Source organism: Bos indicus, chromosome 13 (assembly GCF_029378745.1).
Source record: "Bos indicus isolate NIAB-ARS_2022 breed Sahiwal x Tharparkar chromosome 13, NIAB-ARS_B.indTharparkar_mat_pri_1.0, whole genome shotgun sequence".
Taxonomy (NCBI): Eukaryota; Metazoa; Chordata; class Mammalia; order Artiodactyla; family Bovidae; genus Bos; species Bos indicus.
This window is the reverse complement of record NC_091772.1, coordinates 54,849,220-55,992,668: the sequence shown is the minus strand read 5'-3', so window position 1 is coordinate 55,992,668 and position 1,143,449 is coordinate 54,849,220. Positions and strand designations below refer to the sequence as shown.

Sequence of the window (1,143,449 nt, the reverse complement as noted above, 5' to 3'; positions counted from 1 at the left end):
TGGGCAAAATAGCTCAACAGACTTTTTCTCAAAGAAGACATACAGCTGAACAACAAGCAGATGAAAAGATGCTCCACATCTTTATTATCAGAGAAATGAAATGAAAACCACAAGGCAGTATTACGTCACACCTGTTTGAGTGACTGTTTTCAAAAAGACAGGAAATAACAGGTGCTGGTGAAGATGCAGAGACAAGGGAACCCTCCTACTACCGTTGGTGAGTTTTCACTAAACTTAGCAGAGGGATGGAGGCAGTCCATCTACTCCATCTTCCCCGAGGCAGAAGTCTGACCATGTTTCATCACATTCATCGAGACAATACAGACAGAGATACCCAACCCAAAGGCTAGCTCAGCCATGAGCTTGGCAGATAATTAACTAATCCAAGCCTCAGTTTCCACATCTGTAAAAGGGGACACTCATAGCCTGCCCACTTGGAATCGTGCATAGGAACCTGGTACCCAAATTAGTTCTATCTTGTTGACTGTGATTCATCATGACCAACATTGTCCCCAATACAGGAAGCATCTTCTCCCTGCTGAGTAGGTGATGCTTCCAGTGAGTGGCTGGGAGGAAAGGGACACCTACAGAAGTGGGGGTGCTCTGTCAGGAAGCGTGTTGTGTGCTTACTCGAGCTGGTGGACTCAGCACTGGTGATGACAGCAGCCTCTGCACCCCGAATAAGAAATGCCGAACCTCAGGGTTGGGGAGGGCCCCTATACCTACCATGTCAAAATCTGCATTTTGACAAGATCCCTGAGGTTTTCATGCTCACCCTGCAATGTGGAAAGCACTGGTCTATACAGACTTTGTTGAGTGGAGCAGGATTGGAGCTTCTGAGGCTTCACAGAGATCACAGTCCTCCCCGGAGAAGACACAGCAGCTCCCTGGCGCAGCTTTGTGTTTGGACACTGGGAAGGTGAAACAGCAAAGGTGGAGGTTCAGAAAGCAGGCAGGGGAGTCCCAGGAGAGGCTTGTGTCAAGACTGGAGTTCCCTGTGAGTCAGGAGATGAGGGGGAAGGCAGGGGAGCATTGCCAACAAGGATGCACACAACCTCCCACAATCCTGTCTCCCGTCTGGTCCCCTGGAGTCCCTGCCCCACAGATTCAAGGATACCCTCGAGCTCACTGTTTACTGCACACTGCCTATCATGGTTTTGTGTGACAATTAGTATGGATCCTTTCTCTGCAGCCAAATCTCGTGAGTGACCTTAAGATTTGCCCCACATCTGTTTTGCGCTTTGACATGAATGTGAAATCAGTGCCTATAAAGAGGTGGCTGCTCCCTGGGGGAGCAGGAATGTCCCCAGGGACCCATGTGGCCAGGGGCCACGGCATTTGCACACCCCAAGGACCATGGAGGGGTTGCCCATCAAATCAGGCTAACCTGGAAAAACAGAGATGGGGAAACAACCAAGGTGGCAGAGAATCCTCCCTGGCAAAGCGTTGCAAAGAAGTAGAAGAGAACCCAGTGCCCTCTGCCCCACCAGGCAGGGGCTTCACTCCTTCTAGGAGAGAGGTGCTTCCATTTTTTTGTACGGAGAAACTAGGCCCACACACGAGGACTGCTGAGCCTCAGTGCCGCAACTATAGAGATGCCCGCATGCTGCAGTGAAAGCCCTGGATGCCATAACCAACACAGCCAAATACATAAACAATGTATTTGCTTATTTGGGTCTTCCTGGGACCCACCCAGCGAGAGAGGAAACAATGTCCTTTAAGTTGTGTGAGAAGATGTCAGAGGCTTAGAACACTGGCGAACAGCAAGCCTCCATGTCAACAGGAGTTGGTGCATCCCTGAGCCTGTCCCAATACATTGTACCCTGAGCAGATGAAAGCAGTGACTGCAGAGGGGAATGTGTCTGCAGCGACACTTCTTCCCTACGTGGTTTGAAACCAGCCACGTGTGCAGGGGATGGGATGGAGTTTCTAGACACCTGCTACCTTACACATGGGGATGGCTGTTTTCCTTTTTTATAAGGAATATCAGTGTCCTGGCTGTCAAATATAAACACAAGACATAAAAGAAAGAGCATGGGTAGAGGGGAGGGCTTGTAGCTGATCGCATGTTTAAATCTAAGAGCTTCCCAGGATCCCCTGCTCCAGTTATTCACCAGGCACTGCAGCCCACAATTTAAAAAAATTGCTTATTAATTTGGCCGCATTGGGCCTTCGTTGCAGCATGCAGAACTTTCATGGCAGCATGCAGCATCTCTATAGTTGTGGTGCTGGGGCTCAGTAGTCCTGGTGCATGGGCATAGTTTCTCTGCAACATGTGGGATCTTAGTTCCCCGACCAGGGATCAAACCTTGCATCCCCTACATTGGAAGGGGGATTCTTAACCACTGGACCACCAGAGAAGTCCCCACAGCCCACAATGTTGTGTAACCAAACTCGCACCCGACCAAGTGCTGGGGGCTGGGGCCACATGCTGTGCAAGTGTCTGAGGATCAGGTGTCCAGAGAGAATCCTTCTGTCTTGCATACTCAACCTGCCCGCTGAGGTCACGGATGCTTGAACCATTTGGGAATTTGAGCTGCAACTACAATTGTCAAGGAATCATTCACAACACAGCAAGTTAATATTCAGAGAAAAATAAGCCAGAACAGAGTTCGGTTCGAAAAGCGATTTCCCTGTGATGGTGTGTACAATGCCATGACTGCATTCTCTGTTGGGTCCTTTTCAAAGCCCTCAGTTCAAAAAAGAAACAACAAAAAGCACACACACACACACAAATGTGAACTGGGGAGAAAATCTAGGAGGAAAAAGAAGGAAACACACCTCTAAAACATCTCTTTCCTTGGCATTTTCTTGGCCCATGTCTGGATTTTATTTTCCTGGTGTCTCCAATTCCTGACATGTTTGTGTTTCTAAAGAAACAATTAAAAGGGGAAATGACTCAAGCTCTTTCCAGAATTTTCCATGTTTTGGTTTATAAGGAGAAGCAACTAATTGTGGCTGGGTTCTGTTCTTGGCTCCTCCTCCTTCTGACTCCAGAACATGGGTCAGGAATCAATCTTAACCATGTCCCTAACACGAGCTGGTCTATTTGTGAGCCAGAGACTGGTTTATCTACCATCTCAGAAAACGGCTTCACTCCTCCAGGTGACACGGTGATCTGTCCACTGTTTCCCTCTCTGCTATTCAGATTGCTGTGTCTTTCATTAAAGAGATATCACAGAACCATTGCAGCCATGATTTTCTGGAGAGATAAAGGAAATCAACCCTGAATATTCATTGGAAGGACTGATGCCGAAGTTCTAATACTTGGGCCACCTGATGCGAAGAGCCAACTCGTTGGAAAGACCTGGATGCTAGGAAAGATTGAAGGCAGGAGGAGAAGGGGGTGACAGAGGATGAGATGACTGCATGGCACCATTGACTCAATGAACAGGAGTTTGGGTAAACTCCAGGAGATAGTGAAGGACAGGGAAGCCTGGCGTGCTGCAGTCCATGGAGTCGCAAACAGGTGGACATGACTGAGCGACTGAACTACAACAACAACAAAGTTCAGAATATATATGATATTTAGTCAGAAAAGAATACTCACAGGAATATCCCTGATCCAAAAGAAAGAAGTGACAGCCCCAACTGAGAGAGACTGGGCAGGTGTGCTAGTCAGCTACTGGTTGGCCAGTCTAACAGACAAGCCACGTTCCCTGCCCACTGTCCGCTGGGATGGACCAGGGCCTTTGAGCCAGAGGCAGAGCTTTCATCTGTGTCCTCACCCCAGGACACTGCACACATGATTAGAAGCTGACGTTTCCTTGGAAGCTCCAGCTGTGTGGGGCACAGCTGCCTCCATGCACCTCGGCCTTGTCTGAGTCATCCAGGTGAAGTAAACAAGAGCTCCTTCAAGAAGCAGACCCTCACCCCCATGATGGATGCCCACCGTCCCAGAACAGGAAGTGGGTGTGGGAAAGATGCAGAGACTGAATTCTCTACACTGTGGGTGGTGATGGAAATGGCTTGGCTGTTACAGAAAACAGTGTGCAAAATTAAAAATAATTTTAATTTTTTCCCTGAAAAATTAAAAATAGAATTACCATGCAATCCAGCAATTGTGCTTCAGGGTCTACATCCAAAGAAAATGACAGCTGGGAATCAAACAGATACAAACACTCTCCTGTTCACAGAAGTGTTATTCAGAGCAGCCAGAGGTCAAAACAACCCAAATGTCCATCGACAGATGAACCAATCAAGAAATTGTGTAATGCATTTTAGGAAACGGGAAAGCCTGTCACTTGCTGCTACATGGATGAACCCTGAGGACATTATGCTCAGCAAAATAAAACAGACACGGAGAGTCAAACATTATATGATATGATTCCTCTTCTAGGAAGGATCCATGGTCATCAACAGCACAGAAGCCGAGGGACTTCACTGGAGGTCCAGGGGTCAAGACCCTGTGCTTGCAAGGCAGGGGGTGCTGGTTTGATCCCTGGTCCAGGAATTAAGATCCCACATGCTTTGGGGTGTGGCCAACATTTTTTTTTTTTTTAATCATAGAAACTGAAAGTGGAGTAGTGGTTGCCCAGAAATGAGAGAAAGGGGATGCGGGATTCGTGTTTAAGGGAGAGAGTCACTCACCACTCCCTTGGCGAACGATGATTTCCTCTAATGATACCCAGAAGCAGTGCTGCTTGCTAGCCAGCATCTGGGGTCACGTGAAACACGTTTCAAGGTTCCAGCGAATGCTCTATGGAAGGTGACACCTGTGCTATCGCACCTTTATTTGCATGCTAAATAAATATTTTGCTGCTCCTTAGTCTTTAAAATAACTGCCTTTCAAATGTTTGCTGAAAAGGTGAATAGTCTGAGATTTATTTCGAGCATGATATGCTACAATTTTAAGTCTGATCTACCAAATTGCCTCGTTCTGTTGACAAACTATAATCAGCCACCAAAATAAATAAGGGCCCACCTGGAACAATGGCATGAGATGCACAGCCTTCATTTCCCACCGTTCGTGGTGAATACAACCATCCCCAGGTATGTCAGTAAAACAGCAGGGCCATTAGAATCTACCATTTTAACTCAGAGGAATGCAGACAAATTTCCTGGGAGCAGGACAGTCACCCTTCTGTTCCGTATCCCACCTGTGTTTGCAGATCCCTTTTCCATTCATGGTAGAAAAAAACGTTAATAACTGTTTCTGCAATCTGTGCACCAAGTTCTATAGTCCTCCAAATTCACCCACAGGGCCCTCTCTCAGAGAAATGTGAGCATGAACAGTAACTGGACCACATTCGTGCTGTTGGATGGAGACGTGAGAGGATGCTGATTTCTGCAGCGGGAGCCGGCAGGGATGCAGGCATTGTCCGAGGAGAGGAGGAGATGAGAGGATAACACTGCCCTGGCCATCCGTCTCAGAGCTAAAAGCAGGCAGGGTCTAATCTCCATACCGCCAGTCCTTTGGATCATTCCCATTAAGTCAAAATTCCCTTTGAAGAAGCATGTCCTCCAGAACCTGCCATGCCCTTAGGAATTACTCAGAGAATATGATTGCTCTGCAAGTAAGCATCATTCAAAGAAACTAATGGCCAGTCAGAGGGCCCTGCAGTCAGAGACAGGGGATACACACCCCTCTCCTCCTCTGTGAGGCCTGGCAGGCGAAGTGGGAGGGGATGATGTAACATGCTCGGAAAAGTCGCGAACATACTCCATCTTGGTGGTGGTGGTGCTGCTGGGTTGTAAGAACAAGCGCCCAAAAGTCCCTTAGCCCTGCTCTCAGCACACAGTGGGTGTCTTCTGCCACGCTCGGTGCCTTTTGCCTCTTTGGCATGGACAAGAACCCATCAAGATTCAGGAGGATTTATCTCTCATGTAAACAGTGCCTTCTATTCCCAAGCAGTTCTTCCAAGCAAGAAACAGAGCGCCCACACCCGCCAAAGTGACCAGCAGAGGCCCTTCCTTGCACTCATTCTGTTGACATACACAGATGCTGCTTCCAGTAGGGAAAGGCCACCTGCACATAAACAGTTTATGTACAGTCCGTAATGAAATGAAGGATCCGGCCCGGAGCAAGATGGACTTTCTGCCGCCGCTTCCCTGCAAGGTAACGAGAAACATTAAAAATGCATTTGGCCCTGATAGGATGAATTCATTTTAACTGGCATAAATAGGACAGATGAGCTATTCAAATGTCTTCAGAGCACCATATAATGAAATATTGATCATTTCTCATGGCTCCACCAGGAGGGCAGACTCATTTGTTTTCTCTTGGCATTCGTATTTGGTGGCGCCCACAATGAATTCCACGTTGCGAGCTCGCATCCTGTGCCCATTTTTATTTACCGATACCGTCCAAAGTCTCATGCATCAAAGTTCAAAGGGAGAAAAGATACAGCATTAAATGCATAAGCTTTAATGAACCCTGAATCGATACTGTGTTCATTCTTTGGGTATCAGTGATTAAGAACTCTTTTTTTTTTAAGTCTTCCAGGATTACCGATTTAAAAATGTTTATAAATTGTGCTTTTTGTTTTATGAGATCAGGGATATGTGGAAACTAGCTTCTCTATCATTTGCCTTTGAAATATCGTGTGGAGAATTTAGCCCATCCTCTGCTGCAGTAACATTGCTGGGAATTCTGACTGGACCAAAATTCAGCAGCTCTCTCTACGGAGAAGACTTGCTTGGTGTGGATTGTATCTCATGAAGTTCCTTCAGAAACCCCAATTTGACGGGTTGCTCTTTTACTTCAGAACCAAAGAAAACGCATCGCTGGATGATAAATCCTCCACATCTCTAAGATAGAATAGGTGGGTGTGCTTGGGTTTTGTTATTTTTTTCTCCAGAGAACTCTGAAGCTGTCTCTGGCACTTTGAACTTCCTGTTCATGTCAGAGGGGATTCTCAAATAAAAGGGCTGAAATCTCACCCAACACACCATAATCTCCTCTCTTCTGTGGGCTCCTCTCCTCAGATGCCCCCCCACCCCCCGATTCTTCCAGTGCCTCTAGAGGGTCTCTCCAGGGCCCACACACAAGTCACACTGTGGTCCTGATGGACATCAGGTCCTAGATACTGTGTAGGTTCAGTTCTGGGACTTGCCTTCTGCACCAATGGGGAGAAGATTTTGATCTCAATGCTCTGAACCTTTAAGAGCACACAGGTGTCGTTCAGAACCCCTGGGTCAATACTGCAAATAGGATCATGCCAACCTCTTGGTCAGCCCACCTGGTGATAATCCAAGAAGAAAGGCATCATTCCCTGTGGTTAGGATTTCCCTGCAATCATTAACAGTCCCCACCCAGGACCTACTGGTAACTGAGAACTCAAGAACTTTTGAACCTTGTTCTCTACATCTCACTGTAGCCACCAGCCTCCCTCAGCCCCACCTTCCACCCCTGCACAGAGCCTGAAACCCTACCCCATTCTTGGCTCCTCCACCCATTCCTCAATCTAACCAGTATCATCTTTTAGAAGCTTCAACCTGATAAAGACATTGGTCTATAAACCCTTTTAATGATTCCCCAAAGTTTAAAACTCTTACTATGGCACACAGGCTGCTGCCCACCTCTCTGTCCAGGCTTGTCCACCCTCCTTCGGGAATAGCTCCCTCCTCTTCCAGTTCCTCCTATGCGCTGTCAGTGTGGTGCCTTCTGCCTGGCACCCTGTTCCCTGCACCTGCCATCATTCCTGCATCACCTTCACCTCCTCAAGGATGCAGCCTTCTCCAAAGCTCTTAGCATTCTCTGTCCTAAGCTCCTATAGGTCCTGGAACACTTCTCAGGACATATTTACATACCTGGTCAATCCTGGTTCTCCCCTGAGCATTGGCAATTCCATGTGAGGTGAGATGCCCTGTGTGTCCTGTTCAAAGCCCACAGCAGGTGGACTTTGAACCCACCTGGTTGTTCGCCCACAGCAATGCCAGGTTTTCTGCCCACAGCAATGTCAGATGTGTGTTCAGGGCACTTGTGCCAAAGGTAACAAATACACTCACTTTACACTGAACCCTGCCTATCCCAGCTCTAGAGAAACACTCTTGAAAGTATCTAAAAGAACGGAAACACTTTCTTAGACTTCTGCTAAAGTTCTGTTGTTGGCCCAAATACATGGTCAAAACCACTTAGAACCCACCAAAAGTTATTTTCTCCAAAGAGTTATATAAACAATAGGTCATCAGCTGAAAAGAGAGTGGCTGCATAGAAAAGAGAATAGAAGTTGTTTTCTCACTCAACGATAACCTACAGATGTTTAAAGAAATAGACTGATTCGAGAACCATACACAAGGAAGGGTGGTTTGAAATGACAGCGGAGGCCCAGATGTCGGCCTTCCGCCATCAAAGTCCTCATGAAACCATTTGAACACTTTTCATTCAACTCACTGAAACCTATGTCTTCAGTCAGAACGTGCTCCCAACCCTGTTTTGCATAGCAGTGTGGAGCCTGGCTGGTGAATTTGCAGCTCATGCTTACCTGGATGCTTTCTCCTTAGGTAGAAGGTGCCAGGTGACTGCATCATCTCTTTGCTCCTGGTCTGTACTCGATACTGACGTCTGATGCTCAGGGTGGGGTAGTCTGCTGGGGACCCCAAGACGACAGATTCCAGAAGGAACATATGTCGGCGGTGGGGACAACTCACAGCAAAAGGAACTCTAGGTCAATGGACTGACATGTAAGGAAGTGAAGCCCTTTGGAGGGACAGGAAAGGAGAGGTCAGGTCAGGGAGATTCCACAGGGAGAGGCCCTTCCTTGGAGGTGCAGACAGGACCCAAGGCCACAGAAAGAAATCGGGATTTAATCCTGGTGTTGATGGGGCTCTCCGTGATCAGAGAGAGTAACATGGTCTAGATTTATCTCAAAAAAAGATGACTTGGGTTGAAATATGAAAAAAGGAGAGCTTCCCAGGTGGCACTAATGGTAAAGAACCAGCCTGCCAATGCAGGAGAGGTAAGAGAGGTTCCAATCCTGCATCAGGAAGATCCCCTGGAGGAGGGCATGGCAACCCACTCCAGTATTCTTGCCTGGGAAATCCCATGGACAGAGGAGCCTAGAGGGCTACATTCCATGGGGTCACATGGAATCAGACACTACTGAAGCAACTTATCATGCACACATGTACACATGTACATGTATCATGTACACAACTTATCACGTAAACTAAGAGTGCAACCATTAATAAAACCCTTAGCAAACGAGTGGCTCAGAAAGATGATAGTTTGGTTGTTGCAAGGCAAAAGGTGAGCTCTGCGTTCACTGAAGCTAAGGCTCTGGAAGAATCTCACACCTCTTACTCTTTCTTTATAAAGAGGTTTTCATCAGGTTGAGGAAGTGTGTTAAAAGTTCACGGAAAGAAAGGGGAAGTGTGTTTCTTAAAAGACCATGTGCACCACCCAAGTCTTTGACTTGCAATTGTGACCGAGGTCTCTGAGGTGGGAGCTTTGGGACAGCTCTGCCCTTGCACACCGCCCTCTAACACAACCTTCCTGCTACCTGGGGGTGTCACCTGCCCCCTAAATGACCTTTCCAGGGTGCTCTGGAGGGGGTAAGGTTGGCCTGGTGTTCAGCCAGAGTCCCAGCAGATGGTGCTGTTCCCTCTGACTTAGTACCGGCCCAGAAGAGGGGTAGGCGGGTGGCAGGGCAGCTCAGTGCTGGGGTGCGCCGGGGGTGCCGGGGCCCTCAAGGGTGCTGCGGCCCTGGCCTCCAGCAGCACAGGGAAAAGATGTGCAGGCTACAGCAGTGCAGAGAGCTGAGCACACACTGAACTCACAGAGATGATTCTTACGAACTGAACACCTTCACAGCGTCTCGCTTGTATTGCCAACAACTAAGATGGGAGATTTTGCTCCAGGGCAAAAAGGGAAGTTCCATCAAATTCTTTATTTACATCTGTGATTTTCTAGATTATCCAGATTACAAATTAGGACTGGGGCCCCTATTTACAGTTACTGTGAAGGTTAGATGAGACAGCATCCCAGTAAACGCACGCGGGAACCACTTAGACAGCACTTGGCATTGTTCTCGTCATTGTTATGGTAGATTATCACACCCTTCATGCAAATACCCGTAGATCTGTGGGCACAGGGAATCCCAGGCACTTATGACTCAGCCTCTAACTTCAGAAAATACACAAAGGGCTTTTTGGGGAAAGGCAAGTCAACACAACAAAAAGCATGAAAGAGGCACAGAGTATGAATGAAACAGGAAAGGATGCAGGCCAGATTCCTAGAGAGGTGTGGGGAGGGGTGGGGGTGAGGGCCATGAGACAAACAAGCCGGACAATCGACCTAAGGCTTGTGCAGAGAAGTAATGGGTGAACAGTGACAAAGGGGGGAAACCCAAGGGGAGGGCGGCCAAAGCAGCCCCCAGATCCAGCCAAGGCGGTGCTGAGCCAGCCCCAGGCTGTGGGTTGGGGGACAGGACATACCCAGGGACTCTGGCATCCCAGCGGTCATCCACATGGGCTTGAGGGAAATATAGCCACCTTCTCCCGGGTGCCTCCTTCTCCCGGGTGCCTCCTCCCTTCCAGATGTTCACCGGTGACCGCCAAGGTCCGCAGGGCCACAGTGTCCTGTTGGCAGGAACAGGGATGGAAGGTGCGGTTTCACCAGTGTGGGACAACCCCAGCGAGGGGCAGAGCAGATCCTGTACACCAGGAGTCTTTCTTCTGCTTCCCCACTCTCTCCTGGTGAATCAGTGTTGACTTACTTCTCAGGGTTCAGGATTCTCTGCCTCTGACAGCAGAAGGCAACAGTGCCTGCCTCGTGACACCAGGGCTCCATAAGGCCATTCCTCCAAGTGAGCGCTCCCCACATCTTCCTCCAGCTGCCATGACAGGTGAAGTCTTTTTTTTTTTTTTTTAATGTATTTATTTATTTATTTTTGCCTGTGCTGGGTCTTCATTGCTGTCCACAGTTCAGTTCAGTTCAGTCGCTCAGTCGTGTCGGACTCTTTGCGACCCCATGAACCGCAGCATGCCAGGCCTCCCTGTCCATCACCAACTCCCAGAGTCTACCCAAACCCACGTCCATTGAGTCGGTGATGCCATCTAACCATCTCACCCTCTGTCGTCCCCTTCTCCTCCTGCCCTCAATCTTTCCCAGCATCAGGGTCTTTTCAAATGAGTCAGCCCTTCTCATCAGGTGACCAAAGTACTGGAGTTTCAGCTTCAAAATCAGTCCTACCAGTGAACACCCAGGACTGACCACGGCTGTTCTTTAGTTATGGTGAGTGGGGGCTGCTCTCTGGTTGTGGTATACGGGCTTCTCACTGCAGCGGCTTCTCTTGTTGTGGAGCATGGGCTCTAGGGCACCTGGGCTTCCGTAGTTGCAGAAAATGGGCTCAGTAGTTTGGCGCATGGACTCAGTTGCTCTGTGGCATGTGGGATCTTCCTGGATCAGGTATCAAACCTGTGTCCCCTGCATTGGCAGGTGGATTCTTAACCACTAGACCTCCAGGGAAGCCTGTGCAGTCTTATTGACTGAACATTTTTTTTTTTCAAATCAACCTTACATTGACTGCTTTTTAAAGATATTTACTATCTAAAGATATTTTCAAAAATAGCCTTAACTTGATAAACAATATACATAAAATAGTGGATTTGGTTGTTTAGTCGCTAAGTCATGTCCAACTCTTGTGACCCTAAGGACTGCAGCCCGCCAGGCTCCTCTGTCCATGGGATTTCCCAGGCATTAATACTGGAGTGGGTTGCCATTTCCTTTTCCAGGAGATCATCCCAACTCAGGGATTGAATCCTGATCTCCTGCACTGCAGGCAGATTCTTTACCGACTCAGCTAAAAATAACATGTAAAACTTCTTTTCTCATACACAACCGCCACCCAACTCTTCACTTAAAGCTGTTTTCTCACATGCCACCTCTCCCCTCAACAATAACTTTTAAAAAGGGAGAAGGACCAAGAGGGGTGCCTATCCCAGACCCAGGGAATCCACAGGATGCAGCCAGGAGCTGGGGTCCATCTCTGCCTTCAGCCTCCGTTAGGATGGAAGCTCAGGAGTTTATGCTACAGAGGAGGATGTGAGGCCTCACCTGTGGTTTCAGCACTTCTTGCGACGATGGTATGCTCTCACGTTTCAGAGGCTAGGACACCCTGGCCCACTGCAGCTTTGTTTTTCTCGTCAACCTCATCAGACACCACAGGTGCGGAATCCAGGCATCACGTGATTTGGTTTGTCTGGAGCTCTGGAGGGTGGTCCAAGCACACACAAGGCATCATCGGTGGGGAAGAAAAGCATCCATGAGTCCATGCTGGGGTACCAGCCCTGGCCCAGCCAACACCCACTCTTGCCCATTAACCTCTGAGGAAGTGCCTCCCCTCCAACTAGAAACTGCTTTAAAATAATACTCTCAGGGAGAATCTCCAGGAGATAAAAGAGATCATGTCCAACAAGCCTTCCTTTCATATCTGAGAGAGCTGAGCCCAGGATGGCTACACAGTGAAAGCGTTTGGTCCATGCCTCAGCACTGAAGTCATTTTAATTCTGCACAACCGAATTTAAATGTGAAATCATTTAAAAATAGTTTACATTAAAAAAAAATAAAGCACTAAGTCCCCGATGCTATTAAGGCTGAAATGAAATGATTTTACCCCTTCAAGGCAAACAGAGAATAAGCCCTTTGGAAAGAAATGGATGCTCAACCCAAGGACTCTCAAGATTATCAAGACCTTGACCCAGAAATCCCAGCCCTCACCAATTATGCTGCATGCATAATTCAACAGCACAACAAAGATATGTACACAAAAGTATGAACTGCGGCATTGTCTTGAAAAGTAAAAATTGTAACTGCTGGATATGGTTAGGGGTATACCTTCAGAAATTACATCCATCAATATGAAAGAATATTATCTATCCATTACCATGATGATTATACAAACTATGAAAAAGCAAAATTACAAAATGACCAGTCTATTAGGACTGCAGCTCTGAAAACCCCAACTTGTGGTTCGTAACAGGATCAGAATTGGAAACAGAGCGTCTGAGAGCAGACACTGGGCTCTGTGACCTCTGCTCCACCACCTGGATGGGGCAAGTAGGCTGCCTGAAAGAATGGGAGAATAGTATTGATGTGGGAATAGTTTCACCGCAGATCACTGGTGAGATAAAAAGAGGGTGCAAAGCAGTGTGTACACACATCTATAGGAAAATGCACACATACACACGCACACACACACACACACACACACACAGCTGTACTCAATTCCCAGAGACAAGAGCTGTTGACTTGGGCACTTTTATGTTTTTCTTGCATGTGTGTGTCCTTTCCTGCATTCGATTATCCTTGAATCAAGCCCATGATGATAAAAGTATTGTAAAATAATCAACTGCCACAAGAAAATTTTGGATAGCTATTTATCTTTTAAAATAAGCAGACACAGAGATCTCAAGTTTTAAATGAAAGTATTTGTGCTCCTGTAATTTTTTTACATTGGGAATATGAGATTTAATATTACTTTTTAATGTGAATTTTTAATTAAAAATTAAAAATGGAGAATAGGCATTTTCCCCTCTCTTGAAAAAAAAAAAAAGCCTTCCTAGGAGTTCAGATTATGCATAAGCAGTGTATGTGCATACATGTCAAGTACAGATAATTTTATTTGAATTAATGTAGTTAGGAAGCTTCTTTCACAAACAGTTATCACACCATAGTGAAAACATTCAGAGCATAAACAGCATAAATAAGCAAAACGAAAAAAAAATATTATTGTACTGTTTACCAACAAATCTATAATTACAAAATAAATTAACCATGAAATGAAACACTTTGGGTTTTCTGCAATATTGTTATGAGAGATCGGGTGGGTTGTTGTTGTTTTTTCAAATTAATTCTGGGAAAGCTTGAAAGTGAAATATTGCAAGGAGCATTGTGATTATTTTTTAAATCTATCAGCACACATCAGTGCTGTTCAGAGACGCCTGCTTTCATTTCCAAAGTCAAGGCTGCGAGCAGGGTGGTTGCTCTGAAGAGGCTGGCCAGACACTGACAGGATGCCTTTCCAGGCAGGGGACATCACAGCTGTCTTCAGGTGACACATCCAGGTCTGAAGAGTGATGCTTTCTTCATTCTCCCATGAAGCCAAGAGCCCTGCGATCTCAGCTCGGTTCCATGGAAATGAGGAGAAGAAAGATTGACCCGCCCTCCTCTCAAACAGTGAGTTCCAGCATCCAGCCAACCGAGATCAAGACCAACTTCCAGGGCTGGGTACCCCCGCATGAGGGTGTTTGTCTGTGTGAGACACTGTGGGGATGACAACATGTCTCCTACAGGAGACTCAGAGTGCTTAGGACAGGTCTGTCCCCATGGAGAAATGTGGCCCCTGCTTCTTTGCTTCTAGGAAAGTACACAAAACAAAATTCATGGGGAAAAGATCCAACCTCCTCTAGGAAAACTCACAGTGTGTGCCACACCATTCATCATTTCATTCTCTTCAGTCATCGGCCCATTTCTCTCTCTTCCTACTTGGGTTTAAGGTTTATTTGGTGTCAGGCTTTTGTCTTTATTATGCAGGTGCTTTTTCTTGTGAGCAGTGTGCAGGAAACCCAACTGCATCCTCTATTAGGAAGAAAATCAACCCCTGGGTGATGCTCCTATTTACCAGGGAGGCAGGAACCCTACACCGGAAGCTCTGCTCCAGGGAAACCTCATCCCATTCAGAAAGATGCCAAAGGAACTGACCAGAAGCACAGGCATCTACAGAGAATGGCCACTGGTCACCACCACTGATTCCCAAGTGCTTCTCACTGCCAGGCGCTCAGCTCAGTGCCCCTGGAACATTATCTGACTTAATTTTCCCAAAAGGTCAGCTAAGAACTTGCTTTCTTCACCAACTCTACAAGGCGCTGTTGCAAGTAGGTTCATTGGAAAAGTCAGTTAAAGCAAGAACTTATTAAAAACTGTTGTTCGGTTGCTAAGTCTTTGAGACCAACTCTTTGAGACTCCATGGACTGTATAGCATGCCAGGCTCTCTGTCCTTCACCATCACCCACGGTTTGCTCAAACTCATGTCCATTGAGTCAGTGATGCCATCCAACCATCTCATCCTCTGTTGCCCCCTTCTCCTCCTGCTTTCAGTCTTTCCCAGCATCAGAGTTTTATTTTGTTTTTGTTTTTTTTTCCAATGAGTAGGCTCTTCATATCAGGTGGCCAAAGTATTGGCACTTCAGCTTCAACATCAGCACTTTCAATGAGTATTCAGTGTTGATTTCTTTTAGGATTGACTGGGTTGATCTCCTGGCAGTCCAAGGGACTCTCAAGAATCTTCCCCACAGTTCAAAAGCATCAGTTCTTCGGTGCTCTGTCATCTTTATAGTCCAACTCTCACATCTGAACATAACAACTGGAAAAGCCATAGCTTTGACTAGACAGATTTTTGAGGGCAAAGTGATTTCTCTGATTTGTAATGTCCTTTTTAATACTCATTAAAAATTACACAATCTAAAAATATTTAACTGTAAATGCACACTTATTCGGAGAAGGCAATGGCACCCCACTCCAGTACTCTTGCCTGGAAAATCCCATGGACAGAGGAGCCTGGTAGGCTGCAGTCCATGGGGTTGCTAAGAGTCGGACACGACTGAGCAACTTCACTTTCACTTTTCACTTTCATGCGTTGGAGAAGGAAATGGCAACCCACTCCAGTGTTCTTGCCTGGAGAATCCCAGGGACCGGGAAGCCTGGTGGGCTGCCATCTATGGGGTCGCATAGAGTCAGACACGACTGAAGTGACTTAGCAACAGCAGCATACTAACTAGCCAATACTGTGAAATTTAAACCAAAGTCTCTTCTTCAAGTACAGTACCACCAATTGCACTTCTTAAGTGTTTGTCTTCCATAAACCTGTCACTGCCATCATAATGCGTGATTGTATGTGTGTGTGCTAAGTTACTTCAGTCATGTCCAACTCTTTGTGACTTTATGGACTGTAGCCTCCCATACTCCCCTGTCCATGGGATTCTCCAGGCAAGAATACTGGAGTGGATTGCCATGCCCTCTTCCAGGGGATCTTTCTGGCCCAGAGATCAAATCTACATCTCTATGTCTCCTGCATTGGCAGGCGGGTTCTTTACCACTAACTCCACCTGGGAGGCTAATGCATGGTTAATGTTGTCCAATCCCAGTTTCTTTCGATGGCTGAAGATCACTTTTGTGCACAATCCTTCTTTTTTAATACATACTCCTACCCAACCCGGTCTTTGACAGCTTCTGCTTCTGTGCCTGACTTGACAGCACTTTCTCTTTGACAACTCAGTCTCCAAAACATTTCCCTTCATTCTCATAAAAACAACCCCTTTTTGTGCTCTCATTTCATTGGCTCACACAGTATTCAGTCAAATTGCATAATTACGATAAGATGTACAATCACATAAATTAATGTTGGAGCAAACACAAACAAATCTTGTTCAGCAGGTGCTTCTGCTGGAAGATCCAGAAGGGCCTGAGTGACTGGGGGGTGGGCTTCAGGCTGTGGGCATTGGGCGGAGCAGGCAGAGCTCTTCCATACTTTTATAGAGAAGAGGAGCGTGCAGGTCACCAGGTGACTCAGTTAAGTGAAGAGCACTTAAAGCAGCACCACTGGAGCTGAAATTTAAAGGACTGCCCGTGAACCACTGAGCATCACATTTACATCAGGCCATCTGAATCAGCCCTCCAGCTGCACAGTCGGCTCGGAGTTCCCCTTGCTCTCATCATCACAGCACCAAGTGGGTCCTAGGGGGCAGTAAGAGATTTTGAATAGTAAGTTACTGTCCTGCCATCTGCCGCCCCTGTCTGATCCTTTTCCATGGGGGACAGTGTCCCCCGCCAAATCCACACATTGAGACTCTGGCCCCCAGGACCTCAGATTGTGATTGTCTTTGGAGATTGGACCTTCACAGAGGTGATTAAGTTAAAATGAGGCCATTTGGTGGGCCCTAATCCTACCAGACTTCCCTGATGGCTCAGATGGTAAAGCATCTGCCTACAATGCAGGAGACCTGGGTTCGATCCCTGAGTCGGGAAGATCCTCTGGAGAAGGATATGGCAACCCACTCCAGTACTCTTGCCTGGAAAATCCCATGGACGGAGGAGTATGGTAGGCTATAGTTCATGGGGTCGCAAACAGTCGGACACTACTGAGAGACTTCACATCAATCCTACCTGACTGGTACCCTTATAAGAAGAGGCAGTTGGGACACACAGACACCAGGGAAGGGCAGGGCCAGGCGAGGACACACCAAGAAGGCAGCCATCTGTAAGCTGAGGAGAGAGATCCCAGCAGAAACCAGGCCTGCCCATACCTTGATCTCGGACACCAAGCCTCCAGAGGTGCCAGAAAGTACATTTTTGCTGTTGACGCTGCCCAGACTGTGACATTTGATATTGCAGTCCCAGCAAACTCAGACTCCTTCCAGCACATGTCCTAGGTTCTAATCACCTGAGTTCCAGAGCCCCATCCCCTAGCTGAACGGACAGGAGAAACAGGGTTGCTGAGAGTATAACCCTCAAGACCTCCTAAGTGAGAACCACCCAGGGAGGGGGTTTAAAATGCAAGTTCCTGGGCTCCACCCTGACCTACCCAGTTGGACTGAAGCTCTGGAGCACTCCCTGTCAGAAGCTCCCAGGAGATTGCTGTGAAGATCGAAATGTGAGAACCGAGGCAGTGTCCTCCACACAGGTGAGCCCACCTCCAGTTCATTCCTGGAGTCGGAGCACATCACCTGCATGGACCTCACTTTTTCTAAGGAACCACTTGGATCTGACTGTGAAGGTCAGCCTTTACCCAATGAGGCAAGTGAAAGCTGAGTGAATAGAACCGTGCTCAGACCTAAAGCATCCCACTAATTCCAGTTACTGACAATAGTGATCGAAAAGTGGATATAGTGGTGACAGGCTCCAGGCTGAGGTCTGTCTCAGCTTAGATTCCGTTTCTCTGGCTTACCAGTTAGGTGACCTTAGCCAACTTCCTAACCTTTTTCAGTCTCATTTCGTCCATTAAAAAAAAAAAAAAAAAAAAACTATATCAATGTGATGTGAAGATTGAAACCATAATACATGAGGAGCACCTAGCAGAGTGCCCGCACTTAGTGAAAGTGAAAGTGAAGTCGCTCAGTCGTGTCCGACTCTTTGCAACCCCGTGGACTGTAGCCCACCAGGCTCCTCCATCCATGGGATTCTCCAGGCAAGAGTACTGGAGTGGGTTGCCATTTCCTTCTCCAGGGGATCTTCCCGACCCAGGGATCGAACCCAGGTCTCCCACATTGGAAGCAGATGCTTTAACCTAATAGATGTTATTAGATTACAAGTTAAACAATTTAAAGGATTACAACCACTGATACTGGCATAAGGAAAATTGTGTAAGATATAAGTAGCTTATAAACCCTAGTATACAGTGAAAAGATCTTATTTGATAAGAGTAACTGCAAAGCTGTACAGAAAAGAATGGTCTGGAACAAAAGGCTAATTATAGGGGACAAAACGGGACACTTACTCATTTTCACTAAAGGTATTGCAAGGGGAACCAAAAGTAAAGGCAGAAAACCATTAGAGAACCTTAGAAATTATGAGGAGTGAATGTCTGTCTGGGTCAAAACACGATGCCTTGGAGGAGATGAACCTTCTCTTTGGGTGCAACTGTAAACACTTGGATGAATGATTTTAGGGAAGGAGGGAGGGGAGGAGGGAGGGGAGGAGGGAGGGGAGGAGGGAGGGGAGGAGAGAGGGGAGGAGGAAGGGGAGGAGGGAGGGGAGGAGGGAGGGAGGGAGAAAGGAAGGATAATGTTTGCTTTTTTCTTTTTAAACTCCCTGTGTGTTTTCCTAGTTTCTACAATAATATTGCATCCATGATCAGGAAAAAGAAAGTATTTTTAAAGAAGTGAGATTAAAGAACACTTTAAAATCATTATTACCATCCATAGTCTTTACTTTGGGGAAGAAAATGTCTTCATAACCTGAAAGAAAAAATGCAACCATCCCAAGTTCCTTTCAGAAACATAAATTTCAAAAGTAAATTTTAAGCATTTTTGTATACAGAACAAAGCTTCTTATCAGTACCCACTGCTGGCCAAGAAATGTGAATCTGGAGAACATCAACAGAGAATTTTATGGTGAATAAGACAATTCTGTTGATAAATACTTATATAGCGGAGAGATTTTCTTTCAATAAATATTTGCTTAGCACCTATTCTATGCCTGAGACTTGCTGGCAGCAGGTAAATAGGGGAATAAAAACAGTTCTGTGCCCCAGAGGATCATACAGTCTGTGGGGCATACAAACACCATCGGATAATCACAGGAATAAAAACACAACTCCTGCTCTAATACATGTGGCAAATGAGAAGAGAGTCATTCTGGGAGAAGAAATGACAGGCTTAAAGCCATTTCCCTAAATCCACAAAGCCGTCTTTGAAGTGGCACGTACACCTGCCACCTCTCCAGGAAATCTGACACATATGTTTTACACCTGGTCTCTTCCTGTGTCTCTAGCTGCATCAGGCTGGGGAATGGATTTAATCGCTTCTGTCTCAGAAGCACTAGAATCCAGACCGGAGCTCCGCACCTGCCAGGGGCCCACAAGGGGTGGGTTAGTTTCCTTTTTTAGAGGGCATTTTTAGAGGGTACCTTTTTTAGAGTGACTGTCGCCTCCTGTCCGGGAGGTGGGAGGGGTGATCAGGGCTGGAGTGCTGGCCTGGAGGCGATCCCGTCAGAGAACTGCCAGGCAACCAAGGTTACTGACATCAACTCTGGATCCAGTAACTAAACTGACATATGTGCATGCGTGGGTGCTCGGTCACTTCAACCATGTCCAACTGTTTGCAACCATATGGACTGCAGTGCATCAGGCTCCTCTGTCCATAGGATTCTCCAGGCAAGAATACTGGAGTGGGTTGCCATGTCGTCTTCCAGGGGATCTTCCCAAACCAGGGATCAAACCCACATTTCCTAAATCTCCTGCACTGCAGGCAGATTCTTCACCGCTGCGCCATTGGGGAAGCCCAAACAGATGTATACGTTTGACTTAATCTGTTCATTGGTTAAAATCTGCCAGGCCTGGTGCTGAAATGTAGTCTGTGCCCTTCTGGGTCTCACCTTAAGGGAAAGAACCCAAGAACAACAGGACCATGGCAACGACCTGCAGGTGGAGTGGGTGTCTGAGCTGTAGGGACATGACTTGGCAGATTTAGGGCAGAGAGGAGGGCCAGGCTGCATGGAGATGTCACCCTGCACCCTGAAGCCAAGAAACCAGGTGTGACCAGAGCTCTCTGGGTCTGGGGGGAAAGAATGGGTGATGGAGTTCCTCTGTAAGAAATTTGTGGGACAGCTTCAAGGAGAAAGGAGTCTGAGTAGCAGGGTGAGTCCCAGAACCCAAAGGAGGTGGAGAAGCAGTGAGAAGACCAGGGGCAGATCATGGGAACGGAAGGGGGCGGTCACTCCCATCCACAGGCCCGGCCACTCACCAAGGTGAAGGTTCCAGTGAGAGACACGTCCCTTCTCTTCCAGGCAGCTTTTCCTGACTCTCGCCCAGTTGTATGAGAGCATCCATCCATTCCCCTCCCTGTGGTTCCTTGAGTCAGGTAATCCTTTGTGACTTCAGGTGATGATGCAAGCCACACACCTGCCCTGCACCTCAAGGGGCCTGAGACTTACTCCCCCCACGTAGCAGGGCCTAGAAGATGTCAGAATCGGCCACCCTAGTTACAGAGCCTCCATGCCAGTAACCACGGACCTGCATGCACTGCAGAGGGAACCTGGGATGGCCACATGCCCCAAACCATCTTCTCTGGTGACAGAACAGAAGGTGACAAAATTGGAGGTAAATTATTCAGTTTCTTCTCTTGGCCTCTGAGAAGGCTCTGTGCTGCGTGGGAGCTCGGCGCATTTGTCCTGAGTCACTCGCCCCAGGCTGCCACCGCAGGCTGACTGACAGCCGGGTGACAGAGCCCTGATCTGCAGGAACGGCCTCACTGAGCCCTGTGTCGACAAGCGGACTTTGATTCTGAGGCAGCTAATGTATTCTGAGCCTCAGCTGAGCACCGGCCAGGTGCTGGGTGAGTTCTTCCCAGGAAACTGGAGAGGCTCCATGCAATGCTACGGAGCTGGGAGGGTGGCCAGCACGGGAGGAAGGCTGTGTGTGTGCAGGAGCATCAGTGGGTGGTCCAGCACTGGGCGGTGAGATGGAGGTGGAGGGCTGGACCTGCAGAGAGAAAGGGGAAGCCCTTTGGTCATATCTGGTCCATCTGGGTTCTAACAAGCACAGAACAACTGAGGCCTCCTGGGCCAGCACACTTGAGCCTCTGCACATTGAATGCTGAACCCACTCTGCAGGTGCCTCCCCATCCCTCCATCAGCCAGGTGAGCACATCTCAGCCTGGAAACAGGAAGACACCTTCATGAAGACAGTGCTTCCTGAGAATGAAGCACAGACTCAGGCCTCAGCCTATTTACTAATAACTGGAATGCTCTCCACGAGAACTCAGACACACATGCCTCTGCTGTTGACCAAGGTGACTCCTGGGAGCAGCAAGTACTCAGGTTTGAGAGAGCAGGTGTGGACACCTGTCCAAGCTGTCGAGAACTTTACTTAGGAGATTCTGCTGAATAAAAGCTACTGAGCTAAAGGGTCAGTGTAAATGACTTGGGACCCTAAATGATGCCCTGGGATCCTCAAGACCGACTTCTGTGTGACTCACCTGGACAAGCAGAAAAAACCCAGAGCCCGCCTCAGAGGAGGCCGGTGGTGACATCATGATTTCCTGTATATGCCACCCTCCTAAACCACTGATAACCAACTCAAGGGAGCCTGGGGGCGAGAAGAGAGCTCCTGACAAGCACAGGTGGCAGGCTGCTGCTACGGGAGCCTGTTTGTTTTGTTTTTTAATATTCCATTTTTTCCTTGTAAGATCTCTGCATAAAAACACAAAGGTCCCTGTGGTTAACCTGCGTTCCTGCCTGCCAGTCCCTGCTTTGTGTTTCATCCACTCTGGCCACAGTCAGGAGCTCATTTTATCTGGAGGGGTCGCTATAAAAATCTCTTGGAAAGTAATTCAGAAGGGTTTTCACAGTGTGGAAAGTCACTTTATTTCTCTACCCTCAGCTGGGCTCTTGTGTTTTCAGAATAGCCCTTGGGCAAAAGCCCAGTTGTGTTTCCTTAGGAAAAATAGGTTCTAGAGACAGAAATAAGATGAAGATGGGGAGGGCAAAAGGCCTCCAGGGGACCCCACCTGCCTAAAAGGTGTCCCCTTGGGTCTGTTGGGATATCCCTGCATTCCCTTCTAGTCCTTCCAGTCCTGACCGCCCCACCCACACCTGACCAGAACCAAACTCAGTTCCAGGCAAAATACCTTGGCATTTATTACCACCTTCACAGAGAGAAGGTGAAGGACAGGTGAGCTTGTCCAGGGCAGTTTCAGAAGACAGGAGTGTCCGGAGAGCAGCCAGGCTGGCAATGAGCCTTGCAAAGTCACTGGGCATTCTGTGAAAGAGAACTCTCTGGAGAGCCCAGAAGATGGACGTTCATGAGAGCTGAGCTCCCCATGAATGGAGGGCTATGCTGTGCTTAGCATCTGTTGCCTTATCTGATCCACACAGGTGTTAACATGCCCACACAGTTACCATCTGCATGATCTAGATAAGGAAACGGAGGCTTAAAGAAGTCCAGGAGCTTGGCCACGGTCACAGCCAGGAAATGCATGGAGTGTGAGATCCCAGGGTCACGGGACCATGTGCCTCTGGAAGCAAAGTGCACACACCCTGGAGAGTGCTTCAGATAAATTTCATCAACCTTGAATGGATGCAGAGTGGCTGTGAGTTACAGATTGTACAGGGCAGCCCTGACCTAGAATGTTCCCTGCTGTCATCCAACCAGGTGTTCTAATGTTTGGTCTAAAAAATCTGACCAGCATACTGCTGTGTCTTGGACCAGGGAGTCTCCACCGAGGAACTTGGTGCTGACAGCAGGGAGCAGAAAGGCTCCATGTCGTTTGAGGTCCTGACACTCCTTTCCAGAAATTCTACTCTGTGTTCCTGCTGCTCCATTATGACAGCTTTATTCTTCTGAGCCTTGAAGATTGGTGTAAAATCTTCTCCAGAGAATTGCAAATGTCCCATAGAAGGGCCACAGTTTATGTCCCATTGGTTGATAAGATCAGTTAAGCCTCTTAGGGAGAGTGACAAGCTGGGCACTCAGAGGTCACTGGTATGTCCACAGTGGCTCCGGTCATGGTCACTGACATATTGTCTTCTTCAGGCCCTGTATTGGGGTCCACTGCCACCTGACTACCTACTTTTGGGGGGATATGTGTTGGTTTCCTGTGGCTGCTGTAAGAAATTACCACAAACGTAGTGGCTTCAGCAACATGAGTTCACAGTCTTACAGTTCTGGAGGTCAAAAGTCTGAAACCGGTCTCACTGGGGTATAAGCAAGTTGATGGAAAGGTTCTTATCTCCTGGAGGTTCCTGGGAGAATCTGTTTCTTGCCTTTTCAAGGCTTCTAGAAGCCCCCCACCTTCCTTTGCCCAGGGCCCCTCTGTCCATCTCCAAAGTCAGCAAAGGTGGGCTGAGTCCTTCTCACGTCACATTTGTCCAACCTCTACTTCTGTCTCCCTCTTATAAGGATCCTGTGATGGCACTGGGCCCACCCAGATCATCCAGGATAATGTCCTTTCTCAAGGTCATTAACTGAGGCCTCAAAGTCATCTGCAAAGTCCCTGTTGGGCTCTGGGGTTTGGGGTGTGGGCCGTTTCCTGCTGCCTCAGTGTTTTGTAGGGGTGTGTGTGTGTGTGTGTGTGTGTGTGTGTGTGTGTGTGTGTATGATGGAGATAGTTAGAGATAACATTCTTTACCTTCTACTTATTTGTTATTAAAATATATACAGTCTTGGCTTTGGTTGATCTCCTGGTTCTGGATATTAAGGAAATGTGTATTATAACTTTTGGGTCAACAAGAGGGGAGATGCTGGCCCAGAAGAGGATCCTCAGCTTCCTCTTAGCTTGGTACTAATGCATCTCCATAGCAAGGCCTTGGGTATTCACTGATGAATTCCATGTGAGGTCTGCGTTTGTAGGCTTGAACCTGCAGTGTATTTACCTGGTTAAGACTCCTTTCCTGCTTATCCTGCTGCTGCTAAGTCACTTCAGTCATGTCTGACTCTGTGCAAACCCATAGATGGCAGTCCACCAGACTCTTCCGTCCCTGGAATTCTCTTAGAGTGTGGTAAACATGGAGGGGTGCTAAGAACATTCCCAACCCTACTTTTAGGAGCTGGACCTGAGATACTGGGTTAATAATCTCTCTGTGGTGTGTGCACTGGTTGAGGTCACAGCAGGTCCTTGATTCTTAGACAAATCTGATGGCCTCTTATCCTGATAGGCTTCCCCGGTTGCTCAGTGGTTACAAACCCACCTGCCAATGCAGGAGAAGCAGGAGACTTGGGTTCCATCCCTGGATCAGGAGATGGCAACCCACTCCAGTACTCTTGCCTGGAAAATCCCATGGGCGGAGGAGCCTGGTAGGCTGCAGTCCATGGGGTCGCTAAGAGTTGGACACGACTGAGCGACTTCACTTTCACTTTCACTTTTCACTTTCATGCATTGGAGAAGGAAATGGCAACCCACTCCAGTGTTCTTGCCTGGAGAATCCCAGGGACGGGGGAGCCTGGTGGGCTGCCATCTATGGGGTCGCACAGAGTCGGACACGACTGAAGCAACTTAGCAGCAGCAGCAGTAGCCTGGGTCAGAAAGATCCCCTGGAGGAGGAAATGGCAAACCACTCCAGTATTCTTGCCTGGAGAATTTCATGGACAGAGGAGCCTGGTGGGCTACAATCCATGGGGTCTCAAAAGCATCAGGCACAACTGAGTGATCAAACAACAACGATATCCTTATGAGGCCATCTTGGAGAATCCAATCAGGCTGCTAGAAGCCCTTCTAGTTCTCCTAAAACATATCCTGACATTTAGCAGGACAGAACTAACAAAGAGAGAACATAGAATTGGTTCAAGGGGCCGAAAGGAGATAGGCAGAGGACAGTGGAGGAAGAAAGGGCTGGGAGATAGTTGCATGGGGGAAATCCATGGGATAATTTTGCCATGACTTCATGCTTACAAATCTGCTGGCATCTGCTCCCCAAAGGCTGTCTTACAGGGGAGTAGATGGCAGATGCTGCACACTGAGGCACTTCTCCCCAGCTCTTTGCCCATCAAGGCCCGACCTTCTGGGCCTGGGCTCTGCATTATTTGAGGAAGGTGCTTGATAAATATCTGCACACTTCTCCCAGCCAGCCAGCCACTTATTCAGTCAACAAACTCTTACTGAATAATGCTGAGGAAAGAAACTGCCTGTTGCTGTGGAGATAAATTCACAGCACAGTCTCAGCTCTCGAGTCACTTGCCAAAATGTTCAGTCCTGATCTCACTAAGCATCTCTTTTGGTGAATTTTTATAACACTTATTGTGACTTAAGGAGTTGCTTTTGTGCCCATTTCCCATAATTGTTTTGAGTATTTTATCACTTTTATTCTTAAGAGTATTCTTTAAGGTTTCTAGTTAGAATGTTTGTTTAGATCACTGGGGATTGAGGCAAGCAGTAATAAAATAGTTTCTGGCCCCAGTTCTTTTAAAATGCTCTCTTTTCTTTATCCAATGCAATATTATAGTTTTATGAGGATTAAATAAACACCGTCTTGGATGTTGTTAGAAAATTCGCATTTAAAGCATTAAAATGGGGTTCATCAAAATCACCCAGCCTTTGAGGATTCCATAGAAATTTGGCTGTTTTTCAAATTTTATTGAAATGTAGTTGATTTACAATATTGTGTTAGAAGCGTGGCTGTTTAATTCCAAGACCATGAAGAGGAGAGAGGAAGATTTTGCTTTCTCCAGAGTAAACACCCCAAAATTGTTAGCAGACTAAGGATTCCTTCAAGTCTCAAAATGAAATATGGCTTAAAAATATCGCTGATTCAATACAAATCCCAACCAGCCATATGCATCATTTCATTAAAATATTCATTTTTAAAATAATGCCTTAGCCAAAGGAATTCTGATAGGCAATGTGTCCAGCTGGTCCTGTTTGAACTTAGCAACAGACATGAGGGGCTGGGGATGGGGGTGGCCCCGCGGACACGAGTAAGTGAAGTGGTCTCCAATCCACCATCCCCGTGATGAAGCTAGAGGCTTCTCTGAGTTACGTGCTGCCAGCCAGCCTGGTTGGGAGCTGAAAGATCTGTTTCTACCTTTCCGAACTAATTTTTAGAATTAGGCCATATGCATGGATGTGACGGCTCCTCATCCTCACAATTACTTCTCTAACCTGACAGTGTTCTGCACTTTCATCATCTATCCATTTTTCACTTTTCTGAAAATTTGTCTCCAGATCCCAGCAATGCATTGAAAAGCTAGCTTAAATATTTCAACATTGACATTAAGCAAAATGGTGAGGATGAGCCCGGAGCAAGAACCTCCTCGCTGATCTTCATTCTAGAAGGAACAAAGGGGCTTCTTCCTAGGCCAGGGCTTTCTGTCTGCCATGTCTGTCTCAGCCTGTAAAACACAGCCCTCCCCTCATCCCACCGGGCCCCGGCTCCACGGCAGATCCATAGCCCAAGCGTCACCCACCCAGCCAGGGCCCGTGAGCGGCTAGCCTCAACTAGTGCCATGACACCCTCATGTTCCCTAACAGGGACTCCCCTTACTTGTTGTCATTCTTTAGTCCCTAACTTGTGTCCGACTCTTTGCAACTGTAAGGAATGCAGCATGCCAGGCTTCCCTGTTCTTCACTATCTCCCGGAGTTTGCCCAAGTTCATGTCCATTGAATCAGTGATGCCATCCAAACATCTCATCTTCTGTTATCCCTTTCTCCTCCTGCCCTCCCAGCATCAGGGTCTTTTCCAATGAATCTACTCTTTGTATCAGGTAGTCAAAATATCGGAGCATTAGCTTTCAGCATCAGTCCTTCCAATGAGTCTTCAGGCTTGATTTCCTTTAGGATTGACTTGTTTGATCTCCTTGTTGTCTAGGGGACTCTCAAGAATCTTCTCCAGCACCACAACTCGAAAGCATCAGTTCTTTGGCACTCAGCCTTCTTTATGGTCCAATTCTCACATCTGTACAAAGCTACTGGTAAAACCATAGCTTTGACTATATGGACCTTTGTCAGCAAAGTGATGTCTTTTCTTTTTAAAACAGTCTAGGTTTGTCATAGCTTTTCTCCCAAGGAGCAAGCATCTTTTAATTCCATGGCTGCAGTCACCATCCTCAGTTATTTTGGAGTCCAAGAAAATAAAGTCTGTCACTGTTTTCATTTTTCCCCCCCTATTTGCCATGAAATGATGGGACCAGATGCCATTATCTTAGTTTTTTGAATGTTGAGCTTTAAGCCAGTTTTTTCCCTCTCCTCTTTCACCTTCATCAAAAGGCTCTTTAATTCCTCTTCACTTTCTGCCATTGGGATGGTGTCATCTATATATCTGACGTTATTGATATTTCTCCCGGCAATCTTGATTCCAGCTTGAGCTTCATTCAGCCAGGCATTTCACATGATGTACTCTGTATATAAGTTAAATAAACAGGGTGACAATATATAGTCTTGATGTACTTCTGTCCTAATTTTGAACCAGTTCTTTGTTCCATGTCTGGTTCTAACTGTTGCTTCTTGACCTGCAAACTGGACAATGGGCTGCATTAAACTGCCTCAACATCCGCCTAACTTTCTCCAGTGATGGTTAGAACTCTGACCAATTTCCTAACTTTTCCCCATTGCCATTTTCCCTCCGTGTTGGGTGTGCTTTGTACATGTGGTGAGTAAGTGCACTGCACTGTCTTATAGTGTAAGCATGTGCATACGCGTGGGCTGATAGTTCAGTGTCATATTTAGTCCAGTAAATAAACCTGACGTCAGCAACACTGCCCGGATCACCCCTCTGTCCCCTCAATCACCCAGAACAGTGCCTGGAATGTGACACAAGGATGGCATGTCACCTTCAGAAGCATCATCTTCAGCCTGGTCTCAGGATGAGAAAAAAACATCAATCCAAGCAGCACATGAATCACAGCCCCCAGTGTGTAACTTGATCGTTTTTGTGGTTATTGTTTCAGGACTATGTGTTACTGCAGCAAATTCACTACTACAGCCCTGATTCTTCATGAGTCTCAAGAAACGAGCCAAAGCTTCCCATTGCCCAGAAGGAGGTCACAGATGCCCAGTAAAAGTCACCTGAGCCAAAGGAGCTGGCAGTTTGCACATGGAGGGTGCATAGCACCTGGCCAAAGAGCCTTGTGCAGCAGGACAAAGGGATATAGAGGCTGAGAACATCAAGTATTATGATGAGGTGAGTTATATTTGGGACAGGAAGTGGCAAAAGGCAGTTGCAGAACAAGCACAGAAATCCACACGGGGTCCACTGGGGGGACATTCCGTGGTCCCCAGGGACATAAATTAACCCTAGAAATGAGGAAGACAGAAAAACCTAAGGGGGCAACTTATAACCTTGAATGTGATGATATTTTGCATCTGAATTAACAGAGACATGACAGGGTTGGTTAGAACACCTTGCAAGTGACTCCATTAATTGTCTGTTATTAGAGGAAAATGTGGGCTTTCATAGACTCAAATTGAGTTATGGAAAATGTAATAAAGCTAACTTTTTACACACCTACATTTTAAAAAGTTGTTTTTTTGTTTTTGTTTTTGTTTTTTTGCTGTGAGTAACATTCATACCCATGACACACACAGACTGGCATATTTTTTTACAAGCCCTTGGTCTGTGGTATTTGAAAAATCAAGGGCTCCAGAGAAGTGAAGACTCCCCCCTGGGAAATTGACACAACACATTAGAGATAAAAATCGAAGTGATTCTTCTTTCGGACCGAGTCTCCCCATGACATAGGTGTGAGCGCTCCACCTCGGAAGGTCCGCTGCCTGGCAGTGGCAGGCGCTGAATCTCCTTTTCTAGGAGTTACACTGATGCTGACAAATGCTCTTTTCAAATGATTGATTCCCCAACATGTGAGAATCTGAGTTAAGTCTGAACCTCAGAGCACGAGTTCAGAGCCGAGATAAAAAGCTCGCCAGCTCGCCCCGCTTGGCCTTCTGCCCGGCTAAAGAAGCTTCCAGTCTCGAGAGCTGCCTTTGTGGACATGTGGAAGCAAGGATGGTATTGCTGGCAGCTCACACAGTGGCAGCGGGCCCCATACCCACCAAGATAAATGATGTTTACGAGCTCTTTCAGCCTCGAGCGTGGGTTTCCAACATGGCAAGCCAGCCATTGGAGAACAACCTACTTGGACGTAGAGACTGGCCAATGGCTGTAACCAAAGGAACCATCTCACCTGACATAAAGAAGCCTTCAGGGAAGCCACCAAAGAACCACAGGATTGGCTTAGAGCCAAATATTTGCAAAACAAATTTTAGACTTACATGTTTTATTATTTCAGTGATGGTAAACACTTGCTGAGCTTGGGCATTTGAAGGAAATCATTCTTTTTTCTTCTTCTTTTTTACACTTTTTTAATTGGTGGAAAGTGGCTTTATAATTTTGTGTTGTTTCCTGCCATACAGCAACATGAATCAGTGATAACTGTACACATATCCCTTCCCTCCAGAGCCTCCCTCCCCTCCCCACTTGCCACCCCACTAAGTCATTACAGAGTGCCAGGCTGGGCTCCCTGTGTTATTTAGCAATTCCCCACTATCTGTTTTACACGAGATAGTGTTATATATGTCAGTGCTACTTTCTCACTTCGTCCCACCCTCACCTTCACCCACTCTGCCCCTGAATCCCTTCTCTACTACGTTCATCAGGGTCATTTTTCTACATTCCATATATATGCATTAATATATGAAATTTGTTTTTTGCTGTGTCACTTATGCACGTCACTTAAGCAGTTTGGACTGTAGTTTCCTCTGGCAAGCTGGGCTGATTGGCTGGGATCGCCATGGACACCCACACATCAATGCAAAAATGTTTATGTGACATCTGTTGTGTGGTGGGGACTGTGTAGTCCTTGAGGATGCACAGGTGGGGCAGGAGATTTCTGTCACAGGAAGCTCATTTGAATAGGAAACATCACATAAATAGAAACGTATATCTGTGGAGGCCCTTCCATGCACCAGGCCCTTCTATCTGCAGAGCACAGAAAGGGAATGGTCCGAGACTGCTGATAGGAATGTGTGGATGACAGATGAAAACCAAGTGTAGGGGTGGAAACCAGCCCGATACGTGTGGAGAAGTATACATAGGTCAGGGCTGCTGGGCCATCCGTCACGCTTAATTAAAGGATTCATTCATGGATTCATTCAACTAGTATCTACCTGAACACCTGTTATATGAGGGGCCCTGGGGAGTGAAAAGTCATACAGGGAGGAGGCGGGGGCTTGGAGCCACGTACCCTTCCTTGGGTCGCTGCCTCCATCCCATAATTCACAGGACATTCCTCATCACGCACAGACGTGAGAATTACCTGGGGCAGAGTGAAATACATCAGGTTTCTAGACATCTTCCTTGGAGATTCTGATTCACTCTTTTCTGTGTTGAGACTGAACGGTCTGAACCATTAATGAGTGCCCTGGGGGATTTCCATTACCTAGAAAGTTTGGAAGCGATTTCAGGGGCAGTGTTGGGGCTGAGATATTTTTAGCTACTAGGAGGCATGTTCTTGGGGGCAGTACAGGGAACAAGGAGAAAAGAAAAGGCTGATGGATACAGAGAGAGGGATGCAGAAAGGGGGACTGATCAGAGAATGGGCAGCAGCTAAATTCACTGGCTTTGATTTCTAAGGCTGGGAGGAGCAGCAGGGGTCAGCTGCTGAGCTGGAGAACTGGGGCACAGAGACGAGTCCTATAGGGCCCCAGGGGGGCACACGTGGGGGCATTCTGGTTTTCAGTTGAGTTTGGGGATATCTTCAAATCAAGGCTGACCCCCAGCCTGTTCTATAGACCACCCTCTAATTATTTAATAATATAAAAGTTCAGGGCAGCAAGAATGAAAGATCACGAAAGACTTCCTATCTCTCTAAGTCCCTTTCGAGCGCAATCGGATAATAGATTCTACTCAGAGAAGATTCTTGAGAATCCCTTGGACAGCAAGGAGATCAAACCAGTCAATCCTAAAAGAAATCAACCCTGAATATTCATTGGAAGGACTGATGCTGAAGCCAGAGCTTCAATATTTTAGCCACCTAATACAAAGGGCTGACTCATTAGAAAAGATCCTGATGCTATGAAAGATTGAAGGCAGGAGGAGAAGGGGGCTACAGAGGATGAGATGGTTGGATGGCATCACCAACTCAATGGACACGAATTTGAGCAAACTCCAAGAGATAGTGAAGGACAGGGAAGACTGGCATGCTGCAGTCCATGGGGTTGCAAAGAGTTGGCCATGAATTAGCAACTGAACAACAGCAAAAAAGTGTCAAGGGTTACTGTCTTAAAGCATGATAGGAAAAGCTGACTAGAATAGGCATGTACACGTAAGCTTATATATGTATATATGTTCAATAACTAATATATACATATGAACACATATAGTATGTATCAACATATTATCAGTTTATATTATTGTATTACTTTATTTTTAAATGTATTTATTTTAATTGGAGGCTAATTACTTTACAATATTGTAGTGGTTTTTGCCATACATTGACATGAATCAGCCATGGGTTTACATGTGTTCCCCATCCTGAACCCCCCTCCCCCCACATCCCATCCCATCTCTCTGGGTCATCCCAGTGCACCAGCCCTGAGCACCCTGTCTCATGCATCAAACCTGGACTGGCGATCTGTTTCACATATGATAATATACATGTTTCAATGCTATTCTCTCAGATCATCCCACCCTTTCCTTCTCCCACAGAGTCCAAAAGACTGTTCTATACATCTGTGTCTCTTGATGTCTCGTATATAGGGTTATCGTTACCATCTTTCTAAATTCCATATATATGTGTTAGTATGCTGTATTGGTGTTTTTCTTTCTGGCTTGCTTCACTCTGTATAATAGGCTCCAGTTTCATCCACCTCATTAGAACTGATTCAAATGTATTCTTTTTAATGGCTGAGTAATACTCCATTGTGTATATGTACCACAGCTTTCTTATCCATTCATCTGCTGATGGACATCTAGGTTGCATCCATGTCCTGGTTATTATAAACAGTGCTGTGATGAACATTGGGATACACGTGTCTCTCTCAATTCTGGTTTTTGTGGTGTGTGTGCCCAGCAGTGGGATTGCTGGGTCATATGGCAGTTCTATTTCCAGGTTTTTTGGGTTTGTTTTTTTTTTTTTTGCACTTTTTTTTTTTTTTTTACTTTACAATATTGTATTGGTTTTGCCATACATCAACATGCATCCACCATGGGTGTACACGTGTTCCCCATCCTGAACCCCCCTCCCACCTCCCTCCCCATACCGTCCCTCTGGTTCTCCACACTGTTCTCCATAGCGGCTGTACTAGTTTACATTCCCACCAACAGTGTAAGAGGGTTCCCTTTTCTCCACACCCTCTCCAGCATTTATTGTTTGTAGATTTTTGGATAGCAGCCATTCTGACCGGCATGAAATGGTACCTTATTGTGGTTTTGATTTGCATTTCTCTCATAATCAGTGATGTTGAGCATCTTTTCATGTGTTTGTTAGCCATCTGTATGTCTTCTTTGAAGAAATGTCTGTTTAGTTCTTTGGCCCATTTTTTGATTGGGTCGTTTATTTTTCTGGAATTGAGCTGCAAGAGTTGCTTGTATATTTATATATTAATATATCAACATCATTTATTAAGCATTGACTCTGTATCTGGTACCATGATCAGCACATAGGATTATTATTTATTTATAACTATCCTCTATTGGAGAGTTGTTATATGCTCTATTAATGGAAAAACTGAGGGTTGGAAAGATCTGAGGACTTGCATAAGATCTCACAATTAGTAGGTATGAACCTTATATGTAAACCTGAATCCAAAAGAGTTCAAAGCACAAACTCTAAACCAGTGTGATGATCACCAGGGATGATGTTGACAGTGATGATGCTTACAATGGTGATGCTGGTGATGGCAATGTTAGTGATGACAATTCTATCTATTAAGCCTTCACTATATACAGCACTTCCTGAGTAGCTCAAAAGGTTGAGAATCTGTCTGTTATGTGGAAGATCTGGGTTTGATCCCTGGGTCAAGAAGACACCTTGGAGAAGGGCATGGCAACCCACTCCAGCATTCCTGGAGTATGCCTGGAGAATCCCATGGACAGAGGAGCCTGGCAAGCTACAGTCTATGGTGTCACAAAGAGTCAGACAGGGTGAGCGACTAACGCTTTGATATACAGAGCACTGTTCTAAGCACTTTAAAAGTAATAACTCATTCATTCTTCACAGTGAGCTATTTTTGCTCCCGTATTAGAGATGAGGAAACTAAGGTATACACAGCACTTATAATCTGTCTAGTTTACACAGCAGGTGAGTGCCAGAGAAGACATTAGAACTTAAGTGACAGGTCCAATATCTGGTTCAAATATCGTGCTTCACTTCCTCTCATAATACAAATTCATATTATATAATGGAAAATAGTACATCATATTATATATTTATAATGGAATGTTATTCAGTCACTAGAAAGAAGAAAATTCTGCCATCTGTGAATGGACTTTGAGGGCATGATAAGTGAAATAAGTCAGACAGAGAAAGACAAATACTGTATAATATCACTTATATGTGGAAATCATAAGAGCTGAACTCATAGAAACAGATTAGAGAGGTAGATACCAGGACTGGGGGCTGGGAATTGGGAAGATGTTTCCAGGTCCAAGCTCAGAGTGAGAAGATGAGTAAGTTCTGGAGATCTAATGCAGAGCCTAGTCATTACAGTCATTATAGTCAACAAGACTGTACTGTAAACTGCAAACTTGCTAAGAGACTGGATCCTAATTGTTCTCACCTCAAAAAAGAAATGATAATTATGTGATATGATAGAGGTGTCAGCTAACGCCACTATGGTGGTAGTTATACTGCAATGTATAAACACATCCAATCAATACATGGTACACGTGTGTGTGTGTGTATATTTGTGTGTGCTCAGTCATGTCTGACTCTTTGCAACCATATGAACTGTATCCCACCAGGCTTCTCTGCCCATGGGATTCCCCAGGCAAGAATCCTGGGGTCAGTTGCCATACCCTCCTCCAGGGGATCTTCCTCACCCAGGGATCGAATCCCATCTCTTACGTCTCCTGCATTGGCAGGCAGATCCTTGACTGTTAACACCTCCTGGGAAACCCTGGTTCACCTTAAACTTACACGATGTCAATTATATCTCGATTTTTTAAAATCCTGGTAAAATACAACAGGATGAAACAATGACTTGTTGTGAGAGGTTTGTTTACTTTACAAAAAAACTTAGTGAGGGTCTGGACTTGGAGCTCACATACCTAGTGGGGAGGGGGTCTTCCAGGAGAGGTGGAACCTTCAAAGGCTGCCCGTCAGAGGGCACTGTCTGGGTCCACCTGGGAGACTTGGAAGTTTTCCTTTCTGCTGCCCTTCCAAAAGTGGCTTTTGAGACAAAGCCCAAACTGGGGCATTTCCCCTACAGGGCCTCCCACCCAGGCTCCCATGTGCTCTGCAGTGAATGCACCCACCCTGCATCACCAGAGGCAGGAGGTGCCCTGGAGGGGCCAAGCTAGTTACTATCCACTCCCCGCATCCCTGTCTGGGTGGAGGTGATAGAGCATCCACCCTTGCCCAGGTGGAGGTGATGGAGCATAGGCTCCAGTTCAAGAGGAGGGGTGGTATGTGAAGCCACAAGAGACCGATGAAGGAAAAGGTGGAGAAGGTCTGTCACCATGGCAGCCATGCTCCCCATCGAAGTGCTAACAGAACACTGGCCACATAATTCTCCAGGTGGCAAATTGGTGCCTATGTGGCTTAAACTGGAGGGAGCACTGGTGTGTGTTTGTGTGCAACACACCCTGGAACTCGCACGAGCAGCTTCCCATGGGGATCTCCAGCTGTGTGAAAGGTCCACAAAACTCCTATCATATCCCTGGCTAACCTAGGCTTTGAGGGACATGATGTGGAATTTTCCAGTTAAAGAATTTCCTGAAAAATATTGCACATTCCTTTGAAAGTTTTCCAGGATTTTATGGCATTTTAAACAAAGTAAAGTAACAAATGGCTAATAAACATATTTCAAAAGCGCAAAGAGGCAGAAAAACAATGAAAAGAGAAACTCACCCCTAGCAGCAGACAGCTAGAAGGGTCACGGGCATCGGGCATTTTCCCTTCCCGTCTATTTTCTGTTCATTTTGGTTTAACAACAGTTGTGATCAGAACAGAGACACGACTTTGCAACATGTCTTTCATTAGCATACCACAAGCACTTTCTCAGTTGTAGGCTCCATAAATGTTATTTAAATATATTCTATTATTATGCCCATAATTGCATATTAACTCTATAGAAAGTAGGAAAACGTTAAGCAAAAGAAAAAAAATAAAATTGAATTATAATTCCAACACTTAAAAATAAGCGCTATTTTCATTTTTGCATATATTCACTTAATATGCACAGAAGAAAGGCTAATACACAGATACACATCTATGGATGCAGTAATGGTTCACTCTACCCATTGTGTGTATTTGGGATGTAGGCAAAATGGAATCCTAAGTGATACACCATCTTTATCCTATTAAAATGTCATTAAATGCTGGTTTTTGTTTATTGCCTAAGTTCACTTCTATTTATATCAGGGAAATACAAAAAAACAAATGAGTAATTATGAAGGAGCTTGTTTGCTCCATTATCTCTCTCTCTATTCTATCATCTATTTATCTATCTATCATCTATCACTATCATTTGTCTATATTATCTATTTATCTATGTCACCTACCTTTCTGTCTATCATCTATCTCTATCACCTGTCTATATTAACTATCTATTTTTCTCTATCATCTATCTATATTCCTACCTATTATCTATGTCTGTAATCTAAATTCTATCAGGTTCCAGGGTTTAAGTACCAGTTCTCTCCCTCCTGCTGTGTAGACATTTTCCCCCTCCAATGTCTCTGACACATAGGCTCTTTACTTACAAGTTTCCCAACCCACACCCTGGGAGACAGATGTTAAAACTCAAGTCATCGGTCAGTACTCCGCCCTGGGTCCCATGACAGGGCAGTGTCAAGCTAGAATTGATTTGTTTTAAAAAAGCCCATTTGGCTTCCAAACCCTGATTTCCCTGTACTTCTTCTTCCTTTATTCTGTTCTTCATCCCCTTTGCTCACTGGGTGAGAAATGCATGGAGTGTGCGTTCTGTGTTACACACTCAGGAGATGTAATAAAAGGTGCCTGAGCTTCAAGCCATTGGTGAATGAATACTTGAAGTTGAAATTTACAACATACATAATTGACAAGGTATTAATATCGAGAATACAAAAGGAACTTTAGCAAGTCAGCAAGATGATGGAAAGAAGGCTAGTAAGGAAAGGGTGAACACTAGAAACAGCTGACAGGGATCAGAGAACTGCTCAGACACACCGTTTACGCCCAGATGTCAGAAATAGAATGTAGGTGATTATCAGAACTACAGCAGGAGTGAGCACTGCGGCCACAGTTGTGAAAAACAACTGGGAAGTTTCTAGTGACAAAGAGAATGTTCCTTCATTGTGACTGAAAATTTATCTTCCACTTTTGCTGTCAAGGAGAAAGAGAAACTTTGGCAGAGGCACAAACAAAAAATGAACACCAGAATGTCAATCGCAACATTACTCTGATAACAGAAGTAATCTATGTGACCAGTTGGAGAGTGCATGCTTACTTGTTTTAGTCGTGTCTGACTCTTTGTGACCCCATGGACTATATATAGCCCACCAGGCTTCTCTGTCCATGGGATTCTCCAGGAAAGAATACTGGAGTGGGTATCCATGTCCTCCTCCAGGGCATCTTCCCAACCCAAGGATCGAAGCCATGTCTCTTTTATCTCCTGGATTAACAGGTGGGTTCTTTACCACTAGCACCACCTGGGAAGCCCAACTAGTTGGAGGGGAGTGGGTAAATTAAGTGTGGGGAGACCAAAAGCAGTGTGAACGCTTCCTATGGGTTAAAAGGAAGGACCACAAAATGTGAATCCATACGGAGCATCCCCATGATACCAGGAAGAGAGACAGGAGGAACTGGATGGAATCACCACAAAATACACTCGATGGTGTTTAAACACAAGCAGTGACACCTCTTGGGAAGAAGACTGAAACTGAGCACAGAGGATACAGAAATAAAAACAAAGACCTCCTTCCATGGCGGTGATGTTTTATCCAGACTGAGGGTCGTCGTCAATCCAGCTCTGCACATCTGAGGATCAAGGTGGAGGTTCAGTATCGACACAGATTTGTTGCCTCTTTCTTCGCCTTTGCCCACGAAACCCCCCAGGTTTGCAAGTGCTGCCAAGGTCCTAATCATCACCCCACACCTAGGGCTGGATGGTGAATGCTGCTCAGTTGATATTTTTTTCTGCCTCTTTCAACCATCATACTTGAAGTTTCAACTTGACCTGTTATGTTTCCAAAAGAGCAATAGAGAAGAAAGATGGTGGATGAAATCACCGGTAGCTCCCTCAACGGATGCCAGGGTGCTGGCCGCACAGACGCCTAGGCGTCCATCTGAAAAGAGAACTGAGTGCTAACGACTGTGATTTGATCCTGCTCTGCAGGGCCTGCTTATTGGAAGGATCCATCATACATAGAGATTATTTGTGCTTTAGCTGCAGGCCACTCTGCCCTCAGCATCCAGCAAGAAGCCCGGGCCGCCATCTCTTCTCACTTACCCAGGACATAAACGACAGCGTTACCAGGACAGATGAGCTCTGTTTGCCGGTTTCCGTCTGGTTTTTAAATCACTCAAGGAAAGCTCTAAAGACATGTTTTTATGCCGCCTAAAATACACAGAGGAGAAAAAGGGCTTGAGCCTCCACCCATTTGTTATTTCATTATTTGTGTTGCCTCCACAGAAGAAAGATCAAGAAGTCATTCCCCAGTTTTTCTGACCTCCAAACAGTCACTGTAACCTCTTAAATTTGATGTCTTCTTCCTAAATGTTCTGTCAGAAATTGCCCGATAATTCACTCTTCAGGCAGCTCTGAAAGACTATGGGAACATTTCTGCTCCCAGCAGCTCAGGTCGGCTGAGAACGGAACTCACGGAAACAGGCATTGAATCAGTCTCAAGAAGGACATGTGGGGTCCAGCCTGGATTGCACTGCCCAGTACACAGGGCGCTCTCCCCAGACCCACAGCAGTGACTGTCACATTCTTTGCTCCTGCCCCACATGCTAAATGGCTCTGTGATCTTTGTTCCAGTTCTCCTGCTTGAGCCAGGAGTTAGATGGCTCCCCTCCCAGGGTAAAGCAATTGGAGATTCATTCCCTTTGGACTGCAGCTCCAAGAGGCGAACAGCAGGACAATTAAGGGAGGAGACTGGGCCTTGCCCAGACCACATATTTCTCATTCCCAGAGTCAGGAGACCTCCTCGACCACATGTGTGCAGACAGACTCCTCAGAAGTCAAAGCAGGAGTAATGTCGAGGGATACGCTACCCATAGGCCTTTGCAGTAGAATCCATCTTAGTTAAGAGATGCGTGTGCCCACATGGGAGGATCCTGAGATATGCCAAATATAGACTGTAAACCAGACAAATCAAAATGATTGGCCAAAGGAAAACTGGGAGAAATGCCCCATATGAATGATTTATGACGCCCCATATGACCCTTCAGAGAAGGCAATGGCACCCCACTCCAGTATTCTTGCTTGGAAAATCCCATGGATGGAGGAGCCTGGTAGGCTGCAGTCCATGGGGTCGCTAAGAGTTGGACACGAATGAGCGACTTCACTTTCACTTTTCACTTTCATGCATTGGAGAAGGAAATGGCAGCCCACTCCAGTGTTCTTGCCTGGAGAATCCCAGGGACAGGGGAGCCTGGTGGGCTGCCGTCTATGGGGTCGCACAGAGTCGGACACGACTGAAGTGACTTAGCATAGCATAGCATATGACCCTTCCATAAGGATGCAATTCAGCAACTCAGGGACTCTCCTTCTGAGTCTGCCCGAGTGTCCATCCACACATATAGTACTCTTTTCTCCTCTTAATAAATACTTCATTTGCTTCACTACCTTCCATGTTTATGGAAATTCTTTTCTGCAAAACTGAGGGCCAGGGCCCTCATCAGTGACCACTAGGATCCTAGTGGCTAGGATCTGGTGCTCTCACCACCAAGACTCAGCTTCAATCTGGGTCAGGGAGCCACCTGAGGTCACCCTAAGCCCCCTACCCACTCCTGCTGATGGCCTAACCCCTTTCCTGGCCACCCTAGTCATGGCTGCTGAGCCTGTTGACAGAGATTCCTGAGTTTCTACTCTGTGTGGGACAAGATCACAGGGGTGAGGCTCCCACTCTGAACAAAGGCGTCTTCCAGGGCTCCACTCTCTCTGAGTTTCTCTTTGATGGAGGTGAGAGACAAAGAAGGACTAAGCAAACAAAAGGTCAAGATCCTCATCATAAGCCATAAATGCTATGAAGGAAATAAATAAAGCTTTGGGACTCACCAGGAGGAAAGAAATAAGAAGTAAGTGAAGACACTTTAGACTAGTGGCCAGGCAGGAAATATTCAAACTGGAGCCTCAAAGGTGAAAAGAAGCCAGAATTGCAAAAACATGGGGGGAAATATATTCAGGTAGAAGGCACAGCAAGTGGAACCGGCAAGGTGGAACCAGCATGGTACATTCAAGAAACAAGAAGGTCAAACTGGCCAGAGGGTCCCAAGTCCAGCAGCCCAGTTCCAGCCCCCTTGTGAATCCTCTGAAGCTCCCCAGTCTGGGATTATGACCCCATGTGCGTGCACCAATGGCCTGCTTTGTTGAGAATAATAAAAATCCCCAACATGTATGGGGCAGTTGCCCAGGGCCAGACACCACACCTTTAACACCATTTTCTAATTTCATTCTCACCATGACCTTCTAATCCAAGAACAGCCAAAGCCAGGGAATGTAAGCCATTGGCCCACAGCATTGCACAGCTAGAAGGGCTAGAGTCTGGACAGAACCCAGGTTTACCTCATGAGCTGGGTTCTCAGCAGCACTCCATGTGAGGAAGGAACCAGGCAGTCAAGAGGGAGCTGGGGAACCCCCAGAGCCAGCAAGAGGGGGTGGTGAGGAAGAACTGATCAATTTGCTGCTCGGCCAGTGCATCTTGCTTTCTTGACTTCCACTCCTGGTCCAAAGAGTTCATGTCCCTTGTGAGGTCAGCTCTGACAAATCCTGGGCCCCTGGGCCCTTTGGGTGAACAGGGGGCATGTCCTTGGGGACAAGCCTGGGATCTTGCACTGGGGTGACAGCCAGGCATGTGCAGAAGGCATCCCTCTGAAGACTGAAGCCCTAGACCAGGACTTGTCGGTTTCATTTTCTATAAAGGGCCAGATACACCTTAGATTTTGCAGCCACTTGGTGTCTCCTCTCCATTACATCTACTACTACTGTGGCCAAGAATTCCTTAGAAGAAATGGAGTAGCCTTTATAGTCATCAAAAGAGTCCAAAATGCAGTACTTGGATGCAACCTCAAAAATGACAGAATTATCTCTGTTCATTTCCAAGACAAACCATTCGATATCACAGTAATCCAAGTCTATTCCCCCATCAGTAGTGCTGAAGAAGCTGAAGTTGACTGGTGTTCATTGGGAGGACTGATGTTGAAGCTGAAACTCCAATACTTTGGCCACCTGACGTGAAGAGCTGACTCATTTGAAAAGACCCTGTTGCTGGGAAAGATTGAGGGCAGGAGGAGACGGGGGTGACAGAGGATGAGATGGTTGGATGGCATCACCGACTCAATGGACATGAGTTTGGGTAAACTCCAGGAGTTGGTGATGGGCAGGGAGGCCTGGCATGCTGAGGTTCATGGGGTAGCAAAGAGTCAGACACGATTGAGGGACTGAACTGAATTGACTGACAAGACCTTCTAGAACTAACACCCCCAAAAGATGTCCTTTTCACTATAGGGAACTAGAATGAAAAAGTAGGAAGTCAATAAATACCTGGAGTAACAGGCAAATTTGGCCTTGGAGTACAGAATGAAGCAGGGCAAAGGCTAAAAGAGTTTTGCCAAGAGAACACACTGGTCATATCAAACAACCTCTGCCAACAATACAAGAGAAGACTCTACACATGGACATCACCAAAGTCAATACCAAAATCAGATTGATTATATTATTTGCAGCCAAAGATGGAGAAGCTCTATATAGTCAGCAAAAACAAAACCAGGATCTGACTGTGGCTCAGATCATGAACTCCTTATTATCAAATTCAGATTTAAATTGAAGAAAGTAGGGAAAACCACTAGACCATTCAGGTATGACCTAAATCAAATCCCTTACAATTATAGAGTAGAAGTGAGAAATAGATTCAAGAGATTAGATCTGATAGACAGACTGCCTGAAGAATGATGGATGGAGGTTCGTGACATTGTACAGGAGGCAGTGACCAAGACCATCCCCAAGAAAAAGAAATGCAAAAAGGCAAAATGGCTGTCTAAGGAGGCCTTGCAAATAGCTGTAAACAGAAGAGAAGAGAAAGGCAAAGGAGAAAAGAAAAGATATACCCATTTGAATGCACAGTTTCACAGAACAGCAAGGAGAGGTAAGAAAGCCTTCCTCAGTGATCAGTGCAAAGAAACAGAGGAAAACAACAGAATGGGAGAGACTAGAGATCTCTTCAAGACAATTAGAGATACCAAGGGAACATTTCATGCAAAGATGGGAACAATAAAGGACAGAAATGGTATGGGCCTAACAGAAGCAGAAGATATTAAAGAGAGGTGGCAAGAATACACAGAAGAACTATACAAAAAAGATCCTCATGACCCATATAATCATGATGGTATGCTCACTCACCTAGAGCCTGACATCTTGGAATGTGAAGTCAAGTGGGCCTTAGGAAGCATCACTACAAACAAAGCTAGTGGAGGTGATGGAATTCCAGTGGAGCTATTCAAATCCTGAAAGATGATGCTGTGAAAGTGATGCACTCACTATGCCAGCAAATTTGGAAAACTCAGCAGTGGCCACAGGACTGGAAAAGATTAGTTTCATTCCAATCCCAAAGAAAGGCAATGCCAAAGAATGCTCAAACTACTGCACAATTGCACTCATCTCACCTGCTAGCAAAGTAATGCTCAAAAATCTCCAAACCAGGCTTCAACAGTACTTGAACCGTGAACTTCCAGATGTTCAAGCTGGATTTAGAAAAGGCAGAGGAACCAGAGATCAAATTGCCAACATCTGCTGGATCATCGAAAAAGCAAAAGAGTTCCAGAAAAATATTTACTTCTGCTTTATTGACTATGCCAAAGCCTTTGACTGTGTGGATCAATACAAAATGTGGAAAATTCTTCAAGAGTTGGGTACACTAGACCACCTTACCTGTCTCCTGAGAAATCTGTATGCAGGTCAAGAAGCAACAGTTAGAACTGGACATGGAACAACAGACTGGTTCCAAATCGGGAAAGGAGTATGTTAAGGCTATATATTGTCACCTGCTTATTTAACTTATATGCAGAGTACATTATGAGAAACTCTGGGCTGGAGGAAGCACAAACTGGAGTCAAGACTTCTCAGAGAAATATCAATAACCTCAGATAGGCAGATGACACCACCCTTATGGCAGAAAGCAAAGAAGAACTAAAGAGCCTCTTGATGAAAATGAAAAAGGAGAGTGAAAAAGCTTGCTTAAAGCTCAATATTCAGAAAACTAAGATCATGGCATTTGATCCCATCACTTCATGGCAAATAGATGGGGAAACAGTGGAAACAGTGACAGACTTTATTTTGGGGGGCTCCAAAATCACTGCAGATGGTGTTTCAGCCATGAAATTAAAAGACACTTGCTCCTTGGAAGATAAGTTATGACCAACCTAGACAATATATTAAAAAGCAGATATTACTTTGCCAAAAAAGGTCCATCCAGCCAAGGCTATGCTTTTTCCAGTAGTCATGTATGGATGTGTAAAGAAAGCTGAGTGCCAAAGAACTGATGCTTTTGAACTGTGGTATTGGAGAAGACTCTTGAGAGTGCCTTAGACTGCAAGGAGATCTAACCAGTCCATCCTAAAGGAAATCAGTCCTGAATATTCTTTAGAAGGACTGATACTGAAGCTCCAATACTTTGGCCACCTGATGTGAAGAACTGACTCATTTGAAAAGACCCTGATGCTGAAAAATATTGAGGGTGGGTGGAGAAGGGGATGACAGAGAATATTATTGGATGGCATTACTGACTCAATGGACACGAGTTTGAGTAAACTCTGGGAGTTAGAGATAGACAGGGAGTCCTGATGTGCTGCAGTCCATGGGGTCACAAAGGGTAGGACACAACTGAGAGACTGAACTGAACTGGTGTCTCCTCTCAGCTGTGGGTTTGGGAAAGCAGCCAGAGACCCGTAAATGATGGTGTGATGGGGCACCCACAACACTTGACTTGTACCCAAGGCTATGGGTGGATTTGGCACCCCAGGCCACAACCCTCCAACCCTGAACCCACAAAAGGCTCCCCTTGATGCCAAAGGATTCTGGCCTCCTTAGGACCTCATGGAAGGCCTGCTTCCCAACACCTGCACTGTAAGATTTACTTTCCTGGGGGTAGCTAATAGACAGCAAATGCGTTTGTGTGCTAAGATGCTTCACTTGTGTCCAGCTCTTTGCAACCCTATGGACTAGAGCCTGCTGGGCTCCTCTGTCCATGATAGTCTCCAAGCAAGAATACTGGAGTGGATTCCTAGGGTTAACACACCGAAATTCACTCTAAAATATCATCTACCCCAATAACAATTTTTTCCCTTTGATGCCTCTTTTACTGTTATGCAGTTTTTTTTTTTTAAATTTTCCATCACACATGCATTTTTACTAATGTCATCCCTTGAGATCTGTTTGTTTGCTAGAAAGTGGTTTCCATTCTGAATGGCCCCCTTATTAGAAAACCATCGATTACTGGAAGGTTTGAAACAGAAAGAAAGAACATTTGCAACCCTTCTTCCTGCCTCAGCTGATCCATTGGCATGCCCTCTCCTCTGAAACTCACCATGTGTTTTCCTGTGTGACTATGTGCAGCAAATTATTACAGTTAGGACCAAAGAGTAAAAAGCATGGCTTCAACTTTAATTAAATTTGAATTAAATGAGTTTGGTTTTTGCTGAGCAGTTCATTTCTGCCAAGGGTCGGGGGTTTCTGACCCACCAATCTAACAAGCAGCTGAAGAGTCCACGGGGAAGATGTTCTAACGACGTGGGACCATTTCCACCAGCCGTAAACATGTCTCCTGGATCAAGAAGGAACTTCTAGTCCCTGGGGAGCTCCCAGGGTACCTCAGGTAGAAAATGTGCTTCTCCAAGTGAAAATCCAACAAAATTCAGAGACTCTATCATTTTCCTCATCCTCCAACTCAACTCCCAGAAGAAGCTGTGCAATTTACACCCACTGAAATGCTGGGGCACAGAGAGACCAGGGAGAAAATGAGAAGCTGGGTGCAGGGGTGGGGGAGGCTTGCAGGAAATCACTCATTCCTACCTGCATGGACGTGATCTACATGTGGCCTCTGATCTGGGGACTTCAGGGTTCACTCTTCAGTCCCTCCCCACTCATCTCTGCAGAACCAGGGCAGGTACAGCATGAACCATGTTCAAGTATCCGTACATCAAAGACCCACATCTTATTGTTTGGGGTTATTTTAAGTCTTTTGCAAAGCAAAAGAATTATTACCGCCCCCTCCCCCCAAAGATAGTCCACATCCTAATCTCTGGAACCTGGGAACATCAAGATATGAGTGAGCTAACGATGCTGAGAGAAGGATGTCTTCCTGGACCATGTGGATGGGCCCTGAGAGCACCACGTGGGTGGGTCCTGAGAGCACACAGAGGAGAAGACAAGGTGAAGAGAGAGGCAGGGACCAGAGTGATGCTCCCTCCAAACCAGAAGCACTGGGCAGCCCCTGGAAGCTGGCAGAGGCAGGAAGGAGCCTCCACTGGGGTCTTCAGAGGGAACTGGGTCCACAGACACCTTGATATTGGATGTCTGGGCCCCAGACATGAGAGATAATACAGTTTTGTTCTTTTAAGTCCCCAGTCTGTGATAATTCATTACAAGCCCCTGGAAATGAATGCACTCCTTCTCCAAAAAATGATTAAAAAGTCACTATCATTCAGTCAGTAAATGCGCTGATACCCTCTTCTTAATGAGCCATTGCTCCTTGCTGAGCACTGGCCCATGTACTGTCACATGTGATGGCATTCACCCCCCACATGGTAACCACTTCCAGCACCTCCTGTTTCACAGTCAAGGAAACAGAAGCTCAGAAAGGTTGGGTCACTTGCTCAAGGTCACCCAGCAAGAGTCAGAGCCCAGAGCTGGATTGGCCTCTCTCCAAAGCCCCAGTGTTAGCCACATCTCTGGGGCTCTGGGCCCACGCTGGGCTCTAGTGTGGGTCCCCAGCAGGGGTCAGAAGACTGTGTACCCTGCCTGGAGCCATATCCAAGTCATTCTAGAACCTTGTTCCTTTATCCCAGTGTGCACCCTACTTGGTTCAGAGAGAAACGTGGAGCAGAACAAGAACAGTCTAGAAAGGCCTGCTGTGGACATGGAGGAGGAGGATGGAGGAGATGGCCTATGACAATCTACTTCTCTTCTTCCTCTTAGCAAATGTCTTATCAAATGTCTTCTGTCTCTTGGGTGCTTTCTTGCCTCTCCAGGAGTCTCATTATAGAAAAAGACTCAGAAGCTGCTCATGATGATTGTGGGTGTCTGGGGATTCTGTCAAGGCAGAAACTGCAGGGGGTTCCAGAGCCACTGGATCACGGTCCCTTCTTGTGAGCTGGGGTCCCCTCAGGGCATGGTGGGGACAGGAAGCTGGGCATAGAGGGGAAGCGTGGACTCTAGGTGAGGCAGGCAAGGTCCTTTCTGGCTCCCCTCCCTACCTGTCCATGTAAACTGCTTAACTTCTGACAGCTTCACAAAATGGGAAGAAGGACAACCTAATAATGTCATATATAACAAATTATAAGGTATATTTCAGGAGAAAATATGTGAAAATACAATTGACCCTTGAACACAGTTTGAACTGTGTAAGTCCGCATATATGTGGACTTTTTTCACTAAATGTTAATTTCACTGAAGTGGTGCTAGTCTTACACAGTCTGTGACCGAGTGAATACAGGGATGTGAAGCTGTGGATACAGAGGGTTGACTGTAAACTTGTACAGACATTTTCGACCCTTTGGAGGTTTGGCATCCTAGCCCCTGCATTGTTCAGGGGTGAGCTCGTCTCCACACAATTTCAGGCACAGTGGGTAGTTAAGAAGCACCAGTTTCTTTTGTATTTTGAGCTTCCAGAGAATCAAAGTATTTTACATTTTGTATTGAATTTTAAAGGACCTGTATTCATTTAGAAAGTAACTCCTGAAATAGTGTGTGGTGATGGGAGAGTATGATGGGAACCAAGACCCAATAATCCCCAGATCATTGATTCTCATCCAGTTGTCATGGCAACATAGGGTACCACAGCCCTCTCCAAGGGTGCACTGACAAACTTTGGTGGATACATAAAATTATCCAGATGCATTTTTTTTAGAGCCATTTCCATCAGGGCAGCATTGAGCTGAGAGCCAGGCTATATCTGCATAATGATGCCCAAATTGCTGTAAGAGTAATGGCGAGAGAACTGTTACATGGGTACCACAGAAAGATTGGAGTTGGAAAACTCTGCCTGGTAAATATATAAATGAACACAGTCAGGAAAGGCCCTAATTCTATTAAAGCAGTGACAAAACTCGAAGGGCAGTCAATTTATTGCTCAGTGCTGTTACAGACAAGGTGAGGCACTGTGATATCATGGCAGAGATCCCGTTTAATGCTTGCTGACTTCTTTAGTGATGCTTTGAGATTTCAGCTTCTCCAATGAAAGATACCAAAGCTTTTCGGCCCTCAAAAATCGTTCCTGAGAAGAAACCCTTTGAAAGCCTCTAGACTGGATTGTGAGTGTCATCTGAGCTGAGGGAGGTTTCCTCCAGTGATGTGCTGACAAGAGACATGAAAATACTCAGACCCACTCTCTGAGATGGGCCTGGGGGCAATTGATCCACCTAGAAATACTGCTTGGGCTACTTGAACTAAACTCTTACTTGTTCACTCAAAGACAAGGACAGAATAACTCCTGGAATGGGATGGGGACTAAAGATGGAGGTCATAAACAGAGGCAAGATGACCATGCTCAGGGAGCCCCTCCAAACAATTCAGTTAGAAGGACTTTGACGTGTAGGATCAGAGCATGCTTCCTGTAACAAACAAGTATAAATTCCTTAAGAGTTTTGTGTCAGATCAATCTATGTTTCCTGGATTCAATCTCATGGCCTTGAAGAGATCCCTTCATCTACTCAGAGTGACTGACTAGGATTAGCAATGAAGGACAAACTATTTAAATACCTTAAAAAGGAAGGTGGCAATATTTCAAACTGCTAGAGGAGTGTTCCAAGCAAGAAGAGTAGCAGTGAGCTCTAAGACATGCTAATGCTATTTGCTCCAGTGACCCAGTGATGGTGAGTGTGGATGATAATGGTGGTGATCTTGAAGGTATGATATAATGATGACGTAATGACGGTGATCACGACCATGATGAGAATGCTGGTTTGATGATGGTGGTGGTGAGGGTGATGGTGATGATATTGATGATGTGATATGATGATGATGATAATGGTGATGGTGATGACAGTGGCATGAAGCTAAATCCATGGGAGACAGCCTCTAGAAGAGGGGTTGGCAAACTATGGCCCACGGGCCAGATCTGGCCCACTTCCTGTTTTTGTAGATAAAGTTTTATTAGCATACAGTCATGCTCATTTGCTTACATACTGTCTTTCTCTACCTTCGCCCTAAATAACAATGAAGTTAAGTAGTTACAATAGAGACTATATGGCTCACAAAGCCTAAACGATTTACCTTTTGACCCTTTCCAGAGAAGTATGACAACTCCTGCTGTAGAAGGAAGGGGAGTTAGACTTCATGTGTTCACTGGCCCAGTTTTCTTCAATCACTTGTGAGCATAAAAACCTCTTAAGAGCTTCCTATGTAGACTTGTGGGCAGGTGGTTTGTGGACAATTCATTGATAAACACTTCCTAGGGTCCATATACAGGTCTTTGAAAACCAGACATGTGGTTTTAAGAGAGCTTAAGTGCCTCTAATCCTCTAGTCTATTAAGCAAGGATTATATATGTTATCTAGAGGTGTTGGGAACCTAAAGTGATGAAAAGTAGAAGAGTTCAACATTACATAAAGTTGAGCAGAATTAAACCAGTTCAATCCTCCTGGAACAAATAAACATCTTCAAGCTTCTCACACAGTCGAGGATATAGTCCTTTAAGTTTGTCAGTTGTTAAGTGGACCCACTGGAGAAAATTTTATATTGCCTTTAAATGATCTATCACCATGATTTTGAGGGGAGCTTAAGTACTTACTATTGTCTCAGGGCAGTTAATGCCCCAGTTTTGAAATGCATTCTCTCCAAGACTCACCATTTTCAGTTTGTGATTTTTTTTTCCCCTGGGATTTTTCTAAGAAGATAAAGCTAAATTAAATTCTTCTTCATACCGTCCAACATGAGTTATGGCCTCAGTCTCATTTAGCAATGTTCCCAATTTATCACCATTAAAAATGGTCTAAGAGGGCTTAATTTAGATAACATATTCCTTTGCTTCAGAATCCACTCCCCCATGACTCAAATTTCTCCTTCTGGTGCCGCAAAAAGACATAGGTTCTCCCTGAAATAGACATTACTGATTCCTGAATGATGTTCCTGAAGTGTAAGCTGATTTCCACGAAATGAAACAGATGTGTGGAGCTACCACCAGCCACCTGCGATGGCTTCGGATCCACTTTTTATATGAGAGAGGGACGGTATTCAGGAGAAATCCCTAGTTGTTCTTTGGGAAAGAGGAATCTTGGCTGAGAAGGCTACACCAATTCCACATGTTCAGGCTTCTGAAACCCACAGGCAAGGGGGAGATATCATTCTTGGATTAGTTGGCTGTAAATGCAGAGATAATGAGACATGTCTGAGACCAGAGAAGGCTGGTTTTGATACTTGTATCAGAACTGACAGGTGGTGAAAAATGGCAAACACACTTGGGAAAAACATCTCTCAATTAGATAAAGAGCTTTATGGAAAACAAGTTCAGTGTTTGAGGAGGGCAGCACAGTGTAGCCTGCAAGAAACAGGATTCCCACATCATTCACTTGCTCTATTTCCTGATATAATGCCCATCCAAGGGTCTTGTGGACCCCACCCTTGCTAATGCCATTTGGAGATTTATTTTCATTTAGGAGATTTGCCATTTCTGTGTATAAAACTAATGTGTCTTAACGGCAGTGTGTGCATTTATTCAGAAGTGACAAAAAGTTACAAAAAAGAATATCAACATTAGATCCCCAAACTCTGAAACACAGACATAATCATGTGAACATTTCAATTTTTATACCCATTTTGGCTGTGTCCAACATATGAAGAAATATGGGATGTACGTGAATTACAAAAGTAGATCTTGTGCTTCTTAGCAACTAGCTTTTATCTGAAAACTACTTTGTGAAAACATGTTCTAATCACCAGGTGTAGATATTCACAATCATTTTTGAACATGGAAGTGCTGTCCTATTGCATGAACAAATCCCAGCTTATATAATCGATTGCTTATTGGAGACATTTAGCATGTTTCCAAGTTTTTGTTTTTATTTATAAAGCACTGACAGGCCCCCTGATGTCCACCACCTAGACCCTCTGTCCAGTCCTTTTCTTATAAACACACCATCCCCTCCCAGCCCCCTGTGGCAGATGAAGGGTTAAGGTCACACATTTAACAGGTAAAACTGGGAGCCATGCATGCAGCTCTTTCCTTGGTTTCCAACCACCTGCCAAGGTGTGTCTCCTATGCTCCCCAGGAAGGAGAGGAGACAGTGTCTGGTGTCAGACAGGAGCCCAAGGCAGCCGGGCACCCAGGACTCTCCTCCAAAGATCACCAACCTCCTTCCCTCTGACACACTCGCTGTTCTCCAAGGCAAGGCCACTGCCGATGCCCAGCATGGTGATGTTCATTCCCTTTGATTTTCTGCTTTAGGGACTAAAGGGAGAATGATGGTTGGTGATTTAGACTTTCAGCCCTGGTGTGAGCTCACATTTAGTGAAAACCCAGCGGTCTCTGAGCAATGCTCTTTGACCCGTTTTCAGAAAGCAAACTGAGAACTTTTAGTCTTTAAAAAGTGATTCAAATATAATCAAAGACGCTGGATAATGGGAACACAGGGATCGTTGAGCTACGCCTTCTACTTTTTTGTACATTTGAGATTTTCCATAGTAAAAAGTTGACCAAAAAGGAACCCAAATGAAGTTGGCTGTGAGGATGCAGTGCCCTCATGGATTTAAGAGCAAGTCTACTTAAATGAATTTAAGTAACAATTCTACTTCCCTTATGGCTCAGAGAGTAAAGAATTTGCCTGCAGTGCAGAAGACCCAGATTCAAACCCTAGGTCAGGAAGACTCCTTGGAGAAGGAAATGGCTGCCCACTCCAATATTTTTGCCTGGAGAATTCCATGGACAGAAGAACCATGGGGTCACAAAGAGTCAGACACAACTGAGTGACTAACACTTCTACTTAAAAAAAAAAAAAAAAAACCTACACACAGTGAATTTCAAGTTGCTTCATAAAGCACATACGCCTTATTTTCTGTTCTCTGTTCCATCACAAAGTTTGCTTTGTAAGTTCCATTTTCCTTTTCCGGCTGGAGAAGATCATTCCGTGGAGAAAAGCCCATTCAGCCATCAGTCCAGGGAATGGGGGATTTTCCAGGCAGTCATATTTCTTGGAGAGGAGGAGAGAAAATACATCTCACTTTTATCTCAGACAAAACCAGGGAGAGCCACATGGAAAGAGAGGAGGAAGGGCCAGGAATGCAGGTGTCCCCTCCTCAGAATACCCTGGCCAACTCAGCCCATGTGACTCTCTCCTCTTGCAAATGGTGCTCGAGTCGAGGTCATTAAAATGCTCCTGATTTATGGCAAGTTCATGGCAACTTTACTGGGGATCTCACAAAAGTTATTGTTGTGATGGTTTGAGCAGAGCGAGGGCAGGGCAACTGCACGGCCGGGCCCCCCACAAGCTGTCACCTCTACCCCCACTCTCTGCTTCCTGGAAGATGGATTATAGTGGTGCTGCTGTGGTTTCCCAGCATGACAGGAGCAAGCCGTGGCCAAGGTGGCCGCCTTCCAGAGCCACCTCATGAGTTAACAGCACACATCAGGCAAGTCTCATCTGGATTTAGCTGGAAATCAGGAAGGCAGGAGCCGAGGGCGTGGCTGACAGCTCCCTCCTCCGTGCTTATCAACAGCCCCAACGCAGTCAGCCCTTGACTTTACTGAGGTTCACTCACCCCAAAGAGGATCCCTTCCCAGATTTCATGCTTGGTAAATATCAGTGAGCCCCAGTTTTCCATAGGTGGCTTACCACACACCTGTACTATTGGAGAGAAGGTGGGAGGGACATGTGTGGGACAGGAGCAGAGCAGCCCATCACCGTCCATGTGTGATGAGGCATTTTCAACCAAAAGAAAGATGGATTGTCAACCAGGCAACAGGATCTGACATGCAATTATGTCTGTGCACCTGCAGCTCGCCCCATATGCAAAATCCACAGGTGCAAACCTTGAGTCCAAAGACAGCCCTTTAAATCACCCGGCTCCAGATTTGCCAGTGGTTCCTGTCAGAGCAGGAAGGCTGCTTTCAGGAAAGGGAAACTGTGGGAGAAGCTCATTCAGGACTTCCTTCTCACACTTGGTTGTGCTTCCTTCATCCAGGGAGAACTTTCACCCTGGAGAAATTACAAGTCCTTCTCTGGATCATTTCTGTGGCTGGTGTCCTGTTCTCCTGCCCGACACCAATGAGGGGAGGAAACAGCTAACACCATGCTGGTTCATCCATCTTCTCTGGGCATCTCACTTGGACACTGGACATCCCCTTGCTTCAGCATCCTTCTGCATTTCCTTTCAGGCACATCACCAAACCACACCTTTAAAACTACAGACGCCCCCACCAGAAGCTTCTGTCCCTCCAGCACCTTCGCTGTCATCATCTTTGCTGCCTTCCAGGGATGAGCCTACACATGACCTCACCCTGAAGGCTATGTCCTCTCTACCCCCCACACACTCTCTTCTCTCTCACCTCTCTGAGCCCCAATTGTATTTTGCCCCTCTTTGTCACTTTGATAATTCTTACCATGTGTTAAGGAGAACTGTGTACCTTTCTCAACCACTTTAATAACAGTGAAATTAGTGGCTTGAACCCTCAATAAGGGTGGTTGGGCTAACACTCGTGCTTGCCTTTCCTTATTCAGTTCTCAGGAAAACCTGTGTAACAACTGCTATTATTCAGTCCATTTTACAGATGAAGAAACTGAGGCTCAGGAAGATTCATTCCTTTTTAACAAACATTTCTTGACTTCCAGGTATAAGCAGGCTGTCTCAGGCACTGGAGACATAAGAAGTGAAAAAAGGAAAAAACAGACAGAAATGACGCTCTCATGGAGCACATTATCTGGTTAGAGAAAAGCTGTCAACAGGGAACACATGACCAAGATAATTTCAGATGACAGTGCATAAAGGAAACAAAATCCATGAATACAATAGAAAGTCACTGGGTAGGGTGGAGGAGTGGGCAGAATAGGGAAAAGGCAGAATTCTAGCAGTGATCTCAAGGAGGTGGGGGATGAGCCATTCAAAGATCTTCAGGAGGAATCTCCAGGAAGAAGGAGCAGAAGATGAGAAGGATGAGAGAAGGATGGATATCCAGGGTGAGGGGAGCACAGAAAGCCAGAGAGAGGCAGACAATGGTGGGAAGAGGGGAGGGAGAAGGGAGAGGTCCTGCAGATGCTTGGGTGGCCCCTGTGTTCACAGAGGTGACCAGGCAGAAGTGGCAGTCCTGATACTCCACCCCATTTCCCAAGCACCCCAGGGTAGGGAGCATGCTCTCACTGTCTCCCACAGCTTCACGAAGTCCAGCACCCAGGTAGGCAAACTCCACCAGATGTCTACCTGCACTCCACCTGCTGTGATGCCTGAGTCCTGCCAACCCTACACATTAACTATTCTTATTATCTGCATTCTGCAGGCAGGAACCCAAGGCCCAGCAAGGTCACCAGGTAGTCATGGGGCCTTGAACACATGCAGTCTGGGTCCCGAGTGCACCTCTTTGGGGCTAGAGGTTGTGAGTGGGTGTGCAGGTAACCTGCCTTGAGTGATGTGTCACCGAGGCCCCTAGGGATGTTCCAGGGTGTGGCTGCTACTCTCCATGGGCAGTGACCATCCTGCATAAGTGTTTCTGGAAAGTCACTCTAAAGGGGATGCTATTTCTGAGAACTGAGCACAAATGGCCCAGGAATGGGAAGCCCTGATCAAGTGTATGATTTCTTCACAGAATTCAACTCCTGCGCTATAGGAGAGACAAACCTCAGCCCAAGCTGGGGCACTGGTGACCTTACCCCTAGCCCCGGGCTTAGCTCTCGTGAACTTTACAGTGACACCAGCTCACCCCTGCTTTAGCGTGGCCTGTCCCCAGATGCCCCAGCTGTCTGTCATCAGTAATAGTATCACCACATCAGGAGGGGCAAAGGGTGAGATCTCATGATGTTTTCTACAGATTTTGTTTTCCCAAGACTCTTTGCAAATGAGATGCTCCCATCACTCCTGACAATAGGAAAACAGAATGTCACATGATCATAAGATTTTATTTATGAGGGAAGGCCTGAGTTTGCTATAGCCGTTGTTGCACATGTATAGATAACAGTGGTGTCTCCCCACGTCCACCTGGAGAAGCTGGGCTGGAGAATGAAAGCCGCAAGAATTTAAAAATCATAATAAAGTGATTGACAGAGAGGACACTTCAGGCTCTGAGTCCTAAGATCTGCTTTTAAATATTTGAAAAAGTATGATTTTATGCATAAAATGGGCTTCCCAGTTGGCGCTAGTGGTAAAGAACCTGCCTGCCAATGCAGAGATGTAAGAGATGTGGGTTTGATCCCTGGGTGGGGAAGATCCCCTGGAGGAGGGCCTGGCAATCCACTTCAATATTCTTGCATGAAGAATCCCATAGACAGAGAAGCCTAGTGAGCTACAGTCCATGTGGTGGCAAAGAGTCAGACATGACTGAAGTGAATAAAAAATAGCCAGGAGGAAATATATCTCAAGAGTCTCAAGGGACCCAAGGAGATCAAACCAGTCAATCCTAAAGGAAATCAACCCTGAATATTCATTGGAAGGACTGATGCTGAAGCTGAAATTCCAATACTTTGGCCACCTGATGTGAAGCAACTCATTGGAAAAGACCCTGATGCTGGGAAAGATAGAAAGCAGGAGAAGAAGAAGACAACAGAGGATGAGATGGTTGGACGGCATCACCAACTCAATGGACATGAGTTTGAGCAAGCTCCAGGAGATGGTGAAGGACAGAAAGCCTGGCATGCTGTGGTCCATGGGGTCACAAAGAGTCTGACATGACTAAGCGACTGAGCAACAAAAGTGTTAATATTAGCAATGAGGGATTTTAGGTAGTTATTGGGGATTTTTTCCCCTTTAAAAAGTTGTCTGTGCTTACTAAAATTTGACATGATATTTTCCAAAGAATTCGTGATAGGAGCATAAACGTGTACATTCAACTCAGATGTCCAAGGAGCACATTGAATGGTGTGACAGTCCTCTCTTTCTGCTCCAGGCTGTCTTTGGACCCAGAAGGGGCCCTCAGCACACAGGCACTGCCCTTCCTAGAGACACAGTTGTTCCGTTGGTAACTGTTCCAGATGCATGAGTAGGTCTGGGTGTTTATCTGGCTGTCTGTCAAGTTTTGGTGACAAACTGCCCAACCCTTTGAAAGCCCTCCTGAACTCAGCTGAGTGGAACCATTTCCCACTTTCGTGCCATCTTCAGCCAAGATCCAGCAGGAGGTCCAAGTTGAGACAATCACACGTTCTAGACCTAGAATCTGAGCTACAAGCAGACAAATGACACTCCTGCAGGATCTCACAGACGAGGCTGTTAATTTGCCTCTGCCAGTAGGATGATCTTAGCAAAACACTGTCCCCTGTATTGCAGGCCGTCTTCCAGTCAATTGTCACCATTTGTTACATGAACTCTGATTGGTGTTTTTCTTCTTGCCGTGGTCCTGGATTGAAGGCAGACCCCATTCTACGATCCTAACTTAGGCATGAAGATTTCAAGGCCCCAAAACCCAACAGACACAGCCAGCGGTCAATTTCCTTTGGTAGAGATAAAGACTTAGTGTATCTGTCCAGACACCGTTGCATGCAGAGGGAGTCAGGCTTGCAAAGCAGCACCATGAAGGGATTTGGCTGGAGTTGACCCTTTCAAGGCAAGGGTCCTATAAGGACTTTATTCCCAGCCCTCCACAATGACCCAGAGGCACTAGCTACATGCTCTTTGCTGTCCAAATGCAAAGAATCAGTAACACCTGTGCCCTACAATCCACCCTTCATTTTGCTGATGAGATTGAGACTACAGAGAGTCAGTCTGACAGGTGTCCCAAGCCCCCCATCCCTGTACGACCAAGTCACAAGCCTGTTTCAGACCTATGTCTTCAGAGAACACAGTGGTCTATACTTGGGAAGAGCCTCTCAGGCTTCATTGTGCTCTGAAATTACCTGGGAGGCTTGACTATGAACACAGAGAAGGAAGGGGAAGGTGGGATGAACTGAGAGAGGAGCACTGACATATACACACTGCTGCTGCTGCTAAGTTGCTTCAGTCGTGTCCGACTCTGTGTGACCCCATAGACAGCAGCCCACCAGGCTCCCCTGTCCCTGGGATTCTCCAGGCAAGAACACTGGAGTGGGTTGCCACTTCCTTCTCCAATGCATGAAAGTGAAAAGTGAAAGTGAAGTCGCTCAGTCATGTCTGACTCTATCCGACCCCATGGACTGCAGCCTACCAGGCTCCTCCGTCCATGGGATTTTCCAAGCAAGAGTACTGGAGTGGGGTGCCATTGCCTTCTCTGGACATATACACACTACCATGTGTAAAATAGATAGGTAGTGGGAAGATGCTATATCCACAGGGAGCTCAGTTAAATGATCTGTGATGACCTAGAGGGGTGGGATAGAGGTGAGAGAGGCTCAAGAGTGAAGGGATATATGTATGCGTGCAGCTGATTCATTTCGTTGTATAGCAGAACATATCACAACATTGTAAAGCAATTACATTCCAATTAAAAAAATGCCCATACTGACTCTGTGCTTCTGAGATGAGGCCTGAGACTCAGCATTTACACTAAGATGGTGCTGATGCTGCCAGTTTGGGGACCACAGTCTAAGACACAAAAGCCAAGATCATATTATGATTACAGCTGGCCTTTCTATGAAATCTTAATCCAAATGAGCCAATGATGTTCAAAGTGAGTCATAAAGTCAACAAATAATCCCTTATCCAGTGGATTTAAAGTGATAAGAATCAAGAAACTAAGATCTTCATATAACCTTGAACAATCTTCACCTTTCTGGACTTTGTTTCCTCATCTACAAAATGGGGACAATGTCAGCATTGACCTTGTACATAATTGTGGGGTTTGAATGACATAATGCATGTAATCTCTGAGCAGAAGGTCATACTCAGGATAAGCACATGGTACATGACAGCTGGGAGGATGACCGTTGATGAGAAAATGATGGTGATGAGGATGATGGCAATGTGGATGGTGGTGCTAATGGTTGGTTAACTGAACATGATTTTGGTGAGGTCTGTAGTTGGGGTCCCTGCTAGAGCCACCATGACAATGACCCTGCAGCCAGGGCTTCAGAGGCAGAAAGGAGTGAGTCTGGGATTTCTCTCCAGAGCTGTTGAGCTTGATTTATCAGTTTGGCTCTTTGAGTAGTACATTTCTTGGAGTCGATTTATTGAAGGTTATTTTTTGTCTTTTGTCAGAGAAGTCACCTCGCAGCAAGTCTCCCTTCCAAGTCAGAGGGGACATTCTGGGCTTCCCTGCCATGTCTGACCCTGCAGAAATGATCTTCTTAGAAATTGAGGCATTAAATAACCTCTACAGGGCTGTTAGGGGAGTTCGACTTCTTTTTGTTCCAACCAGGTGCCTTTTTGAATTGAAAAAGAATTGGATGTCTTTCATGGAAGTGAAAATTAAAGAAATTGCACAAAAATTACTACAAGACCCAAAGAAAACAGAACACTTACCTGCAGGTGACAGCAAAGTGATGTTCACATGTATGAAAACTATTTGATTACACTGATGGTTAAATACTCCTTGAAACATACACATCGTTGTTTGGAGACAGGAAAAAATTGGAGGAGGTCTGTCAATAAGAAAACAGCTGATTTAAAACCTGTCTGTTTTTCTCAACGGAAGACCAATTTTCCTAAGAACTGCTTTGGTTTTGTCCTGTGGTTTTGGCATGGAAAACCAATTCAAATGGAACACCAGTTCAAAACTAAGACCAACTCAAATGGTCTTTTTCTCAATTGAAAAACCGATTCAAATGGAAGACCAATTCAAAATGAAAAAACATCTGTCTGAGATATATTCTAATGTCATGTAAATAGTATGGTAAAGATTGTACTGATGAAAAGAATTCTGGAGATGTTTGGAGATAATGGTTCCACAGCAATGTGAAACATGCCACTTAACTGTTTTTTAAATGGTTACGATGGTACATTTTATGTTATATGTATTTCATCACAAGACAAACAAAATTGTGGCCAAGGTATCAAGATATATATATATATATATATATATAGAGAGAGAGAGAGAGAGAGACTAACAGAATAAGAATCTATTTCAGCATAATAGAATTTAATTTATAAGAAATTGATTTAACAGCCATGTTAATGTAGGAGGCCTCATTACATTAATGGTGAGGGGATGAAGCAAGCCAAGCATTTAAGAAGAAAGAAACTCATTTCAGAATCTCATCCAGATTACAAACACTTTAATGTAAAAAAGAACAATCAAAGTACAAGAAGAAAATTCAATTGCATCACATGCAGTCTTGCCGAGAGGGGGCATTTTACTAAGGATGACATTAGAAATCCCAAACACAAAATATTGACAGATTTGACAAAGTAAAAGCACATATAACACACGCACAAATACCCCAAATTGTAAAAGTTATAAGACAAATTTGGAACACATTTTGCATTGTACATAACAAAGGGTTAACAACCTTCTAATAGAAATATGCTTAACGTATGTTGCCCAATAGAAAAATGGGCAATGAACTCAAACATTTGTTTTACAAAAGAGGAAATACATTTAAACTATCAATCAAAATTAATCAGGGAAATGTAATGTCAAAGTAAGGAAACCCTTTTCACTGTATCAGATTGGACAAATTAAAAATGAATGAAAATAAGCTGGCACGCTTCCTTGAATGTGGTTTTGTAATATGCTATCAACATTGTAAAACATGCACGTTTTTAAATAATCACATTCTGCATAGTCAAGGACAGATACAGAAAGAGATGGAGATGAAAAGTGACAAATGGAAACGATCAGAAAGAACATATGGCATTTTGATCCAAAGTTTCTGAAGTCCCTGAAGAATTTTGCCAAGAGAAAATTCCTTTTGCTGCATGTGCTTGTCTCCACGAACACAGGCTTGTTCTCTCCACATGTGCACGAGAAGAAACAGAAAAAAAAAAAAAAAAAAGATCTTTCATGCCAGTTTTTGTAGTGAATTCCTTTGAGGCATGTAGAATCTCTGAAAACTTCCTTGTGTATGCACATTCTCAAAGACAGATTTCCATGAAACAAGCCTAAATTAAACACTGCCATACCACTATAGGATTTTCAGGGTAATCTTCCCACTTCACTCTTGTCCAGTTTCTCTATTGTTTTTATAGTCTCTATTTCATTTATTTCCACTCTAATCTCTCTCTCTTTTTTTTTTTTTTTTTTCATTTTTAAAGTCCTTATTGAATTTGTTACAATTTTGCTTCTGTTTCACGCTTTGGTGTTTTTGGCCAGGAGGCACATGGAGTCCCAGTTCCCCGATCAGGGATCCAACCTGCATCCCTGCACTGGAAGAGGAAATCTTAACCACTGGGCCACCGGGGAAGTCCCTCCACTCTAATCTCGATCATGTCCTTCCTTCTTTTTGCTTTGGGATTAGTTAACTTTCTTTTTTCTAGTTTCTTAAGGTGAAAGATTAGGTTATTGATTGAAAATCTTTCTCATGCAAAACGACCCTATTTACAAGTTGAATTTCCTCCTAAAAATTGCTTTGGTTGTATCCTCTGGTTTTGATATTTTGATTTCCACAAAAATTGAAAAAAGTTCCTCCTCAAAAGACACTAGCTACTGCGTATCAATTAACCTGAAGAATAGGATAAAATACTTACAAATCATACACCTGATAGAGGACTAACACTCAGAATATGTAGAGAACTGAAACTCAAGAACAACAGCTCTATTCAGTAATAGACAAAGGGTTTTGAGTAGACATCTCTCCAAAGATATACAAATAAACAGTAAGTACACAAAAAGTGTTTTTTAGCTGGCCAGTTAGTAGTTGAGCAGGTGTTCATAATTATTTTATTTTATTTTTTTTGGTGTGTTGAGATGGGCTTCCCTGGTGGCTCAGTTGGTAAAGAATCTTGCAAAGAGGGCGACCTGAGTTCGATCCCTGGGTCAGGAAGTTCCCCTAAAGGAGGACATGGCAACCCACTCCAATTCCTGAGATGCGTGTCACTTGCATCTGAGACTTGACTTCCCATACCCGTGCTCTTGCTGACAGCTTACCTGGCTCAGAAAAATCAGTTACCCAAAAAAATTTACCATCACCACCCAGGACCTGCTTTTCTGGAATCTAAGGGATAAGTCCACGCCTGGTACTCTGTAGGAAGCAGAGACAAAAGGCCAAGAATGTTCTGGAAGCTGTGGGGTGGTCTCCACCAAGACAGCATCAGCATGCAACCATTAAAAATGGCTTGTTCACAAAACACTACACAATAACGCTTCATCTACAAAGTCGCCGTGGCAAATATCTCCCCAGTGAATTAGGTGTTTCTGTGTTTTGCTGAAAACGGTATCTTTTCTAAAAGATTGCTACCTAAATAGGAATGCTCTGGAGATCCTAATACGGAAATAAAAGGATGGTTCTGTCAACTCTGGTGTCTCTTTTAAGGAAGAGAAATGTGACGCTCTGAGCCACCTGCCTCCCATACATCTTTCTCCAGTCCTCTCCCCCTACTTCTCTCCCCTCCTCACTCCCTCCCTCTCCCTCCCCAGCCTTGTTTCCAGCACTCAAACTGTCAGAAAGCCCTCAAATCTGTGCACTCATCCCAGAGAGCTCCAGGCTGTGCGCTCTGCACAGAGGCTGTGTCATATTTACATATTTTAAGGGGGATGAACCACGAGTGCTCTCAATAGGGACGTGGTGGGGCTTTTAGCTTTCTAAGGCAACATCACCTATTCCTGGAAACAATTAGAGTCCTTCACAAAAGTCCCGATGCACACTGAACAGGTACGGGAAAATGAAAGGAAGCACAATACTGCCCTGGAGAGACAGTCTCTGACTCATTGCCGACCGTGGGGATGGTGGAACAAGCACCACAGTGATCACCTCCGAGGACTCGCCACGGGGAAGCTGGCGGCCTCTTCTCTTACAGAGATGGACAGAGCCCTAGAAAGGCAGTGCTGTGCGGTGTGCTTTGTGTATTAATTACGTGGTGTTGATCAGGCGGGCTGGCTTGACCTGCTGCCTCCCACGTAGCAGCTGTGCCAAGTTCCGTGCAGCAGGTTAGGAAACAGAGGGGGTTTGTTTTTGTGTTTGGATGCAGACGCATTCTGTGGGCACCACCCATGCGATAAAATCAAACTCATGTTTTCTTTTTGTGCAGTGCCCAGAGAATGGGACATACTTGGTTCTTTCAGCAAGAAGGGCAAGAGGGCTTGCAAGCTGATGACCCCTCCCCAGTTCTCATACTCATCAATTTACAGGAATTTACAGGGTAGCATCTAGCTGCCAGGGGCTTCCCAGGTGGCGCTAGTGGTAAAGAATCCACCTGCAAAGTAGGAAACATAAGAGACATGGGTTCGATCCTTGGGTCAGAAAGATCCCCTGGAGGAGGGCGTGGCAACCCACTCCAGTCTTCTTGCCTGGAGAATCCCATGGACAGAGGAGCCTGGCGGGCTACAGTCCATGGGGTCGCCAAGAGTCAGACACGACTTAGCTAATAAGCACACACACATGCGTCTAGCTATCAAGCACCATCCTGGACCCTTCGTGAGCATTGTTTTTGTCTTTTTCACAATCCAACCATTTAGCAGAATGATGGATTTAAAACTGGGAGGTTAACTTTTTTAATTTTTCTTTATTTGCTTACATACTTACTTACCTATTTGGTTAGCCAGGTCTTAGCTGCGGCAGGCAGTCACACAGGATCTTTGATCACGTGTGATCTTTCACTGTGGCATTGTTGTCGTTCAGTCATGTCCGACTCTTTGCGTGGCAGCATATGGAATCTAGTTCTGTGACCAAACCTCTGGCATTGGGCACACAGAGTCTTAACTACTGGACGACCAGGAAAGTCCTGGGAGCTTTTTACCTGCCTGTTTTTATTAGTTTTTATTTTATTTTTACCTCAAAGCTGTATAACTTGTGAGAGGCAGAGCTGAGGTAGGAGTCTAAGTCTCCTACCTCCAAAGGCGTCTTCCCCAAGGAATCAGGGTACCAAGCACAGAATGGCACCTGCACCAGCCCTGAGGGATGCCCTCATCCCACCCTGACACAGGCATCCTGTGCACCCTGCATCTCACAAAATCTCCCCTGGTCCAGTCGTGGGCTCTCAGAGAATAGCAAGAGAATGGGTAAATGGTGCTACCTGTGTCAGAAACCAAGAGCTCAGTGTGGGCTGGAGATTGTTACTCCTGGAGTCTGCATTTTATCCCAGAGGTGGATGCTACTCCTTTGAAAATGGAGAGAATGGTCCTTTCACAGCTGTTCAGGCCCTTGGCTTCCTGAGAGCTGCCCTGTTTACCATGGATTGTTTTCATGAATGTGTTCATCCCATGGGAAGAAGGTGGGGTTCTCTCTTCAATGTCTTTTGACCATGAGCTCTGACCTAGGATGGTGCTCAGCAGAGAGCAAATATATAATAAGCATTTGACAAATAAAAGAGGGAATTTATTACTTACATGTTCTTTGCATAGCATTTCACTAGGCATTGGGACTTTTTTTTTATATATATAATATAACTTATTTATTTGACCATGCTGGGTCTTCATTGCTACACAGGCTTTCTCCAGCTGCAATGAATGAGGGCTACTGTCTAGCCGCAGTACATGGGCTTTCCATCGTGGTGGCTTCTCCTTTTGCAGAGTGTGGGCTCTCGGGTACACGGGCTTCAGTAGTTGCGGTTCCCAGGCTCTAGAGCACAGGCTCAGTAGCTGTAATGTATAGGCTTGGTTGCTCCCAGGCATGCAGGATCTTCTCAGATCAGGGATCAAACCCATTCTCCTGCATTGGCAGGTGTATTTTTTATCACTGGGCCACCAGGGAAGCCTGTATTGGGACTTTGAAGCCCTCAAAATGGGTAATGATCAGTAGGAGAGGGTAAAACAAACTCACTCACAAATGAAACACCAGGCAGAATAATAGAAGTGTCACAAAACAAAAAAGTGCCCACAGCACAAAGCAAAGACCGCAAGTGTCATGACAACCTCATCTCATTGTTCTTTGCTCCACTCTCAAAGCTGGGAAAAGTGTGTGGCGTGTTTGTGGGCATCCAATAAATGCCAGCTGCATGATTAATAATCAAAATTATCATTTGTCTGAAAACTCTACCCAGCATTTGAGCAAAGTCTGTCTTGACTGTTTCAAATACAGAACATTTTTTAAATTATTTTTTTAACCATTTATCATTTCTTTATTATTATTATTTTTTTTTTACTTTACAATATTGTATTGGTTTTGCCATACATCAACATGAATCTGCCATGGGTGTACACGTGCTCCCCATCCTGAACCCCTCTCCCAGCTCCCTCCCCATCCCATCCCTCTGGGTCATCCCAGTGCACCAGCCCCTAGCATCCTGTATCCTGCATCGAACCTGGACTGGCGATTCGTTTCTTATATGATATTATACATGTTTCAATGCCATTCTCCCAAATCATCCCATCCTCTCCCTCTCCCACAGAGTCCAAAAGACTGTTCTATACATCTGTGTCTCTTTTGCTCTCTCGCATACAGGGTTATCATTACCATCTTTCTAAATTCCATATATATGCATCAGTATACTGTATTGGTGTTTTTCTTTCTGGCTTACTGCACTCTGTATATTAGAACATTTTTTAAAAACATAGTAGACTTTCAGATTTAAGGGGAAACTGAGAAAATACTACAGAGAGTTCCCAAAAGCCCCATATCCAGTTTTCTCTTTTATAAGCATCTTATATTACATGGTACGCTTGTCACAATTAGCAACCAATATTGATGTATCATTAAAGTTTATGACTTATCCAGATTTCCCGAGTTTCTAGCAAACATCTCTTCTTTTTTGCTCAGGATCCCACTCAGGGCGCCTTGTTGCATTCAGTTTCTGGTCTCCTGATGCTCTTTCTGGTCGTGGCAGCGCCTCCAGAAGACTGCCTTGATTGTGATGACCTTGGCAGCTTTGAGGTGTGTTGGTCAGGTATGTTGTGAGATGCCCCTCAACTGGAATTTATCTGATGTTTTCTCCTGTTTATACTGGAGTGATGGGTTTTTGGAAGATCACACAGGCCAAGTGCCCGTCTCATCACATCCTGTAAAGGGCATGTGAAATCAGCATGACCTCACTGTCTGGACCTTAATCATCTGACTGAGGTCATGCTTGACAGATTTCTCTGCTGAAAAGTTATTCTTTCCTCCATGTTTCCATATTGTGGGCCTTTGGGAAAGAAGTCCCTGTGTGTAGCCAACAGGCAAGTAGAGGGGAGTTACACTTCTACCCATGAGGGCAGAGTATCTATTGTACATATGTTATTTGAAATTCTGCTGCACAGATCTGTCTCATTTATTTAATCATTAATTTACATCAATATGGGCTGACAGATATTCATTTTGTAACTGGTATTATAATCCAATATTCCCTTATTTATTATGTTGCTTGTATTGTCCCAACTTTAGCCCCTGGGAGTTTTTCAGTTGGCTCCTGTGGTATTTGACATACTTTGATCAATGTGATTTTTTAAAATATTTTTTCAAGATATTTTTGATGTGGACCATTTTTAAAGTCTTTATTAAATTTGTTACAATATTGCTCCTGGTTTTTCAGCTGTGAGGCATGTGGACTCTTAGCTCCCCGACCAGGGATCAAACCTGCACCCCTTGCCGTGGGAGGTAAATCTGAACCACCAGGCCACCAGAGAAGTCCCCACCAGTGTGATTTTTTTGAGCACTCCCTTCTTTTCTGGCATTGCAAGATTCTCTAGGCATGTCTTGTATTGATACATTACCTATTCCATCCCTAGGATGAGCCACTTTCCCCAGAAGAACAGTGTGGAAACTAAGATCTGGCACAAGGAATGCTCGTTTCTCCTGTGGCCATTGTTTCCAGGTCTTCTCACCTGACCAAACAAGGAAATATGAGTATAGATACCAACTGATGTATATGGGTTTATCTCTAAATGTTTCCCAGAGTATTGGTTAGTATCTACATTAAGCTACAATGAGTTCACACTGGTGTCTCTAAGCCATGACCACATGGCTCATTCTGACCTTCCCTATCTGCAATCTCCTGCCTTTGCAGTAAGCCACCTGGTTCCCATCAGCTGATACCCATTTACGTACATTGCGTACAGCCGATACCCATTGTTAGTTTTAGTATAGGGAGAGCATCTCATACCCTCTTGGGAAACAATCAATAGGAACAGACTTCTTCACCCCCATGCCCATCAGGAAACCTGTTTCCTGTAGCTGTAATTCACTTAGATTGTCCTGTAACAGTCTTCATTCCTTTCTGGAGTCCTTTAAAATGATCTCAAACAGGGGCTCTGTATCAATCTAGAGGGTGGGAGATGAGAGGGAGGTTCAAACAGGAGGGGATATATGTATACCTATGGATGATTCATGTTGAAGTTTGACAGAAAACAACAAAATTCTGTAAAGCAATTATCCTTCAATAAAAAAATTAATTAAAAAGGAAAAAAAGAAAATGCAAAAAATAAAATGGTTTTTTAAACATTTGCATATTAAGGTTTACTCTCTGCTTTGTTAAGTTCTATTTCTTTTGACAAATTCAAAATGTCCTGTATCCACCATTACAGTATCACACAGCATGGTTTATTCCTCTAAAATACTCAGACTTCATCTCTTCCTTCCTCCTCCTCTTGAACCCCTGATTAATATTCTGTCGATGTGGTTTTGCCTCTCTGTAAAACATTGTATAATGGGAACCGCACAGTCTGTTGTCTTTGCAGACTGGTTCCTTCCACTTAGCATTGGCATTTAAGTTTCTTCCATGACTTTTCACAGCTTGAGAGCTTATTTCTTTTGATCACTGAGTAATATTCCACTCAATGTCACCGTCTGTTTGTCCATTGATGTTATGAGGAACGTCTTGATTGCTTTCAGTTTTCAGTGACTATGCATAAAGCTCTTGTAAACATTAACCATGCCCAAGTGTTTTCCAACAATTGGGTAAAAAGGAGTATAGTTACTGGGTTGCATGGTAAGACTTTCTCTAGCTACCAGGCTGCCTCTCAAAGTGGCTCTAACATTTTGCATCCCCACCAGGAATGAATGAGAGGTTATGCTATTCTACATCCTTGACACATTTGTCATTGTCTGTTATTTTGGAATTCAGTCATTTTAATAGGTGTGTGGTGGCATCTCCCTGTTTTAACTTGTAATTCCCAGATGAAAAATGACATTGAGTGTGATATTTTTATATGCTCATTTGCCGTCCATATATCTTTACTTGTGAAGTGTCTGTTACAATCCTTTACCCATTTTTTAGAATTATTTCCTTATTGTTGTAAGAGCTTTTTACATATTTTGGGTACAAGTTCTTCATCAGATATGTGGCTTGCAGGTGTCTCTCCCAACACTTGGCTTGTCTTTTTATTATCTTAACAGTTGTTTTCACACAGCACGTGGTTTTAATTTTAAGAAAGTTGCTGCTATGTAAAAAAAAAAATCAATGCCAAATCCAAGGTCACCCAGCTTTTCTCCAATATTTTCTCCTAGTTTTATGGCAATCTGTTTTATTCTTACCTTTAATTCATTTTATTTTTAGACCTATGATCCATCCTGAGTTAATTTTTGTGAAAGATGTAATGTAAGGCCTGTGTCTAGACTTATTTACTTTTTTAATGTTCACATACAGACATTCAATTGTTCCAGCATCATTTGTTGGAATGTCTAGCCTCCCTCCATCACATTGCCTTTGCTTCTTTGCTAAAGATCAGTTGACCGTATTTTGTGGGTCTCTTTCTGGGCTCTCCTATCTGTGTCACTGGCCCCGCATCTGTGCTTCCGTCAACACTACTCTGTCTTGATCTTTGTAGCTTATGGAACAACTGGAAGTGGGTACATCAGGTCTCAGCTCTCTTCTTCCTCAGCACTGGGTGTAGGAAGCAGAAGCGTAGGTCTTCTGCTTTCTACATAAACTTTAAAATCAGTTTGCCAGTTTTTACAAAATGAAGAAGTATAAATTAACGGTTGAATAAGGAAAGAAAGATGCGAGGAAGGAAAGATAAATGTGCAGTGCAGAAGAAATGACATAGAGAAAGATTGATAATAGATAAATATATAGAGAGATGGAGATGGAGATATTTCGCCCTCAGGTAAGTGGAGCATAACCCCATACTCCTTAAGTATGAGCCGTGCGTAGTGACTGTCTTCTAAAGACTATGAAAAGCTGAAGGAAAAGTAATTTTGTGATGGAGAAACCCAACGAACACTAACTAAAACCCAACGAACACTACCACAGTTAACAGAAAGAGTAATAAGTCAGGTTGACAGCATGTGCCCTTGATAAGATGTGATGAAAATGACATTTTACCTCTGTGGTCTCCTTTCTCAAGACCCATAACCCCATTTTCACCCTGTGAAAATAAAAGCAGCAGACAGACCCAGATTGAAGGACTTTCTATAAAATACCTGACCAGCATTTCTCACTCTGTCGAGTTAATAAAATATAAGTCTGAGAAACTATCTGTCTAAAGGAACTTAAGGAGCTACGATGACTAAATGTTATGTGTTGTCCTAGATGGTACCTTGAGACAGAAAGAAGGACATTGGGTCAAAACCAAGGAAGGCTAGCTAAAATCTGGGTACAAATTGATGCTATAAATGCATCAATACCAGTCGACTAGTTGTGATAAATAAAACAAACTGATGGAAGAGGTTAACTAGGAGTGGGATGTATGAGAACTTTTCTACTATCTTTGTCATTTTTCTGTAAATACAAAAGCATCATAAAATGAAGACTTTATTGAATAATAAATGGGTGAGCAGCTGAGACTCAATTCTGCTGTGAATTCTAGGACTGAGTAGAGAACACAGCTCAGAATGACAATGACATCACCTGAGGGATTAGGAAGCTGGGATGTTCACCCTCCAGTTCACACCAGTTGTGGCTGAGGGCTACTCCTTAAAACCCCATGCATATGGGGGATGCAGGCAGGGGTCAACAATCTCAGCACCCACCTGCCAGGAGAGGACCTAGGTTCTTTTTTTTAATCAAGGGGCAACCTTGCTGTTTCTAAAATCTCTACAGGGAAGAACTTCCTGAAGATTAAAAAAAAAAAAGTTAAAAAACAGCATATCCATTGAGAAAAGGTGAACAGAATTATACATCAAGGTTTACAACTTGTGGAAACCTTATTGTCGTGTTAATTTCAAGCCCAAGTTGTTCAACTCTCTCCTAGGAATTTGAAATAACTCTTGTGCCCCCTTAGGCCTTTCCACCCTGCCCAGGGCTGGGGAATGACAGCCTTCCAGCACAGCTGAGGAAGCTTTCCAAAGGGGCGCTAGGTCCCGCCCCTGTAACCACCTGGCATCTTTACCTGCTCAAGCAGGGGCTTCCCAGAGGGGCTACTGGGTTCCCAGCCGTCACAGGGCAACATTTAGTGCAGCGGAGGTGACGTCCCTGCTTTCTTTTACAGGAATAGCACTGACCGGCCTGCTTCTGAGCAAACCTTAGCAAGGCCGTGGTGAAAAGGGCACCTCTAGCTCTTTGGGAACATCTTCGTGGAGGGAAGAGCAGCCCCACTCTCAGGGAAATGTCAAGTGACTGATTTGAAAGCAAAATGGAAGCAAACTTTAATTCTCAGGAAAATGAGACATTTGGTGTGGAAATGCTATTTTCTTTAGAATAGGCAAGTCTTTTCCCCTAAAATGCCTGCTCAACCTGAATCCATGTGACAGCAAGCCTACTCATCCAGCCACCAAAGCAGTTTCCTCCCAAACCATCACTTTCTGCTCCCTTTTAAATTTTCTAACTTTATTCCTCTTCTGTGTATGCGTGTGTTAGTCACTCATTTGTGTCCGAACCTTTTGCAGCCCCATGGACTGTGACTCACCAGGCTCCTCTGTCTTTGCTATCTCCCAGAATTTGACCAAATTCATGTCCATTGGGTCAGTGATACTATCTAACCACCTCATCCTCTGCCACCCTCTTCTCCTTTTGCCTTCAGTCTTTCCCAGCATCAGGGTCTTTTCCAATGAGTGGTCTCTTTTCAGGTGGCCAAAGTATTGGAGCTTCAGCATCAGTCATTCCAATGAATATTCAGGGTTGATTTTCTTTACTATTGACTGGTATGATCTCCTTGCAGTCCAAGAGACTCTCAAGAGTCTTCTCTAGCACCATAATTCAAAGGCATAAAGAAAACATCAAGCTTTGGCACTCAGCATTCTTTATGGTCCAGCTCTCACATCTGTACATCACTCCTGAAAAGACTGCAGCCCTGACTGTACAGACCTTTATCAGCATAGTGGTATCTCTGCTTAATACACTGTCTAGGTTTGTCATAGCTTTCAGGGACCCTCCAAAATCCCCCTCATGTCATGTCAGCACCACACTGTCACCCGAACATGGCTCCTGACTTCCTCATGCATTGATTCTTCTCTGAGCTCCCAGGTTATCCCTTATCAGGTCCAACACATCTCTGAACTGCCCAATCCATAACACATCTGAACTCTTCTCAGCTGGATCCTGCAGGCCGTTTTCTCTTCCTTTGGTGACTGTGCTTACCTGCAGAAAACCCCACCCTCCCCACCATCCACATGCACCTGCCCTTCCTCCAGGTTCAGCTCCACCCTTCCCTAATCAACCCTCCTCCACTCAGTGACTCAGCCTCCAAGCTTCTACGGAACTGACGTGGCACTGGAAGTCTTGATGCCCAGTGATCTACGGGTCTTTCCTTTAACTTACTGGCTTGATTTTGATCTCTGGAGGTAAATATGGGGAGAAGAACTCTAAGATCACCTTTGAGCTTACTGGTGCCAGTCAAGTGTCTGACACTCGTGAGCAGTGGTCCAAAGGGCAGGTGTCATTGATGTCTCTGATGAAATTGTTTCATATGCCTAAATCTTAAGTCTCATTCAATTATAAGCTCCTTAAGTTGGTCATTTTGTAATACATATTTTTTCCTCCTTCAGCCTCAACTTGGATTCATTAATCTAAACTTAAAGTGACTTATGAGGTTCGATTTCATACGTATTTGGGGAGTTCATGAACCAACACCACTGCATCCTCTAGATCATCTGGGAACGTGCCTGTATCTGCTGGTGGCTTACAGATGGTGAGGTTTGCCCCTAGAAATACAGGACTCAAACCATTTTCCATTCTGGTCTTTGAACCTTTGGCTCTGTAGACCTTCATCTCCTGCCACATCACATTTTATTATTGACCCTCTAGCCAATTTTCTTTAGAATCACAGAATAAATCAAGAGGGAATGAGCATGTGCACTTGATCCTTCTGGCATATAATTTGAGCTGTTCTGGTAATATATGAACTGAAGTTGTCCTCTGTGCCTTGGACTAAATCCAGCAACATCAGTGGTCAATGAGATTTTATTTTTATAATAGAGTAGAATAAAATGCAACTGACTCCATGCTTTATGGAAGGGAAGGTTTTAATGGAAGAAAAATCATCACCATCACCATCTCTAGCAGATTCTTAGAGCTCTCGTGGTTTATGAAAATGTGATTCATGATGATGTATTAAATATTAAAACCAATGTAAGACTTAATCCAAATTTATGGGGCAGCTTTGGTTAATTTACTGTCTTTTGCACAATTTCCTTTACAGATAACTTTTTGCACACTGCATCAATTATAAGACAGTGTCCACATCCTTGCACTGTTTGTACTGAGACCAGGATTAAAACTGAACTTGGTGACACTTAATTCTCTCCAAAATCATGTCTCTTTCTTTCTTCCTCCATCACTTCAACGGGGCTACCCGGTAATTCTGTCATGATTTTATGGATTCCTGTTTGGAAGCTGGAGACATTTTTCAAGGGTCAACAGAGTGTTTCATTTAATGTCTGGCTTACCCTTGAATACTTTTTTGGTGGTAAAAGTGGAAGTATTCATCAAGGCCATGTTTCTAGGAAGACTCACAGAGAAGGTGGCAGAGAAGTGAGAATCTGGTCCTTCTCAAATTCTTCAAGACCCGTGCCTCTATTAATGAACTAAATTCAGTTCCATTTCAAATTTCCTTTGTCTCAGGTCCGCGTGTCAGGCTCCAGGAGGATGGAGGAGAGACACAACCCCAAGGGTCTCTCTGCTGGGGAGTGATGACACTCACTTGAACTTTTCCTCTTATTTAGAGGGTTGTAAGATGCCGGAAGCCAGGAAGTCTCCTTGACTTGGGTTTTCCAATGGGGTTTTCTTATCAGCTGGGATGATGACTGCTGGGAGAGGGTAATGATAAGCATTATTGATGCTCTGATGAGCATTATGGTGCTCTGATGAGTATTTTCAGAGCATGAGCTATGATGGGGTTCAGCCACCCTATAAACTTAGCTAGACACCAAAGGAAAGAGAGGGTCACAGGACTGGGAGGAGGTCCCAGAGAGATGGAGAGCCACCAAGACAGCCTTGAGTGAGAGTGAAAGGAACCGAAGCTGGGTCCAGAGGGCACCGAGGGCTCCGAAGGGCTGCGGTGGTGGTGGCCAGAGTGGGAGGTGGGGGATTCCAGCCAACCATCAGCTCACCTGCAGACTGGGTGTGAGAGAGAGCAGGTCAGGTGGCTCTGGTTATGGGAGAAAGAGCAGGAACAGGGTAGGGGAGGCCCTGGGACAAAGCAGAGGGAGCGGTTGGGGCAGGCTGACCCCTCCTAAAGCCTCAAGCGAGAGTGAGCTCAGCACGTTCTGGAAACACCCTCTGCAGGGTGATTCTTCAGGAGGCCAGCAGCCAGCACTCCCAAGGCCCCCTCGATTTCAGGCCCGTCCTTCGCATGTCTGTTCCCATCCGCCCTGACCCTGAACCTGTCTCAGCTGCTGTCCTCATCGTCCCTCCTGAGGCAGGAAGACCCGCAAGTGCAGGAAGACCCGCAGGTGCAGGAAGCTGAGCCCTGCCCTGGAGGCCGAGGAGCAACTGGACTCTTTCCAGGAACTGAGAACGCCACGTCTTGTGTTTGCTTGTTTTTGTTCCTCTTAAGAAAGTGGAGTTCTTGGAACACTTTTTTTTCCTATTTACAGTGAAGTGCAGGGATTGTAGGCCTGGCCTCCAGGCCAGCCATCTGGGTCCTAATTCAGCTCTGCTGCTGATCAGCTGTGATGTGTGTTGGGGACTCATCTAACATCTCCTGTCCACATGGTGCAGGGGTCACAGTGAGTCCTACTTGACAAGGGTTTCATGAGAGTTAAAAGTGTGAACCTAAACACACTTTAAAGAGTGCCTGATATAAAACCAACCGGCCAGGAGTGTCTGCAACGGTGATTTTCATGAGCTCAGGGACCAACTCTGAGGTCTCCATGTCAGCCACTCCACCTCATGGCGTCATCCAGGCCCATGTCACACACAGAGCAGCACATGTGTGTGAGACGGAGCAGGGCTGAGAGAATGAGACACCCCACCACAATAAGACTCTCCTATCAGAGGAGAGGATGTCCAGGCATACAGGCATGATGAGGTCCCTTCATACCGGCTCCACGTCTGAGGAGGGCTCTGTGCACGTGCGTGAATCAGGGGAAGTACAGTGTCCTTCACAAACAAACCAGAATCAGGCCTCTTCTGTTCCCCGCCCCCCGATCTGCTCCTCCACAAACCCCCTTCTCTTCTTCTCAGGACTCATAAGCCTTCCCACAGAGATGAGATAACACAGGGGCATGCAAGACCAGTGCTGGGCGGCCTTCTCCACACATCCCCACGTATCAGGGACCACCTGTAAACCAACTGCTTGACAAGCTGTTGCTCTGGTTTTGTCTCTAATCAGATTGTACTTCTCGCCTCTATTCCCCAAAGGACTACGATTCATGAGCTTTCTGATAGAATAGGATAATCCTTTCTTGTTGATTCAAAGTAGGAAAACAGAATGGAGGACTTCTCACACCCAAGCCAGAGAACTCAAAGGAAGGAGGAAGCAGTAGGTGCAAGGAGGATGTTCCTAGTTGTTGTTGCACATTCCCTCTTGCATGGTGCTCGCATCTGCACCCTGATCTGAGGCCCAATTCCAGCTTCATTAACCTTCCACGAACAACTCACAGGAATAATAATCTATCCTATCACTGGAGCCCAGAGTATCTGAGCCCTCAGCACACAGTCTAGGAAATGCCTTTCATGCACGGCTGACCAGATTTTAGGCTCTTCAGGATAGGAACAAAGATTTCTTATATATGGTCTACTGATAAAGGACCCACCTGTAAATGGAGGAGACACAAGAGATGCCGGTTCAATCCCTGGTTTGGGAAGATCCCCTGGAGAAGGAAATGGCAAACCCACTCCAGTATTTGTGCCTGGAAAATCCCATGGGCAGAGGAGTCTGGTGGCTATAGCCCATGGGGTCACAAAGAGTCAGAAATGATGGAGTACAGCAACAACATTAATTACAAATCATATTTAGCCTAAGAATTTTCAAGGAGATGGCCCTTCCAACACCTCATAACTTTGCATTCTTTTTCTTTTTTAAAAAGAAACATGTATATATTTATGTGGCTGTGCTGGGTTTTATTTGCAGAATACAAACTGTTAGTTATGGCACATGGGATCTAGTTCTCTGACCAGGGATCGAACCCAGGCCCCCTGCATTGGGAGTGTGGAGTCTCAGCCACTGGATCACCAGGGGAGTCCCCTCCATGAACTTTATTAATGAAGTTCCATCAAGGAGGAGATAATTAAACAGGGAAAATGGCTTTGGCTTTTTCCCTTCTCACTGCAAATTATATTCCATACTAGATGATTAAATCCTGTATGAACTGTTACAGCATATGGTCTATGGTGTATGTTCTGGTGAAAAACAATTTGGGGGTAATGGGTGCTGTTGGACCCCATCCAGACCACTGTAATGGGCCGGTGCACACCCCAGTGCTGGAACAGTGGCTGCTGCCAGCCTCAGACACCCCCTCTCAGAAGGCTTGGTCTTGGCAATGGCAGCTACCTGACATGGGCCTCCTTGCCTCCCAGGAGCAGAGATACAGACTGACAGGAGGTCCCTGACCATGGGCCAGGTCCAAGGTGCATGTCCTGCTTGAGGGCTCAGGTGAGAGCATACTGTCTCCAGAGTCTCCAACTAAGACCACATCCCCATCTGCACCTTCTCCAGCCCTTCTGGCTCCAGCCTCACCTTCCTGACTGCCCTGAGGACAGGCTCCAAGATGAACAGACCTGGAATCCGGACTGGTTTCTAGCCCTGAGTAGCTCTTTAATCTTGGGCAGATCTGTCAAACTGGAAGGATATTCTTATTTCACATTTGTATAATATTTATAATCTCTGAACCTGCATCTCTTGTGTCTCCTGTGTTGGCAGGCAGATTCTTTCCTGGTGGCTCAGAGGTAAAGAATCCACCTGCCAGTACAGGAGATGCAAGAGACTCAGGTTCGATCCCTGGGCCTGGAAGATCCCCTGGAGAAGGAAATGGCAACCCATACCAATACTCTTGCCTGGATAATCCCATGGACAGAGGAGCCTGGAGGGCCACAGTTCATGGGGCAGCACAGAGTCGGGCACAACTGAGCAACTAAGCACTCACTGAACTTTCTGCACACATCCTGGCTCCCTGGTTATCATGATGAAGACAACAGAGCAGGAAAATCACAACCTCCAGTACAGAGAGGTCACAGGACCTTGGGCTGGCCACTGTGGAGCTGGGGGTCTACCTCCATCCTCCAGCTGCAAGTCCAGGGTGCCCACCTCCTGCTGTTGGGGGTCCTGAGAGTCCTGGATGGCCAACCTCAGCACGTGAGACACATCGCATAGCAGGATCATTGGCATAAAATTTTAAATACATGGTAACAAGAGCAGAGGCACAACTGCAGACCTTGAGGGAAGAGCTTCAAAGAAAGGATCCAATGTGAAGAGGCCAGGAACCCAGGGGTTGCAGGCTCTGTGCCACACTCCCTCATTGTCCCAAGTGCCTTCACCATGTCCCGAAAAGGTTCCTCCTGCTTGCTCCCCCAGATGAAAGATCCTGAAAACTATATAAACGATCAGCTTGGCGATGATGGAAACATCTCTAGCACTTGCTTCTCTCCTGAGCTCTGTAAAAAAAATACCTTGAAGCAAAGAGATCCAAATTTGGGTAATTACTCACAAGGCTAAAAGGGATCCTCTGGCAATCCACCCCCAGCTTTCAGAATAGGCCGAGGAGGATTCAGTCAGGGCATCTCCATACTTTGTAAATGCGCCTCTCCCTCTCCAGGCGCTTCTGTGTTTCCTGTTGTTTCCAGGACTGGCCCTAACTCACATCATTAAGAGCCTGACTCTAATGAGGCCACAGACGGACAGACGTCTTGCTCCTGGGCTTGCAGGTTGTTTCTGTGTGAGCAAGGCCTGCCACAGCATCCTTGACCCTGGCCCTCCTCCCTCCTTCCACCCCCTCCTCCCACAGCATCAGCATTTTCTTCAGCATCCCTTTTACCATCATCCTCCTACTCTATTTTTCCTAAGGCTCATATATGGTCATTCCAATTACCCTTTATAGTTGATTAAATTGCATCTATTTTTCAGAAGATTGATCTGCTATTCCAGTCATACAGCCACCAAGTAGATGCATCTAGGGTCACACTGGGTCCCCACTTCCATGCAGGTGCTTAATTTTGCAGCTTCTGGGACCCTCCCCAAGTTGTGCCAGAGAACATGCCCCTAGGCTGGGAAACAGCTAGGGTTGGCTGGGGACAGGCTGGTGACACCAGCAAGCAACCTGAACATGATTCCTTTCCAGCTCTTCTACAAAGACTTTGCCAAGAACCCTAGGTTCCTTCACAGTTAGGAGCTCCCCCAAAAGGAAATCAACCGTGAATATTCACTGGAAGGACTGATGCTGAAGCTGAATGCCAATACTTTGGCCACCTGATATGAAGAGCCAACTAAGTGGAAAAGGCCATGACACTGGGAAAGATTGAAGGTAAAAGGAGAAGGGGGCGACAGAGGATGAAATGGTTGGATAGCATCTCCAACTCAATGGACATGAATATAAGCAAACTCTGGTAGATGGTGAAGGACAAGGAAGCCTGGCATGCTACAGTCCATGGGATTGTAAAGAGCCAGACATGACTGAGCGACTGAACAACAACCTCCTGAGCCCCAGGCACAGGAGCCCCACACACGCCTCACCTGGCATCTCTACGATGTTAATCCACACAAATCCTCTGATACATGCAGCCCCTTGCAAGGACTCTTTCCTGGCAGCTGTCCACCAGGGAAGTTTAGGCAGCATCCTTACAGCCACAAGATGCGGAATAATCCCTAGGAGCTTGTCAGTAACGGACTGGAGAAGTGCAGCTGTGAGCATGGACACTCCACAGCCCTTAGCAGTGAAAAGAGGTATTGACATGGGATATGGGATACTCTCCAGGCACGGTTTTGAAAAAAAGAAAAATATATATCGACATTCATTTCTAGAAGGAACTACTAAAACAAACCAAAAACACCCAAGCTCTTAATAAGAGTCCCACTTAGGGAGAAGGATTTTAGGCAAGCAGGGGACGTGAACTTTGCATTGTGTGTCTTATATGCATTTGTCTTTCTGAGCAAGTATTTCCTTTGCTGTTTCCCAACGGTGAAAAATAGGGCAACTGGATTATGAACAGCTTATCATGTGTTTTCTTCTGTCACAATAAAACAAGAGTAAAATGCCCTGATTAAATGATTCTCTTTGTTTGATCTCTAACCACTGCTCCTCGCATACAGGCGGCTGCTGCTGCTGCTGCTGCTAAGTCGCATCAGTCGTGTCCGACTCTGTGCGACCCCATAGACTGCAGCCCACCAGGCTCCCCTGTCCCTGGGATTCTCCAGGCAAGAACACTGGAGTGGGTTGCCATTTCCTTCTCCAATGCACAAAAGTGAAAAGTCAAAGTGAAGTCACTCAGTCATGTCTGACTCTTAGCGACCCCATGGACTGCAGCCTACCAGGCTCTTCCATCCATGGGATTTTCCAGGCAAGAATACTGGAGTGGGGTGCCATTGCCTTCTTCTGCATACAGGCAGGTGGTTTCAACTTGGAGGTGCAGGACTGGATGGGCAGGTCAAGCCCTTCACTTTGATGTTAAATTCTATTATGAGCTGCCCTGCAGCAGTGGGGCAGGCAGGGTAGCCCCCTTGGCATAACCTATGTTCCTGATCCTGACTTAAGAACCACATCCACCTGGAGCTATAAGAGCAAGTTGCTGGCATTTGAAAGTTTAGATTCTTAACTGTATTGCCTTGTGAAACTCACATTTCCAAATGATTCACATTTTAACCATGTCCAGAAGTTCCATCTTAAACCCATTTTCACATTTGTCTTGATGGTCAAGATAATTTTTCAGGCAATCTCAGTGTCAGTTGTAACATGGATGCCTCTGCAAAACTGAAAGGAGAGAAAAAAAAATCTTTAAGGGAAGAGAACGTTTCAGAGATGAGAAAGAAAGGCGTATCACTCAGGAAAGGAAGGGTCACAGATTCCCATTTATCACATCCTCACTGCACACCTTCCATGAGCTTCTCCACACTTGGAAGACGTCTTAGAAACGTACAGGGATCATTGTAGCTTTGTGTGGGTCCCATGAGAGCAGCAGGGATTCTCGAAGGACCAGGAGAGTGCTAATGTGCATGAGCCACCACAAAGCCCCTATCATCATTTAATTTACAGATTAAAACAGAGACCCTAAATTAAATCTGCATTGCAGGCCCGAGACATAAATTAAATATGTGTTGTAGGCTGGAGACTCTGATGAAGAGATTTGTCATAATTGAAAATTGTGTGGGAACTTCCCTGGTGGCTCAGTGGTAAACAGTCCACCTACCAACGTAGAGAATCTGGGTGTGATCCCTGGTCCGGGAAGATTCCACATGCCGCAGAGCAATTGAACCGGTGCTCTAGAGCCTGAGAGCTGCATTACTGAGCCCACCTGTGGCAACCACTGAAGCCCAGATGCCCTAGAGCCTCTGTTCCACAGCAAAAGAAGCCACTGTAATGAGAGGCTCACGCACCACAGCTACAGTAGCCCCTGCTTGCCACAACTAGGGAAAACACCCTCACAGCAATGAAGACCCAGCACAGTCAAAAATAAATAAATAAACAAAATTATTTAAAAAACAAAGAAAATTGGCCGTATGGTGTGACATTCCATAAGAGATCCCCCAAAAGTTACACATCCCCATCACACTTGTCAATTCTGAACAGCACGGCATGACAAGAGGAAGGATTTTTTTTTTTTTTTTTTTTGCTCAAATTGGAAAAGACCACAGCAAGAGTGGCTTAAGGCACTGGGGTCTGATTTTGTAGATTTGATGAGTTTGGATATTTTGGGAAAATAAATATAATTCCAGAAGTGTTTCCACTCTGAAGATAAGCCCTGAAAAACCATCTCCTTTCACCACTTCTGTGCTTCAGACCCCACCCAGACCCTGATGGGACCGTGGGCTACACCACGGGGTGCTGTGTTTGACTTCCCACTTGTACAAGTTCCCTGAAGTCAGGAAATTCTCCAACCAGCAGATGGAGATCCCCCAAGCCTGGCACATCAGTGCTTAACTATAAATAGAGAGAAGAATATAATGTGGATCCAGGTTTGATACAGACTCAGATACTGATGTGGATAAAGGTAAGGATATAGACATCTAGTATAGATCATGTATGGGTATGAATCCAAAAAAAGATATATGTACACAGAAGTTGTAGCTTGAATGAATGCATGAGTGAATGAGCACCCCTCAGCATGCACCTGCTTGCACACTTCCTCTCACATCCATCCCCACAGGGGCCTTGCCTAGAGATCCACCAGGAAGCCTCTATTTCCTTCTTTCTAAGGCGGGTGCTACCCCTCCTTAGAGGGTAGATGGGCTATGAGGCGAGCACAGAAAATATGTCAGCTGGCCTTATGATTCACTGGGCTTCCCTGCTGGCTCAGATGGTAAAGAATCTGCCTGCAATGCAGGAGACCTAGGTTTGATCCCTGGGCCAGGAAGATCCCCTGGTGGAAGGAACGGCTACCCACTCCAGTCTTCTTGCCTGGAGAATCCCATGGACAGAGGAGCCTGGCGGGCTACAGTCCATGGGGTCACAAAGGGTTGGACCAGACTGAGTGACTAACACTTCCACTTTCACCCCAAACCTGCCACATCATAAAAATTCCCAGAAATGTGGAATGAAGTGCAGGCTCCAGAGCCCCGACCCAGACCGATTCAGACTCTCCAGGCAGGGGCCCATACAGGTTTCACCTACATTCCAAATGATTCTCATAATAAGGTGAGTTTGGGACACACTGACCTGGCTCTTCATAGCTCAAGACCACTGGGAGGATGGGCTCCAGACCAAGAAACTGCCTGTGATTGGGGTGGTCTGAGAATCTCCCTGACCTGTGTGCCCTTCACTCACCTCGGTGGGACAGGGGAAAGGAATCAGTCAGCATGAGCAGAAATGAGGGCTGCCTTTGGAATAGAAATGACCTGCTCCAAACCGCCTCTTCCTTTCCCAATTAAGCCTCTCCATGTGGAAGCTGCCGGATCACCGGGCAATGGAATGAGACAGAGCAGAAGCAGGCTGCCCGGAAAACTGCTGCACTTCACTGTGGTGACTGCACACCCCCTCCAGCTGTAGCTGGCTTACCTGCAAAAATCATTAAATTCAAAATCACCATATATATATATATAAACAGACACACAAATATGCTGTACCTGCGGATAGCCAGCAGCAGAGCTAATCACACGCACTACACATTTCATGCAATTTCACACTATTATGAATCTCACAAGGATGCAAATAAAGAGAAAGCCAGGAGCCTGGGGGGAGGGGGGCTTACAGGGGAGGCATCACAGGGTGAGGAGGTCTCTGGTTCTTCCTAAGAACCTTTAAACCCCAAGAAACTTCCCAAAGGCCCTCAGCCATCACTTACCCAGGTGACATGCGCATCGGGAAAAATCATAGGTAGCACGCATTTAGAACAGAGTGATCCGGGATCCAGAGGCACCACGGAGATGAGATGGAGCAAAGCCCCACCTGGTCCACTGAGCCCCCACCTAGAGCCCGCCAGCCCTTCCCCCACCAAGGTGGGCATGCACAGAGCTCCTGAAGGTGGAGCTCTGAACATCAGCCACAGTCAGGTGTTCCTGCTGTCTGAAGCACCTCATCTGCAAAACAAGCATTGGGTGGATTTGATCTGAGCATCATTGTTTGCCAAGTACTGGTCTAAGGGAGCTTTGGAAGGGTGTTCTAGAAACACATGATCATGTTGACTGTGGGATGCAGAGTCAAGTGGAAAAACCATGACGTCCCAAAGACGACCTCAGTGGGATTCATGGGGCCAGTTAAAGGAGTGACTTCCCAGACCTCTGTCTGAGGCAAAGGTCAACATGGAAGGCTGGACATAGGGACAGCCAGCCAGCTCGGAAACTCCCACTGCACAACTACAGAAGCCCGCACAGATGGTTATGCCGCAGGTGACGGGCTAAGAGTGTTAGTCACTCAGTCATGTCTGACTCTTTGTGATCCCATGAACTGTAGCCAGGGTTCATTTGTCCATGGAATTCTCCTGGCAAGAATACTGGAGTGAGTTTCCATTCTCTTCTCCCAGGGGATCTTCCCAACCCAGGAATCGAATCTGCATCTCCTACACTGCAAGCAGATTCTTTACTGTCTGAGCCACCAGGCTTAATGGATTAGTCCTTTAGAAATATAAATGATAGTGGCTCCCTGAAGCATGAATTTTAAGAGCTCCAGAAATACCCTCAGAAACTTCCCTTGGTTTGAATCTGTTCCATGTCTGTGTTTTCATTTCTGGGTGCATATGTACTTAATTGTGTCCAGCTCTTTGTGACCCCATGGACTGTAGCCCACCAGGCTCCTCTGTCCATGGGATTTCCCAGGCAAGAATACTGGAATGGGTTGCCACTTCCTCCCAAAGGGATCTTCCTGACCCAGGGATCGATCTTGCATCTCCTGCACTGGCAGGCAGGTTCTTTACCACTGAGCCACCTGGGAAGCCCCTTCATTTCTGGGACCCAGAGTAATAATTCAACTATAAGACTATCCTTGTAAGCCAGTGTCCAGAGCCAGCTGGGTCTGTCTTGTGTTGGGCTTCTAGGGATCTCAGGAAGCAAAGCTTTCAATGTGACCTCAGAATGGGTGCAAGGAGCCCAGAAGCCCACTGAACCCACGGAAGGCAAATATCCTGTGACCACAGCATGCTAACACCCCAGGATCCCATGAACCACAGGACAGGGGAATGAGGTTGCAGTGCTTTTACCAGTGGAGCTTGGGGCAAGAGTCAACGTTGTGCCTCATTTCTGGCCCTGTTCTTATGTGTTTCTCGATTGTGCAGACTGGGTGACAACAGGTAAACACCCCGCCACAGACTTATTCACAAATCCCTCACAGAGAGACTCCCAGGAGACTTCGTCACCAGCTAGACCATGGATTGAGTCTTGACAAATAGATTTTGTTTCCACCACCCACTTGAAAGTAGCACTGTTTCTGCTGCAATCAAATCAATGCACATATGGATCGCTTGTTCAATAAAAGAAACTAAGGAGGAGGTATTTCAGGAACTAGAGAAGTGGCCAAAAAATATAAAGGAAAAATGATTTAACTGCAACATATTGGAATGAACGTCTTAAAGCATGCATATAAGGAAAAGTTCTACAATAGTTATATCAATGAATGGGAGTTCCGTGTTAAAGCCACTTTACTGGTTAAGCCTGGAAAATTTTCCTCTTTTTTTGCCTGACATCACAAAATTTTTGGTTTGAACTGATTTATCTGATGAAATGCTAGATGTTTCCTATTGGAATGATGTCTGCCTACTACTAGAAATCTGACAGCTGGGCACGTTATCCACTAGATGTATTTTCTGAGATGATCCCTGTGACGTCAGCCAGTCTGTTACCAAAACCGGTACGAGACTTGGAGAGTATGAACCTGATCAAACTGAGACCAGTTCTCTGCTTCTGGAGACAGGGAACCCCTATCACTCAGCCTTCCTCTCTCCTCCCTTTCTAATTTCAGCTGCCCAGCCTCCTCCACATGCTGCTCGGGCCACCTGGTTTCTCCCAGCTTGTCTCCCTAATGTATCTTGTCCACACCTGCCCTCCTCAGCTTGGATTTTCTGCCCACTTTCTGGCTACACCCAGCTCAAGCCCTGTCTCCCCCAAGTAGATCCTCGTGACCTCCATAAACCCCTACCACCTGTAGAACTCTAACTGGTGCACTTTCCACAGTCGGTGTCACAGATCTTGGTTTTAATTCTCTGAATACATGGAGGTTGACTTTCCAAACCCAACACATGTCCTAGAGGGAAGAGACAGAGTTTTATATATATGCAACAAGTGTTTATTAACCAACAAATACACCTATTTGCTGATAGCATAAATATTATGAAGTCAGTTGGCATGATTAAAGCTCTGTCGTCTGCTGCACAGACATCTAGCAGGGGTCAGACACTGGTGACTTACTCTAAACACAATGCAGAGAACAGAGTTGACAGTGGCCCCCATCTGGGTCTTTGTTGGGGGAGCTGCCTGCCCACCATCGCTGTTACCCTAAAAGGAACTGGAGACAGACCTGAATCCACAATTTTGGAAAAACTACCAAACGCAACATTGAAAGGTCCCCTTTTACCTGTCCTCCCATCTGTATCATCAGGATATGTCATTTTCCTTGTATTTTTTTCCTCCACCATAAAACCTTTGGAGGCCCTTCAAAACAGAAGGCAGATAGAAGCCAGCAAAACAAAAGCTTAAATGGAAACTCAGGTACTTCCCCGGCGGTCCAGCAGTTGAGACGTCACCTCCTAGTGCAGGAAGTGAGGCTTCAATCCTCGCTTCAGGGGGCAGGGGAGTTCAAAAATCAAAAATCAAAACAGAAACAACAGAAGCAATATTGTAACAAATTCAATACAGACTTTAAAAAATGGTCCACATTAAAAAAATTATTTTAAAAAATAAGTGGAAACTCATGGAAGAATATCTGCAAAGAGAAGATGAGCATCTAAAAGATGCTCAGCATCATTAGTCATTAGGAAATGAAAATTACAAACCAGGACAACACCACCACATCCTACTAGAACTGTCAGATTGTTTAAAACTGGCAATGCTAGACGCTGGCAAGGACGTGGAGCAACAGGAACTCTCATCTTTCGCCAGCAGGATGAAGAATGATGCAAGCACCCTGGACCTCACATGCGTGCTTCTTATAAATTTAAACTTACCATACGAGTCGGACTGAGCAACTGAACTGAACCATGCTCCCCAACCCCAACCCCAACCCTAGAAACTTAGCAAAGTGAAAATAGAGACCTCTGTTCACACAAAGATGAAATCCATGAAAACAGGGATGGAAGTTTCATCTAAAAATCACCCCAAACTGGAAACAAACCCAATGTCCCTGAACTGGGCAATTGGTAGACAAATTGATGGAATGTTCGTCAGCCTAAAAAGAAAGAATTCTTGATGTATTCAACCACACGGAAGAATCTCAGATGGCTGGTGCTCCCTGGAAAAATCCAGCCTCAAAACACTGCAAACAGTGTGATTCAATTTATATGAAGAGGAAAACCATTAGGGACAGGAAATAGACCAGAGCCATGGTTGCCAGGGGCTGGGGAGGGAGGGGGTAGGAATATCCCATATCTTGATTGTGCTTCTTATATGACTGTAGGCATTTGTCAGAACTCACAGAACTGCATACCAAAAAGGTTGTGATTTACTGTATCTAAATTAGAGCTTAAGAAAAAATATCTCCAAGTTGGCAGCTCTAACTTCAGGCCTGGACTCATCCCGCCCCAGAATCCCTAAACTGTTCCAGGTAGTTCCAGTGGCCATCAGGGATGCTCAGAGCCCTCAGAGCATAGCCGGGGGTTGCATCACAAGCCAGACCTTCACTGGGCTCCCCCTCACTCTCCAAATCTCTGCCATCTCTTGGGCCCTCACAGCGAGTAGATGGTGCAGATTTGGGGGACCACTCACAAATGCCATCACCTTAATCAGCAAAACCATCCCCAGACTGCTGGTGTGTCCACCGGCCAGCCCCCCCAGCTGAGGCCAGGCACCCTCCAGGGTGATAGACCACCCTAGCTGACCTGCTGGGCTGTTGTCCGCTGCCAGCCTGAGAGGAGGGTGTGCACGGGTGGGCTTGTCCTGCCTCTTGTCCAGGAGGCCCCCACGGCACTTCCTACCCATCACCCTGGTACTGCACTGTACCCGGAAGTCAGCGCTCAGATGACTCACTCCATATGGAGCTGCCTTTATATTAAAATTAACCCTAGACACCCAGTGTTTATTGCACCACTATTTACAATAGGCAAGACATGGAAACAACCCAAGTGTCCATCAAAAGAAGAAATGGATAAAGAAGACCTAAGGTATATAAGGAGTTCGTCAAGGCTGTATATGGTCACCCTGCTTATTTAACTTATATGCAGAGCATCATGAGAAACGCTGGGCTGGAAGAAGCACAAGCTGGAATCAAGATTGCTGGGAGAAATATCAATAACCTCAGATATGCAGATGACACCACCCTTATGGCAGAAAGTGAAGAGGAACTAAAAAGCCTCTTGATGAAAGTGAAAAAGGAGAGTGAAAAGGTTGGCTTAAAGCTCAACATTCAGAAAATGAAGATCATGGCATCTGGTCCCATCACTTCATGGGAAATAGATGGGGAAACAGTGTCAGACTCTTTTTGGGGGGCTCCAGAATCACTGCAGATGATGATTGCAGCCATGAAATTAAAAGATGCTTACTCCTTGGAAGGAAAGTTATGACCAACCTAGACAGCATATTCAAAAGCAGAGACATTACTTTGCCAACAAAGGTCTGTCTAGTCAGGCTATGGTTTTTCCAGCAGGTCATGTATGGATGTGAGAGTTGGACTGTGAAGAAAGCTGAGTGCCGAAGAATTGATGCTTTTGAACTGTGGTGTTGGAGAAGACCCTTGAGAGTCCTTTGGACTGCAAGGAGATCCAACCAGTCCATTCTGAAGGAGATCAGCCCTGGGATTTCTTTGGAAGGACTAAATGCTAAAGCTGAAACTCCAGTACTTTGGCCACCTCATGCGAAGAGTTGACTCATTGGAAAAGACTCTGATGCTGGGAGGTATTAGGGGCAGGAGGAGGAGGGGATGACAGAGGATGAGATGGCTGGATGGCATCACCAACTCGATGGACGTGAGTTTGAGTGAACTCCAGGAGTTGGTGATGGACAGGGAGGCCTGGCGTGCTGCAATTCATGGGGTCGCAAAGAGCATGACATGACTGAGCGACTGAGCTGAACTGAAGATATATATGGCGGTGGTGGTGCTCAGTCGCTCAGCTGTGTCCAATGCTTTTGTGACCCCATGGACTAGAGCCCACAGGTTCCTCTGTCCCTGGAATTTCCCAGGCAAGAATACTGGAGTGCATTGCCACTTCTACCCCAGGAGATCTTCCTGACCCAGGGATCAAACCTGCATCCCCTGCGTCTCCTGTGTTGGCGGGCATATTCTTTACCAGTGTGCGACCAGGAAGACCCAAGTGTACATATACAATGAATAATTTCTCACCCATAAAAAAGAATGAAATAATGCCATTTGCAGCAACATGGATGAATCTAGAGACTGTTATACTGAGTGAAGTAAGTTAGAGAAAGACAAATACCATATGATATCATTTATATGTGGAGTCAAAAAAATGATGCAGGCAAACTTGTTTACAGAATAGAAAAAGACACATAGAATTAGAGGATGGACTGTGGTTGCCATGGGGGAAAGGAGGGGATGGGGAGGGATGAAATGGGAGGTTGCGGTTAACAGGCACACATTACTATACGTGCAACAGATAATCAACAAAGACCCACTGTATCGCACAGGGAATTCTACTTAATACTCTATAATAATCTATATGGGAAAAGAAGCTGAAAAAGAATAGATGTATGTATATGCATAACTAAATCGCTTTGCTGTAAACCTGAGACTAACACAATACTGTGAATCAACTATAATATAAAATTTAAAAATTAAAGAAAAATGAGCCCCAGGCACAGAGCTAAAAGTCAAATGTGTATGATTCCTCAGAATGTTTTTAACATTTTCTTTTCTCTCTAATAAAAGATGGCTTCATCGTGAAAGCCATCAGCTGATACAGCTGGAGCACTGCTTTCCAGGCAGCACGCAGAAATATTCCTATGTGAGGTGGGGAGCAGTATCTATGGTAACAGGATGCAGAGGCCTTCAGCACCTGATGGACTGATGAGGACCCGTGGCTGTGGCTTGTTCCTGAGAGCTTGTGCCCAGCTCCAGGTCCCTGGAGCAGCATCAGCTGGGAACTTTCTCCTTCTTGGGAGGAATACCGCACATGGGCGAGGACTCAGTGAGCCAGGGTCTCAGAGAAGACTGTCAAGATTTGACTCCTGACACTTAACCCCCTTGAGATCATCTCTGAATGTGGGGTACAGCTCCTACCCTTTCTCTGTGTGGAGATGAAACCACAGATGTGCGCACCGCACTTGGTCCCCTGCGGGCATGGCGAGAGCTCCATCAGTGAGTTATGATCTTCTCATTTTTTTATCATGTAAGAGACTTCAGCTTTATGGGCAGGAAAGGCCATTCTTGGCTTCACTAACAAAGACCCTCAAGACAGGTTCCCAGGATGAGATTCCAGTCTTTCAGTTCAATCAGGGTTCAGAGCTGAGCCTTGAGGCAACCAGCCCTGAGCAGGTGGTTGTTCCTGATATCTGCTCTTCTCACCTGTGTGCCCTGACCTGTCATCTCTGTAATTACAGTGGAATACACTTCTCATCACAGGCACCAGGAGAACCCACAAGTGAGCAGGCAGCTGGTTAAGGAAGAGAAAAGCAAAGGTTGACCTCATTTGGATAAAAAAGGATCCACCTGAACCTCTCCCAGGCAAAGGTCTTACCACACCAGTGCTCAACAGCTTGGCACAGACATGTTCTTTCCTTTCCTCTTTTTTTTTATTATGAGGATTTTTGTGAGTTTTGTTCTTTTCTGAATTCAGTAGAATTACACAGCTTGGAAATAACTGCAAGAATCTGAATGTTCAGCAGGAAGAGAGCCTCAGGCATTGAGTGCTCTTGGAGCCTCTGCTCCTAAGTACAGGCCTGAACCCAACAAATCAGCAACTTCAGAGGAGCTGAGATTAGTGCATGTGAACCATGCAGGGTCCAGCGATGACTGAGAAAGTAAGAGGAAGGGTGAGCACACGTCCAGACAGCGCCTTCCGACAGGAATAGTGAGGACAGTGACCAGTTCAGGGTCACCAGCTGGAAAGGAGCAGCGAGAGTAGCAAGATGCCAGAACACCAGCTGGAATATTTGCAGGACTGATAAAAGGGCTCGCTGGGCAGGGGTGTGGATTTACTTGAACAGCAACAATGTGGAGGAGAAGAGCCCTCTGTGGCTGCAGAGAATAGAACTCAGACTAAAGTGATAAACATTTCACAGAAAGGCCACTGTGCATGTTTAAAATAAAATCTATATTTGTCGACACCACCTGCATGGTCCTGTCTAATCTGACCTCTTCCCCTCTCTCTGATCTCGCCTCCCTCCACCCGCTCTTTGTTCCCTGTGCCCAGTCGGCCTTGCAGGACTTCCTCCAGCAGGCCACAGGACATTGGCACTTGCCATCCTCTCTTTCTGACATTAAGTGGCCTATCCCTTCCTTGAGTTGGATCCAGTTTAAATACCATTTATTCAGAGAAGTCTTCCTGGACCTTCCCGGCTGACGTCAACACCCAGAATCACTTTTTGCTGCAATAATTATCCAGTTTGATTTATTAATAAACCCTGGTGCTCATCATTCTCTAAAAGTAGTTTGTGTATTTGTCTGCGGATAAGGACTGTGTCTTTCTCTTACATTTGCCACCTATGCTCAGCTCCTGGGTGGGTATCTGATGAATAGGAGGGCTCGGCAGTGATTTATCAGGTGAGTGCACGAGTGCGAGAAGAACAAGATGCTCTGCTGGGTCTGAGTGGCTCTGTCCCTCAAGGAGAGGTAGAAGGGCCAGCAGTTCTGTCTTCATGCAAAGGAGACCATCTCTCCCACACCAAAGAGACAGCAGCCCTTCCCTCCCCACTTCCTATGCCTCACCCTAGTCTCCAGCATGTGGAAGCCAAATGGTGTTTTTTTCAATCACAGCTTTTGTTTTTGAAAATCCTGAGATTTCTGGTAATTTGATGTATCAAGCAATAATCAATATCTCTCTTTAGGGCACTTTTAGCCCAACTGTATTTTTAACCTATTTTTCTCCAAACACAGGTTTTTCTCTGGACTGAAAATCCATAGCATTTCTAAATTCAGATCTCCCAGGGTCCATGTTTTCAACGCTATGAACTCTAATTAACTGTGAGTTTATAAAGTGATAATTGCCTGGCACATCTTGGGAGGGTCCAAGAAAGTGTGTCTCCAAGGGCTTGTGCCCAGCAGTCCTCAAGGTCACCCATGGACAAGGCTGCCCTCAATGTTAATCTGGTGCTGGAGGGAGAAAAAAGCTTATTTAATTGGGGAGTACTTAATACATCATTTTCGTATTAAAACAAACACAGCCTTGTAGAGTAAATTCACTAGATTTTTAAAGACAAGGCTTCAGTAGTCAAGGGTGAGGGGGTCACTTTTATGCTAAGTTCAGTTTTCCAGAACTCCGTGCAGCCAGGAGAGACCAGGTGACATAATTCTAGCCAAGGGGTTTTGCTCACAAGTCCAGTCTGTAGGAAGGATGTCACTTCTCGAATAAAATGACAAAGCTGTACCCTGCCTGGAATACAAGGATGATGGACACATGTGCCAGAAGGATTTTCCTGCCATGAAGGCGAAGGTCATGCCCAGAAGGAAAAGTGGGGAAGTGGACAGGCCCTGGTTCCTGGACCTCAGAACCCGCCCCCTAGATCCCCAAGACCTGTTGTATTGGAGAGAAACAAAACCTTGACCAGTGCTAGAGTTAATGAAACCCTAAGTGTGAACTCCTGGTTTGGCCTCTGTAACAGAGATGGTTAAACCTCTTTCTCCCTGGTCCCTGCCCGACCCTCAGCCTGACATGGCACAAGGCCCTGCTTGACCACTAGAGATACATTCCTGCATGTGCAGCTTATCCCACCCCATCTGTCCAACCTCTGAGAAGCCTTCAGGGATTACCACCAGACCATCTTCCTCTTTTTTGCAATTGTCTTTTCAAATTAAATCTCTCCTAAGCAAAGCTCAGCTTTGTTTTTGTTTGACAGAGGAAACAAACATGTGGGGAGAGAGCATGGAATCTTACAGTCTCTGGGCTGTCAGGGTGACCAGAGGCTGTCAGAAGTCAGAGGTCCAACCTTTTGACTTGGTTGTGAGCAAATTCAGTCCAGGGCAGAGGAAGTCATTGTCCAGGTCTGTGCCTGTGGTCTGTGGTAGTGATGGGTTTCAGGCCACGTCTAACTCCCATGTCCACAGTCTTTGCAGAGCTTCCCACCCTAAAGGGCAACCCTAGGTGAGTCCTGTGCTTGACATTGACCCAGACCCCCCATCCCACGCACACAGCGTCCTGTATACACACATGCACAGGAAGCCACACACATGTCTACATATCCTGGTCAATCAGATTGCTGCTGAGTTTTGCTTTCTTCACACCCCATTCTGAAGTTCAGTTGACAGATCAAAATGGAAATTAACCAGGAGGCCTCACAGTGGATGTGCTCAGACAGGCACCAAATCACGAGGCCTTGTGGAGGCCGCCTTTCTGTGTCTCCTTCCCTGGAAAATCGTGCCACCTCTCCATGGCCACTCCCACCAGAGGCTGCCTTTCTTCTGCCCTGCCACCCATCAAGGTGATGTTGGAGCTGTTGGTAGTGACCACACAGAGTGCAGACAAAGCATCCACTCTTCCTGGAGGAAGGAGGGAGAGGGGTTTTATTCTGAGAATAGATGTCTTAATGTACACAGTGAAACTCTCCTCCCATTGAAGAAAATCCTCCCAATAAACAGTTGCTGAGGACTTGCTTTGGGTCAAGTCACGTATCAGGCACCTAAGACATGTTTCCACCTTCCAGAACCTCACCATGAAAGGGTACAGAAGTAATTACAGTGATGCAAACGTTGACAATGACAGTCATGTAAACGTTGTTGTTGTTCAGTCGCTCAGTCATGTCCAGCTGTTTGCGACTCCATGGACTGCAACACGCCAGGCTTCCCTATCCTTCACTATCTCCCAGAGTTTGTTTAAACTCATGTCCATTGAGTCAATGATGCCTTCCACCCATCTCATCTTCTGTCACCTCTTAAATGTAAAGTGTGTGATATATGCACATAAACACATAAATATATGTAAAATGTACATAAATAAATACATAAACATACATACTTCATGGGGATATATATATATTTTGTTTATAGGCTTCACCACACCAAAACCTTGGGACAGGACTACTGGTCAGGTCAGTCACCATTCCCTTTTTTACAAACGGAGAAACTAGGCTTAGAGCTTAAGTAAAGCAGAAAAAGACTCCTTCTTGAACAGAAGTCATGACTGAATGTTTCAAAATTTAACTCTAACTATCTTATTCCAGGGCTTCCCTGGTGGCTCAGTAGTAAAGAATCCTCCTGACAATGAAGGAGACATGCGTTCAATTCCTGGTCTGGGAAGACCCTCTGGAGAAGGAAACAGTAGTCAATTTCAGTATTCTTGCCTGGGAAATACCATAGACAGAGGAGCATGGCAGGCTACAGTCTGTGGAGTCACAAACAATTGGAGACAACTGAGCCACTAAGCATATGCATACACATCTTATTCCAAAGCCAGAAAACTCAATCATCTCCCAACTTCACATAAGGTGGCAATTCCAGTGGACAGAAACTGTTATGAAGGAGGTGTGCAAAGGTCCTAAATCCATCCTGAAAGCTTACTGTGAAATCACAATGCTATAATTGAATGACTCTCAGATGTAGGCCCAGCTGACTCATCCTGGAAGAAACAGTGTGAACTTTGCAGGTATGGTATGTTCAGTTCATGTATGAACTGACAGATAATAGCCTAGAGTTCACTCTGTCTTACCCTTTGAAAATCTGATCTAAACAAATAAGTCTTAGGTGACTTTGTAGAAAGTGTCAGGCATTGGAGTGACTTGACTTCCGTTCACGGTTTTCAAAGCAACCCTATCAGAAAGAGACAACTGTGGACCAAGCTGGCTCAAGTGAAAGGCCAACTTTGAAAAGGGTAATACTGCTTCATAAGAGAGGCAGTCATCTAATAGTGGGGAATTTGCATCTGTGCGGCATTCAGCTTGTTGTGAGATGTTACTCTGGGAGAGATACATGAAAAAAAGGCACCCTTACACAGATATTTAGTTGGAAAAGGGAGAGGTATTTTAATAGTCTCTTTGGGTGGTTGTGGACATTCTTCTCTGATACTAAACCAAAAATCAGTAAGTGCTGGTTTCCCAAAGGTAAGGTACAGTGCAAGTCTGAAATTTGAGCAAACTCTGGGAGATACTGTGGGATAGGGAAGCCTAGTGTGCTGAAGTTCATGGTGTTGCAGAGTCCGACATGACTTAGAGCTTGAACAACAACAACTCTACGTGGTACCTAGGTCTGAAAAACTATGGTTGACCTGTCAGATAGTCATTCAAGGAAAAATGCTGTTTCTCTGAAAAAAAGGAAGACAGTACATCTGGCAACTCAAACATCCTCAAGAAACTTTCCTTGAGAAAACCCTCAAGCTCTGGTTTGAGCACAAGTGTTTTGTGCTTCCCAAGTCATCACACACAATATTTTTATCAGAGCATGCAGAAGTCACAATGTAATAAAATTAACACTTTTACTGCTCCCTCAAGGAAATCCTTAAGTGAAACTGGCATAGCTTCACTTCGCAGAAGTGCCTGGAGATGAAGATAGTAACTTCAGTACTCCCTGCCAGAGGTCTGGAATGCTCACCACCACAGCTCCTGACCATCAATGCAAACGTCATCCCAAGGCAAGATAAACACTGTCTTAGTGTAATTATGAAAAGAGTTTTGACTTTATAGACCCCTTAAAGGAGACTGAGGGTCCCCCAGATGTCTGTGGAGTTCATGGCATGAAATTTTGTAGTCAAGGACAAACTTAGCTTCCTCCTTCCCCAGCTGACCTTGATTCCCCAGCTCTCAGAGACCCAAGGTCAACCTGCTCCATTAATCCCTTGGCTCTGCTTCAGCTCGTCCCATATCTGACACCCCCTGTCCTGGAACAATGGTCAATACACAAAGGGTATTGATGATGAGAGCCCTAGTGCCACCCCAGGCCCCAAGTTGGGAAACCCCAGTGTCCTCCTCCTGGTTTCTTTTTTCATTAATTGTCTCCATATCTTGAAAATGTGTCTATCTTGCTACTCATTAATTCATGAAGCACTTATTAAGCACCCTAATGAGCTGATCCCTGGGCTACTCGTCTTTACTGTCCTCTTCTTTAGAAAAGAGGAGATGCACCCAGACTTCCTGGGCAAAGCAAAAAATTAACCCTTCCCCTGAGTCTCAAACATTTTATTTTCAGCTAAAGTTTATTTATTAGCACATATACGCCTAGCTATTAATCACATTATTTTTAATTAAGGAATTTTCCAGGGTCAAGTTGCCAACTGAAGTTGCTAGGCAGTTTGCCCAAGTAAGGACTTCATTAAGAACAAGGCAAAAATCAAAAAGGTGCAGAGAGTTCAACTGGGAAGAAATCGCCTAGAGAAGCAGGACTAGCTGAGTTTTCTTAATTTACTTTCTCACCCCTGACTCTGTCTTTCACCCTCCTGGCCCCCAGTTATTGTGGATGAACAGGGGCCCGCTCTGTAGGAACCACAATCTTATCTCTCTGGCTTTGCACATAGAAGTAATTCCAGGAGGTCAAAGGGGAAATGAGAAAGGGCTGCCTGGGTACAGAACTAAGGGTTAGTTGTGCGATTCTATCCATTAAGACATATTCAGATGTAAGCAACAGAATCACCAGCTAAGAATTTGTCAAACAGGAAAGATATGTAATTTTCTCCTGTAGCAGGGAGTTTGGAAAGAGAGACTCTCAGATGTGGTGCAGTGGTCTAACCAGGGACCCAGACCCATCCTCTTCTCTTCCTCTGTCATCTTTGCCACTTTGGGGCTGTTAATCCTGGGCTTATAGCCCTGTGTTTGCATGTCCTTGAGTGACACTTCCACCCATAACCATATTCAAGACAGAAGGAAGGAAGGATTAGCTTTGCTGTCTATCTTTCAACCAGGACATAAACACCTTTCAACCTTCCGCAGTCTCCCCATCATGTGTTACTGGCCAGGAATGACTTCATGCCCATGAGTCACCTAGCCTGCAGCAAATGGGTGGCATGAGACCAAGATGGTGATGCTTGGCTGCTCAAGGCATGAAGCTGCCTGAACAGGAATGGGGTTTCCTAAAGTCAGAAGAGGAGTAACCATGCCCTTAGGAAGACAACCAATGGCACATTATGGGTTGTTAGTCTCAAAGCCCATTTCTTAGGGCAGCATGATTCTCCCACCCAGCTGACCATTATGAGTGGCACCTAAGGGGCAACAGTCACTCATGTTCTCTGGGAGTGAAGGATGGCTTTCAACTCTATCTAACAGTAGTAGGAGTCCCAGATAAACAAAAAGACCCCCTCCATCAGTTGGGAGATCCCCTGGTAGCTCAGATGATAAAGAATCTGCCTGTAATACAGGAGACCCAGGTCCAGTCCCTGAGTCAGGAAGATCCCCTGGAGAAGGGAATGGCTACGCCTTCCAGTATTCTTGCCTGGAGAATCCCATGGACAGAGGAGACAGGCGGGCTACAGTCTCAGTTTAGTTCAGTTCAGTCACTCAGTTGTGTCTGACTCTTTGAAACTCCATGAATCGCAGCACACCAGGCCTCCCTGTCCATCACCAACTCCCGGAGTTCACTCAAACTCATGTCCATTGAGTTGGTGATGCCGTCCAGCCATCTCATCCTCTGTCGTCCCCTTCTCCTCCTGCCCCCAATCCCTCCCAGTGTCAGAGTCTTTCCCAATGAGTCAACTCTTCGCATGAGGTGGCCAAAGTACTGGAGTTTCAGCTTTAGCATCATTCCTTCCAATGAACACCCAGGACTGATCTCCTTTAGGATGGACTGATTGGATCTCCTTGCAGTCCAATGGACTCTCAAGAGTCTTCTCCAACACCACAGTTCAAAAACATCAATTCTTCGGCGCTCAGCCTTCTTCACAGTCCAACTCTCACATCCATACATGACTACTGGAAAAACCATAGCCTTGACTAGACGGACCTTTGTTGGCAAAGTTATGTCTCTGCTTTTGAATATGCTGTCTAGGTTGGACATAACTTTCCTTCCAAGGAGTAAGCGTCTTTTAATTTCATGGCTGCAATCACCATCTGCAGTGATATGAGGTTGCGAAAAGTTAGACCCGACTGAGCAACTAACACTTTCATCACAAGCTAAGACTCAAAGCCAAGTTGTCCTGAAACCAACACCCATGCTCTTGGCTCATCCTGAGGATGTGGACATTCCATGGACAGAGGAGCCTGGCAGGCTGTAGTCTATGGGGTCACAAAAGAGTCGACCATGACTTGGTGACTAAACAACAACAATGTACAACAAAGAAGCAAAGACCTTTTACAAATAGGATAATTTAAGCAAATTCATGGTATTTTGGAGGATCAAGGGCGAGCACAACCCACTGTCTGGAAATGTCAATCTTCTGGCAACATTAGGTGAGGGAGAAAACCTCCCTACAAAGGAGAAAACAGCTTACCAAGGAGATCTTTATATTATAACAAAGCATTTACAAGCTAAATAGCCATATTGGCAGTAGATTAGATTGAATGGATAGAAAGATAGATTGATAGATAGAGATGTATAGAATATTAACCTCATTGCATGTATACCTACTCACAATATTGGATAATAATAACATTCAGGAAATTCCTTGGCATTCCAGAGTTAGGACTCCGAGCTTCTACTGCAAGAGGCACAGTTTCGATCCCTGGTTGGGGAACTAAGATCCTGCAAGCCATGTGGCTCAGCCAAAAAAATAAACCAAATTGTAAAAATAAAATAGCATTCAGATGGAAAACTGAGTTACCAGGAAACTTGAGAGTATCCGAACTTTTCTAAGGGCCCAAAGCTACTCTCTGTGAGAGGTTTTCTTGGGCCAGCTCATTAGTGAGGCTCTTGGTCATTTCTGACTCTTCCCACACAGGTTTGAATCGCAGGGCATAACGAGATGGAATGTGAGTGAACAGTCTCATCTGCAAATGGGAACATAACTGAAGCCGCTTCGCTTGGGAACCCACCAGCCTCTGAGAAAGTAGCATCAGAGGTCAGAGTGGCACCTGTACTTGTCACCACCCAGAGGTGCCTGAGCTCACTGACAGCCTTTAAGTCACTGACTCTTGGGGGAGAAATCAAGACCTCCAGCCTTTTTAGTAAATCACTGCAGAGAAGGGCAGAGGAAAAGAAATGAAAATCTGTTCCTTTAGTTCCTCATAGCTTCAGAAATCACTCAGGGGGCTGGGGACATACCTAGACTGGTATATGATTAATAATTCAGGGGTCTCATTTGTGTAGAAGCGAAGATCCCCTGGAGGAGGTCATGGCAAGCCACTCCAGAATTCTTGCCTGGGAGATCCCATGGACAGAGGAGCCTGGTGGGCTACAATCTATGGGGTCACACAGAGTCAGACACAACTGAAGCAACATGGCATGAACTCATACTTGTGTAGAAAGAATAGACGTAAAGGAAGGTCGCTCCATCTTCTTTCCGATCTCATGCATTTTTCTTATCATGTATTCACTCTCTAGTGAAGGTAATTTGATAAACCGTGTTTTGTTTTCTGTGTCCTGGCCCCAAGCGGTCTGGGTCTGGGCCCCACTCCGCTCTGAGCACAGATGCCTGGATTCCATCACTGATCTGGTTGACTCTGACCCGGGCTCACACCCCTGGCTCTGCCACCCTGGGCAACAGGTCTCTTCTGGGGAAGCATCACTGTCTCAGGGCACAAGGCAACCAGGCTCCTTGTCTGCAAGAGTGATGGCTAATTTCATATGCCAATTTAACCAGGCCACCACAGGCCCAGATGGTTGGTTAAAAGCCATCTCTGGGTGTTTCCAAAAGATTAGCATTTCAATCTGCAGACTCTCCCCAGTGTGGATGGACCCTATCCTGAAACACAAAAATGTTGAGGAACCAGGAATTCACTGCTGCCTGTCTGAGTGGGACTGGGGTCTTCTGCTACCCTTGGGCTGAGACTCATCACCTGGTCTCAGGGCTTTCAGGTCAGCCAACATCACCACCAGCTTTCCTGGGCCTCCAGCTGGTGGGTGGTGGACCATGTAATTTCTCAGCCTCTTTAACTCCATGAGGCAATGCTTCATAACAAATCTCTTTATATTTAAATATATAAATCTCATATAGAAAAACCCTAGTAGATATAATATATATCCTTTGTGTATAAGTCTCATACGAAAGAAAAGTGAAAGTGTTAGTCACTCGGTCATGTCTGACTCTTTGTGACCCCATGGACTGTAGCCCTCCAGGCTTCTCTATCCATGGGATTCTCCAGACAAGAATACTGGAGTGGATAGACATTCTCTTCTTCAGGAGATCCTCCTGACCCAAGGATCGAACCCAGGTCTCCCACACTGCAGGCAGATTCTTTATGGTCTGAGCCACTGGGGAAACCCACAAGTTTCATATCAGATCAGATCAGATCAGTCACTCAGTCATGTCTGACTCTTTGTTACCCTATGAATCGCAGCACGCCAGGCCTCCCTGTCCATCACCAACTCCCAGAGTTCACCCAGACTCACGTCCATCGAGTCAGTGATCCCATCCAGCCATCTCATCCTCTGTCGTCCCCTCCTCCTCCTGCCCCTAATCCCTCCCAGCATCAGAGTCTTTTCCAATGAGTCAACTCTTCGCATGAGGTGGCCAAAGTACTGGAGTTTCAGCTTTAGCATCATTCCTTCCAAAGAAATCCCAGGGCTGATCTCCTTCAGAATGGACTGGTTGGATCTCCTTGCAGTCCAAAGGACTCTCAAGAGTCTTCTCCAACACCACAGCTCAAAAGCATCAATTCTTTGGCGCTCAGCTTTCTTCACAGTCCAACTCTCACATCCATACATGACCACAGGAAAAACCATAGCCTTGACTAGACGGACCTTTGTTGGCAAAGTTATGTCTCTGCTTTTGAATATGCTATCTAGGTTGGTCATAACTTTCCTTCCAAGGAGTAAGCGTCTTTTAATTTCATGGCTGCAGTCACCATCTGCAGTGATTTTGGAGCCCGAAAAAATAAAGTCTGACAAGGTTTCCACTGTTTCCCAATCTATTTCCCAGGAAGTGATGGGACCAGATGCCATGATCTTCATTTTCTGAATTTTGAGCTTTAAGCCAACCTTTTCACTCTCCTTTTTCACTTTCATCAAGAGGCTTTTTAGTTCCTCTTCACTTTCTGCCATAAGGGTGGTGTCATCTGCATATCTGAGGTTATTGATATTTCTCCCGGCAGTCTTGATTCCAGCTTGTGCTTCTTCCAGCCCAGCATTTCTCATGATGTACTCTGCATATAAGTTAAATAAGCAGGGTGACAGTATACAGCCTTGACGTACTCCTTTTCCTATCTGGAAACAGTCTGCTGTTCCATGTCCATTTCTAACTGTTGCTTCCTGACCTGCATATAGGTTTGTCAAGAGGCAGGTCAGGTGGTCTGGTATTCCCATCTCTTTCAGAATTTTCCACAGTTTATTGTGATCCACACAGTCAAAGGCTTTGGCATAGTCAATAAAGCAGAAATAGATGTTTTTCTGGAACTCTCTTGCTTTTTCCATGATCCAGCGGATGTTGGCACTTTGATCTCTGGTTCCCCTGCCTTTTCTAAAACCAGCTTGAACATCTGGAAGCTCACGGTTCACATATTGCTGAAGCCTAGCTTGGAGAATGTTGAGCATTACTTTACTAGCATGTGAGATGAGTGCAATTGTGCGGTAGTTTGAGCATTCTTTGGCATTGCCTTTTCTTTGGGATTGGAATGAAAACTGACCTTTTCCAGTCCTGTGGCCACTGCTGAGTTTTCCAAATTTGCTGGCATAGTGAGTGTAGCACTTTCACAGCATCATCTTTCAGGATTTGAAATAGCTCAACTGGAATTCCATCACCTCCACTAGCTTTGTTCATAGTGATGCTTTCTAAGGCCCACTTGACTTCACATTCCAGGATGTCTGGCTCTAGGTCAGTGATCACACCATCATGATTATCTTGGTTGTGAAGCTCTTTTTTGTACAGTTCTTCTGTGTATTCTTGCCACCTCTTCTTAATATCTTCTGCTTCTGTTAGGTCCATACCATTTCTGTCCTTTATCGAGCCCATCTTTGCATGACATGTTCCATTGGTATCTCTAATTTTCTTGAAGAGATTTCCAGTCTTTCCCATTCTGTTATTTTCCTCTATTTCTTTGCATTGATCACTGAGGAAGGCTTTCTTATCTCTCCTTGCTATTCTTTGAAGCTCTGCATTCAGATGCTTATATCTTTCCTTTTCTCCTTTGCTTTTCACTTCTCTTCTTTTCACAGCTATTTGTAAGGCCTCCCCAGACAGCCATTTTGCTTTTTTGCATTTCTTTTCCATGGGGATGGTCTTGATCCCTGTCTCCTGTACAATGTCATGAACCTCATTCCATAGTTCATCAGGCACTCTATCTATCAGATCTAGTCCCTTAAATCTATTTCTCACTTCCACTGTATAATCATAAGGGATATGATTTAGGTCATACATGAATGGTCTAGTGGTTTTCCCTACTTTCTTCAATTTTAGTCTGAATTTGGCAATAAGGAGCTCATGATCTAAGCCACAGTCAGCTCCCGGTCTTGTTTTTGCTGACTGTATAGAGCCTCTCCATCTTTGGCTGAAAAGAATATAATCAATCTGATTTCAGTGTTCACCATCTGGTGATGTCCATGTGTAGAGTCTTCTCTTGTGCTGTTGGAAGAGGGTATGTAATGACCAGTGTGTTCTCTTGGCAAAACTCTATTAGCCTTTGCCCTGCTTCATTCTGTGTTCCAAGGCCAAATTTGCCTGTTACTCCAGGTGTTTCTTGACATCCTGCTTTTGCATTCCAGTCCCCTCTAATGAAAAAGATATCTTTTTGGGGTGTTAGTTCTAAAAGGTCTTGTAGGTCTTCCTAGAACCATTCAACTTCAGCTTCTTCAGCGTTACTGGTTGGGGCATAGACTTGGATCACTGTGATATTGAATGGTTTGCCTTGGAAATGAACAGAGATCATTCTGTTGTTTTTTGAGATTGCATCCAAGTACTGCATTTTGGACTCTTTTGTTGACCATGATGGCTACTCCATTTCTTCTAAGGGATTCCTGCCCACAGTAGTAGATATAATGGTCATCTGAGTTAAATTCACCCATTCCAGTCCATTTTAGTTCACTGATTCCTAGAATGTCGACGTTCACTCTTGCCATCTCCTGTTTGACCACTTCCAATTTGCCTTGATTCATGGACCTAACATTCCAGGTCTCTATGCAATATTGCTCTTTACAGCATCGGACCTTGCTTCTATCACCAGTCACATCCACAGCTGGGTATTGTTTTTGCTTTGGCTCCATCCCTTCATTCTTTCTGGAGTTATTTCTCCACTGATCTCCAGTAGCATATTGGGCACCTACTGACCTGGGGGGTTCCTCTTTCAGTATCCTATCATTTTGCCTTTTCATAGTGTTCATGGGGTTCTCAAGGCAAGAATACTCAAGTGGTTTGCCATTCCCTTCTCCAGTGGACCACATTCTGTCATGACCCGGCCGTCTTGGGTGGCCCCACACAGCATGGCTTAGTTTCATTGAGTTAGACAAGGCTGTGGTCCTAGTGTGATTAGATTGACTAGTTTTCTGTGATTTTATATACATATATATATATATATATATATATATATATATATATATATACACATACACACATATGAAATATATGTTTGAATGTTTGATTCTCTTCCCCCTGGAGTACCCTGACTGATACCTCCCAGTAGCCACAGAACATACGTTGATTCCATGCTGCAGTTCTCAAAATGTGGTCTCAGACCAGCACCAGCAGCATCTGGGAACTTGTGAGAAATACAGATACTCAGACTCCACCCAGATAATAAGCTGAATCAGAACCCCTGTATGTGGAACTGAATCAGAACCCCTGGGGAAAAGGCTACCACTCCAGTATTCTGGCCTGGAGAATTCCATGCACTATGTAGTCCATGGGGTGGCAAAGAGTCAGATACGACTGAACGACTTTCACTTTCACCTTTCTTTCACTTTCAGGGTCCCCTGGAGGCTTCCTTAAGTGCACACCACAGGCTCCGTGTCCAGGGGTTCTCCAAGTTGGGCATTGCTCAGAGTCTATACATATATATTATAATAATGACCGCTAGCAATGATTCAGAATCATTCTTTAAAGTTGCAGGTGATGGGAACCAAACGGAAACTCACTAGGGCACAAAACAGTAGAAAAATGTGGAGGGATCTGGCTTCAGGCTCCACTGGATCCAGATGTCCAGTGTCATTCACTGACTCTAATTGGCCAGACCAAGGTCAAGTGATTACCAGGACCCTTGAGGACAGAGAGTCAAGGGAGGTGCGGTGTGTTAGAGAAAACCACAGCCAGGAAGAAAAGGGGAGAGCAACAGGAAAAAACAGAAATTGCAGGCACTCCTTCCACAGGTAACAGTATTTGCCGTCCCCACATTTCAAATGAGCAAACAGAGGACCAGGGACATCAGGCAATGTTCTGAAGTTCCAGCCTGCTCCAGCTGACTCTGCATCTTCACAATGAGTCACCAAGGATGTCCTAGAGAATAATAAAGTGTGTGTGACCTCAGAGAGGGGCCCCAGGATGTCCTGGCTCAGCCCCTTATCATTCAAATGACAAGCTGTGCTTTTCCCAGTTCTCTATGAATAAGAACTCTGGCCAAGCATCATTCATGTTCAGCCAACCCTCATAGTTTTAGGGGGGCCTCTGGAGACAAGTCTGTCTTTGGGCATCAGCACGTGTGGTCCAGGTTATCCGCTTCCCCACACAAGCTCCTCCATGTGGAACTGCAGAGCCTGGTACAGACCCAAGCATCACTAGCTCTGGTCATGGAGGAATGGGGCCCCTTCCGAGAGCAGCCTGTAGAAATGGCAGCAGCCTGGGAACCAACTTCTCTTGAATCAGTTGTTCACCCCAGCTCCCATACATCACGGGAGATTATCGGAGGGTCCATAATGAAGCCAGTGATTTTCATAATAAAGAGGTTCTCAGGAGCAGAGTGGAGGAGAGCACTCAGAGAAAAGTGCAGAAACGAGCTCTTGGTCAAGTGAGTGAGTCAGGACAGAAGCCAATTAAAGCCAGAGCCGCTCAGGGGCCCCAAACTGAAATGTCAGCGGATTCCATGTAACTTGTTAATATAAAGGATCTAATTTAAGGCTAGAGACTTTTTCTCTCTTGGTTTCATTCTCTACAGAAACAATCATTCACTCAAAGCCACCAACAAGAAAAACTCTGTCCTGTCCTCTCCATCCCAGAAATGTACACAGTGATTCAAATATATATTAAAAAAATAGATGTTTAAGAGACATTTACAGCTTCCCAGGTAGTGCTAGCGGTCAAGAACCCGCCTGCCAATGCAGGAGACATAAGAGTTGCAGGTTCGATCCCTGGATGGGGAAGATTCCCTAGAGGAGGGCATGGCAACCCACTCCAGTATTCTTGCCTGGAGAATCCCATGAACAGAGGAGTCTGGTGGGCTACAGTCCATGGGGTTGCACAGAGTCAGACATGACTGAAGTGACTTAGCTACACACACACAAGAGATACTTACAAAAAGGAGCTTCAAATATTTTTAGATATCACGCAAGGCTGAGGAAGGGGGAGTGTTGAGAAAAGCAACTGTCTTGTGATAAATCCAATGAAAACAAGCTTAAAATAAGAAGTCCAGGGGGAACTCTGTCATGAGCAAACAGGCACCAGAACACCTGCAGAAATATTGAATTCAACATATTTGTAGAGGCATAGCCAAAATTTCTGTTAGAAAAGTTACTAAGTATCTGACTCACATGTTTATATTTAAACTTTTCTGGAAGAATCTGAATCAGTTTCATCCATTGTTTCTCTGCCCAGTTTTTGTGGGGAACATGAAAATTTTTTACCTAGTTCTGGTGATGTGTCTGGACTCTGGTCCTCAGAAGAGAGAGAAAACTATCCTTTATTGAGAAACCCTATCTGGTGAAAACAGTGATTACAGAATTAAAATGTGGTGCAAATAATAAAGAATCTGCCTGCCGGTGCAGGAGATGCAAAAGATGTGGGTTCAGTCCCTTGTTTTGGAAGATCCCTGGGGAAGGAAACAGCAACCCACTCCTGTATTTTTGCCTGGAAACCCCCATGGACAGAGGAGCCCGGCAGGCTACAGTCCATGGGGTTGCAAAGAGTCAGACATGACTAAAGTGACTTAGAACACGCCACTGTTTTCATTGAAAAGCAAAGCACACAGATTCTGAAGCACTATTTACCTTGCTGAAAATAAGCTGTGTGGTTTCCAGGTATGTTAGGGCTTGCCTTATGTATGTAGGAGGTTTGCTGTCGTGACTTTTAAATGTTAGAACATTTCGTAAGTCAGCTCTTCTCAACCCTGTTTCAACACACACACACACACACACACACCATAGCAGTGTGATTATATTATCCTTCTGTCATGATTCTGATTTTACATATACAATGCGCTGGGTAGACACTAACATCTCCAGCTTCTCAGGATTAGTTTTGAAAGTTGCATCTCATTTCAAAGGGAAATGACAAAAGGCTCATTTGGCTCCAGTTTTCTGCCCAGAGGTTAGTTATCAGCAGAGGAGGCCTAGAGAAAATCCTCCTGATTTCTCTCCGGTTCCCGTGGAAGGATTACGAAAAGTCACGTTTGCTCCTGGAGCTTCCAGAAGCTGCTTGGCACGAGGTCTCATTACCGTGTCCCGGGACCAAGCAGGGTCTTCTCCGGGAGGCACAGAAGGGCCTCTGCACAAGGATTGTGCTAGAAGGTTAAACCAATAATACTGATTTTCTTTAAAGAGGAATTTACCTTTACCGATGCAGAGATGCAAGTGAGTCGTGAGGATTTAGAATAATCTCCCTGAGAAACAAAAGCAAATACTGTACAAACACAAACGGGTGACACGTGCTCTGCAGGCCGCCCCTGAGCTGCTTCATTTTTCCCGATCCCTTTAATCCTGCGAGGGAATCTCGCCCAGTTCTAGAGCCTATTTGAATGTGGCAGTGACAATTTCCCCGCCAGGCAGCAGCAATAAGTCTTCTGTCTTCTTGTCCTTTTTCTCTGCTTTAAAATATTAATACACACTCTCTGAACGCATTGCCAATGAAATGTAGATTCTGGAGTGAAATGCATTTGGCATGTGACTTCAAAAATAATTAATCTTGGATTATACTTACCACAGAAATAATTGACCAGCCCTAGATCATCCCCACCACTTACCTACATTAAGGTTTTGCGAAAATAAGTACTAAGACTAATTGATATTGGGGATAAAAGCACAGCCCAAGGAAAAAAAAACGTAAAAAATCACCAGATGAAAACAAAGCGGGAGTTCCCAGTGCGGCCACGTAGTTGTGTTTGAAACACTTATGTGACAGAGTGGGCCCTTTTGTGTAATGGGACTCAGGGAGGAAGCTTTTGTGCAAAAGCCTCAGTCTGTACATCTTAATATTCCTTATTTTGATAGAACGTTCAGTGTGACACTCACTGCTACTGGTTAATCCCTTTGGTTGCATTGACAGCTGTTGTTCAGTTGCTAAATTGTGTCTGACTCTGTGACTTCACGGACTGCAGCATGCCAGGCTTCCCTGTCCTTCACTATCTCCTGGAGTTTAATCAGATTCATGTCCACTGAGTTGGTGATGCTATCCAACCATCTCATCTTCTGCAGTGACAGAAACTGAAGGAACCATTGACTCAAGTTCCTAGGGAGATGCAGAGATGGAGCCACCTTCAGGTACCACTGGATCCAGGGGCTGCATTGATGGCATGCCCTCCCCTCTGCACTTCCAGCTTGTTTCACCTCCTCTTGCTGTCAAGTTTCCTGGGCTTCCTGTGTGTTAGGGACTAAACAACCAACAGCAACCCAAGCCCCATCACCTCCTTCCTTTTAGTTCCAGCAGGAAAGGCTTAGTCTGTTTCCAGCTGAAGGACACTACCCTTTCTGTGGCCCCTGGCAGGGACTCAAGGCCCCTGGGAGCATTTTGCATCTTTGTAATTTTATTTACAAAATACTGCACTGTCTCGTCTCTGGTTGTAGTGAGTGGGGGCTAGTCTCTAGTTGTGATGTACAGGCTTCTCATTGTGGTAGCTTCTCTTGTTGCAGGGTCTTCCCTGGTAGCTCAGCTGGTAAAAAATCCGCTTGCAATGGGGGAGACCTGGGTTCAATCTCTAGGTTGGGAAGATCCCCTGGAGAAGGGAATGGCTACCCACTCCAGTATTCTTGCTTGGAGAATCCCATGGAAAGAGAAAGCCTGACAGGCTACAGTCCATGGGGTGGCAAAGGGTCTGACACGACCGAGAGACTAACACTTTCGCTTTCCCCTGTTGTGGAGATGAAGCTCTAGGGCACACGGGCTTCTGTAGTTGCAAATGTGGGCTCAGCAGTTGCAGTTCCCAGCCTCTAGAGCACAGGCTCAGTAGTTGTGTTGCACAGGCTTAGTTGCTCCGTGGCATGTGGAATCATCATAGACCGAAGATAGAAGCTATCTCCTGCATTGGCAGGCAGATTCTTTACCACTGAGCCACCAGAGAAGCCTTAATTTACACCTTGGACATCACAGCAATTGGAGGGTACTGCTGACACTGGAAGGGCAGTGGAGGGGTGCGGTGGCATGCAGGACTCAGGGATGTCCGGCATCATGCTGTGTGCCTGGGTGCTGGGCCACCCTGCACAGTGAAGGCCTGTGCACTATCCTCCACAGTGTTCATACATGCAGCCAGATACTGAGCCTTGTGTCTTCATACCAGTTTGCAAGGAGCACAGACATTTGTAAGACACACTGAGTTTTCCAGGAGCATAACTTCCATGTGTTGAAAGTTATGCTTCTCACCTAGAGAAGATGGCACGGTTTTTCATCAGGGTGGGGGAAGCGTCACCAGGAGTTTCTCTCCATTTTACAGACTCTTGTCTCCGACACCCACAACACTGACAGGTTTGCATTTCCAAATAGCTAGTTTGCATCTGTTCAGCTTTTAGATGCTGTGTTCACCCATGGGAAGAACCAACTAACTATCCACAGTGTTCCCCAGGGCAGTTTCTCCTGCACATTTACATTTAGAAATACGCATTTTATTATAAATTGCTTTCCTTTCCCTTGACCTTTATATTACAGTTAGGGCATAAAATTGATTTCTTATTCAATTATATGTGTAGGTAGGTTCTATTATTCCATTTCGGGAGTAGCACATAGACTCTTAACTAATCACCATGTGATGCTACAGATGAAAGGGTAGGTGGGAAATAACTGAGTCCTCTCCCCAAAGCACAGTGAGTGGATGGTGATTGAGCTAAGTTGCTTGAGTCGTGTCTGTAGCCCACCAGGCTCCCCTGTCCATGGGATTCTCCAGAAGAGAATACTGGAGTGGGTTGCCATTTCCTTCTCCAGGGGATATTCCAGACCCAGGGGTCGAATCTGTGTCTCTCATATCTCCTGTATCAGCAGAAGGGTTTTTTACCACTAGCACCACCTGGAAGCTCCTGAGTGGCCCAGAAAAGTGATCCTGGCCAACAAAAGCAAAAAACAGACACAAAATCTACTGCAATGGTCAGGGCGAAAGTGAAATGAAAAGAAAAAACTAACAAAGAAGAAGCCTATGCAGAAATAAAAACAGGTTTAAAAATCAATCCCTGTGTATTAGTCAGGGTTCTCCAGAGAAATGGGACCAATAGAATCTGTATACAGAGAGAGAGATTTATTATACAGGATTTATTCCCTGGATTATGGAGGCTGACAAGTCCCAGGGTGTGTGGCCAACAAGCTGGGGACCCAGGAAAGCCTGTGCAGTGGGTCCCGGCTAACAGTCAGGTAGCCTGACACCCAAGAAGTGAAGCTCCTATTCAACAACAATGGAAGAAAAAGACTGATTTTTCTAGTTCAAGGGAAGTCAGGCAACAGGCATTCCCTCTTCCTTGATGAATGTCAACCTTTTGGTCTATTCAGGCCTTCAGCTGATTGGACAAAGCCCACCCACATTGGGGAGAGCAATCTGCTTTCCTCCATCAATTGGTTCAAATGTTAATCTCATCCAGAAACACCCTCACAGACACATCCAGAAGAATGTCTGACCCAATATCAGGCACTCTGTGACCCAGTCACGCTGAGATGGAGAATTAACTCTCACAACAGGTAAAACTAAAGTTGCAGTATAGAGATGGGGGAACAAAGCTTCTCCTTATGAGAATCTGTACAACTTCACAAGAGATCCCACTGTCACATCATCCAGGACCTTGATACTCAAATCAGACTTTCCAGGAAATTTTTCTGGAGTTTAGGTTTTTTAGTCATAAAGAGTACCAAGGGAACATTTCCTTAATATAGTGATTCTGAAGCCTGAATTTGACTCTCAGGATGGATGTTCTGAGTCATATCTGTTCCAGGAAAATGTAGTCAGTTACTATAAGCTGGAGTTTCTCTTCCTCGGCACCACTGACATCCTGGAGCAGATCACTGTCAGTGGCAGGGCTGCTGTGTGCACTAAGGGATGTCTATCAGCATCCACTAAACATCAGTACCATCCCCTCCCAGGTGTGACAACACAAATGTCTCCAGACATTGACACATGTCCCCTGGGGGCAAACATACTCCCTGCCTACCTGAAGCCAAGTGCCATAAAGGGAGCCCAACAAAGCACACAGTACCAGCTTCTGATATCATTTTAATTTAATGGGAACCATGGACCCCAAGTACCCTTAAAGACAGGCAGAGAGACCGTGGATACTCTGCCCAAGAGACCCATTTCATGCCCAGGAAGCTTTAGCATCATTGTGCAGGAGACCCAGGCTAACTCATTCATCCTGCACATTTCCACGAGGGTATCAGAATCAGCTCATCCTTCCCGTGGACTCAACGCCGGCTCCATGTGCAAGGAGGAACAGTATCTCTAGGAACAGGATGACTCATTCAGCCTCCAGGGCAGGAAGAGCACATGTCCTTAAACCCACCTGAAGGCATTTCCAAGAGCAAGTTTGATGGATGCTCACACATTCAACGTGAGAGATTTAAGACTCATGATTAAATCCAATCACATTAAAAGATTAATATAAAATTAGATTCAAAAATAGCTTTAAAGGACTTTTACATCCAAAAGAGTTAAGCAGAGGCTTAACGGCAGAATTTCCTCCAAGGGTAGTAACTGCTCTCCTTCTGTTTCTCCTTGGGCATGAAGTTCCCACCAAAAGCTGAAAACCTCTGACAAGGACAGACATCTCCTGGAGGATGCTAGAGGATGAAGAGGAGTCCGGGGGCCACAACAGAACAAAGAATATTTCCTAAGGGGTAGTGTGAGCTTCCTTGTTGAAAGCTTCTGCTCTTTCCACTAGTCTAGGACACCATCTCTCCCTCTGTTTCCTTCTTTTCTTCTGCTGCAAGTACTGAAACCTCCCTGGATAGGAGGCCCTCAACATGAATGATATTGCTTACTGAAGGCTCACTGTCTGCCCAACACTCAGAGCAAAACATTATTTGGATGATTTCATTTAATCCTCAGAAGAACCCCACACCTTGGGTTTGCGTGTGTGTGTGCTAAATTGATTCAGTCGTGTCCAACTCTGCAGTCCCATGGACTATAGCCCACCAGGCTCCTCTGTCCATGAGATTCTCCAGGTAAGAATACTGGAGTGGGTTGCTATTTCCTTCTCCAGGGGATCTTCCTGACCATGGGATTGAACCTGCGTTGCCTGGTTGGCAGGCAGAGTTTTTACCACTGAGCCACCAGGGAAGCCCACACAGCCCATGGCTATTAACTAAGCTGCATCTCTAGTGATGTGAAGACTGTGCCCTGGAAGCTCACCTGAAACACACATGACTCAGCTCTGGCTTTGCTTTCTCTTAAGCCCAAAGCCCAGAGTGATCTTGTTTACCATAACAGGAAAAACGCTCTTTCCAGCTGACACATCCTAGCCCAGAGGATCATGCATCCCCTTTCCAGCCCCTCAGGGTCCCCCAAGCTGCTTCCTAGACCCTTAACTGTGCCAGAGGATAAAGGTGATGACATATTGTGAGGTGAGAGAGATGGGTGTGAGCAGAACCGGTTGGAGTGGGAACTGGCAATCCTTTTCTGTAAAGAACCAGAAAGTAAATATGTGTGCCTTGTGGGCCATATGGTCTCTTTCACAACTGCTCAACTCTGTCCTGCAGCACAAGAAAGTGGCACAGATAATGTATAAATGGGTGGGCATGGCTGGGTTCCATCTAAACTTGACTTACAAAAGCCATCTTCCCCAAAGCAGGTGTGGCCGGGCAGTAGCCACCCTGGAGCGCATCAAGGGAGGCCTCTTTTGGGTGGACCCTCCCCTTTGCTGACAAAGCACCTGGGCCTCCTTGGGTTTGCAGGAATGAGCCCTGAACTAGGAGAGGGTAAATCCTTACCCACTGAAGATGCTGTTAATGTTGGTTTTCTGACACAAGCAGCTGGACCTAAGTCGGGCCGGTGCAAACCATTTTCCACCCCAAATCAAGAGTTCCTGGGACACAAGGGCTGTGTCCTACTCATCTTGGCAGGTCCCAACCCCACAGTTTGCAGCTCAGCGCTCAGTGAATTTTGTCAGCTCGCAATGAGATATGACATCCTTTTCAGTCCTGAGGGCAAACAGTCCCAGCAGTCTCTTCTGTCTCCTCTGTGACGCCCACATGCAAACTGGCCCAGGTGCTATGAACACCGTCAATTGTTGTCAGCTCCCTGCAAAGGGATGAACCCAGTGATGACTGCCAGCAAGTAACCTTCTGCTCCGCATGAGTGTGTTTCAGTCAGGTTCCCTCTACTAACAAACAGGAGACCATCGTCACAGGTGAATCCTGAGACCCCGCTAGCCCCTAAAGGCAGCGAGGATGTGAAACCAGGGCACAAACATGGTGCCCCCAGGCCCGTGGCTGCTGTCTGAGCCAATGACCATCAGCCCATCCTTGTTGGCATCTTTGATGTGTAGCTTTTCAGAAGGTAATTGACACGTAGGACATCATCAGTGTTGGAACTGCAGGCGGAAACAGAAGACACGTAGCCAAGCATTTTCTGCCTTCTCTTCGGCACAATGGGAATCAAATTGTGGCATTACCTGATGTATCAAAATTAAAAAAAAAAAAAATAGTAACAAGGAGCTGCCAAAAACAGTTCTGCCATTGGCTCCTTGTTGAAACAAATGCCCTAAAAAATGTACCCCCCTTTCAGGGTAGAAGCAGCATTCATGCTCACTGGGTTGCAAAAGGCCCCCACCCTAAACCCTCACTCAGCTCTCTCTTTGTTGTCTCAGTGGGGCTTCAATCCTCCTGCTCTTTCATGAACTGAAACGTGCTCATGGGTCCACCTTTTCCAAAAGAGCATCACTTATGTAGGACGAGCATCCGAGGGAGACCCGTGAGGAGCTGACACTGCACTGGCTTGTGGACAGTGGGCAGTGGACAGTGTGCTCACAGCCAAGGTGGGGAGAGAACACGGGGCACGGTGGGACTGTAAGAGTCAGAGAGCAGTCCAGCAGTGTGGGATGGAGTCCCGGACATTAGGTTGTAGACCGCTGGACAGCTGTGGGTCCCAGGGGTGTGGGGGGAAGCATGGCCGTGCCAGGGTCATTTTCCAGCCAGAATGACTGTGTGTAGATCTGAGAAATTGGTGTGGAGTTTGGGGAGGAGGGGAGGAATGAGGTGGGGCCAGTGGATCCCTTCTGTCCTGTCTGCTCTTTGGTCCCCTAGAGTAGGCAGCTGGCTGGATTTCCATATAATAGACATTCTTGAAAGTGCTAGAGCAGTGCCCTCATTTTATGCTTCCTGGAGGCTTTTTAATCTATAAACTTATCTCCATGACAGACAGGGACTCAACTCCAGGCCACAGTGAATTTCCAGGACCAACATCCTGACAGAGAGTCTCACTCTGACATCACCCGAGGGTGTGGGAGAGAAAAGGTCACCTCCTTAGGAGACCACAGCAGCCTATTTTCCTCAAGGACAGGCCCCAAATCCATCCTCAAGCCCACCCATGGTGGACAATGGCCCCACATGGGGTCAGTGGCTTTTGACCAGCGTCCCTGCCACTTTCTTTCACTAAGGTTCCAGTAGACGCTATCCTTAGGCCTTGCGCAGCCTCTGAGATCTGTGGGGAGCCCAGGCCTGTCACTCTCTTTTCTGCAGTCCCCCAGGGAAGACCCTGCATGGCACAGCCTTCCTGGAGCACAGCCAAAGATGGGTTGTCCTGGGACTTTAACAGGAAGTCAATTCCAAAAGATTCCCCATCCTTCCACACTGCCTGACAGTATAATGCTAAAGAGGAAAAGTTAAAATTTTACATAACCTCCTGCTCCTTCTGCCTCTGTAACTCAGCTTGCTCCTTGCAAAGTCTGGATCACATGGGTCTCAGAAAGTGGGGACTCACAATAGTAGGAACTGGAGCTTATCTCACTCACCCTTGTCCTGCTCTTTGCAATCACCGAGCCCCTGCAAACCCGCAAACCCGCTTAATCATGCCTGTGCATGTATAAAAACTCTGTAACCCCTTTGTTGGGGCTCAGAGCTTGGAGTGTTAACTCCTCTGGGCCCGCCTGTGTAATAAACCTGAGTTCTCCAACTCTCCAAGTGTGGTGCTTGTTTCCTCGAGTACTGGTTTCTGCAACAATGCCATCAGCCTGCTTCCCGAGGCAGCCCTCTACATCACCCCAGGAGAAGAGTTGAGGGAGGGGTGCCCACCTATAGCAAACAAAGCTTCAAGCCTTGACATCTTTGAGCCCCCAGGTGGGGTGCAGTGGAAGGTTTTTTGTTTGGACTCTTCAGTGAGAAGAATCCACGAGTTCCTATAATTCTCTCACGATCACCACGGTCACTTGCCACAGAAAGAGTGCCATCTGGTTCAATCAGGCTCAGCTCACCCCCTCGGTTTGTGTTCAATGGTGTCACTATAGTGCCCTGCCAGCCATCTGCTTAGGAGAACAGAGAACGTGGATTTCAGCATCTGGACAGTTCCTACAAGGGGGACAGAGGATGCCCAGGACCTGGGGAGGGGGACCCATAGCCTGCCATCTCATTCCCAGCTCCAGGAACTGCTGGAGTCAGGGAGAGTGTGGGTGGATCTGAGTGGAAGAGAAAGAGACCTGAGGCCCCTACTTCAAACAAACAAGATGCAATTTCTCACTTACTCGCCCTTCTCCAGCTATTTCAGAGGACCAGGGCTTCCCCAGTGACTCAGAGGTCAAGAATCCACCTGCAATGCAGGAGCCTCAGGAGATGCACCTTCGATCCCTGTGTCTGAAAGATCCCCTGGAGAAGGGCATGGCAACTGACTCCAGTATACTTGCCTAGAGAATCCAGTGGGCAGAGGATCCTAGCAAGTTACGGTCCATGGAGATCACAAAGAGTTGGATGCAACTGAATTGACTTAGCACATATACACACATGCGTTGGGGCCCAGCAACAATTAGACACTGTTTAGCCAGATGCTGCCAGAAATCCAGTGTGTCCACTATTTTACAAGCAGCTGAGACTGAGTCAGAAAGCACAGACCCAGAGCCTTAGCGAGAGCCCAGTCCACGGGGCTGACACCTCCATGGGCCACGGAGCTGATTTTGACAGTTCAGCCCTTCCCTGGGCCAGGCTGTCTTATCATGTGGGTCTTTCTAGCTTTCTGCTCCCCAGCATGTCACAGAGAACATTGCACGGAAGGAGCTCAATGTTTTATTCATTTTCTGGGAACATTCTCCAAATGATCAGGGAACTGCCAATGCCCACCCCCCCCCCCGCCTCATTTTTGAAGAAGGAGAGAGAATCACCCAAGACAACAAAACAGTGCTGCTTTTTATTTTCCTTCAGCTGCTTGATGAAGATAGATCTACATATCACACTTGCCCAGGTCAAGTGCACAGTTCAGCGATTTTCAGTGACTTTCCCGAGGGGTGCAACTGTCACCATTAGTCATTTCAGATGTTTTCATCCCCCCAGGAAGACCCTCCTATCCATTTGCAATCAACCTCTTCCTACCCCTGGCCCCAGAACACCACTTAATCCTATCTCTGACTCTATAAATTTGCCTTTTCTGCACATTTCATCTAAGTTGAATTGTATACTATGTGGTCCTTTGTATATGGCTTCTATCACCTGCCATAATGTCTCCAAGGTTTATCCAAGCTGAGCTCGTATCAGGGTGTCATTCCTGTTTGTGGAAGAATGAAACCCCGCTGTGTGAGTGTCCATCCCTCATCCACTGATGGGCAGTTGCAATGTTTTCAGTGGAGGTTATTTCAAAGGTGGCTCAGTGGTAAAAGAATCTGCCTGCCAATGAGGAAGATGCAACAGATACAGGTTCGATCTCTGGGTCGGGAAGATCCCCTGGAGGAGGGCATGGCAACCTGCTCCAGTATTCTTCCCTGGAGAATCCTATGGACAGAGGAGCCTGGCTGGCTATAATCTGTGGGGTCACAAAAGAGTCAGACATGACTGAGCATGCCCAGCACTTACCTTTATGTAGACACATGCTTTTGTGTGTCTTGAGCAAATGCCGAGCACTGGAATTTCTGGATCCTACCAAGCATTGCAAATAGAAACTCCTCGTATTTAAGGCCTTGACATTCACAGCAGACACACAATTTGGGGCACAAGCTTTGAGTCTGAATCCTGTCTTGACCACTGTGTAAGCAAGTGTTATTTCAAGCAAGTCACTCAAACCTCAGTGTCCTCATCTATAAAATGGGGGAGATATCAGCTTTGAGATATGAAATAAAGATGCTCTGGTTCCTTGTGGAGAGTAAGGGGACAGAGGGTGACCAGCAGCTGGTACCTGATCCCACAGCACGCGTCCAGGACCTAGTGCGATTTCGATGACCAGACAGATCAGGGACAGAAGAGGGGGTGGAAGAGAAGACAGGGAGGGAGGAAGACGGTGCTTCCACCTCCTTTGTCACTTACACAACCTGCTGCTGGGCTGGCAAATGTCATGGCCACACCAGAAATACACTGCCCACTGAGTCAGGAAAGGGCACTTCCGAGCCATGGCTATTTTATTCTTTTATTTTATGGCTCATTCCTGCTTTGCCTGTCATCGTTTTGGAGGTTCCCAGATCTTTGGAAGCCCCCAGGTTCTCGCCCCTCACCTCCTCTCCTGCATCTCTGCCCCACCCCATCCAAGCCCTCACTCCAGCCGCCTCCCCATTGCCTCTCTGGGCTTGCACTTGGCTACCTTCAGCGGTGGTGTCGGGGGGAGACCTTGGCTTCCTCCTCAGCTGTTTTGCCGGTTGTCACGTTGTTGTCACTTCCCATTAGTCCCCTCCCTTTGCTAATATCCAGCCTGCATTCCATGTGATGCTTAAAAAGAAACCCTCATTCTCCTGCAGCCATTTCCCCTGCTGTTCTGTCTTTTGCCAGAGAATACCTCCCTGGCTTTTTTTTTTTAATCTTCTTTGTATTTTTTAATTTTCAGTAACTGAATTTCAACCTCTATCTGTGTCAAAAGCAGTACTGCATAAAAACGATAAGTACATGAAGATCTTAAAACTTAACATTCCAAATACATTTGATGGAGCTGACCTACTGAGAGAAGAAACAAAGAGATGGTCAATGGGGACGTTGACAGAGAACCCTGTGTTCTCAGACACACAGGAAAGTGTTTTCATTCTTGAGTCAATCAGAAGCTGCTCAGATAAACAGCAATACGAACAACAAAGGGCAGGAGAAGGGGACGACAGAGGATGAGATGGTTGGGTGGCATCACCGACTCAATGGACATGAGTTTGAGCAAGCTCTGGGAGACGGCAAAGGACAGGGAAGCCTGGCTTGTGGGAGTCCATAGGGTCGCAAAGAATCAGACACAACTTAGTGACTTAACAACAACAGCACAACCACCAACAAAAACTATTTCTGAGCTTGTGCTGCATGCCCCACCCTGTTCTAAGCACCATATTCATTTTCACACTCATCCTGTGACTCTGAGATAAGGACACTCATTATTCCCATTTTACAGATGACAAAACTAAGGCCCAGAGAGGCTAAGGAATTTGCCCAAAGTTGCACAGCTTCACAGTCATGAAACCAGGACCCAAAGGCCAGCTGTCCCAGCCTGGAGCCCACTGCCTCACACCACCTGGAGCTCCCACACCCAGGTACCTCATATGCAGACAGAGGTATGGATATTTATGGACTGGAGTCTGGCTAACACTCCAGCAACCCATTCCTAGCAAATGGTTAGCTTTTGTCAGAAAGTCATCATCTTACAACTGTTTTTAACTTAGTTTCTAGTTTTGTTGAAAAGCCCGCATATAAAATAAACATGACTTTGGACAGACTAAACACTGCTGCACAATACGTGTGTATTCACTCAGAAAATATAATTTCATACACAGGTTAATTTCAGAAGACCAACAGCGTGACGGGGACTTCAGTTCTGATCTGAATCACGGGCCATTTTCCTAGATCTATCCAGCCGTTCTTCCCTTGAATCAACAACAGCAGAGGTTTACTGAATGGTTTCCACGTGCCAGGAGCTGAAAAATGTCCTCTATTCCTTACACCACCTTAGCCCTTTCTATAAACAGAAAATGGAAACTCAGTGCTAAGTGGGGAGTCAGGGGTTCAAACCAGGAGCCTTGGGTCAGGGCCCTTCCCTTCCTCAGGCAGCTGAATTGTTCCACGGGAACATGGCACCTCCTTTACTGTCACTTTTCCACTCAACACATACTTTTTGGTTCCCTGTAGGAGCCAGGCCTGTTGCCGGGGACACAGTGGTGGACAGGCCAGCACTTTCCAAGTTTCCTGGGTGCCACAGCTGAGCAGGCGAACGGATTCTTTGTGTTTATCACAGCACAGCCTGTATGATGAGAGCTGCAAGGGGGCCCTGGTGCTGAGAACACACGGCCGGGTCTTGGGAGACCTGCTGGGGACTTGTGGACCTGCTGGAGATGCCAGCTGGGGGAAGACGCTCAAGAGGAAGGAAGTGGAGCGAGATCCAGTTGTCTGCAAAGTGCCCAAGACCAGGCGAGATCAGCAAGCAGAAGGAACCACCGAGGGGCCAGGGCTGGAAGCCTGGAGATGGCAGTGGGGAAGCGTGGGGTGGGGTTGGGGGGGGGTGAACATGGGTGGGAGGTGGTGAGTGTAGGGTTGGGGGGCGGTGAGCATGGGGTGGGGGAGTCATGAGCAGGGGTAGCTGGTGGTGAGCAGGGTGAGGGTCAGTCTGGCTGCCTTGCAGAGGATGAATCAGGGAGCAAGAGCCTTGAAAGAATGGCCAGTTGGAGGCAGCCGATGCCTCAGGTAGAGAAGATGGGGGCTCAGAGGCCCATGGCAGGGGAGGGTACCGCTCCAGGGGCAGGTGGGAAACAGACTTGGCAGGAACTGGGGGGTTGGGTGGGCAATGAGGAGGGAGTGAGGAGAACTGGACTTGGAAAGACAGAGACTTGCAAAAATGGAAAACAAGCAAACTACCCATTCCTCTTCCAGTTGTGCTCAGGTGTAACTTCTGCCATCTTGGATTCCAAACCCAACTGGTCTTCTAAACTCAACCCATAGCATAGCCCAGCCCTAGGTCCTGGGATGACCTGGCACTGACCCCCAGAGCCCACATTCCTTACATGTCCTTCCAGACCCTCCACACATTGCCCTTACCCTTGCCTTCTGTTCATCCATCTCTCCCTCCATCCGTCCATCCCACCAAATGTGTATACCTTATGTCACAGGTCTGCTAAGTGCTGGCCATCCTGACTGGCCTAAGTGACATAGTCCCAGCCATATTAATTACACAAGCCGATGTGCAAGTTCCGTAATGGCAAGAGCTGAGAACAAAATCACGGTGTCTTGGTAGTGGGGTGACTGATCCAAAGGCCACTCCCACCAAGTCGCTCCTCACCCGCTGGCCCCAGAGACACTGGGCTCTGTCCCTCAAGGCCTTGCGCGTTTCTCATCCGTGTTCTGCCTGTGATAAAAGGCCTGCTCTCATTCACTGGTAGATCTTTATTTCCCGGTCTGAAAACCCATCCTGGCTGATAGCATCCATCTCCACACCCAAGGGATATCGCAGTCACGTGTCCGAGATGGGTGACCTTGGGCTAGGAATAGCTTAGTCTGAAGCTCCATTTCCTTATCTACAAAATGGAAAAAGCAAAAGGAACTTCCTCTCTTGAGTTGCTGTGATAAAAATTAAAAGGGAGAATGCACGTCCAATAACGCAAGTGCTCAGAAGACACGCGCTCTCGTTCTTTATTATGAATCTGCCCCCAAGTGGCGCACAGGGCTGACGCCTTCAAAGCTCTGTTTCCTGTTTAGGGCACGTGAGAGCCCAAAAGGCAGGCACAGTGAGGGGATCTGGTTCATAAGAGAGGCCATTACAGACAGAGATGGTGTCCTGAGTCTTGGAAGTAGTCAGCGGGCAGCTTTCTCTTCGGAGGCAATCGATCACAGGGTTTGTGGATGCATCACGCTCTTCTCCTAACAGAGACTCCCATCACCTACACTAGATTAAACACTTTTAATTTACAGAGGGAGAAGGGCCCATTTCAATTCTATCTTCCAGACTTCAGCTGGAGTTGTGATGCTTCCTGCCAGGACTCCTAGGAAATGACGTGGTGGTTTTCCTCCTGAATCTCCCCACCTGCAGGAGCAGTGGGGAGGGAGCAGGCTGCCTCTCCCTCCCCAGGGAGCCTGGATGCTGCTCACCTCCCCCAGGCAGCCCCTCACCCTCCTGAGCATCGGAGCTTGTGGTCAGAGAGGCAGGTCCACAGCCTAGGTTGAGGGTGAGGCTTGGGCGGGGTGGGGATGGAGCAGAAGTGGCAGGTGCCACCCCTGAGACCCAAGGCACATCCCATAGAGGACTCCACCACCTCGTGGGGCAGGGGTGTGCTCTGGTGGGGGCCCAGATTAGACATTATACCGCAGTGTTTGTGGGGAGGTGGGGAGAACAGTTCCCAGGAAGATGAGCATTTAAATTGCAGACTCAGTAGAGCAGATGGTCATCCCAGTGTGGGTGGGTCCCGTCCAATCAGCTGAGGATCTGGACAGAACAAAGACAGAGGAAGGGAGAATCAGTCCCTTCTGTAAGCTGGACCCCTCGTCCTCTCCCACCCTGAGCCTGGACTTACATCACCAGCTCCTCTGAGTCTCCAGTTCCAGGCAGCAGAGTGTGGGACCCCTCAGCCTCCATAATCATGTGAACTATTCCTTATAATAGATCTCCCTAGATAGATGATAGATAGGTACGTAAGTAGGTAGAGAGAGAGAGATTTAGATAGGTAAGTACATATGTAACAGGTAGAGAGAGCTAGCAGGTAGGTAGATAGATGATAGATAGATAAGGTAGATACAAGGCTAGACATGGATAGGTAGATAGATGAAAAATGATATGTTGATCAATCTTTCTTATTATGTTTCTTTGCAAAACACAGATTAATACAATACTCAACTCACATTCAGCTTTCCTTGGATTGGTCCATCCATCCATCCATTCATTCAACAGGTAGTCATGGGTGCCTGCTATATGCTCAATTCTGCAAGGAGATGCAGGAAAAAAAAAATAGTGAAGAAACATCAGATTCAAATCCTGCCCTCATAGAGAAGACTCTGTAGATTGTGGGGAAAGATGTGGATCCAACAAGCATAGTGACAGAGCTACCAAGGAGAGGAATGCGGGGCCCCCTAGAACACATAAAGTGGAATTGACCTTGTCAGGGAGATCAGGAAGGGCTTCCTGGAGGAAGTGAAATTTGAACTGAGATTTGAAGAATCAGGAAGTATGAAAAAGATGAAGAGGGGAAAACATTCTTAGACCAGTTTATTCAAAGGTCCTAAGCAGGTATACAGAGGGGCTGACCATAGTCATGGCTGGAAGGTGAGCTGGAGCAGCGGGCTAGTTACTGGACGCTTCCTGGTGGGTTGTGGAGATCCGGGCACTGGTGAGACTGGGGAGGATGTGCTAAGCAAGGAGGAGACATGAAGCGTGTTTATTCAGCAAACATGCCAAGTGCTGCAGCTGTGTACCATAAACTTTAGTGAGTCGAGAACCCAGGCTAGATTTAGTCTGCTTAAACCATCTTAAGAGTAGATTAATGTGCCTTCTAGTGACCCAGGTTAATAATACTGGATCTTATATTTTAAATCTGCATAGAGAATAGGTCTCATCACAAGAAAAAATACTTTGTGGCTGTCTGAGATGATGATGTTAACTAAACTTACTATGCTCATCATTTTGAAATACATACGTATATTCAATTATCAGGTGGTACACCTGAAACTATATGTCAGAAATAACTCAATAAAATTGCATAGGGCTGATAGATTAATTAATGAGCTAATTTTATAGACAACGAACCAGAGATTCGGGCTAAGTAATCTGTCCCAGTTTTCACAGATAGAATGTGACCAACTTCAGGCACAAACGAAGGACCCCCATCACCAAGCAGGTGCCTCCAGCACTTTGTCAGACTGTGTCCCTGGGCTCTGGGTGGAACAGGTGAAAGTGAGATGATGCTCCTTTACCTGGGCTCCCAGGGCAGCCATGGAGGCAGAAGCAGGTAGAGAAGCGAGCCCGTACGGTTGAATGGGGTGTCCCCTGGGTCCTGGGAAGCTGGGCTGAGACCCAGTGTGCACACAGGATGCAAACAGGCAGGTGGACTCACCTTTTGCATCCCGAGGCCACCCAACCCTCCCCCTGACATCAGTCCCTCCAGGGAGGAGGCAGGAAGTGATGTCAGGAAAGGACCAGGCCTCAGATGAGAGGCCTGTCTATTAGCCCATTGCTTGCTGGAGGATTTTTATCTCTAAAATATAGTGTTTCTGTTAGAAGGTACACATTTTCACATCTATTAAATTGCTTTGCATGAAAGTGTACTTTCCTGGTACCATAGCAACCGCGCTTCCTAATCTGATTTAAATTTTTTACCTTGTGCCGCAGAAGCTAATGCCACTTTTCTGAAGTCAGGGGCTGTGCTCCGCTCATGATGTACAATTTTAGCGAAGAAAAATAATCAGTGGCTAAAAACCACTCCACTCTGCCCTGTCGGTGGGTGTTCCACACTGACGGTTACAGACATGGGTGCCAGCTACTCATCACTTCCTAGCTGGGAGATTCTGAGCAGCTTATTGAACCCTCCTGAAGCTCAGCTTCTTCATCTGGAAATCAGAAATTATAATATTCTGTCTCAAAGGGCTGCTGAAAGGATTAAATGACATAAAGCACATAAAGAGCTTAGTTCTGCATCTGACATTTATTAAGTGCAAAGTAAACATTAACCAGGGATCTCGCCTCACACAATTCCGTTCCTTTATTATCAGTAATTGCAAGTTTGAATCTCCCGGTAGCAACTGGAAGGCAGTTTTCCACTGACAGCTTGTCTTCTTCTCTGGGATGCTCCAAGGAGGGGCTCAGCAGTTCCGGGAGGAAGGGGTGAAGTCAAGACGCAGCCTCAAGTTGCACCATGCTATCGCATGTGTCAGGCAAGGCTTCCTCTCCCCAGATCTGCACAATTGGTCCAGCTTTCTTGGTCTGACACTGCACTGAATACAGAGCCTGTGGGAGGCATATACCACGATCCTCCCTCCCAGGAGAGCAGCCCAGTCCTGGGAAACCCTTGGAAATGTTCCTGAAAAGGAAGATGTCACTACAGGGAGGATCAGGTGCACATCATGCCCCATCTCATAGATGAGTGTTACATCCTTCACACTCAAAAAGGACAAGCAGCTTAGACAACTCACAGCTCACCCAGACCTGGGGCCAGGATGGTGGGCTCCATGAGGAGGGCTGAGAGCAAGGCATTCCTGGGGTTTCTAGACTGGCTGGTACATCAGAGTCAAGGTGAGGCGAGTTAAATGCATGTCCCAGGTGTCATGACTGAAACTGATTCTGAGTTCAGCACGGGGCCCTGGAACCAGTGTTTTAATCAATTACCCCAGAGGTTCTCACACAGGCGCCTTGGGAAATGCTGCCAGGCATTTACACAGTCTAATGTTGTTGGAGTCATTTCAGAAAGTGTCCTGTATCTCTGAGTATTTAAAGGCAAATTATCTTGGGGCTTGGGATGTACCTTAACATACCACAGAGGGGCAGAGGGACAGTGACTCTAGGAACAAAATGATCACCTGGGGACCTCTGATTGGCAATCCATGATACCACTTCTCTACTTTTCTGCACATTTGTAATTTTTTCATAAAAATGGATTTTTTTAATGCTGTTATAAGCTCAAGATCTAAGAAAGTTGAGAATCCCTCTTATTTTTTCCAGTTTTCAGCTCCAGCCAGAAAATCTGGAGTGTTGAAATATCCATGTTCACCTTCTTTAATACATGAAGAGAACTCCGTATCTGAGAAATCTTCCCTCCCACCCACTCCTGGAGCTGCTGTGGGTAGTTCGTCCTCCCTTCCCGTTCCTGTCTCTCTGGCTGACACGGCAGGTCGCGTCCGCCCAGGGGGACGGCAGCTTGTAATGGGACTTGACCGATGTCAGCTGACATCACACGCCTGGATGTGGTTCTGCCACTGAGAGTTTTCGGGCTTTTTCTTCCTTCTCTTTCCATAAGCTGTGGCTTCTGGCCCCTCCGGGAGAACGTGGAGGAGGAGCACAGCCTCCTCCAACTGGCCGGGAGCTGCGGCTGCTGCCCCTACACTGGCTGTCCTGGCCTTCCCCACCCACTCCTGCTCCCAGCTGAGAGGCTAGGCGGAAGGCCTCCCACCACTTCGAGGCACAGAGGTCACAGAAGGAGGAGAAGGAGGTACAGATGATGTTCCCCTCTGGATGGAAAAGAAGCACAGTCAATCTGAGTTAAGAGCATTCAAATATTGAAATGTTAACAAATTTAAACCACCCAAACCAAAGCAAACCCCTCCTGGTCAGTTCACAACAGCCCCAGTAGCCTGCAAAACCTTCTTGCTTTCATCTTATTGTGAGTTTCGTATTCATAGTGCCTAAGTATTTATGAAGATACCCCAGTTCTCTGTACTAAGAAGCAGATTTCACAGCCTCCCTGTTCAAACCCCGTATCTGTCAACAATAATCTGTAAACTCAGATGCTGGAATTCAAGCATAGATTTGGTTGGAACTGGATATCAGCTGACAGGCTGGCGGTGAGGGTACACCCAGATGCATCTCCATCCTCTGGGGTCCAGACCTGGCAAGTCCTTCCGCAGGGACAGGGGAACCTCAGCAAACACACTCCACTCTGAACAGCCCCAGCTGCAGTCGGGTCCTGTTCATTCGCCTCTCACTGGCCACAGCAAGTCCCACGTTGTGAGTCTGGATCAGGCACTGCAAACTGGGCACTGACTTATCCAAGGTGGGAAGTTCAACCATGGGAGGGACGAGGAATTAGGGCCACCCCTCCTCCCCCCAACACCCAGCGGGTACTCATCAAAATCTGTATTGATTTGGGATCTAAACCTTGTGTGATCAGATCCACACATACTCCACATTTTGGAAAACTCTACTCAGTGTAGCCACAGAATGGAGCCCTTCATTCTGTCTTTAATTGCAACATAGACTCCTGCCTGCCCCACAAGAGCATCTCAGGGAGGGCAGGGACCATGCCTGTCCTATCTACATTCCCTTCTTCCATCAGGAGAGAGAGAACCCTAAATATCTGCTGATCAACAGGAATGGCGGCATGCTGCCAGGCCGGAAACATCTGTAAGTTCCCTCACGAGGAACTTTCCATATAGTGCTGTTTTTCACCTTTGCATTGTGAAAATTCTAACGCACTAAAATAGAGAGAATGGCATCATAAACCCCCATATAGCATCAATTGCTATTTAGCCATATTTGCTTCAACTGTTTTGGGCTTCAGCACTTTAAAAAAGGAATTCCTGACATTTCATCAGCAAGTGTGTGCTCTGTCGTGTCTGACTCTTTGAGACCCTAAGGACTGTAGCCCACCAGCCTCCTCTGTCTATGGGATTCTCCAGGCAAGAATACTGGAGTTCCCATTTCCTTCTCCAGGGTATCTTCCTGACCCAGGGATCGAAACAGCATCTCTTGTATCTGGCAGGTGAATTCCTTACCACTGTGCTACCTGGGAAGCCTAACACTTCAGTACTGCTCTCTTAACAGGAGACGTTTACTTATAAACCACAGGACATTCTTAGATGTAGAAAAGCAAGTGTCCTCTTCTAACATCATCAAAAAACATTAATATCTAAATTTTTCCAATTGCCCCAATAATGTTTTCTTATAATTGGTGTGTTCAGATCGAATGCAGACAATGTGCACAAATCACATTTGGTTGTTTGTTATGTCACTTAAGAATCTTTTAATCAAGAAAAATCCACATTTTTCTATGCCTGTCATGGATGTAGGGATGTATCTCATTGTAATCTGCTCAACAGCCCTACAGCATAATTGTAATTATCCCCATTTTCCAGTGAAAACACTGAGGCTCAAAGAGTTGGTATAGCTCAAAGCAGCAGCTGATATTTATTGAGTTACTGGCATTAAAAGGACATTTGTTTTCATCTCAAAACCGTGCTCTTTTTCTGTCATTTCCGTGTGAAGGGAGGAGGAGGAAAGATCCTAAAACTTTTTCTTTAACTTTTTAAAAAGCACCTTTAATATTGATTTTCAACACTTTCTGACAGAGCTCGGCTGTTTCTGCAAGCAAAAGAGGATCGGCAGAGAAAACGGTGACAATCCTACCCTAAGGGCAAAGCAGTGATATTTTCCCAGCTGAGATCTGTGCCAGGTAGGAACCAGTCACGAAGTAAATAAGGCTGAGGTTTTTAATCTTCAAAAGTATAGGAGTTTTCAGACTATGCCAACGATCAAAACCAAAAGCCAGTCCATCTTCACTATTTACAAAATTGGAACACCTATGGAATAAGTGAAAATCTTTCAGTCACGTCCGACTCTTTGCGACCCCATGAACTGTAGCCCGCCAGGCTCCTCTGTCCATGGAATTCTCCAGGCTAGAATACTGGAATGAGCAGCAATTCTCCAGGGAATCTTCCCAATCCAGAGATCAAACCCAGGTTTCCCACATGGAAGGCAAATTCTTTACTGTCTGAGCCACCAGGGAAGCCCTATGGAATAAATGATCTGCAAAAAACAACAGAGCTGCCTAAGGTCCACTTTGATATGTAAATGTGTCCCTGAGGTTTAGTCACTAAGCCCTGTCTGACTCTGCAACCCCATGGACTGTAGCCCACCAGGGTCCTCTGTCCATGGGATTTTCTTGGCAAGACTATGGAGTGGGTTGCCATTTCCTTCTCCGAGGGATCACCTTGACCCAGGGATCAAGCCTGGGTCTCCTGCATTGCAAGTGAATTCTTTACCAACTGGGTCACCAGGGAAAACCCCAAATGTGTTCCTGCTTCTCTCCAACCCACTCCCTCAAAAGGGCATGTGTCTTTGGAAATCCTTTGAAATGTAGGGAATCATTATGGAGATTGTTACCAGGAGTATTAAGGTTTACAAGGGCGAGTCCTTCCTTCCAGTTCTCTTAGGCAAGCTTGCTTTGCAGAGAGAGATTTGCTGAGCAGTTTCTCTATCAGCAAACGCTGACTGATAAAAGCTCAATAGCTCTGAGAATTGGGTTACAGGCTCTTTCCCTCTGCACTCACCAGGAGCACAATTGAGTTTCAAAATTTCTTTCCTTCCAGATTGCCACAACTTAGGAGATCATGTCTGAAATTTTGATGCCTGGAGAATGTTTTTTTTAAATGTATGTTCCCAGAATATTCCATGGGTATTTAATAGAAGAAACAAAAAATTCCAAATCTCTGAAAGTTTTCTTTTAGCTCTGGTGGCAGGCTACGGTCTGTGGGGTCGCAAAGAGTAGGACATGACTGAGTGAGTAACACACTCCTTACACTGTACTCAGTTGAGTTGTCCAGAAAGTCAGTCCACAGAAGGACCTCAGCAAGGTAGGATGGAAGACCTGTGTACCAAGGAAGCAGCCTCAGGAACTTCGGTGATCTGAAGCAGATCGTGTGAACCCCTGAGAAATCAGGCTGAGAATTCCAAAATCTCCCTGCTGAAAAGACACTTTTAAACTATTCTTCAATTTTAGTTCAGATTTTCAAAATTCTTCCAAAGATATAGATTTTCTTTTATAAGCAGAAACAAGAATGTCATGAAAATCTGCTAAATAAAACTATAGAAGGGAGAAGGATAAATCAGGAGGTTGGAATTGACATATACACACACTGCTGCTGCTGCTAAGTCACTTCAGTTGTGTCCAACTCTGTGTGACCCCACAGACTGTAGCCTGCCACCAGAGCTCCGTCGTCCCTGGAATTCTCCAGGCAAGAACACTGGAGTGGGTTGCCATTTTCTTCTCCAATGCATGAAAGTGAAAAGTGAAAGTGAAGTCGCTCATCGTGTCTGACTCTTCAGACTCTGAGACCCTATGGACTACAGCCTACCAGGCTCCTCCATCCATGGGATTTTCCAGGCAAGAGTACTGGAGTGGGGTGCCATGGCCTTCTCCAATACACACACTGCTATGTACAAAATAGATAACTAATAAGGACTTACTGCACAGCACAGGGAACTCTACTCAATACTCTGTAATGAATAGAATCTAAAAAAGAGTGGATATAGGTATATGTGTAACTGATTCACTTTGCTGTATACCTGAAACAAACACACCATTGCAAATCAACTATACTCCAATAAAAATTAAATTTAAAAATATGGAAAATAAGGGAAAATGTGTTGGGACCAACAGAAGTCTAAATCAAAGGAACAGGTGTGAGTGGACATTCTGATGAGCAAAGCAGGGAGTCGCCAAGACAGAGCTCACCTGTGAGAATGGTTCCCTTCAACTGGTAATGTTGCAGCCGTGCATGTCCAATCATATGAGGGGACCTGACTTTAACTTCTTAAGTTTCTGTTGAAGTTGGAAGATCCATTTCATTCTTCTCCCAACTTTACACCACAACCCATTTCCAAACAAGATCCAAAGACTAATATTCCCTTCACCAAAGTCTAAAAATTTCAGCCAGGAAATTTTTCCAGAACAGAATCTAAGAAAAGCTGAGTCAAGCCTTTAGATGCTCTGGGACAATTCCAGCTTTCCCTAACACCCACTCCATGGGAGATGGAGTGCTTATGTGTTGGAATTTTTCACTGATGAGACCTTAGCTGGCAATGACCTAAGTTTGCGTGCTAAGTTGCTTCAGTTGTGTGTCTGACTCTTTGTAACCCAATGGACCATAGCCTGCCAGGTTCCTCTGTCCATGGCATTCTCCAGGGAAGAATACTGGAGTGGGTTGCCATCTCCAAATCTAAGTTTGGGAAAAATCAATAATACTTGTGAATAATATGGAAAAAGCTTTGAGAATGCCCTTCATCTGTGTTCACACTCCTAACAAAGAGTCAAAGCCTGACCTTGCTCTGGGCTGGAGCCAGGCTTCCCTACTCTACTTGACACATAACCTTTTCCTCCTCCCAACAGCTGCACCAACATTCAGTCAGCTTTGATAGTGCGGGCTTCATCAGGAAGAGGAAGGGACCCCTCGAGTCTCCCCAGATTGGCTAAGCATTCCCTTCACACTATATTCCCATTCTGAAGACCAATCACTGGAAACACAACCTCAGATCCATCCGGGGAGAATTGATAACAAATCAGCAGCTATTCACTCAGCTTTATTGGCATAACCAAGTGAGGCAGCCAAAAATCACCAAGAGTGGGCCAGGCAGTAGGAAACAAGCCACCTCTGGACTTCATACTCGTGTGATAAATCCACGGACAACCAAGGATAGGACAAGTGGTAGCTCAGAAGGATGCTTCCTCAAGATGCAAAGTCATGTTTCACTTCACTTACAACTGATGCAGATGATCAATCTTAATCTCACCATAACCGGGGAGCCCCGGAGAACCTTCCAGAAAGCACAGGCACAACTGTCTTTTGAACAGACTTGTGATTTCTGGGCACTAAAATCCTTTGGAGACTCTGCTTTGATTTGTGGGTTTGAGAAGTGATTCATTTTCCAGGATCCTTTTTCTGGACTCTCCTAATGATGCTTCAGTAATGGCATCCACATTGCTATCAGTGGCACCCAGGGTGCTTGTTGGAGCTCAGTGATCGCTCAGAATGGCTTTGGGGTTTATACTCTCCAGCATCCTGGAAAGGGAAAAAAGCTTTTGATGTGAGCTCACCATATGGTGTCATTGCAAATGCTAACATTTATTTAAAAACTCAAACATCGAAATTTCAAAAAAAACAACAACCCAGAATACAGAGAAAGAATGAAATTAAATCATTTCCTTTCCTTGAAATTCTGTATTTTCTGGCCACAGAATCACACTAACACTTTGGGTTTTATCATCAAGTTTAGAACAAATGCCTCCTGCAGCATGGAGATTACCTTTAAATGCCCACTTTGATGCTGAGATAAAGAACCATCCAGCTACTCAAAGGTTTTCCCCCTACATTTCCAGCTGTGTTTTATGCATTACAATTATTTGAAAACGACTGATGAGAGTCAGACATCATTCCGATTCTACTCTGAGGACCTCCCTGTCAAAAGCTGTGAAGTAGTACCCACAGGTGCCCATTTCTGGGTCAAGTCCAAACTATATCAACACAATGCATATTTCAGAAATGGTCTAAGGAACCTGAATTGTCCTTGATTCTGAGAAAAATAGGTTATAATTCCAAACATCTGTTTCTTACAAATAACACCACTTAAATAAGTACAGAGTTCACCTTCTGAAGACAAAGTTGTATGATTTTGCCTAAAACAACTGGTGGACACAGAAGCTAGCCATCAGGGGACATGACCATCCGACCGCACCCCTTGGGACAGCCAGGTTGACAGCTGAGTGCACAGGAGGCTCCAGTGTGACAACAGAGAGTGAGGGCCAGTGGTGGACAGTTTGCAAAAGCAGTCCCACTTGGTGCTGTCAGGACACTCTCTGTGGGAACTTGGCCGCCCCTCCAGTGGACATAGGGAGCCTATATTCTCAGCCCTTGAGAGTATACTGGAACTATGGCTGGCTGGGCCAAGAGGGATTACACTCAGAAGCCTCTGAAGCCTTGAGAGACTCTGATCGATCTTCTGGAACCTGGCCTGGCTAACAGAGCAAGCCTGTCTGGCTTACCAGAGGAGGAGAGATTGCATGGAGAAGATCCCAGGTACCACAGCAGATACCAGCCACCCAAAAGAGGGGGTTGCCTAGGCAACTGCAGTGGACCTCAGAGAGAAGAGAGAGCCCAGCTGAGAACATGTGAATCACCTAACTCAGCCCAGCCCCACAGCTGAGCCTCAAAATCAAGAGTTAAATATTATTTTTATGCTTTGAGGCAATTATTTTAAGTCACTAATTTCTAGAATGGTTTGTTATACAGGAGGAATTGACCAGTGCAGACCCAGTAATACTCACCTCTCTCTCCATCTCCCTGTCACCTCTCTGTCTTGGTCTCTCTTATCCCCCACCTCTCTCATCTATATCTCTCCATCAGCACCTCCATCTCCATCTCTCTCCACAGTCTTCTAAACCCACTGCTGTACCTCCAGGACAGAGGAGGTATCTGATCTGGGCATGAGATTGGAGGACACAATTTAGATCATGTTTGTCAAACATTAGAGTCTATGGAACTGTTTTTCCCCTTAGAAATGAGCAAAAAGACCCAAACTCTTCTGTGTGTCTATATGTATTTACCATATAAGAAATTAAAGCTGTTTGTTGTTGTTCAGTTGCTCAGTACTGTCTGCCTTTTTGCAACCCCATGGACTGCAGCACACCAGGCTTCCTTGTCCTTTACTATCTCCTAGAGTTTACTCAAATTCATGTCCATTGAGTCAATGATACCATCCAACCGTCTCATCCTCTTCTCCCCAAGCCTTCAATCTTTCCCAGCATCAGGGTCTTTTCCAAAGTAAAGCTGAGAAGATTTTAAAACTCCAGAAAAAGCAATCACCCCTTAGCCGTCAGATGACATCACTCTAGTTGAGGTACACCCCCAAACCTCACTGTTCATTTTAAAAAGAAAACTTAGAGTAAGGGAGACAAATAATCTTTAGTGTTGTTATGAAAATAAGGCTTTCTTCACAGATTCTGGAGAACCTCTGAGCTAAACTGAAATAAAAATGAATCAGTGAGACCATCATCAAGGACATTCCCAAGATGTCACACTGCTTCCCAATTCTGTCTGCAGGATTGTGCTTGTGAAGATAATAATCAGAATATAAACATGAAAAGACTTGCTCATTAGAAAGCTCAGACATTTACTACACAATGGTAAATGCATACTGTTAATAAGCATTCATATAGGGTAAACACTCTAAAATTATTATAATCATGGCATCTCCATGGTAATATTTATTTATAATGAATTATATGCTTACAGGGGAATTTATTGAGCTAAGTGGAGAACTAATTATGGGAAGCATATTTAGATCTTAAATAAAGTAGCTCTTGCTTGTTCTAAATGACAATTGTTTGAAGATCATCTGCTATTTTTTTAAGTTATGGTTGGCACCCAGGTGTCTTCCCTGGGAAATGCCATGTCGTTCCTTTCCTGTTCATCTTTCACTTGGTACCTCCCTGTCGTCTATCATTCACACCCCCCACCATCAGCACCCTCTCAAGTCCAGGTCACAGCCACCCCGCACTTCCACTATTGTAAGCGCTTTGCATAGGTCACCACCTTGAGTCTTCACTCAGCTTGTGATTCAGACATTATCTTCTCAGTTGTACAGATGAGGAAACTGGCGATCAAGGTCATTGAACAACATTCTCAAAGTCACGCAATTGGAAAAAAAGAGAAAGAAGACATGTTTCATTAATTTATTCAAATATCCCTTCACTGATCAAAAATGTTCTGTTTACTTGTTCTTTCAGGTACAGTGCTAATAAGTAGGAGTATAGAAATGAATTGATTGTCTGCAAAGCCTGAAACTGCTTATAGCCTGGAGCTTCCCAGGTAGCCAACCCACCTGCCAATGCAGGAGGCATAAGAGACATAGGCTCAATCCCTGGGTGGAGAAGATTCTCTGGAGGAGGATGTGGCAACCCTACTGTAGTATTCTTGGACTTCCCTGGTGGCTCAGACAGTAAAGAATTTGCTTGCAGTACAGGAGACCCGGGTTTGACCCCTGGGTTGGGAAGATACCCTGGAGAAGGCAATGGCTATCCACTCCAATATTCTTGCCTGGAGAAGTCCATGGACAGAGGAGGCTGGAGGGTTACAGACCCTTGGGTTGCAAAGAGCTGGACATGATTGAGTGACTAACACTTTCAGTTCCCACAGCCTGGGAGAAGGAGCAGGGCAGGGTGAGATATCAATACAGAGAGATGATTCCATTGTGCCATACAAAGATGCAGACGGAGTCTCCTGGAGCCCCAAGAAGGTGCCATACCTGCTTGTGAGAATGCACTTCCTGGAAGACTGAGGCAGATGGCACCTTCCATAAGTGGCCGCAGTAATAGCTCCACACGTTCTTCTCTAAGAGAATTGGGGTGAGGGGGGAGCTCTATTTGTTTAAAGGTTAATGTTTGAATAATGGTGTGTGTATAAATAAGTTAAAATCACCTTTGAAAATACATTTTAAAATTCTTTCAAGATAATATTTGAAACAAAGCCATTTCATAAAATTCATCATAATAGATAATCTTCATCATGAAACTATTTGTAAACTGATTCAAACAGTTATATATTGTCTTTGTTTCTGTAAAGTGAAAGTCATTCAGTCATGTCCAACTCTTTGCAACCCCATGGACTACACAGTCCGTAGAATTCTCTAGGCCAGAACACTGGAGTGGGTAGCCTTTCCCTTCTCCAGTGGATCTTCCCAACCCAGGAATCAAACTGGGGTCTCCTACATTGCAGGCAGATTCTTCACCAACTGAGCCATCAGGGAAGCCCTTGGTTTCCATAACTCAGCGTCAATAGAACTGTAGCTTTATGCTTGGAAAACTGTTTAGCCCAGGGCTGAGATGAGTGTCTTGTACAAACTGTCCACAAACCACCCCCACCCTGTAGAACTGCTTTTCTTAAAGTCTTCCTTTGCAAGATAACATCTGTTCACTATGGACAGAGGAGCCTGGCAGGCTACCGTCTACAGGGTCGCAAAGAGTGGAACATGACTGAGCAACTAACACTTTCACTTTTCTTTCACCATTAAAAATGTCTCCATTAAACTAATTACAAGACTATTCCAGATGGCATGCACCACATTTGTCTTTTGAGCTGTCTGACTTCTGGCAACGATTCGTGGAAGTCCTTTGTATTCTTTGAGTATGTGACCCTTGTTTGTTAAATATATTGTACATATCTTTTCTGTCTCTGTGGCTTGCCCTTGCAGGGTTTTAGACTTGCATTTTTATTAAGATACTTTCTTAATTTTAATATTTGTTTTATCAAGCTAAGGAGATTTTAAGGCTCCTCCCCACAAGTAGAAGGGGCTACGTTTCCTCCGTTTGAATCTGGGCAGACAGGTAGCAACAAAGAAGGAATGATCTGTGAAGTCAGAGCCAGGCCTCAGAGGCAGTTTCCACCCTGTCCTCGGGAGAGGCCCTCCCTGAGCCCAGCTGCCATGCTGTCGGAAGCCCAGGTTGTCCATTGGAGGGCCCAGAGGTAAGACACCTAGACCAGGAAATTCACTTAATAATCTTGAGCCAATTTGTCTTTTAATTATATTAATAGCATAGAGGCAAATGCTGAAATAATTAAAAACTAAGACGCATGTGTTGAATGGACTTGTGTTTGCATTATGGCATTGCCATTACCCCCAAGGACCTTGAAAATTATTGAACATCACTCTGCCTCCTTATGTTCCACTGTGCAGTGATTCTGTTATTATTCAAGATTCCTTAAGGAGAGTTTTAGGTGAGTAGTGAGCCTTCAATAAAGATAGACAATCATCTTCATCATCGTCATCTATATTTTACTCCTGAGAAAACATATTGTGTATTTAGGATTAGGTTCACCGAGAGAAAGCATTGTTTTCGAAATAATAGGAACTGAGTGACCCTCGTTCACTCTCTGTCCCCAAGACACTGCTGACATTAACAACTTCGCTAAGACAACAAATTTGGGTGCTAACCCTTACTGTGAAGGGAATCTATTTTCATGGCGCTTCTATACCCAGGACGCAAGTTTCCACCATTCATTTAATTAGAGCCCTAAATAATTAGGATGTTAGAAATCCATTTGTACCATTAGCTTTTATGGTGGATTTTTATATTTTTCCCCTAGTCCCCATTTCAATTAAGAAATTTCAAGTTTTACAATAGATCAATGGGTGGGTCCCACATCATTAATTTAACGGGCAAGTTTATGTGAGCTTGCAATTTCTTTGTCAATTCCCTTTCCTTTAATTTGTAAAATTATTAGGGAAAAAAGTAAAACTCAAATGGAGATATAACATTTAAAATATAAAGAATTAAACTCTGGAGAATTAAACACACACACAGCGGAGTGAGTACAGGTAAAATTGGAGAAGTCAGGTGAGATTAGTGGATTTATATATATCCTTGTTGATGTCCTGGCTGTGATCCTCTGCTTGAGTTTTGCAAAATGTTACCATCAGGGAAAGTTGGTGAAGGGCATATGGGATCTCTCCGTGGTATTTCTTATAATTGCTTATGAAGATACACATATGCATATATAGGAATATAAATGTGTTAGCCACTAGTCGTGTCCAACTCTTTGAGACTCCATGGACTATAGCCTGCAGGTTCCTCTGTCCATGGGATTCTCCAGGCAAGAATATTAGAGTGGATTGCCCTGCTCTCCTCCAGAGGATCTTCCCCACCCAGGGATTGAACTCCAGTCTCTTATGTATCCTGCATTGATAGGTGGGTTCTTTAAAACCAGTGCAAGCTGGGAAGCCCTTACCCCCTCACCCTGTTCTTAAGAGAGAGTTTTCACCAAAATCCTGGATGGGCGCAGGCATCTGTTCTCTCCCCAAACACTGAAACATCCCTGGATGAGACTTCAGACCTGCCCTTACCACCTCTGCGAATTAAGGTCTATCCTTCCTTCATGTCTCAGTACAAAGGTTGTTTGTGCAGGGAACAGAGGACCAGATTCCTCTGCAAAAAGTTTCCAGGGTCATAGAACTTCCCTGCAGAATCCCACATAGACACCTTTATCTATGTGACTGTCATTTTAATTGGGGTATAAATTATGGGCATTAACATGCACAGATCTTAAGTGTCCATTCAATACGTCTGACAATTACACACACCAATCAATTGTATATGCCTTCCCAGATAGCCCTGCTGCTGCTGCTAAGTTGCTTCAGTCGTGTCCGACTCTGTGCAACCCCATAGACGGAAGCCCACCAGGCTCCCCCATCCCTGGGATTCTCCAGACAAGAACACTAGAGTGGGTTGCCATTTCCTTCTTCAATGTATGAAAGTGAAAAGTGAAAGTGAAGTTGCTCAGTTGTGTCCAACTCTTAGCGACCCCATAGACTGCGTGCAGCCTACCAGGCTCCTCCGTCCATGGGATTGTCCAGGCAAGAGTACTGGAGTGGGGTGCCATTGCCTTCTCTCTAGTGGTATAGAATTTGCCTGCCAATGCAGCAGATGCAGGTTCAATCCCTGGGTTGGGAAGATCCCTTAGAGTAGGAAAAGGCAACCCACTCCAGTATTCTTGTCTGGAAAATCTCATGGACAGAGAGCCTGGTGAGCTACAAGCCATGGGGTCACAAAGAAGTGGACACTACTGAGCAACTAAGCACATAACAACACATCAACTGCATATACCATCCCAAACCAGCTGGAACGCATCAGCCACTCAAAAAGTTTCTCCCTTTCTCTTTTCAGGAGGCAAGCCCCACCCTTAGAAGCAACGGTTCTTCTGATTTCTGCGGATGAGTTTCATCTAGTCTCAAATTTCATGCAAGTGGAACATCTCAGCCTACATTCCATTGTGTCTGGCTTTATCAATGCTGTTGCATATACCAGCAGATTCTTCCTCTTGAGAGTAGCATTCAGCTATACAATACAGCAGAATTCAGGTTTCCACCCTCCAACTGATGAACATTCAGATGCCCCTAGTTCCTGGTTTTTATGAATAAGCCTGCTATAGAAATTGTTGTAAAAGTCATCTTGTGGACATAGGTTTTCATTCCTCTTGTGTAAATAATCTAAAAGTGGAATTGCTGGGTCATACAGATGACATATATTTAACTTTACAAGAAACTGACAAACTCTTCTCCAAAGTGCTGTGTTATTTTGCATGCCTGCCAGCTGTGTAGGAGAACTCTGTTCGCCCCACATACCCTCCAACATTTGGCACTTTTTAAAAATTTTTTTACACTTTAACCATTCTGATGAATGGTATCTCACTGTGGCTTTCATTTGCGTTTTCCTAATGGCTGATGACGTTGGGCACCCCCTTCTCTGCTTACCACCCATGTGTACAGCTTCGTCTATGAAGTGGGTATTAAACAGTCTTTCCCATTTTTATTGGGTTGGTTCTCTTTTGATTGCTGATTTGTAAGAATTCTGTAGGTAGTCTGGATATGAGTCCTTTGTCGGCTGGATGTATTGCAAATGATTGTTTTTCTATCTTTGTGAATTACCTATTTAATCTGTTAAAATTGTCTTTCTTTACTGAAGTATAGCTAACTTACAATATCCTGTTAGTTTCTGGTGTACAGGAATGTATATAAGAATATATATACATATACATATATATATATATATATATATATATTCTCTTTCAAATGCTTTTCCCTTATAGGTTATTACAAAATACTGAGTATAGTTCCCTCAGCCATATAATAGATATGCCTATTTATTCTCTAGAGAATGCTTTTGATAGGCAAATTTATCATTCTGATGACATTTTTAAAAATCAAGCTTCTATTCAGTGGTCAGTGCTCTTTGTGTCCTGCATCCAACCGGTGTCCCAGAGCCACTCTCCCAGGTTTTCTTCTAGAATCGTGCTGCCCAATGTGATAGCCACTGGGCACAGGCAACACCAGTGCCCAAAACCTGATGACTTAACCCAAGCACTGTGCTTCACCGATGCTTTCGGTGAGGAAGGGCTTCACCCTCGCTGATCCACCTGGTGTCAGCTCAGACCCCCTTGCTCATCTGGCTTGTGAGGGCTCCTGGGCTCCCTTCCCTTCTCTTTCTCCCCTTCCACAATGTCTCATCCTCCATGTAGCATCTCCATGGGCTTTTCAGAGCATGGTAGCCTCAGAGTATGTGGATATTTCACATAGTGGCTGGACATCTCCCCTGAGAAAGGGTTCTTCTTATAACCTGGCCCCAAATTGTCCTGTCCATATCATCTTACTGGTCAACCAAATCACAAACTCCCCGCAACATTCAAGGGGTGGAGATCCATAGACTTGACCTCTCAGTGGAGCCATGCCATAACACATGGTCGGGGGTGGGGGTGGGTGCGAAAATGGATGGAGTCATCTCAGAATGTCCCCACGTCAACCTTGCATCCCAGGACCGCGTGAAATTCACTTATCAGTTCTGCTGCTGCTGCTGCTAAGTTGCTTCAGTATGAGTTCTAGTCGTCATTATGTAGACACCGTATTTTTTCAGTGTGCACAATGATGTCAACTGCTAACCGCAACAGTTTTGTTTCTTTATTTTCACTCTGTGTGTGTGGCCGTTTTTGTTTGTTTTTCTTGCCTTACTTTACTGGCCAGGACTTTCAGTTGGATGGACGTGGTGGTGAGGGACACACCATAGCCCAGTTCCCATCCAAGAGGGAGAATGTGTAGTGTCTCACCATTTGTGTGACTATCTGATTCAGGATCAACCCCACTAGGCTAAAAACCTCAGGACTGTGAAAGAAAGTGAAAGTATTAGTTGCTCAGTCATGTCAACGCTTTGTCATCCTATAGACTGTAACCTGACAAGCTCTTTTGTCCATGGGATTCTCCAGGCAAGAATACTAGAGTGGGTAGCCTTCTCCAGGAGATCTTCCTGACCCAGGGATTGAACTCAGGTCTCCTGCATTGTAGGCTGGTTCTTTGCCAACTGAGCCACCTGGGAACCTCATGATTATGAGAACCATGCCAATTTTGGCCCACCTGCACATCTCCAGAGCTTAGCCAAATGCCTGGCCATAGTAAGCTCTCAAAAAAAAAAAAAAAAAAAACTACCAAAAAGTAACAATAAAATAAAAAAGAATCATAAATGAAAAAGAAACATGTGCTGAATAAATAGTCTTGATGTTAATCTAGTCTATTGTTGAATACTTTTTAAGCTATTTAACTATCAATTTGAGATTTTGGAGGCTTTTTTCTATAAACCAGGGGCTTTGATAGCCTGCATTTCTAAGGCACAAATTGACAAAGAAATATACCCATATTCTAAATGTTTTGTTTTTTTCCACTTGAAAAGATACAGCTAAGAAGATTTTGTCTGCTCTTGCCTACCGCTGAGGAGGACAGACACTGCTTTCCGTCCCTGCTATGTCTAAACACCAACCCCAGAGAAAGTATCCCCAGAGAAGGTCTCCCACTGTGAAGATAAATGTCTTTATACCTGGGCCTTGTTGAGACAGGCACTCGTCTTAACAGGTGGGCGTTGGAGGAAATGAGATGGCTCCCTGCTCACTTGAGCCCAGTAGCCACATCAAATGAGGTTTGAGATGATGATGGAGTATGATGCCTTTTCTCATCACTTTTTTTTTTTGATGTATTAAGATGTGAAAGTTATAAACCTGGTTGTAGACCCTGAGATGTCTATCAAGTGGGCACAAGACCCTCTTGCCCAGGCAGCCTTGGACATCTGGACTTCATCCTCAGGAAGTACATCAGGAGAGAGGCATGAGCTGTCTTCCTAAAGGAGAAGGGGGCAGCAGAGGACATGAGTTTGAGCAAACTCCTGGAGACAGTGAAAGACAGCCTGGCGTGCTACAGTCCATGGGATCACAAAGAGTTGGACATAACTCAGCTACTGAACAGCAACAACAGCAGTCTTGTTACTTCATGCAAGTTAACGAACCTTTTTGAGCTTCCAGGTCCTTACCTTAAAATAAGGACATTTAGTCCTGCCTCAGCAGATTTTGTAGGGATTAAATGGCACCACCTTTGTTAAAAAACAAGCAAACAAACAAAATTCCAGCAATCACATAGAATATGTAGCAGGTATTCAATTTTGCTATCATTGTCATTATCAATATTAATTTACAAGTTGACCTTGGAGTCTCCTGCTAGGATTACATTTTTTTCTTCTTTCAATATCTCTTTGATGTGGAGATATTGGCAATCTGTGCTTTGAATTAGTTATGAGCCCAATTACCTTGGCTTCCCAGGTGGCTTAGTGTAAAGAACCCGCCTACCAATGCAAGAGATGTGGGTTCCACCCCTGTGTTGGCAAGATATCCTAGAGGAGGAAATGGCAACCCACCCCAGAATTCTTGCCTGAAAAATTCTATGGACAAAGGAGTTTAGTGGGTTACAGTCCACGGGGTTGCAAAGAATTGGACACAACTGAGTGACTTACACATGCACATACACAGAGTATTGAGTAGAGTTCCTTGTGCTGTACAGTAGGTCCTTGTTGATAATCTATTTTATATATAGCAATGTGTATATGTTCAGTTCAGTTCAGTCGCTCAGTCCTGTCTGACTCTTTGTGACCCCATGAATTGCAGCACACCAGGCCTCCCTGTCCATCACCAACTCCCGGAGTTCATTCAGACTCACATCCATCGAGTCAGTGATGCCATCCAGCTATCTCATCCTCTGTCGTCCCCTTCTCCTCCTGCCCTCAATCCCTCCCAGCATCAGTCTTTTCCAATAAGTCAACTCTTCGCATGAGGTGGCCAAAGTACTGGAGTTTCAGCTTTAGCATCATTCCTTCCAAAGAAATCCCAGGGCTGATCTCCTTCAGAATGGACTGGTTGGATCTCCTTGCAGTTCAAGGAACTCTCAAGAGTCTTCTCCAACACCACAGTTCAAAAGCATCAATTCTTTGGTGCTCAGCCTTCTTCACAGTCCAACTCTCACATCCACACATGACCACAGGAAAAACCATAGCCTTGACTAGACAAACCTTTGTTGGCAAAGTAATGTCTCTGCTTTTAAATATGCTATCTAGGTTGGTCATAACTTTCCTTCCAAGGAGTAAGCATCTTTTAATTTCATGGCTGCAGTCACCATCTGCAGTGATTTTGGAGCCCAGAAAAATAAAGTCTGACACTATTTCCACTGTTTCCCCATCTATTTCCCATGAAGTTATGGGACCAGAAGCCATGATCTTCGTTTTCTGAATGTTGAGCTTTAAGCCAACTTTTTCACTCTCCACTTTCACTTTCATCAAGAGGCTTTTTAGTTCCTCTTCACTTTCTGCCATAAGGGTGGTGTCATCTGCATATCTTAATCCCAATTAAATCTCCTCATTTATCCCTCCTCCTCCCCAACAGTCCTCACCTTTATGGGTCATTTTTTCTCAGTCTTTTGTCTTTCGAGGTGATAATTGACTAGTTATTCCATGTAAGCTCTGAAAATGTGGCCAGCGGCTTTCAACTCAAGTGCTTAATGTGTTCCCTTGCCCCTCACACTCTCTCAAGCACCTGCTCTATTCTTGGGGAGCAATGTTCAGCCTCACAGGCCTCTTGTCTGGCATTGAAATATAAAGCAAATGCAAGTCCTCATCCAAGTCCCGGCAGCCAGGGATGGTAGGGAAAGGGGGGACCACCTTCCCTGCAAAATCAGGGGCCAATGCCAGACAGGCCGTTGGGGAAGTTCTGTCAATATCTCTGTGGAACATGCCCACTTTTCCCCTGCGATGCCCACTGACACCTCCACTACCTGTATCACCCCCAAGGCTGATCCCCAGCAGCAACCCCCCACCACAAGCACCTTTGTGAGAGAAGCAGGTGCAATTCCCAAAGAAGGGATCTCTCATGAATCCTGAATGCTGTTAACACAGGAACCTGGCATCAAGCCCGGGCATATCCCCACCTGATCACAGGCCATGCAGCTTACTTCAGATCCAGTCACCACCCTGCAGCCCTCCAAAGTCCAACTCCATGACCCCACAGTGCCCCAAAGTGCCAGAGCCCCCTATTTCCCCGGGTCAGCCAAGCAGGAAGCAGAGCTCCCCAAGGCTGAGTCATTTCTAGGAGGGGTTACTGATTTGTGTCTTCCCTCAGCTATGTTCCTGGGCAGAGAGATCACCTGGAATCATACCTGCCTCTTAAATATTTTACAATACTGACAGCCACCCAGTCAGACCCCTGCAGACATCCTTGCCAGCCTCTGTGCCCACAGGTCTCTGGCAGACGCTACCCTGAAAAGATTTGTCTTGAGATGTGTCTCTGTCACAGGGGGTTATTTATCAGCCACTGAGCAGCTGTCAAGACAGCCCAAATGGCCACTTGTGAGCCCAATATTCTTTGAGGTTATAACCTATTTGTGTCCCAGTCTGTCATCTTGAGGGTGGGCATCTCTGGCTCTATGGGAATGTCAGGGGGTGCAGGGGACCAGGGGCATCTTTTTTAAAAAGTGGCAAACATTTCTCCCCAACTGACCCCTACTTGTCAGAGCCTCACTCATGACTTGTGGAGTCGGCCTTGCCAGCAACTTGATGAACAAGCCACCCAGCTCAGTCTGACTTTTCAAGTGAACAGGAAAGACTTTTTCAGTGACTGTAGGACCCAACTGTAGGACTCGTGGAACAGAGCCCTACAGATCCTCCAGCAAAACCTAGAGTGTCCACGAGACCTTACCTGACACACCACTCCCTCTTCCTCCATTATTTCTTCTTAGTGTATAAAGGTATGTGTAATAAGTAGGTACAGCTTACATCAGATCAGATCAGTCGCTCAGCCATGTCCGACTCTTTGTGACCCCATGAATCGCAGCACGCCAGGCCTCCCTGTCCATCACCAACTCCCGGAGTTCATTCAGACTCACGTCCATCGAGTCAGTGATGCCATCCAGCCATCTCATCCTTTGTCGTCCCCTTCTCCTCCTGCCCCCAATCCCTCCCAGCATCAGAGTCTTTTCCAATGAGTCAACTCTTCGCATGAGGTGGCCAAAGTACTGGAGTTTCAGCTTTAGCATCATTCCTTCCAAAGAAATCCCAGGGCTGATCTCCTTCAGAATGGACTGGTTGGATCTCCTTGCAGTCCAAGGGACTCTCAAGAGTCTTCTCCAACACCACAGTTCAAAAGCATCAATTCTTTGGTGCTCAGCCTTCTTCACAGTCCAACTCTCGCATCCATACATGACCACAGGAAAAACCATAGCCTTGACTAGACAAACCTTTGTTGGCAAAGTAATGTCTCTGCTTTTAAATATGCTATCTAGGTTGGTCATAACTTTCCTTCCAAGAAGTAAGCATCTTTTAATTTCATGGCTGCAGTCACCATCTTTAGTGATTTTGGAGCCCAGAAAAATAAAGTCTGACACTGTTTCCACTGTTTCCCCATCTATTTCCCATGAAGTGGTGGGACCGGATGCCATGATCTTCGTTTTCTGAATGTTGAGCTTTAAGCCAACTTTTTCACTCTCCACTTTCACTTTCATCAAGAGGCTTTTGAGTTCCTCTTCACTTTCTGCCATGGAGAAGGCAATGGCACCCCACTCCAGTACTCTTGCCTGGAAAATCCCATGGATGGAGGAGCCTGGTAGGCTGTAGTCCATGGGGTCACTAAGAGTCGGACACGACTGAGTGACTTCACTTTCACTTTTCACTTTCATGCATTGGAGAAGGAAATGGCAACCCATTCCAGTGTTCTTGCCTGGAGAATCCCAGGGACGGGGGAGCCTGGTGGGCTGCCGTCTATGGGGTCACACAGAGTCGGACACGACTGAAGTGACTTAGCAGTCACTTTCTGCCATAAGGGTGGTGTCATCTGCATATCTGAGGTTATTGATATTTCTCCCGGCAATCTTGATTACAGCTTGTGTTTCTTCCAGTCCGACGTTTCTCATGTATGTTTCTCTGCATGTAAGTTAAATAAACAGGGTGACAATATACAGCCTTGATGAACTCCTTTTCCTATTTGGAGCCAACCTGTTGTTCCATGTCCAGTTCTAACTGTTGTTTCCTGACCTGCATACAAATTTCTCAAGAGGCAGATCAGGTGGTCTGGTATTCCCATCTCTTGAAGAATTTTCCACAGTTTCTTGTGATCCACACAGTCAAAGGCTTTGGCATAGTCAATAAAGCAGAAATAGATGTTTTCTGGAACTCTCTTGCTTTTTCCATGATCCAGCGGATGTTGGCAATTTGATCTCTGGTTCCCCTTCCTTTTTTAAAACCAGCTTGAACATCTGGAAGTTCACGGTTCACATATTGCTGAAACCTGGCTTGGAGAATTTTGAGCATTACTTTACTAGCGTGTGAGATGAGTGCAATTGTGTGGTAGTTTGAGCATTCTTTGGCATTGCCTTTCTTTGGGATTGGAATGAAAACTGACCTTTACCAGTCCTGCGGCCACTGCTGAGTTTTCCAAATTTGCTGGCATATTGAGTGCAGCACTTTCACAGCATCAATAATGAGTAGTGATATGATGCCTGGGCTTTCATGGTAGCTCAGATAGTAAAGAATCCACCAGCAATGCAAGAGACCCCAGTTTGATTCCTGGGTAGGGAAGGTTCCCTGGAGAAGGGACAGGCTACCCACTCCAGTATTCTTGGGCTTTCCTATGGCTCAGATAATAAAGAATCTGCCTGCAATGCAGGAGACCTGGGTTCAATTCCTGAGTAGGGAAGATCCACTGGAAGAGGGCATGGCAGCCCACTCCAGTATTCTTGCCTAGAGAATTACATGGACAGAGGAGCCTGGCAGGCTACAGTCCATGGGGTTGCAAAGAGTCGGACACAACTGAGCACAGCATATGACACCCATAGCAACTCCTCCAATCATGGGAAAGCCAGCCTGCTCACAACTGCCCACAGGCCGCTCTGCTCTCAGGCCCCTCCTCCCAGAAGAAACCACCAACCTAAGATGCATTTCTCAGGAGCACTTCTCTGTTTAGGAGATCAGACGCTGCCCCATTCATGCAGCACTCAATACAGTCAACTAGATTTTCAATTTAAAAATAGTAATGAACATAACAGCAAAATAAGAAAGATAAAAATTAAATAAAGCCAATTAGATCTTCCAAGTTAAAAAATAATAATAATAAATGAAATGAAATGTGTGTTTCTCATTCTCTTCTCTTTTTAACCTTGCTGTGTCTGGATGGATCCCTTGGTGTTTGCACAACCTTGTATGCTGTTGAACTTTCTACTAAAAAGCACATGTCATTTCTTCTGTGACTTATGGATGTCTCCCTCTGGGCGCCGCCATGTTGGGGGTCCCCTGTGGGTCACACCACCTATCTGTTCATTTTGCTGCTGATGAACATCATCTCCAGTGTTCCTGTTGTCATTGATGCCCCAGAACATCTGCCAAGTTCATCAAGGTCACTGTGCCCCTCCTGTCACATGTGAGCAGGTGTTTGTTCCCTCCATCCAGGAGGGAACTGGGGCCTCAGTGGGGGGCAGGGAGCCTCCACCACCCAGCTGTCCGCACGGCCTGGCCAACATCACAGCCACCATCCTCGTCAGCCACGGGGGAAGAGGATGTGAAGTTAGATCTCACGGCCCCAGTCTTACTCTGCATTCCTTTTGATTTTTCAGTAATCAATAATTTTCTAGGCATTTTCCCATGATTAAAGATTCCAAGAAAGATAAAAATGTTTTTAACTTTGTTCCATGAAAAGACAATGCTAGCTTGGTAAAGAACAACAAAATACAGTAAAGTCATTGATAAGATTAAGAATTGAACAGGAGACAGAACTTGAACCACAACACAAGTTTAAAAGAAAAGAAGAAAATAATGCAATGATTGTCCCAACACTGCTGAGCCCAGGTGGGCTTAAAGATGCAGCTGTGGTCCAGACCCCCAGGGTCCTCTTCCCCAGGTTCCCTCCATGCAGTTCTACAGCATGGATGGCAGCTCTTTGTCTCCCCCCATTACTCCCCAGCAAAGTCGGTCTTCTTCAGTTTCATTTCTGAGGATGAGGTCTTCCAGGGTCCAGCTGGAGGTTAGTCTCCAAGGTGCCATCTCCCATTCTGTGCACCCAAATTATAAAACTCACACACACACACATACACACACACATACACGTAATCTTCCCTACCATCAAACTCACTTGACCTCTGTCATCCTTTAACCTTAACTTGACTGATATCATTTAATCCTCAAAACAATGCTCTAAGGATCTATTACATTTACAAATAGAAAGATAGGAAGAAAATAACTCGGACAAAAGATTGGTGAAAAGCAGAACAGTCACTTAGGGGAGAGTGGACAGCCTGGTTCATCCAGCTTCCTGAAGATCAGCTCTTCCAGACACACAGGTGCAGCTACAGGTGGCCTGGAATCAATCCAGCCAGTGGGAAAGAAAGGAGGAGATACAAGACAACAAAATCGGGAGCTCTCTCAGCAAAGAGACAGAGCCCAGGTTTTAACAGAAGAGTAGTTTGAGTAGGGTTTTCGCTGTTTTCAGGTCAGACCAAGTGTGCAGGAGCCAGTGGCTCCAGTGAAGTGAAACTGACATGCAGTGTGGATCCCGGAGACAATGGGTGGGAAGGTGGCATCTCGGGCATGGGACCCAAGGATGCAGCAAGTTTAGGACTAGGGGGCGGGCAGGCCCACAGGAGAGAGATGAAACCCAAAGCTTTGAAACCCTCCTCTTACCCGCTCTCTGTGATCAGTGGGCATTGAGCCATGTGGCCAGTAAAGGATGTACTGTGATCTCCAGGTGAGGATTAGCGTTTGGCATCTCTCTCTGCTTCATCCTGTTCTCTGAGGGGGTCCTTGGCTTTGCCAGGTTTTCATCGCTCTTGTACCGATGGCCCACACTCTAAAGAGGGATGTTTCATGGGAAGATTCCCTGGAATTTCACATCCTAGGCCAAGTGTAAGTTCAAAACCCCCATGTTTAACACAAAAGCTCTTCCTGGTTTTGTTTAAAACCAAGCAAATGCCACAACACACGACGGTTGCTTTTCTCAGAAGCCGTGGTTTTATTTACTGGTGAACCTTGCAACATCTATTTCTTTCTTTCCTGTCCTTTTCCATTTTTAACATTTAACGTTTTTTAACCTTGTTCTCTTGGTGTCCTCGCAAAATCCCATAACAAAGAATTACAGCTGTATTTCATCCTTTTATCTGCACCTAAGTACTTTTGATCTGTTACCTCAGAGGGGCTATTTATCCGCCACGAGGCCTCCTTGCGGGAGAAACATTCTAAGGAACTGGACTGTACCTTCTGGAAGGAGCCTGGCTCTCACCTGACTCCCCGAACAATTTGTGTGTTCTTTACCCTTCACTCTGCAGCAAAAAACTATTTCCTTCAAATGTTAGCACATTTTATCTCAAGAGAATATTTATCTTCAGGACTTCTGGGTACCTCTGTTCCCTGGCTTTGGTTTTAAGAATGCACAGGATGTAACTCCTTTCTTGTTGACAATAAGGATACCTGCTACCTCCAGGAGATGAAGGGGACGACATTCCCAAGGTCTTGTTCCTGGGCCCGTCCTAGTTCCTCAAGCTACCGCAGCAAGTCTATGGTGAGGCCGAAACCAGCATCACCAGCAGCCCCCTCTCAGGGCATCTGATGGACATGGTGCTGGGGTCAGCTGGTCTATGAGTCCGTTTGAGAGACTCTGGCCTGAGCACCCCCCACCACCTCCGCAACAGACACTTGTCTGGTCTCTTTATCTCACTAAAGGAGTTCTTTTCTCCCTTGCACTTACTTAAGTATCAATGGTAAATTGCCACTGAGTGCCTTTTGGGAATCTAGCCCTGGAGAGAATTGCATGGGTCCAAAATGTGAAAACCTCATACCCATCAATGCAAACTTTGGGGGGTCATGCCTTGGTGGGTGGGGTTGGACCACAGCCTCAGTGCTCGGCTAAAATAGGTTGGGATCCTGAGGCCTCCGCCTGCTGGCTGTGAAATGCTTCTGAGGGGGCACTTCATCTCCCTGTACCTCGGTTTCTGCAGTGTCAGGGGAATCATTGTATTATTTTCTTCTTTTCTTTTAAACTTGTGTTGTGGTTCAAGTTCGGTCTCCTGTTCAATTCTTAATCTTATCAATGACTATTGTATGTTGTCGTTCTTTACCAAGCTTGCATTGTCTTTTCATGGAACAAAGTTTAAAACATTTTTATCTTTCTTGGAATCTTTAATCATGGGAAAATGCCTAGAAAAATATCAATTACTGAAAAATCAAAAGAATGGGTATCAAGGCAGGACCTGCCCCAGTGCTTCTATAAAGAAGATGCAATGGGACAGGCCTTGCCCAGCACACCTCACAGCCTTGCAGCGCAGAGGGGTTGGAAAGGAAGGGGATTCAAAGTCACAGGGTCCTGAGAACTCCCTGGATGACTTAACAGCAGGCTGTGGAAGTCACTCTTAGGACCAGGCAGAGAAAAGATGATGGTACACTCTGAAAGTCTGGGAGCCCTTCACAGGCTCCAGTAAACCCAGGATGTGGAAGGGGCTTTGCTCCCCGACAACCTCAGAGAGGGGACCATTACTGAGCTTCCTCTGCCAGGGCTGGAAGGAGCCCACCAGGGGGAGACACCCCCTGCCACAGTCTCAGCTGGTAACTGCCAGACAAGGTAAGTAGTTAGGGAAACTTGAGTAGTTAGGGAATGTGCATCCTCATTTCCATCTGTCTGATCTCCTGTACCATTCACATCCTATGCCTTAGGGTAGTGCCTGATTCCTAGTTAGCACTCAGGTGAGTAGCTTCTGTCCTTGTGATGGATTCCTAGGGCCCCTCGTGAACTTCCTAGCTCAGCAGAAAATCAAAGACTAAGGTATCCACCAGTCCAATATAAGGACTTCCTTGGTGGCTCAGTGGTAAAGAATCTGCCTGTGATGCAGGAGACAAGGGTTTGATCCCTGGGTCAGGACGATCCCCTGGAGAAGGGGATGGCAACCCACTCCAGTATTCTTGCCTGGAGAGTCCCATGGACAGAGGAGCCTGGCAGGCTACAATCCATGGGGTCACAAAGAATCAGACAGACTGAGCAGCTAACCAACAATAACACCCCAATATAAAGCTCCAAGAATGGATTATTTCACGCTACAGTTTTTGTTTGTTTCTGTGGTAGCGAACTCAAATGCTTTTTAAAATTCTCTTAAAGAAAGAGTTTATTCTGGGTCATTGCTTTTGCAAGAATTTAAAAGAAAAGTGACACCTTCATGTATTTATTTATTTGACTTGACTTTTTATGAAAGACCACCCACTACGACCAATAACAGTGCTGATGGCTGGAGTTCTGTTTCTTTCCTCAGGACCATTGCTTCCCATGAAGAAAAACATGCCTTCCCTGCTGGGTGTTCTGGGTTTGGGCACCTGTCTGGCAGGTTAAACACACCTTTTACCTGAGCCCAGCACACCTGAGGAGCATTGTCTTCCCAAAACCCTGGAGCAGGATGGACTGACATCCTCTTAGACTCAGAGCTGAGCATCTGGTCAACGTGATCGAATGTCAAAAGTTTTAAATAGTTCATTGCATGTAACCCGTCTGATTCCTTGCATCATTAAACACATTATAGTCAGACTTTGTGCTATTTCAGTATTTTGGTTAGTGTTGGAATGTCTTATACCTCGAATAGTGAAAGGCTGGGGTTTTTCACTACCTTCATCATTTGTCTCTTGATGAAAATTTTCAGGCTTTATCTCCTTCTCAAAGGAACATAATTTAAATATGAATAATGAAAAGTACTTTCAGAAACATAAATCCAATAATGTTTTCTGAGGTGCAAACTGCTTAATGTGAAACTCAGATGCAACACAAAAGAACTGAATGTTAGCAAATTATGCTTTCTAACTCTTCCTGGCATGAAATTCTCCATGGGCCTGGCATCTGGTGCCAGGAGGGTAGGTGTGGATGGAGGAGGCATGTTTTCAGGCTGCAGGTGCGGCTAAGCACAGGCAAATTGTTCTGGCCAGACTTGGAGTTAAAAATGGCAATTCTAAGTACCTTTTAATGACAATGTACCTTTTAATATCTTTAATATTAATATTGGGCTTCCCTGGTGGCTCAGATGGTAAAGAATCTGCCTGCAATTCAGGAGACCTGGGTTCGATCCCGGGGTCAGGAAGAGCCCTTGGAGAAGGGAATAGCAACCCACCCCAGTATCCTTGCCTGGAGAATTCCATGGAGTAGAAGAGCCTGGCAGGCTACAGTCCATGGGGTCTCAAAGAGTTGGACACAACTGAGCAGCTAACACTTTCACTTTTCACTTTAATATTACACACATGCTTACTCTTGTAGAGATGAATTTTCAGAGAGAATGAATGTGTTTAAAAGTCAAAGTGTAAATTTATTCCTTTGCCATGAAAAAAAAAAACTTCACTTGCATATGAGTTTTTATGGGGAAATAAGGAACTCTGATGTAAGTGAAGCTTTTGTGTCTCAGCTGGCATCTCTCTCTCTTATCCCCCAAAATAATAAACACACTTGTGCTTTTCAAGCACACTATTTAATTCTACATAGAATGGAGGAAATGGTCTCCTTTATAAGATCTTTTGCTTGTCAGGTTGCTGGTGTTATAAGACATTCCTGATAGAAAATTTTCAGGTCTTTAGCAGCTTGGCTGTGAACCAGACCTCATATGGCACACAGGACGTCCCTCAGGTGCTATGACATCCCCAGATTCCTGGGTCATTTGTCCTTTTTACACTAAAAGCAGAATAAGCTTAGACTGAACCCTAGTAAGTCCACCAATCAAAATATGTTTGCCATCACCATCTTCTGAATTCAAGCAAAGAGAAGAAAACCCACGCTCCAAATATGAAACTGCCTGGCCTAAGTAGATTTAAGTGGCTGAGCAGAAGCCTTTAGGGCTTTATCTTAACAAATCTGCACGATCCTTCAGGCTCTTTGTCTGTCCCTGGTTATATGCAATCCCATTGTTTACTTAACAATTACGGCGAGAGGGTTTGTCTGGTGCTAAGTGTTTCACACCTTGCGTAAAGCAGTTAATGTTCAAATTCTATTTTGGGCTTTATTTATGAATTTGCAGCTTTCAAAGGGTTTGGCTAGGAGAGCAAGCTGTGGGCCTCTTCTTAACGCAAGCCTCTTGTTGACAAGAAAGGTTTATTGGGCTCACACTGACTGTTTTCATTTTGTGTTGAGCAGCACAACTAACCACACTGCAGATGCACAATTCCCGCTCCTCGCCACACACACACGTTTTCAGCTGGTGCAAGATGTTTGCTCAGAAGATGGATTAATTGTGAGACTTAAAGACTGAGTCAAAACAGTTTTGACAAGTTGGGAAAAGAGTTCAGTCTTTCCCAGCACAGAGCCAGGGTTTCTACTCTGAAAGGTGGCAGCTCCGCGGATGATTGGCTCTGTCAGCTCTCTGAGCTGCTCCAAGAGCTGCCACTTGGAGGGCAGTCGCACTTTGAAGCCGCAAACTTGGATATGAACGAAGCTCAGCTGTTTTGTGCCCTCTTGCCAATCCCCAGGGTCCTTTGAATTTCACAGGGATCCTAAGTGAAGCAAAGAAACTGGAGAGACCACCTGGCTTCAGTCTTTGCTGGCTACGGCTGGCATGCTCTCTGTCCAAGCCGGGAGATGAAATCCTGGGTACCACTACTTCTGTGCATCACACGGGACACAGGCACTGGGGCTTTGGACCAGGATGACAGCTCACACCCCCCAGAGGTCCAGCGGTCAGTACTGCCCATGAGCTACAGCCCAGGGCCCTTGGTCTGTGCCCCTCCCCAGGGTAAGGTGGCTCTGTCTCTCTCTCTCCCTCCAGCTTAGCTCTCTCCCCCTGTGTATCTCTCTCTAACCTCCTCCTCCCTTTCTTTCTTCCCCTCTTTGCTAATCACTGGGCCACCCTCAAGCCTGATTGAGATCCTCAGACTTTGATGCTGCAACATAAGCTGAATTGTCCTCAAATTCCTTCTGCTTTCGGCCAGGCTCATGGCCCTGGGTGAGCTGGACCAACAGACCAGCTCTCCTCCGGGCCTGGGGATGTGATGTCCCAGTCATGTCCACAGAGGAACGTGCTGGCTTGTCACCTGCTACAGCAAGGGAGATCGCACACCCAGGGGGTACACACCCGCTAAGGAAGTGGGGTCTCACTCTGAATTACAGGCAGTCAGAAAGGGGCGCTTCTGTGATGGGGGGTCTCAGGTGGTCATTTCTATGGGAGGAAAGTCCAGGCAAGGATGAAGCTGTGCGTGGAGAGTGGCAGTTGCCCCTCAGTCACAAGGCCTCTGCCCTGTCACCCTCTGCAGCATGTCCATGCCCACGCCTGTGTTTATGTCCATGACCATGCCCCTGTTCACGCCCATGTTCATGCCCGTGTTCACGTCTGTGTTTGACAGAACAACATTGCTGGGCTGTAAGCATCTTACCAGCTTGTCACAGTATTGAGGTCAGATCCACTGGGAACTCAGCATCTGCTATTTTCCTTTTCCAGACTCAGGAAGAGAAAATTCCAGAAACCAACACACACATTAACATCCCACCAAGAATCCCTGCTTTTACCTCTAGTAACCACTTTGCACGTTGAAGGTGAGCAACCTTCAAAAACCTTCTTCAGTCCCCTTGGTTGATTTTTGTGCAGCCGGAGAAAGGCCCAGAAACTTCCAGAAAAGGCCCATGCTGGTATGTTTAACCCGATCTACCTTTGGTTCTGTTTTCATCATAAGGATGAACAGTGATAACTATTGTAATAACATGTAATGATTTATAGTTACTATTGTAAAAATACATAGTTATATTATATTAATACATGGTTACTATTGTAATCATTTAGGATGAGATGGTTGGATGGCATCATTGACTCAATGGACATGAGTTTGAGCAAATGGGGAGATAGGGAAGGACAGGGAAGCCCGATGTACTGCAGTCCACAGGGTCACAAAGAGTCAGACACAACTTAGCAACTCAGCAACAGCGACAGCATTGTAATAATTTAGTTGAATAACATGGCTTGACATTCCCACTCACAGAGGCCGCAGTGGGCACCAATGGCATTTGATGAATGTTGAAGTAGTTAAAAGCTTTGGCTGACACTTCAGAGAAAATATTTTGGTTTTAGGATAATATATGGACACTTCCTTTGCTTCTCTGTTGCTTTGCTGCTGCTGCTGCTAAGTCGCTTCAGTCGTGTCCGACTCTGTGCGACCCCATAGCAGCAGTAAAAATAAAAAGATAAATGTGCCTGAACCCACTGTGTTAGGTTAGAGTGGATGAGTTTTGAGAATGTACAGCTGATTTTGGCTTTTAGTCTCGCATCCTTAGACTATTATTTTGATGCCTCTTTAGGTCTTTATTCCCAACTTTACATATTTTTGTTCCTGACTTAAGTCCTTTCCATTCCTGTGCTCCCCAAGCATGGTTAGTTATAAGAACTGTCTGTCCTGAGTGAAAGCATGCATTCCCTGACCCGGCCCAGACCCACCACAGAGCTAGGGTTTTCCTGGGTAATGTTCTGTGTGGCTCTCACGTTCCTGGTATTCATTCCAGGACACTGGCCACTGCCTCCAGCATGTGGACAGGCTGCCATTTTCGCAGGACCCCAGCCACCTCAGTGAGTGTGGCCCTTACCCCAGCCAAGGCTGAAGTGTGTCAACAAGCACTGTGACCCCCAATTCTCAGAGACAATCCTTACTATTCTTCAGTGGCTTTAAATCCTCCTCCCATCAGAGAAAATAGCAGATTTTTACTCAGACTCATGAGTAAAGTCGATGAATCGATAATACCATCTAACCATCTCATCCTCTGTCATCCCCTTCTCCTGCCATCTTTCCCAGCATTGGGGTCTTTTCCAATGACTCGGTTCTTTGCATCAGATGGCCAAAGGATTCAGCTTTAGCATCGGTTCTTCCAATGAATATTCAGAGTTGATTTCCTTTAGGAGTGACTGGTTGGATCTCCTTGCTGTCCAAGGGACTCTCAAGAGCCTTCTCCAGCACCACAGTTCAAAGTCATCAATTCTTCAGCGCTCAGCCTTTTTTATTGTCTAGCTCTCACATCCATACATGACTACTGGAAAAACCAAACCTTTGACTATACGGACATTTGTCAGCAAAATGATGTCTCTGAGTATACCTTTTAAAAATTTATTTGGCTGCACCGGGTCTTACTTGGGGCATGCAGGATCTAGTTTCCTGACAAGGGATCAAATCTGGGCCCCCTGCATCGGGAGTGCAGAGCCTCAACCACAGGACCACCAAGTAAGTCCCTCCCTTTTTTATTAGCCAGTGCATTTTTCACATGATAACCATTCTTTGCTTTTCTTTAAAAAGGCAGAATGAAGGGTTCCCACCCCGAGGGGCCAGGAGGACACAGGTCTGGGGCTCTGGTCTCCCTCAGGTCCTCACCACAGCCAGAATCCCCCTTTTCAGACTCTACCTCCTACCTCCATGACTCCCAGGGTAAATCAGCCCCTTGCCTAAGAGCCCCTATCTCCACGCAGACCCTGAATCCCACCAGGGAGGCACCTCCATTTCCCTATGAGTTCTGGGCTCACTGTCCTTTCCCAGCAGTGACATGACAGGTGCAGACTCTAGTGTCATCGTCCAGAGTGGCGCCCTAGGCTTCTTCAGGACAGCACGGCCGATGCCCGGGGCAGCGAGCATCCACCTAGTGTCAGATTGGAGTCATCTGTCGAAAATAGTGGGACTGAACTGTGAGGTTGTTTGTTTAAACCTGGCTGGGAAGAAGGCCAGATCAGAGTGGATTTATTCCCCAACAACGAGACGCTGCGTGCAGCTGGCAAATTTTTATGTACATATTCTTCCCTGCTTGGCCAGCTCCAAGTCAATAAAGCAGACCTGGTATCTGAAAAGAAAAATGTATATACAGGCATGTAAGGAGGAGGAGGCTGAACCTACAGAGCTTGGCTGTGTCTGAGTTTATCCCACCAGGCTGAGCAAGCTGGTCTCGCATCTCGGGTTTCAGACATCCCTGCAAAGCTTATCATAGTGCCAAGTGGAGATGCAGGCTTTGCTCATCCTGGAAGGAGCCCTGTGCATCCTCACAGCCCCAGCCAGGCTGCAGCCTCCTGTGCGGGACCCGCCAGCAGCCCAGACCCACGGTGTGGCAGCAGGTCATATGGGCTGGAGCTGGGGACGGGGCAACACCTTCCAAAATGGCAGAGCCTACCCCAGCTCAGGGGGCTGGCTCTCCTGGAGGACAGGAAGCCAAAAGGCAGAGGGAGGAGTGGGAAGGGGCCCTAATGCTGGGAACTGGACGAGCCCCCTTGACATGTATTATTATACATCTCACGTATCTGAGTCCTGCAGGATTGAGTTACAGCTTCACTCTGACACCGCTGTGTGTGACCACGAACAAGGACACCCCCACACGCACACACTGGAGTCCCATCACCCATATCTGGACCAAGCTAGGAGTGTTGGTGGCAGGGCTGGCTTTGTGATTCATCTGCTCCCCCCAAATCCACCGGCTGAAGTCCTGCCCCCCAGTACCACTGGGAGTGACTGTGTTAGGAGCTAGGGTTTTCAGACAGGAAACTGGGGTCAAAAGAGGTCTCTAGGGTAGACCATCACCTCTTTGACTGGTGTCCTCATAGGAAGAGGGGACGAAGACACAGAGCGATGAGGGATGCTGGTTCCTGAGGACACAGTGAGAAGACAGCTGCCTGCAAGCTGGGGAGAGAGGCCTCAGGAGAATCTGACCCTCAGACACCCTGATCTGGGATGTCCAGCCTCTGGAGTGTGAGTAGTAAACGTCTGATGTCTCAGCTGCCCAGTCTGTGGCATGTTGTTGTAGCACCTGGACCCAGGAATGCAGGTACTTAGAACATGGCTCAACGCCTAATCCAGAGCCTTTCTCCTATCATACCCCAGCAGTCAGTGTTCTCCTGTGGTTATAACCATGCACCATGGACAAGGTCACACCGTCCATTCTCAAAATCATGAACTGACCCTCTGCAGTAATGGGTGCATTCCTTTCATTCATCGTTTCTGAGTACCTAGCAACTGCCCAGCAGTGTCCCAGATGGCAGGATGCCCACTGATGAGTAGACACTGGCAAATCACAGACAAAAGGGAAGAGCTCGGCTGGACAGTCCGTGCAGATGCTCTGGGCTAATTTCTGATGTCGACCTATTGGGGCCCTGGCTTTCCAGCCCCGGATGATCCTGCACAAACAGAAGAAGCCCTTCTTTCTGCGTTTGGCTCCTGGAATACTTGGTCTCCACAAAGACTTTTCTCTCATCTGAAAACAAAACTGCCCTGCAGCTGCCAGGAATCTTAGCAGCGCTGCTTCTCTAAACAGGGTGGTCTGTTTGGCTCCTGTGCCCCTGAGTCCACTCCTGTGCCCACCCCCCTGGGTTCTGTGTGCCATCTTTGTTCACTTTGGCTCTTCTACTCTTGTGTGTTTGCCCAGCAGACCATCAGGTACAGAGGGCATGTGCAAATGTACTTGAGAAAAGAGCCTCTAGTGAATGACAGCCCTGGGGACACACTGCACCCCAACACAGCCCACCTCACCTGGACAATTAGTGATGCTCATGTTGGCTTGAGAAATATTCTGAGAAGTCCTATAGCAAACAGAGCTGCTTTACACTTAGTTTATACCAAATACATTCAACCAAAAGGTTGTTATTAAGACAGAAGCCTCTCTTTCTGCCTCACAGGCTGGTGATGGCAGTGTCCACTTGGGATGCGGTGTTTGCAGCGACTGAGTGTGACGCTGGAACCAGGAGGTGAGAATCAGAATGCTCTTCCTTCCCAGAGTCCAGCAGCCACCCTTGGTACCAGGCCCATCTGCAGCAAAGTGCTGCCTCTCAGCCTCCTGGGGATCTGCATCCAGTAACCACATCTCTTTCCTGACTGACAGTAAACTGTATGAGGTCGGCAAGCTCAGCTTACCCTCCAGCCCCAAGCTGAGTGTAAAAATAAAACATAATTGTTTAAGAAAGAACAGAAAAGTGGGGGATGGGGCATCCTGTTGGTGCTGCTCCCTGAGAGGCTGCAATAGCATCAGTTCTCACAATGCTGCGTATTCCGAATAGGGTCCCTGGGAATTCCATCAACGAGATTTCCATACAGCAGAATATGCTGGAGAAGCGGTTTCATCGGCGGAGGGGGCAGGCTCTTTCTGAATGTTTTTCAACAGAGCGCTGGTTTTCTGTCCCGGGAGACCTTGGCAATTTAAAGAGGCAATTGCTTCTCGGGCTCACCCTGCAAAATTGGAACTAATAGAGCCGCCGTCTCCATCAAAGTTGCTCTTGGGAACTGGATACAATCCAAGAAAGACTTATTCTGGACAACATCAATATTTGTCCCATTAAAAAGTGTGGTATAAAAATCAGTTACATTGTTGACAAGCTGGTCGGGTCCTCCCGGGCTAAGCCTGTTATGAAAGCTGGTCCCTCGCTCTAGCAAAGTGAACTGCAGGAAGGTTTTTGAAAGCCCGTGCCTTGGCCTGTGGGCCTCTTCCAGGGTTCCATGTAGAAGTCCCGAAATGACAACGTCTCGGACTGACCTCATTTCAGCATTTTCTCCCCCCGCAGCATCGTTAAGTCTTCCCAGCACACTCGCCAATGCAAATCATCCACTTATGTTCTCACACAAAATCCAATTGCCAATTTGTCTTTTTATTCTTACACTTAAAGTGATTTGCCTTCAAATAATCTACGATGAATTGTTCATTTTACTACCGCAGGAAGCGATTGGTTCGTCCAGGGAGCCACTAAGATTGCAATCATCACCAAAGAACTTGTACTTTTCCGGCATAACTATGCAGCAGCCAAGAGATGCCTGTGGGGGCCGCAGGGCCAGTTACTACCGTGGTTCCCCGTTTGCTGCCCCGCATCCACCACAAGGTCCTGAACCAGCCAGATCCACCCTGGCCTCCAGGTGGGGCTGAAGACGAGAGTCTAAGCTGGCTTTGAAGGTGCTGTGGGGACACCGGATGCTCTCCAGAAAGTCATTAATTAGCTCTAATCGCTTTGCGGGCACTGGCGTTTGGCCATAATGGAGATGAATTTGGGCTTCATAATCCCTGGTGGAACTAGACATGAATGAGACCCAGAGGGAAGGCGGTGGTTTAGAAAACACAAGTCATCAAATGCAGGTTGGAATACTCCTCCCCCACTGGGCTCCGGTCCGCCCATCACCTGTCCTTCTCCACCCCTGCTTCTCCAGGAAACTCTCACCAACCTTTGCATGGATCCGGGGTGGGACCTTGGGCAGACCCTCACTCCCAGGTATCACCCTGCCGGACCTGAGGAACCAATGCTTCTCCCTTTGCAAGAGATTCCTACCTTGCTTCTTCACGCCCCAACAAGCAGAGAATCTCATAGCCTCAGAAATCAAGAGAAATCCTGGGTTCAGCCAGAGATGGGACTGGTGAGGCACTGGTAGGAAAGAGCCTTCCTTCTCGGGGGAGTACCTCCTCCTCTGTGGGCTCAGCCATCACTTATCTTCCCAGAAAACTTGTGGCCCTTCCAACAACCATAGCTTTCCCTCCTGCGGGGACGTCAGGCACAGGATGAAGGTCAGAACAGTGTGAAAACTTCTGGTCAAGGCGTGGGGCTGCTCTTTCCCCGGATGACAGAGGTCCTTCAGCTGAGAAGATATTGTACAAAAAAGCAAGCAGTGGAATTTAATTGCCAATTAGAGATGGTGGTTTCCAGCTGGCCATGGCTCATCTTTCAAAAAGAGAAAATTGATCTTAACTCTGGAAGCCGGAGACTTATAGGGGGACAGGACCTCCTGGAAACCTGAAGCCGGAGCTGGCTCGGACCTCACGTGGACTCAGGAACCCTCAGAAAGCCCAATGCATTATTTATTGTCATAAAACGCAAGTCTGAAGTTTTATCATAAAACGTATGTCTGCATAAAAGAACCTGACATGGTAAATCAATAAACACGAGGATTGCTTGCCGGAATGGCCTTTTTTATTGTTTTTGTTTTTTTATCAGCATCAAGATCACATAAGAAACAATGACCCCCTAGAAGGCAGGTTGGGGAAGGCAGCCAAATGTGCTAAAAAGGGAGAGAAAGTGGGAGTGACTCGCCAAAATTGAAAAGCATAAAATAAGTGTTCCACTCTCCCTGTGGGGAGAGAGCAAGGGCAGGGGGACCTGCTTCCTTTCTGCCTTCGTGGGCGCTGCCAGCTGGTTTATGCAGACTGAAGACATACAGCAGAGGAGTGCTTGGACCCGCAGGAGATTTGCAAAACAAAAAACAAACAAACAGAATAAAGCACACACACACTCTCTCTTAAGCAACCACCCTGGGCCTGTCCTTGGCTTGGTTCCTGGAATTTTCACATACTCATTGCTTCATTGACACTTCACAGAAATTCCCAGGAGGCAATGGCCTGACACCCATTTGACAAATAGGAGCTGAGACCACATGACTGCAGGAAACCTCCCCCCTGCTCCTCTGGTCTGTGGAGACAACTGTGAGGGCCAATTTTTCTTCCTCCCTAGGATATCACAGGACACAGCAGTTTTGATGGAGAAACCTGAACCCAACCTGGCAGTGGCCTTGATCATGGACTTCAGAATCAGCCCCCTTGCTTCAGGACCCGGTCTCCTCTGATGGCCAGTTGAGTTTCTGCCTCCACCCTAGCCTTGCTTCCTGATTTAGAAAAAGGAGAGACAATGGGTCGGCAAGAGCATGAAATAAAGAGCCTCATGGTGCAGGCACTTAGTAAGCACTAAATAAACCATGGGTCAAGTGTGTTCCGAGCATCCTTGAGCCTGGGCTGGTCCACTGCTCAGACCAGGTCTTCACTAGCCCCTCAGGGGCTCCCGGGATGCTTTACACAGATACGTTCGTTTTCCACTGTTCGTTCTCTACCACCCCCATTTGACCACAACTTTTGTGAATGGAGGAAACTGATAGATCTATAACAGATTTGTTCAATAGCACTTGCTGAATAAATGAGCGAATAAATGCATGAAGATGGGCCTTCTGTCTGACTACATGCTGCCAACACAGCTGGAAGGGAAACACCTAAGCCTGTACTTGTGGGGTTACATGACAAAAGGGAATTGTAAGGTCTGATCAAGTGCATGCGGGCAGGGGCTGGAGGGAGCCGGTCTGGGGGCTCAGGACCTGGAGCTGGACTTTGAGAAGCAGCAGGAAGGGCAGGGAGGAAGGGTAGCCTCCGCTGTAGGGGGTGGCAACTTCACCAAGGCTGTTCTGCAGAGATGTGTGACAGGATGGCTCTAGCATCTTTAACTGAATATAAACGGGCTTCCCAGGTGGCTCAGTGGAAGAGAGTCTGCCTGCCATTGCAGGAGACACAGGAGACATGGGTTCGATCCCTGAATCAGGAAGATCCCCTGGAGGGAGAAATGGCAACTCACTCCAGTATTCTTGCCTGGGAAATCCCATGGACAGAGGAGCCTGATGGGCTACAGTCCCTGGAGTTGCAAAGAATCGGATATGGCTAAGCAACTGAGCACGCACAAATATTGCCATCAGATCAGCTGGGGTAGATCATGTGCCTCCCCATCACTCCAGTCTTGACCAACAAGGACCTCAGTGCCTCTGAATAAATCCAGAAACAATGCAAAGGAGCACAGGACCCCCGTGCCAGGCATTTTGACAGTCTAGCAACACCTTCAGCCAAAAGAGGCACCAGCCAGAAGCCTCAGTGGCCCGTCACTAATAATCATTGAATATGTTTGATATCTGCTGTGTGTATACACACTCCCAAAGTAAATTGCATGTGGGTGTTTACATTGAGAGAGACTTTCTATGTTATAATTGATAGAACTTTAATTTCCATGTGGTTTCAACAGTAGACACTGTTGAAAAGAGCAAATGGCTCTTTTCAGTATTACCGAGCCTTAGTTATTTTTAGGGAAGCAAAATGTTTTCCTTTGACCACCCTGGTCTGAAGTGGCTGCTGCTGCTGCTAAGTCGCTTCAGTCGTGTCCGACTCTGTGCAGCCCCATAGACAGCAGCCCACTGGGCTCCCCCATCCCTGGGATTCTCCAGGCAAGAACACTGGAGTGGGTTGCCATTTCCTTCTCCAATGCATGAAAGTGAAAAGTGAAAGTGAAGTCGCTCAGTCGTGTCCGACTTTTAGCGACCCCATGGACTACAGCCTACCAGGCTCCTCCATCCATGGGATTTTCCAGGCAGGAAGAGTACTGGAGTGGGGTGCCATTGCCTTCTCCGGGTCTGAAGTGGAGGGAGAAGCAAATCAAATGGAACCAGGACTGGAGAAGCAGTGATACAGGTGCAGCTGATTGCACCTCCCTGGATCCCGCCTGCTCCCATGGCCAAGGCTGAAAGGAGGAGACCATGCTGGCCCTGCCGTGTTTCTTGGTGTAAGTGTGAGTGCCTGTGAACTCAGTTGCTAAGTCATGTCTGACACTTTGTGACCCCCTGGACTGTAGCCCTCCCAGGTCTTCTGTCCATGGGATTTCACAGGCAAAAATACTGGAGTGGGTTGCCATTTCTTTCTCCAGGGAATCTTCTCAACCCAGAGACTAGATGTGTGTCTCTTGAATTGGCAAGTGGATTCTTTACCACAGAGCCACCAGGGAGGCTGGTAAGTGTGCGTGCTCTGTGCTAAATGAGGGTTCACTTCCTGGGAGATGCTGAGGTTTGTGTCTCTAGCGGGAATCAGGAGGAAGAGGACAGAGGAAGAGGCAGAGGTCTTCCAATCCCCTTGAACTTGCCCAGCAGTGGGGCGTGGGGTGGCATGAGACATAGCTCTGTGTGTGGGCCTGAACCCTGAGTCCCTGAACTCTGGGCCACATGATCACCCTGCTTGGACCAGGTTCTGTAAAGCAAGGGATTGGATCTCCCACAGGACTGTGGGAAGGAGATGATGTGTAGAGACCATCCAGACCAGTACTCCCCCAGGGGGCAGAGGGAGGCCTGGGATCCCCACCAAAGGGCATGAAGACCAGGGTGCCAGCAGTTGGTACTGTTCACCCAAGAGCCAGTCATGACCTTAAGATTGTCCAAAAGCCTCGGCTAGTTCAGGACAGGGGAGCCAGGATCTTGGGCTCTAGAAATGGTGCCTGAGTCTCAGAACTGTCTGCTTCTCTCCACTGTTGACCTCATTTCCCACCCGCCAGGAGGATGACCCCAAGATCCGTGTCCTCATCCTTGAATGACTACAAGAGGCACTGAATGAGCTGGCTGGGCAGCTGTAATTCACAAAGGGCCACAGAGGCCTCCGAATGAAGCTACCCGAGGCCAGACCCAAATTCTCTGTGCATGTCCACTCCCAGAACAAGAAAGTGACCAAAGGGATCCTGAGAAATTCTGGGAGACATGAATCCCTGAAGATCTTACACAGAGAGCTGACATGGCAGCCCTCTCTTGTCAGCTTGAAAAAAGAGAGAAGAAAAAAGAAAAGATGAAGGCGATGGCTGTCACTTACCTGCAGGCAGGTAGAAGGAGGTGATCATATTTATCCCTCTCACTCCCTGCCAAGAGCTCAGGATTCATGGGGAGTGTGTGAAAAATACAGATAAGCTGTGCTGATCAGTGAGGCCATTTTAAACATCAATTTTTTTAGAAACAAAAATAATCAGGCTTGGGGTCATGCATGGTACGTCACTTCAAAAGAATCAGGCTTGGGGTCAGACTGGCCTAAATCCAGCCTCCTGATGATGCTAAGATCTTAGAGCTCTTTCATCTCCTAAGTCTCCACATTTTCATATGTGCAAGGGGATTAACAACACTGATAGAACCTGGTGGCTGCACAAAAGCTGATCCTTTCCCTTCATGGAATGGTCAACCCCTCTGCTCAACCCAAAAAGCCAGGGGTTATGGATGGCAGTGTCAGTTAAGGCAGGTGCATGCAGTTGGGGCAGGGAATGGCAACCCACTCCAGTATTCTTGCCTGGAGAATCCCATGGACAGAGGGATCTGGTGGGTTACAGTCCATGAAGTAGAAAGAATTGGACAAGACTGTGGAACTGAGCTGGAGAAGGAAATGGCAACCCACTCCAGTGTTCTTGCCTGGAGAATCCCAGGGATGGGGGAGCCTGGTGGGCTGCTGTCTATGGGGTTGCACAGAGTCAGACATGACTGAAGCGACTTAGCAGTAGAACTGAGCACACACACACATACAGAAGGGGCTGTATATCCTGTTTGTTGTTTTCCAAAGTTTGTTTGTGTTTTACACAGGCGGACAGAGTGGTCCAGAAGACGTGTCCAGGGGGACAGCTGGGCCTCCATCTCACTGCAAAATGGAGCATTTCCCAGACTGATGGGAGGAGGTGAGCTGGGGAAGCATGGGGGAGTTTGGCGGGACTGCAGTGCAATGACAAACGTTTGCAGTAGCCACATCAAAACAGGTGAAAAGAAACAGGCGGCACTAATTTTAATAATGCATTTCATCTAACCCAATAGATCCCAATGCTACTACTTCAAGATGTAATCAACATGAAACATCTTCATGAGACATTTTGCAGCCTTTTTTTTGCACCAAGTCTTCAAAATATGGTGTGTGCTTTGCTCTCACAGCATCTCTCATTCCAAATGAGTCACATCTCAAGGGCCCCATAGTCACCCATGGCCATTGGCCACCAGATAGGACTGCTCAGGGGTGCCCAGGCCCTGGCTCTGTTGCCTACAAGTCAGGAAGGACCTGGACTGAGCTTGGGGGTGGGCCAGCCAAGGCCAAAGGAGCTGGGTCTCCTTGGAGTCAATTCCTGCCATGATGACCTCATGGATGTCCTTGGGATCCCACCACTGCCGGACTCTGCAGTTGATTTCAGTTTGAGGTGATATTGTAGGTGTCCGATGCCCTTGTTCCACATGGCAGAAGTCACATAAAGTGGTTTAAAATTTCTGTAGCACAGTTAGCATTTTTAACATATCTGCAGTGAACTTTAATGGGATTCCCATAAAAATTGAACAGACCTCCTAACTAGCTGGAATAGTCAGTGAATGACCTTGGTGTTTTTAATTAAATCGAAAGTGAAATTTAAGACTGTGAGAGTTTTATGTGGCCATCTACGCAAGATGGGACCAGGGAACGAATGGACCTCTCTACCTGCCCAACTGACACTGGGTTGATCCAGACTAGCTCATTCCCAGGTGTGGGGTCAAGTGATTACTCAGTGTGTGACACCTGATAGCTCGAAAGTTTTCCATAATGGCAGGAAGGACTTCTCCTGGATAACTAACTCACACTTGACCTTCTGCCTTCACCTACGAGATCTTTTCTTGTTTGTGCTGGTGAAGGCAACACATATATTACTATAATAATTTGTTAAATTAGGTGCTTCCCGTGGAATGGTGAGCCCAGGTGAACTAGAGATGTATGTGTTCCTGGGACGAGGAGGAGGATGAATGCTAAGCAATAAGGACCAGTGGGAGCAGGTTGTCAATCAAATCTGTGAGTGGTCTATTTAAGGCAGAACCCAACCTGGTTTATAAAAGGATGCAACCTGATTCCTTCTTGTAGTAACTCTATCTCATCATCCCCCTCCATCCCAGGAAATATCCACAACTCTCCCACATTCATTCATTGGAGGTTAATCAGAACAACTGTGTACAAACCAAATGTGGCTCACACCCCAACCCCTCAGAAGCCTCCCTCCACCCCTAGGCAAGGATGTGCTCTTAGTTCTCTGAAGCTACAGGTCATTGCTTCCTGATGTTTTCCAACTGCCTATCACAAATATAAAGCATTATGATTCTAAGTGTACTTGTATTATCTCCCTGATGGATGAGAAGATTTTAGAACACAAGATCCGGTTCATTTTCTTCCTGTCTCCCAGAAGTGCCCAGCACAGGATCACCCATGTACTTGCCTGCCCATCACTCCTGGTGTTCCCCTGCCCCCTGCCACCCACCACCAGCCCTCTGTCTCTTGGGTCTAGTTCTGTCAGACTATGTCATCTTTCTCTCTCACATTCCTTTTCCCTCTTTTCCTGCTTTTCAAAAAGCACCATGGAAGGCCTCAATTAACTGCTGGGCTGGGGCAAGATGTTCTCGTTAACTGAATGAATGAATGATTAAAGTTAACTGAAGAGTCATCGCCAAACATTTTTCTGGTTGCCATGAAAATCCTCATTGTTGAACATATTTCTAAATATAGAAGTGCCCATCTGTCTTAGGAGCAGCCACGTAAAACGTAACAGAACTTCTTGGTGGTTGAAGATCATTATTCGATCATCATTTCTCATGATGAGTCCTTTCCCAGGGTGCCCTCACCACCCTCAATGCCCCCTCAACCTCCTACAAATTCTTCTCCTAAAGGATCATACGGCTGTCAGATGCCTCTTATCCTCAATCTAAGGCAAAAGTCACCTTCTTATTTTAATCCAAAACGCTATGAAGATGTGGAGTAGTGTGTTCCAAATTAAAGGACAAAATAATTCTATGAGATTTACTCTGTAAAAGCCAAAAAAGAAGTTGGCAGATACCTCTGACCCAAAGCAGATATCTCTGCTTCCTTGCTTAGAGAAAAAAAATATCTGTTTTGTTCATGCATAATATGACTATTAATTTAAAGACATTGGGGACCACGCTCCAGCCCAGAGGGATGGGGTGGTTAAATCTTGATTAGTTAAACCATTCCTCTGGATGGTGATCAGTTTAAGAGTTCCTATAACAATTGGCCTGTGACCACAGGGATTGAGAGTGAGGCATGAAGGACAGTCTGCTGAGGGACTCCTGGAGAAGGTTTTCTACCTCTTAAAAGGAGGCACAGGACTATCCTCTGTTCCTGCCCTGGGGTTGTGTTTTCTAAGAATGAGAATCTGGGTGCTACTGCAGCCACATTGTGACCATGAGGGGCAGGTCCAGGAACGAATGCCAACACAATGGCAGAGCAGAAAGGTGAAAAAATCTTGTCCTTAAGTACACCAACGGTCACCAGATCAGCCATCCTGGAATCTCCAGAATTTCCCACTTTGGTTTAAGATATTGAGTTAGTCTTTTGTGTCTCAGTGCTATAACTGTAACTGATGTGCACAACTCTTACCTTCTAGTCTTCAAGCAGAGGGTGGTGGAAAATAAAGAGAAATGCACAATCTGAATAATTAAAGTATTCTAACTGGTGTGGTTCTGGTTAGTTATCATTTATTTATATTTTTAATATTTTTTATTTTCTAGGGGGACTCACAGCCACGGATCCGTACCTGCAGGAAGCCTCCTGTACCTCCACAGGCATCTGCCTGGTTCTGCATTTTCTTAGCCTATTTTCTTCATCCCTAGACCTCTGAGCTGAAAGCTTCCTCGCAGAGGCTCACACCTGGATCCTGAACAAGCACATCTGTCTGCGCAGACCTCCACTCTCATCACAAGCTGGTAATTCCGTGCTGACTGTGAACATCCAAACAATCTCAGAGCCAGAAAGACAGCCTTGCAGGACGGTTACAGCAGGGAGTGAGGAGGCTGCTCCCCAAGGGTGGACGTCTCTACCAGTCACTCTGCTTAAACAGAAGGAGTTCGAAGTCCAACCAATCATAAATATTTCTTTCCCCTTTGTTCTTCAGTTTAATTTTGTTTAATTTGCATACAGTAAAATTCACCTTTCTGTGTCGGATTCAATGAGCTTTTCCACGCGCATCACCTCTCAGTCAGGACGCAGGCAAATCCATCACCCTCAGGACCATTTGTCCTCAGGACCTCCTCCTCCTAATCTATGGCACCTCTTCATTCCTACAGTTTCACCATGAGAGTGATGTTTTATAGGACGAAGCCTTTGAGTCTGGCCTCTTTCATTAACTACAATGTATCTGAGGTTCACCCCTGTTGTTGTATCAGTTTAATCCTTTTAATTGCTGAGTAATATTCCACCATTTGGATGTATCACAGTGTGTTCATCCACCCACTCCCTCAGTGAAGGTCATCTGGACTATCTCTAGTTTGGGGTAATCCCTGCTATAAACATTCATGTACAAGTTTGACATGAACATTCATTTATATTTGTCCAGGGTGATACCGAGAACTAGGAGTCCTGGATCAGTACTCATTGGGTGTGTAACTTTTTGATGAAACTGCCAATCAGCTCTCCACCATGGCTGTTCCATTCTGTGTTCCCACCAGCAATGAACAGTGCCCCTGTGGCCCCAGACTCTTGGCAACACATTATTTCATCAGTGGTTTTCACTGTGTCCATCTGAATAGGTTAATGCTATTTCATCAGGGACTTAAAGGGTGTTTAACATAGGAGGTTAAAGGGAGGGATGGTTGTAGAGAGCAGAGGGCCCTGGGCACTTCCCCATGGTGGTAGCACCATGATTGGTGGTGTCCCCTCGGAGCCTTTGACCAGCATCTTCTGGGTCCTGTCCTTGCCCCCCTGTCCTTCTGGGAGACACACACATGCACACACACACACTCCCAGGGCCACACCCCCATGCCATGCTTCCCTCTGAATGCAGAGGAGACCTCATTTCTCTGCACCTTCCATGCTCTCGCAGACGGATGTGATTTATGGTGCGTGCCAGCACAGTCTCTCTGTGCATGGCTGGAGGAAACCGAATTGATGAGAGAATTGTCAGAAATGATTCCGCATGTGTTGTGGGGTGGATTTTAAAGGCAGATCAAATGGGAAAGAACCATTTCTCTGAAATAAAATGTTCTCCCATTGTGATGTGTAATATTTCCCCAAGAAATAATCTCCATAATTTTTCCAAATGAGATTTTGGAAATAAATCTCAGTTAGGTGACCAGGCAGTTCTAGGTAAGTAAGATATTTCAAGAAGATGAGTTTCTAATATCCGAGGACAAGAATGTGGTGTGAGAGCTCGAGGGAGGGCAGGCCCCCGGCAGATGGCATTCCAGTTTTCAGAAAGCAGATGGGCTTGTAAGGGACTCCGTCAGGCACTGAGGGCTGGATATGATGAAGGGACTGGGGCGGGCGCACTATGGACCCATTGCCTGGATGTTTACACGGTCCCAGTGCCTGACCTCACAGTGGGTGTCTGGGAGGTGCACACCGTGATGGTTAGAGGACATGTCAGGTGTCTCCATGGCCTCCTCCAACTCAGCGTCTGTTCAGCAAAGTGGCTCCATCTCTTGGGGGACAGCAGGCAGAGCTGACTTCCCCAGGGGGAGGGAGGGTTCACCCCGGCGCGTAGAGCCCTCTGGCTACTTCAAAGCTCCAGCAAACGTGCCAGCATCTACTTGCAGAAGCCATGGGGTCCACTCGGAAACCCACCTTCCCGGTGTGGTGTTGGGGCCAGTGAACCAGGACCTCTGGGTCTTGGGGAAGGACTCATTTCACATGTACATGGTAATGGGGTACTTTGAGAGTGTGGCTAATCCATGAATATTAAAAATAAAAAATGGCTGATCAATGAGAACTTTGTTTGCAGCAGGAGAGTGCTGGGTTCAGCCAGACCAACTCTCACAGCTTAATTACCATCATCAGAGTTGGTTTCACGACGGAGCAGGAGGTTTTGACATCATTGATCCACCATCAAGGTCCAAGGCTTTCAGAGACAAGTACCCACCCATCGCCTTTCAGGGCTGTATTGGGAACACGTCAGCGCCACTTCATATTGATACTCAGGGGAGATAAAAATGCCCGTGATGGTGTGATTGATCATTGCATATTAACTAAGGTTATTAGAAAAGGAAAATACAATGCTTCCCTCGTCTCCTCTTGGTGCTTTATCTGACAATCTATCTTCTTCCTGTCCCTGGGTCTCTGTTCTCTCTGGGCACGTTTTCTTCTTTTCTTTTCCTTTTTTTTCCATCCTCAATGAATTTCAGTCAATTAGATGATGAACAAAATGACCTTCCCAGGGTCTCCCAGGACACTTCCTCTTGGGGAGAGCTGTTCCAAAGAAAACCATAGCAGATTCACTTAGGAAAACCTCAGAGAACCAGCAGAGGAGCCAGAGATGCCCCAGCCCCTTCTCAGGGGGTTCAGACTCTCACCCATTCCCGTGCCTGGACAAGGGTGTCTTTCACCTCCACTTGGTTTGAGCAAAGACAGGTCTTGAAACTGATCCCGTCTTCTGAATGTTTCTCTTGGTTTCTGGGATGGAGTTTCCTGGGCCCTAGAGGAAAGACAGAAGAAAACTCTCCACCCACAGGGCAGACAGAGGACAAGAAGCCTGAGTGTCACTATTAGAGTTCCCACTTTGCTAGCCTTGCTGTGTACCACATGTTCAGCTTCCCTGGGACATAGCACCGCCCTGTGTTCTAGGAAGACTCCCCTGAAACAAAATGAAAGAACTCCACCGACACCTCATGTAGGACTCATTCTTCCCCGTGGTGAGCATTTAATGAATACCTGCTGTGTGCACGGGGCTGCAGGCGGGGCTGCGGGAATCTATTCCACACACACCCCCCACCCCCATCAAAGTAGTGGATGCAGGCTTGGGCACAGGAAGGAGATTTGCTGCCCTGGGCCTCAGGCTCCTCACCTGTCACATGGGAACAGGGACATCCAAGCCTCTTATGGGTGTGCACTTGATAAGAAACTCTACACGTAGAAGCCCAGCAATTGTCTTGGCCACGACAGTGATCTGGTCATTGAGCTGACAAAGTAGATGATCAGTAAGATGTCAACTTGGTTTCTGCCACCTGGACACCCTGCCACGTGCCTTGGGGGCCAGGTGGTCTCAGGTGAGCATCCTTGGACCCTGCCTCTCCCTTCTTGGCCAGATCTCAGGATGCCTGCAAGGCCAAAATTGTCTGGAAGCAAAGCCTACTCATGACCTGTGTGTATCCTGGGACTGCAGTGACCAAGGGCCACAAGCTGGGGGCTCACACAGTAGAAATGAATTCCCCCATCGTTCTAGAGAATGAACATCTGAAATCAGGGTATGGGCAGAGCCGAGCTCTCAGGTAGGGGGGCTAGAATCCTTCCTGCCTCTTCCAGCCTCTTATGGTTGCATCTGCACGGGGTCTTCCTTTCTTCCCTGTCTCTCCTCTGCAAAGGTGTAAAGAAAACTATGACTAGTAGCCCACCGACTCAAGAGAAAGAAACACTTGTTCCAAGTTCTGGGTTTGGTGAAGGTTCGTTACTTGAGACTAGTGTAGCAGGTGCTGATGGATACACACGAGTCGAAGCCTTGGTAGGCTCACTGACTCAATGGGCATGAGTTTGAGAAAACTCTGGGAGATAGTGAAGGACAGTGCTGCAGTCCATGGGGTCGCCAAGAGTCAGACACGAATGAGAGACTGAGCAACAACAAGCCTGGGTAGTTCATAGGTATGGAATACACCTCAAAAATAGCATTGATGGAGCGTTCTCTGATCTAGAAAGAAAGTGCAGAGTGAAATTGAAATTCAAGCTAGGTGATGCCATGCTGACCAGAAACCAGCTCCTAAACTGGCTCTTTACAATGTGGGGGAGATCTGAATTTGAGACAGGACAGAAGGCAGAACAGTCTTCTGATGAAGTCTTTTGAATGAAATACCAGGATGCCTATAAACACATTTACTTCTCAACTTAACTTTTGAAAGATTTTTGCTTACACCTAATGCTTAACTGACATTCAATTGTTTATATCGATTCATAATCTGATAGGGTTGTTGAAGAATATTCATCTTACATGTAAATCAATTGACAAAGTGGAGTCCTTCCATTCTCGTGTGTCTGCACCAAAAACTATCTTTCCAAATTTAGCTCAAATTTGTGGATTAATTTTACTAGTGACAGCTCATCTGCTTTCTCTTTGTAATAAAATAATTAAATTATTTTTGCTCCCCTTCAGTTGTATTTTTTCAGGGTAATCCTTTCATTGAAAGCCATTTAATGTTTTTGTTCTATTATCTGCTATATTTCAACTTTTGTATTTTCTCTGCTCTCCTGTCATGTTTCTCATTAAATTTCCCCCCCTTTATTCTCTCGTTGTGATGGCTTTTAAAAGAATTTCCCCCCTAACACCAGCTTTGAACTTAAAAACCTGAAAACCATGTTATTTGGAATAAAAGAATCTGGAGTGTCACACACTTGCCAGCTAATGTGTTACTCATGTTTTGTTTTAATTTTCAGACCAATTGTTTATGAACAGGGTCTTTTGTTTCTTCGAGGTTGGTCTGGTTCTCTGGACTCATCCTTCACAGGAAATGATAATCCTCTGACAACATAATCATCACCATGGCAACTGGAGGCGATGTCTCCAACAGGATTATGACTTCAAGGGCCCGGATTTGCATTTTTACCCACTCCTGGAGCGGCAGGCGTGCACCTCTGCTGGCCCCACTCCACAGCATGGTGTATGAGAGGCTCCGGAGGGCTGAAGGACAGGTTTCCATGCTGAGAACAGGCAGTTGGGAAAAGCATTGTAGATTCAGAACCTGCTGCTGCTCCATCAGCATCAGACGCACTTACCAGGCAAAACAAACAGCTTTTCAATTTTTTTAAATCTGTGTTTTGCTATGTTATGCTGCCTTTTCCCACCACGCCCACTGAGGAGTGATGTTTTAAAGCACAGATGAGCAATCCTTGGGTGATGGGCAGATAGCAGCTCAATGCCTAGAGCTTGTAACTCTTCTAACGCATAGTTAGCTGATCAATCTAGGATGAGAAAAGGATAGCCTTGCCCCTCCAGCTCAGCAGTCAATGGCGTAGGGCTGACCATCTGCATTAAAAGCCCAAACTCCTGCATTAGACCAAGTGGGTTCCAACTTCTGCTTTTGAACTTTATAAGTTACTTAGCTGAGTATTGTTCAGTCATTAAGTTGTGTTCAACTCTTTGTAACCCCACGGACTGCAGCATGCCGGGCTTTCCTGTCCTTTGTCATCTCCCAGAGTTTGCTCAAACTCATGCCCAATGATGCCATCCAACCATCTCATTCTCTGTTGTCCCCTTCTCCTCCTGACTTCAATCTTTCTCAGCACCATGGTCTTTTACAATGAGTCGGCTCTTCGCATCAGGTGGCCAAAGTATTGGAGCTTCAGCTTCATCATCAGTCCTTCCAATGAATATTCAGGGTTGATTTCCTGTAAGACTGACTGGTTTGATCTCCTTGCTATCCAATGGACTCTCAGGAATCTTCAATTCCACAATTTGAAAGCATCAATTCTTCAGCCTCAGTTTTGGCTGCTGTTTAAAAAAAGAAATTGAGCTATCCAACACTTTCAGGAGACCAGCAAAGGAAGCCCAGGGCTTGTACCAGGGTCCAATAGGCATAAGTGCTCAGGAGGTCCACAGACATGGTCCACCTTCTCAGAAGCCCTGTCTTGGTCTTCCAGGTATTGCTAGCAGGAGAGGCAACTGCCCATTTCACAGATGTTGAAACTGAGGCTTAAGGAATTTCCATGGAGCTCCAGGTCAGAGAGCAAAAAGCAGCAGGTAGTGGCTGAAATACAGACTCTTCCACTCAGTCACTGGCCATGGCAAGAGACTCAGCAGACCCTGAAGGGCCACGAAACTGCAGGGCACAGGACCTGGAGGGCTGGTTGGCTGAGTGAAAGTGGGCATAAAGGAGATAATTCCCCATTTCCCACCCCTTGGGGGCACTTAGTTCCCCCTCCGCCCCCACCCCCATCTTTCTTCTCTTTTCCCAGAACCATCGTGACACAGACAGAGCTGCCAGGTTGGGGTGGCGGGGGGTGGGGGGTGGCGGGGGGCTTTTGCATCACCCAGAAAGATGGCCAGGGACTAACACACTCCACTCTGCACAGAATCCAAGAACTATAATTGGTAGTCCCCACATGCAAAATAAAAATAATCACTCCATCAGCATTTCATGATGCATGTGTAATTTTTTTTTTATTTAAACATTTAATGTCATAAAACAAGTGTGGCATGCAGAGGAAACTGTTGATTTTTTCCAAAGAAATGGTTCCCTTTTAAGTGAAAGTAGATATGAGTTAGGGCATCCCAGGGGAGGAAGTCAAGATTTGGGAGGCTGGTCCCCAGTTAGTTAAACCCAGCGATGATGCTCTCAAAATCAGCAGCAAAGGAGAGTTCCTTCAAGGGATAAGGAAGACTGATTTGTGGGCAAAAAGTCAACACGTCATCCCCCCAAGCCACCCCTAGGTTAGTGACTTTCTGGGAAGGAAGAGGGAAGCTCGGAGTCCAGAGAAGCTCTGAGAAGGACCCCCCCACACACACCTTTTCTCAGGATCCTCCTCTTTTTAGGGGTTTGTCCATCACCCACAAGTACCACTCAGCCTTTGTTCAATTAGCCTTTCAGTCCTGGGAGGGGGCTGCCCGGGAAGACCCACTGTTTAGACTCTGAAATGAAGCAATTAACATCTTGGCAGTGGGCAGCATTAATCATTTGTGACCATTTTTATTGAACTTCTCCCCCAAACACAAGATGGAAAGACATTTATTAGTTCACACAAAAGGCATCTCTGAACAGCAAATGCTCAATTATTTCGATGTTTACTGCTGAGAAAACTGCAGAAGAAAAATGTACATTCAACAGACGCATTGTGAAAGGTCTTATATAAAGGAGGCTTTTCTGCCATTTCTAAGGCACATTCTATCATTTTGCTTGTTTTTGAGTCATTGCAGCCTTCTGGACTCCATATTCTATTCTGGTTTCCACTTCTTCAGGCTTACCTAGTCATCACGGTCTTCTGGTCACATTCATCAACTGCATGACTTGCATGTGCTCCCTTTCATCAAACTGGTTATCACAGAACCTCAGATCAGGATAAGGAGAAAGGACATGAAATTTGTAGAATATCTCCCAGTTCCAAGCTTTTCTCCCACAAACTCCATGACAATGTGGTTGCCTCCATAGCCCTAAAGTGGCTGCCTGTGCACCACCCCATACTCTGTCCCAGGACTGTTCCTTCCTGTGAATGCTGGGCTCAGTCAAGTGACCTTTGGTCAACAGGATGTTAGTATCCATGAGTCAAGCAGAGACTGGAAAAGTCACCTGAGCATCTCCCTTCATGGTTTGACCCTGCTACTCCCTAGAGAACGTATTCAGGGTAACTTGTCAGAAAAAAAATTGAGTGGAGACTGGTCCAGCTGCCCCCAGCCACCTGCAGCCAACTTCAGAACAAGCCAAGTCCAGTGAGTCCACTGAGCCTGACTCATATCAGCAGAGCAACCCAGTCAACCTGTACCCAGGTGGAAAAAGACTGTAGAGTAGTTCCCTGGAGCTGTTACCTTTGTGATGGTTTGTTACACAGCATTGAGGCAGTAGGTAGCTGACACAAACCCAGCACGCTTACAGTTCATTAAGCACCTCTTGTGCATCAGCTGTGGCACCTGGTACTTTACAGGCTCAGCTCTGGTCTGACTGTGATGCCAAGATGCAGTTGTCAGAATTCTTACTGGTGCAGATAAGGGTGTGTGCCTTACATGGGAGAGTCTATAAGCAGGATGAACTGGGTTTGAACCCAGGGCCATCTGCCTCCAGTCTTTTCTCTTCCTCCAAGCCATCTGTCCCCATGCTGCCAGATGCTGCCTCCAAGCATGAACAGGTTGGTCAGCCTCCATCCATTTGATTCCACAGGCTCTGCAATATGCCTTTAAATTGCCAGTGCATCATGCCGTGTCCCCTGGAAATTCACTAGGAATGAAATGAATCTGAGTGTCTAAAAGAAAACACGCAGGCTGGCGTTCTATTTGCAGCTGCCCATTCAGGTCTTATCAACCTGGCTCATCTTCCCATTAGGCTGTATAATGGGATCACTCCAAACAACCCGACGTGTGGGAGGCTTAACCCACCATGCCTCCTTCGGAATTTCTGGGTTCCCACTACAAGCAGTGACTATCATTCTCCATTGCAAAATTCCCAAGCTGAAATCTCTCACCTTGTGGCCCAAACGGAACATACCTGCCCTGAATCAAAATCATCCAGCTCCTCCCATTCTCAGTAGCCTCCTTGGCAAATGCCAGTCCCTTCTGGATGTATATGAAGGTGTCTAGATCTGCCCTGTTCCTCGATGAGCCACTGGCCTGATGTTGGTCTTCTCTGTCACCATATGGAGCATGGTAATAAATAGGAGGAGTAAATATTTGTGGATGAGTGAATAAAAAATTGTACACATGGGGAGATTTTTGAGTACAAGCTTATTTGTGTGTACCAGGGCTTCTCAACTTGGACTGAGTATTAGAATAACCCAGGGTGTTCTGAAAAATACAAACCATAGGGCCCCACCCTGGACCAATTAAATAGAGACCCTGCAAGATGCCTGGGTTCTTGTTTTAAAACTCTCTGGGTGAATTGAATGTGCACCCCAACCACACACACACATACCTATTTTATTTTAAACAAAGATTCAACCAACTCTAACACTGGTGATGTCATCCCCCCAAGGGGCTCTTGCAGAGTGTCCCCAGAAGAGGGTCCAGTGAAGTGTTCTGTGAGTGGATGTAAGAGTTCCTCCCCATCCTCCATCCTGCCCAGAGTGACCTTCAGGGTCACTAGGAAGCTGGAACCATCAGATGTGAATTGAGGGACAGGCTTCCTGCTCACCTCTCAGCTGGGTAATGTCCCCCTAGGGTCGTACACTGACTTGGCTTCTCACTGGCCTCGAAGGCCATCTCAAGATGCTGGATTGTCACCTCCAAGCTCAAGAGCTGCCACCCTTGCCTGCCATCTATTCATCCTTCTGCTAGTCTCAGAGCGTAACCATGGCCAACGGGACTTACCTGCGTGACTGCATGTTGGTGACAGATATTGTCCCTTTCAGCCTAGTTAATGAAAGATCTGAGTCACGCCAGCTTTTATCTGTCAGAGAAACACCAGCAAGCAGGATACAGAGACCAAACCAAACCCCGTTTGGAAGCATGAACTTCACGTAAATCAGGAAAAAAATATTGTTGGATTCCTCTAGTGAAGACTCATCACAGGAAACCAGCTGACCCTCTGCCTGAGTTTCAAGGATCTTAGTTTCAGATCCAGGGCTATTGGGGGCAGAGGTCAAGACATGGGTATTTCCTTGATCAAGGAGCCAGGGACTTCTGTGAACACCAGCCATACGTGTGCCCAAGTAATCAGGCTGTAGAGGGGAGTGTGTCTCCCATAATTCATCAACATGCAGCGCTTTTAAAGCACTAAAACCCAGTCTCGTATGTTCCAACCTAAACAGGGGAAAGGATTGTCTATTTTATTTAGAAACATCTCTCCTGAGGATGATGGAAAGATGGTTGCAGGTTTGGCTTCTGGACTCACCATCACCACTAACTAACCAGCCACGTGACCATTCGGCTACTGAAAACCTTTGAAGTCAAGTTAGCCCTCTGGCCCAGTCTCCTCATCTGGGGAAAGAGGGCATCTGGCTGAAAAATAAAAATAGCTGATGTTTTTTGAGTATTTACCATGCTCTGGAAAATGTGCTAAGTGCTCAATTATTTTAAAACATTAATAATTCTATGGTTATCAGCTCTTCACCACACTGGGAGATACAGACCATCATGATCCCGTTTATCAGATCAGGATCCTGGGGCCAGAGAAATGAGTGATGTCCAGGTGGAGACTCCAGGACTGGACAGAGGGGCTGTGGGTTGCTGCTGTATTACTGATTCTAATATGCTGTCTTCTTCTGTGAGCAGAAGGCTCCTTCCAGCTATAGGATGTGGCCTTGCCTCATTGACCTGGCTCATCTGCAGCCGCATTTATAGAAAGTGGCCTCTGAGCCACCGCTTGACCTGCAAAGACCTGCTAGTCACCAGACAGGCAGGTAGGGAAGGCTGTTTGCCAGACTAGATCCACTGAAGGTCTTTGTTGTTGTGCTGGGTGTTGTTTAATTTCCTCCTGCCCACTGATCGGTCAGTTGGAACTTCGTATCCATTCACACTTCCTTCTTGAGTGCTTCCTATCCTGCCGATGTGGATCAGCCAAAAGCTATATTTTCCGGACTCACTTCTGCAGTAAGCTGACACTCAGGTGGCCCCAACAATCCCTTGAGCATGGCCTCCAGCCAACAGCCTGTAAGAAGCCAAGACCTCAGTCCAACAGCCCTGGAGGAATGGACTTGGCCAGCAGTTAAGTGAGCTTGAGAGCAGGTCCTTCCTCAGAAGAGCTTTCAGATGAGACCCCAGTCCTGGCCAGCATGTTCTTTGCAGCCTCTAAGAAACTCCAAGGCAGAGAACAAAGCCAAGCCCCCTGACCCACAGAGCCTACAAGATAATTAACATGTGCTAAATTTATGATAACCTGTTAAACAGCAACAGGTGACAAGTGTTTAGTTCTGCCTATCAGACACTCTCCTTGGGATGTAGAATACGGAAGGGAAGCATCTTCTTGCTCCTTCTGTCTGGTTTCAACCAGTCTGTGTGAGGTCACCAGCCTGCATTCCAGAAAGTGGTGGCCAGGATGAAGCCTGAGAATCTTCGTGGTTATATTCACGGCCTGGCACCCAGATGGGCAGATTACACTCCCAAATGTCATCAGTAGATCAGTGGGTCTCCCGATTTCCCACCTTCCCAAAGGTAGGTGAGGTGGTAGCCCCCTGGCAGGTTGTTTCTGCAGGACATGTGGTCTAGGTTGGCTGGCTGGTCTGTGCATCACTAGCATTCACTTCCCTACCTGTCCAGCCAGTTCACCAACACCTGACTCCTCACATTAATTCACTGTGTCCTTCTACCCCCTCAAGTGGTCTTTATTTCCTGCCCTGAGCCCTAGAAGATCCACCTTGCTCACATATTGTTTCCTAGAAAGTAAGGAGAGCCCTTCAATACTCTCACCATGCTCCTGAGTGCTTTTTCTCTGTGCAAATTCTAGATGCCTTGAATGTTGGCCAAACATGAATTAGACAACATAATCCTACCTCAAGTACATATGGGACATAGAAGTTTACAAGCAGCACTACAGAAATCATGGCCTTTGTCTCTCAGAACAGCTCTCTGAAGAGGGTGTGCATCCCCCACCTGTTTTATAAACAAGGAAACCAAGACTGGGGGGAGTAAACATGTGGCCAAAGTGAGCAGGGGTGGAGCCAGGACCCCACCAGGTCCCAAGGCAGTTGTGGCCCCTTCCTCCCCAGGATGGCACTTCCCATGACTTATTGTTCTTCTGACTTCCTCATCCTTCAGGTTCTACAAACATGAACCCCAAGGTGAAATGGCCATTAGATGCCATTTCCTCATGTGTGTCCCTGTGATGCTTGCTTGTCCAATGAGTGTCCATCCCTGTTGTGTGAGAATCAGCTCTTCCACTTGTTAATTTCCAGAACATGAGTGCCTGCTCTTGGTGAGATCACAGCATCATCCCAAGACCCTGACCATCAGGATGAATGGGGGTTGAATTTCCCCATGTCCTTGGTCTCCTTCTTGCTCAGCACAGAAATGCCTTTAGCTCAGCCAGACGCCCACAGGCACCTCCCAGAAGAAGTGCCTTTGCTTAGCTCACCCACCTGGATGGATGCTTTTCCCTTGGCACAAAGCCACTGTATTTGCTGGTGGATTCCCGGCAAAGCAGGGGACACAGGTGTGAACAAATCTTTGGAGGACCTAGGAGTGTGTGACCAGCAACAAGAAGGCATCTCAAGGTCACAGATGTCCCTTCAAGTGCTTGAAATGCTCCCACTCTATAGAGCTTCTTCCCAGACTGTGTGTTGTAGAGAACTGAGTTAAGAGCAATGAACAGAAATGTCTGGGAGAGAGAGGTGGGGATGCCTGACAGTTCAGGGACTCTGCAAAGATCCTTCTCTGCATTAATAGGAGCCATGTCTCTGAAGGTGGTGACCTCGGTAGGAAGTGGGGTCTTAGCAAGTGATGTCATGGGAATTTTCATGAGTCCCTCTTCTTTGACCCCTAAGGTCATCTTTCCATGCAGTTTGTGACCATTGGGTGGTGAAATCTTTCTAAGACAACCCTCCTCATCTTCATTGCCTTCCCCTTTGTGAAATGTATGACCCAAGCTGCCAAAGCAGCACCCTCAGTTCCCCACCCTGCAGCTGACCCGTGATAGGATACAGGGTGGTCAGGAGATATTTTTGTATTTTGTTGTTGTTCAGTTCCTCAGTCGTGTCTGACTCTTTGTGACTCCATGTATTGCAGCACACCAGGTTTTCCTGTCCTTCATTATCTCCCAGAGTTTGCTCTAACTCATGTTCACTGAATCAGTGATGCCATCCAACAATCTCGTCCTCTGTTGCCCCCCTCTCCTCCTGCCCTCAATGTTTCCCAGCATCAGGGTCTTTCCCAATGAGTTGGCTCTTTGCATCAGGTGGCCAAAGTGTTGAAGCATCAGCTTTTAAGTCCTTATAAGCAGGCAAATGTTGAATAACAAAGATAGGGAAGAGATTCATTGTTAAAGCTAACGGCAAGAAGCCTCATTAGAACATATTGTGAGTGTTTTGGAAGCTCCTGGAATGTAATTGGTTTTTCTAAACACCATACCATTTGATTCAGGTTTGGGAGAGGTGATACAAAGTGGACTTGAAGTAAAAATCGTCGATTATGTCCTGCAGCTCAAGCCCAGTGCCAGCAAAGAAGCCTAATTACCCACTGAAGCTAATTGCTCCCATTTGAGCCGGCTGCTAGGACTCTGCACAAAGGACTTGGAAATGAGATGATCAGAGAGTTGCAGGCCAGAGCCAGGAGACCAGGAAAGCAGGCCGCGCTCACGGAAGCAGTACACAGGCGAGGAAGCTTTCAAAGACACTTCTCTTTGAGCTGCTCCATATGAGCCAGCCAGAGCGAGAGCTCTGCTTCCTCTGAAGGTGCCCAGAACGACTCGGAAATCTCGTTGAAAGTGGCAGGGGGGAGACAGGCTCCAGGATAACAGGATGCACACACAAGCTTTGATCTCCATCAAGCGCTCTGCAAGGAGAGTCCTGGTGTCAGGGCTCCAAGGAGCTGACACAAGGGAAGCCAGCCTGCTTCAGAAAGGGAGCCCCTCCCCTCCCCTTCCCACCCCCTCCCCACAGATGCTGCAGAAGGCTGATGTCAAAGGGACCATGTCTGCACTCAGGAGCCTCCAGGGCTCCTCCAGGGGTCCATGACAGCTCCTCTTAGAGACCGAAGCCAGCTTCCCCATGGACACGCCCACCCACTCTTCTTCTCAGTTCCGGCTGTCCTGGAGATTGTCGTCATCTGAGGAGGAGCTGCACTTACCAGGGTTTGGAAACTCGGAGGCCAACATGCTCTTGACACTGGGTAAGAGGAAATGGATGTCTACTGCAGAACAAGCCCCCCAGGCCAGCACTGACTCTGTCCCCTTCCCACCCAACTCCTGTGAATCAGCTAATCTGGCCAGAATTATCTGAGAGACACGTAGAGACTCTGAACACTTCTCATTTTCACTATCACTGCCCGGGTCCAGGCCACCATCACCTTGGCCAGGCCCAGAGCAGGCAGGAATGCAGTAAGATTTCATGGGCCCTAATTGATCATTTTTGCCTCTCTGGTCCATTCTTCCATTATATCTATCTACAGAGGATGAGGTGGTTGGATGGCATCACTGACTGAATGGACATGAATTTGAGCAAACTCTGGGAGATAGTGAAGGACAGGGAAGCCTGGCATGCTGCAATCCATGGGGAGGCAGAGTCTGACACAACTGAGCAACTGGATAACAATAATCTGTCCATCTATCATCTATTGATCATCTATCTATCTGACATTTATCTAACTATGGCTTATCTATCTACAGTTGGATCTTTAATAATGTGGGTTTGAACTGTGCACGTCCACTTATATTGAGTTTTTTTTTTTTTTTTCAATGAACACATTTATTCCTACAGGATCTACGGCTGGTTGATTCCACAGAGAATCCAATATAGAGGCCCCATGATGGGACATGAGCATCTTGGGTCTTGGGTCTGTGGCAGGTTCTGGAACCACACCCCTGAGGTTGGAGAGATCTCTAGAAAGTCCTGCCCCCTTGTCTCCCCCAAGGTAGCCAACTAGACCCAACCCAGAGGGGAGAATCTCTGATTTTGCCAAGGGCCCAAACCAAATTACTCTGTTTTAGGCAAGGGACTTTGGGTCTCCTTTTTCTTTTAAACTGAGGGACAACTTACTAAGAGGGAGTCCAGAGTGCTTAAGAGTCCCAAAACCTCGCTGGTGTACCCACCCCCCGCCCCCAGCCCCCAGGTGCAGACAGAGCATTTCCAGCACTCCTCATGCTCCTCTGTGCTCTGGGTGGTCAGCCCTCCAGCCCTAACCTGTTCTTGAACTTCGCATCCGCAGAACCACACAGGCTGTGTGCTTTCACATCTGGCTTCTTTTGCTCCATGTTCATCATCCAGGAGTGACCGTGTGTTGTACACTTAAAGTTCACTCTCTATTCTTGTATGGTTTGCCTCACTTATTTTATATCTGTCTGCATTTCTAGAAAGTGAACTGCTGTGTCTTGAAGTGGAACAAGCTGTGGTAGGTGGATGTGATGGAAACCACAAAGGCGGTGGATGCGTCATTCACACTGGAGGAAAAAATCATTCCCGGGGAAGGCAGCTGGTGACCAAGAATCAGACTAGGAAGTCCCCAGATGAGGGTATAGAATCTCCAGCTGGAGGGAATTACAACTGAGAAACAATGGAGAACTTCCCTCAGACGCCCTCAGACAAGTACAGCCAGTGTTGCACAGGAGCCGGATCAGCCTCCAAGGATTTCCAGGCACAGAGATGGCCAGGTCAGAGCAGCGACTCAGAGGGGACAAGGTAGTGCTGATGGGACCTGACCAATCGACTTTCCAGGTACCACTGAGGGAGACTGAGTGGGTCCAGGCCCCTGGTGGTCAGTTCACTGCTGTGGTTGGCCTGGGGCTTCAGGTCCACCCTCTTCTCAGGTCTCCATGGAGTCCTGAGGCAGGACTTCCCTTCAGCTTCGAGTGGCCAAGGCTGAACTGGACACAACCGTCCCCACAAAGACATGCACACCCACCCTTTGATGTTACCATTTTGCAGCAAAAAAACAGACCATACAGAGCGGCTCTGTGGTGTGTGAAAACACATCTGTTCATTATTTATAATACTTTTAACCTCATCCCCTGTCCGCCCCCGCAACCCAGTCCCATCTTGAACATCAGGCAGGCCCCGCCCCAGTCAGAGCCTAGGTGCCACTCAGCGACCACTGGCTGGAAGGTCTCCGCGTCCATCACTCCTGAATTCGCACCACTGCAGACCTGCTTTGTTGCTTGGTAACAATTTTCACGGGCACATGAAAAGGAGAGTTCTGAAAAGAGGCTTGCTTAAAGCCTGACAGCAATTACAGGCAAAGCAGTCAGCGTCTTTCATTTCAGAAACCAATACACAAATGGATCTTCCCATTCAGTTAGTGTTTTATTATTATTTAAACAGCCTCCCCACTCCACTCGAAGCCAGCTCTGTGTCAACACTTACTCCACACCCCCCACTTCTGAGCCTCTTCAGTCACTAAAGAGAGAAGACTCTTTTTTGCGGGTGTTTGACTTCCTCTTGGCTTCAGCGTTTGTGGTGAACAACAAGGAACATCTCACACTCAGGTCGCAGCCCCAAGAGGAGGAGAGGTCTTATGCCCCCATGGAGAGAAACCATGCCCACAGCCACTTCTCCTTCTCCATCTCCTTACAAACAAGCCACCACTGAACTGCTAATTAACTGGCTCATGCATGAACATAGTGGGCTAATCTGAGACTCCTAAGGGCAACAACCAAGTGTGAGCTGATATTTTTTTCTCGAGGAAGCCTAAAGGAGTCCTAGGTAAAGAATTCTGAATAAATGCTTCCCCTCTTTCATGATCCTTGGTTCTTATACACAGAAGTGGTCGCAACCTTGGTTAATTTCAACGTCTCCAAAGGGAGGTTTTGATGACATCATCAAACTCACAGAAAGACTTGGGCAGGCTCAGTTTGATATTAGAAAGTTCCCCACCATGTCCCCATTTTTTTATTATTCAACTAAATGAACTCAGGCTTCCCTGGTGGTAAAGAATTCGCCTGCAATGAGGGAGACCTGGGTTCAATCCCGGTGTTGGAAAGATCCCCTGGAGAAGGAAACAGCTACCCACTCCAGTATTCTGGCCTGGAGAACTCCATGGACTATCTATGGGGTTACAAAGAGTCGGACATGACTCAACGACTTTCACTCACTTCACAACTGAACTCATTTAATAGAGTCTAATAGAAGTATGTTGAAGCCCATGTCTTACTTTTTTTTAATTTTATTTATTTTATTTTTTTATTTATGGCTGTGCTGGGTCTTCATGGCTTCATGGGTTTTTCTCTAGCTGCAGTGCACAGACTTCTCGTTGCAGCAGCTTCTCTTGTAAGGAAGCTCTGGCTCTAGGGTGCACGATCTTCAGTAACTATAGTACTTTGGCTCAGTAGTTGCAACTCCCAGGCTCTAGGGCACAGACTTAGTAGTTGTGGCTCCCAGGCTTAGTTGCTCTAAGGCACGTAGGATTACCCCGGACCAGGGATGGGACCGGTGTCTCCTGCATTGGCAGGCAGTTTCTTTACCACTGAGCCACCAGAAAAGCCCAGAATATCCATTTTTGATCAAGACCGAACTACTTTTGGCAAGTCATTCCATTTCTCTGCACCCGAGATGGCGATCTTCACCTTCTGTGGTGACTCTCGTGACCCCTGGACCTGCTGAAATGCCCCTATATCAACGGCGATTATTAACCTTCTCAGCATATTATCAACCACCTAAAATGTACTCTTTAACTTTTCTTCCAGGGAGAAATCATCTGGACCTGTCATCAGAAACCCCATTCCTCCAGCCAACTTCCTAAGAACAGGGGGAGCAAACACACCACATCTGGGGGCCCTCCCATCTGTCCCAGAACCGTCTGCCCTAAGCTGAACAGGCTCCAAATGTCATCTCTGCTGCACTCTTATCTTCCTCTCTGTCCACTATATAGCATTGCTCTTTTCTATTTCAGATAATTAATTATCAGAAATTGCCAGAAATAGCTTCAAATCTCACAGCAGTTACCCCTACCCATTAGCGAGCAAGTGGTTGCAGTCTCTCTCTCTCTCTCTGGGATTATTTGTGCTAAGAGGTCAAAGATGGCAAGAGAAATGAAAAGCCATTTGCTTTAGCACCATTAGTACACTTTGTAGATAATTATATAATTTTTCAAGTATTCCTGGGTATTCACTTCAGCTGCCCACTCTTCTGAGTGAACTTTGACAAGAGAAAATTGCAGGTAATTTCTGTTTGTTTGGGTACTGTTTCTATAGTAATAAGGATAATTATTAATAAAGGAAGAAAGTTGTATTAGATTTCAGTCAACAAATAATCTGAATTTTTCCCTTTTAAAAAAATTCTCACAATGCAGAGCTAAAGCAGGGAGAAACAAGGATATCTCCTAGTTTTGCTCGCTCCCTCTTTTTATTTTATTTTTTATTTTTTTTCACTTATCTTGCAGGTGAGATATCATTCTCAATTTAATTAAAGTCAGAGGAATAATGGCTACAGGGCTATGTTTCTAGCAGGGATCCCAAATGCCAAGGAGCTTGTGAATTTCTCTAACAAGAGAAGGGTCAAGATCACCCATGTATTTTAAAGACAAGTGTACACCTCTCCTCCCCACCTGCCCCCACCAGTTTGTAAGTTCCATGAAAAGCTTAGAACATCACCCTCAGTCATAAAGGAAGAGAAAGTATTAAATAAGAGGGCCTTCAGCAACAACGGTCTGTTCTTCCTTCTATAGGCAAACAGTTGGGCACAAGTAGGCCCCAAACCAGGGGGCTCCACAGGCCAGCCAGCATCCTGCGATTCTCTGGTTGGCTGAAGAGCAAAACAGGCACTGTGCTTCCTTCACTGGCACTGACTGAAGCTGAGCCACATGCCCAGGAAGGATGCTCTGGACCAGCGACACAGCAGCCAGCCTGGCAGGAGCTCGCCCCTGGTGAGCTCAGAGCAGTGACCACAGCAGATTGATGAGGGACACTGCTTTCATTTAGGCTCCTCCAGAGGCAGAGCCTGAGCAAGGATTCGAGGGTCAGATGTTTATTTCGGAGGGAGACCCAGGAAGAAGGGAGTCAATCAGGTGTGCCATTAAGGCAGCTGCCACTGTGGGGACCTGGGATAGTCTCACTGGAGACCTGCACCTAGGAGTCATCTGTCCTGAGGGCAGAGGGAGCTGGAGGATTTCCTGAGTCTCCCAAGATAGATTGCTGGAGAGCCGCTCCTGGGCGGCCCTAGTTATCTGACACTTGGCCTGCCAAGCACAGAAGTGGGGACTGTGCAGGACCAGGAGGGCCCCAGACAGAGAAGCACAGGCTGGCAGAGATGGGTCAGGAAACAGACAAGGAGGAGGTGGGGGTGTGGCGCCAACACGGTCCATGTCGGTCACCAAGGTGGATGAGGGGTTGGCGAGCCATGGAGACAGATCAACAGCTCCTTCACTGGCCACTGGGCTAGGGGAATGCTTCCTGGTAAAGAGAAGAGATGTCGGAAGTGAGCCTAAAAGATGGGCGGGAGCTCCCCTGGGGAGTGATGGCGGGATGCAGCACTGAACAGACCAGGAGGCATATGAAGACGGTGATGTCAGGACCCGCGCCCGGGGCCAAGGTTGAGAGAGGAGAGAAAGAAGGTGATGCCAGGGAGAGGGGGCTACCTAGGCCAGGCAATGAGAGATGCCTGTGACCACCAGGGGAGGAGGAAAGGAAAGGGAGGAGTTCAGAAAAGGGAGTGACAGTACCCAAGTTCATGCTTTGAAGGAACCATCTGCCCATGGTGTGAAGGGCAGTGTGGCATCAAGGAGGCCTGAGGAGGAGCTTGACAGCAGCTTGGGGGTGAACAGGTAGGAGTTTGGGGCTACAGAGAGGTAGTAGGCAGGAGGGAACTGATCAACTCCAGCTGCAGTGCTGTTGACAGGGTTGGGGACACATGGGCTTAGCCATTTCAAAGACAAGAGCCCAGCGCGGTTTGGGAAATGAGGGATAAGACCAGCCCATGCAGGTAATACGTTGGACTGTAACATGATGAAAACCAAATGCACCTGTCTTCTCAGGCCCTACCCTGTTCCCTGAGAGGAGGACACCGCAGATGTCAGGAGAAGAAGCAGGGAGGCATCCCTAAAAACAGCCATTGGATGCTGAGGCTCAGCTGCTAACCCATCTTCCCTGCATGTTCTCGACTCCCAAAGCCACCTGCTCAGTCTCAGCCAAACGCACCTCCCAGACACCAGTTTTATGTTTAAAGAGATGGTTGGAGTCACTGGAAATCCAGCCAGCAACTCTGCTCTGAACATCACATCACCTCCTTTCTCCATGCTCTGCTGCAGAAGTTCAAATTACCCTTCATCCTGTGACACAGCCTAACAAGACTCTTCACTACCCCTCCCTATGCTCTGTTAAAGAACTATCCTGATGCGTTCCCTTGAAATGCTTTGACCAGACACTCTGTATACTAGTTGTTTGCAAGCTGCATGAAATGGTCCTTTAACTGGCTTATGGGGAAAAAAAGACATCCCCATTCCCACAGGTTTCACCATCTCTCAGGCAATGCCTGTGAAATGCCAGCAGCCCACTTGTCACAGCAGTCACACTGCGGTGTTCTTTTCCTGCTGCCGATCGCTGTGGTGTGAATACCCCTGCTATCAACATGACAAGGTGCATGGCATCCTCTGTGCTCCCCGGTGGGTGTGCGGGAGCCAGACAGCACGCCTTTGGCCTCACTGTTCTGTTAGCCCGCGTCAGAAGTTGCTCTGGTGGACTTGGTGGGTTCCTCTCACCTTCTATTAGAACTACCTGTCGCCTCTGAAGACACACCTGAGCCGAGGAACCAGCTCCTTCATGAACCAGGTGTCATGACTGTAAAAACCCAACAGAGAGAAAGCTACCTCCGTATGGGGTTCTGAGCCACACAGTTCAGTCGGGGCAGACTCCAGGCCCAGAGAGCACTGACGACTCCCTCTGCCCCATTGCTTCGGGGACCTCATCAGCTGCCCTTTCTGGGCTGCACTCTAATTCTCTTATTCTCTGCAGACTTGGAAAGAGAGAACATTAAGAAGTCTTTTTCCCGTCCATACTTTACATGCATCCAGCTCTGCTCAGCTGCAGCTTCTCTGTCTTTGGGCATCTTGTTTCCCATCTCACATGTTCCCAGGAGTCAAGAATATGCAGGGAAGAGAGGTTAGCAGCTCAGCCATGTTGGGTGCCAGCATCATTATGGCTGCAGCCAGGTCACTGGGCATCCATCTCCGGGTGTCATGACTCCCAGAATTTCTAGGGGGAGTGGAGCATGGTCATCACCCTGCAGCTCATTCCAAATAAGAACTAGGAGCAGGTAATGGACCCGTTGATTTTCATTTTTTTAAGGAATAATAATACCTGATAGGATATGAATTACACTGTTCTTTTTTCCTTCTACAATCTGCATTTGCAGCATTTTTCATCAATTCGAAGCATTCAAATAAAGATCATCTAGCATGCCTGGGATAATTATGTCTATCAAAGAACACTCACGGGTGCACAAAGCTTGGGAAATGCTACGCCAATGATTTGTTTGAAGTGCAACCCAAGGAGAGGTGTATCTATAGTAACCACAGGCAGGTATTCAAATACCACTGTATTTCCTGATAATGGGTCCATTAATGAAATAGCAGTTTGATTTTCAATCGCACTTAATGATACCTTTTGTGTAACCAACATCCCTATGTGCTGACATGTTCTAACGGGCTGGTGCAAGTGAAGGGACAAAGTCAGGGAGGGGGAGAGGGGCTGGGGGACAATATTTTAGGCTCAGTCAGAAGAGGAGCAGAGCCATCTCAGTTGGAGCCGTAAGGAACTGGCCGCCGACCCCCAGATCAGTCCTGGTGGTCTGATGGTTTGGAAACCCTAGGACTGCCTGCGTCTGCACCTTCCACTCTTGCTGTAGACATTTTAGAAGAGTGGACATGGACACTAGTGGTCAGTTGAGGTCAGTACATCTCAGGTTCCTTGGATACTCCTGGCATCATGCCATCCAGACCTTGGAGGCATAAAGGTCCAAAGAGATTAGAGGAGCTGGAGGAGTCAGCCCTACAGTTCTGGCCATAGAGATAGAAGCACAGATGGTCACCTGGCCCAGACAGAGCCCGTCAGTGGTCCCTCTGTGGGACACATCACTGAGGCAGAAAGAGCTCTGTCCAGGCCTACCAGCGGCTCAGTGCAATGCAGGTAGAGAAGAGAATGCTAAGGATGCCACGTTCAGCCCCACACACTCGGAGAAGCAGAAGAAAGCAGTGGGGAACAGGAAGGAGAGGCAGAGACCCCAGGTTCCCTCAGGACCTTCTCCTGGTTACGGTCTCCCGTGGGACTCTGGCATCTTCGGATTCTTAGAGTCCCTAACATCTCCTTCAGTCCTGATCCTAAGCTCACCTTTATTCTGAGCCACTTGCAATGGACCCCAAACAGAGGGATGGGTCTTCATGACACCAGCCACTTCTCATCGGCCCATCTGGTCCTGAAGAAGCATCATTTAAACAACCTTCCAGAAGAGACACGAGTTCTACCAAGATCCTCGCCCAAGAGCTTTGGGGTCACGTTCTGCCAAGTATTTCCCTCATCTGACCCTAAGTGGTTCCTCTGGCAGGTGGAGCTACTGGCCTGGAGCTGGGCTTACACGGGGACCACCCTGAGAGGCTCCATCTTCCCAGTGGACCTGAGTGATTCTGCTGTGATTGTCCTGAAACCCCTCCGAGTCTAATCAGCTGGACACAGCACGAAACTGGAGAAGAAAACACTGATATTTGGAATGATGAGGGTTTTACTTTGGATCAATTTTTTTCCTTTCAGTTAGAAATTGACGTGCCACTCCTAACCTGTTCTCTCTCTCTCTTTTCACATCTCTGAAAAAGCTCCTATTCATCTGGAAGTCAGCACCACATCCATCCTGTTGTGATTGTCTGGAACCAAAGGCGGCGTAAGCCATTTACAAACCCCTTCTTTCTAACCAGCCTCATTTGTGGGCTCAGCATGGGCTCAACCCCCAGCTGGCAGGGAGCCCCCACTTAAAGGGAGGGTCAGGATCTGTCTAAGCCAGGCATAATCACGTTTCCCAGTGTCCAGTCTCTGAGACCGGAGTGACAGTCAGTATCACTCCATTAGAAACAGCATTGATTTACTCAAAGGACATAGCCAGAGCCTTAGGTACAAGGATGGGCATTGCAACAAAGTTAATGAAAAATTCCATACAGCTGAAATGCCCTACAAGAAGAGACCAGTTGTTTAAAAAAAAAAAAAATGATGCAACAGCCACATGATGAAATATGACACAATTCACCAATTCATCCTCAGAAAATATTTTGAGAATATGGAAAATGCTCATGCTTTTATATGAACAGAAGGGAAAAAGCAAGAGACAGATTTGTGAATAAAAGATCAGTTAAGTTTTGCATTGCACACACACACATACACACACACACACCTATAACCCAAACATTGGCAGGAGATATTGAAAGGAAGCAAACAGGAATGCTAGGCTGACTGGAGACTTCAATTTTCTTCTTAATAATTTCCTATATTTTCCCAAATATACATACAAACATGAATTTCTTTTTTAATTAGAAAATGTCATATTTATATAAGTACATAAAACACTGCAAATGCAGTACCATGGACTATGCAATCCAGAGATTAGCAACAAGCTGAAGAGCGGCCATGAAGAGCTCAGAGCAGATACCTTCTTTGGCCCCAGGGCACCAAATCATATCTTGGAAATCCATATGCATAAAGAACAGATTTTAAACTCAAATAAAACCTTCGTTCACTAATCATTCCCCAGACGCACTTCTCACTTTCCCACTTATGTGGTTTCCAGTCTCAGGGGCCATCTTCCTTGTCCCCCACCCTGGGGACAAGGCCGTCCATCCATCCATCCATCCAAGGGTGGGCTCCAGGTCCCTTTACTGCCCCTGGAGGAGGAACCGGGGTGGCCAGTGTCTCTCCACCCGCCCCCAGGTGGAGTCAGAGTCTAGAGAACACACTAAAATGACCCACAGAGTAAAGAGACTCAGCACATCCTCTGCCCAGAGCCCTCAGTCCTACCCTAGGGAATGGGCATCTCCACCCAGTGGATGGGAGGAAAGAGCAGAGGGTTAGAGATGCTCTGAGCTTCCGACAACACATAAACACAGCTTCTGCCATTTTCTTCCTACCTGCGGTATTTCCTCATTATGACAAACTGACATATAAGGGAAATCAAGAAGGGAGTGAATGTGGAGAAACATTTAGGAACATGTAAACATGGCACAATTTAAAATGTTTCTCTGACTCCAACTTAAGAGATACATTTATGTTTTTTTTTTTTTTTTCTTATGCATTCAGGTAACTTGCTAATGGAGCCACCGTCTCACACAAAATTGGGTTCTCCTTGGATTAATATCTCTGAAAATTAAGTTGATTTATAACCAATTTTCTCCTCATTTAAACAGCGACCTGCAAGGGCTCCTCTGGGGAGCCCGTGGGATCCGAGAAATGATGGGTTGCCAGGAAAGCTCAGTGAAGCAGAATCTCTGGAAACACGGGCTTCTGGAGGTGGGTGCTCAAGGGAGCAAAATGACTCGTGTCTGTATTTTACATCCCTAAGTCACCTCTGGAGTCAGACGCGCACTTCCTGGGGACAAGGAAGCACTAGCTGGGTAATTATAAAGCAACCTCATCTGAATTACGATGCTCAAAACACAGTGGTCAAAAGGCACCATTGCGTTTGCCTCCACTGGGTCCTCAGCCCACACCAGCCGGTTTGCCCATGGCTCAGCATCTTCAGAACACTGGGGAGATGCCCCCCCAACACAGGGACCCTGAGACAGGTCAGCCCCTCCTGAAGCTTTGGAATGACACAAGGGGGCCCGTCTCCTGTAGCCAAGATGGAAAGGCCAGATGTATTGAGAAAGGTCCACCAGTCGTTCTGCTGCTAAATCACGTCCAACTCTGACTCCATGGACTGCAGCACGCCAGACTCCTCTGTCCTTCACTGTCTCCCACAGTTTGGGAGACAGTGAAGGACCCACCAGATGCACCCACAGGTGCAAAATAAGCAGACTTGGTTCTCAGAGGGTGCGCCCGTCTCTGCTGCTGAGAAGACGCCATGCTTTGTTATATTTATGATCATTCTGGGTAAAATGCATCACCTATGCGCGTGCACATGTGTCTTTGTGGCAGGGACAGAAAGTGAGTGAGATGACTGTCCCTGCAAGGGGGTAATAGCCAGCTGTGAGTGTGAGCACCCACTGTGTGCTGGGCGTGTGTCATCCCCACCACCCTTCACTGGACTCCACGAGGCTGTCACTCCATCAGCCCTTTATCCATGAATAAGGAAACAAGGTGACCTCTGTAAGGATGTCCCAGTGGAGGGCATAGTGTAGCCACTTGGCATTCCCTTCCATGGAAGCACAGCTTCTCATGCAGCATCCAACACGCTCTGTATTTCACCATTCACTCTGCTCACTGTCCATAAGTCCTGCTAAGGCAAATGAATTGCCTCGCTGTTCTCTGTGTTGAAGGCCCTGGAGAGAACAATGCTCAGTAAATATTTGCTTGATGGAAAGAGGCGTGCATGCTCTTAGCCATCTTCTTCTACCTGATCTAGTTGGCTCTGGCTCCTGGAACTCTTCCCAAACCAACAAAGGACTTTCCAGAAGTATTTCAATCCAGGCTGCCGATATTCCACTGTTTTCAGAGGTTGGTTATGCTGCCCTTTCAGAGGCTCCCCTGTGCCCACCCACATTCACGGAGCCTGAGAGAGGAGCAGGTAGGTCAGGAGTTCCTGCTTCTCTTCCGTCTGTGTCTTCTGTTAATGTTCCTGACGACATGGATGTGTATCGCTTTTTAATAAGGGGAAAAAAGAAATCAAGAAAGTGACTGCCTTTTTTTTTGTTTGTTTTAAAATTCTGAAAAAAAATAAAATAAAATTCTGGTCACAGTGCATGACATGGGGAATCTTAGTTCCCTGACCAGGAATGGAACCCACACTCCGTGCATTAGAAGGTGAATTCTTAACCTCTGGACCACCAGGGAAGTCCCACAACTGTCTTCTGATAACTCAAAAATGATGCCTCTGCACTTACAGCCCTGGAGTTCCTTTGTCTCAGGTGAGGAGGACAGAGAAGACCCCCCCACCCCAGCCCTGCCCCAAGCCTGGGATTTTCCTTTCTTGCCAGATAGCAGAAACCTGTAAAGGCTAACAAAATCCTAGGCATCGGATACTGTAAAAAGTAGACAAATGACTCATGATGCTCAGAGCTCTGGTCCCACTGTGCCCCTTCCTGTTATTCCCAAGGGGAATGGGCTGATTAAAGGCTAATTGTGTTGTTGTTGCTGCTGCTGCTGCTGCTAAGTCTCTTCAGTCGTGTCCGACTCTGTGCGACCCCACAGACGGCAGCCCACCAGGCTCCCCCGTCCCTGGGATTCTCCAGGCAAGAACACTGGAGTGGGATGCCATTTCCTTCTCCAATGCATGTTGTTATGGAGGCAAAATTGGGAAGGTTATTCTGCACTCAGAAGACACTGACTGGAGCCATGGGTTACCCCCTAGTTGAAAGCTTCTATGGACCTGGAACTCACTACCTAACAGGGTTAGACTGTCTCATTTGGCAATCTCTTCTTTGTGTTAAGTTTTTGTTGTTGTTCAGCCACTAAGTTGTGTCTGACTCTTTGCGATCCTATGGACTGCAACATGCCAGCTTCCTTGTCCTCCAATATCTCCCAGAGTTTTCTCAAATTCACATCCACTGAGTCTGAGATGCTATCCAACCGTCTCCTCCTCTGTGGCCCCCTTCTCCCCTGCCTTCAATCTTTCCCAAATTCAGGGTCTTTCCCAATGAGTAAGCTCTTCACATCAGGTGGCCAAAGAACTGGAGCTTCAGCTTCAGCATCAGTCTTTCCAGTGAGTATTCTGGGTTGATTTCCTTTAGGACTGATGGGTGTTAAGTTTATATCTGCAAATTCTGTGGTGACCTGTAGTAGGCAGAGGCATAGGTAGGGTTGGGAATCTTGATTCTAGCAACAGCCTGTGGGGGCAAACTGCAGCCAGCCACTTACTAGCTGGACTCTGAAAAAGACACTTGACCTCTCCTCACTGTAGAGTAGAGAAGTTGATGCTGCAAATGCCACACCATTCAAGATACTTTATAAGGGATAGAATGAAAGCAAGGTCTTAGCTCAAAGCAGGTGAGTTTCAGGTCTGGTCTGATTTAGGACAGATATGATGCAATGTCATCACCCCCTGGGCAGGTCACTGTCCCTTGAAACACAGCACGGGCCCACCAGCTCAGCCTGTGTGATAGCCTGGGATGATTCCAAAAGGCTGAGTTCTCCCTGAGTGCCTGAAATGGTTTGAATTGTATGCAGGTCTGCAGCGATGCTGCAGGAGCTCAGGTGCTAACCATAGTAATTCACTCTGAGCAGCCTGGCACTTGCTGCCCAGGGTGATAATGCATACCTTAAAGAATGCCCTTAATGAAAATGTTTAGGATATCAGATTCAGCCAGGACTCCCACAGGAAGGCAATTCCCCCCAGATGAGCAAGTCCCGCTGTCCTGGGGCATGGGAGAAAAACACGGGGTGAGAAAGGGCAGGTGGGAGCCTGGCTGCCCGTGGTGGAGGCACACTGACACTGCTTAAATGCATTATTTTTATTTCTTTTTGATCTGGATGCAAGCAAATTGCTGGCCTGATACAGCCAAGAGTCTGGGTCTAGCAGGATGCCTTCACTTCACCAACAAATACCTACTGTATATCTGCATGTGTGCCTTGGTGGAGGTGTTGGGGGGGATGGGTGGGTAGTGGGCTGCACAAACAGACCGAGCATCTGCTCTCACTGACCTTCCACACCTCTGGGAAACACGCAGCCCAGCCCCAAACGCCTAGCTTTTCAACTGGATAAATGTAAGACTAAGAGAAGGAAGCCAGTGGGAATAAAGAAGAATGCTCTTGGCCGTGCGTGTCAGCGCCTCCTGCCCTCTGCCTCCTTGCCCTCAGCCCTTAGCTGGTCCCGCTGTACTTTTGGAGGGAAGAGCGGAGAGGACTGGAGGGAAAGCTGTGGAGTACACACTGGACTCCAGCACCTATTTCCTGCGCTGCTGTAAGAAATCACAACCAACCTCGTTAGAGCAACACAGACACATCCGCTCCCAGCTCTGGAGGTCAGAAGCCCAGAAACAAGGTGTGAGCAGGAGGAACGGCATCCTGTTCCAGGCTCCAGGGGAGAATTCTTTTCTGTGCCTTTTCCAGCTTCCAGGGGCCATTCACACCCCTGGACTCATGGACTCATCATCTTCAAAGCCAGCACGCAGCATCTCCCCATCTCTCCCTCTGACTCTGACCCTCCTGCTTCCCTCTTATAAAGATCCTATGATTACATCAAGGCTAGCGGATAACCTAGGATCCACTCCCGTATCCAGGTCCTTAACATGAGCACATCTACAAAGCCCCTTCGCCAAGTCAGGTGACACAACCGCAGATTCCGTGAAATTGGACATGGACACCTTTGGGGACCATTATTCGGTGGACCAGCATGACCAGAGGCAATCCTCTGGTCCTCTCGCTGCTTAGCTGAGATTCCACCTCTGAAAACATTGCTGTCCCCCACATCCTGTGGTAGGGAGAAACACATCATTCAGGGAATTTACCGTTTTCCTTGATAAAAAGTTTGTGGTTTGTTTTCTTTTTTTTTTTAATGTGATGATTTAGGGTTGCTTTGTCTTAACAGCAAAGAGAATGAATATACTGAAGTGGTTGCACTGGGTTTTATTTTATCAGAGGTTGGAGAATCTTGTGCTTTAGAATGTCCTCGAGTCTTCTCTCCAGCTAGGTTTCTGGAACAGAAATTCCTGTTACTAAGATGCTTAGGATGGCCAATGGGCTGGGAAAGGATGGGTGAGAGATTACTTTGTGAGTCTTGCTGCCTCCCTGCTTTGTCCCGGAGCCTCACCACCCACCAGATGTCACTGATTGGAGTGACCACTGGGAAAGTCACTTTGTTTACACCATCTCCATGAGAACGACTTGCATGATGGCAGTTTTGAATCTCGGGAATATGAAACATTTTCATAAAGCATAACTAACCTGCTCACAATTTGATGTGCTGCCATGAGAGGAGAAATGGGAAACTGGCGGCTGTGAGTTGAAGGGATGGGAGGAGGGAGGCAAGGAGATTCGGGGTAGGGGGGGCCACCATTTCCTCTGGATGCTGCTGCGAAGGGCCTCCAGGGCACGTCACTCCAAGTATCCCAGGTGATAAGCTTTGAAAGTCAGAGGAGGCCACAAGGGCCAGAGTGGTGCCCCCTCGGTCCAGTGCCCTTGTCAGAGTGGCCGTCCTTCTCTCTCCAGTGGGTGCAGGGCTGAGCTTGAGCAGGACTCTGGCTTCAAAGACCTCAGGGAACCTGCAGTGGCTACGGCGACAGCGCTCACCTCCAGGCTGCAGAGACACTCGGCTGACACCCCTGGCCCGGGGGACAGGGATGGCTGGCAGGATCGTGGAAAAGCTGAACTCCCTGTCTCTTGCTTGTCAGCCAGGAGACTCGAGCTGAGATGCAGGCAACCCAATAGGCTGCACCCGCTGCTCTGACCTCTGGTTGGAGGAGTGCATGGCCCAGGGCATCATAAAGCAGTACCCAGGCCTCCCCAGCCCTCCTTACTCCCTCTGGCTTCCCCTCCTCCCTAGTCTTCTTGACCTGGGTCCTCAAAATCCTCTCTGAGCTGGAGGCAGGCAGGCTCTTCCTGTTACTTTAGGAAGGAAGATGCCCTGAACTTTGGGAAGGAAGACTGGACAGATAAGCATCACCAGCTAAAATAAAAATACATCCCAAGACTCAATAATCAGCCTGGCACAGAGTCCAGAGGACGGGTTGAGTGAGGGCTTGGCTGCGGGTCTGTGTTTCTCTGGTCACCAGGCACTCAGGGAGACGGCTTCTCTCACCCTCCTGTTACCTCTAGTCCCACAGCCTCCAGAGGTGACCCATGTCCGCCTCCTGGGGTCTCTCTTCTCATTCTTTCAGCCTCTGACCCAGACTCTCCTCTGTGGGTCACATGGAAGGGATTCAGTCTTCAGTGGGCGCAGTGCAGGGAGCGGGGTACCTGGGGACCTTCCAGAAACTCCTAAGTCATGGCTCCATGTGGCTCAGGGCTTGGCTTCTCCACTGGAGCATCCTGAGACTTGCTGGATTCCTCAGAGCTTCCCCAGGAAGGAAGGAGAGACTCCCCATGGGGTTTCAGGTGAGGGGGGCCCTTCAGGATCAGAGGGAAGAGGGTAATGCTGGAAGACACCGAAGCTGGAATGTGCAGTGACTTGAGGCGCGTACAGGACTGCTTCTTCTGAGGGCCGTGAGAGAACATGTGCGCAAGGCCTCTCCCCACTTCCCGCTGCTTTGCTGGCATCTTCACTGTTCCTGACTTGTGCCTGTGTCCCCTGGGTCTCCCCTCCACGTTCGCAGAGCGTTCTCCCTGTGTGCCTACTTGTGTGCTCAGTCGCTCAGTCGTGTCGACTCTTTGCGACCCCATGGACTGGAGACCCGCCAGCTTCCTCTGTCCATGGGATTTTCCAGGCAAGAATACTGGAGTGGGTTGCTATTTCCTCCTCCAGGAGATCTTCCTGACCCAGGGATCCAACCTACATCTCTCATGTCTCTTGCATTGGCAGGCAGATTCTTTACCACTCCCTGGGAAGGCCTCCTGGGCACCTACCTCTGCCTAAACTCTCTCTCTTTTGATAAGGACACATTGTTTTAGAATCTACCCTCGTGACTTCACTTTAACTCAGTTACCTCTATAAGGGCCCCCTCTCCAAATACAGGCACATTCTCTGGTCCTGGAGGCCAGGACCCCAACATTTGGCTGGGGTGGGAATGACTCAGTTCAGCTGACAGTAGTAGACCAGTAGACCACCTCCTTTTATCCTCAAGACCAGAGAGTATTATCTTCCTCCACACACAGATGCACAATGTGAGGCTTAGAAAAGTGAGATAACGGGCCCAGTGCCGTAAACCTTGTGAATGATGGAGCCAGGATGCAGACCTCAACAAGTTCCAAGCCTAACTACTCTCCCGCAGTTGACTCCCCTTCACACAGGACACTCTGAGTTATCAGCAACCTGCATTTCTGATGACGGCTGGCGTCCCTTCTGCAGAGAGACAGTGATTCATGTCACCTGGGGCTCCAGAGATGAGGCCAAGGCAGGTGTGCCAGGAAAGGAGAAATAGAAGGAGATTAACTAGGATTTCAGAGAACCCTGAGGGGCTGCGGCATCGAGTCCAGGATTTAAGACTCGGGATGCTTGAAAACCAGAGACTCACATCCGTGTCTCCAGGGAGAACACTGATGATGACAGCGTGTTTCTGAGCATGCTCCAATAGCAGGTGGAGATTAATTAGGAGTTTTTGGTTACAAGAAATAGAAAACCTCTTGAGCTTGCCTAAGCCAGGAGAGGTGGAACTCAGGACAAAGATCCCCATGTCTCACGGGACCCAGGGATGCAGGCTGGGCAGAAGCAGACCCTCCACCTGCCTCTCTGGGCTTCTGCACACCTAGATTCACGCCCACTCTCCACCTGATTCCCAGCCAGTGGCCGTATGGACAGTCACCTCTGACACCCAGTCCTGTCTGTTTGTGTTGGAGAGACATCCATCTGACAGTCTCTTGGACCCAGGTCCAAATTCACAGGGTACAGAATCTGATTGTCCCAACTCAGGTCAAGTGTCCACACCATGGCCTGCAAGTCTAGTCTGGGATGCGAGGGGAGGATGGAGTGGACCACGGTGCCCACTGAGCAAAGACCCTCCCATCCCCCTGCCCTTCCTTCCTCCGACATGAGCAGGTCTGGGCTTGGCCTTTGTTCTTTCAGGACTGAGTGTAGAAATGAGGGGACCATGAAAAGGAGTCAGAGGAAACTTCTTTGTTTAAAAAATGCCCTGGTAGTTGGAGGGATAGAGCTGTGTTTCTACAAACCTAGCGATTCAAACCCCATGGTGAGTGGCATTTCCATGGTCTCCTCTGAACAGGCCTGCTGCTTCTGCATCGTCTCTTAGCAACTAAATACCTGACTAATATTCAATTTTTTTCCAAGGCTTTAAGAGCTGCAAGATATTAATTCCAAACAAGACATCCAAATTGTTACTCTGGAAACTTGCGTACATTCCCCTCCGTAGATTAGATGATAAAATGCCACATTAAAAATAGCCCTGATTATTTCACCCTAGCTTCCCAGGAACGGGATCAGAAGCCCTGTTCTCAGGCCCGTTTTGCTGGCTGCTGGCAGCTGGGAGCACCCCCACACACACGCTGCAGTGGCCCCTCCAGGAAAGCAGGCAGCTGGGCTCGTGTAGTGCCTGGGGTGGACGCCAAATGACCGCTTGCTGTCCAGGTAACTTTGAGGGGCCTGTGACCTCTCTGAAGCTCAGTTTGCTCCCCTGGAGTTGGGAACCTTAGTGCACTCAGAAGGTGAGCCCCATGGATGACTAAGGATGTTTCATGTGATACAAAGAGCAGAGGAAGCCTGAAGGTTTCGGGGAAGGGTCAGAGAGTGGGAACAGTCACTCTCAATGAACAGTAACAGACAGAGGGAACACGGTCCGCCAGCTGGGCGGATCTGTTCCAGTGATGCTCAGAGTCAAAGGTACGGATTTACAGGCATTTATCAGGGAAAAATATTTACTAACAAAGAACTGGCCAGATTCCAGTTCTACATGGAAGGAGCTTGGGAGTCACCACTTCATACTAACAAGTGAAAAGTGAACTCACTGAAAAATCAGCAATTCTTCTTGGCTCTTAAAATGGGAGACACAGGCAAATGCTGCCACCAAAGTTGAAGAGACACACAAATGCAGGAAGTCCCAGCATCTCCAGGGCAGCAGCCAGTGCAGGGGCAAGAGATCCTGAACTGAAATTCATGAATCGTGGGGTGGTTGGCCCAGTGTGAATGACACTGAGAGTGGAAACCCCAAGGGACCCGGTTATAGGTCCCCTACCATATTGTGAGATACACCTCCAAGAACTTGACTATTCTCTTGTAAAAAATATCAGAGAAAAATCCCCTCATGCTTCCAGCAAGGTGAGGGGAAAAGGAACCATTTTTGACTGCTCCAGAGAACTCTGTTCTTCTAAACAGTATTCTACCTCAAAGGAAACTAGTTAACCAGAACCTAACCTGCAGAGTTCCCAAGCGGTGCTAGTGGTAAGAGCCCGCCTGCCAATGCAGGAGACATTAGAGACTTGGGTTCTATCCCTGGGTCAGGAAGATCTCCTAGGGGAGACCATGGCAACCCACTCCAGTATTCTTGCCTGGAGAATCCCATGGACAGAGAAGCCTGGAGGGATACAGTCCTTGGGCTCACAAAGAGTTGGACACAACTGAGCACTTAAACACACACATGACTAGGGAAAGGAAGCAACCAACTTCAATCTCTTCCTGCCACCCCACCCCTTTGTCTCTAACAAAGGAGAGAAAACAATGAGAACCCTGGAGGAGTTCACAGTCTAGAGACAGAAGCTCACGGAAGACAGAGACCTAATCACAGGCTACAGGACCCTACCCCTCTCCCACTCCTCATCACCATGTGAAGAAAAGAAAGTGCAAGTTACTCAGTCATGGCTGAGTCTTTGTAACCCCATGGATTGTAGCCCACCAGGCTCCTCTTTCCATGAGATTCACCAGGCAAGAATAATCCAGTGGGTAGCCATGCCCTCATCCAAGGGATATTCCCGTCCCTGGGATAGAACCCGCATCTTCTGTGTCTCCTGTATTGCAGGCAGATTCTTCACTGCTGAGCCACCTCAAAAGCCCCCATCAAGTTAGTATCAGACAGCAAATCTCAGACCCAGGAAGCTCAGAGAACACCAAGCATTATAAACACTGGGAAAAACTACATATGGAACCTCACCATCAAACTACAGAAAATCAAAAATGAAGAAAAGACCCTGAAGGAGCCAGAGGGGAGAACACCTCACCCATGGAGGATTAAAGATAAGAATTACATCCGACTTCTCCACAGAAACAATTCAATCAAGGAAAGAGTGGAATGAAATATTTAAAGTGTAGGGAGAAAAAATCCCCACCAGACTAGAATTCAACCTGTGAAATTATTCTTCAAAAGTGAAGGAGAAAGAATGATTTTCTCAGTCAGACAAAAATTGAGGGCATTTGGGCTGGTAGACCTGCCTTGTAAGAAATATTAAAGCCATTCTTCAGAGGTAAGGAAAATAATATAGGTCAGAAACTCAAATCTACATAAAGAAAGAAGAATGTTGAAAAGAGGATAAGCGAAGGTAAAAGAAAAACTTATTTTTCCAATTCTTCTTTGATCTAAGAGATAACAGTTGCCCAAAATAATAATGGCAAAATGTATTTGATTTATGTTTGCTTACATATATATATTTGTAACTGCTAAGTCACTTCAGTCGTGTCTGACTCTCTGCAACACTATGGATCGTAACCCACCAGGCTTCTCTGTTCATGGGATTTTTCAGGCAAGAATCCTGGAATGGGGTGCCATTTCCTCCTCCAGGGGATCTTGCTGACTCAGGGACTGAACTCACATCTTTTTCTCTCCTGCATTGGCAGGCAGGTTCTTTACCACTAGCACCACCTGGAAAGCCTATATATGTATGCTTATGTGTGTGTATGTGTGTGTGTGTGTATATATATATATATATAAGTGATGAATAGGAGCATAATAAGGATAAGAGAAAGGAGTTAGAAATATTTTGTTATTATAAGGTACTCACACCGTTCATGAAGAGGTGCAGTATTCTTTGAAAGTGTACTTTGGTTAGTGGTAAGTGTATATTGAAAACTGTAGGGCAACTGCAAAAAAGTTGTTTGTTTTTTTTTTTTAAAAAGTTGTATAACCGATATGCTAAGAAATGAGAGAAAATGGAATGGTATTAAATGTTCGATTAATACCGCGAAAGGCATAAAAAATGTAGAAGCAAAAATAGACTAACAACCGGTGCAACAAACAGGAAACAGTAGTGAATGGGGTGCACGTGTGTGTGCTAATTCGCTTCAGTCATGTCTGACTCTGTGACACCACAGGCTCTAGCTTGCCACTCTCCTCTGTCCATGGGATTCTCCAGACACGAATACTGAAGTGGTAGCCATTCCCTTCTCCGGGGAATCTTCCCGACCCAGGGATCGAACTCACGTCTCTTGTGTCCCCTGCATTGGTGGGTGGGTTCTTTACCACTAGCACCACCTGAGATTGAACCCAGGTTTCCTGCGTTGCTGGCGAATTCTTCACCATCTGAACCACCAGGAAAGCCCTGATGAATACAGTAGCTAAATATTAATCCAGTTACGTCAATAATCACTTCGAATGTTGATGACTTAAATGCACCAATTAAAGACAGAGATTGTCAGAGTGCATCAATAAACAAGATCCAACTACATGCTGTTTGCAAGAAACCCACTTTATATGGAAAGACACATACATATTAAAAGCAAATGGATGGAGAAAAATCTACCAACTCTAACACAGAAAAGCAGGAGTCACTCCATAATTGCAGACAAAGCAGACTCCAGAGCAAGGAGAGTCATCAGGGATAAAGAAGGGCTTTGCACGATGATAAAGGAGTCAGTTTCCTGAGAAACGTAACAGTTTTTAACAAGTATGGGCCTAACAACAGAGCATCAAACTAACTGATAGAACTGTAAGAAGAAATAGACAAACCCACTATCATAATTGAGAACTTCAACACCCCTCTCTTGGAAATGGACAGATCCAAAAGGCAGAAAATCAGAAAGGACACAGCTGAACTCAACTGGATATAATTGCCATATAGAGACAACTTCATCCAACAATAAAAGGATGCACATTTTTCTCCAACTCGCATGAACATGCACCAAAATAGACCACACTCTGGGCTATGACACACTGCTTAACAAATCTAAAAGAATAGAAATGATACTATGTCTGCTTCCAGACCACAGCACACTAAACTCAAAATCCATTAACAGAAAGATAACCAGGAAATCTCAGAGGGTGTGGAAATTAAACGATGCACTTTTAAACAGCACGTGAGCCAAAGAAGAAGACTTAAGAGAGATTTAAAATACTCTTAACTAAAGGAAGATGTAAACACAACTAACCAGAACTCGTGGAAGGCAGTGAAAGCAGCACTTATGCCATTGATTGCACGGAAGAGAAAAGAAGAAAGACCTAAAATCAAGAATCAAGGTTTCCACTTCAGGAAATTAGAAGTGAAGAAAAAATTAAATCCAAAGTAAGCAGCAGCAGAAGAAATGAGAATAATTAGTGCAGAAACCAATGAAGTTGAAAACAAGAAATCAATAGAGGAAAATCAATGAAAACAAAAGCTGATACTTTGAAAAGATCAAAAAAATCAATAAGCCTCTAGCCAGACTAAGAAAAAGAGAGAGGACACAGATTACTAATATCAGAAAAGAGAGAACATCCCTGAAGATACCATGGACATTGTAAGGCTAAGCAAGGAATATTATCAACAACTCTGTGCCCACAAATTGGAGAAAGTAGATGAAATGAACCAATACCTTGAAAGGTGCAACTGGTCAAAACTCACATTAGAAGAAATAGATTATATGAAAAGGCATATATATACATATACATATACATACATATATATATATATACATGCTCAATTGCTCAGCCATGTCTGACTCTAAGCGACCCCATGGACTGTAGCCTTCCAGGCTTCCTGTGTCCATGGGCTTTCCCACACAAGAATACTGGAGTGGGTTGCCATTTCCTTCTCCGGTCAGGATCTTCCTGACCCAGGAACTGAACCAGCATCTCTTGTATCTCCTGCATTGGCAGGTGGATTCTTTACTGTTGTGCCACCTGGGAATGCCAATATCTAAAGAAATAAGTAATGACCTTTCAAAAAACAGAAAGGACCCAGATGAGATGGGCTCACTGGTGAATTCTGGTGAAAACCTAAAAGATGTCACAGAATTAAGGAAAATAATAATAATTTATTATTATTTTTAGGAAATAGCAAGGAAATAATAAACTAGAAAAGCACAAGTTGGAGTTCATCAAACAATCATGACCTTTTCGGGGGCGGGGAGGGGGTGGGGGGGTGTCCATGCTCCAGACCTCCCTACCCCTCCCTCCATCTATCCATCTTGGATGCTGCTCGAACTCCTAAACCCCCAGCAAATGCAGCTGTTCAGGCACCCGGACCCTTCCTTACCACCATAGATGTTTTTCTCAGCCTGTGCCTGCTCAGAACAACTTCCTTTTAGTCTCAGTACCTGGTGGGTGTGGGGAAAGGCTCTACCCTGGAAGAAATCCCGAAAAGAAATAATAAATGAGAAACACAAAGGATAGAATTGCTCTACAAAATCACAAAATGTTTGTCTTTAAAAAGCAAAAAAAAACAAAAACAAAAAACAAGCCTTGGGACTTTCCTGGTGGTCCAGTGGTTAAGACACTGTGCTTCCACTGCAGGGAGTCAAGGGTTTGATCCCTGGCTTGTCAGGGAATTAAGATCCCTCATGCCAAGAGATGAGGCCAAAAAAAAAAGAGAAAGATACAAGCCTTGGAAACCAGAAGCAGGATATATTGAAATGAAAGGACTCTATTTACAACTCAGGGCCTTGGCCATTAGAACTCCAGGTGAGTTCATTAGTTTACAATTCAGTACCTAGGCCATTAGAACTCCAGACCAGCCAGGGTGCTCTCTCAGCCCTTGGTCCTTGCTGGGGATTGGCCTGAGGGGCATCCCAGGGGTGTGGAGCTGAGAGGTCAGTCACATAGGAGGGTCCAGGACCCAAGAGCAGGAAACTAGCAGTTGGAGGCTCAAGTGCTACAGACATTGGTCCACACTGGCCTCACTCACTCAGCGTTGACTTAACACAGGAAAGGTTTGAGTCCCAGCAGGCTTGGAGGGCGGGACCCCCAGGAGCCAACTTGCTTCCTGCTGGAGAAACCTCACAGAGAGCCAAGGACATGGAGCCTCCCTCCCCAAGCCCACCAGAGCATTGGGAAGTGCCTGACTTTCACCTGCTGGGTCTTAAAGCAAGTCATCCCCACAAGGCCCTTCCTGAAGCCTCAGTCTTCTCATCTGTAAAGTGGAGTGGTATCTATAAAATGGGAACAATAATAAAATCACTCTTATATGATTATAATATATATTATTGTGGGGTAAAATAATAAGCCATCAGAATGGCTCACTGTGTATGCTATGCAAACATTAGCAAAGGTAACTACAGGATCTTTTCTTCCCTGGAGTATAATTGCTTAATAGTATTGTGTTAGTTTCTGCTATACAGCATCATGAATCAGCTGTATTTTTACACATATTCCCTCTCTCTGGAGCCTGCCTCCCACCTCACCGCCATCCCACCCCTCTAGGTCATTACAGGGCACGAGGCCATCTATTTTGCAAGTTGCTATGTGTACGTCAATACTATTCTCCAGCTCGTCCCACCCTCCCCTCCCCCTACAGTGTCCGCAAGTCCGTTCTCTCTGTCTGTGCTTCTGTTCCTGCCTTGCAAATAGGTTCATCTATACCGTTTTTCTAGACTCCGTATATATGTGTTAACATATGCTATTTGATAATATGCGATATTTGGTTTTCTTTTTCTGACTTGCTCCACTCTGTGTGCACTCTCACGGCAACCTTTGTTCGGTGGAGCTGTCATCATTACACTTACTCACAGGTGAAGAAGCTGAGTCATAGGGAAGGCGGGGGTTTGCACCAGCAAACTCTGTGGCCAGCCCTCAGCCGGACTTGTCTAAAGTTCTTGCAGAAAACAGCACACAGCGTAACGGGCCTTTCCAAGTGGCCCCGCACCATGTATGATAAAGCCGCTCAATCTGGCATTCTATCAGCTGGAAATCCTTGTTAACTGGCGATTCTACCATACAGTGTTAATTGATATTCATAAGGAATTTAATTGAAATTAAGTTTAAAATAGCTTTAGTGTTAAGTGCGTTTTAGTCTAACTCCTTGAAAATTGGTCATCTGTGTACAGTAGACAGGGCGTCTTCAGTGGCTCAGCGGTAAAGAATCCACCTGCAATGCAGGAGACACAGGTTCAATCCCTGGGTGGGGAAGATCCCCTGGAGAAGGAAATGGCAACCCACTCCAGTATTCTTGCCTGGAGAATTCCATGGACAGAGAAGCCTGGTGGGCTACAGTCATGGAGTCGCAAAGTGTCGGACACGACTAAGTGACTGAGCGTGCATACACACAAGTCCAGTAGATAAGGTAACAAGAAAACATGCCTAAAAAAAAGCACTCAACCTGGAGCTCCCCAGATGCTGAAGCCCCTGTGAGAGAAGAGGGGTTAGTAGGGGAGGGTCAGCTCCTATACCCCACAGCCACTGTACATGCTCAGGAAGCTGAACCACTCACTTCCCAGACTTTTCTCTACAGCCCCTAGGACAAGAGAATGCTGACCCCTCGAGGGTACCACATCACCCTGCAACCTCCAGCCCCACCCAGTTTAGGAGCCTAGTGTGGTGGTGGTGGTGATTTAGCCACTAAGTTGTGTCCAACTCTTTGTGACCCCGTGGACTCTAACCACCAGACACCTCTGTCCATGGGTTTCTCTAGGCAAAAATACTGGAGTGGGTTGCCATGCCCTCCTCCAGGGGATCTGCCTCACCCAGGAATCAAACCCGTGGACCCAGGTCTCCTTCATTGCCAGGCAGATTCTTTACCACTGAGCCACCAGGGAAACCCTTAGGAGCCTATGGTGAATCCCCAAATTACACCTAAGTCCTAATACCCAAAACCTGCAAATGCGACCCTCTCTGGAAATAGGGGTTTTGCACATGCAGTCAGGTCAAGCATCTTAAGATGCAGTTGCCCTGGATTTAGGGTCGCCCTAAACCCAGTGACACATGAGGAATAGGAAGCCAGGTAGATCACAGAGAGATACTCAGAAGGGGGAAGGCCTGTGAGGACAGAGGCTCCAGGGAAGGGTGCTTCCTGCCTAAAACTCAAAATACCCAGGATGTATTTTTATCCTCCCAGACTGTTTGGAAATATCCTCAAAGGCTGTTGAAACCAGTAGCAACTGGAATTGCTACACATTTTATTAGCAGTTCATCCGGACGCATTTAGCACCTAGGTAATGCACCTAATTGATAAATTTGCAAACTGAATTCAGTGAAGTGAACTGTGTTAGATTTCAGGGAGTTGGTCCTGCAGCAGAGTGTTCATTTGGGGAACGGACTGACCACGAGTTAGTCCTGCCAACCAGTGCTTCAGGCACAAAGCTTTCTCTCCCTCAGTCACAGACCCTCTCAACCCTGTTGACCTTCTCCAAGAAGCTTGTCCTCTGCCATCTGCAGACACATTTAGGCTCCACTGAGAACCCCATTTCTTTGGTTCAACTTTTCCAACCTGTGGGCTGAGCATGTAAATAACTCTGCTAATCATTGTTTCTAGCACCTCAGGGTTAGAGAGATGAGGTCAAGGAGCTGGTTCCTCCTACTGAAATGTGAAATGAGTGCTTCTTCCCTAAACCACAGCGAGGTCCACCATCAGACACCACTGTGCACGCCGCACTGTATAAACTCGGATCTGCATTTGGCTGCCGACAGACGCTTTCTGCCAGAGTTCACAGCCCATCCACCCGCCGTCCCCATACAGATGTGACTTAGGCATCGAGAATCAATCACCACTTTTGGAATATCAGCTAGCAGATGTCCTCTTTAGAGATTCTAATGCAGACTGTGAGCCCACAGATTTCAGTGCTTTCTTTTTTTAAAGAAGTGCCATTTGTCTTTAAAGATGCCAAATGGCCTGAACGTTATTTGGACACTGGGCTTATGGACAGATCTTCCCTGGACTAAATAAATGCATCTCGTGAGCAAACATGGGTAGGAGTGGGTGTGCCCTGGCAGAGTGCAATGCTGCAGACTGCAGCTCGAACCAGGAAGTCATCCGGCGGCAAACATACTGCCGAGCATCTGAAATTAATCACTGCTGCTGGCACTTTAATAAACAGCTGCATCTGAAAGCGTTTTGGAATGAACACAATCCTGACCACCAAATCTTGTTGAAAGAAGTCCAGCAAGGGTTATATAAAGGTTTATAAAAACTGCTTGTTTGGGCAAGTAAAGAGAGAACAAACTTGAAAGTCACTCTTAACCAGATTCCTTCAGGAATGAGTACCTGACACGTGACCCTAAGCAAACTGTCATGAGATCAGACCCTGCAAAGTGTGTAATCATCTAACCCAGGCCTGCACTGATTCATCCTGCAGTCTGAGGGGTGTCTCACCTCCTCTTCAATCAAGTGGAGATGTGACAGCTCCCCGTCTTGGCCTTTGCAAACATCTGATGAGATGATGGGCATGGCCATTCCTTGAGCAGATAAAGAAGCCCCCAGAGCAAGTTAGCACAAGCCGTCACCACTCACATCCTCCAAAATAAAGAGAATTCTAGTAAAAGCCAAACCCATATTTCTCTGCCTGTTTTCCTAGGACAGCAGTCCGCAGCATTTGGGGCGCCGGGGAGATGGTTTGAGGAGGATTCAAGCACATCACATTTATTGTTTACATTTTTTCTGTTATTATTGCATCAGCTCCACCTCAGATCATCAGGCACTAGATCCCAGAGGCTGGAAACCTCTGTCCCAGGATAAGACTCTCGGCTGTCTTCGCCAAACTCTCGCAGCGATAAAATCGAAGGTTGGAAATGATTCAAAACAACAGAAAGGTCAAATGGTTCGCCTCCCTCGGACATCCTCTGGTTGGGAAGGTCCAGGAATGGACAGATAGGAGCCAAAGCCTGTAGAGCAGGAACCTAACCCACCGCCCTCCAACCACTGGGCCTCCCCACTCTAGAAATCTGTTTCTATTCCTCAAAGCTGACATGCCCCCAGAGACAGGAAATAAAAAACATTTGCCATCACTGTCAAATCTGGACTGTAGATATTGGGAGATCTTTGTATCATTCTCTCTACTTTTGTATATGTTAGAAATGTTCAGTAATTAATGGCTCTTTAAAAAAAAAAATCTATAGAAATACCACACTCTTAGATTTTGATGTTTCTAAAAGTTAAGTGTTAAAAACCAGTTTAGAACCAACCTTGATTGTCACTGATTCTAACCACGTGGTTGACCCAGTGCTGGAGGGAGGCAGCTGGCTTTCCAAACTCACTGCCAGGACAAGGGTCCGAGAAAGACTGCATCAGGCTCCCAGGAGCCCCTGGAACATTGTGGTCTCTTACCCTCCCCCCGAAACCCTGAAAGAGGCCTAGTATCCCACAGCCTTGCCACTTGAGTGGAGCAGGCCTTCTCTCAAGTTTTAAGAATGGACACAGTCAGCCTGAATGCATCAGACTCAGGGCATGTGTGGTCACGGTGGGTGCAGGGCTGGGGCACACACCCTGGGGACGGAGGCTGGAGGGACCCAACCACCAATGTACGCAGGACAATTTCCTCATTCCAGGCAGATTGAGCCATCTGGGGACCTCACCTGTGATTCGAGCGGCCTCAAGCAGGAAGGATCTCAGGACCTTGATACAAGCCCTTCTGGGTGTGAATAGGAGAGTAGCCAGTGCCATGGTATCCACCTGGCTTCCACAGGGACCAGACAAAGCAGGAGCCCAGAGGACCACTCACACCTTAACTGAATCCCACCCATTCCATGTATCTTCTAGATATGCCGACCGACATGCTCTTTCTTTCCAAGCATCTGTGGCTGTGTCTCAGCTCCCTACCCCTGATATGGCCCGAGGTTGGCTGCCCAAACAGAGGCATCGGAGGTCTGCCCCAGTGCTTTATCTGCTGAGCAATGCAGGTCAGCTTTCTCTCTGGCTGGTCTGTCCTGTGAGTACTACTTCTTTCCTTAAGGGCCCAGGCTCTGAGGTCAGCTGCTGCCCTTCGGCTCAGTCTCTTTGTCCTCAAGGCTTCCCGACACTGGTGAATCATTCTACTTGCCAGCCAGCTCAATGTAGAGCCCTGGATGCAGCCCTCAGGCCCCTGCGATGAGGTCCAGTGCCTCTCGATGTCAGGACCCAGAGCCTACTCTAAGGATTTTGTTTCCAAAGACACATAATTATAATCAGGGGACTTTGATAAGGTGTGTGTATGAATGCTAAGTCACTTCAGTTGTGTCTGACTCTCTGTGACCCTATGGAGCCAACCCAGGGATCAAACCCACGTCTTTTGTGTCTTCTGAACTGGCAGGTGGGTTCTTTACCACTAGTGCCACCTGGGAAGCCCTCTGATAACACATTTCTGATTTAAAACATACAGAATCTCATCAATCTGTGAATGAGAAAGGCTCTCTCCTCCTCCTGGTCATGATGCTCTGGGCTACGTCCTGCAGAATGTGGCGCTGGCAGCATGGCCATGGGGACCTATGTGTGCTTGAGGGTCTCGACACAGGACATGCGAGGCTGGCCACCCGCCATCACCACCCACATGGCTTCTCCTCTTCTGGCTGCTTGATGTCAGTTCTGGGATCTTCCTCCCTCCCTCCCTCACTTCCTTTCTCTAACTTCACCTGGGTCCGGATGCTTTAAACCTGGTGACTCTCAAACAGGGCGTCTTTGAGTCTACAGCTACAGTGAGACCAAGGCATGTGCCTGTCGAGGAGCCAAAGTGGCTAGTTCCATGGCACCCACGGACACTTGCAGCCTTCAGGGTCTCCAGGGCCATAGTCGTACTTAGAGGGATCATGGCTATTTATTTCACTTCTCTCCTCCTCCAAACTGTCCCCACAAAGGGTGTTAAAAGTGAAGCCATGCTTACCACCTAACTGGTATTACATAGCACTCCAGGGATGGACGGCTGAGCTGGGGAGCAGGGTTATTCACCCCAAGACAGCCTCTGAGTTTCCAGAGCATTGAGCCCCATGCACACCTGCTTCTCTCTGAGATGCTCCTCTTGTCCGGGCACCTCTGCAGCTTCGCTGTCCCCTTTTCAAAAGCACCAAGAGCCACTTTGTTATGCTGGGACATTCACACTCAATAATAGAGCCAGCTGCACAATGAACAGCGTGGGTGCCCACATGGGCCCGGTTATTAACACAGCTAAGCAGGGCCCTCAAAGGTGTGATTAAGGCCGCCTTGGATGAAAAGAAATTTCAAAGGCAGCTTTCTCTCCCTGACTCTTTTGAATCTGCCTGAAAAAAAGAAAAAAAAAATCAGAACTTGATTCCAAGCTTGTTCTGGGGGATGGCAAATTAATGAACTGTCCTCCTGTCACTGAAGACTTAGCTCAGAACTTGGGTTGCCTGGTGGATCAGTCTTTATTAGTCACCTTACTCTGGGCTCTGTGCGGTTCCAGCTTTTATTGTGGCTGTGGAAGGCGTTGTATGAGGCTGATGAGTGTTTGCCGTGAGGAGCTGAAGGAGAAGCAGAGATTAAGTGGCGTCTTCTCCCCACCCTACTCTCCTTTTTCCTGAGTCAAAAGAAACAGGAAGGCAGAATTCAAGTGAAAACTAATCGGTGTGTAATTCTCGAATGCAATCGTTAAATGCCCATAATAAGTACAGCAGCTATTAGACCGGTGCTTTTTCACAAAGGTTCAGTTGCTTGTCTTGCTTTTGAAAGGATCAGGTCCTTGAAATCTAACTTCGGGGGGATTCAACCCGCATGAATATCTCCAAGCTACTTTCCCCGTGAGATAGCTGTCGGCTCTTTGGAGCAAATCAAGCCATTTACAATGTGTTTATGCGGGGTCCACGTGGAGACAGCTTGAATGCCTTCATTGTGCCCCCTTCAAAGTGGAGTGATGAGGAATCAGAAGACATTTTATGAAAAGAGAAGAAGGTAATTTGGCTTCCTGTGACACCATTCACGCTCAAAGGATCCCAACAGCGAAAAACTGACAAGGGAGAAAGTGCTTCTGCTTTGTAAGTCAGATGGAGCCATTGCAGCAATAGGGCTGGAACCAAAAAAAAAAAAAAAGACCAAACCGGGCATAAGTTAACCCAGACTTTAGGTAGGTCTCTGGGTACTTGGGAGCCCAGCACAAGGAGGGTAGAATCATGCAAACACTTTAAGTGGCCACAAGCAAGCCCTTCCAGAACTAATGCGTGCAGAGATAACTCTGCCGTCAAGTGCTTATTCGGGGCACCAGGACCAGACCTGTCACCCATTCTATTTGTTCATGGGGTCACCATTTCTCTCCTTCATTTATTTTTTAATTAATTTTTATTGGAATACAGTTGCTTTACAAAGTTTTCTTCATTTCTGCTGTACAATACAGTGAAACAGCTGTTCATATACGTATATCCCCTCCTTTTTTGGATTTCCTTTCCATTTAGGTTACCCTGGAGCACTGAGTACAGTTCCCTGTGCTCTACAGCAGGTTCTCATTAATTTTCTACCTTATGTGTGCATGCTCAGTTACGCAGTCGTGTTGGATTCTTCACAATCCCACACACTGTAACCCACCAAGCTTCTCTGTCCATGAGATTTCCCAGAATACTGGAGTGGGTTGCCATTTCCTTCTCTGGTCAGGTTCTTCCCGACCCAGGGGCCAAACCCATGTTTCCTGCGTCTCCTGCATTGGGAGGTGGGTTCTTTACCACTGGAGCTGCCTGGGAATCTCTGTTTATTTTATACATAGTATCAATGGTGTATATACATCAATTCCAATTTCCCAATTTGTCCCCCTCTTGGTATCCATAAGTTTGTTTTTTATATCTATCTCTATTTATGCTTTGCAAATAGGTTTATCTGTACCATTTTCTAGGTTCCACATATAAATGATATTACACAATATTTGTTTTTCTCTTTCTGACTAACTTCATTTTATCTGGCAGTATCTAGGTCCATCCACATCTCTGCAAATGACATTATTTCATTCCTTTTTATGGCTTAGCAATATCCCCTTTCATATGTGTACCATAACTTCTTTATCCATTTCTCTGTTGATGGACATTTGAGTTGTTTCTGCATCCTGGTTATTATAGATACTTTTATTTATTAAAGTGAATAATTTAAACAAAATTAAGAAAACATTCATCTGTTCTTTTCACTTTTGCTCACTGACATAATGTTGCTGCTTCCATCCTTTCTGGAATCCCTCTTGTTCCTGATGTGTAAGGATGAACCATTACACACAGTCACATTCCTGGGTCAAACTTTGCATTGTCACACCCACCACCACTGTAATCTGGGGAGCATGGCAGTCTCTGGGGGGAGGTGTATTTTGCTCAGGTCCTCTGGCCCCTGCAGGAAGAACCCACATCAGGGGCTGGTTCCTAACTGTCATTAGTCCTACAACTTCTTCCTTGGAATAGGTTCCTGGGAGCTAAATGTCTGGTGTCTAAGCCTGCTGATATTGTTATGTTTATTTTTATCTATCATCAAGCTATTTTCCCAAGGAACTAGGCCAATTTATGGTGCCGTCAGAAATCTATGATTGTAGCACACAATGTCCCCAGTAGTATTGAAGATGACAGGTTTTTAAATATGTTCATTTGATAGGTTTTTCTTCAGTTCTTCATTACTGTTTTGTGCTACATCAGGGAGGTTGAACGCTGCTCCCTCGCTGCCAACACTAAGGCAGCACATGGACCGTCCAGCTGGGGATCCCACCCAGCCTTCCCCTGGGCCTCCCTTATTGAATGTCTGTCAACTGCATTAATGGTGCAAGGACCCTGTTGTTTCTTTAATAATCTCACCTGCAATGTGTGTACTGTCTCTGCTTTTCTCTCCAGAGCACACCTGGGAGGGAAAGTTAAGTGTATTTTCCAACATGGCATGTCTGAGAAGGTCAGTCTGATCTTACAGCCCCCCTGGCTTGTGCTGGAAAGTTGCCAGGGAAGCAGTTCTCCCAGGAACTGGAGGCTTTGGGGCCAGGCTCGCTTCCCTGCATCAAGGGCACATCAGGTCCCTGTGCTCTCAGCAAGTCAAGGTCCATCACAGCCCCTGTCCCATCCTGCCTTAGCCATATGGAGCCTGGTTTCCTGCCCAGTCTCCAAGGACCCACGGGGCCAGAAGTGCCCAGGGGTGGAAGGGAGAGGCCAAGGGCAGTAAGCCCAAGAATAGGGAGGCTGTGCCCTGTCTTGTCCTCACTCCACCCAGTATGCCAGCTGGAAACCTGTGACTCACCCGTCTTTTCCAGAAGAGTGTTGTCTGCACGGGGGCCAAGTGCTCCTTCTCACATCACAGGTACAGCTTCAGTTTGCCCTTGGTTCTGTGACACAAAATCAGCATGATATGATGATTCTCAGTTCAGTTCAGTCACTCAGTTGTGTCTGACTCTTTTTGACCCCAAGGACTACAGCACACCAGCCTTCCCTGTACATCACCACCTCCCGGAGATTGCTCAATCTCATGTCCACGTCGGTGATGCCATCCAAGCATTTCTTCCTCTGGCGTCCCCTTCTCCTCCTGTCTTCAATCTTTCCCAGCGTCAGGGTCTTTTCTAAGGAGTCAGTTCTTTGCATTAGGTGACCAAAGTATTGGAATTTCAGCTTTAACATCATTCCTTCCAATGAATATTCAGGACTGATTTCCTTTAGGATTTACTGGTTTGATCTCCTTGCTGTCAAAGGGACTCTCAAGAGTCTTCTGCAACACCACAATTCACCATCAGTTCTTTGGTGTTCAGCTTTCTTTATGGTCCAACTCTCACATCCATACATGGCTACTAGAAAAACCATAGCTTCTAGGAGACCAGATAAAAATATTTGTAAAGATCTATCTCCTTTGCTTGGGTGTCAGATGTTAAACAGACTGAGATTCTGGCTCTTCCTTGTTGAATAAGTTTGTGCGTGTATGTCAGTCTTAGCCTACATTTTAAGGAGTCACCTTCTAATGATAGAATAATGTGTTATTATCCTGAACGAGGCCAACCTTCCCAGGATATACTTTTTCAGATGGCTCTGGAAATCCTGGGCCAGGGAGTCAGCTCCTAGAAGAGAGTGGACCTAAGGGAGCCAAGAACCCCTGGATTCTACCAGTGGGATCACATCTCCCAGCTCCATAACTGGGCCCTCTGTGATCCCAAGGTTCAAGTCTGGACACCACTGGACTTGTGCTCAGTACCTCTTTAGAGAGGAAAAATCACCCTTCAGAAGAGAGGAGAGCCACAGGCTCCAGGACTGCTTAAGAACCCAGGAGGTTCTTAGAGCTTGACTTCCCCTGTCCGCTGGGAGCATCTCAGAGCATAGCCACCTCCAGGGATGTTGACACAGTCCTGCCATGTGCCAGAACCGGGCTTGGCAGGGCAGATGCAGGGATGGTGGGCACACCACAGCCAAGGGGCCTGGACATTCCACTAAGCACCTGGCAATCTTGCTGCATCTCTAGAACCTGGGGAGCAGTGGAAATTTTCAAGGGTTCAATTTGGTCCTGTGTGTCTTTGAATAGGCTACTGTATGAGCAGATGGGGAGTGGGGTGTGGGCACAGAGCCTGCTGCAATCATCCAAATGAGAAATGGTGGCAGAGGTAATGCTAGATGTGCATGAACTCTGCACATCAGGAGTCAGGGTGCAGGGCATGACCAGAGGAGCAAACCAAGATGGAGACACATCTGTCCACACATCATATGGTCTAGTCACCTGGCCCCATGTTCCCCCTGGACTCTACCCAAAAAGTGATGGGAATCCATGATCGGATCTTAAAGAAGACAGCTGACATGATCAGAGTTAAGGCTTAGAACTTCACCCTCTGGGCCAGCAGGAGTGGAGGAACTGGGAAGGGAAGGTTTCTCGTGACTTCTGTAAAAATGAATGTGTCAAATCAGTTTCTTCATCCTTAAAATGATGTTAAAAATAACTCATCTGGGGCTTTGGGAGCATATGAAATATCCATCATCAGATCCATCATTCAGAGTTTACTTAGGCATCAGGCCAAAGACTTCACCTACAAAATTTCAAAACAATCTGCAGGATAGATGCAATGGCCTGGCTTTCATGAATGAGAGTACTAGCTGTTCAAGAGTTTGCACATTTGCCTAACATGGTCCAGCTCTTAGGGCAGAGGGAGGCTTTGAAATCACAACAGTGGAACTGCAGACATTAGCATCTTAAACATCTAAAGTCCCATGCTGCGTGCGGACAACATCTCTGGAGTGTGAGCAGGATCTGTTCATATTTCACAGGTGAGGACAGAGGCTGGGGGAAACTCGACAATCTTGCCAGCCCCAGAAGAGCTAGTTTCAGCGCCATACTTGAGTAAACCAGAAAGTAAGACAGAGACAACACATGCAGCTTCATCACTTACTCAGATCCTGGCCTCATCATCTGCTCATATCTCAGGTCCAACGAGTGTCTTCAGATTCACGCTTTCACGTAAGCAAGACCTGGTGCAATTTGGAAGAGGGTGAAACATTTTTATTGTAGAACAAGAAGACGACTCTGGTCACAGAATTCCATCAGAGAAGTCGGGTGCCAAGTCAGAGTGAGAAACTGGGCAGATGTGGGAGAGGTGGGAACAGTGGGCCAGGAAGGACAGTGAGCAAGGTGGGGTGACCAGCTCCTGGAAAGTGACCGGATCACCACATCCCAGGACGGCCCTGTGTGACTCCTTGGTGCTGGTGAAGGCTTTCTGTCTTCAGTGATGAAGACTGCGTGACCCTAGAGAAGGCCACTCCTCCTGGCACAAGGACCAGACCGAAAGGGGACCCAGGGCTCTTAAAAGTGAGTCTTCCCAGTTTCCCTTCTGTAAGCCTCCTTGTTCTTGGGATGAAGCTATTTTATACAATTGCTGCTAACATCCATATTTCTAGAAAAGCCAAAGCAATTTATTTGGGAGATGAACTCAAGCCCTTGAACACACTGCACAGAAAATTGTGACCAAGACTAAAATTCAAGAAATGAAATGGCCAGTGGCATTTTCTAAGTCTGAGACTCTTTAAGATTCCAGTCAGCCAGGTGAGTGGGCCCCAGCAATTGGAATCAGACCCCCTGCATCCTGATCCCATCACCCTCTCCCCATCTTTTACAGAGTAGGGTCCTGGTCCTGCCAAAAAAATGAGATCCGGGTTACTTAACCCTCATTTCATTTAAGGAATGACTCTAGTCATTGCAAATGACAGCCCTACTGGTCAGAAGTCATTATAAAAATGCTTTTCAACTATTTTGTTAAAGCATTCAGATGAAAACAAACAAACAAATTGTTCCATTCTCCTTCCACTCTTTGACACCGTGAATTGGCAACCACACACTGTAAATTCAAAACAACTTTCTGGGAGGGAGAGGGCACCATACCGACTGCACTCTTTTATTTTTATGACACAGCCTAATTTCTGTAAAATACAATAAATAAAAATATCGATTTTTGAATTGAACCATAAAGAATTTGCCTAAAAGTGCATTGCTTCCACGTTTTCTGTTAACATCTTGGTGAAATCTTTAAAGAACCTCAAAGATTTTCCTTGAATTTTACCTTAATTTAACTTCCGAAAAATGTTTAGATGGTTTTGGAGACAATGTGAGTGTGCCACCTCTGTTCTGCTCCATGGCTGGGAGCAGGTGAGCATCTCTCTGAAAGTTACCCACAGCCAGAGCAGAACTGGAATCCAAGGATCCAGGACCCGCGTGGGCTGCCCTTCTCTCTACTCACTCCCTATTTGTGGTTTCCTTGCATGACTCTTGAGAGTCCCTTGGACTGCAAGAAGATCCAACCAGTCCATCCTAAAGGAGATCAGTCCTGGGTGTTCATTGGAGGGAATGATGCTGAAGCTGAAACTCCAATACTTTGGCCACCTCATGCAAAGAGTTGACTCATTGGAAAAGACACTGATGCTGGGAGGGATTGGAGGCAGGAGGAGAAGGGGACGACAGAGGATGAGATGGCCAGATGTTATCACCGACTCAATGGACATGAGTTTGGGTAAACTCTGGGAGTTGGTGATGGACAGGGAGGGCTGGTGTGCTGCGATTCATGGGGTCACAAAGAATTGGACACGACTGAGTGACTGAACTGAACTAAACTGAATTGCATGACCACCACGCCCTAAAAGATAAGGAAACCCATGCCAAAGCAATAACCTCAGGTACAGGCTCAGAAAATATGAGCTATAGGCATATGGCTTTCTTGTGGCTGTTATAACAAATGAACACAAAATAAAAGGCATAAAACAATACAGATTTGGGAGCTGCCCAGTAAAAGGGAACCAACACCCAACATCCCAGCAGAGGCCAACATCACCCCTACTGTCTTCTGACGCAAGACATCCACCCTTCCCACAGGGGCCCCGAATAACCTCAGAGGAACCCCAAGCCTTTGTCTCTCTACCAGGCCTCCACATTCTGGGCAGAAGCATCTCACTGGTTTTCTTCCAGCTCTGGGCATGGGCTTATTCAGCCAGGAGTGGGAGGAGACCTCCCCTCCCTCTGGCTAACCTCCTGAAGGGGTGAAACTCCTGCCTCCCATCTGTGTGGAATTACAAAAGTCCGAAGACAGTAAGAGCATCTGTGTTCTTTGAAGCCAAAATGGCAGCTAGATTCCAGTTGACACTTCCTCATGGCATGAAATATTTTTCTAAAATGTAATTTTTTATAAATTCTTAGGTACAGATTAAACATTTAGATGATTTCTCTTTTTTTGTTATGTTAAACAACACTGCAATGAACATCTGTCCAGTTAATCTTTGGGGGTATCCAGATTATTTCTTTAGGATGAAATTCTCAGAATTAAATTTGTATATCAATGGTGCTATGTAACAAAAGAGATTTTGTCGTAGTTTGCAAACCCTGTATTGTTGAACTGGAGACAGACACCAACTTTCTTATTACCAACATACATTCATTCATATGAGAAATGTGCATTTGCAATTGTGCTATAGCAGCAAAAGTTTAAAAAAATTACTTATTAAACATCATGTTTCGCATGACTTCATCTGAGGTTCTGTGTTCCTTTTTCACTTTGGAGACATCGGTGCAGGAAATTAAAACAATTTCACACTGTGGCACTGCTATCAAGAAAGGTTATTATTTCAGTGATACATACTAAATGTTAACACATTTCTTTTGTGTAGCAAATGTATTTGACTGCCCTTTAACAGGGCTTAGAGTCAGTATTGAAAACATGTGGTCCAGGGATGATTTGTCACATTTCTTGTTAGCTTTCCAGTGTGGATAGTACAGTCTCAACACTCTCCTTCACACACACACGCACGCACACACACACACACACACGTATGTATGTATGAACAGATTCAAGCCGAGCTATTTCAAATCCTAGAAGGTGATGCTGTTAAAATGCTGCACTCAAAATGCCAGGCAAATTTGGCAAACTCAGCAGTGACCACAGGACTGGAAAAGGTCAGCTTTCATTCCAATCCCAAAGAAAGGCAATACCAAAGAATGCTCAAACTACCATACAATTCAAGTTCCAGCTGTCCCCATTCTCCGTTAAAAGATTTCAGATCGAGAATGAGATGTGAGCTAGACGGAAGTCCTAGGCCCACCTATAGATGTTGGAAGTGGGCAAGTGTCCACACAATCCCTTTACTGTAAAAACATTCTTTTCCTTTGGTCCTTACATATATAGTACCGTTGTTTATAGACAACCCTTCTATGCTTTTTGCCTGACTTTTCGACTCTTACCCAGTGGTTTTCTAGTTAATAGAGGGTGAGAGCAATACAGCCAATATGCAGGAACCTCAGAGGGGAGGTTTTGTAATCGATGAAAAAACTCAAACTGAATTAGTATTAGAGTTTTCCTTATGTTTAATTAAGTCTAATTAAACAATGCCGACATCTTCCTGGCACCTGTGGTGCGATTATGTTAAATATTTAATGCTTGTGAAGGATTAGACTGCGCTTCTAATCTATAGCTAACAATCTGTTCCCTCTCTGGAGTATTTTTTATTTAGTTCTGCTTCTGTATAATGAGTTACATTTCAAAGGAAGTGGTGAAGCACTAGAGAGAGACGCATCTCACCCACGTGACTTAGGAGCATGGCCTCTGGCCTTGCTGGACCATAGCAGGGTGTCCAGAGAAGAGAGAAAGGAGAAAGCAAGAAGCATCAAGGAGGCCTCTGGGGGTTTTCCCAGATCCTTCCGGATCCTACCTGGCTCATCAGGTAAATAATCTACCTGCCAATGCAGGAGACATAGGAGACCCAGGTTCAATCCCTGGGTCAGGAAGATCCCCTGGAGGAGAACATGGCAACCTACTCCAGTATTCTTGCCTGGAGAATCCCATGGACAGAGGAACCTGATGGGCAACAGTCCATGAGGTCACAAGAGTCAGATATGACTTAGTGACTAAGCACGCAGCTCACATTGCTGCCACTGATTAAGGGCTTGGAGTGTCAGGACACCAAGTTCACATTGCAAACACCCTGGATGTTCTCGTCTGTTTCACAACTGCACAGTCTCCATCCCCCATTTCTCCAAGGGTGTCAGCTGTCTAGTGAGAAATTACACGTGTGTGTTTTTACCCCTCCACACTCCCCAGGACCCACACATCCTCCATCCACTTGGAAATAAAGCTGCCCTACAAACCTGAGCTCCTCTTTCAAAGAACTCACTTCAAAGAAAAGGCCATGGTTATTTCTGGAAGCAAAACTACAAATGCTGAGTAAGGGTGTTTGCAGAATGCCATGCTTCTCCTCCAAAGGAGAACTGGGCCTCATTATTCATCTTGGCCTGAAATGCTTCTCAGAAAAGAAGTTCAGTGTTTTTCCTGCATATGTAACACTCAGCACAGAGACTCGGAACTTGCAGCTTTGTTTCATTCCTCTAATGATTCCTAACATTTTTAACATATTTGGGAAAGAAAGACAGATTTCTGTAATGAGGTTTCAATTGAGGAATCTATATAATCAGTTTCTCAGAGTTTTTAAAGGTTTTCCTCCTTAGCAGAGCATCGTGGCGAGTAGGTTCTCCTTACTGACAAGTCGGAGAGAACTGCAGGAGCCCCACTTGTTAAAGCAAATGAACTTTTAATAATTGAACAAGCAAAGCTGATGTGTGTTCTGGTGGTGGATGAACTACCTTCAATGTTTGGGGCAGAGATGAAGATCAGCTTGGATCCTCCCTATTAAACTCCAAGACTCCTGAAAGAGACCCAAAGTTCCACAGATCCACACCCTGAAACTTGCAGCTCCTACCACTGTTCCCACCCCCAAGAATCCCTCCTGAGGCTGAGTGAGAGGGAGGGATGGAGCAGGAAGCCAGGAGCATGCTCAGAGAGCAAGCTTTATCCTGAGATGCTCAGAGAGTGGCAGAACCACGGGAGCCTTTGCAAGCTACAGCTCAGCCTCCGCCATGTACTTCTGGGATGCTGAGATGACATTCTGCTCCAGAGCGGGCAGGCATGGGTGAGATTGAAAAGTGGAGCTAGTGGTAAAGAACCCACCTGCCAGTGCAAGAGACATGAGAGACGTGGCTTTGATCCCTGGGTTGAGAAGATCCCTTGGAGAAGGAAATGGCAATGCACTCCAGTATTCTTGCCAGGGAAATGCCATGGACAGAGGAGCCTGGTGGGCTACAGTCCACAGAATCAGAGTCGGACACAACTGAAGCAACTTAGCACGCATGCAATACTCCTTGGGAAGTGCCCCCCTTCTTGTAAGAATGCACTCCAAGTGAAAACAGGGTGGTGCCCTGTCCACAGGGAAAAAAATGAAGGAACAGCTGCTTGCCAACTGTTGAGAAGGCCAAGTCATGTGTATTCAGAAGTGTCACTGGATTTTCAAAAGTCACTTTGCACTTATGTAAAATTAATAGGGTGTTCATTATAAAACCCATGCAGCATCTTATTAAACACTTGCTGTCATTGGAAGCAGAGGTAGAGGCTCCTGAAGCTGGAGTTGTGTTGCCCTCTAGTGAAAGAGGTCAGCATTATGCATGCAAAATTATTTTGATCACTGCATAATTAATACTTATGGAGGAAGGGAGAAAAGATTCAAGCCCCAGTCTGTTCAGGAGGGCTAAGTGTTTACATACACATACATACGCATATATACATGTATGTGCATGTGTCCCCATCCCCCTAGACAACCCCCCACCCCTCCCCTTAATTTGACTTAGCATATGGAAGCCATTTCTTCTTTCCTGTCACTTTTATGTCTTGGCATGCAAGTTTCATTTTATATGGCTATCAACAGGCTAAGATCCAAGCATAAAGCATAAATCAGCAGTGCTGATCAGAGACACAGAGCTTTAATGCATAAGTATATATTTAATGTGTCTGCTGAAAGAATGTCTAATTACCCTGTCATTGAACAAAGCACATGTTCAACTGTGATAAATTATGCCATCCTTTACTTCTGCAAAACATATCGAGATTTAGGAAAGCTGGAGAAAACCACAAAACCATCTACCCAGTGGAACAAGCCAGTGCCCAGACCATCTCAAGAGGAGGGACAAGAGCAGGGTGACATCCCAAGGGCTTCACTGCAAACCCAGGCTGCCATGTGTAGTGAGAAGCAAGTCTTCCTTGAGTGGCATGTCCCTGAACCCATACTGACCCTTTCGTAGACTTTTATTGGGGCTATGTTCTGCCCTTTTATTGGGACTTATTATTGAGTCTGTAGCCTGCCGTTATGAATTCCACATTGCCACAGGCTGGATTTCAGTACCCCAACCAGTGTACATTTCAGAAAAAGGGAAGGGGAGGACCACACTCTTATTTGTAGTTATGACTCTTTCCGAGGGAGCAAGATCCAGACTCGGGGTGCTGAGTCCCCACGAACATAGCCCCCCAAGGGTAATGGATATAAGACAGCAGCATGCTTCACTGAACCATGCTGGGTAGATTAATTTGAGGAGAGGATCAAATGGGGTGAGTGTGGGTTATAAGAAACCAAGTACAGCTCACTGATATACCTAGACCATCGTGGCTGGTCTGGTAACATTGAGGAATGCTCTAGAAACTGGGGATCCAGGGGCTGTTCCAAAGTGGAAGCCAAGCAGGTGCCTCCTGTTAATATCTGTCCAACACGGATTCATTTCACCAAGCTCCCTTCCCTATGCACGCCTGCCTCTGTCACCCCTACCCTCCTCCTTGGCTGAGTCTCGGTTCTGACCTTTCCTCCCCCAGACACAGGTTGTCACAAGTCCCCAGACTCTTTGAAAGCCCTAGAGGGTGCATTGTCTGAGAGTCCCAGAACTCAGCAACTTTATTCTGCAGCGTCAGAGCAGGAACCATGCTGTGCTCTGTGATTTGTGCAATGCTCAGTCCCATGGACACAGAAGCACTAGGTTTCTATTTATGTCAGCAAGAGACATAGCAAACCATGGAGAGAAAATACAAATTCATCCTGCCTTGGTATCTATGCCTTTCCTGAGAACCTGCCCAGAGCAGCAGTCTGTTTCCTCAATGGCGATTATATTTCTTATTTCTTTGATTACCTCTTGTAATAGTATTCTTTTATTTACCGACATATAAGAGAAGGCTTTACCGTGATGTCTTTATTGTGTGTAAAATACAGACCCCAGAACATCAGTCCTTTTATTTGCTTTACTGAATTGTGATCTATAGACTGAAGGGCACATGAAAAATAGAGATAAAAAATCTATTTCTGATACCATATTGGCTCTGAAATGTCAAAGTCTTCTTTATTGCTTTAGGAGATTTGTATCCTTATTTATCTTTCTCAGTTTATTTTCAAAGCCTGCTGTCTCCACGCTGTTTGACGGGCTACTGTCTCCCTGTATCATCAGGGCCCTCGCTGCTTCTCAGGATCTCATCACTGAAGTTGCCACTGAAGCCCACTGAGAAAGAAAAGCCAGGGGACTCAGGCCAGCTGGAAACAACAGGTCAACGGCACAGACATACATAGGCAGCCTTGGGTCACGTGCACGCAGGTTAAGCTCTTTTTAGTAATTTATTGAGGACCCAAGAGGCACTCCTATTCTTTGAATATTGACAAATTGATAGACACACTCACCACTGTACCTTTTCTTTAAATTAATTAATTTATTTTAATTGTAGGCTAATTACTTTACAATATTGTGGTGGTTTTTGCCATACATCGACATGAATCAGCCACAGGTGTACATGTGTCCCCCATCCCGAACCCTCCTCCCCCCTGCCTCCCCCTCCCATCCCTCTGGGTTGTCCCAGTGCACTGGCTTTGAGTGCCCTATTTCATGCATTGCACTTGGACCAGTCATCAATTTCACATAAGGTAATATACACGTTTCAATGCTATTCTCTCAAATCATCCCACCCTCGCCTCCTCCCACAGAGTCACAAGTCTGTTCTTTATATCTGTGTCTCTTTCACTATCAAATATAGGCTCATTGTTACCATCTTTCTAAATTCCATACATATGCATCACTATACTGGTGTTTTTCTTTCTGACTTACTTCACTCTGTATAATAGGCTCCAATTTCATCCACCTCATTAGAATTGACTCAAATGCATTCTTTTTTATAGTTGAGTAATATTCCATTGTGTGTATGTACCACAACTTTCTTATCCATTCGTCTGCCAATGGACATCTAGGTTGCTTCCATGTCCTAGCTATTGTAAACAGTGCTGTGATGAACATCTCTTTCAAGTCTGGTTTCCTTAGTGTGTATGCCCAGCAGTGGGATTGTTGGGTCATATGGCAGTTCTATTTTCAGTTTTTAAAGGAAGCTTTACACTGTTCTTCATAGTGGCTGTACTAGTTTGCACTCCCATGAACAGTGTAAGAGAGTCCCCTTTTCTCCACACCATCTCTAGCATTTACTGTTTGTAGACTTTTTCATGCAGCCATTCTGACTGGTGTGAGATGGTATCTCACTGTGGCTTTGATTTGCATTTCTCTGATAATGAGTGATGTTGAGCATCTTTTCATATGTTTGTATATCTTCTTTGGAGAAATGTCTGTTTAGTTCTTTGGCCCATTGTTTGATTGGGTCGTTTATTTTTCTGGAATTGAGCTGCAGGAGCTGCTTGTATATTTTTGAGATTAATTCTTTGTCAGTTGCTTTGTTTGCCATTATTTTCTCCCATTCTGAAGTCTGTCTTTTCACCTTGCTTATAGTTTCCTTCATTGTGTAAAAGCTTTTAAGTTTAATTAGGCCCCATTTGTTTATTTTTGCTTTTATGTCCATTACTCTGGAAGGTGGGTCATAGAGGATCTTGCTGTGATTTATGTCAGAGAGTGTTCTGCCTATGTTTTCCTCTAAGAGTTTTATACTTTCTGGTCTTACATTTAGACTTTGATCCATTTTGAGTTTATGTTTGTGTATGGTGTTAGAAAGTGTTCTAGTTTCATTCTTTTACAGGTGGTTGACCAGTTTTCCCAGCACCACTTGTTAAAGAGATTGTCTTTTCTACATGTATATTTTTTGCCTCCTTTGTCAAAGATAAGGTGTTTTTAGCTGTGTGGATTTATCTCTGGGCTTTCTATTTTGTTCCATTGCTCTATATTTCTGTTTTTGTGCCAGTACAATACTGTCTTGATGACTGTTGCTTTGTAGTATAGTCTGAAGTCAGGCAGGTTGATTCCTCCAGTTCCATTCTTCTTTCTCAGGATTGTTTTGGCTATTTGAGCTTTTTTGTGCTTCCATACAAATTGTGAAATTATTTGTTCTAGTTCTGTGAAAATTACCATTGGTAGCTTGATAGGGATTGCATTGAATCTATACATTGCTTTGGGTAGTATACTCATTTTTACTATATTGATTCTTCTAATCCATGAACATGGTATATTTCTCCATCTATTTGTGTCATCCTTGATTTCTTTCATCAGTGTTTTATATTTTTCTATATATAGGTCTTTTGTTCTCTAGGTAAATTTATGCCTAAGTTTTATATTCTTCTCGTCACAATGATAAATGTGACTGTTTCCTTAATATCTCTTTCTGTTTTCTCATTGTTAGTGTATAAGAATGCAGGGGATTTCTGTGTGTTAATTTTATATCCTGCAACTTTACTATATTCATTGATTAGCTCTAGTAATTTTCTGGTTCACCACTGTACTTTTAAAGAAACGTTTAGAGTCTAGATGGCTTCCCAGGTGGCACAGTTGGCAAAGAACCTGCCTGCCAATGCAGGAGCTATGAGTTCAATCCCTGGGTTGGGAAGATCCCCTGGAGAAGGGAATGGCAACCCACTCCATTATTATTGCCTGGAAAATTCCATGGACAGAGGAGCCTGATGAGCTGCAGTCCATGGGGTCACAAAAGAGTCGAACATGACTGAACACACACTTGAGTCTAAAGTGATTCATCCAGAATAGAAAGGAAATGCTTTGAGTTAGACAAAATTCCTCTGCTTGGAAGACAAATGCACCTCCAGGATGAGGCTCTGCTCCAGGATAAGGGGTTAAATGGAGCATGTGATTAAGCAGTACTTGAAACAAAGCAGGGCATTTGGACCACTCTCACTCCTAACCTCTAGAGTCTGAAACCCACAAGCAGTCTCAGCCTCACTAAGGAAGGAAAGGGAAGACCTCCCACCCTGAAACCTGCAGGAGAACCAGAGCCCCTACCTGTCAGATGTGAAACTGTGCTCCCCTCTGGGGAACTCAGAAGTCAAACCGGGGTCTCCTGGATTGCAGGCAGATTCTTTATCAACTGAGCTATCAGGGAAGCCCCTGAGGAACTCACTTCTTTTTTTAATTTCAATTTTGTACAATGCTTAAAGGGTGTTGCTGTTGATGTTTAGTCGCTAAGTCAAGTCTAATTCTTTGTGACCCCATGGACTGTAGCCCACCAGACTCTTCTATCCATGGAATTTCCCAGGCAAGAATACTGGAGTGCATTGCTGTTTGCTTCTCCAGGAGATCTTTGTAACCCAGGGATCAAACCTATATCTCCTACATTGGCAGGCGATTCTTTACTGCTGAGCCACCTGGGAAGCCCCTCATTTAGTCTTCACTCTTGTGCAAAATACACCAATTCTGATCAGCTTATCTAGACAATTTCATGATAATTCTCTGACAGAGTGGTTACTGCTGTTGCTTCCCAGTTTTCACATCAGACACAGGGGCCACCAGCCCAGGGAGGGAGAGTGACCCATGTATCCAGCAATATTAGCCTAAGGAAATGCAGGTAAACCACCATTATCACTGAACTTGGGTGGGTGCTCAACATTTTGTTATACTCTGCACTACCTTAGCTATTGCCGTCTGGCAAAACCTTTCAGCTGGGAAATCACAGCCCTCCTGTTGGCAGTCACATACAGCCCATTCTGCTCCTCTCATCTCTGCCAGGAGACAGGATAAAATGTCCAGTGTTCTTCAAGAGAAGGATGCCACCTAAATTTCCTAGCAACCAGACTATTGATAGAACAACTGGACAGAGTTTTTAGCCTAGAATAATCACAGTAAACTACCCTTGGCATTTTTCACTCATTGAGTAATATTCATAGAATTGCATTTACATTTTCTGGGTAATAAATCAAAGGCGAGATACTATTGTTTCTAATTTATCTTGTAGACTGCGCTAGTGATATCTTGCCGCTGTGAATATTTCTAATATTTCTTTAAAATCCTGAGATAAATGGATCCTGAATGTTGAATGTGGCGGATATCTTCATCCCCTAAAACTTTATTTCAGGAAAGCTGCTTTCTTTTCCTTTCAGTTTCTAAAGGGAGTATTATACAAATTATGTCAAGCAAGCATTAGCTATCAACATTAAAATATTGACGTTGCTCAAACCCTGTCTTACAAAGAGAAAACATTAACAATTGAGACCATCAGAAGACTGAGTGTACCAACCGTATGAATTATAAATCAAAAGAAAAAATGTGTTTTTTTTCTCTTTTCTGCAACAGACATGGAACAGGATATTATAAGCCTAAGGCAAAATAAGTGTTTGTGCTCTTGACATATTTTACCTGTTTATTCAGCAAAATGAACGCACCTCCATTTGTTCTTTCTCCAAATATGTAGCACACAGAACCCAGCCATCCAGGAGTAACTGATTGGGTCCCTGATAACAACTCTAAATGAAGGAAATTGTCACTAATGTGGACTCTGCTACTTCAGAATTTGTGATGCAGGCAAGCTTTGGCTTAAAACATTTCTTTATAATCTTTAGGAGGAAAATTAGATTTAATGGACAAACCTCGGTACAAATATAATTACCAGAGACAGGCATTACCTGCTTAAGGGCACACACTGATTCCAAGCGGATAGGGAACATGCGTTTCCCTATAAATTCTTGCTATGTACTAATTACAAACCACATTTGTAAGAAAATAGTTCCAAACCACAGAAATAAAACGTGAAATTCCCTTTGACCACACTTCTCTGCTGGGAGAAGATGGCTTACTGCTCTCCCCACCTGTTTTTAATAAGTGAATACCTGTGGGCACTTTCCTGTGGGCTGAATTCAAGGTGAGGTCAACTTGGGAGTAATTGTAATTCTTTTAAAAGAACAGTCACTGGCTTAGAACTTCCAGTGAAAGTAGAAGCCAGGCAGCCATCCAAACTGTGCTCTCTGTGCAAACTGTGTGATGTCATGGGCATCTCACACTCCTGGAAAGGATGAGATTTTGGGGACTCGGTGTTTTTGTCTTCTCTCTGAGAATGCATGTGTGCCCTTGTCCCAAGGGCAGGGCCTCATGGAGAGGCTGCCTGGAGAACACAGGATTGAGGAGAGCTTAGATCCACTGAGGAGTCCCAGAGGAGATGAGGAGGAGCTGGTGCCTTTGAACAGGATGGAGACATTTGAATACAGGCAAAGGTATTGGAGTGGGTTGCCATTCCTTCTCCAGGGGATCTTCCTAACCCATGGATTAAACCAGCATCCCCTGTGTCTCCTGCATTGGCAGGTGGATTCTTCACAGAGCCACCTGGGAATCCTAGGAACAGTTGGTGCCTTTGACCATGAGGAAGCAGAGCCAACCAGAAGATGAAGATGAAGACGGAGATGGCTTCAGGTCCCACCCTTACATGGGATGTGGCCCCAAGGATGCTCCTTAGGGATCTGAAGTCCAGGGAGGCTGAACTGAGCTTGCAGTGGAAGCCCTATAGAGCCCCCTTCAGGGGACTATGGTCCCTGGACAAGAAGGTATGTAAAATGACCAATAAGCCCAGGTCAGGAGGTGGATACCCAGGTCTGGGGCCCTATAACCCCCACTCCATATACACCTTATCATGGACCTGGCATGCGCATGGAGTCTCTGCAGTGCTGCCATCGGATGGCCCACCCTGGAGGCTTGTGTTTATCAGGGTTCCCCAAGAAACAGACCAACAGGATGTTTAGAGAGAGAGAGAGATTTACTGTACAGAATCAGCTCCCATGAGTATGGAGGTTAGGAAATCCCCAGATCTGCCATCAACAAGCTGGAGAAGCTGAAGTTTCAGCTCAAGCCTGAAGGCAGGAGAGGATCAGTGTCCTAGCTCAGCAGCCAAACAAAGGTGTTCCTGTTACTCAGCCTTTTGTTTTACTCATGTCTTCAACTGATTGGATGTGGCCCACCTACACTGGGGAGGGCAATCTTCTGTCCTCAGTCCACTCAGTGCATCTCATCCAGAAACACCCTTGCAGATGCCTAGAATAATGTTTGACCAAATATCGAGGTGTCACCACTGCAAAGCCCATGAATGCATCCATGCATCTCAAATAATGGCACATGCTCTATGTGTCTTACCAGCCCTTGTTTGCAGAGCAGGATTAGCCTTTTCACAGCAGCAAACGGGTGTTACATTCCTCACATGTCATCGGCTATGGAAGTTGCATCATCCTGTCCCATCATCCTCCTTGTCCTCCTATCTGTCCTTTGTGGAATCAGCTCACTGGGATCTGCTTTCCTGTCTCCAGTGGAAATTGTAGCAGAAACAGCCCTCTCTTTGCAAATCACCAAGCCAAGGATACTATGGGAGCATGTAGCCCACAGCTAGATGAAACACTAACAGTAAATCACACACTCTTTTTAAGGGTCATAAACATAAAATGAGTCAGAATGGCCTAACCTAGTTCTAGATCACTGCCTATTGATGACTGTAATTGGCCGGATGCCAAGCAGCCTATGACTGTCCACAGGCTCCTCTTTCAGTTTTGGATGCTCTCTGCTGGACACAGGACCAACCTAGGAAGGAGGAATGTGTGCCATCATGCACCGCTGCCCAGTAACTAAATCCCTCACTCGCTCAGTGACTGTTCACTCATAGACATGCTCCTGGACACTCCTGATGAGTTGAAGAGACGCAAAAACATCTTTGCCCCTGGTACCTAAATGATGGCCGACCCCAGAGTTCTCTCCTCCCATATGCCCCACAATAGAGCAGGAGCTCCTCCAAGTCCAGATGGTGGAGTCCAGTCCTGCCTCCCTGCAACATCTACCAGGTCCCTCCCCAACTCATCTGAGAGGCCTTAGGGTCTGGCTTGTGTCCACAGGACTCTTGTGGAGTTGGAGGAACAAAGACCCTTCATGGTGTCCTCAGGGCTGACACTTCTCCCTGCAAAGAGGTGGAGTCCTGGTTCACAGTCAGAAATCCAGGCAACTGGAAGAAACATTTGGGGTTTGTGCTTGCTTCCAGCACCAAAGGGGACTGCCATGTCACCACTTGCATGACCCCCGAGCTGCCTGGGCTTCTCAGAGCTTTGCCTACTGCATCTAGCCATGGAAAGGTGGTGCTGCCCAGGCCTCCATAGCACAGATGATGTCCAAGGTGCACGCCTGCAGCCAGAATGGCCTGGTAATAGCAAGTCCTGACTGTCAGCCACCCCTGCCCCCTGGTCTACCCAACTCACTTCGAGGGAGTGACTGCTGGCCTTTCTGCCCCCTGAGGCTTCCATCAGAAGGGCCTCACCGTCCTGGCAGAAGACTAGCCCTGGGTCAGTGCGCATGACCCTTTCCAGTAACCGGGCACCTCAGAGATGACTCTGGGGTCACCATCCCAGCAGGCACACAGGACATTTGTTTCTCAAGAGAAAGGCTCCACCAAAGCTGAGGCTGTGGGCATCCTGCTAACCGCTGCCTCCACTCCCTCTGCCCTGGAAGCCCCAGAGCACGTGGCGGCCAGGCCTGCCTCAAGCAGCGGGCTGATCACACCCCTCAGGTGCTGAGTGCCTGGGGATGCTTCAAATGCATCCACTTATGCAAGAAACACCCACATTCAGGGCTCTTCTGCTGAAAGCCAGCTCAGCTTATCTGCAAAACTGTCAGGAATAAGGTTTTTGGGCAGGATTCAGTAAAAAGAGAAGCAAGCTACTCACTTTCCCCCTAAGGTATTTCATCCATGATACATGATCCCCAAGTTCTGCCCTGCCTGGTCACAGACACACTGGTGCTGGGGAGGAGGTGCATATGTTTTCCCAGCTGGCCAAGAGCACAGGTCAAAGACCAGAGCTCGAATGAGCCTGACCCTCAACCAGACACATGCAATCAGAGGTTACTCCCCCCAGCTGTTGAGTGAACCCCTGGCTTCCAGGAGGAGCCCTCATTTCTTCCTAGGATGCTCTTCCTCCCAGCTCAAAGCCCCACATCCACTGAGAGGGAGGGATGAAGTTATCTCCTTCGCAAACATTGTTTCCTCTGTCATTAAAATGAAGAAGCGTCCTGGCTGCTGTCAGAGCAGGTCTAATCACCGCGCCAAGGCGAGGCCCCTGAAGAGCCGATAAATCACCACACTGGTGATGATTACCCTGATTAACAAAGAGGGATCCTAATTAAAGCCTGCACCGTGGCTGGACCCACGTCCAAAGTGTCTTCAAATACCCTGCGTCTCAGTGACAGAGAGGTTCTCATTCAGCAGGCTGCAGGTGAGTGAGGCCCTGCTTCTGGGACCAAGGAAATCAGCTCTGGGGTCTCAAGTTCAAATCCTGGAGACAAGGTCCTCTGGGAGCAGGGCAGTCCTTCTGGGAGGGGAAGCCCCAGAGTTGTACCATGCAGGCCATGAGGTCATTCTCCTGACCCCATCTCTACGGGGCCGGGTCTGCAGGGTCATCTGCCTCCCTCCAGCATGGTGGTACCTGGTCTTCTTTTGGGAAACCACCCTCCCCCCTTTCAATCCACCTGGTTCAGCTGTGCCCACCCACCACCAGCTCCACCCTATATGCTCACACACAGATGCACACACTTACACATTCATGCACACACGTGTTCTCCCACACAAACCCACACACTCCACATACTTCATCACCTTGGGCTGAGCTTCACATTTGGTCTGACAGGGAAGCCTTCCTAGCCACTGCAGCAGACTGTGAGCCCTGAGTCCTTGGAGTGAGGGGGTAGGGTGCTGGAGAGACTGGGAAAGCCAGGTCCCAGAGCCGCCCTCACAGGTGAGTCTGGGCATCGTGAGACCCTGACTGTGTCATCCCCACTCACCTGTGGACCTTCCTCTCTGCATGTACCTGCCTGAGCTGGGTTCTCATCAGTTCCTTCTCCGAACGCCTGAGGATTCGTGCAGACACCCGAGAGAGGAGGGCGGGGTCTCTTGGCAGCAGTTTCCAGCAGCTGACCCACAAGCAACTTCTCTGATATGCCAGGGCTCTGTCCATTCCCTTGGGACTCCAGCACTGCCCATCCCCATGCTCTGAGCCCCTGCAGAGGTTCCCAGCCCCCCGAGTGGGAGAGGAGCCAGAAACATCCGAGACCAGACCTAGCAGCTGCAGGCCCTGGAGGGAAGGCTGCCTTGCTTTAAAAAGCGTTAATTCTGCAAAGTGCAGACAAACAGAGGGGAGGTGCCAGGAGTTACCTCTGGGCCCTCTTGAGTGTGTTCAGAAGTGACCAATGTGCGGCAAGGTCCACCCTCTTCCCTTCCCCAGTCAGTTGCTTGGCTGGAAAACAAAAGGAAGCCGAGGAGAGAGATTATGATGACAGTGATGCTTATTATTCCTTCTGCGGATACAACAAGCTCCGGCTGTTGATTCTCAAGTCTGCAGACCCTTATACACTAAAGAGGGAATTCCCTCCCCTACGGAGCCCGGTGGCCACTGCCCAGTGGAAGTGGCCACCTCCTTCTGTAAAGAGCGGAGAGCAGTCCTCCCCAGACAGCGTCATCAGACACATCTCACAATGTGTGCATAGTTGCTCAGTTGTGTCTGACTCTTTGCAACTCTTTCAACTGTAGTCCACCAGGCTCCTCTGCCCATGGGATTTTCCAGGCAAGAATACTGGAGTGGGTTGCCATTTTCCTCCTCCAGGATATCTTCTTGACCCAGGGATCAAAACTCCTTCTCCAGCATCTCCTGCATTGCAGGTGGATTCTTTACCCACTGAGCCATCAGAGAAGACCAAATCTCACAATGGAGCTGGTCTAATATTTCCTCTCAAATGCTTCACTTTCTCCCACGCCAGAAGGACCACACTTTTTTTGTCCCTAGTGCTGTAGGTTTTTGGTTGTTTGTGTTTATTACAAAATAATTCAGGTCAGCTGTAGTAAATGCAGAGAACAGTCATATATAGTGAAAGCCCCACCCAAATGCAAGGCTATCTATGGAGTGACAACAGAAGACTGATGCAGGCAGGAGTGGTTGTCCAGACACATTCTGTGAGGCGCGAGTGCACACGTGAGCACACGCCTAAACTCGTGTACTCACATGCAAGCACAGAGAGACGCACATGCACGTACATCCACACATGTGCACACAGAGGCAGCGTACACTCAAACATGCACGCAATGCCCCTGTACACACATGTGCACACAAACGCACATGTGAACACATGTTCACACAAGTACAGACTTGCATGCGGAAAAAGAAACAAACACTCTCACACACAGGAAACTTGGGTTTCCTACAATCTTTTTAACGAAACCAAGATTCAGCGATGCGCATCAACCTACAATTTGCTTTCACACAGCGACATACTAGGCCCCTTCCCACATCAGTACACGGGATCGTCCCACCGTCTCATGAGTCCATTGTACTCCATTATGAATGCACCGCAATGCACTCACCTGTTCCTCCACTCCTGCACTGTGAGATGGTGACTCACAATCGCCCAACACAAACAAGGTCACGCTGAACACTGTTTGTAGCACATCCCCTTGCACAATCGTGCTGGTATTGCTGTGGAATAGAACTGACCCGTGAACTTAAGGAAAAGACTGCCCGGGTAAGGATGAGCTTCAGAAAATGAAGCCACAGGAGAAACAAAGCATTCTCTTTGCTCTAAATTAAATTCTTCCAAAGAAATGGGCACAGATGTCAGTGCAGCCATCTGCATGAGTCTTATTGGAATGCCAGCCCTCAGAACGTTCCCCGTACCTGAAGGATTCCTGTCGGCTGTCTGCGTTAATCAGCCTCCACGGATAATAGTCTGATGAGATACATGTTGTCATGATGTCTTCCGTACTTTGGGAGGAAGTGACATAATATTGTGACAATGTACTGTAACACTTATGAAATCTTAATAACCAATGCACGCCGAAGGTCATGAATTCCCATCCAAGCCCAGGCCCCATGCACTGCGGCATCTCTGCCGGAGACAGACCGCCTGTGGTCTGGAGGGGCTGTGGTTTTGAAGTAGACACTGAGTCACGGCACTTCTCACTTCATCTGTGAACAGGATATGACATGTCTCACTTTTGAGGTATCCAATTAGAAACAGAGAAAGAGGGGGTGCTTCTCTCTCTATTGCTGGCTCAGTGGTAAAGAATATGCCTGCCAAGGCAGGGGACAGAGGTTCAATCCGTGGTCCAGGAAGATCTCATATGCCACAGATCAACTAAGCACCCACATCACAACTACTGAGCCTGTGCTCTAGAGCGCAGGAGCCACAACTACTGAAGCCTTCTCACCCCAGAGCCCGTGCTCCCTAAGACAAGCCACCGCAACGATAAAGCCCACGCATCACAACTAAAGAGCAGCCCCCACTCATGCAATTACAGAAAAGTCTCTACAGAAACAAAGACCCAGCACAGCCAAAAACAAACAAACAAAACTAGTCTTTAAAACAGGAAATATAGAAAGAAGGGGATTGAAGTGGGATCTCTCCAACTCTACATCCTTCTCCTCTCTTAGAAGAATAAAATATTCCAGTTAAAACTTGGTGACTAAATAGTATTGCCTAAGGAGCTACATGTAAAGTCAAAGTGTTCTCTTGCTCACCCTTGACAACAAAATGTACTTTTAAACTTAGTGATGAGAACTGTGGTGACTCTCTGACAAATACGGGGTTGCATGTTTTTTTCTTCCAGCCCACGAGACCCGGACGCATACATAGGAAACTTGATTTATTTTGCAAAGTGAGTGCCATCCAGAGCCTAAAGTGTTTAACAATCAGTCATTCCATCTAATTAGATCTCTCAACAGTTCTGGAAGTTAACTTCACACCCATCATGACACTAATGAGCTCTGTGATGCTGGGCATGCTGGAGAGAACCCGCTGTGCAGGCACTGAGAGATCTGGGCATTTGGTGGTTTTGGGGGGCACAGACAGCTTTGTTTCAACCTCATTTTTGTGACTTAATTCAGGATCCAGGAGCCTCTTTTAACAAGACCATATGCATCCGAGGACTCTGGTTATTTAGTGTGCTCCATTTGGGGAAGAAAAGGGAAAAAATACAGCACCAACCATGACTTAACAGAACTGACATGCCATTTATTCCACTTTTTTCAAAACCCTGTGTTTGCAGCATCGACCTCATTAAAGAGCCTCTAAGCAGGATGAGGAGCTGGGTCCTGTATATATTAATAAAATCATTGATTTTCACTGAGCCAACTCTTCGCCGGCACCTGGAAACCTAACAACACGGTGTGGAAACATTGCTCATGTCAATTTCCACTGTATACTGTTAATATCCAATTTTGAGAGCACATCTTTTATTTGTAAAAGCAAATTGCTAGGAAAAGCAATTGCCACTGGCATTCTATGTTTGTAGCTCCAGTGTGTATCCTCATGGAAAATTTATAGGAAAGAGTTTCTAAGTTTCTCCATATCCCAAATAGGCCAGGTGTTTATCATACTTTTGGGTACATATGTGGCTTGGTAATTTTTTTAAATGATGACTCATATGGATTCAAAATGACATTACTTTCAAACACATACATTAAATAGTTTTGCCTTGACGGATTAAAAATAAGAGGCAGAAAGAGAAGATGCTATAGACCTAGTGAGAAACACAAGCTTGAAGGATCTTTAGCATTTTGTATGGGTCCTTTTCAGCCAACAGCTGAGACCCGCAAAGTTGTAACCTCACTAGACTGGGGAGTTAATACGAATGACTCTGGGAATTAAAGCAAGGAAATTAAGGACATTTGTGGGAGAGTTCAGGGAAACCAATTGTTCTCTGGAATTATTGATTGAATGGTAAGTCAAGAAATGTTAGCATCAAGCCGAGAGTGTGGACCAGAGCAGTAAATAAAAGAACGATACATTTTAAATGCAATTGTTGCAAAGGGCACTAAGTGATCACTGTATTAAATGACTTGCTTGGTGCTGAATGCATTTGAAGCTCCCAATATGTCTTTGTGCATGTATGCTGCTGCTGCTAAGTCGCCCCAGTCGTGTCCGACTCTGTGTGACCCCATAGACGGCAGCCCACCAGGATCCCCCGTCCCTGGGATTCTCCAGGCAAGAACACTGGAGTGGGTTGCCATTTCCTTCTCCAATGCATGAAAGTGAAAAGTGAAAGTGAAGTCGCTCAGTCATGTCCGACTCTTAGCGACCCCATGGACAGCAGCCCACCAGGCTCCTCCGTCCATGGGATTTTCCAGGCAAGTGTACTGGAGTGGGGTGCCATTGCCTTCTCCTTGTGCATGTATAAAATACAGCAAAACAGGGGGGGAAATTGAGTAGAATAATAATGGGAGCATAACTGAGAAAACGGGTCAAATCCAGCTGCTGATAATAATAATTTGGGTGACAACAAGTCATGAGGCAGAGCTGTAAAGTGGGGAACTAGAAGTATTAATAAAAACAAGGTAAGAACGTGTGAGTATAAAAGCCACGATGTCCAGGACAGACACTCAGAATAATTAGCCCGTCGAGGATGAGATTCAGGGAGATGCTCAGTTCCAACCTGACCTCAGAATGGAGCAGGAACACAGGCTGCAGGGCGCTGGCATTCATGGCCTGCTGGTCTGCTCTGCTTGGCTTGTGCGATGCTTTTCCTTTTGCTTTTTTAATGACCTGTCAATAGCTAAGGTGATTTCACATAAAGTGTATGGATTCCTGGATTTTCCTGGGAAATTAAGATCTGACAGCATGGTGCCCCCTTCCCATGTGACCAGAAGATGCTAGAGCTACAGTGGCGGTAGGGGAGGAGTTCCTTTCTTTCTTTACATCAAGTGTGTTTTACTTATGTATATGCCCTGCCTGACCACATTTGATTTTGAGGACTCTTGATCAAGTGTACATGTGATATCAGTTGCATCTTCTTCCCTAAAGGCTTCCCTGGTGGCTCAGATGGTAAAGAATCTGCCTGCAATGCAGGAGACCTGAGTTCAATCCCTGGCTCCAGAAGATCCCCTGAAGAAGGGAATGGCTACCCACTCCAGTATTCTTGCCTGGAGAATACCATGGACAGAGAAGCCTGGCAGGCTACAGTCCATAGTGTTGCAAAGAGTTGGACACAACTAAGCGACTAACACTCAATTCTTCCCTAATGGGCCAAGGAGAAAAGTCAGTATCATTTGGTCCATGAGCTGGGAGAAACAGGCTGCCCTGCCATCACAGGTTTATATACTGTGCAGCCTTTTTATGGACCTCTGTAAAGATTATATCAAGATTACAGGAGCTTGTGAGCTCCATGCTGTACAGAGAGAAGATAAATGTCTCATTTTTCTAAAAAGCTCACAATGCAACTGGAATTTCACTTGAACCAAGTAAACAAAATTGTCATCTAACTTAAATGGGGGAAAGAAGTGTTAGAAAAGTCTTTATCATTCTATTTTCAACTCTCCTATTATTAAGTTTGACTGATATTTCCAGGAACAGGATTCTAACAGGGCGATTTTAAAATGAACCCAGGAGAAACCACTCTTCAGGGTTTATAATAGAAACGTTTTAAAATTTAAATCACCAGTGAAAGATTGAAACCATGTGGTTTGGAAGCTGTGATTTTTTTTTTTTTTTGTCCATTTATTTTCATGCAAAGTGCAGCCTGACACAGAGCCTGCTGCTCAGGCTGGGTCTAACTGAATGACTGGTGAAGACATCGAGAAATGAGCAAGTGACCTTGAACGTGACAGCATCATGGGAATAGACTGCCTGTCTCCTGGGTATAGAACTAAGGTACCACACTGAAGATGTTGCTGAGAGGGAGGAGAATCTCTTTACATTTGAAGGTAAAGATAGTGTGCCAAGGGGCTTGGAGCCTGTCTCTCTTATGAAAGCCCCTCAGAGGGTTTGTCTACTCGATGGGGAAAAGCGGACTTCAGAAACCATCCTCTCGGTAGTAATCTCTCCCGGACGCTGACATGACTTATTGATCAGCAACAATTCCTGAGCACCCAGGGAGCAGTGACTGCACACGTAACATGCTTAACACAGTGCCTGACACTCGGAACGTGCTGGGGAAGCTGCTGTTCAAGTTAACAATTCAAGTGCAAATCCTGTACCCCTATTCATTGTCTGGCAAAGTTATTTTATTTCTAGGCTTCACCTCTAACATTAGAGTAATAACTCCTGCTTTTAAGAATTCCACAAGGTAACGTGAAAATGCAGCTCAAGATAGGCAAATAGACATTACAATTATTATTACTACGTACAGTCTGTTTTTCCCAGGACTTTCAGGAATTGATTGCATGTGGCACAATAAACTGGATGGCTATTGGCTCTTGCATTGAAAACTCAGAACAATTTTTCTCAAACAATGATTTAGGAAAATAGAGGTTTGCACAATAGTTCTCATGGCCTGTCCACTTCGGGAACTGATTCAAAATGTGCACGTGGATGTCCCTGCCAGAGGGTCAAGAAACCCAAGTCTTGTCCCAGCAGGCACCCGCCACCTGTTAGGAGACAAAGGGCTCACTGAACAGCCTGAGTCGCTGTGCTGTTTGCTCCCGGCATCTGAAGCATTTCATGATTCATGAACTATTGTAAACTTTTACTTTCTTTCGTGGACTTAGTTATGATCTTGATTCCTACTCTTGAGGAAGGAAATATGGATTTAACTAAGTTAATAAGCCACATGGAGATACTGCCCCCACAACCCAGAGGGGCACCAGGACTCGATTAAGGAGGTATTTATTTTCTTGGTTTCCCATCCTGACCCTCTGTTGCCACAGCTTTGCCAAAGCTGTTACCTCACAAGGTTAATGTGGGCTTGCAGGACACTTGGCCCAGCCAGTGACCACACTGCTAGTAGAGCCGGTGGGATCTCCTTTGGAACAAACTACAGGGCATTCAAAGAAATAACAACCACACTAGATAATCAGAATGTACAGGGCATCACTTTGCTGACAAAGGTCTGCATAGTCAAAGCTATAGTTTTTCCAGTAGTCATGTACGGAGGTGAGAATTGGGCCATAAAGAAGGCTGAATACTGGAGAATTGGTACTTTCCAATTATGGTGCTGGAGAAGACTCTTGAGAGTCCCTTGGACTGCAAGGAGATCAAACCAGTCAATCCTAAAGGAAATCAGCCCTGAATATTCACTGGAAGGACTGAAGCTAAAGCTGAAGCTGAATTTCCAATAGTTTGGCCACCTGATGTGAAGAGCCAACTCATTGAAAAGACCCTGATGCTGGGAAAGATTGAAGGTAAAAGGAGAAACAGTCAGCAGAGAATGAGATGATTAGATAGCATCTCTTACTCAATGGACATGAATTTGAGCAAACTCCAGGAGATAGTAGAGATCAGAGGAGCCTGGCTGCTGCAGTCTGTGGAGTTACAAAGACTCAGACACAGCTTAGTGACTGAACAACAACAAGGGGATGCTCGGTGGGGCACCAATACCTGGAGGGGCAGCTCAGCCTTCCTTGAGCAAAAGCTTGGGGCTTGTGGTTGACCCTGGAGAAGAGGAGGGGTTGCGGGTTCCTGTCTGGGATTCACAGCCTTCGCCCTCCAGCAGGAAGCCGAGTGCATCTCTTATTAAACGGCACACACGTGTCTTTGAATGCCACACTCGCCACCCACATGTCCAGGAAAGAGCCACCTACTCAAGCTCAGCACCAACAGATGGCATCTCCTCTTCTTTGGTCTCTCACCTTCTTAGCCAGGATCAAGACTCCTCTGGTCATTTGAGATGATGAGATTTGATCCAGTTTTCCAGCTGGCGACCTCATTCTTCAAGAGGAAGCACCCACAGCTTGAGCTTCTCTGAACAATGCATGCAGTGAAAAGTGAGAACCTACATGTTCCAGCAACAAAAGTCCATGTCATGAGTTATCACTTCCTCAGTGTATTCCAGGGAAATAACCTTTCATCTGAACTCAGAATTTTCTCTGGATCAGCAAAGGGTTTCAGGCTTCTGGGTGGGTGGCGTTCTGCTAACAGGAGCCTCCGAGGCCCACTCCCCTTTGCTCTCTTTGCCTGATCCTTATTTTTACAGACACACCATCTGCTTCCTGAGGCTCCAAAGGGATCGTACATGTCTTATGGGGTATTTATCATATGTTAGCCATTTCTGTAAGAGGCATTTTGAAAACTGCCAAGTCTACATATATGAAAAATGCATTGAGGTTGCTGTTTGTCTAGGGACTGCAAGCATTTCTTACCATTTGTCTCAATTCATGCTTTGATTTCAACACCAAGCTCAGAAATCCACAGCGATGTTCTAAGCCCTGCACCCATCCCCTTTCCTCTCAAAACCAAACTGTCCACCATTTATTTTCTAAGCACAGAAAAAGATGTCACTGCATTTGATTCTCAGTCTATAGAAATAAATGGTAACTTGTGGGAGCGGAGCCTAATTTTTACCAACATATCTCACACTCTAGCTATAATCTCAAATGGATAAAATGCAGTCTGCCATTCAGGATTCTCTTCATGTCTTCAGAATCCACATTTGGACGTGTAATTGTTATAATTCTAGAGCAAGTTTTACCCCTGAGTGTGAATGTTTGTCCCAGTAAAGGATCTGAATATTCACATTACACTGTGACTATGAGCGGAGGGAGAAATTGAATAGTTGCTTGAAGTATTCGTTGGGTGGGGCTTTTCCTGGTGGTGCAGCATTAAAGAATTCACCTGTGATACAGAAGATGCAGGAGACTTGGGTTTCAATCCCTGGGTCGAGAAGATCTCCTGGAGGAGGGCATGGCAACCCACTCCAGCGTTCTTGCCTGGAGAATCCCATGGACTGAGGAGCCTGGTGGGCTACAGGCCTTAGGGTCACAAAGGGTCGGACATGACTGAAGAGACTGAGCCTAACACAGCGCACAGGACACTCGCTGGATGTAGACAGCCAAACCCCAAATCCATGTGCTTTTCCTTTTTTCTCTTTAGTGGTCTGGGTTTTTTTACACCATGAATATTTTTCATTTTGTTTTCTAATTGGCTAGAAAATTCTGTCTTCAGGCCCATAATAATTGCCTGAAATCTACCCTTTTTTGGCAGACAGCGACCAAGAATTTAACTGCAACAAGGCAGGTATTGAAACAGCTTCTTCCCAAATAGCTCAAAGTCTCCTTGTCACCGAAATCTCAAACTCTATCACGGTAAAAATTAAAGTAAAAAGGGAACTGGCGTATCCATTTCCATCTGTTTTATCCTTTCATTATACCTTGTTATTTAAAGGGAACATGATCAAGCCACATGACTTGTGCCTGACAGTAATACTGCATGAGTGAAGTCCCACCAGAGAAGTTGAACAAAGAAGATTATTCCTATTAACTTATCAAATTGCACCAATAAACCTGCATGGCTCTCAGGTGTCACTAACAGAATTAAATGAGAGTAACGGGTTAAGAGGGATCCAGTGGTCTCTGTCAGCCATTGAAAGGGAACCGGGGGCAGAGGAGGGGCACTTCCCTCCCAGGTCAGGCCACCCCTGTCTGTCAGACAAACACAATAGGAATTACTTAATTTAACACCATTTCAGTTCTAATTGAATTCTATTTTCTAAATCCTGAATAAATACATTAAAACTACCGCTTTGGTCAAATGGAGAGAAAGAGCCATTTTTTAATGACTCCCCTGTGGATTTAATGCCTGTTCTATCTGTGAGAATGATGATTCCAACATCCCTGGAATTCATTGACGGGATGATGGTTATTTAAATGCACTAAGTCTTTACAGAACAGATAAGTATTTGAATTTGCATTTATGAAAATCACAAGGTGATCTGGGGAAACAGGTGTCAGGCTGTGACTTCCCAGGCCCTGGGAACCATGGAGTTTAGGACCAGGATGTGAAGAGTGGGGAGCTATTCTTTCCAGGACTTTCCACCAGCCTGTCTGTCCCCCTGCCAGTGGACTTTAACACAGCACCTCTGAAGGCCCACCTGCCTGATTTATGCCCTCAGTGCTCCCTGTCACTCGAAGACCTAGCCTGGGTGTCATGGCCAGCTCAGCCCCCGGGCCTCTCCACCCTCACAGCCTGGTCGCTCTGTCCCTTTCTGCCGGGAAAGGTTCACTTGCACCCCAGGACTTTTGCACGTGCTCCCTTCTGTCTGTAAAGCTCCACATGCTACAATTTGCAATCACCTAATTGTTGATGCCATTATTAGATTCTTTCTTATCTCTCCCGCCAGGCGTAAACTAGGGCCCTCATCTAATCTGTTCAATTGCAGCTCCAGCACATTTTGCCCAGCACGCAGTGTGCTCTCCATAAGCTTCTGATTGAATCAATGAGTCATTAATCAATCAATGCTCTACTTTACAAATCGTGTTGAGCCTAAAAATAAATAAGCCATTTCATCAAGCTCTTTCTTGGTTATTCCCGTAATCCAATACTTCTCATATTCAGAACGACTACATGTTCATTAGCATCCAGGGTCTCCCCTCTAATCTCCCTTTATTCCACTCCTATTTTCAGAGGGGTTGTGTGTTAGTCACTTAGTCGTGTCCGACTCTTTGCAGTCCCATGCACTGTAACCCACCAGGATCCTCTGTCCATGGAATTTCCAGAGAATCCTGGAATGGGTTGCCATTCCTTTCTCCAGGGGATCCTCCCAACCCAGAAATTGAACCTGCATCACTTGAATCGGCAGGTAGAATCTTTACCACTAAGCTACCAGGGAAGGCCCTTCAGAAGGGATAACCCACTACAATTTACCCACCAGACTTTGGACTTCTCTAAGCCCCTCCATGTTCTGCTCCCGTGTCTTCTTCCTAGGCTGCTTCCAGTGCATTGCAGCTGCTACGTGTCCCTCCCAAGGTCTGCGTGCGGCACATCCCAGGGGAGGGGCTTCCTGAGACGCAACCTACATGGGGCTCCTTCCTCCCCCGAGGCCCCCTCCTGATAGGTCTGCGACCACCTAAGCTCTTTGCAAACGTGACCCTGGGTGTTACCCCCTGTCCAAGCTCCAAGGGGTGCCCAGGGAGATGATCCAAACTGTAGAGACAGGCTGCTCCTTACCAACAATAATCAGCTGCATGGGTCGGGAGTGGGGGGGGAGGGGCAGGCGGTGGCGAGGGAGTCGTTGGGGACAGGGGTGGCCAACCAGTGTCAACATCCAGCTTTCAGGGCACAGGGCAGGAAGCTCTGATTTGCAGGGTTCGCCGATTTCCACCGTGTAAACACTCCTTCTGTGGTCAGTGGTGACTCTGGGACAGGGCATCCCAAGCTTGGAGGGGGACGAGGTGAGCACAGTCAACTGTCATGAGTCCCAGGACCTCTGGGACATCCGGGAGACAGCAGGGTTCATGGGGGAGGGTCAAGGAGCTGCCAGAGCTCTGTCCCTTCTGCCCAGCTTGGTCCTTACCCCACACCCACCCTGTCACATCCTTCAGGGCGCTGACCCCACCCTTGAAGTGATGTCTTGGTTCCCCGGCAGGCTGGTCAGCATCCCTGGAGTGTGGTGGACGCTCAGAGGCCTTGCTCGTCCTCCTCGGGGGAAGCCCTTACCACCACCCAGTCTTGCTCGTCACGTCTGTCTCGATTTCCTCCTGGAACAGAAGATGCATTCCTATCTCCGGCTATCGGAACCTGCAAGAAGAAGCAAGACACAGTCTCATTTCTAAATACTCCTGAGCTATTTTCTTCCCCGAGGTCTTTCTGAGTGTTTGCAAGTGCACCCCTAAGTACCTAATGAAATGGATTTTAAAAGCCTGCACACCTAATTCAGATATTTCACGGAAGACATCGCCACTGCTCTAGAAACTTCCCTTCAAAACATAAGCAGCATTCTAGAATATCAGGATGAAAATGACTTCCTCAAAATAAGAATAATGGTAGAGTGGGCAAATGCAGAATAGGGGTCAAAACACACGAGAAACATGGAATCTCAACTTTCCTTTACCTTCCATCAGAACCCAGGAAACGCATCCCCTTAGCCTGTTGTCCAGTTGCTCAGTCGTGTCTGACTCTTTTTGACCCCATGGACTACAATGCTCTAGGCTTCCCTGTCCTTCACCATCTCCCAAAGTTTGCTCAAACTCATCTCCACTTTGTCAGTGACATCATTCAATCAGCTCATCCTCTGCCACCCACTTCGCTTCCTGCCTTCTATCTTTCCCAGCAGGGTCTTTTCCAATGAGTCGGCTCTTCGCATCATATTTCAAGTTCCAACATCTTCTACTGGTCCTGCCTCCTTCTGGCAGCTCAGGAGACATGTCTTTTCAAATAAAAACCCACTTACATCCTGTGAAACAGGCTTCGGAATCAGACTCCAGAGCCTGAGGCCTCAGCAAATCCTGACAGCCCCACCTGGAAACCGCAGAGCCAGATCCTACATCTGCCTTGAAGAGCATACAGAAAGGATTTGTGGACAGTGGAAGGAAAGAATCCTAGGCTTGCGAAGTCCACCAGGAAGTGACTTTGTTCTGTGTTGGTGGTGCAGAGAGGAGCGGGGTGCATGTCAGAAAGAGAGACAGAGAGAGAGGGTCCTAGTGAGGGAAGGGGAAGAGCCGCCTCTTTGCTGATGAGCTGTACTGCAAACAGAGAGGCTGGAAGCCTAGCTGCTTATGCAAATGTGCATCTCAGAAATCTGAGCCATAGGTCAAGTACCGGCAGCAGAATCACGCTGGACAAAGATGAAAACAGCCCCCTGCCGAGAGCTGGCCTCTGGGCAGTGGGCAGTGGAGGAAGGGCTCTTTCTGCATGGACAGCTGAGGGCCTCCATCTGCCATCACCTCTGACACTGGGCACAGGAGCCCGGTCTGTGTGATGCTGCAGCTTGGTGGTGCCCCTGCCTGACCTCAAGAGCAATTGTCTGAAAATAGAGCTCGTCTTGACAGTGGTAATTCCTACTTGTCCATTTATGAATTGAGCTACTTTTTAAAGGCATGATATCGCCACCTCTCCTATTCATGGGTGCCCCTGGGACCTGCCTCCATGGCAGTGTGCCCCAGCTATGCCCCTGCCCTTTCCAGCCTGGGGTCAGCCACCCTATCATCCTTAAGGGGAAAAGCAGGGTTGTCAGCCGTATTATTTGGATGCCGTGCTGCTTAGGGTTGTGGGAAAGAGTAAATCTGTGTGTAAGAGAGTAAATCCACAGAACATCTTTACACTGTGCTTTGTTTCGCTTGGTTTCTTTTCCTTTTTTTTAACTTAGCAGGGCAGTTAGACCATATCTCTTAGAAATTAAAACATGCATCTCCTTTGACCCAATTCCATTTCCAACTCAAGCTGTAGAAATAAATGCCTAAATAAACAAAGACACATACACATGAATAATCACAGAGGACTGGAAACAACCTAAACACTTACCAAAAGCAGTCCGTTCAATCTGAGGGACCACTCCAGGCGGCACTGGTGGTAAAGAACCTGCCTGCCAATGCAGAGAGGCCTGTCCGATCCTTGGGTCAGGAAGATCCCCTGGAGAAGGGAATGACAACCCGCTCCAATATTCTTGCCTGGAGAATCCCATGGACAGAGGAGCCTAGTGGGCTAAAGTCCATGGGGTCACAAAGTCGGACTCGACTGAGCAACTGAGCACAGCACACTGTGCAGTCCATATGGGGTTGAAGATTGAAATATAATGAGGGAAAGAAGCCCACCAAGGGTGTGTTAAATCTGTCTTACTGAGGTATAATTGACCTTTAATAAGCTTCACGCATTTAAAGTGTGCGATGTGTTACATTTTGACACAGGACACACTTGTGCAGCCACCCCCGATCTACTTATATATGTTGGACCACATCCCCATCTGGGCACCCTCCTGCCCATCTGCATGCCTTCCTCTCCACTCCCGCTTCTCTGCCCAGGCAACCACTGCCCTGCTCTCTGTCACTGTAGATTAATCTCCATTTTCCAGAGTTTCATGTAAGCGTGAGCACACAGGGCGTATTCAGTGCCGTCTGGCTTCTTTCACTCTCATAATTGCTTTCACCTCCATCCACATTGCTGCTGGGCCCACGGGCTCATCCCTTTTTATCACCAGAAGTTTCCATTATATGGATGCCTGGCAGTTTAACAGTTCTGTTGATAGACATTTGGGTTATTTTCATTTGGGGGCTAATACCAATAAAATGGGGCCTTCCCAGGTGGCACTTGTGGGTGAGGAACCCACTTGCCAAAGCAGGAGACACAGGACACCTGGCTTCGATCTCTGGGTCAGGAAGATTCCCTGGAGGAGGGCATGGCAACCCACTCCAGGATTCTTGCCTGGAGAATCCCATGGACAGCGGAGCGTGGCAGGCTGCAGTCCACGGGGTCAAAAAGAGTCAGACATGCTTTAGTGACTGAAAAGCAACAACAAATAAAATACCTACGACCAGTCATCTATGTGTTTTTGTACAGACATATGCTTTTCTATAAATATCTAGGAATAGAAAGTCTAGATCATATGCTGGTTGTAGGTTTAACCTTTTTTAAATGAGGTATAACTGACATATAACATATCAGTTTCAAGTGTACAATATAATAATTTTAGATTTGTATAAGGTTTAGCTTTTTAAGAAACTGCCAAACTGCTTCCCAAGGTAATTTCCATGTGTATATGCAGGTATATATTTATACATTTATATCTATCTATCTCTATTTGTTTACATGTGCATAAAACACCATGTACATTTGTATATGAGTGTATGTAAGGTGTGTGTGTGTGTGTGTGTGTGTGTGTGTGTGTGTGTGTGTCTGCATCCTCATCATGTCTGAGAATTCACATCAAACACTCAACCACAGTTACTTCCACAAGGAAAGATGTTAGGTTGCAACTGTGTTTTGGACAACAGCCTGAGAGCACCGTTTCTAAACAGTATCAGCTCCCTTCTCTTGTGTGTGCTAAGTCACTTCAGTCCTGTCTGGCTCTTTGTGACCCCGTGGACTGTAGCTCACCAGGCTCCTCTGTCCATGGGACTTTCCAGACAAGAATACGAGAGTGGGCTGCCATGTCCTCCTCCAGGGGATCTTCTCAACCCCAGGGACTGAACCTACGTCTCTTACATCTCCTACAGGTGGATTCTTTTCCACTAGTGCCACCTGGGAAACCCTTTCCTTCTCTTGAATTAACCTCAAACTCTGCATTTTTGAAAGGCCAAATTTTAAACAAATGCCTTGGGGAAAGCTTAACAAACACCATGGACAAAGGTTCTGAGCTGCACCTCTGCTGAGTGCCACACCCCAGCTCCCAACACACCACGTGGCTTACTGATTGAGATGTGTGGAGGCGAGGTAACTCTCAAGGGGAGCAAGAGGGGTCACAGCCTTTGTGCACAGGGCAATGCAGGCCAGGGCTCCTTCCAGCCTGAACAAATCCCAAGAGTCTGGATATCTGTGTTGGGATTCATCACTGCTGTCAGGAAAGAAATGCCCCTCTAAGAACCAGGACCCTGATGGGGGAGAGACCAGACACTGTTGTCTCAGAAGACATTGGTTATAGTCATGGTTCTGCACACTGGGCGGGAGCATTGAAGGGTTACCAGAATGATCTTTGGGCGTTTTCATGCATTTAGTTAAATATTAATGCTTCAGCATAGAATTGAGTAGTGTTTCATTAGTACTGTTTTTTAATTTTTAATAATTACTTGTCCCCATTTGTAATATAAACTCAAACAAGCAGTTTTATAGATTTCTATAAATAGATACACAACTTACTTTCCAACTTTTGTAAATTAGTAGGCATCTCTAGGTCTCAATTTTCTAATCTATAAAACAAAAATAATAGCACCTGCCTTGCAGGTTTGGCATGTGTTAAATTACTTAATTAAAGCAGTACTGAGCACAGGATAAGGGCTACAGCAGCATTGACTATAAGAGTTCCTACTATTTCTTTCTGAATTTGGATCTTCTGCAACATAAGACTCCTGTTATTACTCATTCATTCATTCATTGCTCATTCATTCATTCATTTACATGACCAATATTTATTGAGTACCTCCTGTAAGCTGGTGGTGAGGTCTCAGCTAGTTGTGGTAAACAAAATAGAACTAAAAATCAGGGTGCAGGAGCCACAGAACACATTAAGGGAAATCAGCAGGGACAATGGTGGGAATCAGAGGGTGGAAATCAGCGTGGGCTTGGTGTGGAGCCAGGAGTCCCTTTAAGAAAGAACCCTTGGCAGAGGAGCAGGGAACACTGCATAGAGGACCATTCGGGGGTTGTTGCAGTCCTGATGGGAGGATGACAGTGGTTTTGGAACCAAGGCTAGTAAATGCAGGAGCATCAGGGAGATGAGGTTTGAAGATGGATTGAATAAGAGAGTGAAGCTTAAGGAATGGTTCCTAGATTCTGAACTTCAGTATCAGGGTAGATAAAGGGGATGTTGGCTGGAATGGAGCACATTGTCCAAGAAGCAGTTCTGTCCCATGGAGAGGGAGGAAGGGGATGAAGACACAGCTCTTCTGGAATCGAAAAGGATTGAATGCTTCACTGGCATTTACTAAGACTCTTTCCAAAAAAACTGGACTCGATGCTTTTATGGAGTTATTCAAATATGGATTACCTTACAGGAGTAACTCTACAAGACAAAACCAAATGGTGGCTGCCTCAGTTGTCATTTATATGAAAGGAATAATGTATAATTACACATAATCTCCCCACCCAGGAAGATTTAGAGGGATTAAAAAAATTGACTTTGTCAAAAAATGACTAAAAATGACTTTGTCATTCAAGGAAAAATGGTGGAACAGGAATTTGAACCCAGATCTGGCTGATTCCAGGCTTTTGGCCATCCTAAGGGCACCTTGCAGAATTCGCGGGACTTCTTTTGTGAAAGTGAAAAGAATGAAATCTTGGAAGTAATGGAAAGGTGAGAGAGCATCCTGCAGATTCTAGTGTAAGATACAGCTGGTAGGTACTCAGGAGCCTTGGCAGTTAGGCTGACAGCTTCTTAGAAGATGCACCAGTCAGATAGCCAGATAAGATCAAGTTTCTGTAATGGAATTTTTGTTCACTGAGAGAGAGTGAAATACAATTCAAGCAAAGTGGAGTCAAAGACTCCAGATTTTACTTCAGAGATGGAGAGACCTGGGGCAGATTATTGCTTCCATCTTTATAACAAATAAAGGACCAGGCAAACTGCAAGCCACTGACTTTTCTTGAACCCATCAAAGAACCTAGACTGCAGAGCAAACAAAAAAGTCAAAACCTGGAGAGAGATAGCATGCAGGGAAAAAGAAGTTCCACACATTTGCTTATGCAGAGCAGATGTCACCTCATATCTTGTATATATTGTAATAAAATTCATATATATATAATAAGCATATACATTGTAATAGAATTCAGCTTTAAACTATGACCAACCTAGACAGTACATTAAAAAGCAGAGATATTACTTTGCCAACAAAGGTCTGTCTAATCAAAGCTATGGCTTTTCCAGTAGTCATGTATGGATGTGAGAGTTGGACTATAAAGAAAGCTGAGTGCCAAAGAATTGATGCTTTTGAACTGTGGTGTTGGAGAAGATTCTTGAGAGTCCCTTAGACTGCAAGAAAATCCAACTAGTCCATCCTAAAGGAAATCAGTCCTGAATATTCACTGGAAGGACTGATGCTGAAGCTGAAACTCCAGTACTTTGGCCACCTGACGCGAAGAACTGACTCATTGGAGAAGATCCTGATGTTGGGAAAGATTGAGGGCAAGAGGAGAATGGGGCAATAGAGGATGAGATGGTTGGATGGCATCACTGACTCAATGGATATGAGTTGAGCAAGCTCCAGGAGTTGGTGATGGACAGGGAAGCCTGATGTGCTGCAGTCCATGGGGTTGCAAAGAGTCGGACACAACTGAGTGACTGAACTGAGCTGAACTTAAACTGTTAATTAATTGATAAAGGCCGAGCATGGGTGAGCATGAGCATGGAGAACTTGTGACTACAGACACGGGTGAGGGCTCGCATCGTCTTGCAAACACACCAAGCATCACATGTTCGTATATAAATGTGAAACATATGACAAGGATGACACAAAGGATGGGAGGGAAAAATGAGGAACATATTTCTGTAAGTCTCTCACACTACATATGAAGTGGGCATCATATTTCTTGAAAGTGAACTTAGATTTTTTTTAAGTCAATCGTAAATATTAAGGCAAACATTAAAAAACTGAGATGTATAAATACATAGTAGAAAAAATAAAATGTAATCATAGAATCTTTGGTTAAATCTAGAGAAGGCAGAGAGAGGGAGGATTAGTTTTAAAAAGTGAAATAAACAGAAAACAGCAAACAAAATGGTACGTTTTCATCCAATTTTGTCAATGATCTTTTAAATACAAATGGTCTAAATGAAAGATAGTTAAAAGACAGAGACTGTCAGGTTGGATTTTAAAAAGAGGAAGACTCAAACGTATTCTGTCTAGAAGAAATTCATTTAAAATATAAAGACATTAATATTAAGTTTTTAATACTTGTATTAAAATAAAAAAGGAGACATAAAAAGGAGTGAATCACAAACTATCAATATCAAAATTGGAAGGATCATCTTTACTAATCACAAACTATCAATATCAAAATTGGAAGAAGGATCATCTTTACTAATCCCCCAGATACTAAGAAAAGGAAGAAAATATTACAAATAAAGTTATGATGATAAATTCAACTACTGAAATGAGATATACCAATGTCTTGAAAGACACACAAACAACCAAAACTTGGAAAGAAATAGATAATCTAAATAGACCTATATACAAAGAAGAAATTAAATTAGTAGTGAAAAATCTTTTAAAAATAGGTCCAGATAGCTTCACTGGCATATTCAATCAAATATTTAAGAAAGAAATATTACCAAATCAGGATACATTTTCCAAAAAAAAATTTTTTTTAAAGAGAGCACTACTCAAGTTATTTTATGATGCCAGGTTTATCCTAATTCCAATACCAGACAAAGATATTACCAAGAAGGAGGAGGGGGAGAGAGAAACAAATGCATATGCTTAGTTTTTAAATATCTGGAAGACATAAAATATTAAAATTCTAAAAGGAAACATCTTCTAGAGATTTTCTAGGGAGAAAAATCTACCTGAACTGAGTTTGACAATGAGTTTATGGCTATGACACACCTTAAAAGGAAACAAAAGAAAGGTAAATTGGACTTTTTAAAAACAAAAGATTTTACTTTGTGAAAGACACTGTTAAGAGAATGAAAAAAACATGCTACACACTTGGAAAAAATATTTTCAAATCACATATCTAATAAAAGACATATGTTTTGTATATGTAAGATCTCTTAAACTCAACAACCCAATTAAAAGTGGGCAAAGATCTGAGCAGACACCTCACCAGATAATATATGAATGGCAAGCAAACACAGATTCCTAGATCTCATAGGAATCTCAGCATCATAGATACTGAACATCATTAGTCATTAGGGAGACACACGCTAAAACCACCCTCCTCCTTGGCAATCACGGGTCTATTCTTTATATCTGAAAGTCTATTTATAAGTTTTATTCTTTTTTTTGCATTGTTATTTTTTATTTTTTAATTTATTTTTAATGTAAATTTATTTATTTAATTGGAGGCTAATTACTTTACAATATTGTATTGATTTTGCCATACATTGACATGAATCTGCCATGGGTGTACATGTGTTCCCCATCCTGAACCCCCCTCCCACCTCCCTCCCCATCCCATCCCTCTGGGTCACCCCAGTGCACCAGCCCTGAGCATCCTGTATCATGCATCGAACATGGACTGGCGATTCGTTTTACATATGATATTATACATGTTTCAATGCCATTCTCCCAAATCATCCCCCCCTCCCTCTCCCACAGAGTCCAAAAGACTGTTCTATACATTTGTGTCTCTTTTGCTGATCTCACATACAGGATTATCGTTACCATCTTTCTAAATTCCACATATATGTGTTAGTATACTGTATTGGTGTTTTTCTTTCTGGTTTACTTCACTCTGTATAATAGGCTTCAGTTTCATCCACCTCATTAACTGCCCCAGATTGGAAACAATTCACATACGCATTAACAGGTGAATGGATTATCAAACAGTGGTGTATCTGTGAAAAGGAATAATACTATATTGGGCTTCCCTGTTAACTCAGATGGTAAAGAATCCACCTGCAATGCAGGAGACCCTGGTTCGATTCCTAGGTCGGGAAGATCCACTTGAAAGGGGTAAGCTACCCACTCCAGTATTCTTGGCCTTCCCCTGGCTCAGCTGATAAAGAATCTGCCTGCAATTCAGGAGACCTGGGTTCTATCCCTGGGTCAGGAAGATCCCCTGGAGAAGGGAAAGGCTACCCACTCCAGTAGTTTGGCCTGGAGAATTCCACGGACTGTATAGACCATGGAGTCGCAGAGTCAGACACAACTAAGTGACTTTCACTCACTCATATAAAGGAATGAGTGATCAATTCACACAAGAGTATGGATGACTCACATACATTTTGCTAAGTGGAAATAGCCAGAGTCAAGAGGCAATATACTGTGTGATTCCATTTATGCAACATTTTGTTTTTGTTTTTCTTGTTTTGTTTTTAATTTTTACTGGAGTATCAGATCAGATCAGTTGCTCAGTCGTGTCCAACTCTTTGCGACCCCAGGAATCAAAGCACGCCAGGCCTCCCTGTTCATCACCAACTCCCAGAGTTCACTGAGACTCACGTCCATCGAGTCAGTGATGCCATCCAGCCATCTCATCCTCTGTCGTCCCCTTCTCCTCTTGCCCCCAATCCCTCCCAGCATCAGAGTCTTTTCCAATGAGTCAACTCTTCACATGAGGTGGCCAAAGTACTGGAGTTTCATTAGGAATGATTAGCATCATTCCTTCCAAAGAAATCCCAGAGCTGATCTCCTTCAGAATGGACAGGGTTCAGGATGGGGAACACATGTATACCTGTGGCGGATTCATTTTGATATTTGGCAAAACTAATACAATTATGTAAAGTTTAAAAAAAAAAAAAAAAAAAGAATGGACTGGTTGGATCTCCTTGCAGTCCAAGGGACTCTCAAGAGTCTTCTCCAACACCACAGTTCAAAAGCATCAATTCTTTGGTGCTCAGCCTTCTTCACAGTCCAACTCTCACATCCATACATGACCACAGGAAAAACCATAGCCTTGACTAGATGAACCTTTGTTGGCAAAGTAATGTCTCTGCTTTTGAATATGCTATCTAGGTTGGTCACAACTTTCCTTCCAAGGAGGAAGCGTCTTTTAATTTCATGGCTGCAGTCACCATCTGTAGTGATTTTGGAGCCCAGAAAAATAAAGTCTGACACTGTTTCCACATCTATTACCCATGAAGTGATGGGACCAGATGCCATGATCTTCGTTTTCTGAATGTTGAGCTTTAAGCCAACTTTTTCACTCTCCACTTTCACTTTCATCAAGAGGCTTTTTAGTTCCTCTTCACTTTCTGCCATAACAGTGGTGTCATCTGCATATCTGAGGTTATTGATATTTCTCCTGGCAATCCTGATTCCAGCTTGTGTTTCTTCCAGTCCAGCGTTTCTCATGATGTACTCTGTATATAAGTTAAATAAACAGGATGACAATATACAGCCTTGACGAACTCCTTTTGCTATTTGGAACCAGTCTGTTGTTCCATGTCCAGTTCTAACCGTTGCTTCCTGACCTGCATACAAATTTCTCAAGAGGCAGATCAGGTGGTCTGGTATTCCCATCTCTTTCAGAATTTTCCACAGTTTATTGTTATCCACACAGTCAAAGGCTTTGACATAGTCAATAAAGCAGAAATAGATGTTTTTCTGGAACTCTCTTGCTTTTTCCATGATCCAGTGGATGTTGGCAATTTGATCTCTGGTTCCTCTGCCTTTTCTAAAACCAGCTTGAACATCAGGAATTCACGGTTCACATATTGCTGAAGCCTGGCTTGGAAAATTTTGAGCATTTATAGTTTGATTTAAAATTTGGTGTTAGTTGCTACTATACAGCAAATTGAATTGATTATACATATATCCCGGAGAAGACAATGGCACCCCATTCCAGTACTCTTGCCTGGAAAATCCCATGGATGGAGGAGCCTGAAAGGCTGCAGTCCATGGGGTCGCTGAAGGTTAGACATGACTGAGTGACCTCACTTTCACTTTTCACTCTCATTCATTGGAGAAGGAAATGGCAACCCACTCCAGTGTTCTTGCCTGGAGAATCCCAGGGACAAGGGAGCCTGGTGGGCTGCCGTCTACGGGGTCACACAGAGTTGGACACGACTGAAGTGGCTTAGCAGTAGCAGCATACATATATCCACTATTTAAAAAAAATTTTTTTCCCATATAGGTCATTACAGAGTATTGAGAAGAGTTCCCTGTGCTATACAGTAAGTTCTTATTGGTTATAGGAGCGTGCCATTTATGGGCTTCCCAACTGGCTTAGTGGTAAAGAATCTGCTTGCCAGTGCAGGAGACACAGGAGACTCGGGTTCAATCCCTGGGTCAGGAAGATCCCCTAGAGGAGGAAATGGCAACCCACTCCAGTATTCTTGCCTGGAGAATCCCATGGACAGAGGAGCCCGGTGGACTACAGTCCATGGGGTTTCAAAGAGTCGAACATGACCCAGAGGGATGGGATGGGGAGGGAGGTGGGAGGGGGGTTCAGGATGGGAAACACATGTACACCCGTGGTGGAATCATGTCAATGTATGACAAAACCAATACAATATTGTAAAGCAATTAGCCTCCAAAAAATAAATTAATTAATAATAAAAAAAAAACAGAGTTGAACATGACTTAGCAACTGAGCATACACACACACACACACACACACACACACACACAGTGTGCTATTTATACAACACTTTGGAAAAGTAAAAGCACAGAGTGGAAAAGAGACCAGTGATGGCTCAGATTTGGGGCTGGGGTAGGAACTAAGTCCAAGAGAATAGGTCATTAGCATAGCCTCAAGTACCTCTCCCCAAAGTGTTTATTAATTCCTGGAGTGGGTTGAACATATGTCCACACTTTCTTTAATATTCCTCCTTCCAGGAGATGGAGCTTAATTCTCTCCCTTGAGAATGGGCTGGTTTCAGCAATTCACTTCTAATGAATAGAGCTTGGAAAGGGAAAAATGGTCACTTTTACAGCAGAGAAATCTAGGAGACCAGACTTGTAAGATGTTACAAGTGATCAAGATTCCCATCATTCATAACAAGTCATGCCAATAGCAGGTACCCCTGCATGGTGTGAGGCAACCCGCCTCTGGGGTTGCCTTCTCTCAAATCCATAGCCTGGATGCGAACATGAGAAAACATCAGACAAATGCAAATTGAGAGACATTCTAGGTGGCATCTGGCTGATACTGGCCAGGATTCTTGGCCTTCCCCTATCAATAGGCCAGGCAGGAAATTCAGGTAAGGTTTTATCGGGGCCCCTGCTGCAGTAGTGGGGAGTGAGAACAAGTAACAGGGCCCCATGCTTGCTCATTCCCCGAGGGTGGCGGGGGGTGAGTTGGTTCCTTACATGGGGTGAAGATAGGGGTGTAAACCAGGGTCAGGCTGGAGGGGGGCTTAGTGGTTAACCCACCCTTTAGCTGGTGTTGAGTGCAGAAGGCTTGCATAGTACCCAGTTTTTCTCCTGATTCTTCAAAAGTGGCAACTGGCAGGGGTGTGGAGAGGTCTTGATCTTTGCACCTTGTCCATAATGTGCCCCAACTGTGCACACACATGATTATTTTTATTCCCTTATAATTTCTTTGCATTTTATTGCTCAATGAGACACTTGTCCAGGTGCAAGCTCTGCAGCCAAGAGTCCCAGGTCCCAGCCTGTCTCATGACCAGTGCTCTTCAAACATTTCTAGGTCAAGAGAGACAAAGAAAGATGGAGAGGTTGTCACAGATAGGAGGGGACATGGGGACCTGGGAGACTAAACACCATGCTTACATCCATCCTGGTTCTGACCAGGAACAGGGGGTACTGAAGGATGTCTGGAGTTGAGTTATCCATATGGCATTAATGGTTCTCATTTCTTTGTTTTGATAAATGCCTGTGGTTTTGTATTTTCCAGTAGTCATGTATGGATGTGAGAGTTGGACTATAAAGAAAGCTGAGTGCCAAAGAATTGATGCTTTTGAACTGTGGTGTTGGAGAAGACTCTTGAGAGTCCCTTGGACTGCAAGGAGATAACCACTCCATCCTAAAGGAGATCAGACCTGGGTATTCACTGGAAGGACTGATGTTGAAGCTGAAACTCCAATACTTTGGCCACGTGATACAAAGAGTTGACTTATTTGAAAAGACCCTGATGCTGGGAAAGATTGAGGGCAGGAAGAGAAGGGGACAACAGAGGATGAGATGGTTGGAAGGCATCACTGACTCAATGGACAAGAGTTTGGGTAAACTCCGGGAGTTGGTGATGGACAGGGAGGCCTGGTGTGCTGCGGTTCATGGGGTCTCAAAGAGTCGGACATGACTGAGCAACTGAACTGAACTGTGGTTTTGTAAGAGATCTCTGTTAAGTGATGCTGGGCGACAGATGGGGTGGGGAGTGGGGTGCTCTCTGGACTCTCTTTGCAACTCTTCCACAAATCTAAATTATCCCAATATAAATCCTTCAAAAACTTACAAAAACTGGGCTCAGCACAGTAGAGCAGGCTGGGCGTTTCCCATTTACCACTTGGGGTATTGAGCGGGCCAGGGAAATGAAGGAGAGGAGATCAGGCAGAAGTTTCCAGTCCTCACAAAAGTCAGCATTTGAAGAAACTTGGGACTCCCTCCCAAGACCTTCAGACACCATCCTCTGTCAGCACCCAGGCAGCCCAGATGCAGAAAGGCCATCATCTTGGGCAGTGTGGCAAGCTAGAAACTTCTACATGAGGAGGTAGACACCTTGCTTCTCAGAGTGTGGTCCAGGGGCCAGCAGGCTGGGCATTACCTGAGAGCATGTTGGAAATGCAGGGCCCCAGGCCTTGCCCCAAGCCTACTGCACCAGAGTCTGAATTTCAACAAGACTGCCAGCTCCTCCTCTGCCCCTCCGTGGGGGTGTCCACTCCTCCCGTCCTCCATCAGGCCATCCCCAGGGGTTGTCTCTTGTCCTGGATCAGTCTTCCAGCCACACTTAGTCTATTTTATTCCTTACAAGACCGAGCTTTTTCTGGCTAGGTCACTTGGACCAGAAATAGTGCTCAGACACACATTTACAAACACACACAGACTTACAGTCATGCACACGTGGATTCAGGCTACTCACACACAGACCACACACACACACATTCCCTCACTCACATCCTACATGCACCCTCAGCTTTATCTCTTGCTGGCTTCTTCGTATGTCTGCTGCTTGTGGCCGTCACTGTGGTCCCAGCTCTGGGAGGGACCTTTGGCTCCATGTCTCTCACCATCTGTTTGCCCGGCACCCAGCATAGAGTCTGGCATGATACAGAGACTCAACAAATGTTTGTGTCTGAAGAGGAAAGAGAGAGGACCCAGGTTCAAGGGAAAGGGCAGGACATAGAGATAAGAGAATGCAGAGGAGAAAAGGTCGGTCTTTGCTGACCATGCAATTCATCTCTGCATCCTGATACTCCTCTCTCACACATGGGTCCATAGGTCCCCTGCAGCCAGCCTTATTAGATGAAACTCCACAGCTCTGATTTAAGACACAGAATATGCACCTGCCTTCCTACAAGTTATGGACTCGGTAACCAGCCGACCCGGGTTCTGCTCACGAGTTAAGACTGTGTTTCCATGGTGACCCTCTGGTAATTAACTCCTTGGAAGGTATCCAAGGCAGACCAGCATTATCCAGAATTGGGCACCACTGGGGGTCCATCCCGCCCAGGGCTACCCGTGGTAGAAAATTAACCTGCATGTTCAGGTTGGGGGAGGGACATTTGTTCCCCGATGAATGTCATCAACACTTCCTCCTGTATTTTGCAGGAGAACAGCTGGTCCAATTGTTCCTGGGAGCTTTATCAATGGACTCAGGTCTTGGAGACAGACCCAGAGAGAAGTGTGGGATGAGCCATTTCTAAATTTTCATCACTGTTGGAATGATTTGATGATGACCAGCAGTTTCTTCTGCTTCCCTGGTAGCTAAGTGGTAAAGAACCCACCTGCCAATGCAGGAGACATGCATTTAATTCCTGGGTCAGGAAGATCCCCTGGGGAAGGAAATGACAACCCACTCCAGTATTCTTGCCTGGAGAATTTCGTGGACAGAGGAGCCTGGCAGGCTATAGTCCATGGGATCACATAGAGTCAGACATGATTGAGCACCCAAGTGTGCACACACACACACACACACATACACAGCAGCTCCTTCTAACAGGCTGTTGAAAGAAATGGGAGAGCTGGGTGGAAGACTGAAGACCGACATTTTTGTATCATGTGTTGTTGGATGGATGTTTCTTGCCAACATTTTGAAATTCTTTGTTTAGCTTCTTTATGCTCAAGGCAAAACATGAGAGACAATGATAGCGCATCATTGAAACAATGGTGATAAATCCTAAATAGCTGTAATTACCCTGTGGCTTGAAAAGAGACTTGCACACAATTAATATTGAAATTTGGCAACTGCAAGATCTAAAGAAACATATAATTTATCAAGTAAGGAAATTTTAGGGGCGGCTATCACATAGCCCGGGCCATCACGTAGTCTTCAGAAAGGAAGTAGAACCCCACTGCAAAGGAGATCCACAGAGCAAGGATTTTAAGCAGTGGTGCCCACAGCTCGCATTGCCTTTTCCTACCTTTCTAACCCCAGTTCCAGTGCCACGCTGAAAAGAATTCTGAAGCATCGGCTGGGAATGTGTGTGCTCGAGGAAACAGACCTGCTTGCAGCACAGACTGTCAAGCTGTTGCTGTCACACGCACCACAAGACAAGGAGATTCAGTTCTCCCCAAGATCTGGTACAGACTGTTTTGATCTGGAGGGAAATTTCGGCTGCATTCCAGCACTTTGAGCAAGGTAATGGACACAGAGGAAGCAGCGGGCAGAATCCGGGCTCTGGCATCAGTGTAAGCCACACTCACCTGCTCTGCACCCTTCGGGGGGCACCTGGGAGTTAGGTATGTGGCTTCATCTCCTCCATCCTTCCATGCTTCCACTGATTTGCTTTGATTCTTAAGTTTTGTGAACTTTCTGAGCCCTGATCTCATCCCTGTAACACCCACCTCCTAGGGTTGAAGATAAAATGAGGTTAGCAAAACTCCCAGCACATAGTAGGCACTCAATAAAAACTGGCTCTGATATCTGCAGAACCGCTGGGCACCTTGATCCCAGATCTCATCAGGCATTCAGGTCCTTCTGGGTGAAACATAAATAAAAGCAACAGTTCACCCTGAACCCACATGGTAAGCATTCAATGGGACTTGAGTTTCCATCACCAAATTGGAGAATGCCCTAGCCATTCAAACCACCTGGGATCCTGTTCCTGAGTTTAGTTCAGTTCAGTTCAGTCGCTCAGTCAAGTCTGACTCTTTGAGACCCCATGAATCACAGCATGCCAGGCCTCCCTGTCCATCACCAACTCCCGGAGTCCACCCAAACCCATGTCCATTGAGTCAGTGATGCCATCCAACCATCTCATCCTCTGTTGTCCCCTTCTCCTCCTACCCTCAATCTTTCCCAGCATCAGGGTCTTTTCAAATGAGTCAGCTCTTCGCATCAGGTGGCCAAAGTATTGGAGTTTCAGCTTCAACATCAGTCCTTCCAATGTACAACACCCAGAACTGATCTCCTTTAGGATGGAGTGGTTATCTCCTTGCAGTCCAAGGGACTCTCAAGAGTCTTCTCCAACACCACAGTTCAAAAGCATCAATTCTTTGGCACTCAGCTTTCTTTATAGTCCAACTCTCACATCCATACATGACTACTGGAAAAACCATAGCCTTGACTAGACGGACTTTGTTGACAAAGTAATGTCTCTGCTTTTTACTATGCTGTCTAGGTTGGTCATAACTTTCCTTCCAAGGAGTAAGTGTCTTTTAATTTCATGGCTGCAATCACCATCGGCAGTGATTTTGGAGACCAAAAAAAATAAAGTCAGCCATTGTTTCCACTGTTTCCCCATCTATTTGCCATAAAGTGATGCGACCAGATGCCATGATCTTCGTTTTCTGAATGTTGAGCTTTAAGCCAACTTTTTCACTCTCCTCTTTTACTTTCATCAAGAGGCTCTTTAGTTTTTCTTCACTTTCTGCCATAAGAGTGGTGTCATCTGCATATCTGAGGTTATTGGTATTTCTCCCAGCAATCTTGATTCCAGATTGTGCTTCCTCCAGCCCAGCGTTTCTCATGATGTTCTCTGCATATAAGTTAAATAAGCAGGGTGACAATATACAGCCTTGACACACTCCTTTTGCTATTTGGAACCAGTCTGTTGTTCCATGTCCAGTTCTAACTGTTGCTTCCTGACCTGCATACAGGTTTCTCAGGAGGCAGGTCAGGTGGTCTGGCATTCCCATCTCTTTCAGAATTTTCCACAGTTTATTGTGATCCACATAGTCAAAGGCTTTGGCATAGTCAATAAGGCAGAAATAGATGTTTTTCTGGAACTCTCTTGCTTTTTCAATGATCCAGTGGATGTTGGCTGAGATTAGCATGCAAATAGAACGCAGGAGTACCCAGGTACACACACACTTGGACTTACATACCTTTAGGAAAATTAATTTCCCTGAGTTTGTTATTTCATCAGAAGGATGGAGAGGGAAGTCCCAGCTGGGCGGTTCTGAGGCCTTCCCCCAGGTCAGGCTGTCCAGGATCCTCCCCCGGGGCAGACTGTCTGGGGCCCTCCCTGGGTCAGAGTGTCCGGGGTCCTCACTGAGTCTTCTGTGTCTGCAGCACCTGGTGACCCAGCGCATCCTGCTCCTCTCTGGTCCTCTATCTCCTCGATACAAATTATTCCAGTAGGAAACAACGCCCTCTCCCCCCCATCAAAAGCAGCTGTTTTATTTCTGATTGACTCTCTTTTGAGCAAATCCTCCGGAATCAAGTTGCTTGAAGGGTAATTGTTCCCAACAAATACGTTTTTTCCTCTGTGCAGCTGTGGTTATTCAATCTGTTTCACCATTTATTGACGGGCGTATTTATTGCTTGACTTTTTTCCCCTCCATTTATTGTGGTTCTGTGTTGTTCTCTTAGTTTTGGGGGATTATGTTCTATGGGTTTTAGATGGGCTTTATGTCTTGCTTCACTGTATTCCAACTACATGTGTACCTGCATGCTCAGTTCTGTCCGACTCTGTGACCCCATGAACTGCTGCCCGCCAGGCTCCTCTGTCCGTGGAATTCTCCAGGCAAAAATACTGGAGTGGGTTGCCATCAACCCACTCCAGGGAATCTTTCTGACTCAGGGATCTTTCTGACTCAAGATCTTTCTGACCCATGTTCCTGTGTCTCCTGTACTGCAGGCGGATCCTTTACCGCTGAACCATCAGGGAAGCTGGCAGAGTATAAGAAATGTTCATTTTTTAATTAAACTACTTTAAAATCAAGTATCTCAATACAACATTCTAAAATTTTGACATGAGTTCATTAACCGGCAACATCTATTTTTCAAGGAATACGAAGCTTATGGAAGCTGGGATGTGAGAGACTGACTGTGGGGAAAACTGGGTCTTGTTCTGATGGGCAGGGCCATGCTCAGTAATCTTTAATCCAATTTTCTGTTGATTGGGTGCGACAGTGTTCCCTGCCTGTTGTTTGACCTGAGACCAAACTATGGAGATCAAACCAGTCAATCCTAAAGGAAATCAGTCTTGAATATTCAATGGAAGGACTGGTGCTGAAGCTCCAATACTTTGGCCACCTGTTGCCAAGAACTGACTCATTGGGAAATACCCTGATGCTGGGAAAGATTGAAGGCAGGAGAAGAAGGGGACAACAGAGGATGAGATGGTTGGATGACATTACTGACTCAATGGACATGAGTTTGAGCAAGCTCTAGGAGTTGGTGATGGAGAGGGAAGTCTTGTGTGCTGCAGTCCATGGGGTCCCAAAGAGTTAGACACAACTGAGCAACTGAACTGAATGTTTCAGGAGAAACTAACCAGTCTTGAATATTCAAAAATCACCTTTACAAATTCTGGAAACATGTCAGTCAGTTACATGAAATCCCCCATAAGGATTAGATTTCGTACACACATGCTTATTTTATCCATCACAAAAATGTCTAGGAAGTAGCCATTGGCCTCCTGAAACTGTTCAGAACAAAAGTCCCATAATCTCAGCTGACTGGTAACAGCTCCTGGGGTTTCCTCCAGACCCTCGACTTCTAGAGCATCCTTGTAGGGGAACAGCATCCTCTGAAGGGAAGAGTTCACCACAAGGAGCCAGGCCATGTGTCCTGGAATCAGGACTGGATTGAAGGGATAAAGTGGAAAGTGGGTACCAGGATACCCAGATGGGAAAGCATTGACAGTCTTCCTGAGCACCTAGACTGCTGACTCCCTGTCCCCAGCAGGGTTATTTTGGACGTACCAAACCATCAGCTCCCTCGCCACAGTCCTGTCTTGGAGAATCTGCTGCCACTCAACCCCAAAGGGCCACCTACACAACACTGAACCCTCACTCCCACCACTGGTGACAGGACCAGGAAGGAGTCAGAAAGCAGTGCTTGTGTGGGTAAGGCGATGCTGAGTGGCCAAAGAGACAGAGGGTTGGGGGGCACAGAAACAAGCAAAGAGAAGAAGAGAGGCAGAACAGAAAGGAAAGATGATGGACCCTTGAGAGACAGAGGAAGTGGCCACGTGTCCTGAACTCCCGGGTTCTGCCTCAAGCCTGGGCCCAGCTTCACATCACTTACTTGGTTCTTGTGGTTCACCACAAGCACTTGTGTGTGTGTGTAGCTCAGTCGGTAAAGAATCTGCCTGCAATGCAGGAGACCTGGGTTCGATTCCTGGGTCGGGAAGATCCCCTGGAGAAGGACATGGCAATCCACTCCAGGATCCTTGCCTGGAAAATCCCATGGACAGAGGAGCCTGGTGGGCTACAGTCCATAGGGTCGCAAGAGTCGGACACAGCTTAGCAACTAAACCACCACCACCACCTTCCTCTGAGTCAGCAAAGCTCAAGGTCCAATACCCATGTCTTGTGCCCAGGACACAGCTCCAGGCCTGGCACCAAGGGGCTCCCAGAATAAACAAATGATGAGCTTGGGGTCCAGAAAGAAGTGACAGGTCAACTAAGAACCCACAGCATAAGGGTCAATGCACAAGTAAGAATTACTGCTGCAATTTCAATGAAACATGTAGGTAAATATATCAGAGGCAAAAATTCCTTTCTTTAACCTTAGAATAAAAAGTGTTTGATAGTGGTGTGATTATTAAATTGTGAATTCATGTTTTAAACAATAAGTACCTTCCCCCTGGGATTTATGTGGGATGCTGTGATCTGCCCAGGTTTTGATCCAGATACTAGTCTTCTGTAAGAGGAATAGAGCTCTTCAAAGAGCCATTGATCTGATGTCCTGCAGGAGAATAAAGTCAAGATGGTCCTGGAACATCTTCTTGCCTGAGAGCAAGAATTCTTTCCAAAATGTTTGGGGAAAGTACTAAAAGGACAAAGGAAGCCAGTCCAACAATCCGTGTGTCCAGTGGACACGCTGTGACAACAGGACCATGCGAAAGAAAGGTAATGATGAAGAACTAAGTCAATTCAGTGAAAAGCGAGGGGTCCATTTGTTGTTGTTTAGTACTGGCTCTCTGCAATCCCACAGACTGTAGCCTTCCAGGCCCTTCTGTCCATGGGATTTCCCAGGCAAGAGTACTAGAGCGGGTTGCCATTTCCTTCTCCAGGGGATTTTACTGACCCAGGGATCGAATCGGCATCTCCTGCGTTGGAAGGCAGATTCTTTACCACTGAGCCACCAAGGAAGCCCCGTAGGTCCATGCTGACACCCAAAATGGTGCAAGTTAGTATAAAGTTTGCAAAGCGTCCAGAAAAGGTTAATGGGGGTTGAAGATATGTCAGTGCCAGATTGTAACCCCACAGGTTCAGTTCAGTGCAGTTGCTCAGTCATATCTGACTCTTTGGGACCCCATGGACTGCAGCATGCCAGACTTCCCTGTCCATCACCAACTCCCGCAGCTTGCTCAAACTCATGTCCGTTGAGTCAGTGAAGCCATCCAAGCCTCTCATCCTCTGTCATCCCCTTCTCATCCTGCCTTCAATCTTTCCCCATCCTCTGTCATCCCCTTCTCATCCTGCCTTCAATCTTTTCCCACAGGTTACTTGCTGGTTAATAGAGGAAAATATAAATACACAATGGAGGGATCTGGAAGCCCCCTCTTTATGCCAACATGAAACTTACTGTCGTTCATGATAAAGCAGCCCAACATGCATGTGTCCCCAACAAGACCCCTCGTATGAACAAATCTGCAGTCAGTCAGTCCCCCACTCAGACTTCTCAATTACATGAGCCGATAATCTCCCCGAATGGTTTGCACCAGTTTGAGTTGGATTTTTAGTACAGATCAGATAAGAAGCAGCAAGTAACCTAGAGCCAAAGGCACAATTTTGGGAGTCCTTGGGAAAGCTCCTCCTCCCTTCCTCCTGGTTAAGGAAGAGAACTCAGAGATCCTAAGCATCCTGGTATTGTGACTACAACCCGCCTGACGGAGTTAGAGCGTCCGTGCCTTTACGAATCACCGAGAAGCTTCCCTCTGCCACCTCCACCCCACTCAGCTTCACCCACAGAGTAGGAAGCCAGGTTGGAGTGCAGTGTTGTGGTCTGGCAGGATTGCACAGAAAGGCACGCTGTTCATCACTGAGTCTTCCTTCTATTCAGACTGAGCTTCCAGACAGATTTCTCATTCTCTGAAATCCTTCTGGGTACCTCGGGGATCTCAGGGTCTAAATTCTAAAGACATTTCTTTCTAACTCCCATTAACTCTGCTTCTCAGGGTGTCCCTTCACCTCCTAGATCTTAAAACTGCTGGCAGAAAGCGATGCCTCCTTTGGAATGGAATGGTTTTGCAGGGCCAGTAATATCTATAATTATCCTGACCACATCTGTGATGAATTTCACTGGCCTTCCATGGGAATTGTTAGTGGAAATCATGGTATCACATTTCTCAGCAATGAAAAGGTTTTCTCTCTATGAGGGGCTTAGGAGGCAGCAGTCTCCTCATTATTTCATTAACCTCCCGAAATATGTCCAGGCGTGTGATGCTGAACTTGGCGTGACAGGACAGGTGCGCTGGCACTGAGGCTTTGCTGCCTTGGTTTCTCCTCGCACCTTTTTTTTTTTCTCCTGATGCTGAAGCTCCATTCTCAATGTTCCTCAAAAGCCGAGTTTTTAACAAAGACTTCTTTCCACAGTCTCCATGGTATTCAAAGAATCGAGACATACATGTCAAATATTTTAAGTCATTTACAAAAGTATTGAGATTTCCTAACGTTAAATGAGCAGAGTGAGGCCGTGGATGGCAAAATTACCAGTTGCCGGCGGTAATTCAGCGGTTGTCTGTCACCCACTCGAGACACAGTGGAGAGGAGGCCGGGCTGATTCAGCGACTCAGTGGATGCATCCGAAAACACCACTTAGAACTTAGTATTTATTTTCCATAGAAAAGAATAACGGCACTGTTTCCTGCTGGGAAATTTACTACGCCTCTCTTCTGTTTAATCAATAATACCTTATGGGTGCTGCAAAATTATATTCACTTAAAGATCAAACAGTCATTTTCATTTGTCCTGACAGAAAAGTGTAAATTGCAATTGGATCTACAGAGCCCAGGTTCAGTCAGGGTTTTGTTAGAATAACCACAGCCACCACCACACCCACTTTTGCTCAAACTCACCAGGTTCCTGCCTGGTGCTAATTCTCTGGTCAGGCCACGCCCCTCGCTGGGAAGCCGCTCCTGGCCAAACCCTCCTTTTCCCTGGAGGTCCAATTTTAGTTCTCTCTTTCCATGGATTTCCTTCCCGACTTGTCTACACTGACATGGACCCCCTTGGTAGGTGGATTAATCTCAAAAATCCATGCCCTTGCTTTGTAGCTTTCTAGCTTCTCAAACTGCAGACGCTTAAAAGATGCTTGCTCCTTGGAAGAAAAGATATGACAAATCTAGACAGTGAGAAAGTAGAGACATCACTTTGCTGACAAAGGTCCATATAGTCAAAGCTATGGTTTTTCCAGTATTCAAGTACGAATGCGAGAGTTGGACTATAAAGAAAGCTGAGCACTAAAGAATTGATGCTTTTGAACTGTGGTGTTGGATAAGACTCTTGAGAGTCCCTTGGACTGCAAGGAGATCAAACTAGTCAATCTTAAAAGAAATCAACCCTGATTGTTCATTGGAAGGACTGATGCTGAAGCTGAAACTCCAATACTTTGGCCACCTGATGCAAAGAGCTGACTCATTAGAAAAGACCTTGATTCTGGGAAAGATTGAGGGCAAGAGGAGAATGGGTCAAAAGAGGACGAAATGGTTGGATGGCATCATCCACTCCACGGACATGAGTTTGAGCAAACTCAGGGAGATGGTAAAGGACAGAGAAGCATGGCATATTTACCTCCACACAATCCCTTCACCCTGTGTCTGCAGCTAATTTACCCTGTGAGAAGACACTCAGAGAGGGGAAGGGCTCCTACGGTCCCTAATGTCTCCATCATCCCAAACTGCATGTTCCGAAGGATTCTCTTCTTGTCTAAGGTAGGAAAGTCTGTTTGTTGTTTGCTCCCAAATCTGCCAATTATTCCCCAAGTCCTTTTGTTTGCGTAGGGACCTAGACTTTTGAAATACAAAACCCAGGAACAGACTCTCTGTTTCTGTACATTCTGATGTCACTATCCTCCTTTCAGTCAAGAACCACAGACTACAGTAATAAGTGCTTGTTGATTTTGACGCAAAATAACATTTTGGAGAGGAATGAAAGAAGCAGTTTGTGTTTGTTTATTTGTTCACAGAGCTTATTATTTGGCTCAACAACAGTAACATAACAAATAAAAAAGCAGCTAATTAGTTTAATTAGACAAATTTCACTGACACTAATCTCCCAATCTCAAATGGAGACTTTTATTGAGTTTTGTTTTGTTTTGTTTTGTTTGCCACGGTTTTAGTAGAAGTCTCTATAATACAATTGGTGTTTGGTTTGTTGCTCTGTTTCGCTTGTCCATCTCAAAGTCACTCAACAATGACAACAGAGCTCTTGACAGATAAATCTTCAGTTCATTGAAAGTTGAAAAAAGGAGAAAATGCAGTGATGCAGAGCAAGGAAAAGAGCAAACCATCCCTGCATGACCATTTTTGATCCATTCAGCCTGGGTTATGTTATCAGCCTTGGTTTCACTTCAGAATAAACCGAGGAAATTCACAAAAAGAGCATCTTGGAGGTTCCCAATTGGGAGTTCCCCTTGAATATTCAGCTGAGTACTGTAATAACATACAGGTAAGGGACTTACCTGTGGCTAAGGAGAGAACTACCTGAAAGGATGGAGGGAACCTTGGCAGGTGTCCACCTGGGGCCAAGAATATTAGCTCTATCCCCCAGCCAAGTTGAAGAAACTCAGGATTCATTGGGTGTTTAACAAAGTGTTCAGAAACCTTTGCATCAATAGAAGTAAAAAAATTAGCCCTAGACCGAGAAGAGCTCTGAAGCCATCTTAGACATCATTAAAGATTCAAAAGGACTAAACAGTCTCCAAGTAACTCAATTGCACTATAAGAAAAGAATACTTAAAAATATTAATAAGAGGCTGTGGGGACATTCTCAGGCTAGATCTTGCTGGCCCCAGGTCATTCTTCTGGGTAGGAATCAGCCTCTTCTCTGGTCAAGACTTCCACAGGTGGGGTTTGAAGCAATTCCATCAGCTATGGCCGGGGTGGCCCATTCATCAGAAATGTTCCAACCCCCCCCAGGAATCTTCTTGGCACAAGCACAAGGTTCTAGCTAATTTTAAATGTAATTAAAATATTTTCTTCCTTTAAAACTAAAATAGATTTTTTTTAAAGAATATAAAAATATGCAGCTCTTAATAAAAACACACAAGTGTGACATGTAAACAAAGATTAACAGACTTGCAAAAAGGCAGCAAAACATTACCCATAATGAGAATAATTCATTAAAACCAGTCTAGAACTGATGTTAGAATTAGCAAAGAAAGATGGACATTAGTATGATTATTATAACTGTATTCCATAGGATCAAAACACTATAGAGAGATATGTAAAATATAAAGAGACCCTAGAAGCTTTTGAAAATACTACCCCCACACAATTAAATCAAAATATCCAGGAATACATGTATGAGAGTATTTTTTTAAAGCCACTCCGGTGAGTTGAGTTGAGAAGCACCACACTGATAAAAATATAACAGGACCAAAAGGCTCCTAGCTTTGAAGAACCTCTTATTTGCCTTCAAGAAGCCACAGAACACTTCCCAGTTACTGATCACTGAGGAAGATTCCTCTAAAAGAGATCGGAAGACTCATGGCCAGTGTGTATCCTCCCCACAAAGCCCCCGACACATCATAAGAGGAATACTTCCTATCATGACATTTTCCTATCACAGCAAAATTAAACATAAAACCAAAGAACAAATCACAGGTTCTGGGAAAGCATGTGCAATGGCTGTGACCTGTTTCTGTAATGCCCGTACGTTTAGCAATTTCTGTAACACCTGACATAAATCTTCAGGTTTCAAAACATCCATAGGTTCAGTCTCTCTTCATTTCTTGCTCACTCCAGAGCACTTAGCAGACTCAGAGCTGTGTTTCTACCAGACATTAAAGAAACACTTGCTGGGGACTTCCCTGGGAGTCCAGTGGTTAAGCATCCACCTTTCAAAGCAAGGGACGGGGTTCAATCTCTGGTTAGGGAACTAAGATCCCATATGCCACGGGGCACCTAAGCCTAAGCTACAGCTACTGAGCCCAGGCCCTCATACCACAACTAGAGAAGCCTGTACACCACAACAAAAAGTCCATGGGCTGCAACTAAGAACTGATGCAGCCAAATGAATAATAAATAAAAAATAAATTTTTTTAAAAACGAAAGGAACACTTGTTGAATTGATTTAAATGGGGTCCTGTAATACGTGGAGAATTTTATTGTAAACTGAGCTATCTTCAATTACCACCACATATACACACAGAATTACAGGCCGTGATGGGTGTTTAGACAATCGGTACTCTGTGTAGAACTCTAAAACATTGGGTGCCTGGGAATGGGCTCCATGTGGGTAGTTTTTAGAAACACCCCACATGGTTTCAGGAAGCCGCTGAAGTTGCACAAGTGGGAGCATGTGGGTGAATTTTGGTACTGCAGTTATGGATGCTGAATAACACTGAACGCATTCATTCCTTTGACAACTCAGGCAGACATTCTGAGTTTTTTTTTAATACTCAGTTCAGTATTAGTAAGCCTTAAAGGTGAAGGTGTGAGCTGATGAGTCATGTCCAGCTCTTTGCAACCCCATAGACTGTAGCCCGCCAGGCTCCCCTCCCTGTCCATGGGAATCTCCAGGCAAGAATACTGGAGTGGTTGTCATTCCTTCTCCAGGGGATCTTCCCGACCCAGGGATTGAACTCGTATCTCCTGCATTGCAGGCAGCTTCTGTGCCGATTCTTTACCATCTGAGCCTTATTGTTGTTGTTTTAGTTGAAACATATTTGACACATACTGCTATGTACATGTAAGGTGTCCGTGTTAATTTGATCACATACATTGTATTATAATTGTCATTGTAGTGATAATTAACTCCTCTATCAAGTCCCATAATTATCATCTGTTTAGTGGTAAGAATAATTAAGATCTAAGTTTGATGATTCTGATGCAATATTGTTGTCTGTATTCACTATACTGTGCCTTGGATCTCTAGGACTGGTTTACCTCTCCTTTCAAATTTGTGCCCTGACACAAAATCTATCCTATTGCTCATCTTGTCCCTAGTAGCCACCACTTTACTCTGCTTTTATGAGTTTGGCTCTTTCAGACTCAACTTTAAGTGATGTCATACAGTATTTGTCTTTTTCTGTCTGACTTGTGTCCAAGTTTCACCCATATTACAGCATATTGCAGGATGTTCTTCTTTCTCATGACTGGGTAATACTCCTCTGTGTGTATGTGGATTACATCTCCTTTATCCACTCATCTGTTGGTGGACACAGGACATCTCTATATTTTGGCTATTGTAAATAAGGCAGCAATTAAAGAACCTGCCTGACAATGCTGGAGTCCCCAGAGATGTAGGTTCAATTCCTGGATCAGGAAGATCCCCTGGAGTAAGATGGCAACCTACTTCAATATTCTTGCCTGGAGAATCTCATGAACAGAGGAGCCTGGTGGGCTGCAGTCCATGGCGTCGCAAAGAATCAGACATGACTCAGCATGCACACACACAAACATCAGAGTGCATGTATCTCTTTGATATTCTATTTTCATTTTTTTTGGATATATACCCAGAAGTAGGATTGATAGAATATATGGTAGTTCTATTTTTAATTTCTAAGGAAACTCCATGCTATTTTCCACAGTGGCTGAACCAATTTACTTTCCCACCCACAGTTCACAAGGGTTCCCTTTTCTCTGCTTTCTCACCGACTCTCACTATATTTTGTATTCTTAACTCTTGTTAACGTGTTCCTTTGACATACAGATCTCCAACCCAGAGCCTGGGAAGACAGTGGTATCTTTTTCAAATTCAATTATGTTCTTCTGGTTCACTCAGATTCCCAGTGGCTTGAAAGAGGCAGAGCTAAGATTCAAGTCTTGCCATGTCTGGCATCAAAGATATGATTCTACACAGTTTTTAAAGATGTAAAAAGTGATATAATGCCATAACTTATGGATTATATATTGTGTAGCCTGAAGAATTAAAGGATTGATTGATTTCTTTAAAGAATTAAGGGAAATCATAAAAGAAACATATTTGAGGTGAATCTTGATGATGCAGTCTTTCTGTGTGCAGGGACATATATTTAAAGCAGAAAGATCAGGAAGCAAAATTTCAAAGGATGTTTCAGGAAAAACTTGGTAGGCAGGAATCCAGAGTAGAGATAGATAAGTGATGGAGCTATCAAAAAATGGTGACAAGCAATTGGCTTCTCCTGTAGAAAAAAAGTACACCTCTGATTCATATCATCAGATCAGATCAGATCAGTCGCTCAGTCGTGTCTGACTCTTTGCGACCCCATGAATCGCAGCACGCCAGGCCTCCCTGTCCATCACCAACTCCCAGAGTTCACTCAGACTCACGTCCATCGAGTCAGTGATGCCATCCTGCCATCTCATCCTCTGTCGTCCCCTTCTCCTCTTGCCCCCAATCCCTCCCAGCATCAGAGTCTTTTCCAATGAGTCAACTCTTGGCATGAAGTGGCCAAAGTATTGGAGTTTCAGCTTTAGCATCATTCCTTCCAAAGAAATCCCAGGGCTGATCTCCTTCAGAATGGGCTGGTTGGATCTCCTTGCAGTCCAAGGGACTCCCAAGAGTCTTCTCCAACACGACAGTTCAAAAGCATCAATTCTTCGGCACTCAGCCTTCTTCACAGTCCAACTCTCACATCCATACGTGACCACAGGAAAAACCATAGCCTTGACTAGACGAACCTTTGTTGGCAAAGTAATGTCTCTGCTTTTGAATATGCTATCTAGGTTGGTCATAACTTTCCTTCCAAGGAGTAAGCGTCTTTTAATTTCATGGCTGCAGTCACCATCTGTAGTGATTTTGGAGCCCAGAAAAATAAAGTCTGACACTGTTTCCACATCTATTACCCATGAAGTGATGGGACCAGATGCCATGATCTTCGTTTTCTGAATGTTGAGCTTTAAGCCAACTTTTTCACTCTCCACTTTCACTTTCATCAAGAGGCTTTTTAGTTCCTCTTCACTTTCTGCCATAACAGTGGTGTCATCTGCATATCTGAGGTTATTGATATTTCTCCCAGCAATCTTGATTCCAGCTTGTGTTTCTTCCAGTCCAGCGTTTCTCATGATGTACTCTGCATATAAGTTAAATAAACAGGGTGACAATATACAGCCTTGACGAACTCCTTTTCCTATTTGGAACAAGTCTGTTGTTCCATGTCCAGTTCTAACTGTTGCTTCCTGACCTGCATACAGATTTCTTAAGAGGCAGATCAGGTGGTCTGGCATTCCCATCTCTTTCAGAATTTTCCACAGTTTATTGTGATCCACACAGTCAAAGGCTTTGGCATAGTCAATAAAGCAGAAATAGATGTTTTTCTGGAGGTCTCTTGCTTTTTCCATGATCCAGCGGATGTTGGCACTTTGATCTCTGGTTCCTCTGCCTTTTCTAAAACCAGCTTGAACATCAGGAAGTTCACGGTTCACGTATTACTGAAGCCTGGCTTGGAGAATTTTGAGCATTGCTTTACTAGCATGTGAGATGAGTGCAATTGTGTGGTAGTTTGAGCATTCTTTGGCATTGCCTTTCTTTGGGATTGGAATGAAAACTGACCTTTTCCAGTCCTGTGGCCACTGCTGAGTTTTCCAAATTTGCTGGCATATTGAGTGCAGCACTTTCACAGCATCATCTTTCAGGATTTGGAATAGCTTAACTGGAATTCTATCACCTCCTCTAGCTTTGTTCGTAGTGATGCTTTCTAAGGCCCACTTAACTTCACACTCCAGGATATCTGGCTCTAGGTCAGTGATCACACCATCGTGATTAACTGGGTAGTGAAGATCTTTTTTGTACAGTTCTGTGTATTCTTGCCATCTCTTCTTAATATCTTCTGCTTCTGTTAGGTCCATACCATTTCTGTCCTTTATCGAGCCCATCTTTGCATGAAATGTTCCGTTGGTATCTCTGATTTTCTTGAAGAGATCCCTAGTCTTTCCCATTCTGTTGTTTTCCTCTATTTCTTTGCATTGATCACTGAAGAAGGCTTTCTTATCTCTTCTTGCTATTCTTTGGAACTCTGCATTCAGATGTTTGTATCTTTCCTTTTTTCCTTTGCTTTTCACTTCTCTTCTTTTCACAGCTATTTGTAAGGCCTCCCCAGACAGCCATTTTGCTTTTTTGCATTTCTTCTCCATGGGGATGGTCTTGATCCCTGTCTCCTGTACTATGTCACAAACCTCATTCCATAGTTCATCAGGCACTCTATGAGATCTAGTCCCTTAAATCTATTTCTCACTTCCACTGTATAATCATAAGGGATATGATTTAGGTCATACCTGAATGGCCTAGTGGTTTTCCCTACTTTCTTCAATTTAAGTCTGAATTTGGCAATAAAGAGTTCATGGTCTGAGCCACAGTCAGCTCCTGGTCTTGTTTTTGCTGACTGTATAGAGCTTCATCTTTGGCTGCAAAGAATATAATCAATCTGATTTCGGTGTTGACCATCTGGTGATGTCCATGTATAGAGTCTTCTCTTGTGTTGTTGGAAGAGGGTGTTTGCTATGACCAGCGCATTTTCTTGGCAAAACTCTATTAGTCTTTGCCCTGCTTCATTCCGTATTCCAAGGCCAAATTTGCCTGTTACTCCAGGTGTTTCTTGACTTCTACTTTTGCACTCCAGTCCCCTATAATGAAAAGGACATCTTTTTTGGGTGTTGGTTCTAAAAGGTCTTGTAGGTCTTCATAGAACCATTCAACTTCAGCTTCTTCAGCGTTACTGGTTGGGGCATAGACTTGGATTACTGTGATATTGAATGGTTTGCCTTGGAAACGAACAGAGATCATTCTGTCATTATGCATATCATTCATATCATATGAATTCTGTCGTTATGCAGATCAGTCATATCATATGCAAAACCAATTCAATGTGGATTAAAGGAATACATGCAAAAGACAATTCTTTTTGTATATTGTAGGAAATTGTCAGGAAGACTTTGTACGGTCACAATTGACAAGCCAATCAATTGCCAAGCCAATCAATTGCCTATTAATTGTCATAAATCTACGAGCAATCTGTCTTTTCTCTCTGGTTGCTTAAAGATTGTATCTTGTCTTTAAGTTCAATTCAGTTCAGTCACTCAGTTGTGTCCTACTCTGCGACCCCATGGACTGCAGCATGCCAGGCTTCCCTGTCCATCACCAACTTCCAGAGCTTGCTCAAACTCATGTCCATTGAGTTGGTGATGCCATCCAACCATCTCATCCTTTGTCATCCTCTTCTCCTCCTGCCTTCAATCGTTCCCAGCATCAGGGTTTCTTCTAATAGGTCAGTTCTTCACAGCAGGTGGCCAAAGTAATGGAGTTTCAGCTTCAGCATCAGTCAGTCCTTCCAATAAATATTTAGGACAGATTTCCTTTAGGATTGACTGATTTGATCTTTTCTTTAATTTTCAACAGTTTCCCTAAAATGTGCTTAGAATTGTGGGGGGCTTTTAAAATGTGTTTATCCTGATGATAATTAATTTCACTTACTGAATCTGTGAATTGGTGTCTTTCATCAGTTCTGGAAAATTCTAGCCATTGTACAGACAATTATTGTCCCCACAATTTTACTTCTTTCCTTTGTTTGGAACTCTGAATACATATGTATTGGCTTTAGCCATTCGTGTTTCATGTCCGTTTTCCTCTCATATTTTCCCATCTCTCTGTCTAGCTGGGCTAGACATTTTGGATAATGTTTTCAGATACATATTTCAATAAACTAATTATCTTTTCATCTTTGTGTAATCCACTGTTAAGCCCATCTGCTGAGTTTTCACTTTGATGCTTTCTCCTTTTTCACATTTGTAACTGGTTCTTTCCTAAATGTGTCTGGCCATTTTATATTCTCTCACTTTCCCCACATTTGCAAATCTTTCATTTATTTCCATAAACTAACTAAATGGACTCCCTGGATATTCTATACCTGGTAATGTTAATATCTAAAATTTACATAGTTATTACACTGTCTGTTGTTTTATTGGTCCTTGTTCATGGAACCTGGTGTCCCTGTGAAAGTACAATTTTTTAATGAGTTCATATTTATTTAGGACTTTATTGATGGCAGTTCCTTGAGCTCGGTGTTGAAGGTGACATGACTTCCTTTTGCTTCTGCAGATTTTCGAGAACATTATCAACCAGGACTACATTAAAGTACACTCTCCATTTGAGGTTTTACAGATTAGATATTAATGTAAATTCAGCCCGCAAAGCTGAATTCTCAAGTTAGCAATTTCAGGATAGATTTTCTCTTTCTGAAATCTACCTTGAGGTTTGAGAGGACAGAGGCCATGCAGCCCCCAAGGATTTGTTTCCACCACCCCTTATATTGGGTGCAGGCCTTCGGGGGCCCAGGTGCCCATAGAAGGAACCCTTGGTGACTTAGCACCTTGGACAGAGCCCGAGCTTTGCTCTCTCTTCCTTCCCCGAGGCTCTAAGTGAAGCTCAAATGTGCTTGGTTGTCAGATGCCCTCCAGGTAGAACCAGCTCCCTGCTCTTATCGCTTTTCTGGGTTCCCCAAAATAATCAGTCCCTGGCCTCCAAGTATAATTTACTTTCTTGACGGCACATCATGCTTTTTTTTTTCTCTCTCTGTAATCCAGTAAGTTTTGGTCGGTTTCCGTGGGATTTGTCGTATCTAGCCCACCATTCTGCCAGAAGGCAGTCTTTGTAATAGCTGCATTAAATTCCATATTATAAATGTTCCACTTTTTACTCTTTGATGGATGGATAGCCAGTTTGTTTCTGGATTGCTTTGTTTGTTTTTGACCCAAAAAGAGTCCTTACGAGTTCTTATGAGTGCATGCTCTCATTTCTGAAGGACTGGTTCAGAATACCGGAATGCCTGTATCCACCAGAGTGCTGTGTTTGTAGACACACAGATTCACACACATACCTGCAATATCTCACAATGTGCACATTTATCTCTTCTTTTGTCCCAAATTTTTAGATTGAAAAATAAACAGTTGCAAAACTAGTACAAGGAGCATAGTGCATACACACAGACATTGATCTGTGTTCTTATAGTGTAAATTGTTTTATTGAACCATTGGAATCATACAGCTATCAGGACATTACTACTAAATATATCAACATGCATTTTTAAAAAACAACCACATAACTACAACTTTGTTATCACACACAGGAAATGCAATGTTAATATCATCTCATTATCTAAAATGCTGTCCATATTCAAATTTCTCTCGTTGTCCCAATAACCCCTTTTATAGATGTTTTATACTTTAATCCAGGATCAATTGAGGATCACAAATTGTCTTTAGCTGCAAAATTCCCTTAATCCCTTTTTAATCTGAAACAGTTCCCTTGGCTTTATTTTTATTTTTGTCTCTCAAGGCGTTGATCTTTTCATAAATCCAGGATAGTTATTTTTCAGAATATCCCTCAAATGTATTTACCTGATTATTTCTTTGTGATTTGATTCAAGATCATCATTTTTGGCCAGAACCTCTCATAGGAAAAGTTTTCCCTCACTGGGCATATGGGCAATTACTGTTTCTTGTGATTCACCATGTTAAGCTTGAGCATTTGGCTAAGACAGTGTCCCCCAGTTTCTCTCCTATCAACTTATCCTTTTCCCATTGTAATGAATAAGTGATTTATGACACAAGACTTTGAGCATGTGGATACCCTCTTCACCAATGATCTTTCATTCAGTAATTTTAGCATCCATTGATGATTCTTACCCAAATCAGTAGTTCTTATTGTGGCTGTAAAGTGGTGATTTCCTATTTCTTTGATTCCTCTGCATTTAGTCCTAATATTTTTCTGTAAAGAAAGCGTTCCCACGTACCCCAGCTTTTAAAATGTTCGTTCATTCATTCATTGGTTTGTGTACATATGGACCCATGGAGAATTTCCGTTTCCTTCTTACTTGATATGTTATAATCCATTTCCCAGACTGGCCATGGCATTCTCTTCTGTTTTCTGTCTCTAACAATTTTTGAGCACTTGCTCAATTTGAGCACAAGAAGACGTTCCCATTTCATCATATTCTTTCTGTCCCCAGACCCATATTCATCAGGTCTCACTGGCCCTGGCTCCTTTTGGAGGGAAGACTATTTAGAAGCCTGCATCTCGCCCTTAGTTTCTGACCCTCTCCACCCATCACCGCCCCCACCCCTGCCGCCCACTGACTTTCACCACTCACTTCCCCAGCCCCTGCCGCCCCTGGGCCTGTTCTGTGGACTTGTCCTGTATGCATCTCTCTGCTGTTGGTCCTTTCCATGACACCAACACAATGTTCTGGTCTCTCCTTGGATGACTTCCCCCATTCCCAGGGGTTAATAATAATTCATATTCTGTCAATTCCCCAGCCACCATCTCCCATTCTAGCCTGTCCACTATTTACAACTAAATCCTCAACTGCCACCCCAATGCCCTGCAGACATTTCCAGCTCACTCACTTCACTTTCAATTAAAGGCATCACCACCCTCCCCATCTTCCAGTCTTAAGTATGTCACCTCCTTTCTCTGTCACCCAATCTCTCTATTTAGTAACCAGATCCTGCCAGGTCTACCCCAGAAACATCTTATGCATTATATTTTCCTCTCCAATCTCAGTACTATGTAAATATCGACTCTCACTGGAATGACTGTCTCTCGTTCTGCAATCCTTGTGATTTGTCTGACTTCTATGTCAGAATTACCTCCTCCAGGATAAATGAGATGACATGTGTGGTATGCATTCCTCAGCCATACCCTGTTCCTTTTTAGGAAAAAACCCTGATGTTGATCGGCACACGTAGACACCTAAACACCTGGCCATGTTCTCTCTAATGAGACACAAGCAAGAGCATGATGTGGGATATAATGAAGGATACCCCTTCTTCCCTCTCTAGTTTCTTCCAGCCCACATCTCAGAAGGCTGCTACTCCAGCAGTCATCTCTGCCCAACAGCTGGTCTGGAAGATGAACTCCTTGTGCTGAGCTGATGGGCAGGAAGATAAAACCCCAGAACCCAGGATGACGCCATAAAACTGTTTTCTACCACATCCTGGATGCCTTCCTCCAAGTTTTTGCCTGCAAGATATCAACTTTGATCTTTCATAAGCCATTGCTTTGGGGTGGAGGAGATTATTTCCGTTATGAGCAGCTACCCTGATCCCAGCCTACACCATGTGGTATAGTGATGCCACACATCATCTTGGGAATTAGACAACACTGCCCTGAGAATTGGGCTTCCCAGGTGGCTCAGTGGTAAAGAATCCGGCCCTTTGTTCCTGTCTCTGACCTTTGACCCCTTACTTACTTACCTATAACTTAAAGGTCTCCCAGACTGGCCAATGAAGTTCTGCATACCCAGGACCATCCACAACAGGATACATACACGAAGCTCTCAGCAAATATTCGTAAACACACTGCTGAATTGAAATTCTTTATGCACAATGTGTACCGTGTATGTGGGGCCTTTAAGAAATGACTTCCACATGCCTGATTCCAAATGCATGAAATCATGCTTCCTTTATTTAGTCTGAGACAATTTTCTTTACATTGCTCAAAAATACCTCCTGAATTTGGGAATTGGGATTTGGAAAACAAACTCTCCTCCCTCCTTTCATCCTTCACAAAGAGAACACATTTCATCCATGCACTCTGACCTTTCCATCTGGGGAGTGATGCATCCTCTGGGCCTGTTTTGTGGGGAAGCCAAGGTCTCCGTTCCATCTCCTTGGGGATGCCTTGGGGACACCCCGAGCCACTCCGACCAGCACCCAGATGGTGTCCAGCTGCAGAGACCACTACCTTCCTGAACACTTGGATGAGAAAGAAGACAAAGCCTCAGTGTGGAAAAGAGAGAAGTGTATTGAACTTACATAATGATCATAGTGGGCTTCCCTGATGGCTCAACGGTAAAGAATCCACCTGCAAGGCAGGAACCGCAGAAGATGCAGGTTCAATCCCTGGGTCAGGAAGATCCCCTGGAGGGGAGCATGGCAACCCACTTCAGTATTCTTGCCTGGAGAATCCCATGGACAGAGGAGCCTGGAGGGCTACAGTCCATGGGGTCGCAAAAAGTCGGACAGGACTGAAGTGACTGAGCACACACAGCTGCCAACCGAGGAGTAAACCATCTTGTTAAAACACATCATCGCCAGGCTGAGACCCCAGAAAGCGAGGAGTCCTACCTATTCCCAAGATTTACATTCCGAGTGTGAAAGTCAATAAAAACTAATTAGATGTTTACCTCATTTCCTTGGTAATGACCCTTAAATGCCGCTGATTGTCAAACTGAATCTATGTTGAGGCACTGCCTCTCCCCGGGTCAGGGCTACTTCTGCATACACAAAGAAACATCGCCACGGTTATTTATTTATTCCTGGGCCCAGTATGTTCTGTGCAGATGCTGGTGAGCTCATTTCCATAGGAGGAGGGGCTGGAGGCAAGATTTGAGTGCACTGAACAGGGAATTAGGTATGCAGCAACCATTTACAATAATGAGAGTTATGCACCTAATTCCCCAGCATCATTTTAAAATTTGTTTTATTAAATAATGCTGTAATGTTATGTTAAGTAATGCAATGTTAAGTAACATTGACTTCAGCCTCATTAAATAATCTCCTTAACTATCATACTGGAAAACTAGTATCATTAAATAAAGGCGATTTGTCATCAGCCATGATGTAATTGTTACAGAAGTTTCCAGGCTAAGAAATTAATTAATAAAGGTACCACATGTATAATGCCATCAATGTACAGAAGGGAGAGTGGGCAGATCTGAAACCTACCTTAGGAGAGAGAGAGAGAGAATTCATCACCTTCCTTGATCATTAGCTCAGAAAAAGGAGAAAACCCTAACCACCCACTTTGGTCTAGCTTCTTCGTGCCTGGCAAAAGGACCAGCATCTGGGGGAGGCATTATCGTGATGTGTTTCTGGAGAAGAAAAGAAACATGACTCAGTTGGTTCATTTGTCAACTTTCCTCTCTATTAGTAAGAAACTGGAAAAACACAATGGGATATACCTCAACCTTTTTATGTCAGGATGGTCCATTTTCCAATTAAAGCTATGACACTATAAAGTGCAACACTGAGATTTTTGCTTGTCTTTTACTTCCCCCTTAGAATAATGTCACCCTCCCAAAGACATTATCAGAATAATGTCACCCTTCCCCCAAGATGTCCACATTCTAATCTCCCAATCCCATGAATATGTTAGGGTGCAGGGCAGAGAAAAATTAAGGGTACAAATGGAGTTAAGATTGCTAATGCCGGGACCTTAAGAGAAGGGGAGGGTCTTGGGCTACCTGAGTGGCCTCAGTGTAATCACCACAGCCCTTAGCAGTGGGAGAGGGAGACGGGGTCAGAGAAAGAGAGGTGGAGAGGGAGACGGGGCCAGAGAAACAGACATGCCATGCCAACAACAGAAGCAGGGCCTGAGCCCACAGTGGGAGGGCTCAGCCCTCACTGACAGCTTTGAAGATGGAGGAAGGGGCCCCATGCCAAGGAATGCAGGTGGCTTCTGGAAACTGGGAAAGGCAGGAAAATCAATCTTCACCAAGAGCCTTCAGAGAAAAAGGCAGCCCTTTCCACACCCAGGTTTTAGACTCGTGAGACACAGGTCAGCTTCTGACCTGCAGAACTACACAACGATAAATGGGCTTCCCAGGTGCTCAGTGGTAAAGAATCAGCTTGCCAAAGCAAGAGCTGCTGGAGACACATGTTCAACCCCTGGGTCAGGAAGATCCTCTGAAGGCGGGCATGGAAACCCACCCCAGCATTCTTGCCTGGAGAATCCCATGGACAGAGAGGCCTGGAGGGCTACAGCCCATAGGGTCACAAAGACTTGAGCCTGGATGAGCACGCACTCACCCCAGTGCGTTAATGTGCTAGAGCAGCAGGAGAGATCAAATGCATCCACTACCTGGAACAACTTCCTGCACTTCCCAGAAGCAACTGGACAGATAACACACCACCAGGGAGATGCCCCCCCCGCCCACGAGCCAGCTCCCTCAGTGGCTGCTGAGACCTGGCTGCCTCACTATAGACATTTCAACATAAAAAGAGAAAGAGTTTCAGGAGAGCCAGACAGACTGGCAGACAAATGCCCTGCATCCGTCAGAGCACGGGGCATGAGGAGAGACCAATTCCCCAGGGGCTGAACCCTCCCCAGGCACTCTCTCCACGCGCAACCTCTCCTCACCCAGACTTGATTATAAGGGAGGACATGCTGGTTCAACCAAAGTTCACAGGTCTTCATAGTATGAATCTCAAGAGCATGGCTTGAACCTCTTGTGTTTCAGCTCCCGAAGCCAACCTGCCCGCTGCCCTGTGATGTCCATGGTACCAGTAATCTCCAATCAGGTCCTCTCAGAGAGAGGAGACTGCAAGGTCAGTGTTCTGTGTGGGAAACATATACTCTCAGTGTTGGTCTACTTCTTGCCTTGTCCCTGTTGAGGGACCTTACAAAGGGACCTTGAATTTACCTTAAATTCTCTGGGACAGAAGCATAAACATGAGAGCACTTTATCACCCAACCAGGCTCACGGCTGTACAAGTGACTATGACAGAATGCTGATGGGGGTGCTTGGCTACTAAAGCAGCCTTTAACATGCAAACAGAAGTACAATTCACCAACTGCCCACTGGCCAATAACCATTAGCTCACAGGGTAGGCAGGGGGGCTGGTCTTTGGCCAGAATTTGTACACACATAAAAGCATCATTGGCAATTGCCCATTTTATCACAGTCATGGAAGATAAAAGTGCAGAGATTCAAAGAGATAATAAAAAGGCACGATTGGGAGTGCTGACCCTTTCTGTCCAATAGAACTTGGCCATGCTGGAATGTCCTATTCATGATCCACCCAATATGGTGGCCTCTGGTGACAAGCAGCTGGTGCAGTGAGACCAAGGAAGATAAAAGTTAGGTTCGTTTCAGTTAATTTAAACTTAAGTAACCATCTGTGACTCTTGTACTGGACAGCACAGAATTGAAGAAACACGTGTGAACCTAAAGTGTGTCCATGACACTGGCCTTGGAGTTGACCACTGGCTGTTGACCTTGGGGTAGTCAGCCTTATGGTCCGGCTCATCCCAGTCTCCAGGACCTAGAAGTATAATCCTTCCATGAAAACATGTGTTCGCCAATCCATCACCCTGTCATTAAAAAAAAAATCTTCAGTCTGCATGCCCTGTATCTATTTCTTCGGCTACTATACCTGACAATTTGCATTACGCACTGTACCTCAACTGAAATGCATACCCCAGGGTGGCCCATGTGCGGTGCCTTTTTGGTGCACGTGTGGAATTACTACAAGGGCTAATGACAACCATCAATTAAAATGTTGCTCATAATAAGAAAGACCGTTGAACTTTTGGGAGTTAACAAATCCCCACGTAGACAGATGTCTGTTGAGAAGGGAGGGTCCTAGCGCAGCTCCCCGGGTTCTTCTCCTTGGCGGAGGTGATTTTTCTCTCGTCCTCGAATCCCGTGACGAGCCTCGTAGCCACTGTCCCTATGGCACGATAAAGACCATTCCAGGCTCACATTTTTCAACTTCACTTTAGCAGTCACAGACATCTCCTGATGCGTCAGAGCACCCAGACCATAATCCAGAGTGAATGACATTTTTAAACGAGGAAAACGAGGTTTATAGATTTACTTGCCAGTGTCGGCATTTTGATCCTCATAGTAAGAACCCTACATTTGACAAGTGTTATTTAGGATGCTGTCTGATTGGGCTTCCCAGGAAAATGACAGCCTGAGAGTCTCTGGCCCAGCTACAGGATGGCCAGAATTAGTTGCACTCGCCCCATGTCCCATCAAACTCAATGGGAGGATGTTGTCTTTGCTCCTTGAACACTCACATCCTAGTCCTCATACTTGCTATGAAGTTATTGAATTGATCGCAGGGGATCGGCAATCCTACTGAAAAGCGATCTCTCGGAGCCAGGCCTGTGCCAGCAGGGTGTGAAGCTCTTAAATATTTGCTCAGCTAAGGCTGAGGCTGCTCATAAGCCAGAGAAAGGGCAGCGGGTAAACACCACAAGCTGGCCACATGCTCTCCCAGGCACTGAGAATATCATCTGGGGCAGCTGCACGGGGAAGGGAGATAGCACCCTGTGAATTGCAGCAAGAAGTCAACACTCATCACTCCTAAGGGAAAATGAAGAGACCGCCAGCCTCCTACATGTAGGTAAATAACAATTCTCAATGCATATTCTTGGGCACACTGTTATAATCCACAGGGTTCTTCCAAGTCAAGAGATTGATTCCAACCACCTTAAGGGGAAGAGAAGGGATTTATTTTGGGAGCACTTGTCTCTACTCTGGCTACATATTAGATCATCTGAGATGATTTTTAAACGCCGATACCCAGATAACAAGAGTCAGTTAGTAAATAATACTTTCTGTGGAGTTGGGGTTGTGGGAATTAGTACTTTTTAAAAACATCACCAGGGAATTTTAAGGTGCAGTAAAATCACTGGTGGTCTGGTGGTTAAGAATATGCCTTACAACGTAGGGAACGCAGGTTTAGGTCCTGGTCCGGAAAACTAAGATCCCACATGCCATGGAGCAACTAAGCCCACAGGCCACAACTAGAGCTAACGAAGATGCCAGGTGCTGCAACTAAGACCAGATGAAGCCTAATGAATAAATAAAAACTCATTAAAAAACAAAAAAAGATGTAGTCGGGTTGGACGCCAGGGACTGAGGGGTCTGGAACATTCCCAGCAGGAAGGCAGCTAGAGAAGCAGACTTAGGAAGCTCCTGAAAGTCATGAGGAGGGTCCCACAGGTGGGGCCCACCATCCCTGCCACCCTCAAGCCACGGGCTCAAAGGCCAGAATTCTCAGACCGCAGGTAGATGGACTCAGATGTGGCCAGGCGCTTCAACGGCCCAGGATGGAGGGAGGAGGCAGTTGCCCTGTCCCTCTGGCCTCCTGGGTGGGAGGTGGGCACTGGGTCTGCTCCTGCCAGGGCCCCACGTGATGAGGGTAAGGGTAATTCCCCAGAAGGAAGCTGGAGTAAGGCCAGGAGGAGAGCGGATGCTGGGCCCCCAAGTGACTCCTACAGCTATCATCTCTGTCATCAGTAGGTCCGTATTATGGGGCAAAAATCACGCATATTGGTCTGTAGGTTAAAAAAAAATTATACAACTTCTTTGAACGCAAGAAGAGGCTATTGCACATTTTTTCCAAGATATTTTTAGTAACCACAAAGCCCTTCTCCCCATCATATACTTGAAATTTACTATTTTGATCATTTTAATGACAGTGTAGTGGCATCAAGTGGAACAACCCCTCTATGACGTTCTAGAGCTGGTTCACTTGATTGTCATTTGTAGAGGGTCTGGGATGGGCCAAGCCCTTCACAAGACACCAGGAGCCCAAGAAGGTGGCTCACTGGGTCGGGGGAGGAGTAGGATGCATCTTAGAGCATCAGTTCATTTTCCCGGGCGATGGGCGACGGGCAGGACAATGGCTCTGCCTGCCCCAGGCTCCTGTGTCTCTTGGGGTTGGTGGGTGACCCTGTCTAACTTTAGAAGTTACAGCTCCCTGTGTGGGGCATAGCTGAGGTCAGTGTAGCTTATGGGGGATGCACGTGTGCCCTGCCCAGCATTGAGCTTGTAGGGGGCCAGGAGGGGTAAGTCTGGTATAGCCTGGGTGAGTGCTATTCAATCACACTCCTACTGCCTGACTGTGGCCACACCAGTCCCCCAGGCTCATGTGTCTCATGGAAGAGACTGGGGTGCTTCCCACATCACGGGCTGCCTGGCAGGTTAATTACATTAAGGGACTTGCAGGGTGTTAGCAGGTGAGCACTGCTGTGTCCATTTTGATTACGATACATCCTTCATCCTAACACGAGGTGGGCAAATATATGACAGCAGTTTGTGTGCCAAGTCCATTCTGTTACTGCAAGGGATTCATTTATTCTTTGTTTTTTTCTGCAGGAGTTTAAGCTGTTAAAGCAAAAAATTTATGAATGAGGGTAAGTGTTTGTGTATCTGCATGTGTGTCTGTGTGTGTGTCTGCGTGTGTCCATTCTTGTGTCTGTGTTTGTGTCTCTCTGTCTGTCTGTGTCTCTGTGCAAAGAAAAAGGACTCATACTGTGTGCATATCCTTCTGTGTGTGTGAGCAAGAATGAAAGGGGACCCACAGAACACCACTCTGGGCATTTTCTTTGCATGTCTCTCTCGGCAGGATTGATCTTTCCTGAAACCTTTTCACCTTTATACCTCCAGAACCTAGTGTGCTCGTGGCGAAAATTGGCACCAGGCAGCCACAGGTGGAATTCAGCATCCTCAGGTTGCAGGAGAGTGATTGAGAATAAATACAACTAAAAGAGGTGGAGCTGAAGGCTATAGAAAAGGATAAAATACTGTCATTTGCAGCAACATGCATGGACCTGGGGATTATCATACAGAGTGAAGTGAGTCAGAGAAAGACAAACACCACCTAACCTCACGTATAGGTGGAGTCTAACACATGCTGCAGATGAACGTGTCTATGGAACAGAAACAGACTCACAGACACGAGAAACAGACTCACAGACACGTAAAACAGACTTGCGGTTGCCAGGGGCCTGGAGGATGGAGTGGGAGTTTGGGTTGAGCAGATGCAAGCTAGTATATATAGAACAGATAAACAACAAGGTCCTACCGTACAGCACTGGGAAATGTAATCAGTATCCTGTGATAAACCATAAAGGAAGGAATATGAGAAAGAATGTCTGAGCATAACTGAGTCACTTTGCTGTACAGCAGAAATTGATACAAACTTGTAAATTAACCATACTTCAATAAAGTAAGTTTTTTTTTAAAGGTAGAGCTGAAGGCTATGTAGTTTCCCCGCATGTAACAATTCCCTGGGCTTCATGTTGGCCGGAACCCACACTTCCTGGGGAGAGGCCCAGGAATCTGCGTCTGCTTCACACTTGGGGCAACGCAGACCAGCTCCTGAGCTCCGGCCAGGCTGCCTGCACTCGGTCCCACCCCAGCTGTCTCTGGCCCACCGTGGTGGCCCCTGCTCTCCATGTCAGCATTTCATACAGTCTCTACCCGCCGAGGGAAACAGCAGGACTCAGCTGAAGGAGGGTGCATGTTCAGATCACCATTGACCCTCTATCCACCAGGCATAGGATCTCTCTCTGCTCACTGCTCAGAACACCTCAAGGTCCACACATCAATTTCAGTTTAAAAATCCATCTCACACACATTCTGAGCAAATTACATCAGATCAGGCAGAAACTGCCTTAAAAGGGAGTTAATATTCTGGCTAAAGTTCCTGCATAAGATGACCACACTAGTCAGGCCAGCTGTACTGAACCAATTTTCTGGGTCAGACAAGTGAGCACATCAGTGGTGGGGTGTCTTTTTCAGAACTGGCCCTGGGAAGCCCTCTCACCTTGCAGCTCTTGGTTTTGATTTCTGGCAGAGGTGAGCTGTCCCCTGGTGGATGGTGAGGGGCTCTGAATGGGTGTGTGTCTGTTCAGAATGTGGAAAACATTATTTGGGGAGTATTTAACATGGAGGCAACGATTTTTACAGCTAGAAATTGGAAAACTCTCAAAAGCCAATGGGAGGGGGTAGAGAGGCAGATTAAGAGAAGTGAAACAGAAGTGAAATAGCCATCAGAAATGATGGTTGTAAGGCTTGTGCAGACAACTCTGGGCAGCTAAGGCACCTGCGTGCAGCAGAGTACTGTCCCCACAAATGTGCCCACATCTGAATGCCCCAAACTTATGAATTTGCCTTCCATGGCAAAAGGGGACTTTGCAGCTGTGATTACGATTGTGAACCTTGGGGCTTTCCTGGTGGCTCAGTAGTGAAGAATTTGCCTACTGATGCAGGAGATACAGGTTCCATCCCTGTTCCTGGAAGATCGCACATGCTGAGGAGCAACTGCTCTTGTGCACCAGAACCATGGAGCCTGTGCTCTGGAGCCCGTGCTCTGCAACGAGAGAAGCCACGACAACGAGCAGCTTTCGCACAGCAACTAGAGAGTAGCCCACGCACAGAAACGAAGGCCCAGCACAGCCAAAAATAAATAAAATTAGTTTCTAAAAACGATTGCAAACCTTGAGCTGGGAGATGATCCTGATTATATGGGTGAACCCAAGGTCATGGTTCTTTGAGAGCAGAGCACCAGTCTTCACTGTGGTCACAGAAAGAGAGATGTGGTGATAGAGGGAGTGACGGAGAGACGGTGTAGAAAGACTTGACCCACTGCTGATGGGTGTGAAGTTGGAGGAGGGGACCGGGAACCCAGGAATGCAGGTGCCTTGAGGAGCTGGAAAAGACCAGGAAGTGGACTCTCCACTGGAGTCTCCAGGAGGACACAGCTATGTGGACACCTTGATCTTAGCCCCGTGAGAATGATATCAGACTTTGACCTCCAGACTGTGAGATAACACATCTCATTGTTTAAAAAAATGTTAGTCGCTCAGTTATGTACGACTGTGACCCCATGGACTGTAGCCCGCCAGGCTCCTTTGTTCTTAGAATTCTCCAGACAAGAATACTGGAGCGGGTTGCCATTTACTCCTCCAGGGGATCTTTCCCACCCAGGGATCGAACCCAGATCTCCTGCACTGCAGGCAGATTACCATCTGAGCCACCAGGGGAGCATTTGTGGTAATTTTCTCCAGCATCGAGAAGAAAACTAACACAGCTCTGCCATAGGGCTGCCCCAGTAGTTTGGACCACCCACATTCACTCTTGCAAAGTGGAGGCAGTGAGTGTGTCTACACTGCAGGACTGGAGGGTTAAATGAGATATTGCATGAGAAGTGCTTGCTCCGGTGAGTACTCCCTGTGAGTTAAGCTACAATGTAGAAAGGAAGTTTAAAAAGAAAAAAAAAAAAAACTTAAAAAGTTTTTAAAGGAAGGGTCTATATACCTTAAAATGAACAATATAGAATTCATGATACTAGGAAGGCCTTCCGTCCTGATTGTGGAGACAGGCAGGCTTATTGCAGAGTTCTCTAACAGTTACAGATTTGCAGGTCAGTTATTCCCTGTGAGTGGAGCCGAGGAGAACTTTCTGCCTCAGCCTCTGCACCCCTGGCTTCACTGTAGGTCCTGGGCTCCACCCTGGCTGGATGCTGTGCAGACAAGGCCTCACTGATCTCCATGCAGTGCCCAGGGCCTCAGCTGATGGAACAGACACAAAATATCCAGAGCAACCAAGTGAGAAAATAGCCTCGGCCCCAATCTGAGGTCAGCCCTCTACCGTCTCTTGACAATGCTGGAAGCAGCGGCATTGTTCCCTCCATGAGAAGGAAAGATGTTTCATTCCCACACGCCTGAGCTTTGTGAAACGTGAACTGTTCTGTTTTCTTCTCACTTCCTGGAGATAAAAACCAAAGGCCTCTTACTGAGGCCTCACCATCTCTGCACTTTATTTGCCCTTCGCCGCTTTTTGCAAGTAAATTCCTGCCTCTGCTCAGTTAGTTTCCCTGCAACCCGCACCCCTGTGCATCACGTGCATCTTCATTTCCTTTGAGAACTTCCTCCGGCCGCCTCCTGTCTGGCCTGACTGGGACCATCTCTGCTGGTCTGATGATGATGCCCAAACCTCTAACCCCCTGCCAGGCCAGGCAGCCCCTCCAGACCCAGTCGAGCTGCACATAGCGCCACTTAGTGGCTGAGAGCCCCAGGCGCACCCTGCTGCCCAGTCTGGCGAGGCTCCAGGACTTGGGGAGGATGCTTTCATTGAGGTCCTACATGGCAACCCCAGGGGGACGAGCCACATCCAGGCTGAATGGACCAGGTCTGGACTGAAGTTATCCCTCTGATGCTGAGTGATTGTGACGCTGTCACTGACTGAGTAGGGTCTCTGGTGAATGAGGGGTTGGAGCTCAGGTCCTGACTCACCAACAGCCTCCTTTCTCACTGCATCACAGGGCAGCATGAAACAAGATTCACAGTAGTGAGCGGTGGGGTGTGTGTGTGCACGTTTCGATTTTCCCAACACTCATCACTCATCACTTCCAAGGCAGGGGCCAGGAGGCTCCAACTGGGGTGTAGCAAGCTGGGCCACCCAGCATTTGCCCCCCAGCATGCAGGTCCCCTGGGCTGCCTGCACTTTCAGAGCCCGGGAGTGAGGGCTGCCACACACCTGCACCCTGGGCACCTCCCTGGCCTCACCTGGTCCCAGTCCCGGCCCTCAGTGTTGGACTCATGGCCCTCGGATTCATATTCATCCCAACTGCCCGGGAGGAGCCCCTGGCGTCTCCCACACCCAACCCAAAAGCTCTCCTGGGTGCATGCAGAGAAGGTGTGGAGCCCCAGGAGAAACACCCGGTCAAAGAAGCCTCAAGGGAGGGGCTTCCCTGGTGCTGCATGGCCATGACTCTGTGCCCTTAATGCAGGCGGCCTGAGTTCGATCCCTGGTCAGGGAGACTAGATCCCACAACTAAGACCTGGCACAGCCAAACAGATAAGCATACATTTTTAAAGAAGTCTCAAGGGAGGCTGGACTTGGAGGGAGTGAATGGTCAAACTCAGGCCAAATCCAGGTCAGCTCAGGTCAGTGCAGCCCACACCAGGTCAATTCACTCTGAGTGGCCTTCAGCAACTTTGTCATCAAGTGAGTAGGTCACTGAGTTCCAAAGACAGGGGAAACTGAGGGTGCAGCCCAATTCTATCCTGTCTGAGGATCTCTGACTGCTCACAAAGAGTACATCTTCCCCAACTAAATGCTGCCTGCTGAAGGGTCTGACAGAGATGGGCGCCCAGTAAATGCCAAAACAAAGGCCCCGCTGGGCCCATACCCTCAGCGTGGCTGTTTGACAGCATGTCTGCCGCAGCATCATTATGCTGCCAGCAACTTGACATCACTTTCAAACCACGGCTTTATTTCAATAATTATAAAGTGTTCTGGCCTCTGACAAATTAATGGGAGGCCTTCCTGCGTGCCAGCAGAGCGGGGAGAGGCAGTGTTACTAGGGCTGGGCCACGCCCTACCACCCACTTTCTGTTTGTCCTAATTTGTGTTTGCCCAGAACCACGGGAAACCCAGAGACTGGCAGACTCGTTACTCAGTTTTCACCCCCATCAATCTCGGGGAGGTTTTACATGATTGGATATGAGTTTGGGGTGAACTATTCAGATCTCATATTTTGATGAATGGGGAAAAAATTGCCCGAGAGAACACAGAATCGTGTGCGTTTGCACATTTCAGGAAAACAAACATCACCTTCGCCAATCCCTATTTCTACCTGCTGCAAGAATTTTCTGCAAATCTTAAGTGTTTGGTGAGCAAAGATCACCAGATATGTGTCCTGTCTGCCCCGAGCTCACAGGGAGAGACTTGTCCATCTCTGAGCATCATCTGCCTCCTCACTAGTAAAGAATCCACCTGCCAACACAGGAGATGCAGGTTTGATCCATGGGTCAGGAAGATTCCCTGGAGGGCATGACAACCCACTCCAGTAATCTAGCCTGGAGAATCCCACAGACAGAAGAGCCTGGCAAGGACTACAGTCCATGGGGTCACAAAACAGATACAACCAAGCATGCATGCATGCCCTGAACTGTGGGAAGGTTATTTATAACGTGTACCCTCAAGGACCCAGGCAGACCATCTGCCTGGTGGCGGGGCAGGAGCCTCCCCTAGCACTGTAAGGGTAACAAGGTCTTGATGCTGAATGAGACTGGAGAGCTCCTCAAATCTCACAAAGCTCAAATGTAGCTGTGGACAAGCATCAGACCCCTGAGGGCTCCCAGAAGCACAGCTGTGTGGCTGTTCTCACGTGACAGCTCAGGATCACCAGCCCCTCGCACTGTCACTTCTGAGAGGCGGGAGCTGTGCCCATGGATGCCGTGACTAAGTTTTTCCATCCGTAAATGAGGAGCAGCCTCGTGGTTTCATGTCAGTCTCCTTCGCCAGAAGATGGGATAGAGGGATGCAATTTTGTCTGATAACTTCCCCTCCTGGAAGCATTGACTCAAACTAACCACCTGCAGAGACACCCTCTCCTCTTCCTAGCCAGGTAGCCCCAGAGTGTTGGGGTCAACTGGCGATACATCGCAGTTGTTAGAAATCTCTGTCTCCTGAAAACTAATCTCTGGTCTCCAAGCTTAGCCAGCTTCAGCGATGTGCTATTACTACACCTCCTCCACCTCGTATTATTAATTTCATTTATAGCAGAACCGATAACTCACACATTCAAGGCAGTTTGTCATGCATACCTGTAAATAGATTGAAAGTCTACTGAAGCATGCTGGGTAAACACGAAGCCAGTCTGCTCGTCTCCTGGCCCCGCGCCAAGTGCTTTAGAGCCAGGCGATATTTTCTGTAATGTGTGTGAATTTATGCCACCCCCGGGCCCCCACCTCCGTCACCCCTGAAATTCCATTTAGTCTTGGCGTTACTGCTCGCGCCGCTCTGTTGGAGCCGCACCCTGTGAAGGTGAAAAGTCTCACACGTCATCTTCCTATTGATTTAGAAGAGACACCTCCACGCCGCCCTCTCCGCTGGTCGTTGCTCAGTGATCTAAGCTGAAAGCTCTCTGCCCTGTAGGAGGGGCACGCATGCTGCTGGGCTGCCTGGGCAGAGGGGATGGGGCAGCAGAAGTCGCAGAGCTCGGGGGAGGCGGGGGTGCACCCCTCCACGCTGCCCCAGGGCAGCCTGGAGTCATTGTCACAAGGAGGGTCCTCGATGCTGCAGTCTGAATACTTAAACTGGTTCTGGCCAGAGATGCAAGCTGCTTGCTTAAAGCAAGTCTTTTATTTATTTTTTTCTTTTAGGGCTGCAACTAAAAAGGGCAAAATGGACCTCTAGGTATTTTACAAATATATGGACCTTTTGACCCCTAGAGCCTGTACCCTGACATTTACCCCATAGATATACTCGTATATACACTCACAGTGGACACACCTATGTGGTAAGGGCTGCCTTCGGTTGCAAGGGAAGGACTCTAGGCCCAGGCCTGAGCACTAGGGCTCAGAGCTACTGTTCTGTGAGTGTCTGGGTCTCCCGTTTCCAGCATCTACCCCTCTTCTCCTGATAACAGACTCTCAGTGTTTACTGGAGGTAATCTTCCCATCAGAGGGATTCAGATGCCCCTGCCTCCGTGTGGCCACGTGACCCAGACCTGGCCAATCAGAGCAGTGAGTCACCCTGGCACAGTGACTAGTTCAGGGAGCTAAGATCACCAGCTTCGTCCAATGTGGTTCATTGTAGGATTCTTGCTGCTGTATTACGGGAAAGGCAGGGCATACACGTTGAGCTGCTAACATAAGCAGTAAACATCTTGCTACTAGGAGAAAGCCTCTTTCAGAATGAAGTTGTATGTACAGTACAGAAGGGGACAAAGCCCAATGGTCAAGCAAAGACTATCCAGCACCTGGATCCAGCCATGCCTGAAGCCATTTATGTCTTGGTTTATGGGTTACCTGAGCCAACACATATTTTTCTTAAACATAAGCCAGTATGACTTGGGATTCACTCTCTTTTGATTAAAAAACAAAACTCTGATAATACAGCTTAGAACCCAATCACCAAGCATCAGAATTTCCCCAACCCTTTGCTATTGATTAAATTTCCTTGCAACCATGAGAGTCTAATTCAAAATTCTTATAGTTTTAGGATTCCTTCAACCGCTATTGTTTGTAAATCCAACCTCTCAGGCAGTCATATGGAAGAAATGCATTATTTTAAAATGAAAAGGGGAACCAGGTTTTCTCCATGGTCTTTTCTTTGCAACTGTGATCACCTATACCTCTCTTATCCCCAACCCACTTTCTCTTGCTTTAGAGGTAACCCAACACTCCAATAGCCTCTGAAAAAAGTGAAAGTGTTGGTTGCTCAATTGCCTCTGACTCTTTGCAACCCCATGGACTGTAGCCTGCCAGGTTCCTCTGTCCATGGGATTCCCTAGTCAAGAATATTAGAATGGGTTGCCATTTCTTTCTCCAAAGTATGGGATCAAATCTGGGTTTTCTGCATTGCAGGCAGATTCTTTACCATTTGAGTCACGGGGGAAGCCCATTCTAGCCTGTAGATTTTATTTCCAACTTGCCCAGCTCCTGTCCTTGGATTCGGAGAAAAGGGCAGATGACTGAACTCTCAGCCCAGCGGGCTGCCACTGGCCCCATTCTCCCAACAGAGGAAGCATGTATGAATACTATGCGTGAATGCACTTAAGTTGAACTATTAATGTACTCTTTTTCACATAGCTGGAGTCCATGGCATTTTGAACACAACAGGAAAATCTATGTAAATAAGCACACATAATTACACAGAAGGCCACACAAACACGCCCCTAGATGTGGCAGGTTTGCCTCGAATCTTGTGACACAGGTGGCTCCAGTCCTGATTCTGTTCTAACCTCAGAGAATCAGCTGGAGCTCAGAAAATATTTGGGTTTCTCATTACAGTGAAAAATGCCAGCTGGGCTGGAGGCCCCTGGCTCCTAATGAATGGAAGACTTCCTTGATTGAGAAGAGCCTAGAATGGAAGAGGCCCAATGTCAGATGGCGTGTTCGACTCTTTGCCATCCCACAGACTGTAGCCCATCGGGCTCCTCTGTCCATGGGATTTCCCAGGCAAGAATGCTGGAGTGGATTGTCATTTCTACTCCAGGGCACCTTCTTGACCCAGGGATCGAAACTGCACCTCCTGCATCTTCTTCATTAGCAGGCGAATTCTTTACCACTGAGCCACACGGGAAGCCCCAATGTCAACTGAGTGGTTAGTAAACCTGGATTTGGACTTTTAACTTATATAAATGTGGCTTAAACTTTCTGTTTGCCTCTGCCACACTTTTAATGAGTTTCAGTGCAGCCAGCAACATGGTTTTGCAGAGTCTATTGTTTTCGTTGTGGAAGACACAGGGCCAATCTCTCCTGATGCAGAGATGCCCCTAAGGAGGAGGTCCCACTGAACATCCATGTGGACTAGGTCTTGTGTCCTCTAGTCTCAGCTGGATTCCCTGAAAGCAGAGCCTGAGACAGAAACTAAGGGGCAGACAGTTAATTTAAAGATGGTCTCTACTTATTTCTGTATGTTGGGCTTTTTTAACCCTGCAAGTTTACTAAATTATTCATTCTAACATGGTTCGTGTGTGTGTGAAGTCTTCACAGTTTTCTACAGGTAAAATAATGTTATGTACAGAGATAACTTTACTTCTTCCTCTCCCACTTGGATGGCTTTTCTTTCTTTTTCTTGCCCAGTGGCTCCGTCCAGGACTTGTAGCGCTGTGTTGAATGGAAGTAGAGTGGGCATCTTTGTCTTGTTCCTGATTGTGAAGGAAAAGTTTCAGTTTTTCACCCTTGAGTATGATGTTAGCTGTGTGCTTTTTATATATGACCATTATTATGTTGAGAGGGTTTCTTTTTATTCCTAGTTTCCTGGGAATTTTTATCATAAAAGGATCTTGAATTTTGTCAACCACTTTCTCCAAATCTACAGATAATAATCATGTGATTTTTTTTTTTACCCTTACTTCTGCTAATGTGGTTTTTTGTTGCTGTTCAGTCCCTAAGTCATGTCTGACTCTTTGCAGCCCCATGGACTGCAGTGCACCAGGCTTCCCTGTCCTTCACTATCTCCCTGAGTTTGCTCAAACCCATGTACATTGAGTTGGTGATGCCATCCAACCATCTAATCCTCTGTCACCCACTTCTCCTCCTGCCCTCAATTTTTCCCAACGTTAGGGTCTTTTCCAATAAGTTGGCTCTTTGCATCAGGTGGCCAAAGTATTGGAGCTTCAGCTTCATCATCAGTACTTCCAATGAAAATTCAGGGTTGATTTCCTTTAGGATTAAGTGGTTTGATCTCCTTGCTGTCCAAGGGACTCAAGAGTCTTTTCCAGCACCACAGTTTGAAAGCATCAATTCTTTGGCATTCAGCCCTCTTTATGGTCCAACTCTCACATCTGTACATGACTACTGGAAAAAACCATAGTTTAGACTATAGCTTATAGAGGCAGCTATTGGGACAAACCACCTCCACAAAGTCACGTGTGGAAGGTTTCCTTCCTCAACTGTGCAACTGGACTATTGGGTAGCCAGCCTCCCAGAGGTCGCCCCTTCAATCAGAGGTCACTCCTCAGGGGCTGGGGCCAGTGTCATGGGGTCTGGCCTCTGATGTTGGGGAAGCAGGGCATTTCAGAAGGATAGAAACACATCCCTGGCTTGGTTCCTACATAAAGACTCTTTTATGCCCCACTTTCCCCAACAGATTTTCCTCTCTGGAGTACATGTCTATGCACAGAGCAACAACCAGCAACAAAAGTCCCCAGTTCCCTCTGTGCTTGCTTCAGACCCCACTCACCACAGCCGACCCTTGTCTCCCAGGAACCAAGGGGCTTCATCCCTGGCTGCTCAGGACAGAGTCCCAAGGAGGGACATGTAGCCAGTATTTATTCTCTTGAAATGTGCTGTTTCAGTTTTTTTTTTTTTGGTCTTTCCACCTCCTCCCTGTCTCCTTCTGGGGTTGGAGAAGACATGAGCTGAGATGCACAACTCCCGTTTTGCTTCCCCTGCAAACAAGAGTGTGATCAGAATAATGCCTTCCATATGCGAAGGGCGGGCATGGAAGGGCTGGCATGTCGAGCTGAGGCCTCCTGGGAACGGCCACTTCCTTCCAGCTGCGTGAGGAACACAGACTTCATTAGGGGCACAGTCGGACATCCAGGGTCCAAGTCCTGTGATTATGGCTGAGGGGCTGAGAGGCCGGGCTGACTTGGCTGTCTTGGACTGGCTGTCCTCTGCGGGCTGTCCCCTTCCCCCTCCCCCACAGCATCACAGGGTGGCACAGCCTGCGAGCTCACATGCATCACGAGCCATGGAAGTGTGGGTGTGTCTCACCACGAGCAGCTCAGTAAGCCAGCATCGGAGGCAGTCTCCCTGCCTCCACAGCAGGTGTGTAAGAGTTAGCTAGCCACTACTGAGTAACAAGTCACCCACGGCTCAGTGTGTTAAATCATCCACCTCAGATTGTACCTGACAGTTTTTCAGGTCAGGAATTCAAACAGGAATTCTGCTCCATGTGATGTCAGCGAAGGTCCCTCAGCCGTACGATAGAGTGCTGCATGCTCAGTCACTCAGTGGCGTCTGACTCTTGTGTGACCCCACGGACTGTAGCCCACCAAGCTCCTCTGTCCATGGGATTTTCCAGACAAGAATACTGGAATGGGTTGCCATTTCTTCCTCCAGAGGATCTTCCCAACTCAGGGGTCAAACTCACGTCTCCACATTGGCAGGCAGATTCTTTACCACTGAGCCACCTGGGAAGCCCTAATTTGGTGATAAAAAGACATGAGGAAACGTGAACATGAATGCATGTCGCCAAGTGAAAGAAGCCAGTTGGAAAGATTACATCCTGTCTGATTCCAGTGCAACCTCCACCAATCCACCCAGCACCTGCCTCTCCTGTAAACAGCCGGTGACCAGTCCTAGGAGCCTTGTTCCTATGGATCTACAGAGTTTAGCTCTAGAGCTGAGTTGCCTGCTGAGTAGACCAGTGACCATGCCTGTACTATCCTGCCCTGTCTTTCTTTTCAGGGCTCTTCCCATTGCACACACAGAGCCCAGCAGCCCCGAGACCCTCCGGGTCATTCCGAGAATCCCCTGCCACACCCCACCTGAACAGGTGACCTCCCTGCCACCTCTGGCCCCTGGCCACATTTCCCTCCCTCAAATCAGGCAGTCGTTTGGCCGACTCATGGGAACCAAATGAAGTCACAGTAAATCATTCAAGATGGAAACATTCAGAAGTGGTCTCATGCCTTACCTAGCTGGGGAAGTGGCAAGTAGAGTACCTAATATTCACTAAAAGGGAATTTCTGGGGCTGGCTGGGGTCCACCCACAACCCATATTTTAAAACTCTTGTCGGGAGGTTCGATGGCTTACCTAAAGTGTGAGAATCTGGCTTTATACCAAAGAAGTACATCTCTAATGGAGGTCATGTTTTTGGGGGGCAGGTGGTTCATCCATCTGCCTCTGCAGCCTCCTCTCCATCAGAGCTTCCAACATAGACCCAGAAGGAAAGGCGAGTGGAGGGCTGGTTCCCTGAGGACAGGACAGTGTCCCTGGTCCCCCACACTCAGCAGGGTATCTGCAGCGGCGGGGGTTGGGGGGGAGGCGAGGGGGGCGCCTCCGAGGGACGTCTCCCAGCAACCACGCAGAGTTGACCAGGACTGTCACCATCCCCACAAGAAATACAGGCACCTTTTGACAGACTTGCTGGTATTCCAGAGAAAGTGATCAGTGGTAACCCCTCAAAGTTCAATAATAAAACCAGGTTAAATATAGCTTGAAAGGATCTGACCAGTGACTGTAGGCGGAAGCCAGTCCCCCCGAGAGCCCAGACAGCCTGAAGCCAACAGGACACCCTCCAGTTCAGAGAGGCTCATAATTCCAGGCAGATGTTTTAACTTGTAAAGCCATTTCCCATTTCCTTTCCATTTTCTTGGTCTCTTTTGTTTTATTGCCACTCTCAGTCTCCTCATATTTCCAACATCTCCCCCGTTTTCTCCTTCCCCTTGAATCTCATATTATCTATTTTACCATTTAATTGGTTTCCTCTCCTCGGACATTTGTTTCTATCATCCTCCCTGCAGCCCCTCCCCCACCCAACCTCCAGATTCCTTGCTGCCTGAATCTTCCTGCTGGACCACCTCCTCTGGCCCCAATTCTCCTTCTTCTGCCTGGAGTTTATGAGATGAAAGAAATTACCCACGTTCGCATTACCAGGAGTGGGTAATGCGAGGGTTCGGGCTCAGCATCATGGGAGCCTCCTCTCTCCTCCGAGGTTGCCCAGGAGATGCTCCATCCCTCCCAGATTTCCCATCATCTGTTGAGCGTTCACTTTTTCAGAAATTTCCTGAAGCTGGTCCAGGGCTGGGGAGAGCCAAGGGACAGGTAGAGGTGCCCCCACCCCACTGCAGACATGAGATAAACAGAATCAGGTGCGAAAGGTCCTGGCTAAGTGGGAGGTGGTTCAAGTCCTCTGCTTGCTCCAGGCCTCAGTTTTCCCCTCTGTCTAATGGGGGCATGTAGGAAGGCACCCAGGGGCTCAGGAGAGCTACTGATTCAAGCCAATTGTCATCACTGCTTCATTCATCCAAGCCCTGGGGACAGGACCCTGGGTGACATGGGGAGGAGTAACTACATTGGGCCCCTGCCCTCAGGCTCTCAGCGTGCCCTGTGAGCGGGGATGCACACAGAAAACAGCTTCATGACAGTGAGACAGCATGAGGTGTGTGCAAAATCAGAGGGAAGCCAAAGCCAGCCCCTCACCCCTGAAGAAAGGCTGACTGAGATAGAGAGAGGGATCACCTCCCACACAAAGGCTGATGGGGTCCAGACAGAAGGCATGGTGGGGACACAGGCCCAGGAGCTTGGAAGGATGCCTGAGCTCCTGGTGGGGCCAGAGATCAGGTTGCTGAGGAGGAGGGGGCAGGCGGTCGGTGGGGTAGGGGTTGGCATGACTGAGCCCAAGGCTGGAAAAGGAAGAAGAGAGGGTGAGGCTGGAAAAGGACAAAGGGACCTGTGCACCTTTCCCCCTGGGGTTCCTGCCCCGAGAGCCGCCAGATCGTCTCACTGGCTTCTTTCCACTGCCTGAGGTGGAACTGCAGCCTGGCCACCACACCCCCACCCCCAGCTGGGACCCTGGACAGGCTTGCCCCATCTGTGACAGGTGGGAAAGACCACCTCCTCCATTCGTGAGGATTACAGGAGATAAAGTTCAAAAGCCCCCATGGGGGCCCCCCGGTCCACCCTGAATATCAACGTGTGTTAAGGGAGAGAGATGATATCAGTGAAAACAAAAGAAGTAATAGCAGGGGCCTTCCTCTTTCTTCCTAGTCAGCAGCCTCCAGAGTCAACCTCCCTGGACTCGAAGGTGGAGGTTCCTTGTGCTGGCCTGTCTGTTTCTTGCTTTTTCCTTTACAATTGTTCTGGCTTCCATGCGGGGAGATTTCCTCGAGCAGGTGGCAGAGCAGGCTGATCGCACTCGTTTCTGTAGTGCCCAAACATCTTCAGTCCTCCGCAAAGAGCCTGCTTTATTCTGGGGACCCGCCTTTTGCTAACTTCTCCCTGCTTTCTTTACAAAACAGCTTTTTGTCTAACACTGAAGTGTCTATAAGGATAAATGGAGGAAAAACAAATTAACATTAGACGACACGGCAGGGAAACGGTTCCCGTGCAAGCATTCAGTTGGCTTCAGAAGCTGACCTTTCCCCAAGCATCCTCAACAAGTGGGAGAGAGGAGTCTTCGAGAACATCGACAGCCCCACCACAGTCGACAGGGGACCATCACTCACAAGCTATCATCCCCAGGGAATTCTCATAATCTCTCTTAGAAACAAAAGCATGCTCTTCTCCAGGGTTCTTTACCCAGCAGCCTGAGGGCATAGCTCCTCCTCCAGGTGGGCTCAGCCAGCTGGCCAGAGTGGAGCTGGCTGGAGTTCCCCCTCAGGGAGGGCTGTGTCTCCAACCTCCCCCCTGACTTCCCCCCACCGCCCCGCTCTGTCCTGTGATGCCCAGATTCAGTAGGTCCCATGTGCGGTCCAGGATGGAGCATTTATACGAGCTTCCAGGAGATGCATATGACGCATGGGATACATGAGGGTTTCTAAACACAAGGCCCCAAGAACAGTAATCCAAGAGGCTGTTAAAAGGCCGGGTCCCCATCCCGATGGTCCAGTGGTTAAGAATCCGGCTGCCAATGCGGGGGACATGGGTTCAATCCCTGGTTGGGGAAGATCCCACATGGGGCAGAAACTAAGCCCATGCACCTACTGCTACTGAAGCCCGCATGCCCTAGAGCCTGTGCTCCGCAATGAGTGAGAAGCCACTGCAGCGAGAAGCCCTGGCACCACAACCAGAGTGTAGCCCCTGCACGCCGCAACTAAAGAAAACCTGTGGAGCAACAAAGACCCAGCACAGTCAAAACAAAAGGCCAGGCCCCAGGCTCCACTCCCCAAAGCTCCAAGTCATTAGTCTTAGGTGGAGCCTGCTGGTGGTTTAGTTGCTAAGTTGTGTCCAACTCTTGCCACCCCGTGGTCTGTAGCCCACAAGGCTCCTCTGTCCCTAGGATTCTCTAGGCAAGAATGCTGGAGTGGCTGGCCATTTCCTTCTCTAGTGTATATTCCTGACTCATGGGATCAAACCCAGGTCTTCTGTACTGCAGGCACATTCTTTACTGACTGAGCCACCAGGGAAGCCCTAGGTGGAGCCTAGGAATCAGCATTTTTCATGAGCCTTGCTAGGATGCTGAACCAGATCATCCGAAGACAGGAGGGGTGAAGGGAGCTTTGGTTCCCCTGCAGACTCCCGCTCGATGGTCTGGGGTGTGGCTCGAGGGTCTGTAATTCCCACAGGCCCCCATAGGGAGTCGGTGCTGCTGGTTTGAGGATTGTCACCTGGAATTCACTGGCCTGTGCTTCAGACCATCTTTTCCTCCCTCTCAGTGGATCCTCTTTGCTTCGCTCACAGCAAGTCTGATAAACCAATGCTCTCTGCTGGACCTGCTTCAGCTACTGCAGTGTTTCTGAAACCATATTCCTGAACATGTGAGTTCCCATAAGACATCATATGTTGTGTACCAGGGCTCCTCCAGCAAATGAGTTTGGGGGAAAAATGCTACCCAGGCCAGGTAGGCAAGGCTGGGATGAGAACACTGGATCCTGCCGCCTCTCTCTGGCCTCATCCCACCTCCCCCTGCCTGGGGGAACAACCAGCAGGATGACAGCAGACCCCACACTGGAGTCAGGATGGCTCTGTGAGTTAATCCACACAGAGCTCCCTGATGTGTGCCTCCCCCAAGGCTGGTTAGAGGCAGGAAGGACCTGCTGGGTCTGCAAGTCATCACACCCTTCAGCAGACTCAAGACTGAAACACTCAGCAGTAGGAGATGGGGAGGTGTTTCCTCTGGTGTTTGGGCCTCAGGACCCCCCCAACCCCTGCCAACATCACTTTCTTTTTTAATTCAAGTTGGCACTCGTGTTGGCACTGAGCAGTTTTGGGAAGCACAGCAGAGCAAGTGCTGGGTTCTGGACCCCTTTTCTGAGAACCATCTCCATCACACTCGGACCTTCTGAAGACAAAGGCGGGTCCTAGGGACAGACATTTCAGAACAATAGCAAGGGCCACAGCTGGCCCCTGTGAACCACCTGTAGTGATGAAGCACCCTGAGTAAGGGGGGAGTCGGAGGGGTGTTTGAGAGGTGTGAGCACAGGGCTGAGGGTGGATCTGTCCACGAAACCTCACTGGCAACAAAGGACTTGTGCCGAGTCTGAGCATAAAGATGAGTTGGGCACACTCGGCACATCCAGAGGTACCCGGGTCCTGTCCCAAGAGGACAGTCTGGGGACAGTCGGCTCAGGCCAGGTGTGGCAGGCCAGTACTGATGTGGTGTCCCCTTTAACTGCCACACAGGTCCTGGGTAAGCAGCCACAAGTTGACCTGTGCTCTCAGATACAGAACTTGCCTGCCCCTCTCAAGTTTTCTAGAATCTGACTTCCTTTAAAGCAGCAAGCTAACTAGCAGGCTGCCCAGCCCAGGTGCCAGGGTCCAGGAAAGGGGGAGAGCTGTGCGACCGCTCTCCTGTCCAAGTCGGCTCTGACCTTGGAGCTCAACTGTGTGCTCTGCTTAGTCGTTCAGTCGTGTCCAACTCTACGACCCCATGAATTGCAGCCCACCAGGCTTCTCTGTCCATGAGGATTCTCCAGGAAAGATGACTGGAGTGGGTGGCCATGCCCTCCTCCAGGGGATCTTCCCAACCCAGGGATCAAATCCAGGTCTCCCGCATTGCAAGCAGATTCTTTACCCACTGAGCCACCAAGGAAGCTCCAACAGTTCACTCCATCTTCCTTCCCCTCCTTGGCAGTGTATTTCTTAAACCAGAACTAATGTATTCTGGACACAGAGCCCTCCAAACCAAGACAAAGAACATTTGCAATATCTGAGCAAACAATCTCCAAACCGAAAGGGAATGTGCAGAAACATTTACTCACTTTTCAAGCTGTACCTGTTGTTCACTTGATGAGCCCTTAAAGAAAGGTCCCCTCAATTCAGAAATCACCCAAACCAGTCCGGCTGACCGTCCTGACAGCTCTTCTGTGAGGGAATTTCCGCCTTACCTTCTCAAGTCCTCCGATGTCTTTTTTGGCTTCTCAGGCCTAACCAGGGATTTTGATGCACGCACAGGCCCCTTCCTTGGTCCTGATCACAGCCAGGGCCCGGACCTGGAGCTTTTCCTCACCCTGGGGGTCTATGCAGCCTGGAGCCCCTCCCTCTGTGCTTTTCAAATCCACTTGGGTCTCAAGGCTAACTCCTGAGAGGCCAAAGACTTTGCGAGGCCAGGAGGTCGGTCTGGGTTAGCGGGAAGACACCCGAAAAGTACAAGACTGATGGGCGTTCCCAGCCCCCTGTGGGCTCAGGCCTCAAGCTGGATGAAGGCAGCAGAGGGTCCCGGTGCAGATCCAGAAAGCTTTCCCATGGTTTTGGAGCTGGAACGATCCTGCCTTGTTCAGACCTCACCAGCCTCCCCCGCCCCCACCTTTTTCCCTGTAGACTTTATGTCCTCGGCCCCTTCGGCTAACCGGGGCTCCTAATGCGCTAACCGGGGCTCCAGATGCACTGTCCGAGCTAGGTGGTACCTTGGGGCAGGTGGCTGGGGCGGGCACGTGAGGGGCGCGGGTGAGGCGCTGGGGGCGCGGCGCCTTTAAGGCCCGCGTCAGGCAGAGCGAACGAGCGCAGGGGCCGGGCGGCGGGGCGGGGCCTCGGCGGGGCTGCCGCGCGGCTTCACCTGCAGTTCCGAGCGCGCGGAACAGAGGCGCGGGCGGCTGCGAGGCCGGCGGACGCACCGGCCCGAGGGAGCGCGCCGCCCGCCGGACTTGGCCTCGCTCCCGGAGCCGGGCGGCGGTCGCGGTGGCGCAGCCTGGCCGGAGGCGCCGGGCCCGCTCGAGCGGCAGCGGCGTTGATCAGAGCAGCGTGATCCGGCCGGCTGCGGGGAGCCGGCTCCGGGCGCCGGGCATCGGGCGGGCGCCGGGGCGCGGCGCGGCGGGGAAGATGACCGCGGGCTCGGGCGTGCTCCTCGTGCTGCTTTCGCTCTCCGGCGCGCTCCGGGTAAGTTGCCGCCTCCCGTCCCGGCCGCCCGGAAGCTCAGGCAGCGCGGGGCCACTCCCGGAGCCGGCGGGGCTCGCCCTCGACCGGCGGGGCTCTCCCGGGCTTCCCTGGCCCGCACCGGGCGCCCCTGCCGCGCGCACCGCTGCATCCAGCCGGCTCCCGCGCTCCTCGAAGCCGCCTGCGGTAGGCAGGAGCGCGGAGCCGCCGGTGCAGCGGGGACCGGCGGTGCGGAGCGATGTGGGAGTATGGGTGAGCGGTGGACGCAGAGAGCTCTACCCGAATCGGGACCCGCCGGGCATCCCTCCGTCACCCCAGGTCCGCGGCCGCTGCCCCGGAGCTCGGCTCGCCGGCGCCGGGGCAGGCTGCCCGCTGGCGGAGCCGGCGCGCCCTCCATCGCCGGCTCGCCGCGCTCCTCCGGAGTTGGCCAGCCCAGCCCGGGCCGGGGCTGCGGACGAGGGGGGCTGGCTGCAGCCGGCCGGACATCAGGGTGCTGAGGACACCCGGTCTGGTCGCCCCTGCTGGGGACTGGGTGCTCGAGACGCGGCGCCGCCCCCATCCTCGTCCTCTGACCGCTGGCAGGTCCATCGATGCGGATGGGCAACGGATGTGGACCGCTGGGCACCCTCGCCCCGGACTCCCGGCCGCGCCTGCCGCAGCCAGTGTCCGGCGGGGCCCTCGCCGCTCGGAGCGGGGTCGAGGAGCCAGGGGCCAGTCAGGAGCAGGGTGAGGTGTACCCGGAGCGCGGTCCCCGCGCCCGCCTTCCTCCTGCGGAGCCCGCGATCTCTGTCCCCAGCCCAGCTCCGCGTCCTCTGGGTGCAGGGCCGAGAGGGGCGCCTCTCGGGGAAGGCAACGGGGCCGCGAGAGTTGCAGAAACCCCCTCTCGTGGCCGATCGGCCTCGCTGCTCCTCCCGGGCCGCGCTGTTGTAACCTCGGAAATAAACAAGTGCCCGAGGCCGGAGGCCCGCTCTGAGGTTCGGGGCGCTCGGGTGCATTCGACCCACGCTCGCTCGCTCGGACGGGTGGAAACTTTCCTGGGCGAGTTAGCTTCCCCCCGTCCCCGCTCCCCGCTTTTTCCAAATAGCTCCCGGTCCTGTTTGGAGCTCCCTTGCCAGGCACGGGGCCGCAGTTTGGAGGTTTACGCGAGGAGTGACCCCGCACCCTGCTCTTCCTCCTCTCCGTGATTTTCCGTTGGGGCGCCGGGTCCAGGCCCGCGTCAGGGTGCCTGGAGCTCCGGGTCGGGGCGGCCTCCGGAGCCAAGGACTGGCGGGCGGCTGCGCGCCGAGCTGGTGGAGGCGGGCGGCGGGGAGGCGCGTTCCGCTTGGCGGCCCAGCGAAGGCGCGACTGTGGGGTGGGTGCGGGCTGCGCCCCTGCTCCTCGCACTCCAGGGAGCCGGCGCTGTGGCGCTCCTTCTGTCGCAGGGCTGGCTTCTCCGTTGCGCACGCAGTCTCTTTCTCCATTCCCCATCCCTACGGCTGACCTCGCTGCCACTCCCCGCAGCCTGGGAGGGGCCCTTCTCCCACCCTGCCTTCCGGGCCCCCAGGGTTCTAGACCTCCCACTGGGCAGGATACCCCAGAGTGCTGGGGTTGGGGGACAGGACAAGAGTACACCCACCTTTTTTCGGTCAATTACGGGAACTCTCTAGCCTGGTTAGGCTGGAGATGGGGGCTCCAAGAGTGGCCAAGCCTCCAAGAAGTGGGGGGAGAGGACTGGATGGTAGAAACCTCGCCCACCTCCCTACAGCCTCTCTGAGAGCCAAACTCAGAGCTGAGTCTCTGAGAATCTGCTTTCACCCCTGCCCCTCTCCCTCCTCTGCGGCACCACAGGGAATAGACAGTCTGCTCCACCTCACCCAAAGCCTGAGTACTGGGTGGGAGGGGACATGGCCCTGGCAAAGGCCTGCTCCCTTGGCCTCCCCTCCTCCGTGTCTTCATTGGCTAACTCCTGGCTCTCTTGCCTGCTTATGATGGACAGTCCTTAGACCTTCCCTTCTGCCACGTGCTGGTGAGGCTCCATCAGGCCCTCCGCCCTGCCATCCGCCAGCCTGGCCTCCCTGTTGCATGCCCCTGTCGCTGGCTAACATGGTGACCACAGGGACAGACCCTGGGTTATGTCTGAGTGGAGACTCTGGTGGACCAAGGTTTGGCATAATGGAGCCCTTGAACACAGCAGGCCCTACTAAACTTGGGTTGGATGCAGTTTCTATGAACCTGTGTTTTTTCTAACCTCACTTATTTCCATTCTCAGGCCCACAATGGGGATCTTACAGCCAGGGAGACCTGCAAGGCTGGATTCTCTGAAGAAGATTACACAGCATTAATCTCCCAGAATATTCTGGAAGGAGAGAAGGTCCTCAAAGGTAAGGTGGATGTGGGAATGAATTCGCATACTGCACTCTGGACTAGGGAGACATTGCCACCTGCAGAACAAGAGGCAGGACTGGCTTTGAGCCAGGCTGTATGCGAAGCGAAGGTGGAGAGGTCAGTGGATGTGCAGATCAGTCGACCTAAATGGCCTTTTGCATCACAGGTGAATGATTCAGAGTCCCTGTCATTTTTGAGTGAGGTGAATCATTTCCTGGGCAACAAATTGGAATTCGGATCTAGTGTCACCCAAATAATGTGCAGAGAGAGACTTTCTTACCAAGTATTTTTGTGTATGAAATTCTGGATTCTTAAATTATCCCTGCTTTGCAATGCATGATAAAGCAGACGATGTTGTTGGGGATGCGGTAAATAAGCCCACAGACGTTCTGTTCACAGACATGGCATGCGTTCTCATTACTGTCCCACTGACAACACGGAAACACATATGCAGGAGGGAGCTGCCATTAGCTCCATTGTCCCTGCAGCTCGACACCCACGCTTGTGACGGGGAACTCAGGGGCAGCTTCTGAACTCCAGTGACAATAGATCCTCCTGCATAGATATGCTTCCCTCTCAAGACAAACTAAACTTTTTATTTACGTGGGAGGGGAAATTAATCAATTCTTTCTTCCTTGAGGTTTTAAAGTGGCACGGCGAATACCTCGACCCTGTGCCTCCCCTCCCTGCATCAGTTTTCCAGAAGCAGATTTCAGCCAGTTTCAAAGTGACGGAGGGAACGAACTTTAGCAGAAGCATCAAAGCTGAGTTCAGTACCCATGACTAAACCACACTCAGGCTGCTGACTTTGTCCCCAGTTTTCCGTTTCAGGGAATTCAGAGTTTCTGCCCACCCCCAGCAGATCCTTTGTTGGGAGGGACTCTCACAGAGTGGGGGAATTCTTCAGATCCTTTCTGTGTGGACAGCTTGTTGACTTACAGGGTGTGCCTGGTTATATGAATCAGGATCTTATTTTGCACTCAGTCCAACTTTGCTAACTTATTTGTTGTCATCTGAGTTGACTGTCAAAATAGGGGATGTGATACTATTCCTTCTTTCATTGATTATCAAACAACAAAAAACAAAACAAAACAAAAAAACCCCAGCCTCTTGGCTGTGGGCCTAAAAGCAGGATGGGTATGCTGCAGGAGTGGGCGTCTATGGGAAGAGTTTTCAAGAGATGCTCTGTTAATTGCACGGTACATGTCATTTTAGAAAGTGTGGACCGCCTTTCAGGATCTGTGGGTTTATAAGAATCCCTATGTATGCACGGAGAAGGCCCAGAAGATTCTCCCACATGTGCATTGTACTGCAGGCAAAACAGGAGCAGTTCACTGTGGTCCAGCTGTTTGAGTGTCCAGAGGCTGGCATACTTGCCACCTCCCCCATACGGAGCTAACCTTGATAAGATCCTGCAGTATCAGTTTTACTCAGGAATGTAAGAAAAATTGCCTCTGTCTCTGTAACAGCAGGTGCTACCACCTGCCATGGAAGAGAATGACACATTCTCATGCTTTTCATAATAAAATGAGAAATTTCCAGCTAGCATCATCCCTCTCTCCTGGTGGACTGCGCAGGTCCAGGCTGACTTGACCCTCTGCTCTTGGCCCCTGTGGTAGGGAAGCCTTGGTTGCTGGCTGGATGCTGGCCTGCCCCATATGCCCCAGGAGTCCATTGTGGTAGGTGAACTTGGACCAGCTCATGGGCTTCGTGGATACACAACTCATAGTCCAAGCATTTACCCCTGAGATGAGTGTCCCAACCCAACCCCAGTTAGGGGAAAATCACAGAGCATCTCCTTTACCTGCGAGTGCCACCTCCTGTCTGTGCTCAGGGACAGAGAGGTTTTATATCTTAGAAATAATTTTACACACGTGGAGGCAAAAGCTATCACTGCATACACTCGAGCTAGGGCAGATAAAAATTTATTTACATCGAAAACTTTGCAAATGATGAGACCACAGTGAAGATGCATGTGTCGAAAATAAGTGGCACAGTATTTCTGTTATCCTGGTAGAAATCATGCTAAACAGATAATGACTACTTATAATTGAGTTATTCCAATGGAGAGAGCTTAACCTTAATTTGACAAGCGAAGCTTCACGGAGTCACCATTTTATTCTAAATGCACCGTAAGCTGTTAACAACTGCCTCGAGGCTCCTTCTCTGCCCCAGTCAGCTCACCAGCAGCCCTGAACATCCACATTCCAGAAGGAGAGATTTGTTACACAGTAATTAACTTGTTTATGATAAATGCATGGAAGAAATGTCGTGGCATTTTGTTTTATATCTAAATGAAAAGCATTTGCATTTGAAAAATTTCATGCTAATTAGGCTTAAAATAGTTTTCCCCAATAGGGTAGCAAATACTATGGAATTGAGAACCTCTTGAATGGCGGGCTGAGTGCTCCATGGGGCACATGGGGCATCTGTTTAGCTGCTGTGTAATTCCTGGATCCACTCCACCTCATGGTTCTAGTCCGTGCCTTCTCTGGAGAGCACTCAGGGGTCACTGCAAACACTCTTACTCTGTAGATTCGTCTCCAGGATTGTTCACTGATGGCCATGATCACAGGTGCATGGTCGTATCTAAAATAGGATCGTTAAGCCCTTTTCCTTTGGCTTCAAGGAAGTGTTCTCCATGCCATAGTTTAGCATGGGGTAGGAGCTAAGCCGGTGTCTTTTTCTCAGCCTTGTTAATAATGAATGGTCAGCTGGGCTCGAGGCTGCAGCTGATGCACTGACCTGCGTCGCTCTCTCGTGGCGGGCAGAGTTCTGCAAAAACCCAGACCCCCTTCAAAGCAAAATCCCCCAAGGATGGGAGAGCAAGGGGTGGCTTAGTGGGAACCCAGCACATGTGGATCATATCTCTCTTTGCTCCTGGAGAAGAAGGCCACGTGTGAGTGAAAATGCTGTCTGCTGGGTCGGAGGAGGGGGATCTGAAAATTATCCCATGAATTCAGATAATACAGAACGAAGAGCTTTGTTTCTGGTGGCTTCATTTAATGCAATTACCTTAGAAAAGCCTTCCCTCTCCCATGTCCAGGTTAGTTCATGACCATCTTGTGCCTTTAACCATACTCTGCTTCCTTATTAGAGAATGTATATTATCTGAATTTATATTTTCTCTCTTACTTAAACTGTAAGGCTCATGAGGGCAGCAATCCTGTCACTCTGGTTTAACATTTAGAATGTTCTCAGTCAACATTAGGATAAAACCCAATTAACAGAATCTTGAATGGAGGTTAATTTTTCTCATATAACCATGAAGAGATAGGTAGTCAAGGGATGATCAGATCAATAGTACCAATCTCATGCCTAATGTTTATTCTTATCATCCTACCATCTTAGTAATAGTTTGTCAGTGTGTTGCCTCATCATTGCAAACTGGCTGCTGTGGCTCCAGGCGTTGCATTTGAGTTTGTAGCAAGCAAGAAAAAGGAAGGAGCAGTAGCACCATCTGCATCTCTTCCCTGTATAAAGAAAGTACACACTTTCTCAGAACCCTTGCAGAAGTTCTCACTGGGGACAGCTAGGTCATAGGCCACTCCCCGTGGATAGAGGTAGGGAGGCTGGGAAGCAGAGAACTGTGTGGTCTGACTTAGACCTATTATGCCCATCACTTGGTAGATGAGTCAGTTGCTACATGGAGCATAATTGGGAGTCTTAGGAAGAAAGAAAGGAGAAATGTGTGCTGAGGAGGCAAGTGTCAGTGTCTGCTGCATGAGGTTTCTCTGGCTTCCCTACACCTTCCCTGAAGCAGAATGACAAGTAATGCATTGTCAAATGATTGTGTCATTTGAGTACCAAGGCACACCAAGGGAGGGATGGCGGAGAAGGGACCAGATGCATGCGGGAGTCTGGAATGGGTATGTAAGAACTCGCCATGATGTAACTAATGTGGCCAGATGTACCGCTATCTTATCTTCACAAGTATGTTGAAAATAGCCTCTGTATCCTCCTCTGTGAAGACGGGTAACTCTTGCAGGGTGGAAGGCATCACAGGATGTGTGGACCAGATGCTGAGCAAGTCTGACTGGATGCCCATCACCCAGTGCTATGCCTGCATTGTGGGGCGGTGGGTGTGCAACCAGCATTGTCGAATGAAGTCATGAATGAGCCAGAAAACGCTGACACTGCAATGTTTCTGAGTCTCCTCCATCAAATCAGATCAAGCAGGAGGTGCTCTGAATGTTTAAATAAACGGCACAAATGCGTGTGCTGAGCATCACTGGACACTGCGAGTTGCCTGTCCGATACCCATTCTCTCCCTCTTCCTCACTAACAAAACCTCTTCTCATCTATTTGGCCCACACTGAGACCCGTTTAAAATACTCACACCTCCAGTAAACTCTTAAACCAAAGTGGCAATATGGCTTTTCTCTGGTCAGCAGAATCTACCTATATTATTCTGTTAGATGAGATATGTGAGAAAGCTGGTTTTTTTCTTGATGAAGAGGAACAGACCTCACTGGCCATACCTTCTGCCTTTTGCCCTTAGCTTTTTCTCCCGCCTGGAATATGGACATAATGTCTAGGGCAGAGCAGACATCTTGTGACTATGAGGATGGTGGAGTAGGAGCCAGATCTCAGGTGGCATCCTTGAACAGTTGCAGACCTCTGGACTCATTGTGCCCTGAGAGATGAGAAAAATGAGTGAGATGCCACAGTTGAGTCTTGTGGCATGCAGCCAAATGCATTCCCTGCTTCAGGGAGAACAAAAGAGCTATGCATGCTAGCAAGGGCCTGTCTTTCACTCTGGAAGCTCATAGCTTGTTTCATACTCTGCCTTGAGCCTCTGCTCATTCTGTGTTCCCTGGGCCTTGTCCTTACTCCTGCTCTAGTGGCCCTTCGTTCCTTTCTAAGTTAGTATCCAGACCCAGCACAGTGGATTGCAGAGAGCATGTCTGGGAACTCAGTAAATATTTAACAGGTGACGTCAAGAATCACAACTTCAAACTCTCTCTTTGGCCAGGATATGACTGAATCATTATATATATTAACCTAGGGCTGTCTATCTGATCCACCCATCACAGAATGTGAACTCTCTCCTGACTCTCTTAGCCACCATCTTTCAGGAAGCCAGGAGATTATGCCCTGGGAATCTTGGTCTCAACAAAGATGTGGAGAGAGTGGAGGTCAAACAGGACTGAACCCCAGTGGCTGGCTTCCCCTGGCTTGTGGCCAGGACATTCCTTGCTCTTGAAGCCAGAGGAGGCTTCTCTGAGCACCCAGCCCTCACTGCCTTCTGTCAGCGATGCCTCTGGGGCCCCTGAGAACGACTTCCGGAGCCTGTGGTGGAGATGCTCAGGCTGTCTTTGGGGCCAGCCTTACCTTTTCAAGGGCCCAGTTTTTAGGGTTTCTTAGCAGCCTTTCCCTGCTGTGATTCTGCCTGGTTACAGAGTTAAGGGATTTAGAAAAGGAAGTTTAGAAAGTGGCTTCTGTCAGATAAGAGGGCAGACCAACATAGTGATAAAGCATGGAAAGTCTGCTTTATGCACTGCCCACAGGCCAGAGCTCATGCAGATGGAGGGCCCTGATAGCCGTGTTTAAATCCAGAAGGAGGCCAAGGTCTGTGGCCCCCTGCCCTTGACTGCCACACCGCATGCAGGCCTAGCTCTGCTTCCATTGCTCCCCCTGCAGCCTGGAGGGAGGTGTCCATGCCTGGCCTTCCACTCTAGATCCAGAAGGCCATAGATCAAGAGCATCCCGCCCCTCTTGTCCCTGCCCCTCTCACCCCAGCCTCTCACCCCTGCCCTTCTCCTATCACCTCCCATTAAATAAAAATCTTCATTGCAGGGATGCCCACACCAGTCAGACATGAGGATGAGTGCCTCAGCCACACTGCAGTTTAAAGATTAAGAGTTTTGCATTTCAGAAATATGTATTTTAATGGAGTTTTAAGATGAGGGAATGTGAACCTTTATGTAATTATAATCCTGAGTCCCAGCTGGATCTGTGACTGGGTGACGCTGCAAATGTCTTGTGGAATTCTCACAAAAGCCTGTCGGGGAGGTGGAGTTATTCCCATTGTATGGATCAGAAATCGAAAATCGGAGGTTGGGAGATTGCCGCAATGGCATGCAACTTGTCTATCTTTCCTCTTTGTCCAGGCCCACACCCACTCTCAGCTCATTTACATCTCCCTCTGTTGTGAATGGGTTGGTTTCTGGAGCAACCCATTTGAGTTACAGGCAGACAAGAGAACACCCCAGATGTTCCGGGCACCATCGTAAAATCAGCAATTATCAGGCATTCAGACGTGCTAATTGTTTCTCATCTTGGACGTTTGGAACAGAGGCCTGGTACACCCAGAAGTGCTTGATTGTGGCTGCTGATGTGTGAGGGTCCATCCGAAGTGGGTCCAAACTCGGTGGGCACTGTGGGCTCGCACAGCTCGCCCTGGGATTAAAAGAGCCAGGGTTCTGCAATGCCAGCAGGAGCTTTTGATTCCAGGCATGTGGCAAACAGTCCCTGAGCTGCATTGTCAGTCAGCTTCCAGACTCTGCCTGTGTCCAGGACATAGCGGAGAGCTGCGAGGAGCCAGGAGCTGAGCTGAGGCTCGGGACTGGCTTCATAAACCACTCTTGCTGCTTCTCGGAGCCTGGGAGACGTGGATGGGCCTCCTGAAAAGAGCTGAGGACTTTGGTCTGAAGGAGCCGTCCACCTGCCCCAGCTGATCTCCCCACACCATCTCCTGGGGGTTGTGCCCTCCATCTGCAGGTGGTCCTTTTTGCTTAGGTCTAGGGTTCTGGGTGTTTGCAGGGGGCTCCAATTTCAGGTTCCTCCCTCCCTCCCTCCCTACCTTCTTCTTTCTTTCCTTCTCTTCCTTGGAGCATGGTTAAGTAGATGCCAGAACTAACCACAAACTGCGAGCAAGCAAGGAAACCAGCACTCATCTTTTCAGAGACTGTTTCTGTTATTCTGGCTGTCTGAAGGAGCAATTCTTACTCTGAGTGAATTCCACTATACAAAATAACCATAAGCTGCGTGACTTTCTTTCCATCAAGGCTGGTAAATTTCTCCCCAGTGTGCTCTTGTAAAACCTCTTGGCACTTCCTCTTTCTTTTCATCTCAGAGGGAGCTGTGCTATATTATAAGATGGGCTGGTAAAGAGTCTGCTTTTTATTTAAAGACTGGTAATTTTGGTAACTTATTGCCCAGATTCTAGGCTGCCCTCTCCTGGTGGCTTCCAGTCCTGTCTTAGTCCACCCACCCCTGTTTTTAAACAAAAGAACAAAACAGAACAAAAACCTACTTCTCTTTGACTAGTGTATGCTACCAAAGGCCCTTTCCCCTCCAGCCTCCATCAGGGCTGTTGTTTATTGAGGACTTACCCTGTGCTGATGTGGACTCATATTTCATACCATAGAGACACCTGTGGGCTCTGCCAGAGGCCACACCCCAGATCACCAGGTCTGTCTGGTCCACATGACTTTCCACTCCCATGTTGCTTTCCGCAGGGAGAAATTTGCTTAGTTTGTGGATTGTAATCGTTTCTTAGTGTGGTACAAAAATGTAGCAGCTTAAAAGACGCAAATTTATCAGCTTGCTCTTCTGGACATAAGACTTCAACACGGGTCCCCTGGACTAACATCTGGTGTGGGCAGATCCCCCTGGAGGCTCCAGGGAGGCGGGTGGGGAGAAATCCATTTCCTGCCTTTTCAGCTTCCAGAGGCCCCCCTGCTTTCCCTGGCTCACAGCCCCTTCTCCTCCTCCATACCAGTACCTGGCCAGCATGGACACCCGAACAGCTCCCCACTCCTCTTCCTCCCCCATCACATCACCTTTCCTGACTACTGCATCTTCTGCTCACAAGGCGCCTGAGACAACCTTGCCTCCCACCCCCCAGATAGTCCAGCATCGCCTCCCATCTCAGGTGCTGAACTTGACCGCATCTGCAGAGGCCCTTTTGCCGTGAAACTGACAAACTCGCAGGTCCTTGTGCTGAGGACATGCTGAGTCTCCAGCATCGTGCATATTTTTCACTAAGCTCCTGTGGACCCTCGGTCATTCTCAGGGAGTAAACTGAAGCCCAGAGCGATTCAGTGACCCAGCATAAGTCCTGGGTTAGAGAGGCTGTTTGCACACAAAGCTGCAGCCCTGAGCCCTGGCCTACGTGGCTCTTCCTCCCATCCTGCCTCGTCCAGAAGCTCCTGCCTGCAATACCCAATACCCATATCTGTAACTAGGACCCTGGCTGGCAGCTTCTTCCTGGGTCCTGAGATGGAGATTGGCCACTTTGGAGACTGAAAGGGGAAACGGTGACTGCAGAGCCCGCAGCAGCTTCTGATCTGGTGCTTTCACTGCGCCTCGTTCGGCTTCAGTGTGTTTTCTTGCTGACAGCGTATGGGGATTTAGGAAGGATTAAGGTAAGCCTTCAGTGACAGATAAATACATGCAGGGCGGGAGATGGCCACCCCCTGCCTTGCTGATAGGAGGAGGGTCCCCCTGGACGTGGGAGCTCACCTGCCCAGGGAATGGCTTCAGGAGAAGCTGCAGGCTGTCCTGGCCTGGGACAGTGTGCTTTCCATTTGGAACAGTTTAGTTCCAGCTCCCAGGATGGGCGTACAGACCCCATGTCCATCCAGGAAGGAGACCTCTCTCTCTGGTCTTTGAGCCAGATGGAAAGGAAGGCTCACAGAGCAGACCACGTTCCCCCTTCAGGTGTATGCACCCAAATCTGTGCGGCTGACTTCGAGAAATGAAGGAATCACATTGGGTTTTGCTGCCCAAATGTGAGTTTGAACACTGTCAATCTGCCTGAATCACCAAACGCAATTTGATCTGCCTGGAAAGCTGAGAGGGTCCCTTGGTGTGCACTTGTGCTAAGCCAGGGACAGGAGTGGGTGGGGAGTGCAAGCTGAGCCGACCAACAGGGTAGGGGGTGTTCCTGGGAGAGGAGTGAAATTCATAGTGGGAGCAGAGGGGAGCATCCTTCTCTGGGCCTCTTGTTTCCTGACCTGCAGTGAGGCAGGATGTCCAGGTGTAGTCTAGGAACTGCCTGCCTGGGCAACATGGTTAAACCCCACAGGCCCCTGGGTCCCCTCTCATACCTACTACAGCTGCTTGGACAGTGGTGCAAAAGATACACCAACCCAGACCTGTGACCATGACGGTGTTTGGAGAGAGGGTCTTTGCAGGTTCAACTAAATTAGGAATCTCAAGATGGGATCATCCTGGATTATCCTGGGCCCCACATCAATGACAGGTGTCTTTTTAAGAGACAGAAGAGGAGATGTAAACACTGGGGAGAAGCTATGTGATGATGGAGGCAGAGGGGTGTGGCCACAAGCCAAGGATACCTGGGAGACCAGAAGAGGGAAGAGGTAGGACAGACCCTCCCCTGGAACCTGTGGAGTGGGTGAAGCCCTGCGACCTGGATTGCAGATGTCTGGCCTCCAGAACTTCAAGAGAATAAGTTTTTTATTATTATTTTAAGTCTGTGGCCACTTGTTATAGCAGCCCCAGGGAACTCACACATGCTAAGTCACTTCATTTATATCCAACTCTTTGCGACCTAATGGACCCCAGGTCCGACTCTTTGCAACCCCCTGGGGTGGGTTTGTCTTGCCCTCCTCCGGGGGATCTGCCTGACCCAGGGATCAAACCCACGTCTCTTATGTCTCCTGCATTGGCAGGAGGGTTCTTAACCACTATCGCCACCTGGGAGGCACTGAATCAGAAATCTTGGGGCTGTGGCCTGGGATTCTGCACTGCTTAATTCATCTCCCAGGGAAGCTGATGTTCCTTAAAGCCCAAGGGTTTCCAGTCTAGAGGATTTTTAGCTTCTGAATTCCAGTGGTCAGCATCCCTCAAGGGAAAGTGTGTTTTCCATGACAGCATCTGCCAGCAAGTAACCTGCGTCTTACAGTGCCGCTCAGGTCGGCGATGGAAGGATGCTGTGGTTCCCGTCTCCCCAAAACAGTAAATGGGGCATTTCAATACCGAAATGTAGCCTCTCATATTATGAAGCCTGACACAGAGCAGTTTCATTGAAATTAAATTCATTGAAATTAAAATGTATGTGAACATTTGTTCTCCTCCCATTATCTTTCCCGGTCAAATGGAATCTTAACAAGGATTATAGCTCAGATAATATCTCTTAGATACATTGTAAATATTTTGTTAATCTGAAGGTCCACGTTTGGGAGCAGATCGTTTAACTGCCGCTGCTGTGACGTGGAGGCACCCGAGAAGGAGCGGGCGCGCTCCGGCAGGAAAGCATTTATAGAACATGCCTCTTCTCTCCCCAAAACTGCTTTACTCTGCAAATGCAAAAAGGCATTATTTCTGGCTCCCAGCATCTCGTTTCTGTGTTTCAAGCAGGCACATTTTTGCTGCCTGGCCTCTGAGCTCTCCTGCAAGGTGAGCAGGTTTTCCCCAGGAAGCAGAGAAAGGCAGCTGCTCAGCTCAGGTTCCAGGGCACCCCTCCCCCCGGGGCCCCCCTGCACACCACCCCCCTCCACCCCGGCTCACTCCCCTGGCCCTGGACCTCTGCGGCTATGTTGCAAGTGGACTCCTCACAACTGGCACTAGACTGCTGGGTCTGTGTTGAGGGGGAGACCTGGGTACCCCAGGGGGCTCCAGGTCTTACTGGGAGTGAGTGGCTGCAGCCATCCTGTCTTTCTGGGTTGGGATGCACAACCAACCCAAAGGCCAGTGACTAGCATGGATATGGCCCTGGCCCTTCTAGAGCTTGACCACTGCCCTGAGCACCAGGATTCTCAGGCCCCTGCACTGTTTCAGCTGGCCCCTTGGGCGGCATAGGACATGAGAACCTCGGGACAGCCGGAGCAGAGTAGGAGGGGCCCTCAGGTTGGAGCATTCTGGATCAGCTGTGTGGTCGCTTTCTCCTGATGCTCGGTCTGTTTGTACTGCTCTGGTTATGGAAGCTGTAAATGAGGTGACCTACCTCACACAACCCCTGCAGTGAGCTCCAGGCTCCCATGGGTGCCTCATCCCATGCCTGCATCTGGCCGCATTTGAGGAGCTGGTCAGACAGTTGTTCTGTTTGCCAGTCTGTGGGTCAAACCTTCATCCGACACTGTACCCAGCACTTCTTTGGTGCCAACTACCACCCTCTAAGGTTGCCACATAGTTAACCCTCTTTTATGAAGCAGGGGACGCTGACAGAAGATGGAAGATGACATAGGGACACCTGTTTAATGCGGTAGTCTGCCTCCTAAGACCCTCACTTGCTGCATCCTGTTCATCACCTCTGCCCTGATTCCCCCCCAGGGAGACCCAGCACCCCAAGGTGCAGGGTCTGAAAGCTTCGGGAGTGCAGGGCCAAAGTCCCCATCACCAGCTCTGTGGCACTAGACATGTGCCATGGCCAGCATGACCTCTGAGGCTGCATCCCCAGGGGGAGAAGACAGTTCACTGCCCAGGCTGGTCTTGAGGACCCAGTGGGATGGACATGTGGCTTTCGGGAAGCCAAGTCTGGCTGGTGGAAAGCAACCCACTGCTGGCCTGCACCCTGATCACTGGTCTTATTAGCGGATAACCCAGACTTTCCTCTCCCTGGGCCCCTCCCCCAAGGTGTGATGAGCTGGCCTTTCCAGGAGTGATTTTTCCATTAGACAGCAGCTTGATTGGATATTCTTTATGGTTTTCTTTGGGGACTTTTTCCCTTCTTGACCTTTATATTCTTATGTGTGGCCAGAGACCTTTCGGCAAAAGACACGTTTTTAGAATTGAATAAATAAATGATGGAGAGGTTTATTTAAAGCTTCATAGGCTCGTGGGAGAGGGAGGCCGCCCATGGACATAATTTCACTACCATCGTTTACTAATAGGATTGGGTATGATTGGATTATGTCTTATCACATTTAATAATGTGGCATGATGAGCTGCTGGAGTCATTGGGCAATGAGTGTCCGAAGGTAGCCATCACCATGCTTCAAGGCTCCTTACTGTTTGAAGCTTTATTTTCATCTTATCTTATTCTTTCCCACCTTCCCTCAGATACAAAGAAGGGATTATACCACTTGTCTTATGTAGTTATGTAGTGTAAGATAAAAATTGAAGACCAGCAAAGGGTTGAAGGCAATAAAATTGTGATCAGAAGTCCATAAAATTATAGAACTATGTTTTCTTAAGAATAGAGAGGCTTCACAATCACTTTTTTTTTTTTTAAGAAATTGGACCCTTTAAGGATTTATCTGTGGAGAAGTGTAAGATATACTTCCATGTAATGGAAAAAATACGTTACATGCTTGAAAGGTTAATGACTGGTAAACGTCAATTTTCTACCATCCTGGCTAAAAAAAATAGCCTGTAAGACATAAGATGTCATGCCGGCAAAATCGCAAAGGCCTCTGAAATCCACTTTGAAGCCTGGGATCCCGTGGGAGTGCCGGGGGCAGGGGGACAGGCTGAACGCCAGGCGCCTCTCCCTCTTACTGAGCCACAGCACCTCTGCTAGAAGGGAGAGTGTCTCACAACTGGTGGGAGTGTTTCTCCAGTGTATTTTTGGTTTAAAGACTTAACGCTCTTTATTCCTAGTCCTGAAAACTGCAGATGCTTGACAGCAGATCTGTCCCCCTTGATAAACCTTTATTTGTGAGACTGTGACATGGGCATCCTGGGAATTTGCATTTGAAATACTATAAGCATGTTGGTGTTCAATCGCTCAATCGTGCCCGACTCTTTGCGACTCCATGGACTGTAGCACTCCAGGCTCCTCTGCCCTTCACCATCTCCCCGAGTTTGCTCAAACTCATGTCCACTGAGTCGGTGCTGCCATCCATCTCATCCTCTGTCACCCCCTTCTCCTCCTGCCTTCAGTCTTTACCAGCATCAGGGTCTTTTCCAATGAGTCAGTTCTTCGAATCAGGTGGCCAAAATATTGGAGCTTCAGCGTCAGCATCGGTCCTTCCAATGAGTATTCAGAGTTGATTTCCCCTAGGATTGACTGGTTTGATCTCCTTGCAGTCCAAAGGAGTCTCAAGAGTCTTTTTCACCACTATAGTTCAAAATCATAGATTCTTAGGTGCTCAGCTTTCTTTATGGTCCAACTGTCACACCTGTACATGACAACTGGAAAAACCATAGTTTTGACTGTATGGATCTTTCTCAGCAAAGTGATGTGATTTTAAATATGACAACATCGATGGGACTTCCCTGTGGTCCAGTGACAGACTCTGCACTCCTGATGCAGAGGGGCCCAGGTTCAGTCCCTGGTCAGGGAACTGGATCCCACATGCCTCAACTAAAGATCCCACATGCTGCAGTAGAGACCCAGCACAGACAAATAAATAAATAGTTAAAAAATAAAATACTTTTCTCCTGTAACATTTGAAAAAACAATTAAAAATACAATGACTGTGACAGGCTTGTGTTGCAGCCCCTGGGGTTAGAATGCGGTTGTTTCCACATTTTGGAATTCCAGCACACAGAGATTCTGGAACTTTCTAGAGTTTCACAGGGACAGACTGAGGGATGGGAGGGGAAAACCCTCTGAATTGTGCCCCTCCACCTCTCTCCAGGTGTTCTGTGCTGTGTCTGGTAGGCGGGTTTGCGAGGGCAGAGCAGATGCCCTGCACTTACAGGAAACAAGTAAAGAACCATCCCTTGTGTGCTAATTTCCCAGTGTCCTCTGGGTCCAGCATCTTCTGCGGGATTAAACGCAGCCCTTGATAAGGGTTCTCCTTCGTCCTAAGCGAGGGAAGACCGCCCTCACGTCCAGCCTGGCTGACTCAGCAAAAGGGAGGGGCCAAGGGCTGCCTTTCTGATTTCTCTGCAAACAGGATTGAGTTCCCCACGGGCTGGCGTGAGGCCATAGGCCTGCTCCAGCATCTTACATTCTGAGACTCCAGCCTGGAGAGTCGCGTGTCTGCGTTTAAATCCTGAGAATCCTCCGTGCTCACCTGACACAGCATCGGTAGTGCTCACCTGTCAGCCTCACGCAGTGGGCGAGGTCACCTGAACCTAAAATAGGAATTTGGATTTTCCAGCACCATCAGCCTGGAGGTTGTGCCTTTCCGCAAGCTGGTTCCATCATGGCATGAGGGAGTCTTGGTTTTGCCTTTTCCTGATTGAAAGATGAACTTGAAGGATGACAGATGTCGCCTCAATGTGCCCAGGTTTGGTTTAGAAGCAGGTGGGGGTTTGGGAGGCTGTGTTTAAATCAGGCAGCTGACTAGGGGCAGGGATGGGAAGGGGTGCCAGGCAGAGAGAGAGGGACCAGGAGAGAAGGGACCTGGGAGTGGACTTGAGGATTTGGTGGCTTCCTTCTTCAGTTAAAATTGTGTCCTGAGTGGCCTTTCCTCTCCACACAAAACAGGCACCAAGAAGAGAGCTCTTTTCAAGCTGTGCCTCCGTCCTTCTGGCCGCCCTGACTGGCACTGAGGACTGTAGGAGACATGCTCCATTGTTGAGTTCTAAGAGGCTTCTGGAAAGATAGTATTCTGTGCTGTGCACAGACAAAGTCCCCCAGTTGGTCTGAGGTTGCAGTTTCAAGGAGGCACTAATTAATCACTTCCTCCAGCCCCAGGGGAGCAGAGGGGCTGCTCCCTAAATAAGGAGGCTGCAGCTCCCCCCTCGTCTAGCTGCTTCGCTCAGTGGGCAGAAAATGGCATTGTTTTCTCACTTTGAAAGGTGGTTATTCTATCAGGAAGGCATCTCTCCTGCAGTTGCCTAAGCACTGTCTTACTGCATTTCTCTCTTACCAGTTCTGAAATCTTATTTCCTTCTTGCTTAAATGCTGCACATGCGAGTGGACACTTCGGTTGCTGGGAAGGAGCATTGTGGGTGAGGGTTCTATTTTTCCCAGAAGTTCCCAGTCTCTCTCCTGGATGGTGGATGCTGACAGCGAGACCATGGGTGACTCCGGACACTCGCCCATGTTTTTTTCTGAAGGAGCCCTGAGTTCTGAGTGTCAGCCAGCAGCGGAGGAGGCAAATGCTTATCTGTTTATCACCGTCTCCCAGTGGAATGGCCCCTGGTGTGACTATAGCCTCTCCCCGGGAAGTTATTTGATTTTTGATGTAATGAGAAGGATTAATGCAGTTGGGTTTTGATAAGGCTGGGCCGTCTAGTGTGGCACAGACTCGCTTGTCCCAGCCATATCGCTGACAGCCGGATGGTTATGCAGGAGCACTGCAGAGCCATGATATGGGCGTGCGGAGATAATTGTAGTTTTGCTATTTAAAAAATAAGTCTAGTGCTTTACAATGTTACAGTGATAACCTGTTTAGGGAAACTCACAGTGCCGGGCTCTTGGCACAGAAAAACCTCTTCTAGCTGCTTGACTTGGATCCTATTAATCTATTTTTATTTTCCCAAGCATAAATTAAAGTCTCATTGCTGATTGAACTCATAAGCTCAGTTCAGTTCAGTCCAGTTGCTCAGTAGTGTCCAACTCTTTGTGACCCATGGACTGTAGCACACCTGAGCTCCCTGTACATCACCAACCCCCGGAGCTTACTCAAACTCATGTCCATTGAGTCAGTGATGCCATCCAACCAATCTCATCCTCTGTTGTCCCCTTCTCCCGCCTTCAATCTTTCCCAGCATCAGGGTCTTCTCCAGTGAGTCAGTGCTTTGCAGCAGGTGGCCGAAGTATTGGAATTTCAGCTTCAGCATCAGTCCTTCCAATGAATATTCAGGACTGATTTCCTTTAGGATTGACTGGTTTTATCTCCTTGCAGTCCAATGGACTCTCAAGAGTCTTCTCCAACACCACAGTTTAAAAGCATCAATTCTTCGGTGCTCAGCTTTCTTAATGGTCCAACTCTCACATCCATACATGACTACTGGAAAAGCCATAGCTTTGACTAGATGGACCTTTGTCGGTAAGGTAATGTCTCTGCTTTTTACTATGCTGTCTAGGTTGGCCATAGCTTTTCTTCCAAGGAGCAAGTGTCTTTTCATTTCATGGCTGCAGTTACCATCTGCAGTGATTTTGAACCCCGAGAAAATAAAGTCTGTCACTGTTTCCATTGTCTCCCTGTCTATTTGCCATGAAGTGATGGGACTGAATGCCATGATCTTAGTTTTTTGAATGTTGAGTTTTAAGCCAGCTTTTTCATTCTCCTCTTCACTTTCATCAAGAGGTTCTTTACTTCCTCTTTGCTTTTTGCCATAAGGGTGGTGTCATCTGCATATTTGAGGTTATTGATATTTATCCCTGAAATCTTGATTCCAGCTTGTGCTTCATTCAGTCCAGCATTTTGCATGATGTACTCTGCATATAAGTTAAATAAGCAAGGTGACAATATAATAGCCTTGATGTACTTCTTTCCCAGTTTGGAACCAGTCCATTTTTCCATGTCTGGTTCTAACTGTTGCTTCTCGACCTGCATACAGATTTCTCAGGAAGCTGGAAAGGTGGTCTGGTGTTCCCACCTCTTTCAGAATTTTCCATTTTTTTGTGATCCACACAGTCAAAGGCTTTAGCGTCGTCAATGAAACAGAAGTAGGTGTTTTTCTGGAATTCTCTTGTTTTTTCTATGATCCAACGGATGTTGGCAATTTGATCTCTGGTTCCTCTGCCTTTTCTAAATCCAGCTTGAATGTCTAGAAGTCCTCAGTTCATGTACTGTTGAAGCCTAGCTTGGAGAATTTTGAGCATTACTTTGCTAGTGTATAAGATGAGTGCACGGAGAAGGCAATGGCACCCCACTCAGTACTCTTGCCTGGAAAATCCCATGGACAGAGGAGCCTGGTAGGCTGTAGTTCATGGGGTCGCTAGGAGTAGGAAATGACTGAGTGACTTCACTTTGACTTTTCACTTTCATGCATTGGAGAAGGAAATGGCAACCCACTCCAGTGTTCTTGCCTGGAGAATCCCAGGGACGGGGGAGCCTGGTGGGCTGCTGTCTATGGGGTCGCACAGAGTCGGACACGACTGAAGTGACTTAGCAGCAGCAGCAGCAAGATGAGTGCAATTGTGCAATGGTTTGAACATTCTTTGGCATTGCCTTTCTTTGGGACTGGACTGAAAACTGACCTTTTCCAGTCTTGTAGCCACTGCTGAGTTTTCCAAATTTGCTGGCATATTGAATGCAGCACTTTAACAGCATCATCTTTTAGGATCTGAAATAGCTCAGCTGGAATTCCAAGCATAAATTAAAATCTCATTGCTGATTAAACTCATAAACTAGTGTTGACTTAAAAAATAGTCACAATGTAAAAGTTGAGAGTTATGCTTTATTCCACATAAATTTTTAGGACTTAAGCCCAGGAGACAGTATCTCAAGTAACCCTGAGAGAACACCTCCAAGGAGAGGGAAGGGTCAGGTTATATAGAAATTTTTCAATAAAGAGCAGGTAGTCTGAACATCAAAGGATTATTGTTAATTAAAGAAAACCAGACATCCCAAGTTAAGGAATTCAGTGCTTTTCTATGTATGGGAAGATACAAGAGTCTGGGCTCAGTGAAATCATTCCTTTCATATGAATCTCAGCCATCTGGGGCCAGTGTCCTGTGTTTTTCACACCCTGAGTTGCTCGGTGCTCACCGTAGGGAGTGGCTACAGCCCAGTGGCAGCCATATCACACAGATTTTCTTATCCTTCCTGGGTGCCCTTAGGGCTCAGAAGTTCACATTAGGAGGCCTGGAGTTGCTGATAACTGAGACATCCTTGTTTATTGATAAGGCAGGAAATGCTCCATTTCTCACTAGAATGAAGACCAGGAGTGTGTATCTCCAGTTTTGAACTAAGTATCATTCCATAGATTTTGTATCTGTGATGCGTTTATGCTTTTGCTTTTAAATGATCTGAAGGGTTGAGATTCGCTGTGCTTGATTAGATGGGTGAATACCTTGATCTATGGGGTGATCTTGATCCAGGTGCCAATTCGGTGTTGTACCTGGGGTTTGTGGGGAGAGAGGATTAGCAGCCACAGTGGACAGTAGAGCAGCATGACCCCACGCTTCTGCCATTTTCCTGCCCCCACCAGGAAAGTGACAAAGCTGTGCCCGTGCTCCCGATGCTCTTGTGCTCAATTCAGATGTTTTGATGATGATGGGGACATCTGTCCACCCCAGGACGATGGACCTGCTCATCTATCACAGTGGCTCCAAGAAGGCCACAGGGTCAGGGGACCAGCGAGGCGCACACTTATCGCTATGCCATCGTGTTGTTCATTTTGCCGTTGGTGGTAGGGATTCACTTCGTGAACTCTGTGGGTCTCTGGATTCCTAGATTTCAAAGTGACTGTAGCCATCCTTGACGCATTATCAATGGATCCTAGAGAATCTTAGGCCCTCCATGCTGTGCTCTCTGCAGCTCTTCCCTTCTCCCCCACAGCGCCCTGCCAGGCACCAGCATTGACTCACCTGCCCACAGAGCACAACCCTGCCATCCCTTCCTTCCCTGCTCCATCCCTTTGTCCTGGCTGCCTCCCTTCCCGTCTTGCCCCTGCCTCTAGGGGAATCTTCCAGAGCCTCCTGATCCAAATGTCATCTCTCCACTGGGCTCTTTTTGGCTGTCATCTCCCTCCCCTTCTGCCTGAGCTAAGTGAAATTAATTCCTTCCGCCTCCCTTGTCTCACAGTTTTATTAAAATGTGCAATGACATAATAATGTTTATCGTCCTCTCCTCCATGGCTGCCCCAATTGTGGTCTTACTCTGAGTGTGTTTTCTGAGTAACAGAGAAGTGAGGGGAGGGTGTGGGTTGGGGGCTGGAGAAAGAAGAAGTTGGCCCAGCACACACCCAGGGAGGGATCTTTGCAAGAGGAAGGAGATAGCTCTGCCCACCTCTTGGAGGAGGCAGAGGCTGGAGCTGACAAGCAAGGAAATATGAAAGTGAGATAATTAGAGAAGGAGGGGCATAAAATGGAAAAGCCAAAGTATTTTTCATTTGGCACCTCGGTGTTAGGGCTCACTCAGTTTATTTATTAAGCCGTTATCAAAGTAAAGTGAGACAAGTGGGTCTCAGTCTAATGAAATTGCCCCTCTGTGGGCCATGTGAGCTTCAGGTATCCTGAGCATAATTGGATAACAATGACAATTATTGCACCGGGAGTTTTAGTGCTGGCTAGCCTCTCCCTTTGTGCTTTTTCTGCACAGCGGCTCACAGGCCTTTTGATGAAGCCAGAGCAGGGCTGACCACTCCAGCTGCAGTCCCCACTGGAACTGCACACTGGGTGCCCGTCAGGCCCACAGACCTTCACATTTCAGCTCCTGGCCCTCTTCTCCATGTTGGAACCTGGATGAAAAGCCCCCCTTGCTGTCATCTGGTGAACTACTGAGCAGGCACCTGCAAGGTTGGCGGTTCCTCACCTGGGGGTCAGGGTGCCAAGGATGCCCACCAAAGACTTCTGCTTTGTTTCCTGTATCATTGCACTGCTGAGAAGGGGGCATCTCTGTAAAACTGTATTGACCTGAGGGGATCAAGCTTCGAGGTACTTGTGTGCTTAAATGTGCAGGAATCAAACTGCTTGGCTGATAACACAGTATCGATTCATCTCCTTCCCCTGCTTGCTGAGCCTGAGGCCTCCCCAGATGAGGTAGTAGGTTGTGGTCATATGGGGAAGTTCTCATTCTCGGTGCCAAAATTATGTGTCAGTGGGCTGAGGACTGGGTCTTCATCAAGGCTCAGCAGACAGGGACTCCAGCAGCAGCCCACCTGGCTGGAGGTGTGGGGAGAGGTGGAGAGGAGGGAGCTTGAAGAACCAGAGACTCTATCCTGGTTCTCTTGGTATCCTCGGGGGTTCAACCCCCGAAAAGCAGGTCAGGGCTTACAGTTATTGTTCCAGGAGGAGAACGATCAAAGTGCAAGAAAAATAGAGGCAATTCGGGAGGAAGGGAGTGTGGGAAGGGCTGGAGGGGATCTCCAGGAGTGTTCTGTGTCCTCCAGGAGCAGGGAGTCATAACTCTGCTAGGTCACCGCTCACTCCTCTGAATGTGAGCCTGTGCAATGCCTGAGGTTCTGAGGGAGAAGGCGCACCTGGGGCCTCACCTGCATGCCCACTTGTGCTGTCATCTGGAAGGTGTGAATTTGACCAGCTTCACTTCTTAAGTGGGGGCTGTCTTTAGGTCCTGACAGCAAGGATCCATCCACATGGAGGGTGAGGACTGATCTGAGGTCTCTGCTACCTATGGTAGCAGGTGCCCTGGGAGCCCCTGGAGGAGATCAAGGGGTGGTAAGCTTGCTGGGAGCTGCGGTCCAGGGTGGCTGCCCCGCCTCTCTCATCTGAGCACCGTCCACGGTCCTGTATTTCTAGGGTTGAGAAGCACATGGCCATGACCGCCCATCCTTGAGCTGCCCTCTAGGTCTCTACTGCAACCAGGAAGCATGGAATGCACATCTGGGAACACTCTCTGGGGTGTGCGGGCAGGGGGTGCCAAGCACCTGGTCCTCCTGCCCAGCTGATGGTTCAGCCCTTGCCCAGACCTGGCTGTGTCTCGGTGCTTGCTTTCAAATGCACCCTTTGCCAAAATGCCAAAAGGAGCCGGGGAGGCAGAACCGCAGCCACCCTGAAGCCACGTGCCCACCTCGTCCTGTCGCCTCCCAAGCTCCTGACTAAGCCACATGCCTACTGCTCCTGGTCCTCTTCACACTTGTCCCAGGGCCTCTGCTGAGACCCTCTGCATCTGCTCTCACTGTGCTTCCTGCCCAGGGCCTTTGGCTCTTGTCCCCTCCCTGGGGGTGTCCCTGCCAGCTGCTGCCCTCCTTGTCTCCCTGCTCCATCTGCCTCAGGGAGCAGCACAGCTGCCCAGAGCCCCTTCCTGTTATCCTCTCACCCGTCACACCTGCCCCGACTGCATCGCAGTTCCAGGAGCACCCGGGCCCCAGGGCCTGAGCTGGCCAGGTTCAGAGGGACACTGAGGGCCGGTCACCAAGCAGGTTATGTCCCCACTCTGCTCTGATTCCCCCCTCATCGATGTCACCCACAAGCAGGTTCTCATGACTGTCACCCTCCTTCTTATCCCCTAGTGCAGCTCCCACCCCTGTGGCTGGAATTCTTTGGCCCTTCATCCCTCTCCTCTCCTTTTCCCGGGAAGTTCCTATGTCTTGTTACCTCAGGCAGCACGTCCTGTTGGAGGCCCCCTGCCCCTCCTTGGGGTCTGGCCCCCCACCTCTCCCCTGCCCCTTGGCGGGCACTGCTGCAGGAGCCATCATGTGACTCAGCCCAAGGCGCTCAGTCAGTGGACCTCCCATCCCCCCAGTGCCCCTGCTGGGGCCAGTCACCCATGGGTGCTGTCCTCCTGGGCGGAGAAGGATCCTGCCCCCAGTGCTGGAAGCTGGGTGCCCTCAAAGCTCCCAGGGGCTGGGGCAGGGGGGAGACAGTAGGAGGCGTAGAGGTTTGGGCGCCTCTGAGGACGGTGCACTCATCTGAGCCCTGGGGGACACAGACTCAGCCTTGTTTCCAATTCAGACATGTGGCCAGTTTGGACGCTGGTGAGAAAATTCCCAATGGTCTAACGTTCCAGGAGCCAAACACAGCAGAACTCTGGGCTGAATCTCAGGCCAACAGTCCATGACTACAGGTCTGACGCTGCTGTAGATCACACAGCCATGCGTGGAGGCCGCACTCAGGTGAGCCTTGACACCTCTGGAAGCTGGGCCACTGGAGAGGAGGGGACACCTGAACCAGGGCCTGATGGCTGCAAGGAAGAAAGCCTCCTTGAGAGAGTGGAGACAGCCCGGCCTGGCATCATTGAAACAGGGCTCCATGCTGACTGGAGGCCAGAGTGGACAGCAGTGCCCAGGGCCACCAAGGCAGGACTGGGGACACCCCTGCCTGCCCACCCTCACCTGCCCCTGAGCCTTGGCTGCTGGGGCTGTGTGTGGTCTCTGAGCCCAAGCCCCCGGGGCTGGACATGGTCCAGGAAGGAGCAGGGTGGTGCAGGTAAGCAGTGCAAGTGAGGACAGCTTCTTTTGACCAGAAACTCCCAACAAGATAGAAAAGTGGATTTTAACTGCACTTTGTTCAGACTCTGCAGGTCTGTCAGAGCCTGCAGACTCCCACAGCATCAGCTCCCCAGTGCCCCGCCCTGCCGCCGACATGTGGTCTGTGGTGCAGCCGAAAGAACCCTCGGTTTCCTCCTCACTCACCAAGTGTCACTCAGAGGGACACTGAGGGCCAGTTGCTGAGCGGGTCATGTCCCACTCTGCTCTGGTCCCCTTGCCGCTTCACCTACAGGCCCCATGAGCAGGTTCTCGTGACTGTCACCCTCCTTCCCACCCTCTAGTCCAGCTCCCCACCCTTCCCACCCCCTCCCACCCCCACGGCTGGAATTCCTTGGCCCTTCATCCCTCTCCTCTCTTTCCCCGGGAAGGTCCTGTCTTGTCACCTCAGGGAGAGTGAGTCCCGGAAAAGCGACCTTTACATTCTCTTCCAGCATCAAGGCCTCAGGTGGGAGCTGGAATGTCCTTATTCTAGAGAATCTCGCTTTTTCACTGAGGGAGCTAGCACCAGACTTGGAGCAAGAGTTTAATGGCATTATTTTGCGTTTAGTGTGCTTATTTACAAGCGAGATATTAGCCAGCGATACAAATTTCCCTTTTAAAGGCACAAGCTTCCATAAAACCGCAGAGTCCATGAAAACAAAAGCCTTGGGGTGCCTGCAACTGGGTGACTCCATGGTGTCCATGTGTGCGGTGGGCCCTTGCCACCTTGATGAGGACTTGGGGATGGGACATGCTTGGCTGCTATCCAGTCATGCTGTGCCCATAGGAGGGCAGCTATGTCCAGGTAAGAGCTCATAGCATCGCATCTTCCAGTGTTTTGGACAGTTGCTTCTCTTTGTGGCAACTTTATGGGGTTTCCCCAATGGCTCAAATGATGAAGAATCTGCCTGCAGCGTAGGACACATGGTGGCAGTTTGTGTCCCAGCCAGGACTTAGGAGACCCCTTGTTCCCAGCCTCCTCGCCCTGAGGCCTGTCACGTGGCCAATCTTTTAGAAGTGTTTTGCAGCCTGACAGGTGTAAGACGCTGTCATTTAATCTTGCATTCATTTAATTGGTGATTAGTAGAGTGGCAAGGAACTTTTTAAAAATCTGCTTTTCCTTCCTCTTTTTAGCTTTTGCAAATAAAGTGTCCGTGTTTGTCAGATGTTCTCTCAGGGGTGATTGGAGTGGCCCCTACAAATACAGATATTCATTTACGAGAAATCCGACATCTGTCTTCAACCTGTAAACCTGTAAGCCACGGAGATCCCTCAGGAAAGTTCTGTAGAGTCTTCCAAGTAGTTCTGGTGTCTTCCTAGAGTTTGTCCCTGAGTGTAACACGTGTAGACGTGCGAGCAGCATGTCTGCAGGGTGGAGCTGCTACAGACGTGCACTTGATGGAACCCAGTCTAACCAAGGACCATTATTTACCTTAATAAGTAAGCCAAGTCCATGCAGTCTGGAGGAAACCCAGCAGCACAGATTCTTTGCAAGGCAGAGGGGCTTTCTGAGAGCCTGGAGGCCAGGTTTGAAACCTAAGGCTGCCAGGATAAGGCTGGCAAGCTTTCTCTGAAGGGGCCAGATAGTAGTTATTTCAGGCTCTGCAGGCCGGGGCAGGCGGGACCTGCCCATCTCTGCTTCTGTAGGACAGGCGCAGCTGTGGACAGTTCACTGTGCGTGGGGGCTGTGTGCAGGTGAGCTTTATTTACAGCATCTGGCACTGGACACCTGTGGCCTCCTGAGGCGCTCCTGCTGCCCAGTCTCCTGCACTTCTGGTTCTGCACACTCCATCCAGGTCAGGGATCAGGGGGGTGGGTCTAGGCTGGGTCACCTGTAAGAGCACAGGGCAACATTTTAAGCTGAGGAGGCATTCCTGCCTGTCTCCACCAGGTGCAGAGACGGGCCTGGTCACTCATCCATGGGCAACATTGGCATCGCACCTGCTTCCCTAGAGCTCACATCCTCCCCAGGATGAACTGGACTCTGTGAGGGATGCTCACCCAAGTTTAAAGTCAAGTGGGTGGAAGACTTAAAGCCAGAAAAGCAACTTGTGGCGTTGAAACTTGTCTGACGTCGGTTTTCCCTGCGGTGCCTCCTGAGCTGTTGGGTTGGTGACTTCTCATGTTCAGGGGGATCCAGAACCAGAGAATGAACCTGCCAGTTGGCAGGCCCCATGCTGGCGCCCTCTGCTCCTCAGTCTTCCTGTCTGAGAATTGGGTAAGAGTTGCGGCTGCCCCCTAACCCATGTCCTGAAGGGTGAGGCGGGCGTACGTGGCCAGTGACCTTGCAGGCAGCTGGCAGATGAGGGTCGCTCAGCCTGCAGTGGCTCTTGGGGGAAATAAGCTCAGTAGAGGGCACATGTCGGGTGCGGGAGCCCAGGTGACCTCCCACCTCAGCGAGGAGATCCTCCCAGTCCCTCTCGAGGCTCCCAACTGGGTCAGAGCCTGAGTCGGGGACGGTCAGGGACATGATACCCAGCGGCTCCAGGGCCCACCTCATCTGCACAGCCTCCCTGCACTCACGGATGGTGGTGGGGAGGCTGCTGGAGGATGCACTGGGGACCGGCCTCCCTCTGGGTGAGCATCCTAGCATCCAGCTGGCTCCTGGGCAGTTAAGGCTGTTGGTCAAACCCCCACACATGGCATCCCACGTGGAGGGCACAACCGTGACACGGGTCCTGGCTTCTGTGGGGAAAGACAGTCCAAGCCCAAATGTCTGATGGTCACTCTGCCATCGACCTGTGTCTCCTGGGACGCGAGGCCTTGCTGTACCTCCAGGGAGGGCGCAAATCCATTTGGGGGTAAAATATTGTCAGTGATGTGGTTTCACATGATGAAACACAATTATAACCAATAGGATTCTGAGGACGCTGATGAGCCTTTAACTTTATTTATCCAAGTCCACTTGATGAGGGAAGTCACTGGCCTACTTCTATCCTTGTGGTGTTATTTTTCCCGAATATTCTTCCGTGGAGTTCTGTTACATGTTTCCCCAGAAAGTCTCCTTTCTTGCGACGGCCGTACTTCCTGGCTGATCCATAAAAATGGGATTTTCCTGTCTTTGGTTCAGGTCCCTAGTGCTGGACTGTGTAACCTGTTTTAGCTGAAAAAATCGCATTTGTCACTCTTTTTTTTTCCCTCGCATTTGTCACTCAACTGACAGCCAAACACCCTCGCTCCCAGCATTTGCAGGGTGGTTCAGCCACCTGTGGGGACAGTGGGGACCTCTCCTTGGGGCTGGGGTCAGGGTGGGAGAACAGGCAGGAGCTTGCCTCTTAATTGCATGATCTGCTCATGCTATCATGAGACCCAGGAGAGGAGTGGACCCTGAGCAGTCCCTGGTGAACGAGCTTGCATGTTCAGCAGCCCTGGGGCCCGGGCTGTGGTGAGGAGGTAGAGCTGTGGTCAGCTGCCAGAGCCCTGGCAACCACTGCTGCAGGCGAGGAGACACCACCAATGATGGGTTCATGAGACCCCAGCTCTCCCCTGGCCCAAGTTGGCCCTGCAGGGGCTGCTGTGCAGAGGAGACAGGAGGCCCTGCAAAGAAAACATAAGCAGTTTCAGCTTTTTTCTGTGCCTGAGGGTCAAGGTATTCATCGTCTTCAGCAGTAATAAAATCATCATGTTCCGAGGTAAAAGTCACAGACTCAGGCTCCTGGCAAGTAAACTGGGGCTTAAAGGAAAGTGGCTTTTAGAGATCCTATTAGGAAAGGACAAAAACATTTAAAAAGCCAGGAATTCATTCTTTCTCTCCAGCCATTATAGTGGGAAAGTGGTTTATGCAGCGCACACCTGCTTCAGAACAGAGCAGTTGCTTTTGCTCCCAGGCCAAGTGAAAAATTCAGAGATATTCCCATGTGCATTTCTGGGGAGACGGGGGTCCAGGGAAGGGGTAACTCCACTGCACCCCACCCTACTTGGTGTGCCAGCTGTGCTCAGGGCCTCCTCCCCACCTGCCCCACCATGTGCATGCCCAGGCTCAGGGTCACGGTGACCAGCAAGGAAGGACCCTCTGGCTCTGCTGAGGACCCTCTGCAGCCACCCATCCTCCAGAACAGGTCAACCATGACCTCTGCCTGCTTTGGCTCCCTTGCCTTCCCATGTGGGAGCTGAGCTCCACCAGCTAGCAGCAATTGGGAGGTGCCTCCTTGGTATGGGTTGAGGCAGCAGGTGCCTGGTGAGGACAGCCACACCAGCAGCATTCCAGCCTTTGCACGAAACAGGCTCGGTGGTCTCATGTGAAACAGACAGTGACACCAGAATACCCCCAAAGCCAGCAGGGCTCCGTGGGTTTAAGTGCCACAGAAACACAGCTCAACGGATGTGGTCGCTGTGACAGGGACAGTGCTGTGCGTTGGCCACGTCCTCTGGTCCTCCCATGGGCACAGGTGCAGAGGGGAGTAGCAGTTAGGAGCTGGGGAGGGGGGAGGCTCCTCTAGGCCGATGGAGAGGTGACAGAGTTGCAGAGGGACGCAGTCTGGTCCGTGCATCACAGAAGGGAGAAGACCGAGCAGCTAGTGTGGGCCGGGGCGTGGGCTGAAGGAAGATGCTCTGGGTTTTGAGATGCAATTAAAGCAGTCCCTGCTTCGTGGAAAGAGTCTAAAGTTTGCTTAGGTTGGGGCCTGTTTATCGATGTTTTAATGCATGTTTTTCACAGAGACCTGGAGTTGTAAGTCCCCCCATGGGGCTCTGGAGTCCGACAGCCTGGAGGCACACTGATTAAGTCTGTGGCCTCAGACAGGGCGCCAGGCCTGTTGTCTACACAGGAGGGTCATGGTATTCCTCTCCATCCCCTCCTAGACTGTTGCGATGATAAGATGCTGTCGTAAATGCAGATGTGTTTGCAGACCCAGAAACCTTCCCTGAAGGTTGCAGAGTGGACCTAACAGCAATGGTCAGAGTGTCTCTTTGGCTTTTGGAGTCTGTGATTTTGATGCTTGAGCTCACAGGACGTCAATACTAATTGTAGGAAGTTGCAGATTCTCATGTGGCCTTGGGCACCTCCTGGGGTGCTTCTGTTTACACAGATGAATAGCATGTGGCCAAGAATAAGGAGACAGTGGTCCAGAAGGTCCCTCACCCTCAATCTAGCCTCTCAGGCTGGGGTCACCATACCTGACATCCACTTGCCCACTCCTCAGAGCTGCAGGGAGTGGTCCTGTGGCCCCTTGCAGAGCGGGGAGGCAGACTGACTCCCTTTATCTTTAGCCTCAGCTATTGTCCCAACCACCATGTCTGGATTCCTCGCCCCTACTCCAGCCCCTGTTCTTGCTTCAAGCACATCATCTTCCCATCTGGTACATGGCTCTATGATCACCTTTGCACTAGCATTGGGCTGGACTCAGAAAGCAATAAGCACAGCACCTGCCGCCCTCTGAGTCCAAAGGGACAGATAAACCAAAGGGCAGCTGTCAAGTGAGAAACGGCTGTGAGACTGAATGAGTGGGGGCAGTAGGAATTTGTGGGAGGGGGTCTACACCAGAACACAGGATGTGGTGGGTGTGGGGGGTCCAGGAGGATGATGGCTACACTGAGACTAAGGGAGAAGCCAGAGTCTGAGAGGAGGAGAGAGGAATATGAGCAGCAGGTAGACCAGATGACTTGTCTACTCCGTTAAGGGGTTTCCATGCTGGAACCTTTAGGGATCATATGAAATAAGGTGTGTGTGTGTGTGTGTGTGTGTGTGTGTGTCCGTCCCCATGTCCCACCACCTGCCACAGTTCCCAGCTCCAGAGCAGTTGGAGATAACAAAGCGATAAGGTTCCTACATTCATGAAACATACAGTTCAGATGAGGTTCTCAAAGCTTTTTGACCATGACTTATAGAAAACAATGACTTTTAAAATGTAAAGCAGTAAACAGCTCCCCCATACACACATAAATAAAATCTCATAGAACAGTATTTGCCTTCCGAGTAGAGATATAATTACCATGGATATTTTCCATTCTGTTGTATTTTGTTTTAGAAGCTTCCTCATGCTCACTAGGTTGTTGGCCACAGTTTATAAAGCACATTTTTAAAGTACAGTCAGGCATTTATTTATTTATTTGTCTACACTACAAGGCTTGTGGGATCTTAGTTCCCCAACCAGGGATTGAACTTGTGCCCCCTGCCGTGGAAGCATGGAATCCTAACCACTGGACTGCCAGGTAATTGCCTGTACAGCAAATGGAGCACAAGCTCTGAGTGGGTATTTGGACAGCATTTGGGAAAGAATAGGTTTGGCTGAAGATCCCTAAACTGGGTATTTCAGGCCAAATCAGATGAAAGGATAAGTGGATGGATGGATGGATACATAGATTCATGGATGGATAGATTGCTGGATGGATGGGTGGATAGGTACATTCATAGGTGGATGGATAGATTGATAAGTAGATGAATGGATAAGTGTATTCATAGATGGAGGGATGGAGGATAGATGAGTGGGTGTGTGTGAGGATGGGTAAAGGGAAGGGTGGATGGATTGAGTTTCTTCATAATGGTTATTACTCAGCAGATTTTTTTCTGGAGCTGTGGGGTGTTTTTGGCAGGACTTGGCTGAGTTAAGTGAGCAGGACCTGTTTGCTTATGGTATATTATGGTATTCCTAATGTGTGTCCTTCTTTTTAAAAAACAGGAAAAAACACTGGCTTTGTCATGCAAAGAGCATCTGTGTTTGGTATAAAGCAGTGCCATGGGTGGAGGTCTTGCTCACCATAAACATCCATAGGAGGTGACTTCTGGTGATCAGCTGGGGCCTTTGAGCTCATGCACGTCACTCCACTGACAGGCCAGCTCTGCCGGGGTCTGTCTGCCTCGGTCACTGCTCTTCCCAGGGCCAAAGACAGTGCATGGTGCACAGCAGACGCTCGACTACTTGTCCACTGAGTGGAGATTCATGTCTTCCTGCCTTGCTGCAAAGGCCGTGAGCACGTTCTCTGCTCCCCAGGTCTCGTGTGTGATAGAGACATTAGTGCATGTCAGACCCTTTAGCGGGTTTCCCGTTGTTTTAGTGTGTTCCTTTAATCTAATAAATATGTGCCCTTGGCTGAACTTCCCTGAGTCTGTGGGGAGACCAGGGAGAAGGCAGGATGATGGTGTGGCTTGAATGGCAATCAGGAGGCGCTTCTTACGATGGAGGAGGCACCATCACTGTTGGAAACTGCTCCACTTTCTTCTGGGTTTAGGGGTTCATGCCAGCTCTGGGGGAACACTGTTCTGCTTTGGGGAACCCTAAATGGCTTTGGCTCTCACGGGTGGTGATTTCAATAATCCTGCCATTCAGGGAGCTCTTTTGGTGGGGCTTGGAGAAATGGGAGAAAGTGATGCCATCGAGGTGACCTGTCCGAGAGCGGGGCTCCTGGCCGGTGTTTGGCGGCTGCCTGACCTTGGACACCAGCAGTGTGTTGGTCCTAGGCCACCTGCATTCCTCTTGGCCACAGGCTCTGAACTGGCAAGAGATCAATGAAGTCATGTGTGTATACATTTGCTGGGGTTATATTGAAGTCCATGTGCTTTAGTGATCAATCATCCTAGACAATGGAGTCCCTTCTGAGCACCAAGTACCCGCAGCCTGGTGAGGCCTGGCTGAGTCTCTCCCTCAGCCCCTCCTCTCAGCTTCCCCGCCTTCCTCTCTCTCAGGTTGTGTTTCTGGAACGTTCTCACCAGCCAGTCCTCTTCGGTCCTCCGAGTATTTCAGGACGACAGGCTGGCGTTCGTTGCCACAAACCATCAGAGGATCAGGTCCTGGTGCTGACCTGTCAACACGGCTTCTCCTTTGAGAAATAACAGTTTACTTGTGGCAGACACTCAAAGCCTTCTGGCACCCACAGGACCCTCAAATTCTACTCCAATCATCACCATCTTCTCTTGCCAAAAAAATAATAAATTTAAAAGAACATGTACTAAAGAAAATTTTTTCCAAGTTGGGCTGCAGAGGAGTCTGAAATTCATAGCTGCTGAGCCCCCCTTGCTCACGGGAAAGGCAGAAGTAAGAGCAGGTCTTTGTGTGTGGCGAACATGGTGCTTGTCTAAATCCAGGGCCTAGAGATGCTCTTAAAGAACAGAGTTGGTGTCTGAAGACCGTGAATTTGCAGCCCCAGTGGTGGCATTTTGAATATCACTGAATATTCGGGGTTGAATTGTGTGCCCTACAAATATATGTTGAGGTTCTAACTGCTTGGTTCTTTGAGTATGGCTTTATTTGGGGGGCAGGGAGGGAGGAGTTCTTTGCAGATGTAATCAAGGTAAGTCAAGGTCACACTGAATTAGTGTGGGCCCTAAATCCCTTGACTGGTGTCCTTGTAGCGAGGAAGAGGACCTTTAATCCAGTTTTAAAGACCCACAAAGGTGGAGTGGACAGTGCAGGCAGAGTGGGGTGATGTGTCTGCAGGCAAGGATGGCCTGGGTGGGCAGGAGCCGCCCTCCCCACATGCTCCAGAGGCAGCCTGGCCCTGTCCACACCCTGAGAGTGACCTCAGTCCTCCCGCCTATGAGAGAGTCAGGTCTTGTCTAAAGCCCCCCAGTTGGTGTCCTTTGTTACAGGAGCCCTGGGACTGGAATACGCTGGGGATACCGCAGTTGTGCAAGGCCACGAGGAAACCACAGTGGAATGAAAGTGTTGGTTCAGCTGCGTGCTGGTAACTTACCTTCTTGATGCCACCCAGGAGTGACTTTTAGGGAGGAACTTGAGCTCTGGATGAGTTTCCTGTTCCCGGCTCCGTTGATGATGGATCAGTGGCATCACTCCAGACACGCAGGGTTGGTGTCCAGAGTCCGGGTGTCATTTTCCTGTCATCCCAGTGGTGTGTGATTCTCTCCTGAAGCCCCTCAGACACTCTCAGCCACCCACCCGCCCTCTCCACATCCTGCCTTGTGAGAGTTCAGTAGGACCACATTCTATTTGCGGACAATGATGAGGCCTAAAGCCAAAGAAAAGCAGCCTATAAAAGTGCCAGGGGCCTTTGAAATCAGCCATAAACATCGGTGCACGTCTTCTCTTTGGGGTGAGTGTTTGCAACAAGCATCCCAGGCTGCTGTTTTGCTGGTGTGGTCATTTGAGATGAAGCTTTAGAAGGAGGATCCAGTTTGGAACCAGTTCATATAAAGGAGAAGGCAATGGCAACCCACTCCAGTGCTCTTGCCTGGAAGATCCCATGGACAGAGGAGCCTGGTAGGCTGCAGTCCATGAGGTCGCTAAGAGTTGGACACGACTGAGAGACTTTACTTTCACTTTTCGCTTTCATGCATTGGAGAAGGAAATGACAACCCACTCCAGTGTTCTTGCCTGGAGAATCCCAGGGACGGGGGAGCCTGGTGGGCTGCCGTCCATGGGGTCGCACAGAGTCGGACACGACTGAAGCGACTTAGCAGCAGCAGCAACATATAAAGGAATATTATTAAAAATAGCATTCTATGGAAGCATGTGTGTCTTAATTTGTTCAGCAAACAAGCATGTCCTGTTCTGGATTCTGAACCCGGAGCCTGCCTGTCTCTGTAGTTGTTCCCATAACTGCCCCCCTCCAGGTCACTGTTACACGGATGTAGGAGTTGGGGGGCAGCCCGTGTGCGTTTTCAAGGGCGCCTAAGTCAACACACTTCAAGTACATTGACCCGCCCCACTTGGAAAAACAGCCCCAGGGCCCAGAATCAAATGTGGTTTAATTGGTCTGCCCATGCTGGCTGCCTGGAGGGAGCGGGGGATATTTGTCACCAACATTGAGGGCAGACCTGGTCTGCTGAGTCTATGCTGTGCCCGCCCCCCCCACCCCATGCAGATCCCCTCAAGGGAGTCCTCCTGCTTCTCTGCTAGTTTCCAGAAATGATACTCAGGCAATAAACTTCGTCTCTAAAAATAGGGCACATCAAGGCCTTGATGTTTTTTCTAATTAGTGTAAGAATTTATTGAATATACATCATACGTGTAGATCACAATATTATTAAAATTACTATTAAGACTTTACACATCAAAATATTCCAGGCAGTTGGGGACACAGGAAGCCTGATGCTCCCTGAGAACCGTATCTGCATTAGCAAGATAAAGGACAATTTAGGACGATTACAAAGGCGATGATTTAGAGTACAACATAAAACTCTGCTGAGAACTAATTCGTAATGCCAGCTGCTGCTAAGCTTCTTAATCTTTATCTAGTTCAATTAAAATCTGAATGTTTGGGATTTCATTAACAACTAGGGGTTTGGAAACTACACGCACTCTTACACTGTGTTCCGTTGCTGACGGACAATACTGGAACCTTCCCAGAACGTCTTCAGGTAGACTTAGGTGTAATTAAAACTGAAGTACTTAAAGGATAACTCAGAAGAAAGCAAAGATTAGTGTAGTTTTTCAGTCAGATCCAAGTGACAAGAGTAAGAAACCCCATCAAAAGCTGTGCAACTTTTGTTGGGGAGAGAAGGGTATCAGAGCCTGACTGAGTTGCTATCTGTGCCCCTTGGCTGCGGGGTGCTTCAGTGTAAAGCCTGGGAGCTGGTCTGGGTGACTTTGACCGTGCAGGTGGGGGGACCGTGCCAAGTTTCTGCTCCTGCACCTCGCACCAGGTCCACACTCCGCTGCAGGTGGGTTTTCTGTCTGTCAACTCATTATGCAGTTTCCAGACCTTTACAAGCAGGTCTTTCTAAAGTCGAATGAGCTAAAGTGATGAGCCAGCCTGATGTATAACTTCAGATTGACAACTAAAAGCAGAAGGAATGTTTGATGTGTGTGTTTTCTCTTGACCTCAGTGTCAAGTCTGTTGTCATGAACCCTATTCTCTCAAGATCGGTAGGGTCCCTTTGTCCTCTTGCAGAGGTTCTGACTGAGATCAGGGCGGGGACAGGGGATCTGCATTATTAAACGCCCCCCCATGCCATCGTGAGGCAGGTGGTCCCCTCGCCAGGCCCTGCGCACCCCTGATGGAGAGTTTAAGGTTTGGGACATACCTGCTTTCTAGACTCAACCTGGATATCTGTGTGTAAGGGGCTGAATGATGCCCCCAAACATGGCCATGTCCCAATCCCCAGGACCTGCAGATATGTCACCTTGCATGACAAAAAAGGGCTTTGTAGGTGGGATTTGGTTAAGGGCATGGAGGTGGGAGATGATCTCGGAGGACCGCTTCTGACTGGAAGGAGGAGGGCAGAGTTAGTAGTGGGTGTGGTGGTGGAAGCAGAGGTTGAAGTGATGAGAGGAACGGGCCATGGGCCAAGGAGTGTGGGCGCCTCTAGGAAGGGGCAGAGCCTCCCACCCGCCCAGAGTTCTTAACTCTCCTACCTCCTCCCTTTGGTCTGAGAGCATCCCAGGTATTGATGGACACAAGTCTGCACCTGCTGAGGAGCCTGGCTTGTTGCTCACCCACAGTGAAGTGGCCGCTTAGCATGTCAAGATGAGAATGAGCTGCCGCGATTAGGTGCTCATCATGGTCACTTGTATAGAAGAAGCAGGTGAAGGATGCCTCCACATCCCACATGGATTCAGCCAGTGTCCACCAGGTGGGTGAGCTCAGAGCTCAGGGTAACTGGCAGGATGGTGTGTGTCTATGCATCTAGATTCGAATGAGAAAATCGGAGCCTCAGATGGATCCTATGGGGCCATAATATCTATGGCCTATAGTGCTCTTGAACTTGATAAGCCTTCTGAAGACACCCTTTCTGTTTTCACTCTAGGCCCTTCAGTGTTTTTATGAACAGCAGCCACATTAGCACAGCTCAGGGAATGGCCCTGTCCACTCAGTTCCCGGCTATCCCCCATGAAAAGCTGGGAAGCTTCCCCACTTCCCTTTGTTATGGAGGATTTTAATTTCATCTGTTGACTTTAAGGGTTTTTCCAAAGTTGTTGGGAAGAATGATGATTGAGAATCTCGACTCAGCAAGTTGCTTTAGAATATCACAGGCAAAACATCCCAGGTTCCTTCAAAACTTCCATTTACACTCCAGGACATGGTTGATTGGCTATGTTGCTGCAGTGCCATTAGGTTTTTTAAAAACTTTTTATTGACCACATGCAGAAAAATCACATCAGTTGTGAGCATTCAGATGGCAAAACTTTTTAAACTGAGCACATGGTGCCAGCAGCACCAGGCTTATTACCAAGGGACTGAGTGGAACCCACACTCCGAGGCCTTTCCTAGTCGTCACTCCTTCCAAAGGGGCTGGCTGCACGTCCTATTTTGCCTGATTTTGGACTTCAGGTCAGTGGAATCCTGTAGCATCTTTCTTCATGCTTCTAGCTTCTTTGGTTAAGCTCTAAGTCATCGGATGTTGGCTTCCCCGTGGCATGCTTTTCCACCTCCGTTGCGGCAGAGCTCTCCTTCCTGTGCATCTCCATATTTTATCTGTCCAGTCTACACTGATAAGCATTTGGGTTTTGCTGATGGTGGCACGCCAGATAGTGTTACATAGGGCCCACCACACAGCCATGTGCTAAGCTTCTGCACTAAACTTCTGAAGCACAGCCCTCCTTGTGTTAGTGTAAGGACAGGAATTCTCGTTTACAATGAAAGGTGGAAACGGTGGAGTGTGTCAGGTCTGAACTCAGCACCCAGATTGTTGTTCAGTTGCTCAGTTGTGCCTGGCACTTTGCAATTCCGTGGACTGCAGCACACGAGACTTTCCTATCCTTCACTGTCTCCCAGAGTTTGCTCAAATTCGTATTCATTGAGTCAGTGATGTTATCCCGTCATCTCATCCTCCCTCACCCTCTTCTCTTCCTGCCCTCAATCTTTCCCAGCCTCAGGGTCTTTTCCAGTGAGTCAGTTCTACACACTAGGTGGCCAAAGTATTGGAGCTTCAGCTTCGGGCCTCAGTCCTTCCAATGAATATTCAGGACTGATTTCCTGTATAATTGACTGGTTTGATGTCCTTGCTGTCCCAGGGACTCTCGAGAGTCTTCTCCAGCACCACAGTTCAAAAGCATCAGTTCTTTGGCACTCAGTCTTCTTTATGGTCCAACTCTCACATCTGTACGTGACTACTGGAAAAACCTTAGCTTTGATTATACAGAACTTTGTCAGCAAAGTGTGTCTCTGTTTTTAATACACTGTCTAGGATTGTCATAGATTTTCTTCCAAGGAGCAAGCGTCTTTTAATTTCGTGGCTGCAGTCACAATCCGCAGTGATTTTGGAGACCAAGAAAATAAAGTCTGTTACTGTTTCCTTTTTTTTTTTTCCATCTATTTGCCATGATGTGATGGGACCAGAAGTCATGATCTTAGTTTTTTGAATGTTGAGTTTTAAGCCAGCTTTTTTACTCTCTTCTCAGCACCTGGGGGAAAATGCAAATATTCCTGTATCATTTACTCCATTCCTAGTGAGCCTCCTGGTTCTAAGTGTACCTATGGTGTTTTCACACAAGTTTGCACTGCCAGGGGCAGTGTGATATTCCAGGGCTCTGCAAATGAGTATTTTGGTATTAAACACAGTGTGCTTGCACACTTACCCAAAGCTGTCACAGAACTGCCTTGAGCCATGGGGCTGAGTGAGTGGAACTGGTTTTGTGCAATTGGAATTGGTAGGATCCAGTGTCTTTTGTGGGAACAGGGAATCAGGGAGCTGTGAAGTCCAGTGGCACCCTCCTTCGAGCTGCATTGTGCAAGAAAGCTTCGCAGACAATTAATCTTTGTCCACCTGCAAATCCTGGCAGAAGTCAGACACACCAGCAGCCTCTGAGATTTTTTTCTGCTGAAACGGCTGCTGCTTTTGTTCATCGAAATAATTGCCTGTGCTGGGGGCTGGAGGAAGTGGGGGAGCTGGGCTTACCATTTGGCACAAACCAGACAAAATGTGAGGTGCCTCCAGTTCTCCAGCGTGCGTGGTTTCCCTCTGCTGATGGGGGTCTGGTCAGGCACCACCACCCCAATCCCGAGGTCTTGCCTCTGATGATTTCTGGTAAGGAGATTGGGCACCTGGATTCTGGAGCTTAGATTTGCTGCCAGAAACCTGTCTTGGTACCTGAAATAGCCCTCTCTTGTGCATCTGAAGTTGCTCAGAACACGTTCAAAGGCTGGCCATGGGAGCAGGGCTTGCAGCCCACAGTTGGCGGGAGGATGGATTCCTGGTGATCTGCATCACAGCAGGTGAGTCTGTGCCCAGAATGCTCTGCTCCCACCTGGGTCGGAGCTGGGCTCCGACTGCAGATTTGTGAGGCCCAGTACGTGATGAAACTGTGGGGCCCTTTATGCAAAAATCGTGAAGAGTTTCAAAGCGGTGGCAGCAGAGCACTGAGCCAAGCATGAGCCCTTCCCAATGCTGGCCACCTTATAACTGTGAGGGTTGCACATCCCGAGGCCAGCCCTGCTCCAGGGGCAGCTGTGCTGGAAGATCCTGTGACCTCCTTGGAGCCGGTCCTGAGATCAGCTGACCGCTGGGGTGGGAGGCCAGGGGGTTCCCCATCCTTGGCAACTCAGGGGAGCACCTCTCCAGAACCCCCTGCAGTGTGGGGAGGGGCTCTCAGAAGGGACCTCTCCTGCAGAGCTGTCCTCTTCCCTTTCAGCTGCCTTGGCATGGACACCGCCTTCTCTGCTCTGGACATTTATTTGAGGTAGTTTGTGTCAGGCTGGGTGGGTGTTGTAAGCAGACAGCAAAGTAACAAAAGGAAAAACACATAAACAGGAAGAAAGAGAAACAGCTGAGATGTCATAAAGCTTCCAGAACCATTTCCCCAAATCATTTTTCATGCCTCTATTGGAAGGAAACACGTGACCTTAATTATAATATTTAGTAGCAGATTTGAGCAGTGGAAGGATTGATTTGTGTACATTCAAATATTTCTTGACTGTGTACTGAGTGCCAGGGCCTGGATGTAGCAGCGAACAGAACAAAGTCCAAGAAAGATTTAGGGACTTTAGACGTGGTGAATGTCTTCCATGAAGATCTTGGAGTTGAATGTGGCTTCCCTGTGTCAGGAAGGTACCCTGGTGAAGGGAATAGCACCCACTCAAGTACTCTTGCCTGGAGAATGCCATGGGACAGAGGAGCCTAGTGGCGACAGTCCATGGGGTCACACAGTAGGATATGACCGAGCAGCTAACAAATTCACTTTCGTCCAGATCAGTTTTGAAAAGTCCTGAGTCTGTGGTGGGGGTGGGGGACCTTCCTCCTGCTCACAGAGATAACAGTCATCATCCAGGCTCGTCCCCGTGGGTTGGCTCAGGTCACCTGCCCTCCTCTGCTGGCCCCCAACTTTGCCAGCACAGGGCCATCTACAGCTGGCTTGGTCTCAAAACAGCCAGGCCCAGGCGATGGACAGACCCCATGCTCCAGCCATTGGGTGCCTCTCACTCCAGTGGGCAGGTCTTCTCCCACCAGCCAGATCAGGAGTCTTCCTATATCCATCTGCTCCGGCCACCTGCTCGTCATAACGAAGGACCACAGACCGGATGAGTTTAAACCACAGAAATGTATTTCTCTCAGTTCTGGAGGCTGAAAGTTCGAGACCAGGTGCTCAGCAGTGTTGATTCCTCCTGAGGCCTCTCTCCTGGGTGTGTAGATGGCCATCTTCTTCCTGTACCCTCAGCTGGCAGTCGCTCTGTGAGCTGTGTCCTAACCTCCTCCTCTGAACACACACCAGTTCTCTTTTATCAGGACTAATGACCTTATTTTACCTACACTACTTCTTCAAAGGCCCCTTCTCCAAATGCAGTCACATTCTAAGGTAATGGGGTTGGGACTTCAACAGATGAATTGGGATGGGAGGTACACTTCATCCCAAGGCGCTGCCACTGGGCTTGGAGAGAGACACATACCGCCCTCCCCCTGCCCCCGCCCCCACCCCCGTCAGAGCTGGGCCAGACACAAAGGAGGAGGGGGAGGAGGAGGGGCAGCCTCCGGAGGCTTAGGGTCTGACCTTCTGGGTGAGCTGAAGAGCTAGTTGAATCCCAGCTGGGTGGGCAGATACTTAAAGTTAGCCCATTAAAAGACAAAAACTAGATAAAAATATGAAGGAGTGAGTGTTTATCTGAGCTCTGAATTGCAATGGGAACATGCTTGCTGAACAGAAAAGCAGGAGGTGAAATCCGAAAGGAAAAGATGGCTGGATCGGAAAAAAAAAAAAAAGAATTAAAAAAAAAAAAGTTTACAATAAAAGCCAGATTGGGAAGAATCACTTTGATAAATAGGACACAGAATTTCTCACCTTTAAATATAAAGAGGCAATATAGATTGGTGAGAACAATCCAAATTAGAAAAGCAGACCAAACCTCTTAAAGAGAAAAATCACACAACAGCAGATATTTAATAAACATAGTGAAAAGTATTCAGTTTCACGAGCAACCAAGGAAATGCCCTGAAAACAGTATTTTGCCACTGTTGTCCTACCAATTCTACAAAGTTTTCTTTTTCTTTTAAGCGATATTACTGAAAACTGGCCCAAATCTGTTGAGTTAGCATTTTTTTATACTACATTCAGAAATGTTCAATTGAAATAGAAAAGAAATTGACAAAACATGCCAAGAGCCACAGAAATGGTTTTGTGCTTTTATTCGGTGATTCCAGACCTAGTCAATACAAAAAAAGAGAAATCCATGGGTATAGGACAGCCCCCTGAGCAGGGCAGGGGTGCCTGCAGGCAGCCCAGAGCTCTTTGCTCTGCAGTGTCTGGGGTACCTGCCCCGCCCCAGCCCACAGGGTCAGGAAAAGTCACTGTCCCCCAGCTGCACAGTGACTCTTCCAGCCTTGGCCTTTTCTTCCTTGTTCTCAGGGCTTTCCTGATAGCTCACTTGGTAAAGAATCCGCCTGCAATGCAGGTTCGGTTCCTGGGTCGGGAAGATCCCTTGGAGAAGGGATAGGTTACCCAATCCAGTATTCTGGCCCAGAGAATTCCATGGACTGTACAGTCCATGGTGTCACAAAGAGTTGGACATGACTGAGCAACTTACACTTTCCTTGTTCTCACATCTCCCCTTCCACCTGCCCCGTGAGCTGGGAACCCTGGAGGCAGGGCCACGTCCCTCCATCCTATGCTTCCCGTCGCACACAGCAGACACTTGGAGGGATGGGCCAAGTGGACCTCAAGCCCCTGTACTGATGGGACACGTGGGGTGGCCAGCAGCCCCTGGCCCCTCTCCTGTCCTTCCTCTCAACCCAGCAGTTCCTACCCTTATCCTCTGCCTGCTCTTGACCCCCCAGTGCAGAGAAAGAGCTTAACCCCCAGGCTACGTAGGAGCTGACCAGGCCAGCATTTCCCTCCCTCCTTCAATATTCAATCGCCCGACCTCCCCCGACATACACACAGCCTCACTCCCCCGGGAGTTGGGGTGAGCATGGTCTTCTCCTGCTGAGCCCCCACCCCTCCACATTACCCAGGGTAGTGCCCACCCCCCAGGCCTTCCAGAGATGAGACACCAGTTCCTGCACAGTGGACACCAGGCCGACAGCTCAGGGAGGGAGTTCTTACTACAGGCTGGCCCTAATCCAGTGTGACTTTCATGTTGTGGCTTATCAGGGCCTAGTCTAGAATCTGCTTATTCCTTCCTCCCTAATCCCGTGTACTACACCGGCCTGGTTTAGCCAAGAGCAGGGATAACAGTCCTTGCTGCTGTTCTGTGGTGACTTTCCCCTCCACCCTCAGGCCCGGGGTCTCTCCACCAGCTTGTGGGGAGAGACCAGGGCCAAAGACCAGGGGCCAGCAGGGAAGTGGGCCTAAGGGGGTGCCCTGGTGAACACGCGTGAACACCACTGGATTTCCTAATGGAGGATGCACGTCTCTCTGGGTTCTCGGCTCCTGCTGGGTTGCCCTTGACCCCTTTGTTTTAGTGCAGACAGGCCTGCTGGGGAACCAGCAGTCACTTCTCAACGGTGCGTGGACCTTGGGTAAATATGTTTTCAGAACCAAGGGGAGGGAGCTGTTAATTTCAAGGGAATGGAGGCCCCCTTGTCTCAGCCTGTGTGAGAGGAACTAGGATTGTCTCCCTGCTATGGCCTGGGCATGTCCCAGAAGTGGTTTGTCTCTGTTTTTTAAGTAAATCTTTCCTCCCAGGTAGATCATAGCACATAGAAGCTGATCACTTGTGTGAGGGAAGGGCCCTCCAAGCACAGTGGTCAGCCTGTCATCTCTGCTGATCTGAAGGACAACCTCAGAAGAAGGAATTAACAGTTACCAATGCTTGGGGGCAGGGGCCTCAGGAGGCTGTGCCTTGGGCATGCAGTGAACTCATCCCTTGGACCCCAGTGTGAGGCAGCTTGGGCAGCAGAGGGATCTGGTTTGTCTATCTGTCCATCCCTCACCCATTCAGGGATCTTTGGTAACAGAACCTCCATTCGTGTCTCGTGTCTGAGAAAGCTCCTGTGTGCTCTGCAGAGGGTCCTCCCAGACTTAGGGTATAGGGGGGCCATGGGGACCCAGCCTCATTGGCAGCACCTCTCTGGCCTGGGTCCACAGTGATGATGTGGGGGTGGGCTTGTGATCAGACAGGGCCAGTGAAACATTTGTGACTTTCTGGGTTCCTGGGCAACAGAAACTCTTCCTGGATGCCTTGGAGGAGCCTGGTATCTGGAAGGAAAAGTGGTGCTTCAGAGAGCATAGAGCTCAGAGTGGAGGGAGGAAGCTGTCCTTGGGATCAATGACCCCACCGATGAGAATATGGTCAGACTCCAGCTGCAAAATCATACAAGTCCCACTCTGACTTAAACTACTCGGAGTCAGGGTTTCCATCTCCTGCTGCAGAAAGAGAGGTAACAGGGACAAGGGCTTAAGAAGGAATGATTCTAAGAACTGGTGGAGCCAGGCAGCAGGGGTAGGATGAGGGGAGAGTGCACTGGACCTGGTTCTTAGGACATCACTCTCTGTCCTCGGGGTGGGTTAGCAGGGAGCAGGTCTAGAGAAAGGTGGGCTTCCTGAGGCCTGGGAAGGTGGCCTTGGCATGCAGGTCATCTCGGGGGAGGGAGATCCAGGCACTTCCCCACCTGCATGCCCACACCCAGGTCCTCTGGCCTCCCCACTGCTGGCACGTTTCTTTGGGTTGGATCTGCCTGTCTCTGGGAAACCTGTGATACAGGAAATAGAAGCTCATTTTCCAAAGGGAAGGGTGTTTTCAGAGAGGCTTTTTTGATGGATCTGCATTTCTCAAAACCCATTCCATCAGGAGAAGTTAAGAAAAGAAAAATCTGATTTTCTGGAACATCGGAGATGGAAGAGGCCCCGCTCCTTGCAGATGGAGACCAGGCTTAACTAAGTTTATAATCTGAAGGCTCTAACGAGTTTGAAAAAGTCCCCTTTCCCCTTAAATCAGGTTCAGATGGCAAAACGGATGTGATATCCAGCAGAGGTAGGATAAACCTTTGGCTGGAAAGGAGAATAAAGCCATCAACTCCCTCTTATCAGATTTCTGCCGCTCGCCTCTGCCCATCCACCATATGCCGCATTCTCTGAGCAGGATCGCTTTGCCCGTTACAGGAAAAGTGGTTGCTTTTCAGCACAATTAATTTAGTAGGACACAAATGCTGCTGACGGCTAGGAGTAAGGTTTGATCAAACAGATTGGCTAATTGGTAGCAAAGAAGTGTTGACCGTGTAAAAGAGGATGAAAGCAAAGTTGGACTCCACTGTCGTCAGGGTGGCCTTGCCCCACATAGTGTGCGGAGGTGGGGGCGGGTCTTTGAGTGGGTGCCCAGAGCTAGAAGCCATCCGTCTCTTGTTTTATAATCATTTGTTCAGGATGACAGTCAGAGCTGAGGTGCAGGCCAGATGGGGAGGTGCACCAGGTGGGCGTGGCCACCTCAGCTCTTCTGGCACAGCAGCCTTCAGAGCACACACCTTGTTGTGGGACTGTAAGTCTACCACGCTCTCCATTATTTCTGAAACCCAATAAATGAAGGTGCTGGAGCAGCCCGGCCTCCAGGCGCCTGCTCTGTAATTCTGTGGAATCAAGCTTGAATTGAAGTGTTTATTAGCAAGTCCTGGCCACACAATCTGGTGAAGGTGGGAAGGCTGCAGCTGTAGGGCATCGCACTGAGGTCCCGTATGGGGTCAGGGCCTCCTCTCTTTTTGCTCTAGACCAGGTGCTGGGCACCCGACTTGGGTGCCACTGGGTGGTTCTCTGTTTTAGGGTCTTTGCCGTGCACTGTCAGATGTCCAGCAGCATCCTTGGCCTCCACCCAGCCCATGCCAGTAGCAGCCAACCAAAAGTGTCCCTAGATCATACCAGTGTCTCCTGTTTGAGAACCACAGCTCCAGACAGAGGGCTGAAGTTGATTCAAAAACTGATCCCGCACACAGAGGGCCAGGAATGACCTGAGAACGGGGCAGTCACTCCAGATGGATGGGTGACAGGTTCAACAAGCAGAGCACTTACGTACGAGGCTTGACCTGGTGCCACAAGTCGAGTAGATCTCCACCCCACCTGCCAGAATCTTAAAGTTTATGTAGCAGACTTGACTTGGTTCAATGAGTCCACTGTCCACAGGGTCTCAACCGTGTCATCACACAGGATGCAGCTTTGCCTTGGGCTTTTTTAAAAATATGTGTGTGTTACTTGCTCAGTTGTGTCTGACTCTTGCGACCCCAAGGATTGTAGCCCGCCAGGCTCCTCTGTCCATGGATTCTCCAGGCAAGAATACTGAAGTGGGTTGCCATTTCCTTCTTCAGGGGATCTTCCCAACCCAGGGATCAAACCCACATCTCATGTCTCCTGGGTTGGCAGGCGAGTTCTTTACCACTAGCACCACCTGGGAAACCCTTTGTTAAAAATATAGCTGTATTTGTTTTTATTTGTTTGGCTGTGCCGAATCTTAGCTGTGGCATGCAAGATCTTTAGTTTGCCTTGTGCTTGATTTCATCTAGGACCTACTGCTTTGCATGATAAAAACCTAAGAATGTAAAAATTTCTGAAAGCAATGCTCTTTTTCCCTTCCTTTTTACTCATTTGTTTGCTCAACATGTTCAGTCATGTCCAACTCTTTGTGACCCACCAGGCTCCTCTGTCCATGACCTTCTCTGGGCAGGAATACTGGAGTGGGTTGCCATGCCCTCCTCCAAGGGATCTTCCTGACCCAGGGATTAAATCTGCGTCTCAAATCTCCTGCAATGATGGGCTCTTTACCATTAGTGCCCACCTGTTTGTTTATCTCTTAGATTAATATTGACTCTCTCTTAAAGAAGCCTTGTCCACTCAACAGCTTCATTAATAAACCATGAATCAGGACATCTGGGGGAGCTGTGATGTGGGTGTGTCCTCTACCAGGCACAGTGAGACAAAGGAATTGGGGTGATTCATTCACTCCAGCTTACACGCTCAGCTGAACATTGCCCCTGATGAGAAAACTGTTAGCTCCATGAGGTAAAGAAGCATGTCCTGTTTGGCTGGCCTTTGGCATAGAGAAGGAACATTGCGTAGTCATTGACTGAACCGATGAGCTAGTCTGCTGCTTGTGCTGCGTTATGTTTCTTATCTGTTCATTCACTCAACAAACATGCTCATATTCCATGTGCCTGCCACTTGCCCAGGCTCTGAGGGTGGAGGGCTAAGCAGAAGACCCCTCCCCAGCCTCCAGCCAGTGTCTTTGGCCATGGCTGGTTCTGTATACAGGTGTGGCTGTGGGTGCAGGGGGAACAGGATACGTTGACGTTTCTGATACTTTCCAGATTGGAGAATTCAGCTGTCAAAAATCTCCTTCTTTATTGTACCAAGAGGTAGGACTAGCTTGCATTTTCACTATTGCAGATTTTAAATTGCCTGTATCCATTCATCCATCTGTGGACACGTGGGTTGCTTCCGCTTCTTAGCTGTTGTGAACAGGGCTGTACAGACGTGCAGATGTCTCTTTGAGAGGCTGATTTCAGGTCTGTTGGGTGCATACCCAGCAGTGGGCTCACTAGAGCATGTGGCGGGTGGTTGCCGGGCTGGGAGAGTGGGATGGGGTGAAGTGGTTGTGCAAGGTGGGCATCTCCTGAGCTACCTGTCCTCCATACATAGACAGGTGCCGCCACAGTTTGTTCAGTGAGAAGATCGCCAGTTAAATGCTCTTACTGGTTCAGTGTCTCTGGGGCAGGGCTCATGCCTGGGTTGCTCTGGGGCCCCTGTGTTGCTGGTACAGCAGCACCTAAGGGTGTCCAGGCAGTCCGTGAGCAAGTTTCTTCCTGAGCATCTCAGGTACGGACGTGTGTGTGTTCTTCTGGTTCCCTATTTCCTGTTTTTGTCATGGCCATTCTTTCATTCAGCCAACATTTGAGGGCATCTGCTGCTGCTAAGTCGCTTCAGTCGTGTCCGACTCTGTGCGACCCCATAGATGGCAGCCCACCAGGCTCCCCCGTCCCTGGGATTCTCCAGGCAAGAACATCGGAGTGGGTTGCCATTTCCTTCTCCAATGCATGAAAGTGAAAGGTGAAAGTGAAGTTGCTCAGTTGTGTCCGACTCCTAGCAACCCCATGGACTGCAGCCTACCAGGCTCCTCCGTCCATGGGATTTTCCAGGCAAGAGTACTGGAGTAGGGTGCCATTGCCTTTACCAGAGGCCAGCTGTGTTCAGCACAGGAACTAATGTGCTGGTTCTTGACCCCAGTGGGCCAGTCGAGAACTCCAATCCCGTGACCTTGGAGAAGAAGGCAGGAGCAGCGGTGGAGGCCAGAGGAGCTGGGGTGGATGCGGAAGGACCTCTGCCATGTGGGGTGGTCTCTGGCCAGGGCTTGTCTGCCCCCATGAACCTGGAAACCCTGGAGACATTTACATTCACCACAACTAGAGGAGGGGGTGCCGTTCACATCTGATGGGTAGAGGCCAGTGATGCTGATAACCTCCTGCAGTTGTCAAGGCGGCCCCCTCAGGACAGAGGATTATCCAGCCAGAATGTTCCTACTGCCGGGAAAACCTGGCTTTAGCTGAGATCTGAGCAGTGAGCAGGAGCCAAGAACACAAAAGAGGGAAGAAGGTAGGGCAGGAGGAGCAAGGGTGAAGAAGAACTGGGAGAGGCCAGGGCCACGGGGCTGGCAGGACAGGGCTGGAGAGGGGCACTGGGGTGTTGGACGTTGGCCTGGGCCTGGCTCCCTCCGTGGGGCAGGGCAGGCATTGTCTTGCTGCCCAGCATGGGGAAGTGGCCTGCGGTCTGTCTCCAGCCCCTGAACCACCAGCTCCTCCAGGCTCTCCACACTTGGATCCTCCTTGGGACAGTGTTGACCTGGCTGGTCTGGCCTTTGGCCAGTGGTCAAAAAAATGAAACCAGCCCCACTGCACATTTCCAGGGAGACAGGGGCTCGGTGGGTCTCGTTAGTAGTCAATTGAGGTCAGAGGGCTCTGGCGGTTATCTAACTCTGCAAATTAGACCAGTTAATTGCCTGAGAAGTGAGTACATGGTCTCATTGATCTAGAGTGGGGGAGGGGAGGCAGAGCCGCTCTTGTGGATTCTGAAGGTGAGGTCACCTTTCAACCAAAACCCTTGATCCTCTTTGCTTTTTCTTTTAGTCTTTTTCCAACCCACTCCAGTGTTCTTGCCTGGAGAATCCCAGGGACGGCGGAGCCTGGTGGGCTGCTGTCTATGGGGTTGCACAGAGTCGGACACGACTGAAGTGACTTAGCAGCTGTGTCTCTTAAAATGAGAGCCTTGGAATGCTGAGGCTAAGACTTTTCCTTAAAAAGATATAAGAAGTTTCATATGCATGTGTATGTATCTCAGTGTGTCCTCACATGTATCTCTGCATATGTGAGTGTGTGTGCACGTATGTGTGTGCATGAGTGAGTGCATGTAGGGAGCAGGCTGTGGGAGACAGAGTTCAAGTTCCTGGAGTAACGGCAAAGCCAGGAGCCCTGGTCTAAGTGGAGGGTTTGACAGTATGCTCTGTCCTCAGGTATGTTGTGGGTTTATCTGTGTAAAGGGCTCCATGCTGTGAGCTGTGGAGGGCAGCCCCCAATGACTTTGGCCATTTTTTCCCTTGGACTCGCTCAGTTGGCCTTGTCAGCACAGCACCCTGTTCCCACACCTCTCAATATCCCTTATTCCACGCCCATCAGGAGATGAGAAATCACCATTCCTAATACAGATCATCCTCAACTTACATGGGATTATGTCCTGACAGATCCATTGTAAACTGAAAATATTTTAAGTGAAGATGCGTTTAATGCATCTGACCTACCCATCTGCCTTACCCACCTTAAATGTGCTCAGAACGCTGACATCAGCCTGTGGTTGGACCAAATCATCTAAATCAAAACCTGTTTATAATCGTTGTTCAGTCACTCAGTTGTGTCTCTTTTCGATCCCACCGACTGCAGCATGCCAGGCTTCCCTGTCCTTCAGTGTCTCCCAAAGTTTGCTCAAACTCATGTCTATTCCATCGGTCTTATAGTAAAATGTTGCGTATCTCATGTTGACTGAATGCTGTACTGAAAGTGAAGGACAGTGGTTGTCTGGGTCCAGAGTAAGCCTAAGTGTGTTGCTTATACACCCTCCTGGTCACGGGACTGTGGCATACCGCCAACCTGGGAGGTCACAATTCAAAAGCCTCTGGTTTCTACTGAACATGTATCCCTTAGCACCATCCTAAAGTCAAAACATCATAAGTTGAACCGTTATTAAGTCAGGGGCCATCTGTACACAGGCTGATCCCAGAGATGTGTGAAGTTGATTGGAATGGATTGGAACTGTTTTCCCTTCTGTTTTCAGACACTAACTTCAGGTGACAAATATAGTGAAGGAATGAGGTGATTCTTTTTGAGTTTCCCTCATGGAATCTTTATTTAGGCAGGTAATTCATAGTTACTCTCCACAGACTTCTCCACTTAAGTGACTTGTTTTAGGAAGAGTTTAGCCCAGAGTGGAGTTCACGGTAGGTTTCTGTGAATATATATCGAACGAACAAATGAATGAGTGACATGTTTTGAACGATATTCGCTCACGGCTGCAAAATTGCATTCATAACAGGAAGCTTGCTTAGGGGGAAGAAAAGGGGTTATTCTTATGAAATGCACGGTTTTCTCCCCAATGTGCAGTAGGAATCTCCTGAAAATTCACAGCACACGTGTTGTCTGGCCAGCTCAGAGGAGTAGAATTTTGGCTACTCAGATGGGGTGGGGGCCTGAGCGTGTTACTATATACACAGTAGATGACCGGTTTTCAGAGACTGAGTATAAGACAGTGTTAGTAGCATTAATATTACACTGCTTCATGGATTTCAGTTACTCCTTGACCCAGAAGGCTCACACGCATCGTGCAGGGGTCACTGGGACCCTGTGTCCTGCATGTTGGAGGGGCTGACTGGCTGCCCAAGAGCATTGGGGATGAGATTCTACAATTCAGAGGCTTTTCTCTTTTTTCAAACTTTTTATCTTGTGTTAACAACGTTGTGATAATTTCAGGTGGACAGCAAAGGGACTCAGCCATACGTACACATGTACCCATTCTCCCCCATTCAGGTGGACAGCAAAGGGACTCAGCCATACGTACACATGTACCCATTCTCCCCCAAACGCCCCTCCCATCCAGACTGGCAGGTAACATTGAGCAGTTTCCTGTGCTATACAGTAAGTTCTTGTTGGTTGTCCATTTTAAATATAGCAGTGTATACAGGCAACCATGAATTCATTCTCTAAGTCTGTGAACAGAGACTTTTATCTCTCAGGTCACATCCATCTGGAGCACAAAATGAGTTGTTTTTCATTCTCTTAGAGAAAAAATTTATTTGGTTTTCTGTGGAATGAGGGCACAGGTAAATGCAAGCCATGCTCCTTCTTATGACTTTTCATCTCAGTGATCCTGAAGCATCTGAAGAACCAAGACACTACAGCCGTGGAGTCAGCGAGATACATGAAATAACCATTTCTGGTGTAGCCTTCCTGAATGTCATTTTCAAATAACTTGTTTGCTGAGTGCATTTTCACTGGCTGTGAGGTTTAAGAGCTACCCCCACGAGCAGGATTAAGGTATCCTCTTCATTCTTATTCCCAGAGCAGTCCTGTAGCAGAGGAGGGGGAGCCCTGGGATTCTGTGAACATCGCCTGAAGTGGTATGCTGGAAGCAAATAATTGCTTTGAAGTTTCATACTTTATCTGAAAAATTAATGTGCCCAGAAGCCATATAAAAAAAGACAGCCATGTTTGACCATATAAAAATTAAAGTTCCTGACTGTCAAAGGCATACCATTTAAATTTTGTAGGAAAAAATAGAATCCTAGGGAAAATGGTTTTATGTGTTTGACAGTTTTCCTTAATAAATAAAGAGCTCCTTAAAATCAATGGAACAAAGAGCTCAAACTGATGGGGAAGGGAGGCAGGGGTGTTGAACTAAATTATGTGATTTTATAGCTATATTATGTGAACAAGCAGTTATGGGGGGAAACGGATTTTAGATGATTGAGAAACATTTTGAAGGCACTTGCTCACTTTCATGTAAACGCAAAATAAAATTCTGACCTATAGTTTCACTGCTCAGATTGGCAAAGATTAAACAACTGGTGCACATCTCTGGGAGGCTGGGAGGACTCTGGCCACAGCTGGTGATGGGAGATGTGTATTCAAGTTATGGGTGGTCACTTGACCCCATCCATCAGACGTAAGGTGGGCACACTGCTGATGAACGACTTCACTTCTAGATACTTACTCTATATCTATACAGCCGGGTGTGCAGGTGTATTCACTGAAAGGTTGTTTATTATAGGAAACTGGAAACGACACTCTCTTTATCAGTCAAGAACTGTCTCTAGTACAGAACAGAAAATCAGCCAGCCTTTATCAAAGATGAGGTATAATTCTATGAATGGCCATGGAACTTTGGTTCATAACTGACCTTATGTGATAAACAGCAAATTTGCAAGACGATGCATTCGTTAGGACCCTGTGTGTGGAAAGTAGGGGACTCTGTTTGACATTTGTGCTTATGTTTTAATATATCCGTAGAACATTTTTGGAAGGGTTGATAGAAAGATAACATGTTCCTCTGGGGAGGCAGGGGGAGGGGGCAAGAGGGAGGGCCTTTTGCTTCCTGTTCTGGATTGTTCATAATGGACTTGGTTTGGTTTTTAATAGAACTGCTCATTTTTTTTAATATAAATTTATTTATTTTAATGCAGGCTAATTACTTTACAATATTGTATTGGTTTTGCCATACATCAACATGAATCCGCCACGGGTGTACACGTGTTCCCCATCCTGAACCCCCCTCCCACCTCCCTCTCCATCCCATCCCTCTGGGTCAACCCAGTGCACCAGCCCCAAGCATCCTGTATCATGCGTCGAACCTGGACTGGCGATTCGTTTCACATATATTATAGATGTTTCAATGCCATTCTCCCAAATCATCCCACACTCTCCCTCTTCCACAGAGTACAAAAGACTGTTCTATACATCTATGTCTCTTTTGCTGTCTCACATAGAGGGTTATTGTTACCATCTTTCTAAATTCCATATATATGCATTAGTATACTGTATTGGTGCTTTTCTTTCTGGCTTACTTCACTCTGTATAATTTAAACAACCGTTTGCTCAAGGAGGAAGCTTACCTTTTCTATTAGGTGTTGATAGTGATCCTATTTCCCATTATATGTTAAAGTAACACAAATATGCACAAGCACTTTGTATTCTAATTCTCAGTGCAAATTGTGACCTGGGTGTATGTACAGGAGGGTGCTGGTCTTGATCCTGTGTTAATAGTCTCATATGCTCTCCTGCCTTCAGACATCCCACAGACCCTGGACTGTCATTTAAACTGTCAGCAGAGTGACCTGTGCTTTGGCTCAACAAAGTTCAAGCTGTTGTTGCTGTTCCTTCAAGAACACCTGATGTCGGGAATTCCCCGGTAGTCCAGTGGTTAAGACTTCTTGCTTCCACTGCAGGGGACATGGGTTCCTTCCCTGGTCAGGGAACAAGGACTCCATATGCCACATGGTGTGGTCAAAAAAAAGGTCAAGAAAGCCCTATGTCTTAGCCTCAGCTGCCTGCCTTCTGGGCAGCAGTACTTGCTGCCCGTGGTGGGACACTGCAGGTGTCCTCAGCCCCGCCCACCGCTGCACAAGCCCCTGTGTTTAGGATGTATTTAGGATGTATTTAGGATTCTGCACTTGTTGGTCTGAAAAGGTCTTTCTTGACAGATCAATCCTGGATGGAAGCACAGATCCATATGGAATCATGCCCTCCACACTGAACAGAGCAGGCCAGAGCAGGCACTGCCCCCACAATTATCTCCATCACAGCAGAGCCAGTTGGGATGTAGGCTTGTCTTGGTGGCTCTTTGGAGAGAACCTAGAACATGTAAATCTGTGTCAGAGTGGTGATGTGGAAAGAACCCAGAGTTCCTGGGCACATCGGTTTCCATCATGGTTATGGGTTCAGGGCCAGCCAGGTCCGGCTTCAGCCCTGAAGAATCCAGGGCACCTCCTGGGATGCAGTGCTGGTGTTCAGGTCACAGTCCTTCCTTAGAGATGTACCCCCCCACGCCTCCCACGCCTCCCGCCACACCCCCCGCCCCCCCACTCCCAGGTCCCACGCCCAGCAAGTGCAGGAGCTCAGAGGCCCCAGGCCACCCACATGGGGCCAGACATTCCTGACCCCCTGGGAAGAGCGCTTTCCTGCCCTGGTGTCTCCTTCCTGTTCTCACTGGCCCTGGGGGATGCTTGGTGCGTCCCATTGTCCTGCACGTGTCAGAACTTCTCCAGCCTGGCTCAGACCCTTTCCTAGGTGGAGGGAATGCTATGGGTTTCCCTCTGCCCTGGGTTGGGGGTGGTGATCCAGGGCTCTTCTTCTGCCTGCACACAGTCCCGCTCTGGGCTAACTCAGAGGCTGACTTTCCATGGTCCCTCCCCTGACTGCGAGCACCCTTGATTACACTCTTGGCTCTTACCTGGCATCTCAGGGTAAAAAAATCTGCCTTCTTCGCAGATGCTACCCATCGTGCTTACAAGGCCCCGGCCCCTCCTGGGCCCCACCCTGTTCCGGGCTATTTTGGGACTAACCTGCTGACTTAGAGTTTGTCCCTTGGTGGCTTCCTCTCTGTCCCGTGGGGGTCTGGGCCCCTCCCGTCCCAGACCCAGGTCGCCTTAGAACCTTTTCTGGAATAAAGCTTCAGCCACACCTGCCCCAACCTGGAGTCTTTATTTTTGGACCAAGCCGGGCTCTGTTTTTGTTTGTGAAGGGAGGGGCTCTTCCCCTCTGAAGAAGCTACCTGGGTGTCCACTGCCAGCTTGGCCTTTTGAGAGCAAGGAATTATTTTTAGATGCATTTCAGCAACTCTTGTAAAGAAAGAGGCAGAAGTAGGTGCAACAGACACTCCAATCACACACACACCTTGGCCAGGCTGGGGGGTGGGGTGGTGAGGTTCTCTTTTCTGGACATTTGGCAAATCCCAAGCTGGCCTCCTCCATTTGGATGTCGCAGGGGCGTGGGCTCTAAGGAGGGCTCATGCTCTGGCTTACTGAGACCCCGCAGGTGCTGTGTACCACACAGGTCGCCAGATGGCCAGGCTCTGAGAAGTACTTCAGCGCAGAGGCCACACCAGTGACAAGTGTGTGTCCAGGTGGTGGATGGTGGAGGCCCAGGGCCCCAAGGGCCGTGCTGTAGAAGGGGAACGCAAGGCCACTCTGGGTCAAGCGGTGAACAGAGCTGTCTTCCTTCCGTGGCTTCCACACACCTGTGCCCAAGTCCCAGGTTGACATTTCAGGCCAGTAACAGAGAGCTTACGGTGCCTGTGGCAGAGTGGCTCGAGATCCAGCTCTGGGCTGTCTGGGAGACATCTGCGAGGGCATGTTCCATGCAGCTCCAGCACTACCACTCAGAACACAGTGCTTCTGAGGCCCAGAGGCTGGGTAATGCGGGGAGGGGTGGGAGGCAAGTGTAGAAGACACTGGATTCCTGAGTTGTTGCATGGAAAAGCCCACACGACTCCCACTAATAACCTTTTGTGTAGTGTGTGTGGGTATAAACTAATATTTTTTTGCTGTGTTGTGGCCACGCATTCCAGGAAACAAACTCACTCAGAAGGACAGTGCAGATAGTGGTGTGCAGTTTATTACACTGGCGGGCCCAAGGCAGAGTCTCCTCTTTAGCCAAGGACCCCGACCAATTTCTGTGAAAACCTTATATACCCTAAGTGTATAAGGTTCCCTGAAACTAGTCTGAACAAATGAAAAAGAAAGATACAATCAAAGTTAACCCAGATCGTGTGCCTTAAGCCTCCGTAGTTCACAGCAGACAATGTCAATAGGCCTGTGGTCATACCCCAATAAGCATAATAGAAGGTATGGTTCTATTCAGTTACACGGATAATTAGGGTATTCTTTTAGGTGATGGAGAGCCCTGGGGCTCTTCCTTCCGGGGGCCTGGCTTTCCATTGGGTACATTGTTTCCATAGATACTGGGCAGATAGCTCAAAGTCCACAGTCCGGCCAAAGATGGAGTCCTGCTTTCAAGATAGAGCCTGTTCTGTTTCCTCCTTCAGCTGTATTGGATTAAATAAAACATATTAGGGAAATCAGTTTCCCCTCTATTTTTACTTTTCTAACATGGCACTAGAGGTTTAGGATTGCATTCTCTTCCCACTGGATAGAGCCCCCTTTCAGTTCTTTCTTCCTGAGTAGCCGGGACTTGGGGTCCCTTTTTCTGTGGCCAGTCCCAGGTTGGGAGAGGACTACCCACTGGCCACTCCATTTGTGAACGTGACTGTGGATTCCCCAGGTGGGAAGGACTTGCCTCACTGGTTATGAGGCCGAAGCTCCAGCCTGCAGGTGGGTGAACTGCCCGAGCCCCTTTCTTGGTCTCTCCCCTAGGGACGCCCACACGCTTTTGCACCCTCTCTGTCCTCCCTGCCCAACACCCAGCACTGTGTTCCCTCAGCCTGTGTCTGCAACCCTGTGTCTCAGTCTAAGTGTCCTAAAAGTCCTGGGCTATTTAGGAAAAGGCTCAGCCGACTCAAGAGTCGATAGCTCCGTCACCCAGCAGATCATGGGGGCAGAGGTGGCTCCTGCGACTTGGGGACATCTCATGGCCCCAGAGCATTAGTTTCCTGTCTCTACACAGCCCTCCCCCACTATGCTACCTGTCCTGCCCTTCCAGACCACCCCCCCACAGTGAGTCACCACACTAACAATTCTGCAGGTCCCCGTGTGCCCAGGCTCATTCACCTCTCAGTGCCCTCTCCTGACCTCCCGTGTCCCCAGTATGTACCTGTGGTCTGAAGCGGGTGGTCCTCAGCCCCTCCCTCACCCCCGCTTTCTCCGTGCTATGCTCTTCTGTGTCCTCACAGCACTCACAGGCTCTGAACCCACTGCTCCTCTCCGTTGGTTTGTTGTCTGTTTTCCTCCATGAGACAAGATGTTCTGTGCTCAAGAGGCAGCCTTGTGCTCTGTGCCCATGCCTGGCACATAGTAAGTGCTCAGACCTCCCTGGATGAGCAGGCACTGAGCAGAAGTCTCATCCCCTGGAGTTCCCCATCTGGTCTTATCAGGGGCTCTGAAACCCCAAATGGTTATGGGATGAAGGCCACCCACTGGGGCTTGCCCCATGGGATGGGAGTGAGACCCACCTTCTGGGTGAAGGACCAGACAGTGTGCAACTCCCAACAAAGGACCCTAGAGAGAGAGCGGGGACATTCCTTCTCACTTGTCAAGATGAAGCCCCCAGACCCCCTCCCTGGTGGAAGCTACTGCAAAGAACTGGCGGAGCTTCAGTCACCGTTCAGATCTCAGTGTCCCCTCAGCAGATGTGAGAGGCATTGTGTGTCTTATTAATAAGCACGATGGCAGCTCTAATGGTACTACAGGACGCTAATGAGAGAAGACATCCGATAGCTCCTGGTAACATGGTGGCTCTGTCTGGTGTCGGACAGGCAGCCCTGCAGAGGTGGGTGTGGGGGCCTGGACAAATGATGTCCGGTGTCTGCACTGATTCTGTCCTTCCCTGCCCAGCCCAAGAGGACAGAGGAGCCAGGTCGGGTCAGCGGTTTCCTCCATGTAACAACGTCATGGTGTTTGTGGTCCAAGGGACATCGGAGGTAATTATATTCACTTTGTTCAAAAATTTAGGAATGAGCCACATATGAAGCTTTTAGAGATTTGGGACACGTGGATCTGCTATTTAAAGCATCTAATTGCACCTTTTTGTGATGCTCAAAGTGTGATTATTTCACCGTGGATACTGCACACCTGGTGTGGACGCCCGCTTGCTGGTTATTCAGCCAGGCAAGGGGGTCTGTCTGTTCAGAGGTGGTCCTGGCAGGACCCTAATTACACCAACGATTGTTCCTGAATATCCAGGATCAGATTCCTGTGAGAGAATCTGCATAAAATTCACACCAAGATGGGGTTCATACATTGTGCATGCATGCGTTTATGCTAAGTCGCTTCAGTCATGTCTGACTCTTTGCAGCTCCATGGACTATAGCCCCCCAGGCTTCTTTGTACATGAAATTCTCCAGGCAAGAATACTGAAGTGGGTCGCCATTTCCTCTTCAGGGGATCTTCCCGACCCAGGGACTGATCCTGCATTTCTTGCATCTGCTGCACTGGCAGACGGGTTCTTTACCACTAGCGCAACCTGGGCAGACTTGGAGAGCTCCCTGCATGGAGATCATCCAAGCAGAGACTACAGTAGATCTCACAGGGCCTTGCCCTGGCCAGGAGCCACAGAGCAGGGTGTGGTCCCGGCGGTGGCTGGGGAGTGAGCTGTGCAGGGCTGTTACCTTCTGACGGGGATGTTTACAGAGTGACTGTGCTAAGACTCGCTCACTCAGCCTGGTTTTCTCATCTGTACATTGGGGTAAGAGCAGCCCTGCCTCACTCAAGAGGCATTTCAAGGATGCAGTCAGATGGCATGCGTAAACATGGCACATAGTGAGGTTGTTAACTCCTCCTCCATCAGTAGCATCACTGCAGTTCAGAGAGTTTCAGTGATTCTCCTGTCCTGTGGCCTCCTAAGACCTGGTCCCCAGCACACTGCCCAGTCTTCTCTCCATTCCTTTTTGTTCTCTTCCAGGAAGGCCTTTTGTGGGCCCCTTTCATTCTCCCTTGCATGTGTTGTGCTAAGTCACTTCAGTTGTGTCTGACTCTTTGCAACCCTATGCACTGTAGCCCACCAGGCTCCTCTGTCCATGGGATTCTCCAGGCAAGAATACTGGAATGGGTTGTCATGCCTCCTCCAGGGGATCTTCTTAACCTAGGCATCAAATGTGCATTTCTTTAAGTCTCCTGAATTGGCAGGCGGGCTCTTAGCACTGTACCTCCTGGGAAGCCCTTCATTCTCCTTTGGTCAGTGCCAATCCTGTGCCCACAATAGGTCCTCACTATGTGTTAGAAGTAAGCCAATGCCTGCCACATCCAGCCTTTTGTGTGTATAAGGACCAGCTTCTTTTTAATTGAAATGGAGCAGGTTGTTACTTAGAATTTCCAGTCCTTGCTGCAGAGGACAGGTGGCCCAAAAGTCCTTGAGAATCAGATGGGAATCAGTCCTTGAGAATCCCAGCCCTGTGGGCCTGGGGAGTTTCTGTTTGCCCTCCTCCCCGCACTGGACCTTCCAGGGATGGGTCTCTCTTCCTTCCCTGACTCTCTTCATGGAAACAACACCCAGTATAGAAACACATCCCCTCACACAGGGCAGTGAGGACAGGCACTCCGGGTGGCAGTTAGATTTCAGCCTTGGTCTGGCTGATTGGGACAAACCATGGTCCTTCTCCCCACGAGGCTCGTGGCAAGAGCTCAAGAAAAACAGGTCCAGGCTGGAATCCTGACTCTGTGCTTCTTGGCCCCTTGACCCAGATGTTACTGTTTCTCTCTGAGTGGCAGGGGCTTTACTGTAAAGTAGGGGGTATATTCGGAGAAGGCAATGGCACCCCACTCCAGTACTCTTGCCTGGAAAATCCCATGGATGGAGGAGCCTGGTAGGCTGCAGTCCATGGGGTCGCTAAGAGTCGGATACGACTGAGCGACTTCACTTTCACCTTTCACTTTCATGCATTGGAGAAGAAAATGGCAACCCACTCCAGTGTTCTTGCCTTGAGAATCCCAGGGACGGGGGAGCCTGGTGGGCTGCCGTCTATGGGGTCGCACAGAGTCGGACATGACTGAAGCGACTTAGCAGCAGCAGCAGCAGCAGGGGGTATATTCTTGAATGTGGCTGGCAGAGTGCGTTGTCAGGTAATAATGACAATGATGCAGGTAGCGATGAGGAAGAAGATGATGATGGTGAAGATGATGGGGATGAAAGTGTTGATGAAGATGAAGAAAATAATGGTAGTGAGATGATGGAGCTGACGATGATGATGATAGTAATGACGGTGATGATAATGATGAAAAACGGTGATGATAAAGAATCTGATGATGGAGATGATAATAATAGAGGACTGATATTAGTAGTGATGCTGCTGCTGATAAGAACGATAAGGATGATGATGATGATGATAAGGAAGAGAGGATGATGATGATACTAGTGATGATGGCCCTGGGCAGATACACTCTGGGTCGAGTCCTTAAAGTTCTCCAGTGCTCACATTCAGGAGTCTGGGTGGTTTGCTTTCAAAGCCTTCTCCCTGAGGATGTCTACTTGCACACTCACACCACTCGCACACCCACACCGGGCTGCCTCGTCCTCCCCATTTGGAAGTTTGACATCCCGTTCTGTGACCTTTGTCATCTTTAAGATTTCTCTGTCTTGGAGCTGAGGTTTTTTTTCTTTACTGTGCTTGCTTTTCCTGCTTTCAAAATGGTGCCGCGCTACCGAGCCGCACCGCTATGAAGATAGAAATGGCACTTCTTCCTTCCTTCTCCTGGTAATTTTGAAATGTGTGAATTTCTGCCCCGGAGTTTTTAGTTTTCTCAGACAGCAGGGGGTTAATTAGTTTGGTTATTTCACAATAGCATTTACAGTCTTCTTATTAACTGGGCAGATACCCAAGGACGCTTTCTCCTCGATGAGGTTCTAGTCCCAGGGCTGGGCAGCAGGGCTGTGGGCTCACAGATCCTCCAGGGAGGGGGAGAGATTCGAACCTCCAGAATCACTGCTAGCTGTTCCCAGAGAATCATCTCTAGCTGTTCCCATAGCATCACCTCTAGCCGTTCCCAAGAAAATCGTGAGACTGGGTTTGCCTTTTTGGTCTGACCCAGGAGAGGAATGTCAGTCATTTTGCTGACCCTGGCTCAGCTGTTCCTTTTCTACAGATGTTGCTTCAAAGCACTTGAAGAAGCTTGTTATCAAATACTTTAGGAAGGGAGATGGGGGAAATGCTGAGGAGAAGAAAACCAGGGGTTTAGAACCAACAAAAAGGCTTTTCCTGCAACTAAACATTTCAAAGGAGAACATTCTCTCTTGGCAGATTGAGCAATTGTAAATAAGGCTTGGGCGAGAATGGGGGTGGGAGGATGAGGCAGGCTGGTTTTCTCACCATGAAGACGTGTTCCCTGGAGAAGGGGAATCAGAGAACCAGCAGGCAGGCAGCTGGGCTCTAGGACCAGGCTGTCACCATTTCTTCCACCCATGCCCTCACCCCTCCTGCTTCTGTCTGGCCCTCTGACCCTGGATCAACTGCCCTGCTCTCCAGGAGTAGACCTGACCCTTTATCCTCAATGGCCCCTGATCAACTGTTATTCTTTAATTTCAACAATAATGTCAAGCACTTTCCCAATGCTAAGACTTAAGATGGAATTGATAGGGACTTCGTCATTATACTAAGGTCTCTCTGAAAAGTGTTTATTTTTCAATTGTTTAACAATCCTTAGGTCCAAGATAGCATCATCTTAGAAAATCTTAGAGAAAATCCTGTCCTTCATTTTATGTTTGTGGATGTCCTAAAGTGAATTTACTGTCTCTATATATATCCCCCAGACACATTCTTGAACATGTCCCCAAGGAAAATGCACAAGAACATTGCTGTCAAAACATTCATAATGGCAAAAAACAAAGCCAAAAAGTCCAATGATAGGAGAATAAATGTGGCGTATTCAGTCCAATTCTGTGATGAACTATTTCTCTCTATGTTTATCTCCATGGATAAATCTCTAACATAATGTACACAAAAATTGCAGTGATATTGAGTAAGTGGAATCATTAATGTGATGTTTCAGATTGCCCTCAAATACTGTATTTTCATATGGAATGAAAGCATAAACATGAAGAAATCCAACATACCAACAAAATTTTAAACAGTGGTAACTGATATGAAGGTGGAGACAGGATGCAAGAGGGTGGGCAGTGAGGGCTTCCACTGTAACACGTGAATGTCCCAAAGATTAAAAGCCAACCTGGTCGGGACTTCCCTGGTGGTCCAGTGGTTAGGACTCCATGTTTCCACTGCAGGAGGCAGGATTAGATCCTTGGTTGAGGAAGCAGCATCCCATATGCGGTGCAGCCAAATTTTTTTTTTAAATAGCCAATGTGAGGGCTATTGTTTGTTAAATTTAGGTGGTGTGTGTGTGATTATTTTTGCAGGTTATGAGATCTTTCATAGTTAAATAAACACTGTTGGTCATGTTGTGTACTTGAAAGGATTCTACATAATTGTTTTAGAACATCAGAACCTCAGAAGAGGTAGAATTCTTGGGTCTAGTTGAAAATTGGGGTGTGCTGAGTGCACAAAAGACATTACAGGACTTTGTAGAGGATTTCGAGACAGGTTGTGACACATGTTTTCTGCCTGCTCCTTGCCTTTCCCAGACCTATGACATGGACACTCTGGTATTCTTGCAGCTCCTTCCCCTCCCAGGCATAGCTGGACATCAGATACCTTACATGGATTCATTATCTCTGAGAATTTGAGAAGGGACCCTCCCCGGGCTCAGATCAGAGCAGTGAATTCAGAACCCCATATAGAGCAACCAATTTAGAATGTTTGAAGGGAAAAGCCCTCTGAATTAGTCACTCTCTTAAAGAGTTAGTTACTTGCACATTTTAAATGCCATCTCATTGCTTCCGAGTTCATTTTACGAATATAAAGAGCATTCCGAGTTTAAGAAGATGAGTTAATTAAGAAATCAGAATTCCCAGAAAGCCTCTTTGACATAATTTAAAAACCCAGGTAAGTGTAATCCCATCATTTAAAACCTTAAATCAAATGAGAGAGTAGAAAATACCATTTAACTATACTGGTAATCCCAACAAGAGGGTCCAAGGGCAGGGAAGGAATGGAGGTTGGCCGTTAGACGACAGGTGGGTGAGGAAGGACACTTGTTCTGATCCCGAGGCCGTGAAGCCAGTGGGGCATTGAGGAGACAGTGTCCATGAACATATGGATGTGTTACCCATGGCTGGAACCTCCAGCAGTGGCCACCAACCAGCATCCCTCTGCTTGCTACATAAGGGAGGCCGCCTTGGGTGGATAAACACAGGCAAGGCATCCATCTGTCACGGATCTTGCCAAAGAGAGAGTGTTTTGAATTTTCTAGATCAGATTCTACGATGACTCCTATTAGAGTTATTCCTCCTAAAGTAATCTCCGGGTCAAGAGTTTAGAGCATGCTGTTAAAACAGATGGTCCTTTCTCAGCCCTTTGGATCTGCATTTGATTTTGTTTCCTTGCAAAGCCCCAAATATTGTGGCACTGACCATCACATGGGGCATTTGCCCAGCACAGAGCCTGTTGGCCAGATGCGTGATCACAGTTTTAGAATTCAAACTCTAAGATGCATCCTTGTATCCCCCGTGGAACTGAGAGTAACCCTTCCATTGAAGAGGTGGGGCCTGATTCCCTCCGACATGAGGATGAAACCCCAGACCTTACCTCATCAGACACAATCCTGTGTGCCACAGTTAGCCGCTGGCCAGCTTAGAGTCCTGGATGATGAGCACCGGGCAGGTGCATCCCAGTGTGCGACTCTGTGGCTGTTCTGTGCACCTTCCACTGTTTCCATGGCAGAATTCACGTGGTAGAAGTATTGCCCTTGGCTGTGCTTCAAACAGAGGTGAAGTGAGTGCTCAACACAAAATTCAGTCCATGGCTTGATCTCAATAAATGCTAGTCATTGTTATTGCTACTATGGAACTTTTGATTCAGCTATATAAACTCAGGGGGAGAATAAAGGACTCCAGTGACAAAGCGAACTATGTGGCCAGCAGTGACCAAATTTGGAAATTGTGAAGCAGCCCACACACGGCATTCCCTTGGTTTGATGGAAATGTCTGGAAAAGATTACTTAGCTTCATTCACTTGATGTGTGCACATCTTTATTTAAGACAAGCTGGAACTGAGGAAGGAGATGGGGATCTCGACTCTTAGCCATCTTGGAAACTAGCAGTGAGAAGATGAGTAAATAACGTGATTCCTCAGCCAGAGCTCCTTCTTCTAAGATGGTAAACACGTTTGTTGGTTAATTGCCACATGCTACGAATAGGAAGCTGCATCAGTGGAAGTGACTGATGAAGGGTCTTGTAGATGCATCTGTTTGTCACATTTTTATGTCCCATTTCGGTGCATAAGGGTTAGTGGACAGCAGGGAGATGCTGAAGGCTGGGTGTTTCATCCAAGGTCTAGAGCTCATACAACTCTTTAGAAATGCACGGGCCACTGTCTGAGAGGCCTGCTGGCTCGAGTGACACTGTGACAGGATCATGCATCTCTGTCAGTTGGTCTGAAGAGTGGCAAGCTTGGACTTCCTGAAAGAGCACAGGTTGTAAAGACCCAGCTGCATAATTGAGACCGTCTGTTCTGCAATGGCAGAGGAACGTGGACAGTGAATGTGGACACCCCCTGCACGACCACTTCCCTGGTTATCTTATTGACTCAGCAGTGTCTTCCCACATATCACTGAAGCTGCAGGAGCCAGATTAGGGACACCAGATGGAGTCACAAATGGAAAGTGCTCTATTTTAAAATTCTGCATGGCAATTCTGGCCACATGTAAAGGTGGCATCTCAAATGAAATTCACCCAACTGTACCATTTCGCCTTAAAAAAAGTAACACAAAGAAGTTGAAGAATCCTAAATATTTGAAGTCATCCAACCATGGCCTGTCAATAGTATCTTTCCTCTGACCCTCACAAATGACCTCACCATTAGGAAAAGGCTGCTCTGCCTGACTTCTGAAAGTGTTTCCATGATTATCCATCCACAGGACTTTGAGTGCCTCATGGTGTCATCTCTGAACTCCACTTGCTGGGGAAGGTGGAGGATGCTCTTTGTGCTGTAGCCTAGGAAGTGGGCATCTGCTCATACCTCTTGTGGAATTTGTTATGTTCCTGAAGAGTTTTTTCACTCAGCCAACATCACGTCGACCTGAGTAGATGAATATCTGTTTGGGGCCAGAAAATGAGATGTGAAATGATTATGAATTAAGGTAAAACGAACTTCAGGTTCATAGTCCTTGCCAAAAAATAATTTCCATTCAGATTATATCAGAAGGTTTGCTGGGAGCCAAGAACATAAAAAGAACAATATTTAGCTAGAATTTTTTAACGTTTCTGTGGGGATATATGTGTGCAGGCGTGTGTATACGTTGCGTCTCCATGTGGGAACCCAGACAGATCTCAGCCCGCAGTTGGGATATGTTTGGGGGACTAGGTCTGTGGATAAGAGTCCAGCAAGAACTCATGTAACTGTTCCCCTGTCTGCTTGTTCCTCCCTCCCCTGTGTTCCAGCAGAAAAACCTTCCATGTTTCTGGAATCAGTCAGCATCGGTTAAGTTATGAATGCAGTAACAAATGACCACAGGCTCTCAGTGACTTCTGGAAAGGTCTTGCTCAAAAAACACTATTGTGGGTTGGCTTAGTGACTTCTTTATTCTGGAATCCTGGCTGAAGGTATGTGTTGCTCTTCAGGCACCTGTGCTTTTCTTCAAGGCATTTTTCGAAGCTCATGTTATAAATGGATAGAACTTTTGATGCATAACTGTCAGGCTCTCAGGTCCAAGGCGGCATGGGCCACTGTGTCAGCACCATAGAGCAGAGTGCCCATCACGGTGACGACAGCCGGTCATGTCTGCTGGACACTATTGTTGTTCAGTCGCCAAGTCATATCTGACTCTTTGCAACGCTATGGACTGCAGCATGCCAGGCCTCCCTGTCTCTCAGCATCTAGTTTGCCCAGTTCATGTCCTTTGAATCAGTGATACCATCCAACCATCTCCTCTTCTGTCACCCTCGTCTTCTGCCTTCAGTCTTTCCCAGCATCAGGGTCTTTTCCAATGATTCAGCTGTTTGCATGAGGTGGCTAAAGTATTGGAGCTTCAGCTTTAGCATCAGTCCTTCCAGCAAGTATTCAAAGTTGATTTTCTTTAGGATTAACTGGTTTGATCTCCTTGTTTTCCAAGGGACTCAAGAATCTTTTCCAGCACCACATTTCAAAAGCATCAACTCTTCAGCATTCTGCCTCTTTTATGGTCCAACTCTCACATCTGTAAGATGGACACAGTAGGGCTGAGATAAAAAGCGAATAAACAGCGAGAGACTCCCTGAGAAGTTGACTTGCCTTAGACCTGAAGGACTGTATCTCAGTGAAGGATGAAGAAGGCACATTCCAGAGGAAGGAGAATTCTGGACAAACCTTGGAGACATGACAGATCTTGACACGTACCAAGGTCTTAAGTTTCCTGGGAGTGTTCAGTGTGAGGCATAGCAGTGCCTGATGGGGAGAAGGAGGCGGGTCATGCTGGCCTCGTGGGCTCAGAGGACAGTGCTGGCCAGTGCTGACAAGGACACGTCCTTCTTGGTGTATATTTTTCTGCTTTTCTTGGAAAGAACCTGCTCTAAGGCTTCTTTCCCACTAGGATCACATGAGCAAGAGTATTCATATGCCCTCAGTTCGTGTGTTTGGAAATTGCTTAGCTACTCTGTTGAGTTTTTCATATTTATTTGTTTGTCTTTATTCTCTTGATCCACATTTAAAAGGGATTTGAGGTAATTTTCAATAAAATACTGTATACACTAAGTGGTAAGATGGAAACAGCGAGAGGTAATGCATTGAAACGTCTGTTCCTTTCTTTTGGACGCCCTCAAGTATCTTTGTTTTCCAGGTCTGGCATTTTCCCCAGTGACAAGATAGCCAGAGGTTCACCTACCATTCCTTAAGAAGCAAGGAGTTGCTTCTCCCTGGTACTTACTGATTTACAAAATTCTATTCATTTTTACATTTCTTATGTTAATTTTCCTTATAAATTTCAGCTCAGTCCTTATTTTTCAGTGTCTTCTATTCAACTTTAATATCTTAATTTTTGATGAGAACTATAATGCCAGCAAAAATTCATAGACACACACTCAAAATAAGACTTTCCTAAGTTTAAAGTTGACTATATGAAATCACCCTATAAAGGGACAAAAATCAGCAGAATTATATAACAATGAATCACTGGATTCTGAGGTGCTGGGTATATCTCCTTTGAAACAAAGTAATTTCATGCTCTTACCAGTTGTCTGTAGCATTGGTGTCTAGGACCCTTTATGATACTCCATTCTGTGGTGTGATGAGTAGAATTGTAGCAAGGATCTAAGGTAAGAGTCCTTATGCTCTGATAATGTTAGGGGCAAAAATGCTTTCATCTGATTCCTAGCTGTCCCTTCTGGTAAATGATTGAATTCTACCAAGAGCACTCTCCTAATTAGAAACTTGAGTAGATTGCTATGAGCATTTGGTGCCAGTTCTAGTTTGTTTCCCTCATTGTTGACATATTCATTAGATACGTTCATCTATAAAAGTGCTGTTTCTCCCCCAGTGAAATGGAGATGGATAGCATGCCATTTCTTCCGTAATTCCTTACCTGGAGTAGCTCTGAAACTTCACGTGACACCCCCAGGCAATTATTAGCACAGTGAAATCCAAACCCTCCTGTTCTTAAAAGCAGTGTTAGTCCCTGTAATTAACTAGCCAAGTTTCATTGGGAATATAATGTTTCATTGAACAGTCAGTGTTTAATTTTTACTCAGCTTAATATAGCGTGGGCTAAAAGAAGCCCGCATTGATGAAGGAGCCGTGCCTCTGTGGGATGCCTGGGTGTCGAATCTATAATAACCGCAGAAGGCAGCCTAACTGGGACACTGCTGATCACTTATTCATCTTATCCAACTGAGCAAGTGTGGAGTAAACTGTCAGGCTCGCTGTCACCTTTAACTGCAGTTGGGAGAAGAGAGAGTTTGGTAGATGTCCATGTGCTCAGCACCTGAGTGGAAGCAGGAAAGGATGTTTAAGGACCATCTACCACCCAGTTCTCAGGAGGAGACCCTGTGCTTTGAGTTACAGGCTCTGTGCTGGGCAGGTGGATGCCCTGCTTGCCTGAAGGGCAGGAACTGTGTGGAGTGCTGTCCAGGGCGCTGTCCAAGGTACTGTTTCTACCCAGTACATTTTCAGGCACCTGCTCTGGACCTATTATTTCCCTGGTCATTTCAGCTCTAAATTCTCCTTCCCTCGTGGGGATCATGCTCTCAGGGTAGAGGCAAAAAACACACCAGGTAGTACCTGAGCGAGGTGATTTCATGCAGGAGGGCATGATGAAGGAAGCAGAGCAGATGATATGACTGAAACTGCCTGCTGCCTCAGATTGAGTGCTTGCTGGGGCTCTGGGGGCGGGGGCGGGTGTGGATTCGGTCAAGCCACAGGGCTGTTTCTGGTAGAGAGGGCAGCAAGGGCAGAGGAACTAAGACAGGGACGGATAGGAAATCCTAAAGGGACAAGAAGTTCCTGCGTCTGGAGCACAGTGGGTCGGGGAAGGAGATGGTTTGTGAGTAGAGAGGTTGGGGCCATGGTGAAGAGCCTGGGTTCCATTTTAAGCAAGTGGGAAGGCTTTGGAGGGTCTTTACCAGGGGCTGTGTGCGGACAGTGGGTTATGGGAGCAGGAGTGGAGTAGGGGTCAGGGGAACCAGTACTGCCGCTACGCATACTGCAGGGGAGAGGCCGTGGGCAGTGCCTCAGGACAGGATGCAAGTTCTTCTGGTTCCATATCCAGGTGGTGGCCTGTCTGTCCCCTCATCCCCATCACACACCCATAGACAGGGCAGTCCACCTGCTTATCCTGTTCCCTACCGATTGACACATGCACCTAATCAGCCACACATCACATGATCCTTTACCTTGGTTACCTCTCTCCCCTCACCAGCCTGTGGGTTCTTCATCTCCAGGACCCCATGTAGATCCTGACCTCACAGCACCCCCAGCTCATCTGGTTATTAGAACTTGACCTTCATGAGGTCAGCCTTGTGCTTCATCCCCTGTGTAGCCAAGACCTTACCTTTAATTTAAAAGAACCGTTTCCCACCTGTGCTTGACCTGGCAGGCACCAAGCAAGAATGCTCCGTGGACCTGTTAGTTCCTTGTGGTCTGTGTGTGGTGGCTGACCTGTGTTTAGCAACAAGCCTGTGATCAGGTTAGAAGAACCTTTTGTTTTAGATTATTCTAAATGTTCTTGCTTGGATTTTGCTTAAAGGGAAAAAAAAAGCCAACACATTTTTCCTACTTCATACTTTACCAAAGGGAAAAAAAAAGTAGCAGGATATGGACCTCCCACGATTCTTCCTATGATGACTAAATATAAATATCTATGACAAATCACAAGAGGAATCATTAATGGCAGCTGTCCATGTTATTTAAAATGAATTAGACTTTTTGGTTTCCCCGGTAATGAACGCCAAGAGATACTCTGAAGGTTGTTGCCATTCATCACACACCTGGATGTACTCCATTCAGCTAAGTCAGGAACCACAGACACTTAACAAAGCAAAATACACCCAGCTTGAGTGCTTGTGAAATGTCAGCTCACTTCTCTTTGTCTTGGATAGACAGTCTGTCTTGAATGGGTAGGCTTTGCTTTCTTGGTTTGGATCAAGACGTCTGGCTCCCCAGCTCCAGCTTACGTGGCCAACCAGGGTATGTCTTGGGGTTGATGTCTTGGGGTATGTGAAGGTAAACATTGGAATTACTGACTTTATCCTGGGACTGTCAAGTCTTTCCCACCAGAGTGAATGGCAATTTTGTAAAATTAGGGATAGCCCTTTCCATGACTGAAGAAAACTCAAGAAACCCACAACTGTGTTTATCAGAGAAAACTTTCTTCTGTGTAGTACAAGTGAGCCTGGTGTACAAGTAACATGATGATGTCCACTGGGCTATTTTCTCACTGTAATAGTAAAAATTTCCACATTTAAAGTGACAGAGTAAAGAGACAGGAGGACATCGTTTGCCCCTCAGACCAACTGAACAACAGCCCCCTCGAACAATTCTCTTGAGCAAAAATGAGGAAGACTGATTTCTGCCCCAACTTTCTCTAACCTTAAAATTGAATTTCCAGTGAGAGTATTGTCTTTATTCTATTCAATTCTCTTTTTCTTCCTGTGGTTGAGTAATCCAGAATCAGTTTACAGTTGGTGGTCTCTTCTTTTGACGATTTGGCCGAATATCTCCAAATGCCTTGGAGGTTATGGCTCCCCAGCAGGGCTGACAGGTGTGAAATGAAAATAAGACTTTTGGAAATATGATTTGTCATTTCAAAAGTGACTTTCTTCCTGGCTTTGAAAGAAGCAATCCGATGACAGCTAATGACTGCTTCTCATTTCCTATAAGGAAGAGAAAACTGTTTGGATTTTTAAATATAATTAACATAGGGTTTCTAGAAACTCCTAGTTTTTGCTTTTTGTTTTCAAACTAAAAATTTTATTGGAATTTAGTTGATTTACAATGTTGTATTAGTTTCAGGTGTATAGCATCTCTGTCTCTCTATACATTATATATTTATACATATATATTTATATACACACACACACACATATATATATATACATATTATATTCTTCTTTGGATTCTTTTCCATTACAGGTTATTAAAAATATTGAGTAGAGTTCCTGTGCTATACAGTAGGTCCTTGTTGTTTATCTATTTTATATACAATAGTGTATATGTTAATTCCAAACTCCTAATTTGTCTCTCCTCCCCTCCTCTTTCCCCTTTGTTAACCATAAGTTTGTTTTCTCTGTCTGTGGGTCTGTTTCTATTCTGTGTATAAGTTCATTTGTATCATGTTTTTAGATGCCACATATAAGCGATATTGTAAGTCTTTGTCTTTCTCTGACTTACTTAGTCTGATCATCTCTAGGTCTATTCATGTTGCTGCAAATGGCATTATTTCATTCTTTTTTCTGGAATGAATATAATATTCCTTTGTATGTATGCACCGCATCTTCTTTATCCAGTCCTCTGTCAACGGACATTTAGGTTGCTTCCGTGTCTTAGCTATTGTAAATAGTGCTGCTATGAACATTAGGATGGATGTATCTTTTCTAATTATGGTTTTCTCCAGGTATATGCCCAGGAGTGGGATTGCTGGATCATATGGTATCTCTGTTTTGAGTGTTTTAAGGCAACTACATTTTTTTATATATATAAAAAGCCCAAAGATGCCCCCCAAGCCTCCACCTCTGTGAAGGATATAGCCTGGGTTCTTTCTTGGCTGTCCAGGGCTTCTCTGGCTGATGAGAGGTGAAGGGTGGCCTTGCTTTGTTGGATCACCCTGTAATGTGCTTCGTGTCTTGTTTTATGCTGTGTAGCCATGGTGTCCAGGACTTTGTGCTGGGAACTCACCTTCTGTTGTGGTTTGAGTGCTTCTCTGGGCACTCTAGGGACAGGTCATAGACCCGATCTCTGGAACCAGCCTGGGATCTAGAAGACAGGTCGTCATCATCACGAGCGGCTGGTGGGGGACCCGCTGGTCTCCAAGAGCACCCTGCCCACTCTGACCAGTGGTTGCTTTGTACCAGGAGGGGATGGTGGTTCGAGGTGGAAGGCAGAATGTAACCCAGGTTCGTCCCCATACCCTCTGTGGGTGAAATGTGCTATATCTGCTCTGATAACTGGTAACTCCAAGGAGTTACCCTCTGGAGCACTGGCTCATGTTTGCTGTGAACTGAATCCTGGGGAAAAACAGCCATTTGAAGTGTGAGCCAGTTAATTTACAAGGTCGGTTAGGAAAAACCTTCCAAGCAACCTTGAGTGAGGGCAAGCAGAGTAGTTTTCCACCATCTTCTACCTCGTGTCAGCTGAGCATGGTTGCTAGGCTAGGGGCAGGTGCAGACACACTCTGGTCGGGGGACTGGTGGGGTCAGCGACCTCCAGAGCCCCTTTCCATTTCAGGAGCTCAGGGGTGAGCCCCAGTTGTTTTGAAGATTAGCGACAGTTGCATCTATAAACAGCGTACAGGGAAAGTCTTACCCATCTGTCTACAGTAGAGACCCTCTCCGAAATTAAGCATGAGCTGAAAAGAGGGAGACCAGGCACTTACTCCAGGAGACCAACAGCAGCCAGGTTGGGGTCATCTTCCCAGCGCCCAGCCCCTTTAAGCCCAGAGCAGGCGGCATTGCGCTCCAAACGGGCAGCCTGGCAACAAGCACACCCCAGTGTTGTGAGCCAGAGAAGCCCCTGCCCAGATCTCAACCCTGCCCAGTTTGGGGACAGTCATGTAGGAAAGGGAAGGCACCTGACCACACCCACCAGCGCAGCCGGGAGCCTATGGCGGGATTAGACTTCTGACCCTGAACAGCCGTGGTCTGTTCTTCCTACTCCTCTACTCCCGAGGTTGGTGGAGACCCCAGCCGGGTGCATGAGTCGGGCGCTGCAGCTGATGCATCCCTGCCCTCCACTCTGGAGCCATCGCCTGCATGTGGCCTCAAGGGAGAGGCTCAGTTTTAGGCAAGTACACCTTGTAGTCTCAGAAGAAAGTTATGGTATTGGAAACCCACGCTTCCCTTGGAATTACTATTCCATTAACATGTTGCTTTTCTTTATTTTCGAAAGATAATGTTGAAAGGAAACATTGTACAAATCCGAGACTGAATCATGAAAGACTCAGAATCTGCCCCAGGCTGAGCAGATCTGAAGTGAGACCAGGGACCCACTGCGGCCCTGAGTGCAGACCCACCTGCTGCGGGAGGAGTCATGAGCCCTGTGACTGTCCCCACCTGTGTCATGGCAAGGAAGTGTGCTTTCCAGGAGGGGCGACGATTTCTTCCAGGTTCCAGCCCAAAGGACCTCAGGTCCCAGAGGAAGGCAATGCTGTGTGGGCCATGGGCGGGCCTTTCTGCCAGCCAACACCCACTTTAGTGTGAAATACACTGAATTCTAAATGTGGCTAAAGAAGCCTCAGTGTCGCTTGAGTGGGTCTCTGAGGTAGAGAAAGCAAATGCTGAATGAAGTCTGTGCTATTCCACAAATTCCCTTTCCATCCACCATCTTAAATTTTTTTAATTATTGCTCATAATTTTACCCGTTCTCTCCTCCACCCCACAAATCATTCGTGACTCTGTCATTGTCACAGACAATGGGGCAAGTAACCAGCAAACCCTAAGGGCCCCCGTTCACCCCTCCTCTCTCGCTCCGCTTGGCAGAGATGACCAGGGGCCACTTTCCAATGCATTTACATAAATAGATGAACCTGTGTACATCCTACTCTAGGATAAATGGAACTTACTACACATAGATTTCTGCAACTTGCTTTTTAAGCTTCATTTTTATTGGAATACTTACCTTTAGAACACATAGTTTTCCCGATTTAAAAAAATAATAATTTCACCATATCCCATGAGTTGGATGTCCCATTAATTTATCTATTATTGATGACATTTAGATTGTTGCTGCATTGTCCCTTATTACAACCAATGTCCTTCTACATTGTGGACAACACATCTAAAGATGTGAGAAACTCTGATAATTCCTCTTTAAAAGTGACTCCCCCTGCTCATGCGCCCCCCAAGGATGCGCAGTGTGCCCTTTCTGGGCTACCCCTCCAGTGCTTGTCTTAGCCCTTTGAGTTTCTGGCCATCTGGTAATTAAGGCATTGTATTCTGGTTTAGTTTTTATTTCTCTGACATCCAGTAGGGCTGAACATTTCATGTTTTATATTGACCATTTATGTTACTACTTGAATATATTCAGGGGAACAGCTTTTTCTTATTGATTCACAGGAACTCTTTATATACGCTATATGTTAATTCCCTGTCTGTCACACATGTTCACTTTCTGGCAGTCCATTACCTGCATTTTTCTGCTGTTCTGAGTTCTTCTGAACAACACAGCACATAACCTGACACCTTCTGAAGGGTGACATTCAGAAGGTGAGAAATGGGGCCAGTTTTTCCATTCTCACCTGGCACAGAAGGTCAGGGGACTCAGGAAACCTTGAAATGTTAAAGCATAACAGGCACAATCAGTTTATTCTACCTGAGTCCTGCCGGACTCAGGCCTTGGGGGAACTGGCAGCTGGCTTTCCTGCTCCCTACCACTTTGTGGACAGAAGCCTGCTTTTCCTCAGCTCCAAGTTGAAGTAAGGAAGAACCAGGTTCTTTACTCCCCTGGTTTCTGACCCCTGACGGGGTGGCCTCACCTGCCTGAGTAACCCCCTACTTGTCTTGCCCCACACACCCCAGTTCCTGAGTTTGATTTGGTACTGCACAGATTCTGTGGAATTAAATGACAGGTTTGATCCTTCCTCCACTAAAGCCAAGCTTGGTTAGAAGGTGGGGGGATCTCAAGGGCAGTGCAAAGGCACCAGGGCCTGGGACCTTGGGCCACTGTGTGTCTGCAAAGCAGCCTGACTCCCAGCTAACAGTCACCTCTTCCATTAAAATTAATGTCAGAGTCTCCAGCGAGATGCCAAGTCATGGAGATTGCATAACACCTGCAGTTCTGGCCTGTAAATTCACTTCACCACCGTTATCTAACTATCTCCCTTGTAAACCATCTTAATGTACTGATGATCCATGGAAGACAGTCTTCACAGGAAGCTGGATTTTATTCCACAGCCTTGAGAGTGGATACGGTTCAAATTAATCACTCTTCTTGTAGCCTGGCTTTTAATTCTGCTTAATTCTGTCTTCTTTGTCTTGTTCTTTTTTTTTTTTTTCTTCTCTTGGCCTATGAAAGTTGATGAGAGTGCAATATTTATGATCTGTCCTAGTTCACCTTCCAACAGACGAGTCAGAGCCTGGGGTGTGCCACTTTAGGAACATCTAAACATGAAAACTGTTCTTTCACTTGGCTACATTAATGAAATTTATCTTTGGGCACAATGGAGAATGATGGATTTTCATCTTGCCTTGGGTTTAGAGGATTTATTTCCTGTGTCAGTGTTGGAAGTCTCTGTTTTCCTGTTTCGAGGTGTGGGGAGTTAGTAATTTACAGCATGGGTGGTGATTCTGAAGACTCTATGGCCCCAGTTTTCAGCTAGGGGTGATTTTGCTCTCAAATGTCTGGGGATATTGTTGTCATGACAGCAAGGATGTGAGTAGAGGCCAGGGGTGCTGCTCAACGGCCTCTAGTGCCCAGGAAACCTCAGACCACCAACAGGGACCCCAGTGTCCACGGTGCCGAGGCTGAGACTCAAGACTCCATGCCCCATAGGCTCCATGCCGGTGAGGACACAGTTTTGCCAGCAGGCATTCTACTGAGCTGGGGTCCCCTACTTGTTGTGTTTCAAGCCTCATCTCTTAATAGCAGTTTATGCTCTCTGAACCCCAGCTTCCTGATATGTTCACTAGAGATGGCTACCCACTCTGATAGTGGGCCCTTATGAAGACCTGTCAACAGGACAGTTCATATTTAGAGCTTAGCAAAATACAAATAACAGATGTCCAGCTGGAACTTGCTGCTGGTTCTTTGATATAAATCACTGTCCCAAATTTGATGACTGCATTCCTGGTCAAACTATTGAGTTTGTGATGCTGGCCAGGGCTGCAGTGGATGGGCAGGGTAGCAGAGCCCAGAGCCCCTGCCTGACTGTGTTCAGGCAGCTCCCACACCTAAGGATGCCCGGTTAATTAGGAGCCATGCATTAACATTTTATAGGCCATTTGGTCTTAAAGAAAAGCAAAGCCAACTTAATTCTTGCTGGCTTTGAGGTTTCAGCTTCACACTCAGCACATCCAAGGCAGCTGCCGCGGGAATAAAATTCCTGAAATGTGGCTGTGTTCACTGAGCAGGGAGGAAGGCACTCCACTGTGGTCCCTTTGGCGGAGAACCCAAACCCTTTAATGTCCAGGCAGTAAACACTGAACAGGCAGTAAATTCTTCCCTGGAGAATTGTGGGCCCTGGAGAAGCAAGAAAGCAGAATGTGAGGAAGACTTGGGCTCTTCTCCTGTTCTGTCTTTGCCACGTAGGAAAGTGTGTAGTAAGGCACTGTCGTGCAAAGAGCTTCAGATGTCCGTGGGGCTCTGAGGGAGGGACTTCGGCAGGGCTAAGGAGGTGGTGGGGAGGGGATGCAGGTCAATCTTCCTCTTGAGGGGACTTTCAGATAGAAGAGAAACACTAAAAATGAAGCAGAGGCCACCTGCACCCAACATGGAAACCTCAGAGTCCATCAGAGAGTGCGGAATTTCATCTAGAGGCTATCCAGCTGTAGCCACATAAAGCCGTCTGGTCTCCTGGTTTCAGGCAAGAAACATAGGGCTACAGATACACACTGGGAAATAGGAGCTGATGGTTAAGACACAGGGAAACATGTAGAGATGCATACATCTATGTGTGGGTGTGTACACGATCTATGTGATATATCTGGAGAAGGGAATGGTAACCCACTCCAGTATTCTTGCCTGGAGAATTCCTTAGACAGAGGAACCTGGTGGGCTACAGTGCATGAAGTCACAGAGTCAACCACGACTGAGTGACTAACACACACATGTGTGTTTTATATGTGTGTGTGTGTGTGTGTGTGTGTGTGTATATAAATGTATATATACATATATATATGTTTGCGTATCTATTTTTCTAACCTGTATCTATCAATCTGTCTGTAGAGGATGAGATGGTTGAATGGCATCACCTACTCAATGGACATGAATTTGAGCAAACTCCAGGAGTTAGTGAAGGACAGAGAAGCCTGGCATGCTGCAGTCCATGCTGCCGTCCATGGGGTCACAAAGAGTCAGACATGCCTTAGTGACTGATTAACCTTTATCAGCACACGTACACATGCAAACACATAGCCATCACAAGAACTGAACCAAGTCTGGAAAACCCCTCCCTTCTTCACAGCCCATAGAGTAGGAACCAGATGCTGATAGATTGTTCTGGAAATGATCAACTTGTCAGGACAGCATCCTAGGGTTTCAGAAAGCAAGAAGCTTATCGTGCAATTGCTTAAAAGTTTGTTTCCAGCAAGGTTAAATTATTTTTCTTGCTATTTTTCACTTCAGGGATTTGACTTTGTTGATCAGGGTGTTCCACTGAGGTGGAATGAGCAGATACAGCAGTGACATTTATGGAGCATTTATGGTATGCCCAGTGGGGCATTGGGACATGCCATCTCTCACTGGGGACTGTCATTATTCCCACTGGATAGATGGGGAGCCCATCTGTGTAGAGGGTCCAGCCTCTTGCCCAGAGTCCTGCAGCTGGAAGCTGACTCGACTGGTCTCTCACCAAGTCTGTTCCCTGATGGTGCCCACCCTCTCCCACCGGGCAGCATGGCCATTTCTGAGTTAAGAGCCACCGTTTCCTGGGAGACCCTGGGCAAATGAGTTCTTCTGTGTGAACCCCACCTGTTCCAGCCAAGAGCCCCAAGAGGCTTTATGTCCAATTGTTTATGAGTTAAGCCAAGCGGAGAAATGCCATGGCCCGGACTTGCATTAATCCCCTCACCATTAATTGTCTGACTACATTTTCTTCAAGAGGCAACAAAGAGTGAAAGCCATGCAGTTGCTTTTCTGTTTAGCTGGTTGTAAATATTCAGCCAGAATTTGATTGGCAGTGCAATATTATGTTCCCCAAAGCTTGTGCCGTATGTGAATATTTTAATTAGGATTGTAACAAGCTATTGAGAAAGTTTGAGCTAAATTGGTTCAGCTGTTTTTGCATTAGTGAAGCATGAAAAGGAATTTTTTTCCATCTATTAGAAAATATCCCTTTAAAAAATTAAGCCAAAGCAACTGAAAATCAGCCAGTTTTTGGAACACTTATGTAAAGTCAGGAGACTGGACCGAGGCTGGGATTCACTGGACATATTTTTAAAATGTAAAATGAAGTTCAAAGAGGTTGTTCCAATTCATCCTCTCCTTTGGCAGCTGCTTGGGAGGAAGAGGTGGTTCTTTCAAGGACCCAGTGCTCTAAGAAAGGAAGGGTCGGTCAGCCGGTTAGCTCAGATGGTTGGAGCGTGGTGCTAATAAAAGAAGGCCACGAGCAGGTTTGCATTCCGCAGTGTATCCTCATCCGCAGAGGAGGTCTGCTTCCCATGGGGTCCTGCACTGGGTGCTTGCTCAGCACACAACCCCACCCCCCTTCACCCGATGCCCCCTCCAGGTAGCACACCGCCAGCAGTGAGGCATGGGCAGCCCCACCATCGTGAAATCCTGTCCCGCTGGGTGGAAACCTGCCTTCCTGTTCACGCCTCTCCTTGGACTTTGAGCATCGCTCTTGGCTTGGGGAGAGGTTGGGTGAGACAGGAAGAGAAGGGCATGGCTGGCCAGTATCTCACGAGAATCCACACGTTGTCACTTACCTGTGCTATTGGGCAGCCTCTCGGCTTCTCCCCCTGCCTCCCCTCAACCCCCCACCAGAAGCCATCCCTCCCTCTCTCAGGTCTCAGATATGAGGAGTTGTCCTCCATGCTGGTAGTGGTCACCTCTTCTCACCATCATGGTTCCATTTCTGCAGTGACCAGACAGTGCCCTCGGGAGAACCACAGATACTAGGCAACCCATGACCCACCCTACGCTCACTCACAGCAGCCTTGACCGTGGGCCCAGCATGGATGACACATTCTTCACACTTTTCAGAAGACAGAAATCTGGAATTAAATGTGAAATCTCTCATCAAATGTTGGCAACTAATTCACCTGTGAACACTGTGCAGTCAGTCGGTCAGTTCAGTCACTCAGTTGTGTCCGACTCTTTGTGATCCCATGGAGTGCAGCATGCCAGGCTCCCTTGCCCATCACAAACTCCCAGAGGGTACTCAAACTCATGTCCATCGAGTCGGTGATGCCACCAACCATCTCATCCTCTGTCATGCAGAACACTGTGCAGGCCCCACGAAACAGACCCCCCTCCAGCAAGGACTACAGGCCAGTCCATTCTTTCCTGTCTTAATGCAGTGACACCTGAGAGCAAAAACCATGGTTCAGTTTTGTTTTTTTCACTGATACTCCCAACAGCACCTATGTAACTGAACACTGGTGGTAGTTAATACTTTTTTTTTTTAAAAAAAAGCTTTTTATGTTCAACGTTTAGGACAGTTTTGCTGACACTTTGCCAACAAAGGTCCGTATATTCAAAGCTATGGTTTTCCAGTAGTCATGTACATATGTGAGAGTTGGACCATAAAGAAGGCTGAGCACCAAAGAACTGGAGCTTTCGAACTATGGTGCTGGAGAAGACTCTTGAGAGTCCCTTGGACAGGAAGAGATCAAACCAGTCAATCCTAAAGGAGATCAACCCCGAATGTTCATTGGAAGGACTGATGCTGAAGCTGAAACCCCAGTCGTTTGGCCACCTGAAGCAAAGAGCCGACTCACTGGAAAAGACCCTGATGCTGATAATGAATGAAGGCAGGAGGAGAAGGGGATAACAGAGGATGAGATGGGTTGGATGGCATCACTGAATCAATGGACATGAGTTTGAACAAACTCTGGGAGATAGTGAAGGACAAGGAAGACTGGCATGCTGCAGTCCATGGGGTCGCAAAGAATCCGACGTGGCTTAGTGACTGAACAACAAGTGTTTGTAGATACTGGCTTTGTAACCGTTAGTTCCAGTAAGACATGTTTATGCTAATAAACAAGATTCACCCCCATCATCCTCTGCTTGGATACACACAGTCTGAGAGGATTCCATGAGCTAAGCGGCAGAGCTGGCTCCGGCACTCAGGCTCACACCCCCGGCCCAAATCTCTCCTTGAGCTGTTAGTTTGGGATGGGCAGTGGTACCATCCACCTCTCCCACCACCCACCAAACTGTGAGCTCAGTGGGGTCATCATCCTGCTGCCCCCTTACTTCCCAAAAGCACTAAGCCCCAAGCCCAGCACACGGGCCATCAGCTAAGACTTATTCTCACTGCCCAGTGGTATTTCCCTTGAACCGTAAGCCCCAGGAGGGCGGGGCACAGGCCTAGCTGTTTCTTCAAATATCCCCATGCCTATCCAAGGGCCCCCAGGCAGAGTAAACATTCCGTAAACATTTGCCAAATAAAGACTGAATGAGTTATGGGTTGCCCATCCGCTCCCTTACAGTTTCTCTGCTGTCTAAACCAGGACATTTAAAATCTTCAGCCTTACACTACTGATTGGTGAAACCTGAAGTCCTTGTGAGCAGATGGCCCTGTGTTTCTCCAGGAGAGGGTCAGTATATTACCCTTCCCAGTTGCAGACTCACACAGACGTTGTCTGGGGAACGCGTTCACTTATGTTCTTAAGGGCTGGGTGCAGAGGCTGAAGGCAATGGTGAGCCTGGCCTCAGGCCGAAGACAATAATTCTTACCGATGGGAACAATCCCATTAACACAGGAGCTGAAGGAGAAGAAACCACATAAAACCATATAAAACTGTGTCCCATGGGGAGCTGTCCTGCCAAATTCGCTGTGTAAATTTTAGCCGGGGTGGGAGAAGGACAAGGCCTGCTCCGTGTGTAGCCGGCCTCGGGGCGCCCCACACAGGACACAGCAGAGGATGGGCCTGTATTCAGAGGGTGCACCACACTGACATCCTCAACCTGTCAAGGTCAGGAGGGGCAGCTGGGGTGCAGAGAGCAGGCAGAGGTGCCCGGAGAGCAGCCAGCGAAGAATCAAGCCCATATTTCTCTCTCTGGCAACCTGAGTTCATTAATTCCAAGGGAAGTTTCTGGGTCAGTGACTTATCTTGGCTTTCTTTTCGTAAAGAAACAATGAGCTCACACAGCACCACCACAGGAAAGGCGCTCTTAAACCCAGTGAGTTATTTACTCTGTGTCCTGGGCTCACTTTCATAGGCAGTGAAAGAGGGCTCATTACGAGGTCACTGCACATTCACCAGAGATTATGTGTATCCCTGTGTGTCTCTTCTGTCTTTTGTGCACATGTGCATGTGTGTCTGTGTGCAGGTATGTGCCTGTGCTCGTGTGTATGTGCCCATATGTATCCTTGTGTGCACATGTATGCGCATGCGCCTGTGCCTGTGTACATGTGTATTCATGTGTGTACATGTGCGTGTGTGTGTCTGTACTTGTGTGTGCGCTCATGTGCGTGTGTCCACATATGTGCATGTGTCCGTGTTTGTGCCTGTGTCCATGCATGTGTCCATGTGTATGCATTCATGCATGTGCATGCCTGTGCTTATATGCATGTGCCCATGTGCGCATATCCTTGTGTGCCCATGTTCACATGTATGCGTGTGTGCCTGTGCTTATGTATGTGTGTGTGTGCCCGTGTGTGTCTGTGTATGGTGCTCCCCTTCCCTTTCCCTGGGAAAACCTGCAGTAAAGTGCATGGGGGTCCAAGTGCCGGGTTCACTCGAGAAATGTGTGCCTTTAAAATTCCCAAGTTCCCAGCGCTCAGCTGGCCTGGGTGATGAGCCTGGCTTGTTCTCACCGCCCCCCGCAGGGTGGGTTTGAAGGGCTCCCGAGGGCTGGGCCGCGGCCTTTGTTCTGCCCACAAAGCGGTAAATGAAGCATGTGGCCGGCGGCCCTGGCACTGGCAGACCCTCGGTGCCTTTCTTTGGGGGGTGATGGATTTGGAGCCATTGTCTCCTTTCCCACGTGCTTCATTTTCAGCATTAGTGAGAAAGGCAGAGGGAAAGAGGAAACCTAAAGGCTTCGTTTTGCACTAACTGCTCCCACCAGAGTCTGTGGCGGGTCCTGATGAAAGTGCTTGTGATGGAGGGAAATCAAAAGAGGAAGACAGCACTTCCACCCCGCGAGATGGCACTTTAGAGGGAAGGCCTGGAAAAGAAGTTCTTTATTGAGCAATTAGCCATAATAAGCTGCAATGAGACAACAGATCAAACACATCCTCTGGAAGGAATGTGAACAGAGACGATGACTTTCTGGAAGGAACAACAAATAACATACAAAAGCTGAAATCTGGAACTCTTGGCAAGATCCTGGTTCTGAAGAGAAGTAAACTTCCACACACATTTTTCTCTTCCCACCGAGCCCAAATTATAACCAGAGGCGTTCAGATCGGAGCGAGGCCGCCTCGGAGACAGTGTCTGTGTGTTTAGTGTCCTGGGGGACTGAGACTCTGGATTTGTTGGGAAGGTCAGAGGACACTGACGTGTGCCCTGTGGGTGCAGCATGACCAGAGTTGTCAGACAGTTAAAGAATCCTCAAGGACATTTCAGGGTGGGGGAGGGGTACAAGGAGGAGGTGAGAAGGAACCTTCGGTGGGAAGAAGCAGAAAAGATGCCATTGGGGCTGGCGTGTGCTGTGGACGGTCTACTGGAGGGAGCCACAGTCAGGATCTTTGGGTCTTTTCCTGGTTGGATCCCTCCTCCCATTATTCACTCATTCCATGGTGGTTCCCATTTATTTGTTTGCTGTGAGCTAGCCTCAGGGCTCTGCCCAGGGTTGCAGAGATAAGACCCCCCCTGTCCTGGAGTTCAGGGTCTAGGGTGCCATAGTCAAAACAGGTTGTGATAAGCACAGTGATGAAGGTTCATTTGAGTTGTCCCAAGACCAGAAAGAGACTACCTGGGGAAGGAGTCCAGGAAGAGGTGGGCCAGAAGAACTAAAATATTCCTTAGGGCTCAGTTCTGGACCAGATACTGAGGCTTGTGGGTCATGGGGCTTTCTGCATTTGACAAAGAATAGAAAAAAGTCTTGACACAATCTATTGAAAAGGAGCCAGAACAATCAAAGGCATATAGATCAACTTTGGGAAGAAGGTTTTGATAAATAAGACCGGTACACCAGTGAACTGGTGATTGTAAACCTGCTGCCCAAGGAGAAGGCAACCTGGATGTTCCCACCTCCACAGAGTTTTATCAGAAGGAAGGGAGTTAAAATGCAGCAAGAGGGACTTCCCTGGTGGTCCAGTGGTTAAGAATCCATCTTGCAGTGCAAGGGACACTGGTTCAATTCCTGGTCCCAGGAAGATTGCACATTCCATAAAGCAACTAAGCCCGTGCACTGCAGCTACCACAGCCCGCATGCCTAGACCCCATGCTCTGCAACAAGAGAAGCCGCTGCAGTGAGAAGCCCTCATACCACAACCAGAGAGTAGCCCCCGCTCGCCACAACTAGAGAAAGCCCGCTTGCAGCAATTAGGACACACCACAGCCAAAATATAAATTAAATAAATCAGTTTTTAAAAAGGCAGCCAGAGGAATTCTGAGCAAGGTATTAGAGAATTTAGAGTCCAGGAGAATGGGCAACCTGTGAGCTCTGGCCTAGCCTCAGGAGATGAGAGACTCAGGGAACGTGGGCAAGAGGGTGACCAGCGTCATAGAGTTTAGGGGCGTCAATGTTGAGGCTGAAACTCTGCCTGGGGGTCTGGGGGTGTTTGTCAGGCTGAGATTTGGAGACAAGAGGCCACTGAAAGCTTCCTCTCCATCGGCATGGAGCATGGATGCTCTGGAGCCCCTTCCAGCCCCTTCTAGACATGTGTGCGTACAAGCTTGGGAGTGAGTTGGGGCAGGGGAAGGAGGAGGAGAAATCATATTTTAGCTTTCATGACTGTATGTGTCAAAAAGAGAAGAGTGAAATTGAGGAACTGGGAGATGAGACAGAGTCTTGGCGCCTTCTGTTGTGAGTATTGGTAAGTGTCTCCAGGGTGTGGTTTTCCAGGGGGAGGTGGGAACAGCACTGGTGATCAAAGCAGATGAGTCCCAGACATGGTGCTGGGACCTCCTCCTAATCTGTGCGGCATCTGTCTGTCGGCTTTTGGAAAAGAAACGCTCCCATCCTAACTTGGTTTCTGGTGACCACATGTGAAGGAGGCTGGCCCAATTCCTCCATGAGCGGATACCTGCTCAACAGCAGGTGCCAGACCCACAGGAGCATAGGGTCGGAGAAACAAAAGAGTCAGTGTCCAGCCAGGAAATGGTGCAGGTGCAAAGCGAGGAGAGAAGGGGCTTTGCAACCGTCCGCCCTTCTGTGTGCCCAGCTCCAAGCCCCCAGTCTTCATGGCAGTGTCTAGGGCATCCGGAAGGGGTGCTGAGGGACCAGCGGTGTCTGCCTGTGGGTGGGGACAAGGCGGCAGGATCCTTAAAGCCCTATGCCCTCCATCTACTGATGCCTCTGAGGGCTCTCCCACCTCCAGATCCAGCATTTCTGAAGCCCCGGGAGCCTTGTAGCCTGGGTGGGAGGGGCTTCTCCAGCTGCCTGGGCTTGTCTCTGTTCTACAGTCAGGACAGTGCTTCCAAGGGGAGCTTGGGGCCCAGTCAGCCAGCTCATAACTCACCATCTTCCCAGACTAAAGGCTTCTGTAGGCCTTCCCATGGTGTGCGTGCTGTCCACAAACAATTCAGGAACGTGCACACATTGCTGTGCTTTAGAATCTGAGGATGGGGCACCTGACCTACTCCTTGCTTCCACCGAGTGGACTTTGAAAAAAGAGAAACTTCTCTGGTTCAAACCTGAGCAATGTTGAGGCTGTTTCCAGAGATAATGAGGAACACAGAGGCTCATATGATTCCCAGCAGTTTTCCAAGTGTGGTCCCCAGACCAGCAGTGTCAGCATCACCTGTTAGGAACTCAGGTTCTCAGCAGACCCACTGACTCCGACTCGTGGTGTGGGGACCCGCATGGTGTTTTAACAAGACCTCCAGGGGTTTTGATGCAGGGTGAGGTTGAGGACCCGCTGCCCTGGGCCACACACACAGACCTGCCCCCTCACAGTCGTCAGCTAGTATGCCTGTAAAATCACCTTCCAGGCTGGATCAGGGGCCAGGCTGGCGAGCTTCTCTTCTTTGATTTCATCTGTGTGGTTGTTTTTACTTTAGCTTTTTTTCCCCTGAAATGGCTCCTGAACAAAATATGAAATATTTAATGCCAGCAAAAGTATATGAGTATGTTTTAAAGAATAGAAAAATAAGCTCGCAACATAAAGCCATGGTTTTTCCAGTAGTCATGTATGAATGTGAGAGTTGAACCATAAAGAAGGCTGAGTACTAAAGAACTGATGCTTTCAAATTGTGGTGCTGAAGAAGACTCTTGAAAGTCCTTTGGACTGCAAGATCAGTCCTAAAGGAAATCAACTCTGAATATTCATTGGCAGGACTGATGCTGAAGCTGAAGCTCTAATAGTTTGGTCACCTGATACAAAGAGCCGACTCACTGGAAAAGCCGACTCATTGGAAAAGACCCCCAAAAATTGGGAAGGATCGGGGGCAGAGGAAGAGGGCAACAGAGGATGACACGGTTGGATGGCATCACTGACTCATGGGACATGAGTTTGAGCAAACTCCAGGAGATAGTGAAGAACAGGGAAGTCTGGTGTACTGCAGTCCATGGGGTCTCAAAATGTCAGACACTACTTAGCAACTGAGCAACAACAATAAAAACAGACAGTTACCCGCCCAGTAGAATCCCCTGCCTGCCTATGAGTGTTCTGTTCATCATTTCCCATAACACTCATTGTTTTGTTTTGCTTCTTGATTGAGCTTTATAAAAATGGAAAACCGTACCAAATGCTCTCTGATCTGGCTTATTTTCATTCAGTGCTGAGAACCAGCCTAGAAAACAATTAACCGTGTAGACTCTGGAGCTGGCCACTGGGTTCACATCCCAGGGCGGCCCCTGTGGTCTGGGCCTCCACTTCCTCATCTGGAAAACATAATTCTGATGTTTTTACAAATGGCAGTTGTATGCATCTGGTTGTACCTGCAGTTTTTTAGACTAAAAATATACATGTTTAATGTGACTCCCTCATGTTGTAGCTCTAAGTTATTCATTGTTATAAAAGCCACAGTTTGTATGAATTCAGTGTAACATATTCACCTGCCTGTTGATGGTCAGTTGGCTTGTTTGCAGATTTTTTCCTTGTATGAATGATACTTCTCTGAACTTTCTTATTTCATGCTCTGGTGTTGGCATGTAAGAATTTCCCTAGTTAACAGACCCAAGATGGAACTGCTGGCTTGTCAGTTAAGACCAGCTCACTTTCAACTTTAATAGAAAACATCACATAGTTTTCCAAAGACATTGGGAAAAGGGATATTCCCTCCCACCAGCAGTGTTTTAGAATTCCTGTTGCTGCAAATACTTTGCAGAGTTTTTGGTCAGATGTTTAAAAGACATTTGTTTTACTGTTGGGTGGTATTTCCCATTTCCAAATTTTGTAATGAGGCTGAGCATCTTGTCCTGTGTCTATTTGACATTTTTATTTCTGATGTTAAACTTTAGCTTGGGTCTTTTACTCATTTTTCTGCTATCATTTTCTTGCAGATCTATAGTTGTTTTTAATATACTCTAGATGCAAGCATGCTAAGTCACTTCAGTCATGTCCGACTGTTGGCAACACAACAGGTTGGGGCCCGCCAGACTCCTCTGCCCATGGGATTGTCCAGACGAGAATACTGGAGTGGGTTGCCATGTCCTCCAGGGAATCTTCCCGACCCAGGACTCCAGTCCAGGTGTCCTGTGTCTCCTGCACCGGCAGCCGGCTTCTTCACCACTAGAGCCACCCGGAAGCCCAAACTCTAGATCTAGTTCTTTATTATTAGACTTGTTTGGGGAACTATTTTCTCCCTATCCATGTCCTGTCCTTCAACTGTCTCTACAGTATCCTTTGGTAAACACAAGTTCTTACTTGGGTGCTGTTATCAGCAGTCTTCTGTGTATATTGATGTGTGTGTGTGTGTGTGTGTCCTACTTAGGAAATTCTTCCAAGGTTGTATAAATACTCTGCTGCATTTGCTTCTAAGGTTTCTCCAAAAGTTCATGTTTAAGTTCTTCAACCTTTGGAAACTGGTTTTATGAGCCATGTGAGGCAGAAATACAATTTTACTTCATTCTTTGTGGAAGTTGATTGTTCCAGACTGTGGATCAGGAAACTGTTCATTTTCCTTCTAATTTTCAATACAAGTTCTTTATGTGGAAACTTTTCATACATGCATGGATGTGTTTCTGGGTTTTTTATTTGTTGAAACCCACACCAGTGCCCCCACTACATTAACAAGGCCCTGTTCTGAGTCTTGGAGTTCTGTGGGCACATTCCCACTTCATTCCCACCCAGACTGTCCCGCTTGTTCTCCATCCTTTGCTCCTCCGTAGAAATCTGGAACCCCCTCTACAAACGATTCTGAAATTCTGATTAGCATTTCTTTGAAGCCAAAGGCCAATCAAATGTGAACTAACATATTAACTCTAGAGATTTATTTCTACATTATGCAAATATTCTATTTTTTTCTGTAATACTGTATAATTTTCTCCCTAAAGTCCTTGTATGTTTCTTCTTAGAGATGTTCATAGTTACTTCATATTCTTCATGTGGTTAGAAACACCATCTCTTATTAAATGAAATGTTCTACCCGTTCTATGGTACTGAAAAGCAATGAACATTTGTAAAAGTGTATTTAGCAATCTGTTCAGTTTCTTATTTCTAATAAATTGTAGATTAATTGGGGTTCTTCCATGTCGTTAATCATATCATCTATGAATAATGCAATTTTTAATTATTTCTTTCCCATCTTTGTACCTTTGCTTGTCCTTTCGTGTCGATCCGTCAGTGTTAACTACAGACATGAATAACTTTGTAATTTGGTCTTGCTCCTCATTTAAAGGCTCAGAGGACTCATCATTAGATGGTGTTTGCTGTTGGTTTAGAAGATATTCTTTATGAGGTTTAAGGAAGTTCTCTTTCAATCCCAGTTTGCTATGACGTTTTATTGGAATTTTTTCCTTCCGCTGAAATAATCTTGTAATTTTTCTCTTTAATCTGTTCACATGAAAATTGCATTAATAACACATTTGCATCACAGAGATAAACTCTGCTTGGCCACAAGAGACAACTTGCTGTATTTAATTTACTAAGTTTCACATCTTTATTGAAGAAGATTAACTGAATTTTTCCTTGTACTTTTCTGGCTTGATTTGGGTATCAAGGTTATGATAGTTTTGTGAAATGAAATGGGGAATGCTCCCCCTTTTTCTACTCTGTAGAAAAATTGAATAAAATTAAAATTCTCCTTTGATTGTTTGGTAAAACTTAACTATAAAACCTCCAGGTCATGTTTGTGTGTGTGCACTCACCTGTGTGAATGTGTATGCATGAAGGTGTACATATGCGTGTGTATCTGTGAGCATGAACACTGTTGGTGACCAGCTTGTTTTCCTCGGCAATTAGAGGACCAGCGGGTCCAACGTGTGACCCTACTGACTACTGAGCTTCTACCTCAAGTTCATCTCCAGCAAGAGTCATATGTCTGCAGCTTTGGGGGTCATCTCAAGATAAGGTTCCCGTCTTGGCTTAGAATCCCCTGTAAGTAGAGCCTGCCACAAGGATGGGGTGCAGGCAGTTTATTCGGGGAGTGAGGCCAGGAAGCTTAGGGAGGGAAGACCAAGCAAGGAGGAAAACCAACAGAGGGCATATTAATGGGGGTCATGGCCTTGGGCAGCTACAGTTCAGTCCCTCTGGGCACCCTCTAAGAAGCCACATAAAACTCACTGCAAGGGGACTTCCCTGGTGATCCAGTGGTTAAGAATCTGCCTTCCAGTGTGGGGGACGGAAGTTCAGTCATGTGTCCAGGAAGATCCCATATGCTGCAGAGAAACTCAGCTGTGCACCACAACTACTAAAGCCCACATGCCTAGAGCCGGTGCTCTGCAAAAAGAGAAGCCACTGCCGTGAGAAGCCTGAGCACTGCAACAAAGGATAGCCCCCCGTTGCCACAACTAGAGAAACCCTGCACAGCAACAGAGATCCAATGTGACAAAAAAGTTATAAAAATTAATTAATAAAAAAAAGAACCGCTGCAAGGAAGGAGGCCAGCTTTCACTCAACACCCCACTCTTTCGTCACTGGCGGAGGTGTGCACTCAGCAGGCCCAGTCCACCCAGACACCGACTCACATGTGTGCAAGTGTCAGACTGCCCATCACAGTACCTGTCACATGGGGACCCAGTGTTCGTCATAGGCGGGGCTCCTGAAGTAGTCCCTAAGGTTTCTATGAATACCTGCTCCCTCAAGCTCGCTGGATCTAAACAGATCTGATACTTGTCTCTGGTTAACTGCTCTCTCTGCTCCAGATGGTGAAACAGTCGGTAAATAAGAAGGCAGCATTCCAGCTACGTCTAAGGGAGCCTATTTAAGAGGAACAATGTTTACAACAGGGGGTGTGCTGAAGAGACACAGGACCAGCCTTAAGGGGCTCTTGCTGGCCCCTTCTAGGATATTTGAGAATCAGAAATAAATGATGACAATAGTGGGTCATAGCCTTTAGAATAAAGTAAGAATCCTAGAGTCCAAAATGACAAAGAAAAGGTGGTGGGGAGGGGCAGAGCCTCCTTACAGCAGAACGGCACCTAATGAGTGAGGAGTGAGTGAAGGAACCAGAAAATCACCGTTTGACAAGCGCATAATGACAGTTGATTCAGACAGGAAGCACCAGTAGATGCTAAATCTAGTTGATGAAAGTCAGGGAACAACAGGATGTGTATATAATACCTCCCTGAAGTTACTGTTTATAAAATCAATAGTGAGTTTACATGAGAGAAACCTGGCTGACACGGACTCGTGAAATGATTGAAGTTAACACCAGCAGAAACGGAGCAAGTGGAGACCACTGAGAAGGACACAGCATCATTCTGTGATGTCCTTAAGCATCCTGGACTTATTCCTGGGGAAGCATCACTGAGCTCAAACTGGGGAACATTCTACAGGAACTGGCCTGTGCCCTTCAAAAATGCCCACGTCGTGAAATGCAAAAACTGATTAAATGGGCAGGTTAGAGAAAATGTGAGTGAAAAGCAACAGAGTTCAGTGCCTGATCTGGGATTTTTTTCTTTTTTTCCTTTTTTTTTTTTTTTTTTTTCTTTCTGTTTTTACTAAAGAACTTCCTTGGGACAGCTAATGAAATATGGGTAAGATCTGTAGACTAGACCATAATATTGAATCAACATTATCATCCTCATCTTGATATCTAAACTGGGATGTGTAAGAAGATGTCCTTGGTTCTAGAAAACATACATTAGAGTTGTTAGAGATAAAGCAAATGGGGTTGAGGAAATCTGTGAAGGGAATATACGGGAATTATTTGTCATATTCTTGTAACTTTTCTGTAAGTCAGAAATCATACTGAAATAAGAATTTAAGAAAGTACGTGAGCAATGTCAGATTGAGAGAGATGGGCTCCATGGAGCTCTTTAGATCAGATGGTCAGAGAGGACCCCTGCAGAGGCATCATTTGAGTTGAGACATCAACGAGGTGAAGGTACCAGCCACAGCCACACATATTAGAGACAGAAGAGGTGCAGCTGGCCACAGCGGGCAGCTTTTCAGAGTCCTGGGGACAGCAAGGGGCCGCACTTTATCTCAGGCTGGGGGACCGTGGGGAGGGGCAGGATTCAGAGCTCAGGTAGGATGTGGAGTCTGTCCTGGATGTCAGGGAACCTGGAGGTGGGTTCCAGACAGCACAGTGCCATAACCACCTGGGTCTGGAGCATAAGTTGTCTGCTGCTGATGGGAGAACTGATTGGGGATCAGGCAGGCTCTTCCAGCTGGGAAGGCCAATCTGCCATCCAGATGGGGCTGCCATCCATGCTACAGGCCCCACTTGGCAGAGCGAGGGGCAGGGGGGACATGAAGAGGAGTCGATGGTTCAGATATACTCTGGAGATGGATCTGGGGGGTCCAGGGAGAAGGGAAGCTCAGAGATGACCCTGTCCTTTTATCCTGAGCACCTGGGTGGAGACCTGAGATGGACCCTGAGTCTTCAAGAAGCTCCTGGCTCCAAGATGAATGAGATAGTGGTATCTGTGATGCCTTCAAGATGGGAGGGGGCTAGTGGTAGGTTCCAGGGAGCAGGGGGGCATTCCCCAAGGCCAGGCCATCCAGAGGCCTTTGCACCTCCCATAACCATGCCTGATCCCACTGACTGGCAGGCCTCTGCCCTCATGTGGGTCACTGCACCAAGGCCGGGAATTTCATCCTCAAAGGTCAGAGACCATCCTTCCATTGTTCTAAAGTCCTGGAGAAGGAGTCAGATGCTGCCGACCTGGGCTTGTGACATGACCACGTTAGGGTAACAGGTCATTCTAGCGAGCTGTTTAAATACGGATCACATCTCTTACTTTGTAAATAGCTCAATGGTAAATGTTTACAATTTTGTTTTTACAGAGACTCTTAATGAGAAAGCAGTTCCCCCCACCTCCCCCATCGCCTGAATATTAAGCCCTTTAATGAGAATACACAAAATGACCCCATAAAACTTGGGTTGGAGTGGGCTGCAGTGGGGCTCAGTGCTGTCCCCAAGTCAAGTGGGGTCTGGGAACTGATGGTGATCCTCCTGTCCAAGTCAGGAATAACAGAGTGCCCGCTGCCCCCTTTCTCTCCTCCTCGCCCCGCCTGCACCCCAAGTATGCCAGCTGTGGGGGTGGTGGTCACTTCCTGGGAAAGAGTGGAAGTGTACAGCTTGGGGGTTTAATTTGGGAGCCTGCCTGCTTTTTAATTGGCCTTGGTGTTAATGAATGGCTCCGTTCTGTGCGGCGTGCAGGGCTGGGCACCGGAGCGTGTAATCTGATTGCAGCCTGGTGCTCAGAGCACTGCACAAGCCTCTGGAGCGATGGTGCAGTGTGTGCTGGGGATGGGGGGGGAGGGTCAGAGGAGGTGCTCTCAGCACCAGCAGGCCTCCGCACTGAGTTTGGAAGTCTGGGAGCACTTTCGTCTCCTTGTGGCATCTCCCAGAGACCACCTCGGGGCTTGTTGTCCTGAGAAGGTGGCAGAGAGACGGAGACTCGTCTTGGTACACCCCCAACACTGGCATCCAGGAGGCATCAATAAATTCACTGCTTCCCAGTCCGGAACTGAGGCACATGGGGACATACTTCATCCTGCCAGGCCTCCGTCCGCCGGGAAATGCCGTCCAGCTAGCATGGTGCAGACCAGCTACCTGGTTGCCCTCCAGACTCCTCTCTTTGGGGCGTTTCAGCTTTATGGCCCATTCTGTGCTTGAACAACACCCTGGCCCCCACAGGGCCTGGGAGGCCTTTGTTACAGGGCCCACCCCTCACCGCAATGGAATGTGTACGCCTCCCGCTTGGTCATTGGAACCTAGCCCTGAGAGTGGGGGCTGTGCATTCCCAGGGTACCCAGGGCCATGCCCAGATCTGCTCTGTGGGAGCCCAGCCGAGCCTCCTTGCAGGAAACAGGCTTCACGCAGAGTTGGGCACATCTTGGAGGCAGGTTTGGAGTCTGAGCTTGTCCCCTGCCATGACGTGGCTCAGTCTTCCACCTCTCACCTCTGCCAAGGTTCATCTGGGGACACACACGGGCCGGTCTCGTGAAGATGACTCACAGTGGGGTTTGATCCAGTGACAGGCTGGCAGCTTGTGTTTGTAAACACACTGTCCAGTTCAAGTTAAAGAAATCACTCTACATGAATGCATATCTAAATTCAGTGCTTTTGCTCCACGTCTGGGATCTTGTCTCCACCTCACACTTCTTACTGGCCAGGCATTTTGGCCCAGAAAGAAGCATGTGACCAACTTGGCTGCCCTATCACCCCTGGGAGCCAAACGCCACGTCCTCCCAGGCCCCGAGCCTCGTGTCTGGCTCAGCCCCGTCCTGCAGTCACACGGCCACAACGTGGCCCGAGTCACACTCGGATGTGTCAGGACCCGGCACCCCAGCCCTTCCTGCTCCCGTGATCACATCCAAAGAAAACCAGCAAGGCCGGCACTCAGCCACAGACTCTGTCTGTCGGTCAAGGCGGCCTTGCTGGGTACTGTGCCCTGAAGGCGCTATGCTCCGCAGGCGCCGTGCTCCCTGCAGTTTCACAAAATCTACCTGTAGATGCAGTGGCTTCCCCTGGACCAGGGATGGCAGGTGCCTCTCTCAATAAATAAGAGCAACCAGGAGCAGCTCCCAAACTGGCTGGGCCTCTGGCATCTTGGGGATTCCCATGGGCCTGGAGAGATCTTGGTCACCCTGGCATCATATCTGCAGGATGCCCAGGCCAGCCCTCTGCACCTCCCACCCCCACCACATTGCCTCAGATGAGGAGGAAATACCTTGTCCACCAGGCCTTTGCCAGGTGGAAGGAGGGCCAGCTCCTTAGCAGTAGGATGGTCACTAGGTTAGACTGTGACACTGCCCATCTGGAGTGAGGCCAGGAGTTCCCTGCGTTCCTGGAAACAAGATGGAAAGTGCTAACCCTGCAGCATGAAGGAGTAGTCGGGCCAGATCTGCGTTTTCTATGTGCCTTGTGCTTCAGATTTTTGTTTCTTCATCAGATGTCAACACTTAATCATATTTTTTGTAAAAACCATGATTTACGCCTTGTTCTCTAACACAGTGGAGGCTTTGGCTGTAGGGCTTGTTCCTGCTGGCAGGGGTGGCCCAGGGTGGGGCAGGGGTGGCCCTTGGTTGGGTGGGTTCCCTGTGTTGTCCACGCTCCCACCCAGTCCTGTGGCCCCAGATAAAGTCATGTGCCTTTGTGCATGTGACAGTCAACACCAGCCAAGTCTGGGACGCAGGATGGTCACAACTCCAAGGGGACGGCTGGCACAGATTGGCGAGCAGTAAGGCTGGCTGCACTCTGTGCATCCAATGAGTGAAGCAGGCTGTTCCCTTTAACCGCCCATTCTGAATTCCTGGAGACTCGTTCAAAAGCTCCTTTTCTTGTTCTAAAAACAGCAATGATAGTCTTTGTTCTTCGCAGATAATGCAGCAGGGTCTCTCCTATTACATTTCTCATAATGGATGTCGTCCTGGGCCTCTCAGGACCACTTGGACTTAATGGAGAAAAAGCAGCAGATAAAACTACAGCAATCCCATACCACCTCTGACCTCCCCGCCAAACAGGATTAGAAACCAGACAGCAGGGCCATGGGTTCTCATGCCATGCTCACATCTGAATGGCCAAGTGACCTTGGCCAGCTGTGTAGGGGTATATCTGGGGCTGTTTTGTCAACTGTGACATCACACTCACAGTTCTCTTTTGGGTACTATTGAAAACATGGAAGGCAACATGAGTGCCCAGTGTAAGTTATGCAAGTGCATGGTGGTGTGAAGAGGTAGAAATATGTGTGTGGCTGTGTAAAGTCTCTGGACTCATTAACCATGTGGGACACCCAGGCCTCTGCAGAAACAGGTGTGGAGACTGCTACACCCAAAGCAGGGGCTTCCCTGGGTATGCATGTGGGTGCCTGGGGCTGGGGTGCACGTTGGGGGTTTGGGAGAGCCTAGAGCTATGAAGATATGGCACCCCTGGCTGTAGGGAGTCAACCAGCTTTGACAGATGAGCCCTTCTGGGTTTTTAAACATTCATCAAACACCTGCTGTGGACCAGGAATGGTGCACGGTGCTGGTCCTCTGACAGTAGGGCGGCTTGACCTTCCTGAAGGGCTCACGGGTTGACAGGGGAGAAAGATTTAGAAGAAGAGCACAGCACCATGCACTACAGAGGAGAGGTGCAACCCCTCCAAGCATAGGATCCAGGGAGGCTGCTCGGAGGAGGTGATGGCCAAGGTGGGGGCAGGGAGTGGATGAGCTATGGGATCACCAAACAGAGGGGCAGGTCTGGACAGGGCTAGGGCGTTTCCCAGGGAGTCCTGAGAGTGGTGGGGGCACTTGGGATTGGGGTTAAGAGTGCTGACTTGAGTCAGACTGTCCTGGCTCCACCATTTACTTCCCCTGTGGCCTTGGGTGAGTGACTTCAGTTGTCTGGGCCTCTGTTTTCTGCGCTGCAAAATAGAATAAAAATACTCACTTCACAGTGTTTTCATAAGATTGGCACTGGGTTAGCCAAAAAGTTCATTTGTTTTTCTGTAAAATGCTATGGAGAAACCCAAAGTAGTTTTTTGGCCAACCCTATGATTAAAAGCATTGGCTTCCCTGGTCGCTCAGATGGTAGAGAATCTGCCTGCAATGCAGGAAACCTGGATTCAACTCCTGGGTCAGGAAGATCCCCTGGAGAAGGAAATGGCAACCCACTCCAGTATTCTTACCTGGAGAATACCATGGACAGAGGAGCCTGGTGGGCTACAGTCCAAGGGATCGCACAGTCAGACATGACTGAGAGACGAATGCACATGATTAAAAGCATATGCTTCATGTCTATTTAGTGCCCAGTAAAGTTAGATGTTGGTGGTGGTGGTGGTGGTGGTCATTGTGATAGAGACGATACTAGGTGACGGTGGTAACTGTTATGCTGGTGGTGGTCGTGCTGGTGGTGATGGAGGTGATGATGACCACCATATTAGTTGGGATGGTGGTGGTGATTGTAGTTCATAGTGGAGGTGATGGAAGTGGTGATGATCATAATATTAATGGTGATAGAACCGGTTTGGGGATGGTATGGTGATCATAGTTCATAGTGGAGGGATGGTGGTGATGGTGGTAGAGATGGGATTGGCGATGGTGGTGGTTGGGTGATGCTATTGATATTAAATACTGGTCCAGGTGGCGACTGTAGTTGTGTGTTGGTGGTAAATACGGTAGAGAGGCTGGTGATGCTCTGTCGTCCGCATCCCCATGGGGTTGGTGAAATGAGCATAGAGTCCATGAGAAAGTGGCCACAAGGAAGAACTGCCCTGAGATTCCGTGGCGTGGGATTCTGTGGTGCGGAACGTGTGTGCTATTAAAAAAGATCTCCAGAGAGGGAAGGCCATAGCAGGGGTCAACCTCCTCTAGGGTGTGAGGCTCGGACCAGGCCTGGGGAGGGAGGAAGGCCAACTCTCCTAATCAGAGAAGCAGCCCAGTGCAGGGGTGGAGGCAGGACAAGCCTGGGGTCCTAAGACAGAGACAGCAGGAGCAAGAGGATCAGGTGGAGGCGTGGACTTAGGCATGATAGTCATGGAAGATGCCTACCGGGGACAGAGTTCAGATCAGTCGTGGGGGAGGGACTGGTATTGGAACAGCCCTGTCCTGTGTGTTCTTCCCCATGCGGCTGGCACGGGCCCTCCTTTCTACATGAGCAGCACAGACTTTCAAGTGAGCCCTGGGGCAAGGGTGCTGAGACTTCCACATCAGGAATGTGACAAAACTTCTCCAAGTCTCCCATCTTCGTGCTCCCAAGTCAGGGCTGCAGGCAGCGTGGGACACCCCCAACACCACCTCTTCTTCCAGAAGTTTCCATGTCTTCCCAGAAGACATCCTTGCAGGGTGTCTGAGTCCCACTGGCTTCCTGGATGGTCCCCATGAACGGGCGTGCTTCCCCTCCCTGTAGGGCTGTCTCATCTCCTTCAGCCCTATCATGAGCACCAGTCAGGCGAGCTTGGAGCAGTAGGATGCTCAAAATGCTCGTGTGCGCCCACCACCAGTACGTGACGGGCGGCTGCTGTCGCTCACTCTGTGTTGCCAAGGCAACTGGGGATTTGGAGGGGACGCTGGTGACATATTTTGCAAGCAGCGCTCTGCAATTACTGAAGACTTTGTGGCTCGATCTAAAACTGAGGAAGAAGCTTGAGGAGCATGGTCGTCTCTCGTGGCCTGCTCTCTGCTTCTGCTTCTCCCACTCCCTTTAAAAACTGCTGCGGGTGGGGGCTCCTGGGCGTTGGCGGGCCCCAGGGTCCGGCAGCATGTACTGCAGTCAGTGGCTGAGCTGTCAGGTGGCCTCTGCCCGTCCGTCCCCTCCTCTGCCACTTCATCCCTGGCCTCAGTGCAAAATCCTCTGGCACCAAGACTTTGCCAAGTGCCACTTGAATGAGAAGTGATGGTTAAGGTGACCTTGAAGTGTCATTGACTCCAGGGGTGTTTGGGACGCTCTGGATGGTGCTGGACCTCAGTGTCCTCCCATCCCACCTGGTGGGGATCTGTCGCTTTGGCCTCTCCAGTGGGTACAGGGACAGAAACCATCCCCATATCGAAGTCCGGAGGCCCCTGGAGGGTTTGAGTAAAACTGACCTCTTGCAAATTCTAACAGCCTTGGGAGCTTTTGTCTGGGAGGGAACTTGGCTTCTCTCCTCTCAGCTCAGATCTGAAACAAAACCACCTGCTGATGGCTTTCTGTAGCTCACTGGCCGCTGTCACTTCCGAACTTTACCTTTAATCCGGTCCCACAAGTGTGCACTGAATTCCCTGAAAGAACTCCTTGTTGAGCTCATTTCAAGTCCCTTTCAGAAGCATCCAGACTGCTATGAATTAAGGAATGACGGTCTCAAGTTTAAGGCACCCTTTCCGCACCCTGTAAATGGCACTACCGTTCCTCCTTGTCCTGACTTCTTCAGGTGGCGCCCACAGGGATCTAAAACCTCACTGGGGCCACTCCTGTGGCTCAAGAGCAGTCAGTGCGGATCCCATAAGGAGTTGGCAGGCAGGTCGAGGGTCCTCCGTATGTCCCCATGTGTAAGCAATACTGTGGCCACTGTACTTTTTTAGTTCTTAATGTTGTGTTGTTTTTGCTTGATCCGAATCTGAACAGATACGTTTGGGGAAATGGTTCTACATGTTTCAACAGGATATAGAGAGCCTTCCTTTTAAAGTTGGAGAGTACAGTGGATTGTGTTCCTACGGCTACTGTCACAAGCAGTGGGCAGAGTCGTAGTCATATCAAGGACACTTGTCATTAGATTTAGGGCCCCACTAGATAATCCAGGGGGAGAAGGCGATGGCACCCCACTCCAGCACTCTTGCCTGGAAAATCCCACGGACGGAGGAGCCTGGTGTGCTGCAGTCCATGGGATAGCTAGGAGTCGGACACGACTGAGCAACTTCACTTTCACTTTCCACTTTCATGCATTGGAGAAGGAAATGGCAACCCACTCCAGTGTTCTTGCCTGGAGAATCCCAGGGACGGGGGGGGGCCTGGTGGCCTGCCATCTATGGGGTCACACAGAGTCGGACACGACTGAAGCGAGTTAGCAGCAGCAGCATATAATCCAGGATATTCTCTTATCTCAAGATTCTGAATTATGTCTGCAAACTTTCTTTTTCTAAATAAGATGACCTACACAGGCCCCAGGGACAGAGGAGCCTAGTGGACTGCTGTCTATGGGGTCACACAGAGTCGGACACAACTGAAGCGACTTAGCAGCAGCAGCAGCACAGGCCCCAGGGCTTGACATGAACATATCCTTCTTTTGGAGAGGGGGTACCACTCAACCCACCATGTATAGTTTTGAATAGAGGTATAAAAAGATGGTTTAATGTAATTTGTACACTTTTAATGTGAGGTAAATTATAAATTTACAAGGAAGTTGCAAAGAGAGTACAGAAAGGCCCCTTTACCCAATGTGCCCTACCTATAACCTGTCACATGACTCTAGTATCAGTTCAGTATCCCAAGTGGGAAATGGGCAACTCATACAATCCTTATATTGGAGGCGTAATTTTCTTTTTTAATTATTTCTTTTTTAAATTTGTGGCTGTGCTGGGTCTTTGTTGCTGTGAGGGCTTTCTACAGTCGTGGTAATCGGGGGCTACTCTCTAGCTGCGGTGCGCGGAAGTCTCACTGTGGCGGCCACTCTTGTGTGGAGCACGGGCTCTACGTACACGGGCCTCAGTAGCTCTGGCTCTGCAGCACAGGCTCAGCAGTTGTGGCACGTGGGCTTAGTTGCCCTGTGGCACATGGGATCCTCCCGGACCAGGGATTGAACCTGTGTTCCCTGCCTTGGCAGACAGATTCTTAATCATTAGACCACCAGGGAAGGCAGTCCCAAAGGTATAATTTTCATTCAAGGCTGCATTTCAAATCAGAGAGACTGTGTTTACATCCCAGGTCCCCCTTCATAGCTATGTGACTTTAAACAAAGTTTCGCCATCCTGAGCTCAGGGCTGTTTTCTTTTGTTTTATTTTCTTTAATTATGAAAGGAGAGTTTGAGAATGCCGGCTAAGGTGGTTGAGAAAATTAGGAGCTCATACAGATGCCGGGGCCTTCCCTGGTGGCTCAGTGATGAAGAACCCATCTGCCAAGGCAGGAGACACAGGTTCAATCCTTGGGTCGGGAGGATCCCCTGAAGAAGGAAATGGCAACCCACCCAGTATTCTTGTGTGGAGAATCCTATGGATAAAAGAGCCTGGTGGGCTACAGACTATAGGGTCACAAAGAGTCGGACCCGACTGAGCAGCTGAACGACAAGAACAGTGGCTACCTGGCTGCAGCATCTTGCCTGCCCTTGGCATGGTGGGGTGCTTCCTTTTGACAGATTAAAACTGGAGCTTGGAACATGTGTGTTTCAGCATCTGCTCTTTCAAAGGGTCTGGAGATCAGATGTGGAACATGCCCGTTGCCTGGGTCTGGGGGGCTGCAGCAAGAGCTCTGCTCTCTCAGCCCCTGACAGACGAGCCTGCAGGATGGAGCTGGCTTATTGGGCAGTCAGCCAAGTGGCATATTCCTGCTCTTCTCCCAGCTTACCATGCAGGACGGAACAGTTACATCCATGATTGTTATGGTTATCAGAGTTGGTCCAGTGTTTACATCTGTGTAGGAAATTCTGACGGTCATTAAGCAAATTCAGAACTTCATCTCCCGAGGGAAAAGGCGTTGGCTGGGGGTGCTGTTAGTGCTGGTGTTTAAATACTCCACCCCTCCCTGCAGTTTATAGCATAACTGCCACTGCTTGAAACCTAAAATGGAGAGAGGGATGCTCTTACCTTTAAAAAAAGAAAGAAAAAATGATATTCCCATGCCTCATTTAAGTGCACTGATTTGACGAAGCATCCTTCTAAGTAAGGAGCAACAGAAAAACCGCAGCGGCATTCTCTCCTGTTCTCAGTGTAGCCAAGTCCGCTCCCTGCCCCTGTAGTGGGACAGTCTTTGTTTAAGTTCCCGCTGCAAGGTTTAGAAGTGAAGCGCCAACTTTGGGAACATGGAACAAAAAGAAGAATCACTCACAACAGGTAGCACTCCTCGGAGCAGGCACAAATCACTGAAAAGGAAACCAGACTGTAATTGGCCTTTGTTTGAAGAGGAGAGTTCTGCAGATAAGGATTGTGTAGATAATTTGTGGCAGACTTTTTTTTATTACACGGACTAATTTGATATTGTCCTGGGAAGCCATCCCTTTGAACATTCAACAAAAGCAACAATGCACCCGGAGAGAAGGTATTAAGAGTATTATTTTTGCGTAATTTATATTCGGTGACAGACGTCGCCTGCTTCACTCCATCACACATTTACGGGGAGACTGGTCGATGCTTCCAGTCTCATTAAGCTATTTATTCATCGTAATGAATGATTTTAATACACTGCATTAAGGTTGTGCCACACTGAACTGTTAAAAAATCTATCTTACTGTACATACTTTAATGTTTGAAGCTAATTAATACCTTTATCACTGCCTCAGTGGTTGGACGGACACCACGCCGATTAATCACACCCCCTCCCTTGTTCTGGGCTTCATCACAGAGTTGCAATCATCTCACGGACTCCATGCCTGTGAACAGATGCGTTGTCCATTTTGCATAAACTTCCAAGATTCAGGGGCTCCTCTTTGCAGACTCTCCTTCTCCTGTGCTGCCTCCCACCCACATAAACCCATCTTGGGTCCCTCAAGATGCTGTTGGCAAGTTGCAACGACAGGAAGATGCAGTCTTCCTGAGGATGGAAGGCAGTTCTAATAAAAAGCTGTCATTCACAAATCCAGATCCACTGTCACATGACATGCATTTTAAAGACCATATGAACTGTTAAATGGCTCAATATGGGCACGGTTTTTACAACTCGGAGATTTTCAACAGCGAGAAAAGGGGGTGGGGGCCCACCACAGCTCTGGCCAAGGAGAAGCTTGGGGCTCTACAAGGAAAGATGGCATCTGGGCTCCGTCAGAGTTTTCGCGGCTGCACCTGCTTCAGAAGCCACCAGCACCGATCGCCCGGGGGAGGGGGAGACGTGGGCAAGTGTGTGTGTAGTGACAACACTTCTTAGTCTTTTATAATCTAGCAAATATTTGAAAACTACAAGCCGTGCCAAGTGATATCGCCACCGTCTGAAGGCGGCAGATGGAGATTTAGAATGGTGCTCTCTGTGAGTGGAAGGTTGGGCAGGCCTCAGCGTGGAGCATCTTAAGTGTGGAGGGGAAGGAGGGTCTGTGATCCCAGCCCCCACACCACCACGCCCACTGGATGAGGCTCCCTCTGATTTATCCTTCCAAGGACCCTTGAGGGCAGAAAGGTCACTAGGACGTTTGTGATTGACACTGGATACGAAATCCTGCTCGTTTTATACATGACATCACCAGAGCCTAATCAGAAACTTGGGTTTTGAAATTTAAGAGAGAAAAAAACACATTCTTTGGGAGAAAGCAAGTGCAGAAAATTGTAGACAATTACTCTGGGCTTGTTTTAGGCCGTGCGGAAATAATTAGTCTATCGCACATGAACCAGCAGATGATGATAAACAAAAACATTCACTGGTGAGAAGATCTTTTAGAGGAGGAGAAAGGAGGGGAAAGTGTGCTTCAACATCCCTCCCAAGGTGGACTGAAGCTCAGAACAAAGTGGCATCGTTACTAAGGGGCAGTCCAACAGAGCCAGCAGGGCCTGGACCCTGGAAAGTCCCACTTTGAAAATTTGAGCCACCCACCCACCCACTCAAAGGAATGTAAGTTATTTACTTCTTCTTTTTTTCCCCCCAGTTTGAGTTTTACATAATCAAGTAATGGGAAAACCTCAATCAGAAGATGTCTTTCAGAGAACTATTTAAAAACATGGCCATTATCAGCAGAAATGTCTAATAGAAGGCGTATCTGATCCCTCTGGCCAAATCTTTCCTTTAATTAGAGGCGCAAATAAAAAACTAAGAAATGAGAACTGGAAGCAGAGTTCACTTGTTAACTATCTAGATGCTGAATGGAATTTTCAGGCTTGGTGGTTCTAACTTACTGTGTAAAGGCCAGGCTGGGGTGTGAGGTCACTTTCACATCAGGATGATAATAAGAAAGAGAGATGGAGGCTCTACAAGGGGTGCAGGTGAGCAAGCAGACAGGAGACCCTGGTGTGGAAAGAGGCAGCCCCAGGCACGGATGTCCCCCTGAGCAGGTTGCCAGGGTCTCCATCGCCACCACATAAAGAGGCGGAGGGCGTGACAGTGGTGGTTTTCTAGGGTCATGACCAATTACCAAGTGAGTGGCTTTATAACAAGAGGGCATCCTCTCCCCATTCTGGAGGCCCGACACCTGAAACCCAGGTGTCGGCTTGGCCAGGCTTTGAACGTCTAGGGAGGGTCCTTCCAGCCTCTTCCAGCTCCAGGGCCCCAGGTATCCTTGGCCTGTGGCCACATCCCTCCAAGCTCTGCCTTCATTGTCACATGGTCTCTGCATCCCACCTTCTGTCCTCTTATAGGGACACTTGTCACAGGACTTAGGGCCCACCCCAATCAGGACGGTCCTCAGCTTTGTCACACTGGCAAAGATCCTTTTCCCAAATAAGGTCATATTCACAGGATCCAGATGTGACTTATCTTTTGAGGGGACACCATTCATCCCACTACGTGACCCCAAGTAGGGGCAGTGGGCACCGTGGCAAAGTGGATGGGACTGACACAGGGTCAGAAACATGAGGCTGGAGTCAGGGTCACTCCACAGTGTGGGAACTGGGTCAGAACCAAGCCCCATGTGGCCCGTACTGAAGAGCTGGCCTCTCATCCAGGTTGGGGGATAAAGGAGCCCCAAGCCTGAGAGGGGACTGGGGGTCAGTGTGCTGCCCTCAATCTTGGAGCTGGCTGGTGAGCTAGGGCCCCCAGAGTGTCCTTGGGCTTGTGTCGAGAGGTCTCATGGCTTCTCCCTCGATCCCCATGCCTCCTGACCTTCTGCCTGACCCTTTGTCTCTGCAGCATGTTCTAAATAATTCCAGCTCACTTTGTTCTCCCACCAGCCCTCCTACAGCAGTCCTAGCATACTCAGAGCCCATGCTACACCACTCCTTTGGGAGCACAAGAAAGGAGGGAGGGTCTCGAGGCCTCCAATGTGACAAGACAGGGTGGTGCTGTGGGGCCACAGGGACCGTGGTTTCCCGGGTTCTGCCCTTACGTAGAGGCTCAGATAGCTTCTTTCACTTTGGACATGTCTTACTTCCCCCTGGGGATGCGGGATGATGTGTGAGCCCCTGGGATCGCTGTCAGGGTGATCTAGCTTTGCTGAAGCACCCAGTCCAGAGCCTGGTGCATAAATGAAGAGCTCAGGTCAGGAAACTGTAGTCATTGACCTTGAAATTTTGTATATCCAGGGAACAGAGTCTAGAACTGCAGGCACCAAAGGGCTTCTTAGAAGAAGTCAAAGCTAGACTCTCCAGAAGACCAGGTGGCACCCGGAGGAGGGATCGCTGGCCCTCCTGGCAGTCCATGCCCATGTGACCTGAGGGGCAGAGCCCACCCGGCCCTCCTGTGACCAATTTTACATGTTCTTGTTTGGGTTTACATTGCTGGGTGGAATTCCTTTTAAATTGTGCTATTTTGTTAAAAAACAAATGTAAAATGAAAATATACGGATGTGAGAGTTGGACTGTGAGAGAAGCTGAAAGCCAAAGAATTAAAGCTCTCAAGCTTCTTCTCAAGAAGACTCTTGAAAGGAGTCAAGACTGAAAGGAGATCAAACCAGTCAATCCTAAAGGAAGTCAACCCTGAATATTCATTGGAAGAACTGATGCTGAAGCTGGAACTCAAATAGTTTGGCCACCTGATGTGAAGAGCCAACTCATTGGAAAAGCCCCCAATGCTGGGAAGGATTGAGGGCAAGGGAAGAAAGGGACAACGGAGGATGAGATGGTTGGATCACATCACCGACTTAATGGACGTGAGTTCGAGCAGACTGTGGGAGATGGTGAAGGACAGGGGAATCCTGGCATGCTATCTATGCTCCATGAGGCTGCAAAGAGTCAGATACCACTTACCAACTGAACAATAACAATACCCATGGTTAGAAGAGAAAAGAGAAACCTTGCAGGTCAGAATGATTGAAGGTGAAAAAAGATGCATGCCCCACCCCATCTCCAAGGCTGCTAGCGCACCCTGCTGACAGAGCAGACAGCCCTTCTAGCCGATACATATACTAAATTAAGTACAGCATTAAATCAACGCTGGCACTTGGCTCATGGCACATTCTCATTTTTATAAATTCATTTTTAGTCATAACCCCCTAAATAATAAGATCATAGGCGTTTGTACCCACCTTCATGGCTGCTCCCCCACATCCTATCCTCACCTTCCACTGCTCTTGCCCCCAGAAGACCACTGTCCAAAATCACGCTATCTCTTCCCAGTTTGCCTTCTCATATAGTTTTATTACATCTGTATGTTTCACTGAAAAGTATATATCCTTTGATTTTGGTTATTTTAATTTTAATAAATGGGGATCTTTGTATGTAATCTTTGATCACTGACTTTTTCACTCAGAATTATTTTGGTAAGAGTCAGAAAGTGGACATTTGACCATCTAAGGCTCTGTTGTATGAGTCCAACAATTTATCCGTCCCCCAGTGTGTATTCATCAGACACCTGTGCAGTTGTGAGCTGTGGTATGCATCTCCATGGGCCCACAGGTGAGTTCTCTCGCTCGGGTAGAGGCTGAGGAATTCGAAAGTTTCACACGTGGCAATCATGCCTGACTGCTCTCCAAAGTGGAAATAACAAAATGCACTCCCAGGAACCCCAGCTGAGAGAGCCTGACCATCATGCCCTCTCCCAATCTGGCGATGCTGGGCTGCTAGCCTTGTGCACTGAACCGGGTCAAGATGATCCCGTGACTTCTGATGTCCGTGTTATAGACAGTGAATGTGGTTTACCATCTCATGGGCCTAGCACCATCCATATTACTTATGATGCTCCTAGTCATCTCTTCTTCCCATTTTTCTATCTTGTCATTTTTAACACAAATAGAACTACTGCATACTCTGCTACAACTCAAATTTTAAATGTATCACGGACAATTGACATGATGTTTAAACATCATGACAACTGATGGATGTTGCACATTTATAAACACACGCTCTCACACAGGCAGACACGTTTTACACTTTTATGATCTGCTTTTTCTCATTTAACAGCATCTCCTGAAGCAGTTTCATAAAAACAAAATATTCCAAAACATAACCTTAATTATGCTATTGTGTGAGCACAACGTACTATATTTAACTAATCCTTTATATTTGGACTTGAAAGTTGTTTCAATTTTTCACAATTATAAACAGCTTTGGGATAAACAGCCTCGGAGTTAAATCTTTTTACATTTGAATTTCTCTGCCCTTGGGAGATATTTTAAGTAGTAGAAGTGTCGAGTTGAGGACATACTCTAAAAGCTTTCTAATACCTATGGATAAAAGAATGGAGGTTTTTTGGTGGCGTTTGTTTTTGTTTTCAAAGAAAGAAAATGACCAAAAGTTCCCGGGGAGGGCAGAGTGTCAGCTATGGCCCCCGCCCAACTGTGACTGTGCTCTGAGTGTGGCTTTCTGCGAGGAAGACACAAGTGGAGGCAAGTTTAGGCCTCTCTCCCCATCCCCGCTATCTGGCTGACTCCACCCTCCTCCTCTGGCGAGCTCCGCCCCTCCCTCTGGCGGACTCCGCCCCTTCATCTGCTGGACTCTGCCTCCTGGTACAGCATGACTTTTCCACATTGATCTGTGCCAGAGACCTCATTATCCTGTGGTCCCATCAGTGTCCCAGGGAGCATTTCCTAGCACTCAGCACAACTTCCAAATTTGTTTATTCCCTTAAAAAAGTGAGCTTGTCTTTCTCACCACAGTGTCTCTCTCACCTCACTCCAAAGCCCAGCACATAGTAGATGCTTTACAAATGCCTGTGGAATGAATACTTTTAAATTTTTTGTTTATTTATGGCTACTCTGGGTCTTGTTGCTGCACGCAGGCTGTCTCTAGTTGTGGTAAGCGGGGTCTACTCTTTGTTGTAGAGGGTGGTCTTCTCATCGTGGTGGCTTCTCTTGTGGAACGCAGAGTATGGAGTGCGTGGTCTTCAGTAGCTGTGGCACACAGGCTTAGTTGCCCCACAGCATGTGGGATCTTCCTGGATCAGGGATCAAACCCATGTCCCCTGCTTTGGCAGACAGATTCTTAACCACTGGACCACCAGGGAAGTCCCGAGTGTTCTATTTGATGAGCATGTAGAGAAAAGGTGGGAAGAATGCCAGCCAGCATGCAAGGGTGGTTGTATAGGTCAGGACATCCCAGCTGGGCTGAGGGACACTGGACCATGTCTGGAGACATTTTTGTCACAAATAGAGGGGAGAGTTGGGGCTGGCATCTAGGGGATGGGGTCCATGGATGCTTCTAAACACCCTCCAAATGCACAGGACAGCCCTCCCCCCGCTGACACCTCCCCACAGAGAAGGATCCATGCAGAATGTCAGCAGCATCAAGTTTGAGAACCCCCATTCTAGGTCACAAGGTCATTTCTTCCTTTTCATTGTGTCAGTTTCCCAAAGTCTCTAGAATCATTGTGTAATTAAAACTTATGAAAGAGGTATTATTAACTGATATGAGCTGAGATGGAGCAGTAGGGACTCTCAGGAATCCCCTGTCCACAGCCTCCGACCTGCTGGTTTTGTCCTCCATGGGAAGTCTCTGAACATGCTCTCAGGCCCTGGAGCCTGTGCAGGCTCAAAGAATATTCTAGAAAACTCCCCTGAGATGTGCCCATTCTGGCTTGCCACTAAGTGAGCTGAGGAAATCAGTAATTTACCCAAAGGGCCAGAACCAGCATCATTTAGGGAGGAGGGCTGAACTGTAGCGCTGTATCCTGGGGCCCAGAAGCAGGCGGGCTGGACAGGGCTGTGCAGGATGTGGGCGGAACACGCTCAGCCTAAACCTGCAGCATCACTGGTGCCCATCAGCCAGGGCAAGGGGTCACCCCCACACTCCATTCACCCCCTGAACCCCTCTGATGGACCGACTGAGGGCTATGGTCAGGGCTGAACACAGTCCCCACCACTCTAAGGGCTGTTCCTACAGCCTTCCAGGAAAATCCCATCCCACGCACAGGGCCCAGGTGTGTGAGCTGAGACAGCTCGGCGTGGTCTACATCCGTCCTCATTGTTTCCTGTGGGAATCAACCAGTTCTGGCATATCTGTTCTGGCTGGTTCCGCTCCCCTCCTCCTCTCTCCCTTTGGGGACGTAAGCAGAAAGATCCTCAAGTTAAAAGATGGGTGCTCTGCATCACACTTCAAACTCCCACTGGCTATCTATTTTACATACGGTAATGTATAAGTTTCAGTCCTAATCTCTCAAATCATCCCACCCTCTCCTTCTCCCACTGAGTCCAAAAGTCTGTACTTTACCTCTGTGTCTCCTTTGCTGCCCAGCATGTAGAATCATCCATACCATCTTTCTAGATTCCATATATATGCGTTAATATACATTATTTGTCTTTCTCTTTCTGACTTATTCACTCTGTATAATAGGCTCTAGGTTTATCCGCCTCATTAGAACTGACTCAAATGCTTTCCTTTTTATAGCTAAGTAATGGCAAAAACCATTGTACAATATTGTAAAGTAATTATCCTTCAATTAAAATAAATAATAAAAAAAGATAGGGAGATGATATTTTTGTGCTGGTGGACTGCCCTCCTCTGAGGCTGGGGGTCAGGCAGTCATGGTGGAGGACACAGTCTGTCCCTAATTATCCGACTTGCTGCATCCTATTTGCTGCATCAGGCAACTCTCCTGGGCCTGCCAGTGTGGACAGAGAAGTGGAAAGGAGAGAGACACCCTAGCTGCAGGTTTGGGGGGATCATTTCTGCCGGGCACCCTCCCTCTTCCTGCATCCAGTAGAAGGTGATAAGGAGCCAGCCAAGAAGCTGCCCTCTGCAAGTGGTGAACAGAAGTGATCCTGGTAGACAGGAAGTGAGGAGAGTGGACAGGTCCCCAGCCTCCCCCAGACCTGGCATGCAAGGAAGCTGTCCTGGGAGCTCAGGATGCATTCTAGGGCCTGAATGTAAGGTGGAGGTGGTTCAGTCGCTAAGTTGCGTCTGACTCTTTGGGACCCCACGGACTGCAGCACACCAAGCCTCCCTGTCCCTCACCATCTCCCAGAGTTCGCCCAAGTTCATGTCCATTGAATTGATGATGTTGTCCAACCACCAGGGGTGGGGTGGAGGGCAGTGAGCACGGCTTTAAGCTTCACAGTGGGCTTTTGAAAAATGCCCAGAGAGCCTTGCAGCTCAAATGACTTTGGGTGGAGACCCCTGGGCTGCAGGACAGTCCATGGTGACAGAGCTGCTGTGTCTGCTGAGGGCCCCACCTCTGCAGAAGCAGGTTCCCACATGTTCTGAGAGACTCCAAGTCACCCGACTCACTCAGTATGCACCCTCACGGGGAGCCGCTGGCATGGAACATGCGAGACTCCGACGTTATTTTCCAGAGAACTGAGTTCCTTGAATATGAAAATTAACCTTTTTTAATAACAAAATGATATAGTCCATTGAAGTAGGGCTGGATTTATCTTGTGACAGCGCTTGTCATGGCCTTGAGTATTTATCGAGTAGTTTTAAAAGTTCATTAAACTCCAGAGATTAAGTGTTGCCCTGAGCAGTGTCCCATAAAGGGGAAATATGGTCCTATTACTTGGTAAAATGTTGTCCTCTGTTGTTAATTCAACTCCCCTGAGCTCCCATCTTCTGATTCAAAAGACATTTTCCTGTGCTGTTAAATTTGACATTTTCAAAGAACCTGGGACTGTTTCTCCCAGCACTTACCAGAAACTCAATATTGCACATTTATTTCATGGTGGGGGGCAAGGGTGGAGAAACATCAGCCCCCCAAGATTCCTGCAGAAATGTCAAATGCATTAGCGCTCACTTTTCCCCACTGCTGTCTTCCTGTGTCACTTGTCTCAGAAATAGCGTTGACCAATACAAAGGCTCCTCAGTGGGGAACAAGGTGCAAAGACCTGTCCATCCCTGGAGAGGCTAGGAGCCCTGGCTGGGGGTGCCTGTGTCACCCACCAAAGGGCCAAGGGGACAGAGGGTTGGAGTGGTGACACATATGCCTCCCGCTGGGCCCAGTCTGTGCTTAGTGCAATTCATTTTGCTTCTAATTTCCTTCTGAGTCAGTTCCCGCTGATTTTCCATAGGAAAATCCTTTTTATTATCTTATTTGACCTGAGGCCTTTGTTTGCTTTCTACAGCGAGGTCTTGGTGACATTGACAATGCTGTTTAATTGGTCTTCAAATGAGCCAGCCTGGGGCGGCTGCGTCTCCCTGTCCCCTGATGGGGGACCCTGAGTCCCTCGAGAGAAAAGCCAGAGCAGCACTTGGCCCATCAGTGTGTGGGGCTGGGGGTCTTCCTTACAGAGTATCTGATGCAGGGATGATGAACAACCCCTAGCCCCTCTGATCTGGGGGATGCCCAGGCACTGGCAGAATTAACCCTGGAAGCTCTGATTGGCAGCAGAAGGGAGCATCTTGAGAGGAGCTGCTGTCACGAAACTGAGAGTTCTGAGTTAGTGAAATCTATACCCATCACCCACCTCTGAGCAGGTGTTTGCTGAACAACTACTGCAGGTGAGCCCCATGTTAGGTGTCCGCTCCATGCCTGTCATGTAAGGAAGACCTGCAGCAGAGCAGAGTGCTAAGTTGCTTCAGTTCAGTTCAGTCGCTCAGTCGTGTCCGACTCTTTGTGACCCCATGAATTGCAGCACGCCAGGCCTCCCTGTCCATCACCAACTCCCGGAGTTCACTCAAACTCACATCCATAAAGTCGGTGATGCCATCCAGCCATCTCATCCTCTGTCGTCCCCTTCTCCTCCTGCCCACAATCCCTCCCAGCATCAGAGTCTTTTCCAATGAGTCAACTCTTCACATGAGGTGGCCAAAATACTGGAGTTTCAGCTTTAGCATCATTCCTTCCAAAGAACACCCAGGCTGATCTCCTTTAGAATGGACTGGTTGGATCTCCTTGCAGTCCAAGGGACTCTCAAGAGTCTTCTCCAACACCACAGTTCAAAAGCATCAATTCTTCAGCTCTCAGCTTTCTTCACAGTCCAACTCTCACATCCATACATGACGACTGGAAAAACCATAGCCTTGACTAGATGGACCTTTGTTGGCAAAGTAAGTCATGTCCAATTCTTTGCAACCCCATGGGGGACTGCAGCCCACCTGGCTCCTCTGTCCATGGGATTCTCCAGACAAGAATACTGGAGTGGGTTGCCATGCCCTCCTCCAGGGGATCTTCCCAACCCAGGGATCGAACTCACATTTCTAAATCTCCTGCATTGGCAGGCGAGTTCTTTACCACTAGCGCTACCTGGGACACCCCCAGTGGCAGAGTCGAGCCAGCATGGATTTGAGGGGCGCTTCCTGGCTGCCTTTTCCTATGACTCTGGGCCTCTAACTTCCCCATCACATCAGAAAAATAAGAATGCAGCTTGCTGGGCTCTTGTGAAGATTAAGTGAACTAATCCATGTATGGAAATGGGCATTATGCCAGGGATAAATGCTCAATAATTAATAAGGATGACCAGCAGCAGCAGCAACGCCAGCCTTCATTAAATCCTTGCATGTCCTGGGCAGTGGTCCAAGCAACACTTTACTATTAGCATATACAGTGTGCAGAGTATTGTAGTTACTCTTAGAATACCTCTAACAGATGAATAATGGGCTCAGAGAGGTTAAGCAACCTGCCCAAGATCATACAGCTAAGAAGCAGCAGAGCCTGGATTCAAACCTAGGCTGCCTGACCTGGAGATTATGCAGTGTCAGCTGCTTCCACCCTCACTGCCAAGACAGACCTGGGCTGCAAATGCACGGAGCTCCCATCACCTGTCACGTGGGCCTGTAACACTCCTGGCAGAGTGTGCACTCAGTAAGAGTGAACCGGTCACTGTCCAGTCATCATCATGACTGATACCATCTTATCACGTTCACTCAGTGTGCTGGTGTTAGTCTGTGCGTGTGTCACACGTGTTGTTGTTTAGTCGTTAAGTCTTGTCTGACTCTTTTGTGACCCCATGGACTGTAGCCCACTGGGTTCCTCTGTCCATGGGATTTCCCAGGCAAGTATGTTGAAGTGGGTTGCCATTTCCTTCTCCATGGAATCTTCCCTACCCAGGGATTGAAACTGTGTCTCTTGCATTGGCAGGTGGATTCTTTACCACTGAGCCACAAGGGAAGCCCCTGCATGCGTGCATGAAAGCCACTTCAATGGTATCCCACTCTGCAGCCCTGTGGACTGTAGCCCGCCAGGCTCTTCTGTCCATGGGATTCTCCAGGCAAGAATACTAGAGTGGGTTGCCATGCCCTCCTCCAGGGGCTCTTCCCAAACCAGGGATTGAATCAGAGTCTCTTTAAGTCTCCTGCATTGGCAGATGAGTTCTTTACCACCAATGCCACCTAGGAAGCCCCAGGGAAGTCCATATCATAATATAAAATACTTACACAAGTGATCATGTTGTTATTACCATTGTGGTTATTACTGTTACTGATCTAGTACTGTGCTGTGTGTTCTGATATTTGTGAGGAAGAAGGGGGGTGCTGCCCGTTCACCTGGAGGGGTTTCCAGGTGCTGTTGTTGGTTTGCATCTCAGGTGAAGCGGGCAGTTTCCGGAGAGTCTCTCTCCTCTTGAACCACCTCCCCCAGACCATACCTTCGACCTCGGGTCCCTCCATCAGGTGCATCATCTCCCCCTTGATATCTTCTCCTTTGCTTGCCAAGACTTGACTCAAGGATTCATCCCCCACCAAAGTCTGTCCCACCCCTGCCTCTCTCTCGGCAGGTGAGGGGAGTGGCCCTGGGGTCTGGAGGTGGCTGCATTTCCATGAACAAAGGTTTTGCTCACTTGGACCTCAAGAACCTTGGCCTTCCATGTTCCCACTCTGATGGGGATGCAGAGGGACAGAGTGAGACGCTGCCCCTGAGCACTGCTGTAAGGAGGGGGTGGGGGCGGAGTATAGGGGAGGGATGTGGTCTGCGGCCAAAGGCAACATGCCTCATCTGAGCAGTCAGCCCCTCCCCACTGCAGATCCTTGAGCAAGAACCAGCACATGGACCAATTTCTCTAAAGGAGTCAAATCCATTTTATGGGAAATCTTTCCATTTTTAAATGTTGGAAGCTTCATATTAAAAAACGCAGAAACCACAACAGCCACTGCTTGGGCCAAAACAAACACTTGTGTAGTTTAGGAGGCTCAGCAGCCACTGAACTGCAAGCCCCTCAAGTCCCCTCCCTTCGCCTTCCCCATGCCCACAGTGACTGCAGCATCTCCAGGGCACTTCATGAAGATCAGCCCCTGGGCTCAGAGCCTGCAGGATCCCCAGCCATGGCTCCTCCCAGTGAATTAGGGGTGGGAGATCAAGGAGGTCCAACCAGTCCATTCTGAAGCAGATCAGCCCTGGGATTTCTTTGGAAGGAATGATGCTGAAGCTGAAACTCCAGTACTTTGGCCACCTCATGTGAAGAGTTGACTCATCGGAAAAGACTCTGATGCTAGGAGGGATTGGGGGCAGGAGGAGAAGGGGATGACAGAGGATGAGATGGCTGGATGGCATCACTGACTCGATGGACATGAGTCTGAGTGAACTCCGGGAGTTGGTGATGGATAGGGAGGCCTGGCGTGCTGCGATTCATGGGGTCGCAAAGAGTCCGACACCAGTGAGCGACTGAACTGACTGACTGCCTGACTGACCTCTCCATCTGAAGCTGGGCTCTCTCCCCCCGACCGGGAGGGGAAGGACGTGACAGGGCAGGGCTGGACCTTTGGAGGGCCTCTGGGGGTCTGCCTTCAGCTTCTAGGGCCTTCGCCTCTTCCTAGGCCTGAAATTTCGAGGCTTTGTAAAAAGAAGACATGCTGGGAGTTCATCACTGATCAGTGCTTCTCAAACCCAGAGGTAAAGACCCAACCACTTAGCCTATATTTGTTATTTTATAAATTATATGCAGGAGCTCCTGTATTATTGTTATTTAGTAAAACACACAACATAAATGGACACATTAAAGGATGAGAAAGACAGATATTTACTTAATTTGTGAACAGTAAAAGAACCTCTGCTTGTGCGTGTGTGTGTGTATATATACATATATATATGACAGTATTAATAATAATACTAATGTTCTGAACACAGCTTTTGAAGGCCTTGCTAAGTCTGCTCTCTGCATGTCTCCCGGCACGATAAACACCTAGGGCGAGCTCTGTCACAAATGAGGTGGGGATGAATCCGTACTAAATCCAGAGAGTCTTATTAATTTCACATGTTTGGCATGATTTCATCAAATCTGCTTTGTTCCTCCATGGAGATCTTTGGCAGCACTGTCAGCCTCTTTGGAGTCATTGTTGCAATCCTTCAGACCTCCTGAGTCAAGATGGGTGATTGGATGGTCTGTGTTGGGGGAGCTGTATCCCACTCTTATTTATTTGTAGTTTTCCTGAGATAGCCGGAGCAGTACCCCTTCAGCTTTCAGGGGTCTTGGTGTTCATAATGTGGCTAACAGATAGGGCTAAAAGTGGGGCCACTCTATCTGGCCCTCTGCCTGAATTTATAAATAAAGTTTTATTGGCACACAGCCTATTGTCGGGTGTCATCTGTGGCTGCTTTTACACAATAGCAGAGTTGGGTAATTGCAGCAGAGACCACATGGTCCTCCAAGTCTTAAATATTTACTCAGTGGCCCTTTCTGGAAAAGTAGTGATTCCCAAACATGAAGTGTGCCACCTCTGAACCACCAGGGGCCCTTGTTGACTATCTGGATCCTGACTCCTCCTCTGCAGATCCCATAGGCAGGACCTGGGGTCTGTATTTTAATGAGCTTCTCAGATCATTGGGAAGAATCTAGAACACACTCTGGTCTCTCAGTGATATCCTGTGAGGGTCACAGCTGCCAAGGGCTGAGGGCTGTTTCTCAAGGCCACCTGACCAGGGTCTCTCCAGGTACATCTGGCCTCAGACCACCTGCATAGAAACAGCTCACCTGGGTGCTCACAGCAGGTGCATATCCTGCCCCCACCCCTCTGCTAGGTGGGCAATCTTGTTTTAACCACATCTGAACCACAGACAGGCTGTGTGGCAGGGTCCACGCCTGGCACAGCCCCAGAATGACTCACCCTGTGTGATAGTCTCTCCCAGCTCAGTCCCTCCAGGTTCCTCAGGCTCAGAGCCCTGCGTGCCATGCGGAGGCACCAGAAGCGTATTGGTTCCCCTTTATCCCTGTCACTGCCTCACCTGTAACCCCATCTCAGCCCTGGAAACAACCCCAGGTGGCTGATGCCATAGGACTGGGAAGGGGTGATAGGGATCTAGTGGGTTTCTTTAGACTAGTTGAAAAGAATTTTGATAAAAATACATATTGAAATCAGAAACATCTGGGAAGTCTCTGAAAATACAGCCTCTTCTGGGGGTGATTCCTTTGGGAGGGGGAGTCCAGGCAGTTCTAGGGGCCTTCTCCCACCCAGCATGGGTTTCCAGATGGGTTCGCTTTGTGAAAATCCATCAGTCTGGATGTCCTGGGCTTCTGCGTGCCTTATTTGCTTTCCTGAACACATGTGTTCTGAAATAGAGGCTTTAGAAGGTAGGCTCAAGGTGACCTAGGGTCACCGTGATATACTGACGGAACTGAACTTGAAACCTGTATCTGGTGCCTGGGTGTCCCCTGCATTGCCCTTGGAATTGGTCATTTGTATAGGTCTTGTTATTTTCTTCAGAAAAGGACATAGTCTTGCTGCATTGTATATTTTTCTTGTTTAAAATGGTGATACATGAAATATAAGCATTTAAATTACAGTTTTTGTTTGGAAAAGAAAGAATTTCTAGGACTTCCCTGGTGGCCCAAAGGTTAAGAATCTGCCTGCCAATGCAGGGGATACAGGTTGGACCCCTGGTCGGGGAACTAGGATCCCGCATGCCACAGACCTACAGCTACTAAGCTTGCGCACCGCAGCTAGAGAGCCCGTGTGCTGCGGCAAAGGTCTTGTAAGAAGCAACTAGGACTCAATGCAGCAAACAAATAAATGAAAAAAATTTTAAAAAGAAATAGTTTCTGCCTGAGTAGGGACCGCCATCCAGTTGGCATCTGTGTCGGCAGTGCCCATGGGTCCTGCACCTGCCTTAGGAAACTGGTGTTGTATGAGTGGAGGAAGGAAGGATGAGATTCTTCCACACGTCAAAGTTTAGGAACCGGGCTACAAAGACAATTCTGTAAGTGCCTGGCTGTGCTGAGGTTGCTGTTTTTAAGCATCGCATCCACGAAATGGATATTTTAGGGGACAGGGACCTTACTTGTGCGACAGAGAACCAAACGTTGAGCAGCGGCAGCTCTGCACACCTTGTACTGTTGGGAGGGTGAGCTCACAGTCATCCTTTCTGCAGGATTTGCTCGCTGTTTTCATTTACAGACCCATGTTCTCACATTAGCATTGAATGAGCATCCAAGTAGATCAGCCTGGCTTATTTATCTTGGGATTGATGATGTACCATGAAAGATTTTCAGCTTTAAATATTTACGGAGGCTTGATTTTGCATTATGATAGATTTGCATCCTGGATTCTTGCAACTTAAGTAAAGGAGAGATGATGTTCCCAAGAGTGCTATTTACAGATAAAGAAGAGGAAGAAAAGACTAGAATCATGTTGCTTGAGACTTGTAAGGGTAAAGGGAGCATGAGGGACTTTGCATTAGTAACTTCTCCAGAGAAAGAATCTGTAGAATGTATAGATGGGGAGAGAGGGATTGTAAGGCCTTGGGTCACATGATGGGGGAAATCTGCAAAGAGGGCCGGAGACCCAAGGAAGAGCTGATTTGATGGTGTAGTTGTATTGGAAGGCAGGAAGTTTTCTCTTTGTTGAGGCACCGCAGGCTTTTCTCTGTCAAGGTGTCACCTGATTAGACAAGGCCCACCTGGGTTATGGAAGGCCTTATGCTCTATTCTGAGTCTCCTGATTTCGATGTTGATCTCATCCTCAAATACCTCAGGCCACCTGCAGGCTACTATACCTAGACAGAACATAAGGCCCAAGCTGACCCACAGCATTAACCATCACAGACCTGGCCATGGGTGAAGGAACCACCTGCCTCTTGAGGGAAGAGGCTATGTTCTGCATGAGCCGCTGAGACTTGACTTGATAGGAAGAAAGGTGCAATGGTCGGGCAAGAACTGCACTTGCTGTGCATCACTGGCAACCCTGTCGTTTCTCACGGAGAGGAAGCCAGAGCGGTCAAAGACATGAGGATGGCCAGCCTCCTCTGCCTGCATCTTCTTATGAATCACGTGCTTTAACCTCCCCAAAGCCTGGACACGGTGCCCAACCCGCCCCCCACAGTGACCCCAGTGGCCTTCTCTATAAACTGGAAAGGCAGGCCCATCCAGGATGCACCCCCCTGCCTGGGACCAGTAGACTCCAGCTGAGCGAGGATTGATTTTGACATATTTCTGGGGCATCGTACATTCTGTGCTGATGTATTCAGATGCAGGATCCAGAAAAGCACTAGATTTGGACACGTTCCAGACTGGCTTTCTCATTAAGATTCTCACCAAACGACATCCTCGCTCTTAGAAAAGCAATGAAGTGTCCATTTTCTTGCTTGGTTTTCTTATCAAAACTTGCTGCACAGATGTTTGTTTAGAAGTGACCTGGAGCTGTGGCTGCAGGTCTCGACCATGACAGTTTTGGTCAGTGAAGCCAGTCCCTCCAGGCCACTCTGTCAAGGTGACGGGGATGGCCTCTCACTCTTTCTGGGTCCCCCAGACCATCTCAACTCGGCCGCCAACCCTTCATGAATCAGGATGACCCTCAGACACACAGTCCACTCATGGAAGTTGGTCTACAATCCCTCCTTTCTTCCACCCTCTGGCCTTTTTCTCTAGAACAAGGAAGAGGAACCACATTTATATTTGTCATGAACAGTAACCGGTGCCTTATTCAGTGTCTGCTTGCATGTGTGATGCTGAGCCTTGGAGAGGCTACAGTGAAATGAACTCTGCGCCTGCCCTTCGCCAGCTCCCAGACAAGTGGTGACCGTGACTTGTGCCCCTTAGGGTGAGGGAGCTGTGAGCACACGGGCCCACCCCAGAGCCCAGTGGTCCCTGCTGGACACAGCATTCCAGATGCCAGAGTTGGAGCGAGGGTTTGCTGGGCAGCCTCCCTGGACCCCTTCCTGTCCTCTTTAGACAGGTTCCCATGCAGGGACAGCCCTTGCTATGGTGGATCATGGCCTGACCTCAGAGGACATTGACATGGAGTATAGTTCACCCTACTCTCACAGCCCTGGTGACAAAACAGAGCAAACCCCCATCTTCAGGGGTCTTCTCCAGGAGGATTTCACCCCCTCAACTTTAGAAACCCTTGGAGGCCAGAATGCTTTTCTATCTGTCCAGCACAACTCCCCGGGTTGAAGGCTGCTGAAACCATGCTTGTGACCAACAGTGTCTCCCAGAAGTCACAGTTGAATCCAGAAGTGCTTGTTGAAAGGAGGGAGAGGACGGAGCCCATTAGTGCTGATCCAAGGCAGGTGAGGGCAGTACTGAGCTGCAGCAGCCCAAGCAGAGGGGTGCAGTCCCGGGAGCATCCTGGACAAGCAGAGGGAGCTGCAGTCTGTGTGGGGGACAGACACCCCCCAACATTAGGATTAATATCAAAGGTTATGTCTTTTTGGAAGGTTCTGTTCCACACAGGCAGGCAGGGATCCAGGCTGTCTGCTCCATCCAGAGCCCAAGGACTCCTTAGTCACCACTGCAGGGACCTGCCCACTGGGAGGAACCCATGGCCAGAGCATCCACTGGCCAAAACTAGACTCACGGCCACCCAGAGAAACTGGCCTTTCCAGGGAAACTGAAGCCATGCAATATGGGGGTAGGGGCAGGGATGGTGGGACATGGGATCACCTTCAGGTCTGGTGGTGGGACGGCTCCTGCAGCACTGATACAGCTCCACCTCACAGATGCATGGTGGGGGACCCAGTGGTGTCAGCTGAAGTTTGCTCTGGCTGGAAATCTCCCTTATCATGTCTGCCCTGGTTATTTAGCTCTTTGGTCCAGCATGGAATTTTTTTTTAATAATGAGTGCTTGCAAAGAGCTTTAGCTTTAAAACACATACTTGTCTTACCTGAATGTGTGTTAGACCAATTTACAGATGAGAAAATAAGAAGGTTAAGCCATGTTCTCACTGGTTGCCATGGTGGAGTCTGTTGGAGAACATCCCTTCTCCCTTTCTTTCTTGTTTACGGATCCACAAATCTACTCAGGACAAATAACCTACCCAGACAAAAGGCTTGTTTCCAGGCTCCCTTGTAGCTAGGTTTCACCAGACAATTAAGTTCTCACCGAAAATATTTCGTGGGACTTAAGTTTTTTTTTTTTCCTTTTGCAAAATTTTCCTTATACCTGCCCCCGCCCCTCAACTTCCTTCTTTCCTTGTTTTATCTTGTATGGAACATAGAAGTGATGGCTGGAGGTCCAGCAGCCACGATGGGCCATGAGGGGACTTTGAGGATGGAAACCACAGGTACACAGGGCAGAGAAAGAGGAGGCTGAGCCTACATCATCCTGCTGGCCACTGTAATCGCCTGGATTGCACACCCCTGGCCTTCATTGACATGAGCAAATACACCTTTACAAGTTTGAGGGAGTGTCTGTGTGTCCAGTTAAACCTAACACAGTTTTTCCTGCTATATAACTTTTATTTTTTCTGGACATGATGAGTCAGGGGCACGTAGTACTGGCCCCATTTGCTGTCATGCTCTGTGGCTTCTGGTCACCTCTCTAGAACTCAGGGCACTCTGGAAAGTGGCCACTTTGTGCTGCCCTCCCCCCTCTGGGTGCAATGACTCCAACTAAATAAAGTTATGGTAAATATGTAAGCCGGATCCAGACAACAGGAAGTAGTCCTTTTCCACCTCACTTACTTCTGACTGGATCTCATAGTTCACCTTCTGAACTGTTCTCCAGGTGCTCCACCTCACATGCTCCCACATCTGCATCTTTCTTCAAGCAGCTTCTGCCTACGCTCATGGCTCCACATGGGACACTTGTTCTGCACAAATAATAGTAGATCTTAAATTCTCTTTGTCCCCTCAATCCAAAGGGCAAATGGAAACCACCATCTTTAACTGTGAAATTGCTTCCCCCTTCAGCTAAATACAATGAGAAAGTGGATGGTAGGACACAGCTTATCAGGAAGAATCTAGAAATCGCAGTGTGTGATCTTCAGCATGTGGAAATATCTCCACATGTTATTCTTAATTAATTATATTTTATTGAAGCAATTAGGTGACTGACAGCCTCAGTTAAGGACTAATGAGAGGACCATGTCTTTTCACGTGCTGCTGATCAGAACGTGCAGCCGGGAGTCCCGGGGGCCACGACCAGGCAGGGAGGGTGGAGACGATGCCAGACACTGCCCAGAGGCCAGGCAGGCAGGGGCATAGGACCATGACCCCCATCGTCTCTGGTCCCGTGGGTGTTTCTCCTCCTGGCTCCAGGAATGAGGCCCTGCATGCCCCACCTCGTTCCTCTGCTCTTTTTGCTCTTTTTCTGTTTGTTTTAATTTCTGAAAACAATGAGGACAGCTGTGAAGTCCTAAACAATGGCACTTCTGGGGAAAGTTGGGGTCATTTGTCTAATTTTCATGCTTTTCGCTCTCCTCCCCGATGGTGGAATGGTTTTATGTAGAGGCATCAGATAAATTTCATGCTTCCTGCCTTTTCTGAAATATCCAGTGGCACCCAGTGCACCTGGCTCAGACCCGGGGCTCCAAGACTTAACGGTGATCGTGACAGTTACGCAAGGAGATGATTCTCCACACGGCCGAGACTGAGGAAGAAAGCCGCGTGGGCAGGGGTTTGGGTGGAAGTGACACCTTGTTCCCTTAAGGCCAGGTTTCCTGTTAACCTGCATCCTTTCCTAAGGGAAACGCCCAATATCCAGGGTTTTGAGGACTTTCAGTGGGGGAGGTCTTGTCATTTTTAGGAAGAACATTGTCAAGAAAATCGTGGGCACAGTTGAGACGGTCTAAACACCTTCTCTGGGCTGATTTTGTTTAGGACCTGGTGACCACAGTTAAAGCTGTCTGTCCCCCATCTTTTGCACCTACCTCCCCAGGAGATGCAGGAGATCTGGTCCCACTCCCCAGAAGCCACACCAACTGCACTCCCCTCCTCTGCCTTCCTCGGGTCTGGCAACTTACTCTCTCCCTCTGTCCTGTGGACACCTTGCTGCTACCACTCCTGTCCCTCAAGGAGACCCCAGGCTTTATAAAGTGCCCTGGAATCCACCATCCCCACAGCACTGACACTTCCCAGCATGGGCTGGGTCCCAGTCTTAGAGACGGACCTGGGTGCCCACACGGGTTCTTAGGGACCGTGTTCAAAAGCAAGGAATAAGAAATCAGAGTGGCTGGACCACATACATGTAGCTATGGCCCTAAGCCCCCGTGTTCATATTATTAAACTAGTTAATATTCTCATGTCTGTGGCTGAGAGCAGGAGAAACCAAGACTGAAATAGAAGTATAATCCAAGGGCCCAACCCCGAGTAATTATTCAGATGAGTCACTTTTCAGTGAAGAAGTGGTGAAGTTGTGATTACAAGTCATCGAATGTGTGGAAGAACTGTACTCTTCTTCATGGCTCATGAATAGTGGTAGAGATCCCTGCAAACACTTCACACAGGGTTGGCCAGCTTTCCCCAAAGTGAGACAGAAACTTTCTTATAAAGAATTTCTCTAGCAATTCTACTCCTGGGGATATTCACAGGAGAAATGAGTGCATATATCACAACAAAAATGTAATTTAAAAATGTTCAGGCACGTCCCCAGAAGCTTTATTCATATATGATCAACACCGGGAGGTGCCCGGGTGCACACTCAGAGGAGAGTGGGTAAAAAGACCAGGGCACAGGTGTATCTCAGGATGCAGCACATAAGTGGAGGGAAGGAGCTATTCATGTGACATGCATGAGGGTCACCAGCAAGAGAAGCAGACCCCAAAGAGTGCACACCGACCATTCCAGTTGCATGACGTTGATAAACAGGCCAAACCTACTGTGCTAGCTTCCTATGGCTATAACAAGTTCACAGACATAGTGGCTTAAAGACCTAATTCACCCTCTTACAGTCAAGGGGTTAGTCTAAAGTAGGTCCTTGGGGCCCTGTTCCTCTGGAGGCTCTGGGGGAGAGTCGGCTTCCATGCTTCTCCAGCCTCTACAGGCGCCACATCACCCCATCCTGGGCTTCCATCATCACCTGTCCTCCTCTCACTCTGACCTGCCTGCTTCCTGCTTACAAGGGCCCTTGTGATTACATTGGGCCCACCCAGAATCCAGGATCATTCCCCATCTCAAGGCCCTTAACTTAGTAGCCTCGGCCAAGTCCCTCTTGTCATGTAGTCACATCTTTACAGGTTCTGGGAACAGGACGTGGACATCTTTGGGGACCGTCCTTCTGGCTCCCACACTAATTGGTGACAGTAGAATAGGAGGGGAGGTGCCTTGGTGGGGAGGTGGTGCTTGTGAACGGACAGGAGTGCTGGCCATGCTCAGTGGTCTGCATCACAGTATTGTTTACACAGGCACCTGCATCTGTGAAAATGATCAGGCTGTCACCTGAAAACCAGTGCACATTATTACTGTGTATGAGCACACATCAGTACATATTTTTTGAAAAAGAAAAAAGTTAAGATCAGTCACCTGACAGACACTGCACTGTCCGCGTGGCACTGACACCCCCACACTCAGGGGGATAAATACAGAGCAAGATTCTAGTGTCGGTTCTCCATGATGGCGCGTGAGGCCTGGAGCAGAAGGTGGGTGGACAGAAGCTCTGTTTTATGGACCTTCTTGGATCCTGATTCATTTTGCATACAATGCCCATGGAAGGTACATACTTTTGGAGGGAGGAATAACTTTGTTTTTTACCAGGGCCTCTTGACAGTCTGTGGGCTTCCCAGGCGGTGCTAGGGGGAAAGAACCTGCCTGCTAATGCAGGAGATGTAAGAGACGTGGATTTGATCCCTGGGTCAGGAAGATCCCCTGGAGAAGGAAATGGCAATGCACTCAAGTATTCTTGCCTGGAGAATCCAATGGACAGAGGCACCTGGCGGGTTATAGTCCTTGGGGTTGCGAAGAGTTGGACGTGACTGAGCACGCGTGCTAACAGTCTGCAGGGTGGGCTCTTCCAGACATCTATGGGATGAAGCTCTCTGTGACCACTGGTGCCCTGGTCCCTTGCGTGTCCTCAGGTTGCCCTCAGACAACTACCAGGGGGACAGGTCCACTGGGGCCATCCAGAGTGTGTCCATCTGCTTCTTCACTCCCGAGTGTGACATTTAAGTTTCTGCATGCTGAGCAGCTTAGAAAACTGCCAGGCAGTTGTGTCAGAAGGCAGCACCGTGGATATTTGCATGGTGCATTTGGTTTCCAGGGCCCAGCTGGGCTGGCCCCCAACAGGGACTTCCCAGTCTATCACTGACCTCAGAGAAGCCCATGCCAGCCCTGTAGCCACCACAGCGAGCATGGCCCTGACCTTCAGCTTATCCTTCATCCAGTACCAGAGTCAGAACAAACAAAGAGACATTGAAACAGCTGGGATTCAGAGAGAAGCACGCCACACCCCCATAATGCCCTTTAAATACCTTCCACGTCGAAAGGCGTTCCCTCCCTCCCCAGAAGGAACTAAAATGTGTTCTTCACAGATAAATATTTCAGACCAGACCAGCTCATCTGGATCAAATGTTACCTTTTTAAAGATGCAAATTGAAAATTAGCATCAAAACATGAGGGTTTGCTGGGGCCCAGGAAGGGCTTCATGCTCAGCAGAGCCCAAGCACATCAGAAATCAGGCCCCAACCACCTCCACCCTGAGGTGGAGCTCGGTGTGTGCTGTCGCTTCACTTCATGTATTTTAGAGTTATTTTAAAAGGAAGCAGGATAAGAACTACTAAGCATGTCCTGAGCAGGAAAGAGCTTCTGTATATGAGAGATGTGAGCCCCAGAAATCATTCTGAAAAGATTTTAGGGACTGTTCTATAACACTGCAATTTCCCCGTGGCCCTGAAATGTCATTTATTTTTTAATGTTCCCAGTTTAGAAACTTTGAAAGGGGATCAATCAAAGCTACCAAGATATAGCATTAAGTAGCTGAGAATATTCGGTGTTTTAGTTCATGTCTGGAACTCATAGACCACAGGCCGTCCTTGCACAGACCTTAGAAGGAATATCATTTCACACTCTTTTCCCTCATGAGAACTAGGAAACTCAGAGAAGTCAAGCAACCTGCTCGAGAGCACACAGCTCAAAACTGAGCAGGGATCTCAACCAGCAAGACTGAGTTCTGGGATCAGGCAGCTTCTGCACTGGGACAGGGCAGGCTAGAGTTGTAGGGAAGCCTGGTGACACTTCAGTGCCTTTGCCATAAGCTGTCATAAAAGAATACCTTGTGACCATAATCCATACATCCACTCAGCTACCCACTTATTTATCCACCCACCCACCTATGAATCCATTCCTCCATTTAACTATCCATCCACCCACCCCCCATGCATCCACCCATCCAACACCCACCCACCCACTCAGTCATCCATCCATCACCTATCTATCCATCCATCACCCCACCCATCCATGCATCCATTCTTCACCTATCTATCCACTCCCCCGTGAATATCCATCTACCTATCCATCCACTTATCCATCCACCCATTCATCCACTTATCCATCGATCTATCCAGACATCCATCATTTATTCATCCATCCACTCAATATATCTGTCATCCATCCATCCATCCAAACACCCACCCACTCACCCATGCATCCATCCATCCACCCATCCACCCACTTATCCATCCATCCATTCATCCATCTATGCAAACAACCATCCATCGTTCATCCATCCAGTGTATCCCTCATACATAACATCCATCTACCCACTCATGTATCCTTTCTTCCATCCATCTATCCATCCATTCATGCCTCTATCCATCCTGGATTGTGGGGATTCTGCAGTCAACAAGGCTGAGAGAGTCCCTCCTTTCATGAATCTAACATTCTTACTGTTCACTCTTCACTATCCTGTACCACCATCAGAATAGGAGACTGTGTGGTGTCCTGACCAGGGCCCCCAGAGATCCACCTTTGGGCTTATCTAGGGCGAGTCTGATCTCAGAACTGCATTAGTCACTCCCTCATGTGAGGAAAAGCTGCCTTTTGAGATGGAAAGACCTCAGAAGAGCTTATGCCTGGATAATTGCCTTGGCACAACCTCAAGTGAGACTCTCTCATCTTCTTTATTTTAGTTTTTACACGGGCAGCTTTCCCACAGGGTCAGACGGCCCAGCTTCCACACAGAGGCTCAGCTGCCGGCTGGGCGCACTGTGTCACCGCCTCAAAGATGCCGCCAGCAGCCACCCCCCGACACGGCCCACCATATGCTCTGCGTCTACACCGGGCAGCTCATTTCATGGAACTCTGGTGCAGAGCGAGTTTTCAGCTAAAAAAGTTAAATGAAAATGAAGTGAGCAGTGAGTGCCAGACCTGGAAGGCAAGCAGCATGTGGAGGGCGGGGCATGTGTGTGGCCGAGGTGCATCCACACGGGGGCAGACAGAGCAGGTGGCCAGCGGGCATGGGCAGGGTGGACAGAGACTCAGGCCACGCACTCGTCAGGCCCACGGGGTGTCTGACCAGCTGTACACTCACTCCTCAGCCTGACCCAGCAAGGGGACCGCGGATGACGCTTCATCTCAGTGTGTGACCACAGGTTCATCCCTTCCCTTCTCTCAGCCACCTGCCTCGTCTGGAAAGAGGTGAATGAGACCAACCCCCCACCCCGAAGAGCCAGGCCCCCTCCCTGTCATTCTGCTCTGCAGAGCAGACAGAGGACGCTTTCCTTCACTGAGACAACCGACCGTACCCTGCAGGCGCCAGACACTCTCTCTTCTGGGGTTGCCCAGCCTGACTCACTGCTGAATCCTGGTAGGCAGGTGAATATCTGTCTTCAGTCCAGTCTGTTGCTGTTGTTTAGTTGCTCCGTCATGTCTGACTCTTTGCAACTCCATGGACTGTAGCCCGCCAGGCTCTTCTGTCCATGGGACTTCCCAGGCAAGAATACTGGAGTGGGTTGCCATTTCCGACTCCAGGGGATCTTCCCAACCCAAGGATTGAACCTGTGTCGCTTGCGTTGCCAGGCAGGTTCTTTACCACTGAGCCACCAGGGAAGCAGTCTAGTCAATACTAAGAAAAACAAGGGAATTTCAGTGTGTGTTAACATGAAAATCTGTGTGCAGGGCATGAACCAAGGGTGACTGGGGCTGGCTCACAGTGTAACTGAAAGTGAGGGCCGGCTGCTTGCCGCTCAAAAGTCAATGAAGTGGCCGGGTTGGTGGACAAGATAGTTTGCTCTATTTTGGATGTCTGCAACCTAGGGGGAGACGCTTGTCCTCAGGCCCCTCATGGGTATCTCCTCTTGGGCACCTGGGTCTGTAGCAGCCTCATCAACTTCCTCATCTGGAAGTCTTTCTATGAGTTTGACTTCTCTCGGGAACCCCTATAAGTAATTGTCTTTTTGTGACTGGCTTATTTCACGTGGCATATTGTCCTCAAGGTTTGTTCTCATTGTGGCGTGTGTCAGAATTTCCTTCCTTTTAAAGGCTGAATAATATTCCATTGTGTACATACACCCTATCTTCTTTACCCATTCATCTGTTAATGGCACTGAGAGTGCTTCTATGTCTTGGCTGTTGTAAGTCTGCACTGGACGTGGGAGGCAGATATCCTTTCCATATCCTGTCGTCACTTTCTTTGGATAAATACCTAGAATTGGAGTTGCTGGATCATATGGTTGTTCTCCTTTTGACTTTCTGAGATACCTCTATACTGTTTTCCATAGGGGCTGTACCAGTTTACATCCCCCCAACAGTGTCCAAGGAATTCCTCTTCTCCACATCCTCACCAACGCTTGTTAACTCTTGTCTTTTTGATGCAACCATCCTAACAGGTGTGAGGTGACATCTCATTGTGGTTTTGTGATCTGCATTTCCCTGGTGACTAGTGATGCTGAGCATCTTCTCATGTACCTGTTGGCCATCTCTATCTCTTTTTTTTTTGGAAACATGTCTACTGCCGGTCCTTGACTATGTTTTATGACTACGTTATTGTTATTTAGTCTCCTTTGACTGTTTTCCTTTGTTTCCACATTTCTCATTTTTCTAATTAAACTTATTCTTTGAGTAAAGTTTTCCACAGACAAAAGGCAAGCAAAGGACCTGGAGGGTAGAAATGAATGATAGGGCCCTGATCTATTTTAGTTTTACTTCTTTCTAATTCGGAATCCTGCTATTTCTTTCTCTTGCCTACTTGCTCTGGCTAAGACTTCCAATACCATGTTGAATGAAGGTGGTGAGAGTGGGCATCTTTGTCTTGTTCTTGACCTTAGAGAGAAAACTTTCAGCTTCTCAACATCTATTATGATGTAAGTTGTGGGCTTGTCACATGTAGTCTTTATTATGCTGAGGTACGGTCCCTCTATGCCCACTTTCTGGAGAGCTTTTATCATGGATGGATGTCAGACACAAAGGTCTGAATTGATTTGAGGGATACGGGTTTATGCATTTTAATTTAAGGCAGTATTTTTAAGGTGGTAAAATCTGGACTGTTTCGTCCTGACTCGCTGCCCTTGGGGAGGACTGAACGTCTGTGCAGACACAGGGGCGCACATCTCTGGGCTGACCCACGTGTTGGATGGAATGACTGTGGACCCAGGGAGAGGCAGAATTGAGGAGGTGTTTGGAAATTCTCGTTTTGAACATGCAGGACCAGCCCAGCCTGGCGTTACTGCTCAGTAGATAAATACGAGGCCCACAGAGCTGACCACGGTGCTGTAGGTGAGACTCAGACTCTGCGGCCCAGCTCCTTCTCCTAAAGGAGAGGCCTCTCTCAGGGGCCATGTAGTCCAGGCCTCCCTCCCTCCCTCCTCTCCTTTCTACACCAGCTCTCCCCTTCCCCCCTTTCCCCCACTCCCCATACCGCCAAACCCTGCTGAGGTCACTGTTTCTACTTGAACCAGCTGTGGAGTGTAGGATATGTACCAAATTGCCAGCCAGCCGTTTCCTCCGGAAATACCGTGGGTGCAAGCGAGCGCTTCAGGAGTGACCATTGGGCCATCTGCACATCCCCGTCTGAGCTGACCGTTACCAGTAACTGCCCCACACACCGGCCCGCCTCCAGCCACAGCACGTTTATACACTGATACCTGAGGACGCTGAGATGAGCACCGTGCACCTGGGAGAAGCCTAGCTGCTTACTTCCCAGAATGTCAGTCGGCTTCCCCAGACTCACGCTGCTTGTTTTACGACTGAAACAGTTCCGGGAGGGCTGGAGACGCTGTGCGTGTGCAGTGGGGTGGGGGGGCACACATCTGGACCTGACCCTATCCCTGAGGCCCCTCAGAGGTCATGCTCAGGGAGCCTCTGTTCTGAATGTACCACCAGAGGCCTGACCCCTGCCCATGTGCAGAGCCCCGGCTGTCTGGTCCAACAGTCAGGCCATAACAGCCAGCCATCTTGATGTTCCTGATGTTTGGGAAAGAGAGGAACCCTCTACCCACTAGGCTTCCAGTCTGGACACTTCCTACCCTGTAGGAAATGTGTGAGTCCGACCCTTCCACCTCTGCTCCCTGCTCCGCAGGCCTGGTTCTCTCTCTGTCTCTTCCCCTGGCCTTTGCCCCTGCTGTTCCCCTTTGGCGAATTCCAGCTCTAGTTGTGAATTGCAACTAGAGATGATCGTACTAAGTGATGCAAGTCAGACAAAGACAAATATCATATGGTACCATTCATATGTAGAATCTAATTTTTTTTTACAGATACAAATGAACTTATTTACAAAACAGACTTATAGATATCGAAAACAAATTTACTGTTCCCGAAGGGGAAACATTGGGTGGGGGGCAGATAAATTAGGAGACTGGAATTGACATATACACACACTGTGTGTGTGTGCTCAGTCACTTCAGTCGTGTCCAACTCTCTGTGACCTCATGGACTGTAGCCCACCAGGCTGCTCTATCCATGCGATTCTCCAGGCAAGAATACTGGAGTGGGTCGCCATGCCCTCCTCCAGGGGATCTTTCTGACCCAATGATTGAACCCACGTCTCCTGCATCTCCTGTATTGCAGACAGATTCTTTACCACTGAGCCACCAAGATGCTCCACATATACACTACTATATATAAAACTGGGCTTCCCCAGTGGCTCAGCAGTAAAGAATCTTCCTGCAATGCAGGAGACATGAGTTGAATCCCTAGGTTGAGAAGATTTCCTTGAGAGGGAAATGAATACCCACTGTAGTATTCTTGCCTGGGAAATCCCATGGACAAAGGAGCCTGGCGGGCTACAGCTCAAGGGGTTGAAAAAGAGTTGGACATGACTTAGCAACTAAATAACAAATATATAAAATAGATAACCAACAAGGACCTACTGTAGAGCACAGGGAACTCTACTGAATAGTCTGTAATGACTTTTATGGAAAAAGAATTTAAAAAAAGAGAATGCTGTGCTGTGCTTAGTTGCTCAATGTGTCCAGCTCTTTGCGACCCCGTGGACTGTAGCCCACCAGGCTCCTCTGTCCATGGGGATTCTCCAGTCAAGAATACTGGAGTGGGTTCCCATTCCCTTCTCCAGCGGATCTTTCTGACCCAGAGATTAAACATGGGTCCACCCCAGAAACTGAGTCAGCAGATCCCAGACAGGTCTTGGGATCCCGAATTCCTCACAAACTCCCAAGAGGAGCTGCTCTGCTCAGTTTTGGACCACACCAGAGATGCCAGGCCCGGGGCCTCGAGAGCTCTCCAGTGCCCTTGTGCCGTGGCTCTTGCAATGATACTTGACAATGTTCCCGTAAACCCTCTGTTAATTGGACTAAGCAGAGCTAATGAGAGAGTGATTTCTAGGTTATGTCTTAAGGGCTCTTGGACTGGGCGTGTACATGCAGAGATGGGAGTGATGCGGTTTTTCCGTAGCTCCTTCTCCACTGCCCCTGCCCTGAGCGTGAGTCTGCACTCCGCTTTGAAGCCCGCTCATCAGTGTGCCAAGCGGCCTTCTGCCTCCAGGCCATTTATAGTGCCGAAGCTTGTGAAGCTAAAACAGTTTGATGTGTAATTGCAGCAGGAAATGGGGAGCCTGCTGAGCATGGCAGGATGTAGTGCCTTATCACCCTTTATGTGCAGCGACTGCTCGCCGCAATTGCCGGCAGATCCGCACCATCGACACGCCGGTGACATTTTTCATGGGCCGCCGTGTTCTGAATCAGCACTGCAGCCGTGCGATTAGAGGAGCACGGAGAAGGAAACAACCGCCGACAGATGCGTCCCAAGGCCCGCCCCCCTTCTTAGTGCCTGCTGTCTGGTGTGATATGCAAAACGGCTTCTCCAGAAACATTTCACCTTCCCATCACCTGAAATTGAATTTTATTTGGTGGCCTGCATACAATTCATAACACTTCTCCAATACACTTCAGCTCTCATTTAGCTAAAAGTGTATTCTTTATTTCCTATCTTCCAAAAGACAGAGAAAGATGCCCGAGAGCTCTTGTGTGCCGATGACCCCCAGGCCCCAGGTTCGCTATGGAAGTGGGTTTTAAACTGTTCTGTCTGCTCAGTAACGAGAGGTGCCCACAGCCAAGAACACCCTGAGATGAGATCCCTGCTTCCGGGGAGGTGCCACCAGCAGCATTGATGGAGGGTTCTTCTGGAGCCGTGTTTTTCTGCTAAGCTATAACATGCCGCTTCCTCATTCAGAAGTGAAATTGTACACGTGCTGGAGATCACCTGCCAAGTACAGCACATCCTTCAGGGATGGATGGACCTCAATTTTAAAGGCTCATTGAAGTAGTTTTCTTTTAAAGTGTTAGTCACTCAGTCATATCCAACTCTTTGCAACCCCATTGACAGTAGCCCACCAGAATCCCCTGTCCATGGGATTTTCCAGGCAAGAATACTGGAGTGGGTAGCCATTTCCTCCTCCAGGGGATTTTCCCAACTCAAGGATCAAACCCAGGTCTCCTGCATTGCAGGCAGATTCTTTACCACTGAACCACCAGGGAAGCCCAGTTTTCTTTTAAACAAACAAGCAAAACCCCTCTCGCCCACAATTTCAGGTCATAAAGTACTGAATGGGAAAGATCTCCTCGACAAACCTGAAGTTCCAATGTAGGAGAAAACCTTGTTTGGCCAAAACTGTTCTTTTAAAAAAAAATTAAGTTTACTGAGATAAAATTTACATACAATATATTCTGATCCTTGAAGTGTACATTTCAGCGATGCGTTTTGACAGATGAACACGCTCGTGAAGCCACCACCATAACCAAGATTTAGAGCATTTCATCCCGTCTGAAAAGCTCACTCTGCCACTCTGCAGTCAGCCTCCTCTCTGCCATCCCCTAGCGACACTAATCAGCTTACTGTCACTATAGATTAGTTGGCATTTTGTATAATTTTATAGAAATGGAATAATTTGGTGCCTGGCTTCTTTCCCCCTGTTTAATGACTCTGGGATCTGTCCGAGTTATTTGTGTATCTGTCATTTTCTGTTGCTGAGTAGTGTTCCCACGTATGGAAACACACGTGGTTTATTGTTCACCTGCGGGTGGGTGTTCTGCATGGTTTCTCAGTTGCTGCTGGGGTGAATAAAGCTGCTCTGAGCACTTGGATCCAAGCCTGGTATGTTTTAGCCGTCCTGGGTGAGCCCCTAGGAGTGGGACAGCTCCTGGGAGGGGTTATGTTCAACTTTCCCGACAATTTCCCAGTGTGGTTGGACTATTTTATATTCCTGCCGGGAGCCTGAGAGTCCCACCCTGCAGGTGGTATGGTCAGTCCTTTAAATCATAGCCTTTTTGACGAATGTGTCATGGGAGACCTGGGTGTTTAATTCTTATTTCCATGGAGACTCAGGAGGGGAACTCCATGGACTATAGCCCAGCAGACTCCTCTGTCCATGAGATTTTCCAGGCAAGACTGCTGGAGTAGGTTACCATTTCCTACTCCAGGGGATAGTTCCATCTAAACCCAGCTCAAAGTTGGTGAGACCCACCAACTTTGTGTTTCAGTGGGTATTTCTTGGGTGGTATGGCTTTTTCGTGTCAGGACCATCAGTCTCCTGACCCCTGGGAGGAGATATTCTCCCAGGGAGTCTGGTTGTACTCTCTATAATCAGTTGTTTTTCAGGGACTTGTCCCTGGGTTGTTGTTCAATCATAAGTTGTATCCCACTCTTTGCAACTCCATGGACTGCAGCATGCCAGGCTCCCCTTTCCTTCACTATCTCCCAGAGTTTGCTCAAACTCATGTCCATTGAGTTGGTGATGCATCCAACCATCTCATCTTCTGTCATCCTCTTTTCCTCCTGCCTTCAATTTTTCCCAGTATCAGGGTCTTTTCTAATGAGTTGGCTCTTCACATGAGGTAGCCAAAGTATTGGAACTTTTGCTTCAGCATCAGTCCTTCCACTGAATATTCAGGGTTGATTTCCTTTAGAATTGATTGGTTTGATCTCTGTGCAGCCCAAGGAACACTCAAGAGTCTTCTTCAGCACCACAATTCGAAAGCATCAGTTCTTTGGCACTCAGCCTTGTTTATAGTCCAATTTTCACATCCATACATGACTACTGGAAAAACCATAGCTTTGTCCCAGGGTGGATGCTACATAAGTCTTCTTCAGTCAGTTGTCCCTACAAGTGTCAGATGTCTCATCAGACAGTAACTCATGGAACTTACACTTGACCCCTGGATACCTGCCCAGTCAAGAGCTGGCTTGCAGTTCCATGCTGGTTCCGAAGGTCCTCATCAGATTATGCACTACCTGATTCAGCTCAGCTCTGAGAAGCGCTGAATGAGCCCAGGCGCTCTCTCTCTGCGTTTGAGAGAATAATAGATCCATGGGAGAATTCATTTGTAACTCTAAGCCCCGAGTTAAAGACGTCTCAGGGGATAAACGTGGGTGATTTGTGGAACATTGCGATGCATTTATGAGATAGATGGCACGTTCCGCGTGTGCAGTGAGACTAGATCAGGTTGCATTAGAGACGTTGGGCTCCTCCTCACCTAATCCACTCTCCTGGGGGAAGAGGAGGCCAGCTGTACAGAGCGCTCAGTGTGACATATGGCAGAGGAAATCGCCTCCGTGGCACCTGTCCTGGAGCAGGTACTTGTTTCTCATGCGTTTAAGCGCATTAGGGGACTTGATGAACTCTTACGCACTTCACGGGATGCTTAATTTCCAGGCCCAGCCCCACCTCCTCACCCTCAGGGTGCATATCTTGTGAGTGATGGCAGGAAGGTAGCGCCGGGCCCACAACAGCCTCCAGACAGCCTGCGTGATCCTGGGGGCTCCTTCCTCCATGGCTGCCCCTCGTTTTGGCCCCAATTTCCTTTTCGTCTTGTTAGGGTTTCAGGTAATTTAATCCTTGGCTTTTTGGACCCCCCCACCCCACCCCGCCTCCCATGACACAGCATAGATGAAATGTGAGTTGGTTTCCTTCTCTTTTTCTCAGTGCAACCTTTGCCCCCACCGCTGCCCACACGTATGAAGCTGGATTGACTGACGCTTTGCTCGAGCCAAATTGTATAGGCAGACACGATTTTTATTCTGAAATCATGGGGCTGTAGGATTCATAGGATTAGTTTTTGAAGAAACTACGGCATTTGCATCCTGTGATCTGTGTGAACCTTCAAGATGCCCAGGTGTGGATTTCTCTGTGAGCCCATTTCTACCAACCAGGTCTGGCTATCAGAGGCAGCGGAAGAAGGATTCAAACCTGCAACTGTGAGACCTGGTATGTCTCCTGCCCTGAGCATAGCCCCCAGGCTTTCAGTCCTGAGGCCCTTACCCAGGACTGGGGTCCCCAGGAGGGCTCTGCTGGGCCCTTCGCCCTCCAGGGATACCCAGTCAAGCCTCATCTCATGCCCCCACCTGGTGCAAGGACAGAAAGTGAGGCTTCAAAGACGCGAGTGGGAAGGGACATTAGACCGAGGGCCCGGGAGGAGGGAGCAAGCAAGATGCCAGGACAGGCCTGAGCTGACACAGGACCTGCCCTGTCCACACGAGCCCTCTCCTCTCCAGGAGGCCCAGGCAGCTCTTACTCTAAATGTGAGGTGAGACCTGACAGCCCGGCTCAGCCCACAGGACACAGCTAGGCTCCGCTGTGGCCTCCCGGACTTTGCTCACTGTCTGTCCCCAGACAGGTCACCTCACTATCCTGGTCACATGTCCTGGTCACCTCATGGCTCTTGCCCACCCCCAGTCCCTGCAGGGCCTGACCACTGAGCCCATCCTTTGGGTGAATTTGCACTTTGTTCCGGAGGCTTGTGAGTGAGGATAAGTTCAGAGCCTTCAACAGCTGCCATACCAAGAGGTCACAGAGGGACCAGAGGACGATGCCTTCCCATTAGTCACAAGGATGTGCCAGAGGCTGTAGGTTCTCACCGTGGAGGGAGGAGGACCCAGTTCACCCATCTAGGTGTGGGGAAGAGTCCTTCTGGGCCTGTGGTACTAGTATGGGACTCTCTGACTTCTGGGGCCACCCCCTCCCTGACCTTCAGGGCCACCCCCTCCCTGACCTTCAGGGCCACCCCCTCCCTGACCTTTGGGGTCACCTCCTCCCTGACCTTTGGGGTCACCTCCTCCCTGACCTTTGGGCCATACTGTCTCCTCTCAGTCCTGCCCCAGAGCCTGTGCACAAGCTCTTCCTTCTGCCCTTTCTTGGCCTGGTTGGCTCTGCTCACCCCTCAGGTCCTCAGGGAAGCTGCTCTGACCTCTCCTTCTGGGTCAGGCCCCCCTAGTCTCAGGTCTGACTCACCTTGTCCCCTCTCTGTAGCCCTGTCACCAGCACTATTCACACAGGTCAGCGTGAACCACATTTCAGCTCAGCCCAGCCCACACCAGCCAGGGGTCCTGCAATTCCATCCTGACACTACCCACCAGAGTTATTTCAGACTCCACAGGTCAAGGGCGGATTCCTCTTCTTCTGATGCCAGCCCCAAGTCCTGAGGCATCTCCAGGCTGCCTGCATTTCTGGCCAATTGGGATATAATTACAGACTCCCCATGTGTCCATCCCAGATTCAGTATTCAGTAGAAAGACTTGCAGAGCTCAGGCAGGCAGCGCCTGGGGTTACAGCTTTACTATGAAGAGTGTGTGTGGGGTGAGGTCTAGGAGGCTGGGCATCCTCTCCAGCCCGTCCCCTCAGATCAGAGTGCCCCCTCCCCACAGCTCAGTGTGTTCCCCAACCAGTGAGCTTCTGTGTCTGCATTCCCACTGGGGCTCATGACCAGCGTGGTTGGTTGCATCATTGGCCTTGTTACTACCCGCCCCAGAGGTCAGGCTGGCTCAAACTCCCAGCTCTCTAGGCCTGCGGTTCGTCCTTCTGGTGACCAGCCCCCATCCTAAACTAGGGCCCACAGTGAGTCAGCTCATCAGTCTAACAAAGACACTCCATCATGCAGGAAATCCCAAGGGCTTTAGAAGCTCCCTGCCAGGGACCAGGGACAAAGGCCCAGTTCTTACTACACAACAGTGTGCTTGTTCCATTCTTGTCTGCTGCCCTCAGCGGGCTCGGAATGGGTAGGGCCTTGCCTGTTTCTCCTCTCTGCTATATCTTAGCACCCCGCACAAAGCCTAGAACACAGGGGCACTCCCCAAATATTAATACTGGAAGGAGGCAATCAGTCTGAGTGATAGGAGCAGAGCCAGTGGCAGACTTGGGAGCAGACAGGAGAAAAACTGTCCACCAAAGCGCATCTTTGAAGATCAGAGTGCAGGACCCCCACCCTACGAGCACCTCACCACCACTTCTGTCTCTTGCTCTTTTTAACTGTTTCTCATCCAGAGAAGACATCCTAGGCCCCTGAGAGGAATCTGTTTATTTACCTTGATGTCGTTTTTTTCCCCCTTTTTGGTGTGTTACTATTTTCCTCTGGCAAGATCCTTATTTTCTTTGGAATGGTGCTTAAAATGATAGCATTTAGCTGCTGTAATAGCAGCTCTGCCAGCTTCTTCCTGTGACACAGCAAAATCGCTGTGACCAGCAGAGACACCCCCTCCTCCTCGGCAGAGCAAGCTGCCACCCGGGCACTGATTGCTAAGTGAAGTTTTGGGGCCGCTCCTTTCATCCTGAGTGCAGTTGTAATCAGAGTTTCAGAAACACGGACCACACTGCAGGGAGAGAGAGCCCACCGGCCAGGCTGACTTTTAAAAATGGGTCTTCGTGTATTCAGGTAACAAAAAAATGAGAGGGTTTTTCTTCTGCTCCCGTGTCACTGCCTGGTGGTTTCAATTGTGAAACTCAGGTCCGCTGAGCTCCATCTAAGGGGGATTAAATCGCTGGGGTTCCTATAGTGATGACTCCACTGTGGACCCTCCCATTGTGCAGACACTCCCCTGAGACTGATGGGAAATTCCACTGGATCTGTGCCGTCCCCTTAGAAAACTGAAGTCACACTCGGAATTCCAAAGGGACTGGCTGCTCTCAGTTAGTTCAAGTGCACGTTCGTGCTTAGTCACTCAGTCATATCCAACTCTTTGTGGCCCCATGGGCTGTAGCCTGCCAGGCTCCTCTATCCATGGGATTTTCCAGGCAAGACTACTGGAGTGGGTTGCCATTTCCTCCTCCAGAGGATCTTCTCTACCCAGGGATTGAAAACCATGTCTCCTGCATCTCCTGCATTGGCAGGAGGATTCTTTACCACTGAGCCACATGGGAAGCCCCAGAAAACATCCTCCGTTGAGGCTGGACAGTTCATGCCTTCTGCTTTGTGCCCCCGATGTGCATCATGGCTACTCAGCTCTGCCTCAGGACAAGGAGACAGCCACAAGTGGACATCTGGATTCCAGCAGCATTTCTTCCCCACAACAGTCCAGACCACTGGGCAGGAGTTTATCAATACCTGAGCCAATCTCTTCAACAGTTCTGATTCAGTGTCCCAGCCTAGGGACTTCCCTGGCTGTCCAGTGCTTTGCACTGCACAGGGGATTCAGGTTTGATCCCTGGTCAGGGGACTAACATCCCACATCCCTTGAAACAGCTAAGCCCGCGCACTACAACTACTGAGTCCGTGTGCCCCAACAAAAGATCCTGCATGATGGAACTAGGACTGGACACAGCCAAATAAATAATAAAACAAATAAGTAAATTTTTTTTAAATGCTCCAAACCAGACAAAATTTCCATACATTTCCCTAATTTGTGGATCACATTTTACCAATTACAGCTTACATGAAAGGCCCAGCACTTGAGAAGATTTACTGTTTCTTCAGTTTATTCTTTCATGAAGATAAACATCCCCACCAGTAGGAAAACGCAGCCTCCGTGAAGAATTCATATTAGAAAATATGAAACCCATCCCCCCCATCTTATGAGCCTTATTCTTCTGAAAAGCCAGGAAAGCTTTCTTTACATCCCAGTTTTATAGCGTGTGTTTTGTTCTGCTACCAAAGACCTCATAAATCAATTGGACACGTTTTGCTCTAAAAGAAATATTTTCTGTGTGAAGTATTTTCTTCAAGATTTTCTTTTTTATCAGGGGTTTGTAAAAGTGCAAAATGACACATGGATATAATTGGTTGGCCATAGTCCTTAACTGTGGGTATCTTAACATCTCAGCTTATGCAAAATTTGAGTGTCCGAACTTTAAGCGAATAAGTTGGGGAAGCTGGCATGAAAGCATTATGTATCAGGGAGAATGTTCTGTGCTTCAAAAAAGCTTTTGGCGAAACTTTGCAAGCTGTTTGGATAAGACGGGGAAGCAACTCACTCAGAGGATAAACCCAGCCCTGTCCTAAAACAGATCCTCAGCAAAATATGGATGCTGCATCTTATTAAATCAACAGCATCTGCAGTGACCTAAGAGCAGGAGTCCAGTCCATTTCCAGTGCTCCAAACAAATAGTACAAATTGGTAAAACAAACAAACACGGAACTCACTTTAAAACACCACGAAAACAAAAGCCCATTATTATACACACAGTGGAAACATGTCGGGTGAAGGGTTTGAACGCTTATTTTATTTTTTCCTCTCAGCATAGCGTTTGTCTTCTGTGTTGACTGTTCTGACTGAATATATTTTTAACTTTTAAAAGACTTGTCTCTTAACTGGAAAATAGTTTGACTTTTTGTCAAAATGGTCAAAACAATCTCAGCGTTTGAAGTCATGTTATTGAAGATGTGGGCCTGTCTATTAAGAGTGAGCGCTCAGAAGAGTGTTGATGTGTGCGCTTTGGTTGTCTGATCCTACAAACAAAGCTCCACAGATGCACAGGCCCCGAGACACAGCATCCTCCTCGTCCTGTGGGACTGTGGTGGGACGCCCAAATGTGGACAGGCTTGGCTGGACGGTTCACCGTTGGGGCTCCCTGGCACCTGCAGTCACATGGTGGTTGCGACTGGGGTCTCCCCAGGCTGTGAGTCCACACATCCAAGATGGCGCACGCATGGTCATCACCTGGGAGATGGGCTGGGCCTGTGGGTTGGAGCTTCAGGTTTCTCACAGCTTGGAGACTAGGTTCATAGTGGGTGTCTGTGTCCCCAAAAGAGAGCCTCACCAGAGGCCTAGATGGAAGTTGATTCCTGAACCGGGCACCCCTTGCTCTGCATTCTGTTGGTCAGCGCAGTCAGTGGCCAATCCAGGTTCAGAGAGAGGGGCTTAGCATCCTCGTCCAGGGAAAGACCCTGATGCTGGGAAAGATTGAGGGCAGGAGGAAAAGGGGGTGACAGAGGATGAGATGGTTGGATGGCATCACCAACTCAATGGACGTGAGTTTGAGCAAGCTCCAGGAGATAGTGAAGGACAGAGGAACTTGGCGTGCTGCAGTCTATGGGGTCGCGGATAGTCAGACATGACTTAGTGACTGAACAAAAACAACAGCTAGGAGGGAGAGCAGCTGGCAGGTACAGAGAAGGGAGGATGAGTGGTGCCATCCTTGGGGACCACCCACCACAGCCCCAGTGGGTGGGCCCTCACACCCCAACTCTATTTCCCCCCACCCCCACCCCCGTAACAAGGCTTTTGGAGGCAGAGAAGGTCCTCCTTGTACAGAGCACTTGTGTGCTGAGTTCCTCTGCTGGTCACTGCCTGATGACCTTCTCCTTAGGTCGGTCTTAACTGATTGCCCAGTGTTGCAAGTGGCCCATCAGTTCAGTTCAGTCACTCAGTCATGTCCGACTCTTTGCAACCCCATGAATTGCAGCACGCCAAGCCTCCCTGTCCATCACCAACTCCCAGAGTTCACTGAGACTCACGTCCATTGAGTCAGTGATGCCATTCTCATCCTCTGTTGTCCCCTTCTCCTCCTGCCCCCAATCCCTCCCAGCATCAGAGTCTTTTCCAGTGAGTCAACTCTTGGCATGAGGTGGCCAAAGTACTGGAGTTTCAGCTTTAGCATCATTCCTTCCAAAGAAATCCCAGGGCTGATCTCCAGAATGGACTGGTTGGATCTCCTTGCAGTCCAAGGGACTCTCAAGAGTCTTCTCCAACACCACAGTTCAAAAGCATCAATTCTTTGGCGCTCAGCCCTCAAACCATAATTGCAATGTAAGTTGATCACAAAATGCAGTGCAAAATAATGCAAAAATGCTGCATTTCATGAAGATGATGAGAGTGCACTTCAGGAATTACACTCACAATTATTGACAGATGAAAAGAAGGCGAAGTTCAACCAGAAAATCACTGAAGAGGCGACGATCAGCTTTCTGCCAATGATAGAACATGTTCATCCAGAGAACTGTTGAGACCCTAAAGGATTAAGAGAGCACCTTCGGGGAATCAGGTGTCCTACGTTGCCATGTGCTTTGCTGACACAGGGTAGGGAGTGCGAGAGGTGTGGTCCCATGTCAGGAGACAAAGAACTCCCCCTGCAAGGACGTAGTTTTGGGGAACAGCCAGGTGAGCACACCTGCAGGCACCTGTGAAAGATGTGCAGCCATTGGCACAGAACTAAATATGAGACAGAAGTTTCTGTTGCGTTCACATAGAACTGCAAAGACTTTTCTTTCTCTAGCTTCAGTCTTGGAGTGAGAAGATATGGTTCTTTGCACTTCTCAAAGTAGGGAGCGCCTCCTTGGAGTGTGCAGGCCTGGGCTTGGTGACTTGAAATGCAGCGTCAGAGCAGAAACCCTGGTGGGGTCCAGGCCTTCACGTGAGCTGAAGTGTGTGTCCCCAGGCAAGGTGGAGAGAGACAGGGCTCAGTCTAGAATCGGGGATTTTACAGGGAATGGGAGACAGAGGTGGCTTCCTCACCAGCCCCTTGTTTCCAAATGAGTCTGCCATCCTTGGGGACCACCCATCACAGTCTCAGTGGGCAGGTCCTCACACCCCAGGGCTGTGAGTAGCGCCAGGACCACATGATGAGCTGACCAGAAGTGGGCAAGGCCCTCATGGCGGGTCAGCAGCATGAATTGTATGGACCAAAAGAGAGAAAACCTCCCTCTTCCCACTGCCATTTTATCACCATTTGGTTCATAAGAGTCAAAAAAAAATTCATTTTGCAGTGTGTTGACCCAGGTTTCCTGCCCCCGCCGCCACCCACCCCCCCACCGCCGTCAACTAGAAAATGTGTCCTCAGAAAACACAAGCCCTGTTCAGAGACAGTCCTGTGTGTCTGGGTGTCCTTATGAGCAAAGGCCCGGAGCTCACCTCCGACCGCCACAGGGGACCACCTAGGAGCAAGCACAGCCTGGCTTCCAGACACAGTTATTACTGTTTCACTGCTACTAATTACCAGAATGGATTTTATCAGTCTTTGCTAAATTGAGCAAGTAAACGAGGGTTTATTCAAGATGCCTTTAAAGGCATGTTAGTGCACTTTTTGCAAAGACCACAAGCAGGGAGAGCTGGCTGGCGCTGGGTGGAGAACCTCATGTCACCGACTTAGATCGAACATGGCCCAACATGAGACCCTCCCAATGCCGTGCCTTTGGAACATATTGTTAAACAAACATCATCCTTGTCAGATCGATGAAAGCTCTCTGTATCCTTTATGCTTATCATCCTGCTGAGAAAATGTTTGTTCTGAAGGTAATAACAGATTTTGAGAATTCCAATAAAATTACTGCAGAACTAACCACCGTTTTAAGTAAAAGTGGCGTTTCCGCTGGGCCCACTGGGGCGTTTCAGGGCTTCCCCCCTCTGGGGGCATGCGTGCACCTGCGTATAAGCGGCGTGCCTTTGGATCAGCAGTTTGCATTCCAGAGACTGAGATACAAAATGCTGGACATTAACCTGCGTTCACCACGGCCTCAGCCACTGTCAGTGACTTCCAGATAGAAGTAAGGGGGTCTGGGCAGCCCAGGGGTTGTGAACATGTAGTCCCTTATAGAAAATAAGTAGCAAAGAAGCTTTTTAACCATCTTCTTGCTAATTAGAAGAAACACACACTTGTGGCAATGCATTTTCTGGGTTTCAGCCCTGTGGGGTTCCTCAGCCTGGATGCTGTTGACATTGGGGGCTGGATCATTCTCTGCCAGGGGCGGGGGGGCGTCTGTGCACTGGAGAGTGTTCAGCAGTAGACCCGGCTCCCACCCACCAGATGCCAGCAGCACCGCCTCCCCCTCCCCAGATATGACAATCAAAAATGTCTCCAGACATTGCTTGGTGTCTCCTGGAGACCAAACAGCTCCTGATGGAGAACCGCTGCCTTAGTAATATGCCCCTTTTATTTATTTATTTATTTTTAAATTTTATTTTATTTTTAAACTTTACAATATTGTATTAGTTTTGCCAAATATCAAAATGAATCCGCCACAGGTATACCTGTGTTCCCCATCCTGAACCCTCCTCCCTCCCCATACCCTCCCTCTGGGTCGTCCCAGTGCACCAGCCCCAAGCATCCAGTATCGTGCATCGAACCTGGACTGGCGACTCGTTTCATACATGATATTATACATGTTTCAATGCTATTCTCCCAAATCTCCCCACCCTCTCCCTCTCCCACAGAGTCCATAAGACTGATCTATACATCAGTGTCTCTTTTGCTGTCTCGTACACAGGGTTATTGTTACCATCTTTCTAAATTCCATATATATGCGTTAGTATACTGTATTGGTGTTTTTCTTTCTGGCTTACTTCACTCTGTATAATAGGCTCCAGTTTCATCCATCTCATTAGAACTGATTCAAATGTATTCTTTTTAATGGCTGAGTAATACTCCATTGTGTATATGTACCACAGCTTTCTTATCCATTCATCTGCTGATGGACATCTAGGTTGCTTCCATGTCCTGGCTATTATAAACAGTGCTGCGATAAACATTGGGGTACACGTGTCTCTTTCCCTTCTGGTTTCCTCAGTGTGTATGCCCAGCAGTGGGATTGCTGGATCATAAGGCAGTTCTATTTCCAGTTTTTTAAGGAATCTCCACACTCTTCTCCATAGTGGCTGTACTAGTTTGCATTCCCACCAACAATATGCCCCTTTTAAATGGACTTTATTCCTGTAAGCCATGGTTGGAATGGCCCAAGCCCTACTGTTACAGGAAGTGAAATCTGGCCACTCACTGCTCAAAAACGATTAAAGAGGCCAGGTTGGTGGAAAGGAAAGTTTGCTTTATTGAGGATGCCGGCATCCAGGGTGGGGGTGGGGGGGACGGATATCTGTTTAAAGGCTGACTCCTCCCACTGACAATCAGGGGATAAGAGCTTTTATAGACAAAGGGAGGGTACTCATGAAGAAACTGCATAGTCAGCTCTGATAGTCATCTTGAAGTTGGTCATCAATGGTGTGAAAAGTGTCATGTTGGTTGCTTTAGGTACAGTTAATCTTTATTTACAGTTTGTTCCCAGTTCTCAGAATTGTGGCAGTTTCATGTCACAGCTGCAGTTTGGTCATTGTGTAGTTAACTTCTTCCACTTGGTATTTAGTACCTGAACTAAAGGTCCTTCACTGTGCTTAATGACTGCATTATTATTATTTGGGCTCCTTTGACTGTTTTCCTTTGTTTCTGCATTTTCTCACTTCTCTGATTATACTTAGTTTTTCCACGGACAAAAGGCAGGCGGAGGACATGGGGTGGGGTGGGGCAAGGACCATCCGCTTCACTACCTGTGTGCAAAGCACCTGGATTTGCTGAAGTCTCTGCACACTGAAGTCTACTCCCCTGGACTGTGATTGCCACAAGAGTGACTGACACCCTCTAATCTGTGCAGTAAACATTCCTTGTTATGCCAGAGTCATTTGGAAATCAGCTTTGGGACACGGTTGCTATTTTCGGGATCATCACACATCATCTGATGTTTGGTGTCAAACCCGGAGCCGTGTTATTTAACACTGATTAATAAATGGCAGGTTGTCAGTACCGGTTGTGAAGACACTTCAAGGCGCCATTGTTCTTTTAAATTAAAACATTTAAACATTTAAATCCAGGGCTGGTGCTGGTGGCTCATGGTAATTATTCCTTTTGTCTCTGCATACCTTTCTTCTCCCCATCACAGAGCTGTCACACCGACGGTACCTGGAGTCGGGGTGCATGACAGCCCTTTCCTATTAACTGCCATTATTTTTACAAGAGAAGCTGGGAGCCTCTGGAGCAGATACTAATTTTGAGAGAGGACTGCTGCCTCAGTTATTAACATGAACGTATCTGAAGGCTACAACTCGTTCCCTTTCTGTTACGGGCCAGGCTTGCAGAACTGGGCTGCACGTGGGGTGTGGGGTGTGGGTTGTGGTGCATGTGCTGTGTGTTATGTTAAGGAAGCATTCTTCACACCCCTCTTGGTGCCCAGAATGCTTCATCCCATTCTTTTCTTTCCCTCCACTCCTTCCTGCTCCTGACTGTAGGAATTACAAGTGACTCTGGCGTCTCTAGTGAACAGAAAGAGTATGCAAGCCATCAGGGGCTGTGGAAGCAGCAGGGGTTGGCCTGGCTTGTCTGGAGCCTCACAGTGTGCTCACAACCCTCCCACTCAGGCACCAATTAGTACTCAAGACTCCATCTCTGGAGGAAGGGTCTGGCTGGCCAGGCCCAGGCTGACTACCTGGTCACCTGGGACCAGCCCCTTCCAGGTGGGCAGCAAGAGTGCCCATACCAGGACTGAACTGACAAGGGTCCCTGAAAGGCAGGTGTTGTTCAGTCACTAAGTCGTGTCCAACTCTTTGAGACCCCAGGGACTATAGCACACCAGGCTTCCTTGTTCTTCACTATAACCCAGACTTCATTCAAATTCATGTGCACTGAGTCAGTGATGCCATCCAACCATCTCATCCTCTGTTGTCCCCTTCTCTTCCTGCCTTCAGTCTTTCCCAGCTACAGAGTCTTTTCCAATGAGTCGACCCTTTGCATCAGGTAGCCAAAGTATTGGAGCTTCAGCTTCAGCATCAGTCCTTCCAGTGAATATTCAGGATTGATTTTCTTTGGGATTGACTGGTAGGGACTCTCAAGAGACTTCTCCAGCACCACAATTCAAAACCATCAGTTCCCTTGAGCTCAGCATTCTTTGTGGTTCAACTCTCATATCCGTGCATGCCTACCTACTGGAAGACGGAAATGCTAATGACAGAAGGGCCGGATTCTGAGAGAGAGCTGTTGTGTCCCTGCCTCCTTCCATCTTTTCCTCCCCATCCCTCTTTCACCTGCCTCCTACAAGTCAGCACTAGGCTCAGGGACCATGACGATGTCAATTTTAGCTCCAAAGATGCGGTTTTCTCACCATCTTCAAATCCACCTGGTTCGTGTTATATTTAGCTTGTTCTAAATTTTTTTTATGGGGGAAAAAAAGACACATTGCAGAAGTAAACTGCTGCAAAATGCAGGGCATTCCCCATGGATTATGTACATGTTCCTTGAGTCTGATATTCAAGGCAGTGACTCCTGGCTTGACTCACACCTTCGGGATTTGATGTGGGGGCGGGTAGCTAGCCCTACCCCTTGTCTCTGATGGAGGGGGTCTGGGAAAATCCTTGGCATCTTTCTCTTCCAGAAGAACCCTTACCCCTGCATCTCATTCCCTCTGGCACCTGGAGATTCATTACAATGTATCAGACAGACAGACGGGATTGAGACCAGGGGACCTTGGGCAGCTTATTTACAATTGCTTAGTCCTAGGACCAGCTGAAGAAAACACTTCAAAAAGTGAAAGTGTTAGTTGCTCAGTTGTGTCTGACTCTTTGCAACCCCATGGATGCAAAAAGAGCCTGCCAGGCTCCTCGGTCCATGGAATTTTCCAGGCAAGGATACTGGAGTGGATACCTATTCCCTTCTTCAGGGGATCTTCGCAACCCAGGGTTTGAACCCAGGTGTCCTGCATTGCAAGCAGATTCTTTACCATCTGATCCACCAGGGAAATACATTAACACTTTAAATATATACAGCTATATTTGTCAATTATTCCTCAATAATTTTTTAAGAGATAAAAATAAAAACAGTGGAATCCATATGTCTAAATAAAAGAGAGACAATAAAATGCAAATATATTTAATAAAGTTTGTCACTGCGTACTGGACTATAAAAAGAGAGAGAAAGAAATGAAAGATGCTAAAAATGAAAGATGACAAACTCTCAGACTTTTTTAGGAAAATGATATGGTTCATATTCCCCACTTAAATATGATTACAGTGTAAAGGTTTTTTAAACTGGGAAAGTAGTAATTTTCATAAGCAAAACAATTAATCAGATATTGACTTACAGAACGTAGAAACGTGTGATCTTATGCACACCCAAAAAGATCAGGAAGTGTGGGTGATGTTTAGAAGGATGAGTTTTACTGAGATTACCTAGAAACACAGACTCTCATAATTGAATTAGGGAGGAGAAAGATTGCCACATACCAGGCACCACTGGCCAAGAGGATTAATTATAAAAGATTTCTTAGACCTAATAGCCAACTGCTATTTTTCTGAAAATTACTTTCATAAATTTACCTTGTTTCAATTATATGTTTAAAAAGACATCATAGAGCAAGATTTAATGCTATGCAAGTAAATATTTGACTAATTATTTTGCCTATGAAAGTTGAGATCACCCAAGTGGTGCTAGCAGTAAAGAATTGTCTGTTAATGCAGGAGACACAAGAGACATGTGCTCAATCCCTCGGTTGGGAAGATCCCCTGGAGGAGGAAATGGCAACCCACTCCAGTATTCTTGCCTGGAGAATCCCAGGGACAGAGGAGCCTGGTGGGCTGCTGTCTATGGGGTCACAAAGAATTGGACGCTACTGAGCGACTTCACTTTCACTTTTCACTTTCATGCATTGGAGAAGGAAATGGCAACCCACTCCAGTGTTCTTGCCTGGAGAATCCCAGGGACGGGGGAGCCTGGTGGGCTGCCGTCTATGGGGTCGCACAGATTCGGACATGACTGAGGTGACTTAGCAGCAGCAGCAGAGCGCACACTATGAACGTTAGTTTTCCAATGAAAAAACTTTATACGTTAATCACACCCATAGTTGAAAACAATTTTAAACCAAATCAGGAGTTACCCTTTCAAACAAACATTTTGTTCAGCTCACATTCCAGGTCATCAAACATTCATAACTCCATAAATATTCCATCATATAGATTATTACTGTTTGAATGATTCACCTTATTCTAGAAAGTTAGCTTGTTTCCACTTTGTATTAGGGAGAATGGCAATCCTATGCATGTTTTCTGTGAGTTTCTGATCATTTCCCTGAGGTTGAGTCATGGTGCTAAAGATTCAGAATATGTCTAAGGATTGTCACACCTGTCGCACCTCAGGTGCCCTCAGAAAGCCCAGTAGGTGTGAACATTCACTAACTGTAGGAATCCCAGCATGTCGGGGGCACAGGTAGGATACATATCCATTAATAAAGATAGACCCACTTCTGCCGGTTCACTAGGGGAAGACCTGTGATGGAAGACAAAAGGTTTGTTTACATTTTTATGTGCCATCATTACTGAAGATGTATTGCCACTAATTTATTGACTATTTGTTCTTTCTTTGTAAATTAGGTATCTTTTGGGATTTGCTTATTTTTTCCCACCAAAGTACGTGTGTTCTCCTGTTTGATTTGTGTGACTTCTTCGGTGCTGTTCATGAGCCTTTCTGCCTCCGGTGCCTCCTGCCTCCGGTGCCTCCTTCTTTCTCTGGTCTTTGGGCTTTAGTCACGTTTTCTGACTTAGAGTTGCACTTATTTTGTTGTCCCATCTCTCCCCACGTCTTTTCCCAGGTGCCTTTTTCTCATTTGCCCTTCATCATTCAGTGTCTTTAATGGTCCCCGTTTCATTCTCCGATCTGTTGCGTCGCTTCTTCTTTTACTTTTCATCACTGTTTTTTTCCCTGATGTTCCACTTCCCTCCTTTTTCTACTTCCCTTGTTTTGTTGTCACCAGGCAGTAAACTCCTTTTTCTGAAATCACCCGCTTTCCCGAGTTTCTGTCCTCATTCTATGTTCATACCCCTTCCCTTCACTTTACACTGATTTCCCTGTGTAGCCAATTTAGCAATGGACCTGAAGGGTCTGAAAAGTGGGTGGTACAGTGCCCATCCCTGAGAAGCCTGGCACCTGACCCCTCCATGTGTCCCGGGGCGCCATCACTGAGGGGCTTGTTTCACCTTCCGCCGACTCTGAAGAAGGTGCTTTCATAGTTTCCAAGAGAAATTTTTTATTAAACAAACCTGCACTCTCCCAGACCAGAAAGGCATTATGTGAACGTTTTATGAGCCGAATGTAGAAATTAATGGAGGAAAAAAAGAAATGCTAGAAATGTGGGCTGTTCGCCGTTGTTTGCTGCTCACACCCGACAGAGCGCGGTTAATCATACATCACATCGCGGGCTCCTCTAATCTCCTCCAGAATGTGTTTTTTATTTCCATTTGTGTTGGGGGTTCCGTACAATAAACACCTATTGTGTTCTCTGGGATGATAATGGATGCTTTAACAGGACAAAGGCGTCTCTGAGCTGCTATAGGAGCTGGAGGGATAGTCAGTCCCGCGTTATCACCGTGCTGCTGGGAGGAACTGACTCAAAAAGCCGAGCCTCGGAGACCACGATTGTGCTGAACCTCGTTACAGTGAACTTTCCCTATGTGCCTGTGCAGCTCTGCTTAATGAATATACAAACAGACACTCCACACACATCCGAGGGGTTTTTTGTTTGGTTTTTTTTTGGTACTCTGGAAAGGCTATTGTCTTTTTTTTTTTAGGTGAATCTTTGAGTTTAGTGATGGAGAAATAACAATAATAATAATAACAACAGCACATACACACACAAAACATAATCAAAAAGTCCTGAAATATTTAAATTTTCACTGGGAGACAGCCACGGTGACTTGATTATGCAGCAGGTCATGTGAAAGGTCTGCTGGGTGGTGAATATGCAATGGTTTTCTCCACCATTTTTAAAAACCTGGGTTCTCATTAAATTCTGTCACTTCACACACAGCCTTCCGGGAAGCCAGTGGGATCAGGATGGCATCTGCCCACAGTGGTGGGCTGCACGGGGGCTGGGGGACATCCAGGCTTAATATTCATTGCCTTGAGGGGCACCCGAGTTTTAACCTCAGCCAAGGCTGTCCTCAGAGGCCTGCAGTCTGGCACACTCATCTCCCCCGAGGGAGGGACCTGGCAGCAAAGGTCAGTATGGATGGCCGGGCAGGCTGCCACCAAACCCAAGGAAGGCAGAAATTAAAGCCATTCATTTACATCCCCTTCAGTTCTGTTTTCTCCCAGCTCTCTGAGAAGCTAGTCTTTACACTGCCTGTCCCCCAGGTCCCTCTGCTAATAAGGATCCTCCATCCTGCCTTCTGAGTCCCAGGCTCCATTGCATGTGACCTGGCAAAGACTTCTTAATTGAACCTAAAGTCCATCTTTCTTAAATGCTAATTTTTCACAGTCTCCTAATAAGAGGAAAAGGAAGGATTACAACAACTTTTATTGCTTTCTAAAACTTATTTTAATAGTAATATATATCGATGGTAGAAAATTTTAATAAAAATGGATAAGAATTAAGAATGTAAAATCACCAATGATAGTTTGATCTACAGATATCCTTTCTAGGCTTTTTCATTAAACCTACAAAAGTGAAATTATTCCACACCATTTTGGTTTGCCCCCACTCATCTATCGACTGTGGTGTTTTCCCATCTTGCACATAGTTTTTGATGTCCATTTTTAAGAGCTGCCTAGATTCTGTGGTAGTCCATAGTAGTTTATGAAGTAATTTCTCTAATCAGTTCAGAATATGCTTTATTTCAGTATCCCTGTCATTAAAGGGCAGGAACTGTTTAGGCTTTGTTTTGAGGGGTGAGCAATTTGCAGTAGGGCTGGTCGTTGACTGACCCACCCCCCTATTTAGACTGGGAAACCAGGGTGTGTTGATTTCTGCAGTGTTGACGATGATGCCATTATGACTGAGAGTGTCTTACTGGAATCTTGGATGTTTTCCAAAATAGTCCTCTGTGGCCGTGTTTGTTAATGTTGAACCTGAGTCGGTGAGTCAGGACTGTCTCTGTTTGAACTCCATTCATGGGATCACCACCCTCCCCAGGACTGGGCCTTAGTAAAACCCCAAGCTTCCATAGGGTCACACCTCCCCCGCCCCATCAGGACTGGGGCTTTGTGAGACCCCAAGCTTCGAACTCTAGACCAGTGGGGATGGGGAACTGGTGTTTCCCAGGGAGCCTAAACAAGACCCAAGAAAGTACACACACAGGCCTGAACCCAAAGCAGAGACCCACCCCCAACCCCGTCATCCCAGGCAAAAGATAGAGCACAGAGCCTGTCCCCAACACCCCTGGTGCTCAAGTAAGTCAGATTTCCCTGCGATGAAGTGTGGTATGTACCCGCCCCTAACCTCTGAAACATGACTGTATCACTGGAGGATCAGAGGGACATACGTGTGTCTCCTGGCCAAGGGTCCTATCGCAAGGACAATTCCTGGGAAGGACCTGGCCTGAGCCCGTGACGGGAGCTCCTGCCCCAGCCCTCCCCCGCACCACCACCTCTAGCCTCCAGGCTGGTCTGCTCTCCCAAGGGTCCATCCTCAGAAGAGACTCACCCCCAAGTGACCAGGTCTTCCACTGCTGCTTGTCCCAAGACCTGACCTCCTCCTCTAGCCTCTCCCTCACTAATGGGCACTTAGATGATTTAGGCAGAAGCCATCTGAAAATTAATTATCCAGATAATTGCCCAACACTTAAGTTCACTTTAAAAAATGTAAATTCGATCATCAGCCTAACATACACTCATTTTGCATCCTCCAGAAAATTGCCCTGGCCCTGCCCCCATGACCAGGCACCCTTGCCCTGGCCCTGCCCCCATGACCAGGCACCCTTGGACATCTAATGCTACTTGTTTGTTTGTTTGTCACCAGCTCAGGCCCCACTTAGAGCTCTGTGGCTGTCACTGTTTTGTGCCCAGGTTGCAATCAAATGCACAGCTCTTCGTCCTGCCAGGCTGAGCCCGCAAACCAGTGGATGAATTTACACGTCGAGCTCCAGGCGTCTTTGGAATTAATCTCATGTGTCGGAAAATTATACAAGATGATGCCTGATTCCACTGGCCTGTAACGGATCTTAGTTCCTCATTTAGAGATTCCCTTACACTGCCTGATGGAGAAGAAAAGCCAGACTTTAAGTAGCTTTACGTGTGTCGTTTGATTTCTGAAAAGATTGCTAATCCTAGTGGGAGTTTATGTAAAAGCACTCACACCCTGCAGAATAGGCAAGGTTTCCATATTTATCAACGCGGCTCTTCTCCTGTGAATAATGCATTCTGGGGCAGGCTCAATAAGGCGCCTTGGTTAATGAATCTCAAAGGTAGAGGTGGTTGTTGAAGCATCTTACCGGGTGGGCTTGCTGTGTGTGTGTTCTGATGTATCCCGTTTCCAAATTTCCGCAGTTGTGAAAGGGTTTTCCACCTTCCCCATGAAGAAAGGCAGGGAAATCAGGGATGTTGCTTGGCTCTTTCTTCACAATTAATCCTCAGATACATTCTTTTGATATGTGCAAAAGGTTTGCTTGTCATGCATACATGGTACGTGATTCAGGAGGTGAAACCCTGAGAAAGCAGACAAGACAGAGGGAGGATGGGGTGTGATGAAAAGAGAAAAACCAGGAACTCTTGTTTCTTTCCATTCTTCCCCTCCATCTATTCACACCCCAGCTCCCAGCTGCAACTCACTTCCTTCTGTAATAATACATGGCAGCAAACACAGAGCTGGCATTTAATTTAATCCTGCAACATCTTCAAGTTTGACTCACGATGTGTCCTCTCCCAAGCTAACTGTATAGAAAAGGGTTTTATTAAGAAGCAAATGAAGAAGCGAAGATCTAACTTACTGGGAAGTAATTATCCCAGTTTATAACAAGCTGTAAGACTTTTGAAAGGAAGGTGGGGGGGGGGGGGGAAGCAATGAAAGAGTATATTGAGGATATTAAATTAAGTAATTTTAATGTCATCATTTGATATCTAGGAACACGAACAATTTATAGTTCTCGAAATTGTCAGGTTGAAGCATTTATCTTTCAGGGGTGGGATCATGCCGTTAGTGGGGGTTGGAGAGCCAGGTTCACAGCGAGGGAACTCAGATTTCACTTTGGAGGGGCAGGGTGGGAGGGGAGAGAGCCAGACAGGGTGGCAGCCTGTGGTGTCTGTGTTCATACCCCTCCCATCCTGCTCACCGTGAGGTCCTGGGTGAGTAGCTGACCCCACCCTTGTTCAGTATCCATCTCAATTTGAGGAAGATGCTAATAGCCCTGGCTTCATGGGGTGCCCATATGGGGCCAGGTCCAGGGAAGCACCTGGCACCATGGAGGAAGAGTGTGCGGACTATAGGTTTGTTTCTATTATTTAAAAGCCAAGCAATTTATCTGTCTCCCTTAAGGGGATTGTGGGATGCAGTCTGAAACATGGAAAAGTCCATCCAAGTGGCCTGCATGTGGTCCTACAACTCTCATGGGAATGACCCTGCTTGTGGTTACAGCCAGGGACTAACCAGCCAGGCACCTGGTTTCCATCCCTGCCGGGAATTTTGCAGGGAAGGATCCATCTTCAGGTGAGGACCCCCTCTGCAGGCCTGGCCTGTGGCTAGTGTATGTTCAGGGCTTCAGCTACACCATCTTCTTCATCTGCCCCCTGAGGACCCTGCCTTCCCCAGGGCATCACACACTCATTCAGAATCACCCACCTATCCCCTGGGGACCCTGCCCTCCCCAGAGCATCACACATTCATTCAGAATCACCCACCAGATCAGCCACAACCTCCCTCCGGGCCTCTCGAGTTTAAGTGTCATCCAGCCCTCATGTGGTTGTGAGAAAGAGTTCTGGGATGGACCCTGGCCATGGCACACCCTGCCCCCACTCACTGCAAAAAGATCCTTGAGCCAGAGTGGTCCTGACACCCCAAGGTGGTGGAAGCAGAAGGCGGGGCCCCAAGAGGCCAGGCCAGCATTTAGCACTGGAGGCAGCAGTCTCAGCAGTGACCATATTCAGGGACATTCATTTTGCGTAATTGGAAAAGGCAGATTGGTGATGGGCTCAGAATATACACTGTAGATTTTTCATCATTTTCTCCCAAATAAGCTCTCTGCTTATGGCAAGGAGGTCTTTTCCCTGAGAGAAGCAGGGCCTCACCCTTCCTCGGGCTCCTAGTACAGCCCCCACCCTCTGCCCACCGGGCACCTACGGGGCTTCCTTTCCTCTCCACCTGGTGGAAGCTTCCAGCCCCAGGGCAATGCGACCCTCTCTAATGTTCCATCCACTCAAACATTGTAAAGGAGTGTCCAGTCAATGACAACTCTGCATCAGACCCTCAGGAGGTAGAGAAGGTGAGGCGAGGGGCCTGTGACTTGTTTGTGGAACCCCTGGGAGTGTGACAAGGGCAAATGTTTCTGGACATGGGCATGTTTGATGGTTGACACAAGGGCCTCAGCTCAACATTGATTTTCTGATGGTGAAGAACTCTTGGAAAGTTCTGACAACCCAAAGGACAGCCTTCCTTCTGTTTCTGTGGCAATTTCACTCCTGAAATATTCATTGTAGTTTAAAACCCTGCCAAACCAGGTGATGTTTATAAGTAAAATTAAACTCTAGGCTCAAATAATTCTAGACTTGCAGGATATGACAGTGGGCCATACCACTGTGCACAGACAGAACTTCTCAGGCTTTGCAGAACACCTCGACATCCAAGTCCTTGCCCACAAACTGCTCAGAGCAACCAGACATGGGATAACCAGAATATGCCCCTATATTTCCAAAACTGTTCTTTGGGATGGTACCACCCCTCAGATAGCCACTGTGCTCAGCTGTGAGTTACTTCCACAAGACCTATATTTAGTCCTAAATTTCATCTGAAGCATGAGTCCTGGCAGGTGTGAAGTAGCCAAACACATGTGTGGATGAAGGGTGGGTAGGTAGATGAGGGACGAATGGATAGATGAACAGCTGATTAATGAATGAAGGATGGATGGATGAGGGTAAATGAGTTGATGAATGGATGATGGGTGAGTGGGTGAAGGGTGAATGGATGGATGAGTGATGAATGCATGGATGGCTTGATGATTGGATGAATGGATAAAGGATGGGTGGATGAATGGAGAGATAGGGATGGACGGATGGATGGATAAATGGATAGTTGGATGGCTTTAACATCACTTACTGGGAAAACCCTCAGGAACCAGCTGCTCAGCATATGTGTTGACTTCACCATCTCTGGACTTTAAGGATGAATGGACCTTCCCACTTCTAAGTAGAATGTGTTGATAATGTGTGGGTGAAAATCATCATTTGGCTGTTGTAAAATCACCAAGTTATGTATGAATGTGAGGTTTTACTGTAGGTCGGGTTCTCAAGAGCTGATTTTACACCCCCACCCCCCGCCTCAACCGGGGATTGTTTGGCAATCCCTGAGAACATTCTTGGTTGTCACCTTGGGGACGTGTGCTACTGGCATCGAGTAGGTAAGAGACCCAGGATACTGCTAAACTTCCTAGGAGTGCGAGGCAGCCCCCACAACAAAGAATGGTCCAGCCAGATGGTCAAGAGTGCTCAGCTGAGAAACTCTGCTGAAGGTGCTCAGCTGTATAATTTTTTTTAGTCACCATAATGTAAATTAATGGACTTTGGAATACTAAAGACAGCCTTGAGCAAAATGGATGCACACAGAGCTTGTGCATCTACAGAAGACAAGACGCAGGGGAGGCAGCTCCCCAGATGAGGTCTCTGAGGAACTTTCTCCAGGTGTCCTTAGCTCAGGAAGTGCGCCCTGCGTGTGGCATGTACTAGTAGTGTGATTATATACACTTATGTGAAGACAAAGTTGTTCTTTAAATGAAGCGACACTTCTGAGAATAATAGGAAAACTTCTCCTAAGAGTGAGCAAGCTAACACCCAGAGAAGGAGAAGCCTGGATTCACAATAGGGTAATAAATGGAAACTCACTGCACAAAGGGAAATCGGTGTTTTAATTTGTCAGAAAATTACTGACTGGCAAGAGGCTCTTTGTACCAGAGTTCCTCTTTCAGAGTGTGAATTTTCTTTAAAAGAGGGCAAACAAATGTTTACAGTCTCTGCTGAAACAGTCATTTGAAAGCAATTGGTACCTACATGGAGTTCGTGGACCAGCCTCCCTTGTTGCAGTCACTATGCGGCTCATCGAGAAACAATTAGTCTTTACAGACTCTGCATCCGTGGCCACTGCAGTCCAGCTTCTCCAAGTACGTTGGAGACTGACAGCATCTCCTTTGCTCATCAGAGCTTCACATCTGCCAGTGCCGGCTCTGGAGGGAGGGGCAGCATATTTATGCTCCTTCAAAGGAGCTCTGTTAAAGGTAACAACCAATGTGGAGAACGCCAGAGATAGTAGCAGAGACAGAGCCACCATCGTCAGTGATGTGACGATGACAGTGGTGGGATGGTGATGGACAATGACAGTAGCAGTGACGTGACGAGGGAGGTGGCAGTTGTGATGGTGAGGTTGGTGATGGCAATGGCAGTCATGTGATGGTGGCGGCGACGGAAGAAGCCTCGTCAGGGTCAGCGCAATGGTCCTCTGACCCCGTGTGCCCCTCAGTGATCTGCACTCCTCCCCTGCACACCTCTTGGCCTCAGAACTCTGACTGTTGGTGATGATGGTGATGATGACAAGAATGGTGATAATGATGGCTACTCCAACAAGCCTGGCCTTGTTGGAATGGCCAGGGTATCCGAGTCCCAGTTTTGTCTTGAAGGGATGCAGTATGGGGCCCCAAATCCCTAGACTCGCCTGCCTTGGGAGCAACCTGGTCTGTATGTGGGGACAGAGCCTGCTGGGATTCTAGAGGCCAGGCAGCCAGTGTCCTGTGTAAACAGAGGTGTCTCCAGGCACGGGGTGGAAGGTGGCCCTGTAGGAAAGGCACAGGTTGCATGGGGGCCTCAGGGACCCCTGAGAAGAAGCCGAGCTGGCTCTCTGGGAGAGAGAGGTCTGGCCATGGGCGAGGGGGCAGTGGGTGCTGAACTTGGTTGCAAGGAGACAGCAGTCCTCAGGGGCTGGGGAAGATGGACCATTGGAGGAACCCCTTCCACTGATACCCCGACAGGAAGTGCCCTGCTCCAGTCTGTTTGTGCCTGTTCCCAGAGACGTTCCCTGTGAGAATTCACCGAGGACCCTGTCTCTAACACAGAACTGGGCTGTATTTGTAGACGCATGCATCTAAATTCAAACTTTAAAAAAATGAGTGTTGTACCACCCACCCCACCCTTCCAATTTTATGCAAAATATCTTTTAAAAATATTGGCAATTTCAGAAGCAAATTGTATTAACAAATACAAAATCCCTTGGTCTAGAATTCTGAATCAGGAAGGAAGACAGCCTTGCATACAGCTCCCCCCACTGCCCGTCCCCCGCCCCCCGCTTTTCTTGCAATTAAAAAGGGTATGAAGAAAAGCAAAGCTTTCCAGCACTCTCTCTTAATTGTCAGTTCTGCAGGGTTAATGAACTACATTAGTTCATTGAAAAATAACATATTGACTGTCAGAACTTGACATGCCAGCCCTGGGACGGAGCCTCTGTAGAATGTCTCTATAGGAAATTAGAAGTGACTTTCCTTCCTCTGAAAGGAGGAGACTGAAGGCCCGGTGAGGAGGTGTCTTCCCAAATGGTCCTCTTAGGAGCCACGGGCTCCAGGCAAAGGGGAAGTATGCCCCCAGGGCCAGTCCAGATGGATGCCTGGGAGAGGTAGAAGCCCCGGGTGGGGACAGGTGATGCAGGGGCGGGGGCTTGATTACCTCCCCCGTAAACTGCTGCCCTCTGGAATTGGTGTCTTGTCCTCCTGTGTCATTTCTGCATTTGTGAGGCTGTTCACTTAACCTGTGCGCTGACCTGGAATCGTCCCCGCCGGAGACGCGTGCTGTTTGCAGAGGAATCTGACGGAACGAGCTCAGATGCTCTTTACACTTGACTAGCAAGCGGAGAGAGAGGGATCACTCAGCACTTTGCTGCCCAGAGCACTGGAGGGCTGGGTGAGCTCCCAGGGCCAAGGAGTCAAGGCGAAACCCGGTGGCAAAGTCCATGAAAAATTAAGACGCCATTAAAAATTGAGTTGACAAAAGGATTGCCGCGTTCATACTCCCAGTTCGGGCCCCAGAGTGGCACTCGCACATGCTTGAAATTATTGAGTGACAGTGAGGCTTTTTGATGAGAAAATTGTCAAGGAATAGGTGTTAGCCGGATTAGTGAATAAATCTGAAACTAACCTAGGAGTGCTGCGGCTTTGGAAGGCCAGCTGATGAATGCTCTCCTCCGTCAGCCTTCCTGAAATCTCGTTATAGGTTAGAACTTTCGGTTGAAATTCTGCTTTCATTTCCACTGAGGACATGAAGACAGACATGCCCTGAGAGCTCAGTGATTCAGACACCACTCTGAATCCTGCAAAGTAACACACAAAGGTCCTGCCCAGGCACATGCATGGCTGGGGTTTCCTTGGAGTCCTCCGAGGGGAAGGAATGATCTTCAAAGGTGAAAGAGACACATGTATACCAAAGGTTGAGATTATGAAAAATAATTTATTCTTACCTGTTTGTTAAATCAGAGGACCCAACAGTCCTCATTCTAAGGATTCTCTAATCTTTTTCTGAATCTATTCTGAAAGTAATGAGATTACTTTAAGTAGCCATAATATCGGGCTGTTGCCTCAGTTGGTAAAGAACCCACCTGCCAATGCAGGAAACCCAGGTTCAATCCCTGGGTCAGGAAGATCTCCTGGAGAAGGGAATGGCAACCCACTCCAGTATTCTTATCAGGGAAATCCCATGGACAGGGGGAGCCTGGCAGGCTACAGTCCGTGGGGTTGAAAAGAGTTGGACAGGATGTAGCAATTAAACTACAACTACTATAACCATAGGTGTCCTGCCAGGTTGCCAAGCACATTTGTTCAGAGAGTCTGCCCTACCTTCTCCCTTCTGAGTCCAGGGCTCCGGGCACCCCACTCAGTCCTCTCTCTCTATCATCTGGCAGCACATCTGGACACGTCAGGGACCCATCCATCTCTCCCTCCCTTATCCCACCGGCCCCTGAGTCCTGTGACGGTTTTCCTGCAGTGAGCGCCCCACCCAGCAGGCCCCCGGCTCCAGCTCTGTCCTCCCTCCTCACAGTGATACTGACCTTCCACAAACCTGGAGTAGAACCAATCTGTCCTTTGCTGTCTCCCTGCCCTTTCTCTATTGAAGTCAGATAAGTCTCAGCAGAACCATGCCAAAGAGGAAGGAAGTGGGCATCTGGTACCATCGAAATGACGCAGAGTCTGCAGAGGAGGCTGTCAGGAGGGTGTCAGAGTCCCTGTGGGGAACAGAGGCACCAGAGTAACAGCAGTGAAGACAGTCTGAATGCTGTCTGCCTGGAACAGCATCTGCTAAATCCCAGTCTGTGGAGTGGCAAAGAGTTGGACGCAACTTGGGAACTGAACAAAAACAACAAAAGCACCAAGCACCAAAGTTCAGCCCTGTGAGAGCTCAGTGAGCATTTCCCATTTCTAAGCCAGTGGTTCTTCTCAAGCAAATATACCCGAGACTCTAATCCACCCCAGGAGTGAGCTCAGAATCCTGAGAATCAAAACTGTCCTGCCCATGCCTCAAATGGACTGCCGTCCAGGTCACTGGCCCAGGATTTGGACTCATCAGTGGATCGCGCTCAGGCAGGAGGGAAAACAGAGGCTTCAGGGATGCAGCCCCAGGTCCTGGGTGAGAGAACTCAGATCCAGTGATGAGTCCTGTCCTGTCTGAGTCACAGCACCAGAACCAAAAGAGAAAATTGCACCAGGCGAGTGAAACAGGCAAGGGAGACTTTATTTGAGACTCTTGTAATAGAGGAGAGAGATTTGAATATAACTCTGCTGGAACAACAGCGGGGGCAGTGGCAGGGTCCTGGAGAGCTCTGGGGCTAAGTGGGCATTGTGAGTAGACCACCTGGGTGTGCCAATTGTCCCTGGTGAGAGTTAGGTGCCTTCTGCCCACAGAGACCAAGCCGACCAGTCTTCAGTGATTCATTTCAGGTCCTTGGTAAAGTCATTCCTGTTCTGTCAAAGGGACAGAGAAAGAGTTTATAGTAACAAGGTTTCTAAGTAGATGCTCTAAGGAAACAGAGGTTGGGAGCCCATAGTCAGAAAGAAATTTGCCTAGCGTTTGGTCCATTTGAGGGGAACATTGCAGCAATCTTGGTCAAAGGGGAAAGGACAATTCGAAGATTTGAACTTGAGCCTTTCTCACTATAAGCCCACGGCCGTGACCCTCCCCTGAACAATTAATTTTCCATTCTAATGACACTATGCCAAGAGCTTATGATTAAGGTAACAGAGTTAAGGGACTGTTAGTTTCTGGGTAACTTGGCATGTGGGGCGCTGATTGGTATTGGGGAGAAAGTGCCCAGTGGATGGGGGAAGCCCTGCTGCAGTCAGATGGCCGAGCAGAATATGATGTGTTCTAAGGCCCAATAGGTTAGTTTCCAGGTGAGCTATTCAGGAAGTGGTCTCGCTACCCTCCACATGCAGTCCAGATTGAATGTAAAGAGTGAGTTTTTGGAGCATATTCCTGGCCATTTTCAGCTCAGAGGAGAAGAGAGGTTAATGCCTCCCTATAATTCAGTCAAGAAATGACCATCCAGAGGTGGGCTGTTGATCAGAATATGCTGGGTTTTTATCACCACTGAGGGCCTGGCCAAGCCCTCATTTTGCCTGTGCACATAGCATTTTGTCCCTGAGTAGGGAGTAACACTCGAGAAGGTTAATTGATGTGGGCAAATGTGAACACCAACAGCTTCCCTGGATCTCGGCGTTGAGTTTAGAGCCACCAGCTGGACCACGAGGTCTCAGGGATCCAGCTTTATTAACAGTCCACTAACTAACTTGATGCTTCCCGCTCCCTGAGCCCAGGCCCCCTCCCAAACAGAGGGGACCCTCCTGCCAGTACCCACCAATGGTGGAGCGGTGGGTCTCACCACCAGCTGTGGACTCGGAGCTGTTACCAAACTAATTTTCACTGAGAACAAAGAAGCCCAGTAAGGAGAATGGCTTTTTTATCCAGGTCATGCATTTTACATTTTCCCTGTTTAATAAGCTAAGAGTCTGAAAATGTTGAATTTGGATCCTTTATTAAGCAAGTCCTGCGTGTGTGCAGAGACCTTCAAACGTGTGTGTGAGTTTCATATGCCTACACATTTAGAGGCTGTGTTTGAACATCCCAGGTGACCGTCAGCAGGGACTTTGATAAGACAGAGAGAAAGCTGGAAGGGGTAGCGAATTGTGTGTTTTTCCGTCCCTCTGGGAACGAGGAAGGGGTTTGTTGGAGAGTCTGTGTTTTGATTCTATGAGACTAGCTAACCTGCAGCTTTCCAATTTTTATCAGAGCATTCAGGAAGAATAGAATTTCTGTTGGAATTATGCATTTAAACAGAAGACTTTCCAGGGAGGTGTGACAGTGGCGAGGGGCAAGTGGGAATCAAACCTGGTTATCTTTTTATAAACCTCTGCTATATTCCCTCCATACAAACATGTTCAATATTTCATAGTGAAATATACTCATTATAATAAAGTTATCCTTTTATTGTCTTAAAGATGACTATACTTGGGGAGGGAGGCTCCATCACCACAGTGGGTGACACGGGCACCTCTCTGTAAACAGTCCTCACATATTGACTTGACACAGCAACCGAGTGCATCTGAAGAATGGCATCTCAGTAAGCATGTCTCTGAACTGCTGGCGGTGTGAAGTTCAATGGCTTTACTTTGATTTTGAATATTTATCTCCTGGTTTTTGTTTCTGTCAATCCTTGAACATTTTAACTTGATTTTCACTTGTGAGCAGGTCACACTGTTAGAGACTATAAACCAGAACGACAGGCTCTTAAGTCTAGCATGTTCCTTTATAGGGTAGAAAATACAGCCTTTTTCCTCTTCTTTACTTTTTCGGACAAATGTTGACTTCCCTCTGTTCTCCAGTTTCCAAGTGACTTTGCCTGCATGAGTTCACAGGTGGAGGAAGCGTCTTGTTTGGAATGGTGAGGAAATAGGATGGAACCAACCCTTGGGACAGTCTTTAATTGTGAAATTGCATCACATTTAGCTCAGTGTGTGGACAGCATGTAACGTGATCCTGTCCACCAAAGGAGATGCAAGTTTTCATTTATTTCTCTCTGTAGCTACCCCCATACCTCCACAACATCAGGCTGAAAATTTAAAGATTTAGTCAGAGATTTGCAAAGAAGCAAGCAGCGTTTGCATTCATGCAGGCCCAGACATCCGATGGTTTGACTCGAATGATTTTTTTTAAGCTTCTCTCCAGATGTCTGACAATATGTGAACACAGCTGGATTATCTTTACCAAAATAGTTGATTTTGCTGCAGTCCTATTCAATGACATTTCCTTCCCATGATTTTTTTTTTTTCCTCTAAACTATGGCTAAATAGGGAGAGGCTACAGCACAGTTGCCATAAGAGAGCAAACACAAAGTGTGTCTCATAACCAAGAGAAGAAAAGCACAGCAGATGACTCGGTACCATGTCAGAACCACCATCCAGGACCAGAAAAGGCTTTTCATAAATTACAGGTTGCAGCATCCCGCTTACAGTGACAATGTTGTTTTTCAGTTGCTAAGTTGCATCCATCTCTTTGCATCCCCATGAACTGTAGCATGCCAGCCTTCCCTGTCCTTCACTATCCCCCTAAGTTTGCTCAACTTCATGTCCATTGAGTCGGCAGTACCATCTAACCATCTCATCCTCTGTTACCCGCTTCTCCTTCTGCCTTCAGTCTTTCCCAGCATCAGGGTCTTTTCCAGTGAGTCAGCTCTTTGCATCAGGTGACCAGAGTACTGGAATTTCAGCTTCAGCCTCAGTCCTTCCAGTGAATATTCAGGGTTGATTTCCTTAAAGATTGACTGGTTTGATCTCCTTGCAGTACACAATGAACTGAGAATTAATCCTATTTGAGAGGCAGGGCTCAGAAAGCTGACCAGTCAAATTGTTGTTTCTTAATAGTTGTTGAAAACATTCATTCAGGTTTGAAATTCCTGTCTCTGTCCATGTTTTCCACCAGAGCAATGATATTCTCAGTGATGTTAATAGTATTTGCCATGTGTGAGTGTTTGCTCTGTGCCAGGTTCTTCAATACACCATCACAGCGTTATTTCCTTGTAAATAACCATTGGGGAAATTGGACTCCTCTCTGGTTTGTGGATGAGGAAACTGGCCTCGGGGAAGGGGTCACATTCTCCTTATTACAGACTCTCAAAATCACAACCAGTTCACCTAAATTGAGCCTGAATCAAACCAATAAAAACCAGCAAAGGAAGTGTTACACATTTAACTCACTCAGCTACCATGTGTTAAATATGAAGTACCAAGTTTCCAATTCAACTAGTTCTTTTTGAAAGTTTTCCTTCTGAGCTCTTGAGTCTTAACACTTTCCATTCATTGAGCAGCTCTGTGGTCAATTATCTGAAACATTATCTTGAATATGAAAAGAATGGGTTGAGAAAGGTTACCCCCTGACCTCAGTGTTTGACTCTCAGTGGCACTTTCTACACCCTGCCACCCTACTGAGATCAGGATTGGTGGAGTCTATGGCTCTCTGCGAGCCATGCTGACCTTTTCAGTCCTGTTGGTGGTCTTTGTGAAGGTGGCCATCTGGGAGGTTAGAAGGGACAGATTCCCAGACCACCCTCAGTTTGGACACCAAGTGCAGAGTCTGGGAGACCCTAGGACTAACCTCAGAACATTCAGAACTCACTGTCCTGTTCATGGTTACAGTTTCTAACCTCAAAAGGACAGATTAAAATCAGTCCAGAGAAGAGACTCATGGCAGATTCTGGGAGGGTGCTGAGTACATGGTTTCTCGGGGGAGACAGCGCAGGGCTGCTCTCCCAGCGTCACTGAGTGGCACGTGGAATAGTACCAACCTGGGAAGCTCACTTGGAGCCCAGAAGCTTGGCCAGAAGCTTGGCCAGCTGCATCACATGACTGCCCAGCAGCTGACCTCATCTCCAGCACCCCCAGCAGTGACCCAAAGCCCCCACCCTACTCGCATTGTTACTCTCTGGCTAGTCCAAGGCCCCCAGGCAAAAAAAGACTCCTATCAGGGAGGATGTCCCAAGGGCTTAGAGAGTCTGAGGCCAGACCACTCCTTGTGTAAAGTTATTGCCTTCTTGAAAGTGAAAGTGTCTGTCACTCAGTCGTGTCTGACTCTTTGTGGCACCATGCACTGTAGCCTGCCAGGCTCTTCTGTCCATGGAATTCTCCAGGCAAGAATGCTGGAGTGGATTACCATTCCCTTCTCCAGAAGATCTTTCCAACCCAGGGATTGAACCTGGGTCTCTGAGCTACCAGGGAAGCCCTTCTTACACAGCTTAACTGTTAGAATTTTTCGAACACTTTTGTAGTCATCACTTTTCCACTTCCAGGAAGCCACCATTATTCATGGAGCCTGTTATGGTTTGTTCCGTTAAGTCTACAACATTGACTGATGAATTTCTTTAGCAAACAATACCGTTGGCTGATATTTTCCCGGTAAGCAGAATTGAATAATGTTTGCTTTGTGTTCAAGTGTGAATATTCTATTTCCCTTTTGCAAGAAAAGAGACTTGGCAAGTCCCCTACAAAATTAGATTGCATGGAAACTTTGCTTTTACTTAATTCTCTTCCAGTTAAAAAGTATGACGTGAAATTGATAAGCTGTACCTGCAGTGTTCTGGTAAACGGTTAATGACATCCTCATTTCTTAGGACTGGAGAGGTAAGAGTAGACAGAATTTTCTGGTTACCAGGGTATCATTTTGTAGTCTGTTTCAAGCTACAACATGACATTGTTGAGGTATAATTGCAAAGAGATGAAAATAGCACATCATCATATGATATTTCTACCTTTAGATAAAATAAACTGAAATAACCTCAGTAGGATAGATATTAGTAGAAAATAGTGAAGTTATTAAAAAGAAATTTTGAGTATTCATTACTGCTGTTTTTAATATAATGTATTGTGAATTCTCCAGGCAAGGGAGTACTGGAGTGGGTTGCCTTACCCTGAAGAAGGAAATGGCAATCCACTCCAGTACGCCCTTCCCTGAAGAATTCCATGAGCAGAGGAGTTGGGCAGGTTACAATTCATGGGATCACAAAGAGTTGGACACAACTGTGTGACTAACTTTCTTTTTCACATAGTGAGTTTATACACTTTAATATGTGGAGGGTTCTAAACTGGGTCTTGGTTGCTACGTGCAGGCTTTCTCTGGTTGCGGTGAGCAGGGGTTACTCTCTAGCTGAGGTGCAGAGACTTCTCTGCGATGCCTTCTCGTTGCACAGCACAGGCTCCAGAGTGTGCAGGCTTCAGTAGCTGTGGCCCACAGGCTCAGCTGCCCCATGGCATGTGCAGTCTTCCCAGACCAGGCATTGAACCCACGTTCCCTACATTGGCAGGCAGATTTCTTAACCATTGAATCACTGGGGAAACCCTGTACACTTAAATTTTTAACAGTGATTGTGATTCACAACAGGCTGACACATTTTCTAGATATTTATCAAAGGGCTCCATTGGGTCTGTAGAAGTTCGCTACACACAGCTGGCTACGCCCCACCCCCAAGGACTGTGTCCAGAGAGCTTATGGGCCCCTCTTAATGATGAGCCATGGGTCTCCTGCCTTATCTCAGCCAGAGTGTTATTTTCTCCCACCTAAGGCTTTGTTTCTAGAAATAACCTACTTGTGGAGCTCACATTTTAACCAATAGACACCATAACTTAACTCATAAGCAGAAAGTTGAATTTCTGGTTCATTTAGCAGATTGCTTATAGTTCTCGGTTCTGTGCCCTTGTAATAAAATACATTGTGGGAGTAAAGTCCACTGAGTCTGTATGATTTTGTTAAAACAACTTTAATAAGGCAGTGAGCACCGAATAACTAACACAGGCACACAAGGACACACATGTGTGTGTGCGCGCACACACACACACACACACACACACACCCCGACCTCTTTTTACATCCACAGCAGGAAAAGACAATCGTGACTTTGGAGATCAGCTTTGAATGCATAACTATGTACTGGTGGGTTTTTCCTCACTTCTTTGCTATACACCAGTTCATGTTTTTATGGCTCTTCTTCTGGACTCTGTTGTAACAAGCAGCACAGGGTATTGGACCACTCTGGTTCTCTGTAAAGATCCAGGCTCTTTTGCTGAGGGTCATACAGGATGAGTTTTAAACTTCCTCTGTTTCCTGGGTCTTCAGAAAACATCCATTCAGTTAGATGTTCTTTTGTAATGGAACAGTACATTATTATTAGTGTTCCTTGATACAAAAGAAATGCAGTACCCTCGGGTTGTAAATAGCATTGATTCACAGAGGTTGGGAGAGATGCAGCAATACTTTTTAGATTATTAAGAGGGCTCCTCTTACCTGAGATCAGAGGAGAGATGAGTTTTATAATCACTGTGCCCTGGGTGACTTGGTGAAGCAATCAAACCCTCTCTTTAAGACATAATTATGATTGCTTTCAACATTCTCTTTTCTGGAAATATCCTTTTTTTTTTTTTAACTTTATTTTGATCCTGCCTGGGGCATTTTTATATGTTCTATTAAGAAAATTCCTGCTGTGGCAGATGCTACCAGCAAGTACTCTAGAGCAGTCTGAGGCTTCTGCCTCAGTGAGATTTTACAGCATTATCGAGCATTTCAGAATGTTTTATCAGTAGTGCAAGCTGCAGGGTCTGGTTGTAAACTTAGGGCTTTTCGTTGTCCATTTAGAAACCTGTTTCCTAATATAATTTACTTCCACCATCTCTGGATAGATTAAAATTCCCGAGGCAAATACAGCAGAAGCAGTGTCTTCTTATTCACTTCTGATTTGTGATGCCGTTTGATTATAGCAACCCCCACATAATTAATGATGTGCTTTATCTGAGAAGCCTGCAGTGTATAAACCAGCCTCGGATTCACTGCACAAAGGAGATGTGTGTGCTGTGAAGTCAGATACTGCGCGGCCACTTCTTTTTCCCCATCACTTTGAGCCCAGGACCGAAAGGCACTTGGGGACGTGTAACTGTGTCTGCTGACTTCATACCTGGAGAGGAGACTCAGCTGAACCACAGAGGTGGGGTTTAGAAATGCTTGCTACCCCCACCCCCAGCCTCCTTCAGTCCCAACCTCCTTCAGACACCCAGACCTGCAATTCTGCTCCACCAAAATAACTGCCTAGAAGTGCGGTGTTCTGAATCGCAGCTTCAAAGGCTTGCCCCCCACCCCACCCTCACTCTGTCCCTGTAGGACTTTCTCCCTCGCCCTACCTCCCGCCCCCACAGCTCTGGACTCTGAGAAGCTGCAACTAAGCTTCATGCCTGCCGATAAACCTCCTCGCTGCTTCCATCAGGGCCTCCGAATGCCTGTGCATTGCTGTTTCATCACAGATTACAAATGAACACTGCTTGTGAGATAAATTTGCAAGGCGTAGGTGTACTGATTTTGCAAGAAATCTTCCTTGAGCACTGTGGCTTCTGTATCTGCCTTTGAGTATTGTAGCCAGAGATGGAATTTCAGGTGATGTCAGGATCATGAACCCAGGCTGGGCAAGGGGCAAGCGTGAGCCTTAATGACCAAAGGGATCTGGGTGTTGTCATCCTGGGAACAGTAACACTAATAATTAGTGTTATTGGATGGACTATGCTGCAGCTCATAGCAGTGATATAAACACACTCAGTGCAGCTTGGTTCTGGTCAATGGTTCTTTGCTGGAATATTACTCAGACTTAAAGACCAACTGCATAATTTCACATTAGATATAATTTCGACTTGAGTTTTAACATTTTGTTGCTGTTTCTTTGAGTTCTTATTCAACAAGTGTTTTGTTAGATTCAGTGTTGTGTTGAACCTTGAAAAATTCTAGTAAGTAGGGAGGTCTGAGTCCTGGTTTCTGTCCTTGGGAAGATGGAAGTCAGAGGAAAAATTCTAGTAAGTAGGGAGGTCTGAGTCCTGGTTTCTGTCCTTGGGAAGATGGAAGTCAGAGTGAAAATTTCCTAAACATTCACTGCCTGTCTAGCTGATCTGAAAGTGTGAGTGTTTGTGTGTGTGTGTGTTTTGAATATATGCTCCAAACATAGAGGTGTGCATCTATTTTTTCTGAACAAATACACGACATGTATGTATATGAATGTAAACACATGAAAATGGACAATGAGACACGGGCAGTGAGGGGCTCCGCACCCTGTCCACCTAGCACCAAATCTGCAAAAATTCTTGCAGATTTTGTCGACATAGCCGGGTGCCCGGGTGTTAAGAGTGGAGCATGAGAGGCAGCAGGTGCCCAAAGCTGCCAGAAAGAGGAGGAATTGAGATGCTGGTCAGGACAGCTGTGCCAGTAACAGGTGTTTACAAGAACCATGCTTGAGAACCAGTGCAGTAAGGACTGGAGTGGGTGCTAGGTAGGGGAGGTCAGGGACAGCGTCCTTGGAGACGGATGTGATAAGGCACCTGCTTCAGGGAGCAGGGAGGTCCCTCCCACCCACCTAGTTCCAGAGGCAGGAAGGTGTAGAGAGCAGGGAGCCTGGGAGGTGAGAGAAGCAGGACTTACACCTGGCACAGCCTCCACCCCACCTGCTCTGATCTCAGCCAATAGACCTTCCCCTCCCAGCACTGGAGCCACTAGCCACATGCGGCCACTTAAATTAAAGTGCCCCCAGTGAGTGGGCACTTTCTCGGTCACACAAGCCATGTGTCAAGTGCTGAGCTCCCACTTGTGGCTGCTGTATTAGGGCAGATACAGAACATTCCCATCACCAAAGAAAATTCCACTGGACAGCCAGCACTGGACTGTGCTGTTTCATTGTTCAAGTGGCCTCGGAAAGAATGAATCTGCAAGGTGGCAGTTACATCCAATGCTCTTCACCTGGGAAGCAGTTTCTTAGATAAAAGCAGAATTTCCAGCAGTCACATACTTTCACATTTACCCAAAAGAGTTGAAATTTATGTCCACACAAAATCCTGCACGTGGACATTCATAGCAACTTTATTCATAATCTTTGACACTCAGAAGCACCATGATGTTGTTCAAGAGGTGGTGCATCCAGACAGTGGAATATTGCTCAGCAATAAAGACACATGAGCTGTCGGCCATGAAAAGACATGTAGGAATCTTAAATGCACATTAGTGAGTGAAAAAGGCCAGTCTGAAAAGGCTGCAGACTGTGCGATTCCAACTCTGTGACACTCTGGAAAAGGCAGAACTATGGAGACGGTAAAAAGATCAGGGGTGGCCAGGGAGTGGGAAGGGGGAGGGATGAACACAGAGGATTTTTAGGGCAGTGAAGCTACTCTGTATGATGGTATAATGGTGTATACACATCATTGGACATTTATCCAAACCCACAGAATATACAGCATCAAGAGTAAACTCAAATGTAAGCACTGGCCTTTGGTTGATGAGGACGTATCCACGCAGGTTCATCAGTTGTAACTAACACATCATCTGGTGCAGAATGTGGGTAATGGAGGTGGTCGTGATTGTGAGGGGGTAGGGAGTATAAGGGGAAATCTCTAATTAAAATAGTCTGTTAATTAAAAAATTAGAGCAGGATTTCATGTTCAGTACTTTTCCAAATTGACTGACCCTCACTTGGTCTTTTAAAATCCATATAAGACTTTTGGGGTGGAACGCAGGAGAGCAGGATCTTCCCCGGTGGCTCAGCAGCAAAGAATCCACCTATAATGCAGTTCGATCCCTGGGTCAGGAAGATCTCCTGGAGGAGGGCACGGCAACCCACTCCAGCGTTCTTGCCTGGAGAATCCCATGGACAGAGGAATGTGACAGGCTACAATCCGTGGGGTTGCAAGGAGTCGGACACGACTGAAATGACTAAGTACACATGCACACAGGAAAGAGATTTGCATGGATTGGCACATTACCCCATATGCCTTTGTTTTAGTCACCAGTCTTTCCTGAGCGGGTCCCCCTCTTACCCTGCATTTAACACCCAGTGAATGACTCATCCAGCAACTGTGAGGGGAACTCAGTTCTGCAGCAGGAACACCCTCCCGGGAGCAGCATTCCCTCCTTCCATCCCATTGCTCATAAAAAAGATTGCAAGGCTCTCTCCCAGGGGAGGGCAACTCCCTTCCTGGAGCAGTTTACGACCCTGTTGCTGGGTGAAAGCTTTAAGAGAGAATATTCTCAAGCAGAACCTTTCAATTCTGTAGGAGTTTTCATGGGCTGGGAAATAATTCCTTTCTCCCAGTCCTACCCCCAGACACAGAGCTTTAGTTGTTTAAAATAAAGCACCAACATCGTTTATGAGATGTAAATATAACTCCTGTAAGACGGGAGCTGATGCTATCTGTAATCGTACAAGGAGTGACATTTCCTCCCGTCTGCTGGCAGGGATCGGAACTGCTCAGAGCACAAAAATATGCCTCTAAATTGAGAACTGTAACTGGCACCCCAGACAACAAAGAAGAATCTCCCCAAGTATTTGAGTCCAGACATCCAGATGCCACGCCCACTGCTTACCACGAGCCTGGTGTGCACGGGAGAGCAGTTGAGCGGGAGAAGGAATGTTAGAAGCCACTGTCTGTGCCAGGGCAGGAGAATCCAGGCTGCCAGGCAAGAGCTGGGTGTTCATCCTCTGAACTAGTGCCCAAGTGGCCCTCAGCTTGGGGACAGTTGTGGACACAGTGGAGCAGTGGGGATTCTGCTCTGTCTCAAACGTGACAACAGGACATGTCATTTTATATGGATCTTAGTGTGTCCAGGCTGTGGTAACAAAATACGATAGACTAGGGGGCTCACATTGCAGACAGTTTCACACAGGTGTGGGGGCTGAAGTCTAAGATCAAGGTGCTGGAAGATTGGGCTCCTGGTAAGGACTGTCCTCCTGCCTTGCAGATGCAAGTTTGGGGGCATGTCCTCACATGGCGGAGACACAGGCTCTGACGTTTCTTCCTCCTCTTATGAGGATACTAATTCCATTATTAGGGCACCTCTTCAAGACCTCATCTTAAACCTAATGATCTCCCAAAGGCTTGCCTCCAAATACCATCACACAATATACATCATAGGGGTTAGGAGTCAGCCCATAACAATGTGATTGGTGGATACCCAGGGCTGAATCTGCTTGCCATCCAGCAGATCATCCAGGTGTGATGCATCATGTATTACTGTTGTCCTCAAGGATGTGCATGGGTCCTGTACCAAGTGTATGCTAATGTTCTGTGCTGTGCTAAGTCGCTCCCAGTCATGTCTAAGTCTTTGTGACCCCATGGACTGTAGCCCACTAGGCTTCTCTGTCCATGAGGTTCCCCAGGCGAGAGTACTGGAGTGGGTTGCCATGCCCTGCTCCAGGGGATCTTTCCAACCCAGGGATTGAACCCGAGTCTCTTGGCAGGTGGGTTCTTTACCACTAGCGCCACCTGGGAAGCCCCAAGTGTGTGTTAATCCATCAGACTTTTTTTTTTTTAATTTCTAATAGTAATTTTTTTTCCTTTTTTTTAAAATTTATTTATTTATTTTAATTGAAGGCTAATTATTTTACAATATTGTGGGTTTTGCCATACATTGACATGAATCAGCCATGGGTATACATGTGTTCCCCGTGCTGAACCCCTTCCCACCTCCCTCCCCATCCCATCCCTCAGGGTCACCCCAGTGCACCAGCCCTGAGCACCCTGTCTCATGCATTGAACCTGGGTTGGCAATCTGTTTCACAATATGATAATATACATGTTTCAGTGATATTCTCTCAAATCATCCCACCCTCGCCTTCTCCCACAGAGTCCAAAGGACTGTTCTTTACATCTGTGTCTCTTTTGATGTCTCGCATGTAGGGTCATCGTTACCATCTTTCTTAATTCCATACATATGTGTTAGTATACTGTATTGGTGTTTTTCTTTTTGACTTACTTCACTCTGTATAATAGGCTCCAGTTTCATCCACCTTATTAGAACTGATTCAAATGCATTCTTTTTAATGGCTGAGTAATACTCCATTGTGTACATGTACCATAGCTTTCTTATCCATTCATCTGCCAATGGACATCTAGGTTGCATCCAGGTCCTGGTTATTGTAAACAGTGCTGCAATGAACACTGGGGTACAAGTGTCTCTTTCAATTATGGTTTCCTCAGTGTGTATGCCCCGCAGTGGGATTGCTGGGTCGTATGGCAGTTCTATTTCCAGTTTTTTAAGGAATCTCCACACTGTTCTCCATAGTGGCTGTACTAGTTTGCATTCCCACCAAGAGTGTAAGAGGGTTCCCATTTCTCCACACCCTCTCCAGCATTTATTGTTTGTAGACTTTTTGATAGGCAGCCATTCTGACTGGCATGAGATGGTACCTCATTGTGGTTTTGATTTGCATTTCTCTGATAATGAGTGATATTGAACACCTTTTCATGTGTTTGTTAGCCATCTGTATGTCTTCTTTGGAGAAATGTCTATTTAGTTCTTTGGCCCATTTTTTGATTGGGTCATTTATTTTTCTGGAATTGAGCTGCAGGAGCTGCTTGTATATTTTTGAGATTCTTTGTCAGTTGCTTCGTTTGCTATTATTTTCTCCCATTCTTAAAGCTGTCTTTTCACCTTGCTTATAGTTTCCTTCACTGTTTATTTTTGCTTTTATTTCCATTACTCTGGGAGGTGGGTCATAGAGGATCCTTCTATGATTTATGTCAGAGAGTGTTTTGTCTATGTTTTCTTCTAGGAGTTTTATAGTTTCTGGTCTTATGTTTAGATATTTAATCCATTTTGAGCTTATTTTTGTGTATGGTGTTAGAAAGTGTTCTGCTGCTGCTTCTGCTGCTGCTAAGTCGCTTCAGTTGTGTCTGAAAGTGTTCTAGTTTCATTCTTTTACAAGTGGTTGACCAGTTTTCCCAGCACCACTTAAAGAGATTGTCTTTTCTCCATTGTATATTCTTGCTTCCTTTGTCAAAGATAAGGTGTCCATAGGCACGTGGATTTATCTCTGGGCTTTCTATTTTGTTCCATTGATCTATATTTCTGTCTTTGTGCCAGTACCATACTGTCTTGATGACTGTAGCTTTGTAGTATAGTCTGAAGTCAGGCAGGTTGATTCCTCCAGTTCCATTCTTCTTTCTCAAGATTGCTTTGGATATTCAAGGTTTTTTGTATTTCCATACAAATTGTGAAATTATTTGTTCTAGTTCTCTGAAAAATACCGTTGGTAGCTTGATAGGGATTGCATTGAATCTATAGATTGCTTTGGGTAGTATACTCATTTTCACTATATTGATTCTTCTGATCCAGGAACATGGTATATTTCTCCATCTATTTGTGTCATCTTTGATTTCTTTCATTAGTGTTTTATAGTTTTCTATATATAGGTCTTTTGTTTCTTTAGGTAGATTTATTCCTAAGTATTTTATTCTTTTCATTGCAATGGTGAATGGCATTGTTTCCTTAATTTCTCTTTCTGTTTTCTCATTGTTAGTGTTATAGGAATGCAAGGGATTTCTGTGTGTTAATTTTATATCTTGCAACTTTACTATATTCATTGATTAGCTCTAGTAATTTTCTGGTGGAGTCTTTAGGGTTTTCTATATAGAGGATCATGTCATCTGCAAACAGTGAAGTGTCTGATGTATGCCAGGTTCCATGTTTCTGCTAAGGATATAAAATGAATATGCATTACTTTTCTCTGTCTGGGTGTCAAAGACCAGAATCAACAGACACAGAAGCAAGAAACCATGGTGATGTGATAAACGCATAACAGAGATAAACTATATTTTGTTTATCATTTAAATAGAGATAAAATTGGAAGAGCTGTCTCTTCTGCTTCCCATTTTGGGGGCTTGGCATTCCTTTGTGTAAATCCAGACTTCTATCTGGTACCATTTTCCTCTGTCATGAGGACCTCCTGTAACATTCATTAGGGTGCGTTTCTACTGGTGATGAATTCTTACAGTATTTGTATTCTAAGGAAATCTGTATTTTGCCATTTTTGCTTAATGTAGAATTCTAGGTTGGAAGTTTGGGACTTTTTTTGGTCTTTAAATACTTGAAAAATACTGTCCCAAGGATTTCTGGCTTGCATCATTTCTGACAAGAAGTCTGCCATCCTTCTTAACTTTGTTCTAATCTAATGACATAATGCACTAACCCCCCCTCACATACTTTTAAGATTTTTCTTTCAAAGCAGTTTGATCATAAGCTTCCTTGGCCTAGTTTTTTGATATTTCTTTTGTTTGAGGTTCTTTTATTGAGCTTCTTGAATCTTTTTATTTACAGTATTTATCAAATTTGGGAACTCATAGTCATTATTTCTTCAAATATTCTTGTCCCTCTGGCACCATCTCCTTTGGAGAGTATAATTACATGCCTATCAGGCCACTCAGAGCTGTCCTATAGCTCACTGACTCTTTGTCCCACTAATTCTATTTTTCTATGTATTTCATTTTGGATACTTTCTATTAGTATATCTTCAGGTTCAATATTTCTCCCATGGTGTCCAATCTATGCATCCCATCAAATACATTTTTTCACCTCAAATGCTGTAGTTTTCATCTGTATAAGTTTGATATGGGTCATTTTTGTGTCTTATCATGTTTATGCTTTCCTGTACCTACTTGAACATGCAGGATAGAGATATAACTTTTTACTGTCCTTGTCAACCAGCTCTCACTTTAACCTCTTTATTGATTGCTTTTTCTTCTTATTATGGGCCATATTTCCCTGCTTCCTTGTATGTTTGGTATTTTCATTGGATGCCAGATATTTTGAGTTTTGCTTTGGTGGATGTGGGCATTTCTGTGTACCTATTAATAATCTCGATCTTTGTTCTGGTGCACAGATAACTTATCTGGAAATAGTTTGGTCCTTTGTAAGAGGCAGGACTAGAGCAATATTTAGCCCAGGGCTAAGTTCATCCCACTCCTGAGGCAGATTTTTTCTAAGTTATCCTTCAGTTCCCCAAATGGATGAACCCAAGTGCACACAGTCTGAGAAACTTGGCCAGAGGTCACTATAAGGCAGTGACCACCTTGGTCTAGAACTCAAGTCTCTCAGTGCCAAATCTCTACCCCCAGACACAGAGCATCATGAGTAAACTCATGCCATTCTCAACTGGAGTTTTGCCCCTCAGGAAATGTTTGGCAAGGTCAGGAGGCAGTTTTTGTTATTACAGCTGGGGGTGGAGTGGCAGGCTGCTCCTAGACTCAGGGTGGGGTGGCCAATGGAGGCAGGATGCCCCCCAGCAGAGAGTGATGTGGCCCCAGAGTGGAGGAATGGGGTTGGGGTGGTGGAGAACCCCTAGTCCACACATTCCTGTGAAAGTGTTCCGGAAACCATGAAGTGCCATGCATGTAAAAATCTCATGATTCCAGCCCGATCATGCAGTAGTCGTCCAAGTTCCTGGCTCTGATGCCCTCACACATCTAAAGGAGGTGCATCTCTTTAAACCCCTCTGCTGTCCAGGCACTCACACAGGTGCATTACCATGATGTCCTAGGTGTATACAGTAGGCATGTCCTTCCAGGGTGTGCAAAGCTTGAGTGAGCAAAAACCACACCATTCTGTCAAGCAGCCTCCCTTCTGAAGCACAGCCTAGGCTAAAATGTGCTGGCTGTCGGCATCAACAACAGCTTAGAGGGCTAATTTGATGCTAAAATGCAATAGCAAGTTAAAATAAGACATAGTTTGTTTCTCATTCTAGCTTTCTGTGCATTTCTGTGTGTAAAAGAAAGCATTAAAATGTTTTTTCCCCTCCCTAGAAACCAAACTACTTCAGCAAATGCTTTTCAAATCCAGTCCTCATGCATTTTTAGTTATACAGTGCTCTCAGGTGATTCTTCTGCAGGTCCATCCATATCCATGACTCTGTCTCCTTGCTTGTCTCTTTTTCCATCTCCCTCTCGAGGTCCAGCTGGCTGGTCCCAAGCAGGGGTCTGAGGCTTTGTTTTTCAAGAACTGAGCCCGTTGCTTCTGAGCCTCTGGAATTCAGCTTCCTTTGGCCCCTTCGCACCTGCTTATTCCAGTGGCTGGATCCTCTGTGCCACTGCCGCCTGTGTGGCAAATGCAGATTAACAGAGGAAGGATTCTGCAGGGCCCTGAGCATGCCAGGTGTTATCAGAGATCTGGCAGCAGAATGACGCCGAAATGCACTCATACCAACACTTCTCAAAATACTTGTGTGTGCCCCCAGTTTGCCTTTCTTTTATTCATAAGGAGATGCTCATGAAAACAACTGGTCTGTTTCAACTTCATAGAGCAGTTGAGATACGTCACACTACAGGGAATGGCCAGCCAACAGCCTCCACATCTGTGCTGCTCACGACCCCACTGGGCTGGCCAGTCCAGTGTGGCCTCTCCAGATAGTAGCCCCCACTGCATCCTCCCCTCGAGTAAAACACTGCCACCATGTCTTCTTTCACCCTAGTATTCCCGTTTCCAAGCTGTGCACTCTTGTCTTTCCTGAGGTTCTACTAACTCTTTAGACCCACTCAGCTCCCACCTCCTCTGTACAGCCTTTGACAACCACCTTACTGGGCAGTTCTGCTCCTCTGGACCCTCAGCTCAGAACGTCCACAGGTGGGGAGTCCTGCCATCACAGTCCATTCTGCTCCCTTTTTCATCATCTCTGCTCATCTTCCACTAACTTGCCACCATGGATGCTCTGGCTTCTGTTCCTTTGTCACCACCAACAGATGGTAAGCAGCCTGAGACCCTGGGATGGCTTTGCCCATAGTGTGTCCTCAGTAATTTTAGTCGCCTGTATCTGCTGGGCACACCTGCCCTGGCAGGCACCCTGGAAGGGTGTCACATCCATTCTCATGAAAACCTGAAGACCAACCCTGGGAGAAGGGTGTCCTGATGCAGCCCACTGTGAGCACAGAGAGGTGAAGTCACTTGCAGAGCAGCACAGCCAGGATCTAAGCTCTCTTCCTCACAGTGTGGAGCCAGCTCCTAATCACTGCCCCTCAAAGCCTCCTGGCACCTATCTTATCTCTTCTCTTTTCAGAGCAGATCTGATCAGATCAGAGCACAGAGTTGTCCGTGCTTCCTCCTGGGGCTAAGAAAAGACTCTTGGGGAGTACCCAGGAATTAGGCATGAAAAAATAAATACGGTAGAATAGACCCTGCTAAGAAATAAGTTCATCCTTTTCAAGTGGGTGGCTTCCTTTCATGAAATGAGTTGGCACACCACACTCCATTTTGATGGTTTTAGCCAAGGATTTGTGTTCTTCACAATTGAAGTCAACACCCCTGTTTCACACAGGATGTGGTTGGCAGCCTTGAGCTTCTGAAGATCTCCCTGATGGGGACTGTGTTCAGTTTACTTCTCTAACATAATTACAAGGTGACAGAGAAGCCTACCCATTTACTCTCACTCTGTCCCCACTCTCTCTCTCTCTCTGGCTGGGTCTTAAATAGCTCCTGTGGATCACAGCCCCACAGCCTCATCCAGAATATCCCATGGCATGGAGGTTGAGGCTAGCACACCAGACTCTTCATATTTATGGATCCCACCTACAAATGTGCCTGAGCCTGTCCACTCTGCTGGGGACTGTGTTGGGTCCTGGGAATGTACAGCTGGGGGGCCGACCTCAGGGGATAGGTTTCCACTACACACGGCCCAAGAGTGAGCATGTGCGGGATCCCCACGAGAGGGCTTGTTGTCCAGGGCCTCGGCGAAGCTGCTCTGTGCCGATGTTCAAGGAGACCGCTGGCTGCAGCCAAGGGCAGGGCGGCTGTGGAATGAATTAGAATGGGCTGCATACCGCTGCCCATCTGGGGCCGGGCAGCTGTCCCTGCCTCAGTGCCCAGGGCTGGACCCCGTTCCTCTTACCAACTGCCAAGTGGAGGTTTCAGCAACATCCCCCCTGCCCACCAGCCACGGTCACTGGAAACAGCCGCTGGATTGCTTCCCTGTCAGTCCTGGGCCCCACAGGGGCAGAGGCCCCGGGTTCTCTCCGATCAAGGAGATCAACACAGGAACTCAGCATGGTTTCCTCTGTCTATACCTGGACCTACAAACCACAGATGCACCAGGTCACGTGCTTAAATAATTCTCTCTGAGGATTGAGGCACAGAAAGCCAGGGTGTGCCACTTTCCAAAGAGGAATGCCAAGTATTTGCCTCCATGATGGGCAGCTCTTTTCATTTGTGAAATTTTATGCACCAGAAAAATCCACAAAACACATTGAAGAAACCCAGCTGAAGGCAACACGTCTAATTCTGCTGTGTTCTTTCATTCTCCTTCTCCCCCATATCATGCTATAAAGTTCATACACCACAGATATTTCCTGGAGCTAAAAACAGGCTTATCTGCACAGCAGCCCCTCAGCCCAGGTTTGGAATGGGTCACCAGGCTGTGATGGGTCATATTCACTTAACATCCAGTCCCTGCTGGGACCCCCACCCACAGTGGAGAAGGCACATCAGATTGCAGCTGGTAGGTCGAATGCAGGACTCTAATGGTCACTGACCTAATGCAGGCAAAAGCGGTCATGTGCCAACCCCTTGACTTCACTGAAGGTCTAGTACTTTGGCCACCTGATACAAAGAGCTGAAAAAGACCCTGATGCTGGGAAAGACTGAAGGCAGGAGGAGAAGGGGATGACAGAGGATAAGATGATTAGAGAGCATCACTGACTCAGTGGACATGAATTTAAGCAAACTCCAGTAGATAGTGACGGACAGAGAAGTCCAGTGTGCTGCAGCCTATGAGGTCACAAAGAATTGGATACACTTAGTGACTGAACAGCAACAACATAAACAGGAGCAAGATTTTAGGGAGACACCCCAGAGAGCGTGTCTCAACTTGCCTTTTTTTTTTTTTCTTGTCTGTTGGATTTCAGTTGATTCACAATGTTGTGTTAGTTTCAGGTGTATGGCAAAGTGACTCAGTTATACATATACATGGACCTGTGTGTTAATGGCTCAGTCGTGTCTGAATCTTTGCAACTGTCAGGCTCCTCTGTTCATGGGATTCTCCAAACAAGATACTGGAGTGGGTTGCCATTTCCTTCTCCTTACATATATCTACTTTTTTTCAAATTCTTTTCCCATTTAGTTTATTGCAGAATATTGAGTAGACTTCCCTGTGCTCTATGGAAGGTCCTTATTGTTTATCTATTTTATATATAGTAATGTGTATAAGTTCATCCCAGACTCTTGATTTAGGTCCACCTGCGACTTCACTTTCACTTTTCACTTTCATGCATTGGAGAAGGAAACGTCAACCCACTCCAGTGTTCTTGCCTGGAGAATCCCAGGGACGGGGGAGCCTGGTGGGCTGCTGTCTATGGGATCACACAGAGTTGTACACGACTGAAGTGACTTAGCAGCAGCAGCAGCCCTTTAAACAGAAGAAGGATGTGGCACCCCACTCCAGTATTCTTGCCTGGAGAACCCCATGGACAGAGGAGCCTGGTGGGCTACGGTCCATGGGGTCACAAGAGTTCCCGACCGCCCTTTAAAGAAGACTTCCTAGGTGGCGCTAGTGATAAAGAATCTGCCTGAAATGCAGGAGACGCAGGAGATGTGGGTCCAATTCTTGGGTCTGGAAGATCCCCTGGAGGAGAAAATGACAACCCACTCAGTTATTTTTGCCTGGAGAATCCCATAGTCACATAGGGTCGCAAAGAGTCAGACACAGCCAGAGCATCTGAGCACACACACACACACGCCCTTTAAAGAGCTGAGCCTGCCGTGCTTCCCCGACCTTTACTCTTCACTGTTCCTCCCAGGACAAGCCTCAGAGGGAAATGAGCTGCTAGCTGACACAGCAGGCCTTTGACAGTTTAATCTTCCCTGTACCCTCAATTTTCCAGCCAGAAATCCACCTTGAAATGCTCATCCTCCAACAGCATTCGTCAAAACCCAGCATCTGGGTCTCCCAGCTGCCAGGTCCACCCAGTAAGGACTTGTCAACGTGCCCGTCCACTTTGTAATTGAAGTGCAACTCAAAATGGCTAAGCCTCGTGCACAGGAATGTCTGTGTGTTGTCAGCCACTTGTGGGCCTGAAAATGACTAGTAGAGATCAGCTTTCCCAGTGGGAGGACATGGGGATGCCCACGTCCTTGGCCACCATCAGTGTGTCCACGTTTGCTTCTAACAGCCCAGATCAGAAGAAAGCAGTCTGGTCAGTGGTGCTGGGGGTGGCGGGGGGCGGGGCAGACATGGTGATTTGGCAAATTCCACGTGGTTTACTTCTTCCAGTTTGCAGAACTACTCACCACTAATATGCACCTCGTGTTAGCACATGTGACCAGAGTTTTTGAAAAATGGATCGACACCTGCTTCCTTCGCCATAGTTCATCTCCCTGACCTTCTGCAAGGAGCAGGGAGTGAGTGAACAAGCCGCCATTGCCAAAACTCAGAGTGTTTTAATAGAATGGAGCCGTTTTTAATTTCTTTAAAGAACCTTCCAAATTAACTCATGTGTTGAGTGCTTCTATAAACAAACGCTTGGAGTTCACATGGATCCCCCTGAAATGATCCTTCTAAGTGGATTTGGCTAAAAGATGCCCTGCAGGGGTGGTTGCCCTGAGACCGCTTCCACTGGCGTGAATTATGCTGGCGGCAGAATGTGTACTGGGCTAATTTATTTTAAATTGTGGGATAAATTCTAAAGTACAAGCCTCCATAAAAAGCATCCTGGAGCCTGAATGGTAGCGGGAGGGCTGGCTGAATGAGGAAAGACCAAAAATAAGAGAAGTCAGCTCCTGGGCTCTTGATGTTTGAGGAGCTTGTCCCTCACTTTCCCAACTTGTGAGGCTGAAAACGTCTGCAATAATTTTTAAAGAAATCAGAGAGCACCCTCCTGCTGGCTGTCTTCTGGTTCTTGAGTGTTCTCCAAGATGGTGAGAATTTAGAGGTGCACACCCACTTTTTGAGTGTGTCTTGGGACCAGTGTGACCCGAGAGCGCTTATGTTGTTTAAAGATGCAAAGACAGGGTATTGGCTTGTCTGGCTGTTGTATACATCTCAAGTTTCCTTTCTATATTCATCCATCAGTTTGGGAAAGGAAGCTGTTTCATCACTTGGTGCTTTGAGGTGCTACCTTGAGATCCACCCTTGGTCTCCCTGCTGAAGATCTTTGTACTGGGGCTCCAGGTATCAGTTTCTTGTCCTTCTCTGGTCCCTTGTGGGTCTCTAGTTGCTTGAGAGTCATTACTCCAAGGAACTCCCTGCATCTCCTGGGAGTGCGGACAGAATCCAAGTGGACCTGGGCACAGCAGAGTGATGACTTGGTTCACAGATAAAGTTGTGACAAAGTAGTATTGAACTTGAAACTACTCTGATGTGTTCCTCCCTATTCCCCAAGGGTTGAGCACCTATAGCCAGTGTCACAGATGGGGTTGAGCTGAACCCTTGACCAGGGCTGAGTGGATAAGTCACCTGGTTCTGTTAATGTAACCGTGTGTTCTGTGCTTTGTGGTATGCTAAGCACTGGGCATCCAGTCCCATCACTTCATGGGAAATAGAAGGGGAAACAGTGGAAACAGTGGAAACTATTTTGGGGGGCTCCAAAATCACTGCAGATGGTGACTGCAGCCATGAAATTAAGACGCTTACTCCTTGGAAGGAAAGTTATGACCAACCTAGATAGCATATTCAAAAGCAGAGACATTACTTTGCCAACAAAGGTCCGTCTAGTCAAGGCTTTGGTTTTTCCTGTGGTCATGTATGGATGTGAGAGTTGGACTGTGAAGAATGCTGCGCACTGAAGAATTGATGCTTTTGAACTGTGGTGTTGGAGAAGACTCTTGAGAGTCCCTTGGACTGCAAGGAGATCCAACCAGTCCATTCTGAAGGAGATCGGCCCTGGGATTTCTTTGGAAGGAATGATGCTAAAGCTGAGACTCCAGTACTTTGGCCACCTCATGCGAAGAGTTGACTCATTGGAAAAGACTCTGATGCTGGGAGGGATTGTGGGCAGGAGGAGAAGGGGACAACAGAGGATGAGATGACTGGATGGCATCACTAACTCGATGGACATTAGTCTGAATGAACTCCAGGAGTTGGTGATGGACAGGGGGACCTGGCGTGCTGCGATTCATGGGGTCACAAAGAGTCAGACACGACTGAGCGACTGAACTGAACTGAACTGAAGCACTGGGCATTTATGAAGTTTTCGTGTTCCCTGCAACCCTAGGAAGTGGTCACTACTGTGACTCTCAATTTACAGGTTAAAGTACTTGGCAGTGCAGGGTGGTTAAGTAACTGGCTTTTGGAACCCAATCCAGCTGGTCTCAGAGTCAGAACCCAACCCAGCTGAATGGCCAGTGGTCTCCAAACATGGCCCCTCATCAGAATTATTTGGGGAAACTTCTGAAAACTACAGCTCCCTCGGGCCCCTCTCAGGGAGCTCCTGAGTCAGTGGGTGGAGGGCCAGGAATCTGCGTTAAAGATGGACCCCACTTGAGAACCGCTATTTCACCCACAAGTTCCTGATGGATAACAGTCATGTTGTTATCAAAAAGAAAATCAAACCCACACCACCCTTTGGCTCAGTTTTTCTCTCCCAGGGGTTATCTAAGAGGACCAAAGGCTTATAACAGGGTTCACAGTACACCAAACCCACAGCCCAGGTAACCAACACCAGATAGGTATCTCTGTGTCATGGAATTCTATTCAACAATGAAAAGGAGCAAGCTGCTAACACAGGCAGCGGATGAATCTCGAAAGCATGCAGAGTAGAAAGAAACTCACATGACAGAGGACATGCTTAGTGTACAATTCCATTTATGTGACATTCCAGGAGAAGCCAAACCAATGGATGGTTTGAAAAAATTATCAGGGTGTTTGTCTGGCTGGAGATGGGAATTGGAGTGGGCAGTGAGGGGACTTCTGGGGCATGTTCACTGTCTGGACAGGGGACTGCCTCACACAGGGGTCTGCTGTTGTCACACCTAAGATTTTTACATTTCACTCCATATCAAGAAAGAAACACAAATGAAATATGGAACTCTCATTAATGGCATGCATGGTGAAATGTTTAGAGACAAAGCACTCTGAAGTCTGTAGCTACTTTGATGTAAGCCAAAATGAGCTGGATTGATGTAAGCCAAAATGAGCTGGGGAGGGGAAGGATGGGTGGATACATGTTAGAGCAAATATAAGCCATGATTCGGGTGATGTTAACTATTATCCAAAGCAGCAGCGAAGGAGTCTCCCCCTGTGGAGCTGCCCCAGGTGAAGAATGCTCACTCATGACCACCTCCCTGTTTGGGTCTGAGGGGTGCTTGTGTACCAAGGATTCCAGCCATTACCGAGATGCAGGAGCCCAGTGGGAATTCAGGTTTGCAGTTCATCACCGTGAGGCTGGGTGGGAAAATGGAGCTCCCTGCCCTCCCCTTGGAGTCCTAACTTTGGCCCCAGGCTGGAGGACTCATGTTCTTTCCTGCTTCCAAATGGCAGGTAGTAGAGAGAGGAGGCACTCAGGTCACACTTAGGACCTTGATATCTAGTTAGCCTGGGCAGCGAACGGGCGCAGCCAGCACAGTCCAGCAAGGACCTCTTTTCCTCCAGGTTTGTTGTTTAGTCACTAAGTAATGTATGACTCTTTGCAATCCTTTGGACTGCAGCCCACCAGGCTTCTCTGTCCCATGGGATTCTCCAGGCAAGAATCCTGGAGTGGGTTACCATTTCCTTCTCCAGGGGAATCTTCCCAACTCAGGATTGAACCCTGGGTTTGAGTGTGAAGGGTGACAGCAAGCCAGGCAGGGAAGGGTCACCTGAGCCCAGGTCCTACTGAGATCAGATTCTACCCACCTGTGCAGGCGTGTGTGCTCGCTCGGCACCAGCTCCCACGCAGGATGTCACCCTTCACTCCTGCGGCTCCTACCTTTCAGGCAGATTCTTTACCCTCTGGGTAAGGAATCAAGGCTCCCCTGATTCCTCCCGTTAGAGCCAAGTGCTATTTGTCTGCTAAAAGATGCTGCCATTTTGTAATTGTAGCAGTTCTGAACAATAACAAGGATTCCTAGGGTTTTCCTTTAATAGGTCACCGTAGCGTATTGTCCTAAGCTTGCCCTGCATTTCATCTCCTATCACATCCTGCATGGGAGCTGATGCTGAGCGAGCACACGCACCTGCACAGGTGAGTGGGCTCTGATCTCAGTGTGACCTGCGCTCAGGTGACGCTCCCTGCCTGACTTGCGTCCCCCTTCACTCTCCGTGACCTCTCAGTGTCCAGGGTGCGTCTGATGTCAGGTCACTTACCAATGACACTTCAGGAATGCCAAGAAAATAAGACTCTAGGTGTGTGTTGCCAAGACAGTTCACAGCTAAACTGCCTTGACGAGACATGGTGAGGGAGGAAAATGGCCGTTGGATTGTAGCTCGTTACTGGTAACTCGATCCCGGAGCCGGTTGACGAGAGTGGTGTCTGGGCTGGTCCTTACACACTGTGCATAGTCCCTGTGAGTCCCAGGGGCCGCATGCCCCTACAGTCTGATCATTTCAGAAATCACAACTTCTGTTCATCCCGAAAGTTTAGAGAAGTTTTGTGTACAATTCCGCCTTCATCTTTGCTATTTTTTCTAAACTTGATAGCAAAATTTCCCTCTCTGCCCTCACATTCTGTGTGCAAATCATAAAATCTATAAACCTTGAATAGACTTAGAAAATCACACACTGCTATGAAAGGAACCGTAAATGAATCTTCATATTTGAAGTTTTGTCATTTAACAAATGCATTGTTACCCATTATCCTTTCAGTACTTAACAAACAACTTATAATGAGATACAGAAAGACACAGTTGGAAGGGTTTTTTTCCCTTCCTTTCTTTCAAAAACAGCTACTCCCTTGCATGTAGTAATTTTGCTTTAAGAAGAGGGATGGTTAGTGCTAGGCTTTTTAATAAAATACGTGTGAGAGAATAATTCTCCTAAAACATTCTGTATCTACAAAAATCTATATGTGGGGGAACTGGAATTATTCCCTAATAGATTTTATTACATAGCAGTTAAGAATTTTTCTAAGAGACATCTAGTCAAAGCCATCAATTTGGGGGAACAAAGCATGAGAGAGAAGGAATTTATTGAAAACTGGCGTTATTCCCTACTTGATGGAATTCTTTATCTGTTCTCTGGCTTCATTTCTTTAGAAGGTGGAGCCCTCTAGGCTGTTAGGTTAGCGTGATTAATCACAAATATAGGATTGACATTTATTCACTTAATCCACGTTCTCTGGATGTGGTCTGTCTGCAGGTGGAGGGTCTACACCAGGGAAGCTGAGGCAGGAAGGGGGCTGCCCAGGGAATACACCTTGAATGACTGAGTTTATAAAGTGAGGTGTGGGGGCCCAGGGTGGGGAGACCCACGGAGAGGGTATACCTGCTGTTTTAATAAATTAACACATGATCCTGTACACCCCAACACCAGTCATGTAGAAGTGAGATTCAGAGAGAGAGGGTGATATATTCATTTGTTTTATTCAAAACTGATTGTTGCACACCGTTTATGTGTCAGGCGTGGAGAAACACAGCCCCAGGCCCCTGGAGATATAAAACACCATTAATTACAAAACACAGCAGGAAGCGTGGGACCAAAGTGTGAGGGAGTCTAGAGCCACAGACAGAGGAGACCTAGCCTTGTCTGAGGAGGCCACCAGTGGCCCCTGATAACACAGCACTGGAGGGGTCGAATGGTCAGGGATCCCCTAGGTATGGGGAGGCTGAGGGGACCTGGGTCCAGGAGACGGACAGCCAGGTGGAGTGAAGGAAGTCTCAAGGGACGGGCAGGGCACCAGGGGCCGTTAGCAGAAGACAGAGAGAAGAGAACATGCCAGGCAACTGCTGCTTAGGGGAAGCAACTCCAGGGTTTCCCTCCAGTATTTATGAAATATTTCCAACGTGCAGAAAAGCTGAGTGAACTCAACAGTTGACAGAAGTATATCCACCACAAAAATCCTGCACAGAACAACCGTGTAAACCCCACACTTCACAGGCTGCCGGTTGGCTTCACCTCAGCCCCATCCCCTTTCCATCCGTACACCCATCTTGCTTCTGATGGATTTCACAGTGAAATCAGCATATATCCCCCCAAAACTCTTCAGCAGGCATCTCACAAAATAAAGCTTATGTTTGTTTACATGTCAAGGCAAGCTTTCACAGAGAGAAAAATGCATACCGTTTAACTTTGAAGAATGTGTTCGCCCAAGTAACCCAAAGTCCTGTCAAGGTCTAAACCATGGTCCCCAACCTTTTCGGCACCAGGGACCGGTTTCCTGGAAGACAACTTTGCTACAGACCCCAGTGGGGAGGGATGGAGATAAAGTGTACATTACACTGATCATGCACTTTGTTTCTATTACTATTATATCAGTTCCACCTTGGATCATCACGCATTAGAGCCTGGAGGTTGGTCTAGAGCATCGTTTTCCATAAATTTTCTCACCCCTCCCCCCGCCGGGTCCAGAGGCAATCGCTGTTTTGGTTTTTTCATCATACTTGGCCCGCAGTGAGTCCACTGGTCATGCCCCCTATTTGGGATTTGGGGTCTAGCGTGGGCTTTGCCTTTTACCAGTGGAAAGGCTGCAGCCAGTCTGGGGCAGCTGTGAAGGGAGCCGCTGTGAACACGGGTGCGTCTGCTCTTGGCGTGGACAGCCCTGCTCCGTGATGCTGATGGAGCGGCCCCCGCCAGGCACACTCACTGCTGCCTGGTGCTTCTTCCCGTCTACACTTTGCACCCAGCTCTGTCTGTAATGGGAAGCTCCTGGGGATAGCGTGCTTTGGAAATGATCTTGATTTTTTCTCTTTTATGACAACTTCAATAGTACGTGAACCGAGAACTTCCAGATGTTCAAGCTGGATTTAGAAAAGGCAGAGGAATAAGAGATCAAATTGCCAACATCCCTTGGATTATAGAAAAAGCAAGAGAATTCCAGAAAAACATCTACTTCTGCTTCATTGACTACACTAAAGCCTTTGACTGTGTGGATCACAATCAACTGTGGAAAATTCTTCAAGAGATGGGAATACCAGACCAGCTTACCTGCCTCCTGAGAAATCTGTATGCAGGTCAGGAAGCAACAGTTAAAACTGGACATGGACCAATGGACTGGTTCCAAATTGGGAAAGGAGTATGTCAAGGCTGTATATTGTCACCCTGCTGATTTAACTTATATGCAGAATACATCATGTGACATGCCAGGCTGGATGAAGCACAAGCTGGAATCAAGACTGCAGGAAGAAATATCAGTAACTTCAAATATGCAGATGATACCACCCTTATGGCAGAAAGCGAAGAGGAAATAAAGAGCTTCTTGGTGAAAGTAAAAAAGTAGAGTGAAAAACCTGGCTTAAAACTCAACATTCAAAAAATGAAGATCATGACATCCGGTCCCATCATTTCATGCTAAATAGATGGGGAAACGATGAAAACAGTGACAAGCTTTATTTTCTTGGGCTTCCAAATCACTGCAAATGGTGACTGCGCCATGACACTTACGCCTTGGAAGAAAAGCTATGACAAACCTAGACAGCATATTAAAAAGCAGAGATATTACTTTACTGACAAAGGTCCATCTAGTCAAAGCTATAGTTTTTCCAGTAGTCATGTATGAATATGAGAGTTGGACCATAAAGAAAGCTGAACACTGAAGAATTGATGCTTTTGAACTGTGGTATTGGAGAAGACTCTTGAGAGTCCCTTGGACTGCAAGGAGATCAAACCAGTCCATCCTGAAGGAAATCAGTCCTGAATATTTATTGGAAGGACTGATGCTGAAACTCCAATACTTTGGCCACCTGATGCAAAGAACTGATTAGAAAAGACCCTGTTGCTGGGAAAGATTGAAGGCAGGAGAAAGGGACAACAGAGGAAGGATGAAATGGTTGGATGGCATCAACAACTCGATGGACATGAGTTTGAGCAAGGTCTGGGAGTTGGTGATGAACAGGGAAGCCTGACGTGCTACAATCCATGGGATCACAAAAAGTCAGACACAACTGAGTGACTGAACTGAACTGATGACAACTTCTGTCTTGAGCTTGGAGTGTTTGCTCCCTTTTGGTTTCATGACTGATGGGTTTGAAATTGAATCTATAGCTTGATGTTTGTGGTTTTAATTTCATGTCCCTTTATGATTTCTCTTTTCCTCCTTATTTACATTCATTGATTTTTCTAGAATTTAATTTGCAGTTCTTTATTGAAGTTATGGGTTTCCCCAGTTATGGCTCAAATGGTAAAGAATCTGCCTGCAATTGAGGAAGGGTTGATCAAAAGCCCGTGGGTTTGATCCCTGGGTCAGGAAGATCCCCTGGTGGAGGAAATGGCTACTCATTTCAGTATTCTTGCCTGGAGAATCCCATGGACAGACGAGCCTGGCAGGCTACAGTCCATGGGGTTGCAAAGAGTTGGACACAACAGAAGCAACTTACACACATCAGAATTTTAGCTCTCCCTCTGCATGACGTCACAGGAGTTGTTCAGGAATCTCTGGGAAAGCAGAATCTGTTCCAGGGGTTGTTAAAAGGCAAAGTCAGGCAGCAGCCGTGGGAGGGAAAAGTGGGTGACATGAATAAGGCATATAAGTTAGCAGTCACCTGATGTCAGCAGGCCGGTTTCACAGTTAGCTGAAGGGGGACCTTAAGAATGTCCTGGCCTAGATGACCGAAAATATACACTCAAACTCTCCCCACTTTGTAAACTTATTGCCATTTTAATCATTAATGGTAAGCAAACTCAGGTGACAGTATGGTTCAGGCTTCTAATTATCTCTTTGAAAATAATTCAATCTAGGGCCTTCTCTGGTGGCCCAGTGGCAAGTCTGTCTTTCACTGCAAGTGGCGAGAATTCAATCCCTGGTGGGGGAACTGAGATCCCGCAGGCCGTGCAGCCAAAAAATACGTAAAATTGTGATTCAATCTTATAACCACTGAATTTTTAAAACCACTCTTAATATAATTGGACAGTTGCCAGAGGACCTCCCAAAAGCCAGACTCAGTTTTTAACCAGATCCTGACTACCCCGGCTCTCTTCCATAAAGGAGACTCATCTGGAGTTCAGGCTCTGGGGAGCTGACTCCTCCCGAGGACACCCCCGCTGTGGTGTGGACTGAAGCTGTGGGCACTGAGCCCAGGACTGCAGACGCCACACATGGGTATGGGGGCTGTGGCATGGGGACCAAGTCTCCAGGCTTGCCCAGCATAGCTAGGGGCAGCCTAGCAGTCACGACACATGGGAAAGGAGTTACAGACAGTGACATCTTATGGACACCCTGGTCCCTCGGGAAAAACCCTGAACTTGGCTCAGGAGACCAAGCTGTTGTCATTGTATCTGAGGTCCCTGAGGTCACCCAGCCGAGAGGTGGCAGAACCAGAATTCAGTCTTGGCCTGCAGCCACCAGCATCCTGGCAGGGTGCCCTCCTCCTCTGTGCACAGGGCCCCAGGCCTCATGCTTGAATCCCCTCCCTCTTCTGTCCCCAGGAAAGTGGTGTTGAGGGACATCTGGAGGCAGAGATGGGCCTCGTGGGCAGGGGCTGCATGACCCATCCAGGCCCCAGGTCAGATGCCCATGATTAGCCCTGCCCCACCCCACCCCTGGGACCTTTGAGCCTCGTGTGTGCTCAACCCCCAGGCCCCAGTAGTGGGTGACGATTATGTCTGCTCCACGGGTGGTGGGGGCTCTCCACAGGGAGTTCTGTACAGCTCCCATAGGACAGAGCCAAGCCCAGCTCCAGGGTCACTGAGTTGTCACCTGGGCCATTATAACTATTATTATTAAGTTTATGAGCATTCTTGTTGCCATGACGATGGTCATCCCTGTGAGGTCAGTCACTCTCCTCTCAGGAACCTCCGGTGTGTCCTTAGAGAGGAGAGGGTCGCCCAGCTGGGTGGGGCCTCCTCTGGCTTTGTCATGGGGAGGAGGGGTGTCAGTAATCCATTCACATCCCTGTTGTGCTTGTCAAATAGTGAGGGTATTATCGGCTGTGCTCAGAAATGGAAATTAAATTTATAATAAGAGATATAGTCATAATCGGAAAGGAGGAGCACAAAGGAGGCCCCTTTCACAATGATTACAAATCATGAAGTCGTTACTCACACTTGCTTCTCTGAACTAGAAGCTTGTTTGGGAGCAAAGGCCGCTCACGGCACTTGCTGGGTAAAGTTCCGCCTTGTCGAGTGGGGAGAAGTGAACACCCTGCTCCCCGTCAGCTCAGCGTCCACCTCCCTGGGCTTCATCTCAGGCCATGACAAAGCCACCCCAAAGGGACTTCCGTGACCATGTCCACTAGTGATAGCGAGAAACACCGAGAGAAGTGACCACATTCTGTCACGTGTTTTTCCCCCTGGAGACGTGGAGAGGAAGGCCTGCGAGGCCCTGGGGGCTCAAGGGCCATAAAGCGACATTATGATGAGGAGAAGGGCTGCATGGTGGTGTTTCTGTGATGTCAAGCAGAGGCATTTCTATCAGGCATTTCATAGTTCATCCTTACAAGTCCTGTCTCCTAACACCATGGGCCCAGCGGGCACGTGACCAGCAGCTTCGTGGCCCTGAGTCCCAAACCAGCCTGGGTGCTGAGTCAGTGGGTCGAGGTCCCCGACACAGGCTGTGTGGATGACCACTTGGACTCTCTTGCCTTGGAGACGGGAAGGCAGACCCATTATGCCTAAGGTTCTGCATCATGTACTTCTTACAGCGGGCACTGAGTGTGTCTCCAGGAGGCTGTTACTCACATACCCATGGCACTTGGGCCCTGATTGTGCTCCTGGTGGTGGGAGAGAAGGAGCCTCCTTCTCCTGGGGAAGGTTGGGGCAGTGTCCTCTCCCAAGCCTGGCCAGCTGGGCCTGCTTGTACAGAACCAGGGTCAGGGAGGTGGGCCCACAGCCTGAGTCTTCATCCAGACTACTTCCCCACATCTGATGCTTCAGGCTTCACTGTATCGACGTCCTTGGTGGTTCCCTTAGCCTGCGGCTTGAGGCCAAACAGATGACATGTTACTGTATCTGCCTTCCGTGCACAAGAATGGGCTTCCCAGGTGATGCTAGTAGTAAAGAACAAGCCTGCCAATGCACGTTGGCATTGAGACATAAGAGACACAGGTTCAATCCCTAGATTGAGAAGATCCCCTGGAGAAGGGAATGCCAACCCACTCCAGTATTCTTGCCTGGAGAATCCCATGGACAAAGGAGCCAGGCAGGCTGCAGTCCATAGCGTTGCAGAGTTGGACACAACAGAACAGCTTAGCACAAGCACACACAAGCACAAGAACACTTACAACTGATGGACAACAGCGCCTAGAGAGATGAAATGACAACATCCTTAGGAAATGCCGCTGATTATTTATATTTACCTGCATACCTGTCCAGTCACTGAGCGTCCTCTTGGGAATAATTTGTTGATGGAGGTGCTATTGGAGAGAGGACTGGTTGAAAGGTCAGGAGCCCCCCTCAGCGACTGAATCTCAACACCTTTGAGCCTGTGTCTCCCACCCTCACCGCCCGACAGCTGTCATGAGGCCCAGAGCACGTAGAGGAGCAGGTTGTGAAAGCGTGCCGTGCCATGCAGAGCACAGAGGCTGCTGGGGTGCTCGTTCTGGTAACTGGGGTCCAGCTTGTGCATCAGAGCCATGCGTGCTGGGGAGGCTCTGGGCTCAGCTAATGACCTGTCCTCTTCTCTCCTCCTAGGTAAGTGATCCCGCTGTTCATGCACACGTGTGTCCTCACATGCCTGTCTCACCTACGAGAACCTGTCTCCACTCCCCGGCTCCTCTGCAGTCTTCCTGGGAAGGTGTGAGCCGGGTGGACCCGGTGAGAGGGAGGGTGGGCTCACATTTCCCGGGCCGTGGCGACATGACTCCTCTTTCTTGGCCAAACGTGCTGATGAAGGAGGGGGTGAGGGGTGAGACAGTCACGTGGGAACCAGAAAAAGGGGACCTGACGTGGACTCTCTAACCTGAGAAGCCAGCCTGGACAGTGATTCGATTCTGCTCTGACACGAGTGAGGCTTAGCACCTCAGTGTGAGCTTCTAGCCCGGCTCTCGCCGTGAGGCGGCTTTCCTGTCCGAGTGGCCTGGCGGTGTGCTTTGTCTTTTCTCTTGAGTCTGACCTGGAAGCACCCATTTCTCAATTCTGAGCACTTTCTGGGGAGTCAGGTGGTCCCTCTCCCAGGTGGTCCTCGGGCTGGCTTCTCGGGAGACTAAGGTTGTTCTTGTGGTTTGTGGCAAAGGGTTCAAAAGTGCTTTCGGTTAAGGAAAATGTTAAAAGTAAGTAGCTGAGGATTGTTCTCTGCTCTCAGAAAGACAGCTGTGGGTGCAGCAGAAAGTGTAGTTAGTCGAGAATAATGTTGAAAGCCCAGTGAAAGCATGTCTGTTGTCCGTGGCGATTTGGCCAGATGGATTTTCTTTTCATGGCTTGGTGGGTTCCAGGGGAACCTTGTGCACCTGGAGAAGTGGGTGAGACAGACCCTGGGAAGGCAGCTCCCTGCTGAAGCACGGGTGAGAATGGAGGGGGTGTTGTCCTGCATGAGGCTGGGCTGCGGGGTCCTGGGGTTTGGCGATGGTAGCAGAACACCCACGACCAGGTGGGGCCCTCTGGGGAAGAGAAGACGCTCCCTGCAGGTGAGCAGAAGGGCGTCCGTCTTGAGCTCTGCGTCTGGAGAGCCTGATCTCAGGCTCTTCAGCTACAGACTTAACTGCAAATGAACAGGACTCTCTTCTCAAAAAAGACAAGGAGGAACAGAAAAAAGATCATAAGATAACTATATCACTAAAAGGGAACCTAAAATCTCTTGAGAAAGTGCTGTTTTCTTGGACAAGCTCACTGATGGGAGCATGAATATTGGATGTTTTTGGGTGAAGCCCGGATGTTCCAGATGTTGGGGGGTCGCCCCCCTGCCCCAGCTCTCCTGGAGTCTGTGGAAGGATATAGGTCGCATGTCACAGGTCGTATGTGGTAAGGACATATGTCAGGCTTTACCTTGAATTCAGGCATAGTGATTGGCCTCAGGGTAATTGAATCCAGGGTAAAAGGACCCACATTCTGAATGAACTGGCTAATTCTTATTTATTCTTTGTGTCATGTTATTTAACGTGTCTCATAAGTGTGGATAAAATGGGCATGGTTGTTTTTTTTTTTTTTAATTCCATGTGAGTATTGGCATTTATTCTCACAAGGAAAAGTGTTTTACCATTTTAACTCTGTGTGTCATGGGCTCACCTCAGAGGGACAGAAAGTGACTGGACAGGTGAGCCAAGAGCCCTTGTGTGTGGCCAGGTCTCTGTGGGGTGTCCCCTCCTGCTGTCTGCCTGAGCCTGGGGTTTGAAACTGGGGCTGGACACACTCCCCTCCCCACTCACCTCAGCTGCCGCCCAGGGCTGTGGCGGCCTCTCCTGTGTTCTAACCTTGGATCGGCCACTGGGAATCGGCCGCTGTCCTGGGAATGGAGATGTCATCACTCCCCGATGCCCTGCAGGGCACTCTCACCCCAGGGTCACAGCTCCCACTGCCCCAGGTGGCACTGAAGAATGGAGCCTGTTCGGGTGGGGACCTCTGTGGCTGACTGGCGATTCTGTCCAGGGTACTTCTGCCTTCGTCTGACCTGAGACCATCTGAGTCTGAAGCTCTGTGAGTCCCCATTCAATATCTGATTTCAGACCTGCTGTTCACCCCAACTCTCTGCAGAGACACATTTGCTACTGAAGCAATGCTCTGACTTGGTCCTTAAACACCATCTTAAGAGGATTTCTACCTCTGGGTTATTTATGTGACATCTGGGCTTTCCCCTTCTTTAACTCAGTGTTTCCCTACGGGTGACTGACCCCGGGGGTGTTTGGCAAAGTCTGGAGGCATTTGGGGTTCTCACCGTTCTATATGAAGACACACTGTGGTGTCAGCTCGGTACAGGGAGGCACTCAACGTGCTCCAGTTGCACAGGACAGCCCCTCAGACAGACTCATCCCACCCCAAGTGTCAGTAAGGCCGAGGATGCAAGACCCCAAGTTCACCAATGATAAAAAGCTTTGATAGTGGTGCTACATAAACAATGATTTGAGAGTAAGGTACAAACTCTCTGTCCATCAACTCTAATCCCTGGTTCCATAAGGTGCACATGGTTCTCACCCTCACCTTGCAGATGGGGAAACAAGGCCCAGAGGGGTTAGGCGGCTGCCCAAGATCACACAGCAAGTCAGGGGTAGAGCCATTCCGTCCTGGCTGCACAGTCCCTGCTGTGTCGCTTGGCTGCGTTTTCTCACCCAGACAAGAGTTGGGCTGGTGGAGACCCCACATGGCATGAGGGGTGACCCTGTTGTCCCCAATGCAAGCACTCTCCCAGCCTCCTGCCCCTCCATTTAATAACCGGTCATGGGCATGATCTGTTATTACAGCCCTGGTGTCTCTGCCCGTGGGAACCTGATTAATGACCTAAATGGTACCAGAAGCATGGTTACATGGGTTCTTTTGCGACAGCTGTAGGTGGTGACACTCCCCTTGATCCGGGTGCAAAGCGAGGCAGGAACACACGCTCCCCTCCCATCCACGCGGTGCCTTCTCATCACTTCCCCGGTTCCACCCCTAGGGCTTGATTTAGAAGAAGTGTCTGATTTAATGGGGAGAAAAAGATGAAACAACAAAAACAGGCCATCGAAAGCCCTCCAAGTGTGGGGAAGGTGCTTCTCTTCCATTACACAGCTCAGCATTCTTTGTTTCTCGTTTTAACATTTTGCTTAAGATGTAGGGCTGGAGGCTGTGTTTCTCCTAGAAATTATTTTCCAATTCGCACTGCTTTTATTCACGTCTTGGAAGGAAGGTCTGTGACGGGAGGCGTGTTGGGCAGATTTGATGCGGTGCGGGTGTCCTGGAATTCACCATGAGCTGATGGCTAAGGAGCCAAATGGAGACGAGAACTGGGGAGGCAGGCCTGCCAACCGGCGTGACTTTCTGCTACTGGCCAGCTGAAGGGAGGCGGGTGAGAATGAATCCTGGATTCCCGACCATGAACTTCTGTATGTTCCTCACCCACCAGAAGTGTGCAGTCACCCCAGGAGAGCAGGCTTTGGGGTCCAATCAATAGAAATGGGATATGACGTCCAGGGGATATGAAGCTCCAATGCTTTGGCCACCTGATGTGAAGGGCTGACTCATTGGAAAAGACCCTGATGCTGGGAAAGATTGAGGGCAGGAAGAAAGGGGGGCAATAGAGGATGAGATGTTTGGATGACATCACCGACTCAATGGGCATGAGTTTGAGTAAACTCTGGGAGACAGTGAAGGACAAGGAAGCCTGGTGTGCTGCAGTCCATGGGGTCACAAAGAGCCAGACAGGAGTTAGCAACTGAACAACAGCAGTGGGGACGAGGGAGGGGACTTCTCCTGGGTGACGGAGTCCCGTCCTGACTTTGGGCCATGCAGTTGGCCCTGTCTTGTTCAGGGGGCCACATGGACCGCAGATCATGAGCCTGCTCTCACCGGTCCTGTGAAACACATCAGCCAGCATGTGTTCACCAGGGACGGTGCCAGGCCTCGGGGAAGTGATTTGTTGGTGGCACTGGTTTTGTCCTTCTATGTGTCACCCACGCTTGGCATCCTGCCTGGCATGCGATAGGCCTTTAATTAAAGTGGGCAGAAAAGAAGAAAGTAGGAGAGAGTGCTGGAAGAGGGTGCCTTCACTCCCAAGAAACTCAGGGTCAGGTGTGTTTTAGTGGAAGCCCGGTCATCACACTGACGAGCACACCGATGAACTCCGTCGCTGCTTCTCCCACAGCATGCCCAGGTCCACACGGAGGGCCCTTCTTTAGTTTCCATTCTTTGTTAAATCTTCCCTACTCTTAAAGGTGGGAAATCTCTATTGGTAAGTCGAGGAGGAAACCTTTATGAGTATAAGTGGGCCAGGTCCATGAGAAGTCCAAACACGGTGTCCAAATCTAGAGTTAGAATTGGACACATGCATTACAGCTTCATAAATGAACCTTATACCATTCAGGATCTGGTAGTCATTTGCTCCCCGGTAAGAATTCTGAGTGCGAATAGCAGCAAAAAGAAATCAAGTGACTTTATTATTAGTGTTAAATATTTACATAGTTTATAGAGGGGTGTAAACAGAGGCTGACACATTATGATAGAAGCGAGTCTTTTCCAGAATTACGAGTTAGGAAACGTTTGGTGGAGAGTGAAGAAGCTCACGCATTTTATTTTCAGATGTGGTGCAAGCAGGAACCGGAACTCCAGACAATTCTCTGTCCTTATTAAAATCCAATTACAGTAATAGCTCAGCCTTAAACTTGGGGTATTATGGATGCAACATAAATGTTTAAACAGCTCGGCTGTGTGTGATGGTTCTCCAGTTCACATTTCTCACTGCTGGTGAGCTGCTTCTCATTTGCAGCTGACTTTCAGGGGTTTGTTGGGTAAAAGAAATGTGAGGGAGGAAAAATTGCTGAAGCATTCAATCCTACCAACATTATTTTTCCTTTTCCCCTTTAGGATAAACCCTCCATTTTACTAAGTTGATGAGTTAGCCTAAAACATATCAAAGAAATCATTCAATGAATATTTATATGGCACCTACTAGGTGCAAAGACTTTTTCCCCCTGGGTGAATAGAAGCCTGAGCCCACCTGCAAGATTTGGGAAAAGAAAAAGGCTTTGTGGACTCCCCATATGCAGTGCTCACAGCAATTCAAGAAAGGCTCCCTGGGGCCCCCGAGGTGAGGAATATCCATCAAGTCTGCTCTTCTACGGAGAAGGCAATGGCACCCCACTCCAGTACTCTTGCTTGGAAAATCCCATGGACAGAGGAGCCTGGTAGGCTGCTGTCCGTGGGGTCGATACAAGTCAGACATGACTGAGTGACTTCATTTTCACTTTTCACTTTCATGCATTGGAGGAGGAAATGGCAACCCACTCTAGTGTTCTTGCCTAGAGAATCCCAGGGATCGGGGAGCCTGGTGGGCTGCCGTCTATGGGGTCACACAGAGTCAGACACGACTGAAGCGACTTAGCAGCAGCAGCAGCTGCTCTTCTAACTCTGAGCGGGATGAGGGGTGGAGGGGTGGGGCCACGGTGCTGGTTAGGGTTTAGGTGTTTTATAACGGAACCGCAGTCTGTGTCGGCCAGGAGTTTCTATATACATAGAAGCCGTCGAAGCCCACCATCAAACACAAGGCTGTAGGCCCCCCAGGCCACTGCCAGAATAAAAAAATCAGTCAACTCCGTGGCTCGTGACTCCTCCTGCTTCCTCAGGACTCAGCTTTAGGGAAAATCTGTCCCATTTGAGAGTTCGGGGGCTTTTCGGTTCTCCTAAGTGACTTTGCCTCACGCCGTGTGAGTTTATATGGCAAAATATAGTTTTTCAAGTCAGATGCAACAACTCAAAATAAATATACACACACTAGAGACACTAACAAATACATTTTCTCCAAAGGTAATTTTTCTAAAAGCCAGGGTAGCTTTTCGTACCACATCTAATTAAGAGATTGTAGAACAACGCACAACCATCTTGATTATAATAACCATCTTCAGATAATGTGCTGTTAAATTAGCTCACTGAACATCTATTTTGTAAGTAGATTTGGTTTATTTTTAGTCCTTGTTTGAAGCCAGGAATCCAAATGGAGACGAAGGGTTTTCAGCAAGTGAGGAAACCAAAGAGTTGGCTGGTGGCACTCGAGACTTGGCCTTTTCAGGAGCAAGTTTGAAAAAAAACCCACAGTGATGGGGGCATGGGGGGATGGTTCAGTATGTCTCAGAGAAGCTTCCCCTCTAGAAAAACAGACAATGGTGCACTCGGAAATGAAGGGTGCGTCCTGCAAAGCACCTGAGAGGTAATTTCTGCAATCCATGTATCAGGTTAGGGGTTAATGCCCGAAACGCATGCGAAACTTCCACAATTAAACGGCAAACAAAAACAGCAACAGCAGAAAAACAACAATGAACCTAACAGGTTAAGGACTTGAACACGTGTATCTCTGAAGAGAACGTGCAAGTGGTAAACAGGAGTGTATGAAAAAGTTCAATGTCAGTAACTTCAGGGAAACACAGGCCAAAATTCCAGGGAGATGATAGCTCACAACTGTCAGGATGGCTGTGACCACAGAAGAGCACAAGAGTTGGAAAGGATGTGGAGAAATCGTCTCATTTACACAGCGCTGGTGGTGCAGCCCCTACGGAAGGAAGACGATATGGAGATTCCTGCAGAAATTAAAGACGGAACTAACGTATAACCATCAACATCACTGCTGGGTGTTTATCCAGAAGAGTTGGGATCAGGACCACAAAGCCATGCCTACATTCTCAAAAGACCATCTCTCTGCCTCCCAGACTGTAGCCAGGCCACACGTCCACAGGTGCAAATCCATGATGGAGAAGATAAGACGGCATCTGGCAGGCTGACCATTTCTATGACATAAAGCTGGGTTGGGCAGTGCCCGTGTGTGTGATCACTGGAATTATTCAGCGGGTGGTAATCAGCACCTAAGAAAAAATGATGCTCGTTACAGCACTAATTACTTTAGTCATCTAGTTTGTTCCATGTTAATGAACATCAAGGTTTTCCATAACCCAGACTTCCATAACCTAAACTATGAATCTCCCAATATTTCCGTACATATTCACTGAAAAATTCCTAGTCATGATTGGATTTCATCAATATTTCTGATGGTTGAAACCAGGGACTTAGGATCTGGAGAATAAACACAAAAAGGGAGTACAGTGGAAAAAACAAAGCGGAACTGACTGGTAATCCTCCAATTACCAAGGAAAGTCTGAGAAACTGTCACAGACTAACAGAGCCTAGGAGAGTGACGACTAACTGTCACATGGGATCCTGGGCAGAAAAGCGCAGTCGGAAAAAACTAAGGAAGTCTGAATAAAGTGTATCTGATCAGTGTCGCAGTCATGTCCAACTCTTTGTGGCCCCATGGATTGTAGCCCACCAGGCTCCTCTGTCCATGGGATTTCCCAGGCAAGAATACTGGAGTGGGTTGCCATTTCCTCCTCCAGTGGTCTTTAGCTAATAATAATGATGTATCAATATTGGTTTGTTAATGATGACAAATGTACCTTGTGACGGTGAGACATTAACAGTAGGAAAGAGCAGCTGCACGCTGCGTAGCTCTTTGTGCTGTCTTTGCAACTTTTCAGTAAATTTAAAACTATTCTGGGACTTCCCTGGTGGCCCAGTGGCTAAGACTCCGAGCTCCCAATGCAGGGGGCCCAGGTTCCAGCAACTACAAGAAGCAATTCATTTAAAAACAAACTATTCTAAAATAAAGGGCCTGTTTTAAAAAATGTATAAACAAGATAACGCAGAACCACCCACTCTTGCACTGCTGGGAAGAAACGTTGCTGTCAGTATCTCGGCGTCTTCTGCTGTTCCTGTGAACACTGCCTCACAGGGAGAAGCACACCAGTACAAGGGTCCATATCACCAGCTTTTCCCCTTAATGATGCAGCAGTGTCAGAACCATCCCTGTGTCACTAAAAGTGATTTGGTCCGTCAATATATGAATAGACTCAGTCTCGGGGAACATGACATCATTCTGAGACTAGAAGTAAATTCAGAAATGGATTCTATGTCATAAGACATTTGAAACCCCAGGCAGCCCATGGGCCCCAGTGCTGGTCTTAATGCTCCAAGTTGGAGGCTGAGCTCTGGAGAAGCCACTCTTGTCTCCTGGAAGCTGGAGGCACCACTGAAAGCTGCTGTTTGGGGGGTGGGGGCAGTGCAGATCAGCCAAGGCTTCCTGGAGGAGGTGGGCTTGAAGGAGGATGAGGATGTGAGTGATGAGTGATCGGGACCTTCCCTCCTAGGGCTGAATGGGGAGAGGCAGCAGGTGAGGAGAGAAGGGTGTATGAAGAGCCTGGGGAGTCATTTGCAGGACTGGGAGCCAAGTGAGGTCAGAGGCTGGAGGGTGGGAACCTGGATGGAGTGGTGGAACCGGGAGGAGCTGACATTCAAAGACTCTACAGGCCTCTGCTAGACACCCCTAGCCTCAGGCAGTGTCAGCCACCGCATCAAAGAGGAAATCAGGACCACTCAGATCAAGTCTGAGGAAAGACAGCTCACGACCACTCACAGAGCTGACAGACAGCTCACTTGCTTCTCACAGCTGGTACCATGATGCTAAGGAGAGGAGCGTCATATTTTAGGGGTAAAAAAGGAGGGAGAGAGAAAAAAAGGGGTGGGGGGATCTTTCCATATGGTGAAGGTTCTCATTAAAATCAATTGTAAACTTCGCTAATGGCTGGGTTAACATCATTTGGAAATCATTTGTAAATATCAGCTGCATCTATATTCAGCATTTGAAATTTCCTTATTGAAAGCCTGTATAGCTTTGCGTGTGTTTTTCAGTAGAATGTTTTTCATTTAAAGTTGTTTGAAAATCTGATCAGAAAGATCTCCAACCCAGAAATTTAGTGATTTGAAAGACGCTACACTCATGTCTCTCCTCTGAGATGCTCCTTCTGAGTGATGCTTAGAGAAAAGACAACTAAGAACTGTATCCTTGGGGGCCTTCTCTGGCCATCCAGTGGTTGGGACTCAGTGGTCTCACTGCCATGGGCCTGGGTTCAATCCCTGGTCAGGGAACTAAGTTCCCACAAGCCGCTCAGAGCAGCCAAAAAAAAAAAAAAAAAACTACCCTTAACATGTGCTGTGTGGTGTGTGGCTGTAGACAGGCCGTGACTTGAGGACTGTGATTTAAGGCCCGAGTCTGGTCCCTGGGAAAGCATGGGGCAGAAGTTTACAGTGGACACTAGGCCTCACCTGGCCTCTCCCCTTCACTCCCATCCAAGGAGTGGAGAGCTCATTTATTATCTGACTCTGATCTGCCAGATGGGGTGATGGCTTCCTCTGAGATAGACAAGCATCCTGCTAGGCATTCCACCGTGGTCACTGATGGAGGAACGGCCTCCAAGGTCCAGCAGGTGGCCGCCCCACCTTTCTCCCTGTGGTTGCTTTGTCGTTGGCCACCCACAGCAGGACTGTTTGAGAGATTGCATGAATATGAAAAGTGGTATAAACGTGTGTCCTAAATTATTTTAGGGGAGGTAGGTCCCAAGTATCTCCTCCCTGGTGGCTCAGACAGTAAAGAATCTGTCTGAGATGCAAGAGACCTGGGTTTATCCCTGGGTAGGGAAGATCCCCTGGAGAAGGGAATGGCTACCCTCTCCAGTATTCTTGCCTGGAGAATCCCATGGACAGAGGAGGCTGGCGGGCTACAGTCCGTGTTGTCGCAGAGTTGGACATGACTGAAGCAACTAACACTTTCAGGACCTAAGTGCATGAGGTGGAATACACAAGTCGGGCAGAACATACTGTTTATTCAGCAGGAAGTGTGTTACCTTCCTACTCTGCTGCTGGTGTGTGTGTGTGTGCATCAGGCTTGCCTGGGGGGCCCCAGAGCCTGAGCCCCTTCAGTTTTCACAGGTAGAGCCCAGAAGTCCACCTTGGGGACCACTGGCCTGGAAGGCATCTTCCATCCCTCCAACCTCCCTCGTGTTCCATGGCTTGTACTGTAGTTCTTTTGTCCACTTACAGAAATGAAGAATTCGTTTAAAAAGTGCTTCTGCTCAATCAGATTAGCTTGGATGAGACTGTAGACTCAGAAACACGCCCCTCCCTAGCCACCAAGAAAAGGCCTAAAAGAAACATTGCTTCATTTTGACCAGCACATGTGCTACTCTCCAACATTTACTGAAGACAGTTCGTAGCTCTTTACAAATCTGCTCATGAATCATAAAACAGGTTTCTGCATTGAATCATAAAACAGGTTTCTGCATTAAGTGAGGTGCTGACCATTGTGTAGATGGAGGAATTACACTCAGGGAGTTGAGGAGCTCCGCGCTTCCTAATCAGAAACAGAGCTAATCACTCTGCAGAGATTAAGTCACTGTGGACGCTCAGCACTATTTCCTGCCCTGAAGACATCGATATGCTGAACTGTGAGACTCTTTTTTTCTGTGGCTATCCTGGAGAGTAAATATCTGGGAAATTCCTGTGCTGCTGATAAGATGCCTGTGGATAAAGAGCTCTCTTTATCTGCTCTCAGGAACTCTGAAGCTTGCCTCCTGGGACACTGGCTTTTCACAAAGAACACCATCTGTACTGATTGCAAACGTGGTAATCAAGCTCGCTGGACTTCCTGGGAGGTGAGGGAGCGCACTGACTCCAAACAGGAAATCAGAACTAGTCTCTTGTCCGTGGTCCAGCCTGCAGTGTCCAATGCCCTCCTGACTCACACCCAGGCTCCACGACCACCTCTTCAGAGCCCCCACGGTGGTGATCTGAGTGCGCATGTGCGTCTGAATGTGTGAGCTGCTCTAAAGACCCCTTAAGGGACTTCCCTGGTGGTCCAGTGGTTAGGACTCTGTGCTTCCACTGAAGGGGGCTACGGGTTCAGTCCCTGGTTTGAAAATTAAGATCCTGCGTGCTATGCTGCTAAAAAAAAAAAAAAAAAAAAAAAACCTTGAGTTTTTACAGAGGGATCCTCAGATACAGGGAAACATGAGCCGTGATCATTTAAAGTGACCATTCTCTCCTCTGAGTAACCTGTTTGCAGATTGAATAATAAGCCTTGGCTTGTCTCAGGCCCAGAAGAAGGGAGATTAAATGGCTGAGTCTATGAGAATATGCATCACCAAAGCCTCCCTCCTGTCATGACCCAGTTCTCCAAGTGCTGGCTTATGAAAGACTGAAAGTAGGTCATCAGAGGGAGATGGAATGGGTGAGGGGGAGAAATCATTCCATGACAGTCACTTAAATGTGCCCATGTTGCTTCTGAAGGTTAGCTAAGGGCTGGAGCCAGCTCCCAGACTCGCCTCGTCCTCCTCTGGTGGTCCAGCCACCTGCACAGAGGCCCCTCAGGAGCAGGTTGCTGCTGACATGGAGCCTGTGGCCAGCAGGCCGGTCTGTCCTCGCCTCCCCCTGTAAACTCACTGGGTTCACGTTCCTGAGAGAGAACACTGCCTGCACGGGGACAGTGTTGGGGTTTTTGTAATTCAGGTTTTCTTGTTAGTCTGTTTTGGCAAATTATAAATTCAGTCCATCAAAATCGGATGGGTTTTTCAAGTAGAATCTGGATACCAGTTGAGTTCTTTTTCTCCACAATTGAAGCGTTTAAGTGACCCTCCCCCCTCCCCCTCCCCCCACCACCTCCACGGAGGGTGAAGCCCAAGAAGGGAGCCACACCATGCCCTCACAAGGCAGCTTTGACATCCCATGTGACCAGCTTGCTTCCACTTGAAGAGCAGAGCACTGTCCTCCTGGAGCAAGCCCAGGCCTGGCCTCTTCCTGCCCCTCTGGCCACCTGTTGTCTCTGCCTAGGACAAGGTCCCCAACCTGTGATATCACAGGACGTGGGAGGATGAGGAGGGAAGGGGCAAGGGTCTCAGTGGGGGCCAGCGCCCAGGGCCCAGGATGGGGCTGTGGCGTCCTCTCCTCCGTCGGCTCCACAAAAACACAGGCTGGGGTTGGGGATGCACATCCTCAGACCTCCTGTGCATCCTCTCGTTGCAGCCCAAGGCCATGCTGTACTTACTGCCCCCTCATCTTACAGGGAGAAGGCAATGGCAGCCCACTCCAGCACTCTTGCCTGGAGAATCCCATGGACGGAGGAGCCTGGTAGGCTGCAGTCCAAGGGGTCGCTAAGAGTCGGACATGACTGAGCGACTTCACTTTCACTTTTCACTTTCGTGCATTGGAGAAGGAAATGCAACCCACTCCAGTGTTCTTGCCTAGAGAATCCCAGGGACGGAGGAGCCTGGTGGGCTGCCATCTATGGGGTCCCACAGAGTCGGACATGACTGAAGCGACTTAGATGCAGCAGCAGCATCTCACAGGGAAGAACCCAACGCTCAGGAAACGTGATGTCAGTAACCATGATGCACACACATGGCTACTGTCATGTCCACCTTCAGCACGCCTCCCTTCCCTTCAGCCAGATCTCATTCCTGAAATGTAACCAATTTTCTTTTCTCTTAAAAACATTGAAAAGAAAATCTGACAACTCCAGGCTGCGAGTCCCCTTCTGTTCCCCTGTCACCCCTCCCTGCTGTGCAGGCTGGCCTCCCCCTCATGACCATGCCCGATCTTTTCTTTGTCATGGGTCCCTGCAAGGGCCATAGGTGTTAACTGAGTGACCAGGTCTTATCAGAGCCAAGTAACCCCTGGGCTGAAGTTGGCTGGTAATGCACTAACGTGATCCTCGGCAGGGAGCTGTATGGAGAGCCATAGATTTATTTTGCCTCAGGAAAACACATATGAATGTGGCCCAGATATTCATCATTTCTAGAGCAGCCCCAGAATTGTGGTCAAGAGGGTTTAGATGGTCATAAATACGACGTTTTATAGGAGTGGTGACGAGAGGCACTCAGACGGCCCCTGGGGTGGGAGGGGAAGGGCCCCTCTGGAGCCTCAGCACAGTTGACCTTGGTCCTTGTGTGGCCTCGGGCCTGGACACGGGCCGGGCACCCCGCTGAGCCTGGACTCTTCACCTGCAAACAGAGGCTTCCTGTCCTGGAGGCGCCATCAAAGCATCAGGCACAGCACAGGCCCTTAATCACAAATGGAGTTGAAAGAAGAGGAAATGGGAGCTCTGTTTTAATGTGTGATTGGCTTTCTTTTACGTTTTGCAAAATGGTTGAAAAGCTTTAAAGTCTCTGCTTGGCCCAGACCCCACGGACCTGGCCACTGCCCACCTCCCTTTGAGCTCCCAGTTCTGGGACATCACCTGGTGATGTGGGCAGGCCACATCCCAAAGGCCCTGGATTAACACAAAAGCACACTGCAGCCCATGAAGGCTACTGCTCTGCTGGCCGGTCCAAAGAGCCATCTGATTAGCCGAGATTGTGTATTTCCAGTGGACGAAGTGGAGCCCTCCTAAGACAGCTGCAGAGTGACCGACGGCCTGAGGCGCTTCCTTTCCTGTTTGAGTTGACACACTGAATATCAGGAACGGGTTCTCTGGCTCCCTCCCAGGGCCCCTCCCTGAAGACCCACATGGACTGCAGGTTCCGTGGAGTCCAGGGGTCACTCTGCATGGAAATTCCAGCAACTCCTTGGACCCCATGTTGCCAGCCCATCTGCCACTGCATCCTTGTTGCTAAGATAAGATTATATTTGTCCAAACTATGGTGAGACAATGAAAGGGATAATTAAATGTTCAGATGGGCACTGGATCTTCATCTGTGCTGGAGGCCAACAAGGAGTGGGGGACACGACTTCTGAGGGGCAAATAGAATTGAGATCATGGTGGGAATGCAGAAGGCTCTTCCAGACCAGAGAAGGGCCTGCACCCCATATTGGGGATCAACTGTGAACCCCAGCATGCTATCTGCTTTGATTTTAAGAACACTCACAAGCTGGTTAGTCTCTTTCAAGTTCATCCCCATCAGAATGGACTTCTGTCCCGTCAAAGCAGGTCTCCTAGATTTCTCCTTCACACATAGTTCTCCGAGTACGAGTAACTGTCGCTGGTTCCCAGGGCCACCAGGACGCCATGTGTCAGCACGTTCAGCAGAACCCCGAGCTCCTATGGGGCCAGGACGGCTTAGTCCCTCCTGTACCTTCAGCATCTCATGCTGCAGAGTGATGGACATGGCCTCTGAGACCAGGAGGCACATCAACAGCACAATAACACACTATTTTCTAAAACTACCTCAAACGCTTCTCTCAGGAAACCCATCAAGGAAGGGAGAAACGAGTCCGGAGGGACAGTGACGAGAAGGGGTGGGGGGTCAGTCTCACTCTCATCATTATCTGAGGGCGTCTTACGCTAAGCTCCAGATCAACACATCACCATGTGTGCTGGTGGTGAGCACGCGGCGCACACCTGCCCCACCTCACCAACCTTCTAAGGACCTCGAGAGGATGAGCACGTGCCCACTTCACAGAAGGGGAGCCCCGGGCACAGCACGGGAGGATCAGCAAGGTCTTGGAGTGGCCAGGATGTGAACCCTGTCTGCACCATCAGTGAGCCACATCCTGACCTGCCAGATCCGGATTTGATGACTGGACACTGTGTTCCCAGGGAGCCACGTGGGTCAGTAGACCAGAAGACTAGGGATGCGTTTCCTGCAGGAACACTGTCAGCGCTCCAGGACGCCTTAGTGCTCGCATGAGCTCAGGTCAAGCCCAGCCGTGATCCTGCAGGGCCTTCCTAGACCTCCCCTCTCCCACAACACGCAGAGGGTGGGCGGGCCTGGGGACTGTGCTTCCAGTCTGGGGAGGAGAGGGAGACCCAGGAGGGACAGCCAACCCACTGCCAGGCTAGCAGGGGCGCAGGGCAAACCCCCTCCCCAAAGGCGCCTCCCCACATCTAGAGAGTTGGTGTCATTGGAGTTGCAGCCTGGCACCGTGCTGATTCTGACACCAAGTGTCGCATCCATTAAAGTTTAATTTGATCTTTTTTAATATCACATTAAAACGTTTCCATCCTGGAATGGAATGGTTATAGCGAGCGTAAATCTGCCATACGCACGGTGCTTCATTTATATTAGCTTTTATTTAACTTGGTAAAAGGTAATTTGTTTTTATTAATTGATTCATTTTCCCCCTCCAGTCAGGCAGGCTGAGGCCCCAGTGGTGGGGTGAGGTGGGGGGGCCTGTGTGCAGAGCCTCTCCCTGCTGAGCCCCAGCTGCCCCTTCACCTCAATGCTGGCCGCTGTCTTCCGTGGAAACTTTAATTGACTGCCCGGTGCCTGTGTGTCTTGTTATCCGCTCCAGGGCCTCACCTCTCCCTTTAATTTTTTATTGTTGGGTTATCCTGTACAACTGATTAGTCAGGCACTTGCTGCTGAGGTGGGCTGCAGCTTTACGGCATCTTCTCTAAGCAAAGTGGAAAGAAATCACACAGAACTGTCAACTCACAAGCCCATCTGGGCCACCATGCTGCATTCAGAGTGCGTGTCTTGTGGTCAGGCTAGCCAGCTCCATCCACCACTGATGCCTTGAAATGAGATGCTGCATAACAAGTAACCTGATTTGGCTTCTGTCTGAACTTTGCTGCTTTTCCCAGGTTACGGGTGGGTGACTCCAGCTTCCCCAAGTTGGCTGGCTTTGTCCATGCACCTGCCCACCCTCCAGCCGTCTCGCTAACCTCGGGTGCCTGGGCCCAGTTTCCTCATTCGTGCTGGAAACTTTCAGGCAGCTTGGGAAACACTCCAAGATCACAGCCTGTTGAGTCCTCAGGTGAATTCCTGGTTGGATTGGAGAATGCTCTGAGAACTATAAGGTTAACCCGGTGCAAACATGCTTAGTCACTTCAGTCGTGTCACTGTAGCCCACCAGGCTCCTCTGTCCATGGGATTCTCCAAGCAAGAATACTGATGTGGGTTGCCATGCCCTCATCCAGGGGATCTTCCCAACCCAGGGATCCAACCCACATCTCTTCATCTTTTATATTTCCTGCCTTGGCAGGCAGGTTCTTTATCAGCAGTGCCACCTGGGAAGCCCAAGATTAACCCAGAGCCCATGACAAGCCCACTCCTGCCCATCCTTCTCTGCCATGGCCTTATAGAGAACACCCTTTGTAAAATATTTCTGCCTCCAGCAGTCTCTCAGTTGAGAGCCATAATTTTCACTAGCATTCATTTATAAACACCTCGGCTGATCACAGGTGTTCTGTGGGGAGTGCCATTGACAGCGGTCTCAGGGCATCTCAGGGCCACTCGCCTTTGACAGGAACAGCCAGGGCAGGAGTGGACACTCATGTTTCTGCGCTCCATCTGGTTAGGACACACCATCCATCCATCTCCCCCACCGTCAGTGCAGACAACATGGCTTTTGTCACCTGTAAGCACTGAGCTCTCCTCCTTACAAGAAACATATGCACCCATTTCCCGTATGGTCACCTGTAAGCACTGAGCTCTCCTCCTTACAAGAAAGATACGCATACTAGTGGCAAATGTTGCTTTTCTATGAAAGTGAAACTAACCCTGGCTAATATTTAGGGAAATTTGCTTACAATAACCTAGAGCTGCTGATGAATGTGTGCCAAGACAAACCAGTCATTTCGCTTGGGTTTTCTCACATGAAGGGAGCAGATACCAACTCAGCTCAACTCTGTCCACCTATTGAAGAGAAAGGAAGTGCTCCTTGAATTTCAAGGTGGACTGTCTCTGCAGCACTGGCGTCTGCATCTCACTCACACTTCACTTTCTTTCGATGCAATAGCGCATGCAAGAGGGGTTTGTAAATACCAAAGCAGTACATGCACACTGCCTGTCATTCCTTACCCATGCAAATAGCCCTTGATTATAATTGGGACAAATTGTTTCCCAGGTTTCGATATGATATTTTATATGTGCGTAGTGCTTTAAACCCTTCTCAAAGCTTTTCTCCATATCCATTATGTCATTTAACCAACTAATTGAACTTGAACTGGAACAAAGAAAAACACTGATAAATTAATTAAATCCAGACCTTTTATGGGGGAGGAGAAAAGGGTGGCAAAACACAGCTGTGTCTCGGTTTGTGGACATCTATTACAATGTGATTTTAAGGGGGAAACAAAACAAAATCTACATCCTTCCCTGCTTCAGAGTCTTCAAATGAAAAAAAGAGAAAAAAAAAATAAAACCTGATTCCTTATTTTTTTTCTCATTCCTGGGGCCCAACTTGGACTCAGTGGAAACCACTGAGTGTCCAGGAATCTGCCTTTATTTATTGTCTGTGCCATGAGGCTTGTGGGATCTTAGTTCCCTGACCAAGGATCGAACCTATGTCCCCTGCAGTGGATATGCAGAGTCCTAACCACTGGACCACCAGGAAATTCCTCAGATTCTTATTTTAATATCATGAAATACTTGTGCATTTTTCTTATTTTTTTATCTGACCCACCACCCTAAATAATTTTTGAGGATACTATTATTTTCAAAAATACCTATTTCTGAAGGTTTAATGATAATGCATTTTTATAAGAACTTGTGATAAGAAATATTTGCATAAGAAAGCCCATGTTTCTCAACCTGGACACTATGACCTCGGAGCTGGGCCATCCTCTGCTGGAGTGGGGAGTGTCCTGCATGCAGTGGAGTGTCCGGCAGCATCCCTTGCTTCCACTCCCCAAGTTGTGACACCCAAGATGTCTGCAGACATCGCCCAGTGTCCCTGGGGTGGGAGTGGGACGGACCAGTCACCCCAGTTGATCGGGCTGCAGAGTATCTGATGGGCCTGCAGAAATGGCATCTCAGTCCAAGCTCAGCTCATGCGTGTTGGTCTGGCATCAGGCGCACCGTCTGCCAGGAGTGGCTCATCCTTGGACCAGAGCGTCAGGCCATCGCCCAGACTGTCACATCAGCTCCTGCTCATCATGGCCATCAGTGACCTCCTCTGCCTCCACGGGAAGAGCCCACTGGGGCTTCCAGGGCAGGGAGGAGGCCGAGGTCCAGGCAAGGCTTCATTTTCCAGAAGTTCACAGTATCTGGGGAAGAAAACCAGATTAATATCACAGGAGCAACAACTGAGAAAACGTCTAGAAATTGCTTCTTGTATCAGATTGAGCCCTGAGGTTCATCTGCCAAGCCTCCCCGCCATCACCTGCCACCCACCTCTCCAACTTTAATGAAGATGCTGTGTGGGAGCTGTGGGGGTGGCGGGGGCTTCCTTCCCTGGGCTGTGAGCCTTGTTCGGGGCTCCCAGGAGGAGGCTCAGGCTTATTGAATCATGTCACTTCAATAGCATGACTCCTGAGAGGGTCTGCCCCATGTGACACCGAGGCTAGTGCTCTCCTTTCATAGGAGGCCGCAGACGGAGAATCCTCCCTGTAGTGGGGGCTGTAGCCCAGGTGAGGGCGGTTCCCCCCACAAGTCCCGGGCAGTTGTATGGGTATTTCTCAGGGCTGCAGGAAGAGAGTGATGGGAGCATAGGTTCAGACATAGGGACACCTCACCTGTGATTCTGCACCTCAAGCAGCTGCGACAGGAGATGGAGAATCTGACTTAGAACATGGCCCAGAGGAGGGATATGATGGGTTCTGCTCGCCCTTGATGGGCCCACGTGACAAAATGGGTCAGCTCAGACTTACCCTGGACACGCCCACCACGTATGGACACGTATATGCACATGCATATACACACACGTATACACACCTCCTTGTGCACAGGTTGCAGATACACGCACACGGGTACACACATGAGTTTGGGTGAACTCGGGAGTTGGTGATGGACAGGGAGGCCTGGCATGCTGCAATTCGTGGGGTCGCAAAGAGTCGGACACGACTGAGCGACTGAACTGAACTGAACTGAACTGAACACACGGAGTTCTTTTCCTGTAGTAACTCTCCAGGAAATCCTTCAGAGCTAGGAGTCACTTAATTGTGATGATGAAAAGTGATAAGAGGCTTAAGGGCTAGAGCAGCCCAGGGAGGGGCCTGCTGCTTTAGCTGAGCACCCAGAGAGACCCCGGAGCTGCCTCCTAAGCTGCTGAGACCTGAAGAGGAGAAGGGAAGCAGATGCAGACCCCTGGGCGCAGGGAGGCTGGTGCAGAGCCATGTTCATGTTGTAAATTGCACGATCCTGCTTGTTTTCCAGAACCAGCACCGAGGTTTTGAAGAGCTCATCTCGAAATAAGAATTATTAATCAGAAGTCAGCTCTTTGCCTTAAAAGAGGGGAAGGGCTGCAGAATCAAATGGGGAGGCTGGAGGACTGGCTGTAGGGGGAGGCTCTGCAGGCCATTTCCTTTCTAGAGGGTTCCCGTGGCCCTGCCAGTGGGGCAGAGGGGACTCACACAGGGGGCTGTGAGGTCCACCAGGCTGCTCTGTCCCCCAAGTGACAGGGGAGGGGAAGTGTGCTCTTCAGTCAGGCACCTGGGGCCTCCCTGTGCCCAGCAATAGTGTATCAGCCTGTCCCTCCGTCACTCTTTGTAATAATAGTAGTAGTAGTGTTAGTCACTCAGTCATGTCTGACTCTTTGCGACCCCGTGTACTGTAGCTCACCAGGCTCCTCTGTCCATGATATTCTCCAGGCAAGAATACTGCAGTGCCTTGCCTTCTCCAGGGGATTGTCCCATCATTCTTAGTGCCATTTATTAAAGCTACAAAGAAGCAAAGTCACTGAAACTCAGTAGCTGCTGTAACCAGTTGTGCTACTTTCTGTTTATGCTGGGGGAGCTGGAAGAATATTGCCATGAAACAGCCACATTCCACTTGGAACACCTCCCTGTTGGAGGAATATGTTTAGAATGGAGCCCGTGAACTGCATCCTCTTAAAAATGAGGACACATGGAAACTGGTGAATCTGACCACCGTCTGCCCTGGGATCCCTCATGCTGACACTGTCCTTGTTCTCCTCCAGGACAAGGACCCACTATGTCATGTCATCGGGGAGCTAGGGGAGGTAGACTCGGGAATTCTCTACACTGAGTTTGCAACTTCTGTGAGTCTTACACTATTCCAGAATTAAAATGTAAACAGCCTGCGTTCACCACTTCCAGTTCTCATCAGATGATACGTCTGTAGATAGGTTTCTCGGGTTGCATGAGAAACAAATTCTCCAAACTAGCTTTTAATGAAAAGAAACCAGAATGTCACACACAAAGCTGGCTTCTCTCTACCTCCTCTCACCTCCCTGCCATTTAAAAAATAATTCTTCTTTCTAATGTGAACATTGAAATAAAAATTGCGAGACTGGTTCCAATGCCAGCTTTCTATTCCCAAGTCAGAAATGACTCAGAGAGTTCATTTTCTGAATGATCACTGTTGTTATTAAGCTCAAATGGCACCTTAGTCAGACATCTCATGGGCAAATTCCCTAGTTCATCCCAGTGCCCCCTTGCTGGCTCGTGCCCTGTGTAATTTAACACGGTTGGAAGTTTCTGGTGATGGAAGACCAAGCTAGAACAGTGGAGGAGCATGGGGAGGTGAGCTGCTGCAGCTGTGGATCTGGAAGGGCTTTTGTGGTAGTTTTACTGGGAGTGAGGATGTTTGTGGGTTCATTTCTTCTGCCTCACTCTTGGGTTTGCACTGGGCATCCTTGGATGGTTTCCGTCACCTGGGGAGCAGCGCACCCACCTGGGAAGGGTAGCCCTGGACACTTCTTGCAGACACCTCTGCAGGATACTAAGGGTGCTTTGGGGGTGTCTGCAGCCTTTTCAGAAATAGCCATGACCCCAGCAAGTGTGTTCTTTGTATCCAAGATACACTTCAACTGAACCCCCTCCAGAGGCAGGAATCAGCAACTTGCTTAAAAGAAGACAGAGGAAAGCAGAGATTTGTGGAGCATTTGCTGTGTGCTTCATGCCACACAACGGCCACACCCGTGCTCTCTGCAGTAGTTGCTGTGGCCTCATTGATAAGCGGCTATAACCAAGAAACCCCAGCTCCCATGCCCCTTTCTCACTTATGGCTCAGAGCTCTGCTGAGGTACCCCACCCAGCATCACACAGAAACCAAGACTCCATCTGTCTTCAGTGTCCAACTTGCGCTGGGCCCCTGGAGTTTCCTCCATCTAACTGCTGGAGTTGAGAGAGACTAAGGGTGGACAGGCATGAGTCTGCAGGATGGAAGAAAGGCACATCCCACGTGGGCACCTGCTCCCATGGAGGGCACACATTCTGGGGGTCAGCCACCTCTCTTTGTACAGAATTAACACTTGCACTACTTCCATTTTACAGACGAGGAAACGGAAGGTCCAGGAACAGCCATCTTGCCCCAGAGCACATGGCTGAGTCAGGGGAGGGGACTAGGACCCAGGCCATCCATTCCCAGGGGTCCCACTGCATCCCACCACCCACTCCCTCTTGTCTGATATGCACCGACCATCCAGGGGCTTCTGTTCTGACTCTGCACAACAGAACAGGACAGGATGCAGTCGAAGCAGGAAGAAGGCCATCTTTTCTTCTCTTTGTAGGAATGAGCATGGTCACTTAGCATTCATGTCACAGGTAACACATGGGGGCTTAGTGAGGGTTCCCAGGTGGCACTAGTGGTAAAGAACCTGCTTGCCAATGCAGAAGACTTAAGAGATGCAGGTTAGATCCTTGGGTTGGGAAGATCCCCTGAAGAAGGGCATGGCAACCCAATCCAGTGATCTTACATAGAGAATCCAAGGACAGGGGAGCCTGGTGGGCTACAGTCCATGGGGTCGTAAAGAGTCAGACACAACTGAAGTGACAGCACACACATGCATCGTGAAGAGGGAAGCAGAGATGTCCCTGAACCCATGTCCTGTGGTCCCCATGCCCACCACTCCTCTGCAGAGCAGGCTTGCTGCTTGGGTTCCGAACGCATCACCAGAGTCATGAGCTTTAGTTCCACGAGAGTCTCATTTCTTTTTTTTTGGTTTAAATAAAGACCTCAGCCTCATTTGTTTTTCTTTTTAAATATTATGGAGAAAGATGATTTATTTCATGATTCTTAGATACGAATGATGGAGCGAGTGGTTTCCATTTCATTATTGCAGTTGTCATATTTCAGAACTTCCTAAATATAGCTTTATTATAGGGGAAAAAAAAAAGCCTACAGCCCTACATCAAGATAAAAAGGTTTCTGTCAAAATCAAATGACATGTCAATTTTAATGAGCAACTGAAAAATTAACAAATGTAACGTTCTAATCTAATTATGTTCTTCCGGAAAGCTCTTTGAAAATTGACTGAAGTTTTGATTGTCAAGTGCTCTGCCCTTGAGGCAGCAGCGACAGCATGTGGCAGACTGGAGAGAGGCCTCCCGGGTGCTCAGAGGGGCTCTCTGCCCCTTGCGGTACTTCTAAAACCGGGAATGTTGGCTGACGTTCTCAAACTTTTCATAAACTACAGCACATACAGAAAAATGAACAAATTGCAGGCAGTGTCCCTCTGAACGTTCACAAGAGAATGACAATCACATAAGCAGCACCCTAGATACCTGCTTCCCATGTTTTCTTTTCAATAAATAAAAGCTTCTTTTTTTAATTTTTTATTTATATTTATTTTTTGGCTGCATGGTATGTAGGGTCTTAGTTCCCCAGCCAGGGATCAAACCCCAAGCCCCTGCGTTGGAAGTGGAGTCTTAGCCAACGGAGCACCAAGGAAGTCCCTAAATGCATGGGATCTATGCCCCTCACACCCACATTTATTGTATGATTGGCGTACAGAACTCTGTGCATAATGAATGCATGCAGTTTAATGAGTGTTGACATACATCTACTGTTACCATCATCAAATCCAGGTTGTGAACATGCCCGTCACCACCAAAAGCTTCCATGTCCCTTTGCTGTGGTTCTTGTTTGTTTGCAGTAAAACAACGTAACATGAACCCTACCCCCTTAACAAGATTTCAAGTACCTGACTCCTTACCATTTGTCTGTTGTTTAGTCGCTAAGTCCTGTCCCACTCTTTTTTTGACGCCATGGACTGCAGCCTGTCAGGCTCCTCTGTCCACGGGATTCTCCAAGCAAGAATACTAGAGTAGGTTACCATTTCCCCCTCCAGGGGATCTTCCTGACCCAGGGATCCAACCTGTGTCTCTTTTGTCTCCTGCATTGACAGGCAGGTTCTTCATCACTAGCACCATCTGGGAAGCCGTAGGTGTGGTCCACATACTTGCTAACGTCGGGAGCTAGACATTTTAGAAAGATTTCCATTCAAGGCCCAAGTAAACAGGGTTTTCTGGTGCTGTGTAAAGCCTCCTACTCCTAATAAAGATTTAATCCTATGACTGAATTTCATATCCGTCAGAAGGAATGACCATTTTCTTGGCAAGACATTCATATTTGACGCCTGAAACCCAAAGCCACATTTTTAACCTTCTCTTGAGATCCTTTCTGACTGTATAAACTTTGGAATTCTGAAGATCTTCAATATCAGGAAGATAAATTTACATAGACATATACCATAATTCTTGTTCCTCATATCTTTCACATTGCATCATTTACATATGCTTTAAATATCCAATGAATGGTAATAAATGGAAACTCATAATAAAACTGGTAATAAAATGGATTATTCAGGTAATGCTGTTTTATTACAGTCTCATTATGATTATATAATCCTTATTAAAATCTGGATCAAAGATGAATTTCTCACTGGAGGCGCTTCACAAGCACTTTAATAAATTCTATTTATTGCACAATCCCAAGATGGATATTGGTTTTTATAATTTCATACAAATGTGTCATCATATGACATGGAATCTATCTACAGGAAATCTATAGCCTGATTCCTTGAGAATTTACAGCGTATTTTCCTGTTCTGACTCTAGATTCTTTTATTTGGAGAGACATTTGCTGCATGGAATGTGTTCACAGCATTATTTTTCATCTCTGACTGTGGTGGGTGTTGCCCCAAATTGCCCTTCTCTTAGAATCTCTTTCCGACAGCATCTGGGGTCCTCTGGTGTTGATGAAGCTGCATAGGGTGGGTGGGGTCAGGCTACGTGGACACTGTCTAGTGGGTGATGGAGGGACCCAGGGGTTTTCTCACTGGAGCCCACGCCACCAGGAACACAATGCCACCCCTGACTTGGCACCTCTAGGTTAACTAGATAAGACACAGAGCAAGGCAGCAAGAATGGTCCCAGGAAAGAGCCAGAGCCTCACAGAAAACAGAGCCGGAAGGAAGATGCTTGGCTGGGAAGAGGCTGCATCAGGAGAGTCCCACTTCATGAAACAGATGGACCTGCTCTACCGACCACAGTTTGCTGGTCCAGGAGGCAGGCCCAGGAGCATGTACGCTTGACCAGTGAAGGGGGCCTACCTTCCGCTTGACCTGACAGCGGAGACATTACAGTCCATCTGTTGCAGTCGGGTCCATCCGTTGGATCTATGTCTGGGGCACGGCGCTGTCCACAGAGGCAGTGCTGAAAGATGGAGCTGCTCTTCCTTGTCAGGACGATTAATATTCGTGTCTAGAGGTCGAGGGAGAAAGCGGACTGGACCACCTCAATATCATTGGAATCACTGCCCAAGGCTGCCATCTGAGAGGGGCAACTCTGGACCCAGCTGCTGTGTCTGAGGTTCAGCTCCAGAACTCCCCACTGGGTGACCACCTCTTGCCTCAGTTTCCCCATCTATGAAATGGGCATCGTAGAGGGCTCTTCCTGTATGTTGTTACAGGGACTGAGTGAATGAATATGAAACCACTAGAGGGCCTGGCACATCACAATGTGTGTGGTAAAATGTTTCCTAAATAATATAAATGAAAAGATTGTTTCAAATGGGTGGGCTGGTGGAGGGCAGGGGTTGGGCTTGTCCACAAGAAGCCAAGACCCTCCTCCTCACTCTCCCAAGTGGCCCCTGGACGCTGAGGGCAGACAGTGGAGGCAGTTTCACCCATATCCCCACTTGTGGAGACCAGGTGGGTCTGAGACAAGCCTCGGGCAGGGTGTGGAGCCCAGGGGTCACACTGTCCAAATGCAGCCTGGAAATTGGATGTCGAAACGCTTCCACCAGCATCAGACTGGGAAGCCCAATTTTAAAGGCAGGATTTAGATAAAACTGCTTATTAGTAAAGTGAGGATTATCTGGGATTTTAAAGTTTGTTTTCATCTTCTGTGCCACTCAAGTGTGGGGACTTGAGGAGATTTGGGGCCCTGGTCAGAAGCCTGAAGCTAGAAAAAGCACCAGGCAATCCTGCAAAAATGGCCCCTGCACCACTCTGTGGCTTTCTGCCGCCCTTGGCAGAGATGCTGGTGGAAACCAGTGCTGGCGAAGCCAGAACCAACTGCCGGGCCCCACCTCTGTGCCTGAGGAATCCACCCCTTCAACCCTGTCGTGATCACCCTGAAGAACGGACCCCAGGCGGTCCCGCAGGGAACCCAGTTCCGTGAGTCCCCAAGTGACAGGTTCCTCTCTCCATCCCCCGACCCCAGGCAGCACGGAGCCCAAACAAAATCTCTGTTCTCACCTTGTCTTAACACATAAAGGACATCCCAGGCGGTGTCGTGATTAGTCCAGCACCCTGACAAGCACAAGGGGCAGATATCAAAATGGAGACTCGTCGTCTGGGCTAAATATTCAAACGGATCGCAAAGTCTCAGTCCCCTACCCCCACCCCTCCGGTCAAATGCAGCTCGTCAGTAGGAAGACCTGCTCTACATACAGATCAGTGCAAAAGAGACAACACAGCAGAAGTAAGTGGAGACGTGGGCAAAAGACATAAATGGGAAAACGCACGAGAAAGTGGTAAACATACAGAAATGGTTTGCCCACTTAAAAACAAACCAGAGTGCCCCACATGCGAGTCTAATGGGCAGAAATCAGTGCTGAGAAGGCCCTGGGGAGACGGGCCCCCCCCCCAGAGTTCTGTGAGGAAATATGGGCCCAGTCTGGGGGGCAGACAGACAGACAGGTGCACATGTATCAGTTTTCTGCTCCGAGGTCACTGGTACTGCAAATGTGGCGGCTCCGGATAAGACCCATCGATGCACCCCAACCTGTGGTCACAAGGCCGCTCCACTCTCAGCTCAGGGTCTCACAGTGCTAAGAGCAGGGGTCGGCTGGGACTGCTGTTCCAGTCTCATTAGGGCCGGGGTCCCCCAGGCTCGGCAGCTGGGGTGGAACTCACTTCCATTTCCCATGTGGTTTCTTCTGCAAGGAAGACCCCTGAGTGAGGTAGGAGGGACGAGGTGGAGAGGGCTCCAGGACTAGGCCCCTGGGAGACTGTCGGGAGGCTGCGAGGAGGAGGTTCAGCCAGGGAGGACGGGCACGGTTGGAACCTTCGCCGAGCTCAAGGTAAAAGCATGTTTTCAGGGAAGGGGGATCCACAGCAGCTGATAACATTGGGGCAGGCACTGCAGGGCAGGCCTAGGGCCAACAGGTGAGGGAGGCCACATGTGTGCAGACCCCCCGGGGCTGTGGCTCCACAGGTGCCCCAGGCTGAGTGGGTGTGCCTGCCGCTTCCCTCTGTCCCCAAGAGCAGGCAGACCCCTCAGCACAGACGGGTCAGAAAGCCACGCCAGACTAAGTGCCCCAGGTCCACCCAGGCATGGGAAGACCCAGTACCCCAAGAGGGCAGCTTGGAACTGGGAACCTCAGCCAACACAACCCCTGTTAGTCTCCCTGGCCACCCTTCCCTACAATTAGAGCTGCTCCGTGTGGGGAGATGTGAACAGGGCTGCCTCCTGCTGCATTATTGAGTGGGTGTCCCGGGGGCCAGAGCAGGCCTCCCAGTCTTCAAAGAGAATAAATAGGGTGAAGACGTGACCAGGGTTGTCAATGATGGGAGCCTGAGCACTGCAGACCTCACATGCCTGGGCATAATCATCCCCCTGCACTATGGAGGAGCCAGGAGTCTCACTCACAGGCATGGTGGGACCAAGGAAGCATCTGGAAAATTAACTCCACGTCTCCTTGAAGGAGAAGAGCAAGCCGTACCCAGGTTCCCCCGATCCCCCCATGAGCATCTGGCTTTGCTGTCTTTCCACCCAAAATGTATTTGGGGAGCTTTTTCCTCACCAACCTTTTGGTTTTCAGATTGTAATCCCCACCTCCTTCTGTTTAGGGAGACAAATTGACTGAATACTAACAAATTTGTCCTATTAACATATTCAGCGGTAGGCAGGCATGAGATAATATAACTCAATTTCTATCTTAAATCATTGTTTTAATCTCGCACTTGAATATCATCATTTAATTTGTACATCCAGCTGGAAATATTGATTTTCAGAAACATTTATTCCGTGCATTATGTAAAATTCTATTTGCACTCTGCTATAGAAATATTACTTTGTGGCTTAAAATATTATTGAGATTGTTCGATTTTTTTTCCCTTCATTTCCCACGTGCTCTTGCATCTCGTGCAGCTGGGGCAGTGAGTGACTCCCCCTGGAGCTGGGAGGGGTCCGTGTGGCAGTGGGTAGGCACCCACCAAGCCCCCTGAGAAACGTCCACAGGCACCTGCTGCTCTGGGGACTCTGAGGTCGTTGTCGGGTTGTTCACGGGGCCAGGAGCTGCAGAAGTAGCCTTGGAGTCTGCACTCATCAGATTCTCTTTCTTTTGGGGTCTTTCCCCAATTTGTGCCTTGTCTGGTCTCCCAAGACCTCTTCAGCGGGGATACCATAGAGCAAGGATGCCACCCCTTGGTGGCATCCTGTGGGCATGGTGGGAAAGGGACCTTGGTCCAGATTCGCTCGGAAGTCAACCTGCCCATCTGCTGGGGCAGTCAGATACCTAAAGCCTGCCTCAAATGGCAATCTCAGTCTTATCCGTACAGACAGAGCACCTGCCCTTAACTGAGCCTTTCATCCGAGGGGCATCTGTGGCCTCTGTCACCCAAGCCCCCGCTTTCGTTGATATAAGGACCCAGGCTGGGTGGGTATTATGATTCTCATTTCACAGATGAGGAAGGTGAGGCTCAGAAGCATGAGCTAATGATTTACTGACTTCAGTGGCAGATTAGAGTCAGTTAGACAAGGAGCGGCTCCAGTGGCCTCCTCTGGATCTCCAGCAGCCCCATCGAGGGTGCACTGAGTCACATGGGGGTCTCTGGCCATGGGGACAACCCCCCAAGGGCCCTTTAGGGCTCGACCTTGTATGTGCCGATCTAGTCCACAGGCTTGTTTGTTGAAAATGGCTGCTGATCCAGAGCGGACAGAACTGGATTTAAAATAATGGTCCTAATACCAGGCTTAGGAAGAAAATCAATTTGTAGTCATCCAGAAAACCTTTCAGATATAATGTTTTTAGAAAGAAATTATATGTGGAGAGAGTCAGAGCCTGAACCATAACTTGGGAGATGCAGTGCAGAATGAATGAAAACATAGGCCCTCCTTCGAAGGAGTATTCAGACATTCAGGACGGCACAGCTGGGCAGTAAGCACACCGGGACCCTTGGAGTTTAGCTGCAGGAGCCAGGGGTGACCGGGGGAGGCGGGAGGGTCTCTGTACCAGCCCTCCCACTTCCCCTCCCCCAGTGAAGCCTTGAGGAGCAATTTCAAGCCTCCCACCCCCACTCCCCGCGCATTTCCCTGCAGAAGATTCTAAGCAGAGGCTCCTGGGGAGTAACCAGCTGTGCCTTTCAAAATGGAGATTGAAAAAGAGACTCACAGAGCGGCTCTGGCTTAGATCTGGAGAAAAACAGTCCCCAAAGTGGCAGACATCACAGCGCCATGAGGGGGCTGCCGGGCCAGTCCAGTCCTGTCCGCTCTTCCCAGTCCTTTTGCACCATGTGGGCATCCTGGTGCCACTACCAGCTCCTCCTGGTTCATACCAGCCCTGCCTCATTGCTGTGAAGCCTGGCTGCCCATCCTTGGAGAGCTGTGGCCTCCCCACCCCAACCCCGCTGTTCTCATGGGGCAGAAGGCAGTACCCGGGGAGCCTGCTGGGTGTCAGGGACAAGGTCAGCACTGGTGTTGTGCAGAGTTCAAGTGTCAGAGAGACCCCGACACTGCAGAGCCAGGGAAGTGGCACCTCCGGTTACCCAGGCATCAGCGGGTGCCCGGATTCCCTACAAGTTTCCTTGCAGTCTCTCCAGGTTCAAGGACATGGGGAGGACAAACATACTGGTTCCCTCTGCTGCCTAAAATAGCTTACTGTGTGGGTGCTCAGTTGCTCAGTCGTGTCCAACTCTTTATGAGCCCATGGACTATAGCCCACTCTGTCCATGGAATTTTCCAGGCAAGAATATTGGAGTGGGGTGCCATTTCCTTCCCCAGGGGATCTTCCCAGATCAGGGATCAAACCTGTGTCTCCTGGATTGGCAGGTGGATTCTTTACCACTGAGCCACCTGGGAAGCCCCTAAAATAGTGTATCCTCTGCCATTTACCTGGGTGCCCAACAGGTGTCATAAGGGAATAAGTGTCTTTCTGCCTTTCCAGAAAATAGTCAAATACCCCAGTCAACACTCATGCCATAGGTATTTGCTCAGGTTATTAATCAAAATACAGAACTCTCCAACAGCTGCTGTCAAGCAACTGGAGTCCATACCTTATGCTCATGAGATACTGTGTAGAGAACATTAGTGAACGTGAACACCCGGGGTGGAGGGAATAAGATGCAGGGAGTTCACACCTTGGAACAGAGAGGAAGCACCAGCCCTGGGTTTAACCTGGCCACCCTTGGGCTCTGCCGTGTCTTCATTTGTGTCACCACGTGGGGTGTGCTTCTCTTTTTCAGTAAGCACACTGCTTAGCTTTGTATCTGTCCAAAGGATCAATACAACACTGCAAAGTGCAAATGCCAGAGCAAACACAGGCAGGGCCACGGTCCAGAATTAATAGGTGTTAATAGACACTTTTCAGTAGTCATGTACAGCAGTGAGAGTTGGACCATAGAGAAGGCTGAGTGCTGAAGAATTGATGCTTTTGAATTGTGGTGTTAGAGAAGACTTAAAAGTCCCTTGGACGGCAAGGAAATCAAACCAGTCAATCCTAAAGGAAATCAGTCCTGAATATTCACTGGAAGGACTGATGCTGAAGCTCCAGTACTTTGGCCACCTGATGGGAAGACCTGACTCATTGGAAAAGACTCTGATGCTGGGAAAGATTGAAGGCAGAAGGAGAAGAGGGCAACAGAGGATGAGATGGTTGGATAGTACTACCGACTCAATGGACATGCGTTTGAGCAAACTCCAGAAGATGGTAAAGAACAAGAAAGCCTGATATGCTGCAGTCCGTGGGGTCACAGGGTCGGACACGACTTAGCGACTGAACAACAACAAACAGACCTCTTACAGAAATAAGACCATTACAGGAAAGGCGACAACCCCTTCCGTCCCCAGAAACAACACTTCTGAGTGTGGCATCTCTCCATCCATACTTCTGTACTTTCTCAGTATCATATGTGTGCAGAGATTATGCTGAATTTTTATGCCGACTTACTTAGCATGTGTGTATGTGGCATCGCACCCTGTCATTCTGGAACTGGCTTGCTTTGTGTGATACAGTTTCTGAGATTCCACAGTGTCCGCCCTCTGCTCCCTCCAGAGCACCGGACACGGTTGCTCCAAGCTGCCCCTTGGAGTCTGATGTGGCCAGCGGGCTTTGGGAGATGAAAGGTGAGCTGGATCCTGTGTGTCACACGAGTCGCCACACCCATGAGCAGAAATCCTCCAACTCAGAGTAGCTCAGAACGCTGAGCCAGCATCTACAGGGCGGTAGGTCTGGAGGGCTGCCTAAGCTGGAGATAAACTCCTAGCATGGTGCCAAGCCCCTGAGACCTGGGCTGGTTGTTAGCATAGCAGAAGCCGCCCTGTTTGGACGCATCAGCTTCCGGTCCCAGCTTGTGTCATCATAAGCAGCCTGGCAGTGAGGAGCCTCGTGCGTCTCCTGGTCCAAGTGCTCTCTCTAGAGTGGTTACCTCAATTTTCTGGGTCAACAGGCAGTTGCATTTTCAACTTTTCTGGCCTGGCTGACTCTCTCTGCAAAGGCTGAATCAGTTTACCCTCCCCCCATGCACAGTCCTTCCCTCCGAATGACCCCAGTACATTATAGACATTGCGTGTTTGCCAAACTGAGGAGTGTGAATTTTGTTGTTCCATTGCTTTAATTTTCCCTAGAAGCCCTCTTTCGGAGAAAGCAATGGCACCCCACTCCAGTACTCTTGCCTGGAAAATCCCATGGATGGAGGAGCCTGGTAGGCTGCAGTCCATGGGGTCGCTAAGAATCGGACATGATTGAGCAACTTCACTTTCACTTTTCACTCTCATGCATTGGAGAAGGAAATGGCAACCCATTCCAATGTTCTTGCCTGGAGAATCCCAGGGACGGGGCATCCTGGTGGGCTGCCGTCCATGGGGTCGCACAGAGTCGGACACGACTGAAGCAACTTAGCAGAAGCCCTCTTTACAGATAGAGTGTATGATGTCAGTCTGTGAAATATTAGAGATCCCCGTGATTATGTAAATAACAACCCTGTCATGCGTGAATGCATGCATGCTCAGTCGCTTCAGTCTTGTCTGACTCTTTGCAACCCTATGGACTGTACCAGGCTTCTCTGTCCATGGGATTGTCCAGCCAAGCATACTAGAGTGAGTTGCCATGCCCACCTCTAGGAGGTCTTCCCAACCCAGCATTTGAACCTACGTCTCTTATATCTTCTGCATTGGTAGGTGGGTTCTTTACCTCTAGTGCTACCTGGGAAGTCCAACAACCCTGTTAATAAACAATAATTCATATTTTGCACAATATTGGGAAATTTTCTATGTTGACATAAGAGAAAAGGAAGCTCTTAAACCAGCTCAGTGAACTTGTGGTACCACACGAGGGATAATTCATAAGCAGAGCATCTTAAAAGGGTCTTTGTTCTTTTTAATAAATGACTCTTGCATTGGAAGGGCCATCATTCAGCTCACAGCTCACATCCTGTCACTCATAATGAGGGCTGCAGCGGCTTCAGCCCTTGGGAAGGTCCAACGTGACTCTGCAAGTGATGTTCCAAGTTCTTGTGGTTTGGAAGAATGACAGTTTCTTGTGTTCATAGAAGCTTGGAATGCAGGGTTGGGCTGATACTCAGAAGTGTTGCTAAATTCACGGATGTCACAGCTCGCTAATTTCACAACCGTAATAGGTTTCATTTGTCACTTGCGACACTGCCAAACCAAGCGCTGTTTTCTTTCTAACTTCGGTTATAAAAAGTTTTTTAAACCCAAAACGCTAAGGGTACATCTGAACTATGTTGGTGCTGAGACGAGGCAGAGACTGAAGAAGCTGCACAGCCAGCAAACACACACAAATCGCACGCTCACAGATCACAGCTTTAAAACGCCAGCATCCTGAACACCGCCTGATTACCCATGATACGAGGGTGTTAGTGGCCCTTTGCTGTGCATCGCAGAATCGGTACCTTCTCTGCCCTAAAGCCGCTAAGAGACAGGCAAGCCGAAGGCTATTTTTCCCGGTCACGTCACCTCCTCCAGGGCTGCAGAAGAGGCTCAGACACTGACCTGGGCTCTCCCTGTTGTCAGCAAGGATGCCCTTTCAACTGGGCTGAAAGAATACGGCAGCATGGCTACCCCTCGCTCACCACTGAGGCCCGAGGACCTCAGGAAGGGCCCGCCTCCTCCAAGACCCACAGCCGGCTTCTAGGGACAGAGACCCAAAGGTGTGGATCCACCTGTCAGGGGGCTCTCTTCAGATGGGCGGTTCTCACCCAGGGGCAATTCTTCCCCCTCCCCCAGGGGACATGTCACTTGGCTGAGCAGCCTTGGGTCAGCATGGCATTAACTGTTCCCACATGGGAACAAGCACAGCCTTTCTAAAAGCCCAAGTCAACCAACACGCTAAAAATTACCTTTAAAATGCTGAAATTGCAGCCATGTCCAGCAAGTGTACATTTGGGAAGTGGTGGGAAACTCATGAAAGAGCAATTAACATCCATCAAAAGGCTGTGGGAAATTTATTTAAACTGCAGAGGCCTGTCAGAGCTAAAAGTCTTTTCCCAGGGGTCATGGCTATCAGTCTCTCATGGGCACAGGAAGGATGCTGACCACCCACTCAGGCTTCCCTGGCCTCCTGGGCCTGCGCCGGAACCAGGCCCTGGTGTCAGATGTTGAGTCGTCCATCTGGATGCCCCCACACCGACCCCATCCTCCCCTCTCTTTTAAGTCCAGCTGGTGACATGGGTCCCACTTCATAATCGCGGTTCAGGTCCACTTCTCTGGTCCGCCCTTCCATTTCTCCTGGAGCCCTCGGAGATCAGCACCACCCACGCTCCCTGCTGCATGGAGGGTGTGCACTTCGTATCATGGTGCGTGTGGACACTGTGCGTGATACGGTGTGCGTGTGACATACGTGGAACATATGTACACTTGGCATACACTTCAGAGGCCTGCACTTTGCATCGTCAGCACACACAAGCTCACAGCGTCTCTGGCATGTATGACCTCCGCTGTCTGCCACATGTTTGAAAAGTCTCACCCCCAGAACTCAGTTAACTAAGGTGCTAAGTCCTGCCTGCTTCTCAGGCGAGTCTTCACCTGAATATCTGGGTAGGTCGGGGTGTGCTGGTGTGTGTCTCTTTGTTACAGCAGAGACGAGACTAACTGAAAACAGAGCTGGTCGGGCACTGAGAGTGCTGCCTAGAGGTCCCGGTCTGAACAAGGTCTCAGAGAGGCTGAGGCCTGGAGAGGGGTTCAGGGTGGCAGTGAAGAGGCTGCGTCGAGCCCCAGGCTCGGCCGCTCCAGGCAGGAGCCCTGAAACTCTCTCACCATCCCTCCCGCTGCTGCGTCACCTCCCTCGTAACACAGTCCTTCAAGGGAATGTTACGGGACTGGATATGCGTGCACACGCACATGTGTAAGCTTCACGTACACACAGATCTGGGTGTGTATACACACATACCTACATGCGTATATACATGCATGTGTGTAACACCTGTTCACATACACACAAAATGATAACCCATGGGGTTGTTTAAAGGATTAAATATGTGTGTGTACCTACATGTGCGTATGTGCACATGTGCGTATATGTGTGTGTATATATATATGTAGAATATGCATCTATTCACACAACAAGCATACACATTTACTTAAATGTATGTACCCACACCAGTAACATACACATACACACGTGTGTGCGCACATAATCAGTGTGTACACGCATGTGTGTGTGTGTGCGTTTTATACACAAGTGTGTGCACACGTGCTATACTTTCATGTGCCCGTGTGTGTGTGAACACATGCACATACTTAACCTTGCACCTGTGTGTGTTCTTGTGAGACTTGGAGCAGGTGTCTGGCTGCTGGCTGGGGGTGCTAGCAGGGCTCTGCCGCCCTCTGTGCCAGTGCTGCAAGCCAGGACCCGGTGTTGACAGACACCGAGTCTCCAGGGACGGCGGTCTAAGCCCCTCCCACCAGCCTGTTTATAGACTCAAGAGGAGGGCTACCCTGGTGATGCTGGGAGACAGATGCAGGTGGGAGACAGATGCAGGTGGGAGACAGCAGTGACAAAAGGTGGTGGGCCCCGGGGCAGGGGTCCCCCCCTTCAGCTGGCTTCTTCAGGGGAGCCTTGCCGTCAGAGCCCAGCCATGAGCCAGGCAGAGCTTGCAGGGTGACCCAGGTGCTGGTTGCCTGGGTTAATATCTGAAAAGCCTTCAGACAGCATCCTGGCATAGAGGAAGCTTTGTATAAATATTTGTAAGATAAATAAAACACAACGTGCCATCTGCACTCAGGGAAGGGATGTCTTGCTTCCCTGATGTGTTCTGTCTCCTGGGACGGGGGGGTGTCTGCTCTGTGACACAGGGCTCCTGGTCAGTGTGGGGCCCAGTACACCCCACCGGGGAGCAGGCAGAGGAGGGGGCAGTGAGGTGAGTGCAGGGGCCATGCCAGTGATGCCAGGAGTCCAGACCCAGGGGGATTTTTCTGTTCTGTCTGTTGGATGTCTGTTCTGCTTCTAGTCATTTCCATGACTAGGTGCAGCTGACCCCCCAGGTGGCCATTGGACTGACCAGAGCCAGAAGGTAGCCAGCCGCCTGCAGGGAGTGTGGGTAAGGCCAGCCCCAAAGACGAGGCCTGGGCTTGAGGGGTGTAGGGTACGCCAATCCCTTGCCAGGGACACCAGGGTCCATGGGACACAATTCTCTGTTGCTGCAAGTGACTGTGAGTGGTGAGGCTTGAGAAGGGGGAATAGAACAGACAGGGTCTCCTTCCAGCCCCCACCCCAGCACCTGCTGCCATTTGCTGTGAAAGGGATAAGCTTAGCACTGTGTTTAGCTCTGGGACCCAGCCTGGCTCAGGGATTTGTGTGAACACACACTGCAGAGGAGGTGGGTTCCTCCACACCCTCACCCCCATAACCAACCACATCGTCATCCCACCTGAAAGGTTCTCAACCCGTCCCCTGGTCCCCTGGGTGCCGCAGTCATGTCCACACACCTGGGGCTCAAATGTCGTCTTTAAAAATGGCTCATTTGAGTTCTGATCCAGATGCGTCTGCACTGTGTGAAGTGCTCTTTGGTTGATGGTTTCCCCTGGTTCGCGGCTGAGGAGGTGGCAGTCTGCCCTTAGAGGTCCAGCTCTGGGTTTGCATCTTTACCTCCACTGTGGTGTAACAGGCTCCTCTCCCCGCACCACATGCCCATCAGTGGGAGTCACACCAGAGGCCTGAGCAGGTTTGCTGTGATTTGTTTAGAGGAAGGATCCAGCTCGCTGAAGCAGCCAGGTCATCCATCAGGGCACATGAGGTCAGATCCCCTACGCACTTTAGAAGTAAGAGATGATGAGAGATGCAGGGAGATGGAGATGCAGTGGGAGAAACACTCCAGGACACATACCAACCACTGCCCAGCCTTTCAGGAGTGCAGGCCTGGGGTCGGAGGGTCCTGGGGGTTCCAGACTCAGGCTTGGGTGGCAGATGGGAGCAACAGAGGCAGGCGCCAGGGTCAGCCTAAAAGGAGAAGGTGAAGAGAGACTCAAGATCCGGGGACAGAGGAACAGAGCTGGTGTGTTTGTGTGTGATGTTCACATTAATCCCTCCCTGTTACAACTCCTGAATAGTTTACATTTTAATTTTTGAAACTATTAAGTTCTTGGGGCAACATTTTTATTCAGATGGGTTGCCTTTTCATGGCTTAAAATGTCTATTAAAAAATTAAAGTGTATTTACAGAAATTTAAATTCTCAGAGTGCAGTAAACAAATTGCCTCTAAAAGCACCCGTTTTAAGCAATTCAGAGAGAAAAGGCAGAGATTAGCAGCTTCTGATTGCATGGCCCAACCTTGTAAGAACAGTTAACGGTACACCTCGATGCTTATTCTTCTAAAAAGAACTGTCACCGATTAGGAGACGGGAAAAGGGGGAGTTGGAATATTACAGGAATTGGCAAGTGATTGGAATATTATCATCCAACTAATGGATAAAGGTGGCTCGTTCAGGAAATGAATTTGGAAGATTACGGAGCTGAAACCTTCGGCAAGAAAAGCGCTGTGTCTCATTTTGTGAAATTACAAATGGCTCCAGCTTTTCAGGGGTGAGGCAGGTGGAAGCCTTGCAGCTGGGTGGGGATAGCAGGCGTAGATTAAGGCCCACAGGAGTTATTTAAGCAGCATTGTCAGTCATGCCAAATCTCCACTTTGCAAACACGTCTCGGCCCAGGAGATAAACAATATCTTCCCCGTTTTTTAACGTCACAATGAGAAACCATCCTCCTGTGGTCTTGAAAAACAGAGCTCCTGACCCCAAGGTTGAACCAGTAGCCATTGATGTAACATACGTATTACAGTCGCCGGTCAGAGCACCGTGAGCTCCACACCCAGGCAGGATAACGGAGCACACCGATGCCAGAAAGGAGCATGAGGAAGGCTCCTAGAAACTACAGACACCATCCTCGTGTCTATCCAAGAAGCAGACTCAGCTCAGTGAGGCGGACGTTGGTGGGTGCTTTGAAGGAAGGGGCAGGGGCAGGGCGCGCCTGAGGAGAGGCTTGTCCGCAGTTGCTTCTTTGTTGACAGACTCATAAATTCAGGGCTTTCCTCGTGTGCTTTAAGAGTGTGCAGCCTTCTCCATTCATCCCCTCATCCTGTTCACTGCGAAGGCATCATCCTCACTCGTCCTTAGCATTTTCTCAATGCTGAGAGACAAATAGCCAAGCTTTCAAGATGCAGAAAGCCAACGAGCTACATGGCTCAGCTTTCAGACGGCAAGTGCCGAGCCGCCTCCTGCCTCGAGCGGAGCAAGAACAGTGAGGAGGGGAGTGGGCTCCGTGGTCAGACAGGACATTGGAAATCCAGGCTCTGCTGCACACCCATGTGATATGGGGTTGATGGCTTCACTTCAGATCAGATTCCTCACTTACAAATATACACTGTAGGTATGAATGTATGTATGCTCAGTTGCCCATTTCTGTCTGACTCTTTGCAGCCTCATGGACTGTAGTCCACCAGGCTCTTCTGCCCATGGGATTCTCCAGGCAAGAATACTGGAGTGGGTTGCCATGCCCTCCTCCAGGGAATCTTCCCGACCCGGGGATCAAACCCTCGTCTCTTATGTTTCCTGCATTGGTAGGTGAATTCTTTATCACTGAGCCACCTGGGAAGCCCGCGTGTATACACGACTATGTACAAAATAGACAACTAGTGGGAGCCTACTATAAAACACAGGAAGTTCAACTTAGTGCTCTGTAATGACCTAGAGGGGTGGGGAGGGGGGATAGGAGGGAGGTTCAAGAGGGAGGGGATATATATATACACATATAGCTAATTCTCTTTGTTGTACAACAGAAACTAACACAACACTGTTATTATACATCAATAAAACAAAATAACATAATAAATTGGATTCCTCAGTTACAAATGCAGGTAATAGTAGTTCCCTCCCCGTTGTTGTTGTTGTTCGGTCGCTAAGTCGTACCTAACCCTGTGATCCCATGGACCGCAGCGTGTCAGGCTTCCCTGTCCTTCAGCATCTCCTGGAGTTTGCTCAAACTCATGTCCATTGAGCCCGTGATGCCATCCAACCGTCTCATCCTCTGTCCCCCTCTTCTCTTCCTGCCTCCCATCTTTCCCAGCGTCAGGGTCCTTTCTAATGAGTTGGCTCTTCGCATCAGGTGGCCTTTAGGAATGACCCTCCTACCAAAGGTTTGTAAAGACGTAATGAATGGAGGTGTGTCAACGTGGAGGCACTGGAGAGTTGTTAGCCGATACACATGGTAATTACTTTGTGAATTTCAGGGCACGGCATACACGAGGTGCTTAGTGTGCTGGAGGAGGGAATACCTCTCCTCCTTGTATTGTCTGAGCCTTCATCACATCAACTCGGTCCTTTATTTTATCTGGCAATTTCCACAGGGTACAGAATAGTTCAGAAAAGTGCACAGATCACGGGATTGCCACAAAGTGAATTTGCACATATGACCAGCAAGTGGATCAAGGGGCAGGCAGGACCTTTCCTGCATCCCTGAAAGCCCCTCTGGCTCAGTGAGTCCCGGCCCCGGAGGCAGCCACTGCCCTAACCCCTCTCAGCACAAGTGACCCATGTTGTTGGCAAGTCTTGTGCGTGGGGAGCACCCAGCACTGTCCATGTCAAGGCCACTTCCTTCATTCACGCTGACGTTTGTGAGGCTCACCCAGCCTGCTGAGAGGGGTAGCCTGTCTACCCTCCTTGCAGGACGGTGTCCTGTCATGGACACCCCGACAGCCCTGCCTGCCCCACCCAGCTCCCCCTCTGCCTGGAGCACCAGGCCCCACACTCAAGGACAAGCTGCTTTCCATCTTTCTGATTATATTCGCCTCTGGAGCCATTTGTGCAGAGACTGAAACGGATTTGATGTGATGAATCACAAAATCGCACCCTTTACTCAAAAACTCCACATAAAGAGCAGTTCCGTTTGGGATGAATTGGACCCACACGATGAGTTACGGGCTCATTAGACTGGCAGAGTGCCTTCCTTTATCATATTAAGTTTACCTAAATCACACAGAGCGTTCATTTTTAGAAACAATTCCCGCCCACCTCAAGGAATCATCAGCATTGCTACAGGAGGTACAACACAGTCCTGTTTTAGTGGGAGGCGCATGCTTTGCAGTTGTGTGACAACTCGGTTCTGTGATGCCTTCTCCGTGGGGACAGCCCATAGAGATTGATGACACCTCAAAAATGGTGTGAAAGAAAGAGACAGCCTGTGTCTGCGCCTGCCTGCAGCACCAAGCAAGGCCTGCACCCTTCTTGCTCGGACACCCTCCCAACACGTGGTGGGATGGCCCACGGCACCCCTGCCTCCTGGGGAAGCACACACACATCCCTCTGCCTCTCTCAGAAGAGCTTTCAGAACCCCAGCATGTGCTCTGGTGATGAGAGTGTGCATGAGGGCATCACCGAGTCCTCAAAGCTTGGCTCTCTTCTAGAAAATAAACCCAGGATGATGCGGGCAGACACAGGCTTGGTTCTCTCACAGTGTGTATGCCCCTAGGATTCAGAAAGGAGTGGGTAGCCACTCAGACCTCTTTGTGATTGAAAAGAAAGAAATCGCAGAGCGAGAGGCTCTGGAGTTGGGGTGGGGGCCATCTGTCCTCTGTGCAGAGACTGTGTTCTCAGAACCACCAGGACCCCTGGGTGCTCTTCCCACTTGTGTTAAATGCAAAGAGTCCTTCAAGTGAAATGGCCAGAGTCCACATGTGAACTGGAATGTTTCTTAACTGAGCCATGGTTGAGAACAAATGGACCCAAGGACCCGTCCCCTTATCCATCACAGGGAACTGCTGTGAATTCAGATTCCCACTTCGGTAGCATGCCCTCTGAACACATGAAGTCTGCAGCTTGCTCACCAAGCAGCTCTGTTCCCAGAGGTCACATGTGTAGATCCTTAAATCCCGAAGCCTCAGGTCATACAACCCTGGTGTCTGCCCTGAACAGGTGTGCAGGGGCTCGGTTCTGCTCAGGGGTGTCACAGAAAAGAGGCAGGGCACAGGGCACCCTAGTCCTCTTCCTGGGGCACTGGTTCCTGCCTCGATTTGGGGTCTGATGAATAGAAATGTCACTGGAAATTGATTTTCCATTTAATCAAAAGAGAAATTTATTTCTGGGTCTTTCCAACTGTAAGGTCAGCCGTTGATGAGTTAGTGAAAATTTTATTAAGTTTTATCCTTGCTGTTGGGTGTTTCTGGGTATTGCGTTCATGGGTGAGCAGGTACCCTACGAGCCGTGAGCTGATCACTACAAAGGTCAGAACTGGCCCGGTGGGGACAGAGGACAGAGAATTGGACTGGCAAAGGCACCCTCATTTCCCTGGCTCCTCTGTCTCCAGGCAGCTCACCCTGGTTTAGAAGTTTCTGTGGTCTAAGCAGCAGTCGAGATGTTTTCCACAAAAGGGCCAAAATGGCAAATACTATAGGCTTTGCAGCCATGGAGCTTCTATCGTGTCAACTCCACTTTGAGACCCAAAGCAGCCACAGACAGTAAATATACGCATGGGGTGGCCACCTTCCCACAAAGCCAATTACAGAACCCGGTGGCGGATCCCATTTGACTATGGCGGTGGGCCATAATTATTGACTTTTGGTCCAAGAGACCTCTCATTCCACGTAACTTGACCAAGACAACACTGGCTGTGCTAAAACAATTCAATTCCAAGGTTGCCTTCGAGTGGAAGTAAATTTTATGTACAGCGAGACCCGGATATACTTACGATAGATTCTGCTTAGGTATTAATTGAGTTTCTTAATGTGATGGCTATTATCCGATAGCTTAGAGGGAAAAAGGGAGATAAAATTCATGAGCAAAATTGCCCCTCATTTACAGTCCTATTCTGAATTGAGCCTTTGTTCTAAGGGAATCACTGCACTCTTTGGAGGCACTTAAATTTCCAGGGTGGGGGCAACCACAGAGAGCGCAAGTATTGTTTGTGAACTTCTCGGATGGATGGCCCTGCTGGAATTCAAAAAGTCTTGTTAACAACATTAATGTGTAACTACCTGCGTTTTAATCATGCAAAGACAAACTCAGGCCATTTTGTTCTGGTGGAGCATCACTAATTCTAGTTATACGATGACTATGCAACACTGGATTTTAGAAATTAGGCCTCCGAGATCCATTAGCGGTGTGGTACGCCTTGCTGAATGGATGTCTATATTATTATCAAGGTAATTCAGAACAAATTTCAAGCTGTGACAATAAAATGGTTCTTGTAGTAGGTTGGGTTTATACAGAAATTGCCAGTTAGAAGGAGAATGGTTATGTTTTCAAGTTGGAATTCTGATGGACTAGTTTTACTTTTACTCACTGTCATTAAATTCTGAACTTTTTTTCTTTTAACCAATGTGATAACAGCATACCAGGGCAAACTGTGATTACTGGATAATAATGAAATGGTATCTTTTTCACCCCATTCAGCCCATGGTGGGTTTTGGTATAAGATTACGCAGTTCTCTTCTATGTCCAGGACAAAGAGGAATTCTCAGTCATTCACACCAGGAATGCTGTCCCAGGAAGGAGTTGGTCCTGAACCCTAGGACCATCCTTTTGAGAGCCTCACACTGGCTGTGCCTGGTTCTCAAAGCCCTCTCTCTGATCCTCTCACCCATTTTCACTGCAGACAGCACAGACGGAGAAGTTAAGTTCTGGAGCAGCACCGTGAGAAGTTAGGTTCCTCTTCAAGCCTTTCTCTTGCTTCAGTGCTGGAGGAGTTGGAGAAGAGTATGCTTTGGTCTGGAGAAGGCAATGGCAACCCACTCCAGTACTCTTGCCTGGAAAATCCCATGGGTGGAGGAGCCTGGTAGGCTGCAGTCCATGGGGTCGCTGGGAGTCGGACACGACTGAGTGACTTCACTTTCACTTTTCACTTTCATGCATTGGAGAAGGAAATGGCAACCCACTCCAGTATTCTTGCCTGGAGAATCCCAGAGACAGGGGAGCCTGGTGGGCTGCCGTCTATGGGGTCGCACAGAGTCGGACACGACTGAAGCGACTTAGCAGCAGCAGCAGCAGCAGCATGCTTTGGTCATCTGTGATTATGGGACCATCCTGTGTCCCCCGTACTTCACTGTACCCCCACCATCCACCTTCCCTTCCCCCTCACAGAGCCTCTCACAATGTGGTAAATGTGAACAAATGTGAAATGAATGAGGGTCGTGGTCGGATCATGTGCTGGGGCCCCTGACGATGCCTTGATGAAAGCACAGAGCCTGAAGAGCCAGGGATCAGGTACCACATGCTCTCCCTTTGCCCTCTGTCAACACATCGTCTTCATCGTGCCATCACCATCATGGATCTAATGTCTCCCATGACTCTACTTATCGTAATTCATCAAATCCTCATCACAACCTGTGGGGCAGATACTATTACTGTCCGTTTTCACAAGTGAGTAAGCTGAGGTGCAAAGGGGGCAAACCCATAGACAGAAAGTCAGAGTCGGTATCAATGATGTAGAAGTGGTGGGAAAACTTAATGCTGACCCACATGCCCGTGACACAGGGAACGTCTTCTGACAGGCAGGGCAGCGTCCTTGCCTCCAGAGCCACCGGAGAGCGATGGTCCCCATGGAGACCGCTGCTGGGCCTCCGAATGGGCTGCTGGCTACCAGTTGGCGCCAGCCTCGTGTTCCCCCCACTAATGAGTCACCAGCTGTGCTAAGTGGCTTTAAAGACTAATCCTCGTCTCCCTGTTGGGCAGGCCTGGGGGAAGCTCGACAGGGAAAGAGCATCTTTGCTCATTGGAACATATGGTTTGTTCAGAGAAGGGAGGATCCATGTGTCACCCATGAGAGCCAGCATACTGGTCAGAGAGGCAACGTGGTGGCATCACCTTCTGATCCTGCTGTTAAAGATCACCCAGAGTCTTCTTGGGGGTTTCTCCATCCTTTTTCTCTGTCCCAGGGGCTGTGCAACTGGCTTCCCAGGGTCCCCTCGCTTGCCAAGACTCATAAGCAGATGCTGGCCCTCTGGGAGCACTGAGATCCTCAGCTGCACACACTTCAAACACAAACACCACACATCTGAAACTTTCATCCATTGACATCAACTCATTTATTTTCTCAAACACCTACTCACCTTCCTCTCCTGCCATCAACTGTTAGGGGTCCTGAGTCCCCTGCAGTGTTTGCAGAGAAGAGGTGAACTGAGCTGTATGAGGACATTGGCTTTGATTATCTGGTTACTGGATGAAGCAAGACTGGGTGGCTGACTACTTGGGAGCCCTCTTGGCATCAGCACCACGGACAGCGGCTTCTTGCCCATGGACTGGTTACTTTTATCGAGACCAGGGTAACAGATTCTAAAATTAAGCATCTTTTAAAGATATATATAATGTTTCAGGAGCAACTCAGTTGATTCAGGTTTATAAGTGCACGTGACCATCATGGTAAAAGTTGTTCCATGGACGTTTCCAGGTGTCATTATATCCAAGGAGTTACGAGTGACAGCTCCCCTTGCCTGGGTCCAGGCTGCCAAGTACCAGTTTCTAGCAGGTTGTTTGACCCTCATGTGGAGCATGAAGATGACAGCACCTCCCACCCTGCAGGGCCTGTAGGGACTATGCATACCCTCCCCCAGGTCCCACCTGGATAAGTCACTGGAAGCCCTTCCCTTTGCTTCTGGACACAACTGCCCCTCCAGCCACCTCCACTCCTGAGCTCTTGGGTGTGTACAGACTCACAAATAAATAATTATTTCTTTTCTGAATGATAGTAAAGGTAGGAAATCAGATATCAGTTCTCTTTCCATCCTTTGGATCCAGCAACTGTACATAAACCACACCCAATTGGCGGGAATTGAAGCGGCGGCTGTGTTAGGGGCTTCTGTGGACTTGGTTCACTTTAGTCCTCTCTGCACCCCTAAGAGGAACCACGCTGTTACCCCATTTTACAGATGAGAAGCAGAAACATAGAGCAGGTAAGTAATTGCTCTGGGCCACACAGCTAGTGGGACCCAAAGCCACCACAGCCTCATGCCTGCCTCCGCCTGCACCTGGTCAGTGGAATTAGGAAAGGGATCCTGTTCCTTAGGAGTGTCCCATGAAAAGTAATGGGAGTGGGACTTCCCTGGTTGTCCAGTCTTCCAATGCAGGGGCTGTAATCCCTGATCAAGGATGAACCCACATGCTGCATGACACAGCCTAAAAGTAAAAAAATAAAGCAAAATAAAAAGCAGTACTAAGGGTGGGTCACCATCTTTATTCTGATGGGCCCTGGCAGGGACTGACTGTGGCCCATGAGCCCAGCCTGGCCTGCTTCCTCCTCTTACAACATTGTCTTGGAAGACACACTGTCTGACCGTTTTATTATTATTATTTATTATCTCTGCTCCTTTCCTGCACCCACAGGAGACCTGAGTCGTTGTGAAACAGTCCTTGGTGCCCACGGAGCAAAAACTAGTTACTCTCTGTCCCTGCTCAGAAAACATCTGCAACCCCTGCTCTACTAACCTGGGCAAAAAAGAATGAAAAAACACACTTTTAAGCTTTCATCCTCTGGCTTAAGGATCAGCTCTCCTCCAGGTCTAGCTGAAGATACTCCCTCTTTCTGGGCAAAGTCCAGGCCCAGGATTGTGGCAATGCCATCCCCATTCCACTTCAGGGAATTTCAAGATTCCCTGGAATCTTGACCCCCTCAGCTACTGGGGCCTCAGTGTGGGGGTGCCCAGTCCTTCCCTGGTTCTCAGGGCTATCACCTGAGAACTGGGGGGATCTGGTGGGGGCCAGCCATGTGCACCCCACCCTACAGCGTCTGGCAAGACCAGAGCCTAGGGCATCCCTCACGGTTGGGCTGGCAGAGCAGCAAGAGTCACCGTGTACCACGGCCACTCAGACCTCAAGCAGTGTATAAGGGAGGGATCCAGAGTCCATCTAGCTACTTTCGCCCTCCCACAGGAATGGCTCTGATTTATTGGTTTAATTAGGGGCTTTTAAGCTTTAATTTGAAAAGTTAAATAAGCTGTCGTTCTGTGTAAACTGTGGCTGAGCAAATTATCCCAGGACAAGGGAGGAAGGGTCTCACCAAACTGAGATTGCGGCCCTGCAAGGTCCGCAGGCCCTAGTGGGATCCCCCACCCATGGGCAGCTCAGCTCCAATGACAAGGCCAGCTCCTCTCCCTGGGTCAGGTTTGTTCCCGCCGGCTGCAGGCATAGCCTGTGTCAGCCCGTGCACGTGGGCACGAGCTTGTGGGAGCCTCAGCTTGGCCATGCATGACAGCAGCTCTGTTTTACTCCTGCCATCCTTTTGTGGCTCCAGGAGAGAATGTACAAATAGCCGTCTTCAAAGGCAAACACTCACTGTGTTACGACATGGCTCCTGACTCTGCTCTGGGAAGCGCCTGGGAAGAAGGTCCCTGTGGACCCACAGAGCGAAGGCTGGGGTTCTGAGCACACCTGGTATCCCCCTGCCTCTGCTCATTGCATCTGAGATCTCACTGTTGGCCTCGAGGAAACATTTGCTCCTGACAGTTTGCTGCCCTTTGGGTCGTCTTCGCTCTCTTGCACACAGGCCTAGCTGCAGACATGGGTGGTGGGCCCTGGCAGCCCAGTGCTGTTGCAGCCTTGATCTGTGCTGCGTCTTCCCCGGGATCTTCTGGGGCCACCCTGAGGATGGCAGTGAAAAGGTGGGTGACAAGAGGTAGTCTGTTTTTGGTCTGGGCGTTGAGTCCTGTGCTTCCTGAGCATGGGTGCTGTGGGAGTAGGGGGAGTGGTGTGTATGGACGACTGTGTTTGCAATGCGTCATTGGGCTATTGATCTGGAACTCCAATTCCAGGGAAGTGATGCCAAATAAAGTGGGTGCTTGACTGGGGGAGTCAGATGTGGGAGAGGAGCTTCTTGACCTCAATATGTGATGATGCTCCTGTAATAAATGCTAATCACCTTTCCACCACACCCTGAGGCTGCTGGTGTTTCTCCCGCCTCCAAGAGAATTGTACGCATGCGTAGTAGCTGTTGAGAAGTTTAAGGTCTTCTCCTAAAAAAATGTGGAGCCCAGGTGCATAAGTGTGTCTGTACTAATGCAGGAGGCAGGGAGACTGCATTGAGACTGGAAGATTCTCATGTGTTTTGAGGCTGCAAAGTGAGGGAGCCTCCCTTCACCCGACCTGCTGCCTCGTGCTTCTCTGAGCAAACAGGGCTCTGCATACCTGACCTGAAGCTGCAGGGCGGCTCAATACCCAGCCTGCAGGCTGCTTTCTGACAAGGTGTGGACTTTCACTCTGGAAACAACAGCTTCCAAGGAGGGCGAGTCAGCTGTCTTCTACCAACGAGCGTTATGTGTGGTCTGAACAGGAATTTCGACCGCAGTCTTAACAGGACCCCAGGGCTTGCTATCCGTGGCCACAGCAAGTATGCAGCCTCTGTCAGTTCAGAGATATTCATCCTGAGTTAAGGCTGCATCCATCTTTCATCATGGTCTCCCAGAGGCCCAGGAAAGAGTGGGGCTTACCCAGGGCAGAAGGGCAGGAGGCTCCGGGGCTGCTGGAGCAGAGGGTGGATGAGCATACAACCAGCAGGGAGCAGGTCCCCCTGGCTTCAGCAACCTTAGGACTGGGGGTTTTCCCAGGTTCCTATGAGAGCCAGAAATGCAGGCGGGCATCCCCACTCGATAGGGAGGCCCCTTTGAGACCCTCTGCAAGGCAGTTGCAAGGCAATGCCTACCTATCTTTCTACAGGAGTGAGGCCTAGCTGACCTAGCCTGGGGTCTGGGCCAGTTCACAGGCGTTCAAGAGCTGCAGCTGCAGCTGAGGCTTTAGGAGCTGAAACCAGGCAGTTTCACTGCTACAAGGAACTGGAGGGGCTTTCCCGTTCTCCCGAGCACCGCCCCCGCGCCCCGAGGACCTTTCAGAGTGACACCTTGGACCAAGCACCATGCTGTCGCTACTGAGGAGAAGACTGAGGCTCAGACTCACAGGGTCCCACCGTTGGAAGATGACAGAGCCCAACGGTGTATTCATTCATTCAGCCCCAGGTGTAACTTTCCCTGGAGCCAAGCCCTAAACGAGTGAAACAACAGGCTGGAACTGGTAGCATTTCTCATTCTAGGGCCATGGCTTCCAGGAAGCAGGCTTGATCAAAGAAGGAAATGGACATTCGGGTGGATACCTTGCCTGAGCTTGGGATCAGTCACGTGAGCTCTGAGCTGAGCTGACTTTGCTTAAAAATGGGCTTTTCCTATGTCTTTGATGCTTGTGTGTCCCATAGATTAATTGTGTATATAAGACACATGATAATATATATGATACACATCCATGTGTTTCATTCTCCACAATGAAGGTCAGAGGTTCCCCCAGGTGTTCCTGAGGCAGGTGGAAAGGCAGGACACAGGTCAAGGGAGGGAGGGGTGTTCACTTAGATGGGATCTGGGGCCGGCCTGGGTGCAGTCATCTGAATTGTGAGGCAAGGGGACCCAGGCATGGTGTGAGCCTGAGAGGGGGGTGGGAGGCTTCAGGGCAGCAGCAGAGGCACACAGATCCTGCCGGCCATCCTCAGGCAGCCTTGCCCATCCATACAGGAAGCTCAGACCGTGCACTGGGATCGCCCCTGGGCCCTGGGATGCCGCCCCACCTCCAGGTAGAAGGCCCTTCCCCATGTCCTTGTGTGGTTACAGTTTTCTCGCCTCAGTTTGCACCACTTACTACAGAAGCATCATTTCTGTGCACAACACTGCAGTGGCCACAAGGAAAGAGAACCTAGACACCTGGGAACAGAGCTGGAGTTTTCTTCCTCTTCCAAGTGTGTTGTGTTTGACTGTGTAGTGGCTGTTGAGAAGCTCCCTCTTCTTGTAAGATCCCACTTAGAATGTATACCCTATAGTGCTCCACAGACAGAGAAGTGGGTAAACAGACTGTGCGCTAGCCACACAGTGGAATATTAGTCAGCCTTTTAAAGGGAGGGGATCTGACATCTGCCAACACGGATGAACCGTGAGGATAGGACGCTGCCTGAAATGAGCAGTCACAGGGGGACAAATGCTATAGGATCCCACTTATCTGAGGTCCCCAGGAGTAGGAGCATGGGTTCCCTGGGCTAGGGGTTGAGGGGAAGTCAGGTCATCGTTCAGTGGGAACTGTTTTTGTTTTGTAGGATAAGAAGATTCTGCTCAGTGATGGGTGTGTGGAGATAACACTGCTGTTCACTGGAACACAGTGAAGATGCACAATTTTATGCCATGAATTTTCAACCACAATTGTTTTTTAAGGTCCCTGTTGTAGACAGATGGCTGGGGACAGGAGCCCTTCCTGGCTGGGGCCATGGGGGCTCCACCTGCAGTCCCACCTATGCACAAAATTTGCCTTCAGGGAGAGCGAACTGACTGGGAAGGGGGTTCCAATTTCAGCTGAGCTCCAAACCTGGGAAATGAGACCCCCATCAGAGAGGGACCCAATCATGGCGGGACCCCCATCATGAAGGGAGGTGGAGGAAATGCCATCCTAGTAACTGCAGGGAGGGAAGGTGGAAGTCCTGTTACTGGTCATCCCCTGAGCCCCGCCCAGTGCTCAGGACTCACTTTGGCATTTACCTTGAGATTCATTTCAGGAACAAACCAAAAAAAGTGGAGGATTTGAAGATTTCTGGGGAACTGTCCCTGGATTGGCATTTGGAGAGATAGGCTGGATGCTGTTGAGAGTGAAACTGAGGTCCCAAGAGTACGTCATGACCCTGGAACCTGGCTTCGACCCTGTGGGGTCCCCATGGTGTGTGGTCACCCATCACAGATCAGGAGACAAGGCTGGTGGAGGGAGTTGTGAGCATGCCTAGGGTCACATGGGCAGCCTGTGTCTTCCGGCCACACAGAGCTGCTGGCACATGCCATTCGGGGGCCCCAGGCCCTGGTGCCCACTGAGCCCTGAGTCAGCCCTCCCACACGCCCTCTCGCTAATACCACCCTTTTGTTAGGAGCAGAAGAGAAAGTGGCAGCAGCCTCTGTGTTCTGGGTGCCCATCTGGCAGAAATTCCCTCCTACCACAACTGTGATTGTGTCCGTAAACTGCACATGGACACAATCGTGATACACTCAAACCAGGACAGATGGAAGGGAAAGCTGAGTGCAGATAACATCTCAAGCACAGCCAGGAACTCCATGCCCCTCCCCGCGCCATCTCTCCCTGCATCCTCGCACCCTCACCCTCACCCCCACCCCCGCCCCACCTCGGAGGAACAGCAGGCAAGAGTTTTAATTGCTACAGCTCCTGAGTCCCACTCAGCCTCCGGCTGATTGATTGGGGCACTTGTCGGGGCACAGTGAAGCCAGTGGTCTGCAGGTGGGCATTCCAGCCAATTAGTCCCCCACCCTGGGCGGTGCCCCAGGAATCCACTTCTCACCAGCAGCCCCAGCTGACCCCTGTGGCCTGGGGCCCCTCCCTCACTGAGCCCTCAGGTTCCCGCTCTCCTGATTATGGCAGTAAAATGCCCTCCCCTCCTTTTCAGCTCAGTAGCCCAGCCCATATGTCAGACTCAAAAGAGCATCTCCTCGCTTGTAACCATGCCAAGATTAATATTTTCACTGGGGATCTCACGCTATCACCATCCGAGCGGACAGCTGCATGCGTGCTCCACCAAGCAAGGCTGTGCTTGCGTGAGGCACATGAGCCCCAGTGAGGAAAATGAATACAGATGCAGGTGTTTTGTGTAACGGGGGCGCCATGGAGCACACTAGGAGCGGCGCCCACTGCCTGCACATCGCTGCGGGGAGATCAAGGTCACACACAGTTGCATCCTCTGGTCCCGGCCAGCTACTGCCCCACCCACTTCTGTCTCCAGGTGTGAATGCCACTGGAACCTTGTGGATCTTATTTAACTTATTAACTTATTTAACAGAGAAAACGTAATTTCCAGTTTGAGTTTAAAAAAGAAAACTCAGAGCCTCCCCAAACGACCCAAATAAGAGAAACAGAGGTTTCTGGCCAGATGAGCAGATTCTGACCCGGAAGTCACAGAGGGTGAGACCCCTGCAATGGGAGCCCCGGCTCTTCCATGGAGGGACGCGTTCGCAGCTCTGCTATAGGAGCTGGTTGTGCACTCTAGTCTGCAGGCTCTATCCTCACCCATAAGGGCTTGGGGCCAAGTCCAAGATTCTCATAGCTGTGCCAACTGCCATATGCCCCAACAGTAGCCAGTTAAACACCTGGGCATTGTTCCAGTGAGGGGAAAACTAATATGGCAGAGCCTCAGGATAGATCAGGAATAACCACAGTGCGGCTCAGATGCCTATTAGTGAACTCATGGAGTGTTCCACCACATTAAAAACTGAGACACTAGAAAAGTGTCAAAATGGGGTCAGAGCTCCATATTTCCTTAATCAAATTCTTCATTTAGGACTCTTCCAACTGTAGGTGGCCACACTGAACTCAAAGTAACTAATATAAAAACGTATCAGAGAAATCCAGGCAATACCTTCAGTTATGGCTTGATCCAGGGGCTGAAGATGTTACCATCTGGGCCTGGTGTCTCTTATTTCTGCCTCCTCCAGTTTGGCTCATTTCAATCAAGGCTCTCCCCTCAGGGAGACAAGCTGGCAATGATAGAGCCAAACCTACCTGTTCTCCAGTTTAGGAGAGGGGGAAAGAGGTTTTTCCTGTCAGTGTTAATTTAACTCTCAGGATACGTGCTTATGGCTTGCACACAGCTCCAGTGCCAGGCTCAGTGCCACATTTCACAAGCATTTATCAGATGGGCTATCATAGTGGTATAAAAAAAATAAAACACCAGTTTGTACTCATAGAGTTTGAATCTGTTAATGAAAGACAGACAATCGAAACTTGGAATGAAAAAAAGAGCAGTAAGAAGAAAGGAACATGACTCTACAGAGCAGGGGTCTGCAAGCTATGACCCCCTGCCTGTTTTTGCAGATAAAGTTTTATTGAACACAGCGACGTCCATCATTTATGTATTGTCTATGGCTGCTTTCATGCTACAGCATCAATACTGAACAATTGCAAAGTGCCCGTATGCCCTGCAAAGCCTAAAATAGTGAGTCTCTCAGCCCTTTACAAAAAAACTGTTTGCTGACTCCTACAGAGAAAGGAATAAAGGAGCATGGCCTGATGGATGCAAGCTTCCCTAGGGACATGTGAACTGGGATCTCAGGAATAAATAGGATTTAATTCAGCGAAGAGGTCAGAGTAGGGAGAGAAGCTATGGGAGGGGCTGGGAAGATGGTCAGGGGCTTTGGCTGTAAGACACTGCTCCTCCTGGGATCAGCTTTTATGAGTGGGATGGTTGGGGGGTGGGGAGGGACACGTGGAGGAGGAGGTGAAGGATGGACCCAGAGGGTGTGTGCTTCCCTTCTGAAGCAGCGGGCATGGCAGTGAGTTGAAGCTGCAGAAGGAACTGGAGCACAGCTCCTGGGAGCTCGGCTTCTCAGTGCGGGTTGCATCTTGACATTTACTACATTTGTGCGTGTGAACATAAAACAAAGCTTCTTCCTCCAGCGAGACGACACTTCAGATCCATCCTCACTGGGTTAAGCGCCAGTGGTGCTGTTAACCCCCTCCACCTCCATCCTTCTTCCAGACGGTGGTGTTTGTAGATGGCACGTCAGGGTTGTGAGAGAATAGAGAACCTCTTGGTGCTGAAAACACCAAGCTTGGATGGATTAACCTTGTTCTCTAACCCATGTTCTTGGCTTCATTGGTGCCTGTCTGACCAGCCACTTGGCTTAGCCATCTGCTCAGCACCTGGACAGCACCATGCATGGATGTCAGCTGGCGAAATGATGGCATCTGTGCAAACCCCTTCCTCCCTCACCTGAGGTAGACATCACTAATCAATCCCAGCTGGGTTAGATGGAGACTTGTGAACCTGCTCAGCTCAGAGCTCTTGGCAGCCACTGCTGTCACTCAGCACCCAGAGAAACCCACATGTCACCCTTGTCCTGGGTGCTTGAAATGGTGAGAAACAAAGAGGGCTTGTCTGAAGCACATTAATTTATCGGTGCCCCTAAGCAGTTCGTCTGTAAGATTGAAAACACAAATCCACAATTAGCCCCATTAAGCCTTGGGACTCTAGGGTCTTGGGAGATTTATTTATTTTTAATGCCAGACAAGAAAGTCATTGCAAGAGCCATAAAGTGCAGTAGAAAATTAAAAAGCAGCCTTGAAAACTCAGCTGATGGCTGCAAGAAGCTCAAGGAGATATTTACCTTTGTTGCCAGGCAAGTTTCTTGCCTGTTGATGATCTGTGTGATGGAAGGACCCCATCACGGTCCACCACAGCTCAGCCGAGTCTCTCTTCTCCCCACACATGCTGTGAGCTGGGGTCTGGGTCTCAGGGAGGACATATGAGGCTGGTGAGCTGGGCGTGTGGGCAGCATGTTGGGAAGAGGCCATTGTTCTCGCCATTCTGGAAGCTGCCTTTGTGGGAGGAGGTGGCTCCACCTTGCTGATTAAATCTTTCTGGTGGTGGCCCTGGGCAGCCCCAGGAGGACACGGGGAGAGGTGTGTGTCTTGACATAATTAACATTTCTGATCAGTGTCTTCCCTACTCCTACTGGCTTAGGAGCAAACTAGCCTGAGGCAAAGCTGTGAACAGGCAAAGCTTGTCTTCATTTCTCTCCCATCTTATCCTTTAAAAAAAAAAAAAAAAAACACGGCACGCTCTTAGTTCCCCAACCAGGGAGCAAACCAAGCCCTCTGCAGTGGAAGCACAGAATCTTAACCACTTCCCTCCTTCCCAGCCCCTGTGTCTGTGCAGCCTCCCCACCAGGCTGGGCCTGACTCCCGGGGTGGCTGTGACACTTAGGATCCGCTGCCTGGAGAGCAGAGGCCGGTCCCCAGCCAGACAGAATGCCATGCTCACGGTCCACTGGCAGCAGACAGGCAGGCAAGGTTGGGGCCGAAGCTATGTATGAGCGCTGTGTGGGCCTCAGAAGACTCGGCTCTCTTGAAATGGTGTCACTTTTTGGGTTTGTCAGAAGGTTCTCTACCACTATGTTCTGTGACTTCACTGGATGTAGCTGCCGACTTCCTCTTCAAATTAATGCAAAGGAGCTGGGGATGTTCTGGTTTCCCCTCCCGGCCTGGGCTTAGAGCCATGAGCGACAGGTCCGGAGAGACCGTTCACAGCTCAGCAGTCAGAAACAAGGTCTGCAGCTCAGCATTCACACTCCGAACTCACGGGATGGTCCTCGGAGGTGGCAGCTCGAAGTGTCCCTCTGCCAGGAGCCTGCTGCCTGTCGGGCCACCTCCTCACGAGTCCTCCTTTTCCTTGCTGTGCAATGTCTGGGTTATGAGGGGCTCAAAACCAAACCCAGCATTCATCTGATGAGAGCTCATGTCAACACAGCATCGTTTCTTCCTCATCCTCCCATCCATTTCCAGTCCTCTCTGTGCCCGGCCTCCAGCAGGTCCCATCCTCACACTGCAGTGAGGTGGTGCCTGCGCCCCACCCAGTGGAAGAGAGGACAGCATCCACCTGTCGGGTCTGTGAAGGAGAGGGGACACTTTCTCTCCCATGTCCCTTGGCAGGACTGGGTTCCACCCCAGAACCACTGTGGCCAAGGGGCAGGCAACGCGGATCATCTCTTTGGGGCCCAAATATGGCACCAGGGGAGAGGGCCTGTCCTGCTCAAACCCGCCTGAGATGGAGGTGAGGGGCTTCCCAAAAGAGATGGTGGGTTCCAACTGGCAAATATGCATTGCACTCACTCCTCCCAGGACTCCTCAGACTCGTGTCCACAGGACCACACCCTGTCCACAAGAGAGAATGGGAGGACCAGGAACACCCAGGTGACCAGGGAGTACTTCCCTCTGAATCCCTCCTGCCTTAGCACGAGGTCCCGATTTGGATTCCATGAAAACAGAGCCTCGGTCTGGCTCACTTCCCTGTCCTCCACCCCCACACCCAGTGCAGAGCACAGAGGGGGCACCTGTCGTCGCTGGCACGTCTCCACGCAAAGCCAGATGACATTTGCCTTCACGACGAAGGTCCGGTCAAATCGAGGTGAGCAACTGTGCTGCTCACCAGGAAGGTCCCTCCCCCTCTACTGCAGTCATTCAGAAGCTCTTGGAGTCAAAAGGTACCCTTTTTTATAAAATAAAGTAGCTAATTAAATTGCACACACTTTCTGAATAAAAATAAAACTGTAGAGTAAACATCTGTGCACCTGAGGTTCATCCAGCCCCTCCCGTGCACGTTGCATCTTTATCAGCTGGAGATCAGGCCTCTTGCGGAGCGCACCCTTTCTGTTTATAATGCAACCCGGGGCAAAGGCCTTGATTTACAGACTTGTGTTTGTGTAAAAAGGGGAGAAATCTGCATAAAGTCAAGGCAAATTCTATTTTTTTTTTAATGTTTGAGTTTGTTTTGTTATCACTTCATGCGTGTCTGGTTGGTGCCTATGCAGCTCAGACCTCTCGTGCCTTAATTAGCAGAGTACACGGCTCATTTCGGCTGCATTGCCCATACAGTGAAGGCGATTCATTGATTTTGAGCTGAGACTCAAGAAGGGAAGTCGGTCTGTTGTGTCTTCTGCAGGCTGAAGCCGAGATGCCTTGCATAGATGACTCTGCGTCTCTATCTGCAGACCATGTCTGTGAAAGTGCAGGAACATAGAGTGAGGTCATATTGGCCAGTGTCCAGTGGGGTGCAACCTCCCCACCACCTCCCTTTGTTCATGTCAATGGTTTAGCACTAGGACTATGACTCCCAAAAAAGTTTAGGTGACCCTGAGCCTCACAGAGACCCCCTGAGCCCTGAGCCACAGTCAGTGATAGGAGGCAGCCTGTCTGGGATCCAAGGGCCTGGGGAAGTCAGTCACCAAATGGAGTCTGTCCAGGGTCTGGGTCCCAGCCTCTTGTCCCTGAGGGCCTATCTGCAAACCAGCGGCCAGTGAACACACCCCAAAGTCAACCATGACCAAGAGAGCAGCTTCTCTGCTAGAATTAGGGAAGGGGAGGCAGGTGAGTCTTCCTCCAGGGTTGTCTTGCTCTTTTCTGGTCTGGTTCTCAGAAGAGACAGAAAGCATGAGAGAGAAATGGGGCATGGACAAGGGAGACCCTCGGAGCTGTCTGTCTAGCCTGGCTCCAAGTATCCAACAGTGGACATGTCCTGTGTATTCACTTCCTCTTGCTGCTGTAACGAAGGAACAGAGAGGGTCTTAAAATCACAGATTTATGATCTCACGGTTCCGGAGGTTGGAAGTCCAGATGGTTCCTCCTGATGGCTTCATGATAGGATCTGGATCCTGGCCTTTTCCAGCCTCTGGAGGCATCTGGGCTCCTGGACCTCCGGCCCCTCCTCCGTGGTCAGGGAGCAGCAAAAATCTTCAGTCATCACATCCCTTCCCTGACCCTCCCACTTCCTTCTTATGAGGACCTGTGACAACACTGGGCCCCCAGGGAATCCGGGGTCACCTCCCATCTCAGAGTCCTTAATTAATCCTATATGCAAAGTCCCCTTTGCCTTGAAAGGTGACATCTTCACAGCATCCATGGGTTTGAACATGGACATTTGTGGGTGCATTACTCAGCCCCCACAGTATGACTCTCTCCAATACCTGAAATCTCTCCTTGAGGCTGATGGCCATGGGCAGCGTCAGGCCCCTTCTGTCACCCTCCCCAGTGGGGCCATCTCAGAGTCCTAGGGTCTTGCCAGCGTGCGGACCAGCCTGTCCTTGGGTTGTCTTGTCATCATCATGGGACGCCACCCTGATAGTCCTCCCAGCATTTGTCATTCAAATCTCAGCACAAACATATGTACCTAAGCTCCCTCCTCTGGGAAGCCTTCCCAGCCGCCTCATGGCAAAAACCAGGCCCCCACCTTGTGTGGGAGCATCTGGGAGAGGAGAAGGAACAGGTGGACCTGCAGGGGAGTGGACAAGGTGCCCCCTCCTGTCTGGGCAGCCCAGCCCCTCTCTCTTCTCACTGAAGTCACATCAGCATCACCACTTCCCCTTCTTTCCACATTTAAGTGTCTTGTCTGTGACATCATGCTGTTCAGGCTTTGTGTTTGCTGCTGTATTACTCAGGCTTTAGAAGCACCTCCCCTCGCCGACTTCTCCCCCCTTACACCCAGATTAGGACAGCACTTCACGTGTGCAAGCCTTCCAGACAATAGAGGGACCTCTAATAAGCACAAGGTCAGGATTCTTTCTGCTAAGGTCCTCCACTGGCTTCACTCCTGCTCCGGGAATAAAATCCCTACGCCTCTAGATAGTCTGGCCTCAACCCCCCTGCTCCTGGGCCTGGGGTGTCCTGTCCTGGTCCCTGGGTGCCCACAGCAGTGTCCACTCCTTCTCAGCAGATCTGAGAAGCCCCTTCCACCCAGAAAGACCTCTCTGATCCCCTTTCAAGTCAGAGTGCCTGCTCTGCCCACTGCCAGATCACTCAGTTTCTTCCACGCTCTTCAACTCTGTGATTACCTGTCTTTAGTGGATCAGATTAGTCTATTTCTCCCCCTAAAAGCCCCAATCTTGCCCACTGCTCTGTCTCCAGGGGCAACACGTTGCCTGGCCACAGCGAGGTGAAGGTTTTCAGGGTATCCCAATAGATTTTCACTCAGTCCTGTCCAACTCTTTGCAACCCTATGGGTTGTAGCTGCCAGGCTCCTCTGTCCATGGAATTCTCCAGGCAAGAATACTAGAGTAGGTTGCCATTTCCTCCTCCAGGGGATCTTCCCAACCCAGGGATCGAACCTGCATCTCTTGAGTCTCCTGCATTGGCAAGCGGATTCTTTACCACTAGTGCCACCAGCGTAATATGATTTTCACTCAGACGATGGTAAAATATAATGAGTTAAGGGGAAAAGAACCCCCAGGTGACAGAACCCACAGAGGCTACCAGCTCCAGGGCGATCCATACCACGGCTGCCCAAGGGCGGTGAAGAGCGCAGGGCACCCAGCCTGGCCGCCAGCTCTCCCACCCACGAGACACTTGCCTGCCATCAGGTCACCGAGAGACGTGAGGGGATGAGCCTGTCGGGATGAGCCTGTCGGGAGGAGCCTGATGAGCAGCTTCCCCATGAGGAGTGATGGCATTTTCCTGGGAGGTCACCTTCAAGGGTGCCACTGACAGGCTTCCATCCCCTCTGCATGCCTTCAGTCAGTCACTGCTGTGTGCAGAGCCTGACGTGCCCCACCCCCACCCCACACCAGGCTCCCTGCTCCTCCTCCTGCACAACACAGATAAGCAAAATGGGACCTGAAGCTCAGGAATCTTGGCTCAGGGTGGGCAGCGTGGTAAGTGGCAGTACTGGCACCCAGCCACAGGTCTGCTCTGAAACATTCCAGCAAAGCGATTCTGCCGGGAAACGCCATCTGCACAGCTGAGTGCTATGTGGAAAACATGGGCTCCTGTTCATTTCCAGCCAGCTCCCCTTTGACTGGCAATTCTCCTCACCCTGGGTCTTCCCTGCCCTGTCATGTATGGCCCGTTTCCTCCTCCTGTCCTGTCAATTTTAAACCCACCAGCAAATCACTCCTATTTATTAGTCTTGTTTAGATGCAGATATGTTATTTATGCATCCTTTCCCCTCAATTTTCAATCTTCATATTCAATGGAAGTTTTCTCTTTCTGATTATTTGCCGAAATTCAGTTTAATAGGATTTCACTGAATATCTGTTGTGGGACCCTCCTGAAATTTGGTGGAGCTTTAGAGATGATGATGATAATGATGGTCATCATCGTGATGGTGATGGTGATAGTGACAGTATTGATGATGATAGTGAGGGTCCTGATGGTCGTGGTAATGGTAATGATGGTCACGATGATGGTGATGATAACTGTGATGATGATAATGATGGTCATGCTAATGGTAATGATGGTCACGATGATGGTGATGATAATTGTGATGATGATAATGATGGCCATGCTAATGGTGATGATGGTCATGATGATGGTGATAATGGTAATGATGGTGATAATTGTGATGATGATAATGATGGTCATGCTAATGGTGATGATGGTCATGATGATGGTGATAATGGTAATGATGGTGATAATTGTGATGATGATAATCATGGTCATGCTAATGGTAATGATGGTCATGATGATGGTGATGATAACTGTGATGATGATAATGATGGTCATGCTAATGGTGATGATAGTCATGATGATGGTGATAATGGTAATGATGGTGATAATTGTGATGATGATAATCATGGTCATGCTAATGGTGATGATGGTCATGATGATGGTGATAATGGTAATGATGGTGATAATTGTGATGATGATAATCATGGTCATGCTAATGGTGATGATGGTCATGATGATGGTGATAATGGTGGCGACAGTGATGATGAAGATAATCATGGTCATGATGATGGCGGTTATGATGATGGTGGTATGATGACAATGAGAGTGATGGTCATGATGATGATGGTGATGTTAATGGTGATGATGATGAAGATTGCAGCCAACACCCTTCAGCACGGATGGATTCTCTGGCACAGTCCTAAGACCTTCACACACATTAACTCATTTGATGCTCTCAATAACCTTATGAAGCATCTTCCTTCTGCAGACAAGGAATATGAGGCACAGGAAACTGGCATGACCTCCAGAGTCACTCGGGCAGTGAGTGGCAAAGGTGCAGTCTGAACCCAGGCTGCTGGGCCCACAGGTCCTGCTCTTAGCCTCCATCTTTGGAGAATGCACCAGTTTGTGGGAGACAAGACACACACACATACATACACACATGCACACACGCATGCTCATGCAACATGCACACCTACATCTTCAAAAGCAATCAAATAACAGTTCAAAAATTGTCCACTGTGGTTCAGTCATTAATTTGTTCATTGAAAAAATGTCTGAGTGCCTATTGTGTGCTAATAAGCCTGAGGATAGAAGTGTGGATGAAGCGGGTGTGGTTTATGGAGCTTAAGGCGGGAGGGGGAAGCTGTCCTCCTCACTGCTGTCCCGGGTGCCCCACAACTGAAAAAGGAGGTGTGGAGAAGGATGCTGTGGGATTCAGGGTGCAGAGATGACGCAGGGACTGGAGAAGGTGGCTCAGCTTCCCGGCATCAGGGTCTTCATCTGATTGCTGTAGAGAGATCGAGAACCAGAGTGAGCACAGGGGAGGATGAGGGGCAGAGGAGGAGTGGGGAAGGGACCCTGTGGAGACCTGGCCTCCGGGCTCCTGGGTGGCAGGAGGGAAAAACCCCTGAGGAAGGTGAGGAGCACTGCAGCTTGAAGTGGGGCAGAGAAGGTGGGGCATGGACACTACGATGAAGCAGCATTTCCCCCTCCAACTTGGCTCTTGTCTTTCTGCTCACTTCATCATCCTTGGAGACCCCCATTGGGGGTGGGGACACAGCATCTCCTCCACTGGACTTTTACACTGATTTCCAAGTCAGTTTAACCAAAAAAGCACTGACTCTGAGACTGGGAAGAAGGCTTCCATCTTCCTGTTACGGTTTTGTCTCAGCTCAAAGAATCAGAAGAGAGCAAGGGAAGTGGGGTTGGGGGGTGGCAGCGGAGGTGCTGGTAGAAGAGGCCGACATCCCCAGCCGACCCACCGGCAGCCGGGCCACCAGCACCTTCCACGGCACTTTGTTTCTGGTGCACCAGCTGGCCCTGCCTGGGGGGTTGAGTGTGGAAGACCCCAGCCCGGATGGGGGGAGGAGGAGGAAACAGGTAACCTGAAGACTGACAGCCTCCTGGTAGCCCACCCAGTTCTCAGCGTCTTTCCTGAAAGAAAACTAAAGCAGCCACTTTCTTTGGCATCTTCTGTTTTAAATTCATTTTTAACTGCATGAGTTATCACATGAGTGATTCCCTATTGTTGGAAAGTCAAGCCGTGCCATTTGAGTAGCACCAGCCCCACATTCAATCGATTCTCCCCTGGAGTAACCATGTTTCCTGCCTCATGTGTTTACTTCCCTGCACAGTTAAAAACATACATAAGCATGCACAGATTTGTCTTCCATTTTAGAGGCATAAGTGATGCTACTGCGCTGCTATGAGAACTTGCTTTTCTAGCTTCAGGGATCCTTCTGAGGTGTGGAGGCTGAGAAGTACTTACCCAGATCCCAGGATCATGGCTCTTCTGGAAGCATCACCTATTACTTGCAGCAAGCCAGAGTTGGGAAAGAGATGGAACTGGGGCTTGCAAACTGGGAAAGCTCTAGATTTTTAAGTTCCTTTCCAAAGTGGTTTAACAAAGTTAACCCTGAACCCCAGGACCCGAGAGAGGACCAACTCCTTCCTGTAGCCATCAGTCCAAGGTTCTGTGGTCTGAGGTGTCAGCCTGTTTCCAGAAGCAGAGTCTGGGCAGGAAACCAGGGCGGGAGGGCTCTGTTCTCTTCAACTCACACCGAGGACCAGCCCTGCTCTCGGGCAGTTCCAGGCCCTCAGCAGGATGAGATGTGCAGAGAGAGGACCCTGAATTCTACGTGGAGGGACCAGTCCCAGATGCCAGTGGCCACCTGAGCAATGGCACTTCCCCCCGAGGTGAAACTGAGTCATCCGTTTAGACCTGAGGCGCAGGTTCTTGGCTTTCTTACCTGGGGGCTCTGCTCCTGGGGGCCCTGCTCTTCCACCCACAGCCGGGCCCCACGCAGACCCCCACCCACTCTTTCTCTCTCCCAGTGCCGGGCACCTGTATCTTTTATTCAACTTTCCTCCTGGAGCTCACTCACCCACGGTGGTTCTCAGTAAGCTGGCCCTCCTCTCAGTTCTGCCTTTCCTGGAAAAGCCAACAAACCTTGCACCTCATAAATTTTAACAGCCTTCTCAACTGATGTATTTCATGTCTGAATTGTTTTATCTGCCTCACTTTGATTGTAGGCCCTGAGGGCTGAGACCTCGTCCTGTTTCATCTTTTGTGCAGCTCCGAGCACACTCTTGGCATCCCGCTCGTACAAACACACAAGAAGATAAATATATGCAAACATCTCTAATTGTTTTATTTAGAGCCGTTTGACAGTAGATCAGAGATGTGTGTGTCCCCACACATCTGAGACTGGAACGCGACTTCACCACATGTCTTTATCTGTTCCTTGGGTATTAGTAATTTATAAAGCGTGATTTATTTACTTAGAATTTCTCTTCATAACTTTAAATGTGTGCATACTATAAAGGAAAAATTTAATCTCCAATGTCTGATTAACTTTTGCCAAACAAGCTTCTTAGAATTATCTGTGCTACGTGGAGACTTAAAAATAAGACTCAAATCATTTGTCTTTAAAAACACAAGCCTTCCTCTGCCTCAGCATTAAGTGATGTTAAAACAAAAAGGCTCCATTTGGATTTAAGACAGATGCAAATTAATCAGGAGTGATTTCTTCTTCATCTGAGTTTTTCAGTGTTTGCGGAAGGGAAATAATTAAGCTGGGCCTGTTTTAACCTTTCCATTTAACTTTGTTTCTAATGTATAAATTTTCAGGTTCTTTTTTTTTTTCTGCTGGAAAATTTCTGTTGGTGAATATAAGATGCCTGTAGCTTATATAATTAAACAAATGACATGCAGAAACAGGTGAGTCCACAGGAGAAGCCAAAGCTCTCCTGAGTCTTCCTTTCAAAACGCACTTGTAGAATACCTACTGCGTGCCAAGTAAAGTGCTAAATGATGAGAATTCAGGGGTGAAACAGAAAGACAAGATTCCAGCCTCAGGGACCCCCAGTCTTTCGGGGAGAGGCAATTAAAAGCAGGTAAACCAACACCATAAACAGAAACTGTAATCAGCAGCACCAAGGGGTCCCCCAGTGCTGAGAGTGGTTCTTCCTGAGAAGGGGCAGCCGGGGGGCATCTGAGGTTCCTCCTGCAGGAAGCAGGGCTGGGAGGGAGCTTGGGCAGGGGAGGAGCAGGTACAAGGGCCCTGGGGTGGGAGAGAACCCGGTGGCCCCACAGACAGAGGCGCTGGAGGATTTTATACCAAGAACCCAAGTAATTGATGAAATGCTGGCTGTGTTCACTCAGCTGCTGTGGGCAGACTCGTGTGAAGGGATCAGAGGGAGAGAGGTCAGCCCTATGCAAGATTTACAGACAGGGAGTGGCGAGGGGTGATGCGATGGGGCCGGTGTCCAGACCGACCTGGCCGGAATGCTGCCCTGAGCCAGGCACCCTGGAGGCAGGTTTAGGTTTGCTTTACATGTGATTCCAGGAGCCATGGTGCCCGCTGGGCAGGAGGGGACCTTCCTCGCAGCCTGCAGGGCCTCAGCACCCCATGGGCAAGGAGATGCGGTGTCCACCACACCCCGGGAACAGGGTGGCACTCTCCCACCATGTCAGCAACCGTAGATTCAGGCCCACACTGACTCTCTGGCAAAAAAAAAAAAATTTTTTATAGAAAATGAATAGTCTCTTTGCACATTATAAGAACAGAGCATTTGGAATCAGTAGATTCTGGAATGCTTCACCTGGAGGGGGTTCAGGCAGGACACAGAGCCTTTCCTCTGCCAGGTTCTGATCGTGGGGCAGCCTCCTGGCCTGAGGGGCCTCCGGCTCTGTTGGCCCCAGGTCAGAGGCAGGACAGCAGTCAACACACTGTCCACCATCCGGATGTCACTGTGGGTGTTGGGCTACGATCCAGATACTTGTGGCTGACGGCTGGAGGTCCCTGCATCTCCAGGCTCCACTCTGAGGAATAAGGCCCAGCCTCGCTCTGTCTGCAATGCTCTGTCTCTGATCAGGTCTGCACGCTCCCATGGGACACGGCAGTGGTCCAACAGATCATCTGCCAGGGTCTCGAGGACATGGCTCCCCAGGCCTCAAGGCTGCCTCCAGCCTGCACCACCTGCCCTGCGCCACTGGCCCCTTGCTCCGCCTGAGTTCTCTCTGTGCTGCCCATCTGTCTGCCATCCACCTCCCTGCTCTGGTACATAGCTCTGCTAGTGCGTTAACAGTACGTTAACAGTCAGTCGTGTCCCCAGAGAGGTGCCCAGCACACAGGAGCCACTCACTGAAGACCTGGTCAAGGTATGAGTGGCCCTGGTGGGTCCTCTGGGATCCTGCTGGTGGTTCCCTGTGAACAGCCCTTGAGCCCTGCACCTCCCCCTCCCCGCCCGCCACCACCAGCCTGTGATGAATGTTGAGACAGCCCTACTCTGACTGCAAACTGCAAGGTTGTCAGTACACAAGGGCTACAGAGGTGCCGACTGGCCTGGGGAGGCACCCATGGGAAGCAGCGTTTCCTCTGTGCTCAGAAGGGAGAGGAGGCTTTATTCCATGTCAAGAAACAGCCTGTGGGGAGGATTGGGTTGGGACAGGGTGGGGGCACATACATGAGGTTGCCCATTCCCACAGGCCCTGTGGGTGTCAGCCGGAAGCTGGCTGAGCCCCGGAGAAATGGGCACCTCCCTAGGGCAGGAGGTGGAGTGGGGACAGGGCATGGCGGGAGAGAGGGCTTCACAGGGAGCTGAACCTGAGCCAACCCTTGCCACCCAGGGAGCCTGTCACACAGGATCGGCGAGGACCCCGAGCTGCCAGGACCTGGGGCCAGGACGCGAGAGTGGAGGGTGACAGTCACTTCCTCCTGTCGGCAGCACAATGATGCCATCAGGGAATGTTTTAACAGGACGATTCTGGCAGCTACGAGACCAAATTCCTGAGACGAACATGTTAAACCCGATCTCCCCTCACTGCTTCTCACACATCCAGACAGCACGGCAGCTCTGACAACGTAGGTGTAGCGGTTCTCTGGAAACGAGGGACCACCCGTCTTTCAAAGTAATGGTCCCGAGGAGGCATGAAGGGTCTGCCGGCAGGCTCTGGCGGGGTTGCCGCTCTCCTGGCACTGTTTCTCGTTGCTGGTTACAGGGTGCTCAGATGCTTATTCGTTTTTTCGTGACTTGCCAGGTCAGATGTCTCTAGCAATATATCCACTTCTCCCAGGTCATCCAGTTTGTTAGCTCATCATTGTTCATGGTATTTTCTTATAATCCCGTGTATTTCTGCTGGCATTGGTGGTAATGCCCTCTCTCTCCTTTCTAATTTTAGTTATTTGAATCTTTTTTCAGTCTACCTAAAGATTCATCACTGCAAAAAAAAAAAGTCTCAAAACATAAAATAAGGCAGTAGGAGCGGGAAAGAGAGACAGAGAGGGAAAAAAACATACAGAAAACAGTAAAAATGGCAATAGTAAGTCCTCCCCTATTGGTAATCACTCTAAGTGTAAATGGATTAAACCCCCCAATTAGAAGACACACAGTGACCGAATGGATCAAAAAAGACAAAATAAAGAAATCCAACAATATGCTGTCTGCAAGAGATTCACTTTAGGCGCTAGGACACCCAGAGGCTGAAGATAATGTATGTTGATTGCCTTCTTATCCCCTTTTGTGTCTATTCTGTTGATGTTTTCTTTGTGGTTACTGTTGAAATTACATAAAACACATTAAAGTTGTAACACTCTCACTTAAACTGATACAAACTTAGCTTCAACCACATATGGAAACTATCCTTTACATGCCTGCAGCCCATTTATCTTACTGTGACACACATTACATCCTTTTATACTGCATGTTCATTCACAAAGATTTATAGTTACTCTCTATGCTTTTTAAAAAAGAAATTCTACACTGTAATTAAAAGTGATTTATACTCCAACATTATGATGCTACAGGCATTTTATTTGTCTATATAGACACCTCCACCAGAAGGTTTGATATTTCATATTATTTTGCGTTGCTGTTGAGCATCTTTTCATTTCAACTTGAAAGTCTCCATTTAGTGTTTCTTGCAGGGCAGATCTAGTGATGAACTTACTCAACTTTTGTCTATCTGAGAAAGATAATTTACCTTTAAAAAAATGTATTTATTTGACTGTGCCAGGTCTTAGTTGCAACATGCAGGGTCTCTTACTTGCAGCATATGAGAACTCTTAGTTACAGCACATGGGATCCAGTTCCTTGACCAGGGATCAAATCTGGGCCCCCTGCATCAGGAGTGCAGAGTCTTAGCCACTGGACCACCAGGGAAGTCCCTTATGTTTCATTTGTGAAGGCATTTCTGCCAGATGCCGTTTTCTTAGTTAACAGTGTTTTCTTTAGCACTTGCTAGTCTGCAAGGTTTCCACTGAGGATCCACCGATAGCCTTACCAGAGCTCCTTTGTGAAATGCTGCTTTTCTCCTGCTGCTTTTAAGATTCTCTCTCTGTGATTTTTAATAGTTTGGTGTCAGTATAGGTCTCTTTAGATGTAACATAGTTGGAGGTCTGTGTGTGTGTGTTCTCAGCCGTGTCTGACTCTTTTGTGACCCATGGACTGTAGCCCACCAAGCTCCTCTGTCCATGTATTTTCCAGGCAAGAATACTGGAGTGGGCTGCCGTTTCCTCCTTCCTTATCCAGGGATCAAGCCTGCGTCTGCTGCATTGGCAGGCTGATTCTATACCACTGAGCCACCTTCAAGCTTTTCGAATTAATGTATTTGTTTCTCTACTCAGGTTTGGGATATGTTCACTGACTGTGTCTTCAAATAGGCTCTCTGCCACTTTCTCTTCTCTTTCTTAGATTCCCATAATGTCTAAGTATTTCCACTTGATAGTGTCCTGTAAATCCCTTGGGCCCTCTTCACTTTTCCTCATTCTGTTTTCTTCTTGCTCCTCCGACTTGATTATTTTGAATACCCTGTCTTTAAGTTCTCCAGTCTCTCTCCTGCCTGGTCAGGTTCAAGGTTGAACTCCTCTAGTGAATTTCTCGATTCCGTCATTGTGTTCTTCAGCTCCAGAGTTTCTGCTTCTTTCTTCCTCATAGTTCCTCTTTGTTGATACATTATTCTGTTCATGCGTCATTTCCCCAATTTCATTTAGTTGTCTTTCTGATATCATTTACTTCCTTGGCCAAGCTTATGATGGTTATTTGGGATTCTTTATCTGGTAAATCATTTATTTCCATTCCTTTAAAGTTGATTTTTGGAGATATAATTTGTTCTTTTTTCCTTGGGGCATAGTTGCTTTATGATGTTGTATTAGTTTCTGCTGTACAACAAAATGAATCAGCTATATGTATACATACATCCCCACCCTCTTGACCTCCCTCCCACCCACGCCCATCCCACCCCTCTAGGTCACCACAGAGCACTGAGCTGAGCTCCCTGTGCTGTACAGCAGCCTCCCACTAGCTCTCTATTTCACACACACGTCAATCCCAATGTCCCCATTCGCCCTACCACCACCACCCCACCACCCCTGCCATCCATTCCTTACATCTGCATCTCTAATCCTACCCAGCAAAAAGGTTCATCTATATTTCCATGTTTCTTTGCTGGGACTTACACATTTGGAGAAAAAAATGAGCATCTTTCTCAGTCTCTATAATCTGGCTTATAGAGACAGACCTTCACCAATCCACCAGTTAAAGATTCTGGAGACTTCTCAAGACTTTTTCTAGCGATGGTATTCTCTCTGCTGGTCCAGGTAACCTCCTATCTGAGGATCACCTGTTTCTACTCAGGACTTCTCCCTAGTTTCTGTCTGTGGCACTTCAGCCTCTCTGGCGCTGGACTGCCATGGAATTCCTTTTGTTCTCAGTGGCCCCCAACCCAGCTCCCTTCCCTGTCAACATTTAGGTTCAGCCAAGGCAGAAGCTAGTCTCTGCCAGCCCCCTAGAAAGTCAGAGTATTGGCCAATGTTTCACGCTTCTCTTTCCCTCTCAAGGGAGCTGCCAAGAGTTGGGAGTTTTTGAGCAATCATATTCTTCTGTGCTGGGGGCAGGGCTAGGATAAGTAAAAGTCACACTTTTTCCTGTCCATTTTGATGTGGTTCTTCTTGGTTCATCTCAGATGCAGGACTCTCTTAACTGGTTTCTGGATTCTTCTCAAAGTCAATTGATCTATGTATTGTTATTACATGATTGTTCTCATGAAAGAAGGATTTGGGGCTTCCTACCCTGTCACCTTGCTGATATCACTCTCAGTTTTGAAAACTCTGCTTGAGGGACAAAATTGTCTTCTGATTCACACTCATCCCCATCATCAATGCCAGGGGTCTGCACACTTGTCCTCTCAGGGGGCAGAGTGTAAATACTTTCAGCTTTGCTTCCTGTATTCAGCTACTCAACACTGTAGCCTGAGAAGCACTCATAGACAATATGTAAAAGAACGGACATGGCTGCGTTCCAACCGAACTATTTTCAAAATCAGTTGGTGGTGGGCAGGCTGTAGTTTGCTGACCCCTGATCCTTGTCCAACACAGCTAAGGGATCAAGCCAAAGCCCAGGCTAGGTCCCATCACTGGTCAGCCCCCAGGACTCCAGAGTCCACTTTTCGCTCAAAGCAGAGTAAGGGCTTTGCAGCAACCACCCTTGTCACCACTCACCCTCTTCCTTTAAAAAAAAAAAAAAAAAAAATTCTTGGCCACACAGCATGTGAGATCTTAGTTCCCTGACCAGGGATTGAACCTGCGCCCCATACTTCGGAAACATGGAGTCCTAATGACTGGACCACTAGGGAAGCCCCCACCCACCCTCTTCCCACTCTTGCCGTCATTCAGTCCCCGTCACCAATGGAGCTGTTACCTAGGCACTTGCACTGTTGCTCCCTGTTCCCACTGCCCAGAATGCCCCTTGTCCTTATATCCACCTGCTTCACAGCTCCACAGCTTTTGTATGACTCTCCCAGACCTGCTTAGGCTGCCACAACAAGATACTGCCATCTGGGTGGCTTAAACACAGAAATGTATTGTCTCATAGTTCTGGAGATTGGATGTCCAAGATCAAGGCTTGGTCTTCCCAGGCCTCTCTCCTTGGCTGGTAGATGGCCGTCTTCCCCCTATGTTCTCACATCCATCAGCTCTCTTCTGTGTGTTTAATTCAGTCACTCAATCATGTCAGACTCTTTGCGACCTCATGGACTATAGCATGTCAGGCTTCCCTGTCCATCACCAACTCCCAGAGCTTGCTCAAACTCACGTCCATCAAGCCAGTGATGCCATCTCATCCTCTGTCGTCCCCTTCTCCTGCTTTCAATCTTTCCCAGCATCAGGGTCTTTTCCAGTGAGTCAGTTCTTTGCATCAGGTCTTCAGCTTCATTATCAGTCCTTCTGTGTGTATGTCATAATCTTCTCCAAGGACACCAGTCATATTGGATTAGGGCCAACCCATACGACTTCCTTTAACCTTAATCACCTCTCTAAAGACCGTGTCTGCAGATGCAGTCACATCCTGTGGTGCTTGGGGGATTCAGGCTTCAGTTATGCATGTGAAGGACATAGCTCACCCCACACACTCCCTCTGAGGTCTGCCCTGACCACCCTGTCTGGTCAGCAGCCTGTCTCCTTGCCTCAGTGCTCTGAATTTCCTTATCCTGCTCTCTTCCCACTTAGCACCACCCCTGCCTACATCCAGCAGGATCTACCAGCACTTCTACAGTGTTTTGTTCTCTGGGCTTTTTTATATTCTGAAAAATTATTCAAGACCCAAAGCATTTTTGTGCATACAGGTGAAATTTTTCCATACTTACCACAGTAAACATTGGAACTGAAATATTTGAAACTAGTTGTTGATGAATTCATTTAAAAATAAGAAAAATAAACCCATTACATTGCTAACATAACACATTTTATGAAAAGTAACCATATTTTACAAAAACAAAACCAAATTAGTGACAAGAGCAGCAGTGTTTTACATTTTTGTAAAACTCTTTTAATGTCTGGAAAAAGACTGCTATATCTGCTTTTGCATTCCCTATGTGATGTGTTGTTTGGGTTGAAAAATATATGAAAAAATTTAGCCTCGCTCAGATTTGTGGAGTGTATTTTAATCATCTTTTCAGATAATACTGGATACTCTTCTTTGATATTATACCAAAGGTTGATGTGTTAGCTTCCCAAAGGTTAGTTGCAACGTGGGAAGCTGAGACTGTCTCATTGAACTTCTCATACTCTATTAAATTAAAATCCATGGACCTGTCTTGTGTTTAGAATGAGTCTCTAACCGATGAGTAATTTTATAACATCATGGATTAGTCTTTTGAAATTGTTGTTTTTCTGCATTATGTGTAGCTTCAGTCATACCATATTTTAAAAATCACATTTGTTAATACCGCCAAGAGTCTCATCTGAAAAGTCTTTCATTGTTGGGACACTTTCAATCTCACAATAACAGACACAAATTTTCTGAAATCTAATTTTCGCCGGAAAAAAAGCTCTAATTTTATCACTGGCAACAAATGTTGTCAGTTGTTTTCCTCAAAGTGACAGACTCACTTTGTTCATCTTCAGGCAAATGTCTGCCAAACACGGGACATGACAAACTATGGCTTGCCTGTCGGTTGTTCTTTTAAAAAGTAATCATTTTCCATGAAAAAAAAGTGGCTAGTTCAGCTGGCAACTCAAACAGTCACACAAGCGCTTCACCTCAAGACAAACGCTTCCCTTTGGTGTTTATCTGAGCTTTCCCTTTCATCACACTGAATAATAAAAAGAAATATATTAAGGTTTAATACAATTAATTCTGCTTCTGCCTCAACAAAGACATTCTTTAATGAAACAATGTTTTTCCCACAGGAAGGCTTGGTGATGAAACGCATGATGACTTCATGACCCTGGTTTTTGCCGAGGCACTCACCATTTTACCATTGTATTATGATAAAATTTATATACCAAAAAATTCAATCTTTCAAAATGTAAAATTCAGAATCTTCAGTATATTCACAGAGCTGTGCCACCATCACCATTAATATAATTTTAGAACCTTTTCATCACCCCAAAATAAACTCCATACACATTAGCAGTTGCTCCCCATTCCCCTCCTAACCTCCCACTCACTGCACACACACTCACACACACTCACACATACACAGACACACACACACCCTAGACAACCAACCACCAATGTACATTCTATTTATATACACTTACCTATTCTAAGTGTTTTATGCAAATAGGATCATATAAGATGTGGGTTTTTGTGACTGGTTTCTTTCAATAGCATGCTGTTTTCAAGGTTCATGGATTTTGAAGTTTTATCAGTGCTTCCTTCTTTTTTATTGATGAATAGGTTTTCATAATATGATATCATAAACAGAACAATGGCCCCCCCAAAGAGGTCTACTCCTGATTTGGGAACCTGTGACTGTATCACTGCATATGGTGCAAGACCCTTTGCAGGTTGATTCAATTAAGGACCTTGAAGGGCTTCCCTGGCAGTACAGTGGTTGAGAATCCACACTTCCATTTCTGGGGGTGAGGGTTCAGTCCCTGGTCGGGGTGCTGGGACCCACATGCTGCATGGCACAGCCACAAAAAAACAAACCAGAAAAGGACCTTGAGATAAGGAAATTACCCTGGATCATCCAGGTGGGTGCAGTGTTATCACAAGGGCTCTTATACAAGAAGGAGCCACAGGTCAGCATCAGAGAAAGAGATGTGGCAGTGGAAACAGAACTTGGGGTGATGTGCGGCCAGGAGCTGAGGAACGAAGCTGCCTCTAGATGCTAGAAAAGGCAGGGAAACGGGCTGTCTCCTTGACCTCTAGAAAGAACACAGCTCTGTGATCTTTTTCAAATTCCAGCCTACAAAACTGTAATGAATTTGTGTGGTCTGAAGCCATTGAATTAGTAGTCACTTGTTACAGCAGCTGCAGAAAAGTAATCGTGTGGATCTATCACATTCTGTTTATTCGTTCTTCCTCGATAGACACTTGGATCACTGCCACCTCTGGGCTCTTAAGAATAAACTATTAGAAATATTTGTGTACACATTTTTGTGTGGACATATGTTTTCAATTCTTTGGCATATACACCTAGGAGTGAAATTGCTGGGTCCTATGTTGAACGTTTTGAAGATCTGCCAAGTTATTATTTTGCAAAGCAACTACATCATTTTCAGTCCATCACCAATGTATTAGGGTTCTAATGCATCCACATATTCATCAACACTTGTTGTCTTCTGGGTTTTGTTTAAATTATTATTACGTCCATTCCTATTCATAGTAGATGTGAAGTGGTAGCTTACTGTGGAAAGGCTGAGGGCCAAAGAATAGATGCTTTCAAACTGTGATTCTGGAGAAGACTCTTGAGAGTCTCTTGGACTGCGAGGAGATCAATCGTAAAGGAAATCATTCTTGAATATTCTTTGGAAGGACTGATGCTGAAGCTGAAGCTCCAATAGTTTGGCCACCTGATGTGAAGAGCTGACTCACTGGCAAAGACCCTGATGTTTGGAAAGACTGAGGGCAAGAGGAGAAGGGGGTGACAGAGGACGAGATGGTTGGATGGCATCACCAACTCAATGGGCATGAATTTGAGCAGATTCTGGGAGATAGTGGAAGACACAAGAGCCTGGCATGCTGCAGTCCATGGGGTCGCAAAGAGCTGGACATGACTTAGTGACTGAACAACAATAACAAACAGCTCATTGTGATTGTGATTTGCTTTGGTTCTGATGGGTCCACAATAATGATATTGCTCATCTTTTCATTCACTTATCTGCCATTTGGGTCTCTGGAGAAATATCTATTCAAATCTTTTGCCCATTTTTAATTGGGTTATCCATCTTTTTGCTATTGAGCTGTAAGAGTTCTTTATGCCTTCTGGGTACAAGTTCATTATTAGATATGTCATCTGCACATATTTCCTCCCCAGATGCTCAGGTCTCTGATCTATGAGTGGGGCATGGGGGAAGAGAGCCCCAGACCTCTCAGCCATGCTGGCCTGGAACGGCCATTCCACACCACAGAGCTTGGGGGAGGTTTGAGAAATGCTGGAGCCCTACTCCTCCCAGGGAGAACCCACTGCCCTAAGCAGGGAACTGGAAGGAAGAGCCCTGTCTTCTGGCCACACTCACGTGGAGTAGGCTTTTCCTCTGGCCGACCTGGAGGGGTGGGGTTAAGGTTAGGGAGCAGGCGGGCTCAAAGACTCAGACTCACACTGTTCCTACTGTGATTTAGGACCTTTGCCTGGATGAGTCTTTCTCCACTTGCTCTATGCTCTTAGGACAATTTCCAAAGATGCTGAGTGATTGTTTATTAAATACTTTTACCAGTTACATTTGTTTCTCTGGGGAAGGAGTCTGTGGGGTCCTCACACCTCCATTCCAGAACTCTCTAGGTTCAACATCTTATTATCATCATAAAATCACTGGACATAGCAGAGCCCCTGAAAGGGTGTTGAGGAAGCTGTGAAATCACAGGAAACAGTGTGCCCTGTGGAGCAGAAGCATTGCAGGGACTTGCATCGTTTGCTGATGTCTCTCAAGCACACAGCAGACCTGCCTGCCTGCTCACTCAGTCATGTCTGATTCTGTGCGACCCCATGGACTGTAGCCCGCCAGGCTCCTCTGTCCATGGGATTCTCCAGGCAAGAATACTGGAGTGGGTTGCCATTTCCTCCTCTAGGGGATCTTCCCTACCAAGGGATGGAACCTGTGTGTGCTGCATTGACAGGTGGGTTCTTTACTGCTCAGCTGCCAGGGAAGCCCCCATGACAAACATTCTGTATTTACTGAAGGAAGGAGCCAAATGTCCAGGTGCAGGCTCAAAGGTGGGAAGAACGGCTGGGGTGGGGGTGGGGTGGAGGTCATCTGCAGCCCTGGGAGGAGCCAGACCCCATGGGCACCTGAGAAGGGACTAAACACGGGGTCATCTGCTGTGAGATTTGTTTTAATCTATCTCAGTAACTGCCCTGTTGCTGCTCCAGCAGGAAAGAGCCCTCCTCTGTGTATTGACTCACCTCCTCCTGCAGCAGGAGTTTCCAGAATGGTCGGTTCCCTGAACTGTAAATGGCTCAGGGAACAGCCCACTGTAGCTCAATGAGCCCCTGAGCCCCTCCCAGCCCTGACCACCTGCTGCACTGGCGCTCTGGGCCCCAAGGACAGAACACACCCTGGACTGTGCTTGTGTTTGCTTCCTACATCCTGCATGGCACCAAGGAGCCTCATAGAATGCTCTTGAATTGATAAAATTCAGCAGGAAGAGTAATGTGCTGCTTTAGGAAAGGACCTCAACACTGATGCCAGGTGTTAAACACAGCCTGTGTCAGCTGAGCCCTGGGCCCCAGGGCCGGCCACACGGGCACAGTTCCTTTTCAAGACCAATAAATAGGATAGAGTTAATAGCTAGTATCCATTATTTCACTAAATCTTCACTGTGGATCCATCCATCCATTCACCCAATATTTATTGAGTACCTGCTTTGTGTCTGCATTGGCCACTCACTGGGGACATAAAGCATGACCTGCAATTTGGGGACTGTCGTTAGGCCTGAGTTGCGTAATAGGAAATAGGTAAAGGGAGGTCAGTAATGGTTTGAATCGGCTCCCTGTGACCTCCTGGTCCTCTCCTTCACAATTAGCATTCAGGGATTCTAAAAGCATTCAGGGATTAGTCAACCCCCCTGCCAGCGTCCACTGTGTCCACCGACCCAGCCTACCTCTCAGGCTCTGCACACAGGAAGGACTGGGTGCCAGGCGGCCTCTCAGCCCCATCCCGAGTGTCCAGTCTCATCAGAGAACCACAGGAAGTTCTACAGGCAGACTCCCTCAGCAGAGTGTGCAGGCAGGCACCTTTCTGAGGCCTCATGAGCTGTCTGCGTGAACTCTGGAGGCCATTCCCCACAGAGTAGCCCAAGAAGGGAGGAGGGGGCTTGTGAGGACCCTGTTGAGTCATGGGAACCCCGTTCCGCCTCGATGTCCCATAGAACAAACAAGAAGCACACAGGAGTTAACCGTTCTTTCTTTAAGGAAAATGTTTTTATTGATTCAAGAGCATTCTATGAGGCTCCTTGGCACCATGCAGGATGGAGGAAGCATCATTCAGATTCCAGAGCTCTCCCTTCTGTCTAAGCCGTGTGGTGCATCGTACACCATAGACCTGTTCCATGTGGATTAATTCTCTGGGCTGCTTTTCAGGAGCATGTTGGTGGAAAAGATTGAACTGTTGGGGACCAGGCTCTGCCTCTGACTCAAGGAGACGACTGTGGGCTGGGTTGATGGCAACGTTTTCCATAACGGCTTCCCATAAACCCTCCTGGTATAATGTCTCCCCATAAAAATTCAATCTCTTGGCTCAGGGCAAGGAGAGGCCACTCATTCCCCTCCAGAATGTGTGAGCCTGCAGGGGGAGGGGGTGGTCCTCTGGGACTATGCGGGCTCTCTGTTATAGCGACAGCCTGGAACAAACACATCTCTCAGCGAGAGGGCAAGTTTGCCTGAATTGAGCTGAGAAATCTCCAAGGACCAGAGCAGCATTAAGCACTGGGGGTAAAGTAACTCTGATCGCAACCTCTAAAATCTTCTCCCTCCCTGCCAGCGACTTCCCACCACCGTAAAACAAAGGAATTCAAAGTGTTTATGTTGACAAGCAAAAGAGCCTTCTTACAGGCGGTCCTGGTGGGTTATCTTTAGGATTTTCCAAGGCCAAGGCGCATTCTTGGCTTGCTGAAGGGGAGGGGTCCTGATCCAGTAGCTCTGGGGACACTGGCCACACGTGAAGGTTGACAGCTCATTGCCACAGGAAGTGGAAGTCCCAGTGGCTTGAGGGGATGCAGGCAGGTGCTTCTCAAGGGAAGCCCAGTCTTCCCAGTCATCCCAGTGCCCCAAGTGTCCATAGGAAACACTAACTGGAGGAGCAGAGGCATCAAGTGTGCTGTTTGCAATAAAACCTGTAGCTGCCATTTAGTTAAAGTTGTTTATCATTTAATTTGAAAACATTAAAGTCATAACCCCTTCTTGGGTCATGAGCCCCAGCTCTGGTCTGGGTCTGGGGACACAGTGGTGAGATCAACAGATGACAGACTGATGTCCCAGGAACGCTCAAGTTTAGTAATAGTGATGATGCATGGTGTTACTGACCAGGGGTGGTTAAGTCCCCAGTGGGGCCACCTGGGCTTCCCCTGCTTCCTCCGTGTTCTCCCACCCCCAGCTGCCATGTGTCTGTTTCTGAGGTATTTGTATCCTTGATCTTGTTGCCAGATGAGTAGAGCTGTACTGTGACCCCCGCCCCTTTAACAGAGCAATGTTTCCAAATGCATACAGTGAAATTTGTTGGATCACAAAGGCAAGCAATTGTATTGAAATGTGGTTATCAAAATATGAAAAGCAAGTCTGTGACATAGAAGTGTATATTTTTATTAACCTGCTAAGTAAGAGTATCCAGCGTTGGCCCTAACACATTCTGAGATTTCCCAGTGGTGCTGACCATCCGCAGTCCCTCAGGCCACCACAGCTGCAGCTCAAGATACAAACCTGGGACAACATGCAGGGCGCGCTGCTCACAGGCACGAAGGAGGGGAGCACCAGCCAGGGGTGGGGTGGGGGCTAGCTTGTGCTCCACATTCATGGATTCCCTGAGCTCCAGGCACAGCACATAGGGCCAGAACCCCTGGCCTGGAAGGCCCTTCCATCTGCTCTGCCCACATCTCCGTCCACTCCTCTCCTTCTGCTGGCCTTGTGTGTACATGCTCAGTCACTTCAGTTGTGTCATCTCTTTGCAACCCCATGGACTGTAGCCCACCAGGCTCCTCTGTCCATGGGATTCTCCAGGCAAGAATACTGGAGTGGGTTGCCATTTCTTTCTCCAGGGGATCTTCCCAACACAGGAATGGAACCCTCGTCTCCTGCATTGGCAGGCAAGTTCTTTACCACTGAGCCACCGCGGAAGCCTTCTGCTATCATTACTCCTGGCATCTTCTCAAGCCCTGACAGCTTCTGGCCTCACTGTGTGGATCTTCTGCAGCCCCAGGCCCTACTTCCCCTACTAATGCCTGGATTTGTTCTCCCCTGTGCATGGCCATCTGGTCCTGCGGGGCGGGGGGGTGTCCAGGCAAGTGGAGCCAACAGTGGACATGAATGGGGTGAGTGTGAGGGCAGGAAGGGCTCTCATGGGACAGAGATGAGGGCTACAGAGTAAGTTTTAAGTGGACAAACTGACCTGAGGCTCAGCCCCAACCTGGCAGGGCAGGCATGCAACAACGAGTGGTGATGGGATTGGGCGGGGGTGGCGTGGATGCTGTGACCCCAATTTGGGGACATGCTGGAAGGCACTTCCAACCACATTTTCCCTCCAAGAGGGCAGGCTCCTGTGAAGCAAGCCCTGAGCTAATGGCAGAGGCAGCAATGGATAAGCACCTGGAACCTGCTGTGTCCCTCCTTGATCACCTGCCACAGCCACACCTCCTTCCCTGCATCAGCCGGACCTCCCATTCCTCTTCCTCCTGCTGACACTCTCTCCCATTTCTGCTAAAGCTGAGCCCCACATCCTTGTGCCTCGCATGACACTGTGCTCAGGAGTCCCAGCCACAGGACAGAACATCAGCCTTTCCAGAGAACCACTGTCGGAGCTGAGCTGAAGTGACAGGCATTCACTCGGGTTTAATGACGGAAGGAGTGAGGCTTTACTGTAATTTAGCAATGCTCTCTGGTTAAGCGGATGGCCTGCCTATCAAGAGATGTTTCTCAAGACCAGCTGGCTCCCAGAATTCTGCTACGAATATGGGGTAGGGGTGAGGGTCGGGGACATGTAAGAGTGCAGCTGAGGTGCAGGATATACAGTATTGGAAGGGTGGGGCCGTGGCCAGGTGAGGGGGGCGAGTTGCATGAAACCACAAAGGTTATGTTGCATCATTTAATTTTTGGCCAAAACAACATGAAAGAGGAGGGCAGTGAGATTGACCATCAGTTCCTGGATTCATTGCTTTCTGAATGCCAGCACGTGGCACTCCCTGGCGCAGGGAGGATGGGACCTACTCTGCAGCCGTGCTGTCTTCAAGCGGCACATACGCATGTGGTAATTGAGGACACAGACTTCAGTGCCCGGCAGGGTTCCTCCACTTCTCTGCCACAAGGCCTTGGGCTGTGCCTCAGTTTTCCCATCTCTGTGGTGGGAACCCTGATGGTGCCCGCATCACCAGGCTGCTCTGAGAATCTAACAGAGTAAGCACTCAGCCAGAGACTTCTGTGTTAGTTACTTTAATATAACCTCAAGGACAATTTTTACCCTAGTCACCTTTTGGTGAACTCCTACTCATCCTTCAACATCCTGCTCATTTGTCCTTCCTTGAGGCAGCTCCCCTGACTTCCACTCCTCTCCTGCTCCAAGTTCCTGCACACTCCTGACCTGTGACCTGACATCTGTCTTGCCCTCCCGACACCCAGGGCACAGTAGGTACTCTGTTCAGACTCTGGACAACCCTCGGTGGCTGGTTCAGATGTCACTGCCTCCCTGTGCCTGCCTAGGTGCCACCTCACCACCTCTGCCCACATCCAGCCACACCGTCTGGAACAGGGGTGGAAGCAGAGGTTGGACCTCCTTGGAGCCTCTCTCTGGCAGGGGATCCTGTCTCCCAGCCCCTTCCTGGCCCCTCAGGGCAGAGTTCCCAGTGTGCAACATGCTGGGGACACTAGTGAGACGTCCCGGAAGAGGTGGCATTTGAGCTGCATCAGGAAAGCTTCAGAGGAGTTTCCCAGATAGAGAAGTAAAACTTCCGATTCCTGTAATCGGTTTTGAGGGTTACTAAGACAGACAAGACAAGCAAAGCCTTTGGTACAATAGTACACTTCAGGGATGTTGGTATATGCACGTGGGTGTGCAGCACACGCACTCACCCACATGTGAGCACACACGCACTCACAGCGACTTCTCCGCATCCCAGCAGAGACCGCAGTGTTCACACAGTCCACACTGATGTCACTGCTCTCTTTCCAATTAACTCTTGTGTCGGGAGCCAAGAACACATGTCTTTAAGCCCCAGAGGGAGACTCCTGAGACAGTGACTGTCTGACAGTGAGGCCGAGAACTTGCGTGGAAGAGGTGGTGCAAATGTAATTGCGGTGTCGCCCTGCGGCCCTGTGCCACTAATGAGCCTTCCTGGATAGTGAGGCTGGTCCCCGGTGAGGCCCAGTCCTGGGAGGCAGCTCCAATAACTGCAGGTGAGCACAGGACGCAGAATGGGAGGCATCTGGCAGTGTAAGGAAACGTTTCTCTGGCCTCGACCTGAATGTGCTCCTGGGCAGGAGGCCAACCTGCCGACGAGCTGGGAGGACTGCTCCTGGCTCATCCAGGAGTCCAGGCGCCCCATGGTGAGGGACATGGAGGGGGGTGGTGGGGGGAGCCCTCCTTCTGTTTGGCATTTGTTCTTCCTGACACTCCCACACACAAACACACATACGTTGAGAGCATGTCCGCCCTCCCCACACACACACATGTGGATCTTTCATTTTCATTTTTTGAGCAAGGTGTTTAGCAAATGGCTGCTCCCAACCCAGTGGCTCATGGTAATGGCCTAATTACAGAGCTCTCGGTGGACATTGCTATAGGCATCACTTCGGGAGAAAGGGAACTAAGCTGGGATGCCCGTGTAATTGGGGGAGATGGCAGGAGGGGCTGGCCTGAAAACATAGGTCTCATGGCCCACATGGTCAGGGCTGGACTCGGGCTTCCTGCATCCCTAGCACAATTCCAGGGTGTCTGCTGTGAACACATGGAAGGCGGGGGCACTCCCCATGCCTGTGTTCACTTCTGCATGAAATGGGGAAGACCAGCCCATGAGGTCAGGCGATGGGCCTGGAAGTGACGTGTCCTAGAAAGTAAAGGAAATGAACCTCAGATCTGACTCAAGTTAAGTGGCTCTGGTGGCCTTATTTGGAGAGGCTGGTGGGGAAGGGCATGAGGCTCATATGCCACCACCTCCAGCTTGGCCTCAAGGTCCCTGCTGTGATACCTTGTTGAGGGCGGGAGCCGGGTGCTGGGGTGTCCAGAAGAGATTTTTCTCACTGGCCTTCAGGAAACTGGTCCAGAGGCCTGACAGGCAGCTTGAGGCAGGACAGAGCATGGGGCTGGCCATGGCCAGTGGCGGTAATTTGTCCATTTCCTGGTCTGTTAACCTTTACAATCTTGTTTTAACACCATTGCTGTTTTAATTTGCCTTCGCCACTCTGCCCCGAAACACAGAGGCTCAGCTGAATATACAGACATGACAGAAAGCAAACAACACCCGGCTGAGGGCCGTGGGCTTTCAGTGGACACATCCACGGAGGTGGAATTGCCCCTGACCCAGGAGGCACTGGCCAAGATGTTTCCCTTTTTAACATTTGTCTGCTTTCTTCCTTTTGTAAAAGTGCTCAGTAATATCACGATCTTCTGGAAAGCAAAAAGACTTTAAAAATTGGAAAAGCTTTTTGATTCCATTTAAGAAGAAATAAAGTCCTGTTTCAAAAACACATTTGGTGACCCACACTCTTTATGATTTTCTCATGAATTATTTTCCTCACCATCTCTTTAAAAATGGGCATAAAACCTAAATAACATGGTCGTGCAGAAATGGGGGAGATGACATACAGTATGGTTGGCAGCCATGAAATCTGCGTTGATGTAATAAGATTCAGTAAAATGTGTGTGACTTTTTGGGTTTCTCAGGTGGCTCAGCTAGTAAAGAATCTGCCTGCAATGCAGGAGACCTGGGTTCGATCGCTGGGTTGTGAAGATCCTCTGGAGAAGAGAAAGGCTACCCTCTCCAGCATTCTGGCCTGGAGAATTCCATGGACTGCATAGTCTATGGGGTCTCAAAGAGTCAGACACAACTGAGCAACTTTCACACGCGTACACATGGTAGGTGTCACTAGTGATAAAGAACCCACTTTCCAATGCAGGAGATTTACAGACATGAGTTTGATCCCTGGGTCCAGAAGGTCTGCTGGAGCTCAGTCCCTAGGTTGGCAAGATTCCCTGAAGCAGGGCATGGCAACCCACTCCAGTATTCTTGCCTGGAGAATCCCATCAACAGAGGATCCCAGCAAGCTACAGTCCCTAGGGTCTCAAAGAGTCGGATACAACTGAGGCAACTTAGCTCACTCACTCATGTGATTTTTTGAAGTTTTCTGCAGGGGACTCATGAAAGCCTCTGTGGGAGCCAGAGTTGGGGTGGGACTGGCAGCCTGGATCCTCTCTGGGAGAGAGTTCTCCTTACCTGGGCTAAGGCCCTTGAGAGCCTTCTAAATCCTGGCTGAGTTTTCATCTGGGCCACTCAAGGTGCCCCAGGGAGGCTTTCATTAGGAATAAGAAAGGGTTTTCATTGGTGGGTGCCTGGTGCTATGCATTTGTCCCATGGCCGGTTTGGAGCACTGGCCCTGGTCCAAGTCTGACCTGCTGGGTCGGCCTCCCTCCCGACAGGACCACTCAGTATACGCCTGCTCCATCCGGCTTCCCTCCTGCTTTTCCACATTCCAAGAACTCTCCCCTTGTTAGGTTTCAAGCAGTACTGGTGTAAAAATGAGCCTTCTCCCTGCAAGTCTGTCCCTCTCCACTTCTGAGTGGCTGCTGTGTCCTGGGCTGGAAGAGAGGGATCCAGCCTTCTTTGTGCAGCCCTCTGTAACAGACACCTGGTCCAGCACACACAACTTGGAGAAGAGTAGATTTATTTTTAAGCCACACCAATTGGCAGGGAGATGTCTTGATCATGTCTAGAAAGTGCTAACAATAAATTTACCCAATGGCTCCAGTCAAATGGGAAGTTGCAGCTGTCATTTTGAGAACAAAGAATATCAATGGGTCCACTAACAGTCCTCCCTGCCAACAGGCTGGCCCACTGTTTGTCCAAATGGAGCAGCCCCAAATGCCAGCGGGTGGTTGCCAGAGCAGACCGCTGCACCCAGGAGTCGTCAGCACCCTGGACAGAGCTCCCCAGCCTGCAGCCAGGGGTCTCAGTCTCTGGGACTCCTGGCTGGACTGTCACTGTCCCCTCAGCCTGTGGAGCTGTGGCCTGACTCTGGAGCATTGTAGTTTCTCACGTAGTTTTGCTCTGTGATGTAGGAGTGTTTGACACGACCCATTGCGGCTTTCCTCACCTCCTCTTATTTTATTCGGCTTCCCTGCGGGCTCAGTGGTGAAGAATCTGCCTGTAATGCAGAAGACCCGGGTCCAATCCCTGGGTCAGGAAGATCCCCTGGAGAAGGAAATGACAACCATCTCCAGTATTCTTGCCTGGAGAATCCCATGGACAGAGGAGCCTGGCAGGCTACAGTCCATAGGGTCACAAAGAGTCAGACACGACTGAGCGACGAACACTTACTTTATTCAAGTGGTGAATCCTGCAGACCTGCATGCAGGACACTCGCTCTTGAGTCACTGGACGAACCACCTGCACTGCATCAACCTCACTCTGTGATTGGCCCTCGTGGCCAGCAGGACACCGGCATCACTGCTGAGGGTCCCTGAAGGCATTTCCCCATGAAGCCATCATGCATTCATCCAGATGGGGACAAGCAGGACCTCAGGTCAGAGAGTAGATGTTCATGACCCGTGCAGGGCGAGGCCTGGCTGCCAGGGTCAGAGGCCACCACTGCCGCATTGGCTCTGCAGCAGCTGCCTCAAGACCCATCCAGCAGAGCCAGCTGTGCAACCCCATGCCTAAGCACAACACTGGACATTGAGAGCCATGCCCAGTTCCTCCAGCTTTTGCTAAATCCCATGCTACTTTCCCCTCTCGGGCTTCAGAGCTCCATGGACTCCTCAAACGTCAAGTGTCCAAGGCATGCAGTTATGGTTTTGAAATTAGTCCAGTCAAGCCTTTATAGGGAGAATGTCTCTTTTTGTCTTATTACTTTGACACCAAACACATATGAGTGTTCTAAAGGTTCTTGTTGCCTTCACTAGTACCTACTGACATGACTGCTGCAAAGACTTGGTTTTGCCTGCTTTGGAATCACCTCTAGGGTTTTCTCCACTGAGGAGCCTTTGTCTGGTGCTTGTATGGGGCCTTGTACAGACTCCTGACCTGGGAGATAGAAGGCTGCCTCCACCTGGCACCTTGCTCTCTGTTTGGCTTATTTCTTATGTACTTTTTGGCAGTGCCTTCCAAGTTGAAGCTGGAGAAGGCAATGGCACCCCACTCCAGTACTCTTGCCTGGAAAATCCCATGGGTGGAGGAGCCTGGTAGGCTGCAGTCCCTGGGGTCGCTAAGAGTCGGACACGACTGAGCAACTTCACTTTCACTTTTCAGTTTCATGTACTGGAGAAGGAAATGGCAACCCACTCCAGTGTTCTTACCTGGAGAATCCCAGGGATGGGGGAGCCTGGTGGGCTGCCATCTATGGGGTCACACAGAGTCGGACACGACTGAAGCGACTTAGCAGCTCCAAGTTGAAGCAGATGTGAAAAGAAGAGTTTGGTTATGGCCCTCCTCTGAGGAGATCTATTTTAATGCAGCAGTAGAGGTGGGGCAGGAACTGAAGGGGAAAAGACAGAGAGGAAGACCTCAAGTTCTTATACCTGATACATAGAAGTTTTGTCCTGTAGAAACCAGATGTGGAACAAGCACAGCAGGGGCCACGGTCGGGTACCTCTTGTGTTCTTGAATCCAGTGGGCACTGGGGGCCTCTTTCTGCTTCAATGAGCATTTCTGTGATTCACATCTTCTCACATACTTAGTTCCCATTTGACTTACACCCCGTCTGTGAATTCTCTACTTGCATCCTTTGTGATTTTTTTTTATTTTATTTTATTTTTAAACTTTAAAAATTGTATTAGTTTTGCCAAATATCAAAATGAATCCACCACAGGTATACATGTGTTCCCCATCTTGAACCCTCCTCCCTCCCCATACCATCCCTCTGGGTCGTCCCAGTGCATTAGCCCCAAGCATCCAGTATCGTGCATAGAACCTGGACTGGCAACTCGTTTCATACATGATATTATACATGTTTCAATGCCATTCTCCCAAATCTTCCCACCCTCTCCCTCTGCAACAGAGTCCATAAGACTGTTCTATACATCAGTGTCTCTTTTGCTGTCTCATACACAGGGTTATTGTTAGCATCTTTCTAAATTCCATATATATGCATTAGTATACTGTGTTGGTGTTTTTCTTTCTGGCTTACTTCACTCTGTATAATAGGCTCCAGTTTCATCCACCTCATTAGAACTGATTCAAATGTATTCTTTTTAATGGCTGAGTAATACTCCATTGTGTATATGTACCACAGCTTTCTTATCCATTCATCTGCTGATGGACATCTAGGTTGCTTCCATGTCCTGGCTTTGTGATTTTAAGAATTTAGTTGATCCTGTCTTTTCCTTGTGGTTTTGCAAAGGTTTCTTAGGTAGCATTCACATTATTGATTTTACAAGGTGGAATGTCTCCAACTGGCTATACATAGAATAACTTTGTCAATTGTGGATGTTACTGAAGGGAAGTCCTTCATTCTGTTGTCATGTTTAGACTCTCAGGTCTTATTTAAAGACTCTCTCCTCATTCCCAAGTCACAAACAGCCCCCTCCATCTTCGATCATTGATGTTATGGTTTTGTGTGTTGCACAGAGCTCTGTGACCCTTGAGGACTTGGCTTTTGCATTTGGTGTAAGGAAGGGGTCACACACAGACTTCTGTCTCCAGGCTCTCCTTTCTCTTGTCTGGTGCTTGACCATTTCTTCTTCCACCTCATCTTTTCTACAGAAAACTCAGCGTTTAGAAGCCTCTACCACTCCCTCTGTTTGTGTGTGAAGCAGAAAATGACATGGGAGCAGCCCTCCACATCTCTCAGAGGGCAAGCAAAGGTGTGATCAGAGGTCCTGCTTGCCCAGGGAGATGGGTTTTTGAGCTCATGCTTCTCATACACCCACTTAGAGAAGGTTCATCTGTTCTCCCCTCCAAGTGCTCCCTCTCGAAAAATACAGGGTTTTCCTTCTCTCTCCCCACCCCTCACTTTCTGTCTCCATTTCACTGTCCCAGCCTCATTACCAGAGCCCCCAGTCTTCACCCCAGTGCTTCCAAAAGCAAACACACCTTCAGAGGGGTTTAGAAATCAGAGCCAGCTTAGAGAGAGAGACAGCTGCCCTCCAGGCAAAGAGAACCCAAGGCTGCAACTCGAGTATCCAGAACAGCTCCTCTTGAAGTGCAGGGACCCCCGCCTGCATCACAGACGCGACCAGACAGTCAACGATCAGCTGCAGAACAAGTGCAAGGTGGCAGTGTCCCCACTCCTTGAATTCCCCTGGAAACACGCCAGCATCAGGGTGAACATGCATCTCCTTTCATCATCTCCACACTGGTGTTAGTAAGAGTCACTTGTAAACTGTCCACCTCTGAGCAGAATCCGGGATGCAACACTAGAAAAACTGGATAAAAGGCTTCAGAAGAAAAGTGACTCTAGTGACCTGGATGCCTAAACCACTAGGAAATAATTAACTCCAGGAGATGAAAAGGAGAGGAGCGGCCCAGCTGGGAGGTCCAGCCAAGCATGGCCCCACCCCTCCTGTCAGCATCTTGGGCTTCCTTGTGGACAGGTGTGTGTGGCCAGCCTGCTCCCAGGGCCCAGGATGCACAGTCTATGGGCTCTTTGCAGCTTGTTTCCAACACCCTTGAAAGCTCAAATCAGGGACAGGGCAGTGGGAGAGGGGCGCCTGTTTGTTTCCCCATGGCAGTTGCTGGTGCTTGATTTTCCAGATGTGCTGCAGTTTAAACGTGTATATGTTTTGGGGTCCCTGTGAGCGCTGAGCCCGTGAGTCTCTGATACAGCTGTCTCATCCTATAGAGGCAGGATCTGCCGGGAGGTGGGGATGGCCGAGAGAAGGTGAGCAGTGGAATAAGAAATACATTTGAGGACTTCCCAGGTGGTTCATAAGACTCCGCATTCCCAGTGCAGGGGGCCTGGGTTCAATCCCTGGTCAGAGAACTAGATCCCACATGCCACAAGTAAAGAACTCACTGACACCCAGCACAGCCAAATAATTAAGTAAATAAAAATAAATGTTTTTTTTTTTTTTTTAAGAAATACATTTGGTCTTTATCCCCAGTTCCTGGCACAGGGCCCCTGGAAGTCTTGGAACCTCCTGAGTGGTGGGAGTAACTTTAGATCCTCATAAGGACCGTTCTCCATCCCCCCAAGTTTACACTAGTGACGAGACTTAGTGCTGGTCCCTGGAGAGCCTCAAAGGGGCTGCTCACCAGAGAGAACAAGTGCTCAGAGGGTTTGCACTTTCAGCCCCACCCAACCACCAACCTCCAAGAGGGGAGGGGGTGGGGCTGGGGGTTGAACTCTATTAAAGACTCTGGGACCCTGAGATCCTGAGGGCTTCCCGGCTGTGCAGGAAGGATGGGGAGCCCAGAAACAGCGTGGAAGTTCTGCCTCCACCCATTCCCTTGCCCTGTGCATTTCCTCCATGTGACTGAGCCTGAGATGTGTCCTTTATAAGAAGCCAGCAAATATATAATAGGTGACATTCTAGCAAATTACTGAACCTGAGAAGCGGGTCATGGGAACCCCCAGTTGATCAGAAGCAAGGCAACCTAGGACTTATGACTGTGTCTAAAGTAGGGATAGTCTCGTGGGACTGAGCTCTGAACCTGTGCGGTCCGTGTTCTCTGTTGGTAACTAGTGTCCAATGGAACTGAGTGGTTGTATATCAGTTCTGTTGCCCGAGAACTGGTTGATGCCAAAGAAAATACCCCAGAGGGTGTGAGCAAAAAGCTACGGAAAAATTAAACCCTCTTGTTTGTGGAGGTGAGCGGAGCGAGTGCAAGGTTCTCATGTTGTGAGGGGGCGCTGTTCTCGCAGACCCCAGGGATGGGCCACCTACCCAAACCCCACCTGGGGCACTGTCCCTCCCCACCCTTTCTCAAGTGAGAACTCCTACTGCTGGGCGCTGTCTAATGACCAATTCAGTAAGAAAACGCTGACTTCTGCCTGCCCAGAGTGTGCAAGAGCCAGTGGGCACCCACCTCTTGCTGGAAGAAGCCCTTCCACAGTGCTGGAATTCCATGCTCTGGAAATGGATCCACATATTTTGTGTGTTTTCATAAGTGAGCAACTTCCCACAATGGAAAACATTTATGATCAGTTAAACCTCAAAGTGCTCAAGTGCAGCTGATGTACGAACTTTTAAGTTTCCAGTATTAATATTTCGTAAAGAAAAATAAGTTAATGGATGGCGGATAGTTGGAAAATTTTCTGCTGAAGACACTGCCTGTCAGCTCCCTGAGGATCCTCCGTTAGGCGTTTCCTCTTGTCTCTTTGCAGTGTCTTAAGGAAAAAGCATGTATCTGGGCCTAGCCAGCTCTACGTTTCCCAACAGACCTTGTAATCATTAATGTAGGGAAGAATTAACGATCTCTTTAAGGATCAGTGTGCACAAGAATGAGGGAACTGCAGCTTGCACTTCCAGACTCAGGGTGATGGTGAGGTGTGGTCCATCAAATCAGGGGACTGTATCTTTCCTGATCATGGCTCCTGTGTCATCGCCCCTCCTTCTGGCTGACTCAGGGGCCATCTCCTTTCCGAGGGAGTGCAGGACTCGAGCATCTCCATCAGGGTGGAGGGGAGGATCCCGAGTTGTCCCCATGGCCACCACCCCACACGCACGGCTCTGTCGTCCCGTGGAGACTGGTACCTCAGAGACCCGACAAGCGGGGGCAACCAAAAGCCGAGTGCGCGACAGAGGGGTGGGCTGTGTGACTTGGGGGCCGCAGAAGTTTCTGTGTGAAGGAACATCTCAGATGGAACCTTCTCTAAGAAGACACAGGCTGGCGTGGTGCTGGGGCAGGACTGTGGAAGAGCATGGAGCCCCTCGACTGCACGTTCCTGGGCATTTCCCGCATACTTTCCAGGATGCCTGGTGGAAAGGTGGCTGCAGCTGGTGACGGCTCTAGTCCAGAAGTCAGGAGGCGCCAGGCAGGGAACCACAGCTGCTGTCAGGCTTGTCTTCCTGGACATCCTTGTGACTGAACAAATTCAGAGGAGGAGGGCCTCCTCATGGGTGTGGATGTGTAAGGCTCTGTGCCATGATAATGTTAGAGAAGATGGATGGATGGGTGGATGGATGAATGGACTGACAGAAAAGGAGGAAGGAAAAGGAATGAAGGGGCAAGGGGAAAGATGGATGGATGGATGATGGATAGATAGGAAAAAGGGAAAAGGAAGAAAGGAAAGGGAAAGGTGGATGGGTACATGATATCTAGCAGATGATACATAAATGATAGAAGTAGATACAGATAGATAGATGATAGACGTGATGGATAGATGGATGGATGAATGGATAAATAGATAGGTAATGGTCAGTCAGTCAGTTCAGTCGCTCAGTCATATCCGACTCTGCAATTCCATGAATCGCAGCACGCCAGGCCTCCCTGTCCATCACCAACTCCTGGAGTTCACCCAAACTCATGTCCATTGAGTCGGTTATGCCATCCAGCCATCTCATCCTCTGTCATGCCCTTCTCCTCCTGCCCCCAATCCCTCCCAGCATCAGAGTCTTTTCCAATGAGTCAACTCTTCACATGAGGTGGCCAAAGTATTGGAGTTTCAGCTTCAACATCAGTCCGTCCAAAGAACACCCAGGACCAACCAATCTCCTTTAGAATGGACTGGTTGGACCTCCTTGCAGTCCAAGGGACTCTCAAGAGTCTTCTCCAACACCACAGTTCAAAAGCATCAATTCTTCGGCGCTCAGCTTTCTTCACAGTCCAACTCTCACATCCATACATGACCACTGGAAAAATCATAGCCTTGACTAGACAGACCTTAGTTGGCAAAGTAATGTCTCTGCTTTTGAATATGCTGTCTAGGTTGGTCATAACTTTCCTTCCAAGGAGTAAGCATCTTTTAATTTCATGGCTGAAATCACCATCTGCAGTGATTTTGGAGCCCCCAAAAATAAAAGTCTGACACTGTTTCCACTGTTTCCCCATCTATTTCCCATGAAGTGGTGGGACCAGATGCCATGATCTTCGTTTTCTGAATGTTGAGCTTTAAGCCAACTTTTTCACTCTCCTCTTTCACTTTCACCAAGAGGCTTTTTAGTTCCTCTTCACTTTCTGCCATAAGGGTGGTGTCATCTGCATATCTGAGGTTACTGATATTTCTCCAGGCAATCTTGATTCCAGCTTGTGCTTCTTCCAGCCCAGCATTTCTCATGATGTACTCTGCATAGAAGTTAAATAAGCAGGGTGACAATATCCAGCTTTGATGTACTCCTTTTCCTATTTGGAACCAGTCTGTTGTTCCATGTCCAGTTCTAACTGTTGCTTCCTGACCTGCATACAGGTTTCTCAAGAGGCAGGTCAGGTGGTCTGGTATTCCCATATCTTGAAGAATTTTCCACAGTTTATTGTGATCCACACAGTCAAAGGCTTTGGCATAGTCAATAAAGCAGAAATAGATGTTTTTCTGGAACTCTCTTGCTTTTTCCATGATCCAGTGGATGTTGGCAATTTCATCTCTGGTTCCTCTGCATTTTCTAAAACCAGCTTGAACATTTGGAAGTTCACGGTTCATGTATTGCTGAAGCCTCGCTTGGAGAATTTTGAGCATTACTTTACTAGCATGTGAGATGAGTGCAATTGTGCAGTAGTTTGAGCATTCTTTGGCATTGCCTTTCTTTGAAATTGAAATGAAAACTGACCTTTTCCAGTCCTGTGGCCACTGCTGAGTTTAAGTAGTGGAGGTGATGGAATTCCAGTTGAGCTATTTCAAATCCTGGAAGATGATGCTGTGAAAGTGCTGCACTCAATATGCCAGCAGATTTGGAAAACTCAGCAGTGGCCACAGGACTGGAAAAGGTAAGAGTAGATGGATAGATAGATGTGCAAATATAATCAGAAGAATAGAAGTAGAGGTTACTGTTTGCCAGCATGTTCCATAATTCATTAGCAAAGATATTTCAATTATTTTCATTTTAGTCCATTTAATTGAAACCAGCATCTTCCATTTCCCATTGGACTGCTTGGAAAGAGTGTTGTGGTAGAGAGTGGTCTGTATGTTGTGACAGATCAGATACAAAACTGAAGCACCCCTGGGCACCCCAGCAGCTGGGGGAGCTTCAAGCCCCTCTTCCCAGCCCTGTCCTAGTGAGGGGCCTTCTTCCAAGGAGCAAGATTCCGCTTCCCTGTGTCTGCATTGGTCCCCACTCAGTTTGGTCTCTGTCCATCACATCTGTGGATTTGTGGACCTCTCTCTGTTTCCATGTGTTCAGGGAGTCCTTGGCATCTGTTTCTGTTTTCCAGTCACACTGTTAATATTTGCTCTCATGCATTTCTTAAAATGGCACCACCAACATTTCTTTAGTCAAAGGTCAGCACTGGAACTGGGGTTTCTTTAGGAAAAGTCGGAATGTGAGACAGGAGCCCTCGAATGGGCCACGATCCCAGATGGGGTGCTGGCCCCCGGGGCCCCCGCACTGCCCTGCCTGCACCCTAGCACAGAGCATGGCTGCTGAGTGTGTCTGGCGTCCTGTGACTTCCTCAGACAACTGCCCATCTCCTCTGCTGACAGGGAACATGCCTCGAATGAAAGTTCATTAGTCTATTGAAACATTACAGTTAATCGTGAAGCTAGTCCCCAGAATTGTCAAGTTCGTATTTCCATCTGTGCCTGAGCACAGCAATAAAGAATGTTTTTGGACAGGTTAATTTGCCTAAAATACCATGCAGTCAATCAGAGTAACAAAGTTGTTGATGCCCGCATCTGTCAAACGGGGCTTTCATCACTGCCGTCCTCTGGTTGCACAAGTTGGCAGAAATACAATGAGCGAGAGTGCCAGAAATGCCGTCCAACCTGAAACACACAGCAGCTAGGGGCTGTGCTGGCGAGGAGGGTTCTACCGTTCAGAGTCCTTTTTGGAAGTAGTATGTAGTCACTGAGGTTAGAGACGGCTTTAATGTTTGATTCAGACTGCTGGTATTATTTACATGTGTTAATTTTCTATTTTACTTAATTCGTTGCAGATGAAACCCCTCTTTCAAATGAAGTATGTGTGCTTCTGTCTCACATAGGTGTTTACTTTGAAAATAAAGATAGCTCGTGTCTATGTCCATCCTCAGTCACTTCAGTCGTGTCTGACTCCTTGCGATCCCATGAACTGTAGTTCACCAGGCTTCTCTGTCCATGGGATTCTCCAGGCAAGAATACCTGAGTGGGTTGCCATACCCTCATCCAGGGGATCTTCCCAACCCAGGGATCGAACCTGAGTCTCTTAGGTCTCCTGTGTTGGCAGGCAGATTCTTTACCAACTAGGACCACCTGGGAAGCCCAGATTACATGTATACACTATAATTATTAATATGAAAGCAGGGTCTCCAAGTTCTCTGCTGGCATTATTGGGTTAGTCATCTCACAATTGGGTCCTGTCCTCTCAGGGAAGGACCAGCCCTCTAGGACTTGCAGCAGAAGATGTGGAAAAAGAGAAGTTTGACTGTGACACTCTTGTCCAAAGTTTCACACAGGACAGCTGGGAGGAAGTGATGGATGGGTTTGCCTGTCTCGGTCCTGCTGACCATAACAGATTCCACAGACAGGCTGGTGAACAACAGTATTGATTTTTCACAGTCTGGCAGTTGAAGTCCAAGGTCAAGGGGCCAGCAGATTGGGTTCCTGGTGAGGACTCTACCTGGCTTCTCACCATGTCCTCATAGGACAGGGGACAAGAAAGGCAGGAAGCTTCCTCGTGTCCCTTCTAATGAGGACGCTGATCCCATCGTGGGGGCTCCATCCTCTGACCTCATCACCTCCTGAAGGGCTCTGCCTCCAAACACCATCATGCAGGTGGGTCGGGGTTCCAACATACAAATTCAGTGGACATACGCTCAGTCCATAGTATGCCGCACTTAACACAACACTACACTCTGTCAGCCTGTGCATTTGTAGAGGGGACACACTGACATCAAGAACCAAGTTGTCACCTAAAGTGTCTCCAGACATCGCCACTTGTCCCCTGGGTAGGGGCAGAATCACTGCCAGTTGGCACCCTTTGTTCAAGTTAGAAGTGATGAGCAATGGGAGCGGGCTGCAGACAGAAGAGCCAAGTACCTCGGGGGTTCAGTGAGGAGCTGGGCCATGAGGATGGGGGCCGGTCTGTCACTTGGAAGCCACTTGGGGCAGTGGGACGAGTCTGAGCTTTCAGTGCGGACCACAGTATCTAAGAATCTAATCTAATTTAACCAACTAAGAGGCACGCCTCTGGAGCAGACTGACATCTAGACTGATGACACAGGTATTTGGGTTGAGGGGGGGGCACAGGGTCAGTAGGGTCAGGTGAGAGCTTGAACTTCGGAATGGAATGGACCTGCCCTCACATTCCAGCCAGGCCCTGGGCCAGTTGGTGGCTGGGAGATTATGGAACATGTTTCTGAGACTCAGTTTCCCCATCTATGAAACAGAGCTGGGTTGATGGGAGGATTAAACAGGCTCACACCCACAGCAGAGTGGAGGACACCTTGTCGCCAGCAGACCTCTTGTCCTCCTGTCCTGGGACACGGAACCTTCCGGGAGAACCTTGGGGTTTACCTTTCTCCACACCAGCTGGAGCCCCCTTCTCAGCTCCCTTTTAGAATAAATATTGAAGGTGCTAATTCCACATGTTTCTTCCTTATGTAGATTCCGCCCTTTGTCAAAGTGTTTAGGACTCCCACCACAATAGAAGTGATTTCAAGAAAAAACCAAACACCTAAAAATGCACAATTGCCTGTAATTAAACCGCAGAAAGAGAGCCCTATAGGCTAATTGAGAGTCCTATCCGATGGCTGCATTTTCTGTTCTGTACATCAGCACTGTTTGTTGAAAGTGTGTCAGAGCTGATCTGTAGGGACATTCTGACCTGTCACCTTGCAGCCCTGAGGACCAGCCATCAACAGGAAAAGCTGTTTTAGCAAGTCATTGAGTGTAAAGTGTTTTGTAAACAAAATAAAATCTAATCCGGAAACATGGTTTATCCACTGTCTTCAGGAAATCTGACCCTGGCAGGACCTACTCTAAGAGGTCATCCCCACCCTAGTACAGACCTCATTGTAAACGGCTCTGGAACCAAACAACTTGGGTTCAAATCTGGGCCATGTCCTCACTCTGGGTCTTGGGGCAAGTATTAATAGCTTATTCTTTCTGCTGTTGCAATGGGGCTTCCCAGGTGGCATTAGTGGTAAATAACCCACCTTCCAATGCAAGAGACATGGGTTCGACCACTGGATCTGGGAGATCCCCTGGAGGAGGGAATAGCAAACCTCTCCAATATTCTTACCTGAAAAATTTCATGGACAGAGGAGCCTGGCAGCTACAGTCCATGGGGTTGCAAAGAGACACGACTAAGTGACTTAGCATGCACACATACCTGCTGTTGTGTTTCCTTATCTGTAAATTAAGGGTGATCAGAGTCTTATCTTGAAGGATACAGGAAGGATGAAACAAGAAGCCCCAAGCTCCCAGTAAATGTTCCATGAAACCATCCTTCATCATGCTGCTCTCACCTCATGAGCAGGGTCCAACGAAGGAAAGCTATAATCCGTCTTTCCTAAAACTCATCCCTAAAACCACATCAAGGAGTCGTGGGCCCACAGTGCCCTACTGTCCAAGTCTCAGCACCAGGCAATGCTGAATTTGGGCTTCTTGGTCTCCAAGTGCTTCCCTGGGAGGCAGATGTAGCCCACATCAGGCAACCTTGCACTCTCCCTTCCTGACTTCCCGATAAAGTGGTTCCAGACAAGGTTGAGGGTGTCTGGAAAGGACAGTGTCCATCAGGTGGAATCCAAGGCCAGACAGGTAGACTGTGAGGCCAACGCCCTGTGCCCACACCCAGGGGTGTGAAGATGGGGATTCTCAATGCAAGGATAAGGGATAAGAAAGGAAAAGACAGTGTCAACTTCAAGGGACAGAAAATCTCTGAAAAAATTGCCCAGAAAATCACCCAGAGGGAGCCGTGGGAGCTTCTCTGATGAGGAGAAAATGAAACCAAGAGCTTAGAGACGTGTTTGCAGAATTGGGAGGAGTAGGTGAGGCCCAGGTAAGAGGGAGCGGAATGCTGGCTTCTTCCCAGAACTGATCTCAGGAGATCAGCACCAATCCAGGTGACCGCAATGAAGCCGTCTGCAGAACCACAGCAAAGGAGGCTGAAAGAGGGTTGACCAGTTGGTCAGGGCCACACAATTAATAAGTTGAGCTCAGTTATATATAACTGTGCACTGTGAGGGAGAAGGCAATGGCACCCCACTCCAGTACTCTTGCCTGGAAAATCCCATGGATGGAGGAGCCTGGAAGACCGCAGTCCATGGGGTCGCTGAGGGTCGGATAGGACTGAGCGACTTCACTTTCACTTTTCACTTTCATGCATTGGAGAAGGAAATGGCAACCCACTCCAGTGTTCTTGTCTGGAGAATCCCAGGGATGGGGGAGCCTGGTGGGCTGCCGCCTATGGGGTCACACAGAGTCAGACATGACTGGTGCGACTTAACAGCAGTAGCAGTGTGCTGTGAGGTTCCACTGAGCAGTGGGTGCTTTTGTTTCTAGGTCATGGGGCTGGGGTCTTCCTAGGCCATCAAGTTGCCTTTTGAGGCTCATGCATCATTGGTGGGATGTGTAAGCATCTCCAGGACAAGACCCACTGAGTCTCGAGGACCAGAGAGGAGTGCCGCTGTGTGGTGCCTGGAGTCCTCGCAGGACTCCCCTGGTGGTGCTGAGATCCCCAGAGGCACCCACCCTGGGCAGAAAACACGAGAAGGGCCACTTTTAACAAATGTGTTTCTACTCTGGGTGTTTAATTAGTAATTCATTCAACACGCAAATATTTAATAAGAACTTTTCCCTCTTCTGTGACCTCAGAAATCTCTGACATTTGCTGAACTGACTTGGCATCTTTATTAAGGATTTGTGTTGGAGGCGTCACAGTTTTGAGGCGTCACAGTTTTGAGCCGTCTGTGTGAGAGTTTGTTCCAAAGAGATTGTGTGGGTGTAGGAAGCAGGGAAAACACAGGGCTATATTAGGGTCAGAAATAATGATCATCTACTTATCAGGAGAACCAAATATCAGCAGATCAACCAAAACAAATCTGAAAGCAGTGAAAACAACATCATTTTAAAGAGGGAAAAAAAATGGGGATTTTTGTCTGTTTGTTTTTCAGGGTCTTTCTTTAGACTCAGCTATCTAGGCAGACACTCAGATACTCAGGGCCTCCATACGTAAAAAGCAGAAGCTGTCACAGACTCCAGGGGGCATCACCAAGTGCTCATCCTCTAAGCACTGTGCTCGCCCTGATAACAGGGCAATTTTGGTCTTATTGCCCATTTTTCAGATAAGGAAATCAGGGAATGGCTCCTGGGCCACTCAGCTTCTGCAGTCCCATCAGGGGTCCCTGTCACACCTCCCCACGCAGCACAAAGGGGGTTTTCATCTCACTTTTGGGCCCCGGTGTTTCTCTGGCCCCTCAAATGGCTGCCTTCCTTCCAGCATCTCTGAAATTCCCCCACTGCCACCCCCACCTGCCCCCACTCCCAGGGATCTGTGCGCCTCTCACACATGCAGTGTCCTCGCCCCAGGACCAAGGTCAGGCCCTGTGCTCACTGTAGAGAGAGGCGCCACTCACGTCACATTCTGCTCCTTGTCCCCAACACGTATGCAACTGGACACCTTCCCCAGACAGGCCCTCTTCAGTGACAGCGTTGCGGGCTTGCTCATCGGCATCCAGCTTCCCCACTGGCCTCTGAGGTCTCCAGTTCATTTTGTAGTTTATCTGTTTGTCTACGTAACTCAGGCTTCACGAATTCATATTTTATTTGTATGCATTGAAGGCCAAGCATGGGTGTGAGTGCTCCTGCCAGGAGCCTGGCTGGTCTTCCAGGTACAGGAGAGAGAATACCATCCACAGACCGGGAGGACCCCCAGCCCCACAGTCTGTGTGTCCAGCCTAGATGAGAGTGGAGCTGTTCAGGCCCAGTACTGGGCTTTCACACTCAAGTGTGAGAAGCAGGGATACACTCACACTCACCTCTGCATCCAGACCCTCCCGGTGTGGCCACTTGACCACATCCCCAGAAAGATGTGTGAGGTCAGGAGTAGACAACAGACCCCACACCCCTCTCACCTCCCTGTAGGGTGGGATGGTGTCCTGGACACCCTTCACCCTGGTTCTGGGCAGTGCACTGCATGCAGCGGGGCTTAATAAATGCTTCATGAGTGTCAGCTTGCGCTTCTCCGCTGAGGCATTGCAGACATGTCTGGGCTCTCTCTGCGAGCACCTCTGCTCCTGAACCAGTGGGCAGTGTCTCAGCTGGGAGCCCAAGGCTCGTCTGCAGAGCCCAAGGTGCCATCTTGTTTTCAACCATGTGGGAAGCAGGAGCAAGGGGCTGGATGGGTGGTCACCCTGCTTGCAGTGAGAGAGCAGTGGCCGCCAGACCTGAGGAGCTCCCTGGCTGCCCGAGTCCCATGGAACAGCCACCAGGGGCTGGAGTCAGGATGCTCTGGGCTCTCGGCGGTGCCAGAAATGAAATAAAAAAGATAATTCAGAGCAGGGTCTCGGGAGTAAATCTGCCAAGACAGACGAGTCGCAATCAAAGGCTCGGCGGGTCCTTATCTGTCCCCCACACGTGTCACTGTGGTGCTTGGGGTTGGCTTTAATTATTGATATTTCTTTTTAAGTTAAAGATGAATTTGTGACGGCTGCAAACTTGGAAGATTTATCTTCCAATTACAGGGAGACCTATTAAGAATGATCACTGGAGTCAGCCGTGTTCCCAGAGGTGGCCGAGGCCATGGGGAAGATCCGGGATTGGGGCTTCCCAAAAACCATGCTGCCGTCCACCCTGTGCCCTGCCCACGTGGAAGTGCCGGTGCCACGTGTATCCCTGAGTGCCCTTCCTCTTCGCAGCCAGACAGACTGAGCCCTCCAAGTTCTCTACTAGAAGATCTCGGGCTTTACACAGGACTGTGCTTCTCCTGTTGGAGACGAATGCACTTTGGGGTGATTCTGGCATGGAAATTGGGAACACATGGAGCCCTGGGATAGGGAACCCTGTCTCATCCCAGTGTCTGCCTTTCTCTGGGCTGCAAGGAGGGTGACTGCCTCTGACAGAGCTCTTGGTGCCCACGGAGGCCTGGAAGGAGACAGACTCAGACCAGGACATCCTGCAGAGTGAACTCTGAGGCAAATTTTCCCCAGACCCTGGAGACCCCAGCCACCATCCCCAGGCTTCCTCAGCAGCCCAGAACACAAGGATTCCAGATTCAGCTGCAGTCCTGCCTCATCCACCCATCCTCCCATCCTCCCAACCATTGATCCATCCATCCACAATCCATCCTCCCATCCATCCACCATCCACCCATCCTCCCAACTGTCCTCCCATCCATCCATCCATCCTCCCATCCACCATCCTTCTATCTCCCATCCATCCATCCTCCCATCCACCATCCTTCTATCTCCCATCCATCCATCCTCCCATCTATCCATCCACCATCCATCTATCCACCATCCACCCATCCATCCATCAGTCTCCCAGTCATCCTCCCATCCATCCAGTCTTCCACCCACCCTCCCATCTTCCCAACCATTCATCCATCCACACACCATCATCTACCATCTACCAACCATCTATCCATCCATCTACCTATCTATCTATCTATCCTCCCATCCATCCATTCTCCCACCCATCTTCCCATCTTCCCATCCATCCATCCATCCTGGACCTAGTTGCCCAGGAGGGATATGTTGTGGGTCTTCACTGTCATCCCCAATGAGGCTGAACCCAAGGGAAGCAGCTTTGGAATTCCTGAGGTCAGAACACAAGGAGGAGTTTGCTCCAGGGGCTCCCCACTTTGCACACACCTGGGACCCCCTTCTTCTAAGCAGTGGAATTGAGGGTACCATCTTTCTGGCTCCTTCTAACACCCTTCCTTTCTGCCCTTCTAACACCCTCCCCATATCCCCAGAGCTACCAGGCTGTAGGCTACCTCATAGACCTCAGGGCAGGTGGCTGGACAAAGAGAGGCCTCAAAGCTGACACAGAGGTCTATTTCTCTGCTTGGAGATGTGGGGGCTTTGGGAGTTCTGCCAGGGGCAGGGGAGGGACTTCTCCTGAGCCCAGAAACCACATCCTATGACTGCCATGCAGAGCCAGGCCTCCCAGGCACAGACAGCCACGCCCACTGCTCTGCTCATCAGAGCTGGCCTCTGCCCCTGGATGTGAACCTTGGTGTCACTCTGTTATTTTTCTCTCATCTCATTTCCAGTGTAAAAAGCCGCTATCCCTCATTTAGATCCTCACGCTAAGGGCTACTGCAGAATTCTGGAGGCGTTGACCCTCTGCCTGCCCACTAGGAAGGGGCTCCAGGGGACCCTGAGATGGAATGTGGGGAAATCAAAACCTTCATAAAATGTCTGTTTCTATTCAGTCTAGGAGACTTTGGCTCAAACCATTAAAAATGAGAAAAAGAAGTTTCTCTTTTGGAGAGAGATCTGCCAGGGCTCTTATTACATTGATAAGTCAAGTGTGGTTTTTAAACTGGGATTTTTGCTTGAATAATTAGTTTTCTCATTTACCAACTGAAATGGAATCTCCATCTCTGTGGAGTTCGTTCATCTCCTGTGTCTCCTGTTAGACCCTGGTGGCTCCAGATCATCTGAACACATTTTTCTGTCTCTCCCCTCTGAGCCCTGTTTGCAAGTCTTCACATAGTTTTCAGCCCCTGCTGCACTCAGGCTGGAAGGCAGAGGATGGTGGTCACTGGCCCCCACCACTGCCCCCCTCCCTCTCCCTTCACCACCTCCCCCAGGGCCTGATGCTCCCAACTCCGAGCCCACCCCTGACCCCTTAGACATTGAGACTCTCAGTCACTGGACATGTTGGGAGCCAACCACCTGAACTCATAATGTGATGTGTCCAGCTGCCCAGGAAGCTTTGTCCAGGCTTTACCAGAAGAGTCTACAGCTTGAGCCTGAGTGGAAAGGGTGTCAGCCTGGGGGCAGGGACAGGATTCCAGCCACTCCTTGGCCAGCCAGCTGACGTTCTGTGGGTGACCCCCGTACAACCTGGATTGACCCCCCACCACCCCAGCCCTGGATTGCAGGGAGAGATTCTGGACTCTCGTCCACTGTAGGCTCCCGGATCCACCCTGGAGACCAGGGTGCACTGAGTCTTCCTGTGATTTTGCAGTTTGTCTTGACTTCTTTTGATTTTTGCTTTTCTTTGTTTTTGTTGTAATACTTTTCTAACTTTTTTATTTTGAAATGGTTGTAGATCAGTGGAAAGTTTCAGGGATAGTACTCCCCACCTCCAGTGGCTAACACCGCCCACAGCTGTGGTACACAGTCACAACCCAGACACTGGCCCAGTTCTGAGCTGTTCATCATACATGTGGATTCATGCAGCCCCGCAGCAGACACGGAGCAGTAGCAGGGCCACAGCCACCTTCCTCCTTCTGCCCTTACAGCCGTACCAGCAAGGCCGTGGGTCACTCACTTCCCACCCAGTCTCCTCCCATAGCATGTGAGAGGCTGCATTGCACACACGCCCCCACTTTCTGCCTCACCCTGAAGCTTTAGTTCTTCCTAGTAACCACGACTCTCTTCCTCTCTCACCACCCTGTGTCAACTTGTCTGCTAATTCACCTTCTTCCTGTCCTCTTTTTCATTTTATTTTTCTCCCGTGTACTCTTCCTCACATCTTAACAAGCACCTAAACCTTACAAAATACTAGCTTTGTTCTCCTTCAGTATAGAGCATCTCTGTCTTTAGAAGAAAAATGACATAAAAATAAAGAGCATATTGACTAAATTTGAATGGCTGCAAAACAAGGCTGTCCTGAGCTGGGAGATATCAAGTCCCATTGGGGGAGTAAATCGATGACAAATCATGGAGATGCCTCCTGAGCTCACAGTTTACTTCTTTGTTGCTCTGATGCTCTGAATGGCCCACCATTTCCTTCACAGCCTCTGAATTCCCTGAAATGTGTGCATTACAACATATAGAATCAGGTTTTCAGGCTGAATCGGTTAGGTTTGGGTTTTTCCCTATTTGAATTGTGGATAACTCTTTTCACTTAGACTTGGTCTCTCTCGATCTGGTTGGCAGCCTCCCCTCCCAGCACCTGGACTCAGGGTCTCACTAAGAATCAGGACAGTCACTCAGCCCTTTCCTTACCCTCGGGTCACCTGTCATCTCTCAGTCGATGTCCTTACATGACTTTGTCTGAAATGGACCAGGTTGCTCTCCACAGCTCTGAATGGTCCGTAAGAGTCATTCTCTGATTTACCCTCGTGTAAGTTCTCAGGCCACACTGGTAGCCCGTAGGATGGATCCTTTCTTTGGTCATTGTCAGCCGTCAGCTGCAGGTAGAAGTGATGGGTCCTCTGGGCTTTAGGGCACACCCTCCACTCACCATGGAGACCTGGCCCAGCCTGGTGCCCAGGCCAGTGTAGCAGAGACGCCTCACATTCCCTTGAAGTGCACTGCCTGTGCAGACTCCCGTCTCCCCTCTCTGCCCTCTTGAGTTCTGTGCTTCCAGAAAGGGTTGGTTTAGGGTGTTGCTTTGACATTTGGAATGATGCAGTGCAGAACAGAGGCATACTGTGGATGTGGGAGCAGAGGGGACCCTAAGAATTGAACCCCCCTAGAAACTCTCAGAGATCCGAGAGAGGCTCTGAACTTCCACAAGTGTGTGATGGGGGTTAGAGCCAATTCAGGTCCCAGGTGACAGGATGATAGGAATTATAAGCATCTCGTGGTGTCATCATGGGAGTGATGTGAACTGTCTTGTGTAGAGCATGGAAGGGGCATGGAAGGATGTCACAGGTGTGGCTGCTGTGGAATGAATGAACGAACACAGGAATGAATGCACAAAGGAGACCATCCACCTGGATCATGCTTCTGTGCAGGACATTCTACAGCATTTGGCAGCCCATCTGAAGCTCAAGCAGGGCAATGGACTGAAAATGCAAGAGGGGCATGAATTTATAATACAGGTACCTGACCCTGCTTCAGTGGTAGTAATCAGTGCAATTATGATCTGTGCTGTTAAGTGCCCACAGATCACACGGGCCTCCCAGAGTGCTCTCCATCCCATCCTCCTCCCAAGGGAGCCAGCGTGGGCCAACCGCTGGCTCCCTCTGCCAGTGCTGCAATCCAGCCCGGCAAGTACCATCAAATTAATTGATTCCTTCCCCCAATTGTGTCAGATTGCTGCTCTGTCATTTCCTTTGTGTGCTCACTAACTATCCAGTGCTCACAGTTCCCAACCTGAAATAAAGCCACTGATGATATTAATTTAAGCACATGGCCTCTTCAAAGACATGATAAAGAAATCGGGTGGTAGGTCATCGTGATTAAAACTGGAGTTTAACATGACGATTGGGGGTCAAGGATAAATTGAGCTTCTACTTGTCCAACATGGGCCATAATCCTGCAAAATTCTAAAGGAGAAGAGTTCATTTTTCCTTAAAGATCCATCTCGGTCTCCACTGGCAATTTATATTCTCAGCGCGGAGCTGAAGGCATGAGCTTCTCAGGACCTCTCGGAGCTGTGAGCAGCATCTTTATTTCTTCGTGGACTGGGGGTTAGCTGGCCAATTATTTTATGTCCTTTTTTTGTATTAAGGATACCACTGTGAACAAAAAACGGTCTGGTTATCTGGCAATGAAAATGCCCATCTTTGTCATCTCAGAGCCGCTTTGTCAGATGCTGAACCCAAACGCAGCTCTGTTTAGTCATAATTGCCTTCTGTTCGGTTTTGAAGTAATTACTTTCTTATAGGAGTTTTTGCCATTTTATCTTTGTGGATGGTTCACTTGGGAGAGCTGATGGGAAAAAGAAAGCCATAGATCTGGCGTCCCCAAGAAACGGTGCAGCTTTTGATGTTCAGTGTAGATTTTGATAGAGAATCCCAGAGAAAATAGCAAGATCTCTCTTTAGCTGGAGGAAAGCATGTGCTCAAAATCGTTTACTTTTCTCGCTGTTTGTGACATCTGAACGGGAAAGCCAGGCCAGCTTTCCTGCACGGAGAGATTTAAAGCCAGCTCATCAGAGCACCAATAATGATTTCAGTTGTGTCTCTGTGGCCAAGCTCACCATGACCCCCTAAACGGCCCCCCTCCATCCCCAGTTGCACCAGTCCAGCCTCCAGAGGGGAAGGCGAGCCTGCACTGGGCGAATGCAGACACAACCCCGAAGGCAGTGTGCTTCCAACGGACCAGCCACCCAGCCCCATGCCAGCTGCAAGGGCCAACGCCATGGCTGCCCCTGTCCAAGGGGATTGTTGGTGAGCTTAGACAAGTGTACAAGCCGTCCCACCATGAGGAAGGTGAAAGTAATCTCTCGATGCGAGTCCCCGTCACAACCCAGGGGAAGATGAGGGATGCCCCGGGGGAGAGGGATCTGAACTGCTCTGTCAGACTTGGCAGGTATCTGCAGGCAGAGTCATACAAGAGCCTTGAATCCATACGTGTTTTTCCTACTGATAGAAAATTCTGCTTTCATCACCCAGCAAACTCAGCGCAGATTAATTAAACATGAGATGGTGATTAATGTTTGAAGAGGAGCGGGAGTTTGGGCTATGCTGTTGGTCTGTCTCCGGGTGAGTCTTGGTTCTGCTCGTACTAATGACTCCTTACGCTGCAGGTTTCAGCTCCGGGTTCAGGGACAGGGGTGAGAGTCCATGCTGGACACCAGGCAAAGCAGCCACTCAGGGGATGTTTCCTGTGCATGTCCATCTCCACAAGGAGCTCGGCGGGCAGCCTTGAGTCTGCTCCCCCGAGGCTCACAGGTTGTACCAGGAGGTCCATGTAAGTGGGTGTTCAGGTCTGACTTGCCTCTTGCCTGTGCTTCATTTTCAGGCCACTCTTCTTGCTTCATTCCATTCCTCTGAGACTGGTGACATGCTCTGGCAGCTGTGATGGAGGGGGTCCTGGGAGCGGGTCCTGAAGCATCAGAGGGGAGCCTGACAAGGAGGCAGCTTGACAGGGGAAGGTGCCAAGAGCAGGGCTTGCTGGGGCCTTTCACCCATGGATGAATCTGGGGACACTCTCAGGCTTTCCCCCATTTCATGATGGGTGTTATTATTGGCAGTAGTGGCCCTTCTCTCTTACCAAGCAGGCAGCAAACGTCTGGTTGTGAGCCCACTACTGCAGATTTTCTGACCATGTTCTCTGACTTTGAACCTGCCCTTTCCTGATCCCTCTGTGTTTTTCTCCCTCATTTATGCTGTTCGCCGACATTGTAACACTGTCAGTATATTGAGCCCCTGCTATGTTGCAGAAGTTAAAGAGAAAACGTTATTCTGACACTCGTTAAAGAAAGCAGAGAAGACTCTGCTGGATTCAATTGCAGAAGGGGAGGCAGACCGACCTGACCTCCAAATGCAGCAGGGAGAGCTGGGGATGCACGGCCGGCGGGCAGAGTAGGGGATGATCACAGAGAGGAGCTTGATGAGATGACAAGGGTGGGGGTTCTTGCCAAAGGCAGGCCAAGGAGTCAGATACCAAGGGCGAGGGGAATTGTCCATAAACCACCCAGCGGGGTTCTCTGATGAAACCTGGGTTTGGCAGGCCAAGGTCCAGGCCAAGTAGAGAAGAGGGCTCAGAGGACCCTGATGAAGGTTTGGTCAGAGGGAAGCCCTGGCCTCAGGTGTGCGTTTGAGCCCTGAGAACAGACCCTATCATCGCCCCTGCAGATGTGGAGGCTCGCACAGAGCCATGGGGGTTGGGGAGCAAGGGTTCAGAGCCGGCCATGGTGACCCCATCTCCCAAACCTGGCCACTGACCATCCTGCCCTTGAAGTGCTGGTCCCAGATCTTGGTAAGGAGTCACTTACCAAGCCTGTCCCCTCCCCCAGATTGCATGAGAGCTCTGTTGATGAAGGGGAACCGGCTGGGCTTGGCATGAGTTCCAGCAGAAGCAGAAAGGAGAGATCATCACCCAAGCAGCTTCAGCAGGTGGGGAGGTCCCACCAAGACCCCACTGAAAGCCAGGGAATCCCTAAGCAGGGCAGGAACTGTGTTCCTCGCCTCTTCCTGTGGCCCGGATTACTTGCCAGTTTCTGAGACTCTCTACATGTGAATAGGCAGCCTCCCACCTTCCAGGAGCAGCAGACCTGACAAGCCAAGGTGAAAAACCAGCCTCCCCTGTCCTGCAAACACCCCAGAAAACCGGCACTTGAAGCTGGATCCCAAAGACAGAGGCACTCAGGGAGGACTGTTATGGCTCGGACACTGAGAAAGGGACTCCCGTCAGCCATTTCGAGACTGGTGAACCTAAGGTGCGCAGTGTTCCTTCAACCTCCCTCTGGCTTAGGAACCCCCCTCCACCTCCTGAAGAGCACCTTCAGAACAGCTGAGGATTGCTAAATGCCATAAAAGTATGTGCAGCAGGAAGTGAATGCCTTCCAAGTCAATAGACAGCAGTTCCAGACAGCCACGGTCTTCATTAAGCCCAGAGAGAGGCGGTGTCAGACAGGAAGTGTCATGTGTCAGAGCAAAGTGGAGGCGTTAAGGGTGACTTAACCAATTGCCTTGTCATGAGGAAACCATGACTGTCCCACCAGCAATGAGAACATCCTGGGGAGGTTCTGCTTCAGTGGGGCAGAAGGAAGAACAACGCTTGGTCCTCAAAGAGCCCTGAATCCCAGGAGGGGCCCCATGCACAGAACACCCACCCCACAGCAGCTCCACCCCCTCAGCTCACGTCACTGATTCATTCCCAGAGGCAAGGAGAACTCTGCGAGCTCAACAGGTATGCTACTGCCAGGCGTGTCCCTGACCTTGGGAAGCTCCATTGTGTATCACAGCCACATGCCAGCTTTGATGAGCCTTTGATGTTGTTCAAAGCAAATTATTTTTAAAATATAAATAAACCTAAATTAAAAAAAAACAAAAATGGATACGTTGATACAAGTATGTATGTGCACGCTCAGTCATTCAGTTGTGTCTGACTCTTTGTGACCCCATAGACTGTAACCCGCCAGGCTCCTCTGTTTATTTACTTTTCCAAGCAAGAATACTGAAATGGGTTGCCATTTTCTTCTCCATTGATTCAGATACACTTGTCTTTAAAAACCCTCAATACAAAAAATATATGAATGTATACAGGGGATACACTGCAGGGTTTTTTCCTATTTATTTTACAAACAGAGCTTTCACTGCATTAGTCTGCTCAGGTTGTCATGACAAAACACACAGACTGGGCAGCTTAAACACAGAAATTCATTTCTCATCGTTCAGAGGCTGGGAAGTCCGCGATCAAGGTTCCAACATGGTAGGTTTCATGGTGCAGCCTCTCCTCCTGGCAGGGTAGTAGCTACCATCCTGCTGTGTGCTCACATGACTTCTCTGAATACAGGGAGAGAGAGAAAGACAGATCATAAGAGCTCTGGCATCTCCTCTGATATGGAGACTAATCCCTTAGGTCCAGGGCCCCACCATTGTGACCTTATGTAACCTTAACAACATCCTTAGAGGAACCATCTCCAAACACCGTGACACTCAATTTACACCCAACATTTCTGTCCCTTCAACCCAACTAGAGTCTTCGTGCCCTGGTGTTTCTCTTTTTCCATGTTTTCTATAATTTCCCTTGCCGGTCGCAAAATGCTGTAACCATGTGATCAGGGTCCACTCTTCATTGCATTACTGTTGCAAGGCATTTCTAGAGGGAGCTCACCATGAAGGGTACTGCCTGCCTCCCTCTGAGGACAGTCCAAGTATAACTGTGGTCATCATCGTGCTGACTCACCGCGGTCACACCAGCCCGGCCACTGGGATCCACCCTTCTCTGTGGCTGCCACCAGATCTGGACAAAGCCCACGGGACACGGGGACTCGCCTTTTGCATTCAACCACCATCCTCTGGCTGGAGCCCAAAGTCATGGGGTGGGAGGTAAGGTCAAAGACATAGGCCAGGCTCAGTGCTTCTGGGGCCTCATGTGCCAAGAATGCAGCCTGGATCTTGTCCTAAATGCTTTAGCTCTCTTTCTCACTTCTTCTTCTTTTTTTTTTTTTTTCTTTTTTTAAGAAAAGCCTTCTTCTTGCTACTTCGTTGAACTGAATTTTGAGATTCTATAAGTTGTACATCCAGGTCACAGTTTATAAGTTGTCAAAAAACTCCAGTTGAGAAGTGAAGAATTGATATTCTTGCCTGCAATGGAGACAGGGAATCAAGAAACTCTGCATTCATTACAATACCTCGCTTCCTGCAGGGAGAGTCTTGCAGGCTTGGCACCTGCCATGAATGGCTCAGACTTCAGCTCCTGCTGGAGCAGCTGAACAGGGGCTCCATGTCAGTGTGGGAAGACAGAGTAGCAGGAAGTGTGGGAGAACTTGAAGGAAGCGTCTGAGCTTGCAATTGCTGTTTTGTTGTTTCGTCACTAAATCGTGTCCGACTCTTTGGGACCCCATGGACTGTAGCCCACCAATCTCCTCCATCCATGGGATTTCCCAGGCAAGAATACTGCAGTGAGTTGCCATTTCCTCCTCCAGGGGATCTTCCCAACCCAGGGATCAAACCTGCATTGGCAGGCAGCTTCTTTACCCCTTAGCCACCTGGGAAGCCTTTAGTGCAGCTAATTCAGGGATAAGTGTCCTAGCTGTGTCCTCCTGGGGGGCTTGTACCTTTCCTGGTATTATGGTCTCATGAATCACTTAAGCTTGCCTCTTCACCTTCATTCTCCACACAGTCGCTGAACAATATTTTTATAATAAAAATTAGGTCAATCACAGCTTTGCTCAGAATCCATCAATTGCTTGGCATCACATTAGTGAAGTGGGCCCTGGGCTCTTCAGCATGGACTCCAGGCCCTCCATCATCTGGTGGCTGCACTCAGGCCTGTTCTCCAACACGGTCACAGTGTCTCCGATTTCTCTGAGCAGGCCAAGTGCCTCCTAACCTCAGAGTCTATGGCTCATTGCTGCAAGAATGCCATTTCTCCTGCATTTCACCTGGTAGGTACTTCTCTCTTCAGGATGGTCACCCCCTCCAAGAAGCCTGCCCTGACCACCTCAGGGTACGTTAGACCCTTCCTGCCCAACTGTGCTCTTTTCCCTTACAGCCCTGTCTTTGCTCTGTGCGTTTCCCCATTCAGTAATTATATGCATTACAATTATATATTTATCATTCACGATGAATCTCTTCACCAGGCCATAACCTCCATGAGGACCAGCACTGGGTTTTATTTACAACTGAGTTCCTAATGCTTAAGATGATGCCTGAAACATAGTAGGCAATCAGTATATCGGGAAGATCCCAAAATGGCAGCCCACTCCAGTATTCTTCCCAGGCAAATTCCATGGACAGAGGAGCCTGGCAGACTACCATCCATGAGATCATCGAGAGTTGGACACAGCTTTGCAGCTGAGCACGAATGCTATACAGAAAAACTCTATGAATCAGTATATACCTGTTGAATGAACGCTGTGTTTGCTATCTGCTGTGACACGTGTGTATAGATTTGAGTGTCTGTGTACTGGGTATCTGGACACATGGACAAATGCTGACTGACATTGTCATTAACTAGTTCATTTAATATTAGCCAGGAAAATTTATTATTAAATATGTCATCCTTTTTCCCCAGAAAATATTTATTGGACATCTACTGCATGTCAGCCACTACTCCAGGCAATGGGATGTAGTCTTGATAAGAGAGACTAGTTCTCACCTTTTAAAAAAAACTATCCTTTTGTATCAATCTATGATCATCCACATGCTATGTTTATACTATATTTTCAGAGGTTTATTTCCATACTTAAAGGTAATAGTAAGCTTTAGTGCTGCTAATTCAGAAATAAGTCGTATTTTGTTAGTTTTTCCAAAAGCTAACAATTAACTTAGGCTCTGTGGCTGGTTTGAAAATTATTCCATTTAGATATCAGCAAGGGTTTTGATCAACATATCCATACACAGACTGTCTGCATAATTATGTTCTTAAAGGGTCCTTATATTTATTTCCACCCAAGACTAACATCAAACCTTTACTGAAGGAGGTGTTAAAACCAGTAACATTCCAGAGAGGACATTTGGGTTCTCTCCCAAGTTAGAACTGTGGTTTGCCAAAGCAGTGACTTCTGACTGTGTCTTCATATTTGGGGAATGACAGTTGCATTTTGGTGGGTGTTTCCCAGACTCACGGGTGTTGATCTTGCTTGGGTCTCCCCGCCTGTGTGCAGAGCCTCCCAAGAACAGGTGGATGCACCTGTTACTGCCCTGGTTTCCTTTCTGCAGCTTCCTTACCTTGTCACTTAAGACCAGCAACTTATCTTAACAGGGGCCCTCGGTCCAGTCAGCCCCTCACCTGGTCAGTGCATGGGTGTGGACTCAAACCTCTGGTGTTCTGGTGAAGTCAGAACTCAGGCTTCACCTCGTAAGAGCCCTGTGACCTTGGAGAGGTTGCCCCACCCCACAGATGAACTAAGGGCCATCTGGTCAACCCCACTCTAGGGACCTCCCACCAATCTCCTCTTCTTTAATTTAAAGAATCCTAAATTTTTATCTATGCTCATTTATTTTCCAATGATTTAGTGATTTTAATACCTCTCTCAGGCTTTTCTGTGTTCCCTTAGTCTTAAACACAATTGTGAAAAAGGATATTCCTCTTTTAATTCACTTACCTTTGCGATTAGGGGAAGAGACCTCAGCTCTGGTGTGAGAGGCAGGTCCCAGTATCTGCTGTCCAGATGATGCTCAGAGGAGAGGAGAGTCCCGCAGCAAGGGGTGACGCGTGCTGGGTAGAGAATAGAAACTGACCTTCCACTTATTTACTTAGAGGATGTCCTTGGTTAGGACTGCAGCCTGCAATCACAGAGAAGAGAAAAAGCGAACTGAATAATATGAGGTTTGAGTCAATGTCAACATTTTTTAATGTCACCATTTCTTTAACCTTTTTAAAGTACATAATAGACATTCACGGTAGAAAAAGTGAAAAATACAGGGAAAAATCATCCATAACTCCAGGATCCATGCAAAACTACTTTTACATAGTTTTATGCATGTTCTTATTCCCATAAATTACATATATATATATATATGTTCATTTATTGCAGTGGGGTGATACTCTCTATGTTAAATAGTAAGGTGCTTGGTTCCTCAATAAACCATGTGCAGCTATCCATGTTATAAATTTACATCATCATTTTAAATGACTGGATACACTACTATGAGGAAACTGTAATATGACCAGTCCTGTATGACTGATGTTTATGCTACTTTTAATTTTTCAATATTATAAATAATGTAATAATAAACAGTCATTTTTGCATTTGTCTGTTATTTCCTTGGGATAAATTCTGAAAAATAGAATTATTGGGTCATAATAATGGACATTTATAGTATTTTTTAAGTTCTATCATATTGTCCTTTAGAAAAAAACTGACTATCTGCATTCCCATCATTAGTGTTTGAGAAAAATTCCTTCAAATCCACGGAATCTTGAAATTTAATTTTACCTGACGATTGTTCCCAGGCTAATGCTTGGCATATTAATTCATGGAGTGATTTTTCATTTGAAAAAAAATGCATTTTCATTTCCTATAATTAAGCCAAAGAAAGTTCAAGAATTCTATAGAAGCTTTCATTGTAAATTAGTTGTGAATTTATATTGTGTGAAAAGCAATGTAATGGTTTTTTTTAAGTCATATGCATAATTATTTGATTTTCAACTGGCTCTTTTGTAATTTATTACACAACTGTATTTATTAGATGTGTGTTAATCCATTATTGAGTTTCATTTGGCATGTATAACACTTACTAAAAATGTTTACCAAAAATGACATAAAGCAGTTATAGAATCAGGTTGAATAATAAAATCAGCAGCTAAAGTTTTATAGGGAGTGTGACCCACCCACAAAAACCTTGACTAGAAGGGTCTTCAGACCAGAGGACTAGGTGCTCTAGATGGATCCCCCAAGTGGAGCAGCGGTCACCCTGGCTGGCAGCTCCCAGCCACCTGTGGAGACAGGTGACTGGCTTGGGGAGGCAGGCGGGAACCAGGGGCGCCAAGAAGGGCTTTTCTTTTTATTACACTTATTGAAGCTTTGATCCTTTCCTTAATAAGAATAGCACATCTGTCATTGTATAAGGCAGTGTGCAGTGCGCACTATGCACTCGTGTGCATCTCAGCTTAGGCAAGCGGCTGGGAGCAAACAAGGAAACTCAGGCAAGGCTCCTTGCTGGTGAGAGGCTTCAGGCTGTGTCCCATCTGCTTTGTAACCATGTGTGCCCTCCAGTTTTTAATAGATAGGTTGCTGTAGAAGTGTGACCATGATTACGGTACACACGCACACACGCACACACACACAAACTCTTTCCTTTTGGCCTCTGCACCCAGCACGGGCACTAGGGACCCAGCTCAAAGAAGTGACCTATGTCCCAGGCACTGCCTGGCCTCTCTGACCACGGGCGTGTCCCCCTCTGCGGAGGTGAGGCCCCTTCCCTGGGCCCAGCCTCAGCAGAAGGTCTCAGCCAAGCAGGGAATCTCATCCTTTGTCATCCCATGGGTTTGTGCATCCCATGAGCACGTCGGCTCTGGAAGCGGGCTTGTTTGCTCACCTGCTCATTCCTTCCTTCACTCGCTCATGTGCTGACTCTGCTCTAGGTGTGGGGTAAGGAGAGCACAGGGAACAGCCAGAACAGGTCCCTGGCATCCCATCGCAGGGTCCCTGTGAGCAGTGGGTGCCCAGCACAGCACAGATAAAGGCAGGCAGCTGATAAGAGGAACCAGGGGCCAAGAATGCACCTGCCTGGACCAGGTGACCCTGTTCCTGTTTGGAATGACTCTGTTCCAAATGTCCGAATGTGTGGGGCCTAAAAAGTGTGGCATCAGCCCTCATGATAGTCACAGGCGATGGGACATCCTCTCATGTGAGGGCCGGGGAGGTTGCAGGGGCTGCCCTCCAAGCACGGTCCTCCCTCAGTGGAGTGATGGGCCCACTGGGAGGGGAGGACTTTGGAGAGTCAGACAACGTACCCACGGCAGGGTTTGCAGATTTGGAGACAAGGCCCTGGCAGGCAGACAGGGAGGTGGACCAGGGCTGGGGTTGCCTGTGCTGGCCAGGTTCTCCCTCCATGCTCTCCGAAGGGCCATGGCGTAAGAATGCAGCGAGTTAACTTAGCCACTAATTTCCGGTGCCTCTTGTTGTTTCTAACCCCAGAAACACTCACTGGAGACCTGCCAGGCACGGCTGACAACAGCCGAGTCCCACTGAGGCTGCCGCAGAGACCCCCAGCATCTAGAACATTCTTGGACCAGAGCATGGCCTGACAAATGTGTGATTGAATCCATTTACAGGACAAGTGTCTCAGGGACATGTGGTCAACCATGGATCCTTCCGAGGACCGCACTCCCTGCAGCCGGACCTGGTGGACAGCCCTTTTTCTCCATCACACACTATGACTCATGAACATGCAAACCTAACTGCTGACACCAGAGCCAGCTCCTCTCCATGCTCTGAGTACAAAGGAGGAGGTTTGCCCACAAACAGGCTGCTTCAGCAGGGTCTCACACGGCTACTGGTGCACATTTTCATGAATGTGTTTCTGAGTGATTCGAGGCATTGGGGGTTATAAAGATAAACCCACAAGATGACTTTCAAAGCAGCTTACAAATGCCTATCTGATGCTATTAGTTTTATGTCCTTTTCTCTCGCTTATCAAAACCCATTCTGAAGCACCTCTGATGAGGCAGATAAGTTGTTCTCTAGTTTCCCAGATTAGGAAAATGTAGGACAGGGTTGTCTGTGACTTCCTCAAGGTCACAGTAAAGGGAAAAGCAAGCCAGTGCTGTGGAGATCGTTCCAGAAGGCTCAGAAGTCTGGTCTCTGTGTGTGTGCATCCAGGTTCTGTGTGTTGCTGGAGGGACATTGAGCAGAGGGTCTCCAGATGAAGATGTTTGCAGAATATTTAGTAATATAAACGTGGCCTTCACCTCATAGTGGAATGTAGCATGGCATGGGATTTGTGATGGACCAAAACCTGTAGTGTTAAATCCACGCTGGTGAAAGAAGCTAATCCTTTAAAAACACACTGATGTGCCCTCCTGTGGTGATGGTAGGTGCCTGGCTGTGGGCAGGATGCATGGACAGGATAGGTGGGCAGCCCACCCACCACCGGTTTCTGAGTCAGTAGGTTTGGGAGGGCCAAGACTGTGCGTCTGTCAATTCCCCGGGGCTGGTGGTCTTGAAGTCACTTCAAGAAGCACCATCTTAGTCCACACTCGCTCTGTTAGTTGCTGTGCAGAATTGAGACAGTACGTGTGAGAGCTCTGAGCACAGGACCCAGCCACAGGGAAGGACTCTCAGATCCTACTGGATGAGTCCCTGGAGGCACCTGTCTTTAAAAGCTTGCAGAGGGACTTCCCCAGTGGTCCCATGGCTAAGATCCTGCACTCCCAATGCAGGGGGCTCAGGTTCAATCCCTGGTCAGGGAATTAGATCACACATGCCTCAATTAAAAAGTTCAAATACTGGACCTGCAAGAATTCACAACTAAGACCTGGCAAAGCCAAATCAATGAATATTTTTAAAATTTTAAAAAAACAATGTTTTTTTAACTTGCAGAGAAGATCATGGCCACCTGCCTTCCAAGGAGCTTGTCCCCTGCAGTCTGCTGAGCAGTGGGGTTGCTCACCCCCGGGGAGGTTGGTTTCCACAGGCACAGTCCTGGGGGCCCCTGGTGAGGGTCAGCTCTCTACCCAGAGCCCCAGGGATGGGGTAGCTGCTGGGGATGGTATTTGCCAAACCCACCATCAGGGGGACCTCCCAGGGAGGCTGGACATGAAGAAGGCTGGGGACCCAGGGAGCTGAGGCTACAAGGGGAGTTGTGAGGAAGACCACAAAGCCAGAGAAAGAGAGTCCTCCCATGAGAGGAACCAGAATGAGCTACAATGGCTGTCTCCTTGGAAACCTCGTAGTGACATGCTTAAATTGTGGGAAGGTTGACCACAGCCACGTACCTGGGTTTGCCACAGGTGGGCACACACGTGAGTTTTTAAAGCCAGATTCTCCTGGGACTTACCTCCAAGGAGTCACTTCCATGAATGACCCCTCCCCCAGCATACACGCTAGTACAGAACCCCCTCAGGGTCTCCCCAGTCCCCTGAGGTCCCTGTCTCCCCATGCAGAGCTGTGCCCACCTGCCCCTTCCCTGTCTCTTCTACCAGGAGCCCCCAAGGAGACCCCCAGCCACTGTCTCCCTTTATATCAGAGACCACCCTGGGCCTCGGCGGTCCAAGCTGGCAGATGATCATTGATGGAATCTGCAGACACGTCAGTGGCCGGGCTAGGGCCAAGTGTCTGGAGGGAAGGACAGTCACACTCTTAACCCCCTGGAGCAGAAGCCTGGCCTGAGTGAGACAGGGCAGATGGGGACCATTTGGAGAAAAGTGTGACTCTTCCTTGGTAACGCCCAGAAGACAGGGTAAGACTCCAGGCTGTGAACCACCCCCGGAGGGGAAGTGGGATCTTATAGGGTGGCCGACTGCCTATGCGCCTCACAGAGGCACCCAGTATTGAGCACTTAACAGAAGTGTCCAGTGCGAAGTACTTAGATGTCCTGAGTACTCCATAAGGGTGTCCAATACTGAGTACTTGGGGTCCTGAGTACTTAGCAGAGTTAGCCAGTACAAAGTACCTTCGGGTCCCTGAGTACTTAGCAAAAGTGCCCAGTACTGAGTACTTAGGAATACCTGAGTACTTAGCAGAGGGCCCCAGTACTCAGTACTTTGGGGTCCCTGAGTACTTAGCAGAGGTGCTCAGCATTCACATCACTCCCAAGCCCACCCCTCCCGTGACTGCCCTTCTGCAGGGGGCTGATGGTAAGTCCAGACAGGGAGCCTGCGTCACTCTGGGTAGATGTGAAGACACCAGGAGGCTCCGTGCAAGACGTGGTGAGTGCACACACTGGGAGAACCCTCATGGCCCAGGGGCCGTGGTGATGAATAACTCAGGCTCTCAGAATCTGTAAATAGCCTCCCACCTGGGTCTGCCTTTGATGTTTCATTCAGGAAACTCTCGCTTGGTCCAGGCCTGTTTTAATTTGTCTCGTTCCCCCTGCTCTGCTACCACTTCCGTGAACACGGGCTGGAAAAGCTGCTCATTATCGAGCTTGAAAAAAGTTATGTCTTGCACTGTCTTTGGTGCTGTTCTTGGAAAAATCGTTTTCTGGCCGGGCAGCCTCTAGCTCCAGGCTCTGGCGAGTCTGGGCCTCCTGGGTCAGGGGTGTGGGGCTCCCTCATCAGCGAACCCACTTCCTGGAAGCAATCAGAGGACAGCAGGTGGTAGGACTTCCTACCTGCACAACCATGGTCTCAGGAGTTTAATTACATGTGACAGCAAACAGGGGCTCCTGCATCTGGCACTCCAGTCTCTCCAGGAATTAGCATTTGCAGGCAAAACCCCCTTCTCCTTCCTCCTGGTCTTCCAGGATGGCCCTGGAATACCTGCCACAGCTGGCAGAGAGAGGAGCTATGGCAGGTTCCTGGGCACCTGTGCCCCCAGGCCACTGGGCACTGCGTGTGGCCCTGGCCTTTTCCCACCGCCCTGCCCTCTCCCATGTTTGGGGAACATCCCGAGAGGATGAACTGTGAGGAGTACAGGAAGGGCAGGACTTCCAGGACCCCCCACCCTGCCAGGACGCACTCCAAGGTCCAGACTCCAGGGTGGCCCTTGCTCCCTGAGCTGGACGAGGACCCAGGGGAGGCACACAGAGTGCAGGAGTGCAGATAGAAGAGCCTTAAAAAGAAAGAATCTGCTTTCTAATGCCAAGGCTCGCCTATCTGTTCTGACCACCTCAAGGAGAAAATGCCAGTTCTCAACAAATGTGACTTTGATTCTTCTAATCTCTTTCAAAGAGCAGAATAGACCTCGGGCACAGAACTTCAGCCAAGAAGGAACCATCACAGCCCCACTAGTGACTGCAAGAACAGGAATAAGACCAGGAACACTATCCTTTAGCAGACACTGCACTCAGCCCTTTGGGGACAAACCCTTTAGTTCACAAGACCCAGTGAGATGGGTTATTTTCTTATCCCCATTTCATAGATGATGAAACTGAGGCAGAGAGGTGAAGTCACTTGTCCAAGGTCATATAGGAAAAAAAAATCTCCAAAGCAGAATTTCAGCCAGGCAATCCAGTCCCAGAGCTCCTGTTTGTAATCATCATGCACCCTGCCTCCAAGCACTGTGTACTATCGGCCAGAACATAGTAACATTCTTTTATTTCTTAAAATGACCCATTCTTTATAGCAAGTGATGACGGTTTTCTACCAAAGAGAGATTTAAGGACTCAATGGAAAGGATGGGTGTTTGTGTGCATATGTGCATACACATATATGTGCACATACATGTGTGTGCATGTGGACACACCTACATACGTGTATGCATCTATATATGTAATGCATGAGTGTGCATGCACGTGTGTGTGTACACACTCACCTGTGTGTGGGTATGTATGTGTATGGACAGTGATAAACTGAGTCAGTGCAAAGAAAAATAACATCATGCTGATGGTGTGGATGCTGTAACACAATGAGATACCGGGGGTGATAAGAGAAAGCAGGGGCTTCTGGTGGGTGGAAACCTTTCCGGAAATTTCCATGGCCACCTCTGTTCTCTGTGCACTTGGCAGGCAGGCCATCAGGAAGTAAGTGACACATCTAGTGAGTCTCTCTCCTGCCGTGCCCCACCCCCACCCCCACAGGGCCCTGACCCCTCTGCCCCTCCCTCCTCTACAAGTCCAGCTCCCACGCTACACCCCTCCTGGTCTGCATGGGCCCTCCCACACCCAAAGGTCCAGACAGATGGGCCTGAGGCCCCAGGTTCTGTAGGTGACCCAGGAAGCCCTCGGGACTTAAGCCATGAACCCGTCAGAGTGCATGTGTCAGAGTGCAGACCTCAGGGCTAGTGTGAGTGGAAGAGGCAGGATGGTGGATAAGTAGTGACCTGCCTGGCGGCCACCATGCTGGTGGGCATGGTGATTGAGGTCTGCAAATGCTAGACCACTGCTGCCCCTGGATGAGTGGTCCTGGACCCCCCAGGGCCACCTTGGCATCTGCCCAGCTGAGATGCCATCCGCACACGAAAGCACATTGACTCCCCCAGAACCATAGCCACCACACTGGGAGAGCAAGGCCCGGAAGGACCCTCGTCGCTGCCCCCCCATCCCGGGCTGGGGTCACGCTTGCCTCTGGCCATTTTGGTGGTGGCTTCAGACGCTGACATGAGCCTGGCCTCTTTTCCTGTCTGCTGTGAGTCAAAAGCCAGACCGGAACGGCCTGGGAGGAGGCAGAGGCCACAGCTCGGGCTGGAGGGTGAGCTGGTGCCCCCTTCCCCCTGACCCCCTGCCGTGCTGGCCGTGCACCACATGCCCCTGACCAGCTTGTTAAAATGCCACCACCAGCCTGAGCTGGGAGCTGGGCCCAGGCATCCCCATAAACCCGTGTTCTGAGACAGGGAAAGGCAGGGCCCAGCCTCCTTGAATCGGGAACCCTGGACACAGGTTTTCCATCCGAGACCCAAGCGCCCCATCCCCGAGATGAATCCTACTGCGCAGACAGAAAAGGGTTTCCTTCTCGGGACCCTTTCCTGAAATCCACAGATGCTTCTGATCGGCCCACCTCACTTCCAACCCTCTGTTCCTTTACTCCCTGGAAGTCATCAGACACCCCCAAATGGAGACATCATACCAGATTCCCCAACGATGTCTCATCTTTTCCGTGTTTGTTTGGAGGGTTAAGGCAGCGGGAATCAAAGGAAGTTTCTTGAAATTAACAAATCATCAAATCAGAACAAAAACAAAAAAGAGTCTTCATAATTGAAATTATTTCTACCAACCCATTCAACTAGGGTTGAGTAAATAAAAATCTTTAGTTGCTAAGAGATGGAGATCTCCAGGCAAAGATGTCGCTGGCGGTGGTGGCTGGTGACCGACGGTCAGGAGGTGTGACGTGTAGGACAGTGCTACCTGTGTATGAAGGCCCGGGGCGCATGTGCTCTGCTGAGCTGATGGAAAGTCGCGGTCGCACACCGTAAGCCAGAAGGCAGTGGCATCCCCCGGGGGCTTGTGGAGTCTTGGCTTCCAGATCCAAGTAGCTGCCGTCAGGGCATCACTCAGTGTAATCCAGACACGGTTTGTGCTGGGCACTGGTCATGCCAGACAGCTCACTCCTGAAATGGACCCCAAACTCTCTGATCTTGGATCAGTTTGTCATCATCGTTCAGTCGCTCAGTTGTGTCCTACTCTTTGCAACCCCATGGACTGCAGCATGCCAGGCTTCCCTGTTCTTCACCATCTCCCAGAGTTAGCTCAAACTCATGTTCATCGAGCAAGTAATGCCATCCAACCATCTCAGCCTCTGTCATTCCTTTCTCCTCCTGCCTTCCATCAGTTACATGACATTAAAAACAAATTGGTCTGGGTTTTCAGCCATGGGTTTGAGAGAAAAGCCTGTTTACAAGCATACCAGATGGGGATGACTTCACATTTGGGATTCACTTCGGTGAGTCCCTTCTCCAGATTCTGCCTCCACCAAGGTGCAAGATCCCTGTTGGGTCCGCCAAGTGAGTGATAAACACCTCCCGTGAAGTGTGCCAAGCAGGGCTCATGGGGTCTGGAAAGAGTGCTAGAAGAGCTCTGGGATGATGGGGAAGCAAGTAGGTGATCCCAGGCAAGCTCCTGTTTGTTCATTTTTGATGAGGTGCACGTAGCCAAGGCAGCCAAACTGGCTTATGATACATGGGGGTCACATAGCATCAGATTTATCTCTGACCTTTGAGTGTCTGACGAGCAGGCTGGCAGCTTGCTCATGCAAAGTTTATACAGTGCTCTGACATGGAGCGGGTGAGTTCGTCAGACTGTCTGCATCTTAGAGTGATCTTGACTGACGACAGGGAGCAGAGAAAACAGCAGCGGGAGTGAGGGGTTCCCAGCGGCTGAGTGTTAAGGTCACATGCTGGGAGGTTTGTTCAGGGCAGACAGGGCAGAGGCCACGGAGGGGAGGGTCTGAAACCCACATCCAGCCCACTTGAGGTGGACACTGTGGCCTGGGAACCAAAGTGTGCAGACAGGAACCGCAAGCCGTGTCCCAGGCTTGGCTGGCCAGCCAGGTGCTTGAAAGAGTGAATGATAGAGTGAGTCACAGGTCACAGGAGGGAGGCCGTGGTGCAAACATCATGCTTATTCTGAGCCCACTGGGAGCCACTGAGAGTTCTATCAGGAGGGTGGGGTCTGTATTCAATTGCACTTGAGTGGCCTCTGCTCTGGCTCCTATTCTCAAGCTCAGAGGAGCTGGAGAGTAGCAAGAAAATGAGAAAGGACAGCCCATCAGAAAGTTACCCCAGGTGACATGTTCCCAGAGAAAGGCCCTTTCCTGAAATTCAAATCTACCTCTGAGCTGAAGCGATGCTTCTCCCACTAATGCTCTTCCTTTTCCACAAAAGGAGGGTCCGCACCCCCCTCCCCTCAGCCACTAAAGGCTCTAGTGAAAATAACATGTGGCAGCCGTGTTTATAGACAAACACTGATGTGGAATGGGCGGCCCCGACCCAGGTCATCCGGAGAGACCAGCACCTCTCGGCTTGGGCAGCACCCTTCCCAGGAGGAGCTGCTCTCACCACAGGACGGACACGCGGCCCCAGGAGGTGGAGCTGGCAGCAAGCGGGCGTCAGCAGGCTCTTCTGTTGAGGCAACCAAAGCACAGCCCAGAGCAGCCTAGCGAGCAGGGTGGCTCTCCTGGCGACTCCCCGGCAGGCCTGGCTGAAGGAACCGCTGGACCCGGCACTCGGGAGGTGCCCAAGACACTCTGGCTGATTCCCCTCGGTTACTCCATCCTCGGCCTCAGGCAGGCCCTGCCTCAGGTGGGTCCCACCCTCCTGAAACTTCCATCCTTGGGCTCCAGCCACCCCAGCATCAAGACAGGAAGACGCGATTGCCCTGGAGAGCCAGGGCTGCCCACTCCTGGTTCGCCCAGCATCATCCACTCTTGCTGAGGAGCAGGTCAGCCAGGAATCTGCACCACCACTGTGGCTTTTAAATGACACTGGGAAGACGCTCTGTGGAGCCAGAGGTGGTGACTCACCAAGTCAGAATCACCCTCCACCATGGGAAGTTGCTGGAGGAGGTATGAGCTGTCCTGATCAGAGGCTCGAAGGGAAAGAGCCTCAGAGTGAAAGAACCGGTTGAGATGCCCACCAGGACTCTGAGAATCACCACGAGGAATGGTTCTAAGGCTCTAAGACTTGGGATTCTTCCCGCGTGAGAATCCACCAGCGACTCGTCATCCTGCACTGTCCTTCTGAGGTCATCTTGCAGATCTCTCCCACTTACCGAGCCATGAGTTGAAACAGAAGTCACCATTGTGTGTGCTCAATCAGTCGTGTCCGACTCTGCCACCCCATAGACTGTAGCCCACGAGGCTCCTCTGTCCATGGAATTTCCCAGGGAACAAAACTGGAGTGGGTTGCCATGCCCTCCTCCAGGAGATCTTCTCAACTCAGGGTTCGAACCCACATCTCCTACGTCTCCTGCATTGGCAGGTGGATTCTTTACCACTCAGTCATCCTGGGAAGCCCAGGAAGTCACCACTGCAGATGCTTAAATCAGCCTTTTCAATAAACAGATAATCAGCTGTTTAAAGACAGGGAGAGAGACTTCTTGCTCCCCCGTGGTTCCAGAGAGGTACTGGGAATGACGTCATCCATCAGCCTCAGCAGAGTGTCATCCCAGCCCGGGCAGTGGAGACTTAGGCCCTGGGGTGGTTGGATCATCCAGACAAGGGTCTTGTGTCTCCAGTGGGGCTGCGTGTGGAGTTTTCCTCCCGAGGAGCTCCACCAAGACAGGGAAGAGGTTCTGTCAGCAGGAGAGGGGGAGCCGTTGAGAACAATGTTTATCCAGGAAAAGGTACAAAGCGCTTGCCTGTGTGCGTGGAGGCCGATGGAGCTGCTGAGGAAGAGCCAGGCTGTGCCCGTGTCCCTGCCGAGCTGGGCTGTCTTCTCAGCTGGGTAGGTGGGAGGTGAGGGGCCGAGGAGTGAGTGTGCAGCCCGAAGAGGAGAGGGTTCGCTGTAGGGGGTGGAGGCTGCGAGGATGTGCGGGAAGAGGCAGCAGTGTGGTGGTCAGGACTGAGGGGAGCAGAACAGGTGCAAGTCACCCACCTTGCAGGGAAGGAGCGTCTCAGTAGTTATTTCCCTCAGGTTATTCTGGTCTTCTTGGAACTAGAAATAACCCAGATGGCACCTAGGCGTTGTGTCCAGACTCAAGCTCAATGTGGTACTCGTGGCGGGCAGAACAAGGGCCCTCCAGGAGGTAAATCTGACCCCCAGAACCCGTGATGATGTCACCTGACGTGGCAAAGGGGACCCTGCAGGTGGGAGTAAATTCAGGAGATGATCCTGAATTATCTGAAAGTGCATGTGTTACTCACTCAGGTGTGTCTGACTCTTTGAGACCCCATGGACTGTAGTCTACCAGGCTCCTCCGTCCATGGGATCCTCCAGGCAAGAATACTGGAGTGGGTTGCCATTTCCCTTTCCAGGGGATCTTCCCAATCCAGGGATCCAAACCGCGTTCCCTGCATTGGCAGGCAGGTTCTCTACCACTGAGCCACCTGGGAAGCCCAAGTAAATACTTTCAAAGTCACAAACAATGTAGATAAACATTATATGCCATATATTGTGGTGGACGTCTCAACATCTAGTAGCCAGGAAGGAGCCGTTCAGTCGAGCAGTTTTGGGGTCTGTATGAGTTTTTCCTGGACTGACACATGGAGCGTTCCTCTCCTCACCGCTCAGCCTGGTCACCTGTCTCCCGGGGGACAGTTCCTCTCATGGAGCCTCAGCATATGCTTATGAAGGACCATGGCCTCTGGGAGTTGGGGAGGGAGCACCCTGCCTCTGGTGCCCCTCTTCCTGCCCCACTTCTGTTGGAAAACCAGCGGGTCACGTTTTAGGGGGGGGAAATGTACTTGATGTGAAGTGGCCTCTGAGACCCATTCAACCCGAGCATTTATTAACCAATCTCTTGGCCATGAGACTGAAGGGAGAGAACTCAGACCCCTAATGTGCTTTAAGGAGACTTCACAGGGTGGAAAAACACCCACCCTCACATCCTCACTGCTTTTCCCCTCTTTGAGCCACACACAGCCAAATCTGAGACTGTGGTAATTCACTGGGTGTGAATTACCTACACATTATACACAGCACTTCACCACTAAGTAGCTTTCTGCAGGGCTCAGGATGCATTTTCCCTTTTGTCCAAATCATACGAAATACTCTTTCTGAATTGTTAAGATTTTCTGCCACGCATAAAAATGAGGCTTAAATCACCCAAAATGCAGCCAAAATGCAGTAGATAATTCTGAGAACTTTACACCTGTGCATATGATTTGAGGAATCTGTTAGTCTCCCACCCCTGAGGGGATAACGGGGTACTGACCTGGGCGTGGAGGAAAGCCATGGTCTAAGCATCCTTGCCCAGAGGTTCAGGGCTGTGGCTGCCCCTACAGAGCCCCCCAAAAGAGCCTCGTGGGTGTAAAGAAGGTCAGGGCCCTTCGCAGCCTCGAATGGGGTGCAATTGGTGTGACTACCCTAGGGAGCTCTCTGTCTGCTTCTGGAAATGATTTCTTCGTTAACGACTGTTTTCCTTCCTGAGGAGAAGGCAGAGAGAGATCTGAAGTTTGCATTCTGCAGGTGTGGGTGACACTGTGAAGTTGAAGCCTGATCATATGAGCCCGTGTGAGCCACCAGGGGTGACAGAACTGTACATCTGTGTCCCCGACACAGGTGAGTCCCTCTCCCCAGTTCTGCCTGGCTGGTGGGGCCAAAGACCAGGCCCCCAAATCTCCATCAGCACTCACCCCCTCACGCACAAGGGGTTCAAAAAATAGGCAAACAAAAGACAAAGAGGCCAAGTTGAGGTTTAAATTCATAGACACCACGGTTTGGGGAGATGAAGGAACCACGTGAACGCCACCCAGTGCTGGGGAGCGAGGACCCCAGCCCCAACTCCACGGGGCAGCGGGGCCACCTGAGGCTGTTGGCACAGACCTGCGGCTCCGTCCCTGGGGTTTCTGACTCAGTAGGTCTGAGGTAAAGCGTGAGGATTCTCATTTTAAACAAGTCCCAAGGTCTTCCCTGGTGGTCCTGTGATTGAGAATCCACCTGCCAACGCAGGGGACGTGGGTTCAATCCCTGGTCAGGGAAGATTCCACACGCCACGGGGCTACTAAGCCAACGTGCTGCAACTCCTGCAGCCCACCCACCCACAACAAGAGAAGCCCCCAAAATTAAAAATCCATGCACCGCAACTAGAGAGTAGCCCCCTTGGAAATTTCTGGTTGATTCTAATGTGTGCAACACTGTATTACTCTCAAATTTGTAGGGTTTATGGCATTTGTCATCAGAACTTCTTTTTTAATTGTGGGACAATATGGCCATAAACAAATATACTGAAAGTGGGTATTAGCTGCTCACCCAACCAGCTTCACTCTTTCTTTGAAAAAAATGCACTGTGTGAAAAGATGCATAAGAACAAATTGTGAATGGCTCTCTCTTGGCTGGTTTTCTAAAACTCCAGCATGTTTTTCTATAGCTGGAAATGACAGATGGGAGTCTATTAAAATAAATACAGAGTCACCATGCCATTCGGGGCTGGCAGCAGGACTCACCTCCTCTGATTCCGATGCACTATTTTCTCCCTGGAATGTGTTTGTGTGAATTTATGTGCTGGGTATAAATATGCGGAATGTGAGCAAGTACACACAGCTGTATTTCCACGTCTGTGTGGTATAGGGCATATGATAAATCTTGAGATCCATATGTTAGTCTTGTAAAATCCTGATCTTTGAAAGTAGTGAGTAATAGACATTAGGATGGCAGAGGGGAACCATAGTCACAGAGGAAATAATCTGTTTCAGAGACTGTATATATGGCACAGAAGGAAGATCGGGCAAAGCCTCTCACCCCCTGCACCAAGCAGCGTGGGTTGACTTTTGTCAAGTGGTCCCCTGCATCCTGGCACCCTCACACTGCAGATGCTGGACTCAGAAGGCACATGTCCCGAAGAGTATGGACTGGTGGTGGTGGGAGGGCAGATTCCTGCCCACCTGTGGGAATATGCAACACCAAGCTTTGTGACCGTCCCGCAGACAGGTCAGCGGGTCAGAACCTTGCTTGTAACTCGTCAGCTGCCAACATAGTGGAACACATACTTTATATCATCATTGTTCAGTCGCTAAGTTGTGTCCAACTCTTTGCAGCCCCATGGACTGCAGCATGTCAGGCTTCTCTGTCCTCCGCTATCTCCCAGAGTTTGCTCAGATTCATGTCCGTTGAGTTGGTGATGCTATCTGACCATCTCGTCCTCTATCGGCTCCTTCTCCTCCTGCCTCAGTCTTTCCCAGTATCAGGGTCTTTTCCAGTGAGTTGGCTCTTCCCATCAAGTGGCCCAAGTATTGGAGCTTCAGCTTCAGCATCAGTCCTTCCAATGAATATTTAGGGTTGATTTCCTTTAGGATTGACTGGTTTGATCTCCTTGCTGTCCAAGGGACTCTCAAGAGTCTTCTCCAACACGACAGTTGAAATACTTTATATAATGAAGTGTAATCTTCAAGTCAAATATTAAAATGTGTTTGCTTGCCCGTAGTGTAAATCTTTCTGGAGAAGACTGGCCTCGTAACACCAGCGACTGGTCACAGGCCTTTTGCCCTGAGCTAGGCTCTGTGCTGAGTAAATGACCCTAATTAACAGCCCTATTTTCAAGAGAAGATTTTCTTGCTGCCTTTGGGTGTGACGAATGGGGGCCTGGCTCTCATCCACAGTGGAGACAGACAGAAGGCCATGTTACCTGGCAGGTGTCTCCAGTGGGACTGGGATGGTCTGCCCGGCAGCCCATGTGGGATGTGTCCACCCCTACTCACAGATTCCTTAGCCAGGATGACTCACACCTGCTGTTTGGCAGGGATGTAGACAGAGTCCTTCCAGACAAGACCCCCACCCTCCAACACACAGCACTCTAGAAACCACCAAACAACTCTAGAAGCCACTGACTTCGAAACAAAACCAGCTAGACAGCCTGGGAGGGTCCTTAGAGGGCCCCCAGCGCAGTCCCTAGGAGTTTCCAGCAGTCACTGAACTCATGTCTTTGAACCTCCTAATCTTAAACACGCCCATGAAGTAAGTCTGATTTAATATGAATGTGAGCGGGGGTGTTGCTGGCTGAGCCTGTCTCAGATCCTTTTACGGAATATACTTTATCACCCCAAAAGGAAAGCCTGTGCCCACCACCCTCACTCAACAGCCATGGTAACTTCGGTCTCTTTATTTCTGTAGAGTTCCCATTTCTGGAGATTTCTCCCAAACGCAGTCATGCAACATGTGCTCCTTTGTCTCCAGCTTCTTTTCATTTAGCAGAATGTTTGTAAATCTATGTTTTAGCTAACATCATTTTCTGAGAGCCGTATATAAATTCCCACTGACTTCAAAACCTGCCTCCACCTACTGATCTCTGAAAGCATCTGCCACCCCAGGTGTGAAGTGGGGGTGACAGCCCCCCAGCACAGGATGGGAACTGAAGGAGAAGACTGCACACCAAGCCGTTCCTGCTCTGCCTGCCTCTCCTTGAACTTGGGACGTGTCAGGCCTCCCGGGAGAGAGCACCTGCTTTCACTGCCCCTGCTTACCTGCCACCTGTGTAGACAGTGGTCCTTCCTATCTTACTTCCAGCCTGGACACAGCCTGTGCAGCTTGGGGTCTTGCAATGGTCATTTCCACCTTGGATGGTATGAGACCATCCTCTGGACCCCCTTCCACTGCCCTGACCTGGGTCACCAAGATGCCAACCGTCTTAGAGCTCCAAGATTCAGCCCTCCCAGGGTAATCCCTCACCCACTTCAGAAGCCTCAAATGCTCCAGTGTGTAACCCTTCCCTTATCCTGGGCAGTGCAGATGGCCCTCTGGATACCAGTGGGATGGCACCCTCAGGCCATTTGACATTCCAGATGGCAGCATCCTGGGAGAAAAGTTTTTCCTTCCAAGCCCCTCTCCCTCCTTTTATCAGAGGAGATTTTGCAGTTATTAAAGATTCTGATAAATACTGAAGGCAAAAATAAGACCCATTCTAGCACCATCAGAGGTGGTGGGATTTTTTTTCCAGTGAAAATAGACCAGTGGTGTCTGTACAGATAATTTTACATATTTTTCTGCCAAGAGAATAAGGGTCCTGCCAGCTTTTCCTAAAAGAACCAGAATTTTCGTGAAACTCCTGGAGTTTTACAAACTGCTCGTGAATTTGATGACAGGTGGTCTCCCTGCTGGGCCGTCTCCCTGGTTAAGTGTTTGCCCACCCCCACAGCTGCTCAGCTCAGGAGACCTGCGAGCCTGCTAGAGACTAAATGTGTGTGTCTCCCCCACCCCCAGTTCACATGTTGAATCCTCACCCCCAAGGTGATGTGTTTGGAGGTGGCCTTTGGGAGGTGATGAGGTGGTGAGGGTGGAGCTTTATGAATGGGATTAGAGCCCTGATAACAGAGGCCCCATCCACCACATGAGGACGCAGCAGGCAGATGGGCCTCTGGGAACCAGACGCTGAGTCCTCAGTTGTGGATGTCCAGTCCCCAGAGCTGTGAGGAATAAGTTCCTGTTGTTTATAAGCCCCCAGCCTGTGATATTTTGTGATGACAGCATGAAGAGACTAGGCTTAGAAGACTGTCTGGGAGTGCACTGTGTGTGCATGTGTGTGTATGCATGTGTGTGCATGTGTGTGTGCATGCGTGTGCACGTGTGTGTGTACATGTGTGCATGTGTGTGCTGTGTGTACACACATGTGCAAGCCCCAGCCGATGGTGATGAGCTAACTACTGACCCCTCTGCAGCTCTCAAGTCAGATTAAATCCTCCTTTTGAAGCCCACCAGGGGTTCTGCTCCCTCCCCACTGACAAACTGCCACCTGGTCTTACCGTTTCATGACCCAACCGCTCAGCACTTCCCATGACAGTGACCATAAACAGGCATCCCTGTCCTGAGCAGCCCTGCCCAGTGTAACCGGCAGGAGTGATGCTCACTCGTCCAGCTCTCCCCAAAGGGAAGCAGCACCTTTCCCAAGAGCCTCCGCCGTGACCTTCCCTCCTCCTCGGGCTTCTCTCCCCGATTGTATTTCCAACACCAGACATAATCCCCCGGACAGAACTGGACAGTGTCTTTCTTCCCCTGCTCCCCGCGGATGTGACTTGTTAACTACAGTTTCTTCTCAAACCCGGAGTCTCCTATGTGGTAACTGTCTGTACCTGAGGCAGCCTGGGACAAGGAGGGAAGAAGTGTGATCGTCAGAGACGCAGGCGCTGGCGAGCAGTCTGCCAGCGCCTCCGTCCGTCCGCCCCTGGCCGCCGGGAGCAGAGGGCACCTGCTGACTCAAGCCACCCACTAACCAGCAAGCCTGCTGTAATTCCACCAGCCAGGGAGTTATTTTTAGGAGTAGTTTTAAGCACAAAGAATAACTCTATTTAAAAATAGTTTTGACAATGTGAAATAGGGGAGGGCTTCCTTTCTGGGAAACAAACTCACTTAAGATTCCTTAAATTCCCAAGTAAATGATTTGGAAATTCTTTCTCCCTTAAAGCCTGATCAGAGGGACAACTTGACAGGTAGCATTTATCTCAGGGAGCATCTGCTAGTCCTCGAGCACCTGATGAGGGAGCATTTATTTGAAAAATAGAAATGCAGTCTATAGTCTCCGAGCGTCTGGAGCATGGAAATATTTTCCAGGAAAAAGGCTTAGCCCCCTCGCCACCATGGGAGGGGTGTGGGGGTGTTGTTTGAGGTTGGATTTTGTAGTTTCTGGTCCTTTATTACAGAGCTTCCCATGTGGTGCTAGTGGTAAAGAACCCGCCTGCCAATGCAGGAGACACAAGAGATGTGGGTTCGATCCCTGGGTCGGGAAGATCCCCCGGAGGAGGGCATGGCAACGCACTCCAGTATTCTTACCTGGAGAATCCCATGGACAGAGGAGCCTGGCAGGCTACAGTCCATGGGTTCACAAAGAGTCGGACACAACTGAAGCGACTAAGCACGCACCCACTTTCTTAAAAGGAAATTAACTCCGGTTAGTTAAGGGCTATCAGTTTGGCTATTATTTACTTTCGATATTGCTAGTGGTTCATTTAGGTCATATCTAAGTTCAGCAGACCAAGAACTGGACAGAACACAGGACCTGCTGACCGAGTTGTAACTGAGTCTCAGAAGCCAGGTCTGCAACCCAGGGGCCTGTCCTCCAACCTGGGAGTTGAGACCCTCTCCTGAGCTGGAGTGTTGCCTTAATTCTAGCGGTTGACATGTGGCCTGGAATATTCTCTTTCTTTAATTGACTGAGTGCCTGTGCTGGGTCTTCACTGCTGCTTCGGCCTTTCTCTAGTTGCAGCCGCGGCTGCTCTCTGGTTGCAGTCACTTCTCTTGTTGCAGAGCACAGTCTTTAGGGCGCACAGACTTCAGCAGTTACAGTGCACGGGCTTAGTTGCTCTGTGGTATGTGGGATCTTCCTGGATCAAAGATGGAACCTGTGTCCCCTGCATTGGCCAGCAGATTTTTAACCTCTGGACCACCAGAGAAGCCCCGGAATATTCTTATCCAACACTTGTGTCTCTCCACCATCATCAAATCAATCACTGCTGTGCAAATAGTCACCAGATCAAGTTAAACTGACCTGCTCTGGTCCTTGTCTCCTTCCAACATCTTCTGCCTCCCGCCTCCCTCCCCCCTCGTCATCTCCCTCTCCATCCCTGCTTCTCCTCCCTCTCCATCTCCCTACTTCCCCCTCCATCTCCCTACTTTCCCCTCCATCCTCCTTCTCCTCTCTCTGCAGCCCCCTTGCTCTCTCTACCCTGTACTCTGCCCCTTCATTTGACCCCCTCTTGTACCTATCACCCACTGCTAGGATGAACTTAGTTCTAAGTGATGTTTGCTGAGCACTTGTAGAACAGCTCTCATTCTAATAAAAATCATAAGACGGTCTTACCCGCCAGCAGTACCCCTCCCTAGAGCCCCGTGGACAGGGCCTGCATCCTCACCCCCATTCTCCTTGGGCTCATCATCAGCACCACCACAGGGGCCTGTGTCCTAACCACTGCATGGCCCCGCCTCTTCCCAATGTGCCTCCCAGGAGCCCCAACCTGAGCCTACAGCTCAGCAGCACCCCCAGGACCAGTTCAATTAAGTTCAGTCACTCATTCATGTCCGACTCTGCGACCCCATGGACTGCAGCATGCCAGGCCTCCCTGTCCATCACCAACTCCCAGAGTTTACCCAAACTCATGTCCATTGAGTCTGTCATGCCATCTAACCACCTAATCCTCTGTCGTTCCCTTCTCCTCCTGCCTTCAATCTTTCCCAACATCAGGGTCTTTTCCAATGAGTCAGTTTTTTGCATCAGGTGGCCAAAGTATTGGAGTTTCAGCTTCAGCATCAGTCCTTCCAATGAATATTCAGGACTGATTTCCTTTGGGATAGACTGGTTGGATCTCCTTGCAGTCCAAGGGACTCTCAAGAGTCTTCTCCAACACCACAGTTCAAAAGCATCAATTCTTCGGCACTCAGCTTTCTTTATAGTCCAACTTTCACATCCATATATGACTACTGGAAAAACCATAGCTTTGACTAGACAGACCTTTGTCAGCAAAGTAATGTCTCTGCTTTTTAATAAGCTGTCTAGGTTGGTCATAACTTTTCTTCCAAGGAGCAAGCATCATTCAATTTCATGGCTGTAGTCACCATCTGCAGTGATTTTGGAGCCCAAAAAAATAAAGTCAGCCACCGCATTTCCACAGTTTCCCCATCTATTTGCCATGAAGTGATGGGACCAGATGCCATGATCTTGGTTTTCTGAATGTTGAGTTTTAAGCCAACTTTTTCACTCTCCTCTTTCACTTTCATCAAGAGACTGTTTAGTTCTTCTTCACTTTCTGCCATAAGGGTGGTGTCATCTGCATATCTGAGGTTATTGATATTTCTCCCAGCAATCTTGATTCCAGCTTGTGCTTCATCCAGTCCAGCATTTCTCATGATGAACTCTGCATATAAGTTAAATAAGCAGGGTGACAATATACAGACTTGACGTACTCCTTTCCCAATTTAGTATCAGTCTGTTGTTCCATGTCCAGTTCTAACTGTTGCTTCCTGACCTGCATACAGATTTCTCAGGAGGCAGGTCAGGTGCTCGGGTATTCCCATCTTTTTAAGAATTTTCCACAGTTTGTTGTGATCCACGCAGTCAAAGGCTTTGGCATAGTCAATAAAGTAGAAGTAGATGTTTTTCTGGAACTCTCACTTTTTTGGTGATCCATCGGATGCTGTTAATTTGCTCTCTGGTTCCTCTGCCTTTTCTAAATCCAGCTTGAACATCTGGAAGTTCACGGTTCACATATTGCTGAAGCCTGGCTTGGAGAATTTTGAGCATTACTTTGCTAGCATGTGAGATGAGTGCAATTGTGTGGTAGTTTGAGTATTCTTTGGCATTGCCTTTCTTTGGGATTGGAATGAAAACTGACCTTTTCCAGTCCTGTGGCCACTGCTGAGTTTTCCAAATTTGCTGGCATACTGAGTGCAGAACTTTCACAGCATCATCTTTTAGGACTTGAAATAGCTCAACTAGGATTCCATCACTTCCACTAGCTTTGTTTGAGTGATGCTTCCTAAGGCCCACTTGACTTTGCATTCCAGGATGTCTGGCTCTAGGTGAGTGATCACACCATCAAGTGCATCTCTTTAACCCTGTCTTTCCTGATGACATATGTAATGCCTGTGATGCAGGGAAAGTTCAAACATGGGGACGTGTCATGTCCATGGGGACGTCTCTGTCATCCCAGCCGTGTGGAGAACAGCCACGTGTCAGGCGATAGTCCTCCGAGAGCTTGTCTTCGGCATAAACTGAAATATGCACAGAGATCATGCGTTTTATTCTTTAAGACTGAAATCCCTCTGGCCGTTCCTTTTGATTCACTCCCAGCATGACTTGCGGAGAAGGCAATGGCACCCCACTCCAGTACTCTTGCCTGGAAAATCCCATGGACCGAGGAGCCTGGTAGGCTGCAGCCCATGGGGTTGCTAAGAGTCGGACACGACTGAGCGACTTCAGTTTCACTTTTCACTTTCATGCATTGGAGAAGGAAATGGCAACCCACTCCAGTGTTCTTGCCTGGAGAATCCTAGGGACAGGGGAACCTGGTAGGCTGCCGTCTATGGGGTCACACAGAGTCGGACACGACTGAAGTGACTTAGCAGCAGCAGCAGCAGCAGCATGACTTGAGCCATTGCCCAGGGTCTGTGTTGGCTGAGTTTCTCCTGCCTATATGACCCATGTGTGAGTGGCCACCACTGACCCCCACAACCTAATCAGGGCACCCAGGTTACTTTGGCTCCCTTGACTGAGGACCAAGGCTGGGAGCTGAGTGACAAGCAGGTGACAAGGGTGAGAGGCCGGGAGACCTCCAGGAGGTGGTGATGGTGGGTGTGGCCGGGCTGGTTGGGCAGGTCTGTGTCCTTGGAGGCTGGTTCTTGGTGTGTGGCGTCAGACCCAGGGGAGGGGCAGTGACAGCCAAGGGTAAAGGAAGGGCCGTTGCACCCTCCCGTCCTCCTGCCGAGGCTCCTCCCTGCAGGACCCCATGGGTCTCCCGGTCACTGCTCCAAGTCACTCCGAGTAGCAGGCCTGGAGGGGCCTATCCAAGCACACCTGGTTCAGGGAGTGAGGAGCCGTGATGACCCTGGGGACCCCTCCTGAGACCACCCCACCTCCCTGTGAGGATGGCTGGCCGCACTCATAGCCCTGTGCTTCGCTGTCTACGGGTCTGGCCTGACAGAGGAGACCCAAGACACTGGCTGCAGGTTTCCAGGTTTTAAGGACCAAGTGGTGGTGTTGCTACAGATTCTGGAAGGGGCCACACTCCCCAGGTCTCGGCCACAGCCAGTGCAGAGCTGCTGTGGGCCGAGCATCTCTCCCAGAGAGGAACCTATTGGACAATTCTCAGACTGATGACTCTGCCCTTCTGGAGGATTCCCGTTGTGACAGCTGCAGTGGGAGGAGGGAGCAGGCCCCAGCCCACCTCACCCACTTGGCAGCAGATATGAGTGTGTGTGTGTGTGTGTGTGTGTCTGTGCAAGTATGTGTGAGTGCATGCTCAGTCACTCAGTTGTGTCCATCTCTTTGCAACCCCAAGAACTATATGTAGCCCACAAGGCTCCTCTGTGCATGGGTGTCTCCAGGCAAGAGTACTGGAGTGAGCAGTCATTTCCTCCTCCAGGGGATCTTCCCAACCCAGGGATCAAACCCAGGTCTCTTGCATTGGCAGGTGAATTCTTTACCTCTGAGCCATGGAAGCCCATGTGTAGGTATAGATATAAATATATAAGTATGTGACTCCTTATTAGAACCCATTAGAACCCATTACAGCCTTCCTAGAATTTCTAAGTATAGTGTGCATCTGAAAAGAAATAAAGTCTTTTGTTTCTGCCAAGGAAAGGAAATTCTTCACCTTGTCCTGGTGTAAGGAAATTTCTAGACATGAGGGAAAATGAGGTCCATTGGGAGATAAAGATGTGTGTGTGTCTATAACTATTTATATTTGCTTTCACCACCTGTGTCCTAAAGTTTAATCAGGGAATTTAAGGGATATTTCTTTATTTCCAGGGGCATCAAAGGCATTTTATTTCCTGTCTGGTCAACATATTCCTAAAAGGATCTGTTTTAAACAGATAGGCTGACCTCACACGAATCTCCCTTTAGGCTTAGAAGAGGAAAATAAGATGAGAAAAAACTCGGCACCTGTCTACAATCACACACATTTGCTTACCGTGGGCATGTGTTATGCCACGTTTCCTAATAAGCATTTATTGATCAACCAGGATATTTTCTCAGATACACACCCTCGCCAGCAATTCCCTGAGCGTCTGAGTGTGATGGGGCAGGGGGCAAATTTATAACAACTTTACACCATCGCAAAAACCCATCTGTGCTCCCTAAGACTCAATTTGCAGCCACTTACACACATTTCTGCCACAATTGATCAGAAAAATTGATTCAGATTCTATTTTAATGCTCTATTTTCTACCAGCGAGTGAGTGTTGTGGGTTTTTTTTTTTTTCTCGCTAGATTGGGCCTCAGAAATGCCGAATGGATATTGGTCAAAACTTAACACACTTTTCTCAAAGCCCTTAAACCAAGAGCATTGGAAGGTTTATGAAAGGAGGATTTTTTTCAGTTATCTAATTAAAATGAACCATGAGGGCAGCCAGCCCCAGGGAGACTAGGAAGAATGGTGTTGGAGGTTCTCAATGGCTAGCGGGGGACCTGGGGGGCCCTATTAACCCACCTCCAGATCTGCTGGTCACTCGCTGGGCACAGCAGATAGGACGGGAAGGGCCCTGTGATGGGGTGGGTCACTCATTCAAGCCTCATGTGGTCATGCTTTCCTTTCTGTGCTCCATTGTCACCTGCTGTGCCAGACGCTGTGTGGGAACGTCTGCCAGGAGCCCAGAGAGTGGGCAGGAGGGGCAGCCAGGGAACTGGGCTTGGCCCACCATCCATGGAAGTTTGGGGTCTACTTGCGATGAAAAGGCTTGGGATCCTCAGAGCAAGGGTAGCAAAGAGTCCCGTGCAGCTTCACCCGCCCCTGGGCACACAGGCATCACCGTCGTTCTCAGCCTCTAAGGGCCCCTGCTCCATGTTAGCCCCCGGCTCTGTCCACCCACCCTGTGTCACTCCCTGAGATATTGACTTGGGGTTTTCAGCTTCTCCAACTAGAATGTTGGAGAGTAATAGCCGTGCCTGGCCCGTGTCCACTCCCACACACAGACAAAACCAACGGGCATAAGGTGCCCGATAGGACTCAGACAGTGCCAGCTCCCCATAACTGCACCGGAGGGGCAGGATCCAGTGCTACCGGTGAGAAATGAATACTGTCGCTAGCAGCTCCGAGTTTCCCTCCAACTGGAACTGCTTCTCAGATGCCCAAGATGGCATCCTGTTATGAACTTGCAGAACAGGAAGACAAGCCAGCTTCCATGGGAAGGAAACTCAATTGTTCTGCGTTTTTTTAGAATGCTGTATTTTGCAATCCTACCAGCCTGTTCCCTGGTGGCTCAGTGGTAAAGAATCCACCTGCAATGTGGGAGACCTGGGTTTGATCCCTGGGTCAGAATGATCCCCTGGAGAAGGACATGGCAACCCACTCCAGTATTCTTGCCTGGAGAATTCCGTAGACAAAGGAGCCTGGCGGGCTGAAGTCCACCGGGTCACAAAAAGTCGGACACAGCTGAATGACTAACACTTTCACTTTCACCAGCCTGTTCGACTTCCCAGTATTGATGCAGAAGACTAATTTATTTCTCACTTAGGTCAAGGTGAAAATACCAGAGGGCAATGAGGAAGTACCAACATTTAAATCGTTTTTCCAAACAAAATGTGAACCAGGGTTTCAAACTAGATAGTCAACATGCTTTCCTGGAGGCCATGCATCCTCAGATCATCAGGGGCCCCCAGACTCACTTGGAGGAGGGTTAAATCAGGACCCTGGGATGTAAGAGGCAGGGCCTCCACAGAGACCACCTTGCGTCTCACAACCTCCTGCATCCTTTTGGGACCACAGTCCACCCCATCCCCACCTGACACCATGAAGAGATTAGCAGGCAGTTTTCTCCTGTGCACGGAACACCCTCAGAAGTCTCCGCAGCGCACGGCAACGACGCGCGGGGATGCTGCTGACAGAAGCTAAGTGAAATGTCATACTTGCAGATCCAAGGCCCCGCAGAAGAGCTGGAGTGGGGCTGGTTGTGCCTTCGGAGACTGACAGCTAAATCTTTCATTCTCTCAGCTCCCAACATATGGCACGAAGCAGGGTGTGAAAGATGGATTTCTTCGGAGAGGTGCGGAAAACACGTGCACCATTCCTACTGCTCGGCTGCAGAGGAAGATCAAAACCAGCGTGTTTTCTGAGCAGAATTTGAATGCTTTGAAGCCAAGTCTGCAGATTGAGAGTGTCAGCACAGAACTAATACCCACATAGAGTAATTAGCGCTTTGCACGGCGGGCGGGGTCACCCAGCAAGGAAACACACACTCCCTCCACCAGAGGTCAGCGGGCAGCCTGGAGAGGCCTTTCTGCTTGGAGGCAGTGCCATCTCAATTTTATGCCACTCACTGTCCACATCGCCCAAGGGATCAGAAGTTCTCAAGTGGCCCCGCAAGCTTGCACCAGGCCCCACTCGGGGCTGCGGGAAAAGCCCTGAGGATTCACAGTTTGGGAGAGATTGACCCCTGATCACTGTCCAGCCCCCATCTTGGTGCTTCTCATCCGGAACCTAAGCACCATGGGTGGCGGTGGTCACGGAGTTAACCGAGACCCCTAGTCAGCTCCAGGCCCTGCGAGGCAGGGTGTGGGGCTGCTGTGTGTTAGGGGACCAGAAACCAGGGACACTCAGGATCTCAGAGCAGCACCTACAAAACGAACGGAAGAAGCCAGCAAAGAAGCCACAGCGTCTGGGAGAGAAGTCGACGCGGAAAACAACTGACCTGACACCTTGCCAACCCAAGAGCTCTTCTCTGTCTTCACAGTGACCTCGCTTCTCTAATCCCTCTCTTGACAAATGACACATGAGAGCCACAGGGTTCCCACTGTCCTGGGCATCAGCCTCGGGGTTTTCTCAGACACACTCCGAGGGTCTCCCAGCCCCAGTGCTGCTGACTCAGGGGCAGGTGCCCGTTGGCTGAGGGGCTGTCCTGGGCATCACGGGATGAGTAGCAGTGTTCCTGGCCTCTACCCGTAGAGGCCACTAGACCCCTCCCCAGCAGTGAACCCCCAAAACGCCCCAGACACAGAGCTGAGAACTACTGCCCTGGGGTTTGCTGTTGTTCAGTCGCTAAGTTGTGTCTGACTCTTTGCAACTCCATGAACTGCAGCACGCTAAGCTTCCCTGTCCTTCACTATCTGCCCTGGGTAGACATTAGGAAAAGGAAAGCAGCTTCTTGTCAGGTCCCCAGGGACGCTAGTCTGCACTAGAGCCAGGAGCTAAGCATCTGTAATGGTTTGTTAGCTGGTGACCAACTGAGGCTGGGTTGAGAAACTGCCCTGCTAGTGCATCCTTGCGGGGTTCAAGGATCCCAGGGCCTCTGGGAGGGGGAAACACACCCCACTGAACACCCCCACTTCATGCTCTGCAAGCATAGCCTCCGAGTTGTGTTGGGGGACCGTGTGTTTACCTGGTCTTTATCTGCAGAAAGGTGACTCTTCCCTCCTGATTACAGCCTCAGCCATGGCGTGATTTATCAGAACCTCAATTGAAAGCATGCAGGGCCTCATAGATGCTCTGACCTTCTCCGAGCTCCCAAGTCTAATTGGCTGGTCACTCCTTCCTCCCGAAAAGGTCATCGCAGCTGGAAAAGCAACAACCATTAAGGTTGGAGCAGAGAGGCCAGTCCCCGAGGTCCACCACCCCCATGGTCAACCTGAGTCCCATCAACCCCCAGGGTGGGGCAGCCCATGACCCCAGAGGGCTTCAATGGTGGGGGTGGAGGGGCCTGGGGGGATTCATCTCAGCCTCTGGACAGAATGGCAGCCTCTCATGCTACGGGCTGCTGTCAACTGCAGACATTATTATTTTTTGCAGATCAGATGTCACTAGCACCCTGGCTGAGTTATTTTCTCTAGCCCCACCCAATCTTTTCAGCTCCTTCCACCCCTGGGTCTTCATGCTTGTCTCTCAGAAGTCACCCAGTCATCAGGCCTTAAACTGAGATCAGAAAGTGAAGTCGCTCAGTCGTGTCCGACTCTTTGAGATCCCATGAACTCTAGTCTACCAGGCTTCTCTGTCCATGGGATTTTCCAGGCAAGAGTACTGGAGTGGGTTGCCATGTCCCTCTCCAGGGGATCTTCCTGACCTAGGGATCGAACCCAGGTCTCCTGCATTGCAGGCAGACACTTTACCCTCTGAGCCACCAGGGAAGCCCAATTGAGATCAGAGCTGAGGATAAATCAGGAGGAAAGAGGAGACTTGCGGAAGCGGGTGGGGTGGGAAGGGAGCAGAAAGCCTGGGGCTCTGTGAGGCTTCTGTGATCCTTATGGACTCAGGCGGCCTGGGTGGCAGCTTAGCAAAGGTGAGTGGGACAGGAACAATCCCAGCAGAGCCCTCTGACCTCCAGAATATTCCAAACCCCTCAGAACCCCACTGGGACAGGAAAGCAGGGGCCATGCTCCCAGGGCAGGGCAGCAAGCATGGCCAATTCAGGTGCCAGTCTCTGCATTTTGTGTGTAGCTGTGAGTCCTCAGGCCCATTTCAGTGATGCTGCAATTGTTCTGCGACCTTGATTCAGAGTTAAAGCAACAAAAAACAGCATCTTGTTGTTAAACACGTTCTTATTTATCTGAACATGCATCTCAACACCACGAAGCCTGTCTGTGCCTGAGCCACAGTGTTCCTAGTGCTCTGTGGACTCAGAGACGGGCAGTACAGCCTGGAGAGGGCCCGGGCATGTGTGTCTGCCTGCCTCAGCCTGGCATCTTTTCCAAAACTCCTTGAAAGGTTTGGCAACTAACTGTTGTCAAACTTGATGGAAATTTAGAGTTATTGATCTGCATCTGTCTCTTTCCTCCAAGCAAATCAGTCCTGGTTTTCCCAACGACCTGCTTATCGTGCGAGGTGGTCCCCTGGGCGTGTGCATGCATGCACCATGCAGAAGGCACCTAGGCTCTTTTCTGCAAACTGAACGTGTTGTTTTCTATGTGTCTTGGTCAGTGCCAGACATTGGGGGAGAGCACAGATCACGATAGATATCGCCCCTCGTTGCTGATGTCTGGGCAAGCGGAGCATACAGTTCACAGAGCTACCAGGGCCATTGGATGCTGTACATACTGCACAGACCAGGCTGAGAATTGGACATGAGGCCTCCAGGCCCCCATCTTCTCCTTCCTCCTGTATACCATCCACCCTGCTTTGTGCTGGGTCTGCTCTGCGTGCAGGAACCATGATGTCACGGGGCTTCTTTCCTAGTTTGAGGAGCCAAGTGACAAACACACACACACACGTGGATGAAATGGATGGTGGCTATAATTGTTAATGGGGTAAGTGGGCCTGGCGTGGATGGAGGTGTTTGTGAAGTGGAATTTCCATTGAGTAGGAGCTGGGGGGACAACGTGGCTAGGAATGGGGGTGGGGCATGACCTTGCATTTGCAGAGCATTTAACCCAGTCTTGAAAAGATGCCATCTGTGGGCACCCACAGATCAGCAGGGAAAGAGAAGTATGGCCGAAACAGGTGGGTGCAGCCATCTGGTCTACTATGCAGGACTCGGGAGCCCCTCTGGACCCCGACTGGACTGTGCCCCCAGGCCCTGTGTCCTTCTTGGCCTCCTTCCCCCAATCCTGTCCTTTCTGTTTTTACTTTAAACAGATAGGATGTGGATATAAATAATATTTACTCAGAGCCACTCTAACTTGTGTTTTTCATTTGGAAATATTAATTGTGACCTTTCAGAACTCCCAATTAAACTTTTCCAATAAAACGAAAAGGTTGAACAAGCATGAGTCCGGGTGAGGCAGGGCAGATTTGTGTAGTGGGGACACTGTCCACTGAGTCCTTGCCCCTGGAGTGGACAGGCAGGCAGTCATGCCCCTCAAGGTCTGGGAACCCTGGTCTCTGTCCCAAGTGGGAAAAAAGCTGAGTCCTGTGAGACCTGTCCTCACTCCTCATTACAGCCTTGGCCTGCTGAGCCTGGAGATGCACGTGGGCTTAATGGCTCCCTTATTTCCTGGTGTACCTGGCCAGTCACTGCCCTCCTGCCAGTCCCGTTCCCTCTGCCTGGTGACACCTCAACCCCAGAGCATCCCCCTGCCCTGCCCATCACCACTTGGGCTTCATACCTAAACCTGGCCAGCTGCGGGCAGACCCACCACGAGCTCTGGTCTTCACACAGAAATGCTTGTTCCCATCTTCTCCCCAGACTCCCTCCAGATCCTCTGGTGGGGCTGTTATGGATTCCGTGAAATGAGCAGAATGCTGTTCAGTCAGCTGGAGAGGCCATGCCCCTTCCAGTCAATGGGGGTGTGGCAAGTACCAACCAGGCTGGGGGACCAGGTTCACCCCACATCACATGAACAGTCAGCCTTTCAGCTGCGGCTTGCATTACCGTCCCACTCCCAGGCCCACCTCACCGAGCAGCAGGAGCTGCGGTGCTCAGTGGACTGTCCCCGGCAGCATCTCCATCAGTCTTGGAGCCCGTGGCCAACAGCTGTCCACGGAAGCAGCAGCTGTGTCCTCTCCAGACACTTCAAAGGGACCCTCTGTCAGGACACCCACCCTCATGGGGCTGGCTCTGACCCTTGCAGGGTCCAGTCAGGGCGGAAATAACAGGCGGATTAACAGTGGTGTCACCTGGCAGCTCACTCTGCCCGGGCTTGTGATCCAGCATCTGGGTCGTCTCCAACAGCAGACACTTCAGCGAAGTTTTAAATTAGGCAGAAGCCTGCAGAGCCGCTGGAAGGCTCCATTTGCTAGGGGTTTGCTGGGCTCTCTTGCACACATTTATGTCAACAATGAAAAAGCACATCACCAATGGCCAAATCAAACACCCCAGTTGTATCAAGATTCCCCAGATGTGACGTGCAGAGCTTGCAGCCCCTTGTAAATTCCACGTTGCTTCCTCCCATTAAAGATGCCTAGAGATTTCTCTGCCCAGAGCACTGGCTCCTTGGAGTCCCTCTCTTTCCCTTGGGGCAGAAAGCAAGTCCTCCCATGGCCTGTATTCACACCTGGGGGCAGTGAGAGCAGCCCACTGGGCTGTTGCTCTTGCCCAGAAAACCTTCTCAGGTGATCTGCTCTGCAGGAGGGGCCCAGGACCCTGTCTCAGAGCCGGACAGCGTCAGTCCTGCCTTTAGATTTCCTGCTGATTGAAGGAGGCTAGGGGAGAACAAGGGGATAACACAGGCACCAGCCGTGAAGCTCCGACCATTGGCAATAGCTCAGTCAGCCTCATCTGCAGGAGACCCACATCTCTCAACGGTAACACAAGTTTTCACAGATACAATGAGGGAGGGGAAGGCATGCGACGAAGGCTGGTTCCTTGGGAGCAGAGAAAGTTTAGGCACACCACAGGCTCTAGGGGAGGAAGGACAGATGGAGGGGCCAGTCCAACTAGGCTCTGGGTTTCCAAAGGCAAAGACACAGATTGTCGGGTCTGCGAAGGGATGTGAGCTGAGTCGGCAGAGCCCATCTTCCCTCCAAGTTCACAGAAAATACGTTGGCTCCCTCGCATTTAGCAAACGCGGGGCTAACGTCCCCCCAGGGTGCTGTGCTCGCAGGTCAGATGAACAGTGAGCTTCAGCGGAGCAGGGTCAGGCAGCTGTTAATGATGAGGCTCAGCCCCGGAGCAGTTTCATCTGGCTGTCAGCTCTGGAGTTTCCGTGAACTAGGTAACCTAGCGTGGACTTGGCTTCATAAAGGGAACCCGTGCCTTTTATAAAGACGAAGGACATCTGAGCCCAGGATGGCTGGCTGCCACGAGCTGTGATGATCATGTATCCCCCACCCCCACTCATGCTGGGTGAACCCGTAATGCGGGATGTGTAGAGTGATGTAAAAACAAGTCAAAGGGCAGGATGGTGTCCTTACCCGCATACAGCGCACAGCATCCGGTCCTGGCAGGCAGGGAGAAGGCCACCCCACATAAGGGGAAACGAAGCAAGTGAGGTGAGCATCCTTCCTGTGCTTGGTCGGAGGAAGCTGGTGCCCCAAGGGGTCAGTACCCTGGGCTTCGAGCAGATGGAACAGAATGGAGGTCATGCTGCAGGGCTGGAGGCTCTGCAGAAGACAGCCCACCTCTCTGAGCCTCCATGTCCTCCCCTGGAGAAGGGACAGAGGCCCTCCTGGGAGGCTGTCGGGAGCTTTCACTGAAGCATCTGCACTGGGACTGAGAATCCGGCCACCCGGACCCGGATAGGGGGTCACGTGTTCCCTGGGAAGCAGCAGACTCTGCCGCCGCGGCCAGTGGACAGGAAGCTGGGTCTGTGTGCGTCTCCTCCCAAAGCGACAGAGTCGGGGAACCCAGAATCAGCGCCCCACAGCAGTGTCCGTGGAGCCCTTGTCTCACCCACATCCATCTGCAGCCTGCCCATGCCCAAAGTGGGTGATCAGCTCAGGGGATCACTCCCTGGGGGCCCCAGAGGCTCAGTGAGGGCAGAAGCCCAGGTAAAGCCTGCATCCTTGGTGTCCAGCTCTGCTGGCCACAGGCAGTGGATGTCCCAGGGCTTCCTGGCTGAATGTTCAGAGCTTCTGTTTGTCCCTGCCTCCTGGCGACTCAGAGCAGGCACCCGAGAGGTGTTTGTTGGCTGGAGTGTGGGGAGAAGTGTCCCTCAGGGACCACCTGCAGACATGCTGGGTAGATGGCAACCCAAGCTGGCAGGAGCCCAAGTCCAGCAGGTCCAGGCTGGCCTTCCAGCTCCTAGACCGTGTGGCCCCCCTGGTCCCCTCTTGGCAGGAGTGGGGACCCCCTCTCACACCACCCCCTCGGCAGAGCTGGGACCTCTCCTGTGCCCGTCATCCCACCTGTGAGCAAATCGCAGGAGACCTGCTTACCTATTATTTTTCATAAATTATGCCTTTGGTGTTGTATCTATAAGTCGTCACCATACCCAAGGTCACCTAGCTTTTCTTCTGTGTTTCCTTCTAGAAGTTTAATAGCTTGCATTTTACATTTAGGTCTGTGACCCGTTTTGAGTTAATTTTTGTGAAGGGTGTGAGGTCTATGTCAAGATTATTATTTTTTTTTTTGGCATGTGGGTGTCCAATGGTTCCAGCATCATTATTGGAAGAGATATCTTTGCTCCTGCGTGTTGTCTTTGTTATTTTGTCCAAGATGAGTTGACTGTGCTTATGGCGGTTTTTTTCTGTTCTGTCTGTTTGGTCTTTCACCAGAACACACAGTCCACCAGTGGCTCAGCCCCTTCCACCTCCTGATCAGGCTGGAATGCCCTCCCCTCTTTTCCCTGCCTTGGCCTGGGTTGAAGCCATCATTGTCCCCTGCCAGGTGATGGCAACGTCCACCATCCTGCAACAGTCAAACACCCTGGGCACACACTGCCACCTGACTCCTCGCCTGGGTACCTCTTGTCCCAGCTCCCACCCCAGCCTCACAGGCCTCCTCTGCGTGGAGCCAGCTGCTTCCCCATAGTTTGCAGCCCACCCCTTCCCTTTGTGTCTCAGTGAAATGCTGCCTCCTCCAGGAAGCCACCTGGAATCCCCCAGCCGAGGCCCCCTTGTGCTTCTCCCTGGCTGCACGGCTGTTTGCCCCAGCCTCACATGGGGTGTTGCTACCTTTTGCTGTGGGCACTGCTCAGAATGGGGTCACAGATGGACATGGGCTCCCAGACTGTTTGTTACAAATCGGGACTAGACGAGCACAGAAATCACGAGTGAGCACTTAGGAACCTGCAGCAACACCCTGCCCACCATCTTCCACAGCAGTTCATCTTTACTGTATGTTACAGAGGCATCAGCATGTGATGGAAACCAAATTAAAAAGCAAAACACTGGGCTTTCAGCAGAATGGACTGGGCGGTGGGGAGTGGGCTTTGCCTTAGGAAGAAGGCCCAGGGCACCTGAGAAGACATGGGCGAGACAGGCTTGAGTTCATGGATGACCCCAGAGTCCATCACCCCTGCACCTGGATGCTGCGGCCGGCTGTCCACATTATGAGCTTGGGCGCACCTCCCTTCTCCAGGAACTGTGAGCGAATCTGCGAGGCTGTGGCCAGACCCAGCCACTTCCCGGGCAGCTGCTGTCCACAGATTCAGTTGGGGCTGTCGGGGACTTCTACTTAGTACTTCCTAGTGATGAGTCATTATCTCCAGCTCCTCTCAAGGTGAAAGAGGAGCGTGGCAGAGGCGCTCCTACAGTTTCTTGAGTGAATGAGGGCACAAGAGCACTGGGAACTGAACCGTGCTTGGTGCTGCCCTCCCCCCACCCCCAGACGCTCCCGGCGTCTTCATGAGCCCAGAATAGCAGGTACGGCAGGGAGGGGGGCCTGTGTCTTTTCTTTTCCCACAGATGGCACGCGCTAATTACCCTCATTTGTGTGGCACCTTACACCTCTGTAGGCTTTTTTCCAAATGTTGGGAAACAGATCATCACGTCTGTTTCCATAGCTGTGTGAGAGCTTCTCCATTAACAGGATTGGGCAGGACCATCTGCATGTTTAGTGAGAAATTCGCCACCAACAGTGAGTTTAAAACTTTGAAAGGAGGGCTGAGTGGGATGTTTTCTCACCTGTGTGTGGGCTGCCAGAGAGGGGCGGGGATGCAGAGACCAGAAGGCCAGGTGGGGGGGCCTCCCACAGCCTTCCTCACTTCTCGGCCAGCTCCCCTGGTCTGGGTGGTGTGCCCAGCCCAGGCTGCTGAAAACCAAGCCAGAGAACTTTCCAGAAAAAAAAAAAGTGGTGGCAGGAAGCTCCTCTACTGCCAGCTGGTCTTCAGGCAGGTGAGCTCACTTCGGGAGCCTCAGCGTCTGGGAGAAGCTACAGCCGCTGGGCTCACAGGGGTCCAGTCTTGCAGAGTGACTGTGAGGGCCTTGAGACCTGACGGAAGGTTCCGGAGGACGAGTGGCAGCATAGGATGTCTGCAGCCACGCCGGGCCCTCAGTCCTTGTGCAGCTCCTGAGTCATCTCTCTTGTGGCAGAGAGGCCCTCTCAGCTAGCTTCTAGTGCCAACTTATACGATTTGCAATTAAAGCAACACAAGTTGGTGAGCAAGGACAAGAGAACTCACAGCCTGCCCATCTCTGGGTCCTCAGGCAGGAGGGCTATGGGCTGCAGCACTGAGGAGAGGGCTTGGGTGGAGCTGGTGTGGACAGAGCCACGCTCATCCAACATGTTTCCACAGCGCTGCAGATGCAAGCTATGCGTCAGACCAACATGGCACCAGATGATCATTCATTCACTCAACAAACGTATGCTGAGAGCCCGCTTCGTGCTGGAAACATGGAGGCCACGATGGCAGGCCTGCCTGCAAGGAGCATGCCAGCCAGTGGAGGGCCAGTCAGACTCCTGGGGCTGCTGTTACAAAGCACCACCAACATGGTGGCTTAAAACCACGTGAACGGGCCTTCCCTGGTTGTCCACTGGTTAAGAGTCTGCTCTGCAATGCAGGGGACATGGGTTAGATCCCTCATCTAGGAGGATCCCACATGCGGTGGAACCACTAAGCCTTTGCATCACAACTACTGAGCCACATCTCTAGATCCTGAGAGTCGCAACTGAGCTTGCAACCAACAACTACTGAGCCCGTGTGCCTAGAGCCTGAGCCCTGCTCTAAGAGAAGCCACCACAACGAGAAGCCCACACACCACAATTAAGAGTAACCCCCGCTCACTGCAGCTAGAGAGAGCCTGCATGCAGCAGTGAAGATCCTATGCAGTCAATAAATAAATAGATTTCTTTTTTAATCCACATGAGTGCTATTACCTGGCATCTGTGAGATCACTTGTCCATACGGGGGCCCTATCCCCATGCAGCAGGACTGGCTACTTCTAGAGGCTCTGGGGTGGCAAATCCTTGCACTGCATTTTCCAGCTTCTAGAAGCCAATTCTTGGCTCATGGCCCTTCATCTCTTTGCAAAACCCGCAGCACAGTGTCTTGCAGTCTCTCTCTGACATGCTTCCCTCATCACATCTCCTTCTCCGGCTCCGACCTCCTGCCTCCCTCTCATCAGGACCCTGGTCAAGACACTCAGGGCCACCCGCGTGACCCAGGATCACCTCCCATCTCCAGATCCTTAACTAGAAAACATCTGGGATCCCTTTGGCCCTGAAGGTGAGGTATTTTCAGGTTCTAGGATTAGGTTCTGGGAGCCGAGGGGGTGGGCAAAGTGCAGAGGGACTGGGAGAGGTGCTGGGAAGCTTTCAGGGGCCCTGACTGATCCCAAGCAGGTCTAAGCCGGCTGGCTGCCCTGGAAGCCAGGGGAAGGGTGAGAAGGCAGAGTCAGGGAGCATGTAGGATGGGAAGACCCCCCCAGCCCCTCCCCCCATCCCCCTCTTCCCCCTACATCCGCCGCCTCCTGGCAGTTTAAAGCCTGTATCAGACCCACTGTTGCAGAAACAGTCCTGCCAATCCACCCCTGGCCCTGTAGGAGCGTCCACTCCCAGGGACAATCCCTAATCACAGGCTGAGTCTGAGTGGTCAGAGAGGCAGCAAGCGTCGGGGAGAGACTGGGGTAAGGGAGGAGGCCCTCCTGTCTAGTGACGTGCTGGGCACCACTTCCAGACACAGACACGGTGCCTGGAGTCCCCAGCCCCTGGCCACCCGGAGACAGAGCCTCTTAGCTTCCAGCCAGGGCTAGAGGCCAGAATTCCGTGTTGAACAGGCAGGAAGTCATATTTTTTTAATGTTAATGAACTAATGGAAGCAAACAGCAGAACTGTCCCTGACTCACTAGGGATGGCCCTGGGACTTGTGAGTGAGCAATGAAGGACAAGAGAGGTGCTAGAAAATTCCGTGTCGCCAGGGTCCACTGAACAGCCGTTCTCCTCGCAAGCCTGCCCTGTTCTCTCATCCTGACATCTCAGGAGAGCCTGATCTCACCTCTATCTGGGCCTATGCACAAAGAATGGCCCCAAAAAAGAAGCTTTTTTTTAATATAAATTTATTTATTTTAATTGGAGGCTAAGTACTTTACAATATTGTATTGGTTTTGCCATACATCAACATGAATCCACCACAGGTGTACACGTGTTCCCCATCCTGAATCCCCCTCCCACCTCCCTCCCCATACCATCCCTCTGGGTCATCCCCGTGCACCAGCCCTGAGCATCCTGTATCATGCATCGAACCTGGACTGACTATTGGTTTCACATATGATATTATACATGTTTCAGTGCCATTCTCCAAAAAAATGCACCCTGTGCAGCCTGACGAAACAGCCTGCACCCTCATCCCCAGACATTGCTGGGTTCAAGATATGATTTTAGGACGCATCTCAAAGTGCCAGGCTGGGGGACCGCCCTGTCACAGGGAAGGAAGGTTGGGTCCTGCACTGAGCAGACAGTCCCACTGCCCCCTTTCGGGGTGAGAGGAAAGGGGCTGATGCTGCCTGGGGTCCTGGAGAGGCACCAGCTTGCCCCTTCCCCAAATCCTGTGCCCCTTTCCTCTCTCTGTTCTTCCCCAAAAGGCGGGACCCTGGGGACATGGGACACCTGGGTGCTTGAGGAAGCCGCTCCGGTGTGACCAAAGGAAGTCTCTTCTCTGTGTTGACCACCAAACGCAGGAGGAGGGACTCAGCACCCTCTGCTGGGGCAACACCTGGACACCTCACCCCATATCCTGGGCTGCACTGTGACACTCACGCTCGGGTATGGAAGCACCGCTGTGTCACCTGCAGGGGTGTCGCCCAATGACCCAGGACCTCAAGAGAATATTCAAGTTAATCCAAACAAGAGCGGATACCAGCACTGTGCCACATGCCCATTTAGACAAACGGTGTCTGATGCTGGAGTCCACGGACCACCCACCTCTCTGCTCTCTCTGCAGCATCCGTGGAGGTCAGATTTCATCGTCCTCTGTCTCACCATCCCCTACAAGTTGGACAGAAAGTGAAGAGAAATTAAAGAGCCTCTTCTTGAGGGTGAAAGAGGAGAGTGAAAAGGCTGGCTTGAAATTCAACATTAAAAAAGCCAAGATCATGGCATCTGGTCCCATCACTTTGTGGCAAATAAAAGAGGAAAAAGTGGAAGCAGTGACAGATTTTACTTGGGCTCCAAAATCACTGCAGACTGTACTCATGAAATTAAAAGGCACTTGCTCCTTGGATGAAAAGCTATGACAAGCCTAGACAGCATATTAAAAAGCAGAAGTATCATTTTGTTGACAAAGGTCTGTATAGTCAGAGCTATGGTTTTTCCAGTCGTCATATATGGATGTGAGAGCTGGGCCATAAAGAAAGCTGAGCACCGAAGAATTGATGATTTTGAATCGTGGTGCTGGTAGATTCTTGAGAGTCCCTTGGACTGCAAGGAGATCAAACCAGTCAATCTTAAAGGAAATCAACCCTGAGTATTCACTGGAAGGACTGATGTTAAAACTGAAGTTCCAGTACTCTGGCCACCCGATGTGAAGAGCTGACTCCTTGGAAAAGACCCTAATGCTGGGAAACTTGAGGGCAGGAGGACAAGGAGGAAGCAGGATAAGATGGTTGAATGGCATCACTGACTCAGCGGACATGAATTTGAGCAAACTCGGGGAGATAGTGAAGGACAAGGAAGCCTGACGTGCTGCATTCCGTGGGGTCACAAAGAGTCGGACGCGACCTGGGGACTGAACAACGGGAACAACAAGTTGGGCAGCAGGTGAAATGGTGAAGTGCTGCCCACCCCCCGAAACTCACACGGTCCCATCTGGGCTCTGACCCCCGTGAACCCCGAGTTCCGAAGGTGTGAGAGACAGTCCCTGGGAAGAAATTGAACGTGGAGGAGGGCCTTCTGACAGGAAGGGCCGAAATCAGGGTCGGTACCCACGGCCTCAGTGTCACCTGCCGCCAAACAGGGAGCTTCCGTGGGTTCTGATTAGAGACTGCTTTTGAGTGTTGGCCATTTTTGTTTAGTACTAATTGAGAAAAAGACACAGCCAGATCTTCGGCGTCTGAATATAAAAGAACAACACCAAGCTGACTCCTTGTAGAATCTTCCAAGGTACATGTCAGCCACAAGGCCTGTTAGGTTTTTATTCCTTGCTTTCAAAAACACAAGCTGTTTCTCTCCCGGAAGAGCATGTAATGTGCGAAAACATTAGGGATATTGCAAAACGGTTGCATGAAATAACTGTGGAAATATTTCACCAAAGCGTTAACCTTCGCCTGCTGCCCTCCCCTCCCACCCCAAGGAGAGATAAGTTTTCAGAGTCTTTATCTCAGGCCTGTATATAATTGCTGCTTTAAATCACAAAAGCCTTTAGAGACTTGAATGCAGGATGCTCAGGGCTGTGTTTAGGCTGTTCTCACCTACAAAGCCACTAGATCATGCCCCGCCTCCCGCCCCAAAGAGAAACAATGGGAACCAGGCAGGACGCAGGCATCTTCATCCCCCAAGTGTCTGTGAACATCCGCAGGAATGTTGTACCACAAGCAGGGGCACGTGTCTTTCTGTCGGGCTCTTTTTCTTTCTTTCTGAAGAATGGATAATTCCTGGGAGTTTGTGTTTCGCTCATAATTGTTTTTTAAATTAAGATACACTTTGCAGCCCCGACTGCTGAGATAAAGATGTGGCTCCTGGGGAAGCACCTTGCTTTTGTAAAAGGAAGCAAAGTGATAAGACCTTGAGTTCTGGTTACTTGCAGAGCCTAGAAAACAAAGTTACCCCTTCACATCTTGTTGTAAAAGCTATTGTCTCGTTCTTTCATCTTCCTTGCATTTCTCCGGCACAGAAGAGGGGCTGGGAGTGGAGAGCAGACCCTGGAGGGGTGGGAAGATGCACAGAGTCTTAGCCATCTTCCTTTTGCCTCCGGGCACAATTGTGTGGGGCTTGTTCTGTGCATCACCTCATTGAATTACAGCAAAACCCTTCAAGGCAGAGGTTGTTATTTCAGCGTGGCATCTCCTTTGCTGCAATGAGTCCATAAATCTGACTGTGGCTACAGGCGCATGCCCCATGGTTTGAAGGTGATTGTGTTGGCTCAGGTGTGACGATCAGAAAGGTTTAGCAAGTGCTCCAAGGCCGCACAGCTCATGCCACTGGCTCCCAGGCCTCAGCTCTCGGCAAGGCAGCTCATCACACTCTCGCACTTGCCACAGTCGGTGCACATAGTAGGTGCTGATCACATAGTAGGGACTCAGTGAGATGAACTGCAGCTTCCTGTACATGACTTTCTCTTTCCAGCAGCCAGAGGAATCTAGTCCAAAGGCTGCGTTTCTCTGAAAGATGGCTTTACAAGGAAAGTCCAGAACCTTCTTTCACAGTCGTCTAACATGCATTGGGCAGGGAACAAATAGAGTTTGGGCCAGGGTGGTGGGCTGGATGGCAGGACAGCCCCCTGCAGGCAAACACTCAGCAGGTGTGGATGACACCAGGAGCTCTCCCCCTGCCTCCAGCCTTCCCGGTTCTCATGGTCTAAATCATCTGAAACGAAATCATCCCTGGTTCATTGACCTTTCTGCAAATTTTAATTTACACTCAGAAGTAAAATGTCACACAATTTTTATGCATTTGGCTGAGCTTCTTTGCCGCTATGTTAAAAAACAATTCTTTATCAAGATTTCATGTCAAATTTGCACCAGGGGTAATTACCCCAGGATAAACGCTGCATTTGCACAAAGATCCACAGGCAGGGCCTGGGAGGGAGCATTGGGAGCCTGGCAAGGACTGCGGGCAGGGCCAGGATCCATCACCTCCAAATCGACTTCGTTAACTGGCTGTTCTCCCTGCGGTGGGTGAAGCCCCTGCAGTGCTGCTCAGATAGGGAGCAATCTGCAAAGATGCCTGCAAGACCCAGCCCAGCACACAGCTCTCTCCTCCGCTTTGGGATTTAATGGCCAACACACTGTTTCAAATTGTGGTGCTGGAAAAGACTCTTGAGAGTCCCTCAGGCTGCAAGGAGATCAAATGAGTCAATCCTAAGGGAAATCAACCCTGAATACTCACTGGAAGGAACCGATGCTGAGGCTGGAGCTCCAATACTTCAGCCACCTGATACGAAGAGCCAACTCCTTGGGAAAGACCCTGATGCTGGGAAAGATTGAGGGCAGGAGAAGAGGGCAAAAGAGGATGAGACGGTGGGATGGCATCACCGATTCAGTGGACAAGAACTTGGGTGAACTCCAGGAGATGGCGAGGGACAGGGAGGCCTGGCATGCTGCAGTCCATGGGGTCGCAAAGAGTTAGACATGACTGAGCTAGGGAACAACAGCAACAATTGTCCAGTGGCCTCCATCAGAGAAACGGGGTGCAGAAGCATGGACAAACCTCCCGGAACCTCAGTTTTCTGCTCAAGGTGAGAACAGTAGCAGCATCACAGATTCCACCAACAGGAATCTCATCACTGACAGGAGAGGAAGAGCAAACGAAAGGCAGGGAGGTCAGGAAGCCCTTGAAGGGGCACATTCAATTCACGCCCCAGGCTGAGATGAAACGGTAGCATCCCACCATCTCATCCTCTATTACAACAGTTTCCTTAGATGCAGGACTTGCTTTGGACATTTATCCTTCTAATCGCCATTGTATTTGTGGTAGAAAAGATATCACACTTGTCGTGAGGGGTCCACAGAACAGCGGTGTCCCCAAGCCACTATCCTTAACTTGATCGCTATGTATGTGTTCATGTGTTACTGACAGAGCCCACCCTTCTTCCCTCCGACGCAGGGCATGCTGTGGCTCCCTCACTCCTGGACGGTTACCATGTGCCCTGCTTTGGCCAGAACTGGGAGCCAGAGCAAGGTTCTCCCAGGAGGAGACCCAGGACCCAATGAGTCCCGTTTGTCAGCAGCAGGTACTCCTTGCTCAGCAATCATGGGAGCAGAGACACCCCTCTCAGCCTTGGGTCCAACCATCTTAGGCTTATAGTCCCGTGGCCCTCGCAGACTTCCCAGGCCCCTGTGCCTCTAACGAAGATTGCAAGAGGGAGAACAGGGAGCATGGCAGCCACGTTGTGAAGCCACGTTCCTGCCCGCCTCCTTCCTGGACCTGTGGTCCTGGGCATTCTGTGGACGGTGATGTTGTGGACGTGCTCCTGCTTCCTTGAGCTCTGTGGACGTGGGATTAGGACCAGAAACAACACAGATGTCTCGGGCCTTTGCTTCCTTGGGATGGTCCCTGGCTGAGGAATGAGGTGCTCCGGAAGGACGGGTGGCAGGAAGAACTGTGCTCTTTCTCTCCACGTCGGGTTGATTTCACTCTTTACCAACCGTTCCTCATCATGAGCCTGGTGAATGTGTCTCCAGGTCCAGACCATCAGAGCCCAAAGTGAGTCAGAGGGAGGCCCACCCTGGAGAGTTCAGAGGGCAGCACGTGGCCACTCTCTTTGCAAAGAACTGCTCTGTGGCACAGCCCCACCTGAGCACCTACTTGGTTCTGCCCAGGGGTCTCCCCTCTTTGAAGAACAGAAACCCCTCAAGAGGTGGGAGGTGGGCCCAGCAGAGAGCAGGGTGTGAGGGGTGAGCCAGGACAGTCAGTATGTGGATGGACAGTTGGACAGATGAATGGATGCAGATCAGAATAGACAGATGGACAGACACGGAGCATGTGTCTGCTCCTGTCTTCATGGTGCTGGGTGTGTGAGGAGCCCCCGCACCCCGGGGCTGGGAGGGACCGTGGCCAGAAGGCTGATCCCACCTCTCTGAGCTGGAGTCTCTGGAGTCACCCACCAGACTGAGGTGACTGTGTCACCTGGAGCCCCCCTCCCGATCCTCAGACCAGGTTCAAACAGCACGTCCTCAAACAGCACATCCTCCCTAGATGGTAGGAACAGTCTCTGAGAGCTTGGAGAGGAGAAGGAAGCTGTGAGTGGATGGATCTGGAGAGCGGGAATGCTTGCAAGTGCTTCTAAAATACAGAGAACACGAAACAGTCTTCCACTGGCCCTCGGTAAAATGGAGTAAAATCATAAACCAGCTCTGGGGCCCAGCCAGGGTCTCCCCTTCCTCCTGTCAGCCTCACCTGCAGAGAGGACAGTTAGGGGCAGTGAAGGAAGGGATACAGGGAGGTGGGGAGGGGAGAAGGGAATAGAGAGTGGAGGAGGCGAGAAGGGGAAGGGGGAGGGAGGTGGCCCCTGAGGACAGAAAGCACCTCCTCTCTACCTGGGCCTTAATTGTGAGTGATTTCATTAGCTTCATCCTGATGCATGGGAGCTAATGACAGAGGCTGACGGTTCTAAAAATAGCCGCTCCTGCTCCTTGTGTTGTAAAGGGTCCCCCATGGCCTGCCCTCTGGCCTACCCCTGCCCCCGCCCCGAGCCTGCTGTCTCCCCCAGCACCTACCCCTTGCCCCCTACCCAGTTCAGATGTGATAGGAGCCCTAGAGGGGATGGAGCCTGGCCCCAGACCACTGAAGCCAGGCCTGCAGAAGGCGAGGCTAGAGGATGGAGGGGGCCATGGAAGGCGCTGCAAACCCACCCTGTTCACACAGCAACAGGCTTCTCCGGGGCAACCAGGCACCGGGTGGCCCCACAAAGGAGACTAAGGCAGAAAAGCGGCCAGGAGTTCACAGGGTGTCCACCAGGCAAGCAGCTGTCCCCTGAGCCCCACCAGGGGAGCAACCTCACACTATTTTCTCTCGGGAACGCCCGCCCTAACACTCTCCAAACAGAGGCCAAGTGTGAGGGTTGCCTCCCCACCCTCACCTGTAAAACAGGTGACAGCTGTCCCTCCCAAGTGGCGGGGACGCCATGTGCTCTGGGCGTGGAGCTGGCCCAGAGCCTGGCAGGTGTTGAGACCTCTATAAGCAACCGCAGTCCTTACTATTACAGTGATCACCTCTGTTAGCTGTAAGCAGGGCCCCTAAGAGATGTGTTAGCTTGTCCTTGTGCAGCTTAGCAATAGTCATTCATTGCCAGCAACACCAGTGGCAATGACATTCCCACACCTGGGATGGAACAGGGAGCCCCTGGGCAGCACCCTGGGTGTCGCAGAGCCTGTTCAGAGAGCCCACCACCTCCTCCCTGAGGTCTAAGGATCACCCGAGCCTTATCCTCTCTTCCTGACCATCCTCATCAGAAGAGCAGGAAAGGTCTACCCCAGGCCAGCCTCACCATAGTGCACAGAATTACAGCCACAAGCCTGAACCGCCCTTGTAGACTGTCAAGACTGTCCATACACGTGTAGCCATGTCTCTCGTGGTGGCTTAAAATGTAGTCATGACCGTCTGTTTGTGAATGGACACCTGGGTGTGGTTTTACGTGTCAGGCTCTTGGTGGCAGGAGCTGATGGAAAGAATCGGGGGAGCCTTGGAAATAACTGAGGAGCGGTGCTTCTTAAACGACGCCTATGATGCCCTTGGCCTGGTCTGTGTCCCTGGGGAAGGGCCCCGGGCAGGGACAGCCACGGTCACGTTCACAGCCCAGAAGGAAGAGGGCGCTTCTGACACAGGCTGGAAGCCAGGAGCCCCTCCCATGAGCCCTGAGCTGTGCCACTCGCTGGCCATGGGCCTCAGTTTCCTCTCCTGGACAGTGTGGAGCACAGACTTCCGACAGGTTTGTGAGATTCGATACAGCAATGAGCTCCAGGTGCCTCTCGGGACCCCTGAGTGACAAGCGCAGGAAAACTCACAGGATGTTCGTTAGTTCAGGAAATGTTAGTGCAGGTCTCCAGTAAGGTGATAGACTTCTTTTTTTATTATGTATTTTTGTTTATTTATTTGTCTGCGCTGGGTCTTAGTTGCCGAATGCAGAATCTTTGGTTGCAGCATGAGAGCTCTCAGTTGCAGCCTGTGAGATCTAGTTCCCTGACCAGGGATCAAACCCAGGACCCTTGCATTGAGAGCATGGATTCCTAGCTAACAGACCACCAGGGAAGTCCCCATAGACTTCTTTTGTATTGCTTATTTTTCTTTCTTTATTTGGCTATGCCAGGTCATAATTGCAATATGCAGAAGTTTTAGTTGCGGCATTCGAACTCATAGTTGCAGCATGTGATATCTAGTTCCCTGAGCAGGGATCAAACCAGGCCTCTTGCATTGACAGCATGGATTGTTAGCCAGTGGACCACCAGGGGAAGTCCCCATAGACTTCTCTTCTTAACAGTCAAAAACCACCTCCATTTTTCCAAAGAATCAAATGGACTCCGGGAATCAGGAGAGAGCAAAAAAATCTGGGCAGGGCCATGCCTCTAGGGTCAACTCCCAATTTCTGGAGCACCCCCCACCCCAACATCCTTGGCTATTAGCAAGGCTCCTACATTCTCAAGATCAGATATGGACCACAGGGCCCTTCCCCCTTCCAGTGACACCAGGCTCTTGGGGGAAGAACATCCCTCATGGCCCAAATCTCTAAGCGTGGGAATGGCACGGGCGTGGTCAGTCACTCATCATGCTGTCCTCCGGCTGTGATCTGGGCATCTCCCACACCTGGCACTCTGCAGGCCAGTCGGCAGGTCTGCGGCCAGATTCACCAGCATCACCCCTCCTGGCTCCCTGTGAGTGCAGGCAGAAGGACCGCCAACCTCCTCTTTCATCAGGGTTGGGACTGCCTCTTTCATCAGAGGACCCCCCCAACTTAAGGGCCTTGCGCTCCATTCTGATGGGGTGTCAGTGGGATTTACTACCAAGGAGCTCAGACCTCGGTTCTGACGATCACTGCAGAAGGAACGTCTGTGTAAATAACCTTCCTGGGGTCTGGAGTTGCTGCCTTCCCCACCTCCCCAAGCCCTGTGTCTCCTGAGACACCTGCACCTCTGTCTTCCTCAACAAAGGACTGTTAAGTAGTCCCACAACCTAGAGAAGTACCCCTCCTACTTGGGCTCAGAACTGTCCTGAAACTGAAGCCTTGTGACGCAGCCCCAGCTGTGGCAGGCAGTGTGTGGGGAGACAAGCTCTGCCTCTCCCACCAGCATCCCTGGGTTCACAGGGTGTGTGAATCCTCACTTAGGACACCGGGAGCTCAGCAAAGCAGTACTGGGGTGGAGGTCACACTGGAAAACACAGTCACCCAGACCAGGGAGCACGCTTGTTGCCACTTCCACTGATGTTTCCTGGAGAGAAAAATGGATGTGAAGTCAGGGTAGCTGGATCGCTGCGCTAGACTCATTATAAAAGAAACCTGGGGCAGAGGCAGGTTTCACGTTGCCTGCTATAGATGAAATGGCATCAGAGAGGTTTTGGTGTTTTATTTTAAAATGGGATTTTTAACATCTCTGAGACAGAGTGTTTCCTCTGGAGATGTGTCTGATGGAGAGTGAATATCCATTTTTTAGTAGACTTTATATTTTAGAGAAGTTTTAGATTCTTGAGAAAATAGAGCAGAAAATAGAGTTCCAGGCGCCCCCTCCTCCCTGCAGTCTCCCCTGCTATTAACACCTCCCCGGGACATTATTACAACTAGGGGTTTCCCTGGTGGCTCTGAAGGTAAAGAATCTGCCTGCAATGTGGGAGACCTGGGTTCAATCCCTGGGTCAGGAAGATCCCCTGGAGAAGGAAATGGCAACCCACTCCAGTGTTGTTGCCTGGAGAATTCCATGGACAGAGCTTGGCAGGCTACAGTCCATGAGGTCACAAAGAGTCAGACACGAATGAGCAACAACACTTTCACTTTCACTTATTACAACTAGCGCCAGACATGGTTACAGTGGACGAACCTGCACTGACACCTCCCATCACCCAAAACCCACAGCCAGCCTTAGGGTTCCTTCCCGGTGCTGCATGTTCTTTGGGTTTGGACAACGTGTGGTGACATGTATCCACCATTACAGTATCAGAGTATTTCCTCCACATGAAAAATCCTCTGTGCTCTTTTCCTTTCCATCCTTCTCTTCCTCCAACCGCTCACACCCCCTGATTTTTTTTAAAATATTTGTTTTTATTTATGCATGTATTTGACTGTGCCAGGTATTAGTTATGGCATGAGAACTCTTAGCTGTAGCATGTGGGATCTAGCTCCCTGGTCAGGGATTGAACCCACGCCCTCTGTATTGGAAAGCAGAGTCTTGACCACTGGACCATCAGTAAATTCCCGCCCCTGATTGTTCACTGTCTCCATAGTCCTTCCTTTTCCAGAGTGTCATGCCACTGGACTCACACAGTCTGCAGCCGGTTCAGATTGGCTGCTTTCACTATAACATGTGTTTATGCATCCTCCACGTCTTGTCATGACTTGGTGTATCCCTGGATTCCCATTTTTGAAGCTAAGGGGAATGGAACTCGTGCATTTATTCCCATAGCATTTAGAGGAACCCCATGACAGGTGCTGGAATTCACAGTGAGGAAGGCAGGCCTCATTCCTGGGGGCCCAGCATACTTGAAATAAGTGGTTGGAGCCACGTGAGCAGGGCAGTGGCCTTGGGGGCACAAAGGATGATCCCCCATATCCTGGGGGACAGGGAGCCCTGAAGGGGGGTGATCCCTGGGCAGGAGAGAGCATTCCTGCACACGGAGTGGAGGGAAGCGAAGGGGGTGCAGGGTGGGATGGAACAGGCCTGGGTAGCTGACCCTCGGACCACAAGGAGGGAGACCATGGGCAGCCTAGGTGGCCCCTGGGGACACACTTGCACACACAGGACACCTCAGGATTGGCAGCCACTTGAGCAGGTGCAGCAGGTGATGGATGGGAGGAGGGAGAGAGGAGGGAGGCAAACATATTTACTCCTCAGCACAGGCCCAGCTGCGAGCTCACCTCTGGCTCATTTGATCTTTCTCAACTCAACTAACAAGAAAAATAATAAAACTAGAGGTTTCATAACCGCAGCTCACGTCTCCAGCACGGCAGACTCAGGGAGACGCAGCCCGCTGCCCCCATAAGTGTCAGCGCGCTGGTGCCGGTGCCGACAAGGAAGCATATCGGGGGTCGCCCGTTCCCAGCACACTAGCGCCCCCTCCCCCTCAGGGATCGAGCAATTAAAAATGATGAGGGTAGGGAGTTAAATGAAACCCTCCTGGTTGCAGGGGCTGCCGTGCCTCCTTTCGTGGGTGCCATGCATTCTCAGCAGATGCTGTGAATAAGCATGGCTGCACCTGTCTGCTGTGAGCCAGCAAGACGGGCGTGGGGGAGGGGAAATTCTCCTAAGAAACGGTTTTGCACCGTCCTGGAAAAAGAAAAGCGGCTCTGCTGTTTAGCCCAGGGCCTAATTAATGGGGTTGCACACACGGAGCAACTTGGACTCACCAGAGCCAGGGCCCCACACTGCTGAGTCCAGCTTGCGGAATGTGCAGTTTTGACCTGTGAGATGTGCACCAGCTAAAACATTACAAATGCCTTGCGTTTGGGGTGTTGGTTAGCTACATTATAAAAGTACCCAGGGCCCGGATGGGAAACGCTGGCATATGTAACGACTCAGGGCCCATGTAGCCCTGGGCTCGGGGAGGATCTGTGGAATTCCTGGAGTGAATGAGTCATTCCACAGTGTCATCTTCTCCCAGCAAGAGCAGTTTGCTTGTTGATAAAATGAGGGGTGGGATAGATGGCTTCCGGGTCATGTTCCAGTCCTGACATTCTAGAGATCTGAGACACCCCTCGGAGATGCTGGCGACACGGGGATGCCATCGCAGGTTCTTGGCAGGGCGTGGTACCCAGAACGTGGACACGTGGCTCACGCATGCACGCAGGAGGCTTCCAGGAGGGCAGCCTGGATGCCCCCTTCATGGAGCCTTTGCCTTCCTCCCGGGCTTAGGTGTGCTCTCCCCTTCTCCCAGCTTCTCCACTGAGGGCAGTAGCCCCTTACCCCACCCTCTGCTCTCTCTGACCTGTGCTTGGGCCAGGAAGGGAGGGGCCCTGAGGAGGGAAGCTGGGGTCCTGGGGCGCGGCTATTTTTACAGGCAGGCTTTGTAGAGCTCTGGGCATGCGGGGCCTGGGGGACTGGAGTTTCCAGGGGCAGAAAGCAGAGAGACCCTTCTCCCTGTCCTTCCAGCAGCCAGGAGGCCATGGAAATTGCTTTGCAGTGAATTCATACACCATGAATTTCACCATTAACGTGAGCAACAATCCAGTGGCATTCTGTACATTTGAGTGTGAAGCAGTCATCGCCTCTCCCTAGTTCCAACACTTCTCATCCCCCAGAGGAGACCCCATACATACTGGCAGACACTCCCCAGCCACCGTCCACCACTCGTCAGCATCTGTGTCCGATGGCTGCAGCTCCAGCCCTCCGGATGGGCAATGGCAGTGGTAACAGTCTCTCGGGGACCCGCAGTGAGCAGGCAGCACTCTGAGGGATAATGGGAGACCCCACAGGGACACAGCCATGCTCAGTAGATGACCCATGAGAGACTCCCTCAGGGGCCCCCAGGACAGGGGAGCAGGGAGTCCTGAGGTTGTGCAGGCACTGCCAGTCTCCTCTCTGTCCCGCCCCCCACCATGGAGGGCCTCCCTCCACATCTCCCTGGTGATACATCCTTGCTGGGTGGGTGGTGAATCACCTACTTTGCAGAAGCCTCTCCTGGATTCCTCACTCTTTTTCTTCCTTTTCTCTGTCTTTTCCTGGTTCTTGAGTTCCTCTCCCGCAAGCAGACATGTGTGAAGTGGGTACAGGGGATACTATGACCCACTGTAGCTAAATTTTGTGGATGTACCTCTGAAGTCACAGCAGTGGGCCTCTAACTCAGTTTACTGGGTGTTTCTATGGCTGGGAAAGGCTGTGATCCTCTCTCAACATTGGCTCCAGGAAAGAGTGTCACGTCCACTCAGGACACCCCCTCAGCCTCAAAGGCCACTGGACCTTCCTAGAAAACCCCAGAGTAGGGAGTGGGGTGGCTCTTCCCTCCAGGTGTGCTGCATGTGTACTCAGTCACTTCAGTCATGTCCAACTCTTTGCGACCCCATGGGCTGTAACCCACCAGTCTCCTCTATCCATGGGATTCTCCAGGCAAGAATACTGGAATGGGTTGCTATGCCCTCATCCAGGGGATCTTCCTGACCTAGGGATCGTGCATTGGCAGGTGGGTTCTTTACTACTAACAGGTCACCTCGCTGGCTGAGCACCTTCCTGTGTGCTTGTTCTGATGCTGGTTTATCCAGCAGCCCAGCTCCCACACACCAGCTCTCAGTCCTTGAGATTCTGCCCTTCCCCCATCTTTGCACGTGCTGACCGCCTGGAAGCCCTCCGCAGCCCAGGCCTCCTGGACACTCTTCCATCCCTGGAGCTTGGCAGAGGCACCAGGTCCTCATCCTGGGAAAACACTCCCCACTGTGCGTCTGGGTCAGGCTCTCTCAGAACGGGGCTCCTTCCTCCACGCAGAGCCCCCCACCCCCCACCCCCTGGGAGCCACACCCCGGGTGATGACCCGCCCCCACCCTGGGATCCATCTGGCAGGGATGTGCTTCTTGCTGACTGTGGCATCTGTAAATCCACACAAACGGATGGATGGATGGCGCTTCCCATGGGAGCTCTGTGTGTGCAGCTGCCTTCTCCAAGGGCCAGGGCCCTTCCAGGGGTGGGCAGAATGCAGGCCGCCCTGGGCGGGGGGAAGCCACAGAGATTCCAGCAATAACTCAGTGGGCCCGCGGTGGGCGTGTTGGCGGGGACACCGCTAGGATGACAGCCAGAGACTAACATGCACACAGCACGAAGGAACATGCCTCAGTGACACGGCTGGCCGGGCGCATTCCTGCTCTTGGTCCCAGCCTCAGGACAACCAGCCCAGGGTGCCCATCAGCCTCCACTTCATTTTCCCGGCTTCCTGGTGAGGGTCAGAGAGGGGAGGCCCCTGGAAGATGAAATCCTGCTCTTCTTGAATTTCCTGGTGTCCCGCCTTTCCCATCGTGTCCAGCTGGACAGTTTCCTGGGTGTTGGGTTCTTGCATGTGCTTCTCAAATAGCCATTGACAATGCTGCTGCTGCTGTAAACGCTGGGCCTTCTCAGCATCAAGTTACATTTCAGGAGCAGAGTGGATGCTGGCGGGTGTATGTTCTCAAAATAAATAAGGCTTGGAAATGGAATCCAGTCTAAAGGGAGAGGCAAGCTCTGAGGGGCCAGGCCAGCTGGGGAAGGGGACCTAGGCTCCCAGTCATGCAAGACGGTCAGAATGTCAAGGGCTGGCTGACCCCACACCTCCCACAGGGCTCCCCACCAGGGGGCCCCCCAGCTTGGCCAGACCTCTGTTAGATTCCACCATCCACACTGCCATTTCCCAGTCACCTCCCACCTGGAGCCTTCACTCTAGGTCTTCCTGGGTAGATGCCCAGAGCCGGGCACCACGGGCGCATGAATATGTTTGTGCAGTGAATGACTTTGTGTGACTTCGGCCAGTGCCTTTGCTCCCCATCTCCTCGGATGGGTGACATGCTGGGATGTAAGATGAGATGGGTTCATCCAGCCTCTGCCTGCGCTGGCCCTGGTTCACCCTTTGCTGCTGCTCCCAAAGGCCGGTGCTCAGAGCACCTGCTGCTGGTCAGGTCACAGACCCAGGGTCCCAGGTGCATCCCCAGGAGGCTTGCCAGGGTGGGCGTGACTGCAGAGTTCAGCTACACCCCACGCAGGCCCTCCACACCCTGGCATCCCAGCAGGGGCACACACATCACCTCCTACCCCAGCCCTGTCCCTGGGCAAGTGGCTGAGTCCTCCCCCCAGGACCACCGGGCCTCCCACAGCCCACCACACCTCCAAGGGGACAGAGGCAGCGGGGCCTGTGACTGTGCGTGTTTCATCAACTGGACCTGATTTCTCTCAGGAATCCTTCTGCCTCTTGTCAAGTTTGTTTAAAACTAATGGAAGCAATTAGCAGGCCTCGGAGATGTGTGGCCGATCTGGGTTATGGGGACCAAGCACCCCAGGGGGTCCACGTCCCAGCCACGGATGGAAGGAGATGCAGTCACCTATCCAGGCAGGTTTCTCCAGTGGAGCCTGGAGGAGGTCATGACCCTGGTGCCTGCAACTCTGCATAGGTGTTTTCTTCCCACGAGGCTGGAGGGCATTCTCAGACACTCGTGCTGGGGTCACAGCACCCGGCCTGGCCCGAGAGGAGTCCATGGGTGTACAACGGCCCGGCAGCTTCTGACCCCTAAAAGAGAAGGACTTTACCTGCAGAGAGGAGGTAGACCCCAAAATGAAAAGGAACAAGAGGAGGGAAGTAGGTTGAAGAGGAAGCAAAGAGAGAAAATTGGGCAGGATACGCTGAGGGTGGTAAATGCCTCCGCTCGGCTAGCCCCCGGCTACAGCGCCAACTCTGAGCTTCCCAGCCGCCAATAAAGAGGCAACCGCCTTGAGCAACTCTCCAGAAAAATACAAATGGGCTCCTTGGTGAAGCATCAGCTCCTGCCCAAGACCCCAGATGTGTCTCAGGGGAGTCTGCCCGCTCCCCCACCCACCAAGAGCTCACTTCCCATTTTTATGACAAGATGTAGTGTTTGTAACCTTCTGAGCAGTGTTTGCATGTTGAGAAATCTAAACCCACATTTCTTAGGGTTTCAGATGGGCGCTCACTTATTCACAGCTAAAGTGCCATGAATGCCCCTGGTGTCACAAAGAACAAGCCTTCCTGATCTTTCCCTTTGACAGAGAGACAGTCACCAGCAGTGCCCAGGAAGGCACTGTCCTGAACTCTCCTCCTTCTGAAAAGCCAGCTCCCCGACTCTGTGTGCGCTCGGAACGGCCCCCAACTTCCCACAGACACATTCCAGCTCCCGCCTCCTCACTGACATGGGCTCGGAGTCTCAGACAAGGAGGTGAAATGAGCCATTGGGTGGAGCTGATCATCCAGTCCGTGGTGACACAAGCCGGAGGCCAGTTCTGTGTTGTCCCAAAGCCCCTGTGATGGACAGGGAGGCCTGGCGTGCTGTGATTCATGGGGTCGCAAAGAGTCGGACACAACTGAGTGACTGATCTGATCTGATCTGAGTCAGACCCCGGGGCTGAAATGGTCTTAAAGGCGCCTGCATGAAGAGGCTGGCTTTATCATTGTAGATCACGTCTGGTAGTGCCAACTTCAATGTCCTGAGGGTCTCCCATGCACGGAGGATGTCCAACCTCTGCAAGGTCCCTGATCCTGTGGACGGTGCCCCAACCTTCCTACTGGGGCAGCGCCTACTCAGGTAATTTTTTTTTTTCTGACATCTGCGTCCACACTTCCCTCAAATGCCGCCAAAGCTCTGCACTAATTAAAAAAAAAAAAAAAATACAGTGACACCGTCACTTAATCTGGAAGAAATGCAAACTCCCCGCTGCTGTCCAGTCCCATTAGTGATATTAGAAATTTGCTTTCGGAGAACAAAAGGCTTATTTCTGTACTTTGTGCTAATCTCTGGCAATCACAGCATTGTCATTTTATCTTTGTCAAAGACAATTGAGCGTCAGAAATGATTGATCCATTCAGTTTGTTGCTGACTTTAATTTGTATACCGTTGGGCGATGGTACAATGGAAGCAGTCTAGCGTTCTCCTGTCGCTTGGGAAAGAATGTGACTATTCCCTCCCCGGGGGGCATTTCCCTGGAGCCTCAACCCACTCCTCACCTGGATTGCCCTCTTCCACCCGAGGACCTCGTCTGTGAACCCTGGAGTCTGTGCACACGCGGAGACGCCTGGCTCCATCAACACTGAGGAGCATTTTTGTATTAAACCCACGAGTGGGAGGTGTCGGTGACTGGGGAGATGCCTGGAGTGAAGTATTTGAAACGAGGGAACGTTCATGTTATTTATTATTTCAAGGCAGCCAACAATAAAAGGTGAACCCGGGGGAAACACTTTATCAGAACTAACAGTGAGGAGCTTTTTTTAGTTTCTAGAATAAATAGTAATTAAATCATGTAAGCTGTGACGGTGAAATTGCTTAAAAAACCAATCCTCCCACCATAATTGCTGAGATACCCATATTTTTATAAATGCTAAGTAACTTTATCCGTTACTTTCATCAGCAGAATGTGACACTGGCTGTGGGTGCCTCGTAATTTACCATGGCTTCAGGTGGCAGCTACAGAAGTACATGGATAAAAAGGCCCTGGTGTGGCCCCAGGCAACAGGCAGCTTCCGCTGTGTCTTTTCCTGCAAGGAGGGGGCAGGGGGCACAAGTGGTCCCGCGATGGAGTCATGGGAGGCACCTAATGGATGTTTGGGGTCAATGGACCGTCCACCTTACACGCCTGCTTCCAGGTCATGAGAAAGCTCCAGCTGCCCGAGATCACTAGAGAATCCATGAATCCTCCCCACTTGACTCAGACTCCAGTTGAGCCCAGAGGTGGTAGTTAAGTGGGGGAGAGGGAGATGAGTTTGCAGAGGTGAGAACAGCTGTGCTTCGGAGAGAATGAAGCAAGTTCCTTGTGTTTTGTCATTGTTCCTTTTTCTAAGGCCCCAGCTGATTCCCAGGAGGTAGAGATAAAAACCCCTGGACTTCCCTGGAGGCTCAGTGATAAAGAATCCTCCTACAATGCAAGAGAGGCAGGTTCGATCCCTGGGTCGGGAGGATCCCTGGAAGAGGAAATGACCTCCCACTCCAGTATTCTTGCTCGGAGAATCCCTGGACAGAGGAGCCTGGAGGGCTACATACAGTCCGTGGGGTCGCGGAGTCAGACACAACTAAGCACACACAGAGATAAAACGCCGTCCCTGGAGGTCAAGCAATCAGTTAAGTAACCGCCTTCTCGCCCATGTTAGAGACGGAGGACCGCAGCTGAACTCAAGCTCTGAGCAGGCGCCTGCCCGCCAGGCTTTGCCACCCACCCTGACCTTATCCCCCTTCTCTTGCAGTCAAGTTCAGCAGCTGCCTGGGGACCAAGGGGACGCACTACGAGACCAACAGCATGGACTTCAAGGTCGGGGCCGACGGGACGGTCTTCGCCACCCGGGAGCTGCGCATCCCCTCTGAGCAGGTGGCCTTCACCGTGACGGCATGGGACCACCAGACGGCTGAGCGCTGGGACGCTGCAGTGCGGCTGCTGGTGGCCCAGACCTCGTCCACGCACTCCGGACACAAGGTAAGGCATGACTGCACGCAGGGAGGGGCTGGGCGCGTGTCCTTCCTCCTCAGGTGGCTGAGCGGAGCCTGGTTGGCAGAGGCAGACACCTGAGTGGGTGGCACTAGGCTTGGGGGTGACCTCTGACCTCCCGCCTGCCCAGGCAGAGCTGCCCACAGGCCCCATCAGCTTGGTGCATGGTCATCAGCACCCTGACGGTCAGTTCCTTTGCGAACAAGGGCCTCGTGGCTCCATTTCTCACTGGGCACCTCTCCTGCCTAAGCGTGTAGCCCCACAGCCTGGGGGCTCCCGAGGCCTAGAGGAACGAGAAGTAAGACAGAGGCCACATGGCTGGCCAGGCAAGGCAGGCAGGGTAGCTGGTGTGAGACTGATTCAGAGAGAGGGGAGGGGGAGCAGAGAGGGTCAGGGAGGGGGAGGAACGGGAGGACGGAGAGGAGGGCGGGCGCACTTCACATAAACACACACCAGCCCGGTCCCCAGGCCCCAGCCCTCCCTCTGACTTCCCCTCTAACTTAGCTGCGTGGCTGTGTTGAGAGGATGGGAGGGGTGAACTCACCTTCCCCCAACCGACCCCCATCCTGAGAGACCTCTCCACCCTGTGTGCCCCAGGACTCCAGGTCCAGACCCCTCAGCCCCCAGAAATGCCCACGTTAGGTTTCCCAAGTCTGAGGGGACCAGCTCTGCTCACCTTGGCCCGCGTTTCAGCAGCTGTGTTGGCCTCAGGCTGGGGCCTGCTAGGTCAGCAGAGAAATTGCGGCCCAGAGGACCCGCATGGTGGGTCCAACTGCACGTCCATCTACATGAAGGTGGACCCGTAGGGAGGGAGAAGCCTTGGGAGGCTTTGTGGCCGTTGGTGTTATGATATGCATGTGGCTCACTAGAAAAGACGCACACCAGTTAAAGCAGGACAGGCCGTCAGGGACAGCATCCATGGGTATTCCTTCAGGAAGGGCCCACAGGAAGTGGAGGGTTAGACCAGACTGACCAGATGCCTTTCTGTAGATTTGTCCAGAACCTCACAGGACTAAAGTGCTCAGCAAACCCCAGTGGAACACAGTCTGCAAGTTTCCCCAAACCTATTTGACCAAGGAACCTTCTTTACGGGAAATCTTTCAAGGCAGGTGTTCTGAGGCACTCACTTTGGAAAACTGGGGCTGTGTTTCATTTTTGTCTTATTTTTAAGCCATATTGTTAAACCACTAGGAGGTGATTTGGGTTAGAAAATCGGTGACTCGGTGGCTAGCCTTATCCTGGGAGGGGGGCTGACATCTTGAGTGCCCTTGGGGTGTGCTGAACTAAGTATTGAAACACACTTCTAACAGGGGTGCCCCTCAGACCGCGCGTCTCACCTGGAGGATGTTGAAAATCCTGAGATGAATGTGGTTTTCCATCCCTTCCTGAGTGATCATGACCAGCCATGCCATGGTGGGCAGCATGGCCCTCGTGGGGGCCCCTCCCTGCCAGGGCCGAGCCAAGGGCAGCAGTGGAAGGCTTACATCTTGATTGCAATTGCAATACAGAAACGGAAACGGTGCCTTGTGGCCAAGGAGCAGGGCTCTCTAAAGCCCATGGATGGCCTCAGATAAAAGGCACTAATTAAAAACATAATGACACCTTTTGTCAAGCGTGTTAATGAAGTGATTTCTGAGGCAGTTAATCCCCAGATCTTCCAAGAAGGTGACTGCAATTAGACAATCCCCAGGATGCGTGCCCCTCCAACCCCATGGCAGGCGGGGCCGAGAAGCACCTGATCTGCAGATTCCATGCCCCAGGTTAAGGGCATCGGTGGGGTGACTAAGGGGCCGCACCCAGAACACATGGCACGTGACCGTGCAGGCAGTGGGCACGTCCCTGCCACCCTCCTGAGCCGCTCCTTCCCTGTCTATTTCCCATCACCTTCGTTGCTAAGGGCTCCGTGCCTCCTATCTTCAAACCCAAAGAGCCCTGCCCTGACTTTCTAGGACCCTCCCCTAAGTGTGTCCACATCGATCCTCACAGCATCTCCAGCAGTGGGCGCTGTCACTGTCCCCGCTTTACAGGTGGGGAAGCTGAGCTGTGTGACTGCAGCCTCTTGCTGCATGGGAGAACTGATGTTCTGGAAAGGAGTAAATAAGGGACTTTCTAGGCACAGCTGAGCCCAGCATCATAACGGAGCCTGGCTGCCCTGGATTGTCTGTTTGGATCGAGCTCCTCCAGCTTACCAGCTGATGTTCTGGGACAAGCATACTACCTCTCTGAGGCTTATTACTCTGGAAAATGGGACAGCAACACTGCCTACATCCCACCCAAGGGTTGTTAAGAGGATTACGTGGGATGATGTGAGGTCAGGCAAGGTGCAGACTCTATGAGAGCATTGTCCCCAAAGAGGTGAAAAATAGTAGATCTTATTGCTGTCATTGGCATGGTCCCAGCCCTCTGAGTCCTTTGCTCATCTCAGCCACTGGGTCCTCACAAGGGTGGTGCCTGGGAGGACAGGGAGGAGGCCGGTGTGGGACACTGGCTGATGCACCCTTACAAAGCGGTGCCGACCTTTGAACAGTGTCACTCTGTGTAAATGGATTAAGGTAATCCAGATGGCTGGAGTCCTTAATCACCTCCCAGAAGCAAAGGTCAGTCTTCTCCAGGGGAAGGTATCATGCCAGACCTCAAATTATATCTGTCTTCTTTTGTATATTTCTAGCACTCAACCGAAAATGACTGGAGGAACAAAATAAGATAACTAAAAATTAAAAGGAAAAGCAGATGATAATCAAAGACCCATGGCGTAGATTTACAATTATATTATTAATTATAATCATTAAAAATAGATTAACTCTTGTACTTGGAAAAAAACAAACTGACAATATATTTTTCAAAATCTATCCATATGCAGCTTACAGGGCTTCCCTTATAGCCCAGTCAGTAAAGAATTTGCCTGCAATGCAGGAGACCTTGATTCAATTCCTGGGTCAGGAAGATCCCCTGGAGAAGGAAATGGCAACCCACTCCAGTATTCTTGCCTGGAGAATTCCATGGACAGAGGGGTGCCTGGCAGACCACATTCCAAGGGGTCTACAGTCCATGGACTCACAAGAGTAGGACAAAACTTAGCGACTAAACCACCACCACGCAGCTTACAAAAAATATGTCTAAAAAGCGTAAGGACACAGAAAAGCTTGAAGTAAAAGCATGGGGGCAGGGAAATACCAGGCAAATAAACAAGTATGAAATTAATGGTAAATTTTAACTAACATCTGTGAGTAAACAATAGAACATGCAGACAAAATATCAGTAAGGAAATAGAAGATTAGGAGCACAGAATTAAGAAGTCTGACCTTGGTGAAATGTACGTAAAGCACAGAAACCAACTGCTGCTAAATACAGATTGTTTACAAGGATACTCAGAATATTTACAAAAATTAGCCGAACGTCAAGCAAACTTCAAAATGCTTCAGAAGTTTAGAATCAAAATGTAGTTTCTGTTCTTCTTACCACAGAACAATTAAACTAGAAATCAATAAAAAAGAAAATTACTGAAAAATCCCCATAGATTTGGAAGTTAAGTAGATGCCTTCTTATTAACCCTTGGGTAGAAAATAAATCACATGGAAATGGGAGAATATTTTGAACTGAGTAATAAAACTCGTTGGGATGTATTCATCACTGAAGTCATGCCAGATGGAAATGTTTAGCTTTAAATACATACATTACAAGATAAAGAATGCAGAAAATCAACAATTTTAACACTTATCTCAAGAAATTATAAAAATGGGAAATGAAATACAAAGTAGAAAGAAGGGAATAATAAAACAAAGAGGAGAATATAATGAAATAGAAAATAATAGAATCAACAAAGGCAGAAGTCGGCTCAGCTTAGTAGTTTAACCACTAAACTGTAGACTAAGAAAAAACCTGAAAATAATTCCTATCTAGAATGACAAGAGAACCTCATGACCAATCACACAGACATTAGAAAGGTCCCTTGAGGACATTATATATAATTTATACCAATATATTTGAAAACAAAGATGGAATAGGTAACATTCTAGAATATAAAATTTACCAAAATTAACATGAAAGGAACATCTGAACTGTTTTATTATTGTGAATAAATTTTTAGTTCAGATTTTTATCACACACAAAAAATTACTCTCACCATAATGGCTCCACTGGTAAGTTTTACCCAAGCTATAAGGAGTTAAAACTCATCCTACAAGAGGGATGGCTTCCCCAACCAAATGGGGACCATGTTGAAACCAACAGGAACTTTTCCCAAAGCCAGCAAGGACCTTGAAAGAACAACGAGAGAGAGGATCGTTACATGCCTGTCCACTCAGAATAGACGGGAAAAAATCCTAAGCAAAATTTTAACACACATGAATCCACCCATGCTTACATGGGATAAACAATGGCCACATTTGTCTGTTTCAAGAAATTAAGATTTGGTTTAACACTTAAACATTAACCCAAGTAATGCAAAATAGAATAAACATCACATGATCATCTGAAGAGTAATTGTAAAAATTTAACTTCCATTCAAGATGAAACTGTTCAGCAAATGAGGAAAAGAAACAGTTCTTAATCTCACAGAGTATCTATAGCAAACATCTGAACTACAGTTGAAATACTCAAAGCCTTCCTTGACTTCAAAAATAGGACAAGGAGACTCTTACATCACACACCAGAGCTTCAAGCCAGTGAGTTTAGGCAAGAAAAAGAAATCGGAATAAACAGAACTAGCATTATGTGTAGCTTATATCGTGAATGTAGAAAATCCAAAATAATCTCTGGCTAATTTATTGGAATTAATGAATGATGTTAGCAAGGATGCTGGATGTAAAAGTGATTGCATCTTTACAGACTGCAGGAGATAGTTAAGGACAGGGAAGCCTGGCATGCTGCAGAACATGGGGTCGAAAGAGCTGGACACGACTGAGCAAGTGAACAACAACAACAGACCAGGAATAGTTAGAAAATAAATTCTGAACCAGATACCGACTACAATAGCATTAATTATACAAGACCCTTACATATTACTGAGAGCAATTTTTTTCTGTTTGGCTGCACTCTGCAGCTTGTGGGATTTTAGTTCTTACACCAGGGATTGAACCCGGCTCCTTGGCAGTGAGAGCATGAAGTCCTAACCCCTGCATCACCAGGGAATTCCCTACGTATTACTGAGAACACTTAGAGATCTTTGAAAATAGAGGGATACACCCTGTTCATAAGAGGCTTAATGTTATGGTGATGTCAATTCTACCCAAAGGTTTCTATAGATTTAACACAATCCCAGCAAAAATCCAACATGTTTTTTCTTTGCTTTTCTATAGAAAGGCTAAGAGCTGACTTTAAATTTTTAAACAGAAATACAAAGGGCTTCCCTGGTGGCTCAGTGGTAAAGAATCTGCCTGCGATGCAGGAGACACAGGAGATGTAGGTTCAATCCCTGGTTTGGGAAGATCCCCTGGAGGAGGCTTGGCAACCCACTCCAGTATTCTTGCCAATCCCATGGACAGAGAAGCCTGGTGGGCTACAGTCCATGGGGTCTCAAAATGTTGTACACAACTGAATGACTGAGTGCACATGTGGGAATAACCTAGAACGACACAAAAATAGGAGGACTGGGTGTTTCAGACATCAGGACTCCAGATAAACCACACCAGTTTCTCAACCTCACCACTGCAGGCACTGCAGATCATCTCTGATGTGGGGCAGCCCTGTGCACTGTGGGATGTTTGCCAGCATCCCTTGCCCACTCCAGGTGCTAGCAGCACCCCACCACCCCTGTTTGCAACAAAGCTGTCTCCTGTCATCGCCAGATGTTCCCCAGGAGCCCCATCTGAGAGCCGCAGAACTAGTCATTAGATGGTACTGTCTGAGGTCAAACAAATGGAACAGAATCGTCCAGAAAAAATATTTAACATTTTGGAAAGTCTTATCTTCATGGAAGCCTTCCCTGATAGCTCAGTTGCTAAAGAATCCGTCTTCAACGCAGGAGACCCCAGTTCAATTCTTGGGTTGGGAAGATCCTCTGGAGAAGGGATAGGCTACCCACTCCAGTATTCTTGGGCTTCCCTTGTGGCTCAGCTGGTAAAGAATCCGCCTCCAGTGTGGGAGACCTGGTTTTGATCCCTGGGTTGGGAAGATCCCCTGGAGAAGGGAAAGGCCACTCCAGTATTCTGGCCTGGAGAATTCCATGGACTGTATAGTTCATGGAGTCGCAACGAGTGGGATACAACTGAGCAACTCACTTTCACTTTCATCTTCATGGAGGTTTAACTTTTATACAACACAATTCACCAACTTCACATAAATGACTTGATTTACCTTGTCAAATACACACAGTGCCAACACTGGATTTTTCATGAGTGGCGCTGGATGGCAGAGGCCAGTAAACTGCAGCTCACAGGTCACATCTGACCTGCCACCTGCCTGCTGATGCCTGCAAGCTAAGAATGGCTTCTGTAATTTCAAATGGTTGTATAAGCACTTAAATTAATATCCTTGACTTTGCTTCTTGACCTGCAATGTCTAAACTACTTAACTGTGTGACCCTTTAACAACAAAAATTGCCCAGCCTACTTAGAATACTGGAGGAGGACTGTCTTTCCCATAAGTGATGCTGGGCCAGTGGGGTACCCTAAAGGGGAAAAGTCAGGTGACCCCTGTGTTGTGCTTAGTCACTCAGCCACGTCCGAGTCCTTGCAACCCCATGGACTGCAGCCTGCCAGGCTCCTCTGTCCCTGGGGATTCTCCAGGCAAGAATACTGGAGTGGGCTGCCGTGCCCTCCTCCAGGGGATCTTCTAAACCCAGGTCTCCCTCATTACAGGCAGATTCTTTACCAACTGAGCCACCAGGGAAGTCCCAAGTGACCCCTACCCCCATGCTACATCCCGATCAGTTCCAGGTGAATTGTAACTCTGAGTGTGCAAGACAAAGCAGACAAATAGAAGAGAATCAGAAGTGGTGTGTGGGGAAAGCTCTCATATGTGATGAAGTACAGAGACTACAGCAACGGTTGATGATTTGACTTCCGGAAAAATGAGAATCTACTTATCACTACTTAAGAAAGCGGAAAGACTGTAAAGCAATTATCCTTCAATTAAAAATAAATAATTTTTTAAGTGAAAAGATAAACCGGAGATGAGAGAGGATATTTGTGACACTTAATGATTGACAGGGCTTCCCTGGTGGCTCAGATGGTAAAGCGTCTGCCTGCAATGCTTGAGACAGGGGTTCAATCCCTGGGTCAGGAAGACCCCCTGGAGGAAGAAATGGCAATCCACTCCAGCACTCTTGCCTGGAAAATCCCATAGATGGAGAAGCCTGATAGGCTACAGTCCATGGGGTCACAAAGAGTCGGACACGACTGAACGACTTCACTTTCACTTTCAGTGATTGACAAAGAGGCACGTCCTGAATATAGATGAGTGTGCAAGCTCGGTGGTGTCCGATTCTTTCTGACCCTGTAGACTGTAGCCCACCAGACTCCTCTGTTCGTAGGGTTTCCAGGCAAGAATACTGGAGTGGGTTGCCATTTCCTTATCCACCTGAATATAGAGAGAGCTTCAAATCACTATGTAAAGACAGATAACCTGATAGGAGAAAAATTAAAAAACAACAAGCTGTCCGTGAAAGACCCACCCGCCTGGTGGTGGGCCAGTGTGAAGACATGTCAACCTCAGCAGAGCAATGCAGATAAAAGCCAAAAACCTACCAGAATGACTAGCCTTTGAAAGACTGGCAGTACCAGTTCTCACATTGGTGAGAACGTGGAGAAGTGGCACTCCCATGTGCTTGGTGAGGATGCATTAAGGTACAGCCTCTCCAATAGCAATCAGCTTTTCCATTTAAATTTGAATATACCTTGGCCTAGTTGAGAAGAACTGTTCCTCTTCTCACACCTCTGACACCAAAGCTGTAGGTTTTCTACCCCAGCCAATCCTCTGACTTTCCATGGACACCAACTGGGTGTTCTCTAATTTAATTCAATTCTGACCCTCGCAGCCCAGAATCAGCACAGACCGTGAGGCTCAGGGCTCAGTCCACAAACCTACTTCCTGTCACATGTGGGTCACAAGTGATGAGTCTCCTCCTGGTTACTCGCTCCTGTCCAACTCAGTTCTCACCGCCCACACCTCTGGTCAATCATTTGCTACAAAGGTTCGCAGAATTGGGGGCAGCACACACTTACTCTTCCTGGTTTATCATGAAGGAATGTCCAGGTCAAGCACTACATAGGGGGAGGTCCAGACGGATCGCAAATGCAAGGGCTTCTATCCCCGTGGTGATGGGTGCACCACCCTCCTGCCACATGGATGTGTTCACCAACCCAGAAGTTCTCCACACCCAAGAGTTCAGGGATTTTTATGGAGGCTTCATCCCGCAGGCACAATCCATGAACTCAACTTCTCAACTCAGTCCCTCTCCCCTCCCCAGAGGACAGAGTGGGCAGGGAGGCTGACAGTTCCAAGTTCCTAATCATGACTCCGACTTTCTGGTGACCAGCCCCCTCCAGGATCCCACCCAGAGTCACTTCACTAGAACAAAAAATGCTCTATCACCCAGGAAATTCCTAGGGACTTAGGAGCCATGGGTAAGGTACCCCATCAATCCATCACTGCAAAGGTTGCAAGGGTTTCAAGAGCTCTGTGTCAGGAATGAGGAGCAGAGACCAAGTGTGTATTTTTCATCATGCCGCTGGTCAGGTACAAGCCCAAAGGAAGTATGTGCCCATTCATACCAAGAGCTCTGCACCAGAATCTGATGAACCTGAGAAGAACCCAAAGGCTCATCAGCATTACGTTGGTTAAGAATCTGGTGGTGGCTTCCTGCAGTGAAATTCTGTGTAGCTGCAAAAATGAACAGGGTAGGCAAATCCCACAGACATGCATCGAGGGATAGAGGGCCGGGAAATGCAGATGTGGTCCAGACGTGGACAACATGGAGTGTGTGTACAACCTCACAGAGGAAGCAGGAGGAGGCAGGCCTGGGGGGCTTTGAGGAATGAGTGGGGGGACCTGGGCCAGGTGTTCATTCTGTTCTCATTGCTGTGTTTGTTTACTGAAGTTGCAAGCACTTTCCCACAGGTCCTTTATACTTCACAATTTCAAAGCATCTTTTCAGTGCATGCAGAGGGCTTTCTGGCTGGGTTTGGAAAGGTGGGGAGTTCAAGGGGGACACCGCAAGTGGGAGTTCTGCTGGTAGAAGGTTCTAGAAACACAAAGGGAAAGTGTTAATCCCTCAGTCATGTCCGACTCTTTGTGACCCCGTGGACTGTAGCCTGCCAGGCTCCACTGTCCGTTGAATTCTCCAGGGAAGAATACTGGAGTGAGTTGCCCATGTCCTTCTCCAGGGGATCTTCCTCACTCAGGGATCAAACCCGGGTCTCCTGCATTGCAGGCAGATGCCCTGGTCTGATCCACCAGGGAAGTCAAAGGGTCTGCTTCAAAGGAGCCATACCTTAAAAGCCCCAAGAAACTCTCATGAAAGGAAACTTGAAGCGAATCCCCGGAGGAGGGCGCAAAGGGAGCCCCTAATTTCCCGGTTCCGTAAATCCCTGCTCTCTCGTGTCAGGTCCCATCAAGCACGGTCTCCCTCGTCCGTCATTTCAGCGACTCTCAGGGAACGAGCAAAAGCAGCTTTATGGTCAGGTGAACCATAAACTCCTGGCAACCTCTCCCTTTCCTCTCCCTTCTTAGCAACATTTAAAGGCGGTTTTTTGTGGGTAATACCAGCAGGGCTGGAATCTGGAAGAAGGTTTTTGTGTGCAGTCTTGCAGGAAAGCTGATAGCAATTCAATTAGAAAATGCAAATGAGGTCACATATTTCCCACGGGAGAGCTGCATCGCCCCCAAGGAATTGGAGCGATGTTCGGCCTCACAGTCGATACTGAGATCAAGTTCTCGCACCCTCGTCATCTGGCTGGCTGTGCAGCACTTGAAAGTGTCAATGGGACCTGTGGGTATACTTTGCAAAAGAGGAAACTGTTGTTTATGAAACTAATATTAGATTGTAGAGTGTGTCAGCATCTATGAAAGATAAACTCAGTCGCACGTTATCCCGTGCCCAGGCCCAGATGCCAAAGCGCCATCTTTCCCTGGGATTTCCACCTCCCCAAGTGTTGGGCTGAACTGTGCTCCCAGCGTTTCTGTGTGGAAGTCCTAGCCCACAGTTCCTCAGAATGGGACCAGGTTGTCAGACGTAGTTAGTTCCAGTGAGGTCCTCGGGGCAGAGGGGCCCTAATCCTACAGGACTGGTGAACTTATTAAAGAGGAAATTTGAACACAGACACAGTCCTTGGCGCTTCCCCTATGGTGCAGCAGTAAAGAATCTGCCTGCCAATGCAGGAGATGCAAGTTCGATCCTTGGGTCAGGAAGATCCCCTGGAGGAAGAAATGGAAACCCACTCCAGTATTCTTGCCTGCAGAATCCCATGGACAGAGAAGCCTGGCAGGATACAGTCCATAGGGTCGCAGAGTCAGACGCGACTGAGTGACTAAGCACAGCACGACAGCACAGTCCCGGGCAGAACCTGTGTGAAGATGAAGACAAGGATGGAGGTGACCTTTCTGCAAAACAAGGATACTGCCAACCACCAGGCTCCAGGAGAGGGGCCTGGGGCAAGCCTCTCACTCGGCCCTGCGGAGGGACTGCCCTTCCCACACCTGGTCTTGGCCTCTGGCCTCCAGAACCATGACATGAGTGTCTGCCGTGGAAGCCCCTGTCTGTGATGAGCCCAGGACAGTCAGTCACTGGGGATGTTGCCAGTGCCTTCCAGCTGAGGTGGAGACCCGACCCCAGGGGTGGAGACACACACCATCCGTGTAGCCTCCTGAAACTGGATGAGAGTTCAGAGCTTCCAGTCCTCTTCTCGCCGCTGCTCGGGTCTCCAGTCCCAGCGAGGACATCTTGCCAAGACCACAGGTGTTAAAGCCCCACCCCCACAGTCTGCCTCTATGAGTAAAAGGAGCACATCTGTATCACAGACACCCAGATCTGTGACAGGACACGGAATGGAGAGGACCTGGCTGAGAAGCAGTTTCTGAGACACACCCCGCCCCCGGCAATGAGGCCCCCAAGGAAAGGCTGGCCCCCGAGCAGCCCTTCATGAGCACCAGAGGACCAGCACCCATGCCTTAACCCCTACGCTGCCCACTTGGGAGTTTTAACCAAAGGGGGCCAGTGGAGCTGGAACAGTGCCACCTTGGGAAAGCGCGTGAAGGCCATCAGGTGGAGCCCTGGAAGCAGAGTGTGCACGCACCTTCAGAAAGTAGCAAGACGGTCCTTCTATGCTTTTCCAAAAGGTGGCCCCCACGTGACAAAAGCAGTGACTCCCAGTGTGGCCAATACGGGACAGTACGGCCGGCGAGTGAGCAGACTGCTGTCCACATGCCTGTTCTCCAGGGCCTGGCAGCCACGTTAATGTGTGATGGTGAGCTCGGTGCTTCAGGCACAGGCTTGACTGCCTGGGAGAACCGAGTGTCCATGTCACAGACCCACATAGACTGCCAGAAAGGAAATCCATGGTGACCACAGCCGACTGGCCCCGCCAACGATGGGTGATCAGTGTTAGACCTCAGTGGGTGCACAGTGCTCCCCAGAAATCCACAGCTGTTAACTCTGCAAGTGCAGAGGCAGGAGTGAGTTCTAACCCCTGGAAGCTGCAGGGGGAGCGCTCCCGGCTTCCCCGGGGTGAGCAGGAGTGACACGGTGGAGAAGGGCCAACTCGGACCACATTTCAGGCTGCTGACGCCCTTGAACGAGTGCCAGGGTCTTCATTTTGCAGAGGAGAGGTGCCCGGGGTCCAGGCCCAGGGAGAAATGACAATCATTGGTCACTTTCCCTGGCCTTTCTTGGGAGTAGGGGATGGCCCAGGGCTGGGCCGGTAGAAGGCAGAGGCTGCTGGTCTGTCCAGGGAGCCAGGAGTGTGACATCTGAGTCGAGACCGGAGATAGGAGAAGCAGGTAGAGATGGGAGCACCCTCAGGCCAGGGGAGCACCCTTAGGCAGAGCCCAGGTCAGGTGGCCCTTGGTGAGGAATTTGTGTCTATTCTAAGATGTGTCGGCGTTCCAGGGGGCCTGAGAGCAAGGGTGAGAGGGTGAGGCTTTTTCTGCAGCAACCTTGGCTTGGCCAGCACCATGCCCGGCCTGCTTCCTGCTGTGTCTCTGCTGCAAGAGAGGCAAGGAGTGGGCACTGGTCAGGGCTGGTTTACTAAGCGGGATGAAGGCCCCCAGGGGCTGGCCCGGCTGCCTCTCCCACCTCATGGGGACCATCGTGTCTCACCACTGTGCTCTGGCTGGCCACTGTCCGTTCCCTGCTCCAGGAGGTCCCACCACCAGTACCCACCACCTGGATCCTAGCACCTCCCCCTCTCAGCTTCTCTTTTTCCTGAAAATACAAAAGCCTCAGAGGGCGGAAGCCATCCCCACCCAGCCAAGTCCACCACTCTGCCTCCTTGTTCCCATGAGGGAACACCCGTCACTTCTGCAGGACACGCCCCGGCATCCTTCATCACCTCTCCTGCAGCTGTGCAGGAGCCAAGCTGCAGGTACAAACAGGAAGAGACGAGACCCTCCCTCACCACCCACACAATGCTCATCCCGACCAAAGCCTTCCAGAATCATCCACTCTGACGAAACTGACCGTTTTTCTCACTAATTGACACCAATGTGAGTGATCCCAACCAGTTCCACCGCTTGCAACTCCAGGAAAAAGTCATACATTTTGGCTTAACTTGCTAATTTAATTTATCTTCTCTTACTGTAATTGTACTTCTTTCTGTAAACTAAAGAGTAATTTCATTTACGTTGTTGCTGGCAAAACATAATTGTCCTAATTCTCTAGAGCAAGTCCCCAAGCGGGGCGCTCGGAGAAGAAGCCTGGAGTTTGGGTTGTCACAGAGGGTGGGGGTGCTCCTGGCGTCGTGTGGACCCGAGCACCCTACAAGTACACAGGATGCCCCCCAGAGCACGCCCTGCTTCCCAGGTTGGCAGTGCAGAGAGCCTGGTTTAGAGCCAGGTGGGATCAGGGGGAACTTCTCAGGCCCTGGGAGACACGTTATCTTGTGTCTTCATTTTGCGGGGGACACGAGGCTGCAGAGGGCAAGGGGTGTGCTTTGAGCGTCTGTTAGGAGAAATGAGGTTTTCAAACTACTTGAGAACACAAAGCTTCCCTGAGGATGATGGTGATGGAAACAAGTTGCCTGAAGAACCAGGGCTCAGTGGTTCCCCAGGGATGCGCCCACCCCCACAGTCCCTGACCCTGACCCTTAGGAAACAGCAGCAGTGGTGTCAGAACCGCACAGCACGGCAACATCCACCCTCCGTGTCAGGGCTTCACCTTGTGAGTGAGGAGCAGGGAGGCCGAGTTCAGACCCTAGCCGCCGTCACAGCTGTATGAACCTGGCCAGTCCTCGGACCTCTGCCCAGGTATGAGTGACGACCGTGTCAGCCCATCCCTTCCTGGGTTGTTGTGGGTACAAGTAAACGAGGCCGGGGGTTGGGGAGTCCATCCCATCCCCCACTCCACCCCACCCCCGCATTCCCCGCACACCAGGCAGCGAGTACAGAAGTGTTAGCTTCAGACTTTCCTTCCAAATATGGATACACAAAGAAATAATCATGTTGTTTCGTGCAGGAGACCTTTCTTTGCATGACTTTTATGGGAATTCTCAAAACAGTCTCCCCTTCTTAGAAGAGATGGGAAGTAAGAAATACCATAGTTGCTTTGAGGGGAGGGGGGGCAAGGATCGGGCGCTGGTCTTCCCCATTGTGTTGTGGATGTAAAAAAAATTCCACTAAGTGCCTTTTCAGAACCAAACTCATGCAAATGTTTGTTTAGAATGGCTCCCATGCTCTATTTGTTAAAGAAGGGAGCTATCTTTCTGTTGTTTTATTTTGTGTTTGTTAAATACCATTTTATTCTGTCGGTCCTTAGCTGCCATGGAAACCAGCCAGAAGGCTGCAGACAGAACCCTAGTTAAATATTTTAAATATACATGCTTGCAGGCAAACAAAATGTACCATTTTTCAAATGTATATTGAAAGGGAAGTCGGAGGTAGAGGAATGAACTATCTTATAGATTTTGGTGCCTCTCTTTTTTTCTCATGAAATCTAATTATCCTCAGTGAAAATCAGTACTAGACCTGACATTTGGGGGAGTTGGGATGGGTAGGACGCTGTTTCCTTATTTGAAGCATGTTTAACCCAAAGCTGTAAGGAAGCAATGAAAACAGGAAGGCTGGTGAATCAGAGACCAAGGAGAGAGCCATAAATAACACTGATTCTTGAGGGTGAATCTCATGCACCTGTGTTCCATCACACACAGTGTGAGTCCACACGCAGACAGAGCGTGTCATCCCCTCATGTCTCATTCTGAGCACAGACCCACAAATTCTGTAACTTGGGAGCACCAAGCCCTACATCGGTCATGTTTCTGCTGGGATGGGCCACCCCCTTCCCCAATATCAGGGCCACCGAGAGGGTCCGATGAGACTGCAAGCTATCGTGGTCACTCGACGTAGGAAGGTGCAGCAGCAAGCAGGGCTGGACGCTGGTTAAAGGAAAGGGAGATACCCAGAGATGGTAGTAGAGTGAGACTCACGGGCACAGGTTGACTTCTGTGATGAAAAAGAAGCACCTCCAGCCTAATCAGGGCTCCCAGGGCCTTCCACCTGAGGACTTCCTCTCCCCGCATCTCCCAGGAAATTCAGTGCAGGTCCTGGTCCCAGACCTCTGACCCTCAGCTGTGCATCCACCACCCAGAGAGGTGCTGGCACATGGCTCCCAGGCACATGGCCAGCCTAGAGACCAGAGAGCAGAGAAGACTAGCAGGTTAAAGAACAGGATTCCCTGTTGCCTGCATCATCCCTCCATTATCTGCTTATGCAAATTGCAGCCACAGGCTCCAGCCTCACAGAAGCCTTATCTCTCGGCATTAAGGGCATTAAGGGTCCGGGGTTGCACTGCCCATTAAGGTGGTGGAATGTGTGGGGCACCTTCCCCAGGAGGAGCTGCCCAGGGTGGTGAGAGCCCACTATCACCTGTGGGGGGAGGGAGCCCACCCTGCGCCCCTTGATTAAGAAGCGTCCTTGTGGACATCAGGGTTACCTGCCTGGTGGACAGGTCCCACAGGGAGCTAGCTTGAACATTTTCTAATAAATTTAGCCTTTGTTGAATCGGGTGGACTTGTGCTTATGCTATTCTCTCAAAAGTGGGGGGAGGGCTTCGCTAATAGCCCAGTGGTAAAGAATCCACCTACCAATGCAGAAGACACAGGTCCATGAAGATCCCACATGCCACGGAGCAACTAAGCCCATGGGCTGTAACTACTGAGCCTGTGCTCTAGAGCCAGGGAGCCACAACTACTGAGCCCATGTGCCCCAACTACTGAAGCTGGCATGCACCCTAGAGCCCATACTCCCCAAGAAGAGAAGTCACTGCAATGAGAAACTCGTGCACCGCAACTGGAGAGTACCCCCCCACCACCACCTGCCACATCTAGAGAAAAGCCCGCATAGCAACGAAAACCCAGAACAGCCAAAAATAAATAAATAACTTTTAGTGGGGGAAATTTATGGCACTGAGGCAGAGCAGCCTGGGACCCAACAACTTCGTGCAATGGCTGTTGGGGCATCAGGCTTCATCTGTGACCCCGTCCTTGAAGGGCGGGGTGACTGGGCACTCTTAAGAAACACACCGTGGTCTGGGAGTTTTTAAGCCACCTCCAGATCCGCGTCGTCCCCTGAGGGCAGAGGCCTCTGGGGAGCCATCTTCTCTGGAGGACAGTGGAGCTCACTGCACTTTGCTGAAGGGCCAGGCACCCACATGTGATGACCAGGGCTTGTGTCCCGGGCCCTGCTCCCTGTCCACCTGCTCCAGTCACAGCCAAGGGCCCCAGGACCCAGACTGGCTCATGGTGGGACCCTCACCTTCACTCCCATCACTGGGAAAGGTGAATATTCTCCACTTACCCACTGCTAACCATCCTCAATCCAGAACGGCCAAGAAGGAGATTCTACATTGGAGACAGAGCCTGGGTTGTTTGTATTCCCTGCTCACTTCTGAGTGTTCTATGAGTCACCTATTTGCTTATACTTGGCTCGTCATAGTTCTGTGTTCCTACTAGTGAGTGGTTGGATAACAGGAACATATAACCAATTATAAGTTTTTGCATATAGATCGGAGGAGAAGTGTATGACTGTCGTCCTTCCCTGATACTTTCCTCTCTCTCATTTTTTTTCCTTTTTGGAAAAAAAGGAAGGAAAAAAGAAGCGATAATTTAAAACCTGCCCCAGGATAGTTTTGCATTATTCATCTTTCACTTGTGAACGATGATGGGAGGGAAATGACCCAGCTTCTTCCTGGTGTCGGCAAGTCCCTGAAGACCTCACCGGGGAGTCGCTCTCAGTTACGCTCATAATCAGACTCAGAGGACAACCTCGTTGAAAGGAGAGCAGAGCTGGGCAGACGAAGGGCTGCAGGAACTTAAGAAAATGAGACGGTGTGCCCGGTGAGGAGCTGGGGAGAAAGCCACCTCGGGGAGATGGGCACAAGGGTCACTGCTGGGCTCCAGGTTTGGGCTTAGTGCAGGGAGAGGGTAGAAAGTGATGATTTTGGTGGGGGGCATCGTGCAGCTTGTCTGTGGACTTGGGGCCATGGCCTTCCCTTGAGAAAGGAGGACAGTCCTTGTCCTCCTGCATCCCTTTCTCTCCTGAGTTCATTGAAGTGTGTTCCTGAGTGTGAGGGTGCATCCCTTTATTCCTGGACAGAGGATGCTACACCTGAGATTGGTCCAGAAACCCTGCCAAGAGAAAAGCACTGAGCCCAGAGACAAGGTGACCTGGAAGGATCTTAGACCCTGTCCTGGGCACCCCAGACCCCCAAGAGCCACAGGCAGAGCGGGATTCACACCTCTCCAGGGGGACCAGCCCAAGCAGCCACACAGGCACTGGATGTTTTCTTTACAGAGTGCGTGTCTGAGGATGCGACCCTGTAGTTCACCTGTATCGTTCGGGAGTGAGACCACCTAACCTCCCCAGATTGTGACCTGAGGCAGACACTCCCCACCTCTGGCCCATAGCCCAGCTGCCCCCAGAGCTCATCTGGCCCCTGGAGAGGGAAACAGAGGCCCAGGGGAAGTAAAAGACTCACTCAGGGCCCAGGCCTGGTGCAAGGACACCCGCCCACCCCACACCGGCCCTGGGGAAACTCCTCTGGGCAGCTCACCATTTCAGAGCCTCCTCAGCAGAAGAATCCAGTGCTGAGCCCGATCGATTAAGGCTCAGTGGGAGAGGCCATCTCAAAGGAGAGACGCTTTGTAAATAAGAGCCGTTTAAGGAGCAGGCAGACTCAGGGCTTCACAAAAGAGTGTCCAGACTCTGCGTTGTCTATGCCTGGGAGCCATGGTCCCCATCCTCATCTGCCCTCTTGGGGAAAGGCCATACCTGCGGGCAGGACAGCCCTAGCCCCTCCAGATGTCCCTGTAGAAGCCCACCTGCCACCCCATCCTAGGTCAGGGCTCTAAGGGTCCCCAGAGCCAGCAGACTCCACCCAGACTCACAGGACAGAGGTGCAGGGGGTGATGTATAGAATTCAGGGGAACCGCGTCAGGATTCGAATGCCACCCCCTCCCCCCCTGTCCGCTGCACACCATCTCCGCAGCCGCCAGCTCTGCAGGCAGGTGGGCTGGATCGACGGTCCAACCAGACCACCAGGAGATTTCCTCAGTGCTCGCTGTTCTGCAGACCTGCAGAGCAAGTGTGGCCGAATCCAAGGCCAGCCCAGCAGTCAGGAACCTCCCCCTACCAGTTATAAGGCCTCTGACTTAAGCTGAAGTGTCTGTAAGGAACCAGTGATATGGGCTTGGTCACCAGGTCAGGGCCGGGCTGTTGGTTCTGAGAAAGTTGTGACACCTTATATACAGAGAGAGAGACACACAGAGCACACACATATGTACACATGTATACATATACATACGTGTCCGTGTCCATACATGCATGTGCCTATATAGGCCTGGACATGAACACGCATATGTGTGGTTTTTAGTAACGGGAGCACAGAGGCCACATTCATGTCTCACCTGACATCCACCATCATGGCTCAGAAGCACTGGTGACCTTGGCGCATGGGGAAATGCCTGTTATCCGCTCAGAGATGCTCTCCAGAGAGGCCACAGTGTAATTTCCCATCTGTGTGATTGTGCATCTGGGTTTGCAAGCCATGATCTGAGCGGCCCAAGGTTATTGCAGGTCCAGAAGCGAGCACTCGCCCGTGGGCAATGGCTCGTCCATGTTGGCATCGGCGTCCCTCCCCCAGAGGAGCGGGTGTGTCTTCCTGTCCCGGCGAAGCTAGCTCAGGTCTGGCATCGATCTTCTCCAGATTTTGTTATTACATTTGTCTCACAGCTTTAAAATAGTAGCAAATATGTGCAATTTATTTAAACAACACTAGGGAAATTAACGCCATGGAGGCACAGCCTCAGCAAAGGAGGATGAGGCAGGTTTTTTAAAGGAGAATAGAACAGCTCAATGAAAACCTTTCAGATCCTGAGTCTGAGATTCAGAGGCTCACGTGAGCCTTAGCAGGTGCCCAGGTAGACCTATGTTCTTGGCACCGTGCACAGGGAGACGTGGGGGAGCCCAGATGTCCAGTCCTCACCTCCCAGAGGTTGTGCCTGTGGCTGGGACCCCGGCCCACAAACCCTCACCGTGGTGCGAGGTGAATCTGGCTGATTCCAGCTGCTGCCCTCATGCCGACAAGCTCAGAACAAACACTGTCATGCTCCCATCTCCTGAGGCAGTTGCTGGGACAGGTGACCCTCATTTCCTGAGGGGTGAGGTCTTGCGTCTGTGGAGAGTGACAGCCCCCTGGTCCCCTGGAGGGCTCTGTAAACACACACCACAGGCATCACTCCAGAGGGCATGAGTCTGGGCTGGGATCTCACACTTTGCATTTCTAACCTGCAAGCTGACCTGCAGGGAACTCAGAGATAAACCAATGTCTTTGGGCCTCTTAGATGGGAATGTCCCTGTCTAACCAACCCACTGCATGCTGACATGAGGACTCCTAGAGGGGATGTGACCTCACGAAGAGACCCCAGAAGTGAGGGTGGCATGCAGCCAGATGCTCCAACCTTGAGGCCTGACCCCTGGCACTCAGATCCTGCCTCTGCCTAATGAGCTAAGAGGACTTCAGAAGTGACTTGGCCTCTCTGGGTCCCCTGGTAGAGAAGGGATGACCTTCCTGTGGCCTTGAAGGGAGGAAGGATGCAGGCAGAGACGGTGCAGAACGTTCAGTGCCCACGAAGTGCCCAGGGCACATGGAGAGCAGTCATCTGCATCCTGGCTTCCAGGGACTTCCCTAGTGGCTCAGACGATAAAGAACCTGCCTGCAATGCAGAAGACCTGGGTTTAATCCCTGGCTCAAGAAGATTCCCATGAGGAGGGCACAGCAACCCACTGCAATATTCTTGCCTGGGAAATCCTATGGACAGAGAAGCCTGGTGGGTTACAGTCCACCGGGTCAAAATGAGTCGGACACAACTGAACCACTAACGCTTTCACTTTCTGGCTGCCGGGGAAGGGGCAACGTGCAGGCTGTTCTGCACGTTGGACCAACCTGAAAGCTGTTCTGTGATGCTCATCAAGGAGCCTAGAGACAACCCCGCCATCATGAGGGTTGGTCACAAGGCTGGGAGGATGTCAGGCTTCCTGAGAAATCAAGGCCTCGGGATGCACACACCTAGCACAGATCCTTCTGATGAAGGCGGGACGCAACCTAGGGAACCTTTCGGTTTTTAACTGCCGCAGACTCTTAAGTACAGGAATTCAACACGGAAGACAGCTGGGCCCTGGTAGGGAAAGTCCCAGAGGGGGTCTCAGTGGAATACGGTTAGCCTAGATAGGTTTTTCCGCTGATGTAGCATTAGGTTTTGCCTACAAAGGTCTGTACAGTCAAAGCTATGGTTTTCCAGTAGTTGTGTATAGATGTGAGAGCTGGACAATAAAAAAGGCTGAACACCGAGAAATTAATGCCTTTGAGCTGTGGTGCTGGAAAAGACTCTTCAGAGTCCCTTGGACAGCAAGGAGATCAAATCAGTCAATCCTGAAGGAAATAAACCCTGAATATTCATTGGAAGGATTGATGCTGAAGCTTAAGTATGAATCCTTTGGCCACATGATGCGAAGAGCCAACTCATTGGAAAAGATCCTGATGCTGGGAAAGATTGAGGGCCCGAGGAGAAGGGGACGACAGAGGATGAGGGACTGGATGGACATGAGTTTGAGCAAACGCCAGGAGATGGTGAAGGGCAGGGAAGCCTGGTGTGCTGCAGTTCACCGGGTCGTAGAGAGACGGACACGACTGAGGCACTAAACAACAGAAAAATCAACATTAGGTTTGGGGAAGGATACAAGTTGTTGTTTTTTGTTGTTGTTGTTAAATCAGTTAGTTTTGTCTGTGTGTGTCTAACATTTCTATGCAACTTTTTTGCAAAAGGGAGTGAGGCAGGCTCTCTGTCCACAGCAGACAATACCAAGAGCAGTGGGTTCTCACTGGGTCCAGAGCTCAGCTGAGGGTGGAGGCGATGCCATGACTGGAGAAGGGCCATGTAGGGCCAGGTGCCTCCAGCCAGGCTTGGGCTATCCTGGTCTAAGGTCTGTCTCCATACCATGAGTTCCCGTGTGCTCCTGGCTCTGAGGCTTGGAGTAAAAGGAACATCAACTGTGGAAAGTGCAGAGGCAGCCACTCGGGGCGCCGTGAAAGTGAGCCTGGAGGCCACACAGGTGCAGGCGCCACGGGTACACAGGAGTTCTTAGTTATAGAATTCCATGCACATTAGAACATCCCAAAATATAGAAAGGTAAAAGAAAGAAAGGAAAATAAAACTCACTGGTGACTAGAGAAGACCAGAGTTCACATTTCTGTGTGTTTCCTTCCAGCCTTTTCTCTACCCTTGAAAAAATCATGGGACTCATATGGCCTGTAACTTTGGCACCGTCTCTTCATTTACTATTATCGTATGGAATTTCTTCGTGTATTCAAAGAGTAACTTCTCATGACATGTAATAGCCCAAAATATGAACGCAGTGCAATGCATTTAACTACTATTTACTACTATCCGAATTCCAGAATTTTTTCCTGATATTTTTACTCTTTTATATATACACACTATTATCATAAAGACAACTACAATGAACGTCTTTATTTGTAGGGTTTTGTCCACACAGTTTCACTGGGACAGGTTTTGGCTCTGGAGTTATGGGGTCAAGAGCAAGGATCTTTTCTGAGGCCCTTGAAAGTCACTGGCCAAATGCTGGTCCCAGCAGTGATGAGGTCCATGACTTCAGAACAGCCAACATCCAGACCCACTGGTTCCCATCAGGCATGGGCTCTTACCAGTCTAATTTCCATAGCAACTCTCTGAATTCAGTACTGTTATACCACCCCTACTTTTTAAAAGAAGCAGCTGAAGCTTAGAGAGATTGAGGGCCTTCCCTATGTCCACAAATCTTTGGACGAGGGTCTGTGTGACACCAAATCCCACACCCTCAATCATCAGCCCTGCTGACTCAGAGCATACACCTCAGTGCAGAGGGCTCACTTTATATACTCCATCACTGTGATGGGTGAGGAAGATACACCACTTTGGTTTGGTTTGATAACTGGAAGATGTGAACATTTTTCATGAGTTTATCAATCCTTTGTATTTATTTTGCTGTAATTATCTATTTGTGGTCTTTTTCCTGTTATAATAAAGTTCCATTTTTATTGATTTATAGGAACTCTTTATATAGTGAGGTTATTAACTCTGGTCATATTTGTTGTAAATTCATCCATAAATAAGGGTTTTAAATTAAAATATATGAGTACTTTCCTTTGTCATTTTTCCCCATTGTTTTCCTCTTTAAAAGCCCTGATCTACTTGTTAAATAGTCAGCTGTATTTTCTTTACCCCCACTCAATCTGTAGTCCATTTCTTTGTACAGACGAGAGGTTTGCTAGAATTGTTCCCCCTAGCATATACCCCTACACACACACTTTTCCCAACACCATCCTGTCTTTTCCTGGATCTAGATTCCAGGGGTTTCCCTGGTGGCTCAGATGGTAAAGAATCAGCCTGCAATACAGGAGACCAGAGTTCAATCCCCGGGTCAGAAAGATCCCCTGGAGAAGGAAATGGCAACCCACTCCAGTATTCTTGCCTGGAGACTCCTATGGACAGAGGAGCCTAACAACCTATAGTCCATGGGTTTGCAAAGAGTCTAACACGACTTAGTGATTAACACACACACACACACACACACACACACACACACACAGATTCTAAGTGATGCCTTTTCCTCTGCAAAACCTAACCAGGCTCCTCTGCCTCTTTTCTCCCTTTCTGCAGAAAGGAAAGAAGAACACAGTCCCGGACCCCGTCCAGCCTCCGAAAGACACGCTGCTGCCATGGCCACAGCGCCAGAGCTCCAACGGGCTGAGAAGGCAGAAACGGGACTGGGTCATCCCACCCATCAACGTGCCAGAGAACTCTCGCGGGCCCTTCCCGCAGCAGCTGGTGAGGGTGAGTGGAGAGCCTCCTGCCGAGGGGGCTGCTCTCAGCTTTAGTCTAGGCTTCTTCTCCCAGGATGTCAAGAATTGAGCCTGATAGGCATATTCCTGGAGCTTGGGATGGCTGTGCACTGGGTGTCTGAGAAGATCAAGATTTCGCCTTTTCAGTAACAAGATCAGTATTGCACAGAACAGAAAAAAATCAGAAGGGCGGTCGCATCCTCCAGGGTGGACAGGCCTGCTCGCTTTGGGTCCTCTCTCTCCGGTCACTGTCAAGTGACAACTCTGGTGCTTGGGAGGAGATGGGACAGGAACTTGGGTCGTGGCCCTTGACCTCTGACATCTTCCTTTGATCTGTTTGTTCACACTTCTTCCCCATTATGACTAAGATGCTAAATGGAGAATGATGGCTTCTCTGTGCTAACAGTGACCTTGGTGAAGTCAGAGAGCCTGAGAATGAGCCTGGGGCGCCAGGGGGCAGTTCTGTGTCTTTTCCCTCGGTGTCATCTGCTCCTGACAGCCACCATGAGGTTGCTTTTCCTGAAGGAGGGAAAGACTCATTTCACAAATTCATGTTTCAATAATCAAGGCCATCAACTAGCATTTTCTTCTTCCCTTTGAATGAAAATTGCAACCCAATATAAGCAATAATTTGATAAAATGGTAGTGAGAATTCCAGTAGATAATGCCATCCATGGAGAGTGCCTTGCCCCACTCTGTTATTAAGGTGTTATCTTCATTTCTTGGCCTGATTTGTCTGTTTTGTTTCCTATTCTGTTTGATGCAAAAAGGGAGGGTGGTGTTTAATATGCAGAGATGAAGCTGCAAACTTTGCAGGGACCCCAGGTCAGACACCCCACCACACACACATCACAGCCACAGTGACATGTCATGAACATCATCCTGCCTTCTCCACACGTGATGCTGTGACTTAAGAAATATATAGTTTGGTGTTCATCCCCGTTATTCACCAGAACCCCTAAAGCCTATGCAGTTTCCTAAAAGATAAGAGTGAAAAAGATGTCTGCAGACATTCATAGCAAACCCTGTCTAGCACAGCTGAGTTTATGCACAAGGGGACTTTTGGAAAGCAGGGGACCCTTGTCAGCAGGGGAACCAACCCTGAGACCAGAGGGCTGGTACTGTACTTCTGCCACCCCTACCTCCAGGATGGAAAGGGGGCTGGAGGTTGAACCAGTGGCCATGATTTAATCAATCATGCTGATGTGATGAAGCAAGCCTCCATAAAAACCAAAAAGGACGGGGTTCAGAGAGCCTCGGGGGGTGAGCACATGGAGATCTGGGGTGCCCCTTCCCCGCCTCACCCCACACCCCTCTTCCATCTGATTGTTCCCAAGTCACAGCCTTTACAATAAACTGACAAGCCAGTGAGTGCACATTTCTGAATTCTGTGAGCTGCTCTAGCACGTTAATCCAACTCGAACCTGAAGAGGAATTGTTGGAATCTCAGATTTACAGCCAGCCAGTTAGAAGCACTGCTGGAATATTCTGCTGCCCTGGTTCCCAGTCTCCCAGGTTAATGCTATTATCACCTGACACATGGAAATTCCCTCCTCTGTCTCACAGGCTGCACATAGGCTTGTGAAAGGCTCTTCCATGGGCAGAGCCTTATCCTGCGAGGGTCCCCAGGATCTACTGGGTCCGTTGGTCCTGCCGTGTCTGTCCTCTGCTGGACGATGGAGGAAAACACACTGGTGTGCTTTCCTCCTGACCCCCTCCAGGGTCCCAGGGACAGAGAAGTTGTGGCTGGTGATGGCAGGGGGAGGGCTGGCTTCCCCTCACTGGCAGGGGCTCACCACCCCACCAGCCCACGGGCATGTTGATGGGGATATGTCTTCTCACAAGCCACAGTGATGTCTACATGCTCCAATGGGGGAAAACACTCCCCCTCCCAAGTTAACACAAAGCTTGCGCATTGGGCAGGCAAGCAGCAGCAGGCAGAGGCTCTCAGGTCCTTGTAGATGTAAGCTCCAATGACTGGCCTTGCTGGTGAGCAGGCAAGGTGTCCGGCGTCAGGTGAGCAGAGCTGCACATTCCACATGCCGGAAGCCAGCAGTCACAATTCAGAGTCACTGCGGGGCAAGCTCTCCTGTTTTCTAGTCTGAAGCGTTGCTGTGGTTTGGAGAGTGTGTCCTCTGCTCCTCAGACGTCCAATGTGTCTGCAGCCCTTGGAGGGAGGCTACCTCCAAGTCGATCTCTGCTCTGACGCAGACTGCAGGAAGAGAGGGTGGCTTAGGGTGGGCTGATGCTATGACAAGCTTTCCCACAATTTCAGAAATATAACTCAATACATGCTTATTTCTTGCTCCTGGAACGGTCACTTGAGGATGGTCACTCAGGGCTCCAGAGCGAGGGGCACAGGATGGTTGGGCCTGGACATGGCAAACACCAATTGGGCCAGAATCCCATTGGCCAAATTGCAGGGGAACCAGGGTACACAGCCCAGCTCTGCCCCAGGAGGAGGGCTATGTGTGGGGAAGCACTGGTCGCTGACCCAGCAGGTTTCCCTGAGATGACAATGGTGCATGTCCTTTCCTCTCTAAGGGTCCCTCTGCTCCAAGGAGAGGGTGGCGGAGGTGAGCGATCGAACCTGACTTACTGCCCTTCTCTGAGCTTGTCTGTCTTTACCCTGCTGTCCTGCTGTTTGTCCTCCATACTTAGTATGCTCCTACATCATGCTCATTATTTACTCATCTAAGGACAGGCCTCCTGAAGGCCAGGCCTGCCTGCATCTCTAGTGCTGTGAACAGTAGACACTGCCTGTGTTGAATGAATGTGTGAGTGAGCAATTGGAGCCACGCCAGTGGTGAACACTGTCCTGGGTGCCCATGGTGGTCGAGACACAGGGCATCTGGGGGATCTTGGCACTGTTGTCCTGGCTCCTCCGGGGTCAGACTGCTTCCACCAGAGTCAGGCATCCAAGTTGAGCTGATCCTTTTGGGGAGATGAATCTTCAGCAGATGGAAAATAGAGTCTCCATTATGGTTTCTGTACAGTATTTGTGTTTTCCCAATGGATTCCAAAAGGCTTTCCTGGTGGCTCAGATGGTAAAGAATCCACCTGCAATGCAGGAGACTCAGGTTCAATCTCTGGATCAGGAAGATCCCCTCTAGAAAGAAATGGCAATCCACTCCAGTATTCTTGCCTAGGAAATCCCATGGACAGAGGAGTCTGGCAGGCTACAGTCCATGGGGTCTCAAAGACTCAGACACGACTGAGTGACTAACACACACACAATGGATTTCAAGTCATTACGTGAGAACTCAGCCCAGAAACTCATGCATACAAATGCACACACACACAGGTGTGCATACACCCGTTCCCACTTCACACGCAGACCCACACTCTCACGTGCTCACTGTCTGCCTCTTCCTGCCCTCTCTCCCTCTCTCCTCCCCCCTTTCCTCCTTAAACTCTTAAGTAGCACAGACAAGGGTTTGGGGTTCTTTTCTGACACATTTCTGTCTACAGGAAATCGATGAGTTTCCTGTCAGTGTTTTTTTGGGGGGGGAGAGGTGCTCCTGAAAGAAGCCCCCAATCACAGTGAGCGTGAATACAGCTTGATGGGAGCGGGAAGCCGGGTGCGGACCATGGAGGTGCAGCTGGGATCAGCTGCAATTCTGTGCTCATTAAGGCATTTCATTCTGATAAAATATGTTAAATGAAAAAGTGGGAGGGAGAGGAGCAGGCAGAATGTTCTTCCCAAAAAACCTCCGTTAATTACAGGCTTTTTCCTTGGAAAGGATATCATGTTTCTTCACAAGCCTTCCTTCTGCTGGGCGGGGAGAAGAGATAATAGGTAGGCAGAGGGGAGTCCTGGGCCAGGAGAGGGTTGCTGTGGCTGGAGGGCTTGCGGGGAGCTGTGATGGCCGTGGCGAGGGGTGGAACAACTCAGGGGCTGTGCCCACCCAAATTAAATCACGAGCTAAATTAAGTGGTGAGTGAGGAGATGCAGCCACTTCATGGAGATCCCACTCGGAAGATCCAGGCTGTGCTTCCTCTCAGAAGGAAGGAGGAAGCAGTTCACAGCCATTAAGCCAACCCCCTAGGAAGCTGCACAGAGGCTCTTCATTATCCAGGATCATGGAAAATGCAGGAGGGGGCCCCCTGGCAAAGGGTAACAGGCGACCTTCCTGCTCCTGAATTCCAGCTCTGTCTGGGCTCCGGATGGAACGGTTTGGGGCCACCTATGGGTGCCAGGCACTGTGCAGGCTAGAGAGTCAGAAAAGAGAAAATACACAGCCCTTTTGTGGCCTCAAGAAGCAGCAGGCATCCATTTCCCACTTGTCATCCGGAGTTTGGTCCCTTTACTACCTCGGTTAGGACGCCTTCACATGTAGATTAGAGGAGGGTTTTGAAAAGACACTCACTTTTCTAGCGTGTATGTTAGGTTTGACTTCTGGCAAGATTCAGAATGAGGGTAAAATCAAACTTTTAGAAAGAGGACACATTCTTAGCTGAGTCTAATAAAAATTCAGAACTGGTTAACTTGAGAGGTTGTCCAGGGCAACCGTAGGAGTCGGCTCAAGATGACGAGGAGGCAGGCAATGCTCTTGGGAGACAAGTTCTTTAATTTTGGAAGTTGGCATTTTAATAGACAACGAGTCATCCAAACCCATCCTCAGAGCCCTTGCCTGAGAGCCGGCCTGGAGAGGAAGCTCTGAATAGAAGGCTCCAGAAGGAAGTCCTTACGTAATTGCTCTGTGTGGAAGATGGCCACGTGGAAAAGATGAGCCAGAGACTCACCTAGAGTAGGGAGAGCAAGAACTGGGCTGCAGGTGACTTGGGAAATGTCATAAAAACCAGCCCCTTGACATCAGATAACCCAAATGAGCTTCAACCAACTGAAGTCAAAGGTTTTCTCACATGTTCTTGACAGTTCAGTTCCCATTTTGTGCATGTGGACCACACAGCCTCAGGTCCACCCACAAATGTTTACAGACCTTTGTATAAACAGAGGATGACCTGGGATTGGGGAACAAGGGCTCAGGAGCCAGTTGTGGGATGAAAAGTGCCCTGGTCTTGGGTCTGCATCATGAGATGTGTGACAGGGAAATGGAAGATAACCCCAGATCTGCCCAGGATAGACTCTCCATAAATGTTCATCAGATGTATGAATACATGTGTTATCCTATACATGTATGCATTCTGTGTTATCCTACAAAACATTTGCTGGGTGCTCTAGCAATGTAATTGTCACTGAGCCTACCTCAGAACCTGGTACTCTGAAGGCATCCATCCATTCATGAATGATGGATGTGGTATTATGCACCTTCTTGTGGAAGCCAGGTTAGCTCTCAAAGCACAGTGTGCATGTCTTGTCCCCCTCCCATCATTTCCCTGTTGTCACCAGGAGAAAACCTAACCCCCAAGCACATCCTATGGGACCCCATGATCTGACTGTGCCCAAACTCCCACCATGCTGGGCCACGCGCAGCTTCCATTTCTGATCACATCCTTCGTTTCCTGGAGTCCTGTGTTTTCCCTGTGTTTTAGCCACCCCAACCTGCCTACTTCCTCTGTTCTCTGAGAATGCTCCACATCTCAGGACTAACACAGGCCCTCCCCCATTGTCTGCGTATGTGGCAGAGTTTTTGACACTGTTTTTTTTTTCGGTAATTATCAGTCTGTCTCCCCAGTAAACACAGAGGTCCTTGAGAGATAGTTCACCTGTCAAACACAACAATGGGGACAGAACAGATGTCATTAAGTTTTACTGAGTGAATGAATGATTCAACTATTGTGCACAGATCTAGTAGTCCGCTTTTCATGATCATTATGGAGATTGTTGGGTTAGATAAACAATACTTGGAAATAATGAAACTGGAAGTTCTGTTTCTGGAGTGCAGGAGTAGTGTATATCAGATGAATACTCCTCAAATAACAGTTGTAAACTTTGGGGAAATGTTTTTGCTAAAAACTATTTGAAGTTGCTTGAGAATGATCAATAGTAGGCAGAAACTGCTGGGGACTCCACCCTTGAAAAGAAAACAGAACTGAGTGTGACCTGTGTTTGTGTGTCTTTAAGAGCACCCCCAATCTGTCCTTGCATCAAAATGTAGCTAGAGCTCACCCAGAAAACCAGTCTTTCTGGCCAGAGGAGTTGGAAGATGGGATTTAGAACTGACAAAACAGCTGGAATGTGAGGGGATAAATCCTGTAAAATATGTAGCCAGAGGTGGAGACTCCCAGAAATACTCATAAATTCTCTCCAGTTCCTCAGCTGCCCCTTGAAATGTACATGCACACAGAAGATTCCAGAGAATCCAGAGAAAAGCAACAGCTAGATGATTGAAAGAATCAAGAAGAGACTCACCAGGCAAGGTAAACAGATTTAAATTTCAGTCCAGCCAAGTCAACACCCTTTAGAAAAAGACAGCAGAGCCAGCTTCTCTACAGTGTATCATCTACAATGATTACAATGACCAGAATACAAACAAAAAGTACTAGACATGCCAATAAAGGAAAACGTGACCGAAAATTAGGCAAAAACTGCTCATAGAATCTAACCCAGATATTGGAATTAGCAACAGGGCCTTTAAAATATCTCTCACAAATATACTTCAAGGACTTAAAGGAAAATATGGTCAGAATGAATGAACACATTGAGAATAACAACAGAAAAATGGAAACTCCAAAACTACAACCAAATGGAAATGGTAAAACTGGAGAGCGTGGTGTCTCTAATGAAAAACTTACTGGATGGGCTTACAAAGTAGATTGTAGAGGGCAGAAGAAAGGTCAGTGCATCAATCAGTAAAAATTATTCAACCTGAAGAATGGCAGGAGAGAGAGGATTGAAATGCACAGAGTTTTGATAGGATAAGATCAAGTGGCCTAATGTGTGTAATTGGAATCCCAAAGAAAGAGGAGAGAGGTGATAAGATAAGAAAAATGCCTGAAATTTCCCCAAATGTGGTAGAGAGACAAACTTACAGATCTGATAAGTTCAGTGAATCTTGAGTAGGATAAAAACAAACAAAGCCATACCTTAATTATTGTCAAACTGCTGAAATTCTAAAACTAGAGAGAAAAATTGTTGAAAAAGAGGAAGAATGAAGCACAACAAGGACCACAATGAGAGCAAGGGCTGGATTCTCTGTAGGAGTGATGGAGGTCTCTGGGCAATGATGTTTTCAAATTGCTCAATGAAAATAAACTGTCAACCAAGAATCCTATATCCAGAAAAAACATATCGCTCAAAATTAAAGGTTAAATAAAGGCCTTTCTGATAAACAAACTTAAGGAACTCCTTACCAGCGAGCCCACATTAAGCAGTAAATGATGTCCTTTAGGCTGAAAAGAAATGACACCTGTTGGAAATTGAGATCTACAGGAAGATATGGAGAACACAGGAAAAAAATAAATGTGTGGGTTGACATAAAAGACTATTTTTCCTCTTACTTAAACAGGCAGCTGACTATTTAAAGCAAACATATAGCAGTATATTGTGGGTTTATAATTTCTATAGTTATAACAAATATGACAACAACAGGACCTGCTAGAAAGACAACTAATGTGGCCCGAGCTCTAGACTCAGCCTTGCTTGTCAGGGTGATTGTCTGACGCACACAGCAGTGTAACTGGAACTTGCCCCTGTGGCTATGCAACTTCTACAGGTGCACAAGACCCACCTCCGAGTGCACAGGACCCTCTGCCAGGTGGATGTTGCCCTCCGAAAGCTCAGTGTACCTCCCTTTCAAGGAGTCACCTGGGAGCAGGTTCTGGGCAGAGGTGGCTGCTTTCTAAGAGGCAGAGCCTTCAGATGCTCCAATTCCTAACCTCTGTAGTGGGTCTCTCTGGCCTATTCATCAAAGCCAGAAATGCGTACGGGTGAGTGAAGAGGAAGTAGATTTTCTCAGCCTCTGGGAAGAAACAGAGCAGGGTTGCTCCGGGATTTTGCTCGTGTCTGAATTTCCTTTGCAAGTAGATCTGAAGAGATTGCAGAAGTGTCACCTCTGCCTCCACCACATTTTCCACTGTTTCAAGGGTCGCTGAAATGGAAGGAGCTGGAGCAGAAGGAGCTGGAATTAAAGGAGTTGAAATGATTGAAGAAGAGAATCCACTGGGCATCTGCTTGTCCACACCAGGAGACGCACCTCCACCCTCCACGAGAACGTGTTCAAGTATTGGGAGTAACAGTTTCAGAGAAATAGCAGGACTCCTTTCCTGGTGAGGCGGGGCAGCAAGAGTGCCCAGCACCTGCAATGCGGGGTCCATCGTCTGCCCAGCCCTGGTGGGGAGGGTCAGCACTGTCAGCCCCCAAGTCAGTTCTGAAAGCACAGCCCCCACCAAGCGTGCCTTCGGGGCTCTTTTGAGGCAGCCTCCAGGCCTCCCTGTAATTACTTGAGGGGAGCATGCATTACCCTCACAAAAGCCAGAGGGACCTGAAGAAAGCGTCGTTGAATGCCTCTGCACCGTGGGTTCTGTGATTTAATCAATCGTGCAGAAGACACGTGCAAGTCCCTTTGTGTTTACGGCTCCCTCATCTGAGTAGAGAATGATCCCTTTCTTGAATTGCTTTAATGGCTATATTTATGCAGCTGAAAGTTCCTTAAGAAATGAAAGTAAAATCAAATTTCTGTAAATGCTCAGATAATTTATTGGAGAATATTCAATTAGAATATATTAATATTTTAGGTTTCCACCATTAATTTAATATTCAGAAATGTAATTTAGTCGTAGAATCTCTGGATCACCCTGGGTGGATGGGGTTTAGGACGTGGACTCTGAGCACCTGCTGAGAATGGTCAGCTCCCAGGGCCTTCCTCTCCCCGACCGTTTCCCACAAGCCAGGGTTCTGCCGCAGCCCCCAGGCCTCGTGTCCACAGACCAGATGTCCACAAGTATGGACACGACCTACATGTATGGTTAGGGCTCACTGTGGACACCAAGGAAGAGCACAGGTGGGGCTCATCAGAGCTCAGAAGACTCCAGAACTTGGGGAGCAGTGGCCAGTAATTGAGGGAAGAGGTGGCTATGTGGGTGAAGCCTGCTTCTCCCCACACACACACTCTCCCCCCACCAATCCTTGTGGGCAGGACTAGTTAATTGTTCTTTTACTCCTAAGTCACCTCCAGGACTATGTGGACATTACCAGGGAAACTGACTTCTGACCCTCATTCCTACACTGATGAGTGGGGTCAGGGGGGCTGCTGCAGGGTGGGTGGCCTGCAGATAAGCTTGAGCATGTAGAGACTTGAGGGTACCTCGGGGAAGGGCTGTCAGCTGTCCTTTCCTGGAATGGGTGCCCTTCATTCTGCGGTGTGGCCTCCTTTTTTGTATGAAATGATGACAGGTCACAGTGAAGGTTAAGCCTGGACATGTACACTGAGCATCCCCTCTGCTGTTCCGGGCACAGAGGACACTCAAAGACACGATGAGGAAGAGCCCAGTCACCCAGAGTCTACTGTTCAGGGAGAGGGAGAAGCAAACTTCATACATGATTATGTATTGGGAACCAGGAGATGTGGGGTGCGAGGGTGTTCCCATCAAACAAGGCAGCCCAGAGAGCCTTCCCTGGTATGAGCGCGAATACAGGGGCAGATGAACCAGGGTGATACCAAGGGGAAGAGCATTCTAGACAGAGGGAACATCAAGTATAAAAGCTCAGTCTTGAAGGAAGAGCCAGGAGGTCAGAGTGGCTGTATGGGGATGGGCAGAGAGAGGGTGAGGGTGATGAGGCAGGGAGTGCCAGGGCCAGGTCACAAGGGGCTTGCCCATCAGGATGACCCAATACGGTGCTAATGATCCCCGGGGAATAAGGGGCTCCCTTTAGTCACTCTGTCCATCCGTGGCCAGGGGGCCCTGGAGCTTCTGACCCTCAGTGTGCACGTGATGGGAGCAGCAGTTGCAGGGCGACCACCAGAAGGACACATGACCCCGGGGTGGTCACGGACGGGGGTCCCTGCAGGCACTGAGGAGGGAGGACACACCGTGCAGTCTTTGTTTTCTGAGATGCCTCCAAGCTCAGGAGGGAGCAGATGGCAGAGAACACCACTGCTGATGTCCAGGGGTCGTCCAGGTGTCCCCTGGAGCCTAGGGGGAGAAGCCCACAGGCCCCTGCCATCCTGGGACGACAACAAGAAACCCCCAGAGTCACCACCGTCCTGCCGGAGACACAGGTTTGTTTCTGATACTTAGTGTCTCCTGTTAATCACTTCCAAACCACAGACACTTTATTTTGAAGACTCTTCCTCCAAATTGTACAGAATCAGGTCGGGGGCTCGGCGGGGGTGGGGAGCAGTGCAATCTGTGTCCACAAGGCTCTCAGCTGAGGATCTGACTTCCCCTCCCTGGAACAAGAGCACAGAGGTGCCAGCTCACAAGCAAAGCCAGTCAGAACAGAGAGTGTCTGGGGAGGGAGCTCAGGCCGCCTCTAACCTACAGAAGACAGTGGCAGACGGTGCTGTGGTTTCAGCCGCCCCCGTGATGCTGGAGCAGTCAAGCCTACATCTCCAAAGTTATTCTTAAAAATGACACCCGAGACAGGCTGTGTTGACGGCTGGACTTGCAGCCAGACTGCTCTGAGCTTTGTTTACTTCTGGCTACAGTCCCGTCCAAGAGCGGCTGGGTCTCAGGCCACCACAGCCCTCAGCACAGGGCCCTCTCCATCTCGACTATCAGGAACAGCCTCAGCACTGGCCCTCACTTAATCAAACCCAAGTCCAAAGAGGCATTTGCACCTACACTTAGGTGTTCAGCCTCCCAGTCTGCTTGGCCATTGAGTTACCAGCTTGATTTGGGCTTTGGGGCTTCTTGAGCTGTAAAGGCTTATTAAGTCAAGAAGCTGATTTCATTTCCCAAAGAAGGAGGCGTTAAGAACAAGAAAAGCCACGGAGCCTCAGTGTCTGTTTGTTAAAAGCAAACCCAAGCAGACAACTGAGCAGCGTCTCATAGAGGCCTGGGCCCTCCTAAGCCCCCCAGGTTGTAGAGGTGCCCCCCGGGACAAGGTGCCAGCAGCCTGACCCACACCTTCGCGCCCCTCCTCTATCCCTGAGCAGTGCATCATGAGGACGAAGTGGGTTACCTCAGTCGTGGCTTCAGGAACGGTCTACGTATGTGAAACACATTAAGGGAGCGGGCACGGCTGGTGTGTCCCATGTGCTGGCAGAAACCTGCTCTCCATGCTCTGCTGGGTTCTGAGGCCACCTCTGTCCCCCGCACATCATCCCCGCAGCCCAGGGAGCTGCATGCAGGTCGGAGCTGGTCAGGGCTCAGAAGCACGTTTTCAACTTACCTGTTGCCTCTAGGAAGCGGAACCAACAGAGAAGAGAGAGAAGAGGCTTGTTCCCCGTGGCTAAACAGGGAGGTCCCAAGCCTGGGCACTTTGTCTCCGGAAATCAGCACCCAAATCAACACTTAGGCTTCCTACTAAAAAGAATAGAATCCTTGGGACTTCCCAGGCGGTGCAGTGGTTAAGAATCTGCCTTGCAATGCAGGTGACATGGGTTCAGTCACTGGTCGGGAACTAAGATCCCACATGCTGGGGAGCAACCAAACCTGCTCACCACAACTAGAAAGTCCATGAGCCACAATGAAAGATCCGCGTAAGGCATCGAAGATCCGCGTGCCATAGCTAAGACCCGACGCAGCCAAACACATAAACAAAAAGAAGAGAGTCCAAAAGTAAACCAGGCTGCAAAGTTACCCTGTAGATTTGGACAGGGCTGGTGGGAAAGCATGTCAGGGTGACTAGTATGTCCGTAACCTATCAGGCCAGTGACTGTCCATCTGTACACCTATTCCTCCATCCCTCTGTACATTTATCTGTCCACCTCTCTCTCCATCCATCCATGTCCCTATCTGTCTGCCCATGCGTCCATCCATTCGTCCATCCATACACTCGTTTGTCTGTCCATCCATCCATCTCTCCCTCGCCCACCTACCCGCTTGTCTACCTAGTGTCTGCCCGTCCATGCTGGCCATCCAGGACTCTCAGCGCCCTGCACACTGTAAGGCAGAATCTGCCGTGACCACAGCAACACACACTCCATCTACTTTTTCAAAACTTAGAAGGCCTGCGAAGTAGAGGATAAACTGAAGAAGTCAAAAACCCCACATGGTTAGTTGGCATCATTAAAATCCTTTCAGCATTTGAAGGCTCCCCCTTGAGGACAAAGGTAATACATTTTTTTATAGTGGTGGGAAATCCTCCCCCAGGTTTGGGGGAGAGCCATCCATTTGGCTTAACTATGAACATGACAGAACTACTGAACTCGATGATGACGCCGATCCCTGAGCAAGACTTTAGGACCGGAGAAAATATCTTGATTGCTTTCTCAGATCATCAACAGCCAAAAAATGTGGCTTATGTGAAAGAAGTGTGTTTGTTCCTCCAGCTTCCTCCTTAGAGGGAATTTCAGGTTTTTTAGGGAGAAGTCCAGTTTAGGCTGGAAGCAAATAGTGACCTGGTCAGTCAATTCAAAGACATCTGTCCAGCACTGACTCTGAGGTCAGCACTGAGCCCCATAGTCATGGTCCCATCCCGTCCTGGAGAGCTGACGTGCTGCTGGTGGAGACAGACAAGAGAAGAGAGAGGTTCAGAACGTGGAAGGAACCATGATAAAATCGAACACAGGGATGAGATGGGCAGGGACGGGCCAGTTGGCTACAGAACTGGTGCATCAGATGGGGTGTGTCACCCAAGGCCCTTGAGCTCCTACAGGGCTAGAAGCCAGCTGTGCGAGGATCAGGCAGAGAGAACAGCAAGTGCAAAGGCCCTGGAGCCGGAATGAGCTTGGTACACAGAGGGATGGAGGTCTGTGCAGTAAGAATGTGGCCAGCACCGGGAGGAGGTAGGAAGGCTGACCAGGAAGGAGAGCAGGAACTAGGTCCCTCAGGGCCTCCGGCCCGGTGGCAGGTCTAGGTGATGCCTCCCCGCCACCGCCCCCCTGCAGGAACGCTGTCTGATTTGTCCTCTGTGATATGCCTTCAGCTGCAGGCTGCATGTGAGAGATGGAACATTAAGGATGGGAGCTGCTCCTGAGCTCCAGGATGGGGGAATTCAGCCCAAGGGATGGTGACATGGGCCTGGCAGGACAGGAGGGGAGACAGAGGAAGAGTGGGACCGTGCAGCCTCCTGACTGGCTGGTGTGAATGGTGACTGCCCATGGGATGCCCCTAACCCTGCCCCAAGGTGGGGGGACACACTGCCACAGGGCACCCTCCCTCCTGGCTGCACGGGAGGTGGGGCCCCAGCCCAGGGCCAAGGGGGGCGTGCTTTGCTCTGCAGCCTGGTATCTGGGGGCCAGAAGGCCAGTCAGTGAGGAAGCCACATGTGTCCCTCCCCTCCATCTAGCATTGAAGGGACACTAATGTCACCACCAATTAGAAAGAGTTCACACCATCCTTTCTTCTTGTGAACCATGGCAAAGCCCAGGGCAAGAAATGACCACGAAAGAGCCTAAAGCATCATGACAGAGAGGTAAACGTTTGCCTGACAGCGGAATGTGTCTGTCCACAGCCCAGGTTTGGTTTGGTTTCAGCTGCACTGGGTCTTAGTCGCAGCATGAGGGGTCTTCAGTCTTCACTGAGGCACATGGGATCTTTCTAGTTGCAGCGTTCAAACTCTTAGATGCAGTATGTGGGATCTAATTCCCCAACCAGGGATTGAACCAGGGCTCCATGCATTGGAGAACAGTCTTAGCCACTGGACCACCAAGGAAGTCCCAGCCGAGGTTTTTAAATTAAGCAAGTTCTGGCTCGTGTGAAGCTCTGACTGTGTTTAGAAATAGTAATACGCATCTGGGCTTAAAACGATGCTGGTGCCAGGCCTCTCAGAGCCTGGGGTTCAGATCAAGAAGGTCCAGGTGGAATCCAGGCCAAGCCTCTGTGGTTGGGGCGGAGGGGGTTGCTGTGGACCAGGACACACACCTCCCATGGGGCCAGCTGTGGGCCCCAAAGACTCTCACACTGGGAGGATGTTTGCTGAAGAAAACCAGGCTGTTTCCAACCTTTTGCTTGGCTCCCAGGTTGGGGAAACCGATAAAAACTAGCCCTATTGACCCGTCTCGTTCGGAGCCAGAGGTTGCGCGGTGGCAGATCCTTCCTTGAAATCAGGTCCCCGGAGATTGCGCTGAGCTCTAGACCCTCTTAATGCAAATTTTAAAAGCTTTTAATGTAACGTTAAGTACATACCAGCTACTTGTCAGAGCTGTAGTTATTGAGGGTTAATTTTCTAGCAGCTACATTCCTGATCAACTGTTACTTATAATTAGCCCCTATAAATGTTTCTAAATACTCAGATAATATTTGAATAGTTTAAATAAACTAAATAGCTGTTTTTTTGCTTCCATCGGGAAATCACATTTAAATTGGGAACTTTACTGGGGCAGGTCCATGTATCTGGCTGCTGTAAGTGTAGAGTTGGTTGACACCCAGCTGTTACACTCCAGGGAAAAAAACAGTTTAATATGTTTCAGAGTGTAAGAGGATTATTTTTAAATAGCCCCATGAATATCAGGAGAATTCGAGCAAGCCATAAACAGCCCTGAGTCGAAATTCTCTTAAGGCTGGTGGGGACTTTGCAGGCTAACTCTCCTTCCTCAAAGTCAGCTTTCACGTTTGGTACTTGTGCCCGGCAGCTTCAGCGTGGGTCCCCAGTTTGTTCTGTGTTGACCCTCATGGTTTCAGCGGGCAGAGGCTGGCACACCCCACAAGATACCTGTGGGCCCCTCCCAAGACAAGGATGCTCAGTTTGGGGGTCCTGCTGGGGACCAACGGCGGGGTTTCTGCGAATGTGTCTGCTGAGCTCAGCAAGGTGCTCCCAACACTGTCTCCTCTCCCTGCAGCCCCTCACTCCATCCAGGAACATCCTGGAGTGGAAGGAGGCCCATCGCAGTAGCAGCAGATGCCCCCAAGCTGCCCTGCTCCCACCCTTCTGCCAGCCCTGGGCGGCAAGGTGTGCTGTGTCTCGTACCCCCCTACAAGCCCAAAACATCCTACTGTACATGCTCAGGTACCCCAGCCGGACGCTGCACAACTCGTGGCCAGGAGCAGGGACAGAACACGACAGACCAAAGAGGCCTTTCTGGGGCTTCTTGAGCTGCTGGCAGCAGAGGTGGGTGTGGGAGGGGTGTGTTCATTCACAGGCCTGCGGGGGAGGGCAGCAGTAGCTCTGGGACATTTATCTACCACCTAGGAGGGGTGCCTGGAGAGACCCCTCTATGGGCATCCTGTGCTCAGAGGCCAGTGAACCCTGACTCAGGTCAGGGATTTCCCAGGTAACACAGCTTCACCCATGTGGCCTCTTTCTGAGCACCTAGTCTGTAGCTGGACCTCACAGGAATTCTCCTTTGTGACAGCCAGACGGAGGGCAATCGGGGGTCAGCCTTGGCATCTGGGCCACCTCTGGCCCTTCCTAGTCGAGTCGTGGGGCCGGGAGTGTGTCCTCAACATCCCTTGTGAAGCAGAACCCTCCAAAGCTCAGGACAATCCGTGTGAATTCTTGATGCTGCTCCGGCACCTCTGAATGCAAGGAGTGCGGGGCCCCTCTTCCTGCCGGTCCACAAGCTCTGGGAGAATCCTGGCTGTTTCCAGCCTCTGGAGGCACCTGTTTTCCTCAGCCAGCAGCCCCTCCTGCATCTCCAAGGCCAGCATCACAGCACCCACTCCTGGCTGCTCTTTAGTCAAATCCCCTCTCCCTCTGCCATGTAAGGACCTTAGGGCCTCCTGGCTGATCCAAGATCATCTCCCAGCCCAAGAGCCTGAATGCAATCATGCCTGCAGACTCTTATTTATCCTGCGAGGTGACACTCATGGATTCCAGGGATCCAGACCCGGACATCTTTGAATAGGACATATGGCCCTGTTCAGCCGGTCAATTCCAAGGCAGGATATGGGGACCCCTGTAGGTGGGAGGAGAGGAGGTGCTGTCTGGTCTCTGCCCCCTTTCCCATCATGCTGTGTTACCTGCTCCCCCAGAAACAAGGATGTTCACAACAGCTCACCTTTTCTAGCCTCCCTAGGGGCCTAATGCAGGCAACACCACCCCTGCTCAGTTCAACCCCTAAGCCCTGGAGGAGAAGTGGACTTTGACCCACATCTGTTCCCACCAGAGGCATCAGGCTCAGAGAGACCAAGGTTCTCACTGGAGGTCACAGCTCAAAGCACAGAGCTAGGCTGGGAACCCACAAAGTCTGGCAAAGTGTACTGGGAGCCCAGAGCGTCCAGGTCCGGGGGTGGCCAGCATCCCCATTTTTACCATCTCTGGATTAGCAGTAAAGGCATGATTTCTGCAGATTACCTCTTTGAAGGAAAACTTACTCAGAGAAAGAAAAACAAGCTTCTCTGTTGGAGGGAAGGAAAAATAGGAATCTTTGGCTTGTGTTTTTCACTTGCTGCTTCATACTATTCAGCCATACCAGCTCCAGGATGGCTGCAAACAAGACAGTGACTGAAGAAAAGCAAAGCGAGATCTGTGGAGACCCCTTGCACGCCCCGGGGCGGCGAGGGTCTGAGGACCTACTGAGCAGAGATGCTGCCGCAGGTGTGGATGTGGGTGGGGCAGGTGACCAGGGCTGCCCTCCACTGACTCCCAAGCCTCATCACTGGGGGCCGCTGGTCAGGGGAGGGCACCCTATGTGCTGCAGGCTGGGTCCTGTACTCCTCACCCCACCTACCTTTGCACAATGCTCACAGACTGGGTCTGGCTCGAGTATTTCTGCCTTGTCATCCATTTGGAGTGAGTCTGGCATCCCTGGGCGTGGGCAGATGGGGAGGTAGTCGTGTCTGCGATGTCGCTGCTGGAATCTGACAAGTTGTGGACCGCAAGGAGCCTCCTCTTTCACCCCCACCCCCACGCTTCACACAACAACCCGCTAATTAACCACCTATCCATGAGCCGTCCAGTCTCTTCAGTGAGGTGTCTGATGGCATCTACCTCACCCGTGTGCCCGTGAAGTGCTGCGGGGTCCCCGCTGGGTGGCCCCAGCAGATTCTGACCTCCCAGTGCTTACGGACCAGCGAGGAACTCGCAGGTACTTGGCATGCCGGTGGCAATCCATCCAGCCAGCAATTACCAATGCCACCGAGAGAGACGTGCAGGCAAAGAGTCTGTCCAAACCAATTTCCCTGGGCTGGTTATTTCAAAGTCTGAAAATCCCTAATTCCGGGAGGCAGGCGGTATTTAAATTTAAGCTCGACTCCCGAATGAGATCTTTGCATTCGCCTGTTCAACTTTATTTGGAACTGTGAAACGGTAACTTGATTACACTTTAAGGAAGCTTTGGCTGGGAGATTGCAGCCAAAGTCTCTGCTCCTCTGAGTTTATCCCCCTGCTGATGGAATCCACCCAAATGGGGGGCTCCGTGCCACTGCTGTGAGGAAGCATGGACGAGGCTCAACCCAGGCATTCTCCAGGTGGGGCATCCTGGGGCGACAGTTTCAGGGTGTTGTCTGTGGTCCTAGGAGGTGGACACACTAGCTCCCTGCTTGGCCACACAGGAAGGGCCATCTGTAGAAAACTTAGTCTCCCCAGTCTCCCAAGCCGCTGGATTATAAAACTGTCTAGATAAAAATTCATTATAAGAAGAGCTTAGACCTGGCCACCTCTCACCTGGGGGCAAGTTCAGCTTCTGGTGTATTGGGGTCAAGCTGGGGGGCCCAGAGTGGGGACCCAGCAGGTGAGCAGGGGCAGCAGACTCAGAAACTCAGGGGGGAGGAAGGGTCTCAAGTCGAGGGGCCAGTGTGGAAGCCACCATCACCTGAATAGGAAATGACGGGGGCCGAGGTCTGGAGTAGAAGAGTCAGGATTCTGCCTGCAACTGGTAGAAGTCCACTCAAACTCAGGGTTTATGGCTCGTGTAGATGAAACATGACAAGCTGTGTCAGCTTCAGGAATGGTAGGATCTAGGCGCTCAGGCGAAGTCTGTCATCAGGTGGCTTTCTTCTCGTCTTGTGGATCTGCCATCCTTGACATTAGCCCATCTCAGCAGCGCCCCTCAACCCCAGGCATGAGCAGCACAGAGCACGTACCCCCACATCCCCAGTTCCATGGAAGGAGAGAGTCTCTCTCCACCCAGTGGTTCCAGCAAATTCTCAGGAGCAGTTCATGAATCTGATTAGCTCCTATACCCACCCAGCAATGAGGTAAGAAGACCCAAGAAAGCCCCTAGGCAGAGGGACCAGCGGCTCCAAACAAGCCACCCAAGAGCACGTGTGCTCCGTGGGGGGCAGTGTGGGCAGGAATGAGGCCGAGGGGAATGGGGCTGGATCCTGGGGACCCCACAGGGTCAGGCCATTTTAAGGAGCCACAGCTGAATTCTAGGAGTGGCAGGGAGACCAGTGGGCAGCATGGGCCTAACTGCGCTCGCTTCTCAGGGAAGCCCCAGTGACCGCCCCATAGACTCTGCTCGCACTGATCTCAGGACAGCTGGAGCCCTGGGGGTGTCCGGAAGCTGCCCAGGTGACCCTGGTGCACGGCCAGGGTCTGGTATCCCCAGGCCGTCCCTGTGCCTGCAGACTGAGCCATGTCCCCATTGTAATAAGACAAGGGTGCCAGGCAGGCTCCCTGCCCCCCAACCTCCCATCATCCTGGCAGAGATCCACCCCTCTCAGAGGAGAGGGAGTTGCATGGGAACCACAGGGCTCTGATGGGACTCTGAGCCTTTGGTTTCTTATCCACAGTGAAGAAGAAAGGCTGAAAATCCTTGGCAGTGTTTTTGTGGGAAGCCGACGTTCAGTAAATGAAGGAGCAGAATGCCACTCACCTTCTCCCACCCCCACCCCCACCCCCACCACCCCTGTACTCAGCCCAGGCCCCAGAGGGTGGGGAGGGCAGGGGGCTCCATGTCCAGTTCAGCCACCCGGGGCCAGCAAGGTGCAGGGCCCTCTCCAGAGGGCCTGTTTGTTTCTTCATAGGTGCCAGGAAGAGGGGTGTCCTCATTCCCTCCCCAGGGCTGAGGCGTGCACCTGAGGTCTCATGCCCAGAACAGAGACCAGGCTCCACTTACACCCATGGTTTAGAACAGCACAAGGTCAGTCTACACCCCTGAAGGTGGGTGCCAGAACCCACCCACATGGGTCTATACCCCGATAATTCAGAAGGTGCTCTGCTGCCATGAAAAACTATAATGTGGGGTTGGGGGCAATCCACATCCATTTGAGGGTCTGAGGGTAGTTCCAGACCCTTTCCCCAGAGAGATGCTCACACACACACACACGGGCATATATACACATGTGTGCACACATATGTGCATACACCTGTGTAATGTGTGTACATGCCGTGCATACATATATGCACATGTATGTGTGTCCACCTGCACACATATGTGCACACCTACACGTGTGTGCATATGTTGTGCATGCATATATGCATGCGCAGGTACACCCACACGCACACATGTACGCACATAGATGCCCGCACACGGGCCCCAGCAGAGCTGAGGGACACTCCTGTTAGAAGTTCACCACCATAACAGAGTCTAGGCACAGACCAGGCTAGAGGTGGGGCCGTTGGAGGAAGACCACACAGCCTTTCACTCTGACAGCTGTTTAATTTCCGGAGGAGAGTAGAGACAGTGAAGGCAGGCCCCTCCATCCCCACCGCAGCCGCATCCATCTCAGCCTCATGCATGTGTAGCACCTCTCCACGTCAGCACTCCATGAGGCCAAGTGGGATGATGGAGGGGCCATCTGCCACCCCTCCATCCCTGGGAGCAATGCAGGGCCAAGCTGGCCCCAAGGACACGGTTGAGGGCCGCCTTCCGCCAGGTGACACGGATGCCTGGCACAGATTGGATCTGGGCTTCTTGAAACCAGAACCACACTTTTGAGAGAGGCAGAGCTTATTTTAACTGCCAAGAAGCCCTCTAATAATGGGTTGCTAAGAAACCACCACAGTAGACGATTTTGAAAACGAAGGAGACGTTTGTTCTGATCTATGAGTTTCCGAGACCATGGAAACACCCCTACCACACACACGCCCGCCCCGGCTGACGCAGTGCTATGGGGGGCGTGGAGGATCCACTGGGAGGGTTCAGGAGCTGCCTGGTGGGGAGAAGCTGCCATGGGAAGAAAGTGGGTGATATTGGAAGAATCAATGGGTATTGTCAAGCCCACAGTCACTGTATTCCAAACCACAGGGTGAGCCAGGCTGGCTCTGCCTGGCTGGTGTCTTTGTGGAGGTTGGGGGCCTTAGAATGGTCAGGATGTTGAGAGGACTATCTGTTCTATGGCCTCTCTCTGAGCACCTGGTAACAGGGATTCAGGATACCTACCGTGTCTGAGTTTGGGGCTATTCAGGCTAAATCGATCGGGTCCAGAAACCTCCTTCTCATCGACCCCCTCTGCTGCCTGCAGGGAGCCTGGGATCCTGGCCCCGCCTGGAGGTCTGGCAACTCCCACCATCCAGGAGGGAGGGCAGCCTCGGGCAGGTCTTGTGCACCGTGATAAACTGTGTGGAGCAGCCACACGGTAATTGTGCTCAGGAAATAAGCAGAAGCAAGAGGACAAGACAAGCTGAGAAATTACTGACAACTCTTCAGGCGCGAATGGCATGGTGGAACAAGCGGGGAAAGTGTCTTGTATCAAGAGGGCGACCAGGTACCTTGGGATTTTGCCCATAGCACTTTATCAACCCCCAGGGTATCTGGGGTTGCTCAGCAAAGACAGAACACTCACAGCCAATGATGTCATCGCTGTTACCTTAAATAACATCAGCCAAGCAGTGGGCTGGCAGGCATGGCTGGGATGTAGGCACCAGGAGCTCCAAAACCATGCTGGGTGGACTGGGCTGGGCTGGGCTGGGCTGGGTTGGGCAAGACCAGAGGCTGGAAAAGGCCGGTCTGCCAGCATGCCCCAATCCAGACAAAATTATGCCTGAGACTGACAAAGGCGGTGAGACGTACTCTGGCCGTGTTCAAGGCACCTGGAAATCATCTGTGGCTGCACGGACCTGGGCCGCAGTGACTTGGAAACCTTGCCCCGACAGACGAGGGGACAGGTACCACTATGGGTGGGGACAGGGCTTCGAGAACTCTCTTCTCACAAAGCTCTGGGTCACCCAAGAGTCTGCACTTCCAGAACCGTGACTCTGATCTCAAACCTAACGGGTACATCTGTTTTCTTGGCCTCGTTTCAAATGCAGCAACGGCAGCTGCAAAAAACACAGCTAAATCTCCGTGCAAAGACACATTTATAACCACCATGCCCTGCAGTCAGAAAAAAGGCTCCATTTAGACCTCATTTCAAGACCGTGGGCACATTAAGGCCCGGCTCTAGATCTTAATGATGTGTGGGGCTTCCTCCACCCCGCTTTGCCCCTCCTAGGGCGAACTCGTCTCGGAACATTAAGGGGTACTTGCAGGATCCTTCCTACCATGATTAGCAACAGAAGAGCAGTCGACTCTGCACCTCAGAGCAGCTTCTCAGCTTTGCCTTCTCCCTCCCAGTGTTTGCAACCTCCCGTTTGCCTTTCAGATGGGGACGAGGTGGGGTCAGGACGGTCGTGGGGTCTGGGTCAAGCCGCTGGGGTAAGCATTTCATGACCCCACCTCCATACTTTCTACCTTCGGTTGGAATCTGCATATGCTATGGTTTCCCTGATGGTGCTGTTTTAGTCAGCTCACTTTTCCTATGAATTAAGTTTATTGTTTAATTAACTTGTACTGGAGTATAGTTGCTTTACCATGTTGTTTTAGTTTCTGCTGTACAACGTAAAACGGCTATATGTATACACATATCCCCTGCCTTCTGGATGTCCCTCCCATTTAGGTCACCGCAGAGCACTGAGGAGCGCTCTCTGTGCTATGCAATAGGTTCTCATTCGTTCTTTGTTTTATTTTGTTGATGTTGTTGTTTAGTCACTAAGTTGTGTCTGACTTGTTGAGACCCCGTGGATCGTACCTCTCCAGGCTTCTCTGTCCATGGGATTTTCCAGGCAAGAATACTGGAGTGGGTTGCCATTTCCTTTTCCAGGGTATTTTTCCCAACCCACGGATCGAACTCACATCTCCTGCATTGCAGGTGGATTCTTTACCACTCAGCCGCCAGGCAAGCCTGTATATATGTCAACCCTAACCTCCCAATTCATCCCATCACCACCCCCCTCAAAATAAGCTTAAAGGCCACTTTACACAATCATTGTTTAATGAAAAGCTCCCAGAACTAGGCCTAAGGAAAACGGACCCGCCCTAAAAAACGGCAGCTAAATGATGTGATTGTTTAAAAGCTGTGTTTGTTCATCTGCCCCTGAAAACCAACTGCAGCCCCAGCAGGAAGTCACGTGCTACTGCCTGGGAGATGGCAAGGTCATTGATGCAGCCGTGTGGAGCGTTCTCTGTGGGCTTGAGACCTTTAACTCGGAATTAACGCAGATGACCAATTCCACCAGTTGAGGCTTCTCATTTCTCTGTGGCTGTTCAGAAGTGTTTCTAAGACTGGTGCGCTGTCACAACCAACCCGTCTTTCCAGGGTTGGCCGGCCGAATGAACAACGGGTGTGACATGTCAGCACAATTCAGAAATCAAATTAATCTAGGATCTTCAGTGTTGTGGCAAATTGTAAATGACACCCAGGAAGACACGCTCGCCTGTCATCTCCGCCGTTTACATAACTAAAGCCGATCCCCAGCTCGGAGGCACCTGACAACGAGGGATCTCTCGTTAGCCATCAAGGTCCTGAGAGCCAGTGATGACTGTAATCATAGCCGCGTGTCCGTGACACCAGGACTAATTAGCTTTTGCAAGGAAGAGGGGAGGCAAAGCTGGCATGTGTGGAGGTGCAAGCTTATCCAGTTGGAGGTGATGGATAAGGAGACCAGAGCAGGAACTTGGGTTTTAACCCATGAGGACTTGTGAAGGAAAGCAGGCCTTCTCTGGCCGGAGCTGTTTTTCGTGGCTTGGTTCTTCAGGAACAAAGGCAGAATGCTGAGTGCAAACATTACAACCTACATACAAGACAGACGGGCGACTGAGGGGCAAGGGCAGAGAGGCCAGAGAGGGGTGATGGGAAGCCCTCAGCTGAACCCAGAGGCCACAGGGAGGCATATGGGCACTCCCAGGGGCGGTGGGAGTTTTGCAGGGAGGGGTGACCTGAGTTTTATTTGAAAAGATCACTGTGTCTCTTGCTGCAGTAGTCCTCACCACCCCAGCAACTATTGCTCGAGCCTGGGGGCTTGGTGGGGGTTGGGCTGAGCGGAAGGCCTCCATCCTCCAGCAGGAGCCAGGCTGGCTCTCCAGACAGAAGCAGAGAAGCAGAAGGCAGCCGAGACCAGTCATTGACGGCCCACTGGCTAAGCGAGGTGCTGGTTGACCCCAGCGAAGAAGGTAGGGTGGTGGGTGTGGGGAGGACATGGGGAGAAGCTTTAGGCTGGGTTGAAATCCGCCCATCATCATGGAGCAAGGCTGTGCTGTAGGTGTTATTATTACTGTCATCCTTCTGCCCCCTGTGTGTGCTTAGTGGTTTTGCTTGTGGGCAGGTTCCCAGAACTCTTGCCAGTAAAAATCAGCTCCAGTCAAGCACGGGGACAGAAGGGGGAGTGATTGGTGTTTAGTGGGCTCAGAGTTTCAGTTTTGCAAGTTGGGAAAATTCTGGGGGTCTGTGGCCCAACAGTGCAAATCTGCTTAACAGCAAATGTAGAAATGGTTAGGAGGGTAGATTTAACATAGTGTATCTTTTTACCATAATAAGAGAGTATTGCTAAGCAAAGCAATAAAATAAAGTGAAATCTAAAAACACTTTATTAAAAAAAAAAAAAAGAAGAAGAATTTGTCTTTTAAATAGAAATGCTGAGCCAGACTCAGAGCTCTCTCTAACTTGGTGAGTTTTTCTAGAGTATATTTCACTGTGACTCTGACCTGTAGTGATGCTATAGCATTATATTCCTGTGCTGTGCTGTGTCCTCAGTTGCTTAGTCATATCTGACGCTTTGTGACCCCATAGACTGCAGCCTGCCAGGCGCCTTGGTCCATGGAATCTTCCAGGCAAGAATACTGAAGTGGGTAGCCATTCCCTTCTCCAAGGGTTCTTCCCAACCCAAGGATCCAACCTACACTTCCTGCGTGCTCTGCATTAGTAGGTGGATTCTTTAACACTGAGCCACCTGGGAAACCCCGTTATATTCCTATTTTCATTCAAGCCCGATTTTTTAAATGAAAGTAAGTGACACCCCACAATCCCACAGTCAAGATCATAATCAAATAGAAATTGAATGCAGCCTGCCCCGGGCATGTGCGCCCCTGGATTCTCAGACCCACGTGACACCCGGGATCCCTCCTCTGTTCACTCAATGTGGAGAGTTATCAGGAATCGGAAAATTGGAGCCACTCCCACTGGAGATCCAAGTCTGCCTGTGTTCCCCCAGGTCCCTGCCCAGCCCCTACCCTCTTCCCCTCCACCTCCACCAAGCCCCCTGCCATGCCCCCTGCCAATTCAAGAGCAACCCCAAATGTCATAAACCCATCAGCTCTCTGCAGAACCAATCAGAGGCCACTGTCCCTGAGAACTTCTGTACCCCAGGCCCTTGGTCAGCCTGTAAGTCTCAGAGCTTCTCAGCAAAGCTACTGCCCCCTACACCTTCGCTGCCCCCCACCCTCCACTGCTCCCTGGGGTGGGACCGGCAGGAGCATGTGGCCTCTGGACTTTCTAGGCCTGGCTCGCTGGGGGCTGGAGACCCTGACATTACCCTGCTCTGCAAATTATGCCACTCTTGTAACGGGATTTGTAACCTGAGCTGGAAGGGAGTCAATCAAACGAGCTCACGCACCTCGTCCCTGCAAAAGTGCTGGTGACGCGCTGACAGCTGCTTCATCAGCAGCCGGCTCCTGCCTGTCAGGCACACTGCTCCGGAGGAACCTAGCAGAAATCACGTTTCTAAAAGCCACAAACATCCCCAAACTCTTAGGGAGAAAAAAATGCACTCCATGCTGAGGATGTGATCCAGGTAGAAGTGAGAAGTTGCTGGAAGAAAGATCCGCAGGATTCAGGCTTAAGAAACAAGGTTTTCCTGAGACGCAGGATTGGCATGCCAGCATCTCAGTTAGGCCTTAATCAAGGCCATGCATTAAACGCGTCTGCTGGGCTCACACAGAATCACCCAGAAGGGAAAGCAGTGACCATCAATGGCCTGTAATAAAGATCAAACTTTTAACGATCTGAAGCAAGGAGAAAAAAATAAATTGCTTTCATGCCTTTGCCGTGAGAAAAGGATGCTCACCATACTGTCATGAGCAAAGCAGATTATATCAACCAGTTGAAAATGAAAAAGCAAAATGGGAAATGGTTGTTGCCTGAGCCAAGAGGTCTTGGGATTCCTAGAGCCCTGGCCTCGCCACCATCCTGGCGATAAGCCCAGCGGGGGCCCCTCCCCGGCAATCTGCAGCCCAGCCAGCTGACTTTCAGCTTGCACTCTGCATCAAAGCCCAGGTGGTTCTGCCATCCACCACCTGTGTGTCTTCAGCAGTATCCCCCGCCCGGGGCCTCCAGAAGTGGCTTCCTTCCTGCTCGGTTCATCTGCTTTCAAGGGTTGCTGCCTGCACTTAGCTGAGGTTTCCTGCAAGCAGAGCTGAGGCTGGGGTTTAGGTGCATGTATGGAGGTTGAGTGGAGAAGGCAATGGCACCCCACTCCAGTACTCTTGCCTGGAAAATCCCACAGGCAGAGGAGCCTGGTGGGCTGTAGTCCATGGGGTCACGAAGAGTCAGACACGACTGAGTGACTTGACTTTCACTTTTCACTTTCATGCATTGGAGAAGGAAATGGCAACCCACTCCAGTGTTCTTGCCTGGAGAATCCCAAGGACGGGGGAGCTTGGTTGGCTGCCATCTATGGGGTCGCACAGAGTTGGACATGACTGAAGCGACTTAGCAGCAGCAGCAGCATGGAGGTTGAGGGGGTAGCGTTATCAGGAGAAGAGGCAGGGAAGTGGGGTGGGCAGGGAAGAAGCCAAGGAGAGAGTTGGATCCAACTGGAACCCAGCCTCAGACTGGTCCTGGGAGCCAAGGAGGAGAGTGGCCCCCAGCCCCACCCACCCTTGTGCCCACAGCCTTCATGGCCATGGCTGCCTGGGCAGGGAGCAGTAACTTCCCATGGGAGGGGGTTCACTTGGCCAAAGGCAGCTCTTCAGCCCCCCTGCCCAGCAGCTGGAGGAGAGGCTGCTGCCCAGGGAGGTGGGTCTGGGCAGAGCCCTGGCCACGTGCACATCTGCTTCTCTTTGGTGTGCTTTCAAACGTCCAAAGAGGATTTCTCCTATTCCACATGGCCTAGACCTTAAGTCAAACCATCCCAAACATAGCATTGAAACTGGGTAGGAATGTTCCCCACCCTTGATGTATAATTCACTCACCAACCAACAGACGTGCGTGTGAATCTCTGTCGTATCTGAGTCTTTGCGACCCCACAAACTGTAGCTCGCCAGGCTCTTCTGTCCACGGCATTTTCCAGGCAAGAATACTAGAGTGGGTTGCCATTCCTTTCTCCAGGGAATCTTCCCCACCCAGGGATCAAACTCAGGTCTCCTGCACTGCAGACAGATTCTTTACCATCTGAAACAGGGAAGCAACCAACAGATAGTCTTTGTATTTCTGTAGAAGGTGGTCTGTTACCAGGCCAAGCCCCCTGGGGGGATCCCAGGAGTTAGGACGTGGACATGTGAAATTCTCAGGGTTTGCGTCATGTGCAGAAGGCACGCAGCCTCCTCCACCTCCCCACCCACTGCACCCCAGATGTGTCAGAGAAGTGCTTGGTTTCAGAGCAGCTGCTCTGCTCTCCAGGCTCAGAGAGGAGCCTCTTCAGGCAGGTCAACTGCACTTGCAGAAACAGACCGAGAAAAACCACAGCCTCCTGCTAACAAACAGACCTGACGTGCTGGCCAGCGGGTCAGCCCTGCGGCCCAAGGCTTGAGTCAGGATCCCACTGCAGCTGCTGATGCCCGGGTTCCAGGGGCTGCAAGCACTACATAGACTAGAGCCGACCCAGATTCACAGTATGCCTCCCTTCTCCAACAGAAAGAGCTTAAATTATTGCTGCCGCAGATTTCAAACAGAATTTCTAAGCATCCTCGGCAAACCCGTTCAGTTTTGAGAATTAACAGAGTAAACAAGATTGCAAGGGGGATGTTTAAAATGTGCTTCCCGCTCCCTCCAGCACTTGGGAGGCCCCCACCCTCGTTCTGGCCAATCCGCTAATGAGCCAGAGTTCTTATCCATCCTCCCAAGCCTCGCACCCTTGGGAACCCACTCGGCTTCTGGATCCAGCATCAGGTTTGCCTGGTGACAACTGCGCCCTCTTGCTGGGACACTCGGGGGCCAAGTTAATCACACAGTCGTGTCCAACTCTTTGCAACCCCATAGACTGTAGCCCACCAAGCTCTTCTGTCCATAGGATTCTCCAGGCAAGAAAACTGGAGTGGTTTGTCTTGCCCTTCTCCAGGGGATCTTCCTGACCCAGGGCTCAAACCCAGGTTCTCCCACATTGCAGGTGGATTCTTTACCGTCTGAGCCACCAGCGAAGCCTCTCAGGGGCCAAGTGCTGCACTTCTCACCTGGTTCCCGTCTCCCAAGGGCGGATGGAGTGAGTGTGTCCACGAGGACTCGTGATCCTTCTCTTTTCACAGATGAGGAAACCGAGGGTCAGAGAGGCTTAGTCACCTGCCCAGGGTCCCACAGCGGAAGGCAGCAGCTGCAGTTCCAGGCCCACCTGCCTCCAAGCACCCCCACCCCAGTACCTGGGCCAGAAGAGCTGCCCACAAGGGCAGGGAAAGCACCCAGCCTCTTCCAGCTCCAGCCAGCCTGTGTTTCATTTCCTCCACCCCGTGTGTGACTCCCGTCCCTCCCTGGCTACCTGGGGCCCCCAGAATCTGGTCCACTGTCCTCTCCAAAATGGTGGGAGACAGTCACCACTGACACTCCACCACAGCCCATACCACTCATGGCTAGTGGCCCAAAAGAACGCCCCCAGGGGAGGGCCCAGCCTCTGGAGCTCGAGCTCTGGGTTCACATCAGGTCCCCCTGCAGCATGTGACTGGGGGCCACCGGCCTGCCCCTCTGGGTCCACTTGTGCATCTGAAACGTGCCCCCCCCGCCGTAGGCAAGGACTGACCCCCCACCCAGAACATCCCAGGAGTTATCTGCTTTCATCCGCACTGTCACCTCAGTTCAGGGACAAGCAAAGTGAGGCACAGAGACTGTAGTAAGTCACCTGAGGTCACACAGCTGGGACGTAGGGGCAGGACTGGAACCCAGGCTGGAGAAGCAATCCTTCGGACCTTCCCCAGGGGTTCAAGAGAGGCAGCTGGGAGCCACATCATTGCTGACGTTTGGTTTGGTTTCTGCCGCCTCCAGCCTGTGAACTGGTGCACGCTGCCCTCTCATCTGTGAGCTGGCACCTCCCAAAACAACTGGCAGAAAACTCCCTGATGCTAGAGACCCAAGGCGGAGCCCCCGTTCCAAGGGAATGTTTGCAGCGATTAAACCCTGCTTTACGTGATAGGAAAATGAGCTCTCCCCACCCCACTGCCACACCCTTAAATACATCTCTAGGATGTTGGTGTGTCTGTAAGTGGTCCCTCATTAATTCTTGCTCCCACTCACTCCAGTGCTTGAGCATCTTCCTTGGCAGGTGATGAGCAGTTTATCGCCAGCATCTCAAGTCCTCCGGGCCAGGCAGCCCCTTCCAGGTGAACATTTTGAAGGAAGCACATCCTCACCCTGGGGCTTTGCCGTGGGTGGGGCGGGATTAACACTGACAGTTCTTTGCTGGAAGCCCCCCGAGGGAGGTCATGCTCCTTTCTGCCCCTACTTACCCACAGGGTGCTCCCTGCCCAGCAGCCTGGGCCACCTTGGCGCTGCACAGGGCTTTGTGATGCCTGTGTGACCTCAGTTGTGGGTATTGGGAGGCAACTCCTGAATAAAACTCGATTTCTTCCCATCTGTAAGCCAAGGATCCCCTGCCTACTTTTGCAGCAACACAGGAGCTCTGAAAGTATTCACAGGGTGCTGGAAAGTTCTGCACGTGGGTGCACTTGAGCTCCAGGGTGTGGGCTGGACAGAGTGCGCGCCCTAGGGTGCAAGGCGGAGGTCGAGGGCTAGAGAAGGATGCGGGCAGAAAGGGCATATGCCCCATAACCCAAGATGGCCTTCTGACTCGAAACCACGGTCCCAGCCTGACACCTCCTCCCAGGAGAGTTGTGGTGCCCATGTCACCACCCTGGCCCTCCTCCCCCGGGCAGTGGGGCCACATGTCCTGCTCTGTGGCCCTGAGGTGTCTGTCCAGGCCCAGGAGTGGCCCCTGCAGTAATTCCAGCACCTTCTGCCCTCATGAGCTGGGAGGGTGGCCCACTGCTGCTTCCGGAGCAATCTGAGTTCCTGACCTGGTGTTCCCTGACTCTATCAGTCCAGGAAAGTTCAGAATTTAGCCTTGATCTTGGACTTCTGGAGGGTAAACTGTCTGTATCCAAACTCCTCGGTAATCAGGAGTCCTGAAGATCCCCAAGAAGCCCCCAAGAATGGGATTTATCTTTGCAGTAAAGGGGTGGGGAGGGGGCATGAAAGCTCAGAGATTATGTTCTCAGGCCTTGGAGGCCGCAGCCCAGGGAATTCCAAGCTGGAATGAAAATAAACCAAAGGAACACTGGTTTTCTGTTTCTAAGTCTTTGAAACTGTTAATCCTAGCTTATCAAATGCAAAATATGCCCCGATCAGAAATGAGACGCTCGCAAAGGAGGGTTTGGAGCCGGGAACTGGGTCGTCTCCCACTACCTGGAAAGCCTGTGCTGACTTTAAACCCCCACATCGCTCATTTACAGAAGAGCTTTCAGCAAGCGCTTTCTCTTGGCCTTGGCACAGAGGAGTCTAAAGTCACCTAAAACCTGGGAACTGAGTGTCTCCATTTGGGGAGCAGATGGGAGCTTCCCAGGGCGGCCCCCTGGGGATCCTCCCGAGACTCTCACAGCTTCGCTCTGGAGCAGACATCCACTCAAGGGCAGTCGGAGGCCCGGGTATGATGGGGAAGTCTGTCCTGCAGCCGATTGCAAGAAAGGAAACTCGAGGACAGGAGCGTGGGGGCATGGGGAGTGCAGCATTTAGGAGGTGCAGCCACTTTCCTGACCTGAAAACCCTCCTAACATGTTAGTTTGCTGTCATCGTTGTTTGCCTAGAGCAATATCTCCCGTGTTCAGAGGGGTAAAAATACGCAGCAGAGGGAATTCCCTGGTGATCCAGGGGTTAGGAATCCACCTTCCAATGCAGGGGACACAGGTTCAATCCCTGGTCAAGGAACTAAGATTCCACATGCCAGGCAGCGTGGCAAAAAAAAAAAAAAGTTTTTTAAAAAAATACACAGCTGAGCAAACAGGTCTCTCAGCAGCTCCCTGACTTTCTAAAAACAAAAGTAGCAATCCTGATGGCCACATTAAGCTGAGATTCTCAGGGGGAGAGGATGAAAAATTCTATTTTCCACTTCCTTAAACACCAAATTTATTTTCTTTTATCCTATGAGATGTTAATTTTCATAATAACAGGCCATGTTTTGCCAACCGGAAACGTAAAATGTAGCCCCTATTATAGATGGAAACCGTGCCCTCGGCTCTTCGGGACTTACGCAAATGACCATTTAAAGCCAAATGTGACCTCTGGGTTTCCTGCAGTTCGTGAGCTGTTGGTGAAACATGGAAATCTGTCCACAGGCAGATGGGAGCTGATGGAGTCTAGAATAGCGGACGATCTGGTCATCTCAGGTTGACAAAATGCAGAAGTTCTCCTAACGGACGGCAGGTGCAGCCCCTCCCGGGAGGCACGGCTGTGACCTCGCTGACTAGACACTCACCCACAGGCTGCCCCCTGGTTCCCACACCTTCCACTCTCACCACGGGGTCTGGGCTTGTTCCTGAGCCTGTCTCTGCCACCTGCACTTGCTTCCATAAGTGACTTCTGCATCATAGCAGCTTGTTCAAGACAGGCACCAGAGTCACCCCAGAACAGGTTCTGCGGGGCCAGGGAGTGTCTCAGACCCCAGTGGCATCCCCTGGGGACCCAGGACCAGACGGTGCCCAGACCTGCTCTCTGCACATCTTCACCTCCCAATCATCCAAGCCGAAGCCATGTGTGTCATCCCAACTAGTGACACAAACAACTGGGGGTTCTCTGAGCTTCTCCCTCTTGCTCACAGCCCTCGCTGGTGGGTCTGCTTAGGACGAGCCAGGGAGAGCTGTCAGGGGACCTGCTGGAACTCCCTGAGGCTAGCATTGCAGCAGGAGCCCCGTGGCTGCACCCCAAGGCACTCATTGCCTTCTCCTGCCTCAGTGGGCCTCTGGGTTCCCTCCGCTCTTCTCAGCCCCATCCCTGAGGTCCAGGGTCTTTGCACCTGCAAGGACTTCATCTCCACCTCCCAGCAGGACCTTCCCTCAAAGAGCATCTTGGCCAGGCCCACTGGGGACCACGGAATATGGCATTAGCCTTGAAATTGTCCCCTTCTGAAAGGGGGACACAGAAGGAGTGAGAGCATGTATCGGTATTTGCACCCGCTGTTCCCCTCAGATGCATTCAAACACATCATCCATCCCCCACTGCCCAAGGAAACCTGCAGACACATTTGTATTCTGCAGACCCCCTAACTCTGTGGTTGATCACGTCTCCTCCAAACACACCATCAAGAGGATCTCCATGGTTTCTGACGGCAGCCAAGTGGGAGCGCAACTCTCACTTTATGATGACACCTCCGCCCCAGCCCCACACGGTTCTGCCAGGATCCCGTACTTGTGTGCATCAGTTAGGGAAAGCACCACTTTCCATCCCCTTGCGGGGTCTCTTCCCTCTGCTGCTGATTGGTATAATTTATATGAAGCGATGAGCCCCCACCGGGCTGGGACTGCTTATGATACACGTATAATTACCAACCTTCTCCCAGCTTTGTGCACTCTGAGGAGGAAAGATGTTTCTAAAGGAGCTATTTTAGTTGTACTGATGAAATGCATATTCATTTATGGGGCGAGGGGGCTGGGTTAATTAGCTATTATTGCAAGGCACGCTGGGTTCTCAGGGATGGGACGCCAGGGTGGGGACACGCGTTACCAATTTGACTTTGTGACCTTGAGCTGTGGCAGATCTGCTTTGAAAGGTCTTGGGTCAAGTCCTCAGGCACTGATTCCTGGAATCTGGGGTCCCCTTCTCCCACGAGATCTGCTGGTTTCCTCTGGGGAAGATCTCCAACTGACTTCCTCCTCCTTCCTTCCCTTGGCTGCACCTTGTTCCAGACAGGGGACCCCCATTTCCTCTCAACTCCATCCTGTCTTCACACTCACCTCCCCCAAGCCTTCCCTTCCCCACAGAACCCCAAGGTCATTTAGGGTCCCCAGGGCACTGGGCCTTAGGAATAGCTGCCATTTCTCGGGGAATCCCATGTGCCCTACGCTGGGCTCAAATGCAAATTCTAGGATTTGTGGGACAGCTGTTGTTGTTGTTGTGTCACTAAGTCACGTCTGACTCTCTGCAACCCCATGGACTGCAGCACGTCAGGCTCCTCTGTCCTCCACTGTCTCCTGGAATTTGCTCAAACTCATGTCCATTGAGTCGATGATGCCGTCTGATCATCTCATCCTCTGTTGCCCCATTCTCCTCCTGCCTCAATCTTACCTAGTATCAGGATCTTTTTCAATGAGTCAGCTCTTCACATCGTGTGGCCAAAGTATTGGAGCTTCAGGTTCAGGCAGTGTCAGTCCTTCCAGTGAGTATTCAGGATTGATTTCCTTCAGAATTGACTGGTTTGACCTCCTTGCTGTGCTTATAAGGCAGTAGCTGTTGTGAAAGAACCAGAAACCGCACCCCCCGCATCAAGTTCCACCTTCTCCTCCTCTCTGATTCAGCCCCACTCTGTGCTCCCTGTGATCTTTAGGATGGGTTTGCAATTTGAAACAGCAAAGGAAAGAATCTTATCATTGTAATTCGGTGCAGTTTTGCCAACATTTAGCAGGCCCTCTGTGACCAGGGCACAGTGTACCTGAAGAGAGACCCAGAGAAGTAAACACCCCAGAACCCGAGGAAACAAGCACGAATCCAGCAACCCCAGCAACTCAGGGCCAGAGGAGAGATGCAGGATGCTGCGGGGCCACACCCCCAGCTCAGTACATCGCTCTCCAGAGATAACAGGCAAACCTCACGTGAAATTCACATTTTCTACCAGCCACATTTGGAAGAGTAAAAAAAGATGTGAAACTGAGTTTTTATTGTTGTCAAAAACACGTGACATAAAATCCTCAGTCACAGCCATTTTAAGTGCATGTTTCAGTGGCTTGAAAATGCATTTATAATGTTCTGCAGCCATCGCCTCCTTTCTTCTCCAGAACTCTTCTCATCTGGCAAACCTGAAACTCGGTCCCCCTTAAATACTAACCTCCAGCCCCTGGAAACCCCCAGTTCTGCTTTCTGTCCTGTGAACTTGACTCCTAGTCTAGGAACCTCATAAAAGTGGAATCAGATAGAGTTTCATTTTTTGACTGGTTTATTTCACTTAGCATAATCTCTTCAAGGTTCGCCCGTGTTGTAGTACAGGTCAGAATTCCCCCCTTTTTTTTTTCTTTGAGAATTTTTTTCTCAATTTTTTGAATGTTTATTTTTAACTCATGTATTTCCTTGGCTGTACTCGGTCTAAGTTGTGGCATGTGAGATCTTCTAGTTGAGGTATTTGAACTCTTAGTTGCAGTATTCAGGATCTAGTTTTCCATGCAAGGAACAATGCCCAATTACAGTGGCCTGGACACAGTCTTTATTTCATGTTATGAGAAGCAAAGTGAGTTGCTGCCAGTTCATGGGCTCATCAATGTCTTCAATGTCAAACCTCCTATTTCCTTACTCCACCACCCTTAGCTATTGGTGTGTCCTTGTGGTTGCAAAAGGGCTGCCAGTGCTCCTGCAATGTTCTCCACTTCAAGAAATGACAGTAGTAACTATCTTTTCATGCTTATTGTCAGGAAAGGAAAGCAAAAAAAAAAAAAAAGCCCAGGATTTCCCTCCAGACTTTCCCTCATATCTCACCCTTCAGATACTGTCAAAGATCCTCTGAACTGCAAAGGCTGCTGTGACAGTAAATGGTGGCAAACCCCAGCCTCCGCAGTAGGAGGCAGGGAGGGAGAAGGGAGCTCCCTGACTGGGATCAGCTGCCCTCCCACACATGTTCTAGAGCAAGGAGGCACTGCCAGCAGGTCCCTTCCCAGCTCCTCCAGCTTGAAGACTTACTAGAATTTTTTTTTCCTTCTTTATGGAGGAAGGTGGGGCTTTGCGATTTTATTTTTAGATTTCATCTCATTAATAATTTACTTATTTGCCATGACTGTGCCTTCAGACTGCAAGGCCAGTGCCCTAATGTGCTGGTGAATTATGTGTTCATTACGCACGTGAAGCAGAAAGAGCGTCTCGATGCCTGGAAGAATCACTCATGTAATAAAAACCTTTGTCATTTATTCATTTTAATACAATAACCATCTTCCCTCGTGTTGTGAGTGTTATTACGGCACCTCTGATGACGGCAGTAACATGAGGAGACAGTCGTTTTATGGAGCAGAGTTATTGCCATGTTTAGATTATCAGAATTTTTATTATGGTGTTAAAATGAAAACTGATACAGGAAAAAAGTGGGCTGACATACCTGTAGTTCCCAGGGCCTGGGAGGCAAAGGGCTCCCCCAGAGGTGTCCTCACTCACCAAGGTGGGCAGTGGCGACACCCCGTGCGTGGCCTGGGGGGCAGGACTCGGGGTAGAAGCCTCTCTGAGGAAGCACTAGAGGGTGTGTCCCCCCAGACCCCCACCTTCCCCACAGAGGATGTCACTGGACTTCAGGGGTTTCAAGCATGGCCGACCAGAGGCCACTGGACTTGGCAAATCAGCTAGCTGCCCAGTTTTCCTTCTCCCCATTTGGACCCTGGACATAACAGGAGGCTGCAATCCACCTGTAATTTTAGTGAGTTTGTTTTAACTTTTTAAAATTTATTTATTTATTCTGGCTGCACGGGATCTTTGTTGCTGCACATGGGCTTTCTCTGATTGCAGAGAGTAGGGGCTATTCTTTGTTGCCCCGACTTCTCGTTGCAGTGGCTTCTCTGTTGCGGGAGCGTGGGCTCTAGGCACACAGGCTTCAATAGTTGAGGCCCTTGGGCTCGTTAGTTGTGGCTCGTGAGCTTAGTTGCGATGCGGCATCTTCCTGGACCTGGGATGAAACCATGTCCCCTCATTGGCAGGTGGATACTTATCCACCAGAGAAGTCCCACCTGTGATCTCCGGACATAGACGTGCCAGAGCAGCAGGTTGAAGATCAGCATGCTCCCAGCCAGCAGCTGACCCCCTGTGCAGCCTGCCCATCCAGTGTGGGAGAGGGGGTGTATTTACCAGGCTTATTCAGAGAAACAAGGCCAGTAGGACGGATTGTTGTTGCTCTTGCTGCTCAGCTGAGTCCCATTCTTTGCGACTCCATGGACTGCAGCACGCTAGGCTTCCCTGTTCTTCACCATCTCCCAGAGCTTGGGCACATTAGGGGTATGACCCGACCAAGGCAACACACTTCGGCACAGAGCCCGCCCCAGGGTCCCCAATATCCTGGCCAGGACCCTAAAGGTATCTCAGCTATTCCAGGGTCTGGGACTTCATTTAGCAACTTGTTCAGTCACTAAAGAGTGTACTACTCTTTGCAACCCCATGAACCACAGCTCAGCAGGATTCCCTGTCCTTCACTATCTTCTGGAGTTTACTCAAACTCATGTCTGTTGAGTCAGTGATGCCATCCAACCACCTAATCTTCTGTCATCCCCTTCTCTCCAGCCTCAGTCTTTCCCAGCATCAGGGTCTTTTCCAATAAGTTGGCTGTTCACATCAGGTGGCCGAAGTATTGGAGCTTCAGCATCAGTTACTCCAGTGAATATTCAGGATTGACTTCCTTTTCGATGAATAGATGGATGGATGTAAAAGAAAGAGACTTATGATATAAGGAAGTGGCTCACACCAAAATCAGCAGTGTAGACTGGCAGCCTGGGGACTCAGGAGAGCTGCCCATCTAGAAAAGTCTGAAGCCATCTGCTGGAGAATCCCCACTTGCTTGGGGTCAGTCGGTCTCTTGTTCTGTTCAGGCCTTCAGCTGTTTGTAGGCGGCCCACCCATGTTAAAGAGGGCAATCTGCTTTCCTCAAAGTCCACTGATTTAATGATTATCTCCATCAAAAATGCCTTCACAGAAACACCCAAAAGGAGATCAAATCTACCCACATGGATACTAATAATGGAATGAGGATTTGAACCCAGAACTATTTCACCCAAAACCCATGCTTGTCACTGTCGACATAATATCTTCACCATGAATTTGTGTGTTTTGTACCCAGCTGAATTGCTAGATCCCTTGATGTCCACCTAAATTATTTATTTGGAACCATGAGAATAAATACATGTAGCACATTTATGTTGCCAGTTCATGCAAAGTCTTAAGAAAACAAGACACGCTGTTCTGCATGAAGTAAATTTACATCAAAGTAAGGTTCAGTCAATAAATACTCTGCAGTGGAGCCACGTCATGGGGCAGCTTTCTTAGGTGGAAATGGTGTGTTTTATTGGAAAGATTGGAAGAGACAGTGTCTTTAGGGTGGGGAAGCAGTTGCTGAAGGAAGCAAGTCTCTAAGGACCGTTACTCTGTTTGCCACAGTTGAACACATCAGCTTGTTTTCCTTTTCAGTATAATCTTCCAGCAGATGTCTGGGAGTCACAGGTCCCCTAGGGAGAAATCCCGTGATGCTCTGCAGCTTTCATTTCTGGGCTCCTCAGGGTGGTCTCATCATGTGTCCAAAGGCATCTCCACTGACTGCTGTCCTGGCAAGTGTGGGTTGCCACTGGGTAGCTGGATCCCCAGGTAACTGGTATGACTCAGAGAGAAAGGTAGCTCCAGAATCTCATAGAGGTGGATAAGGATACACAAAGGATGCTCTCCTGCCTCTGTGATATGAATTAAGTGAACTGATGATGTAAAGAGGGGGAAGGAATTAAAAAAGAGAGACCCCTGGGGAGTAACATCACAGCGTCCTGGGTCTCACCTAAGGAGGCAAAACTCCTCTCATTTCTCTCCTGTGCCAAGCTGTCTGCCTCTGTGATGAGAGTCTGTGCGTGCACGTGTTCATATTTCTAATACTGATCTCATTAATTTATTTGGAATTAACCAGCATGAAAACTTCCAAGAAAAGAGGTCTTGATAAGAAACAGTAAGCCAGTGCCAAACAAGAGATCCAGGTCAAGTTTAATCCAATTGTAGGGATATTTAGAAGGAGAAAAAGAATCCTTTAATTTGAAAGCCTTCTTCATCTAGAGCCTCTTCTCTCTTATTCTATAAGAGAACCATTAAATTGTGCAATAGCATTGGGGCCATGTGCATTGTAAGAACAGGCTTAACCCTTGTAAGATTACAAGATGAAGCTACATTTTCTGAGTGTCGGCAGCACAAACACAAAGATTCCTCAAGAAGGATGTTTAAGCAGTGGGTCCCTCCAAACCCCACGCTTCTCCTAGGACCCAGTAGCCATTTCTTTCATCTCAGAGTTACATTTAAAATGTTTGCATTTACAGCACAAGAGTAGATTTTTCTGACTTGACTTGTGGAGTCCAGAGTTGGAGGCTATTTTTTTTCTTTCTTCCCTCCTTCATACCTTTGTCGCCTGACTTGAGAAATTACCTATGTGATGCAAAGTAAAAGTTTTTATAAATCGAGCCTCTGGCTCTTGCCTTACCACAAGGCTCACTCATAAGAATTCTGAGTGCTTACTTTGGACAAAACCCTGGCCACATGCTTCACATACAAGATCTCATTCAAAATTCACCCTTGGGCTCACATCTGGGCCTCTCCCCAGCTTCATCCGTGGTCTGGCTGCCATAGCCTCCATCCCAGAGACTGGATCTCGTCTGGGGTCATCTTGTCAGAGACCGTGTGCGCAGGGCCTTCCAGAAGTGGGCAGGGACACGCATTATGTGTTAGTGAAGAAGCGTTCCTGGCAAGATGTTTGACTCTTTTTTAACAGTTATCGATTGATTAGGCTGCTTCAGGTCTTAGTTGCAGCATGCAAGCTCTAAGCGGCGTATGTGGGATCTCATTTCCTGATCAGGGATCAAACCTGGGATTGAACCTGCATTGGGAGCACAGAGTCTTAGCCACTGGACCCCCAGGGAAGTCCCGAGACGTTTGACTTTTCACATGGGGACCAGAAATGACACCAGGCAGGACGCGGGTGGCCGACCTGAGAGTGCACTCCAGCCACGGGTGCCATCTGCCCTGGGCACCCCGTCTCTCCAGCTCAGGCAGAGAGTCCCATCCATGGGCTCTGTTCCCTGACACACAGGGGTCCAGCCAGGGGGCTCAGAGGGAAAGCTGCCCCCGCTCTGGCTTCTGTGTGATGACAGCCCTTGGTAGCCGTTAAGTTCAAGAACCTGCGGGGAAGCCCAGACTGTGCTCAGAGCCCTTGCTCTGAGGTGGTCCCGATACTGTGTCCACTGAACACCACTAGAGGCCGGGTGGATGTGAGTTAAATTACAGTTTGCTGAAAGCCACATGACCCTCTCTCCTGAGCACCTCCTGGGAGGAGGTGGTCCCGATACTGTGTCCACTGAACACCACTAGAGGCCGGGTGGATGTGAGTTAAATTACAGTTTGCTGAAAGCCACATGACCCTCTCTCCTGAGCACCTCCTGGACAGTCCAGTGAGGGAGACAGAAAGAGGCCGGTCAGCAAAAACATAGACAAGAAAACGCTGGCCATGTAGGGGCTGGGGAGGTGAGGAGGCAGGTATAAGAGGCGCACTAAACCTCCCTGATGACTGGCTGGACACCTCAGGAGAGGACAGACCTCTCCTCACCTGGGCAGCCCCCGGAGGCCACTTCTTTGCCCCGAGGCTTACCTCTCCACACTGCAGGGTCCCCCGGGGGACGGGGCTGAAGCCAGACCCCAGGCCAAGCTGTTCCTCCAGGCTCTTTGCAGGCGACCACTCAGATGGAAACCCCATCCCCGTCTCTACTTGTAGGGATCCCCACCCCAAACAGGATGGAATGGTCAGGTGGGCCTCCAAGGGGATAGGGCTTAGGCGGAGGCCTTGGCACCTCGGGGATGCTGCCCTCTGCTTAGCACTTCCCTGCCCGGCCCCTCTGTCTACATCTGGGTGAGGCAGAGGTTTAACCTAATGCAACAGGGGGACCCACTCAGGTCCCTCTCCCCAAGGAACATGCCAGGAGTGTCTGGGCTACTCACGAACAGAAGGGAAGGCTGGCCAGCAGGTGGCCCAGTGCTCTGGTCTTGATAGGGAGATGGCCCCACACTGGGAGGCTCCAGCCACATTTCCCGGCCCCGACTCTTTCTTAACTTAGCGTCCACACTTGAGAGACAAGCTGACCAGCCAGCTCAGCTCATGGGCCTGCCTGTTGCCCAGGCGAGGGCAGAGAGTCTTGACCAACTCCCTGACTTGACTGACACCTTGACTTGACGGAGACAATGGGGAACAATGCTCCCCAAAGAAAATCAGGCCTCTGTTGCCAGAAGAGCCGGGAGTGGACCCTGCCCCACTCCCATCTTCAGCAATAATGTTTTAGTTGTCCCATACCCAGAACTAAGAAGCTGCCTGTCTTTGTTAATTTGGTACAACCTGAAGGACACTTTTGAGAAGCATCAAATTCACTCTTCCCCACCAGGCAAATTTTGTAAGAACATATTCATGGCTGTTATTAATATTCATACGACTTTGAGGATTTTTTTCATGATTTGTAAAATTCCAAGTAATTGTGAATGGAAAGGTATAACAGTGTCAATGTTACACAACAAATGCCTTTCCCCATCATATTCTGGATTTTTCTGCTCATTACAAGAACCTAATTGAAAATAATTGAAAGCTGAATTTCACTGTGCAGGGAAAGTATTCTGTAAAATGCGAGAAACACAAACATTGTCAAGCCTCTTAAAGTCATGTTCACGTATCAGGGAGGAGAACAGAGTGGGGGGACTCTGGACTCTCACTCAGCTCCGGCCCCAGGTCTGCCCCATCACGTGCCAAGACCGGTTTTATCCTGGCCAGATCTCACTGCTCACCCAGCGCCAGGGCAGAGGGCTTTTCAATCAAACTTTGCTGCAAGCTAACAGTGCCTCTTGCAGAACTCAGCTACAGTTTCATGATTGCTTTCAACAGCAGCTGAAGTCAGGTTCCAGTCCTGGGCCTTAGAGCCACGGTGACTTTTTTTTTTAATTAAAGGATAATTGCTTTACAGAATTTTGTGGTTTTCTGTCATACATCAACAAGAATCAGCCACAGGTACACCCGTGTCCCCTCCTTCCCAAATCTCCCTCCCATCTCCCTCCCCATCCCACCCTCAGCCTGTCACAGACCCCCTGTTTGAGTTCCCTGAGTCATACAGCAAATTCCCATTGGCTATCTATTTAACAAATGGTATCATAAGTTTCCATGTTACTCTCACCATACATCTCACCCTCTCCCTCCTCCCCTCCCCGCCATGTCCACAAATCTGTTCTCTATGTCTGTTTCTCCTTTGCTGCCCTGAAAATAAATTCATTAGCACCATCTTTCTAGATTCCATACATAGGTGTCAATATGTGATATTTATGTTTCTCTTTCTGACTTACTTCACTCTGTATAGTAGGCTCTAGGTTCATCCACCTCATTAGAACGGATTCAAATGTGTTCCTTTTTATGGCTGAGTAATACTCCATTGTATATATGTACCACAGCTTCTCTATCCAGTCATTTGTCGATGGACATCTAGGTTTCTTCCATGTTCTAGCTATTGTAAACAGTGCTGCAATGAACAGTGGGGTATGTGTGTCTTTTTCAGTTTTGGTTTCCTCAGGGTATATATCTAGGAGTGGGATGACTGGGTTATATGGTGGCTTTAATCCTAGGTTGTATTCCTAGGCTTTTAAGGAATCTCCACCATCTTCCATGTGGCTGTATCAGTTTACATCCCACCAACAATGCAAGAGGGTTTCCTTTTTCTCCACACCCTTTCCAGCATTTACTGTTGGTAGACTTTTTGATGATGGCCATCCTAACTGGTGTGAGGTGGTGTCTTTTTAAAACACGCAGCATTGCAGCAATTCCAGCAGATTTGCAGAACTGACCAGAGTGAGCACAACACCCAGGGTTTGAGTCTGCATTGGGGGTCAAGTGACCCTAGGGAGACACAAAGACCTCCTGGACCCTCTGTCCTGTCTACACAAGTGGACACAGCTTCCTCGGCCTCACTTTCTGCTCCATGAAGCTCCCCAGGAAGGCAACGTGACCAAGACTGGACCTGAAACTCTGCCCTCGAACCTCGATGGCTTGTGAAACCTTCGTCCGGTCCTCGGCCTCTCAGGCCCTGGTCTCCCTATCTGCAGAAGGGACTGGACCCAACGGTCAGGGGCCGACATCCTGGGACTTCCCTTTACTCGTCCCTAAGGAGCTACAGGGGTGAGGAGGAGAGATTCCTGGGCCCTGCTCTTCACAGGGGAGCTCGTCCCAGATGCAGATGTTCGAGATAAACACAGTGGAGGGCAGGCTGCCACCCCATCCGCTCACCCACCCCACCCCAACACCCCACCACTCGCCCCATCACTACCACCTCCTCACCCCCCGCCTCCCCACCTCCCCTCACACACACACACCTCCCTCTCCTGCCAGAGGCGGGGACCAGGTGGCACCACGCCCCTCATCCCCCTGGTGTCTCTAGAGCAAAACCATTCTGACCCCTCCTCCAACCCCGGAGGGGGATGGAGTGGGGGTGGGCCTCCCCTCCTCCTTGGTGCCTGGGGAGGGGTGATCACATCTCTCCTGACTCTCCCTCCTGCTCTTCTCCCACTCCACAATTCCCTGCTGTTTCTTCACCGTCAGACAGTAGGCACGGGACTGGCTGGACCTTCTCCCTCCCACCCAGGATCTTAGAACCCTGCCATGCCTGACACCCCCTCAGGCTCCCCTCCCCACCTTTCCCTCTGCACCCACTGCCTCCTCCCTCTGGGCTCAGAGAAGACGTTTCCCCTCCAGGAAGAGGGCCCCCCACCCACTTTGGTTTCCCAAAGCACCTGGCTGTGACCCTGGCCGTCGGTTTGCACGTCTGCCCCCGCCCCCTGGGCAGCATGTCCTTGTTTCATTTGTTCGGTCGGTGATTACTGCGTGCGTGGTGCTAGGCCTGTACCTGCCATCCTTGGGGTCAGGCAGGGTGTCTGTGTTCCCATGGCCCAGGAGGGTGTGGGGCAGCCTTAGTGCTCGGCAGCAGGGGACGGGGAGAAGGAGATGGGAGACAGGGAGCCATCCCTGCAAAGCGGACAAGAGGACAGACACAGAACCTGAGAAAATGCAGATTCTCTGTCAGCGTGAGAATCCAGGAGTCCCAGTGTCAAGAGCTGGCGTGAGGACCAGTGAGGCCACGGAAGCTGAAATACGTTTAGGTGTAATCATGTTCTTACCTCTGGACTCTCATGAGAGTCAGATTTTAAAAGAAATTGCCTCTCCTGGCCAGCTGCAGTCACGGCCAAGTTCAGATTGGCCTGCCTCAAATCCGAGGTAGGTGGGGAACGAAGCATCTGTGGTCACGATTCAGGGTTTTTCACTCTGCTGCTGCCGGCAACTCGAAACTCCCACCAGGTAAAGAAAATGAGAGCTTGCAATCTGCTTTCCTGGGAAGATCCCTGGGTTTAATATCACACGAAGAGAAAGAGATAAAACACTTCACCAAAGAATTACATCCTCGTGGAAGATCCTGATCCTAAGGGTTTTGAGAGCATCTTTTAAAACACAGAGACGGGGTCAGGGAGGCCTTATTAGCGGCAAAGCCATTAAGCTGCAGAATAACATCGCCTTCCAAGAGGTTTAGAGCAGAAAGGCGGGGACATCCAGTCATGTGCATGCGTGTACACATGTGTGTGTATCGGTATATGCATGTGTACTTATGCCTGTGTTGTTTGTGCAAATGTTTGGGTGTGTTACTCTATCTGTGTGTGCCTGTCCAGGAATCACATACCACAGTAGACAAAACCACACAATTCTAACTGGACTTTCTCAAAGATTCCCTCTGCCCTCAAGTCCTTCCAGCGTCTCTCACAGACCCTGTCTTCTCCCCATTTCATAATTGTCACCTTATAATTCTGCATTGACTGGCTGTCACTTTTTAAATCTAATCCCTCTGGTCCATGAGATTTCCCAGGTGGTGCTAGTTGTAAAGAATCCACCTGCCAATGCAGGAGCCTCAGGAGATGTGGGTTCAATCCCTGGGTTGGGAAGATACCTTGGAGGAGGAAATGGCAACCCACTCCAGTATTCTTGCCCCGGAAACTCCATGGACAGAAGAGCCTGGCGAGCTTCAGTCCAGGGGGGGCCACAAAGAGTAGGACATGACTGAGCACCTGAGCTCACATGCAGTCTGGTGCATGACCCACGTGAGGGCAGGACCATGTCTGTCCAGCGCAGGGGGGCCTGGCGCACAGTGCAGGCCGTCTGGGCCGAGTGAAGATGTTGTTGAAACAATTGGGGTGGGAAGTGCCCAGCCAACAATGAGGGTCCCAGGGATAACAGGTCCCTTCCCTTCCTGGGACGAGGTTTTCTCTGCATCCATAGGACTCTCCACTCCTTCAGTTCTTGGGATAAACCTCCAAGGCCTTTGCAATTCACAAGACCACACAGGGTGACTTTTCTCCAGTTTCAAGTTTATTTGAAATGAGGAAAATACCCACCCCTTGGGGGAGATTCTGCCGGAATCCTGCCATCCAGGCAGCCTTTCCGGAGGATGGAGCCGGCCCTGGAACGAGGTCCCTGGGTGAGCACAATGGCCAGGCACCATACGTTATTTTAATGTAGACATCACTTTAAACTAACCTTTTACCATCTGTTCTGTCCTTTCATAACAAATGCAAAACAGCATGATTCTCGGTGGCGTCATAAAACCAGGACGGGTGATGGAAAAGCCGTCTCCACTCTTTATTCACGGCTCTGCCGGACGCCGCTGGGATGTTTTTCTCATTTTCCAGCCACAAATCAAGGAGAAACCGCTCTCGCCTGATCTGGTGAATTCATTCACACAGTATTTCTTCTTAACACGGTAAACTATGGGCGAATTGAGGGCGTCCTGAGAGCCCTGGACGCGCTCAGCGTGTATTTCAGGAGGCGCCGCTGATCGGCACCTGGAGAATTAGGGGAATGTGGCCTGATGGTCAGGATGTAATGAGATCCTTTGCAAAAAATCAAAATCTTTAAATGTGTGGTGGGTTCTTTTCAGCAGTTTCATAATTAAATTTCCCCGTGAAGGATGGGCAGTCTGGCCGGGAGGGTGCAGGCCAGCGGTGTCTCTGCAGGACCGTAGGGGCTCACACACCCCTGTCTTCATCCAGTTCAGCTCAACCGCTGTCCTTGGGGGCCCTCCTGTGTACCCCACGTCCTCTTCTCTTAAGCTAAACTCAAAGCAAGCCTCTGAATTCACCAGACTTTCTAGAATCTTCCAGGCTCCTGGGAGGAAGAACTGGTTTGCGTTTCTGCCCAGTTTCTCAGTTCCCTTCTGCCCTCAGTCGATCAGGCGCAGGCGCCTCCCTGACCCCAGATCTGGAGATGAGGGAGCTCGTCCAGGGAGGAACCTCTTTCTACAAACCGACTCCAGGGAATGGAGCTGAGTCGAAACTCCTCCCCGCTCAATGCCTCGGACAGGGCTGGTCAGATGTGGTTCTGCCTGAAGGACCATCCCTGGTGGACAGAGAGGGGATGTGTGATGCCGACAGGCCAGAGCCTCATGTCCGGGACGCACAGCACTGGGAGCCAAAGAGCTGGCAGAAGGCGGGCGGCCAAGACCTCTCATCTCTCTCCAGCAGGAGGTGGGGCAGCACCGATTGAGTGAGGGGAGCCCCTTGGAGTCTGGGGGTACAGACAGGCGTCCAGCTAGACCATGGTCAGTGCTCCTGCTTAGGGCAGACAAGGGGCAGGAGAGCCTGACCTGATGAGAGGGAGGAGGAGCCCAGAAAGCCATAGCGAAGATATTCCTCACAGACTTCGAGGACCCATGTGTGTGGGCCCAAGTGTGCACAAGCCTGTATGTGCGTGCGTGCCCATATGCGTGCATACCGTATGTGTGCGCCGCCCATATGTATGTGCCCATGTGTGCACGTGCCTGTTCCTCTCCCGGAGGCCCTGATCAACACCCAAGCAGCCCAGGTCACTGACGCCTGTGTGGTGAGGCGTCACCTCCTTCTTGCCGACCGTTCCTCACATTTTCTGTTCCCCGCCCTCCAGTGTATCCGGTAGGAAGCCACCATCGTGATCAGGGTGGCCAGAGTCCCTGCCCCCATGCTGTTGCCCTGGTGGGGTCGCCTCCAGTACATAAACAGTCACTGCTGGTTTAGGAAAGTGGTTCTCTATTAAGCCAAATTTTCTCAGAAGCAGAGTTTTCAGGGGGATGGCCTGTGCTAACGGTCCAAATTCAGTTAGGAAGGATGTTCATTATCAAATCTCTGAGGCACCTCCGTGGAGACCATCCTGTGGTGGTTGTCAAGCTACAGAGATCAGCTGCCCAAGAAAAAGCGGTCCTTCGTTTCTGAGCTAAATCCTACTAGGCGTGTTGGGGAGGAAAAGCCAGCTTCCCTCCCCTTTGTGAGCTCCTGGCTGAGACCCCTGTAATAAAAGACAGATAAACAAGAGGAGAAAAAACAAGTTTGTTAACATGCGTGCCTCGTGTACACGTCGGGGAGACCCAGGGAAAAATGAGCAGCTCCCCAAGATGCCTTAGAATTCAGGTTTAAGAGGAAGTGAAAGTGTTAGTCACTCAGTGGTGTCCAACTCTTTGTGACCCCATAGACTATAGCCTGCCAGGCTCCTCTGTCCTTGGAATTCTCCAGGCAAGAATCCTGGAGCGGGTAGCCATTCCCTTCTCCAGGGAATCTTCCCAACCCAGAGAAAGGGGGAGACGAAGTGACTTGTAGGAAAGATGATGGCCCTCGGAGGAGAGCTGGGAGGTGTGGTCATATGACAGGTCTGCCCTTCTCCAGGCCCCCTTCCAGGACTAGTGGCAATGATGTTCCTCGATGGATAATCCCCTGTCCGGGGAGGGGGGCTGTGACACCCGAGCCCCTCTGAGGCTCTTCTCCAGGTAGATGAGGGAACTCAGAGAGAAAGCCCCTCCTGCAGCTGGTGGTTCTCAAGTGCCAGCAGCAGAAACGTCACTACACCCAGCAGCACGTGGCAGGGCCTCGCGCTAACCCTCATCCCTGCCTTTGACGCTCCCCCAAGCAGTTTCCAGGCTTGGAAGCCGGGCTGGCAGGCTGCTCCATCTCCCTAAACCCATCTCTCAGTCCTGAGAGGAGGTCCGTTCAGTAAACAGTTGTCTCGTTTCAGGGGGCGGGGTTGCGGGCAGGCTTCAGGGCAGGCGCACCATCAGGTTATGATAGGAGGCATCTCTACGAAAGCCAAAGAAAACCAGTTACTGGTTAGACCAGACCTGTTTCCGATCCCTGGGGTGGGAGGCAGCCAGTCGAGAATATTTCTGGATGGCGCGCTCACAGCATCTTTGTGGTCTGGATGCCTCCGGTGGGATCGTGTTTTGTCTGGGGAATCGTGTTTTGTTTTGAGTGGTCATTGGCACGGCAGCAGGCATCCAGGCTGTCTGTGCGTGAGCTGTTTTAGGTGCTTCCCTGAAGTTCATGCCCACTCATCCAGCCTTAGTTTGCAGGGCTTTGGGGAAAGGGCAGCTTCGCTTTTAGTGTTTCCCAGTTGGCTCAGTGGGTAAAGAATCTGCCTACCAATGCAGGAGACTCGGGTTCAATCCCTGGGTTGGGAAGATCTCCTGGAGGAGGAAATAACAGCCCACTCCAGTAGTCTTGCCTGGGAAATCCCACAGACAGAGGAGCCTGGTGGGCTAGAGTCCATGGGGTCGAAAAGAGTCGGACACGATGGAGCGACTGAGCACAGCAGCACAGTTCTTAGTGATTCCAAGTCAGAAGGGCAGGAGGATATTGGAAGCATTGGTCTGGAACCATGTAGCTAGATATTTGAGGAAACTAGAAGTTAAATCCAGTCCACTTACAGGTAAGAGCTGTAACAGTTACAGGTAAAAAATAAAACCTCAAAGACCACAAACAGGACTAGAATCTCAAGACACAGAGTTCTACTGAAACCTAATTTTTCTCTCTATGATCATCCCCGTTTCTAAGATAATCAAATAATCGTGGTAAAACCAATTTGTTTGCAAAGGAAGTCTGGTCTCATTTGACGTGACTCTTGGGAGGTTGCTGGGCGGTAGCTCCTAGCCAGGACTCTCTCTGGTCACCCTGGCCCCTCTGCTCAGCTGATGAAGGCGGCTGTGGTGGGTTGACCCCACCCGCTGGTGTCTCCATGCTGACCGTCACACCTCCGCTGGCCTGGGGGAGTGCTCTGCAGTTACCTTACTTTGTTGTCTTAGGAGAATGGTACCAAGGAGGATTTGTAAAGCCAGGGCGGGTGTTTTTTCTATATGTCCTCTTCTATGGAAGACTTTAAACACCTCCTAGGTGAGCTCTCCTGACCCTCAAGCCCTGTGCCGAGGAATTTCCTGAAGAATTAGCAGTCTCTTCACGTTTGTTCTTCCTTCAGCCAACTGTGAAATTTTATATTTTCTCAAAAAATAACCCGTTCATCAGGATTTTCAACTTGGCTCGCATAAAATATAAAGAATAAAATAGATTTCTTAAGTCTTATTTTTTCCTCTTAAGCTTGCCAAAGGTACATCTATTTCTTATGAATTTTTTCCCCCAGAGTACAGCTCTTGCATCTATTTATCAATCCTTCCAACTTTTCTGTTTTCAGATTCAGAAATTTCTGCATTCGTCTTAATTACCCGGGTGTTCACCATATCCTGCTTTGTCATTCCTTTCCTTCTGGATATAAATGCTCAGTTCATTCACTGTAATTCTGTTTTAATGATGAAAATATTTGATTCAGTCTCTGGCCAAATTCCTTGGGTTTCGCTGTTTCATTGTCATTACTATTTTTAAATCACCTCTAAATGCAGTTTTGATTCTTAACCTGTGGTTACTTCAGAACGTTTTTCTAAAATATCTCTTTAAAAATCATCTTTAAATTTTAATTGTATTATTCTGGTAAAAAGTCCTGGTCAATTTTGCTTTGTGGAATTTTTCTGAGGTTTTTGTTGTGGTCCTTTTTTTTGTAAAATGTTGCCATGGTCCCCTGGGCTTTGATTTTTAAAAGTTGTCTTTTCTAAAGGTATAGTCAGAGTTTATGCTAATCTTAATTTGGCCCCATCAGCTATTCCTTTCACGCCCCGGTGGCTTATTTACAATCTCTCACCATCGGAGAAGCTTGTTGTCTTACACGATCTCCTGCCCATCAGCTGCCCCTTGCGTGCCCAGGACCTCTGCTTCATCTGAACAAGAGACGTGCACCTGGTGTGTAATTCTGCGGGTGTCCTGGCCGTCTCCTATAGTCGTGCATTTATCTAACAATCTGGTCAAAAGTGAGGTGCTGTCTGCACAGTCCGCCCCCAACCCATGTAAAGCACAGAACTGTGCACTTTTTTCTCTGCTCTTTCCGTTTCTTCACCCAACTCTCAGGCTTTGCTAGCTTACTTTAGATGTGGGACCCAGATCACCATTACTGGGGGCTTCCCCAGTAGCTCAGACAGTAAAGGGTCTGTCCGCAATGCAGAAGGCCCAGATTTGATCCCTGGGTTGGGAAGATCCCCTGGAGGAGGGAATCGCTACCCACTCCAGGATTCTTGGGCTTCCCTGGTGGATCAGCAGTAAAGAGTCTGTTCGCAATGAAGGAGACCCAGGTTCAATCCTTGGGTTGAGAATATCCCCTGGAGGAGGGAATGGCAACCCACTCCAGTCGTCTTGCCTGGAGAATCCCATGGACAGAGGAGCCTGGCGGGCTACAGTCCATGTGGCCACAAAGAGTCAGACACGACTGAGTGACTATCATTTTCACTTTTCACCATTATTAAGTTGTTGTTTTCCACAATATACAGTTTCTGTAAACACTGTGCCTGTACTCGGCTCTGTAACCATGTTGACAACATCTTTCAGGGCTGTGTTTCTGTGTTCAGATGCTGGTAGGGGGTGCATTTCCGAGGCAAGCCCTGTTCTCGAGGTCTTTGCTATGACCCCCTCTCAGGGCAGGTCTGGAGGGCCAGAGCAGGAACAGGGGACATTTTCTGTGTCTTTGCACATCCAAACATGTCCACTGCCTTTCTGCACAGATGATCACTCGGGGGCACAAGTGTCTTGGGCCCTGACCTTTTCCCTAAAAACCCCATGCAGTGAGCTGTGTCCTCGCCCTTGTCTTTCCAGAGGTTTGACGTGAGGGCCATTTGTGCCAGGTCCTCAGCCATTTCAGACCATCACTCAGGCTCTACCGTGGGCATTTTCACCTCTGCCGAGCTCCCTGCCGAGCTCCTTTCCTCTTGGAATACTGTGTCCCCTCCTCCCTGTCATCTGGTAGGCTCACCAGACATGCAGTGCAGGCTCTCAGTGAACCCCTGGCCTCACCTGCCCTTCTGGTCCCCAGAGTGGACCAAGCGCTGGCTGTGGCCTCACATGTCCCTGGGAGAGACGTCATGTGAGGCCATCCAGCAGGATGAGCGTAAGGTCCCGGTAAGAAGCCTGACCTTCCCCTGCCCCGTCTGCTCCCCCTTCCAGATCCGATCCGACAAGGACAACGACATCCCCATCCGATACAGCATCACAGGCGTGGGCGCCGACCAGCCCCCCATGGAGGTCTTCAGCATCGACTCCATGTCCGGCCGGATGTATGTCACGCGGCCCATGGACCGGGAGGAGCGAGCCTCCTACCACGTGAGTCTCGGGCTCCTAAGGGCGCGGCGTTGGAGGGGAATGCAAACCCAAGTCCATATCAGAAAAGCCCACCTGCCTGCGGGGCGCCTCCCCAGGCTGTGCAATTCACGGAGCAGATGGGCCGAGAATGTGCTCTGGTAACGTGTCCCTGGTGATGCCGGGAGGGTCTGGGACACACTGGGGGACCCACTGGTCAGAAGCCATGGACCCACGTGACCTGCTGGGAGTTCTGCTGGGGAAGGGGTCGTGCAGCTGCTGTGTCACTGCCACCTCTCCAGTTCCGGACGTGCATCCCCAGCCCCTCTGCCCCTTCCTCTGAGAGCAGAAAGGCAGCTCTGAGCGAGCACTGCTGCTTTCATGGGGAGCTGCCAGTGGAGAGGGAAAAACCATGAGAAAGTGAAGGCTGCGAGGCTCAATTAAAGGGACCGTCCACCACTTTCCACTTGGCCTCCTGACCTGGCGGCACACAATTGGCCCTAGAGCTCGGTGGGCGCACAGCTCTCATGCCGCCCGCCCTGGTGTCCGACCCACTTTGGGCTCTGCCTCCTCGTTGTGGGATGAGCATTTGCACCTGTGGGAGGAGGGAGCTGGAGCCAGACCTGGGGGGCAGGGCTGGGCAGCCCCACCCAGCAGCTGAGACCTGCACCCTTAACCTCTCCGACCTCCGTGCTCTCCTGCAAAGGGGAAATAATCAGGCTGCCTCAGCGTGTGTTCTGAGGACTCAGGGTGACATCCCTGCAGTGTTCAGGACAGAGCCCAGCATGTGGTAATGCTGCCTCTGTGGCTACAGCCAGGGCGTCGGAACTCCCAGCTCCCGGGTTATGTTCACAAAGACCTTCAGGTGAGGGGACGCACTCACAGCCTCCACCCTGTGTCATCTACGGACCGGCACTGACGTCACTTGGCTTCAGCCTGCAGTGCCAGATGTGAACCCTGAGAAGGGAGGCTCCACACGGGCAGGCTTGTCCATACTGCATCCCCTGGCAGAGAACAGAGCCCACCACTGGGGGCAGGCAGGCCCCTCTGAGTCACAGGCTTTGCTCTCTCAACTGCTCAGCTCCTAGACCAGGATGGCTGCAGAATTTCTGAGTCCAGCACAAGATGAAATGGGGGCCCCTCTGAGCTTACTACAAGTTTTACGATGGTGATGGCTGAGCGTTAAACCGTACACAGACCCTTCTGAGTACAAGGCCCAAATGACTATGAGGGTCACACACTTGCCTCCTGTGAAGTGGGACAGACAGGAGGCTGAAGCTGGAGGACTTGTGGGTCTCATCCCGGGGCCGTCTGGGCCTCCCCGTTCCCTTCTGCACCTCGGTGCAAATGGCTCAGAACCACACCCGAGTGTCACTGTGCACTCTGAAGACCCCCAGCCCTGGGCACCCCAAGAGCACCTCGATTCCAAGAGCGCCACACACCCTCTCCCTGCACCGCCAAACCAGACCCTGGGAAGGCAGGAGCCACGTTTGGGAAAAGGAGACCCACTTGGCTGTGGACTGAGAGATAGCTCCCCAATTCCTCACCTGCCATGGGCCAGAGAATCACTTTGATTTTAGAGTCCACGATTTTAGTGGGGCTCTGATGTTAGTTACCTCTGTCCACCCAGACAGTCTCCGTGCCACTAAAGTCAACCCCCGACATGATGTGACTCAATTGCAGGGTGACCCCTGTAACCTTCCCACCTGGAACCTGCGCCTCACATCCCAGAGTCCTCTCTGCTCCCCCAATGGGTGCCGTTTAATCGTGTCCTGAGTCCCACTGTCATCATGGCTGTTGAGGGGGTGGGGAAGCATCTCCCACCTGAGAGGGAGTTGACAGACCGTGGACACAGGTCACTGGAGGTGGCTGCACGAAGCCTGTGATCACGAGACAGACGAGCATCACTGCTCTGCGAGGCGATTCCCCAGAAGGTGCCTTCATGGCTTCCTCAGGAAGCCTTGCTGTTGGGGCCACGGGCGGTCAACTTGGGCAGGATCTTCCTGAGCCTCCTTTTCCCTGCGTGTGAACAGAGATCCGACAGACCCATCTCATGGCTCTTGTGAACAGTGAGGTGAGCCAGCGCCTGTGGAGGTCTTGGGGCACTCCCAGCCAGAGCCAGCGCAGGGCTGATGGAAGACAACAGGATCCCGCACACAGCAGGCATGTACAGAGCATCGCAGGAAATTTACTCTGCACAAAACACCCAGATTTGCAAGTCTCAGGACATTCTTTATTGCCAAGTCACAAAGTATTTCTTGTCTCCAACACCAAGACAGACCCCCAGCCCCAAGCCTGCAGCTGTGTGTCCAGCCTGAGAGATGGAGGGTAGGGGTGGGTGGGCTCTTAGAGATTTCCAACAGAATCTATCAAATGTTGTTTTAAGCTTTTGGAGGGGGATGAGAAGACCCGGCCAGCCACTTTCCATTGAGAGTCCACTCGGCCTGCTCCTGCTGCTAAAGATAGCAGCCCAACCAGGGTGTCACTTTAGTTAGAAGATAATAACTTTAATTTTAGCTCAGAATTACTTTTTTCAAAGCCTCCTCACCTTTGCCTCGGCGCCTTATTGCCTGGCCGCATCTGACAAGATGAAGGATGGCCCAGCTGCCCGTGGGAGGATCCCCTGGAGGAGGGCACAGCAACCCACTCCAGTATTCTTGGGCTTCTCTGGTGGCTCAGACAGTAAAGAATCTGCCTGCAACGTGGGAGACCTGTGTTCAATCCCTGGGTTGGGAAGATCCCCTGGAGGAGGGCATGGCAACCCACTCCAGTATTCTTGCCTGGAGAATCCCCATGGACAGAGGAGCCTGGCAGGCTACAGTCCATAGGGTCACAGAGAGTCAGACATGACTGAAGCGACTTAGCAACCACACACTGGCCACCCCGGGAGGACTTCCACAGCAGGGAGGTGCAAACTGGGCTCCAGGAGCGGGGGCCCGATGGCAGGGGGTGTTGGGGGGCGGTTGGCTGGGAGAAACAACCGCACAGCACCCCATCCTGAGATGCTTAAACACGACACTTCAAGCTGATCTGTCTTGAAGGGCGCAGCTGCATGGCTCTGCAGGCTGCAGCTCCCAGGAACCTGAGCTCGCTTGTCTCCTTGTGATGACGTGGATCGTCTCCTCCAAGAAGCCCACCTTGAGCTCCCCCGAAACACACGGTGTCAAGGGGAAAATTCTACACAGGGCTGTCGGCCGAGGCTGCGGAGAGGTCAAGGCCCCTCCTGCAGTCATGGATGGCACCCTCCCCTCCCCCAAGGCTGGCAGAGCCGCTGGGGATGCAGGGCACCAAGGGGATTGCCTGATGACTGGGCGGGGCCCCCAGCTCAGAGACCCCTCCTGCTGGAGGCTCCTCTGGGCACCCTTGACTTGGCACTGTCTTGGCATGAGGACCCTGTAGTCCAGTGTGTTTGGTTTCGAGGGTGATATGGTTTCCACAGAGAGATGAGGGCACGGCTGTGTGACAGTCACAGTGTTGGTCTGGAGAGACAGGTCGGTCCCTTCCACCTCCAAGTGTGGTTTTCCTGTCTAGTCTCAGGGCCCCATGGCCCCACTCTAGCCCGCTCTGCTGCCCGTGGGGCTCAGCCACTCTGCATCCCCCATGCTTGCTGTCCTCTGGGCCCCTCACCCAGGGCTCAGCTCCAGCATCACCTCCTCCGAGAGGCCTGCCTGGCCTCCTCCCCACCCCATGGGTCACCGCAGTCACATGTCTCCTCAGGGGCCATCTCCTGTATGAGAAGCCTCAGGGCAGCCCCGGATCTCATGGAGCCATGGACTAGGGCACATCCAGTGCCTGCCACAGGTGGGCCCTCAATAGATATTGATTGAGCAAATGAATTAATGAGTGAGTGAATGAATAAAAGACAAAAATCCAAAATTGAAGAGGGGAGTCTGAGGAGCCCCTGTGGGCCCTTCAGCCCAAGTTGGGGTACCTACCCTTTGTACCTTGAGTTGTTCCCAGATGGAGCTCCCTGGAGCCCCTTCCCCATCAGAGAGGGGCCTTCCACCCCAGGGCCTCTGGACTCATTTCCTCTCTGCTGTCCCAAGAAAGATAAGCCAGGGTGTGACTGGCCAACAGGGTAGACTCGAAGTGGATGCCCCAGTTCAAGGACCCACTGTGTCTCCTCTCTGGGTCTCCCCCAGGCCTGGCTTCCTGGCAGCAAGGGGCCTAAGCCCCCACCCCCCACACATGGCCTTTCTGCAGCTGCTCTAGGTAGACATGAGTCCTCAGCATCAGTGGTGCACGGATGGGTGTCAGCGTGGACCCTCGGGTCAGCCTCCAGGTCCCATGGTCGCCCTGTTTCACCCTCCCAGGACACCTCCCATTTCCACAGACGAGAGAACCCAGGCTCATGACATATCCCAAGCCCACCCCACAGTCCCCAGGCTGCCCCTTGAGGGGTCCCTGAACTGCTCTGTCGCCCCACCCCAGGGCTGTAGGTCACAGGACATCTGCTCTTGGTGCTTCACAAGGCTTCGGGTCAGGCGCATCCCCACTGGGGGCAGCTGCTGGCCCTGACAGCATATGTTGCTTTCTTTCTAGCTCCGAGCACATGCTGTGGACATGAACGGCAACAAGGTGGAGAACCCCATCGACCTATACATCTACGTCATTGACATGAACGACAACCGCCCCGAGTTCCTTAACCAGGTGTACAACGGCTCCGTGGATGAAGGCTCCAAGCCAGGTGAGCCCTGAGCCCCGAGAGAGGGACATTCCCGAGGAGGGACACGCAGGCCCCGCCGCCATGATGACACCTGAGACTCATCGCCTATGAGTTTATTTTAGCTCCCACTGCATGCCCTAGAGAGTGGGCATCCCTGCTCCACATACCTCACAGTCCAGGCCAGGCACAGACAGAGGGGCTGAAACAAGGGAGCAGAGCCCCTGCAGTGACGATTTGGCTCAGGAGCCCCCTGGGCGCTGAGTCATGGGGACGGCAGTAGATTAGGGAAGTCTCCTCTGCAGAGGTGACCTGTGGGCCAGGAGCTGACTTGTGATCAGAAGCAGCACTCAGAAGGGCAGGGAGGGAGTCTGGCGGCAGGGAGAGCATGTGCAAAGGTCCTGGGGCCAGTCAGGGAGGAGGCTGGCCATCTGAGGCCTCCTGGGCACCTTTGGGCACAGTGGGAAGCACCTGAGAAGACTGACTCCCTCAGCCTGAAGAAGTGAGCTGTGTGGCTGAGGCCCTTGGTCCCCCTCAGAGCTGACCTAAGAGCTGACCCGTCTTCCCAAGGACTCCTGTCCAGCATAAATGATAACAACCGCTTTACAATGTCTGGTCTCTGGATCCCATAATGACCAAGAAGTGGGCGCCTCCCTCCCACTTCAGCTCAGACAAGACTCAAGGCCTGAGGAGGTGGAGCAAGCAGTCCCAACCCCTTGGTGTGGACATGGGCGCTAATCCCCAGCGGATGCTGGCACAATAGCTCAGAGATCCCCCAGCATCACCTGGGAACGTGTTATAAATGCATAGCTGGTGGCCACCCGCTGATTCAGACTCTGCAGGTGGGGCCCCGAGGAAGCAGCCAAGCTCCAAGTAACTCTGCACTTGCTAAGGTTTAAGAAACCCAGCCCTACACTGTCTCCTGATTTGCGGGAGGGTGGGGGGCAGTTGTCCTCAGGACAACTACTCACTTTGGGGCAGGCAGGGGCAGGGGGCAGTGTGGAGCTGAGCCAAGCACCACTGCTGAGGACCCTGCTAAGGGCTGCTGGAAGCTGCCACTAAAATTCGGACTCTGGTAACATTTGAAATTGAGAGAAACTAAGGGTCATTTTGATTCATGAGTGATGCCCCGTGCAATACTGGGAACATTCGCACAGTAAAGGTGTTGCCTGTCATCTGAACATCACAGAGGCTGCCCCTCCCCAGCCCCGGTGGGTGCCCATCCTGGGAAGACTTCCCGGGCCTCTGAGGAGGGGTCAGCAGGCGTCCAGCATGCGGAGGGGCAGGAAAGCAAACATTTATCATCTCTTCTCCCTGGAGGCAACTGCCACAGCTCCGTCTCCAGGGGCTGCTGCTTCCATAAGGTGAAGTGCATTTACAACTGATTGTCCTCAGAATCAGAAGGCATGGGCCAGCCCAATGTCAGCAAAGGGAAAGCAATGTGACATTGTTTCTGCAGAAACCTCAGGTGGCTGGGCCCTGCAGGCCCCTGAGGGGCAGGTGAGTGGCCAAATTAGCTACAAACAACCAAAGAAAGCAAATAAGGACTGCTGACAGCCAGCTCTTTAAGGAGCAGAGTGGAGAGTGGCTGTCGGGCTTGGTGGGTTGTGGGGGGACTTTCTTGTTAACGGAAGCGGCAAGTCCTCTCTCCCCAAGACCCAGGACACTCTGTGAAGGTGCCTCAAATCAAGCCTCCCACATCTTATTTTCAAACAAATCAATGAGACAGTTTTCCCAAACGCATGACTGCCTTTACTCATTAGGATAACAAAAACAACAAACTGCTTCATCTTCCCCTCGAAATCCTGATAAGCCTTTAAGCCAGGACACTGGAGCATCCTCGGATCGCTGGACACGGCCCGGGCGGGCTGAAGGCTGGCCCTTTATTCCCTGGGCACTCAACACCTTTCTGTTTGCACTAAATGTTGGGTGACTTTCGGAGCCCCTGGGTGCCCTCAGCTCCATTTCTGGTCCTGGAACAACCATCAGAGGGGACCAGAGATGTGACCTCTTTGTGCAAAGCCAGGATGGAGCTGCACGGTGCCTCGTTGGGCTTGGCTTGACGCCCTGGTCCAGAACGAGGAGGCCATGTCCAGACAGAGCAGGGCCCACCTCCTCGATGCAGGAGGCTCCCCGGGATATGGAAACAGTCTCTATAAGTCCTTTTCTCACCCCAGTAAATTACAATAATAGAAGGTTTTACACAGTGCCTTTGTGGGATAAGGAAAAACTACCGCCAGAAATTAGTCATTATTCTCTGGAATGATAGGCTAATGAAGGGTTTCAGATGCATGTTCTAATGGAAAACAAGTGAAAAGATATATTCAGTATTGACTCAGCCGGGTAGGAGTCAGCTAAGGTCTGGGAAGTTGCGGTGGGGACGTCAGCCAGCTGCTGGGGGCCAGATCCCAGGTCACCCCACATCTTCACTGACCCCCAGGCCCCTCCATGTCATGAAGCCCTCTCTGGCTTTGCTGAGTCGCAGGGGCCTCACACACAATTCTGGTTCATACAGCTGTTCAGTTCAGTCACTCAGTCATGTCCGACTCTTTGCAACCCCATGGACTGCAGCATGCTGGGCTTCCCTATCCATCACCAACTCCCGGAGCTTACTCAAACTCGTGTCCATAGAGTCAGTGATGCCATCCAACCATCTCACCCTCTGTGGTCCCCTTTTCCTCCCGCCTTCAATCTTTCCCAGCATCAGGGTCTTTTCCAATGAGTCAGTTCTTCACATCAGGCGGCCAACGTATTGGAGTTTCAGCTTCAACATCAGTCCTTCCGATGAATATTCAGGACCTCTTTCCTTTAGGATGGACTGGTTGGATCTCCTTGCAGTCCTAGGGACTCTTAAGAGTCTTCTCCAACACCACAGTTCAAAAACATCAATTCTTTGGCGCTCAGCTTTCTTTATAGTCCAACTCTCACATCTAGCTGAGAAGCTGAATTTCTCGTTGTATTTCGTATAAATGGCCACGTGGGGGCAGTGGTTGCCGTGTTGAGTCCCCACCCGGGTGGGGCCACAGCAGCAGTCACTCCCCATGCCTGGGACCTTCGGGCCCCTCCTGATCATGGTCCCAAATCCTGGAGGTAACTGGCCAGGGGCCGCCAAGACCTGGGAGACTGCATGTGAGGTTGCAGATGAGAAGGGGAGACACGTCCGCTGGCCGCCCTCTGAATGTCCCACAACTGGAGCTTTGCTTGGGTGGGTGCCCCGCTGCTTCCAGGCACACACCCACCTCTGCCTTTCCAAACTCTGCCCTTTCTGCAGAGCCTGCCTTGATGCCCCCCTGTTCTGTGTCCCCCAAATCTTCTGGGCCCACCACCGGAGGGGACCATCTCATGCTTCCAGGCAGAAGCTCCACCTGCAGGGGTGGCCGCACAGTGCACAGAGGCAAGCGGGTTCACCCGCTCCGTGCACTCCCGCTGTCAGGACACGTGACGCGGGTTCACCCGCTCCGTGCACTCCCGCTGTCAGGACGCACGACGCGGGTTCACCCGCTCCGTGCACTCCGGCTGTCAGGACGCGCGACGCGGGTTCACCCGCTCCGTGCACTCCCGCTGTCAGGCGCGACTCGGGTTCACCGGCTCCGTGCACTCCCGCTGTCAGGACGCGCGACGCGGGTTCACCGGCTCCCTGCACTCCCGCTGTCAGGATACGTGGGCACTGAATGTGCATCCCCGTCCCGCAAAACCGGTTGGTCTTAAGGAAGCAGTCTTTTCCATCAAATCCTCTTTCCCTAGCTTTGAAATTGACCCTGTGCTCGTGAGTTCAGATTAATAATAATTATAAAAAATTATGTCTGTAATATGGATGTTTTCCATAAAGAAATGGAGTTTCATTTATTTCAAGTGCACCAGAAAGTGGAACCAAAATTAGAGTTTCCCAGAAAAAGGTTCAACTGAGAAGCGACGAGAAGAAACCCAAGAGGACTGTGACCTGGTGCTTACTGAAGCCTGGGGTAACAGAGGCATCTCTGGCCCTGGGTGGGCAGGAAGCAGGAAGGCCGGGCTTTGGGCAACCTTGACCCTCCTAGGCAAGCACCGCTCCAAGCAACTCTTCAATGTGCTTCCTGATAGGGTCTCATTGGAAGAAATGTCTTTTTAAGATATCTTTTTATTTTGACATGATTGTAGATGCACATGCAGTTGTAAGAAGTAATACAGAGACATCCCACAGACCCTTCCCCTGACTTCCCCCAGTGGTAACATCTCACAGATGCAGGGTCACACCAGGGTGTAACATTGGTGCAAGCCCTGGCCCTCACTCAGACTTCAGCACGCGGGTGTATGTGAGTGCCTGTGTGTCCATGCAGTTTATCACGTGTGCAGATTCGCATGACCTCCATGGTCAAGACAGTAACATTTAAGGCTAACACCCATCTCCCCGCTCACCAATCCATCTGCCCACCGTCCCTACCCTGGCAACCATTGACCTGCTCTCCATATCTGTGATTTTGTCATTTTCAGACTTTTGTATAATTGTGACCATAGCAGTATGTTACCTCTGAGTGTGCTCTCAGTTACTCAGTTGTGTCTGACTTTTGTGACCCCATGGACTGTAGACTGCCAGGCCGCTCTGTCTATGGGATTCTCCAGGCAAGAATACTGGAGTGGGTTGCCATACCCTCCTCCAAGGGATCTTCCTGCCCTGGGGATCAAACTCATCTCTCTTGCATCTCCTGCATTGGCAGGCAGATTCTTTACCACTAGCACAACCAGTCCATCCTAAAGGAAATCAGTCCTGAATGTTCATTGGAAGGACTGATGCTGAAGCTGAAACTCCAATACTTTGGCCACCTGATGCAAAAAACTGACTTATTTGAAAAGACCCTGATGCTGGGAAAGATTGAGGATAGGAGGAGAAGGGGACAACAGAGGATGAGATGGTTGGATGGCATCATCAACTCAACGTACATAGGTTTGGGTGGACTCCGGGAGTTGGTGATGGACAGGGAGGGCTGGCGTGCTGCGGTTCATGGGGTCGCAAAAGAGCCAGACACGACTGAGGGACTGAACTGATCTGAGCACCACCTGGGAAGCCCATGTTACCTTTGGGGGCTGGGTTTTTCCACTCAGTATAATTCTCTGGATATTCAGGCAAATTGTGTGTCCACTTCAGGAGTTGGTGATGGACAGGGAGGCCTGGCGTGCTATGATTCATGGGGTTGCAAAGAGTCGGACATGACTGAGCAACTGAGCTGAACTGAACTGAAGCTCGTTTCTTTTCACTGCTGAGTAGGCTGCAGTGTGGAGTCCCTACCCTCATTCACCCTTTGAAGGGCGTTCTGGCTGTCCCAGTTTGGGACAGTAATGAAGCTGCCAAGAACTTTCACTCCCGTGTGGACTTTCATGTGAATTTTCATTTTCTCTGGGACAAATGCCTGAGGACTCAATCACTGGGTGGTACGGGCACCAGGAAGTGCCACACACTCTTCTGATCTCCTGTCCCACCGTCTGAGTGGCCCGGCTTCTCCGTCCTCACCGCATTTGGTGGTGTCATCATGTCGTGTTAGCTGTTCTGATAGGTGCGCAGTGCTACCTCACTGTGGTTTCTATTTCTCTTTCCCTGATGCTAACTGTGGTGGAGATCCCTTCCTGTGCTTGCCATCTGCATCTCCTCCTTGCTGGGACGTCTCTTCATGTCTTGTGTCCATCTTCTAATTAGTTGCTTTTTTAATCACTGAGTTTTGAGAACTGTTTATTTGAGATGCAAGCCCTTTGCCCGATGTGTGGTCTGCAGATAATTTCTCCTACTTTGGCACTCATGTTTTTCATGCTCTTCAGGGGGTCTTTTGGGAGGGAGCAAGAGTTTTTCATTTTGATGAAGTTCAATTTTTCACTCTCCTTTGATGGACTGGACTTGGGTATTGAGAACTCTTCCCAAACCCTGGGTCCTGAATATGTTCTAGGCTTCATTCTAAAGGTTTTAAGTTTCACATTTTATTTTTCGTCCTTGGTCCATTCCAAGTTAATTTCTTTTTTCTTAATGTTTCAAATTTGTTCATCTATTAACCAAGAAAGGTGCTTCCCCCTACCCCATTATATTCACATTTCAGGGATGCTATAGACTGTTCAAATTCACTTTTGGACATTGAGTTAATTTCTGTGTGATTTTTATAGAAGGCGTGAGACTCAGTCTGGTTCATTTTTTGCTTATGGATGCCCAGATGCTCCTGCACTGTTTGTTGGAAAGGCTTTCTGTATTTCATTGAGTTGCTTGTGTACCTTTGTCAAAAATCAGTTGGCTTGTTTATGGGTTTGCTCTGTGTTCTCTGCTCCCATCCACTGATCTGCCAGCCCCTTGCTCCCTGGATGTCGGTAGCTCCATAGGAAACCTTGAGTGGAGCGGAGGTAAAGGCTGTTTCAGACTCCAGCTACCCCTTGTCCTCACGGGGTGGGACTGTGCCCTTGGCAGGTGACATCGTGTGGCACTCAGCCACTCATCTTAGACTCCCAGTGGCCAGCTGTGGCCAGCATGGCGAGGCCTCGGCCGGCCACTCATTCTGTCTCATCGTTAAATGGAGGTGATTGTACCACCGACCTTGGGGAATCAGCTGAAGGCGTCCACCTGAGGCAGCTGACACCTGTGCTACTGTTAATGGTGTAATTACTATTAATGGGTATTAACTTATTACTATTGTTAAATGTTCTTACTCAAAATATCGGTTCATTTTCCCAACTCTGGTAGCAAGTTACATTGTCAGATGGAATCTCAGATTGAACCATAAATCTCGCTTAAAACCAGCTGTCCTCTACATTACGTTCCTGCGTCCCTCAGGTCACCTGATGGCCGAGCTAGACCTCAGACGTTCTGAATTATCACAAACTCCCCACTGGCCACGGCTGAATGAGGGGCTCGGCCAGCCAGAGCCAAGCTGAGGCCTGGTCCCAGAGCTGATGGGAGGATTGGGCCCAGGTGCTCCTCCAGGCCCTGCCCCCTTCAGGAGGATACGCAGGAGAGGGAAGGGGAGGGGTCCTCCTGGGTGAGGCCACAGCTGGGCCTTGGCCAGTGGGCCGCAGCAGAGGGCGTTCAAGAGGAGAAACCGGAGGAACCCCTGTAAGCCCCAGCTTCCAGCCGAGCAGGCTTCCCCATCGGGCCCCTATTCACCCCCTGACCCCAGTCCTATTCCCAGAGCTGCATAGGGTTGGGGGGTGGCACTGCAGAGCAGAGGCTGAGACCCTGGGAGGCCCTCGGCCAGGCCAACTGTTTTCTTCACCAGAAGCAAGCGCTCTCCTGCACCTCCGGGTGCCCCTCCAGGGTGCAGGCGCATCTTTAAAAGGTCAAGTTCAGCTCCTTGGAACTTGGCCTCTTTGAGAAGAAGGACAGATTAAAAACCTTTGGGGCCCCTGACCTGCAGCTTCTGAGCCCAACCACTTCCCAGGCTCGTGAACCTGGCCGGGGGAGGCCCCGCGTCTCTGCTGGAGGCCTCGGGCTCCCCCGCAGTGGGCTCACCTCCCACTGATGCTCTGACTACGCGGCCATCATGGAAACAGCACTGACCGGGCCGCTGGGGGCCGGGCACCCTGTTAGGGCCTCCAGACAGGAAACCTGCTGAATCGTGTACAGCCCTGTGACAGGCACTGTGGACAGGAGGGAACAGAGGCGAAGAGCAGGTAAGAAGAGACAGCGGGAGCGCGCGTCACCAAACCAAACTTCCTGGTGCCGCGCTGCCAGTCCACCCACATGGGGTGTGGTTGTGGTGAAGGAACGTGTATTTACTGAAATGGCTCCAAACCAGGACAGGCGGTTCGTGCTCAAAAGATCCAAACCCTTCTTGCGGGGGGTGGAGGTGTCGGGGGCGAGCGCGGGTGTGATGATTAGCTCGTGCACAATTCTCTACTTGGTGGGGGGGCGGGGCGGGGTCGCGGGGGTTAATATTATCAACTCTTAGGCGCCTGTAGGTCGGGCCACACGTGCTCAGAACTCATGGTCATCAAGTAGTTAATGTGCTCCACGGGGTGGTGGTCTCAGCCTTTGTTAACCCACCCATGAGACCAGCATCAGATGCTGTTATCAGGGTATTTCAGAGAGGAGCTGGTGCAGAGGACATGCGGCCGGGCCGGGGGTGGGGGGGAGCTAGTGTGGGGGCGGGGCCAGTGGGGGGAAGTAGGGGCAGAGGCCCCGGAGTGTCCTGCTTTGGTTCAGGTGGGGACAAGAGTTAAAGCAGGTGATCTGGCTCATGAGCTGCAGTTCTAACCATGGAGCTAAACTGCCTCCCCTCCCCAGCCTGGGTCAGGAATAACTATGGACGCAAGTCTCAGAAAACCCAGCTGAAACAAGTGGCATTTTAGATGAGTGCATGAAGCTGGCAGGCTCCCCATCTCTGTGCCCTTTGCCTCCCTCTCTGATTTCTCACCATGAGGTCACAACATGGCTGCTTTACCTCCAAGCGTCACATACACTATCAGGGGAGAAGGGTTAGGGAACCATCCCTCTGGAAAAGCACACACAAAAGCTGTGTGTGAGGTGCCCCTTCTCCAGGGTGGGAAAGCGTGAACTCCACTTCCAGGAAGCCCATTGTCCAGTTGAGGAACCAAAAGACAGGTGTGCTAGGTAGGGGCCTACAGATGGTATCTGATGCACGTGTGGGCAAAGGCCATTAGGATGGGAGGAGTCTCTCCTGCCCCAGGGCCTCTGCAGGGGCTGCGCACACAGCCTGGCCAGCCTCCCCCTGACTGCTAGCACACTGGCTCCCCCTCGCTTCTCCAGAGCTGTCTTCCCCACCGAGCTCACCAGCCCAGCCTCCCCCTGACCGCTAGCACACTGGCTCCCCCTCGCTTCTCCGGAGCTGTCTTCCCCAGCGAGCCCACCAGCAGGCGCTCCCTGCACACAGACGCCTCTGGTCGTATCACTACTGCGTCCTCTCAGTTTGTTGTCATCACTGCCTTTCCCCTTTGCAGGGCAGAGACCCTGTCTGTCCCCTCACTTCCTCCATCACCACCATGTGCCTGAGCAAGGGTGGGATTCAGTGACAGCTCAGCCTGAGCCACGGGCCAGCTCGTGGGTGGGGACCGCACCTCCGTGCCCAGGCCCCCACCTCTCTGGAGCTCCGAGGGTGCACAGCAGTTCTGTGAAGGCCTCCTGGAGGGTCCACACCTGTGCAGAGGGAGGCGGCCAGGCCTGCAGTGTGCCCCAGTGGCCGGCGGTGTCTGATGCTATGTGCCTCAACCCCTGGTCAGGTTTATCCTGCTGACCCTCCAGTCTCACACTTCCTACCACCCTACCCAGCCCCCACTTTTCAGGAAATGAGCTCACAGGGCTCAGGACAGACCTCACAGCTCCATCCTCATAGCTGGACACCCCCCTCCCCTCTGCACCAGCTGGGGGTCCATGTCCTTACAACAACCCTTCCCTCTGGAAATCAGAGTCGCCATGTGCTCTCCTGCCTGGAGGCAACCAGACGGGTTTCATGGCGTCGCTCGAGCCTCCCAAGAAAAGACGCCTCTGTATCGATTATTTTTACTAAAAAAAAAAAAAAAAAGCTGTAATTGGAATCTCTGCTTTTCCTAACCCCTTGTAACTGCATGAGGGCCTATATTATAAATTTTGAAATTAATGTCACTTTAAAATATTAAATAGCAGAGAAATCTACATGCTGCAAATGAAGTCAAAGAAACCTTCATCGATATAATGCAGTTTTTGCTTAAATAGATTATTCTATTAGTGGGCCCTGTTTATTTATTTATTTTATTTCTGTGCCGGTGGAAGTCCCCCTGAGACTAATGCCACGGACTATTGCACAGATGGCACCAGATACTTGAAAGTCATCCGAATATTAAGAATTTAAATCTTTAGCCTCAGTGATTTGAGCAGAAAGCCAATTATGGGGCTGAATTAGTTTTCAAATTAAACTGCGATTTAAGGCTTGTGAAATTAATCCTTTAAGGCGCATGGCAGCGTTTGTACATGAACTCCTCGCAAAAACCCAACCTCTGTCTTCTCCCCCTTTCCTGCTGGCCCGACTAATAAAGAGACGTCCAGCGTCTCAGGCAGCAGACGGCATGCCCTCTTAGGTGAAAATGCAGAGTGATGCTCAGTTTCCTTTGTTAAGATGAAGTCAGGCCTTTCTACTGGGGAGGGAGGGAGACCCAAGGAGAAAGCCACAGAAGGTGATTTCCTCCTGGATCTCACAGCCCAGCTGGTGGGGAGAGGCTTAACTCCCAGGTTATGACAGAAGCTGCTGCAGTGAGCAGTCCCAGCAGAGCGCACAGCCGGGTACCACGGTCAAATCACTCCCTCCCATGGGTGGCCCAGGCTGCCTCTGCAGGTGTACCATGACACTGGGGCTACTGGGTGCTTATGGCTGCCCGTGGACCAGACCTGCCCCACTGGAGAAGGATCAGGCTTAGCCGGGGAGGCCAGGTCATGCCTTCCCAGACACTGGGGGCCAGCCCTGCTCACACCCCAAGGTGCGATGTAGCCGCTGAACACTTGCTGGAGGGTTTAGGAAGGGGCACCCTCGAGTGTGAGGAGAGTGAGACACGGGCCGGGGCAGAGATAGGGTGCCACCCAGGTAAAGGCCTGGCCCCCAAGTCAGGAACCATTTCTGAGTGCCCACTGAGGGTGGCGCTGGGGCTGGGACGAGTGTCCGGAGTACAAGCAGAGGCCGTCTCCCCCAAGCAGCTCTCCAGGTTTCAGAAAGAAGCTCCTTACACCTCTGCCCTGCCCTCCTCTTCTAGGAAGGAAGTGAAAATAACCCTGAGGCCTAGATCAGTTCCAGGGCCCCGAACACTTATATTTCATCTGGGTTTGCTGCCATGGCAACCCTGCCCTTGGCCTTTGGGCTCAGAGCACTTGGGCATGCCTGGGTCGCCTGACCACAAAGCAGCGGCCATGGACCCGCCAGGTTTTCAGAATCTGTTTTGAAGGAAACCAAATTGTGATTAAGGCTGAAAAAAAGTCCCATCAGTTTCCCTTTTTTAAAATAACATTTTACCGTCTGATCATCAAGTGATAATCTTTGGAGGAAACTTGGGAGATATAGAGAAAATCACAAAGAAAAAAACGCCTTCTCCCATCTTGCCTGCCACGCAGATTGCCGTGAACACGTCTGTCAAAGATTCCCCTCTGGTCTCCTCTCTGCATGAACACATTGTTATATTAAAGAACACAGTTTAGAAACGATTGTTCTCAATTTTGCTGTATATCATGAACATTTCAAGTGTCATGAAATATTCTGGCTTTAAATGATTTCCATTGTGGGAATGTACCACAGTTTATTCAGCCAGTTGTCAGACTTTCAGCATCAATTACTTATTTTTTTTTAATTTATTTATTTTTGGCTGTGCTGGATCTTCACCACTTTGCACGGGCTTTCTCTAGTTGCAGCAAGCAGGGGCTACTCATCGTGGTGTGCGGGTTTCTCACTGCAGTGGATCAGCAGGGGCTGCTCATCGTGGTGGTGTGCAGGTTTCTCACTGCGGTGGATTTTCTTGTTGCAGAGCACGGGCTCTAGGGCATCCAGGCTCAGTATTTGCAGCTGGTGGGCTCTAGAACAGCAGCCTTCAGCAACGGGCTTAGTTGCTTGGCAGCATGTGGAATCTTCCCAACCAGGGATAGAATCCTTGCTCCCTGCATTGGCAGGCAGACTCTTTACCATTAAGCCACCAGAGAAGTTCTCAATTACTTATTAATTGTGCTCCTTGTTTGCACTGCTAGGTGTGAGCTTCACAGGTCAGGGACATTTTTCTACTTTTATTTGAGACCATTGTTGATGCACACGCACTTGTGCAACAGAAGACACACTGAGCCCGCATCCACCTTCCCTGACAGTATGTGGAAATAAAGACTGGCAGATGGGAACCAGCAGAGGCTGTGTGTTCAGAGCACGGGGTGGGATCGGGGCGGGGGGGGTGGGTGGGCGTCAACAGCCACCATCACAGGCAGGCTAGAAGGCATGGAGAGGGGCTTGGGCATGCCCCAGTGAGGGCTGGGGGACTGGCAGTAGGGGCCCAGCGTGGGGCATCCTATGTGGTTGACTAGAGGTGCATTTTGACTTTTCTGGCAGATTTGGGTTTTGTTTTTATTTGGCTGCATCAGACCTCAATTGCGGCGCATGGACTCTAGAGCACGGGCTCAGTACTTGTGGCACACGAGCTTAGTTGCCCTGCAGCATGTGGGATCTTGGCTCCTGTGTTCCCTGCATTCCAAGGAGATTCTCACCCACTGGACCACCAGGCAAGTTCCTGGCTGATTTGTTTTTAATCTGCCTCTGATGACTCAGTTACCAGAATCTCCCCTGGTCTGGTCCTGGTCAGTTCTTTCGCTGTTTTCAGACAGGTTTTGTCTTCCTGTGTGCCTGGTTCATCATGGGCAGAGCCCTTCGTGTGAACAGTTGCCGTGGTGACTTGAGGCTGTGTGAGACGGTACCTGTCTCTGTGGAGGATGTGCTTTTGCTCCTGCTGGGGACACTGGTAACCTAAGTGACCTTAACTAGAGCTGTGCTCCTGCGAGGCCATCTCTTCCCCATTCACCCTCACCCCTGGAAGTGCACTGCCCTTCCAGATCAGCCCAGAGACTCAAGCGTTTTCCAGGTGCTCCCTGACACACACCCACGGCAAGCCCTAAACTCGGTGTTTTCACCCCATTCCCATCAGTCTGCTGAAAGACTCATGGAGCTCTTTGGCTGTCAGAAGCCAATTTGGAATCAGCAAACATCTAGAGAGGAAAGACAGCCCCGGGCCTGGGCTCCCCTTTCCAGCCAGCACCCCCCAAGTCTGTGCCGCTGCTGTCTCTCTGCCCTGAATGAGATGCTCTTATTGCATGTGAGGTCCAGCTTCTCTTGTTTTCCTTGAGAGGAAGATTGGTTTAAGATAAACATTGTCCACCATTTGTTAAAATAGGACTTCCTGGATTTCTTTTAAATACTGAATGCCTCTAGGGAAATTCTACTGATAATTAAATTCATTAAAATTGGGTTTACACACAATTCTTTGCGAATAGCCATTGCATGAAGCTAGCTGGGTGTGTTTGATGGACTTTCTTCCAATGGCTTTCAAAACACAGAAGTTCTGTATGTTTCCCCTAGAAGACACTCGATAAAGACGTGTGGAATGAAGCAATGAACATCCTAGTGGGTGCGCAGCATCTTGGTCTGACTGCAGCCAATTCCCTCTGAAATCCAGCAAATGAGTTCATGTCCTCCCTGCCACCCTTGGCGTCCCCCCCACTTCCGGCTGCGTGAAGCCTGTTCTCTGCATGTCTTTTGTTTTGTTTAATGATATATTTTTTTAAGATTTATTTACTTTTTTTATTTTTTGACTGTGGTGGGTCTTCAGAGTTGTACACCAGCTTTCTCTCGTTGTGGCAAGCGGGGGCTACTCATCATTGTGGCGCTCAGGCTTCTGAGGCGGTGGCTTCCCTTGTTGCCGAGCACAGGCTCTAGGCACACAGGCTTCAGCAGTTGGAATGTGTGGGCTCAGTAGTTGTGGCTCTCAGGCTTAGTTGCCCTCAGTCACGTGGGATCTTCCTGGACCAGGGATTGAACCGGTGTCCCCAGCCCTGCATTGCAAGGTGGATTCCTAGCCACTGACCACTAGGGAAGCCCTCTGTGTGTCTTGAAGACATACCTTTGACCCACTCTCCTGATGAAAACATCTCCCTGTGATCTTAGAACAAAGTCCAAAATCCTTGCCGTGAGCCCAGCCTACCTCCAGCCCCATCACATGCCCCCACCTCTCTCTTCTTCAAACATCCAGAGCTCTTCTCTGCCCCAAGGCCTTTGTCCCCACTTCCTGGAGTCCTGCCCCCTCTTCCCTACCCCACGGGACCTCATCTCTCAGGCCTGCCCTGCTTCCTCTGTAGTTCCCTCCCACCTGGTTACTCTGCATATTCACACAAGCATTCTTACCCACTCCAAAGCCCTTACCCCAGCTGCCGAGGATCTGTCTCTCCTGTGTGTTCTGTCCCTCTTCACTGGCCTGTTAGGGGTGGGACCACGGCCATATGGTTGTTCTCTACACACGGAGCACAGAGCCTGGTGTCTGCACACAGCAAGTGCTCAGTCAGTAACTGAGGGGCAAGTGAAGTGAAGTCAAAGTCACTCAGTCATGTCTGACCCTTTGCGACCCCATGGGCTATAGCCTGCCAGGCTCTCTGTCCATGGAATTCTCCAGGCAAGAGTACTGGAGTGGGTAGCTGTTTTCTTCTCCAAGGGATCTTCCCGACCCAGGGAACAAACCAGGGTCTCCTGAATTGCAGGCAGATTCTTTATGAGCTGAGCCACCAGGGTAACCCAAGAATACTGGAGTGGGTAGCCATTCCCTTCTCCAGGGGGTCTTCCCAACCCAGGGATTGAACCAAGCTCCCCTACATTGCAGGCGGATTCTTTACCAACTAAGCTACCAGGAAATTGAGAGCTAAGCATCCCCATACACTGGAATATTATTCAGCCATAAAGAGGAATGAACCCTGAAATCATTAGCCTCAGAAAAAGACACCAGATGCAAAGGCCACGTGGTATATGATTTCACTGATAAGCCATGCTCAGAAGAGGCTGATCCACAGAAACAGAAAGTGGATGTGTGTTTCCAGGGCCTGGGAAGGAGGATGTGGGAAATTCTTAGTGGACACAGATTTCTTTGGGGGGATGACAGGATGCTCTGGAATTAAGATACTTTCTACTGACAATGCACAACAACTGAATATGCCAGAATACACTGACTTGTGCACTCTAAAAGGGTGAATTTTCTGATGCATGGATTCAGTTCAGTTCAGTCATTCAGTTGTGTCTGACTCTTTGCAACCCCATGAATCGCAGCACGCCAGGCCTCCCTGTCCATCACCAACTCCCGGAGTTCACTCAGACTCACGTCCATCGAGTTGGAGATGCCATCCAGCCATCTCATCCTGTCGTCCCTTTCTCCTCCTGCCCCCAATCCCTCCCAGCATCAGAGTCTTTTCCAATGAGTCAACTCTTCGCATGAGGTGGCCAAAGTACTGGAGTTTCAGCTTCAGCATCACTCCTTCCAATGAACACCCAGGACTGATCTCCTTCAGAATGGACTGGTTGGATCTCCTTGCAGTCCAAGGGACTCTCAAGAGTCTTCTCCAACACCACAGTTCAAAAGCATCAATTCTTCGGCGCTCAGCCTTCTTCACAGTCCAACTCTCACATCCATACATGACCACTGGAAAAACCATAGCCTTGACTAGATGGACCTTTGTTGGCAAAGTAATGTCTCTGCTTTTCAATATGCTGTCTAGGTTCGTCATAACTTTCTTTCCAAGGAGTAAGTGTCTTTTAATTTCATGGCTGCAGTCACCATCTGCAGTGATTTTGGCGCCCAGAAAAATAAAGTCTGACACTGTTTCCACTGTTTCCCCATCTATTTCCCATGAAGTGATGGGACCAGATGCCATGATTTAGTTTTCTCAATGTTGAGCTTTAAGCCAACTTTTTCACTCTCCTCTTTCACTTTCATCAAGAGGCTTTCATGTTGATTAAAAGAAAAAAACTATAAATCTGAGGATTATATGAGCGGACAGCAAGGGCTGCAGGCCTGGAGCTCCGTGCCTCCTGCAGCGTCGAGCCCCACCCAGCGAGGATGTCTTGTCTTTCAGTCATGAAAAGGCGGGTCCTGAGCCCATTCGTCTCCGGTTGGAGGATGAGGATAGAAAACCTGAGCCCTGTAAAACAGATTTCCGCCTTCCTCTTGCTGTATGCCTTCTTTTCTGTTCCCATAAAATGCATCTGCCTTGAGAAACTTTTTTTCAGTTAAAGTCGACAGCAAAGCTGACTCTGTGTCAGGCCCTCCCTGCACGGGGGGTAGGAGAGGCTGGACAGGCACGCAAGAGGACCTGCCGGGCACACACCTCGTGCAGTGAGAGACTCTGGGAGCATGCAGGAGAGACCCCTGCCTCGACCATGGAAGTGTCTCCACCACTGTCTGCCCAGCTCCTCGTGCAGCACCAGCCCAGAGCAAATTCTTAGCATGTGTCTGATGAATGAAGCCCCCTGCCCATTACCACCCTGGATCCCAACAGGCCTGGAGGCCCCCCAGCCCCAAGCCAAGTTCAGCCTCAGCATAAGCCAGCACCTTTAAAAAGGACCCAGTGGAGGATGGTGCCCACACTCCCTCACCCCTGTAGGCCCTCGACAGCACACTGCTCCAACCAGGGAACAAGGAGCCGAACCAAGAACATGCAGATGAGGACAAAGGCAGCATGCCCCAGGCCCCAGGGGCAGGTGCAGGGCTGGGAGCCCATGCCAGTCAGAACTCCAGGTTGCAAGCAACAAAGGTAGTATAGGATTAGTTCAGTCGTGTCTGACTCTTTGTGACCCCATGGACTGTAGTCCACCAGGCTCCTCTGTCCATGGGATTCTCCAGGGAGGAATACTGGAGTGGGTTGCCATTCCCTTCTACAGGCGATCTTCCTGAACCGGGGATCAAACCCGGGTCTCCTGCATTGCAGGCAGATTCTTTACCATCTGAACGACCAGGGAAGCCTAGAATAGCATAAGACAAGAAGGGGAATATGTTCTAATATTAGTTCAGGTGTACAAAGCATCTGTAAGGGACCTTCCCCTCAATTTTGCTGTGAACCTAAAAGTGCTTAATAAAGAAAAGTCTTCATTTTTTTCTGTATACAGATAAGAGCTTCAGGGGCAGCTTGACCCAGGGGCTGCCCAGTGAGAGGTGGTCACTTGAGCCTGCCATGGCTTTGTTTCCTCTGAGATGGCCCTGTCCTTCAGTTTCTATCTCTGATGACAAAAAGTGACCACAGCCTCCAACCTCACACGCTGGCCCAGCCAAGTCCAGGGGCAGGGATGGCACACTGAATTCCTAGAAACTCCAAAAAGCATATGCCCTTGCTCCCAAGCTCTGACTGGTCAGCCCACTGCTGATCACGGTGGCCAGGGGTGGAGGGCAGGCTGATCTAGCCAGGGCCTCCCAGTGGGGAAGGGCAGACACCAACAGGAATGCCACACCCCACTCTCAGGAGGCAGGGGACTCTCCTGGGGTGTCCTCTGCAGACCTCAACCCTGGCGCCTGGTGGGGAACGGGTGCTGAGCTGGGGGAGGGTGTAGGTACTCACCACCTCTGGGCTCGCACACCCCGAATTTACTCCACCTGCCTCTGCATCCATGTGCACAGCATCCCCTCTGTGGGGTCTCTTCTCACTTAGCACCCTTGAGTGCCTATCAGGCACCTTCAGGATACAGCCCTGTTTCTTTACTATGTGCTGAGTCCCCACATTCTGGCTAGAGCCTTGGGCTGTGTGGCTCAGGAGGGAATGTGTTGAGTTTTGAGCCGGAATTGCAGGCTGCACTAACCCTGGGTGGCTCCCTCTCCTGACGAAGTCAGAGCAGTGACATCAGAGCAGACTTGAGCTTGGGAAGAAGGCCCCACCCCCGTGGTTCTGCAGGGGGATATGGGGGTGGAGGGAAGGACAGACACATTCCCGAGGGCCTGGCAGCAGTCCAGCCCAGGGGTGAAGGATGACACACACCACATCCAGCCTCCAGGAAGATATGACTTCGGGAGACATCTGCTGGGGTGTGTGCGAGGGGCAGTGGCGGGCGTGGCAGGCGAGTCCCACATGAGCTGCCGTCTCTGTTGCAGGCACCTACGTGATGACAGTCACAGCCAACGACGCGGATGACGCCACCACAGCCAACGGGATGGTGCGCTACCGGATCGTGACCCAGACCCCGCAGAGCCCCTCCCAGAACATGTTCACCATCAACAGTGAGACGGGCGACATTGTGACAGTGGCTGCTGGCCTGGACCGAGAGGTGAGGTGGGCGCCGTGGGGCTGGGGCACAACCTCCCCACTGCAGTCTGTGTGGGAGAGGTTGACCCAGAGGGAGGTCACCGTGGGCCTGGGCGGAATGGTGATGCCCGCTGCTGCTGCCACCAGAGGAATGGAGGAGGGGGGATCATGTGTATATGCAGTGGATGACATGTTTATGGTGTGGATCGTGTGTTTATATGATGTGGGTCACATTTATATAAAGTGGATCACGTTTATATGATTGGATCACATGTTTATATGAAGTAGATTGTGTGTTTGTATTTTGTGGATCGTGTGTATTATGTGGATCGTGTGTTTACACGATGTGGATCATGTGTTGATATGAAGTGGATTGTGTGTATATACAGTGGACCGTGTGTATATTCGGTGGATCACATGTGTAAGTAGTCGGTTTTGCATATACATATAGTGGATTGCATGTGAATATGGAGATCATGTTATGCACAGTGGATCGTGTGTTTATATGCAGTAGATCACGTGTGTGTAGTGGACTGCACATGTACAGAGTAGATCATGTGTGTATGCAGTGGACTGCATGTATAGGCAGTGGACTGTGTCCACAAGGTGTCGTGAATGGATGAGGTAGAGCTAACTGTGAAGAAGTCGGAGGCTTCTCAGAAGAGGTGGCCTTGCTCTGAGCCTTGGAGGTTGATATAATCAGTTCTATTTCCTCCCCTTTGGGAATAAAGACCCACTTTTTCTGAACACTGCACACCAGCTGTCTAACTGGTTCTGAGCAATCACAGATTCCCACCCCACAGACTCCTCCTTTCGATCAGAAACTTTCACTGAGCACCGGCTTTGTTCTGGAAACCACCAAGGGTACCAGAGAGTAGTGGGCAGGGCGAGTGGTGACTGCTTGCGTGGGGCTGACTCCACAGGAGGGAGGAGCGGGTGAGGGGGACAATCCCCGCAAGATAAATGAGTCCAGGTAGTGGCATGGCTTAAAGGAAATGGCATCATGTGGAGGGGGGGATGTCCAGGGAGGCCCTGTCCTGGTCTCAGGAAGGCTGCGTGTGACTGTCCCAGGGCTGTCCTGACAAAGGAAGTGTGTCCTCTCACAATGCTGGAGACCATGAGCCCAAGATCCTGGCAACCTTGGGCTCCAGCCCAGAGAGCAGAGGGTCCCACCCACCTCCCCCAGGGCACAGGTCCACTCCCCACCCAGCACAGCCTCGCTGGCCTCCACCACCTCTAAAGAGCCGCTGCTCATTGCTAGATGAGCCTGGACTTCAGGTGAAGGAAGCAGAGGCGGGAGCAGGTGGTACCAGCCCTTGGCCCCGATCGCCCAGCCTGCTGAGCCATCACCTGCCCTGTTTGAGATAATGAGCAGCCTGCCGCACAGTCCTGCAGGGAGCCTGGCTGCAGTTCCAGGCTTGGAGGAGAGAAGAGGTGTTTCTGGGGCCTCTGTCCCAAGGAGAGAGGGCAGCACTCAGGGGACCTTCTGCAGAGCAGGGAGATCCCAGCTGGGAAAGCTCAGGGAAGCTGCTGGTTCCGAAGGCACGGAGCGGCTCTGAACACCATGCCCCTGCTTTCCCCTGTGAGTGGCCTGCGGGCTGTCCCTGGTTTGCCTTTACCTACGAATAACCGGGCAGGTGTGGAGTGGGACAGACAGAGGACGGGTGGTCAGCCAGAAGCAGGAGGAGGTGTGGGCATGTCTGCTACTCGTGCAAGCGTGTGCTGAGCTCATGCATGGCAGAGCCTGTTCCAGACAGTGGGGCGCCCTGGGGACCCCAGCATGGGCCAAGCACTGTGTGCATTGTCACATCTTAGTCCTTGAAACTGCCCTGGGGGGACTCCTGGAGCAGCGTTTCTTTCCAGATGAGAAAGACGAGGCTGCAGGGCTCTTAGTTGCCCAGGGCTATAGGGTCTCAGAGCTCAGGAGGGGCTCGGCCCCCATACCACAAACTGTCCATTGTTGTCTGAAGTTCACATTTAACTGAGCAGGCTCTGTTTTTGTTTGCTCTGGCAACCGACCCTGAAGCAGCCGCCCCCTCTGGGCCCAGGTGGGGGCAAGGGTACCTCTTGCAGAGTTCCGTGTGTGTACCCCCTCCCACATATCCCCTCCTTGGGATCCGCAGCACCTGGCTGGCTGCCCAGCACGCGATGGACCAGCCGGTGTTCTGGGACCAGCCTGGCTTCGAGTTCTCAGTGACCCAACCAAATGGGAAGAAACAGCCTGGGTGGTGCCCGGCCCCATGTCCTCTGGCCTCTGATCGGCTCAGTCCCACCCCTGAGGCCAGGCCTCTCCTTTGGGACTGCTCCTGGGTCGGTCATAGGCACCTCACTGGCTGCCCCCCCAAAATCTCCTCCCCACCTCCACCCAGAGCAGGTGGTTGCTGAATCTTAAGCGGGTCAAGTGAAATAATTAAGCACAAGCTGTCTGCACTAATCAGTGCATGCATGGACCAGCACTGTCCTGAGACAGCTGCTGGCCACTCCTCCCGCCACTGCGGGACGAGCCCTCAGGTGTGCGGGGGCAGCCTGGGAGGGCCCAGCCCAGGCAAGGGCAGCCCTGCAGACAGAGGGAAGGGGAGGGTGGGCCAGGACAAGGGCAGCAGGTAGCACCCTGAGGCTCCCACACCTGAGCTCCTCGGCCCTGGTATCCCACGGCCTGGCCCCACCACCACCACCATGCAGGCTTCTGTCTCCACCCCTCCCCTCTCCTGCCACCGGACTCGTGGGCTTCTCCCATCTGGTTCTTCCCATGTTCTCACCAGATGTCACCTCCTCAGGGAAGCCCCCCAGACTGCTCTCCTCTCACTGAACCTACGGTTCCTAGAGAGCCCAGTGTGGGACAGATACTCTGTGGACTTTTCTTCTTTGCTGGGGGTCCCCTCCTGTGGGCCTGCATGGTCCATGTCATATGCATGAGCCTCTGTCTCAGCAACCCTGCACCCCACCGTCAGGGCAGTGTCCCCACAAGGAGACGTGACCCAAGGGGGTGGCCAGTGTCCCCAGCTCCAGTGAGGGACAGGGAGAGACTTGGTGAGGGGCCGAGAGAAGGCTCCATCCCCAGGGACCAGGATAAGGACACAGTGTGGATGGACGGGTGAGCTGGAGGCTCGGTGGCCCAGAGGGAGGGACCACAGGCATCTGGGACCAGTGGGAGCTGGGGGCACAAGGGTGGTGGCCTGGGGCTTGGAGCCACACAGGGGGTGGATCAGAGAATGTGCAAGGGTTGGGGGGCTCACTCTGAGCCTCCCCCAGGGAGATGGTCATTCACATGGGCAGTGGGGAGAGGGAGGGAGCAAGGTGGTGTTCACTGGGCGCCTCCTGTGTACCATGCGCTCTCGATACTAACTGTACTAAGACAGGCCCCCTGGGGCAGCCAGTGCCCGCTTGCTGGGGGCGCCATCCACTACACTCTCCGCCTTCTGTCCCGAGCTGCCCACTGCGGGTGGGATGCCAGACTCCTCTGGCTGGCAGTAGCCGGTATGTCTCCATTTAGAAACAGACCTTGCAGGGCCTCGGCTGCACGTGTGGAGGGTGCACCCACGCTGGGTGGGAACTCAGCCTGCCGCGCCCTGCCGTGTGGTTTCCCAACACGATCTGTGGCTTAGGCGTACAAAGGACCACAGACAGGGCCTTTCTGCTCTCTTTGAAGGATGCTGACCACCCCCAACCCCACTCCTGTGGACAGAGGTTTCCCCTTAGCGGGGAAACACTGCAGATACTTCTTTTAGAACTGGCTTCGTGTTTGCAGAGTAAGTCGTCTTTAGAAAGGAGGAAAATCCACAAGCGTAATTGCCACTGTGTCTAATTAGGCAGAGCTATGTAAATCGAGCATTTCTACATGATTAAAATGTCAGGAGAGCCGGGGTGACACAGGAGCGGCTGAGTGTCTCTTGCATCCCCATCATCAGAGGGGCCCCTCTCGCTAATCCTGCTCATCTGCCTCCCTCCTAATTAGAATATTTATGGCCTGATAAGCCAGGCAGGTGGTGCTCTGGAGGGAGGGTACTCACTGGGCTATGTGATCTGCCCACCCAGCTCCATCCTTGAACCGCTGACCATGGGTGGGTCACCGTCTTGAAACTTCTTTCTCCCAAAGGTGGGCCAAATTCACCATTATGGTTCATAGGACTTTTCAGAAAGCAACTCCAACACATTTCTATATTTTTCAAGCGTCTCCACCCCATGTGGCCATCAGATGAGATTTCACAGAGAGCCATGCGTGATAAAGATGGCTTATCCCTGGGCCAGTGACGATCGTGACCTCCACTAACTTTACAGATCCACTCATGGGACTCAGCTCAGGTGGAAAACATTCTTAGTGACAAGACCAGCATCCCCGCCTTGCTCACAAGAAGCGTCATGACAGGCCACGTGGGAAATTCCAAAAATTTGTTTTCCTGGAAAATGAGCTCTCTGTAAGACTATAGTAGGCATCAGGAGGAGTGGGGTCAGCGGTGGTCTTGGGCCAGGCAGAATTTGGTGTGTCATTTAGTCACTAAGTCGTGTCTGGCTCTTTGTGACCTCATGGACTGCAGTGTGCCAGGTTTCCCTGTCCTTCACTAACCTCAGAGTTTTCTCAAGCTCATGTTCATTAAGTCAGTGATGCCATCCAACCATCTCATCCTCTGTTGCCCGCTTCTCCTCCTGCCCTCAATCTTTCCCAGCATCAGGGTCTTTTCAAATGAGTCAGTTTTTTGCATCAGGTAGCAAAAGTATCGGAGTTTCAGTATCAGTCCTTCCAGTGAATATTCAGGGTTGATTTCCTTTAGGATTGACTGCTTGGATCTCCTTGCAGTCCAAGGGACTCTCAAGAGTCTTCTCCAGCATCACAATTCGAAAGCATCAGTTCTTTGGTGCTCAGCCTCCTTTATGGTTCAGCTCTCACATCTATACATAACTACTGAAAAATCCATAGCTTTGACCATACAGACCTTTGTTGGCAAAGTAATGTCTCTGCTTTTTAATATGCTGTCTAGGTTGGTCATAGCTTTGCTTCCAAGGAGCAAACGTTTTTTAATTTCATGGCTGTAGTCACCATCCGCAGTGATTTTGGAGCCCAGGAAAATAAAATGTCACTGCTTCCACTTTTTCCCCTTCTATTTGCCATGAAGTGATGGAACTGGATGCCATGATCTTAGATCTAATCCCTTGAATCTATTTGTCACCTCCACTGTATAATCATAAGGGATTTGATTTAGGTCATATCTGAATGGACTCGTGGTTTTAACTGTGTGTGTGTGTTAGTCACTCAGTCATGTCCAACTCTGTGACCCCATGGACTGTGGCCCACCAGGCTCCTGAGCCACAGTCAACTCCAGGTCTTGTTTTTGCTGACTATATAGAGGTTCTCCATCTTTAGCTGCAAAGAATATAATCAATCTGTTTTCAGTATTGACATTTGGTGATGTCCATGTGTAGAGTCACCTCTCCTGTTGGAAAAGGGTATTTGCTATGACCAGTGTGTTCTCTTGGCAAAACTGTTAACCTTTGCCCTGCTTCATTTTTTACTCCAAGGCCAAACTTGCCTGTTACTCCAGGTATCTCTTGACTTCCTACTTATGCATTCCAGTCCCCTGTGATGAAAGGATATCTTTTTTGGTGTTAGTTCTAGAAGGTCTTGTAGGTCTTCATAGAACTGGTCAACTTCAGCTTCTTCGGCATTAGTGGTTGGGGCATAGACTTGGATTACTGTGATGTTGAATGGTTTGCCTTAGAAGTGAACAGAGATCATTCTGTCGTTTTTGAGACTGCACCCAAATACCGCATCTTGGACTCTTTTGTTGACTATGCTGCTAAGTCACTTCAGTCATGTCCGACTCTGTGCGACCCCATAGACAGCAGCTCACCAGGCTCCCCCGTCCCTGGGATTCTCCAGGCAAGAACACTGGAGTGGGTTGCCCTTTCCTTCTCCAATGCATGAAAGTGAAAAGTGAAAGTGAAGTCGCTCAGTTGTGTCCGACCCTCAGTGACCCCATGGACTGCAGCCTTCCAGGCTCCTCCGTCCATGGGATTTCCAGGCAAGAGTACTGGAGTGGGGTGTCAGTGCCTTCTCCGTTGTTGACTATGAGGGCTACTCTATTTCTTCTAAGGGATTCTTGCCTACAGTAGTAGATATAATGATCATCTGAATTAAATTCGCCCATTCCAGTCCATTTTAGTTCACTGATTCCTAAGAGGTCGATGTTCACTCTTACCATCTCCTGCATGACCACCTCCAATTTACCTTGATTCATGGATGTAACATTTCAGATTTCTATGCAATATTGTTCTTTACAGCATCAGACTTGATTTTCACCACCAGACACATCCACAGCTGAGCATTGTTTCTGCTTTGGCCCAACCACTTCATTCTTTCTGGAGCTGTTAGGAATTGCCCTTCACTCTTCCCCAGTAGCATATTGGACACCTACCAGCCTGGGGGGCTTATCTTCCAATGTCGTGTCTTTTTGCCTTTTCACATGTTCATGGGGTTCTTGGGGCAAGAATACTGGAGCGGGTTGCCATTTCCCCCTCCAGTGGATCATGTTTTGTCAGAACTCTCCACTATGATCCATCCATCTTGTGTAGCCCTGCACCATTGAGTCACCATAGCTGCATTCAGTCACACAAGTCCCTTTATCATGACAAGGCTGTGATCCATGAAGGGGGTTCAATATATCCCACTGGCAATTCTTGAATCATTTTTGCCAAACACTGTTTTTAAGACACCGAATGTGGCTTTGTGGTCTCAGAGAAAAAAAAAAATTGCCCATTGAATCCACTGACCCCCTCACATTGGGTCCTCACTGAAGTCATTGCACCCCCAAAAAAACAGAAGAAGAAAAGTGATCCTAGGAGGGCCTCAGGGCTCCAGCTTGCCTCCAAGACTGGCCTCACCCATGCCATCCAAGAGTCTGCTGAGTCACAGGATGGTCCTGCAGACGTGGGGGTCTGGCAGTGAGCAGGGCAACCCCTCCAGGACCCACGGCCCATGCATCCGTCTTCACGGGGACCCTCGATACCACGCTCCCGGCCACACTGGATCCAGCTGGTTCCCAGGGCTTTCCAGGTGTCACCTCCCTGCCGGCCTCCACTTAATGTTGTCACAGTGGGAAATCAGCCCCAGGGAAAGCAGATGACAGCACTTCCTTTAGAGAAAGATGAGAAATGCAAAATAAAAGCCAGGGTCTGTGCTGAGTTCCCTGATGGATTCTCTCCGTGCGGGACGGAGCCATCAAGACCACAGAGCAGCTGCCACAGAGCATGCCCGGGAGTGGCTCAGGCCCTCAGTCCCATACATACTTTCTGGGGCTTAGTTGCCCCGAGGCATGTGGAATCTTCCCACACCAGGCTTTGAACCTGTGTCTCCTACACTGGTAGGTGGATTCTTTACCACTGAGCCACCAGGGAAGCCCTGGATTCTCGCTCTTGACAGTGGCCTTTAGGAGAAGCAGCAGCAGACCTGGGGCCTAGAGTCTGGAGCCACCAGGAGGATGGACTGGGGTACCACCAGGAACAGGCCAGCTTCCCGTCCAGGTCAGGGTGGTGCCACCTGGCTGAAGCTGTGGGTGCGGAGTGGGTGCCCTGTGAGGCTGTTGAGCATGTGGTCAGCCTGCAGGCCCAGCGTGGGATGCGCGTGCCTGGGGTTCCCACAAGGCAGGAGTGGAGTGTTGGCACCTGGAAATGTCATTTGGGTCTGCGAAGCCCACTGTGTTCATGTGGGTAGGTCGGCGGCATTTGGCACCTCTGCAGCGCTGTGCTCCCTCCCCACCCCCCGGACCACTGTCTACCTCAGGGCCTTTCTAGCCCTGAAGGATACCTGGGCGCCAGCAGTGACTCCCCACCCTCAGCCCCCCAGGCCCGGCCCCTCTAACCTGCCCTCCCAGTGAAGCAGCCTGCTTTGAGTGTTTCCTACAACCTGTGAGACTTTACAGGTCTGGCCGTTCTCACTGAGCATCTAGCATTCAAGGTTTGTCCACGATGTGGCTGGGGTCAGTGCTTCACCCCTTTTCACGGCTGAATCGTATTCTGCTGCAGACAGGCACATTTGCTCGTCCCATCGTCAACTGGTGGGCGTTCAGACCACTCCCCGTGACAGGCGCTGCTGTGATCACAGATCAACCCCTGCTTGGACGCCTGTTCTCGTCCTCTTGGGCGTATACCTAGACGTGGACTTGTGGCCAAAAGGTGACTGTGTAAATCCCCAGGACCCACTGCCTATTTTCCACGGTGGCCACACTCTCCATCCCGTTTGGAACAAGTCTCAACGCGCTTGCCTGAACAGGTCATCAGCCTTGTGGCTCGCCCCACGCCCAGAGCCCACCTGGTGGGTCCCCAGTTGTGTTCTCAGGCCCTGAGGACACCCACGGGCTGAGCACATGAGAACCAGACACAGGCAGGCGGTTAGGCTGTACTGTCTCCAGGGACAGGCTGGCCCGGTCCCAGGAGCAGCGGGGCAGCAGGGTCCGAGCTGCGTGTCCTGGCAGCCCCAAGTGGAGAGGGCCAAGAGTGGAGAGTGCAGGAATCTTTGATGCTTTTCTGGGGCAGGCTGGCCAGCTGCATTATTGATGGATGTTCTGCAAAATTTAAATGCTGAGCTACGGGGAGGTGAGTGAAAACCCCAGAGACTCCCGCTTGCAGTTTTCTTCCCTCCTCCCGAACTTGAAAATGGTCAGATCACATTTTAATGAATTCACTGCAGCACTACTGCTGCCGGCTCTGGGGGCTCTGCACCTGGCAGGAGCAGGGGGACTGCTGGGCAGCTGCCAGGCTGACCAGCAGGGGCACCTGCTCAGTACGCCTCCTGGTGGCCGCAGCTATCACCAACCATCCTTCAGCGGGTGGCCCACGCCCCCACCTCCCTCTGGCTCCGCTGGGGTGGGCGTCATAGGGAGAGCAGAGGTGGAGGAGGAACGCTGGCCGTTGACTGGTCCAGAGCTGGGCCCAGGGTCCTCTCTGAGTCCCAGGGGGGCCCAGCAAGAGGGTTTCTGGAGTCCAGGATCCAGCCACCACATGGCTCACCAGTTCTGACCTGAGAACCCAGTTTGATCACCTGCAAAGTGGGGACGGTATTGCACCCTATTCCCCAGGACTGGCTGAAGGACGGGTGGGGATACTGAGTGTGGTCTGTGGATCCACCAGCAGGAGGCACTAGAACCACCCTGAAAATAGCCCCACGCAGTCCACCAACTCCAGGGCCCCTCCCCGGCCTCACGCAAATGGTGACAAGCATTCTAAGGCCACGAAGCAAGGCCCAAGGAAGGCTTTTTAAATAAAAACATCAAATCTCTTACCCATGCTAGACCCTCCCAACAAGTAAAGCTGGAACATTTGCAAGAGGGTGTCTGTCCAGGGACATTTCCCAGGTTCCACCTGGGCCCCACTACCTACCCTCAGGTGACCATTACGAAGTCTAGAAAGTATACTTTCTAAAGCTAAAGCCACAGCAGAGCCTGGCCCGCATTCCCCGTGCCCCCACAATGACCTGTCCGAGCTCAGCAGGGCTGGCTGGATCTCAGGGGCCGCACCCATGGGGCCTCTGGATTTTCTTTCTGCACCCCGCACTCCCCTCACCCCCGCACCACACAGCCTAGAAGGACCCCACCACCACCTGGCTCCCAAAAGCAGGACCGGTATGCCCTCTAGTGGTGGTTGTCTGTACAATACACACTGGCACAGGCACCAACGTGCACACACTCCCAGGCACGCACACACAAACATACACATGTACACATGCCTATACACATATGTGTATGTGCACACACCGGTATACACACACACACATGCATACATACGGGTCCAGAAACACAGGCATACACACAGGAACACAAGCTTGCACACGCATATACACCCATGCAAACACACACGAGTGCCCCCATGTCCCTGAGATGGTTTGGTTCTCCAGTGTCTTCTTAGGGCCTCAGCCCATAATGTCCACAATGTACAGGTGGATTCTACCATTAAAGAGATAAGAAAGGTTGGAGGGGTGCCTTCTTGGCTGCAGTCAGTCACATGACAGCAGTGTCAAGGGGTGAACGCGTTCCCTCCTCTGCTCTAGTTAAATCCCTCCTTTTGCTGTGGGGTCCCAGGAGCCAACTTGGGGTAAAGTCCCTCCTCTCAGCCCTCCAGCCTGGGTCTCCCTCCCTCCCTCCCACCAGGCAGTCACACAGACAGAGTCCCGATGCTTAGGCCATCGCAGGACAGCCTCTCCTAGCAAGAAGGCCAGCGGGGGGATGGGGCTGTTTCGGGGGCCTCGGTCCCACCAGTGGCCTGGGAAGGGCAAGCTGAGGCCTTGGTTCCTAGGGGAACCACACACTGTGTGCCGTCAAATGACAGCTGTTAGGGGCAGGGGTCCGAGACCAAGGCTGGGCCGTGCTGGCTCCTTCTGGAGGGTCGTGTAACACTGCCTGTGCGTCCGCTGGCTTCCAGTCATGCTGCAGCCCTTGGCATCCTTGGCTTGTGGTCGCTCCAGCCTCTGCCCCGTCTCATGTGTCCTCTGCCCTCATCGTCTCTTACTGGAAACCTGTTGTTGCACTGGGATGCCCTGACCCAGAGGGCCCAGGTCCATCTCGACCTTCACTTTATCTAAAAGGCTCATGATGGACTTGGGAGCACAACTTAACCGATTACCAGGTTGTCCTATCATCTCTTTACTGTCCTGAAGAATGACCTCTGCTGGCCACCGAGAGCAGGGTGGGAACAGAGGTGGGCAGCTGGGGCCCAGGACCCAAGCACCATCTGTCTCGGGCCGGCTGTGTGGCCCACGCGTGACCCGTTTAGTGAGGGGTTGCCTGCACTGGACAGTGGGCTCCTGAGCCGGGTCTTGCATGTCATCTTCCCCACGATGCTCATGCAGAGCAGGGCCTGGGCAGGTCAGACGGGAGGCCCCGCATCTCCTTCCTGTTCCTCATCCCCCAGGACCCCAGGTGGCCAGAGCTTCCACGTCAGGTTGGCAGAGCCCTGGGGATGCCCCGCAATGGGACTCTGGACGCCTCAGCCCCACAAGGTCGCCAGCCGTGAGGTGGTCTCCATTTAACACTGACCCCAGGAGCCCCCTTCGTGACTCTGCCTGCCATGGTTTATGTTGTGGGAGATCCAGAAACATCTCTGCAGCCAGGCCTGTGGAGGGGGTCAGCCCAAGGGGCGTCCCCAATGCCCACGCCCCTCCTGTGCCAGCTGCTATAGGACAGGCCTGTCCAAGATGTGCCCCCAGCCTGGCCACCATCCTCAGCCCAGGCCAGCGTCTAGCACAGCTGGAACCAACTAGCAACCGACCAGTGCCTGCAGATCCAAGCTGTGACACAGACGGTCACCACGGATGCTGGGGAGGGTCTCCTCCGCCAGTGACAGAGTGTACACGTGCTCTAGATGCCAGAGGGAGAGCTCTGACCACAGAGTCATGGGCTCTGGAGCAAGAACATGCAGAGGGCTGCCGTGCTGATGCTGAGAAGAAAAGCAGGGTCTCAGGAGAGTGGGTGTCTGTCAGGGGAGCAGGTGCGCACTTATATTTTATTCGAGGAGGGAAGGCCTTGCTGATGGGCGCAAGCAGTGTCAGGGCAGGCAAAGCAGCCCTGTATGACCCTGGTGGGGAGGGGAACATACGTTTGAAGAGCAGCAAGGAGGCCCCATGGCCACAGCAAAGTGGACGAGGCAGGAGGGGAGAGAATGAGGCCGCTGAGGCCACCACCTGCTCCTGGGACCCGTAGATCCTCCCCAAGGAGCAGAGGTGAGCCCCAGCTCTGGGTTAATCAGATCCGCCAGGTGAGAGGGGCAGGGTCTTCTCGGCACCTGTATGTGTCTCTCAGCCTCCGTTTCTCTGCGCGATGAGAGGTGACAGGAGGCTGCTCAAGGCTCTGTCGGCCTGGGTGTCCCCCCTTCCCCATCCATACTTTGTGGGCTGGGCCTAGATATTCACAGAGCTTTAGAAATAAACAGTCATGTTTAGGACTAATTTCTATTGACGGCAGGTGATGCTGGTTTGCCATTTACAGCAGTGGCAGAAACTGCTTTTATTTTTTAAAACTTTCTCTTTTGTATGGGGGTTAGCCAACTAACAGTTGTGACAGTTTCAGGTACACAGCAAAGGGGCTCAGCCACACACACACCTGTCAAACTCCCCTCCCATCCAGGCTGCCACGTAACACTGAGCAGAGTTCCCTGTGGTTATCCATTTTGAATACAGCGTGTGTACATGTCCATCCCAAGCTCCATAACTATGCCTTCCCCACCACTCCTTCCCCCTGGCAACCGTAAGTTCATTCTCTTAAGTCTGAGAGTCTGAGAAACTGCTTTTAAGTGTGCTTACTGAAGTACAAGAACGTGTTTGCTGTCAGGGACAACCTGCAGACAGAACTGGAGCGGGGCACGGTGTTAGTCTGCATTGTGGGCGTGACCAGCGTGTCCACGGCGGGAGCCCCCACCACAGCCACCCCAAGGCCACGACAGTCGGGCCCTGAGTCTGCCCTCAGGCCAGCAGTGCCCCGGAGGGTCGGGGTCAGAAGCGCTAGAGAAACATCCGTTTATCACAGGATATCGAATCCAACCTCCTGTGCTCTGCAGCAGGGTCTTATTGTTCATCTGGTTTGTTTGCAGTCCTTTGTATCTGCTAATCCCAACTCACACTCCACCCTTCCCTCACCACCCCGCTTCCCCTTGGTAACCACAAGTCTGTTCTCTGTGAGTCTCTCATAAATTTAAGTTCATTTGTGTAGTAGTTTAGATTCCACAGTATAAGTGCTATCATGTATTTGTCTCTGACTTAACTTCATTTAGTATGATAATCTCTAGTTGCTCCCACGTTGCTGAAAATGACATTATTTCATTATTTTTATGGCTGAGTAACATTCCACTGTTGTGTATATACCACATCTTCATTCATCTGTTGATGGACACAATGCCTTGGCTATTGTAAGTAACGCAGCTGTTAACATTGTGGTTGTATGTCTTTTCAAATTAAGAGTTTTCTCTGGATATACACCTAGGAGTGGGATTGCTAGAAAATATGCTAAGTCTATTTTTAGCTTTTTAAGGCACCTCCATACTGTTCTCCATGGTGGCTGCACCAATTTACATTCCCACTAACAGTGGAAGAGGGTTCCCTTTTTCCACATCCTCTCCAGAATTTATTGCTTGTAGATATTTTTGATGATGGCCATTCTGACCAGTGTGAGGTGATAATTCATTGTGGTTTTGATTTGCATTTCTCTATAAGTAAGGGCTTCCCTGGTGATTCAGTCAGTAAAAAAAATCCACCAGCAATGCAGGAGACCCGGGTTTGGTCCCTTAGTTGGGAAGATCCCTTGGAGGAGTAAATGGCAACCCACTCCATTATTCTTGCCTGGAGAATTCCATGGACGGAGGAGCCTGGCAAGCTACAGGGGTTGCAAAGAGTCAGATGTGACTAAGGGACTTAGCATGCACAATTATTAGTGAGGTTGAGCATCTTTCCATATGCCTGTTGGCCACCTGTATATCTTCTTTGGAGACATGTATATTTAGGTCTTCTGCCCATTTTTTGATTGGGTTACTTGGTTTTTTGTTATTTGTATGAGCTGTTTGTATATTTCAGAGATTAAGCCCTTGTCAATTATATCATTTGCAAATATTTTCTCCCAACCTGTAGGTTTTCTCACTCTGGTGTGCAAAACTTGTGTTTATTTGTGCTTCTATTTCTATTGCCTTAGGAGACTGACCTAAGAGAAAAACACTGCTACGTTTTATGTCAGAGAATGTTTTGCCTATGTTCTCTTGTAAGAGTTTTATGGTGTTGTGTCTTATATTTTAGTCTTTATGCTCTTTGGAGTTTCTTTTTGTGTATGGTGTGAGCGAGTGTTCTAACTTCATTTACATGCAGCTGTCCAGCTTTCCCAATGCTACTTGCTGAAGAGATTCAAACATCTTCTGAAAGGGGCCAGACAGCAAATGTTTTAGGCTTTCCAAGTAATGTAAGCTCATCACAGCCACTTAGCTCAGCTGTTGTGCAAAATCAGCCACAGACAATGTATAAATAAATGAACCTGGCTGTGTGCCAATAAAACTTTATTTACAAAAAACAGTGGCAGACAGATTTGGCCCATAGGCCAGAATTTACTGACCCCCAAAAGCCCCTTGGTGACTCGCAGCTACCCACGAAGGTGTAGACACCTTACCAGGCACTGCTGTCTCAGGGGTGCTGCACTGGTGGCTCCTGGCGAGGTCTGGCTGCAGAAGGGTTGGAGAGCCCTTTCAGTGCCCAGAAATCCACTGTCCCCATCCAGCTTTATTTGCCTCCTAAAACCCACACCTGTATCCGAATACTACCCGCTCCTTCCAGGCAGCATGCAGACTGGTGTGCAGGTAACAGGGTCGGGGGCTCAACTTCCCTTCTCCTGTGTGAATTTCTGACACTGAAGATGCTAAAGAAATTAGGTCGCTGCGGACACACATCTGGGTTCGCCTCTCTTTGCACACTTCCACCCCGATTTTACAAACCTCAGTGTCTTCTTACAGTCCAAGCCCCCTTTTCCTTCCTTCTAGTTCAATCCACACCTGTGAAAGCCAGGTGCTGGGATGAAGGCAAAGACCTTGCCACCCACTGTGAATGAGGAAAATGTTCTTCCTGTGGCCAGCACCCTGGGCAGGAAGGGGACCCAGCAGCAGCTGAATCCATCCAAGGAATATGTTTCTTGGAAGAAAGTATAAACAGCTAAACCCAAGCTGCTGCTCTGTTCTTCCCCCTTGTCCCTTCTAGAAAGTCCAGCAGTACATGGTCATCATTCAGGCCACAGACATGGAAGGAAACCTGAACTATGGCCTCTCCAACACAGCCACCGCCATCATCACAGTGACGGATGTGAACGACAACCCACCGGAGTTCACTGCCAGCACGGTGAGTGCGTGCCCTTCCTGAATCTGGAGGAGTTGGCCAGTGGCATTCAGACTCCAGGGAGAGGCTGAAGCGTCGGCCACTTTGGGGTGTGCTCGGCAGGACAGGCTGGGGGCTGCAGGGGGACATACATGCCAGGTCCCTCTGGCAGGAGCCTCCACAGCCCACCATCAGCAAGAGGGCAGTGGGGGACACAATGTGTCCTGCCCCTTCAGGCGCGGCCGGCGGGCTGCCCACAGACCTAAGTGCCCGCAGGAATGGCCCAGTGGCACAGCTGTGGGATCACGGAGTCACAGGCTCCCAATTCCTCTGGGTTCCCAAGGAGCTGTGTCCTTCGGTCCACTCGCTCTGGCGTGGAGGTGCTGACAGGACAGGAACCTACACCCACCCCGCGCTGCCTGGCCAGAAATGTGGCGGGGGGTGGGAGAGTGGTCAGTGAGGGTTCCCAGGGCACCGAGTAGATGAGAGAGTAACTGCAACAACAGAAGACCTGGGGCACCACCAGGCCCCTCTCCCCCAGCACCAGCCTGGGCCTCTGGTCAACCTTTGGTCCCCACCAACCCCGTGAGGCTCAGGACCCAGTTATGGGCGAGGAGGCTGAGGCTCAGAGAGGCTAAGTCACTTACCCAGAGCCACAGAGTCCACGAGGGGAGCAGCTGGGAGTGGGCCTCAGAAGCTGAGCTCTCAGGGGAGGAGAGGGGAGCCCTCGCAGTAAGCCCATGCAGCATCCCCTCAGCCTGCTTCCCCACAGCCCCCACACCCTTCAATCCCAATCTCGAAGCCCTCCATCCTGCATCCTAGAGTCCCAGACTCTAGGTCCGGGTGAGCCAAGGCGGGAGGAGGGCAGTCCCAGCCATGAGGGCGCAGTGCCACCTGGTAGGCAGATGGCAGATCGCCCTGTGGGGTCAGGGTGGCATAGCTTCCATTCTGTGGGCTCTCCACGGCCGGGGGCAACGTCCAGGGAGTCTGGACATGAGTGAGACATCCCCCCAGCCTGCAAGAACCCCAGGCCAATCCCCAAGGCAGCCCCTACCCTTATGGGGTTTTTCTGTTCTCAGCATGGATCCCTGGAAACTTTCAGGAACAAATTTTCATTGTGTCTCCCAACTTAATCATTCTCTTTTAACTTGAATTTTGGTTAGATCATTCACACACACATAGCACAGCAACTTAAAAGTTACTTTGAGGAAGAGGCCCTGGTGTTCTAATTCTGTCCCTTGCGTCGTTTCTAGTTTTCTATTTATGATAGGTCCTTAAGACATTTCCACATCCAGATTCCAAATGGCCTTGGAATTTTTTCAACATGTGTTTAGAAATAATTTCAAGTTCACAGAAAGGTTGCAAGAATAGGAATGGGGAATAGAACAGCCTCACAGAGAGAAGGCAGGATGGTGGAGTAGAAGGCCTCGAGCCCAACTCCTACCACAAAACTCAAAATCACAACTGCTGAACAGTCCTCCATAAAAAAGACTGGGACTTGCCAAAAGAGATTTTCTACATCCAGAGATATAAAAAAGAAACCACAACATGATGGGAGGAGAACACTCTCACAATGTAATCAAATCCCATCCAGGAAAGGTCAGTTAAACTAAAAATTGGTTCTTTGAGACTACTGCTGCTGCTAAGTCGCTTCAGTCGTGTCCGACTCTGTGCGACCCCATAGACAGCAGCCCACCAGGCTCCTCTGTCCATGGGATTCTCCAGGCAAGAACACTGGAGTGGGTTGCCATTTCCTCCTCCAATGCATGAAAGTGAAAAGTCAAAGTGAAGTCGCTCAGTCGTGTCCAACTCCTAGCGACCCCATGGACTGCAGCCCACCAGGCTCCTCCGTCCATGGGATTTTCCAGGCAAGAGTACTGGAGTGGGGTGCCATTTGAGACTACTACAGGCAACTATATGGCAATAAATTAGACAACCTTGAAAAAATGGACAAATTCTTAGAAAGGTACCATCTCCCAAAACTGAACCGTGAAGAAACAGAAAATATGACCAGACCAATAACAAGTACTAAAGTTGAATCTGTGATTTAAAAACTCCCAACAAAAGTTCAAGACCAGATGGCTTCACAGGTGAATTCTATCAAACATTTAGAAAAGAGTTAACACACATCTTTTTGAAACTATTCTGAAAAATTGCAGAGGAAGAAACAACTCATTCTATGAAGCTACCATCACCTTGATACCAAAATCAGGCAGATGCTTCAAAAGAGGAAAATTACAGGCCAATATCACTGATGAACATAGATATGAAAATCCTCAACAAAACACTAGCAAACAGAATCCAAAAACACATGAAAAGTATCAATCAATTAAAAAAAAGACTGGGACCTCCAGCCATGAGCAAGGAGAATTCATCCCAGGGATACAAGGATTTGTCAACATCTGCAAATCAATCAGTGTGATCCACCACATTAACAAATTGAAGAATAAAAACCATATGATCATCTCAATAGATGCAGAAAAAACTTTTGATAAAATTCAACACCCATTTATGATAAAAAAAAAAAAAAACTGTCCAGAAAGTGGGCATAGAGGGCACCGACCTCAACATAATAATGGCCATGTATGACAAACCCACAGTTAACATCATACTCAGCTGTGAGAAAGTGAAAGCATTTCTTCTAAGGTAAGAACAAGACAAGAATGTCCACTCTTGCCGCTTTTATTCAGCATAGTTTTGGAAGCCCTAACCAAGGCAATCATAGAAGAAAAAGAAAGAAAACTTATCCAAACTGGAAAAGAAGTAAAACTGTCACTGTTGGCAGATTACATGATGCTATACATGAAAATCCTAAAGATGCTACCAGAAAACTACAGAGCTCATCAATGAATTTGGTAAAGTTGTAGTATACAAAATTAATGTATAGAAATCTGTTGCATTTCTACAAATTTACAATGAAAGATCAGAAGGGAAATTAAGAGAACAATCCCACTTAACATCACAACAAAAAGAATAAAATACCTAGGAATAAACCTACCTACAGAGACAAAAAAACCTATACTCAGAAAACTACGAGACACTGATGAAAGGAATTAAAGACATCACAAACAGATGGAGAGATACACCAAGTGGATTGGAAGAATCAATATTGCCAAAATGACTATACTACCCAAGACAGTCTACAGATCCAACGCAATCTTGATCAAATTACCAATGGCATTCTTCACAGAACTAGAACAAAAAATTTCACAATTTGTATGGGAACACAAAAGACCCCAAACAGCCAAAGAAATCGTGAGAAGGAAAAACGGAGCTGGAGGAATCAGGCTCCCTGACTTCAGACTATACTACAAAGCTACAGTCATCAAGACACTATGATACTGGGACAAAAATTAAAATAAAGACCAATGGAACAGGATAGAAAGTTTAGAAATAAACCCACATACACCTGTGGTCACCTAATCCATGACAAAGGAGGCAAGAATATACAATGGAGAAAAGACAGTCTCTTCAGTAAGTGGTGCTTGGAAAACTGGACACCTATGTGTAAAAGAATGAAATCAGAACATTCTCTAACATCATACAAAAACTCAAAATGGATTAAAGACTTAAATATAAGACCAGATACTGTAAACTTCTAGAGGAAAATATAGGGAGGACACTTTGACGTAAATCACAGCAATATATCTTTGGATCCATCTTCCAGAGCCCTGAAAATAAAAACAAGTAGGGACTTCCCTGGTGGTCCAGTGGCTAAGACTCCTCACTCCAAATGCAGGGGGCCCAGGTTCAATCCCTGGTTAGGGAACTAGATCCCACATGCCTCAACTAAGACCCAGAGCAGCCAAATAAATAAATATTTAAAATAAATTTTAAAAAAACAAATGGGACCTAATAAAACTTTAGAGTTTTTACACAGCAAAGAAAACCGTAAATAAAAGGACAACCTATGGAATGGGAGGAAATACTTGCAAAGGAAGCAACTGACAAGGACTTAATCTCCAAAATACACAAATAGTTCATATGGCTCAACATAAAAAAACCACCCAATCAAAAAATGGGCAGAAAACCTAAGTAGACATTTTTCCAGAGAAGACATAGAAATAGCCAAAAGGCACATGAAAAGATGGTCAACAATGCTAATTAGTAGAGAAATGTAAATCAAAACTGCAAAGAGATACCACCTCCCACCAGTAAGAATGGCCATCATTTAAAAGTCTACAAACAAATGCTGGAGAGGATGTGGAGGAAAGGGAGCCCTCCTACGCTGCTGGTGGGAATGCAAACTGGTACAGCCACTATGGAGAACAGTATGGAGTTTCCTTAAAAAAATAAAAAAAAAAAACTGAATACAGATCTAGATATTATCCAGCAATCCCACTCCTGGGCATATATATCCAGAGAAAACCATAATTTGAGAAGATGCACACACCCCAGTGTTCACTGCCGCACTATTTACAACAGGCAGGACATGGAAGTAATCTAAGTGTCCACTGACACAGGAATGGATAAAGGTGTGGGACATACATATAATGGAATACTACTCAGCATAAAAAAGAATGAAACAACACACCGCACAGCAACAGGGAGGGATGCTGAGCCCTAGTAAGTGATCACAGAGATGGGCATAGTGCGTGAAGTCAGACGGAGAAAGACAAACACAGTATGGTATCACTTATATGCCAAATCTAAAAAACGATACAAATGAACTTATCTACAAAACAGGGAACAGACTCATGGGCTTAGAAAACAAGCTTATGGTTATCAAAGGGGAAGTGGGGAGAGGAGTCAATTAGGAGTTTTGGATTAACTACACTGCTATATATAAATAGTATAAAATATATATACACTGCTATATATAAAAGAGATAATCCATGAGGACCTACTGGATACCACAGGGACCCTACTCAGTATTTTTTAACCTATATGGTGAAAGAATCTGAAAAAGAATATACCTATATATGCATGTAACTGAATCACTTTGCTGCGCCTGAAACTAGCAGACACTAAATCAACTAGACTTCAGCTAAAAGAACAGCCACTCACGAGACCCCATCAGCACCATCCTCCCTCCCTGCTGCTCCCCGGAGACGGGCCCACAGAATTCCTCTGAATGGCTGGACAGTCAGCCATACGTTGTGAAGCCTCGTGTTCAAACACCTCGTCCTAAGAGGAGGGTTTTCTGTCAGGGAAATGGCTGCTACCCTTTTCCCACCTGAGGCCCAGAGGGTGTCTTCTGGGCTGCCCGAGGTCCCCTGCTCCCCCGGCCACCTGCTCACCACACCGCTGTCCTTCAAGACCCTCCCAGCTCCCGTGTCCTCTGCACCTGCCAGCCCTCCCCCACACCGGCTTCTGCAGCTCCAGAGGGGGCCTCGACGTGGCCCCTACACCCAAGATCCTGCAGGACGGGTCCATGGGGGACCACTTCTGTCCACTGTCCCGAGCCCTGGTCTGGCTTTGACAGCTTGGCCTCCTGTGGCTCTTCATGCTTCTCATCTTAACCTCATCTGCCCTTCTGCACACCAGCCACACTGCAAACACCCTGAGCCCCCAGAAAGGCTGGATCCTGGGTGACCCACAAGGAAGCAAAGGGGAGGGGGACAGGAGGGGGAGGAGAACCATCCTGACTCCCTGTGTGCACCAGGGCATCTGCACAAGGGCAGGGGGATGACCAGCAAGATATCCCCAGGTCCATACCCACCTCTGAAGAGTGGGCAGCCCAGGAATTACACTGAGACCCTGGCCAGGGTGTGCACATGACCGAGGAGGCACCCTGGGGCATGTTCCTGGGGCCCAGTGGCAAGCAGGACCCCAGGACATGGTCTGCTGGGCTCAGTGGGGGCTGGCCACACCCCCACACACAGCTGGGCTATTTTTATCAAGTTTAATCAAGAACAATCAGCAGAAGCTGAAGAGATGGGAGGGTGGATTTACATGATCCAATTCCTAAACGTTAATTAAAAGTCATTTTCCCTTTGCCTGCTCTGGGCCTGCTCTGCTTGCTGCCCCTGCATGGCTTTCCTGCTGTCAGAAGGCCACTGACCTCAGCAGTCCCTGGGGAGCAGGGCTGAGCCCCCAGAACACAGCCCCACACCAGGCCCCGGTCCTGGACCAAAGCCCCAAGACCCAGCCCCCTCACCACCCACACACAAGCCCACAGGAGGGTCTCCTGGAGTCAGGAAACCCCTGCTGCCCCCAGAGTCCCTCCTGTTGTGTGGCCTTGGGCTGATGGCCAGACCTCTCTGAGCATAGCAGTGTCTTCCCCTCTTTACGCCTGAGTGTTACACAGCTCAGGGTGAAGCCGGGAGCATCCACTGAGCTACAGGGAAGTTTGTTCTCTGCCCTAAAAATGCCACCGGGTGGTACCTGACCTCCATCACAAGCGGCCTGACCTGGCAGTTGAGCAGACAGGGTTCCAGCTCTGTCTTCAGCGGGGGAGAGGTCAGGATGGAGGCGTGAGAACGTTCATCCCAAGTCCAGTTTCCTCATCTGATTAAAAAAAAAAAAAAGGATGGTAAAGGAGATAGTCAGAGAAATTCTTATATGTTGATACAATGAAATACAACAGAACCGCTTGAAACAAACATGACGTGATGTGTCATATTCTAATATGGAAAATGCTCCAAATAGACTAATCACTGGAAAGCCAGTGGACAGGACAAGTGGAGAGTATAACGATCCTCTCCTTGTAAATAAACTGTATTATATAAATACCAAGAGAGGAGGCCAGGGTCCTGCAGGTGCGCAGGTGCAGACTGTGATGGCTTGGTTTTCACCGTGTATTTGACTGGATGACCTATTCCCCATCCAAGGCAAGTGTGAATGAAATTAGGTTAAATATTTTTAAAAGGGGGACTTCCCTGGTGGTCCAGTGGCTAAGATTCCACACTCCCAGTGCAGTGGGCCTGTGTTCAACCCCTGGTCAGGGAACTCGACCCCACATGCCACAACTCAGAGTTCCCATGCCACAACTTAAAAGATCCCACGTGACACAAAAGGTCCCACGTGCCGCAGCTAAGACCTGGCACAGCCAAAAAAAAATACATATCCTCAAAATGGAGGGTGAGCTTCTGGCGGTTCCCGTCCCAGGGTTCCCTGAAAATGGAAGAGAGGACAAGCCCCAGTACCCCCCTTTCTGGAAAGGGGGTGACCAGGCCTGCCTGTGAACCACAAAGCCAGGGAGGGGCTTCAAGGTGTCTTATGGCTGAGGGTCAGGTCCTCCCCTGAGCCAGTGTCACAGGGGCATGTCCCTGCATTACTCACGAGCTCCTACCACAGCACTGCGAGGAGGGGCGAGGCTGCAGCATCCCACCCGGTCCTGGGCCCCAGGCTCCCCCCGGGGGTGGAGGAGGATGGACGTCAGCCCAGGTCTCATCCCGTTATCATGAGCCACGGCTCCCACCTGTCAGCTCCCGATTCCAAGCTCGGCAGCCAACAGAAATCGCCGCAGTCTCTCACTGGACAGAAAACTAAACTTCAAAGATTAACATCACTGAGACAGTGTGCCGCCCCCACCTCCGACCCCTTGCACCAGCCACCCAGAGCTCCATCCCCCTTGGCCCATATTCCTGAGCCGGGACTTTCCTCCCTGAGGAGCCCCCAGGGCCTCACATGTGGAAAAATGAAGAGGAGAGAGAGGAGCCTGAAAGTGCAGGGTGGAGAGGAGAGAAGAGGAGACTGGAAACCCCAACTGCAAATAACAAAGAAACTGAAAAAATATATATTAAAATTATTGGAATGTCACTTCCCAACAGAAGCCAACTCAGCCCCTCAGGCCCCAAGGCAGGCAGGGCTCGACCACATCCTGGCTGGACAGGGCTGCCAGGACAGATCCCCAGGCAGGGGCCAGGTTGGGGCAGCCCCTCGCAGTTCACACCCTCGGCCATACCAGGCTCCCAGGCTCTGGGAGAAGGTGGCAGGAGTGGGCAGGTCCTCAGACCTGAGCCGAGATAGGACCAGTCGTGGCTTGAATAGGGGGCACAGAGAAACATCTCAGGGGCTTGGCGTCCCCCAGGGAGCGGGGGGCAGGCTCTGTCATCCCCATCTGCTTGGCCCAGATGAGGAGTCACTAGGCTTCCCTGTTCTCCCCAACTCTTCTGCTACCGTGACCCTCCCTTGAGAGGAGCTGGGATTGTACTGGAAGGCCCAGGCATGAACAGGAAATCCACCTGACCCTGGGGTGGGTAGATGTGAGTTCTGGATTACCAATCAGCAAGGCAAGAAATCCCATTCCAATGCTCCTTAAATCCTTCCTTACCTAAATATCTGCCTTAGTATCCCATGGGGCATGGGGGAGGCTTTCCCTGTGCCTGAAAACCCCAGAAATTAAATTAAAAACTCATGATGGCTAGGGGAAGTCTGACAAGAAAATCCTAAATCAGACTTACCAGCTTAAGGCTCTTCTTTGTGAACCTTTATTAAACCTGAATGAATTAAAATACCCTTTTCCAATAAATTTCACCCAGAAGCCAGTAACCACGGTTAGGGCTGCGCTGCTGTGAACACAAGGAAGCCAGGGCTATTTGTCCAGGTTTGTGCCCAGCTTTTGTGGCTCAAAAGCACACTGCGCGGTCAAAGGACAGTCACGTGACTTGCAGGTCCAGTGTAAAGTAAGAATGCAGGGCCCTCATTCACAAATTAGGAAGAATTTCAAGACTGACGCAGAGCGTAAACCCAGCTCACGGCTCTTTTGAGCTGGGCCATGTCTGCACAGCAGTGATTCTCACTGGTGAGAGGCACTCAGCTTTCTATCAGCACCTCAGCAACAGCACCAACATCCACGCACACTCACACGCACTTTGCCTGCCCACAACCACTGCTGCTATGTGAACCACACTCGCTGACGGGGATGGCTAGAAGCCCTCACCGAGCTGCGACAGGAAAAAGGGCCAAGGCTCCGTGTCTGGTCACCTGCCCAGCCGCAGCTGCTGACCACAGGCCCCAGGGACCCAGAGGCAATTCAGTTCAGGAAGCCCTTTGCAGCTGCTGCCCTCTCCTGTTCATTTCCCATCTCACAAGCACATTTTACTCTCTTGTAAGCCCCAAGTACGGGCACTGGTCCCCAGCTGCACGGAGCAGGGCAGCGTGAGGGGGACTTAGGGGAGCAGCCTGGCGTGGGGGTGTCACAGGCAGGGCTCAGTATGCAGACAAGCCTGGACCTCTCTGGACACCCCTGGGTCAGCGGAGACGTGGGACGGGCCGACCCCTGGGGATCACCATGTGGAAGCAGCTGGAGGCATAGGGCAGCCCCCTGGGTGGGCAGAGGTCTCTCCGGCCTCTCCAGGCCTCCATGTGAGTTCCTTACACTGTCTTTTCTGACACCTTACAGTACGCAGGGGAAGTCCCAGAAAACCGGGTGGAGATGGTGGTAGCGAATCTCACAGTGATGGACCGAGATCAGCCGCACTCCCCGAACTGGAATGCCGTCTACCGCATCATCAGTGGGGACCCCTCGGGCCACTTCAGCGTCCGCACGGACCCCACCACCAACGAGGGCATGGTCACCGTGGTTAAGGTGGGTGCTCCCTCACTTCCCGCCCCAAGACAGACGTAACGGAAACGATATCCAGGTTCAGTGCCTGCACCCCCAAAAGCCAGGGTCAAAGGCAGCCTCACAAGGACCGGTCACATGACCCCCAGGATGCTGCCAGCCTGACCTGCCATCCCCCGCCCCACCAAGAGAGAACTCTCCCATCTTCTCCCCACACCCAGCCCAAAGCTCTAGAAGCTCGAAAGCTGAGAATCGGCCCCTCCTGCTTCCCCTCAGGAGGCAAGAAGCCTTGTCCGCGGCAATGAGCAAGCTGTGACCCAGGTGCCCGGAGGAGGGTCAGGGAGGAGGGAACACCATGGAGCAGGCCAGCTCAAGGGTCGCAGTCCCTCCAGCCCCTCCTCCCCCTGCAGCTCCCAGAGCAAGGCTTCCCCTGGAGCCTCCTGACCATGGGTGCAGTGCGGCTCCCAGGTTCCCCACAGGCTCTAGTGCCCCCACCCCAAGAGCCTGCACCCACACTGGGCTACTCCCCCTTGGGGCATAGACCAGCCCCTGGGCTTTGAGCAAGGGGTCGTGGCCATGTCGGGGGGAGGCGGCCAAATAGAGACCAGCTGAGTGTGTCAGGCTCTGATTGAAGGGTTGGAGCAAATCACCTATTGATTTCCCCATTACAACTGATTATTGATTCCCCATTACAAACACGCTTTCCTTTCCCTCCTATGGACTTTACTAGCCATGACCATCCTCTGGACAGCATCTTCGTTCACAGGGTGACACAGTTTTAACACAAACGCAGCATTATCCCACGTCCTCCAGGGACACGACCTGACACACACAGGAGAAAGAGCACTTCCTCCAGTGACTTGTTCACAGACGAGACCCCTGTAATGCTATGAGACAGTGTATTCGAGTGGAGTGGCCCCCATTTTACTCAGGGGGGCCCTGGGGGAGGGGCCGGAGACCTGGCAGCTGCACAGTTCTTGTGGGGGCAGGGGGGCCTCAGCCCTGAAGAGGTAAGTGCCATGGAAGGATGGGGTGCCTCACTGGGGGCTCTGGGGGGGTCTGGGAGACACCCCTTCTACTGGCAGATAAGACCACACCTGCAGAGGATAAGGGTCCCCTCAAGGTCATGGGGGGTGGTGAGGGGACAGTGGGAAGATGAAGATGTCGGCCCCAGAACCCCGATCTCTGCTGCCGCCTCTAGGCCCTCCCATGGGCAGGCACCCTCAGCCCCCTTTCCATGCCCACCCAGTTAGATTACTTCTTAAACTCCTTCCTATACTCACTCCATAGCTTGTTTAGTAACAGAGGCTGAAAAGGTATGGGTTTGATGTACCAGGCATTATGACTAAACGCTCACAAAAACCAAGGCTGAGCTGCTTTGGGAGCCCAGACAGGGCAGGGGCACCTCAGCTGGGCAAGCAGGGGCCCGCCTCCAGCACCCACTGGTCTCACAGGACCACCAGCCCCACGAGGCCATCAGTTCCCCTCTAAGCAGGGATGTGTCGAAGTGCTCATCACAGACGTTTCCAAGGGCACTTAGCCGTGAGAAAGACAGGAGTGCCTGCGCCTGGCACTGCAGTTCCCTGGTTACTAGTGTTGCTCTATCCATGCTTCCAGACCTCAGGATCCCCTCCTCTGCTCTCCTAACTATGTACCGCTACGGCCCCTGGCATGGCCAACCACACCTCTGCAGTCTTCAGGATGTGACCACACCTAACTTCTCTCCATTTTCCTAAAACCGTCTCTTTGCTGTGCCGTTTTTCGAGTCTGGATCCCAAAAGGGTCCCAGCGCTGTGTTCGGCTGCACCATCTCTTGAATTTCTCAACACCTAGAACATCCCCCCCCGACTGCCAACCTGTCACAGACTCGGGGTCCGTGGTGCCAGCTCTGTCAATGGCTTCCTCACGGCACATCTGGTCCCTCACTTCAGAGCACGTGCTTCCTGACCATCTTCAATCTTTCACCCATTCATCACATGAACACTTCATCCAAACTGAACGTGGGATGGTTTTACTTAACTTTGTTGCTTTTTATACTTAATGTATTCTCTTACACTGAAACTCTTCGTTGGCTCCAAACAATGTTAATTGCTAGTTTACTTGAACCTACAACACGCAGTTGCCCCTCCGTGTCCATGGGGTGACTGGTCCCAGCACCTCCAGCTCAGGGAGACACCAAAATCCACAGATGCTCAAGTCTTTCATATAAAATGACACAGTATTTGCACACAACCTGCACACACTCACATATATTTTAACTTATGATAGATACCTGATACAATGCCAATGCTGTGTAAATAGATGCCTGTGTGTGGCAAATTCAGGGTCTGCCTTTTGGAAATTTCTGGAATTTTTTTCAAATATTTCTAGTTGGTGATTGGTTGAGTCCACAGATGTGGAACCCATGGATATAGAGAACCGACTGTACATAAAAAGCTTAAAAATAACAAACCAAACATCACTGCCAACACCAGGAAGACCAAATGAATTTAAGACTTTTCTGCAATAACTGTTGTCCTCAGAATAAATCCCATGAAGGACTCACGATCTTAATACTGTCCTAGTCACTAGAAATCATTATTTTCTTGGGAGTTGTATTACCATTGAGCATCACGACTCAATGGACATGAATCTGAGCAAACTCCAGGAGACAGTGGAGGACAGAGGAACCTGGCATGCTGCAGTCCAAGGGGTTGCAAAGAGTCGGACACGACCTAGCCACTGAACAACAACAATAAGACTTTATGTGGCTCCAAAAATCAAAGCTATGGCAAAACATGCAGCAAACTCATGCCCCCAGACTCCCCTCTACCAGGTCCTCCCCTCTGCTCAGGGGTGACCATTTTTAAGAGGTTGTTTCCCCTCTTTTCAGCATTTCTTTCTACAAATACAGGCAGGTGCATACACAAATCCACACTCCTCTCCCCCTTTTACACAAGAGGCAGCAAACGAAGGATGTTGACTTTTCGGCTCACCAATCCATCCTGGAGGTCTCGCACTTCCGTGTGCGTCGCCCTGGTTCTTACAGCTGCAGATGTCCCCACTGTGTCGACACGGCTCGTCCACCCACCAGTGCCGTGGAAACCGCGGCATCCTCCATGAACAGTCTGCATCCTCCATGAACGATGTAGATGATGCTGTGGTGAATGTTCTTGGGCACGTGCTACTTCACATGCATCCAAGCAGAATTATTCAAGTGCAGTCTCGGTGTGACGTGCTGCTTGTCCAGTGAGACTGCTGCGAGCTCTGCCACAAATAATTACACGTCTTGGGGCCCCAGGTAGTTCTGTGCAGCTTTCGTCCTCCTCAACACGTGAAGATGACCCCGCAGGCCAGCCACACCCTGCAGACCACACCAGCGCTTATCAGTCAGGGTCCTGACGCCCCAACACGAGTGTGAACTGGAAAGAATGCTCATGCAGGGCCCACACAGAGGTGAAGGGCCCGCAAGCCCTCAGGGCTGGTGTCCTGTAACTCATCCCTGACCCAGCGGTGACAGCAACTGAAGGACGTCCTCTCGCAGCTCTGGGAGGGCTCCCCCGGCCACGTCCAGTTCCTGGCACTGTCCTTGGCTGGATCCGTACCACCCCACCTCTGCCTCTGCGCCTTCACCTGGCCCCTCCCTGCGTCTCAAGTCTCCCTCCCCTGACTCCCAGGCACCCATGGTTGGACTGGGGGCCACCTCAATCCAGGGCAACACCTCTCAAGACCGTCACCTTCATCACACCTGCAAAGACCCTATGTGCCCAAAGGGCACATTCACAGGTTCCAGGTGCACACATCCTTGGGGGCCACCCCTGCAGCCACCATAGCACGTGAGCAGCCTGGACAGACAACAGCCCCCCAGGGCATCAGGAACAGGGTGGGGACTCCATACTCCCAATGCAGGATGAGAGCTGGAGGCCTGGTTGGGGGGAACCTGGGGGAACTGTGGCCCCAGGGAGCCCAGCTGCTGCCACTCCAGACATGGGGGTGGAAGGTGAGGTGTGAGGTCCTTCAACCCCACTCTCTCTCTCCTCTCACTGCCCTAACCCCGCAGGAAGCCAGACACAGAAGCTGGGGGACGGCATTCCTGGGGACCGGCCTCTGGGGCCCAGAGCTAGCAGGTGCAGACCAAGCAGCCCCGTGGGCACTAAGCTGGCTGCCCCACTTGGTGCCTCTCATTCCAGGCAGTCGACTACGAGCTGAACAGAGCATTCATGCTGACCGTGATGGTGTCCAACCAGGCGCCCCTGGCCAGCGGGATCCAGATGTCCTTCCAGTCCACGGCGGGGGTGACCATCTCCGTCATGGACATCAACGAGGCCCCCTATTTCCCCTCCAACCACAAGCTGATCCGCCTGGAGGAGGGTGTGCCCACTGGCACTGTGCTCACCACATTCTCAGCAGTGGACCCCGACCGGTTCATGCAGCAGGCTGTGAGGTGGGCCCACAGAGCACTCTCAGGCCCTGGGAAGGGGGTGCCCCGTGCTTCACAGAGAAGAGTCCTAAAGTGCCCAGTGAAACCTGAAACCTGGAAAGTCCTGGGTGGGTGCTTAGGGGCGCCCCTAGGCAGGGAGGCCCAGTCCGGGGACAGCTGGATCACCAGCCACCAGACTGCCTTCCCACAAGATGGTGGGAAAAGCTTGAAGGACATTCATCCACATCTGGCGTTAGACTGGATCCAGACCTCACCTCTAATTCCCGAGCTTTGTGACTTTGCAAGTCACCAGCCCTCTCTGCTCCCCCGTCTCCCCTCTATAAAGGGGGCTGATAGGAGAATCTGCCTCCCAGGGTTCTTGTGAGGTTAAGTAGCCCATCCTCCTCAGGGACTTCCAGACACTGCTGTCACCGGCCCAAGTGGGAGGCCCCAGTGAGCTCAGGGAGCAAGTGGGCAGGCAGGAGGGGCTCCCCCAGCCCCTCACCTCACCCCTCCTCCTCCCTGCAGATACTCAAAGCTTTCAGACCCGGCGAACTGGCTACACATTAACGCCACCAATGGCCAGATCAGCACAGCGGCCGTGCTTGACCGCGAGTCTCTCTACATCAAGAACAACGTCTATGAGGCCACCTTCCTGGCAGCTGACAACGGTGCGCCCAGGGGGATGTGCTGGGTGGGGGGACTGTGAGCTGGGTCCCCTTGGCCACTGGTGCCCCGGAGCCCCTCCCTCATCCATTTGAAGCCCACCTCAGCCAAAAAACACGATTGTTACTGTCAGGTTGGAGATGCCACCAAAAGGCAGGACGATGGTCAGCAGAGGACAGAGGGAAGAGCTCTGGCCAGCCAGCACCAGTCCACCCACACCGTGGGCCTACACTGAGGCAGGGGCTAGGCTTGGGAGCTCCAGGATGACCACACGGCTGCAGGCGTGTGCCACTCATATGTGGTCTACAACTGAGTCGCTGTGTATATCACACAGCAGAGTCAGTGTATGGGGCCATGGGGTGTGTCCTGGGCAGGCCTGTGCTCGTGGAGCCCAGGAGTGACCGCGTGACTGCCCATGTCCGACCCACAGGGATTCCCCCGGCCAGTGGTACTGGGACCCTCCAGATCTATCTTATCGACATCAACGACAACGCCCCCGAGCTGCTGCCCAAGGAGGCACAGGTCTGTGAGAAGCCCAGCCTCAATGCCATCAACATCACAGCGGCTGATGCTGACGTGGACCCCAACATCGGGCCCTATGTCTTCGAGCTGCCCTTTGTCCCGGCGAGCGTGCGCAACAACTGGACTGTCACCCGCCTTAATGGTGAGCCCACCATGGGCACCTGCCCACTGGCTGCCCGGCTGCCGGGAAAGTCAGACCGAGTCCAGAGGGCAGCCCCACCCGGGCCTGTCACCCGGGAAGCAGGAGCAATGGAGTCAGGAGTCAGTCTCACAGGAGCCACGCAGCCCTCTCCTGCAGGGCAGGGGCCCTGCCGACTCCAGGGCTCAGCCACCAAGGAGGCCCCAAAGCACGCCCCAACCTTGTCCTTTAAAGAGCTCCACGTGACCATTCTACCACTGTAACCACACGTGACTGAGACCACTCCCTGAGCCAGTCATCAAACAATGGGGACCCCAACACCACCATGTTCCCTGAGGCACTTTCCTAGCCATGGTCTTGGTGGACAGGGCTTCCAAGTTCTGGAGTTCTGATAGCATTTACTTGTTCCCCAAACCCTTGCCAACACAGCATTATTGTTTTAAAATCATTTTTCCAATTTCTTAGCCAAAATCACTGTTTCCACTTGCATTTTATAACTACCAGTGGACATTTTTTCATCTATTTGCCATTTTTTGCTTCTGTGAATTATCTGGTCAATGTCCTTCACTGTTTTTCTTTGGAATAGGTTTTTTTTTCCTAATTGACTTGGTAGAACCCTTTCCATATTAAGGAAATAATTCCTTCATCCCACATGTTGCAATTGCTCTGTTCCTGAATTGCCAAGTCTCTTAACCTTACATGATGAGAGATGTGTGTGTCTACGTGTGTCTTAGCCAGACAGGCCGAGCCTGTGCCTATTTGCCTGCGTTCGTCTCGCTCAGGAGGCAGGGCTGGCTGCCCACTGAGCAGAGCGCACCCTGCCCCCACCCAGGTGACTACGCCCAGCTCAGCCTGCGCGTCCTGCACCTGGAGGCCGGGGTGTACGACGTCCCCATCACGGTCACAGACTCGGGGAACCCGCCGCTGTCCCACACGTCCATCATCAAAGTCAAGGTGTGCCCATGCGACGACAACGGCGACTGCACCACCGTGGGCGCAGTGGCAGCGGCCGGGCTGGGCACGGGTGCCATCGTGGCCATCCTTATCTGCATCGTCATGCTGCTCAGTGAGTGCGGCCGGCGGGTCCCGGGGGAGGTGGGGCGGGCGGCACCCTACCCACCAGAGTCTGCCACAAGCCGGATCCAGACTAGAGGCGTGGTAATGGACACAGGCTCTAGTGGCCACACGTGCCTACCTTCCACACACACACAACCTGCTCACAGCAGCCCATCCCACAGCCATGGTCCTGCTCTTCGTCATGTGGATGAAGCGGCGGGAGAAGGAGCGGCATACCAAGCAGCTGCTCATTGACCCCGAGGACGATGTGCGGGACAACATCCTCAAGTACGACGAGGAAGGGGGCGGCGAGGAGGACCAGGTGAGGCTGTGCGGACCCTCCCGGCCCCGCCAAGCACACCCATGGGGGCCCTGGGACCTCCTCTCCTCAGCCCTGTGCCCCCACCCGCACCTCCCTCAGCATGCCAGGGCTCGTTGAGGGGGACCTGGGAGCTGCTGGGTGGGCCTCACTGGGGATTTGGGGTGAGTCTTACCAGGCTCAGCTGGTCAAGAATCCACCTGCAATGTGGGAGACCTCGGTTCGATCCCTGGGTTGGGAAGATTCCCTGGAGAAGGAAAAGGCTACCCACTGCAGCATTCTGTCCTGGATAATTCCATGGACAGTATAGTCCATGGGGATCACAAAGAGTCAGACTGAGCGACTTTCACTTTACCCCATGAAAGCTCAGGGATCCTTGTGAAGTGGGGTAACACTGGTCCCAGGTCAGGGACGTGGTACAGAGCAGGTGAGGGGTGGACCTGGGTTGGGGAGGGCTGGGGGCACAAGCCCCACGTGTGCCTTGAGGACAGACAGGATCTGATGGACAGAGGCAAGGCAAGCCTTTCAGAAAGGACAGACCAGGTGATAGAACCGGACAAGGATGCACCCCATGGACCTCCCTGGTGTCTCTGCCTGCTGTCCCCCACCCCCACCCGGACCCCCTCGCTGACTCCACCACCCCCCCAGGACTACGACCTCAGCCAGCTACAGCAGCCAGAGGCCATGGAGCATGTGCTGAGCAAGGCCCCTGGGGTGCGGCGGGTGGACGAGAGGCCCGTGGGCGCCGAACCCCAGTACCCAGTAAGGCCCGTGGTGCCCCACCCGGGAGACATCGGCGACTTCATCAACGAGGTGGGTGGTCCGGTGGGGGGGCAGGGTGGACACACATGCTCACACGGACCAGAAAAGCTCACTTTTCGGTGAGAGGGATTGGCATGAGGAGGCAGATTCACACCTGGGTTCACTGAGCCCTGCCTGGGGGGTGTGGCGGGGGAGCAGGTCAAGCCCCTCCCCTCAGCATCCCCACTGGGAATGGCCTAGGAGGTGGGCATTCATCCAGAGCGGCCACCTGACCACACACTTGAGTCCCCCTCCTGACATCTGGGATCTGAAGTTCCAGCCAACAGGGTCCCTGCCTTTGCTCATCCCCCGTCTTGATACTGACCCCAAGGTGCCCACCTGACAAGTCCACAGGCATCAAGGGTGCACCCCACCTCTGCCGCATCTTCCTTTGTGGGAAAGAGGGGGACGGCGAAGCCAGTGTGTGGCCGCCTCCCCCGCCAGGCCAGTCTGCAAACTGTGCTCTACTCTGAGCTCTGAGACACCTTTCACGGACATGCGGGAGACTGCATGCGGGGCCCCACCCCACATCTCCAGCCCCCCGCCCGCACTCTAACCCCGTTTCTGTGGCCCCAGGGACTGCGCGCAGCCGACAATGACCCCACGGCGCCCCCGTACGACTCGCTGCTGGTGTTTGACTACGAGGGCAGCGGCTCCACAGCGGGCTCCGTCAGCTCCCTGGACTCCTCCAGCTCCGGAGACCAGGACTATGACTACCTGAACGACTGGGGGCCCAGGTTCAAGAAGCTGGCGGACATGTACGGAGGCGGCGAGGAGGATTAACGGGCCTCCCTGCCGGACGCAAGGATGGATGGACGGACGGACGGACGGGAGGAGCAGGACTGGAGGAGGCAACGGGCCTTCCCGACCCCCAAGGCCATGTCACTTAGTGGTGGGGGTCCCCGCCCTGCCCCCGCCCCAGCTGTCTGGCATGAACACTTGACCCGCGGCTGACTCAGCACTGAGGAGAGCAAGAGGCACTCTGTCTTAACTTGAATTTCTTAGGACAGAAGCACTGTTTTAAAAAAAAAAATGAAAGTGCCTTTTGGTACATGTATCAGATTCCCTCAAACTCAGGAGCCACTAAAAGCAAGCAGACAGACCCCCCACCCGGTCCTGAGCACCCCCAGGCCTGGCTAGTCCCAGCTCTGAAGGCACCAATTAAGGAATTGGAAAGAATGTGTCCTTTTTTCTTTTTTTTTGATCTTTTATCAAGAAAACAAATGGGTGACTCGCTTGATAATTGACAAAGAAGAACAACGGGTCCAAACCCCATCAGCCCCTCTGAGTCCTCATGCTTTGCTGTCCACAGTCAGGGTCTCCTACCCCATGGGGTCCCCAGGTCAGCTCAAAGACCTACCTTCAGCTTCTGCAGCAGCAAGTCCCCTGGGTGTGGGCCAGGCCCATGGACCCAAGACCCACTGTGCACTCTGACTTTTGCCCTGACTCCCAGAAGCTGGAAACAGCTGGGGCCGTCCCTGATGTCCCCCATGGCTGCCCAGGGCCCCCCAGTCAATCATTAGGCCTCCCCCAGGGCCAACTGTGACCCTGAAAGACACCCAGGTCCCCACTATCTTTGGTCCAAGAGAGTACGGTGTCCCAAGAACCCACAACCAAAACCAGCCAGCATCCCACCAACCCCTGGCATGAGCCCTCCACCCTTTCAATAAGACTTCAAAGAGACCCCAAGTCAAAGGCCCCCACTCACTCACCAGTCCAGCCCCCGAAGGCTCTGGATGTCTCTGGCCACTGGCAGGGCTGCACCGACCACAGGGAGAGCTGATGCTCACTTGGGGTCCAGAAACCAGCACAGCCAGCGGGAGACTCTGGGGTCTGCCCCAGTTCTGCCCCTCTGGACCGGTCTCTGGAGCCCGGGAGCTGACGAGGATGGCAGAAGTCTGCCCCAATGCCGGGACAGTCTCGTCGTCCGTGCGGTCCATCCCACACGTCTGGGCCACGCCCGCCGGGAACAGTCTCCTTTCCTTTGGACCGGTATCAGCCCCCAGCAGCTGCTGGGCCAGTTAGCTGCTCAAGCTCTCACACCTGGACGTGCCCTCTTGACGGGCAGTGTGACTCTCAAGCCAGACTCCAGGCTCAGTTCCACAGGACAGCAAGAGGCACCGCGTCCCAAGGACCCACCGGAGCCCCTGCTGTGTTTGCCGGGGTTGCGGGGAGTGGACAGCTAGAGGGGAACGGGTGAGAAAATGCCCTGGGGCAGCTTCTCCCCCAAGCATCACCCAGGGATAGCCTGTCTGGTGTGAAGGCATCTGGGCTGGCTGGAGAGGCCCCTCCAGGGGAATCCTCACCTGCTCTCAGCTCCCCAGCAGGACTTGGCATCAGGCCTGCCCTGGAGCCCCACCCTGGGTCTGCTCCTGGGGTCAGGCCTCCAGAGGACCTGGGACAGGGGTGCACATACTCCCCATGTTCTCCATGGAGAGGGTCTTTGATCCACACCCCCACCCATGGCTTGCCCCCAATGCCATGGTCATCCTCTTTTCTAAACAGCTTCAGCCTCGAAGATGAACTTGAGTGTACGTGTGTGTGTGTGTGTGATCCGCGTGGGTGTGTCCCCGCTGGACGTCAGGGTCTTCCCCAAACTCCTCGCTAACTCCATCCCCTCTCCCAGGGCTGAGCTGAGCTGGGGAGGCGACTCAGCTTGTGGTCTGAGGGAGGCAGGTCCATCCTGACCCCGTCCACAATGGCCCAAGGAGGGACGAAGGGACAGGTAGACAGAGGCAGCGACCGCTTGGGTCATGTGCTGATGCCCCCAGGCAGATAGCCCATCTCATAGACCTAGGTGGGTAGCCTGCCGAGGTGGGGGATACCCCCTTCCTGCTATGCAAATCGCTCGGGTTCAGATAGCCAATGAGGACTGTCCCAGCACCTAGAGGCATGGCCATTTGAGGACTGCTAGTGTCCTCAGGGTTGGTGAGATGTGAGCTGGAATCTCGCGTTTGTTTTTGCAGTCAAAGTTCTAAGTATGAATATGGGGTGGGGGACCCAGACAGCTGTGGACTCTCCCCACTGGACTCCTGAAGCCTCTTTGGGTCCCCAGGGTCCTGGGCTCACCCCAGGGATGGGGTGCCAGGCCCAGCCCACAGCTCGTTGTCCTGAACACCAGCCCCCCAGCCTCCCTGCAGCTCCTCTCCCCCTCCTCTCATCACTGCCAGGCCCCCACCCCACAATCTGTCTATGTTACACAGGCCCCATCCCTGCTCCCAGGCAGCCAGAGAGCAGCCCCTCCTCACTGCCACCCCAGACAGCCTCTGGAGACCCCTACCCTCTCCCAGAAGCATCTGGGAACTCGGTCCCAACCAACGGTTAGCATTAGCTACACAGTCAGTGTCAAACGTTTCTCACGTAGCTTATAGATGTGACAGGTCCAGACCAGGGGGTGCAGCCAGAGGAGGCCTGGACTCGGCGCGAGCGAGGTGCTCAGGCAAGTCCTGTGCCCACAGAGATTTTTGTTCTTGTGACCAGGACTCACCTACAAGGACACTCCAGTCTCAGGCAGCAGGCATCCCCAACCCGGAGCCCCAAGCCTATCGGGCCTTGGCAGCCCTTCCCCATGGCCCAGCCGGCCTTCCCCTTCTCGTGTTCTCAGAACACCCAGGTGCCAGGCCTTCCACCGCCAGAGGGTCAGGGTACCAGCCAGCCATCAGGCTTCCCTACTGTGAGCACCACTGACCCACCCGGGTCTTCAAGACAACTCTGTTCTCTCTGAGGGGAAATGTCAGGGAGGAGAGTCTTGGGTTTTGTCACGGCTGAAAGGAACACCAAAAAAGCAAACACAGTCTCCCCCACGAAGAGCGCCCTGTGAGACAGCCCCCGGCCACGTGGTGTATATACGACAGGCCCCGCAATGCCGGGATCCGTGGGGGGACCACCTCTGTGTATAATTGGAACGCGTCTCGCTTTTCCTTTCTCTCTCCTTTTCCCATTCTGATCTTTTTTTTTTTTTTTTGCATGTTTCTTTTTGACAATGGACAACATGTGTAGCAGCCCGCATGACTGTGGTTGTTCTGGGGAAAGATACTGGAGTATGATGTATTCTCACTGCAACTGAGCATCGCGCAGTTAGACAAATGTTCCAACTTTTTTTGTAATTGTCAACAGCACAACTATTTTGTATTGTTGTTTGTATCATTTTGTACCAAAAAAAAAAAAAAAAAAGGAAAAAAAGGGAAGAGCGTTGATGTTTTCAATGTGTTTTTAGTGCCAGGCGGTCTTGGTTCCACACTGAGCAGCGGCTCCGCAGGGTCGTCGTGTGCGGGAGTGGACGCTGCTGCAGGGGAGTAAATAAAGCCCCCCTTTTACGCAGTCGGCTCACCCTGGTTTGTTTTTCTTCGAGTGTCCCTATGAACAGCAGATGGATGAACACAGGGGCTTTGGTGTCAGGAGTGGGACTTGCTCGCTCGGCAAACATCTCAGCACCCACTGTGTCTCGGGCTCCATTCTGGGCTCCGAGCACAACCCTCAACAGAACCAGGCACCTCCCACGGGTCAGGCCTAGGGGTGTGGACAAACAAGACCCAAGTGCCACGCATCTAAGTATGGTAACGTTCCTAGAAGGTATAGACCAAGCTAACAAACTGCTAAACAAGGTGCGTCCCACCTCCTGCCTTGGCAGACATACCTTCGTAACAGCAGGAAGGCCTGGGTCAGGTTTAGGATTCTCCTGCCCCTCTGATTCTCTGTGCGCCCCCCACCTTCTCCCCACCACAGGGGCTCTTCATTCCAGCACAAACTACACCCCCAGCCCCATGCCGGCCAGAGACCCCAAGGCAAGTGGGTCCAGTCCTCAGATGCTCTCACAGCGCAGCCTGCACTTGACTACTGGCCCGAGTCTGAGCTGCACTGGCTCACAGTTTGCTGGTCAGAGAGCCACACAGGGGACCCTCAGGGACACTGCTGGACTCGCTGGGGCTCTGCCAGCCTCAGGGAAGCAGCTCGGAAAGGCTGAGGGGTGCCCAGCTCAGCCAGAACTAAGTGATACAGTCAGAACCCACAGAGGGAGCCCCAACCACCCCCACCAGGCCTTTCTGGGGCTCAAATCACAGCTAATCACAGGTGCAGCTGACAATCACAGGCACAATTAACACTTGCCTCTAATGACATTCACAATTAGACAACTGCTGTGGGCCTGGGATAGGCAGTCAAAGAGGGGTGGGGCACAAACTCCTTGTAATCAGACCCCTGGGGCAAGGGCCAGGGGCAGGGCTGGGGAGCGGTCATTCTGCTTAAAGTCACTCCTCCCAGCTCCCCAAGTGGCTCAGTAGATTCTTTACTCAGCAGGTAAAGAATCTGTCTGCAATGCAAGAGACCTGAGCAGGAGATTAGGGTTAGACATGGGTTTGATCCCTGGGTGGGGAAAATACCTTGGAGGAGGAAATGGCAACCCACTCCAGTATTCTTGCCTGGGAAATCCCAAGCCATGGGGTTGGAGGCAGAGGCCTGGCTGTCCCCAAAGCAGAGGCCTGGCTCGAACAACCACAAAGGCCAGCCTGGGGTCTCTTGGAAGCCAGGCAGCCCCTTCTCTGACCCCATGGCCTATCCTTGGGTCATTTTGCCAGAGAGAGGTCACTATCCTCACCTACATGTGGACACAGGCCCAGGAGGGCAGTGAGAGCAGTCAGTTCAGGTGAGCACTGGCAAAGCCCCTGGGGCCTCAGCTGCTCCACCAAGGAGGCCGGGTTCAGCCAGGAGCTGGGGGAAGGGGCAGACTCTGGGACCAATATGCTGGGGGATGCACACAGGAGGCCACGGGAGGCAGTGATACCAGCTGGCCCTCCATATGCCCCAGCCACATGGCAGCCCCCACCACGAATCCGATGCCCACCCTTGAGAAAGTGTCCTTGATGAGAGAGGAGCCTGCGCAGAGGAGGAGCCACGGCTCGGAGAGTGACAGAGAACAGGGCCAAGAGACAAGGAGACGGCTGTGTGGGTGAGGGCAGGATGTGGGGGGGAGGTGGTGGACTGACCCTCATGGAGGCCCTGTTCCAGCTCGGCCCAGGCGTGGGGAGGACCCGCACTCAGCTCTGGCCACATGGCTAGATGCCCTGGGCCGGCAGCAAGATGGTCTGGAGCTCAGGGAGAGGTCAAGTGGGATGGACGGGGGGTGATCAGGGCACAGTGGAAAGTGGACACCATGAGAGGAAGCAGTCACATGTCCCAGGAGGCAGTGATAAGGGACAGAGCAGAGACTCAGGACTAAGTGAGAACCCCCAGGTTGATACTGGCGGGCCCTATGGATGGACAGACTGGTGGGCAACTGCACCCCCAGGAGCTGCTTTTGGAACCCAGCAGAATCCTGTGCCCCTCCTTCCCCCACCCCACACACACACACACAAAGGCCCCTCCACACCCCCTGCCTCTCTCTGTAGAAAAGCTGAGTCTCCCAGACCTCCCAGAGTCACAAAAGAGTGGCTCCAGCAGCTAACAAATACTATATAGTCACAGACTCAATGTTGACGCACGACTAAAATTGTCAGCAAAGAGATGCTACACACCCATGTCAACAGCTTCCACTCTGAGAATATGGCGCCCTCTGTCAACATGCAGGGCTTCCCTGATAGCTCAGTTGGTAAAGAATCTGCCTGCAATGCAGGAGACCCTGGTTCAATTCCTGGGTTGGGAAGATCCGCTGGAGAAGGGATAGGATACCCACTCCAGTATTCTTGGCCTTCCCTTGTGGCTCAACTGGTAAAGAATCCACTGGCAATGCAGGAGACCTGGGTTGAAAAGATCCCCTGGAGAAGGGAAAGGCTACCCACTCCAATATTCTGTCCTGGAGAATCCCATGGACTGTATAGTCCATGGGGTCGCAAAGAGTTGGACAGGACTGAGCAACTTTCACTTTCACTATGTCAACATACAGAAGTTACACAAGATGGACTTCACCCCTGATCCCACAGAAATGGAATAATTTTCAGACAAGTGGGGATTTGTAAGCAGCTCTTTGCAAGAAAGAGCTCTTTGCAGGAGGCCCTTTCACCTCGTCACTTTAGAAATTTATATTGTCACTAACCTCAAACCAGGCACCCTCATGCTCTGCTCATCTCTGGCCCAAGTACATCTTTCAAATCTTTGATCACACAATCCCTGGCCTAACCTGTTGGGTCTCTCCATGGATCAAAGACATAGAAAGGAAGACTAAGCAATTAATAGATAACCGGGACTCTATCCCAGCTTCCCCCTTCAGTAATCTCATGAACAAAGTGCATGAACAAGACAGCAACTAAGGAAAGATCACAAGAAGCCAAAAAGCCTGCAGACAGTGGGGGCTGGCCCCTATCTCCATGATTAACTGACCTCACTTCCTCTTTCCCCCTTAAAACCCTCATGACCAAGCAGAATCTCGGGACTCCGTTTTGGGGGACAGAATCCTTCCTACCCAGATTGCTGGTTTTCTGATTAAAAGCACCATTTCCATTCCTGCCAATACGTGCCACTCCAGTATTGATTTTTAAGCAGTGAGCAGCTGGACCTGAGTTCGGTAAAATTTTCACTTAAGAAAAAAAATAAACTTTCACCCTGAACCCAATTTTAACTGATAAACACAAGCTGGGTGCTATCTCACAAGAGCCCAGAGCACTCTCAGCTCTCTTAGGCTCTCCTGGCTATCCCTTCCTGCTCTCCCATCCTCTCTCAACCCCTAAGTGCCCTCTCCCCCAACACATAGTCCTCCCCCATCTGCTCAGGGATATGCCCCCGGGAGCTGCCCACCATCCCAACAGCCCAGAGCCAGGTGAAGGAGGTGGAGGAGGGCTCAGTTGCCACAGATCTGCCCCAGCAGGCCCATCCACAAGGGCAGGGGTGCTGCCAGCTCACTGGACCTACCCCCATGGCACCCAGGGCAGGCCTCTCAAGCACAGCCCTGAAGCACCTCAGTCTGGGGAAGAGGGGTAGTGCATGGGCACAAGCAGAATTCTCTCTCGACCCTCCATACTGCAGCTTGAAGCAGCCTCATCAGAGATGGAAGGGCCCCTGAGCAAAGGTGGGGTAAGTAGTTCAGTCAGTCCCCTTCGGAGGTGAGGCTGAGGCCCAGAGGTTCCCAGGGGGGCCCACCCTGGAATGAGAGGGCCTGATGACCACCCTACACTCCCTGCACCTTCTACCCTGGCCGGCAGCTCCCCAGAAGCCTGAATGGCAGTAAGCTCATCCTGACCCAGGTCGTCAGGGGTTGGATTGGAGTGGGGGACACTCTGAAGCCTGGGGGCCTCCTAAACACTGACTCACCTGGACAGCATCAGGCCTCACCAAATAAGGGTCCTCAAGGTTGACCGTGAGGAAGCAGGAGGCCCTGGATACTCACTAAAGGGCCAGGGGATGGCCAGGTGTCAGGGTCACTTGCCCACAGCCTGTCATGTCCACTCCCTCTGCCCTCCCTCCCAACCCACGTGCTCTATCACCGCCCCCACCCAAACAATGTCCACCAATCCTGTCCCCACCCCGCCCCACCACACACACACACAGCTGTCCTGACTCACATGTGGCTGAAGGGCGCTGTCCACGGTGCTGACTTTCAGCTGTCTGGCCCTGCCCGTGTGGCCTCAGGAAGCGCCCATGGGAACTTCTGCCTGTTTGGGAATAAATCACCTGCTTGGGAACTTACCTCAAAGGCAAGAACTGCGACAGAGAGGAGAGAAGAGGTCTGGCCCTGCTGAGCTCCTGCCACAGGGACACCACTTCTCCTGGCCCTCCCCTTCTGGGCCAGGCAGTGGGGAGGGGGCCCAGCAGCCTGGGCTCCATGTGAGCAGCCCGCTGCCTTGCATGCCTGGGAGGCTCTCGTGGTCCTCAACGCTCGGATTCCTCTGTGTGCAGAGGTCTCCACACAAGATGGTCCTTCAGTTCTCACCGTCTGCCTCCTTATGGGATTCCTTCAACAACTTCACTACTGAATGTTCATGGGTTTTACCTCAAGTTTTCCCCCAATCTGTCTCTACATCTTGGCAGGGCAGTGATCACCCTGGCCGTCCCCACTGTGCTCCAAGCAGCAAGTGTGGCCTGACCCAAAGGAGCTGGCACCCCAGCTGACAAGACTCGCTAACCAGCGCCCCCCCTCCCTGGAGCAGCAGTGAGTGTGTAGCCAGAGTCTGGCCAGAGTCCAGTTTGGCTCCTCCTGGAGCTTCTGACCTTGGATAAGTTCCCTAAAGGTCTCTGGGCCAACACCACCTGCCCAGTGGGTGGCTGGGAAGATGAAGATGAACTGAGAGGAGATAAAGTCCAACTGCCCATGAGCACTTCAGAGTGCCCAGGGGCGGGCAGGCACCAGGGGACCCACACTGCAGGGCCAGCCCCCAGGGATGAGTGCTATGGTCAGCAAGCAAGCAGGATGTGCACAGGTTGTGCACATGTGTTTGTTCACCAGACAGGCACCATCTCCCTTCACCAACCAACCAGGCAGCTGGTGGGCACTGCACCCTGGCCCTATTGACTGAGACCTCCACCCACCACCAAATGCTGTAGAAGACTCTGGGGGTGACTTAGGGAGGGGGCAAGAAACTTCCAGAAGCATGCTGGCCCCAGTGGCCAAGCAGGGGGTGGGAGGTGAGCACTCTGTACCTGGAGCCAGGACTGGGTCTATGCTGGCAGCCTAGACTTTTCCTTCCTTTTAAATTTCTGGAATGGTTGCCATGGAAACTTAGAGGCTGGCAGTCAAGAGCAGCTGAGGAGAAGGCATAGTTGGGCTCCGATCAGCTGGGCCTGAGGCTAGGTGGGGCCAGTCACCTGCACCCCACCCCTCCAACTCTGCAGAAAGAAAGAAAACCTGGATTCTCAGCCTCTCTCGGGAAGTTACAGGACTTCTCTCTGGGTTGGGGACCAGGCTACAGCTATGGAAGAAGTCGGGAAGGGCCAGTGACTATGCCTGGAGCAATCCAGCAAGTCTTTCACATGCCCTTTGCAGGATGGTGGGTGCCAGCCCCTGCCCTGCCTCATTCTGTTAGCAGGAAGGGGGTCCCTGGTCACTCTGGGCGGCTGGTCAACTACAAGTGGTGAACAGAGATGGGCCAGGCCACTGCAGGGCCTGAGGACGTACCTCAGGCTATGTGTCTGCTTCCTGCCTGCTCAGCTCGGGCCCTAGGACTTCTCACATGGGAACCCAGGAGGCCCGTGGGAAGGACCTTTGGGTGGCCCAAAGGCTTGACTACTGTTAACAGGGCCTGGTCCAGTAACAGCACATCGAGTGCCCAGCAACAAAATCCTCACCTGACCAGAGAATGAGCACAGGGGGACAAACTGGTCATGAAATGCCTCCCAACTCTGCGTAGAAATTCAGGCCAAAAGGGAGGGGACTGTACACAAAGACCCTTGCCCACCACCCAGTCCTACAAGAATCAAGTCACCAGCACCACAGTTGCTGACTTGCAGCACAGCCCAACAGGAATTCACGGCAAAGACCAGGGCAAGGCGCTTTGTGCCCTGGGGAAACTGGCAGGACTGGCCTTCAGGTAGTCAGATATTTTTAGGAAAGAATCTTAGGAACCCAGTTTCTTGCCTCTTCCCATACTGAGAAAAGCACTAAAACCATTAACTAGAGACCTACTCAAAGACAACAGTTATCTCCCACCAAGCTGTGTGCTTGGCTGCCTGCACCCCACGAACAAAGTCATATACATGGACTTCCCTGGTAGTACAGGGTATAAGACTCTGCCTGCCAATGCAGGGGGCACAGGTTCGATCCCTGGTCTGGGAAGACTGCACATGCCACAAAGCAACTAAGCCCGTGGGCCACAAATACTGAGCCTGTGCTCTAAAGCCATTGAGCCGCAACTACTAAAGCCCATGCTCCGAGATGAGAAGCCACCCTAAAGAAAAGACCAGCCCACGGGCATCAACAAAAACTCAATGCAACCAAAAACAAATAATTTTTTAAAAGATCACTTATGCTGCCCCTCCCCTCATCTCCTTGAGACATCCTCAGAGCCCTCTGAGAAGCTGCCTCCTAGATTATAATCTGCAGATTGGCACAAAAACTTTCCATTTCTTTCTCAGACCTGACCAGTGTTTTCACACACAGTTGCATGCCCATGCTTTTTAATAACATTTTGGTAGCTTCACTGGAGCATTCTGGGGGAATGGAGAGGTCCTCCACTCCCACAGACCTGGGGGGCAGGCACACAGCTGCCCCTCGGGCAATCAGCTTAGTAACGGGCCCTCTGGGCTCTAAACCCAGGGCGCCAGCCAGGTTTCCGCCCCTCCCCAAGGAAGTGAAGATGGAAACCACACTCTGAATAGGTGGGCTTCACACCTGCCTTGGTTAACCCTCTCAGCCACCCTTGGGTTGGGGGTGGGGGTGTTACTACTGTCTTAACTTTAGAGATGAACAAACTGAGTCCCAGTGGGTGAAAAAGCTGCATCCAGAGGAGGGGACACAAGCCCCAACTCCCTAGGCCAACCTTGCCAGGAACCCAGTGAGGGCAGATGAGGTGGGGCGAGGCCTGAGGACCCCACCCCTTCTGCAGGTGCCCAAACGAGGGGCCTGGGTCTGGTGCTGTCGCCTCCCCCTCCCCCCACGCACCTCCTTCCCTGCATGACTCCCTTCTTCCCCAGGCTCATCTCTTCCAGAAAACCCTGCATGCTCTCACCCACAGTTGGCAGAGGACCCCCTCCCAAGGGGCAGTCCCTCCCCTCCTCTCAGGGGGGAGGGGTCCTTGGCCCAGCCAGACTTGGGGACTGTACCTGGCTTCCTCGCTGAGTTTCCCCTGGGAAGGGAAGAAGGGCAGGGACCATGAGGGTGGGAGTAAGGAACACTTAGGCTCCTTCCAGGGTGGGGTCTGTAACATTGGGGTGGGGTGGGGGTGAGGAGGTGGTCCTCGGTCCTTCCCTAACCTCCTAGGAGCCGGTTTTCAGGGCCTGGCTGCTTCTGCAGGCCTGGCTGAATTGACAAGTGAAATTCTTGCCACCACCTTGCCCTAGCACCTCCGAAAAAGGCTCACTACTGGGCCGTCAGGCGTGGCTGGATCTAGGTGCTCCAAGACCACCACCCTTACCTCTGTACTGGCCTCGGTTTCAGCCATGCTCTCCAGAAGCAGCAGCCAGAGCTGACTTCCTACCAGCCCCCAAACACGTAGAGCTCCTTTCTGTAGAATGCCCACAGGCCTCCCCTGCACCCCTTCCCCTCTCCCACCTCCTCTGCTCCCCCTCCCTACATCCCACAGCTGCCCCCTGCTCACACCCTCTCCTTTCCTTAGCGTGCGCCATCCCTCCACCACTGCCTGAGACTGCTGCCGCCAGCACCAGCAGTCCCTAGGGGTCATTTCCCATCTTTAAAAGGCCCGCCTTCAGCTCCTGCCCCTCTTCCCACACAGTCTGTTCCCAAGCTTATATACACAGCTCAACCCCCAACCCATTCTCTCTCCATCACCCCCTCCTCAGCAGCATCCCACCTGCAGGGCATCCCTGGGGGCAGGGCAGCTGCCCACCACTCTATGGCGATCCTTGCCCCTGGCCTGATGATTAACCGTGTGCTGGCCTGAACCTTCACGTGGCGCTGGCGACTCTGCAGCCACATAAATTGTGCCATGCCCCTGCCCTGGGTGTCACTCCCAGACACCGTGGGCCTCCCTGGCCTTCCCTCTGCTGACAGCTCCTCACCTCAGGCCCAGCACTAGCGTCTATTCACCTGAGCTAATGCCCCAGGTTACTGACCACATCAGTATAGTAAGTACCCTACTTACGAATGAGTCCCATTCCGAAAGCACATTCATAAACCCAATTTGTTCAAATTAGCCTAGGTACCCTTCTACAATGGGAGACCTCCAGATCTGCTCAGAAGACCAAACTGCTCAGAAATAATATAGTACTGCACTGTAATAGGTTTACAACACTTTTCACACAAAGAACACATAAAAAAACAAACACAAAAAATAAAACTTTTAATCTTACAGGACAGCACCTTGAAAGTACTACAGCTGGCATATAGAGGCTGGCATTGAGTGAGCAAGCAGGGAGAGTTACTAACTGGAGCAAGGAAAGGAGGTGGGAGATGGTGGAGCCAAAAGATCGTCAACAATAGGAGACGGAGGGCAAGTTGCAATTTCACTCATATCTGACATTGACGGAACGCACATTAGCATCTTTGAAAGTTCACAACTTGAAGGTTTGTATGTAGGGGACTTACTGTAGCTGGTTCCTTTTACTCCCGGGTATTACTGCATTGAGGGCTTCCCAGGGGATGCAGTGGTAAAGAATTCACCTGCCAATGCAGGAGATATGGGTTTAATCCCTGGGTTGGGAAGATCCCCTGGAGTAGGAAATGGCAACCAACTTCAGTATTTTTGCCTGGAGCAATCCATGGACCAAGGAGCCTGGCAGGCTACAGTCCATGGGTCACAAAGATTTGGACATGACTAAGCACACATGGAAGCATAGTTATTTCACTGAATAAATAACCTCCGGTTTGTATGCGTTCACCTTGATGGAGTATGTTTACATAGAGTGACACAGTTCCTCAGGTGTTCCTGCCATGTGACACAACGACAGCACGTGTGAAGTTTCACCTGCCCGGGGCACCCACAATGTGATACCACTGATCTTTATAGAGTTTGAGCCAATGTGGGCACCTGTGACAACCTGCTGTGGTTTTCACTTGCTCCTCTCAGATGACCAGTAATGGTGAACACCTTTCCATTCATGTATTGGCTCACTGGCATGTCTTCTATGAAGCACCTGTCCAAGGGTCTCACACATTTCTTAATGAGTTGTCTTTTAACTGCTCAGTTGTGAAATTCTTCTATTAATGTATTCTAGACACGAGTCCTCTGTCAGGAGTACACACCACAAATGTCTTCTGGAAGTCCTTGGCTTGGCCTCTCTCTGTCACAAAAGCACCTTTTGATGAGCGGATCTGTAAGCCCCAATTGTCCAATCTTTTCTCTAGAGTTTGTGCTTTCTGTGCCCTTAGAAATCCCTGCCCACTCCCAGGTCACAATGATCTGTGACATCTTCCCCCAGAAGCTCTGCAGTGTTAGCCCCATTTTCAGGCCTATGGTCCATCTCTAAGCCACACGTGTGGTGTGAGGGTAGAGTCAAGGTGCACATCCCCCATCAGGGATCTGCTTCACACCAGCAAAAACCTAGTGACCATAACGTATGGATGCATTTCTGGACTCTATTTTGGTCATGGATCCTGTATCTGTCTTTACACCAATACTGCACTGTCCTGGTTATTTTATCTCTACAGCAAGTCATGAAATCCAGGGGTGGAAATTCTCCAATTTTGTTCCAAACTGTCTTGGCTCTTTTATCCTCTGCAGCTTCTGGAATCAGATTTCAGTTTCTATGAGAACTGCTGGGTTGTGACTGGGATGGCACTGAATCAGTCTGAACAGAACCACTGTCTTCACAATATTGGGTCCCCTCCAAGGGCTCAGTGTATTTCTCCCTTTAGGTCCTCTTTCACCTAATTTCAATGTTAAGATCTTAAACTGCATATATTCCGAGGTACCCCAATGTTTTCGGTGGTGGTGGTAATGCTCTCTTTTGCACTTTCTACCTTTCTGCTTCTGGTGCATGGGAATTACATTATTCTGGATACTGACCTTGTACTCCAATATCTTAGCAAATACACAGCTCAGTTTCAATGTGTTTGTAGATTCTTCTGGGATTTCTGTGCCTGTGATTGTGTTGCCTAAAGTCCTGCCTTCACCTTCTTCCTCTCCAAACCTCATGCCTTTCTCTCCTCTGCCTTTCTGCCCAGCTGCCACTGTAGTTCCCTGGGGGATGCACATGGTCAGAACAGACATCCTGGTCATGGTCCTGGCCTAGCCCAACAGCTGTCTATCCCAAGCCCACACAGGAATGTGAGTCGGACTTGAGACAACTGCTAACGATTTTGCTGAGACACTGAACAGTACCCAGTGCTCACAGGAGGCATAAACACAGACACATTTGCCTCTGAGCTGCCGGCCACACTTCTCTCGGGGGTCATTCCTAGGTAGGGAGCATCAGTCTGCACCTGGGCGAGGCCCTGGGCAGGACAACCAGACCCTGTCAGATGTACAGGCAAGCTGGAACCAAGGCTGCACATGCAGAAATGCGAGTACCGCCGCCCTTCACTGGCTGAACTAGTTCATCTCAGGGCCAAGAACTTATCATTGTTCAGCTGCTCATTCACATCAGACTCTTTGCAATTCACTGACTACGTACAGCATGCCAGGCTTCCCTGTCCTTCACTATCTCCCAGAGTTTGCTCAACCTCATGTCCATTGAGTCGATGATGCCATCCAACCATCTCATCCTCTATTGCACCCTTCACCTCCTGCTCTCAGTATTTCCCAGCCAAGAACTTAGTGAGAACAAAGTATTAGTCGTGGGGGAAGAGTCCAAGTATGACCTCAGTACTCAACCACCTCTGGCATTCTGGTACAGAGAGGGAAGACTGGAAATCACGCCCTGGTGTTTCCTGCTAAGTGTTAGTCACTCGGTCCTGTCCGACTTTTTGTGACCCCATGGACTTGTAGCTGGCCAGGCTCCTCTGTCCATGGAATTCTCCAGGCAAGAATACTGGAGTGGGTTGGATGCCCTTCTCCAGGGGATCTTCCCAACCCAGGGATCAAACCCAGATCTCCTGCATTTCAGGCTGATTCTTTACCGTCTGAGCCACCAGGAAAGGCTCTAAAAATTCACATCTACCCTCTTTCATTGCCAGCATCACAGGTGTTATGGGCTGAACTGCCTCCCCCGCCCAAAAAGGATCACGTTGGGGGTCCCAACGTCCCAGGAGCTCAGAACTTGACCTCAGAACGTGGCCGGATCCTCACAGAGGCCATTAAAGCTCAAACGAGATGACTAGGGCAGGCCCTCACCCCAACGACTGGCATCTTATGAAAGGGAGAGATTTCATCACGGAGACAGGTGTTCACACAGAGAAAACAGCCCGGCAGGCAAAGAGCGACGCTTCCACAAGCCAAGAAACAGCGGCATGCGCACAACCGCCAGGAGCCGGGGAGGCCTGGGCGCGCCCTCCATACCACTGCCTGCACCTGGGTCTCGACCTCAGCCTCCAGCACGGAGACGACCAACCGCAGCGCTGCGTCACTGGGGAGACCGACACAACATGGGTCAGACTGAGGCTGTAACTTGACAGGAACCCACGGATCTTGAGAGCCCCGCAAACCAGTCAAAATCAACACGAGACCTGGACGCCAACTGCCATCACACCGAGGAGGCCGGCGGCGGCTCTCGCGAGACCCGGACTATCTAGACCCGGACTACTGTGAACTTGGCGGCCAGGTGGAGGCCCCCTCAGGAACCACAGCTTGTTGAGGCCAAGCTGTCACTCACCGCCCGACAGGGCGGGGCCTCCAGCGACGCCCGCCCCCCCCCCCCCCACACACACCACCACAAAGGTCGGTCCGCGTCAGGGCTGGGGCCAGGACGCCCACGTGTCCCTACCCCCGCCTTACCTTCCCTCTCCCAGGGGCGCCCCAGGCCTCTGCACGGACAGCAGCCCAGCATCCACGCTGCACGAGTCCATCCGTTTCCGAGGAAGAGTGGCCCGGCAGGGAGCAAGGCCTGAGCTCGGCTCCTGGGCCCTCACACGCGACACCGGGTCTGACTCTGGAGGCAGGTCCTGTCCTCGGAGGTGAGGCTATTTCTACCGGACTCGCTGGGTTATAGACACTGACTCCTAACAAGTGGCTCATAATGACACACCTCAGCGGAGCCAGAGCTAAAATCTCTGGCAGCAGAATCTACAACTGGAAAACTGGGAAAAACAGGCAAAACAGATACAGATAAATTTGTTTTTAATAAAGGAGTTAATTTTCTTTCAATCCTATATAAAACAATAGCAATTAAAAACTTCATTTTTGAAAGTAAAATATTTACATATGAACAAGTAACTGTGCAAAATTTACATGAAAAAATGGAAAGACAGGGATTTCCTAAAAGACAAAATAAAAGGTGTAACAGTTTTCAGGTGTCCATAAAAAATACTGATCAGCATTCAGTTCACACGCGCGAATAAAGTCTAACATGAGAATTCACACAGAGAAAGCCAAAGTATTTACAGTCATAAAAGTACTATCAATAGACAATTTAATACAATAACCTCTGAAAATATAAAGAACCAATTAGTATATTTGTAATAAAAAAATAGGTACAAAGAAGGGGCTTTTGCTCTGGACGTCTGTAAAGTGGGCCCACAGCTTGCATACAGTCTCTTAGCAAAATAATTATAGTTACATAGCCATCTTCATGTTATGTGCCAAAAATTATGTACAATTACTGACAAAATACACCAACCATTTTTCAACACTTGATTCACACTGAGAAACAGTCTTTTGATGATTCTTCTCAACTTTGATTTTATTTCATCTAAGTTTTCACTTTTAGCTAAAAAACACAGTGCAAGTAAAATAGATTTATGCTGAAAAGGTTTTCATTTCTTTTAACTTTACAGCTTTACAAACAATAGCAAATAAAATGCATTTGTACAGATGCTGACCACACATTCAGAAGGAGCCGCGTCACCGGGGCCCCACGAAGCGGGACGAGCCCCGAGGCGCAGGCGGACGGTGGGCTGCCTGCTCCTCGAGGATCCTGAACGGAGGGGCGGGGGAGGGAGGGAGATAAATAGTCTAAAAAATCAGTTTGCTTTGCCAACTGACTAATACAAAAATAAAATAAGTGAAATGAGGTCACTGGCTGTAGACACACACCTACGCAGTAAGCTGGGTTGAACTAAACCAAATGCACAAACGATGGAGAAACCGCTATGAGGTGACAAGAGGGCAGCTAGTTATTTGCTAAACGATTCCATCAGTTTTTATATATGGCTTGTTTGGCAAGAAGGCCACTCAATCAAAGATGAGTTAGGATTTAATTGTCCTGTAAGAGTACCCGCAGGCCTCTGTGTTCTCTGTTACAGAAACATGTTTTCCTCCATACTGAAGAGTTGACTTAGAAACAGGAATATAAAACTGTTCCATTGTAAAGAGGTGGCTGTTTTTTAAACAATATCCCATTTGCTCGTTACAAAAAGGCGTAATCTGCAAATATATAAAAAGTCCCCAGGCGTCTCTGCTAAGAGGCCGCGTCCGTGCTACTTAAGGAATGCTTTGTACAGCAACAGTGAATGGCTTGTCTCACGTTCATTTTCTAAACAAAATATGAGGTCCCTGAGGTTGACCCGCGTGATCCTTTGCCGCGTGAACTGTCTGGGGGTTCCGACGCCGGAACTGCCTGGGACCGCCGAGCCTGGGCCCGAGCCCTGGTGACGAGAAAGGAGAAGACAGCCGAGTTAGTGGAGCGCAGAGGTGGGCAGGGCCCTCGGCGCTGGAAGGAAGGGGCAAGGCCACGTGCTACCCCAGGACCACAGACCTGGGGGCAGCGCAAGGTTCCCTACAGGTGTCCCACGGAACCCGGCTATGGAGGAAGCCGGGCCTGGACAGGCTTAGGCCAACTGCTGGAGCCGCGGTGCTCAGCCAGTCCCTAACAGAAGGGGTGAGAGCAGGAGGCACGACCCCGCGCCCACCTCCAGGCCTGGTGCGCTCAGGCACACACTGGAAGATGCTAACCCTGCGACTCCCCACAGAGCTCAGACTCTGGCCCCGGGCACAGAAGGAAAGCGTGGTGGCTCCTGCCCCAAAGGGACGCAGAATGGCTCCAGGGCTTGTGGCTGGCATTGCTGGTGTCCAGGACTCAGGTGGGCTGGCACTGCACCTGCGGTGGCCATGTCACCTCCCACTTCGCCAACAAAGGCACGTTCCCAAAGCCGCAAGGTCCAGGCTCGTGGGCTGGGCAGACTGGCAGTCGGCGAGCTGGGCTGCAGGACTCTTCGGTCACCGTGTCATCTGCGGCCTGGAGGGCGCTCCCCACTCCCTTGGGCTGACAGCGGCCTGCACTGCTCAGCACCCAGTTTGGTCAGCCTGCGGGGGGATCCCGCCGAAGGTGTGAGCTCTGGTGCCTGCCTGCTTGCAGAGCTGGGGTTCTGGGTGCCTTCCCGCCACGTCGCCGCCCCCCCAGCTGCAGCATCCATGATTTCAGCACGTCTGTCACCGTCTCTATCCGACACTCGTGGACACAAACCACACAACTTCCAACTGGACGGGTCTTCGTTTTCCATTCAGAATGAACAGGAAGTGTCTGTATTCTGATGGTTAAAGTTGCTCATTTGTATTTCAAGTGCAAAACTTACAATGGAACTTTTACAGTGTTTTCTCAAAGTTTAAGAAAGTGGGAGCCATGAGTCCTGTGATGCTGGAGGAGGCCGCAGTGCAGCAAGCGGCCAGCAGGTGGCAGGCGAGGCATCCCATGCGTCTTCTGTTAATTTACGAGTTCCTTACACCCCCCCCTTCAGAACCTTAATCACCAGTCCCTCCTCCAGACAAGTCCTCTGGTGACTACTTGTCCGTGTTTGAAACAACTACTTTAGGTTTTCTTGCCAGTTTTCCCTGAGTCTCCGTAACAGCCCTGTAGGAGCATTTTGGGTACAAAACAAACAGCACTCCTGAAAAGGCGGTGATGAAAACACACAGCCGAGAGGAACCAGGAAAACGGGAGCTGGCCTGCGCCCGGGGCCCTGGGGGTCTGCACCCTCAACATGGGGAGCCTGCAGAGGCCAGTGTCTGCAGAGACAGCTGGGAGGGGCGGGCGGGGCCCCACCTGACCTCGAGGCTCGCGGAGAACAAAGCGCTCGCGGAGAACAAAGCGCTACCTAAACCATGGGCCAGGCGTCTTCTGTGACACTTGCTACAATTCTGGACCATGTCTGATGCTCTTACTTTCAAAATAGTTCAACAACCAAAACCAGCTAGAAGGGTGAGGAGGGCTCACTTCAGGCACAGAATGTAAAGGATGCTGAAACTCAGAAATCAAGGTAAATGATATTTTAATGAAATCTTTTTTAGAAGTCAAAAGTGGCTCCAAACAAGACAAGCAGGCATTAGCACAGCCCTCAGCGGGACTCCAGGGCTGTGGCCATGCTGGCCACACTCATCATGTCTCAGGCTCCAGTGGTCACGAGGTGGCCACATGTCACTCTTTCGTGGACTTTAACAAGAAGGCTGCGCTCAGAGGCCTCCTACCTGACACTAAATGTCGTCCGATGTCATAGGGTGAGTGCCAGCCTGTGACCAACTGGCTCTGGGGTCTCCTGGCCACAGAAGGTGGTCACAGGAACCCAGTGCCCAGCCTGCAGGAAGCAGCCCTGGGTAATCGGCAGTGACCTCAGATGACAGAAAACTGCATGGCAGATGCCAGCGTCCACGTTCACCAAGAGGCTCAAGCACAGAGGATGATGGGTTTGCTCTGTTTTGCATTTGCAGGCGTTGGGGTTAAAACACAGCAACCTTGGACCCCAGCTCCCCGCCTGAAAGCACTGTGTGAACTCAACCTGTCCCATTCCAAGACTGTCGTGAGATCAATGAAAGGGTATCCCCTACTGTCTCCTTTGAAGGCAACCTTAACACTGTCAAAAATGCCACAGGCAACTTGACAGGCAACAAGCACTCAATGTGGAAACCAAGTGGAAACAATCACCTTAGCCCCAACCTGCCTGGCTCACCGGTCACTTCACTCAGGCCCCCAGAGCCATGCACAACCGACCATGGCACCTGGCTGCAGCTGCAGCAACCTGCCATGGGCCCTCCCCAAGGTGGCAGAGAGCACCAGCCTCTCGGGGACTGTCTGGGGGAACTCACGTGGGGGGCCTTACTGCCACTCCCCCCAGAGCCCCTACAATAGTAGCAAGAGGTCCACACCCGTGAGAGGGTGTCTGAGTGATACCCTGGTGTGCTAGGTGGTGAGTAACATAGGTCAAAGTACCCGTGAGAGGGCGTCTGAGTGATACCCCGGTGTGCTAGGTGGTGAGTAACATAGGTCAAAGTACCCGTGAGAGGGTGTCTGAGTGATACCCTGGTGTGCTAGGTGGTGAGTAACATAGGTCAAAGTACCCGTGAGAGGGCGTCTGAGTGATACCCCGGTGTGCTAGGTGGTGAGTAACATAGGTCAAAGTACCCGTGAGAGGGTGTCTGAGCGATACCCCGGTGTGCTAGGTGGTGAGTAACATAGGTCAAAGTACCAAGAGCATAGACACCCCTGGCTCGCTCTGGACCTCTTCATACCAGTGCAATTCCCAAGCTTGTCCACGCCTGAGCACAGGCAGCTGGAGGGCGCCAGGGACCCCTGGCACTTGGCTGAGGAGAGCCAAGGTCACCCTGGTATCTTCCATCATCTCCCCCAGGGCTGTCCAGAACAGGGAGGGAACACGGCATCCGCAATGCGCACAACATGAAGATGCAGCCCGGGCCCCACAAAGACCGAGGAGGGGGGCTGTGCCCCCATGACTCCAAGCAGCAGACACAGCAGCGAGAGAGTCCTCCTACCACCAGAGCAGGCGGGGGGTGGGGGGGGGGCGGGGGAGGGGGGGCAGTGCCTAAGTGCACACCAAGAAGAGAGTGGGGGGGATGCAGGGTCCTGCGGGCGCCACCAGAGGACCTCAGCCCTCCTCATCAGGACAGACACCAGCTAAGTCACTGGGTTCTGCCAACAGTCAGGAGAGGGCGCCATCAGACCACAAAGCTTGTCAACACCAATACCACAAAATTAACAAGAGGAAGATCAGCAAGTCCACCACGAACCACCACAAAAAGTCAGAAAATGAAATCCCACACATATCAGGGCCAAATGCAATCTAGAAAAATAAGCCACTACAAGACAACACTTGTAACAAAAAAATGTACTTACACATATGAGCGTACGAAAATCACCTTGAATCAAAAACTCAAAATATAAGGGCAAGATAAATTAAAAGCCAGAAAGAAACAAGAGTTGACTGACTCAAGAAAGAAAGGAGAAAAAAAGACAAAATTATCTCATACACAAATATAAACTGGAAGGTGCTCAGGGGAGAAAAAACTCGAATAAAAATTCATAAGAATTCAGAAGAAGAGCAAAACAACCGAATAGAAAGGAGACAAAGAAAAAAAAAAATTAAAGGGCCAAGAAAACACAGGGTAAAGGAAGACACGGAAGGAGCACATGCACTGAGCCGTCAGAGCCCCCAGAGAGGGAGGCACACGTGAGGGCAGGAGTAATATACTAAACTATAATCTGAGAAAACTTTCAAGAAATAGAAACCAAAAAACCAAACCTACATGGACAAGGCAAGTGGGCACCTGGGAAAATTAACCCATAAAATCCACTTTGACGAAGCCTCATAAAACTGTCACTTTTCCAAGATAAATTAACCTGGAATCAGGCTTTCCCAAACCCATGCTGCTGCTGCTAAGTCGCTTCAGTCATGTCCAACTCTGTGCGACCCCACAGACTGCAGCCCACCAGGCTCCCCAGTCCCTGGGATTCTCCAGGCAAGAACACTGGAGTGGGTTGCCATTTCCTTCTCCAATGCATGAAAGTGAAAAGTGAAAGTGAAATCGCTCAGTCGTGTCCGACTCTTCGGGACCCCATGGACTGTAGCTTACCAGGCTCCTCGGTCCATGGGATTTTCCAGGCAAGACTACTGGAGTGGGTTGCCATTTCTTCCTCCTTCCCAAACCCATACAGTAAGCCAAAGTGAAAGCTGGTCGCACAGTATCCAACCCCATGGACTATAGCCTGTCCAGCTCTTCCATCCATGGAATTCTCCAGGCAAGAGTACTAGAGTGGGTTACCATTTCCTTCTCCAGGGGATTTTCCCGACCCATGAATTGATCCCAGGTCTCCTACATTGTGGGCAGATTCTTTACTAACTTAGCCACTGCTACTAAGTTGCTTCAGTCATGTCCAACTCTGCATGACCCCATAGACAGCAGCCCACCAGGCTCCCCCATCCCTGGGATTCTCCAGGCAAGAACACTGGAGTGGGTTGCCATTTCCTTCTCCAATGCATGAAAGTGAAAAGTGAAAGTGAAGTCACTCAGTCATGTCTGACTCTTCGCGACCCCATGGACTGCAGCCTACCAGGCTCCTCCGTCCGTGGGATTTTCCAGGCAAGAGTACTGGAGAGGGGTGCCATCGCCTTCTCCGAACTGAGCCACTAGGGAAGCCCATATACAGTAAGCAATGAAAAGCATTAAAAACATCACTGAAAGCAAGCATGAACCAACATTTTTATATCCAGCCTGACTGCCCTCCACATCCAGGCCACAGAAAAACCGTTTCAAATCACAATATGGCGGGGGACTCTGCACCTGAGCATCGTGATAGCTCAGACACAGGTCAGGGTCATCCCAACGAGAGAGGGCAGAGAATGTGCAGAAGGGAGAAATAAGCATTTATAATATAAACGCACAGCTGGTGCGACAACAAAACCGAGGAAGTGGCCAGGAGATGACACCGTATGCCATGACGAAGTAGAAATGACGTGACAAAGCGTGAGACAGAAGGGGTCACAGGACCCACTAGGGAGACTGTGTGGCCGCCTGGGGCCAAGGAGAATGCGGACGTGAGCTAAGAAGCCCAACAGGAAACACGTGAAAACCTGGGGTAAAGACACCCAAACGCTTACATACAAAAGTGACCACTAGAGCAGAGTCACACACCTTCCTAACACAATCATCTTAATTAAGGAGCAAAGACTACACATCACACCAAAACACACAGCAACTGTAAAAAAAATAAAATAATCATAATCATAAGAATCTGAACCCACAGAGTCTGAACCCACATGTCAGCTGTTATCAACACAAATGATGGGCTTAACTCGCCTGTGATGGAAAACCACTCGCCAGCGGGACTCAGAAGACAGGCCCCTGCTGCACACTACACAGAGGGGCAGCTACAGGAGGGACCACGGGCCCAGGAGGAACAGAGGCTCCAGACCAATGGAACAGGAGAGCAGGGGAAACAGGCCTGACTGAGGACAAGGGAGACACCAAGCCCACGGGGCACAGACTGATACTTTGTGATGCTAAAAATCGCAACTGACTGTGAAGATACAACACTTACGGATATGTACATATCAAATACCACGGCAACCCCCAGAAAAGCAAAACCTGCAGGAGATGCGAGGAGATGAAGACAGAGACACTGACAAGGGTACTGTGGAGCTCCACATCCAGCAAAACACACCAGGTGGATGGAGACAAGCCGAGACAGTCGGTATCATCCATGAGGTTCTGTAAACCCTATGAGAGCCGATACCCTGTCCTGAGAATGAGCACCCACAGCGCATTCACAAACACTGAGTATCCCTGCTGCCCAGCAGGTCTGCAAAACTCAACAGCATGGCAACACATGGTCCGACACGTGTCCCAGCACTGGTCCTCCACGGCTCCAGGGAGACACGGCCGACCCCATAGTTAGAGCAGGAAGACGTGAGGTGAGCCTAGCACGTCTGTGGTGCGGGAAGGTGAGGAACCTTCCAGAGGCGGCGGGTTAAGTGAGAGGAGAGAGAAGCCAAGCACAAGGGGCTTGTGCTAACTGAGCAGGGCCAGGACAGGAGACCCCACTGCAACCCCCGCCGTGACAGAGGCAGGTAAGGAATGGAAGAGGCAGAGTTAGCAGATTCCCCCAACAAAGGCCCAAGGAGAGCCCGAGGCCCCGAGCAGGGAGCAGTGACACCAGCTGGGAGGAACAGTGGTCAGGGGAACACAGCCCCAGAATTCCCCACAAGACTCTCATTAAGAGAGGAAACGGATTTTCCAGCAGGGACACCTGCAAGCCCACCTGAAGCACCACCCGCAGTGGGACTCCCGGGTGTCACCACCTCCTGAGATGACGCGTCGAGGACACAGCACGGCTGGGGTGACACTCCAGCCACGTTATACCACCTGGATTTCACCGAGAGGAAACTGACAACGCACCCAGAACGAGAGACCGTCTACCAAATACCTGATAAACACTCTTCAAAGTGTCAGGTCAGGAAAGACAAGGAAGCACGGAGGGCTACAGAGACCGAACGCCAGGACAGGGCCCTGCAGCATCAGTGGAGAGCAGGAACGATCAAATACAGGGGAAATGTGCAAAAGCCACGTCGGACTTAAAAAATCCAAACTATACAAAGAACTCTAAAACCTCAATAACAAGAAAACAAACAACCCCATTTTAAAAGTGGATCAAGGATCTTAAAAGGCACCTCACCAAGAAGATATGTAGATATCAAACAAGCACATGAAGAGATGCTCCACATCGTATGTCATTAGGGAAACACAAATTAAAGCAAAGAGACGCTACCACGTAACTATGAGAAAGGCCCAAACCCAGAAGACTGCCAAGGCGAGTGCTGGTGCAGCGTGCGGCGGCAGGGACGCTCGTTCAGCGCTGGTGGGGACGTGGAACAGTACAGTCACTTGGGAAGACAGGAGGGCGGCTTACAGCAAAAGTAAACACCCTCTCACCACACAAAACTGTGTCCCTGGTATTCACCTGAATACGTTCAAAACTCACATCCACATGGAAACCTGTACACAGATGTTTACAGCAGCTGTATTCATAACTGCCAAAACTCAGAAGCAACCAAGATGTCCTTTGGTAGGTGATGTTTAAGTAAAATGTGGTGCACCTAGGCAATGAAATAGCACCAAAATGAAGTGTGTTATCAAGCCATGAAAAGACAGAAGGAACCTTAAATACATTCCGCTATGTGAAAGATGCCAGTAAGAAAAGGTAACATTCTGTCTGGTTTCAACTCTATGACACGGGCAAAGACAGAACTATGGAGTCAGTAAAAAGATCATGGGTTTCCAGGGAGTGGGGGGAGGGAGGGATGAACAGCCAGAGCGCAAAGGATTTTTAGGGCAGTGAAAATGCCCTGTGTGTGACGCTATGCAGGTGGATGCATTATTATACACATTTGTCCAAAAGCACAGAATGTACAACACAAGAGTGAGCCCTGATATGAACTGTGGGCTCTGAGCGGTGATGGGTGCCAATGCAGGTTGGTCAGCTGCAACAAATGCACCATCTGGCGGGGGTGTGGATGATGGGGGAGGCTGTGCCTGCGGGCGGAGGGCAGAGGCTCAGGGGAAACTGTACTGTACGTGCAATTTGACTGTGAACCGAAAACTGCTCTAAAGTATGAAGTTTACTTATTTTAAATTAATTCTGAAAGACAAAATCCAGTAATGTCTTGAGTTCACAGTTATCACAGCACCACTTCACATCAGGAAGTTGAGTAAGGGGTACACAGAAACTCTACTCTTTATGTAACTTTTCTGCAAGTCTAAAATTGGCTCATAATAAAAGTTCTTAAGACATACCCTTAAGGATATAGTCCTAAACTAAAAAAAAAAAAATTAAGCTTTATCTCTGATGAAGAAAAGCACCTGAAAGACTTTTTTAAGTTCCAGATTTTGTGTTCGTTATCACACACAAAACTCACTTTTCCAAAAGTCCAAAATCAGGCACACCCACAATACATGAAACCACGCCCCCTGGGCTTTCAGTGACGTGTCTCCACTGTCTCCTTGAGGTGCTCTATCCCCCCCAACTCCACTCTCCTCCCCACACCCACACCCTCCCCGCTAGTCTCTACTTTGTAGATATTTCAATGCCTAAGACAGAACTTGATCAACATGCCCTTCCCCTAGGCCCTCACCTCCCAGCACAGGGACCCCAGCGGCCAGAGTGGTTGTGGGATTGGTTACACTGAGCAAAAACAAAAAAGAACCAAATATTCTGAGACGAATGGGAACTTGATGTCTCACTGCCTGTGAAGGGACTCCTAAGGAAGGAAGGGGAGGAGACTGGAAGAAGCCCTGAGGTCCTAGACTAGAATTTCAGGACCCACTGGAATGTGTAGGGTCATTCTAGATACAGAGAGGCGCACACACGCACACAACTGTGCACAAACACACGTTCCAGACTGAGTGCTGGGGCCTCCGGGGCCTGGGGCAGGGACCCCGTGGCGACCAGCACGCACAGTGCTCAGACACTGGTCTCCAAATATCACCCTCCACTGCAGGGAAGCTCCCAGGTGCCACGTGGGGGAGGGCAGGGGAGGCACCCGGACACCTCTCATGCTTACAGGTTGAGGGAAACGTTTCAAAAGGATATAGAACCAGCTCGAAGAAGCTTCCACTGATCAATCTAGAAACAACGAGAGCATTGATTACACCCCCTGAACACAGCAGGATCCATGTGTCCACACACGGTGATGAGTGGATGGATGGATGGAGGAGGGTGGGAGGGAGGCTCTTCTTCACAGCAGAAGGCAACCAGTAAATGTGGGGGCATGATGGACACAGCGCCACAGCCTGGCCCCTACCCTGGAGGTCCTGACGCAGTGGGAGCCATGCGTGGGTGCTGAGGCCAGGGGAGGGGTGACAGGGACAGAGCAGTGCATGACCCTGGACCCCTCCTCACACAACACTAATAAACACCAAGGGACTAGACAACTACGCAGTGGGGAAGGCTGCTTTCTTAACCAAGCGCTCAGTCAGGTAATCAAGGCTAAGGTCACTAGCAGCAAGAAGTCCATACTGTCGGCCTAATGACATTGAGGATCGCCCAACAGAACAAGAAGCCTGTCCTCTCTAACACTGTCAGGAATGCAGGCATCAGGCACAGGCTCACAGCACGTGCCAGCTGGACACTGCACACGCCCTGGACAGGTGGTGAAGTGCAAGCAGGTCTGGGAGCCTGGGCCATCGGGGTGTGATGTCCTGATTGCGGGGGGGAGGCGGGTGCAGCGGTAACCTAAGAGCATGTCCAGCATCATCAGCATTTTAGGGGTGATGGATATCCGTCGGGAAAAGATTTTGTACACATCATGTATAACACACAAGTGCATAGGCACACTGCGTGTGTAGAGAAGAGGTGCTGAAATAGAGGTGCTAAGTGTTCAGAACCGAGGATCTGGATATGGAGATTCTCACACTGCTCTTTAAACTTTTCTAAAGATTTGAAACTATTATAAATTAAAAGAAAACATGTTGAAAAACGTTAATATTTTCTGGAAAGACGGTGCCAGCGGCATCAGAGGTTCTTAATCTTCCCAAAGGCCAAAGAAAACCCAGAGCAGCTAGGAAGCAAAACCAAACGCCAGCAGGCAACACATAGAACAAAACCAATGGAGACGAGCTGCAAGCAGCCACAAGCCTGGAGACTACCTCAAAACTATGCGCGGAAAGCTGCTGGGCACCTTTGAGGTCTCAAACCCTCGGGGTCTTCACCAAGAAGAAGGGCAGGTTCACCTGAGAGCGGCCACTAGACCGGGCTGGTACTCTGACTGTGGCCTTGCCACCAGGAGCTCTGCCTGTGACCAGCCAGGGGCCCACACGAGAGGAGCGTACTCCTCTGAAGCTGAGCAGGACAGGACAGAGGAGACAAAAAGGTCCAGCTAAGAGTCGAGAGGGGCAGAGCCAAGAATCACAGACAGCACACGGGTCACCATGTGGAAACTATGGAAGAGGAGCTCAGTGAAGCCAGCACATCTTCAAACTGCCTCCTCCTGAAGGTTTAAGACCACACGGTTCACACAAAAGTGAACCACGAAAAGGCTGAACCCCAGACAAGCTGCCCTAAGGAAAAATGAGAATAAGGAGCAGAACACCACCCAGAGAGATAATGGAAAACACCAGAGACACAATCAAGAAGAGATCAAAACTATCATGTCTATTTCCAAACAGAGACACTGAGAAAATGATAAAATGCGTGAAGAACAACATAAATCAGGATTAGCAAAACTTGGAAAATGAGCTGAACAAAGTCAAGGAAAAACTAGAAACAAAAGAGAATTTCAGTTGAGAAATGAAGACTACACTAAAAAAGAGCACAGGAGCAAATAAAACAAGTAAGGAAGAAAGAAGACAGTGAGGATGATAAAAAGCACCAAACTTTTTAAAAGAGAGATGAAAAGGATATAAGAGAACAGGCAAATACTGACAGTAGATACGAAAGATACAACATATGAATAACAGGAATATCTGAAGACGAAAACAAAAACAAAAAAAACATTCAAGAAAATGTTCCTGAATACAAAAACATTCAAACTGCATGTTGAACGAACACAACCTCTCCCCAAGAACAACAACCTAAAAACAGCCGATTCCAGGTAAAATGCTTGGCTTTAAGGGAAAAGAATTCTGTGGGCAACTTCGGGCAGAAAGAACATATGAAACACAAGAGAAATAAAATCAGACAGTCATCAGACAGACAGCAAACCTTTTACACCAGGAGAAAATATCTAATGTAACTACTTACTCAAGGAAGAGTCTCAAGCAAAGAACATGTGAGCCAAGGATTTTATAGCTATCAAAACTGTCGTCAATGTGCACAAATCTGGGGAACTCAGCCCCCAGGAAACATCCCAAAAGAATCCAACAGAGAATAAGATTTGGAAAGTCAAATGACTAAACAGATATCCCCACAGACTAGTCAGTATTAACCATCAAGTTACTTATGGAACTAAGACTACCATGAAACAGCCATGTGACGTAACCAAAACACACGCGAGTGACCGTCCTTGCCCGAGTACAGCCCACCCTACGTCCTCATTCCCGATGTCCAGCCAAAAGCCCAAGGCCTTTCCTAGGAGTAAGGATCATACCCCATGCAAGACCCACCCTGACCTCACAGGGAAGGCAAATGTGCCGACTGAGCCCCGCTGGGTGGGATTCCCACAGACCCTACTGAACGCCAAAGCAAGACACAAACACACATGTTCAAGATGAGCAGCCGGTTGCTGAACTTAAACAAGCATTGACACTCTTCAGAGGATGATGATATATCGTTCACAACGTCCAGCATATAAGTGACAATGACTAGACATGCAGAGAGACAGGAAGCTGTTACCACACTTGCAGGGAAGAGCAGTCAACAGAGATTGAGTCAAGATGACCCAGATGTTGGATTTGACAAACCATCAGAGCAGCTTTTACAAAAAGGTTCCAAGAATGACGGGAAAATCTGGCTTCAATAAGGAGCAGACAGGGAAATATCAGCAAAGAATTAGCAATGATTAAAAAAAAAAAAAAAAAGACCTAGGCAGAAATCCCAAAGCTGCAAATATGTCAACAAAGGAAAACTTCACTGGACAGGCAAGATGATAGATAATCTGAAGATAGATCAGTAGAGATTATCCAGTCTCGAACAAAGAAAGTGATTACAGAAAAACAGGTACAGACTCAAGAGACCCACAGGGCAATGTCAAGAGAACTAACAGAGGTATACCTGGGAAACCCCACAGGAAAAGACTGAAACAGAGAAAGGTTTGAGGAAGTAAAGGCAAAAGTGCTGCAAATTTGAGGAGAAACCGTGACCTACCAACCGAAGAAGCTCAGAGAAGCCCCAGCAGAGGTCAAGAGAACCAAGTCTAAACAAACAAAGACGACAAACTCCTAAGAAGCAAGACAGTCATCCTGAAACTCATGACTAACAGGAAACAAGGATCGACATCACAGTGGAGCCCTGAATACTACGCAACAACTTCCTTCAGGGTGCAGACGGTCACACGTTCACGGCTGTGTTCAGCTCTAAGAAAGAACAGGAGCTCTGTAATTCTGCAGAGCACACTGGAACACCTCCCATCTTCTTCGTGAGCTGGAGCAAGACAACACGACTAAATGAGAATAGGAGCTCCCTCAGAAAAGAGAGAGAGACCAGCACTAAACTAGGCCTCAGGAGATAGGGAAATGTAAAGTAGCTAAAATTCTTAGAATCGCTTTCCCTGTTCGTCTGTCATTCTATTAAATTTAGTTATACGTATCTGGATTTGCTTGGCCTATTCAAGAAGGTGACAGAAATTAACTTTAGAAAAAACAGAGCTGAAAGAAAAAAACTGGGACTACTCAGGGAAAATTTCATTCAAAATTTTGAGGAGGAAATTCAACCACTTTCGAGTAAACACAAGCTGAAAAGACCCCATCACCACGTAGACTGCACTACCAGCAACCCTAAATGCTGTCCTTCGAGCCCAAGAGCAATCCTGCCGATGGAGACCCGGAGCTCAGGGAGGGGCACAAAACATCAGAAATGGCAAATCAGCAAGGAAATATAAAAGACAATGTTCTCTTTCTCCCTGAGATTCACAACTGGCAGTTTAAAGAAAAAAAATCACGATACTTTAAAGGAGGATTTGTAATTATATATAAAGATACAACAGCAAGCACAACAGGGAACTAACAAAATGTGGACAAGCAGAACCAGGCCACAGCTTCCTTGTGCTGGGATCTGGGCTCACCTCATGTCCACACTCAATGAGGACAGTCACCTCAAGGAAGGTCACTCTGCTGACTGAATGCCCCGCATGGCCTCCCAAGTCAGCCTAAACCTCACTGTATAAGCTACAGAGATCAAACCTCCTCCTGCAAAGGGATGGCTCAAGTGACATCCACAAATAGGTTGATTTGATATAAAGCATCGAATGCAAAACGTATTCTGAGGGCGGTGAGACAACATGTAAATGGTGCGAAAGCCCGACTCCCTGGAGGGTGAGCGGGAGGCCGACGCCCGAGGCCCTCCATCCCCTGTCCCTGCATCCGAGCGGTACCTCTGGTCCCGATCCCGGTCCCGGGGAGTCCACTTTCCTCTTTTTCCGGGGCCCGATGGCGGCTAGTGCTGTGAGGTTGGCATCTCGCTGCCTCATCTGTGCCAGTTCTTGTTGCTGCATCTTTGTTTTGAAAAGCAAACAGAGACTGTCATTTCATGCATCTTTTTTTTCTTACTACAAAAGTAATACACAGACACCAAAGGGTTTTCCAAATTTTTCTAAACTTTTAGTTTGACTTTTTTTTTAAACAGGAAGTATAGTTTACAATCATAAAAGTAGTAAAGCAATAATAAAAACATTTTTTTAAAGCTCAGAAAACATGAGCAAATTTTGAGAGTACGGAGATCAGATGCCCCAAATGAGAAATTACCATGAAATGTAAAAGCAGGACACAAACGGTTTGCACAGGCAAACACCTGGAGAGGTGTTGGCCGCTACGTGGAAGCCACTGCAGGCACACCATCACTTCCTCAGCCTCTCTCACCCATCAGCGCTCAGGCTGAACACACATACTTTCCAGTGTGCCGTGCAGGTTCTTGGACTAGAAAAGCTTACCTCCTTTGCCTTCTGTTTCAACCTTAACTGTTCTGGATCTTCTTGTCTGGATCGAGACTATTTTTTCAAACAGGTAAAAAAGAAAAATAAGTTATGACCTAAACATTTCTCATCCGACAAACACGTTACCTTATTTGTGACATAACAAAATCTAAGTCTTACAACAGAAAACATCAAATTTTTTAAATGCTTCTAGCCAAAAGATGAAAATTTATCATCACAAAAAACAAACATTTTTGAGAAAATCAATACCACTTGGACAGAAGAACCATGGTGTGGCCTGTGGCAGGTCTGCCAACTGCAGAATCTGATGTGATATGACACAAGGATGTGCGTGCAGGCAGCCCACAGGGCTCCGCTCAGCTAGGGACCTGCCCACAGTGAGTAACCGCTGCTGTTCGAATGCTCCCCGCCCCATGCACCGTGTCATGAGGTCACCCCCAAATACTGCTCGGGCTCCTGGACACCCCAAGTATGTGTATGAGTGCTTGGGCTCCTGGACACCCCAAACGTGTGTGTGAGCGCTGCAGCTCCTGGACACCCCGAATGTGTGTGTGAGCACTCTGGCTCCCAGACACCCCGAGCGTGTGTGTGAGCGCTTGGGCTACTGGACACCCTGAACGTGTGTGTGAGCACTCCGACTCCCAGACACCCAGAGTGTGTGTGTGAGCGCTCAGGCTACTGGACACCCCAAACGTGTGTGTGAGCGCTCCAGCTCCCGGACACCCCGAATGTGTGTGTGAGCACTCCGGCTCCCGGACACCCCGAGCGTGTATGTGAGCGCTCCGGCTCCCGGACACCCCGAGCGTGTGTGTGAGCACTCAGATGCAGATGGGAAAGCTGAGTGACCCACAAGCACTTGCCTTTGCTGCCCGCATTAAGATCTCTCTTTCCTGTTCGTCTTTTCTCTGTTTTTCAATTTGATCAAGCTGTTCAAAAAATTTGAGCTGAGCCCGGACATCACTTGCCTGTTCGTATCTGTCATCATCCTACAAAAAAGTGAAAACACTGTTTGTGATAAACTTGGGAGCCCAGCCAGACAGTCGGCGTACCGCTTCCGGCCTCCCTCAGCCCAATCCCCAGGCTAGTGCGCAGACTCCAACGTCCCCCCTCCACCTCCCAGCTCCACATCTGATAAGTGCTCTGGACGCTCACATGCCGTCGCAGGTGAGTCTCCTTGGGGCTCACGGGGAAGTTTCCATTTTATACACTTTAGCATCACTTGATTTTTTTTTTTTTTTGGTGCCAAAATCCAGGACTGAACATCATTTGATTTTTTTTAAGTGACAGCTAAAAGTTTTATAGCAACATAAAAAAACTTTTTTTTAAAGCAAACGGCTACATGCTTTTATTCCAAATGCTGCTCTGAAGGCAGTGCCTGGTAGGGCTCGGCAAGCACCTGGCTGCTCCATGGTGCCCTGAAAGAGGCCCTCCACAGAACAAAACGGAGTGCTGCTCCAAGTCACAGGAGGGCAGGACCCCCTCGGGTCTGCAGGGACAGCTGGGGCCTCAGGTGCAAGGACTCCAGGGGAGTGGGGAGAATGGGTAGGAAGACTCCACCCACTGCAGAGCTGAAGAGGCCCCTGCCTAGACCAGCAGATCAGCTCTTAACCCAGAGGCCAGGTCCCCTCGGGATCCTGCTCCCCAGCCAGGTGGACGGCACCCAAGGGCGCCATGGGGCTGAAAGCAATAGCCTCTTCCCCAAATCCAGTTCTGGGAAAACTCCAAACAGGCTAGACACGTGGCTGCCTACCTCTGCACCCTCCCCCAGGGAGGGACGACAGGGAGTGTCCCCCAGGGAAATGGCAGTTACCTTGTAAGAGAAGTTCTTCTGCTGGGCCGTCTCCGATATCTTCTCCACCAAGTTCTGCAGCCTCTGCTGCGTGGCATGTGACACATAACTCACCACGTCTGGGTGCAACTCCGTGATGCCGTGTTTCTTCCCTGGGGACAGGCAGCACTTTACCATCACTGGAGCTCTGTTCTTCCCTTCACTGTCTTCCTCTTATTCACTGGTTATGGTTTTGTGCGACCCGAGGGCACCCCAGGCAGGCCCGCAGGGGAGGGGGTCTACACCTGCTTCCCTGAGACCACCACTGTCAACCCCATGGAAAGCACAGTCCTGGCAAAACAGGTGACCAGGAACAAGGTGTGTCCCCCAGCCCAGGACAGTTCCACACTGAGCATGCAGCTGTGGTCCACGCCAAGCCCACATGGAGGGCCCAACATCCCAGGGCTGTACCTATTTCTAATATCCTTCTCTGCAGAGGTGCTGGAAGTAGGAAGGTCTCGTCTTTGCAGGACCTTGTCAGGGTGCCCACCAACTCAGAGTTTGTGGCCAATATCCTCGCGCTTTCTTCTGACAGGTTCACTCCAGCCATGGACGCTACATCATTGATGTCATCATCATCCCTTCAGGAAACAAGAGGCGGCGACTCTAACTCAATGAGGGGTAAAACTCTGCGAACTCTGACCCTCAAGCAGGGCTTTCTAACCACTGGAAAGGCACTAACTTATCCTGCATCCTCCTGACCCTCGCCTGGAACCTGCAGCCTCGCAAAGCATCTGGTCACTGTGGAAGAATTGGTTCTAGACAACAAGACCTGGGCACTGGGCATGCTGCTGCCATTGTGTGTCACTGGTCCCAGGCCCCCAGGGTAGGCAGGCAGCCCCAGTCATGGCTTTCCCAGAGCTGTCACCTGAGTGTTCAGCTAGGACTCAACCCCACCAGGCCCATCTGGTTGACTTGCTCTGCATATCTGGCTCCCTCACCTGCAGAAGGAATCGTGGCTTCTGGGAGCCCTCGTTTCTTTCCTCTCTGACCCGCCGGTGGACGTGTCTCCCACCTCCACAACCTCCCTCACCCTCGTGAGCATCCTTCCCACCCTGCCCGGCCCCTACCTCCTTGCCCTGCCTGGAGCCCAGCTCTGATGTGGGCCCCGAAGGCTCCCAGTGCTGCCAACACCAGGCCTGCTCCCTAAACCGTTTTGGGGCCGGAGCATCTGTGAAGGGAAGGACCAACGGGCCCCCAACATGTGCACACTTCACTACCTCTGGACTGAAACCAGAGGAGATACCGCAGCCATTCCTAGGGCAACACTCAGACCAGCTGCCCGTCAAGAGACCAGAGCACAGAACCTCTAAAGGCTCTGAAACTGATGGAAGGACATGGGACGCGTCCTCTATGAGGACCATGATGCACTCAGAAGGCTGAGCCATCATATCTCAGAAACAAACCTCCTGCCAGCTTGCACAGAGTCAGCTGGCTTGCCTTCCCACCCTGTGTCTGCAGCAAACCTCCCCGAGTTGCTTAGTGGGAAAACACACAAATGGAGATCAGAGCTGAGCGTGGAGGGGATGCAGCGTCAAAAGGTGCCAAGGAGCGCTCGCTCCTAGGCACAGGCCGGCACCCACGTGGCCTTCCCTCTGGCGCCTCTTGTACACACTCCTTACCGAAACGAGCCTCCCCCAGGCTCCTTGAGTTTATTTTTCTGTGCAGCAGCAGCTTGTGCGGAGACAGTAGAAAGAGCTTTGGTTCCAGGTAACACAGCAGGTTTCACCACAGGGACTGCAGAGCAAGAGACAAGGGTGTACCCCCTGCACAGACTCGTGCCAGGGCTGGGTGGGCCGAGGGAGGCCGTTACCCACAACCCGCCACGAGGAAGATTCCTAAACAGTAAGAAACACCACGTTACTAACTCTAAACTAGAGTAAAAGTGCAGGCAGCCTCTCTCAAGTGCTTATTTTCCTGCATTTCATCAAACTTTCTGAGGTGTAAGAATGACTACTGGTAAGGAATCCAGTCCTCTAAAAACCATGCTGCCAGGGTGGGGACTGAAGGGCACAGTGAAGCAGCCAAGCTTGAGCTATGAGTCCCACAGTGACGAGGACCACGCGGACAGGGTCAGGCACTCACCTGGCTGCAGCTGGTTCAGCTGGATCTGCTGGGGCGTGGTGAGCACGATGCGGTTGTGGGGCTGCCGGAGCGCGACCATGGGCGTCTGCGTCAGTGTCACCTGCGGCGGCCGGATCAGTGCCCCAGGCTTGGGCGGCGGCTGGATCACCTGGGGAGAGCCCGTGGGGCGCGTGAGCACACACCCCCACCCCGAAAGGGGCTGCTGGCACCCGTCCCCAGCGCAGGGTCCCAGCCATCCCAAAGGACCGGGCAGGCTGGATGGTGCCCCAGGTCTAGTGCCTCCACACCAGCTCGAGCTCCTGGAGCAGAGCCGCACATGGGGCCCTGAGGTCAGCACCCAGGGACAGGGTCCAGAGAGCTCCTGAACCAGCAGGAACAAGCGGCTTCTCCCCAGATGCCAGCATGGGTGCCAGGGCCACCTCACACCCACCACAGCCTCAGGCCAGATGCTCAAAACCCAGTTTCTGAGTTTTACAACAGTCACCTGGGGGCTTGCCCTGTGCTACAGGCACTCGAGGAGGGGGCTGGGGGGGTGCCCTAGACCACGTTATCTCTGCAATAAATCCTGTGGAAATTCATGCCGTCCAGAAGAACAGATGCACGATGGCCCCCGGAGGTTCAGGCCACGTTCTGGCACAAGCTCAGGGAAAAGCCTCAGGGTTTCCTGTCCCCACAGGCTTCAGGGACAGCAGGCGACGATCGCAGGGCCTGACTCTGTGTCTCGTCCTTCTGCTGCAATGAAGCAGGACCAAGGCAGAGCCCTACCCTTGGGGAGGGGCGCAGGGAGCCCTGCCCTCACACTGGCACACTGGCTCAAGGCACACTGGCCCCAGCCGTGGCCAGCAGACACTTCTCCATCTCTGTGGAGCCCATCTTCGTCACCACCAATGAAGGCAGAAATAAACACAGATTTCAACTTGAGCAGGTGAGAGACCAGCACTCCCCTCATGACTCTGATGACCACCTGAGTATCACTTGGGCGTTATCATAAAATACATACTCTACAACCTACGAAAGTAACACAAAGACCTGCATTTGTTTGATTAAATTTCTTAACTGTCTATAGGAACATTCAAAAAATCTAAGATCATGGCATCTGGTCCCATCACTTCGTGGCCAATAGATGGGGGGAAAGTGCCATATTTTCTTTTCTTGGGCTCCAAAATCACCGCAGACAATGATGACAGCCATGAAATGAAAAGGTGCTTGCTCCTCGGGAAAAAAAGCTATGACAAACCTAGACAATGTATTAAAAAACAAAGACATCACACTTTGCCGACAAAGGTCCATATAGTCAAAGCTAGTTTTTCCAGGAGTCATGTACGGATGTGAGAGTTGGACCATAAAGAAGGCTGAGCGCCGAAGAATTGATGCTTTTGAACTGTGGTATTGGAGAAGACTCTTGAGAGTTCCCTGGACTGCAAGGAGATCAAATCAGTCGAACCTAAAGGAAATCAATCCTGAATATTCATTGGAAGGACTGATGCTGAAGCTGAAGCTCCAATACTATGGCTACCTGATGTGAAGAGACGACTCAGTGGGAAAGACCCTGATGCTGGGAAAGGCTGAAGGCAGAAGAAGGGGACAACAGAGGACGAGATGGTTGAATGGCATCACTGACTCGATGGACATGAATTTGAGCAAGCTCTGGGAGATGCTGAAGGACAGAGAAGCCTGGCATGCAGCAGTGCATGGAGTGGCAAAGAGTTGGATACCACTGAGCAACTGATAAACAGCAGCAGGAACAAAGGACCTTCCCAGGTGACTCAGCAGTAAAGAATCTGTCTTCAGCCCAGGAGACACAGGTTCAATCCCTAGGTCAGGAAGATCCCCTAGAGAAGTAAATGGCAACCCACTCCAGTATTCTTGCCCAGAAATCCCCATCGACAGAGCAGCCTGGAGGGCTACAGTCCATGGGGTCACGAGTTGGACACGACTGAGCACACACACGCAACTTAGGAACAAAACCCCTTTGAAATTAGAGGGGGAAAAAAAAACAGCAACTGCCTTTCTATGCTTGGCGAACTCCACCTGCCTGCTGGAGCAGGTTCAAACCTCACTCTTTCCAGCAGAGATGCCTTCTCCACAGCTGCACAACCAGAACCTGGATCGGAACCACACCACACCACCCGGATCAGTGCCAATCCACCATCAGCAGCTGCACACCTGGGAAGCTCAAGGCCCCGAACCACGGCTGCAGAGCTGGGTCCTAAGCCATGAAAACTGACGTGCCCAACGCTCAGCACTTGCGTTGGTTCCATGTGTTTGGGCCATGGCTCCTGATTGAAGACAACGCCCGGCTGAGATGCACCACACACACGCTGTGTCCACTTAACCCAGGGACACTCTGAACCGTCGTACAGATAATGGACGTGCCTGAGGGTAGAAGCCGACAGGCTTACTTTGCTTTACTGAGAAATAAACTACGAACCTGCAGGGCCCTCATCTCAACCTGACAGTTCACTACTCAGGACTTAACACCCCAAACTCCCCCTGCCAGTTTCTCTGGGCCACAGGCAGGTGGGCAGGTGGGGAGCAGGGCAAGGCTCGGCCTTCATACCAGCGGTGTGGGCTGCCCCTGCTTGCCGACGCCCACCTGTGTGGGCTGCGTGAGGCTGATGACAGGGGGCTGGAGGGCGCTGGTCACGGTGGCCGCCGTCTTCCCGGCCGTGCGCTGGACCGAGCCACTGAGCACCACGGCGGTGAGTGCAGTGGTGGCCTGTGAGGCCGGTGGCTGCTGCTGGCTCTGCTGGATGAAGGCCGCGGAGTCGGGGGTCAGCTGTCTCAAAGCGGGCAAGCTCCTCTGGGCGGAAAGACAGACATGGGGTCGGCTGGCAGCACTACCCCTTCTTCTGACCCAAAAACACATGACCCTGAGAATACGCCCCAGCGTCGGTGTGGGGCTTCAAGGGACCCAAGTGTCAGCACCCCACACTGTCACTGCCGCTGGGCAGGGTCACCCTCAGTGAGAACTGGCTGGAAACATTTAAACACCAACCAGAAGCGGCATTTCTGACAGGCGGTTAAAGCGCATTAGGGCAGCAGAGGCGTCTGAGTGACACCTGCCTCCCAGCAGTACAGCCCCTTCAGCCTTGGGCACACGGGCCACCCTCTAAGGGGACAGGGCCCTTCTGGATCCTCAGGTGCAACACGACACTGTGGTCCCAGCAGTGGGGGGTCTCGAAACTTACAGCAAAGCCTCCAAAGAGAACACTTAACAGTCTGTCTCAGGGGCTTGAAAGCTGCAAATGCACCGGTGACAACCGGCAAGTCCACCCTCCCCAGAGGAGCCCGCCCCGCCCCAGCCAACACTGGGCGCTCGCAGCGGGCTTCGGATTACCTTCAGGAAAGGCACAAGGTAAGGTTGAGGTGAAGAGTTAAGTTCTCGGTATAACCTACTAGTGAAATCTTCTGCTTCGATTTTTCCATCCTTAAAGACAAAATTCACATTAAAATTCCTCTGTGAATACAAGTCTGCACACATGTATCTTTATTCAGTATTTCTCCAGGTCTCGAGTTTTACAAACAGTTATTCCTCCCTCCAGGCTGTGGGCTCACTGTACCTCTCCTCAACTTTCTTACTACCACCGCACATCAGGCATTCTGCCAGGAGAAAGACAAGCCTAAAAGTACCCTTGAGACCAAGTCAGAAGGTAAGGCAGGCCAGGGACACCCTTCCCTGGAGAAACCACAGCTACACTGAGACCCCAGAGCAGCTGGGGTGCCACAGAGAGAAGCACATGCCCAGATGAGAGGGGCCACAGCAAGCGGGCATGAGCCCGGGAGGACCAGAGGTGGGCAGGGACGGGGCAGCACAGGTGCCCTGGAGGCGTGAGCACTGACCCAGCTGGCTCTGCCCACACCCAGGAGTCCTATGAGACAAGGTGCCTACCTGCACCCTCTCACGTGGGGTCACCTCCCACCAGCCTCCAAGCCCGGGGCTGCTGGGCCCAAGTCAAGGAGGGAGCAGTCAGGGCTGCAAAGAGGGCAGGACGGGGGTCCCAGAACCCTGAGAAGGGCACAGCACAGGGGGATAGCGCTGGGCTCTTCTGGGAAGTGAGAGAGATGGTGAGATGAGCCTGTGCTTCCAGTCCCAGGAGGGGCTGCAGACAAGGGGCCGTGGGAAGAAAGAACAGCGTGTATTTTACTACAAATGTTCATTAAAAGGTAAACTGTAACTGAAACAAATAAAAACCTGGGAGTTCTTGTTCCTCTCAGGTGAGACTGTTTTTCAATCTCTTAGTTTCCTGAAAATATTTAAGGCGCGTCTGAAGTGATCATTTCTGCTGTGAGAGCGCAACTTCACTCCTTTCCAGCCCCAAACCCACGTGTCCAGCACAGGGGCAGCTCCCCTCCAGCTACAGCCCGTGGCATGGAAGAGAGGCTGCAAGCGGAGGGTCAGCGCTGACAAACCCAGCAGCAGCAGGACAGAAATGGCCATCAGCCCATGTGCTAAACCACCAGGCTTCCTGGACAAAGAAACTGAGAGCAAGGAAAGAGCGGGAAGCAGGGGACCCCAGGCTAACAGCGACACAGAGGCAACAGCCAGAAGTGAACCTGACGACCGACCAAGCCCTGCAGGTGACACTGGACTCAGCTTCCAGAAGCCTGGGGGCTGCGAGGATCCCCAGGCTCCCAGGTTATGTCCAGGAATCGGGGCTTGATACCTAGAGACTGGAGAGGGTCTGTGGCAGCAACACGGCACAGTAGACGGAAAGCCAGGTAGGTAAGAACTCAGGGCCTATGAAGCCTTCAGCTGGCCCGCAAGGGCTCGTCACTCTCCCTTCCACTTCCGTGTCACTCAAAATCCTCCGTGGAAGACGTGGAGGAATGAGAGGGAAAGCCCTTAAAACACCCACCATCTCTTTGGTGAATTCACATCAGTCCTGTGTGGCCAGCATGCCAAGCGACTGATGTGGAAAAGGAGATGCTGGGAGAGCTGTCCAGCTGCGAGGCTCCGAGAAGCCAGGGGTGAGAGCGTCAGGGCAAGGGGAGAGGGGCCCAGACTGCAGCCGCCGCCCCCACCCCGGTAGACTGCAGCCGCCACCCCCGGTAGCCAAGTACTGTGCTCTAAGGCAGGGGCCGGCGTGCAGGCTGGCATAGCCAAGTACTGCGCTCTAAGGCAGGGGCCGGCGTGTGGACTCTTACCAGCAGATTCTGTACCAGTTCTTTCACGTTAGCAGCCGTCTCTGTAGACTGTTTACCAGACGAAGCCAGTTTTATTAACGTAGATAAAAAATTTTTACATTTCTTCACGTTTTCCATAGTTTCCTGGATAGAAATTAAGAAGGTATAAGTGAAAAACTCTTACAAAGCAGACTGTTATCATAGCCTTTGGTCTAACTAAGATGCTGTGTATCATACAAGAAATGTGTATTTCTTCTCTAAAATGTCTTTCGGGAAAATGCAGTTACTCTCATCGCCTGATGATGGGAGTATAAGCCAAAACATGTGCTCCCAAGGCACAGATCAAATTCACAGCTCACTCAGCCCAGCAACTCTTTGAGAAATGTAACTGATAAATGCAAAAAGACAATCTACAAGACATTCACTGTGATGTTTCTTATCGTAAAGAAAAACCGATACCTAAGTGCACAATAAAAGGAACAGAATCATGACACAGCTACTAAAAAAGATGCTGAAAAACACTCAGCAAAGAAGCATGAAAAAGTTTTAAATCACAAACAGAGCACAATCCCCCTGGTTTAAACATTCATCCGCATGTAGGAAAATCGCTGGAAATAAACTTGAGGAGGACGCCGCCACTGCTGTGGCAGGCTACAACTGCTGTGCAGGCCCCGTCATCCCTGGATGCAGCTGGTCTGGGCTTCATCACACAGACATTCCCACAGCCCGAAAGCCTGATACAGGATGCTGGGCCCTTCCTGCGGTCCTGCAGAGGCCACTGCCCTCAGACCCCGTCACGTACGGGGCCATGGAGACTCCAAGGGCTCCCCACGTGCACGCTGGGGCAGCATGACCTCAACACACAGCCCCGTGGCTCCCGAGAGGTGGCTCTCACCGTGGCAGCTGTCGAGGTGGTGGTGGCCCCTGGGACCGTCCGCTGAGGTGTCGCCGTCTGAACAGCTGTCGCTGTCCCAAGTGAGGTTGTCTGAGCAGTGCCACCCAAAACAAGTTGAGGCTACGAGAATCCAAAGCATGAGGTAAACAGATGGCCTTCGTGAGACTCCCTGCAACGGGGCAGGCCCCACAGGACCCGCGACCTTGAGGGACCGTTTCAGCCCCATGGCTGACCGTGTCCCCGAGAGCTGCCATCCTGAGCACCAAGGAAGCAGGCCTTCACACCTGCAGCAAAAACTGACAGAAGCAAAGCCGCGGCCAGAAGGAACCTGGCCGTCAGGAGCCAATCCAGAGTGTCCCAGTGAGGCCAGGACAAGTAGCTTTTCACAACAACCCAGATCACATTTCAGAAGTTAAAAGGAAAAAATATGAAAACAGAGAAACTGAAAAGCTCATCCCCTGGCTCGTGCAGGGAGGCTGGTGATAAGAGAGCCAGTATGTCCCAGGGCAGCACTGGGACTCACTGGGGTCCCGGGCTCCCCTCCGCTGCCAAAACACCCTTCTCTGCTCTCCCAAAGCGAGTCACATCCAGAAATGGTTTTTGACCAGGCAGGGGCCCCATGTAGTCGGTGCTGAGAGGGAGGGGTGACTTTGTTCAACAAATACATTTAAACAAACGAACAACTAGACACCAAACAACAACTGGGCTCGTCAAACTCTCGCGAGTTCTAATCCCATGTGAGCAATCGTGCAAATGTCCACTGCTTCTCTATCGTAAATTAGCACTCTTCCAATGTAAAAGTCTAGACTTCTCCAATTTCTCAAACTTTCGTATGACTTTGGAAGGCAGGGGGCAGTATAACCCTGAGCATGACTCGCATGCGGCTGCTCTCAGCAAAGCAGGTCCCGGTGCCTGCCTGCTCCAGGAGGTGCTCCGATAGCGCTGCTCATGGGGGGGCAAAGGGACAGGGGGGCCCTGGGCAGACAGCTATCTGCAACCTCAGGCTGTAAACACTGGTTTCCCAGGAGAAACGTCAGTCAGAAGAGATGGTGGGCTTTCTTTATCATTGATGTTTTCTTTCACTTGTAACATTAAGCACTTATTACTTTTGTAACAAGAAAGTAGCAAATAAAAAACTTCAGAAAGAAAAGGGAAGGAACCAACCAGTAGGCATAGCAGAGCTGCTTCTGGACAATCAGAAACAACCAGGGCACATCCAGTTCTTGGAGGTTTTCATTTCCATCAAAATGCTCCCCTCACACGTGCTCCCACTAGCCCCATAAAAACACCTTCCACCTGGATTAATACTGAGATGGCAGACAGAACCTGTTCTGATAAACCTGGTGCAAAAGCTCACAATGAACTTCACTACCTTCTCAGAAAAGGCTCTTCTCTCTACAACTGAAGCTCAAGACACTCCAACCAAGCTGAACTTGGTCAGACGACTCCCAACCCCAGGAAGCACCACTGCCGAGCCGCTCCTGTAGCGGGAAGAGACTACCGAGCTCGTCTACTTGGGACCAACTGCTCCTCCAGCTGCTCTGAAAGCAGTGTCACGGCTGCGGGCACCAAGAGACAGATGAGGACAAGGTCAGGGCAAGCAGGAAGACCAAGGCGAGTGAGGAGGCCAAGCTGGATCAGGGCCAGAAGCCCCCACGCCGCGCTGCCGGCACCCACCAGGGAGGGCACTGTGAGAGCTACACACTAACACACACACAGCGAGGACACGCCCTCCTCGGTGCAGCACACAGGCACGCTGCAGCCTGTTCCTGCCTCAGGGACACCGCACCGTCAAGTGTCAGTAGGGGCATTTTTTTAATTGCGCTTCCAGCACAGTGGGAGGCTTCTGGAAGTGCGGCTGGTGCTAAACTCTCTAGTTTAGAGAAGTCTGGCCTCCCCTGCGCTGGTGGGCAGAGAAAAGGCACTTTATTCCAAAGCATCTCCTGCCCCAAATCCCGAACCCTGGCATCCAGCACCCAAACTCGTGAGGCCCGACCCCTGACCCCAGCATCGTGGGCACCACCCAGCCCCCAGCTCACCTGAACCCCGGGCGAGCGCTGCAGTGCGGTACTAGGCTGTACCGTCGTCTGGGCCTGAGACACCTGCTTGATTATGGTTGTTGGGGTCACCTGCCGTGCAATAATGGGGGTCCCGGGTGCCTGAAAAACAAGGAGTTGTCGCCTAAAAGGAGGGAAGTGAGAGGCAGCACACCACACGGTCCTTCCTTCAGCACAGAGAGCACCCTGGGCCCCCAAGGTAGGCGCCAGAGTCCGCGAGGCCCCCTGATTGTCACCATATAACTGTAACACACTCCTTAGCAGAGCCTCCCACGTGGTCTTCGAGGGATGCGTGTATCTGGGAAATCAACACTTTGATTTCCTGTAATCACACAACAGTCAAAGTGAACATCTTACAAATATCTGACGGAACGGACCTCCATAGACCCTGCGAGCTGCTCAGGGCTGTTTCAGATGCTCAGGGAGGGGCCCCTCTGTCTACAGCGCAGGGACACCAACTCCAGGGGATGCAGCTGAAGTCACAGGACAACAGAGCCGTCAGGACCCCTCTAGTCTCCATGTTAGTCTCTGACCAGTCAACCAGCTCAGAAGGGGCAGAAAGGCACCAGGAGGCAGAACCTGGGGGAGGGGCGAGTCCGAGGCACTGAACCTGTCCTCCTGTCACAGCCTGGGGGAGGAGGGGGCACAGCCTCGCAGTGGGGCGGGGGGAAGTAGCCCCCAAGGCTCACACATTTGTGTGTGGTGGGGGGGCTGTTAACATAGTTCTGCAAAGCTCCTCTGCGCCCCCCTGGTCACAACAGCTAACGAGGCTCAGGGCTCACTGGGTCCCGCGCTCAAGTGTCCTAACTATCCGTCATGGCCCTACAGGGTGGCAGGACCTGCACTTTGCAGAGGAGGAAATGGAGGCACAGAAGGGGGGCTGCCACAGAGGGTGGGCAGCGGAAGGGTGCAGGTTGGAGACCCGAGTTCCTCCCAGGGCAGCCGAGCCGTCCCACCCCTGACAACCCCCGCAGGCTGGGCGCGTGCTCACCTGCACGGTGGAGATCTGCACAGGAGGGGCACTTGTGGGGGTGGCCGGGCGCGGCGCCATGGTGGTCTGCGGCTGTGCCTGGGCGTGCGCCTGGGCCTGCATCTGAGCCAGGGCCTGCTGAGGGATCATGAGCAGCTGCCCATTCTCGCTCCGCACGAGGACCATACCTGGGAGGCGGGGGAGGGGGCTGGTGTCAGGAATGCGCCCCAGGGCCCGACTCCACGGGGAGCCAACAGCCCTGAGGAGGAAAGGGAGCCGCTATGAACCCTGTCCCTGAGCTCTGAGCACACCTGCCAGCAGAGACAGTGCACAGGGCAGAGACAGTGCACAGGACGACAGAGACATGAGAGGAGTTTTCACCGATTCAAGGAGGAGCCGTCAGCCAGGCAAGCAGAGCTCCTCACACCCCGTCCACCCCACAGCACCCCACGCCGGCCTGCAGGTCAGGAGGCCAGGGAGCCAGGGCCTGGCAAGAGCCCTCACGGCCAAGTGTGCTCCCCACAAGGCTGCCTGAGTGGCCAAGTGCACAAGGCTGCAGGTGTCTCAGGAGAGGTTGCAGCTGGAGCCTCAGACCCGAGCCCTGCCCAGGAGCAGGTCACCTCCCAAGCCCACCACTGGCTCTGGGGGAGGCAGCCTGGCCTCTTCTCCCATCAGGTCCCCATCCCTGGGTACTAGGCTGGACCTCGAGACAGCATTGCCCACCACTCACATGCCTGGGGACATGCCTGGAGTGCCCGAAGCCCAGACACTCCTTCCAGGAACAGGACCCCTTGTGTGTCCATGGTGACCTGGGACCCCCCTCCCCGACAGAGACACAAAGACACGGAGGACCACTCACCCTTCATGGGGCTCCAGCTACATCACTGGAAACCAAATCCTAGCAGGGAGTGTGACATTAATTCTAGCTTCAAAAACCAGGACCAATTACATCCTAGATTCCATTAGAAACAGTAACACAACTTTCACACAATTTCCCATGACGGATTAGCGATGGGGCTGAAAGGGAGTCCTATGAACACCTTGCCCCAAAGCCAGGCTCGCAGAGGGTGGGCACGAGGCACCCCATGGAAGAACTCAGCCGGGAAGAGCTGTGGCCCAAGGAGCCCACTGAGTAGGAAGCCCCACAGGGGCAGCTGAAAACCTCAAGGCCAAGAACCTCCTGCCAGCCATCACAACAACAGGTGTTCCTTGCTGAGCCAGACGGGTGCTCCATCCAACATACACGTCTTTGGAGCTGCTGGTCCCGGCTCCTTCAACACCCATCATCACATCAGGAAATACAGCCTTTCCCCAGGGTCACATCTGCAACTCCCGATCAAGAAGACCCACTTGTACGTGTGCCCATTATGGGAGCACCCTCCAAGACAACCCTTTCAAATGAGCCATGCTGCAGCAAAGGAAAAAAGCAAAACAAAAAGACAACCCATGGAATGGGAGAAAATGCTGCCTAACGATGCAACCTACAAGGGATTAATCTCTAAAGTATACAAACAGCTCATGCAGCTCAATATCAAAAAAACAAACAAAAGATTTTAAAATGGGCAGATCTAAAAAGAGATCCTTAAACAACTAAAAACAAATTTATCACATGATCTAGGTATTGCTTGCTATCCCACTCCTGAGCACATATCCGAAGAAAACTGTATTTTGAAAACATACACACACCCCAATGTTCACTGCAGCATTATTTACAACAGGCAAGACAAGGAAGCAACCTAAGTATCCACTGACAGATGAGTGGATAAAGACGACGTGATACATATGTACAATGGGATATTACTCAGCCATGAAAAAGAATAAAATAACGCCATATGCAGCAATATGGATGGACCTAGAGATGATCACACTAAGTGAAGTAGGTCAGAGAAAGACAAATATCATATGATATCACTTGTATATCTAAATCCAAATAAATCTAAATCAATATATCAATATCTAAATCAATCTAAAGAATTGATACAAATGAACTTATTGACAAAATAGAAATAGACTCAGAGACTTAGAAAGTAAACTCACCATTACCAAGGGGGAAGGTGGGGCTTCAGTTCAGTTCAGTTGCTCAGTCATGTCCGACTCTTTGCGACCCCATGAATCGCAGCATGCCAGGCCTCCCTGTCCATCACCATCTCCCGGAGTTCACTCAGACTCACGTCCATCGAGTCGGTGATGCCATCCAACCATCTCATCCTCTGTCATCCCCTTCTCCTCCTGCCCCCAATCCCTCCCAGCATCAGAGTCTTTTCCAATGAGTCAACTCTTCACATCAGGTGGCTGAAGTATTGGAGTTTCAGCTTCAACATCAGTCCTTCCAATGAACACCCAGGACTGATCTCCTTCAGAATGGACTGGTTGGATCTCCTTGCAGTCCAAGGGATTCTCAAGAGTCTTCTCCAACACCACAGTTCAAAAGCATCAATTCTTCAGCACTCAGCTTTCTTATAGTCCAACTCTCACATCCATACATGACCACTGGAAAAACCATAGCCTTGACTAGACGGACCTTTGTTGGCAAAGTAATGTCTCTGCTTTTCAATATGCTATCTAGGTTGGTCATAATTTTCCTTCCAAGGAGTAAGCGTCTTTTAATTTCATGGCTGCGGTCACCATCTGCAGTGATTTTGGAGCCCAAAAAAATAAAGTCTGACACTGTTTCCACTGTTTCCCCATCTATTTCCCATGAAGTGATGGGACCAGATGCCATGATCTTCGTTTTCTCAATGTTGAGCTTTAAGCCAACTTTTTCACTCTCCTCTTTCACTTTCATCAAGAAGCTTTTTAGTTCCTCTTCACTTTCTGCCATAAGGGTGGTGTCATCTGCATACCTGAGGTTATTGATATTTCTCCCGGCAATCTTGATTCCAGTTTGTGCTTCTTCCAGCCCAGCATTTCCCATGATGTACTCTGCATAGAAGTTAAATAAGCAGGGCCGCTTTTTTTTCGGGGGGGTGGGGCGGGGGGGAGGCGGGGTGCAGAAAGAATACTGGAGTGGGTTGCCATTCCCTTCTCCAGGAGATCTTCCCGACCCAGGGATTGATCCTAGGTCTCCCGCATTGTAGGCAGATGCTTTACCGTCTGAGCCACCAGGGAAGTCACACTAATCATTCAGTTCAGTTGCTCAGTTGTGTCCAATTCTTTGCGACCCCATGAATCGCAGCACGCCAGGCCTCCCTGTCCATCACCAACTCCCGGAGTTCACTCAAACTCACGTCCATCGAGTCAGTGATGCCATCCAGCCATCTCATCCTCTGTCGTCCCCTTCTCCTCCTGCCCCCACTCCCTCCCAGCATCAGTCTTTTCCAATGAGTCAACTCTTCTCATGAGGTGGTCAAAGTACTGGAGTTTCAGCTTTAGCATTATTCCTTCCAAAGAAATCCCAGGGCTGATCTCCTTCAAAATGGACTGGTTTGATCTCCTTGCAGTCCAAGGGACTCTCAAGAGTCTTCTCCAACACCACAGTTCAAAAGCATCAATTCTTCGGCGCTCAGATTTCTTCACAGTCCAACTCTCACATCCATATGAGAAGGGTAATTTAGATTGGGTTTAACATATATACACAGCTACACATAAAATAGGTAACTGGGACTTCCCTGGTGGTCCAGTGGCTAAGATTCTCTGTTCCCAATGCAGGGGGCCCGGGTTCAATTTCTGGTCAGGGAACTAGACCCTACATGCCACAACTGAAGAGTCTGTGTGCCAAAACTACAGAATTCTAATGTGTACATACATGTGCTCAGTTGTGTCTGACTCTCTACGACCCCAAGGACCGTCACGCCAGCCAGGCTTCTCTGTCCAGGGGATTCTCCAAGCAAGAATACTGGGTGGGTTGCCATTTCCTCCTCCAGGGGATCTTCCTGACCCAGGGAACGAACCTGTGTCTCCTGCATTGGCAGGCAGATTCTTCACCACTGAGCCACCGGGGAAGCCCAAAGAGCCCAAATGCCACAACTAAAAGTGCCTACAGGCTACAACTAAGACCTGGTACAGCCAGATAAATGAATCTTTTCAAACGGATCATCTGCCAAGGATCTACGGTACAGTGCAGGGAACCCTGCTCAATACTTTGTGATAACCTAGATGAATGAATATATGCATAACTGAACCACCCTGCTGTACACCCAAAATCAACACAATACTTTAAATTAGCTATACTCCAACGTAAAACTTCAAAACTTATAATAAATTTTAACATAAAACTAAAAGACAATAATGCATATTTAACTTATATGCAGACTACACATGCAAAATACCGGGCTGGATGAAGCACAAGCTGGAATCAAGATTGCTGGGAGAAATATCAATAAACTCAGATATGTAGATGACACCACCCTTATGGCAGAAAATGAAGAACTAAAGAGCCTCTTGATGAAAGTCAAAGAAGAAAGTGAAAAAGTTGGCTTAAAACTCAACATTCAGAAAACTAGGATCATGGTTTCTGGTCCCATCACTTCATGGCAAACAGACAGGGAAACAATGAAAACAGTGAGAGACTTTATCTTCTTAGGCTCCCAAATCACTGCAGATGGTGACTGCAGCCATGAAATTAAAAGACACTTGCTCCTTGAAAGAAAAGCTATGACCAACCTAGACAACAGAGACATTACTTTGCCAACAAACGTATGTCTAGTCAAAGCTATGGTTTTCCCACTGGTCGTGTATGGATGTGAGAGTTGGACCATAAAGAAAGCTGAGAGCTGAAGAACTGATGCTTCTGAACTGTGGTGTTGGAGAAGACTCTTGAGAGTCCCTTGGACTGCAAGGAGATCAAACCAGTCAATCCTAAAGGAAATCAGTCCTGAATATTCATTGGAAGGACTGATGATGAAGCTGAAACTCTAATACTTTGGCCCCCTGATGCGAAGAACTGACTCACTGGAAAAGACCCTGATGCTGGGTAAGACTGAAGGCAGGAGGAGAAAGGGACAACAGAGGATGAGATGGTTGGATGGCATCACCGACTCGATGGACATGAGTGTGAGCAAGCTTCGGGAGTTGGTGATGGACAGGGAAGCCTGGCATGCTGCAGTCCATGGGATCACAAAGAGTCAGACACGACTGAGCAACTAAACTAAACTGAAAGACAATAAGCCATATTTTCAAAACAAAACAAAACACAGCTGCTGCAAATAACTCACTGTTTTGAAATCTCTAAAACCAGGGAGCTTGTGAAAGCACTGAGGGGAGAAAGGCCTGGCAGGCTGGCAGCCGGAACTGATGTCCACGCCCTGAGAAGTGTGCACCATGCCCAGGACAGGCTCAGGCCACAGGGCAGCTCAAGGGGGTTACACGGTCATCAACCCTGGCCCATGCTTGTGCTGAGGGCCCCAAAAGAGGGGACCTGGTGACACTCCCAGCCACTCACTCACCAGTTCGCTCAGGCACCATGCAGAGACCCCACTCCTTCATCACAGGGACTCAAGGGAGCAGGGCAGCCCAGCAGGCCCCGCAGTTTCCACAGCTGGACACCCCAATTTCAAACTGATGCCTACACTTTATCGAATACTTGCTTATTTGCTTAAAAAATGATGTTCGCAGAAATTCAAAGGGATATTTAAATAACATTCAAGAAAGGCAATGTGATTAATACGCCAATCAAGTGACTGGTCTTTTGGACACAAAACTCTAAAAAAAACAGACTGGGCCATGCAATGTGCCGATAGTGAGAGTGAAAGCTGAGGACAGAAGCAAAACTCCTGCCAAGAAGTGACACGGGACTCTCGCAGTGACGAGACCTCTCGGCAGCATCAGCAACGTCTCCAGTAGGAACAGACCCGGGAAAGAGAGAACCAGGACAGCTGTTCTGGGCACGAGGGACCCGGGCGACACCAGCCAGCAGCTCTATGGGTGGCAGCTCCAGAAGGCGTGGCAGCTTCCCTGGGTACCACACATACAGCCACTGATTCCGAAAGAAGTGGAGTCAGGCATGCCTGTGACACCTGGGAGAATCTGCCACACAGTCATGACATCATCACACTCTCTGGACCTCATAAACTCTGGTCATAATGCTCATTTCTAACAGATGACTCTGCAGTACCACTCAAAGGCAAAGAAACACAACTGTCTCAAAATGTAACTTAAACTTTAGATAAAAGATCACAGAAAAGCAACCGTCTGTGTTCACAACAGCAGCACCAGGCCTGGGACTCCCAGCACCCCGGCCCCAGCGGGGACCAGGAGGCCATCTGAGCCATCATCCCTCTGCCGGCGCGAGACCAGCTCTGGGAGCGGCCAGGGAAGGGCCCCTGCAGGCGCCATCCTCCCGCCTTACAGACACATGGCCCCCAGGTCCCCCGCACACACAGTCTGGCTGCACCATGGACCCCACCAGGCCCCTCCCTGCACCCCTCACCCCCCACTCAGAGTGCTCTGGAACCAAAACCAGCCAGTGTGCACAAGCAACAAGCATGACACGGCGAGTTCACACAGCAGAAAGCCACTCAAACTTCCATGTTAAATAATGTTAACATCTTTCTTAGTGCAGAGACAAGCATTCACGAGAGCAGACTTGAAAAACGCGGAGACCAACCCGGAAGACAGAACTCTCGGGAGCCCGCCCCCTCTGGCTACAAGACTCTGAGTTTCTTTCCACCCTCTGTTCTATGAGCACGTGTACAACATATGTGTTTTGATAACCGTAAAGAAAATTGGGGTAATTCTGTTGATATCCAGCTTGGTGTTTTCTTTTCAAAACCATAATTTTCAGTGGCTCCATATTTCATCCAAAACGTATTTATAATTTCTTTATTGACGAAGGCGGGCAATTTTCTACTTTTTTGTCATTGTGAGCGCTCAGGATTTTACAGAAAGACACACAGCATAAACCCACAGCACCCATGTTAAGGCCACGCTGCATGTACTCATACCTAAGACAGACACAACACTGCCTGTTTGGGAGGCTGGGCGCCCATGGGCACAGAATGCAGTGAGCTCTGTGGGGTGGGGTGGGGGGGCCACGTCCCTCTCACAGCCCGAGCACAACAACAGTCCTTAGGACTAAATGAGCCCCACCCCTGCAAGAACCAGAGTTCAAGATCAACTCCAGCATTTGTACCCAAGGTTACAGTTTCCCTGATCCCTTTCATAGCAACATTTTTCACTGTATTTTTAACCAAAATGTAGGTCAGCCAGAGCTACACGACAAATTAAATCGCCGTTTTGCACTCCACCTGGGATCCTCCACCTGGAAGTCACCACTTCTGGGGAGACAGTCTCAGCATGGCCTTCAGTGCTCAGCCCCGCCCTTGCCCCCAGGACACAGGCATGTCCTTCAACCTCGGCTGGGGGCTCCCAGGCCTGGCGAACAGCCCAGCTACACTGGCACAAGCAGGGAACAGCAGTTGGGTTGGAGGGGCCAGACCCTTCCCTGCCCTCCCACCCACCCCCAACAAGCATTGCCAGCACCATCACTAGCCAGATGGCTTGGAGAGTCTGCAGAGATGGTGCGATGAATGGCAGACCCTCCATAATCAAGATACAAAACAAAACTGCCCCTGAACCCTGCATGAACTCTGAAGAAGGCAGAATCGGACCAGGAGCAGAGGAATGCAGAGAGGTGTGACACAGCTGGAGAACGAGTCATGCAGGGAACCTGGGAGGGGCTTCAGGACTGGACCATCCAGACCCCAGCCCGCAGTAGCAGCAGAGGAGCCTGGCCTCATGAAGCATCTCTGAAACCCACGCCCAAGAGAATAGCCACTGGCCAGGGTGTGGCGGGGACCTCCTGCCACACCACCCGCAGTCCTGCCGGGGGCCCCTCCAGCATGTCCCTGTGGGACGGGGTCCCCCAACTACTCTACCAGAAGCAAACTCAGCCAGACACCAGCACAGATACCTGTGATGCTGACTTAATTACAGCCTAAACATTCTTTCACTCTTAGGGCTGCTTGCTTTTTAAATCACCTAAAAGAAAGTGCCTAAACCCACAGAGCTGTGACTCCAGGAAGGCTGGTGGTGGGGTCAGACGTGTGGGAGGCGGGGCTCCTGTGTCCTGGCCTCACCTCAGCCTCACAGGACCTGAGCACTGAGGGCGGAGCAAGACTGCTACAAACGTAAAGAAGCGTGTGCCTGCCTGCACTGTCAGTGCTTTCAAAGCTAAAGGTGAGGAAACACACCTGAAACCTTCGAACAAAACAATAACAGGGCTTCTCTGGTGGCTCAGTGCTAAAGAATCCACCTGCCAATGCAGGAGACAGAAGGTCGATCCCTGAGCTGGAAGATCCCACGTGCCTGGGAGCAACTAAGCCCATGCACCACAACTACTGAGCGTGTGCTACAGAGCCGGGGAACCGCAACTACTGAGGCCCCTGTGCCTGAGAGCCCGAGCTCCGCAACAAGAGAAGCCACCGCCACGAGAAGACTGCGCCCCGCAACGGGAGAGCAGCCCCTGCTCGCCGCACCTAGAGAAAAGCCCACGCAGCAATGAAGATTCAGCACTGCCACAGATAAATACGTAAATAAAATAATTTAAAAAACAACAACAAGAAAAGCCCTGGGCAGGCAGACCCCACCCACTTCTTCCAGCTCCAAGTCAGGTTTCCCCCACACAAACATGGCTCAGGGTCATGGCAGAGCACTGCTGCAGATTCAGGACTCCACACCTGATTTTCACTTCACATCACACAGTGACTTTCCAAGTTTTGATGAAACCAAGCATCGGCTCTAAGTAAAGTAAGGCATCACTGGGCCTCAGACACTGTGCCTCAGAACCTCACTCCCAGGGTGGACATACATGTACTTACGGCTGATTCATGCTGTACAACAGAAAGCAAACGACACTGTAAAGCAACTACCCTGCAATTAAAAGTAAGGAAAGAAGCTCACTGCTGTGCACACACACAGCAGCAGAGCTGTCCCCACAGGACAGGCTAGAGAATGAGAACCAGGACGAGGTGGGCGGTGGGGGGTCAGGGCTGGAGGGGGTCTTTCCCACACCAAGCACGTCCACACAGGCTGAAATCCAGAAATGGACCTGCTTAGAGTACAATTTCTGAAAACAAAATTTTACCCAAACTTGACTAAATAGTCAGTAACCACAACTGTCTTACCTACTTTAAAAATTGACCATAAAAATGTCCATCAAGCAACTCCCAAAAGCGACACAAAGGGCCAAAGAGCAGATGCTCAACCTCACTGATCAGCCAGGAGACACAGGTTTCAGGCGAGGACCCTCCCCCAGACGCAGCTCAGTGTCCTTTCTACCTCCAGCCCTGGCACGGGTGGGGGCGTGGGGCAAGCACGGGTGGTGCGTGCCGCTGGACCCGGCCACTGCAGCGCGGGGTCCCTGTGCGGCGGCACTCGCCTTCAGGGCTCAGGCAGCCACACCCCTGCTGCAAGTGTCCACACGCAGTCCACCTGTGCGCTGGCAGGGACGCGTGCCTTGGATGTGCGATGGGACAGGATGTGAGAAGACAACGGCACCACAACACACGTGACCAGCTCACGGAAAAGTCACGTGTGCGCACTTGGTTATGTACCTGAGAGATAAGAACCCGGTCTAGACACACCTCAGGGTATTATTGTCCTCCAGGGAAAGACCCAGGTTCACCGCTGTTTAAACTAGCACTGGGACCGCCCTGTCACTTCAGTGATACCCCAGAAAGGAAGACAACACCAAGAAGTGCCGGGGTGCCGGAGCCCCCAGCCCCGAGGTCCTCTCAATCCTTGGGGCGGCCTCCACTTCCCTCCTCCCCAAGGCCGTCCTCCCCGAAGTCCACCACCGAGGGCGCCACCCGCGTGCCTCGGCAGCCAGCGCTGCCCCCCACCCCTCCCCCCCCGTCTCGGAAGTTGCACTCTCCTCCTGTGTCCTGGGCCGGCTCTGTGGCTCCGAGTGCCTGTCACCTTGCTCCTTTCTGGGTGACAGAGGGAACACAATGCCACAGAAGGACATGGCGTGTGCCCCTAAGGGCACAGCATGACGGAGGGAAGGTCTCCCTCCAACTTGACATAGGCCTCACCCGACACGGTGGCACACGTCCACGCAACTGCCCAACAAGGCCTTGGCCCAGTGCCCTCACCTCCGCATGTCCACGCACAGCAAACAGGAAACGACCGTATGACCAGCGGGCCTCCCCACGCACCTGTGGAGGACGTCTCTGTGTAGTGCGCCGCTGGCCCGGATCCCCCTCTGCCTCTCTGCTGTCCTCACCTTAGTCAGCCCAGAGCGGTTCTCAGCCCCTCAGGTTTCAAGAGCCCTGCAACCCACAGGTCTCAGAGGCTTCCCCAAGCTCCTCTGGAGGCCCTGAACCACCCTCCCCACCCTGGAGCTGGTGCCCAAAGCCTGCGCCCATCGGCTGCCAGGGCGGCCATGCTAGGAGGTCAGTCAGCGTCCCGAGGGCCTGCAGCCTCCCTGAACTTCTGGAAGAAAGCCAGAATATGACTGTGACCCACATCCCGAGTTCTGAACACTCCACGCTAGCGGACAACTTGCATCCACGCGTGATTCAGCGCAGTCCCTCTTGCCCGCAGATCTCGGCTCCCTTCACTTTGGGAGCAGCCAGTCTGTGCCCCTACCCCCACACACAGCACCGAGAGACCCCAGGTGGGCACTTCTCCACTCAACCCAGTCCACCCTATCTTTATCTTCCCTTTCCTCAAACTTTCCCTTAACTTTATCTTCTGTTGTTTTTATTATTCACTTTCTGTTCCTTCTGGGGGTAAGAACGTGTGTAAGTAAGTAAAAGATCCAGCAGATGCTCCTCCCAGAACAGGGGAGGGGGTGCAGCCAGGAGGCGGGGACCTGAAGCACCCCCTTCTCTCTACAATGCTGTGCATGTCGAGAGCCGCGCCAGAGACAGGGCAGGAGGGGAATACACAGGACGCTCTGGAGGAACCTTCGGGCCCTTCTCAAGGTCAATAAGCAAAGAGATGAGAACCCCTCTTCCAGACAGTGTGCTCAGCAGGCTCTGACTCTGAGGACGAGTCAGTACCAGCTTCTCCAGCCTGAACGCCACAGATGTGTCCATCTCCACCCTCTCACGTGTTCAAGGGCTCAGTACGTCGGCCTTCAGCCAAAGAGGCCACAGCAGAGTGGCTGCTCTGATCTGAGAGCCGAAGGCGGGAAGCGTGGCCCACTGCCCCGACCCCACCCCACCTTGGGCTCCGCATCCAGGCCGAGGGCGGCGCAGGGCCTGGGTCTGCGGCAGCCAACTGAAGCCCAGGGTGGGTCTGCGTGCTGTGAGACATCTGGACAGTGAGAACCAGGCACGGTTTCCAGGGAACCAAGGTCAGGTGGAAAACAGAGTGCACGGTCCAGGATTCATGGCCACTTTAGCCACCTGCCCTCACTCATCAGAAGGCCCAAGAGGAAGAAGCAAAACCAGAGACTGAACCACCTTCACTCACTCACTGCCGCCAACACTCAGTGAGCACCTAGTCATGCTGGCCTGAGCAGGCCCTGGAGAAAAACCAGAAACGCACACTGGCCAGGGGCTTCCTACACGGGGGGTGAGGCAGGCACTAGCCATAACCCACCACCTCCATTCAATGCAACCATCTATCAGTTAAGGTGACTGATTCGTCAATGCCAGGGCCATGCTACAGGGGGAAGATGTCCCGTGCTCGGCGCAACCAGGGCACACTCCTGGTCTAAACTGAAGGGCCCCAAAACAACCCGGGAGGGAGGAGAGGGGGTCACTGTCAGGAAGGGAGTAAGGAAAGGCACCCCACATTACAGCACGGCAGACAAAGACCACCCAGAGCCACACCAAGGAGACAGCCAAGGGGACTGAGGGCTGAAGTCCAAGACCTGCGGCCACCTGTCAGGAGGGCCCTGGGCCCAGGCGGGGATCATGGGTCTGCAGAAGCCAGAGGACCAGGAAGGTGAGGAGCTGACAAGCACACAGCTGTGTTTTAAATAACTGGAGGAACCCCACAGTAGCAGAAGAAGCATCTGATAAACTCAAATCCACTGGACTAGAAAATAAATATCCTCCGCCAGGAAAAGCAAACAAACGGTCTTAGAAGACAAGGAACCTCACTAACTCTCTGAAATGAGCCTCCAAACTCCCACCCCCAGTGGTAAATCCTCAGGAGCATTTCCTTTGGTATCAGGAACAATTCAAGGGTGGCAGCAGTCCCATCTACCCAACACCATACCAGAAATCCCAGCACACCCCACAGACCAGAGAACGGGTCGAGAAGCAGGAACGTGAGGACTGGAATGAAATAAACCAGTCATAACTGCATACAACAGTATTCTCTACATATAACACCCCTACCCCAAAACCTGAATATGCATTTTTTGAAATATTTACTCATTTTATTTTATTTGGTTGAGCTGAGTCTTAGTTGCAGCAAGTGGGATTTAGTTCCCTGACCAGGGATTGAACCCAGGCCCCCTGCATTGGGAGCGGGAGTCTTAGCCACCGGACCACCAGGGAAGTCACTGCACATACATTTTTAAAAGAAATGGCTCAATAACATTGCTACATTTAAAATCAATATCCAAAACTCAGCTACAATTCAACATTTCATCAATTAAGAATTAGAAAAATGCAATTTTAAACAACTACTATTTACCATAACAGAATAAACTTTAGAGTGTCCTAGAATGAATCCAACCAAACATGCACAAGACCTATAACAGAAAAAAATTATAAAACTTGATTGAAAGACATAGAACTAAGTAGAGTGATATGCCACATTCATGAATACATATGTACTATTTGTGGATGGCAATCCTCCCCAAATTGACCCACATATTAATACAATTCTGATCAAAATAACCTGGGCCTCGAAGAGTTGATTCAAAAATGTACAAGCAAGATCAAAATACCAAGACAAGCACAGACAATTCTCAGGAAGAACCTAGTGAGGCACTGGCTCCACTGGACACCAAGAATCGGCATGAAGCCACATTATTCATGGCCATGACAGCACGGATGGAAAAACAAATGAAGAGAAAACCCTGGCAGCCCAGAAACAGACCCTGCATGAGATAAAAGCAGAAATACTACAGAAGGGACATGCAGACCGCCGACAGGGACGGTCACGGCAAACAAACAGCACCAGGACCACTGTTTATCCAAATGGAAGAAGAGTGAACACAGAACTCTCACGGGCATATGCATATCGGATTCCAGGAGGTTTAAAGACAAAAAGGTGGAAGTAAACACCAAAGTTTTAGAAGAAAATACAGGAAACCACACCTATGACCTCAGGCTTAGAAAGAACTTCTTAAACATGACTGGAAAAGGTATTTGACATAAAGAAAAAAAACAGATTTCACTACGTTAAATCAAGAACTCCAGTTCATCAGAAGATACCATAAAGAAAGTGAAAAGACCAGCCATAAACCAAAAGGACAACTGGTCACTTACATGACCTATAAAGGAATCGTAAGCACGATACAGACACAAGCCCTACAAATTAACAGAAAAATTCAAAAGAAAACTGGGCAAAAAGACACAGACATTTCACAGAAGGATACCACGCACAGCAATGTACAACGTAACGTCAACTTCCTCAATACGCAAGGAAAAGGAAATGAAAACTACAACAATCATGTGGCAGCACTTCACACGCTCTAGGTCTGAAGAACTGAAAAGTCTGACAACACCAAGTGCTGTCAGGGATGCAGACCCGCAGGAGCTCTGCACAGAGGCAGGCAGACTGGAGTCGCCAGCATCACTCAGGTACCAGCGCCAGAGAGCGATGCTGCAGGAAGACAACACCAGCAGCCCTCACAAACTCACACAAAAACCCCAGCAAATCAAATATAACAGGACACAAAATGATACTGCTTCTCGGCCAAGTGGGGTTTATCCTAGGAATGCACCATGACTTAACATTCAAAACTAAATCCATGTAATACCTTATTAACAGACCAAAACACACACACACACACACAACATCTCAATACATGAACATGGAAGGCATTTGCCAATTAAACATCCATTCAAAAATTCTCACCAATCAAGGAAGAGAAGGGAGTTCCCTCAACCCAGTAAAGGACACCTATGAAAATCCTACAGCTAATATCATACATTTAAAGAGAAGAAATCTAATACAACCCCCCCAAATCAGAAACAAGGCAAAAATGTCCCTTCCCATTGCTTCTATTCAACATTATACCGGAGGTCCCAGTTGGTGCAATATAGCAAGAAGAAAAATAAAAGTATGCAGATCAAAAAGGAAGAAGGAAACCTCTCTCTGTTACAGACAAAACAGTTGTCTCTGTAGAAAACTCTAAAGAATCCATAAAATTGCTAAAAGAACTAATATATGAGTTAGGCACAGTCACAGGATACACATCAATAAATGAGCAATTTTATTTCTGAATACTAGCAATAAGCAACTGGAAATTGCAATTTTTAAGTACCATTTATGTAGCTTAAAAATATGAATGCTTAAAGATATGCTTATTTAACAAAGTATGTTTAAAACATAAACACTGAAAACCATAATTCTGAGAGAAACGTTTAAAGACCTAAATAAATGGAGAGGTATTCTATGTTCATAGATCAGAAACCAATGTCTTTCAGATGTCAATTATCATAAATCTCGTTCACAGATTCAATATAATCCCAGGCAAGATACCAGAAGACTTATCTGTGGAAATGGATAAGCTGATTTTAAAACTTATGTGGAACTCCAATAAATTCAAGTAGCACCAAGGACACAGAGGAGCCTGGCATGCTGCAGTCCACGGGGTCACAAAGAGGCCGACACAACTTAGCGACTGAACAACAAGTAGCTCCAAACATTTCTGAAAAAGAAGAGCACTCAGAGTATTGATGCTACCTGAGTTAAGGGCTTACTATGAAGGAACTGAGCTAATCAAGAACTGTGGACAGGGATAAACAAATGGGACCAGAATACAATCCATAAACAAAGACATCAAATAGGTACCACTGAATATTCTATGGGGAGAAAATTAATCTCAACCCCCTGTCTTACCAATATCCCAAAGTAACTTGAATTGGATTGAGTAAAAGCTAAAAACATAAAAATCCTATAAGAATACATGGGAGAGAATCCTTGTGCCCTGGGTCAGGCAAAAACTTCTTTGATAAGACGTGAATTCCCACATGATTTCCCATGTGAGCTATTTCAAGTCCTAAAAGATGATGCTGTTAAAGTGCTGCACTCAATATGCCAGCAAATTTGGAAAACTCAGCAGTGGCCACAGGACTGGAAAAGGTCAGCTTTCATTCCAATCCCAAAGTAAGGCAATGCCAAAGAATGTTCAAACTACCGCACAATTGCACTCATCTCACCCGGTAGCAAAATAATGCTCAGAATTCTCCAATCAAGGCTTCAGCAGTACGTGAACCAAGAACTTCCAGATGTTCATGCTGGATTTAGAAAAGGCAGAGGAACCAGAAATCAAATTGCCAACATCTGTTGGATCATAGAAAAAGTGAGAGAGTTCCAGAAAAACATCTACTTCTGCTTTATTGACTATGCCAAAGCCTTTAAGTATGTGGATCGCAACAAACTGGAAAATTCTTAGAGAGATGAGAATACCAGACCACCTTACCTGCCTCTTGAGAAATCTGTATACAGGTCAAGAAGCAACAGTTAAAACCGGACATGGAACAACAGACTGGTACCAAATTGGGAAAGGAGTACGTCAAGGGTGTATATTGTCACCGTGCTTACTTAACTTACATGCAGACTACATCATGAGAAACGCTGAGCTGGATGAAGCACAAGCTGGAATCAAGACTGCTGGGAGAAATATCAATAACCTCAGATACACAGATAACATCACCCTTATGGCAGAAAGCAAAGAAGAACTAAAGAGCCTCTTGATGAAAGTGAAAGAGGAGAATGAAAAAGTTGACTTAAAACTCAACATTCAGAAAACTAAGATCATGGCATCCAGTCCCATCACTTCAAGGCAGACAGATGGGGAAACAATGAAAACAGTGAGAGACTTTATTTTTGGGGGCTCCCAAATCACTGCAGATGGTGACTACAGCCATGAAATTAAAAGACGCTTGCTCCTTGGAAGAAAAGCTATGACCAACCTAGACAGTATATTAAAAAGCAGAGACGTTACTTTGCCAATAAAGGTCCATCTAGTCAAAGCTATGGTTTTTTCAGCAGTCATGTATGGATGTGAGAGTTGAACCATAAAGAAAGCTGAGCGCAGAACTGATGCTTTTGAACTGCGGTGTTGGAGAAGACTCTTGAGAGTCCCTTGGACTGCAAGGAGATCAAACCAGTCAATCCTAAAGGAAATCAGTCCTGAATATTCATTGCAAGGACTGATGATGAAGTTGGAACCCCAATACTTTGGCCAGCTGATGCAAAGTACTGACTCACTGGAAAAGACCCTAATGCTGGGAATGATTGAAAGGAGGAGGAGAAGGGGACAAGAGAGGATGAGATGGTTGGATGGCATCACCGACTCGATGGACATGAGACTGAACAAGCTTTGGGAGTTGGTGACAGGGAAGTCTGGTGTGCTGCAGTCCATGCGATCACAAAGAGTTGGACACAACTCAGCAACTGAACTGAACTGAATGTGAACACTGAAAGAAACTGATAAGCTGGACTTCATTAAAACTGAAAACTTGCTCTTTGCAATATACAGTTAAATGAAAAAGCAAACAGATTAAAAAAAAACTTATAAAACAATTCTGTCTGATAAAAGACTGATTGTATCTATGTTTCTAAAACTCTTACCAAACCAATAATAACAAAACAAACCCAATAAAAAAATACAGGTGAAACAATTGAATACACACTTCAGGAAAGATAGGAAAATGAAAGATAAGCACACGAAAAGATGCTCAAAGACATTAGTCATTAGGGAAATGCAAATTAAAACCATAATGAGATAGCATCACACACCCAAGAAACCAGCTAAAATTTAAAATACTATAATAACAGCAATGATTTGAAACAACCATCACACATTGCTGGTGGTAATGTAAAATAGGACAGCCACTCTGGAAAAGAGTTTGGCAGATTCAAAAGTTAACATTCACTTACAATATCCAACAATCCCACTCCTATGCATCTGCCCAGCAGAAAATAAAACTGACGTCCATACAGAGATTGACAAGAAAGTTTATAGAAGCCATATTATTTTTTTCTTATGTGTGTCCAATTGACAATACTGTGCTAGTTTCAGTTATTCAGCTTCACAGAAGCACTATCTTTAATAGTCAAAAGCGGGAAACCCAAATACCCACCAAATGGTGACTCGACAAATAAAACTCCACATCCATCCACAGCATGGAATACTGCTTTACAACAAAAAGGCATATATCAATGTACGCAACAGCTTGGAAATTTTCACAAGTATTCTGCTAAGTAGAAGCCAGACAGAAAAGACTATCACTGTGTAAGTTCATTTATATAAAATTCTAGAAAAGGCAAAATCATAGAGACAGGGCAGATGACCAGCTAACCACTGAGGCAAGAGGCAAAAGGAAAAACTTTTTCAGCCTTTGGAACAACTCTCTATCTTGACTGTGATGATGGTTACATAATTTATGTTTGCTAAAACTCACAAAAGTATACCTTGAGAAGGATAAATTTTACTGTATGAAAATTATGCCTCAATAAAAGAGACTTTAAAAAATAAACACAATGAGATACCACCACACATCCACTAGCAGCCTTCCCATGCCAAGCCCTGGCTGGCACATGGAGCAACAGGAACTCTCGGAAATTCACACAACCACTCAGGAAAGCAGTGAGGTGGCCTCTGATGAGACAGAACGTACGCTTCCATACGACTCAGCAATTCCACTCCTAACATTCATGCAGGAGGAGAGCACGTCCCCGAACATGTCCACATGAAGCCAGGGCACTGATGTTACGGAAGTGTCGATCATCACAGTCAAAAGCAGGAAGTGATCCACCACGAACGGATGAACGTATGGCGTGTGTCCAAACGTGCAATGCTGCTCAGCACGATCAGTGCATCACTGGCACACACAGCCACATGGGTGAACTCAAACCACGCGTGGAGGGAAGAGTGACCGACACCAGAAAGCACATGATGCATGATTTCATACACAGGGAATTTTAGAAGGCAAAACCAGACGGCAGTGACAGAAAAGCGAAAAGGACATTTGCGTGGGCCCAGGGTGACCTAGGGTAAACAAGAGTCCTGCGTCTTGTGATAGGGGACAGACAGGGCATCCACTTCTCAAAATTCAATCTGTGTACTCAAAACAGATCCGCTCTGTTGCATGCAAATACCCGCAGGAAGATTTTAACGTGTGCTGATGAGTGTTTTAAGACGAGCCCTGTCAACTCGAAAGCATCACAGACCAGACTTCCAAGTCACCCTGGAAGCTGCGGCCCCACTCCCAGCGCACAGCAGACTGGACCAAAGCCATTGGGCTTCTGCCCTCCCCAGGTAGGACCGCCCTCCACCTCCAGCCCAACACCTGCCGGCCGACCCATGCGGATGGGTGCCTTTGATCATTCAGGTTACAGTAAAACGTCATTTTCAACTATCCCCCTCCAAACCTACTTTTAAGTTTCAGTGTTTGAACATGCAGAAAGGTATCACTACAAAAAGTGATTTCTCCTCAGAGTATCCTAGATATAAAATGTAGTTTTTCAATCAAAACCTCACTAGATGATGATCTCCAGGTTACGCTGCTAAAAAAAGAAAATCAAGATTCAAGTCGGTGTATATGCCACCTGTAGAAAACAGAGGAGAAAGAATGTATCTCTGTGTGCACATATTTATTTTTACAAAAGAAATACTTGAAAAGATGGCCCACAGACTAATATAATTTATCCCTCTGGGGGAAGGGAAGAAAGCGGATTCGAGTTGAAAGTCCTAAAAAGCTCAGCATTCATACAGTGGAAATGTCTGAAAATGTTTCACACATTCAAAATATAAAATTACAACAAACAAAAAAATAGGAACTAAGGTTTAAAACAAAGTAAAACAAAAATAGAAAAAAAGTAAACTATGTATCAAATTGGTAGCATAGAACAAAAGAAAAGATTATTTTAATGGAGTCTTGAACATATAAAGAACTGCAAAGAAGGGCTTTCCTGGTAGCACAGTGGATAAGAATCCGCTCTGCAGTCCATGCGCCACAACCACTGAGGCCGTGCTCCACAAGAGAAGCCACCGCAACTAGAGAGTAGCCTGTGTGCATCAATGAAGACCTAGCGCAGACACAAATAAATAAAATCCTAACACTATAAATACATACACAGTTTCAAAGACTTGGCGGGTAACCTGTGTTAGAAACACCAAGAGGAGCCCCTCCCCTCAGAGACTAGGCACAGCCCCTGGCTTTTCCAGAGCCGTTTTCCTCTAAAGACCATTCCCCATCTCTCTGGGAACAGTTCATCTCCAGGCCTGGGACCCTGAGAGCACAGGACACAGTGAGCGCTCACAGCCCAGCAGGACAGAATGAAGAGCCATCCCCACCCACCTGGCCCCCGGTGCAGAAACAGGGGACAATGAAGGAAGAGGCACCTCCAGAAACGCCGTGTGAGCCACTTGCCTTACAACACACAGACCAATGCCAGACACAGCCAAGACCACGAGGAAACACACACGAGAAGACGCAGGTAAGCATCTGGGTCGCTCCCACAGCGAGAACCCGCCCACACAGGCATGTGAGGAACCCATCCTCCAGCAATCACCCCACGCACGCTGCTGCCCACCACAGCACGTCTTCCCTCTCTGCAGGGTCCCATCATGCACAACAGGCCTGGCCCAGAGCTGGCAACAGACTAGTACTGAAGAATGAATGACGGGTCACTTAGGTGCACACCCATTAAGACCATGTTAACCAGAGCATAGTTAAGGACCTGGGAAATCCTGGACATCAAGAAACAATGGGTCAGAGATTATTATAATGACCTCTTGGTGACAGAAATAACAGTACACATTAATAATAATCATTCCTTTCCCACACTTTTTTCCTGTTCATCAAATTTTCTACAATGTAAATAAACTGAGAAACCAGATCTTACCTGGTTGGTTTGTAAGCTCAGATGAGGAAACGTGTACCTTACCAAGGCGACTTCTGAACAACCCCCACACATCTGCCCGCTGGAGGCGCACTCAGTCCTTTTCACTCTACCTGCCTCAGTGGGAGTGGACGGGGTGGGAGGACCCCACAGGAGCCTTCATCAGAATTCCTCTGATGACTTTTCATGTGTTTGCCAGACATTTTCAAGACTTGTCTTATGTCTATTCCAAACTCCTGCCGTTCTGAACAGAGCTGTCTCCTTACTGCTGTGCTCAGCCCTGAGGTGCCACCTTCTCAGAGTGAAGCAAGCAGGCACTGAGAGCAGGACTTCTCCTAAACCTAATGAGCATTCACACTCATTCCCAGCAAGGGTGACAGTCTAGAGATCTCTAGACGTTCACCTGACATTCCTATCCCTAAAACAAGAACCCTAGACGTGAACAGGAAACTGTAAACTCAGGCACAAGTAGAGAAGACCCTAACCAAAGGAAACAGGACACTGTCTTCGGTGGATCCTTGGTGAAGCTGCCCTCAGGGAGACCTCCAGAGGCACAGCCTGGTTGTAAAGAACCAGACTCACAAGTGGAGGTGATGACATCTCACAAGACACTGAGAAAACACGCCCTTCTCTCTGCTGTAAAGGCAGTGCTCACACCGTGCAACCGCAAAGTGCTTAACCTGCACAAGCCGGGCTCTGCCATAAGAAAAGTGACCCCTGGTCTCCACACTAAGAGTGTGGGGAATACAAACATCCGCCATCAAATTCTAGTCCTGTAGAAAATGACACGTCACGGGGACCAGAGATCTATCATCTCAATACAGTGCCCAGACTCCCTTACCAGGACACTCAGACGTGGCTGCCTGATGGACAAGCAGCACCCACACCACTGTTTCCTGGGATCCCCCAGACTCACTCTTCCACCTACTTCACAGCCCTTCACCAAGGCTGGCCCCCACCCCCACCCCCCAGCCACCCAGCAGGCACCTCCCTCCTCACTACCCATGGGGTGCGGGAACCAGCCCACCCCCAACCCAGAGCAGGACACCCCGGTTGGGGAGGGTTGCTTTCTAACACAAACACCCAAATTCACCCTTGAAAGTCCCAAAAGCCCATGGGGGCTCAGGTGGGGCCAGGTCCCTTGGGCTGCAACACTGGCCCTTGTCACCAGAACCCCAGACCAAGGAAGGGACTTGCATTCCAGAAATGCCCTTCTGAGGACCCTGGATTCGCTCAGGGACAGAGACCCAGACAGGATGGGGGTCTCCCTCAGCCTTCCCCTGTCAAGTATGTGCCCCCAGCGTCCCATGGAGGCTCCCCAAATACTCCCATTCATAGTAAAAAGTCTCAAAACAGGAAAAAAGATCAATTACCTCAACTTGATAATCTACAAAAAGTCGACAGCTAACATCATACTGAATGGTGAGAAACTCAAAGCTTTTCCACTAAGATCTGGTGCGGGCAAAAATGCCCGCCTCTCACCACCGCTTAAAACTGGAAGTCCTGGCCAAGGCAATAAAAGGAAATAAAGAGTATACAGGTTGGAAAAGAAAAAATAAAACTGCCTTCGTTCACAGATCATATGATCATCTATGCAGAAAATCCAAAAGAAGTGACCAAAAAACAAACAACTCCTTGGAACTAATAAACGGTTATAGCAAGGTTGCAGGATACGAAATTAATACATAAAATCCAATTGCCTTCCTATAAACCAACAATGAATAAATGGAATTTGAAATTAAAAACACAATACCATTTATGTTAGCATCAAAAAAATGAAATACTTTGTTATAAATCTAACATAATGCCTACAATGATGAATTAAAACAAAGGAGAACTCAATCAATGAAGAAATAGATACTCCACATTTATGGAGAGAAAGGCGCGATACTGTCTAGATGTTAGTTCTTCCCAACTTGATCTGTAGACTCAACACATTCCCAATCAAAATCTCAGTGTGTTATTTCATGAGTATCAACAAGCAGATTCTGAAGTTCACATGGAGAGGAGGCCAAAGACCCAGAATGGGCCACAGAACACTGAAGGAGACCAAAGCTGGAGGAGTGATTATCCAGCTTCAGGACTTACTAAAATGCTACAGTAGTGAAGACAGAGCGGTTCAGGGAAAGAACAGACAAACAGATCAATGGAACAAAACGGAGAGCCCAGAAACAGATCCCCATAAACACACTCAACTGATCTTGGACAAAGGAGCAAAGCAGCACAACAGAGCAAAGACAGTCCCTTCAACAAACGGTGCTGGAACCACTGGACACAAAGACGAATCTAGACGCAGACCTTACACCCATCACAGGAATGAACTCAAATGCATCACAGACCTAAAATGTAAAGTGCAACTAGGAAACTCCTAGAAGATAACACAGAAAAAAACCTAGGTGATGTGGGCACAGTGATGCCTTTTCAGATACAGCACCAAAGGCACAGTCCATAAAAGGGACAACTGACAGGCTGAACTTCATCCAAACTGAAAGCATCTGTTCTACAAAAGACAATATCAAGAGAACGAGTAGACAAGTCATAGACTGGGAGAAGAAAATACTTGCAAAAGACACATCGATAAATTGTAATCCAAAATATGCAAAGAACTCTTAAAACTCATCAAGAAAACAAACAACCTAATTGGAAATGGGCCAAAGACCTAAATAGGTATCTCAGCAAAGAAGTACAGAAGGCAAACTAGCACACGGAGAGACGCTCCGCATAGTATGTCATCAGGGAAACCCCAATCAAAGCAACGAGATGCTACCACACTCCACACAGAAAGGCCGAAACCCAGAACACTGACACCACCGAGTGCTGGGGAGGGCGTGGGGCAACAGGAGCTCGATCCCCACGGGCGGGTATGTGAGACGGGCAGTCACTTGGGAAGACAGTTTGGCAGTTTCTTACCATGCGATGCAGCAGCTCTTGCTCCTATTTACCCAAAGGAGCTGAAAACTTACATCCACTCAAAAACCCGCACGTGGATGTTATAGCAGCCGTATGCATAACTGTCAAAACCTGGAAAAAACCAAGACGTCCTTCACTAGGTGATGGATAAACAAACAGCAATGTGCCTGGACAGTGGGACGGTACAGAGTGATAAAAAGAAAAGAGCTATCAAGCCATGAAAAGACGCAGTGAAATCCTAAGTGTATATTACCAAGAGAAAGAAGCCAATCAGAGAAAACAACAACAGTGTATGATTCCAACTATATGCCATTCTGGAAAAGACAAACCTATGGAGAGAGTGAAAAGATGAGTGGCTGCCAGGGGTGGAAGAAGAGGGACAATGAGGTGGAGCACCAAGCACCGTGAGGGCAGTCAAACACTCTGTGTGACACTGTAATGATGGAAACACACCATCACACGTCTGTCCAAACCCACAGAACGCACAACACAGCCGTGAGCCCGGACATAAACTGTGGCCCCGGGGTGGTGATGACCTGTCAGTGCAGGTTTACCAGTTGTAACAAATGCCTCATCTGGTGAGGGTTGTGGATGATGAGGGAGGCTGTGTGTGCTGGGGGCAGGGGTGTAGAGAAAATCACTAGATTTTCCTCTTAAATTGATGTGAAACTAAAAACGCTTTTTAAAAATTTATTATTTTTTAATATACTTTTGCTAGCATGGAATTCCAGTTGAGCTACTTCAAATCCTGAAAGACGATTCTGTGAAAGTGCTGCACTCAATATGCCAGCAAATTTGGAAAACTCAGCAGTGGCCACAGGACTGCAAAAGGTCAGTTTTCATTCCAATCCCAAAGAAAGGCAATGCCAAAGAATGCTCAACTACCACACAATTGCACTCATCTCACACGCTAGTAAAGTAATGCTCAAAATTCTCCAAGCCAGGCTTCAGCAATACGTGAACCATGAACTTCCTGATGTGCAAGCTGGTTTTAGAAAAGGCAGAGGAACCAGAGATCAAATTGCCAACATCCGCTGGATCATGGAAAAAGCAAGAGAGTTCCAGAAAAACATCTATTTCTGCTTTATTGACTATGCCAAAGCCTTTGACTGTGTGTGTGTGGATCACAATCAACTGTGGAAAATTCTGAAAGAGATGGGAATACCAGACCACCTGACCTGCCTCTTGAGAAACCTATATGCAAGTCAGGAAGCAAGAGTTAGAACTGGACATGGAACAACAGACTAGTTCCAAATAGGAAAAGGAGTACGTCAAGGCTGTATATTGTCACCCTGCTTATTTAACTTCTATGCAGAGTACATCATGAGAAACGCTGGGCTGGAAGAAGCACAAGCTGGAATCAAAATTGCCAGGAGAAATATCAATAACCTCAGAGATGCAGATGACACCACCCTTATGGCAGAAAGTGAAGAGGAACTAAAGAGCCTCTTGAAGAAAGTGAAAGAGGAGAGTGAAAAAGTTGGCTTAAAGCTCGACATTCAGAAAACGAAGATCATGGCATCTGGTCCCATCACTTCATGGGAAATAGATGGAGAAACAGTGGAAACAGTCTTTATTTTTGGGGGCTCCAAAATCACTGCAGATGGTGATTGCAGCCATGAAAGTAAAAGACGCTTACTCCTTGGAAGGAAAATTATGACCAACCTAGATAGCATATTAAAAAAGCAGAAATATTACTTTGCCAACAAAGGTCCGTCTAGTCAAGGCTATGGTTTTTCCAGTGGTCATGTATGGATTGTGCATCCCACACGCCCGCCCGTGGGGATCGAGCTCCTGTTGCCCCACACCCTCCCCAGCACTCGGTGGTGTCAGTGTTCTGGGTTTCGGCCTTTCTGTGTGGAGTGTGGTAGCATCTCGTTGCTTTGATTGGGGTTTCCCTGATGACATACTATGCGGAGCGTCTCTCCGTGTGCTAGTTTGCCTTCTGTACTTCTTTGCTGAGAGTTGGACTGTGAAGAAAGCCGAGCACCGAAGAATTGATGCTTCTGAACTGTGGTGTTGGAGAAGACTCTTGAGAGTCCCTTGGACTGCAAGGAGATCCAACCAGTCCATTCTGAAGGAGATCAGTCCTGGGTGTTCACTGGAAGGACTGATGCTAAAGCTGAAACTCCAATACTTTGGCCACCTCATGCGAAGAGTTGACTCATTGGAAAAGACTCTGATGCTGGGAGGGATTGGGGGCAGGAGGAGAAGGGGACAACAGAGGATGAGATGGCTGGATGGCATCACCGACTTGATGGACATGAGTTTGAGTAAACTCTGGCAGTTGGTGATAGACAGGGAGGCCTGGTATGCTGCAATTCATAGGGTCGCAAAGAGTCAGACTCGTCTGAGCGACTGAACTGAACTGAACTGGACAGTCCAGGGTAGAGCCCCAAACCCCACCTGCGAAACAGCCTCTGAGTGACTGGCTGATAGTGGAACAATCTCCTCCCATACCAAGACCCTCTAAACCAAGAGTAAAGGAACCTAAGAGGTACTAAGCTCACAAGAGGAGGAGAGAGTAGATGGACAGGAGGTTGCAGGAATCCCCTGGCAGTCCACTGGCTGGAACGCATGCTGCCCTCTCTCCTCCACAGCATCCTTCGAGGACTCCACCTGTTTCACCCTCCAGGGGTCACAACACCCAGAACCCGTCTCTGGCAGCTTCTCTTCTCCCGGCTATCCTACCCTCCCCCAAACCAGGTGAGCACACCGTCCCTGTGGTGTGAAGAGCAATCCCCCTTTTAAGAACACCTTTCTAGGTCCCAGCCCTGAAGCCACTTCCTGACTCACACTCATATGGTAGACGACCCAAACTCAAACTTCTGGAACCAAGCACGTGCCTTTCCTAAGGGAGTCACTGGCCTGCTCGCAGGATGTCCCACACGCTGCTGGGAAGTGGCAATGCTTCCTGGATGACAACTCCTCTCACAACAGGCCTGTGTCCCCTGCTCCCCTACTGGAGACCGGGGCAAGGGTCCCCATGCAACAAACCACCACCCACCCTACAGGAGGAGCACCCCTGCACCATAACACCCAAGGTCCCAGAAAATGGCCCACGGCACGGCTCTCCCTACAGAGTGACAACAAAATCCAACACATGGTTCGGCTACATATAGCAAGGTGCCCCAAGCGGGTAGGAGGGGAAAACGAGGGTGTGGTGACCACAAGTGGGGACACGGGCTGCTGCGGCTGGGGAGGTAGGATCCCGACAGGTACACGGGAGGCAGGCAGGGACCCAGGTGTCCTGCCAGGGTTGTCACAGGTGATTATTTAACTGGTAAACGACCGGAGACTGTGACTAATTCAACTCTACACACCTCATATCCAAACACACATCCTGCCCTCCACTGGTTTCTGTCTCAACCAATGCTTCCTGAAGTTTCGGCCAGTCTGCTAAACAATGGACTGTCCACAAACACCCCAGGTCTCCGGGACTCCCCACATGAGCGCCATGCCAATGCGGAAGTCGAGGCAGAGCAAGGCCCAGGCGCCCTGCTTCACTGATGAGCCCCACGGGTAATTCCCAGGAAGTCCCACCTACACAGACTCAGAACACCTGCCCTGCTGGCTGCGGCTCCTCGAGACAAGCCTCAGGGAGAGACCCATGGTCCTGAGGAAGGGCCTGCTCTGCTGGGGGCCGGGGTTCAGAAGCCACACCTTCAGAGGGTTAAAGCCCATCCTCTGGACAACTGCCCTCAAGTAAAGGAACACACGACACACGACAGGGGGGAACACACTGATCCCAGCAGTGTCCCTGCACAGCCATGGAAGTGGGCTCACCCTGGGCCCCCCTCTCCCTGCACACGGGGTACTCGTGCTGGCCAACCGTGCTGACCCAGGGAATGGAGCCCAGATGCTCAGCTCTGCTTGTGCCCACGCGTCTCCGCACGGCCTGTCTCACCTTGCTTAGGCTAGGCCGGGACAGGACACTTCTCTCTAGGGTGGCAGGTCCCCAGCAGGCCGGCAGTCCCCAAGGTCACCAAGCCAACACTACCCCCAAGCGCAGCCTCAGAGACATTCACAGAGGCGTGTGGTTTCCCAACTGCTCAGCGTGGAAGGAAAGCCGTCGGCCCACGAGGGCCCAGGCCAGGCTGCCAAGGCACACAGAGGTTGGCAGCCTTGCCTGGACCCACACGATCCCTAACCAGCTCTTTGCCCATCATTCCCGTGGCCCAGCTGGAGGCTGTCTTCATCACCCGAGGACTTTCAAGGTGGACATTCTGAACTGAGTTTAACTGCAAAACACGTCACTAAGCGGCATGAAACCTGACTTGTTATCTAATCAGTCCAAAGCAGCAGAGGGAACTGCGGTGCATCCAGAACTGAACAGAACAGGCAGAAAGCCTATTTTGAGAAATTACACCAAGGGAGGGAGTGACTAATGACACGGCAACTCAGAAATGACGTTCCACTCGCCCCACCCCCACTGACCTGCAGAGGTTCAGCCATTCCCCGCCCATCCCTGAGGGCAGGACAGTCCTGCTTCAGCACCAGGTCGGACTTGAACTTGGTGCTCAGTTCATGCTTGCTGATCGATGAGCGGCCAAGCTCTGGAACCACCAACCTGGCCTGCAGGGCCACGAACAGGGCCACTGACTGTCCACCGAGACAGCTCTATGCCTTCAGGGCCCAGCCGGAGGAGCCACGGCCTCTGCCCCTCGAGGCCAGGGTGCCTCCTGACCGCTCACCCTCCCAGTCAGCAGGGTGGCCTCAACCAGAGCACTTGCAGGGGCTGTGAGGGGCCTTTCAAAGCCAGGACCATGGAGCACAGTTCCTGGCACCAGGAGAAGCCCACAGCCGGGCACTCCACGCCCTGCCACACCTGCTCTCCAGACAGGAGGCGAGCATGCTCCATGGGACAGCCTCTCCACATGCGGACTTTCCCTGCACAAAGCCTGGTCCCAAACACCAGCCTCTCCAGTGGGCACAGCCCAGAGGGCGTACTGTAAGGAGGGCAGCACCCTGGATGCCCAGCCCCTTGGTAAGTGGCCATTAGGTCCTTGAAAAGCGACTCACCTCCAGTCTCAGCATCTTCAAAGGAGGTCATCTGCAGGGGACCATCAGCTCCAGAAACGGACAGGCCCCTGAAGACCTACAGATGCCTACCCATTGGCATGTGGCAGGAGTCAAGGACTGCACACACCTGGGCTCACTGACTCGAGCCCCACAAGGAGAGCACTGACATTCATTCTAAAGGGTCTTCATAATAAGGCAGGGAGGCCAGTGGACAGCACTTCCCCAGTGACAAGGTCCAACATCACAAAATACTCTCCCCAGAAGGGCTGGCAGCATTCAGACACCCCCCTTCCTCCTCACCCTCTGCCTAACAGGGTCTGCCCCTCTCCACCTTCTCCCAGAAGGTAGCCCTCTCTCTCTGGATCTGCACTGAGGCTCCCGTGGGGGTGACCCCACGACGAAAAATTTCATCAAACACCACGACTCCCAAATTCTGACCTCTTCCGACCTCTCCCTCAATCTTCTGCTTATATTCAACTCCCTCCGTTTCCTCCACAAACAGGCATCTCAAATTTAACATGTCCAAACAAGCACACTTGTGCCCACCGCCACTGGCCCCCAGGGAATGTTCCACCTTCTTTCATGCCACCACAGTCCCCAACCTCACTCCCCTCAGGATGCCCTGTCCTTACCCCTGACCTCCAAACTATCAGTAGGTCCACCATGCTCCGTGTCGACACTGGCGTCCCAGGCCCAACTACCTGCGTAGGCCTGGATGCTGCCCTGGCCACCACCAACCCCTGCTGGCCAAGCTGCCTCTACCTACCTCACCCCTGTATCCCACACACAGAAAGTGCTCCCATACACAGCTCAGATCCAACCACCACCCTGCTGAGAACCCTGGGATCAACTCAACCCCTAGCACTTCTGAATGCACAGCTCTGTGACCAGCCGGCCCCCAGCCAGTTCCCATGGCTCCCCCAACTTGGGCTCTCCTCCCTGACCTGCTCTTAAGTCCCTGCACTGGCCCCTTCCTCTCCTGAAGCCAGGTACCCGGCAGCATGCAGCTCCCTTCTCACCACCCAGGCCTCAACTGCCTGCTCGGAAGGCCTTCTGGTCCCTTGTCCACTCCATCAACCTGGGGTGAGAAACCCGCAAAACCAAGCCCCCAACAGCAGGGGCTCTGTGGGTCTGGGGCCCCAGCCTCCAGCTGGCATCCACAGCAGCCTGGCTCACTGGCTCAGTCCATGCCTGGAAAGCAGGACACGGTCTCCACCAACACCTCCATCAACCAAGGGCTTAATTACCCTCACATGGTTTAACAATCCAGACATGAAACCAGATACAACTTGCTAAAGAAAATCTTTAGAACACCGCTGGTTTCTAAAAAGTCACATTTTGGCCACGTTTCTAAACACCACGGTTTTAAAAGCATAAACAGTTGAGTCCTTCAAAGGACACCAGTATCAAAGACTTGAAAATGTTCAGCACAGCAGGCGCACACAGAGTGGACACGGGACGGCCATGATGACCAGTGGACATGAGCACCGCAGGTGTCACGGCGCTGAGATGAAGTGCTGGCCCGAGGCAAAGGGGCACCAGGTGGACAAAGGGAACGTCAAAGACCACCGAGGGGTGGGAGCCAACCCAAAACAGGCAGGAGAAGGTGGCCCTTATGGGGTGACCCCGGTTCCGCAAAAGTTAGAAGCACTTCTGCACCCAACACGGGCTGAGATGACATCGCCAAAATGAGACCTGGCTGACAAGTGAGGTTATAAGTGACGTCTTTTTCCCTCCTTACACTTTCCCTTTCTTTCCAAACTTCCTATAATGAATAAAACTAATTTTATGATCTGAAAAAACAGGTGGGTAAAGAAATCATTTTCAAGTGACCAACAATTTGTATAACATATTTATTTTTAAAAAATCAAGAACATATTCCTTTTTAACTCTTCGAATCGTCACCTTGATACGTACGACGCTACTATTTTACAGCATTTTTACAAGATCAAACAGGCTCGACACAGGCCTGTCTCTTTCGTGCCAAGCTCACTAACGCCTGGCGTCCATCTGAATAAACTTCATGTCTATGAGCCCACTGTGAGAGCTGTATAAACTCCTTTAAACACCTTTCCTGAGTGGCTGTCCACGTACTTCAGCACAAAGAGCAGAAAAGCTGCCTTCTCCCCCCGACCCCGAGACTCAGGTGTAAGCACAGTATACACTTCCTCCCCAAAGCCCACGGCCTCCTTGCTGACCCCACCGGCCTCTTTCTGCCTGACCAGCAGGCCGGCCATGCCCAGCACTGGGGAGGGGGCTGAGGTCTCTGAGTCCTGCCCTGTCCATTCAGTGTCCACTCAGGCCACTAACCCCCAAAACAAGTCACTCACGAGGTAGAACCTTCTTACCACTTGCCCCCAAGTTCTGAAATCCAACATCCAATTTGAAGAACTGTTTTAGGATTTCCCCATCTCTGGAGCGGGACGATACTCAGATGATACCAAGCCCTCCAGGACACAGGTTCCCCAGCATCAGCACCAACCCCCTGCACCCTCCTCTTCACCTGGTCACGTACCTCCCAAGTTTGGGGCTCAACATCAGCAGGCATGTCCCATCCTCCCAGGCCACATGGAAAACAAAGAAAGGTCCCATCCAGGCTCTAACTTCGGGAGGGAAGGACAAATGTCCGACCCAGCTTCACAGGCCCACAGGGCTGCAGAGGGGCTCTGCGCTCACAGGCCTGCGTCACGTCCATCAGGAAGCCCACGCTGGGAGGGTGGGGGGCTCCCCCTTCCACCCACGCACGGCCTCCACCCACCCCCAAGCAGCAGCGCAGCCAGGCGGGCAGCCAGACAAGAAACAGGTGTGGCATCCATGCGCTTCTCAACCTGGGAGCAAGGGAGGAATCTAAATTGTGGACAATTTTGTCTTCTGAAGGTTTTAATTTCTTGGCATAGCTATTTGAGGATATGTAAAATTCAAAACTGTTAATTTAAAGCTTGCATGGCCCTATCCTAGAAATACAAAGTTTCCAATTTTCAAACATAATTTTATAGCACTTAATCTATTTCACTCGGCGTTAAAGAGCAATTATTCTAAGATGGTCTGAAGTGCAGTGTTTGTAATTTACAGACCAGGAGCCATGACCCCTCAGGCCCGAAACGAAACAGCGCAACGCAGTCACCTGCCAGGCACACAGCATGCAGGACGGAGGGTCCTGTTGCAGACAGCTCCCCTCTCCCTTGTTTTTCTTTCTCAGTTTGTCCTGTTACTATCAAAAGCCTGATTAAATAATAGGCTGCCAACCTCCAGCCAAAGACAAATCTCAGAGGTGAGAGCCCCAAGCAGCAACTCAGTCAGTCAAGACAACCTGGAAAACCTGAGTCTCCTGCTCGTTATCAACTTGAAGACCAGGAAAAGTGCTTCTGAGAACGATGCAAATTACCCCAAAGCTCAGGCAAGTTTCTCCAGAGTCCTTTCAAATCTCTGCTTCAAGATTTTCAAAAACAGTTTTAATTATGTTTTGATCAACTCACACGCAACTAGTGATTTATAAAAAAGCTTTCCTCAGACCTATCACTTAAGATGAGGAAAGCTTACATTTACACACTGCAATGGGCTCAAGAAGCACGTCAGAACCACCGTCATCTCATTACGATTTCAAAGAAACAAACAGGTGCACCCGCCCCTACTGCTCTCTCCCACTGCCACCTCCTGAGCTAGGGCAGGGCAGAACCGGCCAGTCCTGTTCTGATCCCACCCCATCGCTGGGGGCCCAGAGCCCACCGGTCAGCAACTGTGAAGGTATCTGAGGAGCCCAGGCTCCACCCCCACAGTCCAGGGAGACAGGATGGCCACCCACCAGCCAGAAGACCATCTTCCTCAATGCTTCCTTCCAGAGCCCTAACAGATAAGGGCTCACCCCTCCTGCAGCAGGACTGACTGTTGTCAAACTTCTCAGACTCTGGTGACTCCATGACTAGGGCAGGGTTCACTGCCCTGGAGCACAGTGAGCAGTGGGAAGAGACATCCCCAGAAGGCCTGGGGGTACCTTTCCTGGTTGCTGCTAAAATGTGAGGATCATCAGTCCAAAGACACCCACATGGGCATGGGACATCATCCCAGACCACATCACCAAGACAGCTATGTCCACACTAAAGAGATAGGGACAGCCAGGACAGAAGGTGGGGCAGAGAGCGAGGAGCAGGGACCACCTGTTGTCCACTGAGGGCCTCCCCAAAGCTGGCAGTGGGGAAGTGACTCAGAGACATCACCTCTTCTGTCGCTGAGCAGAGCATCAGAACCAGGCTCCCTGGGTGCTGAGAACCTATCCCATCTGGGCGCAGTTTTGATGGGAATAAAGCCATCCTGTAGACTCGGCTACATCCATAGGAAGTACTGATTGAAGCTGATGACAAAGGCCAGGGAGCTGAGACAGCATGTGAATAAACACCTCTTGACAGACGTGCACGGTTCATCCCAATGCAGTTTCACAGCCTTCACAACAGGGTCAAGCCCACTTTCTACCTGGGGAAACGGAGGCCCCCAGAACCATGTATTCTGTCCCAGGTGAAGAGTGCCCTCAAGTGACAACATATAAACACCTAAGGCTATCCCTTGTGCCAAACACTTCTGCAGAAGTCGGCCACCAGAACATCCTGAGCCTCAAGCCCTACCATCCTGCTCAGGGTCCGCCATCCCGGAACTCAACCCAGTCTACACAGCAGTTGGCCCCCAGACTCTTCCTCTTTCCCCACCATCCAACAGTTCCATTCACCAAGGATGGGAACCCTACCCTAGATCTCGTCTTTCCAAGCGCAGCCACCTCAAGACTGCTTATCTTAAGTCAGCCCCATGCAATCGTCCCGAAGCCAGGGTATGGAGGAAAGGCGTTCTCTCCTGGAATGAGAACTGTACTTCAGCCAAACCTGAGCATCACAGGAGGACAAATTCTCCGTGAAAGCAGAACAGACAGAGACACACACTACTGAAAGTGCAAACTTGCCAACGAAAAGATAACCTTTAGAAACGAGCATCTCTAACGTAACACCTATCTGAAAAGATCTCTTAAAACCATTTGCGCACATGATAATTTTGGTGTCATATCACTTTTCTCTCCTTTCAACCATAATCATAATATTACTTTTATGTTATGACTACTCTAAGCCGTACAGAACTAACTAGTGCTCTTCACTGTTCTTGGGACCACCGCCTTTGCTGCAACAATCTCTCTGAAGACTTACATGTTCTCAATATTCCCCACAGCAGATTAAAACTGAGACTCTGGTACCTTCAAACAAGTAAATTAATCATAATAACATCAACATCTCTTTACAAAACCATCCTGACAAAGACATCATAACTGAATCTGCTGAAACCAAATTCAACAGGAGCTCACAGTGGGCTGGGAGGATGAGACACGCAAGGCCTGCCGGCCCTCAGGGACTCAGTGAAGCCTCTGTCCCTGTTTCCACCACCACCACCCCTGACGGCGGGGCAGGCCTCTCTCGCCCATACTCCAATTGCCAACAGTTTGTTACTTCACTTGACACCTATGTGTAGCTTTGAAAACCCTGCCCACCCCTAACCCCTGAGTACTAACCAGAGTGTATTATCAGCCAAGCGATAGCTATTTTCACAAGTTAATTCCACCTCCGCTTTATACATTTTTATGATGACAGCTTTCAATAAACAGGAGACCTCAAGTAGAACTTAGTATCTTCCGATCACTCAATTACATGAGGTAACTAGAATATTCATAATCTTTCACTTTGATTTATAGAATTAATTTGTACTATTTAAAAGAAAGTACTTTGTTGTGGGAAACTGATAATAGTTTTAACAATGCTTTTTCTGCTCCTGCTTTTATTAATCAGAGCTCCAAATTAGTGGATCGACTGTGGGGGTAGGGGAAGCATGAAGAAATGGATCTGAGTTTTTTATTTTCTAGAAAGCATTTGGCCCCTTTAAAGCACAGCTCTCCACATTTGTCACCCAAATGTCAACATGAGCTGTTCTCTGCTCACACACACACACGCACACACGGGACTACCGCAAAGACTCATGAGAACTCATGCAAAGAGTCAGCGCTTTTACAGTTTTCTTCAAGGAGTCGCCTACTTGTCACATGCAGACATCCTTAACACCGCCGGTAGAACAGGAGATGAAAGTGCGTCCAGGGTCAATCATGACAGAGCTGACAGAGGCGCCCTTTCAGAACCACAGCTTCCTCCCCCAGAAGGCAGCAGGCAGTGCAGGCTGCACCTATGCAGAGGCGAGGGGATCCAGTCAGCCCCAAACCGCCACACCTACAGGCATCACACGAGTGCCCCGGGGGGCCTCCTCCCCGGGCACAGCGCCAGCCTCACCAGCTCCACTGACTCACAAACTTCACTGACAGTTTTCAGAACAAAAGCGTCATGCAGGGAACTGTCCTGGCCAAGAGTGGGGCAGGCGCTGAGGACCACTGAGAAGATACTTTAATGAGTAACTGAAAAGTATTTTGACGTTTTACATAACCTGCTACCACTATGACTTCTCTTTTTTAAGCGTCACTAAAGATCAAACATATTTTCCACTAAAAGGTCAAAATACACATAATGAGCAAAACAGAACCTTTAATGAAACCCTCCTACAAACTCAAAAACAAAGCGTGTTGTAAGAGGCACCCTGCACCTCTCAGGTACCTATTTTACATCACCTCCTTCTGGGAGCAGGGCAGCCCTCACGACCACCCCCAAACACAGCACTCTTGGCTGGAACCTTGCCTCCTCCCTGAAGTGGTGTGAAATCAGATCCCTGCCAGGTGCCGCCACCGCTCCAAACCTCACGGCACTGTGACAAGCAAGACCTTCCTTCTAAGACGCTGAAATCCTCTCAAGGTGACCAACGGCTGCTTCAGAAAGCACGAGGGGACGCACACACAGGCGGTGCTGTTTCCACTACTCCTGCCGCCAGCACATGTTACTACACGGCAGGGGAGGAGCGCTCTGCGTCCACGCAGGCGAGGCCAGGGATGGAAGCAGAGACTGGGAGCCTCCAGTGCTGGGGTTCTCTCTGCCCAGGAAGCCCGAAAGAAAGCAATGGGACACACTTAATGCCATGGGGACCTAGAAAGCCTTAAAAAGCTGCCCAGAGGACAGAAGATGGGTTCCGAGACGCTGCCTGTCCTCCTACGCCATCTGTACCTCCAAAGGACTCACTGACCAGGGAGCCCCAGCCCACCGCTGACTGCATCGGTAACAATCAAAGTAGCCGGGCGTCCCCCAAGTGAGGACTCCGTGCAGAACCACACGGCCACTACGGGAAGTGCTGAAAAACGACTGCAGGAGCCGCATGAGGCAAGGGCTGTGACCAGGAAGGGTGTGTGCCCCGGGATCCCTACAAGCTCACCTGGGAACTCTGCCATCCTGGTGTCAGCAGGGGAGCAAATGCTTTCCACGCAGGCTTGCCCAGCCTCACGGAGGGGGCGTCACTCCCCTGACCTCACCGGGAAAGGGGGTCCCTAGACCACCAGAAGGGGACACCAATCACAGACCAGCCCAGTAACAGAGCAGAAGAGTTCAGTGAGGACACAAACCATATGCCTGATTCCAGAAACCAGGGAGAGAAGAGCCAAGCATGGGGAAATCACCGGCCCAGAGTGAATAACCCAGCAAGTTGTCCCCAGAGCGCCAGCTGCTACTGCTGTCCACTGTGGGGGCACCGGGCAGGGACACAGAAGGCCAGGAGGAGAGGAGAGGGCCCACTCGGCAGAAGTCCCGACAGAGAAAGTTCCCCAACGTAAAGCGGAGAGTAGAAGCCAAGCCCGGCACAGCTAAGAGGCCCCCGCAGCCACATCACGCAACACTCGAGCACATACAGGCCCGGGACCGGCCCGGACCGGGGCAGAAACGCACCGGCAGAGCTCATGACCTCCGCGTCCTGCCAGCCCGACAACTTCCTGGACTCCCGGCTGGGGAACACACACAGTCGCTCGGCGGCGCGGCCACTCACCTGGGGGCAGCTGGAAGTTCTGGATGTTGGTGGGGTTCTGCGGCGGCTGCGGCAGGCGTGGGGCGAGGACCGTGGGCGTCAGCGTGGCCCGGATCCCCCCGGTGGTGGCCGAGGGCGTCCTGGGCAGGCTCTGGGTCACCGCACTGGCCGAGCCCTTGGGCAGCCCGGTGGGGGTGCCCGGGGTCGGCGGCGGGAGGCCGGCGGCGGCGGGCAGCGCCCCTTGCATAGTTGGCCCGAGGATCATGCCGGACCCCGCGCCGGCCGGGCAGCTGGTCGCCAGGGTCTGCGGCGGCTGGGGCGCCGGCTGCAGCGCGGTCTTGGGCGAGTCGGCCTTGGCCACCTGCGCGGGCGCGGCGGCGGGCCCGGGCTGACTGTTGGCGGCGGGCGCCGGAGCGGGCGCCGGCGCGGGGGCCGGGGCCGGGGCGGGCGCGGGGGCGGGCGTGGGGGCGGGCGCGGGCGCGGCGCTGCCCCCGTTCTGCGCGGCTGCCGGGGGTCCGGCCGGGGGCCCGGGCGGCCGGGCCAGGCTGGCGGCCGCGGGCGGCGGCGGCGGCGGGGCGGCGGCGGCGGGCGCGGCGGGCGCAGGGGGCGCGGCGGGCGCAGGGGCCGCAGGGGGCGAGGGGGCGCGGGGCGCGGGCGCGGCGGGGGCGCCGAGGAAGGGCGGCGTCTGGATGACAGTGGCGGCGGCAGGCTTGGGCGGCGGCGGCGCGGGCGCGGGCCCGTTGTGGAGCAGGCTGACAGCAGGTGCGGCGGCGGCGCGGAGCGAGTTCCCCAGCGCGGCGCTCCCATTCAAAGTTTGCGCGGCGCCGGGGCCGCCGGGCGGGCCGTTGCGGGCGGCGGGCTTGGCGGCGGGCTCGGGCGCGGCCGCTGCCCCCGGCGGGCAGGCCCCGGCCGCGGAGCCCGCTCCGGCTCCGGCCCCGGCGCCCGCGCCGGCCTCGAGCGCGTTCAGCTTCGCGGCGGGCCCTGCGGAGACAAGCGGGGCGGCGCGGTGAGGACGCGGGCCCGGCCGGCGGCCGCCCGCGCTCAGGCCGCGCCGCGCTCTACCTGCGGGGGGCGGCTCCGGCGCCGCTGCGGGCGCGCCCTCGGCCGGCACGGCTCCGGCTCCGACATGGTTCCCGAGCGCGCCGGCGGCCGCGGCCCGCGCCTCGGGCGCGCGGGGCGCGAGGTGGTGGTGGTGGGCCGCGCTGGCCGCCAGCTGCGACTCGAGCGAGCCCACCAGGTCGCTCACCACTTTCTCGTCCACCTCGCTGTTGAAGAAGACCTCGTCCAGCAGATCCGAGCCCGCCGCCATCTTTCCTCCTCGGCCCGCCGCCGCCGCCGCTCGGCCGGCGCTGGGCGGGGAGGAGGCTCCGCGCGGGCGGGCGGGCGGGCGGGCGGGCGGCCGCGGGGGCGGGCGGGGGGCGGCGCGCGCCGGGCGGGGCGGGGGCGGCGGCCGGGCGGGGGGCGCGGGCGGCCGGGCGGGGGGGAGGGCGGTGGCAACGCGGTGCGCAGGCGCGGCGGCGTGCCCGCCCCCGCCCGCCGCTCGGCGCCTCACCATTGGCCGTGGCACCCCCCCGCCCGGCTGCCCGGCGTCCCGCGATTGGCCGCGCCGTGCGCTTAAAAGGCGCGGCCAATGGCTGCGAGCGGCAGAAGCCGGGGCGCGGGCGGGCGGCCGGGGGTCGCGGGCTAGTGGGCTAAGGGCCCGGGCGTCCTTGGGCTGGCGGGGTTGTTGGGGTCCAGGTTGCCAGACGGGCCAGAGGCCGACGACCCGGAGGACAAGACGGGCGGGGACCGCGGCCGGGGCCTGGTGGGGGCGGCAGCAATGACTGGCTCTTTGTCTCCGCTTGCTCCAAAATGGCTGCGGCCGGAGCTGACGGGATCGCCGGGCGGGCGGGCGGGCGGGCGGGCGAGGGAGCGGGGACGCCTATATCGGCGCTAAAGCCGCCGCAGCCCGCGGGAACCCGGCACCCCGTGAGGGAATTGCTTGGGGGCCGGATCAGCGAGGTAGCCTGGGCGTCGTCGCCATTGCTCCCGGGCGGGCGCAGGCCCCGAAGCTCGGGGCACCGGGCGGGGCGAGCGCTGGCCTGCCCCCCGGACCGGCGCCTCGGTCCGCCCGAGACCGGGCGTCTCGCGCCGTGAGGTCCGCAGCTTGGGCGACGGGGGCGGGGCAGGGGTCGGCGCCCGAGGCCACGCCAGAGTGACTCATCTCCTCCGGCGGCGCGGCCCCTGGCCTCGAGTGTCTGTAGATCACTGGGTGAGACGGTGGTGCCGGCTGGGACCAGCAGCTTGCGTAGGGAAAGGGAGCGTCCAGCTTGGAGGTCTTCCTGGGGTCCTTATCTCCCGTTCTGTCCTTTTGACGAAGTAAGTTATTTAAAATAACCTTACGAGCACCTTCTCTGTAGGAAGAATTCACGTGAAATTCTCTCCTGCGTTTTTTGTTTTTTGTTTTTTTTTTCACCGAAAGATGGTATTCTAGGACATGTCTAGTGGTTTCTTCTCTTTTGGGTGGGGGTTGGGGGGGGGAGGGGTAGACCCAGAGAAGCGCCTCCGGCCGAATAGGCCGCGCCGCAGTCACACGGCCCGCAGCACAATGCGGGAAGCTGTTGACACACAAATGATCTTTTCTACCCGCCTAACAAAAGAGCCGTTGGCCCCCGCGAGCCCAGCTCCCGGGGCGGGTTCAGACAATGAGCGCGGGGGTTGGAGCCTGCGAAGGGGCCTTCCCGGGCGACCGCGTCGGGGAAGCCCTGTAAAGAGAGAATCGGAATTTTGCACCTAAAGCTGACTACCCAAAACACAGGAAAGAGAAGTGCTGGAACAAACCTGGGCTGGGGGGTACCTTGAACTCGGGGTGCCTGGGTCCCATCCCCACCGCGCTTTGAGCCCAGCGGGGGCCGACGATGTGGTTTGCGAGCAAGAGCAGAAATGTGGGGATTTGTGTAAAATCTCATCTTTAATGTTGACAACTCATCAGAAAATGTTAAGTGAGCCAAACAAAAGCAGGCCCCGGGTGCCGTAGTGGGAAAAAGAGGTACACCGTGGTCTGCACTCAGAACACCCAGATCGGAGTCGGGACAGAAGAGTAACAGCCGTGCTACGAGGCAAATCACTGACCGACGCGAGACGGTGAGGCCCGGGAGAGGTGGGGTCCCTCTCGCCCGCCCCTGTAGTTACTGTGATCTAAAGTGAAGGGAGCAGGTGGTACCGTCTCGGCCCCCTCCTGCTTTCCCACAGAGGCCCGCCCGCCAGGACCCCTCCAACCCTGGGGCCCCTCCCCCGCCCAGGCCTCCTCGCCGCAGCGGTGCTGACATCACCCCCAGCGTCCTCCGGGGCGCCCTCCGGTCCGGCAGGAAGTGGGAGATGAAGCGTCGGTGCACCGTCCTCCCTGCCCACCCCGCTCCGCCGCGACTCCGCTTCCAGACCGGGTCTCTGCGCCCCAAGGGAAGGTGGGGGCTACCGACGGCCTAGGCAGCTCTTACGCCTCTGACGCCCTGCAGAGACCTGCCCCCCTGGAGAGTGGGGGAGGGGCGGTAGCCACGTGGCTCCTCCCCTCCTCCCTATGGAGGGCGGGGAGATGCTGCCAGACTGTTAACCTTGGCCACCCTGGGGACTGGAGCATTTTCTTTGAATATCTCTGCGTGGTTTTGTTACCACAAGAAGCTTCCGTATGACTTATGTAGTTTGAAACAAAAATTCCACCTAGCATGAAAAGAAAAACGGGCCTGAAAACGAGTGTCAATATACAAACCAGGTTTAAACATGGAAAAATGTTTGCTGTTAAGTGAGAATGCCAGAACCCCAAAACAGTATATCATTGCCACCCACAGCGGTGCAAACGTCCAAGGCCATGAGCAAAAAGGAGACCTCCCAGGCTGGCAGCTGTGTGGGACTATCGGGTTTATTAAGGAGTATATTGTCTTTTCAATAAAATAGAGAAAATATCAGACATGCTCTCTTAAATATAAAAATAAACAACCACAAGTCTAATTTCAGTGTTGCCCTGGATTTGTGAAAGATGTGCAGCATTTGTTATATTACCTATGCTTTTATTGTCCACCTGAAATACCACACCATAAAACAAAGAAAAGACATACAGCCAAGTGGCAGCTGGTGACCAGGCCCTGGTCCCAAGGAGCAACACAGCCTCAGTGGGCTGTGCTCGGTCAAGAATGGATCCACATCCAGGGGCAAGCTCAGGAACACATCAGATCAGATCAGTCGCTCAGTCGTGTCCGACTCTTTGCGACCCCATGAATCGTAGCACGCCAGGCCTCCCTGTCCATCACGAACTCCCGGAGTTCAGACTCACATCCATCGAGTCAGTGATGCCATCCAGCCATCTCATCCTCTGTCGTCCCCTTCTCCTCCTGCCCCCAATCCCTCCCAGCATCAGAGTCTTTTCCAATGAGTCAACTCTTCGCATCAGGTGGCCAAAGTACTGGAGTTTCAGCTTTAGTATCATTCCTTCCAAAGAAATCCCAGGGCTGATCTTCAGAATGGACTGGTTGGATCTCCTTGCAGTCCAAGGGACTCTCAAGAGTCTTCTCCAACACCACAGTTCAAAAGCATCAATTCTTCGGCGCTCAGCCTTCTTCACATAACTGATTGTAAATGCAGCTCCATGAATCTCTTAGGGCCGCTGTAACATTATCACAAACTTGAGGGCCTAAAACAATAGAAATTTGTTCTCACAATTGTAGAGACCAGAAGTCCAAAATCCATGTGTCAGCAGGGCCACACTGTCTGGAGAATGGAGGAAGAAATCTCCTGCCTCTTCCAGCTTCTGGTGGTCGCAGGCATCGTTAGCTTGAAACAGCATCATCAAATACCCTGATAACAGAACTAAGAAGGAAGGGCACAAGACCTACAGACCAAAAAATTGTAAAACATGATTGAGAGAAATTACAGAAAAAATAAATACATGGAGGGATATACGAAGTTCAAAAATTGAAAGACTCAATATTGTAAAAATGTCATTTCTCCCCAGGATAATCTAGATTCCATACAAATGGATTTTAAGATCCCAGGCAAAATCATTTCACAGAAATGGACACGCTAGGCTTCCATTTCCAGTATGTAAACTACTGAACTGACCTCCCATAGCACTATGAACTCTGGACAAAATACAAAATAACACTTAACCTGGAATCCCTGTCATGAGCACAGGCAGATGCTAGAGAGGAGTTAACACTCAGGAGAAGAGAATGGCAGGGTGAGCTGCCTGTTTTCACAGCTTCTAGTCTAACTGCAGATTGTTGTTCAGTCACTAGGTCATGTCCAACTCTTTGTGACCCCATGGACTGCAGCACGCTAGGCTTCCCTGTCCTCTTCTATCTCCCAGAATGTGCTCAAATTCATGTCCATTGAGTCAGTGATGTTATCTAACCATCCCATCCTCTGCTGCCCCCTTCACCTTTTGTCTTCAGTCTTTCCCAGCATCAAGGTCTTTTCTGAAAAGTCAGCTAGCTCTTCCCATCAGGTGGCCAAAATATTGGAGCTTCAGCTTCAACAGATAAACACCAAGGAAACACCTCCAGGCCTGCTGGCCAGAGAGCCAGGAGATAGAGTTGGGGTAGTGACACCCTGTGGCAAGTATTTGAGGGCATCCCAGAAAGGAAGGAGTGAGAGAAGGGGAGACCCCAATTCTACTTATAATCTGGGCCTAAATCTCCAGGTGACATTAGAACACAGGTATAGGACAGACTCTAAGCATCTTGGCTAAGAATGAAAGAACTGAGATGAGATCTGAGCTGCTGTCCAAGGGAAAGTGTTTGCTGTCAGTCCCACCAAGTCATCTGCTGTGTGCTAACACAAACACAGAAATAATAAAATCAACACTCTGAGTTAGTGTAGGAGAATCCAGTGTCAACACAAAATAACACAATATCTAGGACACAATCTGAAATTACAAAATAAAGAGGAGAATGTAAGCCATCCTGGAAAAAAAAAAAAAAATAGGCAATTGATCCATGATATGACCCAGATAACAGAATTAGCAAAATAAAATTTTAAAGTATTATAATCACTCACGTAAAGAAAAATATACTTTAACAAGTGAAAAGATTTTTTTTTTTAACTCAGTGACACACTTGGGATGTCCCTGGTGGTCCAGTGGTTAAGACTCTTGAGTTTCCACTGCAGGAGACACAGACTCGATCCCTGGTCAGGAACTAGAATCCCACATGCCACATGGTGAAGCCAAAACTAAATAAAATAAAAATAAAAATCACAAAAGAGGACTGGAAAATATATTTTATAAAGGAAATTCTATAACTGAAAGTTAAAATTTTCTAAACATAAAGTTGGGCTTCCCTGGTGGCTCAGACGATAAAGAATCTGCCTGCAATGGGACACCCAGGTTCCATCCTTGGGTTGGGAAGATCCCCTGGAGGAGGGCACGGCAACCCACTCCATTCTTGCCTGGAGAATCCCATGGACAGAGGAGCCTGGCAGGCCACAGTCCATGGGGTCACAGAGAGTCAAACACAACTGAAGTGACTTAGCACACACATACACAAACGTACGGTTAACTGAATAAGCGAAACAGAAAAGTGGAATGATGGAGGGAAATAAATCAGTAAACTTGAAGGTATATCAATAGAATTTATTCAATCTGAAAAAGAAGGAGTGGGGAATAAATTAAAAGAGCATAAGGGATCTCTATAATACTGAACAGTATCGAAATATCAACATCTGTGCAACAAAAATCACAAAAACAGAGGAAAGGATAAGGCAAGAAAGAGTATTTGAAGAAATAATTTCCAGAATTTTCTACATTTGGTGAAAGGCATAAATTTATATACTTGAAGAATTCCAGAATTCCCCAACTAAGATAGAATCAAAGAAAATCATGCACAAGCACAGCAGAAACAGCTGGCAGCCAGGTGTAAAGAGAAAAATCTAAGGAGCAGCTTCAGGAGAGGGCTTCCCAGCAGATGAGTGTTCGATCCCTGAGTCAGGAAGACCCCCTGGAGACAGAAATGGCAACCCGTTCCAGTATTGCATTCTTGCCTGGCAAATCTCCAGATAGAGGAGTCTGGCAGACTACAGTCCATGGGGTCACAAAAGAGTCAGACACAACTGAGCAACTAAAGAACAACAACAGCTGCAGGAAGACAACACATCTCATGCAGGGAACAGTGCGGTGACACTGTTGACTTCTCCCCAAAGCTATGGAGACCAGAAGGAAATAGACCAACGCCTTCAAGTATGGAAAGAAAGCCCATGAACCCTTTTGTAGAACGTCAAATTTTCAAACTGTCCAGAATGAGGGTAAATAAAGATATTTTCCTATATAAGAAAGTTAAGAGAACTCATCACCAGCGGACCTGAACTATAAGAAATGCTGAAAGAAATTCTTCAAACTGAAGGAAAGTGATACCAGATAGACAGTGGTCATCAGGAAAGAATGACAAGCATCAGAAACAGTAAATACCAGAATAAATATGAAAGAATATTTTTCCTCTTCATTTCTCTAAAATACATGTCTATTTAAAGCAGAAGTATAACACGGAATTGTGGGAGGTTTTCCTGCATTTAAATATACTATAGCAAAACTATAGCAAAAAATGGACCTAGGCTAGTGAAAGGGTTCTACGTTTTATGTGATGTGGTGCAATGTCAACTCAAAGAAGACTGAAAAGTTAATGATATGTATTGACATACCAAAGCAACCACTAAAAAGTTTAACTCAGAGTCACAGTTAAAAATCTGATCAATAAATAAGAATGTTGAAAATATTCAGATAATCTAAAAGAAAACAAAACAGCACATTTTAGAAAGAACATAAACAGACAATAGACCTAAATCTCACCAACTTCATCATCATATTAAATGGTAAGCATTAAGCACTTCAATTAAAAAGATAGAAAAGGGAGACTCAGCCATATGCTATTTTTGAGAAACACTTCAGAAAAATGTATCATGCTAACAGGTTAACAAGGCTAGAGAGGCTGTATTAACATCAGATAAAATGGACCTCAACACAGTGCTTGTCGGAGATAAAAAGAGTCACTACCCTAATGAAAAATGGTTAACTCATTAAGAAGACAAAAATCATAATTTATGTGCCTCATAGCTTCAAAACATATGAAGCAAAAATTAACAGAATTAAACAAAAAATTCAACAGATAATTGAACAATTGTTGGAGTTTTGCTTTTTTGGTTGCACTGAGTCTTCAGGGGCTTTTTGCTGTGCACCGGCTTCTCACTGCAGTGGCTTCTTTTGGGGAGCACAGGCTCTAGGTGCACGGGCTTCAGTAGTTGTGGCTCCCCAGTTCTAGATCACAGTCTCTATAGTTGTGGTGCATGGGCTTAGTTGCTCTCTGGCATGTGGAATCTTCCCCGACCAGGGATCGAACCCATGTCTCCTGCATTGGCAGGCAGATTCTTTTTCACTGTCCCTCCAGGGAAGTCCCCATTGTTGGAGATTATAACAGCCATTGAATCAATGGGCAAAAATCTCAGGATGGACACTAGTGATCTGAACAACACTGAATTGTCTTGTGAAGTAAAAGTGAAAGTAGCTCAGTTATGTCTGATTCTTTGCAACCCCATGGACTATATATATAGTCCATGGAATTCTCCAGACCAGAATACTAGAGTGGGTATCCTTTCCTTTCTCCAGGGGATCTTCCCAACCCAGGAATAGAACTGTCTTGATGTGCTATTTATCCAACACTACATCCAACACATTCCTTTCTATTGCACATAGTATACTCAGTAAGGTAAAGCAAATGCTGGACCACAAAACAAATCCAAACAAATTTTAAAAGGTTGATATCATGCAAGAATATGTTTTCTGTTTATATTGGAATTAAAATCAATAACAGGGACTTCTCTGGCCCAGTGGTGGCCCAGTGGTTAAGACTCTGCTCTTCCATTGCAGGCAGTTGTGGTTTCAATCCCTGGTCGGGATACTAAGATCCCACACGCCTCATGACATGGCCAAAAAATAAAAACAAATAAGCTAACAATAAGAATAATAAAATCAATAACAAAATGATGAAAACTCCAAATATTTGGAAATATCTAACTAACCCATGGGTCAAAAAAATTGACAAGGGAAATCTGAAAATACAGCATATCAAAATGTGTGGGCTGCAAGATAAGCATTGCATAGTGGGAATTTAGTTTGTAATGCTTATTTTAGAAATGCAAATGCCAAATTTTGTATAATTTTATTTATTTATTTGTTTTTGGCTGTGCTGGTCTTCGTTACTGCTTGGACTTTTCTCTAGTTGTGGCGAGCCAGGGCTACTCCCTCGTTGTGGTGTGTGGGCTTCTCATTGCCGTGGCTTCTCTTGTTGCGGAGCATGGGCTCTAGAGCACAGGCTTAGTTGCCCCGAAGCATCTGAGATATTCCTGAATCAGCCTGAACCCATTTGTCCTACATTGGCAGGCGGATTCTTTACCACTGTGCCACCCGGGAAGCCCTAAAATTTATATGGAAATGTAAAAAGTCAAATACAGCCAAGGTAGTCTTGAAGAACAACCCTGGAAGGCCTTCACTACCAGATATCATAACTGTGATAGAAATTAAGACAGCGAGGGGTTGGTGCAAGAATAAATGAATAGGCCAGATGAATACAGAGGCCTCAGAACAGTTCACATGTGTTTAGTCAACCTGCTTATGACATATCAGACAATGCCTTGAAGCAGAGAAAGGATGGTCTTTTCCACCACTGGCCCTGGGACAATGGCTCCCTGTAAGGGTGAAAAACAAACCTCACACCATACAAAAAAAAAAAAAATCAATTCCAGGTAAATTGAAGAGCTTAATGTGAAAGGTAAAATAATAAAACTTATAGAAGGAAACGGGCTTATAACCTCAGAACATGTAAAGTTTTTGTCCATTTCTTGGCTGTGGTATGCAGTTTATGGGACCTTAGTTTCCCAAACAGGGATTGAACTTGGGCCACAGCCAGAAAAGCACCAAGTCCTAAACACTGGACTGCCAGGGCATTCATTTTTTCATTTTTTTGAAGGTCTTTTTAAAAAATAAGTATGAAAGGTGCTGAACATTATAAAGGAAAGAAGTTGATAAATTGGACTACATTAAGAACTTCTCATCAAAAGACATCATGAAGGGGCTTTCCTAGCGTTCCAGTGATTAAAGAGTCCGCCTTGCAGGGAACACTGGTTCGATCCTTGGTCCCACGAAGATCCCACATGCCTCCGAGCACGTAAGCCTGTGCACCACAACTACTGAGTCAGCGTTCTGAGCCCGTGTTCTGCAACAAGAGAAGCCACCACAGTGAGAAGCCCACACACCGCAACAAAGAGTAACCCCCATTCAGCGCAACTAGACAAAGCCCGCTCCCAGCAACAAAGACCCAGAGCAACCCAAAATCACTAACTAAATAAATTATAAAAAAAGACACCATTAAAGAATGGAAAGGCAGCCCACAGAGTGGGAGAAGTTACATGCAATATAGAGAAATGGACATAGGACTTCTCATGTATAAAAAGACTGGTTGGAATATAAAAAGTGGCCAGCCTCACCGGTCACCAGGAAAATGCAAACCAAACCCACTATAGACCTGCCGGAAAGACCATACTCAAAAGGACTGACACCATCAGTTGGCGAGGAGGAGGAGTATCTGCAAGGGACAGTAGGAATTGGTTCAACCACCTTATAAATTGTTTGGCAATTTCTGCTTAAGCCATACAGGCATTCAGCCTGGGGCCCAGCAAGTCTCCACCTGCACCCAATAGATGGAAGTCCTGTGTGCCCCGTGGAAGAACCAGAACAGTCTGAGCAGCACTGTTCGGACTCACCCCAAACTGGAATCAACCCAAATTTCCATCACCAGTGAAATGGATAAACAAATGGTGGTCCACTCATTCAATGGCATTACATGGCATGTTTGGTTTGAGAGAATGTGTTGACGTGTGGAGTTTTTTTGTAAATGTCACACTTGAGTGAAAGTCAATGAGGAAATGTGTGAGGCTTTGCATACTCAGCTTTCCAAGCTGGAAAGACTTAAACATACCCCTCATTCTCTGAGAGACAGAAACCAGAGCCCAGCAACGGCAAGCGACTTGCCTAAGGCCACCAGGAAATGGAGACATAGAAGGAAACACAAAGTTCCTAAATCCCAGGCCAGGACTGTCCCCAACACAGCAATTTGCTCTCATCAAATCCCTTTCTTTCTGCCCATTTCTGGTGGACACTTGCATTGTTTCCACCTCCTGGCTACTGTGAATAACACTGCTATGAAGACAGGTGTGCAAATATCTCTTCAAGCCCCTGCTTTCAGTTCTTTTGGATAAACTACCTGGAAGTGACCTCATCAACATTCTCTAGTTATTTTATACTTGTAGGTTTTACTACCCCAACTAACCTGAAGGTCCTAGAAGCCAAGGATCAATCATTCAGTTAGGTGTTGGTGAGTATTGTCTCCGCAGTAAAGAACACGCCTGCCAATGCAGGAGACATGGGTTCGATCCCTGGGTCGGGAAGATCCACTGGAGAAGGGAATGGCTACTCACTCTAGTATTCTTGCCTGGAAAATGTCATGGACAGAGGAGCCTGGCGGGCTAGAGTCCATGGAGTCACAAAGAGTTGGACACGACCAAGTGAGCACACACAAGCATGAGTGTTTAATAACCATCTTCCTAAAGGGGAACCCCTAATTTGTGGCGATTGTCCAGCAACTGTAGTGTACAGACCTGGTGCTGGAACTTGGGCCCTGCTTGACAGTGTCCAGAGCAGAGGGACCCTGAGTTGCCACCCCTGCCCTACATGGCCAGGCAGCATTCCCCTCATTCCTGAAGAATTGAAGCCAAAGACACCCCAGACTCAGGGGCAGGAGCCCAGCAAGGTGGAGGGGATGGATTGAGTGAAATTCCTTCCACCGAAGAAGGTTCCCAGGCTTGAAGGTGCTAATGTTGCCCTACTCCTTAGGTTGGATGGTGGGGACATGGGCGCTCACTTTCTTCTTGTGAGTTAAAAGATGCATTGTGATATGTGCTAAGTCACTTCAGTCGTGTCTAACTCTGCGACCCTATGAACCATAGCCCTCCAGGATCCTCTGTCCATGGGGATTCTCCAGCCAATAATAATGGAGTGAGTTTCCATGCCCTCCTCCAGGGGATCTTCCCAACCCAAGGATCAACCCCACATCTCTTAAGTCTCTTACATTGGCAGGCGGGTTCTTTACCACTAGGGCCACCTGGGAAGCCCTGCATTGTGATATATACACTCTTTTATAGGCATGAAACACTTAGCATTTAAAAAGTAAAACAAACGCCCACACAGGCTCACATGGTGCACGCACCTGCACAGGTGTGCATTCAGGTGCATCCAGCCTCTCTCTGGGAGGTGTGTCCACAGGCTTTGGGTGGGATGCAGCCACCTACATTCTGAAAAAATCATTCGAATGATGGTCTTTCCCACTGAGGTTAAGACCTGGTGCTCTCATACAAAAGATGCCTGGGATGCCCGTCATTTCCCTCAGATTCCCTAAAACGGGGAATAAGCGAAATGAGTCACTGGCTCCTTTCTGGGGAAAACAAAAGGGAGTCGCACGTGCAGAATGAGGTTAGTGGTCAAGAACAAGCCAGCGAATCGCATCTTTGGGAGAGGCTCACACATTAAAGCCTTTCCCAAATTCATGCCAATATGCATTTATTTGGGCTTCCCTGGTGGCTCAGATGGTAAAGAATCCACCTGCAATGCAGGAGACCTGAGTTCAATCCCTGGGTCAGGAAGATCTGGAGAAGGAAATGGCAACCCACTCCAGTATTCATGCCTGGGAAATCCAACGGTCAGAGGAGCCTGGCGGGCTACAGTCCATGGGGTCACAAAGAATCGGACACAACTTAGCCATTAAACGATGACAATGCATTTATTTGCCACTCATATTTTTTATCAAAATGGACTGTGTCATTCAGAAACCACTTGCAAAATGAATGTCCTGCCCCAAGAACCCACATGCTATTTTTTTTAAAGCTTATAAAGCAAAAAGGTAGCCCAACTCTTGAGTGCAAAAGGTTGAATCTTTTCATTAGGAGCCTGACGCCCCATGGGCTCTCCCTGATGAACCTGAGGGCGTGAGAAAGAATCAAAGCAGGAACTTAAACCTAAAAGACATGACCTGGAGACCAGGAGAGAAGGCCTGCCCCCAGCTCTGGAACAACTCACCAGGTCCAAGTGGGCTTGATCCATCTGCCAGAAACCACAGAGTTTCACCAGTTTCACCAGTTTCCAGCTACCGTGCTCCCGCTGCCCTGGAGCCCCAGGGCTGTCTGCGAAAAGACTGGAAAGGTGGTGGGGAGCTCAAGGTTGGTTCCCCTCTCCTCTGTGCTTTTTCTGGAGTTTCCACATTTTCTCGAATGGATGTATTGTTCTTCTATCATTAAAAAGAGAGAAGTAAAAAATAAAAAAGCAAAAGAGAAGCATTGTTTGAATTTTCATCATTTAACTTGTGCTTGAAGAAAAAGACACACACTTTAAAAAAAAATGCACAACTCAGTGACTTCTCGCACTGACACGCCCACATCACCAACAGCAGATCAAGGAGTAAAACTGTGCCCATCACCCTGGAGACCCCCCCCCCAGGGTCCCCTCCCCTAAGTGACCACCACCTGAGTTCTCATAGCATGCACTCCTGCAGCCAGGTTAGGGACCTGAGGCCAGTGGAATTACACAGACTTCTCTCTTTTCCCAATGTTTTATTTTGTGTGTGAAGGTTAATTTTTTTTTTATTGTGGTAAAATTCATATAACATAAAACTCACTATTTCAACCTGTTACAGTGTAAAATTTAGTGGCATTTAGTGAATTCACAGTGTTGTACAACCATCACCCTTACCCAGTTCCAGAATGTTTTCTTCACCCCAAAGGAAAACTGTAAGCAGTCAGTCCCATCTCCTATTTCCTCAGCCTCTGGCAACCACTAATCCAGATTCTCTCCCTATGAATTTACCTAGTCTAGACATCTCGCATAAATGGGATCATACAAAACATGTCTTCCTTCGTGTCTGTCTTCCTTCACTTAGCATCTTTTATTGTATTTATTAATTTTTAGGCTGTGCCATGCAGCATGCAATATCCTAGTTCCCCAACCAGCTATCGTACCTGTGCCCCCTGCAGTGGAAACACAGAGCCTTAACCACTGGACCACCGGGGAAGTCTCTCCCAAGTTGATTTTTATTTGCATTGCCCTGATACCATTGGTATTTCTGATGCAATACAATCCTTATCAAACTCCCAGGTGACTTCTTTTCAGAAATTGACAAAGGAATCCTTAAATTCATATGGAAATTCAAGAGACCCAGAATAGCCAAAACAATCTTGAAAAAGAAGAACAAGGTTGGAGGACTCACACTTCCCAATTTCAAATTTATTACAAAACCACAGTAATCAAGACAGAGCAGAACTGGGGTATGGAGAGACAGAGATCAATGGAGCAGAAAAGAGAGCCCAGAAATAAGCCCTCATATGAATGATCGGATGATTTTTGAGAAGGGTGCTGTGACAATTCAATGAGGAAAGGACAGTCTTTTAAACAAATGTGCTGGGAAAACTGCATACCACATGCAATGCAAAGGAATAAAACTAGACCCCTCTCTCACCCTAGACACAAAAATTAACTCAAAATTGACCAAAGACCTAAAAAAAAAAAGTGAAAGTGTTAGTTGCTCGGTCATGTCCGACTCTTTGTGACCCCATGGATGGTAACCCACCACCAGGCTCCTCTGTCCGTTGGATTCTCCAGGCAAGAATACTGGAGTGGGTAGCCATTCCCTTCTCCAGGGGATCTTCCTGAGCCAGGGATCAAACCCAAGTCTCCTGCATTGCAAGCAGATTCTTTACTATCTAAGCCACCTAAATGTAAGGGCAAAAACTGTAAAACTCTTAGTTAGAGCTAAGTACACATATAGACCTCGGATTGGGTGATTTTTTTTTTATATGACAGCAAAAGCACAAACAACAACAGCAAAAAAAGATAAATTTGATACCATCAAAATTTAAAACTTTTGCACTTCAAAAGACAAGAAAATGGAAAAAAATTACAGAAAAAGTTTAAATCACACTTAGAGGAGAATTGTATCTAGAATATATAAAGAACAATCACAACTCAATAATAAAAAGACAAAGAACCCAATTTTAAAACAAGCAAAGGATGTGAATAGACATTTCTCCAAAGGAGATATACAAAAGACCAATAAGAACATGAAAAGATGCTAAACATCTGGGTGGGGCTGCATTTCACAGAAAAGGGCCAGGACCATGCCAGTCTCCCAAAGAGAGTATGTTACTCTTGACAAGCCAGCCCAAAGTGACAAAGCTGAGGGTTTTCCCAGGAAAGGATGGATTCTTGACACCCTCTCTGTGCAGATGCAGAGATGCGCTGCTCACAGCCCTCTGGGAAAGGACCACAGCCCAGCTGCAAGGAGCAGGGTGAACCTAGAACCTCCAGCCATTAGCTACAAACCCAAGTCACTCTCTTCTCGGGTGATCCCAGCCCCTGCCAGCTGTTTCTGCTCAGCGTGGGACTCCTACAATGGCCAGTGCTCCCAAGCCACCCCCTGAGCTGGCTCAACCCTAATGCCTCCCTTTTCCCCTCTGCAGGTATTTCTTTCCAAGAAACCTTTGCACTCCCAACTCCACTTCAGTGTCTGCTTCCTGGAGAAGTTGAGACTGGGAGTGGAGCTGTCCAGGAAAGAAGGCAGCAGGGTGGACTTGCGGATGGGACCACTCACTGTCAGCACAATGAGAAGAACCCTATCCCTGGCCCGGGGCCCAGCTGTGGACACTTTCCCCAGGGATGGCTTGAGGGAAGGGGCTGGGAAAGAGGCTGGTGGAGAGGGCTGCACTGCCTCATCTGGTGGAGGGAGGAGATAATGGAACCTTCCTCACCTAAGTTGCTGACTTAGAGACATTGACATTAAGGTGATAATGACAGGCTGGGGGCAGTTAAATAATTGAGAACAGAGTGTGAGGAGCAGCAATCTCATTAGCAACTTCAAAGCAATCCCCATCTCAGGTCCAAGAGCAGAAAACACTCAAGTTCAAACAAATGTGGTGGCCAGAAAGGCTGTACTTCAGATGGTTGAGTGCTCACCTGAGGCAGGACTGTTCTGCCTACATCAGGACCCTGGTTGGGACCCTGGGGACCCCTAGGGTGTGGGGACCTGAATGTGTGCATGCAGAATTTGACTCCTCAGAGGCCTTCCGCCACCTGAGCCTGCAAATGTGGCCCCCTCCCCAGAAGTGACATGGAACTCTCCCCTACAAGACATCGGATGCCCGTCCCACACGCTTTCCGGGCCTCCAGGCCTGTAACCAGAAGTAAGTCACAAATGTAGCTGGGACAATTCTGGAGGAAAGGGACTGCAAGGTTTGGCTGACATATATTGTGAAGTCTGCGGGGTGGGGAGTGGATTCTGAGGGTGTCCCTGACACCATGGTGCTCCCCACATGACCATTACTGTGAATGGACAGAGCAGTGCCCTCAACCTGAGAAGGAACAGAAACTGGGGCTCAGACCCTCTGGAATGAGGGTGAGGGTCACTCCCGGAGGAAGATCCCTAAGATCTGCAGAGGTGACAACAAGGAGGGTGTGGGCTAGAGAGTGGAGAGTGGAGACCAGAGGGGCTGAGCACCAGCTGAGGCCCCAAGACCAGTGGGGGCACATCCACCTCCCTCTCTCACCCAAGAATCCCCAGGAAGAGAGGCTGGAGAACCCCTGGTGGAGCCCTCATGTGCCAGGGAGCAAACCTGTTTGCCCAAGCGTGTGGGCTGTGGTCACACAGATCTTCCTTCCCAAAGAGACACACTGCCCCATATAGGAGCGGGGCCAGCGGGCTGCCCGCAGCCATTAGAGGCTTAGGGTCTGCCTCAGATTTCACGGAGGTGGTGCCTTTCTCAGAGTGGCTGCAGTCAGCCCCCGAGTGAGGTTGTGTTCCGAGGGCTTGGTCGTTTCTGCCCACATGGGACTCCTCACCTGGACTCCAGAGTTCTGTTCAGCAGGGAGACTTGGTCAGGTCCCAGCCTATGCCAACTTCCTCCACTTCTCCCCTCAGAGGCATTACCCACCCCAATACCCTTTGAACCCTCATGAATCTCAGCATCTGCTTCCAGGAGACCCTCTCACCTGGCCATTATGTGATGACAAGCAGGATGACCGGGGAGGGTTGGTTTATTCACTCAGCAAATGTTTGGGGTTTGCACCTGGCTCAGCAAGAATCTGTCTGCAATGCAGGAGACTCAGGTTCAATCCCTGGGTCAGGAAGATCCCCTGGAGAAGGAAATGGCAACCCACTCCAGTATTCTTGCCTGGACAATCCCATGGACAGAGGAGCCTGGTGGGTTACAATCCATGGGGTCACAAAGAGTTGGACAGGACTGAGCAACTAACACAGAGCTAGAACGGTAGGTACATTCTCTAACTGCTCTCATCCTCACTCTCCTGTCTATAAAATGAGATAATTGTAGAGCACTCCACCCCCCACAGCACTGCTTCAAACATCAAACGTGTACATGGAAACTGCTTGGTACACTGGCCAGCACACACTCAGCAACTGTGAACTTCAGCTGCTGTCCTTTTTTCTGAGCACTCCTTCAAAGTGTTTGCTCCATGGACCTTATATTTCTCTGCAGAAATCAGAATGCACAGTCTGCATCCTGCAAGCATACCTTGTTTAATTCTGCTTCACTTTATTGCACTTCTCAGATACTGCATTTTTCACCAACTGAAGTTTTGTGGAAACCCTGCATCTAGCAAGTCTATCAGCACCATTTTTCCAACAGCATTATTTTAAAATTAAGGTATATGCATTGTCCTTTAGACACCACCAGCTTCCCTGATGGCTCAGAGGGTAAAGTGTCTGCCTGCAATGTGGGAGACCTGGGTTCGATCCCTGGGTTGGGAAGATCTCCTTGAGAAGGAAATGGCACCCCACTCCAGTACTCTTGCCTGGAAAATCCCATGGATGGAGGAGCCTGGTAGGCTACAGTCCATGGGGTCGCAAAGAGTCGGACACGACTGAGCGACTTCACTTTCACTTTAGACATTATGCTATTACACACGTCATAGACTATAGTGTAAACATAACTTTTAAAATATTTATTTGGCTACACCAGGTCTTAGTTGTGGCATGTGGGATCTAGTTCCCTGACTAGGGATCAAACCTATGCCCCCTGCACTGGGAGCATGGAGTCTTAGCTGCTAGACTACCAGTTGTTATTCAGTCACTGAGTCATGTCCAACTCTTTGTGACCCCATGGACTGCAGCATGGCAGGCTTCCCTGTCCTTTGTTATCTCCCAGTGTTATGAGTTGCCTCTTTGCATCAGGTGGCCAAAGTATTGGAGCTTCAGCATCAGTCCTGAAAAGTCCCTAAACATAAGTTTTAGGAAACCAAAAAAAATTCACAACTCCCTGTATTCTGATGTCCGCTTTACTGCAGTGGCATGGCAGGGAACCCACAATACCTCTGAGATCTGCTTGTATCCAAGGTCGGGATGATGACCCACAGGCCTGAAGACGTGGAGCTGTAAGGCTAGGGACTCTGGGCCGAAGGCCTATGACTTGTGTGCTACCTGACTGACCGGGATGAGAGGCAGGCTGCATACACAGCCACCCCAGGGCAGCTCTCCCAGGAGCAGGCTGTCAGTGCCCTCCCAAGGCCCGTCCTAAAAGAAACCTCTATCTGTCCTGCCCATCTGAGCACGAATCTGCCCCTTCGGTGACTGCTGACAGAGGGGTGGACACCCAGTGCTGGGGCGCTCATCTGAGCAGGGAACTGCCTTTCATCCCCAAATGGAAGGAACAGCCCTGCTGAGACATGGACACCCTGTCCCCAGATAGCATCAGACAAGGACCGGCTGCCCTCACACGTTGCTGTGGGAACAGAAAGACGTGCAGCCACTTTGGAAAACCGTCTGGTGGTTTCTCACAATGTTAAACATAGACTCACCATATGAGCAGGCAATTCTACTGAGGTATATACCGCGGGAAATGAAAACATATGTCCACACAAAGCCCTGTACATAGTGTTTATAGCAGCGTTATTCACAGTAGCTCAAAGGTGGACACAACCCAAATATCCATCAACTGGATGAACACGTAAGCACTGTCCTACAACAGAATGTTATTCAGTTACAGAAATAAATAAGTACTCATACACACTGCAACCTGGATGAGCCTTGAAAACACTTATAAACGTTTGCATAGTGAAAGCAACCAGTCACAGAAAGCTACACAGTGTAGCTTCCATGGGTGGGAAATGTCCAGAACAGGCAAATCCACAGTGGTTCCCTGCACCTTGGGGGGGGACAGTGCAGTGGGAAGTGGACCCTAATGGCTACAGAGTTTGGGGCGGCTGTGTTGACCTTTCTTTTTTCCCTTTGGCTGCACGTCACAGCATGCAGGGTTCCCCGACCAGAAATCGAACCCCTCCCCCTGCAGTGGAAGCTCAGCATCCTAACCATTGGACCACCAGGGAAACCCCGGTTTGGAGGTTTGGAATGTTCTGGAATTATATAGTGGTGATGGCTGTACCACTCTGTGACTATACTAAACATCTCTGAACCGAACACCTTAAATGGGTGAATATTATGGTGTGTAAATAACACCTCGATAACGTTTCTAAACAAAGAAATGAATAAACAGATGTGAGTTTGGTACAGCCCAGTGTAGAGAGAGACGAGACTCTGGACCGCTGGCCCTGAGACTCCAGGGAGCATGGTGAACACTATTTGTGAAAACACTTCCCTGAACCCAGGGAGACTCCCAAGGCAAACACAGTTCCCATGCTTGCTGCTTGGGAAAGACAAATATACACTCGTGGACGTCTGCGGTAGCTTGTGTGAGCAACTCCAGCCATGGGGGTGTGTTTTTGGCACCGCCCACCCCCGCACACACCATCCAGCTGCTGGGACCTCCTGGAAAACCCAGAAGCAGCTCTGGGTAGAGGCGTCTTCCTGGAGGAGAGCCTCCTCCTCAGCCCGGCCCATGGGCTGCCCCTCCCACCACACGCCTGCCTGCCTGGCTCGTGTGCATCACAGTGAGTGTCTGCCTCAGGGCCCAGGCTCTCCACAAACATGACTTCTTGCTGCCGAGCCTTTGTGTTCAGGGAGCTTCCAGCAGCCACAGAAGGGAAGGTTTGTAGTGTTAACAAACTGGACCTTCGTGAGCCAAAGTACCCATGGGCCCGGCAGGATGCTCCCCATCCACACTCCAGCCCCTCACTGGGTAAGGGTGTCAGCACACAGCCGAGAAGCCCTCGGCTTGGCTCCCGAGCCCTGCAGTGACCACAGGCTTCAGGGGCCGGACCGTCTCTGCACATGTGCTCAGTTGCGCTGTCTAGTGACTCTTGGCAACCCCATGGACTCTAGCCTGCCAGGCACCTCTGTCCCTGGGATTCTCCAGGCAAGAATACTGGAGTAGATTGCCATTCCCTTCTCCAGGGGATCTTCCAGTCCAGGGATCAAACCCCACCCCCATCCTCTGCATTGGCAGGTGGATTCTTTACCACTGAGCCACCTGGGAAGCCCTCTACTGCTTATTTACACAACTTCATTCCTGGAGCTGCAGTTGTGTCACGCCCGCACTCATGTATCATCAGCAGGTGCAAAGAAAAGCAGGCGTCCAGCCTTGGAGTTGACAGGCGTTCACATTCTAGGACGCTCCCAGGAGGTCTCTGGGTTACTGTGGCAACGTCCTGGGCCGGCATCCTGCACTCTCTGCATGGGGTCAAGAGAGGGAAGATGAAGGAATGCCCTCCCCCCACCCCCCTCCAAGCTTCAGCTCAGGACAGCCTGCCCTGGGCACAGGCACAGCGAGGTTTCCTTGAGTGAGGAGAGGGCATCTGGTCTCTCCCCGGGGGGCTGAACAGGGAACGCCAGGAGGCAGAGTGTACATTCAGAAGCTGGAGGCTCAGATCAGAACCCCAGCCCAGCCACTTACTAGCCTGTGACCCTGGCTGAACATCTAGCCCAGGCTGGGTTCATCATCATTAGGCACCCCCTAGGCTGGGGGACCCCATCCTGACCTCCAACAGCCTGTGTGCATCGTGCAGGCCTGTGACTCCATACAGAGGATCAGAGCGTGGGTCCTTTGAGTCTCTTTCTCTCACGGCCCCGTCTATGCGACCACGGTCTGCTTACGTGTGGTGCCTAGACTGACCCAATCTCCTGCCAGCAGTCACCAGCTCTGCTGTGAGATCGCTCCAGAGCGTCTGCTGCTAGACAGACACATGCATCACCATTGGGCCCTTAGAGACCTACTGATAAATAAAAACACCCCTTGCCATGTGCTCAGGGGAACACAGAGGACCCTCCCTACAGCCCCCTGCCCCACTGCCCACATCCCTTTTCTGAGCTCCCCTTGGGAACCACCAGGAGGCCAGGGCTGGGTGGCTGGCATGGAGCACTGGCAGGCTCCCTACAAGCTGAGCCGGACAAACAACAATGGTGCATGTGCCTCGTGCCAAACCTGCGCTGGACCCAGAGCCTGGCATGGGGGCTCTTAGGGGGTGGGGACAGGTCACCTGAACCGTAGGCCTGCCCACCACTGTGGCCGGTGGCTTACTACCCCAGAAGAATGTGGGCAGGAGATGCCCAGGGCACAAGGAAGGAGGTGAGGTGGGAGGCACCAGGAATGGTGCCTCAGGGCTCTGCTTCTGGGCAAGTTCCCTCTCCTCTCTGAAACCTGTCTTCCTCTCAACCTGCTCTCAGGAGTCAAACGCTCACCACTGACTTCTCCGGCCTGGACACCTCTTCTTCCTTGAGGTTGTGAGGGAGCCCAGGTGTACGGAAGGGGTGGGGGTGCCTTGTGGGATGGGTAGGGTGGGCCCAGCTGCTGATGCAGGGGGCCCGGGGACCTCAACCTCCTTCCACCCTCCTTGTGTGCATGGTGGGCCCTGGTCCCTAACAACCCTTTCTATCACCCTTCTCAGGGAGATCTGAGCATGCAAGCAGATGGGGGTGACCCCGGATGAGGTGTTACGAGGATCCCTCCTGCTTGCTGGCCTGGTGCTCACACTTTCCATCCTCAGACCATGAGCCACAACCCAGTCCCCACTTTTCACTAGAATGCTGGAGTCGGAGAGGTTAGGAGAACACAGCCAGGTCTGCCTGACCGGCCCTGGGTGGTGAGGGTGGCTAAGGGCTCCCGGGATGTGCCCCCTTAGTCGTTCCTGGGCCCTTTTTTTTTTTTTTTTTTCCAAGTTTGCTGTCTTTTTTTAGATTTATTTTTGGTTGCACTGAGTTTTCATTGCTTTGTGCGCGCTTTTTTTAGTTGCAGTGCACGAGGGCTTCTCTTGTGACCGAGAAGAGGCTCCAGGCACGCAGGCTTCAGCAGCTGTGCCGCACGAGCTTAGTTGCTCTGAGGCATGTTGAATCCTCTCAAACCAGGAATCGAATCCGTGTCCCCTGCACTGGCAGGTGGACTCCCAACCACTGGGCCACCAGGGAAGCCCGTTGATACTCAGGGACCAAGTGTCTGGGTCTGCCAGGGTCTCAACTCTGCTCACTGTCCCACCCAGCTGGACCTAGAAAGGCAGGCCAAGGCCGCTTAGCTAGGTCTGCTTCTTAACACATTATTTGGCTGCACTGGGTCTTAGCTGCAGCATGAGGGATCTTCAACCTTCACTGGGTTATGTGAACTCTAAGTTGCAACTTGTGGAATATAATTCCTTGACCAGGAATTGAACCTCTGCTTCCTGCATTGGGAGCACAGTGTCTTAGCCACTGGACCACAAGGGAAGTCCCCAAATACACTTCTGTTTACTCCCCATAGCATGCCTCATCACCAGGAGACTCAGCTGGGTAGGTGGTAGGCTGCGAGAGGAGGAGAGGAGATGGGGAAGGGGTGGGGGGAGGGAAGGAGAGGGAGATGGAAGAGGAAGGAAGGGATGAAGGAGAAGGGAAAGGAGGGCAGGGGACATCCAAAGATGAATGAACCTCAACCCACCAGAGCTCTGGGAGCCTCCAGGGAAAATAGTCCTGCAGGCCCCAGGGCAGGGAATGCACTTCCACTGGATTCAGAGAGATGAGAACTTGAGGAGGACGCCTGGCTGTGCAGGATCAACCCTGCTCCTCTTGTCTTTACTCCCAGACCACAGAGGCCCTGAGCACACCTGTCCGAGGCTTCCCAACCCCTGGAAGACTGCCTGGAAGACTCCCAGTAAGACTGGAAAACTCCCAAAGCCAGCCCCCTGCCCCTGACCCAGTCCACCTAACTCCTCAGCCCCCTCCTGGCTCCTCACTCTCTCTAAGCAATGTCTCCCTCTCAGAGGGTGGACATCTACCCATCCCATGCGTGCATATCAGGTCCTGGAGGAGAGGAGGGGACAGGCAAGGTCCTGCCTTGCTGGCACATTCCCAGCTTCAGACCATAGACTCGATTCCTGCTTTATCTGTGACCACCTATCTATTACTAAGAACTCATCTGTTCTGTTTTGCTGCTACTAAGCCATGTGCATGCGTGCTAAGTCACTTCAGTCCTATCTGACTCTGTGACTCCACGGACTGCTGCTCTCCAGGCTCCTTTTTCCATGGGATTCTCCAGGCAAGAATAATGGAGTGGGTTGTCATGACCTCCTCAGGGGAATCATCCCAACCAAGGATTGAACTTGTGTCTCCTGTGGCTCCTATATTGCAGGTAGCTTCTTTACCGCTGAGCCACCGGGGAAGCCCCTACTAAGCCATAATACCTGTGAGGTCAGTGGCCAGGCCAGGCATTCTTTTTCAGTTGCCTATCAGTCACAAAGTGGCTTTCTATGGCAACTTGCCCCTCACCTGCTGCAGGACACAGGCGCCAATGGAACCCTGGGCAGGGTTCTGTGTAGCTTCACATTCGTCCTTAGTAAGGGACATGTGTGTGAGCATGCTGAGTTTCTTCAGTCGTGTCTGATTCTTTGCAACCCTATGGACTGTAGCCCACCAGGTTCCTCTGTCCATGGGATTCTCTAGGCAAGAATACTGGAGTGGGTTGCCACACCATTTTCCAGGGGATCTTCCTGACCCAGGGATCAAACCTGCATCTCTTGGGCATTGGCAGGCAGGTTCTTTACCACTAGCGCCACCTGGGAAGCCCTTAATAAGGGACGCTCTCCTCCAAACACCAGGGCTTAGTGTGTGGCTCGTGGGTGCAGTGGAAACCTAGCCAGCCGCTTCTGCAGAGCCCCAGCACCTATCAAAAGCCCATCACAAACATTATTTTCTGGGGTCCTCACAGGCTCCCAGTGAGAGGAGGAGGACAGCTGTCATTTCCATCTGGCAAAAGGAGAAACTGAGGTAGGGAGTCCAATCCACCCAGAGTCTTCTGGGTTCTAAGCTCCTCTCTCTACATCCCAGGCTTCCCAGGTAGCCCAAGTGGTAAAGAACCCATCTGCCAATGCAGGAGACATGAGATGTGGATTCGATTCCTGGGTTGGGAAGATCCCCTGGAAGAGGAAACAGCAACCCACTCCAGTATTCCTGCCAGGAGAATCCCATGGACAGAGGAGCCTGGCAGGATACAGTCCACAGGGTCGCAAAGAGTCAGACACGACTGAAGTGACTTAGCATGCACTACATCCCCAGGCTTGGGAGCCTAAGGCTTGGTGATGACTGAGCAGGTGGGCACTGTGGACCACTATTTAGGGTGGTGGGGCTGGAGGGGTGTGTCATCACTTGAGAAACAGACCACACTAATAGACTCCTGAGATACGTGTAGGCCCCACACAACTGCTCCCCCTCTCAGTCCTTTTGCAAGTGCCCTCCACTGTGGGCAGGATGCCAAGGAATGAATGGCACAGCCAGCCTTCCTGGACCTGTGCGCCACGTGTATTTTTAGGCTCTGCCCTGCCATTTGCAGTGACTGACGTCCTCTGGGAACCAGCCGGCTGCACACTGGGAGCCCAGTTGTCTCTCTGAGGTCTCGGGCACTGCCCCTGCCCTGACCCTGGAGCTCATGACCTAGCCCCTTATCCACGGCTGAGTCGGCTCCTGATGGTGAACGCAGCCCCCACCCCTCCGCACCACCACCCCCCCTCCAGCTGCCCTGCACACACACAGCTGTGGCGAGATGTGTGAGCCACAGAACCTGTGACCTGGGGCAAGTCATGTTCTGGACCTTGGATAGTGGCCGGGGGGGCATCAGCTGCACAGGGGACCCTAGGCCGTATGGTCACTGAGGTGCTCAGGAGACCTGGGGGCACTGTGGCACACAGGCACGCCCTGGGGAAGACTGTGCTGTGCTGAGGGAGCGCCCTGTGTCACGCCTATGGGCAGATGCCTCGAGGCCTGGAGACCTTACTGGAGCTGGACTAGCCCAGGGGTCACCTCACCAGTGCACTTCCAGGAGCAGAGAAGCACAGCTAAATCTCAGCAGTTAAACTTTGAAGACTTCTTTATCTTGTCTTCTGTTTCCTCTCTGCTCCCTTTTCTCCAACCTAATACTGTTCTGTTGCGGGGTGCCTGTGGGACCAGGGGGTTCACAAGGGCAGGAGTCTGTGGCATCTGCAACCTGCGGGCCGCGTAGCCCTCCCATGCCGAGGCTCGGTTTCTTCTGTAATATGGGGAGTCAGAGCCGATGTGCACGGTGTGGTAAGGGGTTCACTGCGGTGGCTCTCACGTTTTCATTGGGCACTTACCGCAAGCAACGCACTTTACATCTTGGTCAAGTACCCACTTAGATACGTGTACCTGAAATAAACGGTTCCCAGGGCCAGAGCACTCTCCCTGAGATGCTCTCCGCCTCATTCTGTTTCGTTTTTATAAAATGCTGGTCACCACTCATTAAGCTTTTACACGACCCAATACTGGCCTCTGATTTGATGTCGAGACAGACCAAAAAAAAAAAAGCAAGTGCAGACGTAACCACCCATGGAGTACAGGGCTATGCAGGGAAGAGGGGTCTAACGAACAGGAGGGGCGACCCGTTCCCCTGTTCACTGAGACGCCTCCAGCCGGAGCCGGACAAGGCGGCAAGCAGGCCAGGTCAGGCTGGGCTCGGAGGCCCTGGTGGCGCGGCTGGGATTTATTTTAAGGGACACGGAACGCCACCGCAGGAGAGGGGGAGGGGCGGGATTAAAGGAGAAGATGCGCTCAGCATGTTATATTTAGCGGCCAACGCGCCGGAAGCGCTCGTTACCCGCAGTTACTACGGCGCCCCACGCGCGAGGGGCAGCCCCCACCCTAACCTCCTAGGCAGTGACCTTGATCCCCTGTCTTCTTCCGCCTAGGGAAGAGACCCTCCCCCCCCGACCCTCCGCCTCCACCCCGCTGGCAATGATTATGGCCCGGCCTCCTACCTTCTACCCTCAAGGAAGAGACCTCCCCGGCCTCCCACCTTCACTCCGCGGTCAGTGACCCCGACCCCCCGTCACTCCCCGAGGAAAGGAGCCCCCAATCTTCGCCCCTGGGGAACGGGAGAGTTGGGGCGCACGCTGGCCTTCCCGCCCAGGGCCGGGGAAAGATGTCCGGCAAGCTGCTTTAAAAGGGAAACAGAGCCGTGAACACTGTCCACTGGCTCCCTGCCCCTGGGTGGCGAGAAGATTAGCACGCGCGGCAGGCAGAACTTGGCGCCCCGCCCCTTCGCCACACGTGTGCCCCGCCCCTCCCGCGCACGCGCGCTCCGCCCCGGCCGATTCCCACCCCTCCCCCAGTCCTGCCCGTCGTGTCTCGTGCTACCACCCTGCGCGGGGCCCGCCGGGAGCCAGCCGAGAAGTGGGGCGGAAAGCAGGGGAAAGCCCGCCCGGGCTGGCGGCGATGGCTGCGCAGGCGCAGATCGTGGGCCCGCCCCCAGGCCGGCGGCACGGCCATATTTAAAGGGAGGCCGGCGAGGCAAGCCAATGGGGGACGAGCGTGTGGGGGCGGGGCGTGGCGGCGCAGGCCCCGGATGTGGCTGCTGTGGCCCCTCCTCCCCCGCGCTCCCCTCTGAGCCCCCGGCCGCGCGCCGCCGCCGCTCGCTCGCAGGTCCCCGCGGAGGCCCTCGCGCGGCGGTGAGGCGGCGCCGAGGCCGAGGAGAGGGTGAGGAGGCGACCGCGCGGAGGCGAGCGGGCCAGGCCCGGCCGGGAGGCCGCCGCCATGAGCGGCTCCTCGGGCACCCCGTACCTGGGCAGCAAGATCAGCCTCATCTCCAAGGCGCAGATCCGCTACGAGGGCATCCTCTACACCATCGACACGGACAACTCCACCGTGGCGCTCGCCAAAGGTAGCGCGCCGCGGCCGTCCCAACCGTCCGGCCCCCACCCCCTCCAACAGCCGGGCCCGCGCCCCCGCCCTACCCCCACCTCCGCCAGCGCGCCCCCTCCCCAGTCCCGCCTCACCCCCCCTTGGCGCCCCTCCCCCGCCCCCTGGCGCGCCCCCGCATCCGGTCCGCGCCCCCCGGGGCGCCCCCGGCCTCCGCCCCTCTCCCGTCGCAGCCCTCCGGGGCTGGACCCGCACAATGGGCTCCCCGGGCCCCGGAGGCGGCGTATTTGTGAGCCGCAGCCCCGCGCTGCCCGGAGTTGGGGTGGGGAGGTGGGGGCGGGTCCAGCACCCGCGGCGCCGCCCCCCGTTCTCCTTGGTGGCGTAGCCCACCTCTGCAGGTGGGGGCTCGGCGTTGTTGGGGTTGCCTGCCCTAGGGCCGAGGGGGCTGCGGGCGCCGAGAAAACCTAGTCCCTAGGGGGAGGGGAGGGGAAGGGAGGGATGGGGGGGCGGGCAGACCCGAGTCTCCCCGGGCCTCTCCGGGACGCTGTGAGGGCGGGGGGTAAGAAAACGACTCCTGCAAGCCCTTCTGGAACCTATTAAGCAGCTGGGGCCTTGAGCCTGAACAAATACCACGTCTTAATGGATTCTCCTGCCAGGATAAGAGCGTCGGTTGGCGGCTAGGTGCTCCGTTTGAAAGCGCCTTCCAACTCTAATTCAGACGTTCGGTCTGTGGGTTTATCCTTTGGTGACAGACCCCTCCCTGCGGGCGCTGGTATCCCCACTGAAGTCCTGGGAGACTAGGGAAAAGATGGCTGCATTGTGCCTCTGCTGGAGCCCAGAGTCTTTCTGAGTGTGTTGAGGCAGGAGGTGGCCTCAAAGTTCCTTTGTCTTCATCCTCCGGGAAGGTAACTAGTGTGGTTCCCCTGCCTCCTAGAAGTGCTGCGTGCAGCCAGGTCTGCAGAAGCCCCGTGTGCTTGGTGGGTCTTATTAGGCCAAGGACATTGTGCTGGGCTTCAAGGGTCAAGGTGCAGCGCCCACGCTCTTGTGTTAGAGCCCCAGGCCTTTAGGTCGCAGTCAGTTCCCAGCTCTGGGAATAGCTCCTCTAAAGACTGGTAGTTAAGTTTTTGGATGGACGCGTTGCTCCAGGAGGTGTTGATACAAGTACTATTAGTATTGTGTTAGTATAAGTACTAATTTGTAATAGTACTAACTAGTATTAGTATTATAAGATTATATTGTCATTTGTACTTTTGACTGAATTTGGCCTGAGACCCTGGTTGGAAAACCTGAAGCCTAGAGTAGTCCCTGGTCCTCAGTGTGCTCAAATTCGTTAGAGGCAGCCTCAAGCCCATCTGTGCCTCAGAGATCCCAGGAGGAGCTTGGGCTCCTTGAACCCTGCCATCAGGGGTTAACCCCCTAGGAAGTTCCTCTAGGAGACAGTGACACTGCTGGTGGGCGTCCATGTTCAGGGCCCCCCTCTCCCATTGTTTCTCTACCAGCTCCTCCCAGGCTGGTTGTGGACAGAAGGGTGGGGATAGCACTCAACCCACGGCTTTTCTCCGTTGAAAACAGAGTCCCCTGGGCTGATGTGTTGTGAAGTTTCAATCAAAAAGCAGCTGTGGGGCCGTTTAATCTGCTAAGTCAGATGTGAATGGGGGTTCTGCAAACCAGACGACTCATTTTGTGAGAGCGCTGGCTTGTATTTGAAAGTGAGAACACTGAGCTTCATGAATCTTTCCTTGTCCTTTGTGACCTAGAACTTTTTGGAGCTTCGACAGCTGGGGTCTTGTCAGTTGATAATGGGGTCTTCTCCATTGATAATTGGGGGGTGGGTATTAGTTGAAACGTGGAAACTGGGTGCTGTGGATGGCTCCTCGGAGGGGACTGATTGAATGCACTTGGTTGAGGACAACAAATTAACCCTTCTTTTTCTCAACTCCTAAGTGAGGTCCTTCGGTACTGAAGACCGTCCCACAGATAGGCCTGCTCCCCCTAGAGAGGAGATTTATGAGTACATCATCTTCCGGGGAAGTGATATCAAAGATATTACTGTGTGTGAACCTCCGAAAGCTCAGCACACGCTCCCTCAGGATCCTGCTATCGTTCAAGTAAGTGCCTCTCTGTATTTCTGTTGTGGGCATTGTTTCTAAGAGCTGCTGGTTTCCAAGTGGAACTTGGTGTCGTCTGGCCAGAGTGCTCAACTCAAAGAATGATCTTTTCATGAAAAGTAGTTGAATTTTCGTCTAGGCGGTTGGTGTTCTGTGGGAGGTCTTAACCTCCTCTAGCACGCAGTGGGGTGTACTGAAGAGGGAGGCGGGTGTACTGAAGAGGGAGGTGGGTGTGCTGGGAGGGGTGGGGGGCGAGATGCTTCTAGGGGAGATTACCAATATGCACCTGGGGGGCTTGTCCTTAGTGTCGGGTTGGGTAAGCCTGTAGCCCCAGTGGTGTGCTATGAGCAGCAGAGACGTTTGGAGGGACTTGGGTCAGCGGAACTCGCTGTTTCCACATTGTCCAGGCGTTGTATTTAGAGTTGCGGAACATTGACGTTGCAGGTCTCACACCACATGCCTGCCTGCTGCATTAGGGCATTTGCCCTGGATTACTAGGGAGCCCAGGGGTCCCTAGTAATCCCTTTCTTAACTTGTAAGAAGTTTACAAGTCCCTTTCTTGACTTGTAAACATCGACAGTCACTGACTCTTCTTGGGTTCACACTGCAGGAGGCTCTGGGGCTCAGCGTGCCCCCTGGGAGGTAGGAGCTTGCACTCTGGGCTGTGGAGCCCGTAAAGAAGCTCCAGGCCAGACTTTGGAAAGGCTTGGAATGAGCATCCCTAGGAAGCTGCGAAGAAGGAAGTACCTGAACAAGTCCTGAGAGACATCGGGGCCCAGGCACCAGTCTGCCTGAAGGTGGGGAGCCAGAGAGGAAACGTGTGAAGACAGTTCCCTAGTAGCACAGCTGGGCCCCTGAATGTTGGGGGAAGGGCCTAGTCGATGCCCCTGGTCCTCTGAGTTTCTAGTCATAGGCAGCAGGGGCCATTAGAGGGGTTCATAGCGTTAGGAGAAGATCGTGTTAGAATTTTGTAGACTGGTGGAGCTGGGGATAAAGTATGGAAAGGGCAGTTCTGAGCTCCCTGAGGCCATCTTGGAGGCTCATGCTCCTCGGTGCCGCCTCAGCCTCTGCGAACACAGGCTGACAGCCTGGCTGCCTTTGCTGGTCTGCACGGTGCTCTCCAGGCAGGGTGATGGGAGGCCTTGCGCTGCTCTCACCTGTGTGTCTCGTTGCTCAGTCTTCCCTGGGCTCGGGCTCGGCCTCCTCCTTCCAGCCACACGTGCCTTACAGCCCCTTCCGAGGGATGCCGCCCTACAGCCAGCTGGCCGCCAGCTCCCTGCTTAGCCAGCAGTATGCCGCTTCCTTGGGTTTAGGTGAGTAACCTTTGCCACCTGTGAACTGCCTGTGCTGTGACATCCAGGAGATGGGCACAGACCCTGGTGGTGGGGACACTGTATTCTTGTCACATGCAGATTTGTAGTGCACACTGCGTAATGTACCTTTCTCAGTGCCCCTTCAGCTAGTGAGAAATTAGTAATTCCTCAAATGAGTGAGAGAGGCAGCAGTATGAGTTTTGAAACAGATGAACTGAATCAGAATTCCTTTAAAATAGCCTGTGTCTGGGTGGAAGTTGTGGTACGTCTGCTTCAAGGAAGAAATAACTGATATGTGTAATTACAGATGAGTTCTAACCACTTACACATTTGTCAGCCTATAAATATAAAAGTTAAGTGCAACACCCACCTATTCTATCCTTTTATCATTCTCCTGTCAGTGCTTTGCTCAAAAAGTGAAATTTCCCCCACGGCTGAGTAAGTTCTCTACACGCGTAGACTGAGGGTTACCTGGCCATAGGTTTGCAGTGTATTCAGACCACAGAGTTGCAGGCATTGCCTACTTCGCTCATGAATCATGCTTGTAAGAGTCCTGCCGTCTTGACCACTGCTCCTGCAGTGCAGGAGCCCTTCTCACCTGGCTCCCTCTTCCTAGGTGAGGCTTGTGTGAACAAAGTGCCCCGTGAAAGAGCCTGCTGGGTGCGAGCGGAGTCTCTCCTTACTCACCTGTGTGCTTTCTTGTTTGCTCTTGTCTCCTTTATCTTCTTTTAGAGAAGTTGGTAAGCCCTCCAGCCTCAGCCGCGGCTTCCAGCCCTAGTTCTTCTCCATCTCCACAACCTGTTTCAGAGCTTGACATGTCCTCAGAGCCACACCAGCTCACTTCCAAGGGTAACAGCAGTTTTGGAGAACTGCATGCCGTGTTGCGAGCTAAGAGCGAGGGGTAAACCAGTAGTAGCCCAGAATGACGGTAGCTGTAGCAAATAACTTGCTGAGCCCATGGATCAGCTCAAGTGCTTCTGTGTGGTTCTGCATGCGATCCTGGAGTAATGGCTCCCACAGTTTTAAATGACTGATTAGAAAGAACCGGCAGTGCACTTTGTTCACTCGTCCTGAGTCCAGGGCCTGTTTTCACCTATTCCGTATTACCTCTGCTCAGAAGGCCCTTTTCTGGGGTTTCTATTGGGGAAGTCTGCAGGGCGATCGCCTGCTGCTCTGGGATCCGTGTGGCACTTTCCTCACCACCCAGGGCATGAGGAATCGGGGGCCTCAGATATCTCTGGGGAAAGAAGCACCATTAAAATTGGGTGGCCAACCTGAGCTGTAGACCAGGTGAACAGTGGGCCTGATCCCTGGCTTATTAACACTGGTTTGTGCAACCTGTCTGCCGGGTGCCTGCATGTGTGGGAGTTTCTTGACCTTTCTGGGCCTTCTCCTTTCACCAGCAGTCTGACACGAGAGCGCTGTGTGCCACCCTCACCATTGCAGAGACTCAGTCCAAGATGGTACCTGGGGCTTCCGTTACAGTCCACAACTACCGTCAGTCTGTTAACCTGCTTGTGTTGCGTTCCTGCGTGGATGCCAGAGGATCTGAGCTATGGCTGCAGTGATGGTTTTTCTCCATTTAAAAACTGCCTGAGATAGTTGGTGGTTGTCGCACAGAGTCAGACACGACTGAAGTGACTTAGCAGCAGTAGCAGCAGGGCTCTTTACTTAGAACTGCTCTAAGGGCAAGATAGTTTGAGTGGTCTGTTTTTGTGAAAGGTAAACCAGCCCAAGGTTCTTGCCCAGTCTGGTTACAGTGTGAGTAGGACACAGCTGTGTCTTGTTGTGGGAAGGCCATGCTCAGTGACGAAATTGTCAGAGAAAGTGGTCTAGGTTAATTAATGCCATCACAGAGAACACTTAGAAGTACCAGCGTGGGGACTTCCTGGTAGTCCAATGGTTAAGAATTCGCGCTTCCCCTGAAGGAGGCACAGGTTTGATCCCTGCTTTGTGGTGTGGCCAAAATAAAAAGTACCTGTGTGTAGGGCCTGGCTTCTGAGTACTTCTGATCTTTACAAGGAATTTCTCACAGTCGTTTCTGTTGTGTTTGCAACAGAAGGTAGACTGTCCTGTGTTCACGTGTGCTGGGCTGCTCCTCCGAACATAGTTACTCTATAGTTAGGATTCATTCTGTCTCAGAAGTCTGTGCACCTCCACCTAGTCTTCAGCTGTCTGCTGCAACAGTGCCCACAGGAACGTGGGAGGGGAGATGGCCTGACCTCCCCCTCTGGCCTCCTCCTGTGGCTAAGCCCCTCCCGTGAGCTGGGAATTCTGCCAAGACTGGCTTCCGAGGCTTCTCTTCTGCCCTCAGGCCTGGGGATGCCTCGGGGTGGGGAAAGATTCCTGCAGTGCCGGCTCCAAGGGCAGCCTGGGAACCCTGGGCTCTTACAATGAGCCTTCACTGGGGGAGCACAGGCTGTCACTTCTCTGTAGTCAGCTCTCATTGCTTCATCCTTTTTTATTTTATTGCGCCTTAAGCAAAAATGACCGTGTTCTAGCATTTTGTGGAAGATGCCAGACTGAGATGGTTCTTGTCCAGGAGGGCCCAGAGTGAAACACATTCTCAGACCATGAATTCACCAGCATCTCAGGACTGTCGAGCCCCCACGGGGTTAGAGCTTATGTGGTTTGGGGGAAGCGTTTTCTAAGGCACTTGAGAGGTGTTCATGGTGGTAGGGGTTTCCCTCCTCGGGGTGCCCTAACTAGGGGAGCCTGCTGGCTTTGTTGCTGCCTAGACTCAGTGCAGGGGATGGTACAAGTCAGGGCTGTGCTGCGTTTGGTAGAATTTCTCAAGGCAGTTGCCTTCCTCTCCTGCCTCATTCGCCAGCTGGGAGACAAGTATCAGGGTGTGGGGTGTGAGGCTTGCTCCTTTTCTCCATTTTTAAATCCTCTTCTTCTCAACTCAGGAGCCAGCTTTCCATCTGTCTCAGTCAGCAAGAGCCCCATGGTGGAGCAGGCCGTCCAGACTGGATCTCTTGATAACTTAAACTCCAAGAAGCTGTTACCTGGCAAGGGCACTGTGGGCATGCAGCTCAATGGGCGCCCGGCCCCACCCGGCACCAAGGCCACCGCCGGTACTTAACTGCTCTCTCCCCTGGTCTTTATTCATGTTCTCATAGGCACAGTGCTTCCTGGGGGGGTCTCTATTTTTTTAACTAGATCCCCCGGCCCCTCACCTCACAAGCCCTATAGATTTTGCAGGGCAGCCTCTTGCCACATGTACCCTGGGGGTGCCGCCTATATCCCTTGCTGGGCTTTGCTTCTGCGGGTGCTGGCCTTAAACTCTTTCCTTTTGCGCCTTAGATATAGCTCAGCCAGCAGCTGTGCAAACTCAAGGGCAGGTGAATGACGAGAACAGAAGACCTCAGAGGAGGCGCTCAGGTAACAGCTATTGCCATTTAGAGTTCTGGGGAGCTGTGCTCTGCTCACTGCTCCTGCCTGCTTCTCGTGGGTGACAGTTTCAGGGGGCTGGGTTCAGCGGTGGCTTCCATGTATTCTGTCCCTCTTGGTCTGCTGTTTGACACTGAGCAATGTTGGGTTAGTGGCTTACCAGCCAAGGCCACTCTTTCTTCTCACAGGGAACAGACGAACAAGGAACCGCTCCAGAGGGCAAAGCCGTCCAACTAACATCAAGGAAAACACAATCAAGTTTGAAGGTGACTTTGATTTTGAGAGTGCAAATGCCCAGTTCAACAGAGAAGAGCTGGACAAGGAATTTAAGAAGAAACTGAATTTTAAAGGTCTGAAAATTTGCCCTCCCCCCAGGAGTGTCCATAGAGTGGGTCAAGGAAAGACAGCTGGGGGTAGGGGGCAGCTGGGAATGGTGGTCACTGGGAAAGCTTGCCTGTCATATAAGGAATTCCTGGCAAGGAGTGGAGTCTGGAGTGGGGACAAGAGCAGATTGCAGGGCCTGGGGCAGTGCGGGGTGAAAGAGACCAGCCCTGAGGAGCAGAAGAGCTTTAACTCAGTGCAGAACACTCCTGGGCGTTTCCCCAAGCCTCAGTCAGCTGGAGTGGCCTAGTGGGCACCTGTCCTGGCAGAAGGGGCTTGGTTTGCTCCCTGGCATCTCAGTGCTCTGCTTCTCTGTGCAGATGACAAAGCTGAGAAAGGGGAAGAGAAGGACCTGGCCGTGGTGACCCAGAGTGACGAGGCCCCTGCTGACGAGGACCACTTGGGGCCCAACTGCTACTATGACAAATCCAAGTCCTTCTTTGACAACATCTCCTCTGAACTCAAAACCAGGTTGGGGATCTGAGGGACCAGGCAAGGCCTCGGGGAGCTGGTGTGGAGGTGGTGTACCTGTGCCCTTGAGACTGGGGCATGCTCCCATGGAGACCAAACCCAGATCTCAGGTTCAGGGCAGATCTCTGGGGCCCCCATTCACAGTTTTACCATCATGCACACAGTAGCCCCAGTGGCACCATCAGTAGGTGGGGTCACTGGTGCTAGAGTGATCTGACCCAGGTCAAGGCCCCTCTTTGCTCAGCTGCCCTTTTGAACCATCAGGGTGGGGGTGGAAAGTGCTCCCCGCTGGTACTGCTGATGTTCAGTTCTGTACCACCTCGCCTGGGCCTGCTTCCTGGTCTGACCTTGCTGGCTTGAGGCCCTTGCCACCTAGGCAGCTGGCATGGGTGTCCACGGTTTTCTTAAACCTGATGGCTTGAGGCCGGGGACTTGTATGTGCTTTGTTTTTAGTACCCAACTGCTGATGCCTAGGTGCTGCCCAGGAACATGCTAGACAGTAAATGGAGTCTGTAGGATGAGCATGGTGTGGACACTCAGGTCCCTTCGTTACTCCAGTGGAGTAGTGGGCGCTGGGGGTACAGCAGAAAGGAAAGGAAGAGGCTCTTGTTGCCCTTCACCCTGAGCACACAGCAGTCTTGTGCTGGCTTTAAGAGGTTGCAGGTGTGAGAGACCCGTCCAGTAGGAAATAGGCCTGGGAATCCTTGCAGTGCAGAGGCTCCGGCTCCAAGGTCCTGACTGGATTGCCGCCGCCCCCCATGGCTCCAGTGATGAGTCACCATCTGTCCTTCTTCCTCCCCAGGCTGTGTGAGGAGCTGCCTGCTGCAGTCAGTTTCACGTTCTTTGTTTGTGGTTCAGTTCCAGGCGGACGACGTGGGCTGAGGAGAGGAAGCTCAACACGGAGACCTTCGGAGTGTCAGGGAGGTTCCTCCGAGGCCGTAGTTTCCGGGGTGGATTTCGAGGGGGCAGGGGCAACGGTGCAACCCGCCGTAACCCGACTTCCCACAGAGCTGGGACCGGCAGGGTGTAACGAGGCAGCCAAAGGTAAGTGAGGGGGGCTCCGTGACCCTTTAGCATCATGGCCAGACTGGGCCCCGTAATCTTAATGAATCACTTGGGGGGCTCTCAAGGACGGTGAGACTCAGGCCCCAGGTTGTCAAAGTGAGGGTCTAGGCACAGAAGGGTGGGGTGTTTCCTCCTCTAGTGTGGTCAATCAGGAGAGATGATTACAAGCTGGGACTAGCCCCAGCCTGGTCCTGCAGTGCCCCCAAGTCTGCATCTTTAGGTCAAGGGATCACATGTGCCCCTTGGGGTCTGGATGGCATGTGAGCTGCAGGTGGGACCTGGAGCTGCCTCCCAACCCCCAATGTGGACAAAAACAATGATCTCAAGTTGTGTTGGCTGACTTGGGGTTGGGGGAAGGTTGAGTAGCCCTTTCTTCATTGGAGGCCAGGGTGTGCTGGGCTTGGGCTGGGGAGGTGCCTGGTAAGATACTAACCAGGTGTCATGTCTTCTCGAAGGCTCTTGCTGAAGCGGCACGGGTGCCAGGCCGTGTCTACGAGGATGATGGAGAACGCTGCACTTACTGGGGGAGATGTGGTCACTTCGTTTACTGAGTTTGGAAAGTTCCACGCTACTTCTTAAGTTTTGGACTGAACTTGGATGTGGTCTGGGTTAGAACCTCTTGTTTGGGGAAGTGTACATGGGAAACCGCTTTGAGGTTTCCTAGCCTATTTTTCCTTTTTAGTTGTGCACAGCCTGATTCTAAGGTTTTGGTGTTCTGCAAAAAGGTTCTGGAGCGAAAGCGTGATCCTCATTTTGTGACCTTTCTTGGACAGCTTTGACTTTAAGGTGGAACCAAATTTCATTTGGCAAACGCAGCAGCCAAATGCATCTCTGTAACTCAACTGGCCACAGGTGCTGTTGGCCTGGCACCCTCACTGCCACAGGTGGGGCCCAGGAGCCGGGCACGGCCAGCACAGGGGCATGTGGGGGCGGGTGGGCCTAGGGCAGGGAAAGTGCGGTGTCCCACGGATCATGTTGTATAAGCAAAGCAGATGACCCTGACATCCCAAGGGGCAATGTCAAGGTAGGGGCTGGTGGGGTTGGGGTGGGGGGCTCCTGGTGGTGAGCTGTCACTTGGAACGTGGCTTCTGTAGGAATCGGGGTGGGGGTGAACACCCAGGACAAGCCCCTCGGTGGCGTGCCTGTCCTCGCCAGTCCGTGACCCAGGCCAGTCAGTGTTGGACTCAGGCCGAACGCTGTTCGGTGTCTCATCCACTTGGAAATGAGCCAGTCTTTGTTTTTTTGCGAGGTCGATTGACCGAGAGCATATTTCTTCTCAGTTGTAAATAGTTCCATGTTTTTGTTTTACTGGTAGGTGGAGGGGAGGGTGGGAATATAAATTCGTTGCATGAGACCTGTAGTAGAAGCATGTTCCCTCTGACAGGGCATTGTGGTGAACATAAGCACCTTGGTAACTAAATCCCTTTAAGTAGGTATAAAGGTTTTAGTTCTGTATTACGTTACTGTAAAAGCTTAGGTTTATTTTTGTAGGACTTCATGGCTAAGAATTAGAGCATAGCAATGGGGTTGCTCTGTTGGAGTAATGTAAACTTGTAATTATAAATAAACACGCAAACCTTTAAAACTCTTCTTGCTCTAGAAATAGTCCTGTTGACTCTGTTGCCTAAATTACATCAGGGTTAACATGCCTGTCCCACATGCATGCTGTGCATGTGCGTTCAGGCCTTGAGCTGGTCAGATCTCTGGGGACACCTGGTGCTGTGAGCAAGACCTGGTCAGTCTGGGTGTGGGCCGTCAGCCAGGCCCTTCTGGGGTGAGTGATCCTGCTCTCTGGACACTTGGGACACTGGTTTAAAGAACCAGCTTCAGAAAGCTTGCTACCTTAGTGCAGCTTCCACACCCCCAGAACTTCATGTTGATGCTTTATAACGTGTTACAGGGTGGACCCTTGGACCACAGAGAAAAGCAGAGCCCTGGCCACTTCCAGATGGGAGCGCCTCTCGTCACTGTTAATGGGCATCCAGGTGGTTTCTCACAGGCAGCGTCAGGGCAGGGCCAGGCAGCAGGTGGACCCAGCCTTGTGTTCTGGCCAACGTCCTCTTTTGGGCAGTCCACCACTCCTAGCAGGTCCTGAGCCCTGGTGGTAGTTGCAGAATTTGAACAAATTCTTGGCAACTTTCCATTCGGGTGACTGACATCTTTGACCAGTGAAAAATAAATACCTTCCACAGTTGACCTGCTGAATACAACCAGCCTAAACACTAATTCTAAACTAGGTAGGTGACTCCACACACAAGCTCAACAGGTATTTCTCTGCTAGAGATTCTAAATATAGTTAAGTCAGTTTACCACCTATGCTTAACCTTGCTATCAAAAATTTAAACTGACAATCATTGTGACACTTCAGGCTGAGTTTACAATGTGTCTAGGCCTTTTCACTGTTTTGGCTGTGCTGTGTGGCTTATGGGGTCTTAGTTTCCTGACCAGGGAGTGAGCGAATGGGGGAGGGGGGCTCTCAGCAGTGAAAGTGCCAAGTCCTGCCCCTGGATCACCAGCGAATTCCCTGTATTCTTTAGAAGTCTGACGGATGGACATAAACCATTGAACTGAGAACTCAGTTCAAGAAAAGCCATAGACTAGACGAGTACTACGAGTGCAGTCAGAAGAGACCACCAGCCCAGAGACTCAAGAAGGCCCTCTGGGCCCTCCTGTGGTACGGGAAGCCAAAAGGCAATGCCATCGCTAAAGCTGGTGGCAGAGCCCACGAGAGGCAGAGAGCTATGTAGGCAAAGTGGGTGGTAGGGGTTTTTCTTCTGAGGCAAAGTTTAGGACCATCACTTATTCTGTAAGTGGGCTGGAAGCTAAAAGGAGGATAATCTTTCTGGTTAAAAAGGGAGAAGGGGGTAGGGACCAGAAGTCTTAAGGGATCAAAACAGGAGGAATGCTGACCTCATTTACTAGAACCAGAAATTCAAGACCAGTTCCAGAGCTGCGCTGCAAAGTGAGCTCCAGGTTTAAACTGAGCGGTCTGTCCTTGTGATGTCATACATTCATCAAGGACTCCAACAAAGTGTGAGAAGAAACGGTCATCCTGTTTCTAGAACCCTTAAACTGGAGAAACCCCAAGTTTCTGCCTCCATGGCACCCCTTGTCTACTGCCCTGTACAGCCTTTCCACAAATCCCAAGGGAGGGATCCCACTCAACCATCACCTTGTCTTAGAGCCTGGTGAGGAGGAGCAGAAACGAATGCTCCAGAGACCCAAAGTGAGCAAGTTCCCTAAAGAGCTATCCATACACCTAAAAGATGCATTCACCTCTGAAAGAAAGGTTAAAAAATAGGCAAATTTATTGTAGGACACTTGGACAGTATGGATAAGTGGAATGGAAACGCGTATGTATCCTTTTGGAAATCAGCCATGATTTGAATTTAAAAATCGTTACAAGCAAAATTTCATTTCATCATGATGCCTTCTTTTGTTTCTTCTTTTCATTTTCTTCTTTTTCTTTTTCAATCTCAGCAACGTATTTCTCAATCTCTTCAGGATTTAAAATCTACCAAAGGAACAGTGTATGGTTAGCCACACAAGGTGCCCCCAAACCTAAGTCCCAGATGCCCCCTCTGGCTGCTTCTACAGGAGAGCGAAGCCACATGTGGCTGACCCAGGGGACAAGCTGGAACCGATGTGTAGATAGTCAATGTGGGAATGCTTGCTTTTCCACTCATGTGGGGACCCTTGTAAAGAACATTTCTTGGCGCTAGAGCAGTTCTGAACGTGCACTGCCCCCGGCCCTGACCACTGGGAACGCACCCAAAGAGAAGGACAGCAAACCAACTTGGTGATTACCTTGAGGGGTTGATCTCGCCTCATGACAGCAAGCTCTATGTTTTTGCCACCTGACTGAACCACCTTCAAGGGGAGAAAAGAGCATCAGACACCTCACCCACCTTGACCAGACTTGGTGCCCTGTGAACCTGAACCCAGAACTGCTGCAGAAGGGGAGGGGTGGACACGGGGTGCCCCGGCTGCACACTGACGCGGTCCTGTGGGGTATCTGCACTCCTCGATCCTGGGACAGCTGGACTCAGGGCCCTGCCAACTGCTCGCAGCCTACCCCATCACCGAGGCCTGACGCCTGGGCTCCAGCCTAGCCTTAAGCTGTAATCCCCCTCTGCCTCTTTGGCTTCACCCCCAGCACCTCCAAGGTCTTGACAGAGTCTAAGACCTCACAGCTCCCATCCATTATTCCCAGTTCTTCTAATTCTGACTCTAGCAATAGCTTAAGCCTCAGAAAGTCTGAACTCTAGGCCAACTTAGCCACTTTGGTACCCTGACTGCCCCAGATGTAGAAGGAGCTGACAAAGCACCAAAGTGGTGCCTGGTGGTACCATGAGTGCCTGCGCCTCTCCTTGTTGCCTATAAATTAGGCTGTTCCTTTCCATGCTGTCCATTCCCCAGGCCAAGTACCACCACCACCATAGTATGGGTGTCTTCATCTTGCCCAGGTTTCAAACACAAACTTACTTCCAGAAGGGCCTTGATAACCAGCTTAATAGTCAGATCATCTGTTTCAATGGCTTCGTCAGTATAATTCTTCTCCAGGAATTCACGCACTGACTTGGCACCCCGGCCTATAGCGTTGGCCTGAAACAGGGATGTGCGTTACATGGCACAGAATGCAACTATCCAGAGCCAGCCAGTGCCACCCTGCTCCTGCGTGCTGTGGAGAGGCAGCTGGGCTGGGGGAGGCCTTGCCCCATGGCTTCTTTTTGCAAAGGGCTATTTGGAGTTGGTGCTCATGCCCACTAAGAATGGGATTCTAAGGAAAGACACACGGGCATCTTATATACGCCACGTGTCCTTAGAGCTCACTGTCCTTTGCTCCCAAACATCAACACTGAACAACTTCCTGGCTTCCACATCACAAGTGTCATGAGCACACGACGTGTGTATGCACACATCCCTCTACAGGATGAAGCCGGCTCAAGGTCCCAACAGCCTCCAAAACTGCTTCCAAAGGCAAAACAGCCCCAAGCCCCTTTCTTGCCAGGGACTCACCTTCCAGGCATGGTATGTGCCCGAGGGGTCAGTCTGATAGAGTCGGGGGGTGCCATCAAAGTCAAAACCCACAATGAGGGCAGAGATGCCAAATGGCCGGCGCCCGTTGCTCTGCGTGTAGCGCTAGCGGAGAAAGAGACACAGTGACACTGCAGCCTCCACATGGAGGCTGCCCAAAACCCACTGCGAATAAAACACACCATGTTCCAAACACAGATTACAACAAAAGGATGAAAATAAATTAAGCCCATGTTCAGGTTACTTGTAATTCAAGTGAAAAATGAAACGAGCCCATGGTTTTTCAGCATTCCTCCTTCCTGTGCTACATTTTCATTCTTAGATCAGAACTGCATCACGGAACATGGCTGGGGTTCCTTGGAGTTACTTTGACAGCAGACACAATCTGGCTACAGACCAGGTTCACAAGTGACTAAGATTTCACCAAGGGCAGGAGTGGCTTTTAGCCCCCTCACAACTGTCTGGTGACTGGTCATTCAGAACAAGACAAAAACTACATCGTGTCCCTCCAGAAATGTGAATGTGGACTACTCCAGGCCACTAAATAAGAACACCACAATGCCACTGAAAAGGATACACAATAGTAAAAGTGCAGATGAGGAAGTCAAGGTTAGGACTGTGCCTGTAGAACAAGTGCAGTTTCCCGATTTGCCCACAGAGATGTCCCGTGGCAGGACGCCCCAGGACACAGCTCATCACCAGAGCCGAGCCACAGCAGGAACACCCACCTGCTTCAGACTGGCGATATAACGGGTGATGTACTCCACGGTGACCGGGTCCTCTACGGTCAGTCGGTGGCTCTGGCATTCCACCCGGGCCCTGTTGATGACTATTCTTGCATCAGCAGTGAGGCCTGCAAGGATCACAAAGACAATGCCCCCTAAGCCATGCCTCACCCCGGCAACTGTCAAGGATGGCGCAGACCACATGCATGGACAGCAGATAACCTTGGGCAGGTTCTAAAACCAGTCCTGAGAGGCAGCACCAAGGTTACTCTGAGAGCCCCACAGTGGAACCAGCAGCCTCTGTGAAATCCTCTGAGAAAGCTGACTGGTTAAGGAGCTATGGGTGCTAGGCTACACACTAAGTCTTTGACAAGTCAATCTCCAGGGGAACCAGGATCTTCCTGCTGAAGGAGGAAATGAGTGAAACCACAGAAGTCCAAGAACACTGCACATCCCGAGAGCAGGGCGCTATCCAGCTCTCCCCCCTTCATAGGTACACGGCTAACTGTGGACAGCTGACCTTTCTCCTGACAGCAGCAATGAGGAGACAGCACAGCTCTTCTTTTAGGAACTGTTTATTCATTTAGACCCTCTGCTTCAGCCTCCTGGGGAGGATCGTACCCCTGAAACTGAGGCCAGCCCTTTTCTTAAAAGCCAAATCTTTAAATGATTTCGGTTTAACCAATCACATGCCCCCCATAGCCCTTTCACTAGGTTAGCCTCCAGACAGCCATTCTTCCAAGACATAGGAACACGGTGCTGGCCCCAGACTCACCGGCGAATGCCATGCAGACATTATCATCCAGCGCACAGATCTTCCGCACTGTCCTTTCATCCTGCAGTTTGGCCACTGACTTCTTCTCCACACCAAGAACAACAATGTCTTTTCCTCGAACACCGACCTTCAATAAATATCAATGGGGCACTTACGAAACTGACCAGAGGTTTTGCCACCAGAGACACAGCACTAAAAGCAGATGTGTGAACACCCTTGGGGGGGGGGGGGGGCATGCACACCCTGCAAACTGTGGGTCTCGATCCACTTTTGGGAGAGCTAGCCCAGGCATCACCATCTAGGCACCTAGCCTTGTGCCTTAAAATACTGACATGTAGTTTCAGTTACAAAACAACTAAGGAATAGCTGCTATATAATCCATGTGTTTGTGAACATGTGTCATTTCAACCCAGTGAATCAGAGTCTCTGTAAAGCTTGAGCATGAGTCCCTAACAGTGAAGTCAGGTGTTTCAAAAGCAGTGTTGCTGTGATTATGAAACTGTACCCAAGTCCTTCCCTCTTTCTCCTGTGCACTTTTTTTTTTTTTTCCTTCTTTGATTATACCATCAGGCTCAAGGGATCCTAGTTCCCAGACTAAGGACTGAACCTGGGCCACAGCAGTGAAAGCACAGAGTCCTAACTACTGGACCGCCAAGGAACTCCCCCTTCTGCACTTTTGAAACCAATGTGCACAGCAGTGGAGAAATGCCTGGTGTGGTATCAGGTGAACAACATATCAACTATTACTGGGATGCCCATGGCTCTGCTTATGGCTGACACTATAGCAGAAAAAAAGATGTTTTAAATACATGGGGGGAAAAAACCACACTGGCTGCCAGTTAACCCACTCAAAGCACAGCAGACACAAACAAGACAACCACTTGTAAAAGCAAACTTCTCTCAGTTTGGACAGGATATCTCAGCCTTGGCCCTACAGGCACCTGGGCCAGCTAATTCTTCAATGTGGGGGCCAGGTCTGAGCCCTGTTGGATGTTTAGAAATTTCCATGTCCTGTGCAAAGAAGCACCGGGTGGCAGCCTTTCAGATTTCAAGGAGCTTTCTCATAAACTGTCTGCAAAGGCCAGGCCCAGAGGCAGCAGAGTCAGGGCAAGCAGAGGCAGACACCTGCTGGCCCACGGTGGAGGGGTTATCAGGTGACATTCCCCCCCTCCGTAGTCTTCAAGCTGAGCTGAGGTAGGTCAGAAAGTGGATTTGGGGGCCTTAATTTCGAGATTCATGAAATAAAAAATACTTCAAAATTCACAGAACCGTGTTTTTTCTCTGCCTACTCAGGCCTCTGAAACACTAAATGATTAAGGAAAAAAAAAAAAACCCCACAAAAACCCATCATCCAATTTGACCGATAAACTCACAGGTATCTTAAAGACAACAGGTATTCACACCTGAAACAGTGGCCTAAATGACAGACCGCTCAGGTGCGACGAGACCCGAGTCGGGGGCAGGGTCCAAAGGGCGAGGACTCAGCAGTAGGACCCAGGAGGGAGCCTGCCCGCCGCGCCGGCGGCCCGGGAACTGCAGGGCCGATGCGACACCGGCCGCCCTTTGTTCTCGACATCGCCCTGGGCCTGGAGGGCAACTACTTTCTGGGGGCGGGGGACGACAGGGAGGGGGGAGTCGGCTACCTGGGAGCTGTCCAGACTCCGTCCGCCCCAGCCACCTACTCCCTCAAGGAGCGCCCGGAAACTAGCTAGGGCCGAGCTCTGCGTCTTAAGTTCTGCGCCCTCGCACCGCCCCAGGCCCCCCAGGCCTGCGCGGGGGCCCCGCCAAGATGGCGTCGGCGGCAGGCGCGCGCTCGGCTCCGGACACGGCGCGGGGAAGCGAAGCCCGCAGCCAGCAGAGCCCTTGTCGAGGCACCAGAAGCCCCGCTCGCCCGTACGCGGAAGCCGGCTCCCGGAGAGTCGCCCGGCCGGCCCTCGCGACCGCCGCCCTCGGCGCTCCTTTCTTGCAGCGGCGCCCCAATCCCAGCTTCCGTGTGCGCCCCAGGCCACCATGCCTCCTTGGGCCCCGAACCACCGCGCGCCAGCGAGCGTGGCCCCCGGGGAAGCGGGTCGGCGAGACGCACCCGGGCCCCACCCAGCCGCCCGGGCCCCTGCCGTCCCCCGCGCCCCGCCTCCTCGCTCACCGCGGTCGAGCCCTTCTTCACGGCCTCCTGCGCGTACTCCACTTGGAAAAGGTGGCCGTCGGGCGAGAAAACGGTGATGGCGCGGTCGTAGCTCATGCCTATGGGACGACGCGGCCGGGCCCGGGAAAAGCGCACACTCACGGCCGCGCAGCCGGCGATTCACGACGTTGCTGCGCCGGCGCCACGCGCGCCCGCCCGCCCCCGGCGCCCCCGATTACGCTACCGGCGTAAGGCGGCGTCCCGGGGCGTCAGGCGGCGCCGGGCTGACGTGCGCGCGCAACGGGGCGGGGCCCGGCTGAACCACCAGCAGCCGGGCGCGGGGGGTGGCGCGGCGGTGGCGGGCCGGGCGCGGGGCGCGGAGCGGTCTCCCGGGGGCGCCTTGCGGGGCTCCGCCTTGAGCTGAGGCGGCGCACTAGATAGGGGCGCGACGGGCTTCAGGGCAAAGCGGCAGCGGCGTGGCGGACGAGCCCACAAGGCGGCTCCCCCCCCGCGCCCCCCGCCCCCCCAGCGACTGCGGAGAATGAGCGCCTCCGGCTGCCGATCGCAGCCGGAGAATAAACCCCAATGATCTAGGGCTGATCCCGCGCCCGCTACCATGTCGGTGGCTTTCGCGTCCGCCCGGCCGAGAGGCAAAGGCGAGGTCACGCAGCAAACCATCCAGAAGGTGGGCTGGGGGCCCCGGACTGCGGCACGGGAGCTGCGGGGTGCGGGCGGGCGCCGGGCCGGATCGAGGGTAGCCGGCGGGCGCGGGGCGCGAACAAAGCCGGGGCGCAGGCGACCGCAGCGACCCCGCCGGGGCCCCGCGCGCGCTTGGCCGCCGACGTGCGCCAGTTTGGGCGGGGGCGAGCGTGGGCCATGAGCAGGGCGCGGGGCGGCCCGCGGGGTGGTGTCGGCGGATCCAAGCCGGGAACGACCCTGGGCCACGCCGGGCACGGTGGGGACCCGCAGCTTTCTAGACCAGGGGCCGCGGGCAGGGGCGCAGGGTGGCAGAACAGACTGCCTAAGGGGTGGTGTCCGAAAGATGCTGCTCGCAGGATGGTATCCTCGGATCCAACCCGGGATCGACTGCGGGCTGCGCGGGCACAGTGGTGACTCACCATCTTTGGGGCCACAGTCCGTGGGTAGGGGTGCAGGGCGGTGGGACCAGGCGCCCACCGAGTGGTGTCCGCCGGCCATCCCGCGCGCACAGGGGATCCGCTTCGCTGGCGAAAGCGGTGGCGCTGCGTGATGGGCGGCCCTGGCCCCTACGCGCACCTTGACTGGTCGAGGGGCGCACGGGGCGACAGGAATAGGTCCCAGCGCCCGGCCCCTACCGCCCCCTTAAGTGCTGGCACTCCGAGGCACAAAGGGGCGCATCCAGAGGGTGGGACGCAGTTCCAGTAGCCCCGCAGCCCTTCAAGGAGCGCGCTACACCCTGGGGCCGACCTGCCGGCCAAACCTTGCTGCCCTTATTCGCGTGTCAAATTGTCTTTCAGCGTGACACCTAGCCAGCCTCTCACCTAACAGAAACTTTACACATTCGCTTTACAGCCTTGCCCACGTTCTTTAAGTTCGGCCTTGTGGTTTTCTAGAGATACCTTCCCGTTGGTTTGGGGCACCTTTAACAAAGCCTTAAGTTGTGAAAATGAAGATTTCAGTTTTCCTATTGTTTTTCCTTAGAAGAAAAGCTCAGAAGAAAGAGAGTGTTAGTCATTCCCGCTTGAATTTTTTTGATGTTTTTGACAGCTATGTTACTTTCTTTTCTAACCTGCGGTCCTCTGCAGTATGCCTTGGTTTCTGTGAGCCTGTTTTTCCCCTGAGGGGATTCACTTTGATGGCCGCGGCCCTTCTTCCTTGATGACCTGCGGGGACCTGGTGGACTTGTTCTCAGTCTCTTGACTGTTTGAGACGACTTTTGCCGTGACTGGTTTTGACAAACGAGGAGCCTCATAAATGCTAAATGGGGAAGAGAAGACTTAAGAAGCAGGAGAAATACAGGTTTAAAAGTACAGCATTCTTATTTGTCTGGTTAACCCTTATGGGGTGCTTACTGGCCTTATTCTAAGGGCTTTGCAGGTCTCAACTCGTTTAATGTCTTGAGTTACTATCATCCCCATTTTACAGATCAGGAGACAGGTATAGGGAGGCTGAGTGCCTACTGGTACACGGTAGAGCCAGGAGTCACACCTGGACAGCGGCTCCAGGGTCTGCCCTGACAGTGACACTCCATGTCGGACTCTTGGTTGGGCAGAGAGTCAAGCATGTGACCCAGACGCACATGTTGGCAGCCCAAGGGGCTCTGAGGACCCTGGTTTTTGGAGCTAAGTGTGACGAGTATAGTCACTGTTCCTAAAGCTGCCTTGGCGTCAGCATTCATCCAGTTGTTTGCACTTTGCAAGTCTCTAGGCAGAAGTGTGTGTTTGAGCACTGCTCCCAAACATCAGATCAGAGAGACTGCATCGCAGGGCAGAAGGTCTGCATGCTGACCGTTGGAGATGGGTCTTCGGCTTAGGCTGTCATCTGGTTTGACCTTTTAGGGCTAGCAGTCTGTGTAGTCACCTTGGTGTTTTGTCAATGCATATACGCAGGGCTCTCTTACTGGTATTCTGAGAGGGCATCAGAGATACATGTTCTGCACTCATATGAACTGTGTCCACAGTATGTGCTCATGCTCAGAGCGTTGAGAAAAAGCCAGGGGTTCCTTGGAAGCCTACTTGGTAGTGAGACAGCAGGGAGTACACTCTTGTCCTTTGAGTATGTTTGTACAGGAGCTTGCCAGGCAAACTCCTACTCAACCTTCAAGGCCCCACTTGGCAGTTATGTGGTGAGTCCAGCATTTTGACATGTCACTTGGGCTCCCAAGTTTTGTGTTGCTGACCTGTTCTTGTTGTGTCCCCAGGCTGGCACAGTGTCCAGCACAGTCAGTGCCTAGCATGTGCTGGAGCATCTGTGACCCTGGTCCCATCAGTCGAGCGTTTGGGACGGGCAGTTGTAGTCACTTCCTACAGCCGTCATAACAGATTACCACAAACAGGGTCATTTAAAACAGCTGCAATTGATTTTCTTACAGTTCCAAGGGTTGGAAATCCAAAGTCTTGGTGTTTACAGTGTTGCTTCTTTTCTGGGGTTCTGAGGTAGGATCTGTTCCAGGCTTTTCTTTGAGTTTCTGGCGATTGCTGGTGGTCCTTGGAGCTCCTTGGCCTGTAGACGCATAATCCTGACCTCTGCCTCCATCTTCACCTGGCCCCCTTCCTATGTGTCTGTGTCCAATCTCCCTCTTCTCATGAGGACACCAGGTGTGGGATTTAAGGTCCGCCCTAATCCTTCTCTGTTGGCTCAGATGGTAAAGAATCCGCCAGCAATGCAGGAGACCTGAGTTCAATCCTGGGTCAGGAATATCCCCTGGAGAAGGGGATGGCAACCCACTCTAGTATTTTTGCCTGGAGAATCCCATGGACAGAGGAGCCTGATGGACTACAGTCCATGGAGTCAGAGTCAGACGCAACTGAGCAACTAACACATTAATCCATGTGACCTCAAATATAAGTTGATTACTTTCCCAAGAACCCTATTTCCAAATAAGGCCATGATCCCAGATACTGGGAGTTAGGACTTGACCAGGTAATTTTGAGGGATGCATTTCAACTCCTAAAGGAGGACACATGGGGCAGGGGCGTATCAGATAGGGAGGACCAAAGAGTAGGGATAGTAAGGGTCTTAAAGGTTGAGAGTCACCAGTGGTCCCGCCTGTGGTCTGCAGGGAGCAGAGCAGGTATTGTTCAGTGGCTCAGTCATGTCCGACTTTTTGTGACCCTGTGGACTGCAGCATGCCAGACTTCCCTGTCCTTCACCGTCTCCCGGAGTTTGCTCAAGCTCATGTCTGTTGAGTCAATGATGCCATCCAACCATCTTATTCTCTGTTGCTGCCTTCTCTGCCTGCCTTCAGTCTTCCCCAGCATCGAGGTCTTTTCCAATGAGATGGCTCTTCGCATCAGGCACCAAAACTGGTGGGGCTAGAAGGGCCAGCCTGGTTAGGGGTGCCTCAGTCATGCACTCAGTAGTCTTGCTTGCAGTGACCAAGCATAGTGTGAGGGGAGGTGCAACCCAGGTGAGAACCATGGGGGACATGATTTGGCCAGAGGGTCTGAGCTGGAGGTGGGCAGTGTCCCCAAGAAAAGCCAGTGACTCTGTACCTGGCCAGCTGACCTCTAGGCCAGGACCCATCCTGAACTGCTCTTTCCGGCTGGGGACCAAGACCATGCTCTGGGTGTCACTGGTGGGGGTTGGGGTGCCGCTGTCTCCACAGCCTGTGTGGCTGTACCTTGGCCGACGTGTAGGTGCCTCCTTGCTGCTTGGCACATAGTAGTTGCTTAAGAAATGTGAGTTTTATCATCACTGTTTATATTGGTTTCCTTAGCTTGTTTCCTCAGCTGAAGAGCAGGGGTAGCATCTTGTCCCTCTGCACCCGAGCACCTTGTGCGGGGGAGACAGGCTCTGTAGAGCTTATGGAGGGGTGGGCAGTTGGCGTGTTTGCTGATGCGGGTCAGGCATGGGAGAGAGATCAGCAGGGTGGCTGCCCAGCCCCAAGGACCTCAGTGCCCAGGGGCAGGGTGGGGGCACAGGGGTAAGGGGTGACCCATTGTCGGGGGAGTGCTCTGTGCTCTCTCAGACCTGAAACTTGCCTTAAAAATGTAGGCTAATTCATGGGGGAGGTAGATTGGCCATTTTAAAATTCACAACTGAGAGGGTCTTGGGGACTCGGAGCCTCCTGTGAACTTTGCTGTTGATCATCTCAGGCAGTAATTATTGAAAGCACTTTCACCCCAGTGAGCAGAGGCCTGAGAAGGGTCTCCCGGGGTGGGAGTGGTGGTGTCCCCTCACTGTGGTCTCTGGGACCAGCCCTGGGTGGGGAGGCAGGGTGCTGCCCCTGAGCACACCTGAACCTGTGCTATGGAGGCTCTGAGTGCAGCCCCTATAGGTGTTCTCAGGGAGGGAACAGCTACCGCTTGGCCTCTGCCCTTCTGCCCAGGCATTGCCCCAACCCAGGTGTTGTCCTGGGAGCCCCCTGGTGGAGGATGGAAGCCTCTGGATAAAGTACAGGCCGCACCCCCCGCCCCTCCGCAATCCCGCCCCTCCGCAATCCCGCCTCCTCAGGGCTGTGTCTCTCTTGCAGAGCCTGGAGGGGGAGGGAGAGGGAGGCAGCCAGGGGCCCTCTGACACTCACTCGCAGGTGTCCCCACTGTGCTCTGCCCGTGGCCCCAGCCCTCTGCCCCAGCCTGCTCCCCAGGCCCGCGGGCCCTGTGCTGGGAGTTGGATGACAGCGTCTATGCGGTCCCCAGGCTTTGAGTAGAAGCTGCCCTCCCCTGCAGTGAGGGGACCTAGCACTGGTGTCCCCAAGTGGCAGGACCTGGGCAACATCGGGCCAGTCTGGACCGCCTGATCTGTGGTGGGCACCATGACTGTGTGCCCTGCTGCGTGAACATGACAGGAGTCAGAAGGCTCCAGGGCGAAGGTGCTGGATGTTTGTGCAGCTGAGGCTCCTGAAACGTGACCCCAACCCCTTGGCCAGCACGGCTCCTGAGCAGATGGGCGACTGCGCCGGGACTGCAGGGCTGGTGATGGCAGTGGGCGGTGGGGTCAGCAGTGAGAGTGGAGCTATGGCAGCTCACAGCCCAGCGCCGCCACCCCCAGGCCTCGGGTTCCTTGTTTTAAGGAAGATGACATGGTTGGATCCTTTCAACTGCATTTGTGGTAACACATGATCATCTGGTACAGGAAGGCAAGTCACCTTGTAAGTAAGTGATGGTCTCAGCCTTTTGATGGTATTCTTGACATTGAGCAAAAGCGATAAGTATATTCTGAAGGGCAGGTGATCCCAAACTGTAGGAATCCAGGGTCCTGTGAAGAGGGAAGGGAGCCAGGCTCACAGGGGCGGAGTGACAGTGACTGAATAATGTGGGGACCCCACATCCTTAAGGAGGATGGACATATGTTTGTAGCTGCGTGCACGTTAACATGGATCACAACAAACTGTGGAAAATTCTTAAAGAGATGGGAATACCAGATCACCTTACCTGCCTCCTGAGAAATCTGTATGCAGGACAAGAAGCAACAGTTAGAACCAGACGTGGAACAACAGACTGGTTCCAAATTCGGAAAGGAATACGTCAAGGCTGTATATTGTCACCTTGCTTATTTAACTTATATGCAGAGTACATCATGAGAAATGCTGAGCTGGATGAAGCACAAGCTGGAATCAAGACTTCTGGGAGAAATATCAATAACCTCAGAAATGCAGATGATACCAACCTTATAACAGAAAGTGAAGAGGAACTAAAGAGCCTCTTGATGAGGTGAAAGAGGAGAGTGAAAAAGCTGGCTTAAAACTCAGCACTCAAAAAACTGAGATCATGGCATTCATCCCATTACTTCATGGCAAATAGATGGGGAAACAATGGAAACAGTGACAGACTTTACTTACTTGGGCTCCACAATCACTGAGGACAGTGAAGTCACTGCAGCCATGAAATAAAAAGATGCTTGCTCCTTGGAAGAAAAGCTATGACAAACCTGGACAGTATATTAAAAAGCAGAGATAACACTTTGCTAATAAAGGTCAGTATAGTGAAAGCTACGGTTTTTCCAGTAGTCATGTACAGATGTGAGAGTTGGACCATAAAGAAGGCTGAGCACCGAAGAATTGATGCTTTTGAATTGTAGTCTGGAGAAGACTCTTTGGAGTCTCTTGGCCATCAAGGAAATCAATGCAGTCAGTCCTAAAGGATATCAACCCTGAATGTTCATTGGAAGGACTGATGCTGAAGATGAAGCTCCAGTTCTTTAGCCACCTGATGTGAAGAGCCTACTCACTGGAAGAGACCCTAATGCTGGGAAAGATAGAAGGCAGGAGGAGAAGGAGATGACAGAGGACGAGATGGTTGGATGTCATCATCGACTCAATGGACATGAGTTTGAGCAAACTCCAGGAGATGGTGAAGGACAAGAAAGCCTGGCATGCTACAGTCCATGGGGTTGCAAAGAATTTGACACAACCGAGCAACTGAACAACCACAACCATGTTAACGTGCCTTACCACGTCCTTAGGGTCTGAACACACGTGTCAGACACAGAGGGAGGACCACAGGGCGGGGCCAGCCCTCCCAAGGACACCATAGGAGTAAGGTTTGGGGTTTTTTGAAACCCACATATCCGATTCACCAATTCACCCATCAGGCAGATGTTTGTTGGAAGGGGTCCTGTCAGCATCCATCAGCAGGGTCTGTGGCCTGGGGGCTCCTAGTTATCCTCTGGGGTGGCTGGTGGCAGCTGCCTCTGTGCTGGCAGGAAGGAGCCCTGATGGATTAGCAAAATGTTTGCCCTGAGAACCATGGTGGGAGGAGGGTCAGCTACCCAGGGACACTTACCCAGTTCTCCAGTCGTGCCTCCCACAGCTCAGATGGCTCCCAGGAGTTATCTCACGTGGAGTTGGCCCCACATGTGGAGGCGTGCGCTGCGGTCTCTTGCAGCCACAGAAGCCTCTGAGTACCATGTGTTTGTTTTGTGGAATTCTCTGGTGCTTAGGAAATCACGAGCGGGGAACTTTGTGGCTGAGACAGGGACGGTGGGAGACCAGCGGGACGGAAATGTTCCCCGTGTGTGCACAGTGGGCACGGGGAGATGCTTCCAGAACCAGCTGAGGTTGGCTGGAGTGTCAGCCAAGGGTGGGGGTTTGGAGGCCCACCCTCCCCCTGGGCCTGCCTGGACTTCAGCACATCCGTGAATTTCTTCCCATCTCGAGGGCACAGCCTTTGTTAATTACAAGAACAGGCACAAGGACATTGTGAAGGGTCTTTCTGCCCATTGTGGGGTGACCTGATCCCCCCTCGGCAGCAAGTTTCAGGGCTTCCAGGTCCCTCTGTGCCCCTATTCCAGGGTTCCCTGATGGCTCCAGTCCCTGTACCCTACTCTCTTGTGGGCTCAAGGACCCCTAGTTCCTCCCCTTCCCAAATTTCTGATATCCTCAATCCCTCACCCACCCAGTCAGGACCCCACGTGTGGCATCAGTGGCGCCCTGAGCCCGACCCTGCCTCATCACCTGTGTCCTCACCTCCAGGCAGCCCCATGGGCAGCAGAGTGCCAGGTCAGTCATCACCTCCCTCGAAGCCAGGTCCAGTCCCTGGTAAAGCCTGTGGTGGATTGTCACAGAAACAACAGCTGAGTGGGGCCACCCCAGCTCTGAGCCTGTGTTCCCACCCCTACGGCAACCCCGGGCTTTCCTTCGTGGTGCTCTGACCGCTGAAACAGCGGCCAGCACAACAGAGGCTTGATGAGACCTGTGCTCTCTGGCTACCCACTGGGGCCTGAGACCACCAGGGTGACCACGTGCCAAGGAGGCCCCACTGATGCCAGAGCTGAGGCCAGGAGAGACCTGTGGCAGACCGCCCCGACAGCCCAGAATCATGAGATCTAAGAAGCCACTGTTTTCACCATGGGGCATGGGGACGTTTGTGACACGCGGCAGGTAACAGCTGTGCCCTGTGTCCCATGACCTTGGTCTCGTTGGCCTCTGCAGTCCATCCAGGCTGAGGTTCAGCAGGTCACCCTCTGCTGGGCATAGGCTTCCCCCTCCCCCAGCCGTTCCATGGTTCTCCGTCTCCACCACATCCTCTTCTGCACGTTCCTAAAACTTCTGTCTCTGCTTTCGGATGTGCCACACCTTTGCCTGGGCCGTCCATGCCACTCAGACTGCCCTACCTCCGTCTCCACCTGTGTGTTCCTGGTCATCTTTCCAACCATGGCTCAGACATTGCTGAGTGCTCCTGGATCCCTGCTGTCAAGATCACAGATGACACAGCCGCCTTGTGGCACCAAGCAGATGTGTGCCCACGGCCAACTCGCCCTGACTCCGGCCGCCTACTGCCCACTCCCATCGCAAGCAAGGGTGGGGTCTGGCCACCTCCTTGTCACACTTACCTGGGTCTAGGATAGGCCTTCAGAGATGGGATCCCACCATGACTTGGCAGTCGTGGCCCTCAGTGCTGAGTGCCAGCTTCTCCAAAGGGTGTTGCCACCTTCTCTACTGTCTACCCCAGGATTCTCGCCTCCAGAGGCCCTGGGCCATGCCTGGCACTTGAGTTTCAGCTCTTATATTTCATGAGTCTCCAACTCCTTTCTCTGTGACATCACCTGCCCTATCCCCCTGAACCTATGGAAAACCAGGCTTCCCAAGAGGGCAGAGAGCAAGGGGCATGCCCTCTGGTGCAGGAAGACACAGAATCTCCTGTGAGAAAGCTCAGAAGACAGCAATAAATATGTGAAATAGATTGTTAATCCCCGTCAGTGTAAGTGTTGTCTTTATTTTTCAACTTTGTATTAAGGATACATACTTTTTAGACACACACTAGGTAAAGAAAGGGGCTTCCCTGGTGGCACCGTGGTAAAGAATGCCCCTGCCAGCACAGGAGATGCCTGAGACAAGCGTTTGATCCCTGGGTCAGGAAGATCCCCCGAAAGAGGAGATGGCAACCCATTCCAGTATTCTTTCCTGGAGAATTCCATGGACTGAGAAGCCTGGGGGGCAACAGTCCATAGGGTCGCAAAGAGTCAGACACAACTGAAGCAACTTAGCATGGGCACGCTAGTAGGAAAAAGAACAAGTGAAGCCCTGGGCCCACCCAGCCCCGGCAGTCCCAGACTCTTCAAAATTACCTTTCACACAACATCGTAAATCATTTATACTCCAATATAAAATAAAAAAATTTTTAAAAGAAAAAGTTAAATAAAAATTTAAAAGATCCAAAAAAAGAAGCTTAAAGATAATAGAATCATCTTTTAAATGGTAACAGTAACAGATGCCTCTCTCAGAAATTTTAATAAACATATAGGGAATAAGGAGGAACTGATTCACAGATAACCACCATGTAGTTGGCAGGATATGAACCTGCTCAGGGAGACCCCAGTGGATTTCCAGTCCATCAGAAAATATCAGGGCTTCCCTGACAGCTCAGTTGGTAAAGAACCACCTGCAATGCAGGAGACTGCGGTTCGATTCCTGGGTTGGGAAGATCCGCTGGAGAAGGGATAGGGTACCCACTCCAGTATTCTTGGGCTTCCCTGGTAGCTCAGCTAGTAAAGAATCTGCCTGCAATTTGGGAGACCTGGGTTAGATCCCTGGATTGGAAAGATCCCCTGGAGAAGGGAAAGGCTACCCACTCCAGTATTCTGGCCTGGAGAATTACATGGACTGTATAGTCCATGGGGTCACAAAGAGTCGGACACGACTGAGGTGACTTTCACTTTCATAGGAAATAAAATCTGTTTGTAATCTCCAATCTGGAGTGAGCCAGGGTTGCCCTCTGGTCATTTACTTCTTGTTTTAAGGTTAGATTTTACACTCATCAAAACCACACCTGCACGTAAAGAATCAAGTCATGCTGTGGGGCTTGTATTAGAAATTTGGGGTCATTCTTCCACCCCCATGCTGGTTCCCACCTCCCAGCAGCACCACTTGCCCTCACCATTGCTAAACCAAGTGGCTGCTTCTTGAATGATCTTAGCTTTAAGCACTGTCTGTTGACTCAGTCCACGCACAGCCTGGAGGCTGAAAGTCTGAGACCAAGGTGGTGGCAGATTTGATTCCCAGCGAGGACCCGCCCCCTGGTTCGTGGACGGCTGGCTGGCCACCTTCTTGCTGTCTTCATCCCAGAGGAAGCTCTGGTGTTGTCTTTTTCTTCTCACTAGGGCAGTGATCTCATTATGGGGGCTCTGCCCCCATCACTTTATCCAAACCTGAACACCTCCCAAAGGCACTGCCTCCAGACGCCATCACATTGGGAGTTAGGGCTTCAACACAGGAGTTTTAGGGGGACAGCAGATACTCAGTCCCTAACATTTGCTTTCACATGAAGATGATGGCAAAGGGGGTCATGGCTCATTTTCGTGCTCCCTCTTCCACCACACACAAGTGCCCCTATTACCCCAGGATGGTCCCCTGGTGGTTGATCCACCTCTGGTTGTGATAGTGTAAATATTGTTCCATGCACGATCTTGTGTGTGATCATTTTTCCTGTCCAGTCTTTTTTTTTTTTCCCTTGGAGTTGGCAATCTCACTTTCTTTTAAATCATTTCTCACTGCTTTATCCTAGACTTTCTCCCAGTCGTGGAAACCTCAGCTCAGGTAATCTGTCAGGTTCATGGTCTCAGGGCTACTCTTCTTGGGCCTCTCTGGGTCTCCCTCCACCATGGTCCCCATTCTTTAGGCCTCTGTGTTGGTCTGAGATCTTCCCCTTTTGCCATTTGCTCCCTTGTTTTATGGGACCACATCATTTTACAGATCCTGAAAAAAGATCTGTGGGACAGGAACCTTTAAAAGAATTCCCATATTCTCTTCCCCCTGATTTCCCAAGTTAACATGTTGCCTCATTCGCTCTCTCCTCCTCTCTCTGCCCCCCTGCCCTGTGTATAAATATTATTTTTGCCAGAATCATTTGAGATTTGCAAACTGACTTTTACTCCCAAATGTCCAAGCATCACTTTCCTAAAGACAAAGATATAACCACAGAACAGAGATGGGAATGTGGGAGCTGACATGGACATGGGACTGTTATCTGGTCTGTAGACCTAATTCTAATTCCCCATTTATGCCAAAAATGTGCTTCATAGGAAAAGAAAATCCCAAGTCATGTATATTCAGTTTGCCAGTAAGGAATTCTTCCATCTTCGTCTTTAAAACTGACATTTTGAAGATTATGGGTCAGTTGCACTCAATAGGGCTTCTGTGGTGGCTCAGATGGTGAAGAATCCACCTGCAATGCAGGAGACCCAGATTAGATTCCTGGGTTGGGAAGATCCCCTGGAGAAGAGAATGTCAACTCACGTTAGTATTCTTGCCTGGAGAATCCTCTGGACAGAGGAGCCTGGCGGGCTACAGTCCATGGGGTCGCAGAGAGTCGGATACAGGTAACACAGACACATTGTGCTCAATTAGGGTGGAAGATGCCTTTTCCTTTTTGTGTTAAGAAAGTGTATTAAGTCTCCCTTGGGATTGGGTTGTTGCTCCCCAGGATATTTTGGGATTGCCTCATTTCTCCTCAGAAGTGCCCCTTCAGGATCTTGTTATCTCTCCTGAGAAGACACCCCTCAGTCACTCCTCTGGCAGGCACTGTCAGGATTAGGTCATCACCTCTATAAGTCTCCCAGGCAATTGGTCGTCTCTCTTCAGAAAGTCTCCCTAAGGATCAGGTAATCCGTCTCACAAAGTATACCTCAGGATCAGGTCATTCTAACTCTGATAGAGTCTCTTAGGACTCATAAACTCCCTCAGATAATATGCCTCAGGATGTCTTCAATCCTCAGGAAGTCTCCCTTCAGGTGGGCTAATCCCTCCTGATAGTGCTTCCCTCAGGATTGAGTCATCCCTCTTTTGAAAGATTCCCCATTGGCTCATTTCTCGTCCAAAAGTCTCCCTCAGGGCCAAATAATTCTCCTCAGAAGGTCTCCCTCTGGATCCAGTCATCCCTCCTCACAAAGTCTCCCACAGGATCGGATCATTCCTCTTGCAAGTCTCCCTAAGGATCAGATCATCTTTCCTCCAAAGGCTTACCCAGGATCAGGTCGTTGCTCCACAGGAAGTGTTTCAAAGATCAGGTCTTTCCTCCTCAGAAGATCTCTGTCAGAACTGAGTCATCCCACCTCAGGAAGTCTCTCCCTGGGTCTGATTATCCTCATCAGAAGGTCTCCTTCTGGATCAGATCATTCCTGCTCTGAAAGTCTCTGTGAGATCTGGTCATCCCTCCTGAGACCGTATCCCTCAGGATCCCAAAACTCATCCTCAGATAGTCTCTCTCAGGGTTAGGTCATCCCTGCTCAGAGTCTCCCTGAGGATCAGGTCATTCCTCCCCCAAAATATCCCTCAGAGCAGGTCATTCCTCCCCCAAAATCTCCCTCAGAGCAGGTCATTCTCTTCAGAACGTCTCCCTGGGAGTTGGGTAATCCCTCCTCAGAAATCCTTTTCATAGATCAGGCTGTCCCTCTTTAGGGAATCTCTGATTTGGGGTGTTCCACTTAAGAAAGTCTCCCTTACGATTGGGCCATCTCCCCTCTGGAGTGTCAACCACCTCAGGATCAGGTCATCCCTCCTCAGAACGTCTCAGTCAGAACTGGGTCATCTACCTCAGGAAGTCTCTCCCAGGGTCTGATTATTCTCTTCAGAAAGTCTCCTTCAGCGATTTCCCAGGTGGGCCACTGGCTAAGAATCTACCTGCCAATGCAGGAGACATGGGTTTGATCCCTGGTCCAGGAAGATGGAGCTGCTAAGCCTGTGAGACGCAACAACAGAAGTTGGCCTCTGTTACGCCCATTTCTTTGCAACCCCATGGACTGCAATGCACCGGGTTCCTGTCCTTCACTATCGCAGAGTTTGCTCAAATTCATGTCCATTGAATGGGTGATGCTATCTAACCATCTCATCCTCTGCCTCCCTCTTCTTTTGACTTAAATCTTTCCCAGTATCTGGGTCTTTTCTAATGTGTCAGCTCTTTGCATCAAGTGACCAAGGCATAGGAGCTTCAGCTTCAGCATCAGTCTTTCCAATGAATATTCAGGGTTGATTTCCTTTCAGATTGACTGGTTTGATCTCCCTGCTGTCACAGGGACTCTCATGAGTCTTTTCTAGCACCACAGTTAGAAAGCATCAGTTCTTTGGCGCTCAGCCTTCTTTATGGTCCAACTCTCACATCCATACACGACTACTGGAAAAACCATAGCTTTGACTATACGGACCTTTGTCAGCAAAGTGATGTCTCTGCTTTTTAATACACTGTCTAGGTTTGTCATAGTTTTCCTTCCAAGGAGCAAGTGTCTTTTCATTTCATGGCTGCAGTCACCATGCACAGTGATTTTAGAGCCCAAGAAAATAAAATCTGTTGTTGCTGCTACTTTTTCCCCTTCTGCTTTCCATGAAGTGAGATAGTACCTTGTTTTTAAAAAATCCTAACAGTGTAACATTTTCTCATAGTTATGAGAACTACAAAAATGTTCATAATAGCTGGTTAACATCTCATCCTATGGTTTTCCTGTCATTGCTTAAGTTATCCCAACATTGAGCACTTAGCGTCCCCCCTTTTCTGAGCAGGTAAGAAGGATGCTGAAATGGATTTATGCTTCATGTGAAGCGTGTGACCGTGGGAGAGGATTCTGCCCGGCAACAGGAGCCTAGGAGGTAGAGCCTGTGGTGCCTTTTAGGGGCAGCTCTGAGAGGGAGAGGACATGGCCTTCTGTGGTTGTTTTCCTTTCTTAATTAATCTGGGAAGGACTTCCTGGGCAAATGGCAGGGATGCCCAGTCCCCCTGGATCTAACAGCCTGCCTGCGCTGGGCTCCGCAGGCAGCCGTGCCTCACAGCGCCCCCTTGTGGCTCCCCATCTCGGGTCCGCTCCTCCGCCGGTGTGGCAATGGCAGAATTTGGCGCATCATCTCTAGGTTGGCAAAAACAGCCCAGCAAAGAGGAGGAGGTTGTAACAAAAAGCCAAGCAAGAGAAACCAAGCCCAAAGGCTCAGGGGCTGAGTGGGGAGGGCGAGGCCCTCAGTGCTTGGGTCCCCCATCTCCGCCCCACGTCCTGATGGGAAGTGTCCACTCAGGGCCTCCTGGTCGGTCTCTGGGAGCCCCTCCCATACTCCCACGTGGTGACCTTTTTTGCAGCCTCTGTGGCCTCCTGGTCTCCAGGGCTACCCCAGGTGCTGTCCCCAAGTGGCCATTTTGCAGAATGCTCCCCCAGGCATCCCCACCACACGGCCATTACTTGTGGGTCTCACGTTCTCCAGACTCCAGTCAACCCTCAAGGACCCTGGAAAACAGGTCCTGCAGGCTGTGGGTTTTCCTCTGCAGAGAGAGAACCTGGGACCTGTCTGGGTGGGGCTGGGTGTGATGGAGCCTGGCCCTGCAGGGCTGCGGGCTTGGCCCAGGGATGTGGAAAGTGCTGGGCGCTGGCTCGGGCTGTGAAGGGGCAGCTCTGCTGATGGCACCACTGGGCCTCATGAGCTGTGGGATGGTGCCCTGGAGCCCCGCCAAAGACCACTCGAAAACACACCGTGTTCCCGTGCTCACGTCTGCTTCTCCTTCAGATGCTGGACGAGAACCACCACCTAATCCAGTGCATCCTGGACTATCAGAGCAAGGGCAAGACGGCTGAGTGCACCCAGTGAGTGGCCGCATCGCCTGCACCCCTCCCAGCTGCCTCGGGCTCAGTGGCCTGAGAGAGTGGGGCCTCGGGGTTAGCTAAGCTGCTGAGTCAGCTCCCCCTGGGTGGCTCCCCACGGAGAGGTGGGCGGGTTTGGAGGAAAATGCGAGTGTAGGGGAGAGTGGACCGCTGTGGGGCCCAGGGCTGGGTGCAGAGTGAGCTCACGAGCTGCTCTCTTAGATGCTGTTGCCTCTTCGAGGTCTGGGGTATCAAGTGAGCCCAGTGCCAGGGTCCACCAATGAGGCTCGCCCCCTGGCAGACCCTCCTATGTCTCCCTGGCCCCCACATCCCTCTGACCCACCTCCACCTCCATCCTCTGAACAGACTCAGTGGTACCAGGTCGGGGTATCCCTCCCCACCCCCGGCCCTTTCTGGATTGCAGAGCGCTGTGCCACCTGCCCGTTCCCCCCGCCCCAGGGCTTGGCTGCAGGGCTGGGCAGGCTCCTCCCCTCACCTATGCCCCCGCCTGCAGGTACCAGCAGATCCTACACCGGAACCTGGTCTACCTGGCCACGATCGCAGACTCCAACCAGAACATGCAGTCTTTGCTGCCCGCCGTGAGTGCCCACCAAGGCTTGGCGGGGGGGCGGGTTGGTATAGACACCATTGGTCCAAAGCTGTGGGGCTGCTGTCTGGTTCAGATCTGGGAGATGAGGGTGCCCGGGTAGGTAGGGGGTCACTTGGAAGCTCCATCTTCAGTGATCAGAGGTGGGCCTAGGGGTGGAGGAGGAGCAGGGCGCCTGGCAGCCTGATACTGTAGCACAGGACAGGCTGTGCAAGGGCTCAAGGCTACCAGGGACAGAGACCCCGGCCAGCTGAGACCAAGGAGGGTGGTGGGGAAGGGTGTGGAGAAGGTGAGGTGGATGCAGCTGGGGCTGGTGAAGCAACTCCCTGAGTCCCAGGAATGGGGGGCCCAGCTTTGAACCTCAAAGTGTGTGTTGAAAAGCTTGGGAAATACTTGGAGTAGCATTTCTGTCTTGGCCTGAGCTGTCCAGCTGTATGAGAGTGGTGGTCTGTCTTAGAGGCTTTGCCAGGCAGCCAGCAAATGTGGCTGCAGGTCTTGGGGTGGCTGAGTCCCTGGATGAGATGGTCTAGAGGCTGTTCTTCGCGTTAACTCTCCTCCCGGTGACCTTCCTATTGCCACAGCCGCCAACGCAGAGCATGACGCTGGGCCCAGGAGGGCTGTCCCAGAGCGGCTCGGCCCAGGGCCTGCACTCGCAGGGTAGCCTCAGTGATGCCATCGGGGCCGGCCTGCCACCCTCCTCCCTCATGCAGGCCCAGATCGGCAATGGTGAGCAGCCCCGGCACGCTGGGCTCGGGTTGGTTCCGGGAAACAAGCGGGTCACCGACTGGGCTCCCGAGTGGCTGGTGCTGCAGTGGAGACCCCCTCTTCCCAGAGGCCCTGTTGCGGGCACACATGCGCAGATGACACGGGGGGGTGGGTAAGGCCCTTGTTGCAGCCCCAGATTGGCTGCGACCCTGAAGATCGACATGCGTCACCTGGTCACATGAGTGCACAGGTGTCCTGTCCTTGGGTTGAGAGTCGGTAGCAGCCATTGGGAAGGTTGATTAATGTGATGGGAAGCAGGCCGTTTCCTTCTCTGGTTGCGTCCTTGACCGTGGTCAGCCTCCCCCCTGCACAGGCACCTGAAGGAAGCTCGGGTTGGGGGGGTCTTTCAGAGCCGGTCTTCCGTGGGTTTCACACCCCGTCACCCCCGACAGGTCCGAACCACGTGTCCCTGCAGCAGACGGCGCAGAGCACGCTGCCCACCACCTCCATGAGTATGTCAGGCAGTGGCCACGGCTCGGGACCCGGCTACAGCCACTCAGGCCCTGCCTCGCAGAGTGTACCCCTGCAGAGCCAGGGCGCCATCAGCAACTACGTGTCCCGGGCCAACATCAACATGCAGTCCAACCCAGGTACTGCCCTGTTCGGCCCATGGCCCCCTCCTCTGGCAGCTCCCCGAGGGGCGGGGCTGGTGGGTACAGGCCTGGTGGGTCGGGGCCTTGGCTGTTCCCACGGCAGCTTCAGGGGAGGCTCTGAAGGGTGGTGGCATGCCCCACCCTACCCTGCACTGGGAGGACAGGGAAGGGCTCCCACAGGCAGGAGGCAAGCAGGGCATGCTGAGGAGTGGCGGGAGCCCCGCCGGGCAGCTTGGGGCCTTGAGCACTCAGGAAGCGTAGGGTCCAAACTGGGGTGCCCCATGAGTTTCAAAGCTTAGACAGAAACAGAGGGTGTGAAATTACTCCTTGCTTCTCGTTATGTTAATTACATACTGAGAACAACCTATTTGGGATATATTGAGTCAAATAAAATGTTGCTGAAATAGATTTCACCTGTTTCTTTTCAGTCTGTGATGTGGCTCGCATATCTTGTGCTGGACAGTGCTGCCTGGAGGGTCCCGAGCAGGGGGGCAGGAAAGGACAGGCAGGCGGGGCCCCCCAGGGCCCTTTGAGGCTACCGTCTGGGGAGGGCAGGGCAACAGGCTTCTCTGGGACCAGCAGGTGGGAGCCGCGTTTCACATTTTATAAGTCGCCCAAAGGCACTTTGGCAGGAAGGGTGACGTGGCCCCATCAGGGGGGCCTTGTGGAAGCCGCAGCCTGGGGTGAGGGTGCAGACTGGTCTGGGGGTGGGGGGGCACCACCGGGAACTGCTTGGGTTACGGGGTCTGTCGTGTTCCCCAGTGTCCATGATGCACCAGCAGGCAGCCTCGTCTCACTACAGCGCGGCGCAGGGCGGAAGCCAGCACTACCAGGGCCAGTCCATGGCCATGATGGGCCAGAGTGGGCAGGGGGGCGGCGTGATGGGGCAGCGGCCCATGGCGCCCTACCGGCCCTCCCAGCAAGGTGAGGCCGCCCTCGGTACAGGGAACCGGTGGGGGGAGGCCCGCTGTGGGAAGCCCGGCTCCTGGGGGCTGGACATGCAGGGCCCCGTGTCCCCTGGGTGGGCCCCGTGTCCCCTGGGTGGGCCGTGTCCCACTGAGTGGGCCCGTCAGGGAGGTTCTGGGGCTCGGGGAGGTGACGTCAGCACTGTCCCCCCAGGCTCGTCCCAGCAGTACTTGGGCCAGGAGGAGTACTACGGCGGTGAGCAGTACGGCCACGGCCAGGCCGCTTCAGAGCCCATGAGCCAGCAGTACTACCCCGATGGTGAGGCCCACTTCCTTGGCATCTGTCCCCACTCCCCAGTTGTTCCCAGTTCAGTCCCAGTGCCCCCGCCAGCAAAGCACCCAGAGTCCCCTTTGAGGGTGGGGGCTGGTCTCTGCTGAGAGAAGCTTCCTGCACTGGGCTCCCTGGGGCTGGGGGCACAGTCCTCTGAATGGATGGACATAAATGTCTGAAGGATGGCCACGAGCTCATGGTGAAGTGCCTTCAGGAAGGTGACGAACCTGAGCCAACTGTATGTCCCGTAACACCCACCTCCCAGCTGCTCAGTTACACCTTCTGCAGGTTATTTTCCTTTTCCGTGTCACCGTTCCGGCATCTTTAAAATCAGGATTTGTGGAGATGGCTTAAAGTGACTGCAGAGGACAGGTGGGATTTGGGGAGGACCCCATGCAGGGATGTGTGACCAGGTCAGGCAGTGGGCGGTGGGGAGGTGGCCAAGACCAGAGGGGTCACGCACTCCAGTGGGAGCCGGCGGCGGGATGGTGACCACATAGTGACATTAAGAGCTAATGGACACATGTGTGTCAGACATGGGGCACCAAGTATGCCCTGTAAACCTTGGCTTGTTGGCTCCAGGAGCAGGTAGCCGTCTGCACTTTAAAGGAACCTCGGCTGCCAGACAGCAGGAAGAGCCCCCACAAGCTCCGTCTAGGACACAGGACCCACATCCAGTGGCAGGCCATCCTGACCTGATGGCTGAGTCCATGTGGTCTTTCCCGGGACTGGGAAGCCAGGACCTCTGCTGACTGCTAGGTGCCCCGTTTCCTTGCAGGACACGGCGACTATGCCTACCAGCCGGCATCCTACACAGACCAGAGCTACGACCGGTCGTTTGAGGACTCCACGCAGCACTACTACGAGGGCGGTAAGGCAGCTGGCTGTAAGCTCCAGGCCTAATGTGCACAGGGCCTGCAGAAATGGGGCAGGTGCTGATAGAGCTGCCAGGGTGATGTCACCAAACTGATTGGGTGCCAGCTGGCCCTGGAAAGGACTTCCTGCTGCCCCAAGGAAACCCTGAGAGGAGAAGGGCCACTAATAAGCTCATGGGTGATGGGATCAGGGCCCCCAGTCTGCTGGTCAGGAGTGGGGACAACGTCAGGGCTGCCAGTGGCCCAGGAAAGAAAAGAGGATGCGAATGGAACAAGTGACTAGAAAGTGTGACTTTTGGGGTGACCTTTTTTAATTGTAAAAATACGTAATGTTGCCATTTTAGCTGTTTTTAAGCGCACACTCCAGGGGCACCAAGCACGTGCGCGTTGTGCAGTCACAGCGTCGTCTCCAGAGCCTTCGTCTTCCTGAGCTGCCCATCTGTCCCCAGGAAACACTCCCTCCATTTCCCCTCCCTCTCCGGGGAAGCTGGCTCAGCCTCCTCCTCAGGAAGGGCCCCACGCTGCTCACCAGGGCGGGCCTGTCAAAGTCTCAAGTGCAGTTTGTACCCTCGCTTTGGGTTACAAGCATCCCCCTCCATGATTGATGAGGACTTTGCTAAGACGTCCAGTGACTTCTTTTAGGGCAGGTGTGGCAGACGGCATGGTTTCCTCCTGGATCTGGAAACGTTTTGTTCCACCTGGTTAGTGACCCCCGCACAGGACCACACACGGTACTGGCCACGCCTCAATGGGCGGCCTGCCTGGTCTTTTTTAGCTGGGAGGTGGGGGTGTTTCTTTCAGAGGAGTGGTCTGTGCCCTGAGAAAGGCAGGGGTGTTGGGTGGGGGTGGTAAGAGGTGGCTTGAAGCTGACATGAAGGACTTTCCCATAATTAGCTTTGTCCCCCAAGGGAATGAGGAACCTCAAGAGACACAGGTGGCTGGTCCTGGTATTGTTCACAGGAGGCAGGCGCCCTGCAGGTTCCCTGGAGTGAGAGGTGCCAAGAAGTGGCCCGGGGCACAGCAAACCCAGATGGGTGGGACAGGGTTGCTGTCGGGGCCACTGCAGAGCCCTCCATGGAAACCTTGACGTCCCACTGGCATTTCCTCTCCAAGAGGTTTACAGGAGCAGAGGCTGGACACAGCCAGTGTCCACTGTGGCATGTCCAGGGCACTGCTGTGGCAGGTCCCCTGGGTCACACCAGGTGTGCAGCACCAGGGTGTCTGGATGCTGCCTTCTGTGTAAAACAGCGAGTGCTAAGAGCACACCCACCCACCATAAACAGACGAGAAATACTGGGGACAGCGATGGAAGTGACTCGGGGGTGATAAGGCCAGGCTGGGCGGGTGGTGCAGGCGGGCCCTGGGCCTCTCCAAGGTGGACTGGGTTTGTTTTTAGATTTCAAATTGCATCAATGTATCTGTCCATTTAGAAGTCAAACTTCGAAATAGTAAACATTATTGGCTCTCGTTGAAAATCAAAGCACTAATCCTGTGGCTGTGCAGATCTGTCCCCAACCCCCAGTCCCCGGGTCAATCCTCAGTTTCTCCCAATGGTAGTGGTGACTATGGGTGGGCATTCGGGACAGCAGGGTGGCTCTGCCCCAGATGGCTGCCACTCAGGCCCCAAGGCTCATCTGTGCTTGACGACAAGGTTTTATAGACAAGTCACCATCATGGGTTTGTTTCTTTGTTTTGTGACCACATGCCTGCCACATTTATTAACACCAGCCTCTTCTTTCACCAATGAGTGTTTCCTTTTTTCATGGCCACGTCATAGACTGTCGCAATATTCTTAAAGATAGAAACAAATGAAAAAGAGCAGAAAAACAAGGGAAGTTGTCGTCTCTGCCCCAGTGGAGGGAAAGCCCTGGGTTGTTCCAGGAAGGGCAGAATCTGGGCTGCCTGGCTCTGCTGCTCCCACAAGACCCTCTTGAGAACCCCTCAGGCATGTTCAAAGAGTCCTGCCTCTTGTTTCAGAGTTGTCCAAACCAGCCCATCTTCCGCTGAAGTTTGGCCCTGGGTCAAGGGAAGGTTTTTCTGGGTATGTGAGAGCTGCGCTGCATTCTCACTCACTGCACACCTGCTGTGTCCAGGCCTCAGCGGCTGCTGCTGTGAATTAGCCCCTTTACCTGTTACCACAGAAGGAGAACAGGGACCTCCTGTTCCTGGAGAAACCTGCCGAGTCTCTGATGCACTTCTCAGGAGACACAAGGACAATGAACCCACATCTCCACCAGTTGCTGACACCTCCTTGGCCATTGGCTGTCCCATTGGCCATTATTGCTGGGACTGGCCATGGTTGTGAGGAGGGAGCAGAGGTCAAGATGTTTCCTTAGACGGTGATCAATCAGAAAGACTGAGGAAAGACTTCCCTGGTGGTCCAGTGGCTAAGACTCCACACTCCCAGTGCAGGAGACAGGGTTCGATCCCTGGTCAAGGGAATAGATCCCACCTGCCACAACTAAAGATCCCACATGCCACAGCACAGCTAAGAGCTGGCTCAGCCACATAATAAATAATTTTTTAAAAAGATCTGGCAGGCTCCTCAGAGTCCACCTTAGAGAAGAGTTTGCCCATATTACAGAGCGTGTTCCTTTTCTTTGTGTGCAGCTGGAAATGGACTTCCTAGTGGGGTTTTAAGCCTTTCCACATGAATTTGCTCTCAAAGCTGTTATTTTTAAATGTACATTATCAGGATCCCAGTTTTTAAATACTTACAATTTATAATTCCTAGAAGAGGACAGTTATTTACAACTGGAAAAATAATGTAGAAAAATGGGTTATTTGGATTCCATTGTTCATAACCTGGCCTCTTGTCATGGTGCCTCTGTCTCTTACTTCCAGAATATGTTCTGATTAAAGAACAACAAAACAACGAACAGCTCTCCTTTCTGGGCCGGCTGTTCACTGGCTCTCGGATGCCACAGAGGAGTAAACTCCTGGGCCACCGGCCTCCAGCTGCTCCTGCTAGAGGGTGGGGTCTTATGCAAAGTAGGACCTGACTTACTGTAAGTTAAAGGGCACGCACTGTGGTGTGAAGAGCAAAGCCCTATTTGAAAGAAAACAATGAAACCAGGCCTAAATTGGTCTTTGTATAAAGGCACTACGAAAACTGAATGGAATTTAATCTCTACACCAATCTAAAACTCTTGTGATCTGCGTCAGGAAGACTTTGTAGAAATATTTTTAATTTTTATTGATTTTTAAAATTTTATTTAAATATAGTTGATTGACAGTGTTGTGTTTCAGGTATACAGCAAAGCGATTCAGTTATACATATATACATATATTGACATATGTACTTTTTTTAGGTTCTTTTCCATTGTAGGTGTAGGATTTTTAAATGGTTGTTAACACTCGCTCTTAACCCTTGATAACTATTTGTTAATATGCTTACCACTCTCTCAACTTTTACTATGAGCTTTCTTCCCAAAATGAGGCTTTTAGCATGGGTGCAGGCTGGCTAGTTAAGATTTTTGAAAATGAGAATTAAGGCATTTTCTTTGGAAAAAAAAGAAAAAATGAACCTAAAACATCTCTGGGACTATACCCACATATAGATGAAGAACACAGAGGCAAATTTCTGCATCTTTTCATCCATGAAGTACAGGTGTGAACTGGTGTGCACATTTGCCTGTGAAACAAAGGTGCACTGAAACATGTGGGGTCCCTTTGAACTGTGGGAGTCACACAGCCTTTCCCTGCATGTGTGTCCAGATCTCCTTCTTATAAGGACACTGGATTAGGGCCCAGTCTAATCCAGTATGGCTTCCCCTTAACAATTACATCTGCAAAGACCCTCTTTCCAAATAAGGCCACAGGTCCCCGGGGTCAGGACCTCAAAGCCCTGGTATCAGGCTTTGTTTTAACTGCAATAGTCTTTTCATTTTGGCTGTATATTTGTATCTCTATCAGATAGTAAGAGAGAAGTATAATAAAACAATTTGTATTGTTGTGGAAAAGAAAAGGTACTGGAGCAATAGAGTCAAATCTATGGAACCCAAAGCAGCCCATACCTTGGGGGACAATGGAGCTGCCATTGTTCTCTGGAAACAAGCTCACGTCTACTTCCCTCTGCAGGAAACTCACAGTACAGCCAGCAGCAGACAGGATACCAGCAGGGCACGGCACAGCAGCAGACGTACTCCCAACAGCAGTACCCCAACCAGCAGAGCTATCCCGGACAGCAGCAAGGCTACGGTAAGGCGGGGGCGGCGGGGGGGGGGACGTTGTTGCAGGAACGTGGTCATTCAGTGGGTACCTGCACACTTATTTTGAAACAGCTGTAGGTTTCCAGAAAAGCTGTGGGGAAAGCTGATGGTTCCCCGTGGCTAACCTCTTCTATTCCCAGCGCCCCGTGGGCACAGCTAAGAAACCAGCACTGGTGCGTGGCCGTGAACTGAACCCAGTTTCTTCAGATCTCATGGACCTACCTGCGTGTCCTCTCCTGTCCTGGACTGTCTGGGGTCCCACAACTCCTTGGGTTGCAAGTTGCTCGCACTTTCTTTGTCTTTCCTGACCTTGGCACTTTGAAGAGGGCTAGGCAGGCACTTTGTAGACCCTCCATCAGGGTGGGTTTGTCTGGATTCTGAAAAAAAGACCATGGTGGGGAAGTGCCTTCGTATCCCCTCCCATGGGTGTGACTTGCCTCTACTGAGGCTGACAGTGGTCATGTGGTCCATGGCGCCTGTCAGGCCTTCCCACTGCCCCATGCCCTCCATCCCCTACTCCAGACTGTGTTGTCACTGGGTCTATCCCCACCTGAGGGGTCATCATCCACATAGATTGTCCAGGAAGTCTTCTCCAGGGAAGATAGGTGTCTTCTCCCCTGTTCACTTAGTTATTGATCATATATTTCTATTGGTAGGTACTCACAGGTACTGATGTTACAGATCGGGTTATGATCCAAACTTCTTTATTTTATGGTTCAAGCTGTCTCAGCCCTGCCTCTCGGGAGCTTGGGTTGGTGCCTGTGCCCCTTGGACGTGCCCCCTGCTTTTGGCTTTGGGCATGTGCTTCTTTCTGGGACCACAGCAGCCCTTGAAGCAGCTGGTTTTGGAAAAACCCCTCAGCCTTTGTCAATTCCGCCTATCCTGTCCACTTAGGCTTTGAGGCACCATCACTGTCTTGCATGGTTTTCGCCATTTGCTGTGCATTTAACTCATGTTTACAGTGATAACTGTGACTGTGTAAACTGGTCCCAAGAAGCAGGTCTAGCGCTCTGACAGCAGCCCCCAGTCCCCGTCTGGATGTTGGGGGGGTGGTGCGCATAGCTGGAGCCATGGGGGCATAGCAGGGTTGGCCGCCAGCTGTGGTGCTTTCACTGCTCAGGTTTAATGTGGCGGAAAAACGGGTGCCGATGTCTCAGGGGCTTCCCCAGTAGCTCAGCTATAAAGAATCCACCTGTAATGTAGGAGCCGCAGTAGATGCAGGTTGGATCCCTGGGTCGGGGAGATTCCTTGGAAGAGGACATGGCAACCCACTCCAATATTCTTGCCTGGAGAATTCCATAAACAGAGGAGCCTGGCGGGCTACATTCCGTGGGGTTCAGACACGACTGAATTAGCAGGAACGCACGTCTCAGGGGCTTGGGAGGACCTGTGGGAGAGGGTGTTGGGGGGTGATCTCACGATCCTGCTGTGTTCTAGGACCCGCCCAGGGTGCCCCCTCACAGTACTCCAGCTACCAGCAGGGACAAGGCCAGCAGTACGGAAGCTACCGAGCATCTCAGACGGGCCCGTCCACCCAGCAGCAGCGGCCTTATGGCTACGAGCAGGCAAGCCTTCTGCCCGTTTCCAGACCCACGCTTCACCTTGTACATCACATGTGACAAAGGTTTCCCCTATGGCCGTGAGGAATAATAAAATGGGACAGGCTGGCTCCCTAGGTTCCTCCAGAACATGAATTCTCTGAGCCTGTAAGGTTTTTAAAAATTTCCACTTCAGTCAGACACAGCTGGCTCTTTATGTCCTAAACTCGCCTAGAGTCTCGTCTTTCACACCTTGGATGTCTCCCTCATGCCTGTTTCCCTCATGTCTGTTGCGTGCCTGCAGGTTACGGCACCTAGGCAGATTGTAGAGCTTGCATCTTGCATGGCACAGTTGGATCTGTCTGGGGCAGGAGCAGGGTGGTGGGCGGGAGGAGATGGGTCCTGGGCACTCTGGAGTCTCCTTGGAGGACAGTCCCGGGCAAGAGGTGACTATCTATCAGTGACCATATGGTAGGTCCGAGGCACTAATGACAATTTACATGGCTAATAAAACCTTAAGGCACTGTGTGGATTAGGGGTGTTTTTCTCTTGGTACCTGAATAGGTAAGGTCCTGTATCTCATTTTTTAAATACTTCTCACCTTGCTCCTTAAAGAGAGATAAAGAATGAGCCAGTTGTACGTAGAGAATGAGTTTTCAACAGGAGGTACACAAGCCCAGGGCAGAGTTATTAGGGGAGCAAAGCTTTTTGGCTTTTGGAATGTTCCAGTGAGCGTGTGGGAAGCGGTGCCAAGGGGAGTGTGCCTGGGGAGCCCGTCCCAAACCTGCTTACGGCAGGGTCAGGGGGGGATGTGACGGGGTACCTAGCCCAGGCCCAGTGCGGTCAGCTGCTGTGTGACCACGTGAGCCAACCTCTTCCACCCACTGACCTAAGTCAGTCATCTCAGCCTGGATGGTGGCTTCCAGAACATCAGCTACCCACCTGCCTCAGGACACAGGCTGAGGCATTTGGTCGCTGGCCAACCATGCTCATCCACCTCTCATCCTGGGCGTGGGCTGGGGTGGGATCTGTCTCATCCTCAGGTGTGGACCCTCCTACTCAGGCCTGTTGGGGTATAATCTGTGTCTTGCTCTCTTGCAGGGCCAGTACGGAAATTACCAGCAGTGAAGGACCCGCGTCTATGAGGAATCCTGAGGCGGCATGTCCGCCCAGGATGGACAGGCCAGTGACAGCTCTGAGGGGCTGTGACCTGTAGGCTGCCCCTCGCCTCACGCAGCGTCTGCTTGTGAAGCACGCACATTTCATGCGGGGTAGGACAGCAAGCGTGCACGCTGGTGCCAGATGGCGCTTTGATGGTGTGACATATTTGGTGCTGTGTATAGTATTGTATGTCCATACAATGGAGAGGTTGTCCCTTTTTGTCCTCCCCTCCATGTTTCTAGCTAGCTTTAGGGGTCCCTTCATCATTGGAGTCTTCTCTGCCCAGTGATGGGACAAACCTACCAGAGGCCGCAGTCTGCGTGCTCTTATGCACAGACCTGAGGTCTGACTCTCCTCTCATGTTTGTACTGGGGGTGTAAACTTGTCTCTCACTGGCTGCACTGCCCCTGGATGGCAGCCTCTTTCTTCCTGGGCCTCAAGGCGGGGGAGTTGGGGAGGCATTTTCTGTAGTTTGCATCAGTCTCTGTTGTTACCCAATGGAAAGGATAAATAAGCTTCACTTGGAGAGGCTGTGAACCTTTATTTCCAGACCTCGCTCCTTACCTGTATCTCTGGTTCTGTTTATCCAAAAAGTTACACGTTTTTGTATTACAAAGTAAAGAGGGATCAATGACTTTGTTCCAAATAAGTAGGAATCCAACAAGGCAACTGTGATCAGCCTCACCCAGGGAGAGTGGTATTACTGAAGGAAGGAGAGGGTAGTCCTCTGGAATTACTTTGGGTTTGACCCTTGTTTATCGGATGGTCGTTTCTGGAATTTTAATATGTAATATGCTCAATTCTAAATTCATAATTTAAAATAGTGACACGGAATTCTCCAAAGAGTTGGCAAGTTATTTTATACTACTTCTTCCAGGACCTGCTTATTCAGATCTCCAAGCGAGCATTCCTTTTCATTTAGGAATATCTGAAATTCACATCTTATTTTTAAAGAGAACACCACTGATTTTACTGTGTTCTTCCTAAAAAGAAGGAAGGCTCTTACGTAGAGAAATTTGAGTCATTTTTACATTCGTAGGACATTAAATGCCATTTAAATTCTGCACAAACGTTAAAGATAGCTCATGTGGAAAAGTCAGGTCAAAGGAAAAATTCTACATTTCACTAGTAAGTCATACAGACATTTTATCAACCTTTACTTGGATAATAATACCCATATTTATTATGGCCCCTTTAAAAACATCTTTGGGTAAATGCTGACATATTTCCAAGAACCAAGAAAATACAAAAAAAAATCTAATTCTTGATATCTCAAGTCTACTGACGGTGATGTTTTAGTGAAGTCTTATGTTTTAAAATTTTAAAGTAGTACTTTATCCATAATTGGATGCTTTGCAGTCTATAAGATATTTTTAATGTGTTTCTAGCAGAATGAATTCCGTCCCCACTGGGAACACGGCGGCAGTTACTGTTGCTGTTTTACAGATGAAGCACCAGGGCTCTTTGAAGGGACTGCTGGGGTCCAGGACAAGTCCTGTTCTAGGACCTTCTGCCCTCCTCTGTGGAGGCAGAATCACACGGACAGTGGGATAGAAATGTTTATTTTGTAGACTTTCGGGTTTTAGAAACCCTTAATACTAGTAAGGGCTTAAAAAATACATCTCTATATTAAATTACTTAAGTGAGAGCCCTTAATTGCTAAATGACACAGACATTAGCAATTTCAATTTAGGGAGTCATTTCCCTTCATTTTGTTCTGTTCTTTCCTGACAATTTTCATAGAAGTAATTTGCAAACTCAATCGGGGATTAAAATTTCCCGTTGAAAATGTTAAAACATTTCAGAGAACTGTGAAAATAGTTTATTTTTATTCTTTGCCAATATGGGAATATGCCTTTTGTGTATGTGTGTGTGTGTTTTTAAGTGCTGTATTAATACTTTTTGAAGGAAAAGGACACTTGAAAAAAACGTATCCCAAAACTTCAATCTGAAATGTCTTACATTAAGAATTTCTTGAATGTTGTGTATATATTTTAAAAAGCACTTTGTGAAATAGTTTGTACATTTATTTCCTAATTTATACATGATTGTTGGTGTTAATATATTTAATGATTAATAACAAAATGTTTATTTAACGTGCCGTCCATTTTTATGTAACGTGGGGAGTGATGCCAGCGGCTCGTCACTCTCTTGTGTCTCTTCTGTCTGCGGAACCACAGGCCGAAGCGAGTCGTCCGCGCGGCGTGGTCGGTGCCGCTTGGTCTCCCGGCTAAGGTGCGGGCGGCCGGGCGGTGACGCCGCGTCTGGACTCGGCATCTCCGGCCCGGCCCGGCCGACCGAGCATCTCTCCAGCGCCCAGCCGGAGCCTCGCCTCGGGGGTCGCTGAGCGCCGGCGGCCGCTCAACCTCAGAGCCAGAGGTGGGCGTCTGACCGTCCGGCCGTGACCGGGCAGGTCGCCCCGTCTCGTTCACGAGCACAGGCCGTCCTCGGACAACCGTCCTCGTCCGCCGTTTCTCTCTTCAGTCGGACTTTGGCGTCTTGTTTTATGCCTTTGGTGTGATTAATAAACTGGCTCTTCGAGAACCGACCTGAAGGCTGAGTTTCCGTGAGGTGATGGGGAGCCGGAAGCCGCGGTGGGAGAGGGTTGCCCGACTCGCGGTGTCGGAGTCCCTGGGTTCAAAGGAAACACCCGCGCACTGGTTGGAAACCCTCCTCGGCTCTCCCCGGACGCCCGTAGCCCCTCCCCCTCCCGCACATGCGCGCTGAGGAACCCTGCGCAGGCGGGGCCGGTCCCGGAAGTGATCCCTGGGGGCGGCACCGGAAGTGACGTGCCCCCGGGGTGGTGAGTGTGGGTAGCGTCCGGGCACCCGTGGGAGAGGGTAAGGGGACAGGCGTGGGACCAAGCTCGCCCTCGAGTCCCTGGCCCGAGCTTCCTGCTTCCCTTTAGCCCGCGCGGGCGCGCTCCGGCAGGCCGGAGGCGCCCTCTGGCCGAGGTCCTCGCGGGTGTTCTGTACTTGCTGTGGCGCGGTCGCACAGAACAGTGTGAGCGTGAATACGCGTGTGAACAGTTCTGCAGAAGCAGCGTCCTGCTCTGAGGGCAGCTCGGGGCAGGCTGGACCTCTCAGACTCGTCCTGGTCGGGCACCCCGGTCCGTCCTGCTCGCAGGCCTGTCCGGAGGAGCTTCCTTCTGTAGAGGACCCTTCTCGAGACACGAGCGGAAAGGAGAACACGATTTTAAATGATAGTTCTCAGGCAGATAGATTTTAGCAGCGGAAACGTGTCCAGAGTTAAGGAACACGACATTGATTCTTTAAAAATGATCTCTGCCTTGGTGCCCTGGACGGTGGTCGTGTGTGTGTCCCGCATTTGAAGAACACTGCTGTGAATCACTGGTGCAGTGAGGATACTACGTGAAGTAGGCAAGTGACAGCCTGTCTTGAGTCTCAGCCTCCACTGCTTTAAAATGGGCGTGCAAAATGTAGGGGTCCGAAATCCTGGCACTGTCTCTTGAGACAATTTAAGGAGGGTGTAAAGGCCCCCATTTGAAGGGGAGCATTCAGGGAAACAGCAGAGTTGGTGTTTTTATCTGGAGCTGGTGACAATGGCGTTGCTTCTGCTCCTGGACACCCGCAGAGTAAGGAGAAGGACCAGGACAGAGGAGCGTAGACATGGCCTCCTTGGCTGGTGGTGCAGCCTTCAGTTGATATCCAGCTCTTCTGCTACTCCATCCAGTCTCTGCCCAACAGCAAGACAACTGAGGGTGGTCCTGCAGGGTATTCTCTTGAAACAGAGCGGGGTGGGAAAGGAGTCTCGAAAAGCAAATGGGAAAAATCCAGTATGAAGTGTTACCCCTCATAGGGTTGTAAGAAACAAATGGGTTTGTTTTGGGGGGTTTTTTTGGCCTCAAGACTTACAGGCTCTCAGTTCCCTGGCCACAGAGTGAACCTAGGCTTCTGGCAGTGAGAGCCCAGAATTCTAACCACCAGGGAACTCCTTCCAAGTGGCATATGGGCTAAGAGGGCCTGCCTCATGTGGAAAGTGGTGAGTGAGATGAGAACTCCTTTCATGGGCTCATTTATTTAAGAAACCTACATCAGGATTTTTCTGGCCCAGGCACCTATACTTCTTTAGTTTTGATTTCATGTTCAGGTTTAAACCAGATGTCTTATTTTACCAGTTTGCCTTTTGTTAAGGAGTCATGATACCTTCAAGGCTTTTCTCAGCGAGACCCCAAGTGATGTTGGAAGGTGTGGGGTTCTGGATGCTAGCAGCCCGCGTGGTCCCTGGGCCCAGCTGCCTTCTTCTGCTGCGCGCTTCTCCCAGGCTGCTCTCAGTCAGCTGTGTGGACTGCACCAAGCACCAGGAACCCCCCAGGAAGCAGCCACTCTCGGAGAAAAAACTGGTGAGACTTCTAGAAACCCTGAAGGGATTTGCCTCCAGTTTCCTCATTGGAAGTCACAGGGTGTTGTTTTGAACTCCCATTACCTTGTCTTCATTTATCCTTGAAAATGAGGACATGAGATGAAGGCCTGGGATACCAAATACCGTGCTGGCCAAAACTGTGGTGGCCCCAAGGTGGTGCCCAGTGTGCTAGAAGTGATGACCCTTCTGGGTATTCTCTCCCTTCACCAGGAGGGTGCCCAGGCTCCTGTATCACAGCTTATGTGTCTGAGATAAGTATTATATATATTCTTAAATGCATGGAGAAGGGAACGGCTACCCACTCCAGTATTCTTGCTGGAGAATTCCACGGACAGGAGAGCCTGGCAGGCTGCAATCCATGGGCTCACAAAGAGTCAGATACAACTGCGTGACTAACACTTTCACTTTTCACTTTCATATTCTTAAATATGTATGAATAGTTCTTAATTTATAACATTGGAGAGGGGCGCGTAGACGTTTAGTTTTATAGTTCTCAAAGTCTTACACTTCTTTTGTTCTTCTATTTACCAAAACCTATTTAAAATATGAATGATCTTTAATTAAACTGAAGAATGTACGTGTTTAAGACCACTTTGCGTTCTAAGTAGGGGGTTCCACATGAAGCTTATTAGGGCAGAGAGTACTTCCTGTGGAAAAACTTTGGCAGTCAGCAGGTGTACTCAGATGTGTCAGCTTTCCAGGGGTTGTGTCTCCTGCCTAGAATGTAAACACTGACTCTGAGTTTTAATCTTCTGTACAGTGCTCATCAGTTGTGCTCTTTTCCCATCAGGTTGCTTCCCATCATGTTCAAAATTATGCACCGTGTTTTTGACTAGTAATTCATGGTTTTTCCATGTGGTGGTGCCAGAGCACCTTAAAATATGTGTGTGTTTTCCTTTTTTAAAAAAAGATCTGCTTATGGAAATGCAGGTGCCTTGGTCCCCACGGAGGGGCTGTGTGGGTGGCCACATCTGCCTGTGCGCTCCTGTGGGAAGCAGGCAGGCTTCTTGGGACAGGGCAACTGAGCTGGGGTGGTAGCCCCAACTTGCACCCTGGCACCTCGGGCAGCTGGACATCTTGTGTTAGTGAACATTTATTAAACATTAGCCCGGTCGGTTAGTTAGTTCTAATTCTTTAGGTCAGTTGTAGCTCCCTTAGGGACCTGGAGAAGAACTTGCTCACAGATTAGAGCTCTGTTTACATCACCACATTTAAAAATGTGGACCTACTCAGTTGGCCAGAGAAGACTTCTGCTTTTAGCGGGAAGCCTGGCAATGGCCCAGGGACTGTCGCTCTCAGTGTCTCGTGCTGAGGAACAGAAACTTCGTTAGTAAAGGTCTGTTATTTCAGTAGTGTGTTTCTGTTTGAAAAAATCTAGGAAGACGCTGTATTTAAGGAGTGTCTCCTATGCTGTGCTGTATTTAGGTTGTTAGTGTTATGTTTGTCTCTGGGGTATGTATTCCACGCTGACCACTCTTTACATCTGCGTTGTAGATTTACATTTGCCTACAAATAGCAGTGACTTCTGGGAACTCTTTCTTATATTTGCATTTTAGGGGAGATTAGCAATGTTAGTATCATTAGCATCTAATTTTAAAGCTCTTCCTAGGTAGAAAAGGTACCTTTCAAATGGCTACTTGGTCCTTGGAAGGACTGCGGAGTTAATACCAATCAGGGCACCCTGTGCTCTCTGCAGAAACAGCATTTTGTGGATCATCGCCGAGTGCTCGTCCGAGGGGGACACGGAGGCAATGGGGTGAGCTGCTTTCACAGTGAACCCCGGAAGGAGTTTGGAGGCCCTGATGGTGGTGATGGAGGCAACGGGGGCCATGTCGTCCTGAGAGGCAGGTGCCGTCGGGCAGCTGGGGAAGTTCAGTGGGTCTGCCATCTCTGGATGGGGAGTTTGCACCTTCTTGCCCTAACAGGAATTTCAATTCAAAACCCATGTGTGGACATCATTTTATTAAATTACATGGATGTTCACATTTAGAAATTTCACCCCAAACCAACTTTCAAACCAACTTTGATGGTTTGTTGTTTTTTTCACATTTCAGGAACATAAAGACTATCAGGGAATCTAATTCTGGTACCATATGTCCAAGGGTTAAATCTGTTACTGTTACTGTCCCAGTCAAGTGCTGAAAGGGTGTTGATCGCCCCTACACACGTGGAGCACAAAGGCCTAGCAAACTAGTCCGCTTGGAGTTGTAGCCATTCACAGCGTGGTAATAAAGTGCAGCTGTTTTCAAACTCACAGTGATATTGTGGGTAGTTGTGAAGTTTTTGGAAACTGTAGTATCTTTTATTTTTATTTTTTAATTTATTTATTTATTTTTGTAGTATCTTTTAAATGAAAATAAGAATTTAGCTTTTTCAAAAAGTCTCATTGCTGGTTTGGTAACTTTTGCCATGACTTCATCCCATGTGCATTCTTAATCTGAACAAGAGAAACTTGACGAAATGAGACGGGTCTGCCTTTAACGCAGAGGGTGATAACGCTTCCCGCTTTGACTTCCAGTTGACCAGCAGGTCAAGTCTCTGTCCTCTGTCCTGTCGCGGTACCAGGGGTTTGACGGCGAGGACGGCGGCAGGAAGAACTGCTTTGGGCGGAATGGCGCTGTCCTCTACATTCGGGTAGGCCAGGCGCGGAGTCCCCTGTCCACCCTGTGGCCCGTCAGGTTCCCAGGTCCTGCGAGTGGTCCAAAGGGGCCCGTCTTCCACGGAGCAACCCCAGACGGGGACTCTTTGTCAATTTCATACCATATGCACCTGTGACCTGTTCACGGTCACAAGACGATTCTGTCTTCCAGCGAGGGGACCCACAGGTCCGCAGTCCCTATCTGCAGCCCCGCAAGCCTCCCCTGCCCTACCCCCCTGGGGCATCTCCATGTGAGCAGTGGGTTCATGCCCTCAGCATCGCTCTCATTCGCAGATGCTCTGCTCACCCTGATGCTATAGAAGCGCTACTGGGAGAAGCCATTGTGCAGCCTGCCCCACAGAACCCTGAGGGCCCTCCTCTCTCTGGGAGCTTGGAAGTACCCCTTTCTCTAGAGCCCCTAAAAACACTTTGTTGTGTTTCAGGTCCCCGTGGGCACTTTGGTGAAGGAGGGAAATGAAGTCCTGGCTGACCTCTCGCGCCCAGGAGACGAGTTCATTGCAGCAGTGGGCGGGACAGGGGGGAAGGGTAACCGCTTCTTCCTGGCTAACGACAACCGCGCACCCACGACTTGCACCCCCGGACAGCCGGGCCAGGAGCGCGTCCTCTTTCTGGAGCTCAAGACAGTGGCGCACGCTGGACTGGTGGGTGTTGTGCATCGCAGCAGCCGAGCAGCCCGCTTTCTCCTATCAGATCCTCTTGGCTTCATCAGGAGCCCTGCTCTTGCTTGTCCCCCATTCCCAACCTGAGACTCGCTGACCCAACCAGTTACAGACTCTGTGGTGATAGTCTTCACTGTCTTCCAGGTTGGATTCCCCAACGCAGGGAAGTCCTCGCTTCTCCGGGCCATTTCAAATGCAAGGCCTGCTGTGGCCGCCTACCCATTCACGACCCTGAACCCCCACGTGGGGATTGTTCACTACGAGGACCACCAGCAGATAGCAGGTAGGATCTCTCAGAGGATTAGGTGATGGTGGCATTCAGAGCCATGCTTATGTAACTTACATGCAGCCTTGTTTTTCTTCATTTAAAAATTGTAGTTCTTTATCAAAATCAGTTTAGATTTGCTTCCCACCCCCTCCCCCAGGCATCTGTTAGAGGCAGTTCGGGAATTTGAGTTTAAATTTCAAACCTGAGGAAATTACTCCTTTTCACCACCTCTATTCTTCTCTTCCATCTACGGGGAATTCGGCAGCATCAGTCATGTGGACAACATGTGATTTTAAAAGCTTTCCCTGTACCATTTTGAGAGAAGAAAACTTTTTCTAGAAGATAATGTACCCATTAAAAATAGTAAGCTTGCTGGCAACGTGGTTTGTATAGCACTTTATATTTTCAGAGGACTCTTTCATAATTTCTATCGGTAATCAAATTATTAATAGATTACAGGAAGCCGTTTTCCCCTTTTTTGAATCACTTTTGAAGCCAGAGAGATTAGAATGTGTTAAGTAGTTCTTATTAGACTGATCTGTCATCGTGCCAGTCACCCAAATATTTCAAAGCATTAGCAAGACTGGAAGCTGCAGTGCCTCAGATGGAATCGGCCTGGTGAATCAGCAAGGCGGAAAATTGAACGACTTCACTCATGAGATATTCTTTGGAAGGAAAGTCTCAGTGCTCAGAGGCCCCCGGCTCCCCTCCTGACTGTCTGCTTGTCTCCTCCACAGTGGCTGACATCCCCGGCATCATCCGGGGTGCCCACCAAAACCGGGGCCTGGGCCTGGCCTTCCTCAGGCACATCGAGCGCTGCCCCTTCCTCCTGTTCCTGGTGGACCTCTCGGTGCCAGAGCCCTGGACACAGCTGGACGACCTGAAGTATGAGCTGGAGCAATATGACGAAGGCCTGTCCAAGAGACCCTACACCGTCGTGGCAAACAAGATCGACCTCCCGCAGGCCAGGGCCCGGCTGCCCCAGCTGCAGGCCCACCTGGGCCAGGAGGCCATCGCCCTGTCGGCGGCCACCGGGGAAAACCTGGAGGAGCTGCTGCTGCGTCTGAAGGAATTGCACGACCACCATGTAGCCACCGAGCTGGAGCAAGGCCGCCAGCCGCTGCGGTGGTAGCAGAGGAGGCAGCACCTGGCAGGCCAGCTGCGACTGGAGATGAGGAAGGAGCCCCAGGGAATTGGGAGGCCTTGGTGCAGGTGCCTTCCTGCCAACCCGGGACTCCCAGCCAACACAGCCCCTGCCCTGGGACAGGATCCCTTGGGCAGCGGACGCTCCTGCCCCCGCCAGTCTGTCTCCAGTGCTTACACGCCTGCCTGCGTGTGAGTGACGTGCTGCAGTGGGCTCATCTGTGTTAATTGGCCCCTAATTATTAATAGCAGGGACTACACGCTGGCTAACGTCACCAGTGGGCACGTGGACAGGAGCCAGCATCAGCAGCGCTGACTCGCAGGTGGTGGCAGCTGAGGCAGAGGTGGGCCTCTGATGCCACAGCTGTTGACACCTTTCATAGGGATGCTCCATCTGCTGCATGAGGCAAGGGGCGAGGAAGCTTTAAAGCAGGTGCCCAGCTGTGAAGAAACAGGGAATCAGTGAGGGTGACGTCCGCCCTGTCATCCCAGACAGTGGTGTGTGCTCTGTGGAAGCTGAGCTTCACGACTGAATGCTCCCAATATCCGACCTGGGCCTTACGGTGGGTTATTAACTGCAGGCTGCGGGCAGGGTGTCGGCAGCCTGAGCCCCAGGGTGGTCAGGGACAGGTCTGTGTTTCTAGGTGTCACTGGGAGTTGTACCCACACCTCAGGGTCCCCCAACTACAGATACCCTAATGAAGACAAGCCCAGTATCGAGCAAAGTGGTCTTAAACTTCTGTTTCCCCCAGCTAAAGGGGGGAAACAGTCTGATGCCCCTGATGTGTCCCTGAGGGGTGAGGGAGGGCAGGGGAACAGGCTCTCTGGGAGTTGGCCTCAGGGTCTCAAGGCATCTAAGCCTCTGGATCACTCAGACCTGCGTCGTTTCTGCATGATGGGGGCTGGGCAGACCTCAAACAATAAGCCAGCGCCTCAGCTTTCAGGAGCAATTCTGTTTTGATCTAACATCAAATCTGCAACAAGAACAAGAGTTCTTTACCCGAAGCTTTATTTTAATGTCTTGTAATTTCAGAGGTCCTTGTGTTCTGGAAATCAGAGATGGGTTTTGCATCTATTTGTTCTCTCAGGCCACCACAAAGAGTAAAGCCAGGTCTGAGTAGCATTTAATTATCAACGGCCTTTCATCTTGCTCACAGGGCCCCCGCCACACTCACTCTTCAGAGGCGGAGACACTCAAGATGCCTGTGTAGCTGACCCGCCAGGGGCCCCACTTGCAGGGGCAGGGGCTTGTCCAGTTCTTGCTGTGTCCCCCAGAACCTCAGGACCTGACCCTCAGGGGCGCCAGTACATTTGTGGAATGAGCAAGTGTGTGGTGGCAGGTATTTAGTGCTTTTAGGTTGCTTTTAAAGACATTTAAAAGACCAGGTGGAGGCCAAGCCAGAGCCCCTGTCCCAGATCCCCTAGACCTGCCTCTTCTGGCCGTTTTGCTGAGTGACCTCCAAAGTCTGAGCAGCTCTTACTACCTTGATTAGCCTGGAGCATCACCTGTTGATCTCTGGCCCGGAACAGGGACTTGCTTTCTCACGCTTTCTCCCTGTACCCTCCCTGGGTCTGTGTTGGGCCACTGGGGCGTGGGCTGTGGGGTCCTGGGTTTTCTCGCGGCTTTCTCCCTCCTCCAGGTGGTGTCTGTCCAGTGTCATCCCTGCACACTGGTTCCATCTCCCCAGAGCTCGGCCACCAGCCTCCCCTGAGGTCTTCTCTCCACTTCCTCGGCCTTCTGTTCCCCCGTGGATGACAGTGGGCCCAGCACCTCCTGAGCCAGGGTGGCCGCCACCTCCCTGCTCTCTTCTCCCTCCTGCTTTACTCTCGATTCATCTGCAAAGACCCTGTTTCCAAATCAGGTCATATTGTGAGTTTCCAACTGATGTGTATTTGGGGTCCTCTTCAGCCCCGTGAGCACCCTGTTTCATACTGAGCTGATGCCCCCTCATCTCCTCATGCAGCAGCCTAAGCGGCCCCATCCTTGTACGCACAGATCCTTGCCCCACCCCTGCTTGGTGACCCTCTCCCTCGCCTGGCCTGAGTCCCCCCGGGCCCCCCTGCTCCATCACTCCAGCTGTTTCCTTGCCACACCAGGGACCCTCCAGTAAGGATCGTCTGGGAAACCAGGCTTCTGTGCTGTCAGTGCCCTTCTCAGACACCCTATGAGTGCCCCCCAGCTGGTGGCCCCACAACCATCTGACCAAAGCCAGTCTCACCTACATGGGCCCTGCCGGCCTGTCTCAGGTATGGGGTCCCTGGTATGTTCATCAGCCGCCATGTGGCTTTTTGAGACACAGCTCATTGGTTTGGGTTTCATCCCAGGGCCAGGACACCAGAGGAAGGAGGACAGACTTGCTGGGCCCATAGTAGTTCGGGTAAAACACGTGTGTGGGGATACACACCAGTGTGTTTACAGATTGGCAGGGGGACATTCAAAGGTCACGGAGAGGCAGGCACCACCCCTGAGGGTTTTGTCCTGACGGGTCAGTGGTGGTCAGGCTTGGGGGTGGAGAGGTGGCTGAGGCTCTGAAAGCACGTGAGATGCCTGGTCATGTTATCACGTGACGAAGTCACACAGAACTTGAGGTTTGATGGGTGGACTCAGAGTCTGGGAAGGCGAGAAAGTTCTGGAGGTGGATGTTGGGAATAGTTGCACAACTGTGAATGTGCCTAAGGCCACTGAGCTGTGCACTTAAAATGGTTAAAAGGGTAAGTTTTACATATATTTGACCACAGTAAAAACACACAACTATGCACACGCACTTGTGTGCACACGTGCAGTTACGTGTGCACACGTGCGGGTGAGCACGCGCTGGGCACTGTTGACGCCATCCGTCTCATCGCAGGGTGGCTCTAATGCTCAGGCCCACCAAGGCCAGGGTGTCTCCTCTCGTGAAAGGGCAACAGGGCAGACGGAGCAGAGGGGACACACAGGCCTTGGGTGGAGCCAGAGCCGCCCACAGGCGTGTGAGCACCCAAAGAGGGGCACCTGGAGGGGTCTCTCTGTCTTGGAAACCTTTAATTCTCTGGAGAAAAAACAAATTTTCCGTGTCAGAAGTAGCCAGGCACCAGTGGGTCGGTATTTTTCCAGAGCCAGGAGATGTCTCCACTTTCTGCTATGGTCTTGGAGTGGAGGTGGGGGTGAGGGGCAGGCTTTCTGCCTCACTGTGGTCTGGGTGGGCTGCCTAGCCCATCGAGCCCACTACACTTGGCACTGGGATATCGCAGGCACTGGGATATGCCTGTCACCCACGCCTATTGCCTGGTTTTATCATCTATATGCCTGGGACGCATCTGTAAGGTCCAGCGGAGTAGGGATACCTGTGGTCTGGCCTGGGGTCTTAAACTTGCTCACTTCAGCCCCACCCTGGGTACACAGACCCTTCCCCATGTGGGATCATCTGGGACCCATGGCCAAGGACCGAGCAAGCCTTGGAGTCTAGAGGACCATGCCCCCAAGACGCTAGCATACTGTCCCTGGCCAAGCCTAGGGGTCCGGGCCACAGGCAGCCACCAGCAGCCCACCCGCAGGCCCTTCCCATAGCTTCCAAAGAGCTGGATGGATCCTCAGAGCTAAGCCCCTCCCCGTCATTGTCCGTGAACACAGGGAGGGTCACCACCTCTCTGAGATTTGAATTTCAGACTCACAACAAAGAATGCGGTACTTAGCCACCAGATTATTTGTTGTGACTCTGAAATCCAGGTTGCACTGAGCTGTTTTATCTGATGGCGGAAGTGAAGGTGAAGCAGGGGGAGGTTGCGCAAACACATCCCTATTGACGCTGGCCCTGGAGGGAGGGCTTTGGACTGGGCCACCTGGGGGAGAGGCTCCACCCATCAGGGTCCTGCCTTCTTCCCATCCCTGGAGGGGCAGAGAGCCCACCCCGATGGCCTATGCCAGGGCAGCACCACTTTCAGCCAGCCGCCCTCTGGTGTCCTTGGGTGGCCCAGCCGTAGTGATGGTGGCACCGCCCCACGTGGCTGCCTTCTGATCAGGTCGGGCCAGCCGGCTCGTCAGGACCACGGAGGGCTGTCTGCAGTCCATAGCTGATTAGCGGGCCTCCGGGGAGCACCAGCGCTGGTCCCAGGAATCCTCCGTGTGGGCCACAGGGCTGCTGACCCAGCATGGAGGTTCCATCCAGGAGCTCGGACCGAGGGATACTGACTTCTTTCAGTGATGTGGCATCCTCAGTGACATGGGCTTCTGACTCAGGGCCCCATGGGAGCTCAGGACAGCGTGTAGACACTGTCCATCCTCGGTCCTCCCCCACCCGGAGTGTCTCGCAATTTGAAACACTTGGGTTAGAATTTGACTCCTTTCAATTCAAAGATGGTCCTCTGTTAAAGTGCACATCTCCCCTCTCTAGAGTAGTTAGCCCATCACACTTTAGTATGAATTAATAGGTTTGAGGAGCTGGAATGAGGGGCAGACAATTCCCAGGCAGAGCAGAGCCTCAGCTGACACAGAAAGCCCTGGGCCCTGAAGGGCATCAGGGAGGGGCCAGCAAGGAATGGTCCATCCACCTGCCCACCCCCGTGGCTACTCGGGAATCTGGGGTTCTGCCAAACTGGGGCCCAGGGCGGAGGGCAGGCCAGTCCCTATCCCATACCTCTGCTCAGAACCAGGGCTTGCTGAGCCCTTTGAGGACTGTCCAGCATTTAAAGCAGAGCGTTTACAGATCACCCAGTTTGACGTGTTTGAATTTGGAAGCCGGTGACTCTGGAATGTCACAGATGCATTTTTAGCCCAGCACTACCACCCCCTCCTCCCCTTGCTCCAAACCCTCCCTGCCCCTCCCTTCTCTCCTGTCTTTCTTCTTTCTCGTTTGAAGGATATTTTTGTGCCCCTCTGAGATTTGTGTCTGACAAGCTCCACAGCAAGGCACTCCTCTGGACACAGAGCCTGCCACCCTGGGGACAGGACGCCGGGTACTGTGCGGGTGCCCTGTTCAGTGGAGAAGGAATTTAAGCCAAGGCAGAGTGCCTGGTGACCTGTGGACGGGAAGTATGTCACAGGCCAAAAGCCTGGCATCCTGCCCTTCCTTCCTTAGAGCCGGTATGTTAACATACCAACAGTCATTATTTCCCTAGTCATGACATTTTTGAATCACATTGTTAATCAACGGTTGTGTTGTGTGCTCAGTCACGTCCGACTCTGTGACCCTAGGGACTGCAGCCCACCAGGCTCCTCTGACCATGGAATTCTCCAGGTAGAAATACTGGAGTGAGTTGCCATTTCCTCCTTCAGGGGATCTTCCTGACCCAGGGATCGAACTCTTGTCTCTTGGGTGTCCTGCATCGGCAGGCGACTTCTTTACCAACTATGCCACCTGGGAAGCCCACCGTCATCACAAACAACTAATTATTATTTACTAAATGATTAACTCACTTCCTCATTTTTTATTAAAGACAGAGCCATCTCATGAGCAGGAATGTTTCTTTTCCCTCCCCCACCCCAAGACAGAGGGATGCCAAGCTGGGCCATCACATTACAAAATGTTATTTTGTGCTGGCTTTAGGAAAAGAGGGGCATTTGGTGACTCATGAAACCAAAAGGTTCTAGCTTCAGGCCAGGCTGGATCCAGGTGCTCAGAGAGCAGCAGGTAGAACCCATCTGCCAGCTCTCAGTGTGGCTTTCTTCTGCCTTGGCTGCAGCAGGCGTGCTCCCTCCATGGAGAGGCCTCTAAAGAACAGTGTTGGAGGCCACCAGGCCAGCAACCCCAGCTGCAGGGGAGCATTGGCCTCCCAGGGCCCCCAAAGTCCCAGGACGGCTGCTGTCTGGCCACACTGGGGATGTGCACTACCCCAACTTTCCCCAGGTGGTTCTTACCAGCCATACCTGGGACCTATAGCTGTCCTGGAGCCCAGGGATGGTGTCAGCCCCTGGACCCACTGGAGTGAAGGGGGGATGGTCCCCAAAGGAAAAGCAGGAGCTACTGCCACCAGAAGAAGGCACTGGGCTTGGGCAATGAGAGGCCTTGGGCTTGCTCAGGAGTGTGTGTGTTTCCAGGTGACCAGAGTAGGGCTTGGGAGAGGAAGAGAAGGTGGGAGAGGGCGGGGTGTCCCCTTAGCCTTCTGGAGGGGCAGCCCCCTGCCCTGGCCTCAGTTTCCCCTGAAGCACATTTTCCACATGACCTGGGTGGTTGGGTCCAGGTTCCTCCACCTTCCTTCCTACCTCTCCCTTCTCTCTCCCACTTTCTTGGCTCCAAAAGGGCAACTTCTCCCAGCTCCTGTGCACCACACACACAACATACAGCAGGCGCCACTGTGTGCTTTGGGTTAAGATCAGCACAGTTGAGTTCATCCCCAAGGCTCACGGGAGCCCTTCCCAGATGCATCACCAGGCAGGTTTCTCCACTGTACTCATCATCCAGGGATGCAGGTGAGTCCCAGGAGGACACAGTGGGGCGGGGACCCGCTCACACACCACACCCCCCATGGTGCCCAGAGGGACCCAGGGGGTGGGAGGATAGAATGCTGGCCCCTACTGGCTGCTGAGTGTGGGATATGAGCCGGTTGCCCAGCATCCAGGGCCCCAGCTCTCAGGGTCTACTGAGTGTAGAGCTGAGCCCACCCCTCTCTGTGGGGAGTCCCTGAGGATACAGGCTCCAATAAATATTGGTGGAAAGGTTCCTGCACCCCCTGAGCCCAGCCACGAGTGTCGGGATGGGAGGTGGAGGCTGGGGCTAGACAGGGTGGGTCTCCCCATGGCTCAGACCTCCAGAAGCCCTGCCAGCTGATCCCAGTCTTCCCTCATCATGACCCTGATGCCCTAAAGGACTGCTGAGTAACTTGGCCTTTTGTAGAAGGATGGGAGCTGCCTGCTGGGCTCCTGGGAACTCTACCCCAGGGTGAGAAGGACCCACACCCAGCAGTTGTGCAGAGCCAGTTCCCAGGGGGCTCTCCCAGAGCCAGCACCGCGGTGGGAGGGGTGGCCAGACATACAAAGCCAGTGCCAGCCCGGAGAGGGGGGAGTCCTGGAGACCTGTTGGCCCTGAGCCCTGCTTCCCTGAGGGCCAAAGGCTGGCCCTGAGGGGAGCCAGGTCACCCATGAGTGCCCAGGGCAGAACCCTGCCTCAGACCTTTGCCCAGTTCTTCAGCTGCCTCTGCCAGTCTCTGCACTTGTCCTCACAAATCCCCCAGGTACCCACTATTAGGGCTGGGCTGACACAGGCGGGCCACCCAGACTGCACTCCATCCTAGGGCCTCAGGCTCACTCTCTGGAGGCATCGTTGTGCTCAGAAGCAAGGCCACCCTCCTCATCTCGGCCTCCAGGCCCCAGGGCATCAATGCCGCCCATCTGGGCCCCTTTCACTTACATGCCCTTCTTTCAGCCCATGGGCTCAAACCCACCACTAGAATCAGTGGAAGTCTGTGGAATAAAGGAATGAAACAACAGCTCTGCAGACAGGCTCCCTGTCCACATGGCTGACGAGCCAGGTGCCCCCTCCTCTTGTTCCCCCAGCCCCATCTTCCACCCCCGTGGGAACGGCCCTGCTTATGGGCCAATTGTTTGTCTCCCCGCTTCCCACCAGCCCGTGGCCGGCTCAGAGCCTGGCACACAGTAGGTGCTCAGTAAACAGCAGCTGCCAATGTGGGTGGCGCCCGCGGGGGTGGCAGCTCCTGCCTCTGGGCTCAGCTTTGTCTCTGCTCCCAGCAGTGGATCCGAGGAGAAAGGCCCCCTTGGCGGGTTTGTTTGTGGCAGGACACGACCCAATAGACTCTGTGTCTTTCTTCTCTCCTCCTCCACCCCTGCAAGAGAGCTCAGGGAGCGGCAGTTGCCAGAGATTGAAGGCAAAATTGCTTGAAAGCCTGCACTTTTATCCTCCAATTTGTAGCCATTTAGCAGGGCCGGGCTGAGGGGCAGCGCGGGCTCTGGCTGTGCGGGCAGCGCAGAGGCGCCCACTGCTGCAGAGAATGGGCTCTTTGTCCTTCTCCAGACAGCTCTGGGCTGTGAGATGACGCCCACAGACCGGGGGCCAGGCGGGTCTGCAGGGCCGCAGGGAAGGTCAGTGGCCAGCCTCACCCCAGGGCCCAGGGCTGTGAGGGCTTCCCCAGGCTCTGGCCACAGGCAGCGGGTGGCCTCTGCCGACCCTGCCTCACTTCCCCGCTCCCAGTGCTCAGCTCCTGACAGTGCCCAGGCCCAGAGCGGACCCGAGGCTTGGCCCTCCCTTGGGCCACTAAGAAGACTGTTGCCCTGCCCGGACCAGAGGGGTCTCTCTGGTGGACAGAGATCATGGAGGGGAAGGAGTACCAGCTTGATGAGAAAATGTCTAGAAGAGGAAGACTGTGGATTTTAAACATTGTGAATAGCTGTGCTCCTGCTGTAGTCGGAGCACTGTCTGGACCTCACTGCTGGATTCGGGAGCCACGGCACCCAGCCATAACGCTGGCACTGAGGCCACCGAGTGTCTCTCAGCCAGAGGAAGAGAGAACGTGGTCAGGACTATGGACGCTGTGCCAGCACAGCAGGGGGTGTCCGTGAGGTCAGGGCAGGGAGGGCCCTCGTGGCTGGAAAGGAGGGAAAGCTTCCTGGAGGCAGTGGCATCTAACCCACCCATGTTTATGTCACCCCTAGGTTGAGCTGGTCTTGCCCTCTTTCCAAGTGGGCTCTGGGCAGCTGGGCCAATGTCTGACCCTCTGTGGAGCCCAATGGGCTCAGGCTCACCCAGCACCGTCTCCTTCTCCCTGTCCCCGTCCATCACACTCAGTCCCGCCTCCAGGCCGTGGCCGGGAAGCCACTCTACCAGAGATGCCTCCCTGCCTTGGGCCGTCGTCCTCTTGAGCTCGGCTCCAGCCCCCACACCCCTGAAAGCTCCCCATGGCTGAGAACAGTGCAAACCCCTGTCCTGGGACAAGCAGGCTGCTGCAGGTGGGGGCTGTGCCATCTGTTTTCAAGCCTGAAGTGAGAGAGAGTGGCGGGCGGGGCACTGCTGGGGCACCGTGTCCCATACTGGGGTTAAACCCTCGTATGACTGCCGACTTCTCTCCCCATCACAGTGCCCCCTCCCCCACTTGAAGAGACACTGAGGCCAGGGGGAGGGGCAGGCCTGCCTCTCATGCCTGCCTGGGTGCTCCTGTGTCCCCGTGGGTTCCAAGTAATGCTCGGCCACCCCCATGAAGTCCTCAGGAATCAGCACCAATAAAAAAATACACTTTACTGTGTGGACTTCAGGGTCTGCAGGGGCAGCACGGCAGGTGTGCGGGGAGCAGAGCATGCAGAGCGCCAGCCAGTGCATGGGATGTGGCAAAGCGGCCCCTCTGCTGGGCTTGGCACCTGGCCCCTGGGCTCCTCCAACTGCCCTGAGAGGACTCTCAGGGCTCGGCTGTTTCCCTCTCCCCAGCCAGGAAACTCTGGTTGAGCAGATGGAGTGGGAGGGACAGCCTTCTGGACAATTGGGTGTCTGGGGCTCCGGCCACCCTTAGAGCCTCCAGTCGGGGCCCAGTACCCGAGCTGGGGGTGGGGTGGGCAGAGAAGCTGGCTCGGCTCAGCCAGAAGCGGCACACACAAGGAAGGAGGGCGTGGGAGCCCACACCTGCCAATCCAGCCCCGAGCTCCTCAGCAGTTTTGTCTCTTTTGATTAAACATCTAAGGAACATCGAGTTCATGGACGTGTTTTCTTCTTCTCCGTCTTCCTGAAACACCCAGAATGGAGATGCAGAGACCTGCCGCGAGCAAGGTTCCTGGGGAGCACCTGGCACTTTGGGAGCAGATAAAGTTGGAGGGAGGAGGGATGAAGGACCAGGTCCGGCCACAAGCAGGGGACGGACAGCAGCAAAGCCAGCAGCCAGGGCTTGTCTGGGACAGGGCAGGTGTGCAGGCGTGTGCAGGTGTGTGCACGTGCAGGGGCCGTGCGCTGGCCCCAGAGGCCTGGAGCGCACGCCAAGCACTTGCTTTGGGAAGGACACTGAGCAGTAATTGTGAAAAGCAAGGACACGACCGGCCATCACACTGTCCGTGGGGGTGGACAGAGTGGCTGGGAGCCCTGGATTGTCCCTCCTGGGCTACAGCAGGACTTGGGTGGCATCGTTCTGGCTCACGCAGCAGGGGCCCTTCCAGCCGCCTACCAGGCTGCCTCCACTGCCAGCGGATGGTCTGAGAGGCTGCCATGGCATTTAGGGTGGGCCAGAGACAAGGCAGAGCACACGCCTGCAGGGCGGCCAGGTGGACGTGAAGGCCCAGCTGCCCAGGAACCCAGGGCCTCGAGGGGGTGGCAGTGGCCTCAAGCATCCTGTGCCGTGGAAGGCCAGCTCACTTCCAGCAGTGCTCCAGGGAGCTGTGGGGCTGGATCTTGAGCTTCTGGGGGCAGAGCAGCTTGGTGAAGGCCCGGCGGAAGCTATAGTGGCACAGCGGGTAGAGGACGGGGTTGACGGCTGAGTTGGCCCACAGCAGCCAGAAGGACGTCTCGTACCAGTAGTCGGGGATGCAGTGGCCATGGCAGGCGGCCCGAATGATCATCAGGAGTGTGTAGGGGGCCCAGCAGAGCCCAAAGATGCTCACGATGACGGCCAGTGACTTGGCTACCTTCTTGTCCCGCGAGAGCCGAAAGCGCTGAGTGATGCTCTGGGACACCATCTTCATGCGCTTCTCGAGGGACGCTGAGGACGCGGATGGCTTGGAGCCGCGCTTGAGTGAGCGAGGCCTCTCGGTGCCCCTTGAGGAGCTGCCGGAGCTGGAGGTGGGCGAGGCCGCGGCACCCCCACCGCTACCACCCCCGAGGGCCACCTCCCCTGCCTCAGGGCCTGGGGTCACCTCGCTGACCCCCACCCCGTACCTGTGCAGCGGCACGGCCTCCCCGCACCCTTTCTGCCAGCATCCCCAGCAGCTGGGTGCGGCAGGCGGTGGAGAGGGCTGGGCCTCCGGTGGAAGCTCGGTGGTGGCTGCCTCGCGCACTCCATCCAGCCGGACACGGGTGCGCCTCTGGATGTTCAGGTAGATGCTGAGGTTGAAGAAGGTGACACTGAGGAAAGGGGTGAAGAACTCGAGGGTGGAGGCCGTGATGAGGAAGTACCAGTTGTAGAAGAACTCGGCGTAGCAGTGGCCCTCGGGGATGGAGCTGCCGCCAGACAGGTACTCCCAACTGAGGATGGCGGGTCCATAGAGCAGGAAGGCCAGCACCCACACCAGCACCATCTTCTGCACCGCCCGCCGCGTGTCACCCTGCTGGGCCCGGTAAGAGACCTGCAGCAGGACACGCTAGGTCAGGAGGCAAGGGGACTGAGCCCAGGGCACAGTGCCGCCCAGAGCTCTGGGCAGCCTCCAGGCTTCTGTGCAGGGCTCTCCTCAGCAAAGATGCCTTCCCTTATCCTCCATGAACCCCCGGTAGGCTGAGGCCTGTGACTCTCCCATGGGCTCAGAACCGCCCCTCAGAATCCTAATATTGTGCCAGGCTGCCTGTCAGCTGTGTGCTCCCCAGGAGTCACGTCACTGTCCAGTCCTTTGAGGACCTGCCGTGTGCCCTGCTCTGTGCTCGGCATCTTTGATATCATCTCATTTGATCTTCATGGCTGCTCCACCCTGACCCCCACATTCTTGATGGCTCAGGTCAGGCAGGAAAGACCACAGGGGGAGGGGCTCCACGGGCAGAGCTGACTCCAAACCCACGCTCTCTGCACCCTGACCCGCTGCCTCCCTAGACTAGGACAGACACAGCCCCAGCAGAGGGAGCCTGGCAGAGCCGTCAGAGGAGATGGCACTAGACTGACCTCTGCTGCAGTGCTGCAGCCAGCCCTGTGCCTGCGTGACTCCGACATGGGAAGTGTGGGCAGTCCAGGGTCCCTAAGTGTGGCCTCTCACACTCAGGGCAGCTCGTGGAGCCTGTCTTTCTGAGGCACACACACACCCGTGGGGAGGTTCTACCAAGGGCCCTTGGCCCCAGATAGTCCCTTAGTTCCAGGGACTTTGGACCTGCTCCAGGGTGGAGGCTGGAGTGACCCCATCCTTCAGGTCCACACGGCCCCTTCTGCCCAAACCAGGACCAGTCCTACTGGCAGCAGACGGCTACTGAGCAGGCAGGTGGCTACAGAGTGCCTGAGGTGAGCAGACCCCAAGCCCACCCAGCACCGCCCATTCAGAAGTGGCCGTACCCCCTGCCTGGTGCGTCTCCTGGCCGCCTCTGGACACCCTGCCCCCTGAGAGCGAACATGGGCACCCATATCCCAGACTCACGGCTCGGGTGACCGACAGGAAGCGGTCATAGCTGATGAGCACGATATTGAAGACAGAGGAGGTGCAGAGCAGGTAGTCCACCACCAACCACAGCTTGCAGAGGCCCCGGCCGAAGGGCCAGCGACCGGTCAGCACATAGGGCACATACAGTGGGATGCAGAACGCCCCTGTGGGAGAGGAGGGCCATGGCTGGGCAGGGGCCTGGGGTCAGACCCCCCACAGCAGGACCTGGGGTCACATAATGGGCCCCTTTCTGGGACCAGCAATCCACCCTCCGCCTCCTTCCTAGGCATGCTCTGAGCCCTGCACCTGGCCTCCAACCCTTGCCCCACTTCCAGCCCCACTGTGTTCCTGGACTTGGGAGCAGGAAAAAGCTCCAGCGGTAGGGCCCACTGGGCACAAGGAGACCCAAAGCGTCATTCCTGGCCTTTTGCTAGTCCTCCCAGTGCCTGAAGGAAGGAAAGAGAATTTCCTTCCTCTCTGCCCCGCTGCACCCCAGCTCCTATCTTGGCCTTTGGGCAGCTCCTCCTCCTCAGCTCAGAAGCCGGGAAAACATTTCTCCGGACTCAAAGGGCACTTGACTGCTGCCATGCGGGCGGCTCCCACCGCCAAGCACCGCTCTGAGCAGCTGGCAGACGCTCCTCTCAGCCCCAACAGGTGTCTGGCGCTCCGGCCCCCTCCTTGCGCCCCGCCCCCCCTCCAGCCGGCAGCAGCGCACGGACACGTGAGAGCGCGCGCTTCAGAGCATCTCCCCAACCCCCTCTTCCCCGCGGCCTCCTCCCCCAACACGGCTCTAAAAATCTCCCTTCCACGTCCCCTCCCCCCAGCCTCCCCCCAGCGCCCTCCCCGCGTCCTGAGTCCGCTGCAGCCTTTGTTTGGCTACGGCGCAGGAGCCCGCGCTGCACCGTGGCCTCAGCGCCTTGCGCCTTGCTGAGCGCCCGCTCGTTCGGACCCCTTCCCCGGGGACGTCCTTCCCCAGCCCGAGTCCCGGGCCCGGGAGGCAAGGAACTTCCCCTGTGCCCACCTCCCCAAAGTCCTGGACACACCCTACCCAGGCCTGGCTTCCTAGCGGGGTGTGTCCCCGAGGAAAAGCACCCTAGGTCCACGTTCCAATCCCCGCTGACCCGACCCGGCTGGGCGCCCCTGACTCTGGAGGGGGCTGGGGGCTTTACCCACGAGGAAGTCGGAGATGGCGAGGTTGAGCAGAAAGAAGTTGTTTTGCGTGCGGAGGCTCGAATCCGCCACGAAGGCGAGCATGACCAGCGCGTTGCCCAGCACCGTGGCCACGATGAGCAGCGCCATGAGCGCCGCCAACACCGCGGTCCAGGCGGCGGAGAAGCCGCGCGCCCCGCCCGCCGCCGCCGCCGCCGCCTCGCCCGCCAGCGCCCCCGACGCGTTCAGCGGCCCGTCGGGCGGTGAGCGCTCCATGGCCCGGCCGGCTCACGGGACGCGAGGGCGCGGGGCAGGGTGCGGACCGCCGGCCGGGCGGCCAGGAGTGGCCCCGGTCCGGGAGCCTGGTCTTTGCGGGCTCTCGGCCCGGCTGGGTTCCCCGTTGGGTGCCCGGCGCATGGTCCGCGGGCGCCGAGACGGGGGTCGGGGCGGGCCGCGCCCAGGGAGCCCGGCCCGGAATCTGAGCCGAACCGGGCCAGCGGCACGACCGTTGCAGCCCGAGCGGACCCGGGGCGGAGCTGGAGCCGGAGCCGCTGCTTGAGCGTCCGTGCGCCCGGAGTGCCGCGCGCAGCAGAGTGAGCCCCGCGCCCAGCCCGCGGCCCCCGGCGCCCCGCGCAGCACCCCCGCCATTGGCTGCCGCCCTCGCCCCGCCCCCGCCCCGCCCGGCGCCGGCAGCACCACGGACAGCGCCGCGTGCCCGCCGGGCCGCCGGAGCCCCAGCTCGAGTGCGCACGCCGGCTGGCGAAGAGCCTGGCACGGCGGGCGCCCGAGCTAGGGGCTCGCCTGCGATCAACCGCCCGCGCACACAGGAGCCAATCTCTGGGCCGCTTGACCTGCCCCGTGTCCTTTGTCCCAGTGACCCCTGGCTGGCTCTCATCGGGATCTGGGGCGCCTGAGGGGGTCCGGAGTGGGAGTGAGGGGAAACTCCTGCATCCGCGCTCAGGGGAACTTGCCCCCACGGGACCCCCTCCTCGTTTCACCCTTCGAGCAAGCAAGACTCCGAGAAAGGAATCTCCCGAGGAGAAAGGATGGGAGGGGTCTCCTATAGCCGGTGCCCTGGTCAGGGGTTTGCTCCACCCCCCATATGCGTGGGACTTTGGGTCTCACTTTCCCTTGGGCAGGACCCAGGGCAGGGTCCAGGGTGACCTGCAAGGCGCAGACAGATGTGGAGTTACATAAGGGAAGATGGGGAACCAGCGAACCCAGCCGGGAAGGCAGCGTGCCCACCCTGAGCTCAGGGGGCCGTAGGCTGGGGGAAAGCGACCGTCGGCCTGGCACCCAGCCTCGGGGTCCCTCCGGTGGACAGCGCGGTGGGGAGGTCGCTGATGCGGGGACAGACGAGGTCACTGCGCTCCAGGCGCAGCTAAGGCGGCGCGCTGCGTTAGCGCCTGCGGGAGGGACTGGGGGGAGAGCGGCAGGAGGGAGCGCCCCCTCCCCCAGGCACAAGCGCTCAGATAGACAGGGTCAAGGACGAGACACACACAGCGAGACAGACAGACACGCCCGTAGGCAGACACACAGACACCCACAGACCAGGGAAACAGCCACCCAGCGTCAGGCTGGGGACCCACGAACGGCAGTTAGACACACACACATCAGACAGCAGACAGCGAGGGAACACAGCCCGAGGGAGAGGGAAGCAGCGACTCCGCTCAGTCGCCAGCGGCGCACATCCGCGGAAGCCTCAGAACAGAAAGGCGCGTCTGCGCATGGGGGTAGGGACGGGAGGCTGGGGGAGGGGCTGCAGAGGGACCCCAGATGCTGGCACACACAGGCACCCCCACACTTACATCAGCTTCCTGGTCAAGCTGGGACATATCCCTCCTCTAGCCCTGAGGTGCTTTAGAAAGTTTGGGGAGGGAGGGGTGCTGGGCTCCCTGTCCCCCTCCCCAGGGCTGACTGCAGGGAGGAGACCCCAGCCCCTCACCCCAGCCCCAGAGGATGCGTGATGATTCTATGGCATCTTGCAGCTTATGCTGGGGGAGAGCTGTTGAGACTCCAGCTCACCACCGCGCACCCAAGCCCTCTCTCAGTACCTCCCCACTACCAGCAGTCTTTCCCCTCTTACAGGCTCCCTCAGCTCCCCTTGATTGCACCCCGACTTTCATGGTGGACCAGGCTGCACCAGGAACAAGCACCAGCTGGTGGGTAGACAAGCCAAGGCAGAGAGCTCATAGAGTGGGCAGCCAGGCACTCCCACCGTTTAAGCCTTCCCGCATCACTGGTGCTGGGTGAGGACCTCACGTCCCTGTGCTCAGCCATGGGCATCCCAGGGCCGGCTCTGGCTAGTCGTGCTTTGTGGGCACACCTCCACCCCCTCCCCAGGTCTCTGGAGATGGAGTTGGATGGGGGTTTGGAGAGGGGCTCTGGCCCTCTCCTCACTGGCTGGGAGCCTGTTCCCCAGCCTCAGCTGCTGTCCTGGGTGGAGGGCTGAGTCGAGGGGTGTCTGAGCAGAGGGCAACCCCTTTACAGTCTCAGTCAAGTTCCATATGGTGTCAGTGTTCTCCAGCTTTCCCTCCTGGTCTCATACCACAGCAGCTGGAGCAGGGATGTGATGGGGGGAGGGTGGACTCAGCTCAGACCCTGGCACTGGAGACCCAGCTGTGTGCCTTGGGGGAGTTACTCAGAGTGTGGAGACCTGGAAAGGAGGCCATCAGAAGCAGGAAGGCCACAGCTGGCCCAGAGGTTTGAGATTGGCCGTGGCTGTGTGCGGTGAGCGCCCCCTATCGGCACATACACGCATGACCTCATGAGCCCCCACATTCGCCCTACAAGGCGATAGGACCAGCAGCCTGCGCAGAGCCCAGGAAGCCACCAGCCCAAGTCACACAAGAACAGAGACCCTTCTCTTGATGGCCACACTCCTGGCCCAGCCCTGAGATCAAGGCCTCTGAGGTCACCAAAGGTACCAACTCTTGGGGCCTTGACTTTGGGTGGACGGGGACCTAGAGTCCTCTGTGCTGGGTCCAACTTGGCCAAGGCAGTTTGGGATAAATGAGGCAGGTCCCCACGTGGCTGTTCACAGAGCCTCCTGCCTTGAGGTCTCTGTCCCAAGGACGGGTATTCAAACCCCAGAATGGCAAGGAACTGCCCCAAGACACCGGGAAAGGCTGGCTGAGGGTAGGAGACATAGGCCCCTCTTCTCAGCTCACCAGGATATCCTCGGAGATTATGGCCTGCAGCTTGAGTTTCTCCATTTATCAAAACAGCCAGCATTTGGGATTCAAAATGTCCAGTCCAACAAGGAAGCAATGTCCCGACCACATAAGCCCTAGATTAGAGAAATCAGACCCCCTGCAAGCCCTCGCAGAGGAGAAGCCTATCCACTGACTGGCTGATTCATTCATTCATCCACCCAACAAGGTTTTAATGAAAGTGAAAGTGTTAGTCGCTCAGTCGTGTCTGACTCTTTGTGATCCCATGGACTGTAGCCCACCAGGTTCCTTGTCCATGGAATTCTCCAAGCAAGAATACGGGAGTAGGTTGCCATTTCCTTCTCCATGAAAGTTGCTCAGTCGTATCTGACTCTTTGTGGCCCCATGGATTATACAGTCCATGGAATTCTCCAGGCAAGAATACTGGAGTAGGTAGCTGTTCCCTTCTCCAGGGGGTCGTCCCAACCCAGGAATTGAACCCGGGTCTCCTGTGTTGCAGGCGGATTCTTTACCAGCTGAGCTACCGGGGAAGCCCAGGTTTTACTGAGCTCCTACTAAATATCAGGGAACTTCCCTGATGGCTCAGTGGTAAAGGATCCACCTGCTGATGCAGCAGATGTGGGTTTGATCCCTCAGTTGGAAGATACCCCTGGAGAAGGAAATGGCAACCCACTCCAGTATTCTTGCCTGAAAAATCCCATAGACAAAGGAACCTGGCAGGCTACAGTCCATAGGGTTGCAAAGAGTCAGACACGACTGAGCGACTAAACAACAACATAGTATCAGAGTATCAAGCATTCTAATGGAGGGAGGGAAGCGTAACACAGCAGTTAAGCGATGAGTGTGTCAGATAGCCGGGCGCTCCAGAGAGAGAAAAGACCCCAGGCAGGGGATGGAGGGTGCCAGGACAGTGGGCTGGGGGGGGGCCACTGCTGCCTCCCTGGCATTTTGAGCCCCTTGGACCCAGGGAGCAACGGTCAGGAGGAGGACTTTTGGTTCTGTTAGGGCTAATTGGCCCCAGTCGGCAGGGGGAGGTGGTGCTGCTGGTACACAGAGTGGCTGGGAGATATGCAGGATCAGGGCCCTCCTGGCACTGTGGTAACTCTCACAGGAAGGCCTCTGAGAACTGCAGAGGTTACATCGAGGAGGTTTTGGACTGGAGAGTGGAGGCTGGAGGGGCTGAGCACCAGCTGAGGCCCGGAGACCAGCCGCGGCACAGGGCTGTCCGCCTCCCCACCACCGCACAGATGTGAGCTGCTCAGAGGCCCCTCCACAGGGATGTGGCTGAGAGGAGGGCAGGTGACACCCCCACCGAGACCAGCCTCTTCTCGGGCATCTCCCCAACGGCCGTGGTGCAGACTTCTGTGTGTGCGGTCTCTGCTCTGGGGCTCACTGTGCTAGCCGCCCCACGCTGTCCCCAGGCAGCGGCTCTGCTTCCAACTGCCCCACTGGAAGACCTTCCTCCATGGGACCGCCTGCCCTTGGCTAGAGCCCACAGAGCCCTGCCCTGCTGCGTGGTGACACAGACCGCTAATGAGAAATAATGAGGACAGTGGAGCTGCCAGCGACCCGCTGCGGGCAACTGTCCTGTTCTCCAGCCAGGGCGCATTTGCCAGGGTGCTTGTCAGCACTCTGGGGCCGAGTGCTGTGACTCCTCTTCACTTTCACTCATTCTGCAGAAGCTCATCTGAATATGGGAATGCAGATTTTTCTTTTTTTGCTCCATGTCTTCCTTTTTTTTCTCTCTCTCTCTCCTGGTGACATTCTGAGCCAGCTCTGGCTGCGTCCTGATGAGCTCAGGGCCCGGGTGTGATCAGGATGGCTCCTGAGGCCACCGCTTTGAAAGAAAAGCTGAATTTTCTGTCTTCGGGGACAAGACTGAACTGGGCCCAGGGCCCTGATGGCAGGAAGGAGGAGAGGACAGGAGAACGAGGATATAGTTGTGGTTTGGCTGCAAATGACACAAATCAACTCAAAAAAGCCTAAGGAAAAGGCATATTTATTGTTGGCCAAGGCTGAAAAGTCCAGGGACTGGGCTTCAGACAGAGCTGCATCCAGGAGCTCAAATACTGACTTCTGTTTTTCCCCTGTGTTCACCTCATTCCCAGGAGTGAGTGTTCCCCTGAGATCTCTTCCCTGCAACTCCAGGCTGCTCTCCTGTGCTCTCGTCTACTCCCCTGAAGGAAGATGGGGTGACAACAGAGCCCCAGAATTAGCCCCATTGGCTTGGCATGGATAGTATTGGTGGCCAGCTGCGGCAGCATGGTTTGCGTTTACAGCGACATAGTCAATGACACTGGAACCCCACCCCTGGCGGTCGTCCCCTGTGGGTCCCATGTGCCTCCACCACTTCCCCAGACAGCACCTTTGTTGGCAGTGCCCAGGGAGCCCATGCCTGGTCCTGGGTGAACAGCGGACCTGGACACTGAGAGCCCAGTGGGAGACCCCTGAGATGAAGTTCATGAATGGGGGTTAGTTGGGGTAGCTGGGCCAGGGAATGCAGCGATGGCTCTCCCTGGGCATCTGTGTCTTCTTGTGCCTGGTTGCTGTGAGTGCAGAATCCTGGGCAAGAGTGAGGTGAGAGGGTGAGGGGAGTGAGGCAAGGGACTGAGGGAGGAGGGGAAGCTCTCTGCACGGGACTGCAGGGCCTGGGCAGGAAGGGGCTGGGGTCCTCCCCAGCGGTGGTTGCAGGAAGGAGGCTGACAGCCCTCCCGACCCAGTCTGTGCCCAGCCCTCCTGTAGCCAGTCCTGCCAGCTCAGAGGCAAGGTCTGCCATCAATGGCCCCAGAAAACAGAGCTCTGGGGCCTTGGTGTCCAAGTGGTGGGAGGGGAGATAGCTCAGGCTGGAGGGAGCACAGAAAGCCCGGGGAGCTGATCGGAGCGGGGACCGGATCCTGAGTCTAAATTTTCTCACCCACTGCCCTTTCCTCCTACAGACAGCACCCGCCCGCGGAGATGTTAGCACAAGAGCAGGGACCTCAGGAAGGCTCCCTGGAGAAGGTGTAATCTATGGGCATGTGAAAAGCTGCCAGGGGAGGTGCTGGGGGAGGCAGAGAGGTAGTGACGCTCTTCTCTGAGGACAAGGTGCTGTGCCTCTGGAAGTCCCTCTGGGACCCGGTCTGTGGCTCTGGACGTGCCCTCTCCCCAGGGTTGGCCGTCCAGTCTTTGCTGAGGGAGTGGATGAAACCAGCTGCATCTCTGCAGATTCTCTCAATGCACTAAAAATGCATAAATCAAGGAGAAAACAGGAAAGAAGAGCAAAGGGAGACCTTTCTCTGGGGTGCCTTCTCCAGAGCCCCGGGTGAGGCTGGGTGTGGGCTGGTGTGTGGCTTCAGGAGGCCCCCAGATCCAGCTGTGGGGGCTGGTCCCAGCCTGGGATCTTCCCCTGGAGCCCCAGGAGTGTTTGATGGGGCTGCCCGTGGCCCCGATCAGCAGCATCATGTGTCACTGGGACTGGGGGCCTGAGCCAAGCATAGGCCGTGCATCCCGCCAAGACTCTCCAGGGCCTGCAGACCAGATCCTGATCAGACTTGGACAGTAAGTGTCAAACCCCCTGGGATCACTGAGCCAAGCCAGGGTGGACAGGCTGCTCTGATGAGGGGCTGTGGCAGTGGGTGAGTATAGGCCCACGTGTGTAAGCAGTAGGGGATGCCCAGCTCTGCCCAGCCTGACCCCCAGATCCTCTCCCACACTGCAGCTGCACCCCAACCCCAAAGCTTCCTGCTGTGGTCTCAGCCCCGCAGTCTTGAGTGTGAGGCAAGGGCTGGGGGTGGGCGCTGAGCCACAGCTTTGTCTGGACGTCTGGCTGGCTGCCATCTGCCTGCCCCCGGAGGCCCTGCCCCGGCAGAGGATGTCCCTGTGCTGCACCCTGTACCCAGCAGCACCACTGTCACAGCAGGCCAGAGCCCAAAGGCATCATCCTGACTGACCTTACTCTGGCTTGCTTGCCCTGCTGGGTTCCTGCCCCAGTCTGGGCCTCTCCTGGGGTGACCAGATGGGGTGGCCCTGGTGACAATGCTGATGAGATGACCTGGGCCAGGTGACCCCAGTCCATTCTGCAGCCCCATGCCTGGGGTTGAGGCTGGGCACGCTGGGCTGGGGCAGCACACCCGTTCATGGGCCAGCGAAGCACTCCCCATGGATGGTCACAGTGAGGGTAGGGTAGTTGGTCTGGGGCAGGGGGCTGGGTGGCCGCTGGGCTGGGCATTTTGGGATCACGGGGATCTGACTCCCATGCAGGCACCACCTGCCTGGCTACTGCCCTACTCTGCTCTGGGGTTGAGGCTGAGAGGCCGACGGCCCCCTCCCCAGAACCCGTCAGGGGCCCTCAGGCCCTGCCCTGGAACCACAGGCCACCTCCTTCTCTTCCTAGCATAGGCACCCCTGCCCGCCACACCGCCTTCCCCTCCCAGAAGCCCCCAGGGTTACTCTAGGTCTCCCCATCTGGCCCGACTGCTGTGTACTGGGGTGCAGAGAGCATGTGTGTATGTGTGTGCATGCGTGTGTGGGTATGTCATGCAAGAGTGGTGTGAGCCCCAGGCACACGCACAGTGCCCTGACCCTACGGGGGATGGGGGGGGCGGGAAGCCCTGGGTCTCTCTTCCTCACAAGGCAGCCTTCAGGGGATTCAGAAGACGAGGCCTACTTTGGGAGCTGCTTCCTGCAGGAGACAAGCCCAGTCCCAGAGCGGCACCTCTGTTTACTCCCTGAATCCCCGGTGCTCCGGCAGCCCTTTGGGGAACCTGTGCCTGTCAGGAAAATAACTGACCGAGCGGCTCAGTGCTGGAGGGTACAGTTAATGAAGATGTCCCCTGAGTCCTCGAGGAGGTGTATACACATGTGTCTGTATGTGTGTGTAAGTACATTTGTGTACACCTGTGTGTGTCTGTGACTATATATGTGTATGTGTCTCTGTACACATGTGTCTGGGTGCTTTTCAGTGTGATGTGTGCATGGGGGCCTGGCTGTGTGTCTATGAGTCAGTGTATGTGTCTGAGCACACACGTGCATAGGTGTGTGTCTGTGGGTGTGTTTCTGACTCCAGCGGGGGTGGGGCTCCTCCATCCCACCCTGTAGGGACAGGCCAGAGAAGTGTCCCCTTCCCTCCACAGTGATTCTGACATGGGACCAGGTCCTGGACCAGGGTAGGGGTCATGGGGTCAAGAGATTGCTCCAGAATCAGCCCCCTCCCCTAGCCTGGGCACAAGTCTCAGTTGCTCATTGGCTACACACACACGCACACAGACACACAAACACACACTTCTGCACACACTCACCCACAGCTAGAGATTGCAACATAGAAACAAGTGGACAGCCTCTACCAGGGCCGGAGTCAGGGGTGGGGAGTGAGCTCAGCAGACACAGGGGCTGGGGGATCACAGGCTGGGGTTCCGGGATCAGCACCTTGCAGGTCTTGCCCTGGGAGCTGGGGGCCTTTGCTCAGAAGCCATTGGCTTTTCTTAGGCTCGGCTGGCCAGTGGCTGCGCTGGGAGGCTGGCCTGACTTGGGCCACGAATGGAAAGTGGCCACGTTGGGCTGTGACTCAGAACCACAAAGTCCTAGCCCCCGACCAGAGCCTTGCTCTCTGTAGGGGCACAGTGGGACCACCTGCACCCTCCCCACAGCCCTGGGTGCTGGTTACCCCAGTGGGACCCCTGCCTACTGTCCCAGTCCCTGCCCACCTTCCCACCTCTGCCCACTCCCTCACACTCCTCCCGACTCCCTCACACCCCTGCCCCCTCTCGCACGCCCCTGGCAGACCTCAGTTTGGGTCCACCTTTTCCTGGCATTGCATAATCCTCTCACATTTTCTAAATTTGACCAGCTGATTCATGCAGAGCTGGAAATGTTCATGTAACAAGTAGCTAAGTTCACTGGAAGGCTCTTCACTGGGAAGCCCAGATGGACAGACCCAGATGGACAGAGGTCTCCCTGACACGCATGGAGAAGTGGGCGGGGAAATCTTGGCTCAATAGGGCATGCATCTGATGGTTCTTTGGTGGTGGGCCTCCTTCAGGCCTGGCTGGATCCAGGAGCACAGCGACTTGTGAGCCTGTGTCTCCCAGCCCAGCTCTCCCCTTGGTGTGGCCCCTCCAGGCTGACAGCCCATCACTCACAGCCCTGGCAGCAGATGCGGGGGGCCCTTGCCCAAGACCATGGCCTGACTACTTATCTCAAAATGAGGTAGTGAGGTCCCCAATTCCAGTCTCCTGCCACTGATAGGGCCAGAGGTGGGATCAGCCTGTGGGAGGTTCTGGGACCTTTGCTAGAATACAGGGTTGGGAGCACTGGATGCTCATCACAGGGGTCCACGCCCGTGCCCTCAGGTCCTACAAGGGCCTCACCACTGGGGAAACAGGCTGCTTGGAGAGGTCTTGTGTGAGCAAGTGGCTGAGCCTGGACTTGGGGGCTGCAGGTTCCTCCCAAACCCCAGCCCACTGCTGTTGCCCAGCCCACTCCCACAACTGCCTGCTGGCCTCCAGAGCACCTGCTATGTGAGCTCAGCTAGGAGCCCAGGAGGCAGCGAGGGTTCCCGAGGCCCATGAATGGCGGAAGGTGCCAGGCTAACTCGGTCTTCAGGGGTGTCTCAGGGGGGCCCCAGTCCTGAAAGCTGAAGCTCCAGGCCGTGGGCCTCTTGGCTAGACCTCCTTCCAGTGGCTGGGGCAAGGCTGCACAATTGCCCAGCATGAGGCCTATTATCAGCCCCTTTGTCTCTTTCCCAGAACAAAGCTGGCCTGCTTGCCCAGCCAGCCCCCTTGCCTGGAGGGCACGGAGCCACCAGGCTGGCTGCCTGTAAGTCCTGTGGCCCTGGAAGTGGAAAGCTAGCACCCCATGGGCACCAATTCCTGCCCCGAATCCTCCCCAGGATGGCTACGGAAGGTGTGGGTCCCAGTGCAAGACTAAAATGCGGGTCCCTCCTTAGAAGCTAGCAGGGAACAGCACGGAGCCCCCACCACAGTGGCCACCTCTCCCCCACCTCCAGCTGCGACCCTCAGGGGCAGGCCCCCGCCCCTCGCTGTGACTGCCTGGCACAGACTGCTAGCTGCCCCTTCCTCTCCCCTTCCCTGTCTTCCTCTCCAGGGACAGAATGGGGGGGCAGCACCCCTAAACTTCCAAAAGTCCCCAAATGCCCTTATGCAAGGCCTCCATCCCCACCCACCGCCAGCTGCCAGGAAGGGAGGTGGGGCGGCTGCCACCTGCCCCCTCCCCACTGGCCTTGGCTGCTCCCAGGCAGAAGAATGATTCACCCCCATTCCTGCTCCTGGGCAGGTTTACACTTTGCCCCCTCCCACCTCCACGCCTGGAGCTCCCCTGGCTGGGCCACTCCGACAAGTTAAATATAACCCAACCCAAGCTGTCTTCCTCCCGCTTCCACCTGCCCCACTGGTCCCCTGCACACAGATGCGCCTCCACCTCTCCCACTCCACGTGAGCCCCTGGGAAGGGTGGGGAGAGTAGGACCCGAGCAACCCTGCCTGCCTGCAGGTCCCTCACAGTCCCTGGGCCCATGCCTGCTCACGATGGCATCCAGCACCCAGCACAGGGCCAGCAGTGCAGGCAGTGCTCAGCAGTCAGGGCACAGCCAGGAAGAGAGAAACCAGGGCTCAGTCCAGGGACAATGCTAAGGCTCCTGCCTGGCACCAGGCTGGGCATGCAGCAGGTACAAAGGCTGCAAGCTAAGAGTGCCTCTCTGCAGCTGGCACTGCCCCTTCTTCCCGGGCAGCTATTGTGAGCCCACACCATGCCAGGTATCTGCCTGCATTTCTGAGCCTGCAGAGGATGTTGGGGGAGACCTGCAGGCCACAGCAGGGCTGGCCACACATGATCCTCTGGGTGTTCTCAGGGGTCTCTGTCAGGAAAGGCCAGTAGACAGGTCCTCTGACAAGTGGCCACACATAATGTTCTTCCCCAGCCCCTTTGTTTTATTCAGACTGGAAATGCACTTAGCTAGAATGTTACTGCTCCACCAAGTGGCATGGGATAAATTTCTGGCTAGTGAGATGTGAACAGAACTACCTGGTGTTATCTTCAGGAACAGGTTCTCAAAGGGAGCTGATGCACCTGGTGGGGCCCTAGTTCTTTCCTTCACTTCTTCCTTCTGGTCAAATATGCATGTGATGGCTGGAGCACCAGCAGCCATCTTGTGTTGTGAGGTGACACTGAGGCTGGAAGCCCATATTAGAAGAGTGATACAATAAGGGCTTTCCCAGGTGGCACTAGTGATAAAGAACACAACTGCCAATGCAGGAGATGTAAGAGATGCAGGTTTGATCCCTGGGTGGGGAAAATCCCCTGGAGGAGGGCATGGCAACCCACTCCAGTGTTCTTGCCTGAGAAATCCCATTGACAGTGGAGCCTGGTGGGCCACAGTCCATGGGGTTGCAGAAGAGTCAAACATGACTGCAGCATCTTAGCATAGCACACAGCACACAATAAGGTAGGAACTGAGTACCTGCCAAACCTAGACAGCCCAGGCTTGCTTGTGTCATGTGAAAAAGAAGTACATTTCTGTTTTGTTAACACCTCTGTTATTCTGGGTTTTCTTATATATGCAGCTGTAACTAATCTTAAAAAGCAGATGCCAAGTGGGCCCAAATGTCCCCCCAACAAGGTAGAAGGCCACTTCAGAGTCATACAAGGCATTCCATAGGGGAAAAAAAGGTCAGTTCAAGTAAATCCTGGGTCTGTCGCAGGCCCTCCTGAGTCCTGGGGGATCCACACCCAACAGAGTGGGAAGGGCCCTGAGAAGAGGGACACTTTTTGGCTTTGTTTAAATAACATTCCCAAACCTGTTTGATGGAGGAACACATTCCTCTCGAATCACCTAATAGCAGCCAGAATTGGGATTCCATGGCACCTCATTTGGGAAACCCTTCAGAAGGTGAATAGGGCATTTAACTAAGACAGCACACTCAAAGGTACTTGGCCCACAGCTGGGAACACAGTATGTGCTCAGTAAGTGCTAGGGTCCTACTGAAGCTGGAAGTGGGGGCCATGTCAACTCTCAGCACAGAAGTCACCCCAATCCCACCTGGCCCCACATTCCTGCCTGTTCCAGGCCAGCACCCCTGCTCTGCTCTTTCTCCTGTTTCTGTGGGGCAAGGTGGCCCCCTGCAGAGGCCCAGGGGCTGGGGGCAGAGCACTGTGGAATTGGGTGGGATCCACCTGGGGAAGAGTTGGTTTGCAAAGCTGCAGCAGCGAGGAAGGCACAGGGTAAAAAGTTTATAAGAGGAATACATTTTTTTTTGTTTTGGCAGAATTTAATGGGTGCAGATTGCTCAGGTCCCAAAGCCATGGGGAAAAAAAAGAAAAAGCCCTTTGCCGCTGCTATTGATAACTTGTCTCTCTCCACGTGGTGGGTTCAAAACTAAAAATACTCTTCTCCGACGGTGGGGAAGCCGAGCGCTGTCACGTTGCAGAGGAGAGTTGAAAGCTGCGTGGGGAAGGTTCCGCGTGGGCCACGTGAGGGCTGGGGCCCCGCTGCAGTGGCCAGTCACCCTCTGCTCACCCAGGATGCATCCAGACAGAAGATTTCCTAGCATTCCACAGAAGGGGAGAGGGAAACTTCCACTCCGTGGAGCAGGAGGGTGGGCAGGGAGAGGAGTGACCTCAAGGGGGCCTCCCCAGGGGCAAAGGCCAGGTCGGCAACCCCAGGGATGCCTAGCTCTGTTGCTGCTCTGGCCACAGATAGAGATAAAAGATTCACCCAGGCTCAGAAACCTGCTGGAAAGGAAAGTATGAAGCTGGGGACAGAGCAGTGGGCTGCAGGCAGGGCTGGCTCCGCTGGCCCGCTCAGCAGTGTGACCACTGACCCAGATCTCCTGGACCTTCAGATTTGCATCTGAAATAGGTGCCCAGGTATTCCTGGAGCCTGGGGGGCATGGCTCGTGGCCTCTGAGCCTCAGTTTCACCTCTGAAGGGGGAACGATGATCTCTGTTTTGCCTCCTGAAGTGATGGAAGGAAGGAGGATGATGCACGTGAATGTGCCTCCTGAGGGCAAAGTGAGGGCATGTGCTCCCCCACACTGGGGCCTCTGGAGCCCCGGATGCAGGGCTTCGCGCCCACGAGTTCAGTTGGCGACTGAGGGGAGAGGAGTTGTGGGCCACAATATCACCTGATCCTGATTCAAAAGGAGCTGGGACAGGGAGGCTCCAGTCATGCTTACTTGGGGTCAGGGGAAGGTCACAGGCAGACATAACTGCAGGGCTGGTCTGATTTTGGTCTAATCTGAGAGCAAGTGCAGTGGGACCAGACACCCAGCACTTCTCAAACTCTGAGAGCACACACAGGAGGGACCCCGGGGTCCTGAAGAGACTCTGGGGCCAAGCTAGGCCTGAGTGCTCAGGATGAAGGGGACACTGCGATGACCCCTGCAACCACGGGACAGGAATCAGCTGATGTTCTTGCCGCGAGCCGTGCCCCCCGGGCTCCAGGAATGCCTGGGCACCTATTTCAGATGCAGAGCCTAGTCCAGGAGGTCTGGGCAGGGCTCTGTCTTCCTGGCAAGCTCTGGGGCTGGGCCAGGCAGGAACACCCCGGGTCGGGCCACTTCCTCATTGCAGGTCTGGGTGAGTCACTTCCCTGCTTGAGGCTCAGTTTGCTCATCTGTGAAGTGGGAATGATGACCCACAGTACCTATTGGATTGGCTGTTGCAAACATGAAACTAGTGTCAGCTTTCATCATCATTGTCTGGCCCCACACCCTCTTTGTCTGCTTTCCTGCTCCTAGTTTTCAGCCCATTCCTGGAGAATTTTGCTTCTGCACTTGGCCTCCTGACCTAGTGAAGGTCATGAAAAATGTTCCTGACGGGTCCCAAGGCACTCTCCTTGCAGCTTCTAGCTGGGGGAGGAATCCTCTCCAACCCAAAGGCACAGGAAAGAGGAAGCAACAGCTGGCACTCAGAACCCAGTTTGCTGCATTTGTTTGAAGGGGATGAAGCGACACCCCAGCCACGGGACCCACCTGGGATTGGAGCCCACTCCTACCCCTAAGGCCAGGGCGGAGATGGCCATGCTTAGTGTGGTCCATGGGCAGACGGGAGGCTCATTCAACCCCAGCCTGTCTCCTGGCCTGAGCACTCCCTTGTCACTCACCCCTGGAGTTCATGGCTGAGGAGTGGGCTGGTTGGTCGAACCCCTCAGGAGCATGTCCTTCGCCTGGGGGTCAGAGTCTTAGAGGCTTGTCAGAGTAACAGACCCTGCGCTGGACTCAGGCCAGGCCCACGAAGGAAACTGCGGAGCATCTCCGTGGCAACCGGCCTTGTCCTTGTCCTGGCTTGGGAGCCTGCACACTGCACCCTTCCCTCTTCTGCTGGAGTCGGTTTCTTCAGAGGTAACCATGGCAATGCCTTTGTTTCCGAGGCTGAGCCCCGCCTCCCTCCCAGCTTTTCTCTGCAGCAGAGGCTGGGAGAGCTCCTTTTCAGTCCCCGCACGTCTCCAGCACCCACTGACAGTGGGCCCACCGGTGAGCCAGGGCCAGACCCTGGCATGGGGACGACTGGCTTTCTGGGCCCAGAAATGCAGTTCAGGCCCTGGTTGTGCTGCACTTGCTTGTGCCCCACTATTTACAGGCGGCACCTTCATATGCACGGGGCTGCAGAGGCAGCCAAGGCCTGCCCTCATGGTACCCCAGCTGGAAGTGGGGAAGTGTTTTGAGGAGGGAGTGCAAAGGCCCGGGGGGCTGGTGCTGTGGAGACGGTGAGGAGCAGGAGCCCAGCACATGCTCTGTGATTGGGGAGGTCTGTTAGCACTCTTGTGGCTCTAGGGTCCCACCTCAAACTGGCTTAAGCAGAAAGGAAAATGTGGTGACTCACATGCCTGAATTCTTGCCTAGAGATTCCCATGGACAGAAGAGCCTGGTGGGCTACAGTCCATAGCGTGGCAAAGAGTCAGACACAACTGAAGCAACTTAGCACGCACATGCCTGAAAAGTCTAGACAGAGCTTGCCAAGGTGGCAGCTGGTTCCAGGCGAGTCAGGGGTGTTTGCTCTTGCTTTCATCTGGGTTAGTCTCGTCCCCAGGTGGCCCCTCCCCACACGGTGACAAGATGCCCATCAGTAGCCCCAAACTTACATTTTTCTCTCACCTAGCCTAGTTCCGAAGAGTTGACTCATTGGAAAAGACTCTGATGCTGGGAGGGATTGGGGGCAGGAGGAGAAGGGGACGACAGAGGATGAGATGGCTGGATGGCATCACTGACTCGATGGATGTGAGTCTGAGTGAACTCCGGGGGTTGGTGATGGATAGGGAGGCCTGGCATGCTGCGATTTATGGGGTTGCAAAGAGTCGGACACAATTGAGCGACTGAACTGAACTGAACTGAACTAGCCTACTTTTGTGGAAGTTTGTGGGTAGTCATTTGATCTCAGCCTTCCCTCTGGCCTGAGCTATCTGACCCTCAGTGAAAGTCCCAGTACTGACCCTCACTGGCCAGGACAGGGTAACCTGCTCACCCCTGAACCACTTGCTGTAACTCTCAGCAGTCAGCCTGATTCATGTTACTCCACTCACCCCAAATCAGATCTAAGACTTGGATGGGATTCCATAGGAGAAACCTGGTTTGCAAAGGAAATCTTGGTATTCATAGGCTCAGAGACGTTAGTTTACTTGCCCAGAGCCACACAGCTGGTAAGGACGCAAGCTCGGATCTGACTCCAGAGCTTCTGGGCTTAACCATGGAGCCACTACAGTCAGTAAGAGCCCCCAAAGCTTTTAAACAAAGGAGGGAACGGTCAGGAGGGTAAACTGGCGCCAGGTTTTGGTGAGTGGAGAAAGGTATGGCACGGAGGGTGGACGATGAGAAGCCCTGCATGCTGCTGAGGAAGGCAGTTTTTTGAAGGGTGACTCCCGGTTCCGCCCGCCCCCGGGGGTTGGGAGCGGCAGGCGCAGAGGCCCCAGCGCGCGGAGCATCAGCGACCAGGCCACCTGACTCGCTGTTTGTAAACTCTTCTCACCCAGCCACGCCCCTTCCTTCCTCTCGCCCACCCTTTTCGCGTCTATATCTGCATAATCCCGCCTTTCCCTTCTTTGATTGGTCTTCCGCATCGTCACTCCTCCGCAAGGGCCGGACTCCAGAGGGGCGGAAGGCGGGGCCTCTCTGGCGACGTAATTAGCATAGTCCCGCCTCCCAGAGCCGCCCTCGGGTCGAGCGTTGATTGGGCCGGCGGGGGCCTACGCGACGGCGCCGGGCTCAGCGAGTGGCGAACGCGGACTGTCAGTCGGCGGGGCGGCCGGCCGCACTTCCGCCTCGGTGTCAGTGGGTCGCGGGCCTGCGGGGCGGGGGCGGGGCGGGCAGCGGGACTCCGCGGGCGCCGGAGGGACGGCAGTCCAGGTGAGTGACCCGGTCGGGACCCCGACCTTATGTCTCCCGGGAACCGCGCCCGGCGTTGGGCGGGCGGGCCTTGGCCTCGGGCGGCAGGGAGGCCGGGCCCGGCTAGGGGGGAGCCAGATCCTCTCGCCCCCCGCCCCTTGGCCAGGCCTCGACCCCAGCCCCGGCCCGCCCGGCCTCCCACCGCCAGCCAGCCCGCCGGCCGCGTCCTGGGTCCGAGGAAACTTGGAAGGAAAGTTGGCTGCCGGCGGCTGGGACGGTCCGCGGGCGGGGGCGGCGGGCCTGGGTCTCGGGCGGCTGCCCAGACCCCGCGTCTCCGGGCAACTGCGGCCCCGGCGCTGGACAGCCGGCCGCCGCACCCGGAAGTGGACTGGAGAGCGGGCCCGGGCGCCCTCCAGCCCCTCTTAGTGGCAGGGATGCGTCGGGGGCGCGTTGGGCAGGGGTGGCGGGACCCCCGACTTTCCCTTGTGTCTAAGGTCGCCGGCGTCCGCGGTCAACCAGTCTGGAAGGGCACGGGGTGAAGAGCCAGTTTCCCCGCTCGTGGTGCAGCCCTCCCTCTCCTGCCCATCCTCTCCTGCCCTCCCCTCCCCTGCCCCGCGACCACCTGTGGGTTTGTCTGGGCCCTGCGAGGTTTTGTGCCCATGTCCACCCCCTCCCCTGCTCTTCCTTTTGTTTTTAATTTGTCAACTTAGCAGACTGTACTTACTGCAGAGAGCTCTCCACCTAACACATATGTTAGATAAGTTAGATATGTAATCTGATTTTAAAAGCTTCCTTCTCTCTGCAGTTACATTTCAGTAATCAGCAGAATAAATCTTGAGACTTAATAAGCCCAGAGCAAGACTACTGGGTAATCAGCAATCAGTCTTCCCAGATTTTTCTGGGAGAAGCAGCCGGGTGGTGGTAGGATGTTCCTGGCACTCTTTAGTGTGAGGATCACCTCCCAGGAAGCTGGGTTCCTCCTTGGGGTCAGTCTAGGACAAGTTTTGGGCCTCCCAGCAGCAGCAGCCTGTGCCTTAGTCCCTTTGCTGGGGCGGCCTGTGCACATTTGGAGACGTGCTCACTCAGTGCAGTTCAGCAGACGTCTCTGGGGTGCCCGCTGCATGCCTGGCTGTGAGCTGCAGGCCCTGTCCATCCAGTGGGGCTGGGGAGCGGCGGTGTCCTGGGACCCCGTCACTGTGGCTCCTTGTCCTGGTGGCAGAGCGAAGGCTCTTCCTGACTGTGCCCTGGGCAGTGTTTGCCCATCACTCCTGGCCTCAGTTCCTTCCTCTGTGACACATAACCATGTTCCTGGCAGGGCTGATAAGACAGCAGATGAAGCGCTTGTCTGCAGCAGTTCTGACATGTGGCAGGTGCACAGTTGTTAACTCTCTGCCCCCTGGTTGGGGACAGGAACCTTATGGACTGCACTTGCTCCTTGTCCTTCGCAGCGCCTGGCAGGGTGCTGTCGTTCAGTCTGTGGACAACCGAAGTCTCCTTAGAGCTTCCTTTTTCTGTTTGCTTCACCTGTCCTTCTGTTAATAAGCTCTTACCTAAGATGACAGTAATACCTGACAAGTATTGTCCAGGACTGCTGTAAGCACGTTATATTCACTTGATTCATGTGGTTTTCACAGTAGCCTCCAAGACTCTTCCTTAGTTCCATTATCCTGTGTCTAGTCATGAGAAAGCTGAGGAACAGAGAGGTTAAGTGTGTACTTGGTCGGCTCAGTTGAGTCTGACTCTTTGAAACCCCATGGACTGCAGCCCGCCAGGCTCCTCTGTCCGTGGGGATTCTCCAGGCAGGAATACTGGAGTGAGTTGCCATGCCCTCCTCCAGGGAATCTTCCCAACCCAAAGGTCGAACCCACATCTCTCGTGTTGCAGGTGGATTCTTAACTGTCTGAGCCACCAGGGAAGCAGAGAGGTTAAGTAAGTTACTCTGAATCACATAGGAGTAAGTTATAGAGCAGGGATTTGAACCGAGGCAGTCTGGCTCCAGGGTCCACATCCTTAAATACCTCTCTGTACTGCCTTTTAAAAACCAACATTTTGCTTTTCAAGGACCCTTCAGCGGTTTTCTTTGGAACGTTTAATTGCCTCATTACTGTGTGTCAGAACTTTGTTTCTTGCAGCACACATAACTGATAGATTTTCATTTGGAGTGAGCGTGAATGTTTATGAAACCGTTTAATTTCTTCTGAAATAAAGTAGTAATTCTCCATCTGGCTATCCAGGATTTTGCTGAAGTACCTTGCCTGATGCCCAGTTCTGCAGTCAGTGGGGAAGCCGCTAATGTTCGCTGTGTGAGAGGGCAAGTTGAGGGGGCAGGGGTGACATGGATGGATAAGCTATTGGGCCCAAGCCTGTGGTTTTGAATTCATTTCTGTGCGAGCTTGATGCGGTGAACTTAAGGCTGTAAACCATGCACTGAGGGCTTTCCTTTTTCCTCCTAGGTGTATTCAGAGGGGTCAGGCTCTGGCTTGCCATTTTCAAAAGCAGTGTCATTTCAGTGTTTAAAAAGTGCCACTTGACCTTTGTACCACTGCATCTTATCTAGGCCCTCCAGGAAATGCTGGCAAACGAGTCTTGGATAATACTTAAAACCAGCCTGACTTTAAAGATCTTGATGCAAATCTGGGTAAAATCTTCAGCTAATTATGAAATGTGGGAAACATTTTATATATTCTTATACTGTCTTCCGGAGAAGGCAATGGCACCCCACTCCAGTACTCTTGCCTGGAAAATCCCATAGGCGGAGGAGCCTGGTGGGCTGCAGTCCATGGGGTCGCGAAGAGTCGGACACGACCGAGCGACTTGACTTTCACCTTTCACTTTCATGCATTGGAGAAGGAAATGGCAACCCACTCCAGTGTTCTTGCCTGGAGAATCCCAGGGACGGGGGAGCCTGGTGGACTGCCGTCTATGGGGTCGCACAGAGTTGGACACGACTGAAGCGACTTAGCAGCAGCAACATACTGTCTTCAAATGATTTCTTTAGTATTCCTGTGAAAAGCCAACACCCATCTTTTCCTAGGAGTTTGGCTGTGTGGGTATAAGGCAGGCAAGGCTTGCGTCTTTGAGCAAGGGCTGTGATGCTGGTCCTCAGGTGGCTAAAGTGTTCTATCTGAGAGGTTAGGAATCTTCCTGGACATGGTCTGAGGCTCTCGGGTTCTGGCCCCCTGGCTTTCTTTGACGGGAGGAAAGTTACTCATCTGCTTTTGCCTCAAGAGTGCTGGCCTGTGAAGTGGGCTATTGCGTAGGTTATATGTGAAAGTGTAACTGAGCGGACCTGGCACTGTAGTAGATTCTCAGTAGACTTTCAGTCGCAGACCTGAGAGCACTGAAATTGACCTCTCCCGACACTGACACAGACAGACAAATGCAACTTATCAGTGAAAGGAAACCAGGGAAATCATTGGTAGGTAGGTGTGCAGTTCTACTGAAATGAGCTACAGTAACACTCTTAAGATATGACTATTCAGGTGGAGTTGTCTGGAAAACCCCTGGACCCAAGCAGTATCTCTCGTGGGGCTCAGGCCCACAGACAGAAACTTAGTGCACTTTAAGATTGAATTGATATGGATACTGGGAGGAAGTTAGCATTTGAACATAATTGATTATTTACAAATACTTAAATCCTAAGAATCGTTAATATTTCAGGTCTTAGTTTGGGACTTTCAATGCAGTTTCTGTGCACAGTGATTAATTTGTGTCTCTGCTGCAGTGTGTACTTGTCAAAGCATTTTTGCTGATAAATCCCAGGCATTGGCGTTGCAGCCATATTGCCCTCTGGCTGGAAGCGTGTGTGGAATACTGGCCCAGCCCGGCAGCTCCCCTTAACAAACACGTAATGAAATGGTCACTGTAACCCATCCAGGAGCTTTGTGGCTCTTATTTCCTGTTTTTTCCAAATTCAGAAAAGTACTTGGGGTCATTGGGCAGCGTTTGAAAGCATCACCATCTTTCAACTGGCTTTCCCAGTGATGCAAACACTGGTACCTGTGCAATGAGCTGGACAGTGGAGGTCGGCCTTCAGAAGGGACTGTGTTTAGAGACGTGGAGGTATGGAGACCTCTCTGCCTGATGTTTGTGTGTCTCTTTCTTTGCTTTCTCATTTCATCAGTGGAGTTCTTGCAGGATTTCTTTTGAGATGCAAACTCTGAGTCAATGCTGGCCCGGTTGGCCCCTCACCAGCCCAGCCTGTAGCCTGGGGGCCTGGGGGGAAGGAGGTCTGCTCACCCCTGGGCGCTGGGGTCATGGCAGGAGGAATGATCTGTGTGGCTCTGGGTGAGGCAGACCTGTCTGACCTTGAGCTCATACCTTTGTCAGAGCGGTGGGCCCACCGGCCTTGACAGGTGCCCCGGAAGCACTGCTCCACACGGGTACGCAGGTTCTTGGGGGAGAGCCTGGCATGAGAAATGGTCTTGTGCAAAGTCTTCCTGAACCCAGGTTCTAGAAGAGACGACGGCAGCCGTGGGGGGCAGGGGTGGGTGTGTGTTTTACTGAACAAATGAAACGCTGGTCGTGAGAAAAGATCAGCTGTGACCTGGCACCTGTGCCACCGTGCTTGGCTGAAAGGTGAGTTCCACTGTCGCCTCCAACCAGGGAAGTGTGTGCTCCGACGGCCAAAGCAGGAAGCTTTGTGGGTGAAAAGGAGCACCTTAGAGAGAGCTCCAGCAGTGACAGGTGTGAAATGGGGCCGTGACTGGGGAGGGCCAGCACATCTTGTCCCCAACTTGGTACCAGTTGGGCACCAGTGCCTGTGTTCTGAGGAAGCATTAACCATGGGGCATGTTCCAGCACGTGAGGGAGAGGGCTGGAGGGCCCGGGGCTGCCATGAAGTCCGTCTTGGAGGTGGGGTGCTGTGGGTTCAATGGCAGGGCTTCTTACCAGAAGATCTTGTGCAACTCTGTAAAAAGTGGAGGTTCCAGGCCCAGACCTCACCTCCTGGGAGCGGGCTCCTAGGCAGGAGGCCCGGGTCGTGTGTGTGCCCCACTTCTGTGACTCCAGCGGGGCTGGTGTGCTTGCCAGGGGTTAGGGTCTACTACAGGGTCCTAACCCATTTTGGGTCAGGATCAGGGACCACCTCCACCCCCTACCCCTGCTGCCCCTTGCTTTGAGAAGTGAATAAAGAGTCTGAATCAGGTTCCTGGGGAAAAGAATGAACTCAGACAGAACTTTGCAATTTTTCCCTTTTCATTTCTCTCTTTTTTTCCGAGGGGTGGGGTGGTTAGAAATTTGTGGAGTTCCCTGACCTTGGTTAGTGCTCAGGAAGTGCCTGGGGCAGGTGTGACTTGGATGGTGAATTTCTTAGCAGGTGAAACCGGTCAGGGGAGCGAGCAAGTGTGTCCTACTTGGGCAGGAGCTGATGGGGAAGGACCTGGAGTGGGAGAGGGAGCAGGCGAAAGGGTGAGGCTGTCAGGCTGGTCCCTGCCCCATGATGGATGTGGCATCTGGAGCATTACCCCCCAATGTGTCCAGGCTCTGGTCCTGCTCATGAGAGATGGACCTGCTGCAGGAGGGGCACTTCCATGATTTCTCCCGGCCCTCAGTGTGCTGCCTCCACAGTGGCTGCGGCTCTTGTGGTTTTGTGTGAACACAGTCCCAGAGGCTGTGAACGGGCTCCCTGTCCAGAGCTCTCTCACCCACACCCCGGCTGCGTTCACACCACTCTGCTTTACGCTTTACTTGTGTTGATTCAAACAAACGCATTTGCACAGAAGAGCATCCATTCATCCCGTGCAGTCCTTGTCTGCGGTGCTGTGCGCTGGGTCAAAAAGTGTGTCCTAAAGTGAGCACCAAGACGCACTGTCTTGGTGCTCGCCACTGCACAGGGGGAAGTTGGACCCCAGGGGTGGGGGTGGGGGGCGCATGGGACTAGACTGAGTCTGTTGTGGACAAGTACATGGACAGGGGTCTCAGCTGCTGCTGAGGCCCAGCAGGAAGTGTGGCTCCTGGGACCGGGCTTGTTTGCCCTGTGGGGTGGAGAATGGTAAACAGTGGGTGATTAATGCAGCTGTTTACACAGCAGAGAGGTTTGCTTACCTTCCTGAGTCTGGAAACTTTCAGTTTCTTGCCTGAACCCCTAACAACCTTGGCTAGTCATGTGCTGACTGTAAACTGCTTGCTAACTGTAAACTCCTCTGGGGCTAGGCTGCCCTGGCCCCCTGGCCTAACTCCCACCCCTCAGTGAAGACATTTTGAGGTCCCTGCAGCATCTTCATCTTGTGATGAAGATCACGCCACCCTGCAGAAGGCTGGGGCTATGGAAAGTCCACAGACAGAAAATACACACGTACTCATTTTGCCCTAAAAGAGCACCCTGATGGCACCTCAGGCACAACTAGACTCAACCGGATTCCATCGAGTGTAAGGAACCAGTGTCCAAAAGGCCACTCTCGGTTTCTCCCTGTGGTCCCCGAGGTGCATGTGGACAGGTGCTCTGCAGATGACGGCCAGCCTTTTGAGAGGCCTTGCTGGGAGCAGAGTGGGGTGTTTACCTTATTCCACCACCAAGCGTTTCCAGCCTCAGGAGCGTGATGACCTGATCATTCTTCAGCAGGTAGCAAAGTGCGCATTTCAGTGAGTTCAAGATGTGAAAACCAGGACAGCTTTGGAAATAAGAATAAAGGGCAGGCTTGGTCTGATGCTCTTCTCTGCGCCATCTGTGGCTGGTTGGGAAGGCTGCATGGACCAGGCCAGCTCTGCTGCCACCACCTGACTTGTGTGCAAAGGCCAAGTGGGGCCACCGGAGCTTCCTAGGTCCCCATGTTGTCCCAACCCAGTGAGGCCCTGCAGTGCTCTGTCTGCGATGGACACCACCCGCCACGTTGGCCACTGGAGTGGAAGGGATTCAGCTGGGTAGCGTCACAGAGAAATAAGCATTGGCTTCCTCTCTGCATGAGCTCAGAGTCACCTGTGGCCCTGTGGCCACTGCTCTGGACAGAGCAGGTTAGAGAGAGTACTTCTAGCGCGGCACTGGAGTTGGTGCAAACTGAGTACTTGTGTCCATTAAGTCTTGTTCTTTTCCGAAAGAAAGAAACTGGGCACAGTGGTGTGGTGGCAGGAGGAGGATACGTAGGAGTCGTTAGGCATCCAGGTGACGGGTGGGCTTCCTTGACAAAGTGGACATCTCAAAACTGAAACAGTCAGTGACCACAAAGGTCACTGTTCACCCACAGTGACACTGCCACATGGAGGGGATGCGACCTCGGGAGGCCCTGGGACTGGTGGTGTCCCTGGGCCTTGTAACTTCCTCAGGGGACGGCTGGATAGGGAGAGCCTGTGGGCACGCTTGCCCTGCCCCAGGATGAGTTGGCATCACCCAGCATTCTCGGTTCCCCTTTTCCAGATTTAATTTTCCCATCCCCATGCTTCAGCTCTTCAATTCCTCCAGATACTGAGGGAGTCCATTATGGGCTAAACTCTGGTTTTCACACTCAGAAGAGATGCTGCTTCCACATTCTTGGTGGTCATCGCAGCCTGTGTGCTCTGGTAACGTGGAAGTGTCTCTGTAGCATCTCTCTCGGGTCTGACAGGACAGCCTCAGGGGTGTGGCCAGGTTGGTCCCAGCCAGATTGCCCACAGGAAGGGGAGGCCCTAGGGCAGTGCTGGGACCTCTGGTCTGTTCCATCACTGGCCCGAGACTGACTGCTGCCCTCTGCACTGTGCGTGGGCTTGTCTGTCTCCAGGAAGAGTTTGACCTTGACCTTGATAGTTGTGGGACAGTGAGAGACTTATGGACAGCCTGGGCTCTTGCCGGCTGCTTCTCCCTTGCTTCTGTCTCTGACTCATTCTTGATGGAAATCCTATTTTTTTGCATCTGATGGGTTGAGCACATGTCCTATCAGGGAAGTGTGCCCCCCGGCTGAGGCCCTGGCCGGGTCTCACCCGCAATTCCTTTGGGGTCACCTGCTCCATGACCACCCTCTGGGTGTGAGCTCTGGGGAGCAGGAGGTGGGAGTGGATGGTGGGACCAGGCCTCGTGGAGTCCACTCTGTGGGCCTTCTGGCCAGTTCTTCTGTACCCTTCTTCAATTCCCAAATCCGCGCCCCCGCCCCAGCCCGGTGCTCTAGTTCCCTGGTCTCCCTTGGCCCCTTGCCTCTCCAGGTGGGAATGGAGATGGAAGGTTTTGGCTGCATTCGTTTGAGCCATTACGAGGAGCAGCACACCCTGAGGCTGGAGTGTGGATGGGGCTTGGGACCCTTCTTAGAGAGAGTCTCTCATGAGAAGCTATCAGGGTTCGAGGGGAATTCTCCCTTTCCAGGGCAGTGCTTCAGAGCCTGGCACCCAGCGCGTGGAGCTCCCTGCACAATTGTTCATTTCTTGTTTGTCTTACTTGCTAATGTATTTTTTTTCCAATTTAGAAAGTTGCAGTAAAATACACATAGCATAAAAATTACCATCCTGACCATTTTTAAGTGTGCAGTTCAGTGGTCGTATATACAGCCATCACCACCATCCACCCCAAATCTCTTTTCATCCTGTGCAATTGTAAAGACCCATGAAGCACCAGTTCCCCATTTCCCCTCCGCCAGCCTCTGACAACCGCCTTCTTTCTGTCTCTATGAATTTGACTCCTCTACGGTCCTCGTGTAAGTGGAATCACACAGTAATCGTCTTTTCGTGTCTGGTGTATTTCATTGGTCATAATGTCCTCAAAGTTCATCAGTGCTGTGGCATGTGGCAGGGTTTCCTTCCTTTTTAAGGCTGAATAACATTCTGTCATGTGTCTGGACCCCATTTTGCTTTTCCCTTTGTCTGTGGATGGACACTTGGGTTGCTTCCATATTTTAGCTGCTGTGAACATGGGTGTGCAAAAAATTGAAAGAATTGCTTTCAGTGCTTTTGGGTACATACCCAGAAGTGGAATTGCTGGATCACGTGGTAAATCTATTTTTAATTTTTTGAGGAACTGCCCTACTATTTGCCACAGCAGCTGTACCATTTTACATTCTTACCAACCATGCGCAAGGGTTCCTGTTTCTCCACACCCTCACCAAGACTTGTCAGTTTCTGTTGTTTCTGACAGTAGCCATCCTCAAGGGTGTGAGGTTGTGTCTCATTATAGCTTTGATTGCATTTCCCTGATGATCAGTGAGCTAAGCATCTTTTCATATGCTTATTGGCCATTTGTATGGCCACTGGATGTGAAGAGCTGACTCATTTGAAAAGACCCTGATGCTGGGAAAGATTGGGGGCAGGAGGAGAAGGGGACAACAGAGGATGAGATGGCTGGATGGTATCACCGACTCACTGGACATGGGTTTGGTGGACTCCAGGAGTTGGTGATGGACAGAGAGGCCTGGTGTGCTGCTGTTCATGGGGTTGCAAAGAGTCGGACACGACTGAGCAACTGAACTGAACAGAACTGAACCGATGTGTTCTCTGGTGAGATGTCTGTTCAACTCTTTTGCCCATTTTTGAATCAGGTTGTTTATTTTTTGTTATTAAGTTTTAGGAGTTCTCTATATAGTCATGATATTAATCTGTTATCAGATGTATGATTTGCAAATATTTCCTCCCATTCTGGTGTTGCCTCTATACTCTGATAGTATCTAACGCACAAATTTAAAAATTTTTTCATGAAGTCAGTTTGTCTAATTTCTCTCTGTCTCTGCCTTTGGTGCAGTTGCAGGACACCTGCGTTCGATCCCTGGGTTGGGAAGATCCCCTGGAGAAGGGAAAGACTACCCACTCCAGTATATTCTGGCCTGGAGAATTCCATGAACTGTATTGTCCATGGTATCGCAAAGAGTCGGACATGACTGAGCCACTTTCACTTTCATCTTGGTGTCTTATCCAGTAAATCATTGCCAAATCCAAATTTATGAAGGTTTTGCCCTATATCTTGCTCTTAAGAGTTTTTTAGTTTTAGATCTTACATTTAGGTCCTTGATCCATTTCGAGTTAATTTTTGTATATGGTATAAGATAGGGTCCAACTGTATTTCCTTGCCTGTGGATATGCAGTTTCCCAGCGCCGTTTGTTGAAAAGATAGCCCTTTCCTTCTTGAACGGTCTTGCTTGGCACACCTGCTGTCAGAAGTCAGTTGGCTGTGTCTGTGAGGGTCTGTCCCTGGACTCTCTCCTTTCCACTGGTCTCTGGGCTAGCGCCGCACTGTTTCGATTACTGTGGCTTTGTAGTGAGTTGTGAAATCAGGAAGTGTGGTCTTCGGGCTTTGTTTTCCTTTCTTCAGTTTGTTTTGGCTATTAAAGGTCACTTGACATTCCATATGAGTTTTAGAATGGATTCTTCCGTCTCTGCAGAAAACATCCTTGTTGCTTGATAGGGATTGTATGGAATATATAGATTGATGTGAATTTTATCAACATCTTAATATTCAGTCATCCAGTCCATGAACATGGGATGTGTTTCCATTTGCTTATGTTTTTCATTTCTTTTGGCAGTGTTTTATAGTTTTCATTGTATGGTCTTTAACCTCCTTGGTTAATTCCTGAGAACTTTATCCTTTTAGATGACATTGTAAAAGGGATTGTTTTGGGGATTCCGTTTTCAGACTGTTCACTGTAAGTGTGTAGAAATAACAACTGATTGTTCCACGTCGAGTTTGTATCCTGCTACCTTGCTGAATTAATTTATCCTAATAGTTTTTTTGGGTGTGTTTGTGAAATCTTTAGTGTTTTCTCTGTATAAGATCACATCATCTGCAAACATAATTTCACTTCTTCTTTTCCAATTTGGATGACTTTTATTTCTTTTTCTTGCCTAATTATTCGGCCTAGATCTTTCAGTACTGTGGTGACTAGGACTGGTGAAAGTGGGCATCAGTGGTCTCCTGATCTTAGAGGAAAAGCGTTCACCACGAGTGTGATATTCACTGTTGTTTTTTCATTTCTGGCCCTTATTATGTTCTCCTTCCATTGCAGTTTGTCAAGTATTTCTATCATGAAAAGGTGTTGAATTTTACCAAATGATTTTTCTGCATCAGTTGGGATGATCATGTGTTTTTTTTCCCCTCTTCATTCTATTAATGTGATATATTACATCAATTGAGTTTCATGTATTGAATCATCCTTTTGTTCCAGGAGTAAATCCCATTTGGTCATGACATGTAATCCTCTTTAATATGTTGCTAAAAGTATTATGTTGAGGACTTTTGCATCTGTGTTTGTAAGGGATATTGGTTTGTAGTTTTTTTTTTTGTAGGGTCTTTGCCTGATCACATAGATGGGGTTAGGAAGTGTCTATTCTTCTTAATTTTTGGGAAAGTTTGAGAAGAATTCATATTAGTTCTTTTTTAAATGTTTTGTAGAATTCACCAGTGAAGTTGTCAGATCCAGGGTTTTTCTTTGTTGGGAGATTTTTGATTACTGATTCGCCTGCTCAGATTTTCTGTTTGATTTAGGCTTAGTACTTTTTGTGTTTCTAGGAATTTGTCATTTTATCTAGGTTATCCAGTTTTGCAGGGTTCATAGCCCTTTCTTGTAATCCTTTTGTTTCTGTAGAATGAGTAATGTCCGCATTGCAATTTATGATTTTCGTTTTTTAAGTATTCTTTTTTATTGGTCCATCTAACTGAAGATTAATCGATTCTATTGATCTTTTCAAAGAACTGACTTCTGGTTTCACTGATTTCCTATTTTCCTATTCTTATTATTTCCTTCCTTCTGCTAGCTTTGGCATTTGTTTGTTGTTCTTCTCCTTCCTTAAGTTGTGAGGTTAGGTTGTTGATTTGATATCTTATTTTTTTAGTGTAAGTGTTGGCAGCTATAAAATTTCCACTTAGCTCTACTGTCACTGCACTCCGTAAACTGTGGTATGTTGTGTTTTCATTTTCCTTTGTTTATAAGGATTTCCTGCTTTTCCCCTATAGCTTTTTTCTCTGATCTGTTGGTTGTTTAAGATAGTTTTTCGTTTTGTTTTGGCAGTGCCGGGCAGCTTGTGGGATCTTAGTTCCCTGCCCAGAGATTGAACTCAGGCAGATTGAACTCAGGCCACTGAGAGTGAAAGCTGAATCCTAACCACTGGACCACCAGGGAATTCCTAAGAGAATGTTACTTATTTTCCAAACTTCATGAATTTTCTAGTTTTCCTTCCGTTAGTGATTTCTAACTCATTCTTTTATAGTCAGAGAAGATGCTTTGTATGATACAGATCATTTAAAATCTGCTGAGACGTAGCCTGCAGCCTGACATATGGTCTGTCCTGGAGAGCGTCCCACATGCGCTTGAGAAGGTGTGTCCTGTTGTTGGGTAGAGTGTTCTGGATACATCTGTTAGATCTAATTGGTTGATGGTGTTGTTCAAGTCGTCTGTTTCTTATCTTCCATCTGGTTGATGCTTGCTAATGTATTTTAAAATTACTAAATAAAATTTATATTATTTTGGACAGTTTAAATTCAGAATTGACATTTAACTGCAAAAGTAGCTTTAGAATTTTCAAATTATTGGTGAGCTTTCTTTCTTCGTGAAGATTGCATCTAGGTTGCCTTGCTCATTTTTGAGCAGAGAAGTAACACACAATTTGACTCTTTAGTGAGTAGACCTTGGAGATTAACCACCAGGTCCCTAAGCCAGCCACTTATTCCTCAGTGACTAGGTCTGTTTTTCTAAGAAAATGTAAAGATGGGTTTGTAAGACTTGAGTGTGGGTATTCGTATATGTGGTGGTGGACAGTCCGCATTTGGAGCTGGGTCCTGGGAGCATGGGGCAGCACTCTGGGGGTGGGCACCTTGAAGAGAGGTGAGGGGCTCTGTGGAGGGCAGGCACCTTGTGGGGACCTGCAAGCCGTGGGGCGCCCTGGCTATCCCTTGATGGGACCTGGAGGGAATGCTCACTGTGGGGCTTGAGGAGGGGCTGCAGAGGGAGCCCCTGGAGGCCCACAGAGATGTCCAGCACAAGCTTACTTTTCTGCGTTTTTCTCTGGACTTAGAAAAGGAAGCAGCTGATTTGGAAAAAGAGTCCTTTCCTGAAACCCTGTCTTCTCTGAGGCCTAGCAGACACACCGGAGAGGAGGCTTTCTGCTCGCTGCCCACCTTAGGGTCCCTCCATGAGTGTGGGCTGGGTCGGGGGCCAGGACCACCTTGGGGTCAGAGGCCACTCAGCAGGGGACTGAGTATGGAGGGTCCCACAGCCATAAGGCTTCTGAGAAGAGGTCAGGTGGGCAGCCAAACGGAGGTGGGACCAAGGATGCCCTGCCCCCATGCCCCTGGGGCCCCACTCCCCCTGCCCCTGGTCCCCCCCAAACTCAGGAGAGGCCTTCCTCGGGAGCTGTCCCTCCCAGGCGTACCCTCTGTCCTGAAGGAGGTAGATCACTGCTGTCTTATGTTGACCCCATGGTGGTGGCTGGTTTCTCCTGGCACAGTGAAGACCGTACAAGGTGTGTGGCTTTTAGAACGACTCCCCCGGCATGGCCTGGATGCTGGGCGGGATTAACTGTGCACCTGCGGGTGTGTGCAGGTCTGAGGCGGCTGCGAGGCTTCTGGCCTTGACTCGTGGCGCCTCCTGTATGGGGCTTGGGTACCTGGTGGTGGTTGGACCACAGATCTGCATGGCAGGGTCACAGGGCTGCAGCCATGTCACGGTCCCAGCTATTGGCTCAGCTCCTGTCTTCAGTGTTTGTCCAGCCTGACATCTCACTTTAAGCCTGACCTTCATTTTAAAGACTTTCCATGAGTTTTGATTGATTTACTTTTAACATTGGGACTTTTGTTATGGGCAAGGAAGCATATAAAAAGAAAATACCGTGGCTTTGAACATGCCTTCTATTATGGGAGATATTAAAGGTACAGAGAAACAGGCAGCACAGTGCCATGGTCCCCTGTGAGCCTATCTCATACCCAGCAGTTCACCAGCTCCTGGCCCATCTCATCCCCTTAACCACCCTGCCCTCTCCCCGAGTCATTTTGAAGAAACTCCCAGACGTGCTGTTGTTCTATCCAATTTGTTTCAGTGCATAGCTCTAAAAAATAAGAGCAGTTTAAAAGATACAGTTATGACATGTGTGCCTTTAAGTATCTTTTGGGGGTGTGAAGAAGCCGAAGTTGAACGGTTCTATGAAGACCTACAAGACCTTTTAGAACTGACACCCAAAACAGATATCCTTTTCATTATAGGGGACTGGAATGCAAAAGTAAGAAGTCAAGAAACACCTGGAGTAACAGGCAAATTTGGCCTTGGAGTACAGAATGAAGCAGGGCAAAGGCTAATAGAGTTTTGCCAAGAGAACACACTGGTCATAGCAAACACCCTCTTCCAACAACACAAGAGAAAACTCTACACATGGACATCACCAGATGGCCAACACTGAAATCAGATTGATTATATTCTTTGCAACCAAAGATGGAGAAGCTCTATATAGTCAGCAAAAACAAGACTGGGAGCTGACTGTGGCTCAGATCATGAACTCCTTATTGCCAAATTCAGACTTAAATTGAAGAAAGTCGGGAAAACTACTAGACCATTCAGGTATGACCTAAACCAAATCCCTTATGATTACAGTGGAAGTGAGAAATAGATTTAAGGGACTAGATCTGATAGACAGAGTGCCTGATGAACTATGGACAGAGATTCGTGACATTGTACAGGAGACAGGGATCAAGACCATCCCAAGAAAAAGAAATGCAAAAAATCAAAATGGCTGTCTGAGGATGCCTTACAAATAGCTGTGAAAAGAAGAGAAGCATAAAGCAAAGGAGAAAAGGGAAGATATACCCATTTGAATGCAGAGTTCCAAAGAACAGCAAGGAGAGATAAGAAAGCCTTCCTCGGCAATCAGTGTAAAGAAATAGAGGAAAATAATAGAATGGGAAAGACTAGAGATCTCTTCAAGAAAATTAGAGATACTAAGGGAACATTTCATGCAAAGATGGGCTCGATAAAGGACAGAAATGGTATGGACCTAACAGAAGCAGAAGATATTAAGAAGAGGTGGCAAGAATACACAGAAGAACTGTACAAAAAAGAGCTTCACGACCCAGATAATCACGATGGTGTGATCACTCACCTAGAGCCAGACATCCTGGAATGTGAAGTCAAGTGGGCCTTATGAAGCATCACTACAAAGCTAGTGGAGGTGATGGAATTCCAGTTGAACTGTTTCAAACCCTAAAAGATGATGCTTTGAAAGTGCTGCACTCAATATGCCAGCAAATTTGGAAAACTCAGCAGTGGCCACAGGACTGTAAAAGGTCAATTTTCATTCCAATCCCAAAGAAAGGCAATGCCAAAGAATGCTCAAACTACTGCACAATTGCACTCATCTCACATGCTAGCAAAATAATGCTCAAAATTCTCCAAGCCAGGCTTCAGCAATACGTGAACCATGAACTTCCAGATGTTCAGACTGGTTTCAGGAAAGGCAGAGGAACCAGAGATCAAATTGCCAACATCTGCTGGATCATGGAAAAAGCAAGAGAGTTCCAGAAAAACATCTATTTCTGCTATATTGACTATGCCAAAGCCTTTGACTGTGTGGATCACAATCAACTGTGGAAAATTCTGAAAGAGATGGGAATACCAGACCACCTGACCTGCCTCTTGAGAAATCTGTATGCAGGTCAGGAAGCAATAGTTAGAACTGGACATGGAACGACAGACTGGTTCCAAATAGGAAAAGGAGTACGTCAAGGCTGTATATTGTCACCGTGCTTATTTAACGTCTATGCAGAGTACATCATGAGAAACGCTGGGCTGGATGAAGCACAAGCTGGAATCAAGATTGCTGGGAGAGATATCAATAACCTCAGATATGCAAATGACACTACCCTTATGGCAGAAAGTGAAGAAGAACTAAAGAGCCTCTTGATGAAAGTGAAAGAGGAGAGTGAAAAAGTTGGCTTAAAGCTCAACATTCAGAAAACGAAGATCATGGCATCCGGTCCCATCACTTCATGGCAAATAGATGGGGAAATAGTGGAAACAGTGGCTGACTATTTTTGGGGCTCCAGAATCACTGCACATGGTGACTGCAGCCATGAAATTAAAGACTCTTAGCACTCCTTGGAAGGAAAGTTATGACCAACCTAGACAGAATATTCAAAAGCAATTACTTTGCCAACAAAGGTCCGTCTGCTAACTGCTAAGTCACTTCAGTCGTGTCCGACTCTCTGTGACCCCACAGACGGAAGCCCACCAGGCTCCCCCGTCCTTGGGATTCCTCAGGCAAGAACACTGGAGTGGGTTGCCATTTCCTTCTCCGATGCATGAAAGTGAAGAGTGAAAGTGAAGTCGCTCAGTCGTGTCCGACTCCTAGCGACCCCATGGACTGCAGCCTACCAGGCTCCTCCGTCCATGGGATTTTCCAGGCAAGAGTACTGGAGTGGGGTGCCATTGCCTTCTCCAAAGGTCCGTCTAGTCAAGGCTATTGTTCTTCCACTAGTCATGTATGGATGTGAGAGTTGGACTGTAAAGAAAGCAGAGCGTCGAAGAATTGATGCTTTTGAACTGTGGTGTTGGAGAAGACTCTTGAGAGTCTCTTGGACTGCAAGGAGATCCAACCAGTCCATCCTCAAGGAGATTAGTCCTGGGTGTTCATTGGAAGGACTGATGTTGAAGCTGAAACTCCAATACTTTGGCCACCTGATGTGAAGAGCTAACTCATTTGAAAAGACCCTGATTCCGGGAAAGATTGAGGGCAGGCGGACAAGGGGACGACAGAGGATGAGATGGTTGGATGGCATCACTGACTCAATGGACATGGGTTTGGGTAGACTCCGGGAGTTGGTGATGGACAGCGAGGCCTGGTGTGCTGCAGTCCATGGGGTCGCAAAGAGTCGGACATGACTGAGCGACTAAACTGAACTGAACTGAACTAGGGGGTGTAATTAACATACAGTAAATTGCAGGTATTTATTTATTTTTATTTTTGGCCACACTGCACAGCTTGCAGAGTCTTAGTTCCTCCAGCAGGGATCAAAGCCACACCCTCAGCCGTGCAAGTGTGGAGTTGTAACCACTGGACCACTAGGAGTTCCCTAAATTGCACATATTGAAAGCGTACAATGAGTTCTGACATCTGTCTGTACCCATGAAACTCATCTCACTCGAGATAGGGAAGGGTCCCTTTACCTGCCACTTTATGTGTGTGTGATTTATTGGTTGGAGGAGCTGGGTTTCATCCTGTATACTTGCCCAGGGTCTGGATTTTGCCCACAGTGTCCCTTTGGTGGAGTTTGGCATGTTCCTGTCTTCTCTGTGTTCCTTAGGTTGGTAGTTGAGGTTGCAGGAGGGTCCATTCTCTTAGCAGGACCCCCAAGGAGGAGGCAGGTAGCGCATGTGGTTCTGTGATGGCACGACCATGGGTGCCCAGCACTCAGACATGGGAATTCGTCAGGGTTGCACACAGAATGGACATAGCCCGGTCCTTCATGGATCAGCAGGAACGCCTCTAAAAAGTGGGACAGAGAACCTGCACAGGAAGGCAACTCAAAGGCTTGATGCTTTCCTGCATGTCCTAGTTTTCAGAAGAATGTGTTGGTGTCATCCATCCAGTGGTGACCAGTCGATTTCTTTTTCAGCATCTCAGAGAACCCGGGGACTTAAATGTGTGCGGTGAGAGGTGACTACTCTGGCTGTTCTCAGGGCTCACAGGAACCTGCTGATGCAGTGGAGCCTCTGCAGGTTCTTCTGAGCCTTTTGACCTGACTCAAGTACTCTTGCCAGCTTCCTGCTGCCTCTAGAGGGACCCCAGTTCTGGGCTCAGCCATTTCTCCTCCAGGGAACCCTGGTTCCACTTCGTGGCTTCTGGAGCCCGAGTGTGATTGGGCCTGTCACATCAGAGAAGAGTCAGAAGTGAGCAATAACTTTTCTAATTTGCCAAAAGGAAAACAGAACCAGCATGGGTGACTGAGTGAGGCTTTGAATGGGCGTTTCCTGAAGCTGCCCGGGTGTGGTTCTGCCTGTAGGTTAGGAAGGTGGGGAAGGAAAGGAAACTGATGAGAGAGCTTCTTGTGGGGAGGAAGGAGGGAAAACCCAATTGCAGTTGGTTGTATGACATAGACGTTCACCTGTGCTCAGGACGGAGCCCGAGATGAATGCTTTGGAGGTGACACCAGGTGCCATGTGGCCGCTCCAAGGACTGGGGGACCACCTGTTCCTTTGGAACTGCTCTCAGAACTGGAAGGGAGCGCTCAGCCTCACACAGTGAATGAACCGTGGGTCTCTGCTGATTTTCCTAGAACGTCAAATCTGTGGGGACAGTCTCTTGCCATTGATGAAACACTGTGCTTCATAAGGGAGAAGTTAATATGCATGAGTTCTAAAATATTGAGCTAATATAATTTTGAGAAAATTTAAGTTGATTACAGTTTATGCTGAGGACAGCGAACTTAAACAGCAGTCTTAATCCTCCAGAATTGAAAATTGGTTTCAGGTTGATGTGGAATAAATGTTTTAACAGAACTTTGCATTATTTATAACCACTTGTTCCAGCTTCTGGTGAAGATATGCAGTGGCAAAGGTGTGTTGGGGCCTTGATGTGTGGACGCCTCACTTTCACTAATTGGCCTTTGAACTGTCCACGTGGCCCCAGATTAGTCATCTCAGTGGACAGTGGCTTTTAAAGTAACCTCAGATAGTGGTGCCCACTGAAGGACAGAGGTGTGACTGTTTCCTCTTGTGTGAGGCCATTCCTTTTACTTCTTTGCTCAGATGTAATCAAGATGAACTCAAGGATAGTGAATAGGTATTTTTAAATGTTTCTAAACTATACAACTTCTGAAAGCTAAATACACTAAAACAAATTTTTTCCCCTGTAGGTCTCCAGTGCCTATTGGATTTTTACCTTAAAAAGTTCTCAGTGTGAGATTTCTTACGCTGTCAATGTAGATTCAGTACAATGATTGAGTAGAGGACCCTCCAGGTCAGGCGGCGGGCGCCCAGCTGCTGAAGGATGAACGGAGAGGAGGAGTTCTTCGATGCCGTCACAGGTGAGCGGAGGGGGTGCCAGCGCAGAGGCCAGGTCATGAGCGTGAAGCCCTCAGACCCCGGCCTCAGACTTAGCCTGGGGACATGAGGATGGCCTGGGAGAGCCACGCAGAGAGAAGGGTGACGTGTTCCCAGGAAAAGCACTTGTCCTGGCCCAGATTTGGAGGAAAACATCCACTTCAGACCACAGGAGATAACATGAAAGGGCAACTGTGTGTTTCAGTCTTTGAAAGAGTTGCCCTCGGGTGTAAATATTTTTATTTGGCTCCTGAATGAGATGGTCCGCATCCTTATATTGTTTATAATGAGCAAAACCTTACTGTCCTGTCTTATGCACGACTTAAAGTCTACCAAGGAATAGTAGATTATCTGCTTCCACAGCAACTCTTGCTGTGTTAAAAGTTCAGTTCTAAAAAAAAAAAGTTCAGTTCTGTTTCGCTTTTCAAACACCATTGTGAACGCTGGTACCCAGGCTAGTGGGGTGGAGCATGTGGTGGGGGGGGTGTTCTGTGTGTGTGTGAGTGATGGGGGTGGCAGGGGGTGGGGGGCAGGAGAGGCCAGGCTTGGTCAGGCCACATTTGCTTAGAGCGGCCCCTCTTCCTCCTGTCACCTCCTGAGGGGGCCCCAAACTCAAGTTCAAGGTGTCCCCCTGCCCTCCACCGACTTGTCAGCACTGGGAGCATCACTTTGCTTTTCTTGCTGAGGGTTCTTACTGGTGGAGACGGACTTCAGGGGACTCTTCCAGTCCAGAGCCTGCTCTTGGGTGTGGGGACGTAGAAATGGCGGCTCTGAAACGTTACTGCCGCCAGCTTCTTCAGTGGTCATCTCCCCAGTGCTGTCAGGGGGCCCTACTGTGGTTGGTGCTGAGAGAGTATGGTGCCCAGCACAACAGGAGGCTCTTGCCTGGTGGTGGTCACTGTCCCCAGACACCTGTGCTATCCCTGTCGGGACACCTGGAGCCCTGGTGGAGCCCTGCCCCATGCTGCCTGCGTTCATTGGCCATACTTCTCCCGAGGGAAGGGCTGGAGCAGTTGAGGGCCAGCAGCCTCAGGTGATTGACTTATTCTCGTCCGAAGCCCCAGGAGGAACTGGCATTGTGCTCCCCTCGCTATTCTCAAAGGCTGAACCACTGAGTCGTCATCTGAGATTTCATAGCTATTATGTTCCCTGTAGACATGTTTTCCTGGGAAGCGTGCTGTCTGATCAACCACCCGCTCATCAGTGATTGTTAGCAGCTGAATTCCACCTAGCGGCTGGTTGTCGGGGAATCACGCCCTCGGTCTGCCTGGCCCTGGCATAGGGACCACGTCTGAAACCTAAAGAGCCCGACCTCAGTGAGGCCCTCTCACCCAGGAGCCTCCTGGAGGTGCCCTCCTACTGGGACCAGTGTAACTGGCTCTCGTGAAGGGCTTTCCCTGGAGAGGCCCTGAGCTGTGGGGGTGCCACGTGTGTATGACTCCATCGCCACCTCTCTGCACGGTGGGACCAGCCACAAGTCCCTGAGATGGAGGCAGAGGAAGCAGGTGTCTCGGTGAAACACCTTTGGTTTCACCGAACCAAACTGTCCTTTGGTTCCCGAACAAGCAACAGGAAGGTGAAAAATCTGAAGTCTCCTAATGCAATGAAATGCCCGGTGGGTACTTCCCTGTCTTAGAGTCGGTCTTACTTTGTGACTCTATTAAAACATATTTAAACCCAGCAGTTACTGAATGGATGACTTCAGTGGGCAGGTATTCCCTCTAAGAATCAGTACCTTTCAATTTGAAAGGTTTTTAAATAAAGCACTTGAGAATATGTACAGATGAAGGGCTGTAAAAAATCAGACTGACCTGTCGAAGATGGGTATCTCTAAGTGATCAGATTATAAATGCTTTCAGCTTGCTCCTTGGCTGATCTGTATTTTCTCTTTGTGTAAAACAAGAAACGTTGTGTATTAAGTATTAAGATGATTAAGGTGTTATGGAGCATTGGCTTCACCAGAGACTTCAGGCACTTGTGAGGGAGAAGCTGCTTTGTTTTCTGGGGCCCACCCCAGGGCTGTGATCTAAACGAACTTTCTACTTAACGGTGGCCTAGATTCTCGGCCCTGAGGGATGCAGGGATACCTGTGCACTCAGCAACCCTAAGCTGGGACTGTTTCAGGCTATGTTAGACCCACGTTTATGCTGGGGATCAACAGGTGTCACTTTGGGGATTGTTAGCAAAAACTAGAGGTGACAGGCTATTTCAGAAGGTATTGATTATTTTTAATTATATCCTTTCAAATTTATTGTGTCATCGGTTTCAGTGCTGCTACATTTTGTGGATCTGTCAATAGAGAAGAATGAGAAAGAAGGAATTTTTGCATTTTCTCAAGGAAGCTTATCAGTGGCAAGGTGGTTTATGTTTTGTGTGTAGCAGCAGCCACCCAGGTCTTTCACGCTGGGCCCCACTTTCCACTCAGAAATGAGGGGCTGTTACGGGAGCCCACCCTATGTTCCTCGTGGGCTCATTGCTGGGGGTCAGCGGTCAGGAGCCTCTGCTCCAGCTGGAATGATTCACCTGGCAGCCACAGCTCCCTCCAGGCTTGCCCTGGAGCAAAAGGAAACACACTTCCCTTGTCCCTGGTCACTGGTCACTTCGGAAAAGCCTTCCCAGTGGAGAAGACCCAGAGGTCTGCCCAGGGTTGTGACCTTCTTCCTCAGGGACTGGACGGGCCAGGAGACGGCTGCCTGTGTTTCGCATTAGTCCTCATGGGTCATTTTCCCTGTTTTCTGTGTACCGTGTAGTCTCTGGGTTCACATCCATCATCCACAGTTTGGGTTATTGTTGGTAGGTTGGCTAGGTTCTGCCAATGCGGTGGCGTGGTGCTTGGTCTTAGAAATACTGCAGCAGATATGTTTCAGAACATGATGCAGAGTTTGACCTCAAATATGGACAGAGGAGGAGGATGTTGTGGCCTGAGTTAGGTGTGACCACCCCGGAGGACATGAGTCATTGATGACCACAGGGGAAAACTGTCCTTGTCCCCTGGGGCCACCCCACATGGAAAGGACCATGGAGCGTGCAATGTGGGTGGCAGGGTGGGGTCCTCCTTGGGGAGCCCCTGGGAGCAGTCCTCTTTTTCCACCTCCGTCTGCAGCTCTTGGCGAGCGGAGTTAATAACTCTGACTGTGTCCATTAGAAACACTTTAGAGCTTCAGGTTTTCTGCTTTCAGTGAGAATCCTCAGAGGTGAAGTCCTGCCACCTCACCCTCTGCTTGTCTCATGCAGGCTTTGACTCTGATAACTCTTCCGGGGAATTTTCAGAGGCGAATCAGAGACTCACTGGCGTGATTCATGTGGACACCAGCAAAAGTAATGGGATTGGAAAAGTTGGGGACGGGCCTCCTCAGGAGAATGGGATTCAGAAGCACAGGTAGGTTGTCCTGTGGGTCAATCTTAGTGTCTCCCAGCACACCTGTACTCATTCGCCCCAGATACGCTGCGGGTGCAGGTTGTGAGCTGAGAACGTCCTGTCCAGTGTCACTGGGCAGATCGAGGGCCTGTTCAGCTAGCCTCTGGGTGGCCCCTACAGATCAGTGACGGTGCTTCCTCAACTTGACTCCAGTCCTTAAGCTGACGGGGCGGCTGTGCCTGCTCCGGGTTGTGGGACTGAGCTCCAGGGGGCCCTGGTGTTTGCTCACAGCCTGCCCTCACTGTTACCAGACCATCCTGCTGGCTTCATGCAGATCTGCCTGCGTTCTCTTTCCACACACTGACCTCTGATCCCGAGAGTTTCTGAGGGTTGTTTGGTGTAGCAAGACCACATTCCGTTCTCTCTCCACCACCACTGGGTTCTCATGTGAGCAGACTTCAGTGACACTGACCCAAGTTCACCAACAGAAGGGAGGACTCAGCTGGGACAGACAGGAAGCAGGTGGAGCCCCTGGGATGATGGCAGTGGCCTCTGTCCACCCAGGGAGCCCACCTTCACCCCAGCCTCTGCCCTGCACTGGACCCAGCGGGACCCTGAGCTGCCAGAGCACCTCCTGCCTGCTCTCATGGCCTGGGCTCAGCCGTCAGCCCCCTCATCCCCTATACCCCGGAATCTGGCTCAAGCTGGCCCTAGTGCCGCACCCCCGCCCCTTCCTCCCATATCCATCCCCCAGCCTGACTTGCTGGCCTCTGGAGATGTGTCTTGGATGCCTTCAGCTTTGCCAGCTCCTGTGTTCCGGCCTGTTCCTCCTACACTGGGCCTCCTGTGGGCACCTCCTGTGCCTGTTTCTTGCCCAGATTTCACCGTTTCTGGACAGGTCCGATCCTGTACCTCCCCCTTCTTAAGCTCCCAGGCGGTGGACACGGCCCTGAGTGAGGGTGCAGCAGCTCTTCTCTCTCCAGTGTGTTAGTTTGGACCATGAACCGTAAGGGTCTCCTCTAAGGATGACCCCGGCACCTGTGCCTCTCTCTGGGGGCAGCCCCGCCCACGGTCAGAGGTCCCAGCCTTGTGGGGTCCTTGGTGCCCCGGCTTTTCCCTCGTTAGGGCTCTGTCTGCTCTGTGCCCTGAGCCTGGGCCTTCTTCTCCTCCATCTCGTCAGCTCCTGCCTGTATGCAGGGCCATCCTTGGGCTTTGCCCTCCCCCTCGTGGCCCCTCACAGCTGGGGCCTGTCATGTCATGGCCACACAGGACCTCAGGAAAGACAAGCACAGGCTTCAGAGGGGTTTAAGAGCCGGTTTCTGAGATGTTTTCTGAGTGGGACTCCTTCTTGTCTGACCTCTGTCCATGGTCCTGCAGCTGCTCCTGGCTGCTGGCGCCCGGCTGCCCTGGGGTGGGGGTGCGGCGACCTGACTCCCCAGCTCCATGGGGGAAGGTCGTCCATGTGGCCGTGATCATTTCCCAGGAGGCCCTCCAATATTTGGTACAGAAAGCTTTCTCTGGGACTTCTGCAGCAGTCTGGTCCTTTTTTCCTCCACTGGCGAGCCAACATAGAGAAACACTAATGCTTAGAAAAGGTGAAAGACAAGGGCCACTGAGCAGAGCCATCCATTGTGACTCACATTGTTGAAACATACGTGTTGCTCTGGTTGCTCCTCTGCAGGACATCTCTGCCTGCCCCAATGTTTACCAGAAGCGACTTCAGCGTGTGGAGCATATTGAAGAAGTGCATCGGCTTGGTGAGTTCAGAGAGCCAGACTTCCCACGGGGCCTCCACCATCTTGTCTGGCACAGGTGGCTGTGACTCCAAGAAGCGGTGCTCGGAGGAGGGGCGGGTGTGGGGAGAGCCTGCTGCTAATGGAGAGGGTCCTCTCCGGCCCCTCCTAGGAGCTGTCCAAGATCACGATGCCCATAGCCTTCAATGAGCCCCTGAGTTTCCTGCAGCGGATCACAGAGTACATGGAACATGTGTACCTAATTCACAGAGCCTCCCGCCAGCCCCAGTCCCTAGAAAGGATGCAGGTGGGTGGCAAGCTCACTTCGGGGGGCACCTGGCACTGTGCTTGGTTGCACGCAGACCATAGCAGTTAAAAACGTGACTTAATGTGACTGGCCACGTGGGGGCAGGGACCTTGGCCCTCAGCAGTGGGATGTCTGGGAGCGGGGCCAGAGCAGCTCACACTGACTTTGGGGAGCTGTCCTGCCCAACGGCCTAGGCATTTGCCACAGGCACATTCTCCACGGGTGTGGTCTTGGCCTCCTGTCGGTTGGGCCTGTGGGGCTGCAGGGGGATGTGGGGCTGGCAGTTGGCCCCTCTTGGGTCCTTTCAGCACCACCGTCCCATGCGAGTGTGTGCACATGTGTGATAGACGGCCTGCAGGGCAGGCCCCAACTGGGGTGGGAGATGGCAGAGTTCCTGCTTTCTGTGGCTTTGAGGAAGTGGTGGGTGATAAACAGCATTTCCCCGGAAGTTCTGTGGTTTCACACGCGTTACCAGCGGGAGACTGAGAAGTCACCCCAAGCGCGTGTCTGGGCGCCACCCAGCCCTTGGCTCGCACGTCCTCATGGTCGCCACCCCCTCACTGGCCTGTGGTTGCTTCCAGTCTGTGGCGGCCTTCGCGGTTTCAGCTGTGGCTTCCCAGTGGGAGAGGACCGGCAAGCCCTTCAACCCGCTCCTGGGGGAGACGTATGAGCTCATCAGGTAAGCAGATGGGGCCCTCGTGGTGTCTTGGGCACAGGACTCTGGTGACGGATGAGGAGGGTCCTTGTGCAGCATGGATGTCTCCAGGCGGCTGAGTTGAGGGGCTTCCTGTGGGTGGAAAAATGGTTCACTTTAGAGAGGTGTTGTGTTAATGGCATAACAGAACCCTGGTGAGAAACCGAATTGAAAACCGAAGACTGCGTTAGGTTCAGGAATGGAGAGGGGATGGCCAGAATGTGTGGTTTAGGCTCAGGACCTAACCTAAACGTGTAGGTTAGGTTCAGGAGCAGAGAGGGGATGGCGGGGTGTAGTGCTGCTGGGTGCTTGTGTGTGTGGGCATGTCTGCGTGGCCTACTGTAATTTGCAGCATCTTTATAAAACAGTGGTGTACTGTGTGACTAATCTTGGATTCAAAGAACCACAAACTTCTGGCTGTAGTTCTTGGGTCCTTCTGTGCATATGTGTTGTTAATGGTTGAGTCTTTGCTGTGGTGAGTAGATGATGCTGGGCTGTGGGGATGCTAGGCGGCTGAGAATAGGCCCTTCAGATGTGTCAGAGTTTACACTGTTTGCGGAGGTGTGCGTGTCAGCCCTGCTTTCAGCCCGTCCGGGGAGGAGTTGTCATCTTGGTGATGCAGGCAGCCTGCACGTGCATCTCTTCCCAGGTGGGGAGGCAGCATTCATGCCAGTTTCAGATTCCACCTTCTCTGGCTCGTCCTGGATGGCTCAGCAGCGGCCCCTCTGTGCACAGGGTCTGTGTGGGGTCCTCCTGGGTTTTAGTGTGCTTTAGAGGCTGGCTGGCACTGGGTGCTGGAGGACCCCTTCTCCACATGTCATTTTCTTCAAGAAAGCCAGATAAGTTAGGAGAAAGCATGCTGTGTGCTGCCAGGAGCCTTGTAAATGACAGGAGTACAGCAGGTGGTCTGGGGCTGTGGCAGGTCACAGCAAGAGGGACCGTAGGCACAGCTTTCTCCTTTGAGAGACAGGGAAGCTGAAGCCCAGGCAGGGGAAGGCTGGCCTGAGGGTCAGTCTCAGGGGGACACTTGTATCTGGAATTCGTGGAGATGTTTCTTAGATATTCCTCTTGAGCAAGAGCTTCCTCCCTCTGGTCAGCATACTCTAGTCCAGTATTCGAGATTCTGCCCTTATGTAGCTGTTAGATAGTTTTCAGCATTTGTGCGTATTAAGAGCATCATTGAAATATCAGAAAAGAGAAATCAAAGCACAGTACATTAAGAATCCAGACAACAGAAAGCAAGCAGGGGGTTAAAAGCATGCAAGCCCTCCAAGGCGCTGAATGTAGCGATAGCCCAGCGTCGGTCTCTTTCAGAGCATAGTTCAGCTGAACCAGCCTCATGGACTGGTAGGGAACACTGACACACTCTCTACACTTGTGTCAGGCCGCAACTTCCCAATCACACTTCCGGTGTCTGCCGTGTGCCACGCGTGTTAGACAGCTATCTTCCTGTTTGGGCAATGTAACTAAACTGGCCACTCACCAGTATCGTTTTGTCCCTAGAGCTTGCTCATGGATAACTAAAAATAACACTTTCTGTTCTTAGACAAGTATTCATTTTGTAAATTACATACCTTGGTAGGCAACCTTTTAAAATCTAATTTTTCAACTTTCCTTCCTCTGTAATGATTGGAAATTCTGATTCCAGTTAAGTTAGTAATTATGTGGTTGAGCTTTTATAATTTTTAATGACTATAGCTGTAGGTGTATTCAGAGTTCTGGAACAATTAAAAACTGACATTTTTATTGAAAAAGAGAGTGTACTAAAAATCCTACTTCTTGGCCAGGAATATCTTGGGACATAAGACATTTCATCACAAACATCCTGGGAGCCTTGAAAGGAGGCTGGACAGCCCTCCTCTGGGTTTACTGGGCAGTGGGCATCCCTGGAGAAGTCAGGTGACAGTTTGCTGTCGGGCCTCTGAGTCGCTGGCCCTAAGAGCACCGGGGTGGGCAGGGGGTCAGGGCAGGGGGCCTCTCCGCAGGGCTGCTTGTTTTGTGTGTTGGTGATGGCCCCGGGACACAGTGTGTGCGCGCGCGCGCGTGTGTGTGTGCGTGTGCATGTGTGTGCATGTGCGTGTTTTTGTGGTCAGTATTAGGCCACGTGTGACATTGGAGAGCCGCGCTGGTTGTTTCTGCCATATGAGACAGCATGTGTGGTCCCCTTATCCCAGCACCCCTCCCAAACATGGGGGTCAGGGGCTCTGTGGGTCCTCCATCCCACATGCAGGTGCTGAGTTGTGGGCTTCCCTGGGGAGGCGGGTGCTGGGCCGACTTTATGGGCTTTGCTGTCACTCACAAGGTCCTCTGGTTGTCTCTCCTGCCCCTTCCTTTCTTTTCCTCATTTTTGCTTCCAGGGAAGACTTAGGGTTTAGATTCATATCCGAGCAGGTGAGCCACCACCCCCCAATCAGTGCGTTCTACTCGGAGGGCCTCCACCAGGACTTCCTGTTTCATGGCTCCATCTATCCGAAGCTCAAGTTCTGGGGGAAGAGCGTGGAAGCAGAGCCCCGCGGCACCATCACACTGGAGCTGCTCAAGTGAGTGGGGAGCTATGCGGTGCAGGGGCCGTGGTGGGCAGCCAGGCGGGCAGCCTTGCAGCGCAGGACCCTCCTCCAGGGAGCCTGGAGGCCTCGTTGGGGTGGTGGTTCCTGGGGCAGGGGGTGTGCTCCTTACAGGATTGGGTTGGGTCCTGTTTTTTCTCCCTGGTCTCTGCAGTTCAGTCCCTGGTTGTGGTCGTCGTCCCCTGCTGTGTGACAGCCCAGCTCAGAGCCTGAAACAATCCTGTCCTCGCCTGGTGTTGGGGGTGATGTGGGGGCTCTGTTGGGGTTCTGTGCTGGTGCAGCTGGGGTGCAGGCTGGATGAACCCCTGAAGACAACCAGGCAGAGCCTCTGCTCCCGCACTCTCTTCCCTGGCCGCTGGCAGAGGCCAGGGTTGCTTGCCACCCCCCTGCTCTGCACAGCTGTGCGGCCGGACACGGGCACCCCCCAGAGCTAGGGACCAAGGATGGGTGCCCAAGGATAGACGTGTCCTTCATCACCTGACCTCAGAAATGACCACAGCCTATGTGCACATGCTGTGGTCACACAGACCAGCTGTGGTCTAGGGTCTGAACTCCAGGAGGGGAGGAGAATGGAGGGGCCGTCTTCAAGGATGCATGCATACCTTTAAATCGATTTAAATCCAGACATGCCCAATCTGACGTTGATCAAAGACCCTCCAGGCAGAAACCGAGTCTCTAGCAGCCGCCTGGCACTGCAAACCCGTTGTGGACGGTCCAGACCAAGGGGCACAGCTGCCTCCCTGAAGCACGAGCCTCGCTGCCTGCAGCTCCGTGGGAGCTTTGTATGGCATTTGTGTTTCCTGTGAGCCCCACCTGGCCAGAGGCGTGTGGGCTCCCCAGTCTCCACCCCAGACCCTTGCATCTTGGGTCAGACCGGGGCAGCCCCTCCTGGTCACCTGCTCTTGGCTTTTAAGGGTGGGGAGAGTTGCAACCTGCAGAGTTGCAAGCCCTGTCAATGAACGCTTTTGGTTCCCAGGACATTCAAGAAGTTTCCAGTGTTCCTCGTGAAATGCTTGTGCCCTGGGCCTTTTTTTGCCCTCAACTGTGGCTCCGACACAGCCTCCCTTGAGACATGGGTCTGGCCCTCTGCTCCCCGCCCGTTTGTGAGGTTTCTTTTCTCCTTGAGGAAGCCCACCTGGGGAGCAGGTGACTGATGGGAAAGGCATTTGCACCCCAGGACCCACCCCGCCTCATGTTGGCCCCAGAGGCCCAGGGCCCAGGCTCGCTAGGGACCTCGTGGTTCCCACAGGGCAGGGCGGGCATGGTAAGAGGGCTGTTCTGTTGACAACTTCACAGGAAACCTCTTGCCTTTGTTGCAGCCCTTTATTGCTGATTAACTTGTCTCCACGTTTAAATAGAAAGCTTTGTTGATACTACAAAGGACATTTCAAACGAATGCTAAAGACGTAGCCACTGCTCGGGAGTTCAAAGCTGTGCTATGCCCTTCTGCGGCTTTCAGTCCATTATGGTGTGATTCTGTCTGGGACTTAGCTTCTAGGGTCACGCGGTGTCTCTGTTCTCTGGCGTATTTCAGACATAAGGAAGCATACACCTGGACCAACCCTACGTGCTGTGTCCACAACGTGATTATCGGCAAGCTCTGGATAGAGCAGTATGGGACAGTGGAGATTTTAAACCACAGGTAACGGGCCCAATGCTGAGATGCTGCGAGTCAGGGTGGCGATGGGGCGCCCAGAGCACTGGCCGCTGGCGTTCAGCTGTGTATTCATGCCACCCTCAGCCCCCAAGGCCCTCCCTGGTCCCCAGCGAGCTCAGCTTCCAGATGGGCCATACTGGCCGCGAGACAACACACGTGCTGCGGTTGGATCTGATTCTGGCCGGCACTGGTCAAAGTCGTCGTTAGTGCTCCGTGTTGTTATTTCTGTGTTTTTAGTCACAGTGGTTGATTTAGTTGGAAGTTTTAAACTACACTCAAGAATGGTGTGATCTTCTGGTGAAAACAGTGACCACTGTCCAGTCTGCCAGGCCTTATTCCTCGAAGTTCATGGCTGGTTTGCTTTGTTTCTTAACAGCTTTGTTAAGATATAATTTACATGTCATAAAATCCACCCATTTAAAGTAGACATGTAAATGACTTTTAGTAAATCTACCGAATTGTGTAACCATCAGCACCAGGCAGTACTTGAAGCTTTCTGTCCCCTGGAAAGGTCCCTGGGCCGTCCATGCAGTCCTGATGCTGCCCCGCCCTGGGGAGCCCTTGTACGAGCTCTTGCTTGCTCCCCTCTCTCCCCTGCTATCTCCCCATCTTCCCCTCACTCTCGGTCTTTCCCTCTGTATCTCCCCCTCCATCTCTCTCTCCTTCTCTCTTTCCCTACCCCCTCAATTTGCCTTTTCTTGACATTTCCCATCCACAGCAGAAGCCTGTGTTTGTCTTCCCTGCAGGACTGGAGATAAGTGTGTGCTTCACTTTAAACCGTGTGGACTGTTTGGGAAAGAACTTCACAAAGTGGAGGGGTACATTCAAGACAAAAGGTAGATCCCCGCGCAGATCGGGTCACAGGTGCCTAGTTGGTGCTTGCGTCTTCTGCAGAAGTCGTGGTTTTAGAATCTGACCTCATGTTTCACTCTCTCTCCTGGGCTCAGTATGGTTATCAGGCAAAACCCAAACACGCGTTTATGGGCATCCTTTTCCACATGATTTTTTTCGCTCCTGTTGGGAAATCTGGGACTTGTTCAAGTTTCTGTGAGCAGAGAAATGATCAGTAGTATTTTAACAAGTTTGGGGGATTCTTCCCCACTTTGGGTTAGTTACACTATGTGTTGGGTCTCAGTTTCTCTCTCTTTTTTTTTCCATCAAGTAACTTGGACCACATAACAGCCATAAGATTCCTTTTAGCTCCTAAAATATGTACATTTTCAGGTAAAAATAGTTCCTAGTGTAAAGCAGCGGGTACTTTTGCTCTGTCCCACTCTGTTGGGTGTCAGATGTTCACCTGTTCAAATCCCTTAGACTTAAGACTCTGACCACTTCGCCCCTTGAAATCTTTTGGGACTTGGTGTATGGCTTCACAGGACAGCAGTCCTGTTAGGGAGACTGGCATTGGCCAGCCCTGCAGAGTCAGCCCAGAGGGAGACCGTGGTCAGCTGGCCCACAGACGTGGGCTGCAGCAGTGGACACCCCCCTGCACCAGCCCAGCTCCGAGTTTCTGGTTTTCCATCCCAAATTGGACAGAGAGGACTTGGCCATGTGTCCCCGCTTGCCACCCTCCAGGCCCAGCCTCTGAAGCACAGGTGCCCTCCCAGCATGGCCCTCGGCTGCCAGCACAGCCTTCCAGGAGCACATGGTCAACTCCCTGCTCACCCAGGAAGATGCAGGAAAGGAGAACAAGGCACAGCATGCATTGTTCCTTGGGAATCAGGCAGAGCGCCCTTTCTGGAGGCTGTGGGCGGACAGTGATGGGGGTCTGACTCCAGGTTATGGAGCTGAAGAGGCAGTGGCAGCTGGATGTGGGGAGGGTTGTTTATAGGACATAGAGAAGGGGCTGCAGGACACATGGTACTTAAAAGATGTAGTATATTTAAAAAACGACAATCAGGCTCACAGGGTGTTATGTTACACACTTGTTCTTACCCCATCTGCCTCCCGCAGCCCTTCAGGTTCTTGTGCCCTTGTTTTCTCTTTCCTGCTTTGGCAAAGGAGTGTGAAGAGTTAGTCTGAAAGCTGTGAGTGGCGATACTGAAATGGAGCTTTCCGTCTGCATGTTTGCACCAGCAGTACCCTAGGGTTTACAAGACTGATGATGAAGATTGATTCTGGGTCAGGTTAGGGGGCTGCATTTCTGGATGAACGGTTGATGATCACTGTTACTTGCTTTTAAAAATTCCCTTTCCCTCCAGCAAAAAGAAGCTCTTTGTGATCTATGGCAAGTGGACGGAGTGCTTGTGGGGCATAGACCCTGTCACATACGAGTCCTTCAGGAAGCAGGAAAGAAGAGGGGACTCCCTGCGGAAGACGAAGCCGGTACGGGGCTGCCGTGGGGGGTCCCCAGCGAGGGTGCGGGGCCTGGCCAGGCGGTGCCTTGGTGGTCCAGCTAGAGGGGTGGGTTACAGAACCTGTCTCTCCGAGCGAAGGTGCCTGTCCACCTGATTCTGGATGGCCAGGTGCTGGGGTGCCTCTACCCACCCCTCTACCTGGCAGAATCAGAGGGTGCCTCCATTTCCTTCTGGATATTTCTTGATACCTCTCCTGTCCCCGCACCTTGTTAGCTGAGACCCAGTAGATAAGCAAGTGGATGTCCTTTCTGCATTTCTAGTTCTGAGTTCCAGGTGATAAAATCCAATACTGATTGTCTTAAGACTAGTTCTTCTTGAGCCTAAGACTAGAGGCAATAGTTCAAGAGAGGTGTCGTGTTTTTCTAGATGATAAATTAGAATGTACCAAACCTGAGGTGTTCAGTATCTGTTTAACAGAATATTCAACTTCTGCTGAGATTGTTATTGTTTCTTGTTTTGTTTTGGGCCAAGCCACTAGGCATGTGGCGTCTGGGAACTCAGTTCCCTGACCAGGGGTCACACCTGTGCCCCCTGTAGGGGAGGCTCAGAGTCTTAGCCACTGGACTGCCTGGGACGTCCCTGTTGGTTTTTATGTTGTAATATTTCACAGGTTCTATTAGACATCTTTTCTAAAAATACTCCTTTAAACTAAAAAAAAAAAAAAGTAAAGTTCCATTTGAAGACCATAGAGCAGATGTTAAATCTGTTTGCTGACATGTTTAGTGCGTTTGCTTGGCTGTGTTGCCCCTCGGGGTGACGTCCCAAGGAGGGAGCATTTCGTGGGGGTGCAGACCGCTGCCCTGTGTCTTCACTTAGCTTCTGGCACCACACCGCGTAACCCGCAGGCGGGGAAGACTGCCAGGCTGTGCTCGTTGTAATTAAGTATCTCCCTCACAGCTAACTAAAAGCCACTCTTCTTCTCCAGGTCCCACTGCTTTTGAAAAGGAAGTAGCAGTTGTACTTTTCTATTGAGATGTGACCCCAAGTGAGAGCTTAGTCTAGAGACGCTGAGACACCCTGAAGTCACCACACGTGCAGAAGGGCAGCGTTGGGGTAGAGGACCACTTGGGGGCGCCCTTGGCTACCTGAGGAGGTGTCGCCCCATCCAATCACACTCAGGAGGCCACATGGGCCCCCCTACCAGGAGCGTGGTGCCTGCTGCCCTCTCGGGGGCTTGGGAGGGTCTGCCAGGGCTCCGGGGGCAGTGGGTGCTGTGTCTTTCAGGACGACGGCCCTGAGAAGGCTGATTGCGATGTAGCGGACAGTGTGCCCGAGTCTCAGGAGACGGTGCAGGTCATTCCAGGCAGCAAGCTACTCTGGAGAGTCAATACCCGGCCCCCCAACTCCGCTCAGGTCTGTGCCCCCGGCCCTAGCCAGGCCCCCAGTCATCCTGTCACCCTCGGGGCTCCCTGCCCTCCGAGCCCTATGACCCCCACCCTCCAGCACTCAGCTCAGGCATCCACACACACCTCAGGACCTGGTTACACTGCGAACCCTCAGTGTCTACACCAGCTGTGTCTGACCGAAAGGGTTTCCAAACCAGTTTCGAGAGAGAATTTTTTGACTTGTCAATTTCAGTCCTTAAATGCGTTTCGATATTTGTTTTGGAAAATTGCACTTATAATTTTGTTACCTATGGTAAAATTATTATATTACATACAGTAATGTTTATATAAAATAATTATATGATAAATACATAGTAAATTTCATTTTACTATATTATAATTTTATATTATTTATATATAAAATATATATACAGTGTATCATAGATTTTTAAAAAATTTTTGTTACATCCTTTAAGCAAAGCCACAGCCTGTGCAAAATAAAGGAAACAAACATTCAGTGATAAATAGATTATCTCAGCACAGCCACGACTGCAGTTTCAGTGGAATACAAATTATAAGATAATGGAGAAAAATCTGTTTAAAAAACATACACACACACACACAGTAAAAACTAGAAATCATATCCGTTTCTTTGGTTCAGTGAACATTTACTGGGTTGGAGTAGGTGGGTCCAGGTCCCTGGGAGTAGAGCCCAAGGACAGGTAGGCAAGGACCCCAACCCCACACAGCAGAGTGACCTGTCTAATGGGCTGGAGGCGGGCCTCCTGGGGACACGGGTACATGGAGCAAGGACTAGGGAGCCAGGGCCATTGGCCGTAGGGCCGCATTTGGGCCAGGGAGCAGCCAGGATCCAATCTCCTCTCTTACTGTGCATGACATGGGGAACCGTGGGGTCATTTGAGGAACCAGGGGCCCCTCCAGCCACTTGTGGAGATAGGCTTCGGGGCCAGAGCAGAAGTGGCCAGAGGGAGGCAAGTCCCCAGGTCTGGGTATCAGGAGGCGGCAGACCCCACCACAAAGGGGTTGAGATAGAGATTCTTCTCAGACCCCTGGGGCATGAGGAGACAGACGTGCAGGTCGGATGTCACAGTGAGAATCTGGGTGCCTCCTGTGGGGGTGGAGAGGATGAGCCCCCTAGGAGACCCAGGCAAGTGTGGAAAAGAGTATCATTTATAGTAACGACTCTGTGCCTGCCCCGCAGATGTACAACTTCACTAGCTTCACGGTGAGTCTCAATGAACTAGAGACGGGCATGGAGAAGATCCTGGCCCCCACCGACTGCCGGCTACGCCCTGACATCCGCGGCATGGAGAATGGCAACATGGGTGCGTGTTCGCATTGGGGGCTGACTGGGCGCCCAGCCCTGGCCACGCGGGTGGTGCAGGGAAGGAACGTATCCCTGTTAACTGAACACACGTCATATCTTCTCGACGTGCTTCTCAAACCATCTGTGGGCAAGAGTTGTAAAGCTTCTAGTTTGCTGCAGGCCACTTCTTTTATAAATAAAATAAGATTAAGTTACTAGAAAAATGAAATGAAAGAGAATATATACAAAATGTTATACAAGTCCCCGATTTTCTTACTAGGTTCAACAGACAGTAAGGTTACATTTCAGAAGCTGTTATTTGAAAGTCTCTGGTGTGGAGGGTCCCCCCTGTGCCTTTCCTACCCCACGGCCCCTCTGTGGGCCGCTGGCTGCCCTGGGGTCTGGGCCTGGCCATGGGCTTGGGTCTGGTTTCCCACACACTTACTGCCTATGGTTCCCACCTGGGGTTGGGTGGGGGGTGTGTGGGGTGTCCCTCATCCACTTTCTCAGCCTCACCTCTGCCTGTCACCCTGGTCCCTGACCTGCCCCGTGCTTGCACCTAGATCTGGCAAGCCAGGAGAAGGAGCGGCTGGAGGAGAAGCAGAGGGAGGCCCGGAGGGAGCGGGCCCGGGAGGAGGCTGAGTGGCAGACGCGGTGAGGCACCCGGCGGCCATGGGGATGGGGCGGGGGAGGCACAGACCCACCCACCTGGGGGCAGTGAGGAGGGGCTGCAGGCCCTCCTGGGGCTGAGCAGAAGCTACCCTGTGTCCCACGAGTCAGCGGCTTACAGCCTGGGCTGCACGTGAGATGACATGCAAGGTGACAGTGCTGACTGGAGGGGCCACGATCCCAAGTGGAGAACAGTCCACTGGCCTCCTGACCGCCTGCTCTGTGTCGCAGGTGGTTTCACCGAGGCAGTAACCCGTACACTGGGACCCCCGACTGGCTGTACGCAGGGGGCTACTTCGAGCGGGATTTCTCAGGCTGCCCCGACATCTACTGAGAGGCCGGACTGGCCCCCAGACCTGGAGACCCAGAGGCTGGACTCCGTCAAGCGGCTGCTCTGAGCTTCTGCCACGGCAGAAACCAGCTTTTCTCATGACTGTTCATGGAGATCGCATCGTCCCTGGTTGAGGATTTAATTCTAATTAACTTTTGATTGCCAAACATTTTACTACTGTTGCAGCCTCTTCATAAAACTTCCCTTGGGATCATCATGTTTCCATTAAGGTTTGAGAAGGAACAGTCTTTACAGTTCCCTTTATGTGACAGGACAAGCTGGGCTGGCGTAGAGTACAGCACCCTCTTCATTACAAAAAGTTATAAATAAAGGAAGTAATGGGAAGGGTCCATATTCCTCTTCGTAATGCAGTGGCAAAGGGTTTCTGAAAGTATTTTAAAACTGAACCAGTAACAGGAAAAGATGGATCTTGAGAAAAGTCCCACCAGGAGCCTTATACAGGCCAGGAATTGCTTTCTAGATCACGGTAACACAGAAGTGGAGGTTTTCAAAGCAGCCGATTGAATGAAATGAAAAGTTGTCAGAGTTTGTATTTTTTATCAATCTTCAATAATGTAAAGATTACTTTGAAAATATTTAAGTTCAAACTACTTGAATAATACTTTGCTGAAGAGCAAGATAGGCATTAATCACCACTTTACACTGTCCAAAATGAAGCATTACCATGACAACGAGGGTGGCCAGAAACTCTGACCAGTCGTTCCCAGATGGCGCCCAGCCCTCTGGTCCCTGGGGCTCCCCCTCGCTGCAAGCCACGCCCTCACACAGAGTGAGTCCTGCACGCACGACAGTCGACCTGTCCCTGTCATGCATGTGTGACCCGCCTCGGGGGTGTCCTCACCACTGTGCGTGTCCGCCTCCGCACACATCTACACCCTGTGACTGTTCACTTTCTGTAGAGGTGCCAACACCACTGGCCGTGGCAGAGCTCTTTGATTCGAAGACAATCTGCCGTGTGCACACATGCACAAGCGCATGCATGCACACACACGCAGCTGTACACAGTGTGGGTTCTCAGCAGGAGGGTGTCGGCATTGTGTGTCCTGGCTTCAAAACCACATTTGTAATTAAAACACTTTTAAAAGTGAACCCTTGTTCTGAAGGCTTGATTCTGTAGCTTTGGAAACTGGAGGCATGATGCCACGGTCGAGTTCCAGGGCATCTGCCTGGCGGGACCCAGGCCGGGTCCCCGGAACCTGCAGAGGCCCCCAGACCACACAGAGGCCCCAGGCGTGTGTGGTCTCAGGTTCTGCAGAGAGGAGGTGCTGACACACCTGGTCATTAGCATTGGGAGTCCTGTGCCCCTGGTGGCGGCCGGCAACGGAAACAAACTGCTTCTCCGGGGAATGTAAGGCTGGGGGACCCGGGGCACGTTTAGAGCAGTGGTGTCGAGGGCAATTTGACAGCTTTCACGGATTGTCCTGTTTCTCACCACTCCAGTAATTTTCTGCAAGGTCTGCATCTCTGAGAACTTCCCTGCAGGCTCAGACGGTAAAGGATCTGCCTGCAGTGTAGGAGACCCAGGTTCAGTCCCTGGGTCAGGAGGATCCTCTGGAGAAGGGAGTGGCAACCCACTTCGGTATTCTTGCCTGGAGAATCCCATGGACAGAGGAGCCTGGCAGGCTACACAGTCTGTGGGGCCGCACAGAGTCGGACATGACCGTGCAACCGACACTTTCATCTGCATCCCTGAGTCTTCCCCGAGGTCAGATCCCATAGCGTAGTCCCCACCACCACTTCCTTCAAGCCTGACTCAAGTGGAAGGAGAAAGGGCAGGATGGCCTGGGACCAGAAAGCATGGGCGGCATGAGTTTTCAACACGCACCAGAGCTGCCCATCAGCTTGGCCACCGTGATGCACTGGGACGTCAGGGGTCTTTCTTTAATAACAGTGTTTCCGTGGGATTTGCTTTTTAGAGACGACCTCCCATGACTGGTGTGTGGGAGGCGTGGCCTTGTAGAGGGCCCCCAGTGTGTGATCGTGGCTTGGATGGAGGGCCTGGGTGGTTTTCAGAGCAGCCTTATAACTTGGAATGTCCTTGTGGGATGAAAAGTAGGACCCACTTCACCCAAAGACCTTCAGGCTTTGATTCCACTCCCTCTGAAGGTTCAGTTCTGTGTCTGTTGATTCAGTGAACTTTCTGAGAGCCACTGGGGAGCCGGCCATGCAGGCGACATGGTGGCCGATGGACCTGCGGCACACACACTGGAGCTGGCTGGGCTTCTCAGGCCATCTAGGGCTGGGGCCAATGCAGTGTCTGGGTCCCTGAGCCGCACAGGCTGGTCCCTTCCGGGTTGGGTGCTGCTCTCCCTGGTGGGGTCAAGGGTCAGGGCCGCCCCAGCACTGGCAGGCTCCTCACTGGGTGTGGCCCCCAGTCACAGGAAGGCATCAGAGGAGCGGGCCCAGCCCTCATAGGCTGTGCCGTGTGTGGCCACTGCAGGCTTCCGTGAAGGCCAGGCCCCTCCACCCCACAGTGCGGTGGCTCCACAAGGGGAAAACGAAGGTGCCGGGCCGACCTCTGCTCCTTCATAGGCTCACAGGTCTGTGCAGGGCATTGGCCACACATGACCAGGTGTCATCACAGCCTCCCCAGGCAAACGGAGCTGGCAATGGCACCAGCAGGGTCCCGAGCATCAGCTCTGACTGTGTTCTCAGCAGTATCTCCCTTTCAGACCTTGTCCCCAGAGGTGATGCTGGGGCTCCTGAAAGGATCCTCCTGCTCGACACTCGGGGAGAAGCACCTAGCCCAACGCTGACGGCCTCTAGGTGTGCGGACACTCCTTGCTGATGCTGCCGGCCACCTGTTGCAGTGATTGTGGAGGTGTCCAGCCAGAGGCGTCGCCATCCTTGTCAGGCCCTGAGGCCAGGAAATCAGAATGAGAGAAAGGCCCAGAATCTTTCAGCCAGCCAGCCCCTCAGGTTGCCGCGGCAGGTGGCTTTCTTTCAGGACACCTGCTCCTGGGAGAACAAGTTCGCCTCGAGCATCCACCAGGAAGACATCATTTACAATCCTAATGTTAAGTCACTTCAGTCCTGTCTGACACTTTGCGACCCTATGGACACAGGAGTCTGCGAGGCTCCTCTGTCCATGTGGTTCTTCAGACGAGAATTCTGGAGTGGGTTGCCATTTACAATGCTAACAAGCTTTCAAAAATCAGAAGTGAGGATAGCTCTCGCATCCTGTCGACCCTTGTGCCAGGAGGGAAGGCGTGGCTCAGTGAAGCCTTGTGCCCTGAGGAGAGCTGTCAGTCTCACAGGAGAGTCCAGTCAACAGAAAGTTCCTGCTGGACCTGGTTTCATCTTCTGAAGGACCTTCCTGTGTCCAAAGTGGGCATGAAGATCAGGTCCCTTGACAGAAGGGCCTGTAACCCGCTGCAGGACATTAGGCGGCCTTTCCTTCGATCTTCGTCATCTTTGGGCTTCACTATCCTGTGTTCTCAGCATAAGGGTTTCACAAAGTGAAGACACCATTTCAAAATCTCCTGGTACAAGTTTCCTGGACAGTCAGCCTTTGACTGGAGGCCCTGTTCCTCTCCCTGTCTGAACTGGCTGTCCTGGACCAGAGGCTTGGTGAAGGGCTCCCTGGTCTCTGCAGAGGGCGACAACACATAGACAGGGTCCTCCCTCCATCGCTGCAGGAACAGTTCATCCCATCCGTGCAGCAGGAAAAGGTCAGGCAAGAAACACGTAATGAAGTGGCTTTATTGTCATAATTTTATAATATGTAGTAACTGTCAGCGTTCGTCCATGTAAACGGAACCAGTCATTCGCAGATTTGGGGGAGGACTGGACAGGTCAGCGGAGATAGATGTTAAACCCTGGTTTTGAGTAGAGTTCGTCGCAAAGGGCGGCAGCTGACATTTGTTTTGGACTGAACACTTCTTCACTGTCTGCTGCTCTGGCCTCTCTGGAAAGGACTGCAAATTGGCTGTGGATGTGTCCTGGAGACTAGGCGACAGATGTTTGGACTGTAGTCCTGTAGGACTGGCCCAGCAAACAGATTGTCTCAGAAAACTGCTTGTTACAGTGAAGAGGGGGCTAAGGGGCACGCAAGAGGGAGGAAGGGGTGTGGGTTCTCCGGGGGCTGGAGCCCATTGCCAGAAGCAATGAAATACCCAGAACACAGTGTCAGCCAGCTTGACTTGGCGGTCCCTGTGCCCGACCGCTGCTCGAGGTGCCCAGTGGCTGTGTGCTTTCCAGAAGGGTGAGCTATCCAGTAGCGACAAGAGTTCCGGGCAGAGGGACAGACTGTTCATGCAACTTTAATGCCCTGGGAATGCCCAGGTACATAGATGTGGGGCCGCCACCATGGCCACCGTGTCTGACAATGGGGACCACAGAGCACCCAGGGCTGCCAGAGCCTGAGCCTGGTGTCCTGGGTGCTTAACCCCCAAAATTACCATCTGGTCCCGCCCACTGAGGAGGAAGAGGGGGTGCAGGAAGACGGGCTTGCCTGGGGCTTCAGAGCAGGTGAGTGGAAGAAGTGGAATTCAGACCTTGATACACAGTGACACTCAGCCTCGGGTACAGTTGACACGCCATCGTGTAACCATCATCACTATCGACATACACAGTTTAATGGCAAGCTTCAAGAGAGGAGGACGGTCTTTTCAACACATGGTGCTGGGAAACTGGACAATCATATGCAAAAGAATGGAGTTGACCCTGACCTCACACCATTTACAAAAATTAGAATGTATCAAAGGTCTAGATGTGAGACCTAAACAATAAATTCTTAGAAGAAAAGATAGAACACAAAGCTCACAACTTTGGATGTGGCAATTATTTCTTGGCTATAACACCAAAGACACAGGCAACAAGAGAAGAAAAATAAGCAAGTTGTACTTCATGAAAATTTAAACATATTTTGTGCATCAGACACTAGCATCAGAGTAAAAAGGCAACCCAAAGAGTGGGAGAAAATATTTGCAAATCAAACATCTGATAACAGATTAATATCTAGAATATACAGAGACCTCCTAAAACTCAGTAACAACAAAAAAAGCTGATTCAAAAATAGGCAAGGACTTGAATAAACATTTTTCCAAAGAAGATAAACAGATGGCCAATAAGCATGTGAAAACATGTTCAACATCACTAATACTGGAGAAATGAAAAACAAAGCTGCAATGAGATACCACACCCATTAGGATGGCCAGTATATAAAAAAAACCAAAACATCCAGAAAACAAGTTTGGGCAAGAATGTGGGGAAACAGGAAGATTTGTGCACTGTTAGTAGGAATAAAATGGTACAGCCACTGTGGCAAACAGTATGGCAGTTCCTCAAAAAATTAAAAATAGAATTACCATATGATCCAGCAATTCCATTCTGAGTATTTACCCCTAAAGAACTGAAAGCAGGGCCTTGAAGTGATGTTTGTTCGGTCATGTTTGTGTGTGCTTAGTCACTCTAGTCGTATCTGACACTTTGCGACCCCACGGACTGCAGCCTGCAGTCTGTCCATGGGATTTCCCAGGCAAGAATACGGGAATGGGTTGCCATTCCCTTCTCCAGGGGATCTTCCTGACCCAGGGATTAAACCAGGGTCTCTCATGTCTCCTGCATTGGGAGGCAGGATCTTTACCACGAGCTACACCCGGGAAGTCATGTTCACAACAGCATTATTCACAATAGCTGAGGCGTGGAAATAACCCAAGCATCCCTGCACTGATGAACGCATAAGCAAAATGTGGTGTAGACATACTTACAGCGGAAGATTACTCAGCCTTAGGAAGGGGATTCTGACACATGCTGCAACATGGATGAAACCCGAGGACATTATGCTGAGTGAAAAAAGCCAGTCACACAAAAGACAAGTACTGTATAATTTGATAGGTGCCAAGAGCAGTCAAATTCATACTGACAGAAAGTAGAATGGTGGTGGGTTGGGGGAAGAGGGCGATGGGGAGTCGGTGTCTAATGAGATGGAGTTTCAGTTTTCCCCGATGAGAAGTTTGAAGATGGATGGTGGTGATAGCTGCACAGCGTTATGAATGTACTTACGACCACTGAACTCAACACTTAAAGAGCGATTAGGACGGTAAACTTTCTGTTATGTGCCATTTTACCATAATAAAAAACTGGAAAAAAAATCAGTGGTTGCTAGGGATTAAGCAAGAGGGAGGGACGGACAGGGAGAGGACATCAGCTTTTCAGGGTGGTGAGCATGCTCTGTGTGATACTGTAAAGATGCACATACGTCGCTAAGCATTTGTCTGAACATGTGGATGTATGACGGAGCGTGAACTCTGATATAAACTCTGGACTCGGTGACGTGATGTGTCCACATATGAGTATGTGCTAAATTGCTTCAATCGTGTCTGACTCTTTGCGATCCTATGGATTGTAGCCCTCCAGGCTCTTCTGTCCATGGGCTTCTCCAGGCAAGAATACTGGAGTGGGTTGCCATTTCCTTCTCCAGCGTTTGAGCATGGATTGTAGCAAACACACAGCTCTGGTGGGGGATGTGGGTGGTGGCGGGGCTGTTGGACGGGGTGTGTGGGAACTCTGTACTTTCTGTTCAGTTTTGGTGTGCACATAAAATTGCCCTAAAAAAGAAAATCTATAATTAAAGAAAAAGAAAACAACAACAAAAGCCACCTGCCAAACGGTTTTTTTAAGTGGCTGGGCCATTTTGTATTTCCAGCACCAAAGACTCCCCAGCACTTAGTACTGTCGCTTTTCCTTTTTTAAGCCATTCTAATCCATGTGTTTTAATTTGCATTTCCCTTATGAATAATGCTGTGCACCATCCTTTCCTGCACATCAGGCCATCTGTACACCCTCCTTAGGAGGTGTCTGGGCACTTCTTCGCCAGCTTCCTTGTCGAGCCTCCCTGCGCCCACAGTCACTGCAGCCCTTGCCTTTCACCTGGGGGAGGTGCCGAGGCTCAGAGCAAGGGACTGGGTTTGCTTTTTCTGCTGTGGGGCCCAGTTCACAGAGTCCATACTGGGGTGGAGGGTCGGGGGTAGGGGGCACATGGACTGGCCTCCACAATGGCCATCTACCGGTAGCTTGTCTCCTTACTGGTTTTTCACAGAAACCAGTGAAAATGTATAAAGCTTTCTCTTTTGAGCCTCCCAGGACACAAGCTCCCTTGGTTTGGGATAAGGAAGTGCTCATTTGAGGCCCCACCGCAGTCACTGCCCAGAAGGGTCTTCAGGTTCTAGAAAGTTGCTTTCCCTATGGCCCCTGCTGGCCGCTTTTGAGCTTCCCAAGACTTTGGACAGTGACCCCTGCCTGCCAGTCCCTCCTCAGGGAAGCCAGGTGGTTTTCTTACTGTCTTCTTCCTGGTTTCACAGAGTGCGCGGGATGGTACTGTTGCGGGTGTCGTGACCCCAGTCACAGGCCACTGAATTTCTTCACGGGTCTCTGTTCCCGTCACTTTGGTCTCTGGAACTCTTTAGACTCTCAAAAACTATCAAGGATCCCCATAGAGCTTTTGCATACATGGGTTTTATCTATGGATATTTACCATATTAGAAATTTTAAATATTAATTAAAAAACACATTTCTTATCAACATAAATATTTTAAAATGAAAACCAGCTCTATTTTTCCAAACCAAAAAAAAAAAAAAAAAAAAATAGAGACTCTTTAGATCACAAAGCAATCGGTACAGAACTTGTGGTGTTTTATCCATCAGAATGTTACACAGGAGGTCAACATGGATACATCTCAAAACAATGTTGAATAAAAGAAGTTTTCACTTTTATACCTTTTAAAAAAAAAAGCTTAAAAATGGATTTTACGTATTCATGATGGTTGTGGTTTAGTCGCTAAGTGGTGGCGAGCTCTTGTGAGACGGCATGGACGACTGTAGCCCGCCAGGTTCCTCTGTGGTGGTGGTGGTAGGGGCTAGCTAAGTCGTGTCCTGCTCTTGCAACCCCATTGACTGTAACCTGCCAGGCTGCTCTATCCATGGGATTCTTTAGGCAAGAATACTGGGCTGGGTTGCCGTTTCCTTCTCCAGCGGATCTTCCGGAGCCAGGAATCAAACCCAGGTTTCCTGCATTGCAGGCAGATTCTTTACCAACGGAGCTACAAGGGAAGCAGATTTCTCTGGGTTGATGGTAAATCAAGCGGGCATGGAGGTGGCCACACAGTTGAGGATGGCCCTGCCTCTGGAGCGGGGAGTCACACATCATGTGTAGCATGGGCTCCAGGTGTGTGTGCTGCTCTGCAGAAACTACAAAGTGTAAGTGAAGGGGAGTAAAGGAATGGGAAGGCCGCGCTTCCGCTCCCCTCCTCCAGTGTGTGCAGGACAGCTGATTTCATTCGGTTCAGACTGCACACACCACACACCAGACAAGGAATGAAGGCGCAGCCTTGTCGGCAGATTATAGGGGGTCTGGGGAGGATGGGGAAACAGTCACGCCGTCACTGTTTTGGGGGTTGGGGGACCCCCAGGGCACAGGGAGGATGGAGGATAGTTCTCAAGAGGGTCTGGGGGCGCAGGGCAGCGGCGTTGTGCGTCGCACGGGCTCCCAGGAGACCACCGCTCGTCGGGAGGACGCTGGGCCCACGCACCTGAGTCCAGGGCTGCAGTCACCTTCCCCCAGGGACTCGAAGACACCGCACGGCCCCGCCGTCCTATGACATCCCTCCCCCAAGCCGGCGACTACTTCCCCAGGTCTAGGAACCTGGCGTCCCGCACGGTCAGCACACCTGAGACACCTTGCCCCGCGCCCCGCAGGGGCCCCCGCCCGGTTCGCGGTCCCAGATCCAACGCCAGCTGCTCGGCCTGCGACCGCTTCGCCGTTCCCGACGTCGCCGCCAGGGGCCGCCGCCGCGCCCCTATGACACAGCAACAATAGGGGCCGCTCTGGCCCGCGGGCCCCCGGCCCGCGCTTCCTCCGGAAGAGAGCCGCCGGCGCGGGGGCGGGCCGGTGACGAGACGGGCGGCGGCCCTCGCCAATCGCCCGCAGACTAGCGCCCGCCCCGCTCCTGACGGAGCCCAATCAGCGGCGAGAGCGGCGGGCGGGGCGGGGCGAGCGGGGTGTTCCGGCGGGGCCCGGCAGGCGCTGAGGAGGAAGAGCGAACCCGGACGGCGCCTCTCGGCGGAGTCTCGGCGCGGGCCAGGTGCGGGGTCGTCGGGGGCGGGGACGGTTATGGGGGTGGTCGGGGGCGGGGCCTGCGACGTCGGCGGTCCCCGGGCGGGCGCCGGGTCGTCTGGGGCCGCAGAGGCTGGGGGCAAGCGCGGACGGGGGCTCCCGGGCACCCCGGCCGCCGCCCCGGGCCCGCGGCGCCCGCAGCCGAGAGTGCCGGGCGGTGGGGCCTGCGGGTGGGAGCGGATCTTCACCCGCGCAAAGTCCTCGCCGGCCGCCGGGCTCGCGTTTCCCCAGGTGCTCGCTCGGGTTTTCTCTCCGAGGGGAGCTAGCCAGCCGCGCTGCAGTTTACCGGCCGTGTGTCCGGTAGCAGCGAGGTTTAGGCCGGAATCTGGCCTGCCATCCAGCGTGTTAGCGGCCTGTCTGCCCAGCTCGAGGTTTTAAATCTTTCGGAGCCGCAGGCTAATAGATTATTTAAAATGTACAGAACATGGTGTTGACGAGGGTCCCCAGCTGCCATGCGCTTTAGATGCACAGGTAAATTTCGGGGTTTGAGAAACGGGAGCAGAAGCTGAGAACCTGGCCCCGTGGGCCGGCCCACCCCGGAATGAGCTGGCCGCAGGTGTCGGGCGTCTGAGGCCTGGCCCGGCTGCGAGAGGCGCTTTCCTTCTGCTCTTCGAGCGCAGCATTGGAGGAGGACGTTAGGGTGTCCGCGGTCGTGACCGGGCCTGCGCGGTGGTGCTTCTTTTAGGATGACGACTTCAGGAGCTCTGTTTCCAAGCCTGGTGCCAGGCTCCCGTGGGTCCTCCAACAAGTATTTGGTGGAGTTTCGGGCCGGAAAAATGTCATTAAAAGGAACTACCGTCACCCCAGATAAACGGAAAGGGCTTGTGTACATTCAGCAGACGGATGACTCCCTCATTCACTTTTGCTGGAAAGACAGGACATCGGGGAACGTGGAAGATGTAAGTGTCTGGGAGTGAACCTTGTCTTGAGGACACCTACCCGCCCCCCACCCCAAAATGGTCAGGGCAGCGTGGTCTTTACAGTAGGACACCGTGCTCGGGGCTTGAAACAACTGGTTGACAGCTTGGAGTGTGTTGGTGGGGTATGTGGATCTGCTTGTGGGCTTTCTAGTCTCAACGATCATGTCCATCTCCTCTGTCACCTGTGTACGTGTAAAGCTCTGAAGATGAGGTGCCTAAGACTGGAGAAAAAGTGTAAAAATCCTGACCTTGATCACAGCCCTCTAGAAAGCTTTCTTTAGCAGTCATTTTATTCAGACAGTATAGTTTTTTTGTTAAGTTCAGGAGCAGGTCAGGGCTGACTTTTTAACTCATCTTGGAATGTTGCTCCCAAAACGTCTCTATCAAAAATCCTCCAGGAGCCGGAAACCCCCCTTCCCTGTTCAGTACCGGGCCCCTCTCCTGGCCCTCACGACCTTCCTGGGGTGCCTGTGACCCTCGTTTGTCTGCCCTGCACAGACCCTGCTGGTGAGGGGCTTGGTCTCTGTGTCCCGGGGCCTCTGCCCAGCCCGCCACACAACCCCAGGCCCGGGCCCGGCCTGTGTTCCTGGAGGTCCTGGGGCCCAGCAGTGCCTCTCTTTAGGATCTGATCATCTTCCCCGATGACTGTGAGTTCAAGCGCGTGCCACAGTGCCCCAGCGGGAGGGTCTACGTGCTCAAGTTTAAGGCAGGGTCCAAACGACTCTTCTTCTGGATGCAGGTATGCAGGTTTTGTTTACTTTTTCTCTTAAAATATTGTCATAAAATTAGGTTAGAAATTTGCTCATGGGGCCTTTGGATTTCTGTGGGTTTTTTGTTTTTTGTTTTTTGTTTTTCCCCAAAACCCCTTCATATACAAGTCATATTCCACGAAGGCAGTAATTAGGTCTGTTTTCTAATTCTATTCAGTGTATAAAATAATGGATTTGCCTGGTAGCACAGGTGCTAAAGAATCTGTCTGCAATGCAGGAGACCCAGGCTCAATGCTTAGCGTATAGTAGGTAACCAGAAAATATTGTTGTTTGAATGACCTATGTTACTTTATTTTCAAACACAATTTTTGAAAAGTGCCAGCTTGTCAGAATTAGCTGTTCTGATGGTAGAGTTTGCTTTCCCTTACCAGCTGGTGCTGACCCTGCTTGCCATGGAACCAAAAGATTCAAGAGTGTCACCGTGTGTGGGGAGTAGGGGTGCGGTGTGAGGGCGGGTTGTTGTAGTGGGCTCTGCCAGAGTCCAGAGTGTGTAGCTTGGCTTTGGGGCCCTTTCGAGGCTGGAAATCCCTGGGTCACTTACAGGAATGATTTCTGGGCCGGGTCCCATCTCTGCCTGTGATTTGCTGGTCTCCCAGTGCCCCCTCCAGGGTCATAAGCACAGACCGGAAGCCAGGGCGAACCCTGTGTGGTGGCTCTGTCTTGTGTCTTCCCTTTTGGTGTGTTCTGGGGGTCTCTGGGTGGCAGTGCACCGGTCATGGGTGCTCTGTCTCGAAGTTCTGGGGGTGCCCTCAGGGTGATGCTGCCTGATGACCCCCTGCATGCCTAAGTGCTCATCATCAGCACCCAGCTAACTCTGGAGGGCTGCAGGCCAGGGCTGGTTGGTGACAGTGGTGTGATAACAGGGTTATTTTACAGCATTACATGTGTTGAAGGATTTGAGTGTTTTGTTTTTTTTTAAACTTTGACTTGGGGTTTGATAGAAAACAGCAAAATTCGGTAAAGCAGTTATCCTTCAGTAAAAAGTAAGTTAATTAAAAAAAAGGTTTGATGACCATTTTTAAAGTCTTTATTGAATCTGTTACAATATTGCTTCCTGTTTTATATTTTGTTTTTTTTCGGCCCTGAGGCATGTGGGATCTTAGGTCCCTGACTAGGGCTTGAACCCTCACCCCCTGCAGTGGAAGGTGAAGTCCTAACCACTGGACCACCAGGGACATCCGGGATTTGTGGTTTAAGACGGTCACACAGCCTCATCCTGGAGGATAGGGTTGCTTGTGTGCCAAGTGCTCCTAGTGCGTCAGTCTCCCCGCCTGTAAGATGGCTGGGCTGCTCAGTTGCGCCTGTTGCTGTGTCCTCCCCACAGGAGCCCAAGACGGACCAGGATGAGGAGCACTGCCGGAAAGTCAACGAGTATCTGAACAACCCGCCGATGCCCGGAGCCCTGGGGGCGAGTGGGAGCGGAGGCCACGAGCTGTCTGCGCTGGGCGGTAATGGTCACCTTCCCGGATGTGCTGTGAGGTTGGAGTCGGTTTCCGCTGACGTGGACCCTGGGTGGTGTGGGCCGGTGGCTAAGCGGAGGTGGAGGATCCAGGTTAGGAGCCCCTTGGGGCGGTTCCGGAGTTGGTCCCTGCTCCTGTCTTCAGTTGGTGACCCGTCTGTGAGCCCTATTGCACTGGCTCCTGGCAGGAGACACTCAGCGCACAGCTCAGGGTCAGCTGAGATGGGGGCCGCCCCCAGGACCTTGGTGGCGGCGGAGGGGTGGGGGCAGACCCAGCTGGAGGCCCCTGGCCACCGCAGCCCCAATCTGAGCACCTTCTGTCCTGCAGGGGAGGGTGGCCTGCAGAGCCTGCTGGGGAACATGAGCCACAGCCAACTCATGCAGCTCATCGGGCCCGCTGGCCTCGGAGGACTGGGTAACACGCCGAGGGCTTGGGCGCCTCTTAGTAACAGAGTCAGCAGCTTGCAGCTTCTCATCAGCTCTGTCAGCCATGTCTGTGTGCTGGCTTCCCTGGGCAGGGGCCTGGTTTGCCTTAGGGATTGACCTGGCACCAGGTGGGCAAGGCCTTCCAGGGCCCCCAGGGAGGACACAATTCCATATTTCAGGGGAGCACAGCTGGCAGAGGAGCAGGGCCTAAGAACATGCGACAGGGATCCTGCCTGGGCCCCCTGGTCTCCCAGGTTGGCTTGTCTGTTGGGGAAACGCTTGTTACTTTGTACTGAATTTGGACTCTGTCCTTGAACCGGGGTGCGTTGGTATTGTCATGGGATGGAGAAATGATAGATTTAGTGGGTTAAGCTGCCAGAACACGCCTGAGGAGTCCCAGCCCTGGGCCCCCGCAGACAGGCCTGCTCTGCTCCTTCCCCTGCTTGTCCCTGGGCTGTAGTGCTGGGTGGGTCTGCTCTGTGGTGGGGGAGGGGGCCTCTGGCCAGGCCTGAGTGTTGAACTGCGTGTCCTTGCTCCTTGCAGGTGGCCTGGGGGCCCTGACCGGGCCGGGCCTGGCCAGCTTACTGGGGAGCGGAGGGCCTCCAGCAAGCAGCTCTTCATCCAGGTGAGCCTTACCCCTGGCTCTCTGGTTTCACCAGGTGTTCCTCCTTCACAGAGGCTGGACATAGGAGATGCTGAAGGATGGAGTAGGCACCTGGGGAGGCCTGTCCTTTTCAAGGTTCAGACTTCTCCTAGAGACCTGGCAGCACAAGGAGGTCTGGGGCAGGATGGATGTGTTGTGGTGCCTTTGTGGGCATGTCACCCTCCAGTGTTCCCTCGCTCTCCCCAGCTCCCGGAGCCAGTCAGCAGCAGTCACCCCATCCTCCACCACCTCCTCCACTCGCGCCACCCCAGCCCCTTCCGCTCCAGCAGCTGCCTCAGCGACCAGCCCGAGCCCCGCGCCCAGCTCAGGTGACGGAGCCAGCACAGCAGCCAGCCCCGCCCAGCCCATCCAGCTCAGCGACCTGCAGAGCATCCTGGCTACCATGAGTGTGCCGGCTGGGCCGGGAGGCGGCCAACAAGGTAACACTGAGCCTCTGCCCCTGCCTCTCTCGCCTCACCTCACCTCACCACACCACGCCCGGAAGTTCCACAGCTGAGTGTCACTGTCCTCCCGCATGGGCATCCTGGCTGGCGTCCAGCCGCTGACGGCCACTGCTTGTGCCCTAGTTGACCTGGCCAGCGTGCTGACACCTGAGATCATGGCCCCCATCCTTGCCAACGCGGATGTCCAGGAGCGCCTGCTGCCCTACCTGCCATCAGGGGAGTCCCTGCCACAGACCGCAGAGGAGATCCAGAACACGCTGACCTCACCCCAGTTCCAGCAGGTAGACACATGGCCCAGGTGTCCTTCGGGAAGCTTGGTGTAGGGGACACTTGCCCGTCTGCAGCACAGCCCCTGGCATCAAGCGTCTTGGTTCCTGCGGTCCCCTTCAGCTCTCTTATGGACTCAGGTGCCTGGCTCTTCCCACAGGCCCTCGGCATGTTCAGTGCGGCCTTGGCCTCAGGGCAGCTGGGCCCCCTCATGTGCCAGTTTGGGCTGCCCGCGGAGGCTGTGGAGGCCGCCAACAAGGGTGGTAAGTACTTGCGCCCCCACCCCTCGGCCACAGGTGAGGCAGAGATTGTCTCCTTGTAGTTGAAAAGAAAGGCTTCCCCCACGTGCAGAGGATGCCTAGTCTGATGACCTGGCCTCCGGCTGGCTCTCACCTCCTGTCCCCTAGTCAGCAGTGCTGGGCCCGGGGCTGGAAAGGTCACGTCAGGCTTTTTAATGCGTTTTAGACGTGGAAGCATTTGCCAAAGCCATGCAGAATAGCGCCAGCCCCGAGCAGCAGGAGGGCGATGGGAAGGACAAGAAGGATGAAGAAGAGGACATGAGCCTGGATTAGGTTGCTGCAGCCACGAGGGCTCAACCCCCAGGTCATTTGGCCTCAGTAGTGGCGTTTGTGATCGCACCCTCTCACCTTTGCCCCAACGTGCTAATCAGTAAAAGTCTTTTCTTTTATCTGCCAACTCTGGATTGTCTGCGTGCCAGGGTGGGCTGACGGGAGTTGGGTGCAAGAAGCTCCTCTGGGCCTGGGTTCTGACTCAGAGGGACAGTCGTGCTGGGCTTGGGCCTCCAGGCCCACTGGGCTGCTTTTCTTTTTCTACATTTAAAGTCGACACTCAGTTACACAAGTTACTTTTTAATTTTTGTTTCAAGAAGCAGGGGGACCTGTGATTTACAGCTTTCCTATTATTGAATATTGGCGGAAGGGAAATTTCATAATTAAATTGAAAGATAAAAAATACAAACCCCCATTTTACAGTGTTATTTACCCTTTCCTTTAGGAAGTTTAGATATAACTTAAAACCATTCCCAGAAATAAGACTTTATTACCCATAGAATCTGGAATCTAGATAAATACACACAGACTTCATCTAAGAAGCCAGCTGAGGGTGGTGGTGTCTGCATATTGGGTGGAGGGGCTGGGGGTTCTGGGGGGCAAGACCCTGCCTGATGGGGCAGACCACCTGTGGACTCCAGAAGACCCCCTCGTGCGGCTGCTGGAGCTGTCGGCTGGGGTCCCGGGGGTGGCTGTGCTACGTGGCTGGGCAGCCGCTGGCCCCCACTGCCCCCTGCACACCCGCAGTGCGAGGCCAGGTGACAGACACCTGGTTCAGCACCAGATTCCGCATGCAGCCGTTGTAGTGAGGCCGTTTCCAGGGTTCTGAGGGAGAGGAGGAAAGGGCCCAGTTGGAGCAGAGGCTGGTGTCTCATCAGGCCTGGGCTCCCCACTCTCAACCTCAGCGCCTGGTGCCCAGGGCAGCCTTCCCCCTCCCCCTGCCCCCAGGCCGAGGCCGCACTCACCCGGCAGGCCCCCGAGATGCAGCGGCACCAGGGTGTTGGCCCAGGTGGCCGGTGCCGGGCCCTGGGTGTGGTTGCTCTGCTGGTCCACCTCCAGCCGGAGCACGTTCCCGCCTTTGGTCACTGCAAGCACAGCTTCCTTGTGGCCGGGCTGGGAGGTCTCTCACAAGCCACGGGGCCAGGGGCTGTTCACCCTGTTTCTTTGGCTTTAAGTCCCTGCCACCCTCCCCGCTGGGGGCCTGCGGCTGACCCCTGCCGAGTCAGTCCCTCCAGGCTTGACTCTGCAGCAGGTGAGGGTCAGGAGTGTCTCCGACCTCCTGCTGGGAGAGGCCCCGGCTCACCTGCCAGTCGGTGCCAGCGTCCATCACACAGTGCTGCGGGGTGTGTCACCAGCGTGGAGAACTCACCAGCGCCGTCGTTTGCCCACAGCAGGACCTGGGGGTGTGAGAGGTCAGGAGGCCCCTGCCAGCCCTGATCCCACCCCGAGGCTGAGGCTCACACCTGTCTTACCTGTTTCCCCAGCACCTGCAGCTCTAGGTACGGGGGCGTCTGGCCCCGGCCCAAGTGGAAGACCAGGCCGGTGGCTGTCTGGGGCCGCACCTCCAGCTCCAGGGCTACGTCGGGCAGTGTGGCCCCCAGGGTGTCTGCAAGGAGGGGCCGTGAGAGGAGGAGGGCTTTGGCCCCAGGCCCCACCCTTTCTGGGTATCACTATTCTGCCCCCCCTGGCCACCCCAAGAGGACTGGGAGGGCACCAGTCAGAGACAGACCTAGAGTGACGGTTCCCCCGCTGCCTGTGAAGAACAGGCCCTTCTCCAAGGGCCCTGAGAAGCAGGGTGTGACCCCCACCATCCGCGTGGGGGCCCTCAGGAGCCGCCCATCCAGCCTCAGCCTCTTCACACAACCCCTGAACTCAGGGCTGCTGATGGCCACCTGTAGGAACACAGAGTGGGCTGGGGTCAGGCCCTTGGGGTGCTAGGAAGGTGGACAGTGTCTGGCTGGGGAGGGGTGGGAGGCTGGGCGAGGTGGTGCTCACCGGGAGCCTGGGGCTGTGGCCGCCGGCAGGAAGGCCCCCCACAAAGAGTGTGTGTGGCCGGGGGCCCTGCTGCCTCTGGTGCTGCCGGCCTGGCTCCTCCTGGCTATGGGCCCAGACCCCATCTGTCATCAGCTGGATCCGACTTTTCTCCCAGCGCACGGACACCTGGGGGTGGGGAGAGGCACATCAGAGTGGGAGTTCCCAGATGCCCCCCCCTACCTCCCGCCCCGTGTCCCCTCTCCCAGTCCCTCACCGTATGCCACTGGCCAGTGCGTGAACGCTGGCGGCTCTGGACTTGGAGCTGGGGCCCAGGGCCTTCGGTCTGAGCTACAAAACGTCTGTGGTTCAGGAAGAGAACCAGGGAGGGGCTGCTGGCTGTCTGAGGGACAGCAAGGAGCAGGAGCCCTCGGGGGGCATGTGGGCGGACGAGCATGGAGAGCTGTGACCTGGAAGCCAAGCACGGGCATCAGCCTTGTGCCCTACCTCCACCCCACTGTGGCACCCCCCGACCCTGGTCCCCACCAAGGCTTACCAGTCACTGGGGGAGGCCGGAACATGTGCAAACTCCAGGTAACTGGTCAGGGGACCCCCAAACTGGTAGGTGTCTCGCATGGTCCTGAGGGACCCAGGTGGCAAGCAGGCAGAGTCCTGGGCAGGCTGCCGGCTTCGGCGGGCAGCCTGGGGGGGATCGGATGGGGGTGCAGGGACATGAGGAGGTGGCTTTCTGCCTACCCCAGCCCCGCCGCCCACACCCCTCCTGTACCCTACCTTCCGAGAAACAGTGGCCCGCAACCCTTGCGGGACCTGCTCCAGGAGCTGGGTGCGAGGGGCTGGAGCGCAGCCTGAGCTCACATTGAAGCTGCCCAGGTTCTCCTGCAGGTCAAACACGCGCTGAGGCCCCAGGAGCCTGTGGAGGGTGAGGGGTGCAGGTCAGTGGCTGGGGCCAAGTCAGCAGGTTCTTGCCAGCAAACAGTGTCCCCCCCATGCCCACTCCGCTCACCGCAGCACAAAAACATTGCTGATGCAGCCACTGAAGTTACGAATGTCACTGGACTTGGGCGAGCCCCCCAGGAGGAGCTGAGGGGGCCCCTCGGGCTGAGGCTGGGGCCGTGGCCCCCGGTAGGGCTTCATCTCCTGAAGCTGGTCATCCACATAGAGCCAGACCCTGGTGGGGAGAGTGGTGTTTCCCCATCCTGCCACCCAACCCACAGTGCATTGTCCCTAAACCCTCAGCTCTGTCCCCCTTCCCTGGAGAGGCCAGGTGAGCCAGGCTCACCCCGTGCTGTTGCTGTAGAAAGTGACGTAGTGGGGGGCCCCATCATCAAAACGCTCTTGTGTCTTCAGCTCAGTCCTGGCCAGCCGGAGGGTCACGTGACCCTGCTGCAGGGTCACCTCGCATGGCCCACCCTGTGGAGTATGGTTGGGTCAGTGAGCCAGGCTGGGGGCCCAGACTCCCTCTGGCCACACGCCCCCACCCTGCTGCCCTGGTGGTGGGGCAGACGCACCGGGGACTCTCGTTGGAAGAGCAGAGCGCTGTCCTGGCTGCTGCGGAAGCCAAAGCCAGAGTAGACGTCACCCGTGAGGGGAACGGCATCGCTGGGGAGTGCCAGGCGCAGGAAGCCGTGACCGTGGAAAGTCATGGCCCGTCCCACCTGCAGGGGGCGACTGTGAGGGCCTGCGGTGGCAGCCAGAAAGGGTGTGGACGCGGCTGGGGGCGGGAGGGGCTCACCAGCAGGTCAGCGGTGCAGCCGGCGCTGACGCCCGTGGTGTTCAGCCTCTTGAGATCCACGTACTTGCCCAGGGCCTTGATGCCCTTGATGCAGCCTCGCACGGAGCCTCCAGAGGGGAAGAGCTGCCGCAGACTGCAGGCACCAGTGTCCACGGGATGAGCCGCAGTGGTGGCCTCCCCAGGCCCTGCGCCCCCACCCCCACCCCTCGCCCCAGGCCAGTGCTCACCTGGCAGGCAGTTGGCTGGGCGGCACGCCCCCCAGGTAGTAGGCGTCGGCCAGCTCCAGCACGTTCTCCTGCTCCACGCTGAACACCGTGGTCCTCTCCACGCGCACCAGCACGCGCTTCCGGTTGCCCCCCAGCAGGAACACCTGGATCTGGGAGGCGCCGGCACAGGTGGGCACCTTCAGGGGAGCTGCGACCCCCACTGCCCCTCCCCACCCAGGGCCTTCTCTGAAGCCGGCCTTACCGCCTTGCTGGTTGCAGTCAGCTGTGGCGGAGGCTGCTGCAGCGGGCCGGCCTCCTTCAGGCCTGCGCCAAAATCATAGAGGAGCACTAGTTTGCCTTCTTGCACAGCCAGGCACAGGAACTGGTCCTGGGGAAAGGGGAGGGTCAGCACAGCCAGCGGGGCAGGGGAGAGGGTGTGGACAGCTGGCGGGGGGGGCGTGGATGGTGGGGGTAGGGTAGGGGCATGGACAGCGGACATGCCTGATGCTGCAGGAAGAAGATGATGCCGCTGTAGGACACGAGCCGCAGCTCCTGGTCGAAGCGTTTGGTGTTGCTGAGCTGGCTCTCCATGCTGATGCGGGCAAAACCGGAGCCGTCCAGGTAGGAGCCATCTGTGAGCCACGGGTCCCCAGTCGACTTGGAGCTGCCGGTCAGAGGTGGGAGGGTCAGCCGAGGGTGGGCAGAGTCGGAGCGAGGGTCGGCTCAGACCACACGTACCGGGCACAAGGCTTGTCCACAGCTGTATCCAGCTGGAAGGTTTTCTCGAAGTTGTAGAGACTGACCACCTCCTCATTGAGTGTGTCCAGTTCAATGCAGCCCCGGTAGCCGGGGAAGCGTAGGGGTTCGGGGGGCTGTGGGCACAGTGCGCAGTCAGGGCAGACCCCAGTGGGGAGCTTGGGCCAGACACTGAGCAGGACTTCGTGGGACAGGCGGGCAGGGCAGCTTGCGCACCCAGGCTGGCCAGGCTCACCGTGAAGTTGCTGGGGTAGCCCCCCACGTAGAAGACGAAATCGTCCGGCTGGACATTGAGCAGCCCCTCAGCCCCAGGGGCCACCGTGTCTCCCTTGGTCTCTTGGACCATCCGATTCTCCACCGTGACAGACATCCGGCCAAACTGGAGGATCCTGAGGGCAGAGGTGGGAGGTGAGGTGTGGACACGTGGCCACACTCGGAGGTGGGGGAGTGCTGTGGGGACCGGGTGTCCCACCTGTCAATGCTGACGGCCGCAAACTGCTCCCCGATGTCCTCGTCGATGCTGAGGGTTGCAGGCCCTGCCCCACCGAGGCGGTACACCCAGTGCACCCTCTGGCCCCGCAGAGCCACACCCATGTAGTCGCCGGTGGCCTGGGTGACAGGAGACTCAGTGGGGCAGGGCCTCGGGCGCCCCCCCCGCTCCAGCCTGGCGCCCAGCTCCACCCAGCCCGCAGAGCCCGCCTGCTACCTGGCGGCCGCCCATGTACAGCACAAACTGGTCCCCTGTGACCTGGCCAGCTGTGGGCTCTGGGCTCTGCAGGTAGAACTTCAGGGCAGTGGAGGAGGCGAGGTTGGTGAGGTCCCGAGGGGTACGCAGCTGCACCCCTGAGCTCCCGTTGAACTTCATGGGCACCTTGACCTGTGGGGACACACGGCCCATCAGTGTCCACCTCCTGGTCTCCCAGATGCCCACCTGGCCCTGGCACTCGCACCCACCTTGCTGGCGGCACCACGGGCCTGGGCGATGAGCTCCCGCACGCGGCCGATACTGGCTGACAGAGCCAGGCTGGCATTGTGTGCCCCGCGGTCCTGCAGGAGGTTCAGCTTGGCCAGCAGCTGTGGCAGCGTCTTCTCCAGGGTGGACACTGCAGGCAGGGAACGGAGGGGAAGGAGGCCCTGCATGCCTGGCCTGCCCACCCTGGCTCACCCACCGTCGGGGCACTGTGCCCCAGGACCCACCTGAGCGGCCAGCATCAAGCACCACACGGCCCAGGTCCTGGCTCTGCAGGCCCTTGTACTGGCCCTGCCACTGCTCGATGTTCCGGTGCATGTCCTGAAGCTGGGACTGCACGCGGGCAGCTGTGTCCTGGGCCTCAGCGGCCACGGCCTTGGCATGGGCTATCTTCTTGCTTGTCTCATCTGCAGTGAGCCGTGTGGAGGCTCAGTGGGGAGGGGCCTCATCCTTATCTGGGGAGACCACTAAGACCCCCTGCCAGAACCAGCAACAGGGAATTAACCCCACCCCCCTGACTCGTGAGAACCTCAGGGCGGTAGAGACTCACCCGCCACCCCCTCCCAGATAGACAGCCCTCCTGTGCCAGCCACACACCTGAGTGGAGTCCCCTGAGGCCTGCTTGAGTCAGCTCAGCCTCATCTCCCCCTGGTCAGTCCCCCCACCCCCACCCCCGCCACTCCATCTCTCCTGAGGTCCTTCCAGAGTCCCCATGGCCCCCAGGCTGGTAGGCAGGGTCCACTCTCGAGTCAGCAGGGATCCCTCCTGTGCCCTGAGCCCTCCCGGCCCCTGGACCCTTGAGGTGTCTCCTGGGTGTCCAGCTCCAGCCACACTGACCCCTGCTGCTGCTGCCATCTCTGAGCCCACTGAACACCTGTACCTTCCCCGTCCGCCCCGTGTCCTCTCTCTCCAAATGCTCCCCACTCCTCCTGGGTTCACTTGCTACCCAGGCTGACGTTGGGGGTGACGTTTGTCTGGTGTCTGATTCCCGACCAGAAGCAAGTCCTTAGGGCTGGGGAGAGTCCCCAGGGTTGGAACTACCCTGGGCCCCTTCCTGGATGGTGACTCCACTGGACAGGCAGGGCTGGTGGGGTGATGCCCGTGTGGGTAGGTGCCCCTTCAGCTCTGGGGACAAGAGGTGGGGGAACTGCAGGGAGGAGACCCACCCTACCTGTGTCCATAGCCAGCAGGGCTTGCACCTCCCGGACACGGGCCGCCAGCTGCTCCTTCCTGGCCCGGGCATCGCGGAGCTGGGTCCCAGTGTTCTGGAGGGTGGCCCGCGCTGTGGGAAAGACGGCTTCAATCCTGAGGAGCCCCCGCCCACACAGTACAGGCACAGCCACTTGAGTCCTCCTGACCAGGGAGTGCTAAGGCTCACACACACAAAGTCAGAGGGAGACACCTGGACACAAGGGCCATCAGCTTGGGGGAAAGCACTGCACCCCAAATCTCAGAGCAGCCTCCTAGGCCCACAGCAAATGCAACCGTCCCATTTTATAGGTGAAACAATGGAGACTCAGAAAAGCTAAGCCGCTGCGCATGGCCACCAGCACCCTGAGGTGTTCACAGCAGAGGGTGCATACACACACCCCCACCTAGCCCATGGCCTGGCACACACATGACCCTCAGCCAGGACAGCAGAACCATCAGCTGGTTCTCGTGTCCTCTCCCCAGGCCCTCCCATGTCCTGGGGTCCTGTCACAAAGTCAGGGTGGGCAGGCCTCTGCAGGGCTCCAGGAGTGGACTTGCCGGGGCGGTGGGGAAAATTCACACCCATGGCAGCTGCCATCCTGACTCTCACAGTGACAATCCACGAACCCCCACACAACAGAGCTGGAGGGCAAGAGTCCCACAGAGCCGGGATGCCCCTTGGGACATGACACTCACCAAGGTCCAGTCTCCGCTGCTCCCCCAGGATGGCCTCCTCCAGGGCACTGCTGTTAGCCAGCAGCTCCCGGGCCCGGGGTGCCAGGCCCCGCTGCACCACCATCTGCAGACGCGGGGATAGGATGTGGTTTAGCCCTGCCCAGAGGGGCTGCCAGGAACAGGGGCTGCAGCCAGGGCTGCAGGGGGGGGTGGGGGTGTGGGAGGGTCAGGGCCTTACCGCCCACGTGTGGTTCGCCTGCTGCCGGGCCTGGTCAGCAGCGCCCTCGGCAGCCTGCACGGCTTGCAGAATGCTGCTATAGGCGTTGGCAGCCTCAATGGCCCTCTGGATAAAGCGGTCCTGGTTGACTCCTTGGATGATGCTGTAAGGGGAGGCCGGGGAAGGTCCGAGGCTGGAGTGGGGGCTCAGCCCAGCTCACTGGCCTCCCCATCACAGCTGCTGGGCCTGCCTGCCTGCTGGGCCCAGACTCCCGGCCTGACTCCCGGCCTAGGTCATGACCTTCCACCGCCCAGTGTACCTTTCCTGCTCCTGTCTGCAAACCTGGGCCCCAACTTCTGCCCAGCCCTGCAGGAACAATGCCTACTCCATCTAAGAGCTCTCGCAAACCAGCTCTGCCCCACCCATCCTGTTTGGGTCCCATACCTGGAAAGGTTGAGCGCCAGCTGGTCCAGCTGCCACGCGTGGGCCTCGGCGGCCTCTACCAGTTCTAGTTTGCTGCTCGCTGGGGAGAAGGCATGCATCTTCTCAAGCAGCGGTGTCCGGGCGCCGTCCAGGCTGGCAGCAAGGTGCTCATACTCCTGGGGTGAGGGGTATGTAAGGGGGGACCCTCGTCCCCATCCCTGCTCACTCAAACCTCATCTGGGTGTGCCCGCCCCCACTGAGTATGCAGCCCTTGGGGAGGGGGGTGCTCACCTCCCTGGCCTGGTCCATGCCACGCAGAAGCTCAGAGACCCGGGCCAGGGTGTCTCTGGCAGCCTGCAGAGTAGCCCCCAGAGTGGCATTGTCCCCGGACAGCTCCTGCTTCCGTTGCTGGAGATGATAGACAGAGCGTGGGAGGTAACAGAATAGAGGTGAGGTGGGAAAGTAAAGGGGTGGGGGTGACGGGGTGAAGAGTCCAAGGGGGCAGGGAGGAGGAGGGGCGGGGCCAGCTCTCTACCAGGGCTTCCTCTAGGCGCTCCTGGTTGCGGCTGTTGAGCTCCTCTGCCTCCCGTGTGGTGCCCACTGCCCGGTTCAGGGCCTCCCGCAGGTCCATGAGTCCAGCCTCATACTGGGCCAGCTGGTCTCGGGTGTGTGTGACCAGCGCCTGGTTTCTCTCCCAGCGTCTGGTCAGCTGCTCCTGCACACGGTCCAGCACTGGCAAGGCCCAGTGTAGGAACGGTCACTCGGGCAGTGCCCCCTAGTGCCTGCCAGCCCCCATCCGCCCTGCCAAGCTGATGGGATGCCAGTCTGGGCTGGCCTCAGCCCCAGGGCCCTCCCTACTCTGCCCTGTTGGGTGGACCCCACTCACATCGCTGGGCCTCCCTCAGCTCGGCCTCAGCAGCTGCTCGTGGAACCCCCAGGTCACGTGCTCGTATCTCCTGGAGCAGCCGTTCCACTTCGGCCAGCACCCGGCGCAGTTGCTCACCCGATGGGACTGAGGCATTGGCCGGTGCCAGGCGGTCCGTCTGGGACTCTAGCTCTGTGGGGGTTTGGGGAATGAACGGGCTGTCAGGGCCCAGGGCTAGCCCGCTGCCAAGCAGACCTCTGCCCACTAGCTTCCATCCAGAAGCCCCTGGCTAAGCCTCTTCAGACACCCCACACATGAGCTGGCAGGCCCTGGACAGAGATCCTGCTCTAGGCCACGACTCTGAGGCCCGCCTGGCCTCTGGCCCATGTCCCCTTGCCTCCTGCAACCCCCACAGCAATACCCCCACCACTCCCTTTGCTCAGCCCACTCCTTGGGCCCCTGGTTTAACCATCTCTCCTCCCAGCCCAGCGCTCAGTTGCAATTTCATCTCCTTCTAGACCCTGGCATGGGCCTGGTCCCTTCTGATCTCTTCTTGTAACACGTGTCAGGTTGTAACTAAGGCTCACCCACTTTTCCCACTTCGCAGGTGGTCCCTGCCCAGCCCTCTTGTTCTGGCCACGTGGGCTGCCCCTTTCCCCTCCCTACTCGGACCTGCTGTTTCTGTGACCAGGGCACCATCTCCCTGTCTAAACACCCCAAAGTTGTTTAAGGCCAAGCCCGCAGAGGCACACCCGCTGCCCTCAGCTCGGAATATCACTCTGCTCAACTCTCCCCACCCGCCCAGCTGGGCCAGCGCCTACCACTCAGGGCAAGGTCCACAGCCCGGATGGCTGCCAGCAGCGTCTGTGCCCGGCCCAGCGTGGCCTCGGTGCTGTCCAGTAGTTGGCCAGCCTGGGCTCGGGCTCTGGTGGCCTGTGGACAAAGTGCCCCATCAGGCCTCAGCCCCTGCTGGCTGGGGAAAGCCTAGGAGCCTGGGGAGGGACCTTGAGCCTGAGCCGAAGGTCAGGAGTGATTCTGGATGGTTTGGAGCCTGAGGAGAGAGACTTCTCAGGGAGGGTTCTGCTGAGAGGGAGTGGGGGCTTCTCTGGAGGAGGAGTGTTCCAAGGGGTTCTAGGGCGGGAGTCCCCAGGGGCCTGCCTGGCCATCCAGATGCTGAGTGTCCTGCCCGAGGCTTGAGGTCTGTCGTTCCAGTGCCTCCAGCTGCTGTGTGGTCTCATAATGGGGGCCTGGGGGGCTCCGGAGCTGGTTCTGGGGGAGAAGAAGGTGAGCCTGTGACCCAGGACGGATAGGCTGGGGGCCAGGAGAGGGTGCCTGGGGGTCGGGCAGGGCAGTACCTGCAGGTCGGTGATGGAGGCGTTCAGCCTGTGCAGCCTGGCCCAGGCCACAGAGCTGGCGTTGATGCCACTCAGCTGCTCCCGGATGGCAGGGAGGAGGGCACCGGCCCGCTCCAGGTCGTCCAGGAGAAGGACCACACAGTGGTCACACACTGCAGGCAGGGGGCAGGTGGGTGCGGGGTGAAGGGGGCAGGGAGGGCAGGGGCATCAGCATGGTAGAGATGGTCACTGGAGCTCACAGAGATATAACAGGGGTACTGAGCTGGGCTGAGGGTGATGAGGTGAGTTGGGGGTCAGAGGTTAGCATGAGGGTCTCAGGATCAACAGGAGGACAGTTATGGGGTCTCAGAAAACAAAAGCAGAGCTAGGGCCAGGGGGCTGCTCTGGAAGTCGAGATGAATGTCAGGGTCACCAGGTCAGGAGGGGGCTGGGACCTGCACTGCCCCAGGGCAGGGTGAGCCAGGTGTGTCTCAGTGGCCAAGGCAGTGGGCAGGGCAGGGACGCACCTTCACAGTGCACGCCGTGGCCCCCAGGTCCTCCTGGCACAGGCACCTGGTGCTGGTGGCTGCAGGTCTCACAGCGTTCCCCACCGAGCCCAGGAGGGCACGTGCAGCGGCCCGTGTGCAGGTCACAGTGTCCCCCCTGGCACTGGCAGCCTTGGGTGGGAGGGGCAGGAGAGGCGGGGTGAGTAGCTGGCTGAGGACCCTGGGGGTACTCGCCACCCCAAGGTACCCCGCCTGCTCGCACTCACGCCTGCAGCCCTGCTCGGGGAGCCCCCAGTGGCCGGGGGCACACTCGCGACACTGGGGTCCCCCAGTCCCTGGCCGGCAGTGGCACTGCCCACTTTGGGGGTGGCACTCGGAACTCTCGGCGGCTGGTCCACAGGCGCATGGGCGGCAGCCCTCGCAGCCCTCGAAGCCAAAGTGTCCTTCCTGGGGGCACAGACTGCAGTCACGGCTCTGCCCAACCCTCAAAATTCACCTTCCTTCAGCCCTGGAGCCATGAGGCCCCACCCACACAAAGCCCCGCCCCTATCACCCTGAGCCCCACCCACAAACTCCCCCCCTCCTACCGAGCCCCGCCCCTACATCAAGGTCCTGCCCCTCCCAGGCAGTGCTACCTGACAGCGGTCACAGCGCAGCCCAGTCACACCGGCCTTGCACAGGCAGTGTCCACTGTGGGGGTCACAGGCCTCTGTCCCGCATGGGGAGCAGTCACACCCTGCAGAAAGTAACCCTGGGAAATCACCCCAGCTTCTTCCTAGCCCTCGGAAGCCCTTACTAGGCTCCTACTCCACATGCACCTTTTTCCTGCCCCAAAGGAAGCCCCCAGACGCTTACTTTTCACCACCTCCCTGCTCCATCCAGGTCCAGACCACACAGCTGCCTACTCACTGTCCCACTGTGCCCAACTTTGCTGCAGCCCAGGCTCAGCCCCCAGAGGAGCTCTTTGGGGAGCCCTGCCAGAGCCCTCCTGGGAACCCCCACCCTCAGGAGAGGCCAGAGTCTCCAAACAACCCCTGGCCCGGCCATGGGGGTGCCTGATCGTGAGCTCGGGGGGCCTGGTCAGGTCCGCACCATCCATGCTGGGCTCAGCCCAGGACACAGCCTGCTCGGGGGGGACACCCCTTGTCCCTGCCCTCCCCACTTACGGGTGCAGTTGCCGGGCAGTAGGGCATTGCCATAGAAGCCAGGGGCACAGCTTTCACAGCGGGGCCCGGTGGTGTGGCGCAGGCAGCCGCGGCAGGTGCCTGTTAGGGGGTCGCAGTCGCTGAAGAGCATGTTGGGGTCACCGTTCCCACTACAGTCACAGGGCTGGCACGAGCTGCCCAGCACCAGGGGGTTCCCGAAGAAGCCGGGTGCGCACCTGGGGGGTGGCATGGTCAGTGGGTGGCAGTGGCTCAGGCACTCAGTGCCCTGGGCCCCTCAAACAGACCCTGCCCCCACTCAAGCACTGCCACCCAGCTCACCGCTCGCAAGAGGCCCCAGCGTAGCCTGGTTTGCAGAGACACTGGGTGCGGCCCCCTCTCAGGATGCAGCCTGTCGCGAAACTGCAAAGACGGAAGTGGTCATCACACACTGGCGTTCTCCAGGCAAGCACGTGGGTACTCAGGCCGGGCCAGGCACCAGGTGCTGGGGTCCCCACCTCATGGGCCCATCTGGCTGCACTGGCCTCCACAGAGGGCAGTGTTGATTCAACCAGGCGTGGGGGTAGTATTCCGTTCTGGGTCTATAAAGACTTTGGGCCACCAACCAACAGTCGGGACCCGGGATGGCTGGCCCAGCTTACTTGTTGGAGGGCACGGCCAGGGGGCAGGGGCAGCTGATGCAGGGGGCTGCAGGGTCCTCGGACCCAGTGCGCACGAAGCCGGCCTGGCAGCGCTCGCAGTGGTCACCCTCAGTGTTGTGCTGGCAGCCCTGGGCAGAGGGAACAGTTCAGCCCCCACAGTGGAGGCCTCGCTCCCACCAGCTCCATCCCCAGCCATGCAGGGCCCGTGCCCAGGGCACCCACCCCTACCTAGACCTCAGCATACCCACAACCCTACTCTGTGCCTTTGGTGCCTGCTGCCCACCCCCCACAGGTCCCCACTCACTATACAGACGCCTGAGCCAGGGAGGCAGCGGTCTGAGTGGCCGTGGCACTGACAGGGGATGCAGCGACCCAGGAAGAGACCTTTGACGTCCCGGTAATAGCCAGGGGCACACTCCTGGAGTGGGTGGGCATTGGTGGTCAGGGAAGGAGGCAGGGCCAGCCTGATGTGGGGGCAGACCAGGGACCATACTCACAGGTCAGCCCTAGGGGTCCTGACCCTGACGGGCTGAAGGCGTGAAGTCAGAGCCCACAAAGCCACACAGAGGCCCTGGCTCAGGGCACCCCCACCCACCATTCTCCTCTAGACACTTCCAAGTGGGTGGAGGGATGGCCCACAGGTGAGATGGGGAGGAGGTGAAGTGGATGCTCTCTGGGTGAACTGTGGATGTAAGGGGAACTGGGCACTAAATGCGTGAAGACCAGCTAGGGCACACGGGGGCCGGCAGGGAGTAGCTGACGGTGGACGAGCAGATGGTCGAACAAGCAGCCGGCTCGGCCTGAGGCGGGAAGGCCGGCTGCTAGCAGGGTGATGCCCAGCAGGTATAAGAGGAGAAGTGGGGTGAGGTGGAGACAGAGGCCAAGTGTGGATGCCTGGGGACGTGCGGGCCGGGGTGGGGGACCACTTGGCCCTGGTGCCCACCTCCACTGCCTCACCTGGCACGAGTCCCCAAGGTAGTTGGCAGGGCACATGCATAGCTCCACATTGCTGGCTGGAGGCCCCCCACCCATCTCGCTGGCCACCTCCAGCGCCACCCTGCGCAGGGAGACGGCCGAGGAGGCCTGCGAGAAGAGGGCACGGATATGCAGCTGCTCCAGGCCAGCTAGCACCATCATGAGCTCCTCGCGGGACACAGTACTGTGGGTCTCCATGTGTCGGAAGTTCCCCTGCATAACCACGACAGGGCTCACTGTGGTGGCCACAAGAGGGCACAGCAGGAGCCCAAGACAGACCCTCCCGTGGGGGCGGGGGCACTCAGACCACAGGAGGCGTGGGTGGGGGACATGTTCAGGTGAGCGACTCCTGACCTGAGAGACAAAGGCTTAACTTAAAAACACTAACTACAAACACAAAAGCGGTCGATTTGAGCATACTGAAGGTAAGACTGTCTGTGACCCCAAAGGGATCTTAGAAAAAGACGCATGGGCTACAGATGGAGAGCAGACAGCACAGCTCTGAAGTCAGGACACAGGCTGAACATCAGGAATGACACAACCCCGCCAGAAAAGAAACAGGCAAAAAAGACAGGAGTGGGCAGTGTGCAGAGAGAACCACAAGGGCAGCGCATTGGAGGAGCTGACCCATCCTGCTCCTCGACGCTGTTCTACATCACAGGGAGCAGGCCCCGCAGCCCCGGGGACCAGGGACGACCGCTCACCTCCACCAGCTGCAGCGCCCCATGGTGAACATCGCCAGGCGCTGGGTACACCGGCTCCAAGAATGTGATGCTCATCTGGTTGCCCTGGGGAGGCACATGGGCGGATGAGGGCCAGGAAGCTGGCTGACCACAGTCTCGGCTTGGCTGCGCCCGCTGCCCACCCACCAAGATCCCCTGGTCGGCCACCTGTAGCACCACATCCGGCCTGCTCTCCATGGGGTTGAACACGTCCCCGCGCTGGGTCTCCGAGTGCAGTTCGTAGCGGAGGGTCCCGCCATAGGATGACACCTGGAGGCCAGATGGAGAGATGCGACTTGGCCAGACTCAGTCCAGGGGCCCGGAGTCAATGGCAGTGGTTCTGGGCACCCTGGGGCTGGGGGTACAGGCGGGGCCAGGCACCCTCACAGAGCCTCCTCCCTCCCTGCTTGCCCTCAGCCTCCAGAAGGCCCTGGATCCTCTCGAGGTGCCCTCCCAGGGGACACTCGGCTGCTCACCCGGTCCCCCAGGTAGGAGGGTGGGGCCTGCCAGTACAGCTCGGGGATGGCCTCGGGCACACGCTGCAGGTCTGCGCGAAGCATCAGCGCCTCCTGCCGCTTGTGGGGCACCACCTGCCGGTCACCACTCAGCAGCGTCCAGCCCTCCATGTCCACAAACTGTGGGGCACAGAGATGTGTCACACAGGCTCATGTCCAACATCCACGCGGGCTGATGTGTCCCTGCCTGCCTGCCCACACACCTCACGACGGGCATACGTCGAGCTCCGGCAGCGGTCAGTGGCCCCGAAGCAGAAGCAGCGGGTGCAGCCTTTGGGGTTGGCAGCATCCAGTGAGAATGTCCCCAGGCGACACTGGTCACACCTCGGGCCCTGCACGTTCTCCTGAGGGTGGGAGGGCACGGCAGGGCAGTCAGCCACGTGTAGGGGGTCCAGCCAGTGTTGCCTGTCACCCTGCAACTGAGCTGGCTGTCCCAAAGTGTTCCAGGAGGCCCCAGCCTCCCAGAGAGGATGAACTTCAGCTGACAAAGCAAGATGAGGGATGGGGTGGGGAGCGGGCCGGGCCGGTGGACCCCTCACCTTGCAGTAGCACTGGCCTGTGAGGGGGTCACACGTGCCGGGCGCAGAGCCTGCCTCATGGCAGTCACAGGGGCGGCAGCTGGGGAAGCCGTGGAACCCCGGAGCACAGGTGTCACAGCGGCGTCCGGCCACGTTGGGTCTGCACCTGCCATGAGAGGTCAGGAGCTGGCTGGGCCTCCTTCCACCTGCCCTTTATGTTGAGACGGGACCAGAGGTGTCCCCCCACCATGGTGATGACCCCCCAAGAGCCAGAGGAGAGGGCGCTGCTGAGCCTCAGGAGACCCTGCCAGGCGGGGATGGGGTCAGGGCTTGCGGGCAGGGGACCCAGGACTGCTCCAAGGCCACAGAGACCCCCAGCACATGCACTCACTTGCACTGGCCACTGTCCGCATCGCAGGTGGGATCCATGAGCTCCTGGACACCGGGCCCCGAGCAGTTACACTCCTCACAGCCCACCAGGGGGTGGCAGCCAAAGGTCTGGGGCTGGCAGACGAGGCAGTCGGGCGGGATGGTGCGCGGGGGGCAGATGCACTGGCCTGTGAGCTCATCACAGAGGCGGCCGCTGCAGTCACAGGCTGTGGGTGCAGGCACAGCCCCCGGTCAGAAGGCCCGATGGTGGCCCTGGGGGCATTGAACATGGGGCGGGGAGCGAGGCCACCCTACACCAGCCTGGATCCACCCACTCCGGGCCCCAACTCCCAGGCAGCTCCTCTGACGTGAGGTCAGGTGCTCAAAACTGCTATCCGGTCCCCAGGACCTTCCGGACAACAGGAGGGGCAGCACGAGTCCACCAGCTCCAGAACATTCTCCTGACCACTGTTGCCTGGCGGGCACCCCTGAGCACTCCCGGGACTGGGGTACTCACGCCTGCAACTGGGGAAGCCCCAGTAGCCGGTGGCACAGCGGGAGCAGTCGCGGCCGATGACATGGGCACGGCAGGGACACTGGCCCCCAAAAGGCTCGCATGTGGGGCTCATGGCGCCCACCTCGTGGCAGCCGCACGGCCGAGCCCCGTTGTTGTAAAAGAGTGAGAGGGAGGTGGCAGCACTGCGGCAGAAGGCGGATGAGCTGGAGGGGCTGGGAGAGGGGTGGGGGTGAGGCCAGCTGTCAGCCAGCTACACCCCTGCACAGCCCCACCCCCAGCCCCGAGCCCAGCCCACCTGATGTGGTAACCGTGGGTGGCGCACTGGCTGATGAAGTCGTAGGACTTGTCCAAGGGCTCCTCCCGCAGGTAGCTGGAGCTATAGGCTTCCTCGGGGACCACCAGCACGTACTCCTAGAGCATCAAGGCCCAGTCACCTCCTGTGGGCCCAGCGCTTCTCTCCCGCAGGCCAGCATCCGGCCGGATAGAATCATACCCTGTCCTGGGCCCTAGCGAGGCTGCCAGGTTATGGGTCCCTCCCTTGGCCACTCAGAGGGGAGGCCGGCCTTTGCTGCCAAACAGAAGCTCAGGAACAGGTCGTGAAGAGGCAATTGGGCTCCTGGTGCCCCCATCCCTTTCTGCCAGACACCCCCGTCTCCTTCCAGGCCTCCTCCTCCAAGAAGGCCACTCTGACCAGCAGGGCCCCCAGGAGCTGGTGGGAGTCATGGACCCCAGGGCCTCTCAAGATGGGCCTGGAGGTCCCTAGACCCTGCTGCCCTGGCACTGGGCTCAGAGTCGCCTGTAAAGACTAGGGGACACGCCCTGGCAGGGTAACCTCTAATGGTATGATGGGTGGAGGACAGACACCAGCCTCCAACTCACCAGCCAGAGCCACCGGCCCTCAGGCACACGCACGGTCACAGTGAGTTCGCCGTCAGTCACGTCCAGGATGGCCCGGCCCTCGCACACCACCAGTGTGCGGCAGCCATAGCCATGCGGGCAGAAGCTGGCGTTGGCGTGGCCTGGAGGCGAGAAACAGTAAGTCAACACCCACCACATGCAGACCGCCCCTGCCCCACAGCTCGTCCCAGGGACCCCTGCAGTCGCCCCGGAGGCACGTGTCCCTGTGGACTGTGCATCTGTGAACGTGCCATGGGTGTGTGACCCGTCCAGAGGCCCACAAGGCCTGGCACACTCATGCAACATGAATTGGCCATGGTCATGTACATGGGCTGGTGAGATGCAGGTCTCTGGGCCCCAGAGAGCAGAAGGGAACAAATACATATGGACATGTGTCCCCAGGGAGCCCTCAGTCACCCTGGCATGTGGTGGGGGAGTTCTGAGTTACCACACAGACATGAGGGGCAGGGGCTGCCACCTGCCATGGGCTAGGGCACCCCGTTTGAGAGCCAAGGGCAGGACAAGGTGTGTGGCTCTGTCACTCACAGCCAGGGGATGGGCCCCGCTTTGTGGCCACGTGAGCTGTGGACCCAGCTGCACCCCATCCACGTCCTCCGTGGGCCGTGTGGACTAGACCCGACAGCCCTCTCACCCAGGGGTCCACCCTCTCTGCTCACCCTGCCAGACGCGGCCCCCATTGATGAGGACCTCCACAGCAAAGGTCGGGTGGGCGGGCTGGTAGCCGTGCAGCAGGAAGGCGTAGCGGCCCAGGGCGGGCACATGGGTGGTGAAGACCACAGTGCCCTGCAGGGAGAGGCTCCGGTGAGCCCACACCAGGAGGGGCAGGGTGCCCACGAGGCTGTGAGTCCTGGCCGGGCCCTCACCTGGGGGTGGCGCAGCAGCGTGGGCTCTGCGTCGGGGTCCGCGGCAGTGGGGGGCCGGGGCTGGGGCCCAGGTGGGGGTGCGCCCGGTGTTAGCTCCTGCGAGCGGGTCAGCGGGAGGCCGGGTGGCAGCGGCAGCACCTGGCAGTCTCTGAGGAGCACGGGCTGAGGCGGCTTCGGGAAGCGGGAGGGCACGCAGGCAGCACTGGGGCAGGGGATACACCGGTGAGCTCCTGTGTCCCCGCCACCACCCTGCCGCCCCCGCCAGGCCCCCAGCCCCACTACCTGCTGGGGCTGAAGGCACCGTGACTGCTGATGCAGTGGACTCGGGGCTCCACGAACTCTGAGCTGAAGGTGTCCGTGGGTACCAGGGTGACGCTGTGCTGTGGGCAGCAGACGGTGTGGGTGTGAAGGCAGGTGAAGCCCAGCCACACCTGCCTAGGCTGGTCCGGCTCTTGGCACTGAGTCCCTGATCCCCATTCAGCCTGCTTCTCCTCCGGCCGCACAGACCCCAGCCCTCGACCAAGGTTTCTGGGCCCTGGAGTGCCTTCCAGCCCCACCCAACCCCAGGCCACACCTCCTCTTCCTGCGCCCTCCCCACCATCCGTGGTCACAAGGCAGGACCCAGCCCAGGCAGGTGCTCTGCAAGCCAGGGCTCGTGAGCAGCCGTCTCCACCCTGTGCTGTCCCCAAGGTGTAGAAACACGTGTGACAAGTATGGTAAAACATGGCATCACAGTGTGTCTAGAAAAACCTTAAGAGCAGAGACAGAAGACTGCGAGACTACAGCAACAGCTCAGGCCACCCCAACACAGCGTCGGCAGAAAAGACAGCACACCCATGTGACTCCCGTTATGGCAGGTTCCAGAACAGGCACACTAGGTGGCACAGCCAGTGTCCAGGGTGACCACACGAGGGGCCAAGGGGCATCTGGGGTGCGGCCGTCTTGCCTCCTGGCCTGGGTACTGCGGGAGAATGGTGCTTGGGCGGTGGGTATAGCTCCATGGGAAGTTTACAGTGACCCAGCCCAGGACTGCAGGGCTGTGTGTGTGAGGAAGGAATCACAGGGGTTCCAGCATCAAAAACTTAGGAGGAAGCTATGTGACATGAGTCACTCAGCAACATGGAAGAGACACGCAGACTCTGGAAGGAGGAATGAGACACGGCAGATGGGGTGTGGGACTGTGGTTTTCGTTGCAAGTCTTTTCAATATTTGAAGCTTTTATAAAACCTGCACGTTACTCTGATAAAACTTTTAAAGGCCTAGGGAAATGTAATGATGAAACTGTGTAATACTCTGATGAGAAAAATGTCATCTGTTTCATCACTTACTGAACAAACATGTATGCTTGGTTCTGGGCATCAAACTAAGGGTTAACACTGCACGGAGTTTAGTGATGCAGAACAGGCCTGCAAACCCGAGTTAACCTTGGGATTTAGTTTCCAACTCTGTGAGGAGGACACAGAAGCAAGTTACTTCGATGCTAGTGAGTCCCAAGCTTTAGGACCTAAGACAGTCACATGCTGTGGCATTTTTGTAAATTATACCAAAAAGCGGCCTTGCATTAAGATTGTTCTTTCTGGTCTTCCCTAGTGGCTCAGTGGTAACGAATCCGCTTGCCACTGCAGGAGACACAGGTTGGACCCCTGATTTGGAGAGATTCCCACATGCTGCGGGGCAACTAAGCCCGTGTACACAACTACTGAGACCATGCTCCGCAACTACTGAAGCGAAGCCCACACCCCCTGGAGCCCGTGCTCTGCAACGAGAGAAGCCGCTGCAGTGCGAAGTCCACGTGCCGCAACAAGAGTAGCCCCCGATCGCAGCAACTCGAGAAAGCCAGCACAGCCAAAAATAAACTAAAAATTTAGAAAGGTATTTCTTTCTACCCTGGCTCCAATGCATCACAGTTCCCCTTAACTGACTATGGGCATTCTTTATAAATAAACACACGTTTCATACCCACAGGAAAAAACTTGCAAGGGAGGGGTTCTGGAAGAACCTGGACTCAGCACAAGCTGAGGGCGGTGCCTGTGATGGGCACCCAGGCTCACCACACTCTACTCCTGCGCATGTTTAAATCTTTGCAAAGACAGAGCCCTGCAGTGGGGTCCTGGGGCCCATGCAGGCAAGGGGTCGGGGTCTTACCAGGAAGAACCGTGCCTGCTCGGCTGTGAGCAGGATGCTGGCCTCTGTGTCCAGGTGGAAGATGGCCAGGTGGCGCTGGGTGTCCAGGGCAGTGCCTCGGCACAGGGTGCTGGGGGTGGGCAGGGGTGGTTAGTGGGTAGGGCAGCTGGGGTCCCGAACCCAGCCCCAGCGCCCCCCATACCCTGGGCTTGTACCCTCTACCCACTCCCTACACACCTGTATGAGCAGGGGTGGAGGGTCAGCACCCCCTGCTGGGGGGCCCTCTGGGGGGTGTGCACTGCCACATCCACCTCCTGGCGGGCGTCCTCGTTGGCATACTCCACCACCAGGGCATAGGGGCCTGGCTGCGGCACTGCCACCTGAAGCTGGACGTCCACCTGGAGGGACAGGGCGATGTGAGGCCCCACCCCAGGCCCCCTCCAAGAGAACAGGGTGCTCCTAAACACGGCCCTTCCCATCCTCTGTGCCCAGAGCCTCGTCCTCCCGTCTCAGGGCCTGTGTGCCCACCACTCCTGCTGCTGGAGGCACTCCTCCTGTGGCCACTCGACCTTCCAACCTCTGCTCACTCTGAGCCTCCCCTGCCCATCGTGGCCCACCAGCCTCATCACTGCAGAGTGTCTGGTGCCTGAAGTGAACCAATGACCTGCCACCCCCTCATGATAAGCTGGAGTGCTGGGCCACCCTCACCCCATTTACAGCTGAGGCCCCAGGCACTGACTCTCAAGGTCAAAGTCCTGAAGGCAGCAAGCGCTGCCTGAGCCACTAACTGTGCCATGCCCGCATCACTTCTGCCCTGCACCCATGTCCCTTCTGCAACACGGACCCCCATCCTCCAGACCAAAGGCACGCCTCCCCAGGGCTTGATCCTACTTGTCCCCAAGGGGCCCCGGGGACACGCACATCAGTGCCCCAGCAGACAACAAGCGGCGGGTGCGCGGGGCTGAGTTGCTCTGTGGGGCAGGGCCGGGGTAGGCTGTTGTCATGGCGACACAGGGCCTCGGGCCCAGCGGCGGAGGGGAAGCCATCCAGGGGTAGGTGGGTGTAGAGGAGGCAGCTGGTTGGGGACACACAGTCTGGTCAGCACAGGGCAGGTGGCCTGGGCACTGGGAGGGGCAGGTCCCCCCCAGCCCTGCCAGACTGGCCCTCACTTGTCTCCAGAGCGCTGGGCGTCTGGCCGGAACGTGCAGGGCTCAGTCACTCTCAGCTGCAGCAGGGCTGCCTCATAGTAGGCGCTAGGCAGCAGAACCACATAGTCCTTGTGGGGAGGGGGGAGGTTAGGTGGTGTGGCCCCTGCCCCGGGCCCCACCCCAACCCTCTCAGCCCTGCCTCACCAGGAGCACCCCCTCGGCCTCCACGAGCAGGGCCCAGGCGCCAGGGTTCAGCACGAAGGGCTCCCCCAGGCCCCTCTGGGGCACGGTGACAAAGGCAGGCTCGGTGCTGGGCGGGAAGGCCACGGGCTGGCTCTGCTCTGTGCCTGGGGGTGGGGACAGTGGGCTTTCTGGATGCAGGGATGAGACGGCCACTCCAGGCTGCAGTCACCAGCCCCCCAGGGTCAGGAGGACGGGCCTGGCCTCCCCACCCATGCATGGGGATGTGGTGGGAGCTGGGTGGTGGGGGAGCAGCCCCAGCACTCACAGTTGGGACACGTGGTGAACTTGTCCTGGTCTCGCATGGAAACCCGCCCGCTCACACTCGTGGGCCCGCGGTTGACGTAACGGAAGACGAGCCGGAAGAGGTCGGGGGAGGTCAGGTTCAGCTGTGCCACGATCCTGGGCTGCAGTGGGGTTGGGGGCACGGAAAGTTGGGGCGCCCTCCTGGTCATGCTCAGCCGACACCCATGAGCTCAGGGGCCCGCCCGCCCTCTGCCAGCCATCATGCCAGGAACATAGAGCCCGCACCTGGATGGGTGTCATCTGTGCATAGCCCCTCCAGCTGAAGTTCTCGAACTCCAGGGGGTTGAAGCCGAAGCGCACAGCGTGGCCCTCAGGCGTGGCCGCCTCCTCGAGCTCCAGGCGCAGGTGGTGCAAGTCAGGGAGATAGTGGTCCTGAGCAGGCCTGGCCACAGCAGGGGCAGTCAGGGCGGGACAGGTACTGGCCCTGCACCGCACACCGGGGTCCCCAGGGAGAAGCCTGTGGACAAACTGCTGCCCCAGCCCACACCCCCAGCCCAGCTGGGGCGGGGTACCCACTCGCTGCAGGTGGAGCCCTGGGTGTTGGGGCGGCACATGCAGGCACCCGTCCTCAGCTCACAGCTCTGCCCCAGCGCTCCGCCAACATCACACCGGCAGCCTGCAATGGGGGAGTGAGTGAGTGAGGCCCAGCCCCACGGTCTCCATGCTCCTCCCGCAGCCCGCGGCTCAGGACTCTGCTTCGTCCACCCTCCATCAAGGGTGACCCAGGCTGAGAGGACGAGTGTTACTGCCACCAGGAGCTGCCCGGGGCTCTGGACAGCAGAGGGTCAGGATTTAGGGCAAGGGCCCTGGGATTGGTGAGTGACGCCTGCCAGGGCATGGGATGGAGGGAGAAGAAGGGGTTAAATCCGCACCCCCTCCACACCAGCACAGGTCTGGCCAGGTACCCAGAGTGGCTCAGCGAGTGCCATGTGACACCCAGGCCCTGGCTGCCCTTGTCCCATGTGTCCCTCCCTGGGCCTCAGCCTCTCCGGGACGTGGTCCAAGGGCCAAGCAGTGGGCCTTACTGCGGCAGCCGAAGTAGTCAGCCTGGTCCAGCCCGAAGAAGCCGTCCTTGCAGGCCGCGCAGGTCTGGCCACACACGTGGGGCTTGCAGAAGCACTGGCCGTTGCCCTGGAGGCCGAGGGAGAAGCTGGGACCAGGCCTGGGAGGGTCCCTACACTCTGTTCCCATGGCCCCCAGCACCTCTGCCCTCAGACTCACCAGTTGGCACTGGGCAGCCCCACCCAGCGTGCCCCTGGGATCACAGTTGCAGCCTGGGGGAGAGGCAGAGCAGGGCTGAGAGCTGGGCGAGGGCAGGAGGGCAGGACTCCATCCCCACCCTGGTCACTGTGGAGCCAGCCTTCCCCTCTGCAGGGTCTCCCCCAGCACCCCAACACCACTCCAGGCAGACTCACGGGTACAGCCCTCAGGGTTGCTAGGACTCAGCCCCCAGAATCCAGGTTTACAGCGGTCGCAGCTTGGCCCCTCCACGTGAGCCCGGCACGTACAGGGGGCCTGTGCCTGGGAGACGATGAGACTGAGGGTCAGAGTAGGTCCTAGCCCTCCTAGCACAAACCCTCAGCCCTGGAGCCTGGCCCCATCTCGGGCATGACCCAGCCAGGGCACCAAAGGGGTTCTGAGGTTGCCATGGCAACTGAGCAGCAGGTGAGTGATCGTTTCTAGAAGTGAAGGCCTCAGCGCCAGAGGGCTGCCCCGGGCTCACCTCGGGAGGGACACGGTCAGCTGGGGCCAGGCCAGCAGGATGGCAGGAGCCAGCTGTGGAGAGAGGCCCAGGCCACCGTCATTACTCAGCCATCGACCCTAACGGCTGAGAGCTTCCCCAGGCCTGGCCAGGACCTGAGGCCCTGTGGGAGCCAGCACACATGCCTTTCACATGTATGAACAGGCCAGAAACCACGGGTGCCCTCTTGCCCTAGTCCCCCAGGCTGTGAGGGCATGTGCTCTCCCCCACCACACAGCTGTGAACACGCAATAAGCACACACTCGCACAAAGCACATAAACAAGCATGAATAGATGGATAGCATGTGACCACATGCACAACACATGGACACTCACGTGAACGCATGTGTGAACCGAGAGCACGCAGGGCACTGCAACAGTCGTGGGAACACGCAGCACATCCCCCCCCCGACACACACACACACACGGGGCCAGCCCCACCTTCGCAATAGGGGAAGTTGTATGCACCAGGCACACACATGTCGCACCGCAGTCCTGTCACTCGCGGTCGGCAGCTGCACTGCCCGCTGTGGGGATCGCAGGCTGCATGCAGGGAACCTTCGGGAGAGCAGTGGCAGGCTAGAGGAGGGGGAGGAGGGGGTGTCAGCACGTGGAGAGTATGCGTCCTCCCTTCCCTGCCCCACCCCCTCCCCCCACCAGGGCACTCACGGGCACAGTCAGGGAAGCCGTGGAAGCCAGGGCTGCACTCCTGGCAGGTGGCTCCCGCGTAGCCGGGACGGCAGCGGCACAGCCCGCCTGCCCCACACAGCTGGTCCACAGAGCCCCGGGGGTCACAGGCACAGGCTGCAGAGGACTTGGGGTCATGCCCTGGGCACCTGCGGTGGCCTCCCCCCAGCCCGGAGCTCCACCAAAGCCACCCACTCACCATGGCACTCGGGATAGCCGTGGTAGCCCAGGCGACAGCGGTCACAGTGGGGGCCATTGAACTCTGGCCGGCACAGGCAGCGGCCAGCGTCGTCACAACCCTCGGGGAGGGTCCCCACGGGGCTGCAGCCACACACTGCAGGCCGAGAGTGCACGGGTCCCTGAGCCGGCAGCCCAGACCCAGCCCCACTCCCGCCTGCCCGCTGGGGGTGCCATACTCACGCTGGCAGAGGGGGAAGTGGAAGTAGCCGGGGGCACAGCGGTCACATGCGGCCCCCTCGAAGCCTGTCCGGCACGTGCACTGGCCTGAGTCACGGTCACAGGTTCCGTCCACCACACCAGGGCTGGAGCACTGGCAGGCTGCAGAGAGGAGGAGGTCACAGAGGGGTCGGGCTCCTGGGCTCCGCGAGGGGATGCTGCTGGGCCAGGGCTGGACTCACGCTGGCAGCCTGGGCCGTAGAAGCCGGGGGCGCAGAGCTCACAGTGGGTGCCCTGGAAGTTGGGTTTGCACACGCAGTGCCCCACCTGCGGGTCCTTCCGGCAGGCATTGCCCTGGGTCCCGGCAGCGCTACAGTCACAGTCTGGAGGGGGACAGGGGTGGGATGGGGGTCTCAGAGGCCCTGCAGCTGCCCCACTCAAAACCTCCCTTCTCCACAGACTCCTTTCCTTGCCTTTTGACACTGCACTCATGCACAGTGAAAAAGACTTTAAAAAGGCCAACAAAGGAAAGCGGATGTTTTAGGAAAACAGTGGCATGCAATGAAATCAGGAGCATTTTACACACATAATTAATTGTTTATAATGTAGACACCAAGTCAACTGCAGGTGTTGACATAACCAGAGAAAATGCAAAAGCAAAATCTTTAGAAGGCGGAAAGAAAATTCTACTCTTTATAAATAATTCTGGAAATTAGGAAGAAAAAGTGTGCTAGATGTCTTAACTGATGCACAAAAAGGGGCTAATACTATTTTTGTTACTGACATAAAATAGATAATGGTTCATTGTTCAGTCGCTAAGTTGTGTCCAACTCTTTGCAACCCCATGAACTGCAGCATGCCAGGTTTTCTTGTCCTTCACTGTCTCTTGGAGTTCGCCCAAACTCATGTCCATTGAGTTGGTGATGCCATCCAACCATCTCATCCTCTGTTGCCCCATTCTCCTCTTGCCCTCAACCTTTCCCAGCACCAGGGTCTTTTCCGGTGAGTCAGCAATTTACATCAGATGGCCAAAGTACTGAAGCTTCAGCTTCAGCTTCAGTCCTTCCAATGAATATTCAGGGTTGATTTCCTTTAGGATTGACTACTTTGATCTCCTTGCTGTCAAGGACTCCCAAGAGTCTTCTCCAGCACCACAATTCAAAAGTATCAATTCTTCAGTGCTCAATCTTCTTTATGGTCCAATTCTCACAGCCGTACATGACTACTGGAAAAACCAGAGCTTTGACTATATGGACTTTGGTCAGCAAACACTGTCTAGGGTTGTCATAGATTTTCTTCCAAGGAGCAACTGTCTTTTAATTGTGTGACTGCAGTACAAAATAATGGTTCATTATTTGTCAAAACATAAAGACAACCTTGGCCCAAACCAGAAGATAGAAACAGAACTTGCAAACCCTCAGAGAAGAAAACACAAACCAACCAAAATATGCTTTGCTGGTCAATCTAGTAAAAGTCAAAAAAGGAAAAATTTAAGCAGAATGAAAGAAATGATACAGTTGGGGCAGGGGCAAGCCCAAATAGCAGCCACAGTCCCTCCGCCAGGCCGCATCTCCTCTCACGAGACAAACCCAAAGGCATCGGTTTGACTCTTGAAGGAGAATCTGGTCACACCCTTTTGAAAGAATGCACCTTGAACCAAGGACTTGGACAAGAAATAAAGAGCTTCCAGAAGGGAGAGCGTGGAGTATGGTGAGCCCAGGCATGAGCATTAATGGAGACAGGAAGGATGTTGTGTGTGGAAGAAAGGGACTTGCCCCCCAAGAGATGCTGAAAACCCAAAGCTCTAAGAGCAGGATAAACATGGTCCGGAGGTACTGAAAACTAAAACTATTGAAATTGGGAGGGAAATCTGGCCAAACCACCGTCAAAGAGAGAAAGACTGAATACACTGTTCCCAGAATGTGACAAAAACTAAGAACAGAGTGGGTTTAAACAGCATAATTAACATGTCCTTTAATAAACGTATGTGTACAAATCTATTCCCACAGAGAACACAAGTTCCTGTCAAACATTCTTGGACAATCTAAAAGGGGTCACATTCCAGGTGAGAAAGAAACCCTCAAAATCCAAAGACAAAAAGTAGACATTTTCAGGCTACCAAATCTGACCACGGTGCAGTAAAACAGAACAGAACCATCAAAAGAAGGGACAGAATGGAAATCTAACCACCTGGAATGGCAAACACAGGTCTAAACAACTCGGGTGAAAAGGAAAATGAAAACTGAAATGATACACAGTTTAAGAGGAACAGCAGGGAGAACACAGCATATCAACTCTGTGGGATACACCTAGCCCAAGCCACATTCTGAAGCAAATTCACAGCTTTACCCCTGGGTTTCTCAACCTTGGCACCAGTACCATTCTGCTTGGATGACTATTGTGGGGGTGGGTCTGTCCTGTGCTCTGCAGGAGATTCAGCGTCATGTCTGGCCCCTACCCACTAGATGACCGTGGCATCCCCCAGTTAGAATAACCAAAGATGTCTCCAGACATTTTCCTGCAGAATAAAATCAGCCTTGGTTGAGAAAAAAATGCTTTAGATGTTTTGTGGATAATTAAGAGAAACTTAAAAGTAATAACAATTCAAGAAACTATGAAAATGACAATAAGTCAAAAGAAAACAGAAAAAGACAAATACTGTATGATCTCACTTATATGTAGAATCTTAAAAAATACACACACACTGAGTCTTTAAAAATACCCTGAGCTTGTGGATATAAAAAAAAAAAAAAAAGATTGATAATTGCCCGAGGCAGGGATTGGGAGGTGGCAAAATTGGTGAAGGGAGTCAAAAGATGCAAACTTCCAAATATAATGTAAATAAGTCATGGGATGTGACCCACAGCATGGCAACAATAGTTAATAATAATGTACTGCATAATTGAAAGTAGCTAAGAGAGTAGACATTAAAAGTTCTAGGCCAAATTAAAAAAAAATTTCTTATAATGAGAAAAAAATTATAATTCTGTGTGGTGACAGGTGTTAACTAGACCTTCTGTGGTGATCATTTGATAATGTCTAGAAATACCAAACCTTTGTGTTACATACCTGAAATTAACATACTGATTTAGGATTATACCTCAACAGAAGACAGAAGAGAGAAAGGTAGATTTTAGCTCAAATTTTTCTATATTAGGAAGTTAAAATCTCTCTCCCAAACCAGAGAAAAACTCCAGCATATCTTATCAATATAAACCTTAAGCTGCACTTCAAAAACACTAAAAAACTCAGCAAACTTCTGTTATATCTCTGAAGGCAGGAAAGAAAAGAAAAACAGACAAAAGGAACGGAAGGAAATTTGAAAATCACATACAGAATACTGTGCATAACTTTCTGCCTACACCTTTTAAAATCCAAATGATATAAACAAAATATGCTAAGAAAACATAAGTAACCAAAACTGACTTAAGATGAAGTAGAAAATGAACATGCATAATAAAAGAAATTAAAACTACCACCTAAGATGTCCATGGTCTGATCAGATTCACATGAAGAAAATAACAACAAGGGCAAATTACCCACTGGGAGAAAAGCATGTGACTCGTGAGGCATAGATACTATAGTTCATGTGGAAAGAGCTTACAGCAGCAAACGAGTGAAAAGAAAACTGAGCCATGACCTCAGAAGGGAAATTCACACATGAAAACAACAGAAAGAGTCCAGAAACATGAGAGAAGATTCAAATTCAAGTGAGGCAAAGAAATACGGCTAAGACCAAGGAAACACCAAATGCCATCAGATCTAAGAACCAGTTACAGGACACACCACTATCTTGAGCTGCTGTGAAAGGAAAATACTGGCCAATTAGACACTGATAAGCCACCAACCAAAAGGTGCATCCCAACTCCAGGAAAACTGAAGATTTCTGTAATAATGAACGCTGCCATGCAGAGACAGCAACATTCTGACACAAGTGACGTGAATGACGCCACTCCACCCAGGCAGACGATTTTGCCAGGAGAGCAGTTTGGCAACGTGCAGCCAAAAATGTTTCCAAACCTTCTTCTAGGAAACTGTCCTGCAGAAATAGTTAATAATTCATGGAAAGCTTTAGCTGCAAGGATGTTTACTATAGTGTTATTTTTAAAAACTCTGGAAAGAACCTAAATTACCAAGAATTGAGAGTTGGTCAAACAAGAACTGCATCTGTGTACATAACGTAGAATGTAAAATGACGTGTTTACAGGATGGTGTGGGTGGAAAGTGCAATTACACGAAAGTGCACACAGGCCACGCGGATGCTTACAAACATAGCATACACGCGGAGGGAGAAGGGGCTGTTTGCAGGAGCTGCGATTCTGGATAACTCTCTTTAACTTTCTGCTTGCCTATATTTTTTAAGGTTTTCTAGAATGAATATGTATTATTTGCACAAAATTAAAAGAACCAAAGAAAAAGTGAACAAAATGGAAATAGCAGGTTGGTGAAAACGTAACTGCGGTTTGGGACCGTGAATTTTAAATCATTATAACCAGGCTCAAACACATCTTTATTAATGAAAATAGGAACCACTACAATCAATACAAATAAGTTGGCTTATTCCTATAGCATAAAGATCTGTGCTTTGGGATTTGATGAACACTTGAAAAGCATTTTCTGCCTCCTGCTGGTTGTTGGAAGAGTTTTCCCTGCAAAAAGTTGTCAAGATGCTTGAAAAAGTGGTAGTTGGTTAGCAAGAAGTCAGGTGAATATGGCAGACAAGAAAAAACTCATTAGCCCAATTCGTTCAGCTTCTGAAGTGCTGGTTGTGTGACGTGTGGTCGAGCGTTGTTGTGGAAGAGATCTGGGCCCTCTCTGTTGACCAATGCCGGCTGCAGGCATTGCAGTTTTTGGTGCATCTCATCGATTTATTGAGCAAACTTCTCAGATGTGATGGTTCTGCAGGATTCAAAAAAAACTATAGTGGATCAGATTGGCAGTAGACCACCAGACAGTGACCATGACCTTCTGTGGTGCAAGTTTGGCTTTGGAGCTTCTTCTGGGTCCAACCACTGAACTAGCTGTCACTGGCTGTCGTATACAATCCACATCTGGTCATACATCACATTCCGATGAAGAAATGGTTCGCTGTTATTGCACAGACCAAGAGAAGACGACACTTAAAGATTTGTTTATTTGCGGTCAGCTCATTAGGCACTGTCTTACTGAGCTTTTTCACATTTCCAATTTGCTTCAAATGCTGAACAATTGTAGAATGGTCAGCACTGAGTTAGTTGGCAACTTCTCGTGTAGTGTAGGAGAACGCAATGGCACCCCACTCCAGTACTCTTGCCTGGAAAATCCCATGGACGGAGGAGCCAGGTAGGCTGCAGTCCATGGGGTCGCTAAGAGTCAGACATGACTGAGCGACTTCACTTTCACTTTTCACTTTCATGCATTGGAGAAGGAAATGGCAACCCACTCCAGTGTTCTTCCCTGGAGAATCCCAGGGACGGGGGAGCCTGATGGGCTGCCGTCTATGGGGTCGCACAGAGTCGGACACGACTGAAGCGACTCAGCAGCAGCAGGAGCACGTAGTTGTAAGAGGATCAGCTTTGATGATTCTCTTGGTTGTTGTCAACTTCCAATGGCTGGTCACTGTCCTCATCTTCAAGGCTCTCGTCTCCTCTGCAAAACTTCTTGAACCACCACTGCACTGTATGTTCATTAGCAGTTCCTGGGCCAAATGTGTTATTGATGTTGCAAGTTGTCTCCGCTGCTTTACAACCCATTTTGAACTCGAATAAGAAAATTGCTGAAATTTGATTTTTGCCTAATATAATTTCCCTAATCTAAAATAAATATAAAATAAACTGGGGTTGCAGAGTCGGACATGACTGAGCAACGTTCACTTTCACAAACAGCAAGTAATAACTCATTAGGGCTTCCCTGGGGGACAGTAAAGAAACTGCCTGCAATGCAGGAGACCCAAATTCAATCCCTGGGTCAAGAAGATTCCTTGGAGAAGGAAATGGCAGCCCATTCCAGTATTCTTGCCTGGAAAAATCCCATGGACAGAGAAGCATGGTAGGCTACAGTCCATGGGGTCACAAAGAGTCGGACGTGACTGAGCAACTAACACTTTCAACTTTCAATAAGTCGTTAGCAAAAAGAACATGAAGTAAGAAATGTGCATTAAAATGATGCATCACATAATCACATTTAAAAATGTATTCCAATATCAAACAGCATAGGTCAACAATGCAAAACCACAATTACTTTTGCACCGCCGACTCTGTGGGCCTGGGTTTGGCCCACTCTGCCCCACTGCTCCAGTGGGGCCTAAGGCAGGATGGGGATCTTGAGGGACACTTACTCACGATATGTCCGGCAGGCAACACCTGCTCCCCAGTGTCATTGTGGGAGGAGGAAGGCACCGCTGAGAGAGGAAACAGCACATGTCAGCAAGGTGGGGTAAGCACCCGGCTGCCAGGGTCTCCCCACATCACCAGCGGTACAAGCAGGATGAAAGGGTTCCCACCCCTCCCCACTGGCTCCAGCCCAGTATCGGGGGATACTCAGGTGCCTGCCCATCCCCCCATCCCCAGCTATGCCCTCACGGTAGCAGTGTGGGAAGTCAGTGAAGCCTTCAGCACACGCGTCGCATCGCGCCCCCGTGAAGTTTGGACGGCAGTAGCAGCGGCCAGTCAGGTCCTCACACGTCCCATCTGTGAAGTCCGACTCACAGTTGCAACCTAAATGGGCGTGGGAAGACAGGGGACCCCAAGCCCACAGCTCTCAGGCCTCCAAGGAGGGTCAGCATCTGCCTTCCCCCCTGACCTGGGATGTGGGATGAGAGTCACGGCCTCCCAGATAGCTGCAAAGGCCCCAGGACCCCTCATCTGGGCACACCCTGCTCCTGGATACCCTTGGGACACCCCCACCCCGACCACACCCGGTCACCCCCACTTACGGCGGCAGGCGTGGGGTGAGTCGAGTGGGTGGTCTGGGGAGCGGTAGAAGCCAGGCAGACACTGCTCACAGTTGATGCCCGTGGTGTGATGCTGCGACAGGACAGGGCCGCTGAGTCCAGGAACCCCCGGCCCCCAGCCTTGTGCAGACCCTGCCCACCCGAGACCCGCACCACAGACCTGGCAACAGCCTCACCCACCTGGCAGTCAATGCACACGCCCCCGCCCTGGTAGACCTGGTCCTGATTCTGGCTGGCGTTGCGCCGATCCACCTCCGGGTCATAGTAGCAGTCATGGGCATGGCCATAGCAGTTGCAGGCTGGAGAGCAAGGGGCTCAGCTGTGGGCAGGCCTCTGTGACCCTCCCCCGGCTAGGACCCCCGGGCACATCCCATAAACTACAGGTGACCCCAGACTCAGGTGATGGAGTGTGCCATGTTGCCTGAGTATGCCAACAGCACTCTTCTGAGCATGTATAAGCATGTGTGAACATGTATGAAAGCTGTATGTACTGTGTGAGCACGTGTGCGCATGCACATGTGTGCAAGCGTGTGTGTACATGAGTAATAAGAATGTGACGTGAGTACAAGAGTACACTGTGTGGGTATGAGTACATTTGAGCATGTGTGAGCACCATGCGGGCGTGTGGAGGGGCACTCACACTGGCATTCGTTGGCACTGTCTGTGGTGGCTGGCCTCCATGGCTGCTGGTTGAAGCCGGGGCAGCAGCGGTCACAGGAGCCCCCACATGTGTTGTGTTGGCAGGCGCACTGAAGCCTGTAGGGGACACACAGGCACAGGAAGGGCTCAGACCCACCGGGGACCCAGAGGGACCAGAGAAGGGCAGTGGCTGTGTAGGGACTTCATGGAGGATGGGAGCTGGGACAGAGCATGGCATGGTCAGTGCATGTGGCCCCTGACCACAGGTGAACCTGAGCCCTGGGCCCCTCAGGTTCCAGCTACACCCACCCCATCACGGCCAGGACCCAGGCCAAGTCTGCAGCTTTCCTGGGCCAACTCTGAGGTCTGGGTCTTGCTCAGCAGGCAGGCAGCCCTGGGCTCAGCCAGACGCCCCTATTACCCAGGGCTCCTCCCCAGGGGCAAGTGGCCAAGAACTGCTTCCTCTTCCAGCTGGGGGTGGACTCCAGTTAGAGGGTTGGAATCCAGCCTACTGTCCTGGAGAGCAGCTCCTGCTGGCTCAGTGGGCAGGGGGACAGCTGGCTGCAGCTGAGGACTGAGCACAGAACCACCCTTCCCCTCAGCACACACCTCCACAACTCAGTCAAAGGGGGAGCAGGAAGCACAGCCCCACCCCAGGGCCATGTGCTCCTCAGTCCTAGACCAGTACCACAGTGCTTAGAAGTCCTGAGCCGCCCCCAGGAGCCAGTCCAAGAAGAAGAGACTGAGAGCTCCAAATCCACTTGAGCCCCTCCCTTCCTGCACAAGGGGCTGCATACAGAGCCTGGAGAGGCAGCACTGAGGATCCTCAACCAAGGCCCTGGGGCTGGTGTTTGACTTTTCAAGAATCTACACTTGAGAAACCTGCATGCAGGTCAGGAAGCAACAGTTAGAACTGGACATGGAACAACAGACTGGTTCCAAATAGGAAAAGGAGTACGTCAAGGCTGTATATTGTCACCCTGCTTATTTAACTTCCATGCAGAGTATATCATGAGAAATGCTGGACTGGATGAAGCACAAGCTGGAATCAAGATTGCTGGGAGAAATATCAATAACCTCAGATATGCAGATAACACCATCCTTATGGCAGAAAGTGAAGAGGAACTTAAAAGCCTCTTGATGAAAGTGAAAGAGCAGAGTGAAAAAGTTGGCTTAAAGCTCAACATTCAGAAAACGAAGATCATGGCATCCGGTCCCATCACTTCATGGCAAATAGGTGGAGAAACAGTGGCTGACTTTATTTTTCTGGGCTCCAAAATCACCGCAGATGGTGACTGCAGCCATGAAATTAAAAGACGCTTACTCCTTGGAAGCAAAGTTATGACCAACCTAGATAGCATATTAAAAAGCAGAGACATTACTTTGTCAACAAAGGTCCGTCTGGTCAAAGCTATGGTTTTTCCAGTAGTCATGTATGGATGTGAGAGTTGGACAATAAAGAAAGCTGAGTGCTGCAAGAATTGATGCTTTTGAACTGTGGTGTTGGAGAAGACTCTTGAGAGTCCCTTGGACTGCAAGGAGATCCAACCAGTCCATCCTACAGGAGATCAGTCCTGGGTGTTCATTGGAAGGACTGATGCTAAAGCTGAAACTCTTTGGCCACCTCATGCAAAGAGCTGACTCATTGGAAAAGACCCTGATGCTGGGAAAGATTGAGGGCAGGAGGAGAAGGGGATGACAGAGGATGAGATGGTTGGATGGCATCACCGACACAATGGACATGGGTTTGGGTGGACTCCAGGAGTTGGTGATGGACAGGGAGGCCTGGCGTGCTATGGTTCTTTGGGTTGCAAAGAGCTGGACACGACTGAGTGACTGAACTGAACACTGTCAGTGTACCCCTTAACCAGGAAATTAACACAAAGATTAGGGCATCTGTCAAAAGTCCTTGGAAAACCACGCTGGAGGGATTCTTCCCAATCTAGGGCACATGGTCACCACACAGGTGAAGCCCTATTGAAAACCTGCACAGAAACAACCCAATGGGGTCAGTCGATGCAACCGACAGCAGGGCTGCACCCCAGGAACTTCACTTCATGGAGCAATCAGGTTGAAACCATAAAAAGAGAGTCTTTAAAGATTATAACCCAGAAGACAGTGAAATGACATTTAAGTGTTGAAAGAGATAGCCATTAACCAGGAATTCTACAACCAGCTAAACTATCACCAAAGAGGACTTCCCTGGCGATCCAACGGTTGGCAGTCCACCTGCCAAAGCAGGGGACACAGGTTCAATCCCTGTTCCGGAAGGACACATGCTGTGGGGCAATTCAGCCAGCACAGCAGCTGCTGCACCCATGTGCCATAGAGTCTGTGCTCTGGAACAATGAGAAGCCCAAGTAGCACAATTAAGAAGAGACCCCGCTTTCTGCAACTAGAGAGAGCTCCCAAGAAGCTACAAAGATCCAGCACAGCCAAAAATAAAATGCTTTAAAACAAAAAAGAATCTTAATAAAAATAAAAAGACCCCAGAGAGCTCCCTCGCCCCTCCCACACTACAAGGACTCAGCTGGAAGACAGTCACCTATGAACTAGGAAGGGGGCCTTAGGTGCCTCCATAACTGTAAGGAATAAGTCTGCATGGTTTATGAGCCACCCAGCCTCTGGCATTCTGTCAGCCTGAATAGACTAAGACACAACAGAAACAAAACACGTGTCTTCCAAACCGAGGGGTGGAGAAGAGAGACTGGGGGCTGGGCACATGGGGCAGGTAGTCAGCACTCAGAATGATGGTGGTAGAGAGGGCAGAGAGGATGCAGGTGGGGGTGGAGGTGATGGTGGTAGAGGCTGAGGGGCAGAGAAGAGCAGCTGGTAGGGCAGAGCCCTCATGGAAGAGGCAGAGGAGGCGGCAGACAGAACGCAGGGAGAACACAACAGGCCGACGCTGTGGGGCATGGGTGAGCGAGGGGTGTCAGCACTCGCGGTTCTGGGAGAGACACCCCACACGTTCTGCAGGGTGAGCAGAGCTCTGCTCATGCCCAGGTGCAGGTGAGTCAGGGCGGATGCCGACGCCCTCCCGACAGGCACGGGCAGGCCTGCCTCTCCTCTGGAGCTGATCTGGCCGCCCAGCTGGCGCCCTAAACAACCATCACGAGTCCCACTTGGCACTTAATTTCCCAAAGCAACCAACTGCATCTGGGTTCAGCACCTGAAGCTGTGGGCAGGAATCCTCACCCAGGGCCACGCTGAGGCTGCATGGACCACACGGGTTCTGGGGGCCTGCACCAGTGTGATCATACCCCTCCCGCTGCAGACCCATCAGCCATGCCTGAGGAGGTCTAGGGTTCACCTCTTAGTGTTTTTTGACTATGAGAACAGGGGTGAGCTTCTGCACTGTCTGGGCTTCATCCACCTCCCTATCAACTAGGATGTGGACACAGCGATAAACCCCAGAATTGAGGGGGCTGCACAATTTCAAGGCGAGGGAAGCAGCAGGAGGAGGTGGCCAGCAAGGGCTGGGGGCTGCAGGAGCCTGGCCTCAGGCTCCCTTGGCAGGCTCTGCTGCCTCTTCCAGCACCGCCTGTCCAGCCCTGGACCTGCTTTATGCCCCAGAGCCCTCAGCCCTGCCAGGACCCCTGCACTGGGCACAGGCCTCCCATTTCCTGCCTGCCCAGAACAGGGGCTGCTGGGGTGGGGCGGGAAGCCCACCTGTGCCTCTGGAGCAGGAACACAGCCCAGCATGTGTTAACTCCACACACAGCTGCTGATGGACAGGAGGGAGGGAGGGAGGGAGGTAAGAGGGAAGGGAAAATGAGGGAGGGAGGCGTGAACACACAGACGAATCCACTGCCGAGCCCGGAGGAGAGCTGGCCTAGTGCCAGGCTCCAGCTGATAATTTAGCTGAGTGCTCACTGCTGAATTCATGGCGCTGGAGCCACTTAGGCACATAGCACCAGTGGCAGCTTGTTAAAGACGCAGGTTCCTGAGCCCCGCCTTACTGGCTGAGCTCAGAGTCCCCGCTGAGCGTGTCAGAGGAGGGGGTCTCTGGGCTGCTCCCTGTCCTGAGCCTCGGCCCCTGCCTGTGTCCAGGATGGGGGTCAGGGTGGGGCAGCAGGGAGTGTATAATCTGTGTCCTCAAGGAAGGTGGGAGAGCTCCCCTCACCCCAGAGGGCAGGAACATGCAGCCTCAGGCAATTACCTCCCTCAGACTCCCCTGCACCTCTGGGGTTTCCGCCAGAGGAGCAGCTGGGTCACAGGTCCAGGTAAGGCTCCACCTCTGTGGGCAGCAGGGCAGAGGCCCAAGCCAGACACTAGGCCCTACCCTTCCACCTCACTGTGCACACGGGGAAACTGAGGCCACGGGGAAACGAGGGGCGAGGGGCCAGTGTAGGGGCGATGAAACCAGGCCTCCTCTCCCTCAGGTTCAGCACGAGATGGGGGGATGACCAGGGAGCTGCAGGTCTCACCTGAAGGGGTCTGTGGGGTCTTTGGCATCACAGACATCCGCATGCCCGTGGCAGACACAGCGGCCGCCGATGCTGATGTCCTTGATACTGTAATAGTACTGTGCAGGGCCCGCAACGTGAGCTCGGGGCCTCCCACTCCTGCCCTGAGCCCAGGTGGCCCCGCCCATAGCAGCCCCAGCCCCCGTGGCCCCGCCCACAGCAGCCCCGCCCCGTGGCCCCGCCCATAGCAGGACCAGCTCCACGGGGCCCCGCCCACACCTGCCCCGAAGCCCGGCCCGCCCGCCCGCCCGCTCACCCGGCGGGTGACCGTGGGGTCCCGCAGCGCCTTGCCCATGAGGTGGCCCAGCAGCGTGTTGGTGCGCAGGAAGCGCAGGCGGATGTTGGTGGCTTTGGTGAAGTCACGCAGCAGCGGCGAGTAGGAGAAGTTCATAGCACCTGGGCGCCCGTTCACCAAGGACACCACGATCTGAGGATGGACGCAGATCAGGCAGGGGCATGGTGCCGGCACTGACCGCCAGACCGCATGCCCCACGCCGTCCCGCCCGGCCCACCTCGCCGTTCTCCAGAGGCACAATCCGGGAGTACTCGGTGCTGCAGATGACATCGTCGTCCTGCGTGATGCGCTCCAGCGTCCGCAGCCCGAACCGTTCCAGGCAGTCCCTCTTGGAGGCTACGGAAATGCCGAGGGTGAGCGCTCGGCGCTCTGGGGGAGCCCTCGGAGGAGGCAGTGCCCTGCTGCCCCGGGCGCCCTGTCTTCACGGAGCCACATGGCCTCAGCCAGGAGGAAGCATCAACAGGAATGCAGCATCGCGGCCCACCCTCAGGGTTTTGTTGAACAGAGCGTGGAGCACATCGCAGCTTCCTCCAGAGGGCGCCTCAGGACCCAGGGTGCCCCTGCCGGGAGGCTCTGAACTTGCCCACCCTTGGTGAGCTGACCATCCAGGCCTTTGCCATTCTCTCTGCAGAGTGTCCCCTTGTGTGTCCCTCCCCAACCCCAGCCTTGGGGCACCCATCCTGACTGTCCTTCACAGGGTTGCCCTGCACTCACTCTTGGGCTTTGGAGCTTGAGGGGGACACAAGTTCCAGGACCACCCAATTGGAGCCATGTGGACATGATTAGTCAGGGTGGCACGTGGCAGGGCCAACCAGTGAGCAGGGGCACAGGGCCCCCGTGCTCTCCTGATGGGGCAGCTAAGTTGGTGGCCTCTGCCACCTGGGAGTTGCTGGAGCATAAGGCCAGTCCACAGCGAGCTAGGAGATGGACCCAGCAGTGCCATGTCACGGACGCAAGGCCCTGAACCCCCAGCTGCCTTCAGGAATATGCACCCCACAGCCCGGCCCACCTAGAAGCCGGGCGTGAGGGCAGGCCTGGTATCCAGAGGCCTTGAGAGCACAGCACTGGCAGCCCACTCACCCAGGGTATCCCCCCTTGCCAGCCCCTCACTCTGGGAGACTCACATGCAAAGTACTGCCAGGGCTGGTAGGTGTGGCCAAAGTCTGTGGACCGCTCCAGCACCCAGAGGTCTGGCCGAGGGGAATTGGCAAACTTGATGAGCACGTAGGCCACGTGGAAAACCTGCCGGATGGTGGGTGAACACCCCTGAGATCCCTTCCATGCCATGTGGGGCCCCCAAACACCTGGAGGGCTGCCCCCACCCTGTGAGGTGAGGTTCCAGGGGATATCTGTGGGCTTGCCCTCAGGGGCCAGACACACCTAGGTAAGAGGGCCAGCTAGCTCAGGGAGCAGCTCCTTGGCTTGCAGGCCAGCCTGGAGCCACTGAGACCTGCTCTGGGGACATAGAGATGACCAGCAGAACCCAGCATTTCTGGAGGGCTCCCCTCTTGAGCCTGAGGGTGACTTAGGGCTCAGACGCACCCCCTCCCCAGCCCCACCCCAGCTGAGGCTGCACACAAGCCTGATGGGGGCTGAAGTCAGACAGGGCCCACACGCAGGCAGCCTGTCTACAGGGCCCAGGCAGTGGGGCTGGGCAAAGTGATGGCAGAAGCTCATCCCACTGTCCCCAGAGCTCTGGTGGCTGGCCTGGGAAGGTGGCCAGGTGATGTCCCAAGCTCCCAGGAGCCTGGCCTCCTTGCACAGCAGGCCGATAAACCCCTGCCCAGGATGGGGGCCCCTGTCACAGTCATCCTGGTGACCCCATCATCTTCAGAGCCAACTCAGGACCTGCACATTTCACTCACTGACCAGCCACAGGGGCAGGCAGCGAGGATCCATCAGGGCCCAGCCTCTGCCTGCCACTGGCACAAGGCCCCAAGAGACAAACACAGGACCTTCCAAAGCTGGGCCAGGGAGACCCTGCCAACCCAGGAGTCAGAAGTTGGAGCTCTGCTTGGCCAAGCCGTTGGGGCAGCACATGGCCAGGGGGACGGGGGAGGCTGTTCATCCAGAGGCATGGGTCTCAATCTGACCTCACTCCTTTGTCTCTCCCCTCTGGGCCAGAGGTCGGCATCCCTGGATGTCCCCCTGTCCCGTGCCCCAGACCTCAGCTTAGAGGGCCAATGACCCCTTCTCCTCCCCCACCTCTGCCCCAAAGCCAAAGATGAGGTGCCATTTTCTGAACACTCTCTATGTGCAAAGTCTGGGCTCCAAGGAGACCTGGGCAGGGCCGGCGGAGAACCCGGTGCCCAGTCTGTACACGGGGAGAGCTGAGGCCCTAGACGAAGGGCAGAGACACAGCTAGTGAGCACCCCACCCATGGACAATGCCCGCCCCACCCCTCGGGGCCCTCAGTCACACCCCCATGCCAGACCTGCTCACAGGTGGGCTCTGAACTGCTCACCAGCCTCAAGGGCAACGTCGCACCTCAGGCCACTCACTGTCCCCTCAGTGAGGCCCTGCCCAGCCCAGGGGAACAGGCCCCTTCCAGTGTCCACTGCTCTGGAACCAGCTGGTCTGTCAGTGAGCCAGGCCCCAAGCCTAGGGACAGAGCAGGGGTCCCCACCAGGGCTGCCCAATGCCCACAGTCACCCCCTCCCCTGGTCAACCTGAAGCTGCTATGGTAACCCCTCGGACAGTGAGGGGACCACGGACCCGCTCAGGGCCCAGCCCTCAGGAGACCAGCGCCTAGAATCCAGGCGTGGGGGGTGGGGCAGGGGGCGGGGGTTGTGAGATCCCAGGACCCTGAGACACGCCCATTCCTAACCCTGCCCTTCTGGGAAGGCCTGGCTTTGCAGGGAGAGGCCTTTCCCAGGGCGTGTGTAGGGGGTGAGGGCCTATTCACCCATTGCCAGGCCTTGAGGTCATCTTCCACTTGGCCCTGCCCAGTCAGGGGAAGGGCTCAAGCCTCTGGGGGTACAGACCCTACACTTGGCAGGCACCTTGGCCAACCCCTCAGGCATTCCAGGAAGCCCTGGGGACCGCAAACAGCCCCTGTGCCAGGAGGGGTCTTCATGAGGAAGGGGGACACGGCAGAGTGGGGGCCTCAGTGTGCACTGGACTTGAACATAGGCTGTTTTGGGGGCGGCAGCATGGCTGCCACAGAAAGCCCCCAGAGAGATTAAAGCCTTGCTCCGAGCCCCGTGGGGCCCACCCCCGCCTTTCCCTGAGCGAGGCCACCAGGCTGCACCCTCCATGGCCAGCTTGGTCCCTCCCCCAGGTCGGCGGGCTGCACACATTTTTCCCAGCTGAGAGCACTTGCACAAATATTGACTTGAAGATGCTAATCAGGCAGGACAGGGGCAGAATGAAAACTAACCCCCCCCAACCCTGCCCAAGGCCCAGCCCTCTGGGTGTGCTCCAAGGAAGACCCCTGCCTTCTGTCCATCTGTCCACCTGGTTGTCTCACTGTCACAGCAGGCTGGAGGGACGGGACGGCATATGTTCAGCTCTCCCATCTGTCCCCATTCTGCTTCGGGGAGCCGCACAGCCGCCCCGGGCATGACCCGGAGCGAGTGCAGACCCCTGGCCTCCCTGGACACGGCCCTCCCCACGCCGTCCCCGCCCGCTCCACTCTGCTCAGCTGCCAGCTCCCCTGACCTTTCCCGCTGCTACAGAGCTCTGAGCAAAAGGAAAAAAGTCTTTTAAAGCAAAAGCCAAACAAAAGCCTCCTGAGTTATTTTTAAAAATCTGGCTATTCTGGGGCAGGCACGTCTCCAGGACAGCAGCCGGACCCGCCTCTCAGCCACAGCACCCCCCACCCAGCCTGACCTCGGAGGGCCAGGCTCGCCAGGAGGGGGTCTGCCCTGTGACCGCTGCCTAGAGCGGGTGGCGGAGCCTGGAGAGCCTGGGTGCATCCCAGGCCTCAGTGGCTAGATGGTCCAGGGTGGGCAGGGAGTAGTGGGACAAACACAGCAGAGGTCAGAGGCCGGGGGTCAGGGTGCAAGACCTGAAGAAAGGGTGTGAAGACTCGGAGAGTCTCCAAAGAGAAGAGGCCACCTGTTCCTGCAGGCGAGCAGAGGTCACCCAGAGCCACACCAGAGGCAGAGATTGGGGGGTGGGGAGGGCAAACAAGGGATGGGCTGGAGTCAGAAGACACAGGGAGGGCTAGAGAGGAAGCCGCTACTGCAGACCCCCAGGGGGTCTCCATAGCCCCAGGGACAGGGGTACAGGAGGGGACAGCAGGCAGGAAGACTCCTGGGCTCAGGCACCCATGTACCAAGGACATGGCTGATGCTGGAGCCTCTGGAAGCACAAGGTCATCAGAGCCAGCACACTCCACCTTTGACCCGAGCCAGGCCCTGTGCCCCTGTCCTGGGGAGGGAGCACCCTGCCCCCACCCGCTGGGCCGCCAGCATGAATCACCAGGCAGCCTGTGACTCAGCCTGACCCCACAGGAAGCAGGGCCCCATGCTGATTCCCAGGGATGGGCCAGGGTCCCAACCGGGCCGGGTGGGGCAGGAAGCCCCTCCTAGACCAGGCGTCCGGACCAGCTCCCCCTTTGTTCCCAGGGGCACCCAGACCTCCTGGACCACCACCCCAGACCGTTGGACTGGCCTCAGGGCCCTGTGTGCTGAATCTAGTTGAGCCAGCACCCTGGGTTTGCCCTCTCCCTGGAGACCCGATTTAGAAACCTTGATAAACATAAATGCTACAGCGCGAGGTGGGGAGTGGGGGTGGCCTAGTGGGCACATCAACTCAGGCCCCCAGCTGGGTAAATAAGAATGGCCATCCACATAACACACAACGGGGAGCTGAAAACAGGCCACACGTGGCTGCCACTACAGGAGTGGAAAAGCCACTGCTAGAAAAAAAAATAAAACCTGGAAACATAGAGTGGGCACACAGAGGCCCCAGGAGCCCTGACTCTGTGGGGCCAGGTGCCCAACATACCAGTGTGTAGAGTGGAGCAAGTAGGGGGATTTTCAGCAATTGGGCAATCTGACAGCTCTATAGGAGCTCACCAGCTAGAGTGAAGGGCAAACACCCATGTGGCCCAGCACCTCAATGGAGCTGGGCTTGGGAGGGAGTTCAGACACCACCCATATGCTGTCTTGGGGCCCCTGCCTTGAAGGGAGGGGTTTCAGGCCCACCCCCCCCCCCCCACCAGAGCTCCTGTCTCTGTCCCACATCCCCTGCAGCCTGGCCCAGGTCAGGCCAGATGGCCAGCCTCAGGCCATAGGAAGTGGAGTTTATCCCAAGAGGACCCCAACACCCAAACAGTTTATAGACTTCAGTGTGAGCTGTGTTGCTGGAAGCCAACGCCACAGCGTTTGTTTAAAAACAGACAGAAGGAGCCTGGGGGGCTCAGTATGAGGAGGCCGGAGTGTTGCTGCGTGCCATGATGGCCGGGGAGGGTGGCAGCAGGGGCAGAGGACAAATGGCCCCCAGTCCCAGCCCCTGGCAGCCCCTCTGACCCTGTGTCCTTCAAGCCAAGGGACGAGCTGAGGCAGGGTCTCCCAGCTCCCACAAGGAGAGAAGCGACAGGCAGGCCCTGCTGGCCTGAAGACTCAACCTGGGGAGGCTGTCCCAGACCCCCAGGCTCTTAACCCGCCCCACCAGGGAGCCCATCCCAAGAGGCTGTGTCTGGTCCAGACCCCCACACCTGTAACCAGAGCCTGGCCGGTCTCAGCCATACTTCCAGCCACTTCCCTTGAGCAACCCCGCTGACCCTCCTGGGGCGCTGCCCACATGGCTGAGAGCCCAGCTAGGCCTGGCCAGCCAGGCCAGTGACCGTGACCTCATAACCCAGCAGGCCAGGCTGCCTGCCTAGGGAGCTCCAGACTGACCAGCTCAGAGCCCGGGACCAGGGTGGGCAGGGTAGAGCTGCATAGGGGGTCCTGACCACAAAGCAGCCAGCACGTCTGGGGCCCTCGTGAGCAGCAAGGCCCAGGCACGTGCTCACAGCCCACGTCCAGAGGAGGGCCCGAGGCACAGTCAGCCCGGCCTCTCCTCCACACTGGGGCTCCAACCCCCCTGTGGTGGGGGTGGAGGGGCAGCTGGTGCCCTCCCTGCCTCCTCACTGTTCCTCAGGGAGGGCAGACCCCTCACCCTGGCATTTTCAGTCTCCCAACCAACACTTTTGGCCTCCCACCCAGCCCCCCAGCCTACACCCCACTGCCAGCCCAAATGCCCTCCACTGTACCCCTCACCTGGTCTCCAGTCTCCTCCCTCCAGGCCTGGCCTTTCAGGGCTGGGACAAAGGGCTGTTCCACCCAGGGCACAAGCAGAGAACACAGCCCACAGCTGGGAGGGGACCTCTATTCCTCACCTGCCTCTGCATCTGAGGAGTGAGGGCTGAGCCCACAGGTAGGGGCTGCTGGGGAGAGGCCCTCCCCCATGACTGGGCCACCAGGGGGCATCTGGAGAGGGAGGGGACTCCCCCCTAGAACCAGCCCTTACTCACCCTGCCCAGCTCCCTAAGGCCCCCTGGGAACACAGAGGGTGAGGCTCAGAACAGGGAGTCTGCGGCAGGCAAGAGGGGGAGACAGGAGGTAGCAAGAACCCGCTGGCTGGACCCTTGAGGACCCCCAGGCAGGCCACTGCTGGGACTCGGGACAGTGCCCCCTCGGTCTCCAGCCACAGAGACCCTCTCTGAGGCTTGCATCCCACAGGCTCAGCCCCACAGACTGTCCTCTCAGGTCTGGGGTCCTGGCCAAGGTCAGCAGGGCAGAAGTGGAGGCCTGGACCTCTCCACGCCCTTCTTGGCCAGGCCCTCACTCCTGGGGCCTTGGTTTCTCCATCTGCAAAATGGGGGGAATAGAGTGCAGTAACCCCTGCCCCATCCTGGGGAAGGTCAGAGGTGATGAAGAGAGACAGGCAGAAGACTCCTCAAGGCCCCAGGACAGATGGACGCTACAGGGACCAGGCCGCACCAGCCGCAGCCCCACCCCCAGGGTGAGGAGGAAGAGGAGCTGCCAGCAGTCCTCCCTGGCCTCCCGGGGCAGGAAGTCCTCCTGATGCCCAGGGCCAGCTGCCCCGCCCCCACCCGCTTTCCTGGGGCATCCGCTTCACATCCCAGAACAAAGGCCCCTGGCAGCCGCCGCAGGGGGAGGGCCCAACCTCATTGCCCACTCACTGCCTCCCGACAGAAGACCCAGCCCCACCCCAGGGGGACCTGTGCCCCAAAGGAAGGCCCAGCCCCCAAGCCAGGGAACCCCCAGGCCCCTCCCACTGGCCTCTCTTCCCCTGCACAGCCAGTGTGCTTGGAGGGTCCTGCCCGGGACACCCTCAGTCTGGCTGCAGGCCAGCTGCTCCCATGACCAGATTGGGGGCACTTGAGGAGGTAGATCCCAGGGTTGCTGTGAGGGCGCCTCCAAAACGCCTTCCCCCAGCACTCCAGCCTATGCCCCCTCCATCCTCCAGAGCTCCCATTTCCTACCCCCATGGGCACCTCTGCCCACGAGGAGCCTGGTCTCTGTCCCCAACCCCCACGAGCAGGGTATGCCAAAGGGACCCAGTCGTCACGCAGTGACTCAGGGAGGAAGGGGCAATGAGCTCCTTTTCCTAAAGGGAAGGTGGTGAACGCGGGAGTCATCTCTGAAATTCCACCGTGGCTCAGAAACATGCCTAGGAAAGGGTTTTCTCTCTTCACGGAGCTGGACACTGGGTGCTTCCACTCCACTCAACTCCAAAGCACGCAACTGGGCACGTCCTAGGCTCCCCTGCCCCAGCCCCAACCAAGGCTGGCATCCCCTTAACCAAGACGGGGGCTTCCATAAGTCATAAAGAGGAGAAGGAAGAAGGGAGGGGTAGGGACATGAGAAGAGCAAAGGGTTGGCGGGTAGACAGATGTTAGGTGGATGGGCTGGTGGGTGGGTAGGTAGATGGATGAGTGGGACGGTGGGTGGGTAGATGGATGGGTGAGAGGGTGACAAAAAGAGAGGACGGGGAGAGAGAGAGGAAGAGCAGTCGGCGGGTGGGAGAGTCGATCTCCCACAAGCAGGGCTGGAAACGGTCGCTTTCCCATTTGTGTCATTTTACATTTGGGGAAACCGAGTCTTGGTGGGCAAGACGCACACAGAATGAAACCGTGGCCCCAGCGCAGGTCCAGTCTGCAGGGCAAATGTCCCGCCTGCCTCCGCACCTCTTACACAGATAGACACCGAGGCGCAGGGGGCCACAAAGACGGGGAGGGGGTGGGGTGGTGTTAGCACTGTCCGAGCTCCCCCTTGGCCCCACCCACTGCACCTCGGGAGGGCACTGTGCCCACCTGCTTCGGGAGGCCAGACCACTGTGTGCCCAGAGAGCACCCCTGCCCTGCCCCAGTCTGGCCAGGCTTGTCCACAGAGGAGGAGGGGCGAGAAGGACCCAGCGGCTCAGCACAAGCTCCCCTGCTGACCCCAGGGCAGCAGCAGAGTCCATGTCCCCCTCTCCCTCCCTGGCAACCCCTCTAGGGCAGTGCCAGAGACAGGGGCACCCTGGGGCACACAGGGTTGCTGAGGTCCCTCTCATGCTCCCGGCGGAAGGGAAGAGAGCACAGGTGTGGTGAAGGCCCAGTGAGCTGAAGGGCAGTGGGCCTGGTGCCCCCCAGACCTGGCAGCCCAGGGGCCTCCTGCAGGGCCTAGGAAGGGAGCCCCTCCCAGGGCCTAAGAGCTAACCCCACCCCTCCATTCCCCTGGAACTCCCAGGCCACTTACTGGGACTCAAACCCATTCCCCTCACCAACCCCTGCCCACCAGGCCTCCAGGTGGGGGCAGGAGGCAACCAACACTGCCCACTAAACCCGCCTGCAGGGCCCGCCTCCCACCCAGCCAGGCTTCCAGGAGATGTGTCCCCACCTCTCCTGGGATGCCCTCAAGGTGAGAGCAGGATGGAGGCCCAGTGGAGGAGCAGAGACCCACCAGGTCACACACCAGGATGTGGCTAAGCCGGCCTGGACTCAGGCCCCTGGGCTCATGTGACCAGGGAAGGGGTGAGCGTGGGGTCGAGCAGGATCAACCCTGAGCCCGATGCCCAGGCAAGCCCAGAGCTGGCTGCTTCTGGGCTCGGCCTCATCAACCTGCCACCCCCACCCCGCTCCACCCAAGGAGGCGATGGGACTGCTGGCCCCTTTCACAGGCCAGGATTCCAAGGCCAGATACCTTGTGGGGAGTGGGAGTGTGAGCCTGAACCAGCCCAGATCCACCAAAGGGGGAAATACCTGACACCCTCCTGCCCGCCTGAATGGGAGTTGGGGGGGCACACCTAACCCTTGGGTGGCCCCGCAGCACAGGTATCCTAGGAATGTCCACTTCCGCTGGCCTGTGCATTCCTGCAGCCCCTCCCACTCCCCAGCAGGCCTGGCTCCCTGCGGAGGAATTCCTCTGAGTAAACACCAGGGCGCCTGGCCAGGGGCACAGGGCCCACAGCCTTCAGCCCCACCTCCGTGTCAGCCCCCCAGTGCCCCTCACCCTAATTCTCCATGTGACCTCTGGAAAGCCCCCCATCTGGCCTCCTGCCTTGCTGTGAATCATGAGGATGCTGAGAAAACAATGGAAGGTGCCCACTGCCACGCCTGTGTCCGTGCTGAGCTTGCCACAAGCAGTCCGTCCATGCCCGGGCCAGCCCGGCCTCCCAGCCCACTCTAGGTGGAGACCCTGCCTTCCAGTCCATGCCCCAAGGGGAGCCCTTCAGCCAGAGACACAGGGTAGGGCTGCGGCAGACAGAACAGGGACTATACCTGGCCCAGGTCCAGGGTGACGTTGACCTCGTTGTACTCCAGGCCCCGGGACAATGGTGGGCTCTGCCACCAGCGCTCCGTGCCGTCAATGGCGTTGCTCACGGGGTGAGCCCTGTTGCTGCTGGCAGCCGTGCAGATGTCGCAGTACTGGCCCTGTGGGGGAGAGGTAGTCAGATGGCCAAGGCGTGCTGTGATCTTTTGCCTCTCTGGTCATTCCCACCCCTGCCCACGGGGCCCACCCCTAGCCTGCGGAGCCTTGTCTGCCGTTCACTCTTTCATTTGGCAAACACACACTGGGTGCCAACACAGCTCATGTGAGACGATCACACCTGCCATAGAGGAAACAGGAGAGTGGGCGGGGGAGGGGCACCCAGTGCAGGTGGAGAAATCACAGTAGGCCTCCTTGAGGAGGCGGCATCTGAGTCCTACACCATGAAAGAGGGTATGCTCCAGGAAGAAGGGCTGGCTGTGCAAAGGCCCTGGGGCAGGAAGAGCAAACTAGAAGTAAACAGCAAGAAGGCCAGTGCAACTGGAGCTGAAGGGCAAAGGGCTGGCTAAGGGGCAAGTCACATGTCATTTCCCCCACAAAGCTGGCCACTGCAGGGGGCTTTAGAAGGGCTGGCACAGGATGGGGCCCAGTGGGAACCTAAAGAGGGAGGAAGGTAGGGCTACAGTCAGAAGGCCCAGGCCCAGTGTGTGCTCCTCCCCACCTCTACCAGCCCATCCCTCAAACCTCCCTGCCAGGCTCTCACCCAGAGCCATGGAGCAGGGTCTCCAGGGAGGCAGCCTGTGGGGAGGCCCCAGAGGGCAGGCACGTGGGCAGCCGGCAGACGAGGCCGGGACCTGCTGGCTCTGCCATTTCCGAGCTCTGGGACCCGGCCAGATCCCAGCAGCGGCTGAGTCTCACTGCCCTGTCTGAAGAGTGGGCGTAATGCTGGCACCTGCTGCAGCCACTGCAGGATTAATGGATCCCACGCAGGGCCTGGCAGCTGCTTCTGTCACGGTCCAGCCACCTGCCAGGGCCCAGTCCTCTGGCGGGGGACACAAGGGCTCCCAGCGCCATCCCGGCCTGCTGTCCCCATGGGGTAGGAGCAGGTGCTGGAAGCCCAGGCTGGGGTAGGGGGCAGCGCTGGGCCCTGGCTGCTGGCCCAGTGGAGGCCCAACCCCCCAGCCCAGAGGAAACCAGACCTGCTGTCCCTTCGCACACAAAGGCGGCCCTCGGAGACTTGGCACTGATTGAGGCCCAGAGAGGCTGCGTCTGGGAAATGTGGCTGCTCCACCCCTCCCAGCCTCCCAGGGGGCCAGATCTCCTCCTAGGAGTTGGGAGCGTGGGAGATGCCCTGTCCCCCCTCCCAGGCCTGGCAGCCTAAGAGCTCCCAGCCTCCACCCAGGCAAGGTGCGCCCCTGCCTCCCCTGGACACACCTGCTCACGGCTTCCACCCTGTGGCCAGGACAGCAAGACCAAGAGGTGGCAGCCTGGGTGCCAAGCAGCAGAACCCTCTGTGTTGGGTGCTTGGGGAGACCCCCCTCTACCCTCTCCCTATGGCCCTGGAACCCTGATCTCCAGATCAGCTGTTACTCCTTAGCAGGGCCCCATTGTGTAGGACCACCCAAGAAGCTGACCTGACACCCCCCACCCCCCACCACTCTGCTTTATTTATTCTGTCACGAGGCTGTTGGCGATTCTTCATTTACTGCCTCCTTGGGCAGAGGGGATGAGGGGGTGGCGTGCACCTGCCTTGTTTTTATATTTATTTTATTTATTTATCTGGCTGCACCAGGTCTTACTTGTGGCACACTGGATCTTTTTGTTGCAGCATGTGGGATCTAGTTCCCTGACCAGGGATCGAACACAAGCTCCCTACATTGCGAGCACAAAGTTTTAGCCACTGGACCATGAGAGAAGTCCCCCTGCCTTGCTCTTAACTGCATCCCTGAAGTCATGACCCAGAGCTGCCACACAGAGGAGCAGGAGCAATGGGCAGGACACCCAAAAGAGGGGCACCATCTGTACAAGCCATACCACCAGCTCACATGGAGGAACCCAGGCTCCGGGTCCCAGACTGTGAGAGCTCCCAGAGGGTGGGCTCAGAGACGATCATGGGAAACACGGAGCACATGTGTGCAAGCTGTCTGGGGCCTGGTGGGGCTCTCAGAGGAGGTGGGTAGGGCCGTCTGGCTGGGGTGGTGGGCCTTCCAAAGAAGACTGCCTTGGTCAAAAGAGACAACGGAAATGTCTGCTCAGGTCCACCCAGAGAGTCAGGGCCACAGCAGGGCCGCCTGATGTGGGCGCACAGTGGATGGAGCCGGGGGTGGAGGGGTGGGGAAACGAGGTTCCCTCCGCCCCTCTGCTGCAGAGGGTCCTGCTGGGAACAGAACAAGGAAGCAAGGAGCAGTGATAAGGACTTCCCCTCCCAGTGAGTCACCATGCTGGCAGCTGAGCCCCCGACTTCCCCTGCAGTGCTGGGGCCAGCCCAGAATATCTCACGTGCCCACCTGAAGTCACAGGGCCAGATCCCCAAGTTACCCTCTGCCTGCCCCAGCTGCCCACAGGACTGCCTCGACCCAATGTACAGCAGGGCTCATCCTGTGCCCTGGGTGGCATGTCCCCAGCCAGCTTCTGCCCCATTTCCTCCAGGGGACCCCAGAAACTGCTGGCTTGCAGCTGTGGACCACGTGACCCTCCTGACCCACCCACAAAATTGGGTTCTTGGGATGGAGAGGTGGGCCTGGTCACTTAGCTCCAGAAGGTGCTTGCAGACAAGGCCCTTTACCAACCCAACAAGAGGCAAGGGTGGTAAGGAGACCTCGTCCCCTAAGAGGACAGGGAAGCAGGTCCGGTGACTCGACCACGGCTGGCCATCAGTGTTTCTGGCCATGCTGGCAGCCTCCAAACAGGGGTGCCATAACTGAGCGCTGCAGACTTTTAAAGTGAGGCCTCAGTCCTAACCTGCTAGACCGGGAGTGCAGGACTCAAGTTTTGCTCAGGGCCCTTGCCTGCAACGCCACGGCCACGGCCACTTGCCAAGCGGTCACTGTGTGACAGACTGCCTCCCAGGCCCCTTAGGCAGGCCAAGCTCACGGCTTCAGGTGAGGCGGCCCTCGTGATGTACCCATTTTATAGATGAGGAGCCTGAGACTGGGATAGGAGGAAGCCATACAGCTAAGGAGAGGGCCTTGGGCACAGGCCATCAGCTCCTGGGCTGCTCCTTTACATACTGTGCTGCTGCTGCTGCTGCTAAGTCGCTTTAGTCGTGTCCGACTCTGTGCGACCCCATAGACGGCAGTCCACCAGGCTCCCCCGTCCCTGGGATTCTCCAGGCAAGAACACTGGAGTGGGTTGTCATTTCCTGCTCCAATGCATGAAAGTGAAAAGTGAAAGTGAAGTCGCTTAGTCGTGTCCAACTCTTAGCAGCCTACCAGGCTCCTCCGTCCATGGGATTTCCCAGGCAAGAGTACTGAAGTGGGGTGCCATTGCCTTCTCCGTAAACACTGTGAGGAGGTAATAAGCAGCCCTTCCTCAACGGCCTGGGCAGGCAGCACAGGTGGGCAGGGGGAGGTGGCCTGGAGCCTGAGCTGATTAGCTGTGAAATCCCGGGGGAGCATCTGGGGGCGGGCACTTAGCCAGGCCCTCTGGGCAGCTTTGGAGCCCCCCACAAGCTCCTCCTCTTGACCTGGCCCCTCTGATGTCACCCAGAGACATTAAGGGCCCAGGGTAGGGGTCCAGGTGGCCCCGCTCACCCTAGCCAGATCCTGGTCTGCTTTGGGGCTTTACAGGCCTCAGTTTTCCCACCTGAAATGTGGGCTTGAGACCTCCCCCTCAGCTGGGCAGGGCTTGCAGGAGAGCATGAGTCCAGAAAGGTGTGTTCAGGAGCCCAAGGGAAGTGATACTCTGTCCCAGACAACACTGCCGCACCAGGGCCCCCTCTCACTTCTATCCACCCCCATGGGGTTGGAGGGGGGCAAGGGGAGTGGGCAGGCAGGCCCTGTAAAGGGGCCCCAGCACTACCTCCCTCATTCATCACCCCATCAAGGCTCCTCCCTCCCCCAGTCTCTCCTACCAGGAAGGTGGCAGCAAGTCCCTGGAGGCTGAGGCTCAGGTTACAACAGCCTTGGGGCCCCCAGACTCTCCCTAAGGTAGGACAGGGATGGGAGGATGGGCCCTGCATGGAGTGTCAGGGAACCTCCAGAGCAGGCCCTACTCCGCCCCCAGGCAGAGAGATGCCCCTGATTACACCTCCGAGCTCTCATCCCCAGTTAAAAACCCCTCTGTCTGTCCTCCTCCAACCTCGAGGGTCCAACCGACTCCCTAGAAACCCCGGCGGGGACAGCTTCAACCCTCCAGCCGGAGTTAGCACTCCTGTGTCTGGCCCTTCCGCCCCCATCCCTGGCCCATCCCGTCGCCAGCAGGTTCCAGCCTGTCCCGGAGGAAGGCGGAGCGGTCGGCCCCCTCCCCACAGGCAGCCGGCCACGGAAGCCAAGTCCCGCCCTCGCCGGGATCCCGGGACTCGGGGCCGCCAGGGACCAGGCACCAGCCCCTCCCGTCCAGCTCGTCACCGCTGCCGAACTCGACCGGTGCCGGCCGCGCCCGGGTCGGTTGCGTGCCGCCTTCCCGGCGGGAAGCGCACTTCTCTGGCTGAACCAGAAGGGCCGAGCTGGGGTCCCTTCCGTCCCCCGAAATGCAGAACTGGGGCGTTGGGACGGGCGGCGGCCGCGGTCCGTACCTGGGCTCTTCGCCTAGTAGGGCTGGAATTCCGGAGTCTGAGCCCGGTGCTCGCCCCGCGCGGGCGTCCCCACCACCCCCGCCCGGCCTCCCGCCCTCGCTCACCTGGATGGTCTGGTTGGGGTCCCCGCCGGCCACGGGGCCCCCCACCAACTTGCAGTAGAGGTCCTCGGTGGGGCGCGGGGCGCCGCGCGCAGGGGCCTCCTCGCCGCAGGTGGCCGAGGCGGCGATGCGGGCGCCCTCAGCCAGGTTGAAGTAGGGCGGGTGCAGGCTGAAGCCACCGCCCGCCGCCCGCGCCCGCGCCGCGCCCAGCAACGCCAGTCCGGCCAGCAGCAGCGGCGCGGGGCCCCAGGAATCGCGGGGCCGCGCGCCCGGTTTCGCCATCTTCCAGCTCGGGGACTGCGGGCGAGGCGGGAGCCCGGCGGGTCTGCGGCGCCCGGCCGGGCTCGGCTCGCTCCGCCCGCGGACGTCAGGCCCCGCCCCGGCCCGCCCGGGAGCTTCGGCCCCGCGCCCCGGGGAGGGGGCGGGGGAGGCCGGGGGGAGGGGCGGCCGGCCGCCTTAACCCTTGGGACCCCGGCCCGGCCGGCCTCCTGGAAGGGGGACACCTGCTGATCTCGGGCCGGGCCGTGGGAATGCTGCGCCCAGGCGGCCCCGGGGCGTGGCTCCCGGTTCCTGGCGGCCCCCTGCGCCCTCCAGCACCGCGGCCCCGGACGCGCCGGCCCGCTCCTCTCGGTCCAGCGGATCCGCTCTTTGTTTCCCTAACTTCGGGCACCTCTAGGCGGCCGAGGGTCCCCGGCGGTCCCGGGTTCGGCGCCGCTCGCCTCGGGTCCAATCCGGGCCCAGCCCGTCCCCACCCGCGACCCCAGAACCGGCAGAGCGACTCGAATGACCGCAGCCAGGGAGCCCAAACGCGGAGTCCCTGGGATTGAGATGTGAAACCCGGAGCGCAGCGCATCCTGGCCGCCTCTCGCCGGCTGGTTTTCCGTGTTTTGCGCATGGTACTGGCCCCCATTCTGCCTCATCCAGCAGGTGTGCAGGAAGGTGCACTCTGCCGGCTGTGAATGGCGGTGGGTAGTGGCCCCGGAGACAATCCGATCTGCAGAGGGAGAGGGAGACCCCTCATTGCGGACTCCGTGTTCCCTTGCGAGGGGCCAGGTCAGATTCAACCCCACCTGACTCCTGCCTGCGCAGGGTTTGGTTTAAAAATTCTCTAAAACGGGGAAGTGGGGCCCTCTGCAGTGAAGGGAGGATACTCAGAGCCCCGTAGGTGCCAGGAAGACTGGCTGCAAAGGAGGGCATCTATTGAGCACCTGCTGTGTGAAGGGGGGGGCCAAGTGTGAGCTCACCCTGGTGCCACCGTCTCTGTCTGCTAGTGGAACCCTCAGGCTCAGGGCAGGTGCTCAAGGACACTGGGGAAATGGGGCTGGAAGAGACGCCAAGCTCAGGATTGTGTCTCAGGATTGTGTCCCAGCTGTTTTTGCGTTTGGGTGGCTTCGGCCACTGGGTCTCCTCCCCTCCTTCAGCTCCTGGCCCACATCCGCCTCAAGGGAAGCCCTGATGGGGCTGGCGCAGCTGCTGGGCTGGCAGGGCCCCCAGTCTATGAGCTAGGCCAGCTGGGTGTCTGTCCCACGTGGGACCCCCTGGACAGTCCTGGGGAGTTGAGTAAGTGTGTGGGGTGGCAGCCAGCTGGTCCTGGCGGGTCCTGCCCCAGTAGTTGTTCCCGGAAGGTCACACCACTGGTCACATCTTTCTGGCTGTCCCTGGCCTTCTGCAAATCCTGAATCCCAGGGGCTGGACGGCAGCTTCTCTGCAGAGTTGAGACAGGCAGGCAGTGTGGGCTGGCTCCCTCCTCCCCTCTCTCTCCTTTCCCTTCTTTCTCATCTCCCTCTGCTCCCAGGCTATTCTGTAACTCCACCTGGGGGAGGGGGAGAAGAGGTTGTTCCTCCCCAGATACCCTCTGAGTTGGAGAGGGCCTGGCCTAGATGGGGGAGGGGCAGGTGGACAGGAAGGAATCCAGAGTCCTGGTGCCTTGACAGGCCAGCTCACTGGCTAATTTATGACCCCTTGAGAGGAGAGCTGCCTCTGGGCAAGTAGCAGGGTTTCCAGATGGGGGATTTGACCTGTCCTCGCCCCGCCCTCCCTACTGCCCAGAGGTGCCCCCATAACACACATCACAGCAGTGCGCTCTGGCCCTGGCACTGTCACCCCCTTGGCTCTGGTGGCCTGGCATCCTGGGGGCTGGAGCTGGGAACCCTCCACCCAGGCTGCCCCCCATGTCAGCTTCTCAACACCCATGGAGGGGCCCGGGGACAGAGGTGAGAGGTGGGAGCCCTCTGAGCCTCCCAGAGATCAGGCCACCGCTGTCCAGAGGGCACAGAGCAGACGGGAGGGAGGGGCCGCCGCCTGAGAATGCGCTGAGTCAGCCGGGCCAGCATGCAGAGGGTTAATCGCAGGCTAGCGGCTTCCGGAGACAGCTGCCCTGAGCAACTGGTGGCCTGGGCCTGGGGGTGAGGGGGGAGGCGCATTGCCTGGTAAAGTGGGCAGAGGGCAATGTGGCGGAAGGAGCTGAATGAGATGCCCGCTTGGCCCCCACCCTGTGCCCGCTTAGGTGCCCCAGCTGGAGCAGGGCAGGAGAGGGAGGCCCATCTCTGCCCACCTTCATGCCTGATGCCTGAGGCACATTTCCAGCAAGTCATTTTCAGCTGGCCCAGCAAGGGTGTCCAGTCTTGCTCTGACTCCTGGGTCACCCAGCCACCTTTCCTACTTAGGAATTGGGAAACTGAGGGTCAGTTTCCAAGGCCCAGGGGTCAGTCAGGAGCATGTGGTTAGCAAGGGAGAGAAGAAGATGGACTGGCATTCATTTTCTCTTCCCAGATGTATTGGGCAACTTTGGGGTACAGGTCTGTAATGCAGTGCCCTCCACCCCCAAACAGGCTGCTTTAGCCTTCTGTCCTAAGTTCACAGGAGAGGGACACCAAGTCCTGGGAGGTGGGTGGTGGGTGAAGGCAGCTCACGGGAAGGGGTGTGGAGGCAATCTGACCCCCTCTGTCCTGCTAGGCTCTGACCATGTCCCATGAGGAGGACCCCACACCCAGAGTCCCCCCACCCAGCCCCACAGTAACTGGAGCCCCGGGACCTGTGGGAGGTCAGATACAAGTGGGGAAGAGGTGCTTCTGAACCCAGGTAGGGGGTCCAGCCAATCCCCCCACACCGAGCCCTGGGATAAGACCCCTGCAGTGGGGCCCGGGCCAGGGGAGCCCACCCTCAAGACTGCGCCCCCCCACCTTGATGTCATGCCCAGGAGCCCTGCTCAGCCCCATCTGCAGGGTAGCTGTGGGGACCACAGGCCAGGCCACATGGGCACACCTGCCGTAGCCCGAGCTGAGTCCTAACCACGACCATAACTCCCCGGGAGCAGCTGCGAGGGGCACCCCTCATTACACTCAGCCGCATCATCACATCACAGTCGGTAACAGATGACTGTGCCGACCTTGACCGCTGTCCTGGATCCCAGCTCTCACCCGGGCACTGCTCCTCCAGTGGGGGAGGAGAAACTGCAATGCCCCATGGGGAGGAGGAAGCTGAGCTCTCTGCTTCTCGCTGGGAGTGTGTCTCCCTTTGGCAGGAAGAGGTTTCAGGAGAAGCTAGGCTGTGGTTTGGAATATTCCCTGCCCTGCCCCAGGGCTGCCCTGATGCCTTCTGGGGAGCCCAGCTGGCCAAAACATGTACCCCGTCCATCCAGGCTGGCTATGGGGCAGGCAGCAAGGCTGATGCTGGCTGGCTGCTGCTGGCAGCCCTGGTCCAGCCCAGGCATGGGGGTAGGATGCAGACCAGCTGAGGGAAGGCCTCATTCAGTTCAGTTCAGTTCAGTTCAGTCGCTCAGTCGTGTCCAACTCTTTGCGACCCATGAATCACAGCACGCCAGGCCTCCCTGTCCATCACCAACTCCCGGAGTTCACCCAGACTCATGTCCATCGAGTCAGTGATGCCATCCAGCCATCTCATCCTCTGTCGTCCCCTTCTCCTCCTGCCCCCAATCCCTCCCAGCATCAGAGTCTTTTCCAATGAGTCAACTCTTCGCATGAGGTGACCAAAGTACTGGAGCTTCAGCTTTAGCATCATTCCTTTCAAAGAAATCCCAGGGCTGATCTCCTTCAGAATGGACTGGTTGGATCTCCCTGCAGTCTAAGGGACTCTCAAGAATCTTCTCCAACACCACAGTTCAAAAGCATCAATTCTTCGGCGCTCAGCCTTCTTCACAGTCCAACTCTCACATCCATACATGACCACTGGAAAAACCATAGCCTTGACTAGATGGACCTTTGCTGGCAAAGTAATGTCTCTGCTTTTGAATATGCTCTCTAGGTTGGTCATAACTTTGCTTCCAAGGAGTAAGCGTCTTTTATTTTCATGGCTGCAGTCACCATCTGCAGTGATTTTGGAGCCCAACAAAACAAAGTCTGACACTGTTTCCACTGTTTCCCCATCTATTTCCCATGAAGTGATAGGACCGGATGCCATGATCTTCGTTTTCTGAATGTTGAGCTTTAAGCCAACTTTTTCACTCTCCTCTTTCACTTTCATCAAGAGGCTTTTTAGTTCCTCTTCACTTTCTGCCATAAGGGTGGTGTCATCTGCATATCTGAAGTTATTGACATTTCTCCCAGCAATCTTGATTCCAGCTTGTACTTCAGCCAGTCCAGCGTTTCTCATGATGTACTCTGCATGGAAGTTAAATAAGCAGGGTGACAATATACAGCCTTGACGTACTCCTTTTCCTATTTGGAACCAGTCTGTTGTTCCATGTCCAGTTCTAACTGTTGCTTCCTGACCTGCATACAGATTTCTCAAGAGGCAGGTCAGGTGGTCTGGTATTCCCATCTCTTTCAGAACTTTCCACAGTTTATTGTGATCCACACAGTCAAAGGCTTTGGCATAGTCAATAAAGCAGAAATAGATGTTTTTCTGGAACTCTCTTGCTTTTTCCATGATCCAGCGGATGTTGGCAATTTGATCTCTGGTTCCTCTGCCTTTTGTAAAACCAGCTTGAACATCAGGAAGTTCACGGTTCACATATTGTCATCATTAGGAGGTTGTAAAGGGTTGTAAAGCCAGCAGGTCTGGGGCTGAGAGAGCTCCCTGGCCTCTGGGCCATTGCTCAGTCCAGAGCCCTCCCTGGCCGTGGGCTGGCACAGTCCACTGGGAAGGCAGAGGACAGCACAGATGACCTGAAAGGGTACCAGAAGGGTGGGGCCGGGCTGGAGTCCCCTCATTCCCAGCTGAGGAGGGCCCGGGGACAGGTCCCTGGATGCCCCTGATGGACTGGTGTCTCCTGCCTGTGACCCCAGCTGGGCCACCTTCGGGCTCCCCCAGGCCTCCAGGGCATGGGCTCTGGGAAACCTCTGAGGCCACCAGGCTTTGGGTTGACCCCAGCAAGGAGCAGATGGTTTTGACCCCTGTGCTGCCCAGCCAAGGGCCTTCCTCCAGGAGCATTCTGTCCCTGGAGCTCTGGAGGGTCCACTTCTGCCTGCTCTGTGCCCAGCCTACAGGCCACAGTCCCCAGGGTGCCCATGAAGGCCAGACCCTCGGGCATCCTGGTGGGCAATTTGTACCTTGGAGGGGGTCCAGACAGGCTCACATGTGCCCAGTGCCATGGGCTGGGCTGGCCAGCCCCCAGGTCCAGGGCTCTACACAGAAGTTCCCCAAAGCTCCTTTCTCCCACTCAGCTCACCTCCTTCCAGACTGGTGTCCTAGATGGGCAGGCCTGGCTTTCTAGAAGGCACACACATCCAGGATGCTCAGAAATGTGAGGCTTTGTGACTCCCCATAGGCTGGTCAGTGTGCTGTCAATGAGCAGACAGCCTGGATCAGGCAGGAGTCCAGAGTCCGGAGTTTGGCTTGTACATCCCCTCCTGTGGCCTCAGTGTCTCCAGCTGAGTGTAGGGGAGCCCCCACCCTGCTGACATAGGAGCACCAGGCTTTGTGAAGGATGCCACAAGCTGGAGGAATCAGACCAGTCACCTTATGGACTGGAACCTTTATGATCACAGCTATGGGTGCCGGCTGCCTGCTGGGCTGGGCCCCTGGCTGGCACTCACTCATCCTGTCTCCCTCCTCCCAAGCCATACTGGCTTTTTTTTTTTTTTTTTTTTTCATACTGGCTTTTGTTTATCTTAGGATAAAAGCCAGACCCCTCACTGCAGCCCCCAGGCCCCAAGGAGCCTCCTAGCTATGCGCTGCCTGTCTGGGCAGTCAGGCTGAGCCTCCAGCCTTCCCTCCCCCTCTATCTCGTGGAACTTTGGCCTTATTCCCTCCACCCAGGACACAACAGAGACCCTGCCCCTTCGTCTGCTCTCTTGGGCCCCTAGTGGGTCAGACAGGTATGCACCTGCCCTGCTTTCTCATATTCAGTTCAATCACACCTATGTCTTGCCTGTCCTTCTTGCCATATCCCCAGGCCTGGTGAAGAGGAGGTGCCTAGGGAGTGCCCACCACATGAAGGGCAGCCTCTTGGGTTTACCCTGTCACAGGTCCTTCTAGCCTGTGCAGGACCCTACGACTTGGGCCTCTGGTTCTCCAGAAGAAGCCCACTGCTGTACTCTGGGGACCCCTTCCCAGCCCAGGGTCTGTGAGCTGGAAGGAGAGGCAGGGCCTGCTGAGAGGAAGGAGCTGCCGTCTGAGATAGCCCCCATGTTGGCATCCTTGCACGATATCTCTCCCACCATGGCTCACCAGACGCCCCCCTGACCCAGCCCTGGGCTTAAGGAGCAACCCTCAGCCACAAATCTCCCACCCCAGCCCCAGGGGAGTGGTGGGCTGAGTTGGGGAGGCCCTAGGAACCCCTGAGGAGGGGGCCCGGACCTCCCTGGAGAGCCAATCAAATCCAGAGGGCAAAGGGAGGGGCTGGTTCAGAAGTGAGGTTGCTCTTCGGACCCCAGGCCCAGGTACCTCCCTCAATGGGGCACCTCCCAGCACCTTCCTGGGGTGTAAAGTTGGGGGTCCAGGGCTCCTGCTCCCAGATCTGTGGGGAGCAGTGGGTTGACCCCAGAAGGCTTACATCAGTCTCTGTATCCCCCACACAGGACGGCAGCATCCACATCAGACACCCACGGGGCCAACCTGTCTGCAGTGTTATTATTTACTCCATTTGGCCTTTGGCTCCTGGGACTCCCCCACGCCCCTGCTCACCACCTTCCTGCTCTGTACTGTGGACTGGGCAGCCCTGGGGGAAGCAGGTGAGGGGCAGGGGGTCCCCAGCACAGAAGGAGGGGGTGGCACGTAGGGACCTGGGTTGTCCCTGACCCCCCCTCCCTCTCAGGACTGACCTGCAGCAGGCCCTTCCCCCCAGGTCCCTGGGGGCCTGGCCGAGCTCCAGTTCCCGCGGGGTGAGGGCTCTGCAGCTCCTCCAGGAGGTGCCCACAGGCGGCCTTATATGGCCAGAAGGCCTTGCTGCCCAGGAGGAATCTGATCCCACGGGAAGGGCAGGGATGTGGGGCTGAGCCCCAGGCTGGGCCAGGCAGGGCCAAGGGGAGTGGTTTGAATGGCCCTAGTCTCCTGGCCCACAGCCCCCTAAAAGCAGCCAGATAAGCCCGACCCCCTTGCCAACTTTGGGACGTCTGGTTGGGGGCCCTGTGACAAACCCTGGGGGTCTGCCATCCTGGCAAGAGCTGCAAGATTTGAGGCCAGCCGCCCCACCCCGACAGTACCACCCAAACCATACCAGGTACAGCCTGCGAGGGTCTGGGGCCTGCAGCCTGGCTCTGGCCTTGACTGGCTAGGTCACTGGCCCTCAGTAAGTTGCCTCTTTCCCTGGGCAGGCCCAGCCTGGCATCAGTGCCCTCCCCAGAGTGGCACCAGGGTCCCCACACCGCATCTGGACACCTGCTGGGATTCAACCTCCCTGCCCAGCCTCCCCGCCTCCCTCCCAGCCCATCATCCCTCCCTCCATCACCCCCACCTCTCTCTGTCCCAACTCTCTCCTTCTCTGGGTTTCTCACTCTGGCTACCCTCTCTCTCTGCCTCTGTCTCCCTGCCTCTGTCTGTCTCTCCTTTTCTGTGTGTCTCTTGGTGTCCCTCTTCCTCCCACCTGCTGCCCTCCATCTGCTGAGCTCCACTACTCTGGGCAGCCCTAGCCCCTCCCCCAAAGATTGGCAGCAGCAGCGGTGACATAGGCTCCTCCTGCCCTCTGGCCCATCTGCCACCTGGAAGCTCTGGCCGTGGGGGCCTGGTGGGCCTTGCTGGCAGGGCTGGGAAGTGGGCCAGCCTATGAGGACGCAGCTTCCCTGGGCCCCTGAGCTGCCACATGGCTCTGGGACACAGCAAGTAGAGGTGGAGTCCACCTTTCCAGGGGCACCAGCGTCCACTGCCTGCACGTTGGGGCTGCGGCCAGGAGAGGCCCCAGACCATGCGCAGTGCAGCCGCTCAGTCGTGTCCGACTCTTTGCGACCCCATGAATCGCAGCACGCCAGGCCTCCCTGTCCATCACCAACTCCCAGAATTCACCCAGACTCATGTCCATTGAGTCAGTGATGCCATCCAGCCATCTCATCCTCTGTCGTCCCCTTCTCCTCCTGCCCTCAATGCCTCCCAGCATCAGAGTCTTTTCCAATGAGTCAACTCTTCGCATGAGGTGGCCAAAGTACTGGAGCTTCAGCTTTAGCATCATTCCTTTCAAAGAAATCCCAGGGCTGATCTCCTTCAGAATGGACTGGTTGGATCTCCTTGCAGTCCAAGGGACTCTCAAGAGTCTTCTCCAACACCACAGTTCAAAAGCATCAATTCTTCGGCACTCAGCCTTCTTTACAGTCCAACTCTCACATCCATACACGACTACTGGAAAAACCATAGCCTTGACTAGACAGACCTTTGTTGGCAAAGTAATGTCTCTGTTTTTGAATATGCTATCCAGGTTGGTCATAACTTTGCTTCCAAGGAGTAAGCGTCTTTTAATTTCATGGCTGCAGTCACTATCTGCAGTGATTTTGGAACCCCAAAAAATAAAGTCTGACACTGTTTCCACTGTTTCCCCATCTATTTCCCATGAAGTCATGGGACCAGATGCCATGATCTTCGTTTTCTGAATGTGGAGCTTTAAGCCAACTTTTTCACTCTCCTCTTTCACTTTCATCAAGAGGCTTTTTAGTTCCTCTTCACTTTCTGCCATAAGGGTGGTGTCATCTGCATATCTGAGGTTATTGACATTGCTCCCGGCAATCTTGATTCCAGCTTGTGTTTCTTCCAGTCCAGTGTTTCTCATGATGTACTCTGCATGGAAGTTAAATAAGCAGGGTGACAATATACAGCCTTGATGTACGCCTTTATTTGGAACCAGTCTGTTTTTCCATGTCCAGTTCTAACTGTTGCTTCCTGACCTGCATACAGATTTCTTAAGAGGCAGGTCAGGTGGTCTGGTATTCCCATCTCTTGAAGAATTTTCCACAGTTGATTGTGATCCACACAGTCAAAGGCTTTGGCATAGTCAATAAAGCAGAAATAGATGTTTTTCTGGAACTCCCTTGCTTTTTCCATGATCCAGAGGATGTTGGCAATTTGATCTCTGGTTCCTCTGCCTTTTCTAAAACCAGCTTGCACATCAGGAAGTTCATGGTTCACGTATTGCTGAAGCCTGGCTTGGAGAATTTTTAGCATTACTTTACTAGCGTGTGAGATGAGTGCAATTGTGCGGTAGTTTGAGCATTCTTTGGCATTGCCTTTCTTTGGGATTGGAATGAAAACTGACCTTTTCCAGTCCTGTGGCCACTGCTGAGTTTTCCAAATTTGCTGGCATATTGAGTGCAGCACTTTCACAGCATCATCTTTTAGGATTTGAAATAGCTCAACTGGAATTCCATCACCTCCACTAGCTTTGTTCTTAGTGATGCTTTCTAAGGCCCACTTGACTTTACATTCCAGGATGTCTGGCTCTAGGTCAGTGATCACATCATCGTGATTATCTAGGTCATGAAGATCTTTTTTGTACAGTTCTTTTGTGTATTCTTGCCACCTCTTCTTAATATCTTCTGCTTCTGTTAGGTCCATACCATTTCTGTCCTTTATTGAGCCCAACTTTGCATGAAATGTTCCCTTGGTATCTCTAATTTTCTTGAAGAGATCTCTAGTCTTTCCCATTCTGTTGTTTTCCTCTATTTCTTTGCATTGATCGCTGAGGAAGGCTTTCTTATCTCTTTTTGCTGTTCTTTGGAACTCTGCATTCAGATGCTTATATCTTTCCTTTTCTCCTTTGCTTTTCTCTTCTCTTCTTTTCACAGCTATTTGTAAGGCCTCCCCAGGCAGCCATTTTGCTTTTTTGCATTTCTTTTCCATGGGGATGGTCTTGATCCCTGTCTCCTGTACAATGTCACGAACCTCATTCCATAGTTCATCAGGCACTCTATGTATCAGATCTAGGCCCTTAAATCTATTTCTCGCTTCCACTGTATAGTCATAAGGGATTTGATTTGGGTCCTACCTGAATGGTCTAGACCATGGGCAGGGAGGGACAAGTGGTGACAGGGCCCCACTGTGCTCGGCGCAGCCGTTCCTGGGCCAGTTGGGGAGGCAGGGACTCTTGTCACCCTGCTGACCAGGTGAGCAGAGGGGGCAGGGCTGGCCCTGACCACCCCCTGTGTCTCCCCATACGAAAGAAAGAGGAGGATGGTGTGGGGGCCAGCCCCTGCCATGGGCCTGCATCTTGCCCGCAGGCTCTTGGGGAAAGCTGTCTCAGGCAGTGCAGTGACCCAGGAAGGGGGCCTGAGACAACACGTTGAGAGGTCGACAGCTGTCTGTCTGTCCAGGATATGCTCTGGGCAAGGGCTGCCTGGCTTCCCAGGCCAAGGAAGGGGAGGAGGCCTGCGGCAGCACTTAGCTAGTCCGTCCTCTGCAATCCAAATGGGCACGTGCCCTGGGCTGGCAGAAACCCGTGACATCTCCTCCCAGGAGGGGCCGGGCACAGTCCTTGGGAGCCCTAACTTGGATGCTGCCCGGGGACTGCAACCCACCCACCCTGAGGCCCCCAGCTGTGACTGTAACAAGGGGTCCCTCCTCTGTCTGTAACCTCAGGTGGCTTTTAAGAGGCAGGTTGCCCTGTCGTTCCTGTCTTCGGAACCCCGCACAGCCTCCAAGGTCCTTGAGCAGCCCCTCACCCCCTCAGAGCCCACAGCGTCCAGCCTCACTGGCCTCCACACAAATGCTAAATGCTCTTTTGCACCACAGGACCTTTGCACAAACCACACCTTCCACCAGAAATCTCCCACCCCGCTCTCAGCCCACCCTACAGACCCCAGCTTCAGGGTACATTCCCCCTTTCTTCCTCCAACAACTATGTAATATTTTGATTTATTACATTTCACCTTATTATTTTGTTATTTAGTGTCCTGAGTCCTGTGCTGAGCAAGTGCTGGGCAGTCATGGCTGGATGCTGGGACACCTGTGCCCCATTGCCTTCACATTGGCCTGGAGGCCTGGGATAGGGGCAGGCAGGTCAGAGGGGAGAGGGCTTGGCGCCCAGGCCTCTGTTCCTCTTGTGCAGCAGCCACAGTGCATAGTAAAAACACCGACAGCAACAAGTGTGGGCAAAGATCTGGGGAGTCGGGGCACCCGCACTGCTGGTGGGGATGCAGATGGTGTGGGTGTGGAACAGTCTTGTGCTTCCTGAAAGGTGAAACACAGTGTCCCCGTGGGTCCACACCTCCACTCCCGGGGATGGGTCCATGTGAATCCCCTCCATGAATGTTTGTGGCAGCCCTTTCTGTAACAGTTGCAGAGGGGAACCAGCCCAGATGCCATCAGCGTGTGAGCAGAAGGGAGGTGGTCCGGGCACCGGGCAGGTCCACGCCTGTCACAACACCGAGCCTGGGACGCAGGCTCTTTGAAGAAGCTGCTGGAAGCAGGGGCTGGCAGCTGGGGCGCACCTGGGCTGCTGGCCTCTCCCAGGTGGACAGGGAGGCGCGGCTTAGCCGGTGCCGAAAGGTGGAGATGGCAGAGGCTGAGTCACCTCTGGGTGCCGAGCCACCCACAGCCACACAGCCCCCACGCTAGCCAGCTGGCCCCGTGCATCCCGTGAGCATGGGAGAGGTGCAGGTTTGTGTTTAGGGCTGTGGGGAACCAAGACACTCAACCCTAAACAGCAGACTGACTCACCCTGACTCACCCTGTCTTCCTCGAGCACACACGGGGCCCTTGGTCACACGCAGGGCTTGTGCCTGAGGCTTGAGCCTCAGGGCCTGACTGAGAACCGCCCCCCCGAGTACTGGGGCTCCCCCAGGGCCACCAGAGCTTCAGGTGCAAGTGACACCCCAACCAAGCCCATCTCCTGTCACCCCAACTTCATAAAAGGAGGGCATGAGACCATGGAAGGGGTGGGGGGCATAGGGGAACCTGCAGTTGGACCCCCATCTGCCCGCCCAAGGCTCTGTCCTGCCGGCAGCTCAGGAGGTCCCCTCCAGGACCCCCGCGGGGCCTCTGCTGCAGGGAGAGGTAGGGTGGTGGGTGGGGCTCAGCTCAGGCCTCTGTTTGCCCCAAGTTTCAACATTTACAGAACATTCGTCCTGGGCTCTTCTGGGGAGGTATTTCCTACAGGAATGTAAACATTCGAGACTTGGAAGGCTCGTGCCGGGCACGGCGCTGGTGGGTCTCCTGGGAGCTGGTCTTCATCTTGGGGTGGGGGGTGGTTCTGGGAGTCCGTTCCTGGCCTCCCCAGTGGGTGGGAACTGAGAGTCACCCCTCCTTGGGAGCCTGGTCTCCTATGGCCTCCATGCTCCATCTGGGGCTTGCTGTTGTGACCTCAGGTCAGAGGCACGACCTCTCTGGGCCCACCGAGTCAATGGCATTGATTCTGTTTTCTCGCCTCATCTTTGGCCCCAGCCCCTCAGCACCACTCACCTAGTGGGGCTTTAGGCAGCAGCCTTTTCTGTGCCATGTGCTGGTAGCTTGGCAGGCCCCTGGTCTGATGGGCACAAAAGTCTGTCTTACAGACAGGAGACAGGGCATAAGAGGGTTCTGTGGATTCTGCCTGTCGCTAGCACCATGATTCTGAGGCTCTGTGCAACCCGGCCTTTTGTTCAGGAGTCAAGGGACTGCCGGCTAAGTCCTGCCCTTATCTGCAAGGTGCTCAGTCCCTATCCTGCAGGCTTGCTCCTGGCTGGGCCTATGTCCGCATCTCTCTGGGACGCCTGACCCCAATCGTCCTCATTGAGGCCTGTGGCCCCAGTCCCAGGAAGCCAAATGGGGCAGAGCCTCAAGAGGTTGCCTGGGCCTCACAGGAGGCGGGTGCCAGCAGCCTTCAGGCCTCCAGCATCTCCACTGGAATGCTCGGAGCTCCCATCACCTGCCCACCCTGGGAGGAATGTAGCCTGGGCTACTGGGAGCCAGGAGCCCGGGAGGAGGGGTGGTAAGAGGCTTCCCTCCACCTTCTGGAATTCCCCAGGCCTGGCACCAGATCCCAGCCTGCTTCTCCCCACCCCCACCACTGAATGAGCCCCTGGCTCTCCTCTCCACAGGCTGCTGGGCACTAGGGTGACCAGTGGGAAGGGGTGGCACTTTCCATGGCTGGTCCCTGCTTTACAATGTCCCCTCCTCAGAGAGGCCTTCCCTGACCACCTGAGCTATGGCCCCTTTGGAGAGGCCATTGGCCTTCAAAGCCCTAGACCAGGCCCCACTGGCGTTCTGGGCTGGACGCCTCCCTATGGGTCATCCTGGGTGCTGTGGGGTTTCGAGCAGCATCCCTGGTCTCCACCCAATTGTGGCTACAGCAACCTCCCTGCCTCAAGTCAGGACAGCGTACTGCTGTGTATCCTGGGCAGGGTGGGGAAGGAACATTCCCAGATGAGACCCACTGCCCCAGACCTTCCTGAGATGAGATGCTTATTGTCGTCTTCTCCGGGAGAACTGATGCTTTCAAACTGGTGCCGGAGAAGACCATTGAGTCCCCTGAACAGCAAGAAGATCAAACCAGTCAATCCTAAAGGAAATCAACCCTGAATATTCACGGGAAGGACAGATGCTGAAGCTGAAGCTCCAGTACTTTGGCCACCTGATGCAACGATGTGAAGAGACGACTCATTGGAAAAGACCCCGATGCTGGGAAAGATTGAAGGCAGGAGGAGAAGGGGATGACAGAGGATGAGATGGTTGGATAGCATCACTGACTCGATGGACATGAGTTTGAGCAAGCTCTGGGAGATAGTGAAGGACAGGGAAGCTGGAGTGCTGCAGTCCCTGGGGTAGCAAAGGGTCAAACACGACTTAGTGACTGAACAACAACAGGTACAGGAGCTCCCTGGGGACAGGGGTCACCTGTCCTGAACGCTGCAGGGCCCAGGACTCGCCTGGGGCCACAGGACAGCCACCTGCCCTCAGTCATCTGCATGAGGTCATAGTGGGTGGGGGGGCAGAGGCAACTCCTGGCTGGGCCCTGCTGGACATCCTGGGGCCTCAGAGGATTTGCAGAGCTGGGCAGGGAGGGGAGAGCTGGGGATGGGCAGAGCGAGACAAGCCTGGGCTAGGCTCCGCACCGGGGCAGGAATTTGGGTCCCCTCACCCTCCACCTGCGCTCTCCAGGCCCAGCAAACCTCTGCCTCTGGGCATGTTCCAGCAGCTGCTGACACACTCACTACCTGGTGCTCAGAGGCTGGGCCCTGCGGGCAGATTATCACCACCAGGGGCCAAGGGAGAGCCTTCCCCTCTAGTCCATTCCAGGCTCCCAGCTGGGTGTCCCCACTGGGCAGATGAGGGACCCCCACACCCCTGCTCCGGAGTTAAGCCTCCTTAGGGCTCAGCTTTGGGCTTGGGCATGGGGCAGTGTTGGGGGGTTCCTGTCTTCGTGTCCAAGGCCCCGTTCTGGCTGCACTATGTCCCATCCCCCCACCCCAGAGGTCCAGGCTGGGTCAAGCCCTGCCCTGTGCCCTGGTTCTGTAACTCTGGGGGAGCCACTTCCTCTCCCTTGGCCTCAGTTTCCTGCTCTGTACAGTGGGCTCATAATTGCACATCCTCTCAGGGTGGCCATGGGGCCACCTGGGTGGGATCAGAGGTCAGCTTGGGGATAGAACCTGGTGTCCCCCTGGCGGGCCTGGCCCAGGAGTAAAGGTGGGCCTTGCAGCCTTCTTGCTTTGAACCTGAAACTCCACCCAGTTTGGCTGGAATGTCTTGGCCTCTGGCCAGCGTGGTGAGCCTGTGGCGTGTCCACTGGGATGAGCCAGCTGGCTGCTGCGTGCACGCCTGGGGTGGAAGTGCCTCCATTCCTGTCCCTTGGCTCAGCCCTTGTGGCCTGGCCCTGAGGGAGGGGTGGGGCCAGAAGACGAGACATTCCTGGGTGTCTCTGATCTCATAGTGCTCTCTGTTATGTGTCAGTGGGGGTCCAGGTGCCCAGCTTAGGCCCCCACCCCACCTCCAGAATGTCTGTACACGTAACTGGTAAAGAGGTCCGTGAAGGCCTCCTGGGAGCCAGGTGGGGAGGGGAGAGGCCCATCCAGATGCTGCCCCAATGCCAGCACAGTCTGCAGCACACTCTGCCTGCATTTGTGAATGCAGATGTAAAAACCAGGGGGGTGGGGGGTCACTTATGGTCTGTGTTCCTTATCACCACGTGTGGGTTATATCTCAATGAAAAAGTCTAACACAGTAGAATAGTTTGAGCAAACTCTGGGCTTCCCTGGTGGCTCAGAGGATAAAGAATCCATCTGTAATGCAGGAGACCCAGGTTTGATCCCCGGGTTGGGAAGATCCCCTGGAGAAAGAAATGGCAACTCACTCCAGTATTCTTGCCTGGAGAATTCCATGGACAGAGGAGCCTGGTGGGCTACAGTTCCTGGGGTTGCAAAGAGTCAGACACTCTGAGCGGCTAACACACACACTGGAAGATAGTAAAAGACGGAAGCCTGGCATGCTAGTCCATGGACTCGCAGAGTCAGACAGGACTAAGCGACTGAACAACAAATAAAATAGAATGACAAAATAAAATAGAACAGAAAGGGTGACCGGCTGGATGCTCTCAGGCTCCTGGCCCTGACGGCCTGTGAGTACCAGTGCCCAAGGCCCCACACCCCAGGTCACTGAGGTCAGACCTACATGCTGGGGCTGCACACCTGCTGGGACCTCCCTTAAGCTCACAGAGACTAGGGAGACTTAGAGTCAGACGGAACCGCCTGTCTCCTTGAGACCAGAGGACAGTCTGGAGTTGTGGCTGGCGGCGGTGGCACCAGGGCCTGCTGGAGTCCCTCTGAGGCAGGTCTGTGTCCACAGCTGGACCTTCTCCCAGGGAACCAGGGCAGGCAGGACGGGCTGATGGCTGCAACTCCTGGCTAGGTTTGCACGGGGAGAATCCTGTCCCTTGGCCCTGACCTGTGGCTCACCCTGGGCCCGCGCCCAGGCCCGGAAGGAGGGTTTCCTGGTTTCGGGGCTGGTTCCCCTCCACACACAATGCGTGTCAGGCTGCCCGGGCCCCACCCAGCCCAGACACAGCTGCTCTGGGAGGAGCCAGGAGGTGCCCCTCAGCCCCCTGCCCAGGAAGGCTGTGTCCCATGCATCTGAGCCCTGCTTACCTGCCATGGGCTAGGCCCCAGGACAGTGCAGGTGAACGGGCAGTGGATGCTGGACGTGGACACTGGCCAACACCTCTGGCCACTGGCACCCTACTGGGCAGCCTGAATGGGGTCCTGTGTGAGATGCGGGTGGTGAGATGCGGCTTCAAGTCAACCCAGGAGTCAGCTCTACAGCCGTGTAGACCTGGGGTCACGGCATAACAACCCAAATGATGGTGGCGGCGGTGGTGCTGAGGGTGACAGTGACGCTGGTGGTGACAGTGGGGCTGAGGACCGACTGCCGCGTCCACTCTGAGCTCCCCAGGCGTGTTAACCCTTCGGGGTGGTGCTCTTACCACTGTCCCCACTTTGCAGCCGGGAGGAGAGACAGCTAAGTGACTGGCCACACAGCTAAGAGGCAGGAGGGTGCAAGGTCAGCCTGTCGTCCTAATGTGATAATGCAAGGTGGGGTGATCTAGAGCACTTGGGGTGCAGGGGGCAGGAAGAGGTGTAGGTTCTGCAGGCCTGGAGGTGCTCAAGGATCCTGATGGGGACCACCCTGCTCAACAGCTGCTGCTCTGAGCCCCTGGGGGCTGCCCCAGGAGGACAGCATCTTCAAGCGCCAGGTCCTCCTGCCCCCAACCCCTTCACCCCACCCAGCCTCTGGCCCTTTCCCAACCTGGAGCCCTCATAGGAAGCTCAGTAAACAAGTCACCCCTTGGCTGGGGGCCAGAGGCCTGAGGGAGATGGCCAGCCCCCTACAGCCAGCAGGAAAGCGACTGATGAGCCTCTGTCCTTGAGCCCCGCCCAGGGATGCCTGCAGGGCTAGGCACAGCTCTTGGGCACCCCATAGTGGCTGCTGGGCAGAGTACAGGCAGGGACACCTCTCCTGAGTTCCGACCTCCCTCAGCCTCCAGCCTGAGCAGCTGCCCCCCGACCCCACGCCTGACTTCAGATGACAGGGGCACTGCTGATGGAAGGCCCAGCTGGCTCCCTTCAGGGACCACTCGCTCCTGTCTGTGGGACCTGGGACAGCAGGGTCTCTTCTTATTTTTAAAATTTATTTAAACAGACAAAGCAGTTTCTCAAAGAGGGGCTCATTCATATAGATTTCACTGCCAGGGGGTGGGGTCACAGAACTTCCTTTTGAAGAACTTGGCCTGAGGAACTCTGGCCCCACCCGGAAGAGACTGTGTTGTCTTCTGTGTGTCCATGCGTGTCCTATAGTATTTAAAATATTTTTTATTGTGATAATATAAATAAAACTTACCGCCTTGACCATTAAGTGTGCAGTTCAGTGGTATTAAATACATTCATAATGTTGTGCAGCCATCACCACCATCCATCTCTACAACTTCCTCACCTTGCAGAATGGAGCTGTATGCCCATTAGACACTAACCCCCGCCCCCAGCCCCCGCCGTTGTTATTCGACTCCTCTAGGCACCTTGTGTAACTGGAATTACACTGTACTTGTGACTGGCTTATTTTAGCACAGTTTCTCAAGTTTCATCCATATGCTTGTCACAATTTCCCTCCTTTTTAAAGATGAACAACATTCCACTGTGTGCATAGACCATATCCTGCTTATCCCTTCACCCACCCAGACACGTGGGTTGCTTCCATCATAGACTATTGTGAATAATGCTGCTGTGAACATGGCTGTACAAATCTCTTCAAGACACCGCTTTCTTTTGGGTAAGTAACCTAGAAGTGGAATTGTTGGGTCCTATGGCAGTTCTATTTTTAAGTTTTTGAAAAACCACTGTACTGTTTCCACAGCAGCTATACCATTTTACCTTCTACCAACAATGCACAGGATTTCAATTTCTCCACAGCCTCAACACTTATTTTTTCAAATTCATTGTAGTCATTCTAATGGGTGTGAGTGGATTTTGTTACACGTGCAAGTGAAGCAAACTATGGACAGGACACAGATTAAAAATCCAACTGCCCCTTCTAAAGAGCTGGAAGCAAAAGCACGGTACCAGCGCATGCCCCTTGCACTCAACACTACCAGAGATGGGCAAACCACCTAAGCTCCCCTCCAGCCCAATCCCTGGACCCACTCCTACGCTCACGCCACATAATGGAGCAGACAAGGGAACCTATTACTTGTTTTCACTCCTTCCTACTGCAGCAGGAACCCTGATAAAGCCTTGCCTGAATTTCTTATCTCATCTCATATCAATTTCTATCGACTAGGGAGGACAAGAAAGGCTTCCCAGGTGGTGCTAGTGGTGAAGAATCCACCTGCCAGTGCAGGAGATCCAGGTTCAACCCGAGTTGGGAAGATTCCCTGGAGGAGGGCATGGCAGCCCACTCCAGTATTCTTGCCTGGAGAATTCCATGGATAGAGGAGCCTGGAGGGCTACAGTCCATGTGGTCGCAGAGTCCGAAGCAACTTAGTACACATGCATGCAGGGAGGACAAGAACCCTGGTCCATAACACAACCACAAGCATAAACACGTGATGTCCCTGCATGTGCTGGGGGTCCTGGAAAGGGCACACATCTCCAGCTGGCACCAACAGGAATGATGACCTTCCTACAGGGCACTGGCCTCAGTGACCTGAGGCCCAGCTGCCAGAGCCCAGTGGAAGCAACAGCAAACACACTGCCCACTCGAACACTGGTTTCCAGGTATGAGAAGCCTCAGCCCTGACCAGGCCCAGACATTAAACCCTCCCGGACCTATACAGAAGTTGGCTGTGACTCAAATGGAGCACCGTGAGGACAGGCCGACCAGGATCATTCGCAGTCGCCACAAGGTGAGCAGACACAGCCCTGGAAGAGCCCTCATCTGTGCGACCTCACGGAGACTTGAGTCGGGGAAGTGAGGGGGTACCCAATATTGGAGGACCGGGCGGGTTTGCCGAGTAAGAGGTATCGGGATTTCCGAGACTCCACTGCCGGGCTCGGCCCTGGGCAGCAGGGGCGGCGGGGTGTACAAGCTCTGGAGTCGACCCCCGAGGGGCCCTCTCTCTCATATGAAAGATGAAGTCCCAAGGGGGTGTTTCAGCTGAGATGGCGGGGCACAATCACAGGATTGCGGGACGGGGGGCTCTGGAGTTAGCTCTGCAGCCTGGAGTTTTTCTGTTTTCTTCATTAACAGACTCTCGCACCAGGGACGGGCCTGGCATAGACTGCTCCGGGGAGGATGGAGTGGGACTGATGTGGCGGAAGGATCCTGAGCAGGGCCCAGATAGTGCTGAGCACCCGCCGTGCGAGTCTGACCTGGCTCCGTCACGAGGCGTGGCCAAACTCCTTTCTAGCTCAGACCCGGGTTTCTGGGGCAGTTAAGTTCCATTTTCGGGAGAAGCCCGTCACCCGAGCCCTGCCACTCCTCCTTCAGGACCCCAGGGCTCTCTCTTGCTCTTATAACCAGCGGCGCCCCGTCTGTGTCCATCTTCGCGGTGCTTGGCTTGGCCCTGGGGTAAGACCCCCGGAGCGATCTGTAGCTCCCACGTGCTGACAACCCGGCTCGTGCCAGCACTCCCGCCCTCCCACCTGCGTCGGGTCCTGCCTGGGTGCCCTTGGCACTGGCCGATCCCGGCGGCGGGAAGCGCCCACCGGGGCGAAAACCACCGCTGCGAAGACGCGCCCACCTGCGATCTCGCAAGTTCGCACCAGCAGCCCGCCCAAATCCGTGGGACGCCTGGAAGTTTCCGACCACTGGAAGCGGAAATGCGTCACAGTGACCGTACCGCCCCCTCCTCCGACCCCGCGCAAACTCGCGGCGGGGCGCGGGACCCGGAAGTACTCGCCAAGGCCCCGCCCCTCCCGCCAATAGCGCTGCCGGGGGAAGTGGCGCTTCCTTTCTGCGCTCGAGCTCCTCGTGGTGCCATCAGGTGGGCTGCGCGGCCGGCGTCCGGGCAAGGGGGACGGCGCGGAGCCCGAGGTCGGGAGGGAGGATGGCACGAGGTCTGGGACCGGTGCAGGAGAACGGCTTTAGGGCTCGCAGTCGGGGGGTAGGGGGACGGCGCTGGGCCCGGGATCGGGACGGGAACATAGCCTAGCGCGCGGTGGTCGGGGCTGGGCTGGGAGGGGCGCGCGGACACGGTCCGCCCTCACGAAGCCGCCTTGGGGTCCCGCAGACGCTGGCTCAACATGCAGAACGACGCCGGTGAGTTCGTGGACCTGTATGTGCCGCGGAAATGGTGAGCGTCCCCCTCTCCTGCCCCTAAACCCCCCACACCCAACCTATATCTCCCCGCTCACTGCGCTTCCCCCGCAGCTCCGCCAGCAACCGTATCATCGGCGCCAAGGACCACGCGTCCATCCAGATGAACGTGGCCGAGGTGAGCTGGGCGGCCGCAGGGCCTACCCGCTGGGTGAGGGGGGCGAGGTCGGGCGGACTTGCACGTTGATTTCCAAACCTCAAGTTTCGACCCGAAGATGCTTGGGCACCTCTTTATGACTTCTTTTTTCAATTTTTAGGTTGACAAGGTGACGGGCAGGTTTAACGGCCAGTTTAAAACCTACGCTATCTGCGGGGCCATTCGCAGGATGGTGTGTGTCTCGGGGCTTCGCGCTTACCTTGTGGGCTTTTGAACCGGAATAGCGTCCCCCTCGCTGTCCCCAAGCCTGAGCGGGTTTGTTGGCGAAATGGACTGGAGCCTTTTGGCTCAGATTGTGCTGGTTGCCAGCCTCTTCCTGGGGGTGGAAATAGGACGCTCAGGATCCAAAAAAAGGGCCACCCCACCTTGGAAAACCTCGGAGCTTTTCGGTTGTCACAGGGACCTCCTTGAGACCCTGTCCCCCACTGTAGAGTCGACGGTCTGCCTGTTGCTAGCTAGTCTCCACTTGGTCCAACCAGTGGGCAGCTGGGCGGGATTTCTGGCTAGAAGAGCAGCTGGTCCCAACCTGCTTTTTTCCCTAGGGCGAGTCAGATGACTCCATTCTCCGGCTGGCCAAGGCTGATGGCATCGTTTCAAAGTAAGAGGACTGGAGTTTGGGCACTGGGGCCTAGGATGCTTCACAAACCAGGTTTTAATGTCCTTTTTTGTTCCAGGAACTTCTGACTGAAGAGCATCCCGGACATGGAATATTTGTTATAAATAAATAGTGAAAACTTACCTGCTTCATTCTGTGTTTTTTTGGGGGGGGGGGTGGGCTCTTCTGGGCTCTGGAGTGTTGGGGGTGATAGCTGAAAGGCAGCCTATGACACGTGTTGCAAAACCAAATTTTTACTTAAAGCACAAATACATTAATTTTTGCAAACAGATCCTTGACACTTGACAGTGAGGTCAGACAGCCACTTAGCACACATTTTAAGCCTATGGTGCCTCCTAGGCACTGAGGGAGTAGCCCCAGCCCCTTGGACACAGGTGTCTGGGGTGACAGTTCAGGCTGAAGTTTAATTCCTTAAATACTGGCTTCACTTGAGTACCACACAGTGGCAGCTCTTGACATTAACAAGGACACAACACACTAAAGGGAAGGTTACAGGGCCTGGTGAATGACTAGTTCTCACTATATAAACACTGTATTGCCATTCTAACATTTGTACCGAAATTCTCAAGATGTATTCCTCAAAGCTAACTGTAAACCAGCATGTACATTTTGGAAGTTGGTCCCTTCAGGTGCTTGTAACAGAAGTATCCTTGAGATACTGGACACCTTCAAGGATTGCCTGGGGCCTAGCAGCTTCATCTTTCAAGCCCCCTTGGTGCACATCAGAGTTTGGGGGTGTCCTGGGGGGAGAACAGGAAAGAGGCACTCGATAAATAAGGTTGGGTACAGAGTTGAGCTTCGGATTCCTTCCTGCAGTCCTCCTGAACCTAAGCGAGTGACCAAGGAAGAGCAGCGAGTGGGGTAGGGCAGCTGTTCTGCACCCCTGCGGGGATCCCTGTGCCCTCCTGGGCTGAGATCTTGCTGAGCTACTGGTGGTGGAATGCGCTGATAAGGGCTGGCATCTCTTCTGCAGAAGGACCAGTCCACATGGACAGGATGCAGTGTGGGGCTACCCCGGCACCCCTCCAGTGAGGTTCTTGGGACAATAGTGGGACGCAGCTTGATGGCCCAGCCGACACGGTCCTTTCTGAGAGCAGCTGGCTGGTGAAGAAGCTCCAGTCCTAGGTCTTCAGTGTTTATGGTGGGGCAGCAAGTGGAAGAACTGGGTAACATGTAGCCTGGTGAGGCAGACGAGCTGGACACAGGCCTGCCCTGGACAACGACCAGCCTTTGGGGTCTGCCTGGTGTGACCACTGCTCTGGCCAAGGTGGCTTTCCCTTCCTGCCTGGGAGGAAGGCAGAGCCTTTACCCTCGTGAGCAGGACAGTTGAAGTGGTCTGTCTTCTTCCCCGCTTGGAAGATCAAGTGTGGTTCAGGTCACATCCTCAGCAGACCTTGTTTAACCAGTTTTTGTTCCCTTAGAAAAAGACCCACAGAACCAAATCCTAAATGATAATAAGTACATCCCCCCCTCCCCCCGCCACCGCCATATTGCTTAGGAAGATCAAGAACCAGCAATCCAGTCATTCTGAAGGTCCTGGGTGTCATAAGCAAGTGGGGTTTTCTGGTGAGACAGATCCCTGCGTGGTGCAGGCTGGTTCCATGGAGAGGCCAGCTGGGGTACCTGCCACCCGGGCCCTCAGGACTTCACAGTGACGCGATCCTTGAAAAAACAGAGGTCTGAGAGTAAAAAATGAGATCACAACTAACCAGGAGTCTGCCCCCGTTGGCTTAGGCTGATGCAGAGCTCTGCTTGTGGATATGGGGAGGTGGGCAGACACCCCTAGGGGCTGGGCTGAGGGGGTGGGGGGTTCCACAGTGCGGTCTCCACCTCCGAAAACCCCAAATAGCCGAGATTAATGCTCCAATGGGTTAAGTCCAGCAATCCAGCGTCTGCAGTAGGGTCTGGAAACCCAGGCCTCCACGAGACACAGCGCGGCGGCTCTGACAGCAGCAGAAGGCTGGGTGACGCAGAGGAGAAGCACGGTGGATAACACCACTGGACGCTGTAGACCGAAGTCCTGGCGCCAGAGCAGTCGTAGGCACAGGAAAATGAGAAGCGCTGACAGAGCCCCCGGTCTGTTCAGCAGCACGCAGAAGGGCTCTCAGAAGTACCGTGGCGGTGTGGTGTGCTTAGGACTGGAAGCCAGGGTGTGGAGGCTGGCCGGCTAGAACTGCTGTGTGAGGCGTCTGTAATGAGGTAACACCTGGTTCTCAGGAAGGTACAGAGCGAGCTCCAAGGCCACGAGCACTGTGAACTCAAAGCCGATGAGATCCCGTCGGTTGAACCGAAACCTTTCTTCTAACTTCTGCGTCCAAGAAGAAAGAGGGGTTGAGCCGGGCCGCTCCTCAGGGGCCGGGCCAGGGGTAGGGGCCGGGCCCTCCTCTGAGACCCGGAGGGTTAGGGGCGGGGGCGGCCCGTACTCACGTCGATGAGCTGCTTCACGTCGCTCTTGCGCAGGTCGCTGCTGATCTTGGCGGCCAGCAGCACGCAGGCGCCGGCGCATAGCTTGCGGTTCTGCTTGTTGAGCTTACCCTGCAACACCAGCTTCTCAAAGTACACATAGGCCATGGACACGGTCACGGGCTCCAAGCCACACTCCTCGGACAGGTTCCGCATCTCTCGTTTCAAACTGCGGGTTCACACGGAGCCACGGGCTGTGGGGCTGGGAAGTGGCCACTCCCCGCTTGGGGGGCGTGTCTTTGGGCCCTGGGAAAATCGCCATTTCCTCCCAGAGGGCGCGGCCCAGCACAAGGGCCCATAGCTGGGGTGGTCGGGGGCAGCGGCAGGCTGGTCTTGGTCACTGTTCGGCCCACAGCACCCGCACTGTCCACAAACGGACACCACAGAGGACTGGGTCCCTGCCCTCCTGTGGCAGCGAGGGGACCAGTGTGGGGAGGGAAGGGCAGTGCCAAGGCATCGAGGGGGTGTGTGGGCAGCTCATGTGGGGCCTTGACCTCCTACCGATCAGGTGGGGACGGTCAGCGGCCGGCTCAGGGGCTGTGGGCGCTGGTGTGGGGGCCCCCCGCAGGTGTGGGCAGGAATAAGCAGCAGCCAGGGCTCGATAAAGGACAGAAATGGTATGAACCTAACAGAAGCAGAAGATATTAAGAAGAGGTGGCAAGAATACACAAAATAACTGTACAAAAAAGATCTTCAGGACCCAGATAATCATGATGGTGTGATCACTCACCTAGAGCCAGACATCCTGGAATGTGAAGTCAAGTGGGCCTTAGAAAGCATCACTACAAAGCTAGTGGAGGTGATGGAATTCCAGTTGAGCTATTTCAAATCCTGAAAGACGATGCTGTGAAAGTGCTGCACTCAATATGCCAGCAAATTTGGAAAACTCAGCAGTGGCCACAGGACTGGAAAAGGTCAGTTTTCATTCCAATCCCAAAGAAAGGCAATGCCAAAGAATGCTCAAACTACTGCACAATTGCACTCATCTCACACGCTAGTAATGCTCAAAATTCTCCAAGCCAGGCTTTGGCAATACGTGAACCATGAACTTCCAGATGTTCAAGCTAGTTTCAGAAAAGGCAAAGGAACCAGAGATCAAATTGCCAACATCCTCTGGATCATCGAAAAAGCAAGAGAGTTCCAGAAAAACATCTATTTTTGCTTTATGGACTATGCCAAAACCTTTGACTGTGTGGATCACAATAAACTGTGGAAAATTCTTCAAGAGATGGGAATACCAGACCACCTGACCTGCCTCTTGAGAAACCTATATATGCAGGTCAGGAAGCAACAGTTAGAACTGGACATGGAACAACAGACTGGTTCCAAATAAAGGCGTACATCAAGGCTGTATATTGTCACCCTGCTTATTTAACTTATATGCAGAGTACATCATGAGAAAGACTGGTCTGGAAGAAGCACAAGCTGGAATCAAGATTGCCGGGAGAAATATCAATAATCTCAGATATGCAGATGATACCACCCTCATGGCAGAAAGTGAAGAGGAACTAAAAAGCCTCTTGATGAAAGTGAAAGAGTAAAGTGAAAAAGTTGGCTTAAAGCTCAACATTCAGAAAACGAAGATCATGGCATCTGGTCCCATCACTTCATGGGAAATAGATGGGGAAACAGTGGAAACAGTGTCAGACTAATTTTTGGGGCTCCAAAATCACTGCAGATGGTGACTGCAGCCATGAAATTAAAAGACGCTTACTCCTTGGAAGCAAAGTTATGACCAACCTGGATAGCATATTCAAAAACAGAGACATTACTTTGTCAACAAAGGTCCATCTAGTCAAGGTTATGGTTTTTCCTATGGTCATGTATGGATATGAGAGTTGGACTGTGAAGAAGGCTGAGAGCCGAAGAATTGATGCTTTTGAACTGTGGTGTTGGAGGAGACTCTTTGAGAGTCCCTTGGACTGCAAGGAGATCCAACCAGTCCATCCTAAAGGAGATCAGTCCTGGGTGTTCAATGGAAGGACTGATGCTAAAGCTGAAACTCCAATTCTTTGGCCACCTCATGCGAAGAGTTGACTCACTGGAAAAGACCCTGATGCTGGGAGGGATTGGGGGCAGGAGGAGAAGGAAACAACAGAGGATGAGATGGCTGGATGGCATTACCGACTCGATGGACATGAGTTTGGGTAAACTCCGAGAGTTGGTGATGGACAGGGAGGCCTGGCATGCTGTGATTCATGGGTCGCAACGAGTTGGACACAACTGAGCGACTGAACTGAACTGAACTGAGGGCGCCTGACCAAGGAGGTGGCAGGGAGCTGCCGGGGTTGGTCGAGCTGGACAGAAGGAGGGTGGGCTTAGGAGAGGGGCCTTGGGTTTCTCAAGCTCAGGACTCCATGGGGGATAGGAGAGAAGGGCTGAGCTGGCTGGGCTGTGGGCACGGGGATGCCACAGGCTTGGGGACAACCGAGGCCTCCTCACCTCCTGATCTTGCTCAGCGTCAGCCTGATGTGGGGGAACTTCTCCCGGAAGGTCTCATTCATGTCCTTCTTGAGGTCGGAGGGCTTCACGTACTCAATCACCGTCGTCTGCAGCAGAGAAGACCATCCCCATGCAGCTTGGGGGCACCTGCCCAGCCAGGGGAGGCGGCTGCACACCCCTTCAGTGCTGACCCCTCAGCCGCCCCCAGGGGCGACCCCCCTACCATGTAGGACGCGAAGATGAGCACACGCTTGTGCTTGCCGCAGGGCCACTGAGGGTCATCTAGCAGATTGGGGTTGTACTCCAGGGCATCCCCTGCGTCAGCCCCTGCGGGCAGAGGGCAGCCCTGACCCACCACGAGCCCAGAGCTTGGGTCAGCGGTTATGCCGACCCCAGCCTGGGGCAGGTCTGTCAGCGCCAGGGGGCAGCTGGGTGGAAGGTGTCATTGTAGGACAAGGAGAGTGGGGTTCAGGGGCTCCAGGCGTGGTCCTCTCTCCTGGGGCTGGGTGGGACGAAGGGAGTCCTGATGACGAAGGACCCCTGGAGCCATTGGTGAGGGTCCCACTCTCCTGAGAGGTCATGGCCAGCCTGCTCCCCAAGCCTCCTCCCCAAGGACCATGGGCTGGGATGTGACACCTGGGGCCATCTGTCCTGCCCCAGGTCAGGGCCCTTGGCTACCTAGCTCCGAGCCGGCTGGTGCTGCCCTGGGTGGGACGGGTTTGCAGCGGGACCCCAGCAGAGTGCGGGGCACGCTGGGCCGAGGCTGAGGCGCTGGGCCGTGGCTGTCTGGCTTGAGCGTGACCAGGGCATTGGTGGGGTACAGGAACTTGGCGTAAGACACAACCTGGAGAGGCAGGGCATCAGGCTCAGCCCTGCCGCCCCGTCCAAGACCAGAGATCCAGTGAGCTCCCTCCCGGCTGCCACAGCTCCCACTACCCAGGACTGATGCTGCTCACTCCCTCGGGGGTTCCAGAATGCCCCATCCTTCACTGGGATCTGCAGCTGGAACTTCTGGTCCAGGAGTCCTGAGCCCCTCACCCTCACCACTAGAGCCGATCTTGTCACCCAGCCACCAAACTGGTCTGCACAGGCTTCTTGGCCTCCTCCCACAGCGACCTCACACTTTAGAGGATTTCAGTCGAACACATCTTTGAGTCTACTTTCCCGGAAGACGTGCATAAGCCCTGTGCTCCCGCTGAGCACGGCGCCAGCTCCCACCTTTCCATCTGCCCCCAGCTCAACACCTTCCAACTGGAAGACCATCTCGGAAGACACAGAAACGCCGCCAGATGGGTGTCTTTGCTTCTGGCTGTCCAATCTCAGGTCACTGCAACGCATAGGACGGTACACAGCTGCCACTCTCCACCGCCGACCTCACGGAGGCTGGGAGCTGAGCCTGAGGCTGGCAGCACTCCCACCTCCATACCCTTGAGCAGGAAATGTCCCAGGTACCCATGTCTAGCAGCACCTCCCAGAGAACCAGGACCCACAGGGCCTTTGGAGCCCCTGAGAAGCTTGAGCAGAAGCTGGTCTGCTGGCCCCTGGATAAAGCTGCGAGGGTGTGGAGCCCCCACTGGGTGGGGGTCAGCCACTCACCTGACTCGCAGGCCTTCTCCATAGGGTAGGACTGAGAAGGCTGCGCACAAGGACCGTCTGGCGCAGATCAGCACGATCCTGCAGGAGGAACGGGTCAGAACAGGGTGGCTGGCATTTCCCAGGAGACCCCTTCCTGCCTGGATTAAGGCTGGGCTTTGTCCCAAGGGTCAGGGGATGCCCAGCTAAGGGGGCCCAGTAGCCAGGGTGGGTCCATCTGGCCGCCCAGCTTTCACCGGTCTTTCTAGGAGCTTCAGGGCATTGTGTCTCGTCCCCTCAGTGAGCGCAGCCCTCCCACATGACGCACAACACTGCAGGCAGGGTGGAAGCCGGAGGCTAGGTCATCCAGGAGAGAACAGGCGGTGCAGGACAGCAGAGGCATGGCCCCAAGGACTGGCTGGCTGAAGGAGCCAGTCCGCAGGCATCCCAGGAGGGCAGGAGCCTAAGAGCATCAGGAAGCCCCAACTTCCAAGTCTGAAGCCAAAGTGGCCCGAGAGGGGCCCTATGTGGGGCACATGGCAGGAGGGCTGGCCTTTCCTCCCTCTGGGCACAGCTCTGCCTGGCCCAGCCCCAGTCCAGCAGGGAGGATGATGGTAGGAGACCCCTTTCCTGGCCAGGCTAGCACTCAGTCTGCCTGGGGCCTGCTCCTAAGCACCAGACGGAGCCCATCATGGGGACAGTGTTGGGGTCCTGGACTGTCTGAGCTACGGCCACCATGGGGAAGACTCAGCACTCCCCAAGTAGGGCTACCTTGTGGGTACCTGGGCACAGCCTCCAGCAGGAAGGGTTACTCAGGGTCAGGACGATGGCCTCAGGGCAAGGAGGGTAGGGCGTGAGGGACGTAGGCACCAGGGACCCGGCATCTCCAACACAGGGCCTCTGAGGGCTGTGCGCCCGGCTCAGGGAAGCCAGGTACCCTCTGTGTTTCCTTCTCTCCTGGCCACCCCACCACTTGCCCGTCCCCACTGTGTTCTCAACGTTCAGCATTTCTACTCAAGACCAGAGTCTACTGGGCGGCCCCTCGCCCAGGACGTGCTGTGGACTCCGGCGCTCAGGGAATATGAACGGAGGTGGGTGGGAGGGAAGGAGGGCTCACTTCCAAGGGGACAAGGGACGGGCTGTGGGGACGAGTCCCCTGAGCTGAAGGAGGACAGGGCTGCTGACACAGGCAGGACGAGGTCCCACAGGGCTGGAGGGAGGACATGGTGGGCCGCGCGCCCATACCTGCTGTTCCTGGTGTCGTACTGCCGCATGTTCTTGATGAAGTGTGTCTTTTTCAGGCCCTTGTGTCTCGGGGATCCGGATATGTGTTTGGTTCTGCAGGTGAAAAGCAGGTCACTCTGCCCCTCCCAGACCCATCCTGGCCCCAGGAGAGAGGCGGGGTCCTTACCTTTGACCCGAGGGACATCCCACTGTGTCTTCCAGAAACTCGAGGGAGCAGCGTTGGGATGCCACACGCCTTCTGTGAGGAGGACAGAAGGGCCTCAGGGGGCGGGGCCTCAGGAGGCAGACGGCAGGCTGCCTCGGTACCGTGCTCTGCTCTCGGGGAGGGGGCCCAGGCCATGGGCCGGAAGCAGGTCTGCAGGCAGACCTGAGTGCTAGGAAGGGCCACCCGAGGCCAGAAGAGCCTGAGGTGGGGCGGAGTGCTGAGATGAAAGGCTGGGCATGCCCTGGTCTGCCCACTGCCTCTCGAAGCTCAGCCTAGGGGTCCCGAGAGCTCCCTCGGGCCTAGGAATGGGGTGAGACAGGTCATGCGTGCCCACAGCAGGCTGCAGGTGGAAGTACCTCTGGAAGGGGCCTAGTGGAAGCCTGGAAAGGGGACATGGGGGCCTGGCAGCGGCTCTGCAGGGCTGAAGGGCAGACAAGCACAAGTCCTGCCAACCCGCTCTGCCCATCTCAGTGAGTGGAGCTACCACCAGCACTGACACAGCTCGCTCAGTCCCCGGCCAGGGACACCCAGGAGCCTCTCCCCCTCAGCCAGGCCACCCTCACTGCCCTCCACTCCTTGTGCCAGCCCTTCCTCTGCCTCAGGGCCCTCGCCGGGGTTCCCTCCATTTGGACCCTCCTTTTCCAGGTCCTCCCGTGGCTATATCACCCTCAACTGGATGCTCAGCTCACATGTGGCCCTCATCCTCCCACGGGCAGCAGCCCTGGCATCACCCGTGATCCTGGGACCGTGTCTCAGTACTGTCCATTCCTGCCTGTTGCCCAGCAACCGGGAATGCCCCAGGTAGGGGCTGGGTAAGCACTGACCCACAGTCGGCGATGAGGCAGGACCTGCCCTGGCCTGAGACGGTACCCTGCTGGAGGTGGACATTCAGAAAGGACCCGAGCCGGGCAGCGAAGCTGGCCCAGTGGAGACAAAACCATCCCTGGGGAGGTGTGTGCGTCACGCCCCACAGGCAGGCTCAGAGGCCCCAGGAGCAGTCCCGTGTGGCTTTCTCAGGCTCTCTTCCTCAGGTAATTTCCCAGGTGGGGCCCAGTGGCTCCTGCACACCTGGGACCTCACTGACAGGGCCTGGGCCAGCGGCGCTCTCCATGGAGGCGCCTGGCGATGCCATGGGCCCTTGGCACAATAAGCGCCCACACCCCAAAGCCTATAGGCTGCTTGACCTCTGACCTGGCTCCTCCTGCTGGTCTTGGGTCCCTGCAGGAGAGGCCTCTCCCCTCAGCAAGCTGAGCACCTGAGCCCAGCTGGTTTCGTGCATCGCTGTCTTCATCGCTGTCTCCTTTTATCTTTCCTTATTTTAAGCATCTTACACATCAAGTCAGTCCTCACAGCCCTTAGTATACAGGGGCCAAACTGAGGCACAGAGCTGGTTGGGGTGGGCCTGGCAGCTGCATCCCACGAGCTCTGTGCACCAGCCTCTGCTATCAGACTCTGCCACCTGCTGCCCTCCTGACCACGGCAGGGGCGCTGGAATCAAGGCCACTCCGTGTTCTCAGGGCTCCTTCCCTGAACCTGGCCAGTGTCTGGGTGCAGAGACAGGGACAGCGCTGACAATGGCACCGTGAATTCTGAGCACAGACCAGGCCAGCCAAGTGAGGGGCTGCTGCTTTCCTGCCTCCTTCCCCACTCCCACTCCAGAGGAGAGGCTTGCAGCCTGAGGGAGGCTGAGAGCCCTGCTGGGACGAGGCTTTCCAAGATTGCCAGAGGGAACCCTGCTGCTGCATGAGGCTGCCAGGCTTTCCACAGGGGAGGGGAGTGCGACGCCGCGGCGGAGCAGGAGGGCACAGGCCTGGTGGGGCAGGCAGAGCACCTGAACGCCCGCTTCTGGCCAGCTGGGGAAGCCTGGAACCTGCCAAGTGTTAAGTGACCACGGAGTTGATATGAAAAGAAAATTCTAGGGAGTCTGAAGTTCAAGCGAAGAAAGTAAGGGTTCTGAGGATTCACTCCCTGGCTCAGCGAAAAAGCCACACCAGACTGCCTGAGTGTGGCACACCAACTCTCCACCGTGAGCCGAGCTGTGAGCATGCCCTGGGCAACCTGGATGTAACAAGAGTCTCCATTCCCTGGCCCTGGTCTGGCCAAGCCACCCTTGCTGAGCCTGGCCATCCATCTGATTTTAACAGCCCCTCTGGCCGGTAGTACTTAACACAAACCCATTTCACAGGGAAGCAAACTGAGGCTCAGAGAGGCGGTTTCACCTGCTCCAAGTCACAGAGCTCATAAACAGTGGAGTCAGAATTCCAACCAGGTCTGTTCCCAGAGCCTGGCTCAGACCACCCTTCTCATGACACAGACTTTGGGAAAAGACCCTCAGCACTCTCTCCATGCCCAGAACAAGTGTCCTTTGAAGCCCACAGCCAGTAGCTGGCAGCCTACTTCGCTAGGCCAGCCACCCTCCCACACTCAGCAGTGACTATCCACAGCCCTGCCTCTGGACTCCCGGAGCAGAGAGAAACAGACAGTGCCCACCCCAGGAACCCTCCATCCGTCAGACCCAAGGGCGGGGGCCTGGGCTCGGCAGCAGAAACCGAGGCGGGGCAGAGTCTGCATGGGCAGGTGCAGCCTGAAGGGCAAGAGGGACATCTGACCGAGGATGTGAAGGCCAAGTAGGAGTGAGGGCCTCACACAGCAGACAGCTGTGCCGCTCTGCCCTAGAGTGGCTTGAAGGAGACCTGGTGTGACCAGGAAACTGTCCTTGGGTTGAGGGCCACCAGGAGACAGGACCACTTTGTGGGAGTCTGCCAGCCGAGGACAAGCAGGCTTTGGAGCTGTTTTAAAGTGGAGTGACTTCCACGGAGAAAGCAGTCTTTACTCCTCTCAGTCCCGTCAGGTAAGCAGCCCTATCTCCCCAGGGACATGGTACACTTACTGCCACTTTTGGGACAAACAGACCACTCTGTCCCAACCAGCCCCCGACTCCCTTCGGAGCCCTGGCCAGGCTCATCTGCGGACAGGATCAGGCTTCTTAGCCTGTGCAGATGCAGCTCTTGCTGAAGTCTACCTACGTAGTGTGACAGTGGCCTCAGGGCCACTCAGAAGGACTCCGAATGTAGAGTCAAGAAATCTAGCCACAAGCACCATACCCTGGCCTCCACCTCCCAACCGAAGTCCCTCAGAAGAACCTGTCACCTGGAACTGCCTGAGACCAGGGCTGCGAGGCAACGACAGCCAGTGCAGCCGTCATGACCTCCAGGTAAGAAGAGCCTCTGGACACCAGGGGACTGCGGTGAGTTCAAGGTCTGGGCCCACCCACGTGCAGCACCAGCTGCAAGACCCTGCATACCTCCAGGGCCCGTGAAAGGGTCTCTGGGGGAAGGAAGTGGGGTGTCCAGCAGCCAGAGCATGTGGGCAGGGGGCACAGACTAGAGGGGCAGGGCTCAGGGTCAGGGAGGCTCTGAGATGGGTGAAGGGCAGGGAAAGTGCCTGTGACCTGGGATGTGATGGGCCCAGGGACACTGAGCTCAGAGAGGACAAAGGAGGAGAGGGTGATGGGGGGCTCCAGGGACCACCAGCTGTGGGCTGGGAGTCTGGGCCAGTGTGGGAGACTCTGGGGAGAGGTCACAGTGCAGGGAAGATCCCTGGCCCACAGAGGGGTTCGCCCAGTTCAGAGAACAAAGGGGAACGTATGGTGGACGTTTATGAGTCCCGTGTCCAGTGAACTTATGAAATGGGCTGGGGAGGGGTGTGTGTGTCTGGAGCAGACAGGGCTCCGTGTCTGGGGGCTGACAAGGGTTGAGGGAACCCTGACCTGTGTTCGGGGTCTGACAAAATTGAGAAGACCCTGACCCCGTATTCAGGGGTGGCAGGATTAAGGGGACCATGACCCTTAAGTCTGGGGATCAACAAGGCGCAAGGAAACCCTAACATACATGTCCAGGTGGTTGACAGATCCCAGAAGACCCCTGACTCTGACACCTTAGTCTGGGGAGGGGCCCAGGCAAGACTCCCTTCCGGGGCTGGCAAGACCCAGGACACCCTAAGTCTCTGTCCCTCAACACCCCAACATGTGTCTGGGGCTCACAGGGGATCAGGGTTACCTCCTGATCTCCAAGTCCTATGCTGATAGGTCACTCCAGCCCTGTGTCATGGGCTGATCCTGGTTTTCCGTAGGTCACCTCAGCCCCGTGTTAACGAATTGAGCCAGCCCACGGCCACCTCGCCACCCTGCCCACTATGTTGATGGCCCCAGGTCACTCCAACCCTATGTCCTGGGCTGCCAGGCCCCTAAGCTACCTCAGCCTCTGCGTTGACCCAGCCAGGGCCACTCCACTGATCCGAAGCCCAGTTACCCCAACCCTGAACCCTGGGCCAGGTGACCCCGACCCCCGCGCTGATCCAGCCTCGGGCCACTCCGCCGCCCCCAGGTTCCAGGTGACCCGGGCCGCACTCACCTTTGGCGCTGCCCGTCCAGGCCCAGGCCGAGGCCGAGGCCCAAGCCGGTGGGCGCGGGAGCGGGGCTGAGCAGGCCCTGGGGCGCTGGGGTCCTGCCTCCGGGCCCGGGCAGGGGCAGGCCGGCGGGGGGCGCGGGGGGCGGCGGTGGCGGAGGCGGTGGTGGCGCCGGAGGCTCGCGGGTCTCGGTGGGCGGTGGCGGCGGCGGCGGGGGCTTCTCTCCCCCGGGGCCCAGGCTCGGGGGCCGCCCGTCCAGGGAGATATTGTTGAGGAAGAAGAGCGCGGCCTGGCGGCGCCGTGAGTCCCCGCGCCTCCGCAGCGCCTGTGGCGCTGCCCTGGCGGTGGGGCCGGAGGACGTGCCCGGCGCTCCACCCGCCGCGGCTGCGGCCATCCTCCGACTAAGCCAGCCGGCCGCCTGCCGCCGCCCGCCCGCTCGCGCACGCGCCCGGGCCCGCCGCCGATTGGCCGTGGTGCACCCGCATGCAAATATACCGCCATCGCGCTCGCCCATTGGCCATCGCGGAGCCGGGGGCGGGGCGCTCCCCTGGGTCCTAGAGGCGGTTCTCATGCTGCCCTGGGGATCTAGGAGCCGCCAGTCTGCCTGCGGCTGGGCCCGCGAGGCCTGACTCGGGGCGAGTGGCGGCGTGGCCCCGGGTTCGAGTCCCCGGCTCGGAAGTCGCGGCCCCCGGACTCCAGTGCCCTATTCCTTTTGCTGGGCTGCGGCGTTCATGGTCAGCTTCCGTCGAGCCTGTCTTTAGGCTCCACTTCCCCTCTCAGGGTATGTGTCTTTGCAGGAGGGTGGGGCTGAGGTGCAGGACTGGAGCTGTGGCACCCGCCATCAGAAGTCTGGGTGGCCCCTCGAGGAGCTTCAAGAATGACCGTCGATGCCACCTGGTCTCCTCCAGTGGCTGAAAACCGCAGGCCCAAGGGAAGAAGGCACCTGCTTGGGGTGGCAGGCAGGGTGATGCTGGAGTTTCCGCCCCAGGCAGAGTCCTACACTTCTATCCCTCAGCAGCAAAGTGACCTTGAGTCTACGGGGTACCAGGCCTTCTGTTGCCGACCCAGACTCCAGAGCCAGTGGCTTCATGCTCAGGAGCCCACCTGCGTCCTGCCGGGCAGGGTCGTATAGCCACCTGTATGGCACTGGCCTGCTCTGTCCAGCTTTCTGCCTGTAGGTTTACTCATCCTTCAAGTGGGGACAGCGACTGTGACCTCAGGATATTGTCAGGGCTGAGCGGCTCAGCCAGGGAATGTCACCGTGCTGGGTCTACCTGGAGGCTGAAGACTGGGCACTCGCCATGAAATCTGCCACACAGCTCTGTGAATGCTCCCCATGCAATGTGCCAGACATGGCACACAAATTTCTCTCTGTTAGCGAGGAGAAGCCGGGTCAACATTGATGGATTAGGGCCCTGCTGGCCTGCTGTTCTAGTAGGAGGGCCCTGGCAGGTGGAGGGGGCAGGATCCACAAGCTGGTGGCTAATAGTTACACTGATGTCAGATGAGGAAGATAAAGGGGGATGGCTGTCATCTGGTTGTTGGCCCTCAGCTCCAAAACCATGCTGTCTGCTGCTGGATAATGGGGCTGGGCTCTGGGGTGGTCTCTCTTCTGCCAGCTGGCACCATGTCAAGCTTTGAGGTTGTTGCAGAGATAGCGGGGCAGGGGGCAGAACACGGTCTTCCTGGTTCTGTGCGGGGCAGTGTCCTGGGTGAGCTTCCCTGTGGTTGTGCAGAGGGCTGACGGTTCAGTGGCGGGTGTGGGGCCAGGGACATAGAGGTGTCGATGAGAGGGTCTGCGTGGCGCCTGGCGCACATTCTGTTCCCGCAGCCCTCCCCAGAGGCTCCCCATCCCTGGACACTCAAGAGTCACCCACCCGGGGAAGGTGGAGGCCCGGCTGAAGCCCAACCCTGCCAGCTGCACACGCCATCCTTCCTTACACTTTATTCTCCCCATGCCCTGGGACCCCCATCTCTGCAGAGGTGTTGCACTGCCGCCTGCCGGCCTTCTTAGCTCTCACCGGGCAGCCCATTTGTGGGACCTCCCGCAAGGGGGCGCCCGAGACCACTGCTTGGAGCTCGATACCCCGTCTGGAATGGGTAGCAAGGCATGCAGCCCCTGGGTCCAGGGTACTAGTGGAGTCTGGGTTGGTGGGAGGAGGGGCACTGCCCAGGAGGACCTGCCCGTGCACAGCAGGGCTGGGGGCGGGGCTCGGCTGGAGCTTGAGCCATCTCGGTCTCCCAGGACCCTGCTCCCCACAAGGGAGCAGATGCTGGGGTGAGAGTGGTGGGTAAGATCGTTTCCGAGATGGAGGGGTTCAAAAGACCAATCGTCTTGGCCTTCACACCTCTGTGGATGTGGCAGGACCCAGTCCACTACCCCGCTCCCGGGGCTGTCTGCTTGGCTGGCAGTGGGGGTTGTCCTGGCTGCGGGCAATCAATCAGGTGGGGCGCATCACTGGGCAGGCTGGGATGCCCTGGTCTTTTCCCAGGTGCTGGTGCTGGGTGAGGGACTCCTGGCTCCCTGGTTCCTTCCTCAGGTCGGCTTCTTGGAGGCTGTGGGAAGTGGACCAAGGTTAAGCTGGGAGGCACGGTAGTAACCTTGCGTGTCCTCTCTTACGGGGACACTGGGCTTTTGCCCAGGGCCTCGTGGGCAGTTTCTGGGAACACAGGAGCCCACACTGACAGTCAACCTGTTCCTGATGGCAGCGGATGCTGGACAGGGCGGCCTGATCGGAGGGGAGCTTTGGGAATTTGGTAGAAGGTGTGTGACCCTGGAATCCGCCCAGCCCTGGGGCCTCCCCTGCGACCTTGCAGAGGGTCTGGGGCATCTGGATAAGCTAAGCTTATAGGGAAATGTTCTCAGAACACTTGGGATGTTGGCAGGTGCTTCCATGGGCCTACCTCTGGGGTCACAGAGAAAGGACATATGGTTCCTGGCACCCTTGCAGGTGAGACCTGCACGATGCTGGGCTTCAGGCATGCCTCTGATGCGGAACCAGCTCTGGTTCTGGGTCAGATGGATCAGGTTGGCATCCTGACCCCGTGTAGCACCTCTGTGACCCTGGGCAAGTTGCCCCACCCTGAGCCCCCACTTTTGCATCTGTGAGACAGTGATGGCTAATCCCCGGGCAGGCCCATGAGGCCCAAAGGCAGTAACGACCGGATGCTCCTTGAGCCTCTCTCTCTATGGGCACATGACACAAGGGCGCTATTCTCACTTATCCCCCGTGAGGTGCTGAGGGTATGGGTGCCATCTGGGGAGCCCCTGCCTTGGTCTGGGTGGGCGGGCAAGGGGCTGGCTTGACTCCATGTGGAAGGTGGGGGCAGATGTGGTGCACCCCTGTGGACCCTGCCTGCCAGGACGTCTTCCAAAAGTGCCCAGCTGGCTGTGCTGTGAGGTCACACCAGCATGCTGGCCTCCTCCAGCGCTCGCCTGACAAACAGGCTGCGGTCACCTTCCCGGCAACAGTGGTGCACTGTGGCAGCCATGGCCCAGCCTGCGACACAGGCCTGCCTGGACAAACACCAGGCGGCGTGCAGCATCAGCTCAGGCGTTCAGAGGCTCTCGCGGGCGCCTGGAAACCCGGCCCGAGCTGCCACTGTGCCCGGAGCAGGAAGTGGGAGCCGTCCTTACACCCTCGGCCTGGGTGGAGAGGGAGCCCACAGGCACCACCCTTGGCAAAAGGGAGAGCAGCCCCCAGCCCCACATCGGGAACAAACACACCCATGCCTAGGAGGCAGCACCCTCTGCTGGGCCTTCTCCTTAAAAGTGGACAAGGTGGTCCAGGTGAGCTTGACCCCTCCCAGGTGGGGCTGTGAGAGGGGAAGGGTCTAGGACCACCGGGCCTGGGGCTGTTCGTGGCCCAGGATGCCCCTTCTCCCTTGAAGATGACACAACTGTCCTTGCCTGTGTCCCACTGCTGTCTCATATCGCCTCCTTTCTGGAGGGAGACAGGCTTGGGGTGAAGGGGCCAGCCCAGCAAGGAGGAAGTGGACTCGGGGTCTGCCCAGGCCTGACCCAGGCCCTCTTACAAGACTGCTCTGGGAGCAGCTCCGCATAGCCAGAAAGGCTGTGGGTATCGGTGCTGCAACTGCCCCGCCCCCACCTGGGGCCTACCTTTGCTCCAGGAGTCTGAGGCCCGCTTCCTCTTCTGCGGGCCCCGTCCACACTCCTTGTCGCAGACACACCCGGGTCCCTCCCCTGGCGAGCTCTGTGTGGCCTCCGCCCTGGTGCTCAGGACCATCTGAAGAGTGGGGGTGTGGTCATGGTGAGGACCCCCCCAAGCCTGGGGCAGCCAGGGTGCCACCCCCCTACCCCAGTGTGTGGCAGCACTGACCTCACTGTCCGAGGTGTCTGGCTCGTCCAGCTCATCCGACTCCAGCTGTTGCCCATGGACTTTGCTGAGCTCTGCAGGACGCGGGGTGTGGGTCAGGCCAGGATGGTGGCCTGGGCATCTAGTAGAAGCCTAGGCCCCTAACCTGCCAGGCTGAGACCAGTGGCAACACCTCTGAAGCTGGGGAAACTGAGGCACAGAGAGCCCGAGTAACCTGCCCTGGGGTGGAATCCAAGCCCAAAGTTCCCTACACTCCTGCAGTGACCCCACCCACTGGGGTGCCCCTGGCTTAGTTGCTGGGTGACAGGGAACTCATCACCTGCCCTGAAGCCCCAGTTGCTAGGATGCTCTCCATTCACTTCCTGTGGTCAGAAACGTGCCCTCCCTGGGCCCCTCGCTCCACTCTGGGTCTGAAGGTGGGGAACCAAATCTGAGACCAGAGTTTGCTGGGTCAGGCCCTCCCTGCTCACTGTGGTTCCACTTCCATCGTGGAACAACACTTGCTGTGTTCGCATCCTCACCTGGGTGGCCGTCTCCACCAGGCCTTGGTGGGTAGGGGGGAAGTCTAGGCCTCCCTCTGTCCTCCTCTCCTGGCCCACTTGGAGAGGGCAGGCTGAGGTGGGGCCCTGGGGCAGAGTAGGGCGCGTCCTGGCGGGAAAGAAGGAAGAGACTTGAGCTCATGTAAGGCAACTTCCCTCTCTCTTCCCAACCCGGCCTCGGGCACAGCCTGTGGGAGCCCTGGACAGGACGGGACTGGAGGGTCAGCTGGCTCCCTGTGGCTTGTGACCTGGGCAGCAGGCTTTCCCTCCGCAACTGGCTGGTGGAGTGGAGCAGAGAAGAGAGGGCAGCCTGGGGCCCAGGTGCTCTGGGTCCCTCACCGGAGAAGATGGATGCTCTTCCGCCTCTGGCTCTTTGGCTTCCTGGGTGCCATTGCTGAGTCTCTGGGCTCCACACTGGGCAGGTGGTCCCACTCCCTGGGGTGGCTCAGGGCTGGGCGTGGGGACCTGTGGAGGGCTGAGTGACCCCGACTGGTTGGCAGGCTTGGGAGTGCTGGCCCGGCACCGACCCCTCTCTGAGAGGTCCAGGGGCTTGTCTGGGACATAGTCCTGTGTGGCCGTGCCCTCCTTCCCCTGGGGGCTGCCCGGGCCTGCAGGCTGTGGGTGCCTCCTTCTGGACAGGGTTTCCCTGGCCGCCTCGCCTTCAGGACCCTCGGAGTCTGAGTCGGCTGGTGGGGAAGGCGGCGTCCCTCTGGGCCCCCAAGGGCCCCTCAGCCGGGCACTGCCCACCCTGCCCTGTGCCCGCAGTTGCTGGGCCAGGAGCATGTGCAGTGCGCCTTCCAGCCGTGGGTTCCGCACGCCCACCAGGGCGCCCGGCAGGCCCAGCAGGCCTGAGGGCTCCTCCCAGGCCTCCGCCTCCCCAGCCTTGAGGCCCTGGGACTGGGGGCCGCTGGGGGCTGTGGCGGGGGCCGGGGGGCTGCCAAGGTGCAGGGTTAGATGCCGGTTCAGGAGGCAGAGGCGGTCGGCCTGGAGGGAGTGCTTCAGGGACTCACAGGTCCTGGCAGAAGGCCGAGAGGCCTGCAGGAAGCTGTGGGGAAGGAGAAGCCTGGTGATTGTGGGGCATAGTCAGCCCCACTTCACAGGGAGGACTAGGGGTCCTGGGGGTAAGGCAGGTGCCCACGTGGCACGGTGGGCAGTGGGGAAGGGAATGCCCGGGCCCCTGGGTGCCTGGTTTTAGAGTTGCCTGGGGCCTGGGGATCAGAGGAGGGAACTGGCCACTAAGGCCTCTCCCCCTTCTGGGCGTCAGCTGCCTGCCCAGTCCCCTGGAGCACCCTGCCCACCTGGTCACCCACCACAACCCCACCCCCACTCTCCTCAGACCACGATGAAAGGGGGTGCCCAGTCCCCATCTCCTCTGTCCACGAACCCCCACCCTGCCCTGGCCGTTCAGATGTCCACGTGGGAACTATGCTGCAGGCAGGGGGAAGCCAAGCCAGGGAGAGCAGTTCTCCTGAAGGGACAAAGGGAGGGACTCCCTGCTGCTGGCCCCTGCCTTAAAGCTGGGACCAGAGGAGGAGACCAGGTGCCCAGCTGAGGGAGCTCCTGGTGGTGGTAGAGGGCGGGCACTCACCTGTCCAGAGGGAGGCTGTGCTCGCCAGGTGGGCTAGGTGGGTTGTTCCTGGTGGGCAGCAGTGGGGGCGTCCCATTGGTGGAGCCCTGGTCGGCGGAGCAGGCCCGGGACCCAGGCCGCACCACGGCGATTGTCCCATGCAGCTGGTTGGAGATGCGCTGGGGGTTCTGCACAGGGTAGGCGGGTCAGTCTGGGTGGGCTCGGCTGCTACCTTCTGCCCTTTTCTCTGTGCGACCTTGGGCAGGTCTCCCACCCACTCTGAGCCTTGCTTCCACCGTCATCGTGTGGAGCTCAGGACTCCCTGCTTGGCACGAGGATGGGCATGTTACCATGTGCATGGCACACAGCAGGGCTGGCAGTTCTGGCCTCCTCCTCGGGCTGCCCGGGAAGAGGGAGGAGTGGGTTCAGGGGTTCGGGGTCCCTCACCCTCACCATGTCCGGGGTCCGTGCCTCATGAAGATTGGGACTTGGGGAGATTTTGGCCATTGGCGATGTCCCGTACACCCCCGGCCTTTCTGTGGGAGGAGGGACAGAAGGGAGGACAGCTGCTGAGGGGTCAGCTCAGCCCCTGGCCCGAGGGTCCCTGGTCTCAGGCTGCTCAGCCCCCTGCCCCACACCCGCCTCTCCCATGGACCTGCACCTGCACGGCCATCCTCTGTCTCCTCGTGGCCTCCCAGTGGTTTCTCAGTGACGGCCTTCCGGGCGCCCAGGGAGGGGAGCAGCAGGGGTGATGGGGGGTCCGAGATGCCCTCCCTGAGCTGGGGCTTGGGCCTGTGGGAGGCAAATATGAGGCAGGTGAGGGGGCAGCATCCCAGAGACGATCAGAAAGGCCAGGGCGCCCTCCTGGGGGCCAAGCCGCCTGTGTGGGAGACCCAGGTGACCAGGAAAGACATCATCGTGGGCTCACACCCATGTCTGGGGGTGGCCCAAGCGCCAGAGCTGCCATGGGTGCTGCGGCCCAGCTCTGCTTCTGGGGGGTCTTGTGCCTGCAGACCAGGGGAGGTCGCTATCTGTCCCAGGATGCTGGCCTGTGGGACCCCTCCCCCTGCACAAGTGCCTGGGGCTCCCCCCACTCACCCTGGGCCCTGAAGCCGCTTCACTTCCTCCTTCAAGGCGTCATTTTCCTCCTGCAGCCGCGTCAGCTCAGTGGCTGCAGAAGGCACTGGTTAGGAAGGACTTGGGGAGGGGAAGGGCGAGCGGGGTCCTCACGGCCCTGGGAGTCCCCCTGTCTTAGCCCAGCTGGGACTCCAGCACTTGGCTTGGGGCCTGGCATACAGCAGGAGCCCCATAGATGCTTGCTGCCTGAGTGGGTGGGTGGATGTTGAGTGAACAGCACCAGCCTGGAGGCTGTGAAAAGGGATGGCGCTCCCTAGCCTCGAGGGACCCCCCAGCCAAAGGAAAGGGGCTTGTGCTCATCAGCAGGACTCACGGAACCCAGGTCTCTGCGGGACCCTCCTTATCCTGAGAAGGAGGGAGCTGAGGCCTTGAGAGGGCAGGGACGCCCCGGCCCAGTGACTGAGCAGCAGGTGGCCTGTGGGGGCCAGCGGGGGGCTTTGCACCATCTGTCTGTGAATTGGGGTGCGAGTGTCCCTCCTCACAGTGCAGCCCTGGGTCACCTCCTCCCCTTTCCCCGAGACCCCTCGTTGGGCTGAGGAGGTGGGGGGTCGCCGGCCCCCACAGGAGGACGGGGTGCAGGACACGGGGCAGGGGGGCGCTCACTGAGGAGGAAGACGTGCTGCAGGTTCTGGAGGAGGGAGCTCTCGAACTCTTGCTGCTTCTTTCTGGCCAGCTCCTGGGTGACCATGCAGCGGTCACACAGCCCAGCCCGCAGCCTGCGGGGCGAGGAGGGATGGCGAGAGGCTGCTCTGAGAGGGAGGGGCCGGGATGCCGCGCCCCCCGCCCCAGTCCCAGGACCTGCCCTGCCTTTCCCCACCACGTTGCCCACCCTGTGGGCTAAGCATGCCACATGCTGTTGAGTTTGGGAAGGAACCTTGAAAAGTGCAGTTTACTTAAGGCTCTGAGAAGTCCTGCAGTGGCTGAGTTGACTCCAGAGTATCCCAGACTCATTCTCCACAGAACGCTCTGGTCTTCCTCCGTCCCTGCCCCCATTATGAGTGGGGTGTGAGGTGCCCCCACCTGTTCTCCAGCGCCCGCAGGTTCTCCTTCAGCGCCTTCTGCTGCTCCCTGAGCTGGTGGTTCTTGGCACAGAGCTCCTCCACCCTCTGGGCATCCCTGTGGGGGACAATCTGAAGTGGGGGGTCTGATCTACCCAGAGAGCTCTCTACTACCCACTGTTCTCTCCCTGGCCACCAGCCTAGGACTTCCTTGAGACTTGGGGCCTCTCAAGGGCAGTGCCAGCTCGCCCAAGTGTGAGCGTGTATGGCCTTGAGGACTCTGTCTCGTCCATGTGCCACCTGGCAGCGTTCTGTGAAGTGGGGACCTGGGGAGTCTGCCTGTGGGTCTCCAGGACTCACGTGGAGTCCCCCTGTTGATAGCTATTGTCCCAGAGGTGCCCTTCAGGGATGCTCCTTGCGCATCCCCTTGGGGGGTCCCTGTTCACTCTGGTGGGCTTGGACTTTCCAGCCCCACTTCCTCCATCTCCTCGAGGCATGACCTTGGACCAGACTCCCCCTACCCGCTATGCTGAGCTTCACTTTCTCCTGCATCACTGCTAGTGGCAGTGCCAGGGCCCTGGGGCTGCAGGGGAAGAGGGGAGATGAACCCTGGGGAGTCACTGCCCTTCCAGTCTCCTGGGCCAGTCCTGTCCTCACTCACCGGCACCTCTCTGAGTTCAGTTCCATAAGCTTGTTCTGTAGGCCTGAGGAGTGAGGAAAGGAGCAGAGGTCAGGCCCAGCTGGGCTGCCACCTCTACATGGAGCCGGGGCATTTCCTGTCCCTGTTTGTCTGGCAGAACCCTCTCCAGACGCCCGCCACCTGCCTGGGTCCCTGCACTGACTCCCTGAGGTCACCCCCTTGGAGGGCTCCCAGTCTGCACCTGCTGCCAGCTTCTGGTCAGTCTCCTGGCGGCCTGGGACCCCGGTCTGGGCCCAGCCTCTCCCCTCCCTTGTCTCTGGCTCTGGTGTCAGCTGGGGATGGGTCCTGGATGCTGGGAGTCACCAGTTACCCAGCCAAGGCCCGGGAGGGATGCTTTTTGGGTGCTGCCAATGGGCCCCCAAGGGAGACCCCAGCACAACCCCTCCTCCCCTCCCATCATGGTCTGGCTTGGGTCCTAGGCTAGCCCAAGCAGTCCCCGCCCCTCCGCGTCTCTGGGCCTTTGATGTGGGAGGGGGAGTGAGCACTGTCAGAAATGTCAGGGGAGGGTCTGGTCCAGGCACTGAGGGAGTGAATGGAGCAGGTGGCTGCAGTCCTGTTGCTGGTGGGGAAACTGGACAGACATGCGTGCCAGGGCAGAGCTTAGCCTGGGGTTCTGGAAGGGGCAGAGGGATTTTAGCTCAGCACCCGGAACGCTCCAGACAAGCCTCCGGAGCCTTGGGCTCCATTCCTACAAGGAAAGTAGGTAACCTCCCTTCTGGGGGACAAGGAGGCCCCCGCCTGGGGCAAGGGGCTGGTTTTGGCTTTAGTGTCTCAGCTGTCTGTGGCCAGGCTGGTCTTTTATTTCTGCTCTGATGTGAACTGACCATTTAGGGGCCACCCCTCCAGGGCTGCACTTGGGTGTTGGTCTAAGGCTGGGTGCCTGGCCACAATGCAGCTCTGGGCTCTGGGTCAGGACTCCTTTTCTGGGCCTGCAAGTCATGGTCCTGGTTTTGGCGAGAATTGGAGGCAACATGTGGGAGTCCCCTGGCCTGAACTTGGCTCTTAGACTGCTGTCCAGTTGAGAGTTTGTCCTCCCCAAGGTACTCACCCATGACCTCATTCTCATGGACTTCCTTCAGTCTGTTTAGTGACTCTGTGAAGCTCTCCATGGCTCCCGTGGCCCTGGCCCTGGGTCCTCTGTGCTCCAGGTGTGGGGAAGGCCCCTTGGCCTCTACTGGCCCTCTGTTTCCAGCCTGTGGAGCAGGAAGCCATAGGACAGTCACATTGGCTCAGGAGGGGTCTGTGGGCTGCAGGGTGCAGGAGGTAGGTGTGGGAGTCCTGTCCTGTGACCACCCACTGGGTCCTGTCCACGCCTAAGGGGGGCATGTATGTCCATCCTGTAGGGATGGGACATTCTCACTTCATCTCAACTCCCTAATCCAGTCTTCACAGCAAAGCAGATGGCCTGAGGGGACCAGCTCCCACTTGGTGCTGGGACCATGAGGGTGCACGTGACCTGTGATGAAGCCCCAGACTGGAGACGCCCAAGCCGGCCGACAGCTGGCGGGTCAGGAAGCCAGGGTTTGTTCAGCCAGTGGGAAAGCTCTCTCAGGAGGGTCCAGGTGCCCGCAGTGGCATGGATGGCCCCGTGGGGCCTCGGTGGGGACTTTGGGGATTGGCTGGCTATTTTCTCTGTAGGAACTGGTGGCTGTGCACAGGCAGAAGTCCACCTAGCCGCCCCTCATGGCCTGGGCCCTTTTTCCTGCCTGTGTTTCACCTCCACGAAGCGTTTGCTAAAACTTAAAAGGTTGTGGGAGTGAGAATCCAAGCTGGGAGCAAGATAACCTTGCCCGTTGTGTGACTGCCGTGAGCTCTGGCCCCTCTGAGCAGCACTTTCTTCCCTCTGGTAGTGGCCACAAGGCCCGTCCAGTGGGCCTGGTGAGTATCTCTCGGGTCCCACAGGGTCCAGCTCAGAGCCGGGAGTGAGCCTGGGGCTCAGCCCCGAATCAGGTTCCTCACTGTGGTGCCAGGCGCCACCCTCCTCCGGGTGAGAGCCCCTCAGTCCTGGTGGCACACCTCTGGTGGTGGGTACCACAGGCCACCATTGCTCTGTGGCACTGTCTGTCACCCAGTGAGAGTCAGACCCACAGCTCGTAGCCAGGTCAGCAGCGATGCCACCAGCCCAGACCCATGCCATCATCACCTCCAGGCCAGGGGGAGGGAGCCCTGGGGTCCCCTGGCTTTGCATCTGCACATGCCCAGAACCTCACTTTCCCTCCTTCACAGAGCCTGCCTCGGCCCAGGCCACCACCAACCGGCACAGTGCTCCACCACCCCAGGAGGGCCTCTTCACAAACCCTGGAAACCTCTGCCCAAAGACCCCTTCGGCCTTGCCCGAGGCCACACGCAGCCCCCTCCTCCGCTCCTCACTGAAGGAGGTGTGTGGTCTCACTTGCGTTCAGAGACCGGAGTGTTTGCATCAGCAGTCCCCAGACTGGAAACCCTCCAGCGCCTGCTGGTAGTGTCCAGCGGTGGCAGGAGAGATGACGATCCAGGGCTGTTACGGTTTGCTTCCGAGACACAGCAGAGTAGGGGCCAGCGCACTGCAGGAGTCATGCACAGGAAGTGTAGAAGAGGCACAGCTGCTCTGGGCTCTCTGAAGCTGGATGCTGGGTGCCCTGGCAGTGGGACCGCCAACTGAGGGGGGCAGGCCCTGTGACCCCAAGATAAGCCAGGCCGGGGCAAGCACTCACTGTCCTGGAGCTTTCCAAGAGGACTTGACAAGGGGGCTGGCTCTCAGCTGGGTCCTCAAACCCCAGGCTCAGCAAGAGGACAGAGAATGGTCCTGTGTCTCACAGTGGCCACCAGAGCCCACAGGCAGGGATGTGCTAGACGGATGGAGTGACAGGAAGGTGGGGCTCTCCAAACTCGTTTTAGACATGCCTGGCCTCTGGGACACTCCCAAGAGATGGCCAGGGAAGAGGGGGAGGTCTCTGCCTACTGACTGTGTGTTGGGTGGGTGAGGGCTCTGGGAATGAGAGGAGCTTGGTGGGGTTCCCTTCCTTGAGGCTGGAAGCCAGAGGGGTGTCCTGGCAGGTTAGGGGACAAGATGCTGAATTGCAGAGGGTGGGGGAGACCAGGGCTGTAGTAGGGTGTACATGATAATTGGGCCTCACTTCCTGAGCCCATCTAACCCTGACCACACTGCAAGGAGCCCACTTTCCAGATGGGGAAGCTGAGGCCCAAAGACATCAGGTCATGCTCCCTGGCTGCCCAGTGGGAAGCGGGAGTCGGGGCTTGACTTCTCCCTGGGGCTGAGGATATGTCCTTGCCCTCTGTGGACCAGGGATGTGCTCCAGGTGGCCCTGCTCTGCTGGCTCTCCCATCTTCATCTGGTGGTGGGAGACGGGACTGTGGGAGGAGCTCTCCTCGGCTCAGGCTCCCTGCAGGGGGAGGTGGGCCAGCTGGGGAGGGCCAAGCCATTGTGCCTGAAATTCCACCCAGACCTGCCTGACAGGCTGTTCTTCCCTATCAGCGTCTACCATGGGCCCTGGGCTGGGCCAACACCCATGAAGGAGCCGCCCCTGGGAGCCTGCGGTGCCCCAGGCCCAGGAGAGGCTCTGCGGTTGGGCGCAGGTCCGAGTGAGAGGCCGACATTGTTCCTAATGACAGCACTGTGGTGTGGAGCCAGGTGGATAAGGGCCCAGACACCCTCCTCTGTCTGGGTACCCCAGGCTCCTCTCTATTCCAAACCGCCCAAAGACCCCACCTGGCTGTCCCTCTGGGGTCTCTGATGGGCAGGGGGCAGCATGGACACAGACCCGGGGCCAGGCACGGGCAGCACAGCTGGAAGGTGTATTCTGCTGGGAGCTTCACATCTCCCAGGGATGACCAGGGCTGTCCAGCCACTGGCAACAGTGCCATGGGGGTGGTGTGGCTCCCCTGGGCCGGCAGGTGACAGAGGGCGTTTGGCCAAGGAGAAGAGGACAGTCAGTCTCCTGGGGCAGCCCTTGACCCAGCCCCCACCCTCAAAGTGCAGGGGGGGTTGGGTCCAAGGAAGCAGCGGAGGGATGAGGAGGTGGGTCCCCAGCTGACAGGAATTTGGTGGTTGTGGGTAGGAAGAACCTCAGCTGTAAAAGCGCATGTGGGGTCTTCCCTGGTAGCTCAGTTCATAAGAATCCGCCTGCCAGTGCAGGAGACACAAGTTCGAGCCCTGGTCCAGGAAGATCCCACGTGCTGTGGAGCAACTAAGCCACACTACGGAGTCTGTGCTCTAGAGCCTGGGAGCCGCAACTACTGAAGCCCGCCTGCCTGCAGCCTGTGCTCCTCAACAAGAGAAGCCACTGCAACGAAAAGCTCGCGCATCACAACTAGAGAGCAGCCGCATTTGCCAAAACTAGAGAAGAGCCTGTGCAGCAACAAAGACCCAGTGCAGACAGAAACAAGTAAATGAACATAAATGAAATTATTTTTAAAAGGTGCATGTGGTCTCGGCCCGAGGACGGTGGGCCAGCCCTCCCTGGGGGCCTCCCTGGTGTTTGCCAGGTGTGCTGAGAGCCACTAAGGGGAGAGGCGCTGAGGGGCTCAGGGAACTCAAGGCAGGAGGGCTCCCCCCAGGCCTGGGGTGGGGGCTACAGTGGCGTCAGGAGGAGGGAGCAGGTTATGGGGTGGGGTCTTGCCTGCTGCCTCTGGGCCTGGGGGCCCTGGGCACTGGAGAGGGTGGCCCGAGTTGCCCACTGTGGGGGCTGGGGGTGGTGGTACTGGAAGAGGAGACCTGAGGGCTGCTCCTCAAGGGTCCAGGGTCACTCCTACTCCTGCTCTGGACACCCAGGCTGGACGATCTCTGCTGAGTGGAGCCCCAGAAGCTGCAGGTTGGAGGGCAGGGCAGGGGTCAGGCACACTGGTGACCCTGTGCACCTGCCACTCACCTGGGCAAGGTCAGCCTGCGCAGTGCGCCCTGGCCTGCCTGGAGCCTCTGTAGACGGGACTAGTGTGTCCCCAGAGCCTGAGTCCCTCATCTGAGGTAACCGCGCCGCCACCTCAGGTTGTTGTGGGCGTGTCCCACCAAATACGTGTGTCCAGACGATGCCTTCCGGGTGATGTGTGTTCTCAGCCCAGGGCCCAGCAGGCACTCAGCTAACTGCAGATGGAGACCCTGCATCCATCCCATGCAGCAGTCCCTGCAGGGAGCCCCAGGGGTCCAGCAGGGCTCCTTACAGGAGCCCAAGTTCAAGTGCCACCAAGGCCCTCTACAGGAGGACAAGAACACCCCTGAGTTCAGAGCAGAGTCTCAGATGCCAGCATTGATGATACACACTCGTGCCCTGCATGGACACTCAGGGACCACTGCATCTTTGTGGCCGTGTCTCAGGGAAATGCCCCTGCCACCATGAAGAAAGAAGGCCACCAGAGCTCCAGCTGTCGCCCTGGTCTGGGTGCTGCCCACTGAGCCACAAAGCCTTGGTGGAGAGTTTCTTGCCCGGCTCCTGGGCCAGCCGGCAGGGCCCTGGCCACTTTCTCTTGTTGGGGCCTCTTCTCCAGCATGCCCTCTGGTCCAGGAGCCCCAGGGCCCCACTTCTGCACCTTCTCTGCAGTTGATCCCTCCACCCACCTGCGAGTAACACGATGACAATGGTGCAGCGATAACCACAGCAATGGCCCTTGTTCCCCGGGCATCCGCTGAGCCGAGCACCGGGCCAGGGCTCTCTGCGCTGTGTAGCGCCCACTGCAGGTCTCCTACCATGTCCCAGAGTGACCCAGGGATGCTCCGCCTGCCCGTCACCAGGGGCCTCCTGAGGCTGGGCACACCATCCAAGCCCTTTCCATGTCCCCACACAGATCTTTACAGAGCACCTGCTGTGTGCCCTGGCTCAGCCCACGGGTGTGATTGGAGCTCACCCTGCCTTCTGGCACTCACTGACCCATTCTACAGACTCAGGGACAGGTGAGAAGCAGGTCAGAGACTCCAGTGGTGGCTCCCTACGCCCCACGTGGTGAGGGAGAAGCCCCTTCTCCGGTCACCTTAGCTGAGTCTCTCTCCCACTGTGTCTCAGTGTCCTGGGCCACAAAACGATGGCAGTGCCCTAGCCCAGCTCCTGGAGACTGAGGAGTCTGCACCCCTTGGGCTGCCGGGTCTCCTCCATGTGGCAGGCATCCAGTGCCCGTTGACTGCAGGTGGTCAGGGGCCAGCCTGCCAGCCCCCACATCCAGGCGTCTGGCAGGAACGTCTCATGTAGTCAGTCCCTGGGCTCACGTTGCCTGTGGAGTGGCCATGACAGCCCTCACTGTGCAGATGAAGGTTCTATGGCCCCGAGAGATGGCACTAGTCCACAGTCACCAGCTCGAAAGGGACATGGCCAGTGCAGCCTCCTGCAACCTCCTGGGCCAGCTCAGATGGCAGGTCCTGAGAGGTGCCATTGCCTGGATGGTTTCTAGCATCACCAGACACGTAGACCCATGACACATGTGCATACATATGTGATGCCCACACGTGCAGACACAACGGTATCCTAACAACATCCCAACAACTACTGCATGAGAGAAAAGTGTGCACATGCGTGCACTCCCCCCACTGCACGTGGCACTGCGCAGGACGGGGGAAAGCTGCTTGCACGTGTGCGCCCATACTCGAGTATTGCATGTGCGTGTGCACACATGCACAGAGGCACAAGGCAGGTGTGCACTTGCTCCGCAAGGCCGAGGTGTCGCTGGTGGCTCAGATAACAGCGGGCCCTGCAACCTGATTCCTCAAGGATGGGCCGGCCCAGGGCCACTGCGACTTCTCAGCCGCCTCCCTGAGGCCTGGCGGGGGGAGGCTGAGCAGGACCGAGGCCTGGGAGCCTTTTGTCACTGCTTTCCCAGGGGACACCAAACTGAGGGCAGCTGATGTCCTACAGTGGCCTGCAGGGAGCCATGGCTGGCTGCACCACGTTCCAGCCCTCATTCCCCAGCTGCAGCCTGTCTGAGGATCCAGGCGGTGAGGCCGGACCAGGATGAAGTGCCAGGCCCCCGGCCTGTTCCCAGTGTCCCCAGAAGACCCAGGGACTTCCCAGCACAGCAGTGCCAACCCCAGCCTTCCAAGCCTTGGCTCCCCCAGCCTGTCTGCCCAGGAAGCTTGCTGCAGCTTGTGCTCCCACTCAGTCCCCTGGACCGTGTACCCCAGAGCAGGGGCTGTGGCCACCACTCCAGCCTGGCCCTTCCTCCAGCCCCCACGAGCAGGGGCTGGTTCTCCGCTTGGTAGCTAGCACCCCGCAGTGACCCCAGATCTTGTGCCCCTTCCCCTGCCCCCAACTACTAAAGCCACTGGGGCCCCGGGGCCCCCAGGTACTCACATGGTCCCGTGTCCGCATCGACCTCCGGGAACCTCCGCTCTGCTCTGGGACGCTCCCGCCTGAGAGATGGAAACCAGCACTATGAACTTGCTTGGGAACAAGACATAATTTTGGTCAAACCCGCTTGACAGGTTTTTGATTCCCCCAGCCAGGAGCAGAGAGGAGGCAGAGCCGGCCCAAAGCTACCCAACGGGTTCTGCCATCGCACAGAAAGTGGCAGAACGGGTCGGGTCTGACCCTCACAGAGAGAGGATTGTTTCTCCATGATCTCCGCACGGCCTGGGCCTCTGGCTGGAGCCGGGCAGTTTGCAAGGAGAATCCAGAGCCTGGAAGTGGACGTGAGGGGCAGGGCAGGGGCAGATTGTAGGGGAGCTGGGGGAGGAAGGAGCGTTCTCACCTCTGGGTGGAGGAGAGCAGAGAGCCTCTCCCCTGGCTCCCGTGGACTGAGCTGTCCTGCCTCAGTTTCCTTGTCTGTAAATTGGGGATGATGACCACAGGCCTGCCTCTATTGGAGCTCTGGAGATGGAATCTAGATGTGGGGTTGGCAGTGGCCCTGCTGGGTTGGGGCCCCTGCCTTTCACTGGCTCCTCTAGCCCCCACTAGAGAACAGGCAGGTGGCCTAGGCGGGTGGGCATCTAGGGTCTCAGGGCGGCCTGGGGTGCCCTGTGGGGCTGGGCCAGGGGCCACCACCATGGGCACAGGAGCAGCCGGGCATTGCAGTTTTCCGTGTTTGTCCTCCGCTCGCGACACTGTGGCTGCACTCATGCAGAAAAGAGCTGGCCCAAGGGCCACAGCCACCCCATACTCTTCCCCCTCGGCTCCCCTCTGCTTCCTCCACAAGCCCCCACCCTGTACTCCCTCACCCTGACCCCCCTTAAGCTACACCCAAATTCCTACCCCCAACTCTGCACATGAGCCCTCCCTTGGGGTACCTGAGAGAAACCCAGGGAGTTCTCAGGGCTCCATGGGGGAGGACCCGGGCTCTAGGCCAGCTGCCCTGGTGAGGTCCCAGGAGGCACTTCCTGCTCCCTGGTGAGGCCCCTGCCGGCTGCCCCCCAACCCCACCCCAGGCTCTCAGGGGAGCAGTGGCTTATTGGGCACCCCCAGGCTCTAGCCTGCCGGGAGCTTTGCAGATGCCTCCTGGCTGGGCCCCTGGGGGAGGTGTCTGCATGCTGTGGGGCCCTTGGCGTGTGCCCTGCACAAGGGGGTGGACACGGTGAGCGTGGCGCAGCCTGGCCTGTGGGGACCGTGTGTGTGTGTGCGCTCACGCCTCAGCTTGTCTCTTCACGTGTTTGGTGTGTTCTTGTTGTGTGAGTGGTGTGCTATGTTCAAGGTTGGGGTTGTAGATGTGAGGGTGGGCTGTGTGGCTTTGGCTTTGTGTGCCTGTGTCTGGGTGTCCCCACGGGGAGGGCAGAGGCAGGGACAGCGTTGACCCTCAAAGCAGCCAGGGTCAGCCCAATTGAGCCCTGCCCCCCTCCCTCCACCTCAGCCAGGTTTGAGCCCCAACTCTGCCCCTTGAGAGCTGGCTCACCTTGGGCCAGTCACCCCACCTCTCTGAGCCATGGCCTCATGATGGCGGCTGGACCAGGGTCTGCCCCAGGAGGTGCTCACTGTGCTTGTCAGTGGCTTGGGCGTGGGCTCCAACTGGACCATGTTAGTAGTTGAACGAAAGCTCTAGTTCCCCATAAAGGGAAATTCAGAGCCATCCCGCAACCCAGGGATCCGAGGTCCCTGCAGCACTGTCTCCATGTCTCTAGCAACGCACCGTGCATCGACGGTAAGTGGATGAACCATCCACAAGCCATCCACACCTCTTTGGGAGGAGAGGACCTCTGACACCCCAGCGATGCAGTGAATGTCAGGCATCCCGCTGGGGGAGGGCGGCTCAGGAGGGGACGCTAGCAGACTCCAGGAGGAGAGTGCCCGGAGAGGGAACAGCCAGAGGCAGTGGGAAGCTGCCAGGGTCCGGGATCAGGTGAACAAAGGGTGGCAGAAACTTCCTAGGGTGAGGGCATGTTCTATACGGTATTGTGGTGGTTGGTATTACAGGGGAGTGCCTGTTTGGCAAAACCCATCAACTTACACTTTAAAAGTGTGAATTTTGTTTTATGCAAATTATACCCCAATAAAGTTTTTTAAAAATTAATACGCTAGAGTAGTTTTAGGCTCACAACAAAACGAGAAGGAAGTATGGAGATTCCCCATATGCCCCCTGTGCTGCCCCTGCCCCACCCCCACCCCTGTTATCCAACCCCCACCAGATGGTGCATTTGTTACAACTGATGAACTTGCACTGACACGTCATCACCACTCAGGGTCCACAGTCCACATCAGGGTGGACTGTTGTGTTGTACATTCTTCGGGTTTGGGCAAACGTATCATGACATGTATCCACCATTATAGCATCATACAGATACAGAAAATACAGAGTATTTTCACTGCCCTAAAAATCCTCTGCGCTCCACCTATTCATCCCTCCCTCCCCCCCATCCCCGGCCACCCCTGATCTTTTCACTGCCTCCATAGTTCTGCCTTTCCCAGAGTGTCACAGAGCTGGAGTCACACAGTCTTCAGCCTTCTCAGGTTGCCTTCTTTGACTTCGTAACACTCACTTATATTCCTCTATGTCTTTCCATGCCTTGATAGCTCATTTCTTTCTCATGCCATTCAATTGAATATTATTCAATACTCCACCGTCTGCATGCATCACAGTTTGTTTGTCCATCACCTGCTGAAGGACATCTTGATTGCATCCAACCTGAGGCAATTATGAATATGGCTGCTATAAACATCCACGTGCAAGTTTTGGTGTGGACTCAACTTTCAACTTCTTTGGGTAAATAGAAGGAGCATGATTGCTGGATGGTATGGATAGTCAGAGCATGTTTAGTTTAATAAGAATGAAGTTGATTTTGAGAAAGCTGAAATGCTCTCTAGGACATGCAGGCTTGCTGTTCTCCCAGCCCTGTACCCCCCACCCCCATTCCCGAAGAGAATAAGACTCCACTATCCAGCCAGGCTAGGGGACAAATCAGCCGGCTGCTCCCCGGTGACAACGGCTGAGCTTGCTGCCACACTGTGCAGGGACCAGTAATCCTGGGGCCAGGGGTGACGGGGGGGCACAGCTTTATTCAGGCTCCCTCTCTTTGTCCCAGACACATGTGGATGCTGATCATAAGACACTTGTTCCTGTGTTAATAGTGCCACATGGGTGGGAGCGGTGGGACCAGCCAGGTGCAGAGGAGCAGGAGACACGCAGCCTAGGACCCCACCTGGCAGGCCACAGAGCACCACTGCAGGGTGGGCAGTACAGAGGGAGGCCGCTGCTTGCAGAGCCCCACTGTGTGCAGGCCCTGCTGACATCCCATCACCCCGGTCACCCTGGGGAACAGGAGGTGAAGGATGGTTTGTGACAAGGTGAGAGGGCAAAGGTCCCTCTAGTCAAGGCTATGGTTTTTCCAGTGGTCATGTATGGATGTAAGAGTTGGACTATAAAGAAGCTGAGCGCCGAAGAATTGATGCTTTTGAACTGTGGTGTTGGAGAAGATTCTTGAGAGTCCCCTGGACAGCAAGGAGATCCAACCAGTCCATCTTAAAGGAGATCAGTCCTGGGTGTTCATTGGTAGGACTGATGTTGAAGCTGAAACTCCAATACCTTGGCCACCTGATGCGAAGAGCTGATTCATTTGAAAAGACCCTGATGCTGGGAGGGATTGAGGGCAGGAGGAGAAGGGGATGACAGAGGATGAGATGGTTGAATGGCATCACTGACTCAATGGACATGGGTTTGGGTGGACTCCGGGAGTTGGTGATGGACATGGAGGCCTGGCGTGCTGCAGTCCATGGGGTCACAAAGAGTCGGACACGACTGAGTGACTAAACTGAACTGAACTGAACTGAGGGGGCAAAGAAGAAAAGGAAAGATATAGCCATCTGAATGCAGAGTTCCAAAGAATAGCAAGGAAAGATAAGAAAGCCTTTCTAAGTGATCAATGCAAAGAAATAGAGGAAAACAATAGAAAGGGAAAGACTAGAGATATCTTCAAGAAAATGAGAGCAACCAAGGGAACATTTCATGCAAAGACGGGCACAATAAAGGACAGAAATGGTATGGACTTAACAGAAGCAGAAGATACTAAGAAGAGGTGACAAGAATACACCAAAGAACTATACAAAAAAGATCTTAATGACCCAGATAACTGCAGTGGTGTGATCACTCACCTAGAGCCAGATATCCTGGAATGCAAAGTCAAGTGGGCCTTATGAAGCATCACTACTAACGAAGCTAGTGGAGGTGATGGAATTCTAGTTGAGCTACTTCAAATCCTAAAAGATGATGCTATGAAAGTGCTACACTCAATATGCCAGAAAATTTTGAAAACTCAGCAGTGGCCACAGGACTGGAAAAAGTCAGTTTCCATTCCAATCCCAAATAAGGACAATGCCAAAGAATGCTCAAATTACTGCACAATTGTACTCATCTCATATGCTAGCAGAGTAATGCTCAAAATTCTCCAAGTTAGACTTCAACAGTATGTGAACCAAGAACTTCCAGATGTTCAAGCTGGATTTAGGAAAGGCAGAGGAACAAGAGGTCAAATTGCCAACATCCATTGGATCATAGAAAAAGCAAGAGAATTCCAGAAAAACATCTACTTCTGCTTTATAGACTACACCAAAGCCTTTGATTGTGTGGATCACAATAAACTGTGGAACATTCTTAAAGAGATGGGAATACCAGACCACCTTACCTGCCTCCTGAGAAATGTGTATACAGGTCAGTAAGCAAGTTAGAACTGGATGTGGAACAATAGACTGATTCCAAATTGGGAAAGGAGTACGACATGGCTGTATATTGTCACCCTGCTTATTTAACTTATATGCAGAGTACATCATGCGAAATGCCAGGCTAGAGGAAGCACAAGCTGGAATCAAGATTGCTGAAAGAAATATCAATAACCTCAGGTATGCAGATGACACCACTCTTATGGCAGAAAGTGAAGAGGAACTAAAGAGCCTCTTGATGAAAGTGAAAGAGGAGAGTGAAAAACTACCTTAAAACTCAATGTTCAAGAAACTAAGATCATGGTCCCATCACTTCCTGGCAAATAGATGGGGAAACAATGGAAACAGTGACAGATTATTTTGGGGGCTCCAAAATCACTGCAGATGGTGACTGTAGCCATGAAATGAAAAGATACTTGCTTCTTGGAAGAAAGGCTATGACCAACCTAGACAGTGTATTAAAAATCAGAGACATTACTTTGCTGACAAAGGTTCGTCTAGTCAAAGCTATGGTTTTTCCAGTAGTCGTGTATGGATGTGAGAGTTGGGCTGTAAAGAAAGCTGAGTGCCAAAGAACTGATGCTTTTGAACTGTGGTGTTAGAGAAGACTCTTGAGAGTCCCTTGGACTACAAGGAGATCCAACCAGTCAATCCTAAAGGAAATCAGTCCTGAATATTCACTGGAAGGACTGATGCTAAAGCTGAAGCTCCAATACTTTGGCCACCTGATATGAAGAACCGACTCATTGGAAAAAAGCCCTGATGCTGGGAAAGATTGAAGGCAGGAGGAGAAGGGGATGACAGAGGATGAGATGGTTGGATGGCATCACCAACTGTATGGACATGAGTTTGAGCAAGCTCTGGGAGTTCGTGATGGACAGGGAAGACTGGTGTGCTGCAGTCCATGGGGTTGCAAAGAGTCAGACATGAGTTTGTGACTTAACTGACTGAGGGGGGCCTTTAGAGGGAGTGCAGAGCAGGAGGTATCCACTGAGAGGTCAGAAGGTGACGTTGGGTGGGAGCAGGAGGGAGAAGCCACATGGCTAGAGAGTGTGCCTGGAGTGAGCAGAGCCCATGTCGTCAGAGCAGGGCCTGGGAGCTCAGGGACAGGTCCCCTTCCCCAGCCTGGAGTCTCCCTTACTCTGTTGGGCAGATCAAGCCCTGGATCTTGAGCTCAGCTGCCCCTGATCCCCTGGGGGAACTGGTTTAAGCCTCAGTTTCCCTGTTCATCTGACTGGCCGTCACCAAGGACCTGCCTGGGAAAGCTGGACCAGCTCAGTGGATATGAAAGTACAGGAAAATGCCCTGTGAGGTCTGGGATACCCCTCTCAGTGTGTTGGGACTGAGGGGCCATCAGGAGAGCCGCAGCTGGCCAGGGTTCATGCGCAGGCACCACTGGGCGGGCCAGCAACTTCCAGGAGCACCATGTAAAGCTTCTCTACCTCTGGGGTCATGGGTGGAGGGCAAGGGCAGGGGAAGGTGCCTCCTGGCCTAAGGAGGGGGCATCCAAAGGAGGGTCTTGGGGGTGGCAGATACCTGCTGCTTCCCAGTCATCCACAGACTCATTCACTCATGTGTTCGTACGAGTGTCTACAGGGCTCAGTCCTAAGCTCTGGGTGCACACATGGTTACGACCCTGATGCAAACAGTTCTCTCCTGCTTAGGAGACTTCTGGCTGTCAGAATCAGGTGCTAGGGAGCAGTCTTTGAGCATCAGTGTACTCGACTGTACCCCAGAGACGAGGATGCCCACTTGGCAGGGTGGATGTGAGAATAAGATGAGATGGTGTCTTGGCATCACACATGCATTCATTCAGAGTTGATGCCCCAGGGAGCCAGGAGCTGGGGATGGGGTGACCTAACCAGGTGGGCACCCATCTCTCAGAGGGCATGTTGTCCAGGAGACTGTGGCCTGGTGTCAGAGCTCATGGGCTGCCCCAGGGCCCTCAGTCTTCCACTTCAGTTCAAGGCTGGAGCTGGCAGGGCAGGAGAGTAGGGAGTCTCGGCAGGTCCCAGAGCCCGGCCCGGGAGTCCTCTGCACCAGGCGGCCTTCCTCTGATACCCGGGGACGGGGGCTACAGAAGCAGGGCTCCAGGCCCCCAGCCCTGGCTCCCTGGACAGCTGGAGCCAAAACCCTGGCCCGGTGAGGCGCTCTCCTGGGCTTTTATCCCTGCACTGGGAGGGGTTGGAGATAAGGCATCAAAGCCTTTTGCAAATGTACCTTTAAAAGCTGGGCCTGTTCTGCCTGCTGTTTGTGTTACTGGATTGATGGATGGGGTGGGAGGGGGGTGGGGGGCACTGGCCCCCAGATAAATGGGTCACCTATTAATATGGCCCTGCAAAGTGGGGGGTGAGGGTGGGGGTGGGGAGGGGCTCCTATGATGTCTGGGACTGCTGTTCCCACCCTCACTGAAGACAGACTCCTGATGACCTGGCTGGGGGATGGGGCAACTGGCAGTGGGCTTGGCCTGGGCAGTTGGAAGGGTGAAGGGGGCCTGGGATTTCTTAGGGGAGGGAGAGGGTGCGGCACCCCCCAACCCTCCCTCTGAGTGGCCTCAAGACCAGGCACCCTATTGAAGATTCCTTTTGATAATTCGAGAACTGTAAGGACGACCCACCTTGCAAAGCAGTAAAACACCACAAATAAGGCCAAAGTCTCTTTTTATTGTCACCTCCCGTCCCCTCCCCAGGGTAACCTCTGCTAAGGCTGACTGTGTTTCCCCCAGATCTTTCTGTGTATAACCACCTACCTGTGCATTTTAATCATCTTTAAAGTGCACATTTAGTACAATCCCAGATTTGTGCAATCAACACCACTGACTCCAGAACATTTCTTCATCCCCAGAGCAAGCCCTGTACCTGTTAGCCATGACTCCCCACAGCCTGACAACGACTAAGGTGCTTTCTGTCTCTATGGGTCTGCCTGTTCTGGACAGTTCATATAATTGAATCACACCATATGGTCTTTGCTGTCTCGCTTTTTCACTGAGTAGAGTATTTCCAAGGTTCACCAGTGTTGTAGCATGTGTCAGCACTCCTTTTCAGGGCTGAATCATATTCCACTGTATGAACAGATGTTTTGTTTATCCATTTACCTGTTGATGGACTTTTGTTTCTTCTCCCACCTGTTAGCTACAGGGAATAATGCTGCTATGAACATTCATGGACACATGTTTTACCGATCACCTGTTTTCAGATCTCCTGGGTAAACACGAGTGGAAGTGCTGGGTCGTAGGATGACTTCCTCTTTAACTTTTTGGGGAGCTGCCAAAGGATTCAGAATTTTAACAATGAGGTGATTTAATTGAGCAGTTGGTGAGAACCACACACAGTCTTTAGCACAGCATTTTTGCACATCCCAATGTTGGAGTCTTCTGGGGTTCTTACTGAAAACAATTGTTTATGTGTCTATTGTAGTCATGAAATGCAGGTCAAGAGTGATAGATGGTAATCAAATAGCTGGAGAGAGGTAGACTGACTGACAGGTACATAGGTGGATCGGTGGATAGAGAGAGAGATGGATGGATGGATGGATGATATTAACAGATGAATTGATGGATCAATAGATGGATGATAAATGGATATATAGATGGGTGGATGGATAGATCAATGGATGATGGATAGATCAATGGATGGATGATATTAATAGATGGATGGATGATGAATGGATGGATGGTATTAATAGATGGATGGATGGGTGGATCAATGGGTGGTTGGATAGATGAATGGATCAATGGATGGATAGACAGATGGGTGATATTAATAGATGGATGGATGGATGATGTTCAGGCTGGTATGGAGATTGGGAGTCAGCAGATTGGAGGTGAGACCAGAGACTCTTGTTTTAGCAAGCTCTTAGGTGGATGGTAGGATCAGGCTAGTCTTCATTCCATCCCGACAGCTTCAGGGCATTCCTCCACATGAGCGACTTCACTAAATTTAGCCATGTCTACCCGTAGACTTTCCTGTTGCTTCCATTTCTTTAAAAAATTTTTTTCCTCCTCCCCATGGCAAGTGAGACCTTCATTCTCTGACCAGGGATCTAAACTGCGCCCGTGCATTGGAAGGCAGAGTCTTAACCTCTGGACCCCCAGGGGAGTCCCACCATGTCACTTGCATTTCTGGGGTTCGTTTTGTTTTTCGCCTGTGACAGAGTGCTGGAAGGCAACTGATTCTTGCAGAAAGATGAGAAGGGGAGTCTCAGGGTAGGATCCTACCCGGCTTGTTTCACCGGGCCAGAGGGCTGTGCCAGTCCTGAGCTGAGCTGTGCAGGATCAGGTGAAGGATCCAGGTTGGCCTGTAGAGCCTGGACAGGGGCTGGCGGAGGGCGAGGGGCAGGAGAAGAGGGCTGTCTGTGTGGCCGGAGTCCCTACCAGGGCTGAATCTGGCTGAGGAGAAAGTATGAAAATGTAAGGCGGCACTAAAAGCTTAGCAATCAAGAGGCATAATGTACATTTCTGGGGTTTGATTTTTTAATTTTTATTTTATTAAAAAATTTTTTTTTAAGTTTTTTTTTTTTATTATGTGGACCATTTTTAAAGTCTTCATTAAATTGCAGATCGTTAACTGCCCTGGTGTGTGTGTGAAGTTCTACACAGTCTCATCTCCTCTGTAGTTTCCCAGACCTACCACCAATGCTGAGTCAGCATTCCCAATACCTACTGTGACCTTTCTTCCCCTTGTCCTTCTATAAACACCGCCCCTGGGGCCCCTGTCCCTAAACCCCGGCAGCCACTGACCTGTTCTCCATTTCTAGAATCTGTCATTCCCAAAATACTCTATGGGATCTTAGAGTGTGTGCCCTTTGGTGACTGGTGGGCAACTGTGTGTGCCCTTTGGGGACTGGTGTTTGTATCCATCTTTTTTTTTGAACTTTTTATTTTGTATTAAGGTATAGCTACCGTCATTTTTTAAAAAAGATTTTGATTTGATGTGGACCTTTTTTTAAAAGTCTTTACTGAAATTGTTACAATATTGTTTATGGGTTTTTTTTTGGGGGAGGGGGTTGGCCTCAAGGCACATGGGATCCTGATTCCCCAAACAGGGATTGAACCCATACCCCCAGCATTAGAAGGCAAAAATCTTAACCACAAGACCACCAGGGAAGTCCTCTCTTGATATTGTCTTTTAAAATATATATGTATTTTAAATTTGCCATTTTATTTGTTTTTAGCTGCGCTAGGTCTTTGTTGCTGTGAGGACTTCGCTCTAGTTGTGGCGAGCGGGGGCTACTCTCTAGTTGCAGAGAGATGAGGCTACTCTTCATTGCAGTGGCTTCTCCTGTTGCGGAGCACGGGCTCCAGGCTCTTGGGCTCCAGTAGTTACAGCTCCCAGGTTCTAGAGCACAGGCTCAGTAGTTGTGGTGCACGGGCGTCGTTGTCCCCCGGCACGTGGGATCTCGGCATATCAGGGATTGAACCTGTGTCTCTTGCATTGTCAGGCAGACTCTTTACCACTGAGCCACCAGGGAAGCCCCAGTATTGTCTTTTGTAGAACAGATGCTTTCAGTTTGGATGAAGTTCAGCCTGTCAGTTTTCCCTTTTATGGACTGTGCCTTTGGTGGTGTATCTGAAAAGGCATCACTGTGCCCACATCACCTAGGTTTTTTTCTGTGTTATCTTCTAGGAGTTTCCTAGTTGCACTTTACATTTTAGGTCTGTGATGCATTTGAGTTCATTCCTGTGATGGGTGTAAGGTCTGTGTCTAGATTCGTCTTTGTGTCCAGTGGTTCCAGCACCGTTTGTTGAAGGGACTGTCTTTGCTCTGTTGTGCTGCTTTGCTCCTTTGTCCAAGATCAGTTGAGTGTGTTTATGGGGGTCTGTTTCTGGGCTCTCCGTTTTGTTCCATTGATCTGTTTGTCTGTTCTTTCCCCGAACCGCTCTGTCTTCACTACTGTAGCATTTTAGTAAGTCCTGAAGCTGGGTAATCACCCCTCCAGCTTTGTTCTCTTTCAAGCATTTTAAATATTTATTTATTTATTTGGTTGTGTCAGGTCTCGCTGCAGCTCACAGGACCATCCCTTGTCAAAGCAGCGTGCAAATCTTAGTGGCAGCATGTGGGGTCTTAGGTCCCTGACCAGGTATCCAACCCCAGCCCCTGTGTTGGGAGTGCTGGTTTTAACAACTGGACCACCAGGGAAGTCCCTTCTCCTTCAACGTCGTGTGGGTCATTCTGGGTCTTTTGCCTCCTCTCCACGTGAACTTTAGGATCCGTTTGTTGGTATCCACAGAGCAACTTGCTAGGATCTTGGTTGGGATTTCACTGACTCTTCCACACCCTTCTGAAACAGCCTTTGCTGGCCTTGGGGTAGGGGCTCTGAGGAGCGCAGAGGGGCTTGCTGCTAAACCTGGTGTGCCTTGGATTGTCACCTAACTCAGCTTCATTTTGGGGACAATGGGGGTGTCTGAGGTATCTGTTTCCTGGTGGATTTGATGAGAGAATGCCCATGTGGGAGGCCCAGGCGGTCCCGGGCCTGCTGAGTCCTTGCAAATGTGCACTCTTTTTTAAAAAGAAAATGTATGCATGTATTTATGGCTGTGTTGGGTCTTAGCTGCGGCATGTGGGATCTTTCTGTTGCAGTGCTCAGTCTTCCTCTAGCTGTGGTGCGTGGGCTCAGCAGCTGCGACACTCAGGCTTAGTTGCCCGGAGGCATCTGAGATCTTAGTCCCCAGACCGGAGATCAAACCTGTGTTCCCCTTCGTTGCAAGCCAGATTCTTAACCACTGGCACTAGACAAGTCCTCTCAAACGTGCAGTCTTGAGAGTTCTTTGTTAGTTGCCATTTTGGAGGTCAGCGGCTGAGGAGGGCACTGACCCCTCAGCCTTGCAGCCAGATGACACATAGGCTTAGGGAGCAGGGCTGTCAGCGAAGGTGGTTTCACCCCTGAACATGGCATCCTGGTCACTAGGGCTGTGATGGCCGCCCGGAGCCCGGCCAGCAGTTCTTGGCCTCTTTGCCTGACTCCAGGAAGCTTAAAACTTGTTTTTCTTCTTCCTTGTCCCCAGATATAAACAGCCCGGACCACAGTGGCTGTGCTCTCGGGCACTGCATGTCTGAGCAGAGTGGCCCTGGCTTCCTGGAGCTGCGGAAATTTATGGGCACACGTAGTGGAGACTGGAAGTCACACCCAGTCAGGGTGGCTTGATCTGGGGTTTTAGGAGAGGAGGCAGGGGTGAGGAGGTGTCTGTGATGAGAGTGACCCCAGCCCTGAGCTGGGCTGTCCACTGGCACCTCACAGATAATAAAACTGCATCTTCCTGCAGTGCTCGGGGGGAGAGGGAGTGTGGGGGGCGGGGGTGGGGGGGCGGGGCCCTGTGGACCAGGATGTTGTAATGGTGCCTCGCGGCCCAGAGTGTGATGTCAGAAAGCCATGGCCCATGTGCCACGGATCCCACACACATCATAAAGATACATTAATGGGCCGTGTGTCTTTACAGAAATACTGATATTGTTGTTTTACGAGAAATGAGAGCTGAAAATATTAAAAGTTAGAATGTTAGGGCCTTAAAAAAAAAAGTTAAATGATGAGGACGTGGGAACAGAGCTCACAAACTCTGTCCCTGCTGGTCTCAGCATCCTGGGGGTGAGGGGCCTGTGATGGACGTCGCCAGTCTCCAGTAGCCTCCTGTGGGCTGTGGACCCTCTAGGGGCCTCCTCCTTGGGACGTTTGGGGGCTACATGATAGGATGAGGGGTGCTGGGGTTGTCCAAATATTCTCAGGCCAGGCCTTGGAGGGGGGCCACCGCATGTACAGGGCTGAAGCCTGGGAGCAGCAATTGGGCCTCCCATCAGCCTGGTCCCCTGGCTCTGGGAGTGGCTGGAATGTACTGAGGACTTCCTTTCACCCCAGTTCTTCCCAGAAAGGGGATTTTTCTGGCTCCCCATCATCAGAGGGCAAATGCTCTGGGGTCAGAATTGAAGCCTTTATTTTATGGATTGAAGAGCTTGAATGACCCTCTACAAATGAGCAGATTAGGGGGCCTGAAGGGACTATAATGGTGGAAGTCGGGGTGGCTGTCCCATACCCTCGAGTGGGCTGTCATTCCCCCGGGCGCTGAGAGCTCGCGAGGACAGGCTGCCAGGTGAATCGATTCTCTCGTCCAGTGGTGCTTCCGTCCCTGCTGCACTCCCCGGGGTTTGCCGGTCATCAGGGTATTTGAGCTCTGCCGCCTGTGTGTACCCAGAACACTGCACACCCAGGGTTAGACCCTTCCAAAGCCTTGATCAGGCTTTATTTTAATTTTTTAAATTAAAGTGAAATTCCCACTATCTCAAATTAGCCATTTTAAAGCAAACAATTGGGGAGCATTTAGTACCTTCACAATGCTGTGTGACCATCACCTCTGTCTAGTTCTAAAACACTTCTATTTCCCAGAAAGGAGACCCTGTATCCATCAAGCCTTCACCCCCTGCTCTCTTTCCCCAGCTCCTGGTGACCACTGACCCACTGTCTGTCTCAATGGACGTTCTGTGTAAACGGGGTCCTGCGATACGTGGTAGCCCATGTCTGGCTGCATTCACGCAGCATCGTGTTACTGAGACTCATCCGTGAGGGAGCTGGTGTGGTTCTTTGTTCTCTTTCATGACCGACTGAGGTCCATTGTGTGGATGGGCCATATCTTGTTGATCCATCATCCTGTGAGGGACACAGGCTGCTCCCTCCTGTGGCTACTGTGAGCAGCGCTGCCGTGACTGCTGGTACGTGTGTATCCGCATTCCTGTCGTCTGTCTTTCCCAGTCTCTAGCCCACATTCGGCACCAGAGGTGAGCACAGTCACACAGCGGGCAACCTCTGCTGGTCAAAGTCACATGTGTGAGGGGCACCCACCGGTCCCTTTGCGGTGGTCATTCTGCTTGCTGACAGAGTTCCCTCGAGTCGGTAGACTACACTAGTTTATCTGCTCTCCTGCTGATGCACTTTTTTGAGTGGAGCTGCTGTTTGTGTGCCCCTTTTGTGTGAATGCTGGTTTTCCTTTCCATGGGCAAATACGCAGGAGTAGATGGATGATGCTTCACATGGCATCTACTTGACTGTAGGAGGCAGCCACACTGCTTTTTGCAGCAGTTGCTCCATCTGCATTCTGGCCAGCAGGTATGAGAGTCCAGCTGCTCCAGTCTTCCAACACAGAGCTGTCAGTACTTTAAATTTTAGCCATTCTCAGAGGGTATTGATTCTGCTTTGAAGCTAGGACAACTGAAGCTCAGAGAGGTGAAGTGAGCAGTCCAGGGTCCCATGCGGAGTAGTCAGAGACTCGGAGTTCACCTGCGACTAAGCCCAGACTCCTAGTCCCAAACCATGTGGCCTGTGTCGCCACCCCTGTCCTGGTACAGGACTGCAAAGGCCTCCAGAGAAAGGTCCATCCAGTGACTGATAAGTGGACACTTCAAAATCTGGGGAGACAAGCAGGAGAGTGTTCTCACCCCTAGACAGACCGGGGGCCAGCCCAATGGGAGAGACCCCTCGAAGCTTCAGTAATAGTAATATAGTCATATTGCTAACTGCTAAGTCACTTCAGTCGTGTCCGACTCTGTGCGACCCCATAGACAGCCTCCTACCAGGCTCCTCCGTCACTGAGATTCTCCAGGCAAGAACACTGGAGAATTTCCTTCTGCTATTTCCTTCTCCAATGCATGAAAGTGAAAAGTGAAAGTGAAGTCGCTCAGTCGTGTACGACTCTTAGTGACCCCATGGACTGCAGCCTACCAGGCTCCTCTGTCCATGGGATTTTCCAGGCAAGAGTGCTGGAGTGGGATGCCATTGCCTTCTCCAAATATATATATAGTCATATTAGGCTTCCTTTAATAAACCCCTAGAGGTGGGGATGGTAAGACTCCTCCCTCCCTTGAACCCGAGGCTGGTGGGTGGCCAGGGGGACAGACGGAAACTTCCCTGACCTTGAGAGGCAGTGGGAGCCCCCAGAGCAGGGTGGGATGCTCCTGGGACCCTCCCTCACCCAGGCAGGCCCGGCCTGGGGCTGAGGCCTGTGTGGTCCCCACATCCTATGTTGCTTTCCCAAACACGCACAGTTACATAAACCGTGATAACACTTCATAAACATTTTTCTAACATGTGGAATGTTTGACATGAATTTCAGCTATTTTAGAACTAATAAACAATTGTCAATGTCACGGCCGACACGAAGCAGAAGCCGCAGAGCTTTATGGAAGATCAAAGGCGGGAGGGACGACCTCCTCTTCAGAGGAGAAGAGGACACAGAGTAACCCGTCCTGGTCCTTCCGAAGGCGGGGCCTTCTGAGCGAGCTCGGATCTGGGCAGTCGCGGCTTCGGGGCCCCTTCCCACTGGGCAGGCCCCTCGGGTTCCTGGCTTCCAGATGCTCATTAGGACTCACCGCTGCCGTCTGCGCCTGTCCAGGGAGGGCCATCGGGGTGGAGTGTGCTGGTCAGTGAGCAACAGCAAGCTGCCGGGCGCCTCGCCAGCTTCCTGGCCTCGGGGCCCACGACTGGCGCCAGGGAGCTGGCCGGTGGAGGCCCAGCGCTGCTCCGGAGATGTGCTGAGTTCGTGAGGGGCCCCAGGCATCAGGACACCCTGCTCTGGGTCTTCCTAGGGGGCACCTGGACCTCCTTCATCACTGGTACCGCGATGCAGCTGGGAACTGGAGAGGGTGCCTGGCCAGAGCGAGGCCCTCTCAGAGGCAGCCCCATCCTGGGGCTCAGCACCCAGGAGTCTGAGGGGACCATGTGGGATATGTGGGAGCAGGTGCCTGGGGTCCCCTGGAATCACTGAGGCCCTATCCTTACAGGGCAGCATGACAGAGCCGGGTATTCCACCTGCTTTCATGTGAGCCCTGGGAAGATGTGATGGATGCCTCTCACCCCCCGGGGCCCTCGGAGCCCAGGCTGGCTGAACACACAAGAGAGGGAAGGAGGCCACTGCCCTGATTGGTTCTCAGCTTTGGGGACCCCTCTCCCCAAGGCCTAGGGACTTGTGGATCTGGGGTCACAGGTTGGGTATCTCATTTGCTCCCCCAGGTTGTGTGGTACACTGCTCAGCCCTCCCATGCTTGGCATTTAGATCCTTCTTTGTCCTGGTTTCGGTGGTCCTTGAGTGTGGTTTGAAGGCCACCTGATCTGCTCTGAGCACAGCTCACGCTTCTGCCCAGCATGGCTGCAGAGGCCCCCATAATGGATGTTTGAGGCCCTTGCCTCCCCCCGACCGTGCAGCCCCCACCTCATTCGCAGGAGAAGCTGGAGCCCATGATTGGCCAACCCCTGCCCTCCTTTCCTTTTTCTCCCCGAGCCGGGTGCCTGCCTCAGGGCCTTTGTGCCTGCTTCCTCCCCACGCTGTCTATCTTGCTCCCACTGGAGTATCCGCTCCAGGAGATGAGGGACCCGGCCTCCCCCAGGCCGCCTCCCCAGAGCCTGGCAGCTGTTGAGGGTGAACTCTGACACACACAGGAGGTGTGTGTGGCCTCCTTTGCAAATAGGGTCTTTGCAGGAGTGATCCAGTGAAGATGAGGTCACAAGGTGGCCCTGACCCAATGACCGGTGTCCTTAAAAGAGGACGTCCACGGAAGACACGGGGAGAAGCTGCGTGCTGACAGAGGTGGAGAATGGAGTGATACGGCCACAAGCCCAGGGACGCAGGGGCTGCCTGCAGCGCCGGGAGCAGGGACGGGCTGGAAGGATCCTCCCCTGGAGCCTCCGGAGGGGGCGCAGCCTGCTGACCCCCCGATTTCAGACTTGTCGCCTGCAGGCTGTGAGAAAGTGGGTTCCTGTTGCCATCAGACCCCCCCCCCCACCCCGCCCAGTTTATGCCAGTTTATGGTCCTTTGCTTCAGCTGCCCGGGACACTAACACCTACATGACGGCCACTTGTAAACACGTCTGGCTGGATGGGTAACTGAGGAAACATCTCCACCGGTGATGATCCAGGCTGACCTCTCTGCCCGGGGGCTTCCCAGGTCCTGTCCCCTCGGGCACAGACCATGTGTCCTCTCCAGCCTGGCCAGGTCTCACCCTCACTGCCTCCCTCTGACCCCAGAATCCTCAGGCCACCCCAACCCAGTGCAGCCAGGCCTTCCTGAGCGCATGGCTAAATACCTGGGACCTCCTCCCCCTGGGTTCCCGCTAATCCTCGTGAACTAAGGGGCGGGGAGGGGAAGGGGAGGGGCCAGCACAGGGTCCAGAGGCTGACAAGTGGACCCTCACACCTGAGATTCGTGATTATTCAGGACGGTGGCAGAACTCAGCCAGGCTCAGGGGTTTCAGAGAGATGGTTCTGTTGTCAGCAGCCCTTTCTCTGGTCTCCTGGTAGCCGCTGCTCTTGTGATGGGGGGAGGGGCCCTGTGGGTCATTACAGGCAGCACCGGTCATCACAGTTCTGCTGGCTGACTTTTGGCCCTACAGATCTGAGAGTCTGACTGAAGTGGAGGCACTGGGCTGTTGGGAGGGGCCAGGCCTCCCCAGGGCCCCCTATTCCTATCCACAGTGCCCCAGAGTCTGCCGCAGGCTGATCCTGCCCAGAGGCCTCCCAAAGGTGCCCACTGTGTGAATCCACTTTGCCTGGAGCCTGGTGGATGGTAAGGTGGGGGAGCCCAGGGGACAGGCAGAGGCACGCTCTCACTGGGGGCCTTGGCCATGTCACCAGGAGCCCTGGACCTCTGTGCCCTTGCATATGGAATGGGGCTGCCGGGAGGGAAAACGAGCAGTGTGGGTGATATGGCTGCCACGTGGACTCACAGGTCCTCATGTCCCCTCCCCCTGCCACCTCATCCCCCCAGGACGTGGCCCATGCGTCAGCCCCAGGAACACAGACAGAGATGTGGGTTCAGACGAATGCCTCACTTGGCAACTTGGTGTTTTGTACCAAGTGGAGGAACCAGGAGACGTCCCCAGGTGGCCAGCCCCCTGCTGTGCTCTGTCGACTCCCCCCTCCACAGCCTGAGGGGAGGGGGCTTCTGCTGTTTGCGGGAACCAGCAGGGCTGCTTGGAGGCACAGAGAGGTTAAGTGACTTGCCCAAGTCCGCGCAGTCAGCAGGTGCAGGCCTGGGATGGACCCATGGGGTGTGGCCGGGGTCTTCACTCCTGACCAGCCTGCACCTGCCCCTGCCTGATGCCATAGCACGTGCAGGGGTGGGGTTGTGCAGCCAGGTCTTGCCCCTGGATGTTTGGAGGATATGTGGGGCCAGCGCTGATGGCCTGTGCTGACCACTGTCCAGTTGCTGGCCCATTGGTAAGGCATGTGCTGGGCCTTGGCTGCAGGACCTGGTGACTACGTGGGACAGAGCAGGTGCTTCCCTGGGGGCCCTGAGGACCTCCCTCTGTTCATCCCTCCCACTGAGCAGCATTCATCCTCATCCTCTTTGCAACTCAGTTTGTTCTGTCCTATGTGGGTGTAAGAACTGCGTGAGGGACCTATGGCCCATTTCTGGAGCCCAGAGCTGGCTAAGACCCTGGGAGGCTGCCACCCCCTCAGGAGGGGCACATCTGACGCTGGCTCCTAGTCTGGACCTCCCTGGGCAAGCCCCGGGCCACGTCCTGTGGCTGTGACTGGCCACTGTTTGCAGAGGCAGACCCAGTGGGGATGAAGGGGCCGTCCGCTCATCAGCCGGGCCTCTGGCCACCCTGCTGTCATCGGAAAATCTGAGTCTCCCCTCCCCTGGCCGCTGGCTCCCCATCAGGTCCCTTCCTTCCCAGGGGCATCAGCAGACACCTCTGCCTGGCAGCAGAGCTGGCACCACCTCCACCCCACCCAGGTGGCTGGATCCTTCTGGGGTGTCCGCCAGGAGGCTAAATGGAAAACCCACCCCATCTATCATTGATGAGGGGACGTGGAAGGTTGTTGTGCTTGGGGTTTCTGTCCTCCTCAAATGCTGTCTCAATCTTCCCCTTTAGGGAGGAAACTAACCACGGAGTCTGACTGGCTGGGGTTTGGGATGGAGCGAGGCCACCTCAAGATTCTGCTTCACTGAGTGTCATGGAGGGGACCCACGGGCCCTGGTTCCCTTCCCTCCCCTCCCCTACTTCTCCAGGAGAGGGGCAGGGCTAGCTCTCCCACACCTCCAGGAGGGGGCAGGGCCAGCTCTCCCCCTCCTCCAGGAGGAGGGACAGCTCTCCCCCTCCTCCAGGAGGAGGGCAGGGCCAGCTCTCCCACACCTCCAGGAGTGGGCAGGGCCAGCTCTCCCCCTCCTCCAGGAGGAGGGCAGGGCCAGTTCTCCCCCTCCTCCAGGAGGAGGGCAGGGCCAGTTTTCCCCCTCCTCCAGGACGGGGGCAGGGCCAGCTCTCCTCTCTGCACCTGGCTTGAAGCTGGTAGAGAACTGAGCTAGAGGCCTGGTCAGGCGGAGACAGTGCTGGGACAGCTGTCTTGAGTGCAGCCTTGGTTCCCAGACTTTGTCCCAACCCCGGGACCTGACAGATGAGGTTCTTTGGAAGCAGAGTCTGAGACAAGACCCCTGTGCAGTGACTCCCTGGGAGGGTTCTCAGGGAGAGGTGGTAGGATGCAGGGTAGGGCTGGGGACACCAAGCAAGGAGGTGGTATCAGCCAGGAAGTGGTCTCAGCTGGAGACCAGCTTCAGCCTTCTCCCCGCCAGGGGGTGGTGGTGGTGGTGATGGTGGTGAATGAGGGCCCTCTGGAGCAGGAAATACACAGAATCAGTCCCCTGCCTCTGTCTGTCTGGAGCCATGGCTGCCCCTGCATGGTGGGGATCTGTCCCCAGGGATCTCCTGGTCCCCCACTGCCCAGGGCCATTCTCTGGAGTGGTGGCAGCTGTGAGCTGACGTGGTCACCGCTCTGAGCCATTGGGAGATGGGCGGCCCACCATCGTGCCTGCCCTTCCATCTTCTGCACCCACGCTCCAGTCCCGCGTGGGAAGTGGTGGGTCAGCCCTTCAGCCTACATCCATCGCTGGTGCCTGGGCCGCTGCCTGGAGTGACCCAGAGAGGAACCAGCAACTCAGGATTCATTTCCTTGGGGCGGGCCCAGGGACTCTTCCCATAAGAAGGGTCTCTACTGCTTCCCTTGAACCCGAGTGGGCTTGTCTGGGACGCCCACTCCAGGACTGATGTGTGCACAGCCATGCCTGTCCCTGGGCTCATCCCCTCACAGTCATCATCCTGCCCTGATGTCTTTCCTGGCCACCACAGGGGTGCGCATCCCCCAGCCCAGTGTCCCCACCTGACGCTGTCCTGCCTAAGCCCAGTGGCCTGGGAAGGTCCCAGCACCCAAAGTCTCCTCCACTGGGCACCAGCTGCTGCCTGAAGGCTCTGTTCATTGGAATGCTGCCCTTTGGTTTATGGCTGTTTTTCTCTTCTCTGGGACCTTTGCACTGGGATCCCCATGTACCCCGCTTGTGGCAGATGTCTCTAGGGCCATTAACCCCCGCTGCCCCGCCCAGGGCGCTAGGACGTGGGCCACCCTTCCTTGACCACCTGGCTTTTCTTAACTGACCCGTGCCTGTCCTGGTGTCAGAGGAGGCCTGGGCCTGTGTGATCTGGGCCCTGCAGTCCCTGTGTTCCCCACCTTTCCGCCCAGGGCAGGTCTGTGCCCCAGGAGCCCAGAAGCCTCTGAATTTCCCTGAAGAGGCTGTGGCACTTGCTGGTGTGTCCCTGGGGGACTGACAGTGCCCAGTTTTGTGCTGGGCCCCAGGTGGATGGCCACACCAGGAGCCTACAAGACCCCAGTGGGGACAGTCTAGGGAGGGGGCAGACCAGAGGCCAGGCCAGGAGTGTGAGAGTGGGGAGGTGGGGGATGAGGGCTCCGGCAGGGGTCTGCGAGAAGGAGGCGGGCAGAGGCTGGAGGGCGGATATGTGTGGTGCTTGCTGGGCCCTGGGGAGTCACAGGGCTCTTACCTGGAGGGCTGAGCTTGGGAGGCAGACACCAGGGAGGATCAGGAAGGCAGGGGTTGGGGGAGGGAGGTTTCAGGTCACCTGTGGCCTGAGGGGCAGAGCAATCTGCCAGAAGTAGAGCCTCACTTAGGGGGCAGGCCAGGACATGCTTTGGGGAAGATCAAGGATGGCTCTGGGAAAGATTGAGGTCAGGAGAAGGGGGCGACAGGGGATGAAATGGTTGGATGGCATCACCCACTCAATGAAAACGAGTTTGAGTGTGCTCCGGGAGATGGTGAAGGACAGAGAAGCCTGGTGTGCTGCAGTCCATGGGGTCGCAGAGTGGGACACAGCTGAGCGACTGAACAGCAACAAAGGACAACTCTGGGACCCCGAGGGAACCTGAGTCAGGGCTGCTGACGAGGGGCAGGTAGGGGCAGTGGCAGGGGCTGCTCACAGGCCGGGGGCCAGGACGGAGGGGGTCCAGGACGGAGGGGGTCCAGGCACTGCCCTGGCTCTCAGTGGCTCCAGGGAAACTCTGTTTTTTCCATTTTTCCTCTTTTTGACTGTAGCTGGATTTAACTGTAAAGAGCAATAAATCACTAATCTGGAAAAACATCCCTTGCCGTCACAAAGGACAAGGCTGTCCCCGGATGACTGATGACTCCGAATTAGCATTATTTGGTATTTATAACTTCCGCTGGACAGAACTTACGATGTTCCTGGGAAATCCTGCCTGCCCTCTGGGTATTTTTAGAGCCTATTGTCATTCTGACAGGGTTCTTCTCCATGTGTCTCCGTTGGGGCAGAGGGAACAGGAGCGTGAGGTAGGTCTGGGTCTGGAGAGAGGAGGGGCTCCCAGCCCACTCTCTGCAGGCCTGGCATGGGCCCTGGGCCCCCTCCATCCTCACCCGCCCAAGACTGGCCTTTATGGAATGCCTGCTGCACGCCTGTCTCAGAGCTGGGATCTGGGGGAGGCAGGAGAGGGCGAGAGGCTGGGAGCCCCCCACCTTGTTGTGGGAGCAGCCATGTGTCGGGGGGCTTGGGGAGCACTGGTGGAGTAGCTGAGTCTCAAGGAAGCTGGAGCTGGGCTGAGGCCCAGGGGGTGGGATCCTGCAGTTAGGGCAGGGGTGGGAGTGTGTAGAGGGATGGTGAGGGGGCAATGGAGTGGGCCAGGGGTGTTTCAGAGCAGCCTCTGGAGAAGACTTGAGAATCCCTTGGACTGAAAGTAGATCAAAGCCATCAATCCTAAAGGAAATCAATCCTGAATATTCATTGGAAGGACTGAAGCTGAAGCTTCAATACTTGGCTACCTGATGCGAGGAGCTAATTCATTGGAAAAGACCCTGATGCTGGGAAAGACTGAGGGTAGAAGGAGAAGGGGGCAACAGAGGATGAGATGGTTAGATAGTATCACCGATTCAATGGACATAAGTTTGAGCAAACTCCAGGAGATAGTGAAAGACAGCAAAGCCTGGCGTGCTGCAGTCCATGGAGCCTCAAACAGTCAGACACGACTAAGGGCCCCAGGGAGGGCCGGCGCGTTAAGTGTCTCTTGGCCCCAGAGTGCAGAGACGTACTTCGTTTGAGTATTTAATGTCCCCTCTCATTCATAAAATAAACAAGGGAGATTTATCTGCACGTGGCCAGGGTGCTCCGCAGAGTCTGGGGGCCACAGTGCAGGAAACCGCTAGGGACGAGATTGGGGGAGTGGCCACTTCTCAGTGACCAGCAGGCCGGAAGCGGATGGCCCCGTGTTTTAGTTAGTAAGGTTCACGGGGCCGGGCTGGCGGGCCTTAAATCTTTCTCCAGAAAATCCTGGCGCGGCTTGAGGAGAACCCCGATCGTCAGTGGGCGGCACGTGCTGGCTCAGAGCTGTTGATTTAAGGAGGCCACTGCTTTAAGGGTTTTCTGTGTTTAGTTTAAAAGCGTCAGAGAAACCCATTACGCTCTCCCTAACCACTGGGCTGTGATTTCAGGGCTCTGGGCTTTGTACTGAGGACTTGGAGGAGCTCGTGGGGGGTGACTGTCCTCTCCCCACCCTTCTGGAACCCAGGAGGGGCTCCCTGGGGGGAGGACCCCCAAAGCCATTCATCACAGCTGATTTTATTCCCATGTGTCTGGGACGGACTTCCGGACTTGGTTGAGGAAATCAGACCACCCGTTGTGACTGGAGCCAAGGGTCAGTCCCGTCCCCAGCCCTCCTTCTGTCCCTTTTCCCCAGCCCTTGCTCCCAGGGTTGAGAGAATGGCCAGTGGGGGCTGCCTTTAACTTGAGGACCGTTCCTGTCCTCCGGGGGGATGCCACCCTCAACCCTCAAGCCCAAGATCTCTGGTTTCCTGGGTGGGTTAAGGTAGTGATCAGCCTCGGGGGTCTGAAGGCTGGCCTCAAGCTCTCCAGTGCCCTTGGGTGACCTCTGAGTTCTGCCTGGGGGAGTCAGGAGCCCCCATCAGGGAAGCTCCCCAGTGAGGAGGTTGAAGAGCTCCTCTTGACCAACAGGCCCAGCAGTGTGAGGCCCCTCCGGACTCCTCTCACCACCAGCCCCCCAGCCCATTTTGGACTTGCTGGAAGGACTTCTGTGAGAGGGACACGACTGGTCTTAGCCCGTGGTCAGCAGTCCTGCCTGACACACACGAAAATTTGGGGGAGTATGTCCTCCAAATTCTTTGGTAGATCTCACCTGCTTCACCTGCGGCAGGGGCTCTGTCACTCCCCCTACCCCCGTATCTGCCTTGTCTTCTGAGAGGCAGCGCAGCACAGACAAGAGGGGCTGGGGAACTCCTTGGGTCTCTCAGCCCCCAGTATTACCCCAGGGACACATGGCCCAGCGCAGGCCATGGAGAGAGGGGCTGTGACTGCCAGACCCTGGGGGTGAGGAGGTCAGGGGTCAACATCACACCTTGTCCTCTGTCTCCATCCTCCCCCGACACGGCCTCACTCCTCTCCTCACACAGGTGGGCAGCCTGACTCCCTCCTCGCGGCCTGCGGTGGGTATTCCTGGCCACCAGGGTCTCTGCGAGGTCAACACAAAAGGCCCAGCCTGTGACTGTGTTCTGAGCGCCTCTGCATATTAAAAAGCAAAGAAATGCCAGAACTGAACTTGGAAATTGTGACCTCCAACCACTTGGCCTGTTTTACACACGGGAGATATGACTCGGAAGCGATGAGGTCAGAGGCCAGAAGTGAAGCCCTCAGAGCACGGTGGGGCCTCCTGCCCTTCCCCTCCCAGAGTCGTTTCCAAGCTTCTGGGAACTAGAATCTGGCCGACACAGCCTGGCCAACATCCATGGGTCTTCTGGGGTGAGGCCTGCCCGTCGGGCGGCACTTTGAGTGGCCCCTCCCTTTCCTGGTCCCTGCTCATGGCTGTCCAGGCCTGAGAACATCCAGGGACATGTCAGAGCCCCCCAGCCCACCCAGCCCCCAACCCAGGATAAGCACAGGGTCTCATTTCACATCTGTATTTCTGGGGACACCCCATACCCAGGCCCCCTATGCCTTTTGTCCCTGTTGCTGGCATCCCCAGCAGGACTGAGAGCCCCAACAGGTGACAAAAGGCAGCCAGAAGCCCATCACCCCCAGGTGGATGCGTGAGCTTTGTGGAGGTGACTAGTCAGCCCAACCCCACAAGTCAGCCGGGGCCAGGGCCATGGTCTATCCCTGCATTCATTCCTCCATCACTGAGTGTTGACCCGGCACTGGGCTCATCGTCAGACACGGGGGAATGGATTGGACAAGGCCTCTGGTTACAGGGAAGCTGTGTTCTAGTGGGCGAGACCAGGCGAGCACAGGAATATTCAAATCTGTGGTTACCGAACGGGCAGGTGTCAGGATGGCTGCAGCACTGCAGGGGAGGCACCGGGCTGGGCCCTGCCTTGATTGGTGGGGATTAGACTTTAGGATGCTCAGACAGGAAGTGACCAGCTGGGAGGAGGCATCCTTGCCGAAGGGGGCAGCACCGGGGCCACGGGCAGCCCATCGCCTGGGAGAGATGTCTGAGGGTTCTGATATGGTCCCTAGGATGACCAGGCCCCCAAGGGGCCCCAGATGGCCCCTGCCTGTCCTGGAGCCCCCCGACTCCCTTCCCCTGCAGCCTCATGCGGGTCTCTCTCAGATGCACAAGGAGCTGGTGATGTTGGTGGGCAGGGCTGAGCATGGAGACCCCACGCATGGCCCCTAGTTGTCTCCTTCTTGGTCATAAAAAAAAGAAGATTCAGGGAAAAAACTCTAGACTAAGCTGTAATTGTCAAATGCTCTTAGGAGGCTTACCACATACATTCCCCTCTTGTTGTTCGTCTAGGTTGTTTCTATGACAACCCTGCCTGGTGGAGGCCTTCGGATTCTGACTGCCCGAGGAAGGCTCTGTGGAGGAGGTGGCATCAGGGGTCTTGACCCCTGAGGACCACACCCTGGTTAGGTGCACAGTCAGAGGGAACAGCCCATAGAAAGGCCCAGAGGAGTGATGTGTTTGGAGGTCAGCAAGGGTCCCCATACCTAAGTGATGCAGGTGCTGGGAGGGGGTCCCGAGGCCACGAGGTGGTGGTAGCTGGACCATCCATGCAGTTGTTGGGCAGTACCTGGGCCAGAGCGTTTGCAACCAAAGGAGAAACAGGCCCAGATTTGCATCATGGAAAGTCTGAGCTTCGGGCCAAGCAGCGGGGTGGGGGATGGGCTGCAGCAGTAATTGGTTGGGAGAGGGTGGACGAAGAGGAGGCCCCCCCGCTCAGGGTTTCCTGGGAACCAGGGGGAGCACGGGGTGGGGTGCAGTTCTCAGGAGGTGTGACACCCATTCAGGAGGTCCTTGGGGCTCCCTGTGCAGGAGCAGGGCTTCTCCTTGGCCTGTAGGCTTGTTGGCAGTGAAGGAAGGCCGTTGGCTGGAGAAGGAAAAGTCTAGATTCCTCCGTGTGTCCTGCCCCAGAGTCCAGTGCGGAGGCCTGCTCCGGCCCCCGGCCCCCACCCAGCCTCCTCCCTCTCCCAGGCCTCAGCGCGGCCAGACGCCGTCCACCCGCGGTGCCGAGAACCCTTTATCAGATAATAAATAAGGCGGCTGGAGCCGTCCGTGTCAACATCTTGGCGGGCCTCGCGGGGCATTGCAGGGGGGGCTGCCCCCCATGGCTTCCACGTGGTCTTCGAGAGCCGACCCCCTCCACCCTGGCTCCAGTGGGACTGTGGGACTCACCAGCCCCCTCCTCTTTGGAGCCGGTTCAGCCCCCACTGAGGTGCACGTGAGCAGAACGGGGCACCTTGGGGCCTGCAGCCTCACAGCCGAGGGGTGCTAGATCTCTTTGACCTCCTTTCCCCTCTGCTGAGTAGGGGTCTACGTGGGGGCTGGGCACCCTGGAGGACAACCGCCTGAGCCCTGTGAACTGCCCCCAGGCTTGTGGCAGAGGGAGGGCAGGGAGGGCTACACATCTAACACCCTGTCCCCCGAGGCTGCGGCCTGCGTGCTTGGTGGCAGAATGGCTCGCCTAGGATGATGGCGACAGCAGTAGGTCTTGTCCAAGAAAGGCCCTTATCTGGTCAAATAAAGAGTGGGTAACCTGCATTGCTTCTTCCAAAGGACGATTTTCACTTCTTAAGAAGCACATGACATTTTCAGACGAGAGGCTCACAGAATTGGCACCCATTTTTAAAGAGCCACGTTCTTCAGTAACGAAGGGGAAACTAACTTTAGCCTCAGCCCCACCAGGAAGCTTGGGGACTCTGGGCACAGCTGGACACGGCAGCCTGGCTGCCCTGGAGGGCTGAGCTGGTGCAGGCGGCTTGTGTGGTGGCGATGGCCCAACTAAAGGGCCCACAGGATGAACATGTGCCTGCTGTGTGCAGGGGATATACTGCCGTGGGCAGGGGATATACTGCTGACCGATGGCATCAAGACTGGGGAAAGCAGGGTACTGGGGATCACCACCCTGACATCCTCCTTGGGATGTCCATCCAGGCTGAGGGGAGGAGCTGCTCTGCTTCCACACTGCCCTGGGATGCTGTCAGCCTCTCTGTTCTGCGTCTCGAGTGAAGCAACAGGTTAAGAGCTTTAAGTGGGGAGAAGGGTGCTCTGAAAATGCTTTTTCTGGATCAAAAAGCACAGTGCCCCTGGGTCTCCCTGTTTCTACGCCATGCCCCCAGTTTTCCAGCTTTCCCACCCAGTCTGATCTCCCTTCCCCAGGTACCCAGGACAGAGCGCAGCAGGGCTCAGTGGACATTTCCCATGGATGGAGGGAGCTTCCCTGGCTGGAGGAGCTGTGGCCCCCTCCACCCAGGCTCCCTGGATGTTGCTCTAGTTTGAAAGACGTGGGAAATGAGGTGCGGGTGGCAGGCAGCACAGATGAAGTGGCCTTTCTTTCCGTCCTGTCGTCTGATAAGCGGCCTGGGGCTGCCCACGCCTGCCAGCCTCCTCGGCTCATCCGGTTGTTTATGGCCGGCCAGGCAGAGCCGCGGGGCCGGCAGGCGGGAGGAAGGGCTGCAGGAAGTGGGGTGCCAGGCGGCTATATTCAGGCTCTGGTCCTGACAGCTTCCGGGTCCTGAAGAGAGGCTGGGGAGAAAGGCTTAAACTGAGATGCTCTTCCCTGAAGCTCCTCACGTCCAGAGGTGGGGGCTCAGCCTCCCCCATCCCAGGCTCGTCCTTAAAAATGATGAAAAAGAGGAAGAGATGGCCTCTTCCTTCCTCTTTGCCAAACACTCCTTCTCAGGACCTCTCTTCCTGGGTGGGGCGTTCAGCCCCCTCCTCCCTCTCGCGCTCTGCTCACTGAGCTGCGGGCACCTCCAGGAAGCCTGCTCAGCTTGCTCAGCGCCCTGCCCTGCAGGGTCCCCGCGCCCTGTGTCCTCTGGGAGCCGCCTGCCACTTCTCAGGTGCTTGTCTCTCATGGGGGAGAAAGGGACCGGCGCCTCCCCTTCGGAGGGAGGACTCGGAGACTCGCTGGTCCACACAGGGTGTGGTGCTCACTGGAGGAGAGCCGCTCCCACCACGACCACCGAAGTGGAGGCACTGCCACACGGTCCTCACCGGGTACTCCCCGCCGCCTCCTCTGTCCGCATCACTCCTTCCCTCTGCAGGGGGACGTTTGCTGCCCCTCCCCCTCCCCTAGAGCCCCAGGCCAGGATAGGGACAGGGACTCCACTGGAGTCTGCCTGACCTCCAAGTGGTGACTTCTCAAAGTGCGGTCCCTGGGCTGCTCCACCCAGTGTCCCACCCTTGTGCTGGTGGCAACCTCAAAGGCGCCCGGTGTTCAGGGGCCTCGTCAAGTCCTTAGGAGCCCCTGGCACGACCCAGGATGGCCAGTGAGGTCCCGCAGCCCGGTCCCTGGTGACATGTTTCTGGAAGGAGAAACGACCTGAATGGATCCCGGCAGGCAGGGGTGAGGCCCAGAACCCACTGGTGATGGGGAGAGGAGAGCAAAATCAAGTTTCTATGTTACATGTTTTCTGATGGTGTCGTTTGTCTTTAAAAAAAAAAAAAAAGACAAGGTCACATGGAGGCGCAGCTGGTTGAATCTTGGGGTACAGACTCAGGATGAAGGGACACGTTCAGGAAGGATGAGTGTTCTTAAATATGAAGGAGACGTTTTTACATAGGATGGTGCAACAGTGGCTGTTCTAGATGGTTTACAAAACTTAAGATTTCGGAATTAAATTGGGAGATGGAGGCAAAAGCTTTCAGTTGGAAGATTTTACGTTATAAAAAAGAAAGCCCAGTTTCTGGCTTCCGTGGAAAAATCAGAAAGTCTTGCTGGTGAAGGGCAGCTGCAGGATGGGAGAGATGGAGTGGCCCTTCTGCAGGGGGCCCCACTCTCTGCTGCCTCTGGCGTCAGGCTGTGAGCCATTGTCAGCTCCTTGGGCAGAGGTGCCTCTACCCAGCACAACAGCTAATTTGTCATCCAGCCTTAGGGTGGGGGATGGCTTTGTAAGTGAAAGGGGGTGTTATTGGTGATGCTGCTGGGACAGACCCAGATGAGCCAGGACCTGTGGTCACCCCACCATCAGCCCTGAGAGTGCCCCTATGGGTCAGAATGGGGGTCCCAGGCACCTTGACGTACGAAATGGTCACAATATAGCCACAGATTCAGTCAGAACAAGGAAGGCTCTTTACTGCCCCGTCTGGGGAAAACCATACAAATAAATACGGGTCCACGATGATTACAATGTGATCGGCCCCTTGGGTGGCGTCCTGGTAGTGCCCAACCTGCCCATCTGTCCCTGGCTGTCCAATGGTCCAAGGAGGGGCAAGGTCTCCATGCCGTGTCTCTATCCATCAAACATGGGGAGTGGGCAGCCTGAGGGAGGCCGGGGAAGCCCCGTGTCTGGCGGCCCCCTCACCCCCCGCTGCTGCCTGGCCTCAGTTTTGTCACCTGTGATCTTGGTTTTACAGCAGGAAGGTGGGTTTTGTCCTGCTGCTACCACCTGTAAACATGATGATGACAAGCGTTGACGACAGAATTCAAGTGGGGGCTGGGAGCTCTGGGTCAGCCAGAGCCTCGCACACCACTTGAAGGTTCCTTGCTGCCCAGGGAGGGGGCTTGAGCCCTCCTCCCATCTACACAGAAGGCTGCGGCTGCCGCTCTGAGGGACACCCAGCACCTCCAGGTCCAGCTGGCTCCAGTCTCTTCTGGCAGCAGGCCTGGAAGTCTCTTTTTGTGTTGGAGTAAAGAGGCAGCGAGGTGGGTCCATGGGGTGCCCAGGTACCTAGGCTAAGGCAAGTGCACACCAGGCCTCCTGGCGCAGGGCCCCGCCAAGGCCAGCCTGCTGGCCCAGGGCTGCAGAAGGCAAAGCAAAGTCCTCAGGCTCGAACTTGAACTCCAAGTGGCTGGGGGCCAGGGGGTCATCCACCTGTGCAGAGCCCTGCAGGGAGGACGGGCCATGTGTGAGCCTTGGGAACAGCTGGCTGGCCCACCTGAGAGTGGGAGCCCTTTGACAGGAGGGCTTCCTCAGCTCCTGGAATGGTGTGGGTACTCCTTGTGAGGAATGATGTGATAACTTCGGAAGGGCTCTCAGTCAGTGTCGGCCACAGGGCACCCCCCGGCTCCATCGGCCAGCTGTGTGTCCAGCCCCAAGTTTCTAGGAGGGGACTGTGGGGGCTCTGACCTGGCCGAGATGCCAGGGTTCCTCCTGGAAATGCCTGGGAACCAGCTCTGTGCACCCCACCCACCCCGTCCTCCTTACCTGGGAGGTGACACTGGGCCCAGGGCATGAAGGGGATGCCAGGCTGGGCTCGGGCTTCAAAGT

At 50.8% G+C, this 1,143,449-nt stretch overlaps 15 protein-coding genes, 2 long non-coding RNA genes and 1 other non-coding gene across 34 annotated transcripts in view; 9 read left to right on the top strand and 9 right to left on the bottom strand.

The window, feature by feature from the left end:
- Positions 1–297,082: 297,082 nt before the first annotated feature.
- On the top strand, positions 297,083–775,988 carry CDH4 (cadherin 4). 2 transcript variants are annotated; one of them, XM_070801344.1, is made up of 16 exons: positions 297,083–297,306; positions 299,552–299,663; positions 644,609–644,835; positions 667,209–667,376; positions 716,981–717,136; positions 721,655–721,799; positions 739,344–739,516; positions 754,202–754,339; positions 763,605–763,790; positions 767,936–768,189; positions 768,694–768,836; positions 769,262–769,495; positions 770,325–770,558; positions 770,731–770,870; positions 771,516–771,680; positions 772,245–775,988. In XM_070801344.1, the coding sequence occupies exons 1-16, from the start codon at positions 297,250–297,252 to the stop codon at positions 772,449–772,451; spliced, it is 2,739 nt and encodes a 912-aa protein (XP_070657445.1). In that variant the 5' UTR covers positions 297,083–297,249; the 3' UTR covers positions 772,452–775,988. The 2 variants fall into 2 exon arrangements, with proteins under 2 accessions (XP_070657445.1, XP_019827660.2); XM_019972101.2 differs by having other exon boundaries at positions 297,084–297,306; positions 667,209–667,382.
- LOC139186536 (uncharacterized) lies at positions 754,333–787,960 on the bottom strand. The gene is made up of 3 exons (XR_011570127.1): positions 787,655–787,960; positions 780,158–780,247; positions 754,333–760,765 (listed from the first exon to the last, which is right to left on the bottom strand). It is a non-coding gene; the product is annotated as an uncharacterized lncRNA (long non-coding RNA).
- On the top strand, positions 758,012–758,084 carry TRNAW-CCA (transfer RNA tryptophan (anticodon CCA)). Its single transcript has one exon. It is a non-coding gene; the product is annotated as a tRNA-Trp (tRNA).
- Positions 787,961–788,402: 442 nt separating the features above from the next.
- TAF4 (TATA-box binding protein associated factor 4) lies at positions 788,403–853,739 on the bottom strand. 3 transcript variants are annotated; one of them, XM_070801343.1, is made up of 16 exons: positions 853,401–853,739; positions 852,360–853,319; positions 816,588–816,754; positions 815,579–815,698; positions 813,540–813,659; positions 812,666–812,788; positions 810,858–810,947; positions 810,114–810,320; positions 807,518–807,665; positions 807,055–807,169; positions 805,844–806,013; positions 805,415–805,545; positions 804,465–804,590; positions 803,602–803,658; positions 803,047–803,166; positions 788,403–789,885 (listed from the first exon to the last, which is right to left on the bottom strand). In XM_070801343.1, the coding sequence occupies exons 1-16, from the start codon at positions 853,645–853,647 to the stop codon at positions 789,718–789,720; spliced, it is 3,069 nt and encodes a 1,022-aa protein (XP_070657444.1). In that variant the 5' UTR covers positions 853,648–853,739; the 3' UTR covers positions 788,403–789,717. The 3 variants fall into 3 exon arrangements, with proteins under 3 accessions (XP_070657444.1, XP_070657443.1, XP_019827646.2); XM_070801342.1 differs by having other exon boundaries at positions 810,078–810,320; positions 853,401–853,738; XM_019972087.2 differs by having other exon boundaries at positions 810,078–810,320; positions 852,360–853,739.
- Positions 853,740–854,189: 450 nt separating this feature from the next.
- LOC139186420 (laforin-like) lies at positions 854,190–856,322 on the top strand. The gene is made up of 4 exons (XM_070800664.1): positions 854,190–854,306; positions 854,344–854,696; positions 855,389–855,461; positions 855,570–856,322. The coding sequence occupies exons 1-4, from the start codon at positions 854,190–854,192 to the stop codon at positions 855,801–855,803; spliced, it is 777 nt and encodes a 258-aa protein (XP_070656765.1). The 3' UTR covers positions 855,804–856,322.
- Positions 856,323–879,204: 22,882 nt separating this feature from the next.
- LSM14B (LSM family member 14B) lies at positions 879,205–889,785 on the top strand. Of its 4 annotated transcripts, XM_070801338.1 has the most exons (10): positions 879,207–879,488; positions 881,411–881,574; positions 882,752–882,887; positions 883,620–883,736; positions 885,797–885,964; positions 886,194–886,271; positions 886,469–886,630; positions 886,982–887,132; positions 887,991–888,176; positions 888,653–889,785. In XM_070801338.1, exons 1-9 carry the CDS (start codon positions 879,362–879,364, stop codon positions 888,160–888,162), a joined length of 1,275 nt encoding a protein of 424 aa, XP_070657439.1. In that variant the 5' UTR covers positions 879,207–879,361; the 3' UTR covers positions 888,163–888,176; positions 888,653–889,785. The 4 variants fall into 4 exon arrangements, with proteins under 4 accessions (XP_070657442.1, XP_070657440.1, XP_070657439.1 ...); XM_070801339.1 differs by lacking the exon at positions 886,194–886,271 and having other exon boundaries at positions 879,206–879,488; XM_070801340.1 differs by lacking the exon at positions 883,620–883,736.
- Positions 889,786–891,482: 1,697 nt separating this feature from the next.
- Positions 891,483–897,090, bottom strand: PSMA7 (proteasome 20S subunit alpha 7). The gene is made up of 7 exons (XM_019972100.2): positions 896,878–897,090; positions 894,735–894,861; positions 893,963–894,087; positions 893,217–893,339; positions 892,683–892,802; positions 892,005–892,067; positions 891,483–891,711 (listed from the first exon to the last, which is right to left on the bottom strand). Exons 1-7 carry the CDS (start codon positions 896,971–896,973, stop codon positions 891,619–891,621), a joined length of 747 nt encoding a protein of 248 aa, XP_019827659.1. The 5' UTR covers positions 896,974–897,090; the 3' UTR covers positions 891,483–891,618.
- Positions 897,091–897,368: 278 nt separating this feature from the next.
- SS18L1 (SS18L1 subunit of BAF chromatin remodeling complex) lies at positions 897,369–925,582 on the top strand. Its single transcript, XM_019972090.2, has 11 exons — positions 897,369–897,541; positions 911,975–912,051; positions 912,563–912,647; positions 913,237–913,381; positions 913,813–914,010; positions 914,776–914,937; positions 915,133–915,237; positions 916,028–916,120; positions 920,205–920,324; positions 921,773–921,900; positions 922,975–925,582. Exons 1-11 carry the CDS (start codon positions 897,473–897,475, stop codon positions 922,999–923,001), a joined length of 1,209 nt encoding a protein of 402 aa, XP_019827649.2. The 5' UTR covers positions 897,369–897,472; the 3' UTR covers positions 923,002–925,582.
- Positions 925,583–925,717: 135 nt separating this feature from the next.
- MTG2 (mitochondrial ribosome associated GTPase 2) lies at positions 925,718–933,151 on the top strand. Of its 3 annotated transcripts, none has more exons than XM_019972089.2 (7): positions 925,795–926,414; positions 927,189–927,397; positions 929,114–929,261; positions 929,936–930,051; positions 930,499–930,717; positions 930,880–931,018; positions 931,741–933,151. In XM_019972089.2, the coding sequence occupies exons 2-7, from the start codon at positions 927,194–927,196 to the stop codon at positions 932,133–932,135; spliced, it is 1,221 nt and encodes a 406-aa protein (XP_019827648.2). In that variant the 5' UTR covers positions 925,795–926,414; positions 927,189–927,193; the 3' UTR covers positions 932,136–933,151. The 3 variants fall into 3 exon arrangements, with proteins under 3 accessions (XP_070657438.1, XP_019827648.2, XP_019827647.2); XM_019972088.2 differs by having other exon boundaries at positions 927,173–927,397; XM_070801337.1 differs by lacking the exon at positions 930,499–930,717 and having other exon boundaries at positions 925,718–926,414; positions 927,173–927,397.
- Positions 933,152–941,292: 8,141 nt separating this feature from the next.
- On the bottom strand, positions 941,293–945,837 carry HRH3 (histamine receptor H3). The gene is made up of 3 exons (XM_070801336.1): positions 945,491–945,837; positions 944,319–944,485; positions 941,293–943,331 (listed from the first exon to the last, which is right to left on the bottom strand). The coding sequence occupies exons 1-3, from the start codon at positions 945,744–945,746 to the stop codon at positions 942,402–942,404; spliced, it is 1,353 nt and encodes a 450-aa protein (XP_070657437.1). The 5' UTR covers positions 945,747–945,837; the 3' UTR covers positions 941,293–942,401.
- A 16,036-nt stretch (positions 945,838–961,873) lies between these two features.
- Positions 961,874–998,289, top strand: OSBPL2 (oxysterol binding protein like 2). 2 transcript variants are annotated; one of them, XM_019972086.2, is made up of 14 exons: positions 961,874–961,973; positions 980,671–980,841; positions 984,092–984,236; positions 985,897–985,972; positions 986,121–986,255; positions 986,837–986,934; positions 989,307–989,489; positions 991,048–991,155; positions 991,917–992,006; positions 993,372–993,495; positions 994,752–994,880; positions 996,075–996,198; positions 996,743–996,833; positions 997,080–998,289. In XM_019972086.2, the coding sequence occupies exons 2-14, from the start codon at positions 980,805–980,807 to the stop codon at positions 997,180–997,182; spliced, it is 1,443 nt and encodes a 480-aa protein (XP_019827645.1). In that variant the 5' UTR covers positions 961,874–961,973; positions 980,671–980,804; the 3' UTR covers positions 997,183–998,289. The 2 variants fall into 2 exon arrangements, with proteins under 2 accessions (XP_019827645.1, XP_070657436.1); XM_070801335.1 differs by lacking the exon at positions 961,874–961,973 and adding an exon at positions 976,109–976,381.
- Positions 998,290–1,004,814: 6,525 nt separating this feature from the next.
- Positions 1,004,815–1,005,997, bottom strand: LOC139186535 (uncharacterized). The gene is made up of 2 exons (XR_011570126.1): positions 1,005,870–1,005,997; positions 1,004,815–1,005,242 (listed from the first exon to the last, which is right to left on the bottom strand). It is a non-coding gene; the product is annotated as an uncharacterized lncRNA (long non-coding RNA).
- A 165-nt stretch (positions 1,005,998–1,006,162) lies between these two features.
- On the top strand, positions 1,006,163–1,011,960 carry ADRM1 (ADRM1 26S proteasome ubiquitin receptor). The gene is made up of 10 exons (XM_019972084.2): positions 1,006,163–1,006,283; positions 1,007,001–1,007,214; positions 1,007,858–1,007,974; positions 1,009,330–1,009,453; positions 1,009,793–1,009,879; positions 1,010,434–1,010,515; positions 1,010,741–1,010,973; positions 1,011,121–1,011,278; positions 1,011,425–1,011,527; positions 1,011,730–1,011,960. The coding sequence occupies exons 2-10, from the start codon at positions 1,007,002–1,007,004 to the stop codon at positions 1,011,834–1,011,836; spliced, it is 1,224 nt and encodes a 407-aa protein (XP_019827643.1). The 5' UTR covers positions 1,006,163–1,006,283; position 1,007,001; the 3' UTR covers positions 1,011,837–1,011,960.
- A 157-nt stretch (positions 1,011,961–1,012,117) lies between these two features.
- LAMA5 (laminin subunit alpha 5) lies at positions 1,012,118–1,063,752 on the bottom strand. Its single transcript, XM_070801334.1, has 80 exons — positions 1,063,424–1,063,752; positions 1,058,596–1,058,748; positions 1,049,999–1,050,116; positions 1,049,092–1,049,210; positions 1,048,836–1,049,006; positions 1,048,541–1,048,638; positions 1,044,115–1,044,230; positions 1,043,655–1,043,773; positions 1,043,457–1,043,547; positions 1,043,104–1,043,238; positions 1,042,860–1,042,922; positions 1,036,786–1,036,926; positions 1,036,568–1,036,705; positions 1,036,347–1,036,481; positions 1,036,130–1,036,264; positions 1,035,902–1,036,039; positions 1,035,443–1,035,495; positions 1,035,135–1,035,240; positions 1,034,941–1,034,993; positions 1,034,745–1,034,850; positions 1,034,236–1,034,335; positions 1,033,945–1,034,101; positions 1,033,682–1,033,820; positions 1,033,378–1,033,520; positions 1,033,195–1,033,301; positions 1,032,947–1,033,100; positions 1,032,263–1,032,423; positions 1,032,047–1,032,155; positions 1,030,184–1,030,281; positions 1,029,902–1,030,103; positions 1,029,695–1,029,821; positions 1,029,000–1,029,139; positions 1,028,416–1,028,531; positions 1,028,121–1,028,332; positions 1,027,626–1,027,830; positions 1,027,256–1,027,400; positions 1,026,920–1,027,060; positions 1,026,678–1,026,836; positions 1,026,370–1,026,471; positions 1,026,184–1,026,267; positions 1,025,462–1,025,692; positions 1,024,809–1,024,922; positions 1,024,505–1,024,632; positions 1,024,185–1,024,265; positions 1,023,867–1,024,081; positions 1,023,336–1,023,436; positions 1,022,967–1,023,147; positions 1,022,722–1,022,871; positions 1,022,216–1,022,367; positions 1,022,019–1,022,129; positions 1,021,682–1,021,793; positions 1,020,882–1,021,052; positions 1,020,531–1,020,727; positions 1,020,287–1,020,403; positions 1,020,017–1,020,171; positions 1,019,594–1,019,735; positions 1,019,377–1,019,479; positions 1,018,661–1,018,771; positions 1,017,717–1,017,896; positions 1,017,474–1,017,622; positions 1,017,226–1,017,396; positions 1,016,992–1,017,128; positions 1,016,755–1,016,908; positions 1,016,502–1,016,635; positions 1,016,265–1,016,427; positions 1,016,026–1,016,151; positions 1,015,785–1,015,933; positions 1,015,558–1,015,690; positions 1,015,334–1,015,480; positions 1,015,105–1,015,235; positions 1,014,829–1,014,993; positions 1,014,597–1,014,735; positions 1,014,361–1,014,506; positions 1,014,082–1,014,274; positions 1,013,829–1,013,993; positions 1,013,563–1,013,725; positions 1,013,306–1,013,439; positions 1,013,137–1,013,230; positions 1,012,799–1,012,918; positions 1,012,118–1,012,658 (listed from the first exon to the last, which is right to left on the bottom strand). Exons 1-80 carry the CDS (start codon positions 1,063,700–1,063,702, stop codon positions 1,012,531–1,012,533), a joined length of 11,061 nt encoding a protein of 3,686 aa, XP_070657435.1. The 5' UTR covers positions 1,063,703–1,063,752; the 3' UTR covers positions 1,012,118–1,012,530.
- A 19,800-nt stretch (positions 1,063,753–1,083,552) lies between these two features.
- RPS21 (ribosomal protein S21) lies at positions 1,083,553–1,084,907 on the top strand. Its single transcript, XM_019972771.2, has 6 exons — positions 1,083,553–1,083,680; positions 1,083,927–1,083,989; positions 1,084,067–1,084,130; positions 1,084,270–1,084,341; positions 1,084,712–1,084,767; positions 1,084,844–1,084,907. Exons 2-6 carry the CDS (start codon positions 1,083,940–1,083,942, stop codon positions 1,084,851–1,084,853), a joined length of 252 nt encoding a protein of 83 aa, XP_019828330.1. The 5' UTR covers positions 1,083,553–1,083,680; positions 1,083,927–1,083,939; the 3' UTR covers positions 1,084,854–1,084,907.
- A 95-nt stretch (positions 1,084,908–1,085,002) lies between these two features.
- CABLES2 (Cdk5 and Abl enzyme substrate 2) lies at positions 1,085,003–1,097,540 on the bottom strand. 3 transcript variants are annotated; one of them, XM_070801332.1, is made up of 10 exons: positions 1,097,125–1,097,538; positions 1,092,674–1,092,742; positions 1,092,508–1,092,600; positions 1,091,287–1,091,364; positions 1,090,909–1,091,017; positions 1,090,369–1,090,534; positions 1,089,914–1,090,017; positions 1,089,691–1,089,797; positions 1,087,213–1,087,417; positions 1,085,003–1,087,093 (listed from the first exon to the last, which is right to left on the bottom strand). In XM_070801332.1, exons 1-10 carry the CDS (start codon positions 1,097,511–1,097,513, stop codon positions 1,086,953–1,086,955), a joined length of 1,461 nt encoding a protein of 486 aa, XP_070657433.1. In that variant the 5' UTR covers positions 1,097,514–1,097,538; the 3' UTR covers positions 1,085,003–1,086,952. The 3 variants fall into 3 exon arrangements, with proteins under 3 accessions (XP_070657433.1, XP_070657432.1, XP_070657434.1); XM_070801331.1 differs by having other exon boundaries at positions 1,092,674–1,092,745; positions 1,097,125–1,097,537; XM_070801333.1 differs by lacking the exon at positions 1,085,003–1,087,093 and adding an exon at positions 1,087,750–1,087,873 and having other exon boundaries at positions 1,087,283–1,087,417; positions 1,092,674–1,092,745; positions 1,097,125–1,097,540.
- Positions 1,097,541–1,099,049: 1,509 nt separating this feature from the next.
- On the bottom strand, positions 1,099,050–1,113,754 carry RBBP8NL (RBBP8 N-terminal like). Of its 6 annotated transcripts, none has more exons than XM_070801326.1 (14): positions 1,113,669–1,113,754; positions 1,107,446–1,107,590; positions 1,106,359–1,106,401; positions 1,105,720–1,105,815; positions 1,105,303–1,105,415; positions 1,104,661–1,104,733; positions 1,104,224–1,104,354; positions 1,104,010–1,104,128; positions 1,103,584–1,103,750; positions 1,102,335–1,103,040; positions 1,101,978–1,102,104; positions 1,101,460–1,101,530; positions 1,101,240–1,101,366; positions 1,099,050–1,099,675 (listed from the first exon to the last, which is right to left on the bottom strand). In XM_070801326.1, exons 1-14 carry the CDS (start codon positions 1,113,684–1,113,686, stop codon positions 1,099,656–1,099,658), a joined length of 1,956 nt encoding a protein of 651 aa, XP_070657427.1. In that variant the 5' UTR covers positions 1,113,687–1,113,754; the 3' UTR covers positions 1,099,050–1,099,655. The 6 variants fall into 6 exon arrangements, 5 of the variants coding, with proteins under 5 accessions (XP_070657427.1, XP_070657428.1, XP_070657429.1 ...); XM_070801327.1 differs by having other exon boundaries at positions 1,104,016–1,104,128; XM_070801328.1 differs by having other exon boundaries at positions 1,104,010–1,104,098.
- A 28,534-nt stretch (positions 1,113,755–1,142,288) lies between these two features.
- The window catches only part of GATA5 (GATA binding protein 5), a 9,986-nt gene continuing 8,825 nt past the window's right edge, over positions 1,142,289–1,143,449 (bottom strand). The window contains exons 6-7 of the mRNA XM_019972082.2: positions 1,143,387–1,143,449; positions 1,142,289–1,143,065 (exon numbers count right to left, since the gene is read on the bottom strand). The exon at positions 1,143,387–1,143,449 is cut by the window's right edge and continues 65 nt beyond it. Coding sequence (XP_019827641.2) covers positions 1,142,910–1,143,065; positions 1,143,387–1,143,449 — 219 coding nt within the window. The 3' untranslated portion in view covers positions 1,142,289–1,142,909. The remainder of the gene's footprint in view (positions 1,143,066–1,143,386) is intronic.

Coding starts and splice junctions, on each gene's coding strand:
- CDH4 (XM_019972101.2), top strand. CDS start 297,250: ATGACCGCGGGCTCGGGCGTGCTCCTCGTGCTGCTTTCGCTCTCCGGC. Junction 667,383..716,980: donor TCCCGCAGCAGCTGGTGAGG/GTGAGTGGAGAG, acceptor TCCCCCTTCCAG/ATCCGATCCGACAAGGACAA. Junction 768,837..769,261: donor CTTCCTGGCAGCTGACAACG/GTGCGCCCAGGG, acceptor TCCGACCCACAG/GGATTCCCCCGGCCAGTGGT.
- TAF4 (XM_019972087.2), bottom strand. CDS start 853,647: ATGGCGGCGGGCTCGGATCTGCTGGACGAGGTCTTCTTCAACAGCGAG. Junction 805,546..805,843: donor GAGAAGGATATTAGAAATAG/GTACAGCCCTGG, acceptor GCCTGTCCCCAG/GGAAGAAACACGGCATCACG. Junction 803,167..803,601: donor TGAAACAGAAGGCAAAGGAG/GTAAGCTTTTCT, acceptor TTCAAAACAAAG/ATGCAGCAACAAGAACTGGC.
- LOC139186420 (XM_070800664.1), top strand. CDS start 854,190: ATGGCTGCGGCCGGAGCTGACGGGATCGCCGGGCGGGCGGGCGGGCGG. Junction 854,307..854,343: donor CCGCGGGAACCCGGCACCCC/GTGAGGGAATTG, acceptor TCAGCGAGGTAG/CCTGGGCGTCGTCGCCATTG. Junction 854,697..855,388: donor CGTTCTGTCCTTTTGACGAA/GTAAGTTATTTA, acceptor GTCTGCACTCAG/AACACCCAGATCGGAGTCGG.
- LSM14B (XM_070801338.1), top strand. CDS start 879,362: ATGAGCGGCTCCTCGGGCACCCCGTACCTGGGCAGCAAGATCAGCCTC. Junction 881,575..882,751: donor AGGATCCTGCTATCGTTCAA/GTAAGTGCCTCT, acceptor CTCGTTGCTCAG/TCTTCCCTGGGCTCGGGCTC. Junction 882,888..883,619: donor TGCCGCTTCCTTGGGTTTAG/GTGAGTAACCTT, acceptor ATCTTCTTTTAG/AGAAGTTGGTAAGCCCTCCA.
- PSMA7 (XM_019972100.2), bottom strand. CDS start 896,973: ATGAGCTACGACCGCGCCATCACCGTTTTCTCGCCCGACGGCCACCTT. Junction 893,340..893,962: donor ATATCGCCAGTCTGAAGCAG/GTGGGTGTTCCT, acceptor TTTCTCCGCTAG/CGCTACACGCAGAGCAACGG. Junction 892,068..892,682: donor TTATCAAGGCCCTTCTGGAA/GTAAGTTTGTGT, acceptor CTCCCCTTGAAG/GTGGTTCAGTCAGGTGGCAA.
- SS18L1 (XM_019972090.2), top strand. CDS start 897,473: ATGTCGGTGGCTTTCGCGTCCGCCCGGCCGAGAGGCAAAGGCGAGGTC. Junction 916,121..920,204: donor GCAGCACTACTACGAGGGCG/GTAAGGCAGCTG, acceptor TTCCCTCTGCAG/GAAACTCACAGTACAGCCAG. Junction 921,901..922,974: donor GGCCTTATGGCTACGAGCAG/GCAAGCCTTCTG, acceptor GCTCTCTTGCAG/GGCCAGTACGGAAATTACCA.
- MTG2 (XM_019972089.2), top strand. CDS start 927,194: ATGATACCTTCAAGGCTTTTCTCAGCGAGACCCCAAGTGATGTTGGAA. Junction 930,052..930,498: donor GCGCTGTCCTCTACATTCGG/GTAGGCCAGGCG, acceptor GTTGTGTTTCAG/GTCCCCGTGGGCACTTTGGT. Junction 931,019..931,740: donor GGACCACCAGCAGATAGCAG/GTAGGATCTCTC, acceptor TCTCCTCCACAG/TGGCTGACATCCCCGGCATC.
- HRH3 (XM_070801336.1), bottom strand. CDS start 945,746: ATGGAGCGCTCACCGCCCGACGGGCCGCTGAACGCGTCGGGGGCGCTG. Junction 944,486..945,490: donor CATCTCCGACTTCCTCGTGG/GTAAAGCCCCCA, acceptor CCTCTCCCACAG/GGGCGTTCTGCATCCCACTG. Junction 943,332..944,318: donor TCCTGTCGGTCACCCGAGCC/GTGAGTCTGGGA, acceptor GTCCTGCTGCAG/GTCTCTTACCGGGCCCAGCA.
- OSBPL2 (XM_019972086.2), top strand. CDS start 980,805: ATGAACGGAGAGGAGGAGTTCTTCGATGCCGTCACAG. Junction 980,842..984,091: donor GTTCTTCGATGCCGTCACAG/GTGAGCGGAGGG, acceptor TGTCTCATGCAG/GCTTTGACTCTGATAACTCT. Junction 986,256..986,836: donor AGTCCCTAGAAAGGATGCAG/GTGGGTGGCAAG, acceptor GGTTGCTTCCAG/TCTGTGGCGGCCTTCGCGGT.
- ADRM1 (XM_019972084.2), top strand. CDS start 1,007,002: ATGACGACTTCAGGAGCTCTGTTTCCAAGCCTGGTGCCAGGCTCCCGT. Junction 1,007,215..1,007,857: donor CATCGGGGAACGTGGAAGAT/GTAAGTGTCTGG, acceptor GCCTCTCTTTAG/GATCTGATCATCTTCCCCGA. Junction 1,011,528..1,011,729: donor GGAGGCCGCCAACAAGGGTG/GTAAGTACTTGC, acceptor AATGCGTTTTAG/ACGTGGAAGCATTTGCCAAA.
- LAMA5 (XM_070801334.1), bottom strand. CDS start 1,063,702: ATGGCGAAACCGGGCGCGCGGCCCCGCGATTCCTGGGGCCCCGCGCCG. Junction 1,027,061..1,027,255: donor CAGGCCAGTGCTACTGCAAG/GTGAGGGGTCCA, acceptor TCCCACCCTCAG/GAGAACGTGCAGGGCCCGAG. Junction 1,013,231..1,013,305: donor TGCAGGTGCTGGGGAAACAG/GTAAGACAGGTG, acceptor TCACACCCCCAG/GTCCTGCTGTGGGCAAACGA.
- RPS21 (XM_019972771.2), top strand. CDS start 1,083,940: ATGCAGAACGACGCCGGTGAGTTCGTGGACCTGTATGTGCCGCGGAAA. Junction 1,083,990..1,084,066: donor CTGTATGTGCCGCGGAAATG/GTGAGCGTCCCC, acceptor CTTCCCCCGCAG/CTCCGCCAGCAACCGTATCA. Junction 1,084,131..1,084,269: donor TCCAGATGAACGTGGCCGAG/GTGAGCTGGGCG, acceptor TTCAATTTTTAG/GTTGACAAGGTGACGGGCAG.
- CABLES2 (XM_070801331.1), bottom strand. CDS start 1,097,513: ATGGCCGCAGCCGCGGCGGGTGGAGCGCCGGGCACGTCCTCCGGCCCC. Junction 1,090,018..1,090,368: donor ACCAGCCGGCTCGGAGCTAG/GTAGCCAAGGGC, acceptor CTCTGCCCGCAG/GGGCTGACGCAGGGGATGCC. Junction 1,087,418..1,089,690: donor ACGCTGAGCAAGATCAGGAG/GTGAGGAGGCCT, acceptor GTGAACCCGCAG/TTTGAAACGAGAGATGCGGA.
- RBBP8NL (XM_070801326.1), bottom strand. Junction 1,104,355..1,104,660: donor AAGCGGCTTCAGGGCCCAGG/GTGAGTGGGGGG, acceptor TGCCTCCCACAG/GCCCAAGCCCCAGCTCAGGG. Junction 1,101,531..1,101,977: donor TGGTGGAGACGGCCACCCAG/GTGAGGATGCGA, acceptor CGCGTCCTGCAG/AGCTCAGCAAAGTCCATGGG.